The 1,106,765-nt window shown below is 51.6% G+C and overlaps 1 protein-coding gene, 1 non-coding gene and 1 pseudogene across 2 annotated transcripts; all 3 read right to left on the reverse strand.

Moving 5' to 3' along the window:
* Positions 1-15,141: 15,141 nt before the first annotated feature.
* Positions 15,142-27,017, reverse strand: LOC118757794 (actin-related protein 6-like; annotated as a pseudogene).
* Positions 27,018-33,950: 6,933 nt separating this feature from the next.
* Positions 33,951-914,948, reverse strand: SDK1 (sidekick cell adhesion molecule 1). Its single transcript, XM_058680763.1, has 45 exons — positions 914,629-914,948; positions 547,986-548,145; positions 532,680-532,786; positions 528,191-528,338; positions 363,919-364,052; positions 237,823-237,934; positions 237,011-237,201; positions 228,731-228,814; positions 225,870-226,064; positions 222,965-223,081; positions 221,262-221,429; positions 219,549-219,651; positions 217,605-217,781; positions 211,168-211,304; positions 191,840-191,987; positions 190,843-190,983; positions 186,300-186,481; positions 156,036-156,151; positions 154,506-154,698; positions 148,657-148,755; positions 144,364-144,555; positions 141,068-141,189; positions 114,650-114,759; positions 112,694-112,844; positions 111,951-112,188; positions 105,917-106,032; positions 104,232-104,421; positions 103,547-103,645; positions 96,159-96,353; positions 93,382-93,583; positions 89,242-89,345; positions 86,624-86,694; positions 82,002-82,137; positions 80,627-80,686; positions 79,105-79,206; positions 69,445-69,560; positions 67,243-67,429; positions 65,649-65,786; positions 60,967-61,128; positions 60,655-60,780; positions 50,694-50,858; positions 47,393-47,530; positions 45,446-45,566; positions 42,614-42,743; positions 33,951-34,579 (listed from the first exon to the last, which is right to left on the reverse strand). The coding sequence occupies exons 1-45, from the start codon at positions 914,822-914,824 to the stop codon at positions 34,334-34,336; spliced, it is 6,525 nt and encodes a 2,174-aa protein (XP_058536746.1). The 5' UTR covers positions 914,825-914,948; the 3' UTR covers positions 33,951-34,333.
* A 165,467-nt stretch (positions 914,949-1,080,415) lies between these two features.
* On the reverse strand, positions 1,080,416-1,080,522 carry LOC131483314 (U6 spliceosomal RNA). The gene has a single exon (XR_009247618.1). It is a non-coding gene; the product is annotated as a U6 spliceosomal RNA (small nuclear RNA).
* Between the last annotated feature and the right edge of the window lie 26,243 nt (positions 1,080,523-1,106,765).

The raw sequence follows: 1,106,765 nt of genomic DNA on the forward strand, positions 1-1,106,765 counted from the left end.
CACGGGAGAGCCGGACAGCTTTAGAATAGCCACCAGCAGGCAGCGGGAATCAAAGCCACATCCTTCCTCTTAGGATGGCTGCAGTAAGAAAGATGGACCGTGGAGTGGGCACCATGGGATTGGTGCCAGTCCCAATCCAGCTCCCTGCTTTAAGCCTTGGAGGGCAGTGAAAGGTGGCCCAATCGTGAGCCCTTGCACCCACATAGGAGACCCAGAAGGAGCTCCCGGCTCCTGGCTTCGGACCAGCCCAGCTCTGAACTTTGTAGCCATCTGGGGAGTGAGCCAGTGCCTGGCAGATCTCTCTCTGTAACTCTGTTATTCAAATAAAAATAAATAAATCTGAAGAAACAAAGATGGGAACAAGTGTTGACACAGTGTGGAAACATTGGAGGGTGGCAAACTGGTTCAGCCACAATGGGAACCCTGGGGCAGCGTGCCGGGCAGAGGTGGCCGTGGCTCAGCGGCTCTGCACCCACTGGGAATCCCCACTGGGAAGCGTGAACACTTCTGAGAACATTCGTGTAAAAGCTAGAAAGTGGCAACCACGCAAATACAGTTCAGATGATAAGTTGTTAAAACGTTATTCAGAGGCAAAATGAAGTGTGGAAATGTGCTGCAATATGGACGAACCTAGAGGCATCTGCTACACCGCAGAAGCCGGTCACTAGACAGCGCAAGTTCTCTGATTCCATTTGTATGCAAAGCCTAGGACGGCTGCAGGGAATGAGCCTGGATGAGTGATGGCGTGGGGTGGGAACGAAACCAGCAGACCCTAGCGCAGGGTCTGTGTGCCGGGAGATGCAAATGTTAGCAGACTTGCTGGGGGTGGAGAAATATGTGCATACCCTTGTTAATCCTTTCGTGCAGCTTGGTTCTCTTTTCGGGATAAATTTGCTGCAATAAGCCAAGATACCAGATGCAGCAAGGCACCTCGGAGGTCCTTTATTCCAGCAGGGTAAGGACAGGAGAGACAGAGGAACAGAGAAGGGGGCCATCTCCTGCCGTGGTGGCAAGAGGGGGCTGCAAGGGAGAGGAATGGGGGAGCAAGTTGAAGGAGGATGGGGGAAGAGCTGGGCAGGAGAGGTGGCAATGCCAAGCAAAGAGAGGTGCATGCCCGACGGGCGTCACGGGGCCGTGAGGGATTGGTGAATAGGACTGTCAGAGCCTCAGGGGATTGGTAGGTGGGCAGCGATGAGCGGGCGGGCCCATGATGGTGGAGAGGACTGTCAGGTACAGCGCCTTGGTTAGAGCAGATTGGTGGGAAGAGGGTTTCAGAGTTACAGCAGGTTGGCAGACAACAGAATTTGAACCTGAAGGGTGCAGGGGTCTTAAGGAAGCTGACCGAGGGGAAGCAGATATTTAAAGTAGTACCGACTCCAAAATGGCAGGGGCCTTCAGGGCTGATATTGGAATCATTCCTCACAATACTAACAGATATCAAATTGTGCACTTCTTAAACATTGCTATTGACTGAGATTTTTTTTGTTTTTTTAGATTTATTCATTTACTTCCTTAAAAGGTGAATTTCAGAGAAGCTCAGAGATCTTCCATTCTGCTGGTTCCTTCCCTACATGGCATTGATTGATCGGGCTGGGCCAGGAGCCTGGAACTCCATCTGTGTCTCCCACTGGGCGGCAGGGACCCAGGTACTTGGATCATCTGTTGGTTTCCCAGGAGTTCTAGCTGGGAGCTGGATTTGCACTGACAGCATGGCTGTGGGTTTGCGTGGCAGGCTGATTTTGTTTGGCTCAGAAGTGACCCCTTATTTCCATCATCATTTGTGCTCAGCCGCTGCCCAGGAACCTTCCGGTCACTCCCCAGGGTGGGCTGTGAGCTGCCTGGCTCAGCAGCCAGCGGGTTGTGGTGTGGCAATGCCACCGGTGTGTGGCTCCACTCTATAGAGAGTTGGGTCAGCTTCCCTCGTCCCTTGGCTGTGATTATGTGGCTGCCAGGATGCTGCCTGGCCCAAGGCAAAGCGAAGGAAAAGGAGTTTCTGAAGGGCAGGGAGTGGTGGGGACTTGGAGAGGCGACACCTGCCCACAGGTTACCTGGGGACCAGGTCACGCTGACCTCTGCATTGTGCTTGTGGGTTTGTTGCAACAACAGCTTCTTTTCTACCTGTCGGGAGTTGACAGTGAGGAGCCGCTCTGAAAAGCCGCTCTGGGAGGAGGGTGTATCCTTGCCTGAGAAAACGTTTGCCTTACAGGTAGCCGCTTTGGGCGCGGGGATGCTTGGAGCCCATGCGCTGGACCAGCTCCCCTGCACCTGTCCATCCTAGTCAGAGTTAGTTTGGGTTTTCATTCAACCATTTGCCTCTGCCTGCTTCTTAAATGCAATAGACAGCTTTCCATCTTGAGTTTATGTGACATTTTCGAATTAAATCACGTTGTTTTCTGATCGTAAAAAGGATTCATGTGGATTGTGGAAAGCCAGAGAAGACACAAGCCTGCGGGGCTGGCAAAGCAAGTGACCGTCCCAAAGCACACCTCCCCAGGGCCAGTGGCCGGACATGGTGCTTTTCTTTTCTCTCATTTTCAAACATTCTCCCAATTTTGTTTAGTGTCTGTTCTCCAGAAAGCACTGTACTTGCAGTGGTCCCCCACCTCCGGTCCCCACCATGCATCTGAAGGGTCTTCAAAAAGTCCAAGGACAATGGATGATAGTATGGATTTCAAGATATTTTTGTGCCAGAACATACTTGTCTTTGAATTCCCTTTTCCCAGAGTGCTCCAGAAGTCCCCGGCAGGGGCTAAAGTTCCTGCCACGTCAGCTTTTCCAGCCCTCACTTTCCTCGGGGTTTCCACCTTGCATTTTCCCCCAGGACAGTCAGAAGCTTTTTAATTGGCGCATATAATTTATCACATAGATTTATCATGGTCCGTTGAGCTGCTTACTTCTCTTCACATACTGAAGACGGTCACTGTTCTGGCGGCTATAAAATGGTATCTGTATCTAAATTGCTGTGTGTTTATTTAATTACCGTTTGAGGATGAATCGTTGAGCAGGCTTCCTAGGTCAAGTGGATGACTCTCACTTGAGAACGCTTCTTCGGGAAAGCCGCGGGCTTTTCTCCTCCACAAGGGCGAACTGGAGTGTCGCGTCGCCAGAGCTGTACTAACTCCTGCTCTCTCTTTTGTGTTCAAAACCTTGACAATTTCATTTTTGAATTTCTCATTGAGCTTTATATTTTTGGTCATTAAGTATTTTATGTTAGCTAACAATTTATTCATGCAGCTTCAGAATTTGCTTTTAAAAGCATCATCTTTCAAAAATATTGCACATAGGGTCCCGAGCAGTAGTCTAGTGGCTAAAGTCCTCACCTTGAACGCACCGGGATCCCATATGGACACCGATTCTAATCCCCATAGTCCCACTTCCCATCCAGCTCCTTGCTTGTGGCCTGGGAAAGCAGTCCAGGATGTCCCAAGACCTTGGGACCCTGCACCTGTGTGGGAGACCTGGAAGAAGCTCCTGGTTCCTAGCTTTGAATTGGCTCAGCTCTGGCTGTTGTGGCCACTTGGGGAGTGAACCAGCGGATGGAAGAACTTTCTCTCTGTCTCTCCTCCCCTCTGTAAATCTGCCTTTCCAATTAAAAATAAATAAATCCTTAAAAATTGCATATGTTTATCTTTCCAATTGTATTTTGCCTTTTTTTCTAATTTCAGTGCAGTAGTACCAATTGACTCATTTTTGTTGCCATTTCTTTTATATTTCTATACCTATAAATTCCTACATTTCTTCTTACTGTGTGGCTGTGTGGTTTGGTTTACATTGTTAACCTTTTTTTTAAAGATTTACTTATTTGAAAGGCAAAGTTAACAAATGCGGTGGGGAAAAATGTGTTTCCACTGTACCTGAGCAACCCATGGCCTTCCTGCAGGCAGTGTAGCCAGAGAGGGCTGGAGAGCTGAGAACTGGGGAGGGAGGCGGTGAGCTACATGGCTGTGTGTGTGGAAGTTTCTCCGCAGAGCTGCCTCCCTCGGCTCCCTCAGGATGCCTGTTAGCTGTGTCCCCTCGGGCTGGGCTGCAGGCCCCTGGGTCCGTGTCTGTAACTGCCACTCCAGCTTCCTGGATGTCCTGCTGACCCTGTCCAAGAGTCCTCTAGCCAGAGACCAGTGGGCCGAGCAGAGGCGAGCCATTGGGGCGGCCTCTTTGTATACTCTTTCTGAATCCACTTACAGACAAGAGGCTTGTTAGGGAGATGGACGAAGCAAACGCAGTTTTACTTTTGGACATTTGTACAAAGTCAGGTGAGGCCAGAGATGCGTTTAGTCTTTGGTTTCCTACCTTCTCCGATTGCCTGGCATCCAGTGGGCGCGTCCTGTGCTGGGTCTCATGTGTCCCTCCGCTTCTCCCCGCCAGAATCCTGCACCAAAGTCCTTGCCCGTCCCCAGCTCCCACCAGAGTCCCAGAGTTTGAACTGATTTGGAAATGGGGCTGTGGCCAATGAGGCAATGAGCTAAGTCAAAACAAGGTCCTACTAGAATAGAACGGGTTCCCCAATCGGGAGTGAGCGAACCCTATCTGGAAATATAGGTGTACCTATGGGGAGAGGCCACAGGGAGTCAGAGCTGCTCCCAGTCTGGAAGACAGCTCCTGAAGCAAGGCAGGAGGCCTGAGGCCCATCCCCCCCGCCCCCCCCCCCCCGTGCCTAGAAGGGGCCAGGGCCCCCAGGACCATGGGAGGAAGACTCCTACTGTGTGAGCCCCCAGCTGCATGGATGAGCGACAGGTCCTGCCTTGAGAGGAGCGCACTGAGCAAGCCGTGCCTACTTGCCAGGGCTCTGTGGAGGTGCCAGCTCTGGGTGTGCCTCCCAAGTCAGTGCCTACCGGCCAGGGCTCTGTGGAGGTGCCAGCTCTGGGTGTGCCTCCCAAGTCAGTGGAGAGGCAGGGTAGAAACTTGTGAAGAGTTGATCCACTGGGGCCTGGCAAGGGTCGTGAATTCCACTGGGCACAGTCCAGGCCCTGGCAGTCCCAGCCCGGTGAATCCAGCATTTGCTCCTGCAGGGCCGGCCGTGATGACCGGCCGTGACTCTGACTGTGACCATGAGGACTTATGCACAAGAGGGGGCAGATTCTGTCTTCCCCGGCTGACTGCTCGCTCAGGACCCTGCTGTCGTCCATGGTCAGGCTGTGACCCCCACAGCTAAGTCAGAATATGACCAGCTCATAACCGCAGCTGGAAAATTAAATTTTATTTCCAGCACATCTTGGCCCTCCTTGCCATTGATTTGTCCGGCCCCATGCCAGGCTCCCGGTGGCTTTGGTTTTAACATCAGGCTGTAAACCCCTCAACGTTGCAGCTGCGTGCACCGGCGTCACGTTCCACGAGCCAGTTAATTAGATTCTGAGCACAGTGCGTGCCTGCAGGTTGTAAAACTCCTGGGCAGGGGATGGCAGGCTGGGGGCTCCTGTCCAGCCCCAGGGTGAATGTACTGGCTTTCCGTCAGCCATGGTGTCTGCCCAGGATGTGGGGAGGTGTTTGGGAGCAACGGGACATGATGCTGCTAATGCTCTTCTAGAAGCACTGTGACAGCTGCACCTGTGGGTACCTATGCCAACGCCAAGAAAATGCAGCAGCCCACATGATACAGCCATACGATGAGCCGCTGCCTGGCAACAGAGCAGGGACCAACCACCCTCAAAAGCCGCCCGGGAGCTTCCGTCCAGCACCCATCACTTCTCAGAGAAGCAGGGCAGCAGTTCCCACGTGGGGGTGCGGCACGGGGGCTGCAGGGTGGCAGAAGTAGCCTGGGTGGATGTGTCACTGCCTGCCCCAAGCTGCTCTGACAACCCGACACTTGGCTCTCTCTAAATGTGCCCCCTCTTCACGGCGAAGAAACACCATCCCCAGGACACCACCACCCTGGAAACTGCCAGAAAGTCTAGCCACCTGCTCCATGAGGACAGAAGCCTCGCGCTCAGGCCAGCATGGGGACCAGGGCAGAGAGCCCGTCGTGTTGCCACTGTGGACCTGTGTAGAGGGCTCATCCCCACCTGCCTGGGAGCTCCACTGCGGGAGGGCCTCACACACCGGTCTGTCTGCCGGAGAAAGGGCTGTTAAACACCCGCTGAACGCACCTTGTGCTGAATGCGCCTCGAGCTGGAAGCTTCCATTTCTCGGCAGTGTCGACCCGCCAGGAGGAGTGGGGCATGGCTGGCGACTGGCGCTGGCATGGATGCAGAACTGGGCACTCTGGCTGAGTGGTTGCTAACTGAGCCAGGCATATGGAAATCCCACAACCCAACCCAGCTCCAGCTCTTGCCCCTACCCGAGCCCCTGCCACCGCCCCAGCCCCAGCCCCTGCCCTAGCCACAGCCTCAGCCCCAGCTCAACCCCTGCCCCCGCTGCCCCTGCTGCCCCTGCCCCAGCTCTAGTGATTTTACCCTTAAAAGCACTTCTGTGTGTGTCCGCAGGAAGACCCAAAGACCAGATTGTGGTGGCAAGTTGGATCTTAAGAGGCTTAGACTGGAAGTTTCCGAATGCGTAGGCAAACAGCCTGGCTGAGTCGCCCAGGCAAGGACAGTGAAGGGGCTTCATACACCTGTGTGGGGACTGTCTCAGGTGCGGTGCTGGGCAAGGAAGCCAGAGGAAAATGTGACAGGTCCATTAGCATCCAGCTCAACACCAGGCACGGCGCCTGCTGGCCGTCCTGTGCCCTCCATGGTGATGTTCGGCTTCCTTACAGCATAGCAGTCTTTGGATTAGCGAGAAGCAGAAGGAGGGAAACTTCCAGAGGTTGGCAGCCATGTGTCTTGAGCTGACTGGTGGCACACAGGTGATAACAAATTAAAAAAATATATCACTGCCTTGCCCACTTGAGGTGCGTGTGGCTTCTTGCGGGAGGGGTCACTCACGAAACTTTACCATGGCACGAAACGGTGTGAAATCTGCGATCCCCAGGGGATTGAGCAGAGACGCTCCCCTCAGCTCCCACCCCCAGCAGGTGCCAAAGGCAGAGTGGGGGGCTCCCCAGGGAGAGCTCCCAAAGCAGGCCTGGGGTGGGCCGCCTTCCCAGCAAGATGGTCAGCCAGCAGAGGGGACTTGGCTGGAGACGCCAAGCAGGGGAGTCGCGTGCTTTGGTGCAGGGGGACAGCCCAAGCCTGGCGTCTGCAGTGGGGGGCAGTGTGCCAGGCCAGCCTCCATCCCCAGCCCTTCTGACTGAGCAGCTGGGAGCCAGCGCTGGAGGAGTTGTCACTGCTGAAGAATTTGTCACTCTCCTCTGGCCGTTCGGTCCGGCACCTTCTGCCTGCCTCTGCTGGAACCCTGATCCTGACCTTGACCCTGGTCCCTTCCTCTCCTGGCTTCCCACTTGCCACCTGACGGGTCTGAAGGTTAGCGCAGGGTGGGGGGGGCAGGGTCAGACGCACAGCTTGGCTGCCATAGGAAAGGGGGGTTTGATTGTAAGAGGGTTGCACACTGGCCAGGGGCTGTCTGCTCCCAGGGCTTCAGCCAGCGGAGATGCTGTGCGGCCTTCGGCAGCACAGGTGCCGGTCCTTGTGGCCAGGGCTGCCTCCAGGCTCCAGGCCTGGGCTGCAGGTGTGTGCAGGCAGTGGCTGGACCAGGTCTCTGCTCATAAAATCCTCACATTCTCTCTCAGCCACAGTGTCCGCAGTGTTTCACACCAGGGTCTTCCCAGTGTCTGAGGACCCCTGGGTCTCAACTGGCAGCTGAGGGTGTCACGTAGGAAACCCCTACAAACCAGAGTTATTGAAACCGAAGGGGAGGTGGGTTCATGAAGTCTGATAAGTCAGGTGAAGCAAAAGAAAGGCTTGTTTGGTTACACTGTAACACGGCTGTCCTGGAGACTCCCTGACTGCGTTTGGGATGAAATGTGCTCAGGTCTCCCTGTGTTCCCAGTGTGGGGTCCCAGCAAGGAGAAAGGGGAGCCCACGTGCTCCCCAGACATTCCTTCCACAGGTCCCCCCAGGAGGCTTGGGGCTGGTGCAGGCCAGGAGAGCACGCCCAACCTATTCCTTCAAAAGCACTCGTGCAGCTGTGGCCAAGCCACCGGAGATTCGATGCAGGTGTCCCAGCTCACCCGGGATGGGAGAGTTTCTGCAGTGGGCAGGAACCAGCTGGGGGCCAGTTGCACCCTTGGGGGGCCTTCTGGGCTCCCCAGGTTAGAGGCACTCAGGGACGCCGGCTGCTGTATGGGTGCCTCCTTGACCACGGCCCCCCACCTCCACATCTCAGCCCGGGTTCTAATGTGGACAGAACAGGTGCCTGGTACCAGTTACCATCTGGATAGGCTCAGAGGCATCTTCCGCATTGCTTAAAAGAAGAGACCCACACGACCATTGCCACCATCCGTGGGGTCCCCAAACAGAAGGCAGAACCCACCCCCGCCTTCCCTTTCCACACATAGCATTCACAGGACACAGGAAGAGATGGACAGACAATAAGACAGGACAACAATAAACTGTAATGAAAGTTATTTGAAACCTGTAAGTTGTTTATTTCTGGAATTTCCCATTCAATGTATTGAAATCATGGTTAACTGTAATAACCCCACAAGCACGGATGTGGGGTGACACTGTCTGCAGGGCGGTGTGATGTCACGGCAGTGAGTGGGGGTCGCTGTCCGACACTGACAAGCAGTCCCATGTGCCCACCCGATTGCCAGCAGGACGAGAAAGTCTTGGTGAGCTGGTAAATAGGCAGGCATCTAATAAGGTCTGCGGAGCCAGAAGCCCCGCCCCCTTCCTGTCAGTTAAAAAGTGCCCCTCCTTCCCATAAGGCCTTTGTTAACATCCGGGGCCTGAGTGTGCAGGCCATAAAAGGAAGCAGAACCCGGATGTGCCGGCTTTCTTCCTGCTGTCGCGTGTGGGAGGTCGTTGAGCTGGAGCTCCGAGTGTGGACGGAGCCTCGTGCACAGCTCGCGTGGCCCAAGGGCTGAGTCCCTCCCGCGTGGCCCAAGGGCCGAGTCCCTCCCGCGTGGCCCAAGGGCTGAGTCCCTCCTGCTGGACCAAGGGCCGAGTCCCTCCTGCTGGACCAAGGGCCGAGTCCCTCCTGCGTGGCCCAAGGGCCGAGTCCCTCCTGCGTGGCCCAAGGGCTGAGTCCCTCCTGCTGGACCAAGGGCCGAGTCCCTCCTGCGTGGCCCAAGGGCCGAGTCCCTCCTGCGTGGCCCAAGGGCCGAGTACCTCCTGCTGGACCAAGGGCCGAGTCCCTCCTGCTGGACCAAGGGCCGAGTCCCTCCTGCTGGACCAAGGGCCGAGTCCCTCCTGCTGGACCAAGGGCCGAGTCCCTCCTGCGTGGCCCAAGGGCCGAGTCCCTCCCGCGTGGCCCAAGGGCTGAGTACCTCCTGCTGGACCAAGGGCCGAGTCCCTCCTGCGTGGCCCAAGGGCCGAGTCCCTCCTGCTGGACCAAGGGCCGAGTCCCTCCTGCGTGGCCCAAGGGCCGAGTCCCTCCTGCGTGGCCCAAGGGCCGAGTCCCTCCCGCGTGGCCCAAGGGCTGAGTCCCTCCTGCTGGACCAAGGGCCGAGTCCCTCCTGCGTGGCCCAAGGGCTGAGTCCCTCCTGCTGGACCAAGGGCCGAGTCCCTCCTGCTGGACCAAGGGCTGAGTCCCTCCTGCTGGACCAAGGGCTGAGTATTGCCCGCGTGGCCCAAGGACTGAGTCCCTCCTGTGTGGACTGAGCCTCGAGCACCGCCTTTGTTTCACTCTTCCACCAAGGAAAGCTCTCGGCCCCGCCTTGCTCCTGCTCCTCTCGGACGGCCGGGTCAGGGATGGGCCGCTCCTGCCGAGGTAGTGTTTTTTTCCCACCTTCTCTCCCCGATTTGTTGGGCTTCTCCCTGTGTGTGGCAGCCCACACTCGTGCGTGGATGTGTCCGAGTCCCTACTGCCCAGGGAACCCTCACCACAGAGCCGACCTGCTCGCTGCCCACGTCCCGAGGGGGCCGGGGTCCACCAGGTGCCCCGTCCTTGTGTTGTGGCCCCTGTTCACCCCCTTCTGCACTGGCTCCCCCAGGAAATGAGCGGGACGGTGAAGTTGCAGTGAATTAGGCACAGAGGGAGTGGTGGGTGGCACAGGGTGTCAGGGTGCAGGCTGGACGGATGCCCAGGCTTCTGGAGGAGCCTGTGGGAGTCTGTTTTCATGGCAGAGGGACATGGGTGGCCGTCGGTCAAAGCAGAGGGCACTGTGGTTACCCTGCCGCTGGGAGCCGCAGTCTCCCCGGGTCCCCTGGGGAACCCAGTTACGGCCAGAGCTTGTCTGAGCGAGGGCACGTGGTGGAAGATGGGAAAAGACAGGGCACGTGTGTTTACTTAAAGACTTGATTATGTGGAAAGCAGAGGGCAGAGCTTCCGTCCACAATTTACTGCCCCAAGCGGCCGCCCGGCTGGTCCCGGCCAGGCGGAGTCGGGAGCCTGCAGCTCCATCAGGGCTCCGTGCAGGTGCAGGGCCCGGCGGCCTTCCCAGGTGCAGGAGCAGGGAGCCACGTGGGAAGCGGAGCAGCTGGTGTCTCAGGAGGCAGCCCAGCGTGCTGGATCCCGTGCGTACCTGTGACTGCTGGCTCTTGGCCTGTTGCAGTCCCCACCCGGGGGCAGGGAGAGGAGGCCTGGCAGTCCTCACGGAGTGGTGGTCCCAGGAGTGGCCCTCACCCAGCCTGCTTGACACGCAGGTCATGGACCTCGCCTGTGGGTGTCCAAGAGATTGCATCCCCCTCCCGCTGCCTCTAGCCAACCAGGCTGGCCTGGCGCTTCCCCCAGCCCCTCCTGCCGCCAGAGCCCCCCCAACAAGGGTTCTGCCTCCTCCTTTTTCCTGTGCTTGAAGGGGTTCTAGGCAGAGGATGACCCTGTTAGAACTGTTCCCGCTGTGGGGAGGAAGGTGACCCTGAAACCCGCACTGCTCTCAGGCTGTGGAAGTGTCCCTGATGGCCCGGTCCAGGCCCCGGGACCTCTGACCTTCCTGTCACTGGCCGTTGCTCAGGACTTGGCTGGCACAAAATATTGTGCATGAGGAGCATGACAGCTGCAGGTCCAAGGTCAAGGTGCCAGAGGCTGCTGTGCTCCCGTGGGGCGGACACGGTGCTCCTGTAGGGCGGACACGGTGCTCCTGTAGGGTGCACATGGTGCTCCCGTGGGGCGGACACGGTGCTCCTGTAGGGTGGACACAGTGCTCCGGTAGGGTGGACACAGTGCCCTTGTGGGGCGGACACAGTGCTCCTGTGGAGCGGACACAGTGCTCCTGTAGGGCGGACACAGTGCTCCTGTAGGGTGCACATGGTGCTCCCGTGGGGCGGACACGGTGCTCCTGTAGGGTGGACACAGTGCTCCGGTAGAGCGGACACAGTGCCCCTGTGGGGCGGACACAGTGCTCCGGTAGGGTGGACACAATGCTCCCGTGGGGCGGACACAGTGCTCCCATGGGGCAAGACATGGTGCCCCTGTGAGGCGGACACGTGCTACCGTGGGGTGGACATAGTGCTCCTGGCCCTCTGATGGGGCAGACATGGTACCCCTGTGAGGTGGACATGGTGCTTCCGTGGGTGGACACGTGCTCCCGTGGGGTGGACATTCTGCTCCTGGCTCTCTGATGGAGCAGACACAGTGTTCCCAGCTCTCCTGCAGGAGGCCCCGCCTCCCAAGAGATCACAGAGGCTCTTGGCTCCAAGCACAAGGATTTGGGGATGATACAGCATTTGGACCGTGACAATTGAGAGGGAAAGTTAGCAGCACCCAGGGTGGGCCCCGCCAAGGGGAGTGTGTGACGCCCACCATGGGGGCAGGTCCTGCCTGCTGAGGGGATGGGGAGAAGGTTTGCTTGGTCCTGAGCCCTGCCGTAAGGGAAACCTGTGTGAGCTCAGCGTGGAGCTCAGCGTGAGGTCAAGGCAGCCCCTCCTGTGGCCGCTGCTGGGTTCAGGCAGACCAGGGAGTGAGAGGCACCTGCTGAGCGGGGGGCGCCAGCCTTGGGTGTGTCCCACCTGGAGCTAAGGGTCTGCGGCCACAGGACTTGTTGTCTGTTCCTTGTCATAGGCCAGATGTGCCAGTTTGCTGATTAAACCACTTGTCAGACTGGCTTCAAAGAAAATTCCCCCTTCACGTGAGCTGCTGGCCTTAGGAGATGCTGAAAGGAAGGGTCATGCCACCAGCTCCTCCATCTTCCCCCACGGGCTCTGTGGGGCTCTCGGAGCCCTGGCCAGCACAGGCAGGGAGAAGGGCCAGGGTGGTGAAGGTGACAGGCTCCGCAGGGGTCCTCATGTCGGATTTAAAACGTGGCGGGGTAGGAGTTCACGTGTCCCTGGTTTCCTAAAGTTTTGTGGGACCAGGTAGCCAGGTGTGCTGCAACCAGAACCTGTAAAGATCAGGCAGCCAGTATGAGCAGCACCCCCAGAGCTGATGAAATCTCACAGGCAGGGAGCAAGCCAAAACCAGAACGAGGCCTTGGCGTATCAGTAATCACAGTACACCGTGAGCCGCCTGAGCACGCTGCTTCACGGCAGAGCTGGGCAGAGTGGATGAAAACTGCGAGCCCGCTCTGCTGTCCGTGGGAGGTGAGCCCGCCGAGCCCACCTGCCCAGCACAGGATGGACCTCCCTGATGTTGCTGCCCAGTTCCCAGCGGTGCCCAGCAGTGGGATGGACTCTGCCCTCGGACATTCTGCCAGAGGTCTCTGCTCCAGGCCTCTCCTGGCAGGTGCAGTCCACACCTCACATAGCTCCCACGCAGGGTGGGGGAGGCTCACAGGGGTGGGTGTTGCCTGCAGGCCTAGGACAAGGGAAGGGGAGTCCATTGTAGTACCAGCAGAGCCAGGACAGTTCCCGAAGCCGAGAGGCAGGGGCACTGTGGAGGGAGCACCTGGGGCTTCCAGCTGCAGGGCTGAGGGTGACCAAGCTGAGAGGTAGCCTTGCAGGGCGAGCTCAGCACACGGCCTGCTCGGCCAGGGCTCTGCAGCTGTGTATCGCGGCTGCTGTCCGCGTGCGGCTGAGGTCTCCTACCACAGCGCCGCAGGCTAAGTGGAGTCTTAAAAATACACCACGATTGTTACTCAGAATTCCCTCCTCTTAAAAAAACTGCTGCTTTGGTGCTATTTTTTTTTCTCTCTGGCATTAAGCTGATTTATAAGCTCTTGATGTTTTTGGTCTCCATTTGGAGTAGGATCATGTTATTTTGATATGGTTATGGGATCTGTTCGCTAACTACCACTTTCTGTATTCTCTGGGCAAGTCCTCACGCAAGGGGCACTAGAGCGGCCTGTGGCAGTTAGGACCCAGGCAGTTATTATTGAGTCTACTTCTAGGGTTTCTCTCACATTCGGTGCTTTTAGACTATTTGTACTTGCTTTGGGTCGTTTTTGTAAAGGGTTGTCATTGGGATCTGATGTGGGACATGCGGCTGATGATTGAGGAATCTGGGGTGGCCCGGCCGCGCCCCCTAGAACTTCCCTGTAACTGCGTCCCGGGCTGGAGTCTAGGGGCCACATGGGTGTCTGATCTTGGGTTTTGGGGTTGCCGACAGTTTCAGGAATGGGATTATACTGTCAGTGTTGGCACTCTGGCAGCGGGGAGCCCCAACCCAAAGCAACATGTATTTCAAAGGTGGCGTAGAAGAGGGGAGAGACAGGGAGATTTTCCAACTGCTGGTCCGCTCCCCGCATGGTCGCAATGGCTGGGCTTCTGCCGGGCCGGAGCCGGGAGTCGGGAGCCGGGAGCCTCTTCCTAGTCTCCCATGCGGCTGCAGGGAATCGGGCACTTACGCTGTCTGTTGCTGCTTTCTTCGGTGCGTTAGCAGGGAACCGGATTCAGAGTGGAGTAGCCAGGACCTGAGAAGGTCCCCATCTGGGTGCCGGCGCTGCTGGCAGTGGGCTCACCCTCCCCGTGTCACAGCGCTGGCCCCAGGCTTTTCGTTTCTTAAATTTCTACATGCTGTCACTCGATGTGTGTGAAACCAGATGGTTTGAGGGCTGGCAGTGTTATGTCAATTAGTGATTTTATGGGGTAATTTGTAGTATCCTTATAATATCCATTTTGAAGACCATCTAATTTTATCACTTCATTGTTGGAGGCTCTGGGTAAGAGACTTAGTGCAACGAGTATGTTTATCTTTCCTTGAATACATGAGGTGGAAAATGCAGAAAATACTCTAAAAGCTGTGAGTGGCTACCTTCAGGGAGAGCAGTTACCCAGCCCCGGAGCTGCAGGCGGGACCAAGGGAAGGCTCGGCTGGACTTACAGCTGGCAGAATATATGCACACATGCATAACATGATTATGATTTTGTTTATATGAAGTGGACAGATTTCACATGGACGGCCACACAGATTGAGGAGTTTCTAGGTCCCCCACCCAACGCCCTCCTGCACTGTGCTCCCCCAGCCCCCTCCTCCGCCCTTATTATTTTTCCTAGTTTTTACAATAGCACATTTGTATTTTGTTTCTCAAGCACAGGTTTAACATTCCACTAAATAAATATATAAACACCTCGCAAGTAGAAATTAATGATCACAAAGCACAAAAAACAATTTAAAAAGCCCATTCCAGGCCCGGCAGCGTGGCCTAGCAGCTAAAGTCCTCGCCTTCAACGCCCCGGGATCCCATGTGGGCGCCGGTTCTAATCCCGGCAGCTCCACTTCCCATCCAGCTCCCTGCTTGTGGCCTGGGAAAGCAGTTGAGGACGGCCCAATGCATTGGGACCCTGCACCCGCGTGGGAGACCCGGAGGAGGTTCCAGGTTCCTGGCATTGGATCGGCGCGCACCGGCCCGTTGTGGCTCATTTGGGGAGTGAATCATTGGACGGAAGCTCTTCCGCTCTGTCCCTCCTCTCTGTATATCTGACTTTGTAATAAAAGTAAAAATATTCAAAAAAAAAAAAAACCATTCCTTGGATGTATAAACAGACCTTGCAGGATGTTACCTCCACCTATGGAGGATATAGGTACTCTGCATATTAATGATTGCAAATTAGGGAGCTGGTTTATTCCCCCAAACGTGCTGTTTTTCAGTTAGTTGGAAAAGACAAGATTTTCTTCTTTTTTCCCACAGTGTCTACACCATGTTGTCTTTACCCGGTCTTCTGCCAGCAGGCATCTGGGTTGATGTCCTGTCTCAGCTGGCATGTGGGGCGCAGATAACACTCTCATGCTGATTTCATTTCCTTTGGGTAAGTTGCCCCAAGTGGGATGATTGGGTCCTGCGCGTGTCTGTTTTCAGATCTCTGAGGAGATCTGTCTACTGATCCGCCAGCTGTGGGCTATGAGCGCCTTGTTCTCCGCCTCCTGGCCAGCACTGCACTTGTAGTCTGGGTGGGGTGAAGTGAGGCGCCGTGTCCGGTGGGCAGGGATGCTGAGCTGCCGCCACAGGTGTGCTGGCCATTTGGAAATGCCTTTTTCTCAGTGGAATGCTTTGCTGTTGTGGACTTGGTGAGCTCTGTACAGATTCTAGTTGGCAGATCTCTCCTCCTGTACCATTGGCCGTCTCTATTCTGCTGACGTCCTTTGTGGTCCTTGAGCTTCTTGGCACGGTGTGACCCCATTTGTTTCTTTTGTTTTGATTACCTTTGCTTCTGGGGCCCTTTCTAAGGAGTCTGTGTCCTACAGAGCACCCCCAGTAATCTGATGGTGTTAGTTGTAGGTTTAGCTCCTTGATCCATTGAGAGTTGATGCTTGTGCAGGTGTAAGCTAGGGTTTGGTATCTTGCTCCAAGACACACGTGGGTCCAGTTTCCCCAGCACCCGTTGTTGCAAACATGTCTCTTCTCCCTGGATTTGCCTTGGCTTGTTTGCTTGTCAGGAATCAGTTGGCTCTAGGTGTGTGGGCTGACTTCTGGAAGCTCTGTTCTTGTGTGTCGATCTTCAGGTCTGGTTCCGGGCCGGCCATCTGTTTGCGTCACCACTGCAGGGAGCTTGAACCCTGGTGCTGTGATGTCTCTGGGTTTATTTTGTGGGTTAGGATTGCTTTAGCTATTTGGGGTCTCTGTGATCCCATATGAATCTTGGCATCATCTTCTGAGAAGAACGCGGTAGGTGCTTTGATGGGGATCAGATTAAATCTGTAAATTGTTTAAGGTGGAATGAACACGTTGAAGATATTCTGTCAATCCCTGAACGTGGAAGGTTTTCTATGTTTTCTTGTTGTCTTCTATTTATTTAATGTTTTGTAATTTTTATCAAGAGATCCCTCACATCCTTGGTTAATTTTTTTTTTAAGTTTTGAACAACAGATTGACTTCAACTTTATGTTTATTGTACAAAGTAGTAGAGTGCTTTGTGAGAGAATTGAACATTTCTGCCAACACAGTAGTGGCCACAAAGTGTGTGTCTGAGCCAACTTCCTGCTGACGTGGGAAAAGCAGGAGCGATGGCTTAGGTGTGGCCCAGCAGGTGTGGCCCAGCAGGTGTGGCCCAGCGATGCTCAGCCACTGCAGGCGGCACTGCAGGCGGCGTCTCCCCCCGCCCTTTCTCTCTGTAACTCTTCCAAATAAATACATCATAAAAACTTTGGTTGCTACCCTTTCATTCTAAGTAAGAAACAAACATCATACAAGTTAGTCTTTCCAACTTTATTATGTTTAAATTAAAATGGCTTAGTTTTAAATAAAATACTTAGGTCTACAAGAGAAATCATATCAGGCTATTAACACTTTAGCCGGTTTCTAGTCAAAGTCATGCACAATTATTTTCTAAGAGAGCGAAGGTGATGAAGAATAGACTTGAAGACAGACCTGCTCTTCCGACTCCTAAGGCAAGCCACGAGCCCTCACGGGGTCCCACATGACGTTGGGGGCTAGGCGACACCCAGCCCCCAGCTCTCACGGGGTCCCACATGACGTTGGGGGCTAGGCGACACAAAGCTTCCTCTAGTATCTGTGACCAAAGCAGATAGTGAGGACCATCTCTGGGTGAAAGGTCACAGGTGCTTAACCTTCTTGAAAAGAAACAGACTCTAAACCTTTCAGGCGCAACTAGTTACAAGTTTCTTTCAGAAATGTTTCTTGAATTTCTCTTCACAGACACTAGGTCCGTGTTTTTCATGTTCTTCTGGTGTTGCCCCCATGTCTTCAAGACCACCCTTCTCTCATAGCAATTTTCCACATTCCCAGGCACTGAAAATAAGTGAAACTAGATGAATTTACAAGAAACGATGTATAGAAATGAACAAAATGCCTGAAACATTAACAATGAAAAAGTGGCAGCTACATTCAGGGAGTCATTTCCGCTCTAACCAGCTAACCAGCAGACGGCTTGAGGGAGGCGGATCACAGGTCCAATGGGCACAGAAGACTCCTCTTCCCCCTAGGTCCTAAATTGTTGGCCCTGTACATTTAGTGAAAGAACCAGAATCCAAGCAGGTTACCTGAATATCTCTAACAGGAAGGGTGTCTCAGAACTGGGCCCACGTTGTGTTAAAAGCAAAGAAGCGTCATCTTCATTCTAACAGCAACCCAGGCTGCGCGTGTCGTCCATTGGTCCATTGCAGGAACGTGGACGTTGAGCGCAGGTTGGAACTGATTCCGTCTGGACCAGGTCTGTCCGGACTGCTCTTCCACCCCGGGCTTTTGCCGCTGTGCTTTGCTGTCTGTCAGCGAGACAGTTGCGACACTGGGAGCAGAGTGAAGCGTGTGGCTTGGGCGGAGGTTAGGCTGTTTCCACTCAGTTCTGTTTCTGCTTTTCTTGTCCCCCAACTCAGAGCTTCAAAATGGAGAAAGGTGCAGAAAAAAGCCAGTACGCAAATATCCCCCCTATCGTGTGCATTGCGCTTTCTCATTTTTTATAAAAAGTTATTTACATGAGGGGGACTTAAAAGAGTTCATGGAAAAAACCAGAAGCTGAGAGGCATTTTCTATGAGCTTTATGAACATTTGTCATGACTAAATATATATTTTGAAAATACAGAGCTGGCTGCACAATACAGGCTGAATGAGGTCTGTCCCTGGGCCCTCTGCCTGTAACGTGTGCTTGCAGGTCAGAAATCCACTGTGCTTCTGGCTCTGAGGAGTGGCTGTTGGCTGTGGGCGGCAGGTTACGGCAGCAGCCGCAGTCCTGGCGCCGTGGGCGTGCTGGCCCAAGTCCTGGCCGTCTCACTGGGATCCAGCGCCCTGGTAATGTACCCGAGGAAGCAGAAGGCCCAAGCACCCGGGCTTCTTACAGCCCGAGAGACCCTCATTAGAGTTCCAGGTTCCTGGCATCAACTCGCATCAGCCCAGCTCCAGACACGCAGTCATTTCAGGAATGAACCAGCGGGTGGGAGTCTTCTCTCTAATTCTCTCTCTCTCTGTAAGCCTGCCTTTCAAATAAACAAATATATATAGGGCCTGGCACAGTAGCCTAGTGGCTAAAGTCCTTGCCTTGCATGCGCTGGGATCCCATATAGGCACCGGTAATACTCCTGGTGGCCCCGCTTCCCATCCAGCTCCCTGCTTGTGGCCTGGGAAAGCAGTCAAGGATGGCCCAAAGCTTGGGGACCCAGAAGAGGCTCCTGGCTCCTAGTTTCCGATCAGCGCAGCTCCGGCTGTTACAGCCACTTGGGAAATGAATTATCAGATGGAAGATCTTCCTCTCTGTCTCTCCTCCTTTTTGTATATCTGACTTTGCAACAAAAATTAAATAAATCTTCAGGTAAGTTCTGAATTGAATAGACAATAGCATTGGGAATTCCCATTTCTTAAATGCCTCTATCAGAAGGATTAAAAAGAATTCCTGCAACAGCAAATCTCTCACTGGCCAAACAAAAGAATTTGTTCTCCTGATCTACTGTTTCCACTGAGCACCATCTCTTCCTTCTTGCAAAAGCCCTTTGTATGTCCTGAAATCAGGCAACACGTGGACTGTCGCTGCTGCATCTTCCGTGTCTGTAACAGCCTGAGACACGCCACACACACCGTTCTCTCGATTAAGCACAGCTGCTTCATCCATAACACGGTCTCCTTTAGATGGTTGGTTACGAGCTTTCCTCCCGCATTTATCAGAATTGCTTCTTCCTCTTCTGCTGTACGTGTGTAAAAGTTGTCTGCAGGGCCGCAGCCCAGCTCAGAGGGCTTGGCTCGGGAACACCTGTGTGCACCGGGGCCCGGCGTCTCCAGTGCTGCTTGAAGCTGGTGTTCTTCAAACAGAATTTCATTCACTGATTCCTGAATTGAAGCTCTGTGATGATAATGTTAGTATGCAAAAAAATCAACCCGATACATTTCTTCTCCAAAAAGATATTCCCAAACTTGTCTTTGAACATCCCAGCTCCCCAAGTGGCCCTTCTGGAAAGGCGACACGTGGAAGAGTCCCCAAGGGTCCTTTATTTCATCTGTTTGGTTAGCAGTGAAAGCTCTAAGACGTGCTGTTTTTGGTCTGAACTGACAGTTAGGAATGGCCGAGGCTTGTTCATGGCTGCAGCGTGGTTGAGTTTAACTGAGGTATTTACAGTTGTTTGTAGCTATAGTGGATGGGACTGAACTGGCAAGTTGTTGCTCAGCCGTGGGATTGTTGGTGTATACATAGGCTGTTGATTCTTGAATGTTGATTACGTACCGTACAACTTCCCAAACTCTCCGTGAGTCCCAGTGGTCTCTGGTCTTTGGGCTGCCCCGTGTGGGAGCAGGCTGTCTCTGGGCTGCCCCATGTGGGGGATCAGGCTGTCTCTGGGCTGCCCCGTGTGGGGAATCAGGCTGTCTCTGGGCTGCCCTGTGTGGAGGAGCAGGCTGTCTTTGGGCTGCCCTATCTGGAGGATCAGGCTGTTTCTGGACTGCCCCGTGTGGGGGATCAGGCTGTCTTTGGGCTGCCCCGTGTGGGGGATCAGGCTGTCTCTGGGCTGCCCCGTGTGGGGGATCAGGCTGTCTCTGGGCTGCCCCGTGTGGGGGATCAGGCTGTCTCTGGGCTGCCCCGTGTGGGGGATCAGGCTGTCTCTGGGCTGCCCCGTGTGGGGGATCAGGCTGTCTCTGGGCTGCCCCGTGTGGGGGATCAGGCTGTCTCTGGGCTGCCCCGTGTGGGATCAGGCTGTCTCTGGGCTGCCCCGTGTGGGGGATCAGGCTGTCTCTGGGCTGCCCCGTGTGGGGGATCAGGCTGTCTCTGGGCTGCCCCGTGTGGGGGATCAGGCTGTCTCTGGGCTGCCCCGTGTGGGGGATCAGGCTGTCTCTGGGCTGCCCTGTGTGGGGGATCAGGCTGTCTCTGGGCTGCCCCGTGTGGGGGATCAGGCTGTCTCTGGGCTGCCCTGTGTAGGGGATCAGGCTATCTCTGGGCTGCCCTGTGTGGGGGAGCAGGCTGTCTCTGGGCTGTCCCATGTGGGGGATCAGGCTGTCTCTGGGCTGCCCCGTGTGGGGGATCAGGCTGTCTCTGGGCTGCCCTGTGTAGGGGATCAGGCTGTCTCTGGGCTGCCCTGTGTGGGGGATCAGGCTGTCTCTGGGCTGCCCTGTGTAGGGGATCAGGCTATCTCTGGGCTGCCCTGTGTGGGGGAGCAGGCTGTCTCTGGGCTGCCCTGTAGGGGATGAGGCTGTCTCTGGGCTGCCCTGTAGGGGATGAGGCTGTCTCTGGGCTGCCCTGTAGGGGATCAGGCTGTCTCTGGGCTGCCCTGTAGGGGATGAGGCTGTCTCTGGGCTGCCCTGTGTGGGGGAGCAGGCTGTCTCTGGGCTGCCCTGTAGGGGATCAGGCTGTCTCTGGGCTGCCCTGTAGGGGATCAGGCTGTCTCTGGGCTGCCCTGTGTGGGGGATCAGGCTGTCTCTGGGCTGCCCTGTAGGGGATGAGGCTGTCTCTGGGCTGCCCTGTAGGGGATCAGGCTGTCTCTGGGCTGCCCTGTAGGGGATGAGGCTGTCTCTGGGCTGCCCCGTGTGGGGGATCAGGCTGTCTCTGGGCTGCCCCGTGTGGGGGATCAGGCTGTCTCTGGGCTGCCCCGTGTGGGGGAGCAGGCTGTCTCTGGGCTGCCCCGTGTGGGGGATCAGGCTGTCTCTGGGCTGCCCCGTGTGGGGGATCAGGCTGTCTCTGGGCTGCCCCGTGTGGGGGAGCAGGCTGTCTCTGGGCTGCCCCGTGTGGGGGATCAGGCTGTCTCTGGGCTGCCCTGTGTGGGGGAGCAGGCTGTCTCTGGGCTGCCCTGTGTGGGGGAGCAGGCTATCTCTGGGCTGCCCTGTGTGGGGGATCAGGCTGTCTCTGGGCTGCCCTGTAGGGGATCAGGCTGTCTCTGGGCTGCCCTGTGGGGGATGAGGCTGTCTGCCAGCAGGGAGGGCCTGGCTCCCTCCACTTTAGGGTCTTCCTCACGGCTGGGGGCTGACCTGAACCGCTGTGGGCAGAGTGCGCGTGTGTTCTGGCTCCATGGGATCCGTGGGAAGGCCTCCACTTGCCCCGTTCAGCTGCTGCCTGTGGGTTTGCAGATACTGCCTTGATTGGGTTGAGGAATGATCTTTCTATGTCCTCGTTGCTTGAGATGTTTGCCATGAAAGGGTGTTGCATTCTATCAAATTTTTCTGCATATTGAGATAACCACAGAATTACAGAGAGGGAGTGTGTGTGTGTGAGAGAGACCTTCCATCCGCTGGTTCACACCCCAAATGGCTGCAATGGCTGAAGCTGAGCCGATCCAAAGCCAGGAGCCAGGAGTTTGTTCTGTGTCTCCCATGTGGGTGCAGATGCCCAAGGACTTGAGCCATGCTCTCTGCCTTCCCAGACCCTGAGCAGGGAGCTGGATTGGAAGTGGAGCAGCCGGGATATGAACCAGTGCCTCTGTAGGAGGCCAGCACTGCAGCAGAGGTTTAGCCTACTATGCCCCATCATATGGTTTTTATTCTTCAGTTTGTTACTGTGGTGTGTCACACTGACTTGCATACGTTGACCCATCCCTGCATGCCAAGGGCAAATCCCACTCAGCCTGGGCCAGTGGCCCTTCTGACCTGCTGCTGGGTTTGAACAGCTAGTGTTTTCTTGGAGTTTCTGCATCTATTCATCGGGGAGATTCGTCTCTAGCTCTCTCTCTGTTGTATCATTATCTTTTGGAATTAGGGTGATGCTGGCCTCATACAAGGAGTTGGGAAGAATTCCCTCTGTTTCAACTGCTTTGAACAGTGGGAAAATAATTGGAATTAGTTCTTGAAAAACGTTCAGATGTGAAGCCATCTGGCCTGGGCTCTTCTTTGTTTTCGGGTCTTTATGTTTTGGGTCTTTATGTGGTCCAATCTCTGTCCTGGTTATTGGGCTGTTTAGGCTTTCTATGTCGTTATGACTTCATTTAGGTAGGTTTCTCTCTGTCTTTTTAAGATTTATTTATTTGTATTGCAAAGGCAGATATACAGAGAAGGAGTGACAGAGAGGAAGATCATCCATCCGTTGATTCACTCCCCGAGCGGTTGCAACAGCCAGAGCTGAGCTGATCCGAAGCCAGGAGCCAGGAGCCTTTTAGGTCTCCCACATGAGTGCAAGGTCCCAAGGCTTTGGGCCGTCCTCTACTGCTTTCCCAGGCCACAAGCAGGGAGCTGGATGGGAAGTGGAGCTGCCGGGATTAGAACTGGCGCCCATATGGGATCCTGGCATGTGTTTAAGGCAAGGACTTTAGCCTCTAGGCTATCACACTGGGCCCTTTTTTCCCCCGAAGATTTATTTATTTTATTTGCAAGGCTGAATTACAGAGAGCGAGTAGGGGAGAGACAGAGACCTGCTGTCCCTGATTTCCTCCCCAAGGGGCTGCTATGGCAGAGCGGGGCTGACCGGAAGCTGGCCCAGGTGGCCCTGGGTGGCCCAGGTGGGAGAGGGGCCCAAGGGCCGGGGCCATTGTCTGCGGCTTCCCTGGGCCGTTGACGTAGAGGTGGATCAGAAGTGTTGCCCTCTGGACACGAACTGGTACCCAGATGGGACGCTGGCACACAGGTGGAGGGTTAGCTCCTGGTCCCCGGGTCCAGAAACGTATCCGCTTCTTAAAAATGTTCAAATGTGCTGGTCTCTGGCTGTTGTAGCAATACCTCATGAGTCTGTATTTCCGAGGTATTTGTTGTTAGTTTCTCTTTTCATCTGTGATTTCATTGGTTGGGCTCCTCTCCCTCTGTTTTGGTTGGCTGGGCTATGGTGTGTCAATTTTTGTTTGTTTAAAAGAAAACCAGCTCTTTAGTTCACTGATCTTATTTTTTAAATTATTTTGGTTTATTCTTTAGTTTACATTTGTCTTTCTAGCTTTGGGTTTGATCTATTCTCTAGGCCCTTGGGCTGCATTAATATGTCATTTGTCTGAAGCCTTTCTGCTTTGTTGACGAAGACGTTCATTGCTAAGTGTCCTTCCTAACACTGCTCTTGCTGTTCCTGCAAATTTTGATGTTTTGTGCTGTCATCTTCGTTCCTTTTGAGAAATTTTTGATTTCAGTTTTTTTGGGGGGGAAAGGTTTATTTTTATTGGAAAAGTTGGTTTACAGAAAGGATAGACAGCGAGAAAGATTTTCCACCTGCTGGTTCACTCCCCAAATGGCCATGATTGCCAGAGCTAAGCTGATCTGAAGCCAGGAGCCAGCAGCTTCTTCCAGGTCTCCCACATGAGTGCAGGGGCTCAAGCACTTGGACCGTCCTCCGCTGCTTTCCCAGGCCACAAGCAGGGAGCTGGATGGGAAGTGGAGTAGCCAGGACATGAACCAGCACCAATATGGGATCATGGCATTTGCAGGTGGAGGATTAGCCAGTTGAACCATTGTGTTGGCCCCTTGATTTCACATTTTATTTCTCCTGTGACCCACTGTTATTCAGCAGTATATTGTTCAGTGCCTGTGTGTTGGCATGGTTAAGATGTCACCATTGTTTGAAAATCTCAAGGCCTGCTTTGTGAAGGCCTGCCATGTCGTCTACCCAGCACTGGTGCGGTGGAATGTTCTTAGGTAGCCGTTCAGGTGCGTTTGCTCCGTCGTATGGCTGAGCTCTTTGCTTCTGTGTTGATTGTAGAGTCCATCTGTCCAGTGATGGACGTGGAGTGTTTAACCCCCACCTGTATTGTACTGGAGTCTGGGTCTCCCCGTGGATCCATTACCAGTTGTTCAAACAGCCAGGGGCCGTGGGATTGGGCGCTTGGATCCATTACCAGTTGTTCAAACAGCCAGGGGCCGTGGGATTGGGCGCTTGCACATTTATTTCTTGTTGAGCTGATCCCTTGGTCATGATGTAATTCCTCTTTTCGAAAACCTTGAATACTTTTTGTGTTGAAGTCTGGTATTAGAATGGCTGTACCTACTTGTCTTGCTTTCTGTTGCCTTGAAATGTCTTCTTCTGCCCTTCCTCTGCGTCTTCAGTGGTGAGATGTGTTTCCTGCAGGTAGCAGGTGGACGTGTTCTGTTTTTAATCCACTCAGCCAGTCTGATATTTTGGAGTTTTTGTCATTGGTGTGTGGGCTTATTATTGAGAGGTTACGATTGGGTCCTACCATTTTTCCATAAATGTTTTTATTTTTTGCTTTGGATTTCTTTTGTATTTTTACTAGGAGATTTTCTATCTTTGTGGTCTTCTGTTGTGGTTTTCTATCTGTGTGTAGCACATGCTTAAGCATCATTTGTAAGACTGGCTGGTGGGGGGCCCGGCGGCGTGGCCTAGCAGCTAAAGTCCTCGCCTTGAATGCCCTGGGATCCCATATGGGCGCTGGTTCTAATCCCGGCAGCTCCACTTCCCATCCAGTCCCTGCTTGTGGCCTGGGAAAGCAGTTGAGGACGGCCCAATGCTTTGGGACCCTGCACCCGCGTGGGAGACCTGGAGGCAGTTCCTGGTTCCCGGCTTCGGATCGGCGTGCACCAGCCCGTTGCGGCTCACTTGGGGAGTGAATCATCGGATGGAAGATCTTCCTCTCTGTCTCTCCTCCTCTCTCTGTATATCTGACTTTGTAATAAAAATAAATCTTTAAAAAAAAAAAAAGAGGCTGGTGGGACCCAGCGAGGTAGCCTAGTGGCTAAAGGAAGGACACAGCGGGTCCATGTGGCGTTGGGGTGAGCACAGAATTCTGCTGCCACAGAGCCTGGGCAGTCTTTGCGCTTGCTCTTTGATGTCAGACACACGGAGTAGCAAGAGGCCCAGAGGCACTCGGTATGAGACGGTGTGATGCCCGAATGCCTGGTGTTTGTGGTGGGCTCCACTGCAGGTGGGAGCCAGGGAGTCGCTAGGTGTCCCTACAGCTGGACAGCCAGGGAGCAGCTGTGTCCCTACACCTGCTCCTGGGAGTGCCTGCCTGGGGACATTGTGCCCCCGAGCCTGGAGCAGTGTGTGGAGTGGTGTGCAGTCCCACCATACAATTGGCACAGACCCAGAGCCTGGGGAAGCACCTGTTCCTCTTACAATTCACTAGCTTTGTGTGAGTGCTGTGGAGTGCGTGTCTGTGTGGAGTGCTGTGGAGTGTGTGTGTGTGTGCTGTGGAGTGCGTGTCTGTGTGTGTGTGCTGTGGAGTGTGTGTGTGTGTGCTGTGGAGTGTGTGTGTGTGCTGTGGAGTGCTGTGTGTGTGTGTGTGTGTGCTGTGGAGTGCTGTGTGTGTGTGCTGTGTGTGTGCTGTGTGTGCGTGTGCTGTGGAGTGCTGTGTGTGTGCTGTGGAGTGCTGTGTGTGCTGTGGAGTGCTGTGTGTGCTGTGGAGTGCGTGTCTGTGTGTTCTGTGTGTGTGCTGTGTGCGTGTGCTGTGTGTGCTGTGGAGTGCTGTGTGTGTGCTGTGGAGTGCTGTGGAGTGGTCTGTGTGTGTGCTGTGGAGTGGTCTGTGTGTGTGCTGTGGAGTGCTGTGTGCTGTGTGTGTGCTGTGGAGTGGTCTGTGTGTGTGCTGTGGAGTGCTGTGTGCTGTGTGTGTGCTGTGGAGTGGTCTGTGTGTGTGCTGTGGAGTGCTGTGTGCTGTGTGTGTGCTGTGGAGTGGTCTGTGTGTGCTGTGTGTGTGTGCTGTGGAGTGGTCTGTGTGTGTGCTGTGTGTGTGTGTGCTGTGGAGTGGTCTGTGTGTGTGCTGTGTGTGTGTGTGCTGTGGAGTGCTGTGTGTGCTGTGGAGTGCTGTGTGTGTGTGTGTGCTGTGGAGTGCTGTGTGTGTGTGCTGTGTGTGTGCTGTGTGTGCGTGTGCTGTGGAGTGCTGTGTGTGTGCTGTGGAGTGCTGTGTGTGTGTGCTGTGTGTGTGCTGTGTGTGCGTGTGCTGTGGAGTGCTGTGTGTGTGCTGTGGAGTGCTGTGTGTGTGTGTGGAGTGCTGTGTGTGCTGTGGAGTGCTGTGTGTGTGTGTGGAGTGCTGTGTGTGCTGTGGAATGCGTGTCTGTGTGTTCTGTGTGTGTGCTGTGTGCGTGTGCTGTGTGTGCTGTGGAGTGCTGTGTGTGTGCTGTGGAGTGGTGCTGTGTGTGTGCTGTGGAGTGGTCTGTGTGTGTGCTGTAGAGTGCTGTGTGCTGTGTGTGTGCTGTGGAGTGGTCTGTGTGTGTGCTGTGGAGTGCTGTGTGTGTTGTGTGTGTGTGCTGTGGAGTGCTGTGTGTATGTGCTATGTGTGTGTGTGCTGTGGAGTGGTCTGTGTGTGTGCTGTGGAGTGCTGTGTGTGTGCTGTGGAGTGCTGTGTGTGTGCTGTGGAGTGCTGTGTAGTGCTGTGTGTGTGTGTGCTGTGTGTGTGTGTGCTGTGGAGTGCTGTGTGTATGTGCTATGTGTGTGTGTGCTGTGGAGTGGTCTGTGTGTGTGTGCTGTGGAGTGCTGTGTGTGTCCTGTGTGTGTGCTGTGGAGTGCTGTGTGTGTGCTGTGGAGTGCTGTGGAGTGCTGTGTGTGTCCTGTGTGTGTGCTGTGGAGTGCTGTGTGTGTGTGTGCTGTGTGTGTGCTGTGGAGTGCTGTGTGCTGTGGAGTGCTGTGTGTGTGCTGATGTTGCCTGTGGCACTGGATTTGGTGTTTGTTGCAGGAAATGCCTCTGCACCCTCCCTTGACTTGAACTTGGTGCTGACTGCTTCCTGTTCCGGTGCCTGGGTCGGGGTGCAGGGGAGAGAAGTGATCCTACATGGCCCGTAACATTTGGTGATACCTTGCCTGTCCTAGCCTCAAGTCAGTGCTCTTTGGCTTCTGTGCCAGGAAATAACCCCCGCCACCTGGCGCGGCAAGCCCGTCTCCTCCACCACGCGCCACGGGACCCACGGGAGCGGGCTCTGCTGGCCACTGTGTCACTGCGGCGTCCATGCTGGTTGGTTCCCCATTCAGCCATCTTGGAATCTCCCATCACTTTCTCTGATCTTGATTCCTTTCAGCATCGAGAAGCCTGGGTTTTACCCTTCCCTGTCCCTGTTCCTTCTCCATGTTCTCCCCACTGCCTCCGGGTTGCCCGTTAGGCATTTGTGGGACGGCTGTCTCAGCCCGTGTCAGACCACGTCCGTGAGCTCGCTCTGGCCGCAATGTCCGTGTCTTCGTGTGGCTTCAGGCTTTGCTGGTTCTTGCTGTCAGCGCCAGTTGAAATGCGGGCACTTCAGAGATGACGTGTGGTGTCATCTGGAACTTGTCCTACAGTGGAGCTTTCCTGGGAGTGGGGAGGACCTTGCAAACAACCGGCTGCTGCAGCCCACCCCGCATGCGGTGTAATGTTACCTTCCCCATAAATATGGAGGAGACAGCACTCCTAATTCAGAATCTACAGGAAAAAAAGGAACTCCAGCTGGATTCGCTGCATTGCACGTTTATTCTTTCCCCAGTGTTGTGGTTCTGGCCTGCAAGATCTGTCCATGGCTTGTTAGATTCATCCGGAAGTGTGCTTTTTGGCGCGGAGCAACTGACGCCTGGAGTGTGATCTGTTGATCTGAAAGGCAGTAACAGCGGGGGAGACAGAGATCTTCCATCTGCTAGTTCACCTCCAGGGACTGCAGTGGACTCAGCCTGGGTCAGGCAGAGCCAGGGCCCAAGCAGGCGCAGTAGCAGGACCCTGGAGTGGAAGGGGAGCAGCCGGGATTTGAACTGGTGCTCACGTGGGCTGCTGCTGCCCCGGGTGGCGTCTCCCTGTGCCCGGTGCTCAGGTGGATCCCCTGTGCCAGGTGCTCATCTGGGCTGCTGTTGCCCTGGGCAGAGTCTCCCTGTGCCCGGTGCTCAGGTGGCCCGCTGCTGCCCCAGGCGGTGCCTGCTTGTGCCCGGTGCCTTGTGGTTTGAGGAAGTGTGGATCCTTCGTCCTTGTACCGGCTGTGACAGGGAGCGCTCAGCGTCTGCCTAGGGCGTGTGGCGTCTGCAGCCTTCTGAGCCATGCTTTGAGTTAGAGCTTTTCCCCTCTCGGCCCAGGTCTACTGCTACTTTTTTTTGGTTGTGAATGGATTACTGGATGTTGGATTTTAGCAAGCACTTCCCACATTAATTGGTGTGGTCATGTTTTTTTGCTTATTGTTACAGCAGCTGTATGGATGGATGTGTCAGCCAGTCCTGCAGGTGTGGGATAGGCCCCATTTTACTCTGGTGTTTAATACTTCATTTTGTAGATCTAGTCCATCTGTTAATGCCTCCTTGATAATTTTTGTTGATAGTTAATGTTCATGTAAGTCACTACCTGAGCTTTTTCGTGTTTTTCCCTGTGTGTGTCTGTGTGATTTCAGTGTCAGGCTAGTGCCGGCTTCCTGGAGTGCGTTAGAAATGTTCTCAGGCGTGAACTTCTCCTCGTCCTGGGGAGGAAGCCCAGGGTCTCTAGGTGGCTTCCTCCCACCGTGGCCGTGGGCGTGTGTGCCAGCAGCTGTGGCAGCGGCGGGCTCCCAGCCATGCCCCTGGAGGAAGGGGAGAGGCACTGTTCCTGCGAGTGGCCTGTGCTGTGCTGGCCGTGGGGTGCTCCCATTGTCCCCCCAGAGTCGCTCAGGCCCTGTCCCAATGACGGGGATGCAGCCGCTCTGCCCCCTCCTGCCCCTCCACCTCGGGGCTGTGCAGGAGGCTAGGCAGAGGGGCCGGGGTGCCTGCAGCCAGGGAGGGGACCTGAGCTGCCCACAGGTCTTGTGTGAATTCTGGGCACGTCGCACTTGCCCAACCTTCTGCCCAAGGAGGACAGGCTTTTCTTGGGGACTTTGTCAGCTGTGCCCATCAGGAGCCAGGTTTACTGTATCTCTGGCTTTCACATTGGGGTTCCCTGGGGGTTCAGTGGAAATCCCCAGATGGCGCTATCACAGCCCCAGCTGTCCCCTGAACTGGTGCCCATATTGGATCCGGACACCTGCAGGGAGAGGTCTAGCTCATTGAGCCATCATGATCAGCCCAATGTATATATAAATAAAACCTACAAATGAAATACTGATTTTGAAATATGAACTTGTTATGGGGTGCAGCCGGTGACAGCCAGCACCCATTGACAGTGGGCAAATGAAATGTGGCTGTGTCCCCTACCCTCTGTCCTGAAGGTGGGTTCTAACAGCAATGGAATGTTAATTCCATCCTCAGCCACTCTTCCCCGTCCCCCACTACCCCGATCTAGGTGTTTCTGCCTGCCCCTCACTCCGCCAGTCATGTAGGAAGCTTTACTGTTTTTCCTTAGTAACTGGGTTGGGCCTGTTGTGGTTGGCAGTGCAGCGCTCCTGGGCACTGCAGCTGGCTGCTGGCATCTCTGGAGTCTGCCGACACCTGCCATAGCTCGGGCACCGACGCTGGTGAATGACCAGATTTAGATTTTCATTGGCTTTTTTTTTTTTATATTCCTGCCAGACTCCCCTATGATGCAAGTCACCGTCATGGCTCCCCTGTCTGTGACGGGGTCGCTGACCCCCATGGCCTGCCCAGCTGACCCCTCCCCAGGGCCCTGTGCTATCCCAAGCATCTTGTGGCCAGGTGGGCACAGGCTGGCAGCAGCAGGCACACAGCACTGGCCTGTGCCAAAGTCGGCTGCACATCCCCTTAGTGCAGAAATGAGTGTCAGGAACAGTGATGGCCTTGGCCTCGGCCAGGTGTTGACCTGGTCCTGGGGGTGTGTGCTAAGGATGGCCAGGCCCCCACGGACCCCGACGGGCCTCTGTGTTTTCCATCTTAGGGCAGGATTCTGCCTTGCTTGGAAGGCCAAACAGAAGCTGAGTTCAGAGCGGCGCACAGGGAGGCGGGACGCAGCAGGGAGAGCGAGGTGTCGCTGGCCACTGTAACAGTACAAACGAGGAGGCGCGCTCGGCCCTGAGCTCTGCGTGAGGGAGTGGACGGGCCTGCTTCCCACCTGGGAGGCCCACCCGGCCTTCACGGGAGGCAGGCTGGTTCCGGAGAGTAGCGGCTAGGGCAAGGGCTGGGAACTGTGGGTCTGCTGGGCACTTTGCCTTATTCCACAGCCCTGGTGGAGGGCCAGGCTGCAGGGCTGGGCAGTCTCAGAGCTGTCCATCAGAGCAGGTGGACACGGTATGTGTATGTGTAAACTGGTGTCAGCCACAGCCACAGTGTGGGCTTACGGGCTCGCCTTCCTTGCGTGGCACTCGGCACATGGTGGGCATCCTGCAGGTGCTGCACATTCCTCAGGATAAGGGCGTCCCTGTGGGGTCGCTGATGCTGCGCTCCAAGGGAATGGGCCAGAGCTGCTTGCCTGTGGGCCTGACAGGGCCAGCCCAGCTCCTCAGGGAGCCCTCTGGCATACCAGCTCCTCCTGGAGCAACTCCAAGTCCAGTGGAGCAGCCTGCCCTTGCCGGTCCCCTCCTATCTGGGGATGACAGGATCTGGGCTCCTTTCAGAGGACAGCTGGACTCCTGGGGACACAACCCCACCTGGCCGCCTGTTCAATGTTGTAGACAATGGCTGTGAGGCTCCGAGATTCAAACCCCGTCTCGCGGAGGCCTCAGCTGGGCCCGTGTCCTTCCTGGTGTGGGGGAGTGAGGAGCTGGGCCAGAGCCCCAGAGCCGGGGGAGCCCCCCGCGTGCCCTTCTCAAGGATGCCTCATGTCTGTCACCTGCCCCTGTGGGGATGTCTGTCGGAGTGGCTGTGTCACAGCGCGACCCCTTTGATTTCTCCGTCGTCGCTTCCCTGGGGGAGGCTTTGCACACCCAGCCCCAGCTGACCCCCCCACACTTCTCTAACCACAGGAGGGGCCATGGAGGCACTGAGACCTCCCCAGCCCGGGCAGCAGTGTGGCCTCAGGGTACAGACTGCCTGGGCAGGGCAGGGAGCCTTGGGTGCGAGCAGGTGGCTGTGGCAGCTGCCTCTGCCTGGGCCTGGCTCTGCCCCTGGCCAGCTCCCCGGCGGCCCTCCTGCCCTGTGCCTCCCTCACCCGCCCCTGCAGCGGCATGGTCTCACAGTGGGTTGGTGAGCGTGTAGGCTTTCATTCCTAGTTAGGGGGTATATGGCTGGTGGGGATATTGGACGCAGAGGCACAGACGTGTTCTTAGCATCGCTTCTCCAAGGCAGTACCTGTTTTGGGGGTAGGACGGTGCAGCTGGCAAGACCCTGAGTGCCCCCACCCCGCCCAGATCCTGGGGTGGGCCTGGGGCCTCTTGCAAGCTCCCAGAACCTGTGTGGTGGCCCCAGGTTTGGCCTGGCCCGCTGTCGAGGGAAGAGTGGGCCCCTCCCTTGGGGACCCATGGCATCCACAACCTGCTTTGTGAATTTGCCGTCCAGAAGGCAGGGAGATCTCCTTCCCCCCCCCGTGCCCCCATGTACTCCCTGTCACAGAAGCTCCCTGATGGGTGGGTCCTCAGGGCTCAGGCGGGTGGCCTGGCTGAAGCTGTGCCCGCCCCTACACAGGCTGCTTTCAGGAAAGTGCAGCTCGCCCTAGTCCAGAAGCCTGTGGCCTGGCCAGGTGGCAGGCCCTGGGCATGGCTGCTGTTTCACCTGGGGAGGCCAGGCTCTACACCCTGGGCGCACTGGCCTGTGTAGCGGCCCTCCCCCTGGCCTTACTCCACCTGAGGGTGCTTGCTGCCTGTCCGCTGCTGTGTGCCTGTGGGGACCATTGAACAGGAGGAGGAATGCCTTGTGGGTGCAGAGTGCTCCCGGGCTCCTGAGCCATTTCAGTGAGAACGGAAGAAAACCACAGAGCATAAGGAACAAAATAACATTTTTATTAGAAAGTGTGCCTGCTGCCCTCCGCGTCTCCCTGCAGGCTGCCAGGGGGCTTTGCAATGCGCGGAGAAGGTGGCACCCCGCATGGCAGCAAATGTTGCCAGGAACGCCTTAGCCCAGCCAGGCTCTCCACACACCAGGAGGTGACTGGGGAGGTGTGGCGTGCAGTTTCAACGCTGCTCCATCCTTCCTTCAGACAGGAGCCACGCCATGTCATGGGTACTGGGAGGGTGCGAGTTGGTAGCGATGCCAGCTATGAGCTTGGTGCAGACACATGCTCCCAGGCTGGCTGTCAGGCACAGCATCTGAGGGACTACAGGGTGGGCGCTGTCCTCCCATCATCTGGACACTTGGCAGTGGCTTGGCGCGCTTGGTCTCCTGGGAACCCCCGGTGCCCACGGCAGAGGAAATGGCCCTTCCTGTGGCGGCCCCTAGCAGCCTGGAGGGGACCAGGGAAGAAGCCTACAGAGAGGACGTTGGCTGGCCTCATGTCCCAGGTCACTGTGTCCCAGTGCCCAAAACCCACCCAGGGCTCTGGCCAGCGCAGCCCTGCTGGCAGCTCAGTGGGCCTCCACAGGCATGAGAGGAGCTGGGCGAGGCGCCGGGGGCCGACACTCTGTGCGGTGGGCGCTGCTTTGCTCATGGAGCCCGCTGGTCCTGGTTCCTGACCTGTTGTGGCTCTTTCCTCTCCAAGACGTGGCCTGAGCCTGGCGGCCCCACGCAGCAGAAGACAGGTGCCCAGAGCCTGGGAGAAGGTGGGGTGTTGCCATGCAAACCGGAGAGCAGCTCACAGCTCGAAGCCAGCCGTCCTTAGCATCCTCCTGTTCCTTGAAGCACCGTGCACCTCAGGGCTTCGAGTGCTCTGAGCACAGGCTCTCCTGTGGGACACTGGCACATCAGCGCCATGGGCTCCCAGGTGAGAGGTGCGGTGGCTCTGGCAGTGTGAGCGAGTCCTCCCTGGGTGGCAGCTCTTGCCCAGGTGGCTTTGGGCACAGCGTGTGGATTTTTGGTTTAGCAGATTGGGTCGTCTGCTCAGAAGGGTGGGTAGGGTAGGGGAGGGAGACGGAGCACCTCCTAATCCTGGGCAAACTCCAAGGGTGTTTATCACCCAGAGCCCCATCCTTGATCTTGTGGGGGGCCACGCCAGGGACGGAGAGTCAGAACAGCCACTCCCTGGTCCCACAGGGGCACGCAGGGGCACCAGCCATGGGGTGAGGGGGCATGTTGTCTGCATAGGGCCAGATCCTGGCTCCCTGATGCCGGTGGCCAGGCCACGGCTCCATCCTTGGCACAGAGCTCGCCTGGCAGGACAGCACCCCGTGTTCGGTTGCGCCCTGGGGTGCTGACAGCGGTCTCGGCTCTTGGTTCACAGGAGGGGCCTGGGGTGGTGCTGGGGCATATGCAGGCCGGCTGGCACCAGGAGCAGGTCTGTGCCAGCCAGCCCCGCTCACCTGCGTCAGCCACCTGTAGCAGAGGTATGTGGGCCAGAGGCTGTTCATGTAGCTAAAAACAAACAAACAAATGATGGCGATTAAAAAGAAAGATGCTTCCAGAAAACCTGTTAAGGCTGAAAGCTGGCCTGGCCTTGGGGGAGGGTACAGCAGCGGGGGCCGCAGAGGGAGGGCGGGCTGCTCACGTCGTGGGCGGCAGGTTCACGAGGCCACTGGGACTGGGACGGGTTCAGAGCTCTCGAGTTTATTTGGAGACACTGCTGCTTTCGTCTTTCCCACGTACAAAGCTGAACAATTAATAAAAGGCACCAGGAGACAGCAAAGATGCATTCATTTCATGTGATACATTTTAAAAAAAGATAAAAAGATTTAAAAAATACTCTGGTTAACAATGCACACTTGCTACACAACAAGCAATTCTGCAAACGCCAGCTCGTTTTCTGGTTTTCTCTTTGAGTGGAGTTGGCCATGCGCTGTGTGTTCCACGGAGTGAGCTCGCTCGGGCCTCCCTGGCGCCTTCCGGCTGTGGGATGTGCCCCGGCCCGCGCTGGCAGGCAGGAGGAGGAAGATGCCAGCACGCTGGGGCCCTGGTGGAAAGCTGGGCGTGACGGGGAAGCCACGGTGGGGTCTGAGGGCACCACGTGGACACTGAACCGTCAGGAACCTGGTGAGTGAGAACAGTTCGGACAGATGGTGTGAGGGCGAAGGGCGGGGAGCTCCAGGTGTGGACGGAGCTGGAGAGGGGTGAGCCGCTGGTTCTCGGAAGAGGAGGTAGAACGGAGGGAGGCCGCCGGTGCCTGCGCCTGCCCCTGCTCGCCTTCCCGGGACGGGGTCCCTGCGGTGGCTGCCCCAGCCTCGGCACCAGGGAAATAGACCTTCTCTTAAAAAGAAAAGAAAAACAAAGACTCCTGCTTCCTGCAGCCATGTTACAAAAAGCCGTTAAAAAAACCTTCCTAATTGAAATCTAGTGTTCGTGAGTCAGTAAAATCATCACTTATCAGAAAACAAAAACTTGAGCTGTTAGCGGAGTGGATTGTCTCAACATGACTCCGTGGCAGCCAGGCGCGGCGCTCACACGAAGGAGGAGAAGCCGGTGAGCGGAGTCCGGGCGCCGGGCGCAGGTGCGTAGCTCTGCGTGGTGACCACTGGGTGCAGGCGCGGGCTGGCCTCAGCGCCTGCCACGGCCTCGTACCTGTGCGGGGTGGGCCCGCAGGCCGGTGGACGACGCTTCCAGGAATTGTAGTAGGTGGGGTCGCTCATGTAGTGGTTGACGAAGGAGTGTTTGGGGGGTGCGTCCTCGTAGTCCGAGTCGGACACCTGCCGGGGGAGAGCCAGCTGTGAGCAGAGCCTGGGCTGAGCAGGGGGCCACGCCAGGTGGGTGGCACCTAGACCTCTCCCCCAAGCACTCTATAGGATACTGCCGGATTCTTGCACCCCTGGGAGTCAACCTGCTGTGGACAGAGCCCAGAGGGCTGTCCCTGCACCCCCGGGAGTCAACCTGCTGTGGATGGATCCCAGAGGGCTGCCCCAGCTCCTCATGCTGCCTCCCTGCCCTCTGGCTAGGAAGGCCTCAGGCGGGCCCTCAGTAGTCTGGTGGCTGGCCGGCCCTTCACCCCCCAAAGGGTCCAGAGAAATGGCAGGGTTGAGCCTCTCCTTCCAAGTGGGGAACCAGTGGTGTCTCAGACCCTCTGGTTCTGTGAGAGGCAGACATGGTGGTTCATGCTGCAAGGCCTTTGATCAAATCTCTTGAGTGGTGCAGACACTGGCAAATTGCAGGGCAATGCCCAGCACCCGCTCCATCCCGGTAATCACGGCCAGCACCTACTGCAGGACCTTGGGGGCATCCCTCTGCCTGCCTGCCCTCACCCCTTGTCCTCCTGCAGCTGTGAGGCTGGGCAGAAGCAGGGCTCTTGACCAGGGTCCAGGGGAGCCTAAGACTGATGGAGAATGAATGCACCCAGGGTCCCACACACACTTGTTAAAGCAGTGAACAAAATGCTTCAAGCCAGGCTTCCAGGAGCTAGAGTACCCGGGGCTCTCCAGCCAAAGGTCTGCAGGGCACAGAGCCCCAAGAGAGGGGCTGTTAGCACGGGGGTGTTTAGATGGTTGGGGGTGGCAACAGGTGTGTCTGGACCCCTTCCTGGGAGGGAGCAGGTCTTCTCGGCCACACAGGGAAGGGCTCAGTGATTGGCTCAGGGCTGGGCACACGACTCAGAGCCTCCTGGCCTGGGAGTATTCACACTGCATCTGGAAAGGGCCAGGAGGCTGTGGGCCTGGAGGAGATCCACCAGCCAGGGAGAGACAGAGCAGCGAGGAGACAGAGAGGTGTTGTGGCTCCTGGTTCCTTCAGGGCGCCGTGTCCCAGGTGCAGTCAGAGCTGGGCACGAGTCCCGGCGACTTCCTGCTCCATGCACTGAGCTTGTAATAGGGACGCATTTTAGCAACTTAGGATTATTGACAAAAAGGAAATCCTGTGTGATGTGAAGCAGCAGCATGTGCTGGTTTCCCTGGAAACCGTGCGAGGACGGAAGTGAGTGTACCCAGCATCCACCCGGCTGCGCAGGGGACCTACCAAGCGGCTGAGCAGTGTGTGTCGGGTGTCATGGGTGTGACATGAAAGCCCCAGATGTTATTAGGGATTGATTAGGCATGGGGCGGGGTGGCGGGCTGCTGTTGGCTGTAGGTTCTGAACAACTGCTACTTGGGATTAGACATTTTAAAGAGGCGATTCAGACAGGTTTCTCATGGACTCCGCAAGCAGCCGTGTGAGAACAGCACACCTCTTTATTTCCAACCTGAGCGAGGAGCCCCGCTCCCCCCGGCGCTGTGACAGTGGCTGTGTGACCCAGCAGCTCTGAGCTGCCACGCTGCTGAACATTTGGGAGTCAGAAAATTTTTAAGCAACATTCTTGAAAATGGTTTTAGAAGTTACCCTGGGGAGGAAAGGCCAGTGTCCTGTTTCCTTGGTGAAGTGTCGCTGCTTCTACTTCCTGCAGAAAGGGCCTGGGCACACCTCTCCCCTGCAGCCCTGCTCATCTACCAGGGCTGTGAACCTGGGCCCAGAACTGCCCCCAGCCCCTCCACCGAGCCTGTCCCCCATCACACTTGAATTCCTCTCTAAGGACTCAAACTTGACTCATGGCTTTTGAAAAGTCGAAGGGGCCAAGTGCCACCTTAGGAAAGTCAACATCAGTAGCTGGTCCAGGTTGGCATCAGCAGTTGCTAAGCGGGCCCCTCCCCAGCAAGCGGTGGTTTAACCGGTGGGAATGGCTCCATGGAAAGGTCTCAGGAAGAATCTGGCCTCTGGGTCATGGCCAGCCTCCGGCTCACAGTGGGGACCTGGCCTCTGGGTCATGGCCAGCCTCCGGCTCGGGGTGATAGGGACCTGGCCTCTGGGTCACGGCCAGCCTCTGGCTCGGGGTGATAGGGACCTGGCCTCTGGGTCATGGCCAGCTTCCGGCTCGGGGTGATTGGGACCTGGTCTCTAGGTCATGGCCAGCCTCCGGCTTGGGGTGATAGGGACCTGGCCTCTGGGTCATGGCCAGCTTCCGGCTCGGGGTGATAGGGACCTGGCCTCTGGGTCACGGCCAGCCTCTGGCTTGGGGTGATAGGGACCTGGCCTCTGGGTCACGGCCAGCTTCCGGCTCGGGGTGATAGGGACCTGGCCTCTGGGTCACAGCCAGCCTCCGGCTCGGGGTGATAGGGACCTGGCCTCTGGGTCATGGCCAGCTTCCGGCTCGGGGTGATAGGGACCTGGCCTCTGGGTCACGGCCAGCCTCTGGCTCGGGGTGATAGGGACCTGGCCTCTGGGTCATGGCCAGCTTCCGGCTCGGGGTGATTGGGACCTGGTTTCTGGGTCATGGCCAGCCTCTGGCTCGGGGTGGGGATCTGGCCCTGGGCAGGTAGGCACCTGCTGCCCCAGGAACTGGCATCTCAGATCCAACCCACCCCTTTCTTGAACCAGCTCTGGTCTGCACCAGAGTGTGGCAGGTCTGGGTCCTCAAGGTCTGTGCAGCCCCTGGGGTGGAAAGAAGGCGCTCGCTCCTCGGCAGAAGCAGGGCCAGGGCCACTGTCTCCAGCCAGTGCCCTGCTGCTGGAGCAGGTGTGGCACTATGGCAAAAGCAGCCACTGTCCCCATGCTGGGCCTCGGCAGGGACACGCGGGTCCTGCGGAGGCTGGGGTAGGATAGGGGACGGTGTGCAGGAGTGAGGAGCTCCCGAATGCCTAAGAGAAGGGTGACTGTTGGATTAGTTTGCCTGAGGGCGGTGCTTAGAAATTGTGCAGTCGGCAGGTTGTGGAGTGAACTGCTGGGTGCAGTGCCAATGATAGCGGTGTGCAGGTTGGGAGGCATGCAGAACTTTGGTGAGGAGCTAAGAAAGAGGTGAGGATTGCCTGGAGGTCAGGGAGACGCAGGTCTAGGCTGTACCCTCTCAGATGGCGACAGTTTGCACGGCAGAGGAAGCAGGCCCATGCTGCTCGCCTGGCCAGGACCACAACGCTAAACCAGCTGGGGAGCCAGCAGTGGCCTGTGGGTGAGGGGGGATGCCAAACCGGCCTGGGAGCCAGCAGTGGCCTGTGGGTGAGGGGGGATGCTGAACCAGCTGGGGAGCCAGCAGTGGCCTGTGGGTGAGGGGGGATGCCAAACCGGCCTGGGAGCCAGCAGTGGCCTCTGGGTGAGCAGGGATGCTGAACCAGCTGGGGAGCCAGCAGTGGCCTGTGGGTGAGCAGGGATGCTGAACCAGCTGGGGAGCCAGCAGTGGCCTCTGGGTGAGCAGGGATGCTGAACCAGCTGGGGAGCCAGCAGTGGCCTGTGGGTGAGGGGGGATGCTGAACCGGCCTGGGAGCCAGCAGTGGCCTGTGGGTGAGGGGGGATTGGTTTTCAGAATTGCTACTGTATGGGCATGGTCTCAAACAAGCTGCTTTAGACAGGGCAACGGGAAAGTCCATCCCACCCTCGGTGAGGGCCAGCAGTGGGGAGCCTCCCAGTGTGCCCCGAAGAACTACAGGAAACCATAGTTAAAGTATGACAACACTAGGACACCGAGTCGAGAATGTTAGTAAGGAGGTAGAAATGATTTTACAAAAGCAAGTTCCGGAGTTGAGATATAACTAAAAGAGTTGGGGGCAGACATTGTTGCGTAGCAGAGAAGGGTGCCACCTGTGACTGGGCATCCCGTTGGGTGCTGGTTCAAGGCCCGCTGCTCCAGGTCCCTGCTAATGGCCTGGGTAAAGCAGTGGGAGGTGGCTCAAGTCCTTGGCCCCCTTCCACCGCGCTGGAGACCTGGCAGAAGCTCCTGGCTCAGGCTGGGCCCAGCCCTGCTGCCACACACCCTGGACTGGCCGAAGGACTCGAATCCCAGACCCCCTGCAACGCAGCCTTGGGTTGAGCTCCTGCCCCTGGACTGGGCCAGGCCTAGTCCTAGATTTTCGGGATTGTTCAGGTAAATCTGCTTTTCAAATAAGGAGGTAAATATGAAAAGTGGACAGAAACAGATAAAAAGTATGAAAAAAATCACAGCTTGAAGATGTGCCTTCCAAGAAAGCTCGCCAGCCTGAGACCAAGCGGTAACAGGTGCATGGGTGCTTGCCAGCCCAAGACCAAGTGGTAACAGGTACATGGTGCTCACCAGCCCAAGACCCAGTGGTAACAGGTGCACGGGCTCTCGCCAGCCTGAGACCAAGCGGTACCAGGCAGGCAGAGCCACAGGGAGAAACACAGGTGCAAATAGAGTTACATGGGCAAGGAAATATTCTTCTGTTACTTTATTTACAAAGCACTCAGATAAAGCAATAGGTATGTAATTGTATTGCTTGGGATTCTGACCTGCAGAAACGTGACAAACCTGCCCGTCGAGAGGAGCAAGCAGTGCCTTGGAGGGTGACCTGAACTCCCTGCAGAAACAGGCCGGAAACAGTGAGTACGGGTGGAAAGAACAGCACGCGTTCTGTTTTCTCAACCTTTAAAGAAGGCGTAAGATGATATAAAGCAACACTTGTGAAGATAGGAGGAGGAAATACAGCTGTGTAGGACAGTGACTGTGGCACCTGGTGTTTAATGTAGGTGCTGACACTAGAACAGACATTTAGCAAAAACGAGAAGAAAGCACAACTAGGAGACATGAGAGATGTGGAAGCCAACACCAGAACAGCAGACGTAACGGGGTGGACTAGGCAACTGAAGGGCGTGTGGATCGGGCACAAACCCGAGGGCCCAACACCCAAGCCCGTCTTCCAGGAGAGACGGGGCCGCTGAGGCCCCAGCACATTCGTGCATGGAGTGACTGTGAAGGTGATGAAATGGACAGAAAACGGAAACATGCTGTAAGTAACTGGGCCACACATCTAGAGAAACCCTTGAGTAACAATAATGGAATAATAACTTGTCAAGTGGATAAGGAATGTTCTGCGTGGGCCATATGTTAGAGCATAAAAGGTTCTCTGTTTAGAGGGATGTGCTCCTGACTACAACGGAGCAGAATTAGAAGTAAATAACAAAATTTGGCGAGTATACCCAACCCTAAGTAACCAGTATGTTAAGGAAGAAATTAAAAAGGACATCATAGAATACTTGGAGATGAGTGAAGACCAAAACCCAGCATGGTAAACTGAAGGGACTCTCACTGCTGCTTCTGCCGGGCCTCCGGGGGGGACTGTGGGGCCGAGCCTGGGGGGGGAGGGGACCGTGGGGCCAAGCCTGGGGGAGGGGAGGGGACTGTGGGGCGAGCCTAGGGGGGGAAGGGACTGTGGGGCGAGCCTCCGGGGGCGACCGTGGGGCCAAGCCTGGGGGGGGGACCGTGGGGCCGAGCCTGGGGGGGGAGGGGCCCGTGGGGCCAAGCCTGGGGGAGGGGAGGGGACTGTGGGGCCGAGCCTGGGGGGGGAGGGGACCGTGGGGCCGAGCCTGGGGGAGGGGAGGGGACTGTGGGGCGAGCCTGGGGGGGAAGGGACTGTCGGGCGAGCCTCCGGGGGGGCCGTGGGGCCGAGCCTGGGGGGGGAGGGGACCGTGGGGCCAAGCCTGGGGAGGGGAGGGGACTGTGGGGCGAGCCTAGGGGGGAAGGGACTGTGGGGCGAGCCTCCGGTGGGGGTGGGACGGGGGGCCCCGCCACACACTGGGAGGTGCGGCTTGAGCTGCTGGTTTCTGGACAGTGGCCCAGTGGATGTGAAGGCTGCGGAGATGGAGCAGCCTGGGGCTCACACGTGAACTCAGCCCGGGAAGGGGGTAGCACGGACATTCAGCAATGCGCACGCCACCCAAGGAAGGCCACAGAGCCAGAAACATGAGAAGGCTGGGTGGTGGGGTTCTCAGCCGGACCCTGAAGCTAAGCCCAACAAGATGCAGGGACGCCCCACGTCACCAGCTCAGAGCTCAGATCCTGCCCGTCAGCCTCTGCACCTGCCATCATCTTGAGCAAGCAGCCCCGGGCCCCCAAGCTGCAGCTGCAAAGTAGTCCGTCCACGAGGCCCTGGCTAGCTCTGCCACGTGGCCTGTGCCATAGCAGCATGGGCTCAGCTTCGGGGTCAGCTGCGCCTCTGTAGCTCCACTCAGACAGCACACGCCTCTCCCAGCCGTGGGCTCCCACGTGTCCTTCAGGCCCACAGCAGCCTGCTTGCGGAGTTCCTCTCAGTGAGGCTCCCGTGTCCTCTTAACTGTCTGCCCTCCCCTCATGGTGTGTGTTTAGTTGTGTGTGCACCTGTAAACACACTGACCATATCCAGGTGCGGTGTGTGTGTGTGCTACCTCGCCTGGCACCTGGACACAGCCAACAGTTCCTTGCGCATGCCATCTGAGTGTGTACAAGCAAACGTGCCCTCCTAGTTGTACCGCAGACACCAGCCAGCAGTTCAGAATTCCTGAGTCCTGCTCTGGCTGCTCCCTGGTGGGCTTTTGGCCCAGCCTGGCAGAAGTGGAGGGGACGGCGTAGGGGTAGGGCTGAGCTCTGGACAATAAATCCACCTGCTCCCCCAGCAGGGCCGGCATGGGCCCTGAATGTGAGCTAGTCTGCACGGGCCTGGCCCACCCTGAGAGCTCAGGTCACATGGAGCCATCCTAGCTCCATCCGGGGGCCACGGCAGGTGGCTGGGAGGGTTGTGCTGTGTCCCAGGCATGTGCAGGAGCAGAGGGCCCGGACACAAGACGGGCAAGAGGGCTGCCTGACCCGCTCTGCGGGGGTGCGGAAGCCTGGCAGCTGCCCCTCCGGTGTGAGCACCCCTGCCGGCTGGCTGCAACCTCATTGCACAAAGCAGGCCAGGCCTTGGCGGCTTTCCCGGCACCTGCACGGCTGCTTACGGTCAGGTGGTGTCCTCTGTAAGCAGGACATGCCAAGCTGAGCGGGGGCGGGCGCTCTGTGGCGCCCACTTGCTGTCTCTCCCCCTTGGAGTTCATTTACAAACCACTGTGGGATAGAAGCCATTTTCTTGAGCCTCAGGGCTCAATGAGGCCCAAATTCAGGTCAAAATGAAGGTGAGACTGCTTTTAGATTAAATATTGATTTAGACTATGAGTGCCAAGAGGGGGGCAGGCGTATGTGTCCAGCAGTTGGCTTGGTGTTTTCTGCCCCTCACGAGGCCTGCTTCGGCAGAGCACGGGAGGGGGAGAGGGAGGGTGCTGCCCCCCAGCACCCACGGCTGCCTCCCCAGTTTGTGTCTCTGTATGCTGCCCTTAGGCCAGGCCTGCACTCTGTGGGACCATAGGTCATGGCCAAGACTGGAGCCAGACCTCCCTTCTGGGCCCCTTTTCTCTAGCCTCAAATCTGAACCAACCTAACGCTGCCATGTGCCAAACACTGCACCAGGAAGCAAACCCAGCTCCCTGGGCAGGCTTGGGGGAGGAATCCCTCGGGGGGGCCCCCCTCCATGCAGAGTGTAGGCGGAGGTGCTCTGCGCGCAGGTCTAGCGACTGTTCATCTTAGCAGCTGGCAACGTGCCTAAGCTCCCCGGAGGCCTCCACCTGCTAGCCTGGCCCAGCACACCCATCCTGTGGATGCGCTCCCAATTCCCCTGGGACCAAGTGCAGCTGCACACATGAGCGCCCCCTCCAGCTCCACGGTCCACCAAGAGCTCAGTCAAGGTAGTGTACATTCTTCTCTGCCCAAGGCCTCTCTCGAGAGCCTCAGCCTCACCCATGTCTTACTCCAACTTGAACTTAGGAACCGGCATCTGCTCCTCTGGGAATCAGCTTGGTGCATGTCTGCCCCAGCTAGCCATCCCACCGGGAACACCCTGGGCTCTCATCGGCACGGTGCAGCCTTGCTCAGGGGCCTTTCCACTCCAGGGCACGGTGGCGACTCAGCTGGGCCAGGGGACTGCGGGCCAGGAGGAGCAGGCCCTGCCTGAGGGAACGCAGAGCACACTGACCTCGGAGTCGGAGGCGTCCACCGACTTGTCCTTGAGGGTCCTGCTGTCGCTGAGGACGGCGCCGTTGTACTTGCTGCAAATATCCTCGTCGGAGTACTGCAGCCCGCCGGGGCTGGGCCGGGGAGGGGACCTGGAGCCAGGACAGAGGCCACGGTTACGCCCCGCGCCAAGGTACCGTCCCGGCTGCGCCTGTCAGGCTCAGGGTCTAGACAGAATGAGCCAGTGTGCCCCCCAGAGGGGTGGGGGAGATCAGCTGCCCAGAGCACCTGGGGTCAGCTTGACTGGAGGATCAGGAGACTTGGGGCTCACTGGCTGGCGAGAGCAAGAGGTACAACAGACCCAGTGAAGAGAGGTCAGGAGGAAGGCCAGCCCACGAGGGAAGGGAGCGTGGGAGGCCAGCCCACCAGGGGAGGGAGTCAGGCTGTCAGCGGCCTGACTCCTCTACAGGCACCAGCTGGCTCACTGTGTAGAGAAGGCCTCCTACTGGTACTGAGTATGCTGGGCCTGTGCCCTGCTTCCAGCCACTGAGGTGTGGTCAAGCAGAGGGCGTCTGTTCTAGGGACAGTTATGTCACACAGCATGAGGACCCCATGGCTCTGGTGGCCTGTGAGGCCCTGGGTGCTGCAGGGTCCAGCAAGGCTGGGCCTGAGCTGCTGGCCCTGCTTTAGCTGTTGAGTTTGCGGCCATCTGTCACAGCACCCATTCTGCGGCTGACGGAAGCCCTGCCCTTCCCTGGCGCAGAGGACAGTGAGCGCCTGGCAGGACTGAGAGCCGTCAGCCGTGGCAGCTGCCGTCTGCTGCGTGCCAGCTTCCTGTCCAGGGCCTTCTGGTGGCCCCAGCCAAGCTCACGGGGCTGTGAGCAGTGGGGGCTGAGACAGGGTGGCTGCACCTGGGGCAGCCCTTCAGCCCTCACCGCGCACAGGAAGCTTAAGGAAGCCACTCGCCAGGACAGCAGGCAGTGACGGAGACCGCCGTGAGAAGATGGGCACAGCCTGCGGTTTGCGGCCCGGACAGCGCCTCTCGGCTTCTCCAGGAAAGGCCCCAGGGAGGCCCACAGGCCTTCCAAGGCTCTAGTTCAAGGACAACTTAATTTGAAAGACTCATTTTACCTCTTGAGTAAACCCGAAACGTTGCATGACACTTTTCTCACAAAAGCAGCTGGCATCACCCACCATGACTGCTGTGGGGGGCCAAGCCAGCTCAGTGTCACTGTCACAGAGGTCAGAATGGACGTGTCCACCCCGGCTCTGCTGAGCACCCAGGCCCCTTTCAGCACAGAGCCCTATCGGGGGCCTACAACTAGGCCTGAGAGGGATGGGCTTAATTCCTCTGATCCTCTTTGGCTCTGAGCAGGGTCAGAGTTTGACCCTGAGCCCCTGTGGGACAGCCGTCCCGAACAAGAGCCTGTCCGGAGGTCACAGCTATGCCCCGTCACCTGGCTGGCTAGTTCTGAGTATGGGAGGCAGCCCTAGGACCTCAGAGATGGCCCCTCACAGGCTCGGGGTGACATGCCCTGTGGCTACCACCTTCCCTCCTGCAGACCCCCCTGGAGGACTCGCATGGCTTAGTCAGCTCCCGGGAGGAGCCATGGACACCCTTTCTGGCCCGGGCGCTGCGCTGCCTGCCTCCCACCCCCGAGGACAGTCCTGCGGACACGCATCATGTTGTGGGGTGCTTGGGCCTGCTGCTGCGGGCTGAGCCTGTGGCTTCTCCACGGGGCCACTGTCTGTGGGCAGGCAGCAAGATGACCAGGTACCAGTGTGTGATGTGTTCAAATGTTCCGCGACAAGTGCCCGTCAGGGCTGAGCGGATGTGACTGCTGGTTCCTTTTGCTTTCAGCAGACGGAGGCGATTAAAGACGTGACGGCTGTCACCATGAGCGTCCCTGTCTGCCCTAGGGACAGCATCCTGTTGGGCTTCAGACTGGCCACCTTGGGGCATCTGTGTCCTGCGAAGACTGAGGGATCCCAGGATTCCGGGGCCTCGGCACCCTTCCTGTGACGGCTGTCTCAGAGCAGGCCGTGTAGGCGACTGCTGGGATTCCCAGTGAAGAGCTGGAAGCTTTTGGTGGCTGGTGCTGGGTCACTGCCATGTCCTGGCAAAGTCCAGGTCACAGGAGACTGCCCTGAAGCTGGTGGACCCCAGGGAGACTACTGAGCTGTCCACGGGGCAGATGCCGAGTCCCTAGTGCAGAGCACCCACGTCCGGGGTGGGATCGGGGGCTGCAGGTGAGCCCCAAGCCTGGGAGACCACAGAGGGACACGGCCTTGTGTTCAGGACAAACCCCAGGCTGCTGCAGCTGATGGGGACACCTAGAATGTCGTGCGAACCAGGAGTTCCCCAAAGGTGACACAGCAGGCCAGCCCAGTGCCTGTCAGGTATTCTGGCTCCTGCCCCTGCTGCCCTGAGACCCTGCCCTCTTAGGAGCTCAGGGTACGCTGAAGCCTCCCAGCTCCTGCACCCTGTGAAGGCACTGTGCAGGCACTGCCCTCCTGGCCACAGCGCCACCAGCAGCTGCACCCACCCTGACTCGGCAGGAAGGGACTGGGGCCTGTGCAGGCGCTGCCAGCTGCTGCACCCACCCTGACTCGGCAGGAAACGGCCTGGGCCCTGCACAGGCGCTGCCAGCTGCTGCACCCACCCTGACTCGGCAGGAAACGGCCTGGGCCCTGCACAGGCGCTGCCAGCTGCTGCACCCACCCTGACTCGGCAGGAAGGGACTGGGGCCTGTGCAGGCGCTGCCCCCCTGGTCTGGGCCCCGCACAGGCGCTGCCCCCCTGGTCTGGGCCCCGCACAGGCGCTGCCCGCCTGGCCCCAGCGCCGCCAGCCTACCTGGTCCCATTCTTCTTGGAGAAGGTGCTCTTCACGTTGAGGTGGCGGCTGCTGAGCTCCAGGGCGGCGAAGCCCCCGTTGTCCAAGGTCACAGTCTCCTCCATGTTGGAGATGCTCTTACCTGCGGGCCAGGAAGGCAGTGCAGACACGTCAGTGGGCCCTCCAGTCCAGGTCCCTGGAAAAGCAGACTGGCCAGGTGCTTGGTCGGCTGCCGCCCAGCTGCAGCTCTGGGCTCCTGACTGACCTGGGCCAGCCCTGGCGACTGGAGCAAGAGTAAATGTAAGATCTCTCTCCCGCGGCCACTCTGCCTTTCAAATAAACATTTAAATTATGAAGTCATGCGTTTTCCCTCATAACATGCATTTCCGTGAACTTTTTAAAGACCTTTTGCATTGCAATTTAGTGTTTGATGACAAAATGTTTTCTTGCACGTATTAGGAAAATATACTCAGAATGTATCAACTTATTACAAGTGGGGGTAGCTGGCCCATCTATTTTTGAAGCCTATTCATAAGCCCACAGCACAGGAGGGAGCAAAACCCTGACCCGGATGGGGCACGCCTGGCAGGGTTAGCTACCAAAATGCTGAGGTGTTGTCCCCTCGGGGGGCTCGAGGGTCGCATCAGGGGGCGGCAGAAGGTGGAAGCAGCAGGCCTGAGGGGCAGTGAGGGCTCCGTGCCCATGAGTGGGTGGTCCATGGGGGCATTATCTCCACAGGGGCCTGACCCCCGGCCTCCCCAGCCCCCGCAGAGCTGACCCATTGGGTGCTTACCTGCTCCTTCGCTTGTTTTCTGTCACACTCCCCTCTGTCACACTCCTCTCTGTCCTGATGCCCCCAGGCCAGCTAGGGCCTTAGGATGTGCCAGGTGCCTGCCCTTTCTGCCCCCCCAGGAGCGGGGGGGGGGGTGCCTGGCATCCGCCCAGAGGCGGAGCAGTAGCGGCAGTGAGGAGTGCAGCGGGTGTGTGTGGGGAAGGGTGGGCCAGAGGCTCTTCTGGGCTTTGGTTAGGGTGGTGACACTCCAGGGGTGGGGCGGAGCAGGAGAGCTGCAAGTCAGGACCCTCCTGAGGGGTCTGTTCCCGCAACGTGGCCGAGGGCCGTAAGGCCGGGTGGGGTTCATGGCTGTGGTCAGGGATTTGCCAGGCTGGCTCCGCGCCCCAGGGAACTGCCCTGGCCTCGCTGCTCCTTTGGGCAATTCCTCGGGCTTCTTAGGACAGCCGTGGTGGCTGTGCTGGGGGCTGTGTGAGCTCACGCAGGCCCTGGTGCAGGGCTCAGCTGGACTCTGGTCGTTGCGCTGACCAGAGTCTCACTGCTGGGTATGAGAGGGTTTGTAAAACTGGGAGTAAAAGAAGTGGACCAGTGCTGCGTGGCAGGATGTGTGGGTGGGGTGAGTCAGCCCGTCTCCACCATTCCCCTAACTTCCAGAAACATCCATGCCTGGTTGCTCCTGACCTCTGTGGACATGGGGTCGGCCGGAGTGCTCTCTCTCAGCCAGCATCCCCAATGACAGAGGACCCCCGGCTGTGTGTCTGCTGACCCGGGGGCCCCTGCGCTGTCTGTGGGCCTGGTGCTGGGTGCACAGGGCTCAGTGCCAGACCGCAGGACGCCAGGCTCAGCTCAGCTCTCGGACGTGGATTATGTCTGCTATGCCCTGGCTCACGCCTCCTGACACGGAAGGCCACGTCCTGAGGTTCTCCTGCTGCCAGCGATGGTGGGGGAAGGGAACAGAGACCAACGTCACAGCTGAGACCCTGGGCTGCTCTGGGGATGGCCAGGCCGGGGCCCTGGTCCCTGGATCCTGCTGCCGCCAGGTGGGAAGCCCACTGTTTATACTTTGCCACTGACAGGTAGACGGAACGGAGAAGCGGCTGTGGGCACGGCTGGTCCAGGAGAGGGGCGCAGGGTCCACGTGCCCATGCCCCTGGGGAGGAGGGGGCAGGCCAGCGCACCTGTGCTGCAGTTCTTGTACTTCTTAGTCTGTCCGTGCAAGATCAGGGCGAACGCCACCAGCAGGACGATGATCAGGCTGGACAGCGCCACCACCAGGAGGAACCACCACTGCTCGTAGAACGCTGCCTCCGCTTGAGCTGTGAAGGCGCAGACACAGCCCGTGGGACAGGGAGCCCAAGCACAGCCCGTGGGACGGGGGGCCCAGGCACGGCCCGTGGGACAGGGAGCCCAGACACGGCATGTGGGACGAGGGGCCCAGGCACGGCCCGTGGGACAGGGAGCCCAAGCACAGCACGTGGGACAGGGAGCCCAGGCACGGCCCGTGGGACAGGGAGCACACACACGTGCCCGTGGGACAGGGAGCCCAGACACGGCATGTGGGACGAGGGGCCCAGGCACGGCCTGTGGGACAGGGAGCCCAAGCACGGCACGTGGGACAGGGAGCCCAGGCACGGCCCGTGGGACAGGGAGCACACACACGTGCCCGTAGGACCGGGAGCCCAGACACGGCCCGTGGGACAGGGAGCCCAGACACGGCCTGTGGGACGAGGGGCCCAGGCACGGCTCATGATGCAGGCCTCAGACCACGGTCATGGAGAACATGGAGCCCAGATAAAGCTCTGTACACACCAGGCAGGGGGTGTGATAGAACACCCAAATCATGGAAGACAGAGCCATGGTCCAGTAGGGCCAGTGAGGGTTACTTGGCTCTTGGCCCACAGGACTGGGATCGGGCATTGCTGGCTGCCAGCAAGTTTTGTGGATCAGACAGCAGCAATGCACCACCCTTCCCACGGGCGGCTCGGGACTAACACACCACCCTTCCCATGCAGTAGCTGATGGCTGCCCCATCTCTGGGTACCGTCTCTCCTCGGTCTCTGCCCTTCCTGCCTGTGTGCCTTGACTTCATCCAGGAAAAGGTCCTGTGTGTTTAATGTGAGGCAGGCACACAGGGCGCCTGACCTGCCTCTCGCCCTGGGGCCCTGGGGCTGAGCAGCCCTGGCCAGCCCCTCCCCGCCAGCCCCACAGCCTCCTCCTCCGTCGGCGCCTCCCCGCCAGCCATTGCTGTCTCACGACCTCCCTGAGCTCTGTGCCCGAGAACTCTGACGGAAACCAGCTGCTCTGTGACCAGACCCTGCAGGGCCTTCTGTGGCTCCCTATTAGAGACGGGGAGGGCTGAGCTCCAAGGGGCCGCACCCCCCCATCCACCCGTCTCTAACCAGCTCTGCACGGGGCTCCTCGGGGTACCTGTTAGCCTGTCTGCTGGCCTCTGCCACACGAGGGGCCTCTCATGGCTGTGCGTGCGTGTGTGTGTGTGTGTGTGTGTGTGTGTTTCCATGCCTACACCAGAACTGAGCTGAACTGCTGGTCCCTTCTTAGATGTGTTTTTGAGATACAAACAGGAGGTTCTGTGTACGAGCTGCCTTCCAAAGGCTCCTGTCCTTGTGGCGTCCCTGGCAGTGTGGGCCAGACAGAAGGGCGCCTGGTACGTGGTGGGTGCTGGGTGCTTGTTACCCGCTCCTGGCAGCTTTGCTGGTTGGAAGGTATCAGAGGCCCAGAAGCCCGCGGGCTAAAGATAAGCAGGTTTTTAGACTGTGCATTAAAGACTGCTTATGCTAAATCCCACAAATCCTAAAGCCATCTCCCTGGAAGTGGACGCGGTGCGCAGCGGTGGGAGGGGCCAGGGCTATCCTGTGGGGGCCTCCCGGCAGGCAGGACATCCCTTGGCACCCAGGTGGGGCCCGGCGCTCTGAAGGGCTTAGCCAGCTCACTGCACCAGGGTAACCAGCGTGTGGTTACCCTGGACTCTCAGAGAAGCGTGGGAGCCACGCCGCCCCTGGAGCGGGAGCAGACTGTGCGATCAGCTGCGGTTTGGGATTGAACTATGACACAGCATTGGCAGGCCAAGTCAGTGAACAGGGGCCAAGGGGGCTGGTGGCTGCATGGCCTCTGGACTCTACTTCTATAAAAAGTCAGGGGAGAATATTTTGCTTTCTCTATGTCATTCTGAGTGCACCCCAGCCCTCCCTCAGCACCCCATCCTGCTGGGTGGTTCTGGAGCCCCCCGGCTTGGGGGGCACCTGGCTCAGGACCCATCCTGATACAGGGACTGGAAGCTCCTGTGTGCGGCAGCTCAGCCAACCTCAGCACAGGGGACGCAGCGGCTGCCCTGGGCTGCAGGCAGGTGATGGTGAGGCTGGCCCCAACCTGGCTCAGCTCCCCCAGCCTCTGGTCTCAACACGGCCCCGCGGCACCCTAACGTCCCTGTGCTACTGCTACCAGCCGCGTCTCACACTCCGTGCGGCACCCCGCAGCCCACCCTCACTGAGGTCTCCAGCCCCCATCCTGCCTGCCCTCAGGATCACCAAGGAGCCGAGATGAGGAGCCCTTGCCATGGGAGGCTGGCATGAGGGCCTGGCCTGGATTGCCCGTGGGGGAGTTTCATGAACTTCCCCAGTGAGCCCTGGACACAGCCAGGACCGAGACCTGCACCCCCAGACCCGGGCTCAGGACCGTCCTCCGCAGTCCCGCACTGCTCCTCCTGCAGCGACCAGGGCTTTGTCCCTGCTGCCCCCTGCCTCCCCCAGCCCCACCTCCCTGGGGCTCCCAGGGCCATGCCTCACACACCTTCCCGATTCCCCAGGCAGGTTCCCTGTCTCCCCTTGCCTCACTGCGGGGACCAGGACATGTCTGTCACGGCAGGCCAGCTGCAGAGCCTGCTCCCCTGTCCCACCCAGCATGGAGCCCAGGGGCAGCAGTCACAGAATAAACCAGAGGGCCAAGAAAGGCCCAGAGACAGGACCAGCACCTCCATCCGCAGGGACAGCGACAGGCACATCCCCTGCCCCAGGACACCCTATCGAGCCGTGACAGGTCAGGTAGGTCGGGTGGGCCAGGTGGGCCAGGTGAGCTGGCTCTCCACCTGAGTGTTGTGTCCCTGGAGCCACACCTGGAGACGTGGCTAGGGTCGAGTGCTCCCATGGTCCCCAGTGGCTGCCAGGCCGGCTTCTCGCTGCCCATACCACATGCAGCTCCCTGTGCCAGCCAGCAAGGGAAGGACCACCTGAGTGCAGACACATCTGTGAAGGTCCCTGGTGGCGGCTCAGGCCCAGGTCCCTGCTGGGGAGAGCTTGGCAGGAAGCTGCCCAACTGGTAGGCATGGCTCTCTACTCCTCTACCCTGTTGGCCATTGTGGAGAATTTGCCGGAGCTTGGGGCTGCCCTCTTCCGTTCCCTTCACTTTGATGGGGTGGGGAGAGAGGTGTGCTGGGGTGCTGGCAGTCTCTTTGAGGGCCCCTACCTGACACTGCGGCGGAGGGGCTGCTAGGCTCCCCGTAGCCAGCCTCGTTCACAGCCACCACGCGGAACTCGTAGGTCACGCCCTGCCGCAGCTGGCCCAGGCTCACGGTGTAGGACGTGGCACTGCGGGGGATGTCCTTGGCAAACATGTCCCACAGGCCTTCGTCTGCAACAGGCACAAGACAAGGCGAGGTCAGGTAGGTCAGGTAGGTCAGGTAGGTCAGGTGGGCCAGGTGGGCCAGGTGGGCCAGGTGGGCCAGGTGAGCCGGCTCTCCTCCCGCCTCTGAGTGTCGGTCCCTGGAGCCACACCTGGAGACGTGGCCAGGGCACCTGTTCTAGGCCAGGCATCCCAAGTGGGTGCCAGGGGGATGCAGGAGTGCAGGCAGGGGGCAGACGCGAGGCCCTCTGACTGGCTGGGAGGGGAAGGGAGGGGCCCCTTCTCCACTGCTCGTACCCCGCTGGGCTGCTGTCTACTTCTCTGGGTCGCACACGGTTCGCCCTCGCCTCTGGGAGTTCTGGCTGCCCCCTGCACACACACACACCCCTACCACTGACCCTCACTGCCCCCTGCACACACACCTACCACTGACTCTCACTGCCCCTGCACACACCCCTACCACTGACTCTCACTGCCCCCTGCACACACCCCTACCACTGACTCTCACTGCCCCCTGCACACACACCTACCACTGACCCTCACTGCCCCTGCACACACCCCTACCACTGACTCTCACTGCCCCCTGCACACACACCTACCACTGACTCTCACTGCCCCCTGCACACACACCTACCACTGACCCTCACTGCCCCTGCACACACCCCTACCACTGACTCTCACTGCCCCCTGCACACACACCTACCACTGACTCTCACTGCCCCCTGCACACACACCTACCACTGACTCTCACTGCCCCCTGCACACACACACACCCCTACCACTGACTCTCACTGCCCCCTGCACACACACCTACCACTGACTCTCACTGCCCCCTGCACACACACACACCCCTACCACTGACTCTCACTGCCCCCTGCACACACACCTACCACTGACTCTCACTGCCCCCTGCACACACACCTACCACTGACTCTCACTGCCCCCTGCACACACCCCTACCACTGACTCTCACTGCCCCTGCACACACACACCTAACTCTGACCCTCGCAGGCCTCTCTCTGAGCTGCTGACCACAAAGGCCGTCTCTGCCAAGCAAGCCCTGGACAGCACTTGCTGGCAGCTGTGGACTGGGCCTGAGGTTGCCTCACGTCCAGGTCTAGCCCATCAAGTCGCGTACTAATTACACTTATGTTTAAAAGGCCTATTTCTTTAATTGAAAGGCAGCATACAGATAAAGAGCTTCCACCTGCTGGTTCACTCCCTGAATGCCTGCAATGGCCGGTGCTGGCCAGGCTGAAGCCAGGAGCCTGGAACTCTGGCTCTCCCACGTGGGTGGCAGGACCCAAGCACCCGGGTGTCCTCTGCTGCCTCCCAGCACATGAGCAGCCAGGACTGGAAGTGGAGCGGCCAGGACTCCAACTGGTGCTCCCACGGGATGGGTGGCTGTGGTGATGCCACTAGGCCGGCCTCCAGCACAAACTTCAGCAGCTACGTTAACTGTGCAGACGCTGTGGCACAATTTGCAACACCCAGCGGGGGTTGTGGGGGAAGCTGCCACGTGTCTGGGATGGGTGAGGTGAACGCCAGTGCCCACGGTGGGGGCGGTGCCCTGACACCCACTGCCTGATGCCTGGGGACAGGTATATGGGTGTCCCTAGCAGGCCAGTGCCCACGGTGGGGGCGGTGCCCTGACACCCACTGCCTGATGCCTGGGGACAGGTATATGGGTGCCCCTGGCAGGCCAGTGCCCACGGTGGGGGTGGTGCCCTGACACCCACTGCCCGATGCCTGGGGACAGGTATATGGGTGCCCCTGGCAGGCCAGTGCCCACGGTGGGGGTGGTGCCCTGACACCCACTGCCCGATGCCTGGGGACAGGTATATGGGTGTCCCTGGCAGGCCAGTGCCCACGGCGGGGGCGGTGCCCTGACACCCACTGCCCGTGCCCAGGTCTGGAGAGCACTGTACTTATGAAGTGAGCTAGCCACAGGAGGACAGGAGCTGTGTGGCCCTCCACACGAGGCCCCGGGTGTCAGGGTCACGGCACTCCATGGCCCTGGGCTGTGCAGTTTTCTGATACAAATCTCACCAGTGACACCACCACCACATGGGATCACCACCACAGGCATACAGAAAAACACCAAGGAAGCTGAAATTGACGGCAGCTTATCTCTGGTTCAGAGGCAGTGACCCAAAGACAAGGGAGAGGTGACCAGCGGAAACTGGCACTCCAGGCGGCGAGCAGGGCAGAGAGCTCAGGCGCCCTGGCACTGTGCCGGGACCTGCCAATTAACTTGTGGCCCAGGGCAGAGTGCCTCTCCTCTCTGCACCTCCCCAGGGAGTGATGACAGCTGAGCTGTCCACATCCCAGGTGACTTCAAGGATGACATAAAGTCCTGTGTGTGGAGTCCTCAGGACAGGGCCTGCCACGCGCGCAGCACGCCGGAGTCCATAAGACACGGGTAACCGACTCTACGACTGCTGGAAGCACTCACCTGGGGCAGCTCTGCCCGCACGAGGCAGCTCTGCTCCCCCCCCACCCCCCGTAGGCTCAGGAGTGTGAGCGGGGAGGCGCCAGCCAGGAGAAGCCCTTTGAATATGCATAGGCACGAGCCATGGCTCCGCAGGCATGAGGGCACTGGAAACACCTTGAAATGCCAGATGTGCTCAAGTGGATTAGCTCTGGGGTAAACAGTGGGAAACTGGCAGCATACCAGGTTGGGTTTACAGAGGATTTGGCGCCTGTCCCCAGGGCGGCCTAAGGGGCACAGGTTAACGAGGGCGAGCTTACAGGCACCGACCCCGTGCGAGCAGAGCGATACAAGGACAATGTGCTCCCAAACACGCAGTCATCTCTCCCCAAGCCACGTTGTTCACACTCAAGGAGCAAGCTCTGGCTCAAGCTTTCGTCCTGCTGCCACACAGCCACCCACACTGCACGTGGGAGCCTGCCCAGGAAGGGCCAGGACCCCGGGCGTCTGCGTCCTCAGCTTCCGCCTCTTTACTCTCTCACCACACTCAGCCCCATTCCAGCCATCGCGCCTGGAAAGGGATTCCTGTATCAGCTGCTGATAGTCCACGGGCAGGGGATGGGGCAAGCCAACGAGGCCACTGACCCCTTCAGCCCCATCTCCTACAGGCCACCCCGGCCCCACCCCACACTGCAGCCCAGGCTTCCAGAACACACTGCCACATCTCCCTTAGCTGCACTCCAGACGTTCTTCAATAGTTAACAGACAGCTGTCAGCACCACCCATCTACACACGACTCCACCATCCACCCAGCCACCCGTCCATCCACCCAGCCACCCAGCCACCCGTCCATCCATCCCCCATGCACCCACCCAGCCACCCATCCATCCATCCCCCATGCACCCACCCACCCACCCATCCATGTACCCACCCACCTATCCACCCAGCCACTTATCCATCCATCCATGCACCCATCCATTCACTCCCCACCCCCACTATCATCTACCCACCCACACATGTGTTCACCTTTGTGTCCCACAATCTCTCTTAGAGCCTGAGTAAGCAAATTTCCCATATGTAAACACCACCAGAATTAACTCTAAGGACCTTCCATGTTGGAAAAGCAAAACTGCATTTTGCTTCTAATTTGGGGTTGTAAGAGGCAAAAGACCTCAAACAGACTTAAATAAACTGGGTGCAACACAGTCACAGACACGAAGGGCCAAGAAAGGCAGGAAGGCTGCTCCCAGCGTGTCAGAGCAGGTGCGTCCCCCTCGGCCAGGCCTGGGCAGTGCGTGTCGGAGCAGGTGCGTCCCCCTCGGCCAGGCCTGGGCAGTGCTTGCTGCTCTGCTGCTGCCGCAGGGAGCAATGGTCCCCTGCCTCGCAGTACTACAGACCACTACAACCACTGCAGTGCTGTTTCAAGCGCTCTGCCGCAGCTTGAGGAATTGTATTTTTCATAAAAATATTTTAAAATATTGATAGAGAACTTTACCACACAATGTATTTAGCAAATCTATTTACATTAAAAAATATGTGTGTGTGTGTGTATTTGGAGAGGGTGGGGGACGGTCATACCAGGGAAATTTCTTTCTAACATAAGGAAATGTATGGTTGGATTCTGCTCAATTCTGTCTTTGCAAAATTAGCATATTCAGCAGTTTGCACACCAATGCTAATCCACTGAGCCACTTACCTGGGCCAGTATTTACACCATGGGCACCTGTGGGCACGGAGAGACCTGGCAGCCAGCCACTAAAGCCTCTACCACGTGTCTCAGCAGGGCATTGTTTTCTCATTTGTATTATACTGTTAAATATCTCAATAAATCAATGGTGGAGAAAAGCACCTCTACAAATTAGGGGGGAAATAACATTACAAAACTATTAGCAATAATGAGATTTGTGCAACTGATTTTCCATGTGGTGTGACAGTCTGGGTGCCTAGATTCAAACTCAGTCTACCCCTGCGAGGTGGGCACGGGTCACAGACTTCCTCCAGCTCCAGGTGTCCAGGGTGAGGCTGGCTCTGCTGGGACGCTGGGGAGAACCCCATCCCAACGGCCCTTCCAGATGCCACCCCAGGGGACCCACTGGCCCCTGCATGGCTAACCCAGCACTGTGCCCCCTGCTGGCCCAGGGCTGGGCGCTCCTGGGAGGGGGTCCCCGCCATCTCTCTCCAGGCTGGCCCAGGGCTGGGTGTCTCCTGGGAGGGGGTCCCCGACATCCACCTCCAGGCTGGCCCAGAGCGGCAGAGAAGGTGAGGGCATGCAGTGGGCAGAGCCAGCATCACCTGTCTGCTGGGACCCCTCTCCTGCCTGGTCTCCTCGCTGCTGAGATGTGCCCAGCGAAGCCCCCCTTACAAATTAGGGGGACAGCATCACAGAACTAGCAACATAATGAGACCTGTACAACTGACTTTTCATGTGCTAGGCTGCTCCCCAGGGCCGGGACTGAAAGGCGATAAGAAGGGAAATGCGAGGGAAACATTCCTAGCTGTGGCGGGCTGTCCTCAGGCACCGGAAAGCCCGAGCGCCAGGCCAGCAACGAGGCTCAGCGAGTGCCGCTCCCCACGCGGGCAGCTCTCCCCTCAAGGACACAAGCTGCGTGGCTTGGCTTCTGGAGTTGCACTGTGTGTCTACAGAAAGCAACAGAAGCAGCTGACACTGAAGATCCCTGGAAAAAAATGTCCTTGCTCCTAGAAATGGACTTGCCATCATGAGACACGCTGGTTTCCAGGAGACGGAGCGAGTCAGCTTGCCTGTCCCTGTGCCCAGACCTCCCCTGCCAATGCCCAACTCGGGGGAGGCGCCTTTGCACCCAGGGCAGGTGCTGGTAGGCCCAGGCACACGCTCACTCCTTTTCTGAGCCAAGATGGGGCCCAGCGTGGCGCGTCTGAGGGTGAGAGGCTCCATTTATCCCTCTGAAGCCCAGCACAGAGCCACGGGCCGTGGCTATTAAGGCAGTCACCACGCCGATACAAAAGTTTGATTTCACGGGCAATTAGGCAGGGTGTGCACGCTGAATGGGACAGCCGCTCACTGCCGAGCTGTCTGGCTCCACTCACTCACACGAGCAACAACCTGTCAGCCCGAGGCCCCAGATGACACTCAGCTGTCAGCTGCCTGCTTCGTAACACTGCCCCTTCTCTTTGTATGAACAGATCAGCCAGGTTAGAAACAGCTGAAGCAGGTGTGGCCCTCAATACATGGGATACCCAAAACCAACCACCCCCAAGCCTCTGGGTGAGTCCCTGGTGGGGCAGGGGGCCCCAGGGCTGGGAGTGCAGGAAGCCCCCCAGGAAGGATGACTCCCAGGTGGGCTTGCTGTCGCCAGGGGCTGGGACTGAAGGGGGGCCCCTGTGCTGTAGCACCCCCTGCCTCTAAGCTTGCTAACTGGGGACTCTCCATGGACCTTTTGGAAAATTCTTTCTTCTTTGTTCAACTGAAAACTCAAATGAAGATGGGGAGGGAGCTGGGATACTTCCGGGGAGTAACCAGGGCTCCAGATGATACCAGCGTCCCAGCCAGGAGCGAGGGGCAGTCCCCACCTGCCAGTCTCCAGGCAGCAGATGGATTTGTAAAAAGAAAAGCAAGACGGTGTCTGCCTGCCTGGGGTACATCCTAAATGTGGATTTCATGGCTGCTTTGGAGAGGAAAATCTATTTATAGCTCCTCTAGAGCCATTCCGGTCTATTGTGTAAATATGTAAATGAGGCTCCGTGATCCACTCAGTAAAATGCCTCCGAATAATTTGTGTAAATAAATCCTCCAGGTCTGCCCACTGCACAGGTTCCTCTGCCTTCCAGGGAGCTGTGAGGAAGCCAAGGCTGACTCAGGAGATGGCCACCCTGGCCCGGCCACCCTGGCAGCTCTGCTCCCAGGCCAGCTGAGTGGCCGCCCCACACCGACCCCACGAGCTCGCCGGCTGTCTCCACGTCACAGCAGGGCCTGGCAGCCTGTCGGTGGGCCCTGCTCCGAACAAGCTACCAGGAGCTGCAGCTCCTTTGGGGACTCAGCTGGACAGGCCACGCGCGCCAGCCGGCCTGCTGGGGCCACCCCAGTGCCCAGGGGTCCCTGTGGCTAGCACGGAGCCCATGGTCCTTCTCCCTTGCCTGGACACCGGCTTGCCCGTTTAGGTGGAGAAAACGAGATGACGCAGCATTTAATGTTTGGTGTAATGAGGCCTGAAATAGTCGACAGCTGAGGCCCAGAGCCCGGGTAGCGCTCGGCATTTAAACACTGCCAAAGCCCTGGCACCCAGCCTGGCTGGGGTCGCACAGGCAGGGAGGGGGTGCTCGTCCCCGGCCTGCAGTGACAGACTGTGGGTCCTGCGGCCAGCTCCGGCTCAGTTAACTCCCTGTGGCCAGCTCCGGCTCAGTTAACTCCCTGTGGCCAGCTCCGGCTCAGTCAACTCTGCAGGAGGCAGGCAGTGGGCAGTCAGCAAGCGCTTCTCCAGCAGACCTCCAGCACCGGGCAGTTACGGTCTCATGTCTGTCCCTCAGGGGATGCCAGCGTTACAGGTAGTGGCTTTATCTGCTATGCCACAATGCCACCCCCTCCCCCGCATTTCTAAGAAGCAGATGGAGTGCACATGCCCCCTACTTAGTTTCCCTGAGTGGTGACACCTGGCAAAACCGCCCTGTAGCCTCACACTGGGACACCGGCAGGGTCTGGTGCCCCTGGAGCCACGAGTCCCCACCTAGGAAGGCAGGTGCCAGGCCACGCCACGAGTCCCCACCTGGGGAGGCAGGTGCCATGCCACGAGTCCCCACCTAGGAAGGCAGGCACCAGGCCACGCCACAAGTCCCCACCCGGGGAGGCAGGCGCCAGGCCACGCCACGAGTCCCCACCCGGGGAGGCAGGCGCCAGGCCATGCTGGATCGGCTTTACCAGGTTTTGCCGAGTGCAGACCCTGAAGGACATCCAGGCAGGGTGGTTTCAGATGGACGGAGCAGAGTCAGAAAGGAAGCTGGTGATGAGGCGACACTCACACACAGCCGCCTGGTGACTTCTGTCTCCTGCTGAGGCTGCTGGGGGCCTGGCTGGTGCCTTCCAGCACTGCTTGCTAGTTCGGGGAGCCTCTGAGGGCGTGGGGGTTATGTGACCCATCACCACAGAGGTTCCAGAGCAGCTCAGACATCTCCATTCCCTCCCAGGCTGCGGTTTGGAGGTCATGCAGGGAGTGGACGGTCCTGAGTGCCCCAACTCCCACGCTGACAGTGCTGGGGGTGGGCCCCCACTTGGGGGCTGCCTTGGGGCTAGCATTGAATCACTTGCCATCCCCCCAAGCAAGTTTACGTGTTGAAGGCAGAACAGCCAACACTTCAGAGTGACCTTGTTTGGAAACAGGGTCTTTCAGAGTAATTCGTTCAGCCAAAGTCACAGATGTCCTAAAAGGGAGACATGAGATACCTGGCCCCCACGCAGGCTCGCCATTGGCTGGGGCAGAGGCGCGAGACGCAGCTACAAGCAGCACCAGGGCTGTCAGTGACCACCAGAGGCCAGGAGGGAGGTGGGAACAGGCTCTCTCACCAGCCCTGCCCACCCTGTGACCCTGGACTTGCGGCCTCGGGAACAGCTGGCCAGATGTTCTGCTGCCTGAGCCAGCTGGCCTGTGGCCTTCTGCCACAGCACGCTCCAACAAGCATGTCCATGACTTCCGCTGAAGGGCAGGCTCCGCTTTCCTCAGAGCTCGCTCAACAGAAAGCTGTGTGCCCCACCTAAGCTCCCGATCTGCTGTCCAGCTGGGGATTCGGTGCCAGCCCACTCTCTGCTGCTGACAACACCTGGGACTGAGCCATTACAAAGAAAACATGTTCCTTTAGGCCGCAGTTTCAGAAATTCCAGAGCCTGGCCCAAGGGGAGGGCACTGGGGCTGCCTGGGCACTCACAGCCTTTCTCGGAGGCCTGCTCTGCTTCCAGGCCAGGCTCCTGCCACCGCACGCCTTGGCGGGAGCAGCGCAGGCTCCAGGCCTCGGGGCCCTGCTGCCCGAGATCTGGACAGAGTTCCAGGCTCCCGGCGTCGGCTGGCCCGGCGTCGGCTGGTGCGGGCATTTGGGGAGTGAACCAGGAGCTGCGAGATCTCCTTTGTTGACACTCTGCCTTTTGAATAAATACAAACAAATTTAAATGAAAGAATAAAAAGCCATGATTTCAACATCGAGAGGCTTCTGGTGAGGTCGCCTGGCTGGCTGCAGCGTGACAGCGCAGGTGACGGCATGGAGGATGCCTGAGGAGGGGCGCACGCAGCGAGACAGGAGGGCGGGCTGGGGGGGTGTCCTGGCACTGCTCAGCACTGCTCCCCCGAGACCTAACGCCCGCTTGGCATCACCACAGCGAGCGCCATGCTTTAGCACAGGAGTCCCCGTGGTAGTGGACATGCTCGCTACACTCCCAGCCCAAGGGGCTGCCGGGCGAGCCTCTGTGAGCGACAGCTCTCTTGCTCGGGGAGCAAGCCTGGGAGCCTGCCCCCACATCATGCAAATCCCAGCCTGCTCTTCCATTCAGAGCTCATGTCAACCTCTGCAGAGCCTGGAACTAACAGAACCAACAGACACAAGTATTCTGTCTCGCTGTCCTTTAAATGAAACGGCAATAAATAAAACTTATAAAACTTTAGGGTCAGCCAGGGTGGCTCACCAGGCTAATTCTCTGCCTAGAGTGCCGGCATCCTATACGGGTGCCAGTTCAAGTCCTGGCTACTCCATTTCTGACTCAGCTTCTTGCTAATAGCCTGGGAAAGCAGAAGAGGATGGCTCCAGTTCCTGGGCCCCTGTACCACATGGGAGACCCAGAGGAAGCTCCTGGCTCCTGCCTTTAAATCAGCTCAGCTCTAGCCATTTGGGGGGATGAACCAGCAGATGCAAGATCTCCCTCCCTCTCCTTCTCCGTAAATCCACCTCTCAGATAACAATCAATCACTCTTTCAGTCAACAACCACACTAACTTGGGTGGGTGGGTAGGGTTGGAATATGCTTAGTCCTGACTCAGAGGCCTGGAAGGCAGCCCATGACACTTCAGTCCCACCACCAGGCGGAGCCCTCAGAAGGCCCAGAAAGGAGCAGGACTGCCCACCAGGGGCCACGAGACGAAGCCCCCAAAAGCACTTGAACTGAAAACACTCAGTGTCCCCAAGCCCCAGCATGTCACCTGCTCTCCTCCCGGACAGCATCCACCGCCTCATGGACGGGCTGTGGGGTCAGGCTGCTCCCAGCACGGGCAGCTGTGCAAACACAGGAGCAGGGAGGGGACCCTGCCTGCCTGCCACACGGCTGGGAAGTGCTGACTGAGAGGCCGCAGGGCCCATGCTGAGCCTGGCTCTCGGACAGGGTGCAGCAGGTACCCAGGCGGCGCCCGGGCCCTGCCACTCCTACCTGAGGGCCTGGCCTCTATGACGTAGCCCGCGGTGGGTGTGTGGCCAGCCTTCCCCTCGGTCCACTGCAGCGTCAGTTCAGAGGCAGATTTGGTGACCACGATATCTTTCGGGGAACCTGGGGACCCTGTGGGAGGACACAGGGACAGCTCAGCGGCAGCGGTGGCTGTGCAGCTCCCTGGGCAGCTCCCCCGCCACAGGTAGCCCCCAGTTCTCATCTCCCAGGCACAGGGCTGGCAGAGGCCGGCCGAGGTGCCCAGCACCGTGCCTGGGGCTCACACCTGGCTCTGCTGCCCCCGAGAGCGCCACTCACCCTCAGCTGGCCCCGCCGTGACGTTGGCCTGCAGCTCCGGGCCGTAGGTGATGGTCCGGGCTTGGACGCGGAAGAAGTAGGTGACTCCTTTGGTGAGGTCCCGCACTTTGAGCCAGCGCTGCCAGTGCCCCTTCACGTCCACTGTGACCACCTTGCTCACCCCTGTAAGCACCCAGAGGAGAAAGGCTGAGCTCAGGGGTGCGGTGGGGAGCTAGCTGCTGGCCTGTGACAGCCCGTGGTATGCTGAGCCGAGACCCCGGGACATTAGGACACATTAACGGTGCTGATGGTCCATTTTCAGCACAGATAAGCGTAATTAGAGTTTAAGTTTGATAAGTGGAACCTGCCAAGAAGAGCGGGAGTTATCAACACAGGGTGTGGAAGGTGTGGGGTGCTGCTCTCAGAGGGAGGAGGGGCCCAGCAGGTGGGCCCTGGGGGAGGGGCATGCCCCCCAGCCCCCCCGGGGGGCCTCCCACTCAACTCGCAGGGTCCTGCGTCACTGGCACAGGTGACTGCCAGCGTCCTTAGTCGTAAAGTAGACATGAAGGTGGGTTCCCCTGGTGAGGGGTCTGCGGCCTAACCAGGTGGCCAACCTGTGGCCTGCAGACGCCCAGCAGCTTGACCTTGAACAAGGACAAACACCACCTTGTAGAGGCAAGTAAGCTGGCGAGTAATAGGAATGTGTTGCAGGTTTTACTGGGAAGAGGGCCCACCACGCCTGTACCTCACCTCCACCCGAGACCCCTGGAGGACACTCCAAGCCTCAGCCCGGAACCCCTCACAGCCCTGGGGCCACCTGCCCTGGACGGGTGCCTCCTTAGCCTCATGGCTGTCATGTTTTGGGGCCACCACTTGCTAAGGGTCGTGTGCACATAGCTCCTGTGTGACGGGGCCAGGTGGGAGACGTGAGGAGCCGGCCGGAAGGGGGTGTCCCTGCGGTAACATTTGACGGCCGCTTGGAGCAGCCTGCCTTCGGGTGCACACGTGGCTTCACTCTGGGCTTTCTCAGTATTTTCACACGGAGCTTAGAGAAGATACCAGAAGCTGTACATGAGGAGGGAGCTGGCTAGGGGGTGACCGTGCAGTGGAGAATCCAGCTGTGACACGTGGCAGGGTGAAGCAGAGGGGCGGATAAACACGGGAGGTTACAGATGGCAGCATTTTCCAGAAGGGCAGCTGGGGGCTCTGTGGTGTATGGAGGAGGCGAGGCCGTCCCAAGGCCCCAGGCAGGACGGCTCCCAGGCCTCGGGCAGGGCCCCCACGCTCATCAAGGATAAACACACAGACGGGAGGGAAACTTCCACCCCACTGGAGGTGCAGCCGGTCTGGCCTGCCCCAGCTTCAAGATCAGGGCTTTGTTTAGTCCTGAAAACTGTTTAGCACTGCAAAACCTCAGGGTGCAAGCCAATGAAAATGTTATCACTTCAAACATTTGGGAAAATGTAACAGAGATCTGTCATTGAGATGAGGTTCCCAAGGATGACTCAACGGTCCGAGTGCTGCCGCTTTTGAAGGTGAGGGGGGCCTTCAGCGAGGGATGGTCCAGGTGGGGTGGTCCAGGAGGGGTGGTCTGGGAGGGGTGGTCCAGGTGGGGTGGTCCAGGTGGGATGGTCCAGGTGGGGTGGTCCAGGTGGGGTGGTCCAGGAGCGGTGGTCCAGGTGGGGTGGTCCAGGAGCGGCGGGCCGGGTGAGGTGGTGCAGGTGGGGTGGTCTGGAAGGGGTGGTCCAGGTGGGGTGGTCCAGGAGGGGTGGTCCAGGTGGGGTGTTCCAGGAGCGGTGGTCCGGGTGAGGTGTGGTGGTCTGGAAGGCGTGGTCCAGGTGGGGTGGTCCGGGAGGGGTGGTCCAGGAGCAGTGATCTGGGCGAGGTGATCCAGGTGGGGTGGTCCAGGTGGGGTGGTCCGGGTGGGGTGGTCCGGGAGGGGTGGTCCAGGTGGGGTGGTCCGGGTGGGGTGGTCCGGGAGGGGTGGTCCAGGTGGGGTGGTCCAGGAGGGGTGGTCCAGGAGAGGTGGTCCAGGTGAGGTGGTCCGGGAGGGGTGGTCCAGGTGGGGTGGTCCGGGTGGGGTGGTCCGGGAGGGGTGGTCCAGGTGGGGTGGTCCAGGAGGGGTGGTCCAGGAGAGGTGGTCCAGGTGAGGTGGTCCAGGAGAGGTGGTCCAGGTGGGGTGGTCCGGGAGGGGTGGTCCAGGAGGGATGGTCCAGGAGGGGTGGTCCAGGTGAAGTGGTCCAGGTGGGGTGGTCCAGGTGGGGTGGTCCAGGTGAGGTGGTCCAGGTGGGGTGGTCCAGGTGAAGTGGTCCAGGTGGGGTGGTCCAGGAGCGGTGGTCCAGGACAGGTGGTCCAGGTGGGGTGGTCTAGGAGCGGTGGTCCAGGAGCAGTGGTCTGGGCGAGGTGGCCCAGGTGGGGGGCTGTACCTTGGGTGGGATGCAGTCTGGCTGCCTGGTGCACTCAGTTTGCAGCACCTCAGCGCTTAGGGACCCTTACCAATTGTTCTGCTGTGTGTGTGGAGGAAGGCAGGGCAGGTTCACAGAAGCCCACAGATGGCCGTGTCAGAGCTGGGAGAGCGACAGAACTGTCTGACAGGAAGTGGTCCAAAAGACCTGTGACTTCCCCAGCAGTGGGAGCCCTGCCAGGTGTGAACAAGCAACCACAACATGAGGGAAGCCAGACGTGCAGGGCACTCCGAGGAGACTGGTCCAGGTGGGGCGGGGTTCTTGGAGAGGGGAGGAGTGTCCCCGGAGTCCACAGTGCCCCTGGGTGAGGCTCTGTGGCTCCCTCCTGCTGGCAGCACGCATCTGAGGTGATGAGCGGCACCCAGTTCTGGAGCCTGTGGCCCCTACAGGGCTGGGCAGCAGGGCAGCCACACGGCGGTGGCAGAAGAGGGGCTGCCTGACAGGGTTGGCCCAGGATGAGTGGAAGACCTCACGATGCCTGTTCCATAACAGGGCCGCTGGTCGGGGCCGACTGGGGGCCAGGGCTGCTGCTGAGCGGTCGGACCACCAGCCAGATACAAACTCCGAACTGCAGGTGCGGCTTCCTCTGGACGGGCACGGAGTACCGCAAGTGGGGCCACCCTGGCCGCGGGCCCTCTGTGCGGGGAAGCCCGCGCTGTCAGACCTGCTCTTCTCATTCACTGTTCATCCCAATGACTCCAGTTGGACCACATCCTGGAAAAGGGTTTGCACCATGGGCGAAGGGACCCCGCGTAGTGGGGGAGGAGCGGCAGGCCCCGTCCCGGCCTCCTGGCTGCCTGGCTCCCAGACAGGCCCCGGGACGAGAACACAGCGGGGGTGTTGTTAGCCAGAGTCCGTCCACCGTCCACCACACGCTCCTCTTCCCTCCTCACGCTTTGATAGCTACTGATGGATGACGCGACTACAGTGGGTCGCGATTTAGTCGAAGTGTCTGTTCTCCTTAGCACCAGACAGCGGCGACGACAGGCGGCGTCGGCCCGCGGAATGACATCTGACAGTCTTCACGCGGTTATCTTGTCTGTGCTGCTCCGAATGGAAACTTTCATCACGGCGCAAGCTGAGGACCTGTGTCACAGGGCGCACGCTGCTTCTCCTCCCGGACACGCCTGCAGCTTGCTCTGCCTGGCGTAGCGGCTAGGGAAGAGGGGACGCCCCTCAGCCTGTGTCGGGCACGTGGGAGGCGGTGACAGACGCGCAGAGCGGAAGCTGAGAACATCCTGACGCAGCTGCACTCACACTGCAGGTGTCACTGTCATTGCCCGCCGGGGATGTCACCCTGCAGCGCCCGCTCCTCCTCGCCCTCACGGCCATTCACACACAGGTCCCCTGGGCTCTGCCTTCAGCGCGACCCCACTCCCACCTCCATCTCTTGAGCACCCTTCTCGGCTTGCTCTCGCACAACGCCATGGCAGCATCCTGAGCGTCCGTGGGGTCCCTGCAATCCCCTCGCTTCCAGCTGCCAGCACTTTCCAACTCCGTGCGACACACTCCTGAGGGCCGCCCTCATTGTTCTGGAAGGTTCTGGAGTTTTTGTGCCTGCTCTTCCTATGGTGTTTGATTGATGAATTTGGCCAGCGGAACCCTGGTCTGGTGTCACTATTCCTGTCCCCTGTTCCACGCCAGCATGCTCGGGGGCTCACTCCTGAGGGCCGCCTTGAACCACTGTCTGTCCCACCCTCCGGGGGGCACACCTGGGGGCTACTTGTCTCTCAGGGCTCTTCCCCATGCCCAGCGCTCTGACATGGTCCTGTCCCCTCCTCTCCACTGCACTCACCACTATCAGATGCCTGTCCCTTCTCTGTGCTCACCGAACGTAAGCTTGCTGAGAACAAGGAAGCAAGATCTTGATGGACAAGCCAGGCGGGCTCAATGGCCCAGCGTCTAGGACAGCATGGGGCACAGGGTAAGCAGGTGCTAAGAAATGCCAAGTGAAGGAACGGAAAGAGGATGGCCCTGGGAGGGGGAAGCCTGCACTGGGCATGTCCTCCGGGGGCTCTGGTGACCCCAGGGCCAGTGTGGCCAGGCACAGTTGTCCATGGAAGGGCACAGTGGATGTTAGAGATGAAAGGGACCACACAGGCCTGAATTCAGATCGGAGAGGGAGGGTCTGGGTTCAGCCGCAGGCCCCGCTCTGGAGGGTCTTTCTCCTTGAGCTTGTGGGGAGCCGGAGGTGAGGGTGGGAGAGCCCCGCGCCCTAGCCCCGCCCTCCGCCCTTACCTTGGACCGGCGCCAAGGGTTCGTACACCACACGGTAGCCCTGCAGGATGCCGTTGGCGGCCACGGGCTCCCCCCAGGACACGTTTAGCGTGGTGGAGGTGATTTCTGAGAAGGCCAGGAAGCTGGGGGCTCCAGGAGCTGGAAGGAGAACACACGGGCAGCTCTTCCGGACGCATCTTCCTCGGGCGTGCACGCACCGGGGTGCTCCACACAGGGTGGAAACGTTACTGCATGTTATCACTCACTCAGGCACAGTCTAACGGCACGGGATCAAAAGCAGATTCATGCATCACCCAGAACTTCCAGGCTCAATCAGAAACACAGACCCTCCCGAGGAGAGCCGGGAAGATGGCAGTGTTGAAACACGGAAGAGTTTGAACGACGAAATGACAACGGTGTAAAAATGAACAACAGATGGGCACGGGCAATGAAATGCAGCTAGCTGGGTCTGCAGCGACTGCACACGCCCCGAGCTCCAGATCTGTGCTGCGGGCAGGCGGGGCTCCGTGGCTCTCCCATCTCCTCTCGCGCCCACAGAGCCTGCAGGCCTCAGAGGGCGGCGGCTCACCTCCTGCTGGCTCTGAGCATTCCCTGCTGGTCTGCGGAGGTGGACCGGACAGAGCCAGGCAGGCTGCGAGCAGCCACGGCGGGCCCTGTGGCACTGTGGCCTCTGCTGGGCTCCGTGTAGCGCCAAGGGCTGTTCTGCCCACTGGCCGGGTGGGCTCTGCCTGCTGCTGCTCAGAAGTGCATCTCGATGGCACCCACTCTGCCCAGCTCCGCTCCCCTCCTTGCCCCGGTCTGCTTCTAACTTGTTCCCGTCTGCCCCGCAGGTCTGCTCAGGTCCTCCCGGCTCAGATTCCAAAACTGATCCCTCTTGGCCATGGACGGAGCCCTGCCAGCCTGTACAGCCCTGGCCGTGGGGCCACAGTCACCCTGCAGGGTGTGCTGCTTGGAGCCCCTGCTGTCCCGGGGGGCTGGCCAGCTGAGCCCAAGGCTTCTGTCTTCACCCCTGAGACCCCCAAGCCTCCCTGTACAACCTTAAACTTCCAGATCTTGCAATGGGGGCTTCATCTCAGTCACCAGGCCACCAGGAGCCAATTCAGGGAGGGACAATGGTCTGCTCCCGGCACAGGCATGCCCTGGGTGTGGCGACAGGCCTGGCCAGCATGGCCATACCTGTGCCCTGGGAACTGGCCTGTGGCATGCGTGTGAGGGGCAGCTGGGGAGCTGTGAGGGGCATACAGGGAGCTCGTGGCCAGGGGCTGGACACAGTAACGAGGCGGCTTGGAGGAGAAGCCCCGTGGGGGACACTAGGGATGGCAGTGAGGCTGAGCTACAGACAAAAAGCCCCTCCTGGCTCCAGCACCAGGGAGGAGAAGCACCATGGCTCTAGTCTTCCCATCCGGCCCCTGCAGATTTCCTGTGTCCAGATGGCAGGCTGGGGCCCTGTGCGGGGAGAACGCCTATTGACCTCAGCCCTGTCTCTCCCAGCTACACAGCGAGACGCACAGGATGGCACAGACAGGGCAGAGGGCTGAGGGACCCGAAAAGGGCCGTTCGAGCCTGCGGAAGGAAGCGAGGCCCCACCACCTACCGGCCTGGTGGGTGCGGCCTGGCTGGGGCTCACTCCTGGGCCCGTCGCCCGCAGCGTTGAAGGCCGAGATGCTGAGCAGGTACTTGGTGTAGCTGCTCAGGTCCTTGAGCTTCACGGCAGGCTCGGGCAGGAAGAGGACTTTCATCTTCTCTGTCTCGTTCTGGCTGTCGGCCTCCCAGTAGTAGATCTGCAGGAAGGGCAGGGGTGATGGGGGCTGCCACGGAAGCCTTCCCAGAGAGCTGGGGTGGGGGCCTGGATAAGGGAGAGGCACCTCGCCCCAAGGGGTCAGGGACCAGACCCGAGGCTGCCTGGGGGACTCCGGGGTCACCAATGGTCACGTCTGTGGTCAGTCCTTGATCTACAGGCTCTGCCCGTCCCACAGCCTTCTGGGGACACAGGGTTCACCTGGTGGCCACCCCTGGCCCAGCCTGGGGAAGGGACGCGCCCTGATGCTCCTACCCCACGTTTTCATATTTTGTTGAGAGGACATTGAAGTTTTCAATCACTTTGGCAAAATGCACTTGGCCCTCTCTATTGGCCACTGGTTCACTGAAGAGAGGCCTGCCCTAAGCAATACAGTGGGGCACTTCACAGAAGTGGGCTTCAGCAGGGCTGGCGGGGGAGGTGGGAGCTGCAGCCCCCCACACCCCGGACACCACCAACAGCCGCCCTGTGGGAATGCCACACACGTCAGGAGAGCCACGCTGGGGTCAGGACGGTCAGGCGGCTTCCTGCTGCTTCTCCTGCTCTCGGCTGCCTTTGCTGTCCTTGTAGGTGAACTTGAAGGCCAAGTATGCAGGTTTGAAGAGGTGACCAGATGGCCTGCCAGACTGCCCTCCCCCTGCTCCCTCACAGCTGGCTGAGAAGGACTGCCCACCACCAAGGCCAGTCAGGCTAGCCAAACACAACACCGGGTGGAGACCCGCTGTGGCTCCGTGGCCTAGCCTGCTGGGCTGAGAACAGCTCACGTGTGGGAAAGCTGGCCAGGTCACCAGGGCCAGAGCCCCACCCCAAGAGCTCGCTGGCAGTCCTGCTGCCCCTGGGCCAGGGCTGTACAGGCTGGCAGGGCTCACCACCCCCACATGACGCAGCTGGTGTTCTGCCCACTCGACTGACAGGCAGGAGATGCTGTTCTCTCCCAGGCCCTGCTCACTTGAGATCAATATCCAGGTTCAATGTCTTCATCATTAAGGAAATGAGAAAACATATTTTTGGACGTACACAAATAGCACCCTGCCTCGGGGCCCAGGGGACTTTCCGTCACCTCGTTAATCACTCCAACGGCCCTGCCAGGGAGGAAGGTGTTAATTATCATAAAACACCTACAGAAATCCTTTTTAAATGGACATTTAATTGGTCCGATAGTCATCAGGGCAGGCCGGCCTGTGGAATCTGATCAACTTGGGCTCCGAGCGAGCAGCGGAGGCGTCCTCACCGGGCACTGTCGCCTTCAGGATGGTGTCAGCCCCCAGGCTGCCTAAGCAGGTGTCGCCTAGGGGTCGGACAAAATGACTAGGGCTCTTCCTCACTGCCACTCACAGGGCCTGGGTGCCTGTTTACACAGGGCTACAGCATTCGGTGAGGGCAGACTCTCAACTCTAGGGTGGGGTGGTCCAGGGTGGTGTTCCCAGGAAACGTACCAGCTGGGAGTTCTCTGGAAAGGCAGTTCCAGGGCCCTGCCAGAGCTGGCACATTGAGGAACCTGCTCACATCCTACAGGGTACCAAGGGCAGTGCCAGCACGCAGGGCGTTGTCAGCAGGTGCCGGGGGGGAGGATTTGCAAAGTCCTTGGAAAGGGAACTAAAATACTTGTTTATTTTGGTGAAAAAATTCTGAGTTCCACGCATGTGAGGGGGTCTTTAGAAAGTTAATGGAAAAGCAGAAGGCTCTGGAGTGGATTAAGAAGGTGGAGAAAGCCCCTGGGCACTCGAGGCCCCCACCCGGGGTTGTCTAGTGGTGGGCAGAGCCCGTCCCCGCCCCAGCAGCATGCCTCCCAACCACGGCGCAGCCACGCCTGCCGCAGCCAACAGGAGCTGCAGCTTGCAGGCTGAGCATCTGCCGTGCGCCTGCCAGAGAGAGCAGGCTGCCCAGCCGAGGGCTGCGGACCTGGCGAGGGGCCAGGGTGCCAGCTGCAGTCCCGGGCCTCGGGCTGGACGGATGAGTGCGTGCCCACGCCTGATTGCTTGACTGCGAGACACTTGCCTTGTAGCCTTGTATGTTCCCGTTCTGGCTCTCCGGGGGCGGAGGGTCCCACGTGACCTCCAGCTGGCTGGCCGTGAGCGGGGTCACCCGGACGTTCTGCGGGGCCATCGCTGGGGCTGAGGACAGAGCAAAAGGTGACAGTCACTGGCAGGGCCTGCAGAAGCCAGCCACGACCCACCCACACATCCACGGGCTTGCACAACCCCGATTCCACGGCAGACCACGTGGGACACTGTCCCGGATATCATCCCAACCTGCAGAGCCCTTGGGCACAGCCACAACCCAAGACCCCAGCTCTGCGCCCCGAGCTGTATGCCATTCTCACATCCTTCCCAGAATGCTGTTAGAGGCACAGGACAAAATACAGGGGCACTCAGAATGCTCATAGAAAACAGAATAAAAAGCTGAGACTGCTCTGGCAGCAAAACAGCAAAGATGCACATCCCACGAGCATACGGAGACGCAAGGGGAGCCGGCGACACCGGGGCGGGCAGCAGAGCGCCTGCAGGCCCAGGCGGGACAGGGGCACCTGTGGCGCTGGCCAGCGTGGGGCTAACCTGGGGCACAGAGCCAGGCTAGGAGCTCACAGCAGCCAGATGCAGGCATGAGGCCTGGGGGACCCCATGCACATGGGGTGGGGGCCACTGAGGCTCCGTGGAGGGGGAGCCGCAGGTGCTGCGGACACAGCCGGGCACTGGCGATGAGGCTGTGGACAAAGGTATCTGCCCCGTGGCAGGTGCAGGCGCCCCGGGCAGGAACCGCCTCGCTGACAGTTGGTCTGCATGCCCAGACTCGGGGCTGCCCCTCCAGCTGCAGGCTTCCAATCTCTCAGGTCACTGCCCTGTGTTGCTCTCCGAGGCTGGCTCCGAGTGTGAGTCCTCACTACCTCTCCTTTGTCCCGTCTGGGGAGCTCCCTGGGACTTGGTGTGACAAGGTCCCCCGAACATGCACAGCAGGTGGCTGATGAAGGTGCCTTGGCCACACCTCCCCAGGTAGCCCTGGAAGCGGTGGGTGGCGCCTGTGGCACAGGCTCCCAGGGTCGGGAGAGACACGGGACTCTCTACATTCCACCAGCCTCACCCTGACTCTTAATTCTGTGCCAGCACTTTCTTGTGACAGTCTGTTCTAGGCCTCCTGAGAGCTGTGCCCGCAGTCGGGCAGGGCTGGGCTCTGCGGAGGACTGCCAGGGGGGCCCTCAGCGCCTCCCGCAGCCCCAGCCTGGGCCCAGGACCGCCACGTGGGCACAGCAGCCTGTGTGCAGACCACAAAGGCAGCTGACCAAACAGTGACCCCAGGGAGACAAGCTGGCAGCTGGGCTCCAGGGGAGGCCTCCCTGGGAGAGAGTGACCTGGACGGTCACCCCTCCCCGTTCCCCCTCACCCCCTGAATAAAATTGTAATTAACAGTCACTCAGCCTGACACCAACTATTTATTTTGTTCTAACTGTGTGGTTTCCGTATTATCACTGCCCACCCCGCCGTTAATGGAAATGTTAATAACCCACACCAGGTTGTTGTGACAGATGCTCGGCCTCATTATCAGAAATTCTTATTTACCGCTCCATTAAACAACAGAATCACACAAAAAAACAATTCAATCAAAACTAACTGGAGGAATTTTAACAGCCACATTAATAATCCAAAACATAAATAAAGTTAATGTCTTTTGCATGTTTGCCATCGGCAACTCTGTTGCAAAATTACTGTTGTACAATTAAAACGTAAAAGGCAAAATTGAGCACAGGCATCTCCTTCCCCAACACCCCCAAGGCTTCCTCTCAAAGACACGGCCCAAGCTGGTGCCCTGACAGCGCCATGCTGTGCCACGCTCAGAGCCCCGTGTGCAGGAGCTGCGGCCTCCGGGAGCCCCTGCCGACCCCCGCAGGCCCAGGCCCTGGGAGGCCGTCCCTGCAGCACCAGGCCCCAGGTGCAGGCTCGGGCCAGTGAGCACCGCACGCCCCAGCTGAGATGCCTCCCTCCCCCGGCGGCTCTGCTGGTTCTGGGTCTTTGCACCATGAAAACACACCACAGGTAACAAAGAATTGTTTTGTTGATGCCAGAAGCAGAGAAAGAAAGTTGCACAAACACAGAGCACAGCTCATGGGATTCACAATGTAACTTCTGGGCTCCTGATGGCTGCCAGTTCTCTGCCCTGACACGGGACTCGGGGACTCAGTTGCGGAAGGTCACAGCTGTGTGCCATCCCGGCTGCGATTCTGTGTAGTGCCGGAGCAGGCGTGTCTGGGGCCGAGGGCTTGTGGCTCTGCACCCGAGAGGCAATGAGAACATTATTAGAACATGCATGTTAGCTTAGCATGTTTGTCAAAGTGCAGGGAAGTACTCGGGAAAGCTCTGCAGGCTGGCAGTGCCTGGCACCTGCTGGCACAGAGGTGGCAAAGGTGCAGTGAGGGGGCTGCCCAGCTGGGCTTCTCTGGGTGTCTCACGTGAAGCCAGACAAGGCCATTACAGAGCTGGATTGTTCACGGCGCCACCTCACCGGGCAGCGGACACACAGCCCTGGTGGAGATCTCAGCAATGGCAGAGAAACTTGCGGGACTGCTGTTGTGGAATTCCAGAACTTTCTGGAACTCTCTGTAATTCTGGATGACTGGTGAGGGAGGCCCTGCAGAGTGGGTGCTGGGAGCTGAGCTGGGCTGTGGAACGGCTCTCCTGCCTCTCTAAGGGAGGGGAGGTGGGTGCTGGGCAAACCCTCAAGAGCGCTCTCCTCACTAACTCCACCCCTGGTGGGCCTGCTGTCCCTGAAGTAGGCCACCGAGCTTCACGTGGGCCAGCCAACAGCCATGGGAGTACGGACAGCACCGGCCCACTGCCCCTGACTCCACAGCACATTCTGACCCGGACTGGACCACATCAGTCACTCTCCCTGTCACATGGGCACAGCAGAGGCAGGTGTGGACACCCCGGGACTAGAGGGCCACAGCCACGCCGGCCCTTCTCCCACAGCCTCCAGACTGCCTGTCCCTCTGGGGCTTGCTCCCTCAGTCTGAGACCCAGAAAGAAGCTGACAGGTGGGAGAGAGGGGTGGCCATCCATAAAGGGCAGCACCACGCAAATGAGCTGGGGTTGGAGGCTGCCGGATTCAGCCTAACTTTGCTGCAACTTCCTGCATAGCGTCCAGTCCCAGCTTAAGGCTGAGGAGTGAGTGGGTACAAAGATGTGACAGACAGGTTAGCATGGAGTCAATCTCACCACACAGCCCAAGACAGACTGTGAAGACACACTCAGGCCAGGAGAGGATGTGACAATGGGCAGCGAGCAAAGGCGCGGGTAGAGCAGGGATTGGAGCAGCATGAGCAGAGGTGAGAACATGCTGTCTGTTGGACTCACAGCAGAAAGGTGGGCATCCCACTGCAAGGGCCACCCTGGGCCACTCTGGCACGTGCTGTACTGAGGGCCACCCCGGGCCACGCTGGCACGTGCTGTACTGAGGGCCACCCCGGGCCAGTGCTGGCACGTGCTATACTGAGGGCCACCCCGGGCCGCTCTGGCACGTGCTATACTGAGGGCCACCCTGGGCCAGTGCTGGCACGTGCTGTACTGAGGGCCACCCCGGGCCGCGCTGGCACGTGCTGTACTGAGGGCCACCCCGGGCCGCGCTGGCACGTGCTGTACTGAGGGCCACCCCGGGCCAGTGCTGGCACGTGCTGTACTGAGGGCCACCCCGGGCCGCGCTGGCACGTGCTGTACTGAGGGCCACCCCGGGCCAGTGCTGGCACGTGCTGTACTGAGGGCCACCCCGGGCCGCTCTGGCACGTGCTGTACTGAGGGCCACCCCGGGCCGCGCTGGCACGTGCTGTACTGAGGGCCACCCCGGGCCAGTGCTGGCACATGCTGTACTGAGGGCCACCCCGGGCCGCGCTGTCACGTGCTGTACTGAGGGCCACCCCGGGCCGCGCTGTCACGTGCTGTACTGAGGGCCACCCCGGGCCGCTCTGGCACGTGCTGTACTGAGGGCAGGTCACTTAGACCGTGTCAGGCTCCACCAGGTTCCACTTACAGTTTTTGTTACTTGGTAATTCATTATTTTGGTAAATCCCTAATGATAATTTGAGGACAATTATTCACATTTTCATATCAGAAGTGCTGGCCTACACTCATCTTTTTGCTTCTGTTAAACTGTTCCTTGTCTTACACTTCCAGCTTTCCTGTAGAAGATGAATATATTCTCTATTCTCACTGACCTTCTTTGCTCATTCTGTTGGCTCCTGTTCCCTCAGGAAGGAAGGCTGGGTTCTCCTTGGGCCGCTGGGCCCTCTGGTCTGTGAAGGTTACACAGGCAGCTCTGACCTCCATCAGCAGAGGCCAGGCCCACACTGGGCGCGGAGGGCAGTGACAATGCAGGAGGGCTGGCGGGGTCCTCACAGGTGAGCCAAAAAGCTCAAAGCCGGGGCCTCTGGTGTGCACACAGTCCCAAGTCCAAAGGCATTTGAATCACACAGCACTGAGCAGGAAGTCCAACACCCAGCCGTCCCCATGAAGCCCCCGGGACCTCAGGATGGCAGGAGTCGTGAGGGACCTAGTTAGCACTCCTAACGTTCCAAAAGCTCATGACAACTCCAACTGATGGCACGTTCCTTCCACCCGTGGCACCCAGGAGGGAGGGACAGGGGTCCTGCTCAGACCTGAAGGCCACTCCCTCCAGAAACCTCCGGAAACTGGGGAGTGGAAAGCTGCTGTGCTTGGGGACAGAGGCGCACGGCAGCCCCACAGCTGACACTGACGGTGACAGCTGCCTCGCCCTGGTCCCCCTGCCTGGGATCTACACAGTGGGCATCACGGTGTGGGTATTCCAGCTACAGACTCGGCCCTGCACAGGGCGCTGTCAAATCCACACGGGAGAGCTGGGACATGCCCCTGCTCTAACTGGCAGACATGCTGGTGGGAATTACAGACTATGGGAACCACCAGGACTTCCAGTGGGTGGCTTTGATGGTGCGCACCCAGGGTGCGGCAAGAACACGTGGCAGGTGCAGACAGACGGGGTGCGCGTTGTGAGATGGAGGCTAAGGGTGGGGACGGAGGCGCGGACGCTGCACACAGCCAGGCCACAGTGCCCAGTGCTCTTGATGGGGTACTTCAACGGGAGAAGGAAGTTGAGGCCAGAGTGCTTCGGGTTCACCACAGCCAATGCATGACCCTCCAGGTTGGCCCAGGGTGGAGGCTGGCCCTGGATCCTCACCACAGCCAAACACAGCCCAGGCCTGGAAGGAGCTTTGCTCTCCTGTGCTTGGAGCTGGAAAGCCCACTGTGAGGACGGGCGGGAGAAGGCTACTCCAAAAACCTGGCCGTGCCCCAGGCAGCTGCTGTTTCCTGTTCTCTTGCCTACAGAGTGACCTTCCAAGCCCAAACCCTGTTTGTGTCACACCCCACATGCTCCTACATCGTGCAGTGCCACGCACAGCCCCCGTGCGCAGGTGTGCCCACTAAACCCACACTGCCGGAGGCACGCCTGACTCTCACTCAAGTCTGTAGCGGGCTCGATGGGTGAGGTGTGGGCTGGAGTTGGAAACTGCCGTCTAGAAACTTAGAGGCCAGCTTTGAGGCCAGAGGCCTCTGACACCCCACTCATCACTGCCTTGCTATGGGGAAAGCAGCTCAAGGATTTACTGTCCAGGGCTTGACAAAGCTGTAGCCTGTTCTGATAAAGTTTTATTTACAAACACAAAGGGCCAGATGTGCTCCCCCCCACCGGGCCGAGTGTGCAGGTGTGCGTGGAGGGTCTGGACCGGGGGCCGCTTTGCTGTCATGCTCACGGAGCTCCAAGGCTAACTTTGACGCTGTCCAAGCCACAGGAGGCTGCGGCGGATGAGCCTGACACGGAGCGCAGCGAAGCCTAGAAGAGCAGATGGCTCCTCGGCGGTCTGTGGTCGGGACTTTGTGGCTACATATTTTAGGAGACAAACTGAAAATACTTCCAAATGAAATGTCCTGCTTTCAGATATGATTCTTAGAACAGCTCCAAGTCAAAGGGGGCAGGCAGTGGAGCAGGGCGGGACCCTGGGCTGCACTGGGTGGGCACTGCGCATGGCCACCACGCTGGCATCCACTCTGCTCGTGCCCTGAGTTCCCTGACTGCGGGGCAGGAATGAGAGAGGGAACTTCCTTCAGGAGGAAGAGTCACAGGGAGACCAGTGTTGGGGACGGGCCCAGGGTTGACCACGACACTGCGGACAAAGTGCTGTCAAATCCACTGCTCCCCCTGCACCCCGGGGCCCCGTGGGCGAGGACCAGCACTCTCTCCAGTGGGACGCAGGGCCATGCGCTTGCTGCCATAGGGTCTTCCACAGCACCCGGCCATGGACAGGCACGCAGGGGCCTCTCTGCAGAAACCATGAGGCTGCAGAACACTCCTGTAACCTTTCACAGGCAGTTGTTATGGAAATAAGGTTATTAACAACATCACGAATCCATCGGCATTGCCTCGGCCCTGGGTCTGCCAGGAAAGGCACTGACCCAGGCTTGCGCGGAGACAGGAAGGCTGTCGTGGTGGGCATGGTCTCAGGAGAGGGTCTGATTTCTCCTTATCAACCACAGGGGTTTGAGGGGTTGCACTTAGAAGGGCCACTGCAGTAAAATAAGGGCATGGGATCAAAACATGGGCACAGAGGTTTCCAGGAGGCCTCTGCTGGAGGGCCCTGGGTTACAGCTTCCCCAAGCTGAAGCCAGGCCCAGGGTCCCTTCCTTCCTCGCTACCTCCCAGGCCGTGGCTGCCTCTGTGCTCAGGGGTGATACCCAGGAGTGGCGTGCCCCCATGTCCCCTCGCTCGGCTTCCCCCAGTCACCACGGCTGCCTCGCTCACTGTCCCACAGCCCTCAGGGGCCTCAGCATGGGGTGCTCTGGGATCCCCAAGTGGGAGAGAGCTGGAGGAGGCAGCAAGGGGCCCGTGCAGCGCTGTGGTGAGGGGACGCACAGCCCCTCAGGGTCTGTATACCTGTGTCGTAGGCACAGCTGGCACAGTGGCCACGGGGGCCACCTTCATTCAGGGAAACACCAGCCTGAATGCCAGGACAGGCTTCACATGTCAGGGGAGATGACTACACAGCTGCAGCCCAGAGCTGCAGGAGCACGCGGGACCCTCCGTCCCTGCAGACTTGACACAGGCCAGTAAATCACCAGTGGGACACAGCAACGCCCCTGGGTGACTGTGACAATGCACTGCCCAGAATGCCCAATGCAAGGCTGCTTGCTTCATACAAAAGCCCCACAGGGGGCCTGAGGACTCACACACAGCACCCGGAGGGCCTGAGGACTCACACACAGCACCCGGAGGGCCTGGGGACTCACACACAGCACCCGGAGGGCCCAGGTTCTTCACACACAGCACCCAGAGGTGCTGGGCCCCTCACATTAGCACCACAAAGAGCCTGGGCACCCTGGAACAGGAGAGTCAGCTCCTCATGGGCAGGCTGCAGAGCAGCAGCTTTGAGTCACCACTGCCTTGCAATTTATAGAGCTGCACTGGCCACCCCGAAAACAAGCGAGTTCTCTGCTCATCTCGAATGCACGCCTTTAGGCCTGCACCGCCCCGGGTGCCCCTCATGCCACTGCACAGGCGCCAGGTCTGGCTGCCTCTGTCCCCAGGGGGAGCAAAACCAGCTGGAGGCTGGGCCACTTGCCTCTGGTCAACCAACAGGCAGACTAACAACAGACTCAGACCAACAGTCGCTAGAGCATTTACAGGTAGGCAGAGCCCACACTGCATCAGAACAGTGAGGTGGCTGTCACAGGGCACTCCCCTGTCCGCAAAGCAAAGTACTCGCAGGCGACTCCAATCCTACCCGCAGCGCTGAGCGGCCACCACTGCCCAGCTCACTGCAGGGTGGGCGCCAAGAGCCAGGGTTCCAGTCCCCAGGCTGCTGTCCTGGTGGTGGCAGGCACCAGAGGGAGGGGTGAGGCAAGTGTGGACTCCCTTATACAGAGAGTGGGCACTCGTCGGTAGGACGCCTGGGCCCGCAGCAGCAGCCAAGGTCCAAGGCTGCACACCAGGCAGGATGGTAGTGAGGACACCATGAGGTCCCAGCGACAGACCAGCTCCTGGACGGGAGCTGGGAGCAGGCTGGAGATGCCGGAGAGGCCCGAGTCCACCTGCACGTCTTACATCAACCTCCCTCCAAAGCCCAGGAGAACTTGCCAAAACACCTACAAGGTTCCCGGAAGGTCTGAGGGATTTGGAAAACAGAAGACAAGCTCCATTGTACCCCACAGGAAGGCGAGGAACACAGCGGAGTCGGCGGAAGGCTTGGCGGTACCCAGGCCACAGAAGGCCCAGACCGACCCGGCTGTGTCCAAGGATTTGAAACGCGATGAAGACGCTGCCAAGAGCCTCCGTCGCCAGACGGGGTGGGGGCGGGCAGACTCCAGATGATCTATCTAGAAGGTCACCTTTCACCAGGTACCAAAATAAATCCCAGCTGGTTTAAAAAGTTAAATGAAAAAAAAATAATAACAAAGGCCACAAAAACGCAGAAGGCAACCTGAGCATGTGCCAGATTTCTGGTGGAAACAGAGCTGAAGCAGGTGTGGAAGTTGGACCACACTGTTTAAACACAATAAAATTAAAGACAAATAACAGAAACAGAAAATGATTTGCCTCGAACGTGCTCAAATGTGACATCCCTGACGTGCAAGTAGTTCTTGAAAACCAATAGCCCATCTGTCAGCATGAGGCGAGCCAGCACCGGGCCGGTGGCCCCGAGCCTGCAGGGCCGCTGAGCCGCCAGGGCGCCTGGGCCTTCTCAGACCTGCAGACAGACCCCATCTGTGATTTACGCTCATGGAAAATGAACTTCAGCCATGAGGACTGAGCGTCCACATCCTGAAGGGCTTGAGGAGGGGATACGACCGTATACAGCTCACACCCAGGACATGGCAGGACGTGGCGGGACGTGGCAGGACGTGGCGGGACGTGGCACAGGGCCTGTGGTGCCTCCTGGGGTCCCCGCACGCTGTCCTGCAGGCCAATGCACACACGTTGTCTGCATCGCCACCCAGGCAAAGCGTGCCTGCACACAGCTGTGCAGAGCGCTCGGCCATGGCCCGCTGTCCTCCGGGATCCTCCCACGTCACGTGTTGTCCATGTGGTCCAGGCAGACAGCATCAACCGCTGTATTCGGGGACCTCGGCCACAGCAACCTGAGCTGCCTCGGCAGGCCTGAGTCTCCCCTGCTCCTCTGGCTCCTCTGTGGCCAGGCCCAGCCCCCTGGATAACCCAGCTCCCACCACCACTGGACACATTTTCACACAAAGAGAGGTGGCGACAACCCACGCTCCAGATGTCCTCAGCTGCGGGGAAACTGCTGGACCATTCCAGAAAAAATCTTCTGAGCCAGATCCTGATGGTCTTCATTGGTTACTAGCAGCAAACTCTCCAGATTGCAAGGTCACCTGGGGAGTTGCTGGCCACTGGTCCTGCTCCTCGCAGCTGGGCCCTCCTGCGGGGACACTGCTCTTGCGGGGACATACACTCCAAGTACCCTTCACGGGAGCTGCCTGGACCCTCAGCTCTCAGGACAGTGGCATGGGACCTCTGACCCCAGCAACTGTGCCTTCCCCCATCTGACACAGTTGGCCGCACAGCTCCTGGCCGCTCAGCTGGCTGGGACCCTCACTGGCCACAGGGCCAGGGGTTCCCAGAGCCTACCTGCTTCGCCGACAAAGACCTCCACGGGCGCGCTGGCTGGGCTCTCGCCGATGATGTTATAGGCAGTCATGACCACTTCATAGCGCCTGTACTTCTTTAGATCTGCAAGGTTCAGGGGGGCGGGCATCAGTGCCCCGGGCCTGCTGTCCTTCGCTCACATGCCACACCAGTCTGCTCCCTGGGGGACAGCTCTGAAATGCACCCATGCCTACCACAACCAAGCCCCCATGTTGTAGGAAAGGACTTAATTATTTTTTCAAAAGACATGAGTCAATCTCAAGTGCAAAGCCTTTGATGACCTTGTCCAGGGAGGGCAAGGACGTAGGGAGCCGCACACGGAGATCACACAGATGGGGGCTGAGGCCACGCTCCGCAGGGACAGGCTTGGCATGAAAGCTGGACGCTTCCGCCCCGGCTACCACCACCCTGTGTCTGAGGCCAGGTGCCAGAGCTGATGCTGATGTGGGTCGGCCTTCATGTCCCACATCTCCGTCCCAATGAGCTCAGCAGAACACAACACGTCAGATGTCAAGGTTCTTTTACCTTGGCTTCCAAGGAACACCTGCCTGGCTCTGCCCACGTGGCTGAGCCGGGGGTCAGGGAATGCCCACCCATCTCTGTCCACATAGCTGAGCTATGGGAACGCCCACCCAGTTCTGCCCACGTGCCGAGCCAGGGGCCAGGGAGTGCCCACCCAGTTCTGCCCACATGCTGAGCCGGGGGCCAGCCTGTCAGTCAGTCCTTCGGGGGCTGTTGTTCCTCTTGGCTCCCAGTGCGAGACTGATCACCAGTCATGAACATCACCACTCCTTAATCTAGCCCGTGGAAGTGAACCCCACCTGGCGCTCCCAAGCTCCACGCCAGGCTCTGCAAGCCCACCCTCAGCCAGCAGTCAGATGTGCAGTGGCGCGAGTCTGTTAGCCCGAGGGAGGAGGGCTGGATTAGCCAAACAGAGCCTACTGAGCCCTAAGATGCCAGGGATCCTGGCACCTGCTGCTCCACGGATGGCCAGGTGGGGCACAGTGGTGAACAGCTCCCCAGTATGAGGCGCCAGGGCTTCCAGGGCAGGACACTGGCTGCTAGGGGCAGGGGACAGGGTTTAATGGCAGCAGAGGGCCCGTCCGACATGAGTGGCACTGGAAACGGAGGATGGCAAGTGCCTAGCACCCCAAACTGTGAACCCCGAAATGGTGAGAACGGTAAACCTCACACTGTGCAAGTTGTACCAAATGAGTTTAGAAGCAAATGTTGGCATGAGCAGGGCAGTTCAGCCCAGTCAGACTGTACTCTGTCCCCTACTCCAGGACCACATGATGCCAAGCTGCCCCGCCCCGCTTCCAGAAGCCTCTTCCCTGTCTCCCTGGCAGGGATACATGTTGACAAGCGTCATCTGAGAGTGGGGATTCGAGAAATGAGTCCTTAATCCAAGCTGGCCCCACTGAGTCCACGGAGGGGACAATGGGCTGTGGCCGCGTGGCGCTCAGCAGTCACGGGGACCCCGCAGCAGGTGGCGTGCACTTACGTGTTAATTCATACGTGGTTAGCGTGGAGCTGCTGTTCACGGTCTTGAAGCTGCTTTGGGCTATTGGGGTAAGCAGAGCAGGAAGGCAGTTAGCATGTAGCGACAGTTGCCGCAGGTGACATGCGACAGGAGTCAGCTCCCACGCCACACTTCCTGGGCCGTGAAGCTGGCCTGCTGCAGCCTGCTGGGGTGTCCCAGCCTGATCCTGGAACATCAAGGCCCCTGCCTGAGGCAGCAGGTGTGTGCTCACCCTCCAACTGCACGAACACATCATGCCAGTGGAAGGAAGACGGAGACGCGTGTGTCCCTGGGTGCTGCAAGGCAGGCTGGCCACCAGCGTCTCAGGTGTGCAGTCAACGGAGGCTGTGGAAGGCAAGGGGGCCCCCAGGTGCTCCCTGCTGGGGCTGCTCCACACAAGGGGGCAAGGGCATTTTCTGAGCCAGGGAACGAAACCCCACAGGCCTCCTTCCAGGGAGGCTGGGAGAGTCACAGGCCCCAGGCTGAGGCCTTTGGTCTGAGTGGGTCCTGGGAAGCATGGGGCTCCCAGCCCTTCTCTGGCTGCAGAGTTGTTCCAACTGGACTGCACTGCTGCTGTTCCCTTAGTGAACCCCCCACTGCATGAGACCCGGCTGCCCACCTCACACCCCGCATGTGGGGGCCTTCTCGGCTGCCCACCTCACACCCCTACACATGGGGACTTTCCCGGCTGCCCACCTCCCACCCACGCATGTGGGGGCCTTCTTGGCTGCCCACCTCCCACCCACACACACGGGGGCCCTCCCGGTTGCCCACCTCACACCCCTGTACACAGGGACTTTCCTGGCTGCCCACCTCACACCCCTGCACATGGGGACTTTCCCGGCTGCCCACCTCACACCCCCGCACACGGGGACTTTCCCGGATGCCCACCTCACACCCCTGTATGCGGGGGCCTTCCCGGCTGCCCACCTCACACCCCTGCACACGGGGACTTTCCCGGCTGCCCACCTCACACCTCTGCACACGGGGACTTTCCCAGCTGCCCACCTCACACCCCTGCACACGGGGACTTTCCCGGATGCCCACCTCACACCCCTGTATGCGGGGGCCTTCCCGGCTGCTCACCTCACACCTCTGCACACGGGGACTTTCCCAGCTGCCCACCTCACTCCCCTGCACACGGGGACTTTCCCAGCTGCCCACCTCACACCCCTGTATGCGGGGACTTTCCCGGCTGCCCACCTCACACCCCTGCACACGGGGGCCTTCCTGGCCACCCACCTCACACACCTGCATGGGCCCACCCCTGCCTGCTCCCCACTCCCTGGGGACAGCACTGAGGCCCTCCCCTCAGGTCTTGTCCTTCCCCAGGTGCCAGGACGGGGGGCACACTCACCTGTGAGCTCGGCTCGCAAAGCTGAGGGGCTCTTAAGCGTCTTGGCCTCCAGGCCTGAGCCCGCCTCGAATTCCAGCTCCCGGTAGTAGATCCGGTAGCCCTGGAGGAGGCCGTTCAGGGTCTCATCCCGTGGAGGCTGCAAAGAGATCGCACGACTAAGCCTGTGGGCAAAGCCTGGGGCCTCTGCGCCCCCATGAACAAAACAGAGGGCGAACCACACACTGGGGTCCCTGGTCCTGCTTTGTTATCAACAGGGGGAGCGGCGACGCTCACCGACAGGGTCCAGCGAGCCTCCCAGGCACAGAACTGCCCCATAGGTCCTGGGCTGGGTACCTCCGCTCCTGAGCATGTGTGCCTGGTACAACTGACCAACTACTGTGCTGCTCAAATCCCTAACAGACCCCAAGGCTGGGGCAGGAGAGCAGGGCCCTGGTGCTGAGGAGGCTGCCCCGGTGGTAAATCCAGAACATGGAGAGACTGTGGTAAGTGGCCAGCTCCAACCCTGCCCTGGCTGGGCCCACTCTCAGGGAGGGAGGGCACAGCTCTAAGCACTGGCCCACACTCCCACCCAGGCCCACCCTCGGGGAAGGAGGGCAGGCTGGGCCGTGTGCCCTCCCAGCGACTGCTGTGGACACAGGGCAGATCCATGGAGTGCAGGCAGGAGAGCGTCACTCCTCTCGTCGTGTCTGAGAGCTGAGCTGTCAATGCCAGGGTGCCCAGGCCGGGTGAGGTGGGGCTGTGTTGCTGAGGGCCTGGGCAGAACCAGAGAAAGCACATGGCGACCACTGCTCAGCCACCGGCGCTGCACGCCAGGGGCCGCAGGCAGGACGGGAGGGCACGAGCTTCACAGCGAACAGTTCCCAGTCCCCAGGGCCCAAGTCAGGACCAAGCCAGGTCCCGCACTGCTCCCCAAGCAGGGGTGCCCCGAGAAGGACCGGAAGCTGAGCTCAGGAGACACCGTCTCCCCCGCCCACTGAGACACGCGTGGGCTCAGCTGCCGCCTGGGGCTGTGCCACTCATGCCCACAGTGACACATGGACAGATGGTGTGAGCTCAGGGGTCTCGGCCTCTGACCTTCCCTCCCTGGACCCCTGAGATGGGGAGCCAAATCGCCGCCTGACGATTTCGGCCCCAGAACCCAGTAAGTCCGCGTGCTGCTCCAGGCACCGGTCCTCGCAGGTGGCACGGTGGTCCTGCCGAGAGCCCCTGGGGCCTGCGCCTGCTCACGCTTCTGTTTCTATTAGCTGGGCTGACTCTGGCCGGTGAGCAGAGGCGGGAGGGCGTCTGGAGTGGGTGGCCGGATCCCTGCTAAGTGCCAGCCCGCACTCCCACCCAGGGCCACCCTGGAAGCCTCAGGCAGTTGCAGGCCATGCCTGTGACTGCTTCAGGCACTGGGAGCACAGCAGGGGGACGGAGAGCTGGACCACTCTGCAGGTGGCGGCAGGAAAGCAGCGACTTGCCTTGCGCAGAGGAGGAAGGCTGGGGTGAGGGGAGAGGACTAGATTCAATTTGGTCAAGTAGGCAGGGCGCTGGGGGAGGTTAGGGAAACAGATGTGTCCCCACTGGGGACCAAATGGGTTCTGAGGGTGGCAGGCCTCTGTGAGTACACTTCTGAGGCTGGGCCCAGGGACACTGACTCGGTCTTAAATACTTCTGGCCAAGGTGCATGGGATGCTGGGTCCCCTCCCTGGCCCCACTGATCCCCAGAATTCCTAGGACACCCACAAAGCAGGGGTGTCCCCCTCCCAGCAGGAGCCTGGGGATTTGGGGAGGAACACAAGTGTCTGCCAGGCCCACCGTGTGGATCTCTTAACGTACAGCTAGCACCTTCCTTGCCGATGGAATCCACTCCCCCAGCAAGTGCGTGGGACACTAGCGGGGCTTTACTCCACCTGCTTCTCCTGGCATTTGGGACACACCCCTGGGTGACGCTGAGGGAGGACTCTTGGTCCTTTCCAGGGCAGCTGTGTGTGGCACGGCAGCTCCAGGGGGCCTAGGCTCAGCTCCCACCCTCCCCCAGCACACACACACCAGGCTGGGCCGGCTGCTGGGGGTGGGAGGCCCGGAGCCGGTGTGAGCCTCTCCTGTGAGCTTCTCCTCCCACCCTGAGCTCTCGGCCCAAAGGCTGTGCCCAAGACCCTCGGTCCAGGCCAGCAGTGTGCGAGCGGGAACGCACGCTCACACCCACCAGTGTGAGAGCGCGAACGCAAGCTTACAACGCCCAGAACCTCAGCTTTCAAACAGAATCGGACCCCACGCAAAGCCGATTGATAACCCTGCCGAGCCGCGTTAGAGCTGACCCCGCGGTAGCAGGGGGGACATCTGAGGGGTCTGCAGCTTGGAAATTACAGTGGTGACGCATTGGAAACAAGTTGCTAGGTGGGAAAATGGGTTTACAGGTGAAATATTTCGTATGGGATGTGAGTCTATATTTAAACCTCGCTTCTTTTCCCTTGTTCTGTTCTTCTTGTTTAAGTAAATTACTCATAATTTTAATTTTGCTGTAATTGCCAGGCAGTTGACAGGCACTTATTTGCACAATACAGGATACTGACCACCTCCTGGGACTGGCTCTGAAGGGCAACAGCCCAGAGGCGCCAACGCCCAGCCCCCTTGGGGCGACTGTGCAGAGCTGGCCACCAGCACCCTGGAGACACGGGCAGCTCCACGGCCATGTGTGGCCACCTGTGAGCAGGCAAGGACACCCACCCTGAGTGACCGCTCTGCTCACCGCCTCTGTAGGAAAGGGGCCTGCCTACCTAGTCACCAGCAGGCCTGGGCTCCATCCACAAAGCAAATTTCCTGGCAGAACTGAGCACAGTACAAAGAGCCTATTTTCTCTTCTCTGCCGACTGTGCTGGTGGAGGGTGGGGAACAAAGGCTCAGGACCTTGAATTTCCATTTTGATTGCTTTCTGCCTCCTACCAAAGGCCCTGATAGGCAGGGACTGCGGAGGTGAGCGGGGTCTGTGAACACTCCTGGGAGGTCGGCTTTGTGACTTTCTGGGTCCACAGGCACAACCTCAAGCCCAAGAGGTCTCCAGGAGCCGACTGAGAGCTACAGCCAGGCCTGGGATTGGCTGCCCAGGGCGGTGATGGAGGGGCTTATGTCCCGAGTCCCTTCCCATCCCCACACTCTGGCCACCCCAGGGCAGGGTGAGTGTCCCAGCAGAGCATTCCAGAAAGCACTAAAGGAGGCCAGGAAGTGGGCAGCTGCTCTAACGGTACTAGAAGGCGGCTTACTCAAGTCCTGCTTGCAGGAAGCAGTGCTGGGGGACGTGCAGGTGACCTTAAAGAACTGCTACCTGCATTCACACCTGGACCAGGACTCGCTCTGCTGCTGAGGCCACAGGTGCAGCAGGAGCTCTCAGAGGCCGGTGCCAGCCACGCGGGTGAGAGGCTGGCCCTGGAGCAGCTCCTTCACCTGCCTGCATCTCCCGCCCCCACAGCTCCCGCCAGCCTCATGCACCCCAGAAAAGCCACAGTGCAACAGTGAGGTGGGGCACAGCCCCCAGACTTCTCTCTGCTTCTGTCCCATAGGGCTCCATCCTGGTTAGAAGGCATCCAGCCCCCTGGCTGCCCAGGTTATATGGGTGCCTCACATGGCCACCCAGCCCCAGGGCCCAGGGCTCTGCAGGATCATTTTCTGGAGGTTTCTGCTGGTCCCCAAGACTGCTGTTCCTGCCTGTTCCACTGCCTCCCTTCCCACAGGCCTGTGTAGGGTCAGGACATGGCCCTCCAACCTGCCACCCCCCAGCCAGGCCCCCTGCAGACCACGCTCTTGGTTTTCAGCATCCCCCAGGCCCCTTTGCCTCCCGACTTTCAAGGTCTGTGATGACATCACCGACAGCACGGAACTCTCTCATGCTACCCCGACGTCCCTCTGTGTGCCCAGCTCATAGCCCTGACTCCACATCACCCATCTCCATGCCACTCTGGCCTCAGCAACTTGCCCGTGCCCTTGGCACTGTCCTCGTCCTTGCCATCTGCCTGCAGCACCCTGGGGAAATGCCATCTGCCTGTGTGTTCCTGTCCCTAGGCCCCCGCCTCCCTGTCCTCACGGACTCTCTCCTGGTAATTTGTTAGCAGGCTCTCTTGGGGTTCGCCCCTTTGCTGCTAGCCCCAGGACACCCCACTGTGAGCACATACTGTCCAGAATTAGAAATCAGAGTGACCTATCCCTTCAGTGCCATCCAGCACTATTTGCCAGGACAGGCCTCGGTCTAGATTGAGGACCCGGACTTGCTCAACACACGTGACACCTCCAAGGGCTGCAGTCTGCTGCCCTGACACAATCCGCTCTTGCACGGAGCACGCGTGCTTCCAACACTGCCCTTGTCCAAGGCTACTGGCATGAACCTGCTGGTACTGGCCTCCCCCTGCCCTGTCCCCCCAAGCAAGGGTGGCCCCTGCTCAGAGGTGCTGGCTCAGAGCTGGCCTGTCCAGGGTGAGATCCCGCTGCACACGCCTCGCGGTGTATCCCCAGTGTTCAGGAGTCGTACTCTGACACCATTTTCCCTCTGTGGTTCCTGGGCTATGGTGGGTGAGGGAGTGGGGCGTGGTGTGGTGGGTGAGGGAACAGGGCCGTGGTTCAGGGGATGCCGGCGTGGGCCTGGCTCTTACCTGCCACTGGATCAGAACCGAGGAGGTGGTGTGCGGCGTTGCAGAGACGGACCCTGGAGGCTCTCCGGGGACTGAAAAACAAAGAACCAAGCAGGGAAGAGGGTGACCCCCATGGCCCCAGAGGCTCTCGCTGGCCACCCCGAGGGGCCATGCCAGAACCAAGCAGGGAAGAGGGTGACCCCCATGGCCCCAGAGGCTCTCGCTGGCCACCCCGAGGGGCCATGCCCCCAGGCCTGCCCTTCCTGCCCAGGTGGCCTTCTCAGAGCTCCCCAGGCTGCACTCAGAACCTGTGCCTGTGGTGGCAGGGACCCACTCCCAGCCAGGTAGCACCTGGTACCATCTTGGACTTGGAGCCCACTGGACAGTTAGGAAATTTCCAGAACTCCTTGAGGGGCCAACCATGGTTCCCTGGGAGCCCCCTGCCTCGACACACTTCCCGCAGTGCCCAGAGCTTCTAAGGGTGGGGAGTGACGTCATTTTTGAAAAAGTCTGATCCCCTGAACAGGACGGACAGGGGAGCCAGACCACATGCTTTTAGTTGGAAATGTTGCTGGGATCTCGGGCCACAGCTGGTGGGAACGTTAGACAGCCACGGTCTGGGAGCTGTCACAGTTCTCTGGTGTCCACAGGGACAAGGTTGACCTGACCTCTGGCTGTGTGCATGCCCTGCCCTCCAGCCTAATGAAACTCCTGCTGGACATCCAACACGGCCAGGAAGCCCTCCTTCTCTACCCTCGCTGAATCCTGGGGTCCTCTTTGACGGACTCAATCAACTTCCTTCTGTCTTCCTGGTGGCCATACCCGGGAGCCGGCCCAGCCCCAACACATGTCCTAGGCTCAATAAGAATGGACTCAGTGGCTGAGAGGGCCCCCCATGTCCCCACTGAGTGCCCCGCACGGAGCTCACACCTCAGTCCCTGGGCCACCCTCTGTCATTCCCCCGCCACCATAGGGCTCCCCTTCCTTGGGCCCTCAGGCCTTGCAGCGGTAGCAGAGCCACACCAGCAGCCTTGCGGGCTCTGCCTCGGGTGGACAGACTGATGTCCCCTGGACCTGTGTGCCACCTGCTGCCCCGTCGTCACAGCAGCAGGCCTTCTCCCAGCGCCTGGAGAGCCTGGTCACGCAGGAGCCCAGATCCTGGACACTCCCAACCCTGGCACTGTGACGCTGTGCAGGGAGGGAAACAGCCACCGGAGAGCGCCTACACGGTCCCTATTCGGCGTGGCCCCACTCAGGGCTCAGTGACACAATGAGGGACAGGCGCTTCAGAGCAGTGTTCCGCACATCAAAGGGCCAGGCGGGGCCTTCCAGCCCCACCAGCCCTGGGCCAGCTCTGCCCTGTCAGCCTGGCTCCCCACACCTCTCGGCTGGCAGACACACCGGGACAACACAGGACGACACAGTCCACTGCTGTGTACCATTCATCTGAGCCACGGAGTCGGTGCTTAGCTCTCCCACCGTGCCTGTCGAAGGTGGGGTTGAACAGGGTGCCAAGGCGTCTGGGCCTTGTACCTCAGCACGGCGGCATTCAGTGTGAACTGGCCCGGTGTGGGGTGTGTGGACTGTCGGGAAGGGCTTTCCTGCCCCCTCTGGCTTGCCCTGTCTCCCCGCCCGGCCTCACGAGCTCGCGGCTGACAGTGGACACGGGCACTGCAGGCTCTGTGAGCCCCAAGGACGGGTGCATGGGCAACAGTCCAGGGCCCAGCAAGAACCACACGGGGGAACCATGTCTGGGGGTGCAGACCCCACTGCTCCCCAGAGCATGCTGGCCCCTCCTACTGGAGCCAGGCCCACAGCGTCTGCCCCAGGGGGAGCTCAGGGTTTGTAGTGTAGTTTGTATGGTGTGCTGACAAGCTCAGATGTTCCCTCCACCCTGGGGCTGGTCCCTGAGGTCACGGGAGGTTTCACATTGGCGAAGCTAAGCTTATGAAGGTTATAAAAAGAATAGACGCGCAGATGTGGGGTCATGGGGTGAGCTGGCCTGAAACCGGTGGACTTGAAAATCGTTGCACTGGTGCGTTAAATGGAAGAGGCAGAGCTTGGGGATGGTTTAGGGAATTGGCATAAAGCACTGTTGGGTGAACTCAGTGCTTGGCTTCCGGTCTGGGATCTGCCCTGCAGCGTCTGTGTGCAATATCCACCCCTTGCCCTGGCACGGGGCACGCCGCCCCCACCCCTGCAGCTGGCTGTGTGTCAGGTGGCTCACTGTGGCCTGGCAGGACCTCTGCACACAGAGTGACTGGACTTCCAGCCCGGGTGCCTTCCACAAGGGACAGGTGGGGCCCTGGATCCCCGAGGGGCTCTGGCTGTCCCTCACTCGTGTCAGGGTCAGGTGAAGCAGCCTGCAAGTGAAAGGCACCGGATCCTCCTACACCACCCGCCGACATCCATTTTTAACTGCCCCATCAATTATTCACTTTCTGGGGGCTGTGGGAGCCAATCAAAGATCTTCCCTTCCATTTGGAAGCCCCTGCGGCCTTGACCTGTGGCCTGGGATGTGGGAGTGTTCATGCTGGCTGTGTCGGATGGAGTCTGCTGCTCACCCACCCTCCCGAGCTCTCAGCTCAAGAGGCACCCGAGGCTGTCTCCAGGAGCTGTGCAAGGGGCAGCCAGCTCACCATCCTGCAGCGTGGTCACTGCCTCTGTCTCCACACTGAAGTCACTGTCCCCGATGTCGTTGGTGGCTTTCAGGCGCAGCTTGTAGGAGGTGAAAGGCCTCAGCCTGAAACACAAAGAAACCCATGAGTGCGGGGCACCTGCCACCGTGCCCACAGGAGACCACCCATGAGTGCGGGGTACCTGCCACCCTGCCCTGCCCATAAGAACAGGAGGAGACCCGTGGCTGTGGGGCACCTGCCACCCTGCCCACAGGAGACCTGTGACTGGGGGCACCTGCCACCCTGCCCACAGGAGGTGTGGGGCACCTGCCACCCTGCCCATAGGGGCTCCAGGCTCCTAGAGGAGCTCAGTATAGACCACCTTGTGAAGAGGAGGCTGTTTTGCTGTGGGGTATGGGCAGACCCTCCCTGGCTACAGTGGGCAGGTACTTTGGGGGGCCTTGACTGTGCCCTGGGATAACTGGGAGTGGTGGTGCCCAGGGAGGGGCACGGCACACAGGGCAGGCGAGTGCGGTGGTGCCCAGGGAGGGGCACTGCACACATGGCAGGCGAGTGCGCTAGTTCTTGGCCAGGGAGTCGTTCTGATCACCAGTTCACACCAACGCTTTGTCACCTGCAAGCAAGCCTCTTTTTGCGTTTGCCCCAAACTGAAGACCAGTGGTTTTCCAGCTGAGCAGGTGGGCCCTGTGAGTTGGACCGATGCCACCTGCCTCAGCCAGCAGTCTCCCCCTGACCCCTCGTCTGTCCTACACAGCAGCCTGGGCAACATCTGTTGACAGAAAGGAACTTTCTGTTTTTGTAAGCTGTAATCAGAAGCAGCCCGTCTTGGTTCTCATTTCACTGTCCTGCTCCTGCCTTCTGGTTCGCTCTCCAGGCGCCCTTGACAAGGTGGGCTGCGCCAGGCCGACGCTGGGAGCCAGGGACTCCATCTGGGTCTCCCCTGTGGGCAGCTCAGGCCCTCGTCTGCGGCCTCCCAGCATGGACGTGAGTGCAGCTGAGCTTGGACTGGAATCCCATGTGGCAGCTGTATGGAAAGCTGCACCAACATGGATCTTTGCACAGGTTTCCAGGAGAAAGTTCTGGTTACATTCATGCAAACGGCTCCCCAGAAGTGACCACATTCAGTTCTGGTGGGAACTATACGCCTTTCTCCCTGCCGTGTGCATCTGAACTGCCCACACCGGCTTGGGCCACCACCTCCTTGTATGGAAAGCAGCACAGCGCGGCCTTGGGTGGGGGCACGCGCTCTGAAGTCTTGGCTAACTCTGGCCTTTTCCTTCAGGTGCCAGCTGAACTGGCTATGGGAGATGCCTGTCCCCAGCCAAATGTCCCCAATGCTCTGTTCATTTCCTCGGTTGTCTGGAACTGTAAGCCCTACACTGTGAGGACAAGAACCCAGCCTGGTGCCTGGCTCCAGGAAGCTCTGTATGCAGGGCTGGAGGGACGGACACACAAGGGTGACACTGGCTGGGTGGAGCAGGTCGTGTGTAGCACCCAGCACAGTCTCTGGCTCACCCCGGCACCCCAGCAGTGGCATCCCAGGCTTAGCATCCGGCCTCCTCTCACTGGCTCCAAGGTGGGACGCGGCCGCATTCCGCACAGGGTGGCCCCAGCTTTCCCGGCCGCTCCTGGTGGCGACAGGCTGCCTGCTGGCCCCACCCCAGCCTGGACCTCTGCCCTGCCCGCTGCCTTGCTACACGTGATCCCCAGCAGAGCAGGACTTGGTAAAGCCAGCAATCCCGGAACACGCTCTCCAGCCCTTCCTTGCTCATCTCGGTGCTCCGGATGCACCCAGCACGTCGGATGTTGAGCAGATGTAGGAGCTCTTGTGACAACCGTGTTCTCAGCTCTCGAGCACCCCGAACCCACGAGATGAAGATACGGCTGACACAGGACGTCTTGTCCTCCAAGCCTGCAGTCAGAGCTCCAATCCAGCAATGTGGATATTCACAAAGCAAGTCTGACCTCGACTGCTTCAGGCTAGGAATCACAGGGCCAGGCTTCGCTTCCCCAGCGGGTCTGGGGGTACGGTGGGTGCCCACTCACACCCATCCCTCTTCCCGCACAGCTCAACAGATGCTGACCAGCAGACAAGCCTCTGCAGTCACACCCACCTTCGGGTTACCGTGAAAACTCCCAGTCCTGGACAGTCTGAGAGCAATCCACTGAGGCCTTCATTTGTCTTGAAGGCACAGAAGATGGTCCTTAAAAATTCATTTTTACCATTACAGAGAATAAAGACTACTGAGCTGAGGCGCCATATCCTTGGGCAAGCTCAGATGACTTCTAAGCGGCAGCATTTTAAAGGGCCATGCAGTGCCGGGGAGCTGGGCCCAGAGGGCTGCTCCATGAGCTCCCTGGAGGGCCTCCTGTTGGCTGACGCAGCAGGAGGGCCCAGCGGAAGGGCAGAACCAGTACTAGCAGGCGCACAGCTCTGCCCCAAGCCGCCATTGCCACTGCCCCATCCTCGCGTGGCATCCAGAATGCTCACGCAGCCCTGTGGGGGCGGCCTCCTCCTTACCGCATTGTGTGGGAGGCCGCCCACCTTGCTGCATCATCCACCGGCCAGTGACTGACCAGCTGCCAATCAGCTGTGGACCCGCTGCTCCGCGCCATCTCCCCGGGCGGCACCACAGGCTGTGCCTACTGCTCGATGCCTGAGCCTCTGATGGGTTTTGCAGGGCCAGATTTCAGGCAGGGTCCCTGAGCTGGCTGGCAGGCTGCAGGGACAGCAGGGTCCCTGAGCTGGCTGGCTCACCTGGCCCCTTCGGGAGCGGGGAGCCTTATCTTGACATGGATACAATAGGACGACAGTGTCCAGGTGGATGGCTAGGGTCACGTGGCCTCATGCTGCACCAAGGGGCCGCCTCTCCCTGGGCCTGTGGCCGAAGAGGCCTGATGGTGGGAGCTGCAGCAGAGCCCTCAGAGGTGCCCACTGGCTGAGGACAGGACCACAGCTGGCACAGCCACACTTCGCAGGGTGCGGTGTCTGACCTGGCACCCTCAGGCTGTCAGCCTTACACCTCCATGGGCAGCCATGAGAATGCCCTGGCCCAGCGGGCCTGGCCTCACCCTGTCATCACCCTTCACCCCAGTCCACCACGCACTGGACACTCAGTCCTAGGGCACAGCCGCTCTCCCCTCTGAATCCCACATGGTCACTGGGCAAGCGGAGGTGACGAGCTACAGTGCCGCCTGATTCCTCTGGGCCCGCAGGGCAGGAGCAGGGTGTGTGACGGTCAAGGATCAAGGCTGCCCCAGAGGCATGCCAGCCACCTGCTGCCCTTTCTGGGGGCTCCCACCTAGCAGTACACGGCTGGGCTTGGCACACGGGGTTTCTGCTCATGCCCCCTGCCAGCTGAGCTGAGGCAGCAGCCATGTGGCCTCCTGACCCTCAGGGTTACTGTGGAGCAGACAGCAATGTCCCCTTCCTGGGTTGCATGGGCTCAGCCTGGAAGCCATGGTCTTGGCCCACGCTTCCTCCAGGGTGGCCTTCAGGAGCCCGGGACACTCCCTTCCCAGCCCCGAGTAGCAGCTTCCTCAGGGTAGGTGAGAAGGACAAGGTGCCAGGGCGGGCTCACACGGCCTGCAGAGCTGAGACCAGGGGACACGTGATGGGGATACAGGATCTGCTGTGTGACTGGGGTTACTCAGCCTCCCCCGACCTTGACTTTCTCCATTGCAGAGGGATGCAGGGAGCTCTCCTGACGGCCAAGGGTGCCCACACACACAGTCGTGGCTCAACAGGCATGCTGCTCTGGTCCCACCAGCAGTCAATGGTGGAGGCCACGCCTGTCACGATCTGCAGTCCTGCTGTTTTCACAAGGTGCACACAGAGCCCCCCTGTGTGACCCCAAGAATCAGCTGCCTGGAGGGGCCAGGACCCCCACGGTTGAGGGCATCAATACCCCTGGAGCTGGGAGTATGAAACCAACATGCAAGACACACCTGGAAGGAGCTGAGTGGGCCTTTGGAAGGGGATCCAGGACCTAGAGATTCCGGGGTCCCTGGAGAGCGGAATGAGCTTGGTGTGCGGCCCTTGAGCCACACAGTCCCTATTCTGACAGCTGGAGGTGGCCAGGGCAGGGACCCTCAGGGCAGGCCCCAGTCACCCAGGGAGGGTCCCAGCTCCCTCAATACCTCTCAACTGCGCAGGCCGTGGCTTCGTGGCTGATGGACGAGGAGTAGGTCTGCCACTCTCCCCGGGGAAGCTCTCGCACCTGCACCGTGAAGTACCGGATGGGGGAGGCCCCATCGCTGCCCGGGACCCATTGGAGCCGGAGGCTGCGGGCGGTCACTTCTGCCTGGGGCACCAGGAGCTCCCTGGGTGGTGCAGGCCGCTCTGTAACCAGAAGGGGATAGGACACGTGATGAGGAGTTCTCCCTGAAGAGGGGTGCTGGGAGTCATGCCGCTGTTTGCTCCAACCGCCTGTAAGAACAGCCCCCCAAGCCCGAGCACCCCTGCTCACTGTGGGACACATGGAGCAGGCGCTGCCGGACGCATGGGCTACTCCAACCACACATGAAGCTCCCATGCTCAGGAAATGGCAGGCTGTCTTGTACCTGACTGTGGGTGTGTGTGGACCCGACTGGAGGCCCCCGCTGCTCCCTGGGGCAAAGGGGAGGCCACCCACAATAAGGCGCAGGTAGGCAAATGACAGCTGGGATTCCCGGGACCTGGGCATCCTGCTGGCACCTCCAGGATCCTCTGAACACTCTGGTTTTTGGCTCAGTCCATCTGTAAGACTTGCCATACGGTCACCCTGAGCACAAGCCCTAATAGCATTTACTGAAGACCTCTGAGGCGGGGATGAGAGCAGGTGTAGGCTAGGCCCCTCCGGGTGGTCGCTGGCCGCCATCTCTGCGTGATGTGGTGGGATACAAGGTGTATGGGGCTGGACTCAGAGGTGGGTGGATATGGTATGCCAGTCGCTGTGTCCTCACATCCCCTGGACTTACACAGAGGGAGGGGTAATTGTGTAATTGTTTATCATGAGGACTATTGATTCTGATTAAAACACGTTGCCTGGAATAGAGCAGCAGTCGCTGGGCCTGCGGGGACGGCTCTGTGAGGAGCCCTTCGATCGGCCTGTCAGCAGCTCCCGCCCCCCGCGCATGCTCTGCTGCCCACGCTTCCCCGGCCCTTGCCCGTGGTCTCCCTCCCGGCACTCTGACGTCTGGCAGGCCTCTCCCAGGCGCCGTCCCTCAGCTGCAGGATTGACGGCAGGGACCCCAGGTGGGACGCGTCTCCGAGCGGGGCCAGCACCACCAGCAGGAAACAGGCTTGCCAGCTGGGCTGAGCTGCTCACTGCCAGGGTGAGCAGGACTCTCAGAGGGCAGAAGGCTGTGGCCCCCGGACACGGTGGACACTGGACGGCAAAGCCAGCCCTCGCTCTGTGGTCCCCCACATGGGTCCCAGCGAGGAGCTAATGGGCCGCACGGGCCAGCACTGTCTCAGGGAAGTCACACTGGTAGCAGGAAGTGAGCTGGGTGAGTGGCAGCACGGACAAGCACTGCCAGGAAGCTGAGGCAGCAACGGCTGGCTGAGCAGTACACAGCACAGTCTGGAGCCCGGGGGACCAGGTGGGCTCCCAGGCCTGGATGGCAGAGGGACTTGGGGACGGGGTGGGAACTGGGAGAGAGGTAGCCGCCCCGGCCATGGTCCTAGGGGGCCGGGGCAGTTGGGATAACCCAGGAAATGAGGCAGCCCGGCAAGTGGGGATGGCCGTGCCCGGGCTGGCATGGGCCTCGCTGGCTGGGGCTGCCGGGCTAGGAGGCCATGGCAGCCCGGGTGCGCCTGAAGACACGAGGCGCCTCCTCTGGGCACAGGGTTCGTCAGCACTGCGTGCCATGCGCTCCGTGCCCCGCGCCCCATGCCCCGTGGGGGTCAGGCGGACCTGGCAGCCTCACAGGAGCCTCACTGGGCTCCTGTCAGATCTCAGCGGGGCTCCTGCAGCAGCCGGGCAGAGCCTGAGCAAGGGCTGACAGCTCGGTGCCGGCCTCGGCCTCCTTCCTCCACTCAAGATCAGAATCCTTGGCCAAGTGCTCCGATTCCACTTACCATACCCTGAAGTTTGCTCCGGGTCTTGTACTAAAACAGTGGGGACACAGCAGGAACACCAGCCACGCCCACCAAGTGGCTCCTGGGGGCTCTGCTGACATAGCCGACACCAGCAGTGCATGCCAGGGACCCCACGGCACAGACAGGGCAAGGGTCACACAGGCTCAGTGAGCCAGGGAGGGGCAGCACGGCCAGGTGGCTCCAGCCATGTCCCCCACCCCAGGCCTCACTTCCCCAACAACTTTGGGTCTGGCCATACCAGTTCCAGCTCCTGCAGCTGCTGGGAGAGGGGGAGACCCAGGGCATTGTGCTAGAGGCTGCTGCAGCAGATTCCAGAATGAGGCAGCCAAGACTGGTGTGGGAAGAACGGCCTTGGGTCCACCAGAGCCGGCTCCACAGCTGTGCGTTTGGGGTGTCCATTTTCTCTGCCATAATGAGCATGGGCCAAGTTGGAGGAGCAAAGCTCCCGACTCGGAGCCTGGAGTGGAGCAGGTGTAACCCATGCCAGTGACGGGCAGGAACCATTTAGAAAACACACCTGCTGGCCCCTGCACACCTGCGTACTGGGGCATATGGTTTTGAGCATCAGGGACCAGGCGCCCGTGGGGAGCTCACACCTCCATGTGAGGGCTTTGTGTCTCTCAGCCCAGAGAGCAGACGGGTGGTGGAGCGCTGTACTCAGTGGATGCTAGGGGCACCACGATGACTCCGTCTCCACAGGTGCCTACTACACGCTCAGGCCCCTCCTGCCCGCAGGGGCAGCCCAGACATCACGTAAGAGTTGAGAGCAGTCGGAGGCTGCCGCACCCACCAGGCCCCCAGCACCCACGGTGCCCACTCTACCCCACAACCTCACCTCTCTTCTCAGTGGTGATGACCGTGGCCTCCAGTGGCTCTCCCCAGCCCTGCCTTGTCTTGGCAGACAGCCTGAAGATGTAGGCGGACTCGGGGGCCAGCTCTGTGGCCGTGAACTGCCGCACCGTGGCGCCGACCTCAACCGTGGTGAAGGTGTGCGGGCTGCTGCTGGCCAGGCGGTAGGCGATCTGGTAGCCTGTGGGGGGAGGAACCGAACTGCTCAGCCAGCCTCACTGGCTCTCACGGGAACGCCGCACCCCACCCCAGCACCCCGACGCCGAGTTTCCTTCTGGATGGGGGGTACAAACAAGGCCAGGCAGCTCGTAGCACTGAGGGGGCTCACACCCCAACCGATGCCCGAGACAGGGCGTGGCAGGCCACAGGCTCCCTGATTAGTCAGGGCTTGTGGCTAAGCAGACATAACTAATGACCAAACTTCTCCAGCTGAGCTACCCCGGGACCTCCCGCAGGTGCTCACGCTCGGCTGCCCGGGGACGGCTCACAACGTGGGGTCCTGTGGCTGAGACCCCGGAACAATGGAAACCAGGATGAAGGAGAAGCTGTGGCATCCAAGAAAATGCAGGATGGCTCAGTTGAAGAAACACACAGGGCAAAGCCAGGCTGGACTGCTGAGCCCAGTTCTCGCGGCTCTGCCTTGGGGGCAGGGACAGGCCGTGCCCTGAGCAGGAGCTCACGAGAGCTGGGACTCGGCCCGGCCCCTCTGACACAGGTGTTGTGACTGGGGCTTCAACTGCAACACCTGCCTTGCAACGAGCCTAACACTACACGTGGACGGCCAATTCGTTTTTACATACAAGCTCCTCCTCCACTGCATTTCCCGGGGGCTTTGTGAAGTACTCTGATACCAAGCAGAGCCACTTTGGTGTGGCAAGCACTTCTTCCTGTGCCCAGCCCCTTTCCCAAGGAAGCACCATGGCTGTGTTCGTCAACTAAGAGGCGCAGACGCATCCTGGGTGCTGCGGGATATGGAGCGTGCTCTGCACTGTCCACACGCAGCGTTCCCTGCCACACAGCTTTTCTCGTCAACGCCCCTGCGGGTGGCATTGGCTTGGCGGGACGTGCATGGAAGGCTTCTTTCCTGCTTTCGGCCCTTTACCCCCAACCTTACATTTTCTGCCACCGTCTCCCTCCTCTGCTTCTTAGGACGGCAACACTTCGAGAAGGATGGTGAGGTTAGAGCGCCCCCTGCCTGAGTTTGGCTGGTCAGGGTATTGCCTCTGCTCTCCTAACATCCATCCGCCTTTATGTTTTCAAAATATGTTTATCTGACTTTCAAACTAAACTCCATCTTTTCAGAGTTGCCCACTGCTGTGGACGGCATGAGAATGGCACCCTGCTGTGCCTCTAACTTTTCCAATACATCTCCCTCTGGCTTTCCTGAGCCGAATTGTTATTTATTTTCACATTGTTGATTAGGAATGTTTGCAATTTGCTACACAACCAGGAACTGTAGGTGCACCAGGCACAGCATCAAGGCCGAGAACACAGCCTCGGGGAACAGCAGCCTTGGCCACACGCTGAGGCCCAAGCCGGCTCTGCTGGCCAGGCCTTGTCATGAACCCCACTTTCACCTGAACCCCGGGGGAGAGTCAGCCTGGGCCTGCACAGTGAGCAACCGACCGGGCCCCGAGGCCATCAGCAGGCTTGCAGTTTCAAACTAAAGCAGGGTCATCAGCAAAAACAAACCAAAGTTTATATCCAGGCCCAGGGACTCCCCGTCATGGTAGGCGGCCTCGTTTCCCATCAGAACGTGACCAGACACACGCAGCCCAGCACGGGCGAGCTCAGCTGACCGCCCTGCCAGACGACAAGCGGCGGGCTGTGCCTGGGGCCCCAGGGGTGCTGGATCTCCCTCTGAACACTGAGCTCTGACCACGTCACCTCACTGATTCGCACAGTGGCCAAACAGGTGTCTTCTCTGGGGAGAATTTAACCACTGGGACTTGCTCCCCAGGCAAACCAGCCCTGACACGGCTACACGCCTCTTGCGTGCTCCAGCACGGCTACACGCCTCTTGCGTGCTCCAGCACGGCTACACGCCTCTTGCGTGCTCCAGCACAGCGGGCCTGGTCCCTCCATTTCCTTCACACCTGGGAGAGCTGCGTGTGACCACGGCTCTGAGAAGCTCCAGTCCCCTTCCCCTGGGGGTCTGAACACCCGAGGCTCTGGATGCTGCCAGGAACAGGCGTGAGGACAGGCGCACCGTGGGCATCACTCTGGCTGAGGGCACCCGATCTGCGCTCCGCTACAAGGCAACGGTCCGGCGGGGTAACCACACTCTGGTTCAAAGGCTCCTCTTGCTCAGGCACAGAGCCGGAGCTGGTCTGTGCAAAGCACAATCATGACATTTCTTCCCATCAGTGGCCCACCCCCTGCACTCCCCATGGCACCCCTGGGTCTTGGCCATGCCTCGGACCAAGCAGGTACCTTCTGCTCTCCGGCTGTCACCTCGTCCCTTCGTTGGAGGATACGCTGCCGTTGTCTCTTGGGTATGTCGGGAACCCCTCAGTGCGCCTTAGGGGACCGGGAAACCTTGACCTTTCCACACCTTGGGTGTGCCAGCACCCACAAGACCTTGACCTCTCATCTGTTACTATTCATGGTAAAACGGATTAGCCACCACTTCCAGGGGGCTCCCTATTCTGGGTGCCGTCACCAAGGTGACCAGCTCAGGCACAGTAGGACTGGACTTCACATGTAGCCCTGGCTCCTCTAACTCTCCCAGGGCTTGGTTCTCGTTCTCTCTCTCTCTGTCTCTCTCTCTTTCAAAACACAGGAAAATCCCTAAACCACCTCTGACCCTATGGCCGCCTCCCAGAAGCAGATCCCAAGAGCAGGTGTGCAGTGCATGTGGGCTGGGAGGGGAGTGGGGCAGGCGAGGCACCCAGGCACGTGTGCCAGCAGAGCAGCCACTCTGGGTGGGGCGACAGCACCTGCTCCACGTGGCCTGCTCCTTAGCGCCGGCAGCCAGAGGAGGCCTGGGGCGCAGTCAGGGGGGTCAGGGTGTCCCCAGCTGAAGGGTGACAGGAGGCCTTGGCACCACTTAGCATGCTTTCTGTCTTGGAAAGGTTTTTAAAGTCACTTTTCTATGTATATGAATTTTAAAAACCTGTTTTTAAACTCTGTTTCCCATTCTGTTCTTTCTGTGCAACATACCCACAGCATGATTTTCCCCTTGTAAGGGGGTGTGCATGGTGTGCACCTGCCTGGACTGCGCACAAAGAGGTGAGTGCGGCCTGGCTCCCTGTAGCTGCCTCCACCATGCTGAAGAGGGTGGTGCCCTCTGACGGCAATGGGGAGGCCCCGGGAGCCGCAAGCTGGGAAGCAGGTGTCATGGGGGCCGGGGGATGGCAGTCTGTTTCCCATCCCTGAGCCCGTTCCTGCTTGGAGCCGCCAGGAGAGGGGCCCTTGGCTCCCCAGTGTGTGTCTTAAATAAGATCTGACGGAGCGCTCTGCTGAACATCCAGGTTACTGGCCGTGTGTTCTCCTGACCGGACTAGTGGACAACGGAAGAGAGCCATTTGCTGTGCGAAACCGGCCCAAGGCAGCGGCTAATAACTCATGCAGTTCTAGAAAATGATGCTGGATGGTGTTCAGAGGTCAGAGTGCTGCTGGGGAAACAGCCAGTTACGTAATTATGGTGCACGCTGAACTCCGGCAGGGCAAGGCCAGGAGTGCGGGGCGAGCACCTGGCAGGAGCAGAGAGGCCCCATCAAGCAGAGTGAAACGCAGTCTGAGAAGGCCTGTTTTTAAGGTTAAGGGCGAATGGTGACAAAGCAGTCACTGAAAAGGGTAAGGGCTACTGTGGGGAACACTGACCCATGGCGGAGAGCAAACCCCGGAACGCGGACCCATGGCGGAGAGCAAACCCCAGAGCGCGATGCCCACGCAGGCTTCCACACACGCCTCAAGGCTGGAGGGGAGCCACCTGTGCAGAGGCCCGTGACAGGATAAGAGTGGGCACTACCAGCTAAGCCCACTTCCACAACCATCCATCCCACAAGACACCCAGGGCAGGGGTGTGGCTACGCGCATAGCACTCCTCGCAGGCCACACAAAATTCCCAACTTGGACGCTGTCCTGTTACAGATCTGTTGAGCTTCCCATGCTACCTGCAGTCGCCTTGTAGGGCGACGAGTTCCTGTGGCTGCAGGCCTCCCCACCCCACGGCAGCGCCATGCAGAGTGACCATGGGATCTGGATGGCACACTGGCAGGACTGCAAGCCCGATCGTGTACTGTCGTGACCAAACAGGCATGTGGCTGCTGGCTGCCTGTCTGCTGCTCAGCCGCTGGGCCCAGGCTCCCAGGGCAAGGCCACTGATAGGACCCTCATGGCAGGCTCAGTTCCCATGGACTGGGCAGAGAAGTGGACGGTAGCCGAGCTGTCCCAGGGCCCCTTGACAGCTGTCTCAGGTGCTGTGTGGGCGGCTGGTTTCCGAGCTCATCCACGTGAGGGCTGGAGTGTAGAAGCAGGAATTTGCAAACATGGATTATGTTCAGTTGAGCCCCGGATTCTCAGCAGATCCCCCTCCCCACCCGAAACAGGCTACAGGGAAGTGCGTGGCCCAAGGCAGGCAGGGAGCTTCTGCCAGTACAGAGGCTGGGTGTGCACACACCACACTCCTGCAGCCACAGTGAGAGGGCGAGGGGCGGCCCCAGGAGGCTCCTCAGGCTGCCCCAAGGAAAGCTCTAATTGCTAGAAGGTCTCTGCTCCCCATAGCGACACATTTACTAAAAATAAACAAGTGTTTTTCCCTCTAGGTGCCTGCCAGTTTCGTGCTGTTAATCTCTTCAGGAAATGCGAAAGCATGTTTTGATGCTGATTCCAAGAGCAGGCCTGCAGAGGTGTTCTGTCCTCCAAGGCCAGCATGCAAGGGCTTTCCCCTCTCCCGACAGGGCTCCCTGTTGCAGCGCCTACACTCCGGTGCACTGGCTGTAACCTGTGCGGGTGACAGGTTGCCCTGACAACATGTTACAATCACAGTCCGGCGCCTACAGCAAAAGCAGCACAGAGGCGGTGTCTCCAGCGGCAGTGCCGCTGTGTGGGCGGTGTGCAGCAGCCTCTGCTGGGAGGCTGTTAGCTTTACCTTCTCCCTGTCTGGGCTTGTGTGATGTTGAGTGACCACCCTCTCCAACCCCACCTCCCGCCACCCGGGGGGACTGCAAATCCCAATCCAGCTTCCCTATGGAGATCAGCAGGGTTCTCTAATTCACACTGTCTTTCTGCATTTTTCTTCCTGTCAGCATGAATCCTCTGCTCCAATAGCCAGAGGGATGGAGGCCAGGCTGACTGGAGCACGGTGAATGCTAAGTCCCCAGGCCCGGCGAGCCCCAGGGCTGCAGGCCCGCTCCCTCTGGATCTGCAGGGCGGGGGGTCAGTGATGAAGTGCTGACCACCCACAGCACGGATGCTAGCGTCTACTGTGCACTTGGCAAGTGGCTGGCACTGTCCCCAGCACCTCGGTCACGTGACTGCCCCGTTGTGGGCTAGGTAAACTGAGGCCCGGGAGGCATGGACTCACCCAGCTGAGGTCCACCCAAGGGAACCTGCCAGCGTCTGCTCTGCCAGTATGCCTGCCTCTACCATGGGGTTTGAAGTGAACACATGAGGCCTGAGCTACAGGCCACAGAGCCTGTGTGCACTCAAGCTGCTCGCCTCTGTGCTGTTTACACAGCTCTAGAACATTTCAACAACATGGAAAGATCAAGGTTGAGTGGTGGCCTTTGCCAACATCTGCAAGTTCAGATTTACACACTTACCACTGACGGCCCAGTGCGGAAGGGGACCACATGGGTGAGGATCACGACCGAGCATGGACCGGGGTCTGCAGCATGTCCTACACCCAGTGTCTGCCCTTTGAGGGCCAAAGGAAACGGCCAGGCCTCAGGGCTGAGGTTCCAGAGCAGGGCACACACAACATCCCTTAGCCAGCAGCCTTCGGCTCCAGCCCCAGCCCCACTGTGTGCCACAGGCAAAGGCTGGGTGCTGGCCCAGGCCACACACTTCCTGCTCCCAAGACCTTAGAAGCCACTTAAAGAGCCTCCGACCCATCCAGAGCCATGTCCCTGCTGGCTGGCCTGTCCTGCAGCCTCTGCCCAGTCCCTTATGACGCTGTCACCCGGGTGAAGGATGGGCAGGCTGAACTCATTCCTGACTCGGGCTGTGTGTGTGCACCTGGCGCAGAGTCCCAAGACAGGACAGTGACGAGGTCGCTGGACAGCACGGTCAGCAGGCAGGTCTGGAATGGGCAGAGCACCCCTGCTCCCCGGGCCCTGGGCACGGGTCTGCCACCAGCAGCTGCTCACAGCGGTGGGTGCTTGCCTGACCACGCAGCCGGGGGTGTTCAGGTGCGCATCCTCGAAGGGCAGCCAGCCTGCTGTGTGCCCTCACTCCGCCATCACCCAGAATGGCCCCGTGTGGAGGCTGGGGTGCGCGGGGATCATCAGTATCACGTGAGTCATGAATAACTGAGAGAATGTAAATTCCACAAAGAAGCCACGACCCACGGCCCATGCAGCAACCAAGCGGCCCACACAGAAGCCATATGGCCCATGGCCCACGCAGCAGCCAGGCAGTCCATGGTGCACACTCAGCAGCCACATGGCGCACATAGCAGCAACATGGCACAAGCAGCAGCCAAGTGGCCCACGCAGCAGCCATGCGGCCCACGCATCAGCCATGTGGCCCACACAGTAGCCATAGGGTTCACACAGCAGCCACGCGGTCCACACAGCAGCCACATGGCACACACAGCAGCCACATGGCCCACGCAGCAGCCAAGCAGCCTACGCAGAAGCGATGTGGCCCATGGCCCACGCAGCAGCCAAGGGGCCCACGCAGCAGCCATGCAGCCCACTCAGCAGCTACATGGTGCACACTCAGCAGCCACATGGCGCACATAGCAGCGACATGGCACAAGCAGCAGCCAAGTGGGCCACGCAGCAGCCACACGGCGCACACACAGCAGCCACATGGCCCATGCAGCAGCCAAGCAGCCTACGCAGAAGCCATGTGGCCCATGGCCCACACAGCAGCCAAGCGGCCCACGCAGCAGCCATGCAGCCCACTCAGCAGCTACATGGTGCACACTCAGCAGCCACATGGCGCACATAGCAGCGACATGGCACAAGCAGCAGCCAAGTGGGCCACGCAGCAGCCACACGGCGCACACACAGCAGCCACACGGCGCACACACAGCAGCCACATGGCGCACACAGCACCCATGTGGCCCACGGCCACCTGGGTTTAGAGAATGCTTAGCCACTGTTGAGGTGATTGACACACACAGCCTCGTAAATATCTAATAGGCACAGTAGAACTCCACCCAGTGGCCACTTCCCTTCTGCTCGCCCGCACGCTCCTTACCCAAGATGATGCCGTTGGGCTCTTCCGGGGGCTGCCACACGATGCGCACGGAGGTGAGCCTCACCTCGGGGAACACCAGTCTCACAGGGGGGCCTGGGGCTGCAGGGCGAGACAGACACCAGTTATGCTGTGGGGACTGTGATGGTGCCGTCGGGGTCACGACAGGCTGCACGGCGTTCGGGGATCGGTCATGCATGGAGCCAAGAGCCAGGATTCTGGGGGGCCTCACTGACTGCAAGGCTCCCCAGCGTCATCCCTGCCCATGTGCCTTCCACACTTGTCACTCCGGTCCGGAGGGGACCCTGGAGCCACCGTGCACGCGGCCCTCTGTGTGAGAACTCCTGAACACCCCCAAGACACACGCCTGGCGCTGGGCCAGCACCACAGGGCCGAGGCCCAGGCGTCCAGCATGGACTCCTCGGGATTCCTGCAGGCAGCACCAAGAGGGCCAGGCACACACTTCCCAGCCTGCCCATGCTGCGGCTCTCCCCGATTCTGCACAGGTTCGTAATTAGGCTGTAGAAGCCCACTCCAGGCGGAAACTGGCCGCCTGAGTGACTGAGAAATGATTTTGTTTTGCTTCCCTCAACTGGAAAAAAAGAGGGTGGTTTGAAAATTAAGTTACAGATGACAGAAATGAAACCAGGGTTGCTGGGACAGGGTGGGTGTGGGTACGTTCACCTACCGTCATCTTTGGTACGCTCTAGGATGAGGGGTGAGCTGGGCACCCCGTTGCCGATACGTGTGAATGCCAGCACCTGCAGCTCGTACAACACGAACTTGCGCAGTCCGGCCAGCAGTGCCGACTGTGTGTGGTTCCCTCGCACCACCTGGCTGTGCGGCTCAGGGTCCAAATCCTTGGCTCGGAACAGAATCTGAGGTGTCAACACAGGGGACGGATGGTTACGTCACATGGGGTGCCTGGGCAGGGGAGGGGCCACAGCTGCGAGGCGAGGACCCCGGCCTCTCTTCCCCTGGGAGCTCATCCTGCACGCTGCCCTTGGGGGAAGAGGATGGTGATAAAGCTACTTCCCTGCAGAGTGTGTGTGTTGAGGGAGGAGAGGGCGCAGCCTGGATTCCCACCTGGCCCACGCTGGACCTGGTAGCTGACTGACCACAGCTTATTTACAAACTCTGAGTGGCCCCATGAGCCATGCTGGCATCTGGACTAAAACAGACTCCATCAAGAACCCAGAGACTTTTGCATCCTGCTGGAGGAGCAGGATACATCTTGAAGACTGTCACACAGCCTAGGGCTGCCAGGGATCATGGACCCGCCCTTCAGGGTACCACTGGCACGTGTCACAAGACTGTCACTTATCGGGTATTGCCATGTGTCGTGGGGCCATCATGCCATAATATTGGGATTACCACGTGTTGTGGGGCCATCATGGCATAACCATGGGGTCACCACGTGTCGTGGGCTCATCATTCCATAATATTGGGGTTACCATGTGCTGTGGGGTCATCATGTCATAAACTATGGGGTTACCATGTGTCGTGGGGTCATCATGCCATAATATTGGGGTTACCACGTGTCGTGGGGCCATGCTGCCATAAACCATGGGGCTGTTGTGTTCCCCAGCACTGCCACGTCTCCTAGGACGTGTATGTACCACAAAGCTGAAGGAACAGGAGTGCTAGGCAAGGGGGAAGATGAGCAGGAGTCACCAGGGAAAGAGAACAGGGCTCCAGCGACGGAATTGCAAAGAGGACACGTTCCAGTCCGGGGAGTAGCACACGAGGCACGTGTGGCCTCGTCGGCCTCACCTAGAAAAGGTTATAACCTTGTCAAGAGAGCTCCGCTGTGGGCAGAGGGGCATGGCACCTCTGCATGATGAGCGAGAGCTAGGCATGGAGGGTGGGAGCCCGAGGAGCTTCCCCGGGACAGGCCCAGCTGCTCCTGCAGGAGATCCAGGGCCTAGGACAGCCCTGGCGGTAGTGATTCCTGCACGCATGCACGCGTACGCACGCACACACTTACCCAGCACTTACTGCGAGCAAGGCACACTTCATAAAATAACCCACTTGGTTCTAACAACGCGAAGTGGCTGTCCTTACTATTCCCAAGTTGCCAGTTGGAAACGGGTACAGTCAAGTCCTTCCCTGGCTGCGGCGCAGGAGCCACAGCCAGCAGGGGGCAGAGCTGGGCCTGAGCTGCCTTAGCCACTTCACTGCTGGGGCAGTCCCCTAGGGCACCCCGCAGGCGGCCGTACAAGCACCCACTTCCCAGGCTATGTTCGGCTTAGACAGGAAATCTGACGTAAAAGCTGGGAACAGCCCGGAGTCATTGGTGTTGGCTTTGCGGGGAGACCTGTGTCACCATCTTTGGTTGACTCCTCCAGCACAGCAAGGCCACTCCACACTCACCTTGTAGCCCAGGATGAGCCCATTCTGGTCCTGTTCGGGCACAGAGGCCCAGGTCAGCAGGATCTGGGTGGAGCTGATGGCCTCGGCAGACACGTTTTCCGGAGCGGCAGAAGGAACTGAAAGGGAGGCGTGGGGCAGACTGGCATCAGGGGCGAGACGGCCTCCACGATCTCACCCATGTAATGAGGTTGGCCTTGGAACAGCAACGCGCTCTGAGCACTTCGCCGTGGTCAGGTTAAACCAGCCAGAGCACAACAGGCATGCAAATCTCTGATATTAGCAACAACTTCCATAAATCCCTGGTATTCACAGCTCAGTCTACCCGAGGCTACCCAGCAAGGAAAGGCACTTGTGTTGTTTCTGCAGTAACTTGCAGAAATAGCCAACTCTACCCTCTCACAGGAAAGCCTGGAGTACGGCTCTGTGACAGGGACACAAGGAGTTGGGAGGAGGGTATTTCATAGTGCTGCTGGAGAAATGGAAGTGAAAAATAAATTTGTTTTGCTGCAAAACTTGTTCTTTTATGATGCATGCACAGCTTTTCATTCTACACATTTCCTGTGGACTTTCTGAGGGCCTTCTGTCAGAGCTACACCAGCAGGAGAGACTCTCTGTGCCCGTCTCTGTGCCAGCTGCCATCAGGTGTAAGATCACACTCGGTCCCCACTGTAATGCAACGAGGGTCTCAGCTCACCTGACATGGAAAGCCACGTGACTTGCCACAGTTTGGTGCCCTCCAACACTGGCGAGCCAGAGCGTCTACACCACAGCGCTTTAGTGTTTTAAGAGCCGATGTGTCCCATTCATATTGGGGAGTCCTGTCCTGATTTGCTCAGTGATGTTCCCTAACCCATCAGGAGGGACGCCATAGCAGGAGGAGGGAGGTGTAAGCGCACAGGTACCCTGCAAGAGTGCCCTGTGAATGCACACACAGGAAGTACACGCGAGGAGCCACAGGAAGGCAGAGAGGAGGCTGCCGTCGCTAAGGAGTGCGCACACGGCACCCACAGGCCTGGACCCCGCCCTCCCTCGCACATCTCAGGGCACCCTGCCCCCTCCAGCCCTGTCTCAGCCTGCAGCCTCCAGAAGGGCAAGCAAAGAGGCTCACGCTGCTTGTGTGGCCCAGTGTGGGGTCCTTGGTTAGGACACCAATACAGCTTGTCAGGCACAGTGCAGGATGCCCCAAGCCCTAGGAGCACAGCAGTGCCACAGCCAGTGGTCACTGCAGACACAAGGCCAGGAAAGAAAGTGAGCTGGCCCCTGAGCAAGTCGCAGCCACACGGGCTGCTGGGGAGACGCTGCGCCTGCCCCATCCGCATCCTTCCAGAGGAGCAGCTGTCAGGGCAGACCCAGAAAGGGAGGCCCAGGGATGCCCTCAGGGGGCCTTTCCCTGGCAGCCCCCACAGACAGTGGTGCTCCATTCTCCCTTCCCAGGGGAGCACAGTCCCTGCACGGCACTAGACGGGCTGCTGCGTGTAGGCCAGTGAATGTGCTGCACAGTGGAAGGCCACCGCTGGGGACGGGGATGACGCTGGTCCAGTCTGTCTCTTCAGATGTGCCACTGAGTGACGCCCATCGGGCATTCAGCCTTTCAAAAAACATCATCAATTGATCTGACAGCTGAAGTCTGTCATGGCGACGTCTGCATCCTGGGTTCTCTGAAGCAGACCTGGCGTAGATGCAGGGCCCGGCCCACACGCTGGGGCTCCTGCCCATGTGGCGTGGCCACTGCGTGGGCTGAACACCCTGGCTTTCACCCGGACACATCGTGCACACGCACTTACTCTGTCAAAATGAGTAGTGAGTGAGCCAACACCTCGAACCGACTGTAAATTAACAGGGTCGTTTCCATTAGAAGAAAATGTAAACCTGCAATTTCCCTGACTTCATTTAGACCAAGAAGAGAACACCAAACGCAGTGTGTGCCCAAGATGTCAGAGCTTGTTCTAGAAACCGTGGCCCTATCTGGAGAGAGAGAGGCCGTTGGCATGACAACGCTGCCCACCTCTCAAATCCTTAACTGTTTCCTGCAGGTCAATCTTGGAAACTCTAAGTGCCCAATTCTCACTACAGATCTACCAATAATAGCTGATTTTCTCAGATGTGGTAATAAGCACAGCCATTTGCTGGAGGGCCACCCGTTATCTCCCCAGAACAAGGGCAGTTGGCAGTTATGGCCGCTCAGGCTCGGGACTTTGAACATGGCTGAGTCTCTCACAAGGACAGAGCCGAGGGAGGCTGTTAAAGACGACGAAATGGCACAGTTCAGGACTGAAATTTCAGCTAATTCGGATTCCACTGGGACAAATCTGCCATCCGGTTATAAAGCACTTATGTATTTAAGATTGGAACACGGAAAACCTTGCCCATCATTTATTCTGAGGTCAGTCCGGCTCCCCTCCCTGCCTGCCTATCTGAGGTTTTAAGACGCTCCTCCTCAAATCTCTCCTTTGTTAAAAACAAAACCAGCCAGGAGTTCCTGTTCTCTCCCAGTCGCAGGGCTTCTCAGCACGCAGCGGCTGCCAGCCTCACGGCGTCCCTGTCCTTATCAGGTGAGCTCATTCACCCTGTAAGATGCCACAGAGCCGGTCGGGCCCCACTGCAGCACCACGAGCTTCACGCACGGGTGGATCCAGCTCTGCTCCGTGCTTCCAATGCACCATGCTAACGTTAAGTATCTAGGCCCTGGGTTCCCTTGGGGAGGGGGCGCTCTGCCGCCCCCATTGGTTTCCCCCGTCTCTGCCGCCCCCATTGGTTTCCCCCGTCTCTGCTGCCCCCATTGGTTTCCCCCGTCTCTGACGCCCCCATTGGTTTCCCCCGTCTCTGCCGTCCCCATTGGTTTCCCCACCCCTCTCATCCCTGTCTTCGCCCATCTCCCCGCTCGGCCTTCCCCAACACCTCAAAATGATCAGAAACCAGCACTGTGCCCCATTGAGGTTGTGCAGGTCGGGAGCTCCCCACGGGCGCTCGGGGTTCTGGAAGCTCCGCTGGGAAGAGCTCAGGCCCTGCAGGAGCGGCAGCCCTCGCAGGCCCCCCAGAGGACTCTCAGGCCTGGGGGGCAGGAGACCAGGAAGCAGTTCACACCGGAGGACAGACCCGCCCAGGAGAGGGGTCCCCGGGAGGCCATTAACCAGCTTAAAAACAGTCAGAAGTCAGAATCACACATCTTGAAGTGAACATCAATATTTCTATTACACAATTTGTGGTGAGAACACTTGAACAAAACTCTTCCCCCAGAGATGTGCGGCATCAGATTTTCTAATTGAAAGAAAATTCAATTAAAATCGGAAGATAATTTTCTAAACATAGTAACCCTCACAAGCAGGGACTGCGGTGGCCGAGGGAGGAGACTTTGATGGCAAGAATGGTTCTCATTCCTTCTGGACAAGGGAACTGTGGGCACCAGGACACCAAGGTGGGAGCTGGGCGCCTGCAGGGGCTGCGCGGGACCCCCGGCTGAGCAGAAGGCAACCCTCCAAGACACAAACACACTGTGCTGCTTCTGATGCGAAACCTAGACCTCAGTACTAATGGAAATACAGCAACAGCGCTGGAGACGGCAGGCAGGGCCACAGGCAGGCGATGAGAGAAGAGGAGAGGTTTTACCAACCAGCTGTCACTCAACCATTGTGGACTATTAGACGGAGAGCAGTCTTCCCTCTGCTGGTTCACTCCCCACACGGCTGCACTAGCCAGGTCGGGCCAGGCTGCAGCCAGAGCCAGGAGTTTCAGCTCTGTGTGTGGCAAGGCCCCAAACACTCAGCCCGTCCTCCACTGCCTTCCCAGGGCATCTGCAGGGCGCTGGTCGGGAAGCAGAGCAGCTGGCACCACACGGGGCCCACACGGGACGCTGGCACTGCAGGGGGCAGGTTCACTCGACACATCACAATACGACAGTGTTGCTCCTCCCTTATTTTTTTTTTCTTGATGAGAATATCAATAAAGTTTCAAAACACTGTATTTCCTCCATAATTTTCTAGTTGCTTCTAGCGGACATTAGGCATTTTTAAGAAATACTTTCTTGATCTCCCTGCTTCTGGAGTTGGAGAAACGCTCCTTAAATCTTCTCCAGGTTTCAGATACTGAAGGGAAGGGAGCTTTTCCACGGTCCATGTGATCAGAACCACAAGCTGTGGTCTTCTCCGGCCAGCACAGCCCCGAGCGCCCGCGGGAGCTCCTGACAGCGCTGGTTTCCGACCATTCTGACGTGTTGGGGAAGGCCGAGGCGGAGGGAGGGGAAGATAGGGCAGCAGGGGTGGGGGAAGCAGTCCGCCGGTTGAGAGGAAGCCAGGGAAGACCCTAGAGCCAGGCTCGCTGCCTGGCACACCCTGGCTGGCACAGGGGCCTGCAGAAGCACGCTGCCCGTCATGAGTGGGCTCTAGGGTCCACGCCACACACATAAGAGTACCACTGATGGTCATTCTGCCAGGTGTATCCCGCATCCCTCAGCAGAAGCGGAGGAGGGGACAGACACACCTGCTGGGGAGCTTTGCCTGGGTGAGGACAGATTCAAATCAAGGCAGGTCCCAGAAAGCTGGGAGGGCCTCCTGCCAACAGCCATGCCCTGCTCAGCCCTAGCAGGAATGCCTTGATGCCACGTGAGGAATGGAAGGGAACCTTCATCTGGGGCTTCTCGCTCGGAAAGCGCCCCGCTGGAGTGTCACGATGGGGTGCAGCTGCACCCCGGCACTCACGCTCTTGCCCTCCTGCCTGGAGGACGCAGGCCAGGGCACCCTGCCACTCCTCAACCTTCCTAACCTTGCCCTTCTACCTAGTTTGTGTCCACTGCTGGATTCACCTCCAGAGGCAATTTCCGATTTTAAAAATACAATTAGCTTTGTTATTGAGAGCAGCAGCCACAGCAACAGGAGCCCGTCTCCCCTGCTTGGCGCCTGGCTGGAAGCAGTGTCCTCAGGTGTGGCGCCACAGGCCCGCCGTGCCGAACCTCCTGCCCGCACGCTGCAGCCTCGTGGAACAAGGACCCGTCCCCAGCACACACAGCTTGGTTTGTCACGGCCCTAAGTCAATGGGCTGAAGTACTGCCATTGGACACAAGGGCCAGTTACCAGAAATCGCAGGACATCAGGATGGAAGGTGGCTCTCAGTGCCCGGGAGGCCTCAGGGCAGGAGTGGGTGAGCCCTGCTCGGTGCCCCTGGCCGGTGGCCGGGCTCACGGCCTGCCCCCTTCACACCTGCTTGCCCGGTTCTGGACAAAGTGGGGAATCCGTTTGCAGAACTGCCTCCTGCAGTCCAGTCAGTCTACAACCTAACTCCTCTGCCCGTCGGCTCCACATGGCGACCCGCATCAGAAAAGACGAGAGAGCGGGACAAGCAGTGTCCACTTCTCAAGACAAAAACTCCCTCGCAGCCTGGGCAGAAGAGGCCTCAGCCACGGCAGGTACGCGTTCAGAGTGGGCTAGCCTACTCCTGTCCCACCAGCCACTGCTGACCATGAGGGGGCATGTAGTCCATCGTGTAGCCAGCAGAGACCCCCCAGCAGTGACCAGCACCACCTTGACTCTTCCTGCTGGCAATCGGCAGTGTCCCCATGAGTCCCACGACTGCGCTGCCGTGACAGGCTGAGCGACATGACACGGGCTGGCTGGGGCCAGGGGCACCTGTTCCTGCCCGTGCCGGCCCCCTTGGTGGCTGGGTGCAGGGCATGGAGGAGAGCTGGCTCCAGGGACTGCAGCCAGTGAGAAACTGCTCTTTCGCTGTAGCCGCTGACCCAGAGGGGTCTGTCTGTTACCATGACTGTGGTAACATCCTACCCACATCTGTAATGGGGGAGGCCCTGTGTTCTTGTATTTTAAAGATGCACCCACGGGATCGTCACAGACCTGCTCTCACCCCCGGGAGGGAAAGCTGTCCCTTACTAAAAATAATGGGAGTCCAGTCCCTGCCTGAATCCAGCGCCAATTTCACACGTATGGCTTGGGCCTTAGGGAAGCTTGACTCCAGCGCCGTGCAGGCCTCAACAGGGGGTTTGGCAGAGCACCCACGCGACCCGAGTGGACCGATGTCAGACTCTTACCTGACTCGCGCGTGCGGCCCCGGACCACCTCGCTCCAGGGCCCAGCCCCGATGGCATTGAACGCCTGCATCTGCAGCTCGTACTCCGTCCACTCCTCCAGAGCCTCAATGGTCAGCTCCCTCTCCAGCCGGTCACTCACGACTTGGGACAGCGCGGACGACGGGGAGTCTGGGCGCCAGTACCTGACCCTGTAGCCCACGGACTCAGGGTTCCCGTTGTACTGGGAGTCGGGCAGGGGCTGTGAAGGAACACGGGGCCGTGTGAAGGGGCACCTCAGCACAGCCGCCTTCGAGCCCCTCAGGCATGGGCCTGTCTACGAGGCCTGTTCCATGTGAAAGCTTTTCTGGGAGGAGGTTCCCTCAACCTCGACTTCCTTGTCCCCCGAAATGCTTCTCTGTTAGTGAGATGAAACCTTGTCAGTCACTTGGGCTGGACCAGGTTTCTTTGAGTACCTCTGGGCTTGAGTTAGAGAGTGCTCTGACTTGCTCAGCTGGCTCTCTGACCACGCCGAGCACTGCTTGAGCACTGACCACAGCTCATGTACCACAGTGCCACCAGCTTCCCACCCCAAAGAACCTTCCTTAGGGACAGAAGCGACAAGTCCTGCTCTTTAGTGAGAGCTCCTGGGCTGATCCGACGTGTGAGGGGGTTAAAGCAGGAAGCAGTGAGGCCCTGGACTCACAGGGACACAATGGCCACCTCAACCCACTGTCCCCGCTGTGCCAGTCCCCGCCCCGACTCACCACCCAGCGGAGTCGCAGGCTGGTCTCACTGGCAGTTCGGACCGTGATGCTGCTCGGAGCCACGTCTGGAGGGGCCTGCAGGGTCTGGATGACCCGGGAAGACTGGCTGAAGGGGCTCGAACCAACGATGTTCACCTGCCTCATTCGGAACCTGGGGTTAAGCCACGGAGCAGAGTTAGTCCAAAGCGACAGGAACCAAAGAGAGCGATGCGTGCCTAACTCTCAGGGGAGGCTCGGGTACAGTGTGGCCATGGGCATTTCGGGGAGTGAGCAAGTGAGCAGACACAGCTCCTTGATTTGGCTACAGTCTAACGCAGGGGGTCTTCAGAAAATGTGTGGTATGAGACATCTATGCATGGATTTCAAAGATTTTCTGCACCAAAATAAGCTTATGGTTAAATACCATTTTCCCCACGACTCTTTGAAGTCTCCTTCTGCTAAACCCAAGAAGAGCAAATCTATTCCAACTCCACGGGTTTTAAGTTCCAAGGGAAACACAGCTGCCCGGGTAAGAGCCTGTGTGATCCGGTGGGAAGGACAGGAATCTGTGATGGGGCGAGAAGACCAGAACTCCAGCTGGTGACCTGCTGCCCCTGGGCGACCCCATCGGAGTGATCAGGGGTCAGGGAAGCTGCCACAGGACTGGGGGGCATCATAAATAACACGCCTGCAAGTATGACTCCTCTTGGACTTTGCAGTTTCTAACAATGGCTGGCAGGCACCTGCAGACCTCATTGTCTGGGGTTTAGGGGAGCCCTCGCTCTGGGACTCTAACCTAAGGGGAACCCCGAGGCCTCCCTGCTTGACCTACAGAGGATGGGATCAGAAACTGTTGAAAACATTCATGCCCACGTTTGCAGTTCTGCCTCTTCTTCATGTCTCTATATAATTGTTGGAGCCGGAATTGCATATAGCAAACACCCCCAAGCCCAGATACACACACACACACTTATTACAGAGGCTCCCTAAATTTACATGAATTTAAAACAGGGACATTGGTCTCTAATCACACCTCTGATCTTTGAAATTGATACAGAGCTTCAGCTCAGTTCATATGGCAAGCCTTGAGCCCCCGCGGATCATTTTAAGCCAAATATTTTCTTCTACAAGTGAGTATATTCTGTCTTGGTTCACCTTCTCGAATCACAGGATGTTAAACTGCAGTTTTCACAAAGTCTTTTTTTCCTTTTAATTCTGTGGCATTGCTCAGGGGGAGGAAACATTCTCCACAAGGGTGCAACTGCACCTGTGCCTGCCTGAGTTAGGAACTCCTGTTCCGCATTCTCTGATCTCACACAAGGTCCCCGTGTTGGCGGAGCGATGGCACTGGCCAACTCCACAGCTGCGGGAACTGGGAAGTCCACAGCCTTCAAGGATCTTACGGGAGGTTAGAACATCACTAACAGCTCTGAGCACTCTCCCTGTGTGAAGGGCACAGATGTACTGCCCCAAGAAGCTGCAGGTAAAAAGGCCGGTCGGGAGCTCGAGGCCCGAGGTGAGCCGCTGCTGGGCCCTGGGTGGGGCAGTGGGCAGGCCCTCCGCGGACACCTGCTTTGTGTGCACACAGCCCGTTCACGGTCCCCAGCTTTGTCTAAGGAAGAGCAGCACATCCCTTGTGTGTGACATAAAGGCGGGCCCCGTCCACGGGGCATTTTGCTTGCTGGCACCGATGGAAGGAGCACCGCCAACTTCACATCTGGACAGAATCTCCTTTGGAAAAACATGGCATGGTCTCCAAAAGATTCAAGAGAAATGTTTATTATGAACAAGTCCTCTCTTTATGGATTAAGGTTTTTAAAATCTCACCTTTCTGCAAACTTTTTGAAATATCCTAATATTCAACTGTGTCTCTTCTCCTCAAAGTTCTGATTTGCTGACTTCGCTATTCAGAAACCACACACACACACACACACACACACGTTGTCCTAGCCGACTGCAGCCACCTGCCGCTCTCACCTGTAGTGAGTATACGGTGTGAGGTTCGGGATCTCCAGCACCTGGGCGTCAGGCTCATTCTCCTCCTCGTAGAGGCTGACCCATTCCTCCTCATCGCCGATGGCTCCAACCTGCACACAGGGATCCTGAGATGAGCTGGACAGGTCAGGGGAACCCAGGCTGCCGAGCGGACCACACGTCCCTGCCTGTGCCTGGCAGCCTTCATAGAGCCACACCGTGTCCCCACACCAGGAGTAAGTTGGGACCTGCACATCTGTCCTGTGCCTTGCTGTTCTCACCTTGAAGTCCGACTGGGTTTTAGGGAAAACACTAACCAGGCCACAGGGATGGAGGAGCTGGGCTGAGGTTAGACACCTGGGGACAAACCTCTTGAGGCTCAGAGGCCACGGTGAGGGAGAGGACCGTGCATGCCCTCTGTGCGTCCTCCTGCCGGACAGGTGAGAACTCAGAGGGCGGCCCCGAGGGAACGTCACGTGCTGTGGCATCGCCACGGACACAGGCCAGGCAACTCACTTGAAATCCAGGTCCATTCTGGGGGAAGTGGCAGAAGTGTGCCATTCCTACTCTGACTATCTGTGCTCCATGGGCACACACACAGAGCTCACTGACCGCTCCATGGGCACACACACAGAGCTCACTGACCGCTCCATGGGCACACACACAGAGCTCACTGACCGCTCCATGGGCACACACACAGAGCTCACTGACCGCTCCATGTGCACACACACAGAGCTCACTGACCGCTCCATGGGCACACACACAGAGCTCACTGACCGCTCCATGGGCACACACTCAGAGCTCACTGACCATCTCTGCTCCATGCACGCGCACACACACAGAGCTCACTGACCATCTCTGCTCCATGCACGCGCACACACACACACACACACACACACACAGAGCTCACTGACCAGCTCTGCTCCATGCGCGCGCACACACACACACACACACACACAGAGCTCACTGACTGCTCCATGCACACACACAGAGCTCACTGACCAGCTCTGCTCCATGCGCGCGCGCACACACACACACACACACACAGAGCTCACTGACTGCTCCATGCACACACACAGAGCTCACTGACTGCTCCATGCACACAAGCACACCTCACTGACCATCTCTGCTCCATGCACACAGAGCTCACTGATGGTCCTGGCCTGAGGAAGGTTGGATAATGAAGAGGAGGAGGCGGCTTTTGCCCTGAGGGGACAGTTCCCAAACTGCAATGATTATGCTTCTTGGAGTGAGAGAGTGCTTCCTTCAAACACACTTGCCTTTTCTCAGGCTGGCCCCTTGGGGTGCTGTCCAAGCCCCCCAACTCCTCCATGCCCTGGATTGTATCACCCATCTGTGAACCTACACCTTGTCAGCCTGCTTAGGTGCTGTTTTTCATTTCCTGTGACCTCCCCTAACCTGACCCCAAGCCACTTGGTACTCCTCTGAGCTTTCCGAGAACTGAAACCAAGCACCTATGGCAGCTCCTCTTCTCCCCACGCCAACCTGACCACGCCTTTCACTCTCCCGAGCAGACACCAGCCAGCCAGAGTTGGGAGACATGGTCTTGTCAGGCCAGCCATGGGACCCTGAGGGTTCCTCTGCTGGGTTTCTGCCTCCTGGTTGCAGGGACATGCCACACTTCTGTGGTCTGGGAGCACCCAAGGGATGCAGACGGAGGGCAGGCTATGAGACTGCTGGGCCAGGCACACGGACCAAGGTGGAGAAAGCCCTGGGCCCTGGCACTTCCTACTTCCTGAGTGACTCAGCGACACAGCAGGAACAGGTTCGTTAAGTCCTCAGAATAAAGCCAAGGGCAGGTGGCCAAGTCCTGGCAGGGAGGCAGAGAAATTGCCCATGACCTTGGCACTGTGCAGGCACAGATGTGAAGGAGGAGCCTGTGCAACTACCAGCACTGGTGGCACCCCCTAAGGAGAGCCGGAGGCAAGAGTCCAAGCACCGGGTACAAAACCCGCTAGAGGAGTCGACGATCCCTCAAAAAGCTGAATACGCAACTAGCATATAACTCAGCAACCCCACTCCCACGGAAAGGTCTGGAAGGACTGGAAACAGGCTCCCCAACAAGCACTTGTGCATGCATGCTCGCAGTAAACTGTCCAGCAGCCTCGAGAAGCCAAGGCCCATGTTCCCTGGTGAGCAGTGGACAGCCTGGGACACTCCCTGACAAGCAGAGCAGCAAAGCCCCTGCTGCCCTGTGAGCTCAGAGGCCTGCCCGGGAAGGGGGCCACAGCCCGAGGCCACAGCCAAGGCCACACGCTGCAAAACTCTGTGTTTTGAAATTTCCAGGATGGGGCGGGCCATCCGGGGACTGAAAGCAAGCTGGTGGTTGGCCACAGACCACGGGAAGCAGTGTGGGGAGTGTGGAACTTCTCTTTGGGGTGATAGAAAAGAATTAGCCAGTTAGCAGTTAGACAATACCGTGACTCTCCCCGTTTTGGAATTGCACATTGCAAAATGTTTGATTCTGTGCTTACGTTATATTATGTAAACTTCACCTCACGTGATACAATAAACTATAATAAACGCGGCTGATGGCCAAAGCCAGCAGACGGACCACGCCGCGGAGATGCCAGCACACAGGAGAGCCCAGGTGCTGGCACACAGCGAGGCAGGTGCACCTGGGGCAGCGTGGGCAGCAAAGGACTGCGCAGCCTGCAGTCCCCCTGCCCCCAGGACAGCCCTGGGCAGCCTCAGACCCCTGCTCCTGAGGAGAGAACACGACCCGAGGCGGGTTGGCTAAGGCTCTGCAGAATGGCCGTCTGGAAGAAAGAAGGGGTCTGAGAAGGGCCCCGGGCACACCATGGCTGTTGGGCCGTCCTCTCTCCTCCCCATGTCTGAATATGGCCCAGGGCCACCGAACCCTTCTTAGTGTTTAGTAGGTACCTGGAGTGGGGGGCGCTGCTGGGGGGCTGGGCCTGGCACTGGGGAGCAGCAGCAGCAAGCCCTGCGGGTTCACGGCTCATGGAAGTACCGTTCTGCACACTGTTGATAACACTTTCCAATTCCTTCTGGTCAGATTCTACCCTCCTTGGCTGGACCTGGATGCAAAGGCCGCCCTATCTAGCACAGCTCCCGTGGCATGGGTTAGCACTTTGACAGTCTAAGGAAACTTGCATGAGCTCCTGCTTGTGGAAGAAACCCTCTGGCTACTAAACTGGAGTACTGTGCTACTTCTTGGGAAATCAGTTAAATCCAAAAATGCAGGCAGGAATAAAAAGAGGTGATTTCAGTGTCAGGCCAGTCAGCTTGAGACCTGCCCTTTGTCACTCGGTCCCATGCTAGACGCCGTGGAAGCATGCGTGGTTCACACACGAAGCGGCCACGGGGCGCTCTGCCTCGGCACGCGCCCGCACCGCCTGTGGGCTCTGCCTCGGCACGCGCCCGCACCGCCTGTGCGCTCTGCCTCGGCACGCGCCCGCACCGCCTGTGCGCTGCAGCTGCGGTGGCCTATTTCTCGGCCATTCTCTTGCCTTACCTGTGCTTGGCGAGGGCAATGGAGGTGTGGTGGGTTTTATTTGTTCCTCAGGACCCTGACGTCCCCCTGGGCACACTCACTCACCTTGGCAAAGCAACTCCTTTCTCTCTGGCCCTCCCAGCCCTCCTGAGGGGAGCTAAGGGATGCTGGGCCCAGGAGGTGGACTGGCATCAACGCCCCCTGCACCCTGCGGTACAGGTATGGATCCAGTCTCCCTTACCATCCCCTGGACCCTGCGGGGCCTCCCTCAGCCTGTCCGGGCACCAGCACTCAGCCTCAGCTCTCGGCTCCGTGACCAGCAGTGGTCAGGGCAGCGGCTTTGGCACTCAAGGCCATTCCGTGCACATGACCAACAGCAAGAGAACTGGCAAGGCCCGGCTGCTGCACGGAGGAGGGAGGGGCATTCCCGTGCACTGGGGAGGCCCAGCAAGAGGCAACTGAATGAAGTTAGTTTCTCTGTGACCTCCAGGCCTGCAATTCCATCAGCAGAGACCCCAGGCAAACGGATGCTGACGGGCTCATGAGTCCCTGCTTCCTGCCCCTGCACCGGAGGGTGCGTGTGCGGGAGAGTCCTCAGGTCACCGTGCCGTGCTCCAGAACATGCTGCGGGAAGGGGTTGCCAGTTAACGACAGGATTTAGTTTTGCTGAGATCTGGAACTTCTTGGCTGGTGCCAAATGGATGGGGCTGGCAGACAGCAGTGGAGCTTGGCATCCAAGGTCAGACATGGACCGGGAGCGGTGCCAGGTGGGTGCCAGATGGGTGCCACCGGCTCCATTTGGCCCTGTCTGCACACTTCCCACGGTGCAGCTTCACGTCTCCTGGAGGTATCCTGTGGCTTGCAACACCTGTCCCTTGCAAGTGCCCTTGTCTCTCTCTCTCTCTCTCTCTCTCACGCCTGTTCCTTCTCTGTGCAACTGGCAGATTCTTCCGGGACCCAGAAAGCATCCGGGTGTGGGGAGGCCTCCCTGAACAAGCTGCCCCCACCAGCGCAGGGGAGGCTGCCCGAGGGGGCTCCCACAGTGTCCTGGTGAGGTGAGCGTCCAGCCTTTCAGGCACTCGTGAGCAGTACAGCTCACACACCGAAACGAGAGGATTCCAGAAAGTGGACAGAAAGAACCCGTCGGTAAGTTTACGCTGGTGTCAAAAAGTATTTTCTGTGACCTTTTCAATGATCTCTCACATATAATGTGCTCCGAAGGTCTGTGTTTCTCACTAATGGGGTAAACCGGGCAGGGGAGAAAGCGGAGGACGTGGTCCGGGGTCAGTGGGGGAGAGAAGCACCAAACAACAGGGAAGAAACAAGCACAGCCCTGGCTTCGACAAGCTAGCCCGTGATTCAGAGGCAGGCCGATCCGAGGCAGGAAGCCCCAACAGCCGTACCCCTGGAGACAGGCGCTGCCTACAGGCAGGAAACTCTGGCCCGCTTCCTGTTTCTGTAAATAGTTTTACTGGCACACAGCTACCTCATGGGTCGGTCCCAGGTGGGAGTGCCTGACCCTCCAGCAGCTCTTGCTGCCCGCAGCGCAGGCCACGCTCCTGCTCCAGCCACGTCATCACGGCCGCCCACGTGCAGACCGTCCTGCGACCGAGCTGGACTCCGTGTCCCCAGCACACCCTCTGGCCTGGCCCTCCCCGGGTCCAGCCTCAGCTTGGTATTTGGCCCTGTGTGCGCAAGTGAACTTGGGAACATTTTAAAAAAAATCGGTACTCAAGATGGGTGAATGTTTGGCATGGAGCTCCAGAAGCAAACGGTGACAGGAACCATTCCTTCCAGGCCTCTGGGAGGAAGACTTGTGACTGCGAGAAAAGGTCTACATTTTTATCTGAAGAGGCCAGAGTGCTCTAATCCTCGCTGCGCTCCCACGGCTCCCTGCTTAGATTTCAAGACGGGGTGGGGGTGCGGGGCTTCTCCAAATGCTCGCGACCAACACACCGGGCCAGACTGGGCCAGGGCTGAAGATAAAACAAACCCAGGCTCCACAGGAAAGCATGGCTCTTTGAAAATCCTCCACCCACTTTTCCTCCTCTTTTAAAGTTAACAAACAGCGCTTTTCAATACTTATTAGAGAAGCAGAAATGCCACACAATTCCAATGCCACTCGGTGGGCAGCAGGTCCTCAGGCCCCATTAAGCAGTGCCCCTCCACCCCGCACACTGTGGGAGCTGCCAGGAGGCCTGCGGGCTGCCAGTGTGTGTGTGCGTCCAGCCAGCAGGCTGGGCAGCCTGGACACACAGGCACCCAGCTCATCACTGGGGCCCCACAGTCCTCCACCCCTTCCTGGTGGATTTCCATACAGGTGTGTGCCAGAAAAGCCATTCATTCCAGCCAGGCCTCTGGCAAGTCTGAAAGAAACAGCGTGACCCGGGAAGGCTCTGGTGGCCAATCAGCATTGGGGGCCAGAGTGCTGGTGGCTTCTTGGAGGACAAGCACGAACATTATCCACAAGGTGTATGTGGAGGGTGGGGAGGGGTTGGAAGGGGCGGCAGGGGCTTTCCGTCCCTTCCTGCTGAGCTCAGGAAGGAGAAGAGAAGCAAACCACCCTCCTTCCGGGAAGCCCGCCACCCCCAGTGCACCCTGCTCGGCCAGAACCCCAGCGTCAGCAGGAAAACCTGTGCAACTGGCAACTTCTGCAGGTTCAAGTTCCCTGCTTTTCTGAGCCATGTGCCCACTCCTGAGCCCGGTATCGCTTCCCCAGATGGGGTGAGCTGGACGGCCTGGAGGTATGAGGGCAGATGGGAGAGAGGCTCCTGCACACAGCTTCTGGCAGAGCGGCACAGCCAGGAAGGCACTTGGAGGCAGGTTCCCCGAAGAACACAAGCTGTGAAAGCCCAGAGCTGTCGAGGGGTTTCTACTGAGCGCCTGGCTGAGGTCAGCCAGCGGGGAGGCTGCCTGCTGTCAAGGGCTCCCCGCCTCCCCTGCTACTGTCTTTCCGGGCTGTTGACAGTCTGTCTGTCCAGCGGATGACTGCCCAGCCTTCATTCAGGGTTCTTCCCAGCGTGAACTCTGCTCGCTGCCTCATGCTGGCTTCCCTGCTGCTTCTCGCTCTGGCCCCTTGCTGGTCCTGGGGGTCTCCCAGGAGGACCACCTGCCCGCTCCTGTCTCCCTCTGCTCCGTGGTCTCCATCCTCACGGCCTCGCGTGTGCCTCCTGGTTCTCTACAGCCAAGCTCCACCCCACGGAAATCGCGGCTTCCTCTCGATGAGCCCCGCCTCTGGCGAGCCAGGCACTCCCATCTGAGAACATGGAGCCCTGGCCCTCCTCGCCGACCACACCCAGCCTCTGCTTCAAGGGCAGGCTTAGGCGCTCTTGACCTTGGTTAGACTGACTGGAGAGTGCAGCTAAGCAGGTGTAAAGCAGGGTAACTACTCTCGTGCCTGGTTAGAGGAGACCTGCGGTCGGGGTCACAGCTGTCGGTGCCCTCGGTCCACAGTGCGGCCTGGGCGGGTGAGCCGGCTCCTGGAACCAGCAGCTGGGGACCAGCCTCTCATAGGCCGCCTTCCCACCCGGCCTATGTCTTACCGTACAGCTCTCTTCTCATTATCACTCACCCAACACGGCCCCTGACCCATATCCCCCAAGGGCAGGTCCCCTCCCAGCTGTAGTGAGGGTCAGGCATAGGTGAACTCTAGCTCCCACCCAGGCAGCGCGTGTTCATCCCTGTGACCCACGGTCCACTGGACAACCCTCACTGTCCACAGACTCGGGGCCAGTGCATCGTCCTGCCTCCTCCTACACAGGCCTTCTCTTTAGCTGTGGCCTGTTTGGGCAGCCCTAACAAAGGACCATGGCATTTTCTGCAGGTTAGCCGGCTGCGGATCGGGGTGCGAGCCTGGCGGATTTCCCGAAGCCTGCTTCCTGCTCACAGACGGCAGTGCCCTCGCTTGAGGAGCAGAGTCCTTTCATGGCCCGTGAGCTGCTCCGAGGAGCTCCACCCTCCTGACCTAACGACCTCCACAGGCCCCGCCTCCTCATGCCATCCCCAGATGTTCAGCTCAGTGTAATGCCAGCCTGGGAAACTGCCCCTGGGCCCCAAAGCCTGCTGAGCTGGTAGGAGCTCCTTGACTGGATAAACCCCTGGAAGCTGAAAACGGAGTAAGCAGAAAGGGTGCTTAGTACTCACTTAGTACTAAGCCACAAGTACTGCAGAGTGCTGGGGGGGTCCCTTTTTGAACACGGGGCTGGCTGGGCGCTGCCAGCCTCAGGAGACAGGCTCATGACATACGTCATAGTCGGGAAAAGACCAAAATGCAGGATGCAAAGCTCCGTTCCCAGCGAAGTCAAGGACCACCAGTCACTAACCAGGTTAAGCCACCCTGAACCTGCCAGGGCCTCACCGGGGGACCAGGAGTCAGGCATCCCTCCCTTGCCTGCTAGCCAGCCTCCTGCGGCCTCATAGGAACGGACAGCAGCACACTGTCCCTTCTCTGCCTTTTCCTCTCCACCTGTTGGCGTGGCCACACCTGAACACACACATCACCCGCGCTGCGAAAGGACACGCGCCTGGCTTGAAGCCTCCCATCCCACGCCCTCTAACTGGATCTCTGCGCCGAACACACTTCAGTATTCACCCTTCACGGCCCAACCGGGGGAGTCTTCCTCGGCTGTCCTGGCCCTTCCCGTGTTCTCACAGCAGTCCCCGGCACCAGACATGCCCAGGTCCTGCCCGCACTCCCCAGCAGTGAGCTGCTGCAGAGGGGAGCCGCGAGCACTCGGCCCTAGGCCTGGCACACCCCGCCAGGCACCTGACACAACACCGGTGCTTAACAAGCGCTTCCTGGATGAATGAGTGAACCAACATAAAAGCTAATGACCAGAAAAATGAAGCCTGGGGCACGTTGAAAACTCCAACAGGAGAATCAGCAAGAAAGAATTAGAGCAGGGAGCACTCCTCCTGCAGGACGGGAAAATACGACTCCTATAAAATTTAATTTGGTTTGACAGTTGTGATTTATACATACGTTGGCCTCTATTTCTGGAAAATGACATTTGTGGTCAAACGCTTCCCTTGGCCCTACCTGAGCTGTCACTTCCACCGCGGCATTTTCTTCTGCTGCGTAGTTTTAAGAGACCCGTAATGGGTCCTAAAAGGATCTGATAGACTAATGAACAAAAAGGCCACTTGAAACTGTTCATCTGTGCTGGTTGAGCAGGGAGAGAGCAAAGCCATCGGGCAGGCTGTTATTATGGACAATCGAGCAAACAATAAGCATTGTGAAATATCTGGGTGTGTGTCTCATGGTCACCTATCATGGCAGCACCTGGGTGCTGAGGCGGGCACACAGCTGCAGAACAGGAGGACGCCGTCTCGGCAAATTTCCTCCAATGACCTCATCATTACGGAGGAGCCATTAGCGCCCACGACAGCTCTCCTGTGCACAGGCGACAATGTTCCAAAAATAATGTCACTCTCCCCCTTGCTATTACGAGAAAGAAACTCAGCTACTGTTAGGGTTTATGACAATTGAGACGCTGACAGATGCTAACCAAAAGGCCCTGACAGCCCCCACACCCATGCTGGAGTGGGAAAGGAGGGGACCCAATTAGTGATGAGAAGTTCCACACTGCACACCTCGAAGTGAGCAGATGAGAACCGTCCGGCCTCTGAACCCCCCAGCACACGGAACACACGGCAACTCCTTTTTACCTTTGGGGACAAAAGGTAGCCGCATGACCAGCAAAGCAAACCAAGACCACGTGGATCAAGGGTGGGTGCTCGCTCTCCCTTCCGTGAGCTTCCCAGCTGGTGTGTGAGCCACGCTCCGTCCTGGTACCCCAAAGTCTGGACTGCAAGGCCCCTGCCCCGAGCTGAGGCCAGAGAGGGCGAGTGCCAGAAGACAGAGACAGTGATCGTGTGACAATGCAGAACATTTTCGTGGCAAATGGAAACGAGGGCACCCGGCCCTCTGGCAGCTGCCTGCTTCTTGCCCTGGATGGGTCTCTTGCTGCAGGCAGACCTGGCTGTGCTGTACCTGCATGCCTGCTGCACAGGGTGCTGTGCAGAAACGGGGGCGGCGGGGCTGGCTCCTGCCTTCCGGGCCGAGTGAAGCCGAGGGTCCAGTGTGCTGGTTGGGAAGCTCTTTGCTTTCCTGAAGGTCCTGTCCACGGGAAGGGACCCTGGGCACAGCTGGACTTGACTTTTCCCAGCTGTGCCTTCATGGTTCCTTTGGGTGCAGTTTATCACCCGCTTGGCTGCCCACTGGGACCCTGGCTGTTCCTGCTTTCTGGCCCTGGATCTTGGGTCTCTTCCTGGACTGTAAGTCCTTACACCCAACTCAGCTCTGTGTCCACAGGAGCCGGCAAGGTGTTGGGGGCACCTCCTGCCTTTCCCTGCGCTCCAGCAGGAAGCAGGCCTTGCCTGGGCTCTGGCCTGGTGGTCTGCTTGGGCCTCCCGCCTCTGGGGCCTAGCCTTACACCCACCTCACAGACCTTCCACAGCTCCCTTGACGTCAGATGCTGGCCTTGGCTCCCTTACTATGACTATGCTAAGTCTTATCCATTTAGTGCCTACAGTGTGTTAGTCCCATGCTCAAGTTTTCAGCACATTATCAGTGTCCCAGCTTTCTCAGGGAACTCTTACAGTCTCTGCTGCATGGCTGGCTCCCTAGTCCCGTCCTTGTCCCATCAGGAGAGCCCTCTGCAAGGGCCTCTCAACCTGGGAGGAGGGTGGCTCATCACCCACATACCCGACGTTCCTCTTGGGTGCCATGGTAAACCGAACAGCCTGGCCTTGTCCACACACAACCCAGGGACATGGCCTAGACAGGAGACCCAGATGCGCCAGCTGCCAAGATGTCATCCCTTGAGCTCAGCCCTGGAAAAGCCTGCTACCTAGAGTCCCAATACATGGCAAACACATCCTCGCAGGTGACCGCATCTGTGAACAGAAACACGCAGCCAGGCACGGCTGCCTGCCATCCATCAGCCTGCACGCCAGTCCCTCAGTAGCAAGTCACACCGGAGACGGGCGGTGTGACTGTGCGGCCCCGACTTTGTGGAGCAATGTGGCATTCCAGCTGACTTCACTGCCGACACAGCTGGGCACCCCAGCCTCAGCACATGTCGCACCTGGGGACTCCGGGGCTGCCGGCTGCTCCACCTCACTGCTCCTTAGTTACTGAGAGACCGGCACTGAACAGTCTTGGGCAGTATTTTATTAGCCCATAACACTTTCTAAAGCAGTTCCTTTTAAGAAAATGGCTACTATTATGCACAAATAAGCACTAAGTGGGATTTAAAAAAAAATTTTGCTTTCCATGTTTAGAATGGAAATGTTTTCATCCGAACCCAAAGCATTAGTGCTAGCATCTCCATTCTTTCAGCCCTGCTCTGAGCGGCCCTGGGAGGCCCTCAGCTCCCGTGTGGCTGTCAGAGCGCGGTGCACAGCCCTGCAAGCCAGCCCTGCAGGGCCGGACAGACACAGGGACACGCACCGCTTGCGTTCTCCACTTCAGTGGTGTGCTGGGAAAATGGGGGAGAGATCTTCCACTCACTACAAATGCTCTGATTAAACAAAGCCTTACTGAACCAGAAATGCTGGTACAAGCTGCTCCCTTTTCCAAGCCCGCATCTGAACAGCAACTTCCAGCGCCTCCCTTTGGGCTCCACCGACAAAGGTCTCCTACTGGGTAACTCCCAGCTGGCAACTCCAGGGCACACAGAGAAACAGGTGTAAACACCCTCACTACAGCCACAGGGTGTCCTGGGAGGGCTCACTCTGGCCTTCAGCGAGATGGCCGCTGTGTGGTGCTCGGTGTGGCCCTGAGGCAGGGCTCAGCAGTCCCTGCTCACCAGGCCTCCACGGGTCCAGGCACTTCTCCCTCAGCACTCCCTAGCTACCCTGTCAACCTCTCAAGCCAGTGCCTTGGTTTCCGTGTGACCGTGGAATGGGTCAGACCTTGGGCTCCTGCGCCAGCCTTGGGATTCCAGCCCAACAGTCAGCCTCAGCTGCTGAATGAGAACTGGCTGAGAGAACAGAGCCTTGCTAGACCGTGCCAAGCTGGGTGTGTCTCACGACCACTCAGAGGGCACTGGCCTGTGATGTTTCAGAAGACTCCATCTATGCCAGTTACAGGCCCAAGGGCCCCACCACCTGGAGCTTCAGGTACCTCTGGGTACTTTGCTTTTACCAGGAGCCACCAAGACATTCTCAGGGAAGCATCTGAGATGGAGCGGAGGCAGGCTTGCCCAGAGGAGGATGGTGGGCACAAAGCCTGGGGCAGGGAGAGGAGCTGGCAGGCTTCCCAGAGAGCCCCTTGCAAAGTGTCTCAAGCCCTAGGGAAAGCAGAAGTGTGTCTGACTCCGAGAAGGAGACACACTGGGTCTGGCATGCTCACTCCAGCAGCCCCTACAGGGAGCTGTTACTATGCCTCATGGCTGACAGGCCTGCGTCTGGCCACTGGCCTAGTGCCACTCAGCCAAAAGTCAACGGCCAGCCTCTGAGCCCCAAGTTGGTAGGCATCAGTGGTTCTGCACTGGGCAGCATGCGCCCTTAAGGATTTTGTGTAGGTAACAGTCCTGGAGAGTCAGGCTGATGTGTGGGTTAAGGCGGCTGGGAGGCGGCACGTGGCCAAGGGCAGGTAAGAAGTGGGGTCACAGGCCTGTTCTCCCTCCGGATAGGAGGGCGGGGGTCTTAGAAGATGGCGTGGTTAAGCTGGAGGACACTGCCTAGGACACTGGCCCTGGCCCAGCTGGTCTCAGGGCAGCACCCGGTGTTCAGGGCACTCTGTCTGTTTCCAAAGGCAGGCCTGTGGCGAGCGCCCTTCTAGGTGAGCAGCAAAGTCAGAGGAGGATTGGGGTAACAAGTGGACATTGACATTAACCTTTGTCATTTCAGATCGTGTGGCTTTCTTGGGATAACTGAAAAACAAACTAAACTGTTCAACCCCAACAGAGTGCACCAGTCCAGCACAAGAAAGGCAGGTGCGCAGCGAAGGCAACACCTCTTTCAGAAGAGACGCCACTGTCGCGTGCACGCTTCACGCCGTGACAACTGGTCCTGGCTCCCAAGTCCCCAAAAGGACAGGCAGAGAAACGGCTGGGAAGGATGAGGGAAGGAGCGGGTGAGCCCAGACCCTCACGCCACGCTAGGAAAGGATGCCAGAAGCCATCCAAGGGACACAGGAGCCAGCTGGGAGCCTTGTGCTGCTCGGGCACCGGGAAGTCAGGGCAGCAGAATAAATTATGACATCGGTGGATGTAAAATAGGAGCTCAGGACTCCCCACTGATACAAATAAGCAAACGATGAGGAAATGAGAAGAGAAAGCCTTCTTTTTCAGTGAAAGGTCAACCAACATGTGTAGGAGAAATGACTGAACTTTGAACTGATGCAGGGCCCAGGGCAATGGCTCTGTTGGCTAATCTTCTGCCTTGCACATGCCGGGCTCCCATATGGGCGCCGGTTCTAATCCCGGCAGCACCACTTCTCATCCAGCTCCCTGCTTGTGGCCTGGGAAATCAGTAGAGGACGGCCCAAAGCCTTGGGACCCTGCCCCTGTGTAGCAGACCTGGTAGGGGCTCCTGGCTTCTGGCTCTGGATTGGCTTGGTTCTGGCCACTGCGGCCACCTGGGGAGAGCACCAGCAGGTGGAGGATCTTTCTGTCTTTCCAATAAAAACAAATAAATCTTAAAAAAAATCACTGATATTACCAATATAGTAATTAATTCAGGCAAGAAAAATCCACGGAAGACAAAAACTAATGGATGAGAAGAGAAAAGGAAGTGAGATCTTTGTATAATGTCAAAGATTCTCCCCAGGAAATACTTATTAGAGTGCCTTTAGAGTAAGAAATCTGTCCAATGTGTTCTACAATCCCACGTATAGGACACCTACATAAACTCAAATGAGTAATAGATACAGAACTTACGGTAACTTTGAAATAAATATCATGTTTTGCAAAGTAATATGTGAATGATTAGAGCTTTGAAAATGTTTTTAAATTCATTCTGAAAACAGCAGACACTTCCCTGAAAAAGTTACTTTTAAGAAATGTTCAACTGAACAAAAGATCTTACGTATGTAACTGCTATGTAACATATTAAATGCACTCATGGGAGAATTGTCACGAAGAGGTTGTCCTTGTATTTCAAAGGGTGCACTGTATTTCGGATTGCCAGCGTTTGAAAGTAGCTGTCGTAAACACAGACATGGAGGCAACGCACGTGGACCCCGAGTGCAGTGTGCTGCACCTCGCCTGACGTGCTGGCCTGGGTGCTCGGAGGAAGTGCTCCCAGCACCCGCGGTAGTAGCCACACCACACTCACGCTCCGCTTTCCGACAGCCGGCACCCTGCTTACAACTTGATGACCATCTGCGAAGCGCTGGTTTCCACACGACAGGCCCCAAAGGGCCTTCTGAAACCCAGAGCACTGCGACAATACCAGCGAGAGGGGCTGGCCCTGTCGCAACTGACTCCACACCACCAGCAGGTGCTCATGGTAGAGTGGCTACGTAATTAAGTGTGTATATGACAAACGTTCCATGAGGAGACAACAGGACGACAGGGAAGAGCAGCTTTGTCCAGGGTGCTGCTCACCTGTGCTAACGGCAGTGCTGGTGCGGGCAAGCACCAAGAGTTGGTTTCCAACAACCCTCTTCTGTTGGAGGTAAATCTATCTATCTATCTATCTATCTATCTATCTATCTATCTATCTATCCATCCATCCATCTATCCTGGCTTCTGTTTGCTTGGATCACTGACATGTGCGTCATAAACGCATGGATTATTCACGATTTTGTCAACAAACACCTCATAAGCTTGCTGGATTTCGAGAGACACGCCTGCTTAGCATTCCTCAAACACTGCCACGGGAAGCCTTCAGGAGGAAGCAAGCGTGACACTCCTGGGCCTGCCACTGCCCAGGATGGTGTCAGAGGCGACATGAGAAGCCGAGTCATTCTCAAACAGCAAGAGCAACGATGATATGAAAACAAGCTACGCTGTGCGGACTGACAACATGTTGTCAAAAACGAAATGGAACCCTCTGAAGTGTTTCGCTCTTTCCTACCTGAAGTAACTGCTGACAGGTCATGAAAGCCACTTCTTTGGATACTGCACAACACATGAAAGGACAGCACATTTGCCCAAAGTCCTACTCACAGGCTGGCTGCTACACACGCAGCAGATCCTGCCCTGTGCCAGGACCCTACTTACAAAATGGTTTCTTCATTGATAAGGAGATATGAACGGTACACGATCATGTATAACCTGTTGTAACAGACGTGCGCCGATCCTGCTGAAATGCATGCAGAATTGGAGGCTTGGGACTCGATGGGTTAACCAAGCGAGCAGAAGGGACTCCAGCAGCCCTGAGCCACACCAGGCCAACAGGCAGCGGGAAGAACCCAGACTCAGAGCCCCTACATCCTGGACAGAAAAGGCTCCTCTAGGGCTAATCGCAAAGACATGCCTACACATCCAAGGGTCTTCCATATTGTCAGGGTCGCAAACGTCACAGAGCACTGAGACGGAAGGATTAAGCAGAGGGCAAACGAGGGTGGCAGGTGTCCTTCCCCAGAAGAGAAGGAGGGCGCCTGTTAGGACAGCAGGCAGCGGGGGTGGGGTGGGGTTAAGGGGGGTTCTCGGTAGGATCCCCGCCCATTTCTCCTTGTTTGTTAAACATGCTAACACCAGTGACAGCTTCAAGCTCAGCCTGAGCTAACCTGGGGGAGGAGACTCCTGGGGACTGCACACAGTGGGGCAACCTGGGGGAGGGGCTCCCGGGGACTGCACACAGTGGGGGCAACCTGGGGGAGGGGCTCCCGGGGACTGCACACAGTGGGGCAACCTGGGGGAGGGGCTCCTGGGGACTGACTGCACACAGTGGGGCAACCTGGGGGAGGGGCTCCTGGGGACTGACTGCACACAGTGGGGCAACCTGGGGGAGGAGACTCCTGGGGACTGCACACAGTGGGGCAACCTGGGGGAGGGGCTCCTGGGGACTGACTGCACACAGTGGGGCAACCTGGGGGAGGGGCTCCTGGGACCTGCACACAGTGGGGGAAACCTGGGGGAGGGGCTCCCGGGGACTGCACACAGTGGGGGTAACCTGGGGGAGGGGCTCCCGGGGACTGCACACAGTGGGGCAACCTGGGGGAGGGGCTCCTGGGGACTGACTGCACACAGTGGGGCAACCTGGGGGAGGGGCTCCTGGGACCTGCACACAGTGGGGCAACCTGGGGGAGGAGACTCCTGGGGACTGACTGCACACAGTGGGGCAACCTGGGGGAGGGGCTCCCGGGGACTGCACACAGTGGGGCAACCTGGGGGAGGGGGCTCCCAGGGACTGCACACAGTGGGGGTAATCTGGGGGAGGGGCTCCTGGGAGCTGCACACAGTGGGTAGAAGGTTTGGCTGTGATGCTGGGCACTCCTGTGGCCCACGCAGGTCTTGGGGGAGGGCAAGGCCACCCCACAGAAACACAAAGTTTCTCAGGTCCTTCTCTTCTGGGGAAGAGCAGGCTGACAGCAGCCAGCTGAGAGAGCAAGTTCACCTCCCAACTTTGGCGAGTAGGGGCCCTGCAGAGGGGACGCCCAGCCACAGCAAGAAAGCAGATGAATGTGACTATGCCCCAGGTCCTACCTGGGACCCTGCTGAGCTGATCTGAGGAGGGGTGCGGGTCCCACCCCAGGACCCTGCTGAGCTGATCTGAGGAGGGGTGCGGGCCCCACCCCAGGACCCTGCTGAGCTGATCTGAGGAGGGGTGCGGGCCCCACCCCAGGACCCTGCTGAGCTGATCTGAGGAGGGGTGCGGGCCCCACCCCAGGACCCTGCTGAGCTGATCTGAGGAGGGGTGCGGGCCCCACCCCAGGACCCTGCTGAGCTGATCTGAGGAGGGGTGCAGGCACCCTGCCAGGATCCTGCTGAGCTGATCTGAAGAGGGGACTGGATGTCTATGTTGTAAAAGCTGCCCCCTGTCAGCATTTGCAGCCAAGATGGAGAAACAGGGAGTGATTCAGGGAGTCCCCAGGGGGTCAGCAGCCAGCAGCTCTGCCCTGCACCTGAGCCCAAGGACTGGGAGAGCAGAGAAAGCTTCATGACAAGTAGTGGAGAGTCAATGGGAGATTTAAAAACCAACCCAATGCTGGCTTTGGCAGCCCCTGTACTAAACTGGAATGATCTGGAGATTGGCATGATCCCTGTGCAAAGAAGGTACATAAAAACCAAGCCAAGCCAACAACCAGAAAAGCCAGCCTTGCTTACGAAGGTGGAGACAAAAATCCTAACTCAAAACAAAATCAAACAAAACAAACATCCCTACCAAATTGTGTTTGTCCTGGGAACATTGCAATCACGGAAAAGTAGGATAGAATCCTAAATCTTCATGACCACAGATGAAAGCAGACAAACCAGGTGAACAGCTCAGAACATGGCGAAAAAACCTGATCAAATTAAATCTACTTGTGATTTTTAAAAAAAATCCAAAAGAACAAAGATTTGTCTTTACCCAACACAGGCTGGCTATAAAAAGAGCCACCCACTATAAATATTAGTGTCACATCTGACGATAAAACCTTAAAATAATCGCTTTAAAGTTGGTAATAAAACAAACATTGTCTTCTATCACTCCTGCAATCCAATATGATGCCAAGGTTACAGCCCTCCCAGCAAGCTCACAAAATAAATAAAAAGAACAGAAAGAGCGGATATAAAGATTTCAAAGGAAAAAACAAAGCCTTCACACTTAGCAGACGGCGTGACCTTTTGCCAGGAAAGTGGGGCAGAACAAACAAGCTAAGGGGAGGTCCACCCCGCCCCACGTGGGCAGCCCGCTGCGTGACCCGCGCAGGCGACTCCGGCCGCTCACCTCATCTGTCCAGCAGTGCAGCTGACAGCAGCTGGACAGGCAGGAGGCCCCACATGTCGGTGTCTGTGGAAGCTCCTGGAGCATTCCAGAGTGCGTTACCTGCAGCCACGTCCTCAGGGTCAGCCGTGCTCCTGCGTGCCAGTGACGGCAGGAATGCAACACGGGCACCCACATGAACCGGCCCTCTCAACACCCCTGCGAATGTCAGACTGTTCCAGGGAGGAAACGATGGCTCACCGAAGAAATGAAGGAAGATGCCCAAGACAGAGACAGGGAGGGTGTGTGTGTGAACGTGTTTGTGCGGTGTGTATGCGTGTATGGTATGTGTGGCGTGTGTATGTATGTGTAGTTTGTATGTTGTTGGTCTATGTGGTGTATTTGTGGTGTGTGTGTGTGATGTGCAAGTGTGGTCTGTGTGTGTATGGTCTGACTGTGGTGTGTATGTGTCCGTGGTGTGTATGTGGTGTGTATGTGGAGTGTGTGCGTGTGGTATGTATGAGTTTGTGTGTGGTGTTTACTGGTCGGGGCTGGGGAAGACCTTATTTAATATCACAGCGTACTTGAAGCCTTGTGGAATTACAGTATAAACAACCAGATTAACAGAAGGGGATAGAAGGACTCAGAATTCAGAGCTCAAATCAGGAGGGAGCAGACTCCCCACCATGTTTGCTGTGATGACTTGGCAGGTATACCGTGGCGGGCAGGAGAAAGGCAGCGGGAAGCAGGAAGCAGGGGAGAGGAGCGAGCAGGGCGCCTTCCACCTGCTGGTTCACTCTCCAAATGGTGCCACCAGTGAGGGCTGGACCAGGCCAAAGCCAGAACCCAGGAACTCCACCCGGGTCGCCCATGTGTCAGGGGACTGCGGACACAACACACCTGCCGCCTAGAGCCTCTAACCGGGCACTCTGCTGGGGATGTCAGCCCTGCCGGTGGCACCTTGACCCACTACAACGGGGACTCCCCAAATGCACTCTTAAAGCACAGCACCGGGACAATTACGCAGCTGCTTAAAAACAGATAAAAATGGACTCAGATCTCCCTTCATGCATAAGGATACAGTTCTAAATGGAAAACGCAAGCCATGAAAGTGGTGGCAGAAAATTGGCTGAATTCCTTTCTAACCTGCAAGTGGAGACCAGTCCACTTATGATTCAAAAATGCAAAATATGCAAGGAAATACTCGTGAGTTCAATTTCAATTTTTTTTTTTTGCATAAAAAACTGACCCATAGCTGTGATGAGAATGTAAGATATCACAAGCCATCCGGGAAGGACCTGGCAATGTCCCGAGAGCCCGCATTTACAGCCACCGGCCCAGCAAGTCCACCTCCAGGAATCTGTCGTAACATACTAGGGTAAAAAAAAAAAAAAAAGATTACGCGAAAGGTTAATAATAAATAACCTTTTGGAAGAATAATGGTCCCCAAACAGCCACATCCTGAACTCTGGTGCCTGGGACCTGGTCACCTCACACAGAAGCCACTCTGCAGCTATGAATAAGGTCAAGGCCTTAAGATGGGGGGTTAGTTAGTGGGGGGTTGGTGGGAAGCAAGGAGTGAATCCTGTGAGAGGGGGCAGAGATGGGGCGGGCAGGAGAGAGCTGCCATCTGGGAAGGGTCCACCTGCTGGGCACGGCTCTGGAGATGGAGGGAGGGAACGTGAGCCACTTCTTGGTGGCCTCAAGAAGTGGGAGGGCCCACCTGGCAGCAGCACGAAAATGGGACTGGATGCCACCGCTGCGGGGGCCCTGCAGTCTGAGGGAGGCGGCTTTCCCAGCAGCCTCACCCCACCACTGTGAGGGCCCTGCGGTCTGAGGGTGGCGGCTTTCCCAGCAGCCTCACCCCAAAGCCTCAGCAGGAGCGCTGCGCACAGACACCAGGAGTTCAGACCTTGAGATGTGTTTGGAATTCTAGCCGACGGACTGTGACTGGGGACGTAGGGGCTGGAGGCGCCACTGAGCGTTGGGAGCTTGCTGTGGCAGCCACAGAAACACGCGTGCCCATTCCAAGGACCGCGAGTTGCGGACTCGCCGAATGAGTGAGCCCTGGCGTGTGAACACCTGTGGGACAGACGAGGAAGACCACAATAACACACACACGGGTTCTCCAGGGTGCTCTACCCACGAGGACAGCAAGGGGCAAGGTGGCGCACACTGTGGACAGGGGTTTCTGATGTGGTAAGCAAAGGGACGAAGCGAAATCTAAGCAGCTTTGGAGATCCTAAGGGGACAGTCAAGTGAGCACGGGGTCCCCCTGCCAGGTTCTCACACCTGACCGGGAGCACGCACGGGGACAGCCCGGGGTCCCCCTGCCGGGTCCTCACACCTGAACGGGAGCACGCACGGGGGACAGCCCGGGGTCCCCCTGCCGGGTCCTCACACCTGACCGGGAGCACGCACGGGGGACAGCCCGGGGTCCGCCTGCCGGGTCCTCACACCTGAACGGGAGCACGCACGGGGGACAGCCCGGGGTCCGCCTGCCGGGTCCTCACACCTGACCGGGAGCACGCACGGGGGACAGCCCGGGGTCCCCCTGCCGGGTCCTCACACCTGAACGGGAGCACGCACGGGGGACAGCCCGGGGTCCGCCTGCCGGGTCCTCACACCTGACCAGGAGCACGCACGGGGGACAGCCCGGGGTCCGCCTGCCGGGTCCTCACACCTGACCGGGAGCACACGCGAGACCAACAGACTTGGAAACAAATGCACAATGTCCTCGTGACCTTCCAATAGCAAAGGAGGTTTTTTTTAGGCAACTACTAAAAACTAAGCAAAACAAAACAAAAAACCCCACAAAAACTCCAAAATGAATTAACTGAATTTTGTGACAAGTGCGTGACATAACCACAGACTTAGAGAAATGTGTTCTGTGTCTTCAGGACTCAGGTTTCCACTGCGCACACACACAGCGTACTTAAAATTGCATCCAGCAGTCTGACCCGCAGTTGTACCACTGAAATTGCAGCTCTAAAACTGTTAATAAAATGCTAGGATAAAGAATATAAGTAATTACGTTGGTTTCTGTAAAACAATTCTAATGTAGGAGAAAATATTTAAAACACACGCTCAAGGCTCATATTTTAAATCTGGATCGGAAACCTGAGCGTGAACTCTCGGAGAGGAGTGTTGCTGAAGACACAGCCGCCTCCCTCGCTGTCCAGGGCTCTTCTTAAAAAAGCATCTCTGTTTCATGTATTTCCATTTTATTTGAAAGGCAAGGACACAAGGAAGAGAGGAAAAGACAGCAAAAGGGAAGGAGAGAAGAAAAGAGAGCGAGCCATTCCCCAGATGTCAGCGACAGCCGGGCCAGGAATCCAGCCTGCATCTCCCACTTGGCGGTGGGCTGGGGCTGAGACGCCTGGATCCCCCACCTGGGTGGGCAGGCACCTGGATCCCCTACACCAGGGAGGGGGACTGAGACACCCGGATCCCCCACCTGGGTGGGCAGACACCTGGATCCCCCACCTGGGTGGGCAGGCACCTGGATCCCCTACATCAGGGAGGGGGACTGAGACACCTGCATCCCCCACGCGGCTCCCACGTGGGGAGGGGTGGAGACAGGACTAGCTGAGCTGCCACCTGCTGTCTTGGAGGGAGAAGCCAGACTGGCAGCAGAGGCAGGACTTGAACCAGAAATTCCAATGCCGGATGTGGGCACCCCAGCAGTGACTGAACTGTTGAGCCAAACACATGCCCTCGAAGCCGCTTCAGTACCACCCGCATGGAAGCCAGGCCTTCTAGAAACAGCTCCATCTAAACTTGGGGCAGAAACTGGCATCACCCCCAGCTACTCTGGTGCATGGCAAGGGTGAATTCGCGACCACAGGTGACTGGAATGGTAAAGCTGTAACAGCCTCTACTTTCCTCACTCTGCTCAGCAGGATGAAAGTAGAACAGAAAGACTCTGGAAGCACCTGGGGGACCAGCTCCTTCCTCTGGAATTGGTCATTAAAGGAAGAGTAGGGCATTGCCTTTGTCTTCCTGCATTTCAAGGTGACTGAATAGCCCGGGCATGATGGAGAGTGCTGCGAAGGGGAGAAGAGTTTGGTAGAAAATCATTTTATTATTCCAAGAAAACAATGACTTCAAACAAAGATCTTGGATAGAGGAAACCATTAAATAAGGGCTGGGGAGGGAAAGGACCCTGCCAGGGCCAGGCTGTTCCACCTGTCACTCAACGCGGGCTCCCTAGGCATGGGACAACAGATCCTCCTGGGCTGCTGCAGAACCTAGGACGCAGTGTTAAGGGGGAAAGGCAGAGAGACAGAGAATAGGCATGAGGGAGGAACAGAGAAGACATGGAGAGAGGCAAAATGGGAAAAGAAGGCAGAAATGCAATCCCCTCAGGCCTTTTCAACGAACTTCCAGTGGACAGGGATCAAAGAGCACAGACGGGGACAAGGGGACAAGCCACGCAACGCCACAAGGAGGGAAGCGAGTTGAGACAACTGGCTTGATTTTTCTACAGGAAATGGCCCAGGGGACGAAGCGGGTAGGGTATTATTTTCATCTACAGTGATCAAAAGAAGGTGAGTGGCTGCCAAGTGGGTTCCTTGGGTGGACATCCTGGGCTGATGGTGATCGCGTGGGCAGTGTCACAGGTGACCAGACACACACGCTGAAGGCAGAATGACCCACTGATGGCTTTAAGTGTCCTTCGGTATCCAGGAGGAGGAAGCGCCACTAACTCCCGGGATACTTAAGTCCCCTACAACCTGACCTAGCGTCCAATGCCCCCTGACCACAGGGCCCCGGGCAGAACAAGTATGCCAACTTCAGGGATGTTTTCTCATGCTAGGACAACATACTCCTGGATTCACGTGGTCCCTAGGCCTCGGCATCCTGCTCAGCGTCCTGTCTGGGGGGGCTCTCCCACACCGGTCCATGTGCTGGCCTCGGCATCCTGCTCAGTGTCCTGTCTGGGGGGCTCTCCCACACCGGTCCATGTGCTGGCCTCGGCCTCAGTGTCCTGTCTGGGGGGCTCTCCCACACCGGTCCATGTGCTGGCCTCGGCCTCAGCGTCCTGTCTGGGGGGGTTCTCCCACACCGGTCCATGTGCTGGCCTCGGCCTCAGCGTCCTGTCTGGGGGTTCTCCTGTACTGGTCCATGTGCTGGCCTCGGCATCCTGCTCAGTGTCCTGTCTGGGGGGGCTCTCCCACACCGGTCCATGTGCTGGCCTTGGCCTCAGCGTCCTGTCTTGGGGGTTCTCCTGTACTGGTCCATGTGCTGACCTTGGCCTCAGCGTCCTGTCTGGGAGGTTCTCCCACACCGGTCCATGTGCTGGCCTCGGCCTCAGCGTCCTGTCTGGGGGGCTCTCCCACACCGGTCCATGTGCTGGCCTCGGCCTCAGCGTCCTGTCTGGGGGGCTCTCCCACACCGGTCCATGTGCTGGCCTCGGCCTCAGCGTCCTGTCTGGGGGGCTCTCCCACACCGGTCCATGTGCTGGCCTCGGCCTCAGCGTCCTGTCTGGGGGGCTCTCCTACACCGGTCCATGTGCTGGCCTCGGCATCCTGCTCAGTGTCCTGTCTGGGGAGCTCTCCCACACCGGTCCATGTGCTGGCCTTGGCCTCAGCGTCCTGTCTGGGGGGTTCTCCCACGCTGGTCCATGTGCTGACCTGGGCCTCAGTGTCCTGTCTGGGGGGCTCTCCCACACCGGTCCATGTGCTGGCCTCAGCCTCAGCGTCCTGTCTGGGAAGCTCTCCCACACCGGTCCATGTGCTGACCTTGGCCTCAGCGTCCTGTCTTGGGGGTTCTCCCGCACCGGTCCATGTGCTGGCCTCGGCCTCAGCGTCCTGTCTGGGGGTTCTCCTGTACTGGTCCATGTGCTGACCTTGGCCTCAGCGTCCTGTCTGGGAGGCTCTCCCACACCGGTCCATGTGCTGGCCTCGGCCTCAGCGTCCTGTCTGGGGGTTCTCCCACACCGGTCCATGTGCTGGCCTCGGCCTCAGCGTCCTGTCTGGGAGGTTCTCCCACACCGGTCCATGTGCTGGCCTCGGCCTCAGCGTCCTGTCTGGGGGTTCTCCCACACCGGTCCATGTGCTGGCCTCGGCCTCAGCGTCCTGTCTGGGGGGTTCTCCCGCACCGGTCCATGTGCTGGCCTCGGCCTCAGCGTCCTGTCTGGGAGGTTCTCCCACACCGGTCCATGTGCTGACCTCGGCCTCAGCGTCCTGTCTGGGGGGCTCTCCCACACCAGTCCATGTGCTGGCCTTGGCCTCAGCGTCCTGTCTGGGGGGCTCTCCCACGCCAGTCCATGTGCTGGCCTCGGCCTCAGCGTCCTGTCTGGGAGGTTCTCCCACGCCGGTCCATGAGCTGACCTGGGCCTCAGTGTCCTGTCTGGGGAGCTCTCCCACACTGGTCCATCTGCTGATGGTTTAGAAATGTGTGAGGTGTGTGGGAATGAACGGGCATGTGGTTCGAAATGCTTCATCTGCCATAAAGAGGGACATGTGGCCCAATCCTGGGACCTGCTGCAGCTGGGCGGCACGTGTGTGCAGGCTGCCATGTTATTCTCTTTCCTCTTGGATGTGCACAAACCATTTTACATTAAAACTACAAAGAAAAAGGGCAAGGCACAGGCAAAGAGAACTCAGTGTCCTGTCGCGGCCAAGAAGCGGCCACAAGCTCCCCACGTCACTTCCTGCCCCTGGGCTAACTGAAAGGCCACACTTCCCACGTCACTTCCTGCCCCTGGGCTAACTGAAAGGCCACACTTCCCAGACATCCTTGCAGGGAAACTGGAGCCACACAACCAACTCCTAGGAAGTGAAAGGTGGGCAGAAACTGCAAGTCCCTCCAGGTCTGCTGTGGGAGCAGATCAAAGCATGAGGAGCCATGACATCGTTACTACAATCTGGCCTGGCCCCGCCCAGCACCAGGTCCTCAAGCTGGTGGTCGGTGCTGGCCCCTGCCATGGACAGAGCTCAGCTACTGTGGCCTCCATGGAACATGTACCCCGCTCTGTAATTGCATGGACCATACCCCCTACTCTGTGACCTCCGTGGACCACACCCCCTGCTCTGTGGCCTCCATGGACCACACCCCTTGCTCTACAGGCCTCTGTGGACCAGGCCCCCTGCTCTGTGACCTCCGTGGACCACACCCCCTGCTCTGTGACCTCCGTGGACCACACCCCCTGCTCTGTGACCTTCGTGAACCAAACCCCCTTATCTGTGGTCTCCATGCACCACACCTCCTGCTCTGTGGCCTCCATGGACCACACCCCCTGCTTGTGGCTTCCATGGACCACACCCCCTGCTCTGTGGCTTTCATGGACCACACCCCCTGCTCTGTGGCCTCCATGGACCACACCCCCTGCTTGTGGCTTCCATGGACCACACCCCTGCTCTGTGGCCTCCGTGGACCACACCCCCTGCTTGTGGCTTCCATGGACCACACCCCCTGCTCTGTGGCTTTCATGGACCACACCCCCTGCTCTGTGGCCTCCATGGACCACACCCCCTGCTTGTGGCTTCCATGGACCACACCCCTGCTCTGTGGCCTCCGTGGACCACACCCCCTGCTTGTGGCTTCCATGGACCACACCCCCTGCTCTGTGGCTTTCATGGACCACACTCCCTGCTCTGTGGCCTCCATGGACCACACCCCCTGCTCTGTGGCCTCCGTGGACCACACACCCCCTGCTCTGTGGCCTCCATGGACCACATCCCCTGCTCTGTGGCCTCCGTGGACCAAACACTCTGCTATGTGGCCTCTGTGGACCACGCCCTCCTGCTCTGTAACTGCCACGGACCACACCCCCTTCTCTGTGGCCTTCGTGGACCACACCCCCTGCTATGTGGCCTCTGGACCACACCCTCCTGCTATGTGGCCTCCATGGACCACAACCCCTGCTTGTGGCTTCCATGGACCACACCCCCTGCTCTGTGGCTTCCATGGAACACGCCCCCTGCTCTGTGACCTGGTTGCTTTTGCAGACAGACCCAGGGCTGCTAGAAGGAGTTTTCACAAAATCTCAAGACTTGCGTATTTTCTTCTGAGTGTCAGAGTGCATCCATCATCTGCCGCTCACTGTCTGGGGAGATGTTTGCTGCACTCGAAGTGAGGTGGGGAAATGCTGTTATTTTTCCTAATAACGGTCCCGGCCCCACTAATGGACCAGTGCTGCCTTGATGCTTGTACTTTCAAGATTCCACATAGATTTCCAGAAGCGTTCTGCCTAATGAAACTTGGAAGACGCATGTGGGATGTTCTCCCTAGTTTATGGCTGGGTTCACAGAGTGAAACGTCTTACAATACGGCACAAGGACACTTAGGAAAACCACTGGGATTTTACTACGGAAACTATTTCACAACTTCACTACTCCTCACACTTGAGGTCTTTTTTTCCTCCTGCATTTGTCAGGCTACGGAAGATGCAGAGTGTGTGGTGTTCTTCAATGCCAATATGATCCCATTCAAGTGGCCCTGGCACAGATCCGGGGCTTCCGCCCTGGCCGCGGCCTCTGTGGTCAGGGTCAGGCCTTCTGACTCACTCCCCACGCTGTGTGCCTCAGCCCCTTCACTGCAGCCTGACTTGAATTTGAACCTGGATTTGCATTTCTATGGCTTCCTGACACCAGGTCAGGTATCTGTTTCCTGCTGTCTTCCCACATCCCGCTCCAGGAATTCAAGTCGCCTCCAATTCCTGCTTCCCCTCCAAGCGCGAAACCCTCCCCAGTGGCACCCCAAGCACACCCCTGACCACGCTGGCTGTTCTCCCACGCAGGCACAGCTCAGCCGCCCACCAGGGGCCCACTCCTCATCACGGACACCCCCCACCACGCTGGCTGGCTGTCCTCTCCTGCAGGCACAGCTCAGCCACCCCCCGAGGACAGGGCCCACTCCTCATCATAGACACCCCCGGCCACGCTGGCTGGCTGTCCTCTCCTGCAGGCACAGCTCAGCTGCCCCCAAGGACAGGGCCCACTCCTCGTCGCGGACACCCCCGACCATGCTGGCTGGCTGTCGTCCCGTGCAGGCACAGCTCAGCCGCCCCCCCCCAAGGGCCCACTCCTCATCATGGACACCCCCGACCACACTGGCTGGCTGTGTTCTCCTGCAGGCACAGCTCAGCCGCCCCCCCCTCCCCCAACAAGGGACACTCCTCATCACGGGACACATACTTGCCCCTCCACAATCCACCTGCAGATGGCGGTCTTGCCGTCATAGCCAGGCCGGAACTGGAGCGTAGCCGAGCGGGGGCTGATGTTGGAGATGACCAGGTTGGAGGGCGGCCCCGGGAGGTCTAAGGATGAAGGAGAAAAAGCGACAGTTCAGACACAACCTGGGGGAAGGCTTGACGTCAGGACGATCCTGTGCTGCAGCACCTGCTTTGGAGGCCAGGACGGTCAGGAGCAGCACAAGCTGACATGCGCATGGAAGGGTCACCCCGAGGCTCTGTGCCACCTGACGAGCTCTCTGCACACGGACGGTAATCACTAGCTAGCTGGTGGGTGGACGAGCCACGACTGAAAACTGAAGGGCCAGCCTCCCTTCCATAGCTCCCAGGACACCGTGGACACTGTGCCGAGCAGCGAGCAGGCAGGATAGGGACCTTGGCGGTGTGAGGTCCCGAGCCTCAGGATTCCCAGGTCTAGCTTCCACACTCAGGTGACAATGCTGGAGCCTTCCCACTCTGCCTGTATTTGGTTGCTCTGGCAACAAAAGCAGGTGGAAGAGTGTGTGTGTGTATGTGTGTGTGTGTGTGTGTTGTGCAGGGAGAGCGTTAGGAGGGGGACACCGTCACCTGAGATCACTCAACTCCTGGACCAGGGACCTGGCTGGTGCCCAGAGAGCCTGCTCCCCTTGCAAGCGCAGCCCTGTGCTCTTGCACACGGGTTTCTGCAAAGCGCTCTCGAGAAAGACAACGGGGGAGGACGGAGGCAGGAAAAACGGCCGTGTCAGGACAGTCACTGGAGGCGCTCCTTCTGAGGGCGAGTCCCCCGCTTGTCACTGCTCAGGTACTTAGAGCAGGACTCACCCGAGCACCGTGAGGACCACAGCGGCGATCAATTGTGGGCTGGCGCCGCCGGGGTCTCTGGCCCCCAAGGGCCCTTTCCACAGGCAGTTTAATGAGTCTGAAGTAGGAAGTATTTAAACGTGAGGATGGTTCTTCCCCATGTATTGCTCTCTGGATTGCGAGCGGGGTCTCCAGTCATTAATGGCTGCAGATTCCAAGCACAGCCAAGCAGAATACAGCTCCCCGGCGGATCGTCACAGGGCCTCACACGCAGCAGGTTGCACACTGTGACACGCTATGCAGGGAAGGCAAAGGGTTTGTACCAAAATAAATGTTGTCTTCTAATTGGATTTCCAGGAGGTTTACAAGTCCCCCTGTACTCAGAATGCTCGGGCATGTCCTAGTGACAGGCTCCAGGCACAGACGACCTGTGGGAAGCAAGGCGACACCTCCCTCGCCCCTCCACCTCCCTCTGGGGAGCTGACGCCTCACCCCCTCCCCACCCCCGCCAGTCTGCAGGTGCAGCTGTCAGTGACCACAGCAGCACTGGGCACAGAGGCCTGCGGGCTGCCTGAGCCCTGAGTGTACAATGTTCCAGGAACGTACACGCATGAGTTCTGTGTCACTGCTGTCACTGTCCGCGGCGACCTGTGGCCAGGCAGTGGGCGCCGCCAGCACCACTCCCCACCTGTGGCCAGGCAGTGGGCGCCATCAGCACCACTCCCCACCTGTGGCCAGGCGGTGGGCGCCGCCAGCACCACTCCCCACCTGTGGCCAGGCGGGGGGCGCCATCAGCACCACTCCCCACCTGTGGCCAGGCGGTGGGTGCCACCCTCACCACTCCCCACCTGTGGCCAGGCAGTGGTTACTGCCAGCACCATTCCCCACCTGTGGCCAGGCAGTGGGCGCCGCCAGCACCACTCCCCACCTGTGGCCAGGCGGTGGGCGCCGCCAGCACCACTCCCCACCTGTGGCCAGGCGGTGGGCGCCGCCAGCACCACTCCCCACCTTTGGCCAGGCGGTGGTTACTGCCAGCCTCATCACTCCCCACCTGTGGCCAGGCGGTGGGCGCCGCCAGCACCACTCCCCACCTTTGGCCAGGCAGTGGTTACTGCCAGCCTCATCACTCCCCACCTGTGGCCAGGCGGTGGGCGCCGCCAGCACCACTCCCCACCTGTGGCCAGGCGGTGGGCGCCACCAGCACCATTCCCCAGCAGGTGCTGTGATAGGAGCCAGGCTTAGATGCTGAGTGTAATTTATGGGCATTGGGTATCTGAGCGAAACAAATGAGGGAAAAAATTCTCTACATCAGAGACTTCGATCTTGATAGGGAATAAATGTTGTTAGTTTATTTTGTAAAATGCTTGATTGTCTTCGACCAAGGGCAGCATCATCTCCTGTGAAAACTCATTCTGAAGTACTCACTCCGGCGGCCTCGTCCAGAACTGGGAATGGGACACTTGTGGGGGGCTGAGGCCGGTGTGTGACAAGGCCCTGTGACGGTGGCCTTGCTCGTGGAGCGCCCAGTGCCTCAGGAGTTAGCCCTGGCTGAAGGACAGGCCCGGGAGGTGAGGGGATGGCCTTTGCCCTCTGCCTCCGCTCACGCCGGCTGGACCACAGAGCTGCTGTGGCCAGCCAGGCACCTGTGAGAACAGGAGAGATTTGCTTCTCTCACACACACTGGACTTGAATCTCTTCAGATGCTGCAGGTCTCTGCTCCAAGAACACAACGGGGTTGTGGAACTGAACGAGTGGGAACCAGGGAGGCAGTGCTGGCTCCAAAGGGTCGTCCAGGCCCCTGTGCAGGCGCAGGCAGCCTGTCCTCAGCAAAGAAGCAGAGGGGACATCCCTCCAACGGCAGCAGCCTCACAGCTCTCATGGGGACTGATCTGAGCTCCGCCTTATTCCCCACAATCACATGTACTTGTGACTTTCTTAGAGAAAAGATCTCTTTAAACAACAACGACAAAAAATATTAGGGACAGGGAGTTGGGGGGCAATCCTCCTGAGCTGGAGTGGGGGTGCTAGGCACCCAGGGAGATCTGAGCCCCCAGGGCGGAAACAGATGGCCCTCGCGCCACCCCCTGGACACTCCCTCGTTCACATGCAACCCTAGTCCTTCTCTCTCCCTCTGTCTCTTCAGCTTTTCTTCCCATCTCCTCTAACTTCCTGTTCCTTACTGCAACCTCAGGTTGCCATCACTCTATTAAGGCAGCACCATTTTATCTTCCCCTGCTTGCATGGAGGCGGGGCCCTCAGTGCTGGCTCCTGAAAGGGGCTGCCACTCCGGGGCCTGAGTCTCTCTCCTTGCTCATTGGCGCACTCTCTGACAGCCGACAGGCAAAGCCACGTCGGAGGCCTTGGAAATCCGGCCGGCCCGAGCTGGCAGTCCCCTCATGCAGCCCCTCTCAAGGCTCTCAGTGGCTTTGTACAAACAGGAACTCCCCCAAGTGCACTGACCTGGGGGCACTCCAGAAGAAATGGTGGACGAGGTGGCCAGGCCGGCGCCCACGGAGGTGAGTGCCGCCACGTCGATGGTGTAGGTGGTGAGGGATGACAGTCCTTGGATCTTGTATTCATGTGTGCTGCTGTTCAGAGTCTGCGTGAGGCGCGAGGCGTTCTTCCCGTACACCTCCCAGGAAACCTGGTAGCCTGGCGAGGGAGAGGCAAGAGTGGGACCAGGGCCTCCCGAAGGCCGGGGCCGAGGCCCGACATCCTCAGCTCTGCAGCTTCCACATGAAAGGGGCGCTGAGAGGTCAGCCAGAAATGCGTCCGAAGCCCTGCCCCATGCCAGAGCAGGGCCCCTTCCTCTGCCTCTCATGGGCCCTGCATCCTCGCTGCTTCTCAGTCCACAGTGAGCTGCACGGGGACAGGGGCCTGGCCGGCTGCTGGTGCAGATGGCAGCAAGCCGGCCGTGCTCCCTGGAGTGCCCTGTTGTTGGCTTACAGAGCTGTCTGGTCAACAGCTCCATCTTGACAAGCCTGCAGCACCCATGGCAGGGCCCTCCAGCCACACTTGCCCTGCACGTGACAATGCCCGGGTGGGACGGCTGTGCACCTTGCGCTCGGCCAAGCGCTGCGCCTGGCAAAGTTTCCTTGTACTGGAGTGGGTGCCCCGCCCTGCCTCTCCGCTTTTGAATACGCTGCTTCCCTTCAAAATTCTCATGTTCTCTACAGCTCATCAAGATCACAATTTACTCCACCTTGGATTCTGCATAATGAGACAAAAAGCATCCAGCTAATTCCTGAATCAAGGGCCCTGGAGGACAGTTTCCATGATTAGCGGGTGCTTAAAGGGGGCTTTGGAAGAGGACGAGGTGACAGCGTTCATGGGCCCAGGCCGGAGGACAACGGCTCGTTACCTTCAGCTAATCACCCGGGGACACTGGCACGCACACGCGTTTTCCGCTGCCCCCTCTTTTGGATAAAAGCAATCAACAGTGTTGGAAGGCGCCCTTGCAGGCCCACGACCGTACAGAGGACAGCATCGGAGGACTTTACTATCTCAGAAAGAAAAAGTCGAAGTCCACTCCGTGCTCACCGTGCCCGCAGCTCCGTGCCCGGGCAGCACCGACCGCACATGGGAACAGCCCGGGCACAGAGCCACCAGGGCCTGGCCACGGCCCTCCGCTAAGTGCCTTGGAGCCTGGTGCTGGTTGTGGTGCGCCCGGCTTCTGGGCGCTTGCCCCAGTCCCCGGGGACCACCGTCCTGGTCTCCTTTGTGTAGGATAGGCAGCTGGACCAAGCTTCATGCCTCAGTGCTGGATCTTGGCACCCTGTGCCCCTCTCCTGCCAAGCTGGAGCCGAGCCACTCACTCTCAATGGATCGGTCCTGAGGGCACGGTGCTCCCTGGCAGCCCTTTCTTTCTGGCTGCTTCAGAAGGGGGTGGGGGACAGCCGCATAGGCGAGCTCACGGGGTGGGGGAGCCCAAACGTCACCAAGCACTCGGAGAATGCTCACAGCATTCCCAGCTGCGTTCTCAGCACACGACAGGCATTTACGCATTTGATCTTGGCCATACACTGTGGGGCTTGGGCCCAGTTGGCGCCATTCTACAAAGGAGGAAATTAAGCCTGGAAACCAGCAGGCCTGCTGCACAGCCAGGCCCCTCTGCCTGCCAGCCACAGCACCTCCCTCTCTGCCTACCCTGACTTGCCTGCTTGAACCCGAGATCTGCCCTGGCACGGGGATGGTTTGGCTGGAAAGCCTCTTAGCTGCCCGGTACCCGGGGTGACCTCTGAATGCACTAGAAGTGGTGGCTCGGTTGAGCACTTCCACCTGGTCTGCCAGAAAACGTTCTCTGTGTAAAAGCTGCTCTTCATCAGCATTTACTACAATCCTGTTCATTGTGTCAACCCAGAGCAGAGGCACAGCCGTTCTGGCACCTACAGCAGGCTCAGCACTACCAGGATTTATCAGCATCGAAATTGATAATGCGGTCTGCTCAGACTGTTACGGATACAAACGAAGACCAAATGGACAATTCGAGAGCCTGAAGCTGCTTGGGAGGCAGTGGAGAAACAGCCGCGAAGGGAAAGCGCCATGCAGGAGCCGCAGATGGCCGGGCACGGTCACGGGCAGGAGAGCGGCCCTCCAGTCTACATGCAGCTTTTGGGGGACGGGCCTGCTGGATGCCGGCAGTCCTGGCCAGAGCGTGTTTCATCTGGCTCCTGTGAACGAGAGGAGAGTGCTTGGAGCCGGCAGCCAGGGCCCGGGGCTGCCTCCAGCCGGGCGTCCTCCCTGCTCCCCGCGGCTGCCTAACTGAGACAGACGACCCAGGAGCTTCAGATATAATTTTCTGTTGATGTGAAGTAAATTCTCTACAAGAGAGCAGTACATCCAATCACAAACTGTCTGTCTGCATCCTGGCCCTCATAAATCAGAGTTTACGCGAAGAGACTGGGAGACACTGAAATTTACAAGAGGGGCGCCATGTGCAATTTACCAGGTGGGGTGAGGCCGCCTGCTCAGCACCGCCCCATTACTCCAGGCCCTGAATTAAAATGGAGGTGACGGGGCTTCTTGCCCAGAATCCTGGTGGATAAAGCCAGGCCTCCAGCTGGGCCCTCGGGCTGCCCAGTGGCACAGGGCAGAGGACTGCGCTGTAAGAATAGACTGGGAGGCTTGTGAGGACAGAGGGGTGCCCCGTGGATCCCTTCTGAAGCTGGATTTTGGACACCCTGCTGGTCCATGCGCCCAGATTTCCTTGACGATCTCTGTATTCTCTGCTTTCTGCATGAAACTGACTCGGGGGTGTTGCTGGATGCCTCCTGGGCACGCTGGGTATGGCATGGGTGGACACCGCCGTCAGCAGAGCCTAACCCGGGGCACGGGTCTCAGGTACCTGGTGGTGGCTGGCTCCCACGGTAACAGGTACACTGTCTCAGCTCTGGCAGGCCCTTCCCCTCTATGGCTGCCTCCAAGAGTCAGGGCTGCAAGTGTCCTCCAAGCTCCTGGACACATGGGGTGCACACTGCAGTTTGGCAGGGACAGCACGGCTACCTGGGGAGCACCGTGCCCACCTGAGGCTCTGGCCCGGATTCTGCTGCTGGTGGCAGTGGGGTCACCTCTGACCCTAGCCTCAGTGGGAAAGCGACACATGGCTTGGCTAAATCGAATGGCAAAGCAAGGGCTTCCGAGGTCAAGCTCCACAATAAACAACAGGCTCCTGCCCCTAACTATAGGTTTTTGTTTAAATTAAACAGCTAAATGAGTTCATTAAGCCCTATTAGTGTGTACAAACAGATGATCATAAATTGGAAGTATTGGCAACCGCTGCTTCGCCAGGAAATGTTGGCTCCACTTGAAGGATTACGCTCTTGGCCTTCTCTGAGCTTCGCAAGGTTGAAGCGTGCAGTGTGCTCTGGAGGGCCTGGCAGGCCAGCTGTGTGCGTCTGTGACGAGAGAAGACCCCTGTCAACGTGCCTCCTACCTAGCGTGTCGGCAGGCTGAGCCGGCGGAGCAGGCGAGGGTTGGTGTGTGTGCGGGACAGGCAGTTGTCTGCCCCTCTCTGCCACACAGCCCCACTCCCGAACTCGGGGCTCATTCAGTTCCCGAGTTGAAGCAAACCTCAGGGCCCAGGCGCTTTGTCTGTCTCCCTTAGCACAGGTGTCCTTGCCTGTCCCTTATCAAAAGGAATTCACTGACCTAAGGCAGTCACTGGCTGGCCTTGTAAGATTCTAACCACTGGTGTCAAGGAGTCACTCGCCTCTCCAGTACCCCTGGACCCTGACGGCCAGGGCTGTTCTGAACTGATCTGTGTAGGTTTGGGGACAATGTAACTGCCAGAGCACAGATCACAGCCAGTCCCCCGGCTCCAGGCTGGCCTGTCTCTCGTGCTGGGAGGCACCGTGTTCACTGTGGGAGGCGGGGTCTCCTCCCACAGCCAGGCTGTCGGTGTGCACCTGCTGAATGCAGGAAAGGCCTGGTCCTCTAGGAGCCTCAGTGTCCTCCTCTGCACGCCACTATGGGACTTAGGGAAGTGGATATGTCACGAAATGACTAATGACCAGCAGCCAGAGACGTCCATGGCGTGAGAAGACAGTAAAGGGAAGGTGGAGGTTGGTGCTACAGACACGCGAGGAGCGAGCCAGCTCTGGGATGCAGCCCTGGGCGCGGGGCCTGCCACGGGGCCCGGAGGACTTGGCAGTTACGCTCCTGAAGGCCACGGCACAGGCCCCTCTGAGCACGTGCTGCGGAGGGGATCTTTGCCAGGACAAACGGTTTTTCTTTTTGAACAACAGGAACACTCACCTGTAATGATGCCATTTTTCTCCAGGGGCTCCTGCCAGCTGACCTTGAGGGACGTGTCCAGGATCTCTGTGAAGCTGAGATGTCCCACAGCCCCCGGTTCTACCAATTAAAAATAAAGGTATCTGTTAACACGACAGCCCCATCTTCCTTTGATCCGATCCGCGTGGAAGGTTCTAAACGACGGGCAGAGGTGGGGAGCCGGGGCCAGCTGAGCGCTGCAGGAAGCCTCAGAAGAAACGCAGAAGGGACAAGGACATTCAAGGCGTCCTAGCTGTCACCACATAGATGATGGTGCCTGACTGCGTCCCAGCCACACGGGGAGCTGAGGCAGCTGCGGCGGGAGATGTACGCGCAGCCCCTTCCCTGCCCTTGTCCTTGATCTACTGGACGAGGAGCAGGCAGGCCGGCTGGATCGGCCAGCAGCAGCTCTGCAGAGCGTCCCTGGACAGGTGTCCGCGGCCCTGGCCTGCGGGTGTGGGGCCCCTGTGACAGGCAGAGGCAGGTGAGCTGCCTGCAGATCCCACCACCCTGCTCGCTGACCTGCCCCGCGCACTGCTCTCCTAGGGATTCCAGGGTACAGCGCTCACTGAGAAAGTTCTGGCAACAGGGGCTTCCTTCCCCCAGGCTTCCAGGAGCTTCTCTGCATTGCACCCCCGCACCCCTTCAGCCTGTGCAAAGCACTGGAGTCGGTGTTGGGCTCAGGGGTTGCCTGCCCTGGCACAAGCTCTGCCGTGAGACTGGCCAGACCTTGGCTTTGTCATCTGTGAAATGAGGAAAATAAAAACAACTGCAAGGCAACTGGGAGAACACAGTGCAATAACACCAAAGTGCTAGGCGGCCCTGGCGCTGTGAAAGCGCCGATCATCAGCAGGAGCAGAGGCGTGTGGGGTGAGGGCGCCCGGGCCCCAGCCCGTCAGCGGTCGGTCCAGCAGCCCTGAGGCTGTCCTAACTCCACACGGGCCACCAGGACGGTCAGCGAGTCCCCTGCAGACTAGACAGAGCTCCGTGCTCCATGCTCTGCTACAGCCAGTCTGCCTTAAGGGGTGACTGGGCAGGGATGGGGCGATGCTGGTGCGGGTATGACCAAGAGGCACATCCCCACACTGGTACTCCCCAGCCTGCCTCAGCTGTGTGGGGCAGGCAAGCAGCCGGAACAGGAAAGGTGCGTGGGAAGGTCCCGCGGGGCTGGGGCGGGGGGCACAGAGCAGGCTGCACATGTCCTCGTAGCCCAGGGTCGTCTAAAGCAACTTGCAAGTTTTCAAAAACGGCAACAGCTTCAGAAAAGACATACTCATCCGCTGGAATTTTCAGAAGACTTTTGAAGGAAAGGCTCAAAGGCTGACACATTTCACTTCGCTGGCATGGAGGACGGCGGAACGCAATGGCTGTTACAGCCGTCCCAGCCTCCCGACTGTGCGCTTCCGGAACCACATTCTGAACTGACGGTTGCTCCTCCATCGACGCAGCACAGAAAGCTTTATGCTTCTCTCCCATCCTCAGGGCCTCTGCTGCCCGGATTTCTGCCCAAGTACGCAGTTCTCCAGCTCCGCTGGAACCAGCTGGCCATGTCGCGACTGAAAATATATCTTCTGCTTCTCTTTCCTGCCCCTCTCAGTGAGCTCGTAACTCATTGCAGCCCTGCAAAGGCAGGCCTGCTGGGCGGGGAGGCAGCGGCACCGCTGGCCAGAGCAGTGGAGCCCACTCCTCCAGCACCCAGGCTTTGCTTCCAGCGGATACATGAGGAACACAAACAGGAGCTCCAGCCCCCAGACCTGAATCCAGCCTCCCTGGTACCCTTTTAAAGTGACATTTCACAGCTCTCTGCCTGTGGTCTGGGAAAGCAGTGGAGGACGGCCCAAAGCTTTGGGACCCTGCACCTGCGTGGGAGACCTGGAAGAGGCTCCTGGCTTCGGATTGGATCAGCTCCAGTCATTGTGGCCGCTTGGGGAGTGAACCATCAGACGGAAGATCTTCCTCTCTGTCTCTCCTCCTCTCTGTATATCTGCCTTTCCAATAAATCTTCTTTAAAAAGTGGCATTTCATGTCTACAAGGACACTCTATTCTTTCAAGCCCATCCAAACAGGGATTGAACTAGAAAATTCTAAGGTCGTAATATTACTTTTGACATTTCCTGTTAGATTTATGATTGAGAGGTAATCATATATATATATATAGAGAGAGAGAGAGAGGGGGGGGAGAGAGAGAGAGAAAGACTGGATATTCATAAACACAGGTGGAATCCTACACCATCAGACAAACCTAAGCAAATTTAAACAAACCAAATTCTTGCAAACTGTGTTCCCTGATCATCACAGAATCAAATTAGAAATTAACAGCAAGGGGACAACTGGGAAGTCTCCAAAAATACAGAAATTAAACAACACACTGCTAAATAATCAGAGGAAGCTTCAAAGGAAATATATATGTATATGTATATGTGTATATATATATATATATATATATAGAGAGAGAGAGAGAGAGAGAGAGAGAATTGAATGAAAACGAAAGCACAGCATATCAGCATATGTGGGATGCAGCCAAAGCTGCAACGAAGCAGAAATTCATAGCCATTGAATGTTTACAGTGGAAATCAAGTAATGCCTCAAAACAAAGTAAAAAAAAAATCATCCACAACATATAAGCAAACTAAATCAAACAGCATAGAGAAAGAATTACATCCCATGACAAAGTGGAATTTATCCCAAGTAGGCAAGGTTGTCAAGATTTGAAAATCAATCAATATAATCCAACATTTCAACAACCCAAGAAAACCAAAAGCCTGTATCAAGAGACACAGAAAGTATGTGAAAAGAGAAAAAAAAGAAATCCATCCACAGCAAAAATTCACAAGTTAGCAATTGTGGGAATGACCTCAACTCAATAACATCAACAACAAAACAGCATTCAGAAGAGTGGAAGATGGGGACCAGGCAGGGGTGTCTGCTCCCACCACCCGCTCTCCACATGACGCAGGCACTCCTGCTCCCACCACCCGCTCTCCACATGACGCAGGCACTCCTGCTCCCACCACCCGCTCTCCCTCTCCACATGGTGCAGGCACTCCTGCTCCCACCACCCACCCTCCCTCTCCACATGACGCAGGCACTCCTGCTCCCACCACCCGCCCTCCACATGGGGCAGGCACTCCTGCTCCCACCACCCGCCCTCCCTCTCCACATGACGCAGGCACTCCTGCTCCCACCACCCGCTCTCCACATGGGGCAGGCACTCCTGCTCCCACCACCCGCTCTCCACATGACGCAGGGACTCCTGCTCCCACCACCCGCCCTCCACATGACGCAGGCACTCCTGCTCCCACCACCCGCTCTCCACATGACGCAGGCACTCCTGCTCCCACCACCCACCCTCCCTCTCCACATGGGGCAGGCACTCCTGCTCCCACCACCCGCTCTCCACATGGGGCAGGCACTCCTGCTCCCACCACCCGCCCTCCCTCTCCACATGACGCAGGCACTCCTGCTCCCACCACCCGCTCTCCACATGGGGCAGGCACTCCTGCTCCCACCACCCGCTCTCCCTCTCCACATGGTGCAGGCACTCCTGCTCCCACCACCCACCCTCCCTCTCCACATGAGGCAGGCACTCCTGCTCCCACCACCCGCTCTCCCTCTCCACATGACGCAGGCACTCTTGCTCCCACCACCCGCCCTCCCTCTCCACATGACGCAGGCACTCTTGCTCCCACCACCCGCCCTCCCTCTCCACATGACGCAGGCACTCCTGCTCCCACCACCCACCCTCCCTCTCCACATGGGGCAGGCACTCCTGCTCCCACCACCCGCTCTCCACATGGGGTAGGCACTCCTGCTCCCACCACCCGCTCTCCCTCTCCACATGACGCAGGCACTCCTGCTCCCACCACCCGCCCTCCCTCTCCACATGACGCAGGCACTCCTGCTCCCACCACCCGCCCTCCCTCTCCACATGACGCAGGCACTCCTGCTCCCACCACCCGCTCTCCACATGACGCAGGCACTCCTGCTCCCACCACCCACCCTCCCTCTCCACATGGGGCAGGCACTCCTGCTCCCACCACCCGCTCTCCACATGGGGCAGGCACTCCTGCTCCCACCACCCGCTCTCCACATGACGCAGGCACTCCTGCTCCCACCACCCGCTCTCCACATGACGCAGGCACTCCTGCACTCGCCACGAGCCCACTGTGAGATGAAGGCATCAGAAGTCAAGACGGGCTTCACACACACCACCTTGCCAGCTTCCCAGCCCAGGGGCACAGCATGTCATGCAGTGTTCAATGTTTCCACAACCACGAGGGTAAAGCAGAGCAGACTGACTCCGGTCAGCTCAGGAGACCAAAGTGCAAAGCTCACAGCGTGGTTTCTACCAAATGCCTGTCACTACTGCACCACCCCACTTTGAAAACTTGTAGTTTGAAGGCTTGTGGTTGAACCACTCTAAGTTGGGCGCCATCTGCACTAGAAATTCCAGACTCTGCAAACAAGGCAAGAGAAACAAAGATCCGTAACCAGCTCCCCAGACAGCTCAGGCACACAGCAGCAGACAGCGGCTCGCTCATGAGAGTGCTAAGCTCTCCTGGGACCCAACAACAACAGGCAAGGCTGCTTTCCCTTTGCTGTGGACCTGGGGGTCTTCAGGCTCAGAGGCTAGGCAGCTGAGGTTCCTTTCTCCTGTTACCAGCTGGACAAACGGGTTAGACTCACACCCCCACCACGTGGGAGGGTGGAAGCCAGGCCCAGGCGGTCAGGGACTCCAAGCAATGGTCCATGCTCATGGGAAAGAGGCATCTGAGCATGGGGCAACTCAGTGCGTCAGTACAGTCTCCGAGTGTTGACTGGAGCAAGCAAGACCTGAGTGCGTGTTGTAGAAAAGCAGTTGGGAGACTAAAGACAGAACGATGGAACAGAGACAGACGAGAAGAGGCACAGGGAAGCAGAGAGGACGGTGAGCCAGGGTGTGGGGGCAGCCGGGACACAGAACCAGGGCGAGGGGGGCACGGCTGGCTCTGAGCTCTGTGTTGTTAGGAAGCATGGCCAAGCAGGGCACCTGAGCAGGGAGAGCAGTGGGGGGGGGCACAGAGCGCCCTCCCCAGCACGGGCACAGCAGGGAGCGCCCTCCCCAGCACGGGCACAGCAGGCCAAGCCTCACCCTGCACCCGGCTGTGGGGCAGCTAGTTGAGCCGTGTCTTATTTACCGTCCTGCTTACTTTGATAAAGGCAGTACACACCCTGGGAGACCCACACGATGTAAAACTCCCCACAATCCTGCCCCCCAGAGATACCTCACGGTGCAGCCGGTCCGGCACCGTCTTTTCCTGGCTCATCCAGTTCCCGATAAATGTGTTTTGATAAGATTTCCATCTCATATGATTTTTTTTGAAGTTGACATAATGATATTATGACCATTTTCCCTCAAAATTTTTGATCTTCCACATTCTGTAGTTTTAAAAACTGCACAATATTCATTGTACTGTCAGCCCAGACTTTCCAGCTCTCCCCACTGAGAGCATCTCATGGCCTTTCTTGGTTTTTTTCCATCACAAATCACTGTAACAAACCTCCCTACATAAAAACATCTCAGTGCACGGGCTGGGAGGCATTCCTGCAGACCAGGGGCTGAGCAGTGGGAGCGCTGCGGGAGAGCAGGCTGGCCCTGGGCAGAGGCAGGACTAGAGTCTCCCACCTGCTCTCCAAGCTCCTGCCTCTGGCCCACACCTCTCCGGAGCTCCACGCACTGTGACTTTCACAGGCTCTGGGTAGGGCAGGCCGGGTACCAGTGCTCCGAGAACATGCCCCCTTCGGCCGTGCCCGCCAGCACTGGGGAGGCTGCTGGGGCGGGGAGTACTCACTGTCTTCGTGCGTGCGCACAAGCTGCGGCGTGCTGGGTGGCCCGTCGCCCGGCGTCGTGAAGCACAGGGCTGAGGTGAGGTAGACAGCGAACTTCTTCAGGTGGGTGATGTAGCCGTGGTGGACTCCGTGGAAATCCGGGGCGATGGTGACCACGGTGACGGCCTCAGGGACATCGGGTGGCCAGGCTAGAAGCTGGGATGGAGCGGGTTGAGAGAGGTGTCATTTGGGTTGCATTTCCTCACTCCTCCATCCACGTCAGGACTTTATTCTGCAGCTAACACACCTTCAAAGAAAGCAGAGTCATAGAGCTGACATCTGCTGCTCCGGCTGCACACGTTACATCTCATCGGCCATGCGCTGTGCAGGCATCGCAGACACAGCGACAGCGGCGCCAACTCACCTTAGAGTAACGGACACTCCCTCAGACCTCGGCCTCTGCTGACGCGCGTCAGAGAATAAGCCTACGTGTAACACGCGTAGCCCAGCTCTTAATTCAACAGAATCAGGACAGTTGTTGCTCTTTCTTTCTCTAACACACATGTTTCCAGACAGGCACCGGCTCTACTCAGAATCCAAAATAATGAGCCCACAGGAACAGTCCCATACTTTGTATCACACTAGCATCTTGAAAAGAACTCAAGACTGGTTATAACATTCCAGAAAGGCAGCACACAAGCAGATCAAAGTGCATATTCCTGTGACAGCAAACGTGCTGGGAGTAACACGGTGCCCAAGTCGAGGTGCCACACCGCAAGGCGTCCACGCAGATCAAGCTGACCCCTGAGCCATCGGTGGGCTCTGAAGTCGCCCGGTGTCATGCTGCAGTGCGCCCCGGAAGGTACAGCTGCTCTGGGATCAGCACAGTTGCCTTCCAAAAAGCTGCTTGGAGCTGTCTCCAAGGGAATGAAGGGCACATGGCCAGCTACGTCTGCCTTCCAGCAGACAAACAAGTATTGGCAAAGAAGACTGAACTGGGCGTCTGAAGACACAGTCCTCCTGCCACGTGAAGCCACCAAGCATGGCACAAACCAGGGGAATCCCTTCCCTGTAAGGGCGTCCCTGGGGGCATCGCCCAACGTGGAGCTGGTTCCAGGGAGCTGGGCTTTCAAATCCAGCCAGGAGCGGCCACCCCACATGGTGAGAGCGCCCACAGCCCTGGAAACTGTCCACGCCTACACACGCAGTCACACCAAAGCTGGCTGGCAGGTGCTGGGCTGTGCCCCCAGCCCAGCCTGGGCAGCACCCTGAGCCCCCTGGCCCCAGCCACAGCAGGAGGGGATGGGGGACCCTCACAGCACTGTGCCCAGCTCTGAGGCCGTCTCTTCTCTGCACCTGATGTGGAGCGCGCCCACTGGACGGGCAGGGAAGGTGCCCCTTCCCGAAGAGCCAGCCTCTGGACCACTACCAGGGTCAGTTTCTGAGCTTGCATAAATGGAATCGTCCCACGATGAAGGTGAAGATGAGGCCCTGGCTCCTTAACGAAGGGGAGCGGCACTGGGAGTCTACGGACCACGGTGCCCGCCACCTACCTTGTATCCCTGGTTGATGCCGTTGATAAACTGCTGCGGCGGCGGGTTCCACAGGACCCGGATGGTGGTGGAGTTCACCGCTTCCGCGTGCACGTTCTGCGGGGGCGCGGTAGGCACTGTTCCCAGGCAGCCAAAAGGGAGGGAAGAGAAGGCAAATGAGCTGGCATCCGCTGGTCGCAGGTGACCACGGCCCACAGGGCAGCGAGAGCTGGGCAGACAGGGACCCTGGCCACTGCCGGCCTCCGGAGGGCGACTCCTTACAGCACAGGCACAAGTCTACACTAGACCAAGTCCTCACCCACAGAACAAAGGAACAGCAGGCAAATGTTCTCATTTCCTTCTCGGTTGCCCAACAGTTGAGCTACCCCGAAATGCCCCTGCCATCAGGTACCACTATCTCTCAAGCTAAACCTGGTTCCTTATGTGAAAATAAAGAAATCCAGAAGGAAGCACAACCGCCATCCCCCCAGCGCCCAGTCGGAGGGTGTTTATTCATCGGGAGATCAGATTTCTCCTGGCTGGTCAATTGGGGAAATGATTTTTGCATTTTTGTTGTTGTTGATCTCTTACTGAATAGCTTTGGCACCAGTGGTATACCTGCAAGTGCCGTCTTCAGCGAACACACATTCTGGGAGAGATGCCTATGAAATTTCAAGTGGGTGAACCATTCTGCAAATGCTTACAGCACAGGTATGGCCCTGCCTGGAAGGCATACAGGCTGCTCCTGTCCCACGTCCAGAAGGACTGGAGGAGGAGGAATGCAAGTTGGTGCTGTGACCAAACCTGGCTACTGGTATGATGCTGGTGAGCAGACCAGACATGGCTATGCAGGGAGAGTCTGGGTGGGGCAGGCAGGGCAACTGGAGATGTTCGTCTAAGCACCCGGAAATGGGAAGCTTCCGGGAGCAGGCAGGGCTCCGCATTGGTCTGCAGGGTTGATACGCCTGTGTCCTGTCCCTTGGGTCTGGCCCAGTGGGTCATCCCGCTGTTGTGTCTGAAGCAAGGCACAGAAGTCCATAGGATCCCGTTGCTCCAGATGGAGGAGACGAGACAGGCCTGCCGGGTCCAGAGCAGGGCCCGGCTCATAGGCACACTTTCCCCAGCCCTGGCTCGGGGCCGCAGCTCCTAAGGCAGGGCCTGCACATCCTCCTTGAGCCCTGAGGGGACACTTTTTCAAGCGCTACCCTCCTTGGCCCCTCCATCCACTGCTCCACCTCCCATTCCCCAACATCCCAGAGTCGGTGGACTGGCAATGAGCACAGGTCCATGGCAGGCGAGGGAAGTGGGTGCTGCCCACCTGTGATGGAGTGCCAGACTGGAACCAGGGATGCCTGGCCATTGGCTGAGGGCAAGCCCGTCATCCTGCATGCTGAGTGCAGGTGTGTAGGGCAGGCCCGCAGGAGGCTGTGTCCCACCCAGGGACACGGGCACGAGCTGGCGCGTCTCACAGGGAACATCCCCAAGCATCCGAAACATAAATGACCACTGGCTGAAAAGCAGCATCACTCTGATATCGAAGTCAGAGAAAGACAGTTGGAAAAAAAAAAAAGACCAAGTGACAAATCCAAATCTCTTGTGAACACAAATTTGAAAAATTATCAGCAAAATATCAGAAAGTCAAATCCAGCAATTTATATATACATATATATACATATAAATCACCATCTATAACACTTATTAAGTCGGGTATAGTCTTGCCAATGCAAGGCTTACTCAACTTTTTGAATATCACTCAAGGTAATTTACCAAACCAACAGAATCAAGAAAAAAAATGGATGTTTTTTTTCAGAAAAAATGTCTGATATATTCAACTTTCAATCATGATAAAAAAAAAAACCCAAGAACCTCCCAGCAGAGTGGGAATGTGAGGGGACTCGCTAAGCTTGTTAACGCCATCTGTGGAAGTCTGCGCTGACGCTACACTGAAGACGGAACACTCCCGGTTCCCCACCCCCCAACAGCAGGAACGCAGCGAACACGCCTCTCACGGTCACTGAGCTCTAAGTCCAAGTCAGGGAATCGTGCCAGGAAAGGAGATGAGGGGCCAGCAGGTCAGAACGCAGGGAGGCCTTTCTGTGGAAGGATAACACGCCTGCCCGTCTAGTAGACAGCAATAGGGAACAGGGAACAGCCATAGAGAAGCTCCCGGAACCAGCCAGGGCACCAGCAGAACTACAGGACACAAGAGCAAATTCAGAACAAAAATCAAGTACAGTTGTAAACATGAGCAGTAAGCAATGAGAAATTGAAACGTACAGAAATGTAAAATTAAATGAACAACGCATTACCAGATCTGTATTCTGAAAGGTATGTGGCACGGAGGTAGAGAGCTGGGCCCTGGGGGGTGTGGTTGTCATTCTATAAGAATGGACTAGAACACAATACAGGAAACAGACAGTTCTCCCCCAAGCTGGTGAGTGGCTGCAGCCCCGGTCGAAACTGTGGCAAGCTATGTTTTACAATTGGAAAATGTGATTTGAAAATTTATATAGAAATATAAGTAACTAAAACAATTTTTGAAAAGAAAAAAGTAGAGAGCCTTCAGTATGTGGTTTCCAGACTAATTAAATATTTGATTTAAATATTGGGTATGACTGGGGAGTGGGCGGACACATTGGGTGGTGACAGAGAACTGAGCCCGTGAACACTTCTCAGGACATACAGAAATTACACACATATCAGTCAGGTTATTTTATCAACGCTTGATGGAAAGATAGTCTTTCCAAAAAACGGTGCTGGAGAAATTAGACATTGGTATGTAAAACCAAAAAGAAAAAAAGGGGGGATGTGGGGAGAGAAAGAAGGAGGAGGGCTAGAAGCCAGTCAGGATGGATCCACACCTCACACCGTACACTGACCCAGAATGAGCCTGGATCCACACCTCACACCGTACACTGACCCAGAATGAGCCTGGGTCCACACCTCACACCGTACACTGACCCAGAATGAGCCTGGGTCCACACCTCACACCGTAACTGACCCAGAATGAGCCTGGGCCACACCACACACCGTATACTGACCCAGAATGAGCCTGGGTCCACACCTCACACCGTACACTGACCCAGAATGAGCCTGGGTCCACACCTCACACCGTACACTGACCCAGAATGAGCCTGGGTCCACACCTCACACCGTACACTGACCCAGAATGAGCCTGGGTCCACACCTCACACCGTACACTGACCCAGAATGAACCTGGGTCCACACCTCACACCGTACACTGACCCAGAATGAGCCTGGGTCCACACCTCACACCGTAACTGACCCAGAATGAGCCTGGGTCCACACCTCACACCGTAACTGACCCAGAATGAGCCTGGGTCCACACCTCACACCGTACACTGACCCAGAATGAGCCTGGGTCCACACCTCACACCGTACACTGACCCAGAATGAGCCTGGGTCCACACCTCACACCGTACACTGACCCAGAATGAGCCTGGGTCCACACCTCACACCGTACACTGACCCAGAATGAACCTGGGTCCACACCTCACACCGTACACTGACCCAGAATGAACCTGGGTCCACACCTCACACCGTACACTGACCCAGAATGAGCCTGGGCCACACCACACACCGTACACTGACCCAGAATGAGCCTGGGTCCACACCTCACACCGTACACTGACCCAGAATGAGCCTGGGCCACACCTCACACCGTACACTGACCCAGAATGAACCTGGGTCCACACCTCACACCGTACACTGACCCAGAATGAGCCTGGGTCCACACCTCACACCGTACACTGACCCAGAATGAGCCTGGGTCCACACCTCACACCGTACACTGACCCAGAATGAACCTGGGTCCACACCTCACACCGTACACTGACCCAGAATGAGCCTGGGCCACACCACACACCGTACACTGACCCAGAATGAGCCTGGGTCCACACCTCACACCGTACACTGACCCAGAATGAACCTGGGTCCACACCTCACACCGTACACTGACCCAGAATGAACCTGGGTCCACACCTCACACCGTACACTGACCCAGAATGAGCCTGGGTCCACACCTCACACCGTAACTGACCCAGAATGAGCCTGGGTCCATACCTCACACCGTACACTGACCCAGAATGAGCCTGGGTCCACACCTCACACCATACACTGACCCAGAATGAGCCTGGGTCCACACCTCACATCGTACACTGACCCAGAATGAACCTGGGTCCACACCACACCTCACACCGTACACTGACTGACCCAGAATGAGCCTGGGTCCACACCTCACACCGTACACTGACCCAGAATGAGCCTGGGTCCACACCTCACACCGTACACTGACCCAGAATGAGCCTGGGTCCACACCTCACACCGTAACTGACCCAGAATGAGCCTGGGTCCACACCACACCTCACACCGTACACTGACCCAGAATGAGCCTGGGTCCACACCTCACACCGTACACTGACCCAGAATGAACCTGGGTCCACACCTCACACCGTACACTGACCCAGAATGAACCTGGGTCCACACCTCACACCGTACACTGACCCAGAATGAGCCTGGGTCCACACCTCACACCGTAATTGACCCAGAATGAACCTGGGTCCACACCTCACACCGTAAACTGACCCAGAATGAGCCTGGGTTTCAACATAGTCCCGGGTATATAACTTGCCAGAAAAAAATGGTTGTGACATTGGGTGAGGCAAACATCTCTCAAATATTATACCAAGGATATAATTCATAAAGAAAGAATGATTAGCCTGACTGTATCAAAATAGAAAGCTGGTGTTTTGTGATAGTTAGCAGCTAAGGGGATGACCACGGCTGAGAGACAAGAAAGGTCCAGCGGAGATTTATGTTCACAATATATAAAGAACTTGAAAATTCCTTAGTAAGAAGAGAAAAACCCCAAATATGGGCAAAAAATATATATATGATAAGAAAGGAGCAGATGAAGAAATCCTCTACATCATTCCGTTGGGGACTTTAACATCCCCAGTGATTCCAAGCAGAGCCTCCCTGGACGGGGCAGACAGCCACGCAGACAGCCACCAAGTGCTGAGGCTGAGGAGCAGTGCAGAGCCCGCCGGGGCCTCTCACAGAGCCCAGCACGCTCACAGCCATACGACCCAGCAACCTGCTCCCACGTGTTTGTTCACAGAAAAGCTTGTATGATGTCTCCAGGCACTCTGGAATCACCCCAGAGAGCAAACAGCCTAATGTTCTCTGCCCTGTGGGAGCGGAAGCAAACCGCAGTGCAGCCACGGCGCGGACAGTTGGAGCACCTGTCACCATGTGACGGCAAAGTGCTCAGTGCACCCACAACCCAGCCGGACCTCACAGGCATGTGCAAGGGCCCTGAGACCATGGGTGAGGTCTCCAGTGGCCCAGGGTGAAGCCACGTCCCACCTCCTGTTTCCAGACATGAGAGACACCACCAGATGCACCATGCTGCCCCCTGCCACCCACATGGTGACGTGCAATAGCGGCTTGAAACCCTGAACATTTGGGGGCAATGCGTTAAGTGGTGCTAAGGAACCAACATGGTCTCCATTAAAGGAGCTACAGGGCTTAGTGCCGGGCTTCCACAGCCGCAGTCCTTGCATCTGCAATTCTGTGAGGCTTTTCCATCCAGTTCACGTGGGATAAGGCAGAGGGCCTAGAACTGCGAAGCCAGAGGCCCCGAGCTCCGGGCACTGCTCCACGCATGTGAAACAGAACCAGCCACTTCCAGGCCTGTGTCCCTCACCTGGGGCCCGGAACAGGAGGACCCCGTGAACAGACACCAGGCCTGTGTCCCTCACCTGGGGCCCGGAACAGGAGGACCCCGTGAACAGACACCAGGCCTGTGTCCCTCACCTGGGGCCCGGAACAGGAGGAGCCCCGTGAACAGCCACCAGGCCTGTGTCCCTCACCTGGGGCCCGGAACAGGAGGAGCCCCGTGAACAGACACCAGGCCTGTGTCCCTCACCTGGGGCCCGGAACAGGAGGAGCCCCGTGAACAGACACCAGGCCTGTGTCCCTCACCTGGGGCCGGGAACAGGAGGAGCCCCGTGAATAGACACCAGGCCTGTGTCCCTCACTGGGGCCCGGAACAGGAGGAGCCCCGTGAACAGCCACCAGGCCTGTGTCCCTCACCTGGGGCCCGGAACAGGAGGAGCCCCGTGAACAGACACCAGGCCTGTGTCCCTCACCTGGGGCCCGGAACAGGAGGAGCCCCGTGAACAGCCACCAGGCCTGTGTCCCTCACCTGGGGCCCGGAACAGGAGGAGCCCCGTGAACAGCCACCAGGCCTGTGTCCCTCACCTGGGGCCCGGAACAGGAGGAGCCCCGTGAACAGCCACCAGGCCTGTGTCCCTCACCTGGGGCCCGGAACAGGAGGAGCCCTGTGAACAGACACCAGGCCTGTGTCCCTCACCTGGGGCCCGGAACAAGAGGAGCCCTGTGAACAGACACTCCTCTTCTGGCAGTTGGGACCACAAAGGGGTCTTACACTAGAAGGGGTGATACCGGGCAAGAAGGAAGGATTAAAGAGCTCCGTGTTCACAGAGGACAGGAGTGCGTGGCTCCGCACTGTGGCTGCTCAGGGGCAGCCTGGGACCTGTGTTCTTCCGGGCTCTGGACCTGCACTGGTGGCCAGGGCTGCCCAGGGACCCACCAGGGTCTCAGAGAAGCCAGCACGCGCAGTGCCTTCCTCTGCTCAATCCTCACTCTCCTTTCCCATTATTTAGCCTTGGACAAACTCATGAGCTATGTGGAATCTTCGGGAAGTTTATGGAAAGTGTGAATTATGGGGAAAAAATGGCATGGTTTCAAAATTCTTGTGCATCGGAATAAATTTATCTTTCAATTTTATGTTCTACAGACTTCTGGAATTCTCTCTGCATAATCATCTGGCCTGAACCAGAGTTCCTCCACAGCCCAGAGCTCGGCTGCCCCCCAGTCCCGTCGCAGGTGGGGTTCTGAACTCTGGTCTCAGCTCCCTCCTCCCGGGGCTCTCTGCTCTCTGCAGAAGCCTCTGGTTCTATTTCTAACTGCTGCCATCACACGTGGCTCAGAAATGCAAGGACAACGCGACCGAAAATTCCCTCCGGTCAGAACAAGAAGAACAGCCAGAAAATCCGTCCTGACAGAGCTTTCCCGGGAGGGAAAGACAGGGGCCCGGCTCTGAGCGCGCCCAAGATGTGCTGTGCCAGCTGCAGCCAGCCCTGCCCCCAGCTCCTCCTGGGAAGCCACAGGCTCCTGCTGCGGGGATGGGGCCTGGGGACACTTTCTCTCCTGGTAATTAGCATTTAAAGTGCAGCTCTTCCTTGCTCCTCGCGGCAGGCCCGCCTGGTAAAGTGACAGGTGCTAGGTTCTTTTCTGCTTCATGCTGCCTCCGCTCAGAAAAAAGAAAAATCCATCTTCACCAGATAATTCCCCCGCACAGGCCTGAGTACATGCCTGGTCTTAAACCATTCTCCACTGTCTGTGTTCTCACAGCAAGGACAGGGACACCCAGGGCACAGACCGCAAGGGCAATTTCAGCTCCCAGGGGATCCATTAGTCGCAGCCTGGCACAGTGCAAAATGCTGGTTCCCTGCCTGGGGTGAGTTACACAGGGGCCCAGAGATTGGCACCTGCCAGGTCTTGTGGCTGTGCCCCCGGATTACAGCCGTTCAGCAGGTGCCACTGTAGAAACCACATTTGAAAATGACACGCGTGCACACATGTACTGCATGGTGTTAGAGAATGGTTCCGGCCGGTGAGGCTGCAGCTGCAGGGCGTTCAGGCTCTGGGAGCAAGCAGGGCTGGAGAGACATGTGAGGATCTGTCAGGCAGCGGGTGCAACAGTTACCCCACACTTGGCGAATCTGTAACTGCCCCAGCAACCACCTTCACAGGTGTCCCTCATCTGGGACATTCCAAACCATCAACAGCAAGTGTGGAGGGCACACAACTCCCTCCTGGGCGTCCCCTCCGATCCGGCACGCTAAGCTACAGTTAACAGCCTTTTCTAGCCGACCAGCTGTCTCTGGGCCTTCTTCAGATGTATACGTATATTTTTAAAGATTTATTTATTTTCTTAAAGTTAAGAGCTAGGGGAGAGAGAGAGAGAGAGGCATGGCTAGATCTTCCATTGCTGGTCCACTCCCTAAGTGGCCGCAATGGCCAGAGCAGGACTGATCTGAACCAGGAGCCAGGAACTTCTTTGGGGTCTCCCACACGAATACAGGGTCCCAAGGCCTTGGGCTGTCCTCTGCTGCTTTCCCAGGCCTCAAGCAGGGAGCTGGATGGGAAGTGGAGCAGCAGGACTCTAACTGGTACCCACGTGAGATGCCAGAACCCTGGCTGGAGGATTAGCTTGCTACACCATTGAACCAGACCCACACTCGTATTTTTAAATATATATATTTATTTTTATTGGACAGTAAGGTTTACAAGGAGAAGGAGAGACAGAAAGATCTTCCATCCACTGGTCCACTCTCTAATTGGCCGCAACAGCCAGAACTGCCCCAATCTGAAGCCAGGAGCCAGGAGCTTCTTCTGGGTCTCCCACGCAGGTGCAGGGTCCCAAGGCTCTGGGCCGTCCTCCACTGCTTTCCCAGGCCACAAGCAGGGAGCTGGATGGGAAGTGGGGAAGCCAGGACATGAAACTGCACCCATTTGGGATCTGTGCATATAAGGCAAGGACTTTAACCACAAAGCTACCATGCCGGGCCCAGCACAGGGGAATTTTAAGGCAAAGAAACTGCTCTGTATGATATTACCATGGTGGTAACGTGTCATAATCCGTTTGTCAAATCCAACTGTATGTGCAACACTGAGGGGAACTCCAGTGTAGGCAGGGGCTCTGGGTGACAGTGAAGTTGTATAGGCTCAGGGACGGTAACAAGGTGCCACTGGGGGCGTGCTGAATGGCAGGGGTCACCGAGCACACAGATGGCAGGCAGGAACTAGCTAAACTTCCTGCTGAATTTTGCTATGAACCTGAAATTGCTCTAATAAAGGCCCTTTACAAAGCAGAACTTACATGTATGGCTCATTTTGTGGACTCTGAATCTGCTAACTAACCCTGGCAGGTGGGGAGGCCACACAGCATGTCTCCTGCATCCTACCCAACCCCGCACGGGATTCAGCCACTCACAGGCTGCTCAGCATCATTCACCTTGCTGCAAGAGAGGGAGAGAGAGAGAGAGAGAGGAGGGAGAGGGAAAGAGAGAGAGAGAGGGGAGAGAGAGGAAAGAGAAAGAGGGGAGAGAGGAGAGACGGAGAGAGAGGGAGAGAGAGGGAGAGAGAGGAAGAGAGAGGAGAGAGGGAGAGAGAGAGAGGAGAGAGAGAGAGGAGAGAGAGAGAGAGGAGAGAGGGAGAGAGAGGAGAGAGGGAGAAAGAGGGAGAGAGAGAGAGAATGTGTGTGTGTTGGAGATAAGGTCCATCTTCTATAGAAGAATATGAACTGTTTGTTAATTACCTAGTATCAGCTATTCCCCAGTGAAACACAAATGATTTAAAACTTTCTTTCTGGGCCCAGCAAGGTACCCTAGTGGTTAAAGTCCTTGTCTTGAATGCACCAGGATCCCATATGGGCGCTGGTTCATGTCCAGCTGCTCCACTTCCCATCCAGCTCCCTGCTTGTGGCCTGGGAAAGCAGTGGAGGACGACTTGAAGCCTTGGGACCCTTTGCCTGCACTGGAGATCCAGAAGAAGCTCCTGGCTTCTGGCTTCGGTTCAGCTCAGCTCTAGCCGCTGCGGCCACTTGGGGAGTGAATCAACAGATGGAAGATCTTCCTCTCTGTCTCTCCTCTTCTCTGCATATCTAACTTTCCAATAAAAATCCATAAACAAAAACTTTCTTTCCCTTCTTTATTTCCTTCCTTCCCAGATGGTGCTGACGTAAATTTACTAAGATCCCATTTTTAGTGGGAATTTCACAATGAACCATCATTTTTAGAAACTTTAAATCACATTTTAGAACAAGCCACATCATTCAATCAGACCAGCGAACAGCGCTGTGGGGGCTGACAGCTTCCAATAATTGACTTTTTAAAACATCTGCATCACAGATGACATGAATTTTTCAGAATTTTAATTTTCTGATCAAATAAAAAAGGATCTGTCAATATTGTCCATTTCCTTGCTGCATGCTTTAGTTTGGAATTTTTCACCTTGACCTCTTTTTAAACATTACGAATGCATACAACCACAACCTTTTGTAAAGCTGATTTAGGAAGTCATCATAGCTCCAAGCCACTGTATATTTAAAAATATATGAGATAAAACCGTAATATTATTTTTGTGTATGTGACTAATTCTACTGCATATTCCTACAGATACATAATGAACAATTGTGTTGTTGAAGGTGAGTCAACAGGTACACTTGCCAGAGCGTGAGACCATGTTCTGCTCAGGGGGTTTACCAAGCCCCACCTCAGCTCCAGGTTTGCCTCAACGCTGTACTTGATGGGACCTGAAGCAACAATGGTCCCAGGCAAACCGTGCCAGCGTCTTTCCCCAAGGCACGGATCTTACAGGGGAAAACCTGACAAGTGGTAACATGAGGAGCAGGGGCGTGTCTGACCCTGGCCACACCGGCATCTGCCCAGCAAGGGAAGTGTGGCATGCCTGCGCCTGGCCACGCCTGCATCCGATGGGCAAGTGAGGGGCGAGCCTGACCCTGGCCACACCTGTATCTGATGGGCAGATGGGGTGTGCCTGCTGGCCATGCCTGCACCTGATAGGCAGGTGGGGTGTGCCTGCTGGCCATACTTGCATCTGACGGGCAGGTGGGGTGTGCCTGAGCCTGGCCACGCCTGCATCTGATGGGCAAGGGAGACTGGGTATGCCTGCTGGCCACAACTACATCTGATGGGCAGGTGGGGTGTGCCTGAGCCTGGCCACGCCTGCATCTGATGGGCAAGGGAGACTGGGTATGCCTGCTGGCCATGCCTGCATCTGACGGGCAAGGGAGGTGGGGTATGCCTGCTGGCCATGCCTGCATCTGACGGGCAGGGAGGTGTGCCTGAGCCTGGCCACACCTACATCTGATGGGCATGGAAGCAGCTCATGGACCAGTTTAGTTCCTCTTGTCCTTACACAAGACAGGCTGCAGACACTCCCAGGGATGTGTGCTGTTGGGATCAGGGACACACGGAAGCGGGCATCCCCGCTGAGCCACACTGGGAGACATGCAGACGACAAGCCACCTCTCCCAGAGACACACCTGGTCTGGCGTGATTAGATCAGAGTCCCCAACTGGACAGGGCAGCACCGATGTTAGTCCTGCACGCGCAGGGTGTGTCACCTGAGCCTCAGTTTCTCCAAGAAAATGTTTGGAGTATTACTGCAAATACAACCAACGTAAAAACCCCTGCTTTCAGTTGCTCACTCCGGCATGGCCTCTGGGCAGTGTGCAGAGTAAGTACTCCTTGGGGTTCAGGAAGACACCTGTAGGGCCTGGGGAGAAGCCACCCCAGAGCAGGGCAGCTGTGAAGGAACTCAGGTCTCCCAAGTGGCTGGCAGGTGCTGTCTGTGCTGCCTCCAGGGTGTGTAAGTGGGAAACCAGAATGCGAAGTGGAGTGAGCCGGCAGGCGATGCAGCAATGCAGCCATACAGTGGACATTGGGGGTCTGTGCTGGAGAAGAACATACATATATTTTGGATGCCACTGCTGACACTAAGACACAGACACTCCTGCAAAATTCAGTCTAAAAACCTCAGTGTTCACCAATGCTGCATTCACAGAAAACGTCTCCTGCCAGCGTGCCACGATTCCTCGAGTCCTGTCCCCAAAGTGTCCGTGACAACTCCAGACACGGCAGCCTGCCTGCTCTTTGGTTCCTGAAAAGTATGGAGTCAGAAAAACACTTCTCACACAATCATTTCTGGAGGTGGCATGGGATTCAAACCCTCACTCTGCCCTTGGGTGCCAGGGTTCTCGCGGCAGCTCCGTCTGCCGCGCCACAATGCTGCCTGTAACGCAGACTTTTGTTTGAAGAACTTCCACTCCAGGTTTGTCTCCACATCACCTCATGCAGCATCCATAAATCTTCACACACACTCCTTCAAGAGTGGCAACTTTCCTATTGCCTGCTCCATTTCCCCTCGCTGTGACTCAGCTGCCTGGTTTTTGCAAGAATCTGTCAACTGAACAAAGCGTTATGATCATCCTTGTTATTTTGGGCCAAAGGCCTCACTTTGAAGAGTTGGTGAAGGGTAAGTTACAGGCAGTGGAAGTGGTTTCTGAGTGACAGTTCTGAACAGCTGAGTGAAGGCACTGGGTAACTAGGGAGAGCTTGGCAACATCCACCACCCTAGCTCAGTATTACAGCAACACCATGGGAGCCAGGGTTGTCGAGCGGCGGGTTAAGCCAACACCTGTAACCCCACATCCTGCATCCGAGTGCAGGTTGAAGTCCTGACCATTCCAGCTTCCTGCTAACGTAGGTGGGAAACACGGGTGGGCTTTTTGGCTCCTGGCGTCAGACTGGTCCAGATCTGACTAGAATATAAGGTTTTACCTTCTTTCTCTCATTATCCTTCCCGTTCTCTCTCTGCATCTCTTCCACATCAATAAATCTTAAAAGAAAACACAGTCCAGGGGCTCATCAACAGCAAACATTGCTTCCTACAGTTCTGGAAACTGGGGTGTCCCAAATGAAGAGAGGGGTCGGCCTGGAAGGCAGCTGGTCTCTTACCGACGGCCCCTTCTCACTGCAATCCTGACAGCAGAGGGCACGGCCAGCTCCCGGAGACCTCCCTCGCAGGGCTGCACCTCCTGGAGCACGGGGGCGTACATGACCCAGGCCAGGGTACACACACACACACATCTGTGCCGACGTGCAGCAATGCAAAAACTCACCCAGGTGGTGGAGTTTAAAAATGCGTAGTTCGTGCCAAGTAACTTGATGGCACTGAGTACGAAATGGCAGGCGTTGAAGCACCTGGGCGAGTCTGCAGACACACCTGCCACTGGAACGCCCACGCGTCAGACCCCAGAGCAATGTGCATTCTCACAAGAACCATGCAGCATCATCTTTGTGGAAGAAATGGGAGCAGCAATTGTTAGCCTAGAAAAAGGCAGACCCCTTAAGGAATAACTTAGGCAGGATCCAAGTCGGCTAATGGTATCAGGAAAGACACTCCCGTCAACAGGCAAGATGCGGGAAGCAAGCTTCCTTGCTCATGGTGACTTGCCCAGTCTCCAGGAGGTGGTTACTGACGGGCACTCAAAGTCCTGAATGGAGCCGCCTCGGGAATAAACCACGCATGGAAAAAGCTGTGTTCAGCTATCATAATCAGCACTGCAAAGTCTTGGAGAGCTTTTTACACATGAAAGTTTTATACAAACGCAGTGTTGAAGAGTCTCCACAATGTTCTTCAAAGATGAACTTTTACAAGGGAAAACATTTGATGGAAAGGCAGAGAAAGAGACGAGTTTTCCACCTACTGGTTCCCTCCCGCAGTGGCCCCCAGCTGAGGAGCCCAGAGCCCCACCCAGGCTTCCATGTGGGTGCAGGGGTCTTCCGCTGCCAGGTACACCAGCCACAGCGCTCCTACGGGGATGCTGGTTTTGTAGGTGGTAGCTCAACGTGTTGTGCTACAATGCTGGACCCTTTTTAAAAGTTTCAGGATGGGGGGGCATTGTGGCCCAGTTGGCTAGGTGACCTCTTCCGATGCCAGTGTGCCATGTCAGAAGATCTTCTAATTCTGCCTTTCCAACAACTTATTTAAGAGGGGGAGCGAGCGCTGCTTTCTATTTTTCACAATGGAAGTATTCAAAACCTTTTGATTCACTCCCATTTTGTTCAGTGATTTTCCAAACGCCCCATTTTCAACTGGTGGAAGCCTGTCTGGGCCTCATGGAGCCATCCCTTCATGCCGGACAGCTTACCTTGAACACGACCTGCCCTGACGTGGGACCACTCGGCACCCAAGAAGGCTTGTGTATTTCGGTCACCTGGGAGGCTGGGAGCGATGGGGCTGGCTCCTGTTCCCAGGCCTTCCTTACGGGTGAAGTCCAATCTCCCGTCAGATGTGGCACTGCAGTTGGCTGCCAGGCTCCGTCCTTGGTGATGCCACTCAGCCATGCAACGCCACAGTATTCACCCGATTGTCTCAGAGAGCGGAGGCAACATGTCCACCAGGCACGGGACTGCTGAGGTCGGCTTAAGCCTCCCCCACACTGCACGGAGGGTCTGTTTTTGTTCTCAGTAGATTCTGCTAGACTTGAAAAATGCAAGTCTCCATTTTCCAAAATAACTAGAAACAATGACTTTGCATCTGGCTATGTATAACTTCGTCTTTCAGGATTTTAGAATTTCTTTTATAAATGATTTAAAATTAATTTTATGGGGCTCAGTGCGGTAGCCTAGCGGCTAAAGTCCTCGCCTTGAACATGCTGGGATCCCATATGGGCGCCGGTTCTAATCCCGGCAGCTCCACTTCCCATCCAGCTCCCTGCTTGTGGCCTGGGAAAGCAGTCGAGGACGGCCCAGAGCCCTGGGACCCTGCACCCGCGTGGGAGACCTGGAGGAGGTTCCTGGTTCCTGGTTTCGGATCGGCGCAGCACCGGCCGTTGCGGCCACTTAGGGAGTGAATCATCAGACGGAAGATCTTCCTCTCTGTCTCTCCTCCTCTCTGCATATCTGACTTTGCAATAAAAATAAATCTTTAAAAAATTAATTTTATGGTTTCAAAGTCATTCTAAAAAGAAATTAAGACAAGCTTAACTTCCATTTCTGTAGCCCCTTCCCCCTCTTTCTTCGTTATGGCTGTGACAGTCCATGTGTGGACACAGCACACTTCATCCCACCCGCGTCCTGCTGATGGGCATTCTTATAGATTACAGTCCTGTGCTGCAGCAAGTGCCGCGACAGGAACGGTCCTGTCCATATGTCTTGGTGCTAGTCTGCAATAGATGCCTGAAGGCAGAGCTGTGTTTGAGAGGCTTTGCAGTTCAGTAGCTTGGAACCAGCCTCTCCTGCAGGATGGGTTGTTCCTCATGGACAGGAGCTGGTACTGCGGTGCAACCAGGATGCCGGCCCGCCTGCTGGGGGAGGCCCGTGGCTCCGCTCCTCACCCAGCTCCCTGCCAATGTATCTGGGAAGCTGGTCCGAGGACGTGGACTCCTGGAGTCACGCTGGAGATTCAGCGGAGTGCCTGGCTCCTGGCTGCAGGACAGGTGGAGAGACAGGCACATACAGAGTGTTCCAGCCTCTGGTTCACTCCCCAGACTTCCACAACAGCCAGGGCTGGCCAGGGGAAGTCAGGAGCCAGGAACTCCTCCTGGGTGTCCCAGGCGGGGGTAAGGGATCGGGCAGTGCCGTCTGCTGCCTTCCCAGGCACTTTAGCAGGGAGCTGGACAGCCGTGGAGCAGCTCGAGCAGGGGATGCCAGTTCAAGTGGCAGCTTAGCCTGTGTGCCACCACACCAGCCTCCGTCACCGCTTCATTCCTAGTGAAAACAAAACTGGAAACATTTCTGAAGTGCTAAAGACCATTCCTATTATGGCTGCCCTGCCTCCCTGACGCACCCCGGGGGCTCATGCCCCTCTCGTCCGCTGCCCAGTCCCACGCAGGCTGGGATACTGCGGTCTGCCTTCTGCAGGTGGCTTTCAGGCCATGTCTGGCACAGGCTGGCAGTGCAGGTGGGCAGAGCTGACACCCAGCTGGCACCCTCACAGCTTCCTGTCCAGTGGTGTCCAGCTCTGGTTCTGGTGGTGACCTTAAGGCTCGCTGCCAGGCTCCAATGCAGAGGCCTCCTGTCCTTTGGGAGGAGGCCGTGTGCACCAGCCCGAGCATGTTCCGCACAGACAGGGGCGCCGTGGTGTCTGCGTAGCTTCAGGTCCCACTCTCTCATTCCTGGGAAGGCTGAGTCTCCCCATGCGGCCAAGGGCCATTCTCACGGCTGCAGGCTCGTCATGCATTTCTTGCTCATTTTCTTTGGGTTGTTGGTCTTATCCTTAACTATTACAGAAGCTCTTACTCTGGAGGTATTACCTTTCATTTCTGGGACAGAAGCTGTTACTAGTTCCTCCAACGTTATCCTTTTCCTGTTGTTCATGATGGATTCCTGCATGCACACTGTCTCCGCCTTGAAGCCATGTCTATCAGTCTTCGTTGGTTGCTTCTACGTCTGAGTCCTTGTCACCGAGCTTTCTCCTGATTCCGGCAGCAGGAAACAGACTCGGCAGATGTCTCCTTCCGGCCATGGCAAGCTTCCTGCTGATGCCTCACACGCACTCGGGACTGTCCTTACATTTAGAGTGTAACATGGATTCAGCCTTTTAAAAATTTATTTGTAGGGCCCGGCGGTGTGGCCTAGCGGCTAAAGTCCTCGCCTTGAAAGCCCCGGGATCCCATATGGGTGCTGGTTCTAATCCCGGCAGCTCCACTTCCCATCCAGCTCCCTGCTTGTGGCCTGGGAAAGCAGTTGAGGACGGCCCAAAGCTTTGGGACCCTGCACCCGCGTGGGAGACCTGGAAGAGGTTTCAGGTTCCCGGCATCGGATCAGCGCGTACCGGCCCGTTGCGGCTCACTTGGGGAGTGAATCATCGGACGGAAGATCTTCCTCTCTGTCTCTCCTCCTCTGTGTATATCTGACTTTGTAATAAACTGAATAAATCTTTAAAAAAAAATTTATTTGTAATATTATTGGAAAGGTAGTGAGAGAGAGATTAATTTTGCATCTGCTGATTCATTCCTCAAATCCCGACCACAGCCAGGGTGGGCCCAGGCTGAACCTAGACAGCCAGGACTTCATCTGTGACTGCCACGTGGGTGGCCAGGGCCCAAGTACCCCAAGCCATGCTTAGCCACCGCACCAAGGCTCGCCCCAGTCACAGTCGTGTTTCAGGCTCACGGGAGACCCACGCATCCCGAGCGGCACCCCAGCTACCGCACCAAGGCTCGCCCCGGGTCACAGTCGTGTTTTTTTCTCTATATAGGAATCTGCTTCCCTCAGTGGTACTTATCAATAATTTACTCAGTTGTTCAAGATGCTACCTCTTCTATAAACTAAATCTGCACATTAGATGGAGTTCATTTCTGTGATATTTGCTCTATTCCGTGAGGCTTTTATTCATGCATCAATACCACACATTGGTGATTACACAGCCTACAAACTCATTTCAGTACCTACAGGCCTAGTTCTCCTAGATCACTTTCTTTTTCGGGTTCTTTCACAGTTCTTGTACATTTGCTTCTTTGAATGGACTTAAACTTTTCCATGCACAGAAACAAAGAAACAAGCCTGCCTATGTCCTCCTGGGGTCATGTGACAGCTCCAAGTCCTGTCCTCCTGGGGTCACGTGACAGCTCCAAGTCCTGTCCTCCTGGGGTCACGTGACTGCTCTCGGTTGGTATAGGAACACAGACATTTCTGCAATCCTGTCTTCCCCCTCGGGAAGCTAGCAGGCCACCCACGTGGGCAGGCGCACCTGCCCTGGTCTTCCTGCGTTGGCCGTTTCTTTTCAGTGTGAGCCGGCTTCTTCTCTGTTCTGTTGCTGTGCTGTTGCAGACGGACCTGCTCTCTGAATGTCACTTCTGCTGTGTTCTGTTTGTGAACATGATTAGTTGTTTTTTTACAAGCTGATTTTACAACCTGGTAGTTTGTTCATCTCTTTACTGCTAGTAGTACTTTCCGGATATCAAAGCTTACGATCTGCAAATAAGGACAGTGCAATCGCTTCCTCCTCAGGCTGCACGCCTCTCAGTTTTGGCTCGCGCGCATTCTGACACGACTACGCAGAGGAAGCCGGGCGCCTTGGGCCTTCTCTATAGCAGGAGTCCTGCAGTGCCTCCCAGGTAAATACCCGGAGAGGAGAAACTGGGGGACACACATTCCTGCATTGTTGCATGTGTTGAATTTTGGCAAATGTCAAAACAATGTTGGAGTAAACTGTGTTTGGATACGGTCTAATGTTTTTCAACGTGATAAGGAATTTTGATTATTTTTAGCAATTTTCCATCAATATTCAAAACCAGCCCACAAATTATTTCTTTAATGAAATTTCCACATCCTTTTGAATTGTGTGTGGACCAAGACATGATCAATTTTCAGTGTCCCTAGTGCCCTTTTATTTTTATTTATTTTTATAAAATCTTATTTATTGAAAGTCAGAGCTAGGGAAGAGGGGGAGTTGTTGGAGAGAACCTTTCTGTTGATCCCCGATGGCCAAAACAGCTGGGGCCGAGAGAGGCCAAAGCCAGGGGCTTCACCCAGGTCTCTGCGTGCGTCCAGTAGTGCAAGCACTTGGGTCTTGTGCTGCTTTCCCATGTTTATTAGTAGGGAGTTGGATGGAAAGATGACCAGCAGGGTTGCTGGTGTCATGATGGTGGCCTTACCTACTATCCCATAGTGCCCACTCCCACCATGCAAAAGGGCGAGATCTCAGCACAGCTATGGTGCAACAGGTGAAGCCATCTCACGGCACATCCCCACCCCACGGCCGAGCGCCTGGCTCCAGACTCAGCCTTCCTCCAACACGCCAGGGGGCTCAAGTACTTGGGTTCCCACCACTCACACAGGAGACCTGGATAGGGCTTCTGCTTTCTGAGAGCCTGGCCAAGCAACAGCTGTTGTGGAACTTGGGGAGTGAACCCCAAGTATTGGGTATAGGGTAGGGTATAGGTATACAGTACAGGGTAGCGAAGGGTAGGATAGGGAAGGGTAGGGAAGGGAAGGGTAGGATAGGGAAGGGAAGGGTAGGATAGGGAAGGGAAGGGAAGGGAAGGGTAGGATAGGGAAGGGTAGGGAAGGGTAGGATAGGGAAGGGTAGGGAAGGGTAGGGAAGGGAAGGGAAGGGAAGGGAAGGGAAGGGAAGGGAAGGGTAGGGAAGGGTAGGGAAGGGAAGGGTAGGATAGGGAAGGGAAGGGAAGGGAAGGGAAGGGAAGGGAAGGGAAGGGAAGGGAAGGGAAGGGATGGGAAGGGAACATGTGCCACTCACACCTGTTGTCTCTTGGGTAACCCATTCCTCGCAAAAGCCCAGCGTGCTTCCCCGCCACAGGCCAACGCCTGCTTCTCTCTCTGCCTCTGGATCGCTGTGAGCACACAGCACAGCCCTTTCTGGTTCTCCTCCTCCAAGCAGCCTCACCTCTCCCGGTGATGCACTCATTGGAATCTGTCATCCGTATAGGGAGGTGTGCGTCATGCTCAGAGCTCTGTTCAGGTTAAATCCCCAAGTCTCCGGGTGGTACCATGGTCATGTCACGTCTCCCAGTCCGTGTCGCTTGGGCTAACCCATGATGTGTTTCACATTGTGCTGATTCTAGCAGTCCATTTATTCAAGCAGAGTCTGGGACAGAGCAGGGTGGCTGTCCCTCAGCAGTGCCAGCCGTGTCCCTGACAACAGCCCAGAAGGCTGACTCCTATTCCCAAAGGCAGGCGGTGAAGAAGAGCTCCTGCTGCGGGGATTCACCTCATTATTCTATCTCCAGATCTGTGTTTCTCTGTCTTATCTACAGAGTGCCTACAGGAGTGGAAGAACGGACCAGAAAAAACCCGAAGCTACAGAATCAACACGCCTTGTGGGTCTATTAACTCAGTAACAGTCTGCAAAGGAAAAGAAGTTGTGAGGTGTGACAGTTGGAGATTGCGACCGTGGGATGCGGGACCCCATCTCCCCCACACTTCCTTCCTGCAGCTGACACCTGTTCCCCGTCCCTCTGCCAAGCTGCATGCCTGTGTCCAGGCAGTTACTGTCTGTCAGCCTGTGGGGTTTCGGTGGGCTATGCTCATCCCGGCCCTTTCAACCCCGCATTATGTCAGAAGCTATAGAAAGGGAAGCAGGTCACAGAAGGCAGGCTGTCCTGGTGAGCCTGCTTGGCATGAAGTCTGGCCGCCAACCCTGTGTCCCTCCACAGAACCAGAAACGTGGACACGCAGCCAACCTCGCTCTGAAACTCCTCTGCCTTCCCAAGGTTACACTTGGTCCGAACAGGACAAACGTCTGATGCTGCCAACTCATCCCTACGGAGGACCCCAGCCTCTGACCTGGCCACAGACTTTCTACAAACACGGCTGACAGCCGTCTCCTTGGTGACAGACGGGACTTACACGAGTGGTGGCTCACGCACGGTGTGCTGTGGCTCACGTGGACTGTTTCTGCTTCCATGAATGGCCCATCCTCATGGACACAAGTCCTCCTCTGTGGCAGTGTGCAGGGAGGGGGTGTGGTCCTGAGCCCTTGTAGGACACTTCTCTCAGGGCCATGTGACACGCTTTCAAACTGGGTCACAGGCGGCCAGAGACCAGCTGAGTGTCTGGCTCAGGGGGCCCGGGCGGGGCCCGAGAACTGGCGTGTCTGCCAGGTTCCCCAGCGATGCTGGCGCCCGGTGGGCGGAGCCGCTGGGAGCAGCACAGCACAGAGCTTCCTCTCGCTTCTCCTCTCTCTGCTCCCTGTGCTAGTACTTTTGCTCTATCTAGAACCCAATTAATTGGTTGACAAAAAAAAAAATCCTACTGTCATTCTCATAAGCCTCTTTTTCATCTTTTCTTTTCTACAAAATAGTTTATTTTTATGAATGTGCAGGTGGGGGAAGAGGGGGAGAGGAGGCGTGAGGGTGAAGTGGGAGAGAGAAAAAGATCTCTTCCTCCCACTGGCTCTCTGCAAATGCCCCTAACAGCTGCGGCTAATCTAGGGCCACCCACATCTCCCCTGTGGGTGGCAGGAGGCGGGTACTTGGGGCACTCGTGGCCAGGGAGCTGGAGCGGAGGTGGAGAGGGGACAGTCGCAGGCACGCCGAGAGGAGGATGCCGCGGGGCCTGTGTGCTGCTCTCACCGCTTTCCGTGGGGAATGGTTGTTGCTATTTGCAGCTGCACAATTTGTGACTGTCAGGCAGCTACTTTCTTGCTGCTAAAAAGAGAGACACACTTTGTTTCTATTTCTGATATCTTATTTAGCCCAAACAGCATTATGGAGATGCCATAAAACTTATTTGGAACACCCCCTGAGTGAATTCTAGGCCATCATTGAGATTCATTTTCCCTTCAATCTTCATAAATGGCAGAAACCGTTTAAAATGATGGTTAATCAAAAGAGGCCCGTGCTGACTGTGGAGTTATACGGTGTTTGGGAGATTCACAAAGTGTCACATAAAGTTAATCCAAGTGACGCTGTGAGGGCCAGCCGTGGGACTGATGAGGCCTTCTGGGACAGGTGGCAGTAGGGACGGATTGATGGTGAGAACGGATTGATTCGTGTGTCCTGCTAATTAGGCCCATCAGACTGACACAAATCAACCCAAAGATACTAACTAGCTCAGTGACAATGTGGGATGTTGCCTGAATTTAGTATAGTTACTGTCCAATATAATTTTTATAACCTGACATACCCAGTGGTTTTTATTAAAGCAACACTACCTTATCTGTTACATGAAACCTCAGTGTTCTAACCCAGCGTCATCCTATACCATCCTCACGTGCAGTGCCAGCGATCCTCGCTGGTGGGCAGCAATGCCTGGGACCGTCCGGAGTGCACCTGCTGCCCCCAAGCTCCTCCAGCTGGCTCATCACAGCTCGCCGAGTGCAGGCCTGGACTGCTGCTTCTGGGCATGCCTCTGGAGTGGGACTGTACGTCTCTGTCACTCCTGCACTCCCTCAGCAGCTCCAAGATCAGGGAATGCAGCATGGATTCCTGAGCCGGCTCCTCTGGCACCCCAGGGCTAAGGGTGCACGCCTTCCACACAGGGGCAAAGCAAGCTCATTACTTGGAGGGATTACTGGACACGCACTGCTGCGTGGATGTATATGTTACAATCTGTCGTTAATTCTAGATCATTACCGGCTGCAGCCGAGCTCCGTGCCGATGCGGCTCCTGCCATTAGGATCCACCTGGATGTGTCCGCCACATTAGAAGTTTCTAACACATTATTACGACAACAAATCTTGGGCTAACCAGCCTGAGTATCTCTCCTCATGGTCTTTGCAAGAAAATATGCTAACACCTAAAAAGTTCTGTGAGGCTATTCTTTTTCCAATTTTGGTTTTTCTAATTCTGCTGGCCAGGCATTGGGACTACAACAGAGAGCGCAAGGCAGGCTACACTGGCCCCTTCAATCCTTCTGCTGGCTCTGTACCAGGCTGGGGGCAAGATGGCAGTGTGGGAACATTCCAGAAAAGCACCTTTTCCTGTGCCAGATGCTGAGCTCCGACTGGGGCTGGCCAGAAGTGGACGTTCAAACCAGCTGGCTCTGGGTGCAGCAGCACCCTTAGCTGGCCGAGTTGGCGTCTCCTCCTTGCCATCATCCAAGCACCCTGCTTTCTGAAAACCCCATCTCCATGTTTTCTGACTCCACCTGAAACCGGGTCCACATGGTTCCCTTTCTGGTTTTACGGTGGCCTGCTCTTGGTGCTGGCCTGGTCAGTAGCACACACACACACATACACGCGCACATGTGCAAACACAAAATACGTATACACCTGCACAAACATGTACACACATGCATGTGAACTCTCTCTCACACACATCTACCAATATACTTAGGACCAGTGTCACGGCCTGGGGCTGTCCTCAGCACAGACCATGCTGGGGACATCTTCCTGAGCGGGCTAAGGCCGTGAGGGAGGCATCCAGGCGGCTTTGCTTCGGACATCAGAGGAAAGCCAAGCAGACTCTATGGGACTCCTCCACGCCTGGCGCCCTCAGAGCTGATTCCAAGCTGTGAGAACCAGGGCAGAAGGCAGGGTTCCAGGCAGAATGCAGAGATTAACAGGGCCCAGCACTGGATAGAAACATCAAGCATTCCGGCTTGAATCAACCATCCAAGGATGCTTTGCTTATGGCATCACGCACTGAGCTTGGATTTTGCATTCCAGATAGAGAAAGGCCAACTCCGACACCGTCCTGGAGCTCCCAGGCTAGCAGGAAGGACAGACCAACCATGCCACAGTGTCATGGCCCCAGGCACACAGGGTGGGCCTTCCTTGTCCCTGTGTCTGCCAACGGGCAAATCCCCAGTCACGCTCTTTCTCCTGAGGCCATGCATACAGCAGCTAGAATCCTATTCTACCTCCTCCAGCCCCAAGTCAGCCCTGCGCCTCTGCCAGTGGCTACTATCCACACGGCACCCAGATGCCTGCTCTGTCTTCGATAGCAGGGTATACAAGACAGGCTTCACAAATTGACCCCAATGAATTCTAAGTCCTGCGGGGGCCTGTGAAAGCAAGATCTGTCAAACCAAACATCCCATATTGCTAGAATTCAGGATTTTTCAAAGCGTAAATCGCAAACACATTAGTGGATCAGAAAATCAATTCAATAGTCACAACAGCACTTTTGAAAGAATGAGACAGCGGTGTAGCAACGTGACATATCAAAGGATCCCGTCCACCGGGAGGGTAACTGCCAGCCCACCCCGTCCACCGGGAGGGTAACTGCCACCCCACCCCGTCCACCGGGAGGGTAACTGGAATCCCACCCCGTCCACCGTGAGGGTAACTGGTATCCCACCCTGTTTGTTTCAGTTGCATGCGTGTGCTGGGTTTCAATGCAAAATAGATTTTGTATTGTGCACTGCAGGCAAAAAAACCGTCCCAAAGCTGCAAAGCCCTGCCACGTGAGCACCGGGTGAGGACTCATTTCACATCTACTGCGTATAAACTGCAGTGAAAATCTGTGAGTAGCGCACCCGTGCTTGAAACATGCAGGACCAAACAGCCAAGAAAACTACTCCCTCAGCCAGGGAGGCTAGCCCTGCTAGCGTTAAATTCCAGCATTTTCTAGCTACACAGCCTCGGGAAAGTTGGTTCCCGCTCTGTGATTCATTCTCCCCTCTTAGCAAAGTGAGTGCGATGCCAGCTCCGGTGACCACAGAGCAGAGCAAGGTAAGGTGATGAGCGTAAGTGCACAGCCAGCGTCACGCACACGGGGCTGCGGCGGCGTCTGCTTGACGTGCTCACGCCCCATCCTTTCTGGTAAGTTCTAACACACCAAATTAAGCCTCTGCCTAATGGAACATCCCAAAGCTATTTTGCTCGGCTTTTACCTAGTGTTTTAGGTGATGCTGTGGGTACAGCCTGAGGGCGGCAGAGTGTTAGGGACTGAGGAACAAATCTTTTGTGCAATGTCATTTAATGCTACATTGAGAATTTCCCAAGAGGAGATACGAATGGAGCTTGCAAACACAGGGTTCATTTATAATCCTTACTTTAGCAAACGTTTCAAAGCCCCAGTGAACATTTAGAAGCTCTTACTAATGTTTCAGAAATGTGGATAACCAAATGTTTCTTTCAAAATATGAAATATTTCTCTTTCATTAAAAGGTAATGTTCTGAGACCAGAATAAATTACGATAGTGCAAATATACCTGTTGTAAGAAGAAAAATGACAAATAAATAAATAAGGGGAGGGGAAAACAGCCCTTAAAATCTCAGTGTGCTCAAAAGGATGATTCATAGGATACTTTGTCCACGAACTCTGTAGAAAAATCAACATCTTTATCTTAATGGACGCCTTTAACAAACGGGTACAAAAGTACCCGCCCCACGGGCTGGCTGAGGATCTGAGGGACCTGTGCGCAGCGTTCCACTCCCAGGACTGCCCGGGGACCCCACGCTCTCATCACGGGGACCTGAGGATTTCTCAGCAGAAGGGACCTTGTGCCCCAGGAAGTGACTCAGCACTGCTTGCAACGGCGGAAGGACTTCTCCCCCACGATCGGGCGCTGCTGCCCGTCGCCCTGAGCGTTGGGCAACGCACAACTCAAAGCTCAAGCTCTCTTTCTTTCTTCTGCTCGAAACCAAAAGTCTATTAGTAATGGGGGCATTCTGAGATTCTCCAGCAAATTTTACGTGATTTTCAATTTCATACTGAAATTTTGACAAGCAGTTTCCAAGCAGATGAAAAATTCAGGCCATAGCTTTTCTGGAAGGTTCCCTCAGCCGGGCTGGTGGGGGAGCCTTATTGTCCTGTGGAGGAAGTTAGGACGCCTCACAAGATCAGGTGTGTTCAGGGTGTACGGCCTGACAAAAGTTAGCATGGTCCACTTCTAAGCGTCTTGAACACCGGAAGTCACAAAGCCACTGTTACTAAAATCTATGAAACGTGATTGGCCGACAAGATGATGGGTTCTAGGGGTTGAAGTCAGAGAAGTGAGAGCTTCTACTAGTCACCCCTACATGTCCAAGGGCAAGCCTAGGCCGAGGACTTGTGAAGAAACAGAGTGGACAAGCCATGCACGTTCAGCGGCTCACGGATGGACAGACTGAAAGGAAGACACAGTGTGACAGAGTGACGGTGTGGTCAAAGGGCTCCAGGCAGCAACCCTGCACATGGTGAGCCCAGGAGAGGAACTACCTGCTCAAATTCCTCGCCAGCTCCCCTGCAGGAAATGCGTATGCTGGGAAGCAGGGGGCAGGGCCACTGCCAACATGGTCCACCAGCACCCCACCCGAGCCAGCACTGCTCAGCCGCTGTTCTGTTTGAGAGAGACAGGCTAACGAGCTCCACGCCCACCTATCGGCGGGGTAAGGCATGCCATCGGTCCCCAGAATCCTGACACTGTCGCCTCATTACAGCCAAGATGGATCCTGGCTCGTCTCGCTGGGTGCACAGGGCCTGGCGCGGGCCGACGGGGAGGAAGGGACCAGGCAGGCTGCACCAAGGCCTCCCGGGAGGCGCGTTGCCTGCTGCTCTACATCCCCTGGCAGGCGGCTGGACTGTGTTTTCCTTGTGTTCCAATCATGTCCCAGATCAGGCTGACAAATAATTAATTGTACGAGTTGTCCTCTTCCCCTTGAATATGCAGGCTTTTTAATTATTCCCTTTTCAGCTTCAAGGACCCACTCAGCCCTTAGGCTTTCTCTACCATCAATGCTAATGGCTGTGGGACACTTCAAGTGCACTTAGACGCCCCCAATGCCCAAACAGCCCCCGTCGAGTGAAGGGCAGGGCCAGTGCCTCAGCGCCCACGGGAGACGTGGGCAGAAGGCACGGCCTGGAGGAGCCTAGATTTACAGTGCCGCTGATTCCAGCAGAGGCGGTGGAAGCAGCCCTGGGAAAGTGGCCTTGAGACAGGCTGCTGGGCCGTGTCCTATCCTGAGGCTGATGCGCCTCAGCAGGGGAGGACACCCAGGGGTGTCCGATCCCTGGCTCCTCAGCAGAGGTCACCTCGCAAAACCAGGAGAAGCTGCCCAGCGCGTCCAACCCCTTCCTTCCCTAACAATGTGCAGTCATGTGTCGAGCAGAAAAAACATGTTCACTGTCTCCCAGCGCAGAGAGAATTCTGAGATCTGTAAGCAACAGCCAGCCGTAGATGGGACCTCCAAGGACGCTCCCTAAAGGTGGGGATACCTGAACATGGAGCACACTGCCCGGCGTTCCAAACGTGACAGCTGGTGTCCTGCGCCAGCTTATAACCAGGAGGCACGTGCTAAAGTCGCTAAGCACATGGAAAAAAGGGGCCGGATTCTTTGTGGGCCCCACAGCTGCCACCACAACACTGCTCCTCCTGCTGGCTACTACCAGCTCTATGGACGACGTGAGGAAAAGAAAAACACCCAGATTTCGTTTAAGCTCCTGTTATTTTGGGTCTGTGGCTAGCAGCTGGAAGCCATTCCTGAACAGCATGGACAGCTGCAACTTGCTTCCCCCCCAGCCCCACCCCCCGCAGCACTGTGGGGGGTATCTTTCGCAGAGACCCCCATGTCTTTCCTTGGAGGGAGTCGGGGCGACCCTCCACATGCCCAGGACCACCGATGCAGGACAAAGCAGTGTCCACCGGCAGCAAGGCCGAGCTCTCGCCACGCCTCAGCCTTGCTTGACAAGCTTTGAGTGAAACCCCTCGGGCTGGACTGTCGGCCCCCAAGGCTGACCATGTGCACAAGCAGCGTGGAACATCGGGGTGCCAGCCTGCCAAGAGAGCACGGATCCACAGGGGGCGGCAGCGGCTGGCCTGGCAGGGGAAGCGGCGCACACAGACGGTGCCACTGTTGGTTACAGGTGCCTCGACCTTCTCAGGAAACAGTCCAGCCCTGTTTCCTCTTCACAACCAAGCCTAGCGTGGCCAGGGCACAAACGCCACAGTCTTGCAAAGGGAAGAGTGAGGCTTAGAAGGGTCAGCATGCTTGCAGACACAGCAGGTCAAGCCTAAGAGCTGGGCCTGGCCGGACTCCAGGAAAGGGCTGTCGGTGGGGGTCACAGCAGACTCGGGCACAGCTGTTCCCACCACCACCTCCTTCTGGGCTTGTGGTCCCTCCCAGTGCCCACACTTCTTCTGTCACATCATTTAAGAAGCAGCTCGTCCAGGCTTTCCTTCCTGACCTGGAAGGACCCCTGTCCCGCCCCCTCCGCCTCATACCCCTCTTCTTCCTGCTCAATTACGGCTGGAGCCACGACAAGGACAGGGCTGGCCTGGGCTTTGTTCATTCAGCCACGTCACGGGGCTTGGCAGGAGGAGCTGGGACGAGTGAGCGTGGGGACCAGCCAATCTCCCCAAGGCAGGGCCTCTCCTGGTAACAGCCAGGTACCCACACCCAGCCTGGCACGCAGCCGAGGCCCTGCACGCAGATACCACGAGGTCCCTGTCTCCCATCCCAGCCCTGCCAGGCTGTGGACTTGGGCCTCCAAGGTCATCCATCTCCCTGCAGACACCATGTTGCTTCTGCCCCCAGGAAGCAAAAAGCAGCTTCCACCTGCATGTGGCTCCCAGACGGACGAAAGGGCACGCGTACCAATCTCACAATTCCCTCAGGAACACGACATCCCTGGCCATGGACAGAGGACCACTGCAGACCAGTCGGGCCTGGACGTGAGCACGCACCCTTGAGCCCCAGCTTCAGACTGTGAGAGCCGTTACTCAGCCCACCAGCAGACTGGGAACTGAGTGAGGGCTGCCTGGCTGCTTGGCAGCAAGCGCCTGCTTTCTTCCAGTCCCTGACATCAGTAACCGCCATGCCTTGTGTCGGGTGGGTGCATCTGGTTTTGGGGTCTACAGCACTTCTTAGAGCTAGTGTTGGGACTCCAAGCCCTGGACCAGCCCCAACGACAGCATTCCTGTTCTTGGCTCAGGCAGTGTTGGCATCGTGATCTGTCCCAAGGGAACGGTGTGCCAGGGCAGGCAAGTGGAGAGGTTTCGGGGGGACAAGTGTCAGGGGCTGTCTCAGACCTGAGCAACTCTGCAGGCCAAGCAGAGGCAGGGGCAGGGTGTGGAGGAAGGGCTCAGGGGAGGATTTTTGGGGGTCTTGGCCATCCCGCAGCACATGGAGCTTGGGAAGCACACACAGGCAGAGCCCCGGGATTTCCCGAGCTGGTGCTTAGCAAGTCTTCACGCAGGACTTTCAGATGTAGGATCAGAGACAGCCATCATGACACCCAGGGGCTCAGAGCACGCAAGCAGAAACATCCCATGTGAGGACAAGAGTTACGACCTGGAGGCCCCTGCCAGCTGCGGGGGACAGCTGTGGGGAGGGCGGGGCCTGGGCTCTGGACCAGCACCGGACAGCAGCGCTACACTGGCAGCACCGTCACCAGTGGCCATGCATGAGCCACCGGAAACACGGAGAGACGCCCCCACCCCTGCCCACAGGAGAAGCCTCCTGCGTGGCGCCATTTCTCCACCCAGAATTCTGGGGCTGCCACAGAGGATGGAGCCCCTGCTGTGCCCTGCCCCAGCCCAGCAGCATCCGTGCCCGAATCCCCCGAGAAGCCGAGTGTGCCAGGGGCTGCTGAGCTGGCTGGGGAGGGCTGGGGAGGCTGGGGAGGGTCTCCAGAGGCCTGGAGAGCAATCCGAGTGAGCTGGTGTACACACGGCTGGGAACAAAAGTGGCCCTGGTCTGCCCTACGAGCTGGAAGCCATCTGAGCAAGAGGCTGCGCCCCGCCTGTGGACCTGTGTCGTTAACGGGTCTGAGCAAACGCACGCAAGCCGTCCCACAGTGCCCAGGCACAGCCTCCGTCCCACTCACAGCCGACCGTCGGCGCCGGGGTGCTCGGCACCTTGCTACCACATGGCCTCCGAGCTCCTGCCGCTCTGCTCTGCTGCCCCTTCACTGCACACTGCACACTCCACGAACCCACACTCCTGTGCGCAGCATTCGATCCCCTCCCTGGCAGCCCTTCCCCTGCGGGAGAGCCCCGATGCAGTGGCACTGAAGGGAGGCATTCACGGGGCATGGCAAACAAGGCGGCACGAAGAGCAACAGCCATCGCTCGAAGCATGTCTGAGGGATTGCTATTTTATCATGAAATAGACTAATTAGAGCCTACAGGAACAGTTGCTGGGTTTTGCTTTCTTCCTTTCCAAACAAATCGTTGAGAACCGCGTGCAGACGGTCGGGGCCTGCCTGGCTGTCCTGCACTTTAAGCAGCTCTGCCAGGCACTGCGCAAGCAGGACTGACTGCACCTAATTTATTAAGCAGGATTTATGGACTTGCGGATGACAGCAGACAGCCAATCAATAAGGGATGATAATAACAGCGTGTAATATCAAGGAACATTAGGTCTCAGGCATGGTTTGGGGAGAGAAGTGGGCAGTTAGAAACCTTATCATTTGAAAAAGGTCAAGGCTTGTAGCAATAAAAATACCTAAGCAAATAAAATCACACCTGTGAATCAGGAGAGGGTATAAATTGCGGAATGAAAAAGGATTTTAGATTTTGTAGAAAAATGACTTCCCCAGGTCGGGGCTGTGGCGGTGGCTGCGGGACCAGTGTGGCCTTATTTACGCCCTGCAAGAGCTGCAGCAGGGAGCAGGAGACACGGACGGCACTTCCAGCGCCCGCCCAGCGCCCTCCAGCAAACACAGCGCGAGTCAAATGCTGTCAAAAGCCTAAGGTCTTGCACATTTATTTAAGACCCACTGGCTTTATGACATTCTGTCTGGCCACTGTTTTCTCCAGAGCTGGGCAAAGTTGTATTGATCTAGCATATAGTCTGTGTAACGAAAAGAGGCAGAAAAAAAACACCAAGTTGCAAATTCCTTTACCAATAATCATATTTACATGTTTAAAACCAAGATTGCAGAATAACCATCACCTTTGAAAAACATTCACAGGATTGCCCAGAGTAGCATGACCAGCTCTGCGGCCGGCGCGACATTCAGTGATTCCATTCGCAAAAACTCCGTGCGGCAGACACTTTCGGGAACGGGGACTCCAGCTAAAGGATGTGTGCAGACACGTCCTGCCCTGAGAAGCCACAGCAACGTGGACGGAAAAGTGCCGTTTCCCAGCCACAGCCTGCTTGACTTCGCAAAGAGGCGGGGAGATGAAACGAAAGATGTGGGTTTTCCCTAGAGGACTGACTCCTCTATTTTTATGTCCACCATGCTCCACTGGGTCCCACTGCGTGACATGGGCCTCCCAGCGCCGGCGCGGGCGGGCGCAGGCTTACCTCCTTGCAAGGTGTACTCGGTCACCGCCCTGCTGAAGACGCCCAGCCCGGCGCCGTTGTAGGCGGCCACCTGGATCTCGTACTGGGTCCAGATGATGAGGTCCCGGAGCAGGCAGTAGTTGACCTCGGGGCTGGTAATGTTCCTCTGCTGGTACTCCCCAGGCAGGCCAGCCAGGCGGTACCTGTGAGGAAAGGAAGCCCATGAGGGCACAGAAGCACCATGGGCCAGGGGCTGGGGCCCCTCTGGCCACTCTGTACTTCAGGCAAACACAAGAGGAGCAGGCAGAGCCTCAGTCCCAGACAACCCCGTGTCCTAACGCAGGCAACCTGCAGTGTGCCGTCTGAGCTCACTTGGGAGCAGACACTTCCACCGTGCCGCGGTCAAGCTAAAGCGAGAGCCTCTTAAGGGTCCTTTACGAAGCACAGCGACTTAGACAAGCGCACAGACCCCAGGCGCAGGTTCCATCAGGCAGCCGCTGCGACAGAGCTGGACAAGCACTTTCAGGGTGGGGAGCTGAGTCGTGGGCAGCACAGGGCCTGCCGAGCACCTGGCTCTGTGACCACTGAGGAAGTCTGGGTTTGCCCAAGGAACTAGAGAAGAATGTTACTAATGCTTCTAAAACGTCGGTTTAACGCTGAGGACGACAGCCAGCTCTAAGTGGGTGTGACTGGGCTTTAAAGCTGTGCTTAGAAAACCAGCGATGGGCCCAGCTCTGGGCTTGGAAAACGCACAGCTGGAAACGCCTCACAGGCTGTTATCCTGATCAGCTGGCTGCATTTCCCATGGTTCCGTGTGTGAAGTTCACAGACTGGCCTGGCTCGGCTAACTGACCAGGGTTTCTGGACTACCCCCATGTCAAATGAAGGATGCACCCAGAAGAAGCCACTTTCTTGTCATGCTGCGATTTCCATTTTTGAGGTGGGTCTTGGCTTTGCACAACAAATGGAAAGGGGAAAAGATGGATGGGGACTCTAGTACCAGGATGGCAGGGGTAAGTGATCTGTCTGGTGATGGTGGGACCCCCAGGTCCTCGGGGATCCGAGGAGGGGTCTGCCTGGACACCCAGGCCCAGCTATCAGTGAGGTCACCACTGGAGAGTGAATCAACGGATGGAATATCTTCCTCTCTGTTTTTCCTCCTCTCCGTATATCTGACTTCACAATAAAAATAAATAAGTCTTGGAAGGAAGGGAAAGAAAGAAAGAGCGAGCCAAGACTCAGGCCCTTAAGTATAAAGAATGAAGTCTTCAAGTAAGATAAGAAGGAGAAAAATTTCTTCCCCGAAACCAGGACTTTCTGACAATACTCCTTTATCCCCTGGTACGAGACAAGAAGATGCCTGGCAGAGGACAGCAGCACCTGAACAACAAAGAACGTCCCCAGCCTCCTCTGCCTCGGGCCCGGCTAGGGCCACCCCGTGAGGGCCCCCAGCCTCCTCTGCCTCGGGGACCCAGTTAATGTGTGTGGGGAGGGAGATGGACATTCTGTGACTGGCAAAAATAAAATTTGGGTTCTCAAGCCACATCTCCACTTCACAGTCCATCAGATCTTAGCAGCTACTGGCAGGGCATCCTCTACGCCCCTGCCTGCCTGGCTTGCAGCAGCTGTGCCGGTCACCGAAGCAGCAGGAGGGTCCTGGAGGCAGGGGGCCACGGGAGCAAAACACAAGAAGGGCTTCTCCAACAAACACCACAGACACTCGGTAAGAACTGGCTGCCCACTAACACCACAGACAAGGGTGGCCAAGCCAAGACCGGCTGTCACCGGTCTGAGATTGTGAGCACGACCTCCCAGCGGGGCTCTTCCCCGTGGGCCTCTCACCCCATAACCCGCATTCCAGGGAGAAGCCCAGAACCGGCACCATGGGGGAGGCTGAGGTTCCTCGCCAGCCACACTGCAACTGGGTGGTCTTGCGAACATTCTGCATTTCCCTGAGCCCTGGTTTCTACCCTTGAGGGCAGGAATGACAATACTGGCATTTCACATGGTTGTTGCAGAAACCCGGTCCACAATGGACGTGGGAGACACAGAGAACGCGGCTCTACCAGCAAGCGGCAGGTAGGAGGTCGCTCTGCGTGGGGACCAGCGAAGCCGGTGAGGCCAGAGCCAGGGACAGACGGCAGATTTCCCGTGTGCAAACCCGATGGCAGCTGCTTCTGGGATGGGCAGCCTGGGCCCCTCTGCCAGGGCCTGTCGTGCTGGTCTGCAGATCAGGAGACACACAGGCGTGGCGGCATCCTCGCCCGCTATGGGGTGTTGCCTGGGCGACGCTCTCCACCAGAACGGCACGATTTTTTTCACATGGAAATAAACAGGAGACTGTTCTAAAGGACATAACCCTATGCGCCTTTCACAGAAACACCCTGCCCGTTATTATAAATATTTTATTACTGCGCGAGCATCGCAGCCACTTCCTACGGCCAGAGGCGGGGGCGGGAATCGTTCCCATGTGCTCTCCCATGCATTGTGCTGGGATGTGACAGGGAGACAGTACCCTGGGGGCGCATGGTGGCGCACAGAGCTGATCTGCAGGACTGGGATTGTTCAGAAATGTTTCCAAGCAAATTTATTTTGGCACGGGTCTTTAATTTCTGAAAACTCTGGTATTCGCAGGCCCTGGCTGGTGTGCCCTTGTTTGGGGCTTTCTTGATTTAAGCCCCACACACGGATGCCCTCTCTCTGCCTGCTCTACCGACACCACCAGAGAAAATCCTTTTCACAGCAGTGAACCCACAGAACAGAGAGGCGCGCGGCTGCTAATGTGGCCTCCTGCCAGCAGCAGGATTTAATTATTCACCTCTGTGCCCGCAGCCCGGCGCTGCCCAGGACTTTTAAAGTCCCTCCTTGACAGCGTCCACCTGGGGACACTTGCCTCCCTGTGCTGGGGAAAGTCACTGGGTTGCCGAGGAGGGGCTGGCCAGAGAGGGTGCTCTTGGCTGGCACTGGCTGCTGAGTGGCATCAGGAGGCAGGGGTGGAGGCGGGGAGCGCTGAGCAGCAGGGAAAGGGCAGACACCTCAGGCCCGGAGTGGGAGGTGCTGGGGCTGTTCCTCTGGGAGGGTGAAGGCAGTGTACCTGCGGTCTGCCCCTCAAAACCAGAGCCCAGAGGGCAGAATCCCAACCTCTCCCCGGCCCTTCCGTTACACAGAGCAGGGCAGTTGGGGCACAGTCATGAAAGGGGTCACAGGCAGTGGCCCCAGCTCCCAGAGAACCCCAGAGGTGGCCTGTCCAAAATGCCTCGGGTGTGGGCATTCAGCCTGGTGGCTGCCACACCGCTGCAGGGCCGGTCAGTGTGTGCTATGGAGCGCCCGGGCTCAGTCCTGGCCTGGCTCCAGCCTCCAGCGATGCCGGCCCTGAGAAGCAGCAGTGAGGGCTCACACGGGGATCTGGCCTGCGCTCCCGGCTCCCTCGATGGCTCGGCTCCGGCCTGGATGTCCCGGGTATTTGCTGAGAGAACCAGCAGATGGGAGTGGTTTACTTTCCCTCACACATAAGCAAACAAGCGAGTGAATGGCTTCAGGGACTTGAAGCACTTCAGGCAGATAATGACCTGCCCCTTCCAGGAGCTACATGACGAGTGACTGCTGTGACAGGCAGTCACAGGCACACAGATGATTACATAGACATATGGGCAGTGAGGTGCCCTCTGCACACTAAGATAATGGGGTCAAAGAAGCAACACTCTCCCAATTTCTTTCATTTTTCCAAGAAACTAGATCTACTCTCTGAAGACCTTTGTCAGGCAAGTACTTCATAAACAGAACGAGCCCAGGGGAGGCAGGCGGAAGGGGGTAACGGCCACCTGCAGTTCTTGTCCCAGAAACGCTGATAAAATTAACCACTACATCCACGGCAGGAAAATCTATTCAAAGAGATCTGCTAATTACCCGCGTCTATTGACTGCTTCACTGCTTTCTTCTCACTTATGTCAACAAACCATTGCAATTATCCCATTCGGGGCAATTTTAAAATCAGCAGTTGTTTGGGCAAAGATTTCTCCCCTGGATCATGGGCCAAGTTCTCATCTCACTCCAAGTACGTCTAGAAGCCTGCCTGTCCCTTGAAGGCAGAGAGCCACATCTGAGCTTCAGATGCGGACGTTGGGCTAACGCCCAATGCTTCAAAATGTTTCCGTTTCATTTCCAACACCTAGAAGCTGAAAAACTGTGTGTACAGTTTTGGATTTCCTTGACATACGAGCAGATCTGGCAACACTGAGCAGCATGATAGTACGGCTACAATTAGCTACTAACTAAATCCCATTCATCACTGTTAGTGTCACATTTTTACATTTAATACCGCGTGGCCCTCGTTAAAACGCTCAACGGGATTATGGGAGGTACGAGATCTGAACAGCAGACCTTGCTGCCAACACCCCTCCCGTTCTCCTGCCCGCACGCGGCCACTGGTGCGGGGCGTAAGGCTGCCCACAGCGGCTCAGGCTCACTGGTCCCTGGGACCTCACCCCACACGGCCGGCTTGCAGCTCTGCTGAACCGGAGGGCTGATGCCCCATCAGGTCCGTCTGGACGCAGCAGCTACTTGCCTGAGGATGTACCCACGCAGCACCCCGTTGTGCTCTGTTTCCGGGGGCGGCTGCCACTGGACCATGATGGACTGGTTGGTGCGCCCACTGGCCACGATGTTCTTCGGGGGAGCACTGGGTGGTTCCTCAGGCAACATCAACCTAAACACGCAGGGAAGAGATGGAGAGATGAGTGCCGCACACTGGGGACAGGCCCTCCGTATCCTTACGGACCTCACTCCTGGCTATCTGGGACAATCCGTGACGGGAAAAGCACAGCACAAGGCCCATCTGACTGAAGGCACGGGGCGAGACAGGACGAATCAGTGCAGCCCACACTCAGTTCAGCAAGTCACAGGAAGACGTGGGAGGGTGGCTCTACGCCGTGACGATGAGCCCGAGGGAGCCGGCCCGAGGGAGCCGGCCTAAGGGATTCTCTTCAGCTTCTTCCACTTTCCTCACGTCAACCTCCCACATATTGGAAGAAGTCCTTGAGATCTCAGCTCCTTTCCAACCCAGCCACCAAGCACTCAGGTTGGTGGGGAGGGCAAGCTGCAGGGAGCTGGCGCTGCCTGCCATGTCACGCTTGTCCCAGCTTTAGAAGTGGCCCTCCCAGGGCAGGAGAGCTGCAGCCCAGTGGCAAGGCAGCACTCTGCCAGCCACAGGTCCCTCACGGCTCCCTGACAGTGCTCTGTGAGATGGAGGCCCAAAGCAGCCCACTGTGCTGGGGTCAGGCCAGGGAGAGGGCACGCAAAATGCGGAAGCTCCTAATTTCTTGTGTAATTAGGGTGGACAGTGCCATCAGAAACAAGCTGAGCCAGGACAGCCAGCGCTCCCCGGGAGAGCCCAGCTTGCCAGGCATCCAAGGGAGTGCTCCCTCTCGGGGACAACACCCTGCTCACGTTCGTGCCAGGATCCCTGTACATGATCCACGGCTTCCAACCACGTGCAGTGTCAGTGTGAGCCAGGCCGTGCGGCTTCCCAGCACAGCATGGGCCGGGCATCCATGTCCACGCACCTGCTTGTCTCTGCGCTGTACTGGCCTTTGCCCACTTGATTCACCGCACACACCCTGAACTGATAGGTGCGGGCCGGGGTCAGGCCGCTCACAGTGACGCTGGTCATCTCGGGGCCGACGTTCGACAGGTGCACTTTCCACGGGGAGTCTGAAAGGATGAGCGAGATGGAATCAAACTCACACGGCGTAAGGAGAAGGGCGACGAGCAAATGCAAGTGTGCCCCACAGCCACCTTCCTGCTGGCCAGTGGACAGATGTGAGAACCGAGGCGCCTGGTCACACGGCTAGTGGTTGGCAGGCCTGACATGGAACCTGGGGCTCCTCAGCCCGAGTCCAGCATTTCTCAGACCCCTCAGGCTGCTGCCAGGTGCAGGGAGGGATGCTGTGGCTCAAGCTGCGTCTGGCAATGTAAAAGGCACTCGATGACTCCTTTATTCCTGCGTGTAATACATGGCGGGGAAGATTCTGTCCGCACTCACGTTAGGCAGATTGCAGATCTGTCTCCCAGAAAAGGATACTGAACATGTCTCCGAGTGATAAATAAAACGATATTCATTAACATTTTAATAAAATTGGAAATGAGCATGATCGAGACAGATGGGCAGCCACACGGCCGCGTGGCTCTGGCTGGAGAGGCTCGTCATGAAACGCGCAGCTTGCTGAGGACGCACCACCAGTCGGCCTTCCAGCAGGTGCACGGGAGAAGCTTTGCCACCCAAATAGGCTCTCGCCCAGCAGGCTTGGAAACGGGGAGTCCTCCTCCACGGTGTGACTTCTGGCCAAGCGTGCCCATGCTCCTCGAGCCAGTCACTGTGAGGAGCCAGGCCCTGGAGCAGACAGGCTCTGGCCCTGACTCCCAGCACCGAGCCAGTTCCCTCCTCAATGCCAATGATGCCCACACTGCATTCTCAGGTGACATGGGGGCAGGGACACTCTTATGCAAACCCTACGGTCTAGGATCCTTTCTGCCAACCTCTGAGAGGGTGAGCGGGAGGAGAGGGGGACTCCCACGATGGGGCGGGACTGCGCTCAGCTCATCAACATTGGCTGTACTCATCTCCGCATAGACACTCACTGCAGAGTAAACCAGGGAGATGACTGGCATGCTCATTTGGGAATGAAGCAGAAATGCATTCTGACACCCCATCTCCTTACGGTCACCACTAAGGAGTCACAAACTGCTCTAAGATGAAGGGAGACCCTCTGTTGTGACCTAAGCTGGAGTCGGCAGAGAGAAGCCATACCGCGCCTGATGCCAGCTGGACTGTGACCACTGGACCTTTTCAATCATTCTGAGCAGCTTTCTGGGAAGATATTCTAACCCCCTGGCTAGGCACTTCCATGTTCTGACTCCCAGTGGCCAATGACACAAGTGTCAGGATCCCCCCCCTTGTCCTTCCTGAAGACCAGCACACGCCTCCCTGGTGACAGAACACTCAGCAGGCACTTCCACGTTCTGACTCCCAACGGCCAATGACACAAGTGTCAGGATCCCCCCCTTGTCCTTCCCGAAGACCAGCACACGCCTCCCTGGTGACAGAACACTCAGCACGGTCCCTTCCGTGCCTGGACACCCTGGGCAGAAGGCAGCGCCTCTCCATGCCCAGGCCAGTGCCCACAGCACATGCCTTTCATTCTGAAGTTGACTGGCACACAGGAGAACATGGACAGCACTTGGCTTGATTCTCCCTGAATCTTCCTTAATGGGGGCAGGGTAGGCAAAGGTACGGTCAAAGGTATCACCTGGCCACCCCCATTGCATGTCGTGGCTTGCTGCTGGCTCCCAGCTACGACCCATCTTCCTGCTAACATGAACTGCGGGAAACAGCAGATGATGGTAAAACACTGCAGGCCCTGGGAGGGTTTGTGTGGAGTTCTAGGCTGTGGCTGCAGCAGCAGCTCAGCTCCTGCTGCCGCGTACCTTTGTAGGAGGGACAGTGGTGGTAGGAGGGACAGTGGCGGTAGGAAAGATGGTGGTGGCAGTAGGAGGGACAGTGGCGGTAGGAGGGACAGTGGCAGTAGGGACAGTGGCGGTAGGAGGGACGGTGGCAGTAGGAGGGACAGTGGCAGTAGGAGGGACAGTGGCGGTAGGAGGGACAGTGGCGGTGGTAGGAGGGACAGTGGCAGTAGGAGGGACGGTGGCAGTAGGAGGGACAGTGGCAGTAGGAGGGACAGTGGCAGTAGGGACAGTGGCGGTAGGAGGGACAGTGGCGGTAGGAGGGAGAGTGGTGGTAGGAGGGACGGTGGCAGTAGGAGGGACAGTGGCAGTGGTAGGAGGGACAGTGGCGACAGGAGGGACGGTGGCGGTGGTAGGAGGGACAGTGGCAGTAGGAGGGACAGTGGCAGTAGGGACAGTGGCGGTAGGAGGGACAGTGGCAGTAGGAGGGACAGTGGCAGTAGGAGGGACAGTGGCAGTAGGAGGGACAGTGGCAGTAGGGACAGTGGCGGTAGGAGGGACAGTGGCAGTAGGAGGGACAGTGGCAGTAGGAGGGACAGTGGCAGTAGGGACAGTGGCGGTAGGAGGGACAGTGGTGGTAGGAGGGACAGTGGCGGTGGTAGGAGGGACAGTGGCAGTAGGAGGGACGGTGGTGGTGGTAGGAGGGACAGTGGCAGTAGGAGGGACAGTGGCAGTAGGAGGGACAGTGGCGGTAAGAGGGACGGTGGCAGTAGGAGGGACAGTGGCAGTAGGAGGGACGGTGGCAGTAGGAGGGACAGTGGCAGTAGGAGGGACAGTGGCAGTAGGGACAGTGGCGGTAGGAGGGACAGTGGCAGTAGGAGGGACAGTGGCGGTAGGAGGGACGGTGGTGGCGGTAGGAGGGACAGTGGTGGTGTACACTATTGGTGAAAATGTAAAATGGCATATAAATTACCATGGAAAAACAGTATGGTATAGTTCCTCAAATAACACCCCCAGGCAGGGATGGGCAGCAGCCTTGCTCGCCAGGACCAGGCTCCACCAGCTGCACCTTGCTGTGCCCAGAGCCCCTGAACCACCACTTCCTGCGGGAGGTCTGCCTAGGACCGCCACCTCATCCTTCCAACTCCCTGTCCTGCTCGCCCAGGTCTCTTGACATGGGGCTACACACTGTGGGTCTCGCTCACCAAGAGTGCAGCTACGCTCTCCCTTCGTCCACACCTGGTAAACAGCTCCCTGTTGAAGCTTAAGCCATGGCTACTGTCACTTGGGAGTGCCACCTGTGCCTCGTGGGGTCCTAACAGAGGGGTACTCGGCACCCCCAGTCGTCACCAGTGCCCGTGAGTCAACACTCGCGTCAGCAGGTGAGGCTGCACTGACCAGCTAGCGGAGCAAGCACAGGGAGGAGGGACCTCAGACACCCCTGGGCCACAGGGGGCCATCCAGCTGACCTTGGCTGACGTCACCCTGCGGGGAGACTGACAGACCCTGACCCAAGAACAGGGCCGCTTTGCGGTGTGATCGGACAACAGGGTCTCTTAGGCCACTCTGTAACCTGGGGCTTGGCAGTCCCCGGGTGATTACCACAGAATTCCTGATTCTTTTTCTTTCCTCCGTAACTAGAAGAGATTGGGCAGGAAGGAAGATTAAACTGAAAGCTAATATAACTGAACCCGATTCATGTCACAGCCACCTGCTTTGTACCCCAAAACCCCTCAAAAAGTGCTCATTCCCAGCTCTGGAACAGCGAGCTGCAAAACGGCCAAGATTGAATCGCCACGTCTGTTCCTGCTGGTCAATAAGCCAGATCCCTTTCAAGATTCGCCTGCCAGCAGGGCCTCAGCAGGCCGTCTCAGAGGCTGCAACGTGCACGGATCCTCTGCTAAAGGAACCACATCACAGTCCCAAGGTCCCCTCCCCTCCTGGCCAAGGCCCCACAGGGCTGCTCGCCCACCCTGGTCACTTAGTGCTGCGAAGCCGGCTCCCTTGGAGCTGCAGGGCCCAGAATCTGCAAGGGCTTACTCACTCCGCCACTCTGTCAGCTTAACAACTGGTGGTTTCAAGCCCTGCAAATGTATGAGAAGCATTTTTCCAATAAAAAAATCCATGTTATCAAATAAAGGCAACCCAAGGTGGAGGTGGATGAGTAATCCATGGCCTTCAACACTAGCAATCTGTACAAAGAGGCTGGTTCAAATCCTAGCTACTCCACTTCCAATCCAGCTTCCTGTTAAGGCGCCTGGGAAGGTAGTGGAAGATGGTCCATGTGGAAGAGCTGGCTGGAGTTCCTGGCTCCTGGCTCCTGGCTTCAGCCTGTCCTGCCCTGCGAGTTGTGGCCATCTGGGGAGTGAATCGGTGGATAGATCTCTCTCTCTTTAAATAAGCAAAAAGTAAAAAATGTTAACCAAGGAAGGAAAAGCGACTCCTTGGGGGATGTGGCAGGAGGCACGCAACAATACCCACGCTGTGTTTACACACTTTCCACATACACTCACTCCTTAAGAAAGTAAACAAAGCCAATAACTGAATGAAAATCACAACCAATGCCTAGGAAGCAAAGGTAAAGAAATCAATGAAACGTCATGACCCAGCTCTAGGACGTCACACAATTCTGTGGGATCAATCAAAATTCGTGGCCTGCCTGCACAGGAGAGGGACAGGCAGGCGGGAGCCTCTGCTGACTGGGTGATGTCATGGGTGCCGCTGTCACCCTGGGCTCAGATGTGGGCACCTCCCGCTGCAGCAGCGGGGTTCAACGCCCTGACGCCACCTTCCTGCCAACGCAGACCCCGGAGGCGGCAGTGACAGGTGAAGCCCTGGGGTTTCTGCTCCCTACACGGGGGCCTGGACCCAGTTCCCAGCTCTCGCTTTGGCCTAAAGCAGTCCTGCTGGCTGGAGCCATTTGGGGAGTGAACCAGGAGATGGATGCCCTGTCTGCTTTTCTCAGTCTGCCTCTCAAACAGATTAAAAAAAATTCAAATGACAAAATAATAATAAAAGATGAAACAACCAATATAACAGAATGGAATTTGTTTGGCTCCTTATTGAAGCAAATCAAGTGTAAAATTTCATTGTTTTAGACAATTAGGGAAATATGGATGGAGTATCAGATGATATTAAAGATTATTATTAACTTTGCTAGCTGCAATGCTGGCTTTCGGAGCTGCACACTGAATCACTTACCAATGAAATGACATGTTCCCTGGGCTTGCCCTTAAAATACTCAAGCAAAAACAATGTGGGAACAGAGGGAAATATTTAATACTGCTCAGAATGAAATATTTTTAGAGTCAGGATTTTGTCACAACACTACCAGCACAGAGCACTTGCAACCGTCTTGGTTGTCCATCTGGTAGGCAAAACGTGTGACGTCAATGGTGTTTTCAGTGGTGAATGTATATGAAGGAAAGTGAATATTCTTCCATGAAAACAAGGACGCTGCTCCTAGGTTACAGAGTTTAAAGGAATACTCGAGGTGCAGATTTATCATCTTTGCAAGTCCAAGTCCTCTGGTGTTTTGGCTACACTCTGTGCACTGAATCTCCGGAGATGCAAAAATGGGGTTCATCAGTGGCTGTCTACCTCAGCAACCGCTCAACAGCCCAACTCCAACAGGCCCGTGCATTCACCGCGGGGGACCCTGGACTGGGGGCAGCAAACTGCCAGACCCAGAGTATTCACCACGAAGGTCCCAGGACCTGGGGGGACAGGGAGGGTGCCTGGCGCTTCAAGCAGCTCAATCTGTGCTGGCAGCACCAAAGCACAACTGTGTTGCACGTGCAGCTGGTAGCTAACACACACACAGAGGCACACACACGCACACACACACACGAGAGCCCTGAGGCAGAGCCTATGCTGCTCATTTAGGTGTAAAGAATGGATGGATCAGGGCTCAGGCCGTCAGTCTCCTCAGCCAACTGTTTGCTTTGTGCAGGTTTAAAGCTTGGAGAATGAAGGCCTGGTCATGGAAAGCATCAGGCTGAACCACTGCCCTGGATCACTGTCTATGAGGACCCTGAGGACTCAGCAGTGTCACTCAGAGAGGAGGCCTTTCCCGTACCAGGCTGTCCCCCCAGGTGCCGAATGCCAAGTGTGCTGCCTGTCTCTGGATGACCCTGTGGGCACGTGCTGCACCGAGGCTAACCCTACGCACAGGGCACACTCTCCAGTGCTTCAGGGTCCTGCCCAGCATCAACGGGGCTGAGCGATGGTGACAGGGTGTACCCCTGACATGATGTGATGAGAAGGATACTTGACTTCCCTGCTCTGCTCCAAGCCCACGGCCTCAGTCTAACTGGGAGAAAAGCACCAGCCAACCCCCACTGAGTTGTGTTCTACGAAGCAGTTGGCCAGTCCTCCTGCACAACTGTCAAGGTCATCACAAAGCAGGACCGTCTGAGACTGCTCTGTTGAGGGGAGCCCGAGGAGACAAGACCACCAGATGTCACGTGGGAGCCGCATGGGAAGGACATCTGAAGACAGCACAAACTTGGGTTTAATAATAGCACATTGATATACAGGCTCATTAGCTGTGACGGATGTACCACCCTAAGGCAAGAAGCAGGGGATATGGGAACACTCTCGTCACAGCCACTCTGTAAACCTAAAGCCAACACAGAAGAAAAAGCAGGAAAGGCCTGTTGGTGGATGGAGCCCAGCAGGGCAGGGACAAGCCTCAGGCACTGGAAAACTGTTCAGGTGTGTGTTGCCTGGGCCCACACCAGAGGCAGGTGAAGACGGTTGTGAAAACCAGGGACAGAGTCACTGTGCCCGGTCTCTCGGCTGCAGCTCTGCATTGATCCAGACCTGGGTTAGGCCTGACTGCTCAGTGACTGGAGCCAAGAGTGACAGTTACAGGCAGGGGAGAGGCAGCCAGGGGCAGGGAAGTGGCTGCCAGGGGCAGGGGAGAGGCAGCCAGGGGCAGGGGAGAGGCAGCCAGGGGCAGGGGAGAGGCAGCCAGGGGCAGGGGCCTCTGTGGGCTGCTCTCAGTTGGCACCATATGCCCTCCTTGTAGGAAGCTCACACTGAAATTCCGGCTTCTCAATCACATACTGTCCTTTTCCAAGCCCTCCTAATTTTGTGTCCTTTTTCACATCAACATAAAATGGTAGATTTTAGTGTGAATGACACCTTACATATATGCATATTTACATGAATCTATACTTATAATAATACATTTGTGTTGCATGCATCACAAAAAGTAATGCTAATTTTAAAAATGTGGAAAATAGGGATATGAGAACACAATGACACAAGCACAGTCCGATGCTTCAGTCTGTCTTTCTAACCATCGTATGATTGCTCAAGTGCTCCATGTAATTACTTCCTAATATTTTTTTTTGGAGACTAACTGGTATTTTAGCATTTAGCTCAATGAATTATTGAAACTATTTTGGACGAATGCGTAACATTTACTTATCTGAATTAAAGTGCCCTTACATTATTGTCATTACACGAACAGAGATACACAGTTGCAAGCCCAGACAGGAAGCAAGGTCGGCTTCACAGGTGGGTGTGAAAGCAGGTGGCCCCAGAAGACTGGCCAATCCACGCGGTTCCTGCACTCAGGCCTGCGCCCAAGAGCCAGGGCGAAGGAAGAGCGTCCCTTGGTGTGGCCAGGGTTTATCTGGAAGCTGAAGGAGAGGCGTAGGTGATTCCTTCCGCAAAAGCTCAGTAAGATTTCCCCCTGGAGGAGTCTGCACAAACTCTGAGACAAGGAACGGGACACCTGCTGGCAGAGCAGCATCTCCACCTGAGCTGGCGGACGTGGCGTCCTGAAACACATCCCCTACTTGGGAAATACCGCGAGGTGCTCTGGATGCATGAGACGTACCTCCAGCACAACCGTGAGGACTGCGGTAACCCTACCTGCCCGCGGCAGTCCCGCAGATGAGGCTGTGGCCACAGGCAGTACCGCCCGGGTCACTACAGATGTCTGAGAACCAGACAGGCCGGGCCAGACAGCACTCAGCGGGAAGCAGACGGGAATTCTCTACTGAAACAAACTATGAGGAGTGACTCGAACATCCACCCTGCCATTTGGGACTCCGCACCCTGGGTCTCGGCCTCCTTATGGTTAAGGCCGTACAGGTTCACATTTTGCTGTCCGCCAATCCACTATAACCTCGCAATCTGTTCTCCACCAATCCGCTGTAACCTCATGGCACTGTACCTGACGGCCCTATCACCCAAACCCTTGCAGCCCCTTCCCCTAGTACCCACCTACCCCTGCGTCCAGCAATCCCTCGTGGCCCGCCCACAGCCCTATCCACTGATCGCTCATGGCCCTATGATACCCACCCCTGTCTCCCTTGGAGCTTCCTCCTGCCAGTACGGCAGGAAACCTCTGCCTCCTCGCTCTTCCCACAGCCATCCACCTCTGCCATGCTTCCCTTCCCCACAGCCACTTCTCCCGCTGCAATAAAGACCGCGCGTGTGCCCCACTGCATCTTGGGTTAACGGTGACAATTCCTAACACAAACCAACCAGGAGCGTACAGCAAAGAGGCGGCTGAACCGCCTTTACTGTGGCAAAGCGTTCTTTGCCCCGTGTCTCCAAAGAAATGAGAAGAGTCTACAAGGCTAGGGGTAAAGACTGAAGTCATTAGAAAATACACGAACCTTCGGCTAAGAGGCACGGACAAAATAATTCAAGCAAGCAATTTTGGGGCCTTAAGCTGCAGACATCCAAAGGGCCAGGCCCTCCAGAGCCGAAGTGCAAGGCCCAGCCCACAGCTGGGCCTCAGGGTGAGCCCACAGGGAGGCGCCTGCTCCTAGGAAGGGCGTAGGGGATGGGGTGAGGCCCTGGGAAAAGTGGACGTCAGAGACAGGGGTCAAATGCAGAAACTTAGGGAAAGTCAACCAGGGCAAAGACTGGGAGCTGGAAACAGCTCTGGCCTTGGCTGAAGCAGGTGTGTCAGGCCCAGCCTCAGGGTCCACGGCACCGGGCTTTTCTCTGTGGTGCTTAGGAGTCACACAGCTATGTGCGAATAGCCAGTTACGGTAACGTGCAGGAGCGGTGTGGGCAGAGTCTTCCAGAAGACCAGGCCAGACAGAGGACCTGGGGCTCACGTGGGTCCCCTGCCCCTCCTCACTCTGCCCGTGGCCAGGGAGGTCACCAGAGAGCGCACCCTGGAGCCCTGCTCCTCCGCCTGCCCCTGCAGGCAGAGCTTTCCTTTCCACAAACACCTGGGGCAAGCAAGGCCTCCCTGGGTGCGTTTAAAATGGGAGCAAAGGCTATTAACACCAGGCTTAACATGCAAATGCCCAAGGGAAAATGAGCTAAAACATACAACCTTCCCTAACAACTCCGAGGCTATTAGCAAATACCTGTGTGAGGTAGCTTTCAAAGACAGCAAAAGAACAAAGTGTCTGGTTCTGCAAGCAACACAGCACAAAGCCCCGCCGCTTTTAAGTAGGTAATGGCAATGAGGACGGAGATGTGGGGCTCGGAGTGTGGTGGCTGTCGGGGCGGCTTTCATGCCTGAGCAAACGAGCTCACGGAGCGCGGCGTGCAAGACAGCGTTGCGTCTGGACATGAAAAGACACCTGTGGCAGCGGTGGAAGAATTGAGCCCACGGCCGGGAAATTCTCCCTGTGAAGGGACCAGCCCCCTCCTCCACGACACAGGGGAGGGAGCGCAGCGGACGGCTCCCAGGGAATGTTCTCCAAACACCAGCCTTGCACCAGCAGTGCCCATCACCAAGCTCTGCTTGAGAACAGAGAAGATGGTGAGAGACGAGAAAGCTCTGCCCTCCAGCAGAGACCAAGCGCCCGGGATGCTGCTACCACGCATCACACAGACCTCATGTTCCCATCACACCCAGCTGTGCCCTGCCTAGACCAGCACGGGGCCTTCTGCCTCGCAGGCCCAGGGCTGTCCGGGCCCCCTCCTACCTAGCCAGGTCCGACAAGGATCTGCCGCTGCCGCTCTCCTCTGTGAGCCACTCACAGCTTCCAGTGGTCACTGCCAGGTTCATTTTGCACAATCACTTCACACTGCCCTCGCTTGCTCCACAGTCCCCGGGGCCTCTGCTGTGTGCGCCTGGGCCTGAAGCCTCTCTCTCTGTCACAGCCTGGTGGTCCTGCACGGTGTGGGGGGCTGAGCCGGTCTTCACTGCCTAGTCCTTGTAACATTTCCCTAGTTTCAACAAGCAGGTCTAACTTTGCACTCAAAGCCTTCTACATCTTTCCAGTGACTTTTAAAGAAGCAGTAGCTCCCAGCCTTGCTTCTAGCTTCTCTTGCCCCCAAGGAACCTCCTGCTCTGATGGATCCAACTGCCCAGGTCTGTCCCAGACTCCTGTCTCTGGGACTCTACAGTCCTAGGCATCTATCCATGCCAGGCACCTTCCCGACTGACCCTAACTCCACCTATTCCAACGCTTGGGCTGAGTTCCGCCTGGCCTCCCCTGCAGCGCCCTCTCCAGGGAGCACCGAGCCTCAGCTCCCCTGTCCCAACCCATGGCCCTGCACAAAGCTGCACCCTCTCTGTCATCCCTGGCTTCCTGCTTGGCCGGAGTCACGCCCTTTGTCTAATACTATCTGCCATGAGCAGCACACAGCTTGCGAACTTGCCTGGAGCTGTTGCGTCTCACGGCATTGGGCAGAGACACAAATGACGACCAAGAGGCCAACGGGTCTGCTTGTACAGAGGCTGCCCTTAACATATATTTTTATAATACACACAGGATGTGCATGTCTGTGCATACAGACAGAAGACTTACAGACCTTCCAAAGAGAAAACATCCATAAAACCAGACACAATGAAAATATAACCAAACACAAAAGAATCCAAAGTCATCAAAGAGAAGACAAGAGACGTGCCGAGCACCTGCTGTGACGGAGGTACTGCATCTGAGCTGCCCGGCCACCAGGCCAGGGGGAAATGCCCTCTGCAAAGTGGCCGAGTTCCCAAAGGGCGCAGGGACTCGGGAGCTCAGCAGACCCGCCATAAGCCTCGGGTAATGCTAAGTGTCATGCCTAGCTATGCAAAATACAAAGAACCTCCCCCACTCCAATACACATCGTTTCAAAAAATCCTACGAATTAGAAATGTGAGGCAGAAATGCTTTATGTGATGAAAAACTGTCTAAATCGATGTCATGCTCCTTTAGATGAGGCCTCAGATGTCAGCCTTGGGGGCAGCTGGGCTGCCAGGAGACGCCAGGAGCATCTTCTCCGAGCTGCGGTTGCTAGAGTGTGGATATTTGTCAAAACTCACAGAAAAGCTCTGTGTTTGCTTGGATGCAAAGCCTCAGCAAGGCACAGGCCCGTCCCCGTGGCTTCCGAGGCAGAGAGAGGCGAGGAGGAAGCCAGTCACTGTGCAAATTCTCCCCGCCAAGATGCAAGCTAGCAGAGAGAGAGAAAACAAACGCCACTGTGTAGAGGTGTATCAGTTCCCTTGGAAATCTAGAGGCTCACACAGAAAACCATGAGCCGAGAGAGAGAGAGAGAGAGAGAGAGAGAACAGCTTTCCTTTGCCCCAACAATCACCTCAGAAAAGGGCAGCAACCCCAAATCCTAGGGAAGCCCTGAGACACCAGCAGAGAGCGTGGGTGCAGACCTGCGCTGAGCCACATCGAAGCACCCTGAGACACCAGCAGAGCGCGTGGGTGCAGACCCGCGGGTGTCGCTGAGCCACATCGAAGCACCCTGAGACACCAGCAGAGAGCGTGGGTGCAGGCCTGTGCTGAGCCACATCGAAGCACCCTGAGACACCAGCAGAGAGCGTGGGCGCAGACCCGCGGGTGTCGCTGAGCCACATCGAAGCATCCAGAGCGAAAGGGGCCTTTGCTTCGTGTACGTGGCAGGATTGCCACGGGGTCGCTTCTCCAGACGCTCGCCACAACTTTAACATGATTAAGAACTCAATGGGACTATTGTTGAAACTTCATAAAATAATTCCCATTTTCCTTTCTGGAGGAACAAACAGGGATGAGACATAAAGTCCTGGAAAGCTGAAGGCATGTACCTTATCAGTTACCAAAACACATCTTTTGATGATTAAAGTAAAAGGCTATAAAGCTGAACCAGCGGATCCAAACGAACCTTCCACAGACACACTTCTGCATCAGCAACTCTCTCTGGTACACGAGACAGGAATTATCACAAATAGATGGACACTTCACCATGGGGAGCTGGGTCAGGCAGAAGTCAAAAAAATGCTGTCTGTCAGAAAACCTATCTAGAATCCAGGGGAATGAAATCTATTAAACATTAGGCCTTTCAAGGTGTTGGGCTGGGCAGGGCAGGGCCGCCCTGAGGCAGGGTGGCAGAGCCCAGGATGGATCGTCCTTGGGCTGCCTTGGGAACGCCTGGGCTGCCTTGGGAATGCCTGGGCTGCCTTGGGAATGCCTGGGCTGCCTTGGGAACGCCTGGGCTGCCTTGGGAATGCCTGGGCTGCCTTGCAGGCACCACGCAGGCCCGGTCTCAGCCCAGGACGAGCACCGAGCCCTGACCTACCTCCAGGAGCTGTAGTCTTTCCCCTTCCCCTAAGACATATAAGCCCAGAGCCGGGTACCTGGGCGGCCATTTCCCTCATGGTCACCCGCCATGTGGAAGTGGTCCTCGGCCATCTCCCACCAGGGAGCAGTTTGTCAGACTGTCTCCCCTGATTAATGAACCCCTTTATCTGCACTATAAGCCTTTCTCTCAACCTAACAAAAAGGAAGGCAAAAATCTACAAGGATGTTTGCTATGCTTGGTAGTGCCTGCATATAAAAAAACACAAAAAAAAACATAAAAAATGCCTTTAACTACGTAAAAATCCAAACGCTTCCGTAGGTCGAAAAGCAGTGCACAACACTTGAAAGTAGAAAGAACCAGAACAATACTGCCACAACGACAGAAAAAAAAAATATCCAAGGCCTTAAGAGGAAATGAGGAAAAGAAATGGACAGACTATGCCGAGCAAGTGCACACAGCCTTCTTGGACCAGTTGTTCAACCAGCAGTCCTGATAATGGGAGAAATGCTACTGAAACTACAGCCAGAACCTCAGGCTCAGAACCATAAATCTTCCCAATAAAAGCCGGGAGAACGTCCTCACAGACTTGGAGCAGGAAGCTTACTAAAACACCTTCCTTGGGAACATTCCTGTCAGTCTATCAGGTAATGCTACATAGGGGACAGCGCCTCCTAGAGATGGACACTGGCAGGGCGCCTGGACACCGGTGACCAGGTCCTGGAGGAGACGCAGACCTGCGGGAGTGGGGGAGCTCTGGCCAGCTGAGCAAAGGGCTGCTGCCCTGGATGCTGTGCTCAGGGAGCTAGGGGCAGCCTCACTGCTGAGCCATGGAACGTCCAGCCCCAAAGCGGCTGGGGACAAATGTGGAGAGGCAGGCGGTGGCCAGCTGATGAATGGGGCTATACGCCATGAGAATAAGCCTGGCACCTGTTCATCAAGCAACAAGAACTCCATCTAGGAGGGTGCTAGGCTAGCAAAGCAGGCAGAGACAGGCAAGGGCCTGCGCTGCGGAACAAAGGCCCACCTCAGGGGAGTCCAGGGTGAGCATGGGCCAATCCCAGCCTGCTCCCCAGGCTCACTTCCTCAGGCCTCCCTCTGGCGGCTCAGGGAGGAACGGATTCCAGGACGGCGTTCATCGACTGGCATGCACCCCGGCCAGATTCGGTCAGCGCTGACAGGAACAGGTGCAATGGACAGGCTCAGGGAGACTAAACCAAGAAGGCTTATTCATCTATCTGTGAAGGGAAAGTATTGGTGACTAAGCAACATGAGTACTGTTCTCTCTGGGCAAGGAGAGGTTTTAGTCAAGCCCTCAGAGGCCTGGTGGGGGCTCGGCCTCAGCCTCCAGTTGTACCATGAGACATGGGGCAATGTCTGCATTTCTGTCACAGGGCAACGCCGAGGCACCCACAGTAACTGCTTCAGGAAGTAGAACCAGGGCCCCTACGTAGAATAAAGGGCATCTGTGACAGATTTTCCGTCATGAGGGCACTGCTAGGACCAAGCAGTGGGTTCAGGGGAGCTATCAGGCACACACGGATCATGCTAAAGCTACATTTACAAGTAGGTACAAATCAGAATCTGCAGCACAGTAACCAACCAGATTTGACAGAACAAAAACGCTGGGTCGTTTGTTTGGACCTCTAAGGTCAGGACTCAACACTCCCTGCCACAGGGTCTAGTTCTGTGTGCTCCAGCTTTCTGCAAGTAACAGGTGCAAAATGACCAAACAGTGACAGGTGTGGATCTCCACGCATTCAGATAACTGAGGGCTGCCAGGTAAGACGGCTGGTGCTAGGGGCGTGTGGGTTTTTTTTAGGATGTATTTATTTTTATTGGAAAGTCAGACATACAGAGAGGTGGAGAGACAGAGAGGAAGAGCTTCTGTCGGATGATTCACTCCCCAAGTGGTCACAACAGCCAGAGCTGAGCCGATCCAAAGCCAGGAGCCAGGCGCTTCTTCTGGGTCTCTCACGCAGGTGCAGGGTCCTAAGGCTCTGGGCCGTCCTCGACTGCTTTCCCAGGCCACAGGCAGGGAGCTGGCTGGGAAGCGGAGCCGCCGGGATTAGAACCGGGGCCCATATGGGAACCCGGAGTGTTCAAGACGAGGACTTTAACCGCTACACTATTGCACCAGGCCCAGGTTTGTTTGTTTGTCCGACAGGTTTCCCACTTATGATCCTCATCATATCCAAGATCATTCCTGGTCACAGTGAGTGCACACCTCCCCCAGCAGACCACAAACTTGCATTTCCTGAGCTTTTTACAGTCTCTGCTACCAATGGGCATCCTCAGGAGTTTCGTGTGAAACAGAATCCCCACCGGGAACCACAGAGGGGGATGAATCCATCATGCCTAGAGGAGGGGTCTTCAGGGGGTCACCAGGCAGAGGCCCATGACTACATGAGAACGGGGAGTGAGCCCTGCTGGCACAGGCACGGGAGCCACGGGGTGCTGCCGGGTCAGCCCCAGACGTGGGGATCTTGGTCTCCCTAAGGTTTATTTAGCTTCCTCCTTTGTGGGGTGACTCAGCTTCAGGCAGAGTCAGGAATGCCCACACCCCTGGCCAGAGCGACTCCCCCAGGTTCTCCTCCCCTGCCATCTGACCTAAGCTTCCGTGTGCCTCCCCTTGCCAGACGGGGACCTTGAACTGCGCCCTGGGATGCGTCATTCCTCCTCGAGCCCCCAGGGGCTGAAGATGCACCTGGGACCAGAGACAGATCAAACTTCAGCCAGCAAAGTCCATGTGCCTGCAGGGACCAGCGTTCCCACGTGAGGCAAGCCTCTGACGAGCTCCAGGGCAGGTCAAGCCCTAGAGTTTTGCTCCAGAAAGCTCACTAGAGCGCTCCTGGAGCAGTGCGGATGGAGCTGATGGAGCCCCTGCCTCGGCCGCTAGACCATCAGCCTACCCCCTGCACGATGCATGGTTTTCAGGAGAATGGCATCTCCCTTGGCCTCTCACAAACAGCTGTCTTCGGGTCTCGGAAGCGCACGGACAGACCTGCGGGATGAAGTCATTGAGAACCATCCACCTGCAGAGCGCAGAGTAAGGGCCAAGTATAATTTCCATTTTAGTGCACTTGCCACTAAGCTGTTCTTTCTGGTCATAATTCCCCAGCAGGTCCAGCTGCTTCTTAAGGGCACTTGTTTCCAATAAAAAGAAAGACCTAGACCACTGACCCGGATGACATCTCGACTTGCTATCTGCCAGGACAGGAAGACAACTGACCAGTCAACTCGAGGTAGTGCGGGCTGTGTTGGCCAGGGTCACCACCCTACTACACACAGCTGAGGTCAGGGACAGCCACCGGAACATCACCTGACCCACTGCAGACACTTCCCACGGTCACGCCACAAGACAGGACCTGCAGGGACACAGCCGGGGCTCTCAGGCGGCAGTCAGAGGCTAATGAGGGACAATGGCGGTGTCACTTCGCCAGCCAGATGCAGACTCGCACACCTGCAGAGCTGTCCAGGACATGCCAGGCCCTTTGTGGGACACACAAGTCAAAATGGGCTCATCCGCAGACCCTATTTGCCCTCCACGACTTCCTAGTGTTGCGGAGGACAATTGCCGAATAACTGTTACACCACGGACTAAACACTCAAAGGGAAGTGAACTTAAGGGTGTATAAACCTCGATGAGGGAAAAATTAACTCGATGTGGGCATAAGGGGATTGTGGGTCAGTGACATTTGAGGCAGGCTATTCAACACAAGGCAGGATATTCCCAGGCACACACCACATACAACCGCCAGTCCTGGGCGGCCTTAAGGTGGCCGGAACATCTACACCCCGAGTCAGAAGGGGGATTCCAGCTCTCAATCCTGACTCCACTCTCCCAGGAACGCACAAACTGGCAGGCAGCAGGCGGATGGCTCAAGGAGCAGGGTCTGTGTGGCCCACATGGGAAACCTGGAAGGAGTTCTCAGTGCTCAGTTTCTAGCCCAGCTATGCCCAGCCCAGCCCAGCCCAGCCCAGCTAAGCCCAGCCCAGCCCAGCCCAGCTAAGCCCAGCCCAGCCCAGCTAAGCCCAGCCCAGTCCAGCCCAGCTAAGCCCAGCCCAGCCCAGTCCAGCCCAGCTAAGCCCAGTCCAGCCCAGCCCAGCCCAGCTAGGCCCAGCCCAGCTAAGCCCAGCCCAGTCCAGCTAAACCCAGCCCAGCCCAGCCCAGCCCAGCCCAGCCCAGTCCAGCCCAGCCCAGTCCAGCCCAGCTAAGCCCAGCCCAGCCCAGCCCAGCCTAGCCCAGCCCAGCCCAGCCCAGCCCAGCCCAGCCCAGCCCAGCCCAGCTCAGTCCAGCTAAGCCCAGCCCAGTCCAGCCCAGTCCAGCCCAGCCCAGCCCAGCCCAGCCCAGCCCAGCCCAGCCAAGCCCAGCCCAGCCCAGCCCAGCCCAGCCCAGCCTAGCCCAGCCCAGCCCAGTCCAGCCCAGCCAAGCCCAGCCCAGCTAAGCCCAGCCAAGCCCAGCCCAGCCCAGCCCAGCCTAGCCCAGCCCAGCCCAGCCCAGCCCAGCTAAGCCCAGCCCAGCTAAGCCCAGCCCAGCCCAGCCCAACCACTGTATGCATTTGGGAGACAGTCAACGGAGAGCAGCACGTGCTTGCTTGCTGATTCTACCATCACCCTCTAGCATATCTGTCTATAACCCACTTTTCAAATAGAAACATTTTACAGCGCAGTCCCAGCGTCGAGGAGACGGCAGCCTGCTGACGGAGCTAGGCTCCCACACGGTCTCTATACAGAGCTCATCTTCAAGCCCTGTTTTTCTAACAGGCCACACACTTTGACATCCTTGAGAAAGCCTTATTTTTGTCCAAAGGTTATTATAATAAATAACGCCAGCCTCCTTCCTCCCTGCTGGGAGCTGCTGTGAGGCCGCGAGGCTGGCTGTGACCCTGCCCAGCTTCCCTCCCCTGCCTCGCTCCGAGGACCAGGCCACGGCAGCAGTCCCAGACGCCTGGGCAGACGGAGACACGGCCTGCACTCCGGCACCCGCTCAAGGTAATGCTCCAAGGCTGTGAACTTGCGGACCAAAGAAACAAATAAAACACAGCCTTTGGGGTCCCCTCAGGAAAGCCGCCAGGGAAACCAGCCCAAACCAAGGTCCCTGTGGTTCACGGTGGGCTTCCCTGGACCTCTGCCCGAGGAACCCGGGAGCAGCACCCACTCCTCGCGGTCTTCCCACTCCATTCCATGGGGCTTCTCGACAGACTCCTGAGAAGCACTGAAGAACCAGGTTCTAGGTCACAGGGCCTGGGGCCGCCTTTCACCTGGCCAGCATGTGCCACACACCCATGTCCTTGGCTAGTGAATCGCGGCCAGGCAGGAAGCGCCAGGGAGGAGCCGGGCTATCATTTGATGGGAACTGAGCACATGAGAGGAAGAGGGGGCTCAACACCCAAGAGCAGGAACAAAGCTGCTCACCAGTAGTGCCAGGGGGCTTGCAGGGCTGGGCGTGGCTTTGGGAAGGGCCAGGGCACTCCTGGAGCAGTGCTGGGAACCCTGTGGGGACTCACCACGCCCAGGCTGGCTCTGGCAGATGACATACTTGGCAAACACCACTTTAAGCCGCCCTGAAGACGTGTGCCCAGTTAGAATCCCAGTGTCACCTGTGACTGGCATGCCTTTGTGACTGGCAGCTGTGCCCATGGGAGCTCAGGTGTGGTCATCTGGGAAGGCTCCAGCTGAAGGAGGAGAAGCTGGGCCACACTGGGGGCCAGCTGTGCTGGGAGGCCTAACTGAGAGGCTGAGCTGGGCCACACTGGGGGCCAGCTGTGCTGGGAGGCCTAACTGAGAGGCTGAGCTGGGCCACACTGGGGGCCAGCTGTGCTGGGAGGCCTGAGAGGCTGAGCTGGGCCACACTGGGGGCCAGCTGTGCTGGGAGGTCCTAGGTGACCACAGAGGATAATAACCTAGCATGGAGCTCCAGGAGACGGACAGGACCTGGGACGAGACATGAGGCCCACACAAGCTCTCAGCAGGAGAGCAGCACAGTGGCCCCTGCCCAGCACAGAGCAGAGTGGCCAGGGGAGCCGAGGCGGCACAGGGACTGAGGCCTTGGGGTTTCATCTCAGCACAGCAGGACTCCACGGTGTTTACACTGGGTAGTTAGGAGCTGGCCAAAGCACAGGGTCAGTGTGGCTCCTGTGTGGATCTTGGCTTGGAGGAAGACCCGAGCAGACAGTGCTGATGGCAACGCTGTGACAACTGTCCTTCCAAGGCACCAGCTGAGCCAGGAGCACAGAGGCGGGACAAGGACCATGGGTGGCACAGGGATTAGGACCCCCAGACTTTTAAAGATGTGGTTTAAAGATGTTAGGGTTGCCATGTCTGGGAGACACCTGGGTAAGGAGGTCATGTCACTGTTCCAGAATGAGCTTCAAAAAGGAACATGCGTGTCCTCCAGGACATCGGCGGTGGCGTCTGTCCCCACAGAGAAATTGTGAGGACAGCAGGGAGAAGCGGGCAGGTGCACAGTGAAAGCTGGAGGCTGGAGAGAAGCCCAGGGTTCCAGGTAACGCAAGGCAGCAGTGTTTCCAGGGAGGGACTTGAGGCTGGATGAGGCAGAGCAGGAGGCCCGCTGGATGCTCGGGGCCTCACCCACCCAGAGGCTGGCGCGTCATCGCTGTGGTCCACTCTCTGGGGGTCAGCCCCAGGAGGGAGGCACTCATCCTCATCTCCAACTTCACTTCAGGGGAGACGCTGTCTGAAGCACCTGTGCTCGGTGAAGCCATGTGGGCCATCGTGCCCTCTCTGCCCCCTCTCTGAGCTCTCCAAGGGCCTCTCCCTACTCCCAGCCCCACAGCAGCCTTTCTAGTTCCCTATGTGCGACCACACTCTTCAGCGGCTACCTCGTAAAGCATCTTAACGTCCCACTAGTCTTGGGTCGAACCCAGAAGTCAAGCGTGTCCGGAGGCCCGGCTGTTGCTCACGGCAATGGTTTTGTTGCAGTACTCACTGTTTTCTGACAGTTCCACGATGTAGCACAGGACAGGGCTGTTTCCATCAAAAGGCCGAACCCAGGACAGCGTCACGGCATGGCTGCGCGAGGAGTTGAGGCTCGCCAGAAGGTTCTGGGGTGAGTGAGGCAGCTCACTTGAAGTAGGGAGGACCAGGGAAAAAGATAAAAAGACAATTGGATCATAGCTGGCGCTGGCCTGGGCACTGGCAGAGGACACGCCTACAAACGAAAAACACGCAATATGCCCCAAACAAAAACTCTCATCATCCTTTCAAAAAAAAAAATAAAACAGGAAAAAAACTCAAACGGAAGCCAACTTTACCATTCACAATGTCTCTGAATGTAATCTGACTTAATCTTTATGATAATGAAATAGCCGACGATGTTGCACATATGGAGGAAAGGGTTGGTTTTTGTGCAATGCATTAATGATCAGAGGCCCCCTAGCGCTCAGCTCTGCTGGGCAGCTGCGGCTGGTGCTGGTCATACAGAAAAGCACAGTGAGCAGAGAAGGCCTGGAGGCGAGCCGGGGTGTGCAGGCTGCAGAGCAGACGCCACGCGCATCCTCACGGCCGCCTCACTGACAGCACGAGCTTGCACTGTCATCCCGTCTCCCGTGGCACCACGGGCAGGTGGGCAAAGCACTTACAAGCAAACGTGGCAAGCACGCTAACGAGAATCCAGCGGAAATGGTAAATGACACATCAGCGAGAGGCCATAAAACAGAAAGGCAATTAAAGCAGACACATTCCAGAAGATAAGTCACTAATGGAACTTGTTTCCTGGGATTTACTGATGGTGGAGTCACAGAACCTCACCGGCAAAGTTCTGCCGGGGCAGAGCCTGCCATGTAAGGTCCCTGCTGCCCTGGTCCGGTACCGGCCTCGCACCGCCTGAATCTGGGAGCAGGCCCTGGCTGAGGCGTCGGGGATGGCTGGTCCCAGGCAGAGCTGGGGACACGGATGTCGAGTGGGACTCACCTCCCCCACTAACTACTTTTTGGTCTCTCTCAGTTGTCAGTTGCCGCTGAGCTACGCAAGTCAGAAGAAAAAGCCATACTTATTCTTGATATTTTTAATTTAAAAAATGCACTCATTATACTTGAAAATTTATTAAGCTGTTTTGTGCTTTCAGCTACCTCAGAAACCCAGCTCTAACTTCTGCACACCGTTGATAAACAAACTCGTGTTTCTAACGTGGACTGGGGCTTCTTTGTATATTAGAATCACAAAGCAAGAACTTGAGCCTGAAATGCTGTCTTGTTTTCCCTTTAACTGTGAATTAAGTTTTAAGTCAGAGAAGAGGCTGTTGTTTTCATTTGTATTCTCCAATAATCAGATTTCCAATAGGTTTCCAACAAAGACCACTGTGAAAGAAATGCCAGGATAAAAAAAAATCCTACTTCTCCTCTGTCCCATTTCTGACTTTTTCTCCCAAGTTTTAGCTGGTTTAAGGTGAAACCTAATCAAACCTGCTAAAATATTCTCCCCTGGAAACAAACAGCGGGCCTAGCTCTATCCAAGTCCGACGGCTGCGTAACCAAGAGCTCATCTGGTCTGGGAGGAGGAATTTCCTGAGTGGCAGAACCGTCCTTGACATTCCTGTGGCCCGAGGGACCCCAGCCTCTAGAGAGTTTCAGAATGAGATCTGGCCATGCCGGGAGGACCAACTGTGTGATTCGACATTTGAGGCCTGAGCCAATGAAATGCACCCAGCATTCTCACCTCCACAGGCCAATGCAATGATACCCCCCTCCCCGGAGACTCCACACACCGATCTTAGCAGCCAGAGCGAGGGAAGCTCTGGGTGGGCAGTCCTTCTCTGCGTGGGTCTCCCCCTTGGCTCCTGATACTGAGTGTTTGTAAGAAAACTGTGACCATAAAGATGGCCGAGTTCAGCATAGAACATTTACATCTAGCAATATAGTGAGAAGCCACCAATTTTAGTTCATCACAGGTTTAGGGAGCCTGGGAGCCTTGGAGTCTGTACCAGGTGTCTAAAGTGAGCACAGTGTTATTAGGACTGTCAGCTTTTGAATTCCAGGTAATCAGTATCAAAATTTCTTTGGAAGACTTCCCTTACATGAGGAAGACCTCAGAAGGCTCTCAGGGCAGGGTGTGTGCCGTGGTGCTGTGGGTTAAGCTGCCATCTGCAATACTGGTGTCTCATACAGGTGCTGATTCAAGTCCCAGTTACTCCACTGTGATCGGCTCTCTGATAACACGCCTGGGAAAGCAGTAGAGGCTGGTCCAAGTGTTTGGGCCCCTGCCACCCATAATGGTTTATGGTGTATACTGAGCTCATTTATCTGGTGTCTTTCTTATTTCTTGATGTAAGCACCAATCGCAGCAAATTTATCTCTTGCGAGACTCACGCACACTAAATGGCAAAAATGGTTGTCAAGAGCCTGAGGTTAACAACAACAAAAAAGACTGAAGAAGTTTGGAAGATAACTAATCTTGAGTCAAGACCTAACGCAGGGGTGTGTGATGGCGGCTCTGCCATGACGGTGGACACAGCAGGCCGTGCTCCAACACTGGCCAACAGAGTCTGCTCGGGGGCTCCCGTCACCCAGGGTACAACCTGACTGCTGCACAGGTTATAGGGCTCAGAGGTCCCTGGTCCTGGCCTCTGGCCTGGAAGAAGGACCTTTGTATGCCATCTCGTATGCTGCATATCACAGATCCAGCAAAGTCAAGAACTTATTAACTTAATATGTATGTTAGAAATACATACTATTTCTTTGAATGTGTTTAGTTATCTGGAAAATCAAGTTTCACGAAGCCCCTGACCAGTGTGTATTAGTAATGGAAAGACGAGCCTTTGAAATTTTCTAACACCATTCAGGAAAATCCGACCTAACAGGGATGGTCTGCAACTGGGTGCTTCTCTGCCAATGCTGAGCATCAGTGGCTATTAGAGCGACTCACAGACCGTGACATGCGGACTGGCAGCAAGCGACAGAGACCCAAGAACAATGGAAATGGAGCCCCAGGCCAAGTCGCTCTGTGACCTGCAGGGAACGGGACAGTGGGAGAGCACCCCGGGCAAACCACACCCCATAGCAACTAAAATCAGCAACAGCACCAATAACAGAACGTGGACCGTGCAGGAAGGAGATGAAGCAAGGGGCGTGGAAGAAACTCAGTTTTGAAAAGAGTCCAGGGAGAGCAATTGGCAACTGTGGCTGCAGGGGATCGCTCTGAGACAAGAGGATCACATGAGCCTTTTTTTCTGTATAAAAAGTGATGCCCCGGGCCCGGCGCAGTGGCCTAGCGGCTAAAGTCCTCGCCTTGAACACCCCGGGATCCCATATGGGCGCTGGTTCTAATCCCGGCAGCTCCACTTCCCATCCAGCTCCCTGCTTGTGGCCTGGGAAAGCAGTTGAGGACGGGCCAAAGCTTTGGGACCCTGCATCCGTGTGGGAGACCTGGAAGAGGTTCCAGGTTCCTGGCTTCGGATCGGCGCGCACCGGCCGTTGCGGCTCACTTGGGGAGTGAATCATCGGACGGAAGATCTTCCTCTCTGTCTCTCCTCCTCTCTGTATATCTGACTTTGTAATATAAATAAATCTTTAAAAAAAAAAAGTGATGCCCCTTTAATGCAGAAATGATGACTTGGTCAAAGCCACAGTCCGAGTTCACTTGGATGAGGAAGACGGCGTGGGCCTGACAGATTGGGAGGAAAGGCATTAAATTGCTCACTCCTTATTACAGCTTGGTCAGAAGTCATCTTACTGCGAGAGACCCCGCCCACTGCCTTAGGGGCTGCATCTTCCTGTCAGCCGCAGACCAGCTTTCCTCTGTTACTCCAGGCTCCTAAGAACCTTCCAGAGCTGGGAGGAGGGGGATGAAGCTAATTGGGTCTTTTAGAGATTTAACAATTAATCAGTCATTGAAGCCTCAGGAGCCTGAGGGAGGGCAGGTCAGCCGGGAGTGCACGTAGGAAAGTCGTGATGATACAGTCCAAACTGTAGTGGGGTCACAGGACTGCCAACTCTGAGCTCTGGGAGGCTGGGGTGTGGCAATGGGGCAGGGAATCACGACAGCCACCAGGAATGGTGTCCCTCGTCTCCCAGGTGCCCTCCTGGGTGGCACATGGGTTCATTTAACCCACACAATGACGCTCCAAGGCACGTGAACTCATGTTCGGTCTCCAAGCAGGGCAGTTCAGGGCTGTGAAGGGATGTAAGCTGGCCCCAGGCCTCACGGCAGGGTGAACTGACAGCAGCTCCACCCTGCCCTGTTAGCCCGCCAGGCCGGAACACAGGCACGGCCCAGCACTAGAACACAAGCAAGGTGCAGCAGGTTCTGGAACACGGTGGGCAGCACATCTCCCAAAGCCACTTGCAACGCTGTGACGTGGGCACTAAACGAAGCAGCTTTGACCGAAGCGCTCAGAGGAGGACGCTGTCGGCCCAAGCGCTCCGCAGCCCTGCTGCCAGCACAGGTGGTTCTTGGCTTCTCGTCATTCGAGTACAACCATTCAGCGTTACTGAGCTGGGTTTGAGGGTTCTCTGAGAAACACAAACTGCCTTGCCATCATGGTTGCCTCTAACGCCTATGTTGGTGTTGCAGGGCCCTGGGGCCTGTGGGGGCCTGAGGATGCTCGGCGACGTCACCACCTCTTTTAGACTTCCAAGCTACAGCGTTTACCGCACCAACAACTGTCGACGAATTCCACTATCTCCCCAATCAGCTCTGTAGCCGGTTGCACCCAAATTGGTTTGAATCACCAATCTACAAATATTTCTCTATTTGGAGAAGAGGTGTTTTACCATTACAAAAAGCCTATTATTTTATACATTCAGCAACATCGGCTGAAAAATGTATTTTACTTAGAGGAAATCAAATAAGCAAATAGCAGGGAAGATATGTACATCAGTAGAACATAAAAACGGCACAGAACGAAATGAATGTGCCCCATTGCAGAGTGCAATTGGGCTGCTGCTGACACAGCCGATGAACCGCTCACACTTCTTTATTCCAGAGCAACGATGGATGATCTAAGGGTGCTCCAAGGTAGTTTTACAAATGTGAATTGCACAGCGGATCACTAAATTCACTGGTTATGACCTCCAGTGTTAGCAAAACGAGAGGAAAAAAAAGCCTGACCTGAGACACGGAAGGAGAAGGTAGATGGAAAAGCAGGGCTGGTGAGAGACCTGAGCAAATGCCCTGGCCACTGGGGTGAGACCAAGGGCATGGGGGTACCAGGAGTGACGGGGCTGAGAGGCTGGCAGGGCAGTCACACACACACAGTGCACACTGACTCACTCGGGCACGCACAGGGCAGTCTTCACACATGCATGGAGTGCCTACTTTAGAGCAAACACTGTCAGGCCTTCAAAGTGCAAACCTGTGCTACCCCAGCACTTGTGCATGTCATGGAGAGGGGACGATGCCGACGCCACCCTGCGTGCTCAGAGCCATGGTGCTGGGAAGAGCCGTGGAAACAGTCTGTCGTCTGACTGCTACAGGGGGGATGGCCAGCAGAGGCCGCAAGCTAAGCCACAGAGGTAGGGGAGGAGCAGCCCTGGGAGGAGGGATACTGGGAGCACAGACAGGGGGTAGGCACACAGCACTGGGAGCACACACAGGGAGCAGGCACACAGCACTGGTGGGCTCGGGGACTGAGATGTGGTGGGGAGACCCAGCCCTGCCATGCACCCATCCACAGGGCAGCTTTGTGGCTGCATCAGGGTCCTGCTGAGCCCTCTGGGGTCGCTGGGCTCCTGGGCCTCTGGACAGCCAGGCTGGCCTATGCTGCCCCCGATTCCTTTCCCTCAGGGTGGGTTTGGGAATACCTGAGTGGCCAGAGTTTTGAAAAAGCAAATAAATTCATGTTGGAAAACTGGAATGAATCAGTCGCTCCGTTTCCTGCTCTGTCACTAGAGGGGGATTTGGAGAGAGAAGAGTGGAGGAGCCAGGCTCCTGGGCCCCGGGGAAGCTGGGTTTAGAAGCCAGGGGCTGCTGCCTGCTCCTCCCGCATCTCCAAGGCCTTAAAGTATTGATCTGCCCACGCAGAGGCAGCTGCAACTAAAGCCTCAAGTCCAGCTGGCTTTCCAGAGCGTGGTCTCGCCTCGGTGGGCTCACGCTGGGCTTTTTCCACAAGCAGCAGCTCTGGTGAATAGCACCGGGAAAATGAACTGACTGGCGCTCCAGCGTGGCGTGGGGAACACTTTCAGTGCCGCGTCACTGGCAGACACGACAAAGGGCTTCGTGGGGATGAATGCTAATCACAGAGCCAGCCACATCCAAGATGAAACATTTTATACTGAAGTCACAAAACACTAACCTTGTCAGTGTACTTGGCAATGCAGCGTGATGTGCTGACCTCTAACCCTGACCTGGGACACAAGCTGGGCATCATGTGACCGGCCCTAGCAGAGCGCAGAGGGTCAGCAGCTGGATAACTCAGCGTGAGCTACTCACATCACTTCCAGCCGTGCCTCCCTGGAGTCGTTCCCTCCTTCCGACACGACGTCACAGGTGTAGTCTCCAATGTCGCCGGACCACGTCTGGCTGATGAGGAGGGACCCGTCCCTCTCCAGCACAATTCTAGAGTTGCTGGATGGGGTGAGGCGCACGCTGTCTTTCTTCCACACGTAGCTGCAGGTCAAGCAGAGTCTCGGGTTACGACACCTCCCGGGATGGGATCACTGAACTTTCTGCTACAAAGCACGCACAGCTGAGGACCTGGTACACACACTAGAGCCCTCGGGGTACGCTTTCCAGGAGGCCAACTCCATGCTGCGTCAACTACACTTAGTAAAAACGAGAAGAGCTACCAGATCTCTTGCTTCTAACACAAAGGCGGCTGCTGGAGTTAGAAACAGGACGCCGAGGAGGGCCGGCCCTGCTGCCTGCTCTCAGGTCTCAGCCGTGGCAGCCTGCACACACCCCCACGCTGAGTCCACATCCGGCCCAGGACTGTTGCCCAGCCCCACCTCCTGAGACAGACACAGCCCAATCACAGTGACTTCTCTTCCGATCCGACCATGAAACCTACTCTCCTGGACTCTGCAGGAATTTTTTGTTTAAAATAATCAGTGACGAGCCTGCCAGTCCTTCGACAGGTGCGGGAGGGCCGCAGCTCACTGTGGGATGAGATGAAAAGAGTGTTCTTTTTCTTTCTTTCCCAGATTAATTGGATCAGATGTTCAGACTGTAACCACTTCTTTAAAGCTTTCATATTCCCGAGCACAGACATTTATAAACTACTTATCTGAAGTTACCCTGAGACAGAGCTGAGCAGATTCTACAAGAACCTGACAAAATAGGAAGACAGTCGCTAGGGACCTGGCATGCCTTCGGGGCGCAGAAACCCTGGGACAAGAGGGGTCCAGGGGGCCCACGTCTAGGCTGTTGCTCAGGAAGTGGCTTGCCCCTCATCACCGGGCAAAGCTCCCGGAGACCACTGTGACGTAAGGGTGGTCTGAGCTTCCAGAGCAGCACAGCTCAGACTGCTCTGTTCTCCACCCTTGCTCTCTGGGAAGCAATGAATTCGCCTTCAGGCAGGGGACTGCCCCAAGACAGGGAATCTTCAACTTTCCATTTTTGCATTCAGCATTCTTGCATCTAGGCTTGTGACTTGGAGATCCAGAGAACCAGGCTCATGGTTGGTCACACACCACCCAACGAGCTGCAGAAATGGGTTTATCTCTGAATCCCGTTAATAACACAAGTGTCCACAGACAAGCAGGAAGCACCCCAGTTCCAGCCCTGGTGCCAGCTCCCTGAGCTTCCGCCAGAGTGGGGACACAATGAGGACGGCCTCATTCCACCCTGCTCCACTGCTCTGAAAGCGGCTGCTCCCCCGACTAACAGCTCACACGGAGAGCCACCGGGCTGCCATTACGCATGCACCTGCAGCTCCAATGCTGCAGGCCCTCCTGTGAATCGTCAAGTCACCCAGATCCCCTGACGACCCACACTTTGCTCACAGTGTGTTAGGTGGCAGAGCTATCTTTCTTTCTGTGCAGGACTTCCTTCCTGGGAGAGAGCAAGTCTCTCCTGAGAATGGCAAGGCCCCATGTAAACACTGCTGAAATCCTATTCGATCCCTCTGGATTTTTCTCTCATTAAGTATCAGCCCCTGACAAGTACGTTTTACAGATAGTGTATTAACCTTGGCAGAAAAATCATGAAAAGCTGTATGGAAGTCATGAAGTGGAACATGGCTCACTGTAAATAATACATAAGGCTGGAGCGGCAAATGGGATCCGTGTGATTAATGGTGGCGCCTGCGACTGCGCTGTCGTAATCAGGGGTCTGCAGCGAAAATCAAAGTTCCTAAAATTCTTTCTTCTCATCTCTACTTCACTTCACAGGCTCACGGAATATTAACAAGCCCCAAAGTATTGGAACTGAGCTGACCGGAGAGAAACGCGGGGGTCGTGTGTGGCTCCGCAGCGCAGCGTGGCCGTGGTCCCCTTAATCACCACGCGGTCCTCGGGAGGGTGGACGATGGCCGTCCGATCTGGAACACAAGGCATGATTCAGACGGAATTCCGAGTTTCAGAGCTCCCACCCTCAGGCTACAGAATGGCTCATCTGGCATGAAAGCCTCTGGGTTTTCTCTTATCTGGACAAAAGAAATGCAAGTCCAACTTCAGGGAACTAAAGACTGGACTTTGCTGTCACGAAGTCTTTCACCCTCAAGGTGACCTTGACCTTCAGACATGTGGAAAGGAACAGCAAGGCAGGACCACATGCAAACCACTCCTGGGTCTACATTCTGGGTTCAGATCCAGAACCTTCCCTGAGACGGCCTGGTTCCAGCCACCTCTCGTGTTCACACACCACACCCTCACACACAATCCTGTGACGGCTGTCGTATCACGACTCCGGTTTCCAGTAACGGAAACAGATGCTCAACAACACAGCACCTCGTCCCACGTCACACAGCCAGCGGGGGATGGGTGCAGAGGTAGGGAGTGACCGCTCGCCAGCAGTGACCCGGGCAGGAGCCTCCTGGTGAAGGCAGTGCTGGCATCGCCAACCACGACACAGCTCCGAGCAGGAAGCACAGGTGCACCGGTGGCCACCGAGGGGTTCTGCTGGTCGCCCCGAATCTCGGGGGAGACACTGTCCCTCGGTGAGTGATCTGCACCTCTGAGACGTCACTTTCTGACAAGCTTTCACATTTTTCAGGGACACGTGATGAACTCAAAGTGGATTGATACTCAACTACCAAATGAAACCAAACTTCTTTTTTAGGACTTGACAAGATTATGAGAAACTGGATTAATTTTGTTTAAACTTGGATATTTTTAGAATACCCAATAAGTTAGAAAGGGCCATTTATTAAAGCAGACACCATCTATATGATAAAAATGCCAAATAAATAAGAAACAGAGCAAATGATGTCTTTCTCGAAGGATGGCGTTTTTAACACATTTATCTACTCTGATAAGTTACAGCTTTTTTTTTCCTGATAGACAGAATCACGAAAATCTGCTAGCCTTGTCTTTGAATTGCTTTCAACAATTAGTTTTTAATAAGATAGATTTGGATGCAGAAGCAAAACTGTGCTGACAGTTGAAATGAACAAAAAGGTAGAAAGGATATTTGGCTCTCTCAGCCTGGAGTTCTTCAATACAGTTTCTTCTCAGTTAACAAACCTGTGTTCTAGAGGCAGTAAGAACGGCAAAAGCTTAGAAAAAACAAGAGTTTTTCTTTCAGTTCGCTCCTAATATACAAGAAACATCATGTTGAAGATACCAGACAATTCTGTTTTGTCATACATACTTTAGATTTTAACTCTTAAGTCGGCCTTCTTATAAATCAACCAAAATGTTAATTCAGTTATTGGAACTAGTATAATATCTCTACTCTACCATCTTAAAAAAATCAATCTTGTTCTCTCTCCTGAAATGTCCTCATTAAATCTTTGAATACATTTTCTAATTATGCTTTTAGAAGCTGAAAAATTAATTACTCAACAGATTTCTATAAATTAGTTGTAAAAATACTCGTTCTGCTTTGATTAAATGAGAAAGTGCAAGGGCATATTGATGTCCCCACTGCACGCGTGACGCAGGGGAACAGCATGATTAACAGCAGGGCTGCGCAGGCTGCAGGCCTTACTCCACACGGTGAGCGCCGCACGTGCGTCCAGGGAGCCCTCTGTGTTGGCGGCGTGGCAGGTGTAATTGCCAGCATCATGGATGAAGACGGGACTTATCTGCAGGCCCCCAGATTCAAGCAGCATGAACCTGGGGATTCGCACAGAGCCGCTGGCCAAAACGCGGTTTCCTGGAAAAAGGGAAACAGGGAAGAAAGAGGGCAGTGGTTAGAACTAGCCCTCGAGAGAATGACGGCCAGGGCACAGCGGAAGCCGGCGAGCACGCTCAGCGAAGCTGCTCCTTCAGCATTATTCAGAATACTGAAAGTCAAGAGCATCCTAATCGTGCAATAATGAGATCGGGCTGAATAAATTATGATACACATTTGGGATTATTATCTTTGCATGATTGGCTTTTAGGACTTTTTTTTTTTTTAGATTTTTTATTTTCATTGGAGATGCAGATTTACAGAGAGAAGGAGATACAGAGAGAAAGATCTTCCTTCTACTGGTTTACTCCCTAAGTGGCTGCAACAGCCAGAGCTGAGCCCCTCTGAAGCCAGGAGCCAGGAGCTTCCTCTGGGCCTCCCATGTGGGGGCAGGTCCCAAGGTCTTGGTCATGCTCCATTGCTTTCCCAGGCCATAAGCAGGAGCTGGATTGGAAGTGGAGCAGCTGGGACAGAACGGTGCCCCTGTGGGATGCTGGCACTTGCAGACAGGGAAACAGTGAGTTGAACCTTCACGCCAGGTTTCTTTAGTTATTGTCCATCTGAACGTATTCCATATGAAGTTATTAGCATGGTGAAAATAAGGGCGTAAAGCAGAAACCAGCCCCTCGTCTCCCTCATCAGCAGCGCCCGGATTCTTGTGGAAGCCACGCCCGAGTGTGAGCACCGCGCCTTTGAGATTTCAGAGGCCACCTCACGGTTTTCTGCCACCATGGCAAAGACAGGGCTTGTGGAGTTTGTCCACAGTCCAGGTGAACCAACACCATCGCACGCAGGTCCGTGAACACGGGCTCTGTGTACGCTTGCTCGGGGGCACGCGCGAGGCTCCACGGAAGAGGCTGTGGGACCACAAAGCGGCCTGTGCTGTGGCACCGCTCTTCCCAGGAACTGAGACCACAGCTGGCGTTCAGCTTCACACACACAGAGGGGAGGCCGGAGAGCAATGCTACCCCAGAGGCCTCCTGAGGAGATAAACAGAGGCAAGGAGGAACAGGCCTTTGGCACAGCAGCGCCCGCCCTGCCTGGGATGCCTGCATCCCACATGGCAGTGTTTGGGGCCGGCCCTGGCTCTGCTTCCCGCCCAGCTTCACACCCCAAGGCAGCAGGTGCCTGCTCACAGGGCTGGCTCCCTGACACCTTCCTGTGGCCCAGCCCCGCTGTCGTTGGCACCTGGGGAGTGAGTGGGTGGATGCAGGGTCTCCAGTGTCTTTCAGATGGGAGCAAAGCTAACCACGGTTTACACAAAGGCACACAATCATTCATTTCGAATATTTTAAGGAAGAACTATCCTAACCGTTACTTCAAACTTTTTTTTAACAGATGCCTTCTAAGAGGGCAAGGGTCTTGTATGTCCCAGGATCTAGCACCTGGTAGGCTTCCAACAATCGTTTATTGAGTCTTTGTTGATAAAACAAATGAGAGTAAGAACAATAAAACACACCCATTGGCCCCCATGTTTACTCTGTGCTGGCCCCACGCAGAGGAAAGGGAGACACTACCTCTCTTCCACGTGACAGCGGGTTTGGGAGCCCCAGACACCTCACACTGCAGAACGGCTGTCATCCCGTCGGTGACCGTGGTGTCCACTGGACGCTGGACGAAGGCGGGGGCCACATCTGCAAGGGGAGTCGGGTCATAAAACGTGTTAGCCCTTGGAGACGTGCCATCCGTGCCTGCCGGGGGCTCTAGGGCAGCTCTCAGGATCCAGCGCAGGCTAATGGCCCCCCAGCAAGGGCCACCCTTCCAGGCATGACTGGGACCCTCTGCTAATCAGTTCCTGGGAATGACCAGAAGGGAGCAGTCCCAGGGTGGCAAGCATGAGGTGAATGAAGCAACAGAGGACTGGCTGAGTTTGTTGGAAAGAGGAGGGTCATTCACCTAAATAAACCCAACAGACTGCTCTGTAAGTAAAAGAGATAATTTGTAAATATAAAATGTTCTCTAGATAATGAGCTTTCAGGATCTGTTGTGAAAGCTAACACAGGTAGGTGTGAAGGGCCTCCGTTTGGGGCACTGAGTACGGGGAGGCACCAGGAGCCCGAGGCGGGGGCTCTGCCCTGTTCACTCCGCAGCCCTGACTCACAGAATGAAGAAGGGCTCGGGGTGGTGGCTGCCAGGGCCCGCCGCCCGCTCCAACACCACATAAACGACCTCTGCTAGGGGCGATGAGGGCACCCCCAGGGGAAGAAGTGGGTGGCACTCCGGGAGACCATAGCACTGCCGGGGCCTCCCACACCGGGCAGCCACGGTCACAGGCAGCCTGTGAGCACCTCCAGGCACATGCTAAAGCTTTGGTCTTCCTGCCCCTCGGGGAGGCTACCTGAATCCTGGGACAGAACCAGGCTCCCTAGTTGGGCTCAATGCTTCTCCCCATCCGGGCCTCCCCGCCTCGGCCTAGGCAACGCTGTGGCACTTCAGACCGCTGCCACCTCCAAGTCCTGCGGGCCCCTCGCACCCTCAAGTCCTTGGTTCCTGCATGTCCCTCTGGCCTGTCTTCCACCAGGGCCACCTTGCCCAGCGATGGGTTCTGTCCAGGGGCTCCCTCTGAGACACCTGCACACCCCTCTCACTCCATGGCAAGCACGTGCCCAAGCTATTGCTAGGAAAGCTTCTCGCTACCTTTAGTTTTGTGTCACCTCTGAGCACTGCTCCCCTCTCCATCTAACGGGGACTGCCTGGTCACCCTGTGCTGCTCTTCCAGAGCGTCTGCCTCGGACCAGGGAACGCCACCTGTCTTCCTGGTGGCGGTGGCCGCAAAGCCCAATCCAGAATACCTGAGCAGCGACCAAAGAACTGTTTGCTGAATGAACGAGTAACTGTTGGCTTTTAAACATACGTTTTCCTTCCAACAAAGATGCTTTAATTTGGATAGATTCACCTTGCCAGACATCTGCACAGCCAGCCCGGACAGTAGGGTCACAGTGATCGCGGAGTACTGGACGGGCAGCAGTTGAGTCACGTGCTGCACTAAAGTCCAGCTGTGGGCCACAGCCGCCCTGTTACCTGGCTGGCTGGACCCTGTCCTGACAGCTGAGTTACTGTGGCAGGGGATGGCACGGTGGGCTCTGGGTCCTCCTCTCTTCCAAGTCCAGGGTCTTTTGCTGGGGCAAACAGCAACCTGTTGCCCACACCCAGCCTGCTGACTCCTGTCTGCAAATACGGTTTCACTGGGGACTGCCACCTGACCTAGTGTTTAAGGTCTCCACATCCCACAGCAAAGTGCTGGGTTCATTCCTAGTGTTGCCTTCTGGCTCCAGCCAGGAGCCAGCAGGGGCAGCTCAGGTGGCGGGGTCCCTGCCACCCACGTGGGAGCACCCCAACGGAGCTCCCAGCTCCTGGCTATGGAGCAGCCCAGCCTGGTTACCGCAGAGCAACTCAGGAGTGAATATGCAAGTGAGAGCCTTCTCCTCTCTGCCTGGCAGAGAGAGTTTTAAAAGATCAGTAAATTAAAAATGCAGCGGAGCTGCACCGGAGCACAGCGCCCCCTGTTGGTGGGGGAGCCGGCCGCGTCTGAGACTTGAACACTCGGCAGCATCTTAGAGGTCCACTGTGAAGCCGGCCTCTCAAAGCTGGCTGTACCCGGCCCCATCTCCATGGCCCCAACTGCAAGCTAAGCTTTAGAGAATTCTAACAGATCCCAGCTCACTTCTGGCTTAAACATCTGCTGTTACTACAATGGCTGAAGGGATGTCGGATCTTTGGGGGACAAATTTGCCCTCGGTGCACAGGGGAGCGGGGTGACCTGAGCCCCCACACCTGTGGGCCTTTCAAACCCTCCTCCGTCCTCCGGCAGCTCAGGCTACGAGAGCCCGGCAGCCCGTGCCTGCTGCTGCTGTGTGGCTCGTGGCTCTGGCCGCTCACCAGGGCACACAGGAAAGGTAGAATTCCACAATCACTACATTCCATTTCATTTTAGAACAATATTACAACCATGGCAGAGTCAAAGGAAAACCCACAGATACAATGGAAACCTTTACCTTGATTTTTTCAAAGACAGAGAGCCAACGTATTTCTGTTAATGGGATAATAAAAAAGCTCACAAAAGAACTGTAATTGTTCAATAAAGCTAAAATAGAGAAAGAATATAAAAAATGGAAAAAAGATCAAAAGAAAAAGATTAGGAACAAGCTATTCACTCAGGGTCCTTCCAATTCTGTTCAGAAACCAGGCATTTCTTCCTAACAAAAAGCACACTTCTCGCTGGAGAAATCGGGGCTCACAGACGAGGGGGGTACTGGGGGTCCCCACCATCAACCCAAGAGCCCTGCCAAGGCAGTGGGGTACTCCTGGGGTGTGGTCCCAACCAGCCTGCATGGCTGTTCAGTGCTGGGCCGCACAGATCCTGCTGTTTTCTTGCTGGCCGACCTAGGGCCGTGGTGCAGCCCATGCTGTGGTGGTACTCACTGGTGACGGCCAGGTAGGTGTGGGTCTGGATCTCCCCTCCCTCGTTGCTGGCGAAGCACTGGAACATTCCAGAATCCTCTGGACGCAGCTTCTGGATGCGCAGGCTTCCGCTGGCGAGCACTTTGTAGCGAGGGTTTTGGAGCTTGTTGATGGAGATGGCGTCCTTGTACCACTGCAGGGCCGGAAGAGGGACCCCTGTGCAGGAGCAGACACAGACAGGCATCTTAGAACAGGAGGAACGGCACTGCCGAGGCAAAAGCAGCAGACATTTTCCACCCGGAGGGACCTGCAGATGGCAGGGCTGTAGATCCTTTGGGGCTCAGCTCCGGCCTGTAGACATGATCTCTGCTGGGCCTCCAGGCCCGACTCCTCACCATACGGCAGATGCGGGCCCAGGACAAGGACAGCAGGCAGCACTGAGGCCAAAGCCCACGTCTAGCGTTGGCTGAGTGCATTAGCCTGGACAGAGCACTCCCTGCCTTGGTTCCCTGCAGCTCCATTCAGAGGCTGCGGCCACCAGACGCCTCTCTGACAGCATGGTGCTTGGCACAGTGGCTGAGCCACTGCTTGAGACGCCAGCCTCAGAGCATCTGGGTTGGAGTTCCAGTTCTGGTTCCAATTCTGGATTCCTCCTAACATGCGTCTTGGGAGGCAGCAGGTGCTGGCTAAAGGAGTGGGGTCCTGACACCAACAAGGGAGACCCAGCGAGCTCGTGGCGCCCGCCTTCGGCCTGGCCCAGCTCTGACCACTGTGGCCCCCTGGACAGTAAGTCATGTTAATGGAGTTTTTTCTCTCTGTATTTAATTCTCTCCCTTTCAAATAGACAAGTAAGAACTAAAATCCATGTCTATGTGTGTAAATGCTAACTCTGTAATAAACCGTAAGAGTATGCATTGTGCAACGAACAGGCTGGACGGCACCCTCTGAACAGTCCCCACTGACCTCACCAAACAGCTCCAGTGTCAGAGCCGTGACTCACTGGGCGGACGGGAGACGTGTTTGCTGAGAGGTGAACAGACACGGGGCGCTGCACTGTGCAAGTGGGAGAAGCTGTCCTGGTCCCTAAGACAGATGTGAGAACAGGCGACTCAAGGAGCAGTGAGCCGGCTCCTCCTGGGCAGAGGGCCAGGCCGAGCTCGGTGCCCAGGCCACTCCCGGCTGCCCTTTCCCAGGCCCTGGGCACTGCAGTGAGTAGCGAGGCCTGCACGGCGGGCTTGGGCCCAGCCGGCGAGTGGGGGCGCCTCTGCTGCTTGGGCACACGTGGTGCTGGCAAGTACACACAGCCACCTGCTCAAGCTGCAAGTCCATAACCAACAAGCAGTGAAAGCCCTGTAGAAATCAAGTGAAAAAAAAAAAAAAGCAAATTTCTTGGTTAAGGGAGAGTTTATAAGATTGTCGTTTATTCAAAGTGCGCAGGGAACCTGGAGCGTTTCTATTTAGGGACAGTTCAACATCATGAACAGAAATCCTGTCCCCTCACCAAGCACTGTGCACTCTTGTTCCTCAAATACAAGCATGCCGGGGAGTTAACAGGCTCACGTGCTCACCGAGTGGCTTAGGAACAACACAGCCACAGTCAGCCCAAGCTTCACTTCAAATCTGTGTCACGATGCCCCCAGCCCAGCAGCTGCGTGCGCAGGACCCGAGCGGAGGCAGAACCACTGTAGGGCAGACCTGCAGATGCCCAGGGTGTGGCCAGGAGGCCCAAGTCACAACTGCTAAGAGAGCCCAGCAGGTACCCCCGGCTCCAGGCTCACCCTGCTGCCTTCACCATCAACTGGTCACTTTCAGAAAGGAGAAAAACGACACCCACACACGGCCCTGTGTGTGCCACGCACTGGCCTTAGTCCCCGGGGGAGCAGAGGTGCCTGCCAAGGACAGATGCTCTGGGGCAGGAGTGTGGGGTCTGGGTCCAGACCTGCGGAAGCCCCTCCTTCCCCAGCTTCCACCTGACAGCAGTGTGACACTTGTCTCTTGCATCTTTGTGGCTCTGTGCCCGGAGCTACTTCACGTCACCTGGCTTGCTCAGGCGTGGTTTCTGTCTGTGTAGAGTGAGATTATGCTCTCTGTACAGAGCTATTCTGGAGTGACAGTAATTCTTATTGTGCAAGGTCTTAGTGGGGGGAGAAAACACCCACCCTGCAGACGAACAGGTGTGGATAAAGAGCTTTCCTGTCCCACAGGCTTGCTGAAATGGCTTTAGCCAGGGGCTCCTGTGTGATTGCCCACTGCTGCAGGCAGATAGTAGCAATCAGGGCCTGGGGCAGGAGGGTGGGACCACCCCCACAACAGGGCCAGAGCTGACCCAGAGCTGGAAGGGACCGAGAACGGCACATTTCTCCTCTGCAGAAAATGTGAAACAGCTGAGGTCCCCGTGGATGGAGACTGGGTTTTCTGCCCAGGTTTCATGAGCGATGCCTGTGGGACAACGGCACCCCTCGTCTGCCTGGGCTGGCGGGGTGAGCGTTCCTTTCTCCCCCCGGGGCGAGCCCTGTCAGCACTGCAGTGCAGATGAGAGGACTAAGGCTCACCGGGGTCCCACACTGCCCGGGTGACATGGCCACCACCGAGGACCCACACTACCCAGGTGACACGGCCACCACCGAGGACCCACGCTGCCCAGGTGACACGGCCACCACCGAGGTCCCACGCTGCCCAGGTGACACGGCCACCACCGAGGACCCACGCTGCCCAGGTGACACAGCCACCACCGAGGTCCCACGCTGCCCAGGTGACATGGCCACGTGAGGCAGCTCTTAGCCATCAGGCACCCGTCTCCCTAGAACGGTGCCAACCCCGCCTGGAAAACGGTCACAGTCATTCCTTCCCGGTGGACCTGCTTCCAGCTGGGCCTCACTCACCCATGGCTCGACACACAATGTCCACAGTCTCTTCCACTTCAGCCAAAATCCGACTTTCCGGCTCAGTGGTGAAATACGGTGGCTCTTGGAGAAGAAGAGAACAGTAATGATAAATGGTAGTCCCCAAGCAAGAGTAGGATATGTCAAAGACTACAAGAGCCTCAGATCATCCGAGCTCCTTCCAAAGTGTATTCTTCTGGGCCCAGTGCGGTAGCCTAGTGGTTAAAGTCCTCGCCTTGAACATGCTGGGATCCCATATGGGCGCCAGTTCTAATCCCGGCTGCTCCACTTTCCAGTCAGCTCCCTGCTTGTGGTCTGGGAAGGCAGGCAAGGACGGCCCAAAGCCTTGGAACCCTGCACCTGTGTGGGAGACCCAGAAGGTGGTCCTGGCTCCTGGTTTCAGATTGACGTAGCATCGGCTGTTGTGGTCAATTGGGGAGTGAATCAGTGGACGGAAGCTCTTCCTCTCTGTCTTTCCTCTTCTCTGCATATCTGACTTTGCAATAAAAATAAATAAATCTTTTTTAAAAAGGTATTCTTCCAAACTTTATCATTAGTTACCACCATCTGCAAACATTGGATCCATGGAGCAGAGGCCAGCAGCAACTTACACGCTAAGGTCTAGGAAGCAAATTATTACTCAGGCCGGCAGCTACTTTTCAGTTTATGGGCTTGGATCATGGAATATCTTCATTCACATTTTAGAAGGGCTAGCCCAAGAGCTTCATAAAGGTTTATATTTACAGCACGGTATTTTATAGGCAGGTTCGCTTCAGAAGCTAAACACCAACTCCTCAAAGAGCAGGTCCAAGAGGGCGCCCGGGCCGGGCCGTGGAGAGTATGGCCCATGAACACCCTTCTCAGGCCTTAGCAGTTCTCCAAAATACAGACTTCAGACCTCAAAGGAGTGCAAAATACTAGCAAAGAGACAGCAAAGGAGGGCCTCTCATCTAGCTTGAGCCGCAGCGGGACCCCTTGGCTACCTCATCTGTTTAGCAAAAAAATATAGTGGTTTTATTAAAAAATGAATTTCCTTGGAGAGCGTAACACAATATTTTTCTCAGTTTATTCAGCAGAAATCTGAGAGAGGCACGGCCAAGCACATGGAGTACTCAGGCGATAGTGATTTCATTATCGTGCTAACTAAAGGCTGCTCTATGTACTTTTTCTGTGATAATTAATTTCCGGGGACTGTCTTCCTGGGTGGGTGATGTTCCCTGTAACCGTGTGGGATTTGAACACAGCAGTGTGGCCTGCCTCCCACATTAACTATCCTTGAAATAGGGTGGGACCTGAAAGAAGCTGGAAAGAAGGGAAAATTTTAGCATTTCCAAGAAATGACCCTCTGGGGCCTTTTGTGACTCCTTGAGGAAGCCAATGTCTGTGGCATGCTGGTTCAAGTCCCAGCAGCTCCACTTCTGACCTGGCCTGCCGCGAAGGCTCCTGGGAAAGAAGAGGCTGATGGCCCAAATGCTTGGGCCATCTACATGGGAGACCTGAGTGGTGTTCTAGGCTCCCAGCTGCAGCCAGAGTGGCCATTTGGGGACTGAGCCGGCAGATGGAACATCTCTCTCTCTCTCAATCCAGTCCAACTCTGCCTTTAAATAGATAAATATTAAAAAAAATAATAATAGGAGAAAAGGCTGTGGGTTTCCAGGTGGAGGCAAAGTCAGGTTAGGATTTGGCGCTAACCTGTCCGGATCCTCCCGTTCCAGGGTCATGATCTGGGGGCCGAACCCCCTCTCAGCTTTACTCAACGTCTCCCTCCACCTGGCTGGCCTTCACCGCACACGCGCGTGCCTCCCACCTGCTCAGGCCTCCTTGGCGACAGCAATGGCCGCAGTATTATTTACAGTCTAACCGCCCAGTGGCTGCAGCAGCACGGCTGAGCACTCAGCAGTGTGTGCTGGAGGCTACACCACCACGAGGGCCTGACAGAAGGGCCTGGTGGAAAGTTAGCGTGAAATCACCACTTGCTGAGGGTGAAGCGGCTTTTAGGGAACACCGTCCTTTCTAAAGTCACCACTTGCTGAGGACTGAGTTTTACTTTTCCACAATTGCAGAGCCCATGTCGTCGAGCGAGACGAGAGAGAGCTCATGTTTCTGTTTCTTAGTTTTGCCCAGGGTCGACAGTTTGTAAACTAACAGCGTGATCAGGATATCACACTGAGAGCTCTCCAGGGCTGTGTGTACACATGCGTGTGATTGTAGCTCTACACAACATCCCGTGTGGGGGTCACGCCATTACCGCCACTGCAGACGCAGAACATCCTTGCCACTGTAACCTGCTCACCCCAAGCCCCCATAGCACCAGCCCATGGCAGCCACCAGCTGGCCCTGTTTCTGCAAGTCCATCGTGTCAAGCGCATTCCATAGGTGGGACTGCATTGTATTTAATCTTGGGAGCTGGCTCTGCCTTTCAGCATAACTTGTGTGGATTCACCCGGGATGAGCTGCTCTCAGTAAGACACGATCCATGGACACCATCAGCACCCCTGGACCCCACTGACCGCCCCAAGGCACTGCCCACAGCAGCTGTCTGGCATGATGCCCCGCAGCAGTTCCACGGAGGGGCCCAGTAGGGTCACAGTCAAGGCGGTCTGCACAGTGGTCCGCACAGTGCCGCTGGCTGTCTCTGGGGCTGGAGTCCTCTGAGCCCTCCCACTCCCTGCTTCCCCAGGTACCTTGCCACGTTGAGCAGTGCAGTGCCAGGCAGGCTGGAGTGGCAGGGCACAGTGTGACTCTGGATGTAGATGCCCCCAGCCCATGCCTGAGGGATGCTTGAGGCCACAGAGCAGCGGCCACGGCCCTGAACACCCCAATAGCCATGCAGCTTTTGACCCCTTCTTGGCTCCTTCCCTGCCTTCAGGCCCAGTCCCTGTCACTGCTGACTCACCCAGGGCACCATTCTCCAGCCCAGCCATGGTCTCCCACGCAGTCAGGAGAGAGGCAAACCCTGGACAGCTTAGCTACGGGCAGACTGAGCGAGGGCAGGTCTTTTTCAACTGGGAATTAGCTGTCCTGGCTATAGCCTCTAGCGACCACTTGCTTGTCCAAGGGCAAGAAGGTGAGTGGGTGTCTTAGCAAATCAGTAACAGCTCTTTCTAGAAGGGTGCACTGCCCACACGGGAGTTTTAAAAAATTGATCACAACAGCAGCCGATGAAAGCGGAGACTGAGACGAACTCTTTGATCTCCTCTGAAACAATATAAAGACATCAGATAAAGGCCTGCATGTGCTGAGCGGGATTACGGCGTTCGGAGAAGGGCAGGGCAGAGGGCTCAGCCTCGAGACCCACGCAGGCTCAGAAGGGGCAGCGGCCATCCCTCCAGGGTGGGTCTCAAATCCCAGGGCGGCAGCATACTGCCCCTTCTGAGCAAAGGGTTCCCCACGCTGTCCTGAGTCTGATGTGAGTTGTAACTCAGTTTCACAGCATTTCCTGAATGGGGAAATGGCAAGAAGATGTTCCCTGCTCTGATGGCCCAACCCAAGGGGCAGCTGGTCCCCCAGTGTGCCAAGGCCGCCCTCCCTGTCCACACTCAGATGCCCGTGCCCATTGTGGTGGGCAGAATGATCCCCCTGAAACCTGTGCACGTGATGTGCAGGGTGCGTGCAGACGTGATAGGGCCACAGAACCCCCTTCAGGGAGCCTGACCTGGCAGAGCTGACGGCCTCAGTTAATCATGGCGCTTTGGCAGAGAACTTTCTGGAAGCAGGAGACCAGAGGGGAAAGGGAGCTGAGAGATTCCCAGTAAGAGAGAAGGATGAGAAGAAAAGGGGAAGGAGAGGATGGGGAGGGAGGAGGGCAGGAAGAGGGGGAGGGGGAGGAAGGGGGAGGGGGAGGGAGAGGGGGAGGGAGGGGAGGGAGGGGAGGGCAGGGAGAGGGGAGGTGGGAAAGCAGGAAGCAGGGGAGGGGAGGGAGGGAGAGAGGGGGACGGGAGAGGAGGGAGAGGAGGGTGTCACTATGGGCTACTGGCTGGCATTGGGAAGTGGCATAAGGTACAGTGGTGCTGTGCCCACTCATAACTGCCACGTAACACGGCTGTGGTGGACATCATTGGCTCTTTGTGACATGAGCTGGCACTGCACTGCACTGGATATGGAATCGGAGGCTAGAGGCCAAGGCGCTTGTTCAAGCCAGGGAAAGGTGCAGTAAGCATGTGAACCCAAATAAAGTGTCCAGACACTATAGAGTCCCAGCCAGGACAGCACCAGAGGGGACAGCTGAGGGGCAGCGCAGCCTCGCTAACCAGACTGAGTGGATGGGGGGCACCAGCACAGGCACAGGTGGCTGCTTGGGGGCCCGAGAGCACATGACCCAGGTCAGGGTTGGCCTCCCTCATGCCCAAGGCAGGATTAGATGCCAACCATTGACCTGGGAGATGGCAGGAATACCCTCAGGGGACGGAAAAGTTTAGCGGATGCCACCTGCGATCCAGGCAGCCCCTCCCTGTGGGAGACCAGAGAGAGTCCCTTGCCTCAGGGCTCCGGAAGCCAGAGCAAGTCCTTTCCCCATCCACAGGGGACCTGGACAGTCACCTGCCAGTTCCCATCAGACACCAGGCAGAGGGCTGTTCCTGAGAGGTGGTGATCCCTGCTCCAGGAAGGAAAGGAGGTGGCGGGGGGGGGGGGGGCAGGCTGCTGCAGCGCGTGGGAAACAGCAGCATTACGGACAGTGCGTGGGTGCGGACACAGGGATGTCCGTGGGAGGGTGGCACGTGCAGCTGCTGCTGGAACAGAGAGCTGGCACATGGCTCAGCAGTCAGGATGCCAACTGAGACACCTGCAGCTCAGAATGCCTGGGGACACCTGGCTCTGGACACCAACCTCCTGCTAATGCAGACCAGACGGGCAGCAGGGAGGCCTCAAGTAGCTGGCCTGGGGCGCAGCCGAGGCTCCTAGCTCCGGCCCTCGCTGCTGTGGCCCTTCGGAGAGAGAATCAGTGGGCAGGAGTTCTGTCTGTCTCTCCAATTACAGCCACCAGCAGCGCAAGCAGACGGGGTCAGGTGGCGAAGGATGTGGGCTGGCAGATCACACAGCCACTGACCGTGCAACAAGGGGTGACAGCTGGCTCCAGCAGCCACGCCACGGCCCGCAGCATAGCTCCGTGCTCGTGTCTAAGCCACAGAAAAAGAGCCGTTCAGCAGGAAGTTGACAGGTGGAGTAAACAAGCACAACGTGTCTGTCTTGTCTCATCTGCATGGAATGAAGCGAGTGGGAGCCAGTCTGCCTCTGCTCTCTCCTGGGCGTGGTCAGACCAACAGCGCCTTCCCCAGGTCTACGGTGACAGCCCCGTGACACTGCTCATGCTTGCGGAGGATCCCGCCACGGTGGCCTGGCCAGGGCTCCTAAGTTCAGCCAGTCCTTCCCAGTTGAGACATGCTCTCCGGGGCTTAGCTGGCTTGAGCCAGTCACAGAGTCTACCAATCACAGCAAGACCTGATCAACAGAAGGCGATCCAAGGCAACATTCTAAAGAAGTGTGCTCACGTCCCTTTAAAAGAACACAGAGAGCCCGGCACAGGAGCCTAGTGGCTAAAGTCCTCGCCTAGCACACAGCACCCTGCTTCCCAGTCAGCTCCCTGCTTGTGGCCTGGGAAAGCAGTCGAGGATGGCCCAAAGCCTTGGGATTCTGCACCCGCATGGGAGACCCAGAAGAAGCTCCTGGCTCCTGGATTTGGATCAGCTCAACTCCAGCTGTTGTGGTCACTTGGGGAGTGAATCAGTGGACAGAAGCTCTTCCTCTCTGTCTCTCCTCCTCTCTGCATGTCTGTCTTTCCAATTCAAAAATAAAGAACAGAGAGAGACACTAGCTCCAAAGGACAGGAAAACACTCTACTCTGGGATTCAGACGAAAAAGCACAGGCGTTCTCCCACAACAGACTGAAATATTTTAAAAAGGAATTATGGTAGAAGCATTCTAGTTTGCAGGGAGATAAATTTCTTTTCTTGCTTAAATTACCTTTAAATGTTTCAACGCAATATAGTCCTGCCACAAGAGATTTACACATGCCACATTTTAATTTTGGCTCAGTCCGCTATGCGCCATGTTCCCATGGCTATAGATCAACCTTGATGAGAGCACCGTCGAGAGAAGGGGATGTGATATTTACACCTACAGAGAAGGACCTAAGGCGCCAGCTCAGAACCCACGGTCAACCAGGACGGACGAGCGAGGCACCGAAGGCACCAGCTCAGAACCCACGGTCAACCAGGACGGACGAGCGAGGCACCGAAGGCGCCAGCTCAGAACCCACGGTCAACCAGGACGGACGAGCGAGGCACCGAAGGCGCCAGCTCAGAACCCACGAACAACCAGGACGGACGAGCGAGGCACCGAAGGCACCAGCTCAGAACCCACGGTCAACCAGGACGGACGAGCGAGGCACCGAAGGCGCCAGCTCAGAACCCACGGTCAACCAGGACGGACGAGCGAGGCACCGAAGGCGCCAGCTCAGAACCCACGGTCAACCAGGACGGACGAGCGAGGCACCGAAGGCGCCAGCTCAGAACCCACGGTCAACCAGGACGGACGAGCGAGGCACCGAAGGCGCCAGCTCAGAACCCACGAACAACCAGGACGGACGAGCGAGGCACCGAAGGCGCCAGCTCAGAACCCACGAACAACCAGGACGGACGAGCGAGGCACCGAAGGCGCCAGCTCAGAACCCACGAACAACCAGGACGGACGAGCGAGGCACCGAAGGCGCCAGCTCAGAACCCACGGTCAACCAGGACGGACAAGCGAGGCACCGAAGGCGCCAGCTCAGAACCCACGGTCAACCAGGACGGACGAGCGAGGCACTGAAGGCGCCAGCTCAGAACCCACGGTCAACCAGGATGGACGAGCGAGGCACCGAAGGCACCAGCTCAGAACCCACGGTCAACCAGGACGTATGGCTCACATTCTGCTCTTCTGGCACATCCAACCTGGCCATGCCTCTTTCAGAGGGCTGGCAGGTTCGCGCGGTGGTTAGCGGAATCCTGTTTGGGACGCAAATCCCGGGGATTTAAAGGATGGTGACTGGGGACAGTCTTGTGGCATAGCCTGTTAAACCTCTGCTTGAGAGACTGGCATCCCACATGGGTAGCGGTTCGAGTCCTGGCTGTTCCCCTTCCAATCCTGTTCTCTGCTAATGCACTTGGGACAGCAGCAGAAGGTGGCCCAAGTCTTGGGCCCCTGAACCCGTGTGGGAGACCCGGATGAAGCTCCTGGCTCTTAGTCTTCGGGCTGGCCCAGTGCTGGTGGTTGCAGTCATTTAGGGAGTGAGCCAGCAAGTGAAATCTCTCTCTCTCTGACTTCCCGTTTCTCCTCTCTAACTCTTCCTTAAATAAAAAAACATTAATAAAACACAGGTCATGCCAAGGGCAAGCTCCCTGTTACACGGCAGCCCCGCTGCGTGAGCCGACTTCGTGGGAACCTGCCAGCGTCCGCTTACTCTCGCGCTAACAAACGGCAAAGCGCAAATCCATGCCTGAAGACACCGCTGCTCTCCACGGGCCCCTTTGCATCTGAGCTTCTCGGTTCCTTTTCTCCCCAAGGCGAGAGGCCAGGAGCAGATGCTACCTTCCCGCCATGGACGCCGGGGCTGTGGCCCGCAGCAACGCCTGCTGAGGCAGACAGTGCACTGGGAACCGAGCCACAGGCATTGCAGAAGAACAATCTAGATCGTAGGAAAAAAATTTTAAAAAGAAAAAGTGTGATGGCAGCTAGGAAAATGAGAGAACTGAAGGCACTTGGCACACAGCACGGTGTGATCCTGCCGTCTGGGAAGGAGGTCAGGGTTTCCTCGGCCCGGCCGGGCACCATCCCTGCCCCGCCTCCTTCCAGCGTTCCAAGGCAGGCACTCCAAGGCACCTGCTTTTGTATTGTCCTCCTCCTTGGCTCAGGGGCATCACCTGGTCCATTTCTGGGATGCCTCTCTTCCGACTTTTCCATTGAACAGAGGGTAACATCCAGTGGCTTTTAACTTTCCTCTGGGTCACAGAATCTCAGCTGTCATGGGCCAGTTTCTGCACACTGCCACCTGAGTGGGTTACGGAGGAGCGAAGCAGCCACGGCCAGGGGAGCAGGTGCTGCCTCTCCCAGGGCCGGCCGCTCCACCTCCCCAGCAGTCAGCATGCAGACTTAGAGTTATGGTCTTGGAAAAGCAGAACAGGACACATCTGGAACATCTCAACCCGTCTTACTTGTGGAGTGAAAAAGTCAGTGCAGTGCAGGTGTTAGCATCTGGCTGCACTGAGTGTCGGGTGGGAGTCTACATGCTGGGGCGAGCCTTACCTATGATGGAGAGGAAGGCCTTTGCCCGAGCCGGCTCCAAGGCGCCCCCTCGCAGCGTGGCCTCGCACACGTACGCGCCCGTGTCCGCCGACGTGGGGCTGCTGATGGTGAGGCGCCGCCCGAAGCTGTGCAGACCGCTGGTGACCCTCACTCCGTTTCTCTTCCAACTCACACTCAGTTCCTCCACGGGCCTGTGAGGACAAGGGCATTAGTGGCAGTAATTGCAAGCCATGGCCATGGCAATAATAATGATCTCAGGCATTCGGCACAAGCTTGACAGAGCTAATTCTACCAGGAACCATGGTGGGCTGAACAACGACATTTCAAAATCAATCCAGATATAACCCTACCCCCCCAGGGCATGGACCCCCTTCCAGTCTGCTCGAGGACCATTGAGCAGGGACAGCTAATTGCAGCAGCAATGGACCATAAGTGCTAATGATTCCATTTGCTCGAGAAAAGAATGTCTAAAATAAATACTACTACAGAACTCCACAGCCGCATGCGAGGGTGAACACCGGAGCTTGACTCCAGAGCAACCACTCAGTAGGCAGGGAACAGACCGGGCTGAAGTGGGGATGAGGCATCAGCGCCCCCTCCTTCAGCCACAGCCTCCCCAGTTGGAGTGCCCTGGGAGGAGGCCGCTAGGGGCTGTGGTCACTGGCCAGAGCCCCACCCTCACTGCAGTAGGAGGTCCTGGAGAAGGTGCTGCGTCTGGGTTTCTGTCTCCCCAGATGCCCGGCCCAGGAGGAGAGGATCCAGGCACGCCTGGTGGTGCTGTGGCACAGGCCTGCCTCCACGCTCACCCATACCTGGCGCTGGCTACGCATTCCAAGGTGACCTCGCTGGATCCCGCCACCACGCTGCTGTTCCCCGGGGCCACCACGATGACGGGAGCCATGGTCTCGGCAACGCCACTGCCTTCTGTGGCGGGAAGAAAAAGAAAAACACAGACGCTCGTGGCACCAAGAACGGGATGACGGGATGGGCTAGGAGAAGCCAAGGACGGGATGCTGGGATGGGCTAGGAGAAGCCAAGGACGGGATGACGGGATGGGCAGGGAGAAGCCAAGGACGGGATGACGGGATGGGCTAGGAGAAGCCAAGGACGGGATGCTGGGATGGGCAGGGAGAAGCCAAGGACGGGATGACGGGATGGGCTGGGAGAAGCCAAGGACGGGATGACGGGATGGGCTGGGAGAAGCCAAGGACGGGATGACGGGATGGGCTGGGAGAAGCCAAGGACGGGATGACGGGATGGGCTGGGAGAAGCCAAGGACGGGATGACGGGATGGGCTGGGAGAAGCCAAGGACGGGATGACGGGATGGGCTGGGAGAAGCCAAGGACGGGATGACGGGATGGGCTGGGAGAAGCCAAGGACGGGATGACGGGATGGGCTGGGAGAAGCCAAGGACGGGATGCTGGGATGGGCTGGGAGAAGCCAAGGACGGGATGCTGGGATGGGCTGGGAGAAGCCAAGGACGGGATGACGGGATGGGCTGGGAGAAGCCAAGGACGGGATGACGGGATGGGCTGGGAGAAGCCAAGGACGGGATGACGGGATGGGCTGGGAGAAGCCAAGGACGGGATGCTGGGATGGGCTGGGAGAAGCCAAGGACGGGATGACGGGATGGGCTGGGAGAAGCCAAGGACGGGATGACGGGATGGGCTGGGAGAAGCCAAGGACGGGATGATGGGATGGGCTGGGAGAAGCCAAGGACGGGATGCTGGGATGGGCTGGGAGAAGCCAAGGACGGGATGCTGGGATGGGCTGGGAGAAGCCAAGGACGGGATGACGGGATGGGCTGGGAGAAGCCAAGGACGGGATGACGGGATGGGCTGGGAGAAGCCAAGGACGGGATGACGGGATGGGCTGGGAGAAGCCAAGGACGGGAATGACGGGATGGGCTGGGAGAAGCCAAGGACGGGATGACGGGATGGGCTGGGAGAAGCCAAGGACGGGATGCTGGGATGGGCTGGGAGAAGCCAAGGACGGGATGCTGGGATGGGCTGGGAGAAGCCAAGGACGGGATGACGGGATGGGCTGGGAGAAGCCAAGGACGGGATGCTGGGATGGGCTGGGAGAAGCCAAGGACGGGATGCTGGGATGGGCTGGGAGAAGCCAAGGACGGGATGATGGGATGGGCTGGGAGAAGCCAAGGACGGGATGCTGGGATGGGCTGGGAGAAGCCAAGGACGGGATGATGGGATGGGCTAGGAGAAGCAGCTCGCCAAGGCGCGCCGACAGGGGACTCGGAATCCACGGGGCCCTGGCACAGGGTCATGGCCATGGCCTCTGTCGGACATCAGACCACGCAAGCTGTGCTCCACACACTGCCAGCCTCCTCCTGCGGTGTCTCGGCCTTTGGCCCAGGGGTGTTTTACGCCACACATGGAGTGCAGAGCGGCTAAGGCTCCAGACTGTCAGCATTTTCTGAAACGCTTGCTGGCTTTATTAAAAAAACAGATTCAATATTTTGCTTGTTCAGTTGCCTGGTGTCCCCAGAAGCGTCACATTTGTTCAACTGCACAGACACGTTTCTGGCGTGGGATCCCCGGGAGGCCCGGCGTCCCTGGAGGCAGCCGGCTGGTGGCGAGGGCCTGGGCATGGGTCCCCAGAGCAGATGCTCAACTCAGCGTCCAGTTCCGTCACCACAGGTTCAAGCCCTTTGTTCTGGGAAGTAAATAATCTAGATCTATCTCTGCTTTGTGAGTATCAAACCATGAATAATTTACCTTGTCCCACAGGTGACGAGGGAGTAGGGGAAAATACAACAATACATTGTGTCACTTTTCTGTAAAGAACATTTAACATCAAAATTAAACTACCCCAGGTAAGCTTTACTCCTGTTTGTTCAGGGAATCTGACATTTCTAGAAAGGAACTTCAACAACAGGTGAAGATCTAAGAGACTGAAAATAAAGTCAAATTTAAAACACTGCAAATGCAAAATGTACCCTTGGCCCTTCCAGCTGTCAGCAGCTGGAGCCCTGGGCCTGCGGGTGGGGAGCGGGGACGGGCTGGGCACAGCCCCTGGTGGACAACAGGAAGAGGGAACTTGCCCCGTTCTCCAGCCTAGCTGCACACAGCTCCGCATGCCTGGGGCAGTCGGCGAGTTCTGCAATAACAGTGCATGTGGATTCAAAAAGCAAAGCCTAGTGTGGCCGGAGCCAAGACACTGACTTTAGACCTACCCCACTGACGTGAGGCTGCTGCTCAGTACCGTGGGTCCCCAGGAGAGGTGGGCGGCAGCCCTGGCCTCCCCCACGCTGCCGGCTTCCAGAGCCACCCTGGGGGCTCCCTCCCTGGCAGGCTGGTTATCTGAGCAGACACCTTCCTGACGGGCAGAGGACGGCCACTGAATGCCAATCCGATTCACAACCTGCCTGTCGGCTGTGGGAGCTGCTGATGAGGAGAAATGACCGGAGCAGCTAATATTTGCAAATAGTTATGAGCAGTGAAGGAGAGCGCTGTGGATGCTGAAAGGTGGCTGAGCAAGGTGCCAATTTGGCATTAATCGCTGCTAGGCTGTGGTGGCAGAGGAGAAAACCCATGCTCAGCACTTGTCACTGTTGGGAGAACCGTCCCTGGGCCACTGCACGTCCTCCTGCCCAGCGGGAGAGACTGCTCTCGGGACAGGGACAGGTCGGCTCCCTTCCCCGCCAGCCTGGGTTCCCTACCCTTAGGATCAGGTGGTGGGCAGGGGCGTGCCGCACCCAGCTCCTTCACAGGCAGCTCCATGGGTACAAGAATAAAGCTTGCTTAGTTTAGCTTCGCACCCAACAGTCACTCTCCCTTACAGCACGCTCCAAGCAGCCGTTACGTGTGTGCATCCTGCAGCACCCTCGGCTGGCCATGTCCTCAGGACAAGTTGAGGGACTTCCTTATGCCCAGGGTCAGCAAACGTGAGGCTGTTCCCTCACCCAGCCCTCTAGCTACCGCTCAATCCTTGGTGCTTTCTCACTGTGCACGAGCTACCCAGCGTACTTGCAAGAAAAGTGGAAGGTGGAAGAGATGCAGACAGAAACAGAACAGCAGCTAAGAAGCAGTGAAGACACACGAGGACAGCAAGGTGAACATGACCACAGCGAGCCAGCAGCAAGACGGCTTCTTACTGCAAAGCCCACGCGCTCTGTTGGAATTTTGCACAAACACCTCAGGAAAGTTCCCAGGAGTGACTGGCACCCACACATTTCAGCAGCAGTGTGTGACTCTGCTGTTTCTTCTTTTCCTCCCCAGTTCAGTTCAGTTCCCATGTGCACAACAGCGGAGGGGTCCGCTCTTCTCAACCTTACCACACACTTGATTTGAAACTCTGCTGCTTCTTGATTGGCCACTTCCAGACATCAGACTCTGATCTGCTATGAAGGATGAGCTTCAGCTCACACACCATGCTGCCATCCTCCATACAGCTTCAGCTCACACACCATGCTGCCACCCTCCACAGTATCTTTAGTTGCTCTGGTTCTCGCTGGAACTTTAGGATAAACGGAGATTTCAAAAAGTTCATGGGAGTTGCGCATGAGCCCCAGGGTTGGGGGAGATGGGGGGCAGCAGGGCAGGGTTGCCTGGCCTGGGTCCTTTGGCCCCTGTGCAGTTGGAGTCGGGCTGTTAGACCTGGAGGCAGGGGTCCAGGTCTCCTGGCCTGGGTCCTGTGGCTGGGTACCAATGGTGCCGGGTGAAGCCCATGAGCTGCCCAGCAGTGTGCTTGTGGAGGCTTGGGGTGTGGGTTTGCAGAGGTTCTGGGGGATGGCACCGGGGGAGCATGTGGGGACCTGAGGGCTCACGTCCAGGTGAGGAATGAGCTCCGTAGGACTTGCTCGACAAGACTACTGTCCTTGCAGCTCAGCCTCCTCAGTGGAAGCACTGCATGGGGGCAGTCCTGTCAAGCTAGACTGCAGAATCACCTGGAAAGTGTAAGATCTGGAAATGGAAGTGAACTCAGTAGGCACCTATCTGATAGGCTGCCACTCCCACTGGTTAGTGTGAGAACCAGGGCTGGGAAGGTGGCACCCACTGGTATGAGTGTGGGCTGGATAATGGGGTTGGTTGGGTTGAACTAGGCTCCAACGCCCTCTGATGTGTACAAGAGCTGAACAGATGTGGGACAGACTGGACCAGTCTGCTGCACACACTGGCAAGCACAGGAATCAGGGTTGGGGCGGGCCTGATGGGAGTTACTGGGGGTTGCTCTAACTAGGCTGCAGCCCCCGCTGGTGTACTTGAGGGCCGAGTACGTAGTGGGATTGGTTGGTCTAAGCTGCAGCATCCGATGGTTTGCATCAGAGATGGGGCTGGAGACAGAACTAACCCAGAAACTGCAAACGCCAGTGTGAGCATTGGCTGATGTGGGGGACAGACTGAGCCAGACCCATACTGGCAAGCACACACAGGAGTCAGATCTAGCATCACCTGAGATGAGGTTTCTTTGGGGACTCCCCCAACTGAACCGCTGGACTCAGAACTCTAACCATGGGGACAACTGCGGGATCCCTGGACTGACTGTAGAGTGACTGTGTCAGAACTGGGCCTCCTCCGTGGATAAGCTGGAGCAGTTGACAGCAAGCCCAGATGCACATGGAGGACATGGTAGCCCACTGAGGCCTGCAGAGCAATCTGGTACCACAGCAGAGGAAAGAGGGCAGAATAAATTGGACAACTATCCCAGCTAAATGATGACAACAAATATCTGGGCGAGTGGAGACACTAAGGTGGACTGTGTCAGCCAAAAGACCTTGGAAGGATTTCCTCATCCTTGGATCAGTGAGATTGATAGCATTTCAGAACTATCGAAACTATGCAAGCAGAACCCTTGGAGCATGCGCCAGCCACATCAGGGACCCTGGGTTGATGTTGAGTGGCCGTTCCCCATCCCTGGGTGCTGGGGCAGTTGGAAGGCTGGGTATGGCTTCTCGCCTCTCTCTCCCTTCCTCCAGATACAGGGGGAGGAAAAAGTAAATTTGGAGGCAATGTTCACACCCACTTTCCCCTATCCCTTAATCCCTCCCACCTTGATAACTATGCAAACATCATTAAAAAAAATTCATGGGAAAATGGAATTAAATGTTTATTTTGGTGCAGAAGACAGTGAGAGCCATGCACGGTTTTTCCATACTATGCATTTTCATGGACTTCCTCACCCCACGTGTAGGCAAGCTCCTGGGCTCCCGTTCCTCTGGCTTAGTGTGGACCTGTCATTCAGAGACCCCAGCCCCGCTCCCTGGCACGCAAGGCTGCTCCTCATGGCATGCTCAAATAACTGCCTGTTTACAAAGTACGTGTCAAAAAGATAAAGTTCTTGAATGACTGAAAATAACCCTGCTTTTTTCCCCATGTGGTTCGTTGTCTAGGCAGAAGGGTTCCAGTAGAACGTCACTTTGCGCTGGCACTCCGAAGGTGCTGTGCACGGTCTCGCGTCACTCCATGTCCTGAGGACAAGTCTGAGTCTCGCTATGTGTAGGTGAGCTTTCCACGCCTCTCCACACTCCCGGGCTATCCTCCGTGGATTTAACACTCTGGGATTCTTATCTTGTACGTCACACGCGGTCCGTGAGAGGCCCTGCTGCGTTAGTTCCTGCGGGAGACCCACCCTCTGCTCGGCCCACTCTATTTCCAGGCTTCTCCTGCTTGCATTTTAGGTCTCTGATTCAATGTTTTTGATCCTTTACTAATATGTCCCTTTTATTCTCATTTTGGGAAGATTTGTCAAACTCGTCTCACAACTGATCTTAAAAGTCTCTTTCAGCAACCATACTGTTTTCTTCCATCTGGTTTTTCATTCTTCACAGAACCCTGTTCTACGGAGGCTGCACACTTCACAGGAGAGGCTTACTTCTGACACGCCGTAAGATGCCCTTCATCCTTAAAACCCGTGAAAGCTAACGGGCACATACAAATATTTGGCTTGTCAACCAACAAATTCAGTCAGGTGGGAAACTCTACCACTGTGAGGGAACCCTAAATCCCAGAACACACAGACTCTTCTCTGGGTGTGTGATGAATCCTTACCCATTGGTCCGTGTGCCCGCCCAGACAGCTATGGGATCTGCCGAGTACACAGTACAGTAGCAGCAGCACAGAGCCCATGATTGCACAGGCAAACTGTTGACAAAATCCCGTATTTTTGCCAATGTTTACATGTTGTAACATCCCCCGTGACCATTCCTGCGACCACGTCTGCCCCACGTGTCCCCACACTGGCCCACACTGGCCTCACATCCTGGGTCCTCCCCACGTGTCCCCACTCTGGCCCACACTGGCCTCACATCCTGGGTCTTCCCCAGGTGTCCCCACACTGGCCCACACTGTCCTCACATCCTGGGTCCTCCCCATGTGTCCCCACTCTGGCCCACACTGGCCTCACATCCTGGGTCTTCCCCAGGTGTCCCCACACTGGCCCACACTGTCCTCACATCCTGGGTCCTCCCCATGTGTCCCCACTCTGGCCCACACTGGCCTCACATCCTGGGTCCTCCCCAGGTGTCCCCACACTGGCCTCACATCCTGGGTCCTCCCCAGGTGTCCCCACTCTGGCCCACACTGTCCTCACATCCTGGGTCCTCCCCACGTGTCCTCACACTGGCCTCATATCCCGGGTCCTCCCCAGGTGTCCCCACGCTGGCCCACATTGTCCTTGAGTCCTGGGTCCTCCTCAGGAGTCCCCACTCTGGCCCACAGTGCCCTCACATCCTGGGTCCTCCCCAGGTGTCCCCACTCTGGCCCGCAGTGCCCTCACATCCTGGGTCCTCCCCAGGTGTCCCCACTCTGGCCCACAGTGCCCTCACATCCTGGGTCCTCCTCAGGTGTCCCCACTCTGGCCCGCAGTGCCCTCACATCCTGGGTCCTCCCCAGGTGTCCCCACTCTGGCCCGCAGTGCCCTCACATCCTGGGTCCTCCCCAGGTGTCCCCACTCCGGCCCGCAGTGCCCTCACATCCTGGGTCCTCCCCACGTGTCCCCACTCCGGCCCGCAGTGCCCTCACATCCTGGGTCCTCCCCACGTGTCCCCACTCTGGCCCGCAGTGCCCTCACATCCTGGGTCCTCCCCAGGCCTCTGTGCTCACGCCTCACTGGGTCATAGTCTTTGTCTCCAGGCCACCATGCCCGTCTCTCACTCATTACTCCTCTTACTTCTAAGCAGAAGAAGGGACGCAAATGTGCTTCGTTGTCATCCTTGAGCCTGCCACACTAAACTTTTCTACCAACTTTTTCCCGTATCCAATTTCTAAAACAAACACACAGAGAAGAATATCTAGGCAATTTCCAAGAATAAAATGCCCTGTTTATTACTTTTATTCCCATAGTATCTGGGAGAGACTGACAAAAATGTTGCTTCATTTATCATGACTATGCCATAATAACAAACTGTCATTCCTGAGCCACTCTGACAATCTCTCCTTCAACACCCCGCACGAACAGGCCATCTTCCAAGAAATACGTACTTATTGGAAGACAGAATTACAGACAGAAGGGCGGGGGGGGAATGCACTTTGAGCTGCTAGTTGAGGCCCCAGAGGGCGGCCATGCCAGGGCTGGGCCCGCCCGAAGCCACAGGTCTGCAGCGTCATCCGGGTCTCCGAACTCCTGGATCTTGCAGAGGTCAGAGGATCCTGGCCATCTTCCACTCTGTTCCTGGCAGGAAGCTGGAAGTGCAGCAGGCAGGATTCAAACTATGCCCATTTAGGATACTGGCACTGCAGATGATGGCTCAATATGTATGCTGTACCATAGCGCTGGTTGCAACAAAACTTTCAAAAGTGATATTCCCATGAGAAAGCTATTGTTATCCCCCTGTTAACAGACTAGAAAACTGAGGCCCAAAGTTACATGGCCTCCCTGGCAGAGGAAGCGTTTAGTCACAGACCACGATTATCACCAATGTATCATCTTCCTTTTTATATAATGCTACCTCCTAATAAAACCCCGGCTGCACTGTTAACCGAAAATGGAATTAACTAGAACACTCCTTCCCCCAAGCATTTCCTTAATTGAGATTTTACAGTCATTTTCTCGACTGAACATTTCCCAGGCTGAGTCTGGGTGGTTGGAGGTGAAGACCCTGGATCAAAGAGAATTGTGCAGGAGTTGGCAGTGGATGGCACCTGGCAGCCACAGAGGCGGGGAGGCAGGTGCTTTGGAGGAAGCCTCTGTGTGGTTACAGGAATAATGAACCCGGAGCAGAGGGAAGCCGAGTCGAAGCCTGGCCAATTCCCTCGCCAACCTCTACACACAGAAGAGGCCGAGCAGGGGAAAGAGGTATAGGGTGCATTTCATTAAAAAGTACAATTAAAGAGCATCAAGTCTTTAAAAAAACTGTTCAAAGTTGCCCTGAACAGTTCTGCTGCAGAAGCAGTGCGGATAAAGCAGAGGAGTAAATGGGAAACAAGGCCTCTCGCGGCCGCCCAGCACTGTGCTGGGCGGGAGAACAGCCAGAGGGCCAGGCCTTCTCAGACAAGCTCAGAGAACGGCAAGCAGCGGGGCTGGCCACCCGGTGTGGGAGGGAGGGGCTCCTGGGCAACTCTTCAGGCTGGGGAGGCAGAGCAGGGCAGGTGTGGGTGCTGGAGGGAGGGGTGGCTCATGCCAGGCACCAGGCTGAGGTGACAATTCCACCTTTGAGAGGAGACCCCTGGACGTATGGGGCAGATTAATAATAAGTCATCATCATGTTGAACTCTGGACATGGTGGGGAATTCATCACAGTGGGCAAAGGACCCAGGGAGGTCTCAGGGAGGCAGCTGGGGGACTACATGGGTCATGCGGAAGACGCAGATGCTTGGGCTGGTGGGAGGGGACAGAGTACTCACGGTTTCTACATTTGGGACATTTTCAAAGGTACAGTCAGACATCCCAGAAGGCCTAGAGATGCTCATGGGCTGGTGCTGAGAGAGAGGGGCTGTCTGACCTCGGGGGCTGTGACATCACTGTGAGGCTTGAAACCTGTCCTGGAGCCCTGCTGACACCTCCTCACCATGGCTGCACTGCCAGGTCTGTCTGTGACTGCCCCTTCCCAAAGGACCCTAAGATGAAGCCTGTGACCCTGAACCTGAAGGACTCCCTGGCCTACCTTCAGCTCAGAAGGAGCTTGTTCACTCCCTGAACACTTCTGTTACAAAGATCTCAGGGCCTCCTAAAGATCTCAGGGCAGGTGTTGAGCCTAGCAGTTAAGATGGCTCTCGGGACACCCACAAAGCCTACCAGAGGGGCTGGCACCAGTCCTGTCCCTGATTCCTGGGAGGCAACACATGATGGCACCTGAGTCCCTGCCATCCACATCAGAGGCTTAGATAGAATTCCTTGCTCCCAGCCCCGGCTGTTACAGACACGGGGGAGTGAACCAGCGGATGGAGTATCTTTCTTTGTCTGAGTATACCTGAAAGGAGGAGTCTTCCCCCTGTCTTTTCGCTGTCTGTTGAAACCACACTCTCCAGCTTCCAATCCATGCAAGTTCCTGGCAAATTCACTTCAGAAAATGCACACAGCCACCAGTTCCAACAGCAGTGTGTCATGCGCTGCGCCCCACAATGGCAGACCAGGCTGGGTGCTGTGTTCAACTAGAAGGTGCTGAGTCAACTCTACATGTCACATGAGCAAGCCACCTGCTTTCCTCACAACTCAGCAGAGGGCCCAGGGACAAAAAAAGCATAGCATGTCAATTGCCACAGATTCTAAATTAGAAGGAATCTCCAGTTTCCATGACCCAGTGCCTGTCTGCGTGGTTGTTTGGTTTGTAATCACAGGACCCCACCAGAAAGCTGTGAGGTAAGGAAATGTACAGGACCACACGGAAGCTCAAGTCTGTCCAGCTTCCAGGACAATGCTCGTAAAATTTGTGGAAACAGGAGGAGACTGCAAGGAAGCCAAGGAGTGAGAGATTCTTTCAGGAAAGCTCAATGCCAAGCTATACTTTCCTGGGTTTATTTTCAATCTCTTCCCAACATCCCATATTACTATTATATATTGGCTGTATAAGTGAGATGACAGCCACAGTAGCACTTTAAACATGAGGTAACCGCTCTCCAGAAAGAACAAGAAGCTGCTGCTGGCCAGGTAGGGCTTGGGCACTGGGCACCCGGAAATGCCATCAAGGTGGGAAGAGCTCTCTGCGGACAGCTGCGTGTGCTGGTCCAGACAACTGCAGCTCTTCTGTCAGTAGACGCTGGACGGAGAAGAAAGCCTTGCCTAAACATGGCATGATTGACTACTATTGCCCCATCACTACTGATACAGGAAAACGCCTGTATCAACTGCCTCTTATTTTGAGTGCGTGATGGCTGTGTTAGAGCTGGGGACACAAGGTTGAAGTGGATGAGGCCTGCGCTTTCCAAGTGGTGCGGGCAACCACTGTGAGTGCGGGAAGCACAGATGCATTGGGCTGGGGAGGCGGGGACCGGGGGGGAGGCAGGCTGTGAAAGGCACAGAGAGGGATGTAGCAGCACTCGGTGGGTACCTGTGCTGTGAAGATCAATGACTCCAGAGGGAGTTAGGATGCAATAGGAAGGTGGAGAGGTGTCCAACGGGCAGGAAGGAATGGTTTTTCAGGAACAGAGACGAAGGTGAGCAACAGTCTCTCACTTGGAAAACTGCAGGCAGCCCTTGATGCTAGAGTGCAGCTCGGGGCCCTGGAGGCTTCCAGTGGCGGCTGGGCAGGGGTGAGGCCAGGCTGGGGGGTCTGCACTGTCAGGAAAGGGCAGCATCGTTGTGGGATTTTCAGAAGGAAAGCCATCACCAGGCTCCCTCCCTGTCCAGAACATGCAGGGACAGAGCAGCACAGGACTGAAGGCAATAAGGCAGACCTGAGACCGGGGGCTGCAGCAGGTACAAGGCGGGGCACAGGACCACCAGTGCTTCCCTGCGAGTCTCTGGAATGAACGCTGTGCGGGCAGCAGGGCAGCTCCTCCCGCAGGAAGCGCACAAGTCAGACCAGCTTTGGGTGGGTGGTGGTATCAGCACGTCCAGGCCCAGAAAAAGCAAGCAACCCTGTCTTAGGGGAGGTGCCCTTGGGTGCTGAAGTCCAGGGCACACAGGTTGGCATCCTTGAGGGCAGGTGACCGGGGAAGCCACTCTATGGCAGCATGGAGAACACAGCGGGAGGCCTTGCCTGGTACCCCCGGAGCACTGACCTTTAAGAAAGTCCACTTGGGGTTGTGAGACCAGGTGGATGAAGGAAGAAAATGCTGAAGAGATAGTGTACTTTCCCCAAACACACAAGAATTCCCACATTAAAGTCAAGACTGCTTCCACTCATCTTGGCTGAGTTTACCTGGTAGCATGGCAGACAAGCAGTATAATGTGGTAGATAAGTAAAAACTCTGACCTTCACCAAGAAGGCTCCAAGTGCACCAACACGCCACGCTCAGGACGTCACAGGACTCGAGCCACCTCCTGCAAGTATACTGGCTGGCTCTGCCACGCTCAGCCTGCTTTTTGATGATGAAAACAACAGCCATCTATGCTGGGCTTGGAGTTCCCCAGTATTAGCAAGATGTGCATGTCAAATGGCTCTGAGACTCTCACAGAACGAAAACCAGGCAGATTTCTGTTGACCAAGTGCCTCTGAGACCGCATGGAGGGCGTCACCTTTCCTGGTGCTGTGAAATGGGCTTGCAAATGGAGGAAGTCTTTCTTTTTTTTTTTTTAATTTTATTTTAAATTCATTAATTACATTGTATTATGTGACACAATTACATAGATACTTGGGTTCTCCCCACCCCTCCCCAAACCCTCCCACCATGGTGGATTCCTCCACCTTGTTGCATAACCACAGCTCAAGTTCAGTTGAGATTCCCCCATTGCAAGCGTATACCAAACATAGAGTCCAGCATCTTATTGTCCAGTCAAGTCCAACGGCTTCTTAGGTATACCCTCTCTGGTCTGAAGACAGAGCCAGCAGAGTATCATCCCAGTCAATTGAAAGCTCCAACATACCATCAGCAAAAATTTACATCATTATGGAATTAATTGACATAGTAATGAGTAACCAACATGTTAAAAGTAAATGCGAGTTCCCAGTCACCTTCTGTGACCACCTCACCTATACTTCAATCTTAGTTTATACACAACATATAACATTCAAAACATAACATGTTATACATATCATCATATCATCTTAAATTAAGGCAAACATGTGGTATTTAACCTTTTGGGATTGGCTCATTTCCCTTAGCATTATGGTTTCCAGTTTGGCCCATTTGGCCACAAAGAACTGCATTTTGTTTTTTTTAATAGCTGAGTAGTATTCCATGGAGTAGATGAACCATAGCTTTCTTATCCAATCCTCTGTTGATGGGCATTTTGGTTGCTTCCATGTTTTTGCAATTACTGATTGTGCTGCTATGAACATAGGAGTGCATGTTGGTTTCTCATAAAACAAGTGTTCTGGATATATTCCTAGGAGTGCTATTGCCGGGTCATACGGTATGTTGTATTTGAGTTGTTTGAATGTTCTCCATACTGATTTCCATAGAGGCTGTACCAGCCTGCAGCCCCACCAGCAGTGGAGTAGGGTTCCCTTTTCCCCGCAACCTCGCCAACAAGTGTTGTTGGTGCTTTTATTCATGTGGGCCAGTCTTACTGGCGTTAGGTGGTACCTCATTGATGTTTTAATTTGGATTTCCCTTATTGCCAGGGAACTTGAGCATTTTTTCATATGTTTATTTGCCATTTGGGTTTGTTCCTTTGTGAAGTGTTTGCCCATTTCCCGTGCCCATTTCTTGAGTGGCTTGTTTGTTTTGACATTTTGGTTGTTTTGTAGCTCTTTGTATATTCTGGAGATCAGCCCTCTATCACCTAAGTCGTGTGTGAAGATCTTCTCCCATTCTGTGGGTTGCCTTTTTACTTTGTTGATTGTTTCTCTAGCTGTACAGAAGCTTCTTAGTTTGATGAGGTCCCAATGGTTTATTTTGGTCTTGATTTCTACTGCATTTGGAGTCTTTTTTAGGAAGTGAGGGCCTACCCCTAAGTGTTCCAGTGTGTTTCCAACATTTTCTTCCAAAAGTTTGAAGGTTTCTGGATGTAGGTTTAAATCTTTTATCCATTTGGATTTGATCTTAGTGTATGGTGAGAGATGTGGGTCTATCTTTTTGTTTCTGCAGGCTATCAACCAGTTGTCCCAACAGCATTTATTGAACAGACCTTCCCATTTGCCTGGATTGTCGTTTGTCTTTTTGTCAAAGATTATTTGGCTGTATTTGTGTGGGTTCCCATCTGGTGTTTCTATTCTGCTCCATTGCTCTTCCTCTCTATTTTTTTGCCAGTACCAGGCTGTTTTGATGACCACTGCCCTATAGTATGTCCAGAGGTCTGGGACTGTGATTCCCCCTGCTAACTTCCTGTTCTTGAGAATGGTTCTAGCTATTCGTGGTTTTTTGTGTTTCCAGATGAACCTTTGAATCATTGTTTCCAGATCTGTGAAGAATGTTTTTGGCAATTTGATTGGAATTGCGTTGAATGTATATATTGCTTTTGGCAGTATAGACATTTTAATGATATTGATTTTACCTATCCAGGAGCATGGGATGTTACTCCATCTTTCTAGATCTTGTTCAATTTCTTTTTTAAGTAGTTTGTAGTTTTCCTCAAATAGGTCTCCTACATTTTTGGTTAGGTTAATTCCCAGATACTTCATGCTTTCCTTTGTTACTTTGAATGGTATCTTGCTGGTTAGATCTTTTTCCAACTTGGGGCTGTTAGCATACACTATGGCTGTTGATTTTTGTTCATTAATTTTGTACCCTGCCACTCTACCGAACTCTCATAATAAGTTCTAGTAGTCTCTGTGTTGAGCCTTTTGGCTCTTCCATATAAAGAATCATGTCATCTGCATATAGTGAAAGCTTGACTTCTTCATTTCCCATTTGGATTCCTTTGATTTCTTTTTCTTGTCTTATGGCCTCAGCGAGTACCTCTAGAACTATGTTGAATAGCAGCGGAGAAAGCGGACATCCCTGTCTTGTTCCAGATCTCAGTGGGAAGGGTTCCAGTTTTTCTCCATTCAGTATGATGCTGGCATTGGGTTTTTCATATATTGCTTTGATTATGTTGTGGATTTTTCCATCTATGCCTACCTTGGTTAGGGTCTTTAGCAGGAAGTTGTGCTGGATTTTGTCGAAAGCTTTTTCTGCATCTATTGATACTATCATGTGATTCTTGTTTTTCAGTTTTTGGATGTGGTGTATCACATTTATAGATTTCCGAATGTTGAACCATCCCTGCATTCCAGGGATGAATCCTACTTGATCTGGATGAATGATCTGTCTGATGTGTTTTTGAATTCTGTTGGCTAGGATTTTGTTGAGAATCTTAGCATCAATGTTCATCAAAGAGATAGGTCTGTAGTTTTCTTTCTCTGTAGGATCTCTGCCCGGTTTTGGGATTAAGGTAATGTTGGCTTCATAGAATGAGTTTGGAAGGGTTGCTTCCTTTTCTATTGTTTTGAAGAGTTTGTAGAGGATTGGGGTTAGTTCTGTTCGGAATGTTTTGTAGAATTCTGGAGTGAAGCCGTCTGGGCCTGGGCTTTTCTTTGTTGGGAGGTCTTTAATCACTGATTCAATCTCTGCTTCAATTATGGGTTTGTTCAGGTTGATTGTTGCCTCTGGGCTAAGTTTTGGCAGGTTGTGTGAGTCTAAGAACTTTTCCATTTCTTGGTGGTCTTCTGATTTGTTGGAGTACAGTGCTTTGTAGTAATTTCTGATTATGTTCTTAATGGTTGTAATGTCTGTTGTTATGTTGCCTTTTCCATCTTTGATGCTGTTAATTCTTGCTTTCTCTTGTTTTTTCTTTGTCAGACGGGCCAGCGGGGTGTCTATTTTGTTTATCTTTTCAAAAAACCAGCTTTTTGATTCGTTGATTTTGTGTATGGTTTTTTTTATTTCTATCTGGTTGATTTCCTCCCTTGTTTTGATGATTTCTTGTTTCCTATTGTGTGTGGGGCTCATCTGCTGCTGCTTTTCCAATTCCTGGAGGTGTGTGGTTAGTTCCTGTACTTGGCGCCTCTCTTGGGCCTTGACATGAGCTCCAATTGCGATGAGTTTACCCCGTAGCACTGCTTTGGCAGTGTCCCACAAGTTTTGGAATGTTGTATCAGAGTTTTCATTGGTTTCCATAAATTTTTTTATCTCATCTTTAATTTCTTCCCTGACCCATTGTTCGTTTAATAGCATATTGTTCAACCTCCAAGAGTTTCTGTATTTCCTTGGGCATTTTGAATTGCTGATTTCCAGTTTCATTCTGTGGTGGTCTGAGAGGGTACATGGTATGATTCCTATCTTTTTGAAGTTATTTAGATTTGCTTTGTGTCCTATCATGTGGTCGATCCTGGAGAAGGTGCCATGCACTGCTGAAAAAAATGTATAATCTGTGGCCTTAGGGTAAAAAATTCTATAAATGTCTACCAAGTCTAGTTGTTCTAATGTTTGTACGAGCTCTGTTGTTTCTTTGTTGAGTTTTTGTTTTGTTGATCTGTCTATAGTTGTTAGCGGGGTGTTAAGATCGCCCACTATTATTGTGTGTGTATCTATGTCTCCCCTTAAGTCTGTAAGTAGTTGCTTCACGAAGCTAGGCGCATTGGAATTAGGTGCATATATGTTCACGATTGTAATTACTTCTTGATGGATCAGTCCCTTCACCAATATATAATGTCCTTCTCTGTCCTTTTTGATGTCTGTCAGCTTGAAGTCTAGGTCATCTGAGATTAGAACAGCTACACCAGCCTTTTTTTCTCGTCCATTGGCATGAAATGTCTTTTTCCATCCCTTCACTTTAAATTTCTTACAGGATTTTCTGGTTAGATGTGTCTCTTATAGGCAACATATAGTTGGGTGCTGTTTGATGATCCATTCCGTTAATCTATGCCTTTTGATTGGTGAGTTTAAGCCATTTGTGTTTAGAGATAATATTGAGAGGAATTGGTTTTGGGCTGCCATGAGTGTAAGTGTGCAAGTGTGTATTTGCGACTATTAGAGTTTCTGATTGGTTGACTTTCCTTGTATGGATTTTAGTGGGGAGGTCTTCCCATTTGCCATCTTTGATTTTGGTTTGTATTTTTTCTTTCTGGGTTTAGCACCTTCCTGAGGAGATTTTCCAGAGCTGGTTTCGTGTTGATGTATTCTTCGAGTTTCTCTTTACTGTTGAAGTATTTGATTTCATTCTCAAATATAAATGAGAGCTTTGCTGGGTACATTATTCTTGGTTGGCAGTTGTTTTGTTTCAGGATTTGATTGCTTTTATCCCATTCTCTCCTTGCTTGGAGCGTTTCTTCTGATAGGTCGGCTGTGATCCTGATTTCCCTTCCCCTGAAAGTAATCTTATCCTTTTTTCTTACTTGTCTTAGAATGGTTTCCTTGTATTCACTTGAAGGTAGCTTGAGGACCACATGTCTGGGAGACGATTTGTTTGGGTCGTATCTACTGGGGGTTCTTTGTCCTTCCTGGATTTGTGCTGGATTTATATTTCCAGTATTCTGGAAGTTCTCCTGTATTATCTCATTGAGCACCCGTTGCAAGCCTGTCTCCTTTTCCACTCCTTCGGGAAGGCCTATTATTCTAATATTTGATTTTTTGAGGTTGTCTTTCATTTCCTGTATGGACCTATTGGCTTTCTCTAGATTTGTCTCCAACTGTTTGATGAGCTGCTGCCTTTCATTCTGATTGTCTTCCAATTCTGATATTCTGTCCTCTGCTGTGTTCATTCTGTTGGTTAGGCTTTCAATTTTGTGTTCTATATCGAGGATTCCCTTTTTGACTTGATTTATTTCTGCAGTGATATGGTTTTCGAATGCCTTAGACTCTTCCCAGCGCTTTTCACTCTCTCTGACGAATTTCATCATTAGCTTCTTAAAGTCCTTATCTGATAGTTCCTCTATGTCTTCATCTTGCATCTCAGATATTGGGATTAGTTTTTGGTTGTATTGGGAGGGAGTGCTTGATCTTTTCTCTGGGTCATTGCTTTTTCTGATACTTCTCCTCATTGTGTTTTTGCTTCTTGTTGTTTTGAGATTTTAGCGTTGATTCAGCTGAGCCGGCTCTGGTTTGGGGTCTCCGGCTGAGCCCAGCAGGGCTTACTGCCTGAGTCACCAGTTACTTTCAGGGTCTGTAGATCACAGCCCCGAGCTGGGTCAGGAGGCTTTGTGGGCCAGCCCTAGTGCCAGGCCCCTTCCCCTGTGGCTCCCTCTCAAAGGCAGTGCCCTACAGATTCACTCTGCCGAGCTGTGCCTGGGCTTTGGGTCACAAGGCTAATACAGCGGGGGTCTCTGCCTCAGTGCTGAGCCAAGACTCTCCTTCAGGGCTTGAGGTTAGCACAGCAAAGGCTCCTGCTGCTCGGAGTCTAAAATCCCCAACCCCGGCCTGTGCTGGGCTGGAAATCTCCGCGGCCCCAGTGCCAAATTCGGAAGCGCTGCTCCGCCAAGGGCTGCAACACCGCAGGCAGGTCTTTCGGAGTGGGCTCCTGCTGGGAAAACCTGTCAGGCCAGTTCAGCTGAGCCTCTCTAGCTGAGCCCAGCTGGGGACTCCGCCCTAAAGAAGCCACTTCCTCAGCTGCACTCTCTCAAGGGTGGAAGCGGATCTCTGAGAGGCACAGAGCCCTTGAGGTGAGACGTGCCCCCACTAGTCTGCTCCTCTGCCCAGGACGTGAGGCCCTGTCGAGCGTTGCCCAGCCTCTGGGGCTCCGGGCGAGTCCAGCAACAAGATCCACGGACTCTCCCGCAGCCAGTCCACAGCTCGGAGCCGATATGGGTATCTCTGAGTCCCAGTCCCACAGCGCCGCTCCTGTTCCCTCTGCACTCTCCCACAGCCGCTGAGCAGCGGGTAGGCAAGCCTCTGGGAAATCTCCCCTGCTTTTCCTCCACTTCTGCAGGGATGATGCCCCCAATGATCAGTCCAGTAGCCTCCTCTGGGGGCTCCTGCCTTCCAGGGGACTGGTGCCCCTGTCGGTGTGGGCGCCTATCCTTCCAGCCGCCTCTGTTTTCCCTGGGGCGGTTGAGCCTCTGCCGCCTTCCCCCTGCCTGGGATCGTGACTCACCAGGTTTCTCGCGGCGTGCTGTATTTTCTTTCCTACTTTTTGCGGCTGTTCCTTCACGCTGTGTAGATCTTCTTGCTTTAGTGAACTCCAGTGACCTTCTCGCTCTTCTCCCTACAGTTTCGCGCCTCCTGGCCTGTTTCTCTGCTGGATCGGCTCCCCTCCTTCCCTACTCCACCCTACACCAGCTCTCTGCAGTCGGCCATCTTTCCAAATCCTAACGAGGAAGTCTTTCTTACCAGTAAAGCGTCTAGGACAGGAGTGCCTGACCTCTTGCCGTTCTTGGAAGTTGGGTGGGTCCTCAATTGATATTGTAATTCTGAGCCCCCAGAACACACGTCTCCAGGAACTCACAGAAACGGGTCTTTTCGGTGAAAAGGTTCACAAAGATGCACAGGCCTCAGTGTGTGTGGGGGATACTTCGCGCATTCAAAGGCGTGGCGCTCGAGCGGAGCCTGGGTGGTTCTCAGACACACTCAAACGTGAAAACCGAAATAAACAGCATACATTCACATTTCATTTGACATCTCCTGCCTCCCCAAAACTCCGCTTTGAGTTTCACCTGAACGACCGACGCTGATTTACACATTTCAGGGTTAATACTTTGTGTGTGTGGAGGTGTCCACCGAAACAGTTCTAACCTTTTCAAGGTTTCTCCTGTGCAGCTGACAGTCGGACCCCAACTGTGAGTCTCAACAGTGAGGGCACCGGGTGTGAAGGATTGGGGGGCAGCACTGCAGGCCGACCAGGCCCCAAGTTCTTCACAGCTCTGGCCTTGAGACAGCACACTGGCTGACACCATCTTTCCTATTTGCCATCCAACAGTGGGCAGGGGAGAAAAACGGAAAGCAACCCAGCAGTACATCCCAATCACAATTTTATCTTCACATGTGTGTCCACTTTTATCTCTACACACTTCTGGACTACTCTGTTGACAAGAGCTAATAAATACAATAATATGACAGCTTGACAAACAATGCGGCCGCATTCTTTTCTTCTCATTTATAACATTTGGAAATGAATGCAATGTAACGATGAATCTATTTTTCTTTGGACAGGGGGAATCTACTAGGTAGAGAAAAATGAAGCAGGTGAAAAGCTACTCAACAGTGGGCTGGCTTACTTCCCCGAGGGGAGCACAGGCTGACCTGTCAGGAGACAGAGCAGCGGATTTAGGATTTCCTAATTGGATACGAGTGTGATCTAAGCAGCCGACGCCAAAGACCACAGCAGAGGCCCTCCTCTTTATTTAAACCGGAAGACACATAGTTCATCCGTTGCCAGCAGAGGCGTCAGAAGCCACAGGAGACGAGCACTTGGGGAGCCGAGGGAACCAAAGGGCTAAGATCAGGTGCATGTTTGAAAATGAGTTCTACAATTACCAAGGACTTAATTAGGCACAGGACCAGCCCAGTTTCAGCTTCAGTTTCAAATGTCCCTGAATGATTTTGCCAAGCATGCCCTATCCGGGCATGGAGCCCGAGCCCACCAGAGCAACTGATGCCCATCTGAGGCCAAGAGAGATGACGCATTGGCAGGGGCCTTAGGAGCCCTGGTCCTCCTCCACCCCAAGCTGCAGGAGTTCCACAGAAAGCTCTTTCCTGAGCTGAAGTGAGAGACACCGAACATTTAGAGGTTGTGAGCGGGAGCAGCATACGCTCTCACATCTGGATGAACACTTTCACATTACGCAGGCTGGAATGGAGAAACCAAAACCAACTCAGTTTTTTAAAAATATCAATGAAACTCTCCTGGCCCACTGGAGTCAGACCGTAAGCACCGGGCTTGTCGCCTGTCCAGTTCAGCTCCAATTCCCAGCACCTGGCACAGAGCAGATACTCAAGGGGTATCTGTTTGGTGAACACAGAGACAGGTCCTTGGGTCAAATCTCTCCTTGCTGAGACTAAGAGAACTTTGTGAGGCCAAATGCGTTTCATCTTCAGATGGTGAGAACACGGACATTCACAACTGAGTTTTCTTTCCAGGTGGCTAGGGCAGTGCCACTTAGAGCCACCTGTCCCTAGAGCACCTGAACACTCACGGGCGGCCAAGACCAAGCTCCAGGGGTTCACTGCCAGGCACTCAGTATCCTCCTAAAGCCACGCCCACTCATGTGGCATCCTCTGAAGCATCGCACCTCTGCCTCCTCTACAGCCTGCTCCGCTCCCAGTGCTCCCCACCCCACCACCGCCTCCCGACACCCCAGCCATCCGCGTCCTCCTCCCCAAAAGCTTCCGGCTCCCTCAGGGGGCATCCTTCTTCAAACTACTGATACATAGCTTCTTAAAAATTAACACACAATGTGAAATTGAAGTGCACAACCCATTTGCATTCAGTACATTCCCAGTGCTGACCCCACCATCCAGCTTGGGGACACCTGTCTTCTGCACCATAGAAACTCAGGGTCCACTGAACACCAACTCCTCACCTCCCGTGGCCCCAGCACCCAGCACCCAGCTTTCTACTTTGTGTCTCATGAATGTGACTACTCATAGAAATGGAATCGCATGATAGTCTTCTTCTGTGACTTGCCATGATGTCTTTACAGTTCACCCATGTTGTAGCAGGTGTCGGAATTTCTCCGTTTAAAGCTGGATAACATGGTTTGTACAGTAAAGGCCATCTTTTGTTTATCCATCCATCCATCCATGGCAAGGATAGGCCATCTTTTGTTTATCCATCCATCCATCCATGGCAAGCATAGGATATCTTTTGTTTATCCATCCATCTTCCAGTGACTACCCAGGTTGTGCATCCTTTTTCACTGTTGTAAACAAGGCTTCCACGAACATGGCTGCTCAGATAGCGGGGTGAGACTCTGCTGCCAGTTCTTTGGGGTTTAGATCCAAAGGGGAGCTTCTGAATCACCTGGTAAATTCTAGGTTTAACGACGGAAGAGCAAACACTGTGGCCACTTGGGACATTTCCACTGTCAAGGCATTCAAGTTCCAATTTCTCACATCACAATCCATACTTTTATGTGTGTGTGTGTGTTTTGTATTTTGTTTTTAAGAACAGCTGCCCTACACTGTGAGGTAGGGAATCACTGTGGCCTCACCTCGCATTTGTCCAGTGGTTCATAATGTTGAGCCTCTTGCCATGTGCCCACTGAACACATCTGTTTTACAGGAGGAATATTTGAGTTCTTTGCCTATGTTTAAATCAAATTTTTCTGTCACTCAGTTGTATGAATTCTTTATATATATCCTGGGTTTTAACACTTATCAAGTATATAATTTTTATATTGGCCTTTTTACTGAGCTTTCCTTGGTGTTCCACACTGGGCCCAATGCCGGAAGTCTGCTCTCCACAGCCCAGTCATGGTTTGTAAGGTCAGCACTGGGGGAGAGGGCCCAACAGACCACTCTCAGTTTGTAAGCACCTCCTCCATTCCTTGGGTTACCTTAGTCCTCCTTCCTGCTTTTTAAAAATTATTTTGTTTTATTTTTTGTTAGAAAGGTAGATCTAGGCTGTTGTTCAAATTCATACCAGTTGTTGATCTTGCTTCATGGCTTCTCAATTATGGAAATGTATAGTGATGGAGTACTGGGTCCACACTATCCAGATGTGGGGATATAATGGAGCATGCATCCCTGCTTCCAGACAAAAGATGGATTCCCAATGAAACGGGTGGAAATGTGTAGACAATGGTCTAACATTGTCTGTACCAGCAATATCGGGGCACACTTAAATAAGAGAATGATGGAATTACAATTTCTTATGAAGGACTATACCATTGTAGTAAAATGGGGAAAATCTGTCGGGGGCTGGGAGTTTGGGAACAATCCCAGTCTATATAAAATTGTATTAAAAATAAAAATATATTTTAAAAAAAGAAGAATGAATAAATGAAGGAAATGAATTAAATAAATTAGATGCAACCTAAAAAGAAAGAAAGAAAGAAAGAAAGAAAGGTAGATCTACAGAGAGAAGGAGAGACAGAGGAAAAGACCTTCCACCTGCTGGTTCACTCTCCAAATGGCTGCAACGGCCACAGCTGTGCCAATCCGAAGCCAGGAGCCAGGAGCTTCTCCCAGGTCTCCCACACAGGTGTAGGGTCCCAAGGACTTGGGCTGGACTCCATTGCTTTCCCAGGCCACAAACAGGGAGCTGGATGGAAAGTAGGACAGTTGGGACACAAACTGGTGCCCATATGGAATTCTGGCCCTTGGAGGTAGAGGGCTGAGTCGTTGTACCAGTACCTTGGGTTGCTTTCTCACTGGGTGATAGCGTCCTTTAATGTATAAAGTTTTTATTTCAATTTTTTCTTTTGTTGCTTATAACTTTCAATGTCACCCACTGAATTATCACCCAGACTAAGTTTTCCTGCTGTTTCCTCTAAGAATTTTATAATTCAAAGTCTCACATTTAGACTTGCTCTATTTTGAGTTAATTTTTATGTTATGCAAGGATACAGTACACTTCTTAGTCTTCACTAGTATGATCTTTTGTAAGTGTTGGCCACACCCTATCCATGGTCCCTGGCAGTTGTTACTCACCTACGGAGCTTTCTTTAAACCCTGCCAGTTCATATGTAAAGCCTTTCTCTGTCTGCAAAGGTGGGACAGGTCAGTATGCTTCCCTTAAAGTTGTTCTTATTTGGAGAATACCCGAACTTCCCCCGGATGAGCAACATGAAAATGGTTTCCATAAGTCTCCCTGAGGTCTGCTGCGGGCACGGAGCCCTAGTTCTTCCCTTCAGGGAGGGTCCCCCCACGTGCTCACGGCTGCATCTACCCCTTCTCTGTCCCAGCTGCCTGTTCGGCCGCCCCACCTCGCCTCTGGTCACCTCTGCCCTCACAGCAGCCTTGCTCAGATCCTTGCTTGTGTCCAGCTCTCCCAGCGTTGTGGGCATTCATCTGCCCACTCCAAGGCACACGGCGCCTGTGAATCCCTGCACATTTCAGAACAGATGGCAAGCCGGCAGCGCCCACGGAAGCCGGCTGGATTGAGTGGAGTGAACTTCACTTCTTCCAAACAACAAATACACACATGTGTTCCTAAGACTTCAGACCGCGCACACTTCAGGCGGGCAGCGCAGCCCTACTCCTAGGACTCCTCTGTGACTACTTCCCAGCTACTAATCCTACCAGCAGTCAAAGGCTCTTTACACAGGCCATGATGCAAAACAAAGTAACTACAACAGCGTCTGTGACAGACAAAATAAGAACAAAGAAATTCAATTCCGGCTCCCTGGAGAACAGGGAATTATCTTAACAAATGTTCTGAGCACATGTGAAAAATGAGATAGCTCAGAGGGAAAGGGCCACAGCTTGCTGAGAAAATATCTTCAAAGTCACAATTATGCCCCCTCCTAGAACACAAGGAAGAGACGCACATAACCAGTCTGAATTGCAGTCCTATTCCCTCTTTACAGACACTCAAGCAACTGGGGCTGCAGGTCAATCCCATCTCCTTGAAGGAAGCCACTGGGGAGAACCCAGCCACTGGGGAAAGCCTGTCACCTGGGAGAACCCTGCCACCGGGGAGAACCCTGCTTACCCAGGAAGCCCAGGGCTGCAGCTTTGTGAAGACCCTACTCTATGGGAACAAGGCAAATGAGAAGGCTCCAAGTGCTCCCCACAAGCCACGTGGCACACATGGGACCCAGGGGCTCGTCCTGAGAATACCTGTTTCAGTTCCGATGCACCACAGCCCCACACCCGCCAAGAGGGGACTGCCTGTGGGCCTTTTCTTTCCTGAAGCCAAAGCAGAGCTTCTCAATGGAAAATGCACAACTAAGTAAAACCTTCCAGCTCCACGCTTACCAGCGCATAGAACTAAAATTCCGGGCTGGGCACTGTGTGGCAGCACAGTAAGCCACTATCTGCCTGAGTCCAGCTCCAGCCCGGGTTTGGAACTCACGAAGGGTGCGTGGAAGAGGCGCAGAAAGGATAAAGAAAGAGACGGACCACTAGGATTCCTTGATCATAATGGACCATGCGGGAAAGCTGTTGGCTTTATTTATACACAAACAGTCAAACTCTGGCTCAGACTTTTTACGTCATGGTCAAGTGGGTGTTTCTAAGGATAATTCTGCCATTTGCTTTACCTAAAAACAATAGAAGTTCCTACTACAATTCTTATTCTACAACTTAATCTTGTATCACAAAGAAAAGGAGAACCTAAAGCTCAAGAAAAGAATGAAACCCTAAATACAGGTCCCTTGATTAGCATAAGGTCAATGTGGACAGCCAAGACAGTAGGAATAATAGAAGGCCCTTTTGCTAGACGGTATTATTGACATTAACCTCCAAGCTCACATTGAGTAAAACGCCAACTCCACAGTAGCAAACAATGCCTGGACGGATTAGAATTCTTCCGCAGGGTGGTCCGGTGTCCATGCTAAGGAAGGTGGAATTGCATTCAGGTGGTTGTAGAGACATCCGCATAGGCCCTGCCTTACAGCGGGGAGTTCCTTGCGGCCCTGCCTACAATGGAACAATACTCTTCATACCCTTGTGCCCCCCACATCCACTGCACGGACCCCAACATCTATCCACAACAACAGAGCCCATCTTGGAGCGTTGGTTCTAATCCCAGCTGTTCTGTTTCAGATCCAGTTCCCTTCTAATGCACCTGGGGAAATAGTGGAAGATAGCCCGAGTTCTTGACACCAACCATCCTTGTGGGAGACCCAGATGGAGTTCTGGACTCCTAACTTTGGTCCAGCTCAGCCCCAACCATTGCAGTCATTTGCGGGGTGAACCCATGGATGGAAGCTCTCTCTCTCTCTCTGCCACTTTGTTTTAAAAATACATAAATAAATCTTAAGAAAAACCTTGAAATGCTGAAAGCTGGTAATACCCAGAATTGAAGATAACTTTCATCAATCAGCTGATATTTATTTTTTATGTATTTCATGGAAGATCTTGCAGTATTTTTTGCCCTAGTCACCACAAAGCAGCCACGAGCATGGAGTGTTCCAAAACCACAAATGGTAGAGACCTTGATGGAGCACGGGTCCTTCTGCTGCGGTCATCCCAGGCCACTCTGACGGGGCACGGGTCCTTCTGCTGCGGTCATCCCAGGCCACTCTGACGGGGCACGGGTCCTTCTGCTGCGGTCATCCCAGGCCACTCTGACGGGGCACGGGTCCTTCTGCTGCGGTCATCCCAGGCCACTCTGACGGGGCACGGGTCCTTCTGCTGCGGTCATCCCAGGCCACTCTGACGGGGCACGGGTCCTTCTGCTGCGGTCATCCCAGGCCACTCTGACGGGGCACGGGTCCTTCTGCTGCGGTCATCCCAGGTCACTCTGACCGGGCACGGGTCCCTGTGCCCTTGACCAAGCAGCCTCCGACCCAGCAGACGGGCCCAGGGCTCAGCCTGTCTGTATGTCTCTGTCCCTGAGGGGAGCGCCCCAGTCCTCAGGATCCGCAGCTAAGCTCGGCACACTCGGTAGGTACTGAGCAGTGGTGCACACAACGCGAGCGGGAGGTGCGATGGGGGAGGAGTTGTGGTGTCTCCCTTGGCTCTGTGTGCACTCTCTTCTCTCTTGTCCATCTCTGGGCAGTAGTGGGTCACTGCCCTCAGTGACAGGCAGAGCCCACAGTGCTACAGAGTGAGCCAGGGTACGGGGTGCTTCGGCAGTGGAGAGGGAGAGCCAGGGTACTTGGCAGTGGAGAGAGAGCTCACAGCCACTGAGGAAATTGTCCTTCTGCCTGTCCGTCTCTGCTCTTTGCTAGAAGTTGCCTTATCAGAACTACCTTGGGTGTCACCGCAGAGGTACAAACGAATCAGGATATCTTACGGTTATCTATTGATACCAACTGACTCTCAATCTGCTAGGGAACAAGTTTTTTTTTTTTATGTCAACACAATCTCATTTATATTTTGGTTTAAAATCAACACCCACAATCACTCGAAAACTGGCAACAGGGAGAACGTATAAAACGGAGGCAGGCTGTGTTTACAGAAGCAAGTGCAAACATCACCAGTAAGATGCCTCTGAAGACAGATGCTCACCAAGACAGTACCACACACCACTGAGAGGTGGGAGTGCTACTACCAAGACGGTACCACACACCACTGAGATGTGGGAGTGCTACTACCGAGACGGTACCACACACCACTGAGAGGTGCGCGTGCTACCGCATCAATACAAGCGGCAGGTGCATAAAAAACCCAGCGCTGGTCCGATTCATGTGACTGCTCAATTGTATCAAGTCAGGAGCCGGTCAGTGTGGAAGGTCGAGCTGACTGGGCGGATGTGCACTGCGCACACTCCAGGCACATGCAGCCGCGCAGACTGGGCAGCCGCCGGGCGCCGGGCAGCTCCACACTCTGAGGAAGAGCGATGAGGAGTTTACCGGAAATCCAAAAGTGATTATGGTAGGTCATTGCACTGGGCGCATCCACCAAACCTCTCCCGAAAGCTCCCAATAAGAGGATGTCATCTAATCACTTACACATTGACTTAGACTCTGCTCAATCCACAAAAAGCCTTGTGTAGAAGCAGTAAAACACCCCGTGCGAGAGAGAGAGACGGAGAAGGAGGCTCGGGGTGCTCGCTCACTCTCTCGCTGACGGATCCAGCCTGCGTGTGCCCGGATGACAGTCACTTGGGATGATAGACCTGACCCCAAGTGCCTGAACGTGAGGATTCCCCTACAACGATCCTCCAAACAGGACCGACGAAATCGGAACCCACCTCATCTCTTAGAATCACTCTACAATTCCTTTATTATTTACAAAAGGTAGAAAAAATATGATTACACGTGTGTCTTTCCTATTGGATACATACATACCAAAATAGAAAATAATGCAGAAATTCAGAGGCATACATTATTCTTCTACATTGAGGTTTTTATAGGAAATAGTTACAGATAAAATATTCTACCTGAAGCTAAAAGCGTAAGTCCTACAGGGGTCGGTGTGGTGGCTCATTAGGCCAGTTCAGTGCCAGCATCCCATCAGGGCATATGCTTGTGATTGAGTTACTCCACTTCGGATTCAACTCTCTCTTTATGGCCTGGGAGAGCAGCAGAGGGTGGCCCCAGCCCTTGGAACCCTGCAGCCACGTGGGAGACCGGGAAACAGCTCCCGACCCCCAGTTTCAGATCTGCTCCACACCGGCTGTTGCGGCCATTTGAGGACTGAATTAGCAGATGGGTGACCTTCTCTGCCCTGCCTTCTCCCTCTGCAAAATATGCCTCTCAACTAAAATAAATCTTAAAAAAATACATATATCCTAAACACGTTTATATTTTCCTTTCAACCCAGACAATGTTTATTTTCCTGAGAGTCTTTTTGGGTAACTTACTTCAACCCACTTACTGATAAGCGCGCTGTGGTATCAGTATTTTCTCTTTCCTAAACATCACAGTTTTGTAGCTGTTCTTAGCTTCTTTTTAGTCCTAGCTTTCAAGCCAGGTCTTCCTGACGCTTTGGGAGTGTAAGACTCCCGTGGAGGCTGCGTCCAGGGCGGAGCCGGAACCTGGATTTCCCACAGCGCCTACCCAAAGCTGTGCTGCCTTCCTCTGCTCATGGGAATGCGCTCGTTCAAAGGGCAAGACAGCGACTGTCATGTCAAATGAACTCCCTGCCCGAGAGCGGAGCCCAAACGGGCATCTCCCAGGGGAGGAAAGAAGGCAGGGGGTGGAGTCTTCCTCGAGCCCCGCCGAGTCAGGGTGTGCGCGGTGAAAGCTGGCTGGTGGCCTCCACACCATGTCACTGAGAGCTGTCTGACTCCGAGGCTCTGTGCCACGGCAGTCACCCGGCTGCCAGTCAGGTAGAGGAGAACAGACGAAAACACGTGACTTCCCGCGTGTGCCTCCACAGGAAGTCAGGCCGAGTGGAGGCAGGCGAGGTCCGGCCAGCAACAGGCCAGCGAGAAGTAAGGAAACGTAGAATGAGTCCATGTGTTAGGATTAGGCTTCAGACCGCACCAGTCCACATGGAGGAAGCAGGCAGGTGGGTGGGTGAGCTGGCAAGCTGGGTGTGATGCCAGCTCGAGGGAGGGGCGTGGCATAAAGAACGCCGTGGCACTGGATGTGCAGGCGGGAAGGGATGCTACGGGGGCTGAGCAACCAGGTCACCGGAGACGAGGTGAAGGGTGGGAGGCTGTGATATGGAGGAAGTTCCCACGGGTGCGAGTGACGTGCTTGGTGATGGTCAGGATGCAGCACAGCATCCATGAGCTGCTCGGAAGGGCCACATGCCGCGCTAATCACCTCGCACTCAGCATGGTGCGCGCAGAGGGGGAAACCAAGGCTCTGAAGGCAGATTCCTTGCCCAGCATCCCACACCACTGCTTGGCAGAGTTGGGGGGAGCCTAGGGTCTGTGCTCCGAATGACTGCCCATCTCGCCTCCGAAGAAAAGGCCCTGCGTGAGCACACACAAGTGGCAGCGAGGAAGCTCCCAGAGGCAAGAAGGCTGCTGGGTGAGGTAGCCAGAGGTGCCATTTGAAATTGTGCACTCAGGTTAATTCCCCTGGAGCCCCTTCTCACCACCTGCAGAGCCTGACACCTGCTTCACTCCCTAACCAGTCTGAGTCTAAATCCCTTTACCTGGGCTGGGAGGCATTCGTGTTCACCAGTATTTCAAACTCTCTTCTCCTTCCTGTCCCCTGGAAGGTGCGTGTAGCCACGGGCATGGGACTGGCTGGAGGCCACGGAATGTGAGCGGAAGGACCTGTGCCACCTCCTTGAGGACACAGTTCAGGGGCAACGGACTGAGCTTGGAGACTGCGGCAGAGGCGAACGCAGCATGGAGCTGGCTGCTGTGGCCATTTGAGGACATCCCCCTAAGGGGGCCCATGGCTTACAGCAAACAGATCTAGAGCCCCAGTCCCTACACGGCATGTGGAACACGAGAGAAAAAGGGGCTGGATTGCTCTAAGCCCCGAGAGCACCACGGCGCAGCCCCCCTCATCTACCCTGACCAACCGGCTGATGTCAGGAACCCCCTGAGCTCTGCGCACCCAAGTCTGCTCTCTGCTGCTCTGCGGCACATCTTCTTCACCCCAATCAGGCTGGCATTTCCCCTGCTGTGCCCTCGCTCCACGGCTCACATTCAGCACACCCCCTCTCCCTTGTCCACGCTCTACAACTCATCCCGCCAACCACACAGCCCCCTAACCCCAGCGGGGGTCTGATCCAACCACAGCACCTCCCCAAACTCCTGCTCATCTGACCCTTCTGTTACAACTCCTACAAGCCTCACAGGACACATCACCAAACACGCCACTCTGACTCACAGTTAACTCGAAGGAGATGAACAAAACGTACTTATGTGTTTATTTGGATGTCAGAAAGACAGGGACTCACACGCATGCACACACACACACACCCACACGTACTCTCTCACACACACACACATGTACTCTCACACACACACACACTCACACATGCACACACACTCACACACACATACTCTCACACACTCTCACACACACTCTCACACACACACTCTCACACTCTCACACACACTCACACGTACTCTCTCTCACACACACACACTCACACACACCTCTAAGGCATGCTGTGCTGACGCCCAGAAACACTGCTGAAGAGGATGCAGGGAGTCCTGTTTTTCACAGTAAGATGCCCTCCACGTGGCAGGATAGCCCAGCAATGCAGAGTGCATGCCGCAAGTCACTTGCCCACGTTCAAGGCCCAGGCTTGCCACTTGCTGCTTGGGCCTGGACCACCTCTGAGCCATGGGCTACTCACTCATGAGGAATACATCTCTGACCTCCAAGGCAGATAAAGGAGAACGTGTGTGCAGCACTGAGCCCAGCCTAGTGGGATGAGGGAGAATAGAGCATTGAGCCCAGCCTAGTGGGATGAGGGGGAACACAGCACTGAGCCCAGCCTAGTGGGATGAGGGGGAACACAGCACTGAGCCCAGCCTAGTGGGATGAGGGGGAACACAGCACTGAGCCCAGCCTAGTGGGATGAGGGGGAACACAGCACTGAGCCCAGCCTAGTGGGATGAGGGGGAACACAGCACTGAGCCCAGCCTAGTGGGATGAGGGAGAACGTGTGTGCAGCATTGAGCCCAGCCTAGTGGGATGAGGGGGAACACAGCACTGAGCCCAGCCTAGTGGGATGAGGGGGAACACAGCACTGAGCCCAGCCTAGTGGGATGAGGGGGAACATAGCACTGAGCCCAGCCTAGTGGGATGAGGGAGAACAAAGCACTGAGCCCAGCCTAGTGGGATGAGGGCTGCATTGCAGGTCCGGCAGGGCCCCGCCCATGCTCGCTGCTGCTATGGTGATCACCAGTCCTACCTGCAAGGGCAGAGAAAATGCTACCAGCAAGCTGAGTTATAGCTGGATGAAATCAGCCCTTTAATTTCTTATTTCTTGACCTAAAATGTTCTCTAACATACTTTAGTGATTTCTTTATTAAAAAAAGTTTCATCATCATCATGATCAAATCATATTTCCACATGTAGATAAAATGGCACATTATAATAAAATTAACTTATGAAAGCGTTTTAATTAAGTCATAGAATTGAGGAATTTTAACCTAAATAATATTATTAGCTCACCACAGGGAATTATATACTAAATAAATAAAGATTTGTTCAATTATCTAGGGAATTCACACCCCAAAATCTAGTCAACTGGCTTGGCAGCCCCGATGGTTCTGGATACAGTAGACAATGACCATAATTCATGTTGCCTAAGAATCCTATTAATCTTCCTATACCTTTTTTGAAGATATATCATTAATTGTTATTAATACTGCCTAATCAAGACAGAGCCAGTCATTGAAACAATTAACCTATTTTTGAAGGTGCAAACAGAAAGATAATTCATCACTTTTGTGTTTTTTTCTCTGCTGCAAAGCCAGCCTGAATTTTCTCAGTAAATGCTCTTCTAGGCCCCACAGCAGCCTCTGTTAGCAATCAAGAAAAACAGACTGTGTTCATTTGTAAAGGTCACCCCGGCAGTCCCGGTGAGGAACAATCATTTGTTAATTCAGGAATGCGGTGGAGGCAGGACCACACATCTCCACCAGGTAAAGGTGTTCCAGGAGCACGGGTCCTGCAGCTCGGAAATACAGCTCGGAATGCAATTTAGTTGTGAAATTAGAGGAGACTGTTTCCGCGGCTGAGCAGTATTCGCAAGCGATTAAAGCGCGTCCAGACACACATGGCGGGTAAAACAGCAGAAGACTTCTTGCAATAGGCATTGGCTGACTTTGGCCTATGGTGATCAGATATTAAATTCTTTCTCAGCAACAGCGTCGGGAGAAAAGCATAGATCCAAGGGTCAGGTTCCAGCTCTGTGCTCACCAGCTCTCTGACCCCATAAACTCACAGGAGAGATGCGGTCATATTTATTTTTACAAAATTGTTATAAAGACTAAATCAAATGTGTGCATGTCCAACGTGGAATCTAGAACACACTAGATGTTCAATAAGCCAAGTTGTGCCAGAAAGTAAGTAGACACAGAGAAGGGCAGGTGTCGGCACAGTAGGGCAGACGTGACTGTATTCTTACTACAATGCTGGGCTCACCCCAGGGCCACTCCAGGTGACTGGCTTTCTGCTGAAGTGCACCCCGGGAGGCAACAGGTGACACCCAGGACTTGGTTCCCAGCATTCATGGGGGAGACTTGGACCAAGATTCTCATTTCCAGCAACTTGGGGAATGACCAGTCCGTGTAAACGGGCTCGCTCACTATCAAATATAGTAAAACAGAGGGGACAGAGCACAGCACTTTGACACCTGACATGATTGGTTTGGACTATCAACATGTATCCTCAAATATCAACCTGTTTGTAAGCCTTCTACATTTCCTGTGACATCGGGCCTGGTTGAGGAAGATGTCACAGGAATTTCTGAGCCTCTCCAATTCCAACTTGAAATTGAAACAAGGGTCAGCCCTCCCTTGTCCGTCACGCAGGATGTGAGCTCAAGGGAACCACTGGCAGATGCGTCAGGGGCTCCTGTGTCCTGCGTAGACCGAGATGTCCCCAAGCCGAGCCCCGAGAGCGTCTGGTAGACGTTTAAGCTCAAACCGTCATGTGCTCAGCACCACGCCCGAGAGCCCTGACTTGTACGGACAGCTGAATCTGCAATCAAAACAAGCCAATGACAGTTCCCTCGGCTACAGCACAATGGCTAGGGAAACAGAAGAGAGGCAGACTTAACATCTCACAGACATACACAAAGCGGTCATCACTGCTTGAGTGGCTCAAGCCATCATCAAGTGTCTAGCAATCCTCTCATCCGGCACTTCCAGTGTTCAGAACAACTCCAGCAGCTTGAGTGAGCCAGCGGGGGGGCCTCTACTGGCTGGGCAGCACTGTGTGCAGGTGGGCGCAGCACCGCCCTCACTCCTGCTGAGTCCGACATGCCGTGCCCTCCAGGGGTGCTCAGTCACACAGGGCTCCCTCGGGCATGGGGCACAGTGACATGGGCCCTGCAAGGCGCCCTCAGCGCTCTGGCGTGATGGTCACACTCCCCGTGGTCACACTCCCAGCCCCTCATTACTTGAGACTGTGCCAGTAATCCTCAGAAACACAAGGTAGTGTGAAAGACCCCTACGGGCTCAGCCATGGGGAACAGGTGAGGCTTCTCCATCTGTCAGGCGTTCCCTCAGCCTGCTGGTCCACAGGGCAGGCCAGGCTGCTGGGCACCTTGTCCGCAGGTGGCAAGCACTCCAGCAGGGCCTTTCTGTGACAGAGCTGGATGACTTCCCACCCCACCCTCTGCCACCCCGCCTCCCCAAAACCGCTCTGGGGTTTACGACTTAGCACTTCTTCAGTGGAAGAGAGGGTGGGCCCCCCAGGCCCAGGCTGCAGGCCAGTGCAGGAACAAGGGGGCCCGCCCTCCTGAGCACCTGCCTGGGTGCCGCTCCAGGACTCCCAGGGTCCCGTTTATTCTTCACCCTGGGCTTGGGGATGAACATTGACAATCGAGACTGACACCAGTTCCACCCCATGATGGCAGAAACTCCCCAGCACCTGCCAGTCTCACATTTGTTACTGTGAGACACAGAACATGACACCAACTGCAGCTTCCAGGAGGAAATATCCCTGGTTTTCCCTGCAGGCACAGGCACAGGGCAGGAACAGCTCTGGGTTTCCTGCAGGCACAGGCAGGGGCCAGGAACGGCCCTGGGTTTCCTGGAAGGCACAGGCAGGGGCCAGGAACGGCCCTGGGTTTCCCTGTAAGCACGGGGCGGGAACGGCCCTGGGTTTCCTGGAAGGCACAGGCACGGGACAGGAAGGGCCATAGGTTTCCCTCCAAAGGCACGGGGCAGGGTGCTGACTCATCCTCTTCATTTTTCAGTGCCAGCTGTGTTCACAGAGGGCAGAACATCCCAAGCCCTTCCTGGAAGTCAGGCTCTGAAGTCTCCCACTCCAGTCTCTTGCAGCCTTGGGGCCTGTTGCTAACCAGCAGCCTTCTGCTCAGCTGGGCAGGGCCGTGGCACTCACTCATCAGGCAGCACTCCCCAAGAGCGTGGCGCCGCCTCACTTGGCCTTGCCTCATGATCAGGATAAGCAGACAGTGAGCCACAATTGGATATGTGGGAACAGAGGAAAACAAATTGATAAAACCAGCAGTCAAGGGTCAAGTTGCGAGGCTTGAGCAAGTGTCGCAGCACTTGACAGACCTGACGGCCTTGCATCACCAGGGAGTGAAAATTGCCAGGGCTGTAATTAGCACAGAGAGTCCAACTGAAGCAGCAGACACGCGTGGCTTATCTACTGTGGAGGCTGCCCACACAAGCAGGAATAAGAACAGGAATGATGAGAGCTCCAGCTGAAGGAATCCATTGTCCATTGCTAGCTTCAGTGCCACTTTGTCACCTTGAAAATTAACATGTGGGACAGTGAGGGCGATGGGTGTGGCCTACACAGGAGGCACCTGAGCCTGAGGATGGGGGATTGTCCCTGGCTGCTCAGGAAGGGTCAGACAGCAGAGCCAGGCAGGCACTGCTGGAGGCCAAGTGCTCCATGCTGTTCCCTGACAGCGCATGTGCACTTGGTGTGGAGGCAGCTCCAACCACGCCCCCTCGGTCATGTGCCCACCAGACACGTGGGCCACACCACAGGACAAGGATGCCTTCTGCATCCTCTTACACACGCTGTGCCCCTACTCTGCACAAGCCAAAGATGAGCTGAATGTCTTCTAAGAGTCACTGGGCAGCAGGGCTAGAAAGCCTGACCATGAAGATGTCCAACTCCGGTCATGTTCTTCATGTGCAAATGGTCATTCAGGGACACGGCACCCCTCAGAGAAAACTGTGCATCCAAACCTCACCCAGCTCCGGCCTCACTCATGGCCGCCCACCTCCCTTCTCACCACTCTCTGTGGCTGGGCATCCTCAGCTCACCCAAAACACCAGAATAAAAAAGAAAAGCGCACTCCTGTTCCCAGGAGATTCACACTTCTTCTTGAATCTTCCCAGAAATACACAAAGGGTGTATTCTGTACTTTACTGAAAACCAGGACTGCTGTGGTCCACAGAGAACATTTACAAGATGGCAGAAGGGCCAGGAGGCCCAGCTGAAATCCCGCCCCCCGAACCCCCAGGAGCAAAGCCACCAACACAACCAGGCACGGATGCCCAGGCAGCCAGGGGTTAGAGGCGGTACAGCTGGTGGGCCTGACTGCTCGAGAGGCTGACTCTGCAGGTGCAAGCAGGAAGGGACTCACGGTGGACTTTGGACCTGGCCGAGTCTGTGGTGCACAGGAGCCAGGGCGTGATTCCCAGAGTGTGCGGACACAGCCCCCAGAGCATGATCCACACCCCATATCGCTGCTTCAGAATGCCCGAATGGAACTCCAGAGAAGTGCACCTCATCTTCTTACAAAGAATATCAATTTTTAAATGGAAATGGAGAGAGAGCAAGACAGAGAGAGAGATCCTCCATCCCCTGGTGTGCCCCCATTGCATCGGCTGGGCTGGGCCAGGCCAACATCCAAAGCAAGGAGCTCCACCCTAGTGTGCAATGTGAGGGCAGGGGCCTGGGCGCTGGGGTCATGTTCTGTGCCCCCCGGCACATGGCCAGGGGCTAGGATCAGAAGCAGAGCGGCTGGGACCGGAACCTGCATCTGCTTGATGTGGGTGTTGGCATCACAGGCGGTGGCCCGGTCCCCTGCAGCACAGCGCCTGACGGAAGCACACGCAGCTCCAACAGCACAGGCAGACGGTGTCGGCCTGGGTTCCTTCTTTACAGAACTTCAGCACGCTAAACGCCAGTGAGGCAGACACGGGGCGATTTCTGGGTTATTAAAGCAAGAGTGGGAGCAAATTGCTTTGGTCTTCTATTGCAACTTCCTTTACCCAACTGCACTGAGTTCCCATCTCTCCCTCCCAGCGACACATTCACTAATGGGGCAAAATACGAATGGAGGACTCCTAACAAGAAAGATGATTTAAAAGACATAAAGAAATATCTCCCTTCCACAGGAGAACGTTTTAGCAATTTCTGAATCAAAAAATCTGAATGAAATAAAAACCCAAAGCGGACTGAGCAGCATCTGTGAACACGAGAACAGAACAGTCTGAGGTCGGGAAAGACTGTTTTCAAGTGAGAACACAACAGCCCAAAGTAAACATGTGCCAGAACTTCCGAGCAATGGATTGGACAGTGCATCAAATCCAACCAGTGAGTTTGGCTGCAATGGAGAGCTCTTCTTGGGATTTAGAGAAGTGATTAAGTGAGATAGGATGAGGAAGAAAGAGCAAACCTGGAAGGCCAGCCCAGGAAAGCCCACAGAAGCTCCAGGAGAATTCCAAAAGGTGACAGAGTCAGCGGAAGAAAAGCATTAATCAGTCTCACATGTGGAAAACTCCCTGGCGAGAGACACATCTGTGTCCTCAAAGCAAGAGTTTCCTGAACACCAAGAAAGAACCATGGCGGTCATTTTGCTGCAGCAAAATGTTCAAACTTCAGGAGCAAGGGAACAAAACCGGTCAGAATTCAGACAGATAAAACAAGGTAGCAACCCAGAGAAGACAAACATGGGGAAAAAAACCCCTGAATTTCTTTCCACACATGAAGCACTAGAATAGAATGAATCACACCTACAGGATTCCAGTGGGATTAAAATGTACCACAGGCATTCTGAAGCCGCCAGTCACTGGCCAGACCTTTCCCAAGCAGTCTGGTGTTGTGCTGTGTGCCCACCCAGGGCCGCCTTAGAAACATTCAGCAGCCAGCTGCAGGTGGTAGGACTGGCCCACTTCCCCGGGAAGGTGCTCCCTTCACCAACACACTGCCCCTCATGGGGAGAGGGGAATATGTGCTCACAGTGGATGCCCCCAACTGAGCAGGCTCACACTCAGGACAGAAACCCCACCCTCAAACCCCCACGTGGCTGCCTAAGCTTGGCTGGCCAGGACTGCCCATAGGAACTGCCATTCACACCCTCAACCACTTTCTCAGCTGTTATCTGCTGGTTCACTCCCTAAGTGTCCAGAAATTGGGGCTGGGCCTAGACCAGAACCAGGAACTCAATCCCGGCATGCCACGTGGATGACAGGAACCCACTGCTGAAGCTCGCCATGCTGCCTCCTTGGGTCTGCACTGAAAGCAAGCTGGAGTCCTGCTAATACACCTGCGAAAAAAGGAGTGGGGCTTGACAATCAATTCCAGGCACTATGACCCTAAATGTAGGCTCCTCAAGAATTTTAAGTTAAAGCATCGCCAGCCGCTGGTGCTTAGCGAAACCAGCTGGTCAAGAAGAGCAGAGATGTGGGGAAGCAAAGACGAGGGACGCGGAGGCTCCGGAGTCCCAGGGAGCAATGCTGGGGAGCCAGGGAGTGCCCAGGTGCAGCCTCTCCAGAGGCCAGCAGGTGCCGTGTCCCTGCCAAGCTTGTGCCTGAGAAGGGAGGTGTGAGTGCGGTCCAGTTTCTGATGTGGCCTCCGGCATGTAGCAGGTGTATTAATGATCCCATACAGTTCCTAACTAGAGTGCATGTCTCATCATGCTGATACTGGCTGCTGTCCAGCCCACAGAGCTCAGCACCACAACAGAGTGTGCTGATAAATCAGACCCTTTCAGACTTCCAAGACGTGGTGCTCCATCAGAACCAGCTCCCGTGGAGGATAAAGTACAGGCTGACATTTTGGCCAACGTCTTGATGACATCAATACTTTGTACTTGCCCTTTCAGGGCGCCGGGATAAGCAGAGCAGCCCTAATCCCTCTGGCTTCCTCTCTGCTGTGCCCTCCAGTTCGCACACGTATCACATGATGGAGGGCAGGCGGAGCAGGTGCCTGCTTCAATGACAACATCTGGGGTGCTGTGACACCAGGAAAGGCAACTGTTGACTTAAAAACCCCCACAAGGGCTGCAAGGTCAGCAACCCTCCTAGTTCATGTCTTGGCAGAGAAACTAACTGTTCTTGACTGTGATGGCGAGGGAGAGGAGCCTGGTGTTTGGAGTTCTATGTGGCTCAGTTTGTAACATACGGCAGCGAGAAGGTATAAAGAAGTAAAGGGAGGTGCGGCAGCAAAGACAGATTATGGGAGACAGAATATAGTTAATAATAGTAATTATATTAGTGATAGCATGAATTATTCATATTTAGTTAATAGTCTTTATATTAGCAATGATAGTAATAGTTATGAGTTAATGGGTTAATGATGATTACACTGAATGCTGTAATAATAATAGAAGAATAATTCTACGCTAACAGATCATTCTGAGAAGAGGTGAAACACAGAACTCCGAGTGGTAAGGATGCAGTCAGCAAAAAACGAAGAAAGAAAGTTTGAGACGCCATGGATGTGGAAATTATTAGAGGACACATTGGAGCAGTTAAAAAGGGAGGGCCTTCTACGTCCGTGCAGCTCAGTCATTCCCCACAGGGCAGCCGAGAGCAGGTGCGCAGCCACGACGTCTGGGGTGGGAGGGCAGCTGCTGAACGGCTGAGCTGACTCCCAGGAAAGGAAACATCACTGTGGCTCCTCTGTCCAGAAGGGGACCCTACGGAGCTGTGCACGCCATCGAGGCCCACAACATGGCTTTCTTGGGCCCTGACGCAGAAAGCTAAAAGTGCAACAGAAGCTGCTCTGTGAGCCTCCAAGCTTCTCCTCTTCCTGTGCTGACCATGAACTCCGAGCATGGAAGGAGGCCTGTGCACACTGCACATTCGCAAGCATTCAACAAGTCACCACGCTGTCCACACATGTGCAGCTGTGCGACAGGACAGTGTCTTTGAAAGCAGAGTCACCTCTGACAGGTTCTGGTTTTCTGTGCTTGGAGCTCTGGAAATGAAGGTGTGACTTGGCTTTCAACTTGAAAGCTGGTTGTGCAGAAGTTCCTCTACAGCAATCAAAACATCTGCTTCATCTGGCCTTTCTGACTCACAAGCCATGATTTCCGGAATCCTCATTGTGCCCCTGCCTCCCCAGGCCCCCCTACTTCTGCTACTCACTCCTCTGGCTCCATTTGAACTTCCAGCTCTCTTACAGGACTGTCCTGATGTCCCCAGCCCCCATCGCAGGGAACATATCTAACATCTTTTTTTTTTGTTTCATCCTAGCAGTACTCCCCACGTACCCTGGATGGATACCCTCGCAGTGCAGCCTTTGGTGTCAGAGCCAGCCTCGTGACACAAACGACCTCTAAGAGGTACAGGGCAGATGAGCTGAAGGCACACCTGAAGGCAGTGTTCATTTACGGGGGAGCGGACAGACGCCGAGACATACCCTAGCAACTGCCAACTCAGATCCAAAATCATAAGCCGAAGGGAAACACTGAAAACATGTGGCCCACCTAACATCTGTTTTGTATTTTTTGCACTTCTTCAAGATGCCTGCGATGGGGGATGAAGCTGTGCCAGTCTGTGAAGGGAAGGTGGCAGAGACCACGTACCTTTGCCTGTGGACCTGAACTGGCCTCACCATCACAAGGGTTCAGCATCGCCAGCGACTCCAGCGCCCCGTGTCAGACAACTGCACATCTGTGACTGGCACGGAGTACTGAGCAAGCTGAATCATCTCTGGCATCATTTGGATCGCCCACGTATCACTTATCAGTCACCCAGCCATTGCCTGTGCACCGTCTGGCTCTCACCTTTCTGTCGGGTGGGAAGCAGCCTAGGGGTGTGTTGAGTATCCAGAACACGGGAACCACATCGCCAAGCTGTTTCCAAAAGATCATTTTTAGCCGTGAAACTGTTATTCAATATGTTTTAGGAACACAGTGGTCTCTTTCTCACAAGCACACACGCCCCACAGAGGCACAATGGCCACTACAAATATGTCCAATTCCTAGCCAGGCTCTAAGTTACTCTTTGAAGTCATACTAAACCTTACTTGGGAATTGTTTAACACCCTGACTGACCACGATTACAGCAGCCGTCAATTTCCCTTTGTCTTCTCAGACAGGACAACATGAGCGCAAACTGGCCCTGTGTCTAGCACGTGGGAAGAACTGACAGGACACACTTGTCAGACAGCAACAAACAACGGGTTAAAAAACAAAATATCTAACCAAGGAAACATCCTCCCGAATGTGACACGCTACTCTAAGAGTGAGCTGGGTCCACGGCATGGGGAACCTGGGTCAGCACCACGCCAGCGCTAACTTCCCGGGGGGACACGGCCTGGGTCAGCACCACGCCAGCACTAACTTCCCGGGGGGACACGGCCTGGGTCAGCACCACGCCAGCACTAACTTCCCGGGGGGGACACGGCTGACTCTACTTGTCACTAGCTGCGCGGAGAGGGCACTAAGCTGACGAACACGCTGTCCAGCGCCCCTTCGTAGTCTCCCTTAGCTCCATCTGGGCCCTGCCCCACGGCCATAACCCCCGGATTGGCTACGCTGTCCAGCGCTCCTACACACAGCCTCCCTTAGCCTCCCCCGGACTGGCTAAGGAGCTGGCGGGCAATGGCCGAGAACCCGCTGTCCTCGCTGGACGCACACAGACCGCTGTCTGGGAAACGCTTCTGACCCCTGTGCCCGGGGCTGAGCCCAGGCCCTGGCGGGCAGCGGGCAGCGGCTGGGGGATGTCGGAGAGAAACATGGCTTCCCCTCTTTCTTTAGTTGCACCCGTCACTCCGAGACAGGCAACAGGCCTACTCTCAGACTTCAGAAATGACTTCTTTTCCAAAAGTTCAAATCGTCGCAAAGGTCTCATTAAAATTCTCAAAAAAGCAAGCAGATTAACCAAATTGTATGGACTTTTTTTTTTTTTTTTGCGACATTTCATTTAGTTTCTAATTACCCGATGGGCTGTGATGGCCACACTGGAGCCATTTCACAGGGCTGTGTCACTGTGACTGGCCTCCAGCAAAAAATCATTTTGAAATCAAAGTTGAGAAAGATGTCTGTGCGTGTGTGAGAGCCAGCCTCTGAATGCCCCTGCCTTAGCCATTTAAGCGTCCTTTTCAAAAATAGCTCTAGCAATTAGACCGTGTTTGTGCAACTGCAAACATCCCATTTCTGAGTTCCAGGAGCACGGCAACCTTCTAAGCTGTTAATCTTATGTTTTCTCATTTCTGCCACCATCTCTCAACAGTCTCCTCCTGCATGTTTGCTAGTGTATACACACTGCTTCATTTTGACACAACAATCCCTGCCCCCTCCCCTCAATCTCAGGAAGCAGAATATTATAAACATTTCAAAGACTTGACATGAAGCCAATAAGATGAACTAACAAAAGAGGAGCGGGAGTGAAAAAAAGGCAAACACAGTAATAACAGACAAGCATATTGCAATAGCAACTTGCACCTAATTACGATAAAGGCATAAATGAACTGTATAATGCAAATGCTTCAAACCAAATATGATACAAATGGGTTCCCACTGAATGCAAAAGACTAAGCCATCCCCAGCACTGGGCCCTGATAAGCACTCCTTATCTTGTTCCTATCTCCATAGCAAAGGCAAGGGACTTCTAGAAAAACAGGCATTGTCAAGGGAGGGAGTGTGGCTGGAGTGGAACAAAGCCCTGTGCTCCAGTCCTAAGAGTGCAGCAGCCAGACGTGTCCTGCGGGCCTCTCAGTCACCTCCGCGTCTAGGGGTCTGGCTGGGAGGCCAGCACAAGGAAGAGGCACAGTGTGTGTGTGTGGGGGGGGGTGGGACAGTCGGTCAGGATAGCATCTGCCTCACCCCACAGAGGTATCTGATTTGTTCTCCCAGGGGACAACAACTGTGACAGATGAACGCAGATAGAGCTGCGGTCACTGGGCTCGAGGTGGCTGACGGAGGTGCAGTGCCCAGGAGGGGAGGACGAGCCCACAGCAGCAAGCCCAGGCGCAAGAGAAGGGCTTAAGGAGGGTAGAGGAGCACTGGCCTTGGCTGAGTCTCAGCTCCAGGGCTCCCACACCCTGACCTTGTCCCAGGGCCCCAAAAGCCCCAAGCTCTGCCCACACCCCAGACCTCCTTCAGCCATTAATCACAGACTGTCACTTTGCCAGGGGAGGTGTGAAAGGAATTCGAGCCAGAGGACCGTCTTCCATACTATCCTGGACTCGCACGGTCGCTTTGTGCCCTCACAGGGACACTGCCATTTCCACAGAGAAAGGACAGGAGGCAGAGTGCAAAGGCCCACGGGGCTTTGTCGAAAGCTAGAAACGCGTCTCAGGCAAGCGACTGTGTCAATACAGCAGTCGGGTCTTCTCATCCAGTCTACTGCCCTGTCCCTCAGCTCCCCGTCCGCCTCCCTTGCCAAGTCGCCCGGAGTCCATGTGCCAGCCTGCACCAGCCTGTGCCAGGAGGACAGGACAGAGCAGGCCGCACTTCCTGCAGGAGGCTGCTGATGGAGAGAGGTGCCTCGCCCATCAGCACTGGCGGGAGAGACACCCTCACAACTCCCTGCACTTGCCTCCGTTCTGGCCTCATGGAGACACCCTCACAACTCCCCACACTTGTCACAGCTGGCCTCCGTTCTGGCCTCATGGAGACACCCTCAGACCTCCCCACACTTGCCACAGCTGGCCTCCGTTCTGGCCTCATGGAGACACCCTCAGACCTCCCCACACTTGCCACAGCTGGCCTCTGTTCTGGCCTCATGGAGATACCCTCAGACCTCCCTGCACTGACCACAGCTGGCCTCCGTTCTGGCCTCATGGAGACACCCTCAGACCTCCCCACACTTGCCACAGCTGGCCTCCGTTCTGGCCTCATGGAGACACCCTCAGACCTCCCCACACTTGCCACAGCTGGCCTCCGTTCTGGCCTCATGGAGACACCCTCAGACCTCCCCACACTTGCCACAGCTGGCCTCCGTTCTGGCCTCATGGAGACACCCTCAGACCTCCCCACACTTGCCACAGCTGGCCTCCGTTCTGGCCTCATGGAGACACCCTCAGACCTCCCTGCACTGACCACAGCTGGCCTCCGTTCTGGCCTCCGTTCTGGCCTCATGGAGACACCCTCAGACCTCCCTGCACTTGCCACAGCTGGCCTCCGTTCTGGCCTCATGGAGACACCCTCAGACCTCCCTGCACTGACCACAGCTGGCCTCCGTTCTGGCCTCCGTTCTGGCCTCATGGAGACACCCTCAGACCTCCCTGCACTGACCACAGCTGGCCTCCGTTCTGGCCTCCGTTCTGGCCTCATGGAGACACCCTCAGACCTCCCTGCACTGACCACAGCTGGCCTCCGTTCTGGCCTCATGGAGACACCCTCAGACCTCCCCACACTTGCCACAGCTGGCCTCCGTTCTGGCCTCATGGAGACACCCTCAGACCTCCCTGCACTGACCACAGCTGCCCACTGCTTTCTGCTCATGTTCTCTGGAATCCTGGAGTGGCACCTGCATGTTTGTTCAAGCAAAAACAATGCAAAAGAGATTTTGTGGTCCTGTAAGTTTAGGATCTTTCCTTCTCAGGATTCATAATGGATGCATAAGCAAGTGAAAACGCATTCTGGCAGAGGTGGACGCAGCTTCCACTGCCCGGACAACAGCTGTGCCGATGCGGCTCCTTGGCGCCCACCTTCCTGAGGTCACGGCCTAACCTCAGAGCCATCTGTGGTCAGGCTTGCTTTGTAAACTGGGTTTGTGGGACCTCTGTTCCTAGCGACTTGGGTCACGGCCCTGTGATGTCACCTGCCTGACTCCTTTCCTGGAATGTTCCAGGAGCTCTCAGTAGTGGGGTCTGACGATGAGTCTCCCAGCATAGGAGCTCTCAGTAGCGGGGTCTGAATACCCAAGTCCCCCCAATATGTGCGTGTTAGAGCAGGAGCTCCCAGTAGTGGGGTCTGAACGCCTTGGTCCCCCCGGGGTGCAGGTGTTAGAGTGTACAGCCCTATGTGGTGCTAGTGCGAGGTCTAGCAAGGGGAGGTGATGAGGGGGAGGTGATGAGGTGCAAGGGTCTTGCTCTTACTCGTGGGACTCCTTCCCTTTCGATGGAGGCCTTTGGGTGGGTCAGGACATGGACCTCCACCAGACGCAGAATATTCTGGAATGTGATATGGGTTTCCCTTGCCAGTGGGAGAGAAACAGATCTTTGAGCTCACAGCCCGTGATTACTGTCACAGCAACCACAGTGCACTAACAAGGCCATCTTATTCCTACTGTCCTGAATTCACAGTCCGGCCTTTGGTGTCCAGATAAACAAGCCTTGAGCCAGTTGAATCACTGGCAGCCATGGCAGCTGGGAGTGGGCAAAGACATGCGAGAGAACCCGTTTTGTCTACCAGTCATTTCAACTTTCGCCCCAGTTTGAAAGGGAGAAAATCTGCCGTCTCCCTGCACCTCTGGATCCCATAAAACTTACAGCTAGCAGAGTCGTGGCTGCCATCTTGGAAAGGCCGCAGAACCAGCTCAAGAACATAAAGCAGAGAGCGCCAGGTGCATGGCACCCAGCAGCCCGTCCGAGCTTGAGCAGAGGGCAGAGGGACACCTGGGGCGCCCAGTGCATGGCACCCAGCTGCCCGTCTGAGCTTGAGCAGAGGGCAGAGGGACACCTGGGGCCCAGTGCATGGCACCCAGCAGCCCGTCCGAGCTTGAGCAGAGGGCAGAGGGACACCTGGGGCCCAGTGTGTGGCACCCAGCAGCCTGTCTGAGCTCGAGCAAAGGGCAGAGGGACACCTGGGGCGCCCAGTGCATGGCACCCAGCTGCCCGTCTGAGCTTGAGCAGAGGGCAGAGGGACACCTGGGGCCCAGTGTGTGGCACCTATCTGAACACTTGGGTCCCCCCATGCACTTGCCCGTCTGAGCTTGAGCAAAGGGGCGCGGAGCACTTGGGCAGAAGCCCACCCAGGTCCGCATCACGTATCACCTTTACAGGATACATTGGGATGCTGATCATCTAAGCTAGTTGGGGATTTAACGATCTGAATAATCCATCTTTCTAGATAATTGATCATGATGAATGCCTGGGGAGGAAGCAAGAGGTCCAACGAGGTGGCCTTTCAGGTGACCCCGATTCTGAGAAAAAAGGCTACTGAGGGCCTCTTCCGGGCAACCGGGCAACAAAATGTCTGATTCTGCCCTTTGACCAGCTGAGTACAGATTGCGGTTATGCAAAAACTACCCCTGGGTGTACAAGGAAGACCCTGCAGGAGCCCAGGGCTTCAGACCTAGAGGGCGGTGACTTCTGAAACAGAGCGATGTATCAAAACACTAAAGAAACATTCTCTGGACTGAAAAAAAAAAACCCAGAAAGAAGAGAATCTGGCCCATTCAGGGCACACTGCAACACAGCCATTTCCCCACACACGCAAATGCCTGTGCACAGAAGGCCTTTAGAGACACGACACTGCTCATGAGTGTTGTGAGCTACGAGCAGAGCAGCGTGCCGCGGCCAGGACACTGCTCACGACCTGTGCCCGGCAAGGGGCAGAGCAGCGTGCCGTGGCCAGGACACTGCTCACGACCTGCGCCCGACAAGGGGCAGAGCAGCGTGCCGTGGCCAGGACACTGCTCACGACCTGCGCCCGGCAAGGGGCAGAGCAGCGTGCCGTGGCCAGGACACTGCTCACGACCTGCGCCCGACAAGGGGCAGAGCAGCGTGCCGTGGCCAGGACACTGCTCACGACCTGCGCCCGGCAAGGGGCAGAGCAGCGTGCCGTGGCCAGGCAGCGGCACAGCAGGCCGGGCAGTTTGTCTTGTCGTGCTTTGAAACGTGCCGATTCTCCCTCTGCTGAGGTTCTGTGCGGGGAGAGAACAGAGGCACAAGGGGTTCACACTCCAGAGAAGCAACAGGACTGACTGCGACGCAGCACGGAGCACGGAGCCGTTCATACGCCGTGTCATTGTTCTCTGCAAAATAACCCAACGCTTCTGTATCAGCATCATCAGAGAAGGGAACAGTCCTCTCACAGGGCCCTTCCTTCCACGGGCACTTTTATTGTTTTCATCCATTTTAAATGAACTTCACCCTTGCCTCCACTTTTTCTCATATTAAACATTGACTTCCCTGGGGGTGCAGGTGCATACTAATCCCATGTTTTCAAGTCTGTGTCTCAATGCCACTGTATTTAACTTTTATTCAAAGGGGGCTGATTTATGCAGGGAGAAGTGTCTCACTCGAAGCAAGCTGAGTATACAGAAACATAGAGTCACCCGTTACAAGAATGAAGGATGGCGCTCTAAAAATGGAGCTCCTTTGTACTCCATTTAAAAATAGTCAGTTAGGAAATGTGCATCCGTTCATTCTTAGAAATCATACAGCCTCATATGGGATGATGCTGTAGGCCAACTCTGCAAATGAGACACCTGCAACACAGCGCACCGCAGACAGGGCTCCTGCACTCCCAGCATCTCCCATGCTCCTCACCCAGGGCAGGACCAGGGGCAGGCAGCACCCTGAGCTGCGAGGGGAACACACGCCAGCCTAGAAGGGGCCACCACAGGCCATGGAGACCCCTGTGTCCACCGCCCTGCCTGCGTCCCTGGCTGCTCTCAGCCGTGGACACCAGCACCTGCAGAGCAGCCAGGCACCCTGCAGCTGAGGCAGGATGGGCCCAGTGTTACTGGTGGCCATCTGCCAGCACCGAGGGGCGTGTTTGAAAACAGCCAAGCTAGAAGTGGAAAGAGCCTGCCTGGGGGCCTCCCATCACTGTCCCAAGGAGCTTGCTACTGATCTTCAGAGCCAATCCCAGGAACAAACCACCTTACAGGCAGCGGGCAGCACAGGCAGCAAAAGGCACAACCAAGGAGGCCACTTTCTGCATGTCTCCCTCTCCTGGTCCCACCGAGGAGAGAAGGGACCGTCCACCGTGGAGCTCAGAATTCAGCCCTTGTCCTTCAAATGGGAGTCACTCTCTCCCTACTCCAAGGAGCCCAGAGTGAGTTCCTGCCTCAGGATTCCCCCAAAGATGGCTGTTTCCCTCACTCCTGTTCTATAAATCTGAGAGGCACAGGAAAAAAAAACCCTTTATCATGCATTTCTTACAAGAGAATATGACATCTCCTTTGATATAAAAGCACAGTGCACGTGAGCTAGGAAGGAGTCCCAGCACGGAGGCTTGGTGCGGCAAGAGTGTGAGGTGACCAGCCGCTGCTACATCCGAAGCAGGAAGTGACTGAGAGGTGGACATTTCAGGGAAAGAAGGCGGGTGGCCATCTGACACTGCCCGCTCAAGGCCCTGCTGCCACATTCATGGCTTTGCTGCTTCACGATGGTCCAGCCATGCCCATGGGGCTTCTGGCCAGCCAGAATGGAGGACTGTACACGAATTCTAACAGGAGGCTCCTGTGGGGACCCGCAGAGCTCATCCTCTCTGGTGCCTGGCAGCACTCACAGCACCCTGCCTGCCCGTCTGCACTTGCTCTGTGCTGTCAGCTCGGGAGTCCTCCCTCTGCCGGGTCACAGTGCCTGCTGCACGGCTCAGGAGTCCTCCCTCTGCACCTGCCACATAGCTCAGGAGTCCTCCCTCTGCTGGGTCACAGTGCCTGCCACACGGCTCGGGAGTCCTCCCTCTGCTGGGTCACAGTGCCTGCTGCATGGCTCAGGAGTCCTCCCTCTGCTGGGTCACAGTGCCTGCCACATGGCTCAGGAGTCCTCCCTCTGCACCTGCCACATAGCTCAGGAGTCCTCCCTCTGCCGGGTCACAGTGCCTGCCACACGGCTCGGGAGTCCTCCCTCTGCTGGGTCACAGTGCCTGCCACATGGCTCAGGAGTCCTCCCTCTGTGCCTGTCACATGGCTCAGGAGTCCTCTCTCTGCACCTGACACATGGCTCAGGAGTCCTCCCTCTGCCGGGTCGCAGTGCCTGCCACATGGCTCAGGAGTCCTCCCTCTGTGCCTGCCGCATGGTGCAGGAGTCCTCCCTCTGTGCCTGCCGCATGGCTCAGGAGTCCTCCCTCTGTGCCTGCCGTGGCTCAGGAGTCCTCCCAATGTTTCCATCTCGCTCTCAAGGACCAAGGTCTGTCTGTGCTGCTGTCACAGGATCTGGCAATTGTGAGCACTTCATAAATGGTTGCCAAGTAAAGGCAGTTAGGCAGCAGCCAGACAAGTGCTGTGACACGCCAGGGAAGGAGGTATTAAAGCAGGTGAGTACAGCACCAGCTCACGGCCATCCCCAAACCCAGAACAGGAGAAGCAGCCCCTCCCGGAAGAACAATTGTGGAAAAAACAAACATCCACACAACCATTTTCTCAATCGGGTCATCTTAGCTCCACTGAGAATCACACTCGGTGGAGACGGGGCACACAGGTGGGGTGTCAGTGACGAAGTCTGCGCACCCCCAGAATTGAGAGGTCTTGCCCACAACCCCGACTAACGTTCGTATTCACCCACACAGATGCAGTTTGACGCAAGCTCCTTATCACCCCGCTGCCCGACGGCTGCATTCAAGAATTCTTTCACCATGCTAAGAATCTGCATTAAAAGCAACGGATAAGGACAGCCCAGTGTGACCGCTCTCCTGGGTGTGTATCCTAAAGACTGGAAGAGAGGGACTTCGCCAGACATGTGACAGCCCCAAAAGCTCATGGAAATGTATATTATTAAAAAATACTGATGTCTACTTTTTGAATAAAAATAAGCTGATCTTTCGTTTTGATTTCCATGATCTCCCTGGGGTACCTTATTTGTCATGAATACTCACTGTAGCATTATTCACAACGGTCAATGCGTGGAAACGTCCTACACACACCACAGTAAATGGTGGCACGCCCATATAATGAAACATTATTCATTCATAAAAGAATTTAATCCTGACACATCCTACAAAGTGGATGAACCCTGGAAACACGGTGCTAATAAAGCAAGCCAGATGTAAAAGGAAAAATATAATGGGATTATATTTATACAAACCAACTAGAAAATGCACATTTATAGAGACAGAAGGTGGGGGTTGGAGGTAGCTAGCATGGAGATGGCAGTGGGGAGTATGTGGAAACTTTGCAAACTAGATATGGCTGATATTTGTCTATCACTACGAATATAATGAAAGCTGCTGAACTATTTAGTCAAATGGCAACATTTATGTTACATATTTTTACCATAATAAAACGAGAGAATCTATTTAAATATTTCTATTTGAATATAGAATGAGTTATCACAGACCCCATTCCTGCTTTAAGAGCATACAATTCTGGCTGAAACAGAAGAAAGGAATGTAGCACAGAGAGCTAAGCTTGAGAGAAAAGAGACTATTACATCATAAAACAAGACGGAAATGCTATCTGAGTCTTACTGGTACGTGACATACCAAGTGTTCTAAAAATCTGAAAGACAAATCTTGAATTTAATTTTTATTTATTTGAAAGGCAGGGTAAGAGTGAGAGCAAGAGCGACTCCATTTACTGGTCCACTCCCTAAATGCGCACAACAGCCGGGGCCTGACATGCCATCCTGGTCTCCCAGGTGCGCAGCAAGGCCTCAGAGCTGGACCCGAGGAGGAGGAGCTAAGACCTGAGCCAGGTATTCCAGTACGGGGTGCCTGTGTCCTAAGTGGTGCGTTACATGACTGCGGCACACTACCCATCACTGAAAAAACCATTTAAAAAGCTTCAGAGAAAAGAAACCAGTTGAACAATGGTGCACAAAGCTGAAGCACCCTCGCAGTCGGCCGAGCAGTCACGGGTGTCCCGTGGACGCACCAGGGCACTGAGACCAACAAGCTCAGAAGCAGCCACAGAGCAGCAGGAACCCCTCCACACAGGCAGCGAGCGCCCCACCCCCGACCCCAGAGACTCACTCTGCAGAGACAAGAAATACGCACATTTGAAATAGTCAGCATAAGACGATGAATTATAATTGTAACAAAACAATGATACATTGCATAAAAGCCTAGTTGAAAAAGCAGCAAAGAGAACTACCAGTAAAAAAAAAAAAAAAAGTAAAAACTCAAAGGTGAGGAGAAGCGCCAAAAAAGATAAACCTAAACATGAAATAACTAAATGGAGACAAATCAAGCAGCCTCCCAGAATGTGAGGAAAAGATCTGAGGAGACAGAGGCTACGCGTGAGGCTACGAGAAAATCACACACAGCCAGAACGGCCAAAACATGCTCCAACAGGAGTTCGAGAAGAGAGCAAAACAAAGGAGACAAAAGCAGTACTCAGGGAGAAGAAAGCCAAGAATTCTGGAACCCATTACAAAATGACTCTTCAACTAGAGAAAGCAATGACTCTTCAGCAAGAGAAAATGAACCAGCCAGCGGAACTGCAGGCAACAAAGATGGGATACCATCTTAAAAGCCACCACGGAGAGGGGCTTCTGACAGAACACTAATCCAACAGATTTCCTATCAGAACAAGAAAAAGGCCGAAAGAAAATAGAACCACAGTGTCAGACAATAGAGAGAAAGCAAACTCTCCAGCTGAAATTTCACACACAAGCCATCACGCACGGAGAGCAAAATCGGAGACGCACGAGCACTCGTCGAGCATCATGTAGCAAGGTATGGGACAAATCCTCAGAGAAAACCGGGAGAACAAACCGGGACAGAGTGCAGACGAGCCAGCTGCAGCAAAGGAAGACTTACAGACAGAAGGAAAGACAGAGAGAAAGCTCTTACATCCTTTGGCTCGCTCCTCCGATGGCTGCAAGGCTCAGAGCCAAGCCAGAGCACAGCCAGGGTCTCCCACATGGCTGCAAAGCCCCAAGGCTGGGGCCATCCTCCTCTGACTCCCCAGGCCGAGTGAGCCAGCGCACCGTCCACCAGAATTCTGAATTCATAAAAAGAACACAGTTCTCTCCCCCAAAACAGAAAAGCGGATGGAGGTATGACAGAAGAACGGGGCTAACAATAAACACATCACACAGTGTCAGAAATCAGCAGGGCACACACAGCAAGGTTCGACTCAGACAAGGGTCCCGATGAGTGAGAGGGAAGACTGCTCAGAAACAGAGAAAATCACATGAAGTGTTGTCACTTTTGTCATTGACGGACTACAATGGGGAAAAATGCACCTTTGTCTTTAGACAAATCTGTTGGCCAATTACCCTTACACGTGCTAATACTGCCTGGGCATCCAGGAGCTGCTGAGAGGGGCACGCGGTGCCAGAGTGGCTCTCCCGTGTCCGATCAGGAGGACACGGCGGACAGGCTCAGGACTGAAGGACTCTACAAAGCAGCCAGGCTGGAATTTGCAAAAATGTCAGTGCCAAGAAAAACAAAAGGCCAGGAAATTCTTAAAGGGTAAGGAGATGGAGCCGACAAGAGCTAAATTCGGTGAATAATCTTAATTGGATGCTGGATTTTTTTTTTTAAAGTCATGACAGTCTCTTTTGCTACAACTAGGGACATTTGGATTAGAATTTCATATTAGATAATAGGAGGAAATCAAGAATTTGAGTGATAATCCTATTGTGGTTGTGGAGAAGAACACTCCTGTTCATGTTTGAGAGATGCTGGCTCTCAGGGTGGGATGTGTGCAGGTAATTCTCCAGTACTAAGAAGAGAGGTGTGTGTGTGTGTGTGTGTGTGTGTGCGCGCGCAGGCTCAAGGGCGGGCGGGCTCAGAGGCCGGGAGCTTTCCCCTAAGAAATGCCATCTGAAGCAGGTACAAATGAACTTCACAAAGCTTATTTTTTGTGCAAAAAAAAAAAATTGAAATTCTTGCAAATTTCTTTATAATAAACATTTTCCATGAACTTTCTGAGGAGTCCCTATGTATGGATTTCAGAATTTTGGGCACCAAGATACACTTATAATTTTTGTGGATTTTTTAAAACAGTTATTTATTTTCATTGGAAAGCAGGTTTACAGAGAGAAGGAGAGACTGAGAGAAAGATGTTCCATTCACTAGTTCACTCTCCAAATGGCCACAATGGCCAGAGCTTAATTGTTTTGGAGCCAGGAACCAGGAGCTTCTTCCAGGTCTCCCACACGGGTGCAGGGTCCCAAGGCTTTGGGCCGTCCTCGACTGCTTTCCCAGGCCACAAGCAGGGAGCTGGGTGTGCAGTGGGGCAGCCGGGACATGAACCAGTGCCCATAAGGGACGCCGGCCCTCGGAGGTGGAGGGTTAGCCAGTTGAGTCATTGCGCCAGCCTGCTTCATATTTTCATTCTGTTTTCCTTAAACATTTTGAATTAGTCCCATACTTCTGTAAGAGACAATCAGCTTGGCAAGCCTAAGCGACCACTGACTGAAAACAACTTCGCATTATTATGATTAACTTTGTAGATCACAAAACAGAGAAAACGGAAGGGGAATTGATCGGGTGTTACTGTAAGGCCTGTTCCTGTTCATTTATGCTGTGTCTCAGAGCCTAAGTCGGTCAGCATATTAAAACCTGAGAGAAACCACTTTTAACATGGAAATATTTCCATGAATTAAAACATGGAAAGCAATATTGAACAGAATCCCAGGGGAAACAAATCTGTACAGAGGTGTAAACATGGGAGCAGGAGGAGGGGCGCCTGCAGGCTGACGGGTCCCCCAACACAGAGGCCAATGGAAGGCGCTAGGGTTGGCTTTTCCATAAAACGGCATTTTGAAAAAGTGTTCATAGTTATTAAAAGTGGGTAGCATACAATGGTATCAAGTTAGAAACTTTAATAAAGAATCTGTTAGAATACTTTAACATGTATACGGTCAGGATCAGAGCTAGAAGCCACCATGCCAGAGAAGAACCTCAACTACTCCCACAGTCCCTGCAGCCCGGCCACATGGCAGGCCTGGACAGGGCAGGCTGGGGCAGCTCTCTCTCTCTAGCCCGGCCACATGGCAGGCCTGGACAGGGCAGGCTGGGGCAGCCCACTCTCTCTAGCCCGGCCACATGGCAGGCCTGGACAGGGCAGGCTGGGGCAGCTCTCTCCCTGTAGTCCGGCCACATGGTAGGCCGGGACAGGGCAGGCCAGGGCAGCTCTCTCCCTGTAGCCCGGCCACATGGCAGGCCTGGACAGGGCAGGCCGGGACAGCTCTCTCCCTGTAGTCAGGCCACATGGCAGGCCTGGACAGGGCGAAGGCTGGGCAGCTCTCTCCCTGAAGCCCGGCCACATGGCAGGTCTGGACAGGGTGAGGACAGGCCGGGGCAGCTCTCTCCCTGCAGCCCGGCCACATGGCAGGCCTGGACAGGGCAGGCTGGGGCAGCTCTCTCCCTGTAGTCCGGCCACATGGCAGGCCTGGACAGGGCGAAGGCCGGGCAGCTCTCTCCCTGAAGCCCGGCCACATGGCAGGCCTGGACAGGGTAAGGACAGGCCGGGGCAGCTCTCTCCCCGCAGCCTGGCCACGTGGCAGGCCTGGACAGGGCGAAGGCCGGGCAGCTCTCTCCCTGCCGTGTCTGCTAGTGCGCTGGCAGGTGGACAGCCCTTCAGGGAGGGGAGCGGGATGGCACTCAGAGGCCCACGAGAGGCACCCGTGTACGACTGAGACTCGTGCTGAGCAGAAACATGAGCTAAGATAACAAGAGGAGACCTCCACGCACCGTCTCGCCCTACTGCATCATCGGGAATCCACGGATTAGCAAGTATGACAACCAGTTTAAGAACTATACTTCAAAAGTATATATCTACTTAGAAACATTTCTCTAAAAGATCACCAAGGCAGCAAGATGCTAAAGATGTATCTGACCTCACTGAGAAGAAAGTTCTTTGTACAAACAAATCATCACCCATCAGTTAGAGCACCTTCCCAAGGCATGCCAGCTGTTAAAACTCATTTTGACAATCAACGTGGAAAACGGCTTTTACCTGATAAAACCATAATTTCAACTAAGTCACTTAAACATTTTCACAAGTTTAGATGTCATTATCCTTAGAGTTACCGGATGCTGCTCCTGTTGTTTCAAGAACAATGGTTTTCTGAAGGGCAGTTAGTGTAAAAATCAAAAACAAATGGTAAAACTATTTGCCATACACAATGTCTAAAACCAGGAACAAATGGACAGCATGTCAGAGAACTGATTTTCATTATTTTATTTTAATTATCACATGCAAATATTACGTTCTAGATATTCCCGTGAAATTTACAAACCTATTTTCAAAAATCAGGGGGTGGGTATTGTGGCACAGCCGGCTAATCTGCTGGCCGGGATACTGGCATCCCTGATGAGCCTGCCCATGCCTGAGTCCTCGGCTTGCAACCCAGCAACGGGCGATGGTGTAAGGCCCTGAGCTCCTGCTGCCCACGTGGGCAGTGGCTCCTGACCTAGGCACGTGAACCAGCGGATGGCAAGTCAAACTCCTTCTCTCTCTGTCTCTCCCTCCCTCTCCCCTTCCCCTCTCTCCTACTGCCCTTCTTTGTTGTTCTGTTGTTCACAAAGAAACACACAGAATTTGGGGGGAAGAGATGGCATGCTAATGAGACACCGGAAGGCAGGTCTCGCCTCCCCACTCTGTCACAGGATGTAATGTGTTCAACCTGAGGGACTCAGACACCCTCAGGGAAGCCTGTCTCGGTTTGCCCCACCCAGAAATCGCCTGTGTTACTGAATAACTGTGCCACTGATCTGCACTTGTTGCTGCTGCCAGCGGGCCACCTCAGCTCCAGTTCCCCGCATGGCTGCTCACATTTGCTCTCCACCACCAGGGATACTGATCCACATGGTGCGCATGGGGCACACAGTGGCTTCCCACGGCTGGAGCACCATGCACCTGGGGCAAGGGGACAGCGAGGAAGAAATGCACTCCGAAAATCAGGAAAGGAAAGGAAAAGCAAGAGTGAGGAAAAGCAAGACAGACAGGGAAGGGAGAAGGACTAGCAGTTGAGGGCCCAGCGCGGTAGTCTAGTGGCTAAAGTCCTCACATTGCGCATGCTGACATCCCATAAGGACACCAACTCATGTCCTGGAGGCCCCGCTTCCCACCCAGCTCCCTGCTTGTGGTCTGGGAAAGCAGTCGAGGACGGCCCAAAGCCTTGGGACCCTGCACCCACACAGGAGACCTGGAGGAGGCTCCTGGCTTTGGATTGGCTCAGCTCTGGCCATTGTGGCCACTTGCGGAGTGACTCATCAGATGGAAGATCTTCCTCTCTGTCTCTCCACCTCTCTGTATATCTGACTTTCCAATATAAATAAATAAATCTTTTAAAAAATGACTAAGATTTGGGAACCACAAAGAAAGGAGAAGGACAAAGAAGGAGAATGCAATTGAACTTGATTTGCTACGAGAACAGAGCCATAAAAAACAGCCACCGACCCTGAAAGAACTTAAGCTCATGGAGATCAAAAATCACACAGAAGACAGCCTCGCCATTCAGCTCTCATGCAGCCATGAGCAACCAGAGTGAGTGTGGTCAGAGGCGTGGTCCTTGTTCGCCATGGAACATTCCTCCACGATGAAAAGGAACATTCTGGTACCTGCCACAACATGGCTAAACCTCAGAGACATTCAGGCCAGTGCAACACGCCATCCGCACAGGGGCATGCGCCTTTGTGGTTCCAGGCTCTCGGGGATGGGAAGCCCAGCGGGGACATGACGGGGGCAGCTATCACTGGACGCGTGGGTGTCCCCTGTGACGCACTTCCTGCTGGAGCCCAGCAGATGTGAGCGGCTAGGGCAGTGGTCTGCATGTTATTTGTATTTAAGTAGATGGCCAGGACTTCCGCTTGCAGCCATGATAAAGTAATGGGAGCATGATTTACTGTCTTATCTTCAACAACCAGAATGGAAGCAACAATGATTCAACACCACTGGCAGCACATGGGAAAACAGAACAAACGGCTGCTCGGCTCACTGCCTGCCAGGGCCCCCAGCCCTGGACGCTGGAACTCCAGATCACGCTAGCAGGCCCAGCGTTAACAAGCCAAGAGCTGAGACTCTTGGGAGGCCTGGAGGACAACACCTCCTGGGAGGTGCTGCTCAGGAAGTGCCACTCGCTGGGTAGGTCTGCTTCTGTAGGAGCAAAGCGCTAGCAGCAGGAAGAAGCGGGAGCAAGCAGCTCAACCCCCAGAGCCCGACTCCAGGCTGGGAAGCACACCGGCCCCCAGCAACGTACGCTACAACAGGTGCCATTGGAAGGCTGCCAGGCAGAGAGACAACGATGCCAGACAGGAAGCTCGGGTACACAAGGGACTAGAAGGCACCAGAGCTGCCAGGTATGTTAACACAAACAGAAGGAATCTTCAACAATTCCTTCTAAAGGAACGTTGGAGAATTCGTGAAGAAAGAGCCGAGCGATGCCACCATCCAACGTGACCTGAGTGATATTCAGAAAACGCTCCACCCTACAGCAGGACAATCCTAATTCCTCTTAAGTGCACGCACAGCATTTGCCAAGACGTTCCGGGCCATAAAACAAATATCAATAAACTTAAAAGGATTAAAATCATGCAAAGTATGTTCTCTGACCACAACAGAATTAAATCAGAAATCAATAACAGAAATATATCTGGAAAAACCCCAAACTGTTGGAATCTAGCAACATATTTATACATAACTCACGGCTCAAAGAGGAACTTGCAAAAGCACTCAGTATTTGTCACAAATCAATGAAAACCCAACCTATCAAAAATCGGTGCAGGCACCTGAAAGCAGTGCTTTAGGTATTGGCACAGCATCCAAGATTTACAGCAGAGATGTTAAAAAACGGCCTGACAGCAACCACCTTCGTGTAACCTGGGAACTCTAAGGGGAGTAGAGGGGCGAGCAGGGCCCTTCCTTCCTACGCCTTTGTCATCCTGCTCTATGGGCACCATCTACGGGCGCCATCTCCAGCTTCCCATTGAATGCCACACCAGAAGAAGGAAGGCAAAGTCACATTCACCTTTTATCCTTTTATCTAAAAGTAGAAAATGTCCCCAGAAACTCTGATGAGCACATTTCCATGAAATCTGCCTGGCCACACATGCAACTGAACACCTGCATGCAGGGCCTGGGCCTTGGGTCTGTTGCTAGCTAGTCCGAGCCACCACTATCCACCAACAGCTAGTCATCAGTAACCACCAACAGCTAGTCAGAGCCCCCAGCAACCCACCAACAGCTAGTCAGAGCCACCACTATCCACCAACAGCTAGTCAAAGCCCCCAGCAACCCACCAACAGCTAGTCAGAGCCACCACTATCCACCAACAGCTAGTCATCAGTAACCACCAACAGCTAGTCAGAGCTACCACTATCTACCAACAGCTAGTCAGAGCCCCAAGTAACCACCAACAGCTAGTCACCAGTAACCACCAACAGCTAGTCACCAGTAACCACCAATAGCTGGTCAGAGCACCCAGTAACCCACCAACAACTAGTCATCAGTAACCCACCAATAGCTAGCTAGTCAGAGCCCCCAATAACCCATCAATAGCTGGTCAGAGCACCCAGTAACCACCAATAGCTGGTCAGAGCCCCCAGTAACCACCAACAGCTAGTCAGAGCCCCAGTAACTCACCAGTAGCTACTACTGCCACATGCAGTAAATGCTCAACACCTACACACTCCCATAATCAAGCACACGAATGGATGACTTTTTACACAGATTATCAAATCGGATCGCCAGGTCCCAAGTCCCCGCACTTGTATTTTTCATGATCTCTTCCTTCAGGTTCAATGATTCCCTCTCGCCATCTGGCTATTCTGTAGTGCTCTTTCTTCAAAGTACAAACATTGACTGTACAACCCACACATCACGTGGAGGGAAGAGAGAATGAGCCAGGCTCACACCGGAGCTGAGTGACAGCCAGGGAACAGAGCTTCCTGCCGCTGTGTGAGTGCACACTCGAAGCGCACCGGCCCGGGCACTGTCCGAGGAAGTCGCAGTGGGGACAGGGTCGCTGAAGAGCACGGATCCCCGAGAGCGCGGGCCACCCTCCAGGGCCTGAGGACATCCTACGCAGGCTCTGTGAGGAGAGGGTTGTACTTGCCCCAGCGCACCCCGGGGTCTGTCCCCGCGCTCTGTGAAGGCTGTCAGGAGTGGACCACGCAGCTCTGCCCGCTCAGAGACTGCAGCCCCAGAATGCCCAGGTTCTGCCGCCGCGGCCACCGAGCCGAGCCACGGACGTCTTCAAAGTCCTCCTGGTGCGAGAAGTCACAGGGTGAAGTAAGTTACATTTTATGAGAGCTTTGACTTTTAATACTGTCGGCAGTATATTAAGACATTCTGAATATTATTTATGAAAGACAGTTTTAAAAACTGTTCTGGTGGCAGCAATGGAAAGTCTGCAAGGCTTCAAGTACAAGACAGTTAAGATGCTCCTTGCAGACCCAGGCAGGAGATGCCAGGGAGAGAGCTGCCCCAGCACGGTGGCAATCACCAGTACTCATTCCCCGCGTTGATGCGGTTTACTTGATACCCAAATGATGGCAATTTTTGAAAAATAATCTTTCTTGATTGATCGGGATCAAATGCTGAGAAGGCCCACCTCTGTCCGCAGAAGTGAAGGAAGCAGGACTAATCCGCAGAGCTCAGAAAGACGACGCAGCTCCCTCCTTCTCCTTCGCCTGAAAATGCTAAGGAACTGTAATTTTCCTTTCCCTATTTGAGAAACTTAACTCTTTCACCGATCCACTTGGCAAGTTAGCTATTCCAGATCATTCAAACAAAATGATGGCAAATGAGAAATGTAGCTTAGAGCTAACAGTAAATAAAAGGTTTGTGGTGCTGTGAAGGTAAAATTGAATTCCTTAACACTGTTGCAGGAAAACAAAACTGAAATACATTTTTAATGTCATATGGTGAGCGAGCAGATCAGGAGCCAGGGTCAGAGCGGGTGGGGCTGGACAGGTGGGGCCTGGACAGGTGGGGGCTGGACAGGTGGGGCCTGGACAGGTGGGGCCTGGACAGGTGGGGCCCGGACAGGTGGGACTGGACAGGTGGGGACCGGACAGGTGGGGACTGGACAGGTGGGGCCTGGACAGGTGGGGCCCGGACAGGTGGGACTGGACAGGTGGGGACCGGACAGGTGGGGACTGGACAGGTGGGGCCTGGACAGGTGGGGACTGCACACGGCATCTGCTCCGTCTGGCCCAAGCAGAGTGAGCAGTCGGGAAGCAGGACAGGCAGGGCCAGGCGACGCAGACCACGTGTGTGGGCGCCTGCAGACACCGGAAAGCCATCTCCCGTCACAGGGCTCTCACTGCCTTCTTCACCCTGAGCCCCGCAGAGGCGGCTCATGAGGACAGCAGAGGGGCACTGAGCAGGGACAACGTGGCATCCACAGAATGCTGAAGGCACGCTGGAGCGCTGTCCTTGGAGGCAGCAGCTGTTGGCATCTGCATTCTGACAGCAAAGCTGGATGAGGTGTCTTATGAAAGTATTAGTGGGGTTTTCAATTGTTTTTTTTTCTGGCATAAAAACTAGCTTGTTTTTAAAACTGCATTGCCCACAGACCCTCTGGGGTCTCTATGAGCTATGAGCATCTTCCTGGCAGAGACGTCCGTGCTGACACGAAGCACAAAGCTGCCTAGCCACTGCCACACGAGCGAGGGGTGGGCAGAGTGGACTCGAGACACGGGCACTCAGACCCCTGCCTCCATGCTCATGCTCCCTGGGTATTGGGGCAAGGGGCAAGGGGCAAGGGTAGAACTGGGGTCAAAACTCACGAGTAAGGGCAGTAGTCCAAGAATTTCCTAAGGATCAGAATCGCATAGAGCACTAACCCTAACAACATGAGTTAGGTGCTCTTTCTGTTCATTTCCCACATAAGGAGACAGCCACAGAGGCTTCCGGAGGACCCAGGTTGCCAGGGCTGGCAAACGACACATTAGAATTCTGCTGATTCCTGAACCCACGCCCTTTCTGCCCCAGCCCGGGAATGGAGTGAACGGCACTGAAGCAGAGCACCAGACCTACCAGGAACCCAACCTGTCATCAGTGTTCCAGACGAACCTGAGATCCAGTGAGCAGAAGGGGCCTGCCTAAAGGAGGGGCCAGCACGCAGCTTCCAGACCCCCACAGGTCCTGCCGGCCACACCCAGTGGACGCCCGAGGCCCTCACCCTCCTGCCTCACACCGTGGCCTGTGCGTCTGTCCCTGTGCAAGGCAGCATAGCTGTTCCTGATGTGGGTGCCACGAGTCACTGCTGTGTGTCCACGGATCTCTACTGGGGCAGATGGCACCACTGCTTCAAAGCAACTTGCCTCCTCCCTGCCTCACGGTGACTTCCCAGAGGTGAAACGTGGGTACCGCTCCAACCTTTTCACTTTGCCCTTGCTGTGCGATTTGCGGCAGAGGTGGCTGGCTCAGCTGCCAGCAGGGATGTTTGCAGGTCTCCTCTGGGCCCCTGGGCCCTGCCCCTCCCCCAGCAGGGCACAGCACAGGAAGCAGTTGCTCCTTCTGTCCCGGTCTTGGCAGCAGAAGCCATGGCAGGCCCAGCCAGGCTCAGCGGAGCTGCGCTGACTTGCAGGTTCTTACGTGAAAACCAATGTTTTGCCGGAAGACATGGCGGTCGGGGGCTGTTAATGACTGCTGTGATGGCTGACTGACACTGAAAATGGAACCTGAAGTATGGGTTTTGGAGACAGAAAGCCAAAAAAGTCTCACAGCAAGTTGGAAAAACAGCAACCCAAGGTACACAATGCTGAAACATTTGGCGAAACTCATCCCACCTGTGGGAACCTAGCGGGCAGGAAACGCATCTGTGAAACCTGTTTTCTAGGCAGAATGCGACCTGTGTGCCAGGAGCTGCCACCGGAGGCCCGGACTAAACACTGCTCTGCAAACACACAAAACGGAGCAGAGGATCCAAAAAGTTCAGAACTTGGATGATTCCAAAAATGGCAGATGTAAGTATTTTTCACCTAATTACAGCTGGCTGTTAAGGTACAGACGCTCCAAAGAGAATCAATGAACATCACTGCATTTACTGGAATCTCTCAGTGGAAGAAGATGGCCCCAGCTGCGCAAACTGGCTGATGGAGAGACCGACGCAGAATCTGGTTTCTGGAAAGCTCATAATGTTCTGCAAGCTGAGTTCAGAAAGATTCTACCTGCAAACTATCATGAGTGACCTACACACAGAACTGACCGGAATCAAGCAGATGGAAAAGCAACAAGACAGCTTCAATGCAGCCACTGGTAACCTTGGAGCCTCAACTGAACACAAGGGATTATCGGAGGTCTTTGTTAATGTTTATTCTTTTTTGATTAATGCCTGCAATAGCAGGGGCTGAGTCACGCTGACCTTCACTCAAGACCCCATGGAGTGGCCCTCACCTGCTGTCTCGCAGGAAGCTCAATTTCAGACGCGGAACCTGAACCAGGTACTGTGCTAAGGGATGGACGGGCAGTGCCACAGTGTCCCGTCGGAGAGCTCCAACGATCCTGGGCTGAACAAGAGTGGCCTGTTAGCTGACACGGAGTACACAGTCATCATCATCTAACAGGCGCAGTCAGGCCAGCACTGCTGCTCTGCTGCGGGGCTGCCCCACGGGCTAGGCACGGGGGGATGCTAACACTGCACAGCAACAATGAGGGAACGCATGCTGCTTGGGCCTGTCACTTATGCCACACTCAGAGTACTGGGAGAGCCCAACCACATGGCTCAGACCTGGCGGCCAGGGGGCGGGATGAGAACCTCCCACCCAGGTCTCACTGGCAGCTTTCACCAACGGGAGTGCCATCTGAAGGTAAAGTATCCAAATTCAGTCCTCAAGGGTTCTACCAAGAGATGAGACAGCAAGCTCACTAACTCTCACTGGGCCCGAGAGCTGCTAAGGGCTGCTCAGTCCCGGTGAGAACAGGGGCCACGGGGATTGTGTCGGATCTCACAGGAGAACCATGCATTAGCAACACAGCTCATTAGAAACGGCAGCACGGGTAGTTTGTTTGGCAGTTGTTGGGTTTCTGAAGCTCCTTATAAATCCTGGATATTAGTTCCCTATCGGCTGGGTACTGTGCAAAGATTTTCTCCGATTCTCTTGGTTGCTTCTTCACTTTGTGGATCATCTCCTTGGCTCTGCAGAAGCTTCTTAATTTGATGTAGCCCTATTTGTTTATTTTGGCTTTGACTACTCTGAGAAGTCTTTCCCCATTCCTATATTTTGGAGAGTGCTTCCTATATCTTACTCTAATAGTTTGACGGTTTCTGGGTGCAGATTTAGGTTTTCGATCCGTTTAGAGCTGATTTTTGTATAAGGTGACAGGTGGGGGTCTAGCTGCTTCCCTCCGCAGGCTGCTATCCAATTGTCCCAACAGGATTTGCTGAATAGACAACGTTTTCCCTGGATTATTTTCAGTCCTCTTGTCAAAGATTAGTTGGCTGTACATGTGTGGGCTCCCTTTTGGGGTCTCTATTCTGTCCTATTGATGTTCTCTGTTTCTGTACCAGTACCAGAGTGTTTCGATGACCACTGCTCTATAGTATGTCTCAAGACCTGGAATTGTGATTCCTCCGGCTTCAATTTGGTTCTTCAGGACAGCTTTGGCCATCCGTGGTCTCCTGCGTTTGGTTCTTCAGGACAGCTTTGGCCATCCGTGGTCTCCTGCGTTTGGTTCTTCAGGACAGCTTTGGCCATCCGTGGTCTCCTGCGTTTCCAGATGAACTTCTGTGTTTCCCTTTTCTTTTTCTAAGAAGAATGTGAAGAAATGGGCAAAGGAAACACAGACATTTTTTAAAAGAACAAATTCAAATGGCTAATAGACATATTAAAAAATGCTCAGGCTCCCTAGATGTCAGGAAAATACAAATGAAAAACCACATCGGGGTTCCACCAAACTCCAGTGAGATTGGCCTACAGTCAGAACTCCATTAACAACACCTGCTGGCATGCCTGTGGAAAGGCACCCTCCTTCACTGCTGGCGGGTGAGCAGGCTGGTACAACCACTGTGGAAAGCAGTATGGAGCGTGCTATGAGAATTGCAAATCTACCTGTCACATGACCAGCTCTCCCGCTCCTGGGAATATATCCAAAAGAAACATCCACTCCGTGAAATCTACTCAGCCATGGAAAAGAATGAAATGCTACCGTTTGCAACCAAATCTCTCCAACTAGAGACCATTATGCTCAGTGAAATAAGTCAATCCTGAAAAGACAAATATCGTATGTTCTCTCTGATATAAGGCAACCTTCATGCAAAATAAAAGATCAACAGCCTTTTTAGTACTGGTTTTGCTACATCTCTGGAAGTTTGATATTTTTTTTACTTTCATTTCTTCAAAACAATGTTTGTCTTATTAATTTCCTGAGTGACTCACGGGTTGTACAGTAGCGTCTTTTGCTCTAGGAAGGTTTTATCTTCTTTTTCATTTCTTCACTGACACACTGGTCGTTCAGCAGCATGTTATGCAGCTTCATGTTGTAAATGTCCTATTTTTCTTCCTATTGTTGATTTTGTTTTATATTTTTTTATTTAATAGGATGTATAATAACTGTAAAGACTATCACATACAGATGTGAAGATACAATGCAGTATGCAACTTGACTTTCCAAAGATGGACTCCCAATGAAACTGTTTACTCTATCTTGACAACAGGATGCTGGAGTCTGCCAGTGTCCATGCCTACAAAGTCAGGATATACTTAAAGATCAGAAGAATGATTCCATGTCTTTGCTATTGCAGGCTGTTTATGATGGACTGTACTAATGTAATAATATGAGGGGAATCGGGGTTGGGGGAGGGCTTGGGGAGGGGTGAAGTGAAATCCCAGAGCCTATGGAACTGTATCAGAAAAGAAAAGAAAAAAAGAGAGAAACAGCAACAAAACTGGGTTTTCAGATTCACACTTCTCTTTTTAAAAAATCAGATTTCATAGTTCTTTTTTAGCATTCTTGCAATTTTCAGAAGTGCTCATGGAATCATTTCTCAAGATGACAAATTAAAGTGAGTGTGGAATATGAGAAGAGGACGAGCCAAAGATGTGGAAACCTTGCCCCTTCTGCACCGGGAGAGCTTGTGCGCCAGCTCCCCGCAGCACAGCAAGTCCTGCTTCCGGCATTTTCTTGTGTTTCTATACAACGCAAAACTGAAATCTATTTCTCCACAAGTATTTATAACCCCAAATTAGATATGTGATAAAATTGTAAGATCCTATTCACGTGTAATTTATCAAAGTCACTTGTGTTGTGGCTATTGTTTTAGGAAGACATACTGTACAAATCAAGAGATTAGATCTGAGACCCAGAGATCCAGGCAGTCTGCGAATGCACGCCCACTGGTTACCGAATGCGCCCTCTCTCTGGGTTCCCTAGGGCTTCTGTAACTCCTCCTGCCCCTTGAAAGGCCCTGTAGGCTGGGAACACTGTACAGCCTGCTTAGCTCTCTCAGGAGACTGGTCCCTCTCAGGGGCGGGGTGCCAGGCAGCGACATGGGGCAGTGTAATGCCCACAGCCTCGGGGAAGCCAGGACTCCTGCCTGCCCGGGACAGGGCACCATCCCCACCATCGCTGCAGCAGTTAGCTGCGTGAGGACCCTGTGGGAAGTACCGGGAGGGCATGACTTTCCATGGCACTGCACACTCCCTGACAACACAAGAGGGCCAACTTGGAGCCCTCTGGCTGAGGTGCATTTCAGAGAAATGTATACTTCTAGAAAACATTCCTTAATGCTAAAATAGGAAAAAAGGACATGGTGATCATTTTTCATACGACACAGAGAAAACATGAACTATAAATGAAAATTTAGAGACCCAAGAGCAGCAGATCTTACATGAGTGGCTGGGGGGTAGGATTATTAAATTAAACATTACAATGCAGTTTTAGTTATTTGGGTTTCTAAACAGCTGTGAGAACCACTGCTGAGTGCTCTCCCATGATGCTGCTGCGGGCCACCGAGATTGAGTTCCAACCGGAACTTGGAGAGAGAGAAAAGAAAAAGATGTTGTACTGAAACAATGCATGAAACAGAAATATTCATCTGTTTAAAGAATCATCAAGTCCAGAGGAAAAATGGCAACACGCTTTCCGTTAAGCAATCAAACAAATGCATTTTATTAGTAATAGCAACCTTGGCTATGGGCAATTCTGATGAATTAATGAGCAACTGACATCCACAGCCTACGGCAAGACTCTTGGAGCTTTTCAGAAATCCCCAGGAAGTGCCTTAGGCAGGCCTTGATCTGATTGCTTAATTAATATCACTTCTCCGCTGGGGCCCACAGTTCTGGCCCTCACCAATCCCCAAGGGTCCTTTCCCTGCCCTTTCTGGGCACAGGGAAGACCACACAGCTTAGCTCCCTGGTAATTAGCTGGGGCCATGCTTCAGCCAACCAAGTGGAAATGCTCAGAGAGGGGGTATGACCATCTTTGGAGTGAGTCTGTGCAGAGCCCGGCATCCCTCTCCACCAGCCCCGTGACCTGCACAGCCGCTGGTGAGCTGTAGGGCAGCAGCGCCAGAGCCCGGAAGCCTGGATCCCTTAATCAGCACGCACCTGCTCTGAACTGTAGGTGGGTGTTAACCACTGAGAGCACCAGCTTTTCCTAAGAGCAGCTTAACCCTGCCGGTCTTTTACTCATTACAACACAAGGAAGCAGGCGTTTAGCCTAGCACTCCCACATCATAACATCTAGGTTTGATTCTCTGCTCTGGCTCCTGACTCCACTTCCTACCAACGCAGACCATGGGATACTCCAGGTGATGCCTCAACTATGTGGGTCCCTCCCACTGATGGACAGGGGAGATCTGGCCTCGGTCCCGCCCACTGACGGGGAGGGGGAATCTGGCCTCGGTCCCACCCACTGAGGGGGGGGAGAGGGATCTGGACTGAGTTCCTGGTTCCCGCATTCAGTCTCCCAGCAATTGCATAAATTTATGGAATGAAGCAGCATATGGGAACAATCTCTCCCTTTCTCTGAATTTCTGCCTTTCCAATATATTTTTTTTTGAAAACAGAGCATACTGACAGAGCTTTCAACTCACCTCACTGGTTTTTTTTTTCCCATGCACAGATACAAGTCCCGCCCAGGCACAGATTGGGCACCCAAACAGCTACCCTGGGAGGCAGGCTTGGGTAAGAAATGCGCTCCACCCAGCTACGTGTGGGGCCATGCTCAGCAAGCAAGTGGAGCACCGACCTTCACAGAAGCAGAAGGCGAGGGCTGGTTCCCGGCACTCAACTGCGCCCTCTGTGAGACGTGAACCCAGCAGCTGCCCAGGCCAGCAGACGCAGTGGGGCCCTGTGCTCTGAGCCTCCCCAATGTGTGCTTCCCATGGCCAGCATCCTTCTGCGGTGGCTGGAACCTGCTCTGCCTCCATCCACAGAAGCCAGAGTGTCAGCACCCTATAACACAGGGGCAGCGGTCAAGCCGCCGGAGATCACTGACTGTAAGAGGCACTTGGCTCAGGTCTGGGGCAGCACCTGCTCCCCTCCAGCTTCCATGCTTGCCACAGCATCCACAGCACGAGCACCGTGCTGACCCTGGGCCTCTGGCTGGCGCCACACTCGGGCACGTGCTGCTGTTCTCCCAGGATCACCTCCTCGGCTCACAGGATGCCTCAAAGCTCAGTTTAGGGGGGTGGCTGGGAGAGCCCCCAGTGGAACAGCAGCCTAGGGCATACTCTGCACTCCATCTTGAGAAAGTGGCTCTTGAAGTTAGCATTTGTTACTCCTTTGCTACTCTGTGTGAACTCTAGGGGAAAGAAAGGGGACATGAATGATTTCTAGAAAACTATAACTCGCGCAGGTTGGTACCATGGAATAATGAAATCTAAACCAGGCTAGAAATTCACAAAACAATTACATGACATTCATTCCCTGTGCTGAGAGACACGGTGGTAAATGCCACAGCCTTCCCTGATTTGGGAGGACGTACAGGACACTCGTGTAGCAGCAGCACAGGCAGGAGGAGGAGCAGGGAGTGGCCGGGGGCCAGTGGCAGCAGTAAGCCTCTCTCTCTCTCTCTCTCTCACCCACTTCTAGGAGCTCGCACAGCAGCCGGCCCCGGGGACCACTGCTCACCAACACCTCTCCCTCCAAAGCTGCTGGCCCTCGTCTGTGCTGCCACCACTCCACAGGGCCAGTCATCCTAGCCACGCTCCTGCAGACGTGTGGCCTTCCTGTCTGCCCCACCATGCCCCACTGCATCGACCACCGACGGGGACGAGAGGGCACACCTGGAGGGAAGCTTGCCATCGGCTTCTGAACTTGTCCAGAGCTACTCAGAGCCATGTGGAAAAGGGAAAAACACCCTCCCTGACCCCAAGTCTCCACGCATGGCCGTCCCTCCAAAGGAGAAGGCTCACCCTGGCGTGTGGTGACGCTGGCTGGGGAGCCACTTCTGACGACAGGCAGGTGCCCCAGGGAAGGTTCCCATGCTGCCTGTCCTGGCCGGGGTCCGCCAGCTGCAGGGGTCTGCGCACGGCCTGGACAGATGGTGTGTTCCACCCTCTAGTGTTTGGGGCCTGGAACAAGCCTGGCATGTAACACGTACTCAGAAAGGATGCTTAACAACATCAAAATTAGGCAAAGAAGTTAACCTCTCTGTGACCAAAGAAGAAACGGGGCTGAAGGCTCGCACTGCTTAGGGCTGCGAGGAGTTAACAGGCGACAGATGCCGAATGCCTTGTGCACAGTGGCACTGGGTAAACAACCCAACAACAAAGCCAATGGTGAGGAGACGAGTTCCCACGCACAGGACCCCTTTCATGTGTCTCAAGGCAGGAAGCCCTCTGTGAGCCTGAGCTGGGACGAGAGGCAACACACACTGTCCTCAGCTGACGACAAAGGAATCGCTGTGAGCAAGGCCGTGCCAGGCTTTGAATACCTAGCTACGAGTCTGGACTTTGGCACTTTCGTCTGTGGCATGGTTCTTCAGGGTGGCGGTTCAGTCACCTCTGTGTTTTCCAAGTCAGGTTCTTGCAGACAAACAGCTCTGAGTGACGGGGCAAGGCTGGAGCCAGAGCAGTGAGGCACTCCGCGTGGGCAGAGCAGGGGACCAGGGGTGAGCACCAGGAGGACCAGCAGGACTGGCTACCCCAGGCAGGGGCACAGGGATGGACATGCCTTGGTTTCAGGTCTGTACAGGACAACCTGTCTATCCCACAACGGAGATCAAATGCCCTCGTGATCTGGGGTCCCCTTACCACGTGAGCCTCAAAGATCTCCCTTGGCCCTGTGCGGTCTACTTCCCCAGTTACCTGGGAGACTGAATTTCTGGAACTTTTTTTCACAGTGAGGCAGCTTTAAGCAGAGAGCTTCACACATGTGCGCACAGGCATGCCAGGAATGTGTGGAAGACAGAGTCCCCGTGAGGTCCCCAAGAACTCATTGCTTCAGAGACACTTCTCCGTGAGGGAGCTGTCCACGACTCCCACGGTGGCAGACCCAACGCCTCCCCACAGGCCCTCCAGCTTCAGTGCTGCGTGTCTCACTGGAGGGAGCCGCCTGGGGGAGGCGGAGACATGTGGGACACTGGCTGACTCCCGTGCGGGAGGGGAACTGGGGCTGCCACCTTGCACGCCCATCCTGCTCTGCTCCTGAGAGACCTGAGGCAACCCTCGGCACCCCTGGGCTCTAAGGAACCCCATGGGAAAGGCTTCAGGCTCCAAACCCAGTGCCCAAAACACCCACTGACCTACAGACGCTTGGTAAATGTTCCATAATTGAAGTTACTTTCAAAGGGGGGAAAATGCTGGCAATCTCTTAGGCAGGCGCGACGCAATCGCTTTGCAGCAATATGGAATAGCAACTCAGAGGTGGAAAAGTCTAAATTACAGATTTTTTTCTGGAATCCAGTTTCAGTCACGTAACTGCTCAGTCGGATTGCTAACCAACCAGATTCGAGGCGAGGCCCTGCTGCGTCAACTCTAATAAAACACAAAGCTTCACTTGTAAACAGTGACATCGGCAGGATCTGTGTCTTTTAAAAACAGTTTGTTCTCGGGATGAGTCAAAACATGCCCCTATACTGCTATTTACACTTGAAATTGGCTGCACACACACTTTCCTCACAGATGGTGCAAGGGTAAATTCCATCCCAGGAGCGGAATCCAAATGTAGCTATTTACCAAGCCCAGGCACAGACTCCAGGAAGAAAGACTCACACAAAAGGGAGAGGAGAGAGAAGTGCTCTCAGAGCCACCACGCCCGAACCCTGGCCGTTAGCACTGGCCTTGACCTTCACACCGGCCATGGGGCATCTCCCCGGCTTTCCGGGAGGCCTGCTGAGGGCGCTCTTGGCTCCAAAGTGAAGCTTCAGGGCCCGACTTGGCCAAGAGGGAGATGGAAACCCAAACCCTTGGAAATCAGAGGCAACCAGGGCTGAGGGCTCACCTGAGCATGCTTCCCTGTCAAGGTTCTTTTTCCTCTTGCAACCTGCTGTAACCCCAGAATCCCAGGGGCCTCGGGCCTTCTTCTCAGGATCTATAGGGTGCACTACACAAGTTCTCTTACACGAGTCCTGCCTTCCACTGCTGGCTTGGTCGCCACCACTGTGGACATGGAGGCCTGGGAGCTAGGGCAGGTGGCTCCTCTCCTGGCTTGGTCGCCGTGACCGTGGACACGGAGGCCTGGGAGCTGGGGCAGGTGGCTCCTCTCCTGGCTTGGTCGCCGTGACCGTGGACACGGAGGCCTGGGAGCTGGGGCAGGTGGCTCCTGGCTTGGTCGCCGTGACCGTGGACACGGAGGCCTGGGAGCTGGGGCAGGTGGCTCCTGGCTTGGTCGCCGTGACCGTGGACACGGAGGCCTGGGAGCTGGGGCAGGTGGCTCCTGGCTTGGTCGCCACCACTGTGGACACGGAGGCCTGGGAGCTGGGGCAGGTGGCTCCTGGCTTGGTCACCACCACTGTGGACACGGAGGCCTGGGAGCTGGGGCAGGTGGCTCTCGGCCTGGTCTATCCGTCTTTCTGAGCAGTCAATGCCAGCTCCTCCACTGAGGGGCCATGTTTGGCGGGGAGAGCCCGAGTCTGACAGCAGTGGGTAGAAGCAGCAGCGAGTGGCCATCTGGGATTCCTTCAGGCTTTTTGTTTTTAAGCTGAGAGGGGTTCTGCTTTTCACCTATCTGCATGTTCTTAAAAAAAAAAAGGCCAGGGTGTTATTTTAAAAAGTCACCACACAACTACGCGTCGCTGCACTTGTGTCTTGATCTCAGCGGCCTTCCGAGAACACTGGCCCTGCAGGGGGCTCCGGGTCCGTTCCCTGGGTGCCTGCAGCCGCCTCGGGCCGTGTGGGTCAAGGCTAGCACGAGCTGGCCTCTCCCCTGCCGCCGGCCTGGCTGCTGCAGCTCACACCACAGATGGCCCCACGGCGCTGCTGGGAAGCCCCCCCAGCTCCTGGGGATTCATGCCCTCACAGGGCTCACGTTTCTAAGTCATCTTGGTCAGAAAGCGGTGGCCACCTGGCCACCCTGCGGGCACAGGATGGATCTGTCTCCCTGAGGTCGTGCGTGGCACATGGATGAGAATTTCTTCATTGTGACATCCTTCCTACCAAAGGGCACACAGACACCTGACCTTGGCATCCAGGATTAAGGCAGCATTATTTTTCTTGATTACCTGTAGCAGAATAGAAGCGAAATTATAAAGCTATTGAGAGGATTAATACGGCCTTGATCTCTCTCTCCTGCCTCTTTATCTCAAGTGATTAAAATTCTGCAGGAAAAAAAAATGGCCATGTAGCATACGCCGGCTGCCACAGACAGATACCGTATCAGCTCCATGCATCAGCTCGTTGTGACAGCTGCGCAAAGGTTAATTATGCATGCTGTATATAGTTTTAATCACTTTAATCAGAGCACTGCTCTGCCACAGCCCAGGCTATAACTCCTGTACAAGCAGGGGAAGCACAACGAACACAGCAGTGTTGAAAGAGGATGAAAAGGGGGCAGTGTGGCACATTAACCAGCCCCCACGCACAAAGATAATGCTAAAGCGACTGATTGGACAAGATGAAACCCAGTGTCCGTGTGGTTCCGCGGGACTGAGCAGAGAGCCAGCAGAGAGCTGCTGGCTGCTGCAGCTGTGCAAACGTGGGACCTTCTCTGCCAGGACTCCAAGGTACAACCTGGGCCCCAGCAAGAACAGGATTTCCAGGAGTCGGGGGTCCCGGGCTTTGTTGGCTTGTTGCATCAGGCACTAGTGACACGCTGCAAGCCTCTTCAAGCACTGCCCGGCCGGGCACGTCACCTCCACATCTTTGTCTCATAACTGCAAGGTTAACACTGCAGGCCTTGTACTGAGCCACTCATGGTAACCTCTGGCCAAGCAGCTGGGCTGTGACCGCAGTGCTGTGCGCTCAGTCCCACACAACTGCAGGCCACCAAGTTTCTCCTGACAACCTTTAGGTTTGGATTCACAACCAAACAGCAAGAACATGAAAAGCGTTTTGGTGTCGTGGAAGATTTACAAGCCATAAGTTAATGCACACATACAGAATACAGGTTGGAAGGAACAGCTGTATTCCGGATCAGGACCGTGACAATAACGAGTCAGGAACACTGCAAACTGCAAATGCATTTAATTCAACTAACCCACCAAACATCACAGCTTAGCCATACAGCACACGGTACAATGTCATGTTTCATTTCATAGAGGCAAGGGGCGCCACATATCATTAGCTTACAAAGAACATCGCTTAAACCATGATTTCTACCCAATATGGACACTTGCACACCACCAGAAAGCTGAAAACTGTAAGTGGAGCCCCTGCCAGTTGGAGAGCGGCTGCCTTGCGGGTCAGCTGTCCTGGGAGAACCACCGTCACGGGGAACAGCAGGCAGTGTGCCCCGGCGTGGTCTGACACGCAGCTTGTGCTCTGAGGGACTGACAATGCCAGTTTCCGTTGCCCACCTGCAGTAGAATACGTTAATATTTTCTTGATCTTGCCCTGAGTAGAGAGCGCACAGGCATCTACTTCGTGCTAATTTATTCAGTTGAGAGTTTGAGCTTTTCTGTATGCATGCTATGCTTTCATTAAAGAAATCTTAAATGTCACAGGGAAGCCTGACATGAGGAGAAAAATAACCAAGCATATTTGTTCCAGGAATAAAAAAAAGCAGCTATTTCAATGTTAAAGGTGGGTGAGCGGGAAAGGAAACCAACTCTGCCCCTCTGCCAGGCCGGGTACAGGAGAACGCACTCCGATTCTGACCCGTACAGTTGTAACTGTTGCCATGACGAAAGGGCTCAGCTTGCAGTCAAAGCTTGTTTATCTTTTCAATAACTGAATTGCTCCAATAGGAAGCCATCTGACAAGGATGCTGTTTGGTTTTAGGAAGGAAATACTCTTTCTCTCAAACAACACAGGACTACTGTCTCAAAAGGTCCCAAACGTCCTGATGCGGACTCTACCGGTGCTTGATGGAAATGCAATTTAACCTTTCAAAAAGTGAATTTTGTTCAATGTCTCATTATCTACATATGCGTCTCCTCAGTTCCAGAAAATTTACTTCTGGGGATGTATTTTAAAAAAAGTCGATATATGCAAAAAAACAAAACCACTTCCATGTAAGACTCTTCACTGGAAGCAACCTGGAGTTCACAGGCAGTGTTGCAGGGGGTGCTCCACACACACAGACATGTCGATGGCAGACAAGAGCGGAGCGTGTGCCAACACATCCCCGGGGGAGCGCACTTCTCGCCGACATACACCCAGCAGACAAAGGCCTGAACCGTGCTTAATGCTGTGTGCAAGGACAACAGAAAATTTTATGTTTCTTTTTTGTATCTTTTCTGGATTCTGTCATTTTTATAGTTTTATAATCCAAAAGGAAATGAGGAAACTCATATAGTTATTTGCTAATTTAGAAAATAAACAAATGTCTCTGCTATAGTTCACCTCTGTAATGATTCACCCAAAGCCTGGGGGATGAGAATTCAAGACTCGGTACACTTGACCAAGAGGCAGAGGAGGAGGGGGACATGTAAAATTGTCCTTACAGCATCTAGTGTGTGCTGTGGGTCTGCTATGTGCAAGGGACCTCAGCCACGCCTATCACCCCAAAGCGGAGGGAGCTGACGTCACTGGGCAGAAGGGGTGAGGCTGAAGTGACCACATGTCCCAGGGGGTAAGGTCTAGAAAGCAGGGCAGGGGAGGGGCAGGAGCAGGTGGACAGCCCTCTGACAGCAGGTGAGGATACCCACTTCTGACCGGGCAGAATGCAGTGTCCTTTGGGCTGTGACTGCTTCCGAATGGACAAATTAGGACTGATAAGACAAATGGAGGGAGGACGGGCGGGGGTGGTGGCAAGGGCACAGTGCAGTCTACCTTAGCAATAAAGAGTGTTGGCTTTAAAAAAGGACTAGAATTCATTCAAAAAAGAAAGTACTCATTGACATAATGCAATAGCACAAAAACTGGGTGAGTAGGGACACATTTGGTAAAATCTGACCGAACTTTACTCAAAGGCCAAGATTTGGTAACTTCACTATAGTCTCTACATCTCAGTTTAAACTCGTGGACTCCGCATGAAGCATGCTGTGCGTCTTCAGATTTTGAAATCTGAAATTTAAGTTTTAATATCTTCACTTGTAAAACCAGATCCAACAATTATTCACATTCATTCCATTTGCTCTGACAGTTCTCTCCAAATATTATATAAATGTAAAACGTTTGATTTCTAGATTAGTTGCGAACAAAACTGAACCACTAGGCTCACTTACCCCTAGTTATGCACTTTGTATTTCCTAAGAACAAGAATATTTACGGCATATTGGTTCATAACGGTGTAGGTAACAATGGTACAGTTATTAAGTTCTGCAAGTGTCTTCCTTTTGGCAGGACCACTAGCACATAAGGATGCAATGTCTTCCTGGTACATCATATCAAAACACACCTGCTGGTTTATGCCAATACTCAGGCATTAGACTCAATCTGAAACACAGCATTGAGGTGAGGAATATGTTTGCTGAACTCACAAGTAGGTTACAGAGGACTAATAAAACTATTGAAGAAAGGACAACAGAGATGACTTGAACCAAAATGCAAAAAGGAAACAAAGAATAAATAATGTTGAACAGAGCAAGAGCTGTGTCAGAACACCTAACTGGAACCCTGAAAGTACAAGCAAAGGAGAAAGGGCATAAAGAAACGGCTAAAGAAATAGTGGCCAAGAATTTTCCAAAGTTAGTAACACACACCCCACAGATCCAAGAAGCTGACAGCAACAATGGCAAGCAGTTTGAAAGCAAACAAAACACAAAATCCCACATGTAGACATTGCGCTTAAACTTCTGAAAATCAAGGTCACAGAATCCCTCAGGAATCCCTCCAACACTGCCTATGAATAAAATAAGAATACAGGCAATTTTTTTTTCAGAAGTTACACAAGCAAGGAGACAACGAAATGATGTCAAATGTTGAAAGAATGCCATATTCAGAATTCTATACCCAGAAAAAATATCCTTCAAAAGGAAAAAGAAGAGATCTCTTCAGCTCCCCACCCTGACCCAGAAAACCTTCTGGCCTCTTCAAGAAACATACAGGCATGGTGGGCACTTCAGGACATTGTGTGAGGAGTCAGACTGGGTAGCAGGCAGTTAGGATATTCTGGGTCCCTGAGTCATTTTTCTCAAATATAAAATGGTATTTTCTCCACTATGTCTTAAATTTACCACAGCACGTTTCTTTTAAGAGACAACTGTATATTTAACATATCAAGAACATGCTTCCCCCAAGAGACAAGGATAAAATTAACATATCAATGTCTCACCTAGGGCGCATGCCTTATTCCATCTCCAGGCCATTGCAAAGGGGATAGTGTCAGACTGGTTTCTTTATGATTAGAAAGAGACCGAGGAAGTTAACCTGTAACAATTTTGGGGCCTTTTGTCCCCAAACCAGGTATCATGGAAACCAGGAATTTCCCTTTATTTTTGGAGAAACTCCTATGAAGTAAAGCTGCAAAAGACGCCAACACCCCCTGTGCATAGGTCTCTCCTCTCTTGAAGCCCCCTCCTGGCACTAGGATGGGAGCTACTTTCCTCTTTTCTTCAAATAAATCTTGCTTTAAAACTAACCTGTGTCCACAAGAAAGTTCTTCTTTCCTGTGAGACAAGAATTGAGGTGACTGCCGTATTTTGCATCAAAAAGACCTCCAACACTTTTGGTGCCGTGACTCGGATAAGTCCTACAATAACATGCTGTTTAGGAAGCTGATCTCTGCACTGGAGTACATGGACTCACGCTCTGATGGGCACTTCAGCACAGAAGCCAACATGCTGTTTAGGAAGTTGGGCCCTACACTGGAGTGTCTGGACCCATGCTCTGGTGGGCACTTCAGGATAGAAGGCAACACGCTATTTAGGAAGCTGGGCCCTACAATGGAGTGCCTGAGTCCATGCCCTGGCTTTAACTGTGAGTCGAATTGCCTGCTTACAGACACCCTGGGAGGCAGCATGGGATGGCCCACCCTGCAGGAGACCCAGAATGACATGTGACTCCTGGCTTTCACCTAGTCTAGCCAGGGTTGCTACAGGCCATTGGGGGGTAAACCAGCAGATGAAAGATATCTGTGTCTATCTCAGTTTTCCTTTGAAATAAAATGAAAAAAAAAAAAAAAACCTTTTTTTTTTTCAATTAAGAAAATGTCTTAGGCAGAAGACATGTGACATGGTTCCCAAGACCTGAATATACCAAAGTAAGGAGCATCATAAATGGAATTTTAAAAGGTTCATTTAAATCCTGCATCTATTTGAAAGTTCTCTAATGAATCACTGACTATTTAAAGCTAAGCTGGCAACAAAATATATTGTACATTGATGGCATATGTAAAAGTCAAATGTGTACTTATGATGGTCATGGCAAGAAGGAAAAGCGGGGGCATCTGGGAATATACAAGTACAGTATTACTGGAGGTAAATGTGAACTATTTTAAACTGTAAATTGCAAGCTCATTAACAACCCTGACATCTTTTTAAGAAATGAGATATAAATTGATGAAATCAAATGCTACTTTTTGAAAATGTCAGTTAATATAATAAACTTCTGGACAAGCTGATCCAGACTAAATGAAGAAGACATGGGTTGCAGCATTGCCATACAGGGGGGCACCACTGCTGACAACACGCACATTGGAAGATGAAGCAGCAGCATAGGCAACTAACTCTAGGCCCTTAAAGTCAACAAAGAGATGACTCAGATTAATTTGTTGAGAGAAAAAAATGCACCCATGAAGGGAGGCTTACCCCGCATCTATCTGTGAATGAAACTGCATTTTTAACACAGATCTTCAACAGGAGGATCAAATAAACCCCCAGCCGCAGGCAGTGTTACTGGGGAGAACTGTCCACATTCAGCAAATCACACAATTTCTTACAAACAAACAAGTAAGAGAATCCCTTCCCACTCATTTTATGAGCCATTCATTGCCCTGATAACCAACAGTAAGCAAAGAGAACTACACAGGGGCGCCGCTCACGCATCTAGATGTATGTGTCTTCTCAGCAAAATCAGAACATTCATCCAGAGACAGCAATGTGTGTAAGAGGAGAATACGTTATTTTCAAACACGTCTCATTCCAAAATTGTAATGTGGAATGCAACCAACCGTTTTTAAACATTAAATACACACACCAAAAAATGACCATCTAAACAGATGAAAAAAAGAATCCGACAAAGTTTAATATTGCTTCGTGGTAAAAGTGAGAAAGGAAATTTCCTTAGTCAGACACACTCACGGGACACGCATAACACCCAGCTAACTCCGTATTTAATTGTAAAAGACTAGAAGCTTTCCTTCAATCCCATCCCTATGCTACGTCCTATTGTGATCTAACCAATACAGTGGGCAAGAAAAATAACATATACTTGAGAATGAATCTTTGAACAAGGTGCTAGAACTAAGAAGTAAATTCAGTTTGATGATAGAATGCAATGAATATATGAAGGTCGATTATATTCCTATATGGCAGCCAAGGAGGAATGGGCATTTGGGAAAAAAATACATCAAAAGCAAAAACTAACATTTGACTAGGACCACAATAAGTAAATGAAAGAAATATTTAAGGTGTAAATCTAACAAAACATGTATATGGCTACATGTTGAAAACCATACAATGCTGACTGAAGAAACAAGACAAGACCTGAGCAGCCGAGCGGAGCATGCGGTTCATTGGTTGCACGGTCAGTATCGACGAGCTCGGAATCTCCCCAGTTTGATCCATGCCGCCAACAGGACGTCAACTAAATACTATTTGCCAAGTATTGATCAGCACCCTGGTATCCATATTGGGGACTCTCCAGGTGAGGAGAAACAAGGAAATAAAGAGGCGTTGGTCACACACAGGAGGGAAGTAAGGACATACACCCCAAGGAGACAGCCCTCGGCGGGGCGGCACGTGAAGGCAGAACATAGGGGCATCTCTGCTAGCAGTAGTGTTAACGTCAACGTTAATTTCTGGTTCTGAAGCAAACAGCATATCAAATGGTAATGTTACAGAAACTATCAGATGCAGATTGCAGGGGTACTTTGAAAAGGTCATGGCAAAAGGAGTATGAAGACATTTATTTCAGTGCAAAACATGTTTGAAATAGCAATATACGCTTCTGTTTCTGAACTCGGTGTACTGACTCAGTTGCTCTCCTGTAAGTCTGACCTTATTTAAGCTAAGAAGTTTACATTGGTGGAACAGTCAGGGATAGCTAGGGAGCCTTCCCCAGGGGGGTCAAGCAAGGACTGGCTCATGAGAGCGTCCTGGCTGAGCAGTGGGTGACAGGAATAAAGGCTGTTCTGACGTGATTACAGCCCTGAGTGCCCCGTGTTCAGTGCAGCGGCCACATCCTCCCCGACAGCCCTTTACTCCTGCCACCATCCTGTGCCCCTGCAGTGGGCACAGGAGGTCAGCCACTTCCGCTTAAAAGGGGGCAAAGAGCTGTAAAAATAATGGGAAGCGGCAATTACTTGATATGTTAGAATAAATTTACAGAATGAGAGTATTAAATTTAATATATCAAATACTCATGGAAATGATGGCCTTTAGATTATAATAGCTTTATGGAGTCTTAAAGCAGGGTATTATATAGCTTTACATAAACTTTTCTGAGTACTGACAAAGGCTTTGTATTAAAGAATAATGCATTTTTAAATGTCTCTTATTATTTTGATCATTTTTACTTTTAATGATGCAATGACAGAACTCCATTTACACAGAACCTTTCACGTTACACTCAGATGGATGATCCAAAATAAATCCCTGCAATTTTTAACTCGTAATACTCAGGGAACAATGAATATCAGACGGTATTTCTTTCAGATGAAATCATTTAAACAGCATTCTCCTTTCCTACCCTTTGGGAACAAGAGGAACCAGAACATTATTTGTTAAAGGTTGTGGGCGATGTACTGGTGGGGTTTTAATTTAATCATAGGTTGCGGCCCCTCCCTTGGTGGAGCAGCAGGGCGCCCCTAAGTGCAGATGACAGCCCAAGAGAGTGGACAGCCTCCAGGAGGCAAAAGCTCCAAGTTGTAAATCTCAGAGAGTCCAGAAGAGATGCCCGCGTTTTCTGATTCGACATGGTGCTACCCTGGCCTGCCCATGCCAAGGGCTGGGCTGCAGGACACTAATGCAGGGAGCTGGCCGAGCCTGAAGCTGACAGCAGCTCCAGCAAGCCCAGGGCTGACCCAGACGTCCAGCCACCTGGCTCCCTTCAGATTTGTTCTTCTGATGGCAGTCACAGAGAAAAGAAAACTAGAGCCATGCCAGAATGCACACCTACTCAGCTCCCAAGAAATCAACGGACAGTGAATCCCCCACACAGAACCACCACGTTCAGCTGCGTCTTTCCAGAACGAGAGAAGTCAATTGACTCGCTACTTCCCGTTTGGATTACTGCCTTCCAACAACGGAAGGCAGTAATTTACATTTTTTACAGAGAGCGATGATATTGTACACATCATTTATTTGCCTCAGAATATTAGGCAACAAAAGCAAGCGGTGAAAATGCTTGCATACACTGGAGGTTAAACCCATGCCAAGGAAAGCCAGGCCCATGTGAGGACACACCTGCACGCATAGGTTACAGGTGACGGATTTGGCCCCAGAGGTGCCCCTCAGTCACAAACAAGAGTGTCACCTTACAATCACGTTAATATCTTAAGTTAGGACCAAAGGCTGGACTGCTTGCCAGGAACAGCATGCAGGGTTTTGTTAGTAAATTCTTATGGAAGAAAATTATAGCTGAAAGAATAGTTTGACCATCCTAGCAGAGCAGATTACATTATACAGCATGTATTTTATTTAATCGAGTGGTAATGCAAATTATGTTTTCAGCAAAAACAGGGAATTTATTAACCAGCTGCCACCCAGTCCGCAAAGCCAGCTCCAATCACGTGGCTTTCTTTTTCCATTTTTTCTTTAATAAAGTCTAGGTCCTCTGTGCGGTTTTAATCTCATTATATTAAGGGTCCGCTTGATGGTATTTAATAACCACAGTGCTTCCCCAGACGAACCTCCCGCTCACGTGGCGGCAGGCAGCAGGATGAGAACAGCACACTCCTCAGAATTAATGATCAGTGACAGGTCGGCTTACTGTTTATTAATCAGCAAATAATTCTCCAAATGGGTAGCCCTGGGTTCCTTGATTCTACTTCCTTCTGATTTGGAAAGCTGCCTCGTGGCTGACCACATAGGTGCACTTCTCCGAACTGGACCCTCCACACAGCTGGGACCCTTTGTTCCGGGTGCCGAGTGGGCCGGGGTTAGCACGCTGCTAGCCCTGAGATCACAGCGACTCCTGAGCTATTACACCAGAGTTTTGTTGGGAGGTTTTGTGCAACATGGGGGCTCTGATCGTCTTAGGAGGTGAAGATCTGCCAGAGAGGATATTTCTCTCTTGAACAAAACGGAAAAAATATGCTAATGCACTGCAGAAAGCATGCATAGCTGGACAAGAAATAGGACACATTAAATTATTTCTGCAGAAAATTCTCACTAAAAACACTATCTCAGAGCTGGAAAGTATGTATCTGCACACTAAAATAACAAAATCCTAACCCCTTAATGCACTTCAATTAAGAGCGCTTCCCTTCCTTCCTGCTCTCTAAGCCTTCCCCCCGACCCCACCCCTCAGATTAAGAAAGGCCCAGCACTGTGGTCCAGCCAGTTGAGCCACCATCTGCAATGCTGGCACCCCACGTGGGGCTGGTTCAAGTCCCAGCTGGCTTCCTGCTACTGCGCCTGGCAAGCAACCGAAGATGACCCAAGTCCCTGAGCTGCTGCGCCCACTGGAGGTCTGCATGGTGTGCCAGGATCTTTGCGGCTGCCTGGCCCAGCCCCGGCCACTAAAGCCACTTGGGGCTTAAATGAAAGATATCCGTCTTCCTCTCTGTAACTGCCTTTCATTTAAATAAATAAATCTCTCTGAAAAAAGGCCAAGGTCACTTTTTAATTGAAGCCCAGGCATGAAGCATCGGGTCTTGTGTTTCATTTAAGCCTCCTCCTCTGGTTCATGCCCCAGCACTTGGCAGATGTGCCCTTTCCTTGGGCACCAGGAATGAAGGCCCACGCTCTGCCCTGCTGCTCTGTGGCTAGCACGCCCACTGAGGGCACAGAGCTGAGGGCTGTGGACTGGGGGCCAACTCCCACAACCTACAGAATCAAGTCCAGCTTCTAGAGTGAGGAGGTCACCGGAGCCTGTCCCACCACGTGCTTCCTCCAGGCCCCACGACCGACTCCTGATGACTTTCCTGAGCAGCTTGTGCAGCAGGGATGCCAGGCAGGCCTGGGGAGGCCAGCCCCTCCCTGGAACTGTGTGGAGCCCTGGGTGGCTCCGCAGGCTTGACGCCTTGCCTTTTTAAGGCCCGTATGTTTGTTCTCTCTGCTGAGAAGGCAAAGTTGGACCCTCGCCACCATTCACGGTGCTGATCACGAGGCGGAATGGCACGGACCGTGCTGCGGACTGCCTTGGTCTGTTTTGTCCATGGGGATGTGTGCTCTGACGAGCAGGGTCATCTGTGTCCTGCTCAACCTCACACACATCCCCAGGACCTGGAACAGATCCCAGCCTGCGAGAGATGCTCAATCGATATTTGTTGAATGAATGAATGTGTGAGTGAATCAGCTTTTCGAAGTGGCTTGAGACTTAAGAAAGGCTCTGATTTGATTATTGTAGATGAGAGAAATCAGACTTCGACCATTCAAAAGCAGCTACGCCGTGCATCATCTACGAACAGTATCTTCAGTCCATCCTGCCTTCTGATCCATTTCTGTCTGTCCATGTGTGCACCTGATCCTCCGGCCAGACCCATGAGTCTCTCTGCTTACTGCTGCCCCCTCGGTTTCACAAACGCATGCTGAGCAGTGAGGACTGCCAGGATGCCCATTTTTGGGGGGTCCCAGCCTGGTTTCTGGGGAGCACTGGCAGTGGGGATCCCGGCTGCATGCACAGAGCTGAGGTGAAGTAGTCCCCCGCTCCAGGCTGCTACCTGTCCTTTCACTTCCTCCTGCAGGTAGAATTTTCTGCAAATGGCATAACACATGTCCAGAAAGTTCTGAGCCTGTGGTCTTCTCGCTATCACATTTCAAACTCCTCCAACGGGAGGCAGATGAAATGTGCCCAACGTGCTGCTCCCTCCCCAAGAAGGGCAGGTAGAGCAAACTTGCTCGCTCTCTTTTCAATGGCCGTGTGATGGCGTGTCCCCCTCTTGCTTCTTCAGGAAGCTCTCCTCATCTCCCCACACTCCTGCTGTCATAGTCCTCAGACCCCTGCCACCCTTCTGCCCAATCCATGATGTCACAGACACGGCTTCCCAAAAACGCTGTCACCACAGGCACGCGTCCCTCCCCAACACCAGCCGCCATGTGCATGCTTTATTTCTACTCCTGTCAGTGAGACATGTTGGAGGAAACAGCTGTCTGATGCCAAGGGGAAGCCGTCTGAGTGGTGGGAGGCAGCGCACAGGGTCGACATGCCAGCACACCCAGGAAAGCCAAGATGCCAGGGTCAGCAGTCAAGTTCACATATGGGTGAAGGAGAGAGGCCGTTAAACATGGAGGACTGTCTTGTTCATGCCTTGTGGAGAGAAAATCCACTCTCACCGGTCCCTGCTCCTCCTCGGCCACTTCATTCTTCCCCTCACTTAGCAACCAGTGGGTCTGATGACAGCAGGGTGCGCTCCCCTCCACTCCTCTGCGGTCCTCTCCTAGCATGGCCCAGAGGCACACCAGCTCCACCCCTCACACAGCCCTCAGAATGACAAGGCCAACCTGGGACCCAGGAGCCACACAGAGCTTGGCAAGTGCCCTCAGGAAGCCTCATCTCCAATACTTGTGTTCTCAGTTACAAGGACAATATTTTAGCTTTCCTAGTGTCTTATGGTTTTGTCTTTAAGAGGCTAAAAAGGCAGAGAAGAAAGGTAATATTCATTGGACCCTTCAAGCTACACCAACGTCCACACACAGGTGATCAAGAAATAGGTGGAGGGCCCGGCGCCGTGGCCTAGTGGCTAAAGTCCTCGCCTTGAACGCCCCAGGATCCCATATGGGCGCCGGTTCTAATCCCAGCAGCTCCGCTTCCCATCCAGCTCCCTGCTTGTGGCCTGGGAAAGCAGTCGAGGACGGCCCAATGCATTGGGACACTGTACCCGCGTGGGAGACCCGGAAGAGGTTCCTTGTTCCCGGCTTCGGATCGGCGCGCACCGGCCTGTTGCGGCTCACTTGGGGAGTGAATGATCGGATGGAAGATCTTCCTCTCTGTCTCTCCTCCTCTCTGTATATCTGACTTTGTAATAAATAAATAAATCTTTAAAAAAAAAAAAGAAACAGGTGGAAAAAGCGTAATCACATATACGCATGAATGTAAAAGAGTTCTCTTCTTTTCTTTACAATTTATTCATTTTTATTGGAAATGCAGATCAGATTTACAGAGAGAAACATCTTCTATCCACTGGCTCGCTCCCCAGAGGGCTGCACTGGCCGGAGCTGAGCCGATCTGCATCTAGGAGCCTGAAGCTTCTTCCAGGTCTCCCACTTGGGTGCAGTGTCCTAAGGCTTTGGGCATCCTCTGTTGCTTTACCAGGCCCTAAACAGGGAGCTGGATGGAAACCAGAGCAACCAGGACATGAATTGGTGCCCACAAGGGATTCCAGTGCTTACAAGGGCAGGACTTAGGTAGTGAGCCATTGCCCCAGGCCCCAAAGAACTTACCTTCTAACTCCTTGTTTCCATAATCTTTCCAAAGTCTCCTTGTGTATTGACTTTTTCTCCCTTTGCCCAGTGACTGGCCCGCAGTCACAAACAGGACGAGTTCACTGAAGAAGGTGGCACTGTGGCAACCCGTCACCTGTGATGCCAGCAGCCCGTATGGGCACTGGCTTGTGTGCCAGCTGCCTCAACTTCAGGTCCAGCTCCTTGCTAATGGTGTGGGAGCAACCATGGAGAACGGCCCAAGTATTCGGATTCATGCTACCCGCCTGGAGACCTGGAAGCAGCTCCTGACTCTGGCTTGGCCTGGCTTGCTCTTGGTTGTTGCAGCCATCTGGGGAGTGAACCAGCACTCAGGAGATCTCTCCTTCTCTGTCTTTTCCTTTTCTCGCTCTCTAAACCCTTACTTTCACATAAGTAGTTCATTAAATAAAACACTGCTGTGAGCTTTTGGAAGAAAATAAGTTGATGGGAAGAGATGGAATGATAACACAGGAGCCTGTTTTACAAGGTACTGCTGAAAACGAAGGACCTTACCTGGAGACCCAAGAAGACAGGGAAACCTTGGGAGACCGCAGGGAGAGCAGGAGCAGAGGGAGCTTGGGGCCACAAGTGAAGGATGCTGAGCTGTACACACAGAGCAAATGGAGGCTCTGCACCACTGGGCGTGAAAACTGTCTCTTTCCACTTGCGAAAATACTGCAGGCTGGGGCCAGCACTGGAGTAGCCGGTTAAGCTGCTGCCTGCAACACCTGCATCCCACAGAGTGCTGGTTCACCTCCCCTTCATTCACTTCCCATCCAGATCCTCGCTAAAGCACCAGAAAAGTGCCTGGGTCCCTGCGCTGATGTGGGTGGGCCAGAGGGAGCGAGGGCCCGAGTGCCTGGGTCCCTGCGCTGACGCGGGAGGCCAAGAGGGAGAGACAGCCCGAGTGCCTGGGTCCCTGCGCTGATGCGGGAGGCCAAGAGGGAGAGACAGCCCGAGTGCCTGGGTCCCTGCGCTGATGTGGGAGGCCAAGAGGGAGCGCTTGGATTTGAGCTGGCCCAGTCCTGACCACTGATCATCTGGGGGAATAAACCAGCCAACAGAAGACCCGTTCTCCTTTCTCTTTATAACCCTGCATTTCAAATAAATAAAAGTATTAGAGCTTAAACCTGTTTCAGGTAAAGCTGCATTTAAAATAGACCAGATAGCCATTTCACACTCAACAGAGCATTAATTGTGGGAAAAAAAGCCAAAACAAACAAAAAATGAAGGAATTAAATGTTGGTGAAAATGCGGTAAAAGTTGAACTTCTGGTGGTGGTTATACCTTAGAAAATTAAACACAGAGTTATCAAGCAGCCCAGAAATTCCACTGCTAGATAGGCAGCCGGAGGACTGAAACTAGGAACCTACCCAGACACGTGCCATCAATGTTCCCGGCAGTGCCCACCGCAGGCCAAAGGAAAAGCCACTGTCGCCTGGAGAATCAGTGGGGAGTCTCCCCAGCCAGATGAGGTCCTGCCATGGGTTGCACCCCACAGGAGGCACGGGAACACTCCCACAGGGAAGTGACAAAAGGAACAATGTTGCGACATTTCGCCTAGGTGAAGTGTGGCTGTCCCAGGAGGCGGGAAGTGGTGGGAAGCTCCTGCAGGGAGGATGGATCTTCACAGCTGCTCATAGTGTCAGTGTACTCTAAGCCACTGATTTGTGCACGTAAACAGACTGACACGGAGATACTTACGCAATGAGTATTGTACCACAATTTCTTAAATAAAAGGACCAGCTAGGAAACTGGATGCTGGCCCCCAAAGGGCAAGAGAGATCAGCAGCAGGTCAGAGGCCCAGAGGGAGCGACGGGAAGTCGCTCTGCCAGGGAAGTCGCTCTTGGGGGAACACAGGAAGAGGGCCCTAAGCGCTATCCCCCGTCCTCCCAGGGTGTCTGGGACATTTCTGCTGAAAACATCCGGACAGGATGCAGAATGCAGGCCGGGCATCTCATCCAGCAGCTCTCTGCCCATCCTCAACCGTAGGTACTGGGGATATAGAATTGTGAGAGATCGCAAATAAACCACAAGGAACTCAAACTTGGGTTTCAGGGAAAAAAAGAAAAGGCCCACAGTTAAAGCAGAAAGATGGAAATGACTGGACACAAATAACTGATGATCAGGGCTTTGCTTAGACATTCAGATGACCACTGTAAGTCGTGGTTCGAACGTCCCATCTTGGACCCGCGCCACTCCCGGCTTCCCCATCCTCACAGCTCGCCAAGTTCAGAGTTCTGCCTATCCACTAACCAGATTTGTAATCTCCTGGCATTTTACCTGAGAATCCCACGCCCCAATCTCTCTGGCCTCTCCCCCTAGTCCCCACCCACCTGCCTGTGGCTCAATCATCTCAGTCCCCAGTCCTGGGCCAGCCCCCAGCCCACAGCCCCCAGCCCCCAGTCCCGGGGGGGCCAGCCCACAGCCCACAGCCACAGCCCCTCCCTTCCCTTCCCTCTCTAGCTTCCCTGCCCTTCTTAGCTGGCTCTTCCGGTCCTCCTCCATCTTGCCCCTTCCCCTGGCCTCGCAGCCGCCATTCTGCTGCCATGGTAGCAAGTGTGTCCCTTCCAGTTTTCTCCCTCCTCCACCTCTGCTCCCCTCCTACCCTGCTGGAGTAAAGCACTAAGCACCTACTAAGTACCTACCAAGCACCTTGCTGCATCTGGGATTTGGGTTTGGGCTAAACACAATGAACAGAGGACTTGGCTGTGGGAACTAGCTGCACCTAACAACGTAAGAATTTTAAGTGTGCTTTAAAGCCTAACAACCACTTTTTCCAAATAAATCATGAGGAAGCATTATCTGACTCTTAGTAGATGAAAAGTCTGACAAAGTTACAAAGCACTTTTAGTCTGGCATTTACAACACAGCCTTTTCTGCAAAGAACAAATTGTTACAGTCATTCCCTTTTATAGAGTGTTGCTCCCCACCCATCACAACACAAACCTAGCCCACAACTACCATCTAACCCAGGTTCTTCCTGCCCCAAACATCTGAATATAATAGGTCTGGGTGGGTTCTGGGACTTTCCGAAGCTCCCATGTGGTTCTAACACACAGCCCCTGCTGAGAACTGCTCTAAATAAAGGAAACCAATTTCCTAATCCTGGTTTAAGGAGACAGAGCCGGAGACAGAATAACTCCAATGAGATGTTCGTCAGGAAGCACTCCCTGCCGTGGGCAAGGAGCTTTCCCAACCGCGCTGGCAGCCACGTTTATACAAAGTAACAGCCAGAGGCTGTTGGAGGCAGTCTCTGGATGCTAAGTGGGTCTGCAGGCAGGCAGGCACAGCAGGGCTCCCGTGCGCCACAGCTGCTGGGATGGTTCCCTACATAAGGTGCCCACCTTTACACTGGGACAGATAAACACAAACGCTTCTAATTCAGTCATCAGGACAGATAATTGCATCCTCTTAATTGTTTTCTTTTTTCAGCTTAGGTTCACATTGATGGGAGACGGTAAAATTAGTCCACAAGCCATGTGAAGTTTGCTACTTTGCTGATTAAAGCCTTAATTGATTCCGAATGTTTTACAAATCAATCTCTGTGAATTACTTCAGGCTCATGCAGGCAGCTTATAAAGAAGTGCTGGCCCCAAATAAGGCTCTGAACGAGCGCCGTGTTAGCACACATCCCTTCTGGTGGAGACGTTCAAGCTCTCCCTGGTATGGAAATGAGCCTTGCTTTCTCCCATTTGTGTTCAAATTACTCATTCCATTTCTTCTGGTGAAACCGAGCAGCAGGGGGTTAGCTCAAGCTCCTCCATCTGAAACCTACAACTGGCTCCAAACTCGAATGCCTGCACAGCGGGCACACCCTCCCCCCAGCACCACAACCGTCCAAGCCCTTCCAGACAGCAGAGTGGATTTTGTTTAAATATACTTGGGACTTAATGAGATGTTTGTGTGTGTACACAGGCTCAGTAACTAGCAGGCCATGGGAAATGATCGGCATTCTTTCCTGACCCTTACCTAGGCTTCCCTGGAGAGGCAAGAGGGCAGCTCATCCTCCCTGGTCCGAGAGCACGGGACGGCTTCTGGGAGACAGCACGTCCTTCCAGGTACCACCTGGACTCCTCACAGCCGGGGACGGAAAGGTTACAGAGCTCAGAGGGATTATAACTGACTTTGCCAAGCTGCTGACCACAAGCATTAATATGCAAACCACATGGTTAAACCTTAATCATTCTTTTACCCTACCCAGCACTTGATATTATACAACTTTTTCAATGTTTAAAGAGTGAAATAAATATTATTTAATTTGCACTTCCTAGACTATGAACTTGACCAGACCATAATCTAATAGTCTGATTTCAAGTCACCGGAGGCTGCCAATACTTCTTCAAGCAAGACCGCCTATAGTGTCATTTCTGAAAAATGTTAATTTTTAAAGATTTACTTAAAAGGCAGAGCTAGAGAGAGAGAGAGAGAGAGAGAGAGGTAGAGAGAATGTTCTAACTGCTTCGTTCCCCCAATTGCTCAACAACTACAACCACGGGAGATCCCACCAGGCCAGAAGACTGCCAGGCTGTGCCTTTACTTCTTTTTGTAGAAACATATGTGTGTGTATGTATGTATATTTATTTGAAGAGTCACTGAGACAGAGAGAGAGACAGAGAGAGAGAGAGAGACTGACCTTCCTTCTGCTGGTTCACTCCCCCATGGCTGCAGGAGGCAGCCAAAGGCAGGAGTTAGGAACTTCTGTGACGCCCAGATGGGTGGCAGGGCCCAAACAGCTGGGCTATCTTCCACTGCCTTCCCAGGTGTTGTGGCCGGTTAGGTCAGTAACGTGGGCACGGCGAAGGATCTGGGGATGAGACACCGACACGGAGACCAGAGATGGTGGAAATGTCTCTCCTGGCCTCTCTCGAGGCCTGCTTTTATTGCCTCCACCGTTGACCTCTCACCTAGTTCTTGTTTACGCTTTAGCCCACACTCTCAATATTGGATACAGCTGAGTTCCATTCGACCAGGTGCTTTCAGCCCCAAGCCCATTACCTGTAGTGCTCAGTTTAGCGAGTGCTAACCAACTCCTTAGCCCACAACACCCAGGTCATCAGTGAGAGGGGGGTCAGAGGTGGAGCAGCTGGGATATGAACTGGTGCTCCTGTGCGATGCTGCTGTCACAGGCAGTGGCATTACCCACTAGCTATGCTGTAGGCCCCATGACTTTGTCCCTTGATAAGAGAACAAGGAAGCACGAGCCCAAACTGCCACGAGCAGTCACCTCAGCTCGGATGAAGCCAGGACTGAGGCTGGCACAGCACAGGTGCGGGAAGTGTCTGGGTTCTGGATGGCATCAGAAGTTGCTCCAGGTACCCGTGCTGTGTCTGGGAAACAAGTTTGGCTCAAAGCTTTCTGCTAGTCAAGTCAGAAGCGCCCAGTTGACAAGCGGAACTACTGTCGGTGTAAACCAAGCTGTGAGCAAAGGCCTGGACGAGACCCCCAGCCCAGCCCAAGCCCCCACCGACTCTGCACTAACAGACAAGCACACACCAACAAAACCAAAGTTGTTTACAACAAGCCTCTTGGACACGGCTCCCGCTCCTTGGGCACACAAGTCTTCCCTCTGCTCGGCTCCGTTGAAGCTCGTGCTGGGATCTGTGCCAGCCTGCACACAGGGCAGGTGGCTTCCTCTCAGATCCTCCTGCTTAGTACAGTAAGAAGACCCTGGCCTCACCACAGAAGCTAACAAAAGATTCAAAAGCAGGTGGGCGTGATCGGGACGATGGGCAGGTGGGCGATGGACTGTGCCGGGCCCTGTGCTTGCTGGTACATACAAGAATCTGGTCTGGGAGCTCCTCAGACAAAGTTTCTTTGAGGATCCCCCAATCGAGCTTCTGGACTCAGAACCCTAACCATCAAAAGACAGAGGACAGAACAAGTCAATCAACCACCTCAGCTGTATGTTGGCAATGAAAAAACTGGGCAAATGGAGACGCTATGTCAATCAGTGGATTCTCCAACGACCTCATTGTGCTTGGAATGGCTAGACTGGCAGCAATTCAGAACTGTTGAACTATCAAAACCACTTGAGCAAGACCCTCAGAGCATGCCCCACATCAGCACCTGGGGTGCGTGGGAGACTGGGTGGGGCTTCTCCCTTAAAATCCCCTTTTCCATCAGATATATTAAGGAAACAATACGGAACTAATTGTCTTGCCCATCTTCCTGTAGTGCTTGAACCTTTTTACCCTAATTATGTCAAGATTGCAAAAAAAACCAAGCAGGTGGGCAAAGCACCCTCTTGTGCCCACCTGCTTTTCTCAGTCCACAGCGTCACGTGTCTTCAGGATCTTCGTCAGTCATTTAAATATGTACACACACATCAAAATATCTACCCTATTGCTTTCTATGTTTTTAAGAAACGTTATTGTCCTACATGCACTTCTCTGCGCTTTGCTTTCACTCCATACAAAGAAGCATTCTAGGGGCCGGGCCATAGACAAATGTACCGACCTATCTCGTTATCCTAACGCAGCCACTGTCTTCCATAGGTGGGGTCTTTGAACTGGTCAGGTGAAGTGCAACATGAAAAAAAAAAAAAAAAAAAAACAACTACGAGGCTTCAAATGTTTCTGAATCAAAAGAAGCTAATTTTCTAATTCTGTTTACCACAAAATTTTTTGAAATGCCCTCATATTATGGTTCAGTAAGCCACTTCCTTGTAGAGGTTTCTGTATTGATTTTCGAATGAAGTTAAAAAGCTCCATGACAGACTGAATTTATAAATCCATCGGGGAGTTGATGTGGCCACAAGTTCAACTCTTCCATCTACCTCTTTGGTATTTCACCCAATTTGCTTCTGTTTGAAAAGATTTCACTAAAGCTTTCCACACTCTAAGGTATTTCTGGTTGGGATTATAAAAATAAATATCTAAGTTCCACCTGCTATTGTAAATAGGATGTTTTAGTTTTTATTACACTTCTATATATTTTTAAAAGTTATTCCTGATGAACATGAGACTGATTTTCTTCCCCTTGATCTTGTACCCAGCCCTCATTCAGAACTCACTCGTAAATTCCAACAGTCATTGCATTGTCTGGGGCTTTCTGGGAGGCCACTCATGTTGCCTGTAATAGTGACACTCCAACTTTTTCTGATACACACACCTCGTTCTTGGCCGGCCTCCTCCTGCTCTTCCTCCCGCCCCTGCCCCTCTGGGCACTGACAGTCCCTCAGGGTGACAGAGAACTTCTGCCCGTATCAAGACCCGAAACTTAACACTCCTGACAATTTATCATCAAATGACTTCCAGGAGGCTTCCTTTAGATTCTGCCGGACTGCTACAGATGCAAGCAAAACATTAAGCAGGATCTAAAGTAAGGTTTTCAATCCCCGAGTGTCCACGCTTTCACAGTGGACCTCTGACTGCTCCTTGCAGCTGGTGGCTGGCAGGGGTCAGTCCACCTGGGGATGGTCTCAGAGTCAGGGCCTAGCATTTCCCAGAGGAGCCTTTTCCAAATATCCTTCCTTACCCATTTTAATACTGCTTTCCTGTCACCTTTATTCTATTATTATTGCTAAACTAAATTATATGGTTAATGTTTGCATGACATATTTTTACCTGCTTTATTTCAATCTGTGCCATTTAAAATGATGCCTTTAAATAGCATAGAATGTATCTGATCTTTTTCTTTTCAACTCTGACAAAATCTAAATTAGACACTATAGTTTGAAGTATTCACATTTACTCAGATCACTAATCTGATTGGATTAGTCCCATAGTTTATATGTTTGCTTTCCTGGGACTCGGGTTGTCTTTTTCTTCTTTTTGTAAGACTTATTTTTATTGGAAAGTCAGATATACAGGGAGGAGGAGAAACAGACAAGATCTTCCATGCAATGATTCACTCCCCAAGTAGCTGCAAAGGGCTGGTGCTGCGCCAATCTGAAGCCAGGAACCTGGAGCTGCTTCTGGGTCTCCCACATGGATGCAGGGTCCCAAGGCTTTGGGCTGTCCTTGACTGCTTTCCCAGGCCACAAGCAGGGAGCTGGATGGGAAGCAGGTCAGCCAACACATGAACTGGTGCCCATATGGGATCCCGGTGCATGCAAGGTGAGAACTTCAGCCACTAGGCTACTACTCAAGGCCTGTCCCAGTGTGCACACTGCCCCACACCTCCGATTATGCACACCACCCCACTCCTCTGATTGTGCACACCGCCCCACGCCTCAGACTGTACACATCGCCCCACACCTCTGATTGTGCATTTTTCTCAGAACACTAGTTTTGTGTGGACACTCTGAGTAAGAAGCAGTACTTTAACAGTAGAGTCCAATGAGTTCTTTGCTCATTCTTGCTTCATTTAAATGTGGTTTTCTCACTGCTATAGTGTATCATTTACCGGTTCAATATTCCTAATGCAAAACCCAAAATTCACCATTATCCCAAAGGTGGAACTCTTTGTAAGCTGGCACTCCAGCACGCCACCCCTGTGTTCCTCCTTGTCTCCTGCAGCTGAATGCAGGCACACTAAAGGAACACACTACTTTGGGCTCTGTGCGTAACCACAACTCATGTCAGACCTGTGCTCCATGTCCAAAATGTTCCATTGTGGTCCTGCAAATAATCCAAGAATTTAAAACAACACAATATGCAGCATTTTTGGTGCTAAGCATTCTGGGTATGGGCTTCTCGGCACGGTATGCAACTGGCAAGCCTCCAAGACCACGGTGTCTAAGAAATTTCTGTCTTCATTTTGCTTTTGTCCTTGAGAGGACATAGAATTCTAAATCTACTCAAAGCGTTCTCCTCAGCACCTTCACTTCTGCTCCGAGGGATTAAAAAAAGATTCTTAAAAATTTTTTATTGTGAAGGCAGATTTACAGAGAGGAGAGACAAAAGAGGGATCTTCCATCCGTTGGTTCACTTCTTGAATGGCCGCAATGGCTGGAGATGAGCAGATCCAAAACCAGGAGCCAGGAGCCTCCTCCAGGTCTCCCATGAAGGCCCACGATGCCAAGGCCTTGGTCCATCCTTCACTGCCTTCCCAGGCCACAAGCAGGGAGCTGGATGGGAAGTGAAGCAGCTGGGACACGAACCGGTGCCCAAACGGGATGCTGAAGCTTGCAGGTGGAAGGCTACCTAATCGAGCCATCATGCTGGGCTCCTCCACTGGATGTTGAAGATATTGTGTTGGATATCCAATGTTTTGTTCTGGAAAATGAATGAGGACGTGTTCATAGTTCACTGTGCACTGGCTCTGGGGAAACTCCTGCTGCTGGCTGACTGCTGACCGCTGGATCTGCTTCTACCTTCTATGTCCATCAATTTTTTAGCCTAAATTACTAATTAGTTGGAGATACATTTTATCAGAATTCCTAAACTTGCTCTCCAATTATTTCTACCTTTGTATTCCCGTCCAACTTATATTCTAACAAGCAATAGTTAATGTATGATCTTTTGTTTATCAGTTGATGTGGTATGAACAACCTTGAAAGGGTTCATGGGAAATGGAAAGAAAAGATAACAGATGAGCCTCCTTTCGCAACAGAAGCCTCATGCGATTCCAGCCGTGAATTCCTTCTCCTCTGACCTGAGGGGTTCTGGGAACTTCACCACGTGAATGCACTCCTCTCTACATTTGAACTGGGAAAAAACGGAAGCCGATTAAGGATTTCCTAAGAGCACGCAACAGAAAGGAGTCAGAGGGTCCCAATCAGGACTGTGAAGCTCTTGCCCGGTGTGCAGTCGGTTACTGCAGGCTTTCCCTTGGACACAGCCTCGTGCCTTCTTAAAGAGCGACTCCATCCATCCGAGGTAGGCATTTGGTCCAGCAGTAAATATGCTGCACGTGGGGTGTGCACACTGCATGCTGGAGGGCCTGCCCGTGGGGTGTGTGCACACTGCATGCTGGAGGGTCTGCCCGTGGGGTGTGTGCACTGCATGCTGGAGGGCCTGCCCGTGGGGTGTGTGCACTGCATGCTGGAGGGCCTGCCCGTGGGGTGTGTGCACTGCATGCTGGAGGGCCTGCCCGTGGGGTGTGTGCACTGCATGCTGGAGGGCCTGTGGGTGAGTCCTGCTCTTCTTCTAACTCCAGCTTCTTCTGCTGTGCACTGTGGGAGGTAGGAAGCTATTGTTTAAATACGAGTGTCCTTCCTTCCGCATGAGGACACTGGACTGGGTTCCTGTCTCATGACTGCCTGACCCAGTCCTAGTACTTACAGGCACGTGGGAATTGAATCATAGAATGGAATATCTCTCTGTGTCAGCTTCTGTCTCTCTCTAACACTCTGCCTTTCAAATGCCACCAAAATAAACATGAAAAAGAAAGAACTCTCAAAACTTTGCCCTTTTCTAGTAAGAGGAATACTCAGGGGCATGGTTGTGGGAGAGGACTCTGAACCTCCCTCTGGCATTATTTCCGCTAAAGCTTGGAATCACTTGCCAACTCCCGCACAGCACTCCCCTCCACAGCGCATGTTCCTGTGCTTTGGCACCTCGGCAATGCAGCACCGAAAACCAAAACAAAGAAATGGGATTACATCAAGCTATGAAGCTTCTACACCACAAGGAACCTGCCGACAAAGTGTACAGGCAGCCAACAGAGGGGGAAAATATTTACAAACCATGCAAATAATGAAGGACCCAGGAGCTACAAAGAGTTCAAGAAACTCAACCACAACAAAATAAACAATGCAGTTAAGAAATGAGCAAAGAACATGAAAAGACATTTTTCAAGGACTAACATGTTAAAAAATGCCTATGCTCACTAGCCATCAGGAAAGTGCAGACACACTGGATGGGATTTCACTTCTCTCCAGTTAGAACGGCTAACATCCAAAAACAAAACCAATAAACACAGGATACACAGGAAAAGGTACTCGATTCCACTGCTGGTGGGAGTGTAAACTAGTGTAAGCATGATGGAAGACGGTATATAGGTTCTACAGATATTTGAAAACAGATATCTCATATGACCCACCAAATACACCCCTGGAAATTCTAAACAAAATGAAGTGGGCATATGACAGATATCTGTACCCATTGTGTTTAGAGCAGTTCAGCTGCAGAATTAATCCAGATGCCCATCAACAGAATACCAGATAAAGACAATGTGACATACACACCATGGAATACTACTCAGCCATCAAAAGAACACTAAACACACGCAAGTGTAAACCATCACGCTTGGTGAGACAAACCAGTCACTGAAGACAAGCAAGATCTCCCCAATCTACGACGACTAACACACAAAACCAGAAGTGCAACCCACAGGTTCCTGAGTGAGCCCCGGAACTGATCACTGGGTCGGCCTTCTTTTCGACTCCCTGGAGACAGAACGGCTTTGCTATTGTTTTGCCAAGTGTTGACACTTGTACCTAGTGGTCCACACTAAACCTATGACTGTTAAGTGAAATCTAAGTACAGTATTGTGAAAACTAGGGAAAAAAAAAAACAAAAGAAGCTAGGAAGGAGGCTGGTGGGTGGGTGTGCAGGCTGGAGGAAGTTTGGGGCCAAGTATCACCACGCTCCTAGAAGTGTATTTCAAAACAAGTGAAATTTGTCCAGTTCATTTAATCTAAACAAGTCAGCAAGCCAGATGCCTTGAGCATCTCAGAAACCCTGACCAGCTGGCCCGTACCTCTGGTGCACACCCCTGCATCACGGTGGTCATTCTTTTCATTCTGCTACCCAGGCTGCATCTCTTGTTAAAACTCTTGGAAGAAGTGCTTCAGGATTTGACCCCACTTGTTTAGAATTTCCATAGAAGGCCCTTTTTGGCTGCCGCTGGTCTGGGCACTATAGTTTTGGTACCCACTGAGCTGAAAGTTGGCTCAGCTCTAATTTTCCAGTTAGAATTCTGTAGTTCGGTGGCCTGGTGCAGTAGACTAGTGGCTAAAGTCCTCACCTTGCATGCACCAGGATCCCATTTGGGTGCTGAGTGGTATCCTAGCTGCTCCACTTCCCTTCTAGCTTCCTTCCTGGGAAAACAGTCAAGGATGGCCCAAAGCCTTGGGACCCTCCACCAACGCGGGAGACCTGGAAGCAGCTCCTGGCTCCTGGCTTTGGATCGGCTCAGCTCCAGCCGTTGCAGCTGCTTGGGGAGTGAATCATTGCACGGAAGATCTTCCTCTTCCTCTGTCTCTCCTTCCCCCTGTATATTTGACTTTTCAATAAAAAGAAAAATAAATCCTTAAAAAAGAGTTGCCATTTTACAGATTGCTGATTCATCTGGAACACCGACTTTGAAAACCTTTCGTCATCCTCTCCATCCAAGCCTCAAGCTTCCCCATGAATTCAATGTTTCCTCTTATTCCAATTTTAGTAGATTTTACGTTGATCTAACATGGGCTTTTTTCAAGCTGACTTCTTACTATCTTAGTTTCCACAGCCTATTCATGCATGTGCAAAATATTTGAAATACATAGTTCTTTTCATAATATATACCTTTCATGAAATTCTGAAGACTCGTCATACATTCTCAAATTTTTTAAAGTAACAAGTGTGCTTTCTTGACAGTTTTCCACTCGCTCTATTCAGTGTTTCCCTGAGTAGTATGTTTCTGCACCTCTCTGTCACGGGGCTGGAATTTACATGTGGTTAATGATTCCTGCCATTTCTGCTCTGTGAAATGGAACCAGCGGAATATGCTTCCGGCCAAGTACCTCCCAGATGAATACCATCCTGTTGCCCTACAAACTAGTGAACTTGCTCTGTAACTTAAAACCCTGTGCCCATAGCCTCCACCTGTGGGCGGTTACACCCATGGCCACCACACGGCCACACACAGAACAGTGTAGACGGAGGTCCTGGAGCTCAGGGATTCACACTGCACTTGCTATACCCGCCGCCCCAGCGTCTTCTAGAACGACCCCCGTCTTCTGTAGCTTTCTTTTTGGCCCAACAGGGTCTGTTCTTGTTCTGAAGGGTTCTGAATAGCTCAGCCCTCTTCCGCCTTTCCAGGCCAGACGTGTGCGCCCAGCTGACCATCTAGTTTGTTGCTTTATTATTTGAGGCGAGTACAGCAAGCACGTTAGTCTGATATATGATCTAAAACACCACAAACAGTCTTTCTGTGTTTTCAGATGGATGCGCAGAGAAACCTAAATAGTCATTTTTATGTTTTCTAATGAACAAAGGCACTGAAGTTCTCTTGTGGCACTCCAAAATTTCATGAACAACAACAACATCTCTTAAACTGTACCATAATCTCATCAGAAGATCATTCTCTGGGCATCATACAATATGGCCACTATGTTAGCCTATAATAATGAGATCATCTTTAACAGTTCCTAATGGACACTGGTGGGGTCAGCACGATGGCTCAACTGGCTAGTCATCCCCTGACAAGTGTCAGTGTCTCGGCTGTTCCACTTCCCGTCCAGCTCCCTGCTTATGGCCTGGGAGGGCAGTTGAGAACGGCCCAAAGTCTTAGCACCCTGCACCTGTGTGGGAGACCTGGAAAAAGCTCTTGGTTCCTGGCTTTGGATCGTCTCAGCTCCGGCTGGTGCAGCAGTTTTAGAAGTAAACCAGTGGCTGGAATAACTTTCTCTCTCTCTTTCTCTCTCTCTCTTTCTCTCTCTCTTTCTCTTTCTCTCCAGCTGCAAATCTATCTTACCGATAAAATAAATAAATCTTCTCAGAAATAATAGACACGGGTGGGGCCAACACCGAGGCACAGCACGTCAAGCTCCCACTTGTGACTGCCATCCCATATGGGAGGTGTTCATGTTGGGGCTGCCCCATTTCAGATCCAGCCTCCTGTTAGTGACCTGGGAAGAGCAGTGCAGGACGGCCCAAGTGACTAGGTTCCCAGTGCCCATGTGGAAGACCAGGACAGAACTCCTGGCCCTTGGCTTTAGGCTGGCCCATCCCTAGGAAGTGAATTGCTGGGGTCTGTGTGATGGGTGTGGAAGACAGGAAGGTGTGAAGAGTATTGCTCCATTGCAGGCAGGGCCACAAGGAATCTCCCGCTGTATGGCAGGGCCCGGTGGATGTCTCTACAACCACCCGAATGCAGCTCCACCTCCCTTTGCATGGACACCGGACAATCCCACTGAGAATTCTGTAATCTAGTTAGGCACTGTCTGCCACTGCGGAGTTAATGTTTACTATCAATGTGAGCTTGGAAGTTGATGTTGCTGATACCCTTTTAGCCAAAGGGCCTTTTATTATTGCTGTCTCTGCCCCCATTGACCATATGCTAATCAAGGGTGTTCCGTCCCCAGGTGCAGTAGGAATCTATTCTTTCCCTCTTTCTTTGATCTTCAGGTCCTTCCTTCTGTGATGCCCTTCCTCCCTTAACTGACAAGCTAAGTTGCAGAATGAGGATTGTAGTAGGAATGTGTTACTGATTGATATGCACCATCTATTGAGAACTTCCTGACCACAGGGTCAGGATGGATAACATCCTGCTTTAAGGTGAAACAAATGGCAGAATTATCCTTAGAAACACCCACTTGACCATGACGTAAAAAGTCTGAGCCAGAGCTTTGACTGGCGCCTTGAACGCGCCTGGATCCCATATGGGTTCCGGTTCTAATCCCGGCAGCTCCACTTCCCATCCAGCTCCCTGCTTGTGGCCTGGGAAAGCAGTTGAGGATGGCCCAATGCTTTGAGACCCTGCACCTGCGTGGGAGACCCGGAAGAGGTTCCTGATTCCCGGCTTCAGATCGGCACAGCACCAGCCATTGAGGTCACTTGGGGAGAGAATCATCGGACGGAAGATCTTCCTCTCTGTCTCTCCTCCTCTCTGTATATCTGACTTTGCAATTAAAAATAAATAAATCTTTTAAAAAATAATAGATACTAGTAATAAGTACTGAGAATGTAGGAAAGGAAATGCGTAGGGCAAATAATTCAGATTTATCACACGTCTACCATGTTCTGCGAACTCTGCTTGTAGCATTTGATTTAACCTGCACTAATACGGGAGAAGGTATAGATTCAAGTACTTGTTCTTGCTACATTACAGATGGGGCCACTGAGGGCGGAGCCGCGTAGGGAATCTCCCTGCGGTGATGAGACAGGAAGGGCTGGGCTGAGAGTGAACGAAGGTCGCAGGATTCTAGAACCTGTGCTGACTTCACACCCCATGCATCACGTTTGGCTCCCACAAGCTCTCCAAGAAACTGAGACGTGCATGGTCTTTCTCAAGTATGGTGTTCTTAGACACTGTAACACCTGCTCCATCATCTGAAACAATCACAGAGCTTTTACTCTTTCAGAGGTATGAGCAATGAATACCTGTCCAGGCAACACTGAGTGGCGTTTCCGGCAGCTTTAGGAAACACACCCAGCTCGTGCACACACCCAGCTCGTGCACACACACCCGTCGCTGCTGCAGTCCCAGCCGCTGACACTTGGTGGACGTCTCCGGAGTCCAATGCAGGACCACACACCGCCTCCAAGACTGTTCTAGACAGTTCACGCTGTCCATCGCTTCAACGACAAAGTCAGTGAACACACTGGGCCTTATCCAAACCACAAACCCCCCAACACACCGCTGCGGGGAAGACAGCCAAGCCATGGAAGACAAGATGTTGCCTTTGTCTAAGACGACTCTCAGATGGGCTCTGGGGGTGGGCGATCACTACTACAGAGACACACAGAATTTATAGACTAAGGAAGCCTACCTTTCTCTTTTGCTGAAATGACATATTTTAAGAGGAAATTTCAAGAAAAAAAACCAATTCTAGGTAAACAGCAGCTCCCTCATCTTTTGCAGGACTCCTGGAATGGATGATCCCGGGGCCAGCCGGGGCCAGCACTCCCGCCGCGGGGCCAGCCGGGGCCAGCCGGGCCAGCCGGGGCCAGCACTCCCGCCGCGGGGCCAGCCGGGGCCAGCCGGGGCCAGCCGGGGCCAGCCGGGGCCAGCACTCCCGCCGCGGGGCCAGCCGGGGCCAGCCGGGCCAGCCGGGGCCAGCACTCCCGCCGCGGGGCCAGCACTCCCGCCGCGGGGCCAGCCGGGGCCAGCACTCCCGCCACAGCGACGCACGTGTGGCTCTTCAAACGACCCCATCTCTCTCAGCTAGCCAGCTGCCTAAACTGCAAAAAAAAAAATTTCTCCAGAATGACTAAAAAAAATTAAAAAAAAAATTTGGAGTAGGACAGGGAGAGAGGTCCAGAGACAGATGGAGGAGATAGCGAGAGGAGAATCAGTGAGCGACACCCCTGCACAGGGTGTCTGTGCTGGCCCGCGAGGGCTGGCAGCAGCAGCTGGGAGTCCAATCCAGGAGTCCCAGGGGAGTGGCAGGACGCAAGCTGTGAGAGCCACCACTGCTGCCTCCCAGGGGGCAGGCAGGCATGGGTGTAGGTGGGCACTGGGCCCAGCATGCTGACAGATACACTACACGCCCATCCCGAGCAGAGCTGCTGTAAGCCCAGAGGGTTGGCATGGCTTGTGTGTGTCCAAGGGACAGCAGGAGCAGCCCCGCCTCTCCCTCAAGGGGCTCCTCCATGGCTGAGACGCCTGGTGGGAAGCTAGGCTCCAATCCAAAGCGCCTCTGCTCCTCCAGGTCCTGCTCCCCATCAGCGCCGCCAGCCACAGAACCAAGCAGTGGAAAGCACATGTCACCTCTAGCTTTTCCATCAGGAACACATTTTTCTCTTATTTGTCAAAATCTGCTGGGGGGAAAACAATAAACTACTTTATTTACAGATTGTATTCTTTAATAACAATACTTTAAATCTTATTTTTCCTCCTCCGGAGGGTGTCTGAAGCTATTTAGCCATTTAGCTTCAATGTCCAGCCCTTCTCCAAAGCCTGTCTCTGGGCTCTGCCTCATTTCTATTACGAGGCGGGTTTACTGGTATACTGTGTAAACTCACGGGCAGGCGGCCCCATAAATCACTGTACCAAGCTGCCTCATGCCAGAAAGGCTTTTTAAAAAACATACATCTCACACAACCACTGTGATTAGCAAGTTTTCACGGAGGTCACCATCTCAGCTGCCGCTCCCTCAGGGCTCGTGAGTTCAGGAAATGGTCCCACGAAGGGAAAACCCCAGGATGAGAACACACACACCTTACCCAAACACGCATGACGCTACCATTTTTACGGAAATATTATTAAATGAGCCTAACGGAGAACTTAATGATGCCAACTACTGATCATGATATTTACATGAGGCAGAAGTTAAATATTCGTTTCTTAAAAATATGAAAACAATAATTGCTTCATTAACATGTTAATATCACCAAATAATTCAATTTAAAAAAAACCTATATCGTGAGACATTGTCTCAAAAGCTCATTATTCAGGCTAGATAGCATCAATGTCTGCTTTTAATAAGCTTTAAATGAATTTTAATAACATGATTATTGTCACTCTGGCCAGTGAGCATGCTCGCACGGATTGTAAAGTTCTGGATCACAGATCACAAGCACTTGGTGTTTCAACTGGTCCTTCGTTTGGTCAAGAACGCCAACAAATGCAAAAAAACTAAACAGTTTTGTGTTCCGTAATGACAGTGAAACAGCAGCACCTTCCTACACACCAGACGCTGGCGTGGGGGGCTTTGGGGCTTACTGGGTGTTGAAGGTGGCCCTGGGCAGTGGACACGCCCCATGGCGGCACTGTCAGGGAGGCCGCCCCTCTCGGGTCCCCAGCGCGGCACTCACCACCTCTTCCCTGGCCTTCGCCAGAGAGGGCGACACAGGAGAAAATCACTCACAAACGAGCGGGACACCTTGTCCATACTGACTCCTTACAGAACATTCTGGAAACTCTACCACATCTCCAGGCCACTCTCAACTTTGAATTACTGGTCAGTTCCTCCAGGGAAAGTACGTGTCATTATTCCAAACTTCTGAATTCCCTTTGTAGCAAAGCTGATGTTTTATCGTGGTGCCAAGCACTGCTATTGTAATCAAAACTCTGCTGCTTTTCCTATTACAGAGTCCTTTTGTGTCAAAAGGTGGGTTTTCATTTTCAAGCAAAGAGCTCACCCACTGGAGAGCAAGACAAGGTATACCAACAAGGATGAAACAAGAAGCCAGGAGGAGTGGACGTGGCTCCAGAGGGGAGGAGAGAGGACAGTCGTGCCAGGAGGAGTGGACGTGGCTCCAGAGGGGAGGAGAGAGGACAGTTGTGCCAGGAGGAGTAGACGTGGCTCCAGAGGGGAGGAGAGAGCACAGTCGTGCCAGGAGGAGTGGATGTGGCTTTAGAGGGGAGGAGAAGAGAGAGGATAGTGCCACCTTGAAGATGGGCAGGCAGAAATGAACCAGCGGGTCTGTTCCAAGAAGAGCCCAGCACGGGCAGGATGCAGTCAGTGGGCAGCTGGGGACCTGGGGAGGAACTGGAGCCTTACACAGAGGTGCGAAGTCTTCCAAGATCAGAGTGCAGGTCCTCCAAGGAGGCTCTTAGGCTGAATCCATCAAGAAACCTGGGGAACTGAGGGACATGTTTCAGAAAAGAATCCAGCTGTCACGGTCCACACGGCCTGGGGAGGTGGTGACAGTGTTCAGAGCAGCATGGCTGCCCCACGAAGCACACTTCATCAAACACAGCCAGTTTTACGGACTCACTTTGCAGATTCCCAACCTCTGTAGGTCCTGATCTCTAAAACTGCTGAGGAATCTCCTCCCCCACAGCTCGCCCTCCCAGCTTCCCTTCTGCTCTCAGGGGGGAGGCCCATCTCCGTCAGCCAGCCCTGAGCCCTGAGCCCTCAGCCCTCAGCCCTGAGCCCCTCAGCCCTGAGCCCTGAGCCCTCAGCCCTGAGCCCTGAGCCCCTCAGCCCTGAGCCCCTCAGCCCCTCAGCCCCTCAGCCCTGAGCCCTGAGCCCTCAGCCCTCAGCCCTGAGCCCTCAGCAGGGATCTTACGGAGCTGCTGCCCGCGGAAGGAGTGTGGCCTGGAAGCAGGCCTGCCTATCAGGAGCCAGCACTCAGCATTTGCAACCCAGCTTCAGAAAAAGGGTTTTTGAGTAAAATCCTTCTGGGTACCAAGACAAAGAACCAATCTGAATTTCTGCCACCAGGGCAACAAAATACAAATGTCGCTAAATCCATCTCACGATGAAATGCATTTCCAATTAAAAGTGTGAATGTTTAATAAATATTTATGAAAGTTTCCTAATATATTATTCTGACCAATTGTGTTCAAAGAATCATCATCACAAAAACTCAATTTCTTAGCACCACAGCCACTAGAAAGAAATAAAAAAAAAGTGCAAATGTTACTTATGCATGTGCTAACAGGAGTGAGTTACGGAAAGAGAGTTGGAGGAATTACGACAGGGAGACAAACACGTTTAGGAGCATAAAAGAAAATGACATTAGGATAAAACTCTGTGGGGGAAGAACTCAATGATGCACTAATACAAATTCTGCCAAAATGTTTTCCAAAACAGACGACAGCACTGAACCCTGTCAGCAGTGGACATCCGAGTGGATCTCCTGAGAAGACTCCTGTGGTAATTTAAACATTCTACCTAAAAGACAGCATGATTAGGGAGGGGAGACGGCTTTCACTTGTTGGTTCATTACCCAAAAGCTCGTATCAGCTGGAGCTTGCCGGGCAAGGGCAGGGAGGCAGGACGTGACAGGACGTGACGGTGGCATAGATGGTGCAGATGACCCAGGAGCCACGCAGGCGACTGTGTAGGAGTTGGAGTCACACACACAGCCCAAATCTGGGTTCCGTCATTTATGAGTATTGTGTCCTGGACCACTGATGTCTCCACCGTAAAAAGCTACCCTGGTGTTTAGGCCCCAGTAAAAACTACATTAAAATACTGTTATTGCAGAAATAAAACCAACAGAACCTGGGTTCTTGATAGACAAGATAATCCTGTAATAATCACAGAATCCAGCCACAGGATGACCAAGTTGATAGCAAGAACAGAACTGTTCTGGGTACGACAGAACGGATGCCCTCACGCAGGAGCTGCATGCGAGCAGTCCATGGGACAGCTAGAGAGCAGACCCTCAAGTCCCAGGACCAAAGAGGAACAGCACAAAGGCAGGTGGGAGACTTCAGGCAGGTGAGACAGGCATCCAGTGAAAGGAGCTGTGAGTCAGGGCCGTTCCACACCCAAACACGGAGGGGACGAGAATATCACAGTATGCTGACTCGGACCTGACAGGCCAGAAACTACACTGAGGGCACGGGGTGGCACAGAGCACAGCCTACCCCACACCAGAGCCGTGGAGATGAGACGCTGGACTCAGAGAAGTCCCAGGGGTGAGGAAGATGCCAGTCTGGGCAAACCTAAGAGGACCTAAGGGAGGAGTGAGCAGGCCATGATTACCTAGACCACTACAGTGGGAGGAGGAGAAGTCAGAGGGAGGAGGCCATGACTGCTGCTCACAGTGGGAGGAGGAGGAGGAGGAGTCAGAGGGAGGAGGCCATGACTGCTGCTCACAGTGGGAGGAGGAGGAGGAGGGAGGAGGCCATGACTGCTGCTCACAGTGGGAGGAGGAGGAGTCAGAGGGAGGAGGCCATGACTGCTGCTCACAGTGGGAGGAGGAGGAGGAGGAGGAGGAGGAGGGAGGAGGCCATGACTGCTGCTCACAGTGGGAGGAGGAGGAGTCAGAGGGAGGAGGCCATGACTGCTGCTCACAGTGGGAGGAGGAGGCGTCAGATGGGTCTTTTCAGTGCAAAGTTCTGATTGGGAGCTCGGAGCTCCTTTGAATGTGAAGTGGAGAGGGTTGGGTTCCAGTGGCCGTGGAGTGCTGGTCTGGCCAAGAAGGAGGGGTATGTTCGGGGACTTGGGGTGGCAGCTCAGGAGGAGTTGAAGTGCTCAGACCTGGAGCGATGCTTGACGCGAGGAAGTGCAGGGAATGCTTTTTGCCCTGGAGTGACCTACCAGTAGATAATCAAATTGCATAAGCAAACATGCTTTTTTCAAATCAGAGGAGAAAATCCCCTTAGCACATTTACAATTCACACCTTATACTCTACTCATTTCCATGCAATAAACATAATTTATAGGAAATCTTTACTGAAATCCCTTTAGGCGGTATATTAACTGTACACCCAGAGGGGCATGCTAGTACATTTTTCTTTCCTTGTGCAGATGTGTGTGTGTGAATCTGTGCCGGGTATAGGTATATGTACAGCCAAGCACATGCTGAATTTGCCGTGTGTGTGTGTGGGGGGGGTGGGTGTGAACACACGTGCTGGGGACGCGTCCCTGATGACCTCTTGCGTTATTCAGTGCGTGAAACTAAGAGTCACTTGTCAGCAAACCTAAACTAAACTTCTAGGACTCTTTCCTGCTGCTAAACATAAATTGTTCATTCACTGCAAGCAAAAGAATACAAGAAATACAAGCCCACACTGCCCTTTAAGTAACTGGGTATGTGGGCTACAATTATTAAACTGGATTTCTATTAATTGTGTACAGGTCAGGAACTCAAATAAAAATCACTTCTACCAAACTTAGTCCAGACACAGTTTCAATGTTTACATAAGACAATTGAGTCACTTTCCTAATATACTAGTCTCTTCATTCAAAAATGTTTTATAGTTATTTTTTGCGGTATCAAAGTGAGAAGTCTACTTAATATTAAATAGTCACTACAAATGAAGTTTCTTTGTAGTTGAGTGAAGACCAAGGAAGTGTGCTGGCCGGCATCCTGCCTGGAAGCAGGGGGCAGCACTGCGGGAAGCCCTGGCTGTCCCCAGGGTCACTCGGCTCTCAGGACCCTGTCCAGCCCCTGGGTGGGTGTGACTGACACGGCCTGGCCACCCAGGAGGCGCCTCTTCTCCTGCCCTTCTCTCCCAGGCCCTGCCCCACAAAGCTGAACTTTGCACAGCTCCCTGCCTCTCCCTGTCAGGCAGGTAAGGGCTGTATTCTCTTCTCCCAACCAGTAAAACACTACATTATAAACCCTTTTCTAAGACAAAGTGATGTACCTGTCAGTGATAATTTAACTCAGCAGTTCCATCCAAGCTGGATTTGGAATGCAGAACTGGACTCTCTATAAGAACTAAGCCTCTTGTTCAATCAGTCCAAATGAACAACACAGGAGACAAACAGGCCAGCCTTCTGTCTCCAAGACTGTGAGCAAACAGCAAGACAAGACATCTGCAACCCCCAGCGCAGAGCCACGTTTGCATCACGTTCAGTGGTACTTCAAAAAAGTGATTCTCCTTGTTGAAATGACTCTTAGCCAAGTACGCTTTTCTCTGGTTCGGGGAAATCTGACTTCAAGTTGCCCACTGCAGCAGAGAGCTGCGCTGGCGGGGAAGGCTGGCAGCGTGTGGTGAGTCCTCGGTGCCCTTCCACGGGAACACGCCCGAGGCCCGCTCCCCCAGGAGCATCACCCTGCTCGCCCACGGTCACCTCTTCAGCCCAGCACCTCTCTTTTCTGGGTTGCTAGTGGTCAAGTGGCCTTCTGTTAGAGCTAAGGAAACGTCCAATCCATAGGTTTACACAAACCATCTGATTGTTCTTCACATGGCTATTCCGTAAAGGATTTCTGCTTTTTTTTTTTTTAATTAGTTTGGACTCCTCATTTTGCAGGGGGAGGCTGAGGCCAGAGCCTGCCGCCAAAGAGCCCAGCAAGCTGCCGGCTTCCCTGGCAGGTGAGTTTGTGTGAAATGCACTGGTTTGCACACCCCAAGTCCTGAGGCAGGCAGGCTTTGCCACACCGGCCTTTCCATCCAGCACTGCCTGATGGCCCGTGATCACATTGTTCCAATTCTAAAAGAAACTAATTAATTTCCATCAAAAGCTTTATGAATAAAATCATCAGAAGGACTGAAATATAAATTAAAACCAATGAAGGAATATCGCCCATTGAAAACATGTTGATTTCAGTGAATTCAGAGAAGGCCAAGTCCTGCTTTGCAGGTGATAGGATTTTAACAATCAAAGCTCTGCTTTAGAACAGCAAAAGACAAAGCTAATAAATCAAACCCCGTCTGCAGGCATAAAACAGGCGATTGGAAAGAGACTCAGTGTGGCAGGAACCACAAAGCACCAAGCTCCTGCTGTGAAGTTCATGGGCAGGGACGGGCAGTGGCTCTGGCTTCCTTCATGGGTCAGAGTGGTCTCCACGGTGGGACGGACGCCCCGGTCACCCCGAGGCTGAGCTACGGACCTTGCTCAGGAACCGAGGCTGGAGCGGAAGCCTGGGCCACACCAGCCGACATGATGCTGTCCCAGCAAGTTCCTTCAGGTCCCCAGATGCACAGGGATGGGGCCACAGCCGGCTCTTTCCCAGCCACGAGAGGGACCTGGGACGTACAGGCTTGGTGTGTGCTGTCCCTCCGGGAATGACAGCAGACGGCCTGCTGTGACGGCAGGGGCTTCTGAGAAGCTCCCTGCCAGCCTGGGCTCATGGGCATCAAGAAGTGGGGCTCCTGCCCTCCTGGCCTGGAGTGATACTTGCCCTCGACTGCTACAGCTGCCCATGAGTGGCACACCAGCACGTCGTGTGTCCTGAGGGCGTGCACATCCGCTCATGCCGCCACAAGCCATGTGTCAGCTGGGTCAGGAGTCTCTAACACAGCAGAACCCGGGCCGATGACCAGGAAGCGCACACCCAGCACCAGGGCATCGCAGCTGGGGCCTTCGCAGCCTCTGCCCACCAGGGCCCTCCAGGACAGGGGCAGCACCGGGGCATTGCAGCTGGGGCCTTCGCCGCCTCTGCCCACCAGGGCCCTCCAGGACAGGGGCAGTACAGGGCAGCACTGTGGTGCCCGAGTGCTGCAGAGGCCTCCTCCCACCAAGGTTGAGCTGTGAGCAGGGAGACGCCTCGAGGCTAACAAGGCTGACCATTCAGTGAACTGCCCTGACCCGAGGTCATTCTCTATGCTGCAGAACCATCTGCCTCCAGAACTCCACGACTCAGCGGACAGCATCCTTATCTAAGGAGGGTGCCTGCAGCACCAGACCTGCTGGCGCAGGTGACACAGGTGACTGTGTCTACTACGTCTGACCCTCGGTCTGGCTGCGCTCTTGGAACAGACAGCCTGTGACTCCCCCAGTGTGTGGACAGGAGCAGCACCCCAACGAGCAGCACACACACGGCACCAGGGCAGCCAGGAGACACCATCAGCTCAGGCCTCCATCACATGGTCATGAAGTCAGACTCGTACGGAATACTTGGGCTTGGGCAGGTGGTGCTTGTGACAAAGGCCCTGCCAGTAAGCCAGGCTGTTTGGAATTTGCAAAAGGCTTGCCATCTCCCGTGTTAGCCAGGTGAAGCTCTCTCCGGAGCACTCCCCCTCTGGAGCACTCCCCTGCACCCAAATGCATTCTCTCTAGCAAACCCCTCCTGTAACATGAGTGTCCGAATCACCTGGACAGCTTGCTAAACGCAGCTTCCTGCCTCTGCCCCCGGAGGCTCGGCTCTGCAGGTCGGGGGCAGGCCCTGGGGATTCTCCAGCCTAGCGGGCATGCAGCTGAGGTGGCCACTCCAGGTTTGGGGACATCCTGAGCAGCTCTGCCACAGACCCTGTGGGCTGTCCAACTCTGGGACACTGGTGGGAGATTAGCACTCTGCAGAGCACCAGCGGCAACTTGGGAACCCGCTGGAAATCTGAGTTTTTTTTTCCTGAACACTTTAATGTGCATCTGAATTACGTAAGTATCTTGCCAAGAGGCAGAAGGTCTGGGTTGGAGCCTGAAATCGGGCCTTGGAGAAGCTGCCAGGATGCTGCCGATTCATTGGTCCAAGGACCTCACTTTGAGTTTAATCCAATCATCGGCTATCTTAGCCTAACATACTGAAGGCATTTGAGAACTAAAAAAAGTCCTTATTTAGGCCAGATGATTCAGACGGGGACCCACAGTTAAGAAACAGTGTCGTTCAGATATTGAAAGGATGTCTCTTTAGTTAGTTTTCCTGTTCAGTCTATTGGCCCAGAGCTTTTCCAGGTGCTTCTGCTTGGCTCCGTGAGCGTCCAGTTCCGCCACTGCACCCGCTAAGCTCCACATCACTTCTCTTCCCGCCTCCCCCTCTCTGTCCCAACATTCATTTCCAAACATACTTCTTTTTACTGTGGTAACAGGATATGGCATTCAAATATTTTTTTGTCCAAGAATTGTGTGAAAAATGTTAAAACTACATTCCCTCATATGCTTGAAGCTTACACTTACTTATTTCAATGTGATTTAAAAGTATAAGTGAAAGTCTACATCTTTTTTCATATATATCCAAGGGGCCTGAGATCATGTGATTTGATTTCTTTCCAATTTGGAAGTCTCTTTTTTAACAATTGGAAACTTTATCTTATTTTTTTCTTTAACTATATGGAGAGAATTTTATTTACTGTATCTTAAGCATGAATACTTTCTATGTATCACTGCAACACACTTCTCTACACAAAAAGGATATTTCAACAATTTATTACCACTTTCTGTGACCCTAAAACTCCAAGTGCTAAAGAGTTTGGAGATTGGTTATCTTTTCTAATTATGACTAATACTTAATCAAACCAGCATGCATCATTAGCGATTTTGACAAATAATTATAGAACATGAAAAGTAAAATCTATTGAAAAGACATCTCTTAATGAGATGAATGGGCTGTTCTTTTTTTAATTAGTTCATGTAGCCACAGACAAATGTGACTCTAGCTAAAATGAAAAAGCATTCAGCATCAATTCTATTTCCATTTTCATTTTATAAATGTATGCACTGAGAAAACTTATTTTCATAAATAAACAGATGGGATTGGAAGGACTTGTGTTAGAACAATTTCACTCAGTTCCTCGACGTCTCTCTGACTGCAGTGCCCAAAACCACACCGTAATTTAGCCTCAGACATTATTCCTAATGATCCATTTGCTGACAACTTGATTAGGTCCTCTCTCAGTTTTGTTGAAAGCTAAAACTGCAAGCCACTGGCTTGCAAGGTGATTTCTGACCTGCTTATGAAAATAATCCACTCTCAGGAATGACCTCAAATGGGAAATTAGCCTTGTCTGGTAAGCAGTGGGGTTCATCAGGAAATATTTGGGTTGCTGCAGGAAATGTTTCTCTCTGTAAGTGACAGGAAAATAAAAGAGAGACGGCGGGGGGGGGGGGAGAGTAGAGACAGAAAGAGAAAAGGGGAAGAGAGAAGAGACAGCAAGAGGAGGGAGAGAGAGAGAGAGAGAGAGAGAGAGAGAGAGAGAGAGAATCCCCTCTAGTGCAGACCACATGTCAAGTAGAGTGGTGAGTGTGGCTGGAGACCGATGAGTCTCCTGCCAAGGACAGCCATCCGCCTGCACACACTGCTCCCAGCCACAGACCCAGCATGGCTCACCCTGCCATGTTCAGCCTGCGCACACTGCTCAGGACGACCTCAGTGCTCTCTAGACGACCTGGGAGTCCAGGCCTCACAACAAAGAACCGGCTGTCACCACTGCCAGCCCACCCGGATGACCCGGCACTGCCAGCCCACCCGGGATGACCCGGCAATGCCAGCCCACCCGGGATGACCCGGCACTGTCAGCCCGCCCGGGATGACCCACCACTACCAGCCCGCCCGGGATGACCCGGCAATGTCATCAATGCCAGCCCACCGGGGATGACCCGGCACTGTCAGCCCGCCCGGGATGACCCAGCACTGTCAGCCCGCTGGCGATGACCCGGCACTGCTAGCCATCCCGGGATGACTCAGCAATGCCAGCCCACCCGGGATGACCCAGCACTGCCAGCCCTCCCGGGATGACCCAGCACTGCCAGCCCACCCAGGATGACCCACTGCAAAGGCCAATGATGGGCCTCTGGGCTGCGTCCCTGGGAGTTCTATGGTTAAATGTGAGGCACTCTTATGGGTCTGGCCTGTTCAGTATGGCAGCCTCTAGTCACAAGAGGTCACTGAAATTAAAATCAGTTGAATTTAAATAGAATTATAAAGGTATGTGATCAGTTGCAATGGCGACCTTTCACAATTCAGTCGTTAACAGCTGATCTTGACGCACAGTGCACGTACCGGATCACATCACGCACGCAGTATCCCCTCAGCACGCACAGCGTGTCCACCCATCACACATCCTCCCGCTAGGACAAATGCTCCTGGAACCAGGAGTGGAGGGACGCGCTGCGTCTGAGAGTCCAAAACATTCCCCTGCAGAGTGGACGCCGAATCAGGTCAATACAACGCCTTTCAAGAACTGGCACTGAATCAAATCTCACTGTAAAACAGCTCATCTACAAGCTAAAACTTCACAATGTCTATTTTCTCAAAAAACAGAGAACAGCGCACTACAGAGAAAACTAAAGTCCTTGCGTCAGAACAGTGTGCTCAACCGTGTGGGCTGGTGGGCCTGAGGACAGGGCTCGCCACGGGGGAAAACATTATAGGACAAGCTGGAAAAGATTCCCCCAACTTCTAAATATTAGATTTGATTAAAAAAATACTTTGAATCCGGCAGGGAGGGAGCAGGGACGGCCTGGGGCTGCACTGAGATTATCCACGCTCTAGCTTACTCCCCGACATGCCTGTGATGGCCAGTGCTGGACGGAAGCCTAGAACACAGCCAGGTCTCCTACTAGGCTGAGGGACCCAAGTTCTTGGGCCTTCGCCCACTTCCTTCCAACGTGCATATTAGCAGAAATTGGCACTGGGATGGAACCCAGGCACTGTGAGATGGGACACACACATCCCAAGTGATGTCTTAATTGCTGCACGCAGCACCAGCCTCAAGCTTGTGTGTTTTTAAGGAACTACACAAGCTAAAGAAATCACAGTAAGGGGGCTTCTTTGAACATCTGATCCACAGTAACGCTGTCCCTTAGGAAAGAAAACTACGGCAGGGATAAAGAACATCCAGTTACCGCAGACTGAACTGCGGCACCTGAGATTAGCTTGCATTGAAGCTGTGATTGCCACTGTGACTGCGTGGACATGAGGACTTTGAGGAAGTGGGTCGTAATCTGATAGGACCCACACCCTTCAAAGACATCACATATGGCATCCGCATCCCCCCAAGCGCAGAGCAAAGGCCCGTGTGGACCAGCAGAAGACAGCTCTCCGTAAGCCAGAACGACAGATCGCAGTAACAGCCAACGCTGCTGGGCCCCTGGCCCTGGACGTGCAGAGCTGCGGGAAGCAGTGTGCTGCGGCTGGCCTGGGCATCCTCCGTGGCAGCCAGGCCCCTGGCCCTGGACGTGCAGAGCTGCGGGAAGCAGTGTGCTGCGGCTGGCCTGGGCATCCTCCATGGCAGCCAGGCTGAGTCACACACGGCTTTGAATCACTCACTCATCCAAGTCATTTCTTGTGTACAAATTACTTGTGTAAGCAGTGCATCAGTCACCAGGAGCGCACCTGTTACAAATCAGACGCTGGGTGACTGAAAAATGAAGAAATAACATTAGCAGCCCCTCTGTAAAGCAACTCTGCTTTGAAGTTAGTTTGGCATGCTGGCCTACAGAGAATGGGGACAAGCATTACTGCCCACGGCACGGTCTGGCTGGCCCAGAGAGGGGCCCGCATGGAGAAGAACAGGGCCTGCAGCTCCGGGGCTAGGAGCCAGTGCCTGGTCTGTTTACAGTGGAGTCCTTCTCTTGAAATGTTTCTGTGAAACCAACAGCACCGCAGTAAGAGCTACTTCGGATGGGCTCTGCCTCAGTGCTTCAGGAAGTCTCTTCACCAGAACCCTGCAGCTCTTCCTGACCCAGTCCCTAAAAGCACACAGACGGGAAGGAGGAGGACTCACGTGGTGTGGTAGAGGGGTCAGCCGCCTGTTGAATCCCTAACAGCCTATGCTACAGCACCGGTCCAAGTCCTGGCTGCTGCGCTTCCGAGCCAGCTCCCTGCTGACACACCTGGGAAGGCAGTGGAAGATGACCCAAGTGCCTGGGCCCTTGTGACCCATGTGGGAGACCTGCGTGGAGCCTGAGGCCAAACCCCAGCTGGGTAACCATTAGGGAAGTCAGCCAGCGGGTGAAAGATCTCCCCCTCTCTCTCATAAACCTTGCCTTTAAAATAAAGAGATCTTAAGAGGCCTGGCATGGTAGCTTAGTAGCTAAAGCCCTCGCCCTGAACGCGCTGGGATCCCATATGGGCACTGGTTCTAGTCCCGGTGGCCCTGCTTCCCATCCAGCTCCATGTCTGTGGCCTGGGAAAGCAGTTGAAGACAGCCCAAAGCCTAGGGACCCTGAACCCCGTAGGAGACCTGGAGGAGGCTCCTAGTTCTTGGCTTTGGATCAGCTCAGATCCGGCTACTGCGACCATTTTGGGAGTTAACCATTGGACAGAAGATCTTCCTCTCTGTCTCTCCTCTCGGTATATCTGCCTTGCTAATAAAAAATAAAATAAATCTTTAATAAGGATTTAAGCTAAGTGTCCAGGGTTGGAACAAGCTGAAAACAGACAGGAGGTGAGGTGACCTTCCAGGGGCCTGGGCAGAGGAAGCTGTTCTGGACAGACAGTACAAGGAGGCCACTCATTCGGTTCCCAAGCGAGAGCGTGGCAGCACGGAGGGCCCCAGTGCCAGGACATGGAGTCCCAAACAAGGGGACAAATAGGGCAAGAGCCATCCATCTCATCCAGAAGGACAGAGTCCAGCAGATACAAGATCTTGCTTTCTTTCTGTCTCCTTCCTCTTCCTTCTCTCTTCGAGGTAGATAAACTTGAAAGAAACATTAGGAGCTGTGCTGGGACAGCCTTCCATCCTGGGGCATCTCACTAAAATAAGAAGCTCCGAGGTCAGAGGAGAATCAGATTTCTAGCGCAGAGTGGACATCACAGGGTTACCTCCAACTTCCCACAGACCGGATGGCCAGGCTGACATTGCGTTGGGGGATGACATCTGATCACACGCGACACTTCATGGTACAAAAACAGACGCGCTCTCCAAGGCGTGTGAGGGAAGACAGAAAGATGAAACCAAATACACACACACGACCAAACAAGGGGACTGTTTACAGCCTGGGATGAAGGGAGCCCCCAGGAGCCCCAGTCACAGGGAGAAGGCAGCCGGGGAAGACACACAGCAGAAGCCTGAGAAAGCCTGCTGGGGGCACGGCAGAAGGGCCTGCTGCCCCCTCGAAATCTCCTAGGTGATGTCATCCACACTGATCTCTGTCTGTCAGGGGAGCGAGAGGTGGAGATCAGACAGCCCACTCAGCAGGTGGGTGAGGACCTCCAGGAACGGGGCCGCAGGAAATGCAGTCTTGCTGGGGGACACTGTTGTGGGCACAGCAGTCATGTCGGCCCTGGGTCACTTCAAGCCCTGTCCTGCCCAGGTCTCCTCTTCTCAATCGGCTCGTGGGTGCTGCGTGTCTTCACACAGGAAAGGACAGATTCCTAGCGTTCGGTGACGGAGCTGCGGCGGCCTCAGATGCGGGGTCAGCATCTTGGTCTGTGCTTCCTTCACACCTGTTCCACAGCTCTGCTTCATCGGGATTCTGTCGTGGGTCCAGGAGCCTACCTCTGCCGGCAGTCGGTTCAGGAAAGGCAAGAGGCCTGTGTGCTGTTCGTTCAGTTTCCTCCGCATCGAACACAGTGCTTGGTAAACATCGGATGCTCAGATTCATTCTTTTTCTTTTTTTTTCTTCCTTTCTTGCATTCATTCATTCAATACAAGAAATGAAATCTGGATTTTCGAAAGACAGAAGGTGCGGGGGTGGAGAGTAATACACAGACTCCGAAAGCCAAGCAGGTCACAGCGCCTCCTCCACCTGCTGCTCCTGTGTGACCAGCCCAGAAGCGGCTGCAGTGCCAAGCTCTTCCCACAAACAGTCAGTTCACACCTGCATGCATCCCTGACTGTTTTTTTAGCTGGTTGGGGGAAGGGGATAGACAAAATACTTCATGGCACGCAGGGGCACTAACCAGTCGGAAAAGCAACCAACAGCAGTCCTTCAGTAGCCAAGCCAAGAGGTGGCAAAAGGGGTCAGCACAGTAGGACAGCACGTTAAGCTGAGGCTTGCAGCGACAGTAGCTCGTTTCAGAGGGACTGACTGAGTCCCACATGCTCTGTTTCTGATCTGGCTTCCTGCTAACGTGCCTAAAAAGGCAGCCAAAGCTGACCAAGTACTGGGACCTCTGCCACGCCTGTGGGAGGCCAGAATGGAGCTCCTGGCTTCTAGCGTCAGCCTGGCACTGAACAACCACCACGCCCATCCGGGGAGCCTGGCACTGACCTAACCACTATGCCCATCTGGGGAGCCTGGCACTGACCAACCACCACACCCATCCGGGGAGCCTGGCACTGACCTAACCGCCACGCCCATCCGGGGAGCCTGGCACTGACCAACCATCACACCCATCCGGGGAGCCTGGCACTGACCAACCACCATGCCCATCCGGGGAGCCTGGCACTGACCTAACTGCCATGCCCATCCGGGGAGCCTGGCACTGACCAACCACCACGCCCATCCGGGGAGCCTGGCACTGACCTAACTGCCACGCCCATCCGGGGAGCCTGGCACTGACCAACCACCACGCCCATCCGGGGAGCCTGGCACTGACCAACTGCTATGCCCATCCGGGGAGCCTGGCACTGACCTAACCGCCACGCCCATCCGGGGAGCCTGGCACTGACCTAACCGCCATGCCCATCCGGGGAGCCTGGCACTGACCTAACCGCCATGCCCATCCGGGGAGCCTGGCACTGACCTAACTGCCATGCCCATCTGCGGAGCCTGGCACTGACCTAACTGCCACGCCCATCTGGGGAGCCTGGCACTGACCAACCACCACGCCCATCCGGGGAGCCTGGCACTGACCTAACTGCCACGCCCATCCGGGGAGCCTGGCACTGACCTAACTGCCACGCCCATCCGGGGAGGCTGGCACTGACCAACCACCACGCCCATCCGGGGAGGCTGGCACTGACCTAACTGCCACGCCCGTCCGGGGACTGAGGTAAGGGGTCAAAGATCTCGCTCATTCTCCAGCACCCTCTTGCTCTCTCCCTCTCTCACTTTCTCTGTTACTTTCAAATCAATCAACTAATTGATCTTTTAAAAACCAGTGTCTATAATCCAGTCAATGTCAACGCCAGTACAGGTTCCAGCAAGCAGAACTTCAACCCAGATGGTTTTATCAAGAACATGCTTACCATCTTTCTAAAATGGACAGAGAAAGCCACGCTCCCAGGAATTGCTTCACTTCAGATTTCTTTACAATAGCACTCACTATTTTTGCATAATTTCCCCACAGCCAATCTCTCGGTTCAGATATTTCCTAGAGCAGAAACAAACAGGCAAAGGCTGACTTCTCTACCTGGTTCTGCATCTGATCAGCTGCAGATGCACAAAAAGCAGCCATCTGGACTCTAGGTCACGAGAGCTTCCCAAGCGGCAGCCAACTTTAATGAACTTCAACCTTCCCTGAGCTACCAAAACCTCCGAGGGACATCTGTGTGTGACAACCTCACAGGCAGAGGATGGCAAGCACGGAGCACTTGAGAAGGGGCAGCCCTATAAGAAGCATCATTAGGCAACAGAACAGCGGCCAACCGCAGGGCCAACCGCAGGGCCAGCCGCAGGGCCAACCGCAGGGCCAACCGCGGGGCCAGCCAAGGGGCGGCCACTCCACTCCCAGTTCCCACTGCCGGAATGCAAGTCTGAGTTGGCAACCAGATGGGAAAGCAGACAGGGCTGCAGGAGTCTCAGCACGGCTTGGCACGATCCGTCTCGGGTCTGTGTCCCACCCAGCAGGTCCATCACAAGACCGTTCCAGCCTTCAGACATCCCAAATGGTTACTGAAGATTGCAGAACTGGACAGAACCCGAAATCCCAGCTCTCCTACAACTCAGCGAAACTGTATAGTCTTAAGCAGCTATGCTTGCCCAATGGTCCTGGGGGAAAAAAGCGGCAAAGTCCTCTTGCCCCTCTAGGACCCATCCTACTAAATACGGGGTCACTGAAGACTCCGTCAGTGGGAGCTTACTGTATGCCAAGAGCCTATTCCTGAAGATCCCCAAAGGGGAGAAGGTGCAGGTACAGAAAGCGGGCAGAGGTCACTGCTAAGACCCCACTAATTAGACCTACAGACAGCGTCTGCATGGTCAGATGAACTCTGGCTCCTGCTATTTCTGATATAAAATGCACTTCTTTGGGCCCCAGTGTCATGGCCTAGCGGCTGGAATCCTCACCTTGGACATGCAGGGATCCCATATGGGTGCCAGTTCTAGTCCCGGTGGCCTGCTGCCGATCCAGCTCCCTGCTTTTGGCCTGGGAAAGCAGTCGAAGACAGCCCAAGGCCTTGGGACCCTGCACCTGTGTGGGAGACCTGGGGGAGGTTCCTGGATCCTGGCTTCAGATGGGTGCAGCACTGGCCATTGTGGTCACTTGGGGAGTGAATCATCAGACGGAAGATCTTCCTCTCTGTCTCTCCTCCTTCCTTTATATCTGACTTTGCAATAAAAACAAAATAAATATTTTTAAAAATGCATTTCTTTGCATCTCACACAACACAGAGTGTTCCTGGGGAGGGCAGCACTCGATTTGGAAATGGCTTTCAGGGTTGCAAAGTGGCCTTCACTTCACCTGAATTTCCTAGGGCTCGACTTAATATTCTCTACCACATTGTAAAGATCTACAATTTTAATTACCTTGTGTAATTGCTTTCTGTAAGAGCCAGAAGAACATCATTTACAGTGATGAGTAATAAAACATTATGACTAGGTGGTAAAGGCAGAAGTGAATCCTCGACGACCAGTTGCCTGCCTTCCTTCCTGTATCAGGAGAGCGCGGGCGGATTTTCAGAAGTAACTACCAGTTTCACAATATGAGTCAAAGTCTCCTTGGAGGAAGACAGACGTGGGTCCAGAACGAAGCCACGTAAGGAATGGCACCAAGCTGCACGAACCATTTGTTCCTTCGGCTTTGCCCAGTTTGTAAAGCAGAGATAATACTGACCTCGAGGGTTACTGATATTACTTCCTGGGGATTCATTGCTAAATGTGGCATACCACTTACACACTAGACACACAGCAGGCTAACCTAACACATGGCTATCGTAACTATTTCATCAATATGTTCTCATCCTACTTTGGACCAAATCGTATTCAAGTCCTTCAAGTGTGAAATTAAAGTGCCTGTACAGGACCTTTGCCCCACTCGCAAAGGAAACATTGTGCTAAGAGAAAAGGTAGATTCACACCGGCTCAGAGGATCATACATTCTCATTTTTCCGCAAGGTGAGATGTTAACAGCAACTTTGCCCAGCAAAGTTAGACCATCTGGGTTTCTGGAAGCCCCAGAAGTCCTCCGGGAGAGAAACCGAGCCGGCGTTTGCCCATTGGCAGCTGCTGAACGCAGTCATGCAAGCAGAGGTACTGCGGGCGACCTGAGGACTGGTTAGTGCAGACGCTGCGTGAACGCAGGGAAACGGCCAGCGTGGTCGCGTGCGTTCAGCTGCTGCGTCCACACGGAGGCTCCAGAAACTCTCCTGTAGCTACAAGCAGTTCTGCAGTCTCATCCCAGCCAGGAGCCAGGCGTAGCAGCATCCCAGACCGGAGTGCAGCGGACGCAGGTTGCCCCGTGCCTGCTAAACGCTGAGAGTGGCAGGGAGAGCAGGCGAGGCGCCTCGGGGGCCATCACACCCCAGGCGATGAGGAAGGCACGCGGGAGCCACCAGCAATGTAGCTCTGGACAACTCGCGTTTCCAGGTCGTGAGACTACTTCAAACTACCCTCAGTCCCCTGTCGGTGAAACTTAGGTAACTACCTGTTGGCAAGTTTAACGAATCAGGTCCCACGGGCAAGGGCAAAAATTATGATCATTACTTCAAGTTCCAGCCTTAAAACTGCCACAGACAAAGGACTCCAGTGCTTAAATATCTGAACGTAATAATTTAAACTGGCACACTTAATGAGGGGGGAGAGGCAGTGGGAATTTGGAGAAATTATTAAAGCTGAGTTTCACGGAGGAACCTGTGAAAAACTTGACTGGGCAAATCACTACTGAATGATAATTTGTGTCCTTAAATAATCAGACCATAATTGGAAGAAGTAAGTGAATGCTTATGGCCCATTTACTGAATCCAACTGGTCAGCTCAGCCCGCTTAATGAGCTCTCCCAGCTGCCTGCCTTCCTCCCAGGTGGCGCTGCGCACTGTGTGACGCCGGCGTGGCAGGTCCGTGTTCCTGCTCCAGCGTTGGGGAGTGCAGGCATGTCCACCCACCGGGGCCGACCACGTCTCACTTCCTATCCCGTGTGCTGCCTAATGCAATTACACACAGAAACATACTGTGGTGGTGCTCCACCCCCACCTAGGCAAGCCTGCAGGAGTGCCCGCCCCGAGGCCATGCCCACCTGCGTGGCACGTAGGTGTGGCCCAGACTGAACGCTTGCTAGGAATGCTCTGAATACCAAAACAGCAAGCCAACAGGGTAGGCATTTGTCAGTGAGGCACTTGAGACGTTCCGATGCCCTGGTGGGGTGCCTGGGTCGGAATCGCCATTCCAAATCCCAGCTTTGTGCTGATCGGCAGCCAGGGGGTCAGCAGCAGGTAGTGGCTCAGCTATCTGGGTCACCCGCCACCCACAGGGCCTACCCAGGTGGAAATCCTGGCTCAGGCGCTGCCCAGCCCCATCTGCCACGGGCATCTGACGATGACCAGTCATCTTCCTGTCTGCACACACTCTCTCTTTGCCTTCCAAATAAAGTGAATAAGTAAAACCAAGCAACCAACAGAAAGCACCCTTTTTAAAGAAAACAAAGCCACGCCTCCACGGCTGGACCAGAGCAGAGCTCCTGACAGACTCTGCGGAGGTCGGGGCGGTCGTGGTCAAGGACCCCTTTCCCTCAAGCTCCATCTGTCTGTCTCTCACACACACAGTGTGACAACTAGGGCAGTCCCCATCCCCAGAGTACACTGTTCCATTTCGACAGGAGAGAGGAAGGGTTCTGAGCAGCTCAAATAAACTCTCACTGACCGTTCTTGAGATTTGGGTGAATAACCTAAGTTCTTACAGCTTCCAGGCCCCCACTTTGCAGTGAGACTGACTGTCATTTAAAGGGCCACTGTGCAGAAGTGAGAGACCCACGGGAGGCGTCAACCTGGAGCTCCAGGCGTGGGCTGCCTCGGACACTCACCTCCCAGGACCCCAAATGGTCCCCTAGAGTCGGACTTGTACAGAGTTGGAATCATATTATTCCCAGATCACCTGATTTTGTAAATTCTGTAATCTTTCTCACATTTTAAGTTGATATTTAATTTTTTTCATTCTAAGTATAAAAGGGGTCCAGCGTGGTAGCCTAGTGGCTAAAGTCCTTGCCTTGAATGTGCCAGGATCCCATATGGGCGCCGGTTCTAATCCCAGCTGTTCTACTTCCCATCCAGCTCCCTGCCTGTGGCCTGGGAAAGCAGTCGAGGATGGCTCAACCTTCGGACCCTGCATCCGCGTGGGAGACCCGGAAGAAGCTCCTGGCTCCTGGCTTTGGATTGGCTCCTAGCTTTGGATTGCCGCCACTTGGGGAGTGAACCAGCAGACAGAAGATCTCCCTCTCTGTCTCTCCTCCTCTCTGTATATCTGACTTTCCAATAAAAACAAATAAATCTTTTAAAAAATAAGTATAAAGGACTGCAAATACAATTCTTAGCATATTTTAGGATATTTTTCTTTCTCAGGTAATTTGAATAAAACTACTACAGTTCTATCTTACATGCATTTAAGGGAATCTAAATGTTTGACAGCAAAAGCGTCAAACCATTAATCATTTAAAATATGTAAATAAGCTCTAATTTGTTAGAAATTTACATATTTTTTTAAAATTTTTGAATTTGTATTTTCCTTATATTCCTCTCACAGAATTTTAGGCTAACTTGTTACATTTATTGATTCGAAGTGTTGTACTGATCATCCTATCAGAGACTGAAAGCATGCATGTAAATTACTAGTTAGCCAGCAATCACACGGCTCTGGGGTTAAAAACAAAAATCCCGCATTGAGATGTTAACTTATTGGTGACATTCAATAAAAACCAAGTGTTGCAAATTTTGATGAATGGTTTATATTTCAAACAGATTGGAAATGCAACTCTCAATGATATACAGTGAAGTTTACCCTGCTTCGAACCCCACTTTCCTGTTTTAGAGCCGTAACTGCTGTGAGAGTCTGCTCAAGGAAACAGAGAGAGAAAGCCGTGCTGTCGGCCACCTCAGTCGTGCAGGCGCCCCTCACTCGCAGTGTCTGCACGGCCGCACGGCCACACGGCCACACGGCCACAGAGCGCGACAGCTTCTCTTGCCGTCGAAACCCTCAAACACAGAAGTTGATTTCTTCCCATATTAAGTCTGACTCTGCGGGGCAGTCCTGCAGGCCATTCTCCAGCAGCCAGTCCTGCTCCATCACGGCCTTAGTGGGAGTGCTTGGAGGGGACAGGAGACAGTGATCCCCTGGCCCCTAAACGCCCTGCCTGAGGGGGACACACTTCCTTGCACCCACGTTGCTCCGCAGACTGCAAAGGGGCTGAACTGTGCTGAGGACAAGCGAATCCTGTCCCGTTTGGGATCATCAACAGCTACTATGATGAAATGCCAGATCACGATGCGTGAAGTCTCACTCATTTAACAAACAAGGAACAGAAAGCACCTGCCAAAGAAATGGTTTCTTCTCCGGCTCTGAAACCTCTTCCCTTTCTGCTTCCACGGCTCAGCTTTAGAACTGTCCCTTTGCTGGCACACGGACAATCATAATGTCCACAGATAACGCCCAGGACACAGGCTCCGGACGACAGACAGGAACTTCCACCTCGCCCGGGAGGCGAGGGCCAGCTGTGGGGAGAGCCACTTCAAACTCAGGGATCCTCCCTCAGACAGATCTGCTCTGAGCACGTGGAAGGATCTGGAAATACCGGCAGACTCCTTGCAGACCCGATGCCTGCTTCCCTGGGCTCCCTTTGTGCGGCTGGCACCAGGCAGGCTGCTGCAAAGGCCGCGCTTGAGGCGGCTTCATTCTGATCCCTAGAACCCCCAAGTGGTGATGTGGAGAACAGAACGGGGTCCGGGTGAGAGCAGGCATGTGTGGGGCAATGCGCTGGCGGGGCTCGGCAGGGCTCAGTGGGGAGGAGGACCGTGTTGTCTCTGGTCACGTAGGGGCTTTCTGCTGCTGTCCTCAAGGCTTCCTGAGTCATCAGAGGGCCTGTTACCCCAGCCTGGTCTAGCAATCCAGAGGGACCTATATTGGGGGTTCAGGAATGAAAGCGCAGAGCCCGCAGTGTAACACTGCTGACTTACTTTTGTTCAGAGACAGTATGTGTTTCCCTCTGCTGGTTTATCCCTCAAATGTCTGCCATGGCTGGAAATCAGCCCAGCTGGAGCTGGGGGCCAGGATTCCAGCGAGGGTCTCCTGGGTGGGGAGCAGGGATTCCGTCATGGCAGCGGTGCCTGCTGTGTGTGCATGCGGCCCCTGCCCCGTTAGGTTAAAGCCATACAAAGAAACCGGAGTGGTGCTACCAGTGGGAGGGCCCTCGGCCAACTGCACACAGCATCTCAAGGCGAGGCTGCAAAGGTTCATATTCAAACAAGCGGACGGGAGGCCACATGTCTGCCTGGCTCAGAGCCTTCTGGGGACCTATGGTGACCCCTTGGTCCACGGGAGAGATGGACACACGTGTGTATTTGCTCTAACCTGTTCTAGTCTTCACAAGACCAGATGACTGGGGCTCAAAGAATTCCTGAGAAGCACCACAGACGTGAGTGGCTCACATGCCCCCGGCAGCACTGCCACTAGCGTAGTTAGTATAAGCCGCGTGAAGACGATGGTGCACGAATTTGTGCCATCCAAAGGCCTCTAAATTTTAGCAAAAAGAGTAAGTTAAATAAGGGGCTTGGCTCGTTGCGCGTGTGCACGTGTGTGTGTGACAACAGCTAGAGATAGGATGAAACTTCAATGACAAGCGAGACACTTCAATATGGGGGATCTTCAAAAGGATTACCAAAAAAAAAAACCAGGCTCAGATTTTGTCTTCTTACCTTTTAATTCCACTTTCTGATAAGTTCTTGGAATTACTATCCCACTTTCAGGTCACTGTTCTCTCCCTGGTAAGACGGTCAAAGCTTGTCACAGATAAACAACTGAATATTCTTGCATTATGGTTCATTTCTTGATGGAGTGCCTTGCAAACAGCTCCACAGACCAGCCCCTAGAACTGCTCCCCCCCACACCCCCTGACCAGGGGCCAGGGCACGCCTCTGCCTTCGCACACACCCACAGCTCACACTGGCTCTACCCCCGCACCGCCTGGGCCAGGGCACGCCTCTGTCTTCGCACACACCCACAGCTCACACTGGCTCTACCCCCGCACCGCCCGGGCCAGGGCACGCCTCTGTCTTCGCACACACCCACAGCTCACACTGGCTCTACCCCCGCACAGCTTGGGCCAGAGCACGCCTCTGTCTTCGCACACACCCACAGCTCACACTGGCTCTACCCCCGCACCGCCCGGGCCAGGGCACGCCTCTGTCTTCGCACACACCCACAGCTCACACTGGCTCTACCCCCGCACCGCCCGGGCCAGGGCACGCCTCTGTCTTCACACACACCCAGTGCTCACACTGGGACTTGGATATGTCTTTGCTGTGCCCACTGAGGGTCTGGCTCGTGTGCTGGGCAGTGGTGTGTCATCTTCAGGACATGGGGCCTGGCGGGAGGGGATTGCAAGGGAATGAAGTAGTTTCATGGGGCCCTGAGAGTGAACAGTTAGCAGAGCCAGCCGGTCCCTCCCTGGCCTCAGCGTCCATGTCTCCAAGGACATCCTCATCCGCAGTGATGCCTTGGTCACAGCCCCTCACTGGAGCCACCGCCACCTACCTCGGACTCCCAACCTCCAGATGGGTTAGCTAAGTAGATCTTTCTTTGGAAAGTTCCCAAACCTCAGATATTCCAATACAGTAACAGAAAACACATTATACCACCCTACTTAGCAGATCCCATGTGTAGCCAAGTGACTAAACTCCTGAATTCACCACGCAATAGTCCCTACTTGTGTTTCCAAACGACATGGCGCAAAGCCTCGCTCAGCCTCTGCAGCTGCGGTCTACACTGCGTGTGAGAGGCGGGCCCTTCAGCACACTCGTTTTCAGTGATGTCTGAAGCCGCTCCTATAGCTTCTGCTGCCAGTCAATGTCAAAACGCTTCCTTTCTCCCTTTAATGGATAGAGAAATCAGGAGAATCAGACAGGATTTCATCCAGGCATACGGAAGCCAAGCTCACAGGGCCATCCTCTCAGTTGAGCACTAGAAGACATTAGCTTCAGGACTCACTTCCTACCACTGAACATACATGAGATTTGCTGTTAAATTAGCATGACGAAGGACAAGGGAATGTTAAGTGCCTTCAGAATTAAAAGCAAGGGTTTGTCAGCCTGAAGGAGCACCGGCTGAAATGGTACCCTATCTGTAAATGTTGTTTGAAGAGAAGACATTAGAATGAAAGAGGTGAAAAAAAAAAAAAAACCAGCCAGGCAGGAGAGAGGCAGTCATTTCGTTTTTAATCTAAGCCTCATCCCTGGTACAGACTCTCATTACCCTGTACATCCTGAATACTGGATCAGACCCGACGCTGTCTAACACATGTACAATGGCCTTGAGACAATGATTGAGTAATCACTCCACAGAAGTCTGCTCAGCTCCTAACTCTAAGCTTGAATTTTTTTAAAAGAAATTCTTGTTCACACATTAATTCAGTTCAGAAGATCTATTCTGCAAAAGTTAACTCAATGTAGAACCTTCCACGTGAGAGGCAGAAATAGGTTGACAGGTTTATAAAGCCTGCCTGGGTGTGACCTCAGAATAGAAATGTCTGTTCCCGGGCAAATCCAGCCCATTCTCGCGCATCTGAGCTGCGGGAGCTGGCCATGAAAAATGCATGCAGGATGTGTTGACAGGCCCACCTATGTCCCAAACATCTGCTGACTTCACATCACATTAGTGCTTCCAAGAGAACCCGACGGGGCATGGAAGGCGGTTCTCTGTGGGAGCGGGAGGGCGCAGAGGTCAGAAGTGCCCTGCCTCCTGATGGGGATCTGTGTGCAACAAGCTGTAATTCATCTTCTTAACCACCCAGGAGGGGAGGGGGGACCTCACAGACAACAATGGGCATCTACAAAACACGCTCCAAACAGCAGGCCGCCATACCAGCGGGGGACTGAATCCATTCTTAACACTCACGCTTCAAAAAAAAAATCAAAAAAACCAAAAAATCTAAGCTCTTCATCTGTTGCTTCCTCTAAGCTCCAAGTACAGCCAAAATATTTAGCAAATGCAAAGACGGTAAGATTTGGGTGGACATTCCTTCGCAAGCCTCTATTTCCCCTGTTGGCTGGGGTGGGTAGCATGCCATCATTAAGAGGTTTTGACGCAGTGCTGGCCCCCACTGCTTCCCAGTGGGCAGCGGGGTCACCTCGGCTGACAGAACAGTTCATTGTTGCACCAGAAAACCAGAGTGAAGACACAGACACTCGCCAATTGTAAATTCAGTACAGAACAATCCACCCGGAATTTAATTCCCAGTACCCCACTACCAAAATCATGTTCACTACACAAAGGTCCCCTATGTTACTCTCCTGACACTAAGGAAAAATCTGTCTTCGTTAAATGATAATTGGCTGTAATATCTTTTGAGAGTCTTCAGAAATGCTGGCTGGCAAGTTTTTAAAATTTTTCATCAATCTTGTTTGGTGTTTTTACAAAAACCTCTCCTAGAAAAACAAAAATGATGCTGAAGTTTGCAGAACACACCGCCCCACTACCCGTGTGTGAGGACTTTGAGAATATCTCGTTCACAGCCAGTCTAGTGAAGTGACACGCCCCTCGGCCACTTGGTGGCCTCAGGAGATGCGGTGTGTCTGGGTCCTGGGCTTCAGCGTCCCTTCTTCGGGCCCTTGCTGCGTGTCAGCAAGGAGCGAGATTTCAACACACAATCCAGGGACTCTCAGCAGATCCATCAAGACTTTTGATCTTTAAAGGTTTTCAAAATAGAACTTCTAGTGAGAAAATGCATAATTGGGTACCATTTAACATTTAGCTAAATCCAATATGTCAACAGGAAGGTTCTTTGAAGAATTAAAATAGTTCCTCACATTTTACCTGGTGCTGATAAAAAGTGGAGAACGGAGATAGGACCAGGGCTTTCTCCTACGATCTGCAGCACCCACCTCGTACCACCTCACCTTTCACACATTTTACTTGGTGCCAATGAAAGGATAAAAATACACAAGGGAACAAAACAAAATGTAAGCCAGTTAATTATAATATTTATGAGCAGTTTCCAATGTGCTTCTGGTTGGGGTAGAAACTGAAATCATTGAAAAAATTTACATATTCCAATTATCTAATGCCACACTACTGCATTAGAATGCCATTTTGCAAATTCACTCTGTTAATTCTATTTTCTGTGTGCTGGTTGCAGAGGAGGCCTGTGGCAAACTAGGCAGTGCGGTCTATCTCTGTAACTTTGGGATGTAACCATCACGTTAGCCAGGATTTTTCTGGGATGAATTTCCCATCTTCTACAGACCAAGGCAGATGTGCTCGTCTGACCCGGAACTGCACCCTTTGGCTTATTATTGCCATGGTATTTATATCACAATTGAGTGCTGAATTAGACTCACTAAACAGAATAAATGGCTTTGGCTGTAAAACTGGGAAATCATTAAAAATAATCACAATCTACTTGATAACACCATTTCCATTTTTTATTATTACCACTGAGGAAAACCTTGACAAATCATCTTTGTTTCCGGCGATTCCTGGCGCGGATGGCCCTCTAAACCACCTAGCATCAGGCACAGGGTCTGTGAACTTCTCACCTGATCGATGGGCAAGATGCTCCCAGGCGCTCAAAACGCCCTGGCAATTCTAAGTCTGCATCTAGTCCAGCGCCCGGCGAGCAAGATTCAATTCCCTGGGACCCAGAAGCAAACGGCTGGATGACAGCAAGGCATGGCCACCCGGGACCGCTGAGCGAACGTCAAGGGCGAGTGCAGCCACCAGCTTAACGCCCCAGCTTCCTCCCAGTGTCTGCCACAAACCTCCACCCAGAAAGTGCTACTGGCCCTAAGCCTCGTGTGCCTTACGCAGCGTGTGACCGGACACTGCTGCCCTCAGCCCAGCTGCTTTTCAAAGCACCTGAAGGGGAAACCATTTCTTCAAGGCATTCGCTTGAAAAAAACAGAACTTACTACTCCAGACAAATCAATACAATTCACTCGCATATAATACGGACCTAACGGTCTGAAATGTACCATCTGCCATGACTGTCTGTCTCCCCGCATGCCTCTCGGCAGTCCAGCCCCCTCACTGAAGACCACCAAGCTTCAGGTCACAAGCTCCGAGGACCTGCCCTTGCCCTGCTCGGGACCGGCTCCCACTTCCTGCTTTGGCAATGAACTCTTGCTGGTAAAACTCCCAAAGTCAAACCTTTCCAAGGTCAAACATCACATTTCCTCAAACTAAAATGTCCTTCAACGAAGGGCAGCACATCTGAAGCAGACTTAGGTATATTCTTGTCCTGATTCAGGCTTTCAGTTGAATCAGATACTCAAAACAACCAACAGATTAGGCATAAACACTGCCAACCTTAATATAATTTTCATGTATAGGGATTCTCCCAAAGACGCTATTCTTAAAGAAACATGGTTTGTATCTCCTCTAGTCTCAGATAAGGCTCACAGACACAATTCATGTAGGTCAAAAGGCTTTTGCTATTGTTCAAAACAATATAATAGCCAATAGAAATTTTAAAAAAATTCCCCAGCCAGCAACATCCAGTATTCCCACATTTTCCGTGTCGCACGCGCTCTAGTGCAGTGGTTAGGGTTCAAGGCTGACCCCCTGAGCCAGAGCAGCTTCAGTGCAAAACCCCACGCAACAGGGCTGTGAACTAGAGACCTTGCTTCTTTCAGAATGATCATCTGGAATCTGGAACTCACTTGCCACGTCCAGGTGCACCAAGGGGCTCGTCTTGTTTTCCCCGTTGCGCTCGTTGACCGCCTGCACGTAGTAGGCTCCGGCGTCGCTGGCTGTGGTCGCAAGGATCACCAGCTGATTGTCCAGCGTGATGGCTCTGTTTCAGAAGAGGGCAGAGCAGGGTTAGAGCCACTCCCTACTGGCAGAACGAAACCCTGTATACGGGCTGGAGGCACATGGTGGCAGCCATGCCCTCGCCGCTCAGGCAACCCTCCAGCCAGCGGTGCACAGCCACACCAACCTCCCAGTGCAGGCTAACAGCTCGACGCATTTTCAGAGAGGGAGACTTTGTCGGCCCTCAGAGGCTCTTGAGAACTAACAAGAGTGGGTGCAAGCCACACCACAGGACCTACCCTTGTCTCCCATGTCTGCCTTGGCATATTCGTACACTGCTGGTAGGAGCCACTTCAGTCGTCTTCCCACACAGGTCACCTGTGCGATCCCTACCAAATGAGTGACGTCTACTTGGCCACCACCTGGCTCACCCATCCCAATCCCAGAGAGGAAGGGATCCCAGAGACACCAGTGGTCCTGTCCGCCGTCCCTGCGAGCTCCCATGGGGATAGCAGGTGTGCTGTGTGCTACAGTAGCACTCCTCCAATCCCCACACAGACTCATCTAAGACAAGGAAGAGAGACAAGCTCAACTTCCGTAAACTCACGCAGCTTGGAGTTGAAACGGGCGTCCTGAACGTCTGTTCACACTGTCATTTTGCCTTTTTTTTTTTTTTTTTTAATTTTTGGTCCCACTTAATGGAGGTTGGGAGGGATACTAGGCTGAGACGGAAAGCAAAGCTCATTGTACCGCTCTGTGACAGGTGGATAGTACATGAGGGTAGGGTGTGTTCTGAGCTCCAACGCCATCAGTCTACGCGTTCATTCCACAACACCAGCCACGTCTGAGGGTGTGTGTGAACTGACCATGACCGTGCTGCTCTGCGGGGGAGAGCTTCAGGTCTAGTTCCAGACGTTCAGAGCATGTCCACGCGGTAACCTAAGATCTCGAGCCCCGTAACGTTAAGAGCATGCAACGGGATCACCTAGGTTGTGGGAATGAATCGCACAATCTTGCTCTTCCTGCTGCCTTTTGCAGAGCTTTTTCAAAATCTCTCGGTTCTTTCACTTTATATAGAATTATCTTAAGATGTTACTGCTTACTCAGGGTTCCCAGAGGGTATATTTCAGGATGAGGTCTCTAGGAGTCACTGATTTCATACTGCATTTAAGAAAATTTCCCTATTAGGAAGTTTTCAATTTTTACTCCCATAAAATTACCTCAGGAGAGTCTTACTGTAATTATTTATGATTCTTTTATACATTCTTTAATAGAACCAAAGAAATTGTTCCACTTTATTTTACTATATATTACATTGGCACCTAAAATTATATATGAATATTTACTACACATGAAGTTATTCATTTAGTAATATAACTTCCAAAATGAATATACTATTTTTTCTTTACCACCTGGTTTTTTTACCTCAGTAATTTCAACTATGCCTATTACTTCTCACACTAATTCTTCTATAATGCCCAATAATTCTGTATGTTATTTATGACACTGTTTTAAGGCTATTTTTAAGAAAATAAAAAGTGCACAAAGAACAAAACTATGGAGATTTCCATCCTTTATGACTTTCAGATCATTTTTTTTTCTTGCAGTTTCCAACTTCCATATTGGCTAAGTTTGAAATTCACGAAGAGAAAAGCTTGTTTTGCCAAAAAAGACACCCCAAGAATGCTGAATGGCTGCAGACCCACTGTTCCAGCTGTTACAGCTGGAGAACAGCAATGCAGGAAGCTGCCTCTCCTGCTATCCAAGTGTTTTGGAACAAAAGAAACTGAGTTCTGGAATAAACCAAGTTCTGATGACTGCAGTAAGAAGCACATTTCTTCTTTTTCAAAATTTACTTATGTATTTCTGTTCGAAACTCAGATTTACTGAGAGAAAGAGAGACATAAAAAGAGATTTTCAGTCCGCTTGTTCTCTCCCCAAGCGGCTATAACAGCCAGAGCTGAGGGGTCAGCAGAGCCACCCTGCGCGTGTGTGTTCTAGAGTGTCAGCAGAGCCACCCTGTGCGTGTGTGTTCTAGAGTGTCAGCAGAGCCACCCTGCGTGTGTGTTCTAGAGTGTCAGCAGAGCCACCCCTGCACGTGTGTGTTCTAGAGTGTCAGCAGAGCCACCCTGCGTGTGTGTTCTAGAGTGTCAGCAGAGCCACCCCTGCGCGTGTGTTCTAGCATGTCAGCAGAGCCACCCCTGCGCGTGTGTGTTCTAGAGTGTCAGCAGAGCCACCCCTGCGCGTGTGTTCTAGCGTGTCAGCAGAGCCACCCCTGCGCGTGTGTTCTAGAGTGTCAGCAGAGCCACCCTGCGTGTGTGTTCTAGAGTGTCAGCAGAGCCACCCCTGCGCGTGTGTTCTAGAGTGTCAGCAGAGCCACCCCTGCGCGTGTGTTCTAGCGTGTCGGCAGAGCCACCCCTGCGCATGTGTTCTAGTGTGTCAGCAGAGCCACTCCTGCGTGGGTGTTCTAGAGTGTCAGCAGAGCCACTCCTGCGTGGGTGTTCTAGAGTGTCGGCAGTCGTGAGCCTCTAGTGTAAGGTCACACATCAGCTTGTGTATTCTCACTTTTCAAATATTTCCCAATTTCTATAATAAAGTATTTGTTAACAGAAGAACAATGCTCAAATTAGATGCAAGGAACTATTAAAGTAACTACAATAGTGACGTTTAATACTTCATAAAATGAGCTACTCAGCTCCACTGTAACACAGTACGCATTTAATATTCACATTGGCTTTACAGGGAAATTAGAATATTCATCCTGAGAGATTTTCTTTTAATTTCATTGAAATAAATGTATGATTTTACATATAAAATTATTTCCCTAGTCTTCCTCAGTTTAACTCTACATTTAAAAATGAAACCTCATAATTTTAACTTCTAATCCCATGGTGTAGCAATAAAGATGAAGGGAAAAAAATAAGTTAGTTCATTATGGATGAAAAGCAGAACATTGGCAATAACAGCGAACACAGGAAACAGAATAGAAGAGGCTGGTTACTCAGGGAGAGGTTAGGGGGTCCCGTGGCCAGCTGCAGCCAGAGCAGAGCCGGCCTGTGTCCTAAGAGGTGGGACTCACTGACAAAGGAAACGCACGCACCGTTCAGTCAGGGGCTATGAGTCCCACCTCTCATTCTCTAAATGTTTCTGGCCATTTTTTCACTTCATTCTCCAAGACTTGTATGAGGTCTTGGACAAGATAATAATTCTCTATTTCAGAAAAAAGATGGGACCTGAGGCAGAGAGGAGCTACCCGGAGTGCCTAAGCATCAGCCTTGCGCAACAGGGCCTGCGGAGGGAACTCTCCCGGAAGCGAATGCTGGATCCAGTGTGTGAGGGGAGGGCAGGACCACCAGCCGGGTATCTGTCACTGAACTAGCCACTAACATTGCCGTGGGGTGACAGACCAAACGCGGAGGAGCGTGCTCCGGGGACCGACTGTGCCACAGTCAAGGCTGCTGAAGACAGCCGGGCAGGCACTGGGGAAGACACACAAAGTCCGGCGACGATTTACACTAACTGCCCAACACGCAGACAGAGCCAGCAACCACTGGGCTCCCCGAGTCAGGCCCTGCGCAGAGTGGCAGGGACACCAGCCTGAACCAGCTGCACACGGTTCCCAGCCCACGGAGCTTCGATGGGCTGCTCTACGAACTGGAGGTGGCAGGAAGCAGCTCAGTAACTCCTCTTAACAGTATCTGTGGGCTCAAAGGCTAGAGTTTCAGGGTGTGTCCAAAATTTCTCTATGGTTTACCTCAGTGCATCCTAACTGCTTTTATTTTTCAGCTTTCATGAAAAGAAAAATTGAGTTTATCAGCAAATATTTTGATCTTTGACACTTTAATCTAACCTAATGGCCACACTTTCCAGTGCAAGTGCAGTGAGCTGTTCAGTACAACTTTCCACATAAAATAAATTTAAAAAAACGTGAAGAGTAAGTATCTGGCCTGGTGGCCTGGTGTTTAGGACGCCAGCTGCAACACCGGCCCGGATTGCCTGGCTCGGGTTCGAGCCCTGGCTCTTCCCTCCTGGCTCCTGTTCACGCCGAGCAGGGCAGCTCCAGTGCCCGGGTACTGCTCCTTTACATGGCAGATCCAGTTCCCGGCTCCGAGCTTCCTTACAGGCATTTGCATATGAACCAGAGAATGGTTCAGATTTTAAAATAAAAGCCAATTTGAATCTGTAGTTTTAAATATTACAGATTTTAGAACAGCATTGCATTGGTTTTAACTAGCATTGGAATGCATAAAAACCAGAGCAAGGAAAAATGCAGAATAGTAAATACTTTAGGAACGTTTGAAATACTCTACATTTTAATTAAATAACTTTTTAATGGGTCAGGTCAAAGGCTCAGGGTTCTGACTGTAACATAATCTCAAACTTCACAGTAAACAGCAAGTTCAAGGCAGACAGCCTCGAAAACGGTGAACTTTGCTTGGTTGTATAATTACAAGATCTAAAACTGCTTCCAAACAGTTTGGCAATAATGAGTCCCTGGATACTCCAGGAGTGTTAGGGCTGCAGACGGACATGTTCACTCGGCCAGGGAGTACGCACGTGCCGACGCACATTGGCTCCGAGCGGGAGGAAATTTTTAAAGCAACTGAAGGAGGGCGTTGGAGAACCTGTTTCTCAGCTTTCCAACAGGAACCCTGGGAAGTGTTGTGTTTACCGGTTAGTGGCATGGATCTTCAGAAGGCCTAGGTCTGTGGGACTGCCCCGTAGCACCGGCTCCAAGAAGAAAGGCAGCCAGCAGAGCTGAGAGGCGTGCTTCCTGGAAAGGATACTCTACTTCTGCAGTCGGAGGAAGGCCCAGAGAGACAGGAAGATAGACGAGATGAGAAAGAACCACTCAAGTCCTCCCCAGATGTGGCTGCCAAGGCACATCTGTGCAGTGGTCCCATCACTGGCAGTACAGGAAAGGTGCGGAGAATGGGGGAGACCCAGAAGGAATGTCCGGATCCTGTTGAAAGCCTGGCCCAGTCCTGGCTACCGTGGCCATCTGCAGACGGGACTGGTAGATATGTCTTATCTGCTCTGTAACTCTCACTTGCAAAGTTAAACAAATCGATCCTTAGAAAATTGAAATCCTCATAGTTTTTTCATAGTATGCATTTTCTTGAACTTTTAAAAGATGCCTCAAATGCATGGATTTTGAATATTTTTGCAACACAATAAACATTTTTTAATCCTACGTCCCAGAAACTTTCTGAAGTATCCCCTCAGCTAATGAATATGTTTTAATGAATGGAAAGACAGAAGAAACACCCAGGAATCCACATTCGCATATTTGCTCTGACCACTCTTCTCAACTTGCAACTGCATTTCTGGACCCTGAAGCCCAAGCGAGGAGAGGCTGACCACTGCCCATGCAGGTGTGGTGTGCCCACCAGTGCCAGGGGACGCAGCTGGGCCTCCTTGAACACGAAGGGGTCTTGACAAGGAAAAGACAGCCATAGGTGCAACAATTAATGAAAGCTGTGGAAGGCTCACTGAGTGTCAGACAAATTTCCAGGCCTTGCAGAATTTCAGATAGCAACACACAGGCAAACAGGCTGCCAGCCCCCCAACACACAGGCAAACAGGCTGCCAGCCCCCCAACACACAGGCAAACAGGCTGCCAGCCCCCAACACAGAGGCAAACAGGCTGCCAGCCCCCCAACACACAGGCAAACAGGCTGCCAGCCCCCCAACACACAGGCAAACAGGCTGCCAGCCCCCCAACACACAGGCAAACAGGCTGCCAGCCCAACACACAGGCAAAACAGGCTGCCAGCCCCCCAACACACAGGCAAACAGGCTGCCAGCCCCCCAACACACAGGCAAACAGGCTGCCAGCCCCCCAACACACAGGCAAACAGGCTGCCAGCCCCCCAACACACAGGCAAACAGGCTGCCAGCCCAACACACAGGCAAAACAGGCTGCCAGCCCAACACACAGGCAAACAGGCTGCCAGCCCCCCAACACACAGGCAAACAGGCTGCCAGCCCAACACACAGGCAAACAGGCTGCCAGCCCCCCAACACACAGGCAAACAGGCTGCCAGCCCAACACACAGGCAAACAGGCTGCCAGCCCCCCAACACACAGGCAAACAGGCTGCCAGCCCCCCAACACACAGACCTGGCCACACCGCCCCTCGCAGCACCTGCTTTTGTGAAACCTGCTACGAAATCCGTGAGGAGGGCTGACTGTTCTCCAAGCCAGAAGACAGCAACAGTTCAGGAACGGGATGGCTACTTCCGCAGGTGCCGGGGGGAGTGCCATCCCCATGTCTGCTGACCCAGCCACCCACGTGTCTCCTCTTCCTCAGAGCTCTGGCCAGAGGCTCCTACGAGGCAGGGCAGGACCATGACTTCACCGTCAGTGGTGGCCTGGCCACAGAGAGAAATGCCAGTGACTCTTAGAGAGAAGCAGAGCACCATGGCCATACGGGGACACAGTGCCACCTCTAGAGGTGGCCTGGGCCCCGCTCCATGTATCTTGCCACCCAGCTCCTTGGGCTGTCTGGGGACTGTGAGGAGTACACAGCATTCCTTAAAGACTAGAGTGATCATGTATGACACTGCAAACAATGCAGCCAAAAAGGAAATCAACAGTACCACGCTCAAACCTCTCAGAAGGATACAGCATAGAAGGATGCTGCCAACCCAGAACGGAGATGTTCAGCGGACACATGGCTGTTGGCAGCTGCACCTGCAGCTCTGTCCGGTTCAGGAGACCTAGCCACAGTGCCTTGCAGGCTGTCAGGAGAGCTGGGGGCTGGAATCCAGGATCCCAGGCAGGTCAAACTGCTTTCTTCCATAGCTGATTTTATCTGGAATAAGTCAGGAACCGTTCCTCTCTTCTGCAGAGAAAGGGGCAGTGGGCAGAGTCCACGGCGCCGGCTCTGCGTGACACTGTCTGCGTGGGATTATGTCTTCCTAGTGGGATCAAGCACGAGGAACAGCTGCTAGGAAGGCAAGCGCTCTTCTTTAAAAGCAAATAATAGTAGAGGAATACCAGAAAATTACGAGCAGAACAAATTGCGCTTTTAAATGCTCTCCACTTTCAAGTGTGTCGGCATGCTAGCCCTGCTTTGAAGGAGTATAATTACCTCCAAGGGGGCTGATGCCTTTGTTCAACTCTTTGGGTTATTAAGTGACAAAGAGGTGGCCAGCAGAGATGGGAGCACCTGTGACGACCAGATTCAAACCCCTCCAGCATGACAGCTGACTTTAGCGACAGGCCCTCTCAGGGCCTGCCTAGAGATAGGGCTCTACACTGCTGGACAGAGACGCTGCCCATCAAGGAAACAAAAATGAGCCCACAGAGTTCCATGGGGTGGCTTCCCTCTAGGAGAGGCGTGGCGCCTGAATGCACACTGTCCATGGGGCCCTGCTCTAGGTCGCAGTCCTACAGTACTGTAGCTCTCTGTGGGGATGGACAGAGCGCTGGCCAGCAAGGACAGGGAGATGGCAAGGGCCCAGCAGACAGAAGTTAACGTATAACAAGGCTGGTGCCATTTAAAACTCTGGGCCCTGCACTCCACTTGGAGGAAAAGCTGCCAGATCCTCCATCAGCCGTGTAGTCAACATTTCTCCAGGCCGTGGGCACCCAGGAAGCCTTGCCTTATTTACATCTGCACTTAGAAACATCCAGAAAGACTGAACAGTGAACCCAGTGACCACCTGCCAGAGCAGCTGACCAACACTGGGGTTCTTGGCCGAGTTCTGGGCGGTGTGCTTCCAGCTCTGGCTAGAGGAATCTGCCTCGCACCACCCAGCTTGGAGCTGAGCCTGGAGCGCTGCCCACCTCCCCAGGGCCTCAGAAGCAGCACCTGCCCTTCTCCACGCTCTGCCCTGCCCTTCCTGCCCATGGCAACTGACCTCCCCTTAGCCCCCCTCAATGGGACGGACAAGTCGCCAGGCACTCGAGAGTACCAGTTCACTTGGCCCTCATGGCCACACGGACACCAAGGGTGCAGATGCAGAGACACCCGCGTGGAAGCCCCTTCTCTCACTCCCGGCAGATGCATGACAATGTGATGCCACGCAAGCTGCTGCTGGCACCATTCCTCAGCCCCTTGTCTGTCAGTGGGGAAACTGTGCCCTTTCCAAAGCTGGTACACGAATTAGATGAGACAATAAAACGTGAACAGCACAGCACCTAGCTGGCAGCAAACACTCAACACTGATTAGCTGCTGTCACTTTCCGCATTTCACAGGTCAATTAGTGGTAAAGAAAGAAGAATCAAGAATAACCCAGACCTCTCCCCACCCATCCCAACTCTACCCTTTCTTCATGCCCCTTGACCTCCGACTATGCCACCCTCCCCGTCCCCAGACTGAGGCAGGCAAGCTGGCAGGAGGAGTCCTCTGTGGAAACCTTGGCCATGCTGTTGGCAGTGCTGATCTCAAACACCTCCATTTCTGTCTCTTCCCTCTGTGTGCCTGTCTGTCTCGGTCTTTCTCTTTCCCTGTCTGTGTCCACCTGTCCTCATCCTTCCTTCCTGTCTCCCCGTCTGTGTCCATCTGTCCACCTGCCCCCATCCTTCCTTCCCTGTCTCCCCGTCTGTGTCCATCTGTCCACCTGCCCCCATCCTTCCTTCCCTGTCTCCTCGTCTGTGTCCATCTGTCCACCTGCCCCCATCCTTCCTTCCCTGTCTCCCCGTCTGTGTCCATCTGTCCACCTGTCCCCATCTCTCCTTCCTGTCTCCCCGCCTGTGTCCACCTGTCCACCTGTCCCCATCTCTCCTTCCTGTCTCCCCGTCTGTGTCCACCTGTCCACCTGTCCCCATCTCTCCTTCCCTGTCTCCCCGTCTGTGTCCATCTGTCCACCTGCCCCCATCCTTCCTTCCCTGTCTCCCCGTCTGTGTCCATCTGTCCACCTGCCCCCATCTCTCCTTCCCTGTTTCCCCGTCTGTGTCCACCTGCCCACCTGTCCCCATCTCTCCTTCCTGTCTCCCCGTCTGTGTCCATCTGTCCACCTGCCCCCATCCTTCCTTCCCTGTCTCCCCGTCTGTGTCCACCTGTCCACCTGTCCCCATCTCTCCTTCCTGTCTCCCCGTCTGTGTCCATCTGTCCACCTGCCCCCATCCTTCCTTCCCTGTCTCCCCGTCTGTGTCCATCTGTCCACCTGTCCCCATCTCTCCTTCCTGTCTCCCTCTCCTCTGGCTCTTCCCTCTGGCCCTCCAGCAGCTACAGCCAAGCCTGCTCCCCACAGTGCTTACCAGGAAATGGCAGACATGGAAGCTGGGAGCCTTTGGTTTGTCCTCTGCAGGACAGCCACATTCTGCCTGGTTCCCCGGGGAGCCCCTCAAACCAGAGTCCTGTGAGGTTGGAGTTTACCTGGCTAGCCACGGCTTGGCTGCTGCTGTAGAAGTCATGTGTACTAGGTAACAGTCATTTGTCCAGCTAACCACAGGCACGTGTCAAAGCCCTCGCCTCGGTCACGGAAGATGAATGGAAGTGGTTCCCTTTTAAGATAGGGTCTATTTTTCTTCAAGAGCTACCAACTTTGGATTTTCCCAGAAAAAGCTTTATAAACCCTTCTGTTTTGAACATTAGGGTGTGCCAAAAAATGAGAAAATAAGAAGGCAACTTCAGCTATGCCAGGGTGAATGGTGAGGCGTTCCAAAGCCAGTCATCAATAACTTTGAGAAAGGCCAGGTAAATGGAAGCCATGACTAACTGCGACCCTTCCCCTTCGAGATCCAGCAGCATGCCGCGTGCCTGAACACCCCACGTGAAAATAAAACAGGAAACAGGAACAAAGAGAAAACGGGGAGAAGTCGCTTTCTCCATTGTTACTGACCGCAGGCTCGTTTCTGCCCCTGCACAGCGCCGTAACACCAATCCAGGGCTGCCACCAGCTTCCTGTAAGAAGGAGCTCCAGCACCGAGTATCTGCTCTGGGACCCATTTCTTCACAGGCATCTTGTGTTTGCTAAAAGCAGCACTCAGCCAGCCATGCTGGCCCACAGTGACTCAGATGGACCAGGCACCAAATTCTGAACCGACTGGAAGACCATGGTCAACCTGTGGCCAGAGTTGTATAGAAGTAATGACCTCTTCCTGGATGAGAAGCTGGCCCTTGTGGATGGGGCAGCAGAGGAGGTGAAGAAACCAAGGTGTCCAGTCCACCTGCAAACCATCTGTTGGGGCATATTAACCTCCGTGTGTCAGGAGGAGCCAGCACGGTGCATTTACCTACTGCCTATACAGAGTGTTCACAGCAGGTTTTATCTGTAGCATGCCGGGTACTCCTCAACAGGCCCAGGGTTATACCACACTGCCTTCTCAGAGGCAGCCCACACGGTCACTCAAGGAATGGAACTCAGGGGGCATACGGTGTGGCAGGTGTCACAGACCCAGGGCAAGCACACAGCACATGAGGTGTCACAGACCCAGGGTGAGCACGGCAGGTGTCACAGACCCAGGGTGAGCACACAGCACGTGAGGTGTCACAGACCCCAGGGTGAGCACACAGCACGTGAGGTCTCACAGACCCTAGGGTGAGCACACAGCATGGCAGGTGTCACAGACCCAGGGTGAGCACACAGCACGTGAGGTCTCACAGACCCCAGGGTGAGCACACAGCATGGCAGGTGTCACAGACCTCAGGGTGAGCACACAGCATGGCAGGTGTCACAGACCTCAGGGTGAGCACACAGCATGGCAGGTCTCACAGGGCTCAGGGCAAGCACACAGCACGTGAGGTCTCACAGACCCCAGGGCGAGCACACAGCATGGCAGGTGTCACAGACCCAGGGTGAGCACACAGCATGGCAGGTGTCACAGACCCAGGGTGAGCACACAGCATGTGAGGTCTCACTGACCCAGGGCGAGCACACAGCACGTGAGGTGTCACAGACCCAGGGTGAGCACACAGCACGGGAGGTGTCACAGATCCAGGGTGAGCACACAGCACGTGGTCTCACTGACCCAGGGCGAGCACACAGCACGGCAGGTGTCACAGACCTCAGGGTGAGCACACAGCATGGCAGGTCTCACAGACCCAGGGTGAGCACACAGGGTCTCACAGGGCTCAGGGCGAGCACATAGCACGTGAGGTTTCACAGACCCCAGGGTGAGCACACAGCATGGCAGGTCTCACAGACCCAGGGTGAGCACACAGGGTCTCACAGGGCTCAGGGCAAGCTGAACAGCATCCACCTCAAAGGGTCATGTGACACATAATTCCACTTTCAGAGCATTTTCAAAATCACAGAGATGGGGAAACAGAACAGGGGTCGCCACGCTGGGGTGCTGTGGGCGAGGGAAGCGATGTGACTTTAACAAGGGCAGCACCGGCTGCAGGTGGGCATCAGTCACACAGCACACTTGTTGGTCTCCTGGCACTGACGCTGCTGTTTAAAATACTAGTTACTGGGTGAGAGTGCCTGAGAAGCCTGTTACTCTGTGTGAACCTACCACTATTTCGAAACAAAACGTGTAAGGAAAACAGTCACTCTCTCAACACAGTCTAGGAAATCGCAAGTCGGAGAGCAAGCCGCCTCACTGCTTGCTCCGTGGACACACCAGCTGGTGAGCAGCCAGTCCAGAGTGGATCCGCAGGGAGAGACAAAGCAGGACCCTGAGGAGTGAGCGGGACGACAGGCTGATGCCCATGACGACCAAGGTTAGGGGGTCCGGCAGGAGGCTCTGAGAGCAGGGGCCTGAGCTGGGACATGTAAGTCAGAGGGGCCACGGGCTTAGGCAGAGGGAACTAGAGACGCAGGGGCGTGGGCCGGGGCAGCCCTGTCACCTGAGCCTGCCTGCCTTGCGCTGGGGAGGACGCACAGGCAGCTGCTCCAGACCCCCTTCCAGCTTGGTCAAGCTGCTCAACCTTAGGGCCAAGGCAAGGGGGTGAGAGAGACAACCCCGACACTGGAAATAATTAGAAATTATATGAATGTAGCAATAGGAACTCAAAATGCACATCAGAGGCCATTTAGTGAATTAAAAAGGAATTAAACAATTCAGTATACTCTAATGGTCATGCAACAGGAATTCATGCTTTTAATTTTAACCTCATAGTGACACTGAAATGAGAATACATTATACACACTATGCTCCAAAGGAAAGTGGAGCCATATTAGAAAAGTTTTCATTAAAGATACTACAAGGAGGGAAAAGGTTATGCTGATAACACAGTATAGCTATTTCTTGAAATCCCAGTTATATGAAATAGCTAATTACATGCTAATGTTTTATGCATCACAGTCATGCATCTTATTTTATCAGCTGTTTCTACGTCTTCCTTAGCCCAAAACCGTCATCTTGGGCTAATTTCACTGTGCTTTGATATGTGTTAGGCAAGTAAAAAGAATTTGCAAAAAAACTGCATTTGGTTGTTTCAAATATCTGAGCTTGAGTTCTTTCTGCTAGGGCAGGTAGCATATTGACACGGGCTCAATATGGAAAAGACATGGAAAGAGGTTAACCATCAGCAACAAGAATTGGGACCAGGGAGACTTGGTCAAGCTAAAAACGGACACTAGAACAGTGGACGGGAGCTTGTGCAGGTGGACGAGATGCCCGGCCGCAGCAGGATGGGGTCCCTCTCCAGGGGCGCAGGCGTGAGGCACGAGTCCCGCGGCGCTCGCTCGGTCCTGCGGTCAGCAAGCACAGAGGGAACATCGGGAACACAGGCAGAAGAGAGCTGCCCGCGCAGCCCAGAGCACGCCAGCACAGCCGGACTGCCCGCGCCGCCAGAGCACGCCAACACAGCCGGACTGCCCGCGCCGCCCAAAGCACGCCAACACAGCCAGAACATTGTGCTGATACAAGGATGGGAAGAAAGACGCATGCACTGTGGCTGAGTGTGGACCTTTAATGAGAGGGTAGCTGCATTCCCTCACAGGGTTAGACACACAGGCCAGACGCCTCCCAACAGGGAGCCAGGACAAGCAAGCAGAAGGCCACCACACTGCAACCGTCCACGGGGACAGGGCAGTGTGGGAGCCAGACACACGATCCCATCTAACCAACAGTGCTAGGCTCTCCTTAAAATTTCCTGGAGGGACTGGAGCTGTGGGGCAGCATGTTGGGTTGCCGCCTGCAACGCCAGCACCCGTACCAGCACTGGTTTGGGTCTCAGCTCTTCCACTGTCTACCCAGGGTCCTGCTAAGATGCCTGGGCAAGCAGCAGAAAACAGCTGGGGTGCTTGGGTCCCTGTCACCCCCACAGGAGAAGTGGATGGTGTGCCAGACTCCTCGGTTCTGGCTTGTCCGGCCAGCTGGGGCTTGAGCCAGCAGACAGACCTCTCTCCTCCATGACACTGTCCTTCAAATAAATAAATCTTCTTTAAAAAAAGCTTCTGGAAAGTTGAGTATTATGAAAAATCTATACATAGATTTATTGATTTCTTTAAGATTTTATTTATCTTTATCAGGAAAGCAGATAAACAGAGACGAGGAGAAACAGAAAGATCTTCCATCCACTGATTCTCACTCCCCAAGTGGCCGCAATGGCCGGATCTGAGCTGATCCGAAGCCAGGAGCCTCTTCTGGGTCTCCCACATGGGTGCAGGGTCCCAAGGTTTTGGGCCGTCCTCCACTGCTTTCCCAGGCCACAAGCAGGGAGGTGGATGGGAAGTGGGGTTGCCAGGATTAGAACCGGTGCCCATATTGGATCCCAGCATTTGCAACGAGAAGGCATTTGCCACTAGGCTACTATGCCAGGTCCTATACACAGACTTAAAAAGTTTTTTACAGCTCATTTTCTATGAACTTCTTAAGGTATCCTGAATCCTGGAAGCTTATGATGATAGCTGTGTCATAATCTAAGTAGTCCCTTATTTTTGGAAAGGGTGAGGTACATTGTTCCATTTAATGGAGACAAAGAAACTAGAAGAGAGAGAATGAACAGTCTGGAAGAAGCCAGAAAGAATGAGCCAAATCACCATACGCTGGTAATTCAGGCAGTAGGTCTAAAATCAAAAAGCATGGAGTTTTAAATTCACCATCTTGAATAGGATGTAAACTCAGGCCAGAGTAGAGGGAAGCTGGGGCCAATGTCTGCCAGTTCTAGAAGAAGCAGCGCCTCACCAAACGGCACACGCTTAGCACGGAGAAGCCACGGGAGTCAAGAGAGAGAATGAGGAGAATAGCAACTCACGCCACAAGTTCACATCGGGGAAGTCACTGGGTCATACTGGGTCATGAATCTTTCCCTAGATTCAGTTGCAAGATGTTACAGAATTCTAAAGGACATTCAAGTTGAACTTTTTACAAATGGAAAGTAAATATTTTGAAGTATATTAAAAGAATAAAAAATAAAACCCTAAATAAAAAATAAAGCCCTAAAAGATCACTGAAATTGGTCGGCAAACTTCAAAACGGATATGTGCACAACCTAAAAGTTGGATGTGAATGAGTTATTTCTGGTGTTTTATCATAAGGATACAGTCCTCAACCACTCCCCGGTTGGCAGATGGAGCTGTACCGCTGGGCTGGACCAGGTGGCCAGCGGCCTAGAGCAGATCGGAGGGACAGAGAGGGACAGGAGCTTCATGGCAGAGAACCCTGGCTGGGAACCATGTGGATCAAGGCCATGCCGAACTCTTCATTTTTAAAAAGATTTATTTATTTTTATTGGAAAGGTAGATTTACAAAGAGAAGGAGAGATAGAGAAATGTCTTCCATCTGTTGGTTCACTCCCCAAGTGGTTACAATGGTCAAAGCTGAGTTGATAGTTGATCCAAAGCCAGGAGCCAGGAGCTCCCTCCAACTCTCCCACACAGGTGCAGGGTCCCAAGGCTTTTTGACATCATTTACTGCTTTCTCAGGCCACAAGCAGGAAGCTGTCTGGAAAGCAGAGTAGCCGGGACATGAACCAGTGCCACAGGGAATGCTGGCCCTTACAGGTGGAGGGTTAGCCAGGTAAGCCATCGCATGAGTCCCCATGCTGAAGTCTTACAATACTCTGATGAATGTCTGCAGCATTCTTCCCGCAGACTCAGAGTCCAGACTCAAGCTGAAGAACAGCCAAGCCCTGGCAGCACATCCCGGAACACGTGTGACCAGTAACTGTTAGGAGCCTCGGGTCAAGGGGCTGGGTGTCACCTCCTGGGAGGCTGGCATCCCATACGAGTGACGACTCGAACACTGGCTGTTCTAGTTTCAACCGAGGCCCTACAGCAGAGGGTGGCTCAAGCGCTTGGGCCCTCCCACATGGGAGACCCACTGGAGTTGCTGGTGTCGGCCTTACAGGTGAACCAGCAGCTGCAAGATGTCCCTCCGTGTAACCCAGCCTTTCACAGAAAGAGTCTTTAACAAGAGCATCCAGATCACGAATGACCAGGAAAGACCAAGAAGCTGTCACACACTGACGGAGGTGGAGGAGACACGGGACCCTGGAACAGGAAGTGACATCAGGAGGAAGCGTGGACAACACGGAGCAGTCTCCAGCGGACGACCCTCGTTCCTGACCCGGTGCCAGGCTCATGGACGATGCCAACAACGAGCAGACATGGTGAAAGGACACCAGAACTCCCTCGCGGCCCGCGGCAAGCCTAAAGTGACCTCCACGGGAAAATGATTTAAAATGACAACAGAAAGCTGGCATTTGTACATAAAGAGCCTCCAGTTAGACTATTGTAGAAGCATGAGATAAATATGCGACGAAAGGAAGAGCCATAACTCCACACAAAGGGAAAACATAATTCCAAAAAAGCAAGGAAACACTGTCCAGGCACTTTCAAAATTTAGATCCTTAGCTCCTGCCGTACAACCACAGAGGGCCACAGAGATTTCCAATTTTACAAAAAACAATTATGGGAGAAGACTTACGAATTATGGCATAAATAGCGCAAGAGTTCACATAATCATTCTAAAGAATGAACCAGAGATGGATGAGTAAGGGTGACCTTTTTTTTTAGATGTTGTTGAGTATAAAACCAAAGTACAGGGGAAAATATATGGAATGTGACCCAATTTCTTAAGACATTGGCTGCGAATAGTGTGTGTGTGTGAGTGTGAGTGTGAGACAGAGCGTGTGTGTGTGAACATTCCCACATCTTTATGGTGCAAATCAGGTCATTAATTTGAGGGAAGAGGTAAAGAAAAAGTAAAGAGAAAACATGAATTGTTTAAAAGGAAGCACAGGGTCACACTTATGCATATTTAAAAATACATGTGAATTATGCAAACGATATGGAATTTTAGTAATCAAGCATGATATGGCTGGCACTGCAGTGCAGTTGAGACGCTGCTGGCTCGAACAGCAGCCAGGATTCCACACTGCAGCCCAGTGGAGGGGGCTGGATCCCTGACCCGCCACTGGGATTCCCAGCTGCTCTGCCTCCAATCCAGCTCCCTGGCAGTGTCCCTGGGAAGGCAGTGGATCTCCAACCCGCCACTGGGAGACCCAGCTGCTCTGCCTCCAATCCAGCTCCCTGGCAGTGTCCCTGGGAAGGGCCTGGATCCCCGACCCGCCACTGGGAGACCCAGCTGCTCTGCCTCCAATCCAGCTCCCTGGCAGTGTCCCTGGGAAGGCAGTGGATCTCCAACCAGCCACTGGGAGACCAGATGGAGCCCTGGGTTCCTGTCTTCAGCCTGGAAGAGCCCTACCTGAGAGCAGCCCCCAAGGAGTGAATCCATGGAACAACTCACTCTTTTCTCTTCCTCTCCAACAATATGACTTTCAAATCAACCAATACATCTTTAAAGAATTAAGCACTATGTCCAAGCATTTAGATAAGTGTATGCCTCCTGGTCAGGCACTCACATCTCTAAAGGCAGGAAGTGCAGAGAATAACGAAGGAAGGCCTACAACCTTGACTACAGGAAATGACTTCAGTCTAGTTTAAAACATAAACTGAAGGGCAAACTGGCAAAAATTATACAAAACAACATCCGACAAATATTTAAAAGAAGCAATATACATTTGAGAAATGCTCAGTATTTAATGACCAAAAGCAAATAAATGAAGACCGTCTTGTGATCCAGTCCAGAGGTTGGTGCCAGCGGGGGCAGGTGAGTGCCCAGGGCAGCCTGCGGGGGGTGGGCGGTGGTCACACCCAGGTGGGCGCTGGGGGCAGGGCTGGGGTGTTGCTGCCTCAAGGGAGGAGATGGGGAAGGGAAGAGTAAGAGGAAGGCACAAACGCACTGCCTGTGGCCCAGGGCCCGTGGCGCCTGCGCAGGGATGTAACAGGTGAGCCAACAGGAAGAGCGGTGCGAAGCCTGGCTCTCCACCTTGCTCCACAGGGTCAAGGCCAACTCCGTCACCCGGGCCCTGTGCTCCCCAGCACCCGCCCGCCTGCGCCTGGGTTTTACTGCTGGATCTAAGGAGGACTACGAACAGGTGTGTGCCCGTTCTTGCAACTTCCCCGCAGAGCCGACCGAGTAAGGTGCGGGAGCACAGCTCCTGCCTAGAGAGCCCCCTTCAAGCAAGGGATATTTTAAGTTAGGCCTCCATTCTCATGCTCACGTCATGGGTTCTAACGCACAGTCACTGTTTCAGTTTAATGTAATTCAGTGTTTTACGATAAGCGAGGGAAGGAAGAGAAGGCTGTGTAGAAGACAGGCATTCCCAAGAGGCCGCGGGAGGCTCGGGCGCAGCACTCCGCCCTGCCTGTCTCCCCTCACTTCTCAGCCCTTGTCCCTGCCCCACTGCACTGCGCACTTCTTTCCAGTCCCTCGTATCCCTCCCCCACCGCAACAGACTCACTCGATGATCCCCTGCCAACAGCACCGCCAGAGGGGCCAGCAGAGTGCCAGGCACCAAGTCTCGTCGGCCCTGGCAGTCCAGCTGCTCGATTCATAACACCCTATCCAACACATGCAAGGAAAACCGAACCACTGTCACGGCGTGCTGCCCGTCCACGCCAAGTGTGCGTGAACACACCGCGTGTGCTGTGCTACCGCAGTGCTGTGGCTGCAAGCCTCGGCACTCACTCCCCTATGCCGCTCACCTCGCTCAGGCGCTGTCTCCCGCCCGCCCGAGAAACGAGTAATAACCCCTACGAGCGGCTCAAGGGAGGGAAGGAAGGAACGCCTGCAAAACCTGTGGCAAGTGCCCTGCCCGGAGCTGCGACTTAGTGTTGCAACAGTGACGGGAGTAGGAGCCGTCACCTTTTTCTTCTTTTAAAATAATAAGACCACGAATCTTCTCTTAAAGGCCATGGGGCAGTGAGGATCTTACACAGCTATGTTCCAGCCACACGGCGGAGGAGCGGGGGTGAGGGCTGCCCTCCGCGCACAGTGGGCCCGGCAGAGGAGCGGGGGTGAGGGCTGCCCTCCACGCACAGTGGGCCCTCCACGCACAGTGGGCCCGGCAGAGGAGCGGGGTGAGGGCTGCCCTCCGCGCACAGTGGGCCCGGCAGAGGAGCGGGGTGAGGGCTGCCCTCCGCGCACAGTGGGCCGGCAGAGGAGCAGGGTGAGGGCTGCCCTCCACGCACAGTGGGCCCGGCAGAGGAGCGGGGTGAGGGCTGCCCTCCGCGCACAGTGGGCCGGCAGAGGAGCAGGGTGAGGGCTGCCCTCCGCGCACAGTGGGCCGGCAGAGGAGCGGGGTGAGGGCTGCCCTCCACGCACAGTGGGCCCGGCAGAGGAGCGGGGTGAGGGCTGCCCTCCGCGCACAGTGGGCCCGGCAGAGGAGCGGGGTGAGGGCTGCCCTCCGCGCACAGTGGGCCCGGCAGAGGAGCGGGGTGAGGGCTGCCCTCCGCGCACAGTGGGCCCGGCAGAGGAGCGGGGTGAGGGCTGCCCTCCGACACGCACAGTGGGCCCGGCAGAGGAGCGGGGTGAGGGCTGCCCTCCGCGCACAGTGGGCCCGGCAGAGGAGCGGGGTGAGGGCTGCCCTCCGCGCACAGTGGGCCGGCAGAGGAGCAGGGTGAGGGCTGCCCTCCGCGCACAGTGGGCCCGGCAGAGGAGCGGGGTGAGGGCTGCCCTCCGACACGCACAGTGGGCCCGGCAGAGGAACGGGGTGAGGGCTGCCCTCCGTGCACAGTGGGCCCGGCAGAGGAGCGGGGTGAGGGCTGCCCTCCGACACGCACAGTGGGCCCGGCAGAGGAGCGGGGTGAGGGCTGCCCTCCACGCACAGTGGGCCCGGCAGAGGAGCGGGGTGAGGGCTGCCCTCCACGCACAGTGGGCAGGCAGAGGAGCGGGGTGAGGGCTGCCCTCCGTGCACAGTGGGCCCTCCGCGCACAGTGGGCCCGGCAGAGGAGCGGGGTGAGGGCTGCCCTCCGTGCACAGTGGGCCCTCCGCGCACAGTGGGCCCGGCAGAGGAGCGGGGTGAGGGCTGCCCTCCGCGCACAGTGGGCCCGGCAGAGGAGCCGGGTGAGGGCTGCCCTCCACACACAGTGGGCCCTCCGCGCACAGTGGGCCCGGCAGAGGAGCGGGGTGAGGGCTGCCCTCCGTGCACAGTGGGCCCTCCGCGCACAGTGGGCCCGGCAGAGGAGCGGGGTGAGGGCTGCCCTCCACGCACAGTGGGCCCGGCAGAGGAGCGGGGTGAGGGCTGCCCTCCACACACAGTGGGCCCGGCAGAGGAGCGGGGTGAGGGCTGCCCTCCGCGCACAGTGGGCCCGGCAGAGGAGCGGGGTGAGGGCTGCCCTCCGACACGCACAGTGGGCCCGGCTGCATAGCTTTCACGCGTTCATTTCCACTGTTGATTTAAATGTCCTTGAAAAATATTGAAAGAAGTTCAAACCAGAAGGTGAAGCACCAAGTTTTGGCCAACACTTGCACCCTGAAGGATGGGAGAGGGGATGTGTCTTTCCACATCGATCAGAAGCATTTGCAGGGCATGAGGGGGTGGGAGTTGGGCATGGAGGCACCAACCACATTCTCTTCTTTGCTTTGCCTGGATGTTAAGAGATATTTTATATTAAAAAGGTAAAATCACAAGGTACCAAATGAGTTCAAGGGGTCGGTTCCATGGCACAGTATGACAAACCTAAGCCTGTAGTGCTGGGCACTAAGTTCACGTACCAGCTCACCTGCCACCCAGCTCCCTGCTTCTGGCTGGAAAAGCAGTGGCAGCTGGCCAAGTCCTGGGACGCCAGCACTGATGTGGGAGACCCAGAAGAGGCTCCCTGCCTCAGGTCAGCTCAGCCCTGGCTATTGTGGCCATCTGAGGGGTGAACCAGCAGATGGAAGATCTGTGTGTGTCACTCTTTCTCTTGGAGGCCTTCAAAGAGAAATTTTAAAAATCTTTTAAAAAAGAATTCAAAGAGCAATTTCAAAGTAATCCAAACAGAATTGTAGAAATACAAAATATTTATTACAATTAGATTTGGCACATGCTCAGTTGCATCGCTTGAGTCTTGAAGGCAGCAGACAATTGCTCTGGGGGAGGAGACGGGAGCCTGGCTTGGAACAAGAAACTTCCACAGCACAGGATGCGAGTGTTCTTGGAGCTCAGGGCAGGGGCGTCCTGGGCCCAGGCAGGCTCAGGCAGCTCCAGGCCAGGGGGCACCCTGGGCCCAGGCAGGCTTGGGCAGATCCAAGGCAGGGGACACCCGGGACCCAGGCAGGCTCAGGCAGCTCAGGCCAGGGGGCACCCTGGGCCCAGGCAGGCTCGGGCAGCTCAGGCCCGGGGGCACCCGGGGCCCAGGCAGGCTCAGGTAACTCAGGCCAGGGGACACCCGGGACCCAGGCAGGCTCGGGCAGCTCAGGCCAGGGGGCACCCGGGGCCCAGGCAGGCTCGGGCAGCTCAGGCCAGGGGACACCTGGGACCCAGGCAGGCTCGGGCAGCTCAGGCCAGGGGGCACCCGGGGCCCAGGCAAGCTCGGGCAGCTCAGGCCAGGGGGCACCCGGGACCCAGGCAGGCTCGGGCAGCTCCAGTAGCAATTCTCAAGGTGACTGCCATGGTGACGAACCGCTGTTCCCCGTCTCCGCCTGCTGCCCATGAGCCTAGAATAACCACACTGCATTCTGAATGCTGACAGCCCATTTGTGCTTTAAATCATGCTTCTAACAGCTCAGCAGGTGCTAAAGCAATGGAAGGCAAGAAAAGATGGTCTACAGCTTGCCACATCTAAAGGAAAACCAGGTTCACTCCATTGCTGGCAACACAGAGAGGGGGCAAAGCTGTAAATGGCAGAGGCCAAGGGCCCCTGGACTCTGCAGGCTGTGGAGGGCATGGGCAGCCGCGCACAGGCCAAGGGCCCAGGACTCTGCAGGGCATAGAGGGCATAGGCAGCCTCACACAGGCCAAGGGCCCAGGACTCTGCAGGGCATAGAGGGCACAGGCAGCCGTGCACAGGCCAAGGGCCCAGGACTCTGCAGGCCGAGGAGGGCACAGGCAGCCTTGCACAGGCCAAGGGCCCAGGACTCTGCAGGCCGAGGAGGGCATAGGCAGCCTCACACAGGCCAAGGGCCCAGGACTCTGCAGGGCATAGAGGGCACAGGCAGCCTCACACAGGCCAAGGGCCCCTGGACTCTGCAGGCCGAGGAGGGCACAGGCAGCCGCGCACAGGCCAAGGGCCCAGGACTCTGCAGGCCGAGGAGGGCACAGGCAGCCTTGCACAGGCCAAGGGCCCAAGACTCTGCAGGCCGAGGAAGGCATAGGCAGCCTCACACAGGCCAAGGGCCCCTGGACTCTGCAGGCCGAGGAGGGCACAGGCAGCTGCGCACAGGCCAAGGGCCCAGGACTCTGCAGGGCATAGAGGGCATAGGCAGCCTCACACAGGCCAAGGGCCCAGGACTCTGCAGGCCGAGGAGGGCACAGGCAGCCTTGCACAGGCCAAGGGCCCAGGACTCTGCAGGCCAAGGAGGGCATAGGCAGCCTTGCACAGGCCAAGGGCCCCTGGACTCTGCAGGCCGAGGAGGGCATGAGCAGCCGCACGCAGGCCAAGGGCCCAGGGCTGTGCGAGGCTGGTCATGTCGCTCACTGAGTGGGTTCCTCTCTGCTAAGATCTACAGGGACCTGATTTGTGTGCCTACAAGGAATACATTTTATGTGGAGCCAAATATTCATAATTATGATATCTTTTCAAAGAGGAACGGAAGACAACAAGGTTTAAAGACTCGTAAATGAATTGTCTGCAGGTCCTTTTAATAGTGGGAAGCTGTCTTCAAATTTAGATTTTTTTTCTTTTATAGAAACAGACCACCATATGTAGAACCTAACCTTTACATGAAAATACAGCTTCTTCAAAGCGACATTTGAATAGGTTTTTTTTGGTAACAGCACTTAGTGGTATTAATTCCACCCCCAGCCCTTTTGTAGGCTTCTGCAATGCCCTGACTCTGTTTTCCTGCTACCTTGCACACAACATTTAGTATAGCTGTGATGTGGTTTTGTTCTTTCCTCTTAGATGAAAAGCTTAAATTATTGCCGTGTTAACATCTCATTGTTGCAAAGCATAACTAAACACAGTCATTAAGCTTCCTATGTTAAAATGTTGGCTAGAAACTTCGGCAGCAGATATTACAGTGAGTTGTCATCCAACAGCAGTCATCAGCTGACCTGCTGTTAAGTAACAAGCTCAAGAGGGAGAAGTATGCAGAGAGAATGAAAAAGAGGGATGGATGTGAGAAGGGAGGGAGGGATGGAGGGAGGGAGGGCTGGATGGACGCATGGACAGAGGGAGGCCAGATGGGGTGGATTGATGAGTAAGTGGGGGGTGGATGGATGGATGGAGGGAGGGAGGGATCGTGGGAGGGAGGGAAGGAGGTATGTATGGACACATGGTTGGATAGAGGACAGGCGGGGTGGACTGATGAGTAAGTGGGGGTGGATGGATGGAGGGAGGGAGGGATTGTGGGAGGGAGGGATTGTGGGAGGGAGGGATTGTGGGAGGGAGGGAGGTATGTACAGACACATGGTTGGATAGAGGGCAGGCGGGGTGGACTGATGAGTAAGTGGGTAGGAGGGAGGCTGGATGGGTAGAACAAAGAGAAGAAACACCCAAGCATCTGTGATGGACACCAAGTTGGACAGTGGAGAAGACAGAGCAAGAATAAGGTTAATTTCCTGTGTTTCGGTCACTAGCTTTCCAACATGGGTCAGTTCCCTGCTAGGCCTGCTTGGGCGGGGGCGGGGGGGGACATGGAACTGCTCCTAAGGGTTCACTCTGTTGTCAGCTCTCCTCACTGCTGCGTGCCACCACAGGGACTGATCTGGACCCTGATTCTGCTCTGCTAAATTCGGGTGTGTTCGTCATCTCAGGCCTTGATAGTGCAAGATACAATCTACGTATATCTGTTTAACCGCACTTGTGTAACATTTATACCATGCCAGCCACCAAAGACTTTGCAGATACAGAGCCAGGCACTGTTATTAGAAGACAAGCCACAGAAAGGTTAAAGGACTTTGACCTCGCAGGCTGAGTGAGTCATGGAAACCAGCAGGGTCACACAGTCAAAAACTCTTCTGACCAGCATCAAGCTAACTTCCCAAAAGCCCAGGAGTCCCGAGTACTGCCCTCTGTAACTCCAGCTCTAGCGCCCAAAGATTACCATGCACATTTTCCAGCATGTGAGCTGGGCCACTCTTCTAATCTCTCAGCACCATCCCCTCGCGTACTCTGCAGGCAGGTGACATGGTTCCTCTGCAAGCTGGTTTCTCCTTGGGACCAGCCAGGGAGGGGCTAAAGGAACCTGGAGAGGAGCGGGCCTTCCACCCTGGGGATTCCAGCTGTCCATGCAGTGGCCCTTGCGGCAACACTACTACACAGCAGCTGCTCCTGGAACAGCCAGGGAGGTTGGCCTTTCCAGAACCCACCACGCCCTGCAAAGCCCCCGGTGGACACCAGAGAGGCCGCTGTGTCCACAGGTGCCTCGTCCAGGTTCCAGGGGCACCTTCTCCATTGAGAATGCCTCGTCCAGTCTCCGGTTCACCTCCCCTCTGTGCTCTCAGCCCTCTGCCACTCAAGGAACAAAGCCAGGCACTCAATCCTTCTGTTGAAACACCTAGCATAACCGGGGTTTCTCAGTCGTTCAGCATCCTCCTTGGACCCACTCGGACACACCTGATTCTAGACTGTGTGGGACACACCAGGCAAGGAATGGGCACACTTTGTCCCCAGGTTCTCACCCTCTGGGCAATGCCTGGCGTTCCCGAGCGTGGAATGAACTTTCCCAGGGGGAGGGAGACAGTACACAGTTGGCAGGTGACCAAAGGATAAACTACCCACCAGTATCTGCTTATTCCTCATCATTTTCATGAGGTTTCAAACAGAAAAGGAGATTAAAGTGGAACATTAATGCTCATGTTTAATTGTAAGTTAGATGACATATTTATCACCTGTTACCACTTTCTGTAATTCAGAAAGTATATATAAGTGACCTCCCCAACTTTCCCAAAACAACCTAATCCAAAAAGTACCTTGAAAATAATTCATATCAAACAGGAAATGTGGGACGTCACTTACACACGTGTGAAGTATTGAAGCCGGAAGTGAGCCCCCAACCGCCAGACTCCCGGCTCAATCGTTTCATCCTCTGAGACTGGATCTCTGCAAATGCGGTCATCACACGGAAACTGGGCAGGCTCCGCTCCCACTGACCAGCACAGGCACAGGAGCCACAGGACAAGGGCAGCCGTGCCCACCTCCACACCAGGGAGGCACCCAGACAGCCCAAGGCCTCAGGTCTGATGCCAGAAGAGGCCACACCACACACTTCTTGGGGTCAGCTCGCTCACGTCCTGTCGGTGCAGACATGATGGCCCAGGCCGAGTGCAGCATGTAGAATTATTCCAGCAGAAGGGGCATGGATCGTGGCTTGTTTGCTTGCGGGAGCAGGTTGGGTTCTAAAGCAGACTGGGGGACTGACAGGAGCTGCAGAACTGCCTGCTCAGCTCTGCTCCGCCTGGAAGAAGCTGCTAGGCCCAGTCTTCTTCCCAGCCTGCCCGAGGAGCTTCTACATCCTCCACAGGCACCAGCCAGCCCTATTGCTGCTTCCAACAAGCCGACTCACAGCTGGCAAGTGCTATGGATGCTGGTGCTGGGCACTGTGTCCTGCAGACAGCGGGCGCATCTCATCCGGGGAGAAGGAACGGGGCCCCGGCCAGCGGCTGGAGCTGCCCACCCCTGGAGTAGACCAGCTGCATGACATCGCTGTGTGGATCACGCGGGAGCTCAGCCAGGGACTGCCCCACCCCCACGTCCCTGCAGTGGCCACCAAGCAGCAAACCTGCATCAGCTGCCCTCTCTGCAGATCGAGGGCAATTTCAGTGCAACCTGCAGCTGACACGCCACAACAAACACTCGAGAGTCCTGAGGTGGAAGAGTCCCAGTGAAATGACCTCTGACATTCAAAAATGCTTTTATGCAGTACTTCAGAAAGCTCCAGAATGTGCAACGGACAGCAGAGAGCACGGACGTGCCCACTTCTGCCACACAGGTCAACTTCAGAGCGGTCTGCGAGTGCATCTCGGAGTTCACTGAGTTAGGTGAGCTGGCCCGCACTGCAGAACAAAGGACGGCTCCCGCCACAGCAGGCTGCGAAGACAGGACGCAGAACCCTGCAGCAAGAGGGGGGCTCCTTGGCTTGACAGACGCTGCTTCAGGAGGCGGCTGCAAGAGATTCTGCACCAAAGCTTACGGCGAAAGTCCGTCTGCCCCGCAGCACACGTGTCTTGGCTGGGGTCACTGCTGATGGCCCAGCATCCCGTCGAGGCTAAGCCACTGCTCTGGGAGCTGCCCACGGCAGGCGTGCCAGGGACCAGGTGCCCGGGTGAGCAGCTTCACGCGGCTGCCACGCCCTGCCACCTTGGCCTTTCTGCAAGGGGAATGAATGCTTCACTTCTGCAAAGGAAATACGTATTTCCTTTGTGCTCTCCTGAATTGATCAGAATTTAGATGCCCATGTCTAGGAAAAAAGGATTTTGTCAAGTCCAATGATTCAAGCAATGCCAGAAACAAAAAGAAAGGAAGAAGCAGAGCAAAGAGGATTGAGGGCCAAGTCCACGGCAGACACGTCTGCCTTGCGGAACGTTTCTTTTTCAAATGAACTCAATAATAAGCTCTTTCTAGAAAGAAAGGAGTTTAATGACAATGAGGACCATTGTCCAGAAAGTGCACTTTTCGTATTAGCATCCTGAAAACACAAGCCGTGCTTTGCTCATCCGTCGCCAAGGCACGAGAGGAAGAAGTGCATTAGGTCAGCGGGGGCAGAAGGGCAGCTCAACGCGTGCGCCCGGCTTCCTCCTTGCTCACTGGCATGTCAACTTCTCTGAGTCCCAGCAACATGAGCTAGCATGTCTGTGGAGCTGGCATGGACAGGAGGAGCCCAAGGGAGGTTGGGGGAGCCAGCGGGGAGCAGGTACTTGTGTGTGCTAGAGAGAGAGAGAGAGAGAGATGAAGCAGGCAGGCCTCTTCTCTCCCTTCGGCCTTCACACAGCGTCCACCCACACGGAGCAAGGCCGGGGTGAGTATTTACTGTGAGAATTCCCTGGGTTAAGGACCAAGACGCTGACAGTTCACTCCACCACGTCCCTTCCTGCAACACAGTCCATTCTCCCCTTCCGAGGAGAACTCGGCACTGCCTGAATTTCAGCTGCCCCTCTGGCTGAGAGTTAACGAAGGATGGGCTGTCACCTGGAGGACTGTCCCCAGGCCCCTCGTCTGCCATTTATCCTTTAACCAAACTACCGGACATGGGCGACTCTGGGAGGAAGGCAGTTCATCCTAGCTCACAGTTTGGAGGGCCAGAGTCTAAGCACAGGGGACCCCACCCGCCTGGCATGATCACAGCACGTGTGGGGGAATGACTATACAATTCAGGGAGCAGAGAGAGAAACGAGGCAGGACTTGGCTCAGGTGACCAATCCTCTCACAGGATCTGCCTTCTGAGGATGAGCTCCCAAGGAATGGGACACTTCCCAGGAGGCCCCTTCCCAGACCCACAACAAGCAAGAGAGGGAGCAAGAGGGAGCCCAGCAAATGGTGAGCATGGCTCTGCCCTGTCTGGGCTGCACAGCAGAGCAGCACCTCCTACAGGACCATAACTGCATCATCTGGTCAGCTGGGGAGTGACCAGATCCACGGCCTTGTAGAAGTAAGCGGTCACCGAAGCCCGGACTGTCGGAAACAAACACCGTATGTGCTCAGGGATACGTGTACGTGCTCATCACCTTTCACTGGGGGATAAACACCCATGTTGACAGGACAGCCCGAGAGGACTCGGGACATGGCCCCTGAACACATCCAGCTTGGGACCACTTTAAGTGACTGTCCCTTCCTCCCCGCTGGAGCTCAAAATGCTGCTTGTCATTGTAGGCATGCATTTTGCCCATGAAATGACACTATTTTGTGGGTAATTTTCCAGTTATATACTGTTTTTTCCTTCCCATATCCCTCCAGTAGAAAGTTACTGCAGGTTACTTACACCGACAGCGTGCATAGAAAGTAATTACTCAATTGTTTGTTTCCCCCATTTTCTCCTTTGTTTACACATTTTTAAGCAAACTGGATTCAATTTACATTTTTCTCCAAGACTGGGCTTCTACTTCAAGTGGTGTTGGAGGAAAAGAAACAAAATCAAGATCACCAACATCTGATTGTGGAATTTTTTTTTGCTCAAGATGTTTAAGTATCAGCAGGTCGTATTTTTCGCTAACTACCCCTGATTTCAGAACACAGAGGTAACTGGTTTTCACCACAGAGAAAAGAACATGACTTCGCAAACACAGAAGCTGAGGGTCACTGCTTTTCCAGTCGCTTACAGCACTGGCGGCTGGAGCAGAGGGCAGAGCTGCCTGGCCTTCCTCAGGAAGAAGAGGAATTTACTGGGCACCGATTTAGAACTGCTCGAGCCCCAAAGTAATTGCTTTTGCAAGATTAGTGGAGACAAGCCGGCCAACTCCAAATCAATTCACAAGCTTATTCTGAATTTTTGGGACCAGAACGTATGCCTCACTCTAAAGATAGTATGTTTATTTTTTTCATATCAATCAATTTAAAATAATATAATTAGAAAGGAAACTCTGCAGAATTCCTAGCCAAATGATCAAAAAGAAGCATCCATAATTTAATACTGTCTTTGTTAATTTCATTTTACTCTAAGGCATTCAATTAAAGTGTCATGCAATAAAAGCTGCTGCTACAATAGAATCCCAAATCCTATTAAGTGTCAAGGATGTTAAACTTACAAAACTAACAGATTCTTTAGTCTGAACCATTTACGCAGCTCACAGCGCTGCCAGCTACACTCCCACCTGAATCGCGTCTCTCCACGAAGGCGGTCTATAACGTGTGATCCCTGAGGTACTTTGAAAGAATTGACCCTGCAGGGCTCCTCAACCTTATTCAGTTTACATTAAATAATTATTAACTCATCATTTTTGTTTAAGCATATGCTTAAAGCCAGACATCCCTCCAAGTCTATTCTGTTCAGATTAAACATATTTTAGTTTGCAGATTACAGTGGATCCATATTCAATCTGCATATACCTCAAACTACTAGAGAAATGTGGAGTGCTTTAGGATAATGAAATACAAAATACACACGGTGCCAATGCGGAAGCATGGCTGCGTGCAAGCCTTCTGTCAGCCGTGTGAAAATAACTACCGGACGAAATAAAAACACTGTCTGAGTATACTGTGGAATGTGAAAATGAGGCAGAACGTGACCTTTAACCCGGACAGTTGAAGAACTGCACAGTGGAAAACAGGGTTTCCGAAGGAAGCTTTCAGTTCAAAGCCCAAACACTTAACAGAAGCGTTGCTTTAACAGTCGGCCATGGGGGCTGTTCTCTAACACAGAGGCTCACCTTGCTTGTCTCCTGCTGTCTTGTTTTCTTTAGGAAAACGTATTAAAACGTTCACTTATGCTGGGAAATAAAACTTCAGGTTAGCCTGCCTTCTTCACAGAGAACACACATCTCCTTAAAGGGGGGAAGGCTTTCATCTCGTATAGTAAAGGTGGTTGCCATGAGGGTGGCCATAACGGCGCGACAGACGCGTGGCACCACTCGAACTGTATTGGCAAACAATGTCTATTTGCCTGAAAGGAAGAGGACTGAATAATCAAGACAGACTTCTAGCTGCGCCTGTAAAACACAGCCCTGTGGGGGAATGTCAGCTGCCACATGGCGCCGTCCACCTCCCTGCTGTCACGCCTCAGCAAGGCGCTGATGCCTTTACTGGGGCACAAGTAAAAGCTCACATCACTTTCATCACTGCTACGTATGTTTACTGAGATGGTATGGACGATTTCCTATAAATTCCCTAATCTCAGGCCCGTTGTGGTAGCCTAGTGGCTAAAGTCCTCCTCTTGAACACACTGGGATCCCATATGGGCACCAGTTCATTTTCTGGCAGCACCACTTTCCCATCCAGCTCCCTGCTTGTGGCATGGGAAGGCAGTCCAGGACGGTCCAAAGCCTTGGGACCCTGCACCCGCCTGGGAGACCTGGAAGAGGCTCCTGGCTCCTGGCTTTGGATCGGCTCAGCTCCAGCCATTGTGGCCACTTGGGAGTGAACCAGTGGATGGAAGATCTTCTTCTCTGTCTCTCCTCCTCTCTGTATATCTGACTTTGCAATAAAAATAAGTAAATCTTTTTAAAAGAAAATTAACTAAGCTTATGATAGTGCGTAAGTAATAGATTCAGATGTGACGTGGTGTGGCACGCCAGTGGTCACCCAGAAATGTGTGAAGGCACTCTGTCCACGAGGGGACACAGGTGACAGAGAGGCGCTGGGCTCTTCAGATGTGTGCGGGCCACCAGGCAGGAGGCACAGCGTTGCCAGAAAGACAAGAGCCTGAGTTTGCATCCAGCTCCGCACCTGACTGGCTGACACACTCCAGGGGACGCATTCTCCTCCAGAAAAATGACAGCCGCGGCAAGCAGGCTACCTGCCCTGACTATCTCACACGGCGAGGATCAGGTCGGATTGCGTGAGTCAACACTGACAGCCATGAAGTGCTCCTTAAACTGGAGGCTGTTCGGAAAAACGCTTCGGAGGATTTATTAAGCAGCATGATAATCAGGCACATGAGTGCCCAGCCACCTGAATACAGAGACAAACGTCACCTGGAGCGCAAACGTGTGTGCTGTCCAGGGGTAAGGGCACTGGGCTCATAGAAGGGCCACCTCCATTGTCTCCACCCTGACCACGTCTGCTGCCCCACTGTGGCACGTGCATCTCACCCTACCCAGGTGCCAAGAGGGCGGGGAGCAACAGCAGAGAGGGTGAACTACAAACCAGCTCACAGAAAACACCATCAAGACCAGCCACGAGGAAGCAGGGATGCGGGCCCTGAGATGGCAGACAGATGCAAATGAGCGAGTGTGGGCGGGGGGCCAGAGGCAGAGTGCTCCGCAGGCGAGTCTGCAGGTTGCCATGGAGATCTGGGAAGCTTTACCAAAAGGCGGTTTACACACAGGCTTCTATAACAAAGCTGAGGCCGTTTTCTGTTAAATGTACTTTCTAGGTCCATTCTTATCTAGGAAAACATTGGCACACAATTTAGTAGCTGCTTTATTTTTTTCCAGAAAAGAAAATGAAGAAAAGAATGTATTTTTCAAGCTCACTGTACCCACAGTTTGCTACTTGTTAGATTTCCGAATGGACGCCTGAAGGCCTCTGTCACTGTCCCCCTGAACACTCTGCAGGCTTCCTGATGTCATGGGACACGTCCAGTTGAGGAGGTGCGCTTGGGTCAGGCCCGTGTTGTCTAAGTTTTTCATGTGCACCTTCCTTGCCTCCTCATAGGTTTGCTCGAAGGCTTACATGCCAACCACGGACACGTGGAGTCAGTTATGCAGCCTGCATGGATGTTACATACAGAGACGAGAGTGTTGTGACAAAAACTGGAAGTAGTAGTTTGGGAGACAACAAGAGGCAGCATTTTGCATAATGCTGACACAAGCCCAGAGCAGCGCGTGTGTAGTGGGCCTTAGGTACAATGGGTAGGGTGCGGCCCGAGACGCATGAATCCCATACTGTGTTGTCCACATTCAAATCCCAGCTTTGCTTCTTTCTCTTTTCATCTTTTTTTAAAAAGATTTATTTATTTTTATTGGAAAGGCAGCTTTACAGAGAGAAGGAAAGACAGAAAGATCTTCCATCTGCTGAATCACTCCTTAAGTGGCTGCAAAGGCCAGGAATGAACCGATCTGAAGCCAGGAGCCAGGAGACTCTTCCGGGTCTCCCACATGGGTGCAGAGTACCAAGGCCTTGGGTGTCCTCAACTGCTTTCCCAGGCCACAGGTAGGAGGCTGGATGGGAAGCGGGGCCACCGGGACACGAACTGGTGCCCACATGGGATCCCAGGTGTGCAAGGCGAGGACCTAGGCACTGAGCTGTCGTGCCAGGCCCCAGCTCTGCTTCTGATCCACCTTCCTGCTGACGCACACACAGTGGGGCACCTGGTAACTTCCTGATGACACACACAGTGGGGCACCTGGTAACAGATGAGGTACTCGGGTTCCCGCCACTCACGCGGAAATCAGATTGAGTTCTTAATTTCAGTCCAGCCCAGCCCAGACCAGCAACTGTGGACTTTGTTGAAGGACAGGGTAAACCATCAAATGGATTTTGTCCCTTTTCCTCCCTACCTCAAATAAATATGCATCTTTTTGAAAAAATTAATAGCAAATACACCCAATGATGCAACAAGAAATGTCACAGCTGCCAATCTCAAAGAAATCTCCACAGGTTAAAGACATTCAGAAGCTCCAAGCAGAAGAACAGGGAGACAGATTTGCTGTAAAATGACCTCAACTCTTCACCCATTCCTGTATCCATGTGCTTTGCAATGTGACTTTCAATTGGGAAGTGGTCTACTTCCTCCAACCAGCTTGCTCCATCTGACGCATGTGCTGAAGTGGTGGCCTTGCAGTTGCTAGACACCCTCGGGCAGTTCCATTTACTGGAAGTTTGCGACTGCCACAGGGACGTGTCTAGGCCAGCTCGCTGCAGACCCAGGCAGAGTCATGCGAGCGGAGCCCTTCTTGCCGAGGCTCCGCCAGCTGCACCCCGACCGGGGAAAGCCTGGTCTAGATCCGCAGGCTCTCCCGTACCCCTCCACCCTGTCACTGATGCCGCACACGCAGCGGCCGAGCCAGTCTCCCAACAATCGGAGCTGCTGACACGCCACACGCAGGTGAACCAGCTGCGGAAGGGAGAGTGGCACAGCATCTTAGGGTGGCCCTCAAGCAGAGGAAAGATGCGGCCCTCACGTCTCCCAACGTCTCCCAACGCTCGCATCGGTCAGGAGAGGCAGTCGAGGCAGGCCCAGCCCGCACCTCAAGTGACCAGCAGTGGACAATAAACAAGCAAACAGCACAGCCAACACAGTCGAATGGGGACCCGCAGAGAACACACAACCGGGGGCCATTCCCTCCATCCCCACCAGGCCTGAGCCCCTCTCTCCAGGACACAGCTGGACAGCCACAGCAAGTGTGGGGGGATGCCCTAGTCCTGGAGGTCTCTGGTTCTATTCCTGCTTTGCTGGTGATGAGGAACCCTAAACGTGGCTACCACAGAGTACAGCAATTGCCCCCTCACACACTTGTCTCAGGGAAGGAAAAACTCGCCTTCCAAATGTACATAGTTTTCAACAGCAAAAGAAAAAAATTGTAACTCAGATACGTGGCAAGCAATGCTATATCCATGCCATCAAATATTACTTAGCAATAGAAATGAACTGAGTGGCAGCAGAGGGTTGTAGACTGACCCGTGGATTGCAGTCAGGAACAAAAATAACCAAAGGTTACGTATTATACGATCCCACTCACATGAGGGCACTACACAAAAATTACGGGAAAATATTCATCTTGGTGGAACCATTCTGGAAACAGTTCTTTCACAGCCCATGAATCTTTCGAAGAACCTTTACATAGAGAGAGAAGGTTAGCAATTCTCAGGTCAGGGGACTGTGTGCTCACAGAATCAGTGCGTCTTGCCCACACAGCAGGGTGCTGGAACCTACATACACAACACCGACACACCGACCCAAGCACAGACGCGCACACCCAGGATCAGTCCGGGAAAAACGCGGAAGCTGGGTAAGATGGCTCGACCACATCAACACTGATATGCCGGTTGCTGACCTGTACTCCAGCTTTTGCAAGATGTTACCGTGGCAGCAAACCGGGTAAAGACAATCTCAGCACTATTTTTCACAAGTGTGTATATGATCCTACAAGTACTTAAAAACAAGTTTCTATGTCAACCAGTGGATTCTGCAGCAATTTCTTCGTGCTTGGAATGGTGAAATTGGCAGCAATTCATAACTGATGAACTATCAAAACCACCTGAGCAAGACCCTCGGAGCACGCCCCACATCAGGGACGTGGCGTGGGTGGGAGACTGGGTGGGGCTTCTCCCTTTACCTCCCCCGTAACCCCAGATATAGAAGAAAAAATGTGTGGAAATGATAGTCTTGCCCACTTTCCTGTAGCCCTTGAACCTTTATGCCCTAATTAACTGTGTAAAGATTGTCAAAATATAATTTAAAGATGGGAACAAAAACCATGAAAATTTAACTTTACAATAGAGAGATGACGACAGAGAGATGACGACAGAGAGATGACGACGGAGAGATGACGACAGAGAGATGACGACAGAGAGAGATGACGACAGAGAGATGACGACAGAGAGATGACAACAGAGAGATGACGACAGAGAGAGATGACGACAGAGAGATGACGACAGAGATGACGACGGAGAGATGACGACGGAGAGATGACGACGGAGAGATGACGACAGAGATGACGACGGAGAGATGACGACAGAGAGATGACGACAGAGAGATGACGACAGAGAGATGACGACAGAGATGACGACAGAGAGATGACGACAGAGAGATGACGACGGAGAGATGACGACAGAGATGACGACAGAGAGATGACGACGGAGAGATGACGACGGAGAGATGACGACAGAGATGACGACAGAGATGACGACAGAGAGATGACGACAGAGAGATGACGACAGAGAGATGACGACAGAGAGATGACGACAGAGATGACGACGGAGAGATGACGACAGAGAGAGATGACGACAGAGATGACGACAGAGATGACAGAGAGATGACGACGGAGAGATGACGACGGAGAGATGACGACAGAGAGAGATGACGACAGAGAGATGACGACAGAGAGATGACGACAGAGAGATGACGACGGAGAGAGATGACGACAGAGATGACGACAGAGAGATGACGACAGAGAGATGACGACAGAGAGATGACGACAGAGAGAGATGACGACAGAGAGATGACGACAGAGAGATGACGACAGAGAGATGACGACGGAGAGAGATGACGACAGAGAGATGACGACAGAGAGATGACGACAGAGAGATGACGACAGAGATGACGACGGAGAGATGACAGAGAGATGACGACAGAGAGATGACGACAGAGATGACGACGGAGAGATGACGACGGAGAGATGACGACGGAGAGATGACGACGGAGAGAGATGACGACAGAGAGATGACGACAGAGAGATGACGACAGAGATGACGACAGAGAGAGATGACGACAGAGAGATGACGACAGAGAGAGATGACGACAGAGAGATGACGACAGAGAGAGATGACGACAGAGAGAGATGACGACAGAGAGATGACGACGGAGAGATGACGACAGAGATGACGACAGAGAGATGACGACGGAGAGATGACGACAGAGAGATGACAGAGAGATGACGACGGAGAGATGACGACAGAGATGACGACAGAGAGATGACGACGGAGAGATGACGACAGAGAGATGACAGAGAGATGACGACGGAGAGATGACGACAGAGATGACGACGGAGAGATGACGACAGAGATGACGACAGAGATGACGACGGAGAGATGACGACGGAGAGATGACGACGGAGAGATGACGACAGAGAGATGACGACGGAGAGAGATGACGACAGAGAGATGACGACGGAGAGATGACGACAGAGAGATGACGACGGAGAGATGACGACGGAGAGATGACGACAGAGATGACGACAGAGAGATGACGACGGAGAGATGACGACAGAGAGATGACAGAGAGATGACGACAGAGAGATGACGACGGAGAGATGACGACAGAGATGACGACAGAGAGATGACGACAGAGAGATGACGACAGAGAGATGACAGAGAGATGACGACAGAGAGAGATGACGACAGAGATGACGACAGAGAGATGACGACAGAGAGAGATGACGACAGAGATGACGACAGAGAGATGACGACAGAGAGAGATGACGACAGAGAGATGACGACAGAGAGATGACGACAGAGATGACGACAGAGAGATGACGACAGAGAGAGATGACGACAGAGATGACGACGGAGAGATGACGACAGAGAGATGACGACAGAGAGATGACGACAGAGAGATGACGACAGAGAGATGACGACAGAGATGACGACAGAGAGATGACAGAGAGATGACGACAGAGAGAGATGACGACAGAGATGACGACAGAGAGATGACAGAGAGATGACGACAGAGAGATGACGACAGAGATGACGACGGAGAGATGACGACGGAGAGATGACGACAGAGAGAGATGACGACAGAGAGATGACGACAGAGAGATGACGACAGAGAGATGACGACAGAGAGAGATGACGACAGAGAGATGACGACAGAGAGATGACGACAGAGAGATGACGACAGAGAGGGCAAACACCCACCCCATCCACTTGGCATATGTGCCCCAGCACCCACGCAGGGTTTAGTCGTGATCTCACATGGCCAAGAGAGACACATGGGCTCCTAAGAAATCAATGCCTGTGTTCTGCAGTCCACTCCACGGGGTCTGCAGGAAGACACAGCGACAACCAGTGACCAGGGAGGCACCCTGGGTCCTGACAAGCCAGGAGGACTCCTGGCGGGGGGGCAGGCACAAAGCTGTCGACCCCTTCTGGCAGCCCACGAGACCACGCATGGACTCCACCCATCCGTCGGCAGCGGCACTCCCAAGTGGCATCGCGAGCATTGCCAGGGCCAGCACATGCCTGCGTGATCCCCCCGGACCTGACGTGGTCTCAGCCGAAAGGCACGGAGGGGTTAGCAGTACAGCCAGTTTAAGGTTTACGAAAGCATTTTACCTGCACGCTGACCTGCCCTGTTGATCCTGTATGAGACCTGAGCCTTGGGGACCTATTCTACCCCCGGTTTTCTGAGATGAACATTTTGAGGTGCCACCCAGGTGTGGCATCATGTGGGGTGGCCTCACTCTGCCTTATGCAAGATAGAAACCTCAGCTCCTTGAATGGGAATCAAAAGTGCAGTTTAAGAAAACTGGCTGCTAAAGTAACGGAAGCGGGACATTAAGGAGCACCCGTGTCAGCCCAGCACCCCTTTCTCACAGGCTGAGTGGAGAAGGTGAACCGGCCTCTGGTGTCCTTGTGTCAGCGTGTCACTGGCTGATGACAGCACCCATCTGTGCAAATGACTGCAGAGAGGAGCTGGCTCAAAGGGAGCGGGTGACTGAGCAGGCGTTCATGACAGCGACCCGCAGGAAGGAAAGTCGCAACTGCGTCTCGTTGGGCGACCGTAAAGGCTCTTCCTTTCTGAAATGTTGTATCGTCATTAAGTCATCAAGGCCACCGACTGCCCAGCTCAGTCTCCTGACCCTGAGCCATGAGAAGGGCGTTCCCCACCAGCCGGGGCAGCTCCAAGGATGGAGCGAGATTATAGATGCAGTGTGTGAGTGCGGACTGTGCCTGGCACACACAAGAGCTCTGCAGAAAGTTCACTCAAGAGCCGTGAAAAAAGTACGATGAACTTCACAAGTTTTTGAGCCAGATGAAAGTTCTTTTGAAATTCCATTTTCCCACATTTGTTTCAATTTTTAACTGACACATACAAATTGTACTTATGTATAAGGTACCACGTGCTGTCTCAGTCACTGTCCACCGTATGATATTCAGAGTAAAACCGTCTCCTGATCTGAACTTCTGAGGAGCAGGACTTTCTACGGCGGGGGAGTAAGCTGCATTCCGACAGGTGCCCCGTCACCGCATCCCCACCAGCACCTGTCATCTTCCGTGTTGGCTCGCACTCACGCTAACCGCCGGGCGCAAACCCTTGCTGTCTCTCAGCTGCTTCTTCCTGAAGACTGCCGATGCTGAGCGAATTTTCACCTACCTGTTGGTCGTCTGCGTCTTTCTCTGCAAAAGGTTTATTCAGCTCTATTGCCAACTTTAACTGGATTGTGTGCTCCTGTAGCCGGAGCTCCTTACAAACCAAGGACTGGCCTCTTGTCAGATGCACAGCTTGCCAACGGGTCCTCTGTACTGTAGCTTGACTCTTCACTAGGGCAGTGGGTGCCTCTGCTCGGCCAGGCTTTTACACTTGGTCACACTGCATATGTCTGTCTGTATTTTCATCCCCATGCTCTTAACATAAAATGCTTGTCCATGTCATTGTTCTGAAATATTTCTCCATTTTTCTGGTTTTTTTTTTTTTTTTTGGTAACAGTTTTGTAGTATCACATTTTACATGTAGATCTGTAACTCATTTTCAGGGCTTTGTTTTTGGTATATGATAAAACAGCTGTAATTTCATTCTTCTGCATGTATATTTCTCAGAGTCACTGGCTGGAGATCGTCCCTCCCCCAGAATGTGTTCTTAGCACTCCTGCCAAATGCCAGCTGCTTGCTGACAGATTAACTCGCAGTCTACCTTCCAATCCTTTGTTTTCAACCGATGGTAGTCTTTTTGTTATTGTTGTTTGAAAAACTCACCTTAGCATTTTTTTAAAGATTATTAATATGAAAGGCAGCGTGACAGAGAAATAAGAGCAGGAAGAAGGAAAAAGAAGGAGAGGGAGGGAGACAGAGAAACACCTCCCATTTGTCTGCTCACTCCCCAAAAGGCAGGTAAGATGAAAGCCAGGGGGAGCTAAGAACTCCTTCTGCTCTCTCATGTCAGTGACCGCGGGCTACCTTGCACTCGCTCCCCAGGTGTGCCAGCAGGCAGCTGGGTCAGACACAGCACTGCTGAGTCTTGGGATGCCAATTCCGCTGCCCATTTAGTGCCGGCGCTACCACGCCAGCCCCCACATGAACACATCCTGTAGGACCCGTCTGATGGTGGCAAATTCTCTGAGCTCTGATTTGTCTGGGTTTGTCTTTATTTCTTCTCCAACACTAAGTGATAGCATTGTGTCTTCTCCTTCCCTGGCCACACCCTTCCCGCTCCCAGGCTGTGGTCAGACAGATGGGCACACTCTGGACACCGGTGTCTTCACCCTGCAGCTTTAACCCTGGAGAGCTAGATTACAAGCCTGGAGGTACACCTGGTGGAGTCGAATGGAGAACCCCAACCTTCCTGATCTGCATTACTGTGTTATTTGTCAGCATGGAGAGCTCTCCACTGACTTCATGAAAATGCTTTCATGCCCTTGGCCTTTGCAAGTAACTTAGATAACTTAGATATCAGCTCTTTTAACAGTATCCCGAAGTTCCTTATAAGCTTTCTGTATTCCTATTCATCTTTTTTCTTTTTTTAAGATTTATTTGTTTTTACTGGAAAGGTAGATTGGCAGAGAGAAGGAGAGACATGGAAGAAAAGATCTTCCATGTGCTGGGTCACTCCCCAAATGGCTACGGTGACTAGAGCTGAGCTGAGCTGAAGCCAGGAGCTTCTTCTGGGTCTTTCACGCAGTGCAGGGTCCCAAGGCTTTGGGCTGTCCTCTACTGCTTCTGCAGGCCACAAACAGGGAGCTAGATGGCAAATGGAGCAGCTGGGACAGGAACCAATGTGTATACGGGGTGCTATCGCTTGTAAGCAGAGTATTAGCCAGTTGAGCTACTGTATCAGCCCCATCCTTTTTCAAACAGCTTGTTATTGAACTCATTATTTTTCTATTTTACTTATTCTGCAATTGATCCCTGCTAAATGTATTTTAATTTCACTCATTCTATTTTTCAACTCAAAAATTTTTTTAAATTTTTTCAGTTACATTTCTTTTTTTTTTTAATTTTTTGTTAGAATGCTGAATTATTTCTTTCCGTTCCAAAGGTCACTGAGAGTCTGGAATGGGACTTTTGAATTCTGCAGTAGAGAATTTCCAGAGATCAGTTGGTATCGGGTCAGTTTCTGGATGAGGACGCCTTTGCTGCGAGCTCTGGATACTCTGGAGTTGGTTCACTCCATTATATGTGCACCGACTGAAGAACTACAACGCTTTTCCAGCCCGCATAATCTGGCTTTGTACCTTCCAGAAATTCCAATCCAGCTGCTTCTTTCTGAGCCTGTGGACACACTCACTACTTCAGCAGTAGAAGGCTTCCTGGCTGAGGGCTGTGTCTGTTTCAGCACGAGAGGGCGACACTGGCCCCGGTTTGTCACAACTCCACAGCTAGTGTCTACAGACGGGGTCAGGCCCAGTAAGCTCCTTCTTGGTGCAGGTGTGGGAAAACACACCTTCTCACGGCCTCTGTGCTGCCCGACCGCAGGGTTCTGAAGCTCTGTCCTGGGCCCCATGCTGTTCCAGGTCTGTGCAGGCTGCCGGTGACACTGAGAAACAGGCCTCCGCTTGCTGCCAACCAGACCTAGAAACTGACAGTACTGAGGGCTGAGCCGGTGCTGGGTCTCACAGGGGCAGGCCCGGTACTAAGTTCCACCCAACTCCCCCCAGTGCAAGAATCTTGTTCTACCACTGTCCAGAAGCAGTGGGAGGAGTAACAAGGACATCTTTTGACCACCTGGTTGTGCAGGTTCCAGAGGCCCAGTATGGAGGCACTGGCCTAGGAACAAGAGCCAGAGGCCCCATTCCACAGTTTCAGGGTGGAGGGCCTGGTCTGGATTTAAACCTAGGGTGTGGAAGGAATTCCTGAGCTTCCCTCCACTGGGGGGCTACAGGTTTTTTTGAAGCTAACCTGCTTAGGGATAGCAGAGAGTAACATGGACAATTCTTCCCTTCCTGCTTCTTTCAAGGCATTTTTTTTTCTTATTATTATAAGCAAACCAGGCACTGTGATCTCTTACTTGGTTTCTTAACTCTTATGAAAGTAGCCCGGTGCAGACATAGGTGTTCAAGCTGGAGTCTGTGGAGAGAGGACACTGGAACAAAAGCCCCCGTGGACATTCGGCCCTGCCTCCCTCACAAGCCTTCGACAGTGTCCTCACAGGGCGGACGCTCTGGTGACAGGGCATACTGGAGCACACTCCTGCTAACACACCTGGGATGGCAAGATGGTGACCCAAATACTTGGGGAAATGAGGATGGAGTTCTGGACTGCCAGCTTCAGCCCTGGCCATCTGGTGCTGCAGCCAGCTGGGAGTAGACCAGCAGACAGAAGACCTTTCTCTCTCTCTCTCTCTCTCTCCGCCCTCATCCCCTGTGTATGAATGTGTGTGTGTGTGTGTGTGTGTGTGTTACTCTGCTATAAATATAAAAAATAAAACAGGCCTGGTGCCTAGTACCTTAAGTCCTTTCCTTGCAAGTGCCAGGATCCCATATGGGCGCTGGTTCCATACTGACTGATCCATTTCCCTTCCCACCCAGCTCCCTGCCTGTGGCCTGGGAAAGCAGCTGAGGACGGCCCAAAGTCTTGGGACCTGCTCCCGTGTGGGAGACCTGGACAAAGCTCCTGGCTTAGGATTGGCTCAGTCCCAGACATTGTGGCCGCTTGCAGGGTGAACCAGCAGATGGAAGATCTTCCTCTTTGTCTCTCACTCTCTCTGTAAATCTGCCCTTCCAATAAAAATGAATAAATCTTTTAAAAATCAAATCACAAAATGTTTTTTAAAAATTAAACACTATCCTAGTATTATGTGAAAAAACTGTGCTTAAATAAGTAATTTCAATAAAAATTAATTTTAAAAATAAAGAAGGAAAAGGTGAGGCCAGCATTGCAGCACACATAGTGGGCTAAGCTGCCACTTGCGTGACGCCACGCTGCGGCACACATAGTGGGCTAAGCTGCCACTTGCGTGATGCCAGCGTTGCTGTTGGAGTCAGTGCCAGTGCTGCCTACTTCAGCTTCTGTTGGTGCACCCAGGTGGGCAGCAGCAGTGAGCCACAATGCTTGGTCCTGCCACCTCGCTGGGGCCTCTGGTGGGTCAGCCCTGCGTGCCGCCAGCCACCGGAGAGTGAGCCAGGAGACGGAAGGTTTGGAGAGTGAGCCAGGAGACAGAAGGCTTCCTGGTCTTCCCGCACATCCCTTTTCAAACAAATGAATCTTAAAAAATTAGTCACAAAAACAACCAATGAAAATCAAAGGGCATTCTATTAAAAGAGCAGCAAAAGCACTAATGTGATATTATTTGACGGAATAACTTCAATACTATTAAACATATATAATTAGTAATATAAAGTAGATATAATGGGCCCGGCGCCGTGGCCTAGCGGCTAAAGTCCTCGCCTTGAATACACCGGGATCCCACATGGGCGCCGGTTCTAATCCCAGCAGCTCCGCTTCCCATCCAGCTCCCTGCTTGTGGCCTGGGAAAGCAGTTGAGGACGGCCCAAGGATTTGGGACCCTGCACCCGCGTGGGAGACCTGGAAGAGGTTCCTGGTTCCCGGCTTTGGATCAGCGCGCATCGGCCCGTTGCGGCTCACTTGGGGAGTGAAACATCGGACGGAAGATCTTGCTCTCTGTCTCTCCTCCTCTCTGTATATCTGACTTTGTAATAAAAATAAATCTTTTTTAAAAAGTAGATATAATTATCTTACAGAAAAAAGAAGCTGAAGCCGATACAGAAGTTAAAAATCAAGGCAGTCTAACTTGAGGGCCTGCATACCTAACATACTTCTGCAATTAATGGTGTTTGAACCACCTTCCTGGAATAAGGAAACTTGAAGCATGAATGCATTTAGACGGAGGACCGTGCACTAGTTTGCGTATCTAACTAACTACTGCAAAAGAGATACTGAAGAAATAGAGATGACAATACATGACAAGAAAAATGTCCTCTATCAATCAACATCAAAGTTTTACAAATAATTCAAGACACCAATTCTCAATCAGGAAGTACTCATTGAGGAGAGCTTTGGCCATATGACGACAAACGGCATCTCTTGGGGAAATACCACTTTCAAAATCAAAGAAACACTTATTAAAAACATGTCCTCATGAAGCGCCTGATTAGTTCTTTGTATTACAATATTACTGCTACTATTTTCTAAAAAGAAAAAGACACTTTAAAATACAATCAAAGGAAGTTGCTTCATTCCCGTTGGACTCTGCTCCTCTCTTCCAGAAACAAATATCCAGTAATGGCCCTGCCAGGACACACCAGCAGCGTCCACAGGACTTTTAGTATCCTACCGGTGCTGCAGCATCGCAGGAAAAGCAGCAATGCACAAAGGCTCTGCATTCAATGTGCAAATTCTTCAGCCTGACTGTGCTGCAGGTATAATGAAGTTGTTAAATGCTTGCACCTTCCTGTAACAAATATGTCTCTATTTAGAAGTACAGGAAAATTACAAGCTATTTGATATGAAAAAATATCCAAAGATGCGCAGGCAGAGGTTGGCACCAGAAGAGCTGTCGGAGGGGTAGAGAGAGAAGAGCCTTGGAGCTGGGCAGTACAGCGCAGTCTCAGAAGTGCAAGGCTGAGCCGAACAACGAGCCAGCAGAAACACTCCCACCCAAGACCGGGATGCCCAGCAGCTCCCCGGGGAAGACACGAGGGCCCTGAGGAAAACAGCCATGCATCCTCCCAGCCGGAAAGGTGTTTTCATGGTGGTTCACACACCTAAGATTCATTGACTGTGAAATATTCCAGCAATGCAGTATTACTGATTAAAAGACCAAACCATTAATATGCCAAAAATGCATGAATCTGAGAAACACTGAGTAAAATAAACCTTAGAACAACACACACATTGTGTTTGAGCCATTTATATACAATATCAAGTTATATACAATTTATATACAAAAAAATTATCTACAATAATGCTCAGGTTAATTCTAGGCATTTAATTCTAGCTAAACCAGTGATTCCCAAATTTTTTAGTCTACTGCAGTATTCACAAAAAGCCAAAAAATTGCAAGTATTAAAAACTGCAAAAAAACTAAGATTTATTTTTACTATATGGTATTCACTATACTAAACTTTGAGCGGAGACACTTAAAATATTCATTAAAAATGACATTAACCCAAGACATTAACATATACAACCCTTTTATGAAAAAATAATTATATTTTCGAAACAAAAAAAGAAGTTAAAAGAATTTACATTTTTGTAAATCTCTTTAATGTTTGCCTTAATTGAAGACAGCTAGGTTCTTATATCTGTTTCTGCATCAATTTACATATTAATAGACATATTCATTATGAATTTCTTTTACTTCTCCTTTCTGTCAAAGCTAGGGCATCTTATTGATTTTTTTCAAAATTCATATGAGTAGGTTGGTTCCTTTATGAATTTCGTGGCAGGAGAGCAAAGCAGCCACAGATAAATCCAAGCTGTGGAACGCGGGTCTCCTGTGCAGGCCGATCACAAGTGTGGCAGGCGCTGTCCGCTACTTCCTCTTTGCTCATCACCCCCATTCAAACGCACACCCCCATTCAAGACGGCACAACGCAAAAGCCATGGTGGTCCCGGAGCACACGCTCACAGGACAGGAAGGCACGGGGGAGCCCACGGAGGGGTTGTCATTAAGGCCATGCCCACTCTGCAGTACTTTCTATGGTTTCAGCCACAAATTCCCAGTCCAGGGCCAACTTCCGTATGTTGGAATTCCTCAGAACTGGGGTTGCCTCCAGGGCTTGGGGTGAGGTTCCCCTGGGAAGGGGTGTGGATCAGCTACACCTCAGACCTGGACCAGACCTTCTGGACAAGGACAGATGCATTTGCAGAAGCCAAGAAAGGGCATGCCTAATAACACTGCATTTCCTCCTTAAATGTACATTTTCCCTGCAAACACTGAGCTGTTATTGGTATGCATGGTGAAACAGTGTGGAATTAAGTATAATGATGTCTGCAACAATGAATAAGATGGGAAGGTAGAAAGATTGGAGGAAGAAGACAGGCTGGAGAAGAAGCAAATACAAGAAAACGTTAGTTGAGGAATTCATGTGAAGGTATAGGAGTACTCAATTTACAATTCTTCCCTCTTTTCCATACGTCTGAATATGTTCATAATAAAATATTGAGAAAATGCAGCCGGAGTTTGTGCACTTCACTCTATATGTTATGCCTCGACTCGAAAGGATGAGATATTAAACAAAAACAGCAAGGTTGGGCAGGATAACAACAGGCTAAACTTCTTTGTAAAAGAGAAGGAGGAATTACTATTAAAGTGTATTTCCGAGACAAAGTGCACACTGTTATATACCATTCCCAGAAGTAATGAGGCTGACTTGTAACTGCAGGGCTGCGTGGGCAAAGGACAGCCTTGGGATAAAGGGTCCCCGAGGACACACCTCACTGCTCTCAAATCCCAAGAGACAGGTGCAGAGGGAAGGAGCCGAGGTCAAAACATGAGCATGCTGCAGCCTGCTGAGGAGGACTGCAACTCCGCGAGAAATTTCAGAATTCAATGATGAAAATTCCTGACCTTACAGCACGTTTCGTATTATTCTATGAAAACGAACATAGAAGACGACAGTGCCATTTTTAAAAATCTTTAGAAGTTGGTAAACTCTGCGGGGTTTACATAATTCCACCAATTAAAAAAAAAGTTGATCATATGAGTTTCGAACTTCCTCTGTTACATATTTACATGTACAGCTACACACAAGACAATACAGGTGTGTGTGACAGGCGGCCCGACCCCTCCAAGAGCGCTGCTGAAACGGAGAAATGCTCCTGGGAAAGTTCTCCACAACACAAAGCACAATTTTCCCTCAATTTACCCCGTAATTGCATTGGTGGGAAATTTCAGTGTATATTAAAACACTGCAAAAATACTGTGTTTATGTGAAAAAAATAAAGTGTTGGAGTCAGATCATAATAGGGTTTCTGTCTTGTTTTTCTGTGCATCCCAGGGTCATGTGAAAGATACCCCCGGAGCAGAGCCAGTCTCCAAGTGTGGCTGCCCTGGGCACTACAGGAGGTCTTATGTGCTACTTGTCCTTTCAAAGACCAGTGTCACTGGAACCACTGGCAATGCCCCCAAAAACGTCCATTGCACCCACGGGAGGCACCACGGTGTCCACCCAACACCACAGCCAAGTAAAAGGAGCAGACGGCAGTCCTGAAGAGAGACACAGCCAGTACAGCCAGTCCCACAACAGACACAGCCAGTCCCACACGCCCTGAAGACACAGCCAGTCCCACGACAGACACAGCCAGTCCCACGTGCCCTGAAGACAGACACAGCCAGTCCCACGCGCCCTGAAGACAGACACAGCCAGTACAGCCAGTCCCACGACAGACACAGCCAGTCCCACGCACCCTGAAGACAGATACAGCCAGTCCCACGACAGACACAGCCAGTCCCACGCGCCCTGAAGACAGACACAGCCAGTCCCACGCGCTCAGCCCACGACAGACACAGCCAGTCCCACGCGCTCAGCCCACGACAGACACAGCCAGTCCCACACGCTCAGCCCACAAGCACACAATGTAAACAGCTCTTCGTTCTTTGCTAACAAATCATGGCTGTCATGACTAAGATGACCCAGCCCCACAACGATGCTTGCAGGAACAGTGTCCTGACTATATTTTACAACTCGCTTACCTCAAGGAAGGCATTTCTAACAGTGGATATAAACTCAGCCCGTGGAAATGATGCCCCTCAGGCCCTCAGGCACTGCTGCGCACACGCGGCTTCGTCCTCGTCAGATGCTGCCACCAGAACCCCTGAGTCACTCTCACGGTCTCCGTCTTCTTCCTCCAGATCCGAGATGCCTCCTGCTATTGTCTTTTGCCCCCACCACCCTGGCACAATGATGAGGACTGTCTTTCAAAGCCACAAATGAGGACGTGGCAGATGAATCCCTTTGTTTCGGCGAGTTGCCACAAATGACCCAACAGACCCTCCCTATGGGTCAGAAGAAAACACCCTGATTCAGAAGAGAAACCATCAGATTTTTTGCACAGAAATTAAGGGGGTAATTAGTCAACCGAAGAAGTCCCATGTGAGCTGGCAACCAACACGCTCACACTGGGGAAAGGAGAGTTGCTTCTACTGTGCAGGTGAGCAGAAGTCCTGCTTCATGCTAACATACGCATCAAGCAACCCTTACATGACATCTGATCCTTTCCTGGGCTTCCATGTGAGTGAGGTCAGAATGTAAGGTCACCTGCGTAAGTACATACGTCCCAGAGCAGGCAAGTGCCGACAGCAGCTGTTCATAATCACCCCAACAACCAAACACCCTTCAACGGACGGCTAACACACAGTGACACGTGGAGACAAGGGAGCAAATTCAGCATTTTTTTGGTTCACAAAACTGCATGAATAAACCTTAAATGATTTTTCTAAGACACAAAGGAAAGTCCATGGGTTCAGAAACAGGCGGGAGAGCAGCCAAGAACACGCTGAGGGGACAAGCTCCCACGATTCTGCGGTGATGAACACACAGCTTCCATGAGCCCTCACAGACACATGCAGCAGAAGAGTGAATTTAAAGCCAAACATTCGGCATCATGCAGGACACTGGGGCACCCAGGACAGAATTCTGGGACAAATGAAAGCAGCACTGATGCTCGGGGTAACCCCCGAGAAGGGCGAGGATAGGAGAGCTGGTCCAAGGCCCCCAAGAACCATGCTCTGCCTCAGGACTGCGGCTGATCTGAGCCTATATGAAGCAGAGTCCTGCTTGGCAATTCCTTTCTCATGGGGCTCCGAGTTAGTAGTTCCAAAAATAATCTGCAAGTACGCTAGGGTTAACAAGTAAATGAACCACAGAGGATGGGAACCAGGGGTCTCTCTGTCCGAGGGAGAAATTAAATAAGCTACAGAGGAAAACAGAACGAACCCCCGTGGTATCGGATCAGAACTGGAGATACTCGGATGCACCTGTGCCTATTCAGAGAGAGCTACAGTCAGACAAGAAAGCTCGGCTCTGTGGTGTGCGGGGCTGTATGCGTGCTCAGGTCTCACCGCAGACGCCCAGGAGCTGGGACGATCAGAAGTAGCAGGTGCACTGAGCACCCAGGCCTCAGCTTCTAAGCTCACTCCCAATAAAAGAAGGCAGATTCTTCAACAAATAGCAGTCTCTGGGGCTGGAGCAGGTGATTTACAAAGTGAGCCTGCAGCATTGTGTAGTGCCGGAAAGCAAGAAGTGCTTAGGAAACCAAAACAGATGAGAGCTTGTCAGACACACACAGAGCCAACGTCAGGAAGCTCCTGCGGCAATGTGGGAGGAACCTGAGCTACAAGTCAAAAATAGAAGACCAGTAACCAAGGAACAAGTTCAAAAGCTGTGTCTCCGTAATGATACAAACAAATCATGGAATAAATAAATGAGGGCGAGGGACATCCCTTCCTTATGGGAAAATTCCTGAAAATGAGTACGGAAGAAATGAGAGAAATGAGAGAGAGTCCATGGCCTGACAGGTGTCAAGAGCAAGAGCCACCAGCAAAAGCTAAAATGGGCAGCCAAAGCTCAAGCGGAACGTGCATTCTGCACGGCCTGGAGCATCCCCCTCCATACAGTCTGAGGACTGCGGAGGTTCACCCGCGAATGATTGGGTCTCTTCATGACGCTTCCCTTGAACATGGTGCGGCTGTAGGGGCTTGTTCAAGGACAGAGTACCTGAGGTCGTTAGCACTCTGAGAGCTGAGGGCAATCGGGGAGCCTGGCTCTGACCAGACACCTAGGTGACGTCAGCGTGGGGCTGCTCACCCAAACCACCCAGCCAGCGGGCTTCAGTAGGGTCAAGGTCATGGAGGACGAGGGCTGGAGGAGGCCAAGAACGCAGGGTGACCAAATGTGATGTGGGATCATAAACTGACTCCCAGAACCAAAAAATTAAGGAAAAACTGGTAAAATGTAAGAAAAGTATAAAGCATAATTTTCAGGAAAGGAATAAACTATCAACGCCCATACGACCTGGAAAAGTGCATCAATAATACATGCTGTCAGAGAAGCCAGAGGAAACAAATGTCCGCGGTCCACACACCTGTGTACATAGCACCGTGAGACAGGCAAGGCTGAAGACACAGACCCACCCCGGCGGCTGCGAGGGACAGGGTGGAGGAGGGAGCCGGCCGCCAGTGCGCGGCCCCTGCTGAGCTGTGCTTGCATCCTGCTGCTCTAGAGAGTGACGGTGGGCAGGCTCACTGTCCTCCAAGAAGAGACCAATTACACCTCCAATGTACGCAATTGTGTCCAATATGCTTGTTGATTTTACACGCTGCACTCAGGTTTGCTCAGTCCATACATTTCTTGGTACAAGGTGACAGACGGAACACACAGACGAGTCAGACCAAGGATGACAACACAACTCTGATCCAGGTTGGAAACTCAGGGAGCCAAATCAGATCTCTGCAGCCATGGGCCCAGAAGGGTCAGGACACATCCGGGACTCCCAGCTTCTAGCATCTGGCCTCGCCACACCCTCTCCTTATGGACCAACCAGGAGACACCCAAGCCAGTCACATCAGATGTCCCTGACGCGAGCCACTCCACCCCGTTGACCAATGTCTCAGACGGGAGTACACCCAGGCTCTCCCCATCCCACCACACAACCTTCTACTGCCGTCTGCATCTCTGCCCGGGGCACGAGAAGGTGGCTCCAGATAGCTGGTGTCTGTTTGTTCTCCCCTTACTTCCTCAGAAGCAGCCCCACTTTATAAAACAAAACCTTATCAGAAACTAGGGAAAGCATGCCCAGGCTTTGTAATCAGCCGCGTAAGAAACTGGCGCATGACAAATGAACACGGAAGAGGAAGCCGGTGATGGCTCCCTGAGCTGCAGTTCCCTTTCAGAATCACCGACACCCTCTGAACTTCTTGTGTTCCTCGAACTAACGCCGTCATTATTTCCACACGAGCTCTACAGTGAAACAGGTGCTATCTTGTTAAATGAGACTCTCTTTCATCCTGTCTGAATTATTCACTGCATATTGTTACCACTGACAAGGGAGTTTTTCCCTGTTACTTAGAAACCAGATTGCACAGCTATTTCAGCCAACAGTCCTTCTCAGGGCAGGACACAGGCGGGAGTTTGGGGGTTCCAGGATAGGAGGAGGGAAGGACTAAGAAGAAAGGATCCGACATTCATCACAGATGCACGGAGTGACGGAATGCCCCCAAAGACAGACATGATTCTCCCTCACAGTAGTTCCGCAGCCTCACACTCCCAGAAGGTTTTTTTTCTTCATCATTTGTAATAGCTTGCCAAGGTGCTGAATTTCAGAGAAAATATTATTAAAAGCGGCTAATTTAGCTGATGTAAAATTAAATTATTCTGAAAGAACACCACCAAACAAAATCTGCTGAAGGAAGCAAGACATTAGGGAATCTTAAACATGCAATAGTCAATAATAACCGAAAGAAATCCCCAGGGCATGGACAAGGATAATCGTGTTACAATGAATGTAAGGGCAATCAGAAAAATAATGTCAGTGCTGTTGAATAAAACCTTCTCTTGGAGCCAGCTTCAGAAGGTGGCAGGGCCTCCGGGGGCGGGAGGAGGGACTGGCTTGCTGGCAGCAGCTCGGGCAGTGGTGTGGCTCAGCGGCGTGGCTCAGCAGAGTGGCTCAGCGGCGTGGCTCAGCGGAGTGGCTCAGCAGTGTGGCTCAGCAGCGTGGCTCAGCAGAGTGGCTCAGCAGCGTGGCTCAGCGGAGTGGCTCAGCAGCGTGGCTCAGCAGAGTGGCTCAGCAGCGTGGCTCAGCAGAGTGGCTCAGCAGCGTGGCTCAGCAGCGTGGCTCAGCAGCGTGGCTCAGCAGAGTGGCTCAGCAGAGTGGCTCAGCAGCGTGGCTCAGCAGAGTGGCTCAGCAGCGTGGCTCAGCGGAGTGGCTCAGCAGAGTGGCTCAGCAGCGTGGCTCAGCAGCGTGGCTCAGCAGAGTGGCTCAGCAGAGTGGCTCAGCGGTGTGGCTCAGCAGAGTGGCTCAGCAGAGTGGCTCAGCAGCGTGGCTCAGCAGCGTGGCTCAGCAGCGTGGCTCAGCAGAGTGGCTCAGCAGAGTGGCTCAGCAGAGTGGCTCAGCGGCGTGGCTCAGCAGAGTGGCTCAGCAGCGTGGCTCAGTAGCGTGGCTCAGCAGCGTGGCTCAGCAGAGTGGCTCAGCGGAGTGGCTCAGCGGAGTGGCTCAGCGGCGTGGCTCAGCGGCGTGGCTCAGCAATGTGGCTCAGCAGCGTGGCTCAGCGGCGTGGCTCAGCGGCGTGGCTCAGCAATGTGGCTCAGCAGAGTGGCTCAGCAGCGTGGCTCAGCAGCGTGGCTCAGCAGCGTGGCTCAGCAGCGTGGCTCAGCAGTGTGGCTCAGCGACATGGCTCGGCCCCCTGTGCTCATGGCTTCTGCCGAGTCCTGCTAAGAGGAGCGCCTAGAAATGCCAACGGCCCTTAGAGATGTTACTCTGGCTTCTTTTCATTTGACTTTCCTTCAAACTCTCCCTTCGTGGGAGACGCTGAATTCTCAGCTGCATTTTCTCAAACGGGGACATAAATGCGCACTGCTTTGAGCCATGCATTGTACAAGGCGCTATTCGCCACACGTGATCACTGTCCTGCCCCGCCTCCTAGCAGCCTGGGAGACGCAGTCTACACACGAAAACATGCCCACTACCACGAGACTCCTGTCCATCTTCTTGGGACAGACAAGAAGCCCATCAAGAGTCCGACCAGCTAGCCTGCCCCCCTTGAGGTCGGCAGTTCCCAGGGTTGGATCAAATGAGAGTTCAACTGGAGGACCTTTGGAAGGACTACGGCCCCGCCGGGTCCATTTCCATTGTCCTAGCAAACGGCTACTGTGTTCCATTTGGCTTTTTAATATGAGCTCAAAATGACTTTTTGAAAACTACAGTGGGTCATTAAGTGTCTAACTCTTCAGTTGAGAAAAACGTGCATTTCTTGGTCTTCCAAGCTGACAGTGATGTTTTACCCTTTGTTGTGGCTGGTTTATTCTGAGAAATTACGGTCTAAACACAGTTCCCAAAGGAATTCAGAAATCAAGTTCAAAAAAATAATGAAACTTTATTTTTTATTTTATAAAATTATAATGAAATTTGACTATTTCAGAATTAGTTTATCACTTACTATATCTAGAAATATCACATTCTTCTCCCCAATTTTCAATTTCTTACAACATTTGTATATTTCGTCAAGAGACAAAGAATATGAATGTCCATGTTAGTTAACTCTTTTAATGCCTACAAAAGCCAAGACTGAGCCAGAAACTCAACCAGGTCTCTCAAGCAGGTGTTGGGGACCCAGTCATGTAAGCTCTCAGTGCTGTCCCCGAGAGCCAGCACTGGTCAGAGGCTAGAGCCAGCACTGGTCAGCGGCTAGAGCCAGGCCCAGGGTCAGGAGTCACACCTGGCTACTGTGTTGTGGCACACGGCCACCTTACCTGTTGGCTAAGCTTCTGCCATCTAACTCTGCATTTTATCACCGTCTTGGAAATCTTAGTGATCCCACAGCAATGGGTTCAACTATTTCCTGTAACTTAAGCAGCTTTCTTTTTTTTGGTTAAGTAAAAAGAGAGATGGCAATTAGGGAAAAGAATTTGAGACTGAGATAATAACCAAGGAAATTCAATATGCTTATGATATTAATTAATTACAAATATTGTGGAAATCTCCAGGGGGTGGGTAAAGCGAATGACTTATTTATTTACAGGTAATAAATCAGCATTTTTCACATAATGTTCTCCAGTAATAGGTTTTTGCCTTGGAAGGCAGGTCTCATGATTCATAATAATAAAAATGCAGAGAAAGAAATGGATTGGTAGGGCTTTAAGACCTGAGGCTTACGGATAAGGAACAACGGGAGAAGACTAAAACCTCACCCTCAAAACCATGAACAGCAACCTCTGGAAACGTCACTTCGGAAAGCACCTCCCAGCATGCTCCCTGGCTGCTTAAGCACAAAATCACACTGTGACCAAGAGTTCAAACTTTTCCCAAAGCTCAGTGCAAAACAGTTTTCCCAATATCCTTATTTCCTCATCTTGTTTGCATTTAATTTTTATTAAAATCCTAAGGTCAGATGACATTAAAAATACTGGGGCCCCTTGCAGAATAATAATTAAGTATCAAAGCGAAGGCACCAAAATTGTGATGTTCAAGAAACTATTTAAATGGAGGAAAAAAATCCAAAAAAAGGGGATCTTTGAAGCCCTAAACATGTATTAAGATAAAAATAATCTAATAAGTTCGTTATACGGACTGCAGTTCACAGTATCCGTGCATAAAGGCATCCATTTCAGGCTCAACTATCAGGGTGAACAAGATGAAAGCAAAAACAGCAACGTACATCCAGCCACACAGGCAGTGGCTCACAGAGCTGACCGCCCTCTCCCCGGGCTGAGCATTTGCCGACATGCACCTCACGTGGAACAGCTGGTCTCTTCCCCAGTACTTGGGATGTTTTTAAAAACTGGATAAACTAGATAAAACCACACACATTTCATAACTGATCCAGAAGAAAAAAAAAAATGGAATGGAAAAGCATTCGCCAGGGCTTTCACAAGGTAGGGTCCTCCGTGAGGCTCCCTGCCAGTCACTTGGCAAGGCAGTGAGCTGCCAGGGCCGTGGCAGGGAGGGTCCTTGTCCGCCCAGCTGTGCGCCATGACAACGCCCAGTGTCACCATCAGGGAAGTGATCTTTACTGGAAGATCTTGCAGGAGGCAGCTTGTGGTTGTCAGGACCATGACCGACGCTCAGCTGGCTGCTGGAGGGCTCACTGAGGCCAGCCGAGGGACTGCCAGGTAGCTCACAGGCTCCGGGCCATGTGGTCTGAGGCTGAGCCACAGTTCTGCCCCACTCGCGTGTCCTCAGAATCCTCTCCTCATGGCCAGATCTCTGGCTGCACCTGTGGGCTCCATATGCCTCCTGCAGCTTCTTGGGGTGGGTGGTTATGCAGCAGCAATGACTAATGGACTCCAGCATCAGCCTCAAGGTTAACGGGTCAGGAACTAGAGAGGGCGGCGTCCTGGTGGGATCAGTCCACTACGTGACACCCTCAGAAGACTGAAATGCTCACAAAAGACAATGGCTGAAATTCAGGATTTTAGCGAGCATCAGAAGAGGAAGGCTACAGCCACAAAGGGACCAGTTGGGGCCGCACGGCGTGAGGGTGGGCCCAGCTGGCTCTCTGAAGGACAGAAAACCCCGCAGAGGACAGGCTCTGCCCAGGGAATGGGGTGAGGTGAGCACCCGCCGAGGGGGCAGCCAGGTGCGGAACTGCTGGCTGTCCCAGGATGTCAGGCCCAGCGATGCTGAGAGATGACAGGAAGAGAAGTCATTTATCCTACTGTTCTCTGCCGGGAGGGTTTTGTTTCAGCAGTATGTACTGATAAAAGAGGTTTGCCCGGGCAGGCTGTAGTCTGGGTGTTTGGGCTGTGGTGTAAGCAAAGACACCTGTAAAATGGGCCCCGCGTATGGGTGCTGTCTCACTTTCAATCCAGAGGAGGGTGCAAGCGCTTGGGCCCCTGCACTGTGTGGGAGCGCTGGTCCAACCCGGCAACCAGCCAGCGGATGCGACAGCTCTCTCTCTCCAACAGATAAAACCACCACACTGGAGTCTGCTTCCGAGCCTCCTCCCTGGCTCACCTGGGCACTTCCTGGCAGACTCCTGCTACTCAGCCACTTCAGCCAAGGCCTTGGAATGTGACCCGGCAGCACGCAGCCTGGTGTCACCCTGGCAGGCCTCTGGCCAGGGACCCCCTCACCACTGACATTCTCCTTGGCTCTAAATGCCCCCAGTGGGTTTGAAGATGAGTCTAACCTCTCTCCGCACTGCACGACCTGCGGTGGGCTCTACGCCCTTCATCAGCAGATCCTGCCAAACACATTTTCTTTCCCACTCCCTCTGGAAAGTAGCAGATGTACTTTTATGCCTGGTGATGTGGAAGACAACAGAAGACTTGGAAATCTAGTGGTTTATATCACTTGTTGCTCTCATGTGCAACTCACACCTCTTGAGCGGTGAGCCTGAACCGAGCCAAGAGCTTACTACACTCTCAGGCCTCCTTTGCAACAATAAGGGACACTAGGAAGTCATTTTTAATTGAAGTAGTCAAAATAACATATATGTAGATACTACATTTTTTTGCCAATTTCATCCAATAAGTTAGGTCGATTCTGTGCTAAGCAAATAAATTACTTCTAGGTTTCTAAACATGTTTCACTCCAGTATATCATGCCTGTGTGACTGTACCACAGAAGCCTTTGAAGGCTCATGGTCAGCCGTTTTCATGCTGGTTTCTATGACTGGCAAAGGGGAGGTTCTGTCTTCACTGTCCCTTTTTTAGAGTGGAGGACAGGGTCAACACTCACAGCCCTCGTTTTACACCAGGACAGCCCTGCCTTGGGGCGGCAGAGCCCGTGACCATCACGAGGGGACAGGAGGGTCTGCCTGCAGTCCCTCTGAGTGGGAGACGAGGAAGAACTCTGCCGCCTTGGACAGCAGGAAGAGGCGTGACCCCCTCAGCAAGCTCGTGCAGTGTCAGGGCTCAGCAGGAAGAGGGGTGACCCCCTCAGCAAGCTCGTGCAGTGTCAGGGCTCAGCAGGAAGAGGGGTGACCCCCTCAGCAAGCTCGTGCAGTGTCAGGGCTCAGCAGGAAGAGGGGTGACCCCCTCAGCAAGCTCGTGCAGTGTCAGGGCTCAGCAGGAAGAGGGGTGACCCCCTCAGCAAGCTCGTGCAGTGTCAGGGCTCAGCAGGAAGAGGGGTGACCCCCTCAGCAAGCTCGTGCAGTGTCAGGGCTCAGCAGGAAGAGGGGTGACCCCAGCGAGCTGGTACAACCTCAGGGCTGAACAGGCGCCCCGCCACGGCTGCCCTTGCACTCGAGTTTTGCTTTCTTTGCTTATTTCAGATTAAGAGATGCTGTTCTCCTTCACCCTTTTTAATGCATGTTGTGGAACAGGAAAAGAAAAAGAAAAAAAAATACTGCTTGGACATGACAAATCAAATATACCTGAACAATAGTGGTACTGTGAAGAATACTGAAAATAAAAGCACACAGCAGCCAAGAGCCTAGGTTTATGAATAGTAATTACATCGTTGCACCAAGTACTTTTGAATGTTAAGATTTGTTTTTGCTTCCAGCCAGATAAAACAGGAATGAAATTTAATGCACCCTATGATTTTCCTATGGTAACAAAAACAGAATTTTTACAGTTCAATACACGAAGCCAAAGAAACTGAACATGTGTCAGAATTTCTAAAGCAATTGCCCAAGGCTAGCCGGTTTCGGTTCCCTGCCAGATCTATAGGACTGAATATATTCCGGTCCAACTCTGAAGCCTGGGTCAGGGTCGGCCAAGGAACAGCACACATTCGAGGAGAGCCCCAAGGGACCGCAGGCAGCACCAACCAGACCCTCGCTGTCAGAGGGGTGTCTGCCGTAATCATCCCAGGGGCCGTTACCCCGTCAGTGTTTTGGGACAAGGTGGAAGGATTTCCACACCTGCCGAGCCGCCCTGTGCCCTCTGGCTGCCTGGACCCAGTGCTCGGTCCTGGAGAGTGCCTCCCCAACCTTCAGGGTTCCTGTCTGCCTCAGCCATCATCACTGTGAGACTGTGGGAAAAAGTAAGAGCTAGGTAGTACTCAGGTGTGCTGAGTGACAGATGAATCAAGAGAATAGTGTGTTACGCAGTAGGTAAATAGTACTAGAATGATAGTGATAAGCAACAGTATTAGGGAATAGTATTCAGAAATAGTTCAATAACAAATGAATGTCTAGCATTAAAGAAAATAAAGTTAACTTTGACTTCTGTAATGAGAGCTTGGCTTGCTACAAGGGGAACCAAGGTAAAGCCATGACAGGCCTCAGGCAGGCCTCTGGCAGGCTATGCCTGTTACAGTCCCTAGAATTGAGGCACTCTCTTCCCCAAAGTGGGCCGCCACACACCCTAGACAGAGCTGACCAATCACAGGAGACTTGAAAGGTCGCTAGTCATCAGGTGGTCATGGCGATAGATGCTGGCCACTGGGGTGGGCACGGATAAGAGAGACTGACCACCAGAGTGGTCATGGGCGATAGAAACGGACCAATTACAACCTTGCCAATGCCTGTTCGTAGAATCAATGGCCCATTGCTAGAATTGCAGCCAAAACCCACTATGAACTACGTGAAATGCATGCTCAGGGTCCTGGTCAGGACTCCACTGCGCTGAGTGAGAGTCTTGTGACACGAGACTTGGACCCTAGCGCGCTAGCATTGTTTCGCGTGGAACCCCTCTGTTCAAGGTGGTGGGGTAAATTCCAGACCCAACAACTGGGCACAATGCAGGCACCCAGGAGGCGCACAGCCAGGTGGGCTGACCCCTGCAGCGACTGGCTGCTCAACACCCGAGCTGATTTTCTTGTTCTTGACTTGTGTTAGAGCTTTCACCACGCATAACTCCCCAGCGCCAGCATAATGCCTCGCATAAAGAGGATGCAGAGAGGCGAATGCTAAATAAAATCTTAGCCAAAAACACCACGGTGTGTCTGATCATTTCTCAGAATTCATAAAAACAGGATTGCCAAAAATAGCATTTTAAAGAATGTTTTCAATAAATATCACCAGAAAACACCAAACTGTTTATTCTAGCCTTAAATGGACTCTGTCGCTAATATCACAGTCCTCTTTTCCAGCTAACCCGTGATTACTACAATTTTAAGATGCATTTTTGATTTCCAATGCAGATTTTTTTTCATGAATGTATCTGTTTGTGACAGTTTTGCAAAACCCACTGGCGCTATTTGCTGTCTGCACACACTGTTTTTCCAAGCAGCTGATCGGCCTCACCGAACTGACAGTGTACCTTCGCTCCAGTTCTGTCCCCAGCACGCCCTAGACTTTCTTACGGAAAAGCAAGTTAGGTCAGAGAGGGAACTGGCAAAGCCGTGAAGCTGCTTCTTGGGCTACTTGTGGCTGCGATCAGAGTGTTGGGGTCCAGCCCAAGCTTCCTGCTGACTCACACAGGAGAGACCTAGACAGAGACAGGCTGGGCTTCAGCCTGCCCCGCCCTGGCTGCTGCAGGCACTGGGGTAATGAGTTAGCACATGACCTCGGTCTCTTCTCTTCCAAAGCAAAGCAGCTACCACGGAGGCTTGCGCCATGAACTCTTGTTCCCCGGGCTGGGAGCCGGGCTGGACATGACGTCTGCACAGCCTCCTGAAGCCACAAGTTCATTTCCTCCGCCTTGCTTTCTACTTCTGCCACGCAGCTTCCCTAAGAACTCCTTCTTAAGAAAAGTCTGTACTTTAGTTCCCTCTTACTATTGACTATTATCACACCAGGGCTATGTTGATGTTGCAGTAAGGTGTTTAGGAAATAAACAATTCTATACTCTTAAGATGAACTCTCTGGGCCCTGTGCAACAGCTCTGTTGGCTAGTCCTCTACCTCTAGGCGCCGGGATCCCATATGGGCACCAGTTCATGTCCTAACTGCTCCACTTCCCAGCCAGCTCCCTGTTTGTGGACTGGAAAAGCAGCCCAAAGCCTGGTAATCCTAAACCCACAGGGGAGACTCAGAACAGGCTCCTGGCTCCTGGTTTTGGATTGGCTCAACTCCCGCCATTGTGGCCATGGGGAGTGAACCAGCGGATTGAAGATCTTTCTCTCTGTCTCTCCTTTTCTCCATAAATCTGCATTTCCAATAAAAAACAAATAAATCTTAAGAAAAAAAGAGATTAAATCTCAGTTTTTTTTTTTATTTGAAAGTCAGGTATACAGAGAGGAGGAGAGACAGAGAAGAAGGTCTTCCATCTGATGATTCACTCCCCAAGTGACTGCAACGCGATCCGAAGCCAGGAGCCAGGAGCTTCTTGTGGGTCTCCCAGGTAGGTGCAGGGCCATCCAAGGCTTTGGGCCGTCCTCCACTGCTTCCCAGGCCACAAGCAGGGAGCTGGATGGGAAGCGGGTCCACCAGGATTGGAACTGGCACCCATATGGGATCCTGGCATGCGTGAGGCGAGGACTTTAGCCACTAGGCTACCGTGCTGGGCCCAAATCTCAGTGTTTGTTTTGTTGTTGTTTTCTGTTCTTGTTGTTTTTAACCAGGCATGAGTCCCTTAGCTGGATCAGCAGCAGCTCTGCTTGCCCTCCCCACCCTGAAACACAAGCGAATTTTTCTTTCCAATTTTTTTTTACACTGAGAAGCTCATAGGATCCCAAGAGATAAAAGCCATAAAATGTGTAGCAGCCTTCTTACATGTGGGCTATCAAAAGTTCAAGATGTCAAGTCCAGGTACTCTGCCTCCATCAATTCATTAATGTGACCAACTGAGCAGTGCTCCTGGCAGCTGCTCTGGCTGTGCCTCCCGGTGTGGACCGGGCTCTGCAGCTGCAGCGCAGCCTGCCTTCGTGGTTTTACGCTGGAGGCACGGGCCTAGTCTGAAGAAGCCCCTACAGCTGTTTTCTGGAAACAAATTGTTACAGTATTCTTCCAGGAAATGTCTTTACTTTGTCCCCATTTCTGGGGGACAGGATCCTTGCTGGCTCTTTTCCTCTCAATACTTTGCCTAATCCCATCTCTGGCTGGAGAACTCGGCTGGTCGTCTTGCTGGAGTTCTCCAGGAACAGGACATTTGCCTTTGGCTTTTTTCAAGATCTTCTGTCTGACGTGGAGCATCTTCCGCGCCTTCCCGCTGTGGATCTGCATGAACGCCCTCTACTCGGAGCCTGCCGAGTATCCCGTGCGGGCCGCTGCTTCTGAATGAAAGCACAACGTTTTCAGCCACTGTTTCTTGCATACTTTTTCTATACCTTTCTCTCTTCCTCTCGAACTCCCACTAGGTGTATCTCCACCCGTAAACGGCCATATTTGTTTATTCCTTCCTTGTGATTTCAATTCTATGGTTGAGGTCCTCCATTTAGCTCTTCTGTTTTAAATCATTGGACTTCTCAACTCTAGAATTTTTGTTTACTTTAAAATAACTTTTATTTCCTTACTGCTATTCTGTATTTGCTATGACTTCATCATCAAGCCTTGTCTGCCCCTTTCACTGTGGTTTCCCTAATTCTGTGACAGGCATGGTAGAGTTGCTTTTAAGTTTTTTCTTTTACTCTGACCAGTAGCATCTGTGGGGTGTGTATGTGTGTGTGTGTGTATGTGTGTTTTCTAAGATTTATTTTATATTTATTGGAAAGTCAGATATACAGAAAGGAGGAGAGACAGAGAGGAAGATCTTCCATCTGTTGATTTACTCCCCAAGTGGCCACAATGCCTGGAGTTGCGCTGATCCGAAGCCAGGAGCCCAGAGCCTCTTCCAGGTCTCCCATGCAGGTGCAGGGTCCCAAGGCTTTGGGCCACAAGCAGGGAGCTGGATGGGAAGTGGAGCTGCCGGGATTAGAACCAGCATCCATATGGGATACTGGCATGCTGTTTTTAGTGTATTGGTTGTACTTTCACGTTTGTTGAATGTCTCCCAATTCTCTTTCATAAAATGAACTTTTCATACACTATATTGCAGCAACTCTGGGTATTGTTTTCTTCCCCTCAGTAGGGGCTGTAACTGGTATTTGCTTATTTATTGATTAATTTGTTCACAGAGTGGATTGTTTCCATGAAGGCTGGTTCCCCCTAAGATGCAAAGCTGCCAAGCTACTGCCCAAGCATGCCCATCACCCCGGACCTGCTGCCCGAGCATGCCCAGTCACCCTGGACCTACAGACATTATGGCAAGGCTGTCCTCCTTGGCATTCCTGCCTGAGTACAGCTGTCTAATGCACTAATTGACAGCTGATCGCCCTACAGTTTCCAATGACACCCAGGCTTAACTTGCTCTGCAAACCAGTTCACTCAAACCCCGCCTCCTTTGAAGGAATGTTCCTGAAACCAGTGAAGAGCATTTGTTCTGAGCTAAAGAAGTCCTGCCCAAGACAAAAATCTTTGAGCCAGGCTTCTGGAACTGGGGACAATGGCAAGTTTCTCTCTCTCTCGCTCTCACTCTTACACACACACACACACACACACACACACACACACACACACAGCTCTGGGTTGAAGTGTCTGGTCCTTCCACAGTGCCCAGCCCAAGGTAGCACCTCATACCTACATGTGGAGTCAGAGTGGAAAAAATAGAGCATCTCCCACACTCACTGGGCCTCACTCAGCTCCCACACTCACTGGCCTCACTCAGCTCCCACACTCACTGGCCTCACTCAGCTCCCACACTCACTGGGCCTCACTGGGCTCCTGGCAGCAAAGCCCAGCCCGGGAGCTGGCGAGCCCAAGAGCACTGTGTCCTGTTGCTCGGGCAGCAGCGTGTGGAGACCCCGTCCCCAGCGGCTGGCGGGCCGGGGGACACAGCGTGTGGAGACCCCGTCCCCAGCAGCTGGCAGGCCGGGGGACACAGCGGTCTTACTGTGAATTTCAGATGATTTCGTTTCCTTACAGAATTTGTGTAGATTTTTCGGAGCAGATGTTTATTTGATATTTGGTATTTGATATCTTCAGAAGAAGTGGCTTTTTAAACAAATACTTCTCCAGCTTCACTGGCAGAGTGCCTCCTGCCGTTACACTGGCAGCTGATACTCTCTGAGTTTTAAGTATTTCACAAGAAGTCATTGTACTGATCGCTCTTATTGGTAATAATAACATTAATAAAACACACACCCATTGTTTTTAGGCCAAACTGTATAAAACTGGTAATATCCATTCATTTTTCTCTACAAAATCAATTATTTCCTGTAGTTTCACACAGTTTAATTGGCATACTGGGCATAGTTATAAACACTTATGCCTGTTACATTCTTTAATGCTGTGCTTTACTGACTAGGAAATTAGAGCAGACAGGTTAGAGGATGTGCCGAGAGACTGATCACTGCTGCGAAGGGCCGACCTGGGGCCTACGCCCGTCCAGTGGGCTCAGAGCACACGCTCTCAAACACAGCCACAGCTTGGACGGCTACCTTCAGCCAATGACTTCCTTTTAATTTTGCTTTCCAATACTGCTACTACTGATTATCACAACCGGTTACACTGGCTAGGCACCAGAACAGCCAACAGCGTGGCAGTGAACTTGAGGGGTACTACAAGGAAGTTACACAGGCGTTAGCTATGGGTGCTCCTGACGGCTCTGCCCCTAACTGGTTACAGGAACCCGTGTGGGACAGAGCTGGGCAGAGGCACACACACACACACACACACACGCACACACACGCACACACACGCACACACAGCCATGTTCCCCCCCAGAGCAAGCTGAGGGGAATCCCAGCTTCTGGGTCTTTAGGGGCAGCTGCACTGCTGGTGTGCGAACTGTCAGCCCCAGGAGAAACTGGCCAGGGCTGCGAGAAACTCTGCAAAGAACTTCTCAACACTCAAACACGTATTGCTTGTTAAACTGCATGAGGATAAAGCAAATAACAGTAACAAAAGCAAGTATTTTCATTTTATTCTGGATATTAAGAGTAACATCTTAGGATATATGAATTTGGATTAGTCTGTAGTATTACATATATAGCTAATTGTCTCAAAAACACAGAGAAACAACTTGAGGCACTTCAAAACACATAGTTTGGATCTTTTGTAAGTTAATGTAACATAATTCACACTCTGGATTAAAACTATCTCACAGATTATATTTAGCAGTCGTCGTGGAGCTTGGCGGGAGCCTGGGACCAGAAGTAGGCCAGACTGACTCCATCCTGTAGCTGTCATGCCTCCGCTTAACAGATCAGGATGGAAGCCATTCGAACAATGACCGGAGGACAGGATTCAGCTGACCACCAAGTCAGTAAAGGCTCCATGAGACTGCGTGGCCTTCAGCAGCCAGTGCTCAGCCCCTGCACCTGCTCCATGCAGACAACATGGGGTGACCCGCATGCCGGGAGACCTTGGCAGCTTGGTCTTCTTACCAGCATCTCCCCTTGGTGAGCAGCTCCTGCTTTCCTCACTTAAATAAAGCGTCATCCGACGTCTCTTCTCATCATTGTGCCATGGCTTGGAAACCATCAGCGACACTAAGACGTGTACCCAGCCTCAGCTCGGCAGCTTTCGCGCGACAACTTCGGTGTACATAACAGGTTTTAAGTTTTCCTCTTTAACACAACAGCACAGCCAGCCATCACACAGTAACGCTCCCTGGTCTCATCCACGCGGGTCACTTCTATCAGTGACTTCCTCTCAAGCGTACGTGAAAAGTAACCCTAGATGGAGGAGGTGTTTTTCTTCACAAAAAGAACAGCAAAGTGAACTCTTGTGGGGAGACTGTGGCAGCCCACCTGGCAGATGTGCTGCAAGGCTAGTCCATGTTCAGCAGAGGAAGTCCACACCCTGTGTGAGACTCACATTGCAAGGAAACACGAAACCCACAGATCCGATAAGAGAGGCGAGTGCAAGAGGAGAAGCCTAACGGGGTGAGGGCGTCAGAGCGGAGATTCTGGCCCATTCCTAGTGGACAGCATCTGAGGACAGCGGGAACACTGTGAGGCACCAGGCCACAGAAAAGCGCAGAATCATGCCACCGTCGAGGCAGGGGACAGGAAGAGGAAGGACCCGAGGAAGCAACAAAGGCGGTGGCTTGCAGTACCTAGCAGCGTGTCCACGCTGATCTATTTCCAGCTCACTGCCCTGCTGATGACCTTTGGAAAGCAGGTGGCAGCCCAAGTTACAAAGATTCAAGCTTTCTCTCTTGCCCGGGATCGCTTGTCCCCTACCTGCAACTACTGCTTTGTGAGGCCTGGCTGTGCAGAAGTGAGGTGCAGGGACTGTGACCCACCAACAGAGCCGGAGGCTCAGACTTGGAAGACCTGGGACGTGCAGCTGAGAGCAGCACTCCTCAGCCAGCGGGCCAGTTACAGAGCAACAGTCCAAGTCCCCTCCTAGGGGTCGGAAAATTCTGTCCACATTAGAATGCATCTGCTATTACTTCCAGATAGGAGCTTCACGAAGAACACCTTTTAAATGTCCCTCATGAGCCACCCCACCCCACCATCACCACTGGCACATCCTTTATCACTATACCAGGCTTTCCTGATTGGCCGGTCTCCTTAAATATTATTCTCCCACTCAGTCTGGCCACAATCCTGAATACAAATGTGGGAATTGATCTGGAAAATCTCAGCAAAAACTAATGCCTACCAATAACTAGAAGTCATGTCATATCAAATATCAATACATGCTTCCCAATATTGATGAAGATGTGTCATCTTATACAAAATCAGGACCAATTTAATACATACAATTCACTGGAATTTTGTTTGGAACACATTTCTTTATAGCATGTTTCTTGGGGATCTGTTTTCCACTACTCAGTCCTTTGGAACTTTAACCAAAAGGGGACTGAGTTTATAGGAAGAAAACAATCTCTTCTGGGGTATTTGGTGTAGTGGCTAAGATATTTTTTTTGGGGGGGTGATGTCGTAGGGTTTTTGACCCCGAGTACGGCAGCAACCTCAATGCTTGTCTCGCAGGAAAGAGGGATTTTCATGAGGAAACAGTTTAGTTTTAAAGAAAGATTTATTAGAAAAGCTGAGAAGGCAGGCTCCTGTCCTAGTGACGGGAGGGGAGCTTCAAGACAGAAAAGAACCTGTACCAGCCTGCCATAGTGGCAGGAGGGAGACAGAAATACCAGTATTGAAGGTGGGGAAAGCATCTTGTAAAGGTTCCCCTCAAAGAGAGTTCCTGGTTTCCATGGTACCTGGCCCTGGACAAAAGGCCAGAAAGGTGTCACAGGCTACTTCCTTAGTCCTTGTTTAATAATAAAGAGGCCAGTCCGAAACCAAGCCCTTTGCAATGGCCAGAGATGGAACTGGGAGGGCACTTCAGATGGGGAATTGGTATGTAAATGTCGCTCTTGTCTCTTGGGGAAGCGTGTTCTTGATATGTTAAAATATGCACTTCTCTATGGACAGAAAGGTGCTCTGGTGAACCCAAGACATGGTGGGGAAAATACCCTTATATATTTGAGGAAAATGACGACCCAGAATACCCTAAGTGCCTACTACCCAGTCTTACTCCTCTAAGCAGTGGCAGTGACTCAGGCTAATCCTCCGCCTCCAAGCACTGGCATTCCCTGTGAACGGCGGATCCTGGGTGGGCTGCTCTACTTCCCATCCAGCTCCCTGCTTATGGACCGGAAAAACAGCGGAGGGCCACTTAGGGCCTTGGGACCCTGTACCCAAATGGGAGGCCTGGAAGAGCCTCCTGGCTCCTGCCTTTGGATCAACTCAGCTCGGGCCATTACAGCCATGTGGAGAGTGAACCAGCAGATGGAAGTCCTTCTCTCAGTCTCTCCTTTTCTCTGTAAATCTGCATCTCAAAAAAAAATCTTAAAAAATAATAATAAAAAGATATCTTTGGGGACAGCATCATCCCATATCAGATCTGGGCTCAAGTTTCCTCCCACTTCCAACCCAACTTTCTAACGCACACCCTTGGCAGCTGCTGATGGCTCAGGGTCTTGGGGGACTTGAGTTAAGTTCTGAGTTCCAGCTCTTGGCCTAAACTAGTCCTGGCTGGAGTGGCAACTGGGGAGCGAATCAGCAGACGGCTGATTTCTATCAGTCTGTCTCGCTCCGTGTGTACGTGTCTTTCAAATGTCTTCTTCCATCTATGTAGATCAGATGGATGAATCAATACAATAATTAGCAACAATTTAACAGGAAAAAAGCATACATTTGTGTTTGATGCTAACACTTGGATGTGAAAAAGGGCAGAGGAGCTTCACAGAATACGGCCCCACCCTTCCAGAAGCCTATGTCAAGAAATTTCCTTTTGTTTTCTTTCCCCGTTTGGAAAAAGTACAAACATTTTAAAGAGAAGCTGGGCAGAAGACAGGGACCTTGAGTTTCTGGAGGCGAAAGAGCTGTGACGAAGTGGCCGATGGAGACAGCCACGGAGGGGAGGCCCGCCGACCGGGCGTCTTCGCGCAGCCCCTCTCTCAACCTTCTTTCCTGCAAAGAGGTGGTTATTTTGTTACTGGAATTACACATTTCTTTGGCAGGAGTTGTGCCGTTTTCTGCATGTGGCACATTTACTCATGGCATGTACTGTCCCTCATAACCTATTACGTCATGGGTTTTCACAATGAAGACACTAACAGGGGAAGGAATGAATGGAAAAGGAACAGACTGCTGTTCAGAAGATACGTGAGCACTTCCTCTGTAGTCAGTGATGGTAATGTGTACATATACATGTGTCTGAGCACAAGGAGAGCCTGTGTGTGTGTGTGTGTGTGTGTGTGTGTAACTCTCCAAACAAGGTATTTACTCTTTACTCTTAGGATTTCACAGTACAATGTGAGAATTTCTAATCCTCTTGGTGTCAAAGAGTTTCAGATTTCTGGGCCCTCTTAAATTTCTGATTTCTGGATTAATGATATTCATTTGGTAAGGTTCATGCAAATAGTCTCAAATCCAAAAATCTATGGGATCTAAAACACTTTGCTCTCTTGCATTCCAAATAAGGGACAGATGACCTGCAGGAAAATTAACTCACCCGGCATGTCCACCCCGAGTCGCAGTGGTTCTTCGGTGAGTCAGCGCAATGGAGACATGGAATAAATGGGATTGTAAATGCCACGCGCCTCATTTAAAAGCTTTATGTAATTTACATAAATCTGCATGCTGAGTTCAAAAAGTATGAATCTGTAATATTAAAGTTAATTAGGGAATCTACTATTTAATATCAATCCAAAATTCAAGAGTAACAGATAAAACACAGAGTAGTTTCAAAAACCAATTGTTTTAATCATTTCCTGATTAGGAGAGCTAAAATGAGCACTGTTAGTTATTTAAAACAGTTGGAGTTCTAGCTCATACGCTATTACGACACTATTACGCGCAGCTAATTCCCGCAACCTGGTTCTTTACCGTGAGCTGAAAACACCACACACAACGAGGTATCTTAGGTTTATTCCAGTGGGGCAGGAACGGGTGGAGGTGGAGGAGAGAACAAGGGAAAGGGGAAAAACGGGAGAGGAGGCACCTGGGGCCCCTTTATGTTCAGGTGGGCCCGTAAAGTGTGGGGGGTGGGACTGGGTGGGATTGAGGGCAGGTGAATGCCTAGGGATGACTGGTGAGTGGGCGGGGCTGGGAGACGGGGTGGGAGTCTCAGGTGAAATGCCAGGTTACATCTGATTGGTGGCTGACTAGACCGGTGGGAATTTCGTGAGCTGTGAGGAAGAAGGAATGGTGCCAGGCAGGGTATCAGTCTCCGTGATGACCTTCAAATCGCTTCTCACAAGCATCTTACAACACGCGGTGCTGCCAGTGGGGTGTGCAAAGCGGTGGCGTGGGCAATGTGGTGCAGGCCACAGCCAAGGGCTGGGAAGATGGGCCGCATGAAGGGCTGGGATGACACACATCGCAGCTGCTGCCCAGGACTCCAGCTGGAGACACAGCAGGTGGGAGAGGACTGTCCCACCAGCTCTACTCCAGGGCTCAGCCAAAGCGCCAAGGAGTGATAGCCTGGGGCTTTGTCAGCACAGTGTGTCTGAGGCAGCAGATGAGGCCAGGAAAGCCAAGCCCCCAGAACCCACCACCTCTCCACAGGGGTTCAGAGGGAGGCCACCCACATCAGACACCCCCTGAAATAGCAGACAAGAATCTGCAAAAAAACTCCAGGAAAGCAGTGAAAGCGATTGCAAGAACAGTGAAATTAGTTTTACCTGAACACGAGAAATTAATCATGGACTTGCAACACTCTAAGGAGTGTTTAGCTCAAGAAAAACAGTAGGAACACGGCAAATAGAGGATTCTTACTGAGAACAGAAAGCCGTAGGTGCTTTAACTGGCTCTATCCTCAAAGCCCTTTCCCTAGATCTACAGGAGCCTTAAAAACCAAGCTCTCCAGCTACAGTGACTGTAAAACCCACAGCCTGGAAGCCACTAAGAGGGAGAGAAAAGAGATTCATTACCTGATGTGCCAAGAGGCTCACTTCAAAAGCTCCACTCAGGATGTCTGCCTTTATTTGACCTGAATCAGAGCTTGCTCTGGTGCAAGAAGCTCTATCCCCAGGGCCTTTGTTGAAGACAATCAGTGACAATTGTTCAATATTGCAGTTGCCTGAGGCAGCAATACAATTTGGGGCTAACAAGCGAGTGACAAAAAACTTAAAAGGAAAACTTGCAGAATGAGATGTCCACAGGGAACTCTGAGAAGCTCTGGCATGTCCCTGGGAATGCGGAAGACCACACGTGTGTAGACACGCGATGTACACATGGCCTGGGGGGAGACCTGAAGACCCTGCTATGAGCTCTGGCTGGAAGCTGCAGGCAGGGGTGTCGCACAAGCCTTCCCACGGTGCCCAGTCGTTAACCGACCACCGAGCTACCTGACCAGCAACCTAAGGGTCAAGATTTAAAAAGACATCTTGTCTTTTTAAATCTTTGCAAATAAAAATACAGCCCTAGCTGCCTTGGGCTGATCTCTCCAGAGCAGGCAGACAGAAAGCAGAACATGCCAGAACAAGACGCACTGAGATTACCTGTATTTTGTATGAACTGAACATGCAAAGTAACTCCTAACTTTAAATTGACTTAAATATTCAAATTTTTAGCAGCACTTGAATTACACCCGTACAGAAGATCTAAATACAACAACTATTTTCATCTTATCCTATATAAATTATTCAGATCACACTGAATTTGGCTCAAATGTCTCAAATAAGGACCCAAAGTGATAAATTAAAATTTTCTTTAAAGAATTCACACATCAGGACCCAGCATGATAGCCTAGTAGCTAAAGTCCTTGCCTTGCATGTGCTGGAATCCCTTATGGGCGCTGGTTCTAATTCCAGCTGCTCCACTTCCCATCCAGCTCCCTGCTTGTGGCCTGGGAAAGCAGTGGAGAACGGCCCAGTGCCTTGGGACCCTGCACCCGCGTAGGAGACCCGGAAGAAGCTCCTGGTTTCAGGTCAGCTAGCTCCAGCCATTGTGGCCATGAAGATTTCTCTCTGTAAATCTGAATTTCCAGTAAAACATAATAAGTAAGTCTAAAAAACAAACAAGCAAAAAGGAACTCACACATCACATTTCCGGAGAAGCAATAGCATCCTCCCAGAACCACCTGTCAGCCTCTCTCACACTCACTCAAGTGTCTCCCCTCTGTCGTAGTTAATTGGGAAGAACACACAGATTTCCAGGGAGGAAATCACTTGTCAGTGTTGCTGAACAACACCCCAAACTGGTTGGAGACATTGTTGTAGAAGGCCCAAACTGAGGTAGCTCACGCATGTATAGAGTCACTGACATTGGGGTAGCTGAAAACATAGGAGCCAGGAGCCAGGAGGCTCCTGCTCAGTTCGCAGACTCCCCAAGGAGTTAGGGCTGACAGTTCTTCTACACTGGCAACAGAGGAGATGATTTATCAGTTCGTATCCAGGTTCCCGGCTGGTCAGTGGAACTCATGAGCTTTCCTCAACTGGTCAGTGATGCTGTACTCTTTTTGGGGTGTGGAATTTGTGATGACCAGACGGGGTCCAGCTGGTCCAGGCAGTTACTTTCTGCCTAGGCCTGAAATTCCCCTACCTAAGTCATTTCAGGACACTATTGATCGCTGAGCTGCCTAGCTATTCGAGAAGTCCTGCCATTAGAAGCTTGTAAGGCCAGCTGGATCACACCCTTACACTGAGCTGCTTCGCAATTGGACAAGTCCTGTAAGGCGGGCTGGATCACACCCTTACACTGAGCTGCTTCGTAATTGGACAAGTCCTGTAAGGCGGGCTGGATCACACCCTTACACTGAGCTGCTTCGCAATTGGACAAGTCCTGTAAGGCGGGCTGGATCACACCCTTAAACAAGAGAATTCCTTTTCATAAAGGAGACAGGCCAGATGGGAGAGCTGCATTCTGCTTTTACGTTATGGGGAATCAGTTTTACCAGTATGTGCGCAAGCAACAAAAATGGGGAAAAAGCCAAATTCTGGAGCTCCTGAGGTTATCTGCTGTGAACAGAGCTGCTTGCTTGGGATCTATGGTGAGGCCAGGGCAGGGCGGACAGACCCACTCACTGGAGCCAGCCAGGACGGCCACGGTAAGAAAGGCAGATGGCTGTATAACCAGACCATGACACCTGCACCTACAGCACCAGGACCCAAGAGCCCCGAGTCGGTGCCAAGCTGTACAGGACAGCACGTTCTCTGCCACCAAGCTGCATCACACTGCCATGTCCCTGGACACCTGAGAGCTCCATGTAAACAAAGCTCCACGGTGAAACACTCTGAGGCTCATCAGCGCCTGGCTCTGAGCCCGAGCGAGTCCCACGGACAAAGCAGAGATGGCTTGCTAACAAGACGGAGGTGCAATGCCTCGCACTGAACAAAACGGGAAATGCAAACAGCAACAAAGCTTGGGAAAGGGCTGGAGGAAATACTACAGACATGAATTGTGTGACTTGGCAATGAACTATATAGGGTTTAAGAAAAATCTCCCCACTTTCAGTCAAAATTTTACAAATTTTTGCACATTGGTTTAATAAAATGAGACTTATTTGAAAAAGTCACAGAGAAAGAGAGGAGATATGATGACGCGTCCCAGCGGGATGCTGGACTGTCTGACATCGTCTGTTGCAGCAATGTCGGGGCACCCTTCAATAACAGACTGAAGCAGTCATGACTCCTTATGAACGACTCCACTATTGTAACAACCTGGGGGAAATCAGACAGTGGGTGGGGTCTGGGGGGAGGGGGGAAATCCTAGACCCTATGGAATTGTACCACAAAATTAAGTTCACTCCCCACTGGCTGCAATGGCCGGGGCTGGACCAGACCGAAGCCGATGCCAGGCACTCCGGCTGGTTCTCCCACAGATGACAGAGTACCAGGCACCTAGACACCAGCCCGCTGCGTTCCCAGGTGCATCAGCAGGGAGCTCAACCGCAAGTCCAGTGCTTTTGACACAGGAAGCTGGCATCCCAGCTACCAGCTTAACTGCCACATCATGGTGCCAGCCCCAGAAACTTCTACCTTATTTTATTTCAAGTTCCAAAGAGTATGTCTACTGTTTCCTGACAAAAACACATCTTACTAATATGCACTTAGAAGCACCTCTGCATTCTTTCGGTGATGACGTGAGACTCACAATCTTCCCACTCCCTCCCAACAACTCGCAGAAGCCCCTTGCTCACCACCTCAGTCTCTGGCACCAGAATGCCCCTGGCAGCATGTGTGCTCACAGCTACCACATGCCACTTCCTCCTCCATGCCATCTTAAAAACAAAACCGCCAGGAGGGCTTTCTCCACGGGAAGTCCATTCTGCACCTTGTGAAATCTGCAGTCTTCCTTCACTCAGTCCGTCCGGACGTAAGTACTCCAACACTCTTGGCGCTCCTGGGATTACTCTCATAATTACACAGGTAAGAGGACAGGCGACTAAGAGAAAGATTATCTACACAAGACGCTAGACAAGAGGCCTGCTGAGGCGGCGCTCAGACACAAAGCCGCCATGCTTAGCTCCAAAGTGAACACACTGGCATAAAAGCAGAAGAAATGTCTTTCTCACAGTGAGTCAGGAACCATCCCTGGCTTGGAAGCACTGCACCAGCGAGGGCAGAGTGCTGGCCCCGAGGGCCCTGCCGCGGGCCTTGCCACGCTGACTCACGTGACTAACTGCCAGCAGGTGAAGCACGCCTGATGCTTGCTTTCTCTCCCGGACACCATGACTAGGAAAACATGCCTGCGCAGACAGTATAAAAGGGACATTGAGGAGCAGGCAGGAGGAGGACATGTGGCCCAGTGGAGCCACGCTGGCCGTCTGCCATGCTTGGCCGCCACAGAGTGGGCCCAGATAAGCAGAATCAGTCAGCCAACTCAGAGATTTGTGACAAGTAATGCAAGTTACTTTAATTCCCTGAAGTCAATAAATTAGGGGTTGGAGGGTTGGTTACATAGCAATAGTCAATTGATATGCTTTTCAATAGAAAACCAGAAAATATGAATTGAGAACCAATATTATCAAATTAAAAGCTGTTTGAGATTCTTCCTAGAGGCCTTTGGCCTGACGTGTTATTTCAAAATGTCTGCTGGTATAAACACAGCAACACCTGTGGTTTGGAAGCCAAAGTGAAAATTTCCAAGTCAGAGCTTGGTAGGCGCAGCTGCCATAGGTACTGGGTGCACTGCTCCCTGCACCGCAGCCTCCCAGGCCATCCAGAGGTGCTGGGTGCACTGCTCCCTGCACCGCAGCCTCTCAGGCCATCCAGAGGTGCTGGGTGCACTGCTCCCTGCACCGCAGCCTCCCAGGCCATCCAGAGGTGCTGGGTGCACTGCTCCCTGCACCGCAGCCTCCCAGGCCATCCAGAGGTGCTGGGTGCACTGCTCCCTGCACCGCAGCCTCCCAGGCCATCCAGAGGTGCTGGGTGCACTGCTCCCTGCACCGCAGCCTCCCAGGCCATCCAGAGGTGCTGGGTGCACTGCTCCCTGCACCACAGCCTCTCAGGCCATCCAGAGGTGCTGGGTGCACTGCTCCCTGCACCGCAGCCTCCCACTCCATCTGAGGCTTTTCCGGTTGGCCATCTCTTGGGCTGTTTGCCCAAGGTATTTTCCTAAAAGGAATGTGGATCATAATTTGGTGAGCAGGAGACTGATCTCAGATCTGGAACCCAAGCCACAATTCTAACCCGTCTTTGGCTTCCTTCCCCGAGAAGAGGCCATTCATCACCTCGTCCTCTCAGCTCTGCTGCCAGGACACTTAATCATCTGACAGGCTCTTCCCACTGGCACGGGACCTCTCTCTCTCCACTCACATCTCTATCACCCTTCCAGGCCCACTCTCCTGTCATCTCACCATCTGCTCCCTCAAGAAGTGAGCACAGATGCCCCCCTAAGATTCAGAGACTTGGCAAAAGCTGGTTCCATTCATTGGCTTCCCTCCAGAGCTGCTGCTGCTCTGGGGTTGAAGAAAACAGCCTGATGTCTTTAATCATGGGTGATTCAGCAAGAAAACTGCAGGAAGCCCCCAGCATCCTCTGCAGACCGAGCGAATCGTCACTGAACACAGGGTTCCAACGTCCCTCCCCATCTTCCAGCCTGGAGGACCATTTGTTTCAGCTCAAGATGTGAATGGCTCCAAGTCACCTGTTCCGCACGGCACCTCATGGAGCACCTAAACTGTGGACAAAACAATGATTTTCTGGAAGGCACCACCAAATCCATCAAATTTACATGTCATCAGGAGAGTAAAATGAGTAATGAATGCGTCTCCCACAGATATTTGGACGACCTATATTATCTTTAAACTATTGTGATCATTAAAATAGCAATTACTTTAGTAACCAAATCCACAGTATTGTATGTGTGAATACTTCAGTTTTTTTTTAAGATTTATTATTATTGGAAAGCCGGATATACAGAGAGGAGAAGAGACAGAGAGAAGATCTTCCATCCGATGATTCACTCCCCAAGTGAGCTGTGACGGCCGGTGCTGCGCTGATCCGAAGCCGGGAACCTGGAACCTCTTCCAGGTCTCCCACACAGGTGTAGGGTCCCAATGCATTGGGCCGTCCTCAACTGCTTTCCCAGGCCACAGGCAGGGAGCTGGATGGGAAGTGGAGCTGCCGGGATTAGAACTGGCGCCCATATGGGATCCCGGCGTGTTCAAGGTGAGGACTTTAGCCGCTAGGCCACGCTGCCGGGCCCGAATACTTCAGTTTTCATTCACTGAACAAGAGCTCAGTAATTCTGGAGGCTGCTGGAAAGTTCTGGTTTTCACACACACACTGACAGCGATACTCCTGTTCCAATCGCAGGCTTCAGGGCTGCAGACACACAGTGGGGCTCTGTCACCAAGGCGATGCAGGGCACATCCCCGGGCCGGGTGGATGGTGTCCCCTCAACAACTGGAGCAGTGTCATAAAGCAGCCAAGCTGTCCAGCAACAGCCCTGGCACGTGCTGGGTGGGACAATTCCTTCCTAGGGCTGGGATTGTTGGTGCACTGCAGGATGTTTAATGCCATCTCCGGCTTTCATTTACAAGACACAGTAGTGGCCTCCATCCATGGTGACAACCAAAGTTATCTGCAGGCATTGTCAATTGTAACGCCCTTCGACCAACAGCCGAGGCCGTCGGGAGGGCCTGGCCGCAGCGCCAGACGAGCACCCCAGCCAGGGCGCCGTTCTGTGGAGAGCTCCGCGCTGCATGTCCGTGCTCACTCAGGCTGGTGTACAATTCCACACCTGAACATTTCCATGTCACCCAATAAGTGCGTTACTAGTATAAGTCACTTAATTCCACTGAGTCTTATATGCCAGTTGTTATCAATACTCACAGCAGACCACGGTATTACAGAGACTATTAGAATAAACATGCTCATCAGCCAAGCAAGGGCAAAGTTTTGACACCGGTGAAGCTGAGCGCTGAGGTGGAAGGCAGGTGCTGGCAGCTTGCCGCGAAGTCTTAGAGGGCAAGGCTACAGTCATGGGGCACTGTCCCATTTTAACTTCTCCTTTTTTTCTAAGGTTTATTTATTTTGGGGCTCAGTGCGGTAGCCTAGTGGCTAAAGTCCTTGCTTTGCATGTTCTGGGATCCCATATGGGCATCAGTGCGTATCCCAGCTGCTCTACTTCCCATCCAGCTCCCTGCTTGTGGCCTGGGAAAGTTCTCAGTAAAAATCATTATTGGAAAGTCATATTTACAGAGAGAAGGAGAGATAGAAAAAGATACTCCATATTTACTCCCCAAGAGGCTGCAATGGCCAAAGCTGAGCTAATCCAGAGGCAGGAGCTTCTTCCAGGTCTCCCACGTGGGTGCAGGGTCCCAAGGCTGTGGGCCATCATCCACTGCTGTCCCAGGCCACAAGCAGGGAGCTGGGAGAGAAGTGGAGCAGCTGGAATATGAACTGGTGCCCATATGGACTCTGGCGCTTGCAAGGTGAGAACTTTAGCCGTTAGGCTACTGCGCCAGGCCAGCCGTCATAACCTTTAAACACACGTTTTTCCAGTGAATGCTCTTAACACTTACCAAGTTTTTCTGAAAAGTGGTCATTTCAACAGGGATCTGTTGGTTATTCCCTTTGACAGTGCACTTCTCTGAGTTTCTAAACACACAGAAATGGCTGGTTTGTGCTAGACAAGGGGCTGGTGCTAAACAGGAAGACGACTCCTGTGCTGCAGGGAAATCTGCACATGAGCACAACTAACAATGATGTGACGCGACAACACGAGAGAGAGCGTGGGGAGCAGTGGGAACGCTCAGCTCTGTACAAAGGCCTGGTGCTCACAGAACACACACACACACACACAACACACACATATAGACACACACAGTGAACACACAGACAACACATAGATAACACACAGACAACAGACACACAGGGAGAAAGCCTTCATATCAAACACACACACAGTCAACACAGACACACACACACAACACACACACATAGACACACAGTGAACACACAGACAACACACAGATAACACACAGACAACAGACACACAGGGAGAAAGCCTTCACATCACACAGACACACACAGTCAACACACACACACACACACACACAGAAAGCCCTCATATCACACAGCACACAGACAGAGCGAAAGCCTCAGATCAAAGAAAAGTGAACAGTGTAATTTAAGGATAATGGATCAGGCTCAGGGTTCTGGGAAAAAGATTCCAGAGAGATCACCCCTTATGGAGGATGGGGCTATGTGTCGTCTAACCTCCCAGAGCAAGGATCAGCCGCAATCCCATAAGGCACCAGGTCCTGCTTAGGCAACATGGTCTTGCTCTCAACCACCCATTTGCATTCTAAGAAACAGTCATGGGCTTTGCTGACTCATCCAGTCACAGCAGTGTGGTCATCGGCTTTGCTGACTCATGACTGGCCTCCCCTGCCCCGCCCTCCCCGTCCCAGCGCAGCGTGGATAGTTCTCATGTGTTCGCAGGTACAGAAGTGAAGATCGCACTGTGTTACGGAGTCATAATGTAGGCCACTCGACCACAAGATATCCAGAAATGGAAGGACCCTGCACAATCCTTGTAGGGCAAGTAGCACCACCATAGGTTGAAGAGCTATGAAAACGGAGCAGAGCAGAGTTACCGCGCAGGGGTGCGTACACGAGCTCAGTGAGTGACGTAGGGCATTGTCACCGTGACACAGCATGGCAAAGACCCTCTGTGTGACATGACAAGGGCACTGAGCTTCTGGGGCCTTCCTTCCCAGACCCACAATCAGCATGTGCACAAGAAACATCCAATCGCAAGGCACTGTCCCTCAAAACCATCAAGGTCATCAGGAAATCTGAAAACAAAAAAACTATCATAGAGTGGAGGGGTCTGAGGACACAGACGCCAAGTGTCATTGTAGCCTCCCGGATGGGAATGCAGTGGAAAAGGGAAGGCAAGTGAAAACGCGAGGCGTACCCTGGAGAAAGTCCACACCCTCATTAATAGGTCCTATCCTTGATGGTTCCATGCTAATTTCTGTCCCTGGCAAAAAGAGAATGAGAACAGGGCAGACGCAGCCTGTCAGCGCCGAGGTCTTCGGAGGTGACAAGCTGAAGACAAGCATTCCCGACGAATCCAACATCACACCTCTCGGAACACGGAGCGAAGGAACCAACCCATTTCCTACTGAGAGCTTCTGATTGCACATCAGATTAGCAGACACAAACAAACAGGACTCGGATTCAATCAACACGCCAACAGCTTGCTTTGGGAACCAAAAGTAACTTGCTCCCCCATCTGCCATGGAACCGACCAGGGAGTGATACTGCCTGCAACACCCATTTACGATGCAAGCGAACATTTTTGAAAAAAATCAATCCCTTCAATAGGGAAGACGCAAGTGCCATCGCAAGGCAAGCCTGCTTCCTTATCGCAAACATGTCATGTGTGTGAAGGCTGAAACGTACACTCCCAAGAGTGCCAGTCAGAGGGACCTACCTTATTCATGGTCAATTTATCAAGGAGACAGGCAATTACAGTTTGATTAGCATGTAATAAATGGTGTTTCTTTCCGATATATCTAGCAAAGTGGTTTAGCAAAAACCGTTCGGTGTGATTTGCAGCCCTGCGGACTACCGAGGGAGGAGGTGGTCAGTGTTCAGGGGCTGCAAAGCGAGAAGCAGCGGGCGGGCTGCTGTGCCTTTACTAGCAAGATGGCCCTCACAAGGCCTTGGCAACTCCAGGCTGTGGCTGGCCCTGGCAGCACTAACGACATCTGCCATGCCATCCCCCACTTCTGATGACCAGGAAGAACCCCACGTTTGACAATCCTTGCTATTCACATTGGAAAGCTTTTGAAGAATTCAAGGCTGTGTTTTTTTTTCCCCCCAAATTTTATTTCTAATGTTACAAATAAATGATTCACATACTTGCAATGGAGGGAAGCTCCATTTTAGAAAATTCTGGCAAAATACAAAACAAAGAATTTGGGTCCAGTGCAGTAGCCAGGCGGCTGACGTCCTCACCTTGCATGCATTGGGATTCCCTATGGCCACCGGTTCCTATCTTGGCAGCCCCACTTCCCATCCAGCTCCCTGCTTGTGGCCTGGGAAAGCAGTCGAGGATGGCCCAAAGCCCTGGACCCCTGCACCTGTGTGGGAGACCCGGAAGAAGTTCCTGTGCTTCCTCATGCGTGTCCTGCGAGGAAGGAGCTGATGCTTTCAGAGCTTGAGGCCGGCCACTCATACAGTTGTAGCTCCTTGCTTCAGAAGTGCCCAAGCCTGGCCATTGTGCACATGCGTACAGTGAACTAGCAGATGGAAACTGGTGTTCGCAAGTCACTCTCTCACTCAGCCTTTCAGATAGATGAAAATTAACAGTTTGGTAAAGTTTCTACATCCTGTGACTATTGTATTTGACTTGGAAGAGTGCGAAGTTGAGATCTGGCACCTGTCTAAGAGGCCTGCACAGGATGGCTTCTCAGAGCTCTGAATCCATCCCCTGTGGAGGGGGATTCCCTCTTACCTGTCCTCCTGGGACACTGCGAGGACCAAGCGTTAGCAAGTACACATGACACTGCTCCCAGCAAATGTAGCCAACCTTCCTCTAAGGCACCTTAACACTGAGCCTTTCGCAACTGACCTATCAGCCCGTGAACATAACCTTATTTTTCTTAAACCAGTCTCTATTTTGTGAAGTGAGCATGTTTTAGCCAGGAACCAATTGTCTGTTCAGTACAATTGGATTATCATTTTAGAAACTTTATTGCAGTAGTAAATTGTGGTTTCAAGTTACATGTCATTCAGCAGCATGCTCACGAAGCACACGGCCGGTGGAAGCGCTCTCCCCGCCACACCGTGAGGGCCTCTGTTCCAAGGCTCCGGGCAGCTGGGAAGTCAGGCTATCCCAGCTGACCCTCAGGGGCTGCTGGAACTGGACTGCTTCTGCAGGGAGGCCTCTGTCCTCAAGGGTGCTGGGTGTTCTCACGGCCAGTCCCAGTTCTCTTAAGAAGTTAAAGAGCCTCGGACGGCCTGAAGTTGTTGGAATAATAGTAACGATTGACAGCATTCGTGCTCTCTTGCAGGAGTGGAGGAGCTTTCCTCTGACGAAGCTCCTGTGGGGATTTATAACATCATTCACAGGGCACAAAAACTGTCAGCTTAAAAAATTACCCTGTCTCAGACTTACTGAATTCCAAGTTCAGCATGCAACTGCCATGGCGGGGCCAGATCCGACTGTTACACAGGCTGGGCTGGGAGTGCCCCACTTCTGTAACTCAATGAGATACTATCATGGCTTCCTCTTCAAATTACCATGAGAGAATTCTGGGCACAGCATGATGGCTCAGTGGCTAAATCCTTGCCTTGTATGCACTGGGATCCCATAAAGACAGTGGTTCCTATACCAGCTGCCCTGCTTCCCATCCAGCTCCCTGTCTGTAACCTGGGAAAGCACTTGGGGAGTGAGCCAGTGGATGGAAGATCTTTCTCTCTGTCTCTCCTTCTCTTTGTAAATCTGCATTTCCAATAAAAAAAAAAACAGATCTTCTAAAAAAATCAGAGAATTTAAACACACACACACAAAATTTGTCAGACTCTAAGTGATCTTCTCCTGGTTCTAGGAGCAGGCCACAGGATGACTGCACAAATAGTGTTTGTGGCAAGTCCTGTGGGTCCCCCAGCCCTTCATGAGGCATTGCTGCTAGAAAGGCTGTTCCTTAATTACCAGAAGTTCAGGCCACATACTTCACCTTTCAGCTGTGAGATTCTTTGTTTTTTAATTTTACTTTTTTAAATTATTATTATCATTTTATGATACGGTTCCATAGGCCTTGGGATTTCCCTTACCCCTCCCCAAGTTCCCTCTTCCCCCGCTGAGTTCCCCTATATTATTACTTTAGTATAATTCCTCATAAACAGTCATACGTCCATCATTGTGGGCATGGACAACGGCAGAGAGTCCGGCATTCTTCTGTCAAGATACAGTTAACAGTTTCATTGGGAGTCCGTCTTTGGTCCAGAAGTAGAGATGCATACTGCATTGTATCCTCACATCTGGATATATTAGTCTCCATTATACAGTTACCACACATCCCCTTGAAAGAAAAGCTACAAGATCAACAACAGGAAGAAACAAAGGAATTTACAACATGATGAAGTTAAATAAGATGCTACTAGATATGATAATCTCCATTACACAGTTACTGTACATCCCCTTAAATGAAAAGCCACAAAAAAATCAACAACAGGAAGAAAAAAAATATTAAAAACATCATGAAGTCAAATAACATGTTACTAAATGACTAATGTGTCACTGAAGAAATGAAAAAAAAAATCAAGAACATTCCTGAAGAAAATGATGCTATTGCGTGATCTATGAGTCACTGAAAATTTTAATGAGAAAGTTTTGAAGAGATGAAACTAAAAGCAAAATAAAACAAAAAATAAACCATCAAAATCCATGAGACATAGTTTCCTCTGATCTTTGTTGGTGAGATATGTCTCCTATAGGCAACAAATAGATCGATTTTGTTTTTTTCAATCCAGTCTACTCATCTATGACATCTGATTGATGAAGTTAAGCCATTTTCATTCAGGATTCATATGAATGGGTGGTACTTTGGTCCTGTCATTTTAGGAATGGGTTGTTCATTGATTTAGTCTTCTGTTGTCATTTTACTGGGATGTTCTTCACATTTGCCTTTGGTTTTGCGAGTGCTATTCCTCTTCTCTGTCAAGAAAACATCTTTAAGTATCCCTTGTAGGGCAGGTTTGGAAGAGGAAAATTGTTTTTTTTTTCACTGTGGAAGAATTTTATTTCATGTTCAAAGACAGGAAAACTTTGCTGGGTACATTATCCTGGGCTGACAATTTTTTGCTTTTAGAATCTGGAATATGTTGCTCCATTCTCTTCTAGCCTGTACAGTTTCCTGTGAGAGGTCTCCTGTGAGTTTAATTGGCATTCCCTTACAAGTCAGTTGATTTTTTCACGTGTAAATTTAAGGATCTTTTCCTTATGCTCAATTGATGAGAGCTCGATTATCATGTGTCGTGATGAAGATCGTTTTGATCAACCATATTCGGCTTTAAGGGGTGGACCGAGCTGTGAAATCCACCCTGTTCTCGGACTGCCCATCTGAAATAGGCTGCTGTGTCTCTGCTCCTGGTCAAATCAAACAGACCAGCAGGACGAACAGTTCTTTGTCTGGGTTCACCTCCTGAGCTCCCAGTGAATGTCCCTTCCCACCTGGTTGCTGGTGGAGTTCTGGCTGCTGGTGCAGTTCAGACGGCACTTGCTGAATGCCGCTGGGTATCACTGCACCACCACAGTGTTGTGTTTGACATTCAACTAAACATTATTTATTTATTCCCTCTACTTTATTTTTAATTTTATGATACAATTCCATAGGTTCTGGGATTTCTCTTACCCACTCCCAAATTTCCTTCCCCCAACTGATCTTCCCCATATTATTACAATAGTACAGTCCTTCATAAGCAGTCATAAATCCATCACTCCACTATTCCCCCATGTCCTGACATTGCTGGTACAGACAGTGGCAGACAGTCTAGCATCCCATTGTCAAGATACATCCAATAGTCTCACTGGGAGTCCAGCTTTGAGGTGGAAGTAGAGATACATACTGCACCATATCTTCACATCTGGATATGACAGTCTCTTCTGCATTTACTATGCATTCCGCTAAATGAAAAGCCATAAGATAAAATCAACAACAGGAACAAAGTTAAAAAAAATTTACAACACCATGGAATTCAACCCTGTGAAGAAACGGGCAAAGGAAATGAACAGACATTTTTCAAAAAACAAATTCAAATGGTAAATTCAAAGCAGACATATGAAAAGATGCCCAGGCTCCATAGCTGTCAGGGAGATACAAATGAAAACCACACTGAGGTTCCACCTAACTCCAGTAAGACTAGCCTACATTCAGAACTCTACTGACAACATCTGGTGGTGTGGATGTGGGGACAAAGGTACCCTCCTTCACTGCTGGGGGGAGTGCAGGCTGGTACAACCACTGTGGAATTCAGTGTGGAGAGTGCTTGGAGAATTGCAAATAAACCTGCCATACTACCCAGTTATCCTACTTCTGGGCATATACCAAAAAGAAACTGCATACGAGAGAAGAACCTGTAATCCTATATTTACCGCAGCACAATCTACAACTGCAAAGTCATGGAAACAACCTAGGATCCTATATTTACCGCAGCACAATCTACAACTGCAAAGTCATGGAAACAACCTAGGATCCTATATTTACCGCAGCACAATCTACAACTGCAAAGTCATGGAAACAACCCAGGTGCCCAGACAAAGAGGAGTGCTTAAAGAAACTGTGCTCCATGGAATACTACTCAGCCACTGCAAAGAATGAAATTCTACCATCTGCAACCAAATGGTCCCAACTAGAGACCATTGTGCTCAGTGAAATATGTCAATCCACAAAGAACAAACACCACATGTTGTCTCTGATATAAGGCAACCTTCATGCAAAATATATGATCAATAGCCCTTTCACCACTGTTCTTGCTGCAATCCATTGGTTTTGATATTGTTTTTACTTTCATTTCTTCAAAATAGTTTTCTCTTACGAAATTCTTCATTGACTCATAGATCACACAGTAGCACCATTTTCTCCAAGCAGGTTTATTGTTTTCTGTTTCATTTCTTCGACACATTGGTTATCTGGTAGTATGTTATTTAAACCCATGTCTTTTTAAAAATGTTTTCTTGCATATTCTAACTTGGTTGAAAGACAGAATGAGAGAGCAAGAGACAGAGAAAGCTTCCTTCTGCTGGTTCACTCCCTCAATGTCTGCAAAAGCCAAGGCTGGGCTGGGCCAGAACCAGAAGGCCAAGTGGACGGCAGGCCCCTCTGCTGCCTTCCAGGCTGGACCGCAGGCAGCCGGACTGCAGGGAGCCGGACCGCAGGGCTGTCCCCTCCATCAGTCTGCATCAGGCACATCCACAGCTGACAAGCACTTTCCCAGCTGGCAGGTGTGGCCTCCTGGCAAGTTTCGTAAGTGGATGAGCGTGAAGGTAACGTACCCTGCTCAGCCTGGGCTTCTGAGACGCAGCCGTTACCTGCCTGGTTCCAAGTTGGATGCAGCCCAGCTCGTGGGTGGCGGCAGAACGGAACAAGCCTGTCTCCAAATCACCTCCTGGAAGAGTAACTCCAGGACCAGGAGCATTTGTTCCGGGTTTCTCTCAATGAAAATCATTCCGACTGTGTTTGAGCCTTTACCTAGTTTTGGATTTATTAATAGCCTTGCTTGCTACAGTGCAATATTTAGATTCTTGGAGGGCATAATCAAGATCACAAAAAAATTTTCTATTATCCTTTCTCCTACAGCAATAAATACTACTCAGACATAACAAGCAGAGTGCTAACTGCCTCATATACTACCTTATACTTTCTGAATACCTGAATCGCCTCTAAATGCCATTAAATAAAACAGAAGGCATGTAAATCAAGGTTTACAATGACAAGCTCATAATATCATCATGAGGCCAACAAAACACAGGATTTTCTCATTGATTTTTCCAATTTTGTTAATCACGTGTGACAACCGAGGCAATGACTTCTTTCAACCTCCCGGCTTGCTAACTCATCAAGATAAAACAGCAGCCCTCTGAGCTTTCCTTTTTATCAATACATATCTTATTTTTCAAAGACTTACACTTACACTGCTATTCTATTATTTCAGGAAAGTGCTGATTTTTATGGTAATCGTGAATTTATGTTTATATCTCAACACACAAAGGCAACTCATTTACTTGGTCTAACTTATTTTCCATCTCATTTTGAACTCTTAATTTATTGTTCAGTTGAGTCAAAGCTAAACTTGGTGTGCAGCAGCTTTTTACTTTAGAGCACACTTGAGAATGGACTGAGCACAGAATTTTCAAGTTACAAATCCCTTCCCAACACAGATAACTACTTGGCATTGGGGCAGTCCCTTCACTTTACAGTCTCTGTGTCCCAGGCGTAAAATCGAACGTTACGTGTTGCTTCTTTTCTTCGCCCCAAGAGTGACGGGACATGAGCAATGAGCAGAGCAATTTCAAGCTCAAAGAATTTACAGACTCATGCTCCACTCCACCCCCAGAAAAGCAACCATCTGCAGGATGCCTGCAGTCCTAAGCCAGGTTCGCATGCCGCTCTGGCCTCAGCGCAGGCTGTGGGGGTCAGCCTCTGACTGTCTACGGCCCCGTCCTTTGCTCAGAAGACTCCTGGCAGATTGGGGAGCACTTGAATATGTCAGGTACAGGCTGGGTTCACAGGGTGTGAGGGCTGTAGAACAGAGCAGGTGCAAGGTGCTGTGCAGCCGCTGGCCCTGAGGAGGAGGAGCAAAGCCAGGCACAGAACCAGCTGTGGATCCCTGCCGGGCCTTGGGGTCCTGCAGGCACTTCCCTTCCTGGCCCGACTCCCCAGGGCACAGAGGAGGCTCTGACTGCTTCTCCTTCTATCCTGGGGACCCCTGTAGTACTAACAGAGGGCTAACCTCCCCTTCTTCCAGGAAGTCTACAAGCCAGATCGTGTTTCTTTGCCAGATTTATTGCTAATAATGTTGAGACAGTCAGAGGATAATTGGCACCCGAGGGAGAGCTGAATCATGGCCACCTGTCCCGGGTCCTGGCAAAACAGAGTGCCGTCCCCCTCCCTTAGCTCTTTTCTCAAGATGTTATCTCCTCCTGTTCTCCGCTCCCCGGGGAGAGGTCACTGCTTCTCCCCCGGCTCAGGGACAGCACCAGGCCTTCTCTGCTCTCATCCCATCCTCCTTAGGGAGGGAGGAGAGTGCTGAGAACAGCATACAGCAGAGACAGCCATGTGCAGGGCCCAGCGACAGGGGTGTCTCCAAAGGAAGATGAGACTCTCCCTCTAAGCCTGAGCAGCTTAAGCCTGGAGGGTCTTATTGCAATCTGAGCTTTGCACAAATTATTTATGATTGACTTTTCTCCTTTTACTTGGAAATGACCCATAATTCTTTTTTAAATTATTGTTTATTTTTTATTGCAAAGTCAGATATATAGAGAGGAGGAGAGACAGAGAGGAAGATCTTCCATCCAATGATTCACTCCCCAAGTGACCGCAACAGCCGGTGCTGCACCGATCCAAAGCCAGGAGCCAGGAACCTCTTCCAGGTCTCCCACGTGGGTGCAGGGTCCCAAGGCTTTGGGCCATCCTTGACTGCTTTCCCAGGCCACAAGCAGGGAGCTGGATGGGAAGTGGAGCTTCTGGGAGTTAGAACCAGTGGCGATATGGGATCCCGGTGTGTTCAAAGTGAGGACTTTAGCCGCTAGGCCTCCACGCTGGGCCCATGACCCTTAATTCTTCAGCAATGTGAAGGGAAGCCTCCTGCATTCTTCCAAGGAGTATGTGAGTTCCTTGCTGCTTTGCCCAGCCCTCTGCTGCTGCTAACATCCCATGCCATCGGAGCCCGGACACGGACACACGGCTGCCACGCATGGAGACTGGTTTACCCGTGCTGTATGCACACACTTGTTAGGAAGGCCATCACAACTGACTGTGCAGAAACTCTCAAAGCACCAGCTGCTCCTCTCCCTCCAAGCTCCTCTCTTGGTCACAGCTGTGCCTTTCCTCCGCACCACTCATTCACTGCCAGCACCGTACAGTCTCTGCAATGTGGCATGTGAAGGACGTCCTATAAACAGAAGCATACAGTCCGTGGCCAGGGGAGACTGGATTTTTTTTATTTCTTTACTTAGCATTGTTCTCTGGAGGTCTATCCAGGTTTGTACACCAGCAACCAATCACTTTTTATTTCCAAGCAGAACATGATGATAGAGAAGCAGTAAAGTTAAAAAAAAATTTTTTTTTGCTTGTTGCAGGATATATGGGCTGCTTTCACATTCAGCTATAATAAATAAAACTGCTTTGAACATTCATTTACAAGTTTTTGTGTGAGCAGTTTTTGTTTCTCTGGAATTCGTCCCAGATTATGAATGCTGGGACACCTAGAGGTGCCTTGACGCTTGCAGGAGGAACGCCTGCTCTGTTCCCCAGAGTGGCTGATGCGTTCACAGCTGCACAGTGGCAGGCAGTGACCCAGGCCACGTCCTGTCACCCGGGTCCTGTCACCTGCCTGCCAGCACTGGTGGGTGTGCACTCGTCCCTGTCACTCAGAGTGTGCCTGTGCACGTGTGTGTTGCACATATTTGCCAAGGGCAGCGTTTCAAACGGCAAGCTCGAGGATTCGCATGCATGTCCTTTGCAGCATCTCCTGGCCTCCAGCCGCTCCTCTGTTACACAGCCCGCAGCTTCTCTTCCCACACCTTGTTTATTTTTAAATAATGATTCATATCATTCATTCATTTGCTCATTGACTGGAAAGGCAGAAGGAGAGAGAAGAAGACACAGTCTGAGGGAAGGAGGAAGAGAGAATCTCCCATCAGCCAGTCCACTCCCAAAACTGCGACGAATACCCACGCCCAAGCAGAGCCAGAGAAGGCACGAGCCGAGAGCTGCGGCCAGGGGAGAGCTCTGCTGCTCTCCCAGGTGCGCTAACAGGGAGGTGCATTGGAAGTGGAGCAGCAGGGACTTGAACCAACACCCAAGGGGGTTGTCAGAGTCACAGCCTTGGGCTTAACCCACTAAGTTGATCCTTCTTTGCATATTCTTATCGTGGTCATTTGCCAACAGTTTCAACTGTAACGAGGCTACATTCATTTATTTTCCCTTTGAGGACCATGCATTTGGTAATAGCAAGTTCAAGGACGCTTTTCCTAGTCTTACATTTCAAAGAAATTCTGATGATTTTCTCAAGGTTTGTAATTTCATATTTTACATTTAAATTTGCAGAACTTTGAGGGTTTTTTTTTTTTGATGAAACATGAAGTTGAAGGCCAGGTTCTACCTTCCGCCCTACGCTGCTGCAGTTACAATCACTACAGAGCCATCTTTCTTTCACAGAATCATTTTATACTTCCTAAAGAAGGTGTACATATTCCACATGAATTTTCCACATCGCCCCGTGGACCTGTACGTCCAGGCCTTTGTCAACCCTTCATGGTCAGCTCACGGTCACTCCACACCTCTTTTAAAGTTGTTTCAGCTACACTGAGTCCTCTGCTCTGGCACACACAGTTCTGAATGAGCTGCTCACTGGGTACTTGACAGGAAACCTGTTAAACCCACAGATTAACGTACTGGTGATGGGGGTGGGGGTCTGACATCTCAAACATACCAAACTTTCTAATGTATAAATAAAGTCAGTCCACTTGGGAAGTATTCTTCCTTCATTTCTCATCCCTTTATACTTGGCACCATTCAGCTGCTACCCGCATCTTGTCAGAGTTATATCAAAGTGTTTCATCGTGGCGGTAGCAGATGTAAGTGAGAGTGTAATTTTAATTGGTTTCTGCATGCTTATTGTTATTACACGATAACGGACTGACTCATGATTTTAATTCTACGGTCACACTGAAATCTTTTTCTGAAGATTTTTCAAAAACTTCTTTGAATGGCAGAGTGACAAAGAGACAGAAAAATAGATTTTCCATCAGTTAGTTCATTCTCCAAGGTGTGGCCAGGTCAAACCTCGGGGCCGGGAACTTCATCCAGGCCCCCCACATGGGTGGCAGGGGTCCACAAAAGCCATCTGCTGCTGCTGTCCCAGGTGCATCAACAGGCTGCTAGACCGGAAGCACAGCAGGAAGGATGTGAACTGGTGCTCAGACAAAGGGTACCAATGTTCCAGATAACTGTTCAACATACCGCACCATAACACCAGCCCCTAGAACACTAACCCCTTTGCTACCTGTGTAAGACAAGAATTTTACCCACACATGGAGGCTTTCCTCTTTCTCTGCAATGGTTAGAATCCCCACACAGAGGATTAACACTAAACATTTTCACCACTAAGTATGATGTCGTTTGCAAAGGTTTCGGGAAAACGCTGGAGAAATGACTTGCAACACTATGCTGAAGGACAGTTGGATTTTGTCAAGTATATTTTCAGTGCCAATGGACATGCCCATGTGATTTCTTCTACAGCTACCTGGGAATATGATGAGTCACATGGATTTTCAAATACCACCCCATCCTTGGAATTTCCATCCATGGATATATCCATGGAATATAGCCCATTTGGTTATTGTTAATAACTCTTTCTCAAAGCTAGTTGGATTCAACTTGAATTCTAGTAATTTGAAAGCCATTTCTTTGGTTACAGCCTCACAGGTCCCTGAATCTGTTCTTTTTGTTATTCAGATTCCATAAATGCTACTGATCTTTCCTCATATTCACTGACAGTATCTTGGTATCTTGGTTTCCTGTCACTCATGTGGGAGAGCAAGAAGACGCTTCTACTTTCTGAAACAAAAGAATGAATCTTTCAAAATATCAATGACAAAGTCCTTGTGAACAAGTTGGCTTAGCCCTTAAGACACCTGCTGTGACATCACATCCTGTGTTGGTCTCCCTGGGTTCAACGGCCGGCAGTGTGTGCCCAAGAAGGCAGCATGGCTCCCAATGGCTCAGGCATGTGAGTCCCTGCACACCAGCGGGGAGATCTGGACTGAGATCTTGGCTTCTTGGCTCTAGCGCCCACCTGGGCTCCGGCCTCGCCACTGCAGCCTTTGGAAAGCAAGCCAGGGCACAGGGATGCCTGGTCACTTGCTGCCGCTTCCTCTCCAATAAATAAATAAATAACTTTCATAAAGTAAGATGAGACCCTTGCCAGGAGATTCCACCAACACCGCCATCAGCCAGCTGTGCCCTCTGTTGGTCGTGTTCGCTCATCTAGATGAAGAGTCTGCCTGGTTCTAGCCTGCCTTGTGGACCACGAATTTTTGCAGGGCTAGTCTGGGCTCCTCTACTCGGCAGAGTTCCTTGGGTTTCTGCAGCCAGTGGCGACAGGATGTCCAGTGGGTGGGTGCCCTGTGTCATCAGTTGGGAAGTGTGGGATGGCCTGTCTGCAGCGGCAGGTGGATGGTGGGCTTCCTGCCCAGTCTTGGCTAGATGTCGCTTGGGGAGGAGAGCATCTATTTCACTCACCTTGCGCCACCGGCAGAAATGTGGGGTCAAATAGTTTTTAATCTAATAAAACTTCTGGCAAGTGGTTACATATATGTATGAATTATAGTCTGTAGCTCATCTGCAAAAAGTGAAATAAAACGTTAAATCTGCAATTATATTTGGACAGTTTATGAAAAACTAGTCTATTCATGAATAGGGGAGTTTAATATCTCTCATTAACTGATACTAATTATATGTGCAATTATTTTGGAATACAATGAACAATAAGGACAATTATAATCTTAGTACTTAACGGAGTTTAAGTCATGTTAGAGGCTGGGCCAACTGAGAGATGAGTATTCTCGCTGCTTGAGTCTTCATTTTTTATTTAACTGAGTCTTAATGTTATGTAATATTGAATCATAACTTAAAAGATTAGAATTACAATCAAAGTCCACATCAAATTCCTTCAAAGCCAATTTTAAAAGTGTAAAAATTGATGCTATTTATTCATTTTATTGTAATTTACAGTTGATTAGAACCCCTCCACACTTGGGACTCATAGACAAAATCACTCCTAGTGGCATGAATGGGAAATGAACTGTTTACAAAAGCACATCTTCCAGACACCTGGTTCGCAGTGCTCCAGGCATGGAAGTGGCTTCAGAGCCACTTTCCCGAAACTGTATTTTCTCTGAAATTAATGACGCAGCAGCTCCCCTTTCTTGACACGTAAGGAACGGCACGTAACCTCCTCTGGAGGACTCAGGACCACTGTGACAATGTCCACGCCACACTGTAGAGGTGTCACTGACAACATCACCCACTTAGACAACACGCTGAAGACCACGCAGCACCGAAAGGGCTGTCCTCCACCTGTGTGAAACAGGCACGCAAATGCAACCATTCTCAAATGAGGTGGAAACTATAGCTCGTGGAAGGTGAATAATCCATAATTAAACAGCAAACCAACAGGTAGAAGCAGTGAAGCCAACTTTCACAAACATTCCATCTAGCCCTAATAACAATGATTATTAACAATCATTAGCGTCCTTCAGAGACCTCAGCGGAGTCTCATCCTGTGCTACAGGTTGGCAGAGAGTTTTGAGTACCAGTGAGCCAGAGCCCAGAACTCTGCCAAGGTGTGTGGTATTTACACCTTCACAAGCTGGGTTCAAACACTGCATTTCGGGAATCTTGGCTCCATGCTTCTAAACCCCTGGTCTCCTCCTCTGGTGCGGGGCCGCGGGCTCATTTCTTACCGCTGCCTGCACACCTGCCTCTCACTGCTTCTAATCTGATCTTTCAAATGTGTCTGTGGATTGAGATGAAACAGCCTTTGAACCCGGGTCTGAGGAGTTCTTGCTTTCAAATCAAGTCATAAATTAATGTGGCACTCATTTGGGGAGTAGAAAGCCTGCTTCGCCGAATCCCCGCCCTCACTTTTGTTCTTAAGCGCAGTGGTTATTAGATATATGATTTGCCATCCAGAGAGGGGTGGTGACTGTAATATATATGAGCAAATAATACAACTGCTTAAATATTAAACTGCTGAATGGCTTAGCTGTATCTTCTTTAATGCAAGCACTAATTCCTGACTCTGAGATCAATGATCAAATCCTGTGGCAGGAAGCTGCTGAAGGGTTCCGGACAACTGATGGAATCATGCTAATGAGGCTGCCATTCGTTTGAAAGGATTCTTTCTGGTACCTTCTGTTACAAACACTGAAGTCTAGCCCGGGCTCAGGTTAGCGGTAAGAGATAGGAAAGCCAATCCTGAGAGAAAGGAACAGAAGCGGTCTAACTGGCTGAATGCCAAGGATGAAGGGGTTCCTCAGGGAAGGGCAGAGGGAATGAGGGACAAGCCTCTCGCCTCCCGCCACCCCCAGGATCCTTTTTGGTTGCAACTCTTTGGAAGTCCTTCATTTCTTTTCTTGAGAAAAAAGATTTATCTGGGTGTGGAAGAAAAACAACCCCAATTATACTTTAACAACACACAGCCCGAGCTCCCAGAGGCCTTTGCAATAGAATGATGGTTATCTTCCCCATCCTAACGGGGGACAACGTCCTCACCACCAGCCGATTTGCCGCCAGCTGCATTCCTCTTTGCGAGGCGGCTGATCACAGAATGTGTGAGCTTTCCCAAGCTGTCCAAGAGCGCCTGGCCCTCTTGCCGTGCCCCACCAGCACCTCCAACTGCAAGCAGCTTGTTCTGGACCAGCCTGCAGGCCCCTCCGTCAGGTTCCTGCCCAGTGTGACAGCAGGAATCCTTGGCTTTGGAGGGGGTGTGAGGCCTTCAGGAACAACACCCTAATCCAAAGACAAAACCCGGTGTATCACTGAAGGTCAACAGGGGAGAGGCTGGGGCGCACCTGGGAGGAGCCCCAGGCCCACTGGGTGTGCAGGTTCAGCTTCTCTGCGACCTCCTCTGGCCTGTCCCCTGCATGAACCTCTCTCCCTCTGTCTCTCTCATGTCCGGGGAAGGCCTGCAAATACCCTCAACAACACAACGACTGGACAGCACACATCTGTCCACTTGCCTACTCCCGTGTACCTCACAGAGGCAGTGAAATGTCTCACCAGTGACGGACAACCACTTCACTTTGCTATGACTAAGCACTGCCTTTCTTCTCAACACAGGGGTAACAACATGGGGTCACAACACGACCCTTTGAAGCCCTCACGGCAGCCTTTTTACATGGATGCTATCATCCATCTCATTTACCAGTGAGGACACAGAGTTCCACATAGGGCACCTGTCCACGTGGGAGGACAGCCCAGGAGATGGTTGCGCTGGGGTCAGTCACAGCATGGCACGCTCAGCTGCGTCACACACCACTCCCAGGTCCAGGCTTCCCGTGGCCAGGGCATGAAGTCCGCGTGGCCTACCTGGTCTCTGGCCTCAGAGAACTTGATGTTGCCTCCCTCTCCAGCCCTGCCTTTGGGGTGTCCCCCCCACGCACCCCCACTTCCCTTCAGCATCTTGATCAAACCTGGACCCTTTGCACTGAGCTCCTCAGCCTGGTGTGCCCACGGGCGGAAGGGCTTCACCCTAGGCAGGGGCAGCATCGCTGACTCCAAGCTGGAGGGTCTGCCCGCACGCCCCTTCTGAACAGCCCTCTGAGCACTCACGCACAGTGTGGCCTCTGCTACAGGGGCACTCTCTCCTTCCCGTACTTACAGCTGCCGGGACCACCTGTGGCTTTAACTGTTGACTTGCTCACTGCCTTCTCTCTCTGGGAAACGTTATGAGAGCAGGGACTTTATTTGTCCACGAGGATACGCCCCTCAAGGGTAAGAACCAGTTCTCAGTAAACATTTGATGACAGAATAAATGAATCTTTGAGAGCAAAATTATGGTTAGCACAGTCTCAGAAATTAACAGGATTCATTCTCACCTTAGAGAGGAAATCTATAAAAATGTTTAGTAATATGTCTCACTGTTTAAAAAATCAAATTATACTGTTTTCTGCAAGAAGGCAGAAAGCACATGGACACCCTTAAATGATACAACTCAAACTCCTGGACACCAGGCTGCTTTGCCTGCTAAAAATAATATAAATTGCTATCAAATTTTATCTTAGGAATTCACCAAAGAACATCCTGAGGGTTTCCTGAAAATGAAATTTAATTCTAAAGTTGAAATTGATATAAATGTAAAAGAACAGTTTTCAAATACACTTCACATAGTAGAGAAAAATCTCTGTATTATTCCATGGAGCCATGAAGGTATCAGTCAGGTATTTTGATGTGGCATTCAGAATGCCATGTGGGAGTACAGGTTATTAGAGAATAGAAATCAGCTCCCGTCAGAAAAAGCATCTCTAGAAAGGAGGTTGGTTGCCAAAAATGTGGGCCAGTCAGCCCCTCTACTGCTTTCCCAACTAGCAGTCCCTAAATGCCAGCACTAACCCACACGTCGTCAAATTAATCACAAGTTTAATCTACAAAGGTGTCTAGCACCCTCAATTGTTGCCTTCTACTCCAGTTTTAGCACGGCAGTTCAACAGAAGACAAAGTTCTTCTCTGAAAAAGCTGCTTCTTGACTGAAAACCACAAATGTCTCCAACCAGAATTCTATCCTCAGCTCCAATGTAACTTCAAAAAAGAGTAGTCAGATCTGGGCAACGGATCTTGTTCTGGTCTCATGAACGCAGTAGCAAACAGCCCAATAGCCAGTCAACAAACCACTACTGGACAAGGCAATTACATGGGCCTGGGATGAAACCAGGCACTCTGAAGGAGGCAGGGGAATGTCAGATGGCCCATCCAGGAAGAAAAACAAGGCACAAAGTCACTGACTCTGTCACACGTATCACAGGACCAGTCATTTAAATCAATCAAGACTCTATCCTGGAGGGACTTAAATGATAGAATGTACTGGAAGTTATGTGAAACAGTTATTAGAAAGCGGCAAATGACTGGTACATTGTTAGCTGCCACTTGGCAGGCAAACATCCCACACTGGGCACACCTCGGTCCAAGTCCAGGGTCCACTGTGATTGCATCTTCCTGTGGGAGGTGTCAGGAGACAGGCCAAGTACTTGAGTCCCTGCTCCCCACAGGAGACCCAGATGGAGTTCACGGTTCAAGGAAATGACAGATGGAAGATCTCAACTGCCTGTGTTTCTTCTCATCCCTTCAAATAAGTAAGAATAAACAAATGAAAGTTATTGCTAACACTGTGGCTGATAACAGCTTCAGCACCACTGCTCCGCTCTGATCAGCTCCCTGAAGTGTGCTGAGAAGACCAACGAAAGATGGCCCAAGCGCTTGGGCCGTGCTGCCTGTGTGGAAGCCTGGACAGAGTGCCAAGTTCCCGGCTCTGGTCCAGCCATTGTGGCCACCTGGGGAGTGAATCAGCAGATAGAAGATCCTTTCATACACAGCATCACAACAGAGGATAGAACAAATCAATCAACTACCCTAGCCATGGGTTGGCAGTGAAAAACTGGGCAAACGGAGACTCTAAGGTGGACTATGTCAGCCAGTGGATTCTGCAGCGACCTCATCATGCTTGGAATGGTGAGATCGGCAGCAATTCAGAACTGGTGAACTATCAAAACCACTTGAGCAAGACCCTCGGAGCACGCCCCACATCAGGACCTGAGGTGCGTGGAGACTGGGTGGGGCTTCTCCCTTTGTCCCCCCCTTTACCCCAGATACAGGCAAAAAAAACATTGTGGAAATAATGGTCTTACCCACTTTCCTGCAGCCCTTGAACCTTTGTGCCCTAATTAACTATGTAAAGATTGTCAAAGAAAAAAAAAAGATCTCTCCCCTGACATCTGTAAGCTCTTTCAAACAAACTTTTTTTAAAGGTAACTCTTTCAAATTTTAAATAGTTTTTCTTCTCTCTCTCTATTAAATTCATCAAAAGAGAAAACAAATCTTGGGGGCGGCCTAGCTCATGTCTTCTCCCCGCCAGAGGTAAGGATCTCTGATCCTGTCAACAGGCATCAAGAACGGGGACTGCAGCTTTCGCGCTGGGCCAAGTTCATTGCAAAGTAACTAAGTAAATGTTTTCCAAAAGTCTAATTTCCAGGACAGATTTTGCTTTTAAAAACCATAAACTTGTGTTGATACAAACACACAAACACACACACAAACCATAAAACAACAAAATAATAACAAATAACCCTCTTGGGAAAACAATGATAAATACCATGTTTTCCAACATTTTATTTTGAAATAATTATAGATCTATAGAATGTTGGAAAAACAGGACAGAGGCAAATTATGATAGCTTCAGTGAAATTCTTCTAATGAAGTTCTCATCTTAAGGAAACATGGTACCATGAAAAATGAGGAAACGGACCCTGGGAAGGAAAGCTCTGTGCCTCCCAGCACACGCAGCGGCCTCTGTCCAGTCCACGTGGTCTCCCCAGCACACACAGCAGAGGCCTCTGTCCAGTCCACATGGCCTCCCCAGCACACACAGCAGAGGCCTCTGTCCAGTCCACGTGCCTCCTCCACACACGCAGCGGCCTCTGTCCAGTCCACGAGTCTCCCCAGCACACGCAGCGGCCTCAGCACAGTCCACGAGTCTCCCCAGCACACACAGTGGCCTCTGTCCAGTCCACATGGTCTCCCCAGCACACACAGTGGCCTCTGTCCAGTCCACATGGTCTCCCCAGCACACACAGTGGCCTCTGTCCAGTCCACATGGTCTCCCCAGCACACACAGTGGCCTCTGTCCAGCCCACGTGCCTCCTCCACACACACAGTGGCCTCCGCACAGTCCAAGGCACAGAACCGTCCCATCGCCCTCCTCTCCTACCCTGCACGTGGTGGCCACGAGTGGACACGTCCAGCATGTAATTCTGCTGTTCTAAGAGCACTACACAGCACGCCCTGCCTGTTCTCCCCTCAGTGTGATCCTGAGCCCAGGCAGCCTCCCCACCGCGACCAACATATCCTTTTCTAATCCTGAGTCCCGCTCCAAGGTGTCGTTATCCAACTTGGCTTTCTCATTGCCCACTGAGGAAGAGGTGCTGCCGGTGGCTGGCACTGTAACTACAGCTTCCAGAATACTGAGAGTACATTTTATGAAGACAACAGGGTTCCGTTTCTCTGCTCTAAGTGTTTGGGAGTACAGTTACTAAGTCTTATCATCAGCTATGCTTAGTTTTTTGTTTTTTTTTCTTTTAAGAAACTGACAATCCCTTTTTCAGACTAGCTGTCCCATTTTGCATCCTTTCCAGTGATGGATCAAACAGATTCAAATTCCTAAGGTTTTCATCAGCATTTGGGATGGTCACTGCTTTTATTTTAGCTATCTGAATGACGATTTAAGTGATATGGTGATTTCAATTTGCAATCCATAAAGACTGGTGGTGTTCAACAGGTTTTCAATGGCATATTTGTCATCCATGTGGCTTCTGTTAAATGCCCCCTTATCAGTTGATAAAGCTTGACAAAGGCTTCTAATGGCTTGACGGCGTTATGGGTCACACTTAACAAGCCCTACATTTTCAATTCTGAGTATTTAAACGACATGATTTTCTTACAAAGTTACCATAAACGCGGTATCTACTGTTTCATTTCTCTCCTGCAGTCAGCATGAGGGGACACAGTGGGTGAAGCCAACACATTTCTTTTTAGTGAGACTGTGTATTAACAAGTAGGTATTACATCCAGCCTTTTCACCACTGTCACGCTTCCTGGCCCCAGGTCCACCTCGGGGCCATTTTCCATAAAGCACTAACGCTTCCTCTGTCCAGCTGCTTTTGGTGAAAATCCTTTGGCGGTCCCTGCGGGCCGTTCTCTGCGTTCCCTGGGCCAGTCTATACATCCACCTGACACCTCTGTCACCACCATGTCACTACGTTAGCTGCACAGAATCCAGCCTGGGAGGACTGAGTTCTCACTCTCTCTCCCCCTTTTTAAAACTGCTTCACTGGGCCCAGTGCATGGTGGCTAAAGTCCTCGCCTTGCACGCACCAGGATCCCATATCGCCAATGGTTCTGCTCCTGGCAGCCACGCTTCCCATCCAGCTCCCTGCTTGTGGCCTGGGAAAGCAGTTAAGGACGGCCCAAAGCCTTCGGACTCTGCACCTGCATGGGAGACCTGGAAGAGGCTCCTGGCTCCTGGCTTCAGATAGGCTCAGCTACAACTGCTGCAGATGCTTGGCAAGCGAACCATTGGATGGAAGATCTTCCTCTCTGTCTTCCTCTCGGTATATCTAACTTTCCAACAAAAATAAAATAAATCTTTAAAGAAACTGCTTCACCTATCCCAGGTCTTTTGTGCGTCTACATCAATCTTAGGATGTTGTTTTCAATACATACGAAAAGCCTGTGAAGATTTTTATAGGAATAAAATTAAATTGACTCGTCAATTAAGGGAAATTTGCTTATTTCGATCCAGAGGACGCAGCATGCCTCTGATCGGTTCGGCTCTGATTCTTCTCACCAGGATTTCAGCATTAAGTTCCACATATGCTCTATTACATTTATGCGCCCCTCCCCCTTTTAAAACAACTATAAGTAGTGCTGTTTTTCTTATTTTAATTTCTACATGTTGATTACCACGTTATAGAAACATGGTCAAGTTTTCCCATGTTGATGTATCTGGTGACCTGACTGAATTTACTTAGTCAATGAGCTGTTGTTTTTTTTTTTCTTAATAGATTTCTTGGGATTTTCTAGATAAAACAACACGTCATCTGCAAGAACGAAGAGCCTTCTCCCCTGTACGCTTCATCGGGAATTGCCAGCAGCGCACTGCAGAGCACTGCTTGGGCTAGTCGGCCGCCGTGCCCGGCTGGCAAGCCTGGCAGTCTTCAGCATCCCACCAGAGGAAAGGTGCGGTGCCAGGCTTACCGAAGGCGCCGGTTGTCTGCAATGCCCTGTGTGTGGAGAGCACCAGCAACGGGAGTTCTGCTGCATCCAATGATTTTGTCTGTAGGTTTACGTACTGGTTTCTTTTAATTTTTGCTGTTTGTATTGCTTGAGCTCTGAATGCTGACAAGCCCTGCGTCACTGGGATAAACCAGTGGGTTAACTGGGTCATAGAATTCTTTTGAACACTTTACTTTTAAAATATTTTGTTTGCTGATTAAGAATTATGTATTTGTGAAAGTTAATGAATGATAATTTTATATGCATATAGATTTTTGTTATTTTTAAACAGTTTGACTGGATAAAACTGAGATATATTTCATTTTTCAACTGTTTTGGGTAAGAAGTATATAAGATTAGTAGTTTTTTTCTGTTTGAAGTGTGGTACAACTCTGCAGTAAAACTATATGGATCTGGAGGGTTTATTTTTTTATTATTATTATTTTTTTAAAGAGTTTTACAAAAGGGCCCAGCACAGTGGCCTAGTGGCAGAAGTCCTCCCTGCATGCACCGGGATCCCATTTAGATGCCGGTTTGTGTCCCAGCTGTTCCACTTCCCATCCAGCTCCCTGCCTGTGGCCTGGGAGGCAGTCAAGGATGGCCCAAAGCCTTGGGACCCTGCACCCACATGGGAGACCCGGAAGAAGCTCCTCCTGGTTTTGGATCAGCTCAGCTCCGACCGGTGTGGCCACTGGGGGGTTGAACCAGCAGACAGAAGATTTTTCTGTCTCTCCTTCTCTCTGCGAATCTGTCTTTGCAATAAAAATAAATCTTTTTTTTTAAAGAGGTTTACAAAAATTAGTTCAATTTCCCTCACAGCGATATGTATGCTCATTTCATTATCAGGAGACTTGTGGGAGTTTTTGGTTTGGGGAGAAATGGCTCATGTTGTATAATTTGTTAAATTTATAATGAGTTATTTATGGTGTTTGCTTAATATCCTTTATTTTTTTTAAAATGTTTGAGTGTGAAAGTCAGAGTTAAAGAGCGAGAGCTATTTCATGGTTGGCTCACTCCCTAGGTGGCCACAAGGGCCAGGCTGAAGCCAGAAGCCAGAAGCCAGAGAAGCCTCATCTAGGTCTCCTACACGGCACACATACGTCATCTTTCACTGCTTTTCCAAGGCTAATGCTGGCACTCTCATAGGATGCTGACGTTGAAGATGGTGGCTTTATTTCCCATGCCACAATGCCACCTCCTTATTTTTCTTTCAATGTCTGCAGGATCCGCAGAGAAATCACCTGTTTCATCCTTAATACTGACCTTTTCTCTCTGTCAGTCCTACTAAGTGTCTTCACGCTAGTGACTTTTTTTATTCATTTCTTCAACTGATTTCCTAATTGCTAATTCAGTTTCATTGTTTCCATATTTGCTATTTTCCTCACTTCTGCTTCCTTTTTGATTTGGAAGCCTACTGATTTGAAACTACTTTTTAAAGGTTTTTGTTTCGTTTTGTTTGAAAGTCAGAGTTACAGAGAGAGGTGGCGTGGGAGAAGACAGAGAGAGAGCTGCCGTCTGCTGATGCCAGAGGTGGGCCAGGCGACGGCGGGAGCCAGAGGTGGGCCAGGCGACGGCGGGAGCCAGAGGTGGGCCAGGCGACAGCAGGAGCCAGAGGTGGGCCAGGCGACGGCGGGAGCCAGAGGTGGGCCAGGCGACGGCAGGAGCCAGGACCTTTCACAGTTACCACAGGGCTGTAGCAGCCAAGGGCCGGGGCGAGCAGTGAGCCAGCCTGGAACGGTGCTGCAATTACCAGTAGCGCTGGGACTGAAACTACTTTCTTTTTTTCCTAACAGGAGCATTTACTGATACCAATTTCCCTCTCTTTTCTGCTTTAGCTGTACCTTTCAGATTATAAAATACTGTTTTAATTTTCATTCAATATATTTTTAGAAATCTCTCTAGACATCTTCTTAGACTCATGGATGAGATAGAAGTGTATTATTTCTGAGTGTCTGATCTTGTTATCTTTGTTACTGATTATCTAACTGCACATCTTTTTGCTCAGACGACAGACTAACTGATTTCCGTCTCAAGTCTGGCATGGTTGCTTTTATCAGTATTTCTTCAAAATCGTTTTTTTTTTCTCTTATTAAATTATTCACTGACTCATAGGTCACACAGTAGCATCAGTTTGTTCAAGAAGATTTTTGATTTTCTTTTTCATTTTTTCAGCGACACATTAGTCGTTCAGGAGCATTTATTTAACTTCACGGCGTTGTACATTTTCTCTTGTTCTTCCTGTTGCTGAGTTTGTGTTGTGGCTTTCCATTTAAGGGGATGTACAGTGACTGTGTAACAGAAACTATCACATCCAGATGTGAAGATACAACGCAGTATGCATCTCTACTTCCAGATCAAAGATGGACTCCAATGAAACAATTAGATATTTCTTGACAATAGGATGCTGGACTCTCTGCCATCGTCCATGCCCACAAAGAGTAGAATGGCTTCCATTGCAGCCCAGGATAATGTTTACCTTAGCACGTGTGCGAGGAGTACTGACAAGAATGTATACTGTGTTGCACGGGGTCAGGTGCCCCGTGTCAACGCCTGCCGATTGCTCAAGGCCTGCGGACTCGGACGTGTAGACGCGCAGCCACTTACAGCGAGTGAGCCTGTCGGCCTTGAGAGAGCATCCTGGACTGGCCAAGCTCTCTGCTCAGCTGTGTTATGGTTTTACTTCACATACTTTCGCGCTCTGTTATCTGTTATATACATATTTAGGATCGATGTATTTTCCTGGTAGATTGATCTACCTTCACCCTGTCTGTTTCTCTAGTAACTTTTTCTTCTGAGTCTACTTTCCAGACATTAGTAACAGCATCCCTGAAGTCTGACTCCCGCTTACGAGATGGACGTTTCCCATTCCTACATATGCTATTCTGAAGCTAATTTCTTGTAGATAGTATGTAGTTGGGTCTTCACTTTTTAAAATCTAGTTTACCAACCTATCTCTTCACTGCTGTATTTCAACAATTTACATCTAGTGTAAATACGGATATTTGGAAGCTCAATTTCTCGCTTGTGTCCTGAGCTGTTTCGGTGCTCTGCCGTGCTTCCCTGTTCTCTCTCCCTGCTTGGGTTCCATCCCGATGTGTCCACGGTGTGTTCGTGTGTGCCTCTGCGTGGCATCCTGCTGGCTTCTTGGGTGCTGTTATCTATATATCTTACCGTGCCACACTAGTGTCGTCACTCGTCTGTGTCAATGAGGGACGGAAAGCTATTTCCCTTTATGTCCTTGCCCTAGCCAACGGATGACTGCCCTAAACACTTGCTCTACATCACAGCGAACCACATTTGTCAACGCTTTGCTTTCGTTTCAACAATCACACACAGTTTAGAAGGCATGCTCGAAAAAGAAAATGTCTTTTATTTGCCCACATTTTTAGTCAACTGCTCTCTCCTCATTACCGGTATTTCAAAAGAAGCTTACCCTTCCCCCCTCGTTATCATCTCTATTTTCTGTGGGTTCACTTTCCAAACAGCTTCGGCAGCTGGGACTGTGGCAGGCCAGTGCCGGGGCTGGAACAGCAGCTGGGTCTCCTACGGAGGTGGGAGATCCCAAACACTGGGATCTGCTGCTGCTTCTCACCTGGAACCTGATGCTATGTCCCACAGATTGGAGGCTGAGCCTCTGGCTGATTTCAGGCACCTTTCTTTGGGGGGGATCTTTATTTTCAGAAAGGTGACTACCAAGTTTCTCGGCATGCACTCCTTCGCATTGCTGCGACGTGGGGTTCAGCTTCTTGAACTGTACATACTTGGAAACGCTCAACTGGGGCACTCCTCAGCCATTCTTTCTTCAAATACATTTTCAATTCCATCCGTTCTCTTTTTCTTCTGGAGTTGTGATAACATCTGTTCCTCACTTGTTCCACAGGGCTATGATTCTGGGCTCTTTTCCATTTTTTTTTCTATTTTCTCTATTGTTCAGCTTGAAGAATTTGGGATTATCTACAAGGCCACTGATTCTTTTCTTTGACCTTTCCACTAAACCTTTCACTCTATTTGTTGGAATTTTCTTAAGTTGCTGTATTTTTAAATTCTAGAATTTCCATTCGGCACTCCCTCATCAATTTGTTTGCAAAGCTCTTCCATATTGTCAGTGAGATGTGCTCTTTTTTTGTTTAAGTTTTATTTTATTTTTGTTGAAAAGTTAGAGATACTGAGAGGAGGACAGAGAGGAAGATCTTTCGTCCGATGATTCACTCCACAAGTGGCCTCAATGGCTGGAGCTGAGTCGATCCAAAGCTAGGAGCCAGGAACCTCTTGCAGGTCTCCTACGAGGGTGCAGGGTCCCAAGGCATTGGGCCGTCCTCCACTGCTTTCCCAGGCCACAGGCAGGGAGCTGGATGGGAAACGGGGCTGCTGGGATTGGAACTGGTGGCCATATGGGATCCCGGCACGTGCAAGGTGAGGACTTTAGCTGCTAGGCCTTCGTGCCAGCCCCATGTGCTCCTTCTCTTTCATCCCCAACATGCTCACTGACTGGAGAGATACTCCTAACGTTTGTGTAATCTCGGTGCTACTGTATGTTATTTTAGCATCACTCCAGTTGGCATCTTCTTGGCTCTTGTTATAACCAATAATTTTCAATTTAAAGGTGCTGCTCAGAGACTCTGAGTGCCTCTCCCTGAGAGGGGTGTCCTTGTCACTGCTGACCGAGGGGAGGAGTTCCAGCTCCCCACCAGGCCTTCGCTCCTAACTGTCTGGACGAGACATTGCTGTTCAAGGCATGTTTCTGTCTGCCCCACTATTTAAAACGTTGAAGCTCTAGCCCCCAGTGACAAGTGTCTGGAGGTGACTCCTGGGAGGGAAAGCCTCAGATAAGCCATCCAAGTGTCTCCCAAGAAACAGGAAACAACTCGCTACCTCTCTGCTATGGAAGGACACAAAAAGCAGACACTCTGAACTGAGGTGAGGCCCTGGATCAGCAGGCACCTGGATCCTGGAAGGCCCAGATTCCAAGGCTGTTATGACTATGGACTCCAATGACAGGAAATCATGGCCGCCCAAACACACTGTAACAAATGGGGAGAGACCTGTGGCTGTTCCTTACAGAGCCGCCATCAATACCATGAGGGAGCTGGCCCTGTACCACTGGGCAGAAGTCTTTAGACATCAACCCATGGGGACAGAGTGGGGAACACCAGGACGCCCAGTGTTCTCCTCCGTCCAATGGAAGGCAGCTGTTACACAGAAGAGGAATGGGCTGCCCACCACATGCATCATCCCTTCTGCACACCCAGCGGGCTGTCGGGGCATCTCTGAGTCCTGGCAAGGCCACACTCCCCACGTAGCCTCTGCTCCTCACCTTTCTGGTCTTTGTATGCTTCTTTATACATCACGTTCAGAGTTGTAAGACGCACTTTGCAGGACAAACAGAGAAAAGTACATCTACTCCATCTCTCTGGAAGCGTGAGTTAAGAAGCATCTTCTAACCGTGTTTCCTTCCACAGATGGGTGATCAGCAAAATAAGATTCAAGGCTCATTAGCATGGAGCAACGCTGGGGAGACAGCAAAAGCAGCAGCAAAAACCCAGGACAGGACAATGTGGGGGAAGGATGAGTTATGAACTGTGTGCCATGTGTGGAAGGAAACGCGAGGATCTTCTGTGTGCTCTCTGCAAGGCGCACAAGGACCAACCAGAGAGAGAGCTGGTCAGGGAGAAAGTCGCAGGGCACCTTGCCTGCAGTCCCGGCCCAGCACCCAGTGGAGGAGCTCAGATTGGAGCTTCTCCATGCCAATGGCTGAACGCTGCAGTCCCGGCCCAGCACCCAGTGGAGGAGCTCAGATGGGAGCTTCTCCATGCCAATGGCTGAACGCTGCAGTCCCGGCCCAGCACCCAGTGGAGGAGCTCAGATTGGAGCTTCTCCATGCTGTTGGCTGAATGCTGCAGTCCCGCCCCAGCACCCAGTGGAGGAGCTCAGATGGGAGCTTCTCCATGCTGTTGGCTGAACGCTGCAGTCCCGCCCCAGCACCCAGTGAAGGAGCTCAGAGCAGAGTTTCTCCATGCCAATGGCTGAACGCTGCAGTCCGGCCCAGCACCCAGTGGAGGAGCACAGAGCAGAGTTTCTCCATGCCAATGGCTGAACGCTGCAGTCCCGGCCCAGCACCCAGTGGAGGAGCTCAGATTGGAGCTTCTCCATGCCAATGGCTGAACGCTGCAGTCCCGGCCCAGCACCCAGTGGAGGAGCTCAGATTGGAGCTTCTCCATGCTGTTGGCTGAACGCTGCAGTCCCGGCCCAGCACCCAGTGGAGGAGCTCAGATTGGAACTTCTCCATGCCAATGGCTGAACGCTGCAGTCCCGGCCCAGCACCCAGTGGAGGAGCTCAGATTGGAGCTTCTCCATGCCAATGGCTGAACGCTGCAGTCCCGGCCCAGCACCCAGTGGAGGAGCTCAGATTGGAGCTTCTCCATGCCAATGGCTGAACGCTGCAGTCCCGGCCCAGCACCCAGTGGAGGAGCTCAGATGGGAGCTTCTCCATGCCAATGGCTGAACGCTGCAGTCCCGGCCCAGCACCCAGTGGAGGAGCTCAGATGGGAGCTTCTCCATGCTGTTGGCTGAACACTGCTCAGCTCCATCAGCCCCTAAGCTAGGAAGCGCCACATCACAAGTGACATCCCAAAGACACCTTGTAAATTACGGGAGAGAAAGGGATGAGCAGCTAGCACCACACACATTTCAGCAGCTTAGGTTTTCTTACAATTAGCAGGCGAGCAATTTAGGACTCACAGCCCTGCACAGAATCAAGATTCTCCAGAAGAGAAAAACCTGAAAAGGAAGGACTGGCACGTCCTCTGTTCACTTTATTTTTATTCTCTAAGAATTGGGCAAAGACAGCTAGAGCTGCAACACTCTGACAATAGAGGCTTCCTTCATAGTGTAATCCTCTCTCTTAAGACAGTCTTCAAAGGATTTCTCGGCTGCAAGCCGCACTTGGCACTGTCCTTCTGCGTGCAAAGCGCACTTAGCAAACATACCATGTGACTTATGTTTTCCTGAAGGAACCACATTTCCTTCTATCAGGGCTGGCCTAGCACAGCGACTGGACACCCACGGCATTCCTCTAAAGGGAATCCACATGCGGGTCCTTGAATCCAATAACTAGTTTTTCAGTATTTCAAAATCAGTAAACTATAATTTCACAGTTTTATAATTAAAGAATCAGTAAATTAAAAAAGCAACTACATGATATTTCTTTTATCTTTGATAGTCCTTTTTATATTGATCTTTTATCTTTGATAGTCTTAACACTGTTTTAGAAGTGAGCACCAGCAAAGGATTAGAAATTTAGAGACTTATTAGATAAAATGATTCCTGTGGCATTGAGAGTAACCTTGACCTAGCAGATGGCATGGAGACAAGAGCAAAGCCCGTCTGTGAGATTACTGCGCCCTCTCCTCGCACAGTCACAGCACCCCGGGACCAGTCACTGACGCGCGTGCAGGAATCTACCAGGCAGAGCCTCCACCAGCATCGACCAGCGGGGCAGTCAGGTAATCAATCACTACTCACACCTTGTCAGTCCAGACAACACAGCATGACTCCACGTGCAGGATGGAGGAGATGCAGGGACAGCAGATGGCAGCGCTGGTCCAGGAGCACTGCTCGGACCCAAGACCACAGTGAGCGGCAGTGCTCGGACCCAGGACCACAGTGAGCGGCAGTGCTCGGACCCAGGACCACAGTGAGCGGCAGTGCTCGGACCCAGGACCACAGTGAGCGGCAGTGCTCGGACCCAGGACCACAGTGAGCGGCAGTGCTCGGACCCAGGACCACAGTGAGCGGCACTGCTCGGACCCAGGACCACAGTGAGCGGCACTGCTCGGACCCAGGACCACAGTGAGCGGCACTGCTCGGACCCAGGACCACAGTGAGCGGCACTGCTCGGACCCAGGACCACAGTGAGCGGCAGGAGCCAGGACCACAGTGAGCGGCAGTGCTCGGACCCAGGACCACAGTGAGCGGCACTGCTCGGACCCAGGACCACAGTGAGCGGCAGTGCTCGGACCCAGGACCACAGTGAGCGGCACTGCTCGGACCCAGGACCACAGTGAGCGGCAGTGCTCGGACCCAGGACCACAGTGAGCGGCAGGAGCCAAGGCGGAGGGAAGTGAACACATGGGAGGCAGGACTCACTCTTGGACACGGTCAAGTACAGGACACACAGGGATATCAACGTGGCAGGGAAGGGTGGACAAGGCGGGCCTTGAACAAGACGCTGACATACTAGGCCCCGAAGAAGCAGGAAAGGTGGAGGAAGGAAATGAAATACAAGGCCATCAGCAGCTTCAAAAGCTGCAACAGACAAGAGCGGAACTTGCCACTAACTGACCACTGCCCTGCGCTGGAGGGACCAAGGCAAGGTGACCTCAGTGGAGTCCGCTGCTCAAGCTGCTTCCTCCATGTCCTGGCTCCTCACACTGGCCACTGGATCGTGTTTGCACCCTCTGTTATATTATCTAGATTAACAAGCACATGTTAAAAGGAAAACGTACGCATGCCATGAACCTGTAAGTTCAAGTAAAAGTATTTAGCTGTCACACTTACGGTACTGCAATGAATGCTCCATGTTCTAAACTTCTAACTGCGTAAGGCTATCCACATTCGAGCACAGTGCCTCTCCAACAAGATAAACTGGTATACTGCTTCTGAAATGGCTTTAGAAATGAAAATATGTATGATCATTTTAAAGTTTCCATGTACTTACTGGAGGAGCAGCCAGTGTGCTGCCCACCTGCTGGCTCACTCCCTACACGACCACAAAGGCCGCTGCTGGTCTGGCTCTGAAGGCGGGACCCGTGTACCTGAGCCAGCAAGCTGCCCCTGCACGTCTGCACTGGCAAGAGGCTGAAGTCACAGCAGGGGCCAGGACTCAAACCCCGACCTTGACCCTGGCATCAGAGTCTCACCACTAAGCTGGATGCCTGTCCCTAGCACAAGTTTCAAATGTTTACAGAACAGCTCATCAAGTGTATGGGACAACACGGCCCAGTGCTTGGGGATGACTTCAGAAAAAGATCTGTTTTTTCTTGCTTATTCATATTCTTCTGCTTTATCTCACATATTACAATGAGGGTGTATTTCCTATAACCTTAAACATCACAGAAAATAAACGTTAGATTCTATTACAAACATAAAATTAATTCCCGTATGTAAGTTCTTAGGAGAAATGATCTAATTTGGTTGGCAGGCACAAAGTATAGACCACCGTCCTCTACAAAGGTTTCATAAGAACTGTATGATGGTATGTTCATTTAAAAAGCTTATTACTCAAGAAAGTGGAAATTATACAGCACTCCTGAAATATTTCATAACAACTGTTTCTAACACGCCCAAGAAAATTCCAAAAAGTGCATACAAAAGTAGAACTAAATAATTAGCTTAGATACCAAAATTTTGAGATCTACAAAAAATTTTATCACAGTATTCCTTTTCCATGAATTATTTGGGCATTCCTTCACACAACCGTTGATGAGCCACTTCCACGCGTGCTTTCTGGATAAGGCACTGGTATACTAGACATATTTCAGATTGTGGAGGATAGTAACATAAGCACGGAAGTATTATAATATAAAAATAATATCTGTTATCCTAGGATATGCACCAACACGGTTGTATATGTGCATATTAACTTTCTTGATGTTATATTCAGCCAACCTATTTTACATGACTGTTGAAAGTCAAACATTCTAACGCAATAATTCACAAACTTCTCTGATGAGACAAACTAACAGGGTCATCTGTAATAATACAGAATTCTGGATACAAACTCTGAAATGATAATCTCACAAAGTATGGACTGGGAGTTGAGGTTTTATTCCCAAGACCACAAACACATCAAATCCTAGCACGCTATTTTCCTGAGTCCTGGACTTCCCCAGTTTCCGATTCTTCCCCAGGGAACTGTGCCCAACACATGAACATACTTTGCAAACTCCCACATGTGCCGGAGAGGGTCAGGGATTCCCAGTCCAGCTGTCAAGTTCAAATTTAACAACCAGCTGTCTTCCTGCTACACACAAAGTCTGCTAGAACTTGGCTGTGCCCCTTCAGGTGCCAAGGGCAGCCACCCCGAGAGTGCCCAGGGAAGGTCAGCCCGGTGTCTGAGCAGCACTGCGTGGATCGACTTGAGTTCAGACTAGCAACCTAGGGGAGGAAATGGCCCCATGGCATGTGTAGGGGAGGAGCTGACGTTGGGCTGGTACAGAACCGAGAGGAGGTACCCAAAGGTCCTAAGGAGCTGAATCCAAACTCTCTTGTCTTCCTTGATTTATTTTTTAAATATTTAGTTATTTTTATTGGAAAGGCGGATATACAGAGAGGAGGAGAGACAGAGAGGAAGAGCTTCCTTCCTCAGGTTCACTCCCCAAGTGATCACAATGGCTGGAGCTGAGCCAATCCAAAGCCAGGAGCCAGGAGATTCTTCCACACAGGTGTAGGGTCCCAAGGCTTTGGGCCTTCCTCGACTGCTTTCCCAGACCACAGACAAGGAGCTGGATGGGAAGTTGGGCAGCCACGATTAGAACTGACAACCATATGGGAATCTGGCACATGAAAGGTGAAGACTTTAACCACTATGCTATAGTGCAGGGCCCCTCCTGTCTTTATTTTGAAGGTAGTTGAAGAAGATATCCACCAGAGAAACACTGATAATCGAAACAGATGAAGAGAAGCAATTAGACCAACAGCAACAGGAAAAAGCACGACTTCTACAAGAGAACCTCAGAAGGCCTGTGGAGACGCAGAGATGGCTTCGGGTATCTGAACAGCAACTGTAAATATAACCAAAATTACTGATGTCCGTATTTAATGCCCACATCCCAATTCCACTGTAACAGAGTGGGAATCATCCAGCCTGCTCTCAGGCACATTCTGAGTGTCTGGAAAAACTTGGAAAGATGAATGTGGCATTGCACATCCCTGCGACTAACCCACCTTGCACTCCCACTGCACGGCACACTGCCTAGCTGGCACTCCCACTGCACAGCGCACTGCCTAGCTGGCACTCCCACTGCCCGGCGCACTGCCTAGCTGGCATTCCCACTGCTGAGGCACTGCCTAGTGGGCACTCCCACTGCACAGCGCACTGCCTAGCTGGCACTCCCACTGCACGGCGTACTACCTAGCTGGCACTCCCACTGCTGAGGCACTGCCTAGCTGGCACTCCCACTGCTTGGTGCACTGCCTAGCTGGCATTCCCACTGCACAGCACACTGCCTAGCTGGCACTCCCACTGCACGGCGCACTGCCTAGCTGGCACTCCCACTGCTTGGTGCACTGCCTAGCTGGCATTCCCACTGCACAGCACACTGCCTAGCTGGCACTCCCACTGCACAGCACACTGCCTAGCTGGCACTCCCACTGCACAGCGCACTGCCTAGCTGGCACTCCCACTGCTTGGTGCACTGCCTAGCTGGCACTCCCACTGCACAGCGCACTGCCTAGCTGGCACTCCCACTGCACGGTGCACTGCCTAGCTGGCACTCCCACTGCACGGCGCACTGTCTAGTTGGCACTCCCACTGCCCGGCGTACTACCTAGCTGGCATTCCCACTGCTGAGGCACTGCCTAGTGGGCACTCCCACTGCACAGCGCACTGCCTAGCTGGCACTCCCACTGCACGGCGTACTACCTAGCTGGCACTCCCACTGCTGAGGCACTGCCTAGTTGGCACTCCCACTGCACAGCGCACTGCCTAGCTGGCACTTCCACTGCTGAGGCACTGCCTAGCTGGCACTCCCACTGCACAGCGCACTGCCTAGCTGGCACTCCCACTGCATGGCGTACTACCTAGCTGGCACTCCCACTGCTGAGGCACTGCCTAGTTGGCACTCCCACTGCACAGCGCACTGCCTAGCTGGCACTCCCACTGCACGGCGCACTGCCTAGCTGGCACTCCCACTGCACGGCGCACTGCCTAGCTGGCACTCCCACTGCATGGCGCACTGCCTAGCTGGCACTCCCACTGCATGGCGCACTGCCTAGCTGGCACTCCCACTGCTTGGTGCACTGCCTAGCTGACACTCCCACTGCACAGCGCACTGCCTAGCTGGCACTTCCACTGCTGAGGCACTGCCTAGCTGGCACTCCCACTGCACAGCGCACTGCCTAGCTGGCACTCCCACTGCATGGCGTACTACCTAGCTGGCACTCCCACTGCTGAGGCACTGCCTAGTTGGCACTCCCACTGCACAGCGCACTGCCTAGCTGGCACTCCCACTGCACGGCGCACTGCCTAGCTGGCACTCCCACTGCACGGCGCACTGCCTAGCTGGCACTCCCACTGCACGGCGCACTGCCTAGCTGGCACTCCCACTGCACGGCGCACTGCCTAGCTGGCACTCCCACTGCACGGCGCACTGCCTAGTTGGCACTCCCACTGCCCGGCGTACTACCTAGCTGGCATTCCCACTGCTGAGGCACTGCCTAGTTGGCACTCCCACTGCACAGCGCACTGCCTAGCTGGCACTCCCACTGCACGGCGTACTGCCTAGCTGGCACTCCCACTGCTGAGGCAATGCCTAGCTGGCACTCCCACTGCACAGCGCACTGCCTAGCTGGCACTCCCACTGCACGGCGCACTGCCTAGCTGGCACTCCCACTGCTCAGGCACTGCCTAGCTGGCACTCCCACTGCACGGCGCACTGCCTAGCTGGCACTCCCACTGCTTGGTGCACTGCCTAGCTGGCACTCCCACTGCACAGCACACTGCCTACCTGGCACTCCCACTGCACGGCACACTGCCTAGCTGGCACTCCCACTGCTTGGTGCACTGCCTAGCTGGCACTCCCACTGCTTGGTGCACTGCCTAGCTGGCACTCCCACTGCACAGCACACTGCCTAGCTGGCACTCCCACTGCACGGCGCACTGCCTAGCTGGCACTCCTACTGCTTGGTGCACTGCCTAGCTGGCATTCCCACTGCACAGCACACTGCCTAGCTGGCACTCCCACTGCTGAGGCACTGCCTAGCTGGCACTCCCACTGCACAGTGCACTGCCTAGCTGGCACTCCCACTGCACGGCGCACTGCCTAGCTGGCACTCCCACTGCTTGCTGCACTGCCTAGCTGGCACTCCCACTGCACAGCGCACTGCCTAGCTGGCACTCCCACTGCACGGTGCACTGCCTAGCTGGCACTCCCACTGCACGGCGCACTGCCTAGTTGGCACTCCCACTGCCCGGCGTACTACCTAGCTGGCATTCCCACTGCTGAGGCACTGCCTAGTTGGCACTCCCACTGCCCGGCGTACTACCTAGCTGGCACTCCCACTGCTGAGGCACTGCCTAGCTGGCACTCCCACTGCACAGCGCACTGCCTAGCTGGCACTCCCACTGCCCGGCGTACTGCCTAGCTGGCACTCCCACTGCACGGCACACTGCCTAGCTGGCACTCCCACTGCATGGCGCACTGCCTAGCTGGCACTCCCACTACACAGCGCACTGCCTAGCTGGCACTCCCACTGCTTGGCGCACTGCCTAGCTGGCACTCCCACTGCATGGCGCACTGCCTAGCTGGCACTCCCACTGCACGGCACACTGCCTAGCTGGCACTCCCACTGCACGGTGCACTGCCTAGCTGGCACTCCCACTGCACAGCGCACTGCCTAGCTGGCACTCCCACTGCTTGGTGCACTGCCTAGCTGGCACTCCCACTGCACAGCGCACTGCCTAGCTGGCACTCCCACTGCACGGCGTACTACCTAGCTGGCACTCCCACTGCTGAGGCACTGCCTAGCTGGCACTCCCACTGCACAGCGCACTGCCTAGCTGGCACTCCCACTGCATGGCGCATTACCTAGCTGGCACTCCCACTGCACGGTGCACTGCCTAGCTGTGCTACGTGGCACGTGTGTGTGAATCAGGCAGCACACCCCCAAACACATCTCCTGATTGCAGCAGGAAGAAACACAACAAGCCGCATTCTTCTTCTTTTTTCCTGTGACTTCAATGCACTCCACGGACAGCCCAAGCTGAACGCCCCGGCCAGAGGCCCAGGCTCGGTTGGTGCTGTGCAGCCAGGTCACAGCAGGAAAATCAATAAAATCACTTTGGCAGTGGATCATGTCAGATAATCATCTTTCTATTTTTCTTTTAAATATCATCTCACCAGACAACATTTATCTTTTACTTTTTATTCCACAGGGCCCCCGCCCCCCAAAAAAAGATGAGAGCATCTTTATTTTTTTGAGCCTACTACGATGGACTCCAAGTCCATGGTTAAAGTAGCAGGACTAAGAGAACTCCAGTTGGCAGTGCCAGGACACCCCATGGTGGATTTCTACACGGTCAGGGCTGCAGTGGGGTGTGTACTTCAGGCCAGAATTATCCCCAGGAAGAGCCGGGCTTCACCTGAGTCACAAAAAACATCCTTACTCTAGGCCATGCTTGCTCTGCTTTGTGATAAGGGTGTAACTTCAGAAAATCTGAGCTCTGTTAGGCACCTTACACGTCTGACACCCAGAAAGCCCTAATTCTCCATGCACAGTTGAATTTATTCATGTTGAAAGGCAATTCTAAAGTGTGAAGCATTGGTGTAATTGTCTGAAAAAAAATTGGTCAGCTTCCCAATAAATGATAAAAAAAATGAAAGGCAAGTATTTTTCTCTCACATGCTGAAGAAAGTTTCTTTCTAACTTTTAAGTTTTTTTTATTGGACAAGTCAGATTTACAGAGAGAAGGAGAAATAGAAAGATCTCCATCCTCAGGTTCACTCCCCAAGAGGCCGCAATGGCTGGAGCTGAGCCAATCAGAAGCCAGGAGCCAGGAGCTTCCGGGTCTTCCATGCGGGTGCAGGTCCCAAGGCTTTGGGCCATCCTCCATTGCTTTCCCAGGCCATAAGCAGGGAGCTGGCTGGGAAGTGGAACAGCTGGGATATGAACTGGTATCCATATGGGATCCCAGCAGATGCAAGGTGAGGATTTAGTCACTAGGCTACCATGCCGGGCCCCTAATACTTTTCTTAAAGGACAGAATAATCCGATGAAGACAAAAACAATACATTTGAGTATCTCCGATAAGCCACAAAGTCTCAGAAGGAAATATCACGCCCATGAACTGCCATAGGCCAGGGCTAAATGATTACCGTACTTTCCTCCTGAAGTTTTGAGAATGTACGGAACGAAGGAGGGGAAATATATATGAAAGGAGAACCTATACATTAGATTTTCTTCAAAGTAAAAACAAGTCATTGTCCTAGTGAAACGTGTACTTTGAACTACAGTGCAGAGTAAAATCAACCTAGAAAAACCCCATGAATATAATGTCACACGGTTTAAAGCTAGCATGAAACTTTAAAAAGAGCTACTTCTAAACCAGCCTGACATTGACATGCTTGTGTGGTGATTTATCTGTGAAAGTTACACTACGATCTTATAATTCAATATCAGTGGAGCGGCTCGATACATGATTTATTGGGTTTCTTTCTATCCTAAATGCCAAGAAAAGGCACAGACTATCCACTGGGCTTACTTTTTCATTTACTACATGTGAAATTCAAAAGAGAAACAGTAAGAGGATTAAAAGAAGACAAACACTTTGCGCTACTATTGGACATTAACAATGAGCCTCAGGTGAATTGCTATATTTTTGTACCAAAATTATGATTTTTTTATTCATGACCCTCAAGGAAAAAAAATTAAATAGTGACTGAGAAAAACACCCTGAAAATCAATACTGTGTGACCCTGGGGACATAAGTTTAATCTGCCAGCTAGGTCTGGCACGCAGCATCACCACACGGAGTCCAGGAAGCCAGCCTGGGTGGAGCGCCCGGGTCACGGTGAGGCTCGGGGGGCCCTTCCGACAGCAGCCAGGCTGTCCCAATTGCCATGCCATATTTTTCAAAAGGTCTGAGCTGCTGTGCTGTATAAGCTGTAAAACTTGCCCAAGAGCATAACTGCCACTGAGTACTGCTTCAAGGAATATTCGAAGAAATGAATGAATACATTTGCAAAAACATTTAGCAAATATATTCTGCAGCTGAACAACTCAAACACAAAAACATTCATTTCCACATAGACAATCAAAACAACTACTTCTAAACTGCAAATATTTGTGTTTGCAATGGAAACATATATCCTCACTGCCAAAACATTTCCAATACAACACAGTTTTTACAAAATGTATTTAATTTGGCTAACAGGCACCTGTGTAGACATCAGTTCAGAGTAATTCAGAATTATGTATGAATTCATCAAGAAATAAAAACAATAACTTTCAGTTATTTTCTTACTGTATGGAAGAAACTGACCAAAATCTTTTAAATGTATCATTAAATTTAACCTCCACTGTTATTAAAATAAGAAACATTAACAAATTTTGGACCTAGAGAAGTAAATTGTTCAAAATTTCACAAATATTCAAAGCCCATAACAGTTGGATTGAATTCATTCAAAAGCAAGCAGGCAATTTTTAAAGTCTAATTTCAAACTGTATTTTCTCAGATACCAGCAGAACTGGAGGGAGCGAACTGAGGGCTGTGAGAACAGGTCAAGACAATGACCAAAAACCATTCCCTCCACCCGCGCCTGCTCAGGCCCTACACTTGACTTCAATCCAGGCCCACTGATAACCCCCTCCCTGGGCTGCACCCCTCAGCCTGGCCCATGTCCACTGCTAACCCCCTCCCTGGGCTGCACCCCTCAGCCTGGCCCATGTCCACTGCTAACCCCCTCCCTGGGCTGTAACCCTCAGCCTGGCCCATGTCCACTGCTAACCTCCTCCTTCCACTGCACCCCTCAGCTTGGCCCATGCCCACTGCTAACCCCCTCCTTCCACTGCACCCCTCAGCCTGGCCCATGCCCACTGCTAACCCCCTCCCTGGGCAGCACCCCTCAGCCTGGCCATGTCCACTGCTAACCCCCTCCTTCCACTGCACCCCTCAGCCTGGCCCATGTCCACTGCTAACCCCTTCCTTCCACTGCACCCCTCAGCTTGGCCCATGCCCACTGCTAACCCCCTCCCTGGGCTACACCCCTCAGCCTGGCCCATGTCCACTGCTAAACCCCTCCCTGGGCTGCACCCCTCAGCCTGGCCCATGCCCACTGCTTATGCTCACAGCTCTTACCCCTTCTGAGGGTGCCACACCTACCAATGCTAAGCACGAAGCAGTGGGAAGAGGCAGGAAGCCGACTGCAGGTTCCGAGACTTTGGCTTAATCTTCCCGGAAGAAGAGGGTCAGTTCTCCAGAGCTGCAAGCGGAGCTAGGAAGATCAGGGACGTGGTTGTCAGAATTCTCTAAGAGGAGGGGCTGGCCAACATTTGTCACTAAGGACTGGACAACAAACGGGGTTGGCAGGACATGTGGTTTCTGTTGCAACTAAAATTCATCAGGCAGTGGGAAAACAAACTACACATAAGTTCATTTACAGAGTGATAAAACAGAGGAGGGGAGGGCACAGAGGGATCTGCCAGGTGGCCAGCAGCTTGCTGATCTGGGAGCAACCCTGATTCAGCACCTGGGTGGGGGCTGGGCGCCACCTGGAGCCCTAGTGAAAGCGACGGGATGGAGAGAAGCCACGAGGAACAGGTGCCTCAGAAATGAGGCCACCAAGACTCAGTCACCACCACTACAGAAAAGTCTCCTCTGCGTCCAAGGGGTGAAAACCAGAAGGTTCTTACACACATCCTGTGCTCTGACGGATCAGGGCGTGGCGCGCGGAGAGCGAGTGCTCCTGGGAAGCAGACGGATTTGTCTCTCCTTAGCATCACCACTGCTGCTCCCCTCCCGGGATGCTGCTGACGCTGCTGAGGGCAGCAGCCACCTCGCATCTTCACAGCACTGAGGCAGTGTTTCGTGTGAATTATCTCATTTATTCCTCACAACACCCCTTCCATACAGACACGCTGATTACCTCCTGGGGCTTATAGCAGGTGTAAGAACAGGAGCTCATAAGATTAGCCACGTTTGCTAAGGGGGCACTGTTGAGGCTGAGATAAGGGTGCAGGTTGGATTCCAGGGCCAGGGTCTGCAAAGCAACTGGCTGTACTGTGCCATGCCTCCTGCTCCCAGACACGGGGAAGACTTGCTGCAGGCCTGGGGACCCTTAGGAAGCCTTGGCTGTTTGAAACAATACTAAGCTGATCAGCACTGCGCATGCTGTACACAGGATGTGGCTGTGGCTGTGTATCTGCCACACTGGGCACCAACTGTCTTCAAGTTCTTAATAACACTGCTTGTCCTGAAAAATAACTAAAAATAGTTCCCCAAGCAGTTTCCTTTTGGAAATCCTTTAACTTCTGGAAGTGAACTCTTCCCTAATAATCTTTCAAAGTAATCAAATTTCTTCTTCAATTCCTTTACGCTAAGATCCTGAAATAACTGCAGAATCACACCGTTTTAAGAAATAACACAGAGCTCCTGGTACTCCCCACCCAATCTCCCACAGCCCTAACTGCTTGCAAATTACAAAGGACACCCCAGTGAGGACCCCAACAGGGACACAGCCAAGATACAGCAGGCGGATCACCTCGCCTGCTGACCCATAGCAACCAGAGCCCTTTTGCACTCAGATCATTTTTTCATACCATGTTATACACATGAACTCATACAGAAAGTGCTCTTCTGGGATGAAACCTCTCCGACCCTAACTGCTACATGCACCCACCCTCTTCTCTTTACCGCTCAGCTGTATCCCATAGTACGTGCACGACAGTGCTAGATTGCCTGCTAGCCGGTCCAGGCATGTTTGGGATGTCTCGGTTCAGAATTCTTCTGTGTTAAGATGCTACAATCGAGCCACCACGTGCACATGGTGGGCTGTTCCCGGGCCTGCCAGAGCCCTGTGGACTGTCCTTCAGTGGGGTAAGTCTCGGGACTTTGTTAAGCGGGTCTGGCCCCTCCCACTGCTCACTAGCAGCTTGAGCTGGGGACCGGACCTAGAAGGGGCGGGACCTGGACCTGGGGGGTTGGACTTCCGGCAGCCGCCTGGCTGCGGTGGGGGGGCCCAGACCGGGGGCATCTCATGCCTGGATACACACGCCAGCCACCACGTGCACGTGGTGGGCTGCTCTTGGGCGGCCAGTGCACCATTTGGCGCTAGGCTCCACCTGCTGGCTGTCTGGTCGGGGAGCTCTGGGATTTTGGTTCTTTGATTTGCTGCTTAGGTAGCTCCATGCTGAACCCACAGTGCTTTGGGGATGTGAATCAACCCTAAAGATTCCCAATGACAGTAACTCTTCCTCTGAAGAACCTGTAATTAATATTATCTCAACCTCAAACAGTCTATACCTCATGCAATAAGATACTGTGAAATAACCAAAGAACAATCAATCATTAAAGTCAGACTGTTTATGATCTACATCAAAGAACTGTAAAACTTAATATACTTTTAATACCCTATGTTATTCCATAATGGATCGGGACAACAGAGAAATCTTCCATCTCCCTTGAATGTGTGAGGTAGACATGAAACACAACCTACCAAGATCATAACTGGTAACTCATAACCAACAGACTTGAATCAGAATTAGACTATAGTTAAACTACAAAGACATATAGGGGGATTTAGAGCGATCCTGACAACCTCTTAACAGGAGGTCATATGCAAAGAACAGGGGAGGACCCCAGAGCGGAGCAGGGGGACAAGAGGAGGCTTGTATCCCAACCCTGAAGACTCCCGATCCTCACCAAGGTCTATCAGTACGAGCACCAAGGACTACATCCCTACTGCCAAGGAGACCACGGGGAATTGGAGTGCCCTCGGAGGCCAAGAACTCTGAGGTCATCCACTCCCGCTTGGATCTACCGCATGGGATGGAAGAAGCCCAAATCCTCCCTCGCAGGATCCAAGGGCATCAGAACAACAGCCAGGAGCCCTGAGCAGTCCGCAGAAACAGAAGAACAGTAAACCTCCTTCAGGACCAGGGAGGGGAACTTTCTCGGGTCCTCGCTTGGTTCCAACTTTGGGTCCACACCCTCTCTAGCAATGACCATCAAGGTCACTCCGGACACCCCTCAAAACAAACAAACAAAAAAATCTAGAATAGACAGAGAACAACAAGGAAAGCCTAGAATCAGGCAGGAAGTGGTCAGCGTGGACTCATTTATGTCTTACTAGGAGGGACACAAAGATTAATTACTCCTCACTAGGGCATTGAAGATTTCTCTGCACACCCCTCCATAAAACTGTTCTGCACCTAAACTCAATACTATGTCCACTAATTTCATAACGTTATAAATTGTTGCTGATGTTATGTGGGGGCTTTTGATTGATCGGGATGATACTCAGCCGGCTCTACCTTCAGACCAGAGATGGTCTCCCCAACAAGCCGTTGAACTTATCTGGACAATAAGATGCTGGACTCTATGCTTGGTATATGCTTGCAATGAAAGAATCTCAACTGAACTTGAATTGTGGCAATGCAGCAAGGTGGAGGAATCCACCATGGGGGGAGGGTTTGGGGAAGGTTTGGGGAGGGGTGGGGGGAATTCCAGTTCCTATAAAAATGTGTCACAAAAAAAAAACAAGATGCTGCAATCATTGGCGTGCACACTTTCTTGACGAACAGGCTCTCATCTGCCAGGGAAAAGCTGTTCATGTATTATGGGTGTTTCCTTGTTCTGCCTTCAGACTTTCTTTCTTTCCCCCTTTTCTTTGCACAAAGCTCTCTTGTGGCTTGTATCGTGGCGTGAAGGGTTGAGCCGCTACCTGCAACACTAGTAACTGCATGGGCAACCGTGTGAGTCTCCGCTGCTCCGCTCGGGATCCAGCTGCCTGCTAACATGCGTGGGATGTACAGAGGATGATGCTCCTCTGTTATAGGCCCACCATCCAAGCACCCCATGCTTGCTCCCATGGCCAAACATCAAAACAAGCACAGCTCTTAGGGTCTAGTAACCACTACAACTATTCAAATTATCCCTTCAGAGGGAGTCCAAGAAGGCTGGCTAACTGCCTGTACTCGCTGTTATAAACTGTTCCTGTAGCTGAACAGGACTTGCAACATTTGCCCTTATGAAAAGTCACTAGCTTCCCAGGACAGCTAAGGAACATCACATTTCCACTAGCAATGTGTGTAACAGCAGTGGATTTTTGTTCTAACATCTGGCAAACTTACCCTTCAAGAAAGAAAGGAAAATCAGAATGTAAAAAGAAGAAGAAGGAAATACAAGAAATAATAGAGCTTTAGAAAGAACATTGAGAGCAAAAAATAGAATCTACCAATCCTATGGCTATTCCAAGAACCAGCTTTTGAAACACTGTCGTCGATTTCATTAATTCCTTAACATTCCCTTCCTTGTTCTTGCTCTTGCTCTACTTTTCTTCTAGTTTCTTGAGTTTCCTCCCACTGTCAGGAGCCGAGTCTACACACTCTCCTCTCAGCCCTGCCTAAGCTGCATCCTTTGATCTAATTTATCTTTTTGTTTTAACTGAATTCTCTGTATATTTTAAAAATTTATTTTAAGTCATCCTTTTTGAACCAAGCATTACAAGTGTGCTGTTCTGCTAGCAACTGTTGGAAAGTTTACTTGTTACTTCTAGTTTAATCCCATTGTAGCCAAAGGTTTCACAGCCCAGCACCTATTTTCACAATGCTTCCGATGTGCCTGACGGCTGTGTTTGTGTTTACTTAGTTAAGTAAATCATTCTGTCGCTGTTAAATGCTCCCTGTTGTACTGTTCTTTGTTTTGCATCGTTGCTGTTTTTCTGTCTAGTACTTGTACCGTGGCTGAAAGTTAAACCATCAAGGCTGTAACTATGATGACAGATTTACCTGCCCCTCCTTCCCACTGTTCATTTTGACTTCATTTGTTTGAAGTTGTATTATTTGGTGCATATGCCCCTGCGGTGCGGGTCTGGCGGGGCCCAGGTCGCCTAGCCTAGGTCCTTAAGCCTGTGGGGGTCAGGGTCACCTGGTCCAGGTGCTCCTCAGTGTGAGAAAACAGCAGTGGACCGCAGGCCCGGACGCACATGGACGACATGGAAGCCCACTGGGGCCTGCAGAGGACATCTGGTACCACAGCAGAGGAAGGAGGGCAGAACAAATTGGACAACCACCCCAGTCAAAGGTTGATGGCAAAAATCTGGGCAAATGGAGATTCTAAGGTCGACTATGTCAGCCAATGGACATGGGAAGGGTTTCCTCATCCTTGGATCGGCATGATCAATTGCATTTCAGAACTATCCAAACCACCCGGACAGAACCCTCGGAGCGTGCCCCACATCGGGACCCTGGCTTGATATTGGGTGGCCATTCCCAATTCCTGCGTACTGGGCCAGCTGGGAGGCTGGGTATGACTTCTCCCCTTAGCTCTCCCCTTCCCCCAGAAACAGGAAGAAACAGAAAATTTGAAAACAATGATCACACTCACTTCTCCCTAACTCTAGATCCTTCCCACCTGATCAACTATGTAAACAGCATCAAAAATAAGAAAAATTTGAAAAATTTTAAAAACGATTACTTTTGATGTCTTGAGCAATGTTCTCTGCCATGAAGACTAGTATGAGTTGCACTGTGGAGCCAGGATTGTAGTGCAGTGGGCTAAGCACCTGCACAGGATGCCATCCGATGAGAGAGTGCTGGTGTGAGTCCTGCTTCCTGATGCCCAGCAGGTGGTACTTTCTCCCTCAGCCCTGGGCACCCAACACAGCTAAGCCATGTCTGATGCTCATACCGACACTTAGAACGTTTAAAAAGGAGGGGCTGGTGCGATGGCTTCATTGGCTAATCAAGCGCTGGCATCCCACGTGGGCACCTGTTCAAGTCCCGGCAGCTCCACTTCCCACCCAGCTCCCTGCCTGTGGCCTGGGAAAGCAGTCAAGGACGGCCCAAAGCCTTGGGACCCTGCACCCATGTGGGAGACCTGGAGGAGGCTCCTGGCTCCTGGTCAGCTCAGCTCAAGTCATTGTGGCCACTTGGGGAGTGAATCAGTGGATGGGGAAAAATCTTTTTTTTCCTGTCTCTCTATAAATCTACGTTCCAATAAAAACAGAGCAATCTTCCTAAAACATTCGAAGAGTTTCAGTATTTCACTTTGATCACCTCTGTGCTGTGCTGTGGTTTCTTACAGACAGCATATTGCCGCCATGTTTCCACCATTCATTCCACAAGTCCAGGTATTTTAATCAATATACGTAGACTTCTTCACATTTTTAATGATATACTGCATCTTAAATATGCCACCTTATGACATGTTTTCTGGTTGTTTTCATTTGCACTCTTAACTCCGCACAGATTGTTCAAAGCTCTCGTAGGGATTCACTGTGACTGATCTGTAGTCATTCTACTTTATTTTGTACTATTCTCCTAGTGGTTGATATAAGCGTTACGGTAAATGGACATGATATAGCAGGAAGAATGAAGTGTATGAATCTTACTTGCATGAGGTAGGTCCCTTCAAGTCCTCCAATTAAAAAAAATTTTTTTCTAATCAGTTCCTCTATGTACACTGAATAATACTATTTGACATAATTCTTGCTTCAAAACTCAAATATAAGAATCTTAAGACACACTGAACCGCTGAATAAATTCAGCCTATTTCATGCATCCCAAATTTCTTCCTTCGTTTCCTAAGTTTGAAGCTCAATTCCATCACATTCTTCCTGCCATTTTTTAGGGACAGGTTTGTTACCCACAGAATTTCAAGCTTTCTCTTCCCTTGACTGTCTTTATCTTCCCTTCATGCCTGCAGGATGTTTTTGCCAGACATGAGATCCGCTGTTGACAGTTCCTTTCTCTCAGCACTTGGAAAACGCTGTGCTGCTTGCTGCGGCCCCAAGGTTTCAGCTGACTGCTGTCATCTCACGCCCCCTCAAGGCAATGTGTCATTTCTCCCCCACTCCGTCAGCAATTTCCTCCTCAGTGTTCAAAAGTTTAATTATGACGTGACTTGCCATGAATTTCTTCACATGCAGCCAATAAGGAGTTCTCAAGCTTCTTGACTTCTAAGCTGGTTTAGATATTTTAGTCGAACCTAGGATGCGGTCCTACGTTACTTGCACTCTTCCTCGCCTCCCTCTGGACATGAGCTCCTGTTGCTGGACCACAGTTCCACACGCATCCATAGTTCTTTTCTAGGGAATCTGATGCTTGGGCCCTCCACCCACGTGGGGGAATCTGATGCTTGGGCCCTCCACCCACGTGGGGGAATCTGATGCTTGGGTCCTCCACCCACGTGGGGGAATCTGATGCTTGGGTCCTCCACCCACGTGGGGGAATCTGATGCTTGGGCCCTCCACCCACGTGGGGGAATCTGATGCTTGGGCACTCTACTTGTGTGGGAGAATCTGATGCTTGGGCCCTCCACCCACGTGGGGGAATCAGAGGAAACTCTTGGGTTTGGCCTTTCCGTGGAGTGGCAGAATCAACTGTACCACAAATGGCTGCCCTGCAGGGTGAACATTGGCAGGAGGCTGGAAGTGGCAGTGGACCTGGAACTTGACTTCAGTATCAGATGTGGGAATCCCAAACAGTATCTAACGGCTGCTCCGAATGCTGACTGCTTTCCTATGCATTGTTTTTGTTGAGATTTATCTCATTTATTTCAAAAGTATTCATATATTCTGGGAGAAGTACTGAAATAATTAGCTGATTTAAGACCTTATTCAGATCAGTGTCGCCACTGTGATGAGGAAAGAGCACCAGCTGTCCCTGTTAAGGGTCAGGATCTGCCTGAAACACCCAGTTGTTTCAACCGCATTCGCAGGACCATGGCACCTGCACGCTGTGGTGGGGGGCTGCACGCTGTGGTGGCACCTCTCTGCTCTGCCCCCCTGACGTCCCCCTGAGGGCACCTGCACGCTGTGGTGGGGGGGCTGCACGCTGTGGTGGGGGGCTGCACGCTGTGGTGGCACCTCTCTGCTCTGCCCCCCTGACGTCCCCCTGAGGGCACCTGCACGCTGTGGTGGGGGGCTGCACGCTGTGGTGGCACCTCTCTGCTCTGCCCCCCTGACGTCCCCCTGAGGGCACCTGCACGCTGTGGTGGGGGGCTGCACGCTGTGGTGGGGGGCTGCACGCTGTGGTGGGGGGCTGCACGCTGTGGTGGGGGGGCTGCACGCTGTGGTGGCACCTCTCTGCTCTGCCCCCCTGACGTCCCCCTGAGGGCACCTGCACGCTGTGGTGGGGGGGCTGCACGCTGTGGTGGCACCTCTCTGCTCTGCCCCCCTGACGTCCCCCTGAGGGCACCTGCACGCTGTGGTGGGCTGCACGCTGTGGTGGCACCTCTCTGCTCTGCCCCCCTGACGTCCCCCTGAGGGCACCTGCACGCTGTGGTGGCACCTCTCTGCTCTGCCCCCCTGACGTCCCCCTGAGGGCACCTGCACGCTGTGGTGGGGGGCTGCACGCTGTGGTGGCACCTCTCTGCTCTGCCCCCCTGACGTCCCCCTGAGGGCACCTGCACGCTGTGGTGGGGGGCTGCACGCTGTGGTGGCACCTCTCTGCTCTGCCCCCCTGACGTCCCCCTGAGGGCACCTGCACGCTGTGGTGGGCTGCACGCTGTGGTGGCACCTCTCTGCTCTGCCCCCCTGACGTCCCCCTGAGGGCACCTGCACGCTGTGGTGGCACCTCTCTGCTCTGCCCCCCTGACGTCCCCCTGAGGGCACCTGCACGCTGTGGTGGCACCTCTCTGCTCTGCCCCCCTGACGTCCCCCTGAGGGCTGCGTGTCGCAGCACCTGCGTCTCCTCCATGCATGCTGCACTGCTGCAGAACAGGTACTGTCACCTGTTCTTGGCCTGTAGGAAAATGGGCTTTCTTGGAGCTTTTTAAGTCAGTATCAGTTGCTGGCTCCAGATTAGAGTCTTGGAATGCAATAATATAAATCAGAGAGCCCACCAGTCCATGTCTTCTGAGGCCCCGGAGTGTTCAGCAGGCCACTTGCTATTTCCATGCTCACAGCCGCCCCCTGGTGGCTGTGCTCTGTCCGGGGAATTTTCGTTCTGAGAATCTGGGAGGACTGAGGTTGCTTCAGCTGGACTCAGCCCTACCGTGGTGAATGTTTTTGAAATGCCTGCTTTGGCCCAGGCATAGACAAGCTTCCTTTCCTCATGAAGCTAACTGCACCTTCCCAAAAGCTCACACACACAAAGCTGCACGCATCCTTGACAAGCACTCATTGGGCGTATCGAATGTACCTACTGCAGTCAGAAATATCCCAGTCGGCTTCCTGGTATCTAAAATGGCTTTGCGAGCAGAGCTTTTAAAGATGGAAGACTCAGGCATTTGTTTATTATGCAAACATTGGGCAATCACAGAGAAACTTATCAGTCATGCTAGGTATTATGGAAGTCCCAGAGATGAAAATGATGAAAGCTTTATACAGCCCTACTGCAGGAGACAAATACAAAAACAATGAACCTGACGCACAAGGAAGCAGCATGCTGTATTCCTGCCCTAAACCATCACACTCCATGGATGCAACCTTCCGAGGAACATCTTGCCTGAAAAGTGCAACCAGTAAGATTGCTGCTTCATTTATGGACCCAAATGGTAGGTTCAGAGAGGAGAACAGGCCAGAGGGTCATGGGAAGCACCAAGGGGCTGGCCAGACAGAATTCTCAACAAAAGAAAGAAAGGACATGGCGAGGTTCACGGACTCTGCTGAGGCCAGCTGTCCAGCACTCCGAGGCCCAGCACTCCCTCTGTGGTCAGTCCATGCTCACACAGGCCCCCACAGGGAGACCGCCCTTAGCTCTGACCCTAGCCCAAGGTATCTGTGCCTGGGGAGACCGCCCTTAGTTCTGACCCTAGCCCAGGGTATCTGTGCCTGGGGAGACCGCCCTTAGTACTGACCCTAGCCCCAGGGTATCTGTGCCTCATTCAGAGGAGAGTTTCCTCATGGGAGAACCTTTCCTTCTCTGGGAATGCTAATTTTAGAAATCACAAAAAACTGATATTTTCATCAATCAGATGCAGCTTTGGTATTAAAAAAAGTACTAGATAGAATCAAAAGACAAAATTTGTGTCTCTGCTTAATATTTCTCAGGATAAAATTCTCATTTTCTGCTGCTTTGATCAGCTCCTCTGGGAAACGGAGTTAACAATATCCACCTTGCCCATTAGGGCAGTAGTATACACCCATACACATTGGTGGATGGTTTTCTGGCATCAGGCTTCTCACTGTGATCTGATAGGAAATATTCTGAAATTCCACTGAACAATCACTGCTATTGACACAAAGTTAGTCCTTAGCCCAGAGAGTGCTCACTGCAGGAATATTAATACATCTGATTAGGAGACCTGGGCCAAGATCACACTTGGTCTAGCTTATATACAGCATTTAGAAAAAGAAACCTTCGCAATTCTAACTCATATCTAGTCCAAGATGTTGAGAAAAATATCTTAGACCTCCACCTGCTCTAACCTTATTCACACAAAAGGAAAACCATCTTTTGAGTTCATTGCCCTGGAAATCAATTGATTTGTTCAACAATAATTAAGGCTCTGGTCTAGATACTGTGATACAGAAAACAAAACAAAACAAAACAACAAAAACCCAGAGAAAAAAAAAAAGGACAAGACCTTGGCAGCTTATGTCTAAGTGGGAGAAGACAGGGATCTTAAAAAAGTATGATTTCCAAGCGAGAACCAGAGAAAGCCCCACCCTCTCTTGCAGTGACCATCAGGATCGCTCCAGAAACCCCTCAAAGCAAGCAAACAAACAAAACTCTAGAATAGATAGAGAACAACAGGGAAGCTTGGAATTAGACAGGAAATGGTCAGCGTGGATTCACTTATACCTTACTAGGTGGGACACAAAGATTGGTTACTCCTCCTAGGTTATTGAGATTTCTCTGCACACCCCTCCTAAAACTGTTCTGAACCTCAACTGTTGACATATGTCCTGTTAGAGTTATAAGCCGGTCTGGACTACCCGAAAAAAAAAAAAAAAAAGAAGAAGAAAAAAAAGCCAAGTTCAGCAAGATCATGCTTCAACGCTACATAATGCTAAATACTATAATGAAAATAGACATGAGATGGCTGAATAGTAATCTATAACCATTTTAAGGCGTATAGGGCCCGGTCGTGTATAAACTAAAATTGAAATGTCAACGAAGGAGTTGCAGGATGTGTTAAAGAACCTGCATTTTTTTTAACATGTTGGTTACTCAATACTATGTCAATTAATTCCATAACGTTATAAATTGTTGCTGATGTTGTGTCGGGGCTTTTAATTGATGATACTTTGCCGGCTCTACCTTCAGACCAGAGATGGTCTCCCCAACAAGCCGTTGAACTTATCTGGACAATAAGATGCTGGACTCTATGCTTGGTATACGCTTGCAATGAAAGAATCTCAACTGATCTTGAACTGTGGTTATGCAACAAGGTGGAGGAATCCACCATGGGGGGGGGGGTTTGGGGAGGGGGGGGGAATCCCAGTGCCTATAAAAATGTGTCACATAATGCAATGCAATTAATAAAAAAGTATGATTTCTTAAAAGGGGTAAGTGCTATAAGAAAAGAAAGTGGGCAAATGGAAACACAGTGAAGTCGGCATCTGCTTATGAATTTGAATTGTTAGAGAAAGAAAAAATTGTAGAACAACGTTGAGTTTAAAAGATCAGATACCAAAGGGTGTATACAGTACGATTCCCTGTGTGTACATTCCAAAAATCAAACTGCAGCACCCAGACCCGCACTCAGGTCAAGCTATAAAGACAGCAGAGCTTGCCACAGGAGTCAGCCCTGTCCCGTCTCCGAGGGGAGGCAAAGGGCACGCCAGGGCTTCCCACAGGCCGTTATTCCATTTCTTGACACGGAGCTGAAGGGATTTACATCAAAGTAACTAAGTCACAACACATCATTTTACTGTCAACAACAGGTCAGAGATAATAAGAGATCCACGGAAAGGTGCCAACACAGAGACAGAAAGAGCTGCCATCTGCCCACTTCTCCCAAGTTTCTCCAAGCACGTAGGCACGGTCACTGCGACACCCTCCAGGCCTCCTGTAGGTCTCCTCAGATCCACATGTACTTGTCTGAGTGTAGCCAGTCGTACGCACATCATACATGCGTCCATTTAAATGACCACCACGTCAGTACGCACAGCCACTCCTTCGCCTCCAGGAGCCCTGTACCAGCCTTTGCAGTCACATCCATTCCTGCCTGCAACTGCCCACCTAAGGCCTCACTGATGTGGAACCCCCCAAATCACCAAGTGTTTTCATTTTTATTAGTTGGATTATTCAGAGAGGACCGCAGGAATGGAGCATCAGCTGTACGTTTGGGTAAGAGCCGTGTCTTCGTTCAGCACAGGAGATCCCCCGAGCGGCTGCCTTACTCCACTGTTCCTTTCGTTGCGGAGACAAAGGCCATGGAGCAGATATTCCACAGTAAGCTCCTTTGCCACTGAGGAACATTGGGTTGGTTTGGAATTTTTACTGAACAGACACAACTATGTTTAAAAAATCTGACCAATACACTAAGGCTTCTAGGAAAGGTTGAGATAAATGCCAACCAGTGTGACCAACAAGCCATAGATCATGGTGTACTGTTTTAGATTTATTATTTGAGAGAGGCCAAGAGACCCAGAGAGGTCCAGCAATTCACTCCCCAAAGAACCAGAACTGTTGAGGATTGCCCTAGACAGAAGCAAGGAATTCAGGCCAGGTCTCCCATGTGAATGTCCAGAACCTAACCCCGGGCATCACTGCCCCCTCCCAGGGCTGGCATCGACCAGTGGCTTTAAGGAGGGAGGCAGGTGTCTTAACTGCTAGGCTAAATACCCAATGCACCCCCATTTTGTTTTTAAAGAAGATGCCAACATGTTTATTTGGGTGACTGGGTGAGTTTAAATAACAATTACAGATATATAAGTGATCCTGTTGCTTTTTTTTCCAGCTGCTCTGCTAGGTATGTAGTGAAATCTCATTGTGGTTTGAATTTGCATTTTCCTAATGGCTAATGATGTTGAACATATTTTCATGCACTTATCTGACATCTGTGTATCCTCTGTGGTAAAATGCCTATTCATCTCCTTGCCAATTTTCTAATTGGATTTTTTAACTATTGAATTATAAGAGTTCTTTATAGATTCCAGAAGCAGTCCTTTGCGAAATACATAGTTTGCAAATTCTTCTCTGAGTTTGTATCTTTTCATCTTTCCACGGAACAGTAGGTCTCAATTCTGGCAAAATGCAATGTATTGACTCTTCATTTACGGAGCAGAGTTTTGGTTCACATCTGTGAATACCTCCCTCGTCTTCAAGTGCTGATGATCTCCCATAAGCGCTAGAGTTTTATATTCAATGTCAAAATCTACAATCTACTTTTGTTTTGTATTTTGTGCCAGATATGAGGTGTAGATTTTAGCATTTTTTTGTCTATGGATGGCCAACTGTCCTACAAAATCTATTGAAAAAATCATCCTTCCTCACTTGAGGTGCCTTCTGAAAAACAAACAAGCTCGGTTTTTAAGTGTACCACTCACGACAACATCAACGTGCCTTTATAATGTGGCGTAAGCATCAGCGCTCACTGCCGCTGGAACGTCCATCACCCCGGTGGAAACCCTGTGTCTGCTAAGCTCCGACCGCCTTCCTCACACGTCCAGTCCTTGATGACTTCAGTCTCCATGAGCTTCCCTTTCTAATCACTTCACAGAAGAATCACATCCCATCTGAGCATGGGAGCTGTTTACTGAGATGACATTTCCACAAAGGCTTGGACGAGACAGGAAGTGAGGTACCCGAACATAGCAAAGAAAATCTAAGAACCAAACAAGTCAGGTGATGATGAGCGACAACTGTCCTTGGGGGCGCAGCGCAGCAGCCTAGCAGCTGAAGTTCTCATCTTGCATGCGCTGGGATCCCATATGGACACCAGCTCATATCCCGGCTGCTCCACTTCCCATCCAGCTCCCTGCCTGTGCCCTGGGAATGCAGTCGAGGACGGCCCAAAGCCTTGGGACCTTGCACCCGCATGGGAGACCTGGAGGAAGCTCCTAGATCCCGACTTTGGATCAGCTCAGCTCTGGCCATTGCAGCTGCCAGGGAAATGAACCAACAGACAAAAGATCTTTCTGTCTCTTCTTCACTCTGTAAAATCTGACTTTCCAATAAAAAATGAATAAATCTTAAAAAAAAAAAAAGTACTCTTAGTGTGCTCAGCGCATAAGAGATTAGACAGGTACCAGGGATCTTGTCAGCCAGTGGGAGCACTACAGGTTTTATTCTGGGTCAAACAGGAGTTGTTTCTGATTTTGAAGAGTGACAAATTCAATGTGTGCTTTAGAATGACGATCAGCCGAGTGTTGAAAGCAGGAAGAGTGCGCTGATGTCCAGAGCGATGTTAGCAATGTAGGTGAGCGCCTCCTGGGCCACAGGCAGCGGAGGGAAATGCAGACTGCATGGGCTCTGAGCACACCTTGAGGAAGAGCCCCTGGTCTTTTTCTCGGCTGTGGATCAGAGATGAGTGTGTCAAGACGGGCAGTGGATTTTTGGCCTATGCAATTTGAAAATAGAAAACCAAAGGTTTCCATATCATGATACGGTGTAGGCATACGGCGGAGCAAGTCTGAGCTTGGGATTTCCTAGAGGTGTCTCGGGCAGAGTGAGGTCAGGGGCAGCGAATGGTCAACTCCACACAATGGGTAGCCACTACCCAGGCTGGCCGGCGAGTGGCCCACAGCATTCCAGAGGATTCCCAGTGCTCCCTCCTCCCATCACTTACTCATGGGGTCTAGAGCCAGCTTCTACTGGCTCACACGTGCCACTTTCATGATTCCCTAGCCAAATCCTTCAGGAATTATTTTATGTTGGTAAGGCGATACCTGCTTTGCGACAGGGTTTTGTAACACAGACGTTGATAAAAACTACGAATTAGGACTTGTCCTTGCCAAGAGCCACTAATTTACCCTTTCACAGAACGTCACTGCCTTCACCCTTGTTCCAGGATAGTCCCAGGGTCTCATGTCACGCATCCTCTCTGCAGGCGGACCCGCAGTCATGTGTGGCTCCTACTGCTCTGCAGCCTTCACCAATCCAAGCTCCTCGACCAGCTCGAACGCCCCTCTGCACCAACACATGGTAAAAGCTTAGCCAAGCCCCCGCACTGCCAACCTCTTCTCAGTATGGCTCCATAGGGAACTGGCTCAGCTTTGGGGCACTTCTGACACTGCAGTTCTCACTGGACACTGTCCCTCCTGCCCCATAGCCCTTTCAACCTCTAGACCTGAAGGTCGGTCAAGAGTCCTCCCACCTCTTCATTGTCATATCCCTAATTGCATCCCTTCCCAACTTTGAACCTCATACCACCTAACGTCTTAAAAATTTATTTGAAAGGCAAAGAAGGAGGGCCCGGCGGCGTGGCCTAGCGGCTAAAGTCCTCGCCTTGAAAGCCCCGGGATCCCATATGGACGCCGGTTCTAATCCCGGCAGCTCCACTTCCCATCCAGCTCCCTGCTTGTGGCCTGGGAAAGCAGTCGAGGACGGCCCAAGGCTTTGGGACACTGCATCCGCGTGGGAGACCTGAAAGAGGTTCCTGGTTCCCGGCATCGGATCGGCGTGCATTGGCCCGTTGTGGCTCACTTGGGGAGTGAACCAGTGGATGGAAGATCTTCCTCTCTGTCTCTCCTCCTCTGTATATCTGGTTTTCCAATAATAATAAATATTTAAAAAAAAAAGAAAGGCAAAGAAGGAGAGACACACATAGAAACCTAAGGATCTTCCATGTGCTAACTCACTCCCCAGATGTGCGGCAGCCAGGGCTGAGCCAGGAGCTAGAAAGCCCATTCAAGTCGCCTGTGCCGGTTCAGGGGCCAGAGCACCTAGACCACTGTCATGAGCCTTCCCAGGCACTGTCTACTGCTGTCCACTGCCAATACTTTCAGTTCATTTTGGGTAACACAGGTCTTAAACTGTAATTTCAAAAGGCACATCAAAGGAGAAGTGACAAAATTCAACTTGTGTTTTAAAAGAATCATACTAGATGGGCTTGGTATTGAATAAATCACATGGAAACAGAGGAACAAGAACAGCCAATAGAGGCTGTCAAGTCTCCCAAGGCACTTCACACTCCACAATTAGAGGCATTTCCTGAGGTCAGTGCTGACTAGCTCCTAGGGCAGTGTTTGATGTGGACAGGCACATCCCACATCACAGACCCTGAGAGTTCCTGGTTCTACTTCCTGGGCCACTTTGATTCCCCTACACCCTGACAGGCTCCTACACTTACGTCCCTGTCAGCCAGGTGTGAGAGCCAGCCTGAGCCGAGGCCCCGTCGGCCTGGTGCGAGAGCCGGCCTGAGCCGAGGCCCCGTCAGCCCCGTCATCTCGGTGTGAGAGCCGGCCTGAGCCGAGGCCCCGTCAGCCCCGTCATCTCGGTGTGAGAGCCGGCCTGAGCCGAGGCCCCGTCAGCCCCGTCATCTCGGTGTGAGAGCCGGCCTGAGCCAAGGCCCCGTCAGCCCCGTCAGCCCGGTGTGAGAGCCGGCCTGAGCCGAGGCCCCGTTGGCCCTCACTGTTGTGGGCATCTGAGGAGTGGCCATAGATGGAGCATGTCTTTTTTCTCTCTTTTAAATAAGCTTCAAAAACTAAAGCTTTTTCAAAACCTAGAAATGATTTTTTATTCTCAAAAAAACATGTATTCTGAATTATGAGATAAATTTTGTCACCTTCTTATAGAATGAATCACTTCATCAGTAATGATCTCAATATTCAAGGAGCGGTGCTTTATGATAGACTTCTTTTTTTAAAAGTTTATCTTTTTAAGGCAGATTTACAGAGAGAAGGAGAGACAGAGAGAAAGTTCTTCCATCCACTGGTTCACTTCCCACGTGACTGCAATGACCAGAGCAGACCCAATCCAAAGCCAGGAGCCAGGAGCTTCTTCTGGGTCTCTCATGTGGGTGCAGGGTCCCAAGGTGTTGGGTCATCTTCTAAGCTTTCCCAGGCAACAAGCAGGGAGCTGGATGGGAAGCGGAGCAGCTGGGACACGAACCCGCACTAATATGGGATCCCGGTACATGCGAGGATTTAGCCACTAGGCTAACACTCTAAGCCCTATGATATAATTCTTAGGTGACATTACCAGGCCTTTCTTTGAGTACAAACTACGGTGTGTTGTATAACAGCACAGCACTGCAGGGCATGCAGACCCCAACAGGAGTGCAGTGCTGGGGGAGAGGAGACCCCTTCTCTTCTACAAATACATCACACGCAAGAAAAGCACATTGCTCAAAATAACATGAGGAAGAATTAAAAGAATGATTATATAATATTATATAGGATATAGCCAAACTGATGTGCCTCAACTTGTGTTTCAGAAGCTGTGGAAGTCAGTACTTTGACTTAGAACAGGCTTAAGCATTTGATCATAAATTGCTACTTAAGATTCCCCTGGGGGCTCAACAGCTAGGACCAGAGAGCAGACAAGACCCAGTGAACCACAACCACACGGCTTAAGGGATTCTTTCAGGAAACGGGTTTTTTTATTCTGCTTTGCTGCCGCATAGACAGCCCACTGACCGTCCAGTGGATGGTGAACTGTCCCCTTAGGATCTCCCCTGCAGGGCTTCCTTCTGGCTTCACATCTCCGCCCTGTCAAATGGAGTCAATGCTTGTCTGCAGGATAAGAACTTTTCAAATAAATGTAAGTGCCCTTTGGAACTCAATTTCTGAAAATCTTCATGTATCACTGAAATTTAGACAACTGGTTAAATGCGACCAAAACCAACCAACCAAACAAAGCCATAGTACTTCAAGTATTAATTTACTATCAGTAACAGCTGCCTCACAGCTAAAAAAATAAAAGATGCTTATTCACTATAAAAGATGGAAACAATTAAAAATAAAAACAGGGGAATCATTTGCAGCAGCAGATTTCCTTTAGACTGTAACTTTACCAGAAATCCAGAAATCAGCCCAGCCCTCGGAGGAAGGAGGGGCCTCGCTGGAACGACGCTCCTACGCGCAGAGCTCCCATGTCTTCTTCCGTCTTCCACGTACTCTCTGTTCCTGACGCATCTCCTTGGCAGTCTCTACAGCTCACTCTGGGTTCCTGTTCATTTTTTCATCTTAATTTCTTTGTCATAACTCTTCTGATGAGACCTCAGTCCCCACCTGCCCACAGTTCTTAGTAAAAACATGTCTAGCTTTTCAGACGGGTATACGTCCAGTAAAACCAAGTAACAGAGATGGGCAGATGGCCCGCTGGCTGTGAATCCCGCATGGCAGGTGCTCACACTGACTCAGCAACCCAGGAACAGGGCTGGGATGTTTCTAGTCTCACCAGCCCCACAGACAGCCTCCTCAACAGCCTTCTGCCCCAGGGCAGGCGTGTGGCACAAGGGTTACCTCCCTGCCTGGGCTACTCACACCTTTATGATGTGAAGTCACACGGCTCAAGGCACAGCTTTCAATGCAGCTTCCTGTTAATATATACCCTGGGAGCAAGAGTTGATGGCAGAAGACTTTGGGCCCCTGACAGCCACCCTGGAGACCGAGATGGAGTGCCCAGTGCCTGGCCTCAGCCTGGCCCAGTGCAAGCCATCACAGGCTTGGAAGAATGAACTAGCGGATGGAAGCTCGCTCTGTCCACCTCACTGTCTCTCTCCTCCTCTTTCTCTGCCTTTAAATAAAAATAAGTAAATTTCCCTTATTCCACAGCTCTTCATGTCGAATGGTCACTGCCCCACAAACTCCCACCCCTCAGAGCTACCAGGCAAACTTTCTGAGACCCTTGGGAGATCCTGTGTGCTCCCAAAGGCCAACGCAACCTCAGGGAAGCACGTCTTGGGCTCCAGGGCTGCCCCAACTTCCCGCTTTAGACAACTGCTACGTGTGCACACATCAGCTGTGAGGCGAGCAGTTCGGCACAGTCAGCCCCTCACAGTGTTAAATACAAACCATAAGCAAACACAAATCTTCCCAACCTCGCAGAATAGTAAGATAGCCAATTAAACTGGAAGGTTAAAAAACAACCACTATAAAACCCTACAGCACTCAGCATTTCTCTCTGGTGCTTTGGGTTTCATTTCTGGCTCTTAATTTCTGCTTAATATTAAACACAAGTAAAATGCTCTAAGTTTTTTTTCATGAGAGTGACTTCTCACAGATGATTTTTTTTTCCTGAATGACAGCAAAAAAAAGTTTGATTAGTTAACTGCCTGAAGAAAGATAAATTCATTTTAAATAACCTTAATTTGGATTTTTTTTTCTATTAGCTCTGTCTTGAACCTGATACAAGATGTAGCAGTAATTATACGGACTGTATCTTCTCTCGTACAAAGGGAAGGAGGAATAACACCATGATTTTCACATTAGAGACACAGTAAGAAAAAATAATTAGGGCTTCAGTCACTGGGACAGAAAGAGCGTCATTTGCCTTTAGCGAGCTCGATACTGATTCCAGACCTTTCCTAGAACTTGTGATGCTAAGTGTTGGAGAGTAAGTACGGGATTTCTCTGATGTGCCCAGGCTCCTAGAACACATAGTGCAAAGGAATTGCAGAGGATATTACGTCCGATCTTCTCTCTCTACAAGATGAAGAAATCGAGGCCCAAAGGAAAAATGAACTCACCCTTGAGGGAAGAGACGGGAGAGGTGGCTATTTAAGACTGCGACTTTGCGTTTCTTCTTTCCCTGGCAATATTTCAAAAATGATGGTTGCGAACAAGGCTGATGCTGGACTACATGCCAAGGGAGGGCAGCCTTGGGTCTTCTCAGGGAGCCTGCAGCCCCGAAGGAGAACAGACCTCACGTCACCAGCCATGCGGTCTGATGGAGCCAGCCTCGCCACAATTATTGCAGAAAACAATTCAAGAGATGATGTGGTGACCAGGAAGCGGTGTCCTGACTTCCTGAAATCTGGGAAGGTTTTCAGGAAGTAACTATGCCCGTGGAGCAGGAAGCATGAATACACGACTTATTTCATAAATCAATAGCAGCAGAAACCACCTAGAAATAGTTAACAGGAAGTACCAGATCATAGAAGGCATAGGACAGGAGGTAACAGACCCACAGCGGGCGTAGGACAGGAGGTAACAGACCCACAGCGGGCGTAGGACAGGAGGTAACAGACCCACAGCGGGCGTAGGACAGGAGGTAACAGACCCACAGCGGGCGTAGGACAGGAGTTAGCAGACCTACAGCGGGCGTACATTTGTACCCAAGCCACCTGAATGTAAGGGCCTCTTACTGGCAGCAGGCAGGTGAGGTGAGGGGGCTTGTGACTCCCCTGCCAAGAGTGCAAGGGAAAACGCCTGAGAGATGGTTCATTAGGAAATGCTACATTTACTGAGGCTTGGAAAACACCCAGCACTCTGCTATCACTTTACGCATGTCTGCTCATTTAACCTACATGACAGCCCCAAGAGTCAGACACCAGCATATCCATTTCAGAGATGAACACACTGACACAGAGGCCCAAGAACGTGTACGAAACCATACCTACCGAATGAAAAGCCAAGGCTCCAAAGCAGATAACTTGACTCCAGAAACTAACAACCCCTTAACCATGACAGGGAAGTGGTTCTGACTGGACTGCAAAGGCAGACAGCGAGGCCAGAGGAGAGGGGGAACCATGGAGTGCGTCAGTTACATGGAGGACTTAGCTCTTTGGACAGTACCCTGCCAGATGCTAAGGGAGGAAATCCCATGATTGGGCTCGTGCTCAGGAATCATTCCATCCACAACACAGATAGACAAAACAAATACAGAGATATGGAAATGAGTTATCTACGAATGCTGACTTTTACAAGAGGCAAGTTTGGTCAGGCATGGTGAAACAGAATGGGCACAGCTTACCTTAAGTGGATTTGTGGGATATTAGGTGATAGAATAAAGAGAAAGTGGTTCTGACCAGATGAAACCTAAATACCATCAAAGCACCAAGGCTAAATCCCAAATAGTGTTGGGAAACTCTCGGATGGCAGTATCGAGTCTGTAAGAGACACTGGATGGGAGCTGGGGTCAAAGCAGGGAGAGAGTAAACGTCAATGAGGAAGGAAGGGTGCTGCGGGGGACATGCTGAGCCCTAAGTACCTCTGGAGGCAACAGCAAAAATACCAGGATAAGGTCACAGTACATGGGTCTGAAGTTCAAATGAGTGGTCTGGATTGAAAATACAAATTTGTGAGTCACCTGAATGTTTCACAGCTGGTGCATGAAGTGGTGGACTTTGTGTAAGGACAGAAAACAAGGCAACAGATAAAGAAGTTATAGGATCAAACATCAAAAAAATCCAGTATTTGAAGAGATGCAGAGAATGAACTGGCAGAAGTACTACAGAAGCGGAGACACAGAAGAAAAATGTTTAGTATGGTACTAATCAAACCCAGAGAGTTCTGAGGACAAGAGGCCCAGAGGTGCGACACCAGCCAAGTTCCTGCAGAGGAAGAACTGGGAAATGCGTGCTGGCATTCCGCAGTCAAGTGTGCCACCTGCACCTGCTCGGGGTTGCTCAGCTTCCTGCAGAGCTCCTTGGGAACACACCAGGAAAGCAGCGCGACATGGCCAGAGAGCCCAGGCCCCTGCCACCGCCCCTGCCACCATGTGTGACACCCAGAGGAAGTACTATGCTCCTGACTTTACTCTCGCCCAGCCTCAGTGGCTACAGCTGTTTGGAGAGCGAACCAGTAGACGGAAGATCCAATAAATAAATAAAGCTTTTTAGATTCTGTTCTGTTCAGTTTCATGAGTTGATGAGTAGGAAGTGAGATGTTACACGCATGCACACGAATCTAAGTATTCACACACAGGATTCTGTTTTGTGCAGACCACAGTCAACACCTGCCATTTCCCGAAATGAATGACCAACCTTGACAAGCTTGTACTTCTCTCTCGTCCTTTATCGGGTCCCGCAATGTTGTAACTTGGAACTCTGATCTCATGGTTTTCTTGTTATTTTACCTTAAAAAAATCAACATTCACTTTTCCTAACCAAGGCGTTTTACCACTTGATTTGTTCATGATCACTTCTTACGTTCCCTTTCCTCCCAGAACAATTTTTCCTCTTGGAATCTGTCCTTTTAAAATTCTTAAACACAAGTCTGATGGCTAGTAAACTTCTTGAACACATTCGTGGCAGGTTGCAACTTCCCACACGCACCAGACAACATTCTCCACACGGATGCTCTGCCAGCACCATCATTTCCCAGCAGAGCTCAAGGCGCCTCTTGACCTGGGCTGGCCTGCGGGTAGGGCCCAACTAGGACGATGAATGCGGGATGGTGCCCTGGGAGACCTAGCTGGTTTGCAAAGCGACACACCTTCCACATAGCTGGCTCGCTCGCTCTCTCCCTCTCTCTCTCTCTCCCTCCATCTCCCTTACAATGCCCACACTGAGGGGCCAACGCAGAAAGCAGTTGAGCCTTTCTGTTCTTAAGCACAGTTGACTCCCCATCAACAGTCAGCACCAACTGGTAGCCACGAGGAACGGCCTGCCTTTCACCAAGCCACCCAGCCGGCATCATGTGGAGCAGAGATAAGCCTTCCCACTGCCGCCCAAATTGCAGATTCATGTACAACACAGACATCTGTTTCGTTTGAAGCTACCAAGTGTCAGAGGGATAATTAAATAGTATGGATAACAAGAACACCCCTCATGACCAAAGATGCCATGATTCCGGCCTTCTCACGCACGGCGATTTGAACAGGTGGGAATACAAATTTTCTTATTGCTGTTCCCAAGAACCTCAGCCTCAAGGCAAACACACATTGACACAAGAACCACTGAGTCTGCTCCAGGAATAACTCAAGAAAGCAAAGGCAAGCTTCCACAGAACCTTACTCACAAAGTTTACAGCTGCTCTATTTGCAACTGGCCCAAACAGAATCTTCCAAATGTCCTTCAACTGTAATGAAGCATGGTAACGCGACACTGTGAAATGCTCCTGAGGATGCGAGGGTGCAGAGTGCAGAACACAGCGATGCCGTGGTGAGCACCACACACGACAAGGCCAGCAGAAAGGGGCAGATCCACACGCTGTGTGCTTCACGACTCCGCTTGTACACTGTCTGGGAAACCGGAAAACAGTCAGGTGATGGAGGAACAGTTAATGCAGAGGACAGGAGTGCCTTTGGGGGGATTAAAATTCAAATGGTAAATTTTATATCCAAATTTTAAAAGGGAGTTAGGGAAATGGTTTACCTTTGAATTTAAAAAAAGGCAAGTTAGGGAAGCAGACCTGGCCAAAGACTCTTTTCTGATAAAGCCACTGCCCCGCTACCAGTGCTTGGCGTGAGCACCACGTCTCCCGGACATGAAGGGGCTGGGGCGAGGGCCCTGAGCCGTCGGGAGGGAGGCCATCCTGTCTCCCTGGGATCTGTCACCTCTTATTTCTGCTTTGCTTTGAGCACGCAGCCCCAATTACTCTTTGCAGAACTGCTCCTTTTATTGTTTTTTCTGCAACACTGTAACTTCACATCATATATGCTTTAGGCTTTCCATGACACAATTCTACATGCTTTATGGCTTTGGGGTTTCCTAGGACAGATCTTTTCAAAGAACCTGATTAGTCAATGTGTGCCCATGGGTGCATGCTCCATCAGGAGGAGGCCTGAGTTCCCACGGGGCCCATGGGCAAATGCCCACCCACAGAAGGAGGCCCGCAGTCCCCACGTGGCTCATGGATGAATGCCCCACCCGCAGAAGGAGGCTTGCGGTTCCCACGGGGCCCATGGGCAAATGCCCACCCACAGGAGGAGGCCTGTGGTCCCCACGGGGCCAGTGGATGAATGCCCATAGGAGGAGGCCTGCGGCCCCCACATGGCCCATGGATGAATGTTCCACCCACAGGAGGAGGCCTGCTTCCCCACATGGCCCATTCATGTGAATGCCCCACCCACAGGAGGAGACTGCAGTCCCCACAGGGCCCGTGGATGAATGCCCACCCACAGGAGGAGACTGTAGTCCCCACATGGCCCATTCGTGTGAATGCCCACCCACAGGAGGAGGCCTGCAATCTCCATGGGGCCCGTGGATGAATGTTCCACCCACAGGAGGAGACCTGCGGTCCCTACGTGGCCCGTGGATGAATGCCCACCCAAAGGAGGAGACCTGCGGTCCCTACGTGGCCCGTGGATGAATGCCCACCCAAAGGAGGCCTGCGGTCCCCACGTGGCCCGTGGATGAATGCCCACCCAAAGGAGGAGGCCTGCGGTTCCCACGTGGCCCGTGGATAAATGCCCACTCACAGGAGGAGGCCTGCGGTCCCCACGGGGCCCGTGGATGAATGCCCACTCACAGGAAGAGGCCTGTGGTCCCCACGGGGCCCATGAGGTGCTCCGCTCCATCAGGAGCCATTTCCCCACACACCAGCAGTGAACGGCTGTTGTTCAGTACTCGTCACCACACAGGACTTTTTCTAACAGGCCCAGGAACAGGATGAACCAGAGAAATGACACAGTAAACTAAAAGCAAAATGAGCAAAATGGGAAACTGTAAAGTGTTAAAAAAATAGCAAATAACCTGTCCTACCTCAATACAAGATTTTTTTTTTAAGATTTATTTATTTTTATTGGAAAGTCGGATTTACAGAGAGGAGGAGAGACAGAGAGAAAGATTTTCCATCTGCTGGTTCACTCCCCAAGTGGCTGCAACAGACAGAGCTGAGCTGATCCAAAGGCAGGAGCTTCTTCCAGGTCTCCCACGCAGGTGCAGGGTCCCAAGGCTTTGGGCCGTCCTCCACTGCTTTCCCAGGCCACAGGCCGGGAGCTGGATGGGAACTGGAACAGCTGCTAGGATACTAATTGCGGCCAGTGGCACAGGGGGCAGACAGTGCTGACCACCAAGCTTGGGAGACAGAACGAGACGTCTCAAGTGAGGAATTCAACTAAGAACTGCAAACCAGCAAGAAAAATACACAGCCCCGCGAAAATGGGCGAAACATCAGCAGATTAAACACTTTCCAAGAGAAGAAATGCAATTTTCCACGATAAAAATTACATACACACACACACACACACACTCCATTTTGTGTCAGCGAAGTAACAATTAAAACCACAATGGACAGTTTAACAACTTGTAAATTGGAAGAAAATTTAAAATCTGACAATACCAAGTACCAGTAAAGAGTTGGAGGATTTAACTTTCACAAGAATGTAAATTGGTTCAGTATTGTGGGAAACAGTGGACCATCAGCAAAGCTGAAGAGGCACACCACACAACCCAGTGGCTCCACGCATCAGGAAACACAGAAAAACACTCACAGCACGGTGATTCGTTACGTTCCGACGGTCAACAAGATCAGCGTTTATCCACAGAGCCAATCTGTGGCATATTTGTACACCAGAAAGCCCCAACACGGGCTGCACGCATAGCAGTGCAAACCACAGCAGATAAGTCTAAAAACTGCAACGTGGGACGGAAGCATGCGTTCAGCTTGGTTCCTTTCCCATAAATCCCCCAAAGCAAAAGACGCAAGCTCCACACTTGCAAAACATTGAAGAAGCAATGGGGGTGACGGGAAAGGGAGGCCCAGCGGCTCACAGGCTGTGTTCGACCTGAGAACCTCAGGGGCTGCATGGGCACCTGCCTTGGCACAGTTTGCAGCTCTGTGCCATTTGTTTCATGTGTTTTGATCCATGTATGCAAATTCCATATTTAAAACTCCCTCGTACTCTCTGTGGAAATTCAAGACTGATAATACATGCAATGTGGGGAAAGAAACAAACAAGTAAAAATTGAGTGTTGGCTGGCATGGTGGAGTAGCAAGTTAACCCTCCATTCCACAAGGGTGCAGGTTCACATCCCAGCTGCTGCACTTCACACCCAGCTGCTGCACTTCACACCCAGCTGCTGCACTTCACACCCAGCTGCTGCACTTCACACCCAGCTGCTGCACTTCACACCCAGCTGCTGCACTTCACACCCAGCTGCCTATCTGTTTCTCTCTTTCCATCCTCTGCCTCTCAATTTCTGCTTAAAATTTCAGTGATATTGGCTGAAACACAGTGTGGGTTTGTGGAAAGTCAGTTTTTAAAAAGTAATTGTAAATTACCTTAAAAAGGTAAAATTTTTAAAAAAGATTTAAAGTAACGATTTAATGTGATGGTGGTTGTTACGGTTTGAATGATGTCTCCACCACCTGTCAGAAGTGGTCCTAGGATGGCAGGAAGGGGCTGGGCCTTCGGGAGGCGACATGGATGAATACCACTTGGGAGAGTGAGTTCGGATGCAGGGCATGTGGGCCAGATGTCTCTCTCTCTGCCTCGCCCAGGCTCCCTAACCCTCAGCAGCCTGGGTCCCACAGCCAGGAGCTAACCTGGCTGCAAAACCATGGACCCAACAAACTCCCACTCTTCATGACTTACCCAGGAGGTGCTCCGTTACAGCAACAGAAAATTGAGTAACGCAGTGGTTTAGCTGGTAAAATGTGTGTTGCTACTTAGTAATAATGAAAGAGCTGCTCTGTCGCAGATCTAGGAGAGTAGAAGGCAACGCAGCTCTTACTTGAAGGCAACACCTTCAAGTTGAGGCAATATTATGTATTCTATTTATCTTGAAGATAAGCTTCTAACATAGGTTATCTCAGAGGAAGCAGACAAGGGAAGTCCTTGGGACTTCCGGCATTAAAGTCTCAGTGCAATCCCAGGAGTCATGGGTTAAACACCATGAGGCTATTAAACCTGGCAACTGTTTTATTGACACAAACCCCAGATATCACTACAGTCCCGTGAGACCCGTGCACGTCTCGCTGGGGGTAACCAGAATCACAAGCTCTCATGGGTCAACTATTTATAGTTTTTCATTTAGGCTCAATTTTTTCAGAAACCATATTTTAAAAAGCATTATAGGCCAAAATGTTTTTTTTTATAAATCACTCATATAAAAAATAAATAAGCGATATTATCATCTTAATAATAGAATAACTTCAGGCTACCAAGTCTTTCCTGCACAAAGATGTGGATTTGATAATAACATAGTTATGAAAAACTGCATTTGAACACATTATATAAATGTCATGGGTATATATTTCTCAAATGAGAATTACCTACGGTTAGGTCAGAATAATCTGGCGAGGCAGAGATATTGCATGAGAAGCTCTGGCTTCACTGGGATTTTTATTTCTTATATCATTTATTTTTTATATTTTTATTTCTTACATTATTTATTTTTCTTCTAGGAGCACTTAAGGGTAAAAAAAAAAGTCCCTATCATAAAATTTCCCAAACTATAAGAGATTCAAACACAACACACGTAATTGAAAAAATAAATAAATTAAAAAACAGCTTCAATTCTGAGTTCAGACGTGATGTCACTGCGCCAGCCAACTTTGCTCATGACTTTCCACAGAGAACAGGTAAGAGCGAATGTGACAGCTTAGCCTTCATGCCAGTCCTGAGACAGGAAAGGAATAAGTCAGTTTACCTTTCCAAGGACATTGCTAAAATAGGCCTTTCTCATCGATTTTTAAAATTTCTACAAACTTTCACTGCTCGGACCAGGTGGCTGCTTGGACAGTCTCAGGCCACCATGCGGGGACGGCGGGCTCTTCTCCCACGCGGAAAGTAGAGAAAACAGGCTGGAGTACATACAGATCATGCCAGGCTAGGCTATAACACCTACTGGTTTGCATGAGCCAGGGATGGGAGCAGACTGAACAAGGCCAGGTTGCAGCACCCGCCAGTGAGAGTCGGGACTGGGGGCAGGCTGGGTCAGGCTGGGCTGCAGCATCCATAGGCAAAGGCCAAGACAGGTGAGGGGCTATGCCAAGTTGGGTCAGAGCAACCTCTGGCATGAGCGAGATCTGTGGCTGGGAACAAATCTGGTTGGGGAGCAAAGAGGATGCCTGTGGCTGGGTTGTTAGTTCCCGCTGGTAAGCATGAGGGCCAAAGTGGGGGCTACAATCTGGTCTGGACATGGCTGCAGGATCCCTCAGCATGGGTATGGACTGGGTCTGGGGTGTGCCAGGCTGGACTAGACTCCAGAACCCACTGGTGCTTGTGGGAACCAGGATGGTGTAGGACAGGCTGGGTTAGGTTTCTGCCCCTGCAGAGCCATGCGTAAGCTATGTCTGGGTGAGGACCAGGGTTGGCTGGACTGCAGCACCCAACAGTAAGAACTGGAATGGGTGAGGGTTGGTCAGCAAAGTCCACTGTGCCTGCTAGGACAGGAGGTTAACTAAGTAAGGCTGGCCCATGGACCCATCGGTGTGTGTGAGATCTGGGACTGTTTGAGAGGTTCTGATGGAGGAAGTTGGGGAACTCCTCTGTCAGGACACAGTCCCTGCAGGTGAGCACAAGAACCAAGACAGGGAGCAGCCCAGACCAAGCCAGGTTACAGTGTTCACCAGCATACATTTGGCTCAGATCTGGGGTGAGCCAGGCTGGGCCAGTTCACGTCACCCACTGGCAAATCTGAGAACCAGAATGGTATGTGGGTCATGTCAGTTTGGGCCACAACACCAGCCAGTTCACATGAGGGGTGGGTCTTGGGGCTGGCTGGACTGGGCTAGGGTACAGCACTCACTGATAAATGCCAAGATGAAGTGGGCCATGCCAGACTGGACTGCAGTGCCCAACCAGCACATGTGAGACTCGGGGGGGCAGGGGCCAAACCCAGTACGGGGATTGCGGGGGGGCTCCCCTGCTGGACCACTACTCCCACTGGTGGGAGTGAGAGCTGGGACTGGGGGCAGACCAGGCCAGGCAGGGCTACAACACCTGTTGGTCTCCATGTGAACTGGATCCAGGAACAGCCAGGGCAGGCAGACTGTACCTTACGGTGCATGCAAAAACCATAGTGAGTGTGGAACGGTTGGGTTTTGCCACAGCATGAGCTGGCAGAGGCTGGCACAGGGGGCTAATTCTGTCAAGGTAAAATGCAGAACCGCCTGGACAGTGCAAAAGTGGGAGTGGGCCCATTAGGGAAAGAGTGGGCATGTCCCTCTTGGGTTGCCACTCTGACTGGTGAGCATGGGAACCAAGACTGGGGATAGGCATGGCTAAATAGAAAGTGGCACCTGCTGGCACCAGTGCGGACTCAATAGTGGTTGGTTGGGCTGAACTAGGTTTCGGTGCCCATTGTCATGTATGAGAGTTTAATGGGATGTGGGACAGACTGGACCAGTCTCCTGTGCATATTGGGAAGCACAGGAAACAGTGCAGGGGGGCGGGTCTGGTGGGCGTTATTGTAGGTCACTCAGACTTGGCTGCAGTTCCCACTGGTTTGTGTGAAGGCCAAGTACGTGATGGGCAGGATCGGGCTAGGCTGCAATAGCCATTGGTTTGTGTAGAAGACAGGGCTGGAGAAAGAACTGACCCAGCAACTGCAACTAACAATGTGCATAGGCCGATTTGGGCAACAGACTGTGCTGGACCTTGTATTGGCAAGCACGCACAAGAATCAGGTCTGGGATCACCTCAGATGATGTTGCTTTGGGTATCCCCCCAACTGAACTGCTGGACTGAGAACCCCAATCATGGATAGAATTGAAGGTTCTATGGTCTGACCATGGACTGCATGTGTCAGAGCTGGGCCTCCTCAGTGGCTTAGATGGCACAGTGGACAGCCTATCCAGGTACACATGGAGAATAAGGCAGTACACTGGAGCCTGCAGAGGACACCTGGTACCATAATAGGAAAGAGGACAAAACAAACTGATCTGCTGGGGTCCATGTGATGGGTGTGGAAGACAGGAAGGTGTGAACAGTATTGTTCCATTGCAGGCAGGGCTACAAGGAACCTCCTGCTGTGCAGCTGGGCTCCGGCAGGAATATCTCTGCGATCACCTGAATGCAGCTCCGCCTCCCTTTGCATGGACACCGGACTATCCCACTGAGATTTCTGCAATTTATTTAGGCATTGTCTGCCTCTCGGAGTTAACAGTTAACGTATGGTATCTGTGCGAGCTTGAAAGCTAATGTTGCTGATATCGCTTTTAGCCAAAAGATTTCTCACTATTACTGCCACGGCTGCCCCTCATATGCTGATCAGGGGTGTTAACTCCCCCTTTGATCCTGTGCTAATCAAGGGTACAGCAGGAACCTATGCTCAGGGTCCTCCTCCCCCACTGACCATATGCTAATCAAGGGTGTTCCGTCCCCAGGTGCAGTAGGAATCTATTCTTTCCCTCTTTCTTTGATCTTCATGTCCTTCCATCTGTGATGTCTTTCCTCCCTTAACTGATTCAAGACTAGTTGTAGAATAAGGATTGTAGTAGGAATCTGTTACTGAGAACTTCCTAACCATGGCACCAGGATGGATAACATCCTGCCTTAGGTAAAACAAGCTGAAGAATTCCTGCCTTAGGTAAAACAAATGGCAGAATTTTCCTTAGAAACACCCACTTGACCATGACGTAAAAAGTCTGAGCCAGAGTTTGACTGGTTCTGTATAAATAAAGCGGACAGCCTTGTCGCATGGTCCACAATGATCAAGGAATCCTAGTGGTCCGTCTCTTTCTTTCTCTCTTCGCGCCTCATCCACGCACCCTTCGTGAGTTCCGAACTCGGGTGGAGCTGGTCTCCGGCACTGATCAACTACCCCAGCCAAGCATTTATGGTGAATGTGTGGGCAAACAGAGACTCTAAGGTGGACTATGTCAGCCAATGGATTCTGAAGAGATTTCATCGTGCTTGGAGCAGTGAGACTGGCAGCAATACAGAACTGTTGACCTAGAAAAAACACTTGAGCAGGACCCTCAGAGCATCCCCCACATCGGGGACCTGGGATGGGTGGGAGGCTGGGTGGGGCTTCTCTCTTTATCTTCCCTTACCCCCCAGATACAGAAAGGAAAAACGATAATGTGGAAACAATGGTCTCACTCCCTTTGCTCTAGCCCTGGACCCTTCACAGCCTAATCAACTTTGTAAAAATCATCAAAAATAAAATTTAAAAAATAATAAATAAAATAAAATTTCCACAAATGCACTTTAAGCAATACGTGTCAGGCATTGATCCATTAACCCACACAATGCTGAATGCCTGCTATGCTCCCCACATCTACCGTTTTAGGGCCCGGGCCTAGTTGAGGCTGTCCTGCAAGAGTTCACGCTACATCAGAACCAACACACAAGCCGTACTGGCAGGTGGCAGACTCCTCGCATGCCAGAGGACAGGATGGAAGCTACTGGACCACACAGCATCTCACCAGGGCTGGATTGTGCAGTGTCTCAGATGAGTTCCCCATAAATGGTAGAACATTTGCCACAAAAATAGTTCTCCACAAAATGGTGAAATCTGAAGATTAAAGTAAAAACCAGTCAGGTAGATGGCATTGCAGTCCTAGGACTGGAGTCTGGAGCAGCTGAGTCACAGCAGATCGGCGCATCACCCCTTTAGAGAGGTAGGCCAGACAGGCCAGCAGTGCGTGGTCAGGGGACCAGAGCTTGGCCTCCATCCTGAACACAGGAAACAAGCGCAAGGTTCCCAAGCTATGTGGTGCGGTGGGTTGGGCTAGTACTAACATCCCTGTGTCTGACGTGTCTGGGGCAGAGCAAAAAACAAGGATGGAAACGCGGTCTTCTGGAACTGTCTAAAAGCTGTCTTCCGGAAACAAAGCTGAGCACACCCTGGCCCAAACCAAGGTAGTGGGAAGTGGATTAAGAGGCTGCTCTGTGACCGACAAGGACCCAAGCGTGAGTCTATGAAAGATTCAACTGCAAGACAGGAAGTGCTTCAGGCTCCTCGGCCCCTACACACATGAACTCAAGTAAGGAAACAACTTCCTCCCTTAAACGCCATCTCAATCTGTCAATAAAGGACTGAAGGAGACACAGCACAGAACACACGTGAACCCGCTGCGTCCTAGGCTGCTTCTAGACACAGGCTACAGAATGCCAGGCCCTCCTACAGGAAGGAGAGTCGCGGAGCGTGGGGCCAATGGGTGCCATCCTCACAAAACATGAGCTCTCGCTGTCTGCGTGAGAAGTAGACAGACCCGCATAAACACACAGAGAATGTGAATTAGCTTCAGAGACACAGAGCAAAGCTCCATTCAACCAAGGACGGTTTTTCGAGCACCAACATGTGTGGAGGCTGCCTCGTATATAAGACATGGGCAAACACAAGGCCTCGTCCGCGCACGAACCCGAACTGCTTGAGACAGCAGGGAGAGGAACAAGAAGAACGCGGAATTACTCATGTGCTAACTGAGAGAGATCCACGTGAGCTGTTCTCTAAATGAACAAGCACCTGCAGAATGTGCTGAGTGTTCCCACAGGTCCGGCTACTCGTGGTCACGTGCAGTGAGGGGCACGAGGCGGGGCACAGGGAGGACCCCCATGGCATGTTTCGGAAGCACACCGTGGCTCTGCAGTGGGACCTACCTCCACAAGAAACACAGCAGTCAGAGAAAGTTCATTCTGCCTTACAGACTAACATCATTTACTTACAACTCCAACTTCTTATAGGCTCAAGGATCTCTGAGTTAGCCAAGAGAACCTTCCCAAGTCAGAGGGGTCGTCCCTCCATTGTGATGTGTGTCATATCCACACCTTCTGACCACGGCAGACTCTGCTTTAAAACATGAAGCTAGGAGAGTCACACTTTGTGTCTCGTGGAGGCGCTGCCCCTTTACCTGAGAGCCACGAGCAGGCTGCCACGCCGTGGGAACTCAGCCGGCTTCCAAGGATACCAAAGGATGCACCGTGACTGGGTTCGGGTTTATCAGCACAACAGAAAAGGCTCTGAGATGTTCAAAGGAAAATATCCATATGAGATCAGAGTATCACATTTGATTTTTTCATTACACTGCTTTACAACACAATGGCCGTTAGCCAGAGCTGCCCTGAGCTGTGTGGGCAATTAACAGCGGGGTGGTTCTTTCTTCTAACAGTCCTGTGACTGAGGCTTCCCCAGTGAGCCGGCTCCTGCACACCCTCTGATCTGGTCCCTACTTTATCCGCCCTTCGAGGCATGTGTGTGTTTGTCAAGTGTCACACCCAGAACAAAAGAAAATGCCTCCCTGTTGGCAAATCGGTAGATGCTCACCAAGCTAATTTCAACAGGTATGTCTTAACAAGCACTGAACAAAGGATGTGTGTCAAAGGACGTGTGAATCAAACGAGTGCTGGTGCAGACGCTGAGTTTTCTCAAAGCCTAGCATATATGGAAGCAATATCAAGATCCCTCTAGAGTGACAAGGGTACATTAGTAAGAAAATGCGTTAAAAATAAATTCCATTCTATTCATGAAAAAATTCTGCTTTGTTTAGCTTTTATAGGGCGGTTAACCAATCTTAGATTTATTTTTTCAATTTGCATATTTTCTTTCAGATGTAAAACCTCTGTAACTAGTAAGGGAAAGATATATAATAGGTCAAGTTTTATGTCCATAGCAGCTGCAAACAAGCAGAGTGGCCAACTGTTTTGAGTTTCCCAGAGTCCGAGGGACTTTCAGTGCTGAAACAGGGACAGTCAGGGGCAAATGGGTCCTCGATGGTCACTCTGGTCACCTTGTGCGTGGCACTCACACACTGCCAAGCCACAGGCTCCAACCCTTCCCTTTCTGTTCCCATCTTATCCAACATGGCATTGAACAAATCCCTCAGTTCGTCAAATGAGCTCATAGAAAGCAAACCGTGAGGACAAGCAACACACTGACAGGATGTGTCACAGTATAAACCCTACTTCCCCAACATCTGACTTAGTTAAAAATCCAAGGGAAAAAACACTTCTGATAAAATCAGCTTTAGCTTCTGTGTGAGTCACTAAAACAACCGGAATGTGAAGACCAAAAACATGGGTGCTCCTTCCTCTGATGCGGCATGCTTCATCATGATTGTTGGAAGTCTCTCTCTCCGAGTAAGCAACACCATTTTACTCACTACAAACATGGATGAGGCTTGAAGGCTCTTAATATGGTAATAGAGCAAGACAGAGAAAGAAACAAAATAATCTAATTACACATCTCTTCAAAATCCAAAGTGAAATAAACTGTACTTGCTAACTGGTGTATCCTGCCATAAACGCATGCACGATGATACCTCTGACACACTCCACGTTACACAGCTGCTACACACCCGAGGCTGTGCGCTCCTGACCCCTGCTCACACCCGAGGCTGTGCGCTCCCGACCCCTGCTCACACCCCAGGCTGTGCTCTCCCGACCCCTGCTCACACCCCAGGCTGTGCGCTCCCGACCCCTGCTCACACCCCAGGCTGTGCCCTCCCGACCCCTGCTCACACCCCAGGCTGTGCGTTCCCGACCCCTGCTCACACCCCAGGCTGTGCGCTCCTGACCCCTGCTCACACCCCAGGCTGTGCGCTCCCGACCATTGCTCACACCCCAGGCTGTGCCCTCCCGACCCCTGCTCACACCCCAGGCTGTGTTCTCCCGACCCCTGCTCACACCCGAGGCTGTGTTCTCCCGACCCCTGCTCACACCCCAGGCTGTGCGCTCCCGACCATTGCTCACACCCCAGGCTGTGCCCTCCCGACCCCTGCTCACACCCCAGGCTGTGTTCTCCCGACCCCTGCTCACACCCCAGGCTGTGCGCTCCCGACCCCTGCTCACACCCCAGGCTGTGCGTTCCCGACCCCTGCTCACACCCAAGGCTGTGCGCTCCTGACCCCTGCTCACACCCCAGGCTGTGCTCTCCCGACCCCTGCTCACACCCCAGGCTGTGCGCTCCTGACCCCTGCTCACACCCCAGGCTGTGCGCTCCTGTCCCCTGCTCACACCCGAGGCTGTGCGCTCCCGACCCCTGCGGCAGGAGCCCTGCACCACCTCCTCTTAGACCCCAACAAGACTCCCGGTACACTCCCTGTCTTGCTGAAATAGGGCCTTGAAATGGGAAAATGCAACCTGGGAGAGTTGTAAACACTGACTAACCTGAGGATTAACGTTAAGGCAGGCAAAGGGGGCGAGGAGACAGCCTCTTCCGCCAAGCTCCGAACCCTCTGGTGCTCCCAGGCGAGGATGGCTTTCCACAGCCTACAGTGCTACAGCCCGTGCAGTGCACCAACAATACACCCACAGGGTCCATTTCAACACTGCTTCATCAGCTCCCTTTTATCTATTGCTATTAAGAACCTGGACTGGCATTCACACAAAGGAGAAAAGGAATAATTTTCACAACTCCAGATGCTATGGAAATAATCAGACATACAAAATGCAATCATGCTTTGTAAGATTTTCTTGAGGGGGCGAACAGCAAGAGAAAAACCTCAGCTACTGACAGTGTCTCTATCTGAAACACGCAAAAAGTACCCCCATTAGCCACAGTGAATAAGCTGCAAGGCACCCAGTGGAAACACGGACAGCACTGGACGCTGCACTCCCAGAGGCTGTGGGTGCCCAAATCCACGGACAGCGCTGGACACTACACTCCCAGAGGCCGTGGGTGCCCGAATCCACGGACAGCGCTGGACACTACACTCCCAGAGGCCGTGGGTGCCAGAACCCACGGACAGTGCTGGACGCTGCACTCCCAGAGGCCGTGGGTGCCCCACGGACAGCGCTGGACGGCTCCATGTTCCTGACACCCCAGAGGCCGGGGGTGCCCCACGGACAGCGCTGGACGGCTCCATGTTCCTGACACCCCCAGAGGCCGGGGGTGCCCCACGGACAGCGCTGGACGGCTCCATGTTCCTGACACCCCAGAGGCCGGGGGTGCCCCACGGACAGCGCTGGACGGCTCCATGTTCCTGACACCCCAGAGGCCGGGGGTGCCCCACGGACAGCGCTGGACGGCTCCATGTTCCTGACACCCCAGAGGCCGGGGGTGCCCCACGGACAGCGCTGGACGGCTCCATGTTCCTGACACCCCAGAGGCCGGGGGTGCCCCACGGACAGCGCTGGACGGCTCCATGTTCCTGACACCCCAGAGGCCGGGGGTGCCCCACGGACAGCGCTGGATGGCTCCATGTTCCTGACACCCCAGAGGGTTCTGCTCTGCCTGCTTCTTGCCCATCATTCCTCTGCCTCACTGTTCTCATGCATCAGCTGAACACGAGTGCTGCGCAGCAAAAAGGCTGCTCTGAGCTAGGTGACCCGTGGAAGGGAGCATGAACGGGATGGGGACAACTGGCAAAGGTGGCAGCACATGATGAGCTGGCATGAGACTTCATCCCACTACTCAGAAAGATGCTCAATTGGAAACGTGAGGAGGCTGATGTTGTGTAATGCTGCGTGCTCTATAGGCACGTGTTTACATCCTGGCTGATCCATTTGCAATTCAGCTCCTGTTAATGTCCTGGGAAAACAGCAGCAGATGGTCCAAGTACCTGGACCCCTGAGACCCATATGGGAAACCTGGATGGCACTCCTGGCACCTGGCTTCAGCCTGACCCAACACCAGCTGTTGCAGACATCTGGGGAGTGAACCAGCAGGTAGAAGACAGGTCAGTGTTAACTCTGACTTTCAATACAATTCAATCTTTTTTAAAAAACCATATGAATTATTTATTTTTGTAATCTTCCATCTTATATTTTTAGACCATGGTTGATTGTGTGGGCAGCTGAACACATGGACAGGGTGACTACTGTCACAGGGTGAACAGTAAAGACCAACACTGGTTGTGATGATGCTCCTGTGACACAGGGCCGAGTGCAAGCACTCTGGGTTTCCGGGTGCTTAAACAGGTGCCCCCAGCACATCCCACAAGCAGGCACAAGCGCATGACAGCCATGAGAAGGGCACAGCAGTGGGCACAGAAGTCAGATCCTTAGTTCAAGCCACACCACTGTCACACTACCACAGCCTAGCTCTGATCCTAGATAACCCAGTTTCTGAGTTCACACTGTTAGCCACCGTCTCATATTGTCACTTTTCAAATGCTATCTAGCATCCATCTCTAAAGACATTATGAAGAATGGTAAAATAATGGAGACTGCTTATCCAAGGGCGTCTTTCACTAAAAACGTAGAAACACTTTTTCTTTCTAATCAGTGGAGGCTTTTCAAAAATTCTATGATTGCCACAATTCCTTATTTCATCATTAGATCAAAGAAATAACTAAATTGTATCCAGGGCATTTATAGTTTATTTAAATTCACAGAAAGTGTATCAGATGAAGGCTAGACAGAGATAACCAGACATTCCAATCACAACCAAGGATCAGAGACAAGCCAGCGGCAGACTGCCCCGTTCTCTCCAACTTTAATTAACATGAGTACTGTTATGCATTCATTTCCATGGACAAAATTCTTCAATAAAACGCAAGTTCACTTCAGTAATGGTGACCCTTACAGAGCAGTTTCAAACCAGACTGTGGTTTTTCTGTCCATATCCACTTACTGTTTTTAAAAAGTTGATAACTACTATTGCTAGTGAATTCGTTCTTCCAAGACCTTGGCATGACACACATTTTCAGAGAGAACACTCAATAAAACACAGAGAAACGGACAGCAAGATTTCTAGACAGGCAGGAACGTGTCGCCGCTGACTGTCCGAAAGGCAGGTGATGAAATGCCGCGCTCACGGGCAGGCTGTGCAGGTGACTCCCAAACACCAAAGATGACTCAGCATACGTCGTTCTCACAACAGTTTTAAAGAATGAAACCACAGACGCTGACTATAAAAAACAGACCCCCGAAGTGCATAATCTATCTTCCAGGTGTAGTAATTCACCTCATCTAACAGTAAATCCAGACTGAAGGAGAGATCCATGTTCCCAAAGATAAATTAGTTCTAAAGATACCCCCTCGTTTATAAACTTGCAAGGTAAAAACACGCAGTCCCATCAGCAATGATGAAGCCCAAGCACTAAACCATGAAGCATCCAACTGAGCTGTCGGGTTGCCGCTCCAGGGTCACGGCGTCCCAAGGGCCTGTAACTCACAGCTCTCCCCCATCAGGCTGGGGAACCAAGACCTCAGGGACAGGTTCTGGTGGAAGGTGACACATTGTGAAGACAGGCTTTCCCCGCGCTCTGTCCTCACATTCCCCTCTCTCCTTCTCACGGGTTCCCACCCTCTTTCCACTCGGCCCACCTCTGTTTATAACTAGGATGCCAATCCCACCGACTCAAACTGCTCACGGGTTGGAGTGAGGTGAGGAACTCTTCCTGGTGACCCCATGGCTTGGACCAGGCTTTCCTGGTGGATGCCCACCCTCATATACTCTTGTGAGCCTCTTCTCTCTCCACCTAGCCAGACCCTGGTGCTCCTCTCCTCAATGGCCACTCAAGAGAGCTTGCCCGCTGCAGGGATTTTTAATTACTCCTTTTTGATTGTTCTCTCGTGTCTTCTTTAAACCCAGAGTTGAGTTTATGCAAACGCCTAGCTGATCTTCCCAACCAGCTCTTTCACAAGCATCGCAGACTTAACTTGCCCAAACCCATTCTGAATCCAGAAGTAAAACCATCCCAGTAAACACAAAGCCCCCACTCAAAGCAGAAACCAGCAGAGTTACACCACCCTCTGATTCACTGCCCTGCGGTTCCTCTTCTACCCTACAGCTCCATTTTGTTACTTTTCTCTCTTTCTCCTGCCCTTAGTCCAGCCTGCTGGCACCTCTCGCTGGGACATATGCAACGATTCCTAAATGCTCTCTGGTCTTCCACTTCTCTCCCTACCACTCCATCTTCACAAGGCAGCCAGCTTTTCTCACAGCGCATCAGAGCTTGGCATCCCCTGGTTTAGAGCTGTCCTTGTCCTTGGACAAAATCCAAACCAATCCCCAAAGATAATGTTGCATAAGACCTGGCCATGTTGACCTCAATAAAGAAAATGACAACTGAGTAAAAGCTAAACAAAGTATCGAGAGGCCACATACAGTATGAGTAGTTTGTGTTACATGTTCAGAATGCACAAATTCAGAGATGGAAAGCCGCATGGGACTGTGGCAGAACAGGGAGTGACTTCACATGGGCAGCAGGTGTGCCTGTGAGGCTGTGAAAAAGGTCTCCCGGCTCACAGTGAAATGAGATAACCTACGCTGGTGGAGACAGCTCAATGCAGTGTGACGGAGTGGAGGGTACACGCAAGGCGCCTACTGAAACACTGGAGGGGAGAACCATGGGGCAAGGGAAACCCCACGCGTGTTAAACTATGCCATAAAATAAAGGCTTTTAAAAAACGAAAGAAAGAAAATGGTCAGCCAGACAGTGGGAACAGTTACACACCCCTGCAAACACGCTAAAACCGCCACGTTTCATGCTTTAGAATGGCGGACTTCACAGTAAGTGGATTACATCTCAGTAAGACTGTTACTTGAAAGCATGAAGACAATGGGGGCGCACAGCCTACTAGCTGGGCACTGAGCCAGTGGACACACAACTCATTCACACATGGATTTACTCAAGCCTTTCCCAGCACTGAGCGGCAGGCTGGCTCTGCGAGGCTCTGTGATGACCTAGCCCAGTGCTGAGCGGCAGGCTGGCTCTGCGAGGCTCTGCGATGACCTTGCCCAGTGCTGAGTGGCAGGCTGGCTCTGTGATGACCTTGCCCAGTGCTGAGAGGCAGGCTGGCTCTGCGAGGCTCTGCGATGACCTTGCCCAGTGCTGAGCGGCAGGCTGGCTCTGTGATGACCTCAGCGAGCATCACCTGGCATAAGTCCTCTGGCAACGAGCTCTAACTGGGCTTGGTCAGAAGTGACTACAGCAGAGATGTAGCCCTCACATGCATGTGCTGCCCATGTGCTGCCACTTCACAATCCACAGAAGGCACGTATGGGTGCTTGGCAGTTGACCACACATGTGAAAATAATGGTCCTGTGGGAAGGGAAGCCACGTTGATAACCACCTCACTTCACAAAGTCAAGTCTCACTGAACTCAGACATGCGGGTGCGTGGAGCCAGAGGACGGGCACAGGCCCCTCTGCCACACAAGGTGAAACCAGCTAATGGTCAACGGTCACAAAGTGACCAGCGAGTCATCACTCAGGTGTGGCAACCCATCCACAGCCATGCCACGCTTCCTATTCGACTGTAACTCACGTAGCCACTTTCCCCTCACGCAGCCAGACACAAGGTCAGTGGGACGAGCCTTCCTCCACTTTCCTGCTGGCATGCCATCCCAACTGAGAGCAGCCTGTGGACAGAGGAGGCAAGCTCAGCCTTCTCCAGCCTCTGCAGGGGCCACACGTCACTCGCCAGCTCCCGGGAGCTCCTCCCAGTGCAGCCAGCTCCATTCCACAGACATGCGAGCTCAACCTCCTCAGAGTCTCCAGGAAGTGGGGCTGCTTCCCGAGAACAAAGCAGGACAAAGAACAAAGAGGACACCTGACTCGCAGCAAGCCCCTCCAAATCTTCCCTGCCGGGGCACCAGCCTTGCAGCTCACGTGGAAGCTCCTCTGCTCACAGCCCCACTGCCTCCTCACAGCACCAGCTCTAGGCTGCAGAGCCCCGGCTGGATCACACATACCTGGTGTCTCTCCTGAGCTCTGAGCATAGTTCCCTCCCCTTCTCCAGCGTGAGAAAGCAGCTTTTGCCCTTGTCTCTTCTAGGGAAGCACACCTCTGACGTCCAAGATTGTTGAATAAGTGAGACAAAGCGTGCCTTGCCACAGCACCCCCAAAGCACACGTGCAGGCTGGACCCACTGACTCTTGGCTCTCCAGGGACATAGAGCTCATGTCTCTGTTGTCACCAGAAGGTGCTCTGTGGGGCCATGTCCACGTCTGGGTCATAACTCGAACAGCATCATAGTTGCCGCCACTTTTCATGCTGCTAGATCCCCTTAGCCACGGCCAGAACACAGCTGCCGAATGAGGAAAATGGAGGTACAACAGCTGACTTCCACAGATGACCCCAGCACAACCTCCATGGAAAAATGAGTGAGTCAACATGGGAGCTGCGTGTGGGGGACAGGGGCCCCAACCATGATAACCCGGGTGAGAAGTTCATGAAAGTCACTGCCCCCTGACTGCAGTGAACACCAGGTGCCTGGTGCAAGGAGTGTATTGAGGTTGGCCTGAGTCTCCCAAGGACACTGTTCCTGGAGAGAAGGGAAGGAGAAGACAAGGCTATATCTCACACATTCCATACTAAAGGGTGCCATTAACAAAGGCCGGAACATTCATTATGCAAAAACTATCAAAGATACGAAGTTCCAAATGAGTCAAGGCTCCATCGACTATGAATTCTAATGCTTGATCATGTACATAATTAGAGGCTATAATGAGCAGAGGTGGGGATGATAATAACATCGCCAGTACAATGTTTACTTTACAGGTGAAAGTCATTTTCACACCTGTAATTTTATTCCCCAAATAAATGTTCCCAGCCTTGATTCCAACAGACTGGCCGGGCGGCTTCCACGAGCTCCCTCCAAGCTACCCAGGGTCCCAGCTGTACTGCAAACAGGCCACTGCCTTGCCCAAGTCACATCACTCCCCAGGGTCGAGGCTGACAGCGGCATCCAAGGATCGTAGGTGAGGATTATGTAACTCAGTCCAGTACGCTTGCTCCCACACCACGTCCCCAGGATGAGCCACGCGCTGTTCTTGACTTGCTCATTCAAGGGATACTCATCCATTCATTCCACAAACATTCACTGTTCCGCTTGGCCCAGGACTGTGAGACAAAGAAAATCTCTTTGTCTTAAGGGATTACTGTTAGTAGCCAATAGCCAACTGTGTGCAAAGTGTTCAGACGGCTGACCGTAAAGGCATCTCCTGGCCGGCAGCAGACACAGCAAACTGTAGCTCCTCTGGGCCAGGACTCCTGCCGTCTCATCCCGCCAAGGGGAAACGAGTCTCAGAAGTGCAAGTGAGGAAGGTATGATTCAATGAACACATCCCAGGCTTGGCAACTTCAGAATTTACTGTTCATTAAAACTGTACTTTAATTATCTTAGTTTTAATTAAAGTATTATGTAGAGTTGGCGAAATGCAATTATGTGCAACTGACTTAAGATGTATAATAGGCTAATATTTGTAAAGAAATGCATGATTGTCAATAGATCTGCTCCTGTAAAATGAAGTGGTGTTTCATTCCAAATGAAAAATCAGCACCCAGAATATTAAACTCTTGTCATTAAACACTACAGTGCCAACTCAAATGGAGCCAAGTACTCCTAAGGTCCCACTCCCTCTGGGGGCAGTGCAGCCAGCCCTCTCTGCGAGGCACCTGTTCTGTCGGGAGCGCTGTCAGCCACCTACAGATGAGGAACACACGCTGCTGGGAGAGGGTGCTTCCAGAACCTTCACCAAGCTTGGCTGCACCGTGTGAACGTGCAGGCTTCAGGCGTAGCTATCTGCATCCTGCCAGCCACGGCCCGTGCTCTAATGCTGTTTGTAAGGGAACGCTTCTTCACCTTGCTTGACAGTCTGAAGGAAACAAGAACCTCAACACCAACCGGGTGCTCTCACAGCGTGGCTGTGTTTTCAAGTACAGTTCCAGAGAAACTTAGCGGTCTGTACTGTTGCCTACAGCAACAGAACATGGACACGCAGGCGCCCCAGGATGACGGGAACCCAGCACAACTCCCTCTCGGCCACGTCCGCTGGAGGCGGAGACACCAGGGGGTTTCTAGCTGACTGGTCAGCACGTGGAGGAGAGCCTGTGGGGCCAGGACACAGCAGGGCAGAGAGCTGCCTCCGCAGCTTAGGTGTACTACCTACCAGGTTCCTGTCCCCTCCCGCAGCAGCTCCAAGGCACAAAAGACAGCCGCACACAGGGCCAGCACTACAGAGCTCCTCTCAGCTGCGCCTCTGGGCGGAACCATAGGAGGCAGGACTGCACACAGCATGCGCCGCTCTCACTTTACTGAACATCAGTTGGCAAATCAGTGAAATCAGGGCAACTCCAGGAGCAGGAGAACATCTCCTCACTTCGTAAACAAGCCCGAGGAGCAGCAGGACAGATAGCACCCGAGACATGTCCAAGCTGCTAGCCCTGGACACGCACAGACCAAGGGCAGCTCCAGGAGGCCCACCCAGAGCTGCAAGAGGGGAGGTACCACATCATTCTTCATCCTCTTCCTCCCAAGGCCCCACTCCCCCACAGCCCTTGTGCTCTTCCGTACCACCCTTTGTCAGAGGCTGAGTTAGCACTCCACCCATAGGCACCCTGTTACTGCAGACCACAGCTTCTGCCTCTGCTGCCGCCAGGCTGGCCTCACATACGGATGCATGCTTCCAGCGTGTGCTCTCGGCATCACCCTCCTCACTGCTGACGCCTTGTGTCCCATGTCAATTCAGCCCACGCTTGGAAGGTCTAGATTTAAATACCTCAAGTATAAGCCCGGTTCTCAGGAAACAAGAGTATATTTCTGTGTTTATGGCCACAGGGGCAGGAGGAGTGAAGAAGAAGAACTGAGCACAGGACGAGGTGTGACCCGCACGATGACCTCACAGAGGCCGGGGAGCCACGTGGCACTGCTCAGTCCAGCCGCAACGGCCTGAATCAGATCCGTGCTGACGCACCCACTGCTGCCCATACTGATTCCCTAGTGGTCCAACTTCATCCCTAAACATTTAAATCTGCCACTTCCAGACTGACGTGCCTCAATGGCAGCAGAAGTTCCACGTATGGGATTAGAAGGCTGATAGAGCGGACAACATTCTTGACTTAGATCCACCAGCCACAGGGGCTGTAAGCCTACAGACCTCTGAAGCCGGTCCTCACAGCTTCTCCTGCTCTCAGCTCACGCCACTTTCATCAGCCACTTGGCTCCTTTCATATGCTTGCTCTCTCTCTCTCATTTTTTTGCTATATTTTTTATTTTGAATTTTTTAATTTTGGGGTACAATTTCATATAGACTGGGATTCCCCCCAAACTCCCAGCCCCTGACAAATTTCCCCCATGTTGCTATGATAGTACAGTCCTTCATAAGGAGTCACAGCTCCATCAGTCTGTTATTGAAGTGTGCCCTGACATTGCTGGTCCAGACAGTGTCAGACAGCCCAGCATCCCATCGTCTACACATGTCCAACAGTTTCACTGGGAGTCCATCTTTTGTAGGGAAGCAGGGATGCATGTTGTATTGTAGACCCCAGCACTCCATCACTATGCATCTTCATAGATGAGAAGCCAAGAATCAAGGTGAACAACTGGTATGAACCACAATAGCCACAACAACAACAACAACATCAAGATAGAAAGCATCTCCAAGATACAGGAACAGGGAAAGACTTCTTAGAAAAGATGCCAAAAGCAAAGGCAATCAAAGCTAAAATGAACAAATGGGACTACATCAAACGAAAAAGCTTCTGTACAGCAAAGGAAACAATTAACAAAGTGAAGAAGCAACCAACAGAATGGGAGAAAATTTTTGCACACCACACAAGTAATAGAGGACTAATATCCAGGATTTACAAAGAGCTTCAGAAACCCAGGGACAATAAAAACAACAACCCTGTGAAAAAATGGGCAAAGGAAATGGACAGACATCTTTCAAAAGAACAGCTTCAAATGGCTAACAGACGTGTGAAAAGATGCTCAGGCTCCCTAGGTACCAGAGAGATAAAATAAAAACCACCTAACTCCAGTGAGATTGGCCTATTTCTATGTATCCTACTAGGAGCTTCTGCCACTGGACCTCAAGGACTCACCATCTTAGGAATGAGCATGGCAAAGACGTCCACGCATTATCTCCTGGCCATGCTCTCCAAAGTACTTCTTCAGCCACTCATCAATTACTCCTTCAGCACTCACCAGGTCTTTCCTCCACGTATGCCATCATTTTATGGCTATGCTATATTGGGGTGGCCTCCATGTATCTCCCAGAACAGGCTGCGCTGTATCGGGGTGGCCTCAGTGGGTCTCCCAGAACATGCTGCGATGTATTGGGGTGGCCTCCATGTATCTCCCAGAACATGCTGCGATGTATTGGGGTGGCCTCCATGTGTCTCCCAGAACAGGCTGTGCTGTATCGGGGTGATCCCCTTGGGTCTCCCGGAACAGGCTGTGCTACTTTGGGGTGACCTCCTTGGGTCTCCCAGAACAATCATTCCCACTATAGCAACATACTCTTTGCTCTTCCATTCACTCGAGTGACTTTTTAACTGAAAATACAATTTTACTAGGAATATTTTTTTTTCATTGAAAGAATGTTCCATTTGGTTCTTTTAAAAATTGGGTCATTAGGAAATGTTCAGCATTATTAAACATCAGGTAAACAAAAATTAAATCCCAAAGCTATATCATGACATACCTCTCGGGATGGATAAAGTAAGAAGTAGTGACAATACCAGCTGCTGGTGGAGAGGCGCAGGAGCCAGCGGCTTCACGCCGTGTGGATGGGCGGGCACGTGCAGCGGAACAAGCTCTAACTACAGCAGCGTGGCCTTTCCTTTTCTAGAAAAACCAAGCGTGCAACCCTGCACCGGCCCAGTCACTGCACACCTGGGCATTTACCAGGGAAATGAAGCTTGCCTTTCACGCCAACGCCAGCACAGGGATTTTTATAGCAGCTTAACTTTTTAAGAGTCAAAAGCTGTAAGCAATCCAGATGTGTTTCAACAGGTGAACAACCACACCAAATGGAAATAGATCCACAGCAAGGAATACTGCTCAACAGTAGCAAGAAACCAACCATGGATATGTGGGAAAATTCAGAGGTGCCAGAGACAAAGGCTAGGTGGAAGAAAGCCAATTTGAACAGGTCTCATGCTTTTACCTAAGGGGCACAGAGCACTGGTTGTCAAGACGAACACTTATACAACGATGTGAAGGTACTTAATGTCAGTGAACTGGACACTTAAAATGTTTAAAAGGGTACATCTTATATTAGCTGTATTTTTTTTATCATAATTAACAGACAGTTTTTAGTACTTGGCAGGGGGCTGGGGAGGTAAGAAAACATGTTCCAAAGGCTTCTCACTGTACGGGGGAAGTCCAGACCTCTGTCCAGATGTGAGACTAGAACTGCCTTGGGCCTCTTCTCTACCAGCCTGCCGACCCCTCCTCACAGGGCTCACTCCAACCACGCCGAGTCTCTGGTCTTTTATTGAGAAAACTGCACAAGTTTTTTCCCGCTTTTACATCTGATTGTTCTGTCTCAAAACATTCACCCTCCGGATCCATGCCGGGACCCCAGGAAAGTGGTGTACCCCGAGTTTGGCCCTGCGGCTCACAGGGCTATGCTGCCGCCTGCGGCACCCTTCTCACTCAAGTCCCGGCTGCTCCGCTTCCCACGCAGCTCTCTGCAACGTGCTTGGGAGGCAACAGAAGACGGCCAGGTGCCTGGATTCCTGCCAGTCACACGAGCAATCTGGATGCAGTGCTGGCCTAAGCTGCTCCAGCTCACAGCATGGCAGCGTTTAGGGTGTGGACCAACAGGTCGGAAGATCTCTTTCTCTCTGACAGAGAGAGAGAAGAAGGATTCTTTCAAATAAATAAACACATTTTACAAAATAAACCAAATACAGCAAGCCGTGCATCCAGTGGGAAATGTATCAACTCCGTAATCAGACAGCACGCGCACTCTGCAGCTGCCTAGCTCTCGGCTTTCAAGCACCAGCAGTGAGGAGGCCATAACATGAACCATTGCATTAAACAGTTAACGGGAAGAGTGTTCATTACTGTTAGCTCTAACGATGCAGAATGAATGAAGCTAGACACAGGCTATCCCACATTCGGTGACTGTCTGATGTGCAGTTCCAGGCAGGTGCACTATTCTACAGCACTAGAAATGAGGTCAGTGGGAAGGCAAGGCAACACCAAGGGCGTCACGCGCAGGAGGGGACTTTCTCGGTCGGGAGTGTAACCACCTCCTGTGCCCGAGCACAGTGCACGTCTCTGGGGTGACTGCTCCCATCACCCTACCCCGGCAGTGCCCAGCCAGCAGCCCCCTGCCTCACTACGCTTTCTGCCACGCTGCTTCCCTGAGGGACTACAGTGCTTGGCATGCCTCTGCCCCGTCTCCATCACCAACCATGTGAGGAAAGGCAGAAAAGTAGAGACGGCAAAACTGGCCGAGGGCACTGCCCTTCCATGACAGCACCACTGAATGTCAACACCAAGAGGCATCTCATCTTTGATGAGAGAAAACAGAGGCAAATGGGGAAACGCCGTGGGTCCAAGGTTAGAGTTACTGCAGAAGCAAGTCTTGAACCTGTGTCCTCAGCATCTCTGCTTTCTCTAAGCACGGTTCAGTTTACAGGTATAGACATGCCTAGAAGTTACCAAAATTTAAAAGCATGTTATTTTGAAAGCTTAGCTAACTATCAAAATATCATTACAAAAATACCTACTTCATCCATGCATTAAGTTGTAACTTTCAATGTAAGTGTTAATTTTTTAAAAAGTTGTCTTGAAATGGTTGTAAGTTATAAACTGTTATAAGGCATAAAACTGGCATGAAATGGTTGTAAGTTAATGGATGTTCAAGCATTTAGACACGGATAGTTACGAACCAGACCACTTTGGAATCACCGGCCGCTTTCACTACCGCTGCTTCCCAGCCCAGAACATTACCGGCAAGGCACCTCCCACAGAACAGACTGGAGCTTTGAAACACTTAATTCACACGCCTCGAGTTTCCGGGAAAACATGTGTGAGAGCTCTGGTGCTCACACATTCCTGTCGGGCAGGCTCCAGGAGGCACTGTGAGCAGGGAGCACCTGCACGCAAGCCCAGCTACCGCAGCACGCGGGGCCGGCTCACCCCCGTGTCCCGGGAAGGGCAGCTCACGGGGCCGGCTCACCCCCATGTCCCGGGAAGGGCAGCTCACGGGGCCGGCTCACCCCCACGTCCCGGGAACGGCAGGTCATCGGGCCGGCTCACCCCCACGTCCCGGGAAGGGCAGCTCACGGAGCCGGCTCACCCCCGTGTCCCGGGAAGGGCAGCTCACGGAGCCGGCTCACCCCCACGTCCCGGGAACAGCAGGTCACCGGGCCGGCTCACCCCCACTCCCGGGAACAGCAGGTCACCGGGCCGGCTCACCCCCACTCCCGGGAAGGGCAGCTCACGGAGCCGGCTCACCCCCACGTCCCGGGAACAGCAGGTCACCGGGCCGGCTCACCCCCACGTCCCGGGAACAGCAGGTCACCGGGCCGGCTCACCCCCACGTCCCGGGAACAGCAGGTCACCGGGCCGGCTGACTCCGCTGCACTGCTACGGACTCAAGCCACTTCCTGCAAAGGGGAGACACTCCACAGCTTCAGTGTTCACATTGCCTAATTTGAGGAATGGAAGCAAACAAAGAACATGTATCTAAACCCAAATAGCACAGATGGGTTTTAGTATCAAATTAGACATTATTTATAAGGCAAAGCTGTCCTTATCTTTGAAATGCACAGATAGCAAATTAACTGGATTTAGAAAATCAGAGAAATAAGCATGCGTCTCTTTCATCTCAGATAAATAAAACCCATAACTTTGCATTCAAAATTCTACAAAGAACTCATATTCAATCTTTTCAAAATACTTTGCCCTTCCAAGATTCGTACACATGGACAGCTCTTCCTCTCCCATTGTGTCAGGAGGTTCATATATATATGACTTTGCTTTACATTCATTCACTCTCCCATTGCAGGGCTATCCACCATGAGGCAGACAGCATGATCAAAATAAAGATGTATGGGGTAAGGCCAGCACCTAAGAGTGGGACAATTACTTCAACAAACAACAGAATACCAAAGAAAGGGTTTTTTGTCTCTCTCTCCCTTTTCATTCAGAGTTTTGATTAAAATCGCAAACCCCAGAAAGTACTATTTTTAAAAGTTCAAGAGTTTGCGCTAGGCAGTGATCAAAACAAATCCACCCACCCCAGCTACATACACAGGAGAGGCAACTCTTGGCTTCTGCCACAGGAGAGAGAAGCAGGTAATGCTTGGCAGAATCAGGGTCCCAACACTGGAATGCCAAGGTCACGTACTGGAATGGGACATGAAGGTCAGAGGCTGCGAGGACCGCCGGGTGTCACGGGATATCCCACGGCACATCCCCCCCATACCGGTCTACAGTGGCCTGGCCCTTCTGCCCATTTGCCCACTCGTATTAGCTCCTTATTGCTTCCAAAATCTTAGTCCCTTCTGCCAAGTAATCAAAGCTTTCAGGAACTGGGCTTGGATTCTTGGGGGGACTGTCACAGGACTGATCTGGCCCCTGACTTTCAGGCCTCAGAAGCAGCCCTGGCTATTGCTAAGGCCTCACTACTGGTAGATTGCAGTGGTTCTCTGTGCACTCTGATAAACTCCATCCACGTTTAAGACAACCAAAATCGCCTGTGTGCTTTGCAAGCAAGGCCTGCTTAACTGACGTGGCTCTAGGGTTTGACCTACTGGCTGTACACTGGCACGCCGGTATAAATCTTTCGCTACCATTAGTAAACCAATTAACTCCAGGTCTAACCTAGATGTCTTTGGTGATACTGAGTCTGTTTATCTACAAGCACCTTGTCACTGACTTTTCTTGGCAATCTAACAAGCATCTCAAAGTTAATGTGCCCAAAAACAAGTGGCAGACACCACTCCCTGTATCCTCCACACATCTACACAGAACCTTCTCACAACTGCCTGTTTCCCAGAAACAGTAACTCAGTCCTACCAATCCGCCAGGCCCCAAGGCTTAAAGGTGTCCATGGATTCTCTCATTCTCATATCCTTCACCTAATCTAAATCCTATTGACTCCCTCAAAGCATCGGGATCCAAAACTTCCTACGATCTCTACGCAAACGCAAGTTAATCAATTCTAGTTCAAATTGAAACCTGGTTTTCCAGGAAAGGAGAAAAAGACTGAAATGCCTTCAGGAACAAGAAGTTAAAAGCCAAAAGCAAACAAACAAACAAAAAACACGTTCAGCAAACAGAGATCAGAAGAACTGGCCCAATACAGACAAGATGATGAGATTAAGTGTGAAGCACACCAGGGTTGGGTCTGAGCTCTGTCGTTCACAAGCTGTGTGCCCTTGGGTTAGCCATTCAACATGGGAGCTGCAAGCCTAGCTAGTTACACCTGTCTCTGAGGCAGGTGTGAGAATTAGAGAAGACACGTTTAAAGTAGGTACTCAACGAATAATAGCTGCTGTGGAGATTATTAATGGGCTCTTGTACTAATTCTTCAAGCTGGGAGGCATGAGACTTACTAGTTCCCTTCAAAATGGGTGGAAATCGTTTAGTTGTAAACTTAAGCTCACACTTTAAATTCATGAAATAATGGCAAAAGTTGGGGGACAGAGGAAGGAGATGGGGTATCTCTACCACATGACGCAGGTTCATTGGCACCGGACTTCCGTGTGCCCACTGTGTGAGTGGCAGCAATGCGGAAAGCCCCTTCCGTATGCCCACTGTGTGAGTGGCAGCAATGCAGAAAGCCCCTTCCGTGTGCCCACTGTGTGAGTGGCAGCAATGCTGAAAGCCCCTTCCAGCTTCAGCAGCACACTGGACTGGTCAGAGGTGAAGACAACGTGTCTATGTCTGAATGCTGTGTAAGCTTGTGGAGAAGACCGTGTCTACTGATTCACGGCGCCTCGCACAGCACACCGTTACTGTACGTGGGGTGATGACGGTGTGAAAGACACGAGGCTGAAGGACCTTGAAAAACATAATCAACTTTGTGTCTCATCTTTAAAAAGAAAGTGATACCACCAGTCATTTTACTGGGCTTGCTTGACAGTCAGAAGCAGATCACTTATCTGATAGGGCATCTATACTTGACTGGCTTATCATAAGTCTTCAGCTCGAATTTTTGAGTTTTTAGAAAAAGCTTCTGAGATTAACAGCAATTTCACTCTATATCCTTTCTTACTTCTTGATTAAGAGTTGACTAAGGCCATAGCTAGGTCATAGGCTAACATCTGAATTAATACACACTTATTAGTTACCACGGATTCTGCTTCCATGACACCCACTGAAAGCACTAGTTGAAGAGAGAGCCTCCCGCCCCCGGGACCGCATTGGGCCTTCTGTGCTCAACACTCAAGTCTTCCCCAACATTCAGGCAAGAATCCCCTTAGCTGCCGTTTTTGGCAGAATGGTCTACTAACATAATGAGAAATTGATCTTCCATCATTATTTCACTCCAACTGAGGCGGCATCTGTCACAGCTGGAATCAATACAAAGGAGATTGTGAGCGTCACTTGGAGTAAAACACAGAGAAGGGGCAGCAGGTACCCCATTGCCTAAGATAACCGGTATTTTTACTAGAATTTTAGAATATGGCTCTTACACAAATTGCTGTTCTTGTTTTGGTTGTCAATAAATGAAATGGAAACAAGCTGAAGAACAGTCGCAGATGAACAGGTTCAAATCCCAAGGCAGAAGAATGAACAAGTTCATGTGAACACACACGGGGACGGAGACCTCAAACTTAGGATCTGCACTGACATTCACAATTTCTTTTGAAACCCACTGAGCAAACTTTCTCACACATATTTGGAAAAAAGAGAAATGAAACAAGAGGCTTTTTCTTGCATGAATTTCTTATCTGAACGCAACCATTTGGCAACATGTGTACTTGACTTTTAGCCTAAATGCACAGCAGTCCATGATGCACTGGGCAGTGCTCTCCTTTAAAATCTTTATTTCCGCACTGGGCAATGATCTCAGATGCTGGTCAGGCAAGGACCTGGGGTGACAGCCAACTGGTCCCAGGCGGCCAGCGTGTCACAGGCGGGTGGGCCATTCGACCCCAGGAAACAGACCCACCTTGGCAGGGTAACGAGAGCTAGGCAGCAATGACTGAATTTTCATCAGAGCAAAGAGTATCAAACACTGACAATCCACGCAGCTCTCAAGGAAACAGCAACAGCTACTAAATCTGTATTTGGAGTGACACACAACAAAGGGTGACAGGAACACAGCTAGGGGCGCTCCGCTGCGGGGGCGTGCAGCACCCCGCAGGCTCACCTCGCCTCACGCTTGGCTCAGACTGCCTCAAAGCACCCAAGGCAGTCTTCACACAGACACCGACACAGAAATACCGGCCAGGTTCTCCCCAAACCCGCACTCGGCAACCATAGCCGGTATGCTGGTGACCAACAGCGCCCGCAAGCATAATGAAAAGCATCAGAGACTCGCTCTGCGGTGACTTACATTCTGTGGCTTGGGATAATCTTGTGGCCTTCTCTGAACCAAGTCACTTGAGGCCTGGGGTGGCTGCTGATGGGCGTCAAGGTCAGCACTGCCGCGTGGCCTTCCGAAACCGTCTTCTTCTGCTCTGTAGCTGTGAACTCTCCCATATCTACAGAGAAAAATTAGACCTGCTGAGTTCTGGAACAGTCGATTACCAGGGGGAGGGGTGGAGGGCGGGGAGCAGAGATGGAAATAACTACATCTTAAAGCCACGACCTCGCTTCACTTAACAAGACAAGCTGGGCCAATGGCAGCTGTGAGGAATACAAACTCGGGTCTGTGTGAACCATCTGACGCCAAGGTGCACCAGCGGGACCTTGAACCCCTCGTCTTACTGCAACAGTACAGCGCAAGGTGTGCGCCTGACGTAGCACGGAAATGAACTGCTGAGCAGCACCCTGTTGCCTCTCAAGGAAGCAGCCGCTCAACTAGTTCTGTCCCAGACAGTCCCCCCACGCTCCCCAGTTTCTCCTCCTCATGTCTTAACAATTGTCAGAAACCATTCTCTCCTGGACTGTGAGGGCCGCGGCAGGCTCCTGGGCCCCCACACCTGTTACCTTATTGTGTCTCATGTTTGCTCCACTGACGAGATATTTTAAGGGGTCGGTGCTGTGATCCAGTGAGTTGCGCTGCCATGCGGAATGCCAGCACCCCGGAATGCTAACTCCCAGCCGCTACACTGCCTGTAAATGCGCCTGCAGATCAGCTGATGGCCCCAGACCTGGGCTCCTGCCCCATGTGGGGGACCAGGGGCAGTGTTGGCGTCTGAGTGGACCAGCCTGGACGTCGTGAGCAAACTGGACAGGAACCAGAAGAAGGTCTCTCTCCCCCCGCCCCCTTCTCTCAGCCTCTGTCTCACACGCTTGCTCATTTGCGGGTTCTGCCTTTCAAAAAAATACATAAACAAACCAATGTTTTTAAAAAGCTGTTTTAAAATGTGAAAATATTCCGAGGTACAGAAATGGCAGGTGAAGCTGCTGCTCCAGACACCTGTCTCATATCAGAGGCCAGAGATTGAGTCCCACTTCGCTTGTTAACAGGCCTGAGAGGCACAGATGCTGACTGATACTGCTCCATTCCCGTCACTCATGTGAGGGACCCTGCCTCGAGGCCTGGGCTCCTGGCTCCAGGCTGCCAGACACACGTGAGGGACCCTGGATCGAGGCCCAGGCTCCTGGCTCCAGGCTGCCAGGCACACGTGAGGGACCCTGCATCAAGGCCCGGGCTCCTGGCTCTGGGCTGCCAGACACACTGGCAGAGTGAACCCAGAGAGGAAGGCTCTCTGTCTCTGCTGTTGGAAGAGAGGAGAGAGGAGACAGAGGGGAGAAGACGAGAGGAGAAGAGAAGGAAGCAAGTAGAGAGACAGGAAGGAAGGAAAAGGACTGGTTTTTAGAGGGAATCTGAGTTCAAACAGCAGTCCTGAGAACTAGAACGCAGGCATAAATGGAATTTTTTAAAAGATCTGTTTATTCCTTTGAAGGCATAGGGCTCAGTAGAGACCGAGACGGCGTGAGGTTGCTTCTACCTGCTGGTTCATTTCCTGCCAAAGCTCTGCTAGCGATGACTCAGAAGCAGCTTCCTGGGCAGCAGCACTCAACCATCGAGGGAGAAGGGGCTGGTGCCCAGGACCGCGGGCAATGCTGCCATCAAGGGAGAAGGGGTCAGAGCCCCGGACTGCGGGCAACGCTGCCATCGAGGGAGAAGGGGCTGGTGCCCCGGACCGCGGGCAATGTTGCCATCGAGGGAGAAGGGGCTGGTGCCCCGGACCGCGGGCAATGTTGCCATCGAGGGAGAAGGGGCTGGTGCCCCGGACTGCGGGGAACGCTGCCATCAAGGGAGAAGGGGCTGGTGCCCAGGACCGCAGGCAATGTTGCCATCGAGGGAGAAGGGGCTGGAGCCCCGGACCGCGGGCAACGCTGCCATCGAGGGAGAAGGGGCTGGTGCCCTGGACCGCGGGCAATGCTGCCATCGAGGGAGAAGGGGCTGGTGCCGCGGGCTGTGGGCAAAGCTGCCATCTGATACAGATGCTGCCAGTCCAGCGGCCTGCTAACGTCCTGGGAACAGCAGTGGGAGATGGCCCAAGCACTCAGGCCTCTGCCAGCCCACGGGAGACCTGAATGAGGCCCCTAGGTCCTGTCTGCAGCCTGCCTCCATCCTGGCCACAGCGGCTGCCACGATGGCGAACTGGCAGCTAGAAGCACTAGCTCTTTCCCTCTGCAATTTTGGCTTTTAAATAAATCTTCAAAAAATAATAACTGAGGGCCCAGCACAGTAGCCTAGTGGCTAAAGTCCTCACCTTGCATTCTCCAGGATCCCATGTGGGCACTGGTTCTAATCCCAGCAGCCCCACTTCCCATCCTGCTCTCTGCTTGTGGCCTGGGAAAGTAGCAGAGGACAGCTCAAAGCCTTGGGACCCTGCGCTTGTGTGGGAGACCTGAAAGAAGCTCCTGGCTCCTGGCTTTGGATTGAGTTCAGGTCCTGTTGCTGAGGCTACTTTTAGGAAAAACAGTCACAGCTATTTATTTATTTATTTATTTATTTATTTATTTATTTATTTTAAGCTACTTAAAAGGCAGAGAGAGATGCCGCCCATCTGCTGATTCATGTCCCAAAGGCCCTCAACAGCAGGGACCGGCCCAGGTGAGGCAGGACTCTGGAACCCCATCTGGTCTCACGTGGATGGCAGGGACCGGCCCAGGCTGAGGCAGGACTCCGGAACCCCATCTGGTCTCACGTGGACGGCAGAAACCCAGCCGCTGCAGTCCTCAATGCTGACGCCAGGGAACGCATGAGCAGAAAGCTGAAGTTGAGGGCGTAATTAGAACCGGAACTAGGCACCTCAACACACGATGTGGCCATGCTAGGCAGCCGCCTAACACCTGCCCCACAAAGTGTGTCCCTCTGTGGTCACTTCAGAGACAGGTGAAATTTACTTCCAAAGGGAAGGTAAAAACAGAGATACAAAAAAAAAAAAAAAAAAAAAGACAAAACATAAAGACAAAACAAAACAACCCTAACAGCTAAGAATAAAGGACAGAAAAAAAGATATAAATAATTAAGCCAAAGAAAGTACATAAACAAAAAAGTAGAATTTTTGCATTTAAATCCAAGCTCACGACTCACTGAAATAAGATTTGGGTATTTTTCAGCACATATTATTAGTTACGATTTCAAATATCTAATTGAATAAAAGTTATCAATTATTCTGCAGACAGATCTAGCCAAGAGTGTTCACCGCAATTCAGAGAATTTCAGCCTTTCTAGCGATTAAAAAATAATTAAATGTGTATAGTATCAGCACCTCAGTCACAGGACCCATGGTAGAATAATTAGGTATTATTTTATTTTATATACAAGCACTGAAAGACGCAGGCCTTAACTGGGACCAAACAAGTCACTAAAGGTCGTCACGATCAATCAGCATTGCCCGTCCTAGCAGTATTACACTGTGAGAGATTTCACAGTATTTTCTGCTTACTGTTAAACAGATATTATGCCAGTGCATTTGGAATATAGTGAGGCAGACAGCCCCTCCAGACTGCCCTTCCTGCCTCTGGGATTAGGAAGCAAGCAGACGCTGTGTGGAGGTCTGGCCTCTGCGCTCTGCTGTGGACAAACCCAAGGGCCCGGCAGGTGGACACCTTGTGTTGCTCGTCCTAGCTGCGTTCTCCAAACTGGATCTGCTCAATGAAGATATCATCAGTCTCGCCACACTATCTCACCCGGGACACTGACTACCCACGCGCCTGCTCTAACTCACCCGGGCTACTGACTACCCACGCGCCTGCTCTAACTCACCCTGGCCACTGACTACCCACGCACCTGCTCTAACTCACCCGGGCCACTGACTACCCACGCACCTGCTCTAACTCACCCGGGACACTGACTACCACGCGCCTGCTCTAACTCACCCGGGACACTGACTACCCACGCGCCTGCTCTAACTCACCCTGGCCACTGACTACCCACGCACCTGCTCTAACTCACCCGGGCCACTGACTACCCACGCGCCTGCTCTAACTCACCCGGGCTACTGACTACCCACGCGCCTGCTCTATCTCACCCGGGCCACTGACTACCCACGCGCCTGCTCTAACTCACAAAAAGGATTTCTGAAAAGAACTGACTGCGAGTGGGCGACATCTGACCTGAACTGTTTAACTATTTATTTAACACATTTTGAATGAGAAGATAATAGAGGGAAAGCAGCTGATTGACAAGAAGGAAGTCATGCTCTTAGCGCGTGTGCACTCCCTGGCGCCCTGCAGGGCCTTCATGTCATCGCCTCCTTAGCTCCTTCAGCTGATGGCCCACACGAGACGGTCACTCAGCTCTGTCGTGTTTTATAGCTCCTCCTTCTAAACAGAACCAAGGGCAGAAGCGATGGTGACCGCTTCCTGCAGACACAGCGTCTGCTCTGCTTGGGGAGGGCCCTTCGCAATGCACGTACATGCCACTCGAACTTCTGACTTCTTCTGCAGGAGCGCTCCCATTCTGTTCCGCACCACGCAGCGGTAGAACCCGGCATCGAGCTGCTGCAACGAAGGAATCACGTACCTGCAAACAGCAGCACAAGTGTCAGCAGAGACATCGCGTGGCGGCGGCTCCGCCTCCAGCACGCCACCCACGCCTCCCTTCTGCCTACCTACGATCCATGCAATCCTTCCCTGACCACGAGGCTCAGTACAACTTGCTGTAACTGCAGCACATTTCTCAGATGACTCCATCAATATCTATCTGTAAATATTACATGAGTGAAGACCTACAGCTGTTTTGCTCAGTCTCCTACTCCTGCCTCCAGTACAGCAGAGGTCACACTCGGGACTGGCTCAACGATGGACCAACTACTAAATAATTAAAAGCGGCATTTAAACGGACCTTTCTATGAAAAGGCAGTTACGGTTCACTCTGCAGACCCTAAATATGTTTAGAAATCCTTTCTAGAACTTGCCATGCGGCTATCAAAGCTCGCCCAGCACTATGTGAGGATGAGGTACAGACGTGGCGAAGGCCAGGAGAGCAGGGCGTCAGCCTCCCCTCAGCATCCAGACACCTCCTTCCCGGCTCACACACCTACGGCCTGACACTCGGCAAGAAAACATCAGCTCATTTGTATTGTCCGTCACTCGGACTGCAAACAAGCACCCAAACTGACATCTAAAACCTTCAATGTTTTTCATAGGAAGTTTTAAAAAGTAATTGAAAGACATAGACTCTATAAAAATCATGCTTTAAATTTACCATAATAGGATGCTTCAAAATCCAAAGGCAGATAATGAGACGCAGGACTAACCAGGCACAGGATCTCAGAGCCCCTGCCCCACAGCTAAGCTACCCAAGGCCGACGGATTGTCTCTAAGCTATGTTCACAGCAAGCCAAGAGGAAGATCGACACAGGCCATGGATCTTAAAGACGCAGGAGGACGCCCTACAACTCAGCGGCAATAAATAAAAAACAAGTAAATAAAAGAAAGCGTAAATAGGTGGGGTGACTGAACAGACATTTCTCCAGAGACAGCACACCGGTGGACAACAGCTTTATGAGAAAGAGGTCAATTTCAATAATTAGGAAAATACAAATCAAAAGGATACGCCTGTTTGACAAATCAACTTTGATGAAAAATCCATGACATTTCCATCAACAGAGTTAGCACATGATGGCGAGACTGTGGAAGAGGAGCCCTAGCACACTGCAGTGGCACTGCAAACGGGCAGATGCGGTCTCTACGGAAAATGGTCAAGAGGAACTTCCGAAAAAAGGAAACCAGAAGCAGACAGGATCCTGAAGAGGCAGCAAGAACGCCATACTTGTTCTGTCACGAAAACAACCACCTTCCAAGTGCCTTTTTACTGGGCCTGGCAGCGTGGGGCGCACTGCGGCCCGGCACCCCACACGGTGCTGTTTCTTGTCCCAGCACCCCACTGCTGATGCAGCTAACTGCCCGGGAAAGCAGGGGAGGACAGCCCAAGTCCTTGGAACTCAGCACCCACGTAGGAGACCCAGAAGACATCCCTGGCTCCCAGATTCAGCTCAGCTCAGCTCAGCTCTGGCCTTTGCAGCCCTTGGGGGAGTGAACCAGTGATGAAAGGTCTTTTCTGTCTTTCCTTCTTTTTAAAATACGCCTTTCAAAAGAAAATAGATCTTTAAAAAGCTGGGGGAGGGTCTGCTGTCCTGGTGCAATGTCGCAGTGGCAAAATCTTCGTCTTTCATGCACTGGGATCTCATATGGGCGCCAGTTCATGTCCCGGCTGCTCCACTTCCCACCGAGTTCTCTGCTTGTGGCCTGGGAAAGCAGGAGAGGACAGTCTAAAGCCTTGGGACCCTGCACCACACAGGAAACACGGACGAAGCTACTGGCTCCAGCTCCTCTCAGTTCTGGCTGTTGAGGCCATTTGGGGAGTGAACTGGCACATGTGAGATGTTTCTCTGTCTCTCCTTCTCTCTGTGAACCTGCCTTTTCAATAAAAATAAACAGTGTCATGTGTTTTGGCTAAATCCTCATGTTGCACATGTCAGGATCCCATACGGAGGCCGGTTCACGTCCCAGCTGTTCCACTTTCCATAGAGCTCCCTGCTTGTATCCTGGGAAAGCAGCAGAAGACAACTCAGTAAAAATAAATAAATCATAAAAAAAAGGAAATAATTCCATCTGACACTATATAAACTTGGAAACACACTAAGCTGAATCACCAGAACAGTAAAGCACACACTTGACAATACCACTTGTTAGATCAACGTATAAAACAGCCAGAACAACACGATCAGAAAGTGGGGTGGTGGCTGCCAGGCCCTGCGGGGGAAACTGGGCAGGCATCGAAAGGCTTAAGGCTTTGATAATCCAAGACGAGCACTGGGCACCCATGCTGAATCCTATTGGGTGCATATTTGAAATTCTACTGACAGGATCACTCTCACAGTACACAACACGGAGGGAGGAAGGAAGCCTTTGAGGGGATGGAGACATTCATGACATAGTACGTGGTAACAACTCCACACAAAAACTAGCATCTTCCAACTCATCGTAATGCCTACCTTAGGTACAGCTTTTTGAATACTAGTCATGTATTAGAAACAAAAAATGCTATCTATTTACATGCAACTGAATGAAACAATATATTAAGAAAAGTAATGTTTGAGGTTTAGATGCCTATCAAAAATGGAAAGGTTGCTTATTTTGAGAAAGAATGACAGAACAAGAATTCAGATGTAATCTATTTTCTAAAAAGGAATTCACAGCATTATACAGAAAAGATGCTCTGGTAAAACTTATCTACAATTCAAAAATATTCCCTTGGGGCCAGCACTGTGGCATCTTGGGTAAAGCTGGCCCACGCACCTGCCGCACTGGCATCCCTGTGGGCACCAGCTCGTGCCCCAGTCGTCCCGCTTATGACACAGCTGCCTGCCAACGACTCGGGCAAGGCTGTGGAAGAGGCTCCACGTGCTCAGGCCCAGGTGAAGCGCCCAGATCAAGTGCCGGGCCGGCCTGCTTTCTCTGCTCAGCTCCTCAGCACACCCTGAATCACACGTACCCAGCTCCTGCTCATCTTGACGCCCAGTCAACGTGAAAAAGGGACTTACAGGCATGATTCTAAGTGAATAAAACACTTAAATAATACAAGTAATTAAATAGTAAGCAAATATGAATCAAAATGAATTTTCCATCTGATAGCCTTCCTGAGATCCTATGGCAAGGTTAATAATAACTGCATGAGAAAAAATACTGCTGAGTTTCCATATTGAAAATTTTTTCTTCTTAGAAATGGTTCATCTCAAACGAAATTAATTACTGAGCATAATCAGAATCATGTCACACCGAGTACAAAGAGTGTCGCCAATTATTTACACTAGGGATCACAACTGGGAAGATAAGCAGTTTTAATTATTCTATACTGTGATTATAACAGTAAAGTTTTCAAAGTAAGCCAAAACAAAATCAACAGAAAATTTTAGGAAGGAAATAACAGAAGCATTAGATCACATATCTGAAAGACGACAAGGCTGGTTTTACTGTCGCGGTGTGTAACCAATTCATGTATTTGTTTTCCATTATACTTTTTCCTTTTGCAATGTCCTAAATAGAGCTTACATTCCGTGAATAGCTATAGCAATCCTTTATACTGAAGTTAAAAGACGACTCGGGTCTCCTTCTATAGAAGAGAGAAAACAGACACAAAATCGAGTATTTGGCATATGTTGCATCTGTACCGTCTCTTTAGTCGAATGTCTCACCAGGGGAAAACACACCAAGTCCTCCACCTATGATGGGACTCCTACACAGACCGTGTTCACTACAGATGGGAATATGCATTGCAAGCCTATTGTTTATAAACATGCATTTTTAAGGAGAAAAGCTTCCTGGCTCTTTCTAAGAAAGTATGATAAAATCTTTATACCATATGCCACTAAAATATAGAAGATGTCTGCTCCATTTCAAGCCAACACAGCGGGGAGTGCTTGTATCGCCTGCATAAAGGCAGAATTCTACTAAAATAGCAGAACATTTTCCAAGACTAGCTCATTATCAGGAAAGGCAAATTAAACAAAATCAAACAGAAAATCCCAATCAAACTGAGGGCATACAAGCCTACCTCTGCTAAGCGGGAGAGTACTTCAGTGAAACAGGGACACTCTCAACGGGCCAGCGGCAGCACCCAGCAATTTCTCAAGAAAGCAGTCTCAGGAATACTTCAGCCCATGAAAAACCACTTGGCTAAGCCCTGGACGTGTAAGACTTAGGGTCTGAACGATTTCACTCTGCAAAACCCTCCACACCGCTGAGTGTTGGTGGAGGCAGAACATATGCCACTTTTAAGGCCCCAAAGACCACATCAGATTATCCTCAGACCCTTGGCTCTAGGGAGCTCGGCATGACTTACTAGCCCACTCTTGGGCTGGGACGACAAGGACAGACCTGAGGGAGAGAGGCACTGGTGGGAAGATGGTAAGCCCTAGGCCAGGAGAACAGCATGGAGTCCCTGCCAGCTGGGCCAGTGGCTTGGGCCAGTGGCTTAGGCAGTGGCCGTCAGCGCCCACTCGTGCTGGTAGTGGGAGCCTCAGGGGACGCGCCCGTGGGGAGGCGGTGGCACCTGGTGGCTTTGTCTAAGTTTGTGCCCAATCTCCAGTCTGCCTGGAGAATCTAAGAACAGCCCGATGGCAACCCACGCAAGAACCCATGTCTGTAGGCCAAGATCCTTCAAAACTCTGTCCACAGCATCAAAGCCCAACATGCAGAAGGTACCAGCTATTCCTTAGTCACAGAAGTCTAAATATCACCTCATAGAATCACATGCTTTCTACGAATTTGGCTTATTAGGAGCCAGTGTTGTGGTGTTGTGGGAAAAGCCACCACCAACCCGTGTCCCACTTTGGATCCAGCTCCCCGCTGAAGCTTGGGAAAAGCGGTGGGGGCTGGCCCAAGTGTGTTGGCCCCTGCCATCCATGCAGGAAGCCTGGAAGACACTCGTGGCTCCTGGCTACAGCCTTTGCAGCCGTCCCGGGAGTGAAGCAGCAGATGGACAATCTGTCTCTCTCACCCTGTCTCATTACAGCTCTTTCGGAAAAGTAAACAAACAAACACCCTGACTTCCTGGTATACCTCAAAGGATCATTAAACAAAATGCTACAAAAGCTGGGGCAAATTAGGAGTCTCCCTGAACACAAACCACTAAAACTGTAGGAAACTACTGACAAAATCAGTACTTAGATGGTTGCTGATGGATCATAACCAGGTGTGCACCTCCAAGGAGGGCGAGTGGGCCAGGAGGGAGGGACGGTGCCTCGCCTCCACAGGCAGCACGGTGACTCAAGAAGCGAGTCCCTGCCCAGTCCAACAAGGCCTGGTGTGCTTTCCCCTCAGCTGCCAGAGAGGGCGTATGCCCAGAGCCATTTTACATACATGAATGTCATTTTCATGTCGGCATGAAGGTATATCTACTTGAAAATAAACAACCAAGTTTATAGCAAGCCTTTATAACTTGGCCCAAAGTCTGTTCTTGTTTCCAAAACAAAGAAAAAGTGTTAACAAAACAAAAACCACCTGTAAGCCATTTATATTCCTGAAACCGTCTCAAAATTTTGATTGAGATAAATACCTTTTCAGTTTCATGTTAATCATGTCCCTGTGAGGGTTTTTAGAAACTCAGTAATCCAAAGCGAATGACTCTGTAAGTAAAACAATGAAATGAAGCTTGCAAGCTGAAGCCTGGTAAGAGAGAGCTGACAGTTCTGAGGGTGTGTAAGCTGACTGCCAGTCCTCAGCCCTAGGATGCTCAGGGTTCCTAGACTCCCGTCCTTTCAGGAAGAGTTAAATTCACCAGTATAGAGCTCAGGCCAGCAGTATGCTAAAACCAGAAGCCACCTGATGGATGTATCTGCAAATGGCATTTAATCAGGATTTTATTTATTCCAAATTGAGAAGTGCAATAAACAGGTGGCTGTGAACGTAGGCTAAGGGTCTATGTAAAGTGTAGCTGCCGTTCTGAAAATACAAATCTGGGAAATGGACGCCCTCCAGGGGCTAACTGGAGGCTCAGATTCCACGGCCCGCTTACTGTCACCCAGTCACGAAGGACCACAAGCAAACGTCACCAAGAATTAGAAAAGTTAAACCAAAGAGACCCAGCTGTTGGTATGAGAATGTTTCATTCTGGGATCCTGCTTTATGCTGTTTTCTCTATCATAAAAATGTTTAGAGTTTTATTCATTCTTCATTCATTCCTGCTTCTCCAACCATGATGGAAAAGGTTGAGCACGCAGGGTGCATGAATGGAACCTGGGGTGACAACTACATGCTCTCCCACAGCAGCAAGGATGGGTTTTCAGAAAACACATGGGAAAGTGGGCAGTGATCTTCCTGGGGTTGACAATTTCTTCCATTTTTCTTAATTCTTTAAAATATTAAGTTCTCTATAAACATTAGAAGCTGAGAACCATCATATGAAGGCTGGAAGTATGAAGGCAATTTCTGCAGTCACAAAAAAAAGATCTATCCCAAGACATAAAGGGAAAGAGGCATAAATTGTAACAATCCAACTAAGCGTCAATTGGGAACAAATGGAACAGTTCGCACTGGTTTGTTCTGAGAGCAGTTTTGTCAACAGTGAGTTAAGGGGCTGATGCTGTGGTGTGGTACACTCATGCCTACAGCACTGACGACTGTGAGTTCTGGCTGCTCCACTTGCCATTCTGCTTTCTGTGAACAACGCCTGGATCCCTGGACCCCACACGGAGACCGGGACGAAGCTCCTGGATTCACCCCGACTCAGTTCTGGCCATTTCGGGCATGAAACAGCAGATGAGGGTCTACCGTTCCTTCTCTGTGGCTCGGGTTTTGAAAAAAAATAAATCTTTCAAAAAAACAAATAAAACCAAAGAGTTATTTTACAAATTATCTTAGTCAATCTGACTAAAATTCTTCATTTAGATTCCATAATGACTCCTTGAGGGAGAACCAAGATGCGGTGGTAAGTGTGCGGCCCAGACACCTGCCCCTGCTGGACGCCAGCGCTGGAGGGCACTCTGTGGGGAGGCAGCAAGTCACAGCGCAGGGTCTGAGGACACCCACAGGAGCGAGCCAAAGGCCCAGGCTCCAGCTCCCTCCTGCACCAGCCTCGGCAGACAGAAGACCAGTTAACATCAAGCTCTCAATCTCCTCCTGCCATTAAAAATATGAATAATTTTTAAAAAGAATGCAGGGAAATTAAAATCTAAATTCAAATCATTTCCGATAAGAACTGGGAAAGGCCTAATGTGCATTCTGATTCACAGAATCTTGAGAAATAACCACTGACTGCCAGGATCCCACCAAGCTTAAAAGACAGCCAAAAATAAAAGATAAGTCAGAAATAAATTCATGGAATGCACAACTTTGTGGGACAAATGTGACCATGTCCTATGATTGCTAGAGGACTAAGTCCGGTGAGATCAGTGCAGGGACCTGTCCAACTCCAAAGCCAGTGTTATTCAGAAAGAGATGGGAATAATCTACCAATTTTAACTTCTGAAGTTTATTCTCTAGTCTCGTAGACAAAATACCAAAAGAATTTGATGCCTTGAGTGAAGAAATCATTTTTTTCTAATTTCAGGACTCCCAGATAAAATTATGAGACAAAATTGGCTTGAATGGTTTATGCTACAGCTTCCAACTGTTCATATCTGATATAACAGGACGTAAGAAAATTAAGTAGCTTGAGAATTTGAGTCCCTGCTTCTTTTAGGTAAATGGACAAGACTAGTTCATCTGAGCCCGGTAACCCATTATTCTATTAAGCTATGTACCCAGCAAAAGAGCAGCAGAGTCTTAAATCATAACCAGTGTTGGGAAGCCAACCTATGCTGAGTCCTTCACAGACGGACTGTGGTTAAGTCCTTCGCGGAGGTCCGTGGCGCTGTCATCTGGGCAAAGCAACTGGTTAGTTCCAGCTAGGAAACAAGCTTCAAGCAGACCTCAGTGAGCAAGCACAGAGCCCCACAGGTTAAAGCAGTGTGAAAAGCACCACTCATAGGGGTCTTCCTCGCAGCTTTGTATGAATCTTCATTAGCCGGCTTGTCTCCAGGTCTCCAGCCTCAGACATATGGCTGAGAAAGAACAGGAACACAGACTGCCTGTCCATTTGCTGAAACCACCTTTCACTTCTCACGTGAATGTTTTGAAGTTTTCAGTGTAAAGATTTTGTATACTGCGTGTCAGGTTTATCCCTAAGCATTCCAGATTGTTTGATGTTATTTTAAATTTTATATAAAGTTGTCTCTCAGATATGTACAAGGCATTGGTCCCAGGACTCCACACACATATCAAAACCCACAGCAGCTCCGCTTCCCACCCAGCTCCCTGCCTGTGACCTGGGAAAGCAGTATGGGACGGTTCAAAGCCCTGGGACCCCGCACCCACATGGGAGACCCGAGGGGAGCTCCTGGCTTTGGATGGCCTTGGCTTTGGCTTTTGCGGCCATTTGGAGCGTGAACTAAAGAAAAATCTTTCTCTCTGTCTCTCCTCTCTGTGAATCTGTCTTTCCAATAAAAATAAGTGAAAAATATTAAAAATGATCTGCATTTAACAAAAAATAAATTAGTTGTGTTGGAATATAACTACACATCCTCCCATCTCTAGATTATCATAATAATACTATATAAATGCATGTAAAAAAAGGTGTTATTTAAAGGTTAGTGGAAAGTAAAAAAATGTATACATGTTTACTATAGATGAAATTCTTTCCCTACATTTCTGAAAGTTTATGGATTTCTAAAAAATTGATTTGAAGAGGAGAACAAGAAAGAAGGAAAAGGAGAGCTATTTCCATGCACTGATTCACTCCCCTGTAACAGCTGAGCCTGGACCGGAACAAAGCCAGGCGCCCAGCACTTCAGCCACGCCCCCCACGGAGGGGGCGGGGACCCAAGCACTCCAGCCACGCCCCCCACGGAGGGGGCGGGGACCCAAGCACTCCAGCCACGCCCCCCACGGAGGGGGCGGGGACCCAAGCACTCCAGCCACGCCCCCCACGGAGGGGGCGGGGACCCAAGCACTCCAGCCACGCCCCCCACGGAGGGGGCGGGGACCCAAGCACTCCAGCCACGCCCCCACGGAGGGGGCGGGGACCCAAGCACTCCAGCCACGCCCCCCACGGAGGGGGCGGGGACCCAAGCACTCCAGCCACGCCCCCCACGGAGGGGGCGGGGACCCAAGCACTCCAGCCACGCCCCCCACGGAGGGGGCAGGGACCCAAGCACTCCATCTGAAGCACCTCAAGGTGCACTCTGGCAGGAAGCTGGCCCTGAAGCAGAGATAAGATTCCTTTGCAAAAATTTCAAAGAATTTTTGCTGACCTACAGAACTCCAGTTGGGTTGTGCGTATCGATTGCATGCCCTGTAACCGCTAAATGTGTCATTAGAACATGTTTTTATAGACCTTACATGTTCTAAATAGAACATCACATCAGCTGAGAGCTGGTGTTTTCCTTCACAATCTCATTTTTTTAAATTATTGTGGCATTTTAGTATACTTGAACTTTTTTAAAAAATTATTTTTCATGATACAGTTCCACAGGCTCAAAGGTTGTCCCCTCACCCTACCATCTCCCTCATATCATCAAAGCAGCACATGCCCTCAGCAAAAGTCACAAGTCCACCATTCTGCCACTTAAGTTATACAACTGCTGCCTATTTCTGAAAATGTCTTAAAAATGTGTTAGGGTGCTGCACGCACTAGCCTTTGTGGCTAAAGTTTTCACCTTGCACGTGCTGGGACCCCATATGAGTGTCAGTTCAAATTCGAGCCGCTCCACTTCCCATCCAGCTCCCTGCTTGTGGCCTGGGAAAGCAGTCGAGGACGGCCCAAAGCCTTGGGACCCTGCACCTGCGTGGGAGACCTGGAAGAAGCTCCTGCCTTTGGATCAGCTCAGCTCTGTCTGTTGCAGCCACTTGGGGAGTGAACCAGCAGATGGAAAATCTCTCTGTCTCTCCTCCTCTCTGTAAATCTGACTTTCCAGTAAAAATAAATAAATCTTTTAAGAAATATGTTGGTATTTTCTTTTGTTCATACTTATAAATAAGCTTCAGAACAATTTCATTTAAAAAGTTAACCTTTCTCCCCCAAACCCCATTGACATTTAGTAAAATATCCTATTTAGAGGCCTGACACTTTGGCTCAGTGGCTAAATCCTTGCCTTGCACATGCCAGCATCCCATATGGATGGTAATTCCTTTCCTGGCTGCTCCACAGCTCCCTGCTTGTGGCCTGGGAAAGCAGTCGAGGACGGTCCAAAGCCTTGGGACCCTGCACCTGAGTGGGAGACCTGGAAGAAGCTCCTGCCTTTGGATCAGCTCAGCTCTGGCTTGGAGAACCACCTGGAGAGTGAACCAGCAGAAGAAAGATCTTTCTCTCTGTCTCTCCTTCTCTTCAGAAATCTGATCTGTCTTTCCAATAAAAATAAATAAATAAATCCTTAAAAACACATCTACATATCCTATTCAGGATTAGCACCGTGTCACAGTGAGTTAAGTCACTGCTTTAAATGCCAGCATCCCACATGGGGGAGCCAGCTCCTATCTCAGATGCTCCAGTTGCAATATAAATCCTGGCCAATGTGCCTGGCTACGTAGTGAAGTGTGGACCAAGCTCCAACGTAGATCCTTGCTAATGTGCCTGGCTACGTAGTGAAGCGTGGACCAAGCTCCAACCTAGGTCCTTGCCAATGTGCCTGGCTACGTAGTGAAGCGTGGACCAAGCTCCTGGGCCCCCGCCACTCATGAACAACGCAAATGGACCTCGGGCCTCCTGGCTGTGCCTGTGGCTGTGAGGGCACTGACTCAACTAACAGAGGATGGATCTACTCTCTTTTCAGCCAGAGACCCAAGCCTGTATTCCTCTGACCTTCAATTAAGTATCTTCTTAAAATTAGGTTTATTAGGGCCCAGTGGCGTGGCATAGCAGCTAAAGTCCTCGCCTTGAACACACTGGGATCCCATATGGGCACCGGTTCTAATCCCGGCAGCTCCACTTCCCATCCAGCTCCCTACTTGTGGCCTGGGAAAGCAGTCGAGGACGGCCCAATGCATTGGGACCCTGCACCCGCATGGGAGACCCAGAAGAGGTTCCAGGTTCCCGGCATCGGATTGGCACACACTGGCCATTGCAGCTCACTTGGGGAGTGAATCATCGGACGGAACGTCTTCCTCTCTGTCTCTCCTCCTCTCTGTATATCCAACTTTGTAATGAAAATAAATAAATCTTAAAAAGAAAAGAAAAGTAAGGTTTCCCTTACTCATTCCTATTTTTACTGCAATAAAAAAATCACAAACATGCATCAAATCACTATTATTTTGCTGTCATGGGAAGTGAGTCACAGATCTCATAAGAAAATTATAAAATTTTCAGTGGTACAGAGCACAAAAACATTCCTTGTTATCGAAACGATGAACACTGAGCATGGGCCTAAGAAGTTCTTGGCATTCATACTCATGTTGGTACACATACTTTGAATATAATTACAGCAGATTGTTTGATCTCAAAGAAGAAAATAATTTATAGCAAACGTTCTCTGGATAAAATAGGTCTAAACCTACCCTAAACACCCACGCTCACATTGACTAATTACTTAGCTACTGTCAACTTTCCACGCTAAACACAAATATGAGTATCAATAAGAAATACATCTTCAATTCACAGAAACTCACTGTACTTTGTAACACGAGCAGTGGTAAAATGTTTTTTTAGTCAAAACTAGAAAAGGCATATTTCTATTGTTTGCTGCTTTCAAGGTTTCCATCTCCCTGGCAGGCGGGGCGGGGGTGAGGAAGGAAGGGATTAAAGACTCACTCTCAAGTGAGAAACAGCTGCCATTTCCATAAAGTATTCACATGTTTCTATTTGAAACAGAAAGGTCTCCTGAAGGTTAACACATGACAGCTCAAGATGTACGCTGGAAGCAAGCAGACAAAGGCTAGCCTGAAAAATAGCACGGGATTTGGAGGCAGGTTTTGTATCTTCACAAAAATGATGACAAAACAAACGGCTTCTTGATAACCCACCTCGGTGTCTGAAACCCTCCTGAACAGGGCATAACTCATCGTCCCGCCCCAAACCACTCCTGCCCCAGAGCGGCCCATTTCTGCTTATCGGGCTCCCCGTCAGGGCACTGCGAAGCAGCCACCTTATTTAAGGGCCCATCCATAACAAGTCACTCTCCCCGGCTGGCTTCAACAGAACCAACAATATTTTGTCACCTTGTGGATCAACCAAGGGTGTTTCAGATGAACAAGTAAATGTGCTGACGGGGGAATGCAACAGGAGTCCCAGCTCCTCGTGGATTTTTGAGGTAGACACCAAAATTGTAATTGCTAAACTCAAACTGTAGCATACATAATAATAGTACCATGTATGATTTGGCCTTTGCAAAATAAACTGCAAAAACTACTGTAAAATATCTATGTGGGGTGGGAATTTGGCTAGTAGTTAAGTCGCAGGTTCAGACTCCCACAGTCCGGTTAGAGCCTTACATCAGTTCCCTTTTCTTGCTTGCTGCCGCTGCGTCCCTAGAACAGTGGTGACAGCTACACTGGTCGGGTTCCCGCCACACACGGGACGCCAAACTGATTGCCTTGACGTTGGGGTTGGCCTGGCCCAGTGCCGGCTAATGCTCACATCTGGGCAGTGAACTAATGGAGCAATTATCTGTTTATCTCTGTCTCTCAGAAAGAGCTAAATATTAAATACATCCAGAAGAATGCAAAAAAATATAATTATTTAAATGCCCATCTTACCTCCTTTTAAAAACAGGACTTTTAGCCAATACACCTTTGGGGGGCATGTGTGTGTGTAACTTTGTACTTGCACTTGAATTTGGGAAGAGTCATGCCCTTCTTCAGTGCAGTCAACTGTCAGAAAACGCACCAGAACAGGTAGTGGGCACGGTGCCTAAGCAAAGGCCCGTTCTCAGGCAGCTCCTCTTTAGGGCTCTCTCTCTCTCTCTCTCTCTCTCTCTCTCACACACACACACACACACTGAAGATCCCGATGCATGCATGTCCCCAGTCAGGACTCCACAGGGACAGACTTTCTGTGCTACAGTGGTCTTCATTAGGAAGAAAACGTGGGGTTCTCCTGACGGACAACCTGTCCTTCCTGGGACACTAGAAACACTGCACCGTGTAGCTGTCGGAGAACCCTGTGTGGGGGTTTATCCATCATCTTACAGATAAGAAGATAGTACAGACTTACGAGGCACCTGGATAAAACACACTGACCACATGTAGTATATTATACATTGCTTATAATTTATATATTATACATACAATATATAGGTAGTAACTTGTGTGTATAGTATACTACAATAAATATATACAATATAACTATATACACATAAGTGTACATACTATATATTGTGTGTATATGTATATATAGCATAAATATTTGTATAATGTAGATATATAAAATTATATATAATAATAGCTCTCATTTCTACATGTGCTTTTTAGGGTTTTCCTTAAAGCTATTCCCATCCTGCCATAAGATGATCAGGTAGATGCAGCCATTTTACAAATGAGGACACGGCCAAGGTGTGGTCATCAGCTGCCTCGCAGACACTGGGGGCAGGGAGAGCAGCGTACCCAGGGCAGAGGCCACCCGGCCCAGCACATCTCCTGTGTGGGGCAGGGAGAGCAGCGTACCCAGGGCAGAGGCCACATGGCCCAGCACAGCTCCTGAGTGGGGCGGCAGACTTGGTGGGCAGAGGCCACCTGGCCCAGCACAGCTCCTGAGTGGCGCGGCAGACTGGGTGGGCAGAGGCCACCTGGCCCAGCACAGCTCCTGAGTGGGGCGGCAGACTGGGTGGGCAGAGGCCACACGGCCCAACACAGCTCCTGAGTGGGGCGGCAGACTTGGTGGGCAGAGGCCACACGGCCCAACACAGCTCCTGAGTGGGGCGGCAGACTTGGTGGGCAGAGGCCACACGGCCCAACACAGCTCCTGAGTGGGGCGGCAGACTGGGTGGGCAGAGGCCACCTGGCCCAACACAGCTCCTGAGTGGGGCGGCAGACTTGGTGGGCAGAGGCCACACGGCCCAACACAGCTCCTGAGTGGGGCGGCAGACTTGGTGGGCAGAGGCCACACGGCCCAACACAGCTCCTGAGTGGGGCAGCAAGTGGGCAGAGGCCACCTGGCCCAGCACAGCTCCTGAGTGGGGCGGCAGACTTGGTGGGCAGAGGCCACATGGCCCAGCACAGCTCCTGAGTGGGGCAGCACACTGGGTGGGCAGAGGCCACCTGGCCCAGCACAGCTCCTGAGTGGGGCAGCAGACTGGGTGGGCAGAGGCCACATGGCCCAGCACAGCTCCTTTGTGGGGCAGCAAGTGGGCAGAGGCCACATGGCCCAACACAGCTCTTGTGTGGGGCGGCAGACTGGGTGTGCCAGACTTTGCTGATGTGGAGCAGAGTTTTAGGATGGACTGTTACACACACACGAGTGTGCAGACAGCAGAGCAAGCTGAATTTGCCTCCCTGGCCACCTGTGACCTCTCTCTATTCACTGATGCAATGGCAGGGTGCTGAGCACTGTGACAGCTCTCTGCTCCCACTCAGAGCTGCATCATGGAGCCCAACAACCTCGGCCAGCAGGGAGCCTCTCGGGCTGTGGGAGCACCGCGGCCACGTGCCCGGGTGGCCTGTGTCCCCACCATGCTCTGTCCCCACACTGTGCCCATCACACGCAAACTGCCTCGGCACTGTGTGTGGCACACAGCAGGATCCTGGGGACCCTGGATCTCCTTCCTGAGCACCCAGCCTCTGCCCATGCCCGTGTGCACACAGTCCCATCCTTCCCTATCCAAACTCGGAAACACAGAGAGCTTTGGCTGATGATTCAGAGCTCTAAAAGCTACCAAACTAAAGGTCTCAGATTAAATATTTATGCTAGTTAGATAGCAATAATACCTGTGGGTGGGGGCTGTCGCCACAAGAAAATACATTTATCACGTTAGAGCGTGAATGTATTCCTTTGTAAGAACAGCTCTTTTGTCTGGGAATGTCACTAATGGACTTGCCTTAACAAATCTAATGACTGACTTCCCAGGTGTAAACACAATTCATATCAGTAACTAAATCACACTCCAATTATATGCTCAAATCTGCTCCTTTAATCCTCAACGCATCTGAAATGCAACCAGATATTTTCTCCCCCTGTGCCATCACGGCCAATCAGACAAATATTCCAAACACATCGCCCTGCAAAGGCATCTTATTTTCAAGCCACCGATTACTTGTATTCGTTGCTGTAGGCGGTGAGCTCACTGTCGTTGCGCATCCACTTGAACTCCAAAGGCCAGCTCCCCTCAGCAAGGCAGGTGAGCACAAGGCGGTTCCCTTCCAGGTGAACCTGGGGCAGGCCTGGCTCGGTCTTGAAGTATGGCGGAACATCATCTGTAATATTCCAAGAGGGGGAGAGGGAGAAAAAGCATTAAGTGAACATGAAAACAGACTCCATCCAATCAAATTATTTAAACACACTCAACTTTTGAAAGTGGAAAAATGATGACTATTTGACCCAATTAGATTGTAAATACTCCTTAACCTATTAGAAACGTGCCCAGACCATATTTCATAAAGCCAAAAGTTGAATGTCAACATCCTCTAAAGACACCCAAGGTACTTCAGTTTTACAATTAATATGGGATTCTCTCTGGGATGCCCCAGGTTCATGCTAGCCTTTGGTTTAATCACACAACCTCTGTTTAAATTGAAGGTCAAGAATATATGCACAAGCTACAGAAATTTCCACAAATAATTTTCAACTGGTTTTCAAGATAACATTAGGATACACAAGATTAGCGTACACACCCTTCTCTCACACACATAAACAAGTGGCCATCTCCTCTTCAGTTCAAGCACTCACGCCCGTCTGCGACTTTCAGAGGGATACAAAGCAGGCAACCTGATGGGTTTAGACAGTACTAGAAAGCAGCAGCAACGAGTCAACGAGTCCACGCAGAGTAACACGCAAATTGCACAGACATTATGCTGATTAAGATAACTCAGATGATGATGAGGGTTAAAGCAAAGGCTTCCAAAAACAGACAACAGTAGCCTACAGGGTAAGTAAGAGTCAGGAGAAGGGGCACCTTGGGAGGTGGCATGGTTATGAGCTTAAAGAGAGCAGACTGAGATCCAAGTCTTCACGGAGTTCTACAGGTGTATTTCCTTGGGGGAAAATCCACGGAATTGTACCCATGATCTTTTATGTGGAAACTTTTTAAGAATATGCTACACTCCAACACGAGTGGGCACGTCCCTGAGCAGGAGTCTAGTTTTCTCTTCCCTCATCAAAAATAAACAGGTTCTCTCTCTCTGTCTCGTTTTAGTCTCAGGCATATAGGCTGCTTTCGGTCTGGTTCCCAGCCCTTTCTATTCATGAACAATATTCCAGCCACACTTGGTGGCTTCTACATGAAATTCCAAGCTAGGCTGTGACTCATGCCCCTGCTCCTCCACTTGGGATTCTATACGTACGTTTCAGGTTAACCAAAGTTCTTTCCTACACCAGTTCACCTTAAAAATATCGTGCAGTTTTCATTCATGGTACTTATCAAATTTTGAAATAAAAATATTCATAAACTATATTCTGGTATATTTGCTATCTTATTGAGTCCCTAACCCAAGTCCCAGGATAATTCCAGGGACAAAGCAGAAAATGAGGAAGAACTTGTTGAAACGAATGAACATGACGGCAGCAGTCCAAGTCACACCAACAGTAGCATTTACTGTACTGGCTTTGTGCTAGAACTGGTTCTAAAGACTTACAATGTATCCACTTACTTATTACAAAGTAGATGTCCTGATTATATACAAAGCGGGTAAAAAGCAACACAGCCAACCTCAGTAACTTGCTCAAAGACACAGTTAGAAGTTGTCACATCATCGTTGAAACCCAGAAAATCTGGCCCTGAGATACCCGACTCTACAGGCGAGGATTCAGAATGTTCCAGATTTCTCAGTTTCTCAAGAACTGGAAACTCTAAGATTTCTGTAATTGTTTGTGGTGTTACTAAAGCTAAGCTTTTAAGTTGCTATAGTTTTAACATGGTAAACATCAAGCAGCATGACAATGTTAAAAATGAGACTACAGCTGCAGACCAAACAGCTGAACATACTCAGGCACTAAAACACAGAACTCCAGCACAGCCTGTCTCCGTGGGTTCTGTGGGATCTCTGTCGCTGATCCAGTGAGCAACTGAACAGACACTAGAGAAAAACCTGTGAAAAACATGTATGGATTTTTTCTTGTCATTTCCCCACATAATACAACTTAACACATATTTACATAGCCACTCTTAGGTATGAGTAACCCAGACGTGATTTAAAGCGCATGTACAGGTTATACAGACACACTACCCCCCTTTTTTATAAGGTTCTGAGCATCCATGGTTGCTGGGTGTTGGAACCCACACAGAGGGTTGTGGGGAGAGCAGTCCTGGACCCATTTACTCCAGGCACCAAGGGAATACTGCATAAAGTTTAATCTGTATGCTGACCATTGTATTACATCTCAAGTGCTATACTGCTATGCAATCATCGACCATCTACTGTCCTGATTCATTCACTGGCTTATGGTTGGGGAATTTTTCCTCTGCCAAGGGCTATGTGGATGTTTATAACATTCTTCATAGGCGATGCAAATTAGCAACTTCAAAATGAATTTACTGTTAAAGATTTACTGAATTTCAAGCAAAGCCTGTGATTGCCTAAATAGGGCAAAACCAAGTAACTTTGTGGGTTTTATGCAGGTCGGACATTTCAAATCCCTAAATTTTATGTGTGATTGAGCCAAGAACCTGAAGTAGGGAGAATTAACTAAGTCAATGATATTGAAAGCAGGTGCTAAAGGATCAGTAGGTCAAAAGGCCAGGTGGTGGGAGCCAATAGGGAGAGTAACTTCTGGAAGCACAGAACACTAAAAGCCAAGCTTGCGAGCAGGCACACAATGCCCTGTGGGCAAGACAGGCACACTGCACACAACCAACCCTGTACTATAGACACAGCACATACCAAACCTGTACTACAGACACAGCACATACCAACCCTGTACACAGACACAGCACACACCATCCCTGTACTACAGACACAGCACACACCAACCCTGCACTACAGACACAGCACATACCAAACCTGTACTACAGACACAGCACACACCAACCCTGCACTACAGACACAGCACACACCAACCCTGCACTACAGACACAGCACACACCAACCCTGCACTACAGACACAGCACATACCAAACCTGCACTACAGACACAGCACACACCAACCCTGCACTACAGACACAGCACACACCAACCCTGCACTACAGACACAGCACACACCAACCCTGCACTACAGACACAGCACATACCAAACCTGTACACAGACACAGCACACACCAACCCTGCACTACAGACACAGCACACACCAACCCTGCACTACAGACACAGCACACACCAACCCTGCACTACAGACACAGCACACACCAACCCTGCACTACAGACATAGCACACACCAACCCTGCACAACAGACCCAGCACACACCAACCCTGCACAACAGACACAGCACACACCAACCCTGCACAACAGACACAGCACACACCAACCCTGCACAACAGACACAGCACACACCAACCCTGCACTACAGACACAGCACACAACCAACCCTGTACTACAGACACAGCACGCACCAACCCTGTACTACAGACACAGCACGCACCAACACTGCACAACAGACACAGCACACACCAACCCTGCACTATTAACAAGGGTGTCCACTTTACATTCCACTGTAAATTTTGTTACGAATGGCAAATTATATGATTACTCACTTTGTATAACTTGGTTGAAAGCACTGTCAGTACTATAGTGATGATGACTGGCCATTATAAAAGAACAGCTGAGAACCCTGGAAGGAGCTGCTCAGCAGCCTCCAGGGTATAATGTGGAAAAGGAATCCAGAGGAAGCAGCAGACCTGTTTGAAAACAATGGCAGTATCCCAGGTAGAAGGTTCTAAGATGTGACACATAGTAGGTTGGGCAAACAGGAAGTTGGAATTGCTTGCTGGCTTTGGAACATTATTTAGATGGTGCAAAGCATTCTGTAGTGGTTTTGTCTGAGGGAGGAGGAAGCTTCAGGAAGGATTCCTAGATGTCTGGTTTACACCATTTTCTGGTGAGCATGCATTTATGCTGCATGCAAGAGCCTGCCGTCCACACCAGGAATGGGAAGCAGGTACAATGCCATCACTGCCAGAGGGTTACCGTCCAGATCTGATGTGGTGAAGGCTTAGGTGTGAACAGAAGCAAACATCGCCAAATCAGAAATCCATCTCTGTCTTGTTCCCGCTGCTCTCCCATACACACTGTGCCCTGGGCTCTATTTCCAGTACCTTCCAAGGTTTGGATTGTCAGCTGTGTCTTCAATTTCCCTTTCTGCCATATACTTCGGCTAAAATCATCTACTCTTATGACCCAAACAGTGCAATAAAGCGGAATTGCAATAGATAAAGCTTTGATACCTGGGGATTTACTGAGCTGCAGCCTTTATTAATGTCCCACCATTTGCACTCTATTTAACAATAGAAAAAGAAATGCCACTTCATATGATTCCAGTGTCCTACTCGGAACAGTCATAAAAGATACATCTTTTTGAAAAGAAAAAGCGTCAAGACAGAAACTCAAGAATTTAAATTTAGTTTTACAAGAGGGAGCCTCATCAGGTTCACATATTATATGGTGGCTTTAAATTTAAATGATGCCACAGTTCAGTTTTTCATGAAATTGTTAACTTAAGATGCCTATTCAATGTATAAAGTACCATGCAGGGGGCTGTGATGTGGTTGGCAAAAATATCTGAAAGAGTCATTTCACAGGGTTATAGCAAGCAAATGTCTTGGGATCTAAAGGACTGCAGAATTAGTGCAGACACTACAGGAGCAAGGGTAAAATTATCAGTGTTCTGAAATTTCACACATACAAATTAAAAGTATGACCACAACCTTTTTAACATAGACCAGCCAAAGTGGATCACACACAGTCACCTTTCTGAGCTCAGTACCATTGCTGCTGAAGATGGACAGTGGGTCCTGAGACCAAGGGAGGCCGGGAAGAGTTGGGAGGCAGGATTAGCATGCAGCCTGTGCAGAACCGCCACAAAGGCATTTCATCTTCACAGGCTTTAAATGTGAAAGAGACAAGTCTGAAAAGATTCATAAAGGGTGGAAAAATCCCTAAAGCATGATTGAGTTAGCTCAGAGGAAAAGTTTGGGCTCTCCGACCCGGCGAAAGCCAAGGGCTCACCCAGTGCTGTTCTGCAGGGAATCGTGTTTCAATTAGTAACCAGCACCCCTCCCCGTCCTCAAGGAAATGGCACCGAGAGCAGGCAGCCTTTTGATGGCTAAAAATGAACATTCTAACAGCCCAGGATGAATTACCAGAGAAAACCATGAGATCTCTACTTTCATAAATCAGTTATGAAAGACAGAGTTGCATTTGTCTGGCTAATATCGATTCAAGTCCACCCAAAAGACAAGAATGGAGTTAATGTCCTAATTTTATGACACCAAAGTTCCTTCCGTAAATTAATTTCTATGGTTTTTGCATATAATGCAAGCCGATTAAACTTCACTTGTCCAATGCAAAGATGATCTTATCTGAAAGGACACATGGCCCATGTATGAGCATTCCAAAGCAAAACCTTGACCCCTGGGTCCAGCTTCCCAACCAAGAAGAAAGGGGGACTGCCCAATCGTTTTAATTATCTGCTATGAAACAGAAAGCAGGACATCTATTGGCTGAACCGGTGTAAGGGCAACATGGATATGTACCAAGAACATCACACTCCAAGCTGCCAGTGACGGCACCACCTGGAAGAATGGCCGTCTATCCAGGGACTTACCCTCTTCCTTCAGTGTAAGATGATGATGGATAAAGGAATAATAATCACTTCGCATACAGCAGAGGTGTGGCACGAAGCAGACAAGTCTCTCGCTGCCGTGACGACAGAGCTCATGAGCCATCCATCAGGTGAGTCCAGTGGGCAAGAAGCTGCCCAGCAGCACGCCTGGACCAACCAGACGGAACAGGACCTTGTAGTCCTCAGCGCTGCTTCTGCCACAGCTACAATTCCCAGGGCAAATCATCCTTTCTCTTAAACCACTAATCTTCCTTTCAAATCCTTTACATCAAGTCCAAACATTTTTATACCCCAAGCTCATGAATTTGCCCCTAACAAACAGTTTTGTTTTTCAAATTCCAGTGAGACAAAAAAAGCACAGAGCATAAAGCATCACAAGTAAACAACTACCCTGGAAGTATGAGCAGGTCTTTCCTGTAAATCATGTTTCCATGTGAGCAGCGGGCAGTCCATTACTAACTCCACTGAGGCCAGGGGTGCCATCTGGCAGCACGGTGTGCTGGCTTCCTAACAGGAACACTCGAGTCCCTAGAGAAACCAATCATGCACTCATGTATATTTCTGAGGTTAAAACTAAATACGGAGATATACAGGTTCTACTCTAGTCACACTGTAAATAAGGAAGGGTCACCCTGTGAGGTCCCTGCTGTAAGAAAGGACAGTTCAAGCTGCACCTTCTGGAATCACTCATATATTCCCCTGGTAACTAGCAGTGAAACAACAGGAGGACGAGGCTGAGGGTGAGTGCTGGAGAGGAGCACAAGTCTGAACTGTTATGCACTGTAAAGCTCACACTACGTAATTACTCAGTACCAATTTGGTCTTACTACGTAACATGAAAACAGGATGTTTTCCAACTGTCCCGTTACCTGCTTTCCGATGAAACGCAGGTCACTTTCCATCCACCTGTGTCCTAATTCATACAGTTCAGTCTCTGGCCCTCACCAGACAGCTTCACTGGATCCTGACTCTGCCAAACTTCTCACAAAAGAATTAGACGCGCACTTGCTCCTGGTACACAGGCACGGAGGCACGCAGTGGTTCCATTTCCCAAGTATCTACCGGCTCCTCAGCACGGGGCCACAGCTGACCCTGGCGTGATGCTCAAAGGCACACCATGAGGTCAGACAGCAGAGGCACGAAGACACTGCTGTGAGAAGTCACTCGAGGTCCTCGACGAGGCCTTCGCGTGGCTCAGCCCCACTTCTCAGGGCACTGACCGCCAGGCCTCACTGCCCAGGAGCCCGGGACGAGCTGACACTCAGACTCCACAGGCTCCAGACCCCGGTCCAGTGTTACAAGCCACACTCAGATGAGTCACTGGCTATGCAGTGGCTTTCAAAGGCTTCCAGAGGGTTCTCCAGGTTGGTGTGAAACAGTCTGGGGCCCAGAGGTGTGAATGCCTCACCACACACTCAAACCAAGTGATAGAGAAACTGCTCAATCATTCTTTCTGGTCTTGGTGCCACTATTTTCTGAAAGGTACTACAATCAGAAGGAACAAAGCAGGCCAAAGCTCACATTGCGTATTTCTAGACCTCAACATAAAGTAATCATTTTAGGCTCAAGAGTTTGGCTACCACGTATGACACACTCCCCAAGTAGTTGGTCCATGGTGTCCTTGTGGATATTTGAAACAAGGCATACAAACCCAAAGGCTCCAGAAGGACCCTGGGGTTTCCATTAGACGGGATCGTGAGCAGCTTTCCCAGGCTTCCGGAAGCGTGGGGGTCACACTGACATCTCCATTTTCTCTGAGACCAACACGAAGTAATAGGACATTTAAGTGAACTCCTGGGGGTAAAGCTATGCTGCCAGTATTGTCCCCTAAGAAAACACTCAAATTTCCAGACTAATCTACCGTTGAAGCTGATGCTAGAAGCATTTAGCATTTACGCACTGGTTTAAAAGTACACTGTGCTAATCTGCTTTAACACATAAATTAGTAAGAGACAGTAGGATAAAAGAAATTCCTATTTCTCCAGAATGAAATAAGCTTTCAGCCTTCTTATGTTTTCCTTCAAAGCAAAAATGTGCAAAATTGTCACTTCAATGGTCTCTACTGCAAAAGTATAAGCAACAAAAAGAGAAGTTATTAGAAATAACTGACATTATTCTTGAATATGACACAAAATTTCTTTTAAAGATTCTTTCAAATAAGTCTAGAAATCCAACTTGGTTTAAAGAATAGGTCAAAGAAAAGAAGCTAGTATGTGACTGACTTTTTCCTTGCTTAGCTATTCCCTGGTGAGGTTACAGAAAATCTAACAGAAATAAAACCTGGGACAGAAAAACACCTAAGTGGGGAAGACATGATTTCAGACCCAGCAAGTGACATTTGAGAAGAACTGCCTTAGGACACCTAAGCTCCATCAGGAAAGCCCACCACAGTCACAAAGGATTTAGCCACACAACAATCGCAAAGGATATCTCAAGAAGTACCCTCATGTGATGGCAGTTTGAAGCAAAGACTAAGGAAATCCTGGGCTCCAACCCCAGCTCCACTGCTCTCAAGCCCTGCAGTCGTGAGCGACCTACACTGCAAATCCCCTTCAAAATCAACAAAATACCAAGCCAACTTCAAGATTAACAGTCCTCTCTCTTTTTTTAGAGTTTCATTGCAATTTTCCACTGAGGACCCGTAAATTCTTGTTTCTATGAGTTATTCCTGTTCATATTAATCACATGAGAAAAGTAATAGCATGAATGTTTAAAAGATGTAGTGGTTTGGGGCCAGCATGATGGGGCAACTGGCTACTCCGCTGCCTCCAAGCGCCAGCATTCCATATGGCTGCCAGTTTGTGTCCCGGATGCTCCGCTTCCCATGCAACTCCCTGCAAGTGGCCTTGGAAGTAGAAGAGGATGGCCCCGAGACCCTGTACCCACGTGAGAGACCTGGAGGAGGCTCCTGGCTCCAGATCACATGAGCTCACCTCTGGCCCATGTGGCCATTTAGGAGTGAACCAGTGGATGGAAGATCTTTCTGTCTCTCCTCTCTGCAAATGTGCCTTTCCAATGAAAGTGAGTGAGTGTGTAAGTAGACAGATAAATAAATAAATGCGAAAGAAGAGATGCAATGGCTTGCTTAAAGGGGACACTGACTTAATTTATGCGAATACCAAAGACATTTTTCTGAAAATTAACTATTAGTCCCCCCAAACTACTGAGACATGTGGCCTAGTTTTCTATTTATATTTTCAAGGTCTGGCCTAATAAAAGAGCAGTGGTCCCTTACATATGCTTCCCCATTCAGCATCAGCAAGCTGCTGCTTCAGCTGCAGGGCATGAATGAAGCACAGGCTCCCAGGTGGTAGTCGGAAAAAGAGGCAGTTTAAGCCCACAAATCATTGTTGGCATTCCTGGCACGGCTCGATCAGCACCGTGTGCTGGCCGATCCATGACCATTCGCTGCAGTGTGGAACCTGAAACTCCATCAACAAAATGCTGGTACATTAAAAGCTTTTGTCTTACACTTTGGTCTTTTACACAACCATTTTCCAAATGTTGACACATTTCTTCACACAATGTGAAAAACACCATGTGTTAGCCTCGCTGCAGATCTCGTCAGACAAGTCCCCAGGTAACGGGGAAGCATCCAGCTCCTGGAGGCATATGCTAGATTGCCTAAATGCTAATTTTACTTATGAACTTGAGTTTTATCATTAACCACAAACTCTGTCAGTTATCTTCACAGACAAAACAGGCTTATTTCATCCACTTTCAATAAAATGGTGCCAAACACCCAAGTGTGAATTATGCTAATTTGTCTGTCAATCCCTACGTCACGTGGAAACGGAGCACCACACACACAATGAGGGGGCTCCATTCCCGGCTTGGACAACTTCCCAAGAACTTTGCTTGGAAGCAATCCTCCTCTTGTAGCATGTGGAAGTGCTTCAGCCGTAACTCACATTTGGGCAAAGAATATTAAAATGGCATGTATTTGAGTCAAAAATGTATTACACTGAATGATTTTTACCACTTCTAGGGCAGTCTCAAGAGAACCAAGTTGTGTGGGCTTTTTTGTTGCTTTTTATAAAATCATAGTTGTGTGCAGCAGAGGAAGATAGCAGTCTGTGTTTGTGTATTGTGGTCTGTGCTTGTGTGTAGTGGTCTTTGGTTGCGTGCAGTTGTCTGTGGCTGTGTGTAGTGGTCTGTGGTTGTGTGTAGTGGTCTTTGTGTGTAGTGGTCTGTGGTTGTATACTGCAGTCTGTGGTTGTGTGTAGCGGTCTGTGCTTGTGTGTAGCAATCTGTGGTTGTGTGCAGTGGTCTGTGGTTGTGTGTAATGGTCTGTGGTTGTGTATTGTGGTCTGTGGTTGTATGTAGTGGTCTGTGGTTGTGTGCAGTGGTCTGTGGTTGTGTGCAGTGGTCTGTGGTTGTGGGTAGTGGTCTATGCTTGTGGGTAGTGGTCTGTGGTTGTGTGTAGCAGTATGTGGTTGTTTTTGGCAGAGGAAGGCAGCAGTCTGGCCAGTACAGCTGGGCACCATGGTCTCCAAATAAGTACCTGCTCAAGTACTAGGAGTTCGGTCATAACTGTGTCATGAACAAAAACACAAGGTCTTTTGCTATTATAAAATGATCTTGGTCTTGTGGCCTCTGCTAGCAAAGAGGCCCAGGGACCACCAGAGGTGCTTGGTCAACATCTGGAGACAGCTGTTCTAGAGCCGCCTCAACGATTAAATTAGTTAATGTGCATGAAATGCGCATGGCAACGACTCGTGGGGAAGCATAATATACCTGTTAGCTTCTATTAGAACATGCTGGCACAGAATAAAATTGCATCTTCCTACTGAATGTTCAATCTTGAACTTCATCCAGAATGCATTTGCTTTCGGCTTTCTAAATAACACACATAAATCAGGTTGTAGTCTTAAATGTCAATAACTATTAAGCCAAAGAAGTTGTTCAATTTAAAGAAAAACAGGTGTTCATATTTTCAATTACTTCAAAGTTCTAGAGAAGTCTAAATATTGATTTCATTATTTATCGTTTCATTCAACAAACCTTTATTAAATACCTATAGAGACTTCTAAGAGATTGGAATACAGATGTGAATTAAAAAAACAATAAAAATTAGGACTTAGTGGAACTTAACTTTTAGGGAGACAATCAGTAAACCAACAAGAAAAGCACAGCAGTCTACTCTGCTGAAGTTAATATTTCTATGCAAATCACTTCGTGTCTCTTCAGGAAATGGGGAACTGATACTGCTTCAGCAGGGACGGTGTGCTCGTTCAACACAACTCTGTCCCACAACATTCATGTCACAGTACCACGAACACACCTCATCACCAGAGTGCCAAGGACGCAATCCACAGCACGACAGTGTGACGGCCTTAGAGGGCAGGACCGGCCTTAGACTGAGACAACAGCCACTTTGTGCAGTACAAGCAGCAGCTGGCTCTCAGGAGTCAGAAGCGCCTCTTTCACAGCACGCTGTTGGGAGGAGCCCCACGTGCTAAAGAATAGGCCCAGAAGGCTTATCCCATCAGGGAAACAGGAAATCAGCAGTGTCCTGGCTACAGTTCCACGGGCTGTGAGGAGCCTGTCCCAGTGGTGTCCCCCTTCAGGTTCACAGGGCATGGAACTCATCGGGAACACAGTGGGGAATAATAAGAGGAACACACGTGTTTCATAATAATGCCATACAAAGATGAGAGAGAAGAAATGAAGATCTGGGGAGACAAGGGCTTCAATGAGAGGCTGCCAGATCAGAAATGAAGAAACTGAAAAGGGAAGGGGGTCCCAAGCTGTGGGAACAGCGAAGGTCTCAGCTAACTGTCCCCAAACAGGAAAAGGACCAGGGCAGGATCAGGCAGATGAGGAGTGGCTGGAGGACTGGACTGTGGCGTCCACACCTGCTCCTGGAGGATGATGGGACTGGACTGTGGCGTCCACACGTGCTCCTGGAGGATGGTGGGACTGGACTGTGGCGTCCACACGTGCTCCTGGAGGATGGTGGGACTGGACTGTGGCGTCCACACGTGCTCCTGGAGGATGGTGGGACTGGACTGTGGCGTCCACACGTGCTCCTGGAGGATGGTGGGACTGGACTGTGGCGTCCACACGTGCTCCTGGAGGATGGTGGGACTGGACTGTGGCGTCCACACGTGCTCCTGGAGGATGGTGGGACTGGACTGTGGCGTCCACACGTGCTCCTGGAGGATGGTGGGACTGGACTGTGGCGTCCACACGTGCTCCTGGAGGATGGTGGGACTGGACTGTGGCGTCCACACGTGCTCCTGGAGGATGGTGGGACTGGACTGTGGCGTCCACACGTGCTCCTGGAGGATGGTGGGACTGGACTGTGGCGTCCACACGTGCTCCTGGAGGATGGTGGGACTGGACTGTGGCGTCCACACGTGCTCCTGGAGGATGGTGGGACTGGACTGTGGCGTCCACACGTGCTCCTGGAGGATGGTGGGACTGGACTGTGGCGTCCACACGTGCTCCTGGAGGATGGTGGGACTGGACTGTGGCGTCCACACGTGCTCCTGGAGGATGGTGGGACTGGACTGTGGCGTCCACACGTGCTCCTGGAGGATGGTGGGACTGGACTGTGGCGTCCACACGTGCTCCTGGAGGATGGTGGGACTGGACTGTGGCGTCCACACGTGCTCCTGGAGGATGGTGGGACTGGACTGTGGCGTCCACACGTGCTCCTGGAGGATGGTGGGACTGGACTGTGGCGTCCACACGTGCTCCTGGAGGATGGTGGGACTGGACTGTGGCGTCCACACGTGCTCCTGGAGGATGGTGGGACTGGACTGTGGCGTCCACACGTGCTCCTGGAGGATGGTGGGACTGGACTGTGGCGTCCACACGTGCTCCTGGAGGATGGTGGGACTGGACTGTGGCGTCCACACGTGCTCCTGGAGGATGGTGGGACTGGACTGTGGCGTCCACACGTGCTCCTGGAGGATGGTGGGACTGGACTGTGGCGTCCACACGTGCTCCTGGAGGATGGTGGGACTGGACTGTGGCGTCCACACGTGCTCCTGGAGGATGGTGGGACTGGACTGTGGCGTCCACACGTGCTCCTGGAGGATGGGGGAGCTAGCTGTCTGTACTGCTATGGTCTGCACAGCTGGTGCACTGCTCATACAGCAGGCCGTTGAGCAGAGAGCGGGTTGCTGGCGCAGGGCTAGGCAATCACTCAACAGGCTGCAGTTAATCCAGGTGAGAAGTTACACATTATAGCAAGCTGGCTGCAGAGGAGGGGGTAACAGGTGGTTAGCTTTCCGACATAAAGACTGAGCCAACAGAACAGAACATGTAGGGCATGGAATACAAGGAAGAAAAGCCAACGATGACGCTAAGGTCTGTCCTAAGATACTGGACTGTGGGTGATGCTGGAGGAGCAGGCCTAGGGAAGAACAAGACCCTGATGGTGAACACAAGAGGCTTTATTTATGAGGCTGCCACACAGAGCTGAGACTGGTACTTACATCCTGGCAATGTGGGGGATTTTTCGAGAACTGCTAAATTAACACTTGACATTAGATAAGTAGATAATTCCACATCATTAATCCTAAGGAGAAAGAGCACTGGTTTCAAAAAACAACACTTTCACCAAAGACCAAGCACACACACACACACCCATTTTTAAGCAATCTGTGAGAGGGGGGAGCAGTGCCTGTTTAGTGGGTAAAGCTGCCACCTGTGTGTCCTATGGGCACTGGTGCCAGTAATGAGGCGTGAACCAGTGCACAAAATCTCCCTTACTCCATTTCTTTTTAAAAAAAGATTTATTTACTTTTATTGGAAATACAGATTTACAGAGAAAAGGAGAGACAGAGAGGAAGACCACCATCCACTGGTTCACTGTCCAAGTAGCCGCTACAACCGGAGCTGAGCTCAATCCAAAGCCAGGAGCCAGGAGCTTCTTCCAGGTCTCCCACACAAGCGCAGGGTCCCAAGGCTTTGAGCTGTCCTCTGCTGCTTTCCCAGCCACAGGCAGGGAGCTGGCTGGGAAGTGGGGCAGCCGGGATATGAACTGGCACCCATATGGGATCCTGGCACATGCAAGGAGAGGACTTTAACCACTAGGCTACCACACAGGGCCCTACTCTCTCTTTCAAATAAACAAAAATTTAAAATAAGTATTTACAAAAGCTCTGAAATAATTTTATCCTGGGGTACAATTTTAATATTTCCTTATCAGGATCACCAGTTGGTCAAAACTGGAAAGATGCAAGCATTAAATATTGTGTAATATTCATATCCAACATAAGAACAGTTCCTGTCCTCCAGTGCAGGGGCGTGAATAACCAACCATGATTTTTAATGGCTGGACTGCACAAGACGGGCTGTGAAGGGCACTAGCCGTGCAGCACAGGGAGGCCCTGCGTGGCTGAGTCTCCAACGGACGAGGTGCAGAGCTGCCCCGGGGCCTGCGGGTGCTTCTGGTGGACACAGCTTCACTTGGGCGGCACACTGTGGATGTTAAGCACAAAACGAACCTGGAACCGGTGATTCATGTGTGATTTTAACATGACAGACACCAGACCGGAAGGTCTGTAAACTGGCTCATCTGATTACATAACTTCTCCTTCATGTGCCAACAGTACAGACAGAATAAAAGATATGTATTTATTTTTTTCCCTCAGAGGCCAACAGATCATTGATCAAGACAGATGATAAGCGGTGAGAGCTGACCCCCACACGCCAGGATACCTGGGTTTGAGTCCCAGCTCTGGTGTCCAAGTCCAGACTGCTGCTAAAGTTGACGCAAGCACTTGGGACCCGACAGTCCCTGGCGAGACCTGCTTGGAGCCGCCAACCCCTGCCTCAGTCTGGCCCGGCTTGTAAGCAGCACATGAGGGGGACACACGACTGTCTATGCATCTGCTGCCCACCTCTCAAGTAACTCAAGATCCGTCCTGGCCATAAATCAAATCAAGTGAGCAGGCTGTACCTGCCTCCAAACACCTGGAAATTGAGCAACACACATTTAAATAACAAATTTAAGAAAACGTCTCAAAGAAAAATTAAAGAGACATACCACTGAATGTAAAAGCTACATATCAAAATATGTGAGGTGCAGATTTATAGCAAACGTGGTGTTGACAGATTTATAGCATTGGAATGTTCACATCAGAAGAAAACTCTCAAATCAATCAGCAAACTCCTTCCGGAAAAAGAAAGAGAGGGAAAAAAAAGCCTGCAAACAAACCCAAAATAATCTTAAGAAAACTAAGAGATAATGGATCAGAGAGTTATTTCTCAGGAGGAAAGAGAAGTGTTAAGCTATAAGAAAGATAAAAAGAAATAAGTAGAAAGACGACACTGATCAGCACTGGCCATGAAACAGGGGACATCACTACAGACCTTACCGCCATCAAAAAACCATACCATGAATAAAACTTTATGCACATAATTGTGACAATTTAGAAGTGATGACCCAATAACTGCGAATTACAAACTACCAAACAAAATAAACCGGAAAAGCCCCACGGCCAGTTGAGGAAAAGAAGTCCATAACTTATAAGCTTCTGAAGATAAAATGCTGAAACTCAGGAGGTTTCTCAGCTCATTACCATATTAAAACATTTACACACCACAGCTAAATGGGACACAGTCAAGTGCAAAGGACTAGTTCATCCCTGAAAAATAAGTCAGCATAATCTACCTCAGCAATAAGAATAGAACAGTACTAAATATCAACTGAGACCAAAAAAGGGTGTGACAAAACCTTACATTTGTTTAAAAAGGAAAACACACAGCATTTCTACAATGGGCCAAGCTGTATCTGCAACAACCTGGGACGGACGTAAAGAGCATTTTGCTGAGTGAGCTACACATTTCAAAAAACCCTCTTAGGGTCCAGCACGGTAGCCTTAGTGGCTAATGTCCTCGCCTTACAGGCACCAGGATCCTATATGGGCACTAGTTTATATCCCAGCTGTCAGCTTCCCAGCCAGCTCCCTGCTTGTGGCCTGGGAAAGCATCAGAGGATGGCCCAAAGCCTTGGGACCCTACACTCGTGTAGGGAACCCAGAAGAAGCTCCTGGCTCCTGGCTTCGGATTGAGCTCAGCTCCAGCCGTTGCAGCCACTTGGGGAGTGAACCAGCAGATGGAAAATCTTTTCTCTGTTTCTCTACTTTGTAAAGTCTGCCTTTCCAGTAAAAATAAATAATCTTTTAAAAAAAAGCCTGTTCAGTAAAATTCCACTAACATAACTTTGTTGAAATGACAGACTCACAGAAAGCAGAGCTTGGCAGTGGCTGAAGGCCAGGGCTGAGTGGGGTGGGCAAGCCCGGCCATGTCTGTGGCGCTGGAAGCATTCAGTGTCCTGCTTCCACTGACGGCATGCTCACTATAATCCTGTATTATAATACTGTTACACATATCCAGGGAAAATGGCTAAGAAAACTGAACGAAGTTGGCACCCTGGCTCTGCTGACTAATCCTCCACCTCCAAGCACTGGCATCGCATGCGGGTATCAGCTCGTGTCCTGGCTCTCCTCTTCACATCCAGCTCCTTGCTTATGGCCTGGGAGAGCAGAGGACTCGGCCCAATGCCATCCACGTGGGAGAACCAGAAAAGTTCCTGGCTCCTGGCTTCAGCTCAGCTCAGTTCTGGTTATGGCAACCATTTGGAGAGTGACCAGAAGATGGAGAACCTTTGTCTCTCCTTCTCTCTGTAAAAATCTGCCTTTCCAATAAAAATAAATGAATATTAAAAAGAAAAATAGTGCAAAGTTACACGAGATTTCTCTGTATAATCTCTAGTAAGTGCATATTAATCTACAATGATCTCAAAATATTTTCTTAAACCAAGCATCTAATAGGAAATCTATGAATATGAAGAAATACTGCCTACACATTTCTTAAAGTTTTTTTTAATCCAGATTATGTAAAGAATGTATATGTCTCCATAAGCAAGATAAAACACGTAGTGAACCAGGGCTCACACACATGCTTCATGACACAAGCCACATCCTCACTCAACAAGCAGCAACACTGCTGACAACGTAGCGCACTGCGCCAGCCTGGCAGAGCGCTGACAACGTAGCGCACTGCGCCGGCCTGGCAGAGCGTATACCAGAATCGGAATGACGATGAACAAACGAGAGACAAACGTCACGGTAGGAAAGTGCGTGGAAATGTCAATTTTCACACATTGCTAGAGCATGTGGAAGTCAGACAATCACATTTAGGAAAAGATTTGGCAATTTCTTATTAAACACCTAAACAATGACCCGATCATCTAAACCTAGGTATTGCCCTAAGACAAAAGCCAACATATGATCCCATGAAAATGAGACCCACAGTATACTTATCACAACTTGGACTGAATCTGCGAAAGGGACTCGCCAGTCAAGCCAGTCAAGTCAGCACCAGCTACAAGACTCACAGAGGCCCTGCCTGCTGAGGAACGCAGGACGAAGTTCAAGCACAGGCAAAATGAAGTTCCATGAGAAAAAGGAGGATGTAGGTTGACCAGAAGGGCAAGAGGGAACCGGTTGGAATGATGGAACATTCAACGTTTGGGCTATGCTGGAAATGCCCCAACTCTGTATTTGTCCAAATTTGTTAAACAGAACTCTTTCTGAATATCACTATCTACAGTGATTTTCACCTCAACCAAAAATCTAACCGCTGTTTCAGAAATGGAGACACATATTTTGAAGTGAAGGTTTGGTTGCTTGGAACTGTTTAAAAGGCTTGAGGATGTAAGCATTTTAAAAATGTTTTCTGGCACTATTATGTTTATAGAATTCCTGTTTGCTAATGAAAGTTCAACTCTTCTACCACTTAACTCCTCCCACGCACCTTTCTCCCAAGCACTAGATAGGAGCAGGAGTACAGCTCCTATCAGTACTAACAGTACCTAACAACTAGAGAGCATTTACTGCATGCTTATGAGGAAATTAAAAGCAATTTAATTCCTTGAAATGAAGAGTTATAGAGAGGAGGGAGAAACAGAATGAGATCTTCCATCCATAGGTTCACTTCCCACATGGCTTCACTGGCTGGGGCTGGGCCAGGCTGAAGCCGGAAGCTTCACCTGAGTCGCCCAAGATAAGTGGCAGGCGCCAAAGTACACAGGCCATCTTTCCCTTTTATTTAGCACGAAGCTGGATTTGAAGCCGAGCAGCCAGGACTGGTGCTGGTGATCATACGAAATGGCAAGCCTCACATCACAGGTGTTGGCTTAACCCCCAAGAGGGAATATTGTAACAAGTAACACCTGAAATGTTTCCACAAAAACTCTTATACATATATTCTTAATACCTTTTCATAAGTCAAGAAATCTTACAGATAGGCAGCTTATTCAGAGTTAGATACAGTAATTAGTAAGTCAAGATATAATCACTAATGCATAATTAACTCCATTATCATGTCATTTTGCTCCACTGCCCATGAGGTTACGAGTATAAGCTAAAAGTAAACAGAATTATGATGTTTAATTAAATAGTAATATTTGTGAGTTTCATATCATGCATAATAGTTTGTGTGTTTCAGAAAACACACATACAAATGTCCCTCTTATCCAAGACCAAGCTATACCCAGATCATCGTTATGAGAAAACCAAAGACAATTAGTACAGCATCCCTGTATTTGATGCAATGAACGTTCCATGAATTAACAAAGCTGAGTTATAAAAGTGAACAGACTGGGGTGGGTGTGGCACAGGAGGCAAAGTCACTTTGGGGAAATGGGTATTCCACATCGCAGTGCTAATGTGAGTCCTGGCTATTCCGCTTCCAAGTCAGATCCCAGCCAAAACGCACTGCAGGCCAGATGACAGATGGAACGCCTGAGCTCTTCCCTCTCCGCGGGGACAACCAGATGAGCCTCTGGCTCCTGGCTTCAGCTGGATACACAGCTGGCTGCTACAGCCACCTGCAGAGTAAAGATACATGGAGACGAATCTCTCTCTCAACCCTTCAAATAAATACATAAACCCTCTTAAATAACATGCAAAATTTCCAAAAGCAAAATGCCACAATGACAACTATAGTGTTAATTAACTAGTTTTAAAATATGCTATCATTCAGGCTAAACGAAAAAGAAATCAGTGTAAGTATGGCTGAGAACAAGCAAGGACTCGCTGTGCTCGCTACAAAGGTATTTTCCACATCAAACACCGGTTTGTGTTTAACACAACACAGAACCAAGTAGAGATGAAATCAAACAAAGTGATCTCTGTATGTAAACCTACCAGGAAAGCTTTTAAACTCTAAATATTAGATACGACTTAGCTTTAGCTAGAGCTGGTATTTTCTTACTTTCAGTACAACATAGGTAAGATTCTTCAAGGATCTTTTACTTTAAACCTATCGTCATCTGTGACGTGGTAGCAAATTTCATAAAAGCATAAACTAATCTTCTTCTGTCTGTGGGATCTCTAAAACAAGCAGCCATTTTCCCTATATTCTGAAGGCTAACAAGCCCATCACAAATGTGAACATGTTGAGTCATCAGGAACAGGAATCAGTGTGCTCACTCACTCACTCCTGTGCCTGAGACGGCACTTAGCACGGCTGTGTCCCCGGCTCCATTCCCCACTCCACCTCCTGCTAGGCACACCCTGACAGGAACAGCTGCGACCTGAATAACTGGGTTCTTGCCACGCACGCCCCGGCAGACCCGGACCCCGCTCCCTGCTTCACCCTCAGCTGTCACAGGCTCTTCAGGGGTGAGCCGGCAGACGTGAGCTCACACAGCCTGCCTCCCAAATCAAAACATTACAATTAATTTAAAACAGGGAAAACATCAAGTGCCGGCCAGCATGTGCAGAGACCTTGGACAGTGCAGGTGAGCAGAAAATGGAAACACACTAGCAGCTGCTCAAAATATTAAGTATCAAGTCGCCGCAACAGGTAACATCAAAAACCCCTTCACAAATACTCCTGGCTACATGATGACAGCCAGCAAGTGGGGAAAATACACAAGTATCGATCCAGTAAGGAATACATCCTCACAACCCAACATCACGTAACAACACAACACATCCTGGTCAATGAAGGAAGTGGGTGACAAGGGCCTCCGCACAGCATGGCTGCGCTAACACAGACACAGAGAACAGGTCAGAGGCTACCTGGGGCATGTGGGAGTGCAGTGAGGAGAGGGAGCAGGATGACAGTCTAAAAACAGATCACGGTCCTTGTTGAACAGCTCTAATAGCACCGACAATCTGCACAGGTGATCTCAAGATTGTCAGTTACATCTCAATATCCCTGTTAAAACCACACACTGACAAAACCTCAATACGATTCGTACTAGGCACGGAAAGCTCTACTTCTTCTATTTTTTATTTGTTTACTTTTACCTGTGAGCAAATGGAGGCACCCATGTATTAAGGGAAGCAAAGTCAGGTTTATGCTCTTACTCACTGTGCCAAAGCCCTTTTGGTTTGGTTCTGTCAGCAGCAGCCTCTAAGCAGGCAGGAGAGCGAGGTTAGAAAGCACGCATGCCAGGGAGGAGCAGCAAGGCACAGAGGAACACCGGGCCCTAATGTGGACACAGGAGGCCTTTCCAAGAGGCTAACACGTTGTCACATAGTGGGTGAAGCTGCCACCTGTAATGTCAACATCCTATACGGATGCCCAGTTCTTGTCCTGACTGTTCCACTTCTGATCCAGCCCCATGCCAGCCTTGAAAAGCATATTGAGATGGCCCAAGTTCTTGCACCTGGCTCCCAGCTCTGGACCAGCCCAGGTCCGGCTGCTGTGATCATCTGGGGAGCGAACCAGCGGACAGAAAACCTGTCTCCTGTCTCATTATGCCTTTGAAATAAATACCTATGTCTACACACACACACACACACACACACACACACACACACACACACACATACAGGAGAACAAGAAAAAAGAGGAAGAGGAAGAAGTTGTTAACAGGTTTTACTTTATTTTTTATTTGTTCACTCCAGAAACCAGGATAGCTGTCTTTTCAACCAGATCTTTAGCTAAGGCTGATAAACACAATCCCTTTGCAATAAAAGTTTAAAAATCTTTTTTTAAAAAAAAAGCACAGCCAGTAAACACAAGGGAGAAAACATGTCATAAAATATTTTCTAAGTGTTCTTCCAAACAATCAGGAATCACATGACTAGAATTGTAAGAAGAAAGCTGAGTCGTCTCAGAGCCACCAAGGACCCCGAGGAAAGAGAATCAGAAGACCCTACAGAATGCTCTGCCGGATCTGACGTCATTACCACATCTGAAAGGCAAGAGAGTGCAAGGATCCCTCTCTGGCCGCATGCGCGAGGGGGACACGGCCACATGAAGGGAGGGGAAGGTAAAACGCCCCTCCAGAACCCTGCGCTTCCACATGCAGCCCTCCCCAAGTGTGTTTTCAAGACATCACCTTCAGATGAAATGACGCCTTAGAATAACACCAAACACATTGGCCGGTCACCAGAGAGGCCACACACACTCCAGTACCCTCCCCAGCTGTGGGATGGAGACACACCACCGCAAAGATCCAACAGCAACATCTCAGATCCAACAGGAGCACATCTCAGTGCCCAGTGCACTGTAAGCCTGCAGTGGCCAGGAGGACTCAGAGTCCAGCAGACGGCACCTTGAGTCTATCAACAAGCAATGCAGCAAAAGGAAACTGCACAGCAAGCACGCATCTCCTCATAGTCAGACAGAACGTTTCCAAGGTGGCAGCCTAAGCCATCGCTGCAGTTGCTAAGATGGAGCTAAGCTCTCTGTATAAAGCAACAACATTTGCCCATGCAGGGTTGGCACAGCTAGAGTCTCCACGCTTCATCAGCCCGCTGCGGATTGCACAATGGCACGGAATGGAATGTCTCGTAGCAGCTCAGAAAGGAAACAGAACACAAGATAAGTAAACATAGGAGAAAATACAGCTCAGGGAAAAGTAAATAAATAACCTTCACTGGCAGAATTCATCAACAGCAGGGATGCACACACAGCATCATGAACATGGGGCCAGGACGACCACGAGGGAGAAGGAATGCTGCGGGCAGGGGCTATTAAAGGACTTCAAGGAGAAGGCAATCCCTCCAGTTTGCAAGGTGTGAACTTTGAATGTCCCTTCACGTTTTGCAAGGACTTCGTTATTCTGAAATGTTCAACTTAAAGTTAGGGGGTGGGGAGGGACTGCAATGATAGTTTTAAACGGTGCATAATCTTTTAGGATAGCTGACATTTTACAGTGAGACATCATTTTGATTTTAAATTGTTGGGTGAATCTCATAATGACTTGAGGAACTCTACAGAAATAAAGTATCAGCAGGTGGTCGGTCAGATACTAAGAAATTCCTCACTCCGCAGGCAGTAATCAGATTGAAATACTTCCACCGTTACTACCAAAAATAGAGCACACACTGATGCATAGGCCTTGCTGGTTTCCAAACTATAATTTCCAAAAATGGCAAAATACATTCATTTGTTTCAGAACCTTCAACAGCTGTTTATAACCTAAACCATAGCATCTAAGAAAACGAGCCTTCTCTGGAAGTATTTTATTTTAATATTTATTTTTATTGGAAAGGCAGAAATACAGAGAGGAGAGACAGAAAGCTCCTCCACCTGCTGGCTTACTCCCCAAATGGCTGCCAACACCCGGAACTTGGTCAATCTGAAGCCAGGAGCCAGGAGCTTCTTCCAGGTCTCCCATGCAGGTGCAGGGTCCCAAGGCTCTGGGCCATGCTTCACTACTTTTCCAGGCCATAAGCAGGGAGCGGGATGGGAGTGGAGCAGCCGGGATATGAACCGGTGCCCATATGGGATGCTGGCACTTGCAGTGGAGGATTACAAGATGAGCCATGTGCCAGCCCAATGGAAATGTATTTTGATCAGAGCTCACAAACTTCAGATCAAACTTCTGATCTGAATAAATCCAATCATGATCCACCTCTGGAAGCTCAAAATTCACTCGTTTCAAGGTTTCCCTGCCTGCCTCTCCTTCTCTCTGTAAAATCTGCTTTTCTTTAAAAAATAAATAAATAAAAGGCTTCCTGCCTTTACAAAACTACTGCAAATGAATCTCAAAGGAGTCTTCTGCTTGAAAAACAAACATAAACAATATGTTGCAAACAGCTCTCTTCATACACAGGCAGAGCTCGTGGGGGCAGCTCTGGCTCCACCAGGACCAGGAACGCCCTCCCAGCCATCAGTGTATGCTGCCCCACTACAAATTCCACCAGAGAACATGTGCCTTTTTAAGGACCCTGCCGTCATTGCTTTTCTGGGTGTTAATGTGAACAGCAAGGGTCAAGTTTGTCTTTCACTGTATGACTTTCACAATGTGGCCAATGCCAAGGCCTCTGGGCTGACACAAAAAGGACACCCAAGAAGGAATTAATAATAACAAGGCCTCCCCTGGGTGGCTGGTCATCACTCCCATGTCAGTCAGAGGGAAGTACTAAATTAACAGAGAGGGGCAGCCATGCCCTGCAGGCTCAGAGCAGCTTAAGGAGAGCCTGCTGGGAGATTGCAAAAACTTGGGTCCTGACACTTCATTATGAAGCTGAAGGAGGAAAAGCGACATCTCTATAGTACCCACCATCTAAACAGCCACAGCTACGCGCATCAAGGCCAACACCTGTACGTGGAGATGAGAACACTTCCACCCTCAGGATGCAATGTTCAAATGTGGGGAGCTGCCTTTAAAGTATCATTTGAAAATGATTCTCATGTAAAGTCAATTTTATACATCAGAATCTCCTGAGGCATGCCAAACAACGCTGACCCAACCCTCACCCTGGAGCAGCTCAACCGGAATACCCACATCAGCCATTTCCAAGTCACCTTTGGAATTCCAGGAGCAACCAGGGGAGAGAACCACTAGAAAGACCTGGGGAGGCCACACAGCTCCCTGACAGCACCAATCTTCCCCCACATGCCTTCAGATTTTCCATTTTAATCAATAGATGCATGGCATAAAGCAATAAATTACAGTGATTTAGTAATTTCATAAAGCATTCATTATTTTTCAGAAGCCATGCGGAGTATTTTAAATTGTCCGTTCGTTCCCTGGTATAGTTTTATTGCATTAGATTTGTGATGTAATTTTAGAATAAAATTTTCTGCTGCAGAATTTGACTTCTCTAGTTTTCCAGTCTGCCCTATCTGTTGTATTTTTCTCTATTAACACGTCAATCAAAAAGAAGACAAAGAAAATGGAACAAATTTGTTACAACTCAACTTCTCACCAAGAATATCCCCAAGCGGTGAACAGACTGGACAGACGGCAGCAAGGGTCTGGGGGCGTGGCCTGAAACTAGCCACTCTGTATCTCCAGTTTCATAAACCCGTGTCCAGCTTATCCTCTCTTCCCTAACTTGCTGAAGTTCATGTTCAAATGAAAACAAGCTGTCCGATCCCATCGCCCTGTACCCTGGCGGAGCCTCTGCAGCCAGCTCCAGCAGCACAGGTTTTTGGCTCAGAGGAAACTCAAGAGCCCAAAGACGGATACTTTGGACGATCTGAAGATCCAATTGTTCATCCTGTGCCAACTGCTCAAAGAACAAGTTTCTTGAGAAGACTGAAGGAACAGTGTAACTGATCTCCAAAAACAGAGGCCAGGGCAGCTGATGATAAAGACTACTAGACGAGCGAAAGCCATGGGGTGACAGTGACGAGCAGGAAGTTAGGAGACAGCTGAGGCCGTGATGCTGATTACCACTCCTGGCAGGAAACGTGGCGGATCTACCCAGAGGAAGCCAGGGGAGGCCATGGAGGCCACGCAGGTGGTTCTACCCAGAGGACGCCAGGGGAGGCCATGGAGGCCACGCAGGTGGTTCTACCCAGAGGAAGCCAGGGGAGGCCACGGAGGCCACGCAGGTGGTTCTACCCAGAGGAAGCCCGGGGAGGCCACGGAGGCCACGCAGGTGGTTCTACCTAGAGGAAGCCCGGGGAGGCCACGGAGGCCACGCAGGTGGTTCTACCCAGAGGAAGCCCGGGGAGGCCACCGAGGCCATGGAGGCCTTAGAGATAGTGCTACGAAAGGTCAAGGAGGGATGCCGATGAGCAGGAAGTTAGGGGAGGCCATGAATTTCATCTTACTTGATGTCATGAGGCCTATGTTAACCATGGGAACAAAATCTTTTCTCTCTCTAAATCTCAGTTATCCTACTGTAGCACAGAGGTAATAATTTCTACTTTTCCAGGTTGCAAGATTTAAGCGAGTTAAAAATCATATGGCGGCAGATAGCAGACATCAATACAAATTAGCTCCTGCCCCATCTGTCCATGTGCAGAGAAGCTAAAATCCCCAATTCCAAATGAAAAGGCAGGTTGTTGTGTATTAACTGACACCGTCCCAGTGCTGTTGACAAGCAGAAACATGTGAGCATGATTCTAAAGACAAAGGGAGAAGAATCAAGCGCATGCTGGGATTCCTCAGTCCCTTCTGTAACAGATCATCTGGAATCTGCAACGTGGCTGGGTTCCTTGCCCAGGTAGCTCACTTTCAAGCGAGTGCTTTATTCCACAGCACCGTAAGAAGAAACTCAGTCAACCCAGTATGGGTGTTGATAAAACTCGATCAATTCAAGATGAATAAATCAATCAGCGAGGTGTCCAAAAGGTCCCACTAAATCTCTTCCAACGTCTTTCTCACACTTAACGTCAAGCCACTGACTGGAAAGATTTTCATCAGCTCTGCACTGAATCCAGGAACACACCCTGAGGACCCCACGACCTGGCTCCCAGCCAGCGCATTCATCATCCGCACACGCCCCACAAGAAAAACCAAGCACTCTGAGCTCGACATCTTTTAGAAGTGAATTTTCTTGCCTGAAAGATTTTTCTTTCTCTTCTTTTTGCTTTTAACCTTTCATCAACTGTGAAAAGGTTCAGCACTGGACTTTACTCGTTCGTGCATTACAGAAGTAATATTTTAATTCCAGCAAACCTAGCAAGTATCCGCAGAATAAAGATAAGTTTCCCTGACAAGAGGATGTTTATGCAGCGTTACAAACTCCGCTGCTGGCCTTTTTACCAAATCACACAAAACTGAAATAGCAGGCACACCCTGCTTCACTGCGAAGAAACCTTCCGTTTGACTGACAAACCAGTGACACATCAGACACTGACAAGCTGCTCAAGTTCTGTGTAAGTCAGCGCTCTTATCTGCAAGAGCAGCGTAACAAGAAAGGCCCCTCGGATTCACAGGAGATCCATGGAGGGGCTCCTGCAGCGCTGCACACCCCTACCACACCGGAAATAAGATTCAATTTGCAAAGAATTGATTCACCCACAGCTTTTCAAGTGCAATTCTGTATTGGCATATACATAAGTTTATTGGATCAACGAACCACCCAACACATTTTTATTGAACACTTAGTACATGGAAGGCATTGTGTCAGCCACAGAGCACATATAGGGGATGATCTGTCTCACACTCTGGAGACTGGAGCTCAGACATGGTGATCAGGACCACACACGTGGTTAACTAGCCAAGAAAGGTCAAGGAACAGCCAAAGCTTCACTGCATGTGTCAACTTGACTGAGCCCCAGGGTGCCCATGTGTCTAATCAGACAACACGTCTGGGTGTGTCTGTGAGGGTCTCTCAGGACTTCTCAGTCTCCACAATCACACAGCCAACACCTTCTAACACACACACACACACACCATTGGGTCTCCTTATCCAGAAAACCCTAATAAAAGTAACAAACACCTACATCTCAAACTCCTTAAGTCCCCTTTAACTGCCACTCCATACCGCTTTCTTCCTCTAGGCACTTCTCTGTCTTTAGCCGCAGTCTCATGGCTAAATTCTCCATTTTTGTCTTCTCTCTAGGTCCACAGGCAGGTAACTCTGCTGGTCTTAGCTACTGCTGGCTGTCCCATGTCGACCCATACCTGGCATCTTCCACACACCTTCCATACGCACTGAAGACAAGGGATGGCCAAAGGCTGATTAGCAGAGTCGACTGTAGTTAGGAGGAAGCAGCACAGGTGCTCTGCTGCCAAACGCCAGATCACAGATGCTGATGACGCATTGTGCGTTTTTAAGAAACACCGAAATATTCTGAATACTTCCTCTAAAACAAAACGTAAATGTTTGAAGCGACAGATGTCTGCCCTCACTAGATGGTGTGCATTGTGTGAGCACGGATTACGAGGTCAGCTAATGTCCAGAACAGCCCCCCAACACGACTTCAACCCTTGCCCTCCCTGCCAAACAGCACATCGCCCACATCATCCCCACTGTCCCTTCCTTCTGTCCCCAAACTAGTGACCCCTATGCTGCACAGGCAGCCAGCCCCGCGACCTCACGATACCCTTATCCCATCAGCACCTGCTCAGCTTCTCCAGCAGGTCTCACCCTGCTGCTGAAATGGCAGCACTGTCTCCGGTGAGTGCTTGATCCTTGCCCAGAACACACTAGCAAATCACCCACAACACACAGTGACAGTGAAAGCGACGCTGTCCTTGGGCACTAATAAAATGGCTTTTGTCATCCTCCCCCAAGCTCTCCTTGTTTCTGCTGACAATGCCAAGGTGGCATCCTCGCAGTCACAACCAAGGGGCGTACCTGATCCCACTCTGGGTCTGCAGTGGGCTCTGCTACTGGTTCATGTTGACACTGTAAATTCACCCATTTCTATGGCTTCAGTTCTCCGTCCATCCTGCTTGCTGCTGGCCAACACACTCATCCACGGCATTTCACCATGTGGCGCAACAGCAATGGGGAAGGCTCTGGGCTCCCTTGTCCCTGCAGACTCCAAACGCCCTCCTGCTTCTCTCTCGGGGCATTCGGACCCACCTGACTCATTCCCCTCACTGTGGAAGCACAGCAGTTTAGCTCTGTTTTGTCCAAGCAGGTGGAGCCAACACCTGTATATCCAAGAGCTCCCCAGTACTACTTTCTACTCAACTGAACAACCCCGTACTGTCTCTTTAGCAACAAACCAACAGCAGAGGCCCACGTTTATTCTCTGACAAAAACTATATGCATCCTTGAAGGCACAAGCAGAGCTGTGCTCCTCTGCAATATTTTCTGTTTCATCTATCTCACCATTTCCTCAGCCGCAAGGTGCTGTGCAGCTACCATCCTTCCCATCCCCAGCAACCCTCACTCCCATAACAATGCCCAACCAAGGCACACCCACCACTGGACCAATCTGGAGCCATCGTCACCCTGCTATGGCACCCACCGTCCAGCCACCACTGGACCAAACTGGAGCCACTGTCACTCTGCTATGGCACCCACCGTCCAGCCACCACTAGACCAATCTGGAGCCACTGTCATCCTGCTATGGCACCCACCATCCAGCCACCACTGGACCAATCTGGAGCCATCGTCACCCTGCTATGGCACCCACCGTCCAGCCACCACTGGACCAATCTGGAGCCACTGTCACTCTGCTATGGCACCCACCGTCCAGCCACCACTGGACCAATCTGGAGCCACTGTCACTCTGCTATGGCACCCACCGTCCAGCCACCACTGGACCAACCTGGAGCCATCGTCACCCTGCTATGGCACCCACCGTCCAGCCACCACTGGACCAATCTGGAGCCACTGTCACTCTGCTATGACACCCACCGTCCAGCCACCACTGGACCAATCTGGAGCCACTGTCACTCTGCTATGACACCCACCGTCCAGCCACCACTGGACCAATCTGGAGCCACTGTCACTCTGCTATGGCACCCACCGTCCAGCCACCACTGGACCAATCTGGAGTCACTGTCACTCTGCTATGGCACCCACCGTCCAGCCACCACTGGACCAATCTGGAGCTGTCATCACCCTGCTATGGCACCCACCGTCCAGCCACCACTGGACCAACATGGAGCCACGGTCACCCTGCTATGGCACTCACCGTCCAGCCACCACTGGACCAACATGGAGCCACTGTCACCCTGCTATGGCACTCACCGTCCAGCCACCACTGGACCAATCTGGAGCAACTATCACCCTGCTATGGCACCCACCGTCCAGCCACCACTGGACCAAACTGGAGCCATCGTCACCCTGCTATGGCACCCACCGTCCAGCCACCACTGGAACAATATGGAGCCACTGTCACCCTGCTATGACACCCACCGTCCAGCCACCACTGGACCAATCTGGAGCTGTCATCACCCTGCTATGGCACCCACCGTCCAGCCACCACTGGACCAAACTGGAGCCGTCGTCACTCTGCTTTTGCCCCTCCTCATATTGACTCTGGGCCCTGGGACTCTGCTCTTGCTGCTAGGGTCAGCTCTTCCTCTCCCAAGAACATCTCCTTTTCCAGGTTCCCTTGCCATCTCTCAATTTTTCTCTACCAATTCCTACAAGACATGGTCTGCAGCCCCCTTGCCAATTATCTCTGAAAGATCTGATCTCCAGCTCCTCTATTCCAACTTGTGCCTCATCTTGTCAACTACCCTGCCACACATTCCTCCCCTTCTAATCCAACCTCTCATCTGGATCATAATACAACCGGCCAGTCTTAACACTCAATGTCCCAGCTTAGCAAAGGCAGTCACTGAGTACCATTTCCCAAAGACAGTCCTATGAAACACTGCTCTCAAATGTTCAATAAAATTGGGTGTTTGTCTTTGCCCAAGCCATTCGGAAAGCAGAGCCTGAAGCTGACATCTTATTTTCAATGCACAATCCAGGGCAGAAATGCGTAGACGAAGCAAGGACTACTCCACTGCACAGACTCAAAGCATACCAGCTCAGGCGACAGACACAGCAAAGCATGTGTGATTTCTCTGAGAAAGTCTCTGGAGGGAACCCACCTTGGGGCCGCCCACTGAGGGAGGAGACACTCCCACCACGCACTGCTCCAAGTTCTTCTTTGGAGGAGCTGGCTCTCAGTTAACTCCTTCTGGTGGCTGCCCAGGGACTTTATCAGGGGAGCTTTTTATTCAAGTCTGGAAAAGGGAGTTAACTGGAGCTGTGTAGTGACAGCTTGTACAGTTTCACTTTGTGCCACGCAGCGATGCCAGGCAGGCAGCATGTCTTAGGAAGAAAGACAATGTCAGGGGAATCTAACCAGCACCCTGTGGGATCAAACAGCTCGGGAAATGACACAGTCTAAGCTCCTCTCAAAGTTCCCGAGCAAACTAAAGGTCCTAGGAAGTCCTGACAGACTTGCTAATCAGACAGTTTAATTAATTTGAAAAGATGGATGCATTTAGTTTCTGATTGTTGGCTGGTTTGTTTAAAGGCAGAGAAACGGGGAGAAAATGACACACATGGAGACAGCCAGAGATCATCCATCAGTTGGTTCACTTCTCAAACGGTGACAACAGGGTAGGGCTGGGCCTAATCCAGGAACCAGGAACTTGATGTTGATGTCATGCACAGGTGGCAGAGGCCCAAGGCACCTTCTACTTGCTTTCCCACATACATTAACAGCAGCAAAGAACTCCATGCCACTCGGATCATCACAGGTAACAGTTTAACCCACTGTGCCACACGGCCAGACACAGCCGTGAATTATATCGGCCGTCATACCACACGGTCTGTGTGAGTGGGAGCCTAGAGGCGAGCTGCAGCTGGGAACAGGGACATGGAGGCAGCAGCTGAACACCTGCCATGGCTTCCCAGCTTGCTTCCTTCCCCGTCTGCTCACGCACGGCCTTTCAGGAGGGTTTCCATCAGGGCTAACTGCCACCATCTCTCCACTCTTCATCAAGCCCCTCGCCTGACTCCCCTCTCCCATAACGTGGAGGCGGCCCTAGAGACAGCTTAAGTTCTTCACTTGTGTATCTCCAGCAGATTGCTGAACTAGAGGGTTTTGTGGCCAACAGCTGCTCGGTGAGTCAGGAGCAAAGGCTGTGATCTGGAGAGAGGCGGGCTCCACATGACATGAACACACATGTGAGCGCCCATGTCTCAGGCCCTCACACACTTCTGGTGATGGGTTACCGCCTCTCCTTGTGCTCCAATATTATTCCAAACAGAATCTGATTTCAAGGTAAATAAAGTATTCTTTATGAATCAGTCACCTTTAAGAGCAATTTGGCACCAGAAGAGGAAAGATTCTAAATGGTAACATAATAAACTGGAAATTTGTTTACTAAGAAAGCAGTTTACTCCCAGAAAGATGGAGAATGTTATTCTGGAGCAAGAACTGCCAAATTTACATACTCCCAGGCGTAAATGATAACCCTCATTAGTCTGAGCGCTGTAAACAAGGCCGCGTTGATCTACGGCCACAGGGCTTCAGCCAGGGCCTGAAGAGAGGCAATAACCAGAGGCTGGGAGAACAGCTGCTGGCTCTGCACCATCTCATTTCCCTCCGATCAGCCACACTCTGCTTTGGAGTCAGGTGTGGGGAACGCAGGGGAAGACCTTGGGAACAGAATGTGTTGCAGACTCCCTAGTTCCTGGATATGTGACTACTGCCCTGCAACCCCCTCACTCTCCGCCGCAATCCTTCCCTAGGCTCTCAATGGTACTCCTGCCCGAGGAGGCACCCCTCGGTCCTGCTATACCCAGCACTGCAGAGAAGACACGGGAGCGGCACGTTCCGGACGGTCACGCGTCCATTGACCGTACTTCCCTGCAGCGTGCTTTTCTCGGGAAAAGTCATACAGACTAGAAGGAAAAGCTATGACATGAATAAAAGCAGAAGGGGAAAGGCCAAGGGCACTGCCCTCGGGTCGACTCCCCGCACTTCTCTATGGGCTGCTGATACCTTTGATGCAGTGGCTGAGTACCTCCGTTGGTGCACGGACAGACTAGCTGCCCAGGAGTGAGAGAAAGGACGAGGCCACCTCCGCCCTCACCGAGCTTCTAGAACGGCTGGGGGACAATATGGTCCTTGGATGTGTGAAACAGAAAATGCCTCTTTGGGCTTCTGTGAGAATTGCATTCTCAGTCTGTTTCCCTGTAACTTATGCCCTTAGCACAATATCTATCAACTACAGGCTTGATAAATAGCAGCAGGAGGAAAGAGTTCCGTGCAGGTACCTGGAGGAATGAAACTTCCACTCGGGGCCCACTGTACATAAGGCTGCCCTGCAGACAGGAGTGATGGATGGGGGCAGGAGGTGAGCGTGCTTGTAAACAGCCTCCTGTGAGGCAGCGAAACCTCCCACAGCCCATGGAGTCCAAAGTGCCTACAAAGACAGCAGCATCCTCCACAGGGCAGACTCGCTGCCACGACCTGGCCAAGCTGATGCCACACCCGGCGGGCCACGGCACCCTGCACTGGACATCCATGTGTCCAAGCCTATTTTGTTATCTGTGAAATGATGTTCCTGACAGGAGCCAGCTGGAACTCTGTTACTAGCTACCCCCATTGTGACTGGCCCTCTGCAATGATTTCCTGAGTGGTGTCATGAAAGGGTGTGGAAGGTGGGCTCTATGGGTCCTGCAGCAGGTCAGAATACCGGATGGAGGGACACGGGTTTCACCAGGAATGGGCTCAGAGGTTGGTCAGTTTCTGCCCAGCAGGCAGGCCCTGGGGATGTGCAAGGTGGCGCAGACACCAGGAGCTGTGCTGGGAGGTAGCTGCAAAGGTGAGCACTAATACAGGTCTGTCAACAGAGGTGGCAAAGTACCAGGATGCACGCTGAGAGCCTACTGTTTACCCAAGGCCCAGCCAGCCACCAGGAAATCAGGCTTATTCCCCAGAGGCAGGTTCAGGCGTTCCCAGCCAACGGCAGCCGACTCCCACTCCGCAGAGACCATGTATATAATTTACAAGTAAACACCTCATGCCTGCACCAACGAGGCATTAGCAGCAAAATGAAGCTGCTCTAGTTTCTGGGGAACATAGTTTTTTTTTAAGTTTACGCACATAGTTTAATACAAGGACAACACGGCCACATGCATGATTGTGCAAAGTCACCAATAAGTGATGTTTCCAGCACTGGAAAAAAATGATGCAACATGTTTGCTTTTTTTTGTTTCCAGCAAGGTAAAAACACCAGTGTGTTACTACAGAGTAACCAAAATATTCAAACAAAGGAGTCCTTTGCTGAGTAGGTGAGGGCAAGGCAGCCATGAACCAAATGAACCAAAGGAGACCAATGTGTGACGGACCAAGACCTCCTCAGAAGTCCCCACTGCCACCCCCCACACGCTGGGCATCTCTGGCGCACAGCGCCGTGTGCACCTCCACAGCGCCAGCAAAGTCACAGGCTTCCCCAGCCAGGGAGAAACGCAGCCTCGCAAGCCTGGTACACATCACAGGCCTAGAGTCCCAGGCAGTGCAGAGTGTAATTTCAGAACCCTGACCCTGGGCGAGGCCACTGGCAGAACCCTGTGAAGAGTTCTGACCCAGGGGGCCTCTCTGGGAGTGATGCCACAGAGGCCAACCTGCAGAGCACAGCCCTGACCTCCTGCGCTACCCATAATGACCTGTCCGGGAGCCAGAGCACACCTGGTTTGATGGCAAACTCTGTGGTGGCCGGAAAGAATGTAGCTTTCTCTAATTACAATCAGAAATCTGTCCAGAAACCTAAAGTCAGATCTGTGATGCGCCTCATTTTTCCCTGTCTTGTTCCTTTGGCTTTTGAACACAGCCCAGGTAAACAAACACACTGGTAAGCGTAGCAGGCACACTGAATCACTGCTGACCCGGGTCACACGGGGAAGAACTGAGCAGAGATGAAAGGCCCCAGCTCCTGTTTCCCTCGGCTATTCACCGCCTCACTCTGGAACTCACACCTTTCATAACAAATGAATAACAGATCTGCAGCCTCCTGGTCGGTAACAAGACAAACGCTATTGTGTTTTGGGTTTCAACGCTACATGACACACCGAGAAGACTGGTTTTCATTCATTCCCATAACTTTCAGAGAACAAAGAAAACTTAAATAAATTGATCCTAAAAACTTTCTCTAAACAGATTCAATGCCTTTACTAAGATGGTGCCTTTGAAGTTCTTTCTTAATAGAATTTTGTTGTTTCTTGCTTGATTTATTTCTCTTGATCTTGAAAAATCAGAGGCTAGCCCAAACCACTACCCATAGCCAATGTGCTCTTTATTTTTTTCCCCTTCCATGAAATGTATATTCTTTCAGGTTAAATAAAAATATCACATGAGATGTCATTAGGTCTCTGACCAAAATTTATCTGTTTATAAAGGCCTAACCCCAAATGTAATCCTATATGGAGATGGGGCGTTTGGAAGGTATTCAGGATGGGATGAGGTCATGAAGGTGGAACCTTGTAACAGGGTTAGTGTCCTTCCGAGAACCAAGGTCAGAGAGCTTGCACATCCCGCCTCCCGCCTCTCTGTGCACGCCCAGCGTAGGGCGTGGGAGCGTCTCTAAACCAGGAAGACAGCCCATAGCAGGAGTCAGCGAAGCCGGCACCTTGATTTTGGACTTGCAGCATCTATAAATAAATGGTGCTTTGCCTGAGCCATTCTCAGTTTGTGGTATTTTGCTAGAGCAGTACCAGCTGATTGAGACAGATGCCAACTCACAGTTCAACATCTGACTTCCACAAAGTGGAGGTGGCATTGAGTCAAGCAGCCCGACAGGATGCAAAGCGTGACTTAGACACTGTGGGTACCACAGGGCTCCAACCTGACATCAGATGACATGTCTTCCAGTGAATTAACCCCTGAACCTGTTAGTTACTTCTCTAATTCTAGAACCACAACTTAACAATTCCAGTGGACTGTGGTTTCAGTTTGGGCCTTTTATTATGCCTCCTTACTGTTTTCATTTGGTTTGGTTGGTCAGAACTTTAAATCCTTCAGAGTTCATGAAGCATGACTTGCTTCCTACACTGACACAGGAGCACGCACAGGAGGGAGGGTGCGCAGTGTGCAACAGAGCTTCTGCTTTGCAGGTGGAAGGCCCCTGTACCAGCACTGAGAGCTCAGCCCCTCAGCTTTCTCCCCTGGACATGCTCTTGGAAACATCAACTTTGGCCTTGCCATCATACAAACACCTTCCCAGGACAAGGGCAAGTCACGTGTGTACGTCCTCTCATTCCAAAAGGCAGCTGAACTGTCAGTTGCCAAAGCCTGGTCTATGCATGATACCCAAGTGAGCTATCAGCACTCCTCGAACACAGACACTATCTTCAGAATGAGAGAAACAGCAGCTTCATTAAAAAAGGATACTTAAAATACAGTCCTGCCTTCAGTAAGTATTCAATAAATACATGCGCAAGTGATGAACCTGTCAGAAAAAGACAAAAAAAAAAAAACCCTAGTGTTTAGCCACGGCCTAACTATACCCCCCATTACTTTCTTTGAAGGAGCCCTGGAAAGAAAAAGCAGGGAACAGAAAGGAACAGTGCAGCTGGGGCGCTCCCAGCAAGCCTTGCGGGGCAGGAAGCAGTGTCACCTGGCCACAGCGGCCACAGCGGCCACAGCGGCCACAGAGGCCACAGCGGCCACAGAGGCCACAGCGGCCACAGCGGCCAGTTCCCACAAAGCTTTTGTTCTCTAGTTCAGTTCAGGACCTAAGGCAGTAGCAGAAACCATTCACTGTCCTGAGAAAGGACCATTTGTTGGTTGTTCTTCATATGCAAAGCCTGGTTTTGGAGCAGGTGGCCATGAGGCAGGCGCTGGGTGTGACCCAAGACTCAGGGTGACTCAGTCCTCCGCGGCTGAGCAGTGGCCATGACTGCCCCCTAGCGGGCTGCCACGTCTGCGGGTACTGGGTCAGTGACACTGGCCGCTGTCTCCCCAGGCCCCTGAGTGAACAGACCATCCTGTCTTCTGTTGATAAAGAACCCTATCATGGCGCTGGTATGGCGGAGCAGCATGGCAAGCCACTGCCTCTGACAGTGGCATCCATAGGGGCCTGGCTGCTGTTCCAGGTACTCTACTTCTGAATCAGTTCCCTCAGAGTGTGGATGAGAAGGTGGCCAGAGACGGTGCAAATGTTTGGCTTGCTGCACCTAGATGGAGCTCCTGGGTCAGCCTGGTATGTTTGGCTGCAGCCACTTGGGGCCGTGAACCAGTGAATGAAAGGTAGGGGTGTGTGTCCCCTTCTCTCTGTAATTGTGGTTTTCAACTAAATAAATCTTTTTTAAAGGGCAAAGCACATGTCACCCTAGGCCTGATCTATGCCTCTCGGGGAGTTGCCGCACGCCCTGCATAGCTGCTCGGCTCTGGCCACACAGCAGCTCCATTTCCCCAGGGCCTCACCCTCTACACAGCTCCTCGGCTCCGGCCACATGGCAGCTGCGTTTCCCCAGGGCCTCACCCTCTGCACAGCTCCTCGGCTCTGGCCACACAGCAGCTCCATTTCCCCAGGGCCTCACCCTCTACACAGCTCCTCGGCTCCGGCCACATGGCAGCTGTGTTTCCCCAGGGCCTCCCCAGGTTGCTCCTCCCTCTGCCAGCAGTCAGGCCACTGCAAACACTTTGTGAGATCCCAGCACTGCACAGAACTGACCTACAGCGAGCTACCCAAGCTCCTAGGCCAACTCCTTCTCAGCACACTAAGCTGCCAGGGCTGCAGGCCCAGGTTCCTCACTTCCAAGCAGCTCCAAGGAGGGTCCTTCTGCTGAGGAAGTACCTACATACTCCAACCTTGTACTCAGGCAGCCCCTCCACCCCCTTTTAAGGAAAATTCTAGGAACCTGTAAATACATTCCAGTAACACCCTGGTTTTCTACCACCGTCACAACGAGCCATTCGGCCTGCACCCTCATCTGAATCCTCCGTTAAATCCAAGTCCTACAAGAGCCATGATCGGCTGCGTCTCCTTGACAACCAAATCCTCTCTTCCTGGCACCACCCTTCCCACGTCACACACTCCACGCAGGGCTGAAGGAACCAGCAGCAGCCCATCTTCATGGAGCTCACCAATGATGCATAATAATGACGGGAGTCACCATTTACTCAGGCCACACGCTGCGGGGAGCCTGCTGGCCATTTTGTATTTCTGGCTCATTTCAGTTGTACTTCTCTGGCAAATGCCAGCTGTCCATAACCACTCACTGGCCAGTGCACTTCACAGGACAACAGAGACATCCCAGTAAGGTACGAAGACCTCTACAGCTACCTATTCAGGATAGGGGAGAGGGAGGGAGGGAAAGAGAGGGGACAGCTGGGGACAGGGAGAGGAGAGGGAGAAATCTGCCAACCGCTAATTAGTTCACTTCCCATGTGGTTCCAGTGGCCAAAGGGCTGGGCCAGGCTGCGGCCAGGAGCTTTGTCCGGGTCTCCCACTAGGTTGCAGTAGCCCACACTCTCAGGCTATCTTCCACCGCACTTCTCAGGTAACTAGCAGAGAGCTGGACTGGACAGGGAGCAGATCAGACAAGGATCTGCGCCGCTATGGGACATCAGCATTACAGGCACTGGGTTTGTTTGCTATATTGTAACATCAGCCCTTTAAAGTTGATTTTAAAGGGTTTATATAGCTAATCCTTGCTTTAAAAAGCAGCAGAGGTAGGTACTTTTATGGCCAGAATCTAAAATAACTATTCCTTAACAACAGAATAATGTACCTTAAGAACAATAACAGCATTAAAACCAATGTTTGATAAATTGGCAATATAAAACATCTCAGACAACTTTCTAATATATATATGTATGTGTATACGTGTATTATTTAAATAAATTCTCAACTGCAATAAACCAGTCATACATTAAATAACAGGATACTTGCGCTAGAATTTTTTTGAAAAGTATTTCAACATGAAGATCCTAATTTCACTAAACAAATAGCTTTGAGAAACCACCAAATCTCTCTCTGGGAGAATGCAAAACGGACCCGTGTGCCCCAGCAGCTCAGTACGTACTCTGACAAGAACTCACCCTGCAGTCGGTGAACACATACATCAGGCCAGATGAAAGAAGCTGCTATTATAATGAATTCCGAGCATTTAGTATTGACAAAAATCACTGAACAAAATAAAGAACATTAATTTGTGTTAAAATAAAGCGCTTTGTGGAGCAAGGCTTGAAGTGCCTTTAGGGAGCCATCAGCGCAGTGAATTGCACCGGCTCTGGAATGCCCCAGTGAGAGATGCTGTGAGATAGGGCCAGGCCTTGGCCATCTGTGATTGTGACACCAGTTAATGATCATGTTGTTATAAATTAACCTATCATTAGAAAACAACAAGTCTCTCCAGAGAAGACAAAATTAGAGGAGTTCTCCAAAGAGCAGTGCACTGAATGGAAAGCCTGTCACCCAGGCCGGGCAGAACACCAGTGGGGAAAGGAACATTACTTAAACAGAACTGGGACACCAGGGACTGTGCTGCTCGCGGCTCGGCCCAGGCCACAGGGTGCTGCCACAGGGTGCTGCTTGAGGCTCGGCCCAGGCCACAGAGTGCTGCCACGGGGTGTTGCTCGCGGCTCGGCCCAGGCCACGGGATGCTGCCACGGGGTGCTGCTCGCGGCTCAGCCCAGGCCACAGAGTGCTGCCACGGGGTGCGCCCACGGCTCGGCCCAGGCCACGGGGTGCTGCCAAGGGGTGCTGCCCACGGCTCGGCCCAGGCCACGGGTTGCTGCCACGGGGTGCTGCTCGCGGCTCGGCCCAGGCCACGGGGTGCTGCCATGGGGTGCTGCTCGCGGCTCGGCCCAGGCCACAGAGTGCTGCCATGGGGTGCGCCCACGGCTCGGCCCAGGCCACGGGGTGCTGCCACGGGGTGCTGCCCACGGCTCGGCCCAGGCCACAGGGTGCTGCCATGGGGTGCTGCCACGGGGTGCTGCCATGGGGTGCTGCCCGCGGCTCGGCCCAGGCCACGGGGTGCTGCCACGGGGTGCTGCTTGCGGCTCGGCCCAGGCCACAGGGTGCTGCCATGGGGTGCTGCCCACGGCTCGGCCCAGGCCACGGGGTGCTGCCATGGGGTGCTGCCACGGGGTACTGCCCACGGCTCGGCCCAGGAAATGGGGTGCTGGGGGTACACAGTGCAGTCAGGGGACGGAACACCATGCGTGACTTGGGATTGTGAAGAAAACAAGCCATAAGAAGAAAGCCACAGGACTCTCCTGAAGCCTCCTCGCCTCCCCAAATACCAACTAGCCCTAACACCACAGCAGGCTAGGGCTCCCTGGTCCTGTGGCACCTGAGCACCTGGTCACTACGGCCAGGCGCAGCCACGCCAGCCACCCAGGACTGGTCACTACGGCCAGGCGCAGCCACGCCAGCCACCCAGGACTGGTCACTACGGCCAGGCGCAGCCACGCCAGCGACCCAGGACTGGTCACTACGGCCAGGCGCAGCCACGCCAGCGACCCAGGACTGGTCACCACGGCCAGGCGCAGCCACGTCAGCGACCCAGGACTGCGGCCATTTTCTGCCAACCTCCTTTCCGATCCCACCTTTGCTTTTCCGTATGTTCTCATTTCCAACTTACAGATTTGTTTTAAATTCTCTTTGTATCCTTTTCATCAACTTAAAATGAGTTTTAAAACTAAGCAAGCATAAATTTTAAATGAATAACTAAAAGATATAGACAATTTTTCAGGTAAGAAAATAGCACGGATAGTAATTTGCCAACCAGAAAGAAACACAGAACTTGCTAAATATTCAGTAATAAATACAAGTAAACCAAAAATAAATGTTTGTCTCCTGGAAAAAAGTCATAAATCCATTTGTCTGAAATTCCTTGGGGGAAAATCTGTTCTATTTTTAGACACAAAGGATGATTATCTTAAGGGGCAAAACTTGCTGCAACCGAACCTGGCGCCATGGCCTCGCAGCTAAAATCCTCACCTTGAACACACCAGTATCCCACATGGGCGCCAGTTCTAATCCCGGCAGCTCCACTTCCCATCCAGCTCCCTGCTTGTGGCCTGGGAGGGCAGTGGAGGACAACCCAAAGCCTTGGGACCCTGGGCCTGTGTGGGAGACTCGGAGGAAGCTCCTGGCTCCTAGCTTCGGATCAGTGCAGCTCCAGCCAACGTGGCCACCTGGGGAGTGAATCATCGGATGGAAGATCTTCCTCTCTGTCTCTCCTCCTCTCTGTATATCTGACTTTACAATAAAAGTAAATAAATCTTTTTTTTTTTTTTTTTTTTTTTTTAAAAAGCTCACTGCAATCTCCCTGGTGCTGGAAGGAATCTGGTGACCAACATCACACACTGCAGGTCCTCCTAAGGATGACATCAACTCAGGGAAAACACTTCTCAGGCAGGAACCCGCCGAGGCCGCCTGCCGGTGCCGCCGCCCATCACCAAGGCTGTGGGGTCCTTCCCCAAGGCCTGCTCTGGACCCTAAGCCGGGAGTCCCTGCCATTACATGGGGGTCCCTTTGGAACATGCGGAATGTCTTGGATTTTACTGGGAGAGAGAACAACGGATCCTGAGAGGAAAGGACAGGACTCACTGGAGGAAAGGTTCTCGAACGCTAGCCATGTTGGGGACCCGAGGGTGAAGTAATGACCTCTCACCACAGGAGGCAAGACAATCTGTGGATTCTCTGTCAGCAACCAAAGGGGGTCAATGGCCCGCACCGCGTCTCCTCAGGAGTGAAGCTAGGCATCCTGGAGTTGTCTGAGGAGGTTACCAAAGGTTAACACCCTGAATGAACGCATCAACGCATTATCACTAATGCCGTGGGCTCAATGGACAACTCCAGAAGTGACCGTTGAGAGAAGCATGCGGCACTTTCCCAACGAGCAACGGGCGGTCACTTCAACTCACCTGTACTATGTTTTCTCAGTGTTAGCTTTACGGAGCCTAGCAGCACGGTCTGTGGCCCGCGGCTGCAGCTTTCCAACAGTCCACCTACGTTCACTTGGCAATCACACCCCAACATCCTGCCTCAGGCAGGTCCCTCATCCACTCCGGTCCTTGAGACAAGTATCCAGAGGAAAAGGCTGGAGTTCAGCATTTGTGCTGAATTTTGATTAAACTCTTCCAGACTGCTCCCGGTTCATTCCCAACGCCACTGCCTGAAACCCCCAGCGCGCTGCGTCCCCAGCTTTCTGACCACTGCTGTTCCAGCTCATTCCTGAGCAGTAACCCGGCCCAAGCGGACAGGCCTGAGTGTTGATCCATGCCCACACTTGCTCGGATCATTATTCCAAGTTGTCTGGTCAGAGCTCCTTGCAGCTCCAGACCAATCTGTTCTCAATCTTACCGATTGTAGACACGGACACATCATCTCTCATTCTGTCACCTGTCCATCTGCCTCCAGACGCCCTCACTGAACAGAAATACAATTTCGATAAAATCAGATTAATCAATTTCCCCCAGAGCTTCATGTTTTTCAGATGTTTATCAAGTTCTTCAAAAACATATCAATTACAGCTGAGACGGAGCGGCAAGTGTTGTAGCTTGGCGAGTGGCGCAGCGGCCTGTGATGCAATGTCACCTTTGGTCGCTGGTTCGGGTCCCAGCTACTTCACCTCCAGTCTAGCTCACTGCTATCGTATCTGGGGAAGCAGCAAGACAGACCAAGCATGTAGGCACCTGCCACTCCCATGGGAGACAGATGGAGCTCCAAGCTCCTGGATGCGGCTTGGTCCAGCTCTAGCCCACTGTGGCCATGCAGGAGAGTAAACAGCAGATGGAAGCTCCCGCCAACTCTGCCTTTCAAATAACTCAAGAGAGGTCTCAAAAACAAAGCTGAGATTAAACTTTAAAGACTTAGAAAGAAATCATTGTTAATACTATTTTCAGGAGAATAAAAGGGTTTTTTTTCTATTCACATAATCTTTTATTAGAGCTTTAATTTTTTCTGTATTAAATTTCATGCACTTTAATTCAGACGTCATATCATTTCCATTGCTATTATGAGTAGTATTACTAGTTCTATTACATTTTTAATTGAATACTAGTATAGAGAAACTGTTTCTTGTAAATTGATCATATCTATACAGCAAGGCCGTTGCACTCGTTAGCTCTAGTAATCAGCTTATTAAACTCCATTGGTAACGTGACCACGTCGGCTATAAATATTGGCAATGTTATCTCTTCCTTCCAGTCTTCCATCTCGTCTCGTTCCTTCCTGGCCAGCACTGGTCAGGACACCAAGTGCCCTGCCAGGCACAGTGGATGAGCACACGGGCAGCTACTTCAGACTGACTCGAAGCCCACTGTCCCATCTGAACACGATCAGAGTCCAGGCACAGCGGATGAGCACATGGTGCAGCTACTTCAGACTGACTCGAAGCCCACTGTCCCATCTGAACACGATCAGAGTCCAGGCACAGCGGATGAGCACATGGGGCAGCTACTTCAGACTGACTCGAAGCCCACTGTCCCATCTGAACACGATCAGAGTCCAGGCACAGCAGATGAGCACACGGGCAGCTACTTCAGACTGACTCGAAGCCCACTGTCCCATCTGAACACGATCAGAGTCCAGGCACAGCAGATGAGCACACGGGCAGCTACTTCAGACTGACTTGAAGCCCACTGTCCCATCTGAACACGATCAGAGTCCAGGCACAGCGGATGAGCACATGGTGCAGCTACTTCAGACTGACTCGAAGCCCACTGTCCCATCTGAACACGATCAGAGTCCAGGCACAGCAGATGAGCACACGGGGCAGCTACTTTGGACTGACTCGAAGCCCACTCTGCGTTCCATCTGAACACGATCAGAGTCCCAGATTCCTGTGTAGTGAAGATTATGGATGCCATTTAGAACCTACTGGTTGAGCATGCACCTCATAAAATTTGGAGGGAGGAGGCAAAGTAGAGGCCACTGTCCCGATGCAGTGTGTGCTGGACATCCACGCTGCAGAGGAGTGTTTATCGGACTGGACTCTCTGCTGTCCTGTTATGTCCCTGTGGGGTTTCGCATGAGCAGCCACTTGGTGTCCCTGACCTGGAACCACAGCAGTGAATCCCAGAAAAGTCTCCATCACACACGTACTGCTCTCCTCTCCACATTTCCCAAGGAATGGACCCAGATGCAGGGCCAGTGCAGGGAGTGCTCAGAGTGCGGCTGTGTGGCCTTGGGGCCATCGCCTCCGACCCTCCTCTGCTGCGGGATTGCCCTGACTCACGCACAGGCTCCGCAGCTCGCCTCACGCTCTTGCTGCGGCACCGTGGGACAGGCCTTTTCTCCCTTCCCTGGTTTAATGCATAGTATTATATCCAGAGATTTTCTGGTGACGGTTTCAGGAGCTTTATAAAATGAGCCTGGAATCTTTCTCTCTGCTTTCTATTTTCTGGAATAATTTATCAAACAGAAGAATTTCATTGTTTCTTAAAAGTATAGAACTCTCCAGTAAAATTCGCCGGGCTCCTTAGGACAAAGTCTTTGCCTTCTGTATTTTTCATTGTACTCATGCAACCGTGTCCTCCAGCTCTCGCTGCAGTAACTGTCTCACTTCCTTCTTTTTGTTGGAGAATTTACTCATTCTACTTAGTATTATTAAGCATTTATTCCAACATTCTTCAATCTGAGCCTACATGCCTTCGCTTTATGCTTGCCGCCTCTTTCCCTATTTTGTATTTGGGTCAGCTTCTCCATTCTACCTATTTGAAAGGCAGAGTTCAAACAAAGGGAGAGATGGATGGGAGGTTGGTTACAATGGCCTGGGCTGAAGCCAGAAGCCAGAAGCTTCTTCCAGGTCTCCCAAATGGGCAGCAGAAGTTCAAATACTGGGGTCATCTGCCCCTGCTTTTCCTGAGCCACTGGCAGGCAGATGGATCAAAAGTGGAACGGCCGGGACATAAACTGGTGTCCGTACGGGATGGCAGCATGGCGCGTGGTGGCCTAAGCAGCTGAGCCTTGGGACATTACCAGGATTCCTTGGCGGAATACACGGCGTGTTTGCAAAGCCCTTCCATGGGAGCTTCTGGGAGGCACGTAGTCTCCATCCAGGAATGGATGACCCAGCAATGTATTCAGTAAATGGTGCCATGAGGACTTCCCCATATTTCCCACTTAAACTACTTCTTTCTTCCTCCCAGCCTCCCTCTTCTCCCAGTTTCTTGTGCTGGTGGAAGGAGGAAGTCGTGTGCTCACTGGTATTCCTGGTGTCCACTCTTCCGCCCCATCCTCACATTCATGTCAAGTCCCTCGGGCCTCCCTTCCACCCAAAAAAATGCTAAGACACATTAAAATCCCAGCTGTTTTTCTTCTCTTTTCTCCAGCTCTAGACTGCTTTTCAATATATCAATGAAGTCTCCTAGGGGTCTGACCCCTTTCTGGGTTTATCTCTGGCAACTGCTCTGGTACTTGCTTCCTTTCATATTTAAATTTTTCCTCACAACATATTTCCACATGGGTCATGATGTGGAAAGTTTTATCAGGCTTGCACACATTATAAGTGACAAAGATGAAGGCTAAGGGAGAAGCAAAAGTAGATTCTAATGTGAACGTACATAGTGCCACCGAAGTCAGCACTGAAAAATGGCCAGAAAGATAAACTTAGTTATGTGTATTTTATCACAGTTTTGAGGATATAATCTAGTAAACACGTTCACCTCCAGACTGTCCAATACCTGTGGCTGCAGCCCCTGAGGGATGCCCTCCTCCGCTCGCCTGCTCCAGCAGAGGGAGAGCCGCCCGCAGCCCTCCAAGGTCTGGCTCACCGTGTGCTGAGCTGAAGCACCTGGGTTCCCCTCTGCCTCTGTCAGAAGCTGCTGCGGCTGCTCCTGTCCCATGCCACCTGCTAAGCCCTACGGAGAACATACCAATGTTTTCCACAAGCATCTTGCAGTACAACAGGGGCAAACGTGACTCTCCAGGCCGGAGTCCAGGCTGCTCATGCCAGATTACTTCTGGAAGCTGCAGAGATGGGCTGAAGTCCTTGGAGACCGGACTGTCCTGCTCCAGGGATCTGTCTTTCTGAGGGCACTGCGTGTCCCACACAGCCCAACTCACTGGCCAGGTGAGCACCGGCGCTGAGGCAGCACGCCATCGGAGTCAACATCATGTTCCGCCCTAGATCAACCGTGTAGACATAGCTTTGGATTGTTGTGAAACAAAGACCTAAAATATTTATTAGGTCTGCATATTTTCTCTGTATTTTTCCCTACTGGCATTTTGTTAAGTTAATCTATCTCGATCCACTTTAACAAGAAAATGAAAGCAAATGTGAATTTAAAAAAGCGACTTTGAAAAGAGTGAAATATTCATAATTTACCGGTTCCTTATGAAAACATGTTCCGAATGCAGAGTCAGCCCTACAATGAATCTTGTTTAAATCTATAATCACGGAAACTTACTAGCTTGCTTGTTAGAAACAGTCCCGTTCTGGAAGGAAACATATGCTCTCTGTAGGTTGGCCTGTGATAGCATCTCTGGAAGCCTACAAACCCAAGCCATCAAATTCAAATTCAGGGGCACCGTCTGAATTCAGACAATGTTCACTGAGCACACAGAGGTGTCAGCTCTGAGACACCGACCATGACCACTGAGGCACAGGTACCACGTGCACCCCGATCTGACCATGACCACTGAGGCACAGATACCACGTGCACCCCGATAAACACCAATCTCCTTTACCAGATGGGTAGTTTTCTATAGTCCACCTGCATACCTATAGAACCTAACTTGAACACATGCATTTCTGTCACCAAGCACGTGGACACACACTCGGCGCCGATGATCAGAGAGCAGACTGACATGTCTGTCTCTGATGTCTGAGGATAGCAAAAATGGGACGGAACGTTGAAGTTTCTGACCTAAAACGGGTCTAACGTCCTAAACCAAAGAGGTAGACTTGGAGGCTGCATGTTAAGAATTCAGCTCCAACAGCTCAGTGCGGTAAGGCCAAAGGGAAGACCCTATAAAATTCTGGGGAAGAACAGAATTCAACAGAGATTTCTTGGCCACACCAACTGGAGGCCCGGGCAGGGTGGGGGGAGAGCAAAGACAGTCATGAGGCAGGAGGGACCTGCAGGAGGGACCCACAGGATGGAGGGACAGTAGGAGGAGTATGGGAAGGAGGGCTGAGTGGCAGGAGATCCAGATACAGACAGGGACCTGCAGGGCCTGGTGCGGAGGCGGGCTCCGACCGCAGTTATGGGCAGTGCTGGGGAGTGCTGAGGGGGAACCACTGGCTCACAGGACCACTGCGCTGATGTCATGTAGGAATAGGCTATGCAGGAGGCGGACAGCTGATGGAAGTTACAAGGCTGCTACACAAGCCTGGGTAAGAGATGATGGGGTGTTTTAGCTACAAGTGATGAACCCCAGTGTTGTGGGTGAAGGAGTTGATCAGTGCTGGCTAGCCTGGACAGGAACAGGAACTGGGCTTGTGGCTAAACACCTAGACTAATTGGACTCATCTGTATCCAATATCCTGCTAAATGAGGATGTGGGGGAAGAGTATATAAGGAGAGGTGAAGGAGCAATAAAGGGAGACTGCGCAGAGACTTCCACCATCGCTGGTCTCCTGTCGGTGCTTCATCCCCAGGCCCTCTCCCTGTCCACGTTACTGGCTCTGCTGGCCGGAGCACCCCAGGACATCCAAGGGAAGCCAAGAGCCTTTAGTATGCAGTGTCGCTGACCAGCAGCGACACTAATGATCAGGCACACTCTGGAGGGTCTGGGAAAAGCTGGAACTGCAACCAGACCCCTTATTGCCCAAAGTGGCTGTGTTTATCCCTTTCTCTGCTGCCTTCTTCCTCGTTGGTCTTAGCTTTTCTCGCAGCTTCTCTAGTCCTCTCCACTACTTTTCTTCCCGTTGCTCTCCTCGTAGGTCTATAATGCTTTTGTACCCCTCTCTGCCGCTTTTCCCCGTTCTGGTCCCCATCCGTCATTCTTCTCCCCGTCTTTCTCCTCCTCGTCCCCCTCCTTAGCTTTTACCGGCTGCTTTTATACCGTTCTCCACCAATCACTTCTCCCCGTGGGTACCTGACAGGCCAGTAGCAATGACATAATCACAGCGAGGGCATCAGCCTATCCCTGTGACTTCCTGTTTACCTGCTGGGGAGACCAACCCTGCCTCCTGGCCCTGGGACAGCCATCCTGCGATGGCCTTTCCTATTCTGAGTGGTGGCATCGGCACCCAGCTCCCCACAATACAGTATACACTAACTGTAAAGCAAGAAGAAAAAATCTCCAGTCAGGAACAAACAGTTCTGGCCCTTCAGCCTCAACTGAGTGGCAGCTAAAGACAGAGTTGCCATTAACTAGAGCTGGGCAATTCAGGAAAAGGCAGAAGATGGGAATCTGGAAGACAGACCACCAGCACACAGTTCTTCCACAGACTGTGTAATTCATCGCACCTTTGTGTATCTCACAGAAGAAACACAAATACCCTGAGAGTCAGGGGTATTCACAATAAGCTCAGACCACTCTGCAGAAATCTGTTAGGATAAGTAACATTTAAAATAATTTCTCTAAGAAAACCATTTCTGATATGAAGCAGAATTCAAAACTTATATCAGCTTTTAAGATAAAACACCAGATTTCAAAGCAGCACACTTGTGACAGGTAGCTTTGAGCCGCAGTCCCTGGTCTCCTGGGGCTGTGCAGTTCCCTCTTCTGCCAATACAAGCATTTCTGTGTTCTTCCAAGTTCTGAGCAGACTCGGTCTTTTTAGGTTTATTCAACATCAGTCATCCTGAAACATTTATTGAGTGTCAAGCACCATACTAGAACCAGGGATATTGTGGATAAAAACACAGCTCAGCCCTTCTGAAGTCCACACTTCATTGGATGATATTAAGTTCGTCTATATTTGCTTAGATGTTTTTCAAAGAAATATATATATTGCTATCTGGTTTATTGGAATGTTTTGAAGTTGAGGCATTTATGTCTATAGTGACTAACAATTGTAAACAGATATGCTGGTGAACTGAACTGACAATGCTCTTCCAACGGAGCTCCAGGCAAATAAGCAGAAACCATTACAAGACACTCCAACATGAAGCTCAGAGGTGTGTGAAGGAGTGACCCTATTGATGGGAGTGGATTACAACACATGGCACCGACTTGAGCACCCAAGAGGTCAGTGTTCAACGCAAACTGAAAATGTATTTTTTGTTTTGAACACACACACAAACACTGTTTAGCAGAGAAAATGACTTTCCTAGCAATGGACCCACACTAAGTTGGCCTGGGTTTTTACATAAACCACAGTGGATCAGAAGCCACACAATACTTGGAGCTAACACTTCACCAAGTGCATCTGAATGCAGGTTTACTGTGCTGGAAGCCCTGGAGCCGGATGACATCACAGTCAACTACTTCATTATAAAACTCATGCAAGAGCGTGTCCTCTGTACTATTTAGGACTTTAATTTCTGATGTATGCATCACCACTATAATATTTACAAGCAGCTTCAGGGAAGGGACTTCAGTTACAGAGGGCATGCTCTCTTTTCTCAGTTTAAGAAGTTTTTAAAAATGCAGCCTGTGGCTGGAAGGCCATCCTTCTAAGGTCCGGTAGCCGAAAGGCTTCCTTCAAGCAATCTAAATCTCAATAGGTATGCGGCCTCCACTGCAGCAGAGAAAAGGCTGATTATATGAATTTATAGCAGAATGCATACACATTAATCAAATGCACATTAAAAAGCATAGCAGCGTGCAGAATGAAGAAGCAGACCCACACCTGCCACATTATATGAAAATCAGCTCTAAATGGATCAAGGACCTAAATCCACACCCAGAAACCATCAAACTATTAAAGGAAAGCATAGGAAGCACACTCCAAGATACAGGAACAGGGAAAGACTTCTTAGAAAAGATGCCAAAAGCAAAGGCAATCAAACCCAAAATCAACAAATCGGACTACATCAAACGAAAAAGCTTCTGTACAGCAAAGGAAACATTAACAAAGTGAAGAAGCAACCAATGGAATGGGAGAAAATTTCTGCATGCCACACAAGTGATAGGGAGCTAATATCCAGGATTTACAAAGAGCTTCAGAAATCTAGGGACAGCAAAAACAAAACAAAAACCCTGTAACAAAATGGGCAAAAAGAAACGAACAGACATTTCTCAAAAGAACAGATTCAAATGGCTAACAGACATATGGAAAGATGCTCAGGCTCTCTAGCCATCAGAGAGATGCAAATGAAAACCACGTGAGCTACTACCTAACTCCAGTGAGACTGACCTACATTCAGAACTCAACTAACAACACCTGCTGGCGTGGATGTGGGGAGAAAGGCACCCTCCTTCACTGCTGGTGGGAGTGTAGGCTGGTACAACCACTGTGGAAATCAGTATGGAGAGTGCTTGGAAAATTGCAGATAAATCTGCCATATGACCCAGCTATCCCGCTCCTAGGAATATACCCAATACAAGTGAAATCTGCATGTGAGAAGGGGATCTTTAATCCTGTATTTGCAGCAGCACAATCTACAATAGCAAAGACATGGAAACAATCCAGATGTGCGTCCAAGGAAGAGTGGTTAATGAAACTGTGGCACATCTAATCCATGGAATATATTCAGCAATTAAGAAGAATGAAATTATTCTACTTACAATCAGGTGGTCCCAACTAGAGACCAACTAGAAATAAGTCAATCACAAAAGAATAAATATCATATTGTCTCTTACATAAGGAAACCACCATGGAAAGTGTAACTCCAATAGTCCAATCCATACCAATTTTTTGATTGTTTGCTTTTTTGGCTGTATCCCATATGTTTTGATGTTTTTATTTCAGTCTGGTTCATTACAAATAATCTCTTTTCTCTAGAATTCATCACAGGCTCATGAATTATACGATGGCATCATTTTTCCCAAGCGACTTCTGTGTTTCCTTTTTGTCACCCATGTGTTGGTTACTCAGTGGCGCATCATTTTTCATGGTGCTGTAATTTGTTGATGTTGTTGTGGCTGTTCTAACTCATACCAATTGTTGACCTTGTTTCATTGCTTCTCACTTATGGTAATGTACAGTGATGGAGTACTGGGGTCTATCGTATACAGACCTGGGGGGTACAATGGAACATGCATCCGTACATCCAGACGAAAGATGGATTCCCAATAAAACTGTTGGACATGTGTAGACAATAGGATGCTGGACTGTCTGACATTGTCTGTGTAACAATGTCGGGGTACACTCAAATAAGACTGACAGAATTATGATTCCTTACAAAGAACTAAACTATTGTAACAAAACTGGAAAAATCTGATGGGGGGTGGGAGTTTGGGGGGGGGAATTCCTACCCCATACAAAATTGTACCACATAATAAAAGTTAAAAAAGCATAAAAGTATCTCTTATTTAAGCACCACTTTGGAGGTTTGTTTCGCTATTAGTACGGAAGGGCTTGTCTGTAAAAAGCGGGTGTACCTGAGCCGTTCTGGCTGTGCTTGTGACAGAGCATCATCTGGGCACGCGTCCTCATGACAGACTGACCGCAGCCACGCCCTGGCTGCTGCTGCCCACTGACCCTGGGCTGCGGCTGCACTGCTGCACTCCCACCCTCTCCTTGCCCTCCTACCACCTCCCTGTCCACACAGCGGGCCAGTCAGGGTCCCCTGTCCACACCACAGGCCAGTCAGGGTCCCCTATCCACACCACAGGCCAGTCAGGGTCTCCTGTCCACACAGCGGGCCAGTCAGGGTCCCCTGTCCACACCACAGGCCAGTCAGGGTCCCCTGTCCACACCACAGGCCAGTCAGAGTCCCCTATCCACACCACAGGCCAGTCAGGGTCTCCTGTCCACACCACAGGCCAGTCAGGGTCCCCTGTCCACACCACAGGCCAGTCAGGGTCTCCTGTCCACACCACAGGCCAGTCAGGTTCCCCTGTCCACACCACAGGCCAGTCAGAGTCCCCTATCCACACCACAGGCCAGTCAGGGTCTCCTGTCCACACAGCGGGCCAGTCAGGGTCCCCTGTCCACACCACAGGCCAGTCAGGGTCCCCTGTCCACACCACAGGCCAGTCAGAGTCCCCTATCCACACCACAGGCCAGTCAGGGTCTCCTGTCCACACCACAGGCCAGTCAGAGTCCCCTGTCCACACCACAGGCCAGTCAGAGACTGGAAAGACTATGTAAGAGATCCAAATCAAGCAAATCCCAATCTTTACTACGATTTTGTCAAATAAACCCTGAAACAGACATTTTCATTTTCTTCTGAGTCAGAGTATTAGGCTAAGCCAGAGGCCGTCACCAGCAGTCTCGCTGCAGGCAGGTATACGAACCAAAACTCAGAAGACTGTAGCGGAAGTAAAAACACCCCATGGGGACAGACCTCTGTGGGCTGCCTCAGAGACCCCTGTGGTCCCATGTCCCACCACAACAGCCATGCAAGAAAATCCTCCATTTTGCTGATATAATTTCTTACAAACGAAAACAAATGGTACGTGAGAACTGTTACTTCCAAAAGAACAAACAAACCAAAAAACTGAACAAACAAAACTTCGATAACAGCCTAGGTACACATAGCTGACTAGGTGCTGTACCACTTGAAATCCCATACAGATTCCCACACTACCAGTACTTCCTGCAGCCTCCGGAGCAAGCATGGAGCCCCGCTGTGTCTAATCCTGATCGAGACACACCCGCAGTCTCCCGGGATCTGTGCAGGACTGACAACATCGGCAGGGGCACAAGTCTCTTAACAAAATGGCCAAGTATTGGTTTATAAAATCTATCAACATTTTTGTAAACACTTTAAGTCACCTATAGCTTAGCTACAACACCTAGTATAGCACACATGCTTTGTACGCTACGAAGGGGAGAAGCCCACAACATTTATAATTACTTTTCTCATTGCTTAGGTCACAGTGCCACACTGTCAGTGTTCAACTTAAAATACAAGTTGCTTGTCTCTGTTCATCCCCAATTGTACAAAGATAATTGCATTTTTGCATGCATAAAACAGAGATTCTCAGCATCTTTTACTCAGCTACCCCCCAAGGCAAGAGTTTCAAAAAGTATAATACACAACTTGAATCACATTTTGGTTAGAAATAACCCCTGCCCCCCCTTTTCTTTTTTTTTTTTTTCAAGATTTTTCACTGGAAAGGCATATTTACAAAAAGAGAAAGATCATATATCCATTGTTTTCCTCCCTAAATGGCTGCAAAGGAGCCGATCCAAAGCCAGGAACTTCCTCCAGGTCTCCCCCATTGGGGCAGGATTCCAAGGATTTGGACTGTCCTCCACTGCTCTGCCAGGCCATAGCAGAGAGCTGGATGGGAGGTGGAGCAGCTGGGACACAAATTGGCACCCACACATGAAGCTGGCGCTTGAGGGTGGATTAGACAATTATGCCGGCCCCCATCCCCCTTCTTTAACCTACAGATTGTTAAGAGACTTGTGTGTTGTCATTTACATGCATGTGTATTTATACAATTTGGATACATGTGTATCACGTATGTATAACCACAAGGATCCCTTGTCATGCCCTTTGAGAATCACAGCCACTTTTCTCAAACTATCTCATGCTCATTGGTTTGGGAAGTTCAGAGTTTTGACAGACTGGCTACCGTTGAGAGCACCTAATGAGGCTGTCTTAAGATGGCGCTGCGGACCAAAACAAGTTTCAGGAAGTATTTTCCCATTGGAGCGTGGCTGCGTGTCCCTAGCGTGCTCGGTGCGTGCTCAGATATCTGATTGGTTGCTTCCCACGTGCAGGAGTGACCTTTTGGCAGATTGGTTGCTTCCCACGTGCAGGAGTGACCTTTTGGCAGATTGGTTGCTTCCCACGTGCAGGAGTGACCTTTTGGCTGATTGGTCAAAGTGTTGTCTATAAGCAGTTTGGGTCCCGGAGGAGAGGAAGAAGGCTTTCCTGTCTGCATGCTGGCTGGTTGAATAAAGAGTTCCTAAGCGTTCACTCAGCGTCGGGTTTTCTTCCGCGGGATCGGAGATTCCTCAACAGGCTACATTTCTTTAATAGCTGGGAAATTCATGAGTGTGAAGCCTCCCTTGTTACTTCACTAACTGCTGCGAGATCTGTTAAGTCCATTTATCCCTTCTAGCAATGGCTTGCACCTTTTTCCCTCTTTGTGGTTCTGCAACAGATCGACTTTGTTAGTATTTGTTTTAGAGTCAGCTTTTGCCTTCACTGGTTTTCTCTATTCTGTTACGTTCGACTTCACTTAACTTTTACGTATGGATTTTCTGGTGCTTCCTCCCCTAATTTCTTGACATAGAAACCTAAAATTACTAATGTGAGACTTTTTTTTAATGTAGGAATTCAGTGCTAAGAATGTCGCTCTCACGACTGCTTTACCTGCATATCACATGCTTTGACATGTTGACTTTTTCATCTTTTCGCAGCTTGTGTATGCTTACTTGTCTTCCGATGCCTTCCGTGCAGTGTGCGCTTGCTAGCTCTCCTGGCCCTGCTGTGCTTCCTCGCTGCAGAAGCCGCTGCCAGGCCAGAAAGCACACGCTGCAGGACTCCAGCAGCTCAGTGAGCAGAGACCTGCGTTACAGTCCAGCCGTGTCCGTCTAGGCCAATGTTCCATGACCCCTAGGGGACACCGGGCATCTCCAACAGCTCTCAGTGAGCAGAGACCTGCGTTACAGTCCAGCCGTGTCCGTCTCGGCCAATGTTCCATGACCCCTAGGGGAGACCGGGCATCTCCAACAGCTCTCAGTGAGCAGAGACCTGCGTTACAGTCCAGCCGTGTCCGTCTCGGCCAATGTCCCATGACCTCTAGGGGAGACCGGGCATCTCCAACAGCTCTCAGTGAGCAGAGACCTGCGTTACAGTCCAGCCGTGCTCCGTCTCGGCCAATGTTCCATGACCTCTAGGGGAGACCGGGCATTTTATTGTTGGGCAAAATACAAACACGCACCCTATAAAGCCTTATGCATGTATTTAAATATCCTCTGGAAATCCTTCCCTGCAAGTGTGGAAGACAATGACTCCAACCACAGGACTCTAACTTATCTTTCATTTCCAAGCTCAGGAGACATCTGAACAGAACAGCTGGACAGAAGGAGTCTCTGCCGCTATGTTGTTCCGACATCTACATTGTTCTGATCACATCTTTTTTCTTAATCCTTACAGTAACCTACTTAGCATATGTTACGGCAGCTAAGATAAATGTCTCCATATAATTCATTGCCATGAATAACCTGAGATCCTGCCCAGATCAGTCCAGTTCAGAAAAATGCTTGGAACAGATACAACAGAAGACCGTAGAAGACTAAAATGTGGTACAAGACGAAAGAATGTTGCTTCGAGGAAAAAATCAGGAATAAAATTGAAAAAGCTTGGGAAAACTGAATTAAATCATTTACTTCAGTGCAAAATAACTTTGAAATCAGCACAAGCAGCTTTTCAATCAGGTTTATGAGGGCTCCTTGCGTACAGAATCAACACGTGAGCAAACCCTGCCTTTCAGATGCCATCTAAGGAGACGCGAGGGGACGCATGCTGAGCAGGCTGCCACGGCCCCTCCCAAGTGCCAGGGGAAGGCCAGAGGCTCACACTGCCCACCCCCACCTGGCGCTCCGAGGTGCGCAAGACTCACAGCACAGGGACACAGTAGTGACAGGCCACCCTGGCACTCAGACTTCCCAGGGAACAGTGTGTACACGCAGGATATCATAACCCCCTCAAGAAAACATGCACTGTGACCTTGGGAAGTTGTCCGCAGTGTAAAATTACAAAGTTACAGGGAAGCACCATCAGCCAGACTGCTGCCTGTGGCGTTACTGTAGGATCATTTTAAATACTGCTGCCCGTGGCGTTACTGTGGGATCATTTTAAATACTGCTGTTCGTGGCATTACTGTGGGATCATTTTGAATACTGCTGCTTGTGCCATTACTGTGGGATCATTCTGAATACTGTTTGTGGCATTACTGTGGGATCATTTTAAATTCAGAAAAAAAAAGCGGATGAGACCCACTGGAAAGCTATTAACATAAATAGTACGGACACAGGGACAGAATCAGCCTGTGACCAACTCAAGGCCTGCTTGCCTTCTGAACGACACAGCAGTAGCGTAGCTGATGCCCGGCTTTGCCATGATGACCTCAGCACAGCATACAGCATGCAGACATTAAAAATTCATTTTCTTTCAAATATCATAAAACAGCACCCAGATGTTCATCTTAAATAATTCACATACCCACAAGGTACTGATATATTAAGGTAATGTGACCTGTATTAACAAATATTGCATTGTGAACACAGATGAGTTTTATTCTCAGGGGCAGAATGCAACTTCCGAAAAACATCTACTTTTGGCAAACTGCTAACAAAAAACAACATACAAAGCAGCAAGAAGAAAAAAAAAGGACCTTTTAAAAGTTCATTTGCATGACTTAAAAAGGGTTAGGTCCTTAAATAGGCTGTTCTTTCTCCTACCCCATTAACATGAAATTGTTAAAAACTGGCTGATTTTATCCAACAGTCTTACACATGCTATTTAAACCTTCATTTCTTTTAACAATCAGGACGAGAGGAAGTTTAAAGTAAGCCACCACATTAATTTCAAATGCGCTCTAGAGCAGCACTGCAAGAAATTACACATTTCTTATCTTTCAGTGAAACATTTTCTGGAAATATCAAAACATAAAAATAGGAGAAATTGTGACAAGTATTTTTCAAAGAAATCGTTTCATTTCTAAACCATTGCTTGTCAGAATAATAATAATATTGATATTACACAAAGCATTTCAAATTTTACTTTGCATTTTAGTGAGTATAAGAACATTTCTGAACACATCTGTCAAACAGATAAAATCTGACAGGAGACTTCCTGACTTGTTCCCCATGGCCTTCATGTTCTGGTTCACTGTCATCCATCATGCACTGGGGGGCATGATGGCTCAGTGGCTAAGTCCTCACCCATAAGTGCCAGCAACCCATATGGGCGCCAGTTCATGTCCTGGCTGCTCCTCTTCCCATCCAGCTCCCTGCTTGTGGCCTGAGAAAGCAGTGGAGGATGGCCCAAAGCCTTGGGACCCTGCACCCGTGTGGGAGAACTGGAAGAAGCTCCTGGCTCCTGGCTTTGGACTGGCTCAGGTCTGGCCATTTTGGCCACCTGGGGAGTGAACCAGCGGATGGAGAAGCTTTCTTTCTCTCTTTCGTCTCTCCAAAAATCTGACCTGCCTTTCCAGTAAAAATAATTATATCTTTTTTAAAAATCTGCAACTAAAACAGAGTATATTCACAGCCTCCAGAATAAACTCAGCAGATTCAGTTTCTATAAAAAAAATTACACACCCAAAAGATAACTGAAAGTAACTCCATGTTTCTTGTGCTACTTGAAATAGTCTATAGTTGAATCAAGATGGCAGAATAGGGTAAGGACATGTTGAAATGGACAGAAAAACATTTAATCAGGATGAAGCAGAGAGGACACATTCCAGCAAACAGGAGAGGATAGAACAGCAGCAGAGGGGTACGTGGAGACTGTGAGACACAGGAGAGCAGCAAAAACAATGGCATGTTATTGTAGTGACTGACACCCAGCTACATTCAGCAAACGGCTATCTGAACTCCACCAGCAGCCAGGTGGGAAGGGACTTTCACTGGGAGCTTGGGAGGTGAACCCAGACAAAGAACTGTCTGTCCTGCTGGTCTGTTTGATTTGACCAGGAGCAGAGACAGAGCAGCAGATCCCAGACGGGCAGTGCGAGAACAGGGTGGATTTCACAGCCCAGTCAGCCTCCTAGAGCCGAACTGGGAGCCATTTTGCTTAAGAAGACAAAAGCAAGGGAATGGACTGAGCATACACTGAGCAGGGAGTGAACTCATTTCCAACTCAGTGAACTACAACAACATGGCATTCTACAGGTTCCACCTAAGACAGGTCTGGGTAACCCACAGACCTGACGGCCAACAGATCAAGAACTCTAGTAGGGGCACGTCAGGCGCCATTTTGTACACTGTGGCAAAAGTTTAGGACTGCAGGGACAATAGTGAGTTGTGCATGTGCTGAGCTCGCGAGAATTCACTGAGTTCCGTGGTCCCATAGGAAAATAATACACCAACTGTGGCATCGTACCAGTCAAAATAGGACTGTGTGGACCTAACGGCCAACAGGTTCTGGCAAGATCAGCACCACCAACAACTCAGCTATATAGGTCACCTCATATCTCCCTAATGCTGGGACCTGCTCCAACCGGAAGTGGAAGAAAGGTCGCACAGACAATGAGGCAGCCTCAGCACGGTATCACAGGAGGTGGAGAGTGGTGAGCCAGGAGTTGGGGCTACAGAGACCATGGTGGAAATCTAACATAAGAACCCAGACCTGGAACTTGCTGGAGGTTGTGGCACAATTGGCTGCAAGCAAAGAGCTGTATACCAACTGCAATAAGTAAAATTAACCGTAGACCTGTGGGTGACACAGTTTAGAAACCTGTCCCAAGGAGAAGACTCTGATAACCAGCAGCACAATGACCAAGAGCAAAAGAGACAAAGGCACAATGAATATTACTGAGAACTCCCCTGCAAAGGAGCAAAAGCCTTTGCCAACTTCACAGAATTCAGAAAAGTCATTTGAAAGCTTCTGATCAACAATGAGAAGCACATAAAGGAGTTCAAAGAATTTAAGGAATATTTTACACAAGCAACAGCAGCAATAAAGCAAATGAAAGCTGATATATCAGAAATGAAGAAAACAGTAGAGCAAATTAAAAGTACAGTGGAGAGTCTCCAAAATAGAATCAACAAAGCAGAGGAAAGAATCTCAGAATTGGGGCCCGCTGGTGTGGCTTAGTGGCTAAAGTCCTCGCCTTGAACACCCCGGGATCCCATATGGGCGCCGGTTCTAATCCCGGCAGCTCCACTTCCCATCCAGCTCCCTGCTTGTGGCCTGGGAAAGCAGTCGAGAACAGCCCAAAGCTTTGGGACACTGCACTCATGTGGGAGACCTGGAAGAGCTTCCAGGTTCCAGGCTTCAGATCGACGCATCACCGGCCGTTGCGGTCACCTGGGGAGAGAATCATTGGACAGAAGATCTTCCTCTCTGTCTCTCCTCCTCTCTGTATATCTGACTTCATAATAAAAATAAATAAATCTTTAAAAAAGAATCTCAGAATTGGAAGATACTTCCTGTCACCAGGGGGAAACAAACAAAAAGCTGGAAGTAGAGCTGGATCAGGCCAAAAAAGGTATTTAAGAATTGAAAGACACTATTAAGAGGCCAAATATAAGAGTTATGGGAGTCCCAGAAGGTGCAGAAAGAGAAACTGGTTTTACAAATATATTTAATGAAATCATAAGGGAAAATTTCCCTAATCTAGAGAAAGAATTGGGAAACAACATCCAGGAGGAGCACAGAACTCCCAACAGGGTTGATCAAAAGCAGTCTTCACCAAGACACATGATCATCAAGCTCTCTTCAATTGAACATAAGGAAAAGATCCTTAAATGTGCACTTAAAAAATCAATTGACATATAAAGGAATGCCAAGTAAACTCACAGGAGTCCTCTCACCGGAAACTCTACAGGCAAGAAGAGAATGGAGTGACATATTCCAGATTCTAAAAGAAAACAATTGTCGGCCTAGGATAACATATCCAGCAAAGCTTTCTTTTGTCTTTGAAAATGAAATAAAATTCTTCCACAGTAAAGAAAAGTTAAAAAAGGTTGCCTCTTCCAAACCTGCCCTACAAAGGATACTTCAAGATGTTCTCTTGACAGAGAAGAGGAATAGCACTTACCCAAACCAAAGGCAAATGTGAAGCACATCCCAGTAAAATGACAACAGAAGACTAAACCAATGAACAACCCATTCCTAAAATGGCAGGACCAAAGTACCATCCATACATATTAACCCTGAATGTAAATGGCTTAAACTCAATCAAACGTCACAGATTAGACTGGATTAAAAAAACAAACCCATCTATTTATTGTCTAGAAGAGACACACTTCACCAACAAAAATCAGTAGAAACTACATCGCATGGGATTTGATGTTTTCTGTTGGTTTCACCTGTTCGAAACACTTTTTTCTGATTAAATTCTTCAATGACTCACAGATCATACAGTAGCATCATTTTCTTCAAGAAGGTTCTTGATTTTCATTTTCATTTCTCCAGCTACATGTTAGTCATTTAGTAGCATGTTATTTAACTTCATGACATTGTTAATTTCTTTTTTCTTCCTGATTTTGATTTTCTTTTGTGGCGCTTCATTTAAGGGGATGTATAGTAGCTGTGTAATGGAGACTGTCTTATCTAGTCACATGTTATTTAACTTCATTGGACTGTAAATTTCTATTTTTCTTTCTATTGTTGATTTTGTATTATGACTTATCATTTGAGGGAATGTACAGTAGCTGTGAAATGGAGACTAACATATCCAGATGTGAGGATACAATGTAGCATGCATTTCTACTTCCAGACAAAGATGGACTTACAATGAAACTGTTTACTATAGCTTGACAATAGGATGCTGGACTGTCTGCCATTGTCCATGCCTGCAATGATGGACATATGACTGTGTATGAAGAACTACACTGTAGTAATGATATAGGGGAACTAGGTGGGGGGGGTGATTGGGCTGGGATAAGGGAAATACCAGGAGCCTATGGAACTGTATCATAAAATGATAATAATAATAATAAAATAATGTAAAAAAAGAAGTAGTCTATAGTTCCAGAATATAGTGGACAAGAGTCATACGAAAGCAAGTCCCACCTAGAGATGTGGCAAGCCCTCAGCACAATTACAGGTAAGTGTTTTGTACAGTTGTTTTTGTATGACTAGAACATAGCAGAGCTCTCTCAATGCTAGCGAATGAGACACTCAGATTCAAAGCAGTGATGCTTTCTTTGTGAGATATTCCATACAGTAATCTGCAATCTATGGGAAACACATACAGCACCAACTGCAGATTCCACAAGAAAGCCCTGAGTTAATTAGCAACTTGCCAACACAGAAGGAAAATGGGGTACAATATTTCTAAGAAATGACAGTGTGTAGTGAAAATTAGGAGATATTAAATACATTAGAAAAATAGCATCACTAAATTAGCACAGGCTTTCTGAACAGCAATTTGGAAGCTCACTTCAAAGGGATTTTCAAAAATAAAATGTAAGTGTTCTGAAAGAGAGCTCTTCCTGGGATTCCGTTGAAAACAATATCAAAGGTTGACTTACCAATGTGGACTAAGGATGTTCGTGACATCACTGTCTATCAGAACCAAACCAAAACAGCCAAAGTTAGCAGTAGCAAATACTTCTTCTCTGTCACTTTTAGGAAATGTCCTCTGCCTGCATCTGCAACTCCTTGAAATGCAGCGTGCTCGAGCTATAATAAGGCAGGCTCAAATCTTGCCTCTGTCACCTGCAGATTTCATAATGTTTAGAATACTTTGTCCAAAATTAATTTTACATAAACATGAGAAGTATGTCTCAAAGTATTTGCTTGCATACATATGTTCAATTCTGTCAATAAAATGTACTGAATATGCCATCTTTTCTGAACTGTTTTACCAATTTTACCATATATCAGATCTTTCTATTTAGACGAATCTCTAATTAAATTCAACTGATCCATCTCAATGTTAATAGACACAGGCTGAACTATATAAGATTTATATCTGCCATTGCCCAAAACTATAATATTTCAAGAATTTGGGGATGTTTTAAAAAATATTTTTTATTGGTACTTTAGAAAAATGAAAGAAGAATAAAAGAAAAAAAGCACAGTGGGAGGACCTGATCCAATTCTATAAAATATTCTCCCTCAAGAGGTGTGGGCCAACATGATCCAGAATGTTTCTACATTCTATGGAGGAGACGGCAAGACAGACGTAAACACCAGGCAAGCAAACGTCACACTCTAAGCTACAGCAAGCCTGAATGGACAGAGGAGTGGACAGTGCCACTCCTTACACTAATACCACTCTTCAGAAAATCTGTTATGCTTAAGAAACACGTATCACAAGGTGATTCCAAGAGTCATAAAACAGGACCAGAACACTATGATGGAGTAGGTCAGGGATTGCCGTCATCTCTCACTGACAGTAGCTGCACCTGCTACCCAATCTATGCCCAGGGTGAATTTAACTGTCTAAAAAGTGTAGTGGGTGCTGTGGTACAGCATGGTAGTCCCCTTGGGTGCTAGCACCCCATGTCAGAGTACATGGAACTGAGTCCTGCCTCTGCGATTCAATCAGCTTCCTGCTAATGTCTGTACAAAGCAGCATCCAATGACTCAAGCACTTGGGTCTCTACAGTCCACGTGGGAAGCCTGCATGGAGGGGATGACCGGTCCGGAACCCTACAATGGGGTCTCTACAGTCCACGTGGGAAGCCTGCATGGAGGGGATGACCGGTCCGGAACCCTACATTGGGGTCTCTACAGTCCATGTGGGAAGCCTGCATGGAGGTGATGACTGGTCTGGAACCCTACATTGGGGTCTCTACAGTCTACATGGGAAGCTTGCATGGAGGTGACGACTGGTCCGGATTCCTACACTGGGGTCCCCACCATGCACATGGGAAGCCTGCATGGGGGGATGATGGGTCCGGAACCTTACATTGTGAGCATTTGGGGAGTGAACCAGCAGACGAATATCTTCCATGTGTCATTCTTTCACATAAAAATGTTTTATAATCTAAATCTTACTGTCAAAAATAATTCACTATATAACTTGCTTAGACTTATACAATTAATTCATGCTATTCATATCAAGTACAACAATTAAGACTTTTGACCATCCAAATGTTTAAAGTTGAGCAAAAACACTAACATTATACATTCATTATTAAATTTTAAATCTACCATTAAATATAATTGTTAAAGTCTAGGATTGAGCCATAATAAACAAGCATTGAAAATTCTAATGGACAAGATCACACATCTTAAAGATTCTATTAAGTGATAAAACCATATGTGAGCTACGTTTTTCAATGGAAACACTAACAAAATGTTAAACATTTTCAGACATTTTCTTCCCCTCAGCCAATCGGTTAAAAGTGTGGGTAGATGGGCCCGGCGGCGTGGCCTAGCGGCTAAAGTCCTCGCCTTCAACGCCCCGGGATCCCATGTGGGCACCGGTTCTAATCCCGGCAGCTCCACTTCCCATCCAGCTCCCTGCTTGTGGCCTGGGAAAGCAGTTGAGGACGGCCCAATGCATTGGGACCCTGCACCCGCGTGGGAGACCCGGAAGAGGTTCCAGGTTCCCGGCTTCAGATCGGCGCGCATCGGCCCGTTGCGGCTCACTTGGGGAGTGAATCATCGGATGGAAGATCTTCCTCTCTGTCTCTCCTCCTCTGTGTATATCTGGCTGTAATGAAAATGAATAAATCTTTAAAAAAAAAGTGTGGGTAGATGACTTTTATCTTTGATATTTAAGCTTACAATACAGTCTGTCGTAGTTGCAGCGCTACGATTTAAACTCAAGCAAAATGTACTGCATATTCTAACCTTCACACGTGCTAAGACTTACATCACGAGAGATGGTAAATTCTGGGGCGGCACTGTGGCGCAGGGGGTGAAAACACAGCAAACCATACAGACACCAGATCCAGTCTGGCTACTCCCCCTCTGATCCAGTTCCATGCTGACACGACTGGGGAACAGGACACGTCCCATGCACTTGCGCCGCGGCACACATGCTGCAGGCTCAGGTCGCGTTCCAGGGCCCTGCTGTTGGCCTGTCTCAGCAACACCTGGCTTTGGTGGCCGTTTGAGAAGGAAACCTGCAGGTGCAAAATCTCTGTTTCCCTAACACTGCCTTTCAAATGAATAAATAAACCTTAGAAAAAGAAACCCATAAAGTCCATTTAAAAGGCCATTGCAGATTCCCAGAGTCCCAGTTGACCTTATGCAAGATGGGGGTTCTGCAGCCCACAGTGACCAGGCGCCCCGTGACACCATCATCTCAGGCCCACAGTGACCAGGCGCCCCGTGACACCATCATCTTCACAGTCCTGAGTAACACTCATCTGGCTCCATTTCGTTTTCTTCCTGCTCTCGGCTTCCTCCTGTCTCCTACATTCCTGCACACAATGTCCTGTACTCTCCACATGTGAGCCAAGTGCTCACGTTTCAGAAGCTACAGGATCCTATAAGAAAACCTTCTATTGAATGTGATATTTTTAAAAATGCCTTTAGTATACAATCTCATCTGATTCTCTGTGAGGTCGACTCCAAATTTCATTTTCGATAAAGAGAGGACAAGAGGGGCTAAGCTAGCTTATTAAGTAGCATCACAAAGATTTGAACCATGATTTTTCTCACTTTATTTTCAAGTGCCCTTTTCTTTACCAAGGGTGGGAAACCTTTTTCCTTCCTTCCGCAGGTCATCTGGTTACTTATCACAGCATTTGTGGGCCATAAAAAATTATCAACCTAAAAATTAGTGCATTACAGATACACTGAATTTCAAGTTTCACTTGCGGTTGTTGGCAGGGCCTTACACAGCTCAGAGGCTTTCTATAAAGTTGGTATGACAAAATGTGGTCCCAGGGAATTTGTAAAAATGTAAGTTCTCAAGCCACTTTTCTGCAACAGAGAGTAGGAGTGGGGCCCTGTAACATGTAAGTTCTCCAGGTAGAGTGGTGCACTTCAAAGCCCAAACACATTTGCCCTATGTTAACGCAACACAGGTCATGTTTTGTCTACATATGTTCAGCAATCCCATCATAAAAATGTGAAGATAAAACTACCAGTGGGTAGGACTGGGCTATGGCACCTGCAGGATAAGCCACGCTGCAACACTCCTAGCCCATGATCGAAGTGAGAGTTGGCATCCCACCCATTTCTGACACAGCTTCCTGCTGGCAGGCACGCTGGGAGGTGCCAAGCAATGGCACAGGTAACCAGGTCCTTGCTGCCCATGGGGAGACCTGGATGGAGTCACCTCCTGGCTTCAGCTTGGACCAGTCTATTTGGGAAGCAAGCAGGTACTCTCTCTGTAGCTCGCTTTTAAGCAAATTTATTTGAAAGCTTTTTAATATTACTCTGGGTTATTAGCCTTTAAATGACTGGATTATACTAATTCAGCTACTCTTCATTTTAAAACAGTGTACAATAACATCAGAATGAAGCCAAAACAAACAGAAATCACATAGGAGACACATATTCATTTTTCTACCTCCAGGTCGTCGAGTACTACCACGCCTTCCACCTCCTGCTTAGCTCCAGCACAATCAATAACCTGGTGGGGATTGGCAGAAACACCCTCTGTTGTGGCTGCCTCCTCAGCACCCAGTGTCCGGCTCTCCCTGGAGATTCCTCAGCGCCCAGCCAGCCCCAGCTCTCCCTGGACAAAGGCTGCTAAGGCCCTAGGCTGGTGGAAAGGGCAGTAGGTGAACCCCAGCTCCCACCCACAGGCAGCCACACCCAGCAGGCACACATACAGAGCGGCAGGACCTTGAGGGGCTGACGCTGGAGTGGGAAAAAGCAGATGTAAAAGCACAGCACGTATTTAACGTCAGCCTGAAGGATGGGGAGGGATGAGATTTCACTAAGAAGTCAACTCTGAGGAGGAACCTGACCCGACTTAGCACTGCTGCTCCACCAGGACTTCCTCCGATTCTCGGGGTCAGACTGGCTGGGCGCTGGACATTCTGCTGAAATGTCTGGCTGGTGACCCACTGCCCGCTTTTGTCAGCAGTCCCATGGTCCCGCAGCACTTTTCTGACCAATGCCTTTTGCCCATCCCTGGTGCTGTGAAAAGCCAGCCACTGTTTTCACGCTGTACAATACGTGAACGTGTTGGCCGATGTCTGTGACCCATCATCTACAACTCTCCTTAATCGACTCCGGTCAGAAGACGCCCACTACAATGCTGTGGTCAGTTCCGCTGCCAACCATGCCACCCATGCCACCCTAGCAGAACCACACTTGCTGATCCTGAAACAGGTAATGAAACAAGCCAAAGCTACATGCTCCCTCTTCCCCGCTTCCTTCCTTCTTTCCTTTAGTTAGTTAGTTTATTCATTTATTTTTATTGGAAAGTCAGATATACAGAGAGCAGGAGAGACAGACAAGATCTTTTGTCTGTTGATTCACTCCCCAAGAGGCTGCAACGGCCGGAGCTGAGCCAATCCGAAGCCAGGAGCCAGGAGCTTCTTCTGGGTGTCCCATGCAGGTGCAGGGTCCCAAGGCTTTGGGCCATCCTCTGCTGCTTTCCCAGGCCACAGGCAGGGAGCTGGATGGGAAGCGGGGCTGCCGGGTATGTAAGGTGCACGCAAGGTGAGGATTTAACCACTAGGCTCCTGCAATAGACCCGTGTTTCTTTTTTCTAACTTATTTTATGATACCATTCCATAGGCTCAGGGACTTGCGCTTTGTGCAGTGCTATCCCCTGTGTTACAGGAGGTGGTTGGTGCAGTGCTATCCCCTGTGTTACAGGAGGTGGTTTGTGCAGTGCTATCCCCTGTGTTACAGGAGGCGGTTTGTGCAGCGCTATCCCCTGTGTTACAGGAGGCGGTTTGTGCAGCGCTATCCCCTGTGTTACAGGAGGTGGTTTGTGCAGCGCTATCCCCTGTGTTACAGGAGGTGGTTGGTGCAGCGCTATCCCCTGTGTTACAGGAGGTGGTTGGTGCAGCGCTATCCCCTGTGTTACAGGAGGTGGTTGGTGCAGCGCTATCCCCTGTGTTACAGGAGGTGGTTGGTGCAGCGCTATCCCCTGTGTTACAGGAGGTGGTTGGTGCAGTGCTATCCCCTGTGTTACAGGAGGTGGTTGGTGCAGTGCTATCCCCTGTGTTACAGGAGGCGGTTTGTGCAGCGCTATCCCCTGTGTTACAGGAGGCGGTTTGTGCAGCGCTATCCCCTGTGTTACAGGAGGCGGTTTGTGCAGCGCTATCCCCTGTGTTACAGGAGGCGGTTTGTGCAGCGCTATCCCCTGTGTTACAGGAGGTGGTTTGTGCAGCGCTATCCCCTGTGTTACAGGAGGTGGTTTGTGCAGCGCTATCCCCTGTGTTACAGGAGGTGGTTGGTGCAGCGCTATCCCCTGTGTTACAGGAGGTGGTTTGTGCAGCGCTATCCCCTGTGTTACAGGAGGTGGTTGGTGCAGCGCTATCCCCTGTGTTACAGGAGGTGGTTGGTGCAGCGCTATCCCCTGTGTTACAGGAGGTGGTTTGTGCAGCGCTATCCCCTGTGTTACAGGAGGTGGTTTGTGCAGCGCTATCCCCTGTGTTACAGGAGGTGGTTGGTGCAGTGCTATCCCCTGTGTTACAGGAGGTGGTTGGTGCAGTGCTATCCCCTGTGTTACAGGAGGTGGTTGGTGCAGTGCTATCCCCTGTGTTACAGGAGGTGGTTGGTGCAGTGCTATCCCCTGTGTTACAGGAGGTGGTTGGTGCAGCGCTATCCCCTGTGTTACAGGAGGTGGTTGGTGCAGCGCTATCCCCTGTGTTACAGGAGGTGGTTGGTGCAGCGCTATCCCCTGTGTTACAGGAGGTGGTTGGTGCAGCGCTATCCCCTGTGTTACAGGAGGTGGTTGGTGCAGCGCTATCCCCTGTGTTACAGGAGGTGGTTGGTGCAGCGCTATCCCCTGTGTTACAGGAGGTGGTTGGTGCAGCGCTATCCCCTGTGTTACAGGAGGTGGTTGGTGCAGCGCTATCCCCTGTGTTACAGGAGGTGGTTGGTGCAGCGCTATCCCCTGTGTTACAGGAGGTGGTTGGTGCAGCGCTATCCCCTGTGTTACAGGAGGTGGTTGGTGCAGCGCTATCCCCTGTGTTACAGGAGGTGGTTGGTGCAGCGCTATCCCCTGTGTTACAGGAGGTGGTTGGTGCAGCGCTATCCCCTGTGTTACAGGAGGTGGTTGGTGCAGCGCTATCCCCTGTGTTACAGGAGGTGGTTTGTGCAGCGCTATCCCCTGTGTTACAGGAGGTGGTTTGTGCAGCGCTATCCCCTGTGTTACAGGAGGTGGTTTGTGCAGCGCTATCCCCTGTGTTGCAGGAGGTGGTTGGTGCAGCGCTATCCCCTGTGTTACAGGAGGTGGTTGGTGCAGCGCTATCCCCTGTGTTACAGGAGGTGGTTTGTGCAGCGCTATCCCCTGTGTTACAGGAGGTGGTTTGTGCAGTGCTATCCCCTGTGTTACAGGAGGTGGTTGGTGCAGTGCTATCCCCTGTGTTACAGGAGGTGGTTGGTGCAGTGCTATCCCCTGTGTTACAGGAGGTGGTTTGTGCAGCGCTATCCCCTGTGTTACAGGAGGTGGTTGGTGCAGCGCTATCCCCTGTGTTACAGGAGGTGGTTTGTGCAGCGCTATCCCCTGTGTTACAGGAGGTGGTTGGTGCAGCGCTATCCCCTGTGTTACAGGAGGTGGTTTGTGCAGCGCTATCCCCTGTGTTACAGGAGGTGGTTGGTGCAGCGCTATCCCCTGTGTTACAGGAGGTGGTTGGTGCAGCGCTATCCCCTGTGTTACAGGAGGTGGTTGGTGCAGCGCTATCCCCTGTGTTACAGGAGGTGGTTGGTGCAGCGCTATCCCCTGTGTTACAGGAGGTGGTTGGTGCAGCGCTATCCCCTGTGTTACAGGAGGTGGTTGGTGCAGCGCTATCCCCTGTGTTACAGGAGGTGGTTGGTGCAGCGCTATCCCCTGTGTTACAGGAGGTGGTTTGTGCAGCGCTATCCCCTGTGTTACAGGAGGTGGTTTGTGCAGCGCTATCCCCTGTGTTACAGGAGGTGGTTGGTGCAGCGCTATCCCCTGTGTTACAGGAGGTGGTTGGTGCAGCGCTATCCCCTGTGTTACAGGAGGTGGTTGGTGCAGCGCTATCCCCTGTGTTACAGGAGGTGGTTTGTGCAGCGCTATCCCCTGTGTTACAGGAGGTGGTTTGTGCAGCGCTATCCCCTGTGTTACAGGAGGTGGTTTGTGCAGCGCTATCCCCTGTGTTGCAGGAGGTGGTTTGTGCAGCGCTATCCCCTGTGTTGCAGGAGGTGGTTGGTGCAGCGCTATCCCCTGTGTTGCAGGAGGTGGTTGGTGCAGCGCTATCCCCTGTGTTACAGGAGGTGGTTGGTGCAGCGCTATCCCCTGTGTTACAGGAGGTGGTTGGTGCAGTGCTATCCCCTGTGTTACAGGAGGTGGTTGGTGCAGTGCTATCCCCTGTGTTACAGGAGGTGGTTGGTGCAGTGCTATCCCCTGTGTTACAGGAGGTGGTTGGTGCAGTGCTATCCCCTGTGTTACAGGAGGTGGTTGGTGCAGTGCTATCCCCTGTGTTACAGGAGGTGGTTTGTGCAGTGCTATCCCCTGTGTTACAGGAGGTGGTTGGTGCAGCGCTATCCCCTGTGTTACAGGAGGTGGTTGGTGCAGCGCTATCCCCTGTGTTACAGGAGGTGGTTGGTGCAGCGCTATCCCCTGTGTTACAGGAGGTGGTTGGTGCAGCGCTATCCCCTGTGTTACAGGAGGTGGTTTGTGCAGCGCTATCCCCTGTGTTACAGGAGGTGGTTTGTGCAGTGCTATCCCCTGTGTTACAGGAGGTGGTTTAGGAGCCAGTGAAAGAACAGGTGAGAAGGCGGGTACGAGAGAGAGGGAGAGCCACCACGCTTGTGTCTCTTCTCTCAGCCCAATTAACAGAGACTGCGCTGAGCAGCCTCTTACGATCTGTCCCCTAAGCATGACATAAGACATTGAGATGTTACAGCTGCAGCAAACCTGGCTCCTCTGATTCCAGACACCCAATCCTGAACTCTGCTCTGACAAAACACGGTTCTTAGGACTGGGATTATCAATGTTCGTGTTCAAGTCCTGGCAGCTGAGACAGAAGCAGCGACTGTTGGACCCGACGGCCACCTTTGTACATCCTTAGACCAGCACGTCATTTCCAGCTGCAGACAGTAAGCTAGGAGACAGGCAGTGACCAGGCCAGGCCCTGCCAGGCCCACTGCACGTCCCGAGCAGGCTCTGAAGGCGCTGGGCCCTGAGGAGGATGAGTCAATGAGGCCACTTTCTATACTTTTTTTTTCTCTAACAAAATATATTGTATCCTGAATTAAGCTGCAAAAGAAAAAGTCTCCTAAATTATTCTAGCAGTTAGAAACTGTGGAGAACCAAGACCAACACATATGGTCCTTGGAAAGTGAGGAATTCTTCCAGAAATATACCAGAAAATTTATAAGCAGTCAAGCATGTCTCTGCAGACATTTAAAAATGAAATTGATGCTATAAAGGCCAGATAGTCAAAAGCATTTACTGAAGGGAAAAGCCTTTAGCCAAGGGGAACACAATTCATGGGAAAAATAATTCAAATATAAAAACCGCACAATTGTTATGGCTGAGGAAGGAATTAAGCAAGTTGAACAATGACATTCATGACGAGCAATAAGCTGTGAGTTAAGAAATGATCACTTTCAAAAATTAAACAAAGCACATCTTCCTGATAAATCAGTCTGCGGAATTCACACTGATGTAAGTGCTTCTATCATACGGAAAGTAGACGCATATTTCACAGTAATTTAAACTAATACCCATTAAAAGCTCTGGAAAGATCACCCTATTATAGATTAGGCCAGAAATGAAAATCAAGGACCCAATGCGATGGCTCAGTGGCTAACGTCTCACCTTCCACACACCGAGATCCCATTCGGGTGCTGGTTCATGTCCCAGCTGTTCCAGCTCCCTGCTGGTGGCCTGGGAAAGCAACAGAGGACGTCCCAAGGCATTGAGACCCTGTACCAGTGTGGGAGACCCAGAAGAAGCCCTCGGCTCCTGGCTTTGGACCAGCTCAGCTCCAGTGGTAGTTGCCACGTGGGGAGTGATTCAGCAGATGGAAAATCTTTCTCTATCTTTTTCTCTTTGTAAATCTGGCTTTCCAATAAAAATAAATACATTTTTTAAAAGAAAGAAAGAAAAAAAAAGACCCCGGCGCAGTAGCTTAGTGGCTAAAGTCCTCACCTTGCACACGTAGGGATCCCATATGCATACCAGTTCTAATCCCAGCAGCCTCACTTCCCACCCAGCTCCCTCCTGTGGCCTGGGAAAGTAGTCTAGGACGGCCCAAAGCCTTGGGACCCTGCACCCACATGGGAGACCTGGAAGAGGCTCCTGGCTCCTGGCTTTGGATCGAGCTCAGCTCCATCCGTTACTGCCATTTGGAGAGTGAATCACCAGATGGAAGGTCTGTCTCTTCTCCTCTCCGTATATATGCCTTTCCAACAAAAATAAATAAATCTTGCAAAAAAAGAAAGAAACGGAAATCAAAGTGCTTCCGAGTGACGCCCATGCGACCACTCCTGGCGCCTGTGTGCAGTGACGGCTCACCTGCAAGCCCACGACAAGTGGTCCCCCAAGCAAATCACCTCTCCATCTACTGGGGGCCATGCCCCTCCTCACAGACTGGGGAGCCACCTCCCCCAGATGGCCCCCACTCCTGGGGCAGGAGTCAAGCTTTGTCATTTCACTCTCCCATTGCAACAGATAACGATCTTGCTCATGAAACAGGTGTTCAACACAGAGTACAACCCGGACGACAAGAGGAACACTATCTCCTTTTTTCGAAAGGTCAAACCTTATTGCAAACGCCATTTCAATGCAAACTGCCCCATGGTGACATCCCAATGTTTCTTGCTAGTGGGAGAAATACTAATTTGTTGATTTGTAAACTAAAGCGAGGCATGATCCCAATCGGTTGTTGAGTGCACTTTCACACCCGTTGGCAGGAATCTAAAACACAAATTGGGAATTATTTATAAGCTCGTCTTAACGCGGAGACCGGAGCGTCGCCGCCAAGCTTGTCCTCCCCGCTGCAGCAGAGAGGCGCGCCAAGTCTGACGTCCTCCCGGGTCTGTCCCCGCTCTGCGAGTTTCTCAAGTGAGGATCAATCCATTTGTACTTTCCTCCTCAGAAGTCTGTCTTTGCTTTTGATGTCCCCCCCCCCCCGCTCATTTCTCCATTTATGCTTGAAAGAAGTTGTTTCCAGAACTATGTCTTCGCCAAAAGTACTTCTAGAAATGCAAGAATGGAACTAACCCTATCACAGTTTCCACAAGTGATGCTGAAGAACCTAGGTATTTTCTGCTTTTGTGATTTCTGCCTTCCTTGCTTGGCTGGGGGCTGTGTGACCTCCAGATTCACAGTCTACGTGACCCCCGGCAGGGCACCTGGCAGGTCACAGAGGCAGACCACTCCTCAGGAAGGAGGTCCCTGGTGTTTGATAAGATCCACCGCCCTACAGCTCATCGACTTGTACTCTTTAAAAGTTGCTTGTTCAAACCCACCAATAGAAGCCTGCTAAACCATGACTGTATAATTAATAGCCTGAAATGTATAAGAGCGCTGGGCTGTTCAACCGGGGGGGGGGGGGCTCTCTCTGGCTCGCTCTTCCTTCTCTTTTTGCCTTCCCTGCAGATCCTGCAGCAGCCTCAGCTACAGCTGCCCCTCCCCTGCCCAGCCCTGCTGGGGGAGGTGGCTGGGAGACCTAGGCAAACCTGAATAAACCACCTTTACGCCTTAGCACCGACTTCAGACTTGATGATTTTCTGGGGATTTCAAAACCCAGCACAGCAATGTGTAGAGGAAGCAGAGTCAACCGCAATCAGAAGGAAGTTTAAATTATCGTCTATAAATTTTTAATTGACTAAAATAAAAATACCATTTTAATCAAGCAATTCTGTCCAAGTACCCTTAGCCAGGACAGCACGGACTGGGCAGTCCCTCCCAGCTCGGTCCCTCTTGCTGAGGACGGAGAAGAAGCCACACTTGCTTCACAAGGCTCAGAAGTCCCTGGAAGCATGGCTAGGGATCGCCCTTACAGCACAATGGAGCCCTTCCCAGCACCGGGGCCACGACGCGGGGCATGTTCTACGTGCGAGCACAGGAAATCTGCATGCGTCGGGATTTTATTGGTAATATGTAAATTACGCACTATCGTGTTGTAACTATGAAACAAAGAGAAATGCAATGCAGATTGGGAAATCTGTAAAAGATAAGGCTGTATTTGGATCTTGCCATTGACTTCTTATCTGTAAAAATTCTAAGTCAATGTGGAACATAGTAAGATTATAACAAATTTTTAAATTAGTACAAAGGCTCAAGTATATATCTAGTCCTTATCTTAAAAATCACCATTTCCCTTTGTTTGAACTACATAACCACATGTAAAGGTCATCTAGCACTTAACACTATGTAGTTTAATTGATTTCCTCACATCAGGCAGTGTAACTCATCAATCATTGCTAAAACTCTTCTCCAAGACAGATGCAGGCCTAGAGGCAGGAATCAGTGAGATGACTTCAGGAACTTCACTCCAGCGGAAGAGAAAAATATCAAAATTGTACATCTGTGTCTACTCTGTTCGCCCAAAGTTTTATGGAAATGATGAACAGGCATTCGTGGCACTGGCCTGTGACCTCTCCCTACAGGCGAAGCAGACACGCAGCACAGGCCCGGAGGAGCGCACGAGTGCACGGAACACTCCGTGCGGAGGCGAACCTCCGAGCAGAGCCAGCACACAGGGAAGTCCGCAGAACCACCAATGGGTGGCTTACCTCACATGCCCCACAGCACTGTGGCTTGAGGCATTCAGAGGCACCAGGCAGGAACTTGGCAAACAGGTTCTGCCGCTTGTACCAATTTCTACAAAGCAATGGTGATTTATAGCTAAAGATAAGCTTTCAACAATCAACATAGAATTGAATGCATATTCCATTAGACCAATGCCTTAAGAAAAGAAATACTTACTCAGGCTCAAGGATACTTTATGTCCAATTATGACTAAAAATACATATGTCCCTGAAAAACACAGATAAAGCTTAGCAAATGGAAGTGATTGTGTCAAATGTTGGCAAAGCCTTAGAAATCTGTGCTTTGGTAGTTAACACGACAGGAAATTAACATGGATTTTAACTGGGCTTGCCTCCAGTAAAGTAAACCCCCTGGCACAGGATCTGCTGTCACAAGTTTCCCTGACAGACGAGAGAGCCTGTTCTACCACTGGAACACACAAGTGCAGTGTTTACAGTTTTGAGTAAATTCCTGGAAAACTGAAAATCGTGATTTCAAGTACTGCAGATACGTGAGTGATGGCTTTCAAAACGACAGATCAATTTATGTGAACATGGACTGTTTTCTTTCCAGAGCGGTGAGGAAACGCATCCAAGTCACAAGCTACAATCTAGACCATCTCTATGCGAACCGGAATGTGTGCTGCGCTAGCACGTTACCCCACGGTCACAGATCTGCCTTCTCCAAGGAGAGGCACCACAGCGGAGATCCATGAGCCTGAACGAGCTTGCCTGAGAGTCCTCCCTTGCTGCTGGTCTCCCGGAACGCTGCATTCTTCCTTCTTGTTTCTGTTAGAAGATCCTTTCCCTCCCACCTGCCCCTTCAAGGAAGGCTCCCTGCAACCTTGTCTTCTTCTTACACCATTTACGGAACAGCCAAAGAAGGACTACTGACCACATTGGATTCATACGTATGTTGTGCGCCCTACAGTAACACTTGCTTTAAAACTCAGGGTATGTCATGCTATCAGGCAATAATCTGCTTAAATCTGAAAAACTGAAGCATGAGATAAGGGCTGCACCTTCGGTCTGCTGCGACACCAAGAGCAAGTTCCAGTTACCACTGAGCACCGTGGAAGTGGTGACTTCCAATCAGCCATTTGGATATATGTGCTGTGCTGGTGAGCTCTGAAACACACATGCCCAACTCTTCCTAAACTCCTTCATTGTGACTCGGCCTTGTGTGCATGACCACCATGACAACACTCAATCTACAATCATCGACTGTCTTAGAGACGCAAGGGCTCCAAGACAAGTGAGAGTCTGTGCTAAACGAGCCAGGCAGAGCCACAGGCCCCTGGCGGAGCACCTGCACCGCAGGTACGGTCTCAAGGCAACGCTCAAAGAATGTCACCCTCTTTGGGTACTCCAGGCTATAAAAGTAATGCTTAGCAGCTGTTTTCTTCTTTTCCAACTAAAATTCAATAGTCATTCAAATAATCATTTTAAACCATGCAAATCAAGTATGTGAAGGAACTGCTAAAATGCCAGCACCAAGCAGAGGAAGTATTCACAGCCCTGTCCCAGCTGTTGGCTACGCGCGAGACAGAGGATGCGCTGGTCCAGCCTCGCCTCCCAGACCCCCCACATCACCAACACAGCACACGGGCAACAGGAGCTCTAGGCAGCTCTGGGTCTTCTCACCTGCATCTGCAGCCAAGCAGCAACAGTGAGGAACAAACTAGCAAACACCGCAGCAGGCACTTCCCAGAGCTGAGCCAGGCCAGTTATTGAGGACCTGGAGGGCCCTAGGGCCGGCGCCAACCAGCAGAAAGGGCAGGCACACAGCAGGAACTCCAGGTGAATGCTTTCTCCACGTACTGATAACCACGAAATGTCAACATGCAAACATCTCTGGGGTCTCTTCCCGTTCCGTAAAATGCTACCCATCCACCCAAGGTTTCCTCTTGGGCTGGACCCCAAAGGACCTTTGTGCCCTCGCCCAGGCCCGTGGCCTTCAGGTCTGAGGTCAGCAGGATCTCACATTGCTGTGTACCTGAGTTCAGCACACAAGCAGATGCAGCAGACACGAGAGCTTGTGGACTTGACCAGTTCAACCTGCACGTGTGAATACGGGAAAGCAGTCAAGGACAGCCCAAAGCCTTGGGACCCTGCACCCGTGTGGGAGACCCAGAAGCTCCTGGCTCCTGGCTTCGGATCAGCTCAGCTCCAGCCGTTGTGGCTCACTTGGGGAGTGAGTCAATGGACGGAAGATCTTCCTCTCTGACTCTCCTCCTCTCTGTATATCTGCCTTTCCAATAAATAAATAAGCCTTTTAAAAAAAATTTCCCCCTGCCCCATGTGTATACTCAAGAGACCAACCTCCCCGCCTCTGGCAGCACCGGTGGTCTACGCTCGGCAGGGGGAGCCGCTGGGACACCCACGGCAAGACTGCCTCGCAGCAAACCCTGATCACACAGATGACTCACACTGGCAGCCGGCTATCAGCTCATCATCTTCTAGGCAGGAGACCAGGAGAATCCTGTCTGGGGAATCTGACCTACTCAAGGGAGACACCTCCAAATGCCAACATGTAGGTCAAGTTCTGCAGCTCCATGGTGCAAAGATCACTCAGCACCCCGACTCCGATGAGTGCCTGACTGGCAGGTTCCTCGCAAAAGGAAACTGGAAATTCCCTCTTTTTTGGGGGGAAGAACTGTGTGGTTTGTCCCACTTTACAATCCTGAGTCACCACCATGCTGTAGAGGAGAGGCCACAAATAAGGAATTCAATACAAACTCCCTGGCACACTAGTCAAGGTACTTCATAAAGCCACATTCCTCTCCTGCCAACCAGAGTCTGCATTAGCAGACACTGACAAAGCACGGCAAACCAATGCACGGGTCCCCGAGAGGCGAGGCCAAGCTCGTGCTTCCAGAACGACCAGGGGCTGCGTCAGCAAATGGTAATGAAAGCGAGAACGGGCCCAGCAATTTGGTGTAGCATGTTAAGCTGCCATCTGTGACAGTAACAGTTCAAGTCCCAGCCGCCACACTTCTGATCCAGCTCCCCGCTAACGTGCCCAGGAAGGTGGCAGGAGATGGCCCAGCTGTGTGGGCCCCCACGTGGGAGACAAGGCTGAAGCTCCTGGCTCCTGGCTTTAACTCGGCCCATCCCTGTTCTCTGGGACACTTAGAAAGTGAACCACGCGGCAGAAGATAGCTCTTCCCACATCTTTCACTCTCCATAATTCTGCATTTGAGGTTTTTTTTTTTTTTTTTGGTTTTTAAAAAAGGATGATGCATAAACCTGAACCAGTAATATTAGATAAAAAGGAAAATAATACAAAATGACATCGCCAGACAGAAAGAGCAAGCAGACGGGGATTCCATGCACACGAGAACGTGACCCCACTGGGACAGGCATCAGACCGGGAGTTTCCAAGAGGGAGGGAGGCATGACTCTAAAGAGAGTTCAGGGAATTTCATGAGGTTATTGAAATGTTTAATTTTTAAATGCAGTGGCTTAAAAAATAAGTGTACTTTAAAATCTATTTTATAGGGCCCGGCACAGTAGCCAAGCAGCTAAAGTCCTTGCCTTGCATACACTGAGATCCCATATGGGTGCCAGTTCTAATCCCGGCAGCTCCACTTCCCATCCAGCTCCCTGCTTGTGGCCTGGGAAAGCAGTCGAGGACGGCCCAAAGCTTTGGGACCCTGCACCCGCGTGGGAGACCCAGAAGAGGTTCCAGGTTCCTGGCATCGGATCGGCGCAGCACCGGGCCATTGAAGCCACTTGGGGAGTGAATCAACAGACGGAAGATTTTCTTCTTTGTCTCTCTTCCTCTCTGTATATCTGACTTTCCAATAAAAATAAAATAAATCTTTAAAAAATCTATTTTTTAATATAAAAATTACACTTTCAAAAGAAATCGAGAAACTAACAATAAAATGCTAATTTAAGTTGTGATTTAATGATAAAGAATGATTTCATAATTTGAGTAAACTGCTCATTGCTAATTACTTCACAACTGCACATTACTTTTGATTAAAATGGATGTTTGTCAGTAGAGCATTAACCGATACATCAGGAACACACAGAAACAGCACAGAGCGGATAAAACACTGCAGATTCGCCATCCGTGCAGACATCGGACTTCAGTTTTGAAGTGTTTGTCTTCTTTCTAATTCTTTTATTTACTTTCAGACATTTGTCTATACATACAGATTTTTTTTTAAGATTTATTTATTTATTTATTTTATTACAAAGTCAGATATACAGAGAGGAGGAGAGACAGAGAGGAAGATCTTCCGTCCGATGATTCACTCCCCAAGTGAGCCGCAACAGGCCGGTGCTGCGCTGATCCGATGCCGGGAACCAGGAACCTCTTCCGGGTCTCCCACACGGGTGCAGTGTCCCAAGTCTTTGGGCCGTCCTCGACTGCTTTCCCAGGGCACAAGCAGGGAGCTGGATGGGAAGTAGAGCTGCCGGGATTAAAACCGGTGTCCATATGGGATCCCGGGGTGTTCAAGGCGAGGACTTTAGCCGCTAGGCCACGGCGCCGGGCCCTATACATATAGATTTTTAAGAAAATATTCAGAGAGAAAAAAAACAGGATTCAAGAAAAAAGGAAGAGAAGCACAATTTAAATCTCCTACTAACTTTACTAATTACAGCGGTCCAGGAGTGTGCTGGCAGGAAGTGATTTCCAAGGCATGAGGGGGAAGAAGGTAAGGTGGCATGCCAAGCACCTGCTCTGACGCATGCGTGACAGGGCTGCACTGGAGTATTGCAGGTGTTCGCACTCTCACTGAAGGCGTCTATTCACACTTGCTTCAAGTAACCTGCAGGCTTTACACATTTTCACAATACTTGAAATTCTAAGCATGTGATTGTAAGCCATGTTTGTCCCTATCCACACAAGGCACTTGTATTAACCATTCAAGAACTTAACCTATATGAATTTACATGGTCAGAAGGCGGGACGTTTTCACACGGAAGGAACCTAGGGGAATTTGCCAGAGAAAGCCCTCAGTAACCAGTGAGTCACATTTACAACAGAGAAACTAACAAGCCACCTAAGGCCGCACAGCCAGTGGGCTCTGGACAAGAAGCCTGGGCCTTAAGAAACCACCTAAGGCCGCACAGCCAGTGGGCACTGAACGGGAGCCTGGGCCTTAAGAAACCACCTAAGGCCGCACAGCCAGTGGGCTCTGGAACGGAGCCTGGGCTTTAAGAAACCACCTAAGGCCGCACAGCCAGTGGGCTCTGGACAAGAAGCCTGGGCCTTAAGAAACCACCTAAGGCCGCACAGCCAGTGGGCACTGAACAGGAGCCTGGGCCTTAAGAAACCACCTAAGGCCGCACAGCCAGTGGGCTCTGGAACGGGAGCCTGGGCCTTGCTGTCTCCAGCGCCCCCCGCCCAGTGCCTTTCCTGCACCACACTGCAGTCCCGCAGCACGAGCTAATCAACTCCTGCTCAATATAACACTCCACACTAATGCATGTAATTACAATAATATACATTTTACTTTCAAATTAGGCCAAATAAACAAAGGGCCTCTCTATAGCTTACCAGTTTTCTTTTGTTTTAATGAAATAAAAGAACTACCCACACTTAGCAAAATCACACTAATAAAAATTAATGTTCAAGTTTTATTTTATTAGCCTTGATAATTCTGAAGTAAATCAGTACATTTTACTCATTTAACCCATGAGACTAAATGTATGTTTACTCACTTTACCAGATCCTCAGCATTTATTAGTAAAATGGCTTTTGTGAAAACCCCCATCACTGCACATTCTTTGAGAACACTAAACTTGCTTAAAACATTTAAATTCTTTTTATATGAAATTGTTTCCCTACAACCAAGTTTACGGGAATTAAGAAAATGATGCATCATGTCATCCTAATTAAGGATCACAGTAATGAAGTATGTTTTCAGAGTTCTCAACTTCGTAAGCAGCCAGCAGTTCTAATCGAAAAAGAAAAACCAGGCTGCAGTTCATTATTTTAAACTCAACTTAACACCTAAGCATGATGAACTTGGCAAAGCAGAATTATAATGCACCTCGAGAGAATCAAGGTGGCAGAACAGGGTAAGAACATGCTTAAACGGACGGAGAAGCGTTTAACCAGGATGAAGCAGAGAGGACACATTCCAGGAAATAGGAGAGGACAGAACAACAGCAGAGGGGCACCTGGAGACTGACAGACACAGGAAAGCAGTGGACACAACAGTGTGGTGTTGCAGTGACTGATACTCCAGCGGCATTCAGCAAACCGTGATCTGAATTGCACTGGCAGAGGGAACTCCACCAGCAACAAGGTAGGAATGGGTGTTCACTGGTTGCTCAGAAGGTGAACCCAGAAAAACACTCATCCTGCTGATCTGTTTGATCTGAGCAGGAGCAGAGACAGAGCAGCAGATCCCAGACCGGCAGTGTGAGAACAGGGTGGATTTCAAAACCCAGTCTGCCCCCTAGAGCTGAATTGGGTGTCATTTTGTTTAAGGAGACAAAGGCTTTGGGACGGGACTGGGCATGCATGGAGTTGCCAGTGAACAAATTTCGGGGTCAGTGAACAACATAACAGCCTACAGGTTCCACCCAAGATAGGTCTGGGTAGCCCTCAGACCTGATGGCCAGCAGATCAAGAACTCTAGTAGTGGCACATCAGGCACCATTTTGTAAGGTGTGGCAAACACTTTAAGACTGCAGGAACAACAGTGAGCTGTGCATGCACTAGGCAGGGAGCGATCTCACTGAGTTCAGTGCATTGCACTGGTCCCACAGGAAAATAATGCCGACTGTGGCATCGTACGGGTCAAAATAGGCACCCAGACCTAACGTCCCACAGGTTCCTGCAAGATCAGCACCAACAACTTGGCTATAAAGGACACCTAGTGTCTCCCTAATCCTGGGACCTGCTGCAACCAGAAGTAGGAGAAAGGTTGTACAGACAACAGTGCAACCTCAGCACGATACCAGAGGAGGCGGAGACTGGTGAGCCAGGAGCTGGACCACGGTGGAAATCTAACACAAGAACCCAGACCTGGAACTCGCTGGAGGGAGTGGCACAAGTGACTGCAAGCAAACAGCTGGGTACCAACTGCAATAAATAAAATTAACTGTAGACCTGTGGGTGACACAGCTTAGAAATCCACGCCAAGGAGAAGACTCTGCTAAACAGAAGTACAATGACCAAGAAAAGAAGAGACAAAGGCACAATGAATATTACCAAAAACTCCCCTGCAAAGGAGCAAAACCCTATGCCAACCTCAGAGTGTACTGAGGAAGACATCGAGAAAATGGGGCACACAGAATTCAAAACACTAATTATAAAGCTTATTATCAATGAGAAGCACATAACCCAAGAGTTCAAAGAATTTAAGGACCACGTCACACAAGAAATGAAACAAATGAAAGCTGATACATCAGAAATGAAGAAAATAGTGGAGCAAACTAAAAGTACAGTGGAGGGTCTCCAAAACAGAAATGAAAAAGGCAGAAGGCAGAAGAAAGAATCTCAGAATTGGAAGATACTTCCTGTCACCAGGGGGAAACAAACAAAAAGCTGGAAGCAGAGCTAGGCCAAACTAAAAAAAGAATTCAAGAACTGAAAGACACTATTACAAGCTCAAATATAAGAGTTATGGGAGTCCCAGAAGGTGTAGAAAGAGAAGCTGGAATTAAAGGTGTATTCAATAAAATAATAAGGGAAATTTTCCCTAATACAGAGAAAGAATTGGGAAACAACATCCAGGAGGGGCACAGAACTTCCAACAGGGTTGACCAAAAGTAATCCTCATCAGGACACATGATCGTCAAGCTCTCCTCAGTCGAACAGAAGGAAAAGATCCTTAAGTGTGCACGTGAAAAAATTCAACTGACATATAAAGCAAAGCCAATTAGACCCACAGGAGACCTCGACAGGCTAGAAGAGAATGGAGCAACATATTCCAGATTTTAAAAGCAAAATTATTCAGCTCAGGATAACATATACAGCAAAGCCTTCCTTTGTATTTTAAAAGGAAATAAAATCATTCCACATAATTATACTTAAAGAAAACTTAAAGAAAAGTTAAAAGAATATGCCTTCTGGGCCCAGCGTGGAGGCCTAGCGGCTAAAGTCCTCGACCTTGAACACCCCGGGATCCCATATGGGCGCCGGTTCTAATCCCGGCAGCTCCACTTCCCATCCAGCTCCCTGCTTGTGGCCTGGGAAATCAGTCGAGGACGGCCCAAAGCTTTGGGATCCTGCACCCGTGTGGGAGACCGGAAGAGGTTCCTGACCGGCTTCGGATCAGCGCAGCACCGGCCCGTTGCGGCTCACTTGGGGAGTGAATCATCAGACAGAAGATCCTCCTCTCTGTCTCTCCTCCTCTCTGTATATCTGACTTTGTAATAAAAATAAATAAATCTTTAAAAAAAAAGAATTTTCCTCTTCCAAACCTGCCCTACAAAGGATACTTCAAGATGTTCTCTTGACAGAGAAGAGGAATAGCGCCCACCAAAACCAAAGGCAAACGGGAAGAACACCCCAGTAAAACAACAACAGAAGACTAAACCAATCAACAACCCATTGCTAAAATGACAGGACCAAATTACTACCCATTCATATCAACCCTGAATGAAAATGGCTTAAGCTCCTCAATCAAATGTCATATATTAGTAGACTGGATTAAAAAGCAAAACCAATCTATTTGTTGCCTACAGAAGACACATTTTAGCAACAAAGATCAGTAGAAACTACATCTCATGGATTTTGATGTTTATTTTTTAGTTTCATATCTTTAAAACTCTCATTAAATTCTTCAATGACTAATAGAGCATATGGTAGCATCATTTTCTTCAAGAAGGTTTTGATTTTCTTCTTCATTTCTTCAGCGACACATTAGTCATGCAGTAGCGTGTTATTTCATGGCATTGTAAATTTCCTTTTTCTTCTTCTTGATATTGTTTTGTGGCTTTTCATTTAAGGGGATGCATAGTAACTGTGTAATGGAGACTGTCATATCTAGTAACATGCTATCTAACTTCACAGCATTACAAATATCTACTTTTCTTCCTGTTGTTAATTTTGTATTGTGGCTTTTCATTTTAGGGTATATATAGTAACTGTGTAACGGAGACTATCATATCCAGACGTGAGGATACAATGCAGTATGCATCTCTACTTCCAGACAAAGATGGACTCCCAATGAGATGGTTAACTATATCTTGACAATAGGATGCTGGACTCGCGGCCATCACCCATGCCTGCAATCATGGACATATGACTGTGTATGAAGAATTATACTGTAGTAATAATATAGGGGAACTCAGTGAGGCATAGGAGATTGGGGAGGGGTAAGGAAAATTCCAGGGCCTATGGAACTATATCATGAAATGATAATAACATTAGTCAAAAGAAGTAAATTTTTTTAAAAAGAATTATACTGTACCTTCAAGCAATCTTCCCTTACCACAGAAAAGCCAAAGCCTATGATTCCAATTCCTCACACTCCTAAAACATCACAGATAACGTCAGTACTAAAAGTCCAAGACAACACATTTTCAGATCTTCTGTCATAATTCAATGGCATGTCTAAAGCCTAGAACTTAAGACTGTGGCCTGGTACCATGACTCAGTGGCTAAATCCTCACCTTGCATGCACCAGGATCCAATATGCTTGCCAATTAGTGTCCCACCTGCTCCACTTCCCATCCTGCCCCCTGCTTGTGGCCAGGAAAGCAGTAGAGGACGGCCCAAAGCCTTAGGATTCTGCTCCTGCTTGGGAGACTAGAAGAAGCTCCCGGCTCCTGGCTTCAGAGCAGCTACAGCTATTGCAGCCACTTGGGAGTGAACCAGCAGATGCAAGATCTTTCTCTCTGTATCTCTTGTTTTAAAGAATTTAAGTCTGTCTTGTGCTAAATTTATATAATTAATTTTGCCTGGTAAACAGAAATAATTACACTGCATATGACAAGGTCTTTGGAAAGTCTGTGGAGACGCAGATCATGAAAAAAAGTATTAAAATGTATTTTGCAGCAGATAAGCTTGTATTTTAACTTCCCTTTTCACAATTTTGGAAATTCCTTTGAGGACACTGACAGCTGGAGAATTGCACTGAAACATGGGGTCACCAAGAGAAATGTGCACTGGACACATTAGCGCAAGCACCTCATGAAGAACCAAGCACTAACGAACTCCGGGAAAGCTCCAACGTGAGAGACTAAGGCGGACAAGCCACGTGACAGCGCCACAGCACCTCACACCCATCTGCAGGGCTTCTGCTCAAACCCGGAAGGCAGAAACCCAGCGAGGCTCAGGGGAGACTGCGCATGCACCTGCTGGTGGAAATGGAAGGCGGTGCAGCCACCCTGGGAAACTGTGGAAGGTCCTCACAACTGCAGATGAAATGGCCAGGGACACAGCACTCTCGCCTCAGTGCAAACCCACAGGAGCTGAAAGGAAGATGCCCCACGCACTGCAGCATGGCTCACAACAGGGAAGACCTGAAGACACCTGAAGAAGCTGCCTCTTCACTGAGAGCAGATAAACAGCCTGTGCTCCATGCTGACACTACTCAGCAGCTATCGGAGGCAGGCCAGTCGGCCTCTGGCAACACGACGACAAACTTTCTGCTACTTGCTATTACCCAGTCACGAGGACAAACACTACATGATTCCAGTTACATGAGGCATCTAACATAACCAAACTCACAGAAACAGAGACCAGACGAGTGGTCCCCAAGGGCAGGAGAGAGAATGAGCAGCTGTTCATCGAATCACAGTTTCTCCAGCTCAAGGCGCCTAGGTTCTGGAGCTCTGCTACAGAGCATGACGATTGGAGTTAGCAATTCCGCATTGCACACTTGAAAACCTGCACCTGAGCAGGGACCGGGTTTGATTTCTTCCAAAAAAGGAAAAAAAGTTTCCTTTAAAATAGTAGACACGATGGCAATGAAGAAAACAAACAGAAGTAAATAAAGATAAACACTGTGATACAACAACATAGGCCAGCCAAAGAGAGAAGGAGAAAGGAAAAAAAGAGAGAAAAGTGAATTTAATTCAGCAGGTCCAGTGCTAACTGGCAAGAGTTGTAAAAACAGATAAATGAGAGAAAGAATTTATCCAGAAAACAAAATCCCCCCAAACCCTCAACAACATGAGTTTCTACTTTTTGGGGGAGAGAGGCAAGAAGAGAATCTAGTGTCACTTCTCTTTATTGGCTTATAATAATCATGACTTTGTATGGCACATGAGTTAAGTTGCTAAAAGGTAAATATATTCAAACAAAACTGCTCATCAAATAAGCTCTTTCTGTTTGAAGAATATACAGAATTTATTTTGGCACCACCCACAAAACAAAATTTTATCGTTACATGTCAAATTTGTAAGTCTGAATAGTTTAGAGTCCATTAGCATTTACTGAAGTTATTCTTTGAAAAATAATTTTCATTTGATTTGAAAGGCTGGGAAAGAGAAATCGACCTTGCATCAGCTGCTCACAGCTCCAGAGGTAGGGGCTGGGCCAGGTTGAAATTAAGAACCTGAAACTAAAATCTGGTCTCAGATTTAGGTGGGAGGCACCCAAGTAACTGGACCACCTGCCACCACCAGAACGCATGTCCATGGAATGCTATATCAGAAACGCCACCAGGGGGTCCGTGCTATGGTGCAGCGAGTAGCGGCCTATGATGCCAGCATCCCATTCATGAGCACTGGTTGGCATCCTGAGCGCTCCCCGCTCATGTGCTTGGGAGGGCATCACAGATGGCAGTGCCTGCTCACATGTGTGGGAGGGGAGGGCATCACAGATGGCAGTGCCTGCTCACATGTGTGGGAGGGTAGGGCATCACAGATGGCAGTGCCTGCTCACATGTGTGGGAGGGTGTCACAGATGGCCTAAACACATGGGCCTCTACCAGTCATGTGGGGGATGCTGATAGCTCCTTGCAGCCATTTGGGGGTTGAACCAGCAGATGGAAGATGTATGCCCCTCCCCTCACCCAGTCATCACTAACTCTTTCAAATAAATTCAAACAAATCACACACACACACACACACACACACACACACACTTTAAAAATCCACAGCACCACACCTTGAATTAAGGAATACATTATGGGATGTGGGTATTCCAAGCAGCATCTTCATGTTGTCCCATATCAAATGACTGAAGGTCTTCTTAAATTCTCATTTCCCCTGTGGGTTTACATCCTTCATCCCCACCAAAGGACAGGATCGTAGTGTTCATGCTCAGCACAGGATTCCACAGAGCCCGATGAGCAGCAATAATGAATGCTCAGGCTTACAAGGGAAATGCTCCCACCTGGTGCTGTGCCTTGTGAGCCCAGACTGTCTCCACTTACTGAGTGTGTCCGCGGGTCCAGTGCTGACGCTTCAGGAGGGGATGAACTGAGTAAACCAGGAAAAGGCAAGAGACAAGATCTGAAGCAGGGCCATGGGGCAAGGGTGGAGAAGAGGGAAGATTCTAGAAAAAGTGGAGCTATGAAGCACAAAAGGCAGAGCATCTCTGCAGGATGCAGGCACATCTAAGAAGACGCTCCGATTTGCAGCCCAGTGAGGGGCTGAGTCATGAGAACCCAGCACAACACAGCCTGCCCACCACGCCCATCACGCCTCTGGAGTTAACAGATTAGAAAAGCACTAGAGTTCAAGACGGGAGACCAAGAGCTCTGACATGGCTTAGTATCTACAAGAACACTGCCAGGGCTCCCCAGTGAAGGCCCAGCACTCCGTGAGTCAGACGCCCATCAGAACACAGCGCCACGTGTGAAAACGCCAACAGAACACGTGGCAGAGTTAGCGAACGCAGAAGGACCCTAGAACACTGCCCTTCCTCTCTGGGCCTGCAGGACTCGGTTTCCACAGACAGAACTTTCGGTCAAGTGTGGGTCCATGAGCCACGGAGAGTAACAGGCAAGGGCTGGAAGTGAGCATGAGGAGAGGTGCAGTCGGGCAAAGCAAGGCCAGTGGCCACGCAGGAGCGAGAATCCCCCACAAGCCAGCATGACCCCAGCCTCTCAGGGGTCCTAAGTCCTCAGGGAAAAAAAATCAAATTACATGGAGTATTCTCTGATTATTTTTCTAAGGAACAAAGTCAGGAGGTAGAAAGCATATAGCCTATTTTACAAAATTTTCCATCAAAATGGTTAAATTTAAAAAATTTGAGTCCTTGAATGTGCAAGACTCAGTTACCTGGAAAACTAATTTATGATCAGTTACCTGGAAAATTCCATCTTATTCAGGAAAATGACCAGATAAATGGGGTGTTACTGAATGTCCCCCTTTAGTACAAATAAACGAGTTGAGCTGGAAACAAAAGCCTGCTTAACTCCTGCAAAGCACCTCATCGTGAACTCCTCGGGCAGGCTGAGCGTGGCTCATCCAAAACTCAGGACCAGAAGGGTCCATTTTCGGGACGTTGTGGATTTTGGAACCACCAGATTAGGAATGCCACTTGGCACTGTTCAGATATGAACTGTAACTAATAAATAGAAATGCCCCCTTTTAAAGAATATACTTTTCCATGTATCTTTTTTTTTATCAACTGTCATTACACGGGTGGAAAACACAAGAACAACTAATGGAATAAATCGAATTATCTATACCAACACAGCACAGTTGATGCCAAATGATGAATACATTGAAACCACGTATGTTTCAGTATCTGAGACATTCTTAGCTACTGGCACAAATTTAATTACTCACACACTCAAGATGTTCTCACCAACCTAGGGTCCCTCCTGGCTCGACTCAGAACATCGCTGGGAAAAGCCAGTGCTCAGTGAGAGTCCAGAAGACCCACCTTCAAATGCAGGCTGCTCAAATCCTCAAGGCAGCCTTTACGATGCCCACTAATGAAAACCAAATTTTGATCACAATTTTTTTCTCTCCTCAGTTACAGTCCAAATAACAATAAGCATTTCAGTATCGAACTCAGTGATGTGTAAAGGACTTGCAGCGAGGCTTACTGCAGTACGATGATTAAGACCGACTCCCACAACGCCTCTGAATCACTGAGGCAAAAGCAGTGGGCGTAAATATCAATGTGCAACATCAACTGAAAACTATGTTGAGTACTTCCGTCTGACTATCAGGAATTTAGCCAAATCTTGTTAGATCTTCAAATGAATGATTCACACACCGGTACACGGACCAATTATTTTGATAAAACTTTCTACGTCATTCCAAACACTAACCGTATCATTTGAAACTCAATGAAAACTCAAGAGAAATATATCAACTATATAATAAGTACCTATTGCAATGAAACAAATTTAATGATATTTCTGAGTAACTCTAACTATGTATATTACACAAAAAGAAGTACAGCATATGACTGATTCTTTCAAAGAATGTTACTCCGCATGTTCTTTCAAAGAGCCACTAGTCACTGCTCCAGAGAGGAATCAACGGTGATGTCCCATGGGTGAGTTTAACCACCTTTGATAAAGACATTCTGAAATACATGATTACTTTACAGGCATACTTAACAATAGGCATCACCCTGTTAATAGTATCACAACTAAATAACAATATTATTTTCCTTCCGTTATTAATCAATGTATTCTAAGAGCTTGTGCAAAATGTGTCTGAACACATGAGTTTCATATTTTTTGCACCAAAATAGTTTTTTCAAAAAGAAACCCCAACATTTATTTATTTGAAGATAAACAGAGCAACAGAGAGCAAGAGACAGAGCAACACCTTCCCTCCACTGGTTCGCTCCCCAAGTAGCAGCAGCAGCCAGAACTGTACCAGGCCAAAGGCAGGAGCAGAGAGCTCAATCAACTCCCACGTGGCTACAGTGACCCAGCCCTCGAGCCATCTTCCAGGCCTTCCCAAGAACACTGGCAGCATTCCAGGCCCTCGAGCCATCTTCCAGGCCTTCCCAAGAACACTGGCAGCATTCCAGGCCCTCGAGCCATCTTCCAGGCCTTCCCAAGAACACTGGCAGCATTCCAGGCCCTCGAGCCATCTTCCAGGCCTTCCCAAGAACACTGGCAGCATTCCAGGCCCTCGAGCCATCTTCCAGGCCTTCCCAAGAACACTGGCAGCATTCCAGGCCCTCGAGCCATCTTCCAGGCCTTCCCAAGAACACTGGCAGCATTCCAGGCCCTCGAGCCTTCTTCCAGGCCTTCCCAAGAACACTGGCAGCATTCCAGGCCCTCGAGCCTTCTTGCAGACCATCACTCAGGTGAGTATGAAATTGGTGCTAGATTGCCCGGGTAGGACACTGCCCTTCAACAGTCCCTTTACCATGCTAGTCTGTCTATTTAGTCACAACATTCCTACAGAAACTCTTCAATATAGAACTCTATCCCGAGAACTCTGAAACTAGCATGGGGCTAAGTGATTTACTTACATAATGAAATATTCTGCCAACAAAATGTTCCTGATTAATACCACAGAAACAACAGCTAAAATGGTCACGGAGCAGCTCTCTGCTGGTCTGCCCCTAAGTCTGCAGGCTGGCCCTCCTCAGGCCGGAAGCTGGAAGTGAAGCAAGCACTTCTGCCCAAGCCCCTCTGTGCCCGCCTGTGTCACTTCTCCACCTACCCATAAGCCTCTCTCGCCTTCTTCTCGAAACATACTTTCAAGAAATGTTGTCCACTCAGTGATACTAAGTAACCACCTCCCACCCCCACAATAATCTCTCTGCGAAGCCCCTCAGGCAGCACAACACGGTCCCACAGGTACAGATACTCCCGGGGAGCAGGACTGCTTTACCAGACCCTTCTATCCCGTGTGGTTCTGCCAAAGCCAGCTACTTGCTCCTGGTCAACCTCTCCCTTCCCTAACAGAGCTTTTGGCACTGACAGCCACTGTCTTTTTCACATGAGCACAACGCTGTTGTCACTCACACACACACACACACACACACACACACACGAGTGATTCACCTGTTCATGCTGACCCCTCAGTTTCTGTTGCCACCATTTCAGAACTTTTCCCTCAGCTCTATTCGCTCTCCTTTCTTTTCTTTTTTTTCTTTTTCTTAACGGTTTTTACATTTGATCCTTTCTAATCTCAATGTCACACTCTCAGATTATCACGCTCTGGGCCTCAGTAACACTTGTATCATGACAGTCTCCTCCCAACAGGATTCTGTCACACCTCTGCTCTGTTAACAATCTTTTCATAGTTAATTATGGTTAAAAAAAAAAAAGGTTCAGGGGGTATAGGGAAGTGGGTAATACTATTATGTCCATATTGTTTCCATCTGAGGTAAAGGGGGATATTGAGGGAGAAGCCCCACCCGGTTTCCCGCCCACCCCAAGTCCCGGATGTGGGGCATGCTCTGAGATATTTGCTCAAGTGGTTTTAATAGTTCTCCAGTTATGAATCGCTGCCAGTTTCGCTCGATGAGGTCGTCCACTGATTGATATGGTCCATCGTAAAGTCTCCGTTTGCCCCATATTTCGCTGCCAACATATAGCTGAGATGAATGATTGACCTGTTCTGTCTTCTTTTCTTGGTTAGAGTTCTGAGTCCAGCAGTTCGATTGGGGAGATCTCCAAAGAAACTTTGAGGTATTCCCACACTAGATTCTTATATGCACTAGCAAGCACAGGGCCCGGCACAGTCCATCACCCCAATCAGCTGGTGGTTGCAATTGCTGGGTTGGTTCTGTTTTCAGTCCTGATTTCCACTGGAACCAATGGGTGTTGCAGTCCAGTCTGGTTCTGCCCAGCACATACTCGGCCCTTACATCAACCAGTGGGAGCAGCAGCCTCGTTGGGGCGACCCACAATAACCCCCACCAGGCCCGCCCCCTACCCTGATTCGCCAGTATGTGTAGCAGAAGACCAATCTGTCCCCCATCCCATTTGGCTCTTGCACTTGTCAATCAGTGGGTATTAAAGCTTAGTTCCATCTAACCAACTCAACCATCCAGCCCTCATGGATGTTGTTGAGTGCCTCTATGTCTAGCCACCCCAGCCCCCGTCCTAGTTTTCATGCCCTTCCAAGGGAGTAGTGACCCAAGAAGGGGAAACCCACTTTTTCCCTCCCAGGTCTCCCTCAGTCCCAGTTTATGCACTCTTTAGGTGGTTCTGTGATTTGACTTGACAGAATTAGTCCCCAGTGCCAGCTTCTGCCAGCTGATGCTGTGGCTAAGCACAAACATCTCTCACCCACTCTAATTTATGCTTGCACCAGCAGGAATAATCAGCCCAGCCTGGCTTTTCCCTGATCTAGTCCACGTGCAGCGCACAGGTGTTGCAGCCCTGCTTAGTATGCTCTGTCCCCATCCCAGCCCACGCTCTCCAGTGGGAGTAGCTGTCCGGCGAGGGGACCAGCCCCTTAATCCCCTGCCAGCTCTGCCCCTCCCTTCCTGATCTCACGTGTGCTGGTTGGGTGCTGCAGTCAAATCCAGTACAGGCAACCACGCCCTGGCATTCCATAATGTGTACTGGTTTTGTCGCGACCAAACCCGGCTCAACCCACACTCTGCTCTGGTGTTCGGATTTGCCAGTGGATGACACGAACTGATTCAGCCTGGTCTGCCCCTGACCCACGCCGAATGTGTGCCAGTGGGAAACTTTCCATGGCCTATTCTGGGCTGTTTCCTATCATGCTTCTTGCGCTTACCTGCAGGGACTGTGTCCTGCCAGAGGAGTTGCCCAGGCTCCTCCATCAGAACAGCTCCCAATGCCAGATTTTGCGCATACCAGGGGGTCCTTAGCCAACCCTACTCAGTTCACCTCCTGTCCTAGCAGGAACAGTGGCTTTTCCTGGCTTTCACCCCATTCTGGTTCTTGTTGTTGGATGTTTCAGCCCAGCCATGGCTTGTCCACACCCACATACAGCTCACACATGGCTCAGTAGGGGACTGAGACCCAGCCTAGTCAGTCCCACATCTACCCTGGTTCTCCATGACACCAGATGGTGTTGGGGTCTGAACTGGCCTGGTACATCCAATCCCAGCCCGCACGAGTGCCTCGGGTGACTGCAACTGTTTCCTAGATAGAACGCAGCCCCCATTCCAGCACATGCGCCCCCTTGGTGGGAACCTCAACCCAGTTAGGGTGTCCCCTTACCTTCCCAATTGGGCCTGTTCCTAGCCGTAAATCACGTACCTGCCCGTGGTTGCTCTGAGGACCAGTAGGTGCAAGAGCCCAGCTCGGTATGACCTGTGCTCCATGCTGGTTTCTAGTTTTGCTTGTAGGCTAAGGTTTGCTCAGTCCTGCCCACTACATTCGTTCCATTACCAATTTACACATCTTGGAGCTACTATGCCCAGCTTGTCCAACCCCCAGATCTGGACCACGTGTTCACCAGCGAGAACTGACTCACCAAGGGAGTTTCCCAAGTTCCTCCACTTGATCCACTCCCAGACCCAGTTCACATACATGACATTGGGTTTTAGGCCAGTGCCCGGCGTACTCTGGCCTTCCATTTGGCCTTGTATATTGCAGCCCGGCCCACCCCACACCCTATTCAGGATGCACATTTGGGTGCTGCTGCCTTGCCCAGTCCAGACTGTTGCGGGTCCCTTTACCTGTGATTGATGGCAGGCTCCTTGGTCACACCTAGCTTAGTCCATCACCACCCAAACTTTTAGGTTTACCAGTGGGGCTAAACTTTCTACAGGGTGTGGCCCACACATCCTGCACAGAATCCACCCCAGGATAAGGTTCTAGAGTGCTAGTTGATATTATGGCCCTGCCTAATGTGACCAGTCTCCTGAACCATCATCATGTCAGGCAAAACAATATCCTGCTAGACAAGCCCTGAGCCTTATCATTTGCATGACAGGTGTTCACAGCTCAACATTGTTAAGTGATTAGAAGTTCTTCAAAGGAAGAGTTACTGGCATTGGGAATCTTTAGGATTGACTCAGATCCCAGAAACAGTGGGATCAGCCTGGAGCTACCTAAGCAGCAGTTCGGACAACCAATAATCCAGAGCTCCCCAGCCAGGCGGCCAGCAGGCACAGCATGGTGCCAAATGGCGCACTGGCTGCCCGGGCCCAGCTCATCATGAGCACATGGTGGCTGGGATTGGGATCCGAGCAAGACGCTCCCTCCTGCAGCCCCCAACAGCCTCCCAGCTGCCGAAGTTTAAACCCGCAGGCCCAAGGTCGTGCCCCACCCCAATCCTGTCCACCACCCAATGAGGGCGGTGGGTGGGCTCCAGACCCACCCAGTCCGGGAGACTCCCCCCCTCGGTGTACTCACCCCGAAAGGAAGCAGCCCCGCTCTCCTTTCATAGTGATACTTGAAAACCCTAACTAAATCTCCATCAGTTATCTGCAATATCCCTGGCCCTACTCTCTCCCAACTCCCTGGACCACTGCACCCAAGGCAGCCCCTTGAACAGACACCCACTGAGAATCTCAATGCACTCACTGCCACAGCATCCCCATGGCTGGCCCCTCACTCACGGCCTCCCTCAGTCCCCACCTAGCACAGACTCCACTGTCCCTATCATGATGCCCTGACCAGTGCCCTGCACCCCTCCCCTCTCTGGCTGTTCCTCTACCAAAAACACCTGGAAAACCTCAAGATTTACAAAACCAGATTACACCACAAATATCTGGACATAGTCAAAAATGCTACAGAGGGCTGCATTCCCCTGAAATCAGAACTCCCCAATGCTAACATTTTACATCTGTTGCCATACTTTCTTTATGTAACCATGCTCACTACCATCACTCTTAGAACAGTTCTGACATGCAGAACAGCTCCACATATTCCAGAAGACACGTCCCACCCCATAAAAGAACACTCACCTCCATTCAGTGCTACAAATCACCAGTAAAGTCAGGAAACTGGCACAAAACAACCCCAGCAGTTAAGCCCAGGGTCACACGCACATGCATGCTGCCCTTGTCCCAAACACAGCTCCTTCCACTTTCTGCTTGAGCACCATGTGGCTGTCCATCCTGCACCCTTCTCACCGTCTGGCTGTCCATCCTGCACCCTTCTCACCGTCTGGCTGTCCATCCTGCACCCTTCTCACCGTCTGGCTGTCCCATCCTGCACCCTTCTCACCGTCTGGCTGTCCCATCCTGCTCCCTTCTCATCCTGTGGCCATCCCATCCTGAACCCTTCTCACCATGTGGCTGTCTACACCCTTCTCATCCTGTGGCCTTCCCATCCTCACCCTTCTCACTGTGTGGCCGTCCCATCCTGAACCCTTCTCATCGTGTGGCTGTCCCATCCTGCACCCTTCTCATCCTGTGGCCGTCCCATCCTGAACCCTTCTCATCGTGTGGCTGTCCATCCTGAACCCTTCTCACCGTGTGGCTGTCCCATCCTGCACCCTTCTCATCCTGTGGCTGTCCATCCTCACCCTTCTCACTCCCATAGCTGCTTAATGTCTTCACACCTTCACGATATGGACAACCCTGCAGTCTGCCAACCTTTGATATTGTGCCTCAGCCAGAATCTGTCAGTGTCCTCAAGGTCAAACTTAGGATGGCATTTTATCAGGAGACCCTCAGAGATGACGCTATCATTCCTCACCCTCGCAGGCCACTACAGAGGCAGTTAGCCGCCAGCATTTGGTCACCAGATGTTTCTAATTGACAAGTACTTTGTGCAGGAGATAACCCAATACCACACAGCATTCAGTGTCGTCATCTGCACCACAGGCATCGGTCTGTAATCCCATCTGAATCAACTGCCACTATGTCAGGTGCCAAACGATGATTTGTTTGTTTTTCCTCATGCCACTCTTTTTTTTTTTTTTAAAGATTTTATTCATTTTTATCACAGTCAGATATACACAGAGGAGGAGAGACAGAGAGGAAGATCTTCCGTCCGATGATTCACTCCCCAAGTGAGCCGCAACGGGCCGAGGCGTGCCGATCCGAAGCCGGGAACCAGGAACCTCTTCCGGGTCTCCCACGCGGGTGCAGTGTCCCAATGCATTGGGCCGTCCTCAACTGCTTTCCCAGGCCACAAGCAGGGAGCTGGATGGGAAGTGGAGCTGCCGGGATTAGAACCGGCGCCCATATGGGATCCCGGGGCTTTCAAGGCGAGGACTTTAGCCGCTAGGCCACGCCGCCGGGCCCAGCCACTCTTCATTTATTAACAAGGTATTCTGCTGCACAGAATAAAAGTTTCCCATCTTACATTTATTAATAGCCATAATCAACATTTACTTAGCACAAATACATTTTCCAGGCCCCTTCTGCTTTCCTGTATTCAAATGTTCCCTCAAGGAACCCTGGCTTTCCTTTCTGCAGACAATGGAATTTACCAACTCATCTAGCCACCTTGATAATAGAGCTTATCACCAGTCGGAAAACTTTCCATACGCATGGGCTTCAAACTTTCTGCACCAAAATAAGCTTAGCTTTTAATTCCACCTTCCACTAACAACGCTCATGTAAACATGGCACTGTGGGTATTTCTCCGACTGATTGGATTCAGTTCCCGGGGTGGGACAGCTGGATCATACAGCAAGTCTATTTCCAGTTTGTTGTTGTTGTTCAAGAAATCTCCACATTGTGTTGCAGCGTGGCTTCAAACTCACGACCATAGTCACCAGCAGTGGGCGAGTGCACCCACTGCTCCACAGGTGCACCAGCATTTGGTACTCTCTGTGTCTGGGATTTGTGTCATTCCAGCAGGGGTGAGGTAATACCTCACGGGTTTTATTCGCATTTCCCCGATGGCTAGTGATGCTGAGCGCGTTTTTATATATCCATCCCCAGACGAACAGGAAAAAGAAATGTGCCGTATGTACACAACGTAACATTATCCAGCTATAAACCAGAAGGAGATTCTAATGTTAGCAGAAAAATAGACTCAACTAAAGGACAGTACATTCAACAATGACAGACAGACCCAGAAAGAAAATTGTATGTTCCCCCGACTTGTGGAGCCAAAATTTTAAATCTCCACCCCCACCAGAGAGAGAGAGAGTCCATGTGTATCAGCATTACTGCAAAGACAGCTTAGTAAAACTTTGTTACACTCTCCTAGCTTCATGATAAGTGATTACTGTATAATTTACCACACAGGTGAAATGGTCCTTTCTTAATTCAATTGCCTTTTCTACCCATTGTTTGTATTCCCACTATTTTGCTTGTTAAACTTTTATTCCATATTCAGTTTTTCACTGCAATACAAGCCTAGAGTATGTTATTTATAAAGTTAAATAAGTGGTGGGAACAGATATGAGAGGGGCCATAGGAGGGAGGCAATGTCACTGCGCTCTTCAAATGTTACCTGTTAAGTATTCATTAAAAAGGAAAATAAAGCAGGCCAAGGGGAAGAAACGCGCTTACGGCGCACACCACACGCACTCGTGGAAACAGGCTTGTCACCCACGCTACAGCTCTCCAACCCCTTAGGACTGCAGGGCTGCGTCAGCCGCGGCCAGCGATGTGCGCACAGGGCCGTGTAACACTCTGAGCTCAGGGACAGCCACGTCACCCCAAAGCCGCAGTGGGACTCCTGAGCGGCCTCAGATTCACCAACACACTACCACTGTTTTCACTGTACCGTGAGAAACATCAAGTGCTGGCTAATTTTAAAATTCTGCAAATAACACTTCATTAGTATCTTCTCAGCAATATCTACTTTATTATTTCTGGTATATTTTTAGATTACAGAAATAATTGGGGCTAATGAATACATAAATCCACAAATTTGGAAAACCATTAATAAAGCAAGAGGAAGGTTGCATTCTAATCTATAAGGATAAAGTAAATAATTTTTTAAAAAGCTTGACATACACTGTCCATGCCCGCCATGACTGACTTATGACTGTCTATGAAGAACTACACTATTGTAATGATACAGGGGAAATCAGTCAGTGGAGGGGGAGACTGGGGGAGGAAATTAGGAAAATTCCAGGGCCTATGGAACTGTATAAGTAATCATTTTTAAAAACGGAAAAAAGTTAATTTTGAATCTTGAAAAAACTTGGCATAAAGTTTTATGTAGTGGGTATTAAAGTGCAATATTATGCCTTTGTTGTTATAAAATACAAATAGCCTGACTATCCCTGGCACATACGAGGTGGGTCATCCATATAAAAGACAAAAAAAAAGTGCGTGCCTCTGTAGCTCCCATCGCATGCCCTATCCTGACTGTCCCTGCACCTGCTGCAAAAGAAAAGGAAAGAGGAGGAAGGCAGATAAACAGACAGTACACGAGCCCCCCCCCCCAAAGAACTCCAGCTTCTCTCCCTGCTAAACTGCTTTTCTGAGTCGTGCAGTCCTCAGGGATACCAACATCACGTCCTTCATTTACTGGGGGGCAGCTTGGGCCTTGCTTCTTTGGCTCGGTATCCATCTAACAGCAAGGTCGCTTTGCTCCACCTGTACAAATTCACTCCCTCCATCTCCAGACCAACTCCTGCAGCCCAAGTCTTCCACCCTGTTTGCAAACACTGCTCTAACAGTCTGCTAAATTCTCTCTCTTGAAATCTTACAATCTTTGCTCCAGACAGCAAGCAGGGTCATTGAGTTTTGAAACAAATACAATCAAACTCCTGGGGTACCCTGCTCAAAATCCTTCATGGTCTTCTCACAGACCTAAAACAAAGCCCAAACCCTTCACTGTGTTCCTTGGCCACCTCTCCGCCCTCCTCTCCCACCAGCTGACTCCCATACAATCACTCAGATCTCCACCGCTGACCCTCAGACGCTGGGTTACACCTCACACTCTCTGAGCTTGCTGCCCATCACACCACAGACCTGTGCTTGAATGTCACCTCCCCCAGGAGCCCTTTTCTGACCTTCAGCTCCAGCCTCACAAATTGCTTTGTTCTGTTTCTAGTGGTTAACACTATGTTCAGCTGTATCATGTGTTTTATTTATTAGCTTGCTGTTGGAATGCCTTACATTCTAACCCGTTATTCTTAAAAAGGCAGCTTATTCACCACAGTATTACTTTAACACATTGTGAACATTTAATAAGCACCTGTTAAATTGAGACATTAACACAGCTGCATAGAGAACATTATATTAAATACAATCAGTGCAAGCTATGGAATCAGTGTACACTCCAAAATGACAGGTCGGCGACTGGCAGCAATGCCCAGAGCACATCCTCCAACCAGAGATGTGCCACGAGCAGCAGATTCTCTGCAAGTGCAGGCTGCTGCAACTACAGCTACATTAATACCGAGGTAACTGACAAGCTGCTGTCGGAACACTGCAGAAGGTAAGCAGAGAGCCTCAAGGAAAAGCCTTTCTGAGCTGCCCAAATGACAAATATCTTCATAATAATATAAAGCTCTATCTGGAAGACGTCTATGAGATTCAAAAATGCATACTCTAGTGGTTTGTATATGCATCAAGAATGAAAGCCAACCAAATAAAAGACCATCCACGGCTCTTTGAAGCCTGCAAGAAAGGAAGAAAAAAAAAAAACATGACTGGTGCATAAATGAGGCAGATTGATGGCATGAAAGAAAACTTGACAAGAATAAATGGGACTGCAGGAAATAATCCTGATGGTGAAAAGTAACTATTCCATCCAGCATTACCCGGAAAGTTACAGAGGAACATGGAACTAGAAATAAAAATCACTCCACCACATGGCTTTCTGCAGACACCAAGCCAGTTCACACACACAGGTACAGACACCTGCACACCCACCTGCAAAGCACACACACCAAAAAGCAGCTGACACAACTCGACACGACGACGTCAAATGGAAGTTAGACCATATCACACACACGAAAAAACGAATTTACACGCTTTCACCGACTGGTGTAAAATCTACCCGTTCATACTGAAAAAGCATGATAATAAAAATCCATGGTGACAATAAACCTGGATGATAAAAATCAAGTCCTATCTGGAACAAAATGTGGATTATTTGAGAACAGGCTTATGTCCCTAACTTCTATCTCCACCCAATTTTAAGTACTTGGCAAAACCTGATTTGTATCCAAGTGACAAAATTACACAGGAGAAATTACTACTGTAAAATTGATCATTTTTTATTGATCGGTGAAGAGGGAGTTAGAGAATTTTACGTAGAAGCAATCTATGACAAAGCCACTGAGACAAGAAATTACAGGGAATTGGGGCAAGTTTTGGAAGATCAATACTAAACATGGCTTCCAAGCTCACATCACTCCCTTCTCATCCTTTCATCTCATCCTTTCACTAGAAATGGGCGCCAAGACAACAAGGCTGTGAGGATTACTCCCCTGCCACAGCGTGGCTGGAGGCTTGTACCAGAAGGACACTGCACAACACCAGCCAAAAACCATTTCCCAGGTTGTGATGCCGGGAAACAAGGCGGCGGGGGGTCAGCTCTCTTGGAAGCTGTTGGTACAGACCACCCAGCAAGAAAGTACCCAACACCCCAATCCCTAGAGGACAAGCAGAGGAACAGTCAACTTTGGAAGCAAAGAGGTTTTCCCTGAGTGCAAGAGAACAAGCGACCTACGACACCTGCCAGATAAAAGGGGGCAATTCTGGGCAGCAAGAGTCTTTGCCCCCAAACCCTCACTCAGCGGAGTCGGGCAAACGCGGTGCACTCTCCCACATGTGGCTCCCGTCCCTCCCGTGACTGTCTGCCCAGCAGTTCTCTAAGGTCCCCAAGCACAGTCCTCAAACCCCCCACGGCTCCCCACAGTCACACCTGTCCTCCCACACCTCTCTCCTCACATCTCCTCGGTCCTTTCCCTGCCTTGGCCCCTGCTTTCCCCGAGGCTCTCCAGTACAAGCACCCCCTGCCCTCCTCCCTGTATATTCTAAGCTCTCTCCAATTACTGTCACTATATTGGCCATGTTCCCTCTAAGACCCAAACCTGCACTTGGGGACTGGGTCAAGAACATAGTTAGGGCAATCTACTCTCCCTTCCCCTATCATTAACTTTTCCATTTCTACTGGCTTTTCCCCTTTGGCCCACAGATACCCTCTAATTAAGCTTGAAAGGCCTCCCTGAAAGAATCTCCCTGCCTCCTCCAACCACCACCAGTCTTCAGTCTAGTCCTTAACAACAGATGCCATGTACGAATAATCTATCTTGGACATTCTTCCTGTTGCCTCTTGAACCCACTCCAGCTCGGGTTTCATCAACAGGGCTTCACCAAGGCTGTTCTTCTCTGTCAGCAGCAACATGTACGGCACGCTTTGGTGCTCCAGTGTTAAGCCTGCTCTCCAACAGCACAGCCACACTGCACACGAGTGAGTCCCGACTCTCCTCTCTCCCAGCTCCTCCCCCCCTCAGGAGCTCCACATCTCGTCTCCAGCCAGGGTTCAAAATACTCTCTTATGTTCAGCTCCTCCCTTGGCGATCCCAGCCCTTTATGAAATTGCACAAGATTTTGTCAGATTGAGGAGACCTCAATTATTTTTCCAATCTTAACCTCTATAGACTGGCATGAATCACCACCCACCCTTAATCTGAATACCCGAGAGCCATGTCAAAACAAATGCATCTGAAGCTAAGTTTCCAATCTTTATCTTAAACCTGCTCCTCCCAATTTTCCTTTCTCAGGTACAGAAACACAAATGTTGGTACCATCCACATCTCCGTTCTTCTCCTCTTTTCAATTATTCCATTCTCACTACAGTACATCTGTAGTAATCCTGTCTCAAAACCTTCAGAATGTTTCCCTCCAAAGCAGAACAGGCTTTTGCCTCACTCCAGGAAGAGGGGCGGTGTTGTGGCACAGAGTGTTAAGCTGCTGCCAGCAACACTGGTGTCCCACAAGATCATCATGCCACGGTCCAGATGCCCCCTTCTGAGGCAGCTCCTTCCTGACAGGAACACCCTTGTCACCCACGTGGGAGACCAGCGTGCAGTTTCAGGGTTCCGGCTTCAGCACGACCTAGTCGTGCCACTGTGGCCACTGCAGGCGGGGAGGGCGGGTAACACACTGGATGCAAGATCTCAACTCAATCTCTCCCTCTCTTTTTCTAACTCTATCTTCCAAATAAATCAGTCTTCTGAAACTGACAAGATAAAGGGTAAAGAAAAGGGAAGTTTTGCATACTATTGCTGGGAATGTAAATTAACAGTACAGTGGCTCCTGAAAAGCCCAAAGGGCAGAGCTAGCAGGCAGTGCAGTTCCTCTACTCAGGGCTACAGATAACCATGGGAAATGAAGGCTGTCCACTGAGAAGCTGCCTGCACGGCTCCGCTTTGAAGCTCTACTCACAACAGCCGAGCAGCAGACACTAAGCGCCTAACCACCAATTAATGTATCAAGAAAACACGGTACATGTAAGCAATGGAGTATTGTTCAACTATTAGCAAATAGATTTTGTCATTTGCAATAACATGGAAGAAATTGGAGCCCATCATGGAAGTAACATACAGCAAACACAGATAAGAGAAACATTATTTGATCTCACTCCTTTGTGGAAGTCCCAAACACAGCTAATCTTGTAGAAGTTAAAGTTATACTGGGGCCGATGCTGGCGTAGCCACTCAAGCCACCACCTGCACCACAGCGTCGGCATCCCATATGGACACCAGTGTGAGTCCTGGCTGCTCCGCTCTGGGCCCAGGTGATGTGCCTGGGAAGGCAGCACAGGACCCTGAAAGCGCATGGCAGACCAGAAGAAGCTCCTGGACCTCGGCTGCAGATGTCCCGGAGCAGGTGGCTGCAGCCTTTTGAGGAGTTAACCAGCAGTGGAACTCACTCTCTCTCTTTCTCTCTTTCTCTCTCTCTCTCTCTCTCTCTCTGCTCCTCCTTTTTTCTGTGATTTTGCCTTCCAACTAAATTTTTTAATGTAAATATTAATCTACATAATGGTGGCTAACAGAAGCTGGGAAGAAAAGCGGGGTAGAAGGGGTGGGGAAAGGTTGAAGGATGAATAATAGGTTACACAGAAGTAAAAAGTTTCAGGGTTTTACTGTATGTTTGTTTTAAAAACCTAGAAGATACAATAACGAATAACACATATCCCCAAATCCTACATTTTGCACCATGTCCGCCGCTACCATCGGAACCAGCAACTGCACTGAATTCCGTCTGGGTCACTCACTGACCCTCTGAATCCACCCCAGCACCTGGGGAAGCTTGTTACTTGCAACCTAGCAGGTCCTTGCTATGTCTGCCCCACTCACACCCCTCTAGGCATTTGTCACCTGTCCCACACAAGCACCCCAGCAGGCTCTGCCTCATGCAGGCCCGTGACCTCCTCTTCCAGATTGCAAGCAATCCATTTTGCTATTTATTCTCTCTGGAAAGTTCCTCCTCTGCATAGCCATGTAGTTCACTCTCAGCCTTCCACAAATGTCATACTGTCAGGCAATATTTGTTGTACGGCCGAATGAGTCAATGTTGTCAATAAGGCTGCCGGGCTGACTCAGGCCAGGCCCCGCGGACGTGTAATCCCTGTGAGGAAGTCTGGGGCCAGGGGCAGGAACCAAGATTCCACCGAGACTGTGTGCACAGCCAGCAAGGCTGCAGCAGCCAGCAGGGGCTGTGCCCACAATCACAGCAATGTTTTCCTTTATAAGTAGGCAGGAAACTCACAATTACAAACATATAACCAAATGTACAATGTGAAGACTGATTTGTGAGGATGAAATTAGGATTGCTGATCAAAGACTGTTTCCAAATGGATACCATTTCCACACTGACACGGATTCCGATCCCAGCGAAAGTGGAAAGTAAGCAGAAGCACTCAGACACTTCCCAGCAGGTGGGCTACGCTGCGGCCCACCAGCAATGCTCTCCATGGCGTGTGTCGCATGCAGTGACGTGCTCTGCTTAGTCAGCGTGGCTTTTCACCTCACCACAGAGCTGTAAGCAGGCGGATGCAAAGAGCATCTTCCCAGAGGTCAAACTACAGTCTCAGCCTGATTATCCACCAGTTCACTTTCCCTCATTCACACAGAGTTCTTGGTTTTCATACTTTTCCAATTCAAACGTCCACTCTCCTCCCTGTAGCATACACAGACAACAGCCAGCCATTTAGCAGCATTAGGCTTTCTCCACCCCAGCCTCCAAGCTGTCCACACAAACAGGTTTACTAGGACAGGGCTTCCTTTGGTATGTGGATTACGCTAACTTTCCACAGAGCCTCAGCAGGTCAAGGACTTGGCAGTGTAACATTCTATATTATTATTAGATATTATATAATAATCTATTATATAGCATCTTCTCCTAAGCCTCCTGGTCCTTGGAAAGTCCTCTTCATGGTTCTCACGAATTCCAACATGACCATTTCACTGCCCACCTCCCGACTGGACTGTAACGCCTGTAACGACAGACTCCATGTCTGAATCAGTTTGTCACAATACTTAAACTAGTTCCTGGATCACACTAGGATTCAATAAACTTTTATGGCAGGAATTAATGAGTAATTGAATTCATTTTGTACAAGAAAGAGGACTGAAGGTGACAGAAAATACACACACCTGCAACTGGTAAGGGGAACTCGGGGTACACTTCCGGAACAGGGAGACACAACTGGTAAAGGGAACTCGGGGTACACTTCTTGAACAGGAAGGCACAACACTGTGACCCCCAGTGCTACTCCAGTGAGTGAGCTTGAGACCAGCACTGAACAAAAACAGTGAAATGAAACTGGATGCTTGCAAAAAACTAAACATAAACATTAATTCTAATCACGTGTGATAACAATAAGCACATCAACAAGTTTCCTTGGAATCAGAAACATTTCCTAACACGTTCCTGAAGGCTTTCTGCACACGTTGAAGGCAAATCTACCTGTGTCTCCTAAGCAGAGCTGATGCTGTCTCAGCCAGGGGCTTCCTTGTTTTGCATATTTTCTGGCTTCCTAGGAAGAAATAGAGTTTTTCAATGCTGCAAATCACAAGCTTACTGACAAGTGGTGCAGGTTACTATGTTACCATGAGGGGACTTGAAAATGAAATGAAAAGGTACGTTCATTCTCTTTTGGAAAAAAATGAAAATCAGCTGAGTTTTCTTCACAGCCCACACTTCCCATGAATTTGTTGAAGCTGCAGTGCATAATGCTGGAGGTGCCAAGCCCTTGTATTCTGTGAGGCAGGCATTCCCAGCCCCGGGCTCCTCTCCCTCTGCGCTGCACACCACTCAGGCACGCACGCTGGCGCACCAGCATGTGCTGCACAGGAACAGAAGGCAGCAGACCTAACAAGGATGCTGCAGGAGTCTCACAGGTTGCAGGTGGAGATAAGCAGGGACACATAGCTTCCATTCACTAGGGCAACACTTCGTAAAACCTACCGTTTGCAGAAACGATCAATGGGAATCCACATAGACCTTACCAGACAGGAGACAAAGATTAGTTCCTCCTCACTAGGGGATGGAGGATTTCTCTGCACACCCCTCCTAAAACTGTTCTGCACCTCAACTGTTGACAAAGGTCTTGTTAGATTTATAAGCCAGTTTAGACTATCCTAAAATCTACCAAGCACAGCAAAACAATGCGTCAACACAATAAACTGCTAAATACTAAAATGAAAACAGACACGAGACAGCTGAATAGTATCCTATAGCCACATTAAGGTATATAGCAGTTGGTTCTGTGTATAAACACAAATTGAAGGGTCAATGAAGTAGTCACAAGATGTGGTTAAGAGTTTGCACTGTTATAACATATTGATTACTCAATACCATGCCAATGAATTCCATCATGTTGTGAATTGTGGTTGATGTTGTGCTGGGGCTTCCAAATGAATGGGATGATATTCTGCCAGCTCCACCTTCAGACCAGAGAAGGTCTCCCCAAGAAACTGTTTAAATTATCTGGACAATAAGATGCTGGACTCTATGCTTGGTATATGGTTGCAACGAAAGAATCTTGACTTAATTTGAACTGTAATACTGCAACCAGGTGGAGGAATCCACCATGGGGGGAGGGTCTGCGGAGGGGCTGCGGGAATCCCAGAACCTATGAAACTGTGTCACATAATGCAACGTAATTAATGAAAAAAAGAGAGAGAGAGAAAAACCTACTGTTTGCAAGCTACATCTGCAGATGCTCATTGTTCCACAGCAGGCTGTCACAGAAACACACAATCTGCACCAGTGCAGCCGGCCTGACTCCCCCCCAGACCAGAGCTCCGTATCTGCACAGACCACCTCTCCAGGACTCATCCCCCCCAGACCAGAGCTCCGTATCTGCACAGACCACCTCTCCAGGACTCATCCCCAGACCAGAGCTCCGTATCTGCACAGACCACCTCTCCAGGACTCATCCCCAGACCAGAGCTCCGTATCTGCACAGACCACCTCTCCAGGACTCATCCCCAGACCAGAGCTCCGTATCTGCACAGACCACCTCCCCAGGACTCATCCCCAGACCAGAGCTCCGTATCTGCACAGACCACCTCTCCAGGACTCATCCCCAGACCAGAGCTCCGTATCTGCACAGACCACCTCCCCAGGACTCATCCCCAGACCAGAGCTCCGTATCTGCACAGACCACCTCCCCAGGACTCATCCCCCCCAGACCAGAGCTCCGTATCTGCACAGAGCACCTCTCCAGGACTCATCCCCAGACCAGAGCTCCGTATCTGCACAGACCACCTCCCCAGGACTCATCCTCCCCAGACCAGAGCTCTGTGTCTGCAGTTCACCTCCCCATCTCCAGGTCCTCTCAGGGACTCCCCACTAGGCACACTTCTTACACCTAAAATGCATTAGTAACAGGATCAGAAAAGAAAACAAGCTTTTTCCTTTGTTGATTTCGCAACAATTATATCACTCAGATCAATTGTAACTCATGTCTTTCAAGAGATTTTACTCACGGTTTTGACAAAACACACAAATATCGTCATCCCTAACTCGAATATGTTACCTACATTTCCCCTTTATTCAGTCATGATCTCAAATCACTTGTCTCATGACACAAATGTTAAAGATTTACCAATTTACCACTCTGTATTAAATTACAAATTTCCCTTGAAGACAGTTTTTATAAAACTATTACCGGAGTTTTGTAGGTTGTAATTAAATAAGTCAAACTAACCCTTAGGGACCTCTTACTCTGAAATGAAATTTAAGAGCCAAAGAGTTCCTGTAACCTTTACTGAAGTCATGTCTAAAATGTGCCTTTAAACTTAATCAAATCTCCACAGAAAATGCTAGTCGCATTCACTGACATGAATACTTGCGAATCTCACCCCCAACCCACACAAAACCAACATGGAAACCACTTTAAAGCAAGATCAGCTTGTCCAAGGGTATTGTGAACGTGAAAGCCGGATGCCTACCTAGGACTCAGGATTAAGACAGCAGCAAGGTGGGTATGTTAACCGTCCTTCCAACCTCCAGCAGCTTTGAAGATGAGGGAATAAAGAACATTTCGAAGGAGAGCCTGATTGGCCCCGCTCACCAGTCACTGATTTAATAAACATCCTAGAGTTCCTTTAAGAGTAAGACCCCATAATATGTACTGGGAGCACCATGTGGATCCAGACACGGTTTCCGGGGCTGAGGAGGAGGTACAGAGAGCTAAGCCCTGGCCTGGAATGCCTGCATCCCATATGGACATCTGTCTGAGTCCCAGATGATCCACTTCTGATTCAGCTCCCGTAAGATGCCTGGGAAACCAGCAGAAGAAGGCCCGAGTACATGGGCTGCTGCATGCACGCATGGGAGACCTGGAAGAATCGCTGGGTTCCCTCCTTTGGCCTCCTACAGCCCTGAACTTTGTGACCATTTTGGGGAATGAACCAGCCAATGGAAGATGTCCCACTCTGCCTCTCCCTTTTTCTGTAACTTTCAGATAAATTAAAAAACAAATCTTTAAAAATAAAAAAAGATATAGTTTCTGAATACAGGGAGCTCCAGGTATCATCTCCTTCCACAGCCGAATTCGTAAGAGTTAGTAGAGTTATCACCATCTTAGTGTCAGCCATGTGGCTCTAAGATCCTCTGAGAACAACCTCAGGGACAGGGCTCTGAGTCAAAGCCAAGAACCACAACTCTGCCTCTACTTAGGATGCTGGCATACTGAATGAACTGGGTAGAACACTTCAGATTTCTGAACTTCAGCTCTTCAGAGTCAACGGAAAAAGCAACTCTGAAAAAGTGCTGAAGGATATCTAAAAAGTACGCGAACCATTAACGTTAAGACACAGCACCGAGACATGTCACTCCTACTGCCATCAGACTCTCAAAAATACACTTAGCTTGTACAACAAAACCAAGAAAACAGCTAATGAAGAGCGTAAGAATGGCATCACCAGAGGTGTGGCTCAGAAATAGTGACAACCCCACAAGGCCTACATTGAAGAACCTGCCAAAGCAGGTGTCTGATGAGCACGGCTCAGTCAAGCCTGCCACGGCTCTGTCCACCTTCAGTCCAAAGGCACAACTCTGCCACAACCAATCCTTATAAACTGCTCAGTCCCTTCCATTACTCTATCACCCAAAGACCTAGCGTCTTCCCATTTTCGGGAACCCTATGTAAACGCCACTGCGTGACCACAGTGCACATGAGACTCCTGCCTCTTGCCAGCACAGCCACTGTCACACGCCAGTCCTATACTCAGCCTCACATCATACCCAAGCTCATCCCGTTTCCCCCAACTTCTTTCCCTCCTCAACACTAAGAATACCAAAACCCAAAGTCATCTTTTTCTTCTTTTTTTATCATTTTTTTAAAAATTATCATTTTATGATATAGTTCCATAGGCCCTCTGATTTCCCTTACCCCTCCCCACACAGAGTCCTCCCATATCGTTACAACAGCATAGTTCCTTATAAACAGTCATACATTCATCACTGCGGGCATGGACGATAGCTGACAGCCCAGCATCTCACTGTCAAGACACATCCAACAGTTTCAGTGGGAGACGCACAATGCACCGTATCCTCACATCTGGACACATCAGTCTCCACTACACGGTCACTAGAAACCCCCCAAGTGACCTTAACCCAAAGTCATCTTTAAAGGCCCATTAAGGCTCTCTTCCCTGTATTCAGCATTTTTCCACTTTCCATCTACACCAAATTGGCTCTCCTTTAAAAGCCTGCCACATCACTATTAAGGAATTTTCACAAGTTGCAAGGTTTTCACTGTCACTACAAACACGGAGAAGGCATGTATACATATGAATCAGAAAGCAGGCCAACTGTGGTAAGCGCAGGAGCCCCCCAAAAGCTGCCTACTTCTGTAATCCCTGGAACTGATGAAGAAGCCACTTTTCCAGGCAAAAGGGATCTTGCAAATGAAACAGATTATTCTGGGTTGAAGCATGAGCTGAGGCAGCAGGGACGCAGAAGGCTCCGTGCAGTAAGATTCGGGCTGCTCCTGCTTGCAGGGGCTGCATGGCAGCAGGAGCTGGGCTGTGAACAGCCAGCAGGCGAAGGCTGCCAGCTCCAGCAGCGAGGAACTGGAATGCGCTCGGATGTAGATCCATCCTGAGTGCTTGAGATGGGAACACGACAGCCCTGCTGGCACCTTGACATTCTAAGGGGAGGAAAACAGTTACGCCACACCACACCTAGACTTGTGGCCTGCAGAACCGGGAAGCAGGACCTGAACTTGAGTGCTCTTTCAAGCTGCTGAGTCTCGGCTCATTCACTGCAGTAGCAACAGGAAACTAATTCACTCACAAATATCGCTGTGCGGGGTCAAACACGCAACTAAGCAAGGCAAAACACAAGCTCAGACACACCACCAAAACAGCAACTCTGAGCTTCTGATGGCATGTTGGGCAGATAAAGTATCGACATGTACATTGGAACTGGAAGAAAGTCAAAGAGCGGACACTGTGTTTCAGTGTTCGTTAGGGAAAACTTGCACAGGTGCCCAGAGCCAACTGAATTTTAAATAGTTGGACCAAACACATTAGAGTTACAGCATATACAACTATTTGCTTTAACTTTTCTTGATACAGAGTAAGAGATACATATTAAAATTCTAAACATTCAGGAAATACATTCCTTTCTGACCACATTTTTTTGCCATGACTTGTGCACCACAAGACACAGCAAAGGTCAGCGGCTGCTTGCTGAGGCCCGGTACACTCAGTGCTGCTCGCAGCACTGCACCCACAAGGGCTCAACAGAGTAAACGGCTAACGCAGGGGATGCTCTTGCCAGGCAGGCGAACTGGTAAACCATGGAAACAGGATGTTTACCCAGAGGCTTCCCAGAAAAACAGTCAAAGCACGAACTTGCTGTTGGAAATCCTCAACCCATTACCGAATCACTCGGCCAACACATGAGCAGGAGGGAAACCGGACACAACAAGAAAGACTCCCGAGAAGATTCTAGAAGCTTGATAACCACCATTCTTAACTGTCCGACACAGTGAGAAAAACATCTCTAAAGGCAATAAACTTTTAATCAAATTAAAAGAATTTTAGATAACCTGTTCTCGCCTACATGTAGAATAATGTCACCAAGAGAAACAGAAGCACATACGGCCAAATGCAGGCACTCATCTGCTCCAACAACTGGAGCTAACTGTCTACTACAAATATGCTGTAAAGTGGCATATTCTGGCTTACATGCATAAATTAATCCAGAATGTATGTACTAATATCAAATATGCATGTAAATATATCCTTTGCATAAAAATGGCATCCCTTTATAAATTCTAGCATTAAAAATTAAACTTGATTTAAAAAATTTTCTTAGCATTCCATTTTGTGGTTCTCTCGCTACCAATAACTTGTATTTGTGGAAACATAAGAGGATCCAAAATCGCTAACCTTTTACACTTATTTTCATACACATCTGATTTATGGTTCACTTACTGGCTATGTGGCTTTGGACGAGTTACTTAACCCTTCGTTGCCTCAATTGTGTAGACAAACTGAGTATAACACTACCTACATCACAGTCTTACAGTTAGCTGATTTAAGTATATAAGATGCATGCACACTGCCCAACACATAACAAGCAGTATACAATTATTACATACTACCATTATTATGCCCCAAGCAAATTCCTGGACAGGAAATTGGTGGTGTAGAAAAGCTCATATCCTAAGAATTTTTAATACATATTAGCATCATTTTCTCCAGAAAGAATAGTATCAAATGAATTATTTACCTTAAGAAATCTGTTTTCCTGCCTCAGACCAACACTGGCTGCACTAAGCAAGCACATCCTGTCTTGTGCACAGAGGAAAAGAGAGCTCTGACCATTAATATGCCATGAAAGCTTTCTGGAAGATCAGTCGCATTTGAATACAAAGAGTCTAAAACTGGCATCTATTCCGGCTAATTAAAGATCCCTAGTAGAATTCTTGATCAAAGAGATGGGGCACAGAAGCAAACCAACAGAGAAGGGTGTAGGTTCCAGTCTAGCTGGCGACCCCAGCAGCCCCCATCAGTGCGCAGGGGCGGGGTGGTCCCAGGAACAGGGTGGTCCCAGGGGTGGGGTGGTCCCAGGGGCGGGGTGGTCCTAGCTGTTTCTGATTGAGCTTCCTGCTAAAGCCTAGCAGCCCCCATTGGTGTGCAGGGGCGGGGTGGTCCTAGGAGCAGGGTGGTCCCAGGGGTGGGGTGTTCCCAGGGCTGGGTGGTCAGCAGCCCCCATCAGTGCGCAGGGGCGGGGTGGTCCCAGCTGGTTCTGATTGAGCTTCCTGCTAAAGCCCCTCCTGGGACAAGGCAGGTGATGGTTCGAGCCGCTGGAGCCCCTGCCATCCATGTGGGCGACTAGCCTGCATTCTGGGCTCCTGGACTCCGTGCTCCAACAGTCCCAGCTGCTGCAGATGCTGAGAATGAACCAGCAGATGGAGGGATGTCTTGTCTGGTTCTCTCTCAGGCCCCTTGTCTAGTCACCGCCTTTCAAATAGGGACAATGTCTGTCTGGCTCTCTCATGCAGATAAACGGGAAGAAATAGCCAGCAAAACAAGGAAATGAATTGGCATTAGACTAAAAAATACCTAGAAATTGAGAGTTAAGTACAGTGGGTATAAAAACAAGGACACATTTGCTAAGTGGTGTAGGTGCCGGCATGGTCTTACTTAATGAAGACCTGGGAAAGAAATGTACAGGCAACGCTCTAAGTGTGCCAAGATAAGGAAACACGTTGGTAGTAAACCCCCAAGACTTACAGGCGATGCAGTGTAGAAAAGCTGGACAACTTGTTCGCAAAACATTCTACATAACTCCACCTGATTAGGAATAACGGGCTTTGAGCGCTGACACAAATGTGACAAACAGGTAGTTACGGGCTACTGCCTAACCAAGCCGGCTCAGCAGGCTGGAGCCACCACCAGGACAGTATGTAAAAGGAAACACAACTTCAGTTCTGCAAGCCACAACACATTCCCATCACTACTGCCATCTCAAATTCACTCAGACACAACTCAAGTGCAGTGAGCAAAACAAGGCAACACAATTAACAGGAAGTAAGGGAGCTGGCCTTGTGGCATGATGGGTAAATCCACTGCCTGGGTGTAGGCTTGAGTCCTTGCTCCACTTCTGATCCAGTTCCCTGGTCATGTATCCAGGAAAGCAGCGTGTGGGCCTCTGAGCCTTACAGCAGATCCGGATGAAGCTGCTGGCCTGTCCTAACCCAGTCCATGGTGATCATACGGGGAGTTAACCAGCTGAAGGGAAGAATTTCCCCTCCCCCTGCTGTCCCACCCCACCCTCACTTTTCCACAGATTTTGCTTTCTCTCTCTATAACTCTACCTTTCAAAGAAATAAATCAATCTTTTATTAAGGAAAAAAAAGGAGGGAATTAGAGTTCCACACAAAAGTTTTTAATGTTTTTAACATCGTTGCTTTACCAATGAAAGAACAAATTGAGTATAATCTTGTAATGCTTTTCCCAGGCTGTTACCATGAGGGCAGAACACAAGCAGAGCCAGGATACAAACCTGGGCCTGTTGCAGGGTGCAAGTGAGATCACACCAGACATGTCTAAGGTTTATTAAGGAGTCTTTATTAATCAAGCTTGAAGACAACAGAGCACAATAGCAAATTACAAGTCCATACAGCAATCCACCCAATCATAATCCAACCAATCATAATCCCAAAAGAAACAAATGGTCATCATCCTTAAGTCCATCCATGAAGCTGAAGACCTATGTCCCAGCTTCCCCAACAATATACGTTATCCTAAGAGACGTGCAACAAATAACCTGGACACACTCACAAAGAACCTGGACACACTTACAAAGCTGCAGACATTCACCCTTCCCTGGCTTCTCTGCCCACATTCTACTACTGCCAGGCCTCACCCCTCCTGGAACTCCAGATAGCACACAGACCAGAAACAACATTATTATAACTGTTGTCCCATCTAAGCAGCACACAGGGACCATGCTCAGGGGATTACCTGTCCTGGGTCAGCCAAGAGTCGAGGTGCCAGAGTAACAGAAGCACCTGGCCAGGAAGAGAGTGAGAGTCCCTGCTTCATGGGCCTTTTTTAAAATTATTTTATTTTTTATTTTTTCTATTCATTTATTCATTAATTACATTGTATTACATGACACAATTTCATAGGTACTGGGATTCTCCCCCCTTCACCCCAAACCCTTCCCCCATGGTGAATTCCTTCACCTTGATGTATAACCACAGCTCAAGTTCCCTTGGGATTCCCTAATTACAAGCTCACACCATACGGAGTCCAGCATCCCACTGTCCAGTCAAGTTCAATGGCCTCCTAGGGAGGCCCTCTCAGGTTTGAAGGCAGAGCCAGCAGAGCGTCACCTCCATCAATTAGAAGCTCCAACATATCATCAGCAACAGTCCAGGTACGATGAGGCTGGTGCAGAGTCCACTGATTGACATAGTCCATCTTAGAGTTTCCCCTTGTCCAGTGTTTCGCTGCAAACATATAGCTGAGGTGGTTGATTGATCTACTCCATCTTCTATCTTTTCTTGGTTAATGTTCTGATTCCTCCATTTTGTTCAGGGGAATCCCCAAAGAAACTTTGAGGTGTTCCCAGTCCAGGCTCCTACATGCACTACTAGTAAGCACAGTAACCGCTACAATCCATCACTCTGATCAGCTGGTGGTTGTAACCCCTGGGTTGGTTCTATTCTGAGCCCCGACCTCCACTGGAACCAATGAGTATTGCAGCTCTTCCTGGCTCTGCCCATCACACACTCGTCCCTCACCTAAACCAGTGGGAAGTGTGCTGGTTGGGTGCTGCATTCCCTATTGGCACAGTTCATGGGCCTTTTTAAAGGGGCTTGTGAGGGGAGTGGTTACACAACAATGCAATACCATCCCCTCTCAGTTGATAGGTGAGTCACAGGTAGGCAGGAGCGAATACCTAAGTGTTGTGGGCTAAAGAGTTCATTAGTGCTTGTTAGGATGGGCAGGAACAGGAATTGGGCTTGTAGCTAAAATCACCTAGACTAATTGGACTTCCAGTATGCTGGCTCATTTAGGATGTGGGGGAAGTGGCTGAGGATGCAATTACTATTCCATTGTGTAGGACCCACCTTCAGGACAGAGGTTGGGGGACACAGCCAAACATCATTTGCCCACTGTCAATGGGTGCTGGCTATCACAGGCTGCACCCCATAACAGGCCCTCATGGGATGCTGATCTGTCGCAACGTCAGCCCCTCACATTTTATCTAGTGATGAGTATGTTTCAATTTGGCGCTCCTGCAGATCCTAAATATATAAGCAGCTATCAGAGCCAGCACCCTTTCAGATGGAATGACTTCAAACCAGAGATGAGCAGCAGTAAAATGGGCTTATATGTTTATGAAAGACTGTGTAGAAAAAAAGGCAACACAGAGAAGCCAGATCTGATGGTTTAAATCTCCAGCCAAGAATACATCATCAAAGACCAGCGCACTCCAGCAGGCCTCACCCAAAGGAAAAAATATAACCCCTCAGGTTGTGAGCACGGGCTGATGTGACCCTCACTAGAGCTCACTGCTCCTCAACTGGGTGCTTCCTCAGGCCCCAAATTTTAGCAAGGAAGTCTATTCCAGTGAATGAGTTCTTCTGCAGACCTGTGTGTCAGTCTCTTGTAAAGGAAGAACGGCTCGTGTTGGATACCTTCCCAATCCATTGTCAGACAACACCGGTGTTCTTCACACTAGACTTTCAATAACTTTCCCAAATCATCATTTGCACAAACTCACCATAAAGGCACAACTTAGTTCTTATAAAATATGGGACAGACTTAAGTGAAACACCTAAAAATAAGTCATTGCACTTTCAGTTAATAGATTTTGATAAGTAAATTCAAAATACATGGCTGAGCTTTTGGTGAAAATAATTTTAAGCCAGTCTTGCCAGTAGGCAGTGCTGACACAGGTGTCTCCCATTCCGAAGATGTTTTTCTTTTGTCTTCACACGACGCGTGTCACGTTATCTGCATCATTACAGAAGTGTATACAAAAGGGCACACAACCTGCATACACCTGTATATAATACAGTGTAAATTACATACACACACATCTACTTGAAAATATACCAAAGCTCAAAGAAAATGCCTCTTGCATCAAAGAATAATGAATACTAGAATTTTGCTATTTTTTTCTCCTTTATGAAGAGTTAATTAGTTCTCATCTGATGAATTACCAAGTTAGTCAATGACATGTATAAAATGCCTTTGAATTACACTACATGAACATTTATGAAGGTCAAACAATGCCAAATTTCAGCTAATTCTCTTCTACATAGTGAAGAATATTTTTTGTTAGTTTTGTTTCAATCTTCAAAATTGACGAAACTAAGGTAATTTATCAGTTTGGCAGTCTTGGCTGGATTTTTAAATTAATGCATTTGTAATTCCAGTAGTAACATCTGGTGACCTGAATAGTATAAAATGTACAAAACAAAATCTCTAGCCACCCTGCTCTTGGGCTAACCTCCCTCTGCAATTCTGAAATGACTTCAAAATACTTAAACAAGAAAGCTACTTGGTCTTTCAATTCCAAATTTTGAAGGACAGGAACTGTGTGTGTTTAAAAGATGTTTCCGTTTATCTAGCAGAATTACAAACAAAAGGGGGAGAATGAGAGAAAGATTCTTCCGTCTGTTGGTTCATTCTCCAAATGGCCACACAGGCCGGAGCTGGCCTAGGCTGAAACCAGGAGCCTGGAACTCCGTTTGGGTCTCCCATGTGGGTATCAGGGACCCAGGCAGAAGCGTGGCAAGCAGAATTCAGGCACTCCTATGCGATACTGGCATTGCAAGAGGTTGCTTAATTCATACGCCACGGTACTTGCCCCATTCTGCATATTTCAAAAGTGAAGGCACTTGGTCTTATCAGAGAAACAACTCTAAGATAAATTACAGAGCATGTAACTGCACTGTGCATGTTCTTACATGGAATCATTCACAAGGTTGCAAGTAGAGTTAAAATGGTAAGTTACACATTCTTTTACCCTGACATTATCATATCACTGCCACTAAAAACAGTGACTAAGGCCTCACTCACAAGGAACTACACAAAGCAATTCCCAGCTCTGTAATCTCTACACGCCAAAGTCTCGCCATCACAGGCAATGCTCCTTCCTCCCAGGGACCTCCAGACGGTTGTTACGGATCAAGGGTACGGGCTCAGCCCACACTGCTGCCCCACAGCAGCAGCAGCAGCTGCTGCACAGCCAGGGCTGCTCTTCCATCCACCGGTCCAGCTTCCCCCTTTCTCCCAGTGCTCCTAACTCCAGACTATACTGGGCATAGTCAGGCCTGATGACACCTTGGGTCCTCGCAACTCTGCTTCGGGTGAGCCAACTTCCCCTGCCATGGGGGCAGACCTGGCCGAGAGTTCGGGCCCCTGGGCCCATCTCCTGTGGATGTTTGCGGAGTGAACCAGATTGAGGGTTTCTTTCTCTACTAGTCTGCCTTTCAAATAAACAAGTAAAGCAAACGAGCAAGAATCTTTTACAGACACTGGGAAGATGCATATGCACAACTAAATTAATGCAGTATTATTTATAATTTTTAAAAGGTAGAAGCAAGCAAAACTTGTAAGACTAATGAATGTCAAACCTCATTACAATTCAACGGCTGTGAAAAGGGCCTGACATATGATTAACAAAACAGAAAAAGCAAACTTCATTAGGATGTTCAGTGGGAGAAGGAGCCACAAAATTCTATTGACTCCAAGTCTCAACGATCCCGACAAAAAGAGCATAGAAATAAAAGGATGGGATGGAAAAAAACACCTGTAGGAATGTTAGCCTCAAACAACCTATTAATTATTAACAGGTCAAAGACCTTAACAGGCAAAGAGGTTCCAAGTCAGCTGTCAGCAGCAAACCAACGATGCGGACAACAACATGGGGCCAGCCAACTGTGCCAAGAGTCTAAATCCGGAACTCTGACACCCACAGGTGCTGTGAAAAGGGGTCCTCGCAGGCAGAAACGGAGAACGTGCAGCCATTCTGCACAGATTCCGTGGTTTCTTACAAAACTAAACCACCTCATTCACTTCTCCCTGCATACAGTGTTTACGGCAGTTTTACCCATGACTGCCAAGCCCTGGAAGCAGCAAAGGCCCTGGAGCAAGTGCAATGTTGGTACATCAGGCAAGGGAAACTTAGGACTAAAAATAAATGCACTATCGAGTCATAAAAACACATGGAGGAACTTAAACACACAGTACACAAAAAGTCAACACACTCTGTGATTCCAGCGGTATGGATCTGGGAGAAAAATAAATGGATATTAAAAAGATCAGGGACTGCTGGGAGTTGAGGGCTGGGAGGAAGGAATAAGCAGGACACAGCTTCCTCAGACAAGAAAACACTCTATGATCCATGACAGTAGGTGAGTGCTCCTCAGGTGTGTGCAACCTGCAGCAGGCACAGAGTAAAGGCACACATTTTTGCTGTGAACTAAAAATCAATCACCAATAAAGTCCAGGGAATGGCCCTTGGTCTAACAGTTAAGAAATCCACACGCCATATTACAGCACTTAGTTTCAAACGCTAGTTCTGGTCCCGATTCCAGCTTCCTACTGATGTGAACTCGGAGAAGGCAGCAGGTCTGCTCACATCACTGCAACTCACGAGCAAGGCCTAGAGGTGCGCTCCTGCTTCCAGGCCCCGTCTTACAGAGCTGCCGCAGGCATCGCAAGCATTGGGGGAGCACGGGAGGAGACGGGAGCCCTGCCCCTTGCTGCTTCTCCGCCTCTCATGTAATAGAAATATATAGTTTATTTTTTAAATTGGCAAAATTATGGCTGATGATTCTTATTTTTTGCTTCCAAAGCTTCTTATACTTGACTAATTTTCTACAATGAGCTTATTTTTATAATAAACTTTCTTTAATAACTGCTTGCTGAATACAGCCACTTAACAAAATCACCAGGAATAAACAGAATTAGAGGAAATCACAATATTAAACAGACAGGAATAACTACTAAATAAACATTCTGATGAGCCATTTAACAGAGTCTGACAACTTGATTAGCAAATTTTACCGATAATTTAAATGTTCATTAGGCAGGAGTATTTTAATGTACAATTCTAAAGTAAGGAAAATGACCTAAATGATCTACTTATTGAGCTTTAAATAATTCAAGCTTCAGAGAATTGAGGTTATTTGGAACCAGAGCTTTAGTTAAATTCTTTAGCCTTGAAATCGAACAACATACAAATACCTAAGGATACTGACACCATGCATGGAATGATCCAAACATGGGAGTGTTTCCAAAATACACCAGCTTCCGCTTTCAATGCCCACTGAGGAAGGGGTAATATTGCACATCTCCTGAAGCGATGGACATATCCATCCTTACCCCCCACTCCTCCTCAGCCCAGCTTCCTGGGCAGCCCTGCCAACCCCGCGCCAGCCGCTGCCCCCTTAGGTCTGCTTCCTGCAGTGGGCCATCCCTCTGCTTTGGGGGCTCCCTGAGCACGGAGTCTTCCCGTTTGAAGAAGCTCATGGTAACCAAGGGAAGGCACCCACAGCCTCGGCTCTCCTACTTCTTCTATCGGCTCCATTCTGCCTCTCTCCAGCCGCAGAACAAGCCCTGTCTGTCAGGAACACGCACTGTGAGACCGGAGCATGTGCAGGGAGCCTCGGTGTGCACTCCTGTGCTGTTCCTGTCTGATCGGGTGGTGTTCATTTTGTGCCCCGCATGCCCCTTCGGCCAAGCAGAGGCCCTGTCACGGTGCCATCAGGAACTGATTTGCTGACCAATGTTTCCCAAGCGTGATCCATAAGCACGTGGGGAATGATCTGTTACAAAAAGCCCATTCCTAGAGCACCAAACTAACACGCAAGCACATGATGGCAACTCCACCTAAAATTAATCTAAGTGTTATGCCTCTCTCTTAAGACCAGTGACACTTCATGTCTGTTCTACCAGAAGTGATTATGATCGGACACCAGAAAACTACCCTGTTAAAGTAACATGCTCCAGAATAGCTAAAAGGAATAAATAGAAAACAGCCCTTTCCTTCTCCCAAACCAGACTCTCAGTACCCATCCATTCTTAATTTCTCTTCCAATTCCTATGCATATTCTTAAAAAAAAAATCAAATGGGCCCAGAGTGGTAGCCTAGTGGCTAAGGTCCTTACCTTGCACCCACTGGGATCCAATATGGGCACCAGCTCTAATCCGGGCAGCCGTGCTTCCCATCCAGCTCCCTGCCTGTGGCCTGGGAAAGCAGTTGAGGACGGCCCAAAGCCTTGGGACCCTGCACCTGTGTGGGAGACCCAGAAGAAGCTCCTGGCTTTAGATCAGCTCAGCTCTGGCCATTGCAGCACTTGGGGAGTGAATTATTGGACCGAAGATCTTCCTCTCTGTCTCTCCTCCTCTGTATGTCTGCCTTTCCAATAAAAATAAATGAAAGGTTAAAAACTATCAGAACATCGATAGAAACTAAAATAATGTTACATGACATTATTAACGAACGGTGGGGAAAAAAAAGTTAAAATTCAAGAAGCCGAGACATTTTTGGCAACACTTACTGTAACAGAATTTCTGTGCAAATCATCTATAATCTGAGTATTCATACTTTGCTTCTCTATGAAAGCTTGAACTCCCGGAGATGTGCTGGCTGTTGCATCACCTGGCATGCTGATCTGCTCTGGCAAGCACTGGCCAAATGCAGGTGGAACACTGTGCACTACTCTGCACGCTTGGTCCCTTAAGACAATCTGGAGGAAGAAGATAATAAATCGTCCAATTCCAGCCCCAAGTCCTTGGCTCTCAACCTCAGAGATGTTTGAACCACTCTGAGACTTCGTTAAGTACTTGGCCCCAAACTACCAGATATTCTGATTCAGTTAGTCCTAAACTCGGGCATCTGTCATTTTTAAGACCACCAGTGATTTCCACGTGCGGTGACCCGAGCATCGCTGATCTGAAGATGCTCTGTGGAAGACGTCCATCCCCAGCATCCACACTCCCTTGGCCTGTCACGCTGCTTTGCTTATAGAACTCTGACTCAGCAACAAAGTCCCAAGGGTGGAGGTGGTCTAGAAAGTCCCAGGAGGGCTCTGTCCTGCACAGAGGGGGAGCTGGGGATCTCAGAGCAGGCCGGAGACCCCGCCTGTGTCACTGGAGCCGCTCACACCTAGGCCGGAGCAGTGTGGTGTGTTTCCCAAACCCCTTAACAGCCATCATTATGGGCCAGTGACCCTGAAGGCGCTTGGAAACACCCCCTCAGGAGATGTATTTATCATCACCATTGTTTCACAAGCAAGGAAAACAAAACAAAAAGATACAACTTGGCAGAGCTGGGTTTCAAATTCAAGCAGCTCTGGTTCCAGGATCATACCAGACATTGTATCGCTAACATTAGAAAAACAGCACAAAGACCCCACAGACCCTCCTGCCTTCACTCCATCTGTATCTTGGAGGGTGAGTCAACCAGCAAAATGCCACCTAGCTGGCATGCTCCTAATATCCTCACTGCTTTTTAGGCAGCTGCGTGAATGCACATACCACTCCCAGGCACACGCACGCAGACACACGCACACCTCATTCTCTAGGTTGTGGTGAAACGCTGAACAACTCAGTGCTTCCAGACTCTTAAGCACTGCCTTCAGTACCACAACTATTCCCAAACCATAACAAACACAAAGCAGATGTATTTATTACTCAAGACCAGAAGAGTAAGCTACATCTCGCATTCAATGAAACAAACATTCACTTACATAAATACTACTCGTGTATTTGTTCATCCACAGGCATCTGTTAACTACTTCCTGAGAACTGTTCCTGTCAGGAAAGAAATTCAAATCTGGAATTTACCTAGCAGTCGGGACGCGGGTTAAGGGCACTGTGTTCCACACTAGAGTTCCTCACTGGATGCCCCACCCCAGGTTTCTGTCACGCTGGATGCCCCACCCCAGGTCTGTCACAGTAGGAGCTCCACACTGGATGCCCCACCCCAGGTCTGTCACAGTAGGAGTTCCACACTGGATGCCCCACCCCAGGTTTCTGTCACTGGTGCCACACGAAAAGGCTGCAAGTGATGGGTTTCTGGCTCCTCACACGGGAGTCCTACACTGGGTTTGCAGCTCCCAGCTTCAGGGAAACACTTGCAGCTCACATGTAGGGAATGAAATAGAGAATGGGCTGTACTCTTTCTCCCTCTCAAGTAAAAATTTTCAATAAAAAACCCCTTCCAACCCAGTGAGGGAAACAAACCTGCGGCACAGCACTGCATCACAGGCCGCCGCCATATGAGAGTCCAAGTGCTGAAAAAAGAAAGAAGAAAAAAGTACAGAATCGACTTAAAAAAAAAAACACAGGAAAAGATTTTCAGAACTGAAGCCGGTTAAAATACAATCTCAAGAAATGTGAACGTCAGAGGGGCCAGCGCAATGATTATCTCAATGGGGAACACGCTGAGATCGAGAGCCTCAGGGACAGGGAGGTCAATGGCCAGTTGACCACGTGAATCTGCAACTCTTCAGAGTGTGGCCATATGGATGGGTAGTGTGTACATATGTAAACATCAGCCCCTGGACGGCAACTCGCACGATGGAAGCACTTGAGACTGCTAAGGATCGCCGTGAAGAGCAAGACAATGACCAAGGCCAGTGTCTCAAGGGCGCCTGGCAAGAGAAAAAGAAGCCAAGGAGAGAATAGCCTGATGAAAAGCAACTAGGATCTATGCCGCCAAAACGGTCAGGGGAAAGGAGAATTCTAGAAGCAAGCGTGCCCAACGCCACTAGGAATCAACGGACAAAAGGCAGAGGCAGATTCACTGATTGCAGCCACAGTGACCCTGAGGCGGCCCAGGTGAGGACAACAGCAGGGGGCTATTGCAGCCACAGTGACCCTGAGGCGGCCCAGGTGAGGACAACAGCAGGGGGCTATTCCTCGGGGCAATCAAGAAGCAAGCAGGTGAAGAATACAGGAGACAAGGCACACTGAAGGAAAAACTCAACACAGGCTAACTACAGGACACAACTCTCAGCCATCACTCGAGTACTTTAGGCGCCAGGCTTTGTTCTAGAAATGGGAATATGGAAAGCAAGAGAGAAGTTGTTCCACTAACACATGAAACAACTAACAGCACTAAAGAGGGTATGGCCAGCCAACACTAGATCACTTTGTTGCAGTAAGCAATGGCAAAACAATAGAGAACATGAGAAACAAGTGTTTTCTGTCACTTGTCTGGGAGGTTCTGAGGCAGAGTCCATCTTCTTGTTAGGTGAGGTGCAGGGAACTTATTGGAAGCATGAAAAAGAAAAGTAGAAGGTTCTAGAGAGGCAGAGGTCCAGAAACGGTCCCTTTGGCTCCGTCCAGTGCCAAGCTGTATATTACCATGAGGTTGCAAGAGGTGACAGAAAAAGAGCGACTGTTGGAACACAAGGGGGTTGGAAGACGTCAGAGCTTTCTCGAATGTTCAGTTCATACCTGGGCATTCCACAGAAACAGAGTCAGACCAGGCACTGACGATACTCACCATCAAGCAAAACTCAAGCCCAGCTTGGTCAGTTCAGGTACATACATAAAACAGCTGGCTGTAAGCATATGCTTTTTAAAGAAAATACATCACCAGCCAGCAGAGAAAGCAACTGACCCACAGATGCATCAATGGCAGAAAAAATAAACATACAGGACTTCAAATACGCTTTTATATGTTATCTATCCACACAGAAACACAAAAAATGTAAGATCTACAGTTAAGAATATCGTAAGGAATTTTTAAAAAGCCAGTAGGACACACACTAAAATTACCGAGTAATGAGTGACACAATGAAACTGTCGTGCAGTCAGGAGGCAGCAGGAAGGGAAACACAGAGAATTACTAACTTCTCATGAGAAACAACGCCAACCCCGGGGTGATGGGAGAACACCTCTACCGGACAAAAACTGTCCCTTTGTAAGCCCACACACTATGAAGCTGTAGAACAAACAAGACACACGTTAAAAACAAACACAGAGAGATTACTGTGGGCGGAAGATCTCAGCTCTAAACAGAAATCACCACAAAGAGCCAAAAAGGAAGACTTTACCAGGAGATGAGTGTTTACAAAAGGACGAGAGAGTACAGGCAGTAAATGCGGGAAACATAAATTTAACTGAATTTGTGCATCTGAGACCTAAAATCTAAACTTCTAATACAGAGAATAAAACATTATCACTATAATATAAAACAAAACATTCTCAGAAAAGAAAGGAGGATGGTTGAAATAAAATGTATACTGTTTCAAGTATTGTCTTTTACTATATACGTTATATATAGCATATATTATATATATATTATTTAAAAGTTACATCAATGGTAAATTTCAGACAGATAATACAAACTCCAGAGCAACCAGTGAAAACTTGTTAACTTGGGGATTGGCTGGGCTAAGCTGTAGCACCATCAGCATGAGTCGGAACTGGGGGCAGACTGGCCCAGACCAGGCTATAGCACCCGCCAGCAAACGCTGAGGTGAGGTGGGCCATGCCAGGCTAGGCCACATACAAGACCATGGGGCGGGGGAGGGCGTTAGGAGGGGGAAAGGCTAGCCCGGTAGGCGGTCAGCTTGGGCTCTTCTGCTGGGCCACTGTTCCCACTGGTGGGAGTAAGAACTGGGTCTGGGGACAGACCAGGCTGGGCAGGGCTACACCTGTTGGCCTGCGTGTGAACTGGGTTAGGCGAACAGCCAGTCTGGGCTGACTGTATCGACTGGTGCAGGCATGAGCCAGAGTGAGTTCAGGCTGGTTAAGCTTTGCCACAGTATCAGCTGGCAAGTGCTGGGCCTGGGGGCACCTCCCGTCAAGCTAGACTGCAGAACCACCTGGAGAGTGCAAGAGCCAGGACTGGGAGTGGGCCCAGTAGGGAAACTGGCCACCTCTGCGATGGGCTGTGGTTCCCACTGGTGAGCATGGGAACCAGGGCTGGGGAAGGGCCTAGCTAGACAGTGGCGCTGCTGGCAAGAGTGTAGACTGGATAGTGGGGTTCGGCACATTGATGTATATGACAGCTGAATGGGATGTGGGATAGACCAGGCCAGTCTGCTGCACATACTGGCAAGCACAGGAATCAGGGCCGAGGGTGGGCCTAGTGGGGGTTCCTGGGAATTACTCTGACTAGGCTGTAGTTCCCACTGGTATATGTGAGGGCTGAGCATGTGACAGGCAGGGTTGCACTGGGCCACATCATCCACTGCTTTAGGTAGGATATGGGGCTAGAGACTGAACTCACACAGCAAATACAACTACCAGTGGGTGCACTGGCTGATGGGGGTGACAGACCGAGCCAGACCCATGTCGGCACGCATACACAACGGTTAGATTTGGGACCACTTCAGATGAGGCTTCTTTTAGGATCCCCCAACTGAACCACTAGACTCAGAACTGTAGATCTATGATTCGACAGTGGGCCTCCTCAGCTAAGAGCAGTGAGAGAATCCGACAGTGGGCCTCCTCAGCTAAGAGCAGTGGACGGCATGCCCAACACGCACGTGGGGGATATGGCAGTCCACTGGGGCTGGCAGAGGACCTCCATACCACAGCAGAGGAAAGTGAGCCAACTACCCCAGCCAAGCAGTGACAGCAAATATCTGGGCGAATGGAGACTCTGAGGTGGACTGTGTCAGCCAAAGGACAGCAGAAGGATTTCCTCATCCTTGGATTGGCAACATGGACGGCACTGCACGTGAGCCAAACCCTCAGAGCATCAGGGTCCCTTGCACATCAGGGATCCTGGCATGATACTGGGTGGCCATTCCCCTTCCCCCAAATACAGGAAGAAGAAAAAGAAAGTTTGGAAGCAATGGTCTCACCCATGTTCCCTTAATCCTCAACCCTTCCCAATCAATCAACTATGAAAACATCATCAAAAAATAAAATTAAAAATAAATCAATCTTAAGACAAAAAAAGTTCATTTCAGTTAAGTACCATATACCATGACATTTGTCCATTTAAGTGTTGGTCAACAGACACTCATATTCCAAAGCTGTCATCAGCACCAATTTAGAAAATTCCGAAACGCAAAGAGAAACACCATGCCCGTCAGGAGTTCATCTCCGTTTCTCTCCCAAGCCGGGCCTCACACAACTATTTACTTCCTTGTTCTTTGTACAGATTTGTTTGATCCTGACCCTTCATAAAGAATCACTGAATACGCCATCTTTGTGTCTGGCCTCTTACTTAGCATAAGGTCTGGAACATTCTCCTGTGCTACAAAATACTGATCTATTCTGTCATTGTCGTAAAGTAACACGGAAGTTTATGCATGCAGCATATTGGCCCATTCATCAACAGACATTTAGGTCAATTCTACTTCTGGGGCAGCAACACTGCTAGAAGCATCTATGATGAGTTTTTGCACAGTTGTTGTATTTCTTAGGTCCTGCTGGTAGAGCTGTGTCTCAACTACGTCAGGAAACCATGAAACCGTCTTCCAGATTGGCTGTACCATTTTAAGCTCCCATACGCAAAGTACAAAGTTTTTTTGGTTGATTTGTTGACTGTAATTTTATTGTAACATCAAAGAAATCATTAATACAAGATAAAGAAAACTTTGCTGTTTTGTGTAAGAGCTCATAGCTCTAAAATGTGACTTAATTTAATTTTTGTAATTCACGTGAGGTAGAGGGCCACAGATACTTCTTTTTGAATATCCAATGCTAAAAGCAAAAAAAAAAAAAGATAATATGTCCTGAATTAATAGCCTTAGCACTTTTGCTGCAAATTAACTAATCAGAAAGACAGAATTCTGGACTCTCATTTGCATTCCATTGTCTTTGTGACTGCTGTAGATCAGCGGACAGATCTTCCTCTCTGTCTCTCCTCCTTTCTGCATATCCGACTTTCCAATAAAAATAAGTTAATCTTTTAAAAAATTAAGTAGCAGTCCTCTACTCTGACCCTCTTCTTCAAAGTAATTTGGCAACTCTGCCCCCTTTATGTTACTACATGAATTACATAATGTATGTTGACAACAGAATGCTGGACTTTATGCCATTGTCTATACCTACGATGTCATGACACACTTAAATAGCAGAATGACACATTTATGACTGTTTTTGAAGGACTATGTCATTCCTACAATTAGGGGAAATCAGTAGGGGGATGTGGAGGAGAAATCCCTGAGCCTATGAAATTGTATCATTAAATTAATATTTGGCAACTCTGCCCACTTTATGTTGCTGCATAATTTTATTATCAGCTTGTCAAAAATCTGAGCTGACAATCACAAACTAATCCAGCCAGTACCTTGGTACTATGTTTAATCTGGGGATTAATTAACAATGTGACAATTTTTGATCCATAAACATATCACATCTTTCTATGGATTTAGAACTTACACATGTAGTTGATTTTTAAAAAATGTTTACTTACTTGAAAGTTACACCCAGAGCGAGGTAGATTTAAGCTAGGGTTCTTGTACCTTCTGGTTCGTTCCGCAAATGGCCACAAAGGCCGGGGAAGGGCAGAAGCCTGGAACTGAGTCTCCCACGTGGGTGGGAGGGACCCGAGCGCTCGGGTTATTTTAGGCTGCTTTCCTTCGTGTTTCAGCAGAGAACCTACTCCAAGGTGGAGCGGCTGAATTCACGCCCTGGCTCTCCTACCCGGTGCCAGCGATGCAACGCAACCAGGGCACGTGACCACAGTGCTGCCGCTGCTTCATTAATCTCCACAAAATTTTTTTTTGCTGCTAAAAACTGTATTTAAGAAAACTCAAACATCCTTGGCTAAAAATGAATCAACTGGAAAGAGTACAAATAACATAAATCAAATAATCCAATTCTTCCAAATTGCCGGAATTTCTGAGTTTTATTGAATAATTTCTTCCTCCCCTTTTTCCCTGGTGCTGATAAATTCTTGAGAACCTTGTAGTTCTGCATGATTTCAATATTTTGTACTAATACTGTGCTGCCATTTGCCGAGAAGGACAAAATCTCAGCAAGCATGCCAATAATCCAAGTGATTTTCATTAAGAGAAATTCAAACCATTAGATAAGACAATGGCATCATTATCTAGTCCACTGTGCTGAACGTAATATGTAATATTAATGGCGGCATCATCTATTTAGGGAATCTAAGAACAAAATATTCCACAAGTAGTTCATTAGTTCCCTGCATTATTAAAAAGATTTCATTCTTACCAGCATTAGCATCTTCATCTCAATTTTATAGCTGCAAGTGTGTGACACCACAAGTCAACAAATTGCTCAAGGTTATTCATGAACACAAAAGCTCGAGCTATTTGCTAATAAAGACCTTTAATCTATTCAGAAATATAGGTTTATGTTTAGGAAATATAGAGTTTTGAAAATACATGGGAATCCAAGTTTTCTCATGTTCTCATGCTTTAAACGTGCTATAGAGGGCCTGGAGCAGTAGCCTGCTGGCTCAAGTCCTTGCCTTGCATGTGCTGGGATCCCACTGGCCACCAGCTTGTGTCCCAGCAGCCCCACTTTCCACCCAGCTCCCTGCTTCTGGCCTGGGACAGCAGTCGAGGATGCAATAGAGTCAGGAAATGGACTGGTAGCGTGCTGGCCACTAGGCAGTCACGGGTGTTCACTGAGCCGCTGAAATGCAGCTAGTCGGGTTGGAGATACGCTACTCAACACAGGACAAAATAACATGCCGCAGCCCAGTACTCGTTGATGTTGACATTGGAATGTAACATCATGCTAACACTGGATCAAATAAAACACATTATTAACGAAATCCCCAATTAACGGCTCCTCAGTTCCCGTGCTGAGTGATAATGACTGGGTAGCCCCTATTGATCGCATTAATATCACCAAGCAAGGAACTCTGAACTCATGTCAGAGGGTTCTGTTAAGGACTTTCCTGACAGGTCCAACTCAGTGGCTGAGACGATCATGTCTCAAGATGGCAAGGTCCTACAGGAAGGAGTCCGGTCAGGCCTCACCCGACCGTGGAACACTCTACCTGCACAGCACCTGGAAATCAACAAACATGTAATAATCCTGGAGAGCATCAGAGGTAAGAGTGTTATTTTTATTAGAAAGGCAGATTTACAGAGACTTGTTATAGAAAAACAGATCTTCCATCCACCAGTTCATCCCCCAAGTAGCAGCAACACCCAGAGCTGCACCAATCTGATGCCAGGAGCCAGGAGCTTCTTCCAGGTCTCCCACACAGATGCAGGGTCCCAAGGTTTTGGGCCGTCCTCCACTGCTTTCCCAGGCCATTAGCAGGGAGACGGATGAGAAGTGGAGCAGCCAGGACACGAACTGGTGGCCATATGGGATTCCAGTGTGTATAAGGTGAGGCTTTAGCTACTGAGGCCTCACGCTAGGTCCAAGTAAGAAACTTTTCTAAGCACAGTGTCCAATCACTTTTGAGAGCACAAGAATGGTCTAGACTAGCTAGGAAAAGTTCTACTGACAGCATCTACTTCAGTGAAGAATAAAAAGAAGGGATTGGCCATTATGCAATAGCAATATTGACTTCAGGAATGAAAAAAATTAGAAAATTAAAGAGTAATTCAATTTCTTATCAACTAGAAAAAGTATATGCTAAATGATATAGAATGGCTTGGAAAGCACAAATTACTGCAGAACAATTCATATTCATATTTTACGTGTTCAGAATCTGGCCACAAGAAACATATTCTTCACCGGTCAGGCTCCCGATTGGGCCTTTCCTAGACCTCACTAGGTCGAGCTGAGTTACTCGCACTGGCTAAGTGATTGGGGATTTCTCTGCTCACCTGCCTAAGACTTTTGTACTCTTCAATTGTTAATATATGGCTTGTTAAAATGCACGAAGTTCTGTAAAATCTTGCTTGAACACATTAAATTGCTAATTTTAAATAAAAAAATCACATTTTTAGAATACAACTAAAAGCACAGAACTGTTTCTACATCATAACAATAAATTCCTAAACATCCACATATTAAAGCAATACTCTCCAGGTTAGTCTCGGGCTGCAATTCAATCAGATGGTTACACTTCCAGGCGATCTGGGTCAGTTTCCTTCCCCTTATATTCCCAAGTCCATAGCAAACTGGAAAACAGAAAACTAAAGAATAAAAATTAAACGGAAGGAAATCGTTCAGGTAGAGCTGATCTCGGCCCCAATACCATCATCTACAGGTGCCAACGCCCAAAGTGACCTCAGCAGGAGCTCAGGCACGGTGCTCCCTCCACAACGCAACGTCAGGAAAGCATGGATCACCCATACATGCACACTTCTGGGCAACTTTCAAGTGTGCCACTTTGCACTACAAACATATACAGGGCAAGCTTGCAGCACAGAAGTTAGGTAACAAAATAACAGAAAGAAAGTAATATGGGGAAAACAAAATTTGCATAGAAAAAGTTTAAATCTATCACCAAAATTCTCATAGATACACAAAAATGTTGCATGCAAAGAACAAGAAGAGGATACCACAAAAAGAATAAAAAAGAGGAACTCTGATAATTAATCTGACAGAAAAAAAATTTTAAATAGAATTAAGTTTGAGATCTCATAGAAAACAGGCAAAAGGAAAACAAATCAAAAATGAAAAGAAACACTGGGTCCAGGAGTGAAACATACAAATAGTGAGACCTAGAGGGAAATATCAGAAAAGTAAACTAATAAAATTATTACAGAGAACTTTCCAGAATGAAAGGAAATTCATTTCTTGATATAAAGTGATAACGAAGCACCGAGGTGTGGAAAAAGGAAGAATGGTCTAAAAAGGCATTTCATTATGAAATTAGCAAACATGTAGCCAAAGGAAAAACCAGAAAGTCACATAAAAATAATGGAGCAATGTAATACTTTTAACTTTCAGCTGCAACAGCGGATACAAGATAACAACACAGCCACACATTCAATTTACTGGAGACCATTGTTTTCAAAACAGAGTTCTCTATTAGGGCAATCTAAGAATGAGGATAGAAAATGCCTATAGTTTTAGATATATATGACCCCATAAATTCAGTCTCCATGCAGTTTTATCTCAAAAGATAGCAGGTGCCATGTTCCTAACACTAGCATAATTCAAGAAAATGGGAAAGAGAAGATAGAAATGAGATCCAATACAAACAGAATCCAAGCATGGCGGAGGCTATACCTATCAGAACTGTGCAATAAACACGGAGGGAACAGAGCCCCGTTTCAGCCACATGAGGCAGGGGACAGACCCTAGAGCGGGCATTAAAAGCATCCCTATCTCCTAGGACGCCACGACCCAGGCGAGTCTAATCCAGAATTCTCTCTGGGATTCGTTCTGGCCACAGTCAACTGGGGTTCCAACCCCATCTTCCGTTAACTCACAATTACACCCATGCCAACTGAGAACATTCGGGTCCCCTATTACGGTCCACTCGGATCCACCACTCCCAGCTCCAGGGGCAGAGCGAACCTGGAGAGGAAAACAGAGGCGGACTCCTCTGTTAACACGTTTCTGACAGGGCCAGCATCTGACTATGATGAACAGCCACCTTTCCCAGGACTCATTCATGACCTTGCTTTCAAAACTCCCCAGAGAAGCTTCCAGACGCGTTAGGGAGATTCAGTGTGGACTCCATGACCCCTTTCGGTGCTCTCTCTTCCTCTAAGCCTGCAGAGCCAACACTGCCCTTCTCTCACACAAGGTCTAGACAAGCTTCTCCAAACAATAACCATTTTAAGCAAGCCAATAATCTAGCATTTAACCTACCAAGAAGAGCGAGGAAGCATTACAGGTTTACCGTGGGGATACAGCAAGGACATACACACAGCAGAGGAGGAACACACGGGGGCTTACGGGACACCAATTATGTTTTATTTTTATGTCTGGAAGTTGAGTATTTTGGTGCCATTTTTATTTCTATTTTTCACACCACAATATATATTTCATAATTTCATATACTCTTTTTGGGAGTATTCACGTCACAATTTAAAAAAACCAAACCAAACAAAACAAACCCAGGCCCCCTGCAGTAGCCTAACGGCTAAAGTCCTCACCTTGCATGCACCGGGATCCCATATGGCCACCAGTTCTAACCCTAGTGGCTCTGTTTACCATCCAGCTCCCTGCTTGTGGCCTGGAAAAGCAGTGGAGGATGGCCCAAGGCCTTGGGACCCTACACGCATGTGGGAGACCCAGAAGAGGTTCTGGGCTCCTGGCTTCAGATCAGCGCGGCTCCAGCCATTGCGGCTACTTGGGGAGTAAATCACCGGATGGAAGATCCTCCTCTCTGTCTCTCTTCCTCTCTGTATATCTAACTTTTCAATGAAAACAAATCTTGAAATGAAACAAAACAACAAAAAAGAGCAGACGCTTGGCATAGCAGCTAAAATGTCTCCTGGAAGCGCCAGCACATCTCACAGGAGCTGGCTTCCCGTCCCAGCTCCACTCCAGCTTCCACGGTTCTAAGGATCAGCAGGTGACGGCTGAAGCACCCGCGTTCCCACCGCCCTTGTGGAAGACCTGGGTCTTACCTCCAGCTGTTAGCAACCCTACACCGGAAGTGAGTCAACAAAATAGAGTTTTCTCGGTTATTTTGTGTATCTGTGCATAACGTGCAAGTATCTCAAATAAACATTTTAAAATCAAACAAAAATAGTAAAGTCAATGTGACGAAATCCTTGAGATTCATTGATGAATTATTTTATACAGCAAGGTAACAGCTGAGCAGGCACACGTTTGAGTTAGTGTTGTCCAAATGATTGTCAATTATTGAAGTCAATCAATGCTTCAGATAAATCCAGAAAGATGTCCAAAGAAACCACTTGTTACTGAAATGAATAAAACCTAAACTATTCAAACATAAAAGTTCCCTAAAGCAAATAATTCCAGAGGTTACGATGATGAGATGTAGGAAAGGAATTCCTTACTAAGTTTTATTTATAGTATAGTACAACATATGCCATCAGACTAAACACACAGAGAGTACAAAGTGCTACTTGGTCTTATCGATCAACCAGGAACGGTCATACGTACCCATTCAGTCTTATCAATCAACGAGGAACAATCACTGTAGATTATACATGTTCACTCATGGACATCAGCTCACGCTGGCCACTCAGGGACATCAGCTCATGGTGGCCACTGCAAGTCCCTCCTCTCCCTGCAGTGGAAGAAAGGCTCAGAGGGGCCAGAACGTGAGATCTGGGTTGGCAACAGAGCAGGGCCTGATGCAGACACTGACGAGCCCAGCCACAGACGGCATGTGGCAAAAAGGAGGAGGCTCACAGGTGCTCCCTGGGAAGCTCCCACACTGAGCCTTCACCCGGAAACCCCACCAGTGATCATCGGTGCTGCCGGGCTTCAGGAGAAGGAAGAGATAGCCACTAACTGGAACTACCAACGGTCACAGCCATCGGAGGTTGGACAAATCTGCACTTAGGACACACACACACACACACACACACACACACACACACACACACAGAGGCCAGCAAGTGTGTGGAGCACTTGACTGAGTTACCCAACAATGTGCCCAGAAAGGTGCTACCATCACCTCACCCTACAGATGGGAAAACCAAGACCCGAAGGGCAGAATAAAAACTCCACCAGGCTTCTACATGCAGAATGCAGCCCTGAACGCCGACTCACGCCAAGCTAAGCAGACACATGTAGATACAGTCTTTGAAGTTGACACCATTCCTCATTAAAACTGGCATTTTTCAAGGCCACTCGTTTTTCATAACTTCAAACCCCAGACAGAGAAGAAACTAGGCTAAATTTTACAAATGGGTCCAAAATGTTGTAAGAATCAAGGCTTAAAACTTCAAATGAAATTCAGGACAATTTTGCCTCGGGTTTTAAATGGCCAACTTCTGGAGGGTTCGTTTCTTTAAATCAATTACGATCGATAGCAGCCAGATGGCTGGACTGTCAGGCCGGAGAGAGCTGTCTGCGTGATAAGGCCACTGCATCTGTCACCGGGAGACTCTGGAAAAAGTGTCACATCCAGAAGCCCCCTCACCTCGTGGCCCATGGAGCTGAGCAAAGTTCACGTAGGATGAAGATGTGCAGTGAGGGGATTACTTGGGGTTACAGTGTGTGACAGTTTTTGTCTGTCAAATTATCACTTGCATTTTTATTTGGGGATAAAAGAGAGGAAACGAAATCTAAAAGCTCTCTACAGACTAAATAGCATCTAAGGATTTTATCAAGGTATCAGATTCTATTCCGTCATCTTTAAACCACTCTTACTCCATCCCACTACAAACAATATAATCCTAACAGGCGCCACACTGTGTCTGATATCAGAGAGGATATTACCATAATTAAATGTTATTTGGTGAGGATGTGCATGTTGCAGGTTGAGACAAGATCATATATGATATTATACTGCAATTTGCAAAATCATCTCACTCCCGCTGCTTCAGAAATGCACTCCGGAACAGCAGTGACTGGAAAGCCAGACTTGGACGATAGAGAAGCGAGCATGTCTACCGCACACAGCTACAGGACGGGATCAGCATCGTCTATTAAAACAGAAAAATCAAACGCAGCCCAGAGTAGGTGGCACAGCATTTTCCCAATACTGCAGGGCCAGGAACCAGTCCTCACACATGCCTGCAACGGGCATGCCTCCCTGGAGGGCAGAGCAGCTCTCCAGATCAAAGAGCAGCCACTCCTTCAAGCAGAGCTAACATCCTTGCCGAAGCACCTTTCTGGATCTCTCTTGTGAAACCAGGAAGTAACAGGAAATCTGAGCAACAAGCAGTGTCCTGATTGCTGATACATGTAGATACAGTCTTTGAAGTTGACACCATTCCTCATTAAAACTGTCTAGAATTATTCTGTCACATATTGGTTGTGAATATTTTTATACAGATTTATTGATTTTTATTACAAAGTGAGATAGACAGAGAGGAGGAGAGACAGAGAGGAAGACCTTCTGTCCACTGATCCACTCCCCAAGTGGCTGCAACGGCTGGAGCTGAGCCGATACAAAACCAAGATCCAGGCCCTGCTGTGACTGTTTTCCATTGGAAAATGGAATGAGCAAAAATAATTATTTAAGTATTCACTGCTGTTAATGCAAAATGACAGATATAAGCAGCAATCATATTGTTTGGTTGTTTCATGACCATGGTTAAACCACGTGAGCACTAAACAGAAGCTGGACTGGCCCTACTAACCTAACCAAAGTTAGTTTACCTAACCATGGGGAAACTACCCAAAGTTAGTTTAACTTTGTGTTCATGCACTGAACTAAATGGATTAAACAGCAGCCTATTTTTCACGCATTCAGAAAGTAACGAATGAAACTGAGAAGCAAAACGTTCAGAATATAGATATCCTTCATAAAACAGAAATTCAAAGGGAAAAATGCATTAGTACTTGAATCGTGTTAACTGGAAACCAGTACATTACACAGGAGCTCAATCTTAACCACTTTTAAAAATCCACCTTCACTGTGCAACCTGGTCCACTTGACTTTTTGTTTATGCAAAGCAAGATGATTTTCCCACATGCTCTGCTGGGGAACCAAAACAGATGACGTATGAACGGAGTACCTTTCTCTATAAGGCTGAAAAGACAACGTTACAACAATGCCTCTTTTTCCACTGTATGGAGATGTCAGCATATCACCTACAATCTTCAACTTAAGTTTGAGACTGCCGTGACCCAAGGCAGGAGTGCCCTGGAGTGACAGCAGTCACGGAGGGAAGGAAGAAAGGAAGGTAAGCGCAACAGCACCTCGAGCTGACGGAGCAGACAGTGTCAGCCACTCACTCACACACCGAAGAGGGCACAGCTTGCCGAGAGGGGCACGGCTTGCCGAGAGGGGCACGGCTTGCCGAGTGGGGCACGGCTTGCCGAGAGGGGCATGGTAAGCCGAGAGTGGGGCACAGCTTGCCGAGAGGGGCATGGTAAGCCGAGAGTGGGGCACGGCTTGCCGAGAGGGGCACGGCTTGCCGAGAGGGGCACGGCTTGCCGAGAGGGGCACGGCTTGCCGAGTGGGGCACGGCTTGCCGAGAGGGGCATGGTAAGCCGAGAGTGGGGCACAGCTTGCCGAGAGGGGCATGGTAAGCCGAGAGTGGGGCACGGCTTGCCGAGAGGGGCACGGCTTGCCGAGTGGGGCACGGCTTGCCGAGAGGGGCATGGTAAGCCGAGAGTGGGGCACAGCTTGCCGAGAGGGGCATGGTAAGCCGAGAGTGGGGCACAGCTTGCCGAGAGGGGCACGGCTTGCCGAGGGGCATGGTAAGCCGAGAGTGGGGCACAGCTTGCCGAGAGGGGCACGGCTTGCCGAGGGGCATGGTAAGCCGAGAGTGGGGCACAGCTTGCCGAGAGGGGCACGGCTTGCCGAGAGGGGCACGGCTTGCCGAGTGGGGCACGGCTTGCCGAGAGGGGCACGGCTTGCCGAGAGGGGCACGGCTTGCCGAGAGGGGCACGGCTTGCCGAGTGGGGCACGGCTTGCCGAGAGGGGCATGGTAAGCCGAGAGTGGGGCACAGCTTGCCGAGAGGGGCACGGCTTGCCGAGAGGGGCACGGCTTGCCGAGAGGGGCACGGCTTGCCGAGAGGGGCATGGTAAGCCGAGAGTGGGGCACAGCTTGCCGAGAGGGGCATGGTAAGCCGAGAGTGGGGCACAGCTTGCCGAGAGGGGCATGGTAAGCCGAGAGTGGGGCACAGCTTGCCGAGAGGGGCACGGCTTGCCGAGGGGCATGGTAAGCCGAGAGTGGGGCACAGCTTGCCGAGAGGGGCACGGCTTGCCGAGAGGGGCACGGCTTGCCGAGTGGGGCATGGTAAGCCGAGAGTGGGGCACGGCTTGCCGAGTGGGGCACGGCTTGCCGAGAGGGGCACGGCTTGCCGAGGGGCATGGTAAGCCGAGAGTGGGGCACGGCTTGCCGAGGGGCATGGTAAGCCGAGAGTGGGGCACGGCTTGCCGAGAGGGGCACGGCTTGCCGAGAGGGGCACTCATGGAACCCGCAGGGCAAGCAGTGTGAGTGTGCTGAGCGAAGTCCCCACATCACCTCTTGGACAGAGTCCAGCACCAAGTACACACTAGGAAGTTCTCTCAATCATGTCGCATATCAAGGAACACAGTAATGCAGACAGCTAAGCCTTATTTCTGCAAACAACTGCTCTTACCATTGTAAGCACTGTTAAAACTGGACTTAACTGTGGTGTTTTCCCAATATATTCTGTCCTCTTCAACAGAACATATAACACAAACTTCTTTAGGACTGGAGAGGTTGATCAAAGGGCTGTATACTTACAGTTACACAGAGAAATAAACTGCGAGTATTTAAGGTGATGAGTATGCTAAATAGCTTTATACAATTGTTTCACAATATATACATAGTGACATCACTGTGTCAAAATGAAACGTGAACATAACTCTTTTCCCTAAATTTATATTTTCTAGCATTGTCTTAACATAATGTTGACACCCTTATAAGTTATTTCCCATCACCTGAACTAATCCCAGACTAGTACGGTACTTTCCCTCTGGCCCAGTTGGGACACCTCCAGCATTTGTCTTTGTCTTTGACTTGCCCAAGTCCAAACTGCTAATTTTTTTTTTTTTTTTTTTAGGATTTACTTGCTGTTTTTTACTAGAAAGGCAGATCAGATTTACAGAGAGAAGGAGAGGCAGAAAAACAGATCTTCCATCTGCTGGTTCACTCCCCAGATGGCCGCAATGGCCAGAGCTGAGCCGTTCCCAAGCCAAGAACCAGGAGTCTATTCCAGATCTCCCACACAGGTGGAGGGTCCCAAGGTTTTGGGTCATTTTCTACTGCCTACCTAGGCCATAAGCAGGGAGCTAGATGGGAAGCAGAGCAAACACCAACCAACGCCCACATGGGATTCCTGGCATGTGTAAAGTTGAGGATTCAGCCATTGAGTCATACTAATAGGCCCCAAATTGCTATTTTTAATCTTAATTAAGATAGAATAACATATGGCCACACATTTGAAAATTGCATATCATAAAAATACTGGTTCAAGATAAAAATGTCTAAAGTGTTCCCTATGCAGTAATAAGGGTGAATTATACTCTACTGAAGGGAAAAAAGTATTTGCCTTAAGTCCACGGAAGACACTTAACTTATAAATAAACAGAACAAGATTGTAGTGTTAAAATATTCTAACCTTAAAAACTCAGGACCTAAGCACTACACAGAAACAAAAGTGGACGTTTGAGATGATCAGTCTACTAGAACTCGCTCTTGTGTCTTGACTATGGAAACCACGAAATCATTTGGTCATGGAGAGCTGTTCGAACGGCATTTCCAAACTGAACCAGCAGGCTGGATGGAATGTTTGTGGTGGAACTTTGGTGCCAGTCCAGTGTGGTCACTGCATGTGGACAGATTCATACCGACCTAGCACAACAACTAAGTCACAGGGACAAAGTCATAAACGAACAAGGATGATCAAATGCACCATGTATGCGCTAACACGAGAATAATTCTCTTCACCTTGCAAGACAGAAACTGTAAAGCCCTGACTCATGAAGACAGCATTCAGAACGTTCTTTCCATAACTCCCCTTTTCTTTTGTTAAACACAGGAACTGTCCAGGCGAGTCAAATTTCTCCTTTAACACTGACCTTCACCAGCACGGTCACCTGCCTCTCAATGTCCGTCAGTCAGAAACACAGAGAGCAACACTCTGCGGTGGGCACAGCACACCATACCAGGAAGAGTATTTTCAATTTTCTTTTTCAAGAGGAAAATCATAAGCACCCATTAAAATCTGATGAATATAGTAACTCAAAGGACTGAATTCTGTACTAAATCATTAAAAACTCGGAGGTGAAGTTTCAGCTTTTACAATGTTAAAGCTAGACAAGCAGTAGGTAAACAGGTAAGTGGACAGACAGATATTTAAATCTCTTTAAACACAGCACAGCCATATACCACTTATTATTTAATCTCAATTAAACGACCAGTGTTTTCTTATCTTTAAACAAAAATTTTAGCCATTAGACAATCGAAATCTCAATTCATGTCTGTGCAATCAGTAAGGAGCGGCAAACGTCTGCCTTTTTCTGTTCGTCCCTATTGTCAACGAGTTGGGACTGCTTTTTAATTAGTCTTAATAGGATGTTGGGATGTTTTGTAAAAAAAAAAAAAAACCCACAAACGAATAGAACACCCATCAACCAGAAAGCCACAGGGCACTAGCTGCACATGAAGCGCGGAAACAGAGTCGAGCCTGCCACGCTGAAGAGGAGCCGCCACGCGGACGGCCACTCACGGCTGTCCCTCAGCAAGGTCAGCGGTGACGGACACACCTGCCAGACACGAGCATCCTACAAAACGCACAGTGCGCCCTCACAGAGAACCCTGCTAGTGAACAAGGAAGGCCAGGCCAACAGAAAGGACTCTGAGAAATGCTCTAGATTTAAACAAGCAATTGTTCGTGTTTCTCAGTGCTTTACGTCCCTGAAAAAAGCATCCACTAGAGGAGGGGCCTGGAGCTTGTCTTGCCCACAGCCCACCTGGCTGTGAAAGGGTGTCAACACCCCGGACTGTGGCCAGGAGCTGACAGAGTCCGTGGACATGGGGACCAAAGGCGACGTGTTCCCTACGGCCAGAGGGCTGCAGATGCAGCAGCTCTGCTTCCCAGGAGCATAAACTAAACCAGCAGTGAGCAACCAGACACTGTTACTTAGCTAGTGACTGGTTTTCATTTTGGCTACTTTGTACATTGATAACGTAATTATTGGCATATGTGTTGTTTGGCTTGCAAATAACACTGGATGTATTGCTGTGGCTCACTGAAAAGGCCATAACACTTGGGTTCCTTTCAGTTGCACAGAGACAATATGTAAAGTTGCACCTCACTTGAGAGTGTGTACAGCCTTAATTAGAAGATGCAAAGACTTCAGGAGAGACAGAGCCCACGCTTGTTTCCTTTTCTAAGTAAAACTCATTCGGCAAAATTGGGCAATTCCACAGAAGTTGAGACTGCCATCACAGCGGTTTATGAATGGGAGAAAAGGGATGCTTGAATCTTTAATTCATTTTACAGGCAATTCAGCAATGCATTCCTGCAGTGCCTACCACGAGGCAGCAGCAACTGCACTATTCCAGGCCCGAAACCAGCGGCTCTCACACTTGGCCGCACAATGAAAACATCAGAAACATGATCAAACACTGATGCCGGGGCTCCGGCCTGGAGGACCTGCAATAACTGACTGTGAGGAGTCCGTCTGAGGGGCAGTCGTCTTAAAAGCTCCCCAGATGACCTCAGCTCCCAGGAAGAATAATACTGACACTGTGCCACGGTGGGCTCCCCAGAAACTGCAGGCCTCACACAGGGATGAAGCTAGCAGAAGTCCACACTAAGACATACTGACCTGCCCAGCTGAAGCATCACTACAGACTGGCAACACGGGAAACCCTGGAAGAGCAGGCAAAGTGAGCCCCTGGCCACAGCCGACCTCGCCATCACGCTCACTAGGGCTACACACTCCTTGAAAATGATGTCTCACCATCACAGGTGTGAACTTGTACCACACAATTCAGGCAACAAGAGCCGTATCCTTCTAACAAATTCCAAAAACGGGAGTTGTCCTGAGGCTTGGCAAAATATGAGTGTGCAGCCCATGATCTGAGAGTGCCCAGGACCATCGAGGGTGGGTATTTGCCCTCTGCGAAAATCAGATTCCAGGGTAAATTCTACAAACGAGTGAATTTCTAACAAAAGTTTCCATCTTCTCCCTGAGCCCCAAGAAATGAGAATATATTTCCTCAGGGCCCCAAGGAAGACTATGGGAGACAGCCCTCGATGTGGGTGTAAGAGCTCTCTGCTACACTTGAGGCTTGAAATAGCAGCACAGGAGCTCACAGGGCATCCACGCCAGCCTGCCCCGTCAAGGATGCAGGTAAGGCAGGGGTGTCCTCCTCCAGGCAGCATCTCACAGCCCCGTGGTCTGGGCCTTCACACTGGGTGCTGCTCTCAACAGTCATAGCATTCCATGTGGTCAGTTCCTAGCACTCAGTCTCTCTCTCTCTCATACACACACACACACGATACTTGCAGAAATATCACAAGGAAAGAAAGGGCAATCTCCGAGGAGCGTACAGAACACAGGAATGACGGGCACATCACCAACACGTGATTAACACCTGGGGAAGGAACACATTCATCTGCCACCAGTAATGACAGACCAAATTTCATATGCTTCCCCCAAGAGTGCAAACACTCCTGAAAGAACTATTAAGAAATACAAACCCAGGGAATTCATGTCTCTTCTGCTAATTGGTATCAGCGATAAGGACTATTAACTTAAAATATGCCTATTTGCTATGAAAAGAATTTAATAATCCATCATTCATATTACATTATTTGGTTATAAGGTAAAGCACCTAGCTGTTACAAAATTAAACAATTACACGGTACACCATCCCAACAGCAGTAATTTCACTTATGACAGATTTCTTCTCACTTAATTGGTACCTATGCCCAGACATCAAAAGAAGTAATGCTAGCTTGAAGGCAAGTGACAATCCATTATTTCTGTGGATCCTCTCAAAGAAAAACGTCAGTGAGCACGAGACAGCAAAAAGCAGCACCTCAACAATTGATCCTGTAACTGCCAGCTCCTAACTGCTGTGTGTGTGACTGTAACTGTGCCAGCTCCTAACTGCTGTGTGTGTGACTGTAACTGTGCCAGCTCCTAACTGCTGTGTGTGTGACTGTAATTGCCAGCTCCTAACTGCTGTGTGTGTGACTGTAACTGCCAGCTCCTAACTGCTGTGTGTGTGACTGTAACTGCCAGCTCCTAACTGCTGTGTGTGTGACTGTAACTGTGCCAGCTCCTAACTGCTGTGTGTGTGACTGTAACTGTGCCAGCTCCTAACTGCTGTGTGTGTGACTAGCCGTTCCGTTTCCTCAGGGCAGGATCCACTGATGACACGGGAACTCTCCACTAGTTCAACACTATTCCAAAGCCAAACTAGTAACCAGTGGGCGTACATCCTGCTGAATTAGCACACTCACTTTGTGACCAAATTTTAATAGGTCCATCTCATCTATATTCATACGTTGCTGTTAAACCAGTTATGTGTTATCTTAAAATAAATCTACTTTATTTCTCTTACATTAGAAGCTTTCCCTGAACTACAACTATGCAGGAAGAAACATTTTAATGAAAACAAACTGGGTACCTAATCACATCTTGAGTTATACTTCTACCTAGTTCCAGATACGTGCCTTTTATTATTGCCAATAATTAGTTTCTCAAAATCCAGCACTCATTGCTGGATGAATAATAAGGAAGGCACAATGTGTGCTCACAAACTTAAGATTCTGAACTACAAAAAAGGAGTAAGTAGATGTATATGATATAATAATAGCAATGGAGAATTTTATAGTACTCATTTCTCAGCAGTGCACCAACTGCTAAAAGACAAAAATTAGCACATACTTTCTATGACAGATTTAATTTTTATAGGCAGAAAGGATGCTGTGGGATAGAGGGCCTTTTTTTTTAAAGAAGTCCTCACTGCTGTGAACCCCAACCTCGGCTCCATCCTCAGGCAGTGAGTCACCCGTCTACTCCTTTCCTACCCCCATTCCCAAGGACTGTATGGGAGCGGCACACGGTACAGCTGAAAGGTTGAAAGGCTCTACGAATCTACAGGATCCCTGGGGGCCGTCTGGAATGGTCTGCTCCTCCACACCGCCACAAACAGGCGCTCCCACGGGAACACCCTCCATGCGGAGCCAGCCTGAAACTGAGGGCTGCTGGCTAAGAGGAAAGACACTGTAAGGCTGAGAAGGCGAAAATGGGAAAGTGGCAAACGCGGGTTTTCAGGATGCTACTGAGACCTCCAATTAGCAATTCACAGAACCGTCCTTCTCCCAGGACTTCTTGAGTAGACAGTGTCTTTTCTTTCTGCTAAAGCCACTTTCAGTTGGCTTTCCATTACCTGTGTCTGTAAACATTCCACCCAAGCAGCACCGGGAAGGGCTTCAGCAATCACCTCCTGATCATGGAACACTTACCAAACCGATCACTTTATTAAACAAAACCGAGCCTCAATTCAAAAAGACTTGAGATGCCACTCTCTGAAGATACAGCAACACAGAGAGAAATTAGGAACAAACAGAAATTGAAAACTAGCTAAATAAAGTTAGTACTCTGAAAGTTCTCTGCAAATACTAAATCACTCTTAAAGAGGGGAAAAAAGAAATTACAGTACCTTCAGAAAATACAGACAGTAAGAAAGTCACATATCAGAAACAAAGAGAGAGAGAGGAGGGGAGAGAAAGAAAAAAGGGAGAGGGAGAGAGAAAGGAAAGAAAAGAAAAGAAAAAAATAAGAAAAAAGAAAGAGAGAAAGAGAAAGAGAAAGAAAGAAATTTACATGGAAACAAAGTAGATTTGTAAACAGAGGGAATGGCAGAGAGGTGAGGACTGGGCAGACGGAAACTTGGTCATTCAATTGAAGAACTCAGAAAGGTATTAGCAAGAAGTAAAATAATGATGACCTAGATTAATCCAGGAAGAACTGAACTGGAAAAACTATCTAAGAATTCCTTTAAACAGGTTTCTCAAAGATAAGCTGCAGCCAGTCTAAATGAAACACATTCAGAAACACAACACAAAAGTGGACTGGGAGATGAGTGGACATGAGTGGACATGAGTGGACATGAGTGGGCGCAGCACCCCAGTGACGGGTGCTGGGGGCATGAGTGGACGCAGCACCCCAGTGACGGGTGCTGGGGGCATGAGTGGACATGAGTGGGCGCAGCACCCCAATGACGGGTGCTGGGGACATAAGTGGACATGAGTGGGCGCAGCACCCCAGTGACGGGTGCTGGGGAGATGAACGGACTCTGCATCACAGACGTTAAGCCTCTGGCTGTGGTGCCATCCCCCACACGAGGGCCGGTTTGTGTCCCTGCTACCCCACCTTGGATTCAGTTCCCTCTCTGTGGCCTGGGAAGGCAGCAAGGTCAGGTCAGGTTCTGGGTCCCTCAGAGAAGACCCTGAGGAAGCTCCTGGCTCCTGACTTCTGATGAGCTCAGCTCCAGCTATTGTAGCCATTTGGGGAGTAAACCGGCAGATGGGGACTCTCTGACTCTCTGTGTCTCTCTCTCACTGTAACTCCTTCTCTCTGTAACTCTGCCTTTCAAACAAAAATAAAGCAAAGCTTCTCAAAAAAATAAACAGAAACTTCCATAGAAATATGAAAATAGCACCTATGAACCTAGCCCAAGCATTTAAAAATAAAGTATTATTTTCGTATACAAAAGTTATAAAAGGACTGTGACCATACGAGAACTGTCCAAGGATTATAAAATTTCTAATAATTACAAAAGACGAAATAGTCCCAATGATTTTTATACAGCAGAAAAAGGTAATAATGATGTAACACTTGCCCTTATCAAATTTGCAAGCCAACTCAGATAAAGAGTATATACCAGAAAGTAAGACAAAACATATTTAAGGGCCATAACAACAGAGAGCTTAGAAAAATAGGTCCAAATTCTGCCTACTAAAATCCCACACTAAACTGAATCAGGTATAAAAAAAGATGAAAAGGACAGGTGTAAATATCAGTTTTAATATTTATTTTTCTTTGAAAGGCAGAGAGACAGAGAGATTTCCCATATGCTGCTTCACACCCAAGAGCGGCAACGGCCTAGCCCTGCTTCACACCCAGGAGCTCCAACGGCCTAACCCTGCTTCACACCCAGGAGCGGCAACGGCTTAACCCTGCTTCACACCCACAAGCTACAACGGCCTAACCCTGCTTCACACCCACGAGCTCCAACGGCCTAACCCTGCTTCACACCCAGGAGCGGCAACAGCCTAGCCCTGCTTCACACCCAGGAGCTACAACGGCCTAGCCCTGCTTCACACCCACGAGCTACAACCTAGCCTTGCTTCACACCCACGAGCTACGACGGCCTAATCCTGCTTCCAGGTCTCCCACACGGGCGGGGGTGGAGGGCCCTCCCATACTGCTTCTCCAGGCCATTAGCAGGGAGCTGCATCAGAAATGGAGCATCTGGGACTGAGCTGGCACCTGAATGGGTTGCAGCACTGCAAGCAGAAGCTATATATGCTAAGCCACGGTGCCAGCCATATACACACATACACACACTCATATGTCCTCTTCATATATCTTTATACATAGACTTTATGTTTTATATTGTATAGACTTTATAAAGTAAAAGACAAACTCATTTTAATTCACAAACAGTATCCCTTTCACCTAGAAAATCAGAAGCAATCAACAAAAAATAATGAGAGTCTTTGGCAAGAGGGCCACATACAAGGTCAACTGCAAAATCAATAGCTTTCTTATAACCTTCAAAACAGCCAATTGAAGACCTCATTGCAAAAAAGCAACATCAACCTTAAAGTGAGTATAAAACTAAAAGAAATGTGCAAGATCTTTATGAAGAAAACTATAAAACTTTACTAAAGGGCATAAAAGAAGCTGAATAAATGAAAAGATATATGCCACTCAAGAAGTGTGAGACTCAATGCTGTAAAACTGTCAGTTTTCAACAAAGTAATGTATAAATGTAACTCCAGTCTCTAGCGAAGCTTGGACATGATTTCAACAAGTTAACAAAGTAATCCTAAAAGTTGCATGAAACTGTAGGGAAGGATCTGAAAAACAATGAAAGATGTGGAGGTACACAGTCTGAAAACAATGCAGTCTCTATTAACTAAAGTGGCTCTCTACTATTATAAAGACAGAACTGGAGAATTCGCAGGGCTTGAAGCGGCCATCATCGTCAGTGCTACACTAACTCACCACCATGTGCCGGGCACTGCTCTGTGCTAATCACATCGACTAGCTCATGCAATACACCGGCTTATTGAACTAGGACTTACTATTATTTCCCCTTTACAATTGCAAAAGCTGTCACATAGAAGCATTAGGTAACTTGTCTAGGGTCCTACAAGGAGCCTATGGCGGGACCTGGCACACATCACGTAATTTTATAGAATAGTTTCATGCATTTCACAGGGTCTGGAAAGCACGTCAAGCAGCATTTGCAGAGGGCTGTTCTAAAACTCCACCTGGCATTCTCGGGCCCACAGGAGCTCTCATCAGGGTCCCTCCAAGCTCAGCATGAGCCCTGGGAAAGGCCACAGCTCCCACGCGCGGGCCCTCTCCACTTACTCCTGCAGGGAGCCCTGGGAAAGGCCACAGTTCCCACGCGCGGGCCCTCTCCACTGACTCCTGCAAGGAGCCCTGGGAAAGGCCACAGCTCCCACGCGCGGGCCCTCTCCACTGACTCCTGCAAGGAGCCCTGGGAAAGGCCACAGCTCCCACGCGCGGGCCCTCTCCACTTACTCCTGCAAGGAGCCCTGGGAAAGGCCACAGCTCCCACGCGCGGGCCCTCTCCACTTACTCCTGCAGGGAGCCCTGGGAAAGGCCACAGCTCCCACGCGCGGGCCCTCTCCACTTACTCCTGCAAGGAGCCCTGGGAAAGGCCACAGCTCCCACGCGGGGCCCTCTCTGCTGACTCCTACAACTTCTACTTTTCTAGTCTCCACTTGAGCCCTTGTCCCTTCAGGCCAAGGGGAGAAGAGCAGTCATTTGTACCTCGTACGGCGTTCACCAGAAGAGAAGGAAAAGCTCTTCCTATTCATAAACACTAGGGGTCTTTTCTCTGGTCTGCCACCAGATTCCCACTGTTTTAGTACCGAGATCCCAAACAACCCTAAATAATTTAGCATAGCTTCTATGTAGCTGGGCCCCCATGCAACTGATCAAACACACCTAAGTCCTTTGTAGAGAAGCAAGCAGCTTCAGTCCAGTATTCAGATCATTACTGAGGGCAAGCAAACAGAAAAACAGCACAAACACATACACTCACTCATCAAAAAGCACAAACACACGGACCATCCTCGGGGCAGAAACCCGAGAACACAAATGAAAACAGTCCCATGGTGTCATCTCACCCACATGGCTGGTCAAAAATAAACAAACTCGGGCCCGGCGGCGTGGCCTAGCGGCTAAAGTCCTCGCCTTGAAAGCCCCGGGATCCCATATGGGCACCGGTTCTAATCCCAGCAGCTCCACTTCCCATCCAGCTCCCTGCTTGTGGCCTGGGAAAGCAGTCGAGGATGGCCCAATGCATTGGGACACTGCACCCGCGTGGGAGACCCGGAAGAGGTTCCTGGTTCCCGGCTTCGGATCGGCGCGCATTGGCCCGTTGCGGCTCACTTGGGGAGTGAATCATCAGACGGAAGATCTTCCTCTCTGTCTCTCCTCCTCTGTGTATATCTGGCTGTAATAAAAATGAATAAATCTTTAAAAAAAAATAAACAAACTCAAAACATTAGACACTAACAAGAATATGGAAAAACTGGACCCCTGATGGTATCCATCCAACACATATTTACACACTTGGTATCATTTTAGTGAAAGCCACCAAGTCTGTTTTGAAGCTTAAAGTATAATTATAAGAAAAGCAATAAAGTAACAAGATGGTGGTTGGGTGGGAGCACTGAGGCAGAAACAGAGTATGCACACGGAGCCACCGCCTGCAGAGGAGCACTCAGGCCCAGCAGGCTGCCTGGGAGCAGCTCAGCTCTGCCACCGCCTGCAGAGGAGCACTCAGGCCCAGCAGGCTGCCTGGGAGCACTGCAGAAGCAGCCACAGCACATGTACATGACAGATACGGGGGAAGGATGACGTTCCTCCATCTTCATTTCATTTTGGGACAAACTCTGGACAAAAGATTAACGGGCAGGGGGTGGGGGCTGGAGCGGTGGCCTAGTGGCTAAAGTCCTTAACTTGAATGTGCCGGGATCCCATATGGCCGCCGGTTCTTATCCTGGTGGCCCCACTTCCCATCCAGTTCCCTGCCTTGGCCTGAGGACAGCCCAAAGCCTTGGGACTCTGCACCCACGTGGGAGACCATGAGAAAGCTCCTGGCTCCTGATTGGCACAGTTCCAGCTGTTGCAGCCACTTGGGGAGTGAATCAGCAGACAGAAGATCTTCCTCTCTGTCTCTCCTCTCTACATATCTGACTTTACAATTAAAAAACAAAAAAACAAAAAAAAACTCCACACACGCGAGCAACCGTGACATGAGGAGGAAAAGCACAAAGGTCCCGGAGCTGCTGGACTGGAGTGTGAGCCCGACCCCAAGGCCTCCGTCAAGACTGTGACCCAGCTCTAGACCGGCCTCTACCTCCTAGCCTGTGTCCCTCCCTTCCACAGCCTTGCCCCGGGCTGAGGGGCTGACCACTGTAGGATCAAGCTTTTACCAGGATTAACTCCTAGAGCTAAGGAGGCTTTGAGTGCCAGTGGCCCCGTGGAGTCTCTTACCGCAGGCACAGGGGGTCATTTAGAGCCACTGCAGCTGACAGCGCCAGGCTAAGTGGGCATCTGAGGCTTCTTCCCTCCCCACAGTGAGTTAGGAGATCTCCACAACAGGGAAACTTAGAAGCCACTGGAGTCTTTTATAATGCAGAAAGACAATCACTGTTGGTTGAGAAGAACATATTCATGAGAATGAAAGAAAATAATTGTCACGCTAGAATTCTATAGCAAAGAACTCTAACTTTCAAATTTAGTAGTAAAAGAAAGACTTTTTCAGGGAAACAACTTTAAAGCTGTGAAAAAAAACCTGCAGAAAAGTAAACCAGCCCAAAGCTTGGTCTGAGATGCAACCAGGAAAGCTGAGCCAGGAAAACAGAAAAACAGTATGTGGCTAATGTCAAATAAATGTTGATTACACAGAACAATGCTGAGATGGTATTCAGAGGATTAGCCCAAAACAAACAAAGGAAAAAGGCCTGGAGGCTTACGCGTTGGGACACCAGGTAACAGGCCTGCTGTCGCACAGTAGAGGCCAGCTTCCATTCCCAGCTCTAGGGCCTAACTTGAACTTCCTGTTAATGCAGATGCTTTTTTTAAAGTGAAATAATTGTTTTAATTAAGTGAGTTTTAAGGTATAAATACTTAAGTTCTAAATCTTATTCGCTAAGTAGAAAAACTCATTTTAACACAGTAAATCTATGTCAATACAGGCCAGCAAAATACTCTTATATACTGAAAATATCTTCAGGAAAAATGATTGATCCCTTAATCTGGCACTGATTGGCTCGTTTGGAGTCTAACAGCAGCTGACGGCCCAGTGCTCGGGTCTCCAGCCCCGCCCGCCCAGCCTCCCCGGGACGCCACTGCCAGCATGCCAGGAGCGAATTAAGGCAGAGGAGTGCAATTTCTTTTTCTCTCTCTGCCTCCCAAATAAATTATTAAAGTAAACAAATAAAAAACATACAAACTAGAAATACTAGAAAGTAAGAATGTGGAAGAAAGATTGTTACAGTTCAAATCATTTAGACGTTCTTGGATTCTGAACAGGGATTAGTCTTTGGACTTTTAATGTGTCATTGAGCTTTTTGAGACTAACTACAAAAGCATAGAAACAATTGACTACATCTATTGTGGCAAAGGAAACTAGGAAAAGGAGAAATATTCCCTAAACTAGGAGAAAAGAAGATGGTTAAAGTGTAATGGGAAGAATAATTCCAAATTTATCAGTGAGTGTAACTGGAATTTCCAACTAAAACAAGGACTGTCAAAAACGGTGAAAACATTCAAACCCACAAACATAATACACGCATTCAGGCACATGCAGAAGAATGCTGACGAGGGAGAGACCACGACCCATAAAACACAAGGACACAGAACCACAAAGTCCAAAACAGATGAAGACACACCAGCTGACAGGGTCAGGCCCTGCTGTGCCCCTGGGCCAACACGAACACAGCCACAACCCTCTGCGACCTCACAGCACCTGCTTCCTGCCCAACCTCCAGCCCACCTACCCTCTGACCCCCGCCGCTCCTCCAGCCCACCTACCCTCTGACCCCTGGCCCTCCTCCAGCCCACCTACCCTCTGACCCCCGCCGCTCCTCCAGCCCCCCTACCCTCTGACCCCTGGCCCTCCTCCAGCCCACCCACCCTCTGACCCCTGGCCCTCCTCCAGCCCACCTACCCTCTGACCCCTGGCCACTCCGCCAGCCCACCTACTCTCTGACCCCCGCTGCTCCTCCAGCCCACCCACCCTCTGACCCCTGGCCCTCCTCCAGCCCACCTACTCCCTGACCCCTGGCCCTCCTCCAGCCCACCTACCCTCTGAACCCCACCGCTCCTCCAGCCCACCTACTCCCTGACCCCTGGCCCTCCTCCAGCTCACCTACCTTCTGACCCCAGACGCTCCTCCAGCCAACCCACCCTCTGACCCCTGGCCCTCCTCCAGCCCACCTACTCTCTGACCCCTGGCCCCTTCCTCTGTAAAGCCAGCAAGGCCTGAAGCCGTCTCCCTTCCCTTATCACTCTGCCTCTTGTCTGGTCTCTTGGGATCACCGGCCTGCCTCAGGGATCCAGGACTTGTTCCCTCTGTTAAAACAACAGAATTGTAACCTGGTGCTTTATTCGGCCATTTTGCACTCTGAACTGGCAACAGGCCTGCCTGTGGGTAAAAACCCAACTCACACGTAGAACTCTGTGGTCACGTAGCAAGAAACCAGGGGAACAACAAAGTCTGGTAAAGCTAACGAAGGAGAACAGACCATGCATGCTGTAACTACTCAGCAGGCCCTGGGCTTTTTCTGCTAGTCCTGAACAACACTACAAAGAGCTCACACAAGACGGGCCCATTCCAGTAGGGAAACTGTGGACACCTCTCTGATGGGCTGCAACTCCCACTGGTGAGTGGGGGGTGGGTCTGGCTAGACAAGACGGTGGTACCCACTGGAATGTGTGTGTGCAGGAAGGCGAAGTCGGTTGGCATGAGTTAGGCTTCAATGCCCAACTATGTGTATACCAGAGCTGAATGGGAGGTGGGACAGACCAGACCAGTCCACTGAACATGCTGGCAGGCACAGAAATCAGGGCGAGGGGCCAGCCCAGTGAAGTTACTGGGGGTCACTGACTGGGATGCAGCTCCATTGGTGTGTGTGAGGACCAACTGTGTGAAGGGCAGGGTCGCGCTGGGCCACAGCACCCACCCATTGGTTTATGTAAGAAATGGACCCAGAAATTGCAACTATCAGTGTGGACGTAGGCTGATGTGGGTGACAGAGTGATTTGGACCCCGTACAGGTGGGCACACACACAAGAGGACAGGTGGTCCAACAATAGAGTGCACATGTCAGAACTGGGCCTCCTCAGTGGCTTTGATGGAGCAGCAGACGGCAGACCCAGAAGCACAGGGAGGCTATGTCAGACCATTGGAGCCTGCAGAGGATCCTGGTACCACAGCAGAGGAAGGAGGGCAGAACAGACTTGTCAACTACCCCAGTGAAGAGTGACAGCAAATTCCTGGGCAAACAGAGACTCAGTGGTGGACTGTGTCAGTCAGTGGACCTTGGAAGGATAGACTCATGTTTGGATAGTGACATCAACAGTATTCCAGAACTATCAAAACCACTTGAGCAGAACCACATCGGGGACCCTGGGATGACAGCGGGTGGCCGGCCACTCCCCATCGCTGGGTACAAGTACAGAGATGGCTTCTCCCCCATCTCCCCCCTTCCCCCAGATACAGGAAGAAGAACATGTGGAAATTATGGTCACGCCCACTTACTCTGCTCCTGAACCCTTCCACATTAATCAACTATGTAAACATCATCAAAAACAAAACTGAAAAACAGTGGGGATCCATGCTGATGCTCTCCTCAGTAGTAAGGGTTTCTGTAAGCGGTAGAGTCTCTGGCAGTCCATGTCCACAACAATACGAACAGATAAACTTTCAGATCCCAAGATTAGAAGGTGGACATTTTTATTTGGGGCAGGATGCTGGTGGGAGGGTAAGGGCAGATTACTGTGTCATCACAGTACCTAAAAACTTTGAAATTGTGAGATGTTTTAACAAATGTCAGTAATTACTAGATAATCAGACCAAAAACAATTATTAAAGATCTTACAGATTTGGACAATACAATTAACAAGCTGATTAATACACATTTTCAGAACCCTGCATTCAATGATTGCAGAGGAAGTATTCTTATGCAAATGTGAGGCCTTTATAAAAAGTGACCACACACTGGGCCATAAAGTCCTGAGTTCTAAACAATCAGCTTAATGTATCTCAAGTCCTGGCACCACCATGCAATTAAGCCAGAAATCAGGTTTTTTTTCAAAATCATTAACAGTTACTTTTCACTTAAAAAACAAATTTCTAGGGCTTAGTGCAGTAGCCTAAGGGCTAAAGTCTTTGCCTTGAACCCACCGGGATCCCACTGGCCACCAGTTCATGTCCTGGCAGCCTCGCTTCTCATCCAGCTCCCTGCCTATGGCCTGGAAAAGCAGGCGAGAATGGCTCAAGTCCTTGGGACCCTGCACCTGGCTCCTGGCTTCGGATTGGCTCAGCTCTGGCCATTGTGGCCAGATGGGGAGCGAATCAGCAGATGGAAGGTCTGTCTCTCTTCCTCTCTGTATATCTGACTTGCCAATACAAATCAACAAATCTTTATTCAAAAAAAAAAAGATGTAAAGTGACATTTCTGAACTCTAATAATGTGATAATTTCTAACAATTATCATGATAGCAAATAATAATGCAAATGCTTATATATATTAAAAAGATCTATGAGAAATCTCAAAAAAAAAGGACATCAAAATCTTCACATATAAGATCTATCACGTTCCTGAGATAGGTTTTAGGCAATCCTAGTAACACAAAGACATCAATATTCTGATAAAGTAAATACAATTCTAATTAAAACTCCAAGTAGTTATTTTGCAAAACATAACAAAGTAAGTCCTAATCTTAGAGAGTAAGCGGGAGGTCATGAGGAAGTGACTTTGGAAAAAATAGCTGGGAAAAACAGCTACCTGTCCTTGGGAGTGCGTGTCAAGTCAGTAGGCGACTATACAGCTCTGTCAGTACTCACTGTGGGACCCTTGCCGGACGCACGCTAGACCACCGTCAGACCATCCCACCCTCCGTGGGACCCTTGCTAGACGCACACTAGACCACCGTCAGACCATCCCACCCTCCGTGGGACCCTTGCTAGACGCACGCTAGACCACCGCCAGACCATCCCACCCTCCGTGGGACCCTTGCTGGACGCACACTACTAGACCACCGCCAGACCATCCCACCCTCCGTGTGACCCTTGCCGGACGCACACTAGACCACCGCCAGACCATCCCACCCTCCGAGTGACCCTTGCCGGACGCACGTTAGACCACCATCAGACCACCCCACCCTCTGAGGGACCCTTGCCGGACGCACGCTAGACCACCGCCAGAGCATCCCACCCTCCGAGTGACCCTTGCCGGACGCATGCTAGACCACCGCCAGACCATCCCACCCTCCGAGTGACCCTTGCCGGACGCATGTTAGACCACCGCCGGACCATCCCACCCTCTGAGGGACCCTCTGCACAGCAGCCAACAGCAGGGTCGTTGCTGCAATGAGACCCAGCAGTGTGGGGAAGCCTCTGGAATCAGTGCATGGGGAAAGTTTGTTAAGACTTTGAAAGCCTAGAACGTTCTAAGGAGTTTTAAGAACTTTACGATGCTGGGTAGAATGGTTAAAGCCATGAGGAGGAGTCATCAGATGGAAACGAGAATTCCCCTAGGAACTGGACCGAAGGTGACTCATGCCAAAGGTGACCAGCAACATGGTATTTCTGTGTTGCTGTCCTGAGAATGGACAGGTTGAATTGAAGGCTGGTGGGCCGGCTCGCCTGGTTGCAGATCTGAAAGCAACAAAGCATTCAGGCTGCAGCATGGGTGTTACAGCCGCTGCTAGTACGTTCACAGGGATCAGCCGCAGCAACGGGAACAGAGCACAAGCATTTGGAAAATGTGCAGGCCAGGCAGAGGAGGAACAAAGAAAAAGCTTGTTCAGTACAGGAACGGGAAGTGGAGAAACTGCTTGCTAAAGTGATCAGTTCTGGTGAAAGGGAGTCATTCATTAGGCAAGACAATGGTGGAAGGACCCGGAAACATTCAGGAGATCCTGCCCCCTGGAGGCCTGGCAGGGCAAATTCACTTCAAAGACCTTCCAGGGCGAGACCCCCTTCAGGAAGAGACCCCAGGACGCCCTGTGTGCCCTGGCCCAGCGTGGAGCCTGGCTTACCAGGCTAGGAACCACTCCTCCAGTGGTAAACCCTCACACTGTCTAACTCATGCTGTTGCTCAGGTTGGCAAGGCACAAGAGTTAGGGGGTCTTGTCCCAGGGAAGCCTATGAGGCTGGAATCCCTTCACAGATCACCACATTATGGGGCTGCAGAGAAGACCCCAGAAAAGTAGAGGTGGCATTAACACGGGACAACCACCCCCGGACGCTTCGAGGGCTGGCGGCAAGAAGCCACAGTCATTAGCGTGTGACCATGTGGGCAGCCACCTGAGCAAAGGACCAACGGAACCATGGAGTCCTCCACTAGACTTCAAAGGATCTTCTACACAAACTGGGAGCCCGGAGAGATGGCCCAGGGACAGTCGCTGTGAGAGGCCTGCACTAGGTTAATGACAGGCAGGAACGTGCGGTTGGAGATACCTGGGCAAATCCCCAGCAGCACAAGGCCTGGGGGTTGCAGTTATTAGAGCAACCCAGCTCCCACGGAGAACCCAGCATTCTGGAAATGGAACTGGAGATTTAATTTTTGCCTTCCACTCTGGCTGACTTCCACTCGGACTTTAGACAACCAGTCCTCTCTAATCCTCCTCACATGGCCTCCTTGGAAGGCAAGTGTACCCCGTGTCGCCTCACCTTTGTATCCGGAAGTAAGCAAACTTGCTTTCAAGTGCAGAAAAGGGTTCAGAGCCAACAGTGAGCCTGGAGTCTCAGGTGAGAATTCCGACCACACTCAGGAGCCGCTGCTGCCCCGAGTGAAGACACGGGCCCTCGGGGAGAGTGACTGCTGGGTGCGGGAAGAAAGGACGTCCTACGGAACGAGGGACAACATCTTAGGGGCTGAACAGACCTGGACTCTACCAAGCTCACTGAGGTTTAAATTCTGAAGTCCCACGGGAAGGGTTGATGGATGCAGGCAGGGTTTAATTATAAGGGTGGATCCAGCAGGAGGCCTTAAGTATTGCCAACTCACTGCTGATAATATTAATAACAAAAATATTTCCTTATTTATTCAAAGGCAGAGTTAGACAGAGATGTCCCCAATCTCATGGTCCACTTCCCCAGATGGCTTTCTGGGTCACCCAAGTGCCCAAGGAGTCGAGCCATCTTCCAAGGCTCCCCAGGGTGCTTTAGCAAAAGAGCTGGGCAGAAAACAGGGTGTCAAGGTTTCAAATCAGCACTCGTAGAGGATCGTCAAGCCAGCAGAGCTTCAACCTGCGGCCCCATAATGCCACCCCTATGGCGGCAGTTCCTGCAAGCGAGCAGGTTAGTGAAGCCAAGCTCTTGAGCAGCCCTGCTTGTTTCCGGGCTCATCCCGGGGCCCTTGCTCTGTACGCTCTGCCCTGGCCAGCATCCACCAGAGGCCACAAAGTCGACTGTGTATCCTGACTGTGGTCACCCAAAGGGAAAATCAAAATACATCTTTGCTTCCCAAGAAACATTCTCAGTAATTTTAAGGTAACCAAATTAATGTTACATCTGATCAATTTCCAAAACATGCCAGACACTTAAATCCAATCTCTTTCCGATGGAGTACATTCCATTTCATGACAATTGCCACTTCGCAGCTACAGAATACTGAGTAAATAAGTATTTAACATGTAAAGGCCCCTTTGTTTGCTCCTCAACCATTTGTTATTATAATATGTGTACATACTTTGTAGAATCTGTAAAGTTTATTTTGAAAATTAAAATTTCTGGGCTGGTACAACTGGCTAATCCTCTCCGTCCAAGTACTGGCATGCCATATGGGGGCTGGTTTGTGTCCCAGCTGTTCCACTTCCCATCCAGCTCCCTGCTTGTGGCCTGGGAAAGCAGTGGAGGATGGTCAAGGCCTTGGGACCCTGCACCCGCGTGGGAGACCCGGAAAAAGCTCCTGGCTCCCAACTTCGGATTGGCTCAGCTCTGGCCATTGCAGCCAGTTGGGGAGTGAACCAGCCAGGGAGAGATCTTTTTCTCTGTTAGGTTTTAAATGCAGTTAAAGCTCTTATGCACAGTAATTCCTGCAGCCATGAATAGTTTACCACAAACAGAAATACCAGATGAAGTATTAGGAGGTCCTTTACTCCACCAGGGTGGCAGGATGGGGGGCTGCCAGGGCAGGGAAAGAGGGCAAGAAGGAGGACGGGAGAGAGCCAGGTAAAAAGGGAGCAGCAGAGAAGGGGTGGAGGAGGGGACACGGGTGGAGGAGGGGTTGTGGGTGGTCCCCAGGGACTGGTGACTGAGATGATCTGAGCCACAGCTGGGTGGGTGGGTGGGGACCAGGGGAGGAGCCTTGGAGACTGGGGAGGTAGAATTCTCACTTGGAGGCCATGGGGTTACATGTCGTCATGGGAAAGCGGAAGCAGGAAGTGGCCTGGGTCCAAGACGGGATTTTGGAAACACTCCTCACACTGTCTCTCCTTCTTTCGATAAATCTGCATTCTCAAGGAAAAGAAGTAAATGTTAAAAACAAAAGAAAGAAAACTGAAATTTCCTGGGGAAAAAGACACAATTGAATAAATAAATGGAAAATTTGGGGAAAAACCAAAGAGCCTTATAAGCCATCCCATATAACCAAATGCAATGTATACAAACAACTGCATTAGAAACTACATGTGAAATTCCCATTCAACTTTCCATTGTGTGTATATATCTGTATCTATCTAGCTATCTATTATCTATGTATCTATCTATCAGCCAAAATGACAAGATATTTCAAGTACCAAATAAATTTATCTCAACTGGCTTCCACAGGAAGTACTTTAACGGCTGCTGTAACTGCACAGGCACAAAGATGGGTCCTGCTTCAGATCGCGTGGATTCCAGCCCCAGTTCCGTGTCTCTGCTGTTCCTTCAAATCTGTCCTTATCTTGTGAGTGCAGCTGCAACTACACTTGACTTTGAGAATTTTCCTGAGTTTCGTCATTTGGCAGAAAAATGAATGCAAATTTCGATGATTTAATGGTATGATAATCAAGAAAAAAAGATGTCTGCTTGGAAAAAAAAAAAGATCTACTGGAATCACCACTCAATTGACTTCAAAAATATAAAGCCCTTTTTTCTAGTAAGTAGAAAAACTTGGAGTTACTGAAAGATAAGAGAAACACGAATGGCAGCGAAGGTTACGATGAGAATACGGGAAACGCAAAGCCCGCCTGGCCGAGGGTATCAGTCCCTCTGTGCACAACCACACGAGGAATGAATCAGACACGCCGTGCAGCTCCAGGAGGCGGAGCAGAGCTCCCCACTAGCAGCAGACCCACACAGACACACACAAACACGCCGCTTTGCCGAGTGAGGATTTCACACAGTCCTGATTGGACAGTTAACTGAATTCCTTTTAGTGCAGTTCTCCCCTAGACTGTAATGGAGCATGTGAGAGGGGAACCGGCCACAACATGACCAAGCCAACTCCACAGGAAATCATTTACAAATCAATTAAAGAGAAATCAGTTTTGTCAAGTAAAGCATTCATAATCAAAATCAAAATTTAACAACTGTAAAAATTAGGAGCAGAACACTAACATGAAAGCGCTTCAGAAGTTCATGGCAAAACAGAATTCAAACACGCATGAAACAACAAATTTTGAAATGCACGCAGTTTTCTGCATAACACATCTTCCATGAGCTCTTGGAATATCCTGAAAAAGTATGAATTTCAAAGTGCTTTGCACCAAAATAATCTTTCAAAGGAAATTTCCACTAGCTTTCGGGGACACCTGCACACGTTCAGCATCTACGGTTACACCTGATTTTCACCTGTTCAAGTGACCATACACAAGTCTGACATGAATGCTCTGACGTGGGCAGGGCTGTGGAACGTGCCGGGAAACAGAACAGAAATTTCAGACAGTGGCAAGATCACATAGCTTTAACAGATTCCTTGAACATTTTTATAAACAGTAATGACTTCTGGGACTTAGGAAACATCATTGAGAAGCAGAACTACACAGGTTATTACGATGGCTGGTTCCGTGGTTCAACAGGCTAATCCTCCCCCTTCAATGGCCAGCATCCCAAGTAGGCACAGTTTATGCCCCAACTGCTCCACTTCCCACCCAGCTCCCTGCTTGTGGCCTGGGAAAGCAGTGGAGGATGGCCAAGGCCTTGGGACCCTGCACCCGTGTGAGAGGCCCACAGGAAACACCTGGCTTTGGGTCGGCTCAGCCCTGGCCACTGCAGCCATTTGGGAGTGAACCAGCGGATGGAGACCTTCTCTTTCTATCTCTCCTTCTCCTTGTAAGTCTGTCTTTTGAATAAAAGTAAATAACTTTTACAAAAAATAAACATCTGGACTACTACTCATCCATAAAATAAGGAATAATCCTGTCTTTTCCAACAAGATGGATGCAACTGGAAACCACTTATATTTAGTGAAATAGGCCAGTCTTAGAAAAACAAATACCGTGTTTTCTCTGATATGCTGCAGTTAAAAAAGAATATATAACATTTTGTAGAAACTAGAGACAATGCTGTATTGTCTCTTGAGATATTTGCATTTTTTACTAATTTAACAATTTGGTGAGTGGTGAATCAAACCTTTGATAACAGAGAAGACAAAATTCTGACTTTTCAAAACTTCATGATAAGAAGGAAAGGAAGCAGAGTTGTTGCAGGAGGGAGGAGAGTGGGAGAATTACGGTCATCGTTTTGCAACTGTTCCTTTGAAATACCCGAAATGTGTTCTCTTTATTGCAATAAACATTTAAAAATAAAGACAATAAAAAGCAGTATTAAAGATAAACTAGTAGCTGGACCTAACGAATTGAGTAAGCACAAGGAAGCACAGTTGATGTCACCAGGCTTTCACAGAGCAGGGTTCAGTGACATCCCTCCAGGAGCACTGGCTGGACTCCCGAGACACCGCACACTGGTTGGAGTCCTGGGACACCCCACACTGGATGGAGTTCCGGAACACCCCACTCAGATCCAGCTGCTGCTAATGTGCCCAGAGGAAGCAACTGAAGATGAGCTGGGTCCCTCCCATCCATGGGGAAACTGGTTGCAGTTCCAGCTCCTGAGCCACTCCTGAGCCACTCCTGGCTGTTATGGCCTTTTGGGGAGTGAACCAGTGAATGGGCTATCTGCCTCTCCCTCGGTCCCTTTTTAATTAATTAATTTAAAATAATAAGAACTAATTCATAACATTCACTGAGGATAGTCGACATCCCCTTCATATAGAAGTCCCATCCAGTGGCAAGGAGTAAGGGAAGTTCCGAGGAGTTTGGAAACTTGGAGACAGCAGGTGACAGCCTCAGTAGTTGGCTCACTGCCACCCAAGCAAGCAACGGGGACTGAGTCACAGGCTGCAGGCTCCGGCCCAAGCCGCAGCCCCAGCGCTAACAGCACTGAGTAATGAGCCAGCAGGCGAGAACACATGCGCTCTCTCACTCACCAACTGTTGCCATTGTGCAAAGCATTTTAAAAAACAGCAAATGAAGTAATAAAAGGTACCAGCCAAGTAATTACCGTAAACATTTACACGCAATTTCACTGTTCATTTTCCACATTTTTATATTCATTTGTAAAACTACACAGAGACACACAAATAAGCGACAGTGATTTTGGGGTTGTTGATGACGGAGAAGGAGGAACGGAGGGAAGAAGGACCAAACACCAAGATGCCGGCTGCCCTGGACAGCCTGGAATTCCAGCGCTGCTGCCTGGAGCGCCGCCACACCTCAGTGAGCCCCGCTGCCACCTTCACGCTCGCAAGGCTGGGACTTGCACAAGCTGCTGGCTTCCTTCTCGTCAAGTGTAAACTGAGGAGTTTAACGAAATGTCCTGAAATGGTCGAATCTGACATGGTTTTATAATTTCAACAGTAATGTGCTTTCTTTAAAACTCAAATCGCAGTCTCTTGCTGATTTTAGTTGGGGGATGGCCTCATTTAACTAGCAGTAGAACCCCGGTCACTACCACTCACAGGTAATCTGCTGAAGCTCACCAACAAAGCCCTTCGCTCTTCAGAAAGCTCCTTACACATCACTGTCACCATGCATCATTTTGAACCACATGGTTGGCTCTGTCCTTCCGGGTAGACTGCAAGTACCCTCAGGTAGAAAGGGGACTACCTTCTTTCCCATTGTTCACACATAAATTAACACCTTTACATGGAATACGCCAGATGGTCGATTAAACAGACATAAATTGTGTAACATGTACAATTTGTGACTCTTCCTCATCTCAAAAAAGGTATTTCAAAATTATAAAAGTAGAATGGCTAAAAATGGAATTCTGTGGATGTCTATAAAATGAGACACCACATGATACTGCTTCTCTCTTTAGCCAACACAGGCAGTAGGCATCCACAGTGCAGACTAGACTAGGGCAGGCTTAGAAACGAGCACTCCCAACAACACTGTGTCGACTAAGAAAAACGACGAAGGAGTTAAAACACTGTAGAAGCGAAAAGCTGAAAAACCACTCAAGACTACAGCCAAGTAAAGGTCACTGCAATTAAAATAATCTAAAGAGGAAATAAACTCTTCTGATAAACAAAAGCAGATCACCTCAATATTTCTTTTAAAGATTTATTTATTTTTATTGGAAAGTCAGATATACAGAGAGGAGGAGAGACAGAGAGGAAGATCTTCCGTCCGATGGTTTACTCCCCATCTGACCACAACAGCCAGAGCTGCGCTGATCTGAAGCCAGGATCCAGAAACTTCCTCCGTGTCTCCCATGCGGGTGCAGGGTCCCAAGGCTTTGGGCCATCCTTGACTGCTTTCCCAGACCACAGACAAGGAACTGAATGGGAAGTGGGGCTGCTGGGATTAGTGCCGGCGCCAATATGGGATTCCAGCGTGTTCAAGGCGAGGACTTCAGCTGCTAGGCTACCACACCAGCCCCTCAATATTTGTTTCAAAGATACTTTCCATTAGAACTGAAGCTCCAAAGAGTTTCAAGCTGCAACCCGCAATGCTCAGGGACAAACAGAAAGCAAGTGGACTACACAGACTACAACCATACACACCTTACTTTGCACTTTACCGCTGCAAGTGGGAGTCATGCTTCTACACGAGGTTAGAGATCCTTCACTCAAAGACAAGCTAAGCTGATCCCTCACTGCATACAGCCCAGACAAACAGAAAACACAAAAAAAGACAAAAAACTAAATTCCGTCTCAATTATTTCGAGGATCTAAACTGACTGTTCATATTGCTAACTCTATTAATGACTTCTTAATTAGCAAGGTTTTAAGTATCTTAGTTTGAGGATTAACACATATTAAAAATAATGATGTGAAATAACCCAATTTACAATACTGGAACTTGATAATGATTTTGTAGAAAGAAACAAGGTGTAATAAAAATAATCTAGATTCCTAATACCACTTCCTGACACTCACAGCTTTATATCACACTAAAACTACACACTTATCTCCTCATTAGCAACCAATCTCACTTATTCCTCCTTCCAAACCAATTATAAGAAAATTTTCAGACTCAAAGGAATTAATAGGACACTTGGACCTCACTCCGTTCTCTCATGACTCAAGTAATTAACAAGCACTTATGCTGAGATCCAAATAGTTTTCCCTAAACTAATTAATGGGGAACATCCAAATGTTATCAACTAAGAGCAAGCCAAGAGCCATATACCAATAGTCCTTAAGCAGGATAATTGCAAGATGCTGACAGGGTCCTCCGGTCAGCGCAGACTAATTTGGGGTGTAAATAATGAGGACGGAAAGGAGGCTGCTTATCAGACACAGCCGACTCTTCAGATGACAGCAGAGCCCCGACAGGCAACGCCTGCACGGAACAGCTTCTGGTCCTCCAACTTTTCAAGCACTGAATACAAGGTGAATAAATGATATATATGATATTTTATTCCAAATAAGTCAAAATGGAAGAATGCAAGGCTAAATCATTTTCTCAAAATTTCATAAAAGGTCTGGAATTTCTGAAGAGAAATTAGGAAAGCTTGCTTCTTCTACGAGTGTCTTATTTTCTGTGTTCTTTCAACCAAACCTTCATTTCAGAAATCAATCTACAACCCTTCATCAGACTTTCAGACGGCTCCATCTCCAGCCACAAAACCTTGCAAAAGATATTTTCCATGCACCCAGTTAGATCTTTCTCCTGAAGCTGTCCCACAGAATGAATGCGATCCCCTTAAAAGCGATGGCTTTTTCAGATTTCATTTTATAAAGAGCTCACTATGTGTTCCGAATCCTAACTTTAAAGACTTTAGAATTATTCATAGTACATCAGAAATTAAATTCAGCTTGGGCATAGATTCATTGTACTTTTTGACAACAGAGGCCCTTCATGAACTCTTCAAACAGTACCACGTGGTGTGCCGAGAGCGGTTCCCGGCACTCTGAGGCTCATGGCGCATCAGCTCCTGCAACTGCGGGTCTGACCTATGTAAAAAGTACAATGGGTCTCCAAAAGACGCAGGGATGTATAGCAAGGCAAAATGCAGAAATTTCAAGCTTGGGCATACAAATAAACAAAGAGTAAGTCATTCTGTCTAAAGAGAATCTGCTTTGAAAGCTTAAGGACAAAACATCAATTTGAAAAGAGGCCCCGCGACAGCAACATGGATTCTGAAATTAAACATTAAATATAACAGCAAAGCCTGGGCTGGAAGAATGGTGAGCCCATTGATGCCTGACAGAAAGTCACTGGGAAATGCAGTGATGAGCAGCTTACTCACGGGTAATTCGCTTGAGATGAGTCGATGATAAAGATTCAGAGGCTCACCTTCCTCATCCATCCTCATCCATCTGCAGAAGGAAAATGCGACCGTTCCCTGAGGAGCATCCCCGTGCCACCTCACAGGCATCCCAGCTGCTCTGGCCACACAGTTCTGACCAGAAGCACGGATCTGCTCAGACTGTGCCAAAGCCGTCACACCAGCTGAGGCAGTCAACAGCACTCCATGGAGACTTGCAACCAGTCGGATCCAGAGCCTGAAGCACTGGGGGAGGAACTGTGCAAGGGGACGCAGCGAGGCTTGGCCGAGCATCCTGAGGACCTAGCACAGCCAAGGCAGTGGAGACCGGAAGGCAGACGTGTTCCAGCCAAGGCAGGCACGGACCAGACAAGGGCAGACCTTACCAACAGGCCAGGCTGGCTTCTCGGTCTCAACATGACATGTGGAGTGTCTTGAGAAAGGTAGCCAGGGCTTAGGAGAAAAACGCCCAGAAAGCTTCAATCTTTTGCCACAACATTCCTGAACATTCCACGAGCTCAACATGGATACCCTCACATGAATGTCAGCAGGAAATCACTGCGCATGCACCTTATGGTCAGAGTTTGGCTGCTTCTCACGACTCCGCTTCCGTTTTTCTTTAATAATAGAAACATGGTCAACTTCCTAGACCCTCATTTTTTTTAGGGATGGACCACAACACTGTACTATCACTTATTAAAGTTTTCTCAACTTCATGGACAATGCACTGAGAAATAATGTTCTGTAATTTTTATTTTTATCCCTTTATTCCATTCTCCTATGAACTATGTGCAGGCTGCTTGCAGAAACCGTCTAACACAAAACGAGCATTCTACAGGTGTTCATTTCAAGCAAGACAGAGCAAAGCAGAGTGGCATTCTGTACAGTGCTTAAAATATTACTTGGGATGCGTGATCCCAAACTGCAACTTTTACTCCAACTTTCTGCTAACGCACACCTGCTGGGGAAGTGGGTGACAGGTCAAGTTCTTGGGTCTGTACGACCCACGGGAAGAACCCCGATTGAGCAGCTGGCCCCTCATCTCTGCCTGGCCTGGCCTGGCCGTGGGTGTGCCAGACATTTGGGAAGGGAGGGAACCAGCAGATGAAAGAGTCCGTTCTCCGACTACCACATAAACAAGGAAGAAAGGCATGGAGGTGTGCAACCGTACGACGTTTCCTATACATCTTGCAACATTTTAAAATCTGGATTTGGCATAAATGAGAATTCTTCCTAAAACCAAGTATCCTGAAGAAAGGGTGAGAACAAACAAAACGCAGTTTCTTCTGAAGACACTATCGGCTTAAATATGATAAAATTCACAGGAAAAGGCCACCCCAGCCAGTAATCCTGCTGCATGAGTTTTGTATCTCAGGTGAAATAAAAGCACAATTATGCTACCTCCAATATATCTCGGCAATCGATAATTTCAGATGCAACCACTGATTAACAGAGTCATCTTCCTGCTTCAACTCCAGGAAGGCGCTTCGCCTGATCTGAAATCTTAGGAAACATTTCCAATTTCTTTAGGAAGATGGTGACAGACTGCTTTTTAATCTCTCTTTAGATAACACACTCTGAAGATCAAAAGGGCTTCTTGGAGGCAGAGGTGTTTTCTGTCGATGAATACCAGGGGAAAAAAAAGACTTGAAGCAAACTGCTCAGAGAAACCTTTCCTAATCAGGCATTAAACGACAATACAAAGTCTTCAGAAACGTCAATGGATCAGGAAAAGTAAGGCATTTACACACACACAAAAAAACTTTCTTTGGAAAAGCAACATAGCAATAGATCCTGGCAGGAAAGTCGGGCTACGATAAGTAGACAGGATCCCTTCAAAGACTCAGGAAGGCTAAACAAGCATCCATCACGTACTGCCATCTTATCATGGATTTTTGTTCATGAGTTCTTCTAAGCTTCATCTATCCGAGAGGTCGAGGGGCAAGGAGTAAGGGAAGACAGGCCAAGAGTGCTCCTACCTTGTCTTACTCCCAAATGCCTACAAATACGAAGGCTGGGCCAGGCCACGTTAGCCAGTCAGAAGCACAGCCCAGGTCTCTGCTGTGTGGCAGGAACTCACTTCCACAGGCTACTATCATCTTCAGGGCCCGTGTTAGCACCAAGCTGAGATCCGAGGGGGAGCCAACCTCGGACCCAGGCACATCAAGCTGGGACACGGCCTTGCTAACTAGCACCTTTGCCCCTAGACTAACTACCCCCACCTACCCCACTGAAGGTCTTCATTTCTACTCAAGAATTTCCAGGGTCCGGCCCCATGGCCTAGCAGCTAAAGTCCTATCCTTGAACGCCCCGGGATCCCATATCGGTGCCAGCTCTAATCCCGGCAGCCCTGCTTCCCATCCAGCTCCCTGCTTGTGGCCTGGGAAAGCAGTCGAGGATGGCCCAAAGCCTTGGGACCCTGCACCCACGTGGAAGACTTGGAAGAACCTCGGATTCTGGCTTCAGATCGACACAGCTCCAGCTGTTGTGGTCACTTGAGGAGTGAACCATCGGACAGAAGATCTTCCTCTCTGTCTCTCCTCCTCTCTCTCTATATCTGACTTTGCAATAAAAATAAAATAAATCTTCAAAAAAAAGAATTTCCTATGGACTCACTTCATACTAAATACCAAGTATAAAAATCCAACCTATCTCTCACGACATGAGCAGAAACACATAGCAGCATATTGTTAATAAGATTATTCCATCTTGTAATTTTAATTAGGAAAAACCCAAACTGTGTAAGTAGTGACTTCCCCAAATCATATTAGCCAATATCTGTGCCCTTTCAGAGAACACATCAATGGGTACAAGAGCATCACACATCACTAGGAAGGGAGCATACACGTCTCTGGGACCGTATGAACATCACATGAAGTCAAAGTCCAGGGGAACTGATAGAGCTGGAGCTTTTCACTATTAAAACAGATTTACTCCATTCAAACATACTGAGAGAAACATTCACTCCTGGGATACGCTGCATCCCAGTATATATTCCACAGCTGCTTAAAAATCTCACCAACGAAAGGTGATAATGACAATGATGGTGTCACTACTAAAAAACCAATAAGTCTAAAAATAGCAAGATCTCAAACAACTGGATAAATTTTTAGATTGCTCCAGCATTATTCCAGAGCATAAGCTATGCATAAACTTTGATAGTAAGGGGGAAAACTAAGTTTACATCTAGAGAAAAGAGTTTTAATTAAAATCCATCCAACACAAATATTCAATCATTTCCAGCTGTAAGCAACTGTCCAGGTTGCTTTGTACCTAGGCAAGTGTCACACTGCTGGTAGAAAAGCAGCCAGTAGCTGGTGGGCATCCTGGGCCTGGTTAATGCCAAGTTTGTGTAAACTCTGCCAGCGTGCCAGCACAGTTGCCTATTCGGCTCTATTCTACATGTTGGAGTGGGGGCCGCTGGGGGAATGTTCGACAGGCAAGGGTAACTACTGGGGGCTTCCAGGCACTGGGCCGCTGGACTCACAGTCAGGTGAGAGAGATGAGACCCAGGAATGCAGCCGGGCATGTCTGGGTCAGACCAAGGCCCTCGTCATCTTGGGAAACCTGGGTTGGGCTAAACAGCATTGTCAATGCCTACCAGTGTACACAAAAGCTGCAGCTGGGGCATGCCTGCCTGGGACAGGCCACACTTCCTGCCCAGACCTCAGCACCCAGTGGAAGGCAAGGGAACCAGATACGGGGCATCACCTGTAGGAGATTTGCATTTCATTAACATACTAACTTTCAAAACTGGTTATGATGAAGACACCTAATTACTGGCAAACTTTAAGATTTTTTTCTATTATAAAAATAATATATGCTTACTTCAGGAAAAATATTTTTTACTAATCATAAAAATACATGACATACAGAGCAAATTAAAGACAGAAGTATCCACAATTGCACGCTCTAGCATAACGCTGCCGTTCACATGTTCATATCTTTCCTTAAGGTTTATTACTTACCACATGTCATACAGTATACTACACTCATACATGAGTCACACATCAGAGATTTCAAAAAAACAAATATTGACGAAAAAACAGGATGGCAAATGCCGTTCAACGTGAATGACTTGTAAATGTTTTCAATGTTTAAAACACTGTTCTCAGTCATTCGGCATCCATTTAAAGAGTGAATCACAAGTCAAAATCCACGGCTGTGAAAACTTGCTTCGTATCGTTCAACTGCTCCGCTTGGAGAAAGCAGTGGTGAGGAGCTACTGTGTGAATCCTCCTGACAGATGAGCTAACCACTGACAGAGTTCCGTCATTGTTAGCAAATGCTACAGCAGAAAGCAGGCAGCTACTTAAAGTGCTGAGCAAGTATGACGAGCAGCACTTGCCGGGGCTGGGGATATGCAGCGTGGCTCAAAAGCTAGACCCATCACACCGTGATAGGAGATGCAGATGGGCCAACCTGCCAGGAGTTTCAGCGCAAGGTTGACTAACAGCTCACACTAAAGAGGCCACGCGACAACACACGGTCCAAGTGGATCCTTCAAGTTAGGACAAACACCAGAATGTGTGCCATGTTCACTTTGTTAGCCAGAAGAACTACCAGAGTATCAAATATCGGAAACAAAGTTTCTGTGCTTTCTGCTACTGACCTGAGACTCGGAATCCAGTACCTGTAGATCAACACCGCGCCCGCAAGGTCAAAGTCTACTTCCCTCCCTTGCAGAACACAGTGGCCAGACCCGCCACCCAGGCTCAGGACTCGGAAGCTCTCCCCATGTCAGGAACTGAACAAAAAGCTAACGCCTTCGCCTGGAGATTTAACAGGCGTTCGAGCCCCAGTCTTAGAGGGAGAACTCAAGGCAAGGTCGGCAGAGACCCTCAGCCCTCACGGGGTGTCCCTTGGAGGGGAGGAAACCCGCTGCCTCCTGGAGTGGCAGTACAAGGGACCCACACTTCTGCTTAACTGTCAACTCAGAAGAGCGGCAGAGAGCGACAGCCCCATCCCCCACTCCTGCTGGACTGGGCTGTGCCCTGCCTCCGGCGTGGCTGTCAGCTCTCAGCAAGTCCCTCTGCTTGGCTAGTTACTGCCTGCTGGATGGCGACGCTCCCTCACGGGCTCTGAAATCAACACAGGGCCCTAACCCAGCTCCCCACACTCCCTCCACACCCCAGACAGACAGGTGTGAGAGCACGTGGGCCCATCGTCCTGTGGGGCTTCCCTAGTCTGGCATAGGGCACAAGGGGGCTTGAATCCCAGCAGCACAACTTTGCCTAGACACTATACAACATCAAACGTATGATCAGGGACACCACAGGACCCCTGGTAGAACGACCCTTGCTCCACTTTGGTCTTCATTCTTTATACTTTCCAATGTTTCTAGTTTAATTTCATTTTTGGATTAAGTATTTTTATTCCTAGCTTAATCTGTATCTCTAATACAAATACGGTGGGAAATTATGACAACCTCTAAAGAATTCCTTCCACTGTCACAGGTGACAAGCTGGGCCGGTGGGTCTCCCCTCGCCTCAGAGGCCAGGCTGTGTCATCACTGGAAGGCAGCAACCACACTGCAGTGGAAGCATGACTAGAACTTGCGTAGGACAGATGTCCGGCCACGCCTCACCTGAGGCACCAGCGCCCCGCGGTTCTGTGCCAGCGCCCCGCGGTTCTGTGCCAGCGCCCCGGGGTTCTCTGCCAGGGCCCCGCGGTTCTGTGCCAGCGCCCCGCGGTTCTCTGCCAGTGCCTGCCTCCCAAGCACCTTCTGCAGCTACCCTTCCTGAGCAGTAATGTTAGCCTTGGCAGAACAAAGGGTATCAGCCTTTTCCCCACTTTTTAAAATTCTTGTGTTCCATTTTACAGGCTTTATTTTTATTTTCCACGATACAGTCCCACAGGTTCAGGGTTTGTCCTGTATTGTTCCATTCGCATAGTCCTTCAACAGCAGCCAACAGCGCATCACTCTGCTGTGCAAGTGTGTCATGACATTGTAGGTACAAATACCCTCTGGAAACTACAGTTCATCATCATCACTGAAAAGAAGTTACATGAATGAGAATTATTGTAACATGACACCACGCATAATATACAATATAGTTAATTTTAATAACTTGCTTTAATTAAAACTTGCTATAATGAACATTTCTATAAAAACACTTCGTATGTAAACACATACATCCCTATAGATATAATGAATGTTAACAACATACTGTGAGTCGGGCATGAAACAAGCATATTTTAATCTTATGTCGTAAGTGTTGGCATGAAACAAAAATAAAAACCAACCTAACAGAATGAAAAGATATTTCAGGTCATAACTTACAACAAGGTATTATACAGAGTAAAATACAACTCCTACCGCAAAGAGTGCTTTTTCTATTTCTAAATGTGCATTTGTAAGTTCCACTTAAGGGAAACGTGTCGGTATTACAGCACTCAGAAACAAGTATATAAAATATTTTTAGAATAGTTTTGCAATTGGCTAAGTCAGAGTTAAAACAAACTCGAAGGATTTTGATTATATTTAGATTCAAGCTGTTAGAGAAACAGATGAACAGCTCAAGCAACATCTGCTACCTGCTCGGCCCTTGGAGTCCTGAGGCCAGCGCTGGGGCCACAGCCTGGGAGGGGCAGAGCCGTGAGGGCCACAAGCCCAGCACTCGGCACAGCAGCCAGTGCAGGCTCCAAGGTCACCGCTCAGTCAGACCCTCCTCCTGGGGCCCTCAGAAAAGCCATCAGGCATAGAAGCTGGGAAGCAAGGGGGAGCAGCACTGCAAAAGCTAACACTACAGGGCAGAAGGGGGAGCTTTGAATGAGACCACCAGGGCCCCACCAACAGCCCAAGCCCTATCCCCAACCTCTTCCTTCAGGATACAACAAGCAGAGAAACCTCCCTTACCTTACAGACGCTGGTGCTGGCCATCATAGCCCTGAAACAGGCTACGGCATGTATGATGGGATGGCACTAAACCATGCAGTCTCCACTCTAGAATATTATGTACAACTGTTATCCCAATTTCATAGAGGAAGAAAAAAAACGTTTCTGCAAAAGTTTACTTCAGACTAAGTGTTAAGACAAAAAGCTCAATCTATGTGGCATACTCGTTTACTCAGGAACAAGAGAGAATCAACTATACAATGAGCATTTTGCGTCACCAAGATGGAGGGGACAGCACAGCCACTTCTGTAAAGGGGAAAGCTGTATTAGTCAAACTATCACAAAAGGAAAGTTACAGATGTGCAACTTAGCACCAGCAACGCCTACAACTAATCATGACCGTGCTGCCTCCATGAAAGACGAAGGAAAAGACATCTATGTTCCAGCCTGGAGTCTGTCAAAGGCAGGTGGAACAGGGCACCATTCACACACGGGAGGAAGAGGAGGGAGACAGCAGAGCATCGTCCACGCCAGTTTAGGCAGCTCCAGGGTGAGTGCAGCAGCTGGCAGACACTCGGCCATCAGCAGCCGCTGGGAGCGGGATACTCTTGGGTTTTCACTGTCCCAAAGCGGCAACCAAACTACAGCAGAACCAGAATGAGGGAGAAGAGTTCAGCTGGAAATTAAACTAGCACAGTTGCCTACGAAACAGGCAATGGCAGGAGAGGCCCATGAGAAGCGGACACAGGTGACTCCTAAGCTGATGGCATGTCCGCACAGGTGACTTCCATCTGGCAAATGCTGAATTAGAGGTACCTTGGAAACACACAGCAGAAACACCACATTAAGAGGCAGATAAACACAAAGGAATTCAGACAAGTTTTTAAAGCATCACTATAGAACACCGAGAAAATGCACACAAATGTACATGCATCAGATAATTTAAGAAGAATTGTGGACGGACAGAAGAGAGGCAAGCGATCAGAAAAACAGGAGGAAAGCCTACAGGGCAAACTCGTTATGAGTATTTCAGAACAGAGGGAACCAGTGGTCAAGGGCGGTGAGACCCACCTTCAGGCTTCCCTGCCGTCACTGGCCACCTGACACAGGGCAATGACCATTGGGAAGAGGCAGTGGAGGCAGCCAGCCCAGGCAACTGTTCTCAGCTTTGCTGAAGGTGCAGATGAGACACAAGCTAGAGATGAAAGCCAAGGGAACAGCACGGCTCTGGTGTTTGATTTTACATGGAAGTCTTGAACATGTTTAAATGCTAGCGGAGCTGATACAGTGAAGAGGAACAAGCTGACTATCAATAAAGGCAGAAAACAATTGATGGGACACACTCCTCAAAGACTCAGAAGACAGAATTCAGAAATGCAAGTGGAAATATCGACCTTATACATTTTCAAAAACTCTCTGTACATTTAAGTCGTTTGGGGTATTCTAACTCAGTTCTTCAAAATGTTGAGTTGACCCTTGTGCAACCCACAGCTGTTTCTCTGTCCTGCATTTTTTTTCCTTCAAAACATCTCTTCTTCTCACTCAATGCTGCCTCTAAATGGAAGACATTTTGGCTTCCTCAGAACTCGGTGGGGGAGATATGGGTTCTAGCTAAACTCTGACGTGCTTGTCATGCCCTTGGTGGTCATGGTTTTCAGAAACAGAAATCAATTTTTTTCACAGCAGACAGACAAGGAATGAACACAAAGTATTCACACAACTGTCCCCATGACTGGAAGACAAGCTTCTCAAAGTGCACACGCCGCACCAATGAGGGTGAGGACTGGTCATGAGAACTGTTTACAACTGGAGATCATCACACTGCCTGGCAAGCTAGCTTGCACAACCCAACAACCACTGTGTTTGAAAGTTAAACTGAGAATTTTATAAACCTTCCAGAGCATTAAAATGTTTAAAATCCAGTCAAATACCACATGTGTAGTGGCAAACTTCCACATGACATGAGTCGCCTTCTCAGATTGGCCAATATGTTCTCGAATATTCAAATATTACTTAGAATGGAAAGTTTCTCTCACAGATAAAACGGTTGCTCTTTAGTTAAGAATGCAGCCTTCAAGCTCTTGTTTAAAATATTCCGGATGAGGAAGAACAGGGCAAGCAGGGCACATGGAGGAACTGAACTGGCTTCTCAAAGTCGGTTTTCATTTCCATTCATTCTCCATTTGCTAACCAGGAGGCTGTTTTTGCGCTCAAAGAAAGTACTTTTAACTGATTCATTTGATAAAGAAAAAGCAAAGCCATGTGACACTGGATCCAGAACTATGTCTAATCCCCCACCCCCGCTGCTACGCTGAGCAAGGTGATACAACCAAGAAAACCAGGAAAGGCCGCAAAGAAAGGCAAGAGTCAGGCCATGAAGTTCAGAAGTTCTGTGAATGGGATTTTCATACAAAGCAACTGTTAGTACATAATGACAGAGATGATCAGAACTCCTGTTCTTCTACTTTTTAAAAGATTTATTTAGTTTTATTGCAAAGTCAGATATTCAGAGAGGAGGATTTTATTGCAAAGTCAGATATACAGAGAGGAGAGACAGAGAGGAAGATCCTCCGTCCATTGATTCACTCCCCAAGTGGCCGCAACGGCTGAAGCTGAGCCAGTCTGAGGCCAGGAGCCAGGAGCCTCTTCCAGGTCTCCCACGCGGGTGCAGGGTCCCAAGGCTTTGGGCCGTCCTTGACTGCTTTCCTAGGCCACAAGCAGGGAGCTGGATGGGAAGTGGAGCTGCCGGGATTAGAATCCAGCATGTCTGAGGCAGGGATTTTAGCGGCTAGGCTATCGTGCATGGCCCAGAACTTTTGTTCTTCTCAAAGTACATTTCTAAATTCCTTCTCCGCCAAGAATAATAGTCAATTATAAAATATAAATTTTCATCAAATCACAAAAGAAGTTTTGCATTTCCCAACGACAAAAATACCTATGGCGCCTAGTGACTAGAGTCCTAGCCTCACATGCGCCGGGATCCCATATGGGCGCCAGTTCTAATCCCAGTGGCCCCACTTCCCAACTAGCTCCCTGCATGTGGCCTGGGAAAACAGTCGAGGATGGCCCAAAGCCTTGGGATCCTGCACCTATGTGGGAGACACAGAAGAAGCTCTTGGCTCCTGGCTTCAGATTGGGGCAGTACCGGCCATTGCGGTCACTTGGGCAGTGAATCATCAGATGGAAGATCTTCCTCTCTGTATATTTGACTTTCCAATTAAAAAGTAAATAAATCTTTAAAAAAAAATCCCTAAAAACAATTCACCAATATAATGAAATCAAAGTGGTTACTCCCTGATTTTATCTTCCTTAGATTATTTTTATGAAAGACATAATTTCTTTATCCCCAAACACAAAGCAAGGATGTGACCCACGTGCACAAGCAGGGCTTCCATTCTGTGCCTTGACTGAAGGAGATTTCTAAAGGATTTCTCATCGGCAAGATAAGACCTTATCTTCTTACGCCTGAATCACTCCAGGAAGCAGTAGTTTTTGGAAACAGTAATGCCATTTACCATCTTAAAATATCATCATATCTTAACAGACAACAAAATAGACTTGAAAATAAACATTTATCTTTCATAAAACATCATCTAATTTTAAAGAGCTGAAAATAGTAAAAAATAAGTCACTTTCTTTGCTAGCCAAGAATTCTGAGAAGCTTCCAAAACTGAGTTCATTCCGTACCGAGAACTCTCAGTGAACGTGACAGACTCTGTCGCCTAGCCACACACTGATTCCTGGTCCTTTTTCTCTGCGGGAAGAACCCCAGCAGACTCAAGCACAGCAGGCTGGGAGGGCAGGCAAGGCGCTGAGCCAGCTGGAGAAATCTCACTGACCACTACGACGGGTCCTGAAGGACTGCCCTGAGCAGGCGCTGGGACTTCGGAAGGCGTTTTCTTCTTTAATTTTGTAAAAGAGATAAATACAGCCTGCAGGTGACCATCTGTCCCTTGGTCCTTCTCCTACTTCCTGCCTGGAACAGAAAAGTGATGTCTAAACTATGAGAAAAAGCTTAAAGACAAAAAGGAAAACAGTAAGACAGAAACCTAGGCAGTAGACAGAAAGAATCCAGGTTCCATCCCTGCACCAGCCACGTGTCAGTCAATCACACACATCCTAGAGAGTCCTTAAGTCTTAAATTGTTTGGAGTTACAACATTTTCTAAAAAAGCATAAGAAAAGTACAGTGACTAGAAGTATACTTTATGCAAAGAGGGGAATCAAGATTTACTAAAAATACAGCGTTGCAATAAACAAACGGGACACTTCAGACAACGGACGAAACTCTCATGCAATTTGCTTAGAGAAAAAGCAAGTTTCAAAGAACAGAAAAAACACAGGTCACAGATTAAGATATAATAATGCCACCACATAGAGGACAAGTGTCCCCAAGTCAACTGCTAGATTTAACGTATTCTCATGTGAAACGCAGGCAGGAATTCTTCTTCTGTCTTTCTATGTGACACGCCGATTCCTTTTTCAAACTTGCTGAGCTGAAGGGGAAAGGGACGGAGACGAAGACACACGCGCCTTGAATTCACTGGCCAACAGGAGCAAGGTCTGGGGCAGAGTCAAAGCCAGGACAGGGCCTCTGCCGGGCTGCCCACGCGCGTGGCCAGGACCCGAGTCTCCCAGGCCCAATAGCAGGAATCTAAATCAAGAGTGTAGGCAGAGGAACAGTGTTGGGGGCTGAGATGCTAGCACCCTAAAAGAAAATAGGATGGTGCCCCAAATGTTCCACTTCCAACCCTGCTGATGGACTGACAGAGCAGCAATAGATGGCCAAACAGTCGGGGTCCAACCTACCCACAGGGCAAGCACAATCAAAGCCCTGGCCTCAGCTAGCCTAGAACTCGCTCTAGGGGCCCTTTGGGGACTGAGCCAGCAGATGGAGGGTCTCTCTCTCTCCGTCACTCCCTCCCTCTCTGTAACCAACTGTCGGTTCAGTAAGCAAACGTTCACAAATTAAAAAAGAAGTATAAGTGGAACTTGACCTGACGCACTGCAATATGGGAGGCAAGCAGCAGTTTAATCCCCTACACCCCAACACTCAGTCCCAGTGCACTGAATCTGTAAACTTGTATGACATACAGAAAGATCAATGACAACCAGGGTGATCTGGAAGAACAAACTTAACGGGTTTTCATGATCAAATCTAAAGATTACTTATAAAACCACAGTGGTTAAGACATTGCAACAGCAATCAGCACAGAAGAGGCCAATGAAACAATCTGCGCCAAACAGAATACACAATTTATAGCACAGGTGACACTGTGCTACATGGAAGCAAGAATACCGTTAGTAACGATGCTGTGTTAAATACACACTTTCACAGAAAGAAACTAAAACCCTTTACCACCACTTTATACCATATATAAAAGCCAGTTCCAGATCCTTGTGGATTGCTCTGGTCTCACACAGTCTCAGCACAACTCTGAGCTGGAACATGTTCTGTGCAAACATACTATGGGGGATGGTGCCAGGACGGAGCAGGCACAGCCAGAGCCTGCAGCATCAGATCCCAAAACAGCACCGGTTCAAGTCCCGGCTGCTTCACTTCCCACCTACATGACTGGAGACGGCCTAAAACGCGGCTTAGGCCCTTGGGACCGTGCACACAGGTCAGACACCCAAAAGATCCGGACTCCTGGGAGGAGCAGGAACAGGAGGAGGAGGACGGAGAACAGGAGGATGGAGAACAGGAGGAGGACGGAGAACAGGAGGAGGATGGGGAGAACAGGAGGAGGACGGAGAACAGGAGGATGGAGAACAGGAGGAGGACGGAGAACAGGAGGATGGAGAACAGGAGGAGGACGGGGAGAACAGGAGGAGGACGGAGAACAGGAGGAGGACGGAGAACAGGAGGAGGACGGAGAGAACAGGAGGAGGACGGAGAACAGGAGGAGGATGGGGAGAACAGGAGGAGGACGGAGAACAGGAGGAGGACGGAGAGAACAGGAGGAGGACGGAGAACAGGAGGAGGACGGAGAGAACAGGAGGAGGACGGAGAACAGGAGGAGGACGGAGAACAGGAGGAGGATGGGGAGAACAGGAGGAGGACGGAGAACAGGAGGAGGACGGAGAACAGGAGGAGGACGGGGAGAACAGGAGGAGGACGGAGAACAGGAGGAGGACGGAGAACAGGAGGAGGACGGAGAGAACAGGAGGAGGACGGAGAACAGGAGGACGGAGAACAGGAGGAGGACGGAGAAAAGGAGGACGGAGAACAGGAGGAGGACAGAGAGAACAGGAGGAGGACGGGGAGAACAGGAGGAGAACGGGGAGAACAGGAGGAGGACGGAGAACAGGAGGAGGACGGAGAACAGGAGGAGGAGGACGGAGAACAGGAGGAGGACGGGGAGAACAGGAGGAGGACGGAGAACAGGAGGAGGACGGAGAACAGGAGGAGGACGGGGAGAACAGGAGGAGGACGGAGAACAGGAGGAGGACGGAGAACAGGAGGAGGAGGACGGAGAACAGGAGGAGGACGGGGAGAACAGGAGGAGGACGGAGAACAGGAGGAGGACGGAGAGAACAGGAGGAGGACGGAGAACAGGAGGAGGACGGGGAGAACAGGAGGAGGACGGAGAACAGGAGGAGGACGGAGAACAGGAGGAGGACGGAGAACAGGAGGAGGACGGAGAACAGGAGGAGGACGGAGAACAGGAGGAGGACGGAGAGAACAGGAGGAGGACGGAGAACAGGAGGAGGACGGAGAACAGGAGGAGGACGGAGAACAGGAGGAGGACGGGGAGAACAGGAGGAGGACGGAGAGAACAGGAGGAGGACGGAGAACAGGAGGAGGACGAAGAACAGGAGGAGGACGGAGAACAGGAGGACGGAGAACAGGAGGACGGAGAACAGGAGGATGGATAACATGAGGAGGACGGAGAACAGGAGGAGGACGGGGAGAACAGGAGGAGGACGGGGAGAACAGGAGGAGGACGGAGAACAGGAGGAGGACGGAGAACAGGAGGAGGACGGAGAGAACAGGAGGAGGACGGAGAACAGGAGGAGGACGGGGAGAACAGGAGGAGGACGGAGAACAGGAGGAGGACAGAAAACAGGAGGAGGACGGAGAACAGGAGGAGGACGGAGAGAACAGGAGGAGGACGGAGAACAGGAGGACGGAGAACAGGAGGACGGAGAACAGGAGGAGGACGGAGAACAGGAGGAGGAGGACGGGGAGAACAGGAGGAGGACGGAGAACAGGAGGAGGACGGGGAGAACAGGAGGAGGACGGAGAAAAGGAGGAGGACGGAGAAAAGGAGGAGGACGGAGAACAGGAGGAGGAGGACGGAGAACAGGAGGAGGACGGGGAGAACAGGAGGAGAACGGGGAGAACAGGAGGAGGACGGAGAACAGGAGGAGGACGGAGAACAGGAGGAGGAGGACGGAGAACAGGAGGAGGACGGGGAGAACAGGAGGAGGACGGGGAGAACAGGAGGAGGACGGAGAACAGGAGGAGGACGGAGAACAGGAGGACGGAGAACAGGAGGACGGAGAACAGGAGGAGGACGGAGAACAGGAGGAGGAGGACGGGGAGAACAGGAGGAGGACGGAGAACAGGAGGAGGACGGGGAGAACAGGAGGAGGACGGAGAAAAGGAGGAGGACGGAGAAAAGGAGGAGGACGGAGAACAGGAGGAGGAGGACGGAGAACAGGAGGAGGACGGGGAGAACAGGAGGAGGACGGAGAACAGGAGGAGGACGGAGAACAGGAGGAGGACGGAGAACAGGAGGAGGAGGACGGAGAACAGGAGGAGGACGGGGAGAACAGGAGGAGGACGGAGAACAGGAGGAGGACGAAGAACAGGAGGAGGACGGAGAACAGGAGGACGGAGAACAGGAGGACGGAGAACAGGAGGATGGATAACATGAGGAGGACGGAGAACAGGAGGAGGACGGGGAGAACAGGAGGAGGACGGGGAGAACAGGAGGAGGACGGAGAACAGGAGGAGGACGGAGAACAGGAGGAGGACGGAGAGAACAGGAGGAGGACGGAGAACAGGAGGAGGACGGAGAGAACAGGAGGAGGACGGAGAACAGGAGGAGGACGGAGAACAGGAGGAGGACAGAAAACAGGAGGAGGACGGAGAACAGGAGGAGGACGGAGAGAACAGGAGGAGGACGGAGAACAGGAGGACGGAGAACAGGAGGACGGAGAACAGGAGGAGGACGGAGAACAGGAGGAGGAGGACGGGGAGAACAGGAGGAGGACGGAGAACAGGAGGAGGACGGGGAGAACAGGAGGAGGACGGAGAAAAGGAGGAGGACGGAGAAAAGGAGGAGGACGGAGAACAGGAGGAGGAGGACGGAGAACAGGAGGAGGACGGGGAGAACAGGAGGAGAACGGGGAGAACAGGAGGAGGACGGAGAACAGGAGGAGGAGGACGGAGAACAGGAGGAGGACGGAGAACAGGAGGAGGACGGAGAGAACAGGAGGAGGACGGAGAACAGGAGGAGGACGGGGAGAACAGGAGGAGGACGGAGAACAGGAGGAGGACAGAAAACAGGAGGAGGACGGAGAACAGGAGGAGGACGGAGAGAACAGGAGGAGGACGGAGAACAGGAGGACGGAGAACAGGAGGACGGAGAACAGGAGGAGGACGGAGAACAGGAGGAGGAGGACGGGGAGAACAGGAGGAGGACGGAGAACAGGAGGAGGACGGGGAGAACAGGAGGAGGACGGAGAAAAGGAGGAGGACGGAGAAAAGGAGGAGGACGGAGAACAGGAGGAGGAGGACGGAGAACAGGAGGAGGACGGGGAGAACAGGAGGAGAACGGGGAGAACAGGAGGAGGACGGAGAACAGGAGGAGGAGGACGGAGAACAGGAGGAGGACGGAGAACAGGAGGAGGACGGGGAGAACAGGAGGAGGACGGAGAACAGGAGGAGGACGGAGAACAGGAGGAGGAGGACGGAGAACAGGAGGAGGACGGGGAGAACAGGAGGAGGACGGAGAACAGGAGGAGGACGGAGAGAACAGGAGGAGGACGGAGAACAGGAGGAGGACGGGGAGAACAGGAGGAGGACGGAGAGAACAGGAGGAGGACGGAGAACAGGAGGACGGAGAACAGGAGGAGGACGGAGAACAGGAGGAGGACGGGGAGAACAGGAGGAGGAGGACGGGGAGAACAGGAGGAGGACGGAGAACAGGAGGAGGACAGAAAACAGGAGGAGGACGGAGAACAGGAGGAGGACGGAGAGAACAGGAGGAGGACGGAGAACAGGAGGACGGAGAACAGGAGGACGGAGAACAGGAGGAGGACGGAGAACAGGAGGAGGAGGACGGGGAGAACAGGAGGAGGACGGAGAACAGGAGGAGGACGGGGAGAACAGGAGGAGGACGGAGAAAAGGAGGAGGACGGAGAAAAGGAGGAGGACGGAGAACAGGAGGAGGAGGACGGAGAACAGGAGGAGGACGGGGAGAACAGGAGGAGAACGGGGAGAACAGGAGGAGGACGGAGAACAGGAGGAGGAGGACGGAGAACAGGAGGAGGACGGAGAACAGGAGGAGGACGGGGAGAACAGGAGGAGGACGGAGAACAGGAGGAGGACGGAGAACAGGAGGAGGAGGACGGAGAACAGGAGGAGGACGGGGAGAACAGGAGGAGGACGGAGAACAGGAGGAGGACGGAGAGAACAGGAGGAGGACGGAGAACAGGAGGAGGACGGGGAGAACAGGAGGAGGACGGAGAACAGGAGGAGGACGGAGAACAGGAGGAGGACGGAGAACAGGAGGAGAACGGAGAGAACAGGAGGAGGACGGAGAACAGGAGGAGGACGGAGAACAGGAGGAGGACGGAGAACAGGAGGAGGACGGGGAGAACAGGAGGAGGACGGGGAGAACAGGAGGAGGACGGAGAACAGGAGGAGGACGAAGAACAGGAGGAGGACGGAGAACAGGAGGACGGAGAACAGGAGGACGGAGAACAGGAGGATGGATAACATGAGGAGGACGGAGAACAGGAGGAGGACGGGGAGAACAGGAGGAGGACGGGGAGAACAGGAGGAGGACGGAGAACAGGAGGAGGACGGAGAACAGGAGGAGGACGGAGAGAACAGGAGGAGGACGGAGAACAGGAGGAGGACGGGGAGAACAGGAGGAGGACGGAGAACAGGAGGAGGACAGAAAACAGGAGGAGGACGGAGAACAGGAGGAGGACGGAGAGAACAGGAGGAGGACGGAGAACAGGAGGACGGAGAACAGGAGGACGGAGAACAGGAGGAGGACGGAGAACAGGAGGAGGAGGACGGGGAGAACAGGAGGAGGACGGAGAACAGGAGGAGGACGGGGAGAACAGGAGGAGGACGGAGAAAAGGAGGAGGACGGAGAAAAGGAGGAGGACGGAGAACAGGAGGAGGAGGACGGAGAACAGGAGGAGGACGGGGAGAACAGGAGGAGAACGGGGAGAACAGGAGGAGGACGGAGAACAGGAGGAGGACGGAGAACAGGAGGAGGAGGACGGAGAACAGGAGGAGGACGGGGAGAACAGGAGGAGGACGGGGAGAACAGGAGGAGGACGGAGAACAGGAGGAGGACGGAGAACAGGAGGACGGAGAACAGGAGGACGGAGAACAGGAGGAGGACGGAGAACAGGAGGAGGAGGACGGGGAGAACAGGAGGAGGACGGAGAACAGGAGGAGGACGGGGAGAACAGGAGGAGGACGGAGAAAAGGAGGAGGACGGAGAAAAGGAGGAGGACGGAGAACAGGAGGAGGACGGGGAGAACAGGAGGAGAACGGGGAGAACAGGAGGAGGACGGAGAACAGGAGGAGGACGGAGAACAGGAGGAGGAGGACGGAGAACAGGAGGAGGACGGGGAGAACAGGAGGAGGACGGGGAGAACAGGAGGAGGACGGGGAGAACAGGAGGAGGACGGAGAACAGGAGGAGGACGGAGAACAGGAGGAGTTAAAGTAAAAGCACAATTGAACCACAGAAAAGAAAGAAATTTGAACATAAATTCCGGTGATCTGCGTGCCAAATGGAAGCTGTCCCTACGCTCATCTGTGTAAGAAACACTTCCCAAGTAGAACACCTCCTCTAGACCACCTGGTAAAACAGTGACTCAAATGAAATTCCTTCTACTTTCGGAGCTTATGTTCTAAGAGTTCCAAAAACAGGAAACGGATAATAAGCAGAACAAAATAACATTACATATTTTCCCAGAGAAGAAAACTTAATTTCTGGGATAAACAGTTGAGATCCAGCTCTATGCCACATCAAGGCATAACAATGCAAAACGCCAAAGATGAAGCAATGTCTCTCAAAGCGTACAGACAGGAGAAAACAGCGTTCAAGACAGACGTGGGTTTTCATTGCTTCACTCAAGAGAATGATGAGAGGCTGCAGGCAATGGCAACAGTGAAAATCCCGAAGATCTGAAATTTCAGCAAGTCTGTGAGTCAGATAAAGACCAAGAGTGTGGGCACTGACTTGGTGCAGGTGCGTTCTCTGGAACCTCTCAGAAGCCGCACCCAAACAGCAGGGAGCTGAGGGTGAAGATGGGCGGGCTGGTGGTGGGAAACTCCTAGAGCAGAGCCGTGAGAAGGAGCCCAGAACAACTGGCTCAGCCCACAGGACGCCAGCAGGGTACAAGATGGGGCAGGGGGAGAGGAAACCGACAGAAGCTGACCTGCCTGGTCATACTACGGTGAGTTTCATAAAGTTGAAGAATACACTAAGAACAAATATCTAGAAAGTAGAACAGAACAGCCACCTCTGAGAGCAAGCATCTCAATGTAGATGCAGTGAGCCGGCTGTGAACAGTCATTCAGTCATCAGATGTAGGAACCAAGTTCACTTTTTCTTTTAGTTGCAGGATTTTTCCCTTTTATTTTATCGGTAATTTTATGAAAGAATTCCATAGGCTCTGGGATTTCCCTTACTCGCTCTCAAAATTAACTCCCCCCAACTGATTTCCCCCATATTATTACAATAGTGTAGTCCTTTACAAGCAATTCCATCATTGTGTTGTTTAACTGTATCCTGACATTCGAGGTACAGACAACGGCAGAGTCTCCAGCATCCAATTGTCAAGATATATCTTAACAATTCCATTGGCAGTCCATCTTTGATTTGGATGTAGGGATGCATACTGCATTGTATCTTCACATCTGGGTATGATACTCTATTACACAGTTACTATACATTCCCTTAAACAGAAAAAAAAAAAGATGCGAAAGTTCATCTGGAACCACAAGAGACCACAAATAGCCCAAGCTATCCTGAAGAATAAAAATCACGCTGGAGGAATCACAGCTCCAGATCTCAAGACAACTACAGAGCAGTGGTCATCAAAACAGTCTGGTACTGGCACAGAAACACAGCGGAAGATCAATGGAACAGAACAGAAACACCAGAAGCGAGCCCACACACGTGCAGACAACTAATCTTTGACAAGAAAACTAAAAACAATCCAGGGAAAAACCCTGGTCTCTTCAACAGATGGTGTTGGGACCTGCAGAGGTAAGAAGCAAGACTTGTCACATTATACAAAAATCTGATCAGGGACCTAAATCTGCACTCAGAAACCATCCAACTATTAGAGGAAGCGAGTTCTAATGTAACCAAAAGCTGCTTCCTGGGATCAGGAGGGGGAGGATGGAGAGGGGAACAGGTCACGTATACAGCATATGGTGAGCATGTTGGCAGCGCTATGAGAATCAGCAAGGATTCCAGCGCTTGTCTGCAACAACAAAATCTGAAAGAGTTCAACAAACCAGTGAGAGATTCCAGAACCAAGGGCAAAACACAAGGATGAGGGCTGTTGTGAACGTCACTGATGGGGACGAAGGCACAGCGGACTGGTCGTTCCTGACCCCAAACCAGCAGAGGCAGGTGCAGGTTCACTTCCCCTCCCTTGGACAAAACAGGAATCGCAGCCGCACTGGAATGAGCTAAGAGCCTCACTGAGGAACACTGCTTTCAAGACAGCCTTCTCTGCACTGGAGTCCCCAGGCCAGCAGGGCTGAGAGGGAGACTGTACCCTCAGGGGGCACAGGGGACCAGTGGGCGGAGTGCAGCCAGCAGAGAAGCAAGAGATCAAATCAGCACGACAGGGCTCTAAAGCATGAGCTCTCCTTGGAATCAAAAGGACGCCAGGACCTGACTGCTAACCCTACGTAGGATGATGACCGGCTACAAGAAAGCTTTAAGGAGCATTAAGAATTGCCAGGCATGATAATGTCCCAAACACACTCAGAAACCTTGCACAGTAACTAAGGCCAGAAAATCACAACTTGAGTGAGAAAAAAAGGAATGAATTACAGCTACAAAGATGATATATTTGTTAGAGTTGTCTAACAACGAAACGGAAACATCCCAAACATAACACACTAAACCGCAATTACATATTCTCCCAAAGCAAATGAAAACAAACCTCAGCAAAGGACTAGGAACTCTGAAAAAGGAACCAAGTAAGAGCCAGAAATCTGAAAACACAGAACCAGAAAGCAACCAAGGAACCAAGCAGCCAATGCACTGGACGAGCCCAGCAGGAGAACAGAGGCAGCAGAGGACAGAGCCAGGAGCTTGAACCCAAGCTGACCAGTGCGCATGACAGGAAACACATCAGGACCGGTACTGTAACAACGAAACTTCCACAGTGAGAAGTAAGCTAGTGTAGTTAAAAAAAAAAAAGTTATTTAAAGAAACAGCTTACATGCTTATCAAATCCAAGGAAAGACATAAAAGTACTGGATCAAGAAGCTAAGTGAATCCCACACAGAGAATAAACAAACAAAAACAAGGACACAGCAACACAAATCAATGAAAACAAAAAAGTGAAAAAAATACCTTACTAACCATCTATGTGTGAGAGAAAGGGGCTAATTCAACTAAGATTAGATTTCTCAAAAGAAACCGCAAACGCCAGGGGGATTTCAAAACATTTTTCAAATGTTGAAAGAACTGACAACCATGTGTTTTATTTCAACAAAATCATTTCTGATGAATGCAGAGGAAATGAAAACATTCTGTGACTAGCAAATCTTTCCATGAATAATTCTAATACTTCTGCAAATTGATCTGTTGGTTTTACTGCAACTCTCATCAAAATCTCCGCATGTTTTTTTTGGTAGACATAAACAAGATCATTTAAAAATTTGTATGTAAAAGCAAAAAACCTAGCATTGCTAAAGCAGCCTTCACAAAGGAGAATAAAACGGAAGGAATCGCTCCACCCAACACTAATGCCTGTTATTTAGATAGAAGGTAGTCTCTGCACACGTCAATGACGGGAGTGCAGAAACACACACCACTACACACAGATAAACGCTTCAAGGCGCAGGTGCAGGAGCAACTCCGCAGGACAGCCTTCTGCACGCATGATGCTGGAGCACCTGGAAATTCACTGGTGGGTAGGAGGGCATCAGGTGGACAAAATTTCCATCTAGGTCTCAGAGCTTACAGAAAAAAAAGAGGCCAAATGGACCACAAACTAAAAGGTGCACTTTCAAAAGATACAATTTTTAGGAAACAGAAATAGGACACGTTCTTCATAAAGAGCTCCAGGCCTAAGTGATACACTGGGCGTCATCAACATTAAAAACTTGCTCGTCAAGACCATCAGTATAAAAAGCCAAGCTTTTCTACGGAAGACAAAGGGTGACAGCAATCTGCCTATCTAACAAAGCATCTACAACATGGTTTTTTAAAAAAAAAAAAAAACTACCAAAACAATGAAAATAAATACAATTATAAGATGGGCAAATGAAGAGTCATCAAAAGGCATTTACCATTAGCAGCCCCCAGAGACACACACACTGAACACCTAGAATCAACTTACACCTGTACTCCTGGCAAGAATGCAGAAAAACTGTACACCGTGCTGGTAGGATAGTGAGCTAGTACAGTCTAGTCTGAAACCCCTTAAAAGAACTAAACACGCAGGGTCTGGAACTGGAACACAGCAGGAAACCCAGCTTCCTCTGTGGGCTCTGCTGGTGCCAGGGCTCCTCCACTGCTGAGCCAGGGACCTGCTAATAACCTGGGAAAAGAGCGGAAGACAAACCAAGTGCCAACCACATGGAAAGCCTGCAAGAAACTCCTGGCTCCTGGCTTCAGGCTGGCCCATGTGCAGCTGATGCGGCCATTTGGGGAGCAAACTGGCCAGTGGAAGATCTCTCTCTCTTTAACTCTTTTACATATGTAAATCATTAGAGAGCAAATACAACTGAACATACAACTATGATATAACCTAGCAACTGCACTGCTAGGCATCTATGCCACTAAAAATTAAAAGTTATGCCCATATGAAAATCTATACATACATGTTCACTGCAACTTTATTACTAGCCAAAAACTGCCAATCACTGGAATCCCTGCAACGGGCGAATGGTAAAGGCACTGTGGTAGGTCCATGCCATGCAATACTCCTTAGGAATAAACACAGATTAACATGCAATACTCCTTAGGAATAAACACAGATTAACATGCAATACTCCTTAGGAATAAACACAGATTAACATGCAATACTCCTTAGGAATAAACACAGATTAACATGCAATACTCCTTAGGAATAAACACAGATTAACATGCAATACTCCTTAGGAATAAACACAGATTAACATGCAATACTCCTTAGGAATAAACACAGATTAACATGCAATACTCCTTAGGAATAAACACAGATTAACCGCCGAGAAACCCAACTCGGAGAATGCCCAAGGGCACAATGCTGACTAATAAAACAAGCAGCAAGGTTTATGTAGGGTAACCTTTATAAAAATGTGAAACAAATCTGTTACTGCAATACATCAGAGCTCGGCAACACGAGGGACTCCGGTGGTACGGGCTGTTCTGCACTGCTAGGGAGAAGACTCTCCCATGCCCCGACCATGGAGACCCAAGCCGATCCACACGTGTGATCGAAACTCACATGACTAAATGCACACACTCATAAGAAATGAGTCCAGATAAATCTGGAGAAACATCAAAACAACCTGAACTACAAACAAAAGTTTCACTTTTAAAGGGAAAAAAATGAAAAAAAAAAAAAAAAGAGTTCATTATAATGAACCATAATGATGAAATTCTAGAAACCGAGTTGGTCTCTATGATCTAGCTATACGAGTTTTCTTTTGGGACTTGGTTATTCCTTGTGTATATTAAACAGGTATTTATTTACTCTCATGACATGGTGCTTCAAAAATCTTGTTCGCTGGGCCCAGCGGGATAGCCTAGTCCACGCCTTGCATGCACCGGGATCCCATATGGGTGCCAGTTCTAGTCTTGGCAGCCCCGCTTCCCATCCAGCTCCCTGCTTGTGGCCTGGGAAAGCAGTGGAGGATGGCCCAAAGCCTTGGGACCCTGCACCTGTGTGGGAGATCCAGAAGAAGCTCCTGGCTCCTGGCTTCAGGTTAGCTCGGTTCTGGTCATTGTGGACACCTGGGGAATGAATCAGCGGACGGAAAACCTTCCTCTCTGTCTCTCCTTCTCTCTGTAAATCTCACTTTCTAATAAAAATCATAAATCTTTTTCAAAAAATCAAATTAACTAGTGACCAGTAACATGATACAGGCTTAAAACATTTTTAAAATAAGAAATGCTGTAATTAAAATTGAAATTATAATGACAGTAAAAGCATCAACGTAACCTAGAATTTCTAAGACTGATTCATGCCCTTCTATATCACAGCTGTGTGATACAGCAAAATCAGGTAACGGACTCACTTATTCTATACAACTGGACTAAGCCAGATGAGCAGTTAGGCCAGTTCTGGGAAGAGAGGACGATCTAACCTTGTCCATCTCAGAGCCATTCAACATATGGATCAAACGTCAAGCAAGACACTGTGTGTTATCTCGCACTGCCTGGACGTCGGGCAGCACAAACTGCCCTGCCTACTTATACCAGCTGCCCTTTGAGATATATATAATTCTAAAAATATATTTCTGATGAGATTTTCATGTTGATCAGGGTGGGAAGGATCGAGGGTTACAGAAAAGTGGGTGTGATCATTGTTTCCAAATTTTCTATTTTTTCTTCTGGGGAAGCGAGCTATGCCAGCTTCTTACACCTCAACAACACAGCACTGGATACTGCTGCCTAGGACAGCAGGAATGCATTCCTTCACAGGCTGAAACGAAGGTGCCTGCAGGGTCCTCATGGACACTTTCTCTGGACTCTTGAGCTGGTGGCCGCTAGCATCTCCCCAGGAGCCCTATCCTTCCTGTCTCATTCCCCAAGCCAGCAGGGGGGACTTTAGCAAGGACGCGGTCTCGCAGTTACAGCTTCAGCGGCAGGATGTGGAGAGAAGGTGCTAGGATGGCACGTTTATTTCTATCACAGCAGCAAGAGAGGGCTGAGGAGGCAATGCTGGGACAGGGTCAAAAACAGCCTCACAGTGGTAACATTCTCCTTGGTGAACACACTGAGATAGGTAACCAACTTCAGCAGGCATATCATAACGGCATAAACTTCACTGTGCCAAAAAGCAAAACAGAAATAACCAGACAACAAGAGGAGGAGTAGAAGAAACGGACATGCTCGAATATTATCGGCAGTAGGAACTGGACTTCCCAGAAAATCTCACGAGACTTCGGAAAAACTCCACAATGGGAACTGCTAACCGCATGGTGGTAGATTAGAGAAGGCAAATTCCCACAGCTACACCAAGTTAGTGGTTCAACACATGTCTCTGAGCCTTAAGTGGCACCATTTGCAGGGCAATATTCTGGGATTTTTTCCTAGACTACAACAGTAGGCTGGTAAATATTTTCTTGTTTTCATATTTTCAGTATTGCTTTATGATACAGAAACAGAGAAACAGGTAAACACAACATTAAGTTTTCATAATGGCTCATTTTAGTAGAAAAGGGTTTAATTTGTTATTAGTACATTTTCATAACTTCCTTTTATTTCTGATATTACAATCATAAGACTAACTTAATTCCAGGTATGATAAAAAAAATCTTCTCTGCCATTCAGAAAGAAACTAATAAATCCATGCTTTGAATATGAAAGAACATTATTCATAACCTGTCAGCTTCCGGTATCAATCATCTGCTTCTAGAGAGAGCCAGAAAGAAACCAGATACGGACCAGAGGCCATATATAAAGGCAGCATTTCAGCAGTCAGGGTGGGGAGCAGCACCCCATGCCCTCTGAGAGCAGCCAGGGCCCCAGGAGTGAGCACCACTTGTGTGGCTTCTACAGAGAAAGCAGGCACACCTCCACGCCCTCTGAGAGCAGTCAGGGCCCCAGGAGGGAGCACCACTTGCGTGGCTTCTACAGAGAAAGCAGGCACACCTCCATGCCCTCTGAGAGCAGCCAGGGCCCCAGGAGTGAGCACCACTTGTGTGGCTTCTACAGAGCAAGCAGGCACACCTCCACGCCCTCTGAGAGCAGCCAGGGCCCCAGGAGTGAGCACCACTTGTGTGGCTTCTACAGAAAAAGCTGACACAACAAAGGCGCCCTCCCCCAGTCTGCTCAACACCCAAGACCTCACCACATCCAAGCCAACTTCACCCTGGAATTCAACAGGGTTTAGTCCTCTGTCGCTGATTCTAAAATACAAGTTTACTCACCTAATGAGTTTTAAACAAATTATTCCATCCATCCATACCTAAAAAATCAGCAGAAGGTACAGCTCCTAGGCAGATACTGATAACCCCCAATTGGAGCCTACTTTCTTCACAACCTCCTTCAAGTACAACCAAGTGTGTGGAATATACAGGTGAGTTTCCATGTCAACAGTGGAAGAAGACAGCATGAGTATTCCGAGGGGAGAACAGTGATGAGGCAGAGCAGAACCCCAGCATCTGACAAAGCTGTCTAACTTTATATAATGTTAATCAAATATTTACTGCAGTTCAAATTTCAATAAAATTATTCAATACTACATTATGCATAATCCTCAGTATAAAAACAGCTTACACATGAGAGATAATGGAAATAAAATTAAATCCATTTTATTCAGATCCTGCCATTAAACACACTGCTGGTGACGGGACCACTGGCCGACACTGCGTAGAGGCAGCTCATTTTCCTGTGTTTTTTCGAGCCCTCCACCTTGGTGTGCGCCCCACCTGTCCTGGGAGGGAGCACTGCTTACCCAGGAGCAAAGTTCTGGCTCTTCCCTTCGCTTCTCCTCCATGGCAGCTCACTGCGCCTTCCAGCCAACCTCCTCCTTCACTGAACTCAGTGGAGAAAGAGTCCTCACCTCCGCCCAGAGCTCCACCTGTCCTGGGAGAGGAGTCCTCACCTCCACCCAGAGCTCCACACTACTGGGGGGAGGAAGGAGTTCTCACCTCCACCCAGAGCTCCACACTCCTGGGAGAGGAGTCCTCACCTCCGCCCAGAGCTCCACACTACTGGAGGAGGAGTTCTCACCTCCACCCAGAGCTCCACACTCCTGCGAGAGGAGTTCTCACCTCCGCCCAGAGCTCCACACTACTGGAGGAGGAGTTCTCACCTCCACCCAGAGCTCCACACTCCTGGGGGGGAAGGAGTCCTCACCTCCACCCAGAGCTCCACACTCCTGGGGTAGGAGTTCTCACCTCCACCCAGAGCTCCACACTCCTGGGAGAGGAGTCCTCACCTCTGCCCAGAGCTCCACACTCCTGGGGGAGGAGTTCTCACCTCCACCCAGAGCTCCACACTCCTGCGAGAGGAATTCTCACCTCTGCCCAGAGCTCCACACTCCTGGGAGAGGAGTTCTCACCTCCACTCAGAGCTCCACACTCCTGGGAGAGGAGTTCTCACCTCCACCCAGAGCTCCACACTCCTGGGAGAGGAGTTCTCACCTCAGCCCAGAGCTCCACACTCCTGGGGGACGAGTCCTCACCTCCACCCAGAGCTCCACACTCCTGGTCTTTAGGAACCTTGTATGAATTACCTCCCTCTTTTCTGTCATTTTCATCACCTTCCCTGGACAGCCTTAAATGCTACACACACACACACCCTCCCCTGGCCTTGCATCACCTCCTCCCATCCATCCCTTACCAGCCCACCTACAGAGCACTGTGTGTTTGTCTCCTTATCTCTTGCCGTTCTTTCAATCCTCTCTTCCAGTGCCACTTCAGCAACCTTATCTGCCCCACACAATCACATCCTTCTGCAACAATCCAAAGTGAACTGTGGCACAGTCTGCATGTATACAGGTGGCAGATCTACTGCTTCCTTAATAACATTTCCTCCTTCGACTTCCGTTTCTACCTCTCGCATTCTTCCTTCTCAGTTCCCTGTCAGGATTCTCTGCTCTGCCTGCACCTTCGACATCCCACCCTCTCCACCTTCTCTCTGCACAATCATTGCACCATGCAACTCCATATGCTGCTGTGACGAAAATGCCACCTATATTTTGCTAACATCAAGACCTCCAATTTTCTCAAAGTAAGGTCACAGCTATTCATCTTCCTAGTAAATACCTTCAGTTCTGCCCACAAGTCCCTACAGGCTTCAAAACACTGAAATCTACGACAGAATTTAATCTTTTGCTACCCCTACACTCATTCCCCGGACACCATGCTTTCAAAATGAAATCCTCACATATTCACTTGCTCCAAGCAGAAAGTCCTTCCTACTTTACTCTTATCCCCACAGAAGTCCTTCTAAATAGCAGATCTGTCCCTTGGCCTGGTGTGGTGGTCTAGTGGCTAACGTCCTCGTCCTGAACGCGCTGGGATCCCATATGGCCCCGGTTCTAATCCCAGTGTGAGAGGAGTTAGACTGGGTAGTAGGCAGTTAGGGTATTCTGGGTCCCCAAGTCAAGTCATCATTTTTTTTTCAAATATAAAATCCCCCACCATGTCCTAGATTCACCAGAGCACTTCTCTTCCAAGGGACAAGGGTGACATTAGCATATCAATTCCCCACCTGAATCATCTCCAGCCATTGTGTTAGGAGGGCCTCAGGCTGATCTATCTCCTTATCACTGAAAAGAGGACTGGAGGAAGTAGTACTCCTATTCCCAAGGCCAGGAATGTCCAATGTCTGACACCTGTCTGGTCTTTTGCCCCAAAGCCAAATACCAGGGGGTCCAGGAATTTCCTTTTGTCCTTGGGGAGCCCCTTTGAAGTAAACCTTTAAAAGGTGCATTCCACATCCATTAATACGGGTCTCTTTTTTCCACTTGTCCTCCTGCCACTATGGCAGAGGGCTAGGGTTTTTCTCTCTTGCTTTTCCTCCTGCCACGATGGCAGAGGATCTCAGAGCCCCCTCCCATCACTAGGATGGGAGTCTCCTCTCTCAACTTCTCTAATAAATTTTGCTTTAAAACTAAACTGTGTCCCGCACGAAAATTCTTCTTTCCTGCGAGACAAGAATTGAGGTTGCTGTCGTACTCAGGGTCGAAAAAACCCTACAACACCGGCAATCCTGGTTTCCATCTAGCTTCCTGTTTGTGGTCTGGGAAGACAGTCGAGGATGGCCGAAGGACTTGGGACCCTGTTCCTGCGTGCGAGACCCAGAGGAAGCTCCTGGCTCCTGGCTTTGGATCAGCTCAGCTCTGGCCTTTGTGGCCGCTTGGGGAGTGAATCATCAGACAAATGATCTTCCTCTCTGTCTCTTCTCCTCTGTATATCTGGCTTTGCAATAAAAAATAAATCTTCCACCCAGTTCGCTTTGTTTAGGTAAGAAGTCTTTCTCACAATCACCACACTCCCCACTTCAGCTATTATGTTGATAAACACTGAGACAGGTGCACACACCAGCGACCCAGGTTCCCCAGGCAGCAATTTGCATTTTTCCACAACACTCTGGCCGGTCTCTCTTCACGGTCCATATTTACTAATCATCCCTGTCTGGAAGGTTACCTCCCTCCAACCAACCTAACTCCTCTTCCTGACTCCCCTCAGATCCAGCACCACCTCCAGGAAGTTCCGTCACCCCAGTGCCAGTCTGTCTCCTCCACGCCTCTCTTTTGCATTTCCATGGCATCCTGAGCATTCATCAGGCTGGCAGGCACAGTTCTGCAGTGACAGTTGCTGCCAGTGCACCAGCTGGTATGCAAAAGAAAGATAAACAGGATGCCCTCCACCTCCTTTGCCCAGAGCCTTAGAGAATGTGGGAAGCAAGGCAGGTGACCAATCAATATTTGTTAGCAAATCAATGGATATGTAAAGTGGTTGCACAAATAGTACCTGCCACTTAGTATCTTCTGAACTGAAATTCTGGATATCCACCGCAGATAAGCTCTCCTACGAATCGGCTGCTGTGAGAACATCCGCCTACTGTAGGTACTAACCCAAAAACGCAACACTGAGTTACTGCACAGTACTCACTCCTAGGATCGTAGCACTGTGTACTCAGCTCCCTGAATTTGTTCCAGAAACAATTCTTTGTATTCTAATAGCCCATTTCTAACTACAGAGATGATTGTCCATTACCTTAACAGAATACATAACCAAGCTTCTCACAGCTGTAACTGTTACAGTTCCATCTCCTGCATGGACATGCCCAAGGTCCTCTACCCTTTCTTAGCCCTTGTTTGGTGGTGTTTAACTCCAATGAGAATTCCCCAGAAAGACTGCAAAATATACGTTACCAGAATTCACACAAGTCCTAAGACTTACTTCCACAAGGAGTGGATTTAACCTTTCTGGCAGGGTTTACTCCAAAGACAAACACAAAACAAAACCAAAGTGGGCACTTTGTCTTTGGAGCTCTTGGTATGCACAGCTTTGAGGTATGCTTAGTCCCAAATCAAAAGACGCCATCCTATTTGTACAGCCATTCTTTCGTGGCTGCCACAGGAAGGAGCGAGGGAGGGCCTGCTGAATGCTAACGCCATTGTACAGGACCGAAAGTAAGAATTAGAAAGAGCACTGCCTCTTAGATTTCATAAATGACCCTGTCTGAGGTGCTGCTAAATTATTGCTTTTGTGCAAGAAGTGGATGAATACTCCAAATTCCCTTTACTATTATCAATTTACCCAAGGTCTTCAAATTGTTCAGCTACATCCAGATTAGTGGATTTGTTCACAGCAATAATCCTTCTCATGCTGCAATTTAAGTCAGCAACAACAAAGAGTATCAGGTAGCATTTGACATTTAGAGCACAGAGAAATAACCTTTCCCAATTTACTAAACCCTGCTTTTAAAAAACCATTACCTTACTGAAAATGGGTTAAGCTCGGCAAAAAATGTAACGATTTGAACATTTTCTAGAAATATTGATGGTATTCAAATTCAGAGGGGAAAGGATGATCTATTTACTACATGAAAATGACCTTAGCATAATAAACAGCTAGAAAATGGAGATGGCTGGTTTCTACATCTTACATACATGTAAGTAAATTCCAGATCAAACACTTCTACTTAAAAGTGTTAACATTCAGGACCAAATCGTTCATGAAAACATTGTGTAGAACTAACGGAGATGGGAAATTTCTATGATAAAAGTAGTAAATGTTGATATATATATATATATATTTAATGAAGTATTAATCTTTTTTATATATTTGTGCTTCACTCAAAGGACAGAGCCAGGTCTTTCACCTACCAGCTTCTTTCACAAATGCCTGCAACAACTCAGGCTAGTGTGGGCCGACGCAGAGCCTGAAGCTCCCACTGGGCTCCCCACAGCAGCAGGAACCCACATACCTAAGCCATGCCCTGTGACCTCCCACAGCACAGAGTCAGAATTAGAGCAGAATCAGTGATGCAGGCATCCTAAGCATCTTACTGTTATTCCTAATACATGACCCATAATATGTTTCTTTGTTCCACAACACATACCCTAAGCTATTTCAAGAATTCACAGAATGATAAAAATACTTATGAAGTCCAATGATGAGGGCCCAGCGAAGTGGCCTAGCGGCTAAAGTCCTCACCTTGAACACACTGGGAATCCATGTGGGAGCTAGTTCTAATCCCAGCAGCTCCACTTCCCATCCAGCTCCTTGCTTGTGGCCTGGGAGAGAGTCAAAGATGGCCCAAAGCGTTGGGACCCTGCACCCGCGAGGGAGACCCAGAAGAGGCTCCTGGCTCCTGGTTCCTGCCTTTGGATCAGTGCAGCTCCGTCCATTGGCTGTCACTTGGGGAGTGAATCATCAGACGGAAGATCTTCCTCTCTGTCTCTCCTCCTCTCTTATATCTGATTTTGCAATAAAATAAATAAATCTTAAAAAAACCCAATGATGAAAGAGCTGATTTCTCTAATATGTCCCACAAAATGCTAAGTTAGAGACAAGTCAGGGATTAATCAATATGAAGATGCTCAGTTTCAATATTCAGAATATTCATCTGAAGAAAACAATGAGCTCCCCACTCTTCACCTACCACACCGGCATAAAAATCAACAAGTGAAAATCACTGATATTGTTAAAATGGAGAAAATACATCATCCTATTTGATACTTTTAGGAATATAAGCAGCAATACAAACTAGACTTAGTGAGGCCCTTGCTGTGGTGGCTCATTAAGCCACCAGCTGTGACACCGGTTCTAGGCCTAGCAGCTCAGTGTCAGATCCAGCTCTGGGGGAAAGCAGGGCAGAACGGTCCAGGTACCTGTGCCCCTGCACGCACATGGAAGCCCCAGTGCCAGGCCCAATCCCTGTGCTTAAAGCCGTTCAGGAAGTGAGCCAGCAGATGGAAGACATGCGTGTGCCTCCTTTGTGCAACTCTGGCTTGCAAATAAAACACTTTGAGAAATCTAGAATATGAGTCCAGATTACATATAGCGATCCTATGACCTGGCCCATCTCATTATCAGAAACCAACCCTTTGAAAATAAAAGCATTTCTACATAGAAATTTAAAAATATATGAGTGTTTATCATCTTATAGTAATGGCAACAGAAAAGTAAAACTCATTAAAAAACCACCCAATTCAATACGATCACATATCCACATAATGTGCTGTGATTAGTGCGAAGTTATAAGGAACCACACAATTCAATACGATCACACATCTACACAGCGTACTGTGGTTAGTGCGGAATTATTTCCATCAGGATCTACTGCCTTGGAAGGCCGGTGGTAAAGGAAAGGCAATTTACACACTAGTATGTATACAGAGGGCAGCCTCATTCATGAAGCGATCACTATGAAAGTCTAACATACATGAAATACACATAGGGGAGCGTTCACGTGTATCAGAGCACGGAGAGGGGCCTGGGTGATCTACCTTCCCATGTTCACACGGATAGAGGTGACAGGAGGAGCATGGAGAGGGGCCTGGGTGATCTACCTTCCCATGTTCACACGGATAGAGGTGACAGGAGGAGCACGGAGAGGGGCCCGGGTGATCTACCTTCCCATGTTCACACGGTTACAGGTGACAGGAGGAGCACGGAGAGGGGCCCGGGTGATCTACCTTCCCATGTTCACACGGATAGAGGTGACAGGAGGAGCATGGAGAGGGGCCCGGGTGATCTACCTTCCCATGTTCACACGGTTACAGGTGACAGGAGGAGCACGGAGAGGGGCCCGGGTGATCTACCTTCCCATGTTCACACGGTTACAGGTGACAGGAGGAGCACGGAGAGGGGCCCGGGTGATCTACCTTCCCATGTTCACACGGATAGAGGTGACAGGAGGAGCACGGAGAGGGGCCCGGGTGATCTACCTTCCCATGTTCACACGGATAGAGGTGACAGGAGGAGCACGGAGAGGGGCCCGGGTGATCTACCTTCCCATGTTCACACGGATAGAGGTGACAGGAGGAGCACGGAGAGGGGCCTGGGTGATCTACCTTCCCATGTTCACACGGATAGAGGTGACAGGAGGAGCACGGAGAGGGGCCCGGGTGATCTACCTTCCCATGTTCACACGGTTACAGGTGACAGGAGGAGCACGGAGAGGGGCCCGGGTGATCTACCTTCCCATGTTCACACGGTTACAGGTGACAAGGCAAGGGAGAAAAGCAGCAGAGGAAACATAATTAATTTTTGCTTCATATTATGTTCCTTGTAACAAGTCAGTTACTTCACTTGGTAATGAGAGAAACTAATATTAAACACAGCAATGCTGTCTCCGTGAATGTACTTTAACGTATAACACTTCATTAAAACAGATAAACCTGTTGAACAAAGCACATCCTTCAATGATTTATCCTACCTGAATCCTTCAGAGGATTTTGAGATTTCAAGTTCAGAGCTGCATAATCAGTGCTTCACACAGAAAGAAACTTAAAACCCACCCTACACCCTAACTGACCGACATTCCGGATTGCCACACCGATTCTCTCTGTGAAGCTAATCTTTTTTTCCTCAACCTTTTTCTTGATTCTTTTTTTAAAATCAGTTAGATGATACCTAACCATTTGAACAAGCAGACATTGATAGGGAAATCCATACCCCACACTGAGCACTGGGCTTCCAGGCTCTGGACCGGGCAGGGCAGCAGTGCCCACACATGTTGCCACGCTCCTGCTGGCCAGGAGGACCTGAATGGAGCCCCTAGCTCCCAGCATCAACCATTCCGTCACTGAACACCTCTGTGGAGCGAGCCAGCATGTGGGAGTTCTCTCTGCTGCTCAGACACGAGCCAAGAACTACAAAGACTGGAGAATATTTCCAGGCGAATGCACAGTAAAGCAGTAATCTCCTAAGCAAACCCACCTGATTTCACAGTGTAACATCCACAAACACATATCACTAAAACATTACCCTAGGATATCAACTAAATCCAATGCAATACCACTGGTTTTAGTGATTTACTAGTGACTAAATTCAAATATTTGTTTGTAAAGAAGTATTGTATTTTTTTTTAATTCAGTGTTTTATCTGATAGAGAGATACCGGGAGAGGAACAGTCAGACAGAAAGATACTCTCCCATCTGCTCCTTTGGCTCCAGAGGGCTGCTACAGCGAAGGCAGCAGAAGGCGGGGGCTTCCAATGGTTGTCCCACAAGCGCCTGGCAGGTATCCGAGAACTTTGGACATTTTCTGTTGGCCTTCTCATCTACAGCAGGAAGCCGATCAAAAGTGGAGCAGCCTGGACATGATCCAGCACCCATCTAGAACACCAACACCAAGACCTGAGGCTTGGCTGGCGATGTCCGGGTTTGGCTCCTACAGAAGCATTATTAACCTGTTCTGCAAAGACTATTTCACAACAATTAGGAGGAATCCATCACAGTGAATGAAACTGAAAGCAAAGACTTGATAGAACTGAACTGATGCAAAAATATTTAGCATAATAAAGATTTCCAAGTTTGACAGTTCCTAGAGATGCCACCTTTAAGATTCTGCTTTTGAACGCGCATAAACATCCCTAATAGACACTTGTGTGAAGAGCTAGTGGAAAACCAGAAAACTATGATTTTATTTAATTTTCTTCATAGTATGATAAAAGTGAAATAAAAATATCTTATAACTCTAAAAACCTTGGCTTATATCCTAACTCAAACTATACCTTGAATGAGAAAACAAATGAGATGAGCAGACACCAGCATCCGCACCAGCATCATGAGGTATCACAGCTCAACCCAGCCGTGCCATCACAGAAATACACCACAGCAACTAGGAACACACTTGAAGCAAATGAAAACACTAGTCTTCGCAATGAAATGAAAAATTATAGAAAACCAAACGGAAATCACAGGAGAGAAAGATGCACACAAAGTAAGTCGACGAATTCACTAGAACGGGAAGGACAGAGCAAAAAGAACAATTAATTCGAAAACATGAAAACAGAAATTACCAAGTCCTACCAACTAAGAAAAAATGTGCACACACACAGACACACACAATCTCTAAAGCCCAAGTTGAAACTCTTTAAAGAAATGTAATTTCCCCAAATATAGAAAAAAAAAAAAGGCATATATCTAGAGGCTATGCTAAATTCAAAGAGGATAAAAACAAACCATTCTATTCAACATTACACAACTCAAGATCAGAAAACTACACATGGAACACAAATGCAGAGAGAGAGAAACAAGGTCTGGGTCTAAAAGGAAAGGAAGTCACCCAGGAGGGAGGTCCCATCGGGGATCAACAGGACAGAAAGGAGACAGCACTGCCCAAGTGCCAAGAGCAAAGCGCTGGCAATGAAAACTGTGCCACACTCCGCTTTTAGAAATTAAGCTGAATCAAGCAATTCTCAGGGGAAGGACGGACCTGAAAGAATGCCTCAGAAGATGGAAAATAGAAACTGATAAAAAGAACTTGAAAACATCAGGGAGGAAATGAAAAAGTGATAACAAAATAAATACAAATACAGGTACCAAAATAGATTTTCTTGTGTAGGATTTCCTAAATTATAACATATAAAGTATGTTTCTTCCCAACAAACTAATGCATCTCAAAGACAAAATGTGGTTTTAATATGATTCTTTTAAAAGAAGATCTATCAGGGACCAATGCAGTAGTCAAGCAGCCAAAGTCCTTGCCTTGCAAGCACTGGGATCCCATATGGGCACCGGTTCTAATCCCCACAGCTCCACTTCCCATCCAGCTCCCTGCCTGTGGCCTGGGAAAGCAGTCGAGGACAGCCCAATGCATTGGGACCCTGCACCCATGTTGGAGACCAGGAAGAGGTTCCTGGTTCTCGGCTTCGGATCGGCGCAGCACTGGCCGTGGTGGTCACTTGGGGAGTGAATCATCGGACGGAAGATCTTCCTCTCTGTATATCTGACTTTGTAACAACAACAACAACAAAAGATATATCAAAGAAATAGACCTTTTTGTAACAAAAAAGAAGTGGGTCTGGCACAATAGCCCGACCGGCTAAAGCCTCACCTTACAAGCACTGGTATGCCATATGGGCAGTGGTTCATGTACCGGCCACTCCACTTCCAATCTAGCTCCCTGCTTAAGGTCTGGGAAAGCAGCAGACCCAAAGCCTTGGGCACCTGCATGGGAGACTCAGAAGCAGCTCCTGGCTTCGGACCAGCTCAGCTCCAGCCATTGCGACTACTGGGGAAGTGAACCAGCAGATGGAAGACCTTATTCTCTATCTTTCCTTCTCTCTGTAAATCTGATCTGCCTTTCCAATAAAGATAAATAAATCTTTAAGAAAAGATGTACCAAAATCTACATTAAAATAAATCTCGAAGTAGTCACTTTCATGTGTACTATTTCCAATAATATTACCAAAGGTTCAAATATTTTTGAATTTATCTTTTGGTATTTTTCAAAGTAGTTTACAATCAAGAAGTTCAGCTTTGTTTCTTGATGCATTGCCATACATTCCTTCTTGTTTTCGTTGATTGAGCGACACTGACCACGCACACTATTTACCGGGTGCTGTTGGAATGACTGTCATCCTGTCCTAGCACGCCTGTATTCTCACAGGGGACAGTGACTACTGAGGATAATGGAACTCTGCCAGAACAGGCCCTGAAAGCGTTGACAATGGGTGAGGGAGGTATCTGTTGAACAAGGAACAACCTGCCAGTCAAGCCGCATGCTGGCCTATCAAAATGAGAAAACTGACCAAAGACAGCGGCCTAACAACTCACAGAGGTGGGGAGACAGTCGCAAAGGGGGAGCGGTGAACACACACCCATGGGGAGACGGCCGCAAAGGGACAGCCGTGAACACACACCCGTGGAGACAGTCGCAAAGGGACAGCCGTGAACACACACACCCATGGGGAGACAGTCGCAAAGGGACAGCCGTGAACACACACACCCATGGGGAGACAGTCGCAAAGGGACAGCCATGAACACACCCGTGGAGACAGTCGCAAAGGGACAGCCGTGAACACACTCGTGGAGACAGTCGCAAAGGGACAGCCGTGAACACACACCCGTGGAGACAGTCGCAAAGGCACAGCCGTGAACACACACACCCATGGGGAGACAGTCGCAAAGGGACAGCCGTGAACACACCCGTGGAGACAGTCGCAAAGGCACAGCCGTGAACACACACACCCATGGGGAGACAGTCGCAAAGGGACAGCCGTGAACACACCCGTGGAGACGGCCGCAAACGGACAGCCGTGAACACACTCGTGGAGACAGTCGCAAAGGGACAGCCGTGAACACACACCTGTGGGGAGGCGGCCGCAAAGGGACAGCCGTGAACATCAAAGGATGTGTCCAGTTCTCAGTGGCTCAAGCTGAAAGGCAGTTCTCTTAGAAATAAGTTCTGCGAGGCAGGGCTCTTGCATGTTTTTAGAGATACCATTGTAATTATTTCTTTTCTTTTCTTTTTTTTTTTTAAGATTTATTTATTTTATTACAAAGTCAGATATACAGAGAGGAGGAGAGACAGAGAGGAAGATCTTCCGTCCGATGATTCACTCCCCAAGTGAGCCTCAACGGCCGATGCGCGCCGATCCGAAGCCAGGAACCAGGAACTTTTTCCGGGTCTCCCACGCAGGTGCAGTGTCCCAAAGCTTTGGGCTGTCCTGGACTGCTTTCCCAGGCCACAAGCAGGGAGCTGGATGGGAAGTGGAGCTGCCGGGATTAGAACCGGTGCCCATGTGGGATCCCGGGGCGTTCAAGGCGAGGACTTTAGCCGCTAGGCCACGCCGCCGGGCCCGGAATTATTTCTTGAACTCAACCATTCATTCACCAATGAGCACTCTTAGACACAGGAGAAGTGGGTAGGGGAGAGAGACAAATCAGCTTCGGGAAAGAGAAATAAATGTGACACAAAGGATAGGAAAGCAGGTGTCTACATGCAGTCCCGGTGGAGGGTCAGATGCCAACGAGGTAGACCAGTTATCAGATTAGATGCAATCCTACAAAGCCACTCCAGGGAGGGGCACACCAAGGAAGGAGCACCTGCCCCTGCCTGACCAAGGAGCACTCCAGCAGCCTGTCCTGTGCACAGGCAGGAAGGCCGCACGGCACCGTGGCCGGCTCCTCTCAGAGCAGTGTTCAGGCACTGTCCCCAGATTCCTCTCGCTTCCTGTCAGGTTTCTGTGCTTACCGCCAAGACAAGTGTGATCAATTCCTAAATGTTCTAGCCCATAACCGGAGCTGCTCCTTTCATTACATTTTCTAACTGCAGCCATGGAGAATTCTGTCAAAACTGAAACAGTCTGATTATTCACCTTGATTCTGTAAACCATCCAGGGGTTTCTTTTGCTGTGAAAATTAAAACGCATCTTCCAAAACGGGCTTCCAGAACTCTGCGCATTCTGCCCCGTCACTCCCCAGAACCACGTGACCTGCGCACACACTAAGATCCTGTGAGCTGTGGTCTTCTCACCTTCTCTATTTACCCAAACCCACCCTGCCCCCTCCTCACCACCCACCCTGCCCCCTCCTCACCACCCACCCTGCCCCCTCCATGTCGCCTCCACCCTGCCCCCTCCTCACCACCCACCCTGCCCTCTCCTCACCACCCACCCTGCCCCCTCCTCACCACCCACCCTGCCCTCTCCTCACCACCCACCCTGCCCCCTCCTCACCACCCACCCTGCCCCCTCCTCACCACCCACCCTGCCCCCTCCTCACCACCCACCCTGCCCTCTCCGTCACCCCCACCCTGCCCCCTCCTCACCACCCACCCTGCCCCCTCCTCACCACCCACCCTGCCCTCTCCTCACCACCCACCCTGCCCCCTCCTCACCACCCACCCTGCCCCCTCCTCACCACCCACCCTGCCCTCTCCGTCACCCCCACCCTGCCCCCTCCTCACCACCCACCCTGCCCTCTCCTCACCACCCACCCTGCCCCCTCCTCACCACCCACCCTGCCCTCTCCGTCACCACCCACCCTGCCCCCTCCCTGTTGCCACCCACCCTGCCCCCTCCTCACCACCCACCCTGCCCCCTCCTCACCACCCACCCTGCCCTCTCCTCACTGTTCCTTTAGCTTGTACTTGCTATCTCCTTTTTCACCTGGAAACCTCAGACCTCAATATAAACACCACATCCTCCTAAGAAAACCTTTCTTTACCGCCACTACAATGACAAATGCCTACCCTTTAGAATACCCACCACAGTTACAACTGCATCGAACGGTCGGCCTCCCTGTGCAGTGCGAGGTTTCTATGATATTCGGAACAGTTCCAATCAGTAAACTCTCAGCACTTTGTTAGCATCTAACATATAACAAGTCCTGGTCAACAGAATGAACTTGCAGCTGAATTGAAGGCCCATTATCACCAGTCCATACTTGCTCTGAAGTCAGAAACGCCGACACAATGTCTTATTCATGCTTGGATCAGTCCATCGCTGATATTAAATATCACATAAATACAACATTCCATGATCATAATGAACACTCCTTCGTTATTTTGCCATTTCCATTAATACCACTCTATATTCAAATCTTCGTACACACAGACCATGTTCTGCTTAGTTTTAATTGAACTTGAAATGATCTGTTTGCACTTTATCATGAAAAATCCAATGGTGGCATCCCCAGCCTACGACAACAAATTTATACCAACAAATCTAAAAACAGAAGCCATTAATGTTTGCCGACAACCAACCAGAACAGATCCCTTGTCTTCAGGGTCACTGAGGGCTGAGCTGATCCCTGTGGGTTCCCACTGATGCTCACAGGTGGGAGAGGAAGCACCAAGGCCCGTGTGGCTCCTAGCTCTGCCAGCTGTATGAGAAAGATGGACATTGTGGATTTCGCGAGGACCACAGGTCTTGTAACTAGTTATCATTCCCTTCATTAATTATCAGTTAGTGACAAAATCGGATCACATCATCTGTGCAGTCAGTAACATGCTGGGAGGCAGTCAGGACCTACAAAGTCTATGAGTATGCTTGACATCTGTCAACGAGTTTAGTCAATTACTCCTGAATTCAGATCCGAGCCTTCTAGTACTTCAAATTCTTAATATATGACATAAACAGTTTTCAGGATACCATTTCTTCTGCTGAATATTTTTTATATATTCCTAAAATTGTTCATAAATAAGCACTGCATACTGGCATAATTCACTTTGTAACTATCCAATACAAATTGTCTCATAGAATGCTATCTAATGCATAGTTCATCTTTTGTCAATGCTTACTAAATACTTTAGGCAGTGTTATATAGGACAGCAGAAATTCTGAACCCTCTTAACCACACGTTAAGGCTGTGACCTCCAAAGCCTTCCCTTTACCTGGAAGTTTAAAAGAAGCACTGGGCCTTTCCTCCCTTTGGACACGCACAGACAGCTGTGTGTCTTAGAAAGTAACCAGACTCCCCATCCCTCATACGATCTGTAAGTCATTTACAATGTGTAAGGGCAGAAATTAGCTTTGAAAATAAAAGAGAAGCAAGCGGGAATTGAGGAGGTGTGGCAAGGTGAACAGAAGGCAATGAATCCCACCAAGGCAACCTAAAGCACCTCACTGGACACTGGCTGCACTGCCAGGGAGTCAGCGGATCCAAGAACACACAAAGCACCTCACTGGACACTGGCTGCACTGCCAGGGAGTCTGCGGATCCAAGAACACACAAAGCACCTCACTGGACACTGGCTGCACTGCCAGGGAGTCTGCGGATCCAAGAACACACAAAGCACCTCACTGGACACTGGCTGCACTGCCAGGGAGTCTGCAGATCCAAGAACACACAAAGCACCTCACTGGACACTGGCTGCACTGCCAGGGAGTCTGCGGATCCAATAACACACAAAGCACTTCACTGGACACTGGCTGCACTGCCAGGGAGTCTGTGGCTCCAAGCACACACAAAGCACTTCACTGGACACTGGCTGCACTGCCAGGGAGTCTGTGGATCCGAGAACACACAAAGCACCTCACTGGACACTGGCTGCACTGCCAGGGAGTCTGTGGATCCGAGAACACACAAAAGCAAAGAGAAAAAGTGGAGAAAGTAATATCATGATAAAAATGGAAAATGTACTAAGCACTTACAAATGCTCACTTTTAATCTCTCCCAGTTATTGTCACAATTTTCCAAATCCCTAAGGAAAACAGGATTAGAGAAATTACATGAATCCCAAATCTGCAAAGCTAGCAAGCAATAGAGCAGTAATGTGAATACAGGCTGGTTGACTTCATGCCTTAAATACATCCAGGTTTAGACAATGTTCATTTCAGTGATGCCTTGGGACATGTGATGGGGTATATGGGGTTAAACTGAAGCCTCCAATACCAGCAACTCTTATGGGAACCAGTTTGTGTCCCAGCTGCTCCACTTCTGATCCAGCTCCTTGCTAATGTGCCTGGCAAGCAGTGGGAGATGGCCCAGGTGGCAGACCCAGATGACACTCCTGGCTTCTGTCTGGCTCAAACCTGGGCCCTTCCAGGCATCTGGGGAGCCATTCAAGCTGGGGAGATTGAAGTTCTCTGTATCTCTTCTTTAACTGTGTCAAGTAGCTAAATCTTTATCAAGACAGAGGTGTCTTGAGAGGAAGGCAGCATACCCTCCTTCTGAACGGTCACTCAAGGACGGTGGTCACCATGCACTGACCCCTGCACCAATTCATTTGTGGTCTTTTCTGAGATTTATAACAGTGACTTTAAAAACAGAAACAGGGTTGGGGAGAGAGATGGAGAGGCAGAAAAGAGGAATATCTTCAATCTGCTTCCCTCCCCAAATGGCTGCAACAGCTGGGACTAGACTGGGCCGAAACCAAGAGCCCAAAGCTCCCTCTGGGTCTTCCATTGGTGGCAGAGGCCCAAACACGGGAGTTACCTGCTTTACTGGGTGCACTTGCAAGGAATCGGATCAGACGCAGAGAAACAAGATGTGAATAAGTGCTGTGACATGGGGTGCTGATACCACAGGTGCTGGCTTAACTGATGTGGAAGTCAGAAGCTACTAACTGCACCCAGGCTCCCACACGGCTGGGCAGTTCCAAGCACTCAGGCCAGCCACTGCTGTCCCCCGTGCATGACCAGGGAGCACCGACCAGGACTGTGGACATTACCTACAGTAGTGATGATGACACATAGTAGAGTCAAAACTCAGCCTTTTCACTATAATCAACACTTACAGACCTGGGGCCAGCATCGTGGCACAGCAAGTAAAGATATCAAATGCATGTAGACAGTTCTGAGCCTGACACAAGCTTTCCTTCTCAATACATACATACCTAGGACTGAGATTAATTGTGTAGTGAGAAAGCCGGTGCCTGAAGTACTAGGATCCCATGTTAGTGCCAGTTTCAAGCCTCAGGTGCTCCTCTTACAATCCCTAACAGCCTGGGAAAGGCAACACAAGATGGTGCCAGTCCTTCAGCTCCTGACACCCATAGAAAGAACCAGGATAAGGCTCGAGGTACCTGGCGTTAGTCTAGTCTAGCCCAGTCCCAGCTGTCGGGGCCATCTGGGGTAAACTCAGAATTTGGCCGTGAGTGTGTGTGTGTGGTTTTAACCTTCAAATAAATAAACATATCTTTAAAAAAAAAAGACAACTGCATAACCCTAACATGAAATGCTAATTCCAATATAAAAGACGTGGCTATCAAACTATCTGTTGCAACCTGGTTTCTCTCTTTAGAATTCTGCTACTCCAGTTCATACTGACTTTGCCTGCAGCAAACCCCCCACGAAGGGCGGCTGATCACAGCGCATGTTCTCTCACTCCCAGCTTCAGTCCCCCTAATCTCACTTGGGAATGCCCAGGGCGGGGTCCCAGACACACTCAAAGGTCAGCTGGCATCCACGGGACACCGAGGCTTGTGGAGAACGCAAAGTGTGTGCCCGGGTAAGGCGCCCACAACAGAGGTACATGACCTTAACCGGTGACTTTTCAGAGAGGCAATCCAGCCAAAGCGGCAATGCCCAGTACCCTGATTCAAAGCACCCCCACCATCCCTTCCGTTTTCTGCTTGGCTCAGCTATCCCCAGTAGTTTACATTTTAAACCCAAATGATGCTTTCACATTTCAAAGATGTCTGAAAGACTCAATTAGCCACAAGCTGATCTCTGCGTACACTCGGTGAGATCTCAAGAGAAAGGTGGTAGAAATTGATACACTATTGAATCAACACTGAGAAAGAATGACAAAGTTAGCGGGCTAAAGCTACCTGACATTCATGAATTATGAAGCAAACTAATCCAAACACTGAAGTATTGGTGAAACAAGAAGTAAACAGATAATTAGATCAAGAGTCTAAAAAGAGGGGCCAGCATGGTGGCTCAACTTGTTAAACCTCCACCTGCAAATGCCTGGATCCCTTACGGGTGTAGGTTCATCACCTGGCTGCCGTCCTCCCCACGCCCCTCCCTGCTCATGAGCTGAGAAAACAGCAGAGAATGGTGCGCGTTCGGGCTCCTGGCTTCTGATCAGCTCAGCCCCAGCCATTGTGGCCATCTGGAGAGGAAAGAAAGAGATGAAAAATCTTTCTCTTCTCTGCAAAGTTGCCTTTCCAATGAAAGTAAATAAATCTTTTTTTTAAGAGTCTAAAAATAGAAGGTTTTCTAAAACAAGAAAGGTAGTTGAGTTGGAAAGGGAGTCTCTTCAACCAATGACGGTGAACCCAGAAGAGCAAAGATTCGGGAGTTGGAACTCTGGCTCACGCCAACTTCAACAGAGCAAAGGCTTGCACGTAAAACCTGAAAGTACACGTCCAGGAGCAAGCTTGGTCAGACAGACCCTGAGTAAGACAGACTTCTCACATACCCAAACCACAACCCCTAAAGGCACACACTGAAACACCAGAACTGATCGAAACGTAAAACTTCTAGCAACACACTTAAAAGATCATGACAAGTCACAGAATAAAGTCTATACGAAGCATATACCTGGTAAATGTTTTTAAAGATTTATTTTATTGCAACAGGCAGAGAGGGGCTGATCCACTGCTGGCCGCCAGGAGCTTCTCTCAGGTCTGCCTTGCAGGTGCAGGGCCCAAGGCTCTGGGCCATCCTCCACTAGCTTCTCATGTCACCAGCAGGGAGCCGGATGCGAAGTGGAGCAGCTGGGACAAGAACCAGCACTGGTGCCTGTATACGAAGCCAACATCACAGGCAGAGGATTAGCCAGATATGCCACCTTGCAGGTACACGTGATGAATCTGCTTTCAAATTAAAGAATTATCCAAATCAAAAATAGAAAAAAAATTTAAAATAGTGCTTCAATACTGAAGACATATGAATGGGAAATAAGCAAATCACACACACACTTAGGTATAACTGGAATCAGAAAGACTACATACATCAAATGTCCACATAAAAACAGAAAACAGAGCTCTCTTGAACACGGTATGAACACTTTTGCAAACCTATTTGAAAGAGTACCTACCAAAGTGATTCTACTGCGCATGGCGGTTGAGACACCACTCTGTATGCCTGTATCTTATGTCAGAAGGTCTGATCTTAAGTAGCGGGGTCTGTGTCACACATGGGTGAGAACTGGGCGTGGGCCTCAGCCAGCCCCGTGCTGAAGACACTGGAGGAATAAACCAGTACATCTGTCCTCAACAGGCACCTACCGTATAAACTTGCCATTTCTTTCCTTCATTTTACCTACCAGAATAGCAAATGTTTATAGATCTTCCTTCACACAGCAACGTCCGTTTCAGCACAGTTTGCAACAGTCCCAAATTTAAACTGTCCAAATGTCCATCAGGCGATGGATGAACTAGAAAGTTGTAATATATCGAGGTAATGGAATATTCACTTAGCAATAAAAAGGGATGAACTACTGAAACAACATGAATGATCTCAATTGATTGGCCACATGCAGGACTGTGTGCCTCAGACCAGTAAATTCCATAAACCAAAATGTAATTCATCATGACTTGGTGGCTAAGTCCTCTCCTTGCACACTCTGGGATCCCAAAACGGCAGGTTTGCATCCTGGCTGCTCACTTCCCTTCCAGTCCCTGTTTACGGCCTGGGAAAGCAGTGCAAAACTGCCCAAAGCCTTGAGACCCTGCACCTGCATGGGGGACCAGGAGGAGGCTCCTGGCTCCTGGCTTCAGATCGGCTCAACTCTGGCCATTGTGTCCACTTGGGGAGTGAACCAGCAGATGGAAGACATCTCTCTCTCTCTCTCTGCCTGTCCTACCCTCTGTAAATCTGCCCTCCCAATAAAAATAAATCTTTTTTTAAAAAATTATATCACTGATTGATGATGGTGGCACAGAGATTTCTCCAGCGCGTATCAAACTTCACGGGAACATGTAGGACTCACTACCACACAGAGTGAACTTCTGTATGAACAAATAAACACTGTGACTCTCCTGAATCTCGTGGCATTTTATGACACTTACAGGCCCAAATGTAACAAGTTGTTTACTTCAAATATTTTCATTTATTTTATTTTAGTCAGACCACAAGAGAACTCTTACAAGAAACAGTCTACTTAACAACAGTTTGAGAAACATTCTAATTGCCCCATTCTGAGCTAAGTCGGGAGCTTTGAGAACCGCACGAGCTCACTCCAACAAAGGAGACATCCGCGTGTGTACTCAAAGCTCTGCTGGTCGAGCTATCTTCCTCTCACAGACGATCAAGTACTTTCCCTTACCGTAAAGCAATTATATCTTTTCCAAAAGTCTATCAAATCATGAAGAAGCACATTTAGGAGGGAGAAGCACCCTGCTTCTGCTACCCTTCAGGTCTGTGTGAACTAAGCCGTGACAGGCCGTTGCCTCTGCACTCCAGGAGCACCGTGCACAGAGCCAGCAGGAGCGTGACACGCCTTCTGGACTCGGCTTACAGGTCCTGGCACGAGCAGTGGCCCACGGTGGCAAAGAGCGCGCTCCACAGCACCTCATGCTACTCCTGCCAGGCTCTGTGGAGGCTTTATTCAGCGCAGCACTGGGCTCCATGGACAAGCTGGGCCCAGAACGCGTGGCTACATTTCTTGTGCATAATCAGTTGTTTTTTTAAAAAAAACATGCTTTCATAAAGCACAGCATTTGTGCAGAGTTCAGACTTACTGAAGAGTTAGTTGTTTGTTTATAATCTTTGCATGGTTGATTAGGGTACAAAGGGCCAAGGGCTACAGGAAAGTAGGTAAGACCTTTGTTTCCACACTAACATCATTTCCCCACTGTATCTGGGGCCAGGGGAGAAACAAAGGGAGAAGCCCCCCCAGCCTCCCACCCATCCCAGGTCCCCAACGTGAGGCACGCTCCGAGGGTCCTGCTCAAGCAGTTTTGATAGTTCAACAGTTCTGAATTGCTGCCAATCTCACCGTTCCAAGCATGATGAAACCTATTCAGAATCCACTGCTGACATAGTCTCTCCATGGTTGGGGTTCTGGGATCAGCAGTTTACTTGGAAGGATCTCCAAAGAAACTTCGTCTGAAGTGATCCCAGACCAGATTCTTGTGTGTGTTTGCCAGTAGAGGGTCTGGCACAGTTCGTCGTCCCAATCAGCTTACACACATGCTGGTGGTTGCAATTGCTGGGTCGGTTCTGTTTCCAGCCCTGACTTCCACTTGAACCAATGGGTGTTGCAGTCCAGCCTGATCCTGCCCACTTCATACTCAGCCCTCACGCAAACCAGTGGGAGCTACAGCCTAGTTGGGGCGGCTCCCCATTACCCCCACCAGGCCCGCCCCCTACCCTGGTTCCTATGCTTGCCACTATGTACCACAGACTTGTTCAGTATGTCCCACATCCCATTTAGCTCTCGTACATGTCAATGGGCACTGAAGCCTACTTCAACCCAACCAACCTACTATCCAGCCCACACACATACTAGCGGGTACCCTTCTGTCTGGTCACCCCTGCCCCTGTCCTGGTTTTCATGCTCTCCAGTGGGAGTAGTAACTCAAGAGGGAGGTGCCCACTGTTTCCTTCCTAGGCCACTCACACTCTGTGATTATGCACTCTCTAGGTGGTTCTGCAGTTTAACTTGACAGAATTAGCCCCCAATGCCAGCATCTGCTATCTGATGCTATGGCAAAGCCCCAACAACCCCACCAACCCTCACCCACTCTAATTTATGCTTGCACCAGTCGGAACAGTCTGCTCAACCCAGCTTTTCCCTGATCTAGCTCACAGGTGTTGCAGCCCTGCCTGGTCTGGTCTGCCCCCATCCCAATTCACACTTTCCAGCGGGAGTGGTTGTCCAGCAGGGGAGCCCTCCACATTCTCCTTACTGGCTTTGTCCCCTCCCTCCCTGGTTCTCATGTGTGCTGCTTGGGCGCTGCAGCCAAGTCTAATACAGCCCAACTCACCTTGGCATTTGCCAGTGGGTGTTGTAGCCTGGCCCAGCCCGGCCCACCCCCAATTCCAGCTGATGCTGGTGAGGGTTACAGCCTAGCCCAGCACAGCAGCCATTCAATCCCAGCCATAACGTGCACTGGTTTGTGTCATGACTGAACCTGGCACGACCCACTCTGTGTTCTGGTGCTCAGATTTGTCAGTGGGTGATGGGAACTGATTCAGTCTGGTCTGCCCCCTACATATGCCAAATGTATGCCGTGGGTACCTTTCCCTGGCCCAGTATGGGTTGCTCCCTAACATGGTTCTTGCACTCACCTGCAGGGTCTGTGTCCCAAAAGAGGAGTTTCCCAAGCTGCTCCATCAGAACCTCTCCCAGTGCCAGATCTTGAGCATACTGGTGGGTCCATGGGCCAGCCTTACTTAGTCCACCTCCTGTCCTGGCGGTAACTGTGGCCTTTTCTTACTGGCCTTCAACCCATTCCTGTTCTTACTGTTGGATGTTTCAGCCCAGCCAAGGCTCGTCCAAACCCAGACACTGCTCACACATGGCTCAGTAGGGGCAGGGACCTAGCCTAGTCTGTCCTATATCTACCCTGGTCCTCCAGAACACCAGATGGTGCTGGAGTCTAGCCCGGCTATGTGCGCCCAGGCCCAGTCCACACTTGTCCCAAGGGAGATTGCAGCCATATCCAGAGCAGATCACAGCCTCCACTCTGGCCCACACTCTCCCCTGGGAATCCCAACCCAGCAAGGGTGTACTCACAGCTCCCCAACCAGGCCTGTTCCCAGCCATAGATCGCATCCATGCCAGTGCTTGCTCTGACCCAGTGGGCTTAGCCCCTCACCTGTCTCAGCCTTTGCCTTCACTGCTGTGGCCTGGTATCCGTTTCATGCAGACCAGTCGGTGTAACAGCCTAGCTCCAAATGACCTGTGCTCCATCCTGATTTCTGTTCTTCCTTGTGGGTTAAAGCTTCCTCGGCAAACCTTTTGTGTAAGACAGTTGCACACATCTTGGATGAAATGGCCACTCAGACTGCTTGTGATTTAGAACTAACTTACCTATTGGTATTCAATATGTGGAAGCTCAAGCACAAACAAAAGGCTGGTCGATACCTAATAGCAAGGCATCAGTCACGGCCTGGACGCCCCAAGGTCAGGGATCCTAGGATCCATTTTCAACACAGGGCTACGTGGGCTGTGTGAACGGAAGGGGAGGTGGGAGAAGTGTAGACATTGAGAGTCATGCAGAAAGAGACAAGGAGCGGGACCCAGCGCAGTAGCCTGGTGGCTCAGGTTCTCTCCTTGCAGGCGCCAGGAACCCACGTGGGTGTCGATTCATGTCCTGGCATTCCCATCCAGCTCCCTGCCTGTGGCCTGACAGAGAACGGCTCAGGTCCTTGGATCCTGCACCCGCGTGGGAGACCTGGAGGAAGCTCCTGGCTCCTGCTTTCAGATCGGCTCAGCTCAGCAGTAGCTTGGGGAGTGTATCAACAGATGTAAGATATTCTTCCCAGCCTCTCCTCCTCTGTGTATATCTGACTTCCCAATAAAAGTAAGAGAGAGAGAGAGGCAAGGGGTGGAGAAAGGAGCAAGGGCACACGGATGAAGGTCATACACCAAGTGAGAGTCAGGACAGGAACTCTGGACATGACTGAGAGCCACGCCCACCCCGCACAGGCCCTACACCCTCTGGGGAGACACACCCACCCCTCACAGGCCTACACCCTCTGGGGAGACACACACACCCACCCCGCACAGGCCCTGCACCCTCTGCAGAGACACACCCCCCCCCCCCGCACAGGCCCTGCACCCTCTGGGGAGACACAACCACCCCTCACAGGCCCTGTACCATCTGGGGAGACACACCCACCCCACACAGGCCCTGCACCCTCTGGGGAGACACAACCACCCCACACAGGCCCTGCACCCTCTGGGGAGACACACCCACCCACCCCTCACAGGCCCTGTACCCTCTGGGGAGACACACCCACCCCACACAGGCCCTGTACCCTCTGGGGAGACACACCCACCCCACACAGGCCCTGCACCCTCTGGGGAGACACAACCACCCCACACAGGCCCTGCACCCTCTGGGGAGACACACCCACCCACCCCTCACAGGCCCTGTACCCTCTGGGGAGACACACACCCACCCCACACAGGCCCTGTACCCTCTGGGGAGACACACACCCACCCCACACAGGCCCTGCACCCTCTGGAGAGACACACCCACCCACCCCTCACAGGCCCTGTACCCTCTGGGGAGACACACCCACCCACCCCTCACAGGCCCTGTACCCTCTGGGGAGACACACCCACCCACCCCTCACAGGCCCTGTACCCTCTGGGGAGACACACCCACCCCGCACAGGCCCTGCACGCTGGGTTGCGTATCAGGCATGCCAGGAGACTGGCACTGCCTACATAGCTGTCCACGTGGCTCACACAGCCTGGATGACTCAGAGAGGCATTCAGCAACAACAGGAAACATGGACCTTTAGGAGGCTTTTCTCATATTTAATCTCAAAATACAAAATATGATGTGGTTCAGAAGAAAGTATTATGAGTAAACACCAAGTTCTATTTTCTGTCTCTTTAAACAAGGTGATCAATTGAGTTGGAAGATACATGACAATCCGTTAAATGATAGATTATGTTAAGCGCATATGAATAAGTCATATTCATGTTTACATGAGCATGGCTTCTGCAAACTTATGCTCAGAGCTAACTATGAGCTACACAAATACAAGAATGCGAATCACACAAGCAAGAGAACAGAAGTACTGTGGGACAGGAGTCGGGAGGGAGTTGGGACAAAAGACCTGGATGAAAGATAATTTACAAAGATGACTGTATAGCCTTGGATAACTTAATCACACCAAATCCAGTTCGCCCATTGGAAACCGTAGAACAATGCCATTTAGCTGACCCTGGCTCTCGAACATGGAGAATGGAAAAGAAACTGCTAAATCTAACGTGTACAGAGGTGTTCGCCTCAGCACGCCAGCTCTCTCAGACATGTCAACCGGGGAATTTTTCACCAACAAGCTCCGGCACCGCAAGACGGAACCTGCACTCCGAAGGCTTTACTCAATCAGGTGAAGACTTCTTTATTCGCCTTAATCATAGCTCATTTGGACTGCTGATATCTAACATGGAGTTGCAGGCTTTCTTCTCATATTCTTTTTAAAAAATAAATTTCTGGGCCCGGCGGTGTGGTCTAGTGGTTAATGTCCTCGCCTCACACGCGCCTGGATCCCATATGGGCACCGGTTCTAATCCCGGCAGCTCCAGTTCCCATCCAGCTCCCTGCTTGTGGCCTGGGAAAGCAGTCGAGGACGGCCCAAAGCCTTGGGACCCTGCACCCGTGTGGGAGACCCTGAGGAGGTTCCTGGATCCTGGCTTCGGATCGGCACAGCACCGGCCGTTGCGCTCACTTGGGGAGTGAAATATCGGACGGAAGATCTTCCTCTCTGTATATCTGACTTTGTAATAAAAAATAAATAAATCTTTAGAAATAAATAAATACATTTCTTTCATGTACCTTAAAACATTTGCGATAATATGTTAAAAAGTTCAATTTTAGTTTTGATGCTAAATTATATTCAATCTTCATTCTACCTCCAAACCCACCCCTCAGCAATGTTAGAATACTTTAAAAAAAATCATTTATGGCCCTGGCACAATGGCTCAACCGGCTAATTGTCCCATTTGCAAACACCAGAATCCCATGTGGGTACAGGGGTTCATGTCCCAGCTGCTCCACTTCCTATCCAGCTCCTTCCTTATGACTTGGAAAGCAGTAGACAATGGCGCAAAGCCTTGGGGCCCTGCACCTACACGGGAGACCCAGAAGAAGCTCCTGGCTCCTGGCTTCGGATCAGCTCAGTTCTGGCCTTTGAGGCCATTTCGGAAGTGAACCAGAGTAAGGAAGGTGTTTCTCTATGGAAATCTGCTTTTTGATAAAAAAAATAATAATAACTTTTTTAAGATTATTTTTTATTGGAAAGCCAGATATACAGAGAGGAGGAGACACAGAGAGAAAGATCTTCCATCTGCTAGTTCACTCTCTAAGTGTCCGCAACGGCCAGACTGAGCCAATCTGAAGCCAGGAGCTTCTTCCAGGTCTCCCACATGGGTGCAGGTCCCAAGGCTTTGGGCCATCCTCGACTGTCTTCCCAGGCCACAAGCAGGGAGCTGGATGGGAAGTGGAGCAGCTACGATACAAACTGGTACCCATACGGGATCCTGTCACATGCAAGGTGAGAACTTTAGCCACGAGGCTACCGCACCGGGCCCTAAAGAAGTCTTTAAAAAAAAAAAAAAAGAAAAATTATTTCTGACTTATCAGTTTTTCAGTTAGAATTTCTGTACAGGAATATCCATTTTTCCTCTCTCCCCCTTCCCTCCTGGCCCCCAACCCAAAGGGCACGAAGCAGGAAAAGTGACGGACTGCAATACAATGTCCCACATTGATTTTTGAGGGCTGATTCATTACCTTTTCGTGCCATGAGATCATTTGGCAAGAAAAGCAATGTTAAGCAGACCAGGCACTCCTGGTCCGATTAAGGCGGGGCTGTGGCTTAAGAGACTTTACCCAGGGGCCCGGCGGCGTGGCCTAGCGGCTAAAGTCCTCGCCTTGAAAGCCCCGGGATCCCATATGGGCGCTGGTTCTAATCCCGGCAGCTCCACTTCCCATCCAGCTCCCTGCTTGTGGCCTGGGAAAGCAGTGGAGGACGGCCCAATGCATTGGGACCCTGCACCCGCGTGGGAGACCCGGAGGAGGTTCCTGGTTCCTGGCGCGTACCGGCCCGTTGCGGCTCACTTGGGGAGTGAAACATCGGATGGAAGATCTTCCTCTCTGTCTCTCCTCCTCTCTGTATATCCGGCTTTCCAATAATAATAAAATCTTAAAAAAAAAAAAAAGAGAGAGACTTTACCCAGAATCTGACAGCGTGTGTATGTGTGTGTGTAATCCATCAGACATTTGAACTTTCACATTTTTTTCAATAAATACTAATGAAGTAAAGATATGTTTTTGTTGTAGAACATTCTGTTGCCTCTGTAATTCCAGGGAAGGGCACATGGCGGCTGAAGCAGCCGACTGGCTTCCTGGCAGTGTCCTGACAACCCTGGACCACACCTTCAGGGACGGGGGAGAGAGTAAGAATTCCGTTCTAATGTGAATATTCTTCACAAGTAAGTGATAATTACAGCTTTTAGAGGTCAATCATCTTCAAAATATTACAAAATGAAAAGGAGATAAAAATATTTCGTGGTTCATAGCCAAGAACATTAACAAAAGTACTTTCTAAAGTTTAATCATTATTTTCATTTTCTATTTAATTTTTTTTCAATTGTTACCATCTCAGTTACCAAATTTCAGTTCATTGATTAAAAGACACTGAGCTCCTTGCATACAAATTACTCAAGTTTGCGAACATTAAATCATCACTAGATTAGAGCGACAAGCATGACAAAGTTACGACATGGGAAGAGGGCCGAGCAAACAGAAACCTAAAACGTACTGAACAGGGCTTTAAACTGACTCCACACAAACACTTTCAAAAGATTTATTTTATTTTTACTGGAAAGTCAGATATTACAGAGAGGAGGAGAGACAAAAAAGAAGATCTTTTGTCCACTGGTTCACTTCCCAAGTGTCCGCAACAGCCAGAGCTGAGCCAATCTGAATCCGGGAGCCAGGAGCTTCTTCCGGGTCTCCCATGCAGGTGCAGGGTCCCAAGGCTTTGGGCCGTCCTCGACTGCTTTCCTAGGCCAGAAGCAGAGAGTTGGATGGGAAGCGGGGCTGCCAGGATTAGATCCATATGGGATCTGGCGTGTACAAGGAGAGGACTTTAGCTGCTAGGCTACTGCACTGGGCCCCACACAAACTTTAACACAATGAAAATCAGCCTTGCACACTTCAATCAATTATTTCATAATAATTTCCCTAGATCCTTTAAATTACCAAGGAATCCTATCTAAAAGTTGTCATAAATCAGCCATAAAATATAGCTGAAATGCAAATTGGATCTAAATTTCCACTAAATCCATCAAACGTCACCTTCCTTCAATTCATCAAATTACTTTACGTGATCCTCAACGCGTCCTCCATGTTCTCTTGCGCTACCATTAAGACACACTACACTGGAAATCAAATGACAGAATTGTTTGGAATAAATAAAACTTCTCACGCTACTCATGACGCCAAGCTCATTCACTTGTAGCATTAAACACAGCTTAGACTTCGCTTCCAAAGCGGACACTGACAGAAGAGCAAGCGCCCCGTCTTCGTGGTCGTCACGCAGAGCACAACTCCCGGTCAACAAGCGCGCAGGGCGAGGTCGGAGCTCGGAATCTAAGGCTGGGATTAAATCGTCGTAAATCAATAAGAACATGAGGTGAACATAAACAGAGCAGGGCAGAGCGGGCACAGAAGGAGCCCAGGGGGCATGGCCGAGAAGACAGGCCAAGACTGGCACAGAACAGTCCTGCTTCAGACGCTCACACAGCGCAATCTCTCAAGAAGCTGACTTCAAAACACACGGTTCTGGGGCTCACACTGTCCCGGATGTCCAACGTCACCTGGCTTTAAGCCACATAACATTTTAGTTTTGTCCCATAACTCTTTCACAGCTTGAATAACAAGAAAAGATATCAAATGGGGGAATCTCAACTGAACTTGAACTGTGGTTATGCAACAAGGTGGAGGAATCCACCATGGTGGGAGGGTTTGGGGAGGGGTGGGGAGAACCCAAGTACCTATGAAACTGTGTCACATAATACAATGTAATTAATGAATTAAAAATAATAAATAAATTAAAAAAAGAAAAGATATCAATAATACAAAAATATTTTTGTAAAAGTATTAAAGGATCACAGGAAAATTTTAGTTATAAATCTTTAACTCATTTGCAGCTAAATAAATTACCATTAACTAGGCAGAAAAATTATGCAATTTGGTATATTGCACCCTTTGGGTCATAATTTCTTTTTATTAATGGGACTCAAAGGGAGATTTAACGAGGAAAAGTCTTCAAAAAACTCATCTACAACTTCAGTTTGTCATCTTTCCTTTAGAACAATCCTGTGTGGCGCAGCAGGCAGCAACCACAGCAAGGAAGGGGCGGCTCTGGAGGTCACGAGCGTTCACCCAGGACACAGGCTGTTCTCCCCACAGATCTAAGCATCGCCGCTCAGCGAGGCTACGGCTCAGAACCCTCCGAGCAGACTGCTGGGTCCATGACAACGGGCAGAGACAGCGAGGTCAGCTTAGGACCCTCTAGGCTGGCTTGTGGACATGGCTTGGCCCGAGATCCCAGCCTGGATCCTTCACTGGCAAAATGACTATGGCCCGTGTTGGAAACGAGGGTGCCCTCACTTATGAGGCAGACAAGTGCCAGGATTAAGCGGCACCTGGCAACCCCAGCAAGTGGTAGTTGTGTGATGGCATTCTGTTTTCTTCAAGGGGGCGAGGGAGCTATGGCACTGGGGCCACGCAAACATCCTCCAGGGAGTAAAGCAACAAGCTAAGGCACCCTCAAGCAACAAAATCACAGAGAGGGAACCCGAGGAAAAACCCCACCTCACTTGCCAAAGCCAAGGGGAACAAGTGAAAATTCTCCTACCAGGACTTGATGAAAGAAAACTCGTAATGACCTTCTCATCTGTACTAAATGAGCTTGAAAATCTGGTTTCCTAATGTCTTATCACGCTGGGCTTTTGGCCTGCTGGAGTGAATAGCACAGCGTGTATGCTTTCTAACCCAAAGTCTTCAAAGAGAAAGGAAAAATGCCCATCAAAAAAAAATAGGCTAAAATTACCAGCAACAACAGGTTGTAAGATGGACCTGTAAGTTCTGCTTCATGTCTGTCATCCCATCACTGACTACCCATCAGCTGACTTTCAAACCATCAGATACCTGGGATAACAACTCCTCACCAGTCCTTACGATACTGTAAGTGGTAAATGCAAAATAACCTACGGAGGCTAAGTTAGGCTTACTAGCAAATCATGTTTACAGAAAATTTTAACCTAAAATTACAGCATAATGTTTCCGCTCAACTGCGCCACGTCAGTAATGCAACGGTACCGGCCTGATTCGTAAGGGTTACAGATGTAGCTTCTCAAACCGACAGTACAGTCCTGGCTGCTTCTTTCTGCCTACTACCACATTTTCCTATCGCACTCCAAAGTTTTCTCAATCAGTTGAGCCAGAAGGACAAAAAGATTCTCAACACGTTTGCATCTGATGCTGACCCCTGAGCTCAACCATAGGAAAATCGATCGTTTCTTGGTCAAGCAGTGTAAGGGCTGCAATCTGTTCAATCATTGTGTTGGAAAACTATTTCATTAAAATAAAAAGAAGGAAAGGAAAATAGGGGAAGAAACAAAAAAACAAGGAGGCAGAGAAAGAGAGAGAAAGGGAATTCACTAACTGAATACAATCTGCTGAGTTTCCCTTACATTCTTGGGGGAATAAATTAAGAAATCTTGGGGCTGGTACAGTGGTTGACAGACTAATCCTACACCTCTAATGCTGGCATCCCATACGAGTGCCGGTTCAAGTGCTGGCTGATCCAGTTCCCATCCAACTCCCTCCTTATGGCCTGGGAAAACACTGGGAGTATGGTTCAGGTCCTCGGGTCGCTGCACCCACATGGGAGACCTGGAAGAAGCTCCTAGGTCTTGGCTCTGGATTGGCTCATCTCTGGCCTTTGCAACCACATAGGGAGTGAACCAGCGGAGGGAAGATCTCTCCTCTCCCTGTCTATCCTTCTCTGTAAATCTTCTAAATGGAAAAAAAGAACAAAAAGAGACCTAGTCCAAACCTACCTTTCTCCCAGGTGCTTAAGGTGACTGCACCCCAGGCAAGGTCCTGTCCAGGCTGGCCCACTTCTTCTCAAGGTCCCTGCCAGTGAATGGCCTAGGGGAGCCGCAGCAGACGGTGTGGGCCCCTGCTACCCACATGGGAGGCCAGGGTGAAGCTCCCGGCTTTGCTTGGCCTGGCCACCACTGTGGCCATCTTGAGAGAGAACCAATGGGTGGAATAACTTTTCCTATCCTCTCCCTCTCTAGGACTCATACTTTTGAATAAATAAATTTCTATTAAAAATGATAAAGTGACTACATCAAATGGCAACAAACAAATGTCTTTGTGAATGGGGACACGGTCTGTAGATGGCACAGTACTGAACAAGGCCACAGGAGCATTACTGCTGCAACAGTCCTCCGAAGCCAGGCACACTCCAGGGCCGCAGTGGACACCCAACAGTGGCCAGCCAGGCACAGTCCAGGGCCGCAGTGGTCACCCAACAGTGGCCAGCCAGGCACACTCCAGGGCCGCACTGGTCACCCAACACTGGCCAGCCAGGCACACTCCAGGGCTGCACTGGTCACCCAACACTGGCCAGCCAGGCACAGTCCAGGGCCTCCGCCTGCCTTCACCGGGACCTGCTGAACACTTTTATCACACTTGGAACCAACTGGTCAGCATGAGCTATTGCTGACTGCAATCTCGGGGGATACGTTGCGCAACCAGGAAGAACTCTGGAAAAACCCTTCTCTAAAATGACAAGTAGCTTAACTAAAAAATCTCATGACTAGTATAGATGAACATAAAAATTTCAATCGCTCTCTCCCTGTAAATGAATATTCAGTTAGTAAGACCATGCTACAATGATTGAGCTCAGTTGTGAGGCTCTCCCAACATGGAGACACAGCAGTACCTCCTATCCAGACTGGACTGGGAAACTCCGTTTTGCTGAAGAAACATGATTCCACTTGAGAGTTACAATCTGGTTTTGTAATCTTATTTGTGAGGGGAAACTGACTTCTTCAAAGGCCAGTGTGGCCACCAGTGTGTTTCACAACTCCATCTACACCCTTACATGGCAGTGCAGGGGCAAGTCTATCCTGACAGGACAGCAAACCGGAGATGGTAAAGTTCAGGGAATGATGTAGCCACCCTGTGCTCCAAAGGAAATAAGACAAAGTGTGTTCCTTCTCTGCAGTCAGACTAATGTAAACACAGCATGCGCAGCAAGCCACTCTTTCTGCCTACACTTTAATCCTTCTCACTTATTTACATGTCTTCTGTGGAATTGACATCTACGGAGACACAAGATCACCATACTGTGGATGAGATCCCACTTAGACCAGTATCCTCATGGTGATCAGACAAGGCCCAAAGCCCCAGGGTCTCTCCTGGGCGTGGCACAGGGTGCGCAGGCTCAGCACGGACTCTCCACGGGGCGGGGCGCACGCAGGCTCAGCACGGACTCTCCACGGGGCGGGGCGCACGCAGGCTCAGCACGGACTCTCCACGGGGCGGGGCGCACGCAGGCTCAGCACGGACTCTCCACGGGGCAGGGCACGCAGGCTCAGCACGGACTCTCCACAGACGGGGCAGGGCACGGACTCTCCACAGGGCAGGGCAGGGCACGCAGGCTCAGCACGGACTCTCCGCGGGACATGGGCGCCCACAGGCTCAGCACGGACTCTCCACGGGGCAGGGCGCATGCAGGCTCAGCACGGACTCTCCACGGGGCAGGGCGCACGCAGGCTCAGGACGGACTCTCCACGGGGCAGGGCACGCAGGCTCAGCACGGACTCTCCACGGGGCAGGGCGCACGCAGGCTCAGCACGGACTCTCCACGGGGCAGGGCGCACGCAGGCTCAGGACGGACTCTCCACGGGGCAGGGCACGCAGGCTCAGCACGGACTCTCCACGGGGCAGGGCACGCAGGCTCAGCACGGACTCTCCGCGGGACATGGGCGCCCACAGGCTCAGCACGGACTCTCCACTGGACAGGATACACGCAGGCTCAGCACGGGCTCTCCAGCCATGAGCAAATGACATTACGCTCAACTCAACAAGTGAAAAAGAGCCAAAGAGAGTATGTAGGTCATTCTCATATTGGAAAACAGTCACCCCCAAATCCCAGGTACATCCATGCTTTTGGCTTATTACAGCCTATGCAAACAACGCTGAAGCACTTCACGCAGCTTCAGAGTTCTCAACCATGATGCTGTGAGGTAGACTGATGTGCTTCTCCTTACACTGCATGGATTTTTTAAAAATTAACATATAAATTTAACTGTTAATTAGCCTAAATAACTATAGAGAGTGAAGTCGAGTCTTAAAAGAATTTAAGAAGTTTTTTTTATAAACTATGGATTCTGAATTGTAAAACATGCCATTCCCTTGGTTAGGGTTTTTAGTAGGAAGTGATGTTGGATTTTGTCGAAAGCTTTTTCTGCATCTATTGATACTATCATGTGATTCTTGTTTTTCAGTTTTTGGATGTGGTGTATCACATTTATAGATTTTCGAATGTTGAACCACCCCTGCATTCCAGGGATGAATCCTACTTGATCTGGATGAATGATCTGTCTGATGTGTTTTTGAATTCTGTTGGCTAGGATTTTGTTGAGAATCTTAGCATCAATGTTCATCAAAGAGATAGGTCTGTAGTTTTCCTTCTCTGTTAGTTCTCTGTCTAGTTTTGGGATTAAGGTAATGTTGGCTTCATAGAATGAGTTTGGAAGGGTTGCCTCTTTTTCTATTGTTTTGAAGAGTTTGTAGAGGATTGGGGTTAGTTCTGTTCGGAATGTTTTGTAGAATTCTGGAGTGAAGCCGTCTGAGCCTGGGCTTTTCCTTGTTGGGAGGTCTTTAATCACTGATTCAATCTCTACTTCAGTTATGGGTTTGTTCAGGTCGTTTGTTGCCTCTGGGCTAAGTTTTGGCAAGTGGTAGAAGTCTAAGAACTTTTCCATTTCTTGGTGATCTTCTGATTTGTTGGAGTACAGTGCTTTGTAGTAATTTCTAATTATGGCCTTAATGGATGCGGTGTCTGTTGTTATGTTGCCTTTTTCATCTTTGATGCTGGTAATTCTTGCCTTCTCTTGTTTTTTCTTTGTCAGTCGGGCCAGTGGAGTGTCTATCTTGTTTATCTTCTCAAAAAACCAGCTTTTTGATTCATTGATTGTGTGTATGGTTTTTTTTATTTCTATCTGGTTGATTTCCTCCCTTGTTTTGATGATTTCTTGTTTCCTATTGTGTGTGGGGCTCTTCTGCTGTTGTTTTTCCAGTTCCTGGAGATGTGTGTTTAGTTCCTGTATTTGGCGCCTCTCTTGGGCCTTGACATGAGCTCCAATTGCGATGAGTTTACCCCGTAGCACTGCTTTGGCAGTGTCCCACAAATTTTGGAATGTTGTGTCAGAGTTTTCATTGGTTTCCATAAATTTTTTGATCTCATCTTTAATTTCTTCTCTGATCCATTGTTCGTTTAGTAGCATATTGTTCAGCCTCCAAGAGTTTCTGTATTTCCTGGGGCATTTTGAATTGCTGATTTCCAGCTTCATTCCGTGGTGGTCTGAGAGGGTACATGGTATGATTCCTATCTTTTTGAAGTTATTTAGGTTTGCTTTGTGTCCTATCATGTGGTCGATCCTGGAGAAGGTGCCATGCACTGCTGAAAAAAATGTATAATCTGTGGCCTTAGGGTAAAAAATTCTATAAATGTCAACCAAGTCCAGTTGTTCTATTGTTTGTATGAGTTCTGTTGTTTCTTTGTTGAGTTTTTGTTTTGTTGATCTGTCTATAGTTGTTAGTGGGGTGTTAAGATCACCCACTATTATTGTGTGCATATCTATGTCTCCCCTTAAGTCCGTGAGTAATTGCTTCACGTAGCTAGGTGCGTTTGAATTTGGTGCATATATGTTCACAATGGTAATTACTTCCTGATGGATCAGTCCCTTCACCAATATATAGGTAGGCATAGATGGAAAAATCCACAACATAATTAAAGCCATATAGGAAAAACCCAACGCCAGCATCATACTGAATGGAGAAAAGCTGGAACCCTTCCCACTGAGATCTGGAACAAGACAGGGATGTCCACTTTCTCCACTACTATTCAACATAGTCCTAGAGGTACTCGCTGAGGCCATAAGACAAGAAAAAGAAATCAGAGGAACCCAAATGGGAAACGAAGAAGTCAAGCTCTCACTATACGCAGATGATATGATTCTTTATGTAGAAGAGCCAAGAGACTCAATACAGAGACTGCTAGAACTTGTACGGGAGTTTGGTAGAGTGGCAGGGTACAAAATTAATGAACAAAAATCAACAGCCATAGTGTATGCGAACAGCCCCAAGATGGAAAAAGACTTAACCAGCAAGATACCATTCAAAATAACAGAGAAAAGTATGAAATATCTGGGAATAAATCTAACCAAAAATGTAGAAGACTTATTTGAAGAAAACTACAAACTGCTTAAAAAAGAAATTGAACAAGACCTCAAAAGATGGAGTAACATCCCATGCTCCTGGATAGGTAAAATCAATATCATTAAAATGTCTATACTGCCAAAAGCAATATATACATTCAACGCAATCCCAATCAAATTGCCCAAAACATTCTTCATGGAACTGGAAACAATGATCCAAAGGTTCATCTGGAAGCACAAAAAACCACGGATAGCTAGAACCATCCTGAAGAACAGGAAGTTAGCAGGGGGAATCACAGTTTCGGACCTCTGGACATACTATAGGGCAGTGGTTATCAAAACAGCGTGGTACTGGCACAAAGATATAGAGGAAGATCAATGGAGCAGAATAGAAACGCCAGAAGGAAACCCACACAGATACAGCCAAATAATCTTTGACAAAAAGACAAACGACAACCCAGGCAAATGGGAAGGTCTGTTCAATAAATGCTGTTGGGACAACTGGTTGATAGCCTGCAGAAACAAAAAAAATAGATCCACATCTCTCACCATATACTAAGATCAGATCTAAATGGATAACAGATTTAAACCTACATCCAGAAACCTTCAAACTTTTGGAAGAAAATGTTGGAAACACACTGGAACACTTAGGGGTAGGCCCTCACTTCCTAAAAAAGACTCCAGATGCAGTAGAAATCAAGACCAAAATAAACAATTGGGACCTCATCAAACTAAGAAGCTTCTGTACAGCTACAGAAACAATCAACAAAGTAAAAAGGCAACCCACAGAATGGGAGAAGATCTTCGCACACGACATAGGTGATAGAGGGCTAATATCCAGAATATACAAAGAGCTACAAAACAACCAAAATGTCAAAACAAGCAACCCACTCAAGAAATGGGCACAGGAAATGGGCAGACACTTCACAAAGGAACAAACCCAAATGGCAAATAAACATATGAAAAAATGCTCAAGTTCCCTGGCAATAAGGGAAATCCAAATTAAAACATCAATGAGGTACCGCCTAACGCCAGTAAGACTGGCCCACATGAATAAAAGCACCAACGACACTTGTTGGCGAGGTTGCGGGGAAAAGGGAACCCTACTCCACTGCTGGTGGGGCTGCAGGCTGGTACAGCCTCTATGGAAATCAGTATGGAGAATATTCAAACAACTCAAATTCAACATACCGTATGATCCAGCAATAGCACTCCTAGGAATATATCCAGAACACTTGTTCTATGAGAAACCAACATGCACTCCTATGTTCATAGCAGCACAATCAGTAATTGCAAAAACATGGAAACAACCAAAATGCCCATCAACAGAGGATTGGATAAGAAAGCTATGGTTCATCTACTCCATGGAATACTACTCAGCTATTAAAAAAAACAAAATGCAGTTCTTTGTGGCCAAATGGGCCAAACTGGAAACCATAATGCTAAGGGAAATGAGCCAATCCCAAAAGGTTAAATACCACATGTTTGCCTTAATTTAAGATGATATGATGTTATGTATAACATGTTATGTTTTGAATGTTATATGTTGTGTATAAACTAAAATTGAAGTATAGGTGAGGTGGTCACAGAAGGTGGCTGGGAACCCGCATTTACTTTTAACATATTGGTTACTCATTACTATGTCAATTAATTCCATAATGATGTAAATTTTTGCTGATGGTATGTTGGAGCTTTCAATTGACTGGGATGATACTCTGCTGGCTCTGTCATCAGACCAGAGAGGGTATACCTAAGAAGCCGTTGATCTTGACGGGACAATAAGATGCTTGACTCTATGTTTGGTATACGCTTGCAATGGGGAAATCTCAACTGAACTTGAGCTGTGGTTATGCAACAAGGTGGAGGAATCCACCATGGTGGGAGGGTTTGGAGAGGGGTGGGGAGAACCCAAGTATCTATGTAACTGTGTCACATAATACAATGTAATTACTGAAGTTAAATAATAAATAATTAAAAAAAAATAAAAAATAAAAAAAATAAAAAAAAAAACATGCCATTCCCGATTTATATATAATCATTATTCAGTTCCCTCAAATTTGAACGCACCTGTAATCCTATCAAGGAAACCCTCGAAGTTGATCAAGGATAAGCTCCTTTCTCAAGGTCAGAATATGAAGACAGTTGCAAAGCAGAGAAGTATCAGGGCCCTGAACTGCTCAGCCTCCCTACTCCACTGGGCTGTGCTGCTTCTCCCACTGACCTAAAGACGGGACGAGGCAGGCTCACCATGGCGGGGTGAGGTTACCGTTCCCCCTCATGGCATGCCTTCGCTTGTGCCCACCTCTAACAGTCCTCACTGCCCGAGCAACAGACCACGGCCAGCAGGCTTCATCTTACACAGACCAAGGGATACGTTCTCAGATCAATCGGATCAACAGCTCTTACCACTGAAGCAACAACGTTTGCTCTCCAAAGAATCTTCCAGATTCGCAGAGCAAGTCCACTTCCTGGTCAGTTTTTTCACTCCACTTCTTTGGAAGCTCTTTTTTTTTTAAATCAGATACTGTGGATGTGGAAACCTGACTGAGCACAGAATGTGCAATGGGAACTGCTTTCTTCACTTAAAAGTGGGAAAAGATGGAAAGCCGTGAACAGAAAAGCTAAATATAAGTTAAAACTTCAGCAGGAAGGACCTGTTTGCCATCCAGCATGCCCTAGCATATGAGTGAGCCCCAAACGGTGCCAAGGGCTGGCTTTCACCAGCACTCCCTTCCTCCCTCACCCCTGGGCTACAGGAGATGGCAGCAGTGACGGCCACCCCAACAAGCTATGGGAAGCTACCTGCAGTTGGAGAAATTCCCTGTGTATCACGGGATTTTGGAATCAGGTCTCACGAGTGCTCCTTAGAATCTGACACTCAAACCACAGGCCTGGACGGAGCCCTGCGGGCCAGTGTGCCCAGGGGTCTGAGGAGGTTGGGGCGGGGAGCCAGGGGAAGCCTGAGGGGGGCCAGGGAGGCAGAGAGAGAACAGGAGGGGAAGCCTGAGGGGCCAGGGAGGCACACAGAGAACAGGAGGGGAAGCCTGGGGGGCCAGGGAGGCAGACAGAGAACAGGAGGGGAAGCCTGAGGGGCCAGGGAGGCAGACAGAGAACAGGAGGGGAAGCCTGAGGGGCCAGGGAGGCAGACAGAGAACAGGAGGGGAAGCCTGAGGGGCCAGGGAGGCAGGCACACCAGGAACCCGAAGCAGCACCGAGCCGGTCTCCACACAGACATAGTGACCCCAGCCCTGAAGCCAAAGGCTGGGGACCCCCACCCACACCAGGAACCCCAAGCAGCCGGTCTCCACACAGACATAGTGACCCCAGCCCTGAAGCCAAAGGCTGGGGACGCCCACCCACACCAGGAACCCCAAGCAGCACCACAGAGCCAGTCTCCACACAGACATAGTGACCCCAGCCCTGAAGCCAAAGGCTGGGGACCCCTACCCACACCAGGAACCCCGAGCAGCTCTGGCCAGGATCAGCTCAACACTGACACAGTGACCCCAGCCCTGAAGCCAAAGGCTGGGGACGCCCACCCACACCAGGTACCCCAAGCAGCACCACAGAGCTGGTCTCCACTGGACCGCAGGGATGTTTTCTTGCTTTCCTAGGATTTTCACACTTTCGGTTTGTTCTGGGATGCTCTCTTCTTCACTCTAAAGGCTGAAGACCCGTGTCACTGCAAGTAGCAGCCTCGTTTAACAGCAGGCATGTTACCTGCTCCCAAGCAGCTCAAAGCAATTACCAGCTCTCCATGCTGACCCCAGCTCCACTTACTCATCCAAGCCACACAGACAAGGCAGCCCTAGAGGGCTACACACCTGATTACACATCCCAGGACATTTCATCAAAGACAACCCATTGGTAATTTACACTCCATCAGTATTTTCTTTGACAGAAGCATCAAGAAACGGACTGTGCTTCCTTAAAGTATTAGAGGCCAAAGACATTTTTAAAATTCTGTTAACAGATCTCCGCTGGTTTCCAAGCTCTGTGACTTCAGGCAATCATTTCATTTTGTCAAGTATTTTTCTGTCAATCTGTGGTGATACACTGAAGTCTGTGATCCCTACAGCTCTGGGACACACCGTTCCTTCAAACACCAGTTACCATCGTGCCTTGCCCATGGGTAATGACATAAAAGCAAACGCCTCACCAGTTTATCTGTGCACAAAGCACATGAGCGACCCATACCCGTCATGTCAGTCTGACAAAATTCGTCAGCAAAGTTTCTGAGGATCAAGAGACCAACTCCTAGTGACACACTCAGTGGACGTTCTAGGGAAATTGGTAATCCAAAGAGGGAAATGGCCAACACAGATGACGAGCAGAAATGACAGGCTGCCAACAGTGGAAGCAAAATCTGAATCAAAATCAATGTAGTTTATGGACGAGAACGAGCTGATGGTGTGGGTGTGAATTCCACTGTCTAGTGACCGACACAGCAGGACAGCCGAGGGCTTAGCAAAGGCACCCACACCGAGAAAGAAGGATGACACTACTGCAGAGAAGCATGCCAGGACAAATGTCCCAATAAAGGACTTCCACAAAGTATTTCACAAGATTCAAAGCACAAGGATAAACTGTAACTTGAAGGCATTCACAGGTTAGACCATTCTTGATAAGGGTTTGAATATCAATGTTTCTAATATCTTACATTACAGTGTACTAAATCAGTATTAGCTCGAATTCTTTCTCACCTCCTTCCCCCTTTTCCAATTAACAGAATGCTTTACTGTTTCCAGAACCTTTTAAAGGTCCTGGAAATGTACGTTTTTTCGCACTGATAACCAGGTCCACTTCTAGTCGCGGCTGCAGTCCTGCATGACCATGCAGAATTGTGAGAGGAGTTAGACTGGGTGGTAGGCAGTTAGGGTTTTCTGGGTCCCCAAGTCATTTTTCTTCCCAAATATAAAAGGGAACTTCCCCACCATATTTTAGATTCACCAGAGCAGTCTCTTCCAAGGGACAAGGGTGCTATTAGCATACCAATTCCCCACCTGAAGCACCAGCCATTACCTCTGGCCAAGGTGTGGGAAGGTCTCAGGCCTATCTCTTTATCATTGAAAGGAGGGCAGGAAGTAATATGCAGATGCCTAAGGCCTGGAATGTCCTGTCTAGCACCTCTCTGGTCTCTTTTGTCCCAAAGGCAGATACCTGGAGACCAGGAAATTCCTTTGCCCTTGGAAAAACCCCCTCTTTGAACTAAAGCCTTAAAAGGTCCCAACACCCCCCATGCACGGGTCTCTTTCTATCTCAGAACCCCCTCTCGTCACTAGGACGGGAGTCTCCTTTCTCAGCTTTTCTAATAAATCTTACTTTAAAACTAAACTGTGTCCGCATGAAAATTCTTCTTTCCTGCGAGACAAGAATTTGAGGTTGCTGCAGTATTCGGGGTTCAAAAACCCTACAACAGTTTTGGTGCCGTGACTCGGATCCTACCAGCGAAATTTCTCCAGCCAGCCCGCAAACATCCATCTCGTCGGACGGTGAGCAAAGCGGACTTTCTATCCTGTGTTTCGGAGACACTAGTTCTCCACAATTAGTAACTCTTGGAAAAAGAAACACCGGGTCCCTGTCGGCCAGTTAAATGCGTCTAGCGCGGCCGCCGGTCTTAAGACTCAGGGGCGAGGCTTGCTGAGTTTGGCTAAATTGATCCCCTGGAGCTGGGACACTTTTCTGATCTTTTCTCGCTGCCCGCTTCCCGTGGATCTGCGCCACAGGAAGGACAGGGAAAGCCTGGACAAGTAGGGGTCCTGGCCAGGGCACTCCCTGGTGTTCCCCGAAAGCTCATCGGCTGACCCTGGTCCCCACAAGTGCCCGGTGGGCTAGGCGCTGGGAAACGGCTCCTCTCGCTTCCGTGGATCGGCGCCGCAGGGAGGGTAGGCCTGGACGACTAGGGGGTCTGGCCAGGGCACTCCCTGGCGTCCCCTGAAAGCCCATCAGCTGACCTCAGTCCCCAAGAAGCCCAGTGGGCACGGCGCCATGAAATGCCACCCTGGCGGATTGGCCCTTGGTGATGTGGGAGAAGGCTTGGACGAATAGGAGATCTGGCCAGGGCACTCCCTGGCGTTCCCCTAAAGTCCGTCTGCCTGACCCTAGACCTCTAGCGAGCAGAGGACCGTGAAGCGCTTCCTGATGGGAAAGGTACCTGGGCGCTCAGTCTAAGGAAGCTGGGATTCTACCTTTCTCTTCTCTCTCCTCAGCTCCAGGAATGTCGGTTTTGTCCAAACTCAGTTTCCTTTTCGCAGACTAAGCCCGTCGCGCGAGACTGGGGAGAAGTCTCAGGGTGCCTCAGAAATTCTGGTCAGGGCCACTCCCTGATGTTTTTCGAAAGGCCTCTGGACTGTACCCCGGACTCCGACAGCCCGTCAGGGTGTCGGGCTGAAATCTGCACTCTTTCCTTCCTTCCGCGGGGACTCAGTTGTCAGTAAGAATGGGTACAACCCACAGCGAGGCCACGAGCCCTGCGCTGCGTGCCTCAATTCCGAAACTGCCCCAGGCACTGACAAGTCCTCCGCTAACTTTTCTGTTAGGATCTCCTCAAAAGCTTTTCCTCACTAAGTCTCCTCACTTCTTATGGATTCAGGCTTTGGGTTTTGCTTTACTGGTCAGTATGTGCTAAAGGTCAATTGGACTGTGATAGGGAAAAGGGAAAAGCCAGGCAGGGTTTCTTTCTAGGCCCCTCTATCAGTAAGATGAGCAATGGAGATAGACTTGAGGGAGGAATGCGTCACACCTTTAATCCCTTCGTGAGGCAGGCAGCAGAGACAGTTCCTCCAGGATCGTTCTTAACAAGTGTAGTCACTAATGTGAGCAGAAAGTTAGAGTCAACACATTCTTCTCTAGCCTTAGTTAAGGACACAGACTTATAGAATCAGGCCGAAGTTTGAGGTCAGGCTTGTCAACTTGAGGTTAGAAGAAATTTCAAAGGGAGAGCATATTTATCCGGCAGAAGTCCCAGATGCAGCGTGGCGCAGGGGTTGGCACATGCTGTTTCTGACTTGTATGTTCTCCAGGACATCAGAATGCACCAGGCAGAGGCCTAGGTCTAGCATGGCGCAGGAAACAGGAGCGGATTGTTCACTCCTGGCACATGCTGTTCTAACTGAGACACATCCCATAAGGCGTGGGAGGCCAAGCGACGTGGGTCAAGTGTACTGACCTCACTCCCCCCTCCCTCCCTACTTCTGTGGTCTCCAGAGTACACCTGGACGCCATGGGCTAGCAACAGGAGTCTTAAGAGACGTCTTAAACTCAGGAGAGATAGAAACTGAGGGACGCTTCTGTTTTCTTATCCTCTCTTTTCAGATGGGAAACAAGCCATCCACCACAAAAACCCCCTTGGGGTTTATCCTCAAACATTGGGATTCCTTTGATCCCCAGAATTTAAAGAAAAAGCGCCTGATCTTTTTCTGCACCACAGCCTGGCCAGGCTACAAGCTGGAGGATGGAGAGGGCTGGCCTCAGGAGGGAAGTATAAACCTCAATACCATCTTACAGCTAGATAACTTCTGTCGGAAAGCAGGGAAATGGGCAGAGATGCCCTATATTCAGACTTTTTATGCATTGAGGGAAAGAAAAGAGTTTCAGGAGGTTTGTAAGGTTGAGCCTGCTACAGCGGCACCCGCGCTAGGACCACAGCAGTCCTTCCGGGATCTGCCTGCTCTTCCAACCTGTCCTCCCTACTCTCAGAATATGCCTCCCACAGGGCCCCCTGCTAAGATGCTGCCCCTTCAGCAGATGCCAGGAGTAGAAGGGCCAGTTCAGGTCCAACTGCCTTTTCCCTTGCAAGATCTTAGACAAATTAAGGCAGAGCTAGGGAGCTTTACAGATGACCCAGACAACTATGTAGATGTCTTTCGGAGTTTAGCGCAGGTGTATGAACTAACCTGGAAGGATGTGATGATGCTCTTTGACCAGACTTTGACGAGACAACAAAGGGTTATAGCTATTCAAGCGGCTGAGGAATATGGAAATGATATATTTATCGCCCAGGGAAAGGATGCTAGAGTTATTGTCCATGATCGTTCCACACATTACCCGTCAGGCAAACAGGCAGTTCCCCAAGATGAGCCTAATTGGGATCCTAATGATCCCTTGGACGAATGGCGAAGGAAACACTTTGTCACCTGTGCTATTGAGGGCTTAAAAAAGACAGGTTCCAAACCCCTTAATTACTTTAAGTTATCTCTAATTGATCAAGAACCACAGGAGAACCCCTCAGCTTTTCTAGAGCGTTTAAGAGAGACCTTAAAGAAGTACACTCCCCTTGATCCTGACTCTGTAGAAGGGCAGACCATCTTGAGGGACAGATTTCTAATCCAGTCTGCTCCAGATATTAGGAAGAAACTTCAGAAGGCTGTAGTTGGGCCTGACAACTGCCTAGATGACCTCTTGAAAGTAGCCACTGCGGTCTTTTATAACAGAGAGCAGGAGGAGACCCAAGGGCTAGAGAAAAGAAATAGGAAAAAAGGCACGCTCCTGGTAATGTCTGAATCCCAGCCAGACCCCCGGAGAGCTCCTTTGTGCTTTCGCTGTAAAACCCGAGGCCATCTGGCCAGGGATTGCCGGAGGAAGCATCCAAGTCCATGTCCTATTTACAAAGGAGACCACTGGAAGTTTGACTGCCCTCAGAGGTCTAAGACTCCGGGGCCAGTCAACTCTAGAGAGTCTCCCATACAGGACTGAAGGGGCCCGGGGCTTTCCTTACAGGCTCCGGTGATGCATTCCATCAGCAACCAGGAGCCCCGGGTGGTTCTCACAGTGGAGGGAAATCTTGTAGATTTCCTCTTGGATACCGGAGCGACGTTCTCCGTCCTTCGATCTGGCCTGGGGGGCTCCCTCTCCTCTCAAACTGTGACCGTAAGGGGTGTGTCAGGAATTCCCCAAGTCAGTATATTCACCCCATAATGTGACAGGATTACTGGCTTCAAAAGGGAGTCTATGGCGAACAGATAATCGTCTTTTAAAATATCAGACTTTACTCTTAGAGGGCCCAGCAGTTCAGATTAAAACCTGCTCGTCCCTCAACCCTGCCACCTTCCTCCCAGAAGAGACAGGAACTCCTGAGCATGACTGTGAACAAATAGTCCTACAGACATATGCAGCCAGAGAAGACCTTAAGGAAACACCCCTGGAGAATCCAGACTGGATTCTCTTCACAGACGGCAGTTCCTATGTGGAACATGGAGTTCGCAGGGCTGGGTATGCAGTTGTTACCTTAGCAGAAACTATTGAGAGCAGCCCTCTGCCCCCAGGTACTAGTGCACAACTAGCTGAGCTAATAGCCTTGACTCGGGCTTTGGAACTTAGTAAAAACAAGAGAGTCAATATATTTACTGATTCTAAATATGGGTATTTAGTCTTACATGCGCACGCGGCTATCTGGAAGGAGAGGCATTTTCTCACAGCCAATGGGACTCAAATCAAGTACCATAAGGAAATAGATCGTTTATCGACCTCAGTGTTCCTTCCCTGTGAGGTAGCAGTTGTACACTGCAAAGGACACCAGAAAGGAACAGATGATATAGCAGAGGGAAACAGACTAGCAGATTTGGCTGCTCGGGAAGCAGCGAAAGGAACCCCTTCTCTTGAGGCCACAGAGGCTCCGTTAATCTGGGAGGGGATGCCACCTGAAATCCAGCCTCAGTATACACCTGAAGAAACTCAGTGGGCACTTGATCGAGGATATAGCCTTCAGCCTAACGGATGGCTCCAATCAGAGGAGGGAAAAATTCATCTTCCTGCCTCAAGCCAGTGGAAGGTTCTTAAAACCCTTCATCAGGTCTTTCATTTAGGGCGAGATAAGACTTTACAGATGGCCCAACAGCTTTTTACTGGAAAGAACTTCCGTCAGACAGTCAAACAGGTTTTAGGAGCCTGTGAATTATGCCTCAGGAACAATCCTAAAAACCTTAGGCTCCCACTCCCTGGAATACAGAGAAAGGGAAGCTATCCAGGAGAAGACTGGCAATTAGACTTTACTCATATGCCCAAGGCCAGGAATGTACAATATCTACTAGTCTGCGTAGACACCTTTACTGACTGGGTAGAAGCATTTCCCTGCAGGACTGAGAGAGCCACTGAAGTAGTCAGGATTCTTCTCTCAGAGATTATTCCAAGATTTGGACTCCCAAAGAGCATACAGAGCGATAATGGACCCTCATTTAAGGCAGCCGTTACGCAGGGAGTGTCCAGGGCTCTGGGCATACAATACAATCTCCATTGTGCCTGGCGTCCTCAATCTTCAGGCAAAGTAGAAAAGACTAATGATATCCTTAAGCGCCACTTGAAGAAGTTATCTCAGGAGACTCATCTCCCGTGGGTAAATCTATTACCTGTGGCTTTAATACGCATCAGAAACACACCCACGAAGCTAGGCCTAAGCCCCTTTGAGAAGCTATATGAGAGACCTTTCCTCACTAATGATCTAGTAGCAGACCAGGAGACAATGGATCTTACTAAATCAGTAGTTCAATTAGCTAAATTTCAACAAACTCTTCAGCAATTGCCTGAGAAATTACCTAGAACCATAGGAATTCCTAAATTTCACCCGGGTGACCTAGTATTAATAAAGACCTTCCCTACTAACTCTCCTCTCTCTGAGTCATGGGAAGGCCCCTTCACTGTAATTTTGTCCACCCCTTCCGCTGTAAAGGTCTCAGGCCACGAGGCCTGGATTCACCACACCAGAGTCAAGGCCTGGAACTCTGAACCTCCAGCAAACCCACCAGCGGAGGACGCTCCTGAATTTGCCACCGATAAGAGCTACACCTGTGAACCTACCCAGGGACTCAGGCTGCTGTTTAAAAGGACTCCACCTACAGAATCCAACGAGGGGCAGAAGCATTCCAGGCGCCACTGGTGACATCTACGACTTATTACCGGGGACCCTTAGACCGGCCCCCAGAGGAGTACCTAACTGCTGCCCTTGAACTACGTCCTCTTGTCAGCGGGAAGCAGTTAAGAACGAACGACGTCCCTGTTCCCCCTTAACAGCAGTTAAGGTCACTTCTTCTGGGGGGCGGAATGTGAGAGGAGTTAGACTGGGTGGTAGGCAGTTAGGGTTTTCTGGGTCCCCAAGTCATTTTTCTTCCCAAATATAAAAGGGAACTTCCCCACCATATTTTAGATTCACCAGAGCAGTCTCTTCCAAGGGACAAGGGTGCTATTAGCATACCAATTCCCCACCTGAAGCACCAGCCATTACCTCTGGCCAAGGTGTGGGAAGGTCTCAGGCCTATCTCTTTATCATTGAAAGGAGGGCAGGAAGTAATATGCAGATGCCTAAGGCCTGGAATGTCCTGTCTAGCACCTCTCTGGTCTCTTTTGTCCCAAAGGCAGATACCTGGAGACCAGGAAATTCCTTTGCCCTTGGAAAAACCCCCTCTTTGAACTAAAGCCTTAAAAGGTCCCAACACCCCCCATGCACGGGTCTCTTTCTATCTCAGAACCCCCTCTCGTCACTAGGACGGGAGTCTCCTTTCTCAGCTTTTCTAATAAATCTTACTTTAAAACTAAACTGTGTCCGCATGAAAATTCTTCTTTCCTGCGAGACAAGAATTTGAGGTTGCTGCAGTATTCGGGGTTCAAAAACCCTACAACAGAATGAGGGCCTGAACGGCCCCCAGAAGCAGGCAGCAGAATCGTGAGAGCTGCGTTCACAGGCCCGGAGGCAAGCAGGGGTGAGAGGCTCAAGAACACCGTATCTTCAATGCTGAAGATTCTGAATTCCTTAAAAGCAAAGAACCACTGAGGGATTGAGGAAGAGAGGCAGGGCAAGATTCACAGGTTTTTGTTTGTTTGTTTACTTCTTTTTATTATTATTTTATGATACAGATGCACAGGTCCTGGGATTTCCCTTATCCTCTCCCAAAATCCCTCCCCCTCCCTGAGTTCCCCTATACCATTACTACAGTGTAGTTCCTCATAAACAGTCATATGTCCATCATTGCGGGCACGGACAATGGCAGAGTCCAGCATCCTATTGTCAAGATACAGTAAACAGTTTCATTGGGAGTCCATCTTAGTCTGGAAGTAGAGATGCATACTGCATTGTACCCTCACATCTGGATATGACAGTCTCCATTACACAGTTACTGTACATCCCTTAAATGAAAAGCCACAATACAAAATCAAAAAAAGAAAAAAGAAATTAACAATGCCATGAAGTTAAACAACATGTTACTGAATGACTAATGTGTCGCTGAAGAAATGAAAAAGGAAAATCAAGAACCTTCTTGAAGCAAATGATGCTATTGTATGATCTATGAATCACTAAGGCAAATTCGAAGAATATCCCAGTAAAATAACAACAGAAGACTATATCAATGAACAACACATTGCTAAAATAACAGGACCAAATGACCACCCATTCATATTAACCCTGAATGTAAATGGCTTAAGCTCATCAATCAAACGTTATATATTAGCAGACTGGATTAAAAAAACAAAACCCATCTATTTGTTGCCTGCTGGAAACATATTCCAACAACAAAAATCAGCAGAAACTGTATCTCATGGATTTTGATGTTTTTGTTAGATATATCTCTTTAAAACACTTTCTTCTGATTAAAAGATTCACGTTTTACAAAATTCACCGATAATATTGTCCAGGATGGAATTTAGCAATATTTGACTCAAAGAAAATAAATTCACATGGGAAATTAAAGTTTGGTGATCAACTAAAATTCCCAAAGTTCTACCACAGCCTTGAGTGATTGCTGATCTGGAATCAGTGGCCCAAAGCAGCCCTACTTGAACAATGAGTAGGGCCCAAAGGGGTCCATACATGGTGAACCATCTACCTGATATTCAAGCAGACTGTAACTTCTACTAGGAAAAATTCTTACAGCTGAGCAGTCAATCCCAGAATGAAAACTGACAAACTGGCTAAAATGAGGCAAATGCCATGCTGCGGCACTGAGGTGATCTCCACACATCATTTCCTGTCTTTCTGGTTATAAAAGTAGCTCATCACAAGCAGGTGCTAGGACGATGCTGAAGGGGCCACCCTGCACATCCACATCCCTTATCAGAATGCTTGGATTGGAGCCACATGTGTACTTCCCATTACAGATTCTTAGAACTTCCTGCAAGTGGTGGGAAGGGCATGAGCCATGGCTGAACTCTGAGCTGGTGGCAGGGCATGGGCCATGGCTGAACTCTGAGGTGATGGGGAGGGCATGGGCCATGGCTGAACTCTGAGGTGGTGGGCAGGGCATGGGCCATGGCTGAACTCTAAGGTGGTGGGGAGGACATGGGCCAGGGCTGGGCTCTGAGGGGGTGGGCAGGGCATGGGCCATGGCTGAACTCTGAGGTGGTGGGGAGGACATGGGCCAGGACTGAACTCTGAGGTGATGGGGAGGGCATGAGCCAGGGCTGGGCTCTGAGGTGGTGGGAGGGCATGGGCCAGGGCTGGGCTCTGAGGTGGTGGGAGGGCATGGGCCAGGGCTGGGCTCTGAGGTGGTGGGGAGGACATGGGCCAGGGCTGGGCTCTGAGGGGGTGGGAGGACATGGGCCAGGGCTGGGCTCTGAGGTGTTGGGAGGGAATGGGCTCTGCTGAACTCTGAGGTGGTGGGAGGGCATGGGCCAGGGCTGGGCTCTGAGGTGGTGGGAGGGCATGGGCCAGGGCTGGACTCTGGAAACACAACTGACAGGACTTTGGAGGGTTTGGGCTAAGGTGGACATGGGCCAGGGCTGGCCTCTGGACACACAACTGATAGGACTTTGGCGGGTTTGGGCTAAGGTGGACATGGGCCAGGGCTGGCCTCTGGACACACAACTGATAGGACTTTGGAGGGTTTGGGCTAAGGTGGACATGGGCCAGGGCTGGACTCTGGACACACAACTGACAGGACTTTGAAGGGTTTGGGCTAAGGGCCGTGGCAGTTCTGAGTGGAATCTGCTCTCTGTTACATTGGCGAAGAATTAAAACTTCTCTCAGACTTCCATCCTTGTTCCAACACTATCTGCTCATTTTTGCTAACCAATGGCTCAGTATAAGCACTTTGAAATCAAATCTATTTCTTTTATTAATCCCTTTCCTATCTAAAACAGTAACCATAATTCTTCATTCATTCTTACTAATGAGATTCCTACTATATGAATTTATTTTTTAGTGTTTTATAAGTCATTTATGAAGGTCTTTGAGGGTTTTAGATGAATTCTAGAACTACCAAGTAGCAGAAAACAAATCTATTGTGTTGATACAATATTTTATTCAGTTAATGCCAGAATATAGAAAATTAGGAGATGACAATTTAAAGGGGTTACCAAAGAGTTACTCAGACATCAATCTCCTAATCATAGATTTATGCTCAGGGGGGAAAAATACTCATTCAATTCTTGATTTATACCAGCCATTCATAAAAGTCTCCAGCAGATAAGGAGCATAAATTTCCCTTCTGTGAAAGTGTGACTCAGGCTCACAGGAGGAGTCACCCAGCGTCTCCCTGGGACTGTTCAACTGCACAGCACTGCACAGGGGAGGGGGCAATGCTTAGCTTAGAGGCTCCTGCGACTTTTGTACTATTGGCAAAAAAAAAAAAAAAAAAAAGCTGAAAAGTCATGACTGCCAAAATTTGAAAAACAAAGAGGTTAAGGACTGAACACTTTTTCCATGATAGAAAATGTCGCAACAATATTAATGAAATAATGAGTTTGGCTAGAAGCTGGCTTCATCAGCCCTAATACCTTAGGAAATGGAAAACAATCATGTGCAATCAAATATTTTAGATTTTACTTTTTCTAACAAATAAACATAAGTGATTTGGAGGGAAATTCTCAGAAAACTGAATTAAACTGTGTATCAACCTATTAATAAGAACAATTTATGCAGTAATGCTCATACGCATGACATATCCTCATGAGCTTCCCTTGTCTTCCCGCAATCCCATTAAAGCATCCTGCCTACAATGGCACAAAAGGATCTCCAGAAACAGCCCGGTAATCACACGTCAGAAGCCCCTAGAATTGAGGGTGACAAGACTAGCTGTAAGTGTGTAAGGACATGTTTACAAAGAAATGATTTATCTAAACACAGATATTATCCAAAGAAACCACACCTAAACCAAACTGCTGTGACTGTCACATATCTGAGCATAAGCCAATGCTGCCTTGCAATTTGTTCAAAATAAACTATAAAATTACATTCCTGGCCGTTGCGGCTCACTCGGGGAGTGAATCATCGGACGGAAGATCTTCCTCTCTGTCTCTCCTCCTCTCTGTATATCTGACTTTGTAATAAAATAAGTAAATCTTTTAAAAAAAATCACACTCCTAAAATTAAATTAGAATATATTTGCCAAGAAACATTCATGTATTGCTCAGGGAAAAAAGAAAAAAGGGAACCGTAGAGGGGAAAAAAATAAACCAATGGTTCACTTATTCTTGCTATTTATATTAGTTACAGAGAACATAAACTAAAAAGTTTTCACGAGGTTGAATTTTGCAATTCTCATAACAAGACTTCCATCCGTTCCAAGGTGTTTGTTTTATCTTCTGAGCTCTGGACTCCTAAATGGAGTTTTCCTAATCTTTTCCGATATAAAAAATGAAGATTAGGTTCATTTAGACTACTGTGTTCTCTACTATAGTACTAGCCAGAAATGTATTGCTTTTATATTTAGGATTCTCTTTATTGGAAATAAATATGAAAAAAGTATGAAAAACAACTGATTCCATGATTACAACACAATCCAGCTTCTTTACTGACTTTTGGTTCCTGATTTTATTGCCTTTTATTTTCACTGCCAAAAATAAATAAATAAATAAATAAATCTGGCATGAAATCACAGAAATTCTCTGAAGATTTAATTATGTCCGCATTGCACTTCCCATGCTCAAACTGCTCAAAAAGCCATTGTACTTAGGACAGGAGTCACACAAATTAACTATGTGTTTTTTTCTCTCCTAACAAAGAAAACACGGGCCTGGCTCAGCAATCAAAATGTTATTGTTTTCTATTCCATGACATAAACCAAATCAATGATCCTGGCCATAAAAAAAGATGTACATTGGTGGAAATATTTTAATAGTCGTCAAAACTAACCTATCCATAATGACAGTGAAAGTTCACAACTTGCTTAGAATAAGCAAGAAGAATATTTACTGGCAGGTAAGAGTGGCCTGCCCATCAACAGTCCTGACAAAACACAGGTAAATGAATTTAACAAAAACAAGGAACACAAGGTCTTACATCACTCAATGAGCATTATTTATATTTAAAATTATTCCTGAAAAGTCAGATTAACTGGTTCTGGTATTTCCCTTGAGATGAAAAAGTGTATTTGTATCGTTTCCTCAACCACATCCTACACACCCTCGCTCCCTCCACCGTCATTCCTGACCCCGCCACTGTCACACGCCACACACGCACACAGTTCTTGGGCTGCCCAAGCAGGACCTTCAACCAATTAAAGATGTATGTGAACTCAAGAGCTGCAGGAAAGTTATTTATTTGGCTGTTTAAAAGGAAACCCAGAATTAAGAAAAATCACTCGTTTTCTGCTGTATTTCGCACTGAATTCATTTTGGCTTCAAACTCTACTCCTGTTTATTCAGATTCAACTTGGGTTCCACTGATAGCATATAATCATCAGCTCTTTTCTTTTTCATAGCATGAGGTTTTTTGTTGGGGGAATGTTACAGCTTTGAAGTTTTTACTATATTTTCCCTCAAAAGATTCATACAATAACGGCGTACTTTAAAACACCCATCTTTCAAGCATCCTTCGCTATGCATGGAACCTGATTCTCCCCACCTGAAAACATGTTTGATAACAATGAATTTTCTCTTTTGAAACTGAGAAATTTCTTTATAGACAAGATAACTGAATGGGAAATGGAATTAAAATGTTGATTTTACAGTAAAAATTACTTTGCATACATGCCAAGTTTTTGATCATGCGAGCTTCCTGAAGTCCCTATTGTATTACTATTGCCTCTCTTCCAATTCACCATCAGATGAAGCTCTCACTCAACAACTAGGATTCACATCTCCAAAAATGCCTTCCAACACTCAGATTAAACCTTTTTGATATCAGTGTTATATTACAGATAGAGCACATTGCAAAGTTCCTGCAGAACTGCAAGGTCTCAGCTGACTTGCTTCTGCAGTGCCGTCACAGCTGTCATAAACCAGGGCTGACCTGAGCACCTAGGGGGCAGTCGGTGGGCTCCCCAGACCAGGCTCCACCACCCCAGGACATGAAGTTGCCTGAACAGTTCACTCAGCTTCTCCCTCTGCCGAAGAGTCCCCAACACCCAGTAGAGAGAAGGTTCTCACAAGCACAGTAACCTCTAAAACAGCCTCTTCATGAACAGCCACAGTCAAGTCCATGAGCACAGAATCCCAATCCACGGCTGACTGTAGAGACCCGCCAGGTGTCAACACTCCTGTAATGCAGGAAGCATCCCTTCTATATCAATTTCATTTTAGCCTATAATCAGATTTTTCAAATACCAAAACTAGTACCACCACTCTGAAATTTTTTAAGTTTTCAGGAAATGTTCAGGCCAACCCTTTTTCTATGCAAAAGGAGCAATATGTCACATGCAGTTTTTAAAACGCTGGAGCTTGCGAACAGCACAAGGGTGCAATGACAACTGCTCCCCAGAGGTGGGAGGGCAGAGAGGCACATCTGCTGTCGAACCAGCTCTGATCAAGAGCTCCCTTGCTTTCTCTCCTGCAGAAAACACTTCACGAAACAACACAACCCAAGTACTGCAAGGCTGAAGCAAACACCCTCCAGGGATGTGGCAAATACCACCCCGGGAGACAACGACATGACATTCACTTTCTCCACAGTAACCACAGACTGTAACCGACTCCAGGTACCAAGCCGGGTACAGCCGTGGCACTCTCCAAAACGAAGAACCCGTCCCCCTTATCTCTCCTCCCCCCAAATTGCAAGGCTTTAAAGCTGTGCTGAAGCAGACCATATCAAATGGGCAAGAGGAATTGGTTAGCACCTAGCTGCTTACCCATCTCCTCTACACACAGTGAAAGGATTACTGCTCTCACAGAAAAGTTAATGAGAAAGGGAAAATGCAAACCGAAGATCAGAGGGTGTTAAAAACATCTGAGTTGTGAAGTCTTCCCTGCTGCTGGCAATCCATCAAGCTGTGTGAAATAAACGCTATTTCATCTAACCTTTTCAAGCCTTTCAGGTTAAGCAATACTTTCAAAAAAATAATAGGAAAATCTCGGTTAATATGACAATACTGTTAATACTGCTATAATATTGCCAGCACATTTAAATGTAAAGGTTATCAAACAGAATATCAAACAGCATTTATTTTATTCTCACTTTAGGGCGTTCTTATATGCCACTGACCAGGAGGTTTGTGTACCAGAACATACTTGAGAACGCTCCATGCTCGGATCACACATCTCCCCGTCCAGGGGCTGGACACGGCTCAAATCAGCACCCACTCCTGGTGCAGCTCCCACAGCTCTGCATATTTTCCAACCTCACTTATCTTTGCTTCTCCACATTTTCCCTTTTGATTGTGGAACTTCTTGGCAGAGATTAATAGCAGGCCACAGTGAGCTTAGTTTTGTTCTTTAGAGAAAGCTGTTAATTCTCTTTCAATAGCACAGTGCATTTCTTGAACATGGGAAACTTCAGCAGTTAATCCATACACAGGTAGTTATTAACTTAAAAACAGGTGATGTTCTGAAGTCTCTCTGTGTGTGTGTGTGTGCACGAGCGCTGGAACTAGGAACATGTTCTTCAACATGATCACAATTCTGAACAATGGGAGGGTCGTATGACTAGCATCCAAACTTTAACCGAATCTCAACAAAGCTATTGCTACAGAAGCCCCCCACAGAACATATGGGGTCTAGAAAGCCTGGAATGTTCAAGAACAGCCATGCCCCTGTGGAGCTGCCTGGTGGGAGACATTTGTTGACGCTGCCCTAAACACTCACCCAGGAGCACAGAAGGGCCAGGACTCTCAGACACAATAAGGCAGCGAGAGGCGGAGAGAGGAGGGTGGCGACTTGAGACCCACAGGTCACAATTGTGCTGTCCACGCTGAAAGGCAAGGACAGCCACTCCGCAGCCAGAGGCCAAGCTGGACACCTCAGGCAGCCGCGCGAACCTGTCCAGCGACACGTGAAAGCCAAGGGGCAGCTTCCTCAGGAGCAAGACAGACATAAAGTGTTTAAAACAGTTAACTTGCATAACATTTGCTATGCCATTGGTCTTTTTTTTTTAAAGATGTTTTTTTGGTTTGGAGATAAACAGAGAACAGAACCATCTGGGTTTCTCTTTGCTTTTTTGGAGCACAATGCCCCAAACAGCCTGCAATTATTTGGACTGAAATGGAAATTCCATTCTATCCTCTTTCCATTGAGAAGAGAAGTACCACAGCCAGATTTAGTTTTCATTCCAGTGTTGTCATCTGACAAATTTTGAGAGTGTCTGCTAAAGTAGTAAAACTTCAGAAAACTTGTTGTCAGTAGACAAATCACTGGGCATGTGCTCCAGTGTCCAGCAGCGAAGAACTAGGCCTTCCAATACTTCACCGCCTCACTCCTGTTCCTCCAAGCTAGTCCTAAAATATCCAATGCCTGCTGTGCCATGCACCTTGCAGATCCTGACTCACCCTAGCTCCCTGCCCGCACTGTCTACGCTTTCAGCATATCTCCATGAGGCACCAGATGCATGCCAGGAACTATCCCAGCAGTGAATACAAGCTGAAAGAGAGAAAGGCAATGAATGATCGCTATTTGATTACACATGAAAAATGTTACAAAAGCTAGGGAAGTAGTGAGTTATTTACACTTAGGGTATGTTTGCCTTGTCAGCCAACTCCAGCCTAGAGGGTTAGAGAAGGTAATATTTAAATGTAAGCTCGAACAATTAGAACTTCAACACAGAAAGGGGCAAGAAAGGGCTAAAACAGATTTTTAAAAATGATATAGAAAGGACATGGTTGAAATAAGTCTTGGGAAAGGCAAAAATCATGGTCAGACGAGGCACAGACAAGAGATGAAGTGTCAGGACAAGGCTGCAGAGGCGCCTTGGGACCACATTACACCTGTTTCCCTCCAGCTGCGTCCAACACACAGAGCCCCAGCTCAGGACCAACGGCCGACTGTGCCACCTCTCTTGGCTCTAACCACCTGAGCACAGACACAAATAACTGATGGGGGATCAAACTACGAGTTTGCTGGAAAGCTTGGCAGCACACACTCACCACCAGGGCTCTGGTAAACGCTGCTCGAGAGCACACCTTAGGCCTTCGGGTGTTTTTCCTCCACACAGGACGACGGCCACGCTCAAAGGGCGGGCCCCGATCTCCCACTCAGGACCAGGCGGAGGCACCGACCCTGGCTCAGCAGGAACTGGTGAGCCCTGGCCAGAGCCACACCCCAGTCTACTCAGAACCTGAAGGTGGTCACTTCCTCACTGCTGCTGAGGCACAGACAGGGCTGGTACAGAGGCCACATGCAGACACAGCAACACCACCTTCTTACCGCCAAGCCCCAACGTCACACTCTGCCTGCTTTTTCCCATGGGAAGGAGTTACTACAGAGAAAGGAGGGCGGACCAATGTGGGAGCAGAGTTCTCCTCCACAGAAGCACAAAGAAGTGAGATCAGCACGTTCCGGAAAGGCACACATTTCCAGAACACCACTTTCCAAGTCTGATCACACACATCTTTCTTCTTCAACTGCCTGGCTAAGCTGTGTAATTTGACACTTGATACAACAAAGCCATAAAGATTTATATGATCCGTAATCATTACCTTGACAATGAAGATAAAATCGGAAATTGTAAAATACTCCTTACTTTAAAGGACATCTCTTATCCTGCTTATCTGCACACAGCATCTGCTTTATTAGCACGTTGTGGCACTCAGAACCCTGCTGTGACCCAACCTTCCTATGACTACAACAGAACAGAAGCTGAAGGTACGAGCTGCAGGCAACGAACAAGAACTTGCACAGATTCGTCTCGCCTTCTCTGATTCCCCAAGTCATTTAGGTAGCCTACGCATCCATTCAGTCAGACATTAAAACAGGGTTTCATTTGTATGATAAGCAATGAAGATCAAACATGGGAGAGAACACACTGCTAAAGGTAAGTACAATCTTATCTGAAAATAATTTGTAAACATTTTTTAAAGTAGAAATGACAGTGATTTTCAAGCTCAAGAGCAGAAAAACGGAACAACTAGTGTCATAGATTTGTGGGTGTGTGTGCATATAGTCCTGCAAGAGCAACAGCTCAGATTTAATCCCTACACTTCTACCCAATGCTTACTCCCCAGAGGGTCACAGCAGTCGAGGCAGGTTGGCCCAAAGCCAGGACCTTGTTCTGGGACCCTGCATGAGCACAGGCACCCGAGGAACTTGGCCACCCACCAGTGCTTTCCCAGGCACGTCAGCAGGGGATCGGATCAGAAGTGACAGCCAGGACTTGAAACAGTGCCCACATCACAGCCGCTTTACCTGCTATGCCACAGCGCCGGCCCCCACTAACTTTTCAAGGTAACTCATGGACTCAAGAGGAACCAACATGCATGTCCGCACGACTTCAGAGCTGGATATCAGTGATGGAAGCACCACCTTTTGAATCTACCTTAAATCAACCAATAAGAAAAATCACTGAATTATGTAATTCAAATCGGTAAATTAATAGTACATGAATTACATCACAAAAAATTTCACATAATATAAAGTATTACTTTTTCAGATCCATCAATTGTCAAACTTCATTCATTTTTATGAAGGAAGAAGTATATACATATATGCAGAAAAAGCAAAATAATAAACATTTTTCAGACTTTGGACAATTTGCCAAAGCCAGGACTCCACACACACGAGGCAGCTCAGGTTCTCGAGCCTTTGCAAAGCCCAACGTCCCCTGTTCTGTGGGACAGAGGCAGGAGGCCAGCCCATCACTTTCCTCAAAGCAACTCTGAGGAATTCCCTATCGCTCCTCCTGCCTCTATCGCCATCCTGCTCAAGCCAAACATTCATATATCTGTTTGAAAACAGATATACCACAGGACTCAACCATTCCATGCCCAGAATCTACCCAAACAGAATGAAATCAGCATGTGAGAGAGAGATTTGTACAACTATGTTTATTGCAGCTCAATTCACAACAACTTCAGATACAGATTACCAGATGTTCAGCATCAGAGACTGTGCCAAGAAAATGTGGAATGTATGGAATATTACTCAGCCATAAGAAGAAATAATCCTCTTTCACTATAAAACGGATGCAACTAGAAACCATTATGCTTAGTGAAATAAGCCAGCTCCTACAAGGCAAATATCATATTTTTCCTTGTTCTGTTGTACTAACACACAGACTACAAAGACCCTAATCTCCACAAATGAAAGGGGCGTGCTGAGATTTGATTATTGTTTACAGTTTATAAACAATATTACCACAGGGGTATAAAAATTTTTTTCTACAGGTTAATTGCTGAAATCTTTACACAATGGTATGCTGAGCCTGTGACTGAGGAGGGAAAGAAAAGCATGCCAAATTACAAAAATGCTTTATTAAAACGGGGGCGACAAGGAAGGAGGAGGGCAGGTAGGGAAGATGGGCAGGAGGGGGAGTGGGGCAGGAGGGGGAGTGGGGCAGGAGGGGGAGTGGGGCAGGAGGGGGAGTGGGGCAGGAGGGGGAGTGGGGCAGGAGGGGGAGTGGGGCAGGAGGGGGAGTGGGGCAGGAGGGGGAGTGGGGCAGGAGGGGGAGTGGGGCAGGAGGGGGAGTGGGGCAGGAGGATTCACTCTGTTCCTAAATCAGCACCGTGGAATAGGCGCAATGTGTTCCAAACTTTCTGTAAGCTAACTTGAGGAACCCAGATGTCTCCCCAGCTCTTCTTGTACGCATTGCTTCCAAGGCATCAGGATCCCTGGTAAGTCTGCCCAGCTCAGCACAACTCCTGCCTGGACTCCAGCAACAGCCTCCCATTGTGTCCCATAGTGTTACTGTTCCCCAACCCACTCTCCTCTCAACACGCCAAGTCACCCTTGTAACGGATAAAGCACAACCTTACCTCCCGGCTCAAATCCTGGCTCCCCACACACCCTTCCGCTACTGGCACTTGGCTTTTGTCAGGTTTTTTTCCTTGTTTGTTTGTTTGTTTGGCTCCTACAACTCCTAAACTAACACGTTTCAACCCTCAGTAACTACACTTTGGTACTTGTACATGAGATCTTCAGAGTATTCAGGTTTACCTAAAAAATTATTCTCCAGGGGACCTTCTGTTGCCAGCCAATTTTTAAACAGCCAAGTCTTGACCAAACTGCAGTGACATTACTGTATACCGATACTGCATTCATCACGCTGGGAATTATTTTATGTACTTACTAGAACGTCAACTCCAAGAGAGCAGGAATGTCTTTCTGCCCACTGTTTCACTAAAACAAAGCAGCAGGCTTGCAAGAAGCATTTATCAGGGCACCCAATTCTGCTGGGCGTCAGAACAAACGCACAAGGATGAAAATGAGTAGGTGTTAGGAAGGTCACGTTTCTTCAATTCTCCAGGCACGGGCTACTTACTAACACAAATCAGTTGCTAACTGGCAGTTTCTAGTAGACAGCATAGATGAGAAGCTGGCCTGGAATAAAGGCGTTCACATGTTTTTGCATTATAGAGGCTTACAACCTCTATAGAAGGCTACCCAGTTACCCCTTCCACATTCATAACTGCACCTGTGTTTTAATCCAGCTGCACTAGGAATTCATTGTACAACTTTGCTTGAATCTGCATTAAATGACAGGTGAATAGATTATACATTAAAGCATCCATACATTAGCACAAGATCCTCACGCCCATCAAAGACCAGTTAAAGACATTATGGTGCAGCCATGTCATGGCACACTTGGCAGTACCCACAATGGAAGAATAAAGAAACCATCTACACAATGGTAACACGCCCTCTAGTACCAGTTAAAGACACCATGGGGGCCCGGCGGCATGGCCTAGCGGCTAGAGTCCTCGCCTTGAAAGCCCCGGGATCCCATATGGGCGCTGGTTCTAATCCCGGCAGCTCCACTTCCCATCCAGCTCCCTGCTTGTGGCCTGGGAAAGCAGTCGAGGACGGCCCAAGGCTTTGGGACCCTGCACCCGCGTAGGAGACCCGGAAGAGGTTCCTGGTTCCCGGCATCGGATCAGCGCAGCACCGGCCGTTGCGGCTCACTTGGGGAGTGACAACGGATGGAAGATCTTCCTCTCTGTCTCTCCTCCTCTCTGTATATCCGGCTTTCCAATAACAATAAAATCTAAAAAAAAAAAAAAAAAAAGACATCATGGTGCAGCCATGTCATGGCACACTTGGCAGTACCCACAACAGGAGAATAAAGAAACTGTCTACGCAATAGTTACCCGCCGTCTACTGGCTATCTCCAAGTAACAGCAAATCAAAACACCAGCTCCTGGCTGTTGAGGCGTCATCTACACGATTAGGCAGCTGTTTGCAAAAGATATGAACTGTGCTACGCTTCCGCGTGCAACACCAATCACTCCATAAATACTAGATTCTCAAAGTGCAGCTGCTACAGGATACATGGGCACCAGGAATCTCCAGGTTCCATTTGAGAGCTCACCCCAAGCGCACCCTTCCTTATTCTTGCCCTACAGATGAAAGAGAATGAAGGTCACCCAGTCATGTTAAGTGAGTTCCCAAGTTCCTTTTTTTTTTTTAAGATTTCTATTTTATTCATTTGAAAGAGAAGAGAGAGAGAGAGGGAGGGAGAATATAAGGGTTAGGGAAAGAGATGGGGTGGGCGGAGGGAGGACACTCACTCATCTCCCGGTTCACTCCCCAAATTTCCCAACAATCAGGGCTGAGTCAGGAGCTTCTGCCGAGTCTCCCACTGGGCCCAGGCACTTGGGCCACTTCTGTAGCTTTTCTAGATGCATTATCAGGAAGCTAGAACAGAAGTGAAGTAGCCAGGATTCAAGCCAGCACCCACACATGGCATGCCGGCACTGCAGGTGCACTTCAAGTTGCTAGGCCAGAGCGCTGGCCCTGAGCTTCTTGATGTCATGGTAAGCCATCTCACATAACAGCCACTGAAGATCTCACGGCCCTCATTTAGGCTGTTTACCCGTCCAGGATCCTCAAGGAGGTGCCACAAAGTCCTCATCCACCTGCCACACCTCACAATGAAAACGGCAAAGACTATACAAGAGAAAACATACTTTCTGGCAACTTGCTTAGTCTTGTATCCAACTGTTTTATTACTTTAGAAGCAACACCACAGAGGCCAGTGTTGTGGCGCAGTAGCTTAACCTGCTTCTTGTAATGCTGGCATCCCATCATCGGTGCAATGGTTCAAATCCTGCTTGCTCCATTTCCAATCTAGCTCGTGGCCAATGCACCTGGGAAGGCCCGGGAAGTGGCCCAAGTGCTTGGGCTCCTGCCACCCATACGGCAGATGCGGCTGGAGGCCCTGGATCCTGGTTAGGCTTGGCTCAGCTCTGATCTCTGGGCTCACTTTGGGAGCGCACCAGATGGAGGCTTTCTCTGTCTCTTTGGATCTCTCATTTGCTTTCAAATAAATAAATAAACCTTTCATTAAAAAAAAAACAATATGTATGCTCCTCACCTCATTGTGTCACATAGTTCTGTAAATCCCGTTACTATAAAGCTCCCTGCAGGAAGCAGGGAACTCAGAGCTCACTGAGCCCTCAGACACAGACAGCGGTACAAACAGCAGAGAGCAGTCTGTTGCTCTCAGGTTACAGCCCAATCAGCTCACAAAACAAAGAAGGAAACCTGACAAGAATGAGCACTGCTAAGGACGTCACTGCAGGCTGGCAGGAGCGCACCTGTCACCGTTTCCAGGCAGTGAGTCCACTGCAATTCAGACCTGCGGAGAAGCACCACAAACGCCTAAGAGCCCAGTTTTGCAACTAGCTCTAATTAAGCTGACAAATGTCAAACACTGTTTGCTACTAGAATACTCTATTAGTAAAACATATGAATTGGCAAAAGGAGTGGAAAAATCACAGGAATAAATTTGAATTCCAAATCTGAGCTGCTGGTTCCTGCCTGTCATTGAATCCTAGGCTCCCATTTCTTTGGTCCCACTCTCCTTGGGCTCCTGGTGGCACCTACAACAGCCACCCACAGGCACCTTGGGCTCCTGGTGGCACCTGCAACAGCCACCCACAGGCACCTTGGGCTCCTGGTGGCACCTACAACAGCCACCCACAGGCACCTTGGGCTCCTGGTGGCACCTACAACAGCCACCCACAGGTGCCTTTTGAAGCTTTCCGTCCCTAAGTGGAAAACACCGTGATTCTCCTCTCTGACTCTTCCCTGCCTCCTCTTTTGTTCTTTCCCAATTCTCAAAAGTCAAGCCTCATTCTTTCTGAAATCTATTCTTTCCTGAAGTGATGACTGTCATCAAAAACCTCTCTTTATAGATTCTGAAAGGGTGTTATCTGTTTAGTACTTCAAACAGCCGTGTTAAGCAGTTTGTCTTTTTGCTCTGCATCCTGTAGCCTGAGACGAAGAGCTTGCTTTATACACAGGAACAGAGACGTTGCGAGCAAAGTTTAAATTCTGAATCTCTAACGTAACAATCCTATGACCTCTGGCAGAGTAGTTAAGTTCCTCAAACCGCAGCTTCCTCTTCCCAAACATGTATTCAATAATCCCTGTTTCCAACAGGATATTCAATTGTGGTGACAACAACAATGAAGATGTTAACATTTAAATGTTACTTAGATGCCAAATTCCACTAAGCACATCGCACACGGAACTGTCAGGAGTTCTGTTCTTGTATTCCTTTTGCAGATGACGACACCAAGGCACAGACACCAGGCTGGTGCACTGCTGGACACAGTGCACAGTGGCCACCGCTACGACTCGTACATCCAGGCATAGATATCTCCCATCCACTTAAACACAAAGTCTGACCAACCTACAATGGCCAAGATCTTCTCCATCCAAACTGTGCACAAAGCAGGTTTGCCCTCTAGCCTCTGGCTGGGTCGTCAGCTGCCCAAGGCTCAAGTGAGAGACAGCCACGGTGCTCCAAGGTGCACCTGCCGCCTGCTGCAGTCCGAGGGTTTCCGCCGGCACACACTCCTCCCGTTTCCTTCTCTCCTACTTCACCCTATCCTAGTAGACTCTGGATCCAAACAAGCTATGCTGAGGGCACATCTGTGGACTAATTCTATCATTGATGCAGTTTCTGAGTGCACACATCTGTGGAACAACTCAATAATTTATGCAGTTTGGTGAATGCAGGAGTAGCAACAGACACGTGAACAGGAGAGGAGGGCTCAGAGGCAGAGCCAAGGCCACCAGGCAGTGCACAAGACGGTAGACATGGTAACATCTCGTCTGATGGTCATCTGTCCCCAATGGACAGATGGCCTCAAAGCCATCGGGAACAAGAACATCACAGGGTCTCGGACAGACCAAAGCGGAAATGCAATGCAGGATGTGAAGATCATAGAAACACAGGTGAGGTGAAGAGTGGAAAACGCCAACGTGGAAATAAAGACCTGTGCACTGGGAAGCCAGAGTGCCGGCTTAGGTAATCTGGCTTTCTGTTTGTTTTCACCTCAAGAGCAAGGAGGAAAAGAAGCTGTCCAGGGTAACACCGTTCTTCCCTGTTTCATCTCTGCAACCTGATGAGCCAGCCATGTGCCTCCATCAACAGAACTGACAGAACCACTGAAGCTAATTAAGTAGCAAGGTATTTAAAATGCAACAGGAACCACACATCTGCATTGCTTAATTATTCTGAAACAACAAAATGCTAAGTAAATTTTGCAAGCCTTTGGTAAACAGCATTTCTACTTGATGATGCAGTATTATTATCAAACATACTGAATATAGCAAACAAAGTTCTCAAAGCAGGATTTTAAAACACATACTACAAAAAAAAAAAAATCCTGTGGTTCACAGACAAAACTACGGTACTGTTCAACACATCACAAATACGCAGTGGGGCTGCTGCAGCGGGGGCACAGGGAGCCTCCGCCCCCCCGTGCTGGCATTCCCCGTGGGGGCCAGTTCCTGTCTCAGCTGCCCCACTTCCCATGCAGCTCCCCACGGCCCGGGAAAGCAGCAGAGTCCAGTCCTCGGGCCCTGCACCCACGTGGGAGACCCAGAGGAAGCTCCTGGCTCCCAGCTCCGCATCGGCCATTTGGGAGGGGTACCAGCAGACAGAAGACCTTCCTTTCTGTTATTCTCCGTAAAAATCCGTCTTTCAAATAAACTAGGTAAGTCTTTTAAAAAATAAACAGTTAACTCAAAGCCAGGTCAAATCAATAAATTTATACAAATAAGAACCTAAACCAGAATAATCAGCTCAATAGACTAAATGAAAAAAGCAATCTGCTGAAATCTTGAAAAACAAAATAAACAAAATACTAAAATACATTATTTAAATATTATGTTTTCAGAAATTTGTCAAATGGCATGCTATTTGAAAGTTTTCTTATAAGTTACTTCAGAATAATCATGATCTAATTAAAATATCAATAGAGCCAGTGCTTACAATTAAAGACAGGCGAGCGTATGAGGGGACTGACAGGGTCTGACTCTTCCTCACCAAGACATAGGTTTGCTTAGCAGTACTACAAAAGAAAACTCAGAAGCGTGAGTTTCCTAGAGTCAAAATACAAATGTGAGCTGTGCAGTTCTGTGATGCTAGTCCCACCTGGCTCCTGTGGCCCTGCACCTCCCAACCCCTGTCCACACCACTGTCACACCACTTCCAGGTCTGTGCTGGCCCTGCACTGCCCAACCCCTGTCCACACCACTGTCACACCACTTCCAGGCACAGTGCCGTCTGTGCTGGCCCTGCAGCTCCCAACCCCTGCCCATGTCGCTGTCACACCACTTCCAGGCACAGTGCCCTCTGTGCTGGCCCTGCAGCTCCCAACCCCTGCCCATGTCGCTGTCACACCACTTCCAGGCACAGTGCCCTCTGTGCTGGCCCTGCAGCTCCCAACCCCTGCCCATGTCGCTGTCACACCACAGGCACAGTGCCCTCTGTGCTGGCCCTGCAGCTCCCAACCCCTGCCTATGTCGCTGTCACACCACAGGCACAGTGCCCTCTGTGCTGGCCCTGCAGCTCCCAACCCCTGCCCATGTCGCTGTCACACCACTTCCAGGCACAGTGCCCTCTGTGCTGGCCCTGCAGCTCCCAACCCCTGCCCATGTCGCTGTCACACCACTTCCAGGCACAGTGCCCTCTGTGCTGGCCCTGCAGCTCCCAACCCCTGCCCATGTCGCTGTCACACCACTTCCAGGCACAGTGCCCTCTGTGCTGGCCCTGCAGCTCCCAACCCCTGCCCATGTCGCTGTCACACCACTTCCAGGCACAGTGCCGTCTGTGCTGGCCCTGCAGCTCCCAACCCCTGTCCATGTCGCTGTCACACCACTCCAGGCACAGTGCCCTCTGTGCTGGCCCTGCAGCTCCCAACCCCTGCCCATGTCGCTGTCACACCACTTCCAGGCACAGTGCCCTCTGTGCTGGCCCTGCAGCTCCCAACACCTGCCCATGTCGCTGTCACACCACTTCCAGGCACAGTGCCCTCTGTGCTGGCCCTGCAGCTCCCAACCCCTGCCCATGTCGCTGTCACACCACTTCCAGGCACAAGTGCCCTCTGTGCTGGCCCTGCATCTCCCAACCCCTGCCCATGTCGCTGTCACACCACTTCCAGGCACAGTGCCCTCTGTGCTGGCCCTGCAGCTCCCAACCCCTGCCCATGTCGCTGTCACACCACTTCCAGGCACAGTGCCCTCTGTGCTGGCCCTGCAGCTCCCAACCCCTGCCCATGTCGCTGTCACACCACTTCCAGGCACAGTGCCCTCTGTGCTGGCCCTGCAGCTCCCAACCCCTGTCCATGTCGCTGTCACACCACAGGCACAGTGCCCTCTGTGCTCTCCAGGGTCTGACCTTTGGCCACTGCTCAACAGGAGGAGCTAGAGGCTTTCACGGCCATAAAAGGGGGAACTGCTTGTTCAGTCTTGTATATCCACACTGTCTAGAGCAGTGTCTGAGGACTAATACTGAACAACATAACTGTCAATAGACTGAGGTTCGGCTTTTTTAAATTCCATTTTTAACTGTTATTATTGTCCATGACACAGTTTTGTAGACTAAAGGGGTCCTCCCTCGTCCTACCATTTCCCATTATTACAACACTATAGTCCTTAGGCAGCAGTCACAAGTCCAATGTTGTACTATTTAAGTATAACGTGGCATTGTAGGCATAGGCGATGGTAGAAAATTGCTAAAGCATACTTCAGCTTCACTGGGAGTCCTTTTACCCAGGAGTACACAGGCGTGCTGCAATGGAGCTTCGCTTCCTGGGATGTCAGTCTGCATGACGCAGTTCATCTCCGAGAATATACGCACATGCTTATGTCCAGGCCCATTTATTTTGTATTTTTCATGAAGGCTGGCTTACATCAAAACATATGTTACTTGTCCTACTGGGAAAGGCTCATTCCACCATGGACTTCACTTACAATGTGCAGTCCTCCCTTGAGAGTTTACAACAAAACCCTAGTCACTAAAAACATCTTGATTCCATGTAACTAAATCCAATGTATCACCTAAGAGCTCGCTGCCCAACGTCCCTAGCACACTGCTTGTTCTTTCGCCTCCACTCATTCTTACTTTCACATACTTGAAGGATACAGAGATCTTCTACCTCCCAGGCGACTCCCCAGATGCCTGCACTAACTACATCGGGGTCAGACAAAAGCTGGAAGCCAGAGCTCCATCTGTATCCCCGACATGTGCGGCGGGGCCAAGCACTCAGCATCACCTGCTATCTCCTACAACGCACCAGCGGTGGCTGACCAGGACGAGGCTAGCCAGGGCTGCGACTGGACATTTCAAATGGGGGCTTAACCTGCTGTGCGGAAGACTGTACTGCGTTTGTATCTTTTCATTGCGGTTATTTACGGTTATTTACGGAGGCTACTGAGACCTGTCCCTCTTCTCACTGGTCACAAACTGCCATCACTTTAGCAAGCTGTGATTCTATGATACCGAGCATCATGAAGGAAAGCTCACAAAAGCTTTGTTTTCAATCACGGAAAGAACAAGCATTTAATAACGGCTATTAGCAAAGATTACTTCCAAAATTCCTTCTGAAATCTAAGTAATTTTTAAAATGTGTGAATTCCAAGTAGGTCAGGCATCAAGAGGCGAGCAGGCGCAAGAACCTCTTTCAGCCCAAGCATCAGTGCAGCCCAATACTCCTGCTTCAGTTTTGCTTTTTGCTGCTTTATCTGACGTGCATGGACAGAGACCCAGAACAGGACAGTGGGGAGAAGGATCGCAGCCCTCACCTCCAGCATCCGTGATCCCACCGACAACTCTGACCCACAAACCCCAGTCCACTCAACCCAACCCACATCCATAGAGGACACTGGGCCTGCTTTGGTACAAAAGCAGGCCACTTGCATTACAACTGTTCTACTGAAATTTACGCAACAGAAAAGCTTCTCCACCGACCAGTGGAGATAGATTCATTCTGTCTGTGCATCAGCGTTTGGGGATGTGTTCACAAGTAAACCTCGTCACGGCTACGCAGAGATGATTACTCGAACACAGCATGCGGCTTCTCAATCATTCCAGGTCTCTGGTGGGTAACCAGAGATGAGTATTTCTCTAAATAACCCCTCTTCTCAAACTGACCCCCAAATCAACAGCTTGCTTATCCTGGCTAGTTTTTACCACTTAGGTAAAGTGTGGTGTTTCGCTGAACGCAGGAAGAATCTTCAGAAAGCAGAGTTCAGGGGATTCGAGAAGCGGGCCACAGCTGAAGAATGAGGTAAGAAGTGAGAATGGCCCTGTGACTTCCGAGTGTCTGATCTGGACATGACACCAACACAGTGCCATGAGAGAGGAAGAAACAACTCACCAGTTTCCTTCAGATACCGGCAATAATGCCACACAGAGAAACAGAGCTGTGTCTGAAGTAGAACTCGGGGCTATTTATATCACCTGGCCTATGTGGGAGTCTTTCTCCCAGATTCGGACGTAGCAGGAAAGCCATGCGTGTGATGTGACACACGCCCAAATTCCATGCCAGGAAAGGCCAGGTGAGCGGGAAATGCAAGACGTGAGTGTTCAAATAACAAAAATCACTAACATCAACTGCTTGACTACCTCTGTTCTAGAGCTTGTCTTTCAACTGAAGTCCCAGTCTCAGCTGCTCCACTTGCAATCCAGCTCCTTGCTAACGCGCCTGGGAAAGCAGCAGCAGACACTCCCAGCGGGAGACCGGAAGAAGCTCCCGGCTTCAGCCTGGCCCAGCTCTTGCCCTTGCAGCCATCCGGACAGCAAAGCTGCAAAGAGAAGTTCTCTCCACCTTGCTTTCCCTGCAACGCTACCTTTCAAATGAATAAAATCTTAACCCAAAAAAGAAGAACACCTCAACTCTACTGAGAAAGAAAGTAATAGCGCAAACTCAGGATGACCGGTGTGTGAGTCCCTGTCACAGCTGCTGGCTCTGCTGTCAGCCTGCAGTGTTGACAACACCACAAGGTTTCCTGCAACCTATCTGATGACACACCTCCTGCTCAAAGGCTTGTCCTGTCTATCCTGCAGTGCAGCAGGAAGGCCACAGGCCAGAACAGCAGCCCCTGAGTGAACCACACAGGTGAAGAGGCGGGCTGGAAAGTACACACCTGTCAAGGGGGATAAACACATTCAGGATATACACAATCTGTGGCCATCCCACTATCTGTTTCCAAAACAGACATTTACCAGGTGAAATCAGTGCTGCTGTGTCAAGTGATAAAGTTTTGAAATTTCTGGACAATGTACATCCAAGTTCAAACCCCAAATTCTCTACCCTTCATCTCAACACCAATATGCTATATTCCATTACTTTGAAAACTATTCAAGACTAAGGACAGTTTCACAGATGAGGAAAGTCAGACCAACACCAATGGATGAGGTCCTCCTTAAAAACAAGGAAGCTCTGGCTGGCCCGGCTTTGGAGGCTGCAGACGGGCCAGCAGCCAGCAACTAGCTGGGGTCCTAAATGGAGGGCCGGCACTACAGTGCAAAGGCTAAACTCCACCTTCAAGTGCCAGCATTCATTAGGGTGCCGGTGTCCTGGCTGTTCTACTCCCCATCCGGCTCCCCATTTATGGCCAGGGAAAGCAGCAGAGGACGGCCCACAGCCCTGGGACCCTGCACCCACGTGGGAAACCTAGAGGAAGCTTCTGGCTCTAGATGGGCTCATCTCTGGCCTCATCTCATCATCTGGGGAGTGATCCAGCAGATAAAAGATCTTTCCTTCTCTGCCTCGCCTTCTCTCTGTAAATCTGTCTTTCCAATAAAAAGAACTTTTTAAAAAGAAAGTCCTAGAACGCAACTGTTTGGATTTTCTTTCTAAACACATGCAATTCTTTTTCTGTAAATCTCATCTCAGTATTTTAATTTACTTTATACAAACTTCAATCTTGTTACATACATTACAGAGCACAAAATTAACAAGTTACATTACTTAAAACTTCATTCCTTTGAAAATAGTCCAAAATAGCTTTTATATTCTTGTCCAATCAAAACACATTTGTTAACATAGCAATTATAGCAGCATTTAAAAGGATCCCATGTTGTACCAATGGATAGAACTGGACCATTTAACCAAGCTGTAGTTCTTAAAGTTCCGAAGCAGCTGACCTCGGTCACGTAAAGACTCAAACAAGAACCAACTGGCTTTTGGCCCAGAGAAGCTTTGAAAACCAGTTTGGAAATGTTTGAAATTGTTAAATACTTCAAAATTCCTCTTCCATGGAATGATCTTGCAGCTCAAACATAATCAAGCCTAAGGGCAACTAAGCTGTTTAAATGAGGGAAAAAAAAAGTCCAATTAAAAATAACGCTGATGATTCTGCATTATGTGTCAGTAAACTAACTTTATCAACCACGGCAAAACAAATCGTGTAGATGAACTCTAATTTCCTGCAAATCAATAACGCCACAATCCTGTAAAAACCATGTTCAGAAGGAACCCACAGCTGGAGCTGTAGGTTTTACACCGCCGGAAAAGGAGGTGTCAATGTCACACGGACTGCACCAGAACCACCCAGCTATGGGGGTCTACCACTGTCGCGGGGAGCTCACACAAGTTAGCAACTGGAACAGACTGCCATAACAGGCAGTAAACACGGGGCTATTTTATATGAAAAATTAATATAATTTTTAAAAATTAATATAATGCACGGCCTCCTCTCTCTGATGCTTCTATATTTTTACTCTAAGTGCAGGCAGCTATCATCCGTCATCTTTCCGATGGGAGCAAAGAAGCTTTTGCTTATTTCAGTTATTACACTGCCACCAATCCCTCTGTGCATGAGAACAAACACCTGCTCCTTTGATGGCATTTGCAAGCCAGTACTACAACTCAAACACAAGACACTGTCAGATGCTCACAATGCCCAAAAGACGTGTGACAGGCGAGAATAACTAAGTTTCGCAGAAGTAGTTTCTGAACTTTTAAATGAAGCAACCACTTTTGACTTTAATGAGGGACATGGGACAGGGAGTAAAAATAACATCACATAATTTAAATTAAAGGAAGCTTAAAAATCTAATAAATAAACTAATGAGAAATAAAACAGAAGTGTTGATTTATCCAATTTACAATAAACCAAAGTTTACTTACATAACAGCAAAATAATCTTATTAAGTTTCCATAAGTTAACAGAATTTACTGTTGATTTTGGGATAAAGTTCATATTAACTAATAGGTTCAATAATGTTGAAACTTAAGCACACAGGTTTCTATTTTTAAGCTACACAAATAGTGAAGGGAAAATTGCAATCAAGAAGAAAAACACATTTTGATTTATTTAAACACCTCAAAATGTCATCATGAAATGGCCCACATTAAAAAAATTACTTCAAATTATTTGCCTGCACATCGCACATTCGTATTTCACTCAGAAAATTTAATTGTATTCTGCATGTGACCTTTAAAGCAACATTGTCACAGCTTGATGATAACATCCAAATAATTTCAATAAAGCATCTACACAGATGGTAAGTCATAAAATCATAATAGAAATGCTCAAACTTTATAATAGCTACAAGAAATTCCTTTTCTAAAACTTAGTCCTCACCTCTTCGGAAATGAATATTGCACTTCCAAGTACATTTCCTTGGGAAGAGAAACCATTGAAACGCACCCAGCATCTCTGTGAAGTCACACTTGCCCATCCCTCGTGTGGGCACTGCAGGCTTCATCGAGCCTTTCCTGAAACTCACTGAGTGCACAGAGCTTCCTCCCTGCCTGCTGAGCACAGGACGTGGTCAGTTCTTTGCAGTTACTTTCTGCATATTACTGTTTGTAAACGACAACACTCTGTCATTGGCGAGTCACATCAAAGCTCCACCCCCACACATTCGAAATTACATGAGGGAGCCAGCACAAGGGACATACACAGCAGGTATTCCTTCTCCGAGCTGATACACGCGGAACAGAGAGCTACACAAGTCCAGAGCGTGCAGACACAAACTTCCAAAACCATCCATCAGCCTTCAGGCTGACCATCTGCACCAACGACCTGTGCTCTCCCTCGGGCCACTCTTCAGACGCTGCTTTTCCGTTTAAGAAGTCCAGAAAGTAAATAGCAATGTTTGCATTCTTTTAACAGAGTTCAGTCACTAAAGAGAGAATATTCTCCCTAAAGTTCAGACGGAAAAGGCCCAAATAACATGACGTGCCACAATGAGAGCCCGCGTGGATGTCAAGCCCAGTTCCGGCCATTCAGCAAACCCAGGCTGGCTCGGCGGATTGTGGCCAAAGCCCCTGGATTGGTCAGTCACCTAGGCCAGGAGCAGGCCTGCTACATGTTTCTGTCAAAAAGCCATAAAAATATCATTCAATATATTACAAACTTTGCAAAGAACTGGCCAATCCTCCTGATGCTTTCTCTTTCAAAAGGCTTTTCAACAAAACAGCCATTTGTAAGGTTCCATGTGTACTGTTTTGTTACAAAACAGTATTTTAAAAACCAAGAACACTGTAATTAACTTTCCATTTTTTCAGTGCCTTTCCATTCTAACCCTGCTTCTGTGATATTATGTGTAAACGGTCTTGATTATAGAGTCTGGAGCACTACCCCCTACCTTCAGGCACATGGTTGTGCTAAAGCATCTCTTGAATCTTTGTGTAAGAAGCTAACATCACAAAGTTTGCCTCCACCTGGGGACAGGTTTCCCTGTGTATCTGTCAGATTCTCCATCACACCTCACGTCTTCCAGAGCACAACATGGAGCCAAGGCTGACAAAGCCGCACACGGAGTGGACACCAGGCAGGACAGGGCCGCACACAGAGTGGACACCAGGCAGGACAAGGCCGCACACGGAGTGGACGCCAGGCAGAGGCAGTATTCCGTAGCTGCTCCCTAAGACCAAGAGTCCCCGCGACCTCTATTTGCACGATCCCTGTCCCGTGCTGGACTGGGCAGCGGGGCCAGCCCCACATGACGCTGGCAGGAATGTGCCCTCCTACAGTTACTCTGCTCGCCGACCTGCCTTTCAAAGCTGGGTTCAACCCTCCCTTTTCCAAGTCCAATGCACAACGGATTCCCCACCCTAATGTAAAAGCAATGGCAGCCATGAAAGGCTTTTCGCTTCTACACTGTACGTTGCTCTTAATAATGCAATAAGAACACATGACCTCACAAGTCCAATAAAATGAGTCCTTAAATATAACACACACATTCCTGTATAATCTCTTTTCCCATCCTTGGGCCTGACACCACCATAACCATTACATTTTTTATAGTTTTATATCTGTTTTTATGTAAATAAAAATTACACGTGTTTTACACATTTATATATGCATACTTATGCCCCTTCAGTTGCTTGCAGTTTATAAAATGGATCATGATAATCAGGATTTTTTTCTTTCAGTTGTTATTTAAGCACATTCACATGAGGGCTAGAATTTATTAGAATCCTCAAGTGAAGACCCATGGGACTGCTCTCATCCATAAACACAATAAAAGGCTGGCATAATTTCCAAAGTTAATTTTCTGGAAATTAACCTTAAGTACACAATGATCTAAGGAACAAACCTAGGAAAATCACTCAGTGTTGGTTGGAACAGCTGAGTGTATTGGAATGTCAACCGGGTTGACTACATCCCCATCCTCTTCTCCATCCCCAAGCTCTGGAAAGAGCTTAAAAACCAGCAGCCTCCGACCTCAGGAACTGGAAAAGCTGCGTATCTGGAGCCGCTGTGGGGAGCAGACTGGGTTAGGCCTCGCCCAGAAGAGCCATCTCCACAGCATTGTCATTGTCTGACCATCTGCAGCTCCCTGGGAAAGCCCATTCACAAGCATCATGGGGTGTCACTCAGGACTCACCCAGCAGGAAAAACCCCAATCCCAGGGGGTTGTCAGAAAAAACCAGCTCCAACTGAGGAACAGCACTAGTTAGCAATGCCACTTGGGCAGAAAGAGTCCAGACAAAACTTAAACAGAAGATCTGTAACATGAAATCTTCACAAATGATATCAAAAAGTCTGGAGATATTCCTGTGGACCTAAATCTACAAGACACGAAGGAGTGCTACACATACAGCCTCAAAGGACCTGAGTGCCCGGAAGACCCCCACGCCAACAGGGACTAAGGCTAAGCACATTCATCCCCACCTACCTGAGGGCAACAGATGCAAAGTCCTTCACAAAGGCATGCAAGATCTCTGAGCAAAAGCCACTGAAGGAAGCATTTCGTCCAATCATTAGATGAGCATTAGTCAACCCTAGCAGAGTCTTTAGTGGTCACACACATGAAGTCAGACATCACGTTCATCTAGAAAAATCACTGTACACACACACACAGAGGGAGAGAGGGAGAGAGGCAGAGAGGGAGAAGCAATCACATCAATCAGATATTCTGGGGAAATGAGAAATGTGGAATTCCGTAGTTTATACATGAAAAACGTACAATGAACTCAAATGTGGTCAACTGGCAACGGACTCTTGCGGGCCACACAGAAGCCACTTGTCTATTCCAGGAGCTCCTCCATTCGATCAAACCACTGCGTTTTTGTTAGAAATCAAGGAGGACAGCAGGGAAGAAAATGCCAGATTCAAAGCACCGAAAGACAAAGGCTATAAACCAAGAAATGCACAACTACATCCCCCAAAACTATCCCTAAAAGATCAAAACTACATCCCCCAAAACCATCCCTAAAAGATCAAAACTACATCCCCCAAAACCATCCCTAAAAGATCAAAACGGATAGGCAGACGCTGGGGCCTGGCATGGTGGCCTCGTGCTAAATCAGGATTTGCAAGCACCGGGATCCCACACGGGTGCCAATTTGCGTCCCAGCTGCTCCACTTCCCATCCAGCTCCCTGCTTGTGGGCTGGGAAAGCAGTTGAGGACGGCCCAAGGCCTTGGGACCCTGCACATGGGTCTGGGGGAGACCTGGAAGAGCTCCTGGCTCCTGGCTTTGAATCAGCTCAGCTCCAGCTGTTTCAGCCACTTGGGGAGTGAACCAGTGAATAGAAGACCTTCTTCTCTGTCTCTCCTTCTCTGTAGATCTGACTTTGCAATATAGACAGATACACAGACACACACACAGACACACACACACACACACACACATAGATAAAAGTTCAGATGCTATGTGGGATGCCCATGACTGCAGTGCCGGGGCTCAAGTCCAGCTCCACTTCTGATTCTAGTTTCCGACTGATGGAGACCCTGGGAGGTAACGCTGGGTCCTTCCCCCTCTATGGCCGACCCGGAATGACCTCCCAGCTCTGGGCTTCAGCCTGACCTAGTTCCAGTTCTGTGGACACTTGAGGGAACCAGCAGACAGAACATTTCCCTATTGCCTGTCTTTGTGCCTTTCAAAAACCTAATTTTAAATTTGATTCATTTATTTTGAAGGCAGAGTTAGAGAGAGAAGGAGAGACACACACACAGGCCGGGGCTAGGAAAGACCAGGAGCTTCTTCCTGGTCTCCCAGAAAGATGACAGGGACTGTCCACTTGGGTCATTCTCTGCTGCTTTCCCCAGGACATTGGCAGAGGGCTGCATCAGAGGTAGAGCAGCAGGGACCTGAACAGGTGCTAATAAAGCATGACTGCACGGCAGGCAGCAGCTTAATTAGCAGTGCCACAGTGCTGGTTGGCCCCAACCATTTTTTCCAAATTAAAAGTAGTGAATTCCCATATAAAGAAAAGAAAAAGAGTATTGAATGGGATCACACTTCAAGTGCAAGAGAGATGAAAGTGAGTAACAAACCCACATGAGGAAATAAATACTAGCAATGGCGATTAACAGGTAAATACACACACACACAGAATAACCAAATTTTGGTAACTCCTTGTCCTATTTGATTTTAAAAGACATCTGTATGAAGCAATGATGAATGAAACTATCAATGGACTTATGACCTGTAAAGAAAAATAATGATAAATAAATAAATAACAGAAAGGCCAGAATAAAGCTACACTGGAACAAAACTCTGTTATGTTAGGGTTTATCTGCACTGGGCTGTTCTGAATTGTTCACTGGGATTTCTGCAAAATAACCACTAGAAAAATAACTTTCTACTCCCCTGAAAAAACAAATAAAGTAGAAGCCTTAGCAAGTATATCACTCTCAAAAACAAAATCAGGCCCCCTGTCGTGCTGTAGCACTTGTTGAGCCACAGAGAATCCCACGTGGGCATGGTTCAGGAGCAGGCTGTCTGCTTCCCTTCCGGTTCCCCACTGAGGGACCGGGAAAGCAGCCAGAGACAGTGCACCTGCCCCAGCCCCGCCACCTGCCCCAGCCCCGCCACCTGCCCCAGCCCCCCCACCTGCCCAAGTCCCCCCACCTGGCCCAGCCCCCCCACCTGCCCAAGTCCCCCCACAACCACCTGCCCAAGCCTCCCCACAACCACCTGCCCCAGCCCCGCCACCTGCCCCAGCCCCGCCACCTGCCCCAGCCCCCCCACCTGCCCAAGTCCCCCCACAACCACCTGCCCAAGCCTCCCCACAACCACCTGCCCCAGCCCCCCCACCTGCCCAAGTCCCCCCACAACCACCTGCCCAAGCCTCCCCACAACCACCTGCCCCAGCCCCGCCACCTGCCCCAGCCCTGCCACCTGCCCCAGCCCCCCCACCTGCCCAAGTCCCCCCACAACCACCTGCCCAAGCCTCCCCACAACCACCTGCCCCAGCCCCCGCCACCTGCCCAAGTCCCCCCACAACCACCTGCCCCAGCCCCCACCACCTGCCCCAGCCCCCACCACCTGCCCCAGCACCCCCACAACCACCTGCCCAAGTCCCCCCACAACCACCTGCCCCAGCCCCCGCCACCTGCCCAAGTCCCCCCACAACCACCTGCCCCAGCCCCCACCACCTGCCCCAGCCCCCACCACCTGCCCAAGTCCCCCCACAACCACCTGCCCAAGTCCCCCCACAACCACCTGCCCCAGCCCCCACCACCTGCCCCAGCACCCCCACAACCACCTGCCCCAGCCCCCACCACCTGTCCAAACCCTCTCCCGCCCCTGCCCCGCCACCCGCCCACGCAGGAGGCCTCCAACCTTCCTGGCTCATGGCTCTGGCCACTGCAAACATTCAGATAGTGAACCAGATATAGAAACACTCTCTAATGCCACCTTTCAAGAAAATCTTCAAATTTTTTAAATAAAAAAAAAGCAGAAATGGAGGAAGAAGACATCAGATACAACAGAAAACATTGACATGACAGATTTTAATATTACTCTGTCAGTAATCATCTTAAATACAACTAAATCAAAACTCAAATCAAAAATCAGAGTTTGACAGCAGGAATTGAAAAACATCAGCATAACCCAACTGCATGCTGTTTAAAAGAAATTCATACTGAATTCAAAAACAAAAGTAAACTGCAAATAGGAAAACAGAAATGACGTGTCACACAAACAGTAACATAAACGTCTTTTAGCTACTTTTTGGTTATAAAGATTGGAAAAGTTTAGGAAAAAGGGTAACTTTATAATCAAATTATCAACTCAGAGGAGGAGCAATCATAAATCTATGATCATTAATAAGCCCCCACATACATAAAATGAAAATCAGCAACACTACAAGGAGAATGAGAGGATTCACCAACAGGTGAACACGTGAACCAGTAGGCCAAGCACACCCCAGAGGCAGAAGGCCTGCACACCCCCAGCCAGCTACACCTGCAGACTTGTAACGCACAAAGCATCCTGCAGCCAGGGAGAGGCCACAGGAAAGTATCTTAAACTTAACAGGACTGCAGTCGTCATGATTACCAAACCAAAATGCAAATTAGAACTAACCAAAGGAAAGCTGTGAAGTCTAGTAGCATCTGGAAGTTAAACAGTGCATTCCTAAACACACAATAGGTCAAAAACAATCAGAGAGAACTAGCCCGCCTTTTCACCACAATGAAAACAAATGCATCCTTGTCCAAACATATGAAACGTAGCTAATACAAAACTTGGAACACGTACAACTCAACCCTGAATCAGTACAGATCCTAAACGAAAAACGTACATACTCGCCTTTCAACTGCAAAAGGAGACCGCAGCAACAGCAGAAAGGAAATAGACAGCAGAGCAGAATCAGAGACAGAAAACAGAAAAACCAGGGAAAAGAAGGGAAGGACACTGAGATGGGTCTTTTAAGAAATCATCAAAAGCGACATACGCAAACTCTTGGCAAGAAAGCAGATCATGAAACTCAGGAAGGAGAACACTTCCATTGACCCTCACAAAAAGGCAATAATGTCAGGACTTATTCACACACACACACACACACAAAATGCAACAACTAAGATGGAACCGATACACTCCCAGAACGTCCCAAGTGACCAAACAGACTCCGGCAGGAACAGAAGAGCTGCATACATCCGCGGCTCTAAGACTGAATGGGCGGCTAGCATCCCCACAGCAAGAAAAGCCTGCACTGTGGAGCTTCAATGGTGAGCCTTATCAAATCTTTTAAGAAGAAATCATATTGATACCTTGCAAATCTGTCCACATAAAAGAGGATGCAACAATTCCCAACTCCTTCTTGGAGGTAGAGCAGCCTGATACCAAGGTCAGACAGACATCAGGAGAATGGATAACAACTAATGTTTATTATTCTTTATTCTCATCTCTTCACTCAGTCTAGCAACAGAAGTCCTGCCATGTGAGATACAAGAAATACAGTCTATACAGAAGCAGACAGGATACAATCTAGAGAAAAGTCCCAAAGAATTCACAGTAAAAAGCATACTTCAGAGTCATAAGGCAAAACACAAGATGTACACAGCAAAACTTCTGCTACTATATATGAGCTATAAACTATCAAGTAAAGCTGAAGGCCACACAGCAGCAATGAAAACAGTATTTACAAATAAACTTAATGTCAAGAATGATAAGAACCACACCCGATAAGGAGACCTTGCGAACAGAAATAAAAGATGTGTAAAACTGGCAAACACTGAACATCCATGGATTGGACTTTGTTAGGGCAGCAATGCTCCCCAAACCCGCCTACAGAGTCACAAAATTCCCTAGAAAAATTCCTGGAGATTCTTTTTCCCACAGAGATTGATCAACAGATCCTTAAATTCATGTGGAAACTCATAATATTCTGGAGACTCAGGACAATGTTGAAAGGCAATGTGGACGACTCTCACTTCTCCATGTAATAACTCACACAGCTAGGGTGATTAAGGCACTGCAGTACTGGCAGAACAGACATTAATTAATGGACAGGCATTAATCCGTGGAATGCAGTTGGGAATCCAAAAATAAATGCTGCTATTTATAGCCCAGTGGTTTTTTTTAACAAGTAAGCCAAGGCAATTCACCAGAAAATGATTAGTCAACAAATTGAACAGGAACATTTAGACAATCCAGTGTCAACAGGTAAGCTTGGACTCCGTCCCTCCTCACACCACACACAAGTCAAAATGGACCACAAACTTAAAAGATCTAGATGTTGCTTGGAAAATATGTCCTAGATATCCCAAAAGCCCAATCTACAAAAGAAAGAATAAATGAAAGCTTTTCAAAACTCATAAATTTTCCACTTCAAAGACAAGAAAGAGCAAATAAAAAGACGTGCTCAGAATGGGAGCCTGCATGCAGAATCTACAAAGAACCCTTACAACTCAGCAAGAAAAATGGCAAAATCAAAGAAGGGACTGCCGACCCACCAAAAAAAAAAATAAGTGGACATCTCACCAAGAAGGTATAATGGGCAGTAAATGCAAGAAAATCAGCTCAACACATTAATCACCACAAAACTGCAAGTTAAAACCAGAGTGAGATATTACTTCACACTTAATGGAATAGCTGCAAAAAAATCAGGCAGATATCACCACACATTGAAGACGTAGAAAAATGGGACCTTCCTGTAATGCTGGCAGGAAAGCAACAGGATGTGTCCACAGTTTGTCCCTGTCTTAAATAAAACACAGACCTACCACTCTCTTTCTAGAAACAAACACTTGTGCACACCAACACCTGTGCTCAGCGTCAAAGCAGCACCGCTCCCAGGAGGCTACAACGCACAGCCTAACACTGAACAGCCACTCAGTGCACAGAGCCAGCCACACAGTCAGATGGGCACTTAGCATCACAGGTAAGACACCACTTGGATGCCCACATCCAAAACCAGAGTGCCTGGGCTGAATCCTGATTCTGATTCCAGCCCCAGCTTTTTACCTATGCAGATCCTGGGGTACAGGAGGGACAGCAGTGAGCAGACCCTGGGGAGGGGGAGGGGGAGGGGAGAGCAATGAGCAGACCCTGGGGAGGGGGAGGGGAGAGCAGTGAGCTGACCCTAGGGAGGGGGAGGGGGAGGGGAGAGCAGTGAGCTGACCCTGGGGAGGGGGACAGCAGTGAGCTGGCCCTGGGGAGGGGGAGGGGAGAGCAGTGAGCTGACCCTGGGGAGGGGGAGGGGAGAGCAGTGAGCTGACCCTGGGGAGGGGGACAGCAGTGAGCTGACCCTGGGGAGGGTTACAGCAGTAAGGACTTTGGCCACGCCCAGCCCAGGCTGTTGCAGCCCTTTGGGAACTGAACCAGGAGACAGGAGGTCTTTCACTCCCTCTTTCAAACAAATCAAACAATTTTGAAGAAATAAACTGCTGTCATGCTCTGCATAATGGATGACACTTCAAAGCATTATTTCAGGCTAGTTTGATCTAAGAAGCAATATGTTGTATGCTATTAACATGGCTATAATAAAAAGAATTAAAAATAACATGGTTGGTGAGGACATGGAAAAATGAACCCTTGTACATTTCTGGTACACATCCATACTGAGGAATTCACCATGAGAAACAGCTTGGTGGGTCCTCATAGAACTAAATGCAGGGTTACACTGTGCGTGGCAACTTCACTCCTGGCTGAAAGCTGACAACAGGGACACTAACAGATACTCTGAGGCTCACGGGGCATCACGCACACGGGTCAAAGGCCCAAACAGCACAAATGTCCGTCAGCAGGTGCAACGTAACACAGCATGTGGTGGATTCCTGAGCCAAAGCAAAGATTCCAAAATATGCTGTTATGGATGAAATCTAAAACATGAAAATAGCAAACTATGAAATGCGCCAGACAAGAAATGCGTAATATTCAGAATATGCAAATTCACACGGAAGGTAGATTCGAGGTTACCAGAGTTTTTCTGATGTGAAGAGCAAATGTTAAAGACAGCAATTATAAATGCACAACGGTGCAAGTGTAATTACCACACTGAATTGTTACACAGCCACGTTTTCAACTTGAAAGCATTACAGAGAAAGGACAAGACAGAGGGTCCATGTGCTGGTTCTCTGTCCAAACGGCCACACCAGCCAGGAGCTTCACCCACGTCTCCCACATGGATCTCCCACATGGCTACAGGAACCCAGGCACGTTCCAAGCACGGCAGCTGGGACCTGAACCGGCATTCATATGGGCTGACAACTGTGTAAACGGCGGCTTAATCCACTGTGCTGTAGCATCAGCCCAGAAACAGGAAACTTTATGATATATATAGAACATATATGTATCTATAACCATAATAAATGTTTTAAATAACGAAGACAAGTCAAATGATCCCACATGAATGTGCTCCAACTGACATATTTGGTGACTTTTAATATTAGTAAAAACTACTGCCTGACGTAACGCAAATACATAAAACACCATAAATCAACAATATTAATTTTTTAAAGATTTATTTTTATTACAAAATCAGATATACAGAGAGGAGGAGAGACAGAGAGGAAGATCTTCCATCCGATGATTCACTCCCCAAGTGAGCGCAATGGCCGGTGCTGTGCCAATCTGAAGCCGGGAACCAGGAACCTCTTCCAGGTCTCCCACGCGGGTGCAGGGTCCCAAAGCTTTGGGCCGTCCTCGACTGCTTTCCCAGGCCACAAGCAGGGAGCTGGGTGGGAACTGGAGCTGCCGGGATTAGAACCGGCCCCCATATGGGATCCAGGCGCGTTCAAGGCGAGGACTTGTAGCCGCCGGGCCATGCCGCCGGCCTCAACAATATTAATTTTTTAAAACATCGTTAATGACCAAGGCAGTTTGTTAGGCAGTGATGCTACATTACAATGGCTCCACTTGGGGCTGGCCTAAGTGCCCTGTCTGACCAGGAAATCACAGCAGAAGTCAGATCCTGAGATGTCAAGGGTAGAACCTCGGAGGCCTACAGCTCAGCCCTTAGAACATTCCTTCACGTAGGCAGGGCTGCCACCCAAGTCTGACCACTCCAGGATCACCAGGATGGAGACGAGCGTGTTGGCTCTCTGAGCTCACGCTAACCATGCCCACAAAGATGCCAGACTCAGAGGCAGATCTTACTCTCATCTTCCAGACCGGCCCATCCTCAAGTTAAACACTTCCGGCCGCAGAGTACAGAACTGCCCAGCCATGTAAGTCCTCCAAACTTTGTAGCAAATCATGATGTGTAATTAAACAGGTTTTTTTAATGGCCCTCAAACTTAGGGGTGTTCTGTTAGTTGCATTAGATCAGGAAGCAGACAGCAGTCTTTGCCTCGCATGTGCTGGGATTCCATATGGGCAACCGGTCCATGTCTCCGCTGCTCCACTTCCCATCCAGCTCCACTTCCCATCCAGGTCGCTGCCTGTGGCCTGGGAAAGCAGTCGAGGACAGCCCAAAGCCTTGGGACCCTGCACCAAACTAACCCTAACCCAGAAGAAGTCCCTGGCTCCTGGCTTTGGGTCAAGCTCAGCTCTGGCCATTGCGGCCACTTGGGCAGTTTGGAAGGGAAACAGTGCATGGAGTATCTTTGTCTCTCTGTAAGATATCTTCCAAATAAAAATAAATAGATCTTTTGTAAAAATCAAGTATTTGTCCTACACTTTCAATAACTGTTTCAGGGTAACTAGGTAATTAGTGAGGGGTAACTGATATGGGTAAGTCTGGCTAGTAGAAGCCTAAAGAATAAAGTAATTCAAAATGTACTGCGTCATGGCTCTTAAAGAGACCATGACTGTGAGAACATCCACCAGTGAGTGTCAAAACGTCAGGAAGGAGGCATATTCCAGAAGGATCCATCTCATCCCACTTGGACAAACACATAAATACACACTTCATAAAACAACTGTAAATAAAAACGGAGGTTGCAAATAAACAGGCAGACTTAAGAGCCCTAAAAACCCAAAACTATCAAATCCAATCTGGGGACGTTGTTTAAAACCTAATACATATGAAATGGAATACGTTCTCTGTGGAGGGGCAGTGCAGTGCGTATCAGGTTACCTCTGCCTGCAGCTCTGGCATCCCATACGGGCACCAGGTCATGTGCCAGCTACCCCATTTCCAATCTGGCTCCCTGCTTGTGACCTGGGAAAGTGACAGAGGATGGCTCAAGTCTTTAGGCCTCTGCACCCATATGGGAGATCGAAAAGAAACCCCTGGCTCCTGGAGAATCAAGATGGCGGAATAGGGTAAGGACACGTTTAAACTGACGGAAAAGCATTTAATCAGGATGAAGCAGAGAGGACACATTTCAGGAAATAGGAAAGGACAGAACAGCAGCAGAGGGGTACCTGGAGACTGACAGACACAGGAAAGCAGTGGACACAACGGTGTGGTGTTGCAGAGACTTATACTCCAGCACGGCGATCTGAACTCCACCAGCAGCCGGAACTCCACCAGCAACCAGGTGGGAAGGGACTTTCACTGAGAGCTTGGTAGGTAATCCCAGACAAAGAATTGTCCGTTCTGCTGGTCCATTTGATTTGACCAGGAGCAGAGACAGAGCAGCAGATCTCAGATGGGCAGTGTGAGAACAGGGTGGATTTCACAGCCCAGTCAGCCCCCTAGAGCCGAATTGGGCGCCATTTTGCGTAACGAGGCAAAGGCAAGGGAAAAGACTGAGCATACACTGAGCTGGGAGTGAGCTCATTTCTGTCTGGGTGTACTGCATTAATGTGGCATTCTACAGATTCCACCCGGGGCAGGTCTGGGTAGTCCTCAGATCTGACAGCCAGCAAATCAAGTGGTGGTACATCAGGCTCCATTTTGTGCACTGTGGCAATAGCTTTGGGACTGTAGGGTACAACAGTGAACTGCGCATGTGCTGAGCTCGGAAGAACTTGCTGAGGTCCATGGATTGCACTGTTCCCGCAGGAAAATAATACTGACTGTGGCATCGTACCAGTCAAAATAGGTCCATGTGGCACCCAGACCTAACGTCCAACAGGTTCCAACAAGATCAGTGCCACCAACAACCTAATTATATAGGACACCTGGTGTCTCTCTAATCCTGGGACCTACTCCAACCGGAAGGGGGAGAAAGGTTGCAGAGACAATGGTGCAGCCTCAGCACGGTATCACAGGAGGTGGAGAGTGGTGAGCCAGGAGCTGGGGCTGTGGAGACCACGGTGGAAATCCAACATAAGAACCCAGACCTGGAACTTGCTGGAGGTTGTGGCACAAGTGGCTGCAAGCAAAAAGTTGTGTATCAACCGCAGTAAGTAAAATCTCATTGTAGACCTGTGGGTGACACAGCTTAGAAACGTGCCCCAAGGAGAAGACTCTGCTAACCAGAAGTACAATGATCAAGAGCAAAAGAGGAGACAAACGCACAATGAATATTACCGAAAACTCCCCTGCAAGGGAGCAAAACCCTATGCCAACCTCAGAGTGTACTGAGGAAGACATCGAGAAAATGGGGCACACAGAATTCATAACACTCATTTTAAAGATTCTGATAAAAAATGAGAAGCTCATGCAAGAGTTCAAAGAATTTAAGGAAGCAATAAAGCAAATCAAGACTGGTTTATCAGAAATTAAGAACACAGTAGAGCAAATTAAGAGTACAGTGGAGAGTCTCCAAAATAGAATGAAGCAAGCAGAAGAAAGAATCTCAGAATTGGAAGGTATTTCCTGTCATCAGGGAGAAGCAAACAAAAAGCTGGAAGCAGAGCTGGATCTGGCCAAAAAAAGTATTCAAGAATTGAAAGACACTATTAAGAGGCCAAATATAAGAGTTCTGGGAATCCCAGAAGGTGCAGAAAGAGAAGCTGAGTTTGCAAATGTATTTAATGAAATCATAAAGGAAAATTTCCCTAATCTGGAGAAAGGATTGGGAAACAAGATCCAGGAGGGGCACAGAACTCCCAACAGGCTTGATCAAAAGCGATCTTCACAGCGACATATGATCATCAAGCTCTCTTCAATTGAACATAAGGAAAAGATCCTTAAATGTGCACACGAAAAAAAATCAATTGACATATGCCAATTAAGCTCACAGGAGATCTCTCACAGGAAACTCTACAGGCAAGAAGAGAATGGAGTGACATATTCCAGACTCTAAAAGAAAACAATTGTCAGCCCAGGATAACATATCCAGCAAAGCTTTCTTTTGTCTTTGAAAATGAAATAAAATTCTTTCACAGTAAAGAAAAACTAAAACAATTTGCCTCTTCCAAACCTGCCCTACAAATGATACTTCAAGATGTTCTCTTCACAGAGAAGAGGAATAGCACCTACCAAAACCAAAGGCAAATGTGAAGAACATCCCAGTAAAATGACAACAGAAGACTAAACCAATGAACAACCCATTCCTAAAATGACAGGACCAAAGTAACACCCATGTATGTTAAACTCTGAATGTAAATGGCTTAAGCTCAAGCAAACGTCATAGATTAGTAGACTGGATTACAAAACAAAACCCATCTGTTTATTGTCTGGAAGAGACACACTTCAACAAAGATCAGCGGAAACTATATCGCATGGGTTTTGTTGTTTTCTGTTGGTTTCATCTCTTCAAAACACTTTCTTCTGATTAAATCATTCAGTGACTCGTAGATCATGAAGTGGCATCATTTTCTTCAAGAAGGTTCTGGATTTTCATTTCTTCAGCTACATATTAGTCATTTAATAGCATGTTATTTAATTTCTTAGTGTTGTTAATTTCTTTTTTCTCCCGGATGTTGATTTTGTTTTGTGGCTCTTCATTTAAGGGGATGTATAGTAGCCGTGTAATGGAGACTGTCATACCTAGTAACATGTCATTTAACTTCATGGCATTGTAAATTTCTATTTTTCTATTGTTGATTTTGAATCATGACTTTTCATTTTAGGGGATGTACAGTAGCTGTGAAATGGAGACTAATATCCAGATGTGAGGATGCAGTGTGGTATACATTTCTACTTCCAGACAAAGATGGACTTACAATGAAACTGTTTACTATATCTGGACAATAGGATGCTGGACTCTTTGACATTGTCTATGCCCGCAATGATGGACATATGACTGTGTATGAAGAACTATATGTTAGCAATGATATAGAGGAACTAGGTGGGGGTGGAGGGATTTGGGGAGGGGAAAAGGGAATATGGAACTGTATCATAAAATGATAGCAATAATAATAAAATGTAAAAAAAAAAAAAAAAAAGCCCTGGCTCCTGGCTTTCGATCAATCCAGCTCCGACCATCGCTGCAATTTGTGGACTAAACCAGCAAATGGAAGATCTCTTTCCTGTCTCTCACTCTCTCTTTAAATCTACCTTTCAAATAAAAATAAGTAAATCTTTAACAAAAAAATGGGTTATGTGTGGATAAATGAAGAAATCTTAACATGGATTGAAAATTAGATGATATTAAAGAATGACCATTAATTTCTCCAGAAATAATAATGGAACAGTAGGTATACTTAAAATAACAACTGCTTATCGGTTAGAGATGCATGTTGAAGCAATTACAGCTGAAACGGCGTGATGTTCTCCACTCTGTCTTTAAAATTCCACGTAACAAGATAAGAACCACCCCATCAAATCTCCGGAAAGCTAACAAGATCAACAAAATGAAGACAGGCAGCCAGAGCGCATCAGACCAACGTCTTTACATGGCAAAGTCTGAAAATGTCTGCTGAGAAATGCTGTAAGTGCTTACCTGTGGACTGGTACTGAATACATGGCCACCCTTATTTCACAGACATTCTGTGTTACAATGTCATGGTCATATGATAAGGAATGTCCCCATTGTTAAACAGGATTCATAACACACTGCGCTTACAATTATTTCTTTGTGGAAAACCATGTATTCCACAACAGAAAACAGAAACAACACCACCACCTCACTTCTGAGTGCTCTTCTTACATAAAATTTCCAAGGACAACTCTGATACAAAATATGAGGCAAGTTTTTACTTCTGCTACTCACAGAAAAACTGCTTACATTCAAGGCGCATCCCGAATCCTGTGCAACGGAGCAGGGGTCATACGTAGCTGATAGGAAGGAGGAGAAAAGTGATTTTTAAGAGTGACTTCTACAGAGTCTATTATTTCCCTGGCCAACCCAGGACCAATTTTACAAGTCAAGAAACAAACAGAAAACATGACACCACTTTACACTCCCTTCCTTCTGGCCCCTTGCCATCCCTTCTCAGTTTGACAGTGAGCTTGAGTCTCTTGTACTGCATTCTAAAGCTCCCTGCCACAAAAGTTGAAGAATTTCCCCCGCAGCTAAGGTAGCTAACCTATACTTCCAGAACAACCTGCTTGATAACAGCCAAGCAGACACTGGTTCTGTTGAGGAGCAAGATTTTCTGGTGGGTGTTTTAAAATTAACCTGTTAGTGTCTGCTGTTTAACTGCTATCTACCAAACTATGTACTAATTTCATAAAACTTCTGTAACAAAAGACCCCAAAGTGGATGGTTTCAACAGCAGCTACCCTTTGCTTCCTCAGTGTGCTGGAAGCCAAGCCTGAAGATGAAGATGTCAGCAGACCCGGCACGGAGTTGTGCATAATGAGTCAGGCCACGCTGAGATGACACCATCTCATATGGAGCCCATTTGTGTTCCAAAGCTCCACTTTCCGCCCAGCTCCCTGTTGGTGTATCTTGGAAAGCAATGAATGATGCCACAAGAGGTAGGGCTCCTGTCACTCTCCAGGAGAGATCTGGAAGGAGCTCCTGGCTTCCTGAAGCCTGGCCCACCTCACCACTGTGACCATTTGGGGAGTGAATCAGCAGGCAGAAGATCTCAAACCCTGCCTCTGAAATAAACAAATTTCTAAAAACAAGAACGATGCCAGCAGGGATGGTTCACTTTCAGGGACTCACAATAAGGGGACATCTGTCTCCTAGCATCTGTCGGGTGGGTGTTGACATTCCTTGGTTTGGGGTGGCTTAGCTCAAACCTCTGCTTGTCTTCACACAGATCCTGCACCTGCGGCCCAGCACCCGTCTTCTCCAGGCACTGAATGAAAGCTCACCACAACCCATCTTAACTGAGTACTTCCACAAACATCCAGTTCCAAATAAAATCACAGATCCCAGGTGGAGACGAAAGTGGAGCAGACTATCCGACCCAGTGTGAGAGGCTGCTTCCAAATACAGTTCAACCATGAACAGGACACAGAGTTCCCATTAACTGGCTTGCAAAACCAAGGCAGGAGAGTCACTCTCCACGGGAAGCTTTTAGAAGGCTGATGACCAAACCTAAGCAGTTGATTGTATGTATACAACTCACATACAAATCCATGCATCCGACCCTCTTGATGGGTAAGCATGGTTCTCCACACCCTTGATGTTCACAGCAGTCAGCAGGGCAAGCTGTGAGAAAGGCACACAGGCCTCCCCGGCACGAAGTTCCAACTGCAGCCCATGGGTAACATCACATTTCACGTGTCACCATAAGAGCAAAATAAGCCAAGCAGCACTTTCAACACTTCCCTTACAAACCTCCTCTGCTAAATATCCAGGATAATTACTTACAAATCTTGCTTCATAGGAGACTGTAGGACATCATTCAGCTGAGATTTGCTACGATATAAAAAATGAGTTTAGTCTCCAGTAACAAGTTCCTCAATTGCTTCTGAACTTTCAGAGCAGAGCTTTCAACACGCGTGTTTCTACCAACAAGGTACTCAAGGAAACCTTGAACTTTCTCAGTTACACACGTCCCTGACAAGTATTCAAGTTTACTACCTCAATGACCACAACAGTCTGGGGTCAGGCAGGAATAAAGGCAGGAGCCTAGAATCCATCAATGTGGGTGCAGGGACCAGCTGAGCTTTCCCGGGCGCATGAGCAGGGAGCCAGATTGCCAAGAGAAAAGGCAGGACTCAGACTGGCACTCACACGGGCTGCCAGCATCCTAGGCAACAGCCTACCCTCCCGTGCCAGCCCACAGGCCTCAGCTTCCTTCACGGCAGCGGGTCCCTCATCAAGGCCTTCCCACCCGTTCCCGGAAGAGGCTGGCTTCCTCGGTGTCTGCTGTTTCCAGGCAGGTATCAGGACATCCATTTGCTATGGTTACTCATTTATCTTACATAGGGACTGTTGCCTTTCTCCCTGGAAAGTAATTCACCTTTCATACTTCCGTATTCTGACACATAGTAGAGATTCCATAAATACGTGCCGGCTGAGTAGATCACAAAACCTCTCTAAACATGAAACTGAACTTTTTAATTCCATGTCACTACATATTTTGTATTACATAAAATTCTTTTACTGATTTTCAAAAACCTCCAAAAGCAATATTTAACATCTCATTTCCAGTGAAGTCTATAATCTCTCTCAATTTCTGACTACGAGGCTTACACAGCACACACTCCCTTCCACTGGGATGGGGGTTGATACTGTGCCACACGTCACAAGTAACTTGTTAAATACAGTTCTATAAAAATTAATTTTTTCTCCTTTTTGCATCACAAGAGATGAAACTCCACACACATGGTTTAGACCACTGAGACGGCAAGTCTTACTCAGTCACATGACTTGTGCACCCATCCTCACACACACATCCAAACACAATTACAAGGGAATTAAATTAATTTTTCCTTAGTTAACAGCTGCATTCACTTAGGATCCAGAAATGAGCCTGCTCAATGCCACAAATACGACAGTTACAAAGCCAGAATTTACGACACTCGTTCAGGATTCTCAGAGCTACTAACCAGAAATACGGAAGAGGACTGGATGGTGTGAATTTGTATTAACATAATGCCTGACAGCAATGGGCGAGAGGACTAAATAACTTGGGTTGGAGTTCAGTTTTTCCATTGAACAGCATAATTACATAATTTCTACACAGCACCCTTTCCTTATCTGTGAAATAAAGATTCCAATACAACCTACTTAATACAGTTGTTATGCAGATTAAGTGAATTCTAATGTGCCAATACTCCGAACAGCAATGGATTAAAGTAAACACCACACAGGAATTTCATCAACTATTATTGTACAATATACTCTCTCATTTTATTATGGTGAAATACACACCAACTAGCATCTTAACCAATTTTTAGGGATTTTGTGTACACTCACACTGCAATGTGACATTACCACCATTCATCTTCAGAATCATTTTTAAGTAATATTTCAAAGGGCTTTTTCTTCAAGATTTTTCCATTATTTGAAAGGCAGATTTACAAAAATAAAGAGAGAAAGGGACACAAGAGATCCTCCACCCGCAGGTTAACTGCCCAAGTGGCCGTAAAGACCAGAGCTGAGCCAATCTGAAGCCAGGAACTTCTGGGTCTTCCATGCGGTTGCAGGATTCAAAGACTGGGGCCATCCTCCACTGATTTCCCAGGCTCAACAGGGAGCGGGAGCAGAAGTGGAACAATCGAGCCCATGTGGGATGCCAGTGTTGGCAGGCAGAGGACTGGCATGCAGGGCCATCGCACCGGCTCCAGTCCTATTTCTTAACACATAAATGAAATGGGGGCCAACATTAATCTTCATAACACGAAGACTCAGTGTACCAGTAAACACTACACTGCAATCGACAGCTGTAGCTCTTAATGATGTTGGATTCTTCTATGATAGACAAGAGAGAGTCTAATCAGAAGAACTGAGTTCATTTCTAGGACTAGCTACCAAAAGGCAGAGAAGGCTCCAACAGTGAAGCAGCGCCACGCAGACCCTGACAGCAGGTGGAAGGTGTCAGCTCCCACGTGGGCTTTCAGAAGGACTTCAACCCAAGACCAACCTGGGGGATGGCGACGGGGCTGTCCACAGCAGCCTCCGCCTTGTGGAATGGGGACAGGGCCGCCCGCAGTGGCCTCCGCCTTGTGGGATGGAGACGGGGCCACCCGCAGTGGCCTCCGCCTTGTGGGATGGGGACAGGGCCGCCCGCAGTGACCTCCGCCTTGTGGGATGGCGAAGGGGCAGCCTCCGCCTTGTGGGATGGGGACAGGGCCGCCAGCAGTGGCCTCCGCCTTGTGGCATGGCGATGGGGCCGCCAGCAGTGGCCTCCGCCTTGTGGGATGGGGACAGGGCTGCCCGCAGTGGCCTCCGCCTTGTGGGATGGAGACGGGGCCGCCAGCAGTGGCCTCCACCTTGTGGGATGGAGACGGGGCTGCCTGCAGTGGCCTCTGCCTTGTGAAGGTAGAAGGCAATTAGCAAAACCTCAGCGCATGACCCTAACACAGGGCCACACATAGCACATATCCTCCAAAAAGATGCCCACCACTCCAAGGTCATCAGTGTGGGCTAAAATAAAACCTAGTGCCACGTACAAAGGCTTGGAAAGGGTACTTTGTCCCCAAAGGATATTAAATCAACTGCAGAACCTTTTGCGAAATGCAAAAAGGCTCTAAGGCTGAGCCACCATAAGGGGCTACCTATAACAAAGGTATCCCAAATGCGTACTGGTTCGATTCCCTCCCACTCGTTTCTGACCCAGCTCCTGTATAAAGCACCTGGGAAAGCAATGAAGGACAACCCAAGTGCTGAGCCGCTGCCACTGCCACCTACATGGGAGCTCCAGATGAAGCCCCTGGCTTTGGCCTGATGCAGCCCCAACTGTCACCACCCTATGGGAAACCAGCCAGCAGAAGGAAGATCCCTCCCTCCTTCTCTGTAACTCACCTTTCAAATAAAATCAGTAAATCTTAAACAAAAAAAAAAAGGTCCCAACGTGCCAATGTGGGTCCCAACTTATCCAAGAGGAACATGCAATAGCTCGAAGTCAGAAAGCCTAAATGCATCATTTTCGACAGGACACTGTGTGGGTTTTCCCCTCCCTTTATTACCCTGTTGTTTTAAGTAAGGATGGCTTTAACCACAACAAGCCCCTTTCAGCTGTGACATGTTGTCCATTCTTGATCCCAAGTGCAAAGACTGGGCTTGGTTTGGTTAGGAAGACAGTTAGACAGGACACATAGTGCACAGCTGGGCAGGACACAGTTCCACTGCACACACAGCACAGCTGGGCAGCACACAGTTCCACTACACACGGAGCACAGCTGGGCAGGACACAGTTCCACTGCACACACAGCACAGCTGGGCAGCACACAGTTCCACTACACACGGAGCACAGCTGGGCAGGACACAGTTCCACTGCACACACAGCACAGCTGGGCAGCACACAGTTCCACTACACACACAGCACAGCTGGGCAGGACACAGTTCCACTGCACACACAGCACAGCTGGGCAGGACACAGTTCCACTGCACACACAGCACAGCTGGGCAGCACACAGTTCCACTGCACACACAGCACAGCTGGGCAGGACACAGTTCCACTGCACACACAGCACAGCTGGGCAGGACACAATTCCACTGCACACACAGCACAGCTGGGCAGGACACAGTTCCACTGCACACACAGCACAGCTGGGCAGGACACAGTTCCACTGCACACACAGCACAGCTGGGCAGCACACAGTTCCACTGCACACACAGCACAGCTGGGCAGGACACAGTTCCACTGCACACAGCACAGCTGGGCAGGACACAGTTCCACTGCACACACAGCACAGCTGGGCAGGACACAGTTCCACTGCACACACAGCACAGCTGGGCAGGACACAGTTCCACTGCACACACAGCACAGCTGGGCAGGACACAGTTCCACTGCACACACAGCACAGCTGGGCAGGACACAGTTCCACTGCACACACAGCACAGCTGGGCAGGACACAGTCCCACTGCACACACAGCACAGCTGGGCAGGACACAGTTCCATTACACACGGAGCACAGCTGGGCAGGACACAGTTCCACTGCACACACAGCACAGCTGGGCAGGACACAGTTCCACTGCACACACAGCACAGCTGGGCAGGACACAGTCCCACTGCACACACAGCACAGCTGGGCAGGACACAGTTCCACTGCACACACAGCACAGCTGGGCAGGACACAGTTCCACTGCACACACAGCACAGCTGGGCAGGACACAGTTCCACTGCACACACAGCACAGCTGGGCAGGACACAGTTCCACTGCACACACAGCACAGCTGGGCAGCACACAGTTCCACTGCACACACAGCACAGCTGGGCAGGACACAGTTCCACTGCACACACAGCACAGCTGGGCAGGACACAGTCCCACTGCACACACAGCACAGCTGGGCTGACACAGTTCCACTGCACACACAGCACAGCTGGGCAGGACACAGTTCCACTGCACACACAGCACAGCTGGGCAGGACACAGTTCCACTGCACACAGCACAGCTGGGCAGGACACAGTTCCACTGCACACACAGCACAGCTGGGCAGGACACAGTTCCACTGCACACACAGCACAGCTGGGCAGGACACAGTTCCACTGCACACACAGCACAGCTGGGCAGGACACAGTTCCACTGCACACACAGCACAGCTGGGCAGGACACAGTTCCACTGCACACACAGCACAGCTGGGCAGGACACAGTTCCAGAGGGGGAATGTTTCTAGGATCTCAGTCTATGAAATTATGGAAGACTCTTCATATTTCTAGCAACAAATATTTTTTATTAAGCTATCAATTCTAGAACAAATGGTTCTGTTATTTCCTATTGCCACCTATTCCACCTGTCGGGAGGAATAATCCCCATTGTTTATTTGATTAATATCACTAACAAAATCTACAACTATTTTTTTTAATTACAGTTTTCCTCAGGTGAGAAAAAAATTTCCATGCAAAGGGGAGAGAGAGCACATGTTTTGACATAAATTCTACTCCAGATTTTTGCCGAAGTTATCACTGCTGAGCAACCCATAAATCTGACAGCTACTAAAGTACTGGAATAATGGGTGTGAAAAACTGCATACAAACAATTTGCTCCGAGAAATGTTATAGAGAATTACTAAATATTGCAATACCTTACTAATTTTCATTCAGTATGATCTTTACTTCACCTCACAAATGATATATACAATAAAATGTCTGAGTGACAAGAAATATCAAGAAAAATAAGGTACTGTAAATGGACAAAGAAACAGTTTTTATGGTGGTTATGGAAATGAGAAGGTGACTGTGGAGGATGAGACGTTGGAATGGCAGGAGCGAGGCACTGTATGTTAGAGCCTGGCAGGGCCCAGCAGATGCCAGGGGTCTGAGGCCAAACACAGTACACTCCTCAGAAAGGTTTGATAAGGAAAGATTAGAACCTCTAAAGAAGTAGCAAAATCCCATTCAGTACTATTAACCAAATGAGCATCTTAATCAAAAGTAATGATTTTCTTCTCCAACCGACATTCCAGACAGACATGCTAGATATATCATGTCATAATTCAGCTCTACTCTACACTAAAACCTATTATAATTTCAATATTATTTACAATTAAAAATAACTTTCCAATGCTTTCCATGTATCACATTATATTCCAGGAATCCACAAGGTGAATGTCATCTTCACTCACAGTTGAATAAAATCAAGCCTCAAAGAAAACGTATGTTGCCAAAGATGAAATGTGTGGAAAATGGTAGACTTTACCTAGCCCACCTGACACAAAATCCAGGACCTCTTCCCTTCGACACACTTAATACCAAAATGAAACCGAACCTGGCTTAGCTGGTCTTTGAGGCTTCAAGTGTCCCTGAAAAAGCACACTGGTATACTTCACAATGTCACACCTCGCTAAACCTACTGACAAGGACTTCGCTTCTGGAGCAAGACAGCTGGAAACCTGCCACGCTTTGGTATGGTATTCTTATCCATGTATTCAACATTTTCTCATTCTGCTGTGTCCTGAAGATGGCAGATATTGCAGTAAAAAAGAAACAGGACAGCATACATGTACATCTCTATGTGTAAATACGCTTAAGCTGCACATTGAAGCACACAGAGGTGCTTCTCTATCCACGAGGGCTTATTGTAGGAAACAGCTGCTACCCCTGCATGTTGCAGTAGCATTTTCCAGGTATACATGACAGCTGCTGTGACAGTACACTTAAATAGTGCATCCAACACACAAATCACAAAACATCCTTTGAGTGTTCACGGGTATTTTGCCAAACAGTGTCATCAGGTAAATCTTGGAAACGCTGGATTAGACCATATTAAACCGACTCATTTATTTGCTCAGGGATACTTCAGATGTGTCAACATCTGAGTGTACATTATAACTCTTCCACGAGGATGGAGAGGGTGGCCTTATCAAACACACTGAGCCACAGGCTCATTACTGGAAAGTGTCTATCAAAGGATTTAGTGTCGTTCAGAAAATACATCAGGCTATGCTGCTATTGAAATCGAAAGAGATCTTCAAAAACTCATGGAAAAGGAATATTACGAAAAATCATGTACAGACTTCTAATGTTTTAAAAGATTTTTTTAAAGATTTATTTATATTTATTGGCAAGTCAGATATACAGAGGAGGAGACACAGAGAGGAAGATCTTCCGTCTGATGATTCACTCTACAAGTGACTACAACGGCCGGAGCTGCGCTGACCTGAAGCCAGGAGCCAGGAGCTCTTCCAAGTCCCCCACACAGGTGCAGGGTCCCAAGGCTCTGGGTCGACCTCAACTGCTTTCCCAGGCCACAAGCAGGGGCAGGATGGGAAGCAGAGCTGCTGAGATTAGAACTGAAGCCCATTTGGGATCCTGGTATGTTCAAGGTGTGAGGCCACCAATCTGGACCCTCTTTTATCTTTTGAAGAAACAATTTTAGTGCCTTTATCTGGAAAATTGAAGTAAATCAAACTTATCGGCATAACAGATTCTTATATTTAAAAATATATGGAAGCATGCTTTAAAAGTATGACTTTCAGATAATTTGTTATACCCTTTTTACAAAGCTATTGGTTAGCAGTAGGAATATATATATAGATTTTCCTGCTATGCAGACTTAGGCCCGCAGGGATTAGTTTTGCTTTTATTTTAGATACCCAGAGATGACAGGGAGGGGCGTGATCGACAGGCCACTCGGTCGGGTCAGAAACCAGGGTGGCCGTGCTCTGGGGTGGGAAGGGGCCTTTACGGAAGCTTTTACTTTTCTGTCAGTGTTTGATTTCTACGTCAGGAACTAGAGGCTGACAAAGGAACTGGATGGGAAGTGAGCAGAGCCAGGAGGAAAAGCGGGAGGACTTTTCCAAAATCCTCTGCATCAGCAGGCAGTTAGAACTGCGGACTTCCAAAATCGAGTTTCTTCACAGCTATTCTTAGAATACCATTTTAGTACTTTATTAACATTCTGGTTGGGTTTGAAATGTCACACTTGCGTGCTGTTTCAATATTGCCTGTTAAAATGTTTCTTTTCATGTGCCACTTCTTAGAACTTGATAGTGATTAGTACATAACAAAACAGCTTGTGGAATAGATACAAGTTTTCAACTGGTCACAGAAAAGATGGAAGTAAAAGAAAGGATTGCTTCGGTGTCATGGCATGTCAAGCCTCTGCCTGCTGTGCTGGCATCCCACAGGGGCATCATCTGGCGTTTCAGCTGCTGCCCTTCCCAACCAGCTCCCTGCTAACTGGCCTGAAAGCAGCAGCAGACGGCCTGAGCCTCGGGCCCTGCACCCAGGAGAGCCCGGGAAGAAGCTCCAGGCTTCAGGCCAGTCCAGCTCCTGCCAGTTTTGGCCATCTGGGGAGTGAACAGCCGATGGCAGATGTTTTTCTGTCTCTCCTCTCCCTGTAACTGCCTTTCAAATCAAGATTAAATCTTAAGGGCTGGGGTGGTGCCCTAGCAGCTGAAGTGCTCACCTTGAACGCTCTAGGATCCCATATGGGTGCTGGTTCTAATCCTGGCGGCCCCACTTCCCATCCAGCTCCCTGCTTGTGACCTGGAAAAACAATTCAGGACAGACCAAAGCCTTGAGACCTGGAAGAGGTTCCTGGCTCCTGGCTTCAGATCAGCTCAGCTCCATCCTTTGCAGTCACTTGGGGAGTGATCATCAAACAGATCTTCCTCTCTGTCTCTCCTCCTCCCTATATATCTGCCTTTCTAATAAAAATAAAGAAATCTTTGAAAAAAGATAAAATTTACTTGGATCCTCTGGGTGGGACCCATTTGTCCAACTAGGACTATCCTATTTAAATTATTCAAATGACATAGGCATTTAATAGGCTCTATGTATCAAAGATGTTTGACAATCATTAACCTTTTAGGGCTACAGTGGTTTGTGCAATTAACTTGAGGAAAATTGTTTTTCTCGGTCACATAATTAATAGTCCATGCGTTTTCAAAGAAGTCTTGTACCTGAACCAAGCAACATGAAAATACCAAGATCACACCATTTCAGATCCAGACTTCAGCACACGGAGATGCAATTAGCCAGACACTTCCCACGTCTCAAATGCACACGCAAGTTCATTCCACAGAAGACCCGCAAAGACGGCCAAAGTCCCCCGGCTGTGTAAGCACTCACTCTCCATGAGGCATGCCTTCTTATCCTTTTATTAAAGACTTTCAAATTGGGGGAAAACTTCTAAGTTCATAACTTTAAGTGGTACTTTGCAAATATATTAAGAATTTAATAATTATTACTTCAGCATATAACTGTGGGTGTTCAGAAGTTGAAGATAAAGTGAAAAAAAAAAGCAATGACAATCTGTTTACTCAGCAGTTACAGCTGTGAGACCAATTACGAGCCAGTATCACCCCGTAAGACAACGACCTACTGAACCAAAAACGATCCCACAGGAATCCACCCAATGGACCAAACGCCGGCGATGTGTGATTTCTCCATACAGTTTGCCAAAACACACAGAAGTTTCCCAAAAATATAATTTTGTTAGCACAGTCAGGATAAAAGAACATCGCTGTCAAAATGCATTTAAAGTACAATTAAGTATGTTACTCAAAAATCAGCATCAGTGTGATAATTTTTTAAATTAGGATAATTAAGACTATCAATATTTCACAATATTGTGACATCATGGAAATCAAAGCAAGTAGGGTGATGTGTAGTAGGCAGTAAACAGAACGCTCTCCTTGGCAATGATTTGGGATAAGAAGCACAGTGGGCTGAACTGGAGTCGAGGATGCTGGACACACCCCAGTGCCACCACTAACCAGCTGTGTGTTCTATGACATGTCACTCAGACCGTCCAAGCCCCGCGATTATCACCTTTTTATTGGAAAGGCGTAAACACACCTCCCATTGCTGGTTCACTTCCCACATGTCCATGGCAGGCAGGACTGGACCAGACCAAAGCTGGGACTCCATGCAGGTCTCCCAAGTGGGAGGCAGAAACTCAATTACTGTGGCAAGGTCCATAGGGCGTGAAGCTTGGTCCAGGAGCCAAGTACCAACCCCAGGTCCTTCAACGGGAGGTCCACACACAGCCTAACCCCAGACTGAATGCACACCTCTGTCCTCTTCAACAAAGCTTTCTCTAGTGTGGACTGCATGAAAGTCACAGGGAAGGGTTGACCTTTTAGGATCATCAAGAACTAAGAAGGTTTTGTGCTAGAGACAAATAAAATGACCAAGCAGCAACTGCTTCTTCATACGCACACGTAGTTCAACGCCTTCCAAGTGCTTACAGGATCTGTAAACGCCAACTTCATCTTTGACAAGTATTTCTCTGTACGATGATGAGCCCGCAGAGCCTGGGACCGCTGAATGTCACTGCTGCGGATTCTGTGGCCGTCAGGGGCTCTCTCTGTAACTCGGCTGCCCCGTCACACACTCTCCTCCTCACACTTCAGGCCTGCCCTCTACTAACTCAGCAGAGGAGGCTTTGTCATCACCTTTGCAGGGCAGACAGAATCATCAGGTTACCTCTGCCAAAGCTGCCACCTACCCCAGCACCTTCCATTCTGGGGTCTGGCCTCAACGGCATTTAACACCCCTGGGAAATGCTCAACCCTTCCACAACCTTCTTTCTCAAAACATCTGCATCAACCACCTTTCTTGAAAAATTAAACATGCTGTAGTACCACCTGCCTTAAAAACAACCCAACTTGTCCTCACCCTTCATTCCTTCCCCAGGTCTGCCATCTGTGCCACCTCTGTGCCAGCACTGAATGTACTCTTGAGTTTCCCAAGGCCACCAACGGCTTCCTTTCACTAAACTTCAAGTTCATGTCTCAACTCTCGGTGAAACTGACTCACCAACAGACTCAGCAACATAAACTGTCTTCTCTCCATCCAGCCTGCACACGCCACACCCCCAAATGACCACTGTCCCAGCACTGGCTCAGCGCCCTCTGAGGGCACACATGCCTCTGCCAGGTCCTTGGGGCTCCAAACATTCTCACTCTGTGTACTCCTGGAGTAATGTTAATCACCCTGCTGCTTCAATTACCATCTGCGAGCCGACACAGCAACTTGCCTAATATACACTGCCTGCCACTACCAATAGAACCAACTTAAACACGAAAGAAAACAGTAATATGTTCTAGCTTAAAAACCAAAACAAGGCTTCATTTGTTAGAACTGCTTGAAGCTGAAGGTGGTGTTACAATACAGCTCTGGCCACTGAGATGAGGCTGGAAGTTTACAAACACTACCGCTTTCTGATAAAGGAACAAACCCAACTAGCATACCCTCTCCCTTCTGCCTGTCTGAACCACAGACAGCACGTCTGGAGGTGCTCAGGCCACCCACTCACAATGAACTCCAAGGCTGGCATTAGGAAGCCACAGACGGCCTCCCTGGTGGCTTTACTACGACACACGACTTGAAAATGTTTAAATGAAAGCTTGCATGTTGTTACCTACTGAAGTAACTATTCGTCTGGATCTGTTACTTGCAGTTTAATACAATCCCAACAGACATAACACCAAAGTTGATCAAACTGAATAGCTAACCTCAGAAACACACGTTTTAGCTTTGAATCTAAGAGGTTCTTTGCAAACACTTTAATTTCAAGGTGCCTAACACTGATAGCTTCCATTATTTTTAAATATTAATTCATTACTAGTCAGAGTAAAGGGGTGGGTGGGAAGGGAAATCTTCACCCACTACTTTACTTCCCAGAAGGCTGCAGCACCCAGGACTGCCACCTCGAAGCCCAGCGAGGTCTGCAGGTGGCAGGGGTCCTCGTGGACCACCTTGTACTGCCTTCCTAGGCACGCCAGCAGGGAGCTGGGTAAGAAGTGAAGCAGTGGAGACTCAAGCTCCCTTCATGCAGAAAGCGTGCTTACGCCCTGTGCCACAGCAGCCAGCCCTCTCTGTAAAACTCACAAATACGACTTGCAGGACACAAAGACTCAGCCGTTCATCACTCTGAGCCACCTCTGAGCTTTAACTCAAGCATACATTCAGGCGTGAGCCTTCTTGCAAATGGGCACTGCTTTGCTTCTATTACATGGGTCAGTTTCACTGCCACTAACATGCCACTTTCATTGACACATATTTATTACAGTCGTAGAGCCATAACCTACTTTCTGTGGAATTTTTGCAAACCATAATCAGCCAAATCATAAGATAAACACCAAATCTGAGAACTATTCTTCTGATTACGAAACAATTCACAAAGTTGAAATTCAACTGAAAATTTTCAAAAAGTTATTTGTCATGCCATAACCCAAGGTAACACTGTTGTGTTGCTATATTAATTTTTAATATTCAACATATGTATGAGCCAAATACAATGTAATTTTTCACTTTTTTTTCTCTCACTTAAGTTAGAATACTTAACCAGGGCAGAGTGGGTTAAGCCGCTGCCTATAATACCAGCCAATCCCGGAGGCTGCTCTGCCCCACACCCAGTTCCCCGGCCAGTCCCGGAGGTTGCCCTGCAGCAGATCCAGCTCCCAGCTAAGAACCTGGTGGGTCAGCAGTTGGCAATACTGACGCTTGGTCTCCTGGCGCCCATGTGACCCACGTGGAACTCCTGCCTTCTGGCTTCTGCCTGGGCCACACTGGGAAACAAGCAGCATGGCGGCTCTCTTCCTGTCACTATGCCTTTCAAATAAACAAAACTAAAACAAACCAACCAACAAACAAAAAACTTTTAAAATAAGCAAAGTTTCCCAAGTGATTATTATTTTATTTCCAGGTTCAAGACACTTCACCTACCTTTTTCTCCCTCTCAAAACCCATGAAATAAGGGGAAACAGAAAATGCCCATGAGGAGTAACAGAGCAGCTGCCCTCCCCTGCTCCGTCTGCGGCTCCCTCTGCTCAGGGCACACGGGTCCCCACTCCTCATCACCTAGCCGCCCCTCCCCTTGCTCTGCACTGTAGACCATCCATCACCTCTCCGGGCAGGACTGCATGATCACATCTAGTCTCACACATGGGCACGCAGTCCAGAGCAGAGCGTGAGCTTCCCTCACACAGCTTTGTGTGCGCAACCGCCTAATCCCTGTCTCCCATGAGAGCACTCAGAAATTTCATCAAGTTAGGCTCACTTTCTGTTCACCATCATTGTTTCATAAAGGCCGACACACTGATCTCCATCACAAGGCAAATGAGTTCATTTCTGGAAAGCTCTAAAGGCACAGATGACTGGCAGTTTACAGAGGAGAGCTGCCCCCATCCTTCCACTGTCCAAGCCAAAGGCCTGCTCCAGGAGAGGGGTGCGAGGGTGGGACTCAGGCATGAATCTCCCAGAGGAGCCCGAGGGGGAGACAGGAAAGCCCCTCACCCCGCAGGGCGCTAAGCGCAAACCTTGGCCCACGGCACGCGCCACGTCGCCTAAGTCTGCAGAAACGGAAGTCTTCTACCAGAATCTGCACACGCAAGGAGAGGGGGATTCTGACTTGAGCTAAGGAAATATCCTCAGTTATAGATCCTTCCCTACATACGGGAACATAAACCCAAGGAATACCAAGCATCTGACGTGAGGAGCTGCACAATCTTTGCCCCAGAGGAGGTGGGAGAGGGGGGTGTGGGCTCTGCGACTGCCTCTGCAGGCCTGGATCTCTGGCTGGCTTTACAGCTGCCTCGTGTGCACACACACACTCCTCACCCCGAGGAAGCAGCTGCTTCAAAAACAGCAAATCTTAAAAATGAATACACTCCGAGGAAGCCAAGGATATCATCACAGACCACTAAGGAAAGAGGTCATCCGAGCACAGCATCTACATTCCTCCTGCCCAAGAACTCTGAACTGACAGAAAAGACTCGAGTTTGTGAGTGAGTTTAAAGGACTCGCGAGCTCAGAAGCAGCATTGTCGGCAGACCAGAGCATGTACGCAGTGCCTGGAAGACAGAAATCATGTGTGATCAAAACCACAAGGGCTCGAGAAGACAGAGCAGTGCTGACCGTGGCCCCAGCCAAAGCCCAAGGGCTGTTCTCAAGCCATCCAAGAGAAACCCAGAGCAGACACTGCAAGCAAGACCAGCTCAACACGGGGTAGCTAGAAGCAGAACATTTGGAGCAGTTGGGTCACTGAGCACCCACGACCACTGCCGTCCTCAGCACTGCCACAGATCCATGTCAAGACAACTCCAGAAAGGGACTCCAACACTTGGCAGCAGGCAGCAACTCCCCAGCAAGGCACTGCTGTGTCTCAGCGCGAAATCAGTCCTTAGACAACTAGGAGGAAGCCACTCGGCCTGCCGATTCCCCACCTACACACGGGGAAGCTGGCCAAGCACACTGCACGCTGGGAAGCGCGCTGCATACAGCACCCTACACACAGCAAGCTTGCCAAGCTAACACTACACACAGCTTAGAGTAGTAAACTTGACACTCAAGGAAACCCACAAAAACAACAGGAAAACCAGCACTAGTTAACCCAGCCCTTATTCATAACAAAGAAACAGCCAAGGTTCCTGTGGTCTAATAACATGAGCAAGACCTGCAAGAAAGAGCCATAATAAGGACCTGAAGGAAAGTCCCAGAGACAAAACAAAACAGACCCTAGAGAAATTATATGGGACAATGAAGAATTTCTGGAAGCTAAAAGTAATTGTCAGAATAAAATACGCAGAGTAGGCTTGAATGTCAGGGGGCAGGAAACAGAGTTGACAATATGCAAGCTGAAGTCAAGGAGAATAAAGCAAGCTGGGCAAAAGAATTCTGGGGAAGCAGAAAATGGACAGAGTAGCGACGCCCCAGGAAGCCAGGGAGAAATTTAAGAAGGGGAGAAGAGAATCGGACTAGGCCAAAGAACACCTGCATTTCACAAGATGTGTACCTCTTTCCGTGTGTGCGCAAGGATCAGCCTGGATGGATTTCTACGTAGAATACCCGTGGACTCACTTATGCTTTACATTGTAACACCTGTTATTAGACAACTCTGCAGAAAAAATCAACAAATCTACATTCTTACCTGTGCTTATAACCTTCCCAACACGGGAATTTTTTTTGAAGCTCAGTTAATCCGCTAGGTAAAATGTGGTTTTTCATTGCTCTTAATTATCTATTTCTTCAATAACTACTGTTCACGCACAGACTGATAATTCTGCTCTCTGAATTGCCTTTTCACAGCGCTGGCCATCCTATCTACAGAGCATTTTTAAATACTCGTGTATCTGCAAAGCAAAGCTCGGTTAAACAAAATACATCTTCCATCCATCGGTTCATTCCGCAGATGGCAACAAGGGCCTCATCGGGCTCCCACACGGGTGGCAGGCGTCCAAACACTGAGCCATCCTCACTGCCTTCCCAAGCGGTTCTGCAGGGAGGCAGACTGGAAGCGGAGCAGCCACCCCAGAAGCTGTGCCCACGTGGGATGCAGCTGTTGCAGTCAGCGGCCCAGCATGCCACAGCACGATGCCAGCTGCTATTTCCGAGGTCTGCTGAAGAGACACCGTGTGACAGGTTTGTATGTTTTATAAATAGCATGTTTTACTTAGAAACCTGGTCATGACATTTTTGTCACAAAAAAAGGTCCTAGGTGACTACAAAGTCACACACTGCAGAAGTTCAAAAGTTCTCAGCATTTTCTAATAAATTCAGGCTGCCATTCTTAAGGTAAATTTTTGACCCAACTGTAATTTTCTTAAAAGAAACAGAGCAGTAAACATTCAATTTATTTTTCGGTGCAAATGCAAGCTGGTTTTCACAGCACCATTTACTGAATACCAATCTCACCAGTCACTTCTTGCTGTGTAACCACTTACTCCACAACTTCAAGGCTATGACGACCTTCAGTGCCACCTCAGCTTCCGTAGGTCAGGAACTCGGGAGCAGCTTCGCTCTGTGGCTCAAGTTGGACTGTGCACGCTGTCCGGCAGCGATGGACTTGGTGTACAGAGTGGGCAATCACACGCACGGACTACTGGCTGACAATAGCTGAAGTTCATTAGTGGTAGCAGGCTTTTACAGACTGAGGGTCACACAGGACAAGGAAGGTTTGAGGAATTTACATATCAACAACAGGGAGCTGACCTGAGATGATGGCAGTCTCCATCAGCTGCTTGCACACCCTCGCCTGGAGGCATCTCCCTCTGTTTTGTCCTACAGATGCAATCAAGGGTCTTCTTACAGCTTATCCCACAGCACTGACACAGGCATCCCAAGGCCTCGCTGTGGCTGGAACATGCTCTTTCAAGATGCTTCACTCACAGCCTAGGAGCTGGACGCTCCTCCTGACTAAAGCCAGGAGTGGTCCCAACACTTGCTCCGCACAGGGCTGCTGCGTCCCCGCGAAGGGGCAGCTGACACTCCCCCAGAGCAAGGGCCCCAGGAGCACAAGACCTAAGGTACCAAGGGTCCTATGAGCAGCCTTGTTCTGCTGCAGCTCAGGGACATGAGTGTTCTACAATGCACCTGCGCAATCCTACTGAAGAGTCTGCAGTCTGTCACAGGGCTTCTGCCTTATAGGGAAACTGACGCCATCTTACCGGATGTCTACTGGACAGCAGTACCACGAGCCCAAGGAGTCTGGCACTGTGTTCTCCCATAAATGCTCAACTTACAAGTTTGCCTCCTTCTTCAGAGTATTCACATCAGGCCTGGCGGTGTGGCCTAGAGGCTAAAGTCCTTGGCTTGAAGACACCAGGACCCCATATGGGTGCTGGTTCTAATCCTGGCAGCCCTGCTTCCCATCCAGCTCCCTGCCTGTGGCCTGAGACAGCAGTGGAAGACAGCCCAAAGCCTTGGGACCCTGCACCCACATGGGAGACCCAGAGGAAGTTCCTGGTTCCCGGCATCGGATCGGCGCAGCACTGGGCCATTGCAGCCACTTGGGGAGTGAATCATCGGACGGAAGATCTTCCTCTCTGTATATCTGACTTTGCAATAAAAATAAATAAATCTTTAAAAAGAGTATTCGCATCGTCTGCCGCCAATGTAGAACTCTGAAAACACGGCCTAGATCTTTCCAGTCAATGCACACTTACTTAAAAAGACGTTACTTTTTCACATCACTCTTACGCTGGGACACAAGCTTGCAAAGAACAATCAGTGGCAACTGTTCCTGCCGTCCCTCAGGAGCCAACGCGTGTGTACCATCTCTTCGGGCCGGCTCTCCCAGTTCCAAAAGAGAAAGAACCATCTGCTCTGCTGTGTCTGGATTCCCCTGCCTGCGAGGAGACAGCGCTGAGAATGCACACACTCGTGACACGGCCTTGCTTTGAGACATCAACAATCACGCGACCACAGCTGTGCCTGCCAAAGCCACAGATTCCCACTTAAAACCAGCTCTAAATTTAAACTATGTCAGAGGCCTACAGGAACACTATTTTTTTTTTAAGATTCCGTTTATTGATTTGAAAGGCAAACGTACAGGAAGACAGGGAGAGACAGAGATCTTCCACCAGCTGGTTCACTCCCCACTTGGCCACGGCGGCTCGGCCAGGCCTGAGTGCGGAGCTTCACCCAGGTCTCCCACGAGCACGCAGGGGCCCAGCACCAGGCCTCTCCCACTGCTGTGCAGAACCTCGGCATGCGCCTGAACTGCAGGTGGAGACGGCAGGACTAGAGCTGAAGCGCACAGAGCAGAGCATGTCTGCAGTGAGCAGGGCAGCCACTACCCTGCTAGACGCTGGCCACTGCTCGTTGCTGACCACAGCACAAACACCAAGTTTGACAACCAAGAGCGCTGAGGTCCTTTCCCTGTGATGGTAACTAACTGTGTCCATGACAGCAATGTCACTTGGTCCCAGTGCTGCAGGTGCTGGGCTGTGAGCTGGTGCTAAGACACTGGGGCTCAACACTGCCCTACAACACTCACCCTGGGAAAGTTAGAGTGCAAAGCATAAAGTGAACAAGTATTTATTCCTAAGGAACAAAATTTCATTATGAAATAAAAAGAACCTCAGACCTTCTTTTCTTTTTTTTTTTTAAGATTTATTCATTTTATTACAAAGTCAGATATACACAGAGGAGGAGAGACAGAGAGGAAGATGTTCCGTCCGATGATTCACTCCCCAAGTGAGCCGCAACGTGCCGGTGCGCGCCAATCCGAAGCCGGGAACCTGGAACCTCTTCCGGGTCTCCCACGCGGGTGCAGTGTCCCAATGCATTGGGCCGTCCTCGACTGCTTTCCCAGGCCACAAGCAGGGAGTTGGATAGGAAGTGGAGCTGCCGGGATTAGAACCGGCGCCCATATGGGATCCCGGGGCGTTCAAGGCAAGGACTTTAGCCGCTAGGCCACACCGCAGGGACCCCATCTCAGACCTTCTAGTTAAGTCATTTTATCACAGATGGTAATGTTTTACTAACTTGTAACAAAGTTTCGAAATTCACTATTCAGTAGCAACATAAAGGAAACCCTGAGGCAACATCCTTTTCAATGCTGTCCTCTTTTATTCAATATCTTTTGCTTCAGCATGAGTTATAAAACAAACAAAAGGCTCAGTGGTTTCAGAAAGCTCTGCTCTGCTGAGCGCTGTTGATTCACACTTACTCTGGACCAGAGACCCCACAATGTGAGTGTGAGCTAGGCCTGTAAACGGTAACACGGGCAAGACCAGTCGTCTGTCAGTATTGATGGAGGATTCACTCCAGGACCCCAACACACAACTCTACCACCGAGTGCCCCACACAGCATGTGCCAGGAAGCTCTGTGTGCTGAGTGCTCCCTACAGCATGTGCCAGAAAGCTCTGTGTGCCACCGAGTGCTCCACACAGCTTGTGCCAGGAAGCTCTGTGTGCCACCGAGTGCTCCCTTATGAAGATACCTTAGAAGTTCACAGGAAACAAAATAATATTTTGCTGCAACTATCTTAAACTTGATGCATTTTTTTCATACCCTTTTGTATGAACTTTCTAAAGAAGCATTTCTAATCATCTCTAGATTACTCACAATTCCTAATACAACATAAATGTTATAAATTCTTGCTATTTCGCATTCTTCAGGAAACAATGGAAAGAAAAAAGTCTGTAAAAGTACAGTACATGCAACATTTCTATTGCCTAGTATTTCAATCCACATTTGGTTGGCTCCACACATGCAGAACCCATGGACACTGAGTCCCCACAGAGTCTCCGTCACACCTGCTCAGCGCCGTCACCGCAGCGCAGCCGCAAGCAGAGCGCAAACAAATGAGCTGCATTGCAGGAAACTCCAGGCCCAGAGTGAGCACTAAATGAGGCAGTGCGAACTGTGCAGTGTGAAGACAGAGGCCGCAAAACATGGAAATGACAAACGGGCACACAGAGGATCAACACGCACTCCACACGCACACACAGGTTCAACACACACTCACTCCACATGGCACACAGAGGTTCAACATGCACACTCCACATGCACAGAGGTTCAACATGCACACTCCACATGCACACAGAGGTTCAACATGCACACAGAGGTTCAACACACACACTCCACACGCACACAGAGGTTCAACACGCACACTCCACACGCACAGAGGTTCAATACACACACTCCACACGCACACAGAGGTTCAACACACACACTCCACACGCACACAGAGGTTCAACACACACACTCCACACACACGGAGACTTAACACACACACTCCACACACACACACAGGTTCAACACACACACTCCACACACACACTCCACACACACACAGAGGTTCAACATACACACCCACACACAGAGGTTCAACACACACTCCACATGCAGAGGTTCAACACGCACACTCCACACGCACACAGAGGTTCAACACACACACTCACTCCACATGGCACACAGAGATGTGACCCAGCAATATTTAACTGAAATATTTTGCCTGTTTGATTTTCTTTTCTCATGAATGCTATTATTAGTAGAGTTACTTTCAGTAATGTACTTGTAAACCTCAGACACGCCTCCTTCCTGTCCAGACCTTTCTGTTGGAGCAGCGCTGATTAGGGGTCTGACAGTGTGATGGCACCACTTAGCACTCTTTATAATATTCACCCATGAAGGGAATACTGTCAGTTCCTCAGAATTTTTAAAACGTTCTAATTATTCTGATTTCGTAAGAAACACATTACAGACAAAATCTCACTGGCATCATCCAAACAATCTATTGAAGTACGTGAATATACCTATTATCACAATTTATAGTTTAGGCTCCTAAAATCTGACCTGGGCTCCCAGAAGGCAAGTGGGCAGCTCAGCAAGTCAGAGGAGAGTTCAATTCTGTTAGTCTAGGCCCCAGGTCAGCAGACAACATCTACACACCCCTGACCTCTTCTTCCACTGCCTGACTTGGTAAATGCAGCCAGAACACAGCCATGTCCACTCAATTCCACAGTGCCCACAGGCACTTTTACATGACATGAGTGTGAGGCCGATCACACAGCCAGAACACAGCCATGTCCACTCGCATCTATAGTGCCCATGGGCACTTTTACACGACATGAGTGTGAGGCCGATCACACAGCCAGAACACAGCCATGTCCACTCGCATCTATAGTGCCCATGGGCACTTTTACACGACATGAGTGTGAGGCCGATCACACAGCCCGACAAGCCCAAAATGCTTACTCCTGCTCCTTCACAGCAAACGTTGGCAAGTCCCTGGTCTCAGCAAGAGATACAAGGAACAGACATGGAAAGCAATCACAAAGAAATGAGGGGGGTGGGAATGGGGTCCCGTAAACAAACAAACAAGGCAGTTGCTTTTAAAATGACAAGTACAGGGCAGATGAAATATCTGCGGTGGCATTCTGTGATGTTCTGGTGAACAGCAAACAAATTGAACTAGGACCTGGACTAAAGCCCAGCTCCTAACAGCTGGTTTGATTTGTAACCCAAAGGTGAGCAGCTCCACAGTGCACACACAAAAATTCGTCCTTCTCTACCTCATCTTTATGAAACAGCTACCCAAACATCCAAATCCATGAAATCACAACCATAAACATTACTACTACACAAGAAGATGTATCCTCAAAAAACCTGGGTCAGCAAAACATCGGCAGTCATGAAACAAATAAGCAACTGGGAAACACACTCACAATTTGCTTTGCACAGGTACTCGTCGTCTCTATATAGCAAGGGGATTCGTGGGAGCAAACCCCTGGGCGAGTGGAGGCAGCCGGTACTGACCGAGTGGGTTCAGCCACCACCCCTGGGCAAGTGGAGGCAGCCGGTACTGACCCAGTGGGTTCAGCCACCACCCCTGGGCAAGTGGAGGCAGCCGGTACTGACCCAGTGGGTTCAGCCACCACTCCTGGGCGAGTGGAGGCAGCTGGTACTGACCCAGTGGGTTCAGCCACCACGAGGTACACTCAGCTGCCCTGTGCCACTCAGCGAGTAGGTCCAACCACCATGTGGTGCTGTACTCACACACCCTGTGCCACTCAGCGAGTGGGTCCAGCCACCATGCGCTGTACTCACACACCCTGTGCCACTCAGCGAGTGGGTCCAGCCGCCATGTGGTGCTGTACTCACACACCCTGTGCCACTCAGCGAGTGGGTCCAGCCACCGTGCGCTGCACTCACACATCCTGTGCCACCTAAGTGCACCCCTACTCCAGTCCAGATCCAGCTTCCTGCTAGTGACAACAGAGGAGAATCAGCGTTCCAGGTCCACTCCTTTCCTCTCCACAAAACGCTGACAAGTCAGAGAATCAACCAAGGCATTAAACATCACAAGGTCCTATCACTTCAGTCTGGGCTACTCCTATGCCACCCATTCCTTGTAGAACTTTAGCCATGACTGCGAATGAATTGCTACTGTCTTTTTAAAACCTGCCTTTTTAAAACCTGCCAGAAGTTCAGGATAAGTTTAAAGGACATCTTCAAACAAACGTGTAGGGCTGGGCATAAGACATTTCCCACCTTCTTTCAAACCATTACACACTTACTACAGTAACGCCTCCCCTCATCCAGCTGTCTATTTGTTCTTGGGTAACCAACTTCTTGTTTCTGACTACGTGTAAATGTTTCTCTTATGTAGAGGTAAATGTTCCCACTTTTTTTTCTCCCATCTCACGGCCTCCTCTGACATTTGATCTCAGTCTATCAACAGCTAATTTTTAACACCACTGGCATCTGTGCTTAATTCTATTCCAAAGACTTGGAAGGTCATTGGGCCCGGTGCACAACACCCTCAACAACTGACCTAGCGGCTTAAAGTAGCCTAGCGGCTTAAAGTCCTCGCCTTGAACATGCTGAGATCCCATATGGGAACCAGTCCTAATCCCAGGGCACCTGGTTCCCAACCAGCTTCCTGCCTGTGGCCTGGGAAAGCAGCTGAGGACAGCCCAAAGCCTTGGGACCCTGCTCTCACGTGGGAGACCCAGAGAGGCTCCTGGCTCCTGGCTCTTGGCTTCAGATCGGCATTGGTGAATGCAGCCACTTGGGGAGTGACTCATTGGACGGAAGACCCTCCTCTGTGTCTTTCTTCCTATATATCTGACTTTCCAACAAAAAATAAAAGTAAAAAAAAATAATAATTGGAAGGCCACAATATCAATTCTATGGCTTAGAATGTAATTTTGTTTTTATAAAGTCATCTGCTACCACTTTTGCATTTTTCCATATTGCTTTGCTGCCCAAATTTTTCTACTTCAAGAATTCCTTTTACCACCTGTGTTTTTGTATCTCTTTTAGTTCTGACCCATACAGACCAATTCACTCTCCAAGCCCAAAGGGAGAGGCAATTTCCTCTGACCAGTGGGGACGTCTGGTGGCAGGGTCTGGTGGCAGGGTCCTTCCGAACGTCCTCTCTCACACCCAGAGCTCTCTGCCCAGGTTCCTCGTCTCTCTAGAGCCCAGAACAATCTCAACCAGGCAGCAACGACCCAGAAGGAGAAGTGGCCTCTGCATCTTGCCTAGACATCCTTAAAAAGATCTGGCGGTTCTACTTCCTTCTTTCCTGGCTCTGCACCGGCCAATTCCTGGCTCTGCACCGGCCAACCGTGGGATCCAAGAGCTATCCTCATTTCATTGTCATTTTTCAGACATTAAGGTGTCAAACCGCCCCAGCTGGCAGTGTTTGGCTTTGTGTTTTGATTTTGTTTTTTACTAATAGATCAGATACTTCCTGTCATCAGATATTTTTTTAGAATACAGCACATTGTTTCAACAATGTCCACTTCATGAACTGATTAAATGATTTAATCATCGCCACTCATATTTCCTTTATGTCTCCTGCTTTCCAGTTCTTCACATGGTATTCCATGCATCATCATAAACTATAGAACCCGAGAACTTCTAATTGTTTGGCACCCATCACGCACCCTCCTTTCACCCCCCCACCCCGCCACTGCACTCACTCACCCTTCTCAGCCCCCAGTTACAAAGAAAACCATTAGAAATCATCCAGACAAAGTGAGGCGCAGAGGTCATCATGCCGTCACACAGGCCAGGCTCAGAGACCAACACCTCGTGTTCTGCATACAGACACTAACCCGATGCTCAGAATGAGGATCACCAACTTGCACACAGAACGTCAACTGTGAAAGTCAGAGACACAAAACTCCTCAGACTCAACAGCAAAAAAGCATAATCAGTAAAAGTAAGCAGTTGATTTGGCTTTATCAAAATGAACATTTTTTTCTATGCACAAAACCCTGATAGTCTACAAAGAAAAAAAAGCATTTATAAATCACATAATTCTAGAAAGGACAAGTATCTAAACTACATAAAGTTACCTCAAAACTTAACGGTGAAAAAAACATTTAAAAATGGGATAAAGGCATATAGACATTTCACAAAACAAGATACGTAGGTGACAAATAGGAACATGAAGAATGTGCTGTGTTAAACAGTTGCTAATGGAAACCAAGGTATGTCAACATACCAATCAAAATACCCAGAAAATAAAAGATACAGTAGCTCCCCTTATCATTAGCTCTTCTTTCCATGGACTGAAAATATTACAAGGAAAACATCCAGAATTTTAAATACTTTTATTGCAATACACTGTCATAATTACTATATTGGTTGTTTTGACTCTTATTGTGTGTGATTCACAACTTTAAGAAATGGGACAGGTTCCACTATAATAATAATAATGAAGTGCTTCAACGCCTCAATTTCACTGACTGACCTACCAACCAGACAAAAATCAGCAAAGAAAACAACAGCACCTCCGCCATGGGCCAGATGGAACTAACGTATCTCCCCAACATGTCACCACACGGCTGCGGGATACGCTGTTTCCGTGAGTGCATTTAATTTTCTCTAGGGCAGACTACATACTAGCTAGCCCGTAGGCAAGCCATCTCAGAAATAAAAGCAAAACTGAAATCATACTATGTGTATTTCCTGACCTTAAGATTTTTATCATGCTGTGTTTCAGTCCAAGGTTTTCTACTGAGATAATCCTATGGGGTTTTTTCTTCAGCCTGTTAGTGTGATGGATCCTATTTAGTGATTTGTGTATGTTGAACCACTTGGTGAATTCCACTTGGCAACTGATCCTCCTGATGTGTTGGGGTCAGTTGTTGAGGGTGTCTGCATCTGTGCTCATCTAGGCTACTGGCCTGTAGTTCTTCTCTGTTATACTTTATTCTGGTTATGGAATTAAGACGGCCTCATAGAAGGAATTTGGGAGGATTCCCTTCCTTTAAGCAAGTTGGGTCTAGAAGGAAAACTCCTCAACGAAATCCAATCAAAATACGACAAACCCAGAGCAAGCATCATACTGAACGAGGGGAAAGCTAGAAGCACTTTCGGATCCAGAGAAAGGAAAAGATGCCAACTTCCAGCGCTGCAGTCACAAAAGTCCTGCAGGCTTTGGCCAGAACCGTAGCCAAGAACACAAACCCAAAGTGATATAACCGGAAAGAGGAAATCCAATCACCCTGTTTCCAGATGACACGTGCCTCTCTCGGGGAGCCAAAAGATTCCACTTAGAGACTGTCGGTCTTCACAAGCATGTCCAGTAAAGACGCAAATATAAAATCAACACACAGAATCAGCAGCCTTTATACACACAAGCAATGCAGGAGTGAGAAAGAACTAGTAAGATTAGGCCCAAAGTAACCACAGAAAAGGCCAATACCTCGGAATAAATCCAAACAACAACATCAAAGATCTCTACAGTTACTAAATGTTCCAGAATGAAACAGAACACACACACACACACACCCCTTCACCAAAACATCCATACTCCCCAAAGCAACTTAGATTCAAAGCAATCCCAATCAAAATACCAATGTTCTTTCTAGTTCTAGAAAAATAATGTTAAAATTGATAGGAAAGTACAAGAGACCCCCAATAGGTAAAGCAATCTTAAGCAACAAAAACAAAGCTGAAGGCATCACAGTGCCAGAGCTGAAGATAAAACTACACAGCAGGTATAGCCACAACAGCCTGGCACTGCCTAAGTAAATAAATAAATAAGCAGACCAATGGAACAGAAAAGAAATCCCATGAACTAATCCACATTTCTACAACCAACTAAACTTTGACAAGCAAGCTAAAATCAATTCACGGAGAAAGGACAGCCTGTTCAACATATGAGGTTGGGAAAATTGGAACTGTGTGTGCAGAAGTATTAAATAAAACTCCTACCTCACACCTTTTATAAAAATCAATTCAAAACACACCACAGAACTGAATCAATGAATCCTATTCCAGAGAAAACTGTCAGGGAAACTCTGCAACACATCACACAGACAGATTTCTTTATGTTTTTTTTTTAGACATTCGTTTATTTTTTATTGGAAAGTAAGATCTAAAGAGAGAAGAAGATATAGAAAACAATCTTCCACCTGCTGGTTCACTCTCCAAGTAGCTGCAATGGCCAGAACTGAGCCAATCTGAAGCCAGCCAGCAATCAGGAGCCTCTTCCAGGTCCCCCACACAGGTGCAGGGTCCCAAGGCTTTGGGCCGTCCTCGACTGCTTTCCCAGGCCACAGGCAGGGAGCTGGATGGGAAGTGGAACTGCCGGGATTAGAACCGGCGCCCATATGGGATCCCGGCACATGCATAGCAAGGATTTCAGCCACTAGTTTACTGTACCAGGCCCAGACAGAGACTTAGAAAAAAACAAAAATTTGAGAAGACAGTGTATGAAAGTTTGTAATCATGGAAACATGAAAGCCAGATGCCCCTGTGTGTGAATGGATAAACAAACCACAGCACAGGAAACACTGTATGGAGTTCCACGGAACACTCAAGAATAAAATGAACAACTACTAATACATACCACCACCTGGATGAATCACCAAAGTTATGCTGAGAAAATAAATGCAGTCTCAGAAAAGTTACATAGGGTACAATTCCATTTATGGAACACTTGGCAATGACTAGTCCACAGCCAGCAGGAGCAGAGTGCTGGGCAGGAGCAGAGCGGCGCTGGGCAGGAGCAGAGCAGCGCTGGGCAGGAGCAGAGAGCTGGGCAGGAACAGAGCGCTGGGCAGGAGCAGAGCGCTGGGCAGGAACAGAGCGGCGCTGGGCAGGAGCAGAGAGCTGGGCAGGAGCAGAGCGCTGGGCAGGAGCAGAGCGCTGGGCAGGAGCAGAGCGCTGGGCAAGAGCAGAGCGGCGCTGGGCAGGAGCAGAGCGGCGCTGGGCAGGAGCACAGCGCTGGGCAGGAGCAGAGAGCTGGGCAGGAGCAGAGCGGCGCTGGGCAGGGGCAGAGAGCTGGGCAGGAACAGAGCACTGGGCAGGAGCAGAGAGCTGGGCAGGAACAGAGCGGCGCTGGGCAGGAGCAGAGCGGCGCTGGGCAGGAGCAGAGCGCTGGGCAGGAGCAGAGAGCTGGGCAGGAACAGAGCGGCGCTGGGCAGGAGCAGAGTGCTGTGCAGGAGCAGAGAGCTGGGCAGGAGCAGAGCGGCACTGGGCAGGAGCAGAGCGCTGGGCAGGAGCAGAGAGCTGGGCAGGAGCAGAGTGGCGCTGGGCAGGAGCAGATCGCTGGGCAGGAGCAGAGCGGCGCTGGGCAGGAGCAGAGCGCTGGGCAGGAGCAGAGTGCTGTGCAGGAGCAGAGAGCTGGGCAGGAGCAGAGCGGCACTGGGCAGGAGCAGAGCGGCACTGGGCAGGAGCAGAGCGCTGGGCAGGAGCAGAGCGCTGGACAGGAGCAGAGAGCTGGGCAGGAGCAGAGCGGCGCTGGGCAGGAGCAGAGCGCTGGGCAGGAGCAGAGAGCTGGGCAGGAGCAGAGTGGCGCTGGGCAGGAGCAGATCGCTGGGCAGGAGCAGAGCGGCGCTGGGCAGGAGCAGAGAGCTGGGCAGGAGCAGAGTGCTGTGCAGGAGCAGAGAGCTGGGCAGGAGCAGAGCGGCACTGGGCAGGAGCAGAGCGCTGGGCAGGAGCAGAGCGCTGGACAGGAGCAGAGAGCTGGGCAGGAGCAGAGCGGCGCTGGGCAGGAGCAGAGCGCTGGGCAGGAGCAGAGCGCTGGGCAGGAGCAATGCCCAGGCAACAGGAAGAAGACGGAAAGGCGCCAGCAGGTCAACACTGCGGGGTCCTGGGGACGCAGGAATACTCTCCACCTGTCTACACCAGCGCCAGCATCCTGGGTGTGGCATTCCACTACCGTGGTCAGGATGTCAGCACGTGGCAAACTCCTTACAGAAGACCAATCATGCTTGTTTCCTACAACCGCATGTCAATCTACAAAGATCTCTAAACATTCAATCAATGTGTTAAATGAATGGACTGTAGGGAAATGAGATGTAAGAATCACCTTAAATTTCTCTTCGGTTTCCTTCTTAATCAAGTAAAACAAGCAAGAAGGAAAACTAAATTATTAAAGGAAAAACTAAATTATCCCAAAGTGTTTCTTTCAGACGGTACACAAAAATGCCTTTCGGGGGGAAAAAGTGGTTGTATATTCACTTAATTCTTAGTAAATATCTTATCCCTTAAGTTAATTATACATTTCAATAATATTTCATGCTGTAGCATATTAGCTTACAGAACAAATGCAAATTTTCTGAAAACTAATGAATGTAATATATTCTTTCAAAAGTTTAGGGAATATTACACTTAGAAAAAAACCTGAAATCTAGACTTTTTTTCAAAGCTATTTATTTACTTAAAAGACAGTTACCTACACGGACAGAGATGGAGGCATTTGCTGATTTCATCTCCAAATGACCTCAACAGCCAGGCTGGGCCGCAAGCTCCATCTGGGACTCCGATATGGGTTTAGGGTCACAGGCACTTGGCCATTTTCTGCTGCTTTCCCTGGGGCACCAAGGGCGAGCTGGACAGGAAGTGAAGAAGTTGGACCCAAACAGGCACTCCACATGGCATGCCAGTGTTAACGCGGCAGTTTAACCCGGTGTGCTACAACGCCAGCCCTGACACCTTTGCATTTGAACTGGATCAAAACCCATTCAAGTAATAACATTGCAAAACAGAAAAAGAAAATTCAAATAGGTGAATCTATATAAAGAGTCTATCCAAAAATAAATAAATAAATAGGCCTTTAAAAAGCTAGAAAAAAAGTGCAGGCCGGTTGCACTGGCACTCAGCTCACACGCGCACTGTGTCGTATACCACGCGAAAACAGACCACAGCCACCACAGGTCCCTGTTGCCTCGGGGATACACAGGGCTCCCCCAAGGTTAATCTCATCCGGATCCGACAATACAGGTTATCACAGCACGGTCCCAAGATCAAAATGTTGTTACAAGAACTAGGCCCCTTCTCGCAGAAAAAGTATTTTTCTTTTCTTTCTACCCTGCTCTAGGATCATAATAATAAAGTTTAAATCCTTTAAATTGGGGTGTTTCGTAATAAAGCGTGGTATGGAGACATAATCTCACAAAGAGAAAATGAAGGCTGCCATTGAAAAATTATTCTACTCCAAGATATAAGCTCTAGAATACTTAGATTTTTAAAAATCACCAGGTTACACACATGGCTTACTTTCAGCATCTATTATCACTCTAGCACTTGAAATATCACTGAAAAAAAAATCCGCTAGTTATTTTTGAGGTTAGAAACTTGCCCGGCTGCCCCAGTCATGAATCAACCCTAACACTGTCCCCCACCCACCAACTAATACACCTGCAGCGAACGCCGCGTTTGCTTTGCGTGATCAGAGCAGCCCAGCTCAGGGTTCTAGACGGCGGCAGCTACAGGGTAATTCATCAGCAAGCGGACAACCGCCTCTTGCAATTTATAAATAATTTAAAAAATAAACAAATGAGACATGGCCAATGTTCAGATTAGCAGGAAGTAAATCAGAAGCAGACTTGAGGATGCAGGGAGATGCAGACAGAGACAAGGAAGACTCCCAACGGGAGAGAAGCTGACACCGAACATGAGGGGCGAGCTCACTGCCAGGCGAGACAGCCAGCGCAACCAGACCACAAACCACCTAGGGCACCATGGGCAAGTACAAATACTCCCACCACACACGCCTAGAAAAATGATTATTATTTCAATTAACACTCCTACATTAACATAAACAACCACATCAGAGCAACTGGTCATATTTTGTCTGAGAATGTGCAACACACGCTCAGTGACACCCGGTGGCCCTACGACTCACACGTGTGGATAAGCCATTGCTAACCGGGGTCCAACATTTCCCAACACATAAGCCATACCACACCTCACATCCAAGCTTTGCTCTCTGCCCGAGAACACGCAGAAGGGTCCTGCTCTGGGGACAGAGCTGTGACCCGTGGCTAGCACGGCCAGCCTGTGACAGGCAGAACTGTTTCTCCCCACGGCTCTGGCTTCAGAGGAGTGAGGCTGAGGGATGATGGCGCCAGGAAGCAACCAGGTTTACAAAACCCGGGACAATCAAACCAACAGTAGCTTGTGACACATTTCTAACATGTTCTACACCACACAGCAGAGCAAACTGCAAGCTTCCAGCAGCTATCTTTAACTGCTTACTTGTTTCTGTGGAAGAGTACCAATAAAGAGATTTAATATTCAAAGGGAATTCAAAGTGCAAGGTCCCCATCAACTTGTCTTCAGACCGTCTGTGTCTCTCAGCTTCTCCCTGCACATGACGGACTTGGGAGCTGGTAGGCTATTCCAGAACTACAGATTTGCACAACGACATTCCGGTAACGACCACCTGCTTTAGAATATTGTTCTCCGCATTGTACCCATCTGATGAGAAGGATCCCACCACAGAACTTCATTCACTCAAGAACCTGCACGTGAACACCACTGATTCCGATCTGGGCTGCACTGAGCCACACGTGCAATGGTGAACAAGAGCAGAGTGACCCTGGAGGCGACGCGTTCACGTCCTGAAGGGGCTGTAAGGACCCTCAAGTCCGAGAATGCTGGTGGCGCACCATGGAGATCAGGCCGCACTAGCTCTCCTACCCCTGAGGTCGTGTGGCTTCCAAAGCACAACAGCAGAACCACAAGTGAAACACACATTCCTGGTGGAACGTTTCTGTTAAAGCTTCTAGTGCAACAAAGGGGGACAGTCACCCCGGGCAAGGCAGATGGTTTGAGATTTATTCTGTTCAACAGCCTTCCTCAGCTTGCCCTTAGAGCCCAAGGATCGTAGCTACAGGAAGAACTCCTGCCTTCAGAGCTCAACTACTGAACAGTGTTCCTTTCCTAGTGATCCCCACAACACCCAGAGAGCAGCATCTCCCCAGAAGGTCCACAAAGCCCGAAGACACTTCAAGGGGCTCAACTCCTTAACGTCAGGCTGGTAATCAGACTGCCCCAGGCTCCCCGCGACGGCTCCAGCATCCTCACAGCCTCCCCGAGCCTAGGATAAGGCACAGGCACTAAGGGTCACAGTCAGACTGCCCCGGGCTCCCCGCGTCGGCTCCAGCATCCTCACAGCCTCCCCGAGCCTAGGATAAGGCACAGGCACTAAGGGTCACAGTCAGACTGCCCCGGGCTCCCCGCGTCGGCTCCAGCATCCTCACAGCCTCCCCGAGTCTAGGATAAGGCACTAAGGGCTCACAGTCAGAATCCGTCATCCCGAACACACAAAAGTAAAGTGACTGAGATATTAAAAACACAGCTTCTGGATTTGGCTAAACCCGTGTAGCTCCTAACCTGCCTCTCTTACTAAGGTACTGGACATATTTTCAATTCTACATGAGGGGGAAAGCTGGAAGGGACTGCCTGCACTGGCAAGGGGCAGGGGGCCCTGCATCCCACAGTGACTTCCCGGCTGCAGCCTGCTGGCCCTGCTTTCTGCATGGGGCCAGGACGGCCACCTGCTGGCCCTGCGTTCCGCACAGGGCCAGGACAGCCACCTGGCACCCACACCTCAGCCACAGCACCGCAATGACCTGTTGGCTGGATGACACACACCCTGCCCTCTAAGGTCCAGCACAGGGGAAACATCAAGAATGACTTCTGAGGAAGCTTTCACAACGTCCACAATTCTAACGGCCAGTTTGAACCCCGAGGGGCCGGCGTACATGTCCCTAGGGAGGGCTGCACAGGTGCTCCAAACCACACCTGGAACTCAGGATGCCATAAGCCTCTTCCAGCAACCATTTAACTCCCACAATCGAAGAAAGTAACGGTTAAAATGTGCAATGCTTGTATCAACACTTAGACCCCACAACACGCTAACCCCCTCTAGGATCCATTCTTTCTTACTATAACGCACGCACATACAAAGGCCTAAGAAAGCAGGCTTTCCAGGGGCCACTGCCAATTGGGTTAACGTTCCAAATCAATATCAATGCTCAGAACGGCTGCGACCTTCTGTCCCCAGAAGACCCCAGCTGCATAGCAATTCCAGAGAGCACTTCACTGTTCTGAGACTGCTTTCACAGAAAAACTTTTTTTATGAGTCATACCTTATGTTGTAAGCTTTAAAGAACATCTTAATGATGAGATTAACTGATTGTTCCAGGTATTACTTCTTCATTAAAATAACTTACTTTTGAAACAAACTGTCAAATACAACCACTTTTAGGACAAGAAATGAAAAGGAACAACTTATAAATCAAACCTATAAATATAATTAATGGCCTAAAAGTTTTATTATGTCACATTCTTCATGTAACAAAAAATATTTTAAGTAAGTTTAATTGAGAAATATGCCTACTGTGCATAATTAAGAGTACAGGAGAGGGAAAGAGACACGCATAATCCCAACCATAAATCCAACAGCAAAGAAAGCTCCAGCTTTTGCTTGAAAGGTACTGTCCAGTTGGGACGTTAGCCCATGGCTGACACACTAGCAGAGTGCCTGAACCCCCGGGGCTGCTCTCTGACTTCACCCAGGAGACCACAGAGCACTCAAGTCACTGGGTTCCTGCCTGGTCCCCACGTGGCAGATCTGGGTTGAGTCCCCAGCCCCGATCCTGCTGCAGCCACGGGCACTGGGTTCCTGCCTGGTCTCCACGTGGCAGATCTGGGTTGAGTCCCCAGCCCCGATCCTGCTGCAGCCACGGGCACTGGGTTCCTGCCTGGTCCCCACGTGGCAGATCTGGGCTGAGTCCCCAGCCCCGATCCTGCTGCAGCCACGGGCACTGGGTTCCTGCCTGGTCCCCACGTGGCAGATCTGGGTTGAGTCCCCAGCCCCGATCCTGCTGCAGCCACGGGCACTGGGTTCCTGCCTGGTCCCCACGTGGCAGATCTGGGTTGAGTTCCCAGCCCCGACCCTGCTGCAGCCACGGGCACTGGGTGTTGGAGAGTAAACCAGCAGATGATAGCTCAGTAGCTGGTAGGCTACTGCGCCACGCCCTTCATGTCTTCATCATCAGGACAGGTGACACACGGGCATCTGAGCATCCGCAGTGCCCCACACTGCTTGGCCTGGGTGGTCACTGCCCCAATGGGCACATCACAGTTGTCGGGACGGAACAGCTTCCTTGCTCACTCAGTAACCTCAAAGAAAAGGATTTTTAAATGTAGAGGGTGCAGAAAAAAACTGAAGAAGAGCAAATATCACTTCAATCTTCTAAATGTATAGGCATTTACACTGAGTATGAATCCCCAGCATGACTGTTAGAAAACAAGAAAATGGGGCCTAATGAAGATGGGTCCTGCACAGTAGCCTAGTGGCTGAAGTCCTTGTCTTACAAGTGCTGAGCTCCCATATGGGCGCCGGTTCTAATCTGGCTGCTCCACTTCCCATTCTGCTCTCTGCTGGTGGTCTCGGAGAGCAGTCGAGGACTACCCAAGGCCTTGGGACCCTGCACCTGTATGGGAGACCTGAAAGAAGCTCCTGGCTCCTGGCTTTGGATTAGCTCAGCTCTGGTCATCGTGGCCACTTGGGGAGTGAACCAGAGGATGGAAGATCTTTCTGTCTCTCTTTCTCCATAACTCTGACTTTCCAATAAAAACAAAAAGCTAATGAAGCAGACATGGGAGTTCATTAGACTCCAGGCCAGGATTACCAACAGTACCGGGAGCCACAGCAGCCTTGAGAGCCGCACGGGGACAGTCCTTGCGACAACAGAACGGGGCTGGGGACAAGCCACAGAAATGCCAAGGATGCCGGACCTGCTACGTGAACTCTCGGTGTTGAAGAAGTGACAGAAATTAGTGACCAAAGCTAACCCAGAGGCAAGACGGGTAACGCTCCTGGATTCTACGTCCTGCCCTCTCGGTATGTCAAGGTAAGAAAGGGGAAGACATGAAACCTGATCTAACGGAGAATGATGGGAGTGGGAATGTCGGCAGGAGGGTGGCAAAGTGGCAAGTGTCATTACGGTCCCAAATCTGTACTGTGACATACATGAAGGCTGTTCACTTTATATAAACACACTACCTAACCCGGAAAATACACTTGGGACTAATAATTAGTGGTATTCTCTAAAATTAAAATCAGAACCCTTTGCTTGAATACAAATAGTACTAATGGGTTTCTGCAGGAACAAATGTGTAAACAGGCAGGAGAAGCAGATTCCCACGGACGGCTTCCACGCTCCCTGCGTGGAGCAAGGGACCCAGGCGCCAAGAACGGGAATGTTCACGAAGCCGGACATAAACGCTGCAGAATGGACATTACAAAAGGCAGGTAGGACACCCACTCGCTTCTCCCCCATGGACATCACAAAGGCAATGGGACACCCACTCGCTTCTCCCCCATGGACATCACAAAGGCAATGGGACACCCACTCGCTTCTCCCCCATGGACATCACAAAGGCAATGGGACACCCACTTGCTTCTCCCCCATGGACATCACAAAGGACACCCACTTGCTTCTCCCCCATGGACATCACAAAGGACACCCACTTGCTTCTCCCCCATGGACATCACAAAGGACACCCACTCGCTTCTCCCCCATGGACATCACAAACGCAATGGGACACCCACTCGCTTCTCCCCCATGGACATCACAAAGGACACCCACTCGCTTCTCCCCCATGGAGATCTACTACAACAACTGCTACCCACACGAATGATTGCTTATTTGCATTTTCAGAGTAGTCCTATTCCAGCGCATATTCACAACTTGTAGACATGATACTGTGAAGCTCGCAGTCACTTAAAAAAATTACGTTGCTAATTCGAGTAAAATATTTAGATTACACCTGTTACATTTTGCCCTCACTTCGCTAAAAAAAAAAAGAGAGAGAGAACATAAATCACAGCTTAGTCAGAATCACGCAATGGAGCCTCCCGGCGGATGAAGCAAAGCAGTTTGCCACGTGACGTGCTGTCCGCTGAGCTGTCTTCAGCATTTACTGCCACACAGCAGCCAGGCGCACTTCCATGTGACCCAGGGCAGCTGAAGGCCGGTGGCTGCCCTGTGTCAATTAAGCTTTGCTCGGTTTTTGTTTTGAGATGGTCAAGCACACTTCAGTCAATGGTCGGCCCTAGCCTTCAGGATGTATTTTTAACAAGGACAAGGGTCAATGCCTTAGGTGCCAGGGCTATTAAACAGTCCACTCCAGACCTATGAAGCAACACAAATTCCCCATGAAACACAATTATCTGTCATTTAATAAACATATACCTCTGATTTACATGAAAAATGGCATAGATGGGTCACTTGACTCAACATTTTCCAGTTGTGACAACACTAAACACACACACATCAAAAAGTCCTTACAAAGATTAAAACCCATCAATGTATCTGTACAATTATGTACATTTCAATAAAATGAGTAAAATATGATAAATTTACTGTTATCTGTGTCAATATTTACCCCCAGCTAATTGTCATTCTACTACCAAGAAAGAGCACAGGTTCAACAAAAAAGTTTGTGTAAGAATCTTCCATTCTATTAAACTTTTCAGACATAAATGCACATTGTCTTCTCACTGGTTCACAGCCTTGGTTTTCTTTTGTTGTCTTAAAACTAATAATTATATAAATCAGAGTGAAGTAGAACAGAGCCCACAATCTGATTCAAAGCTCAGACCCGTGATGGAATGCCTTGCCAGGGCCCGTGAGCTGCACCGTGCACTGGAACCCACCTCCACCCGACGAGGAAACACACGGAAACACACTTGGCATGGAAGCCAACACACAGGCAGGTCACGCTCAAACCCTGACAGTCCTTACTCACCTTCTCAGTGGAATGCAGCCACCACACACGGTCCCTGCGACCATGAGCTGTACCACCTGACCACGTTCTTTCTAACAGAGAGGAAATCTCTCTCTCAACAGGCCTGCTGTTGGGGCAGCTCCTCCAGGCTTAGAGAAATCGATCCCACTAAATCAGAATACTACTCTTCGCAGTATACTACTACTAAGACCTACGTGGTTTTTTTCTTCATTTTTCCAAAAGCTATAAACAGAATATGTATTACTCTATTCATTCCAAAGACTCATATAAATGAAAATTTCCCTCAGTTCCTTTATACATTTTAATGTTTTTTAGAAATTGCAGTTACTTCAAAAGCTGGAAGTCCTGCAAGTTCCTATGTTTAGGAATCAACGGTGGGTGCAGCAGATGCGACAGTTATTCTAAAAGCCCTCAATTTTCAAAATAATCCCGGAGGTGAAAGCCCTTCAGTGGCCCTTCAGAACTAAGTCAAGGACTTCAGAAGGAGACGAGGGTGACGCTGCTGCTGCCTGCAACGATGGCCTCCCACAGGGACGCGACCAGGCTCCTGACCGTTCCTAGCCAGCTCCCTGGTAACAGCCTGAGAAAAGCACAGGGTGGCCAAATTGCTCAGCCCCCAGCTGCCCACGTGGAAGACACAGTGAGGTTCCTGGCTCCTGGCCGGGGGCAGGCCCAGCCCTGACAGCTGTGGCCACCTGGGAAGTGAATCCAGAGATCTCCATCACTCCTGCTTCTAGTTTCCTAACTCTGCCATTTCCAATAATTCAAAATAGTAACAATAAATCAAGGCATAGTGAAATGGATGTTACCTACTTGGTGCTTCTAGGATGTCCCCACACCAGTACTCGGTCATTTACACATGTGATTCTCTGTGCAAACAGGCTGACAGGTGGCCAGCACAGCATGGTACGCAGCCCACACCCGAGCTCTGGTCCAAGAACCAGTTCCCTGCCAAGGCGCCTGCACAGGCAGTAAAAGATGGTTCAAGCACTTGGACCCCCGTCACTCATGTGGAAGACCAGGACAAAATGCCTTGTTCCTGGCCTCCGCTTGCCCCACGCCTGGCTGATGGGGTTATCTGGAAAGCAGACCAGAGAAAAGTCAGGACACGGATGGGAAGCTCTCAACTGCTCCCTCTCCATCTCCCATTCCCTACCACTCTTCCTTTCAAACATATTTTTAAAAGGTAACAGCAGTCACAGGAAATAAAGTACAGATTTAAAGAATTGTGTCAGGAAAATCAACTAAATTGGGATAATCTAGAAATTAACAAAACCTAATGAGACCATGGCAAATGACCATCAGAAGTGCACACTTACTCACACTTCACATACCCTTGGATCCCGTGTTTTTCCTAAAGACAAACTCCCTGCGATTTCAACTGCTTTCCTGTGTCCATGACAGGACAGTTATTTCTTGAATCTGATGTACGTTCTTTGATTTCCACTCCTTCAGAAGCCAGAACTCACTTCCCCACAAGTATCTGTGAACGTCTGAATCTTTTCATTTCTCACAACTTTGAAAAGGAAAGCAAGAGAAAGCTGTCCCACATCACCAACAATCAAAAATAACCTCAAAAAGTCTCTTCTTTGTCCTTCCCAGAAACAAAAATGGAAAGGGAAAGGGACAGTGAAATCCCACCAACCACTGGCTTGGGGGGCCTAAGGTGCCTCTGTTATTAGGAACAAACTCTTCAACTTGGCCAATCTCCCAATGTACTTAAGTCTCAATGCCAAAGACACACAACTGCAGGCTCAAGTGACCTCTCCAACAAATAGTCCAGCACACACTTCTTCCACTCAGCTCCAAAATAAAGCTTTCCCGGGCAACAGCCATAACCACCGGCCTCCAGGCAACCAAGAAATGGGATGTTAGTATCAAACATTGGGACTTCATGAAGAACACTCCCAAATACTAACAACTTCACCACTAACAGGTTCAGCAACTCAGTGGTTCTGTTTTGCATTTGTAAAATAATTTTTATAAACCTTTGATTTTTTTTTAAAGTTTGATTTATTTTTTCTATTGGAAAGTCAGATATACAGAGAGGAGGAAAGACAGAGAGGAAGATCTTCCATCCGAAGATTCACTCTTCAAGTGGCCGCAACACCTGACGCTGTGCCGATCCGAAGCCAGCAGTCAGGAGCTTCTTCCGGATCTCCCAAGCAGGTGCAGGGTCCCAACGCTTTGGGCCGTCCTCGACTGCTTTCCCAGGCCACAAGCAGGGAGCTGGATGGGAAGCAGAGGATGGGAAGTGGAGCAGCCAGGACTAGAACTGGCGCTCATATGGGATCCCAGCGCATGCAAGGTGAGGATTTCAACCACTAGGCTACCACCGGGCCCTACAAACCTTTGCTTTTAACAAGACTTGATTTACAAAATGTATTTCTCATTTTTCACACAGGCAGAGATGTTCTTGTACCTTTTAGTGATTTCTTGCACAGTTCGACAATGGTTCAGAAAACTACAACTGGAATCCTTTGAAGGCTGTTAGACTTGGCTTTACAGTGCTATAGGTACTAAACATGAAATGGTCCAGGTATGCTTGAACAGAACAATTTATGCAGAAAGTACAAAGGTCTGTGTTTATCCAGGAGGTCTTATTTGCCAACTGGACTAATTAAGCCTTCCAGAAGATTCTGAATTCTGGTCAACCATCTTTGACATCAACTGTACCCTAAGCATTATGGATCCCACAGTTTCCCTTGCTTTCCTCTAACTTTTGCTGAGTTGTGCTCATGACCCTGGGACCCTACCGCTATCAAGCGAGTCAAGACTTTGACCTCGTCTGAGAGCCGCCTTTCTACGAATGCGATCTGCCTGAATGTTGATTGTGTCTCCACCGGTGTAGCAATACCAGCTTTCCTTGGACCAGAACGAACTGAAACATCTCCTGCTTTCTGCGCCTTGTAACTCCAGCTATGTTTACACGCAGCCTGCCATCTGTGCCTTTGCTTCAATCACACCATCTACTTACACGCACTCTAATTCCTGGTATTTGGATGTGTGACTCACGTTATTCTGTGCTGTTTTCCCTCCCTATGCTGTATTTCATCCTTGTGGTAAACAATGATGTTAAGGCCCATTTGTTTTTTTCAATTTTTTTCCTTTTATGCCTTTTGAGTAATGACAATAAATTATTAAGTAAATAAAATGATCCATCAATTTTATTCTTTCTTTTATATGAATATATATATATATAACATTCTTAGTTAATAAATTCTTGTGCTTTTAGCTGATAGCAAAACACAAGACATAAAATCTTTATGAAATTTGAAACAACTGCCATCTGGTCCTTAGGATTAACCAATCTATGGAAGTACAAGGCTGCCCATTAAAAACGACGGCATCAGGCACTCAGAACCACTGCAGCGCAGGCAGTAACCAAGCTGCTTTCAAATGGGTTTTCATTCTTCTGGTTTTATCCAATGAAATCTCGGTATATTATCACAAAATAGATATCTATGTATCAGCTATTATTGATCCTTGTGGCAGCCAGATGTCACTATGTTTACCCCATCATAACTCTTTTCTAACACCCAGCCCCAAACAAAAGCCAGCTGAAGCCAAATGCCTCAGAAACAAATGCAGCATTATTTCATTTTTAATGGAGGAAAAATAAAAACGTTACAGTGGTCTTACTTTTTCAAAAAAATCTGTGAGTGTGACAATCATCATAGTACATGATCAACCACAAAAAGTGTGAATAAATGGCAAAATTAACAAAACCAGAACCAGCCTTAGCAAAAGATGACCAGCCCCCACCAAGCACTTGGAGTACAGGACGAGTCACTCTTACAACCAAAGACCTTCTTGTGAGCTGGAAGGGATTACACTGAAGAAAAATGCCCTGGGTTAAAGTTAGACAATCAATCAGGCCCAGCACGGCGGTAGCCTAGTGGTTAAAGTCCTCACCTTGCATGTACCAGGATCCCATATGGATGCCAGTTCTAGTCTTGGCAGCCCCGCTTCCCATTCAGCTCCCTGCTTGTGGCCTGGGAAAGCAGTGGAGGATGGCCCAAAGCCTTGGGACCCTGCACCTGCCTGGGAGACCAGGAAGAGGTTACTGGCTCCCGGCTCCCGGCTCCTGGCTTCCAATCAGCGCAGCTCTGGCTGTTGTGGTCAGATGGAGAGTAAACCATCGGATGGAAGATCTTCCTCTGTCTCTCCTCCTCTCTGTATATCTGACTTCCCAATTAAAAAAAAAAAAAAGACAGGGCCCGGCGGCGTGGCCTAGCGGCTAAAGTCCTCGCCTTGAACTCACCAGGATCCCATATGGGCACCGGTTCTAATCCCAGCAGCTCCACTTCCCATCCAGCTCCCTGCTTGTGGCCTGGGAAAGCAGTTGAGGATGGCCCAATGCATTGGGACACTGCACCCGCGTGGGAGATCCGGAAGAGGTTCCAGGTTCCCGGCTTCGGATCGGCGTGCACCGGGCCGTTGCGGCTCACTTGGGGAGTGAAACATCGGACGGAAGATCTTCCTCTCTGTCTCTCCTCCTCTCTGTATATCTGACTTTGTAATAAAAATAAATCTTTAAAAAAAAAAAAGACAGTCAATCATACAGAGCAAAATAATGAACTCAGTAGTAATCTACAACAAAGTAACTGCCAAAAAGACTAAACATTGGGGCCCAGCGGCGTGGCCTAGCAGTTAAAGTCCTCGCCTTGAAAGCCCCGGGATCCCATATGGACGCCGGTTCTAATCCCAGCAGCTCCACTTCCCATCCAGCTCCCTGCTTGTGGCCTGGGAAAGCAGTCCAGGACGGCCCAATGCATTGGGACACTGCACCCGCGTGGGAGATCCGGAAGAGGTTCCTGGTTCCCGGCTTCGGATCGGCGTGCACCGGCCGTTGCGGCTCACTTGGGGAGTGAATCATCGGTCGGAAGATCTTCCTCTCTGTCTCTCCTCCTCTCTATGTATCTGGCTGTAATAAAAATGAATAGATCTTAAAAAAAAAAGACTGAACACTGAACCTTTTTAGTTCATGTACTCTGTCCCACGAGATAAACTACAGGTCACAGTCAGAACAACACTCAGGAAACGCGGATCACAACAAGGGAAACAATGTTTGCTCTTGTCCAAAGTTGGGACAGCACCGTACGGGAATATGCCTCTCTCCAAAAGGGCAGCCACTGACCAAGACTTGGTCAAGCCTCACTTTTCTAGGCTCACTGCTAACTGAAAGCCCTCCTCCTTCGTGGTGTATTCAGCCGTTGTGTTTCTGCTGAGCTGTGAATGTAACTGACACTCACTATTATATACTGACAACACGAACATCAAGAGCATGAACTTTCACTGCTGTGCTACACAAAGTATAAACCCAGCATCAAGTCCTCTGCATGCTCTAGTACCAACAATGTTGACAGCCACAATGCTGTCCAGACACACAGACTTGGGTCCCAGAAGGCAGACTTAACTTGACAAGCTCCTTGCCCCAAGCCTTTGTCTCCTCTTCCCTTCCTCCACAGGTGAGTCCTTTGTCAACACCTGCCAGGGAAGGCTCTTTCTGGACATCCTGGGGTGTCACAGCTCCATCTACCAAGCAGTGGTGATCCTACAGGCAGCCGGGGCTCTTCCTGCACCTTCCCATCCCAGCTGCCTTCCAGTCTAACAAGCTGACCTCTCTCAGTTGAGTGACAACATCAAGAGTGACCCTCCCCTGAAGTGACCATGACCCATACTGTACCAGGGCTGAGCCCTGCTCTCATCATAGAATCACAGTCCCCATACAGTGGGGATGATTGCTGCCACCCTGGGGCAGCGGAGGGCATTGGAGGATCGTGCAAGGAGGCTGCAAAGACACAACAGAACTTTCAGATACAGCAGGAAAGCGAAAAAAATAACAAACCTGAAGGTCACTTCAAGGTACAGTTGCCTAGCGGGTAAAGAGAAAAGAGCAAGCTAGTCATAAAACTCACCAGTGACACACACACACGTGTGTCCAGGGCCTGGACCCAACCTTACAACATGAAGTCATAAAACTCGCCAGTGACACACACACACGTGTGTCCAGGGCCTGGACCCAACCTTACAACATGAAGTCATAAAACTCGCCAGTGACACACACACTCCTGTGTCCAGGGCCTGGACCCAACCTTACAACATGAAGTCATAAAACTCACCAGTGACACACACATACACGTGTGTCCAGGGCCTGGACCCAACCTTACAACATGAAAAGTCATGAAACTCACCAGTGACACACACACGCGTGTGTCCAGGGCCTGGACCCAACCTTACAACATGAAAAGTCATGAAACTCACCAGTGACACACACACACGTGTGTCCAGGGCCTGGACCCAACCTTACAACATGAAGTCATAAAACTCACCAGTGACACACACATACACGTGTGTCCAGGGCCTGGACCCAACCTTACAACATGAAAAGTCATGAAACTCACCAGTGACACACACACGCGTGTGTCCAGGGCCTGGACCCAACCTTACAACATGAAAAGTCATGAAACTCACCAGTGACACACACACACGTGTGTCCAGCGCCTGGACCCAACCTTACAACATGAAGTCATAAAACTCGCCAGTGACACACACACGCGTGTGTCCAGGGCCTGGACCCAACCTTACAACATGAAGTCATAAAACTCACCAGTGACACACACACGCGTGTGTCCAGGGCCTGGACCCAACCTTACAACATGAAGTCATAAAACTCACCAGTGACACACACATACACGTGTGTCCAGGGCCTGGACCCAACCTTACAACATGAAGTCATAAAACTCACCAGTGACACACACATACACGTGTGTCCAGGGCCTGGACCCAACCTTACAACATGAAAAGTCATGAAACTCACCAGTGACACACACACGCGTGTGTCCAGGGCCTGGACCCAACCTTACAACATGAAGTCATAAAACTCGCCAGTGACACACACACTCCTGTGTCCAGGGCCTGGACCCAACCTTACAACATGAAGTCATAAAACTCACCAGTGACACACACACACGTGTGTCCAGGGCCTGGACCCAACCTTACAACACGAAAAGTCAAGGTGCCAAGAACTGAACTATTCAGCTCTAGGAGTGGATCACACTGCCACACCTTGAAACTGGAATTCTTGACAGGTGACTATTTGGTAATAACAAGAGCAAATGCCACCCTTCATGCAAGTTTCTTCTAAACAAGGCAGTCAGCACCTTTTTTTTTTTTTTTATCATTTGTGTCATTTAATCTGCTCAGAAAGTTATAACAGTGAATAAAAATAAAACTAGCAGCTCATACATTTTCAGTACTTACCTTCTTCCTACACAGCTTCATGACTTGGGTACTAGAAATATCCCAGTTCACGGGTCAGAAGAGCCAGTGGAGTTCAAGACGCTAATTAAATGGTCTAACATCAGTTTCCAGGAGTGAAACCAAATTGCAAACCTGAGCAGTGCAGCTGGGTTCTGCCCGTCCCTGAGCTGGCTGACATGTGGGGGCTTGGCTGCCCGGGTCCTACAGAAATAAAGGGCTTAGCTGGGATCTGAGTCCACCTCAACTTTACTGTAGTGGTAACAGACCTTCTCTCACTTAAGCAGCACATGAATTTACATATTTATGAAGCACAATCCTTACATTTCAACATCCACTTGTATTTGGGGCCTCACATGAGAAAAAAAAATCTGTACTGTGTAAATGGCTAGACAGCAAGCCACACTCTACAGCCTCAGTTATACCCTGGGGGTTAATGACGTACTCAAGAAACCAAGTTAACTCTTTCGAGCCACCAGGGTACCATTCAGTGAATTGAGTTCTTAGTTTACTAAAATGGTACCCAAGAGGTTCAGAAGCATGGAACTTCCCCTAAGGGCAATGGAAGAAAAAATCATTTAGAAATATAAACTAAATTAAAAACCAAGCTGCAGGAATATACGGCCCTCGGGATTTGGTGGAATAAAACTCAGGGGAGACTAGAGATACGTGGGTCTTGAGGATAGAAAACCACCTTGGACAGAGCTATAGGCTCAATGGCTACAGAACGAGCCTGCCCATATGACCAAAGAGCAAGTGAGAAGACGCAAATCACTTTTGTTCCCGGTTCACCAGGTGGTTTGGGCAAAGTGTCCTTGCTTCAGGAGACAACAGGTCCCCCTACCTCCCCGACCTCCTCTCTGTCCCTCCTGGAGCCTGCTCACTTGGGAATGCAACCTCTCCATCGCCCACCTGCCAGGAACATCCCGCCACTCCTGACCTCACAGTGGCAGCACCTCAGCATTCGCAGCCTCCCTGTGTCTGCCACACACTTAACACAATATTCACGTAGACCCTTCATGTGAGTCAGCCTTGTCCTTTAACCTGTAAACCCCCATGCCACTTGCTATAACGTACTCTAAGGCTAAGTGCTTCCCAGGACGGTGCACAGTGGCTACAAGGATGCAAACCATCTCTAGCCTGTGCAACTTGAGAGGAATTCTTGGGGCAGCGGCGTCTCACTGGGTGTCCGGGGGAAAGTGGAGCCCAGAATCCGACACCCACACGCGGGAGACAACGAAGCAGCAGCCCAAGGGGAAGAAGGCAGAAGGGCTCCGGGAGCAGCAGGAATTCAGCTGCAGCCTTGGGCAGGTGAGGTGCGGCTGTTGTGTAAGCCAAGATGAGGAAGTGTTCTCAGCTCCTAGCCTTCGAAGTGGCCTCGCCAGCTTTCTTCTTACGGGTTCTGATGTTAGTAATATCTCCTTTACTATTCTTACCACACTTGACAAAGGCGTAACGAGCCAAGGGGTGCTGCTTGGGGCACCCACAGCCCATATCTGAGTGCCAGCTCTGCCTCCAACTCCAACTGCCCGCGAGGCAAGATGCTGGCTCAGCCCCGTCGGCCACAAGCCTCTGGGCAGTGAACCTGTGGAAAAAACAGGTCTCTATGCACCTAAAACAAAATGTTTGTCAAAAATAGATATAACCAGCATTAATATGGCTTGACTGTTCCTTTCCAGTGCTCAATTTAAGTTCCTTTAAAAATAAAGGAATTTTTTTTTATTGCAAAGTCAAATTTACAGAGAGGAAAGAGAGAGAGAAAGATCTTCCATCTGCTGGCTCACTCCCCAAGTGGCCACAGTGACCAGAGCCAATCTGAAGCCAGGATTCCCTTCCGGGTCTCCCACATGCATTCAGAGTCCCAAGACTTTGGGTCCCCTACTGCCTTCCCAGGCCACAGGCAGGCAGCCGAATGGGAAGTGTAGCAGCTGGGATTAGAACTGGTGCCCATACAGGTTCCCAGCAGATGCAAGGTGAGGACTCTAGCACTAGGCTATCATGACAGGCTCTTAAATTCCTTTTAAAAAAAGATTTACTTATTATTTGAAAGAGTTAACACAAAGGGGTGGGGCAGAGAGGGAGACACAAAAGACAAGAGGAGAGAGAGAAGGAAAGGTATCTTCCATCCACTGGTTCTCCCTCCAAATGGCCACAACTACTGGAGCTGAGCCAGTCCAAAGCCAGGAGCTCCCTTCAGTTCTCCCACACAGGTGCAGAGCCCCAAGCACCTCGGCCATCCTCTGCTGCTTTCCCAAGCACATCAGCAGAGATGTGGATCAGAAGTGGAGAGCTGCGTCTCGAACCGGGGACCATATGGGATGTTGGCATCCCAGCTGTGTCTCGAACCGGGGACCATACAGGATGCTGGCACCCCAGCTGTGTCTCGAACCTAGGACCATACGGGATGCTGGCACCCCAAGTGTGCCTCGAACCAGGGACCAAATGGGATGTTGGCACTCCAGTTGCGTCTTGAACTGGGGACCATACAGAATGCTGACACCCCAGCTGTGCCTCGATCCGGGGACCATACGGGATGCTGACACCCCAGCTGTGCCTCGAACCGGGGACCATACGGGATGCTGACACCCCAGCTGCGTCTCACACCGGGGACCAAACGGGATGCTGACACCCCAGGCGGCAGCCCTGCACACTGTGCCACAGTGCCAGATTCGTGTTCCTCTATTTTTTTTAAATGTCTTCTTAAATTTTTATTTTTCGTACCATAGTCTCTAACCACAGATGTAACTATAGATCTATAGGGTCAGGGGTCTCCCCTTTCACCCTCTCCATTGATCTTGCCCCACCACCATTTTCCCCTAGAATATTACTACAGTGAAGTCCTTCAGCAACAGTTACAGTTCATCGCTCCATTTAAGTGTTATGGTGAACGGGGATGTTCCCCCTCCTTGAAGTGGCTCCCTATTAATTCACCTATTCCCAGTGAAATACAGGCGTTCTGCATGGATCCTCAACTGCTCCAACGCTACATTCCACCCAGGCCTGCCCACAACTGTCCAGCTCTCCGACATCGTTAAAGGCCTACAAAGCTTTTGCTTTTTCACTGAACAGGAAATCTCGAAATACCACTCACAATGGGAGAGAGATCTGTGGGATTCTTACACACTTCAACCTGACCTCCATTCTCAGAGCCATAACATATATAAACATAGCACCTACTTAAGTGACCCTCCCAAGGAATTACTTCACTCTCAGAGCTGACCTTGAGTCGCAATTCTACATAGGCAAAGAAACACTGCCTAATTTTCATGACTTTAAACCACTAGAGGACGGGGGTTCAATCCTTGCTCCAGCATCTTACAGCTATACGATCCTAGACGATCACGTCAGTGCTCCATGCCCTAACGTGCTTGTCCGTACTCACTGGGGCAACAATGACACCGACCCTCTTGTTGTGCCGTGAGGAATCAACAAGCTGATGCATGGAGTGTCTGCAAAGTAAGTGCTGACTAAACACTAGCTCTAACGACTGTCATCAGCACCAAGTCAACAGTGGGCAAAGTGCACTTCCATGAAACAGGACCAGACCGTGTCTGGATGCTGGCGGTATGACAGCCAGTAAGGTGGTACCCAGGGATAAAGCAGGAGCCAGGCGAAGGCTAAGAGAGGCTATACCAGCCCGGATGTGTGCACCACAAACTGGACACAAACATGAGCCTGGGAAGCAGGCAAGTGGGTGGGATTCAGGCAGAACACAACCAACTGGAACAGACGTGGCTGTACACACTAAAGGGTCAGATTCCATTCTGAAGACAACTGGGACCCCATGGAAAAGGCTTTTTTTCCCTAAATATTTATTTATTTGAAAGGCACAGTTACACAGAGAGAAAGAGAAACAAAGATCTTCCATTCACTGATTCACTCGCCAAGTGGCTGCAGTGGCTGGGCTGGGCCAGACTGCAGCGAGTAGCTTGAAACTCCATCCAGGGCTCCCAGGCGAATGGCAAAGGCCCAGGTGCTTGGGCCAGCATCCACCTGCTTTTCAGGAACATGAGCAGAGAGCTCATCAGAAACAGAGCAGCTGGTTCTCCAACCAGCACCCATACGGGACGCCAGGGGCACAGGCTGCAGCTTAACTAACACTCCACATCAGCACCCCGAAAGATTTTAACCACAAAATATGAGGTATTCAACGTCACAACTTAGGAGTACAAACACCACAAACACCTAACAATGAGATTATTTTGGCTGAATCATTTTAATTAGTATGCTTGGCGAAAACATAATTGCATAATTACGGCATGTGAAGACAGTGAGATGTTCTCAGGCAGACCGTGGCCGGTCACAGTGTCACAGAAGCCCGAGTCGCGTCATCTGCACATGGCATTGTATTGCACGACATAAAAATTCTGCAAAAAAGCCATTTAATTTTTGTTTTAACCTCAGACTTCATGGTACAAAATCCTTCGCTACTTCACAGGAGCTGCAACTGGGAGACACAGGACCAGGAGAGTCCATGGCGAAGGTAAAACCAAGGGGGTTTGGGTTTCTGAAATATGTCACATGTTTGGTTGGTTTTCACCAAGATTTCTTTACTTGAAAGGAGGAGTTATGGGGAGGGGGGATATCTTCCATCCGCTGACTGGTCAACCAGCACTCACAGGAAGTGCTGCTGTCACAGGCCACACGCAATGCTGCTCACATGTTCTGTTGAGTGAGGTTACCATATTTCTACTTTCAAGTCAAAACTTCCAACGCAAAAATGAAAACTCATGTTACTTAATAGGAATGTTTGCATTTACTATAAGTCATACTTATTATAAAAGATTTAAGTACAACATTCAAATCTGTTTACACCACTAAATATCTGGTATGTTAATTATTTTCAGAAAAAAATAACCCCTGAATAAATGAGTTATTTCTGTTTGTTCACATGTTTATTAAATTACTAGGTTTGATTTGTCTTAAATCTATTTGTTTATTAAACATGCTCTATCGCATTTTCTAAAGAACAATGTGTTATTTTCAAGTTATATTTAAAATGTGGAAGTATGACTAATTTGGAATAAGTCAGTCCCTAGAGTAACCAGAATGTTTATATTAGCATAAACACTTTCACTGCACAACCAGTAACTAATCTAAAATAAAAGCCTTTAATTCCCAAATACATTCCAGGCTAGCAGTGCCTCGGGTCCTGCAACAACGCGTCAAGGCTTCCGTGGGCATCCGACACTGCAGGAATCTTCAGTGCATAACAAAGCACCCTGGTCATAAGCAGATGGGCCTTCTCCTAATTTTCTATCGACTCCCCAAGTCCCCCCAGACAAGGCCCAGCATGGGCAGGTTCATCAGTGTTGTGTGCACCAAGAAAGAAAATGACCTGCAGTAATATTAACCACAGATGCTTGGCACCCATCACTTCCTGGGTTCAGGACTGTTGAATTTTTATGTTCACTCTCGCAGAGCAGAACTACCAAGCACACTCCTATAACACGTAGGCGCCAAACAATCCAGCAGACAGGGCCCGGGAACATCTGACAGCAGTGTGCTTCCAGCACGCCATTATCCAACACACAATATGCATCTACTCTGAGATCATAATGCAGTTTTAATGTTCGCTGCGAATTTGTGGATCTTTCTATTTATGATAATAACGAGAGCAGCTGTCACATTTTTATTCTGCTTGGAAATAAAAAACCTTCTACAATTCCTCTTTTAAGCATCTACTCATACATCAATGTAACTTAGAGCACATCTTGAAACTGCACAGGAAACTGTTTTTTAAAGCCATTAACTGCCAAACTGAACTAAACCAGGTTCTCTCAGCTAGCACGTGGCTAAGCTCGGGGGTCGAGGGGAGAAGGACAGCGAATGGACAGGAAGAGTTCCAACGCGGCGGCATCAGCCTCAGCAGTCCGGAGGCTGCCGGACTACCAGCTGGCCAAGACGGGAAACGAGGAAGCTGTGCACATGTTACCACTATTTAAAACATTTTTAGAACTGGTTATGTACAGGACACGAGGTCGTTGTTGTCACTGCACTCTGATTCTGAAGAACTTCTGTTCCACACACTTTCCTGGGTACGATTTTCATTAATGCTCTGCAGGCTTTTGTAGAAAACTTCCTTTTGATTGCTTTTTTTAAATCTAATTTACATTTTTATTAAAATGTACCTGCATTTCCAGCTTTGTTTTTTCATCTTACGTGTTTAGCAACTATGTGATTTGATGTCTACACATCTTTAATGCTGCATTCCCTTCATAAAGGTGGTATTCTTTAAACCAACGATCCCTGTAATGGTATTTAACTTTCAGCTGGAAGTTCCGTGTAATTCCAGCATCAGTACTTTGCACTGTATCTGTTTACTCATCTCTTTACCTTCCTTTAACAACTAAAGTGTAACTTGTAATCAGCTATATTTTTAAGCCAATTTCCAATCTTCTAATAGAATTCAGTCCCACATTTTTTAAATTACACTTTTTCTTATAACTGCGGCTTCACAGTTATAACAAAGATGCCCCACTCACCCTTGACCATGCTCCCCACAACAACAACACTGAGAGAAGCTGTAGCGCAGTACCGCACACAGCTCAAGGTCATGGATGAACAGGACAGGGAACGTCCCCGTGTGGTACCGCACACAGCCCAAGGTCATGGATGAACAGGACAGGGAACGTCCCCCTGCGGTACCACACACGGCCCAAGGTCACGGATGGACAAGACAGGGAACGTCCCCCTGCGGTACCACACATGGCCCAAGGTCACGGACGGACAGGACAGAGAACGTCCCCGTGTGGTACCGCACACAGCCCAAGGTCACGGACGGACAGGACAGGGAACGTCCCCCTGCGGTACCGCACACGGCCCAAGGTCACGGACGGACAGGACAGGGAACGTCCCCCTGCAGTACCGCACACGGCCCAAGGTCACGGACGGACAGGACAGGGAACGTCCCCCTGCGGTACCGCACACGGCCCAAGGTCACGGACGGACAGGACAGGGAACGTCCGCGTGCGGTACCGCACACGGCCCAAGGTCACGGACGGACAGGACAGGGAACGTCCGCGTGCGGTACCGCACACGGCCCAAGGTCACGGACGGACAGGACAGGGAACGTCCCCCTGAGGTACCGCACACGGCCCAAGGTCACGGACGGACAGGACAGGGAACGTCCCCCTGCGGTACCGCACACGGCCCAAGGTCACGGACGGACAGGACAGGGAACGTCCCCCTGCGGTACCGCACACGGCCCAAGGTCACGGATGAACAGGACAGGGAACGTCCCCCTGCAGTACCGCACACGGCCCAAGGTCACGGACGGACAGGACAGGGAACGTCCCCCTGCAGTACCGCACACGGCCCAAGGTCACGGATGAACAGGACAGGGAACGTCCCCCTGCGGTACCGCACACGGCCCAAGGTCACGGACGGACAGGACAGGGAATGTCCCCCTGCAGTACCACACACGGCCCAAGGTCATGGACAGACAGGACAGGGAACGTCCCCCTGCGGTACCGCACACGGCCCAAGGTCATGGACAGACAGGACAGGGAATGTCCCCCTGCAGTACCGCACACGGCCCAAGGTCATGGACAGACAGGACAGGGAATGTCCCCCTGCGGTACCGCACACAGCCCAAGGTCATGGACAGACAGGACAGGGAACGTCCCCCTGCGGTACCGCACACGGCCCAAGGTCATGGACAGACAGGACAGGGAATGTCCCCCTGCAGTACCACACACGGCCCAAGGTCACGGACGGTCAGGACAGGGAACGTCCGCGTGCGGTACCACACACGGCCCAAGGTCACGGACGGACAGGACAGGGAACGTCCCCCTGCGGTACCGCACACGGCCCAAGGTCACGGACGGACAGGACAGGGAGCATCCCCTCACTTTGCTCTGTCAGCCACATGCACATCCTTGCCACGCTCCTCTGCTCCGTGACTACTAGAAACCACTGACCACCTCTCCATCCTACAATGTTTTCATGTCACAAGTACTTATGAACGGAATCACACAGCATGTTACCTTTTGGAAAAGGCTTTTTAATCACTCAACATGAAACTCAGCCACATTGCCAACATGTATTGACTGCAAAATCATCTTATTGGTGAGAAGTAATCACAACACTGAACTGGTTTAGTCACTCTCCATTGAAGGATACCTTGTGGGGGCTATGACCACGATTGTTTCTATAGACATCTAGGGGTGACTGTTTTCACTCCCTGGGGTGAGTAGAGTGCAATCAGCATGTTGCACGGTAGATGCCTCCTTGGTTTTGTAAGAAGCTGCCCAGTTGCCTGCAGCATCCCGAGGAACACAGGAAGAATGCTCAACAGCATTTAACGGTTCTGCTGTATTTCAGCCATGTAGAAGTCTTTCACCCGGGCCTTTAATTTTCATTTCTCTACTGGCTTTTCCTGCGTCTATTTGCCAACTACATGTCCTCTCCAATGAAATGCCTGTTAATCACATTTGCCCATTTTCTAAATGGACTGTTTACTATCATTTTTGAAAGTTCTGTGCATTTTTGAGGTACTAGTCTTTGGATTATTACTCAGGCATACCGGTTCTAAGTATGCTTTGTCTGAAATTATATGGTCTTTCCCAAAGCAAAAACTTTTCTAACTTAACAGCTCCCTGTTTATGAAAAACTTTTAGAATGTACTTTTAAAACAAAGAAATCACTGCCTAGTTGTGGATCCTAAGGGCTTTTCCTTATATTTTTTTCTTGGAAGTTTTACGCTTTCACTTTGAGCTCTACAGACCGCACATGATTTAGACTGACAACACTGTGTGGATGGATGTCTGCTGAAAAGCCACCCTCTGAGACACACCATTTCCCATCTTCATCAGAAATTAGCATGGCATGTTGGGGTATTCTTGTCTCTAATCCACTGCCTTGAGCCATGCATCTAACCCTCGGCCGATACAGTCAGGTGAGTCTAACTAAGGGGAGGTCTGGATACTGGCTGAGCGACACTGCTCAGCAATTCTGGGGCCAAAGTCTTTTCGTACAAATTCTGATTTTTAAATAATAACCTTGTTTATTTCTACAAAAAAAAACCCTTTGAGGTATCAATAGGAATCGCATTAAAATCAGGTTAAACTGGGGAGAAAATTACAGTCTTGTAATATCTGAACATGGTACGTGGCAGCCTTTACCCAGGTTCCTGCACTTTGGCACCAAGATCTCCCTGCACACACTGACACCCAATATTTCACAGTCTCTGGAGCAACGGAAATGCCATCTATCATGTTTCTAACTCCAGCTGCCGTACGCTGCCTGTTAGGATACACAAATGGGATGCATATTTTATGTTGGTCTTCTCTTCAGGAACTGTTTTGAGTTTATTAATTCAAAGCAGCTTTTATTTAAATTACTTAGAATCTCTACATATAAACATCTGTTTAATCTAAACAAGTGTGGTCTTCTTCCTTGTTTGTTCATCTGTATGTTTTACTGCAATGAACAGACCTTCCAGTGCCATTTGTATCGGTTGATTTTGCTTCACATTTTAGCAAATGAGAACATCTGCACTTTCTCAAGCAATAATCAGGGAGGATTACTTCATTTATTTATTTATTGGAAAGGCAGATGTACAGAGAGGAAGATCTTCCATTCAATGATTCATTCCCCAAGTGACCGCAACAGCAGGGACTGCACTGATCCGAAGCCAGGAGCCAGGAGTCTCTTCTGGGTCTCCCACACGGGTAGAGGCCCAAGGCTTTGGGCCGTCCTCTGCTGCTTTCCCAGGCCACAAGCAGGGAGCTGCTTGGGAAGCGGGGCTGCCGGGATTAGAACCGGTGCCCATATAGGATCCCGGCACGTTCAAGGCAAGGACCTTAACCTTTACACTATTGTGCTGGGCCCCAAAACTACATTATTATGTGACAAAATGCCAAATACTTTATTTTCTAAGACACACACTCTCAAATCACATGAGAATAAACACTTTTGTAGTAACATTTTGGATATCAAAAGCAGGGACACAAATCCTGGTCTTGTCCCCACCGGGAGAGGAAAAATACTGCATCTTCCTTTAATAAAAGTGGTCTTAGCTGGAAGTTTCTGGAAACAAAATTCTCTTTTGTTTCTGATTTACTGAGCTTTTATTCATGACAGAATACTGAATTCCGTCAAGTGCTTTTCTGGGGTCAAGGGACAGATCTTGATTTTTCTTCTTCACCCCATTAATACAGTAGACTTCAATGATTTTTCAATAGCTGAACTTGTGTGTCTGGAATAAATCTCACTCGAGTTATGTTAAATATTTTATACAACACTAGATTCAACTTAAATATCCTTTGTAAAGTTTTAGCCCGAAGGTCCATGAAAACACGGTGGTGGTTTCTTTTTGTTATTTTTCTTCTGCCTGATTCTACTGTCAAGGTAAAGCTAGACTCAAAGCAAAACTGAATTCCTTTACCTTCTATTTTCTGGGAGAAATTTAATCACGTTGGTATTCGTGTTTCATTAAATGCTGAAAAGGTTTCCAGTAAACTCATCTGGGCCCAGAGAGTCCTTTTTTCAGATTTTAAATTTAGGATTCAATTTCTTAAATGACTATAATGATATTCAGGCTTTCTTATTATTTGGGCTGAGCTTTTTAATCTTTGATAAAAACTAAAAATCAAGACATTCCCTTTAAGTTGCTAAATTGCTGAGCAAAAAGATGTTTGTAATATGACTTTACTGCTTCAAACAGTCAGCTTTCCTATGGCATCATTTACATACATTATAGTCCACATCTTGTTTTGTTTTATTTTTTGAAACATTTATTTTTATATTTTATTGGAAACTCAGATTTACAGAGAGGAGGGGAGACACAGAGGAAGATCTTTTGTCCAATGATTCACTCTCCAAGTGGCCACAACAACCAGAGCCGCACCGATCCGAAGCCAGCAGCCAGGAACTTCTTCCAGGTCTCCCACATGGGTGCAAGATACCAAGGCTTTGGGCCGTCCTCGACTGCTTTCCCAGGCCACAGGCAGGGAGCTGGATGGGAAAAGGAGCTGCCGGGATTAGAACCGGTGCCCATATGGGATCCTGGTGAGTTCAAGGCAAGGACTTTAGCGACTAGGCTACCGCACCAGGCCCTATAGTCCTCATCTTCTCAGCAAACAGGTTTGATAAAGGGAAACATTCACAAAGCACCAGCCCAAGTAAGACAGACAACACTGCTGCCCCCAAAGATAAACTCTCAAAAACAGTCTGCAACAAAAAAGGGACAAAGACCAGAACGTCAGCATTTTCAGCGCTGTCAAACGTGGATACTAAAGTTACTGAAATAACTGTTACATATTAAGCAGCTACCAAAGAAATGTTTTTAATTTAAGTGTAGTGCAGCCATGTTTTTAAGTACTTATTTTTTGTTCTTAAACTTCAATAAGCTTATTTTAATGCTTTGTATCCCTAATTTGTAAAAGATTGAGTGTTGATTTAAAAGGCAGAGTTAGAGTACACAGAGAACTCTTGCAACCACTGGTTCTCTTTCCAAGCAGCTACAAAGGCCAGAGCTGCTCCAGCCGGAAGCCTGGGTCTTCCTCCAGGTCTTCCAGGCACATGGGCCATCCCTCACTGCTTCTCCAGGCCAATCAGCAGGGAGCTGGGTTAGGAATGCACGCAGCCAAACGCCAAGAAGAACCGATGCGAGACAGCATCACAGGCAGTGGCTTAACGCACTATGCCACAACACAAGCTCCTCTCATTTTTACTTTTAAAATTGAAATTTCTGCATACTTTTCTGCAGCAACATATCTAAAAATCATACTTAAAGGTGACTTTTATCTGCTTGAAATAATTCCCTTATGATCTAATTTTTTTATACCTTAAATTCTGAATTAACACTTTTTTACTATCATTTGAAAGAGTTACAGAGAAAGGAGTCGGGGAGGGGGTAGAGAGAGAGAGAGATTTGCTGCAGCAGACGGGTTGAACAAAGAGCTTCCTCTGAATGTCCCACGAAGGCAGCAGGGGCCCAAGCACGCGGGCCATCCTCCACTGCTTTCCCCAGCCCAGGGACAGGGAGCTGGATCTCGGCGGAGCGGCTGGCCCGGAGCCAGAGTGGGATGCTGCACTCCCGCCAGCCTACGGCACGATGCCGCGCCTTGCTCACGTATCTGAGGGTACAGGGCAATCTTCTAACATACATACGTAGCTGTAGGAAGCCTATTTCTTGATGTCAATCCTAAAAACAGTACCTGCAAATTTGTAGCACTATTACACCCTCAAAGAGCCTGTGTCACACGTAATGAGATACTGTGATGTAACCAATGAAGCAATAATCAATGAGAAAGAGACTGCTTATGATCTACATCAAAGAACCGAAAAGCCTGATACGCTTTTAACGCCCTATGTTATTGCACAATGGGTTGGGAGAGCAGAGAAATCTTCCACCTTCTTAGAGTGTGTGAGGAAGATGTTAAGTGCAATATATCAAGACTGTAACAGGTAACTTACAGACAGCAGACTAGAATCTGCATTAGACATTAGCAAAAACTATAAAGACATAGAGTGAGATCCAACAGCGACCCTGACAGCCTCTTAACAGGAGGTCATATGCACAGAGCAGGAGGGGACCCCAGAGTGGAACAGCAGGACAGGAGGAGGCTTGTACCCCAACCCTGGAGACGCCCGGTGCCCCACCAAGGACTATCAGTATGGGCACCAAGGACTATATCCCACTGCCAAGGAGATTATAGGGAATTGGAGTGCCCTCGTAGGCCGAGAACTCTCCCACACGGGATGGAAGAAGCCCAGATCCTTCCTCACAGGATCTAATGTCATCTGAACAACAGCCAGGAGCCCTGAGTGGTCCTCAGAAACAGAAGAACAGTAAACTTCCTATGGGACTCAGGAGAGGAACTTTCTCTGGCCCATACTTCGTTCCAACTTTGGCTCCCCACCCTCTCTTGCAATGACCATCAGGGACACTCTGGAGCCCCAAAAATTAGATTAGATAGAGACCAGGAAGGAAAGCTAAGAACAGACAGGGAAAAAGTCAGCTTGGACTACCATATACTCTACTAGATAGGACACAAAGATCAGTTACTCCTCACTAAGGTATTCAAGATTTCCCTGCACACCTCTCCTAAAACTGTTCTGCTTCTCAATTGCTAACATATGGCTTGTTAGAGTTATGAGAGTGTTTAGACTATCCTAAAATTTGCGAACTTCAGTAAAAATCATGCTTGAATACTATAAGCTGCTAAATATAAAAATGAAAATAGAAACGAGACAGCTGAATAGTACCCTATAACCATTGTAAGATTTATAGCAGCCAGTTGTGTATATACAAAAATTAAGATGTCAATGAAGTAGTTACAGGATGTGGTTAAGAACTTGCATTTTCTAACATACTGGTCACTCAGTACCACGTTAACTAGCTTCATGATGTTGTAAATTTCCATGTTTCTTCCTGTTGTTGAAATTGTGTAGTGGTACCTCACTGGAGGGGATGATATTCTGCCAGCTCTACTTTCAGACCAAGCATGGTCTCCCAATGAAACTGTTGAATTAATCTGGACAACAAGATGCTGGACTCTGCATGGTCCATGCCCGCAATGAAGGAAGCATGACTGGTTATGAGCTGTACTGCTGTAACAATATGGAGGAATTCGATATGGGGGAGGGCGTGGGGGAATCGCAGAGCCTATGAAGCTGGGTCATAAGATGAATCACCTCAGCAGGTGAAGCCTCCTTCTGTAAGTGCTGGCATCCCACACGAGCACCAGCTGGCGTACGAGCTGCTCCAATCAAAGGAACTCTCTCATGGCCTCGGAAAGCAGCAGCATTTGGCTCCAGCCTGGGACCCCTGGCACCCATGTGGGAGACCCAGAAGAAGCTCCCGGTTCCCAGGTGTGACCATGTGGCCACTTGGGAGCAACCCAGCAAATGAAAGATCTTTCCTTACCTCTCCTTCTCTCATAAACAAATCTTTTTTTAAAACAAGTCTATTCCAGAGAGGGTCTACCTAAGAAGCCATTGAACTTGACTGGACAATAAGATGCTGGACTCTATGTTTGGTATATGCTGACCTTGAACTGTGCTTATGCAACAAGGTGGAGGAATCCACCATGGGGGAGGGCTTGGGGAGGGGTGGGGAGAATCCAAGTACCTATGAAACTGTGTCACATAATACAGTGTAATTAATGAATTAAAAATAATAAATAAATAAACAAGTTTATTTCTTTATCTTTTCCTTTGTGTTTGAAACCTCCGTCTCATGGTGACTGTGATGTGGCTGTAGGAGTTTATTAATTTTATTGAACTTTTCTGAGAAAGAGCTTCCTACAATTTTTGTCTTATTTTACTCTTATCCATTTCATTGACTCCTTCTCCAGCTTCCTGAGGCAGAGGATCACATGACGGATGCAGGACCTTGACAAGCGTCACATGACAGATGCAGGACCTTGACAAGGGTCATGTGACGGATGCAGGACCTTGACAAGGGTCACGTGACAGATGCAGGACCTTGACAAGGGTCACATGACAGACGCAGGACCTTGCCTCTTTCCAATCTAACAGTTCAGTGTCATAAACTGCATCCCTTACACTTGATGTTGCTGCGCACATTATTATATCTTTGCATTTTTTCTTCAGGAACCTTGACAGAAAGGTTATTTGTATTGAGTTTAATTTTTATTTTGAGATTTTCCCATCTTTGTTATAGTTTGATCCCATCATTGTCATCGAACAGTTTCTGCGGCTTTTCAATCCTCAGACTTAACGTTTTACACTCACAGCTGGGTTTATTTGGCACCATATATTCCAGCACATATTCTCAGCTCCATTCTTAAGGACCAGTTGGTGGCAGATGCCTAGCCTCTATTCTCCTCTTCTGGCCTAAGTGTCTCTTTATTCCAACTCCATGCTGTTTGAATTACTATGGCTTTGTACTGTATTTTAAATGCCACAAGCTTTGCTCTTTCTGTTCAAGATTGCTTTGGGCATTAGGCTATGTGATTCTGCACATACCTTAATACTTTTTTTCTAAGAGCTGAGTATTTTAACGGGGACTGCAGTGAATCTATGAATCACTTTGGGTAGCGTGGACTTTTTTAAAGAGATTCTCTATTTTAACTTAAAGGTTGATTTGACAGAAAGAGAAGGAGAAGCAGAGAGAGATCTTGCATCTACTGCTTCACTCCCTGAACAGCCACAATAGCCAGAAGTGAGCTGGTGGCCAGGAGCTTCCTCCTAGTCTCTCACATTTAGATGGTGCGACCCGAGACCCTGAGCCATCCTCCGCCGCTTTCCCAGGCCACAGGCAGAAGGCTTGGATCGCCAGTAAAACAGCTAGGAGATGAAGCGGCATCCACATGGGATGCTGGCACTAGCAGGTGACAGATGAGCCTGCGCCAGCCCCATCCACTCTGCTATCTTTCATTTCTCTATGTCCTCTTCAACTTCCTTCATCAATGACAGCTCTTACTGTAGAGATCTTTCATCTCTTTGGTGAAATTTATTCCAAGAGTTTTTTGCTCTTGCTTTTTTTTTTTAAGCTATTGGCAATAAGCTGGTTTTCTCGATTTCCTTCTCAGATAATTCGCCATCAGAGTTTAACAACACTAGTGATTTTTGCTCATTGACTTTGTACCCTAAAACGCTGCTGAATTTATTAGTTGTAATAGCTTTTTCGAGGAGTGCTCAAGGATTTTCCATATATAATGTCATCTGCAAACAGTGACGGTTTGATTTCCTCTTACCCAGTCGGGTGCCCCTTCTTTCTGCTGCCTAATTGCTCCTGCCAGGACTGAGAGCTGAAATAGGAGCAAGCCTTCTCCTCTCTCGCAGATCTTAGAGGCAAAGCCCTCAGCTAGCTGCTTATCATCTGGGGGCATTCATCTCATCTCCAGGGTACTTTTTTTTAACAATACAATTTTCAGGGATTTTTTTTTTTTAATCCCAAATGTTTCCCTTTTTCATCCACTGTTAAAGGAGATCCTCGCAGTGACACAGAACTTGTGGGTCACATTTCTCCCTTCAGTGCCTGAGGCCAGCTGGGCTGCCTCTTTACAGGTGACAAACTTCTTCTTCAGCCTGGGGTCTCCCAGGAGCACCATGGCATTTAATCCTGGTTTTCTCAATTTTGCCTTGCCTTCAGCTTGCAGAAATCAATCCTGCCGTGTCTTGAGGTGGAATTCTTCGGGCTAGCCCTGCTGGGACAAGCTTTGTTCCCTTCCTGGATGGACTGCTGTGTGTATTTCACCAAAAGGGGGAGGTTTTTAGAGCATTTCTGCAGACGCCCTACTGCTCCCACATGAGGCTTTCCGTTGGAGATGCACTGACATCGGATGGGCTATTTTCTACTGTCCCAGGCCTCTGGGAGACTCTTAGATATGCGCCAGGCTATTTTCTCAATCGTTTACATAAAGTCTAATCACTTGTCTTCAAGTTCATGGACTCTGTCCTATTTCATCTGCATTCTACTATTAAACTCAGACAGCATTCTTTCTGCCATTTTTTTCAGTTCTGTAATTCTTTAAAATAAATTCCCTCTGCTAGATGAGACTTCTCTGACTTTCGGTTTCAAGACAATTTGTAATAGCTTGTTAAAACATTTTTATCATGCCTACTCTCCATCCTTGTCACATCTCAGAATGGCACCTGTATTTTTTTTTTTAATTTAGGAGTGACTTTCCTGGTTCTTAGCATAATGACTGTTCAATTGTATCCTTTACATTTTTTGATATGAAGAGACCCTGGATCCTACCTAATTCTATCTAGCACCCTAGCTAAACGGCATTAAAGATGAAGGACAAGTGAGCCTGTATGCTCAGCTGTCTGTCACCCTCCCAGCCCCCAGCACACTATCACACCGACAGGCCCTGCCACACTGTATGACTGAACAATGCCGACCAGCAGCGGTGTGGCTTCACCTCACCATGTTACCGTCTCACGGGAAGAGACAAGCTACCACTTTAGAGATGAAAACTCAGAGGCCAACAAGCTCAGCCCCAGATGGGCACTTCCAACAGGGGGAAGGGATGGCAGTCGAAAGTGGAGAGCCACCCAGCACCACCTGCTTCAACTTTCTGACGCCAGAGCGTGTGGAAGCTCAGCTTCCCAGCGGGAGACAGTGAGGATGGAGTGGAAGGGTCAAGTGTAGCAGCATTGGCTGCTGTTCAACCACCTCACTGTGACTGGTTCCTGGAAGTGGACTCCAGCTCCATGCTGGTCTCTGCTCACTCTACCATGGCAAAAAAGGCAGAGTGCCACGTGCTTTCGTCAGCCGGGGGTAGAAGACAGGCTCTCCACTAGGCACTGCCAAAACACCTGGCAGAGGACCTGAAGTAGCAGACAGGGCACTGAAGTAGGTTTTTCATTTTCAATTTTTCAAGACTTTCATTTGAAAAGCAGATTTCACACAAGGGAAACAGAAACAGAGCAGTCTTCCATCTGCTGGTTCACTCCCCCGGTACAGCCACAGCAGCTGGAGCTGAGCTGACCCAAAGCCAGAGCTCCGTCTAGGTTGTCCGTGTTAGGCATAGGGGCCCCAGATCTCTTGCCATTCTCTGCTTCTTTCCCAGGCCCTAAGCAGGGAGGTGGTCAGAAGTGGAGCGGTTGGGACTAGAACCGGTGCCTACATAGGATACCAGCGCTGAAGGTGAGGACTAGCATGCAACACCACTGCGCCAGACCCAGAGCAGGTGTTTTTACACCACTCCCTCTTGTACTGTGTCCAGAAGGGATCACCTGAGGGTGAGATTTGGACATAGAATAAGAGAACCCAATGAAGACACCCTGTGTCCTCCTCCAGCCGCGAGCCTGCAGACTGTCCTCCACAGCCTTCCAACATCATCCTACACTTGGTTTGTTCAGGGAGTGGAGGGGATGCGGCTGCTCCCTCTTGGCTCAGACACCGGGACAAATTCCCTTTATTTACTTATTTATTTGCTATTTTGCACTGTTATTTTCCTCTCCTAACTCCCACTTGTTTGGTCAGCTTGCCATTCATTCCATTTTCTCCAGTTAATCTGAAAGTTCCACACTTGCTCTATCCCCACTGTCCTATTTTACCACCCTTTCTCACAAGCTGCTCAGCCACACACACACACACACTTAATCCTTCAATCTTCCAATTAATGCCTTTTAAATAATTTCAGTTTCCACTCATCGTGTAGTCCATCACCTACTACATAGCAAGAACTGACAAAATAAGGAGCAGCACGAAGCTCCTTCCAGTGGGGTGGGAACGGGGTGGGGGCTGGAGTAGGCTGGGTTAGCCACCCCAGGGAACTAAGAAAGTAGGTAATAGCAGGAGGCAGCTTGGCAAGGCAGATGGCTAATGGTGGAAGGTGAAGTTAAAAGGGGCACACACAGACCCTCATGGCAGCACCGGAAGCATTCTAAATGGTCCTGGAAGACCAAGAGAGTGCATACCCTACCAGCAGCAGAAAGACGGGCTGAGAGCCACGGCCCTCGGGCTGCTGGGGACAACAGAGTCAAGTCAGGCCGTCCATTCAGAAAGGCAGTGTGTGACGGCGGCCTGAGACGCTGATCACAGTGGTTAGTTTCAGGGTGTACTGGGAGAGCAGACACAACAGAAACCTGCTCATGGATCAACAGTGAAAAACGAGAAAAGGACAGGGCGAAGGCTAACTCCAAGCTTTGAGTCCTGAGTTTCTGGGTAAATTGCACAACCGTTTACCAAAATGGGGCACACTGGGTGAGAGATATATTTGGAGGAAGAAAAAAAATGAAGAGTTTGGATTCAGACAAATTGAATTTGAGACGCCTATTAGATATCTAAGAGAATACAAATGTAAGCCGATGAAAATGTGACTCCAGGACTCTAGGAAAGGTTAAAACCAGGGATAAATTAGGAAGGACACTGCCCACAGAACATAGCACAGACCAAACAGCACAGAAGGAACACACACGGCCCCACTGGCACAGCAGCTGTATGGTGCTTACTGCTCAAAACCACTGCTTTCCCAGAACCCCCGGACTTCACACTCCCCCTCACACGTGCTATCCTCACCCCAAGAGCCTCTAAGCCTCCCAGGGGCTTTCCCGACCCCTCGTCTTTCCTCCCTGCCCCCACAGAGGGGTGGGCAGCCACTCGTGGTACTCTGAAAAGCACAGGAGACAAGAATGAAGTGGAGGTCATGCCATGGCTTCTCAGCCACCTACTAAGAGTGGAGGGGCCAAAGAACCACCCGTCAAGGACAAGCTGGAGGGCTCTGAGACACACTGAAGACCATGCATGCGTGGAGAAAACACGGATTGCTTCAGAGCTACTCCAGTCTCTACTGGTGGCCCGCAGCGGCTGCAAAGCTAAGCACCACGTTCTCCAGCTCTTGCCACCGGGGTTGTTAAGACTGGACTTACATTCTGTCAGAGTGTGACAGACAAAAATCGTGCAAAATGTGGTTCAGTGTCCTTCAACTGAGATAAAGTGGACCCTGAAAAAGCGGCCTGCCCCCTCTGCACTCCAGAACAGCCACTGGGGTAGCACAGTCCTGGCCCAGGAAATGGGCAGCGGCCAGTCTCCAGACTGAGCAAGCCTGCAGTCCACCCTTACAGCTCAGCTCTGCAGCACGCCCTTGAACTCGGAGCAGTTCATCCAAGAGTTTATTTTAATTAAGCACCTTCAACAAGTGCAGAAAACATTTAATTCCCTGCAATAGATTTGTTTCTGCTTAAAACGGGAAGAATTCGATCCTGTGCTCAGCAAGTGAACCCCAACCAACACAGACAATCTTCAAAGCTGTTGTGACGTATTCCAAAGTGCCGAGCAGCCTGGATACCCGAGAGAAGGTCGAGTTTACACTGGTACATGGGGGACAGGACAGGACAGATGTAAGCAGGTCAGGGGTTTTCCACCTGAGTGACGGATGACTCTGGAACTCAGGCCGGGTACACAAGGAAAGGACACCACTCAACAGAAAGCCAGAGACAATGAAAGACACAGGCATGGGGGGATCAGAAAGGCAGAGGGGACACACACAGCGGGAGCATTCGCAGATCACGGCTGCACTAAACTCCTTCACATTGCTCCTCCGTCTTTTGACTAAGATCAAGTGTAAGAAACTTCTCCACCCTCACTGAGCAACAACTCATGGTAAAAACAGAGCACTCCTCTTGCAGGGCACATCCATGTGCTCCCCAGAACGCTGGGAAGCATTTCAACACCCACTATGCTTCCCGACATCATGACTTTTGCCAGAAGCATGTCCCGTCTCCTCTGCAGGTTGGCCTTCCCTGGGGACCAGGCATTCCCAGGGAAACAGAGAGGAAGCTGCCTGGTTTCCAGCTTAAACAGAAGGCCTCAAACCATGCACACTAAACCCAGGAGAACACCAATGTCAAACGTGTGGCCTGCAGAAGTGGCCTCTTCCCTAACCAGCACTACCCTGTAAAGTTACACCACATGGGCAGGGAGAAAAGCCAAAGTCCTCTTCTAGACTGAGTGAAACCCACTCCCCAGGCTCGATTCTGCCTCAGCTCTGATCGGGGCACTGCCAGTACGGTAAGCTGCATAAAAGTTTAACTTAAAGTGTTAACTTTATGTAGGTAACTCCAATAACAGAATCATACACACAAAATTGGCAGATTACCAAAAATATTTTCCATATCTATTCCTGAGGGGCTGAGATGTGTTATTTGGAAATAGAAACACCTTGCTGGCTGAATGTCAGAGCCTTTGAAAGGCCCCCTGTCCCCTACAGCATGTTATGGCATTCCTAGAAACTATTTCAGCTCCTACCAACTTTAATTAGGAAATGCAGAGCCATACCAGGGTTCAGAAATACAATAATTCTTTCTAAAATAAATGGCAGGCCATTTACATATAGTGCACATGACAATAAAATGCATTTTTCCACATTGATAACAGATTCCATTATCACTCCCTTATAATTACTCTGACTCCATTTCAAAAGACTTATTACTTATTAGAAATATGAAGAAGGGCAAAGTTTTAAGTTCCTGATTCCTGTTGAACCGTATTTCTTTTCACACACAAAGTCAGAATTTATGTTCACATAAGACACAACCCCAGGATAACAGGAACAATCCGAGAACAATTTACAGCCCTGACCTCGATGGACACTTGCTAGGGCTAATTTGTACAGTTTTAGTCATTTTTATCAGTAAGTTGTATTCTATGCATTAATGATTCAGCGAAACTCATGAGATCTAAAAATTATAATAAAGAATAATTTTAATTTTCTGTAGATGACCAAAAGTAAGTCACTTTAAATCATCAAAAACTTCAGTTATTAATTTGTATCACTGAAAAGGTTTGGTAATGTTAATGTTTAAGGTAATAGCTTGAAAAAAGTACTGCAATAAATTGATTACCATCTTCTCAGCACGAAGGTTTAAAGCTAATCGAAATGAGACATGAGAAAATTACATTCTGAAATTACAAATGCTAATCAATCGATTTTTTTTTTACTTTTACGGAGGCAATTTCGAATGTTTTACCATTAATATGCAACACAACACTGCAAGGTTACGCTTCACACTAAAATCTCTTTGGCTGCACCCAGCCACCTGGGAAGTGAACCAGGGGAGGGATTCTTTCTCTCTCTCTCTCTCCCGCTCTTTGTCACTGACTTTCAATAAATAAATCAATTTAAGAGAAAAAAAGAAGAAGAAAGGGAGGGAAGGAAAGGAAGAAGAAAACAAAGCAGAAGCCTCAAATATCCAGAGTAGAAATGCTACACGTGAAAGTCACACCACTCGGACACTAAAAGTGAAAGGCAGTTACAGAAAAATCTCTGACAATCCACCAATCAAAAGCACGTGAGCTCCTTAGATGATTTTTTAGAAATAGCTTTTCTTGGGACAAATACACAGTATTAAATTATCTCTGAGTAGAAGAACTAGGAGGAGGCTTTGTATGTAATACATTTTCTACTATTTGATTTTTAACCTGATGCGTCACTGTCACTGTAAGTATATTTTTAAAACAGTTACCTCCCTTTTCGATGAAGACAAGCAACCTAGATCCCTTGTTAGCATGATCTAAAATGAAATCATGACCATCATTTACAAGCAACCTCAATATATATGCCCAAACGCAAATTCAAATGGCTCATAAATACAGACCTAAAAAGGGGCCTGATTCTGTTTTATGATACATTACTTCATTTCAAATAATTCAAAATAACACTATAATGCATTAATCAGATTACATAAAGTGAAAAATGTTTTAAAACAGAATTTGTCATTTGCCTCTGGAAGACATCTTTGTTTCACAGTTACAAAATTTCAATTACAAGGGCCAGTGTTGCAGCACAGCATGCTAAGCCAACATAGACCTGGCATGCCCACACGGCATCTGAGACCCAGTTCAAGCCCAGGCCACTCCACCTTCGATCCACATCCCTAATAACACGCTCAGGAAGCAACAGAAGATGGTCCACGTATCAGGGCCACTGCGACTTGCGTGGGAGACAGGGAAAGAGGTTCCTGGTTTCAGCCTGGCCCAGCCCTGATTGTCACAGTCATTTAAAAAGTGAATTTGCAGGTAAAAAATTAACCAATCAAAATCTCAAATTAACTCTCTTTACTTCTCCTCTCCTCACCTCTCCTTCACATTCATTCTCCCCTTTCAAATCAAAACACTTCTCGGAAACAGAATTCCGACTTCAAACTTCAGCATCACTGTCAAGAAGGAAAGTTAGAGCGCTGCAGATGAAGAAAGCCACAGCAGCAACTGTTACTCCCAGCGGCCCCACGGCTTCCAGAGGGACCGATGAACAGGCACCATCGGCTCTGAGCAGCAGCGGGGACCCTACTCTCCCAGCCACGAGGCCGTGGCTGGGAGAACCCGTGCCATGCCAGCCTGTGTGCTCTCCCTACGGCTGCTGGGTGGGGGTTAGGTCCTGGGCTTGTCCAAGGCCAAGGTCCGAGAATTTCCTCTGTCCACAGCGACCATGCTGGGGACAGATCTCAGACGCCTCTGGGCATCTCAGGATTATGGCTCTGCCCACCACTGCCATCTTAGTGGGCGGAACCCAGGTAAGTATGAGCAGTGGAACGGGTACCTTATACTCTCGGCCACGTGGCTGTGGCTAGGAGAATGCGTGCCACGCAGGTTGCCTGCTGGGGACCCTAGCTCCCCATCTACTCCTGCTGGGTGGGGGAAGGGTCCTGGGCCGGCAGCAAGCTCTGGGGTCTCGGAAGTATCAATTACTGCCAAGGGACATCCATGGATAAGGCCACTGTACATGTAGGTGAGGAATGAATCCTGAGGGACACTCAGTGACAAAGCCACATACCTGCAAGTAAGCGAGGAGACTGAGACCCGGTGGTTTGGAAGAGAGAGACCTGAAGATCTTTACGGGTCTGATGTACCAGCCCACATGGAGTCCTGGGTTGGGTTTGTTAGCATGGAACATGGCTGACCACCACACGTCAGCACACGTGCAAGCTATGGCTGGGGGCTTGTCTGGCAGGGCTAGATCCCAGTACCTCACAGTGAATGTCGGATCAGGGAATGGGTCACATCAGAGTGGTCGATGACACCAACTAGCAAGCAAGAGAACCAGGTCCGGGGGTGAATTCTGTGGGGGACAAGTGGGCCCAATCCTATGGAACTACTAGTCCCATTGGTTAGCTTGAGACTTGGGATGGTGATAGGCTGAGCTATGTGTGACCATGGAACTCACCAATGCTTACCAGTAATGGGGTTGGGAACAAATGGGGCAGGCCCAGGCTGCAGAACCCACATGAGCACCCTAAAACAAGGTGTGGAGTGGGCAGGGCCATACCAGCTCATACAAAGGCTGGGACGGAAAGGGCAGGCCATGCCATCTAAGGGCCTAGCACCCACTGAGATCTAGGTCTGGCAGTGGCCCGAACGAGGGAACCTGGGAAAATCCCCTAGTGGGTCATAGCTTCCACTGATGAGCATGTGGTTCCAGCCCGTGTGTTGGGCAGTCTGGGCAGGGTAGCTTCATCCATCAGCAAGTGTGTAAGTTCGTTTTAGAAGGGGCAGACTGGGCGAGGCCGAGCAAACCATAGTCCACTGGCAAGTGCAGAAACCAGGATGGAAGGCAGGTCATGCTGGGTTAGGCTGCCACACCTACTGCTCTGCATGAGCCAGAGACAAGAGTGGACTGAGCAGGGCCAGGCTGCAGCACCTACCAGCGAGACCTGGAACTGGGGTCCGGCTGGGCTAGGCCAAGCTAAAGCTTCTGAAGGCAAGGGCCAAGACAGGGGAGGGGCTGTGCAAAGCTGAGTCAGAGCAACCACTGGCATGAGCAAAATCTGTGGCTGGGATCAGGCCTGGTTGGGGAGCTAAGGGATGTCCTGGCTGGCTGGGGAGTCGGGGCTGCAGTCTGGTCTGGACATGGCTGCAGTCTCCCTCAGCATGGGTGTGGACTGGGTCTGGGGTGTGCCAGACTGGGCTAGACTCCAGCACCAACTGGTGATCATGAGAACCAGGGTGGGTGTAAAATGGGCTGGGCTAGGTGTCTACCCCTGTTGATCCAGCTGTGTCTGGGTGTGGACTATGCTTGGCTGGGCTGTAGCACCCAACAGCAATAACCACAATTGGTGAGGGCCAGTCAGGAAAGGCTACTACTGTTCCTGCTAGGGCAGGATGTGGACTAAGTAGGGCTGGCCCATGGACCCACCAGTGTGCGTGAGATCTGGCACTGGGAGAGGTTCTGATGGAGGAGCTTGGGGAGCTCCTCTGTCGGAACACAGTCCCTGCAGGTGAGTGCGAGAGCCAAGAAGGGGAGCAGCCCAGACCAGGCCAGTTTACAGTATCCACAGGCTTACCTTTGGCTCAGGCAAGACAAGCTGGGCCAGTTCATATCAACCGCTAGCAAATCTGAAAGCCAGAATAGTGTGTGGGTCATGCCAGTTTGGGTCGCAATACCAGCTAGTTCACATTAGGGCCGGGACTGTGGGTTGGCTGGGCTGGCTAGGCTGTATTCCCCAGCAGTGTGAGCTGGAACTGGGGGTTGATCGGGCTAGGCTACAGCACCCACTGGCAAATGCCGAGGTGAGGCGAGTCATGCCAGACTGGGCTGCAACGCCCAACTAGCACACATGAGACTCAGGGCGAACCCAGTAGGGGGCTGCAAGGAGCTCCCCTGTTGGACCACTACTCCCACTGGTGAGCGTGAGAGCTGGGATGCGGGCAGACCAGGCCGGGGAGGCCTACAACACCTGTTGGTCTGCATGTAAGCTGGATCGGGGACACGTCAGGCTAGGCAGACTATACCTACTGGTACATGCATAAGCCAGAGGGGGTGAGGGTTGACTGGGCTTTGCTGCAGCATTATCTAGCAGAGGCTGGCACAGGGGGCTAATTCTGTCAAGGTAAAATGCAGAACCACCTGGACAGTGCAAGATCCAGGAGTGGGAGTGGGCCCATTAGGGAAACAGTGGGCACATCCCTCTTGGGTTGCCACTCTAACTGGTGAGCATGAGAACCAGGACTGGGTGTAGTAGGCATGCCTAGATAGAGTGGCACCTGCCAGCACATGTGTGGGCTGGATAGTGGGACTGGTTGGGTTGAACTAGGTTTCAATGCCCATTGACACATATGAGAGCTGAATGGGATGTGGGACAGACTGGACCAGCTCCTGTACAAACTGGCAAGCATGGTAACCAGGACAGGGGGTGGGCCTGGTGGGGGTGATTATGGTTCGCTCCTGCTAGGCTACAACTCCCACTGGTTTGCATGGGCACCGAGTGTGCAGTGGACAGGATTAGACTGGACTGCAACACCCATTAATTTGCACAGAAGGCAGTGGACAAGATCGGACTGGACTGCAACACCCATTAGTTTGCATAGAAGGCAGGGCTGGAGCCATCTGACCCAGCAATTGCAACTAACAGTGTGCACGAAGCTGATTTGGGTGACAGACTGTGCCAGACGCTGCATTGGTAAGCATACACAAGAATTAGGTCTGGGATCACCTCAGACGAGATGTCCTTGAGGATTCCCCCAACTGAATTGCTGGACTCAGAACCCCAACCATGGAGATAATTGCAGGTTCCATGGTTGGCTGTGGAGTGTCAGAGCTGGGCCTCCTCAGTGGCTTAGAGGAGCAGTGGACAGCATATCCAGGTGCACATGGAGGATGTGGCAGTACACGGGGCCTGCAGAGGACACCTGGTACCACAACAGAGGACGGAGGACAGAACAAATCAATCAACTGCCCCAGCCAAGTGTTGGCAGTGAATACCTGGGCAAGCGGAGTCTCCAAGGTGGACTATGTCAGACAGTGGAGTCTGGAGAGATTTCATCATGACTAGAGTGGCGAGATTGACAACAATATAGAACCGCTGAACTATCAAAACCACTTAAGCAGGACCCGCGGAGCATGCCCCACACTGGGGACCCTGGGATGGTTGTAAGGCTGGATGTGGCTTCTCCCCTTATCTCTCCCCTTCCCCCAGGTACAGGAAAGAAGAGAATGTGAAAACAGTGGTCTCACCCACTTTCCTCTTGCCCTTGACCCTTCACACCCTAGTCAAATACTAAAAACTATCAAACATAAAATTTATACTACAAAAAAAATAAAACAAGCAGATAGTGATCAAGTTCTAGAATACTCTGTGTGCCACTCAGCTCACGGAAACACCCCTTGGGCCACAGGCATTTATCACCCAGACTTCAGTGTTATGCGGATAACTGTAACACTCCATAAGGCCCCCGAGGGCACAGACTCTCACTACCCTCACACACATGACTGTTTCTGCAGCGAGATGCAGGAACAGTCACACCAAGTGGGATAAAGATGTACCTCATCAGCTCAAGTTTCACCTCAAAATGAACTGGGAAACATTTTTCTGTCAGAACTTTTTTTTTAATGGAGTCTGGGACCTACCTGGAGGAGCTCTCAATGGGAAAATTGTTTTTCACGACTGAAAGACATATTTTCTCACATGGTCGTCACTTCAAACCTTAAAGTTACATCCTCTTGGGCAAAATGTGTGTTTAGAGTAAAACCTGACAAAGATCAACTCAAGGGCCTCTGAAAACAGTATCTGCTCGCTGGTTTTCCTCAGACCGACACACACAGGGTCAGAGAGCCACACCCGACAGCCACGGAGCTGAGACACACTGCCACGTAACCAGCACTCCCCACAACCCCACCTCCCGACTCTGCTGCCCACTGCTTGCACCCTTCCACCCCCTCTGTACAGTGCTGGCCCCCACAGGCACCTTCCTGGTCACTCTCCTCTGACTATGTCCATCTGGGCCACTCAGGAGCAAAGGCTACCTGATCAACACCAAGTCTGGGTGACTGCCCAGGAACTGAACATTATTAGAACTAGGTACCAAGTCACAATTACAATGTACACAATACTAATTACAAGTATGTCCCCAAGGTACTCAGTCTCAGCAGTAAATGAAACACCACCCATGACACAATACTGCGTCTGGACCGAGATGCCAGGATCAGCCTGCTGGTGACAGGCCACACCTCCAACACACACCCATGACACAACACTGCGTCTGGACCGAGACGCCAGGATCAGCCTGCTGGTGACAGGCCACACCTCCAACACACACCCATGACACAACACTGGGTCTGGACCGAGATGCCAGGATCAGCCTGCTGGTGACAGGCCACACCTCCAACACACACCCATGACACAACACTGCGTCTGGACTGAGACGCCAGGATCAGCCTGCTGGTGACAGGTCACACCTCCAATACACACCCATGACACAACACTGGGTCTGGACCGAGACGCCAGGATCAGCCTGCTGGTGACAGGCCACACCTCCAACACACACCCGTGTGTCTTCCACACTGAACTGAGGGCGTCAAGACGCCCATCTGAACATCAGCCCAAGTTCCGACAGCTGCTGTCACTCCTCCCTCCGGCAGCTAATGTACCGCTGGCTTCCAGTAACTGCACTCCTCACACTCAGGAATCTTGGAATGCAATGCTTGGTTTCTAGCCATTCTCCTAGTGGATACACTCAAACTATACATTAAAAAATTAATAAAGTATAAAGTGGGCGAAAAAGGCTCTCAGCTTGCTTTTTTCTAATTTGCGGTAATAGAAAGACTGGTAAAAAGCACTGTGAGTGAGATAATGCAGAAATGGGACTTAAAGTACAAACCAGCACTGCCTTGCTGAGAGGTGGCTTGGTGCAAAATGGACCTGCGATGACCAGACATCTCACTTCCAGCCATCTACCTTGTGGTGCTTATCAGATAAACGGGACAAGACTTCTACCTAGCCATGGCTTATAATTGTGTATAATGTAGAAATAAAACAACTTTGATGTCTATTAATAGCAAAGTCAAATCAAATATGATTTACAGTAAGAGTATGCATTTGTAGAAAACAATGGAGGACAACTGTTTTACATACTTGAAAACTGACATTAAGAATATGAAACAGCATATAATTTAACCCTTCCTCGTCATACCCACAAATCTTCACATAAGGGTTTAGACTGCAACCTTAGAGATGTACTCAACAGCTTAACAGGGGCACTCCAAGACGATCCCCTGAGCTTCACTGTCTGTGTGCTCTCCTACACTGCAAGACGATCCCCTGAGCTTCACTGTCTGTGTACACTCCTACACTGCAAGACGATCCCCTGAGCTTCACTGTGTACACTCCTACACTCCAAGACGATCCCCTGAGCTTCACTGTGTACACTCCTACACTGCAAGACGATCCCCTGAGCTTCACTGTCTGTGTGCTCTCCTACACTGCAAGACGATCCCCTGAGCTTCACTGTCTGTGTACACTCCTACACTGCAAGACGATCCCCTGAGCTTCACTGTGTACACTCCTACACTGCAAGACGATCCCCTGAGCTTCACTGTGTACACTCCTACACTGCAAGACGATCCCCTGAGCTTCACTGTGTGCTCTCCTACACTGCAAGACGATCCCCTGAGCTTCACTGTCTGTGTACACTCCTATAATGCACAACTGCATTGAACAAATACCATTTGCACAAAAAGCCATTGGGTAAAAAAGAATCTTCTTAGAGTCACCTCCGAAAAAATCACCATATCCTTGCAAGATAGGGGGGTGGCTGTGCCCTTTCACGTGGCCAGCTGCTTTGCTCGAGCAGTGCGTCTACGGGCTACCATCCACGGTAAGATGGACTTTCCCAGCGCTCTGAGGGTGCAGCCTATGCATGGCTTCTAAAAGTCGGCCAACCAGATTACACCAACAGGCTTTCCTGCCTGTGAAATAGTAAGCTAACAACACATGAGGGGAACCCAAAGGGACAGAAGATTGTGTATGGTTTAGAAAATCTGTAACATTACTTGGCAACTGTTCTAGTACTCCTCTATAAACAAACACATAAAACCATACTGCTTAGCAATACTAACAATTCCACCTAACAAGCTGGTTTATTTTGCTGTTGTGACCTTTAATCTTTTGTGATAGTTTTATGAGAACAACAGTCATTTACACATTCTATGGTCTCAATTTTTTTAAATCATAATTTTGGTACTTGGGAATCAAATACATAAAAACTTGGGCCCGGCGGCGTGGCCTAGCAGTTAAAGTCCTCGCCTTGAAAGCACCGGGATCCAATATGGGCGCCGGTTCTAATCCCGGCAGCTCCACTTCCCATCCAGCTCCCTGCTTGTGGCCTGGGAAAGCAGTCGAGGACGGCCCAATGCATTGGGACACTGCACCCACGTGGGAGACCTGGAAGAGGTTCCTGGTTCCCAGCTTCGGATCGGCGCGCATCGGCCCGTTGCGGCTCACTTGGGGAGTGAATGATCGGATGGAAGATCTTCCTCTCTGTCTCTCCTTCTCTCTGTATATCTGACTTTGTAATAAAAAAATAAATCTTTAAAAAAAATACATAAAAACTTTTCAGATACGTGATTACAATAAAAAGAATTCTAAGTGTAACGTCTAAATTCTTACATAGCATTCACATTTTCTGCTTTTTATGCTGCTATTTTTTAGAACTAATGAAAATATACAGTGAAACTTATTATAAATCCTTATAAATATTTCTTCATAAATACAAGCAATAACCTAGGACGTTAAAGAAATACAGAATATTAGTTTAACATACTACATAGAGGCCGGGAAGTTAACAGGTTAGGATTGCTATGTGTAATACAGAAACACCAGGCCACTGAAGCTCAGATCACAAGACCGTGTGTAATTTGACACTTAGTATACAGCAGATGCTCCAAAGACTGAAAATGGCTACGTCAGAGTACCACATCAGAATCACCAGTGAACCACAAGCAACACCGAGTGTCTGGATCAAGAACTCTGAGAAGCCGTCCTATCCAGATGGAGCAAACATCCATGGCAAACAGACCTGATACACAGTCCCAGGACGTGAGCCCACCACCACCACCTACTGCAGTTCCCATCTCTGTAGCCTTCACTAGTTTTCCGAGGCTTGTGCTTTGTGACCAAAAAAAAAAAAAAAAAAAACCTCATTATGGAGAGTTTTCTTTTAAATTTTTTTATTATATTTTTGACAATCTTTACATCATTAATTAGGGTAAAAAGGTTCAAGGGCTATAGCAAAGTGGGTAAGATTGTAAGACTATTATGTCCATATTGTTTCCTTCATATTTAAAGGGGGGTATTAAGGGAGAAGGCCCACCCAATTTCCCACCCTCCCCAGGTCCCAGATGTAGGGCATGCTCCAAGGTTCTTGCTCAAATGGTTTTGATAGTTCAACAGTTATGAATCGCTGCCAATCTCGCCACGCCAAGCACGATGAGGTCGTTGAAGAATCCACTGATTGACATAGTCCATCACAGAGTCTCCATTTGCCCAGTATTTCGCTGCCAACATATAGCTGAGGTGGTTGATTGACTTGTTCTGTCTTCTGTCTTTTCCTGGTTAGGGTTCTGAGTCTGCCATTCCAATTGGGGAGATCTCCAAAGAAACTTTGTCTGAGGTGTTCTCAGACCAGATTCTTGTATGTACCAGCAAGTACAGGGCCCGGCACAGTCCATCACCCTGATCAGCTGGTGGTTGCAATTGCTGGGTTGGTTCTGTTTTCAGCCCCAACTTCCACTGCAACCAATGTGTATTGCAGTCCAGCCTGGTTCTGCCCAGCACATACTCGGCCCTCGCATAAACCAGTGGGAGCAGCAGCCTAGTCAGAGCAACACCAAGGCCCAGAAGCAGCTCCTGGTCCCTGGCTTCAGATCCGGCCATTGTGGTCACTTGAGCAGTGAACCAGCACATGGCCTTCCTCTCTGTCTCTCCTCCTCTCTATGTATCTAACTTTCCAATTTAAACAAAAATAAAATTTAAATATTATAGGGCCCAGCGGCGTGGCCTGGTGGTTAAAGTCCTCACCTTGAAAGCCCCGGGATCCCATACGGGCGCCGGTTCTAATCCCGGCAGCTCCACTTCCCATCCAGCTCCCTGCTTGTGGCCTGGGAAGGCAGTCGAGGAAGGCCCAATGCATTGGGACCCTGCACCCGTGTGGGAGACCCGGAGGAGGTTATTGGTTCCTGGCTTTGGAGCGGCACAGCACCAGCCATTGCGGCTCACTTGGGGAGTGAATCATCGGACGGAACATCTTCCTCTCTGTCTCTCCTCCTCTCTGTATATCTGACTTTGTAATAAAATAAATAAATCTTTTTTTGAAATTTAAATATTATAAAAAATATTTTAAATGGCTAGAAGAGATACTTAAACTGAAACTCAACAAATGAGCTGAAATCTTCCTGACCAAAGGTGGAACTGGGGAAGGCAGGCGTAGGCAGCATTCAAGACCAAAAGACCACAGTATGGTGGTGGTGAAGGGGCCACAGGGTGGGTGCAGCATTACAAGTGGAGAGCCACATCCCATCCCGAAGGGATGCCAACGCGAGGAGGTCGGCCTGAGCTCAGGATGAACCTTAATGCTGCACTCAGAGCCAGCAGAGACTCACAGTGGAGTTTCCTCGTGACAGGAAGCTGACATAGGATGGGAAGGACAGAATACAGAGCTAGAAGTGGATTGCAGAGTTACCGGAGACCCAAATGCACACCAGATGACTGACGGCGGAAGCACAAACCGACTAGGAAAGGATAAAGGAACGACGCGGCAGTGCGCTAGAGGAGTCCGGAGACTGGCACAGAAACTGTAGTGCTAGGCTCAACCTCAGGAACCTTGTCCAACTAAAACCAAAAATGGTAGTCCAAGGCTTTGCTCAGAAACCTGTCGGGCATTGTAACAGCCTAGGCAGTAGATGAGACCACATTCAGGTGGTGGGAACAGGAAGAGAAAAAATGTGCAGTCATGTACCACAAACTGATACTGCAACCAACAACAGACTCCATTGATCACAGCGGTCCTAAGATTACAAGGGATCTGATTACAAACGCCTTGTAATGCTGACTGCAGCGTACCAGGCACAGGTGCAACATGAGGCCCATTACCCAGGAGGAAGTAGCTGTCTCAAGAAGGAAAAGGCAGAGAAAGTGCCACGGAAGAATGTAAGAACTGACTACAGCCACTCCCTGCAGGGATTTCAGGCCAGGTGCAGGCAGTCCAGGCACCGGGGCAGAAGGCTTGCTCCTGGTAGACACTGCAACAGGTACAATTCTACACTTATACCAAGTAATGGGGAGGTAGGGTTAGAACCTATGTCCCAGGCCCGGCGGCGTGGCCTAGCGGCTAAAGTCCTCGCCTTGAAAGCACCGGGATCCCATATGGGCGCCGGTTCTAATTCCGGCTGCTCCACTTTCCATCCAGCTTCCTGCTTGTGGCCTGGGAAAGCAGTCGAGGACGGCCCAATGCATTGGGACACTGCACCCGAGTGGGAGACCCGGAAGAGGTTCCAGGTTCCTGGCTTCGGATCAGCACGCATCGGCCCGTTGCGGCTCACTTGGGGAGTGAATCATCGGACAGAAGATCTTCCTCTCTGTCTCTCCTCCTCTCTGTATATCTGACTTTGTAATAAAATAAATAAATCTTAAAAAAAAAAAAAAACCCTATGTCCCTTCCTGCTCTTTGGGCATCATGCTAATCTGGTGGCAACACTCACTCTGAGACCCAAGAAGGGTGCCTGGAGACTGCTACGTGGCTGGTGGTCAGCGGTCAGCACCACCGCCCACAGCACAAGACTCACCCAAGACTGTGTTACTGTCATTTCTATCGCACACACATACAATATTTAGCTCAGAGAAGGAGAAAATAACCACCAACAAAATTCACACTGAAGTGTTGAGCAGAAACTTTCACAGATCTTCAACCAGCAGAAAGTTTTCATTCGGAGGGAGCGATCTTCATGGTGCACTGTCTGCTCACAGTGAATCTATGATGAAGAACAAACCCAAGCAAAGCCCACGGCCACACCTCCGACAGCAGCAACAGCTCCAGGAAGGGCCCAGCAGGTCCCTCGCAGACGGCAGCTGCAGCAGACAAGAGGTGACCATGCGTCCCTGCAGTCCAATGCAAGCATGGGGAAAAAAACCCTCAAAAGTTAAAAAATGTTTAAATGGAAAATACCTTACAGAATAAGGAATATAAAGAAAATACTTTTGTACAATGTGTTTGTGTTTCAAGTTAAATGCTATTACAAAAGAGTCTACAAGCTAAAAACCTCCAAGTTAATTTGTTGTTGGAAAAATAAAATGACAATTTAGTGCATCCTAAATGCAGAGAAGTCCTGGGTGTTGACGTTCACTCCATCCCACCCAAGCAGCTTCCAGGTCCCCAACAGCCGCGGCTGAGTGCTGAGGTCTACATTTACAATCGGGCACATGGTTGTACTCTACGTTTCTTGTGTTTAGCTGCACACAGGTACCGCTGTGTAGCAATTGTCTGCATCATGCAGCCCAGTAACACGGTGCACGGAACTTCAGCCTCAGAGCACAGCCGTGACGTGTAGGCCAACATGCAGCACGGCACACCAGCTTGGTTTGCACTGCACCAAGTGCACGCCAATCAGCCACGGAGGTACATCTTGGGGCCTATGTCAGCATTAACCGACGTGACTGTAGGTGACATATCTCCATCCGGAAACAAGAATGCCCAGAAACTGATCAGATGGGGGTGGCAAGGCAGCACCTGAGTCACTCTACTCACAAAGCAAACCAGGAAAGCACGTTAGACTTTTTTTAAAAAAAGTAATCACACAGGCACCCATTCCAGAAGCATAAATGCCTTCCACAGACCAAACGCCACTCCAGACAGCACAGTGGGGAACTCAGTCAGATTAGAGCAGGTGAGTCAGACCCAAAGTTCAGATCAGGAACCAGAACGATGGCATACAGATGAAACCATGCACTTGACGAATGACAGCTGCCAAGACTGAAGGAGACAGGAAAGCTTAGACCAAAGCTGATATGCACACGGAACATCCACACTCAGGAGCTGAAAGGGTGAGAAGCCAGTGAAGCCTCAGCTGTGATTGACAGCACACTGAGCAAGACCATCTCTGGCCTCGGGGAGCCCCGTGTGCTGCGGGAGAGCTCACACTCACATCACATGGAAACTTCGCAGTACACGGACACCAGAGAAAGCTATGGACATGAGGAGATGTTCTGGCTCTGGTCAAAGGTTTGTGAAGGAGCAGACACCCGAGCTGATGCTTCCAGTGGGGAGCAGGGTGTGTTCAGCGGGGAAGAGAGTCACAGGAGTGACCGAGAACAGCAGGTGGTGGCGCTGCCCACGACTGTGGCTAACCCCTGCAATCTCTCACTGGATAAAAGGCGAGCATCAGAAAGCTGAGGGCAGGCGAGCGAGGGACACGCACTCAGCTAGGGCAGGTTCTTCTCAACACTTTCCCAGGAATCTACAACCCAAGTGAATCTCCACAGAAACGTTTAGATTTTCAGTTGAAGATAACTCCATCTGGAAAAAAACGCTGTTTGAGCAGGGCATGTACCTCTTCTGAGCGGAGCTTCAGGTTACAAAACCTAACGAGGCCTTTCCACAGAAGGTTCTCGAGTTTTGCTGTCGGGGAAGGAAGCCACCATCCTAACATTACCCAGCAATTCTCACCAAAAAAAAAAGAAAAAAAAAGAATGATAAACCGTAACGGCAGCAAGACAGGGAAGGAAGGGCAGGAGAGGTAGGGCTGTTGCCAGGGAACCGTGTTTGACACACGCCCACCTCACGGCACAAGCTGTGACACAGAGGCACAGGCACCGCCCAGCTGTGAGACTCCCGGGGGGGGCAGGGGGTGGTAAAGAAAACAGTCCACAGAGACCTGCGATGAAGCCCCCCCAAGCCCATGTTTGTGGGCCTCTCTTGAAGCATGGCCACCCCTCAGGTCAACACATGGCCTCTAAGCACCAGCATCCTATATGGGCACCAGTTCGTGTCCCAGTTGCTCCATTTCCCTTCCAGCTCCCTGCCTGTGGCCTGGGAAAGCAGTCGAGGACGGCCCAAAGCCTTGGGACCCCGCACCTGCATGAGAGACCTGAAAGAAGCTCCTGGCTTCAGAGAGACTCAGCTCTGGCCACTGCAGCCATTTGGAGAGCAAACCGGTGGGTGGAAGATTGTCTCTCTCCCTCTCTGTCACTCTGCCTTCCAAATAAACAAATATTTTAAATGAGACTGGGAAGATGGCACCAGTGTGGTAACACAGCACCCTACCTCTACCTGCAGCGCTAGAATCCCAAATGGGTGCCAGCTCGAGCCCCACCTGCTGCACCTCCAGTTCAGCTCCCTGATAATGGCCTAGGAAAGCAGCAGAGGCTAGCCTGTGGCCTTGTGCACCTGTACCCACGTGAAGGAGCTGGAAGAAGCTCCTGGCCCCCGCTTCAGAGGCCCAGCTCCAGCCATTGAGGCCATTTGGGGAGTGAGCCACATTCTATTCCTCCCTCCCACCCTAACTTTGGCATTCTCCTCACCACTCCACACGGGCAGACATGAGGCAGCCATCTGAGGCAGCAGTGAGGCAGCCAGGCACGATGCCACATCCACAGGGCAGAGCTGGGGACCAGCTCAGGCTTTGCTCCCATCAGCCTCCTGTCACACACACCCTACGACAGTCACCTAACCACCACCCGTGAGGGAGACCCGGATGGAGAGCCCAGCAAACAGTCAACTGACTACCCTAACCCACCACCCATGAGGGAGATCCGGATGGAAGGCCCAGTTCCCACACAATTGAGGGAACAAAGCAGCAAAATAACATCTTTCTAATACTTTTAGTAAAAAATCAAAATCACAGTGAGACGATACTTAACCAGTGATGATAACTATAATAAAGCACAAATCGCAGCAATGCTTATATTACAGGAATACTTGAATGCTCACATATTCCATAGACTATGAAACAGCTTGGCCACTGTGGAAAACAGTTTGTCCATTACTGCTCTGAAAGTCAAACATAAAATTATACAATCCAACAATTCTGTTCTTAAGTATACACCCAAAAGAACTGAAAACAGCAACTCCAATAAATTCATAAAGAGGTTCCCAGCAGCACTGCTCCAAATAGCCAAAGGTAGAAACAGTGCCAAGCCAACGGACGAGACGGCTGAGGGACGCCCACCGCAGGGCAGCACGGTCCAGCCAGACACACACTGCAACACGAACGCATCTCTCAACCACAGTGCCAGGACAAGGCCCTGCACGAGTATGGGTCTGGAACATCTCAGAGCAGCCAGAGCCATAGCAGCACAAGGCACATTAAGGGATGACAAGGTACGGGGTTTCCTGTGGGGAGTGAAGAGGTCATGGTGGAACTCGACACGGGTGGACTGCACAGCCCTGTGACCACACCTAATGTCACTTGACCAATCACTCCTAATTGGTTAATCGTATGCTATATCAATTGCATATCAACACAACACTTTTTAAAAGAAAAACCATTAACAAGAACGTAATCTGTGGGAGGACGAGGCTGGAAGGGCCAGAGGGTGGGCAAGACCTCTGACCACATAGCTCTATGCCATTTAGTCTTTGAATCCTGCAGATGTATAAAAAAAAAATTAAATACCACATTCACACTATTCAAGTTTAGTTTTTAAAATAACTTAATCTTTGTCATATTAAGACTGTTTCTTTGGAAAGCAACTTCAAATGCTGTGAGATCCTCATGACAGCTTTAACTGTTGAGAAGAGCACGGCCCTTCATTCACGTAACTCGTCATAGGGCCTCGGCACCGACCAAGGGTATGACGTGAGTGAGTCTGCAGATGGCAGGACAGGTCCTGCCACACCCTGGCCTGATTCACACTCCAACGCAGCTCCTGGGGCCAGAGGGCACTGCTCACAGCTGACCGCCCAAGACGGTGCCATTAGCCCTGCTCTGTAAGAAACCTGACGTGCCCAGGGGCAATCGGCTCAAATCAAATGACCCAGGGGAATCAAAGACGACTCTCTAATTCCTTTTACTTTGATACTGCAAGTTCGAAGAAATTTGACAAAAAAAAATTTTTTTCACAGTATCATCTTCTTAGGCGCTATTTAAAGGACTTGGGGGACCAGAGACTCTTATCACATAGGACTAACACACTTGTTAGCGTTCATTTCAAGAGCCTTCCGCAGATGAGCCCTGACACGGCTGAGCATTTAGACCTAAGATATCCTAAAGTGCTGCACCATGGTGGCAGAACACGGCACCTGCCAGGGCCTCACTGCTGAGGCCGCCAACGTGCACATGTGACATTCAATTGTCATCAAGCACCAAGTTCCAAGTAGTTCTGTTTAGGCCTCCCTGTTTGTCAACTACACTTCTCCTGACAGTAGCAAAGTACTAACTTCTCTAATTCTTGAGATCTAATAAAAATTACTATTTTAAGCTGTTTTTATATTTCCTGGGTTTTCTTTTTTTTGAAAAATAATGAGTAAAAAATTCCTGGGACTTTCTCTAACCATATTTAATAACACTGAACAACTGCTTAAAAAATAGAAGACCTTTGGTTAAAATCCAAGATCACAGTCTAACTTCTGATTACTTAATTGTGAAGAACAAAATTAGTCTGAACGCTTCATCTAGTTTTGGGGATTATGTAGACCAACAAATGGAAAAAAATCTTAAGTAAGGCTAGCTTTTAAAAAAATTACTAATAAGTATTAATCTAAATGCTAAATAGCAATCAACAACATGAGTTCTTCTTCACAAATATATACACTTTACCTGTGGCTTTGTCCACAGAGTCCAAAGTGTGTATACAATGAGAACCTGGGACCCAAGGACAGGATATACAGATGAAATCTATAACTTCAGAGAAGAACAAAGATGCCTGGGAGGCCTCCCTCCTGGAGTGCATGCATGGGGAGAGAACAGAGGCGCTGCGAGCCCACTGCTGGGCTTCAGGGAGGGGTGCATCAGGAACAATCTCTATTTTTTAAGATTTATTTACTTTTATTGAAAAGTTAGGTATAGAGAGAGAGGAAGAGAGACAGAGAGGAAGATCTTCCATCCGATCATTCACTCCCCAAGTGAGCCGCAACGGCCGGCGCTGTGTCGATCCGAAGCCAGCAGCCAGGAACCTCCTCCAGGTCTCCCTCGCGGGTGCAGGGTCCCAAGGCTTTGGGCCGTCCTCGACTGCTTCCCAAGCCACAAGCAGGGAGCTGGATGGGAAGCAGAGCCTCCAGGATTAGAACTGGCGACCCTATGGGATCCCGGGGCATTCAAGGCGAGGACTTTAGCCGCTAGGCCACTGCACCGGGTCCCCATCGGGAACTATTTCAAAAGGACAGGAGAGCTGCATTCAGCTACACCATCTTCCCACACCTCTGGACCATTCTATAAGGCAAAGTGAAACTCAGCTTTTCTTTTTTGTTTTTCTCTCTCAAAAAGCCTTGGTACATTAAATAAGCTGTCACTTCTTTAAATGATCAAATTTCAGAAAAAAGAAAAAAGAAAATAATGGTTACATTTGAACACATGGATGAGGAAAACAGATTTTTAACATAAAGAAATCATTAACCACCAAAGTGAAATCCCGCAACTGAAGACTACAGACGTGCCGGTTTCCTCCAGCAGCTGCCGGCTGAACCAGAAGACACCAGAATCGGCAATTAACAGGCCGCCACCAGACGCCCTGGGAGCGGATAACAGACCTTTCTTCCTCTCTGCCACACACAATGAAGGAGACTCCAGAGGGACAGAAATGCCACCCAACACACACACTTCTCTCATACAAGGAATGAAAACCCACCAGGCCAAGACGCCCAGCAGGCTCCAAGGAGAAGACACAAGCCAACCTTGCAAGTGGCAGCCTGCTGCTGGAGCCACACCCGCTGGTGCGGGTGCACAGATCACGCTGGCTCAGTTCAAGCCCCAGACACACTGCCACGCCCTCAGCCACTCACAGGGTCCCCGCAAAGCTCACTCCTCCGAACACAACAGCTTGGAACACGCGGTGAGGAAAGGTGGGGTGCCCACAGCTGGGCTGCTGCAATCTGGTGAAGAACACTTACACAGCTGCAGAGGCAGCTCTTGGGTTTGACATACCAGGCTTCCATCTCTCTCTCTCTCTCTCTCTCTCTCTCTCACACACACACACACACACACACCACTCCCTGGCAGGCTCCAAGCCTCAGTGAGCACCTTCAACCTTGGGCTGTGGAATTCTCCATCCACCCCAGTGACCAGCCCTGTGGACCGGTGTCCGGCGCCAACCCACACCGGCCTGCTCTCTGAAGTTCTTCTGCGGCCTCTCAGCCCTATATTTATTCCTCTCTGCCAGATGCCATCTGTATCGAAATCTCCGTTCTGTCCCAGTCGAAATCCCAATCACAGAAAGAATCATCCTGTCTAGTGACTGAATAAGCGTGACTGCCAATATTAAACCCACTCCGGAGCCTCATCAACACAAATGTTCCTCCTGTGCTGCTGCGTTCTGATGCTAACGCACCTAATACAGTCGCAGGGATACAGCAATAGTTGGGAAAGCCATCCGTGCACCCAAGATCCCCCAAAAGCCCAAGAAACACCAGGAGGCCAGAGGAAGAGAAGGTCAACAATAGGCCAGCCAATGTAACTCAAAAGGTCACAGAACAAGTAACAAGATGACTCCTGTATTCTATTTCAGTCGAGGAAGGAGAAACACATTAGGGGTTCATTTGATCTGATAAATTAATGAGTACAATAATGGTTATGATTTATTAAGCAAGACACTGCGCTAAGTGTTTCACATACATTATCTCTTCTAATCCTTAGGAAAACCTTGTGAAAGAGAAATTAACTTTGTTTTATAAATGAACACCTGAAACACAGTTTATAACTTGTTCAAGGTCACATAGCTCGTGAGTGGCAGTCAGGATTTGAATTCAGCTCCAAGCCTCATGACACCACGGTGTTACAATGTCAGCACACCCACAGTACATGGTCTGAAAATAGATTTTCTAAGTGTGTAGGGGTGCTTTTAGCAAGCTATCAACATGTACCATTATGAAGTTACCTCTAAGACGTAGTAAGTGAAAAAAGGCAGGTGAGCTCAGGCTGGCGTCTCCCAGAAGGTCAGCCGCGTGCTAAGGCACAGGGCTGGAGGAGGACACACTAGAAACCGACACGGAGCTAAGGGTCTGAGAACGAGGGAAGCAGAGATGGCCACCCCTACATTTCGCTACGGTAAGAATTTAACATGTGTCATCTTTCATAAGCTCTACATAATAAAACAGTACAACTGCTAAAACCAAGATCCTGTAATGAAAGGTTATCTTAGCCACCCTGCTCATGAAATCTAAATAACAAATCTCAGGAACAACAGAGGAATGCCTGTTTTAACCCAGCATCCTCCTTAGCTGTCTTCATCACCACGGCTCACATCCTAAGTGTGAACCGAACTCGCGTCTACCTGTGGGAAGGAAAAAGCTGCTCCCACAATCACAGGCGACAGTGCGGAAGCCTCCACAGAGGCACAGAAGGCAGGCGACTCAGCGACAGGGGAGAACAGGCAGGGGAAGCCCCCGAGGACACGGCCACGCACGTAGACAGCGTCAGAAACGAGGAAGGAGGATGAGGCGCACAGCCAAGGCTGGCGTGGAAAGCTGCTGGCATCGCTTACTGGTGCCCTCCCCATCCATTTTTAAGAGGTTTAGATGGTGCTGGCTCAAAGAGCAGCCACTCTGGGTAACTGAAGCAAAAGGGGGGCGGGGGAATTCACTGAAAAACAGACACACCAGAGTCAAATCTAACATCTAAACCTCAGTGTGAACAAGACCCAGAACAGCTGCAGGCTGTCCAACTGGCAGGGTCACACAGAAATGAGGCAGCCCGCGATGGAGAGATGCCAGCAAGACTCCTGCCCGGCCCAGGGCACGCTCAGAAAACACGACTCGGGAGCAGGTCAGGTACCACCCGATAAGTGCCACTCACCAACATGTAGGTTCTGCATTTACACATGTAACACACTCATACCTAACTTCACATACTGAGTTCATGTACATTTAACTTCACTAATTTCCACTGACGACGACACCCTCCAAACACTTCTGTGTATACTGCCATGAGAAGAACCTGAATAGAGTGAATGATTCCCCACCAGGGTTGTTGCTGGGGAACTCCGACACTACACTCAAAGATTAAGCAGCACTAACCAGAAATCGATGGCACAAACGTGTTTATCAATCCATCCTTCAAAGGGAATATTCTGTAACTTAAGGAACAGCACGCCTGTCTCAAGCACATGGACAAAATAAGGCCTGACAATAATTTAAGTTTCCTCAACCAAAAAACAAACCTCAGCATCCTAGGTCCACTCATACACTGACAGGCTGAACCTCTTCACTACTTTAATGTCACATTCCCGCTAAAATCCACCAACACCACACGGTGCTGAACAATTCTAATTGCTCTCCTAATGTAAGTTTACAGACACTTACTGTTTGAAACCTAGATCATTCAGAAACTCCTTCCCTTCCACAACACAGGGAGAACAACATTAAGCAGGCTGGTCTGTTCCTTTAACCTGAGTCCATCCTTGCCATTTACCTAATGTTACATCCCATTACTCTGTTTCTCCACAAAAATGTATAGTATTTCTTTTTTAAGCAACAGACGCTCAGAAAACAGAAGCGAAAGCCCCACAGTGGTATGCCCACCACCTGCCCTCAGCCTCCTGCTGCTCCAGCTCCAGGCCCCTCTCCACTTGTGGTGTGGACAGCAGGCATCCATGGAGGTCTCTCAGGACATGCATTTCCACGAGCATCTGGAGGAATCTGCATGTTTTCAACACTGCTCCAAGTCAACACCATCATTCCTAACACCCTGTCCTCCTACATACTAGATGCCAGAAAAACGCAGAAACTCCTCATCGCGGCTAAGGTCAACTGGTGCTGACATAGAACTTGCGGTACAGAGGACTCCAGCCAATACTGCCTGTTCTTAGCGCAAAGCAACACAGCAGGATGCCCAATGCTCTCACTGGCTCATTCGGGTCATGTTATTCACATGCCCAATGAGGCTGAGGCTGTCTTTTAAAAGTATCTATAATAGGGCCCTGTGGCATGGCCTAGCGGCTAAAGTCCTCGCCTTGAAAGCCCCGGGATCCAATATGGGCGCCGGTTCTAATCCCGGCAGCTCCACTTCCCATCCAGCTCCCTGCTTGTGGCCTGGGAAAGCAGTCGAGGACGGCCCAATGCATTGGGACACTGCACCCGCGTGGGAGATCCGGAAGAGGTTCCAGGTTCCCAGCTTCGGATCGGCACGCATCGGCCCGTTGCGGCTCACTTGGGGAGTGAATCATCGGACTGAAAATCTTCCTCTCTGTCTCTCCTCCTCTCTGTATATCTGGCTGTAATAAAAATGAATAAATCTTTAAAAAAAAAAGTGTATCTATAATAAAACCGTTTATTGGTCCAAGGAAGAGAAACTTTAAGGCCAACTACCTGTGGATATTTTTTCAATTCTAAGCTTTATTCACAGACAATAAATGCTAAATAACTGTTAAATTGCCACAAAGTATTTACACAGAAACACAGTACACCTTATTTCATGTTTCTAATTGTACCTAAAGCCAGCAGGACCACAGATGCAGACACTTGTAACTGTAATCCTCTATATCAGGCCTAAGTAATTTTCAAAGTCCAGGAGTTGTTGGTGAAAAACAATCAGGAGACAATATCAAGATGCCACAAAGGGGGGTAGGAAGAAACAAGTAAAACAGAAAGAAACGGCTACATCTTCATCTGTCCTTCACGCTCACACACCGAGCTTACACTAACCATGTTCTTCCAGGTATACGCCTCCTTAACTGTCAGACACCTAACCTTTGCACGTTTATCTGGCTGATAGCAAGAACACGTTCTGTTTTCCTCTGGCTGTCACAGCCAAATCCTCACTCTGTACTGTGCTACTTAAACACGGAGACCTCGTGTTGCTGGCTGTTTGGTAAGAACTGCTACTCACGCAGCACTGAGATCCCAAGACACGCTTCTCACTTTCCCCCAGAGACCTTCACCTTTTCATATTGATTTTTACTGCAAAGGCAGATTTATAGAGAAAAGGAGAGACAGAGAGATCTTCCGTCTACTGGTTCACCACCCAAATGACCACAACAGCCAAAACTGAGCTAATCTGAAGCCAGGAGCCAGGAGCCTTTTCCAGTTCTCCCATGTGAGTGCAGGGTCCCAGGGACTTGAGCCATTCTCCACTGCTTGCCCAGGCCTTAAGCAGAGAGCTGGAACGGAACTGGTGCGGCTGGGACCTGCCCACACGGGTAGCTGGCTCGACAGGGTGCAGAAAGAGCCTGCTGAGCCACAGTACAGCCACCAGCCCTTCATCTGTTTCTCTGCCTGCTGTATCCCTGCTCATGTCCTAACGAAGCTGACCTCTCACATTCGGAGCCCTCCGTGTGACTTGGTTTCTGCTCCGCCCCCACACTCCCATCATGCAGGGTCAACTGCCTGTACACACACACCCTGCACCTCTACCCTGACCATCTGGAAGCTCCATGAAGTAATGTATCATTTTACTTATCACCATTATTCCCCTAGGCGTCATCTCAGTCACTGGAGCACATGGAATTCCCTCTGCCACGTGTCCATAACGGACAAAAACAAAAATCTGTCCTATACACACTACATTGGTTCAACCTAAGTGTACACTGTAGAATGGCTAAATCAATTAAAACGCCCACTAGTTCCCAAACATTTTTGTGAAGAATAGCTCCCATCTGTCCGCGATTTCCAAGAAGCGCCTGTACCGTTACTGTCCGCGGTCACTGGCCAGCGCAGACGGCTCCTGCCCTCAGGGCGCTTGCTTCCTGGCGTCTGACCTGGGCTGTGCCTAGGCTGAGTGCAATCCTGCTAGGCTTCACCGCGCATCTGGACCCAACGCAGTCAAGTCCTGCATGGATTATGAAACATTTCTCAGCCATTTATCACGTAACAGCTCCTCTCCTACTCCCTATTTCTGGAAATTCACAGAAGGTAATATTGGACTCTCATTCTAAAGTTCATGAATTTTAATCACTCATTTTGCAACCTTTTTCCCTTGGTACTGTGTTGTAAGCAGTTTCCTCCGATCTCCTTTAAAATCAATAATTTTCTCTTCAACTATATCTACTTGGCTATTTAACCTCTCCATCGAGGTCACATTTTTAAACTTAACGACCATAATTTCCACTTCTAAAAATTTTATTTGGTTCATTTCCAATTCTGTTTTCTTTTTCTCATCTGTGATACTATCACCTCTGATGATTTCAAACAAACACTCTCTACCTGTGAGCTACCTGTCTCCCTCCTGCAGTACTGATCCTCCTGCTGGCCGGCTCTCCATCCCCGGTACTCACCTCCCTGTGCGGCTGGGCAGCTGTGCACTGCAAGCTCATCTGGGGCATGAGCTGCCTCTTTGGCAAAGACCTGGGTTTTTAATTTGCTCTGCAGGACAACATCACATTTCATTCTGAGGGCTCTATTAGTTTCCACAGCTAGGGACCGGATTCTTTAATAAGTTCTCAGCTTGACAGTCAGATTTTTAAGAAATTTGTGTTTGAACCCATATGACTGTGAGCCACAGCCTGGACACTTAAAAGTCTTCATTAATAATCATTAGTAAATAATCAATAATTACTAATCCTAATTACCACAGCCCCAGAGGGTAAGTTTCCAGACTAGCAGTAAGGTTTTCCTAGTCCTTCTCTCTCAGACAGGACAGCCCAACATGGCTTTATGCTGGACAGCCTGCACTTACCTCCACGGTCATGAATGAGATCCTAAGGAGACGCTCCAGACCAATGGCACTGCCAGCCGAGCCACCGAGGCCCTGGCTCCTGGATCTTCCCCTAAGGAGACGCTCCAGACCAAGCCTGTGGCACTGCCAGCCAAGCCCACGAGGCCCTGGCTCCTGACTACTCTCGTTGCTGGCACAGCCTTCAAGCTCAGGAATGCGTTGGGCTGACTTATTCTGTCCACCGTTTCTGTGTGTATAGGAGGCAAGATGGGAAGCTTTGCTCAAAGCCTGGTGGCAACCTTGCCAGAAATCTCCAGTAGTTGCCAAACAGGAAACTAGAAGATTCAGTTCGGAGCACTCTCATCAGGACTTGCATTTCACACTGGACAAGAACTACCTTTTTCAGCCTAGAGGACAGGTTTCAGGCTGGGGGAAACAATCTCGAAGACATACCAGAACCATCCTGTCATGATTTCCAACGTCTTTGCACTTCCCTACTCATTCAGTTAGCAATCAATTCTAATGCACCTTATACTCTACTCCGAGAACTTCAGTAAAATAAGACTGGAAAAGATTGCCATTTTCTGTCGGATAAACAAATTCAACGGACTCTTTAGCCCTCCTCTCCGTCAGCTCTGTGCAACAATGCTGGCCATTCCGATCTTTGTGCTGCGTCCAGCATTCCCCAGCACATCCCCACGAGCCGTCCTCTCCCAGCTCTAACTCACCCAGGACATCAGACAGCACATTTTTAGAGTGTGCACACCTTCCTCTCCACGCCAGTGCTTCATCAGCCCTAATACTACGGCAAAACAAAACACAGTAAGGTGACCTGTGGATTTCTGTCCAGCACCTAATAGTTCCTGACTGCACTCCATGCTCTTGATAAAATGCTAGGCACCTCACCTGCATCCCTGTCATCGAACCGCGACACGGCCGCAAGAAGCAGGTCCAACCATCACACAACGCCTCAGGGGTGAACAAAACCAAAACTCAAAGATTACACAGCCAACCCCAGGAAACCAAGCAGGAGGCTGAGTGTGTCTCCTGTCACACCGAGTCCATTCTCTTACACAGTGTATGATTTCATCTGCACAAATACTTGTACCCCTCCCATAACTGTGAAACTCCTCCATCCCAACTCTCTTACAAACCCCGCCTAGGTGCTTCAAAGGAACCTCACACTAACACACTCAAAGCCAAAATCAGGATCCCACCGCCTGAGCTGCGGTGGTCTGATCACAGGGAATGACTTACTCACCAACCAGCCCAGAAACCACCTGGGTTTTCTCGCTCACCCCTCTCCTGCCCTCTTCCGCCTCCGGGTCCCTGTTGCACCCACCCTTCTGCCGCCCCGGCAGCACCAACAGTCTTGCCAAGAGCCGTGGTCTAACTCCACACTCTCACTCCTTCCAGCTCCTTCCCCAATGCACAAAACATCATCACCCGAAAGACGAGGATTGTAAAATACAAACCTATTCCATAAATTTAGGGCTCAGCACTGAAGCTTGAAGTCCATCTTTATTTCAGAGTCTGAAACTACAGGAAGGCAAGGATTGGTAACAGCTGGGTTTCGGCAACAAAGAGAAAGCAATTTTCAGTGAGTCAAGAATGATGGCAACACAGAAAGAGGAGCCACCTGAGCGAGGAGGGCAGAGCGGACAGTACCTGAGGGGCACTCGGCCCGACGCCTCCTGAAGCACAGCTCAACCCTGCGCCTGCCCAAGTTCCAGCACGTTTCTCATTACATTGAGAAACCCCAAGGTCCCTCTAATAACATTCCTTTTCCCTAAAGTAGTTCAGACGAAGTTTCTAGCTTGCAACTATGATTCTTTACTAAGAAAAAAAGGCTTTCTAAGAGATAAAACATTAAAACAGGTATGCCTGCAAGGCAAAAAAAAAAAAAAAGGAATTCTACATAAAGTAAAAATACCTTTGATTCACCTACATATAATATGGTCTCTGTTTGTAAACTTGCGTATCTCTTCCATTTAAACATGTCACAGAAAGCACTCCAGGGTAAAACCCATGTTTTCTTTTACGTTCTGCAAACCATCATGGTAAGAGCTGGATGAAAGCAGAAACCAGAGGAGCGGCACGCCTTTGTCCATCCGGTTAAGACACCTGAGTCCCATGCCAGTCCTCGGCTATGGCTCCTCGGCCTCCTCAGCTAACCCAAATCCCAGGAGCAGCAGCAAGGTCTCTGCCGTCTCTGCCGAGTCTCCTCCGTGAGACTCAAGCACCTGCTGCCTGGCTTCCCCACGGCACAGCCACACCACATTGGGAAATGAACCAGCACACCTGAGCAGGAGTTGTCTCGGCCTCTCAAATTAAAAAAAAAAAAAAAGTAATAACTTAAATTGGAAGTAAATACGTGACTATACAATAATACTAATCGCAATGTGTGTCCCTGGGCGGTCATTCTCACTCAGAACGGCCTATACCACAGCACATAAATGAGATCTCCACCCAGTGGCTGACTGCGCACCACCACGCTCTGCCCTTTGGTGATCCTGCACTACCAGGTACTATAAACTCACTTCATGCTTAATAAAAACTGTACCTATTGCATGAATATGTTGAAACAAAGTGAGTTGTGGGAGGGAAAAAAAGCCAATGGTGCAAACCAGAGATTACCCACCTTTTCTGTTGCCATCTGGTGGTTTGTGTATAAAAGCAACATGACAGCCACTGGACAGAGGGGCCTGGTCATACAAAATGGCGAACATTCTTTTTGCATTACGTCCTAATACCGAGACAGAAGACAGAACTGACCTTCACTCCAAAAACAAGTCCTCTGAGCATCACGAGCATCCACAAAACGAACTGAGAATTACATTTCCAAAAAAACAACACACTGTCATTTCTGGAAGTGCCCACCGTACGTGTGACACAATCACGCCAAGGATGTACAGAAGCCCTGGTTACTTCTCACCGGAAATGCTCACATTTCTAACCGGAGTGCCAGGTGCCAGGCTCCAGCCCTCCCCCCGTCGACAGTCACAGAGGCTCCAGCCCTCCCCCCGTCGACAGTCACAGAGGCTCCAGCCCTCCCCCCGTCGACAGTCACAGAGGCTCCAGCCCTCCCCCCGTCGACAGTCACAGAGGCTCCAGCCCTCCCCACCCCCGTCGACAGTCACAGAGGCAGCAGTAGGGCTCCCAGTCCCCACGTCAACACGCCATTCTTCGGTTACTTCTTCAGATTCTTTTCTTGAAAAGATCATTCGTGCTAAACTTACACAGCTGAGGAGTCCAGACCTTACAGGCTGAAGGTCTGGAACCCAACCATTCAGAACAGGCAGCGTGCCCCATACAAAAAGCTGCTGTTCGCGCCTCCCAAATGCCTGTGTAAGATGGAGCCCCTTCTTAAGACACAATCTGCAAAGACCGGCTGACGGAAAACACAACAAAACCAAAAACCCCACAGGAGCTGTTGAAAATCAGTAAACTAACCAAAACCTGACAGAGCAGTTGTCCAAACATTTGACTGACAGCTGCATCTGCGCTAGGCCAAGCCTAGTAAGTGAACTCCCGTATCAACTCCAAGGACTCTGCTTGACTGGAAGTGCCTCATGAAGACAATTAAGCTAAAACAACATGAAGCTGAGCACACAAATGTCAACAACACCTTCTCGGGAACAGTTTAATTACCGACGCACCTTCCAGTGCGCAGGCGCACTCCTGCACCCTGGGACTCTCAGTGCCTTGAGTAACTCGCATAGATTTCCCTTCCTCCTTTCTTCTCCTGCACACTCAGATACATTTTCTTTCAATAAGATACTTATTTCTGCAAATCTGTGGTACACAATGATAAAATTATAGCACTAATTTGTTTCACAGAATCTAACATCTTGAGCATGCGCCACTTCCAGGCTACAGTCAATCCATGACGCGTCAGACAGCAGGACCTGAGGAACGCTCCTTCACCACGAGAACACCTGGCAAATTCGAGTGAAGAGCGAACTCCTGAAGGCTAGTAAGACCTACGGAGTTACAGAATCTTCAAATAAGAGACCCCTCAGTGTCTGACAAGGGCAGAAGAATACAGCGTCACCGGAAGACGGGACAAGCAGCGCGGAGAGGCTCTGGACCTTCAGCCGAGCCCCGCCCTTCCCACGCGGGAGCTCCCCGAGAGGCTGCCAGGCGTGGCAGGGCAGTCGCAGATCAGACAAAACCAAAGCTCCTGACACACAGCCCAGGCTTCTAGGAAAGCTTTATTAAAATTATTCTCATTCACATAATAAGCACAGGGGAACAGGGCCAGGCTAAAGAAACGAGACTGGCTCTAGAGCTGTCCGGAGGCCAGATCAGCCCACAGCTGAAACCGCAGGGTACTGACAGGCATTCCCAGAGCCAGGAGCCCAGCACATCACTGCTGTGTGCATTTGGCAATGCTACAATACAGAGTTCATGAAGCTCTAAGATTCTGCAACAAATTTCTCCACAGCAGGTCTGTGGTTTGAGACCTGTCAGAGTGGTCGGAGATCTGCATTTCATGAACTCACTAAAAACTTTTCACTGTAATTTCTATGTGCCACCATAGGATGGCAGAAGGGCCCAACTGGTGACGTCTTCACCCTCAGGATCATACCAACAATTATTTATGACCATTTAATTCGGAAATGTGCAAATTTAGGGGAGAGTTTAAGTCAATGTGTTCCATAAATAACAAAGTCAAATTAGGACAGACACAAAAACTGCTGAAATCATAACAGAAATAATGTCACTGATTACTATGAATATTTACATAACAAAGCTGAATTCAAGAGCCTCACCCTTTCTAAAGTGATTGTTCCTCTTCACGCACCCCTTTCACTCAGACCTTCATTCCCACCCTCAACTTTGACGCTCTGGGCTCCAGGGGCCTACTCTCAGAACCACCATCCCTGGGCTCTTGCAAGTGGTGAGGCCATGAGTCGGTCGGAACTCAGTCGGCGTCTTCCTTCTCAAGCTGCATGCACGCCCTTCTCTAGGCTGAGGGACCCAATATCCCTGTTCTCGGGTCTCCGGGTCCACTTGACGACGCACCCAGAGCAAGACTGCCACCTCACACACCCTCCCAGACCACCACGCCAGGGCTCTGGGAACAGAACTGCCATGGGCCTGAAGCAGCTCACGGCCATGTGCATTACAGACACATTGTGTGTGGATGTCACAGGCTTCCTTGGGCACCGAACATACCCCACTGCCATCCACATGGTGGATCTCATGGCTTCCCTGGGCATCAGACACATCCAACTGCCATCCACATGGTGGATCTCACAGGCTTCCCTGGGCACTGAATACACCCACTGCCATCCACATGGTGGATCTCATGGCTTCCTTGGGCATCAAACGCACCCAACTGCTATCCACGCGTGGGTCTCACAGGCTTCCCTGGGCACCAAACACACCCAACTGACATTTTCCCAGGAAGTTTTTGAAATACCCATGTGCAGAGGCTATTGGCAAATTTAACTGCAAAAACCTGTATTATCTGCTTAATTATCTGTTTTGCTCAAATATCTGAGGGCCCAGGAAGCTTTCTGACCACAGAGGGTGATAATTTATAGGCAATTTCCAACCAAGTGGTCAGTGGCCACCTGTTAAATACACGACTGTCTACACAGATAGTCTGGAACTCAAGTTCTAGCTGACACTCAAGGTACAAAATTGTGAGAGGAAGAGCAGAAAGAAAGCACTTCTGGATTAACAGAAAACATGATGGGCCCGAAGGAAGCTACATGTGTAGTGACCTCGATCAACATTGTGCTGTAACTTCTCCAACAGAGCCTAACCAAGAGGCTACCCGGATCTGGGAACTGACTTGACAGCGATGCAGACCACAGGAAAACCTGCCGGGGAACTGAGATGACCAGATTTGGCACCAGGGAACAAAAACACAAGAATCACTTGACCTATGAAACTTTTTTTTAATGTGTGTTTCTGAGAACCAGTAGGCATGAAGTAGAGGCCAAGTTTTTACTTATTCTTAAAATTTCACTGGCAATCATGATGCATACTCCAGACTCGAACCCTGCACATGGATAAGGAGCACTCCTAAGTAACAGCCAAGCAGTTCTAGAACCCACCATCCACACAAGGATAAGTAGCTCTAGAACCCACCATCCACACAGGGATAAGGAACACTAGAACCCTGCACAGGGATAAGGAACACTTCTACGTAACAGCAAAGCAGCTCTAGAACCCACCATCCACACAGGGATAAGTAGCTCTAGAACCCACCATCCACACAGGGATAAGGAACACTCCTAAGTAACAGTCAAGCAGCTCTAGAATTCATCATCTGCACATGGATAAGGAGCACTAGAACCCACCATCCGCACAGGGATATGGAGCACTCCGAAGTAACAGCCAAGCAGCTCTAGAACCCACCATCCACACAGGGATAAGGAGCACTCCTAAGAGCCAAGCAGCTCTAGAACCCACCATCCACACAGGGATACAGAGCTCTAGAACCCACCGTCCGCACAGGGATACGGAGCTCTAGAACCCATCGTCTGCACCGGGATAAGGAGCTCTAGAACGCACTATCCACACAGGGATACAGAGCACTCCTAAGTAAGTCACACAGCTCTTGACTAAACTTGTGAATCACAGGTGAGTCTGGCTCCCCGGAGCCCAGGTCAAACCGCAAATCCACTGAACAGAGTTGGGGCTCCCGCGACAGTCCAGAGCACCCAAGTTAGAGATTTCAGGGGGAAATCAGCAAGACTGGGAGGAGGATAAACAAGGCGACATAAACCAGTGGTTCTTCAACTGCAGCATATCTCACACCCACCAAGCAAGCAGCAGCTCAAGCAGTAACAGAAGGAGGTGGTCTTCCACAGCAGTTACCAAATTCCTGCCCCAAGGGGAGTATTAAAGGGAAAAGGGGAGAGGGAGAGTACCAAGTTTGAGAACTGCTGGACTAAGTGAGCAAGTAACTGCGTACTGACCAGAACAATGCTATCCCTCTGGGAGTGACAAATACAAGTGCAATCACTGATGTGTCCAGGGACGTATTAGAATCAACGTGCCTGCAACAGGTTGTGTGTGTGTCAAGCCACATGCTCCCCAAGCTGAGGACCCACCCTTCTAAACCCAAGTACCCACGCACAGCCACCTGCCTGGCAGATCCTACAGAGACGGATTTTCCGGCATCCAGTGAAGTCAAATACACACCAGCAGAAGAGCATTTAACCAGGACAGGAAAAAGTTAGCTTGTAAAATCTGAAATGGCTTCAGGGTCAATTGCACACTCTTTTGTAATGTTTCCCATAATGTGTCCCAGGTTGATATGACCAAGCCTACTCTTACAATGTAACACTAGAAGAAAACACTTAGACAGAAATGAGTAACATGTTCCCCTAGCTACAAAGTAACGACGCGGTGCTTACGGCCAGTTCCTACTCAGCAGTAACCATCTCACTTAGGCTATTACATCGCCTCTAATAAGATCCAAGAGACCACATTCCTGTGCAAGTAACAGACTCGTCATCCCCCCAGAAACCTCTACAGCAGCACCAGAATTTTCATTTTCAAGATGCATGAGCTATTGTCAAATGATGACATCTCCTCTGTAATATGAATTTTCAATATGATATAAAAAATGATGGATATATTACACATTTCACAGAGCACGGAGAACAGAAACCTGCCAATGAATTTAAAATTTGTGACAACCTATCTGAAATTTTACACAAAAAGACCTGTACTCGTTCATAAACCATGTAAATGTAAAACAGGTAGCAACGTTTCTACTGGCGAAGAATATGCTTCCCTAACAAGGCGCTTCTGCTACCTTCGTATTTTCTTAATTAACGTTATCGTCATTAATCCTTCAGCTATAAAACCACATTACTTTCAAGAGTCCTCAAAGCGCAGATGATCAAAACTTTACATTCACGGAACACACTTCCAAACAAGGCCACTGGCCCCGTCTCCCGGCAGCGAGATGTGCACGAACCTTCTAGCACACAAGTGCACAGATCTTACCACAAAGTGCAAGTCACTTTAAAAAAAATCAGTATTAAACACCATTTCTATTTCAAAGGTGATGCCAACGGAGGTAGACTTCCGCACTTAAAGCTGCCCTCTGTGGCAATCTGCGGATCCCATTTTTACACATTGCTTCCACACTGAGAAATCCAAGACGCATGGAGAAGCGAAATGGAAACGCTTCTAGCACGGCAGGAGGCAGACGCCGGGCCGTTTTTTACTGTAGTAAAAAGCTGACAGGACCCACCCGGGCACGAGCCGCAGCCCAGAGAACATTCTGTAACTAGTCCAGAACCCGTGGCTTCCCCACGCCGGTCCGCTCGCCTCCTGCGCTGCCACCCGCACGTGACGCCCCACACAGCTAGCTGGAGTTGCAGGCGGTCCCGCCCTCCGCCCTCAGGGCTCCAGGGCACAGCTGATGAACACCAAGCCCAAGTGCGTTTTCCCAGCGCGGCCAACAGCCAAGCAGAGCCCGGCCAACCCGGCGGCCAAGCCTCATCCGAAAAGGCACGCGTTTCGGGGGCTGGAGCGGCCAGCTGCGGCGCAAAGGCTGCGAGGCTGCAGGCGCGGGAGAGCCCGTGCCCACACTCCCGCGGCCGGGGGTCCCTGGGCGGCGGAGCCGAGCCACACGCAAAGTTTTTTTGCTCCACGGCGCGCGGGCAGGGGTCTCGGCTGCACCTGCCGCGGGCGCGCCCCCAGGCCGGCGGCTCGGGCTCGGAAGGCCGCCTCAACTTTGCAGGCTCCGGGGCCGCGCGCAGCAGCGGCGGCAGCAGCCCGGCGCCCCCGCGCCCACCCCGCGTCCACCCCGCGTCCACCCCGCGCCCGCCCCGGCCCGGCCCGCGCCTTACCTTGCGCCAGCGCCCGCAGCCAGTGCAGCTGGAGCAGCGCCAGCAGCGCCCAGCGGCCGCGGCCCCCGCTCAACTTTGCCCAAGCCCGGCGCCCGCCGCTCGCGGCGTCTCGGCCGGGGACGCGGGGCTCCGGACGCCGGCGGCCGAGGCAGGGGCCCCGCCACGACCCCCGCGGCCGCCCACCGCCCCGGGCCATGGCGAGCGGCCGGACGGGCCCCCGGTGTCCGCGGCGCCGGGGCGCTGAGGGGCGGCGTCCCGGCGGGGTGGGCAGCAGGAGGACGGAGCGGGAGGGCTCCGGCGAGGAGAAGTTGTCAGCCGGGGGCACGGCGAGCGCACTGCGCGCGGGCGAGGCCACCGCGCCGCCCGCCGGGGTCTGCGGGGCGCGGAGCAGCCGCCGCCCGGCGCTGAGGAGAAAGCGCGCCCGCCCGCGCGCCGGCTCTCGCCCTCGGCCGCCGCCGCTCCCCATTCACAGCCGGGCCGCACGCGCCGCCCGCGCCCGCCGCCCGCCGCTGATTGGCCGCGGGAGGCGGCTCCGCGCCCGCCGCCCGCCGCTGATTGGCCGCGGGAGGCGGCTCCGCGCCCGGGGCCCGCCCCCGCGGCCCTCGCTTGTTTTCAAACTCGCCGCGCCCGCCCGCCTGCAATTTGGCGCCGGCAGCCGCGGCGCTGCGCCCGGCCGGCTTCCCGCGCCGCCTGCGCCCCCTAGGGACCCGCGGCGGGGACTGCAGGCGGCCCCGCCCGGACCGGCCCCGCGCGCCGGCCGCTCAGGTGCGTGATGCCCGCGCAGGTGCGGCGCGCCCCGGGGGACCGGCAGCGTGTGGCCGGCACGCACAGCGGGTGCTCCGCCTGGCTAACCGCAGGGGGCCCCGTGGGGGTGCGGCTGCGGCCCCGCCGCCTGTTCGGAGCCGTGGACGTGGCTCGGGAGCGGCGGCCAAGGTCACGCGTGTCCAGGGGTGTCCAGGGGTGTCCTGGGGGTGCGGGAGGGGGTCCCAGCCGCAGGCCGCCGCCCGCCGGGGCTGGGCGGGGCTGGAGTCGGGGTGTGCCAGGGCGGCCAGCATGTGGGAAGCATCAGCGAGTCGGTGGGTGGACCACGCGCCCTGGAGCGGGCAGCCAGCGTCTGGGGGACCAGGGCTGGAAGGTCACACCCAGTGTGTGTGACGCGGCTGGGAGTTGGCCCGGAGGAGCCCCGGGGGTGGGGAGGGGGGACCTGAAGGGGACTGGGTGAGATCACCGGGTGTGGGAGGCCAGGGCACAGGCTGTGCGCCCAGCGCTGTGCACCGAGGCTGCCGGACCTGGTGTGGACATGTCCGCCCTGTCCGCCCTGTCTCAGCCTGAAAGGACCCCAGGCGGGAGAGTAGGGAGTCGGTCCTGAGCCTGTGGGGTGCCGGCTCAGCCCTGGGCCGCGCATCCGCCCTTATCTGTATTAACTCTTACTGGACGAACGTGGGGAAACTGAGTCCCAAGACCTGTGGGTGCAACTGGGGCATGGCTGGAACGTCTGTCTCGTGCCGCAACCCTGAACTTCTTCCAACTTGCTGGGTTTTCTAAGAGCCCAGGGAGGAAAAAGCAGCATCAGGCACTTGCTCTGAAGGCTTACACCAGCCCAAGGTCAGGAGCCCCCTCCCTGCTCTCCCTCGGCTTAGCTGGGGAGCCGGGTCGGGATCCCTGTGCTGCCCTGGAGAGGGTGGGGGCTTTGAGGTCTGGGCCCTGCCCCTCCCAGTGACTGCACAGTTGGGAACAGTTCCCCTCTCTTGGATGGTTGCCAGTGAGTGAGTTAACTCACTCCATAAATGCTGGCTTCCTTCCCCTTCCTTGTGCCTGCGTGGTCCTGCTCGTCCCAAACGGCCCAGTAGGACTTTGCTCTCCAGTGGGAGCTGGAGCCCACATCCCACCCCGACGGGGTTCAGGCAACTTCTTGGCTTCACGACCCTGCAAATGCCCAGAGCCTGTGATGGATTCTGTAGTTAGCAGAAAGCATTGTGGAAACTTGCTTGGAGATTGGAAAGCCCAGGCGGTGCAGGGGAGGTGTTGAGCTGATGGATGACATCACCGTTGCTAGAGCAGGTCCAGGGACCCCTCTGGGAAATTCTTATTCCAGCTTCTTCCCGGGAAGCAGGGCAGCGTTAGCATCTCCGTTCCGCAGTTGGAGGAGGCAAGCCAAGGAAGTTCAACGTATGCGGAGCAACTGTGTTAATAAGGCCAGGGCCAGACTGTCTCTCCTGAGCCCCTCGTCCGAGGTTCCTCAGGTCATTCCTGGGAGGAGGCCTGGAGGGGACGTTCACACGGCAGCTGTTCCTTCTTAAAATAAAGAAAGAAAATTCCAGCACACAGAGTGCTTCTGTCCAAAAGACCGATCACTCTCTAAGCTATTTTTTTTTATTCTACTTGAATGGAAAAAGGCAGGGAGACTGCACCTGAGTCGGCCGGTTCACTCCCCAGATGGCCGCAGTGGCCTGGGCTGGGCCAGGCTGAAGCCAGGAGCTGGGACCTCCGTGGGGAAGGCAGGGAGCCAAGGGCTGCTTTGTTTTCTGATGCTTTGCCAGGTGCAATGGCAGGGAGTTGCATCCGAAGCAGAGCAACTGGACCTCAAAGCTGCATTGAACATGGCTTACCTGCTACACCACAGTCCCAGCTGAGTGTAACTATACCGGGCCCTCCAACAAGGCCTAAGCAGGTGACACCACGCACATCCTGGACAGTCCTGGGATGACCATGGAAACTGGTCAGCTCCCTCTCTCCAGAGCAGGCAGTCAGGATTCTCTCCGTGGCATTAAAGAGATGGGAGAGTTTTCAAAAGCAATAGTAATGCCAGTGGAATTGGACTGGTCAGCGGGCCCACGGGTGTGGCCTGCTCCTCCCACTGTGGGCACGGGGACCCTCTACCCCAGGCGGCCTGGACTTCCTGAATCACCGTCTGCACTGGACAGATCTGCAGGTGATCCCTACGTACGCTGAGGGTTGGGTCACTCATCTAATTAATCCCTTCGGTGTCTTAGGAACTCAAGTGTGCTGAATGTAGCCCTCTTTTGTGTTCTCTTATCTTGCTCTCTGCTTTCATTTCTGTTTTTGCTTTCCTCTGAATTTCCTCCTCCCTCTTCTTCTGGGCCATGAGATAAAAAGGAAACTTCTAAAAGTGATAGAATTTGAATTTTATTTTTCAGTTTTAAACAGAACGCACGGAGCTTCCTGCAGTGTCAACAATTCAACTGTGTATACAAATTAAATATCAGAAGTGTCTCTATGGCACCGTGGAAGGGACAACTCGAGAAAGCAGTAATGCTTCTCCGTGTGGGTAGCTTTTACTTAAAAGTGTGTGTGTGTGTATTTATATATATATAGGATAATAAGCATCTTAAAGAAATGCAAAGGAAAAGAAAGGTTTGAAGAAATACAAAGAAATGGATCCAAAACAAAAAGGTGATACTCTAACCAAAAGTGTGCCAAGACAATGGCCAGCGTGCAAGGGGCTTTGTGGAGGGGCACATGCATGTGTTCTTGACGAATATATCCATTAAACAGTCATGCTGGAGCTGTTAAATTTTAACCAGAAATTGTCTTCCATTCAACCATTCCATCTCAAAGGCATGAGGTTGTCGGTGGCAGCATTGCTACTAGCAACAAATGAAGACAGGCTCATACACAAAATGTAATGACTATTTGGGAAGGAAGTACAGTTAGAGGCACTGATGCAGAAATATCCGCTGTGTAGAGGCAAGCACTTCCTGAGAAAGTCTGAGCAAGTCTGCATAGGATAATCCTATTTTTTAAAAAAATGGATGTCAAATTCATACAGGATTTCCTTCAGGGGACATGGAACTATGAGCCTTTTAAATTTCCAAGTGTATGTGTTCTAATGAAAATAAACTCATAAAGCTTATTTCTGAAAAGCAGATGTTGAGCAGAAACAAGCCATTTCTTACCCATACCTCATTTGGAAGCGTTCCCCCATGGGTTCTCGTGGCTTCTGAGAAAAATAATCCCCCATCATCAGAGGCCAAGCAATAACAGTCTACCCACTGGGGACGCTACACCCTTGGGGGTGCGAACCCCGCCCCACCAGTCCACACCAGCATACCTGGCAGCCACCTCCAGGGTCACGTCCCCTCTGGACACCTCAGTCACTCACTCACAGATCCCTGCCAACTGCTCAGCCCAGCCTCAGCCTCACCTTTGTTCTGTTGCTTGGCAACCCAGTAATGAGCCTCCAGGTGCTGCCTCTGAGTCCTACGGGGGCTCGGGGCTCATGCTCTGCTTCCCTTAGAGCCCCCCTCATTTCCTGAACACATTTCCAGAAGCAAACATTTCATAAACCCGTGATGAAGGAAGCCATGAAAAAGAGGGGTACAGAAATTCACCAAACTTCTGGTTTCTCTGAACGCATCTCTGTCTCTCACCTCTAGGCAGCTTAGTGTTCCAGTTAGTGGAGAGATGGGGAATCAACCCACCGCCTCCCCTGGGCAGCATCCCACCGCGGATCAGAGAGTCGGGTGGGAGCTGAGAGCTGTGGCTTCACAAGGCGTCCGGGTGATTCTGTCACCCACAAGCTCCAAGTCATGCCTCCTGTCCTTGCTATTCAAACTCTTGATTTGCACCAACCCCAGGGATAGGCAGGGGAGAAATCTCCAATGCAGTAATTGCATGAAAAGCAACTGGAGGGAACCCTGGAAGGAGTCAGGGAGTGTGTTCTCCAGAAGGAAGGTCTAAATGGAGACCTGGTGGGCAGGTAGGGGTGGACAAGATGCCAATAGCAGAAAGGCTGCTCCAGGCAGAGGGAACAACCCCTGCAAAGCCTGGAGTTTCAAACACAGCTTGAGAACACTGGAGAACCAAGAGGGCTTTCACCAAAAGGGATGTATCAAAGCATTTGCTGAAAAACGATGCAGGCCAAGCCCTGGATGGGGATTGGACAAGACTGGAGCTAGGAGACCATGCAGCCCTTTCAATAGGCAAGCACGGCCACCAGGGCCAGAGGCGGCAGACCAAGGGGCTGCAGCTAACAAAGGGAGGAACCCAGACAGCGCCCTGTTGTCTGGCTCAGAAAGTGAGGGAATGCCCGTCTGGTTTCCACCACAGGGGAACACAGTGCAGGTGGGGGCCCAGGGCTGGCAGGAGGTCCGGCTTTGAACCCATGTCTGCAGGGCATCCACTATTTGGGTGCAGTACTGCAGCAGGAGCATAGGAAACAACTTCCAGGCATCTGCACCCAGTGTGCAGAGGGAATTTAGAACTAAGTGACCTCTAGATTGAGCAACAAGAATGTCCTACTAGACCCTAGAACAGTAGTCGGGAGGGAGCCGGAGGCAGCTCCAGGAAATCAGCAACCAGTAGAGAGGATGTTTTCAAACCATTTAGCACGAAGGTGCTGCAGAAAATGGTGAGATGGTTATGGAATTGAGGCCAGTTTGCTTCCTGCTGATAGGAGAACCCAGGTAGTGATCAACGGCTCAGGGGCCTGACCTCTGGGCATGTCTGTGCACAGGGATTTAGACTCGGGAAGTGGAGGACAGCAGGTGGGTGAGCCAGCCGGCAGGGGAAATCGAGAGATGCCTGATGTGTTCTTCTCTCTCAAATCACTGGCCTACCTGCTGAACATGAGGGAAGAGGGGATTTGGCAACCTTTAGGGTAGAGCAAAAGGCATATGGCTTGAGGTGTTTGGAGAAAGCAGGGGTTGGGGGAGACTTTAGCAAGGGACTCAACAGACTCCCATCCACCTGATTGTCACATAAGCCTTTTAATCGTCACAACAATCCCTGCAGTGAGGCTCATGCTTTCCCACTTCCTGAGGCTCAGCTCCTCCGCCCAGCCAGCGAGGGGTGGGGCTTGGAGCTGAAGTTACATCTGCCAGTGAGAGAGGGGAGACTGGCAAAGATTGTACACACTGCATGACAAAAACTTGCCAGAGGAGATTTTAAAGAGCACCTTGTTGTAAAGAGGAAGTTTTAGGTAAACTCAAAGAAAGCCAACTTGAATCCCACTGAGAATGGTGCACACACAGATGCCCACAGCTGGAGTGCTGCCCCTGTAGGGGCACCCAGTGCTTCTGTGCCCTTCCTCCTGGTCAAGGGCATTCCATATAGAGAAGTTCCCCACTTAGGTTGCATTGTGCCCAGGCTCATGGCAGCACACACCCGTTCAGCCTCACTGTGAACCGTGAAGCCACATTCGGATGCCACCCTGCCTCCCCTGGGCCCCGAGCAGCGTGACAGGTGCTGTTAAAACAGCTGTGGCAAAGACGGAGTTCTGATGGCACCGTGTGAGATCGGGGTGATGGGCCAGCTCCTGTGTTCACTAGCCAAATAACCTGGAGTAAAGCAGAAGCCCAACCGGTGTGTGGTAGGAAACATCCCATGTCTCAAGGTTCTAGGGGTTCGAAAGTCCACAGGGGCACAGAAGGGAAACCGCTGAGGATGGGAGCACCTGGAACTTGTCACGTATCTGAGCTGGGATGACTGGGTGGGGCACAAGGGGGACGGTTAGCCAGAGTGCGTCTATGCGGCTTTTCCCAGTGGCTTGAGCTACCTTAGCGGTGGCAGCTGGATTCCCAGAGGAGGTCTCCAGGAGGGCCCCCAGTGGCTTGAGCTACCTTAGCGGTGGCAGCTGGATTCCCAGAGGAAGTCTCCAGGAGGGCGCCCAGTGGCTTGAGCTACCTTAGCGGTGGCAGCTGGATTCCCAGAGGAGGTCTCCAGGAGGGCGCCCAGTGGCTTGAGCTACCTTAGCGGTGGCAGCTGGATTCCCAGAGGAAGTCTCCAGAAGGGCCCCCAGTGGCTTGAGCTACCTTAGCGGTGGCAGCTGGATTCCCAGAGGAGGTCTCCAGGAGGGCGCCCAGTGGCTTGAGCTACCTTAGCGGTGGCAGCTGGATTCCCAGAGGAGGTCTCCAGGAGGGCGCCCAGTGGCTTGAGCTACCTTAGCGGTGGCAGCTGGATTCCCAGAGGAAGTCTCCAGGAGGGCGCCCAGTGGCTTGAGCTACCTTAGCGGTGGCAGCTGGATTCCCAGAGGAGGTCTCCAGGAGGGCGCCCAGTGGCTTGAGCTACCTTAGCGGTGGCAGCTGGATTCCCAGAGGAGGTCTCCAGGAGGGCGTATCTGGAACCTGCACAGCCCCTTCCGACTTGGCCTTGGCTGTCACACAGCCTCTAGTTTGCAGGTAAGTCACCAAGGGCAGTTCAGATGCCAGAGTCAGTGGGCCTCAGATCTGCCCCTCCGTGTGGAAACTGGGGGCAGGAGAGGAGCTGCTGCCGCCATTCCTGCAAGCCCAGTCTGTCGGAGAGACTCCCCGAGGACTCCTGGAACACCTGGAGGAAGGCGCCTTAGCAGGAGGCCGGCTCCCTGCCTTGGAAGCAGAGGGAATCCTGATTACAAACCAGAGACCCCCACACCACCATTGCTTCCAGGAGCCGAGGGCTATGGGTGGAACCGTGTCTTCCCCAGAACCCCTGGGCTTCAGCCCCCAAATCGCACAAACCCCAGGACGCTCTTGTATTTGAAGACAGGGACCTTTAAGGAGATCACTAGGATGGCCCCAATGCAAACTGACCACGTACTTGTCAGGAGACCATGACTCGGACGGCCCGGAGGGATGGCCGTGTAAGGACACAGGGAGGAGACGCTGTCCCCACGCCCAGCAAGCTGTCCTGCCCACACCTTCGTGTTGGAGCTCCATCCTCCATATTTCGGAGAAAATCCACGCCTGGCGTTCGAGCTGCCCTGTCCACGGCACTGAGTCATGGCACTCTGAGCACAGTGACAGCAAGGAGCCTTTTGGCCATGTGGACACGGTTCCTCTTGTCGCGTGCGTGTAGAACATGTGACATGCCTGCCCTTAGCATGTGGCTCTGTCATTCCCTGTTCTCCTAGGACTCCTGCTGGGTGGTGGGTTTTTTAGGTTATTGCCCTTTCGCTCCATTTGCTAACTGTTCCTGTTTCCCCCTCACTTGCAGGGCTTAGATCCTGGGTGAAAAAACGGAGGATTTTGTGTGCAGTTTTTGGCTTTTGCTTCTCCGTGTCTTTGGCTAGGGAGTGGTTCTGAGAGCTGATTCGTGTCACCATTTTGAAAAGTTTCTGAGTAAAAGAAGTAGATGACAGAGCCACACGAGGCTTGTGAGGAGTAGTTTGTTAAATTATATAGATGATAGATAATATGCAGACATACATATGGGTATATGAAGGAAAAGTCTCAAGCGTGAACAATCCTCTGGGCCAAAAGTCTATTTCAGCAGCCATGAGGACAGCCTTAAAATAGCTGAGAACACAGGCACAGCTGCCTGAGTGGTGGCAACAGGAGGACAAATCATTCCACTTTATGGCTCTGCTGCTTCCTGGAATGTTACAACGCAATCCTGTGTATGTTGTTAAAGAATTTTTAGTTGCATGGGAAAATGGTCAAGATAGCGTTAAAGGAACAGCAAGAATTTCTGGTCCTTTCTCTTGCAAAGCATGGGATGTCTGAACATCACAGGCGACAGGTGAACACATCTGTGTGTTACTCACGACTTTTTTCTGAAGAGCAAAGAAATCAGAAAGAAAACACGCCCAGGTGTTAACGGTGGCTGTTCCGGTACAGAATTGCAGGTAAATGTTTTCTTGACAATTTTTCTGTGCTCCTAAGAATTCTAAGATAACCACATTTCATTTTGTAGTAAATAAGAAGTCAATGGTACAAAAGTAAAATGTTTGGAAGAGTTTATTTTATCAGAAAGGCAGATTTACAGAGAGAAGGACAAATAGAAAGATCTTCCATCCACTGGTTCATTTCCCAAATGGCCACCATGGCAGTAGCTCAGCAGATCCGAAGCCAGGAGCTTCTTCCACGTCTCCCAGACAGGTGCAAGATCGCAAGACTGTGGGCTGTCCTCCACTGCTTTCCCAGGCCACAGAGAGCTGGATGGGAAGTGGAATATGCAGGACAGGAACCGGCACCCATATGGGTTCCTGGTACCTGCAGGTGGCGGATTAGCCAATTGAACCATCATACCAACCTCTGAAAGGTCACGTTTTAAATGTGAGTGTCACTAGCAGCTGTCTCCCCAGGTGCAGGTGAACAGACCTTGGCAGCTGTACTGAGTGACGCTTGAGGTTTCCAGGAATGATGCTGCTCCCTGGCCTTCCCTCGCTTTCCCTTTCTTCTACCCACTTCTCATCCCATAGAACACTGTCACTGAGCAGGACCCTGGCCCAGCTGGCTTCACTCCAGGACTGCCACACTGAAGGACGTTTGGTGAGAGGCGAGAGTGTCGCAAGCTTTTGGAGCGATAAGGAGCTTGCGTAACTGTCTAGTCCGACATAGCTGTGTCTGCCGATGTCAGCCAGGAAAGCAAGACATGGACGGCACACACATCCCAGTTTGCCATAATAACCCATTATGGGTCTCTCAACCATGAAGTTGTCTGATTCGTTTCTGAAGCAATTTGTATTTTGAAGTCTGTGCCATTTCCATAAATCTGCTACCCACTGTGCAAAGCACAGGCCGGGGGCATGAGGTTTAATAGAAACATGCGTGAGGAAAGGCTGCAGGCTCTCTCTGGCTGCTTGGGAGCTCTGCGGGTAGCCATGTGGTGGAGGGCCCAGCCAGCACCGGGGGAACACTGTGTGCAGCCGTGAGCTTTGCTGGCCAGGGCTAGGAGGTCTGGCTGTGATTGCAACAGTGCGGTCATTGCCTCTGGAAGGAGCTGGAGAGGTACAGCTACAAGCTCGCACAAGTCTGGAATGCGGTGGTTGGCAGAATGAAGGGTACATCAAGGAAGGTGGGGAAGACTTGAGGGGAATCCAGGGGCCCCATGTTACTAGATTTCCTTGCAGCACTGGTAGACGGGCCCCAACAAGGGGCCATTTGCAATTCAGCATCAGGGAGAGAACTCTCCAACAGTTGAAGGAACCTCTAATAGGCAACTTTGAGAAGACAGAAGGTTGGAGGCAGAGGATTCAGGCAACATGCTGGGATCCTTGTTGCTGGCTCTGTCCAATTCATAGATGTTTTCTGTTTTACATATCAACACTGTGTCTTATCCATGAAAAAGACTTGTACACACCCGTCCACAGTAGTTTCATTCATAACAGCCTCAATCCGGAAACGACGGAATACTAGATAATAGTAGATAAACATACCGTGGTCCAAAATGAAATCATATACTAATGAAAACATTCTAAGCTGAGAGTTCAGCTTTCTGACAGCGGTCAGTCCCACCTGGGGTCATCCTAGCTAACTTGGTGTCTTTCCATGTTGAGACACACAGGCTCACTGCGATAGTGCATCCCATTAGGCATTGGTGAGTGCCCACTCTGCGATAGTGCATCCCATTAGGCATTGGTGAGTGCCCACTCTGCGATAGTGCATCCCATTAGACATTAGTGAGTGCCCACTCTGGAAGACGCATCTCACCCAACACACAGGCTGAAACTGTTTTAACGTGCTTTCCACAGAGATCTGAGAAGAGACACATCACCACGTTTGAGCAGGCTGGGGGCTGTGGTGGGGAAGGCGGAGGAGGAGGAATGGTGGGGGGTTCTCAAGGTGGCAGGCAAGACACAACCAGAAGCACAGACAGGGACAAGGAAAGTTAAGAGGCATCCTCAGGCTAGGGTGCAGGATATGAGGAGGGAATGGGGGCTGAATAATTCCCCAGATCCATGGAAAATGCACTCTCTCAATGGCCAGAGCCATTCCTGGAAAGGTACATCATTCCATGCTCCTCTTGGCTGAGGTGGTCCAGATCACTTGCAGAGCACTTACAGGGTCCAGGTTTGGGGTTCCTGGGCAGGATCCCCAAGGTGCAGCCACTCGCCATAACTGCCCCTTCCTTACTGTTCTCGTCTCCAGTGTCTGTGCATTTTCTCATCCGTTTGATCAGCCTACACACTGCCTGCCCCATCCCATGCCTACTAAAGCTTTACAAAGGGATTTGAGTTGCAGGAATTCTCCAGGGTTCTTTGAACATCTATAATATGACTTACGTACATTTCCTCTTAACCATGATTTACCCCCTAAAAAGTAAAAGACACCCAAACTAAAATGATGACACTTTTATCTCTTGGGGCTCTGTGATCTCTGTATGTATTTGCTGTCACTACCTTGCCCAGAGCAGAAGTGATCTTCATCCAGCTGTCCCCAGAGATCCTGCCGGAAGATCTACCCCGATCATCCTCCGGCCCAGGAGACCCACATTTACCGAAGTCCTTCACCCTCATAGTGGATTCCCTGCAGGCACAAATGTCTGCCAGAAGAGGAGGAGAGAGGCCCAGGCAAGTTGCTGGCAAACTCTTTTGACCGAGAGTATTTGATCAGCAAAACCTTGCGTGCAAATTTATTCCACAAGAATGTATGCCTTCAGAAGGCAGAGGGCCAGACATCAAGAGCTCTTCATCCGCTGGTTCACTCACCCAAAGAGACACAACGGCCAGATCCAGCTCAGGCTGAAGTCGGGAGCCACGAACTCCATCTGAGTCTCCCGCGGGGTTGACAAGGACTCAGCAGGTCCTTGGGCCATCACCCACTGCCTTCACAAGTACATGAGCAGAGAGCTGGACCCAGAATTGGCACTCTGACGTGGGTTGTAGGTGTTGCAAGTGGAGCGAGTTTAATCCACCGTACCACAATGCCAGCCCCAACGAGAATTCATTAAAATGCTCTCTGTGTGCCAGGTACTTTTCCAGGCATTTCTAATTTACCAAGGAACCTAAACAAGCTCCCAGTCCGGAGTGCCCACACACAGTAGGAGGCAGGGAGACAAAGCAGTTCTCTGGCCGTTGCGGCCGCTTGGGGAGTGAATCGGTGAGTAGAAGATCTTCCTCTCTGTCTTCTGTTTCTCCTCCTCTCTGTAAAGGCCTAACCAGCATGGACAGCTGCCACCAACACATCTTCATTCTCCCTCCCTCTCCTTGCTAATCATTCCTGCCACGTCACCCCCTACCTACATCACCGTGGACGCCCTGGACACAGGCGGCGCCTCTGCTTCTGTCTCACACGGGTCGTGGCTGTGCAGGGCTTACTGATGGCAGCGTGATGCTGACATCCCAGCTAGCAGGATGAATGTTAACCCCGTCCTCTAATTCAGCTCCCCACGGGTCCCCGAGAGTCGGGCTGCCTGAGCTTGTCAGCCTCTTCAGTCTGGAATAGTTTCCCACTTCTTGTTGCTTGTTTGATTTCGTGGCCTCAAGTGTTATTTGAAGTGTCTGAGGCCACGTCCCCCACAGAATTCCCCTCTTCCTGAATTGCTGACTGGTTCAGGTTAATTACTTTTAACAAGGACGCAGCAGATACCTGCTTCCTGGTACATCACATTGATGCGGGAAGGGCACGCCGGCCACTGAGAGAGGACATGTGGCCCCTTGACTAAGGTGGTTTGAAGGTCAAGTATCCATGAAGGATGATGGGCGGATTCTCTGACTCTTCCTGACAGCACATGGCTGAGATTCTGGCTTTGACTGATGACTGGACCAGGAAGCCATGAAGAAATGGCACCAGAAAGGAACACAAATACCACGAACCGCAAGGCGAGTGCCTGCTGGCTACAGCACACGGTTACCTACTGCATGGAGTACCTCCCTTCGGCCTCACAGCTATCCCACACATGGGTGCCGAGATCTTAGCTTTACTGATCAGGGTCAGAGACAGATGGGGCCTCTGTGAGTGCTGCCACAGCCGGAACCCAAAGCCCCCAAGTCTGACTGCAAATCCAAGCTTTAGCACCAGGTTAGACAGGCCGCCCCCGCTCCAAGCACAGAGGAAGGGCAGCCTCTTGGAGGGAAGCACGCAGGGTACAGTTCTCGTCGCTAACCTGCTGCGTTTACAAGGATAATACAGTTCAAGGCTGGCTTCAGAACTACGCCAAGAAGGTGTGACCAGAGGGATCACCGCAGGTACGAGAGGATTATCTTAAGACAACTTGCTGGCTGAGCAGTGCCTCATTACAGGAGGGCGTGCGGAGACTTGATCGGCTTTCAGCGAGTCGTTTTAAACCTCTTCGCACCTCAGTTTCTCCCTTTTCCAGTGAGCTCATAGAGCCTCAGGGCAGATGTTGATGTCGGTCCTTGTGGGACTTGGGACTCGCTCAATGTGGTGGCCGCTGTCAGGGGACAGGGTTGGGTTATTAGTACACTCGGTGTTATTTAGCATGAGGAAAACCCACCACAAGTGGCATTAGAAACAAACGTTGTTACGCCACGAACTCTGAGCCTTGGAGAGAGTCTGGGTAAGCAAGGGTCCTAAGGTCTCACCTTTGCTGTCCTCCCAGAAGTCCACCGTCCGGGGCCTAGAGTCCTGTCCTGAGCCAGGAGGCGCCCCTTGCAGCAGCAAAGTCCCTGTCAGGACGATCCCAGACGTGACTGCCTTCCTGTCCGTGCCCCAGGAAGCTGCAGGCCACCAGCTGCACCTGGCTGCTTCCCTGCTCGCCCCTCACGAGCCTGTTGCCCATGAAGGCTTTGTACAGAGAGTCCTTAGAAGGCCATGAAGTCACACCACGCAGCCAGGGTCAACCCTGAGCCGTTCTCAGACTCGCTCCGTGCATTCTAGAAATCGTAGGCTACGCTAGTCTGTTGAACCTCACGCAACCGAGCAGGTAACTTTTTTATACAAAAGATTTATTTATTTTCATTGGAAAATCAGATTTACAGAGAGGAAGAGAGACAGAAAGATTTGTGCACTGATTCACTCCCCTAGTGACCACAATGGCTGGAGCTGCACCGGTCTGAAGCCAGGAGCCAGGAGCCTGTTCTGGATCTTCTACATGGGTGCAAGGTCCCAAGGCTTTGGGCCACCCTCTATTGATTTCTGAACCCACAAGCAGGGAGCTGGGTGGGAAGTGGAACAGACAGAACATGAACTAGTGTTCACATGGGATCCTGGTGCCTGCAAGGTGAGGACTTTAACCACCAGGCTACCACGCCGGGCCTGCTAGTAACTTTTTAATTTGATTTTAATTAAGTCAAATACTGATGCCTAATTTTATTACTGATAAACTTTTCAGCATGTTTGGAACAACCTGGTTATGAAAATCTGTTTTTACCACACACTGAGGAAATGTAAATACTAATCAAGTATTTCTGATGAAAATTCAATACGGGAGCTGAGAAGTTGTATAAATGTAAAACACACTAGATCTTAAAGAAATAGTGCCCCAAAACAGAGCAATTTAAAATAGCTCACATTTTTTTACTTTGATGATATATTGAAATGTTAACAATCTAGACTTACTAACAGGGAGAGACATTATTAAAAACACCTTTTTGTTTTACTGTTTTAACTAGCTACTGGAGAACTTTTAGATTAGGGCTGTGGCTCACGTTCTGTTTCTGCTAGGCAGTACTGACCCCGAGGTCAACCCGGCGTTCCCGTCTCCCCGCTGTATCTCCTGAGCCATGGCGCATGATCAGCTGGCACAGCCGTCCAGGTGTTTCCCAGACTGCAGCAGCCTGTGGCCACGCGTCTGCCCAGAAGTGCACCTTCGTCCAGTTAGAGTGCAGGCACCGAATGGGCTGCTGGCTGCCCGGACTTGGCCTTCGTGTTTCCTCCGTCTGGTTGGCCTCGCCTGCAGCTCACGCCAGGGGCTCTCCTGCCCCAGCTCTCTGAACTCGCAGCATCCCCTGGAGAGCTCCCCGACGTCACTCAGGTCTCACATTGAATGTCAACTCTTCAGAAAGGGCTTGTGAGGTCACCTGTGGCCACCTGGTCATTCCATTGCCCTGCCTTAGACTTGCTGTTGCCCGACGTGACGACAAGGACTTCCTGTTGGCTTGTTTGTCCCCTCCCCACAGGAATGTGAGCTTGTGAAGGAAGAGTTTTATCTTATCATCAGTGTATCCCCAGTGCCAAAGCCAGCGACTGGCGCATGGTGGAGTTGTTGACTGAGTGACCACAATCCCGTCTTAAGGGTGGCTGACGGCACTCAATGAGGCAGGGATAGGATGTGCTTTGTGAAAAGCTTGGATCACTAAAGCATAGGAAATGCATTGACCAGACAGAAGCAGAAAACCCTCTGAGATACAGCCAGGCAGAACTGGGCTGCTAACAGTTTGCTGTGTAGCCTGCAAGAGTGTCCCAAGCCATCACACGCGAAGAGTCCCTTCAGTGGCATCACAGAGGGAAAACTTCTGGAGAATCGGCCGGAAATGAAGCTGGGCTGGTTGTCGTCGACAACATCTTGACTCACTCCAGCTCAAGCCGAGAGAGAGGAGCACGGAGCTCTTGTGACTGGGCAGGCAGGGGCTACGCTGGGGTGCAGGGGTGACAGTGGTCGGTTCTTCTCCGCGTGTGGCCATCATTCTTGCCTGCTTCGAGCATGTCAACTCTATTAAAGGAACAAGAAAAGGCCTGCAAGCACCCGGGGTTGTCTGTAATATGTTAGGCTCCATTTAGAAAACTCTCAAGGGAGGATATGAATTGACCCATGGCTGTGCCAATCACGGTGACTTCATTGGTGCGATGAGGAGTTCGGGCTGCGTTTCCCCCAAGAGGGGGAGAGAACACGGCACTGACCAGACAAGCTCTGCAGGTGGGAGGTGGCAGAGCAGGGCTTCTGCCAGGTCAGCTGACACACTTGACCGTGAAGTGGCGTGTGCAGCCAGCATCCTCCTACAAGAGCACCAACTCCCGACGCAGGAGCTCACCTGCTTTCCACACGGATGGTGTGGCTGACAGATGCTCCCCGCAGAAGAAAGGACGAGCAGAGAAGAGTTAACGGATCGAAAGGACGTCTCGCCTTGGTCTGCGGAGGCTGTTTGAACAGCTTCTCTGGCAGACAGGTGCTAGATCAAGCCTTGGTCAATAGCAGGGTGTTCTAGGCCAGATGGGAAAGAAGCCGGTGCGGATCAATCTCGCCGAGCAGATGGCGTCCACCTGAGAGAGTGGCACAAGCTCATGGACGAAATCAGGACAGTTGCTTGGCAGGAGCACGGGACCTGCCAGCGCCAACGACCGTGCTGCCGGAGTGGAGTCGCTTCACAGATGTGACCCCAGCCTTGCGCGTGCCACGGCGGGGCCTGGGGAATCTAAGCTCGCATGAGCCAGCTCTCAGCCTCTATCTGCATCAAGCCGGTGGCGGGGAATGGATAGCTGAGAGAGCGCAAGCAGCAGCTGCATAGGTGCTGCCTGGAGAAATCACACTTGACACCTGGGCTGGAGTCCTTGGCGGCACGAGAGGGTGAGTTACGCGTGCGAAGGGGGAAGCTGATGGCTCTGATGTCCAGGGGGTGGTGTACAAGCCAGCAGCCGATAGGGCTGGAGAGCAGCAAGCTTTCTGAGCCACACCGGCTTGGCTCAAGGCCCAGCTCCGCCACCAGCATCGACTTGGTGAACAGGAGTTGGTTGCAAAGTGTGCTGAGCCTGAATTTCCTCACAGCTCGTTTGGAGCAGCCGGTGTGGGTGAGCGCAGCTGGACCAGGGCAGCACTCCAGCTGCCTTCTGAAGATCCCATGGTGGCCACTGTGGGTGGCAGTCAGGTAACGAGGTGGCCCCAGACCACCTACCTGTTTCCCCCAAATGATGCTGTCGGTGATTAGCTCATTCAAAAGACTCCTTTGAAAGAGGAAGCAGCCTGGTGGAACTCTGTCCACTCACCTTTCACTCCAGCCTCTCTGTTTGTGGGAAGTTACTGACGCGGTGCGTCCCACATGGAGACTGTGGGAGTTCGGCTGCTCCACTTCTGATCCTGAGAGAGCTAATTCTGATCCAGCTCTCTGCTAATACAGCTGGGAAAGCAGCACAACATGGCTCAAGTCCTTGGCCCTGCACCCACGTGGGAGATCTGGGAGAAGCTCCTGGCTCCAGGGCCCAGCACAGTAACCTGGTGGCTGGAATCCTCACCTTGCATCCACTGGAATCCCATGTGGGCACCAGTTCATTTCCTGGCTGCTCCGCTTCCGTCCCAGCTTCTTGCTGGTGCTCTCGGAGAGCAGTGGAGGACGGCCCAAGACCTTGGGACCCTGCCCCATGTGGAAGACCTGGAAGAAGCTCCTGACTCCTGGCTTCAGATGGACTCAGCTCTGGCCATTGCAGCCACCTGGGGAATGAGCCAGCAGAAGGAAGATCTTTGTCTCTCTTTCTCTGTGTAAATCTGACTTTCCAATCAAAATCAATCTTAAAAAAAGAAAAAAAGAAGAAGTTCCTGGCTCCTAGCCAGCTCTGGCCATGAAAGACCTCACTCTTTCTCCGTCTCCTACTCTTCTTTTTCCTCTCCTCTCTCTTCTTTTCTCTGTGTAAAGAAGTCAATCTTTTATTGAAAAGTAGCACAGGTTCATTTGTTTCTGGTTCTACCACCTAAGGACTATGCAGCATCAGCACTTTGCATTGATTTGTTTGAAAAACAGAGCCACATAAAGAAAGGAGATGAGGGGTCGGGGGGGGGCAGTTTGGGGCAGGGAGAAACAGAGAAAGAAGAGATCTTCCATCTGCAGGTTCACTGCCCAAACGACCACAATGGCCAGAGCTGGGTCAGGATGCAGCCAGGAACTCCAGCCAGGTGTCGCCCACGGCTGCCAGGGGCCCAAGCACCTTTCACTGTTTTCCAAGCAAAGATCTGGGCAGGAAGAGGCACAGTGGGTATCTGACAGTCCAGGGTGGGATGCCAGCATCGCCAGTACCGACTCCACCTGGCGCACCACAACACCAACCGATAGTGATGGATAGCTGCAACTCAGGCTCCAACTCCTAGCTCTGCCTTTTTAGCTCTGTCACCTTCATCAAATCCCTTAACAGTTCTGTGCCTCTACTGTCTCATGTATCAAATGGGTTGGCCCTAACAGTGACCCTCAGATCATGAAGATGGCCTGAATCGCGAGTGAGTCAGTACATGCAAACCACTAAGTCCGTGCCTTGCCTGTTAACTGCTGCTGTCACCGTCACCAGTATTAGCCCCATCAGCCTCCTCGTGGCACAGAAAAGTGAGAATTTCCTGGCCCTCCAAGAGAGAACCGAGAATGAATGGCACTCTCCGGGACTCGTGCAGGAAGCCAGCAGCTGCAGCCAGGGCCCTAGGTCGGGTGCGGAGGGGTGCAGGGTGACCTTTTGCAAAGATGCTGTGCCCAGAGCCTGCGTCTGCAGCCAGTTCTGCAGACTGAAAAGGTGACCTGGGCAGAAAAGGGCTGGCTTCTCTGTTGCACCTGTCACAGCTTCAAGGATTTTGGAAAGAAGCGAGCTGCCAACCTGTTGAAGTGGGGCTGCTTTGACACAATCAGGGAGTGAAGGAGCGCCAAGAACAAAGGCCGGGGATGAAGAGACTGAGCATCTTGTTGACAGGGTATGTGGAGAGCCGGATTCCTGCAGCGCCCTGGCTGCTCCCAAGCTGCTGGAGGTGAGGCTGAGGGGAGCAGAGGGAGCCCTAGGTTTTCAGATGAAAGGGACGAGAGGAGGGAAGTTGATGACAGGAAGGAGGGAGTTGCACTCCATTGTGAGCAGGTTCAAGGTGACACGCTTTACACAATGAGAGCTTTGAGAGACGGCCCCTTAGCACCTGTCTTGGCAAAACCTCCAGGAAAAATGTTAGAAATTAAATTAGACATTACCTTCCTTAGAGTATTTTCCCCAATCCCCATCCCCCATATTTGGGGGGTGCTCTGAGCCTGAGCTCAGTGAGACACGGTAGTGCCAAGCCTGGGAACAGATGAGCTGGGGGGAGGAAGGCTCAAGGGGAGCCTGTCTCAGCTGAGTGGCCCATCTGGCTTGCTCAAGTGCGCATGGCCTTGTTAGCTCCCAGAGGATGACCTACAGAGAGGATAAAAGCCATAATGCCGCTATCAGTTCCCCAGAGGCCCTATCAGCTCAAGTGGTAGATAACCGTGTTTTTCTCTCCAGAAAGCTGTGTGCCATCAAGGTCCCCGGTGACCCGTGGCGATGTTTGTGAACCACGCATCCCTAGGCTGAGCAAGTTATAAGGCCACATCCTCTTTCTTGCACCCCACGGTTCCGCGTCCACGGCTGTTGGCCCTGTTGTTCGGATTTCCAGCATGAACTCATTGCCTGGATGGCCTGAGAGGACTCTCTGGCCAGCTGGCTCTTCTAAATGAGCTCATTCTGCCTTTTCCACTCCTCCATTTGCCTCCATGAGGCTGAGTGTGAGAGCCAAACAGACTCGGCTTTTCAACAGTATTATGTGTCATCTAAATACATACATTTCACTGGGGAAAATGTGCTAAATATGATATTCCCGTGAGTCACCAGCAGCTGTGCCGGCCTTGCAGCAAAAGCCTGCATGCCCATCATCTCAATGATGGCAGAGGAGCAGAGCGAGGTCACGGCTCAGAATGGGTGACCCCCAGAGGAGAGGGAAGTGGTCGCCTCCGGGCCATCCAAGGAGACCTTCAGAATCCCTGCAGAAAGCACACTGGTCGAAGAGAACAGCGCCCACATTAAACCCAGCCAAGCTCCACAGAGCTCTGAACAGACTGGGAAATGAGCGAGAGAGAGAGAGAGAGACAGAGAGAGAGAGAGAGACAGAGAAAGTTACAAAGTGGCGCATTTCCATTGCTCTTAGTTTTTGATCCATACCACGATTTGACAAAGAGAAGTCAAGGCCAACATACTTTCCCACCCCCACCCCCCCAGCACTGTTGACAAGCAGCAGGGATCCTGGGTCCACAAACAAGGAGTTAGCATTTGCAGGGTCTCTTGGTAACATGGAGAGTGTTGCAGGAAGAGCTCAAGCGTCATTATCATCTCATAAAGGACTGCGTAGAACTGTGGCCGTCTGCCTGGTGTGAGGGTGTGGGGGACCCGGAAGCAGGAAGAGAGGACCTGCGAAAGAAGAAAGTCACCCTGCAGACTTCCGACTTTGAAATGTCAGAGGGCCTGGGAGGAGTGCTTGCACTGTGGACAACTCAATGAATTCAGAATTCAAGAGGCAGAAAGATTAAAAAAAGAAAAAAAAAGGTCTATCTCATTTTACTTTCCCCAGGTGACAATTCAGCTCTGCAGTTCCATAACCTAATGAGTGGGAGGCCACCCATGTCACTGTGGAGGAAGGCTTGCTATATATTATCATATTTTTCTGCTGAGCCCTACCAAGGGGGAATTTGGGATGGAATCCTTAACTTATATTAAGATTGCCTACTTTCTGGAAACACTTCTTGACCTAAGGACATTTCCAAAGGAACAGGCAACTGCAATGGAGAGACCGAGGCTCAGCGGCCACAGTGCCCTTCGAGGCTCAGCGGCCACGGTGCCTTCCGAGGCTCAGGGGTCACATTGCCCTCCGAGGCTCAGCGGCCATGGTGCCCTCCAAGGCTCAGCTGCCACGGTGCCCTCCGAGGCTCAGGCTCAGCGGCCACGGTGCCCTCTGAGGCTTGGGCTCAGCGGCCATGGTGCCCTCCGAGGCTCAGCGGCCACGGTGCCCTCTGAGGCTTGGGCTCAGCGGCCACAGTGCCTCTCCTGTCCCTGCAGCTCTGACTGTGATGTTCCGACCCCTGCCAGCTGTGCACGCACTCCTGAGGCATAGCCGCTGGGGGCCTGGTGCCAAGGACGCCAAGTGGACATGCTGCCTTCTAACGAGAAATCTGAAATAAAATCCTGCCGTCCTTCAATACTATCTTTCACAAGCAAAGTTGCCTGCTCAGTTATTCAGACAGCACTTTTTGCCTATGCAGAAAAGAACACCTGAGTCCATCCAGTCGAGGTGAGGTTTTTCAGAGGCATGTATCAGGAAATATCTGTGTGTCATTAATTGAGTTGAATTGGGCTCACCAAGAAATTACGCAATTATATTGCTGGTTGAATAGGTGATGTAATAGAACATCACTCTTTCTAAAAAAACCTCATATTTATTGCCAGGTGATGGGAAGAAATCAAGAGAGCAGTGGAAACCATTACTGAGAAGGCTTCAACAACCATGATTTACTACGAAGAGATAAAAACCAAAACCAAACACCTCAGCCATATTACGGCCATAATTGTCTGCAGCTTACCCATCCTGTAAAATAAACGGATCATGAAATGGAGAGCACATTTCAAAACAGACATAGAAGGTGTTAGAGTGATTATGTGTGGGCTGCCTGACTTAATTGTAAATTGTTTTTCTTTCAGTGGGAAGTGGAAGGGTATTAATTAGCAGCGATTTTGACAAGATCGGAAGTCCCGGGCTTTGGCTGGGAGAGAACTCGGCAAAAGGCGCCCACAGGCTTTAGGCCGAATTGGGTCTCCCTTTCCTCGCTTTTAACAACATTCTGTTGTTTGCTAATCCCTGATGGGGGCCACATGTTCCCAGATCTGAGCTCTGATAAATGTACAAGTGTTGCAAGTTGTAACAAGGAGCTTTTCTCTCCCAGCTCCAGGTGGCAAAGACAGAAGTTGGGCTGCAGAGTCGACTCCAGGGAGCTGCAGAGAGAGGATCAGGACAGCGGCCATGGTGCCAGCTGTCTCTTACCGGTTTTAGGTGCTGGCACCAAGGTCAAAGCCAACTTCACGCTCTCTGCCCTTTCTTCCAAGTTCTCCGTGCGGAGTCTCTGCCACCATAATTCACTGCTTGCCACCTTTCTCCTCGGCCAAATCGCCCTTCTCTGGAGGACTCCAGAACTCAGCAGGTGTCTGATCAACACCTTCTGCTTGCCCATCCTGGCTCTCTCCAGAGCCGGGATTCTTCCTCCTCCCCCAGCGGGAGGCCACACATCACTCCATGCAGGTGCACACCATACCTCCCCTGCACAGCCAGGGGTCAGCCTCTCCAGGGCCACACACCTTGCCCCCTTCTCCTGCCCAACGTCTAGAGCTGGGGGTCCCAGTCACAGATGTAAGTGTGAGTTTTCAGGTTTCCTGGAGGATCTGTGATGTTCTCTTGGCTGGGCACAAAGTAGGATGGAGATTGTGTAGCCAAGCTGGGAATGGGCTGTAAACACGCAGGCAAAGAGGTCTGGCATCCAGCATAGACAGTCGCCCTTGGTCCTTGCTTTCCCCACCACTGAGTTCCGGGATGCGACTGAGAAGCCAGCACTGTGCGAGGCCCTCGCCATGGCAGCCATAGCAGGACGAGGTGGAGATGACCGGAGTTTACACTGGAGTTCTGCTGGGTCCCGGGGTGTGTGTGTGTGTGGTGTGTATGCACACACGCCAGCTCATGTTGTTTTGGCAGTATGGATGAGAATTCATCAAGCCACTTGCTTTGCAGATGAAATTCAGGAAGCCATGAGTTCTTGGCTGGGTAAGCTGTGTGGCTTACCAGGGGACCAGTACAACTCTATCTGATATTGCTGTACATACAGAAAACACTCACTACTCAGGGAACTATTTTCTTTTTTTTAATTTGAAAGGTAAAGCGTGGGTGAGGGGAAGAAGAGAAAGGCTGACAGGGAAGATCCCATCTTCTGGGTCACTCCGCAGATGTTTGCAACAACCAGCACTGGGCCAGGAAAAATCCAGGCTGCAAGTCTCTGAGTCATCTTCCACAGCTTTCCAGTGCGCACGGTCAGGGAGTTGGTGTGAAACGGAAGTAGAACTCAACTCCAGCCACTCTAGTGTGGGACGCGTACCCCCGAGTGGCAGCTTACCCCGCTGCACCTGCCCGTCCAGCCAGGAGGCTGTTAGGCTGCTGGATCCTGTGCTACAAGTCGAGAGGCCTGCCCACCTGGGTCTGTCACCTTTGCCATGTGCAATCACATGGTTCAACATTGAGTAACATGACGTCATAAATCGTGATGAAGCAAGAAAGCCTGTCTAGGGGCGCAGAGGATTTGGGGGCAACAAAGCCGCTGTCTGTGTGACCCAGCAAGGATGGAGCCTGGGAACGGGGGCCTTCCATCGCGCCGTGGACTTGCGTCCTGACTGTGTGGAAAGAGCTCCATCAGCTGTCACAGTGGCCAGGGAGGGTGGACGCTGTGGGAGGGGCAAGGGATGCCTGGGGAATCTCAGTTCTCTTCTGCCCCCCACTTCTGTGAACGTAAAACTGCTTTTCACTTTAAAACAAATTAGCAACAAACAGTGGGTCACCCCGCCACAAATCCTTTGTGAAAGGGGGCTGGCTGAAAATTCTTTTTAATTAGCCGTGTCTTGCGATTAAAGAGCATGTCTGTTCTTTTTCAGAGGGACGGAAAGAGAGGGCACCGAAGCAGGCGGACCTGGGACACGTGTCTAAAAATAACAGCAGCATCTCCCTTTTCAGATGTAATTATCTGAACACCCCTGGTGAGCTGTCAGAGAGCCGCTCCCAGAGCCCCGCCACTCAGTTTGTTGCTTTATTTAAAGCAGACATCAGGCAAGGACAGATGCGAGACACGGAGATTCTGGAGGGACAGGACACCGACTCCCCAGGCAGCATGGCTGGAAAGGATGCTGGAGAACACCCGGCTTCTCAGGGGCCTGAGAGTCAGTGCACAACTCTAAGCCTGGATCCTGGTGTCAGGCACTGAAGGTGAGCAACAGGCTTACCACAAAGCATCATCACTCCCTACAGCATTGGAAAAACAAATGTCATCCACAATCGCAATGGCAGATTTTCTTCACGGGGTCTGTCCCCAAGAGGAAGCTGCAGGAATGCGGGCTTCGGTACTACTGGATGTATTTACTTTCTAAAGATTGATGGAGCTGTGCCCTTGGGGTGCGGCCGTTCCCTCCACGTGAGCAACGTTTCACCAAGTTTTGCCTGTATGCCATCTTGATTGTTCACATTCCAGACCAGGGTGCCTGGATTCAAGCCCCTACTCCGTTTCCCAACCTGCTTCTTTCTGCTAAGAAGTCCCCTGGGGAGTAACTAACGATGGCTTGTGGACCTGGGTGTCTGCCAACCCTGTAGGGGCCTAGATGGAGTTTGCACTCCTGACTTGCATGGCTGAATCCCAGCTGTTGGCAGGTGCTTGAAGAATCAGAAAATGGAAGATTTCACAGGCTTTTTAAGAAAGAGTTAATTTTGTATTTGAAAGTCATAGTTAAAGAGAGAGAGGGAGACAAGAAGATCTCCCACCTGCTGGTTCACTCCATAGATGACGGAAGCAGCCAGGGCTGGGCCAGGCCCAAGCCCAAGCCAGGAACTTCTTCCTACATGTTTGAGCCATCCTCTGCTGTTTTCCCTAGGCACAAACCAGCACCCATGTGGCAAGCCAGCATCACAGGCAGTGGCTTTATTGGCTATGCCTCAATGCCTTTTAAGTAAAACTAATCGCTATGAAAAAGAAAAGTCTAAGAGAGCAAGGAAGTCGTGTATACTCACAGTGTCACTTTACCAAGTATGACGATTTTCTTGTTTTCTCCAGACCTCTTTCCTTCTAGAGAAGTCACGGTTGCAGGTAGACCAGAAGCCACAGCGGATCTCTTTTGGACCACACGACTCAGCCTGACTTCCTGGAGGTAACCACCATCCCGGCTTTAGCGTTTTGGTTTTTTTTTTTTTTTATCCCTGTTGATGTCTTTAGATTTTTCTTAACATATAAATTTTATGTAACCGTAAAAAATTACATCGTATTGTTCTACAGGGTTTTAAACTTTATGTAAATAATATCACACAGTTTGAGTCATTTTGCAACTTGCTTTTTCAGACAAGAGATTTTGTTTTCTGGATGAAGCATACGAGTTTATGTAGCTCTAGTTCTTTCATTTTAAGTGCAGCATGACACTCCATTGAACAGATAGACACACTGCCATTTATTTAGCCCTCCTCCTTTGAGATATAAAAGAACTTTGGTTGTTTCGTCGGTTCCCTCTCCCTCCGCTGGCAGCGTGACCGTGCACCCACTCGAAGCAGCAGTGTGGTTCATGGGGTTGCCATCTGCCCCCTTTACCTTTCCGGTTCCCAGATGTGGTCACGGCTGACCTTTGCCCATGACAATGTGAGCAGGTGTTTCAGGGCAGACAAGAGGATTCCCTTCAAATGGGTAGAATAGCGCCGGCCGCTCTGTTCTTCTTCTACCTCCCTCTTCTTGTTCCTTGGAAGGCAGAGTTGAGAGCTGGGTGAGAGGCACCTGCTAAGCATCACAGATGATAAGCGAGAGAGCTTGCTCCTTGGTCACCCAGCCATGGACTTTTTACTAACCAAGAGCATGTAGGAGTTACAACAAGCAATGACACATGTGTGTAAGAGCTGCTAAAAGGCATTGGGTTACAGCAAGAAAGCTATCTGGTCTCCACCATGGTCTGGACACAGAGCTTGGCTTGTCCTTACAATTAAGAGATGGGGTCCAGAGGAGCACACTTTGCTAAACAGCAAGCCACTTGCGGCCATGTCAGTAACTGGCCACTTGCGGCAGATGAAAGATCTCTCTATGTAGCTTCTCCTCTCTTTGTGCCTTTCCAAAAAAAACATTAATAAATCTCTTTTTAAAAGTCCGTCGCATTTGTTTATTGACTTGCTTTTATGAAAAAGATGTTTACAAATGATTTCTCCTTGGCTTCAGATGTAGCCATTTTTATTGAGTTTAGTTTTTCTCACTGTGAAAACACAAAAGTAACTTTAAAACATGATTTCAAAATGCAGATGACATAGTTCATTGCATTTGTCCATGGAGTTCTGTTATGGGTGTGAGCGAGATCACACTAGACATGTCTAAGGCTTATTAAGGAGTCTTTATTAACCAAGCTTGGAGGTAATAGAGCACAATAGCAAATCACAAGTCCATATGGCAATCCAACCAATCATAATCCAACCAATCGTAATCCAACCAAACATAATCCAACCAAACATAACCCCAAGAGGAACAAACGGTCATTACCCTGAAGTCCATCCGTTAAGCTGAAGACCTATGTCCCAGCTTCCCCAACAATATAAGTTATCCTAAGAGACACGCAACGAATAACCTGGGCACACTTACAAAGCTGCAGATTCAGCTTTCCCTGGCTTCTCTGCCCAGATTTCATCACTGCCAGACCTCACCTCTCCTGGAACTCCTGATAGCACACAGACCAGAAATAGCATTGCTATATCCATTGTCCAATCTGAGCAGCACACAGGGACCATGCTCAGGGGATTACCTCTCCTGAGTCAGCCAGGAGTGGAGGTGCCAGAGCAATAGAAGCACCTGTCCAGAAAGAGAGCGAGTCTGCTTCACAGGCCTTTTAAAGGCGCTTTGTGAGGGGCGTGGTTACACAACAATGCAATACTGCCCCTCTCAGTTGATAAGTGAGTCATGGGTGGGCAGGAGCCAATATCTAGGTGGTGGTGGTAGGAGTGGCTGAGGATGGAATTAACATTCCATTGCTGTTAGGCCCCACCTTCAGGACACAGGGCAGAGGACACAGCCACATTCCACTTGCCCACTGTTAATGGGTGCTGGCTATCATTGGCTGCACTCATAGTACTTTGTGGATTTCTGTCTCTTGTCTTTCACACCTAGGTTCTTTGCTAACTTTTTCCCAATTGTGAGCCTCTGTCAGTAATAACCCTTCATGGGTAGCACCTCTGAAGATGTGTCTATTTTGTCTTGACTGCTGCCAGACAGTTTAGCTGGATATAGAACCCAGGAAAGGCCTCTAAAGTGCTCTGCACATCACATTCTACAATCACATATTTTGTGATGATTTGACACTGTTTATTTCCTTCTAGAATGGTTTTTGTCTTGTTCTCGAAACATCGTCACCCTAGAACAATGTCAGGCACACAGCAGACCTTCCATTAACAGACACTGAACAAGTGAGTATGTGAACAAGTGAGTCTGTCATTAGGCTCTGGGCCATCAAGGACCAGGTGGCCATGTTCTAGCACAGGGCAAAGCCCTAGGGCCTTGGCCAGTGCTGGGAGGAAGCAGATGTACAAGCTGAGCCTTGACCAGTGCTGGGAATACCCAGAGGCACAGGCTGAGCCTTGACCAGTGCTGGGAAGACCCAGACACACAGGGCTGAGCCTTGACCAGTGTTGGGAGGACCCAGAGGCACAGGGCTGAGCCTTGACCAGTGCTGGGAATACCAGAGGCACAGGCTGAGCCTTGGCCAGTGCTGGGAAGACCCAGACACACAGGCTGAGCCTTGGCCAGTGCTGGGAGGACCCAGAGGCACAGGGCTGAGCCTTGACCAGTGCTGGGAGGACCCAGAGGCACAGGGCTGAGCCTTGACCAGTGCTGGGAGGACCCAGAGGCACAGGGCTGAGCCTTGACCAGTGCTGGGAAGACCCAGACACACAGGCTGAGCCTTGGCCAGTGCTGGGAAGACCCAGAGGCACAGGGCTGAGCCTTGACCAGTGCTGGGAGGACCCAGAGGCACAGGGCTGAGCCTTGACCAGTGCTGCGAAGACCCAGACACACAGGCTGAGCCTTGGCCAGTGCTGGGAGGACCCAGAGGCACAGGGCTGAGCCTTGACCAGTGCTGGGAAGACCCAGACACACAGGCTGAGCCTTGGCCAATGCTGGGAGGACCCAGAGGCACAGGGCTGAGCCTTGACCAGTGCTGGGAAGACCCAGACACACAGGCTGAGCCTTGGCCAGTGCTGGGAGGACCCAGAGGCACAGGGCTGAGCCTTGACCAGTGCTGGGAAGACCCAGACACACAGGCTGAGCCTTGACCAGTGCTGGGAGGACCCAGAGGCACAGGGCTGAGCCTTGACCAGTGCTGGGAAGACCCAGAGGCACAGGCTGAGCCTTGACCAGTGCTGGGAAGACCCAGAGGCACAGGGCTGAGCCTTGACCAGTGCTGGGAGGACCCAGAGGCACAGGGCTGAGCCTTGACCAGTGTTGGGAGGACCCAGAGGCACAGGCTGAGCCTTGACCAGTGCTGGGAGGACCCAGAGGCACAGGGCTGAGCCTTGACCAGTGCTGGGAGGACCCAGAGGCACAGGGCTGAGCCTTGGCCAATGCTGGGAAGACCCAGACACACAGGGCTGAGCCTTGACCAGTGCTGGGAGGACCCAGAGGCACAGGCTGAGCCTTGACCAGTGCTGGGAGGACCCAGAGGCACAGGCTGAGCCTTGACCAGTGCTGGGAGGACCCAGAGGCACAGGGCTGAGCCTTGACCAGTGCTGGGAGGACCCAGAGGCACAGGGCTGAGCCTTGACCAGTGCTGGGAGGAAGCAGATGTATAAGCTGAGCCTTGACCAGTGCAGGGAGGACCCAGACACACAGGCTGAGCCTTGACCAGTGCTGGGAGGACCCAGAGGCACAGGCTGAGCCTTGACCAGTGCTGGGAGGACCCAGAGGCACAGGCTGAGCCTTGACCAGTGCTGGGAGGACCCAGAGGCACAGGGCTGAGCCTTGACCAGTGCTGGGAGGACCCAGAGGCACAGGGCTGAGCCTTGACCAGTGCTGGGAAGACCCAGACACACAGGGCTGAGCCTTGACCAGTGCTGGGAGGACCCAGACACACAGGCTGAGCCTTGACCAGTGCTGGGAGGACCCAGAGGCACAGGCTGAGCCTTGACCAGTGCTGGGAAGACCCAGAGGCACAGGGCTGAGCCTTGACCAGTGCTGGGAGGACCCAGAGGCACAGGGCTGAGCCTTGACCAGTGCTGGGAGGACCCAGAGGCACAGGGCTGAGCCTTGACCAGTGCTGGGAAGACCCAGACACACAGGGCTGAGCCTTGACCAGTGCTGGGAGGACCCAGAGGCACAGGGCTGAGCCTTGACCAGTGCTGGGAGGACCCAGAGGCACAGGCTGAGCCTTGACCAGTGCTGGGAGGACCCAGACACACAGGGCTGAGCCTTGACCAGTGCTGGGAGGACCCAGAGGCACAGGGCTGAGCCTTGACCAGTGCTGGGAGGACCCAGAGGCACAGGGCTGAGCCTTGACCAGTGCTGGGAAGACCCAGAGGCACAGGCTGAGCCTTGACCAGTGCTGGGAGGAACCAGAGGTACAGGCTGAGCCTTGACCAGTGCTGGGAGGACCCAGAGGCACAGGGCTGAGCCTTGACCAGTGCTGGGAAGACCCAGACACACAGGGCTGAGCCTTGACCAGTGCTGGGAGGACCCAGAGGCACAGGCTGAGCCTTGACCAGTGCTGGAAGGACCCAGAGGCACAGGCTGAGCCTTGACCAGTGCTGGAAGGACCCAGAGGCACAGGGCTGAGCCTTGACCAGTGCTGGGAAGACCCAGAGGCACAGGCTGAGCCTTGACCAGTGCTGGGAAGACCCAGACACACAGGCTGAGCCTTGACCAGTGCTGGGAGGACCCAGAGGCACAGGCTGAACCTTGACCAGTGCTGGGAAGACCCAGACACACAGGGCTGAGCCTTGAGCAGTGCTGGGAGGACCCAGAGGCACAGGCTGAGCCTTGACCAGTGCTGGGAAGACCCAGAGGCACAGGGCTGAGCCTTGACCAGTGCTGGGAGGACCCAGAGGCACAGGGCTGAGCCTTGGCCAGTGCTGGGAGGACCCAGAGGCACAGGCTGAGCCTTGACCAGTGCTGGGAGGACCCAGAGGCACAGGCTGAGCCTTGACCAGTGCTGGGAGGACCCAGAGGCACAGGGCTGAGCCTTGACCAGTGCTGGGAGGACCCAGAGGCACAGGCTGAGCCTTGACCAGTGCTGGGAAGACCCAGAGGCACAGGCTGAGCCTTGACCAGTGCTGGGAGGACCCAGAGGCACAGGCTGAGCCTTGACCAGTGCTGGGAGGACCCAGAGGCACAGGCTGAGCCTTGACCAGTGCTGGGAGGACCCAGAGGCACAGGGCTGAGCCTTCGCCAGTGCTGGGAGGACCCAGAGGCACAGGCTGAGCCTTGACCAGTGCTGGGAGGACCCAGAGGCACAGGGCTGAGCCTTGACCAGTGCTGGGAGGAAGCAGATGTATAAGCTGAGCCTTGACCAGTGCTGGGAGGACCCAGACACACAGGCTGAGCCTTGACCAGTGCTGGGAGGACCCAGAGGCACAGGGCTGAGCCTTGACCAGTGCTGGGAGGACCCAGAGGCACAGGCTGAGCCTTGACCAGTGCTGGGAGGACCCAGAGGCACAGGGCTGAGCCTTGACCAGTGCTGGGAGGACCCAGAGGCACAGGGCTGAGCCTTGACCAGTGCTGGGAAGACCCAGACACACAGGGCTGAGCCTTGACCAGTGCTGGGAGGACCCAGAGGCACAGGCTGAGCCTTGACCAGTGCTGGGAGGACCCAGAGGCACAGGCTGAGCCTTGACCAGTGCTGGGAGGACCCAGAGGCACAGGCTGAGCCTTGACCAGTGCTGGGAGGACCCAGAGGCACAGGGCTGAGCCTTGACCAGTGCTGGGAGGACCCAGAGGCACAGGGCTGAGCCTTGACCAGTGCTGGGAGGACCCAGACACACAGGGCTGAGCCTTGACCAGTGCTGGGAGGACCCAGAGGCACAGGCTGAGCCTTGACCAGTGCTGGGAGGACCCAGACACACAGGGCTGAGCCTTGACCAGTGCTGGGAGGACCCAGAGGCACAGGGCTGAGCCTTGACCAGTGCTGGGAAGACCCAGAGGCACAGGCTGAGCCTTGACCAGTGCTGGGAGGACCCAGAGGTACAGGCTGAGCCTTGACCAGTGCTGGGAGGACCCAGAGGCACAGGGCTGAGCCTTGACCAGTGCTGGGAAGACCCAGACACACAGGGCTGAGCCTTGACCAGTGCTGGGAAGACCCAGAGGCACAGGCTGAGCCTTGACCAGTGCTGGGAAGACCCAGAGGCACAGGGCTGAGCCTTGACCAGTGCTGGGAGGAAGCAGAGGCACAGGCTGAGCCTTGACCAGTGCTGGGAAGACCCAGAGGCACAGGCTGAGCCTTGACCAGTGCTGGGAGGACCCAGAGGCACAGGCTGAGCCTTGACCAGTGCTGGGAAGACCCAGACACACAGGGCTGAGCCTTGACCAGTGCTGGGAAGACCCAGACACACAGGCTGAGCCTTGGCCAGTGCTGGGAGGACCCAGACACACAGGCTGAGCCTTGACCAGTGCTGGGAAGACCCAGACACACAGGGCTGAGCCTTGACCAGTGCTGGGAGGACCCAGAGGCACAGGGCTGAGCCTTGACCAGTGCTGGGAGGACCCAGAGGCACAGGGCTGAGCCTTGACCAGTGCTGGGAAGACCCAGACACACAGGCTGAGCCTTGACCAGTGCTGGGAGGACCCAGAGGCACAGGGCTGAGCCTTGACCAGTGCTGGGAGGACCCAGAGGCACAGGGCTGAGCCTTGACCAGTTCTGGGAGGACCCAGACACACAGGGCTGAGCCTTGACCAGTGCTGGGAGGACCCAGACACACAGGGCTGAGCCTTGACCAGTGCTGGGAGGACCCAGAGGCACAGGGCTGAGCCTTGACCAGTGCTGGGAGGACCCAGAGGCACAGGGCTGAGCCTTGACCAGTGCTGGGAGGACCCAGAGGCACAGGGCTGAGCCTTGACCAGTGCTGGGAGGACCCAGAGGCACAGGCTGAGCCTTGACCAGTGCTGGAAGGACCCAGAGGCACAGGGCTGAGCCTTGACCAGTGCTGGGAAGACCCAGAGGCACAGGGCTGAGCCTTGACCAGTGCTGGGAGGACCCAGAGGCACAGGGCTGAGCCTTGACCAGTGCTGGGAGGACCCAGAGGCACAGGGCTGAGCCTTGACCAGTGCTGGGAAGACCCAGAGGCACAGGGCTGAGCCTTGACCAGTGCTGGGAGGACCCAGAGGCACAGGCTGAGCCTTGACCAGTGCTGGGAGGACCCAGAGGCACAGGCTGAGCCTTGACCAGTGCTGGGAGGACCCAGAGGCACAGGCTGAGCCTTGACCAGTGCTGGGAGGACCCAGAGGCACAGGGCTGAGCCTTGACCAGTGCTGGGAGGACCCAGACACACAGGGCTGAGCCTTGACCAGTGTTGGGAGGAAGCAGATGTATAAGCTGAGCCTTGACCAGTGCTGGGAAGACCCAGAGGCACAGGCTGAGCCTTGACCAGTGCTGGGAGGACCCAGACACACAGGCTGAGCCTTGACCAGTGCTGGGAGGACCCAGAGGCACAGGGCTGAGCCTTGACCAGTGCTGGGAGGACCCAGAGGCACAGGGCTGAGCCTTGACCAGTGCTGGGAGGACCCAGACGCACAGGGCTGAGCCTTGACCAGTGCTGGGAAGACCCAGAGGCACAGGCTGAGCCTTGACCAGTGCTGGGAGGACCCAGAGGCACAGGCTGAGCCTTGACCAGTGCTGGGAGGACCCAGAGGCACAGGGCTGAGCCTTGACCAGTGCTGGGAAGACCCAGACACACAGGGCTGAGCCTTGACCAGTGCTGGGAAGACCCAGAGGCACAGGCTGAGCCTTGACCAGTGCTGGGAAGACCCAGAGGCACAGGGCTGAGCCTTGACCAGTGCTGGGAGGAAGCAGAGGCACAGGCTGAGCCTTGACCAGTGCTGGGAAGACCCAGACACACAGGCTGAGCCTTGACCAGTGCTGGGAGGACCCAGAGGCACAGGCTGAGCCTTGACCAGTGCTGGGAAGACCCAGACACACAGGGCTGAGCCTTGACCAGTGCTGGGAGGACCCAGAGGCACAGGCTGAGCCTTGACCAGTGCTGGGAGGACCCAGAGGCACAGGCTGAGCCTTGACCAGTGCTGGGAGGACCCAGAGGCACAGGGCTGAGCCTTGGCCAGTGCTGGGAGGACCCAGAGGCACAGGCTGAGCCTTGACCAGTGCTGGGAGGACCCAGAGGCACAGGCTGAGCCTTGACCAGTGCTGGGAGGACCCAGAGGCACAGGGCTGAGCCTTGACCAGTGCTGGGAGGACCCAGAGGCACAGGCTGAGCCTTGACCAGTGCTGGGAAGAACCAGAGGCACAGGCTGAGCCTTGACCAGTGCTGGGAGGACCCAGACACACAGGGCTGAGCCTTGACCAGTGCTGGGAGGACCCAGAGGCACAGGGCTGAGCCTTGACCAGTGCTGGGAGGACCCAGAGGCACAGGGCTGAGCCTTGACCAGTGCTGGGAGGACCCAGAGGCACAGGGCTGAGCCTTGACCAGTGCTGGGAGGACCCAGAGGCACAGGCTGAGCCTTGACCAGTGCTGGAAGGACCCAGAGGCACAGGGCTGAGCCTTGACCAGTGCTGGGAAGACCCAGAGGCACAGGGCTGAGCCTTGACCAGTGCTGGGAGGACCCAGAGGCACAGGGCTGAGCCTTGACCAGTGCTGGGAGGACCCAGAGGCACAGGGCTGAGCCTTGACCAGTGCTGGGAGGACCCAGAGGCACAGGGCTGAGCCTTGACCAGTGCTGGGAGGACCCAGAGGCACAGGCTGAGCCTTGACCAGTGCTGGGAGGACCCAGAGGCACAGGCTGAGCCTTGACCAGTGCTGGGAGGACCCAGAGGCACAGGCTGAGCCTTGACCAGTGCTGGGAGGACCCAGAGGCACAGGGCTGAGCCTTGACCAGTGCTGGGAGGACCCAGACACACAGGGCTGAGCCTTGACCAGTGTTGGGAGGAAGCAGATGTATAAGCTGAGCCTTGACCAGTGCTGGGAAGACCCAGAGGCACAGGCTGAGCCTTGACCAGTGCTGGGAGGACCCAGACACACAGGCTGAGCCTTGACCAGTGCTGGGAGGACCCAGAGGCACAGGGCTGAGCCTTGACCAGTGCTGGGAGGACCCAGAGGCACAGGGCTGAGCCTTGACCAGTGCTGGGAGGACCCAGACGCACAGGGCTGAGCCTTGACCAGTGCTGGGAAGACCCAGAGGCACAGGCTGAGCCTTGACCAGTGCTGGGAGGACCCAGAGGCACAGGCTGAGCCTTGACCAGTGCTGGGAGGACCCAGAGGCACAGGGCTGAGCCTTGACCAGTGCTGGGAAGACCCAGACACACAGGGCTGAGCCTTGACCAGTGCTGGGAAGACCCAGAGGCACAGGCTGAGCCTTGACCAGTGCTGGGAAGACCCAGAGGCACAGGGCTGAGCCTTGACCAGTGCTGGGAGGAAGCAGAGGCACAGGCTGAGCCTTGACCAGTGCTGGGAAGACCCAGACACACAGGCTGAGCCTTGACCAGTGCTGGGAGGACCCAGAGGCACAGGCTGAGCCTTGACCAGTGCTGGGAAGACCCAGACACACAGGGCTGAGCCTTGACCAGTGCTGGGAGGACCCAGAGGCACAGGCTGAGCCTTGACCAGTGCTGGGAGGACCCAGAGGCACAGGCTGAGCCTTGACCAGTGCTGGGAGGACCCAGAGGCACAGGGCTGAGCCTTGGCCAGTGCTGGGAGGACCCAGAGGCACAGGCTGAGCCTTGACCAGTGCTGGGAGGACCCAGAGGCACAGGCTGAGCCTTGACCAGTGCTGGGAGGACCCAGAGGCACAGGGCTGAGCCTTGACCAGTGCTGGGAGGACCCAGAGGCACAGGCTGAGCCTTGACCAGTGCTGGGAAGACCCAGAGGCACAGGCTAAGCCTTGACCAGTGCTGGGAGGACCCAGAGGCACAGGCTGAGCCTTGACCAGTGCTGGGAGGACCCAGAGGCACAGGCTGAGCCTTGACCAGTGCTGGGAGGACCCAGAGGCACAGGGCTGAGCCTTGGCCAGTGCTGGGAGGACCCAGAGGCACAGGCTGAGCCTTGACCAGTGCTGGGAGGACCCAGAGGCACAGGGCTGAGCCTTGACCAGTGCTGGGAGGAAGCAGATGTATAAGCTGAGCCTTGACCAGTGCTGGGAAGACCCAGACACACAGGCTGAGCCTTGACCAGTGCTGGGAGGACCCAGAGGCACAGGGCTGAGCCTTGACCAGTGCTGGGAGGACCCAGAGGCACAGGCTGAGCCTTGACCAGTGCTGGGAGGACCCAGAGGCACAGGGCTGAGCCTTGACCAGTGCTGGGAGGACCCAGAGGCACAGGGCTGAGCCTTGACCAGTGCTGGGAAGACCCAGACGCACAGGGCTGAGCCTTGACCAGTGCTGGGAGGACCCAGAGGCACAGGCTGAGCCTTGACCAGTGCTGGGAAGACCCAGAGGCACAGGCTGAGCCTTGACCAGTGCTGGGAGGACCCAGAGGCACAGGCTGAGCCTTGACCAGTGCTGGGAGGACCCAGAGGCACAGGCTGAGCCTTGACCAGTGCTGGGAGGACCCAGAGGCACAGGGCTGAGCCTTGGCCAGTGCTGGGAGGACCCAGAGGCACAGGCTGAGCCTTGACCAGTGCTGGGAGGACCCAGAGGCACAGGCTGAGCCTTGACCAGTGCTGGGAGGACCCAGAGGCACAAGCTGAGCCTTGACCAGTGCTGGGAGGACCCAGAGGCACAGGGCTGAGCCTTGACCAGTGCTGGGAGGACCCAGAGGCACAGGCTGAGCCTTGACCAGTGCTGGGAAGACCCAGAGGCACAGGCTGAGCCTTGACCAGTGCTGGGAGGACCCAGAGGCACAGGCTGAGCCTTGACCAGTGCTGGGAGGACCCAGAGGCACAGGGCTGAGCCTTGGCCAGTGCTGGGAGGACCCAGACATCTGTTGCAGGAATAGATGAAGTCAACCAACAGCCAAAACACAGTCCTTAGAAATGAGTGATTTTTGAAGAAAAATTCTGATTTGTGCCATGCTTTCTTCGAGTTTGCTGAGCAGGAGGTAGGGGGTTTTAAGTGAGTAGAGACCCCTAATGAGGGGATCCCCATCGGCACACCTGGCACAAACCACACCTGCTCACGGAATGGGTTTTATCTAAGTTCTCATTTCTAGAGGGGCCTTGCGAGGTCATTGCTGGTGGCTCCTTTAAGGAAAAGGGTGTTACCTCAGCAAGATGGCATCCAGGGGCACAGCATCGGATGAAATATTCAGCAGTCACGGCTGTGGTTGCAGGGAAGGCCCTGCTGTGGTGAGGAGAGCCAGCTGGAGCCCCGCGAGAGGAAGTGCATTAAGATTTTTCAGGAAGGCCCACGGTACAGGAGGCATTTGAAGAGTTAGCCCCCCGGGGGCACTAACGTGCTTCGATCGGGTCATTTATAAAGCAGCAGGAACTATTAGGCTCAGCAAAGATGCCTGGCCTACACCATTTGGAGGACACAGGGGTCACTCGTGTGTCAACAAAGAGAAAGGGGCCTTCATGAAGGCCTCCTCCCGGGCAGTCGAGGGTGTCCAAGGGGGGCTGCAGGGTGACCCAGGTGCTGTGCAGATCCTCAGCTGTGTGTCTGGTCTCACACACGTGTGGTCCAGACAGCCCCGATTCCAGCCTGTCTGTCCCAGTCCAAGGATCCTGTTAGCCTTGGCTTCTAGGAAACCTTTGCCTCAGCCGCCATGTGTCCATGAGTGAGGGGGCTGTCAAACTTCACTGACACAGAAGTTGTGGTAGGAACACCAACGGGAGGAAAAGGGGTGTTAATGATGTCTAAGCAGGAATGGGCACTCGACCCAGCAGCCGAGACAGCCACGTCTCATGTTGGAGATGCTGGGTTCAAGGTCCAGCTCCGGCTCCTGGTGGGCGTGGTGACGGCTCACGGGATCAGGTCACGGTGATGGCTCATGTGACCGCCTCCCTGCCACGCATGGGGGACACCAGCACTGAGTTCCTGGCTCCTGACTTCAGTCTGGCCAAGCCCCTGACGCTGTGGGCATTTGGAGGGTGAGCCATCAGACTGAAAACTCACTCAGTCTGACTCTTTCTCCACCTCTCTGACTACAAAAGAGGGGGAAAAAAATCACCTGACTCCAAAGCCAATGCATGAACGAGAATTGAAGAACCGTGTTTTCCTGGGCTTTCCCATGTTGTCCCTCCTCCAGCTGTCAAACAACATGAAACCTGCCTTCCAGCTCTTGGCTCAGCCGCTGAGGGGAAAGAATAGGATTGGCGTCAGAGAAGTCAGCTTTGGTTTTTTTTTTTTTTTTTTTTTTTTTTTTTTTTTTTTTTGAGGCATCAAAGTGGGTTTTCCAAACAAAAGCAAGAGCTCTTTCTTTGTTGGGAGGAAAGAAAGCCATTACGGAGTATGCTTTATAGTCATGCTCTAATGTTGCTTTACATCACAAATGGCTCTGTTACCCAGCTGCTCACCTTGGGCCTCTGATCCGCCGGCCGCTCTCCAGACACTTCCCAGCGTCGGTGTCCTCGGGAGCCAGAGTTGCCAAGTGGCCTTGTGCGTCTTTCAAGTAAAGATGATGAACAACAATAATAAGGTAATAAACTGGCCTTCCAGCTTGGCAGCGCTCAAACCATATGTTCTGAGAGTTGCTTCATCCGCTGGTTAGCTGCGTCTTTTTTTGCCCTGTCCCCCACAAGAAGTGAGACTTCGGGGGACTGTTTGGCACATGGGCATCTTGATGGGGCCTGCTCGAGCTCTTCAGAGGATAGAATCGCAGCCAGCTTTAAAGTTCAGGGCCCTGCTGGGGAATCTGAGGCTTGTTAATAAAGCGAAGCAGGCGTTGGGGCTTGGAGTTCTTCTACAGCCAAAGATCCCATGCCAGGAGGCAGTGTGACGAACGACTCGCTAACTTCCATAAAAAACAAAAAGTAGGATAGCATCCAAGTGACAGGGACACTTGGGAGTCGTTCCTACGTCTTCACGCCCTGCCCACCCAAAGGACACCTAGCTGGGACATCAAGTCATCCGGGCCCAGCCCAGATGCCGGCCTGGCCTGTCCGCGGCAAAAGTCACCGAGCATTTGGAAACAGGCTCGACTTGTTTGTCTTGAGTGAGTGCAGCCTTATGAAGCACAGATGTTTTCCTTTTAATCCTGTCTGTGCTTTTGTGCTGGTCACACTCAGTGTCAGCCGGCTACACAAAACCCCTCCAGGAACAATCTTGCAAGAGAAGCAGTGCAGACCTGGCGCCACCGGACGCGGGGCAGCAACTGGTTTCTCTGCCTAGCTAAGCTCCAGTGATTTATTCTGAACGAAATGGGTTAGGAGAGTGGCCATGAACATAAAAATACCTTTTTTCTTTGGGCGGTGGGGGAGGAGTTTTAACTCCATTGAATCTAACCATCTGGCTTTTCAAAGCCGAGTTTCTGACCGTGCCTAATGTACTTCACATGTTCACTTCTCAGCCGGGCTTTGCAGTGCACCCCAGCACGGGTCCCAGCCCAGGATCTGCCATTCCCGGCTGACTCACAGCCTCACCGAAGTGTCCTCGGCCTTCTGCTGCTTGTGCTAGGCCCTCGCGACACAACCAAACAAGCCATGCTTGCGACTTCTCCCCCGGAAGCCAAAATGTGGCTTTTCCCCTTCCTCTGGATCAAACATGGGATAGCCGGCACAGCTCGTGCCATCGTGTGGAGCTGCGTCACAAACTCTGGGCCCAAACCTGGTGCTGTGTCTCACACCGGGACACAGAGAGGCCCGGCCACAGGTGCACAGAACCCGGGGAGCTCGGTCTGCAAGCGTCACTGAGGGACCACTGCATGCTGGGGTACCACATAGGTCTGTGGTCTTCCTCGGCGTGTTTTGGAAAGTAGAATTAGAACATATTTACTTTGATGTGAAGACATTTTGAAATCCTTGCAAAGTTTGCTTCATAATCCTCATTTTCGAAGAACTTTTTAAAAAGATCCTTTGCCTGTCAAGATCTTTTGGTGCAAAACAAAGTTTTGTTTTTTCTTTTTCAACTCTCTTGTCCAAGAACTTTTTGAAGTGCCCCTGATGATGACAAGTCCATAGGGCAAGTGCCATTGCAATTGTCATGTCTTTGGAGGGTATTCTAAATGTTTATGGGAAAGAATTGAAACAAAAGCAAAATTTGCCCCCCCCCCAATCTCTAGAACCCACGCACTCATCAAGGGGGCTTAGGGAGACGGGCTTTTCAAAATTCATAATGAAGTCCCGGACCTAGAGACGTCTACCCAGCTCCCCAATGTCCCCAGCTCTGTGCCTCCTTGTGGCCCAGGGAGGGTCTGGGGGATTGAACCTCCCACATCTAACAGCACAGGTAGCAGAGATCCAGCCCCAAGAGCCCTGCACTCTAGCAAGCCTGTTCCCTGACAACGGCATGAAGGCAATCCCCGGGCAGCAGAGAGGGCGGCATGGGGAGAGGAGGGTCCTACACTTTCTCCCACATCCTTCCAGGAGCTGTTCATCTCCTCCCCTCCCCTCCCCTCACTGATCCGCATGCCCCTCCACTGCAGGCTGCCCCCTCTCTCTGCAGCCCTCCGTCTGGCCTGCCACTAATGCTCCTCCAACAGCGCCCATCATGTCCCTGCTGCTCCACTTCTGATTCAGGTCTCTGCTGATGGCCTAGAGAAGCAGTAGAGGATGGGCTAAGTCTCAGGACCCAGACAAGAAACTCCTGGCTCCCAGCTTTAGGTCGGCTCAGCTCTGGCCTTTGTGGCAATCTGAGGAGTGAACCAGCAGAGAGATCTCCCTGTTTCTCTCTCTGTGTGTAACTGCCTTTTTAAATAAAATAAAATAAATCTTCCTTAAAAATTGCAGACAGGGCAGTGAACAGCTTCTAAATCATCCACATTGCACTACAGTGAAATGGAAATGGTTCTAGGGTTCCTGCACAGGTGACAGATGGGGTTCCTGCAGGCAGACGTCATGGGGTACTTATAGAAGCGAGATTGGTCCCTGCAGAGGTGAGGGGTCCCTGCAGAGGTGAGGGGTCCCTGCAGAGGTGAGGGGTCCCTGCAGAGGTGGGGGGTCCCTGCAGAGGTGAGGGGTCCCTGCAGAGGTGAGGGGTCCCTGCAGAGGTGAGGGATTCCTGCAGAGGTGAGGGATCTCTGCAGAGGTGAGGGGTCCCTGCAGAGGTGAGGGGTCTCTGCAGAGGTGATGGGTCCTTACAGAGGTGAGGAGTCCTTACAGAGGTGAGGGTTCTCTGCAGAGGTGAGGGGTCCCTGCACGTAGTCTCCCTCACAGGGTCCTTCACAGGTGACAGGGCTCCTACAGAGAGACTTCAGGTGTCTGCACGGGCCTTTCTCTTGTTGTCCTCCTTAACTCCAGGTCCTCATTTAGAGCCCCCTCACCCATCTGCTCTCAGGCCCTCCGCAAGCAGTAGAGGTTGCCTCCCTGAGTTCACAGGTCAGATGTGCCTTCCCCAGCCTGACCAGCTCCCGGGCCAGCACCCGACCTGCTGCCCTGTCCATGCGGAATTTCTCTGCTGTTGCTGCTCTGTCCGCACCACACTACCAGTCTCCCGGGGCTTCCTGTCTGCTGCTGCTCCGTCCGCACCACACTACCAGTCTCCCGGGGCTTCCTGTCTGCTCTGCACCAGGGACTGCTTCTCTGTGCTTGTCATAGCGGCTTAAACAAATAGCAATTTATTCTCTCAGTAGCAAACACTCAGGAGGTCACTGGTTTCGGCACTGGCTCAGCCAGGTCACCCCTCCCCGTCCTGGCTTTCCTGGGATCCCTGTCAGAGGACCCCCCCCCCCAGGTGTTCAGCTCAGCCTCTGCATCCATGCAGCAAGGCGTTGGGGCAGCTGGTGGAATCAGTCATGTCGGGCTCTCCTCGGGCACACAGGCTGGACCAGCCTGCCTTCAGTGGCCCTGGCCGCCCAGGTCTGACGCGTTCCCCACAAAGTGCATGGTGCAGCGACCTGCGGCTTGGTGTTCTTGCTCTTGTTAAGTGGAGGTGACATTCCCACAGGTCTCCCCACCTTCAAGAGGCCAATCGGTGCCATTCGGTGCATTTGCCAAAGTTGTGCCACTCCCACCTCTGTCCAGCTGCCAGGCATGCTCATCTCCGCGGGGTGAGACCCGCACCTCGTGGCCCTCACCCTCCCACCCTGCCAGCCACCAGCCTGCTCCAGCTCTGTGCTCCGGCCGGGAGCCACCTCGCCTGTGGCCTGGCTCGTTGCACTGAGCTTGTCTCCAGGGTTCTCCTTTGTCACAGCAGGTAACTGGGCTTCATTCCTTCTCAGAGGTGAATAATATTATAATATTCCAGTGGGCTTTGGGGGACTGGCTATGTCGTGATTTGAACCCAGGCATCCTGCCTTCAGGTCTGCCCTTCCGCCCGAGGGTAGACAAGTGCACTGGAGTGGGGCGGAGAGGGTAAGGACGCCCGTGGCCAGCACAGCTGGCTTGTGTGCTCTGAGCCCACAGGGCTGCTGCTGGGAGCCCTGGGAAGCCGTGGCTCTTTTGCCCAGGTCTGCCTTGGCTAGAGCCCAAGCAGAGACATTCCTCAGCACGGTGTCATTTTCTGTCTTTATTATTGGTAATCAGGCAGGATTCATGGCCGGTGGGCTCCTTTTTCTTGCCACAGGCTGATAAATGGGCTGGACACAAGGTCTATTCTTCAATAATTAGAGGCTTTATGACTTGCAGGAGGAAGCCGGTTTGGGAACACTCACTGGGGACCTGCCCATGGCTCCCCCAGCTCATGTCCACGGGCTCCCCCAGCTCATGTCCACGGGCTCCCTCAGTGGGGCGACTGCTCACTCCTCCTTGGCTTTCAGGGAGCTCAGCTCGCCACCCAACACACTACTCTTCTCAGGTTAGGCCTTTTATGATGAGACCAGAGAGACCAGAGAGACACAACAATGGCGGCCACGTGGGCCCGGCCACCAGGAGGGGCCACCAGGAGGGGCCACCAGGAGGGGCCACCAGCTCCTTCCGGTCTCCTGTTCTAGAAAGGTTCCAGGGCTGCTCCAGGGCTGGAAGGAGAACCTGCTGCATGATCCTCTGTCTCCAGGGAGGACTCTGTTCTAGGGAGAACCCAAGCCAGGAAGCGCCCAGCCACTGGCTCGCGGGGAGCAGAGGGAGGAGCTGAGCAACGTCACGTCCGGGCCTGCTGCTCATCTCGGGGCACAGGGGCTGCTCAGTGACCTCTCCGTGGCCAGGCCTGCTGCTCCTCTCGGGGCACAGGGACTTCTCCGTGGCCACTCGGGGTCACCAAAGCTGCAACTCTCCGATTCCTCATTTGTGAACTCAGACAGCTGGCAGCTGCTGAGGACAGGCTAGGACACTGCGCACAGCACAGGTGCCAAGGTCAGTGCGGTGCAGTGAGAACCTGGCCTCCTTACGCCTGAGGACCCAGAGCTTCCGGGACCCCTCCAGGCTCACCGCGCCACCTCCATCTCCCCACAGCCCCCATCCAGTCCTCCCCATTCAAGGCCTTCCCAACACACACCCAGCCAGGACCTGCTTCCTGGAGGGCCCTCTTTGCCAGGAAGGGCTGAGGATTATAAAGTGCACTCCGAGTTTCAAGGTCAAACCCGGCACTTCCTATGAAAGTAAAAGATAGCAGTACATTAGGTTGTCAAGTTAATACAGTGTGATGGAGCAACTCCAGGCTGCAGATCCTGGAAGACTGTAAAAGTCTAATAGATTTAGGGAAACGGTACCTCGGGGAGCAGATTAGACAGCACTCATCAATGGATCAAAACTGTCTTGGAGGCTGTTTTGCCAGGCAAGAGTAGAGCCTTGCTAAATGACTGCTCTCCCTTGCACTGACTGCAGACAAATCGTGCTTTGCACGGATGGGACCCCAACTCTGCTGGGAGCCTGTGCAGTGCGTGGCCCCGGATGAGAAAGTGTCCCCCTGATGGATGGGGCCCGACTCTGCCAGGAGCTTGTGCAGTGCGTGGCCCCGGATGAGAAGGTGTCCCCCTGGCGGAGGTGGCCCCAACTCTTGCAGGAGCCTGTGCAGTGCGTGGCCCCAGATGAGAAGGTGTCCCCCTGAAGGAAGGGGCCCGACTCTGCCGGGAGCCTGTGCAGTGCGTGGCCCCAGATGAGAAGGTGTCCCCCTGAAGGAGGGGGCCCGACTCTGCCGGGAGCCTGTGCAGTGCGTGGTCCCAGATGAGAAGGTGTCCCCCTGGCAGAGGGGGCCCCAACTCTTGCAGGAGCCTGTGCAGTGCGTGGTCCCGGATGAGAAGGTGTCCCCCTGCCGGGAGCCTGTGCAGTGCGTGGCCCGGATGAGAAAGTGTCCCCCTGACGGATGGGGCCCGACTCTGCCAGGAGCTTGTGCAGTGCGTGGCCCCGGATGAGAAGGTGTCCCCCTGATGGAGGGGGCCCTGATCTTGCCGGGAGCCTGTGCAGTGCGTGGCCCCGGATGAGAAGGTGCCCCCCTGCCAGGAGCCTGTGCAGTGCGTGGCCCCGGATGAGAAGGTGCCCCCCTGCCAGGAGCCTGTGCAGTGCGTGGCCCCAGATGAGAAGGTGCCCCCCTGCCAGGAGCCTGTGCAGTGCGTGGCCCCGGATGAGAAGGTGCCCCCCTGGAACGCTGGATTGTGTTTTATTTTGTAGTGGTGACATAAACCATATTAATTCCCTTAGCCGTATCTGCTGGTTTGGGATAAAGTCAGACACATTTAGCTTTGTGCCCCTATCGGGGAGATGCTTTTAATTATTTCAAGGCATGTTGTGATGCCTTTATGCTCTGATCAGGTATAAAATTGGCAGATTGTAAGGATGGTGCCTATGCTCCCAGGAAGCCGTCATTCCGAGCGTTTATCCCAGGAAGAAAGGCCATTTGACAACAAAATGTTAATGGGAAAAGCATAGTTGGCCCCCACAGACTTTTTCAAGAGTTAGCAGGTGCAGTCAGCTGGGAGTTGGCTTCCCTCATGGTGGACAGCCCAACAACTGTACATTCTCTCTCTGGCTGGGCAGCGGCCGAGGAGCGACTGCTCCCGTGAGTGGAGGTTGGATGAGATGATGCTCGTGACAGGTGCCTCCCCCCACCCTCATGCATCTTTTCGTTAGCTGGGATGTAATCTTTTCCATGGGGGAGGACTGTGCAAATGGAGTAATTTAAATACCCACCTTGTCAAGGCTGTGCGTCATTCCAGCCCGGGGGACCGGCTGCCAGCAGCAGCATTCATTACCCGATCCTGACTCCTCTGGCTCAGGGACAAGCTTCAGAGAAAGCCCCGTATGTGGGACTGTGACTCTGCACCGCCTGGCAGCTGACCTCCCAGGACAGAACACTCCGTTGTTTCTGTGCGCGTGTTGGACATGTCTTCCCTGCCACGGTGATGGCAAGAGGTGGTGGGACCTTGAAGAGGCAGGAAGCTTGCTACTGACCCCCCCCCCCCATCTTTCTCTGACTTCCTGCCTTGCCCTGGGACTTCTCTGTCCCACAGTCACTCTTGTTTTCCCATCTAGTACGGTGTGACCAGCCAAGGGTACACTGACCAGAGACGTGATTCCTAGGGCCCGCTGTCGTGACTTGAGAGCTGAACAAACCTCATTTCTTTAGCAGGCATCCAGCCTTGGGCATTTCCTTATAGTGGTGGTCGATGGACAGTGAGGAGTGGGAATGATTAATTCTGAAATGGCAGGCGTTGCTGCCATTGCTGCCTCACAGCTTACCCTCAAACTTAGCAGCCTGACACAACAACCATTTCCTCTTCTGTGTCGTGGGGTTTGCGGGTCAGGCAGGGCTTGGCTGGGTGACTCTTCCACCTACACAACCACACAGTGTCACTCACCCCACGATCTGGAGGGTCTAAGAAGTTTGTTCGGGGTGTCTGGAGTGTCAGCTGGAAGGTGAGAACCATGAGCAGAGCGTTTGCATGTGACCCCTCAAGTCGGTGACCACAGGCCATTGACCACGGTAGCTCAGGACACCCAGAGAGTGTGCTGTGCAACCCAGACAGTGGCTGCGGGGCTTCTCATGACCCAACTTCAAGGGTGAGGCACATCGCTTCTTCCCCAAGTCATTTGCCAATGCAGACATAGACCAGCCTACACTGTAGACAAAATGACATCGCCCCTCACTCTCTGGTGAAGGAATTCTCAAAGACTGTGCCACCTTGAGTCGATCACAGCCAACAATGATGCTTGCAAGGCTGTTGCCATTGTTGGAAACTGAATGTTAACACTGAGGGCCCATTGCTACCCTGGGGTGTGGGGAGAACTAGCAAGTACCAACATGACGCTGAATCAGCGATTTTAGAGAGCTGCTGGAAGCTTTACAAAGTAAACTCGAATTATCCTTGCTCATACTGCATTTTTTTAATATCACTATATCTTGCTCATCTTACCTTCCAAGTAATGGGTAGGTTTCCGTTTCTTTCTGTCACCGCCAGCCATCACATTTCGCCACACTACCTATATTCACCCTAAAGAGGTCTCCCAGTCATTCAAGCTGGGCCCAGCTCAACCCTTCCAGGCCAGTTACTCCACAACAGGTGGAGCTAGGCAACAAAAGCTGACCAAGCAAGCCTGCGTAGGTCCCTTCCATGGCATCCCCAGGCTCGGAACCTTAAGCCACACCCGTTGTAACAGCACGTGGGCCTCGCTTGCTCTCTGGCCTCACTTGAAGTTCTCCTTTCTTTTCTTCCATCCCTACACGTTCGGGTTTTTCATCCTGTCCCATTTCCTAGACCCATGGGCTGATCTCACCCCAGGAAGCCCTGGTTTCCCTCTTGGACTAGAAAGCCACATTCTTCGTTCATAGCACGCAGGATACGCACAACGTCCTCCTGCGTGATCTTTTCCAGGTGTGCATGCTAGACGTGCCTGTGAGACTGGCCGGTTGGCGGGCATCCCCCACTCTGCACGTCCGCCGAGGGGCAGGGATGTCACCAACGCCGGCGCCACAGCCTGGGCACCGTTCCTGAGGAGTTACGTGGTCAATGATTGCCGAACAGAGGAAGGGCGGTCACTAGGACCACCACGGAGTCCTACCGACCCTTGCAGGTTCACAGGGTCTAAAACGGGAACAGAGTAGTGGCCATTCTAAATTTCATTTCAGTTCTGCAGCAATCCTAGTTTCTAATTGCAATGCTTTGTTTTATGATAGTTTCGCTGATGGATTTGCTGTGTGCTAATATTCAACTAATTTAAGAACGAGGCATTTTTACAGTCAGGATCCATTAGGAAAAACAATTTATGAGAAAAGAATATTTTGATCAGCCGAACAGGAGAATTTGATTGAATGTTTTCATCATTATGTTGTACTTGCTGATTACAAAGTCTAAGCAATAATTCATTCTATTCTATATTTTTGTTGTTTCTCTGTCCTCCAAGATTTGATAAGGAAATCCAAGTGAAAATGAAGCTAGCCCTCCTCCCTCAACTTGTCCCATTATTTCTCTACCCTCCCGGGAGACAGATACCATCAGGAATTTGCTGTAAATTTGTTAAATTGCCAGTTTTATATCTTTTTCTCCTGCATATATAATAATAAATAATTTATGGTATTGTTTTGTGCATTTTAAAAAATTGGCACAAACACCATCAGATCTTCATATTCCTCTGAAATTTTTGTTTTATGAGATCTGTTCATTCTGATACATGAGGATCTGTACCGTAAATTTTTGTTTATTTATTTAAGAGTGAGAGGAAGAGAGAGAGAAGGGGAATACACTCCTACTGCTCTTTTACTTCCAGAACGCCTGCAGCAGCAGGGGCTGGGCTGGCTCGAATCTGCACGCACGGTGGTGAGACTCCCAGGCCCCGGGCCAGCACTGCTGCCTCACAGGGTCGGCCTTGGGACGACGCTGACTTGGAAGCAGGGGTTGTGCGTGGCAGCCTAGCTGCCGTGGTGGATGCACGCCACATTCTATCCTGTGCACTCATTCACGCATCTACTCAGCTGGTGGTCACTGTCAGGGTTCCTCCTGAGCTTCCATGAAGCGAATTCTGCAGGGATGAAACGGACAAAGGTGCTGAGGCTTGTCTAGGGCACACACCTGGACACAGGGTTTGTTTGTTCTTTTAGTGAATTGCTACATTTTTCTCCAAAGTGGTTGTACTCGGTGACCCTGCACTCTTAGTTCCTTTACATCTTCATCAGCGAAAGATATCACCAGAACTTTCTAGAAAGATGTTTCCATGACCAGAGTGACACATGGACTCAATAATGCAGCCTTCGTTTCCTGGATTATGGCTAGGTTGGTCTACCTCCGAAAGTGTCACCTAGTGGCACCGTTTGCTTCCGTCCCTGAGTTTTCACATTTCTCCATGCACTGTTGACCTCTGTTTCCCACCGTTTTGTAGGATCTCTTTATATCCAGGCTGCTGATCAGCTGCTACGGATTAATGTTTTGTCTGTTATCATGTCTCCTGTATCTTCTCCCGGCCTCAGTTTATGTTTTTAACATTTCTCTGCTACTTTGGCAAAACAGAAAGGTCACATTTCTACATATATTATTGCTTTCCTTACTGACTTGTGATTTTGTGGGTCTTGGTTATAAAAATCTTTTTTCTATACGATTAAGTAATATGCACTCCTCCTAAATTTTTTCAGTATGTTTTCACATTTTCTTTTCACATATAGTTTTCAAATATCTCTGATTTTTATTTTAGCATGTGATATGAAAAAAATGTAACATAAGTTTCTCATTTTTTTCTTATATGAAGTCAAGTATCTTCCTGCCCTCACACAATGTATTCAATAGGACATTAACATACAGTAGAGTGATTTTATGTGTGTGAAAAACTCCACAAATTTTACTTCAAGAATGTATTTAGTGAAATAATACCATAGTCAGGATACAGAATATGTGGGGAAGTGTGTACGTAACAAATAACATGGCTACAAAAAATGTAAAACAGCAGCTGATGCTCTGGGAGAAAGGGCTCCGTCACACCCAGTGCGACTTTCAGCTCTGATTTCTCAGCGACTGTACAGCAATGAGACCAAAACCCACAAAGATACAGAGGAGCTCACAGGCTAGGAAACCTCCATGCAAGCGTAGCTCAGGACATGTTCCTTTCAAAACTGCTGCACACACACCAAGAAAGCAAACACAACAAACCTCAACGCACTGGGAAGAACCGAAATCATGCATTGTTGGTTCTCTGACTTACAGAAATCAAACCGGGAATCAATCACAGAGAGTTGCAGAAAAATCCCCAAAACATTTCTAAAAACACTTCAGTTCAATACATTGAACTGAATAAAAATTAAAATGCAATGCATCAAAATTTATCAGGCACATCTAAAGCAGTACTGAGAGGAAAATTTATAGCATTAAAGATCGAACCTTAGAAAGAAAGTCTCATGTCAGTGATTTTGCTTCCCAGCCCAAGAACTCAGAGAAAGAGCAACGTGGACCAATGGCCATGGAAGGAAGCAGGTGATAAAGACAAAGGAATCAAGAAAAGTGAATACAAAAATACAAGAGAAAAAAATCAATGAGACGAAAAGCTGCCTCTTTGAAAAGATCAATAACATTGACGAACCTGCGGCAAACATGACAAAGGGAAAAAGACATAAGTACTTACTATCAGGGATAAGCTAAAAGCTACCACTACAGTCCCTGCAAAACCCACAAGGTAATGAAGGCTATAGACAGCTCTGCGCTACAAAGTCGGCAGCTCAGAGGAAAAAGAACAAACTGGTATCCACACAGCATGAGACAGATAATTGAGCAATTTCAAAACTGTTAATTTCAATGATTTTATCGTTTTAGAACTTCAAAAACCAAAAATCAAAAACAAAGCTATCAGGCCTAGACAGTTGCAATGCAGAACTATACAAAATATTCAATGAACTGACATCAATTTTTTTAAGATTTATTTATTTTTATTGCAAAGTCAGATGTACAGAGAGAGGAGAGACAGAGAGACAGATCTTCCATCCAAGGATTCACTCCCCAAGTGACCGCAATGGCTGGAGCTGAGTCAATCCGAAGCCAGGAGCCAGGAGCTTCTATCAGGTCTCCCACACAGGTGCAGGGTCCCAAGGCTTTGGGGCGTCCTCTACTGCTTTCCCAGGCCACAAGCAAGGGGCTGGATGGGAAGTGGGGCCGCCGGGATTAGAACCGATGCCAACATGGGATCCCAGCGCATTCAAAGCAAGGGCTTTAGCTGCTAGACCACAGCGCTGGAGCCAAAATAACAATTGTACAAAATTTCCTCTGAAAAATAGAAGAAAAGCCTCTTCGTTCATTTTATCAGTCCAGTTTTACCATTTCACCAAAATTAGGCAATGGTGCTTAAAGAAAACTACAGAACCTTATCTCTTGCAAATAAACATGCGAAACTTTTCATGAAACACTATAAAGTAGAAGTCAGCTGTGTAAGAAAATGAAGGACCTGCCATGATTAAGTGGTTTATTCCAAGTAGCCATGTAAGCCTAGTATATTAAAAAAATCCACCATGGTAAGTTGCCAAATTGACAGACTAAACAAGAAAAATATCACATGATCACATCAATTGATACAGAAACGTGTATAACCAAAACAACCAATCCATGCTTACAAACTTTGGCTAGAGAATAACTTCCTCAACTTGACCAAGGATACCCAGCAAAAACACATTACACTTAATATTTTACTTAATGGACAAAGATGAAATATTTTCCTTTAAGATTTGGAAAAAAGCAAGAATGTTTCCTCTCACCAGTGCTACTCAACATACTGTGAGTAAGGAAAAAGAAGGAGAAATAAAACACGAAAGATAAAAGAAAGTGTTTCCACTTCTAAATGATAGGCTTGATTATGTAGAAAACTCAAAGGAAATTACAAACAACAAAAATTAAAAATAACCCCAAGAACTAATTAGAACGAATTACAGTGTAGCAAGGTGTGGGGATAAAAAAGTTAGCCTGTAGGAATTCTGACATTAGCTGTATGATACTACTTGAAATTACTCCCTCCAAAGTATGTCCTGAACTTGCAGGCTGCTAAAGTAGGAAACAAAAGAAGCAAATAACGAGATATGAGGACTTACAACATGAAGATGCTACATTTCCCCACATTCGTACGCTCAAACAGGCCTACCACAACTCCATGCCGTCAAAATTCCGGCAGATTTTTGTGAATAAACCAATCGGATTCTTTCATGGGACAAAGGAGTTAAGACATCTAAAACATTTTTTTTCAGTGAACTCAATTGAGGGAAGTCACTTTACTGATTTCAAAACTTTGTAATTACAGCAATTAAAGTGTATGGATCAGGGCTAAGACTGCGACATGACCACGCTACGTGGGAGTGGTGGTGTGTATCCTGGCTGTTCAGCTCTCTGCTGATGAGCCTGGCAAAGCAGCAGAGGCCCAAGTGTTTGGATCGCTGCGTCCCAGGTGGGAGACCAGGTGGAATTCCTTGCTTCTAGCTTCATCCTGCCATCAGTCCCTGGTATTGTGGCTACCTGGGGGAGTGCACAGTGGATGGAGGACACACACACACACACACACACACACAGTCTCTTTTTCTTCCTCACTCTCTGTCTCTCTCCCTCTTTGTCTGCCTTTCAAATGAATAAATCTTTGGGAAAGATGAGTGCAATTAACTGAAGGATTAATGGAAAAGAACTGAAAAGCCCTGTTGACCCAGACATTATTTGTCCAGACCGTTTTTGATACAGGTATAGGAGAAATTCAGTGGAAGTATATGTATGTAAATATCTAAATATAAATATATATATTTTTGGCAGCAGGCGGGGGGTAGTCAGATATACCGAGGGAAGGAGAGACAGAGGGAAAGATTTTCCTTCCGCTGGTTCACTCCCCAGATGACTGCAACAGCCAGAGCCAAGCCAATTCCTAGCCAGGAGCCAGGAGCTCTTCTGGATCTCCTACGCAGGTGCCAGGATCCCAAGGCTTTGGGCCATCCTCGACTGCTTTCCCAGACCACAAACAGGGAGCTGGATGGGAAGCAGGACTGCCAGGATTACAATTGGCACACATATGGGATCCCAGCACATGCAAAGCAAGGACTTTAGCCACTAGGCTACTGTACCGGTCCCAAGAAAAAAATTTTTTTAACAAATGGCCCTGTAGCAGTTGGCATTCCATCAGCAAACACAGAACTACATAAACCTCTTATCTATACAAAATTAACTACAAGTAGATGACAGATTTACCTGGAAAATGTAAAGCTGTAAAACTCCCATAAGACAACGTAAGAAAAAAATCCCAATATTGACCCTGGCACTCTTTTTAAGACAGAGAACTGGAAGCATTATCCATAAAAGGAAAAGTTTTGGCAAATTTGAGTTCATCAAAACTTAAAATTTGTGTTTTGTGAAACAAGTCTCACATAGAGAAGAATAATTTTAAATTACACATCAAGCAAAGAACTGTAATTAGATTATAAAAAGGATACTCAAACTCAGCTAAAATAATTAAATAAAACAAGTGAAAAGTGAGGAAAAGACAGATGTTGAAAAAACACACTAAAGAGTATTCAACATCACTACCATCGCGACAGTGCCCACCAGCCCTTCGATTGGGGTGTGATACACCTGTATCAGAATGCTGAGGTACAATGTCATCCTGATGAGGATACAGAAACACCTGCTCTGTTGTCTGTCGTGCCTGGGAGGATGAAACATCACAGCTACTTTGTAAAACACCCTGACACTTCCATCCAAACAGAGCATCTCCTTACACACGAAGCAGCAGTTCCACTCCCGGACATTTATGCCAGAGAAATGGAAGCTTTGTGTCCCTATATAAACTTTTATACCATTATGCCTAAATTTAGCATCCATAATGGATGAATTAACATTAAATAGTGCAAAATAGCCACATACTGACATACTTCTGAGAAATTAAAACCGCCAACTGCAGACACACACAACTTGTGCATATATCAACAAAATTGTGCTAAATGAAAAAAATCCAATCTCAATAGGTTAGGTACTGTATAACCTGTTATACTTCTGTCTTGGAATATTAAGGCTGTATTTACATAAAGCAGAGCTGTGGTTACTTGTGGTTAGCGTGTGGCTGTCAGGGTTAGTACAAGATAACATTGCGGTCATGAAGCAGCTCTGTATGTCAATAGTGGTGGGTAGTTATACAAATTACACACATGATAAAATTGCATAAAGTTATATGCATAATTCATGAGTGAGCGTATGGCTGGTGAAATCTGAGTGAGTTCTGCCAATGGTAAAACCATCGGTTTCCTGGATCTTGATACAGTACTGCAGTCACAATTGTCTTATAGATTTATTTCCAACATTTCTTAGTTTCCAATTTTAAAAAATGTCTATTCTGTTTCATTGATCCATGTTCCTTCACCAATACTATACTTTCTCAATAAATGTTACATGATATAAATCTTGATAATTAAATGGTATGATATCTCTTAATTTATTTTTGTGCTATTCTGATTCCTCTATTTTCCCACATAAACTGAAAGTTTGTAGTCTATATTTTAATTTTGTTTAAAAATTTTAGGCACAGATATGGGGAGAGGAAGAGAGGGAGATGTTCCAATCAATGATTTACTTTACAAATGGCCACGATAGCCAGGGTTGAGCCAGACTGCCGTACCAAATGCTCACCAACACATAAACTTTAGAATAAAATTGTCTATATGTGTAAAAAAAATTTTTAGTTTCTTTATATAGGATTTACATTAAATCTGTTAGTGAAACAGAGCAGAAGTGCCATCTCCATTGTGTTGTGTCCGCCAATCCATTAACATGGTATGTCTCTTGATTTAGCATGCTATTCCTTATTTTCTTGCATCAGCTTTTTGAAGCTTTTTTTTTTAACATTTATTTATTTTTAAGTCAAATATATATAGAGAGGAGGAGAGACAGAGAGGAAGATCTTCCGTCCAATCATTCACTTCCCAAGTGACCGCAAGGGCCAGAGCTGAGCTGATCCAAAGCCAGGAGCCCAGAGCTCTCCCAGGTCTCCCCCACAGGTGCAGGGTCCCAAGGCTTTGGGCCATCCTTGACTCTCTCCCAGGCCACAAGCAGGGAGCTGGATGGGAAGTGGGGCTGCCAGGATTAGAACTGGCGCCCATATGAGATCCCAGAACGTTCAAGGAGAGAACTTTAGCTGCTAGGCCACGGCGCCAGGCTCTTCACAGCTTTTTGAAGTTTTAAAGATATAGATCTTACAAGTGTTTTGCTTCATTATATTTGTGTGTGAGAATTTTAGGGTTTTTTTTTAACCTCACATATATGTCATTTTCAACTTTTGATTTCCAATTGTTAACTACAGCGTGTTAGTTTGTGTGTTACCCTTATCTGTGAACTGGACAAACTCACTTGTTTGCTAAAGACTGTTCATGCGTTTCCACTCTGTACACTTCTCATTGCTTATTGCTTACCACATGGATTAACACTTTTCATACATCGCTGAACAGGAATGGAGAAGATTAATGTTTTCTCCTTATTCTTTTTTTTTTTTTGTAAGATGATTTGTTTTTATTGGAAAGTCAGATTTACAGAGAGGAGAGACAGAGGGAAAGAGTTTTCCATCAGCTGGTTCACTCTCCAACTGCCTACAACAGCCAGAGCCAAACCGATTCCCAACTAGGATCCAGGAGCTTCTTAAACAGGTCTCTTACACAGGTGCAGGGTCCCAAGGAATTGGGCCATCCTCAACTGCTTTCCCAGGACACCAAGCAGGGCGCTGGATGGGAAGTGGAGCAGCCAGGACATTGACTGACATGTTAGTGGGATGCTGACACTTAAACAGAAGGATTAGCCAATGAGCCGTCATGCCACGTCCTACTCCTTGTTCTTGACCTTGGTGGCAAGTGTTCAGTCTTTTGTCATTAAGTTGGTATCATGTGTGGACCGTGTCAGGTTAAGGAGATTCTCTTTGTCTTCCTGATTACTGAGAAATTTTATCATGTATGTGTGTGGATTTTCCAAATTTGCTATCAATTTGATCATATGATTTCTTATGATCATATGATTTCTTCTTTAAGTGTTTAGTGTGATTGATTATATGATTGATTTTAGATATTAAAACAGCCTCCTTAACTCATCCTGAATTCCACTGGGGTTGATGACTGACACTGTTTTAGAGGCTCAGCAGCAACGTTTCTTCTGTCCTGCCTTACTTGCATTCAAATTAAGTTTTGACTAAAAATTTTTTTAGTTTTAGAACTAAAGCTAAAAGGTTAGTTTTAGAACTATTCAGAATATTATGCCAGAGAAATTATAGTTCTAAAAGCTAGTTTCAGAACTATTCAGAATATCTGTTTCATCTTGGGTAAGCTTTGATAGTTCATATTATTGCAAAGACCGTTGATCTGTTTCATGTAGGATGTGAAATGTGTGTGCATTGAGTTGCTGTTAACATTCCCTTATTAATCTTTTTTTAAAAACTTTTATTTGAAAAGCAGAGAAGAAAGAGAAGAGTAAGAGAGAGAAAGAGAGAGAGATCTCCCATCTAATGGTTCTTTCCTCAACTGCTTTCTATAGCTGGGGCAGGGTCATGCCTGAATCAGGGGCCAAGGTCTCAATTCAGGTCTCTCCCATGGGTGGTGAGGACTTGGCTACTTGGGCCATCATTAACTACCTCCCAGGGTACACCTCAGCAGGAAGCAGGAGTCCTCCCAGGGTGCACCTCAGCAGGAAGCAGGAGTCCTCCCAGGGTGCACTTCAGCAGGAAGCAGGAGTCCTCCCAGGGTGCACCTCAGCAGGAGGCTGGAATCTCCCAGGGTGCACCTCAGCAGGAGGCAGGAATCTCCCAGGGTGCACCTCAGCAGGAGGCAGGAATCTCCCAGGGTGCACCTCAGCAGGAAGCTGGAGTCTCCCAGGGTGCACCTCAGCAGGAGGCCGGAATCTCCCAGGGTGCACCTCAGCAGGAGGCCGGAATCTCCCAGGGTGCACCTCAGCAGGAAGCTAGAATCTCCCAGGGTGCATCTCAGCAGGAGCCTGGAATCTCCCAGGGTGCACCTCAGCAGGAGGCCGGAATCTCCCAGGGTGCACCTCAGCAGGAGGCCGGAATCTCCCAGGGTGCACCTCAGCAGGAGGCCGGAATCTCCCAGGGTGCACCTCAGCAGGAAGCTAGAATCTCCCAGGGTGCATCTCAGCAGGAGCCTGGAATCTCCCAGGGTGCACCTCAGCAGAAGGCTGGAATCTCCCAGGGTGCACCTCAGCAGGAAGCAGGAGTCCTCCCAGGGTGCACCTCAGCAGGAAGCTAGAATCTCCCAGGGTGCATCTCAGCAGGAGCCTGGAATCTCCCAGGGTGCACCTCAGCAGAAGGCTGGAATCTCCCAGGGTGCACCTCAGCAGGAAGCAGGAGTCCTCCCAGGGTGCACCTCAGCAGGAAGCAGGAATCTCCCAGGGTGCACCTCAGCAGGAAGCTGGAGTCTCCCAGGGTGCACCTCAGCAGGAGGCCGGAGTCTCCCAGGGTGCACCTCAGCAGGAGGCCGGAATCGAGCAGCGGCAGGTCGTGGGGGATCCGCTCTTCCCGATGTTCAGTGCTCCTTTATTAATCTGTTCTAATCTCTGAGAGCCTTTAGTGATACCCTTTCTTTTATTCCTCATATGAATAACTTGTACCTCTTCTCTCTTGTCATTTTTACTGGATAAATCTTTGCTGGAAGCTTCCTCATCAAAATTCAGTTGAACAGGAGGAATGAGCTTTAAAGCTCTGCAACACAGCTGAGTGATGATAACACAGAATAACTGCTTACAGATTTTTATAAAGAACTAGCAGAGAAGAATTCCAAGCCTTCCAGCGTGAAGAAATGATGAATGTTTAAGGACAGTGAGATGCTAATGGCTCTGACGTGATAATTACATGTGTGTCCATGTTTCAACCATTACATGTCAGTCACACACATTTATTACATGTCAATGGCCTAGATGTGTAATATTACATGCCAATTACACGTGTGTGATTATTGCATGTCCATTACACGTATGTGCAATCATTCCATCTCAGTTTTTAAAATTTTAAATAGAAGAATAAAAGATCACCCTGTAACTTCCTGTTTTCCTTCTGTCTTCTTTTCCGTTTGCTCGTCTTCCTGTTCTTCCCTGACCTCTTGGTGCTTATACGGAACTCACTATTGCTCTTCTTTCAGTGTCTTAACATGGAAACTTGGATCACTGATTGAAGGTCTTCCCTCTTTTCTGCTTTTTGAAGATTTATTTAAAATTACAGAGATAAAGAGAGAGAGACAAAGAGAGCTCTTTCGGCCCTGGTCCACACCCCAGGTGGCTGCACTGGCCAGGGCCGAGCCAAGCCAAAGCCATCCCCGTACAGCCATTCCCAGTCCTCTTCTTTTCCGACATGAGAGGATGGCAGGAGTTTAGTTCAAGAGTTTTTATGATTTGGATTCTTTTAATTCTTGAAGTCTGGTTTATCACACATGATATCATCTAGCTCAATGAGGCTTCCACACACACACCCCAGAAGATCATGCGTAGCCTGCTGCTGCAATGTTCAGCTGGTTGACAGGCTGTTCGGTGCATAGCTTTGCTTTCTATACTTTAGTTTGTCCGGTTATAATGAGTGGCTCAAGGACGTGCGCCCCCTGAAGCCATCACCCGCTGCCTCCGAGGGCGCGTAATGGGAGGATGACTTGGAAGCAGAGCTGGCACGCGAGGTCGAGCCCTTGGAGTTGGCATGCAGGTGTCCCAGGGAATGACCTAGCAGCCGCCGCACCACAACAACCAGCCCATCCTTCCAATTCTCTAATACACTTGAAAATGCTCAGAATAAACTGTTGGGAAAAAAAACATACCAATGTGGCACAGCCACGGGTGTGCCTGGGGGAGTTTACAGAGGAGACGCTGCGCGGTGTGGAGGATGACTGACGGAGGAAAGATGACGGCTTCCCTTGGCAAGCGGGCTTGCTCCACAAGCTAGAATTAGCATGCATGGCTGGAAGTTAGAAGCCAATTTGTACTCAGCGGAGACTACCAGGAACCAGAACTACCCCCCACAGTAGGATTCCCGTGCCTGAGCAGAAGTTGGCCAGCTACCTGCCAGAGATGGCTGAGGGACGATTCCTACGGAGAACTGCCGACTTCGATGCGTGTGGTGTCTCTGCTTCTGATTTCTGTGTGCTACGCCATTGAGATGTGATCACTTGGAACTGGAGTTGGCAAACCACAGCTGGCAAGCACAATCCAGCCTGGTGCCCGCTCTTGTAAATAAAGTTTTATAGGAACACTGCCATGTTCCTTTGTTGCACAATGTGTATGCTTGCCTTCAAGCTGCAGTGCTGGTATTCAGCAATTGCCAAGCCTCAGCTGTTTTACAAAGCCCTGTAAGATTTGGGCTCCACATCTGACTCACCCCTCCAGCAAATTACCCAGCTTCTCCAGTTTGGCAGCCCGCCCCAGTTTCAGAACTCAGCTCCACGCCCAGAGCCCAGCTGGGGCTCCGTACTTAAATGGTTGAGCCAGAGGGTGAACGGATGACAGGCAAGGCAGCATCTTGCAGCCGGGACTCTGAAACTGTGCAGGCTCTCCAGTCAGGGAGCTGACTGTGCTGCTGCTGCTGCTGCTGCTGCTGCTGCTGCTGCGCCCCCACAGTCCGAGGCACAGGCGGATGCTCCTCCAGCACACGCCAGACCGAGTCTGGCAGGCACACAGGCTGCGTCTTTGAAGTGAGAGGTGGTTGTTTTCTTGCCTGCAGATGAATATCCTTGTTCATGTGGCGTGCACATCCCGGGCTGGCCCGGCTCAGGAAGAACAACATGATGGCAAACTTTCATCGGCTGAGCTGCCATCTCTTTGTCAGAGATCAACATGTGATGCTGCTGAGTTTCATAAGCCCACCGCACTGCAGCCCTATCTAACTGCCACTCGAGGTGCCAAGTGGCTTAAAGTTTACCCCAGTCTGCCAGTTCACGTCCCAGCCTCTCTACTTCCTATCCAGCACCCACTAATGACCTAGTAAGGCCATGGAGGAGGGCTCACGTCCCTGAACCCTTGCACCCATGGAGGAGACCAGGCAGAAGAGGGTCTTGGCCCCTGACTCTTGGACCTGCTCAGCTCTAACCGTTAGCATTGCAGGAGTGTACCAGAGAATGGAACATCTCTCTGTGTCTCCTCTCTCTCTCTCTCTTTCTGTAAATCTGTTTTTCAAATAAAAACAAATAAACCTTAAATGACCTTGTCTCAGAGGTTGTTCACACATGGAGGGACACGTCCAAGTTTGTACCAGGACCAGCAGCGTGGATCTCCTCCGCATTTTGTTACTGAGTCTGCTGCTTCCTTACGCTAGAGGAGAAAGGGGTCAGCACCTCCCAAAAGCCCTCCTTGAATTCATTTGTGAAACTTCTATCCTCTCAAATTCATGTCGTGGCCCCAGAGGACCACTGCTGTGCAGTTCTGAGCCATCCTCTAAGTCTAACGAGGATCTAACCTTAGAGGGAAAAGTAGAAACAAAGATTCCCACAGATGAAAAATCTAATCTCAGTTCTTGGAAAGAAAAAAAATAAAAAGCAAAACACAAAACCCTGAAGCTTCTTGAGAGTGAGCTACAGTTTTCACTTCGGTAGATAGTAAGAGAGGCCATTGTCCGGTGGATCCGGGTGCTTGTCTCTGAAGCAAACAACGTTTCGGGGTAACGCAGGCGAGGTGATGGGGCCATGAGCTTTGTCACTGGCGGACCGAAAGCACACTGCACTGAGAGCTACATGGGAATGGGGCTAGGTTATTCCTTGGACATGACTTCAGGAGAGCAAGGAGTGGAATCGCCACGGGAGATCGGTGATGTCCTGAGGTGGGCCTGAGTACCGCCCATTTTTCACTTTTCTTAGATGTCCCAGAAGGGCCACGGCTTCAGGTGTGTGGCCAGAATTGGTGCATCAGCCACAACCATCTTACTGCAAGGTTATCATAATAGCTACAGCTTGCCCGCAAACATTGACAGCCATGTGAGACATCTGCAGCCAGTGCTGCTGCTTCGTGGTGGTTTTCTAGAAATCACGGCTTGGGTTACCTGAGCCAGAGCTGGTACTCAGCTCTCTCCGCGCTGGCGACCTGCCTGCCTGTCCTTACAATGCAAGGGCGCCGTCTGCCAACAGGAAGAAGCAGCAATGGCTGCTGACTGACCACAGACTGTGGCCTTGTGGGTGTGACTGTTGTCTTCACCACAGCTCAGTTTGGTTGGGATCCTAACGCCCAGCGAACAGATAAAGAAACTGAGCTTGCAAGTGGCAGGTTCATCTCCCAGCCAGCTCACGCTGTGTCTGACTCCGGCTGCCTGGGGTGGGCCCACGGCGAATGCTGCTCTTTCCACTTCACACAGTCAGCCATGCTCCTGACAACTCCAGCGTGGCTGACAAAGGTGTTAGGAAAACAGAAATGAGCAGCATGGAAGCTAATTAGGTTAAAAGCTGAATTTCCCCCAAAAGCGATGTGTTTGAAGCCCACTGAGGTTCCCAAGCCGGGGGGTTCAGGTCTCAGAACTCAGCTTGCTCACAGGTGTCAGGCTCGCCCCCAGCCCAGGGCGCCCTGACCCTTGGGGAGTCCCCATCGGAGGACCCTGTTCACAGCTCCTTCCTGTGCCTTCACACCTGCGGCTCCAGGATTCTTTGTCCTTTGCCCTCCCTGCCCTGAGATTTTGATTGAAGCCAATCGATCAGTATGTTAAGAGGTGGCAGGTCAGGGTGTGAGGCCTGAGTTCACACAGCTGGTAAGATTCCACTGCAGGCTTACCCGCAGTGACTGTCTTATTTGTTGCTGGAGAAGCAAAGTAGCTGTCCGTGAGGAAGAACTGAACTAAACTGCACACACCTCACAGCGCCCCAAAGGCAGCTCCCCTACACACACCTCACAGCGCCCCAAAGGCAGCTCCCCTGCACACATACCTCACAGGGCCCCCCAAAGGCAGCTCCCCTGCACACATCTCACAGGGCCCCCCAAAGGCAGCTCCCCTGCACACATACCTCACAGGGCCCCCCAAAGGCAGCTCCCCTGCACACATCTCACAGGGCCCCCCCAAAGGCAGCTCCCCTGCACACATCTCACAGGGCCCCCCCAAAGGCAGCTCCCCTGCACACATCTCACAGGGCCCCCCCAAAGGCAGCTCCCCTACACACACCTCACAGGGCCCCCCAAAGGCAGCTCCCCTGCACACACCTCACAGGGCCCCCCCAAAGGCAGCTCCCCTGCACACACCTCACAGGGCCCCCCCAAAGGCAGCTCCCCTGCACACATTTTTACAAATGGTGGTGTTTGGATTTCCGGCGCTGCGGTGCAACAGCCCCAAGGCCTCACTGAGAATGTGACCCCGCTCGCCATCACAGCTTGTGGCTGTCTAGGTAGAGGGTTTTGTTACTTGTCTGCTATCTGTCCGTGGACGTTTTAGCATCCATGGCAGGCCATGAGGGGAAGACGCTGCTGAGACTGACTGCTGGGAGGAACGCAGGGGAAACAGGAGACCCTGTGGTGGCAGTCATCGGCTGCAAGCTTGCTCCGGGGCTGCCAAGATTTGGCCTGCAGCTGTGAGATGCTGCTATACAGGGTCTCAGAGGGTCGAGAGCAGCTTTGTGGCCAACCCTGGGCTAAGCCCTCCACCAAGATCCAGTGATTGGGCTGTTGTCATGGGAACGGTAAATGATGGCCAAACAGAGGCAGTAGTAGGGGGCCAAAAAAGAAGTGATTGGGGGTGGGCAAGATTGCTATTTTTGTCCAAACGTGTTCTGGCTGATCACCTGCCATGAAAGCGAACACCAATCATGACAACAGGTGGCAGGAGGAGCCCTGCGAGCTGCCAGGGATTACAGACTGTGGTTGACGCTGGGGGGGAGATTGTCACAAAGAAATGTCACATCCTCTTCTTTGTGCTTAAAGTTTCTTGGCGTTCAGAGGTTCTGAATTGCCTCTTCACTTGTGTCGGTCCAACATCTGTAACCTCGCAGTTTAAGCTTTGGGATTTAAAAACCCAAACTAAAGTATCGGTAAATAACCTTCCAGAAGGCCTGTCATCAGGATCCGGACTTAGTACGGTTATCAGGGAAATGCCTGCGGTGAGTTTCCGTGTTCTGCAAAATGACCTTCCTTTCCCCGGCCGGGGCAGGAGGGAGCTTGTTCCCCATCAAGATGGCATCATGAGTTCTGTAACCCTCTCCTCCTTCCTCCCCCAGAATCACACAGATCACAAGAAAAGGGCAAAGGAATTCCAAAGATGTCGCTGCTTTTGTTTGTGATAGTCTTTCCTAAAGATCTATGTATTTTTAAAATTTTATTTAGATTTATTTATTTTTAAATTGAAAGGCAGATTTTTACAGAGGAGAGAGAGAGAGAGAGGTCTTCCATCTGCTGGTTCACTCCCCAAATGGCTGCAGTGGTCAGAGTTGAGCTGTATTGAAGCCAGGAGCCAGGAGTTTCTTCCTAGCCTCCAACGTGGGTGCAGGAGCCCAAGGACATGTGCCATCCTTCGCTGCTTTCCCCAGCCATAAGCAGAGAGCTGGATGGGAAATGGAGTGGCCAGAACATGAACCAGTGCCCATTTGATGTGCCTACGATTGCAGGCAAAGGATTAACCTGTTATACCACTGTGCTGGCCCCAGACTTCCCTGCTTTTGTAGAATGTGTCAGTTCCCGGGAGTTGAATCCTGCCTAATAGGGCTGACAGAATCCTTTCCAGACATTCCAGGACTGAACCAGGCCTGGAGAAGACCTTCCCACCCACAAGCAGAGATGCAGACACACCCACAGCAGCCCAGGGCAGTCAGCCATGAACAGGGGCATCCCATCCTGCCAGTGTCCCATGACAGTCCCCAGTGGGAAGTCCAGTCACTCAGCGACACCGTGGGCTCAGTGGAGGCAGCCACGGGACTGCTGGTCAAACAGAGATGAGCCTAGAGAGAGGACACACGCACACATAGACATACATGTAAACACATCACCAATATCACACATATACCCATAAACTCATCCACGTATACACACCACACGTAAACACATCACCAATATCACACATATACCCATAAACTCATCCACGTATACACACCACACATCACACGTAAACACATCCACAATATCACACACATAGCACAGACACATCTATATATACACCCAGTACATCTACCTACACATCACACATACACATGTACAAATACCCATGCATCTATGCATATGAACATGCATACACATGTAACCACGCGCTTACATGCCTTCTAGTCAAGATGACGGTCTAAAGCACATCCTACAGAAGGTGTTCAATCAACTCACCCCGCCTGGGAAAGGCAACCGAGACAGCTATCCGAGGAGGACTTGAAACGAGCGTATCATAACCTCACAGACAAAGGAACGAGTGGTGTCTGTACCCCCTGAACAAGGCCCACAGGAGGGTGGAGATCAGGATGGAGAACACAGTTGTTAAACGAAAACCCTTGCAATGGGAAGACCCGCTTACAGGAAGATGTCTGCCCCAGGAACTGGCAGCCAGGAGGGAAGGATGGGGCAGCCACTCCTGTAGAGCCCTAGGAGGAACCGAACCTGCTGTCCCCTTCATCCCAGGCTTTGGCCTCTGGGACTGAGACAAAAATTTCCCCAGGCTCACGTCACCCAGTCTCTGGCCGTTTGTCATGGCAGTCCTAGCAACCCAGACAGGGGACAACACCGTGGGGACATAGAGGTTAGCAATATCCTACAACGAGTTTTAAAGATGTATTTATTCATTTGAAAGACGGAGTTACAGAGAGGGGGGAGAGGCGGAGATGGAGACACAGCTTCCATCGGCTGGTTCACTCCCCAAACGGCCCCGACAGTCAGGGTGGGGGCAGGCTGAAGCCACAGGCCTGAACTTTGCACTCGTGTGAGTGGCACAGGCCCAGACGCTTGGGTCCACATCTGCCGTTTTACCAGGCTCGTCAGCAGGAAGTCCCACGGACTTGAACTGGGGCTCCTATGGGATGCCAGCATCAGTCATGGCAGCCCAACCCTAGCCCCTAACTGACAAAGATTTTAAATCAACCATTGCAAGACAGCTCAGCGAGCAATTATCAACATCCTGGAAGTGAAGGAAAATACAGAACATCTCAGGACAAAGATAGAAGGCATTGTAAGAACGGAAAATTTAAAAGCAAAACACAACCTCCTTTACAAAAGAACAAAATGGACGATTAGTGACCTTGAAGAAGGGAAAAGAGTAATCATTCCATCAGAACAAGGCAGGACATAATCGGGAAACAAAGCCGCGCTTCAGGGGCCTGCAGAGCGGTCACAGACTGTCTCACAAGCCTGTCCTCCGAGTCCCAGGGGAGGAGGTGGGTGAGGCCGAGAAATCTGCTAAAAAGAAAAAGTAAAAGCACAAATTTAAGAAGTTGTGTACTAAGAGAAACCACGCCATGACAGTCAAGTGTATGAAAACTCTGATTTTAAAAGAAAGTAAAAAGAGAAAACTAAACCTTGAATGCCTTAAGGCTTCACCTTCGGGGGAGGAGTAACTCGCGCGGCAGCGGATTGGCGCAGGAACCACAGAATCCAGGAGGGGATGGCGCCGGCCTCAAGGGACTGCCGATCCGGAATTCTCAGTCCCGCAAAAGAGCCGCCTGACTGAAGGAGGAGCACGCTGCTCCAAATTAAAAACATGCTGAGGTGATCTGCAGCAGGAAAGAAATAACAACACAAAACCTTTTGTTTTCTCTCTTGCATTTTCTGCCGTTTCATGGCAGGAGCAAACATTGCCATTCTATTATGAAAATGAATGTAGAGACTATAGATCATTCATGTGAGGGGCGAAGGGACGCAGAGAATTCAGGTTCTACAGTCAGTCCCGTCTGAGAAGATGTCCGGCATGGATATACAATCCCATGTCTAGAACTACCACTGATAAATACATGTACATTTAAAAGCACTCTTTTTTTAAAAATTTATTTATTATTTTTAATTCATTAATTACATTGTATTATGTGACACAGTTTCATAGGTCCTCCCACCATGGTGGATTCCTCCACCTTGTTGCATAAGCACAGTTCAAGTTCAGTTGAGATTCCCCCATTGCAAGCATATACCAAACATAGAGTCCAGCATCTTATTGTCCAGTCAAGTTCAACGGCTTCTTAGGTATACCCTCTCTGGTCTGAAGACAGAGCCAGCAGAGTATCATCCCGATCAATTAAAAGCTCCAACATACCATCAGCAAAAATTTACATCATTATGGAATTAATTGACATAGTAATGAGTAACCAATATGGTAAAAGTAAATGCGAGTTCTTAACCACCTTCTGTGACCATCTCATTGACATTTCAATTTTGGTTTATACACAACATGTAACATACATAACATAACATGTTATACATAACATCGTGTCATGTTAAATTAAGGCAAACATGTGGTATTTAACCTTTTGGGATTGGCTCATTTCCCTTAGCATTATGGTTTCCAGTTTGGCCCATTTGGCCACAAAGAACTGCATTTTGTCTTTTTTAATAGCTAAGTAGTATTCCATGGAGTAGATGAACCATAGCTTTCTTATCCAATCCTCTGCTGATGGGCATTTTGGTTGCTTCCATGTTTTTGCAATTACTGATTGTGCTGCTATGAACATAGGAGTGCATGTTGGTTTCTCATAGAACAAGTGTTCTGGATATATTCCTAGGAGTGCTATTGCTGGATCATACGGTATGTTGATTTTGAGTTGTTTGAATATTCTCCATACTGATTTCCATAGAGGCTGTACCAGCCTGCAGCCCCACCAGCAGTGGAGTAGGGTTCCCTTTTCCCCGCAACCTCGCCAACAAGTGTTGTTGGTGCTTTTATTCATGTGGGCCAGTCTTACTGGCGTTAGGTGGTACCTCATTGATGTTTTAATTTGGATTTCCCTTATTGCCAGGGAACTTGAGCATTTTTTCATATGTTTATTTGCCATTTGGGTTTGTTCCTTTGTGAAGTGTTTGTCCATTTCCCGTGCCCACTTCTTGAGTGGCTTGTTTGTTTTGGTGTTTTGGCTGTTTCGTAGTTCTTTGTATATTCTGGAGATTAGCCCTCTATCACCTACGTAGTGCGCGAAGATCTTCTCCCATTCTGTGGGTTGCCTTTTTACTTTATTGATTGTTTCCTTTGCTGTACAGAAGCTTCTTAGTTTGATGAGGTCCCATTTGTTTATTCTGGTCTTGATTTCTATTGCTTTTGGAGTCCTTTTTAGGAAGTAGGGACCTACCCCTAGATCTTGCAGAGTATTTCCAACATTTTCTTCCAAAAGTTTGAAAGTTTCTGGATGTAGGTTTAGATCTTTTATCCATTTGGATTTGATCTTGGTGTATGGTGAGAGATGTGGGTCTATCTTTTTGTTTCTGCAGGCTATCAACCAGTTGTCCCAACAGCATTTATTGAACAGACCTTCCCATTTGCCTGGGTTGTCGTTTGTCTTTTTGTCAACGATTATTTGGCTGTATTTGTGTGGGTTCCCATCTGGTGTTGCTATTCTGCTCCATTGATCTTCCTCTCTATCTTTGTGCCAGTACCAGGCTGTTTTGATAACCACTGCCCTATAGTATGTCCAGAGGTCTGGGACTGTGCTTCCCCCTGCTAACTTCCTGTTCTTGAGGATGGCTCTAGCTATCCGTGTTTTTTTGTGTTTCCAGATGAACCTTTGGATCATTGTTTCTAGATCTGTGAAGAATGTTTTGGGCAATTTGATTGGGATTGCGTTGAATGTATATATTGTAAAAGCACTCTTTATCAGGCAAGATGGAATTAACAAACATGAAGCAACACCCAAAAGAAAGCAGGCAGAAGTGGCCATTGAAGACAGGACACAGCCTTCTGGCTCCAGCTGTCTTATGTGAGAGGCTCGGAAGCCTTCATCCTATCAACACAATAAGAAAAAAGCTGAACCCAAGCTGAAAATCGCCACCTTGGCTCAGATCTGTCATGGTGGAGAAGCCACTGGGTGAAAGATTACCTGGAAGGTGGAGACTCCAGCGGGTCACAAGTCCATCGTGCTGTTACGGAAGCGTTTCCCGACAATGCAGGCACGGACACTGCCAGGGAGTCCGTCCTCTTACTGTTGGCACGGTTTCCGTTCTTCCACTGGGCGTCCATCTCTGGTCTGTATGCATAGCAATATACAGCACTTTGTCCAACTGAACTGCTGAGCTCAGAACCCCAGCCATGAAGAGGCTATGTCAGCCAGTGGATTCGGAATAGATTTCATTGCGATTGGAATGGTGAAATTGGCAGCAATTCAGAACTGTTGAACTTTCAAAATTGCTTGAGCAGGACCCTCGGAGCAGGCCAGGGACCTGGGATGGGTGGGAGACCTGGGATGGGTGGGAGGCTGGGGGGGGGGCTTCTCCCTTTGTTTCTCCCCTGACCCCAGGTACAGGGGGGAAATGATGATATTAGTGTGGAAACAAAGGTCTTACCCACTTTCCTGTAGCCCTTGACCCTTTATACCCTAATCAACTAAGTAAGATAATTTTTTAATATTTTTATTGCATTTTTGAATTAATTTATATACTAATTACATTGTATTACGTGACAGTTTCATAGATACTGGGATTTTCCCCACCCCTCCCCAAACCCTCCCTCCATGGTGGATTCCTCCATCCCGTTGCATAACCACAGCTCAAGTTCATTTGGGATTCCCTCATTGCCAGCATATAACAAACATATAGTCCAGCGTCCCATTGTCCAGTCAAGTTCAACACCTTCTCAGGGAGACCCCCTCTGGTCTGAAGGCAGAGCCAGCAGAGTATCATCCCGCTCCGTCAAAAGCTCCAACAACCATCAGCAGCAATCCCGGTACAATGAGGCAGGTGCAGAGTCCACTGATTGACCTAATCCATCATAGAGTCTCCCCTTGCCCAGTGTTTCGCTGTCAACATATAGCTGAGGTGGTTGGTTGATTTACTCCATCTTCCATCTTTTCTTGGTTAATGTTCTGTTTCCCCCATTTTGATTGAAGGGATCCCCAAAGAGACTTTGAGGTGTTCCCAGATCAGGTTCCTATATGTATTAGCAAGCACAGTGCTCCACTCAGTCCGTCACCCCATCAGCTGGTGGTTGCAACCACTGGGTTGGTTCTATTCTCAGCCCTGACCTCCACCGGAACCAGTGAGTATTGCAGTCCATCCTGGCTCTGCCCATCACACACTCGACCCTCACCTAAACCAGTGGGATGTGTGCTGGTTGGGTGCTACGTTCCTAACAGGCACAGGCAGCCTTGCCTTGGCATTTTGTGTTGTGTACTGTGTTTATCGCAACCGAACCTGGCCAGACCCCTACACAGCTCCAGCGCTCAGACTTACCAGTGGATGACGCGAACCGACTCAGCCAGGTCCGCCCTCAACCCTAGCCAGATGTATGAAGTAAGATTATTTAAAAAAATTTTTAAAACCTGCTTATTGAAGCAAGCAAGGGCCATTCTAAAAGATGAGCAAAATAACCCCGAGCCATCCCAGCCTCAAGATTTTGATGGAAGTTATCTTACATTAGAGCAAATATGTGATATCTGACCTTTTGGGATTGGCTCATTTCCCTTAGCATAATGGTCTCCAATTAGGCCCATTTGGCTGCAAACAATTGTATTTCATTCTTTTTAACAGCTGAGTAGAACTCCGTAGAATAGATGAACCACCGTTTCTTTATCCAGTCCTCTGGACGGGCATCTGGGTTGTTTCCAAGGTTTTGCAATTGTTGATTGTGCTGCAGTGAATACAGAACTGCACGTTGCTTTCCAAAGTATCAGGTGCTTTGGGTATTCCCAGGAGTGCTATGGCTGGGTCACAGGGCAGGTGAATGTTCAGTTGCCTGGGTATTCATGCTAACTTCCACAGTGGCTGCACCCGCCTGTGTTCCCACCAGCAGTGGAATAGGGTTCCTTTTCCCCTGCAGGTATTGTTGGTAGCAAGTTCACTATGATTCATATATGAACAGATCTAGTGGAGGAACTGGACCAACAAGCAGGTGGGTAATATAAACAGAGAGCTTGCCATGTTAATAAACAATCAGATGGAAATGCTGGAAGAAGAAATGTGACAAAAATGATAAATGGAAGTCAGCACCACAGTTAAACAAACTATTCCTCCACCCTCAAGTGCCCGCGTCCCACGTGGATGCCAGTTCATGTCCCGGCTTTTTTGTTTGTTTTAAGATTTATTTTATTTTTATTGAAAAGTCAGATTTACAGAGAGAAGGAGACAGAGAAAAAGATCTTCTATCTACTGATTCACTTCCTAAATGGCCATGATGGCCAGAGCTGAGCTGATCCAAAGCCGGGAGCCTCTTCCAGGTCTCCCACGTGGATGCAAGGTCCCAAGGCCTTGGGTCATCCTCTAATGCTTTCCCAGGTCAGTGGAGTGGAGCAGCTGGGACATGAACCCTCACACATATGAAATCCCAATGGTTGCAAGGCAAGGATTTAGCCACTAGGTCATTATGCCGGGCCCAAAACAAATAAATCTTAAAAACAAATGAAGAATGCTTTTAATACACCCACCAGTAGGTTGGACATGGCTGTAGAAACCATCAATGAGTTGGGAATGTCTATGGAAACTTCCCAAATAAAAATTTAAACAGAAAATGAATTTTTTTAAATAGCCATATTTTCACAATGGGACAATTGCAAAAGATATAGCAAGAAGTCATGGGAATATTGGAAAGACACGAAATATTTGAAGCGCTAATGAATGAGAATTTTCCAAAACCAATGACTGACAAGAGTTTCAGGCACCCAGGAGAACAGCCATCAGGGCAGTAGCAGAACGCCCACCTAGCTGGCGTGCTCTAGCTGAACTGTAGGACATGAAGGACATTGAACCAGAAGCAAATGTCTTAATTTCCAGAGGAGCGAAGATAAGATTACATCAGATTTCTCTTCAGGAACTATGCAAGCCGGAAGTGAGTGACATGAAACGGTTAGTACTGAAAGGAGAAACCCTTAGCCCACAAGTTCCTGCCGGCAGCATCATGTTTTAGAAGTGGAGCAGGGAGACAGAGGTGGAACAGGAACGTGAAGGGACGTGACATGGGACCACATTCCACACCAGAGCGCTGAGACTCAACTCCTCGCTCACCTCCCGATCCCAGCGCTGAGACTCAACTCCTCGCTCACCTCCCGATCCCAGCGCTGAGACTCAACTCCTCGCTCACCTCCCGATCCCAGCGCTGAGACTCAACTCCTCGCTCACCTCCCGATCCCAGCGCTGAGACTCAACTCCTCGCTCACCTCCCGATCCCAGCGCTGAGACTCAACTCCTCGCTCACCTCCCGATCCCAGCTCCCTGTTTAGGCTTGTGAGTGGGTGACACGCATGGCAGCCGTGTTTTTGGGGACGTGAGGGAGAATCTGAGAATATTTTATTACAAGGGTTCGTGAAACAGGGGAAGGCATTATTCCAAAGTGGACTCAGAGTGATGGTAAATGGTTGTTGCAAGCCTCGGAACAGTTCTTACAGGAAATACGACTGACACGCTAACAGAAGAGGGGAAACAATGACAGAAGATGTTCAGGTAAAACCTTGAAGTGTGTGAGGGTGGGGGTGGCAGGCACTGGGTACAGCAGCTGGGCACTGCACTGGGCACCTGCGTCCCATACTGGAGTACCTGCTTGGAGTTCTGACTGCTTCCACTTCCAGCTCCCTGCTAACAGACCTTCTGGAAGGCAGCCAATGACAGCCAACATACCTGGGTTCCTGCCACCCCCTGGGAAACCTGGATGGAGTTCCAGGCTACTGGCTTAACCAGGCCAGCCCCACCCGGTGCAAGCATTTGGAGTGAACTGGTGGATGGAAGATCTCTCTCTCTCTCTCTCTCTCTCTCTCTCTCTCTCTCTCTCTCTCTCCCTCTCTCTCTCTCTCTCTCCGTCTGTCTCTAACTCAATGTATATGGGTCTTTCTGCTTTTTAAATAAAGTGAAAAATGGGGACCAAAAATTGAGAGGGCAGAAAAAGAGAGGAACTGAAAATAAAATGAACAAACAGGGTTATAAACAGAAAACATCTATAAAAACCATGGAAATTAGCTCAACTGTAAAAAAAAAAAAAAACTTACACTCAGGACTGGTACTGTGATGTAGTGGTGTAGGCTGCCACCTGAAAAGCCAACATCCCTTATAGGCACTGGTTCAATTCCCAGCTGCTCCATTGCTTAGCCTGCTCCCTGCTATCCTGCCTGGGAAAACAGCAGCAGATGGTCCAAGTGTTTGGGCCCCCGCTCCCCACATGGGAGACGAGGATGAAGGGCCTGGCTGCTGGCTTCAGCCTGCCCTGGGCCCTCTGGCCATGGAAGTCATCTGGAGGAGAAACTCAGCAGAGGGAGTCTCTCTCTCTCTCTCTAATCCTGCATTTCAAATGAAATAAACAAATCTTTCATTAAGAAAAAATGTACACTCACACAAGCCTCATTCCTATCCCTATGGCTTTCGTCCCATTGGTTTCTAGTTTATCATTCCTGTATTCCTTTTCAGGAGGAAAAAACAGATGCATTTATGTACACACACACACACACGTCTCAGCAGCTGTAATATTCATTTTTGCTTTGCTCTTTTCTGCTTAACAACATAGCCTGGAAATCTCTACAACTGAATTCTTAGAAATCTGATTCTTGGAGGATTTTTTTTTTAGCTGCAGAGCAATCTTTTGCAGATCCGTCATCATTTGTGGGCCAGTCTCCTATGAATGCCATTCAGGTTGTTTCCTGCATTTTGCTCTTGGAATCAAGGATGTAGGAACGGCGGGTGTGTGGAGGAGAGGGTGCAGGGCAAATTCCTGGCGGGGAGGGGTCTGATCATGTTCCCTGGGGTGGTGTTTCCCCATTCTGTACACCCCTGACAGTGACGCAGCATCCTGCCTAACACAGGCTTGAACTCCTCCACGCTTGCCAAAAGGACAGGTAAGAAACAGGACTTCAGAGTTGTAATTTCTTTTTTTTCTGTCTTTTTTTAAAATTTTTATTTTGAATTTTATGATGCAATTTCATAGAGTCTGGGATTTCCCCACTGCCTACTCCCTGCCAAAATCCCACCCCAACTGATTTCCTTCAGTCTGTTATTGAAGTGTGCCCCGACATTGCTGGTACAGACAATGTCGGACAGCCCAGCAACCCCTGTCTACACAGGTCCATCAGTTTCATTGGGAGTCCATCTTTGATCTGAAAGCACATCAGTCTCTATTACTTCATAACTATACATCCCCTTAAAGGAGAAGCCACGAAATAAAGTCAACAATCGATATGAATTAGAACAACAGCAACAAATTACAGCACCATAGAGTTGAAAAAAAAAAACGCACCACTAAATAACCAACATACAGGTGATGAAAAGAAAAAACAAAAACCTCTTGGGTAAAATGATGGTACCGTGCAGTTCATGAGCCAGTGATGAATTCAACAAGAGAAAAGAAAGTATGTGGTAGAAATAAAAATGAATTCAAAGACATCAAAACACATGGGATGTAGCCAAAAAACAGCTTGGAATGGGTTATTGAACTTACAATTTGCATGATGGTTTCCTTATATCAGAGAGAACATATGGCTTTTGTTCTTTGGGGATTGACTTATTTCACTGAGCATAATGGTCTCTAGTTGGGACCATCCAGTTGCAGATGGTAGATTTCATTCTTTTTCATGGCTGAGTAATATTCCATGGAGTAGATGTACCACAGTTTGTTTAACCACTCCTCTTTGGACGGGCATCTGGATTGTTGCCATGTCTTTGCTATTGTAGAATGTGCTGCTGTAAATACAGGATGACAGATCTCCTTCTCATATGCAGATTTCATTTCTATAGGGTATATTCCCAGGAGCGGGATAGCTGGGTCATTTGGCAGGCTTATTTGCACTTCTGTAAGCACGCTCCATACTGATTTCCACAGTGGTTGTACCAGCCTGCACTCCCCCCAGCAGTGAAGGAGGGTGCCTTTCTCCCACATCCACACCAGCAGGAGTTGTTAGCAGAGTTCTGAATGTAGGCTAGTCTCACTGGAATTAGGTGGAACTTCAATGTGGTTTTCATTTGTATCTCCCTGACAACTAGGGAGCCTGAGCATCTTTTCAAATGTCTATTAACCATTTAAACCTCATCTTTTGAAAAATGTCTGTCCATTCCTTTGCCCATATTTTTGCAGGGTTGTTTTTTGTTTTTGTTTTTGTTTTATTGTTGTTTGTTACCGTCCCTTGGGTTCTGAAGCTCTTTGTAAATCCTGGATATTAGTCCTCTATTACGTGTGTAGTGTGCAAAGATTTTCCTCCCAATCAGTTAGTTGCTTCTTCACTTTATTAACTTTTTCCTTTGCTGTACAGAAGCTGGTTGGTTTGATCTAGTCCCATTTGTTCATTTCGGCTTTGACTGCCTGTGCTGTTGGCGTCTTTTGTAAGAAGTCTTTCCCAGTTCCTATTTCTAGGAAAGTGCTTCCTATGTTTTCCTTTAATAGTTTAATGGTTTTGGAGTGTAGATTTAGGTGCTTGATCCGTTTAGAACTGATTTTTATATGATGTGACAGGTGCAGGTCTTGATTCTTTAATTCTGCAAGCTACTATCGAATTGTCCCAACAGCATTTGCTGAATAGACCACACTTTCCCTGGATTATTTTCAGTTTCCTTGTCAAATGTTAGTTGGTTATACATGTGTGGGCTCCCTTCTGGTGTTTCTGTTCTGTTCCATTGATCTTCTCTGTTTCTGCACCGGTGCCAGACTGTTTTGATAACCACTGCTCTGTAGTAGGTCTTGAGGTCTGGAACTGTGATTCCTCCAGGTTCTTATTCTTCAGGATGGTTTTGACTATTTGTGGTCTCCTGTGTTTCCAGATGAACTTTTGTATCATCTTTTCTATTTCTGAGAAGAATCTTGTTGGAATTCTGATTAGGATTGCATTGAATCTGTATATTATTTTTGATAATTCGGACATTTAGAAGATGCTGATCTTGCCAATCCAGGAACATGGTAAGTTTCTTCATTCTTTCAATGTTTTCTTCTGTTTCCTTTTTTAATGTTTTATAGTTTTCATCATAGAGGTCTTCCACATATTTAGCTAGCTTAATTCCTAGGTGTTTAAGATTTCTCTCCATTATTTTAATGGGGACTGTACTTACAATTTCTTTCTCAGCCATGGAACTATTTGTGTACACTAGTGCCTTTGATTTGTGTTCATTAATTTTGTATCCTGCTAGCCTGCCAAAGTCTCTATGAATCTTTTGGTTCTCCTATGCAGAGAATCATGTCATCTGGAAAGAGAGATCATTTCAGTTCCTCTTTTCCAATTTGGATTCCTTTAATTCATTTTCCTTGCCTAATAGCTCTGGCAAGGACTTTCAATACTGTATTGAAGAATAAACTTTCTCAATTTATGACTGTTAATGCTAAACAAGATGTAACTGCATAGAAACTTTGATGTTAAGTTTGTACTTAGCTGTTATATGTATGGTGGGTGTTAATGCTTAAAAAAAAAAAAAAAAGACTAGTAGTGACAGTGGACATCCCTGTCTAGTTCCAGATCTTAGTAAAAAGGCTTCCAGTCTTTCCCCATGTCGTATGATCCTGGCATTGGGTTTTTCATAAATTGCTTTAATTCTGTCGTATAATGTTCTATATTGCCTATATTGCTTAGGGTTTTCAGCATGAAGTGGTGTTGAATTTTATCAAATGCCTTCTCTGCGTCTATCGAGATGATCATATGGCTTTTATTTTTCAGTTTGATGATGTGGTGTATCACGTTTACTGATTTGTGGGTGTTGAACCATCCCTGCATGCCTGGGATGAATCCCACCTGGTCCAGATGATTGATCTGCCCGATGTGCTGTTGGATCCTGTTGGCTAGTATTTTATTGAGGATCTTTGCATCTATGTTCATCAAGGATATTGGTCTGTAGTTCTCTTTCTCTGTTGTTTCTCTATCTGGCTTTGGTATTAAGGTGATATTGGCTTCATAGAAAGAGCTTGGAAGGATTGCCTCTCTTTCTATTGTTTGAAAAAGCTTGTGTAAGATTGGGGTCAGTTCCTCTTGAAACATTTGGTAGAATTCAGCAGTGAAGCCATCTGGTCCAAGACTTTTCTTGGTTGGGAGGGCTTTAAGTACTGATTCAATTTCAGTGCATGTTATAGGTCTATTTAGATTGTTAATTGCTTCTTGATTCAATTTTGGTGGATTGTATGTGTCCAGAAATCTATCCATCTCTTCTAGGTCTTCCGATTTGTTAGCATATAGTTGCTTGTAATAGTTCCTGATGAGTCTTTGTATTTCCGAGGTATCCGTTGTTATCTCCTTTCTCATCTCTGATGCTATTGATGTCAATTTTCTCCCTCCTTTTTTGATCAGTTCGGCAAGTGGGGAATTGATTTTGTTGATTTTCTCAAAGAACCAGCTCTTTGATTCATTGATTTTACGTATAGTCCTCTTGGTGTCTATTTGGTTTATTTCCTCCCTCATTTTGATGATTTCTTTTTTCCTACTAATCTTGGGATTGCTTTGCTGTTGCTTTTCGAGTTCCTTCGACTGTAAGGTTAGCTCATTTACTTGGTGCTATTCTAATTTCTTAACATAAGCACTGATTGAGATGAACTTTCCTGTTAACACTGCCTTGATTGTGTCTCATAAATTTTGGTATGTTGTGTTGATGCCTTCATTGGTTCCAAACAATTTTTAAATCTCCCCTTTGCTTTTATCTCTAATCCATTGCTCATTTAGTAACATATTATTCAGTCTGCATGTGTTTGCAAGTCTTCTTGGGTGTTTTGACTTCTTGGTCTCTAGCTTCACTCCATAATGGTCTGAGAAGATGCATGGTAAAATTTCAATTTTTTAAAAATTTGCTGAGGCTTGTTTTGCGGCCTATAACACGGTCAATTTCGGAGAAGTTTCCATGTAGTGATAAAAAAAAAGCAAAGTGTATTCTCTGTAGGGTGAAAGGTTCAGTAGATGTTAGCTAAGTTCATTTGCTCTAGAGTTTGGGAGAGTTCTGTTGTTTCTTTGCTGCGTTTCAATCTTGTCGGTCTATCCATTGATGTTAATGGGGTATTAAGATCCCCCACTATGGTTGTATTGGAGTCTATCTCTCCCTTTAAATCCATTCATATTGTTTCATGAAACTAGATGCTGTGGTTTTGGTATTTATTATGGGGATCTCTTCTTCCTTTCACTTTCAGTTTCCTCTGATCTTTTTTGATAAGATGTGTCTCCTATAAGCAGCAGATACATGGGTTTTGGTTTTTTGATACAGTCCTCTCATCTATGGCATTTGCCTTCGATGTTATTACGGGTAGGTGGCAGTTTGGTCCTGTCATTTAGCGATGGGTTGTTCTTTGACTGAGTCTTCTGTTAGGCTTTTAGTGGGATGTTCTCCACATTTGTCTGTTTTTGGTAGCTGCTATTCCTTTTCTCTCTCACGAGAACATCTTTGAGTATCATTTGTAGGGCAAGTTTAGAAGAGGCAAATTCTTGGAGTTTTTCTTACTGTGGAAGAATTTTATTTCATTTTTAAAGATAAAGGAGAACTTTGCAGGATACTTTATTCTGGGCTGAAATTTTTTTCCCTTTTAGGATCTGAAACATATCATTCCCTTTTCTCCTGGCCTGTAGTGTTTCCTCTGAGAGGTCAACCGTGAGTTGAATTAGGGTTCCTCTATAGGTCTCTTGATTTTTCTCATGTGCATATTTAAAGATTTTTTCCTTTTATTAAACTCAAGAGAACTTGATTATCATGTGTCGTGGTGAGTTCACTTTTTAAAAAAGACTTGTTTATTTTTATTACAAAGTCAGATATACAGAGAGGAGAGACAGAGAGGAAGATCTTCCGTCCGATGATTCACTCCCCAAGTGAGCGCAACGGCCAATGCTGTGCTGATCTGAAGCCAGCAGCCAGGAACTTCTTCTAGGTCTCCCACGTGGGTGCAGGGTCCCAAAGCTTTGGGCCGTCCTTGACTGCCTTCCCAGGCCACAAGCAGGGAGCTGGATGGGAAGTGGAGCTGCCAGGATTAGAACCGGCACCCATATGGGATCCCGGGGCTTTCAAGGCGAGGACTGTAGCCGCTAGGCCATGCCGCCGGGCCCGTGAGTTTGCTTTTGATCAACTCTGTTGAAAGTTCTGTGACACTCCTGTTTATTGTTTTCCAGTTTTTTCTTCAGATTCGGGTAGTCATCGTTTATTATTTCATTGAATACACCTTTAATCCCAGTTGCTCTTTTTGCGCCTTCTGGAAATCCCATAACTCTTATGTTGGGCCTTGCAATTGTATCTTTTAATTCTTGGATACTTTTTTTAGCTTGACCCTGCTCTGCTTCCAAGTTTTGTTTGTTTCTCCCTGGTGACAGGAAATATCTTCTAATCCTGAGATTCTTTCTTCTGCTTCATTCATTCTATTTTTGAGACTCTCCACTGTACTTTTAATTTGCTCCACTGTGTTCTTAACTTCATTTGACTCATTTCCTGTGTGACATAGTCCTTCAATTCTTTGAAATCCTGTATTTTGTGCTTCTCATTGTTGGTCAAAAGCTGCATAATGAGTTTTCTGAATTCTGTGTCCTCCATTTTCTCAGTGTCTTCCTCAGTTAATTCTGAGGGTGGTAGAGGCTTTTTTTAAATTATTTTTTTTTAATTATTTATTATTTAACTTCATTAATTACATTGTATTATGTGACACAGTTACATAGATACTTGGGTTCTCCCCACCCCTCCCCAAACCCTCCCACCCTGGTGGATTCCTCCACCTTGTTGCATAACCACAGCTCAAGTTCAGTTGAGATTCCCCCATTGCAAGCATCTACCAAACATAGAGTCCAGCATCTTATTGTCCAGTCAAGTTCAACGGCTTCTTAGGTATACCCTCTCTGGTCTGAAGACAGAGCCAGCAGAGTATCATCCCGATCAATTAAGAGCTCCAACATACCATCAGCAAAAATTTACATCATTATGGAATTAATTGACATAGTAATGAGTAACCAATATGGTAAAAGTAAATGCGGGTTCCCAGCCACCTTCTGTGACCACCTCACCTATACTTCAATTTTAATTTATACACAACATATAACATTCAAAACATAACATGTTATACATAACATCATATCATCTTAAATTAAGGCAAACATGTGGTATTTAACCTTTTGGGATTGGCTCATTTCCCTTAGCATTATTAAAGATTTATTTATTTTTATTGGAAAGGCCGATATAGAGAGGAGGAGAGACAGAGAGGAAGATTTTCCATTTGCTGATTCACTCCCCAAGTGGCTGCAATGTCTGTAAGTGAGACAATCCGAAGTTAGGAGCCTGGAGCCTCTTCTGGGTCTCCCACACGAGTGCACTGTCCCCAGGCTTTGGGCTGCCATTGACTGCTCTCCCAGATCACAAGCTGGATGGGAAGTGGGGCTGCCAGGATTAGAGCTGGTGCCCATTTAGAATTCCAGTGCATTCAAGGTGAGGACTTTAACCACTACGTTGTCTCATCAGGCCCGGTAGAGGCTTTTTGCTCCTTTGCTGAAGAGTCTTCAGTAACATTCCTAGTGCCTCTGTCTTTTCTTCTACCTTTTGTCATTGCAATTTTGGTTGGCGGAGTCTGCTTCTTCGTGTAGATTTCTAAGATGTATTACCTACAGGTCTACAAGTTGATTTTTATGTTCAATCAATGCCCTGGATTAAGAAAATGCCAGCTGTCCTGAATAACTGGCTTGTCGGTAGCACTGATCTTGTCGGCATGGTGGCCGTTAAGTCTGAGAGCCTCCTCGAGTTATTTTGGGTGGAGTCTGTAGGGTGCCATGACTGTTTTTTCTGGGGAGCCTGTGCAGTGCTGTAAGCTGGAGGTAATGTTGTTCCTGACTTAGCTCTTGAAGAGTTGAGCTGTCTTCCCTTCAGTCTAATGGTGCCTGGTCCCATGAAAATGGCATCTGAGCTCTTCTGATTTAGCGCCTGTTCACTTTGCCAATGTTCCCACTGATCTCCGGGCCTTTGCCTCTCTCTGCAAGATGGCGCCTGTCGGGGCACTGACAGAGACCCAGGCTGTCGGTCATCAGCTCCAGGGACCGCACAGACCCTGCGAGATGCGAGGCTGGCTCTGCTTTCCCTTCGGGCTCAGCTCAGTGCAATTAGGTAGAATCCACACTCTGCCCAGCTACACCAGGTGACACCTTGAGGGATGCTGCTGGACTATTAGGGCTGCTGGCTTTCAGCTCCTGGGAGCACACAGACCCTGCAGGACGTGAAGCTGGCACGACCCTACCCACCAGGATCAGTTCCATGTGATCAGCCAGAAATGAGCGCTCTCCAGGCCGTTCTGTCAACGCTGCACTCTAAGACAGTGCCCAGAGTCCACTACTGTTTCTCCCCTTGTTGCTAGTCCAAAGTGTTCGGTGAGACTGGCAGGTCTCAGATTGCATCTGCCTCCCAAGCTCCCCACAAGAACCCAAGCTCCCACTGGCCGCCGCAAGAGCCGAGGGAGGCCCGTGCTGGCCTCTGGCTGCTGCTGGAGCCCAGGTCGCCGGAGTCTGCATTGCTGCTTGCTGATCACTGGTGGGTTTTTCTGTTCACTGCAACACTGCTCTGCTCTGCCGTCGCCGCCTCTTCCCTGTGTCCAGGGGGTCTCCAGGTACCCCCCTGCTTACTACCTGATCCCTATTTTTTCCCTGTAAGCTGCTTCTTGTACTTCATCCTGCCCAAAGATTCTCCGTCATCCCCATGCCGCCATCTTGCTTCGGTGGAGTTGTAACGTCTACTTCTCTCCTCACAGCAGAGCGCACATGCACATCTCTCCAGGTGTCCTAAGGGCCTCGTGTACATGGATTTTTGTGAACTGTATTTTGCGTCTTACGCTTGCTTTTTAATCAAGGTTTTGCTCATTTCTGCTTGAAAATGCTTCCTGCGCAGTAGACAGCTCCACCCTTCACCTGACTGCACGTCAGGATTATGTTCCCTGGTGACCCATTTGCCTGTTTTTATTTTGATCACATTGATATATATTTCTAAAGGGATTATATTGTTTATTTGAAAAGCAGAGTGACAGAGAAACTTTTCGTCCATTGGTTTGCCTCTCCTGGATGGCCGGGAACGGGCCAGGATGAAGCCAAGCACCAGGAACCGCTTCTTGGTCTCCCACATGGGTGACAGGCACACGACCACACAGACCACTTTCCACTGCCTTCCCGGGAACACCAGAGGAGAGCTGGATTGGAAGGACAGCAGCTGGGATTCAATCTGGCACTCCAATTCAGGACGCCAGCATCCCAGGCAGTGGGGCCACAAGGTGAGCCTCTATGTTGATTTTTTAGAAAAGCAATCATGGTAAAGTGTTTTTCTCATGTCATGGATACATCTCTCCTTCAATGTTTTGGGTTGGATTTTCATTAGTTATCCATGATTTCATATCATGCAGATTATAAGTGAAGTCATCCATACTTTTAGAAGCTAGTGTGTGGTTTCACTGTTTACATTTAGATTTCCAGGGTGTTGCACATGTGTTCTAGTTACGGTGTGAGGAAGGGATCGAACGACTTGTTACAAAGACTGTCCTTTCTCTGCTGATCTGCGCATTGACCACACACTACATGTTCCTGCTGCCTGGTGCCTGTTTCTGGCATTTTAGTTCACTCCGTTGCTCTTTGCCCATTAGTACTACATTCCTAACGGAATTGTTCCCTTTTTTATGGCTTTTCTATCTTTGCATGTTTGTCTTTCCATTTGAGCATTCAAACCAACTTATTTAACTCCCAAAGAAGTTGGCATTTTTATGGGTGGCAGTAAGTGGACACATCACCCAACAGCACTGACGCTTCTGCGATGATGAATCTTTTTGTCCAAAACAAGGAATGTCTACCTGGACCTGCAGTTGTAAATTTCACTTATTGTTTGTGCCAAGAAGGATAAATTCACATGGACAGTGTTAGTGAAACCACCAATTACTAAGAATACACAGATGAAGGTTCAGAACCTGCCAGGAGGAGACATTGATTACTCACGAGACAATCAGGCGGACGTCGTATGTGAGACATTCAATGCCAGGAAGCGTAAAACCAGCCATCTAGAATGCTCTACCCTGAGTAGCTAGCTCACAAAGTGTGAGTGGAGGAGTGGGACACACTCATGCATAGAAAGCATGCAGAGTTTCTGTCCACAGACAGTCTCAGCTTCCCAGGCGAGAGCTGCGGAAGGAGGCACCTTGGAAAAAGAAAAGTGAGCTCTGATGAAGTCATGGGCTGTGAGGAAACAAAGAGGAAGCCATTCTGTCACTAAGCAGGCCAACAAGTCTTCCAACTATTGGCTTTTCACTAAGCAATTGCAAAGAGCAGTGCAAACTTGAGCAGAGCGATAAGACAGGAAGCAGGACGAAGCAGCGGGGCTGGCGGAGGCCTTTCCTTGCTCACAAGAACAAGGTTGGACTTTGGAGAGAGAACACTGAGCATGCACACCGTAAAAGTTCACAGGCAATCATGGCAGGGCAGACACAAGCTATTGCTTCCCAAAGAGGGGAAGAATGGAAACAGGAAACCTTATCCTGCTGGAAAAAGTCAGGAAAAGAGGACACTTATCAAATGGAAAACCGCCACATGAAGATGTTCGAGTTAAGTCCTGGTGTGTCAGTAGGCACAGAGTTGTGATTGGGTGAGCTATCACACTGGATTTAGAATGGGGTTACGTGTCTCCTCCCAGGGTGTACTCGAAGTCAAATGGTTTGAGTTGTCAGTTTGTTGTAAATTAATGTATTATAAGCTGTGTTTGTTTGTTTGTTTTTTATTTTTCTGACTTATAATGCAAGAATTCACAAGTATTTAGCAAATCAGTTTACAATAATTCCATTTCACCAGACTTTGGGATTGGTTGGCTGACCTGATTCCATCAACCGCTGTAGTTACAGTTGCCTAGCTTCCTGACCATAGACTGAGCGCCGGTGATGTCCAGAAGACCAAGCAAGCAGTCCCAGGCACTCCTCTGCAGACCCCGTTTCCTTATTCGGACTACTCGATTCAAGCCTCCGCAAGTTCACCCGGCCGTTAGAGAACAGTTCCTCCTGCTCTTGGCCCTAGTCTTCAGAAACGGGGACACACCACAGAGAGAACGCTCGTTCATAACAGGCTCACACACACTAGCTGCCCACAACACCCCCAGCAACCTCTCCCCCTCCAAACAGCGATGGCTCCCTGGTCCTCCCGCCAGCGCCTTTACTTTCATTTATCCGTTCTGTGGTAATTGAGAAGCTCCAAGAAACAACGTCAGAACAAAAGCCAGGGCCGCGCCCCCGCCCAAGGGTCGCTGCCTCTGGTACTTCCGGGAGAACTCTGGGCAGGGCATGTCCCTCAGGCCCCTGTCTCCTGGAGCTGACAGCAGAATAATTCAGTGCAGAAAACTGACTTCCATTGGAGGTTAATTCATTTTGGCTGACAGTCACACACACACACACACACACACACACGCACGCAGCTCCGTCGTACGCTGCGAAAGCCGGGCTATGCTTTATTTAGAACATTTTATTTAGATCTCGGATGATTTCATTCCTAAGGAATTGAGGAAGAGAAAGAGGAGACGGTGCAAGGAGGCAGGAAAGAACATTTTTTTCAATTTCTTTTTTAACAAAAGCGGGGAAAGGGAGGAGAATCCCAATGTCATATCAAGAACTTGACGTTCTCCCTGGAATTTAGTGGGATTCGGAAAGGCTGCAGGAGGGCGGAGGGAGCTGGGTGGAGAGTGAAGGCAGGGATTACAGCAAGTGCCCTGCTTCCTTCAGCTGCTCCAGAGAGGCCGGGTCCTGGCTGAACCTCACCGCGGGCTTTGCCGGGTCCTGGCTGAACCTCACCGCGGGCTTTGCCGGGTCCTGGCTGAACCTCACCGTGGGCTTTGCCGGGGTGCTGGCTGAACCTCACCGTGGGCTTTGCTTTGTGCCAGACCTTTGACCAGGGTTATCCCACCTCCTTTTCATTCCAACTGTGTGGAACAGGCACCCATTTTATGAATGGGCAAGCCGAGGCTCAGCAAGGGTTGGGAACCTTCTCCAGTTTGCACAGCGTGGCAGTGATGGCGCTGGGTGCCTGACCTGGAACCAGGGCTGACTGCACGTGCATCTTTGTCACCATCATCCTGTCCCTGTCACTGTGACTAACACCAGTGGACCCACCACGACTTCGAGACTCTGCCTTCCAAACCCCTTCCCCCTCCCCCTGCATGCCCCCTCTCCTTGCATACATGCCCCCTCTCCCTGCATACGTGCCCCCTCCCTGTATACGTGCCCCCTCGCTGAGTGCATGGGCCACTTTGGCCGATTTGTCTTGCCCTGGGCTTGGGGCCCTGGCGCCATGTTTGAGGGACTGAGGGCTCAGGTGAGCTTGTGGCCATCTCCGCTTCACTGGCAGGTAAAGACGACAGAGCCAAGGGTGCGAGGGAGCAGCTCTTCACAGTCACCCTACAAGGTGACCCTTATTCTTGGTCTTCTTCCTGGTGTCGGCCCCAAGCCTGGCTCATGATGGCTGCACCAGTGAGTTGGAGACCAGCCCACACCACGACCCATTCTTGCCCAGCATTCTCTCTCTCTCCTCCTTCCCTCTCTTCTCTCTCTCTCTCCTTCCCTCTCTCTCTCCCTGCCCTCCCCTCCTGTGCCCTCTTCCCCTGTACTAGACCTGCATAAGTTCATGTCCACCAGTTATGGTTTTTTGAGCTGGTCCAGGTCACCTCACCTCTGGACCTGGTTGTCTCTTTTCACACTTGACATCTACTTGAAAACAAGTACGATGATTTGGGGTGGGCATTGAACCCCACAGTTAAACCATTGGGGTGTCCGGGGTTCGACGCCCGCATCTGACTTCAGCTTCCTCCCACTGCAGCCCCTGGCAGGCAGCAGACGGTGGCTCAGGGGGTCAGCTTGCTGCCACCCACAGGGGAGGCCAGGGTTGTGTGCCCGACTCCTGCCTTCAGTCCAGCCCAATTCCCGGCTGTTACAGACACCAAACGAAGAGACAGCTCTCCAAGTGCCTGCTCCCAGCACCCATGTGTCTGGCATTAATGTGCCATCCTAACGGCCAGCAGAGAGAAGAGCCGTGTTACTCAGTGCCCAGCCCCCAGCAGGATCTGCCAGCGTGTGGTCACTGCGGCTGTGCACACCGGCCTCGCACTGACCCCACTGCGTCCCCAGGACAGACAGAAGCAGGCCGTGCTAACACCGCCTCCTCACCACTCCATAGCAGGTGCCTTGCTCACGGAGGGAAGGTAACCACATTGATACGAATCTCATTTTAAAACGAGTGCTTCTAGAAAAAAAGGAAAAAGCAACCACAAACACAAGAGCCAGCCATCCTGCCTGCCTGGTTTCCTCACACAATAGTTATCTTAATGAAATCTCAAGTTCATTCACTCCAAGACCCTCTTACAGGAAAAGCACCTCTGCTGTCAGGACTGGTCTACACAGGGCGTCTGGCGACCTCGCACCGCTCACAACAACACTTCCTGGGACTGGACCCACTTGGCGGGCCATCAAATGCCGTCTCTAACCTCACAGCGTGTGCCTGCAGCCTGCCTGACTGAAACCTCAGCTCTGGTAACCTCTGGGCCTCAGTTTGCTCACTTGGAAAGTGGGTCTGATTGCATGCTGACCTCCGTGGGCTGCATGTGGTTGGTGAACGAACATACGCGTGCGATATGCTCCGAGCAGTACCAGGCACTCAGTTAAGCCTTTCAGCAGTGATCATCTGTGTAATCACCTAAACAAAGGCCGAAGGGGAAGGGCCAGCACTGCATTTGCCACACAGCACATCCAGCAGTGCCTGCACCACCAACACTCCCTACCCGAGTGCTCGTCTGAGTCCTGGATGCACTGTTTCTGATACAGCTTCGGCTAACGGGCCTGGGAAAGCGGTGGAGGATGGCCCGAATCCTTGGACACTTACACGGGAGACCTGGCGGAAGCTCCAGGCTCCTGGCTTTAGCCTGGCCCAGTCCTGGCCATGGGTGAACTAGTGGGTGGAAGCTCTCTCTGTCTCTCTCTCATCTCTCTCTGTCTCTCGATTCTGACTTTCAGATAAAGAAATCCTTTTGCAACATCTTGCTTTGTCTTGTCATCTAGAGGTAGAGTTGGCGTTCTGGCTGCTGGCAGTTACTGCAGGCTGCTTTGTGCAGTGAGAAGTTCTCGGGTTCAGACAAAGATGGGGGGGCTCCCTCAAGCCCTCAGGGGGCCCTGAGGCAGGTGTCTTTGCACATCCCTGGTTCCCTATTGCCAAACCTTCTAGAATCCTGCAGTGAAGAGAAGAAGGTTCTGGAAGGGATGGGCCCAGCAGTGAGGCCACCTTTCTGCAAACCAGCGTGTGTGTCCTCTAAAATAGCCACGGGTCATGGAGTACTTCAGTGACCCCTGGGGGCGACAGTGCTGGCGGTCACCTGAGCCCTGTGACTCCTGGCAGGCAGCCCGCATGAGAGCGCCCCACCGCCATGTGTTCTGCCAAGAGCCCCAGCCCCACAGGACACAGACGGGACCACACACGCCTTCTTGTCCACCTAGGCCGAGGCCAGACACACCCCCTTCAAGTTCACACACGATTGCTGATCTCCACTGAACCACTGGAATAAAATACTTGTTCAAACCAAACTTCTGCCGAGTGCTTCCCTCACCTCCGGCCATTAGCATGGGTCTGGCCTGTAGAGCAAGCCGCAGACTGCCCGTCCGGGCCTCGGCCAGGTGTGGGCACGGGCGGCCCGGCCCCGACTGCCCAGTCAGAGCCAGACGTGTCCACCCAAGGGCCACCGCTCTCACCCCATGCTCACCCACCTGCACAGGGTCTCAGGAAAACCACACTGGGTTTATTTTTACTGAACAACTTCCACGAATTGTCAGCCTGCACCGGCTGGGATTTTGTTCAGCTCTTGGTGACTCTCTCAATTCTTTTTTTTTTAAACGTGTATTTATTTATATTGGAAAATCAGATATGCAGAGAGGAGGAGAGACAGAGAGGAAGATCTTCCATCTGATGCTTCACTCCCCAAGTGGCCTCAATGGCTAGAAATGAGCCAATCTGAAGCCAGGAGCTTCTTCCGGGTCTCCTACGCAGGTGCAGGGTCCCCAGGCTTTGGGCCGTCCTCGACTGCTTTCCCAGGCCACAGGCAGGGAGCTGGATGGGAAGCAGGGCTGCCTTAGAAGCAGTGCCCATATGGGATCCCTGTACATTCAAGGCGATGGCTTTAACCGCTGAGCACCGGGACCAACTTGCTCCATCCTGATCAGAGCCACCATGAACATGGGCCCTGGGGAAGATGCAGACGCCCATTGCCTGGGCCAGTCTTCCCCACTCACTCCCGGGTTCTTCCTAAGTATCACTGCTCCAGAACTTAGAACTTCTTGGCCCCCAGAGAGCTCCCACTGCCAGTGGCCTTGTAGCCACGTGGTCACACAGAGCTGACCACTCCACCCCACAAAGCAACTGGTTGGTCACACTCCTGGGCGGGTTGCCCACAACCTCGGCTCACCTCCCAGCTGCTCCGCTCCAACTAAGGCCAGGTAACAGGACAGAGCCCGGCGTGGACAGTGGGACAGCTGCTGGGATGAGCTCCTCCCTCAGGGGATCAGGGGGAGGCTGGGTTTGTTCTCTGTTCACTCCCAGAGGCACCGTCTAACCCTGGGGCCCCTCAGGCCTGGGCAGGTGCAGCGGGGGCTCCCAGCAACTGAGGCTGCAACTCAACCCCCCACTACAGCGAGTTCTGTGTCTGCTGCCTGGCTCGCTCTGCCCTAATGACTTGTTTTGTGGAGGTGCGGCGGCGGGGAGACTCCTGTATGTTTCATGTGGGTGCAACAGCTCACAGAGGCCGGCTATTTCTTTCTGAAGCCTCAACAAGCCAGGACGCTGCCCTGGGAGCGCGGGCCGAGGAGGCGGCGCTCTGTGTTGAATAATACAAGGGCGGCAGCAGCAACATAACGAGGTGGCGCTCCTGCAGAGCGCAGTAGCTGCCTGTGGCCCAGACCAGGGATTCCCAGCCAGGAGCATGGTCGGCCACGCGAGATGGTGTTCAGCCTTGGCCGCAGATAACAACACTGCTGCTAATAAAGTGTCACAGCTTCCGCATACCCGGGATTCCTCACGCATCCCAGGCTGGGAGCCGGGAGACAGTTGTCTGCTGGTCAGTTCCTGCTGATAAGGAGTTCTCCTTGACAGCCACTGAGGCCTTGGATAAATAAAATACTGGGAAGCAGATGAATTATTAGTTTCGGAATGCAGTGTTGTTCGGGCGCTTTCCGGAGTGCAGAGGTTGTAAATTGGAGGCCCCCGGTGCAGTCAGAGCCAACATCAGCGCTGCGGCTGGGTCTGCCCAGGATCCTTGGGCTTGTTTTTCTTAGTTGGCACCAACTAAGCAAGAAGGAGATATTTCACAAGCACACACCTGCATGCTAAGCCGCCCAAGCCCACATTTGTGGTCTGTCTTCTAGACTGGCCACTGCAGCCACGTTTTGGGGAACATTAACTCCGGCTGTGGACTGTGGCCGGGACCCCTGACCCCACTCCCTCCTCCCACCTTCTGATGAGTCACCATGTGGGTGGGCACACAGCGTGACTTGCACTGTCAAAACCAGGCAGAAGGGGTGGGTGGGGTATCTAGGCTGGCACCCCATGCCAGCTACCCCACTCCCCATCCAGCTCCCAGCTCACATCCCTGGAAAGGCAGCAGAAGATGGCCTACAGGCTTGCATCCCTGCCACCCACATGGGAGACCTGGATGGAGCCCCAGGTGCCTGGCATCAGCCTGGGCCAGCCCTGGCCTCATGGCCATTTGGGGAGCAAACCAGCAGGTGGAAGATTCCCTCTCTCTCCTCCTCCCTCCCTCTGTCACTCTGCCTTTCAGGTAAATAAACAACCCTTTCTTTAAAATCTGGGATGAAGAGAAGCCAGAACAAGGGGCCCTGGGTTTTCTTTGCTCCAAACTGTGTTGCTCTCAGGTCAGCACGCTGCAGTCTACCAACCCAGTCTGGCCTGATAACTGGTTTTTGTACATAGACTTATTAGAACAAAACCACACTCACTTCCTGGCTGCCCTTGTCCTCCAGCTGCCAAGCTAACATGCTGCACAGAGGCAGTCTGGCCTGTGAGGCCTAACATACCCATCACTGGCCCTTGACACGCAAAGACAGCCGAGTCCTGCTCCCAGGAGGCTGGGTCGGACACCCTGGGGAGCGGCTGGCCCCACTGTCTAACCTTGCAGCTTTAGCAGCCCCGAGCTTCGGGTGCCTGTCTCTAGAACGGGAAAAGCTGAGAGTCTGCTCCATAGCAATGTGGAGATGGCTGTGACATGGGCACCCCGTGTGGGCGCCAGTTCGAATCCTGCTCCTGCTGATGCGTGTGGGAAAGCAGCCGAAGATGACCCAGAGGTCCGGTCCCTGCACCCGAGTGGGAGACCAGGGAGAAACTGTGGCTCCAGCTGAGTTCCTCCGCAGTCGTGGCTGACTGGGGCAGCGCGGCAGCGAACGAACATCTCCCCGTGTCGCTCGTCTCTAACTGCCTTTCAAATAAATAAACCTTTTAAAATAAAGAGCAGAAAAACTTCAGGTGCTGATCTGATGTTAGGAGTAGTCACACGGGGCCAGCCAGAGATTCCATCCCTCCCGTCCTCCCACCCCTCCGGCCCCCAGACAAGGAGCTGAGTCAGAGGGGTGACACCTAGGTGCGTAGGGACAACTGGCCAGAGAGTGCCCGCCAGGCCAGATGTCTGGCCCTCACATCTGTCGTCCTTACAGTGGCTGTGCTTGAGAAACACCCTGTAAAGTTCTGGGAAGTGTAGCAGTCGGCCCTGTCCGGCTGGTCGGAGCCAGCTCCTGCCCAGTGCTGGGACGGAAGCAGGTGGGTGTGCGTGACCCATGTGCATAAGCAGGCCAGTCCCCGCCGCTGAGAGTACAGTTTCCTGGGGCACACGGGCGGCATCAGGTATAGCCCGGTCTGGTTGCGGTCCTCTTCGCCTGCCTGAGATGATCGCCGTCATCCTATGGTAACCCTGGAGTCCATAGCCCAGTCCACTGGGCCACGCCTGACTGTCCTGTGGGGCCATCCCCGGCAGCTGGGGCCCCCCTTGCTGTGGTTTCCCTTTCGTGACAGCCTTCCCCACAAGGCTGCAGCAGACACGGCCCTTGGCTCGCTCCAGCCCTCGCTACATTCAATTACCCCGGTTTATGGGGCTCTTTAAAACTGCTTTATTGCTCTCTCCTTGCCATGACCCTCATCTTGGACTTTCCTTAGCTTGCTCCAGGGTTACTGCTCGTCCACAGAAAGGTCGGCCCAGAAACAGGCAAAGGAAGGCCAACGGCTGGCTGTCAGCTCGGCGCGCCCCAACATTAAAGTGATGGATGAATATAAAGGGGGCCCTGCACTCACCCCGCCTCTCCTCAAGTTACATCAGCATGATCGCTGTAACCTGCAGTTGGCCGAGCATTCGCCAGGCCGCTTGCCTATATACACAGCCATCTCAGGCAGCCCCTACACCTGATGTGTAGATGAGGAGACAGAATGGGACAGGAAGGTCGCATCTGAGCCTCCAGACACAGTAAAGAAGTATGCGGGTCCCCCTGCCTTCGATGGCAGGGCCGCCGGCAGGGCCCCCGTGTGCAGCCACCAACAGTGGGGGCAAGCTCCTGTCTTCTCCCTGCCCTGGGTTGCAGAGCCCAGCGGGACATAAAATTGGTTGCACACGGATGCTCCACATTCCGGGGGCAGAGCAGGGGTCCGGTAGAAGTCATTCGCTGGGGCGAGTCCTTGGTGAGGCCCGGTCAGGAGCTGACCACACAACCTGTCCTAAATGTCACCCTGCGTCTCTGTGGGAAACAGCTGGCTGCAGAGGCAAAAATAAATAAATAAAAAACAGACCCAGGGCCTCACTGGGCAAGACAGAAAACGGCATGCCACAGGGAGGACCCAGAAGCCCAGCAGCTGATGGACAAAGGGGAGGCAGTGGGCCAGGGCAAGAGGGAACTGAGGCCGCAGGGCTGAAGGCATCCCTCACAAAGACACTACAGTAGCAACGATGGACACTCCGGAACAAGCGAAAGATCAAGCTCCCGGGAAAAGATGCAAGTTGTGTTAAAAAAGTCAGATGGGAAAAAGAATGAGCCTGACGGTCGAGGGATGGCAGAGGGTTGAGTCCCTGAGCTGGAGGGCAGCGTAAGAGAACAAACTGAAAACAAACAAACAAACAAAAACAAACCAGCAGGGGCCTGTGAGACTGTAAGAGTCCTGCTTTCCGAATCCCAAAGGAGGAGAGAGAGTAGGATTGAAGAAGTCATGAGGGAAGCATAGCTGAAAAGACCTCTTGGAGAAAGACATAAACCCATGGGTTCAAGAAGCCAAGTGATTGCCCTGACCGGCTAAGGCAAAAAAAAAAAAAAGCCCACCTGCTACATCGACTGGACTGATGGCAGAGTTCTCGACAGGAAGCCAAGACCTGGCACCGGTGAACTCCACATCTGGCGCAAACAGACCCCAAAAATGAAAGGAAAAAGAAAGACACGCTCAGATAAAGGAAAACTAAGAGAACTCTTGTTGGGAAGTGAGAACTTAAATAGTGAATACAGGAAAAGATCTAAACAGAAACTCCTTTTAAAGAACGTAACTTTCTTTCTGTGCTAAGATCTTCTACAAGAGTTTTGTTTCAAGAAAGCCCAGAATTTCATAAAGAAAAAAAAAAAGCCCAGAATGTGTAAATATTGGGGTCAAGAAAATAGATCACGCCTCTCGTGTTCGTCTCAGGTCATATTTGGTGACTGAGGCAAAAACGTGAACAGCATCTGGGTGGTCCTCGATGCGCACAGAGAACCCACTGCGGACACACAAGTGTGTGTAGGTGTGGGTGTGGGGAGGTGTGTGTGGGTGGATGTGGAGAGGTGTGTGTGTGTGTGTGTGTGTGTGTGTTGTGCCTGATTTTGAAATCCCCAGAAAATCATCAAGTCTGAAGTCGGTGCTAAGGCGTAAAGGTGGTTTATTCAGGTTAACCTAGGTCTCCCAGCACCTCCTCCAGCCCAGCATGGCTGGGTGGGGAAGGGGTAGCTGCAGCCGAGACTGCCCAGGGAGGACAAAAAGAGAAGGAAGTGCGACCCAGAGAGAGAGAGAGAGCCCGTGCCCCCCAGTTCTTATACATTTCAGGCTATTAATTATACAGTCATGGTTTAGCAGGCTTCTATCGGTGGGTTTGAAGCAAGCAACTTTCAAAAAGTACAAATCGATGAGCTAGAGGGCAGTGGATCTTATCAAATACCACCAGGGACCTCCTTCCTGAGGAGTGGTCTGCCTCTGTGACCTGCCAGGTGTCCCTGCAGGGGTCATGTAGACTGTCAGGCCTGGAGTTCACACAGCCCCCACCCAAGCAAGTAAGGCAGAATCACAAAAGCAGAAAACATCCAGGTTCTTCATATGTGTGAGTGTGTGTGTGCGAGTAGGTGTGGGTGGGCGTGGGGAGGTGTGAGTGTGTGTGTATGGGCGTGCGGGGAGGTGTGGGTGGGTGTGGGTGGGTGCGGGTAGGTGTGTGTGAATGTGGGTAGATGTGGGTGTGGGGAGGAGTGGGTGACTGTGGGGAGGTGTGTGGGGGGTAGGTGTGGGTGGGTGTGGGGAGGTCTGTGTATGGGTAGGTATGGGTGGGCATGGGGAGGTGTGGGGGGGTATGTGAGTGTGTGTGGGTGGATGTGGAGAGATGTGGAGGTGCGTGTGTATGTGTGAGTGTGTGTGTGCAGATAGGTGTGGGTGGGCATGGGGAGGTGTGAGTGTGTGTGTATGGGTGTGGGGGGAGGTGTGGATGGGCATGGGTAGGTGTGTGAGTGTGGGGGGTGTGGGTATGGGTGTGGGGAGGTGTGAGTGTGTGTGTGTAGGTGTGGGTGTGGGGATGTAGGTGTGTGTATGGGTGGGTATGGGGAGGTGTGTGTATGGGTGGGTGTGGGGGTGTGCGTCTGGGGGGTGGGGGTGGGTATGGGTGGTGGCTTTACGGGGTGTGGGTGTGTGGGTGAATATGGGGGTGTGGGGGATGTTAGTGTGGGGGGTGTGGGTGTCGGTGTGGGGAGGTGTAGGGGGTGTGGGTGGTTGTGTGCAGTGTGTGTGAGTGTGTGGGATGTTGGGTGTATGGGTGTGAGGGTATGCGTGGGTGTGTGTGGGGTGGGTGTGCATGTGAGGGGTGTGGGGGTGCACACACGCACTACATACAGAAACCAGTCACTCACTCCAACTGTCCCAAAATATAGGAGTACTTTCCAGCTATCTGATAAAGCTTACATTACCCTAATAACAAAACCAGAAAAAGAGAGATAAAAGATACGGATCAATATCTCTCATGAATTTAGGTGTAAGATCCTCCACAAATTGAATCCAATAGCACAGAAATAATGAAATACAGTAACCAAATGAGATTTATCCCTCGGCTGAAAGACAGGTTCAATATTCCAAAGTCAATGTAATTCACTGTATTAATAAGCTTAGTTAAAAGAATTAATTATGATCTCATCCTTATCATCAGAAATAAAAAATGATGAAATCAAACACCATTTATAGCAACAACAAAAAACCTCCCAGAAAAGTAGAAATAAAAGAGGATTTCCTCACCTTGAGAAAGACAGCTACAAGAATCTTAAATCAAAATCAGTGTTGAAGCATCAGGTGTTACTCTATGGCACAAAGGGAGGCGGTCTGCTCCCCCCACTGCTACTCAGCCCCGACCAGTCACAGTCAGACAGGAAAAGGCCAGGAGGGGACAAAACTCCCTGCTATCAGATGGCAGGATTGTGTCCTTGTAGACACCCCAGGGCAGTCACAGAAAAACTTCCAGAGTGAACACATGAGTTCAGTAAGATCAGCAGCCACGAGCTCATCACTCAGAGATGAGCTGCTTATTAAGAATGAACAGGTGTGGGGCTGGCTACCCCCTCCAACATCCCATATCAGGAGTGCCAGTTACAGCACTGCTTCCGATCCAGCTCCCTGCTGGTATGCCTGGGAAAGGCAGGACAGCTCAGGAGTGGATGGATAGCGCCTCCATCCCAGCGGGAAGCCCAGGACGTTCTAGCCCCTCACCTCAGCCTGGACCAGCTCTGACCGTTGGCATCTGGGGAATGAACCAGGGGATGGAAGATCTCTATCTCTCGCTCACTCTTGCTTGGTCATGCTTTGAAATAAATAAATCTTTAAGATAAACAACTAGGGGGTGATGCGATGGCTCGGTTAGCTAGTCCTCCACCTGCAGGAACCAGCATCCATAAGGACTGTCCCGGCTGCCCCACTTCCATCTAGCTCCCTGCCTGTGCCCTGGGAAAGCAGTCGAGGACAGCCCAGAGCCTGGGGACCCTGTACTTCCCATGCAGCTCCCTACTTGTGGTCTGGGAAAGCAGTCGAGGATGGCACAAAACCTTGGGTTCCTGGACCCACAAGGGAGATCTGGAGGAAGCACCAGGCTCCTGGCTTTGGATCGGCTCAGCTCTGGCCGTTGAAGCCACTTGGGGAGTGAACCAGCAGACAGAAGATCTCTGTCTCTCCTTTTCTCTGTAAATCTGACTTTCCAGTAAAAATAAATACATCTTAAAAGAAAACAAAAAGACGAACTGGAAGAGATCACGTAAGTTCAGGCTACACTAGTCAACATGATTTGGTGCGGATCAGTGGGACAGATCGGGGGACCCGGAAGTGGATCCACACACTTCCCGCAGGTCTGGGGAACAGAAAGCAGCAGCTGAGAAAGAGCCACTGGACGCTTGCTTGGAAAAACATGATCCTTGATCTGAACCTCATACCTGACCAAAAATTATCTCCACGGATCAAGGGCCTGCCTATGAAAATGAAATGATACAGTGTCTAGAAAAAAGTCCAGGAAAAACCTGGGCTGCAGGCAGCTGCCTAAACCTCACCAAAGCAAAAACATTGCTCTGTAGAAAAAGACTGTGTTGAGAGGATTTAAAAAAAAAAAATCACAAGCAGGAACAAACTTTTAGTGGTCACGTAATCTCCGCACAACTGTACAATTGTGTTGAACCAAATTACACGCCTGTATGGGCATGCTAATGAGTGTGTGGGAAACCAGTGAAATCCGAACCATTTTCTGCTTGAGATCCCAGAATTCAGCTGTGCAAGGCATTAACCTTGTGAACACTTGGGGTGGCGCTGTGCCTGGCTTCTGACAATGACCTAAGACTGCTCGGAGTTAGAGCTGGACTCTCACCAGCTCGCGCAGCTGGAGGTGTGAGCTGGAGGAGGAAGGAATGCAGAAGACGTCACGTGTACAGCTTGTGGGCGTGAGTCTGTCCTGTGGCGTGGGAGTCAGGTTCCTGGGTGGGAGAAGTCCTGCTGGGAGCAGAAAACATCACCACGAAGGAATCAAGATGGCGGAATAGGGTAAGGACACGTTTAAACGGACGGAAAAAACATTTAATCAGGACGAAGCAGAGAGGACACATTTCAGGAACTAGGAAAGGACAGAACAACAGCAGAGGGGCACCTGAAAACTGACAGACGCAGGAAAGCGGCGGACACAACGGTGTGGTGTTGCAGTGACTGATACTCCAGCGGCATTCAGCTAACTGTGATCTGAACTCCACCAGCAGCCGGAACTCCACCAGCAACCAGATGGGAAGGGACTTTCACTGGGAGCTCGGAAGGTGAACCCAGACAAAGAACTGTCCATTCTGCTGGTCCATTTGATTTGACCAGAAGTAGAGACAGAGCAGCAGATCCCAGACGGGCAGTGTGAGAACAGAGTGGATTTCACAGCCCAGTCAACCCCCTAGAGCCGAATTGGGCGCCATTTTGCGTAAGGAGGAAAGGGGAAGGGAAGGAACAGAGCATGCGCTGAGCTGGGAGTGAGCTCATTTCTGATTCGGTGAACTGCAAAGATGTGGCATTCTACAGGTTCCACCCGGGGCAGGTCTGGATAGTCCTCGGGTCTGACGGCCAGCAAATCAAGAACTGTAGTGGTGGTACATCAGGCTCCATTTTGTGCACTGTGGCAATAGCTTTGGGACTGCAGGGGACAACAGTGAACTGCGCATGTCGAGAACTCGCTGAGGTCCGTGGATTGCACTGTTCCCGCAGGAAAATAATACCAACTGTGGCATCATATGGGTCAAAATAGGTCCGTGTGGCACCCAGACTTAACGTCCAACAAGTTCCAACCAGATCAGCGCCACCAACAACCTAGTTATATAGGACACCTGGTGTCTCTCTAATCCTGGGACCTGCTCCAACAGGAAGAGGGAGAAAGGTTGCAGAGACACGGTGCAGCCTCAGCACGGTATCACAGGAGGTGGAGAGTGGTGAGCCAAGAGCTGGGACTGTGGAGACCACGGTGGAAATCTAAGATAGGAACCCAGACCTGGAACTCGCTGGAGGTTGTGGCACAAGTGACTGCAAGCAAAAAGTTGTGTCCCAACCGCAATAAGTAAAATCGCATTGTAGACCTGTGGGTGACACAGCTTAGAAACCTGCCCCAAGGAGAAGACTCTGCTAACCAGAAGTACAATGATCAAGAGCAAAAGAAGAGACAAAGGCACAATGAATATTATCGAAAACTCCCCTGCAAGGGAGCAAAACTCTATGCCAACCTGAGTTCACTGAGGAAGACATCGAGAAAATGGGGCACACAGAATCCATAAGACTCATTTTAAAGATTCTGATAAAAAATGAGAAGCTCATGCAAGAGTTCAAAGAATTTAAGGAAGCAATAAAGCAAATCAAGACTCGTTTATCAGAAATCAAGAACACAGTAGAGCAAATTAAGAGTACAATGGAGAGTCTCCAAAACAGAATGAAGCAAGCAGAAGAAAGAATCTCAGAATTGGAAGATATTTCCTGTCACCAGGGGGAAGCAAACAAAAAGCTGGAAGCAGAGCTGGATCAGGCCAAAAAAAGTATTCAAGAATTGAAGGACACTATTAAGAGGCCAAATATAAGAGTTATGGGAGTCCCAGAAGGTGCAGAAAGAGAAGCTGAGTTTGCAAATGTATTTAATGAAATCATAAAGGAAAATTTCCCTAATCTGGAGAAAGGATTGGGAAACAAGATCCAGGAGGGGCACAGAACTCCCAACAGGCTTGATCAAAAGCGATCTTCACAACGACATATGATCATCAAGCTCTCTTCAATTGAACATAAGGAAAAGATCCTTAAATGTGCACACACAAAAAAATCAATTGACATATAAAGGAATGCCAATTAAGCTCACAGGAGACCTCTCACAGAAAACTCTACAGGCAAGAAGAGAAAGGAGTGACATATTCCAGATTCTAAAAGAAAAAAATTGTCGGTCCAGGATAACATATCCAGCGAAGCTTTCTTTCGTCTTTGAAAATGAAATAAAATTCGGGCCCGGTGGCGTGGCCTAGCGGCTAAAGTCCTCACCTTGAACACCCCGGGATCCCATATGGACGCCGGTTCTAATCCCGGCAGCTCCACTTCCCATCCAGCTCTCTGCTTGTGGCCTGGGAAAGCAGTCGAGGATGGCCCAAAGATTTGGGACCCTGCACCTGTGTGGGAGACCCAGAAGAGGTTCCAGGTTCCTGGCTTCGGATCAGCACAGCTCCAGCCGTTGCGCTCACTTGGGGAGTGAATCATGGGATGGAAGATCTTCCTCTCTGTCTCTCCTCTCTGTATTTCTGACTTTGTAATAAAAATAAATAAATCTTTAAAAAAAGAAAATGAAATAAAATTCTTCCACAGTAAAGAAAAGTTAAAAGAATTTGCCTCTTTCAAACCTGCCCTACAAATGATACTTCAAGATGTTCTCTTCACAGAGAAGAGGAATAGCACCTACCAAAACCAAAGGCAAATGTGAAGAACATCCCAGTAAAATGACAACAGAAGACTAAACCAATGAACAACCCATTGCTAAAATGACAGGACCAAAGTAACACCCATGTATGTTAAACTCTGAATGTAAATGGCTTAAGCTCAAGCAAACGTCATAGATTAGTAGACTGGATTACAAAACAAAACCCATCTGTTTATTGTCTGGAGGAGACACACTTCAACAAAGATCAGCGGAAACTATATCGCACGGGTTTTGTTGTTTTCTGTTGGTTTCATCTCTTCAAAACACTTCCTTCTGATTAAATCATTCAGTGACTCGTAGATCATGAAGTGGCATCATTTTCTTCAAGAAGGTTCTGGATTTTCATTTCTTCAGCTACACATTAGTCATTTAATAGCATGTTATTTAACTTCTTGGTGTTGTTAATTTCTTTTTTCTCCCGGATGTTGATTTTGTTTTGTGGCTCTTCATTTAAGGGGATGTATAGTAGCTGTGTAATGGAGACTGCCATATCTAGTAACATGGCATTTAACTTCATAGCATTGTAAATTTCTGTTTTTCTTTCTATTGTTGATTTTGTGTCATGACTTTTCATTTGAGGGGATGTACAGTAGCTGTGAAATGGAGACTAACATATCCAGATGTGAGGACACAATGTAGTAGGCATTTCTGCTTCCAGAGTAAGATGGACTTACAATGAAACTGTTTACTATATTTTGACAATAGGATGCTGGACTCTGCCATTGTCCATGCCCGCAATGATGGACACATGACTGAGTATGAAGAACTATGTTAGTAATGATATAGAGAAACTAGATGGGGAGAATTGGGGAGGGGATAAGGGAATATGGAACTGTATCATAAAATGATAGCAATAATAATAAAATGTATAAAAAACACAAATAAATTCCTCCTCAAATAAAAAAAAGAAAACATCACCACGCCGGTGGTGGCGTCAGGCCCCCTGCAAGCTGTGGGACGTGGTGATCCAGGCACCGGGTGTCGTGGGTTCAGACAGCAGTGCTGGGGCAGCTGTCACCAGCGTTGAGTGTGGGCTTGACTGCATCACTCACTCCCGAGGCTGGGGTGGTGCTCGGGTCACTTCTGAGTGAGCCTGACTTTGACCTGGATGTGGCCTGGCATCTGCAGATGGGTTGGACATGGGCTCTACCCAGCAGAGCGTTTCTGAACCTGGCTCCAACTGATCCCAAAGGCAGTCTGTGAGGGACCTAAGCCTGCCACAGCCGTGCCTGGACTCCCAGCTCCACAAGCGATGAGGTAATCCTCGGGCGTGCTTTTCTGCTGCTTAGCTCTGAGATAACTTGGAATGCAGCGAGGAAGGCCCCTCACCACCCTGCAGGTTAGCCCCAGCTTGCTCAGGTAGGGTTGCAGAGTCTTCCAAAGGGTGGGCAGTCTGCAAACCCTCAGACTGGATGCCTGCTGTAAGTTCCCCTCCAGGGCTTGGAGGGGTGGATTCCGCCTGTGGCTGCAGGAGCTTTCAAAGTTGCCAAAAAAAAAAAAAAAAGTGAGTGTGATTTTGCAAACAATTGACTGGGCTTCTGCCAGCCAGCCTGGAGCTGCCAGGGGAGCTGAGGGCTCAGGCTGCAGCCACAGAGCCAGGCCAGCAAGCCCAGTAAGTGCAGGGCCGGGGATGGAGCGACAGGGGCAAGTTATCCGCAGGTTGCCCACCACACCCCACCCAGGCAACTACAAATACTGCTCCCCAAACCCTCCAGCTCCTTGAGCGCGTCCTCAAGCCATGTCCACCCTCTGGGAGGACAGGACAGAGCTCTCCGGCCTGTTCTGCGATCACTGGCTTCTGCCGGCCACTCCAGCCTGCTTCTAAGAGTCCCTCCACTCTACCCCACCAACCCCGGTCTCCTGAAGAACGCTGGGTCCCTGCCTCTGCTTCCCACCGTGTCTGAATCCCCTCATGTGTCCCAGAGTCACCTAGGAAGTTGTATCACCCAGAGGCCATTTCTGAGGGACAGTGGCCAGGACCATTTGGGACAGGGGTTTCACTCGCCCTCTCCAGAATCCCCCTGCAACTTCCTGCTCCTGTGACCCACGTGGCTGTGGACACGACCAGGCCCCTTTGCTGGACCCCTTCTCCCTCCCCACTCCCCCGCACTTCCCAGCGAATGGCTCCCCTGGCCTTTCAGGTGGGGGCTGGTTTGGGGGAGCCCCGACGAATGGCTGCCTTGCTCCCTGCGTTCTCAAGGCTTAGACATACACTGTCCCTTAGAGACTCAGCTTAACGGTTCCTGCGCTGGCCACCCTGCAGCCCCGGCCCCTGTGGACCAACCAGGTGGGGAGGGGGCTCGGAGCACAGCCTTTCGTCTCTATCTCCCACCCCTGCCAGGCACCGAGTCACTGTGCCTAGCGACTCACCGGACAAACCGAGCTGCTGGGATGAGCAGCAGGCCCTGGTGGGAGGCAGCCCACTTTGCTCTGCAGTAAGGATGCCAGCCTTGCCTGGAAGGCAAACAACAGAGCCGTGTTTGGTGACAGTGGACAAGGCCACAGGCGTGGCTTGTTCCCTGCCAGCTGAGGGGCCTGGCAAGGGGAGACCTTCCACTCGGCAGCCATGAGTAGCAGGCCACCTCCGTGTTCTGATGTGTGGGCCTCTGGGTCGCTCTGTGCCCTCCTGACCCGGGTCGCTGTCACGCCAGGCTGTACCCGCGGGAAGGAACACACAAGCATGTTACACCGGCTCTTCGTGCCTCTTGTCACCTCTGCCCACTACCCAGCGGCCAGGGCCAGTCACCCAGGGCCCCTCAGCGGCAAGCGGCATGGCTGGGACAAGCTGGGCGAGGCAGGGAGCCCCACGTGCACCGAGGGCTGAAGGAGGAAGAAAGTCTGTGATCTGTTGTCACTGGGAAGTGCGGAGACTGAATTTTAGCACAGCAGAGAACCTGAGGGAGTCTGACTGGGCCCTAACTATGCCCTGGTTTGAGGGCTGAGAGGGAGACAAGGGGCCCAGGCCAGGTAGGTAAGGCAGCTACCCTATCTCACCCACCCTGGCAGAAATGTGCACGGTGCTGACCTTGACAGCAGCTGGGCAGAACCCTGGAAAGGATGAAGGAGACCCAGAGTCACACAGGCCGGAGGAGAGGGCTCCCACAGCAGCTGGGGGTGCTGGGTGGAGGAGAGGGCTCCCACGGCAGGCTGGGGGTTCTGGGTGAAGGAGAGGGCTCCCACAGCAGGCGGGGGGTTAAGGGGGTCTGTTGGCCTTCCCTTGCCCTGGAGGCCGGGGCTGGGGTTCCTCTCCCCACAGGAGGGGGCTGATGGGAGGGGTCTTTTCGTGTGTGGTGCCATGGCTGCACTCCAACACTGTGCGTGTGGCAGGAACCCTGGCCAGCCCAGTGAGGCCTCCTGACCTTAGCTCCCTCCCAGCTTGTTTGTCAACAGGAAGGAACCATCCATTTTGTTCACCTGGTCAAGATCCGGGATTGGAAAAGTCCACTTCAGCTGAGACCAGGCCTTCAACCGGCAAAGCTCGCTCGGAAGAGAGCGCTGGGCCAGCAAAGTGCAAGGGGTCTGCAAGCTGCAGGAAATGTATACCAAACACACACACACACCACACACACACCTCACACACCACACACCACACACACCACACACCTCACACACCACACACACCACACACCTCACACACCACACACACCACACACCTCACACACCACACACACCACACACCTCACACACCACACCACACACACCACACACCTCACACACCACACACACCACACACCTCACACACCACACCACACACACCACACACCTCACACACCACACACACCACACACCTCACACACCACACACACCACACACCTCACACACCACACCACACACACCACACACCTCACACACCACACACACCACACACCTCACACACCACACCACACACACCACACACCTCACACACCACACACACCACACACCTCACATACCACACACCTCACACACCACACATCACGCACACACACCCCACACACACACACCACACACACACACACACTGTGTGTGGATTTTAAGCTTTCTGCATCAAACAAACTTGCCTTTCAAGTCCTTTTCTCCACAAACTGTTTGAAGTTCCTTTGTGTGTGAACACACTTAGCACAGAGAAAGGATTTTCGCCAAAAATTATAAACGGCACCTGTGAACGCACAAGGAACCTGCGATGAACCTGGCAGGAAGCGACAGGCCCCTGGCGTGGGTAGGGTGGGGGCAGGGCTATGTCCTTCAGCCCCTCCTCCCTTCTAGGGCAGTCCGGACTTGCGAAGGTGCCCACTCTTAGGGGAGGACCTGGCCCAGACCTGGACCATCACAAGCCCACCCTCCTTGCCCCAGGAACATGGGCAGGGGGGCGAGGCCCTTTCCTCTCAGAGCCGAATGCTAACCCATTGTCCACAGCGTGTGTATCGGCGCCTGCCAAGGCACACCTTTCCGCTGCTGTGGACACAGGTGTGCAAACACCTGCTTTCAAGGGCTCGAGGACTTGTTCTGAGGGAAGGCTGCTGGGCCACACAACTACGCCGCCGCTCCTAATGTGTGCAGGGTTGGCCATTCTGTTCTCCATAGAGCCTGCGCCACATTGTAGCACCCTGCCTGTAGTTGTGTTAACCTGATAAACGGCTCTTTGTCAGAGCCAGCTGTGTGGTAGCACTCTGTTCCTTGCTCCCTGAAGCCCCGTCATTAATACGGAGCTGAACACTTTTGCAGATAAGGTGTGATTGACCAATAAACACCTGGAAGGGTGCTCATTACAGGGGGTTAAGTAGGGAGATGATGGCTGGTGGCAAGGACAGCCATGGAGCCTGTGCTGCTCGAGGCCCTTGCTGCGTGAGGCTGCGGGCCTGCCGTGCTGACACCTGACAGTAGCGGCAATTGCCTAGCGGCACCTGCCCTGAACCTCGTGAGCCTAGTCACCCTGGCTCTGCTAACGCTGGCACACAGATGCAGTGGTGCAGTTAGAAAGAAAAAAGAAAGCCAATTTGGAGCAATAATAATGGCTAAAAACTGGAGACCATCCGCATTACTTCCAAGAAGGACTTGGCTAAGTAAATCTTGGTGTCATCGCCCCACGGAAAAACCACAAAGCTCTACCAAGAATGGGCTGTGTGGGTTTGTGTGAAGATGCAGAAAAGCCCCTGAGAAAACCCACTGACATTCAGGGCAGAGAAGCAAGCCCAGAGGCATATGGTACAAGCTCACCCGCGTGAGGCCAGCCACCTGAGCGCCACATCCATGCACATGCGTGCAATCCACATACAGACTGGAAGTGCCGGCCAGAGCCTCAGCCAGGGGGCCTCTCTGGACAGCGGGTGCGGGGGGTGGGAGGAACTGCCTTCCTGTTCAGCTGGGAATAAACGCCTTTACAGTGTGTTAATGTGAGGAGCAACTTTTAAAAATACAAGCCGCTGGCGATGCGCTAAGTCTACAAACCAAAGGCGTGTGTCAGGGGGAGAAGCAGGCATTTGTATGAGGGTGGTTCAGCCGCTCCTCCCAGACACCGCCCACTCAGGCCTTTCCCGTCCAGCGGGGAACCCATGTCCTCCTGTCCTCCTGTCCTCCTGTCCTATACCTGTCCTTGTCACCCACTGTCGCTTCAGCTACAAGATACTGCCAGTATCCCTCCCTCATGGGGCACTGATGACTGTGACCACAGTGGCTCAGAAAGGCTTCCCGACAGAGGGGCCGGGAGCTGAGTGGGAATGGCCAGCCCAGCAAGGGGTGTTGTGTAGTTGAATGAGCTCCAAACTTGGTGTCATTGGGCCAGGAATCTGGGCCTTGTCGCTCTCCCCAGTGCCCATGGCTGAGGGTGCCTTCAGGTGCATAGTCAGCCTGCGGAGCCCTTGGGGAAGATTGCGACAGGGAACGCCCCCAGAGAGGGATGGCAAGGAGGCAAAGAGACTGTTGGAGATGGAGATGCTAACGTTTCTGCTTTTTGGACACTGCAATGCCAGCAGGAGGTCACGTGCTCCCTGGGCTGCCTCGGGCACACTGTAAAAGGGCGCCCAGCCAGAAGGGCCAGTCCACCTTCCGTTAGCTGAGCTTGGTGCCCCTGCTGACTTCTCTTGTGCTCAGAGACCACAGAGTCGCATATGGTCAGGCGAGGGAGTGCCTAACACCCACCAGGTGGCTGTGTGGCCCACCACGGTCCTGGGTGACCCCGTACTGGGGAAGGTGAGTGGGTACAGAGGATGAAAGGGGTCAAGACTCACGCCCTGGGCGGAGCCCGGGGCCCCAGCACACGGATCTCTGTTCTCTCTGTAACTCCGTCTTCCCAGTAAGAAAATAAATACTTTCAAAAAAAGAGTTATTTATTCTTATTGGAAAGTCAGATTTGCAGAGACAGAGAGGAAGATCTTCCATCCACTGATTCACTCCCCAAGTGGCTAGAATGGCCAGAGCTGAGCCGATCAGGAGCCAGGAGCTTCTTTCGGGTCTCCCACATGGGTGCAGAGTCCCAGGCCTTGAGCCACCCTTTACTGCTTTCCCAGGCCACAAGCAGGGAGCTGGGTGGGAGAGGAACAGCCAGGACATGAACAAGCGCTCACATGGTATTCCAGTGTGTGCAAGGTGAGCATGTTAGTTACTTTAGCCACTAGGCTACCACGCCTGGCTCCAAGAAATACTTTAAATATATATAATAGCTAAATATAACAATAAATGAAATAAATATATATGAATAATTAAATATATATGGGAGACTAGCAATTGGTCTTGGTTTTCCTAAAGTGAGCATACTATTACCATTCTTCTATTTTATTGCTAGTCACCTTTGTTCATCCTGACCTTGGGGCTCTGCGGGGATACAGCCCCTCCCAGGGAGGTGAGGGGCACAGCCCTGCTGGGGAGGTCAGTGAGGAGGTGAGGGGCACAGCCCTGCTGGGGAGGTGAGTGAGGAGGTGAGGGGCACAGCCCTGCTGGGGAGGTCAGTGAGGAGGTGAGGAGCACAGCCCTGCTGGGGAGGTCAGTGAGGAGGTGAGGGGCAGGTGCAGAGGGAAAGACCCCCGGTGTAACCCCAAGGAAATGGGACATGTAGGGATGTAGGCTAGGGAATTCCAGGGGCTGCAGTTGCTTGGCAAGCTCAGAAGAAAGGGGTCTCCCAGGAAAATTCTACCGAAGACCCCAGGCTCAGCACTTTAAAAAAAAGTTTATTTTTATTTGAAAGGGAGAGTTACAGAGCAGAGAGCTCCCATCTGCTGATTGACTCCCCAAATGCCCACAGCAGCCAGAGCTGAGCTGAACCAGGAGCCAGGAGCTTCTTCCTGTCAGGTGCAGACCCGAGGCTTTGGGCTGTCCTCCTCTGTCTTCCCAGGTCAGAAGCAGGGAGCTGGATCAGAAGGGGTGCAGCTGGACTCGAACCAGCGCCCATATGGAACGCTGGCACTGGAGGCGGAGAATCACGCCACCACGCCGGCCCGCCAGCTGAAGTGAGGCTACCTGATATCCAGGGACCTGCGCCAGGGAAGCTGTTTATACAAACGGGGAGCATTTTAGCAAGATATGTACAAGTGACATTTAGAATTAATTTAGCGCCCTGTCTGCTCTGAGGACATATGCTATGTGTCTAGAATCCTGACACCGCCAACACCACACGCGTGGGCTCAACGTGGCCAGCAAGGACCTGGCACAGACACAGGCGTGCACCACGCACCGCTGATGAGCACACCTCCCGGGGGGGTGTGCGGCATCCAAGAGTCTTCAGAAATAAGCGGGCATATGCTACCTGTCTTGCTTTCTGGCACCGAGCACTAGGGTGGCATGCAGGCTGCAGGCAGGCGGGGCGTGACCAGCCCAGCCTTGGCCATCTCAACCTGGCTGCAAAGTGGGGAGTTCTCAGCAAGCGACCAGCCACCCCACCACTCCAGGATTTGCATCTGGAAATACCGGCACCGGCAGGGGGTGTTGGAATCCCACCCAGGACAGCCCCCCAACTGTGCGGTAACTGGCGGCGCCCAGCGGGGATCATGAGAGAAGCATTTACCAGGTACCTGATTTCACTTGGCAACACAGAGCTACAAAATCCCCATGGGTTGCAGAAACTCAGAGAGCAGCTGCCTGGGAGCTGGAGGCAGGCAGACAAATCCTCCCAGCAGGTGCAGGGCACAGGCTAGATCAGGGAAGAGTGGGAACCGTAGAGTCTGGCCCTCTGCCCGTGCCCAGGAGGGCCACGCCCAGGGAGTGCCGACATCCACAGACAGCTGATTAGAAGGACACCACCACAAAACCAGCTGGAGCCAGGGAGGAAGTGGCGGGTGCAGGTGGGCCTGCAAGGGGCACTCCCGTGCTGGGAAGGGCTGCAGAGTCACACAGGGGCTGAACATGGGATGGAACAGCCAGGAGACCAGTTGGCAGTCCAGGTGGACCTTTGAAGAGCAGGCGTTTGACTGTGGCTGAAATGGGGACCCCTGGGGTCAGGACATGGCAGGCTCTTCCCTGGTTCTTGCCTTGGCCCCTGGTGGGGCCACAGCATCAGGTGAGGGCCGAGCCTTGGAGCTGTGGCTTGTCACCAAGGAAGGCAGTGTGGTCCGATCAATAGCAGGCCTGGCCCTCCTCAGACGCACCTCCCTGAGCCCTGCAAACAGCAACCTGCAAGAAATGAGTCCTTTTTTTCCCCCTTCATTTAGCACTCATCAAATTCAGCTTCAGATTATGCAAGCTGGAGACCAGCATGACCAACTGTAGAACACAAGGTCTGTTTTCCCGCTAAGGAAGGTCTTCACCATCCGGAAGCTGAGGTCTCTGCCTGCAGCGAGGCTCCTTGGTGCGTTTCATGTTCACAGATTCTGTTCTCGAAAATCCACCTGCTCACTAGCTGCCCCCAAGTTCAGAGTTATGAGGCTTTCTAGGTCAGTAGTGGACACGCACAGGACAGCTACAGATCTCACCCACGTCCCCCTCTTAGTGTCTGCTAACTCGGTGTTTGTGACTATGGAACACAACCGCTATGGTTACATGAGTTAATGTAGCTAAGTCTTCCAAGTGGCAGGGGCATCGTACCGGATTGGCTGCCTGACCTTTTGGATGCTACATGCTGATACACCCACTCAGGTCCCTGAAGCCTGCTCTTCGGCACAGGGCAGGTGGGTGTTGCCCCACAACTTCCTAAACAGGCACTGCCTGGCAGTACTTGGCCGCCACCAGGGACAGGTACAGAGGGCCATCCGTCACTGTCCCCAGCCCTGAGAAGTGAAAATCACAGTTATTCAAGTCTGGAAAGGACCTTCGCAAGCTTGGAGGCAACAGTCAACCTGTTTTGTTTATCTTTGGGGCCAAGGTTCCCCAGGGGCTTGGGGCACAAGGGGTCTGTGCCATGCCATGTGTGTATGCCAGGCTGTGGGCACAGTGCCCTGCACTTAGGTCCAGAGGCTGCCGTCTGGGGGAAGCCCTGAAGGCCCTCCCTCTGCTGGCCCGCAGCCATCTCTGCAGGACACTCACCCACGGGTGGCTGCACCGGCCCAGCTCCGCAATCAGAACACCCAAATCCACGGCTTCCTCTGCTGGAAAGGAAGCAAGCCCACGCCTGCACCTGCTGACCTCCTGGGCACACGATCTCCTGGGTCCCTGGTTGTGGGGTCAGCAAGATGAATGACCCGCAGCCTCAAGGTCCTTTGGCAGCCCTGCTAGAGCCCTTTCTGTACCCATCGGTGAGGGCAAAGACTGTTGTCTGGGTTCAGCCTCCCCCAGCCCTCCCGGCCGGCACAGAGAAGGTGGCAGACAGTTTCCAGAGGCACAACACAGCTGTGCCTGGCGGAAAAATGGGAACAGGAAGTGCAAGTGGGATCGATAAAGCGCGTGCTGGACTGGAGAGGTTTCCTAGGGGGAGGTTCCCCCGCCTGCTCCATCCAATTACCCCGCCTGGCGGTGAGGAGCCTCCAGCCTCCACCAAGCAAGTGCTATTTAATGATTTGCCTCTGTGTGTGTGTGTGTGTGGCTGCTGGGGCTGGGCCCCCCACGTGGCACCAGCGTGGGTGCAGCGCCTAGCCAGAAAGGTGGGGCACAATGTTTGACAGCTTTCCCCACCCTCCGTGCCAGATCCACTTCGCAGCAGGAAGTATTGGGGCTGGGCACCAAGAGGTAAACGGATTGCGGCCACGTGGGGATGAGCTTGAGGGGTCCCCAGAGTGGGGGGCAGGGCTCCTTCCCGGAGTAGGCTGCCAGCCCTCTAATACAGAACGTACTGCCTAGTGTGCCTGGTTCCCTCAATGCACTGAACACAACTGGGGCTCACACTCAGCGCCTGATGGATGTGCCAAGGGGAGGCGTTGGATGTGCCAGGAGCTTCCCATTAGGCTTTAGGAAGGGCAAGGTGGAGAGGAGGAGGAGGTCTGAGACCAGCAGTCCTGCCCAGGAGGACGCTGGCCCGGGGAGGTGGGGGACGGGTGGAGCATCGAGACAGAGTCCTCCAGCTTCCTAGAGGAGCCCAGGCCTGGAGTCATGGCGGAATGGAGCAATGACTGATGACCCAGCATCCGGGAGAGCTCGGAGAGGAGGCGGGATGGTCAGGCAGGAGGGAGCAGTAGCGAGCTCTTCCATCCACTGACTCACTCACTAAAGGGCCAGAACTGGGAACTGCCTCCAGGTCTCCCCAGGGGGTAGCAGGGACCTCCTCCGAGGGGACTCTCGATGCTGGGGTCACCCTCAGGCACCCTGGCAGGCACAGGCCATCTGAACCACCAGCCTAATGCCTGCTCCCCATGAAATATTCCAGTGCTGCTGCTTTTGCAGAAGGGCTGCTAATTACTTACAGTTTTATCTCCAGTAATATATCCAAGGGAAGAAAAGCCCAGCATTAGAATTACTTTTAGTAATTTCAGTAATTGCTTCACCGATGTGGTCCGTGCGAGCAGAGCCAGGTGGGGGCCGGGTGGCTCCCTGGGTTGCAACTGGGTGACGCCCAGGGTGGCTGTTGCCCACGGCGGAGGCCTGGGGCCAACTTGGGATGTCTGGGGCTGAGACTCCGCTGTGTGGACTCCCGGCGGAGAAGCCGAACTGCGGTTGATTTGGGGGTGGCAGGACACCTATTAGGCTTTCAGCAGGGTTTTCAGGCTGAGAGGCCCCAAGTGCGGAGAGAATCCAGTCAACTCAAAGCCCTACAAGTTTCCTCTGGAAAGTCCGCAGCGAGGTTGGAACTCAGCCTGACTTGCCCCTAGTTTGGGTAGACTCAGGTTTTGCCATTTGGAGAAACGAGAGGTCTCCTGGTCAGTTCTCCGATTCTCCGAGTGGCTGTCCGGGTTCAGAAGGAGGGAAGATTGTACCGTGGTCGCCCCTCGGCAGCCACTCCTGGCACTGGGACCGGGCCTCTCCATCCCCAGGAGGGACCTGCAGGTCATCAGAGTGCCCGACTCACAACCCAGCGGCCGGACAAGAGCTCCTGGGCAGAAGACAGAGCTGCCCAGGTAAAGCCCCTCTTGGTAAAGCCGTGTCCATCCTGGCCTCTCCCTCACCGGCGCCCTTGCCCTTGGTGGTGTGGCCCTGAGTCATCTCACAGTGACAGGCATGAAGCTTTGCTGAAGGGTCCGCAGCCTGGCCTCCTGGGAGGCAGGGAGATGTGTGGGTCAGAGCCACCCAGCCAAGCACGTGCAGCCGAGAGGCTGGTGAGAGGCCACGGTTTCATCCTGTGGCAGGTTGACAGCCCCGGACCCTGGCTCAGTTCCCCTGTGCCTCCCTGCCCTGCTGGCACCCCCAGGCAGCTGCCCAGACCCCCAGCACACCATCCCTGTTTACATCCACTGCTGTGTCGGTGTTAGCACCTCTTTGGGGTCTTTCTCAGGCATGAGGCACCTCAGACATCTGGACCCAGCCCATCGGTCCTGCCCTCACCCCCGCACTCCTGCGTGCACCCGTCCTGCCTCTCCTCTCCCCACAAGAATGCAAAGAGGATACAGGAAGGCATTATTCAAACATGAAGCACTGTTGCTGCTGGCGGGCAGGCCCCCATGACCTCAGTGCCAAGATCTCCTGGCAGAGGAAGGCGGGCTCTTGTGGGGCAGACGTAACCTTGTCGGCAGCGTGCAGCCCCCGCCGGCGGCAAGTTCTGTCAGCTGCGATGGGCGATTGACAGCATTTGTTAACATATTAACGACAGGAGAAGGCTTTTTTGGCAGAAATAGCTTATCTTCCCTCTCTGAAGCAAAAAGACAGGCTGGAAAAGAGGTGTGGCAGACACAAAGGGCCCAGGTGCCCATCACCCCCTGCCCAGAGAGGATCCCCAAGCCCGGCACTGTCTTGGGGTGTGGGCCCTCTGCGCTGGGCATTTGTGGTGTCTGTGGAGGCCCCAAAGTGGCCAGCTGGGCTGCAAGGAACAGGGACACGCACAGCCTGAGATGCTATGCCTATGTTGCAGGCAGCAACTTGGTGTGCTGTGCCGTAACACCCCAGTTAATTTAATTTTTAAACCGTATCATAAGAGGCGCCAGCACTGTGGCCTAGCCTGTTAAGCCACTACCTGTGACACCACTGACACTCCATCCCATACGGGTGCTGATTTAAGTCCTGCTCCACTCCCCGTACAGCCACCTGTGGTCTGGGAAAGCAGAAAGGAGAGGCCCTGGTCCTTGGACCCCTGCACCCGTGTCGGGGACCTGGTCGAAGCTCCTGACCCACGTTGGCTCAGCTCCGGCTGTTGCATCCACTGGGGAGTGAATCAGCAGACAAAAGATCTCTCTCTGGCTCTCTCTCTCTTCTTCAAAATAAAAAATCAACAAGAAAGACACAAGAGTGTCTGAAGAAGAAGTCACGTCACTGGGAGCAAGAAGACGTCCTGGGAATGGCAGCACCTTGGGCTGGCAACGGTGGGGCTGCCCAGGGCAAGGCAGGGGGCACAGCACGGGAGGTTCACATGCAGGGGCATGGTGAGGAGGGGCATGGTGAGGAGGGGTGCGTCCCTCCCTCCCTCTATCCTTCCTTCTTCCTCCCTCCCCTCCTCCCTCCCTCCCCCAGCAGCAGGCTCTGAGAGCCAGAGCTGCAGGTCAGACTCGGAAGCTGCCCCAGGCGGTGAGGCAGGGAGGAGGTGCCAGCACAGTGAGTGGCTGCTCTGGGCAGCAGGCTGGGCCATGCCTACAGCCATTCTCACTGTGTGCGGGGCAGGGGGAGTGGGGGTAGGGTGCGTATAGTCCAATGTGTGATGCGTTTGGTTCAGGTTGCATTGAGCTTTTGCATAATATGTCTGTGATGACTTTTTGTGACCGTGTCCCTCTGCTGCTATGTCTGTCTCCGGTTGAAGGTGACCACTGGCAAAAGGCACAAACCTTTGGGGACTTTGGGCAGTGGGTGCCGGAAGTCAGTGGCAGTGTGGGGAAGACATGGGCAAGCCCTTGCCTGTGGGGTCAGTGGCTGTGAGCAGGGAGGCAGGGGCAGGACTCCAGCTGGCTGAGCCTCTGCAGGGGCTCTTGGACCCAGCGGCTGGCCCTCACTGGGTAGGACTGGCCCTGGTGTGGCAGGCAGCCAGAGAATGCAAGACCCATGGAGGAGCAGGCATGGGGTGAACTCTGCCTGAGGCTGCATGGGGTGGGCAGCCTAGAGGCAAGTCTTTGGCAGTCCCTGGGGGTCCACCTGCTGGGGTGGGGGGTGTGTCTCCCCAGATACCAAGCATCAGAAGCAGTTAGGCAAAGCTCCGGTTAGTGCAAGCAGCCAGGTCAGAGAGAGCAGGGAGGCCGTGGGAGAACGGGAGAGGCTACCCACAGCACCTGCTACACAGCTGAGCAGCTCATGACCAGGGGCCTCTGCGTGGATCCCTGAGCCAAATGCGCAGCCGACTGAGCATTCCGGCCAGGGTCCCGGCCCTTGAACATGGATAAGGGGCAGCAGGCCCAGCTGCTTGTGCCTGCAGACCTTGTCCACACAAAGGAGGACAGCAGCAGGCTGTCACCCCGGGTCTAGCAGGTGGCAGAGGTGGGCATTGGGGGTTCTGCCTCTGGAACCTGTTCTCCAGGCAGCTGGGCACACATCATAGCTCCTGGTGCCACTGCTGGCTTTTTCTGGATGGGGTTTTTGCTTCCTGCCAAACACCACAGTCACTCTGCCTCCTGCAGGAGCCTGTGTCTCTGCACTGTGGGGGGCACGTGGGCAGGGCAAGCAGGAGAAAGTCGTCCACCCACAAGCCCCCCACTGCCAGCTTCTACCTTGAGAAAAATGAGCCACCTTCTGGAGTGTTCTAGAATATTCTAGAGTGTTCTCATCGGGCATTTCCTCATGATTCTCACGCACGTGGCACACCCACTCAGGCCACCCCCTGCTGCAATTCACATGCAGCAGAGACACACAAAGCCCAGGACAGTTGCAAATTCCTTTCTTCATTATGATTTTTTTTCCTAGAGCTGGCTAATTAAATCATTAAAATTTTATCTTCACTTAACCATGGGTAAGAAGCATTTGAAACGTTTAATTAGTATGCTTCGAGACATCCAGAGGAGCCAGGGGCCTGTGCGAGCTGGATCTGCCAGGAGGGAGCGGACGGGGAGCGGGGAGGCTGGGGAGGGGAGATAGCGGAGCAGAGCCGTTGCTTCAGCGGGGACCTGCTCTCCCGCCTTAGGCAGCAGTTCAGCTGCTTGAGCCTCAGCTTTGGGCAGCAGCCACAGACGGACGGAGTTCTGGAGAGAGTTGTCAGGGTTCTTGGCTCAAGAATTCAAATTGCATTGCAAATTCTACATACGTTTAAATGCAGGGTCCCTGAGTTCCTGGCCCTCTCCACTCCCAACCAGCTGAATACAATATCATGAAATAAAATTGAAATAAGCCAACTCCAAGGTCAGGCTTGTCTTTGGCAGGTTGGCAACTACCCCCTCCCCCACCCCCTCCCTGTCCCTGTGGGAGTGTGGAGGCTGGCAGGGTCGCAGAGCCTGTTCCCGACCCCCAGAGCTGGGCAAGTGTCTTCTGCAACCTCCCGTGAAGCCCCCAGAATCACAAGGAGGTGAGCAGACCCTTGGTGGTGACGGCGGCTGGGCTGCCTCCCTTCCGGCCACCACAGCAGCCATGGGGACCCACAGCCATGTGCAGCTCCAGGGACCACACCCTGGCTCTCTGCAGCCTGTGGCAGGCCCCCTGCCCTGCCTTCCCCTGCCCTCCCTCTCCCCAGCCCTCCCCTGCCCTGCCCTGCCCTCCCCTGCCCTCTCCTCCCCTTGCAACCCTTCCTCTCCCCTGACCTCCCCTGCCCTGCCCTGCCCTCCCCTACCCTGCCGTCCCTTGCCTCCCCTGCCCTCTCCTCCCCTCCCAACCCTTCCTCTCCCCTGCCCTGCCCTGCCCTGCCCTCCCCTACCCTGCCGTCCCTTGCCTCCCCTGCCCTCTCCTCCCCTCCCAACCCTTCCTCTCCCCTGACCTCCCCTGCCCTGCCCTCCCCTACCCTGCCGTCCCTTGCCTCCCCTGCCCTGCCCTCCCCTCTCTTCCCCTGCCCTGTCATTCCTTCCCCTCCCCTGACCCTCCCCTCCTTCCCCCTCCTCTGTCCCCTCCACTCCCCTGCCCTGCCCCCTGCCCTCCCCTCCTTTCCTTCCCCTGCCCCCTCCCCTCCCCTCCTCTGCCCAGCCCCGGCACTCTCCCTTTGGTTTTCCCCTCAGGTGTGTCTCTACATCCCTGTCCCATTTTTCCTAAGGATGCAGTCCCACTGAGGCAGGGCCCACACCCTAGCCTTGTCTCCATCACAGCCGTGGTCACCGACAGCAGGAGGCAGACTCCGGGGTCTCCTGTGACTGGGTCCCTGGGAGATGGTGAAGGTTGCCCAGGGCCGTGCTGGGAAGGGTTCGGGGAGGGGTCCAGCCCAGCAGCCAGGCTTCTGACCTGGTGCAGTCCCATGCCCCATGCTAGATGCTGCCCGCCAGCGTGGCCCTTCTGGAAGCAGCTGGGGCTGGCCCAGAGCCACCTGAAGGCTGTGTGCACCCCGGAGGGCTATTTCCCTGTCTCCACTGCTCATCCTGTGTGGCTGAGCACAGCTCTCAGGGGGGCTCTTTCTGGGGGAGCTACTCTCCCTCAAGGCTGCCCGCTGCCCTGCTCATTCGCAGATCCAAGGCCAGGAGCATCTTGGACCAGATCCAGGAGGAGGCCAAGGTGACCCGCGCTGGCAGTGGCTGGAGGACGCTGCACTCAGAGGCGTGCTCTGTTCCCCACTGTGTGCGGGCCTGGCAGGGAGGGAGGGAGGGAGGGGCCTGGCACACCTGCTTGGTACCCGCAATGCCAGCCCCCGTCTTCCAGAGGCTCTGCATCGTCCATGCCCTCACACTGCATCCAGCCCATTTAGGCTGAGCCCCAGGAAGCCATCCTGGGAGAGTGTGTACCAGGCGGTGTCCTGGGACAGCTCTGTGTCCAGTCCTGTTATAAACTCCAGGCGCCTTGGCACGGTGGCTGGCTTTTCCGCAGGAGATTAGCAGACAGAAGGATTTCCATTAAGCATAGTAATTATTAAAATCCTTTGCAGCAACATGCAGGAAAGAACATGTAAAACATTGGAAGAAACTTGCAGAATTGTAACTGCTATTGTACTGTCAAGTTACAGAGATGCTGGGAGGGAAAAAAAAACCACGCAGATGCCAGCAACAACACACCCATGCGGGCTGTACTTACAGCGCCGGTGACAGCTATTAACTTGATCCGTTTGTTGGGAGATAATGAGAGCCAGCAGGTCTTTGATTTCCGCTAACTACCTCGGGAGTTTAACCCTTCCTTCTGGAGCAGGCTGCAGGCTGCCAGGCATTATCTGATCGGACGCTTACCTGGCGGGGAAGGCAACCAGATCTCAGGTGGTGTGGTGCCAGTCCAACCTTAGGAATAGGATCCCAGCCACTGTGATCGCCTGTCACCGTGACTCTGCCTGGTCCTGGCTCCGGAGGGAGGGCCCCTGTCACCCAAAACAGGCTCGAACACAGCTTCCCTTGTCCATGGAAGCTAAGCCACGTATTGCTTGGGCCTCCTAGCACCAGGGCACCTGTAGCTGCCAGGAAACCTCTGTATAGGTTTTGGGGCTGGGCAGAGGGAGGGCGAGAATGCGTTTCTATCTCCTTAAGGAGGGAACACGTAACAGAATAGATGTGGGCGGGTCTTTGTGCAGAGTTCTAGGGACTCCAGGGAACTGGTTAGGATCACCTGGCACCAACACGGGGATCCACCGGGGTTCCTGGGCCCCCATACCTTCCCCCTTGATGACTCGCACTACAGAAGAGTGGTTCCCGTAGCCAGAGGAGGAGCGGCGGTCTCTGCATGGGCCAGCAGGCGTGGTGGGCTGGAAGCCCTCAGTATTGGGCCCAGAGCTGGCCTCTTGTCCACTTTATGGGGCTCCCTGGCTGTGGCGGCTTTCAGGGGGAGGCCCAAGCTTAGCTGAAAGCCGCCACAGGGGGCTGGGGTCCGCATGCCTGCACCTGCCTCTGGAATGCTGGTGCACATCTTGGCACCGGCACTAAGCCATGAAACCCCAAGAAAGAGAGGGAAGGGCAGAATGAGCTCCTGCTAAGACGAAGCAGTCCACAGTCGGAAGACCCCAGCTCCTGGGAAAACGCAAAGGGCTGCCTCTGAACAGACCTGGCGACCCCAAGACAGACAGCCCCGCCAGGCCTGTGCCCATCGTGGGGTGCCACCCTCTGCTGGGCACAGGAGGAGTGACCGCTGGGCTGCAGTAAGATCCAATCAGGCCGTACCGACGGCGGCCAAGACAAGAGAAACAACAGCCAACACCACCTCCTACACACACCGATCAGTTCCTGTGACGCCCCACCCTGGGTCAGCTCCACAGCACCCCCACCTGCATGGCCAGCAGTGTGTGACTCCAAGGGCAGCTCAGCAGATCGGCATGGTTGCTGGTCTGGCTCTGGCAAGCACACGTCTGGATCGGTTTTGCCATCATGCCTCTCCCTGGGCTCCCGCTAGCATACATGGGGTTTGGTTCCTCAGGGCTGCGCTGCCTAGGGCATGACAGGAGCCCGGCCCCCTGAGACCATGGATGGGGCTGGGCCCTGGGGAAGCTGAACATGTCTGCTCGGGTTGCGTCTCTGGAAAGGAGCTGTGGTGGCCCCAATTTCTTGGCTTTCTCCCTGGCCTTGGCCTTCCTTCGCCCCCGCCCCTTGCCTGCCGTTGCTGCCGAAAGTGGTCCCTGAGCCCTCCGCACAGGACAAGATCCTACTGAGCTCCACTGTCTCAGCCCCAGTGGGTCAAGGTCACAGCTCCCTTCGGCAGTTGGAATCCAAGAAGACACACAACAAGCTTCCACCTCTGCTCCAGGCGCCCAAGCAGCCCTGACCTGCAGAGCCATCCTTCTCAGCCCATTGTATAAGCCCGGGCACTTGGCTCTGAAGCCTGCCTTCCAGTGCCGTGACTCCAACGAGATAACCATTGCGTTATGAAACATCCCTACTTGTACATAGCAGAAGAAGACAGGGTGGCAGCCCACAGGGAACTCTCCCCAGCACCGACAATTTCCAGTCCACCTGTCTGCTCGATCCAGCTGAGCACTGCCGTATTTTGAAGCATGGTCCTGGTGTCCCAAAGTTGAACCTGAAGCTAACCCTCAGCAGGCATTTTTCAACAAGGTCCGCCCATAACTGGCCATCTGGGCAGTGAGCTATCAGAAGGAAGCGCTCTCTCTTGCTCTCGCTGTCTTCAGGACCTCCAGCAAGCACTGTGGAGACCACCAGGAATTGTACACTTGTCTTTGTTTATTAGCCAGAAGACTTCTGCGATGGGGCCCTCTCCCCATCAGTTGACTGGTCACCAGACCCAAAGATAGGACCCATGTTTAGCCTTTTCTGCTTTATTCAATGATTCTCAATAGAATGTGTTGGCACCCAGCTTGGGAGACCCTGGTGCTTCTAACCTCGGAGCAGCCAGGCTGGCAGGGGGCTCCCGGAGTCCCTCACGTGGCTGTAGGCTGCAGGGTCACCCAGGGGTCCATCCACAGTGCACACTGTGCTCAGAGCAGCTCTGAGCCCTCAGGCAGGCATTAGGAGGACATGCTCAGTCCAGGGGGACACTCAGACTACCTCCTGTGGTGGGGACACAGATTGTTGGCTTGGTGAATGCAAGCGTTAAAATGCACACCCACTGGTGTGCACACACAGGTGACGCCCACGCACTCACAGGTGACACACAGGTGACGCCCATGCACTCACAGGTGACACACAGGTGACGCACATGCACAGACGTTCAGAGGAAGCAGCATTTCCCTGTTCCCACTGGCAGAACACGCACATGTTCTTGTGTGTCATTACCAGCCAACGCCCTTGGTTCGATAAAGCGCCGGAGACAGCCACCTGCGCCCGCCCTGAGCTCCAGCGCTCCCACCTCCGCTCAGGCCCTCCAGGCTGAGCCCAGCAGGAGTTCCTGGATCACCCCAGGAAGGCCGGCCCAGGAGGGCTTTATCTTGCCACCTGCAAAGCCCACAGATATCCCCTGAACTCTGCTGAGCGCCCAGTCTCTGCTCAGGACAGCACATTGGATGTGAATCACTCATACCCCCAAGAAACCAAAAGAAAGGGGGGGGGGGGGGGCGGAGAAAAGAAAGGTCCAGGAAACATTTATTTCTATCCTTGACTTTTCAGGTTCCTGCCGATCCCACTAAAAATAGTTTATTCTTATTTCGTTTTTGTACGGCGAATTCCATTTGTACACGCCTTTGGAGGACAGCATTATTGATTTACTTAAAATATTTATGCCGAATTACAACACTGAGACAGACACATGTGCCGGCAGGAATGGTTCAGAACAATGTGCCCACGGAGTTTGTATTTTTCTCTGGAAACTTGAGACGGCTGTTTGTGGGCAAACACGGAATGACTCATTTTTCACTAATTACTGACACCTGCAACCGAATTGCTTGCTGCTGCTAAAACTCAGCATTTCAGTTCATTTTTACTCCAATTAATGCGGTAACAAATGCATCTCCTGCTTGAGGCAGAAATGTAGGCGCCTCCCAGCGACGCTGGGGACTTCCGGTTTTCTGCCTACAATTGTAGCCAAGTAATCCACAGATGGCAACTGAGCTGACAGGCTCAGGTCCCGCCACTGAAACTCAGGGTCACTCACGAACCAATCTGTCCAATCTTTGGGCTACAGGGAAGCGTTCAGGGGCCGGGCGGGGGGGCATCTGGGCCCTGCCACTCACACCTAACCTCTCAGAACGTTGACACAGAGATAAGTGACCGGGCTCAGCTCACCTGTAGGGATAGGATGGCACATTGGCCTTGGCACACTGCCCATTGTCTCGTGAGGACTGCTCAAGGTCGGCTCCTGCCCATCTTGGTCCTCACCGCCATCCCCCAGCCCTGACCCCCACCGCCATCCCCCAGCCCTGGCCCCCACCGCCATCCCCCAGCCCTGGCCCCCACCGCCATCCCCCAGCCCTGGCCCTACCGCCATACCCCAGTCCTGGCCCCCACCGCCATCCCCTGCCTTCACTTCTCAGTTTCATTGTTCCAGGCGCTGTTGCTACTTCTGCCTTCAGCCAGTCCACGGGGTGGTCTTTCTGTTCACCTGGGCTTCTTCCTTCCCAACCCCAGTGTTCTGTAGAATAAGCACTGAAAGCAAGCGAACTTCAGCCTCCTGTGTGCGGCACACCCCTGGGCTGCCCACTGTACCTCGTGTGTCAGAGACGCCGCCTGCCATGCTCCAGGACTCCCACGACACACTCGGCACCATGGACAAGAAAACAGCCTTCCAGAGGAAACAGTAGGAAAAGGTGCAGTTAGCAACTCACTGGAGAGGAGCTGGGACCTGGGATCAAGCTTACAACAGGTACCCAGTCTCACACACAGCCAAGGACCTCCTTCATCCACGAGACTAGCAAATGGTTCCAAGCTGCCACTGCTGGTGATAACAGCCACTCACACACCTTTGCCATGACCTCTGGGCAAGCACCCCCCTCTCCAGGCAATCTATCTAACAGGAGTAAAGTCAACGGTTGCCCGCGAGACCTGGGCAAGGGTGTTTATCATTGCAGCATGTGGCATAGGGAAAATGAATGGTTCATACAGCCTTGTTGGAACAGTAGGGGGAAAACACCAAACTGCTCAAGATGTTACAGTATTGTGTGTAACGGAAGGAACTGGGAGCAGAGTTCCCATGTTACAACAGCTGGGTGCATTTGATACTATGCAACTGCTTAAGGGAGTGAATTAGAGCTCTCCAGCAGAGAACACAACCAACTTGGCCTTGTCTTAGAACGTGTCCTCAAGCAACTCACTGAATCAACAGACTCATTCCTTCATTCACTGAAGAAGCCAAAAGCAAAATATCTGCTGGTTCACTCCGCCTGTGTTGGCTGGAGCTGCACCAAGACCAGAGCTAGGGGCGCTTCTCCCAAGCTGCTCTCCCCCAGGGGTGCCCTGTGTTGACCGTAGCTACACCAAGACCAGAGCTAGGTGCTGCTCTCTCAGGCCGGGTCTCCCCATGGGTGCCTTGTGTCGACCGTAGCTGGGCTAAGACCAGAGCTAGGGGCGCTGCTCCCAAGCTGCTCTCCCCCAGGGGTTCCCTGTGTTGACCGTAGCTACACCAAGACCAGAGCTAGGTGCTGCTCTCTCAGGCCGGGTCTCCCCATGGGTGCCTTGTGTCGACCATAGCTGGACTAAGACCAGAGCTAGGGGCGCTGCTCCCAAGCTGCTCTCCCCCAGGGGTTCCCTGTGTTGACCGTAGCTACACCAAGACCAGAGCTAGGTGCTGCTCTCTCAGGCCGGGTCTCCCCATAGGTGCCTTGTGTCGACCGTAGCTGGACTAAGACCAGAGCTAGGTGCTGCTGTCCCAAGCCGGGTCTCCCCCAGGGGTGCCCTGTGTTGACTATAGCTGGACCAAGACCTGCTGGGCCTGCCCAGGGATGGCAGGGACCCAATCGCCTGGGCCGTTACAACTGCCTCCCTGGGTACCCATTGGTGGAAACTGGAATTGTGAGTAAAGCATAAAGTTCAAACAGGAGCTAAATTGTGAGATGTGGGCGCATGGAGTCTACCTGGGCACTACAGGGTGAGACGTGGGCGCATGGGGTCTAACTGGGCACTGCAGTGTGAGATGTGGGCACATGGAGTCTACCTGGGCACTACAGGGTGAGATGTGGGCGCATGGGGTTTAACTGGGCACTGCAGTGTGAGACGTGGGCGCATGGGGTCTAACTGGGCACTGCAGTGTGAGATGTGGGCGCATGGGGTCTAACTGGGCACTGCAGTGTGAGACGTGGGCGCATGGGGTCTAACTGGGCACTGCAGTGTGAGATGGGGCGCATGGGGTCTAACTGGGCTCTGCAGTGTGAGATGTGGGCGCATGGGGTCTAACTGGACACTGCAGTGTGAGATGTGGGCGCATGGGGTCTAACTGGGCTCTGCAGTGTGAGATGGGGCGCATGGGGTCTAACTGGGCTCTGCAGTGTGAGATGTGGGCGCATGGGGTCTAACTGGGCACTGCAGTGTGAGATGGGGCGCATGGGGTCTAACTGGGCACTGCAGTGTGAGATGTGGGCGCATGGGGTCTAACTGGGCTCTGCAGTGTGAGATGGGGCGCATGGGGTCTAACTGGGCACTGCAGTGTGAGATGGGGCGCATGGGGTCTAACTGGACACTGCAGTGTGAGATGTGGGCGCATGGGGTCTAACTGGGCTCTGCAGTGTGAGATGGGGCGCATGGGGTCTAACTGGGCACTGCAGTGTGAGATGTGGGCGCATGGGGTCTAACTGGGCTCTGCAGTGTGAGATGGGGCGCATGGGGTCTAACTGGGCACTGCAGTGTGAGATGGGGCGCATGGGGTCTAACTGGACACTGCAGTGTGAGATGTGGGCGCATGGGGTCTAACTGGGCTCTGCAGTGTGAGATGGGGCGCACGGGGTCTAACTGGACACTGCAGTGTGAGACGTGGGCGCATGGAGTCCAGTGGGCTCTGCAGTGTCAGATGTGGGCAGCGTAACCCCTAGAGATACAACATGGCATTTCCCACCGCAGACAGAAGCAGGACAGGTGGACTGCCTAGGATGCATTTACACATCCCAAGCAATTTGCAGAAATTGCTACAACTCTCTCCACCAGATATGTTGCATAATGTTGAGCACTTAGAACACCAATGGACTAATTTTTTAACACCTAATGGTGTGCCAAAGAGCCTGTGTGTGTACACACACTCCCTTCTCCGTGCCAATCAGCACATCCCACCACCCGAGCAAACGCGTTGCAAGCACACGAGTGCAAACAATCGAACAGAGAGCGTTCTCCATAAAGCCGGTTTACTGAGTTGTCGGGCGGATGGCCATCCGGGCTGTGTGCAGACTGCCTGGACCACCAGCAGCTCACAGCCTGAACTGCCACAGATCCAGCACCTGCCAGGTGCGAAGGAGCCAGGGGACGGTGAGGCGGGGCCTGAAGATGGAGGAGTCACATGTGGCGGAGCTCGGCAGGGGCACACACAGGGGAGCATGTGGCATCCAGGCCCAGAGACCACCACTGCTCAGCGACTGGTCAGTTGGAAGGGCCTGTTAAGCAGAGCAGGGCTCTGGCAGGTGAGATCCCAGTGGGAGCCATCGGCAAGCTTGGCCGCTGCCCGTGTGGGCTAAGCAGGCGCTGGGCGAGCTCCGGAGGAACTTGCTGGGCTGCAGCGGGCGGGACGGAGGGAAGCCTTGTCCAGCTTTCGTTGGCCCACTTGCTGAGCAGAAGCAGCAGGCGGCTGGGGCGGTCAGGGCCGTGACAGGGGCAAGGTTTGGTCATAGTTGGGCAGTGCCAGTGAGCCTGGTGACTGACGTGGGTGTTGGCTCTCCCTGGGAAGTTGGGTGGCGTTGCTGGACTTCCGATTTCACGGAGGGTGCTCCAGGTCTGCCACGTGGGCGGCAGAGGTCCAAGCTCGTGGGCCATCCTCTGCAGCTTTCCCACGCCAGCAGCCAAGATCTGAACGGGCGCTTCCGTCTGCAATGCAAGCGTTGGGGGTGGCTGCCTCGCTGGCTGCGCCCCAAGGCGGGGCCCTACATGTGCTTTGAGCACAGGGTGTCCGTCAGCCTGTATGTTGCTTGAGGGAGCCCTAGAAAGGATTCCATGGGACCTAAATTCCACGCAAGCAACACCAGCCTCTCCCTTCCTTTGGGGTTTTTGCTTCTCGGAACTGCGTTGGGACAGAATGCAGATGCTGTGAGAAGCCGGGAACCCCACGGGGTGACTTGGTACTCTCAGTGACCTGACCCTGCTCCATCTCTGGTAGGGTGGCCGGGGGCTCCACAGGCACACCCCCAGGCTGGTACTCAGCGCCACCGGGCCCAGCCAGCCTCCGCGGCCCCGGCCTCCCCTCCACCCCAGCTTCTCTTGGTGAATGGCTGCAGGGAGGGATAAATTGTGGCTGTGTTTTCCTGCTCGTTTTTCTCTGCGTGGCACACACTGCATCATCTTAAAGATCTCTTTGTTTGACAGTTAAGTGCATTAGCAGAGACGAGTGTGATATTTCTTCTCTATCGTAATTATTATTTCCTCTTGTAATTTCACCGTTGTGTTAGGGCTCCCATCATCCTCCCCGCCACCCTCCCCAGCCCCCATGCGCCCCAACAGCAAGGCAGTGAAACTGAGCCAACTCCTAGGAAGCCCTGAGGGAGGAGTCAGACGGAGTGCTGGGTCCTTCTAAGGAGGAGGGCTGCTTGGCCGAGGACAGCGACAAAGCCAGTCCCCAACCCTTGCAGAGACTGGGGGCAGCTCTGGGTGACCGCGAGGAGTGCGTAAGTTTCTATTTTTAAGATTTCTTTATTTTTATTTGAAAGGCAGAGTTAGAAAGAAGGGGAGAGACAGATCTTCCGTCCACTGGTTCACTCCCCCAGATGGCCACAACAACCAGAGCTGAGCCAATCTGAAGCCAGGAGCCAGGAGCTCCTTCCAGGTGTCCCACGTGGGGAATTCTGCCTCCTGCACCCCAGGCTCTGCTGGCTGCTTCACGCACACTCAACGTGGACTCCGCCCAGAGCCTGTAAGGGTGGGACTTGCCGTCCCAGCTCGGAGCCTGTAAGGGGTGGGACTGGCCGTCCCAGCTCGGAGCCTGTAAGGGTGGGACTTGCCGTCCCAGCTCGGAGCCTGTAAGGGTGGGACTGGCCGTCCCAGCTCGGAGCCTGTAAGGGGTGGGACTGGCCGTCCCAGCTTACAGAGAGCAGTGCTCACATGCAGTGAAAAGCTGCTCTGAGCCGGAGCACGGAAGGGCAGCTGTTGCTGTGGCAAAGGCAGGGGTGGGGGCCTCATGGTTAACAGGCAGGAGGACAGAGTCACGCAGGGCAGCGAGCGGAGGCTGGGACCGGTCCCGCCTGGGGTTACTACAAGGCCGCTTTCTTTTTTTTTTTAAATACATTTTATTATTGTTATTATTTTATAATACAGTTTCATATTCCCTTATCCCCTCCCCAGTTTCCCCCCCCCCAGTTCCTCTATATCATTACTAACATATAGTTCTTCATACTCAGTCATATGTCCATCATTGCGGGCTTGGACACTGGCAGATAGTCCAGCATCCTATTGTCAAGATATAGTAAACAGTTTCATTGTAAGTCCATCTTTGTCTGGAAGTAGAAATGCATACCACACTACATCCTCACATCTGAATGTTAGTCTCCATTTCACAGCTACTGTACAACTCCTTATATGAAAAATCATGATTCAAAATCAACAATAGAAAGAAGAAATTTACAATGCCATGAAGTTAAATGACATGTTACTAGGTATGACAGTCTCCATTACACAGCTACTACACTTCAACAAAGATCAGCGGAAACTATATCACATGGGTTTTGTTGTTTTCTGTTGTTTTCATCTCTTCAAAACACTTCCTTCTGCTTAAATCATTCAATGATTTGTAGATCATGAAGTGGCATAATTTTCTTCAAGAAGGTTCTTGATTTTCATTTCTTCAGCTACACATTAGTCATTTAATAGCATGTTATTCACCTTCTTGATGTTGTTAATTTCTTTTTTCTTCCAGATGTTGATTTTGTTTTGTGGCTCTTCATTTAAGGGGATGTATAGTAGCCGTGTAATGGAGACTGTCATATCTAGTAACATGTCATTTAACTACAGGCATTGTAAATTTCTATTTTTCTTTTTAAGGCCGCTTTCTGAGGTCCCGGTTGAACCCAGCACAGTGGGGCAGCCCCGTCCGGATCCTGGCTGGAAACTCCCCGTGGACCCCAGGTTCCAGGTTCATTGACTGATGTCTACACAATTCCAGGTGACAGACCCCCCATGGGGGCTGGATGAAAGAGGGTGGGACTCCTGTCACACAGGCTTTGGGGCCAGGATCCAAAGGGTTGGACTTGGTAGTGGAATCCGGGGGAGCTGGTTTAGGATGGTTTCCAGACGTGCCTGCCAGTTACCACTCCCTCCCTGCATGATTCTGTCCACCTGTTTATTAATCATGAGGCGCCCACCCCCATCCCCTGGGTGCACCTGCTTCACCCAGGCCCACGGAAATAGGGACACCGAGCTCCACGTGTGGAATTGATGGAGACACCGTAAAGTTTCCAGGTTGCTTCACGCGCGTGGAGGCAGCAGTCCCTGCCAGAGCATAGAGGCCAGAAGGGGCAGGGTGGTCTCCCAGGTTCCGCCTCCTGCTGCAGGGCAGAAGGTTCTAGATGCTCACTCTCTCTTCATTCTCCGCTACATTTAAAACCATGTTAAGAATGTTAGGAACGTGGCATCCCCCCACAGGGACACGTTCACAGCCCCCCACATGAAGGTGAACTTCTTTCAGGTTCCCCCACAGGCGGGTGCTGTGGGCATGCTCACTGCGAGGCGACAGGACCAACGCTCTGTGGTTGCTGAATCTGACAAGCTTGGTGGGGGCGGGGAGGATGTGCTATTTTTAATTCCAGGCCAAGAAGTGACTTTTTCCTTTTTTCAAATCCGTACTAATATTGTGAGCTCAGCCTGCTCCAGCCATGAGTCCTGTTTCCGTAATCGGCCCGAGTGACGCTGCTGCAGAGGGCACGAGCCGTGTTCATTCCTCGTCTGCAGCCATCCGGTTCGGGGTGGGGCGCAGCTCCCACAGCCCTGGGAAGAGCTCGAGGGAGGAGGAGGACACTGAGCTGGTAGTCCCTCTCCTGGGACCAGCTTGTGCTAATATTAATGTTAATTAATATTTCACAAAGCCACCTACCCTTCATTAGCACATCTCTGAAGTCAGGAGCAGACAAAACGCTTTAGTCCATTGATTGGCTTTTTGCCCCTCCAGGCTCCTACACGTGGGGAACTTGATATTGCCCAAGAATGTCAGGACTGCTCTTAAAAGCTCCTGGACACTCACATGGCTTCTCCCGGGAGAGTCTGCTGGCCACAGATGCTCGGGTGGAAGCGGAAGGGGGAGACCCCCTACACACACACACACACAGGCCAGCACGCATGTGCTCAAGCATGCCTGCAGTGGTGCAGTGGGTTGTTCTGGCACCATCTGCGCAGGCACCAGGCCTGGGCGCTCCCCACCCACCACACTGGCATCTCCCTGCTCACACAGTGCTCTGCACCTGAGGGTCTGCCCACTGTTGGCTGTGGCGGCCTGTGCGGCTGGCACTCAGCATGGGGTGACCCAGTACCCAGCTCCCTCTTCATCAGGGTCCTGGCTTTGCACCCCAGAGTGGGGTCTGGCCTCCAGCAGCCTGGGCCAATTCCAGGCAGAAGAAAGGAAGCAGCAGACAGAAGGGGAGTGGGAGGAACCTGCCTACCAAAGCCGCTCCCATCCGGACTCACGGGCCAGGGGAAGAACGCACGTCAGCCTGGCTCTGTCCTGGAAAGCCAACGTCGGCCTGGCTCTGTCCTGGAAATGCCAACGTCGGCCTGGCTCTGTCCTGGAAAGCCAACGTCGGCCTGGCTCTGTCCTGGAAATGCCAACGTCGGCCTGGCTCTGTTCTGGAAATGCCAACGTCGGCCTGGCTCTGTTCTGGAAATGCCAACGTCGGCCTGGCTCTGTTCTGGAAATGCCAACGTCGGCCTGGCTCTGTTCTGGAAATGCCAGCAGGAGGTAACATCAGTTCTCCCTTCTGAACTGCCCCCTGCCAGCGCTGAGTAATGATAAATCACTCATTTCCAACTTGCTTCATTTTTCAAAGCATTTTTGTAAGAAGTGTGCAGCCATATTTCAAGCATAAGTCGGATGGGGCGGGAGGAGGGGGAGGGACCCTGGTTATTAATTAGCTCGACTATAGGACCAGTTGGTGGAGAGGGGCAGGGGAAACAGGACTCAACCCAAGTATATCCCCCAAGGCGTGCTGGACCCTTCTGAAAGGGTCCTACTCGTGAGATCCGCCCGGCCATAAATCTAAATACCTCCTCGTGCCAATCTGCATTTTGATGCTGGAATTACATGGTCCTTGCGTGCAGATGTTGGAATATTTATTGATAGTTAAAATTTCATGTTCCCAGGATTGATGCTTTACATCATGACAAATGACTTGGCGGCTTGCAGGTAGTTTGAACAGGTATAGATTGAAGATTATTTAACGCCGGGCTCTGCTCTGTGTCTCCGGATTCCCGGGGAAATGAGGAATTCCATCTCCAGGGACGACCCAGGTGGGAAATGGAAATAAATGATAAACATATAACTAAGTCGCTTGCGGTTCCTATTGGTGGGGAGGCATGCGCTATCTTTTACGATCTTGTTACAGTTCCAAATTTATGAATTCTGAAAAATTTAGAGACTATTTGAAATATTTAAATGTGTTTTAAAGACTCTGCGGAAGCAACAGAGCTAAAATCCTGACAGCATCCAATGTGGCTTTCAAAAGCTGTGCTCCGTTCCGGGTGGGCCTTGGTGGAGGGTGATGGGCAGCAGCTGAGTGGGGCGCCGAGTGGGCAGCGAGCAGCAGCCACCGGGGATGCCGGGTAGGCAACAGGCAGCAGCTGTGAGGGCTCAGGGGGATGCTGGGTGGGCAGTGGGAATCAGCCATGGGGTTATGGGGGTGCCGGGTGGGCAGCAGGCAGTGGTCGTGGGGACCCTGGATGCAGTGCATAGAGCAGCTGGGTTCCCCGGGATGGACGGTGCTCACCACTGGGCTGACTCTGGGACCCCCCAGCCGCAGGGGACTGCAGGAAGTGGCGTGTGCCCACAGAGACTCCAGGTGGGCATAAAGCCCTTGGAAGGCCTGCATGGTGGCAGTTCCATGTGAAGTCAGAGATGACCCATGCCTTGTCCCCAGACCCTGCGATTGGCCCAAGTTGCTGGGCCTTGGCTGCGGACTCCCTGTTTTGGAAGAGTACCATGTAGGGCTTGACCGTGTGTCTAATGGGGAGGGCATGTGAGGAGGCCTCAGTTGGCTCTTCAGCAGCAATAATTAGAATAGCAAGCACAGGTTACGATCCTTCTAGAACTTGGCTGGGGCAGGTACTGTGGGGAGTGGGTTAAGCTGCTGCCTGCAGTTCAGGCATTCTGTACAGGCACCAGTTCAAGTGTGGGCTGCTCCACTTCCTATTCAGCTCTGGGATAATGTGCCTGGGAAACCAGTGGAGCCAGGCCCACTTGTTTGGGTGCTACCATCCATGCGGGGGCACCACATGAAGTTCCAGGCTCCCAGCTTCTGCATGGCCCAGCCCTGGTCATTTTAGCTACTGGGGAATGAACCAGCAAATGGAAGCCGTCTCTCTCTCTCTCTCTCTCTCTCTCTCTCTCCCACCCTCTCTCGCTCTCTCTCCAATCTCTGTGATTCTACCTTCCAAATAAAAGTCTTTAGAAATAAATGAGATAAAAGAAAGGAGAGTTATCCCAGGCTCCCAGCTAGCGGAGCTCCCTGGGGCACAGTCAGGACTACTGAGTTTGCTCATTGGTTTCACAATAAAAGCTGGCTAGCTCCACCCTCAGTTCCTCTGATCCTGCCACTCGTGGGCGCTTGGAGCTGCCGTTCAACCCTAAGAGCCACGGGCTGGAAGGAGAGGTCAGGAGTCATCTGTTTTCATTCGAAAATCAGATACACAGAGAGCAGCAGAGACGGAGAGACCTTACATCTGTTGATTCACTCCCCAGGTGGCCGCAATCGCCAGAGCTGAGCTGATCCGAAGCCAGGAGCCAGGAACCTCTTCCAGGTCTCCCATGCAGGTACAGGGTCCCAAGGCTTGGGCCACCCTCTACCATTTACTGCAGACTTCTCAAGTATGCTTGATCCTGCTGCCTGCCCATTGCAGGGACAGGGGTCTTGACAGTGATGGCGGCAGGTGCCCTCGTGTCTGACAAGCCACTGTTTCCCAACACCCACCTGGCCCGTCGCCCACTGGCATGCTCTGTCAGGTCCAGCCATACACCCCAACATCAGGCCAGCTACCTCTGAATGATGGCTTTCCCAGGCAACCAACTGAACGTCCTTGGGGACCACGAGACCAACCCATGGAGGGAGTCCCATGTCCATTGCCATGGCATAAACTAGCCCGTGACTGAGAGTTTGCAGCGACAACATGATGTGTTACTGTCCAGTGTCCTAGGGCCCGGCACCATGCGTGGCTTTGCTGGGCTGCAGCCGAAGCTGGGGCTGTGGCACACGGGCTGGAAGATCAGCTTTCACATCCACCCCTGTGGCTGTGGGCGGTAGGGGTTTGTTCCTCCCAAGCAGACGTCTCTGGAGGGCTGCCTGAACTTCCTCAGACCACGCAGCCGCTTCTCCCAGAGCAGGTGAGCCAAGCGAGAAAGCCGGGGCACCTTGCATGACCTGGAAGTCACACATTATCACCCCCCCCCAGGTCCTGCTCACTAGAAGCGGGTCAGTGAGTCCAGCGCACGCTCAGAGGGAGGCAAGGCAGGCGTGCGTGATACCAGCAAAGGCAGGGGACTAGCATGGAGGGTCCACACCAGCTCTGCTGTGGGAAGAACTCAGCAGGGAAGGAAGGAAAGATGTAAATGAGGTGGGGTAGAGCGGTGGAAGAGCCAAGAACAAACGCCAGGAGAAGAGGGAGAGACCCGTGGGGTCGCCATGCCCAGGTCCGTAGGGAGCACAGCTTCCCTGCGCTGGGGTGGGCGAGGGGCTCAGCTCTTCTGTTCTGAGTGGGGCCAGGGACTGAGGGCGGATGGGCAGAGCCTTGGCCTCTCACCGGGGCTGCTGAAGGCAGGACAGCGACATGAGTCCTCCCCCACATGTGAACTGTTGGGGGGCGAGCATTCACAGTGTGGCGAGTCCTTCAAGACCGTGGCCATGTCCACCTCCTTGGCCGTTTGAAAGTGTCCTCCATGTCAATACTTACTAAATGTACGCATTCTCGGGGTACAGTGTGCTGCTTCGAGGAATGTGTTCAATGCATCCAGAGCAAGGAGACTGGCATGGTTTCCTCCTTGATGTCGGCTTGGCCTGGAGCCTTCCAGCTCCCCTTTCTACAGACAACACGTTCCAGTAACCCCCTTGAGAAGCTGCTGCGGGGCTGGACCAAGGCCTGAGACCAGTCCCTACAACGACCTCCTCCCACTGGGAAGACAGAAGACAGGGTGGGCGCAATCTGTATGCAAATAGAGTCAGTGACCTCTGGACCCTCCTTTCAGAAAGCAGAAACTTTGTGGGGCGACACACTGCAGGATGGCAGCCCCGGGCAAGCTGCTCTCCTAGTCCTCCAATTGCTAGGCCAGACATCACTCGTCGTGGAAATGCTTCTATAACCTCTGACACGTTGCCACGGCTCTTCCCTCCCCGGTGAGACACGGAGCATCCGGGGCCAGGCCGGGAAGTCTAATTGGGAAGCAGCTCAGCCTCCCCCAAGCCATCGACATGCAGTGCGTGCAGGACCCTGCTGGCAGACCTCCAGCAGCAAGCACCCGCCGGGAGGCGACGCAGGCGCCCGCCCTGCAAGAACACAGCTCCAGGCTTACTTCTTGGAACCCAGATTATCAGAGGCTGGGTATGTGCAGGCACAGGGAAGGACTCAGTTAAGATGACACTGAGCGTGAGAGCAGACGCCAGTGCCCTGAGAACCCAGGCACCCACCAGCTCTTCTCCAGGCCCTTCCCAACTCCCAAGTGGGTCCCCGAGTCCACAGGACTTGTCCCTTCAGACCCATCAACAAGTGCTTGAGGGAGGGAACGCCTCTTGCATTTGCAGCAGCTGCTGACAGTCGGGGGGGCCCTCCTCAAAGCAGGAAACTTTGCTCACCATGGGGCTTTCTTGAGCTGCAGTACGAGGGCGGAGGACAGCTTGGCCAGGCATGGCCTAGGATCAGCTGCTGCAGGCACTGTGGTTAAGGTCCAGGACCTCTTGCTGCCTGCATGTCCCAGGGACACAGTAGAGCCTCAGTCACATGTCCCAGGGACACAGTGGGGTTGCGAGTCATTCACAGTGGGGCCAGACCAGGCTCTACTTTGAGGGCGGTAGAAACAAGCTGGCCATGAGCCCATTTCCAAACCAAACCTTGTGAAGCTGGAAGTTTGGGGGCCTGAGCACGGAGGCAGGGCAGTGGGAAGGCTGTGGGCTGGGCACAGAGGCAGGGCAGTGGGAAGGCTGGGGGATTAGGCACCGAGGCAGGGCAGTGGTGCAGCGGGTAGGGACTCTGGCGCCTGCAGGAGCCAGGGTCTGTTCCTGCTTCTTGTACTCACTGCTCTACCACTTGGCCTCCAAGTGCCAAGGGTAGAGGAAAAATGGCCTCACCATCTGCCACCTGTCAGTGGCTTTGTTCTCTGGACCTCTGTCACCTCGCCCCTTCAAGATGGGAGGAGTTTGGGGAGTAACTGACCACAGCAGGGGACGGGGTGCTCAGCAGTGACCGAGGCTCCTTCCAAGCTGTGCACAGCAGGGCCCTCCTAGACCTTCCTGCGGATGGGGGCCAGTGCTGAGGGCTGCCTTCCCGGTCCACGCCCCGGGACACACAGCTTCATGGAAGGTGCAAGTACAATTCTGGCTCCTGCAGCCCAGGTTCCAGCCCCAGAGGCGGTCACCTGGTGGGTGGTAGGTGTGGCATGGACCCCAGAGGGCAGAACCCCCAGGACTGCCTGAGACCACTCTCTCTGCAGATCCTCCCACGGAGGGAACTGCCTCCCACGTCAGAGAGCAGTGTTCCTGTTCTGGCGAGGACTCCCACCTCCCTCTGCTCGTACCCCGGACTCTGATGTCAGCAGGGAGGGTCAGTGGGAGCAGAGGTCAGACTGAGCACAAGAGCCCTCGACCGGATCCCGGGGCAGGGGAGATGAGAAGTGCCGGGAACGGCCCGGCGTGTGGAGCAGTGACATTTTCACTAGGGAAAGGGAGAGTGTTGCCAGCGTCACCACCTTGGTGCCATGCGCAATATTTCAGGGAAGTCTTGAATGTTAATGTATGCACCCTGGAGACAGGCTGCTCCCGCAGGAATGTCACACCTGGTTCTATCACTTTGGGGTGGCCATTCGTCTCCACGGGGAGGCTCCAGCTCGCACCGATGTTCCCACGTGCCCAGACATCAGGGATTGGGAGGAAAAGACCCTGCTGGGGTACGGGATAATAGTCACGGTGCAGGGTGCTAGCTGTGGCACAGGGTGCTGGCCGTGGTGCTGGCCGCAGTGCTGGGGTGGTAACCCCTGCGCTCAGAGTCGCCAGAGCTCCAAATCCTTTGCAAGATGGAGAACAAGTGCCCATGCTTTCCCCGTGGGGGAATTGGGCTTTATGCTGCAGTGTTGAGTACTCCCCCACTTTGGAGTAAAACATTGGCACCAGATTCATCCTCAGAAGCCTGGCAGAGGGACACCAAGTACACTCAAACTGCTGTGCCACCCTGACCACCAGCCATCCCAGAGCCTGGCCGTCTTCCCAACGCAAAACCCACCAACACTCTCTCCCTCCCTCCCTGCCCAGCCCCTGCCACCCACCAGCCCTCCTCCAGGGCCAGCAGCCCACTGTGGCTGGTGCATTCCACCAAGCATAAATCCTCAAGTTTGCTGGGGTTGTAGCAGCTGTCCGAGTTCCCCTCATTTTCAGGTGGGAGGGCTGGTGCATGGACGCTTGGTTTCCACCCTCTCTGAAATCTCCCCACACAGAATAGGGTGCCTGGGCTGCAAATGGCCCCAAGTGTCCTGCACGTCCCAGGCTCCTCCGGCTGAGCAGGTGCCTCTGATGCTTATGCACATAAGGCTTATGCTTCCTCATCTTCTTGTCCCTGTTACATGCAGGAAGAGGAGAGAGAATTCAGTCCCTTGAATTTTCTCTCAGCTCCTTAGATTAAATGTATCTGGTGACCTTAGCTGCAAAGGAGGCAGGTAATGTATGCATTTTTGTTGTTTCATCTTATTTATGGCAAGACATTGTGTTTCTATTTCCTGCAGTTTCCCCTAATGAGGGAAAATTGAGAGGGTGGTTTTTGTTTTCATTAATACAAGTTTTAAAAATTTAATAGTGAGGTTAGTGCCTGTGTGCAGAGAAGGGAGGAGCCAGCACCACAGGGAGGAGCCAGCACCCACAGGGAGGACCCAGCACTCATAGGGAGGAGCCAGCACCCACAAGGAGGAGCCAGCAATCATAGAGAGGAGCCAGCACCCGCAGGGAGGACCCAGCACCTGCAGGGAGGAGCCAGCACCCACAGGGAGGAACCAGCACCACAGGGAGGAGCCAGCACCCACAGGGAGGAGCCAGGATCCTTGCACAGAGGAGGGTGGGGAAAGGCCTACTTCTTGAATGCCACATGTGCCAGCGAGGCCTTGGAGGGACGAGCACAAAGACAACACTGCAGCAGGTGGTCTGAGCCGACCAGGTTGTTCCCCCTTGGTTTGTCTGGCTCCATTTAGGGTGAACAAAAGAACCAGGGCACCCCTGCAGGGGGTGGAGAGAGCTGAGTCGAGAAGGAAGGGGACTTGAGTCTCTGATGGGGCAGGACAAATACAGGAGCCCAAGCGAGACCTCAAGTACAAGGGCAAGGTGAGGCCGCGGCCAGTGAACCGGAATGCTGGGAAGGGCTGGATGTCGGGGACCAGGCAGGGTCTCAGATTGCTTTCTTCTCCCTTTCTTTCTTTATTATTGTTTTTGTTTTAAGGCTTGCTTATTTGCAAGAGTCACAGTAAGAATGATCTATCACTGTTGGCCACAATGGCCAGGGCTGGGCCAGGCCAAATCCAGGAGCCAGGAGCTTCCTCCAGGGCTCCCACGTGGGTGCAGGGGCCCCAAGCACCTGAACCATCCTCCACTGTTTCCCTGGACACATTAGCAGGGAGCTGGATGGGAAGTGTAGCAAATGGGACTTGAACTGGGGTCGTTAGGGGATGCTGGCGCTGCCGCTTATAGCAATGCCCCCTCCCTCCCAGGGTTTCTCTTGTGCAGGGCAGGGTCACCCAGGATGTAGAGGTGGCTGTGGTGGCCTAGTGTTGCGTCTTCGCGGCTGACCAGCTGCCACACCTGCACATGGAGCCCTTCTCCACCAGTACCCCTTTTAGTGCCCGCCACAATCCCAGCTGCTGCCCTGCTTGTGCCCCCAACAGCCCTGCCACAGCCTCACTCAGTTACAGCTCAGAACCGGAGAGCCGACTCTGCAGTCAGGAAGCACAGCCCCTGCCCCCTCTGGATCGTAAATCCAGGGGATAAAAGTGAAGGTGCCAACCCAGAGTCGCTTTCCTGACAAGCTCCGAGTCAGGTGCCCAGCGAGCTCACAGCCAGTGTGGCGCACGGAGCTCCATTCGGAAAAATCGCTCACTGTTGCGGTGCAAATTTCTTCTGGAGATAACGTAGAAAAAATATCTTGGTTCCAGCACGAAGGAGTGGAATTTTGTCTGATTCTTCTGGTGGCCAGGTTGAAATAAGCAACAGTGGTGGCCAGGGCCTGCGTGACTAACGCGTACTCTTCGGGGGCACGCTGAAGCAAGAGCCAGAGGGTGGGGTGAACAGATTGGTGAAGAGGAGTCACGCCTGAGAAGCAGGTGTCTGTGGAGATGGCCCCGTCCAGCTCATCTATTCCCCGGCCGGCGGCTGCTGACCTAATGACCGTATTTCAGAATCACAGTGCCTGCCCACAGGCAGCCCTGCACACGCTGTGTGACATGCCTGCAGGCAGTGTGGCTCAGCCGGCCACTAAGGCCTGTTCCCGGCTCTCCTGGCTCCTGGGGTGCTGTGGGGCCAGTGCTGGCCAGCCCCCGCCCACCGCTCCTTAGCCGCTGACCATCCCTGCTCAACCCGGGGCGGGGGTCATGGGCACAGGCAGGGATGGCCCACATCGTGTTGTGTCACATGTTTCATGGTGACCTCCCCAAGGACCCACGAGGGCGGTGGTTCCGAAAGCACGGGGGTCACTGGCCCCTGCGGTGGACAGCAGCACTTCGCCCTGCCCTGTCCCATTCCTGGTGACACCAGCAGCCCCCAAGGCTTGCTGTGGGCTGAACAGAGGGGCTGGTGCTGTGGCAGAGCAGGTGAAGCCTCTGCCTGCGGCACCAGCATCCCCTGTGGGCACTGGTTCAAGTCCCAGCTACTGCACTTCAGCTAGCACTGCACTAACGCACCTGGAAAAGGATGGTACGAGTGCTTGTGTCCCTGCTACCCGCCTGGGTGACCGGATGAAACTCTGGCCCTTGTAGTCACCATGGGAATGAACCAACGCACTGAAGAGCTCTCCCTCCCTCTCCCTCTCTCTCTCTCCCTCTCTCTCTCCCTCTGTCTCTCTCCCTCTGTCTCTCTCCCTCCCTCTCCCTCTCTCTCTCTCCCTCTGTCTCTCCCCTTCTCTCTCCCCCTCTCTCTCCCCCACCTCTCTCCCTCTCTCTCTCTCCCCTCTCTTCCTCTCTCTCTCCCTCTCTCTCACCCCATTTCTGTCTCTCTCTCCCTCTCTCCCCCCTCTGTCTCTCTCTCTCTCTCCGCCTCTCTCTCCCTGCCCCCTCTCTGTCTCCCCCCCTCTCCCCCCTTCCCTCTCTCCCTCTCTCTCTCTCCCTCTCTCTCTCTCCCCCTCTCTCTCCCTCTCTCTCTCCCCCTCTCTCTCCCTCTCTCTCTCTTCCTCTCTCTCTCTCTCTCCCTCTGTCTCTCCCCCTCTCCCCCTTCCCTCTCTCCCTCTCTCTCCCTCCCTCTCTCTCCCTCTCTCTCACCCCGTTTCTGTCTCCCCCCCTTCTCTCTCCCTCCCACTCTCTCTTCCCCCTCTCTCTCCCTCTCTCTCTCCCCCTCTCTCTCCCTGCCCCCCTCTCTGTCTCCCCCACTCACTCTCCCCCCTTTCCCTCCCTCTCTCCCTCTCTCTCTCCCTCTCTCCCTCTCTCTCCTCTGCCACCATGGAAAACCCCTGCATGTCTGCACTTCCTGTTGGAACCAGCCCAGGGCTGCAGTCATTCTGGGTGTGGCACACTGCCCCAGCGAGCGACTGACCTCAGTCCCCGGCCCTGTCGCCCTGCAACCAGGAGCCGTGTCCTTGCTGTCATCCGGCACCCGGCTCTGGCCACAGCAGGTGTGGGGCAGGGCTCAGAGATGCTGCGGCTAGAAGCCCAGGCTTGGGCCTCAGTGAGTGGCACCGGACTCTCCTCAGAGAAGGGGCAGCGCAAGCAGCTGCGGGTGTCAGCTGAGCCGGGCAGAACCTTGGGCCCCCCGGGTGGCCAGGTTAAGGGCTGTGGGAGCTCCTTGCATGAGCTCACTTGTAGGCTGTTGGGCATCGGTTTGCCCCTTAGATTCATGAGACGCAATCCTTGGACACACAACAAAACCATGTTCAATGTGCAAGTGAAACTCCCAGAAAGAACAAGAATATTCCAGCTCCCATCACTACAAATGCACCAATCGTTTGAAAGTTTCTAATAGCCACATGACATGTGCCTTTCATACTTTGAACATGTTTTAATTCAGCCACTAACTTTTAATAGTTAAAATATGAACCTACCAAAATAGAATTGTATTCCAGCGAAAAATATTTTGCGCTGCTTTCGTTTTTAAACTTGTTAATCAAGTAAAATTTAGAATTCAGCCCCATGGCATGAATGCATGTCTTGATTCCTGTGACATGGAGATGCCCAGCGTGAGTGAGGAGCAGGTTAGGCCTGCCAACTATCAAGGAATCCCCATGCTTGGATCCCTGCTGCAGCCACTGCGTGCACATGGTGAGCTGTCCCCAGGCCTGCCTGGGCTCCAGGGCTGCTCCCTTCGGGGTGAGTACACTGAGGGGGGGGTCTTGGGGGCTGGGCAGGCCCGGGGCCACCCACTGCCATCACTGGGTGGGGGATGGGATTGGGGAGGGGTGCAACCTTGGATCTGGGGATTTAAACCTCCGGTAGCCAGCTGGCTGCTGGTGGGTCTCAGGCTGGGGCATCTCCATGCTTGGATCCCTGACTCCAGCCACGGCGTGCATGCTGTGAGCTGTCCCAAGGCGGCATTTGGTGCCCAACCGCGAGCTCTGGGGTTTTGGTTCTTTGAATCGCTGCTTATGTAGCTCCACATTGAACCCACTGTGCTTCTGGGATGTGAATCAATCCTATAGATTCCCAACGACAAAGTAACTTATCCTTTGAAGAACTTGTAATCACTGCACAGTGCAGACTGCCGAAACCCAGTCCATGCAAAACCTAAGACTCGGGGCTTGTCTAGCAGGATCATATCCTATTACCTGACATGATGATGGGTCAGCAGAGGGGTCACATTAGGCAGGGCCATTACAAACCCTGTGGAAATTCTAGCCCCACTGGTTAGCTCAAGAGTTGGGGTGGTGATGGACTAAGCTAGGTGTGACCAAGGAGCCTGCCATCACTCACAGGTAAAGAAACCGACAACAGTCTGGACTGGTCAAGGCAGCAGCACCCGAATGTGCATCCTGAATAGGGTGTGGGCTGGGCTGGGCTGCAACATTCACCAGCTCATACAAAGCCAAATGGAAGGCCAGACTATGCTGGACACTGGCCTAAAACCTGGGCAACTCCTCTGGCAGGACACAGACCCTGCAGGTAAGTGCAAGAAGCATAATAGAAAACAGCCCAGAATAGGCCATGGAAAGTTATCCACTGGCATACAATTGGCATGGGTCGGGGGCAGACCAGGCTGAATCAGTTCACGTCATCCACTGGTAAATCAGAACACCAGAACAGAGTGTGGTTCGAGCCAGGTTCGGTCTCAATAAAAACCAGTGCACATTACGGAACGCCAAGGTGAGGTTGCCTGTACCAGATGTGACCACAGCACCCATCCAGCACATGTGAGAACCAGGAAGGGAGGGGGCGGAGCCGGCAGGGGAATAAGGGGTGGTTTCCTTGCTGGACAGCCACTCCCACTGGAGAGCGTGAGCTGGGATGGGGACAGACCAGACTAAGCAGGGCTACAACACCTGTGCACCTCATGTGGACTAGATCAAGGAAAAGCCAGGCTGGGCGGATTATTGTTACTGGTGCAAACAAAATTAGAGTGAGTGAGGGTTGTTTGGGCTTAGGCGCAGCATCAGCTGGCAAAAGCTGGCACTGGGGGCTAATTCTGCCAAGTTAAACCTCAGAACCACCTGGAGAGTGCATAATCCAGGAGTGAGAGAGACCTGGGAGGGAAATAGTGGGCTCCTCCCCCTTGGGTTACCACTTCCACGGGAGGGCACGAAAACCAGGACAGGGGCAGGGGTGGCTAGACAGAGAGGCACCCAACAACATCTGTGTAGGCTGCATAGTGGAACTGATTGGGTTGAACTAGGCTTCAATGCCAATTGACATATGTGAGAGCTAAATGGGATGTGGGACAGACTGGACTAGTTTGCTGCACATCCTGGCAAACCAGGATAGGGGGCAGGCCTTGTGGGCATCATTGTGGGTCGCTCCGACTAGGTTGCAGCTCCCACTGGTTTATGTGAGGGCGGGATGTATGCTGGGCAGAACCAGGCTGGACTGCAACACCCATTGGTTCCAGTGGAAGACAGGCCTGGAAACAACCAACCCAGCAATTGCAACCACCAGCAGATCGGGGCGATGGACTGTGCCGGGCCCTGTACTTGCTAGTACACACAAGAATCTGGTCTGGGAACACCTCAGAGTTTCTCTGGGGATTCCCCCAATTAAATTGTTGGACTCAGAACCCTAACCATCAAAAGACAGAGGACAGAACAAGTTAATCAACCACATCATGCTTGGAGTGGCAAGACTGGCAGCAATTCAGAACTGTCGAACTATCAAAACCACTTGAGCAAGACCCTCGGATCATGTTCCACATTAGGGACCTGGGGTGGGTGGGAGACTGGGTGGGGCTTCTCCCTTAAAATCCCCCTTTACCTCAGATATATGAAGAAACCATATGGAAATAATAGTCTTACCCATTTTCCTGTAGCCCTTGAACTTTTTTGCCCTAATTAACTATGTTAAGATTGTCAAAAATATAATTAAAAAAATGGAAAAAAAAATCAAGGAACCCACACCCTTCCTTCCTGGCTGTGAGTTTGCCTCCTCCACATGGGGGCGCCCAGCGTCTGCTCTGGGGCTCCCATACAGGGGCTCCAGGGGCTCCTGTCCGGGAGGTGACCACTCTTCGCTCTGGGGCTGCAGTCCTTGAGGGTGACCACTCTGCCCTGGTTGCTGTCCTGGCTCCTGTCCTTGGGGGTGACCACTCTGCCCTGGCTGCAGTCCTGGGGCGCTCGGCGCCTGCTCTTTCCCAGCTCTGTGGGGGGGGTGCTTGTCCTGGAGAACCGCACGGGCTGCCTTCCTTCTCTCCTCCAGTGGCATGCCCACGTCCTGGCCCACGCTCTCTCTGGCTGCTCTGAGGCAGGCTGCCATCAACGCCCAGGACTGTTCATTCTGTGAGCAGGTCCGTGTTTCCCTCGGGAGGAGTTGCCAGGTCAGAGGAGGCCTGTCCAAGGCTGCACTTGGAGGTTCTCCTGAGACCCAGGTCTCTCGTCCTGCAGTCCTTTGTGATACAGGGTGCGGGGGGCCCTGGCTGTGGTACCCGGACATCTCAGATCTCCTGGAACATCTCCTGCCCTGTCTACAGTGCACGCTCATCTGTAAGAGCGTTAGACAGGGTGTTGGGTGCCGCGTGGATGCTTCCAGCGTCTTTCCAAGCTGTGGCTCAGATCTCAGCGACGCTCCGCCCCTACCATGAGCATTCACTGTAGAATCATCCATTAGCAAATCTTAACAACAAAAAAAAAATTCTGAGGAGGTCCGGAGGCCCAAGGATTTTCTTGTCTCGCAGCATTTGGGATCCAGACCCAGCCCAGCAGCTGGCTTGGTAGGGCTTGCCGCCAACAATGGCTCTGCCTTTCAAAGCAGCGGGTAAAAAAATTCAACAGCAGAATGAGAGTGTATCTCATGTCAAAAGCACATGAAGTTCAGACCACAGTCCTTAAATCAGGCTTGCCTGGCTCCTGGTCCTGCTGCCTTGGCTTTCCCAGCTGGGGCAGACAGGGGCCAGGCCGCCACCAGAGGTTTGACGGCTCACACCGTCCACTCACCCCTCACCCCCGCACTCACACCGTCCACTCACCCCTCACCCCCGCTCACACCCACCCCTCACCCCCCGCTCACACCCACCCCTCACACCCACGCTCACACCCCCCCTTCACCCCCACACTCACACCCCCCCCTCACACCCCCCCTCACCCCCACGCTCACACCCCCCCTCACCCCCCGCTCACACCCCCCTCACCCCCGCGCTCACACCCCCCCCACCCCCGCGCTCACACCCCCCCCCTCACCCCCACGCTCACCCCCACCCCTCACCCCCCGCTCACACCCACGCTCACACCCCCCCCTCACACCCCCCCCCTCACACCCGCGCTCACACCCACCCCTCACCCCCCGCTCACACCCACGCTCACACCCCCCCTCACACCCCCCCATCACCCCCACGCTCACCCCCACCCCTCACCCCCCGCTCACACCCACCCCTCACCCCCACGCTCACACCCCCACCCCTCACCCCCCCTCACACCCACCCCTCACCCCCACGCTCACACCCACCCCTCACCCCCCCTCACACCCCCCCTCACCCCCACGCTCACACCGACCCCTCACCCCCCGCTCACACCCCCCCTCACACCCCCCCCTCACCCCCACGCTCACACCCCCCCCTCACCCCCCGCTCACACCCCCCCCTCACCCCCCGCTCACCCCCACGCTCACACCCACCCCTCACCCCCCCTCACACCCCCGCTCACACCCCCCCCCTCACACCCCCCCTCACCCCCACGCTCACACCCACCCCTCACCCCCCCTCACACCCCCGCTCACACACCCCCCCTCACACCCCCCCTCACCCCCACGCTCACACCCACCCCTCACCCCCCGCTCACACCCACGCTCACACCCCCCCCTCACACCCCCCCTCACCCCCGCGCTCACACCCACCCCTCACCCCCCGCTCACACCCCCCCCTCACACACCCCCCTCACCCCCACGCTCACACCCCCACCCCTCACCCCCCCTCACACCCACCCCTCACCCCCACGCTCACCCCCACCCCTCACCCCCCCTCACACCCCCCCCTCACCCCCACGCTCACCCCCACCCCTCACCCCCCTCACACCCCCCCTCACCCCCACGCTCACCCCCACCCCTCACACCCACCCCTCACCCCCCCCCACACCCACCCCCTTACCCCCCCGCTCACACCCCCACCCCTCACCCCCCCGCTCACACCCCCCCCTCACCCCACACTCACACCCCCCCCTCACCCCCGCGCTCACACCCACGCTCACACCCACGCTCACACCCACCCCTTACAAACACGCTCACACCTACCCTTCACCCCCGGGTGAAGCCTGCCGCTGTGGACCCACAACCTTCTTCCTGGTCCAGGTCCCCCTTGAGCTGAGTTTGAGATGTGGAGCTTATGCAGTCCACACTGCCTCCCTGGGGACACAGGTGGCGATCACCTGTGGACAGGCACCCGCAGTCCCCTTCCCCCGTCCGTCTGAGCCCGAGGGGACAGGAGGACCCCAGCAGGACTGCCGAGAGCAGGCGGAGGAGGTGCAGTCACACAAAACGTACCAAGTCCAGATTGTCATTATTATTAAAATGTGAACCCCTTGGCCTTGGTGGCCTGCGGCCACTCCCTAGGCAGGGGTCACAGTGCCCTGACAGCCGCAGGGGCAGCCCACTCATGGATGTGCCTGCTCTGCCCAGCCCTCGGTCCACACCTGGTCACCCATTCCCGCCCAGCACGTGCAGCTTGGCATCTGCCTTGCACACCTGAGTGATCCCAGCTACGTCTCAGGGGACAGAGCAGGAAAGCTCGGAAAACCGCCCAGGACACAAAGCCAATGACAGGAAGACCCCTACCACGCTCTCAAACACTTCCTCCATGCAGCAAGGCAGCTATTAGCAAGTCACAGGCACACGGAAGGGCACGTGGCCAACAGCAGGTGAGTGGTCGGCAGCCTCAGTGGCCATCTGTGAGCACAGAGCACAAAGCAAGGCCCCCTGAGGAGCTGGCAAAGCCACCCACGTAGTTAGGGCACCCTCACACTTCCACACACAGCCTCAATCCGTGTACAAAGCGGAATAAACTGCAAGATCTTAGTAGCATAAGGGACACTTGAGAGGCCAATGATCATTGCCTTAAATTAACATTTGCTAACAGCAGGGTCAGGGCGCCATGGAGGAAGCTCCCAGCGCAGGCCAGGACCCATGGCCAGGCGAGGGGTGGCTTCGAGCGACCTCAAGGCTGCAGGTGCTGGAGTGAGGTCGGGGCACCCAGGCTGGGCCTCCCTCCTGGGCATGTGCGTCTGGAAATGTCACCGAGGCTCCGCCCCCAACCGCCAGGAAACTCCGCCGCCCTTCGATGGCTCAGTATCGGGCAGCAAGGGTTCTAGAACTTCCAGCGTGCCCGGGGCAGGAGAATGCCCGTGCCGCCTGCCGCTCAGGGTTTCAGGTCATTGGGGCAGAGGAGCTCTAAGATGGGCGACACAGACGAGCAGAGCGGAACCAGTGACACAGTCCTGCCGGCTTGCTGGCCACTGTGTTGTCCTCCCAGGCAGAAAAGGGCGGGAATGAAGGTGCAAGGTGCACTCCTGCTCCAGGACTGGCCCACCTGCAGGGCAGGCTGGGAGAGCCGTCACGGACACAACCAGAATTCTCGTGGCAAGAGGGACCAGGCAACCGTGTGTGGTAGCCGATGGCCACACGGATGTGATCCGCTCATGTGCGACCAAGCAGCCAAGCCAAGGGGTAACCACAGTTACTGTGTGCTGGGTGCGGGAGGAAGGGGCCAGGCGGAAGACGGGCTATGGGGCCAGACTGGCAGCCAGGCTTTGCCGCCATGAGCTGAAGCGGTCCGTGTCATGGAGAACCACAGTGAGGGCAGCATTGCGCCTGGCGTCCTGCAGGCACCCAGCCCGCACAGCCCACTGGCCACCTGTGCACCGCAGTTCTGACGCACCCCAGAATGGTCACAGTGACAACAACCTCTTTTCCTGTGCACCCAGCCATGCTCGCCATGGCACAATGGTGTGTTTCTACAAGCAGCCCACGGGGCCCATGTCATGGCACAGCAGGTGCAGCCACTGTTTGCAATGCTGGCATCCCATGTGGGAGCAGTAGTTCAAATCCCGGCTGCTCTGCTTCCACTCCAGCTCCCCGCTAATGCCCCCGGGGAGGCAGCAGAGGCCGACCCAAGTGCTTGGGCCTCGTTCCGAATGTGTAAGACTCTTGCTTCGACCTGGCCAAGTCCCGGCCATTGAGCTCCCGGGGAGTGAACCTGCACATGGAAGAACACGCTTGCTCTCTCTCTCTCTCTCTCTCTCTCTCTCCCTCTCCCACTTCTCCTCACTCATGCCAGCACCACCCTGGAGTGCACAGGTGCCAGGCATATGCTGGGTACCCAGTCAACACTCTGCTTGTTCCGTGTCCTGCTGCTGGGAAGGACGGGGAGCTTCTCCTCCCTACCCAGCTCCTATGGGCAACCCAGGCAAGCTGCCTGTAATAGCGACTTCAGCTCATGTGTCTCTGGGCTAAGTGGGAACTCGGGGGAGTCTCTTTTCTGCATTAAAATAATCATAAAAGTGATTTGGAAGAAATAAGAGAAGCTAGAGGAGGCCCAGACAGAGCAGCCTGTCAAACCACAATCACAAACAGAATTAATCCCAATCCTTAATTGGTTCCCCAGTCCCTCCCTGTGGGGGTCCTCCCAATACATGCTAATTGATTTTGTCACGTGTATATATTGCTGTACTAATTTTACCAAAGAGGTTTGTAAACAAATAGAAGTAAACACAGATTTTAATTCATTTCGTCAGATGAGGAGTTCTCCAGAAAAAGCCCAGGGGTCCTGGTGGCTGGCTGGTGCCCCGTCGCTACACACCGGCCCCTTCCTCTCCGCATGGCCCCATTTCTCGCAGACTCCATCACCTGGAGAAAAGCACATTGAAGGAGTCTTAAAGCGCTCACATGAACCTGCAGAAGCCACCAGGGCCTGTGTCACGGTGGATGCCAGCTGTAACCTGGGCAGGTGAGCGGGCTCAGCCGTGCAGGCCTCTGTCTGGATCCAGCCATCACCACCCACTGCCAACCTCCCCGGTCCTGGGCTGAGGCTGAGCAGTGCCCTACAGCTGGGACAGGGCTAGCATCCGTTGCCCACCCTCTCGGCCTTCCCAGCCCTTGGCTTCTGCGCCGGCCAAGGAGAGGGCTCTGGGGCCTTCGCCTGGTTCCTCTTGTCCCCAGCTGGGAACCTCTCTGGGAGGCCCAATCCCTCACTGGGGTCACCGCCTGGTCACCTACTTTCTCCTCTAGGAAAAATATTCTGACTTGGACGAGGACTAGTGGACACAGCCCAGCCCTGTGCGTCCTGGTGACAGTTTGTCTTTGGGACTGGGGGCTGCACTGCACGAGATGACAGAGGGAGTCTTAGGGGGCGTCAGAGGGGCTGCGGACCGGCTGGGGTCAGCCACGGGCGTGGCAGACTCCCGGGGCCGGAGCCCTGGCCAGGCGGGATGCTGAGGTCCATGCACGCTGCCCACTGTCTACCCCAACGCCAGCAGAGGAGGGGGGCTAATGGGACGCTGTGCCCGGGTCCTCCTCAGACTCAGCTGATCCCAGTTGCTTCCCCGGGCAGGAAACCAAGCCATGAGGACAGCAGCTTCCAGCATGTTCTGTGAGTCAGCCCAGTGAGCTATGGAAGATGGGAACCCCTGCGTATACTCCTGGTGCCAGCCCTCCCAGCTGGACAGCCCTGTGTTCCCAGGTTAGAAGTCCCACTAGTCCTGTGTGAACGCCAGGCGCTGGCCCCTCCCTGCCCTCTGGCACCTCCTGCTGGACTATCCTGTGCAGCCTCCCCGGGTCCAGCCCTCCTCTCCCCATGGCACAGTCCCCTGGTGTTTGTCCCCAGGCCTGATTCCCACAGCTCGGCAGCTCAAGGGACTGCAGGGACCTTCCTCACTGGCGTGGATGGCTCTCCTGACCCCAGCCTGTCCTCCGTCCCACCCCTTTCCTGGGCCCTGCGGGGGACTAGGCCAGCCTGGAGAAGGTGGCCTCCAGGGATAACTTCCCCTCCAGGCCTTTCGGCCAAGTCCATGTCCCTACTACAAGCCCTGCTGATCCCTTACCTGGCCGGAGGGGGAGCCCTTCCCACCCCCCAACCCCCGTCCCTAGATCAGGTTTTCCCAGATTGGGCCTCTGGGGGCTCTGCGGACAACCTGGCCCCCTTTCCTTTCTCAGGGGAGTGTTTCCTCTCTGGACACCAGCGACAGCACATGACTCCCAACTCCGGATTGAGGGTGGAAGACATCCACCCCGCTGACACCAGCATTCTCACTACACCCCACACGAGGTGACACCCTGCAACCTCACTACACCCCACACGAGGTGGCACCCTGGGTCCTCACTACACCCCACACAAGGAGACACCCTGCGTCCTCAGTACACCCCACACGAGGTGACACCCTGCGTCCTCACTACACCCCACACGAGGTGACACCCTGCGTCCTCACTACACCCCACACCACGAGGTAACACCCTCCGTCCTCACTACACCCCACACGAGGTGACACCCCTGCATCCTCACAATGCCCCACATGTGGCGACACCCTCCGTCCTCGCTACACCCCACACCAAGAGACAACCTGGGTCCTCATGATGCCCCACACGAGGTGACACCCTCTGTCCTCACTACACCCCACACGAGGAGACACCCTGGGTCCTCACTACACCCCACACGAGGTGACACCCTCCGTCCTCACTGCACCCCACACGAGGTGAAACCCTCCGTCCTCGCTACACCCCACACGAGGTGACACCCTGGGTCCTCACTACACCCCACACGAGGAGACACCCTCCGTCCTCACAACACCCCACACAAGGTGACACCCTCCATCCTGTATTACACCCACAGGCAGTGGCAGGCACTGTGGCAGGAAGGTCCTTTGGGTTGTACAACTCCAATCATGTGCAAAAAGCAGAGAGAAGTGAAAAATGCATGACTGCTAAATGAGTCGATTTTCATAAAATGCACATTGTACGATGGAATAACATTTCCCAAGACGAAGTCCTTCTGCTGTTAATAGTTATAGCATTGAAGGGTTCTTACACCTTGTGGTTCCTTTCACCTGCTTCCACAGAGAGGGGTTGCTTGTGTTTTACTCTCTGGTGAGATTTGTATGTCTGGTTTCTTCGTCTTTATTTTTCTTCTTCTTTTTTTTTTTTGGATGTTATTTTTAGAATGCCCTGATGACAGTCCAAGTTTTTATGATCTACTTATTTATTGAATGAGTTACAGACAGAGGGGGAGGACATTAAGAGAGATCCTCCCTCTGCTGGGTCACTCCCTACATGAACACAGCAGCCAGTGCTGGCACGGGCACTAGCCAGGAGCCTGGAGCCACACCCAGAACTGCCATGTGGGTGCAGAGGCCCAGACATCTGGGCCATCTCCCACTGCTTTCCCACACACATCACTACAGGGCTGGAGAGCACGTGGAACAGCCAGGAACTCAACTAGGATACAGGATGCAAGGCCAGCTCGGAGATCTCGTACCTTTGATAAGGGCTGACGCACTGCGCAAGGGACCGGGCAGAGTGGCCCAGCCCTAGTGCCTCCTCAGCTGGGGACAGCATGCTGCCTTGGCGAGTGTCTCCTCTCTGACACGGTCAGCCTGCACGTCACCTCCTACATACCTGGGTTACGGCAGGGGAGGGGTCCACCCAAGGGAGTTGAGGCCAGGGCCAGCTCGCAGCCTCCTTCCCCTGCCCTGAGTCAGAGCTCAGGGCCAGCTCGCAGTCCCCTTCCCCTGCCCTGAGTCAGCGCTCAGGGCCAGCTCGCAGCCTCCTTCCCCTGCCCTGAGTCAGGGCTCGGGGCCAGCTCGCAGTCCCCTTCCCCTGCCCTGAGTCAGCGCTCGGGGCCAGCTCGCAGCCTCCTTCCCCTGCCCTGAGTCAGCGCTCGGGGCCAGCTCGCAGTCCCCTTCCCCTGCCCTGAGTCAGCGCTCGGGGCCAGCTCGCAGTCCCCTTCCCCTGCCCTGAGTCAGCGCTCGGGGCCAGCTCGCAGTCCCCTTCCCCTGCCCTGAGTCAGCGCTCGGGGCCAGCTCGCAGTCCCCTTCCCCTGCCCTGAGTCAGCGCTCGGGGCCAGCTCGCAGTCCCCTTCCCCTGCCCTGAGTCAGCGCTCGGGGCCAGTTCTGGAAGGCTGTTCTTCTGCCTTGCTTCCAAACTGGTCCAGCCACCAGCCTCTAACAGGCGGAGCATGGCCGCTGCCCAGGAAAGTGGAGGTGAGGCAGTGTGCTCTCCCCTGACACACCAGCAGTGCGTGACGGGAGTATCCCGCTGGCGACAGGCTCATCCATCAATGCCAGCCAAGGCTGACGCAGGGACTGCGGACCCACACCTGCTCCAGGATGGCTCAGCCCTGACAGGAGACATTGCCCGGCTCCCTGGTGGGCCTCAGTCACACAGTGTGGTGGCCGCTGCCCCTGTCCACCCTGTCCGCTCTACAGCCCTCTGCCAGCTCCACTGACGCCTCTCGCACGTCCTGATCAATCTTGCCCACCTGTTCGTGGCGACCTTGTTCCCCCACCTGGATGGATGTTTTGCAGGCATGACATTGAGTTTCTTAGGACAAAGTCCCGCTGTCACACTTAAATAAATTAACACGATGACATTGTACACTTTTCCTCCTAGCCCAACACCCCATCTCAAAAACACCCAGTCCCTGTTCCCCAAATATATGGCCGGCACCTCTCCTGTGTTTTGTAAGGACACAATAGTAAATATTATCTCCCTCTTGTCCGGCCAGCATCGGACGCTGCGTGAGGAAAAGAGCCTCATAATTTTTCCCCCGCGCAAGGTGAGAAGGCTTGCCTCCAAGGATGCTATCTCGGTCTGGCCTTGGCTCCCAAGTGTCTGGGCTCCGGCCACCGGCCACCGCAGAGAGGATGGGAGTGGGGGAGGGCAGTGCCCCTGAGCCCACTCTGCCCAGCTCTGAACTCTCCCCGCGTCTGGCATGCAGGGTGAGCAGGAGGCTCGAGCTCCAGCTGAGCAGGTGCAGAGGGGAAAACAGTCACGGCCCCCAGGCGTCCCTTTCCCCTCCGATTCCCTGGTCTCTTCTTCGTAGGATGCCTACAGCCAGTCTGACCAGCTCCACAATTCCTTCTGGAACATTATCTTACAGCACTTCATGGTTCTGCTTTCAGGGCCAAGCAGCCAGCCTTAAGCTGGAAGCCATCTTTGCCCCGAGAACTCGGGCTCTGCTATTCTCATCTCTCCAAGTCCTCCTGAACGGAGCCTCTGTCTTTTCATCTGGGAACTGGGGACAGCCCCTTGTGCCCCCCAGCCTCCTGGCCCATCTGTCTGTGAGTGACTTGGGGACACGGCCAGCATCCCTCGTGGGTTCACCAGGAAGCTGTCAGCTACCACGGCCAACGCCAGCAGGCTCCCTGCAGTCTTGCCACCTTCCTAGTAGCCCTCTATGCATCAACTGTCCAGGTCTGCTCGACGCACGGTTCTTGGGCTCTCTCCAGAGCGCTGTGGTCTGTCCCTGGGAGCACCCAGACCCCACATCTGACCAGCTGGCTGAACAGCTATCCTGTAAATCATGGCTCCTGGCTTTGACAACGGCGCCTTGCCAGCCTCGGCGTCAGCGCTCAGGGTTTCCCCGGCAGCTCCATCTTTTGGCAGGGGGTCTTATTTACCAACTTCCATCTTGTCTATGTTGTACAATGCTTCAAGATATGTGCAAGTCCTGTTTTGTTTGCATGCAAAGTGTTCCCCTGGCCATCGGCAGCTGGGACTGAATTATGACTGCCCAAGGAGTGTCCGCACATATTTCAGAGCCGAGGAGATCATCTTGCTGGAGAAAACTGGGTTCCAACAAAGCCATCAACCAAACCTGTGTTAAGGTGTAGGGCCCTCCCTGCAGAGAACATGGGGTGTCCTAGGGCCCTGCAGGGAGCACGGTGTGTCCGAGGGCCCTCAGAGAACACAGGGTGTCCTAGGGCCCTCAGAGAGCATGGGGTGTCCTAGGGCCCTGCAGAGAGTGTGAGGTGTCCTAGGGCCCTGCAGGGAGCACGGAGTGTCCTAGGGCCCTCCAGAGAGCGTGAGGTGTCCTAGGGCCCTCCAGAGAGCGTGAGGTGTCCTAGGGCCCTGCAGAGAACATGGGGTGTCCTAGGGCCCTGCAGGGAGCACGGTGTGTCCTAGGGCCCTCAGAGAGCGTGGGGTGCCCTAGGGTCCTGCAGAGAACCTGGGGTGTCCACAGCAGCCACAGCAGGCCCTAGGCGGGCGGTGTCTCTCCCACCCCTGACAGGCAGGCAGAGGAGGCAAGGTTTCCATGGGTTTTCATTCACAATGCAAAGCTTCTTATTTTCCTGGGAGTAACCTGCCGGGCTCCAGGGCTGACCAGGGAGCCCATCTTTTCCCTGACCAAGGCACCTCCTACCAGGTCGGGTAGTCGGCTTGGTGTGCCTTCACCCAGGCTGGTCACATGATCCTCCCTTGAGGGGGGGCTCATCATGTGACCTGCTCTGGCCAATAAGATGCAGAGCAAAACTGCCGGCTTGGTGCCCGTCCGACCTCCAGCCTTCACCCTGTCACAACGCCCAAGTTAGGAGTGTGCGGCTGACTCCAGAGCTGGAAGTGACGGCAGGGCTGGGTGCTCCTGCAGGCCCCCCAGGCTTGCTGTCACCGTCCTGCTGGCAAGTGGGGCAGATGGGGGTCATCTGGGCTCTCAAGCACATCTGAGCGAATCCCACTGCTTTGGGGCTGCTTGGCTCCTGTCCCCCTGTGGGTGATGCCGTCCTGCTGGACCGCTCCCCCGTCACCAGGGTATTTAAACCAGGGTTCTGCTGACTCAGATCCCAGGGGAGGACTGGGGTGTCCAGAAGAAACTGCTGTTGAGTGGGGAGCATCCAGGAGCAGGGGGAGGAGCCTGGCTCGGCCCCAGCCCCGCAGGAGCACTGCAGGGTGGGCCAGGCCTCCAAGCGACCCTCTGCTGAGGCCAGTAGGCTGACCTCTCACTCAGCCCTCCTCCCCCTGCACTCATGGGAGACCACTCCTTCCCCACCCCTGGCAGGCCACACCCAGTGCACCAGGTGGCAGCCTCCCCGGACAGGCAGGCCCACTGGAGACCACCGCCCAGCACTGGAGACCATCGCCCAGCGGCGGGGCAGAGGGGCCTAGGCAGGCAGGCAGGAGCCCAAGCGAAGTGGGCACAAGTTCTACCTGGGAACCTGGAGTCGCTCCTGGTGGCTTCACTGCACTCAGCATGGCTAGCTTCTCACGTCACTGGGGCCAGGCCATGGTGCCCACATGACGAGGACAGACACTACTGTCCAGGTGTTCCTCGGACAAGCTGAATGCTTCGTCAATTCCAACTCGCCCACTGTGCATGTGACCAGCATCCTGCCAGGAGGTGTGTTAGCAGCCGCCGCAGCCCCAGGAGGAGAGAGGTTCGGAGTCGCAGGAACAGTGTGAATGGGACTCCAGTTCACGGGGCCTCCCACAGACTGAGCCAACTTCCTGATCTAGATGTCAACCTCTCTCTCTCTCACGGGCAGCTACCTGCAGGAAGCACGGGCTGTCCTGACCGTGTTCGTAGCACACCAGAGTCACACCAGTATATTTTCGATTCAAAAAATTTCAAATCTGCGCCTATGAAGGGAGTCTTCTAAAATTCATGGGAATCAGGTAAGACAAAGATGTATGCCCGCGTTTCAAAGCAAACTTATCTTTTTAAAGTTTGTTTTTTTATTTGAAAGGCAGAGAGGAAGGGAGACCCTTGCGTTCACGACACGCCCACAGTAAGCAGGGCCAGGAGGAGCCAGGAGCAGCCCAGGTCCCCCGCATGGGTGGCAGCTCGTTTTGCCAGCACCTTCTGCCTGCCAAGTGTGCACGTTAGCAGGTGGATGCGTGGGCCGTGCGGGTCTGCTCACTCCTGGCCGCTCTGACAGGGCACACTCTGATGGGGGCAGCTTGACCTGCTGCCCCCACAAGTGCCTGCCCCAAATGCTTCTTTTAATCCCATGAACTCCAAGGTGCCTCTGTATCCCACTGTCTGTCTTTCTGGGGACCCCACACAGACACACCCCACCCCCTCATGAAAGCTCCCGTGGCACCCAGGGCTCACTGCACAGCTCAGCAGAGAGGGACTGAGAACAGTGGTAGGGCAGTGGCACCCAGAGCTGCTCTTGCTGTCTGTGCCCACATCGCAAACCACAGGCAGAATTGGGGGCTGAAGCAGGAAGCCCAGGCGCTCTCTCCCCGGCTGAGCTGGGCTGGGCTAGCACAGGTGCTCTTGTGCTCCCTGGGGCTGCAGGATGCCTGGCTCCAGGGGACGGTGGGCAGTGGGCAGCGGTCAGTGGGCAGCGGTCAGTGGGTACTAACCCCGGAGAGTGCCCCCTTGTGGCCGCCCACTGGGTTCTGAGCCGGGTCGCCCCTTGTGACGGCAGCAGGAGCTGCGAGCAGCGTGCCCTCTGCTGTCCTCTGCTGGGCAAAGCCAGCAACGAGGCCAGTGGACGCCCGAAGGGGCGTGCATCCCGGCAGGCAGCCACTCTCTGGGGAGAGCGCTCCTCTCTGCAAGGACCACAAAAGGAAGCACACATTTAGAATTTTTAAAAATACTCTGCAGACCCAATTACACATCAGCTGTCCAAATCTGGCCCCAAAACGGAAAGTGTGAAATTTTTGACTCTGATTTTCCCAGCTGAAGATCACAGTTCCGGTGGGAGACAGAGGACGGGGGGGGGGAGGGGGAAGTTTTTGCAAAAAAAAAAAAAAAATTGAGGTGCAAGTCACATCATGTGAGGTTTAACCTGGACATGCTACCTGGGCAGATTACATTGTTGATAAACCCCACTCCTTATGGCTCTAAATATTTCCATCAGCTCTGAGTTGTTAAGCCCCATTCTTTATGGCTCTAAGCACTTCCATCAGCTCTGAAATCCACCCGTTTGAGCTGTCTTCCCCACTCGCTGCTCCCTCTGCCCCCTCTGCCCACTCCTGGAAATGGCTCGTCTACTTTCTGAGAATTTGCCTGTTCCTGCAGGGCTGGCATTGTGAAGCATGCGTCATCATGCCAGCGACAATGCTGGCACCCCAGTTGCTCTCCTGTGGACCCAGCCCCCTACAGATGCCCTGAGAAAACACTGGGAGATGCCCCAAGTGCTTGGGCCCCTGCAGCCACCCAGCAGGCATGCTGGCGGGCGGGCGGGCAAGCGGGCATGAGGGCGGGCAGGCGGGAGGGCGGGCAGGCAGGCAGAAGCAGCCCTGCAATGGGAATGCGGGTTCTCTGATCCCCGAACTCATGCGTATTCCTGGACAGATGCAGCCAAGAGACGCAAGACGCACAGGTGGGCAGGGTGCCAAGACCTGGTGATTTTAACAATGAGCTGGAATCAGAAAACTGCTATGGCGTCAGACCCTTCCCTAATGCCAAACAGAGCCCCCTGGCAGGGAGGGCTCAAGGAATCTCACGGCGTCTGAGCGTATGCGGCCCTGCACATGTGCGTGCACACAGGCACACACAGCCTCACGCCACGCCATGCTTCCTTCCACGAGCCCTGAGACACAGTCAAGCCTTACAATGCTTGGGGCTGCTTCTCCAGGATGTCTTCACAGCGAGGCCCCTCCAGCAGAGCAAACAGGAGGGCCGAGGGTGCAGAATGCAGCCGGCAGGTTGCAGGCTTAGAATCACAGCTCTGGGTCCTGCTCTGGGTCGGCTGTTATGCAAAATTAATTATCTTGGCCATTTGAATGTTTTCTCCCAAACATAATATAATCTTATTAGACTATTCCATACCAGAGCGAAGCTCGAGCCAGATTCCATTTAGGAAATTGAAGGTAATTTAGAGTTACATGATTTGAAAAAAAAAAAAAAAGCCCCTTTTTTCTGCTAAATGCTAATTTGACTGCGTATTGCAGGCGCTGTGTTCGTTTGGGTGGGGAAGCTGCTGTGAGTGGGCAGGGGCCGTGGTGCAGCGGGCGGGGATTTCTGAGTGAGTGCCAGTAGGACCAGAGGACCAGCAATACCCGGAGGACAAAGCCGGTATGCCACAGGCTGAGATGGCCCACGGCAGACACAGTTCTTGGAGTTCAGCGATGACCACGACCGCAAAGGAAGCAGCAGGAGAGGGACACGCAGTGGCCCTCAGTGGCCCTCAGTGGCCCTCAGCAGCCCCTCGTAGGCACAGGAAGGGAGGGATTGTGTGAGCTACACGGTGCCGCCAGCCAGTCACCGCAGCGTCCTGCCTATCCCATCCGGCCAGCCTTGCTCGGCCTCCCTGCCACCACCCCATGCCTTCCAGAGCTTTCTGCAGGGGTCTGTGTGGACGCAGCCCCGCCCCACTGCCCAGCTCTGACCCTTCACCCAGGGAGTCATAGGCCCTGCCTTCTGCACAGATGCACGCTCACTCCTCATTCTGTCATCCTGCCAACTCCTTCTCATGGCCTCTATGGGAGCAATACCTCCTCTGGAAAACACTCTAGGACTCTCCCTGCTCCGGGCGTCCCCCCTGCCAGGCACACGGCACACGGCAGGCACACGGCACACGGCAGGCACATGGCACACGCTGGTTTGACAGGAGGGAAAGTGAAAGAATAAATAAATGAACAATCAAGTGAATGAACCACCACCCCAACAGAACAGGGACATTTGGCTCTGCAGTGGAAGCTGGATGCCATGCCCCCAACGAAGGTACAGAGGTCTCGGGGCTCACACCTGCACCCCCCAGGAAGAGCTCCCCTCTGCCACCACCTCTTCTCCATGTCCCACAGCCCTGAGAGATGGGGTTCTCCCTGGGCACTGAGCCGGAATTCTAGGGGTGCTTGGCACACGGCCTGGGTGATTATCGCAGACAAGCCCATGCAAGCCAAGGCCCCTGTCCACCCTGGAACTACAGAGCTGCACAGCACCAGGCACCCACCTTTGTAAGCAGGACATAGAGAGCTTCAGTGTGCAGGAACAGAGACGGAAGGGACGGGCCGCCAAACACCGCCAGGAACTGGGAACTCTGTGGCTACGTTCTCTCGCTCTAACTCTCACCCTCACCCTAACCATAACCCAATGACAACCCTAACACAAGCCAAAACTAAATCAGCCCTATTCTTAACCCGAATCCTTAATCCTAGCCAGCCTTAATTCTATCCATAGAATACCTTCACCCCAACACTAATCATAACCTAACTCAACAGTAAGTCTAGCCATTCCCTAACCCTCGCACCCAACTGACCCAAACCCCAATCCCAATCCAATCCTAACTCCAACCCGATCCTAACCCTAACAGTACCTGAGTCACAACTCCCTCCCCAATCCTAACCCTAACCGGTGTCCCCCAGGGTGAGTAGCAGGAACAAGCACAATGGGGATGGCCACCTGCAAATACTGCTCCGAGTCCCGGCTGCTCCGCAATCCACGCAGCTCCCGCTCCTGTGGGCATCCTGGGAGATTCCAGCCCGACTTTCCCCCTGCCTTTCAAATCAATCAATACAGAGCTGAGGACTTCCAGGACACGGCTCAAACACCAACACCGAAGCCAGGCAAAGATGTTGAGCCCGCGTTCGGAGCTTTTGTCAGCAAACACCTCGAGGACCCCCTCCATGAGCTCGCCCAGGAGCTAAAGGCGCCGTCTGCGTTTCTGTGTTGTAATCCTCTCACCTTCCCAGGGCTGCTGTAACAGACAGGGGCACGCCTGGTGTCTGACAGCCACAGAAAACTGCACAGAAGCCGGAGTACAAGGTCAAGGCGTTGGCAAGCCCCCCTCCTGTCCCATGCCCCTCCTCTCACTCCCAGGGTTCTCAGTGGTCCCCAGCACACCCGTCCCTGGCCCCGTCTGCATTGGACCCGGCCTCCCGGCTGTCTCTCCAGGCCGAGGGCCCACCCCAAAGCCGGCATGATTTCCTCGCAAGATCCTCAGCTGCTGACGTCGGTAGAGAGCATGCCTCCAACTCGGCACCCTCGGGTGGCTCTGCTGGGTATGGGCTGACCCTGCACCCGCCTTTACTGCTGAGCTCTGCCCAGGCGTGGGGCACCTCAGAGTGCTTGGCTTCCCCCTGACAGCCGACGTGGCTACAGTGGGGGCTGGAGGATCTCCCAGCAGAATCGACTTGGACTTGGGCTGGGCATGACCAAGGGCCGTTCATATGTGTCATGTGCCTGAAGCAAATGTTCCCCCAAACCTCAAATTCCAGGTTCTCGACACACACACCTCTCTCTCTCGTTTCTGCTAAGTAGGACCCTTCCCCTTACCGCCCCCCACCCCAGGACATGAGAAGAGAGGAAGGGGCTGGCACGGCTCAGCTGGGCAGTGTCTGCACATTCACGACCCTTCTCCCAGCTTGCACCCTCCCCCCTGTTCCGCAGACAGCTTCAAGTCCCCCGGCCATGTCTGAGCCTGACTTTATCCCTGGAGGCAAATGAGTAAACCAGAGAGCATCCAGCGTGGTCCCGTAACTCTGCACCTAACCCGGGCTTTCATCTCGCTCCTCCGCCCCACCGGTCCCTAACAGGGCTGGTGAGTCGTTCGTTGTTTGGCCCTCCTGGACATACATTTAAGAGTCCTGGTGCCCTCGTCCCCTGTGGGTCTTCCTGGAGCGGCCGGGGATCCTGCGACCATGGAGGACAATGCCTCTATGCAGGTGTTCTGAGGATTCCGGAGGCCTCTCCCCATCTGACTTCCCTCCAGGGGGCAAATGCGCTGTCCACAGCAGTCAGAAGCCAGGGACTCCTTCCGGATCAGGGTGCCCTGACTGGGACAACGTCTTCGTCCACGTCAGCAGCTGAGGAACTTGCGAGGAAATCCTGCTGGCTTTGGGGGCCCTCAGTCCAGCAGGCTTTGGGGGTCCTCAGTCCAGCAGGCTTTGGGGGCCCTCAATCCAGCAGGCTTTGGGGGCCCTCAGTCCAGCAGGCTTTGGGGGGGTCCTCAGTCCAGCAGGCTTTGGGGGGCCCCCAGTCCAGCAGGCTTTGGGGGGCCCCCAGTCCAGCAGGCTTTGGGGGTCCTCAATCCAGCAGGCTTTGGGGGCCCTCAATCCAGCAGGCTTTGGGGGGTCCTCAGTCCAGCAGGCTTTTGGGGGGTCCTCAGTCCAGCAGGCTTTGGGGGGCCCCCAGTCCAGCAGGCTTTGGGGGGGTCCTCAGTCCAGCAGGCTTTGGGGGTTCCGGGTCAGCCTGCTCTGCCTCCAGGGTGCATTACAGGAAGCGGATCAGAAATGTGAAGAGCCTGGCACTGTGGCTTACCAGGCTGATCTCCCACGTGCAATGCTGGCGTCCCTTATGGGCCCCAGTGTGCACGGAGTGTGATTATGTGTGTGAGTGGAGTATGAGAAGTGTGGCTGTGTGTATGTGAGCATGACTGTGTGTGGACATGTGTCTTCCCCCTGCCTGGACCCTCTCAGCACAGACATGTCATGTGGGCACAATACTTTGAGAACATCAGAGCCACATGGGTTTCCAAGCACTCTAAACCAAGGACCGCAGCACACTCATGTTACAGAACATTAAATATCGTCAGTCCCCAGGCACAGAGTTGGGGCGGGCAGCAAGCCTGTGGCACGCAGTCCAGACGCCACCTGGGACACCCGCGGCCATATCCCGGCACCTGCCATGATTGTGTCTGCACTTTTCCTCCAGTCCCAGCTCCCCGCTGATGCACACTCTGGGCCTTGAGTCCCTGCCCACTCACGTGGGAGACGGGGATGCAGTGAGTCCCTGGCCCCTGGATTCGGTCCAGCATCCAGGGAGTGAATCAGTAGCTGGGAGATCTCGCTACCTTTCTATTGGAATTAAAAGTAAATGACTGATTTACATTTATGTATATAGAAGCAAGTGCGTGCTCACAATGTCACGTAATTCTTCATGGATGTGGGTTGGGTACACACACACACACACACACACACACACACACACACACACACCAAGTGACGCCCTGTAAAACCCAGGCTGTCCTGGCGACCTGCTGGAGTGTGCAGGCTGTGTTGAAAGCAGCCGATGCTTCCAATGGTGTGAGCTGGACCCAGACCTCACTTAGGGCCGTGGCTCGGCTTGGTTGCTGGTGGGAGAAAAAGCAGCCCCTGGGAGTGATGGGTGAGCATGGATGAAGAGCTTCCCTCTGTAAGCCAAGGGACCGACAGCAAATTTGGGGCAGCTTGTCCTAGCCACACGCAGGGGACCATGCTGGAACCCTCGGGACCTCGGGTGACCCAGGGCAGTTGAAGGCTCCTCCGTTAGACATGGCTACCACGGTCCCTAGAGACAAACACAGCGCCTGTTCCATGCTGGCTGCACCAGCTTGTACCCAGCACCAGTTGGCGTCTGTGCTCCTGGCTCTGTCGCTATGGCGACTATCGTGTGTTCATCACCCCAGGTTGACTGACCCCCCGGATTAAAGCTGTGCTTCTGCCAGAGTTACACACATATATCAAGCGCCGTTGGGCACAAGTGCCTCCAGGAAAGCCAATGGCTGCTTCTCATCAAACACACACATTGCGCCTTCCCAGCGCCATCTGTGCCTACACGGGGAGATGGCACAAAGCCACAAGAGACAGAGACGCCGGGGCCTGCTGTCAGGGGCGGGGAGGGCAGGACCAGGGTCCGCGTGCAGACGGCGTGAAGCACGGAGAAGGGCCTGGAAGGGTCTGCCCTGCTAGGATGCTACCTGGGGGGCTGTGAGGGGCAGCTCCTGGGAAGAAGGCTCCACAGTTTCTGAAATGCCTCCTTGCTGCCACTGGGACAAGCGGCCGTCTTCCTGGTACTTGGTAAGATAGTTGGCTGGAGGGGTGGCAGATCAGGGCGGGGGCCCCTGGCAACAGCTCCCCGACACACCTGCACTCACTCCAGCTTGCTCAGAACACAACAGGCTCGGCACTGGGCAATGGTGTGCCCGTCCCCCTTGCTGACCTCACCAGGTACCCCGATCCTGCCTAAGTGGCTGGCTGTGGCTTCCATGTGGCCTGTTTATGGTACACACACACCCCCCCTCCAGGCAGCCCACAGCCAATGACCTTTCCTGGAATGCCCCTTACCCAAGGCACAGCCGTCCGTGGGCAACCCCACTCCAACCGTCAGGCGGTGAGGCCAGATGTCAGTGGGCAGTGCTCCTCTGTAATCAGGTGGGGAAGGACCATGTGCCCGTCGGGGCATCAGTGGGTACAGCTGTTGGGAGAAGACCCCTGACTTCCCTCTTAAAGGGAGCCCACACATAGGCCTAGGCGGGAGACAGGGCCCAGGGCCGGGCATGCCTCCTTGGCTGGCCACGGACATTCTGAGCATGGCATTGTGCCCCGCAGGGGCAGGCCTGAGCAGGGCCTCTGACCAGGTCCTGGGGGCCGTGCTCCCACACCATCAGGGCAGAGGGAGAGGCGGATGCTGCAGAGCCAGCCCAGCCTGCGTGCAGGAGGGACCAGGAGGAAAGACATCAATTTCAGATCAAATAGAGGCTTTCTGTAAACACAGATTGGATTGAGCATGACCTGTGACCCCGCCTGTACCCAGTGTGGCACAGGGAGCTCAGTGGACAGAACGACGGTTGCCACTGGGTACCGACACAGTGTTGGTGGTGCCCACAGTCTGGGGTGCCCACACACATGCTCCCCCCACTCACACACTGGCGTGCCCCCCCCCACACACACACACACTGCTCTGCTCAGTTCCTGCAGCCACCACTCAGCGCCTGCGGATTCAGCAGCATCTCCTGCCTGTGGCTCGGGCCCCTCGCGCCGTTGTCGGGAGCTGAGCCATGCGTGTACCCTGGCTGGTCCTTTCGCCCTCAGTTCATGACAGACCCCTCCCCGGCCGCCCCTCTGCCCGCTGGAACCCCCGGTTGGTGGCCGCTGGCCTTCCTCTGGTTCACAGCTCAGCTCTCGTCCACGCTTCTCATTCTTCTTGGGGTTTTGCTTTGGGGTCCCAACTGGGGATGGACAAGCTGAAGCCCAGCACTGTCTCCAGCCCCACGCAGGTGCGGGGGCCCAAGCCCTTGGCCATCCTCTGTTGCCTTCCCAGGTCCATGAGCAGGGAGCCAGATTGGAAGTGGAAAAGTGGAACGGTCAGGACTCAAACTGGCTGCCCGTGTGGGTGCGTCGGTGCCGCCCTGCTGTGCCATAGCACCTGTCCCTGACAGTCCTGTCTTCAACTGCCACAAATCATTTCTTCTTATCCAGATGGCTGATCCGTGGTCATGTTCCTTCCCACCTGGACGTCATTCAGCAACAGCTGCCCATCCTCCAGGCCACAGCTCCAGCCAGCCCGGCCCCTGGCCCGAGGCCTCCTCCCAGCGCCCATCAGAGGTGTGGGGAGAACAGCGATGGGGACTGAGCACTTGCAAACTGGAGTCTTTCGACCCCGCAACAACCAAGCATGACAGGACTGCGCGCTTTTTGAGTATCTGTCCTTAAGCCCCGTTTTCTAGTAGTTAAACTTTATAAAAGTATCCGTAATGGCAGATTTGCACTAATTCTTTTGGGGGAGGCGTGTTCCCCCAGGCTGCAGCTGCTATTCTGACCCCACGGGCCCCCACCCCGAGCAGTCTCCATTAGAAATCTCTCTCTGGGTCAGCATGGGGGGGACGCTCACTGTGCTCAGTGAGGCCCCGGGGAGGGGCCGGAGCAGCTTTTCTGCTCACTCCAGTTCTTGCAGCCACTGCCTGTCTGCCTCAGGCTTGAAGCTGCTGGGCACCTGCACACCTGCCCGCCGTGCCCAGGGACAGCGCATGCCTGGCCTGGGCTCCTCACCGCCCAGTGCCCGCCGTCCACAGGGACGGCGCATGCCCGGCCTGGGCTCCTCACCGCCCGGTGCCCGCTGTCCCTGTCCGTCATTTGCAGAGCCTCTCCCAAGGAGAGACATGTGTTTACTTTGCTGTGCGACCCCAGGAGTCCTCACCCAGTGACTTGGGACAAGCTTCTCTCTGGGGTCCCAGGGCCTGTCTCAGAGCAGGAGCACTGGGCGGGGGCTGGGAGCTGTGTGGCACACCGCCACCACCACCAGAAGGGCAGCCTGTGTGTGCTTTTTAAGGATTTGCTTATGTGACAAGCAGAGTGGACAGCTCTTCTGTCCAGTGATTCACTCCTCCAAATGGCTCTGTCTAGGCGGAAGTCAGGAGTCTGGAACTTCATCTGGGCCTCCCACATGGGTGCAGCAGCCCGAGCACTTGGGCCATCACCCGCTGCCTCCCAGGCCCCGTAGCAGGGAGCTGGGGCGGAAGCGGAACATCCAGGAGTTGAACGGGCTCAATGACGACATTGCACGTGGCAGGTTTAGCCTGCCATGCCACTGGTCCAGCTCCCAAAAGAGTCACTGAAAAGTCCTGTGACAATAAAAACAGGGAGAAATCCATCTTGATGATGTTTCATTTAACCCAACTTCCCCTCTCCTGGGTGATCTGTAGCATGGGGTGTCTGGGGTCTGCAATTTGTTGGGTAAAAGCAGCAGGAATAGAAGAGCTCAAGACAGAAGGTCAGACGGACAGAAGAGCCGTCAAGCCCACCTGGCCAACCGCGCTTGCAGAATATGCCCTAGGGTGTATTGATACTCAGGAAGCAGTTCTAACCCTTAATATCGTTAATGAGCTACACAGAGGGGGAAGACAGGACCGAAGGAACTATACTAGCATGCGGCTACCCTGATCAACCTCAGACCCCAACACTGAGTGAGAGAGGCCAGACTGCAATGGGAATCCACGGGGGGAAACACTGTTAGTCTTAGCACGCCCATGTTCCATCTGGAAGGCCTGGGGTCGAGGCCTAGTTCCAGTTGCCTGCAGGTGCGGGGCCTGGGAGGCAATGACTGTAGCAGTGGGGAGTCCCACTTGGAGCTCCCAGCATGGTGAACCAGCAGGTGGGAATTAACACATTCATAAATAGGAACGCAAGCCCACACGTGGGTCCACAGACATCAGGTTAATTCGCAGGGCACTCCTTGGTGGTGGGGACGTGACTGGGAGGGACAGCATGGGGTCTTTGAGGACTGAGTAAGACCCTGGGTAATACAGGGTCTTACTCCTAACTCTTACTCCGCCCGCGGCCCAGGAGCGCCCAACCTCAGCCTGAAGGAGCCTCAGGCGTGGCTGGCTGCTTGACCCGCCTCCTTCCCACCCAGGAGCTCCAAGGACTTTTCTCAGGAAAAAGGAGACGGTGAATGAGAACTGTGGGGGTAGGGGGAGAAGGAGCAGCCCCCTCCCCCGCTCAGCCAGGTGTTGCCACCACGTCCCTAACCAGCCTTGTGAGACACAAAGCACAATGAGGCCATTTAGGATGAATTATTAAAAGAATGTGCCCCGCCCACCCCACCCCTGGCACCGCTGCAGAGCTGGTAAAGCCACCACCTACAGTGCCAGCCTCCCACTGGGTGCTGGTTCACCTCCTGGCTGCTCCACTTCTGGTCCAGTGCCCTGCTGTGGCCTGGGAGGGCGCGAGGGAGGCCCCTGGGCTTGGGTTCTGCACCCACAGGCGACCCCGAAGAAGCAGCTCCTGGCTTCGGACTGGCTCAGCACTGGCCATTGTAGCTACGTGGGGAGTGAACCAGCAACCGGAAATGCTCTCTCTGTAATTCAGCATAAATAAATAAATAAATAAAAATTTTAAAAGAAGACTAGTTCAAAAGAGAACCCCTGAAAATCACAGCTGTTGGTCCCAGTGAGCTGGGGCAGGTGCGTGGTGGCCAAGGCGGCCGGGAGAGGAAGGGGCAGAGGGTCCCAGTGAGCTGGGGCAGGTGCGTGGTGGCCAAGGCGGCCGGGAGAGGAAGGGGCAGAGGGTCCCCGAGAGGGCCATCCTGACCCTGGCTGACCAGCGCAGCTGCCAGGACAAGGGGCAGAGGGTGGTCAGGGGCCGGGGGCCGGGGGCCCCCTCCACAGACGGAGACCTGTGAGGGATCGCTGCCTGGCAGAACTACCACACACACACTCGGGGACTCGAGCAGGTGCAGGGCTGATCTGCTCCCAACCCCCAGGCCCCTCTGGGTTTCCTCATTCTGCTCCACTGCCGGGTGTTGGAGGTGGGCTCCTCCCCAATCCTCCACCCTTCCCCCACCTCACCTCCGGTTCTAACCTTTCGAGTTTTTTTTTTCTTCTTCTCAGTCTCACTTCCTGTCGGGTTTGCATTCCCCTTCCCCGCCCCTCCCAGCCTGTGACACACTTTCCTTTTTTCTCTTTTTGCCTCCTCTGGTCTCCTCTGGACTCTGGCCCGGGGTTGCGCGCAGCCCATTCCTGGCCCTAAAGGTCCCCTGCGCGCGCGGGCAGTGGCTCAGCCTCCAACGGTCCGAGCCCAGGCCCGTGGGGATTGGGGACCTCCGCGGCGGACGGCGGCGACGGGCGAGGAAGCCGGCAGCCTGCATGGAGGAGGCGTCCCGAGAGCTCCGCAGAGCATGAGCACCCAAGGTGGGCGCGGCGCGGCTGGGCGGGGTGGGAGGTGAGCCACGGAGTGCGGGCACAGACACACATGGTGACCGGGAGGGGTCCTTCCTCCCCCCTCCACCCCCTCCTCCTCCCGGCGTCGGTGGTCTCTGGGCAACAAGAGGAAGATGAGCAGGGAGGTGGGGGTGGTGCGTCGGAGGAGCCCCTGCGTGCACCTGTGGCAGCCCGGGGAGGAAGAGACTCTTTTCTGACACCTGAAGGGCCGGAAGTCCTCAGACAGCCCGGGGCGGGGTTGGGGCACGTAGCGGGCAGCAGGGGCTGCTGGCTGAGAAAGGGGGCTGGGTGCTGGGGCTCGGCTGGGAGACCTCCCCCTCCCTACCCCTCGCCACCAGCGCAGGCCTGAAGGCACCACCTTGCAGGGCCACCAGGAAACAGGCTGACCCATGTCCCCTGGGACGAGTGCCATTGGCTAAGTGTGAACAGCTGGCCCAGCCCCTGGTGCAGCAGAGGCACAGGTGGCCTTGGGCCAAACTGATCCCCTGTGTCAGTAGCTGGGAGGTGGCGTTCAGGGGTCAGAGGTAAGCATCCAGGAATTAGCACCGCTGCCCCGCTCCTGAGCACCTGTTAGCAGGCACAGCTGTGTCTGCAGGCCAGCCCGGCCACCCGACCGGTGCAGCCGTCGGCAGTCCGTGCCGGACGGTCCTTCATGGAAAGCTTTAAAGAGAAGGGTTGTGTTTAAACATGCCCGACGCTGAGCGCATCATTTCCACTACCTGTATGCCTGTGTCTCGGGATGTTGGGCACATCGCGGTGTGAGGCGTCTGCTTCCAAAGCAGAGCTGTCCCAGGAAACCCTCGGCTGCCATGCGTCCCCGGCAGCCCCGTCCTCCGCCGTGTCTCTGTGGCACGGGGCCTGTTTCAGCACACTTGATGTCCCTGGGGTTGCCCCGTCATCATAGCAGCTGGCTCCCCTCTCTTGGACTTCATCTCGCATCGCATGCTCTGGATACAGCAAGGTTTCCTTGATCTAGTCATTCTCACCGGATGTTTCCAAACGACCTTGGAACCGAATTTGATGTTGCTTGTCCATCTGTGTACCAGATGGATGATTCTGATCGTAGCACCACAAGGGACAGAGGAATGTGGGACAACGGGACTCCCAGGTCTTGCAGGGTCCTGCCCTGCCATCTGCAGGCCACGGTCAGTGCCCTGAGACCCCAGCAGGATGGGAAGGGGCAGAGTTAGCAGGGGCATCGGGGAGGTGGCCGGGCCAGGAGCGGCCATGCTGGGAGCCTTTCTCCACTCGGCGAGACACAGCTGGCCCGGACTCCCACAGGGCTCTGCATCAGCGTTTCGGCCGTGGCAAGGGGAGGCGGTGCAGAGGTCGCTGTGATTATAGCTGCTCCCAAAGGAGGTTGATCAAGACCCTGCCTCTGGCCCTGGGGCCCCAGTGGGCTGGGCTGGGCTGGGGTGCAGTCACCTGGGTCAGAGAAGTCCATCATGGTCACCCCAACTTTGGGTATTACTGTTTGATCTGTGAAACGTGTGTGTGTGTGTGTTCACAACCCAGGAAGAAGCCCCAGGGCGCCAGTGTGCCGTGTTTCGGGTCTGAGCCGTGAAGACATGGTTAGATGTCGGTGCTCGGCGGTGCCATGTTCTTGACATTGTTTCTGTGAGGGAGCCAGGAGGCACCGGGTGGACCCTGCGAGAGGTGACCCGTTCCGTGCGCTGTCGTCACCTGTCCACACAGTGCAGCCCAAGGGCTGTAAGCACCACTGTCCGCAGGCCCAGCCAGCCCTTCAGGGGAGGCGTGCAGGCCCCCTCCTGGGGAGGGTCCCCTGACACAGGGCTGTCTCCCTGCTGCGGCTGCCGAGTGCGGTCGGTCTGGGAACTATCTGGATCCGTCAAAATACACAGACAAGGACTAAAAGGAAACGGAGCAGGTGCCAGCTTGGGCCACGTGGGACGCACACAGCCAGTGCCCGCCACCCGTGAGAATGTGTCCTGTGCCCGTTCCCATGCTGTCCTAGCTCTGATATGCCGGCTGTTGGGGAAGTAACCTTTTGGGCTGTGATTAGCAGAAGGGCTTCGAGCACATGACGGTCACCAGCAAATCTGTGTAATGGGAGTTCTCAGCTTGGTGCCAGGCTGCTTCCTGGTGCTCACCTGCTCCTCCCCAAGCCTCAGCTGCTCCACCAGGTCCTCCCTAGCACCCAGCTCCTCTTTCGGTATGAACCAGGGTGGGGGGCACTGTGCATAAACCATCCCAGAGGCCCCACCTCCCGTGTGGTTTCTGTGTTAAGTTAGCCACTTCCTTCCTGCCTCTCCCCGGCTTGGGAGTGGGTGGCCTTTAGACGTCTGTGTGACGGGGCCGCAGGGGCTCCCCTGCACGCTGGGCCCAGCCTCGCAGACCCTGATGATGTCAGGGCAACACCTGCCAGGGTTATGCACTTTGTTTTTCTAAGATTTATTTTTATTTGAAAGGACGAGTTAGAGAGAGAGAGATCTTCCAAACGGCCACACGGCCAGACCTGGGCCAGGTTGAAGCCAGGAGCCAGGAGCTCCAGCCAGATCTCCCATGTGGGCATAGAGGCCCAAGCACTCGAGCCCTCCTCTGCTGGTTTTCTGGTCGCATGACCAAAGAGCTGGATCAGAAGTGGAGTGGCTGGGACTTGAACCCGCGTCCCTACGGCATGCCGATGCCATTGCGGGCAGCCTTACCTGCTGGACCTTAGGACCCGGCTTTTATAAGCACGGTCACGCCCTGGTCCTGACCTCTCCAGGAAGAGGCAGAATGTTCTTCGGGTCAGCTCTGGGCACCTGGAGCCACGCACTTGCCTATGGGACTTGAGCCATGTCGCATGTGTGACATGGGCGTAAAATTACCACCCGCCCGCCAGCCGGGAGCACAGTGTGTGACCTCCTGCCCACCCGCCCACCCGCCAGCCTGGAGCACAGCCTGTGACCGCACCGGGAGCTTCTGCTTTTCAGTTTTATTCAGGCGCAGTTATTTGGGGGGCGAATGTCTGGGTCTGGGTGTCGTGCGAGCCGGGGAGTGTGTGCGAGCAGGGGCCGCTTCCTTCTCTACGGGGCAGTCGGAGAGGCAGCGGCCAGCACACTGTGGCTTGAGGGAAGTCCAGAGGTGTAATCTTTCAGGCCCCATGGCAGCTCCTCGGCTGTGTCACACCCACGTGCACAGCGCCCAGCATGGCCATGTTGAGCACACAGCAAGCCCTGGCCACTTCATGCTGACATAAGCAACTAGGATAAAGAGGAAGCAAACAGGACAGGATCCGACCCGTCGGCATCCGTGGTGACAGTTAAACCAGTGTGGCATGATACAACCAGGATACCAACAGGGACCAAAACGTTGGAGACGATCCGGCATTGGTGAGGGAGGAGAGCTGTCCCCTCCTGGGGACAGGAGGGGGCCCATGAGCACCCCATTAATCAGTGTTAATGAACGCTCCACACGGGAGTTCCAGATCTGAACTCTGTGAGCCCACAATCTCCGGGTGCTAAGTGCAAAGATTTCCAACCTCAATGTGACAGGACAGGACAAAGGGCCTGGAAGCTGCCAGGAGCATGTGACCAGGGGTCCCGGGGCGGAGGGGTGCTCCGTGAACAGGAGGTGCATCTGCCAGGAGCATGTGCCCAGGGGTCCTGGGGCGGAGGGGTGCTCCGTGAACAGGAGGTGCATCTGCCAGGAGCATGTGACCAGGGGTCCCGGGGCGGAGGGGTGCTCCGTGAACAGGAGGTGCATCTGCCAGGAGCATGTGACCAGGGGTCCCGGGGCGGAGGGGTGCTCCGTGAACAGGAGGTGCATCTGCGAAGGTGACAGCCCCTCGCTGATTGAGTGGACGGAAGTGTCCGAGTTGGCGACAGAACTGAAGCTGCCAAGCCGCGGCACGCTCAATGGTGTGCTGCCCGAGTCTCAAGGCACGGAGCTTGGGGAGGGTCTGACGTCCACTCTGGGAGCTGCTGGCCCCTCTCAGTGGCTGAGCCTCCCCGACCCCCTCGCCACCGCTTGCCCTGGCTCCAGCCAGCGTTGGCCCTGGGTGGGCTGGCCGTCCTTGGCCCCCCGCCTTTCCCTCAAGCTGGACTACGCTGAGCTCAGCAGGTGTGGCTGTGGTGCCCGGGTACCTGTCTGGGGTGTTCTCCCAAGGGAAGTAGTCTTGTTCAGATCTGAGGGGCCAGTTTCTTAAGGTTCAGTTGGTCTTCCTTTTCATGTCTGCTGCATGCCCTGCCTCTGCAAAGAGCTCTGGCTCACCAAAGTCCTCTTTGAGAAGACCAGGTTTTGAGGGCGATGTTGTAGTATAGCATCCCGTGTCAGCACCACTGAGAGTCCTGGATGCCCAGCTTCCACTCCAGCTCCCTGTTAACGGCCTGGGAAAGCAGCAGAGGACAGCCCACGGACTTGGGCCCTTGTCTCCACCTGGGGGACCTGGAGCAGGCTCTTGGTTTCTGGCTTCGGCCTCGCCCAGCACTGGCCGCTGCTGGTATATGGGACAGAGCCAGCAGGGGAAGGATTCTCACTCTGTTTAAATCAGTCTTTAAAAGAATAAAATGACATGAAAAATGGGCTCGAGGCTGGAGTTTCCACGCAGTGATGGTGACCCCACCCTCTTGCCAAGGGTCCTGCCCTCCGTCCTGACGCGCTTAGGAAAGCAGCTCCTGAACCTGCGCAGCACCTCGGGAAGCCACCAAAGTGGCCCTGGCTTGCCGGTGCCCAGACTGGGGCACAGGAGGCTCCTCTGAGTGACCCCGGCTTGCCGGTGCCCAGTCTGGGGCACAGGAGGCTCCTCTGAGGGACCCTGGCTTGCCGGTGCCCAGACTGGGGCACAGGAGGCTCCTCTGAGGGACCCTGGCTTGCCGGTGCCCAGACTGGGGCACAGGAGGCCACCAAAGTGACCCTGGCTTGCCGGTGCCCAGTCTGGAGCACAGGAGGCTCCTCTGAGTGACCCCGGCTTGCCGGTGCCAAGACTGGGGCACAGGAGGCCACCAAAGTGACCCCGGCTTGCCGGTGCCCAGTCTGGAGCACAGGAGGCTTCTCTGAGTGACCCCGGCTTGCCGGTGCCCAGACTGGGGCACAGGAGGCTCCTCTGAGTGACCCCGGCTTGCCGGTGCCCAGTCTGGGGCACAGGAGGCTCCTCTGAGGGACCCCGGCTTGCCGGTGCCCAGACTGGGGCACAGGAGGCTCCTCTGAGTGACCCCGGCTTGCCGGTGCCCAGTCTGGGGCACAGGAGGCTCCTCTGAGTGACCCCGGCTTGCCGGTGCCCAGTCTGGGGCACAGGAGGCTCCTCTGAGGGACCCCGGCTTGCCGGTGCCCAGACTGGGGCACAGGAGGCTCCTCTGAGGGACCCCGGCTTGCCGGTGCCCAGTCTGGGGCACAGGAGGCTCCTCTGAGTGACCCCGGCTTGCCGGTGCCAAGACTGGGGCACAGGAGGCCACCAAAGTGACCCCGGCTTGCCGGTGCCCAGTCTGGGGCACAGGAGGCTCCTCTGAGTGACCCCGGCTTGCCGGTGCCAAGACTGGGGCACAGGAGGCCACCAAAGTGACCCCGGCTTGCCGGTGCCCAGTCTGGGGCACAGGAGGCTCCTCTGAGTGCTTGGTTCTCACAGAATTTTGTCTTCCTTTCTTTAAAGAGATATTTATTGGAAAGGCAGAGTGATGCAGAGAGCAGTAAGAGATCTTCCATCTGCTGGTTCACCCCACAAAACTGGTTGTAGCAGCCAGGGCCGGGCCGGGCCGAGCCAGAACCTAAACCTCCATCCAGGTCTGCCCCGTGAGTGCAGGAGCGCAGAGCTGAGCCAGGCTGAGCCTGGAGCCTGGAGCTCCAGCCAGGTCTGCCCCGTGAGTGCAGGAGCGCAGAGCTGAGCCAGGCTGAGCCAGGAGCCTGGACCTCCAGCCGGGTCTGCCCCGTGAGTACAGGAGCGCAGGGCTGGGCCAGGCTGAGCCTGGAGCCTGGAGCCCCAGTTGGGTCTCCCACGTAGGTGCAGGAGCCCAGGGCCAGGCCAGGCCGAGCCAGAACCTAAACCTTCATCCAGGTCTGCCCCATGAGTACAGGAGCTCAGGGCTGGGCCAGGCTGAGCCAGGAGCCTGGAGCTCCAGCCGGGTCTGCCCTGTAAGTGCAGGAGCGCAGGGCTGGGCCAGGCTGAGCCAGGAGCCTGGAGCTCCAGCCGGGTCTCCCATGTGGGTCCAGGGACCTGCGCACTTGGGCCATCTTACTGTTCCTTCCCAGGCACATTAGCCGGGAGCTGGATGGGAGGAGGAGGAAGAGAAACTGGTCCTGTGATGTGGATGTGGGGGCCCCGGCCTCTGTTTGCTCCACAGGCCCTGGGCATGCTGTGTGCTCGGTTGGGGTGATGGAGCACGGGACCCTGCAGACACAGCAAGCTCTCGCCTGCCCTAAGCTGGGCGGCACGAACGGAAAGCTGCTCACGGAGAACCCCTCCATCTGTTTCTCCCTTCATCTCATGTGAAACATTTGCAAAACTCTCCATTTTCCCAACTAATTTTAAAATACATTTTAAGGAGCTGGGGTTGTGGTGACGCCAGCACGCCATATGGACTCCAGTTCATGTCCTAGTGGCTCCACTTCCGCTCCCACTCCCTGCTAATGCGCCTGGGAAGGCAGCAGCGGACAACCCGGGTGGGAGACCCAGGTTGAGTTCCTCTGGCCTCCTCAACCTGAGGTCACCCAGAAGAGGGTGGGTTCCCCCAGTGGCCCAACTTTCTTCTTCTGATCACATCTTTTTTATATATATATATATATATTTTATTATATTATTTATGTATCTGAGGTGAAGGGGGATATTGAGGGAGAATCCACACCCAGTCTCCCACCCGCCCAAGGTCCCAGATGTGGGGCATGCTGAGATAGTTGCTCAAGTGGTCTTAATAGTCTTCCAGTTATGGATCGCTGCCAGTCACATGCCTCCCAGCTCAATTAGGTCATTGAAGAAGCCACTGTTTGTCACAGTCCATCATGGAGTCTTCATTTGCCCAGTATTTCGCTGCCCAACATTTAGCTGAGGTGGTTGATTGACCTGTTCCGTCCTCCGTCCTCTCCTAGCCAGGGCTCTGAGTCCAGCAGTTCGATTGGGGAGATCACCAAAGAGACTTAGAGGTATTCCCAAATCAGATTCCCGCATGTTCCAGCTAGCACCGGTTCCGGCACAGTCCGTCGCCACAATCAGTTGGTGGTTGCAATCGCTGGGCTGGCTCCGTTCTCAGTCCCGACTTGCACTGGAACCAAAGGTGTTGCAGTCCAGCCTGGTTCTGCCCAGCATGCACTCGACTCTTTCATCAACCAGTGGGGTCTGCAGCCCAGTAGGGGCGACCCACAATAACCGCCACCAGCCCCGCCCCTCACCCTGGCCTGCCAGTATACATAGCAGACTAGTCCAGTCTGTCCCGCTTCCCATATGGCTCCAGTACCTGTCAATGGGCATTGAAGCTTAGTTCCCTCCAACCAACTCAACTCTCCAGCCCTCACGGATAAAAAATATGGAACGCTTCACGAATTTGCGTGTCATCCTTGCGCAGGGGCCATGCTAATCTTCTCTGTATCGTTCCAATTTTAGTGTATGTGCTGCCGAAGCGAGCACTTCTGATCACATCTTAAAGAGTCCCACCTGCAATAGCTTTTGTCAGGTCTGGGACGCGACCCCTCAGGCACCGCCGGTGCAGAAGCGTCCGCCCTCCTGCGGGATGCCCCTGTGCCTGACACCGAGGGACGCCCTCCCTCTGGGCTTGTCTCCCATGTTCCAGGATGCTCCTCAGAGTTTCTGCCCCCTCGCTCAGCCGAGGCCGAGCTGGCCCAGCTCAGTCCTGGGGCCTCTCCAGCACCCTTGCTTTAGACAACGCCCACATGCGTGTGGCTGCCCAGTCCAGCTGTCCCACCCAGACTCCTTCCTGACCTATGTAGACAGGAGTGGCCTGCCACCTTTGGCCTCTGGCTCCTCAGAACATGGTTCGTCCACTCGCTCAGCACAGAGAGGAGTGCTGCCGGTGGCTGGGTCATGTTCTCTCGTGCGGTTAAGGAATCAGCAAGAATACTTTATAATTAGTTAGAAGCAGAGAGCAGGAGAGAAGGCTCCTGCCTGCAAGAGGCATGCCTGGGCCGGGGTGGAGCCAGGAGCCGAGAACTCGGCCCATTCCCTGGAGCTCGCCCCTGCTGCCGGCCAGACCGCCCCGCAGAAAACTGGGCTCAGGAGCTGGGGTGGGGGACGTGCGCGGCTCAGCCACGGTCACACGCATGCTCGCTGACGCGGCAGATGGGGGCGGTGCGGGTGCTGGAGAGACGGCTGGGCCGTGTGCTACAGGGTTGTGACACTGATCCGTTTGGCTCAGTGTCCTCTTAGGTGCAGCCACAGCGTGGGATGCATGCAGGTACCATCTTGCAGGCCAATCCCAATCGGCTAGGGATGGCTTGCTGGAAGTTCTGTGATCAATGGCCCGTGTCTGCTGTGGCTGTGAAGCTGGGACTGGACGGCTGATGGCTGGCTGGCCACTCCTGTCAGCGCCTCCCGAGTGTCCCAGCTCCTCACATCCACGGTGACCTCACGACCTTGAGCACATCACTGTTCTTGGGAGATCGTGTGTCTTCGTAGACTAGATGGGGGTAACTAGTCCTTGCCTGTGCTCACAGGATGGCTTGTGTGAGATGAGCGGACGGCTAGCAAAGGCCCTCCGGCGGGGCACCTGTGTGTGTTAGCTGACCTCCGTGGCTGTGACCGTGGGCAGCCGTGGGCAGCCATGGCAGCCGTGCCCAGCGTGGGACTGGCTTCCTGGGGTGGGCTTGAGTGGTTGCTTGCTCCCACTAGGCTCCTCCGGCTCCCCTGCTCAGCCTCACCACACATTTGGCTCTCTGTGGGGTTGATGAGAGCGGGGCTCCGTGTGGATGTTGAAGATCTGAGCATGTCACAGCCCTCGGGCAGGCAAAGGTCAGGAGGTGACCTCCAGCACCTGCCTGCTGGCCCCTGAGCACCTGTGCCCACTCCCTGCCTTCGCCCCCATCACATCCCAGCACTTCCCAGGGGAGCTAGGTGAGGGTGGGGCTGGGTATCTACCCCAGGTGACCCTGTCTCTCCCTTAAAGGTCCAGAGTATCGTCCTTCCAGCTGCTGGGGGCAGCCCCGGCTCATGAGTGGCACGGCCGTGTGCCTCGTGGTGGAACCCCCTTCTGCCCCACCTCTAGGTGTCTGTTTCTCTGAGCCCCACTGCGTGCAAGCCCCGGGTTTCCATTCACTTTGAATGCCGATCTGCGCTCCGAGCCAGGAGCCCTGACGGAACTCGGCACACTGCCTGCCACATGTGGGCATCTGTCTTCGCGAGACCCAGGGGAGCCATCTGTTCCCGTGTTATTTGGTTTAAGCAAAGCTTTGGGGCATTGCTTCTTGGCAGTGGGAGCACCGTGCTGGATTCCCGGCCCCGGCTCTTATTTATCGGTGTGTGTGTTTTAATGCAATGTGTTTCCTTCCTTCTGTGTTTTGATTTGGGCTTCATTCCGCCGCCGCTGACATGAGCAGTGTTTGGTGCTGTGCGAAGTGTGACGAGTCCAGAACACGACTAAGACACAAAGCTGCTTCTTTTTGTTTCTGGCTTTCTCTCTCTCTCTCTCTCTCTTTGTACCCCTCCCCGTCTCTTTTGTTCTGAGTGGAAGGTAAATAAAGGACTTAAGTTTCCTGTAGGACTGGAAATAGTGAATCAGATTTTTGTTTAAAGCCCTGAGAGTGTAGAGACAGAGCTTGGCGGTGCTGGGTCAGGGATCAGCAAGTCGCACCCCGCCTCTCTTGCCTTCCCCACCCTACCCGACCCCCCCCCCCCCGACCCTGTTCCGCCCCCTACAAGCCACTCCTACGTGAGGAGTGGCCACCCCCCAGGCACTGCTTCCAATCCATCTTAGAGCTGGCTGAGTGAAGATGCCGCCCGGAACAGAGCGGGCCTCAACACACCTCTGTTGAGCCAACTGTTCCGTGGGCACTTGAGTGACTCAGCACCCTGTGTCTTGAGGGGGAGTGGCAGCTGCGAGACCTTGACCAAACGCCCTGACCCCTCAGCTGGTGACACCAGCAACCTTCTCACAACAAATTCAATCAGATGCCACCTCCATACACCAGCAGACACACCAAGCACCTCCGTCGCTGCCTCCCCCTGCCCTGTCCTGCCTCCCCCTGCCCTACCTCCCCTTGCCCTGCCCTCACATGGAAAGCACTTTGTGTGGTGTGTCCATAGCAGGGAGACTGAAGGCCAGCTGTCTCATCTCGGGCATTTAGTGTGGAGCTTCTTACCAGGCACCCATAATGCCACACTGACCACCTGTGTACCCTGTATGTGTCTCCCAGGAGTATGGGCTGGAACCCGGATCCCAGCAAAGAAGACTTTAAGGCCATCATTGATGGATGCTTGGTTCTCCTGGAGTGGGTGCACTGTGGAAGAGTGGGTGCACTGTGGAGGAGTGGGTGGGTGCCCTGTGAGGAGTGGGTGCATTGTGGAGGAGTGGGTGCACTGTGGAGGAGTGGGTGCTCTGTGGAGGAGTGGGTGCACTGTTGGTAGAGTGGGTGCACTGTGGGTAGAGTGGGTGCTCTGTGGAGGAGTGGGTGCACTGTGGGTAGAGTGGGTGCTCTGTGGAGGTAGTGGGTGCACCTTGGAGGAGTGGGTGCACTGTGGAGGAGTGGGTGCACTATGGGTGGAGTGGGTGCTCTGTGGAGGAGTGGGTGCACTGTGTAGTGTGGGTTCTCTGTGGAGGAGTGGGTTCAGTGTGCTGGGAGTGGGTTCCTGGGGAAGGTGCGGCCGTTCTCCACTGTTGCACTTCCTGCCTGGGATAATGAAGCAGAAGGCCCCTGCCAGTTGGGTCCGATTGACCGTGGACCTCTCAGACCCCAGCACTGAGTGCCACTCTCCTGCTGTTTGTGATGCCGGCTGGAGTGCTCCTTGACGCAGTATGTGCCTGGCCAGGACCCCTGCATGTTCCAACACCTGTCACAGACCCAGCCCCCACCGTGGCAGACACTGGAGCAGTGGAGTGACACCCGTGAGGAGGGCACACCTGTGACTCTGCCAAGGAGGGCAAAAGCGCCGCTCCACGGATGTGTTCTGAAGAGGGGCTGTCAGCCAGCCGGACGTCCAGGTTACAGTGAGAACAGACAGGGCTTCAGGCTGCACACAGGCCCTGGTTGAGGGGCACCTGGGTCAGGTGTGGCTTCCGGGATGTCTGTATGGAACCACAGCGGGCACGCACACACACGCACACACACACACACTCACACACGCCTCCTGGACACAGCCTCAGCAGGCAGCTCAGGGTCTCCACACCTCGGCCATCCCTACACTGAGAACTCGGCGCGACCTGCTGCAAGATGCAGTGTAACGTAACAACGATGAGACCTGTCTGGCAAGAAGAGCTGCTCCTAAAAATGTGTCTCAGTTTCCGGAATATTCTTGCAGGAAGCAACTCCGAGTGGTGGGTTGACGGGACGAGTGCCATCGAGGGTCGTGTGTGCTTCCTGGCTGCCCTAGCGTCTTCCGTGTCGTTGCCCGTCACGCCAGTTTGCTGGCTGGTTATTGCTGGGAGGAACCCCTTTTGCGACGAGCTCTTGGTTTCTGGAAGCTGTTGGTGGCGTGCGTTTGAGTTGTTTCTGGTTTTTGGTGACGGTGAACAATGCTACTCTGAGTATGTTTCTGCTGGAGACCGCGTTTGTCCTTCCGTGTGGGGGTCTCGTGGACCCTGGAACAAGTTCCTGGCCCTTGCTCGTCAGTGCTAGCGGGTAGCTTCCTAAGGGTGCTGTTCCCACCTGCCGTTCTGGGTGCTGCTCTGGCTCGCACAAGGCACTGTCTGCCTCTTCACTCAGAACAGATGATCCTATGGCTTCCATTTGCACTCCACTTAAGGTCATTAAACTGAGCCATTCCTCACGGACCTCCCGCTTTGGGGACTGCCTGCCTGTCTTGGGCTCTCTCTCCTTGTCTGTTTGTAGCTGCTCTTCACGTATGTCAGGGAGGAGACTCGTCCGATATGCTTGTATGACTGTGTGACATGACTCTTCTTCACGCTCCTCAAGTCTCAGAGGTTTTCTTGTGCAATTCAGTCCAGCGTGTGTGAGTCAGTGCCTTCTTACACTTCTAGCCAAGACTTGGTAAGAAATGCATGCCAACCCCAAGGTTTGTTTCCTTCTAAAAACGTTACTGTTTTATTGTCTACGTGTGTAGGTCTATCCAGAATGATTTTTTTTTCTTTCTAATCAACTTAATTGAGATATGATGAACATAAAACCGTCATTTAAAACATATACTCTTTAAATGTACAGTTCAGGAATTTGGGGGTAAGCAGAGTCAAAGTTCAGAAAGGTTCCCTCACACCACCGAGCTGCCTCCGGTCCCCACGTTCCTCTGAGTGGGGTCCCTAGAGCAGGCCCGGCCCCACCTGGGGGCTGGTTGGACCTGTGGGAAGCCTCGGGCCCCAGGCAGGCCTGCTGGGTGCAGTGCACGTTTGAGCAACACTCCTGAGCACCCAGCATGTCCCTGGGTTCCGCCTAGGGAGAAGGCTGAGAAGTATGCACCTGTTGGGGTGCCCCACGGAGGACCCACGGGTGGTGGGGGAAGGGCACGCGTGAGTGTTGAAGCCCTGACCATAGCAGCCTCACCCCCCATATGGTCACTGTCCTCCACACCCCACTCCCCACAGCCTCACTGCCCCCAAACCCACACGGCCCCCACACCCTTACTGGCCCCCACACCCTTACTGGCCCTACACCCTCACGGCCCCCACACCCTCACGGCCCCCACACCCTCACTGGCCCCCACACCCTCACTGGCCCCACACCCTCACTGGCCCTACACCCTCACTGGCCCTACACCCTCACGGAGGACCCACGCCCTCACTGGCCCCCACGCCCTCACGGCCCCCACGCCCTCACGGCCCCCACGCCCTCGCGGCCCCCACGCCCTCACGGCCCCCACACCCTCACTGGCCCCACACCCTCACGGCCCCCACTCCCTCACAGCCCCCACACCCTCACAGCCCCCACACCCTCACTGGCCCTACACCCTCACGGCCCTACACCCTCACGAACCCCCACACCCTCACTGGCCCTACACCCTCACTGCCCCCACGCCCTCGCTGCCCCCACACCCTCGCAGCCCCCACACCCTCACAGCCCCCACACCCTCACAGCCCCCACACCCTCACGAACCCCCACGCCCTCACAGCCCCCACGCCCTCACAGCCCCCACGCCCTCACGGCCCCCACACTCCTGCTCCCTTAACTCAAAGTTCTTGCCGGTGTTCCAGTTTATCTTATTTTTTTAAAGATTTATTTATTTTTATTGCAAAGTCAGATATATAGAGGAGGAGAGACAGAGAGGAAGATCTTCCATCCAATGATTCACTCCCCAAGTGACTGCAATGGCTGGACCTGCGCCAATCTGAAGCCAGGGGCCAGGAGCGTCTTCCAGGTCTCCCACGCGGGTGCAGTGTCCCAAATCTTTGGGCCGTCCTCGACTGCTTTCCCAGGCCACAAGCAGGGAGCTGGATGGGAAGTGGGGCCGCCGGGATTAGAACTGGTACCCATAGGGATTCTGGCGCGTTCAAGGCGAGGACTTTAGCCGCTAGGCCACGGCACTGGGCCTTCCAGTCTATATAAGAGTGTGATCTGAATGCTTTTTTACTGGGGTTGATAGCTCAGGTGTCAGCTCCTCGTAAGAAAGCAGCAGGCCCCCAGCTGCTCCTGGATCAGCTTGTTCCGTGTTATCACCAGCCTGCTGCCCAAATGGCACCTGATGGAGGTTCCAACGAGGCGTGCCACCCACTCACCCATCTGTTGCTGGAAGCCTGGTCCCCAGTGGGGACTGGGAGGGACTAGGAACCTCAGAGGGGGGCCCAAGGTGGGAGGGTTCTGGATCTCTGGGCACACTGCCCTCAGAGGGGAGTGTGGCGCTCCTGGAGAGAGGGAGACCAACCCGCAGTGCTCTAGCTTTCTGCTTAGAGAAGGGACCCCTTCCTCACCACATAGCTGCCTGCAGGAAGTGGTACCTCCCCTGGGCCTGTGCTGCGCCGTTGGGACCGCACATGTCGGGCTTTCCACTGCACTGCCGGAGAAGCCAGCACGGCCCACCTTACCCCCTCACCCCGGGTCCCCAGACCCTAGCCTCACCAGGGCTACCCTTGTGGTGCCTGGACCTCCCTTCTCCTGGCAGGACACTGGGGAGCACTGACCGCCCCCCAAGCCTCTCCCGTTGACCTGTGGCTGGGGCCCCTGCCCACACATCCGCCTCCTGCAACGTGTCCCAGACTTTCTGGGCCTCTCCCTGCCACCTCTCCTGCCGACAGGCAAGCAGGTTCAGCCCTCCTTCACTCTGAGCCTGGCGGTGAGATTCCGCAGCCACGCTTCTTGGGGTTGGTTTATGTGAGTGGCGTGTGGGAGGCCCTCGGGAGGGATTTATTCCCCAAGGGATGTGGGCACCTCCCCGCCACCCTTCTGCAGTCTGCTCCTGCAAGCTCCCTGCCTGTCGTCTCCCAGATCTACATGCTGTTCGCACTGCACGTGATGGCGTGGCCAACATGGCTTTCAGTAAGCATTTGAGATGACACAGGGTGTGGGCACCGTGATGTGGTGGGTACGGATGCCACTTCCTGTGACGGATGGAGTAAGCGTCCCCAGCGCCTGCACTTCCAGTCCAGCTCCCTGTCAGCATGTCTGGGAGGCAGCAGGTGAGGGCCCAGGGATGACAGGGTCTGTGGCGTGTTCCAGTGGTCATCTGGAACACTTGTGACAGGTTCCACGGGGGGCCCTGCTGGAGCTCCTGGATCAGCCTGGATCAGCCTGGCCCAGCCCTGGCTGCTGTGCTGGAGACATCTGAGGAGTGAACCAGTAAACAGAAAACCAGTTAGTCAGTTAATCTCTCTTCCTTTCAAATAAACAAATATTTTAAAAACTAACAGGAGCCAGCATGGTGGAGTAGCTTGTAAACCCACCACACATGACACCTGCATCCCGTACGGGCTCCAGGTCACATCCCGGCTGCCCCGCTTCCAGTCCAGCTCCCTGCTAATGGCCTGGGCAAAGCAGTGGAAGATGACCCAAGCTCTTGGGCCCCTGCCACCCCTGTTGCAGACCCAGATCAAGTTCCTGGCTTTGCTCTGGCTCCGTACCGGCCGTTGCAGCCATGTGGGGAGCGAACCAACGGGTGGAAGAGCTCTCCGTCTCTCCCTCTCTTTCCCTGTAACTCTTTCAAATAAACAAATAATATGTTTACCAAATGAAAGAGGAACAGTATGCTTTTGTTGTATTTGTTCCTTCTCTGATGCTCTTTGTTTTTATCATTTTCCTGCAGACATTTGTTTTTGGGCTGTGCGCTCTCCTCGTCACACCCTGAGGAAGCCTGAGTCTCCTTCACGTGTGAGCACATCACTGAATTCTAGCCTTAGCTGGTGCTGCAAGTGCCTCACTACTTCTCCTCATTTCCATCTTGCAGGGTTTCTGATACATTTCTGTAATTCTCAGTTATTCCTGTTTGTTTTTTTTTAATTATTTGCTTGGATGGCAGAGTGATGGGGGCACAGGCTCCATTGCTCCATTGCCATTTCCCTCAGTGGCCTAGCTGTCTGGGCACGGGCCAGGCTGGAGCCAGCAGTGCCATTCGCCTCCCCAGGTGTGTTAAGAGGAAGCTGGTCTGGAAGCAGAGCATCCGGGACTTAAACCTGCCCTGTGAAATGCGAGGCTGGCATGGCAAGCCACAGCTTAACGCAATGTGCCGGCCCCCATGACGTCACTCATTTTAGACTTGGGACACTGAACAGTTTTGTTTAATTATGTCTAAATGAAACTGCCATCTAAGTTTGCTTTTTTATATTTTAAAGATTTATTTTTATTGGAAAGGCAGATTTACAGATAAACGGAGAGAGGCAGAGAGAAAGATCTTTCATCTGCTGGTTCACTCCCCAAGTGGCCACAGCAGCCGGAGCTGAAGGCAGGTGCCAGGACCATCTTCCTGGTCTCCCACATGGGTTCAGGATCCCAAAGCTTTGGACCATCCTTGACTGTCCTCCCAGGCCACAGGCAGGGAGCTGGATGGGAAGTGGAGCAGCTGGACATGCACTGGTGCCCACATGGGATCCCAGTAGTTGCAAGGATTTAGCTCTGAGCGTCGCAGCAGGCCCTGTGTTGATTCTTGCGTCTCTCCGGAGTTGGCTGCAGTGTTAGCACCAAGGCGTTCACTGTGTTCTCTCATCCCAGGAAGCACCTGCTGCTCACACAGCTGTGTCTGCTGTCTCTTGGAGGAATGTGTTTATGGCGGAAAGTTTCTAACAGATCCGAGGGCAGAGAGGACAGTGCAGTGACTGTGGCAAGTTGAGCAGCCCGCATGCGATGCCTAGGTGCGCAGGAAACCTGGCGTGTGCCATAGGTTGGGTGGCAATGATGGTGCGTTTATACCCTGCATTGTTTACTCCTTGACGTGGCTTGTCCTGGGCAGGGGGAAGGTTGTGACTTTGGGGGAGGTGGCTTTTAGCACCCCACCCCGAAGGGGCTGACAGCAGAAAGTCCCCTGCTGACTGCACTTCCTGGAACAAGGTCTTGGATGAAGGGGACTATGGCACCTGGCAGTGTCCCCCAGCATTGGCAGCTGTAGTCATCACCAGGGACTAGTGTTGCCTCTTCCCCATTTCACACTTGTCTCATGCCACTGCCACCCCTGGATGGCTTTGAAGCAAACCGCAGGGCTCATGGCCTACCTTGCTCAGTGGGTGGAGGCTGGCCGAGCCCACAGGGCCAGTGTTGGTGGCTCACGCAACTCTGGGCTCACGCAGGTGTCTAGGTACCCCGCCCAGGCAGTCATGCATGTTAGTGCGTGATGGTGAAGGTGTGTCTGGACCGTGTGCTTGCCACGTTGGGTTTGTGCTGCTGGCACCTTGGAGGTGGCACCACTTGGGAGGCCGGGAAGCCCTTGACCAAGGCCCTGCCCGGCGTCTGGGAGAGGGTCCGGGTGCCCTGAGCCAGCACAGGGAATTGGAAATGTGGAGGCTGTCCTTGGACCTCGGGGCTGGCCTGTCTGGCCGGCTCTGACCCTCAGAGTCACAGGCCATTCTGCCCAGACCCAGGACTGCCCGCAGCGGCCTCGCACTCCGTCCCTGAGCCACGCAGGGCATGCTCACCTGACCCCATGTCAGGGCTCTGCAAATGCCTGACGGTGCCCATGCCATGTTGCCTAGAAGACGGTGCACCTTGAGGCGTCTGTGCCCTCAGAACATTCTGGAAACACAAAAACATTCTGAGGGCGAGGCTGGGATCCAGTTAAGTTCCGTGCCTGGAGCACAGACGTCCTTGCCTCTCTGGCCAGAGGCCCAGAAATCTGTGTTTCTGGGGTGTGCGAGTCCACGCCATGTCTGAGGTAAGCCGAGACGTTTCCAGAAGTTTCCAGGCCTGACAAGGCTCTCCGTGTTGCTGCTGTGTCATTGATGCATGAGTCCTGGGGTTGCCCAGCCAGATAATGACCACGCGGTGGTCCTTGTCCTGGAGCCTGACCCCCGAGGTCCCGGCCTGGCTGGGCAGGCAGCCCAGGACGTGGGAGAAGCCCAGGGCTGGGGCGTCCACGGCAGAGCTGCACTCCCTCCTTACTTGAGGCCCAGCCTAGCCCATGTCCTGCTGGCTTCACAGCCCTGGGGGCCAGCCTGCAGTGGCTGCCTGCCTTCCGATCCTTGCACCTCTGCTTGATTTCCAGGGAGAAGGGGTTGGTTGCCTCATGTAAGCCCCAGGCCCTGCCCGGGCCGGAGAGGCCGCCTTGCCTGGCCCAGGCTCCGCGAGCAGCGTGTCTCTGGGTGGGATGCGGAGCCAAGGGCTGGCACAGGGATGGCAGGACATGTGCCCCACCAAGGAGAGATCCCAGGAGGCACGGAGCCTGTCACATGGGGCCACATTCCGAGTTCCCTGGCTTTGGCTCAGCAGGGGTCTCCCAGGGCTCCCCTGCCCCACCTCATCGTCAACCGGGCCATTCCCTGGCACTCTGCAGCGGATGCAGTGTGGAGTTCAGTTTTGGTGTTTTTTTAAATTATTTGTTTGTTTTGTTTTGTTTTGTTTTTAATTGGCTCTGCACAGCCTGCCCTGCAAGCTTCAGGGAGTTCATCTGGAAGGCAGAGCCAGCGAGCCAGCGGCAGAGCTGGCTGCTTCCCTGGTACAATCGCATGTTAATTCTAGTTGAGATCTCCTGCATGGCCCATCTCTTTTATAACAGTTGGAAGTAGACAGATGACAGCTTCCGGGCCCTGCCTCTGCACTCAGGGGTCACGGCTACACACGGCCTCATCACCAGGCCCACGGCTTCCCTCCCAGCCGCCCCCCTGTCTCCCACCTGGAGGCCCAAGGGCCAATGCCTGGGGTCGCCCTTTGCAAAACCTGGCTGGGCAGTTCCAGCAGGTGCTACCCAGAGAAGCAAGTGCCCTGCCAGCCTGCCCCTCACTCCTCACGCATGAGAACGTTCTGGAAGCAAGGCATCTCTGCCGGGGCTTTGAGAAGGGAAGATGCCTCCCCCAACCCCTCCGTCCGCTGCAGCAGGTGGGCATCTGGCCGACCTGAGCCAGGGACTGTTACTGAACCCTGCAAAGAGGCGACGTGTGACACACACTACGGAAGGTGGGAGGGGAGAGGCCAGTTTTACGGCCATCAGCTCAGTGGAAACAGAGACACCATGTTTCCTACAGCTGAAAGGCCCACCTTCCAACCCACCCAGAGGAGCTGCAGGGACCAGCCCCGAGCTGAGGCACAGGTGTGTGGAAGCAGAGTAACTCAGGGCTGCTGCCTTCGGCCTCAGGAACAGGACCCCCACCCCCCACCACGGTACACCTGCCCTCTGCAGGTGGCAATCTGCAGGGGTCAGTTCTCACTTCATTACTAGGCACTCATGAGGCCAGGAAGCTGCTGGCATCTTCCCGCTGTGAGATGTTGGCTGCAGGCTGGTCGGGACCATGCTGTGACAAGGCCAGCGAGGTCTGGTATTCACACTCTTAGGACCCTCCGCTGTCCTTGTCTGTGGCTCCCTGTTAACCAGCAGCTTGGCTTTTCCCCTGGGAATTAGGGTGACAACATGATTCTCTGTCCAAAGCAGAGTGCTGTTTGTTTTAATTCACCTTCAGGAACAAACACACCCCAGCACTGTGTCCTGGGAAGGTGGACACACGGCGTGGAGTCGCATAGCCATCGCCCCACTCCCTATCCTGGGCAGCGTCCTCTCCTGCAGTGAGTCCCAAAGCAGGGCTGGGGCCTGTCCGGCCAGGAAGTCACAGGGTCTGGCCCTGCCAAGACAGTGGCTGGGCTCGTGTCTAAGGTGATGAATCTGTGTGGCCAACGGATAATGTTATAAATACACATATGGCGCTTGGCAGAAGAACGGTTCCCGCTCTGGCGCGTAGAGCCGCTCCACCGGCTTGCCCCGGCCCGCTCTGGCGCGTAGAGCCGCTCCGCCGGCATGCCCCGGCCCTCCCCAACCCTGCCGGCCACTGCTGGCTTCTGCCTGTGTGTTTCCCAGCAAAGCTTCCAGCACGTGCCAGGAGGTGAGCTTGTGTTAGCGGTCATTCCTGAAGGTTGGTTCTGCTCTGGTCTTCACCCCTTGATGGACATCAGGAGAGCTGCCAGTGTGGGGAGAGGGCCCCATGACAAGCACGTGGGGACAGGGATGCCCTTCTGTGGGATGACGTCTGGGAGCAGGTTTGCTTTTTCCTTTAGGATGGCTCAGCTATGTCGCCATGGTGGTATGCAACGCAGCTCCTCCTCCTCGCTGGTCCCGGGTCTTGGCAGCAGCCCTGTAGCCTTGGCCGTGCGTGTATGTGTGTGTGCTGTTGTTTTTGTATTTTCCTGAAAGGTAGAGCTGAGCCTTTTAAATCCAGCTGGGAAGCTGGTAGGGGTGCGGGGAGGGCGCTTGGTACAGACTCTGGGCATCAGGTATCCCGTGTACGGCATGGTCACTTAATGCCCACTGGGCTGGCGCACAAGTCTGGCAGGGGTCTTAACCCTCCTCACGGGCATAGGGCTGTGACTTCCTGTGGCCTGGACCCTGTATTCTCAGGCCAGCGAATTGCCATGGGTTTGGGAGTGCTGTTATATTTTGTTGTTTTATTACCAAAAATCGTCATGACAGCACACTCTGGTGTGTTCTAGAGGTGTAAACTAAACCATTAGACCTGCCTTCACAGGCACGGTGGTCCTGCCTGTGCTCGCACTGGGCGTTGTCTTCCACACGCGTGTGGCTGCAAAGACGATGTCCCTGGTTCACACGGCTGCTCTCCTCAGTGGCATCGAACACCACTTACTGCTCTACAGCTGCTTTGCTTCCTTCTAAAATGTGTTTGAGTAAACTCAACCCCACTCTTATTAGCATGGATGTACTTCAAAAAGTGTTCACAGAAAGTTGAAGGGTGGGTGTGTGGTCTGCCTACATCCCATGGCGGACAGTGCGGGTTCAAGTCCCAGTTCCAGCTCCCAATTGCAGCTCCCTGCTAGTGTGTCCTGGGGGCAGCTCAGTGCTTGGGTTTCTGCCATCCACATGGCAGATCTAGACTGGGATGCAGGCTCCGTGTGTCAGCCTGGCCCAGCCTTGGCTAGTGTGGGTTTTGGGGTGAGTCAGCAGGTGGGAGGTTGCCCTTGGTCTGTCTCCCCATCCCAATCCCCAACTCTGCCTTTCAGGTCAAATGAAGAAACCTGTGGAAGTGCCGCCTCCCTGTCCCAGCTTCCTGCCGTGGGCAGATAGGAGGCCTTTGTGAAGACTCCGTTAACTGGGGTCCTACCCCCCTTAGAGCAGCCTTGGCTTGTGTTCCCAGCTCCTGGCTTCAGCCCAGCCGATTCCTGACCATGGGGGCAGTTGACAAATGAGCCGACAGACGAGAGCTTGCTCTCTCTCTCTCTCTCTGTCTCTTTGTGTCTCTCTTTCTATCCCTATTGAATAATTTTTAGAAATGTGTTTACTTTGCCTCAGAAGCTTTTGAAACCATGAGTGGTTTCTCATAATACACATTTTCCATGAACTTTTCAAAGTTCCCCTAAGTACGAAAACCCCAGGTGTGACTTCGTCGGTCTTTTGTGTGGGGTCCAACCTCCTGGTGCAGGGAGTAGTGTCCCTGAGGTCAGGTGCCGGGGGGCATCCTGCTGTCTGCTTCCCTCTGGCTACCGTCAGCTGGACGACCTACAAGCAACGGGTGTTTGGTCCTCAGTCCCAGAGGCCAGTGTCCAGCAATGACTGCTTTGTCACTGATGGCCTCTGGATCCTGTCATGAGGATGCTAATCCACTCAAGAGGGCTCCGCCAGACCCTGGGACCCATTTACCCTCCCAAGAAGAGGATCCCGCACCACCTGCAGACAGTCGCCCAGTGAGTTTGAGAGGACCCCTGAGGCAGGGGCTGTGGGTTCGTGGGTGTTGCTGGACAAGTTCACATTTCCCATATAGACAGTGTGGGACGACTGTCCCCTCCACCATCACTGAAGTTCTCCCAGGTACTTCAGAGAGCTGTGGGAAGATGGAATGACAGGACAGGTTTACTCTGGGGCTGGAATCTGTGCTCCATTTTCTGCCAACAGATGTTTTTCATGAGCTTTTGGAAGAGCCTTCCTGTGCAGAAATGGCCACATTTTGTTTGCACCGTAACAAACCCATCTTTTAACTCTCTTACGTAAGAACTTTAGAGCCCTTGAACGTGGGTCACTTTGCGACCTCAGCTGACTGCACCACACAGCCCTGGTGCCTGTTGACTGGGATCCTGTTTGGGAAGTTCCAGGAGTTTGCTGTCCTTGGTCCCGCTGGGAGGCTTGGCTGCACGTGCCCGCCCTGCCTGTGACCCCCACTGAGCCGGTTCGTCTGGGGATCCTGGAGACAGCCCATTTTCCCTCTCCGTTCCCGCCACGTTCCTGGTGTCACAGGTCGGCACGTCATTCCCACTCCCACAGCTGTTTTCTGTACCGTGGCTTGCATTTTAACTTTGCTGGGCTGTTGTACAGCAGGAGGCACTGGCTGGCCTCCCGTGCCAGTCGCCTGCCAAAGGGCATCGGAGTCTTGGACCTCAGAAAGAAGCCTTGCCCACCCCAAGGTGGTGGGCATGTTTGAGATGCTTTTCTTCTAATATTTTTGGAATGTATCATCTAACTTCTCAGTCTCTCATCCCTCTGCAGGTCACTTTGGCCAAGAGGGCAGGCTAGAATTTTCCAGATCATCTAACAGTTACTGAATACTGTGTATGTTCCTGGCACTGGTTTGAATTTCACCGCAATCCGAGGCTGCCTGATCACACGCAGTGGGCTGTTCATGTGCGTGTCTGCGCTGGTCTGATTCTCCGTTCCCGTGCCGCTGTGGCCTCCTGCGGCTCTGCCTGTGTTGTCACGTGGCGGGAGAGAAGTTGACCTTATCCTGAGCCACCTTGTTGAACTCATTATTCATGCCCTCATTATTGTTCCTTCAAAAATAATTTTTAATTTGCCTTTTAATTTTCCGGTGAGTAGAGCAGTGGGGATGTTCTTTTACAGAATTTTTAAGCTGTGGTTTTTTTTTTTTTTGGCGAGCAAATATGCTGTAAGCTATTTGTGCTTTTCATTCCTGCTTGACAGTTCCTTTGTGGCTAATACATGGAGAGTTTTTGTAAGATTTCCACGTGTATTTGGAACGAGTTTGGATTCTGTCTTTGATGAGCAGACCTCTGTGGATCCCTTAGAAAAAGATTTGAAAAGAGTAACAGAAAGAGAGAGCTCTTCGAGCCTCCGGATCACTTCCCAAATGGCTACATCAGCCAGGACTGGGCCGCTCCACAGCTGGGAGCCAGAGGTCCGTGAGCCTCCCCTAGGGGTGGCAGGTGCCGCCCACGTGCTGGGTCCCAAGCGCGTTAGGAGGAGCCTGGCCTGGAAGCACAGAGCAGCCGGGACTCCAGCTGGCACTCCCGCGGGAGCACGCTGTGGTCTGAGGTCTCCTCCGGGCCGGGGTCCTCACCAGTCTCTGCTCTGCCTCCTTGGGTCAGTGTTGCCGCCTGCTGAGAGTCCCTCCTCCTGGCACAAGCGCCCTGCTGTGTGCCTGCCAGCACGCTTTCCCTTCTCACACCAGGGCCTCGTGCTCCCGTGTGTGTAGGGGGTGGAGCATGTGTCCCCAGCCATAGGTAGCACTCATAAAAATAGGACCAAGGTAAGTGTAGGGGTGCGTGTAACACCTACATCCCACACTCAGCTTCCCACTGCTGCGCCCAGCTCCAGCTTCCAGCCAAGGCAGATCCTGGGAGGCCCCTGTTTGCCACAAACCCAAGAAGCCAGAGGCAGCAAGAAACACAGGGGTTCCTTCTTCCAGCAGGAGAGAGAGCAGAGAGAGAAAAGGAGTCTGATGAGCTCCTGTGGGAGACAGCCTGGGACCACTTCCACGTGTGAGGGACATGGCCGCCCAGGTGGGCAGCACTGGGCTTCTCTAGATCTCAGGGGTGGGGAACGGGGCAAGGCGGCAGCTCCTCCATTTGCGCATGCTGTGGCTGTGACGTGTCATCAGGACGGGTGTTACTCTTCTGTGCAGACTCAGCATTGGAAACATATCTGGATGGGAGTGTCTGCTTGACCTCAGCAAAGACAACATTATGGCTAGTGATGCTCCCTTCTGTGTCCGGGGAGACGGCAAGGGGACAGGCCCAAGGTGACCAGGTGTCCTGGCGTGTAGGCAGCTCTTTTGTCCTCTGGTGCACCAGGCTCGTTCAGGAGTCACTTCTGCTCAGCCTGACAGCAGCCTTGATGACTCAAGTCTAACCCTGTCACTCACAGGGCGACCTGGACTGTTCTGGCTCTTTGTTTATCTGCCTGTTAAACGCAGTAACTGTCAGCAGATGAATACAGTCCATATATGAACCCCTGCTCGGCCACAAGCAGAACGAGGCGCTGACGCGTGCCACCTCCTGGGCAAGCCTCGTCACTATCACGCCGAGGAAGGAGTGAGACTCAAAAGCCACCCGTGGCCTGAGGTCCTTTGTTGAAGTGTCCAAGCAGAGGACACAGGAGGCACTGGAGGTGTGGTCAGAGTCAGGGTAGCAGGGACATGGGGAGTGACAGCCAGAGGGTACAGTACCTCCTTTGGGGGTGCTGAAAATCTCTGGAATCACAGATAGCAGTGGCTGACTGATTATACAATCATGCTACAAATCACCCAGGCACATGCTTAAATGGCGAGCTTCACGGTGTGTGAATTACAGTTCGGGGGCAGTCAGTGTTGGGCGCCGTGAGCAGAGGCAGCCCCGGAGACCTGGCGTTCGGCAGACTCCTCCAGATGCCGCTGGCTGTGCGCAGGCACGAGGCCACAGCCACACCGTGCGCTCACCAGCCGTCATCACACGCCTACAGATGTATGGGCACTCAGTCAGGTGCCGTGTGGCTGCCATGCGCAACACGCTCCAGGTCCCTGTTGTCTGAGGTCCACAGGGAGCACCCGCTGTGGGCACTATCTGGCCAGTATCATTTATGGATGCGATTTTCAACACGAGGTTGTGGAGACCCCACGTGACTTCAGGAGGCACGAGTGGAAAACCACCGGGCTGTTCGACTGTTGGGTCAGCAGCATTGCGTTCCCCTGCAGGCCTGCGTGCTGTGTCCTGTGCTGAAAACAAGGAGCCCCAGAGGGTGGATGGAAGTTAAGAAGGGGTGCTTCCTTGTGGTGGAGGAGTAAGGAACCAGGCACACGGTTGGCACATGTCCAGGGATGGTGGCTGAGCTGGGGTTGGTGCACCTGCTAGTGGGCTAACCACAGGACAGAATGGGGGTTGTGGGGACCGTCCTCCATGGAGCAGAGTGGCTAAAGTGACCTCAAGGAAATTGTTCGCTGAGCCGCTTTTCCTGTGGGCGTCCAGGTCTGTTGGTCGCCGCTGGCACCCCGAGGTCACTCCCTGTCCTGGGCACGGGCTTTCGTCTCTTTCCTCTTTTCCTGCAGCTCCCCGCTCGTCACTGCCCTGCCAGGACGTCCTTGTGGGGGATCGTCCTTGTAGGGATCGTAATGGAGCTATCCTGATTAAAGGAATTCATTGTGATTGAACGGCAGTGGAGAGTCAGGCCCGGGCATCTGAAAGGGATGAATAATAACTAGATGTTAAGGCTTATTGGTTGTTTATTGCTGGCAGAAGGCAGGAGAACATTAACATGGAAAATTCTGCAGATTAATCAGGCCGGGTGGGAGGAAGCCTGGAGAAGGCACCTCTGTCCGGGAACTCCAGTTTGCTTTTCCTGTTCTGCGTCCTGGTGCCCCCGGGGGTCCTGCATGAGAGCATCACGTCCCTGCCGCCCAGCAGCCAGCCCCAAGGGCCGATTAGGAAGCAACGGCTAGTCACGCATCACCTGAGGATTTGGGGCAGCACTGCCACTCGCTGCTGTGGACATCTCTCTAAAGGCTGGGTTTCCAATCAGTAAAGGGAAAGATTCCAGAACCTTCCTTGTGGATTCACTGTAAGTTTCCATGGTTAATCCCACAGCTGTTGGAGACAGACCACAATGCTGTCAAGAACAACGCAGTCTCCCACGCTTCCCCAGATGCTGCCAGGGTGTGCGTCTGGCTGTGTGGCACATCCAGGTCTCACCCCTGAGCCCCTCCCATGCTTTGCCATACCCGGCTCCTAACTTCAGCCTGGCCCAGCCCTGGACACACACTCACTCACTCTCTCTCTGTCTCTCTCTCTCTCTCTCATTCACTTTGCTTTTCACAAACCTGGGGAACACAATGAAGTGATGATGCAGAGAGTTCTTGTGTACGTAGGGAAGATGTTGGTGACTTGGAGAAAAGGGTGTTATTGTGTGTTGCGACGAAGCTTCCTGTTGAAAGAGCAGGTTGAATATTGGAGCTATAACCCACTTTAGAAATCTTTGGGTCCTCTGCTCATGAGGAGATAGATCAGAGAGCAAGTACGGGGCAGTGTTACGGCTGTGCTCCAAATAAAAACCATCCCCAAGCAGGTGGCTGAGCCCGGTGTGTGTTGGTATGATTTCTGTTGCTAACACACAGCATCCCAGCCTGAGTTACAAAGCAGGTGACCAGGCATTCTGCCTAGTGAGATACCCACCTGTCCCATTTGGGAACTTGGAATAGAGTCCCAGCCCTGGACCCTGGGTCCAGCTTCCTTCCAGTGCCCACCCTGGGAGGCAGCAGTGACACTCAAGCAACACCTCCTTGCAGCCGCCCCAGCCCTGCCCACTGCAGGCAGGCTTTGGGGAGTGAACCGACAGGTGGTTTCTCGTGCTGTGGCTGGCAGCATCCCCAGGAGGCTCAGCACCTGTGTGATGTCCTCGCTGTTCTTACAAACCCACCTGTATTCAATCATGGCGCTCCATGCTCACGGCCCTGTTTAGTCACCTCAGAGACCCCAGCTCTAGCCACCATGCTGAGCTAAGTTTCTGTACTCTGAGTACCTCACGGTGAAGGTTACACTCCAGCCCCAACTCAGCCACACCCTAGCAGACAAGGACACTGTTTATTTAGCTCTGGGGTCTGCGCTACAAGCAGAGCCTGGTGGGGAAAGTGTGTTTGCTCCATATGCCACCAACAGCTGCAGCTCTCCCGTGAGCTGAGGTGCCCCTAGCTAGCACAGCACCCTCACAGGGCTGGGCAGAGGCTGTGGTAGCCCCTCCGGACGTGAGGGCTGGGCAGAGGCTGGGAGCCCCTCTGAGCATGAGGGCTGGGAACCTCATTTCTCTCCAGGAGCTGTGGCTCCTTCTCACAGTGTGGTGTCTGGAGAGCATGAGTGAGGGTCCCAAGACCCAGGCTGGAGGCTGCCAGTCTGCTAGGGTCTGGATTTAGACACTGGCACCTTCCTCTGAGGGTCAGGCACTTACAGGGCTCAGGTTCAAGGGGAGGCACTTACCTCCCAGCTGTCTAGGGGAAGCCCCATGCAGTATGACAAGCGCTGTTCTGAAGGTCGGGCCGAGGGAGTCTGGAGGGAGCCCAGAGCTGCCGGGCGTTCAGGCCGTGCTGCCACTGGACCTCGAGTCCTTTTTGTTTTGAAGATTCATTTATTTTACTTGAAAGTCACAGTTACAGAGAAGGGGAAAGGCACACAGAGAGTTTTTTTTATCCACTGATTGGTTCATTCCCCAAATGGCTGCAGAGCCCGCAGCTGAGCTCATCAGGAGCCAGGAGCTTCTTCTGGGTCTCCAGGTGGTGCAGGGAGCCCAAGATCTTGAGCCATTCTCTGCTGCTTTCCCAGGGTATAGGCAGGGAGCTGGTTTGCAAGTGGAGAAGCTGGGACACAAACCAATGTCCATACGAGTTGCTGGAGCCACAGGTGGACGCTTAACCTATGACAGCCTCTGGATCTGGGGCCTTTTAAACAGCCTGGGATTTAAACGCAGGCTTGGCTAGCGCTGTGGCACAGCAGGTTGCAGAGGTATTTGGGGTCAGAGCCACGGTCTGGCTCCCAGCCGCTTTGCTTCCAGCCAAGCTCCCTGCTAATGTGCCAGGCAGGGCAGCAAAAGATGGCCAGCAGGGCCGTGGCTCTGGGGTTGCCTCAGCAAATGGCCCAGAAAGTCCGCACTAGGAATCAAGGCAGCTGGATCTGAGCAGCATCAGTCGAGGGTCCTGGCAACACCTAGGGACTTGGAGATCCAAGAAGGTTCCGGAAGGCAGGCTCTGGACACAGTCAGACAAATAGTGACTGTAGGTCCAATGGCTTCCACACAACTGCCTCTTCAGCCTTGGAATAAAGCCAGGCTCTGACAGCTTTGTGTGAGGTGAGCTTGGGTGGGATCCGGGACATTGGCGGGGCACCGGCTGTGCCCAAGGCCCTGGGTCTCCCATGCGGTGGAGGAGACAGGCCAGGGCACCCTGCAGCTCTTCACCACCCCCCTGCCCGCTTCACTCCCCTACTCGGAAGTCGCTTCATGTTCGTGGGAGGTTACAGCAGGGGGTCAGGCTGCAGGCTGTGCCAGGGCGTGCTGGAGTCCAGGCCGACTTGGCGTGTCTCAGCTGGTTTGTGTGATTCTCTCAGTGGTTGTGTGGCAGCCCCCATCAGCTCCCACCCGGGGTCTCCCGTCCCGTGGGCTGCCCGACCGTGGTCCCGAGCCCTGACCTGGACCACGGTGGTCGTAGGTTTTCTCCTCAGTGCAGGATAAGGCCGGCTCGGAGCCCTCCCCATCGTGGCTGCTGAGGAAACTTGACTTTCACCAACGAATTGGCCTGGCGCCGTGGTGAGAAACACGTTGGCTGAGGAACGAGGGGTTTTGGACTCAATTGTGTTTCATCGACTTATTGTTTATCCTGGTTGTTCTCTAAACACTACCTTCATCGTTGTGGATTTATAGTAAGCCTTCAAGTCGGGCAGATTTACCCCTTTAATTTCGTGTTTCTTTTTCCAAAACCGCGCTGTCTCTTCAAGATCCTCTGGCTTCCCTGATAAGTTTTAGAATTAAGTTGTTCCTATTAGACCAGATAGCATCGTTAGGATTTGATCAGCGTCCGTGGAAATTGTGGCTCAGCTTGGAGCCGACATCACGGTTCAAATCTACTAGGAGATCTTCCAGCCCACAAGCATAAAGGATGCCTCGTCTCCTTTTAGCAAATGTTGGGCTATTTTTCTGTGAAGACTTTCCTATAATATTGCTAATAAATAGTCCATGTTGATTATTAATAAATTACTGTTCTGGTAGATTTTTCTATATTCTTCTGGGTTCTTTTTTTTTTAGGATTTGTATTTTTCGAGTGACAGAGTTATGGAGGAAGAAGGGGACGAGAGAAAGAGATCTCCCCCTGTGATTTACTCCCCAAATGACCACAACAGCCAGGACTGGGTCATTTGCACGACTCAGCCCACACTCTGCAGTTCAGCTGACAAGCAGACCAGCTGCCAGCCAGCTGTGTTGCCCCTTGACCCTTGTAAGGGATGGGAGGTGAGAGGTCAGCGGTAGGCAGGTGTTTCCCTGAAGTGTCGGGCATGCCTGTACATCAGGGCTGCCAGTGAGGCCAGGGCACGGGGAGAGGCCGTGCAACATTCAGAGCCAAGACGTGCTCAGGACTCCCTGTTCCCCAGACAAGGGCAGTGCGTGACGTCGAGACAGGAAGTTAGAAGCACGCCCCCAGCCAGGTCCTGAAAAGTCCTGAAAGGATCAGATGAGGAACGGGCCGCCGCGGCCCCTGTCCCTGCAGACAGGAGGTGTGAGTTGGAGCTGTGCCTCTCAGCCCATGCTCACCAGCCTGGGAGTTCGTCCCAGTGCAGGCTCCCCCGCAGAGGTGCCGCAGTGGCTGCAGGTACCACCAGCCCCAGGGCACGCTGAGGCTGCGGCTTTGGTTGCTGAGGAATTGGAGCCTGAGCTGGCCTGGTCACCTCAGTGCAGCGAGCGGGAGAGGACCGGTGGGTCCGCCTGCATTTGGCTCACCTGGATGAGACGTGGAGTATGGAGCGTCACAGGAGGGGCTTAGCTCGCCAGAGCCAGAGGCCCCCAGCTGGAGTCATCTTGTTTGTCTGGAAGCTGGCATCAAGTGCTTGCCGAGCCACAGTTTCAGTGGAAAATTCCTCCAAGGCTCCACCGCCTTCAGCATGAGCCTTTTGCTAAGTGTGATAGGGCCCCTACCCAGTTCCTCTCACTGGGCCTGTTTGGGGCATCCCCATGCCAACCCCACACCCACAGATGCCGTGGACTCTGTGTGGGGGAGGGCCATGACAGAGAACCCAAGGGCCCATGATGCTGTGTCAGCATCATGCTGGGAGACCGGGCTGAGCGGTTACAGGTTGACCTCGCCTGCCTGAAAGGCGCCCGGAGCAGGTCCTGCCTGGCATGTCGGGGGATGAGCAGTTACGGGTTAACCTCGCCTGCCTGATGTCATCCCTGGCATGTGGGGGTAGGGGGAGCGGGAGAGCAGTTACAGGTTGACCTCACCTGCCTGAATTGCACCCGGAGCAGGTCCTGCCTGGCATGTCGGGGGATGAGCAGTTACGGGTTAACCTCGCCTGCCTGATGTCATCCCTGGCATGTGGGGGTAGGGGGAGCGGGAGAGCAGTTACAGGTTTACCTCACCTGCCTGAATTGCACCCGGAGCAGGTCCTGCCTGGCATGTCGGGGGATGAGCAGTTACAGGTTACCTTGCCTGCCTGAAGTCACCTGGTTCCTCCTAGTGGATTTATGTGGACTTGGGAATTCTTACGGATGCCCAAAGGGGTGATGGTTTATGGAGCACCTGCCATGCTCCAGGTCCATGTCAGCGTAAAGAATGGCCTCCCGTGAGCTGGCACGTGGGAACTGTGGTTGTTTGAGGATCTGAACGGATGAAGGGCACCCCTTAGCCAGTAGCCACGCAGAATCATGCACCACGGTGCCCAGCCTGGCCCTGGCTGTGCTCTGGCTCCGGCTCTGCCACCTCACGGGCCAGAGGCTGCCCCAGGGCTGTGCTCCATTGGGGGCCCAGGCCCAGGAGGGGTTAACGGGGTACATGTTCTGTGTGGCTCGCTCTGCCCCCCCTCCTCTGCAGTCTCCAGGCTGGCTTCCGGCGACTTCATTAGCAAGCAAGCTGCTAATTAAGTTTCATATTTATGACCAGAAAATAAAACCGTTGGCCCTTTTTGAAATAGGATTTTATGAGTTTGGGCTTGGGAAGCTGAGTCAGCAGTCAAGGGGCAGAGTTTCTGCCAATGATAAATAAAACAGCAGGCTGGGCCACGCTGGTTTGGGGGACCTCGGGAGGGCAGACCTGCACACAGCCTCAGGACCAAGAGCTGCCCGTACCCTGCCAGATGCCCGGAAGAGTCGGGGCTGAGCCTCCTAGCCCAAGGCCCCTGGGCCAAGCCTTGCCATCCCCACCTCCAGGACCTCGGGTTCCTGCGGGGCTGTTGTGGCAGAGCAAGCTGCTCCCCATGCACTCAGCCTCACCCTCCCTGTCCTCAGAGGCCCCTTCTCCTGGGGGCTCCCCGCGTCCTCTCCTCCTGGGCCTCCTGGGCAGCCCCCAGGCCCTCACTCTCCGCCTGTCGGCCCCATCGAACGTCCTCACTCTCCTACCTGGAGGAAAGGCTCGGGCCTCAATGCCGTCATGTGGGCTTGGTCTCTGCAGTGGGATCCCAGGGCTGCGGGTCCTGCAGGGTCCTGACACATGGGCGGACTGGCTTTCCCTGAACTCCCACCCAGGACTGGGCGGCCATCTTCCCCGTCTTCCTTGTGGGATCTGCTTCCTGTGCCCCACTGTGATGGGAAGAAGCACCTTCCACAGGGACCAGAAGGGACCATTGTGGGGAACGGGAAGATGGGTGGACAGAGGTGTGCATAGACAGGAACTGGCCCGCCCCTCCCCTCCCGACTGCCCAGCCCCCTGTCTGCAGGTGTGCGACTTGCACATGGCGGACCCCAGCAGGTTGTGGGGAGCTGGAACTCACCGAGGCATTCACTTTATCCCTGGAGACTTGGCTACACTTGGCCGTGAATCGAGTCTGGCAGCTCTGAGCACCCCGCTGGCTCTAGACGCTGCCCCCATCCTGCGCCTTCATCCCACCGTTCGTTCAGGGCATTGTCCCTCCGCTGGGAGCATCCTGACAGGGCCCACAGTCATGGGTCCTAGAGGGTGGCCCCAGTCGCTGTCCCTTACAAGCCACACAGAGCCCAACACCTCAGGATACCAGGCAGTGTCTGAGCCACAGTGCACCGACAGGACCCATGGAGACGCAGCTCAGCACGGCTTCCCCACGCCCATGTCACGCCATGCAGAGGGCAGACCCCAGGCTCAGAGAGGCAGCTGGAAATGCCCTACTACGCGCAGGTCCCAGCCTGAGTAAGCTCCACCTGCCCTTTGGCCTCTGCTTGTGTTTGGCCAGTGAGTCCGCCACCTCCTCCCTGGAGTGGCTGTGCCCCGTTAGGCAGCTCGCACTGTCCTCGAGGCCTCCCTCCCGGAGCCAGGCTCCCTGCCCTCCATGCCCACCTGTGCATACACTGGCCCCGGACTCAGCTCCCACTGCATCTCCTGTCAGCCCCACACTGGCTCTCAGGGGGCATCTTGCCCATGGAGAGCAGTGCCCTTCACCTCTTCTTTGGAGGTGCCCAGGGATGGCCAGGCGGGACAGCTTCCTGGAAGAGGCGAGGCACCTGTGTTGCTGGAGCTGCAAACCAGGAGGCTTCAGATGAGATGGGCGCATCCTGGCGCAGACTGGTGCGAGAGGCCCAGGGTCAAGGGTCTGCAGGGCCACCCCTGCCCGCACAGCTGCAGATGAGGGTCCTTCCTCTCTGGCGTCTGAGGCCAGCAGTCACCTGGCGTTGTGTGGCGGGTGGCTGCCTCCCTCCAGACCCTACCCCATCTTTGCTTTGCCTCCTCCGTGTCACAGCTCCGCATCCATCCACAACACCCACCATTGGATGTAGAACTAACACCCCCACCTGCCCCCAGCACCCAGGCAGACCCTACCCTAACTGAATGGCCTCTGCCAGGGCTCTGTTTCCAAGCAAGGTCACTTCTGAGTTTCAGGAGGTTCCGTGGAAGCCCCACCACAGTGGACTTGGGTGGGAAGGACATGACAGGAGGAGTCAGGTCCGGAGAGTAGGGAGGTCACTGCAGGAAGGAAGCCAAAACCCAGGGCCCCTGGGGAGGCCATGTGACATCCCCGATGACGCTGCACGGATGTCCACCCTGACACCCACAGCGCTCCACCTGTGGCCACTCGCAGCCACACTAAGACTTGTGCCAAGGCATCCCAGATGGAAATCCAACCGGGTGTCCATCAACAAGTGGAACCCGTGTCGCGGGATGCTCTGTGACAAAAAGAGCAAGACAGGGACATCACGGCCCAGCAGCAGATCTGCCTGGAGACTAAGGGTGAGGGAGACGGCCCCTGGGGCACCTGCCCCGAGGCTCAGAGAGAGGCTGGATGCCTGGAGGGCCCTGGGCGGCCTCAGGGCCAGGCTCTGGGGCGCGTGGGCAGGGTGGGCGTGTTGAGCCCTGTCCTGAGATCTGTGCAGCCCACCCACTGCACCTCCACCTTGGGAGAGGAAAGGAAGTTATCTCCCCACTGGTTCAGACCCGGTCGTGAAAAGCTGGGGCGCGCGGGCACGGAGGGCTCTCAACCTCTGCCCCTCCTCCTCTCGCCGACTCGAGTGGCCCCACTTCTAGGCACAGTGACTGCAGCGCCTCCGCACCTTGGACAGCTGCCCATGGGGCGGTGGGGCTGCCTGCAGTGGCAGAGGCCGTGAGGAGGAGCAGTCCGGGTGCAGGTGCCAGTGGGGCCAGCTGTGATGATGGCAGCCCAGAGGGAAGTCCCAGGCATTTGGAATTCAAGAGCACAGCGGTGTAAGGGGCTTCTAGAAGAGTCCCTCCTGCAGTAAGGTTCCAGATGCTGTGCTTCCCAGCTGCCCACCATCCCCACAGTGCAGCACAGAGGCAGAGGCCCAGGGTCCCCAGAGACGGGGCCTCGTGTCATGCTGGGGACACCTGTCCTGTTGCAGGCACCCCCACCTCCCAGCAGACGCCCCCGGCTTCCCCAGCCGCCCCCTCCTGGAGTGGGAAATGAGCTCAGACAGCTCAGAGGAAAGAACGGAGGAAGTGCACAGGCTCCCGCGCCCGGCTAAAGATAGAGGTGCTGTGACGGGAGCCCGCATGGGCTTCCGGGGGTGGCTGCTGTGGCCCACAGCACCCACATTCTCAGGGCCCTGAGCCCCCACAGAGGAGAGGGGCCTCCTCAGACCCCCAGGCAGACCCGGGGTGGCCAGCCCAGCTGGGCCCACAGGGCCTGTGGCTGCCGTGTGCTGCCCCTCCCCCTGCGTCTGTTTGTGCCTGTCACCGTGACTGCGCCCTCACGCTCCTGTTGCTTGCTGCTTCGCCCCTACCGGGATGCGCAGTCAGCACAGCTGGAGCCAGCACCAGGGTGCACACGCCACAGTGTAACATGCTAACAACACATGTACATGTGCGTGCC

This window comes from Ochotona princeps, chromosome 24 (genome assembly GCF_030435755.1).
Source record: "Ochotona princeps isolate mOchPri1 chromosome 24, mOchPri1.hap1, whole genome shotgun sequence".
Lineage (NCBI taxonomy): Eukaryota > Metazoa > Chordata > Mammalia > Lagomorpha > Ochotonidae > Ochotona > Ochotona princeps.

Excerpts from the sequence above, each read along its gene's own strand:
- SDK1 (XM_058680763.1), bottom strand. The coding sequence starts at position 914,824 with ATGGCCCGGGGCGGTGGGCGGCCGCGGGGGTCGTGGCGGGGCCCCTGC. Across the intron at positions 211,305-217,604 it reads GAGGCACGGCTGGAAGTGAT|TGAGCTGCCTCACTCACCCC; the intron begins GTGAGTAGCTCA and ends CCCTACTTCAAG. Across the intron at positions 79,207-80,626 it reads AACCACGTATGAATTAACAC|ATCTAAAGAAGTACAGGCGC; the intron begins GTAAGTGCACGC and ends TGAACCTTGCAG.